The sequence below is a fragment of the Tiliqua scincoides genome, chromosome 4 (assembly GCF_035046505.1).
Source record: "Tiliqua scincoides isolate rTilSci1 chromosome 4, rTilSci1.hap2, whole genome shotgun sequence".
NCBI lineage: Eukaryota > Metazoa > Chordata > Lepidosauria > Squamata > Scincidae > Tiliqua > Tiliqua scincoides.
In genome coordinates, this window is record NC_089824.1 from 179,459,610 (window position 1) to 180,613,042 (window position 1,153,433).

The following is a 1,153,433-nucleotide window of genomic DNA, read 5'->3' on the forward strand; positions in this document are numbered from 1 at the left end:
GAGTCTATTGAGAAAGGCGGTTTATAAATAACATAACAAATAAATTGAGAACAGCCAAAAAAGCAAAGTGACAAAGTCAAGAAGACAAAAGTCAACTTATTCCTGTTTACTGGGGCTGTCAAACTCACCAGTGATGCGACGGCCTTCTCATTTTGGTGCCCGTTGTGGAACCCGGAAGTAAGTGGTGATGACATACGACGTGATGATGTCATTGGCACTTATTTCTGGGTTCTTCAAACTCAAATTACCCTAAAATCTGTGTAAAATAGGTAAGGGTGGGTGCCCCAACCCCCCCTCAAAAAACAGCAAAATGATGTGCAGCTCTTGGAACAGAGTCTGTGCTCTACGGTCTGTCGCAATCCTCTGCCAAGCAGCTCAGCTGGTGTGTGCCTTGTGTCACCCCTGGGAACTTGTCACAACACCCACTGAGAACCTCTGCTATATTTTAAATGCTAACTATTATGATGATGTGATCCATCCTGCTTGATTTCCACAATCTTTCCATACCTTTTATACGCAGGGGAAGGATTGAGGAAATTGATGACATTTTGTCACGTGTTACCTTTTATGCATAGTCTGAGGTACACATTTGCTGGGCTCCTGTCTTGTTACAATGGATAGACAGTGACTATCTCTGCACCAAATCACAAGTGTTGTTAAGCAAAGGTATGCAGAGGTAAGGACAGTTCATCTCAAAACAGGGCTTACTTGTGCCTTGCTTCAAAAGTGAACATTCAGAGTTGACAAGGTAACAAACTGAATTTGAGATACAAATTTTCTATAGAAAGCATACTTGTAACTGAATATTGCTATATTTCTCTGTGTAGAAATGACATCCTTGTTTTCACATCTTTTTTTTTTGTTCAAGTGGACAAATTTCCTTTGCCGATGACTGTTTTGTTTTCCATTCACAATCAACTTGCCTTAGACATTAGGTCAGTTGTATTCTACAGATACTAGTACAGATACTACACATACTACAGTTTATAATAGAATGAAATATTAAATTTAGGTGGCTACTTTTCCTGTGGACTCAAGCTGAGATGAGCAACAACTATTGGACTATTACAATGAAAACACTTCTTATCACCTATCTACAGGATCATGTTTGAAGGACCTGCTGAGAGCGCCATCTCACTAGTTTGCTGTTGCAACAGACTGCGCAAAATAAAGTGTTGCCAGTTATACTACTGCTAGGCTCACCTCAGCTGAAATTCTTTTAGTTTTTGGAATGGGATTGTTGTCCAAATGACTTACTATTTCGCTGTGCTATCCTTGAAAGCAAGAGAAGAGAGAATGTATTGTATAAAGTCAATGCAAAATATATTTGAAGATAGGCAAACTGAGTATTAATGGGAAATAAATATGCATATGCAGCAATATCGTCTATGAAATATCTGTATTTTTTATAAATAAAGCAAGTTTATTTTCCATCTTCGTAATATTTTTGTGCTGTTGATATTCCATGTCTGTTAAGGAGCAAATGTTTCCCTTCAAGTTTTGTCCAAGATCTACTTATTCAGATTTGTAACCATATCTTCAGTAGCTCAGGTACCAACACTTCAAGGCTAAACCCTATGCTATAATGGCTCAGATTGTGCAGTGCTGTTGAAGGAGTGTGTGCTGTGTGCTATGGGTCTTCTACGAACCAGACAGCCCGGGAGAGAGAAGTGTAAAACTCTTTACTTACCACTCTCCTTGGACCTCCTTGGACCTCTTTAGCAAGAGTAAGTCTGAGGAGACTGGGGGCAGGAGCTGGGAAAGGGGAATAGGATCTTGGTTTCCATGGCTGCCAATGAGATTCTCCCCCGCTGCTCCTAACCCAGTTTTCTTCCCATCCTGATCCTCCCCCCCCCCACCTCTTGCCCCTGCTGCCAGTGGGGAGATGCATGACTTTCTGTGGGCTGATGGCACCCACACACAGCCTCTGGCCCTTTGCACTGGCACACTCAGTCCACAGAACAGCAGAGAAGCTTTTGCGCTGTTGGTCCTGGAGTTATAGTGGTGGATTGCAGCATCTGCCACCATAAGGCCTGCACAGCATTTGGCCATTAGATATTTTTAAAAAGTTAATATTTGGTTTGGATTTTTTGACATTAGTCACTAGAAAATCTCTAGATTGACCACAAAATGGTCTTATAATATTTGCAGAAGATACTGAGGGTTTGTGATGAGTGGGTTGATCACATGCTGACTTGCCTGTGTGGTGTAGATGTCAGACATTATCTAGATAGGCTGATGAACAGTACTGGAGAGGATGGAGCAATTGTAATGGATGTCAGGATCAATGATGATGTAACCAGATGGTCCTGGAAGCAAAATATATGTTGCTAGGTAGGAACCTGCAGTCCAGGGTTTCCAAACATTTCTGAAATGACATTTCTTCTATCCACAGAGCCAGCTAGCCAAGTGGAACTGAGAGGTCTCATTACTTGGATGAGTCAGTGATAGTGGAAGGAGGGGTTTGGATTTGTTAGGCACTGGAGAACAATTTGGGACAAACGGAGCCTGTAAAAAAGGAATGTACTCTGCTTGAACTGAAATGGAATCGGATTGCTGATGCTGAACACCAAAAAGGCTTTTAAACTCGCATCTGGAAGAAAGCCAACAGGAGCTGGGCAGCATCTGGTTCAGACCAAATGAAGTGTTAAAAGTTCTTGGGCCAGAACATAATTTTATGGTGGGACAGGACAATTGGTCAAAAAATAGTAAAAAGGTTATAGGGAAACACACCAATATTTGGAAGAACACACATTTTTAGGTTGTATGTTGTGCTAATCCATAAGCCTCCAAGCCAAGATGGGAAAGCTGGAGTGCTTGTTTGCCAAGGAGGACATATAGCTAGAATGGGCATAATCAGGGCCTCTGAGAGAAATTTTATTAGAGGGTACAAAGTTCCTTTTGGGCCCTTGTAATGGAAATGTGCAAGATCCCTTGAGGAGATAGGATGTGGTGTCAACAGTGGCTTCTTGCTCTGGCAGGCAAGTATGCTGTTAACACCAGGGCCTTACATTGCAGTGAGTCTGCTGCACAGCTGCAGCCACTTGGAGGGGAAAAAGGTTCTCAGGGTTAAAAGCAGCATCTGCAGGAAGGAAAAGGGGTGTGGGTAGTAGGAGAAGGAAAACCTGGAGGAAGGAAACAGAACTGATAGATTAATGGACTGAGGAACTCATGGCTGACAGACTACTGGAACTGCTGATGAACTAACTGACTAAAGGACAGGTGGGTGAATGGACTTTGGAGACTGGTTTGTGGCTGCTACGCCTAAGACCTGCTGAGGACTAAGGTGTTGCTGTAGTGGCTGGAGAAGCTACTGTCAAGAGAGGGGAGGAAGGAGGACCTCTGCAGGTTGAACAGGCTAGCTACCCTAGTTGTGGGGTTCAGCAGTGCTGCAGGGCATAACTAGGGTCATTGTTGGTGAACACAGGGGAGCTAATTAGCTTAAAGTGGGCATAGGTTCTCTAAGCAAAGATTGGACTGGGAATCCGGCAAAATAGCCCCTTCTCAAAGGGAGAGTGAAACAGGGTTGGGGAGGGTAGCTGAAATCATTTTTGGAGTCCAGGTCTATTTGACCTCCTGATGTGGAGGTCCTCCTGCCTGTGCTGTCAGTAGCTAGATACAATAATACAGAAAACCCAAATGTGCTCCTGAGTTTCTCTAAAATATTTTAAATATAGGAGATCATTGCAGAAAATGAGTATCATTGTATTTAGGCTCACACTAGAATGGAAAATGTCCTTTGTGTATCAAAACTGACTTCTGCAGCTGTGCCCTATACACCACGGTAAGCGGATCCACAAGCCAAAGAGCTACTGCAGCTGGCCCATTTATTCCCAGATTTGACACTGTGTTGAGGAGTGTCACGTATGCGTTCCTTGGCTTGGTGCATATGGCTTTCAGCAGCAGCCACTATTATGCCCACAGTAGAACCCCCAGCATTGCATGTGGGCAGTGACTCTGGTTGAGATAGGAAAACGTAAGATCCCAGGAAATTTTAGCACCCTGTCCTTTGGGTCTTGGACCCTCTTTTTGACTCTGGACGTGGGTACAGAATTTTGACCCTCGACCACAGTACGAAATTTTACCCCTCACCCCATGGGCCCTGGGTATAATGGAAATGGACAGGATAGGATTGCAACCTCAGAGCCCACCCTATGCCTGTCTACTCAGAAGTAAACCCCTTTACAGTCAGTGGGGCTTACTCCTAGGCAAGTGCAGATAGGATTGCAGCCTTAGCGCTTTGCACCCCCTCTAGCTATGCCACTGGCGACGACCCTAGCAGTGTGTGTGTATGAACCGACACGTGTTCTCCAGTGGGCAAACAGGCAGGTTCCAGCCACGTGGGCACAGGGGCAGGGAAGGTGTGGAGAGCCTTCGGGCTCCTTTCCCTGAACCAGCAGGCACTGGGAGATCCGTGACCAGACTGGGGGGAGGGGTAAAGGGGTTGGGAACGTCATAATGAGGAGAATCACGGGGAGTGACGTCATGGAAGAGGAACCACCAAGCACATTCGAGGTCATCTCCCTCTCCGCTGCAGAACATCCCTGGAAAGTCCCCGCTTGCGGTTGCTAGGCAACGAACCAGGAGCCCGAAAAGCAACGCTCCTTGTGCACGCGCAGGCGCAGTCGCGAGGTGCTCCTGCAGCGTCATGTGGCGGCCGCCAGGGCTGCCTCTCTGGGCTCGGGGGCTCCTGGGGACGGCTGCTTTGCTGCTGCTGCCGCCTCGGGGGTCGCTGGGTGGGTGCGAGGCGGGCCCTTTCCCCTCCCCCCTCCGCTGCTCTTCCGTCCTGTTTGAGCTCCGTCCCCTCCTGTACTGCCTGGGGAGAGCTTGGGGGTTTTCTCCCAGCCCTCTGACTGCAACAGAGCGAGGAAGACGCCGGCTAGGGCTGCAGTCCATCCACACTTACCTGGGAATAAGCCCCACTGACTATAAAGGGGCTTACATCTAAGTAGACAGGAATAGGGTGGGCTCTGAGGTTGCAAACCTATCCACACTTACCTGGAAGTAAGCCCCACTGACTATAAAGGGGCTTACTTCTGAGTAGACAGGCATAGGGTGTACTCTGAGGCTGCAATTCTATCCACACTTACCTGGGAGTAAGCTCCATTGACTGTAAGGGGGCTTACTTCTGAGCAGGCAGGCATAGGCTTGGGCCTCTAAGCCACCTGCATTTACCCCCTGTGCAGATACAGCCTGGCAGGTGCTGGCACAAGGAGTAGGGTAACCACATACAAAGGGGGACAGAGTGCCTATACTTTTAATCTAGAATGTACCTATACATTGTATAGGCACATTTTCTAGGTATACAATTTATACATATACATTGTGCATTGTATAGAAGAGGGAATTTGGGTTGGTGCAGCTTTTTAAATCCTCTCATGTTGAGCAAATCCCCCTTCTTTACCAGGGGTATCAAAGCAGCCTAATAGCATTCATGATGCTGCTGTAGGCCAAAGGTGATGTCATGAGGCAAGAAGTTATGTCATTAAATAGGTCATAACCAGAAATAAGTACTTTTTCTCACTTAGGAACTCATTAGCTGCAAATGACAGAAGAGAAAAATATGTGAATCTTGATCATATTTCAAGTTATGGGAGAACCCAATTATCATGTGGGTGCCCTTTCAGCTGTGCCACCTCATCATTACCCAGCAGCTGAGAGCTCCACCAGTTAAAAAGCTTCAGCAGGCTGCATCCAGCCTCTGGGCCTTATGTTTGATGCCCCTGTTCTATACAATGGTTAAAGGAATGGGCACTCTGTCCCCCTTTGTATCTGGTAACCCTAATGATGAGTCCATTTGGGCTACCATCCTGGCCCTCACTTGGCTGTGCAACATGCAGGCAATCCTTGCCCCCTCCAAATGAACACAGACAAAGTTACTCATAACTTGCTTCAGTTGCACCCAGAATTTTACTGTCCTGAAGCTCACCGCAATGTGAAAAGCTTATAGTGTGAGTTTTTCTACAGTACAGACTTCAAATCCCAGTTGGTATCAAACTGGTTTCATTAGCTATGTCTTCACCTAAGACTTTTGGAAACTATTTCTTAGAATTGGATATAAATCTCTATTTCACAGAGAAGCCCTTGCAAAAAATCTTAGTGGGGCAGTGAAATTCTTTCAGCAAATCTGGAATCGGTTTACATTGATGATGGTGATGTTGCTGGACTGGTTTCCAGTTTAATCTGTTATCTGTCTGTGTTCTTTCTTTTTGGTTGCTGAGTTGAATACTGTACGTATTATAAACACATCTGTACTGCTCCACAGATGATTTTCTAACCCCAGTATTTTGTTTGTAGGACAAAATGTGTCCATCGTATGTGTGAACTGTACAGGTATGTCTCTTTTGCCATATTTTCATGTGGTACAAAGTTGTGGTTAGACATAGCTTCCTAGCCTGTATGTACAGATTACAATAAACATGTTCAGTTGTTATGGGTAGTGGTTAGTATTTTATTTTTTCCTTTCCTTTCCCTTTCTGTTTTTTAAATTTGTGTTCTTTGTAATATAGTTGTTATCTGCTTTCAGCACAAGGGATTGTCCAGATTATGACAACTAATTTATTGTCTCACAACACAGTTCCATGTTGTATTCTTGCTCTTAGATGGATACTACAAAACTTAAGTTGTTTGGAATGTCTTTAGTATGGAAAGAGAAAAATGTAGGGTTGACATGTTTTGGCTAGAGGTTTTCATTGTAGATTTAAAGCTAGTATCCAGGAAAGCATACCTTTGGTTCACCACTCTTCCCCTCTTTTGTTGTCTACAGTAGGTGAAGGAAGGGTCAGACAGAAGAAATGGGTTGGAGGCACTGCAGTTTTGACTTCATCTTTGATTCCCCTAGGTGTCTTAAACCTACAAGGCAGGGCTAGCTCTGGGAATCACTTCCCTGCCGCTTCTTTTCCCCTGCCCTTTAAAGGTGACCTTTCCCCTTCGACCACCAGTTTGAGAACCACTGGATTAGAAAGTAGGACCTCTGAAGACTCAGGCAGTAAAATGACTAAAAAAATACAGGAATATGCTTCATCAGTATACTGATGAAATCAGCTCTGTTTTTCCTTTTCTTCAAATTTAGATGAGGTGGTAGATGTGTTAAACTGATATATGAATCAGTAATAGACTGGATGAAAGCAAAAAAGGTGAAGATATATTCATGGTGTAGATATATTCCCACAATAAACAAAGTGTGTTGCACCTATATCCTTGTTTCATGCCAATCCATTGAGTTGTGCAATGAACAGTCACATAATAGGGAATTTGTATGCAGTGGTGTAGCTAAGGGATTAGGCACCTGGGGGCACAAAAAATTTTGACAAGCCCCCCCCCCCCCCCCCGGGCCAGATGCCCAGAACACACCTTTAGTGAAAATCCTTTCTGACAGGCCTTCTGAGGCTTGGGGAGACTGCTCATGGCATCCCTGGGTTTCAGAGTGCCTGTTGGAGGCTCGAGCCTGCCTCAGGATCTGCCATTGGGAGTGCAGGTTGGCACCCCTTCAGGGCAATATACCCTCTGCCCAGCTTTGCTATGCCACTGTTTGTATATTCAGGGAGTGAGGGTCAGCCTAGACAGGGTTGCATGCTCCCTGAAGGATCAGTTTGGAGTGCACATGGATCAACACCTGATTTCAGATGCCTCAGTAGATTACATTTAGGAGTTAATTGTTTGAGTGATGGTTAAATACATTGCACTATATTTCTACCCTCCCTCCTTCCTTCCCACTGTCAGCTGAGCCCAAGTTCCTATCCCTTGTCCCCCTTAGGTAATTTTCTTAGAGCCCAATCCTGAGGTCCGCAGCATGGCTCTGCGCCGTGGACCACAGTTGCAAACGTGCTGTAAGGCACGTTTGTGGGGCTCACCGCCGGGCTCCTGCCGGTGGTGGGCTAGCGCACAGTGGTTGCCCAGGTTCCGTAGCTTGGCAGTCTCCCGGACCGCCAGGCTGCAGAACAGGAGGCGGGGCGTGACCGGGGGTATGGGGGAGGTGTTTCAGGGAGGGGGGAGGCATGGCCAGGGGTGGGCGGGAGGCATGTTGGAGGGAGAGAGCGAGGTGGATCTGCGGAGCCAGGCTCCACAGGATCCAAGGCGTTCATGCAGGGCTCTGCGCCCTACACAAGGGCCTTTACTTTAGCACCGACCTTTTGGTCACTGCTAAAGTGCAGGGCTGCTTCCCTTACATGAGGGAAGGGGGTGGACATCCCCTTCTCCCAAGGTGCCTCCCACGGTAGCGCGGGAGGCGCAGGATCCAGCGGCAGCCCTTCACGGAGCTGCCAGACCTGGGCACTGCAGGCAGCTCAGGATTGGGCTGTTAATCTCCTTGAGATGCTGATGTCCTATTCTCTCTCTCCTTCCATTTTGCATGTTAATACCTTACTACTATTTAGGGCTTAGCTGTGTGTACTGTATTGCATGTCTTTTTGGTTCCTCCTGCTTTTCATGGTGTAGATATATTCCCACAATAAACAAAGTGTGTTGCACCTATATCCTTGTTTCATGCCAATCCATTGAGTTGTGCAATGAACAGCAGCACTGAATTCCTGTGAATATAGTTGATTTCTTTTGTGTATATGTTATACATGTCTCAAAGTGTGCTCAGTAACACAGCAGTATAGGTGAGATAGGGCTACATATACATATTATGAAATTGTATAATTGTGTCAGTACTTCATTTGCAGTCTGATTTTTCATAGATATAAGTTTATCAGCTAGAAAGAGAGTAAGAATTCAGCAAAATATACAAGTTTGTAAAAAGCAAGGAACCTACTGCAGTGTTCTGTTTCTTAAAAATATGTGTTTTTATCCACTTCCAGCAGTGAAGTGTAATGATCCAGTAGTTGAAAATGGAGTGAAAATAAGTGGATTTGGATCTCTTTATAAATACAACAGCAGTGTTACATTTGAATGTAAAATTGGATACTTCATGATCGGAAGTTATGTGGCGCGATGTGATGAGAATGGTACCTGGAAACCTGCAGTCCCATCCTGTAAAAAGAGTAAGAATTCATTTGCAACTGTGTTTCCTTATTGATTTTAAGCCACTGAAGCGCAATCCTGCACAACGGCAACCACATTTTATAACAGGATTGGTGAAGGGAGAATACAGCGTTATAAACAAAAATCTTAAAAAGTGAGGAAAATGTTTTTCTCACTTTTGATGCCATTTAGGGATCTAGGTCAAATTCAGAAAACCTATTGCACTTAAGCAGCATGATTGATGAAACTATTTTATCCATAAGTTAGAATAAGAGGTAGCCCCAAACTGCAAATGTGTTCAGTGTATCTACTAGCCCTTTTATAAAGAAATTTCCTTGCCTTCCAATAATGGAAGTTAAACACCAATTTTGTATATTTCATATATTTATTATTTCCTTTCAGTGTGTACATTCTGATTGGGTTGCTTACAGGCCTGTATCACTGAGTGAAGCACATGTTCACTCACATGTGAGGGATTTATAGGCCCAGAATGAATTTATGAGAGTTTGCTTAAGTATTCCCCAGAATAAATCTAATGTTTTGTTTGGAATGGAGCTGTGGAAATTTGTAAATTTGTTCATGATAAAGAACAAATATTTTTCTTTTGGCTGCTCTTGTAACTTTCAATTCAGGAAGCCAATTTATCTAGCTAAGCTACATTTATTAGAGTAATAAGTTCAGAGGAGTTTACACAAAAGCTCTGTGTAGTAGAAAGCTAAAAAATATAGCTAGTAGGAATTTTAGGTATTTTCTTTCAAATCTAAATGTTTTGGCACTAAAAGGCAATGTTGAAAGGCAGTAGGCATGGCCCAAATCCTCCTATGCAGGATCAAGCCCACCTGCTGTTTGCAGTGGTACCTATATCATGTAGATATTAGCATCATCTCCCCATGCCACCTCTGCTCTGTATTTTGCCTGCTTGTATCCTGTTCATCTTCTCTGCTGTTGAGTTTAGTTTCATAGTGTGTTCCCAGTATTTGTGTTGAGTCAGAAGAGAACAAAGGGGAAAAATGCTTTACCTGTCTGTGCCACTGTCTGTAGACAATACAGTATAAGTTAGCCAGCCATGGCTGGGCAAACAAGAGCTTTTACTTCTGTTTAAGCATTCATACCTTATTGCATATACTGTATGTATAAAAATTTACATTATCAAATTGCAAATAAGTCTATGAATGTTTAGAAACTTTTGCATAAACATTTACATAAATGTAAATGGAAACTAGATAAAATTTTACTGTTCTGTCTGCCTACTCAAGCCTATGTAGTCATTCATGATCTAAAACAAAGAATTTTGTTGAAGGTTGGCTAGGGTTTTGTTCTTCTTGCCAGTTTACAACCTTGCTCAAACGTGTGATTGCACAGAGAATTCTCAGAAATGAAAAGTTGGGAAAAGCAACTTCCCCCCCCCCCCAAACTTTTGTTGCCATGAATGAACAGGGTTTGAGTGACTTGGCAGAGAACAAATTGGCAGTAAACTGTTTTTTGTGCCATAGATTAATTTAAAATTCAGGTGACACTATGGTAACATCTTGAACAATCGAATGTCTATATAACAATAATTCTGCTTTATATTTAATAATTTTTTGGGGGGGGTGTCGTTACAGTTGCTCCATATATATGTGGTGCACCATTAATTCCAACTGGGATTGTGCATCCTCTGAAATCTGAATATAATTTGGGAACATCCATTGTTGTATTTTGCAATCCACACTATTGTTTTCCTGATGGAACCATAGAGATGTCTACAACATGTGATGGCTACAATAGATGGAACCCTCTAGTGCATCCTTGTTTCCGTAGGTATTAATACTGTATTGACTTATTCTCTTCTGCTGCCATTGCCCAGCAAATACTATTTTCCCATTGTCTGAATGTTCACCAACTTCACTAAGATGAAGAATTGTGTAAACTCCCTGTGAACTTCCTAATTGTAGGATGTGGTCTTAGTTAAAATTAATAATATATTTTATTCAGATGACCTTCTCCTAGATTGGGAATCTAAAGTTAGAGGTCGGTCATATGGCTATGTGACTGGTACTTACATGAGGCTGAGAGAAGTGGCCACCAAGGCTATAACCAAAAACCAGCTTGATGATGAATCCACCTGAATACTCTGCTACAGGTGGCAAATAGCAGATGCAATTGAGCGGTAAAAAGTTTTGGATAAATATTGTCCAAAACATGCTAGCCCTGGATCCTAACACTGCAAATACCAGCTTCATGCAGCATTGAAGGAACCAGTGCCATAGCTAATAGGGTGCAAAACACTAAGTCTTTCGTGGTGCCTGACCTTACCACATAATCACCTTCTCCCCCTCACCACCAGAACCAGTCAGGATGGTGAAAACAATGCAGAGGTGGCTCGTTTGCATTGTTTTCACTGCCCCGACTGGCTCTGTTGGCAAGGGGCAGGGGCCACTTACACAGCACAGTTGGGTGCTGTGAAAGCATTTTGCACCCTGTTATCTATGCCACTGGAAGGAACACCTGAATTATAGTGTTGACTATGTGCATTTTGTGCATATTTTCTAGAGTAGCTGCTCTAGGAAGCCTATGTATCCTTGTGCCAAGTGCCAACTTGTAAGTTATTATATTCTGCCCCCTTTCTCACAGCTAATACTGAAGGAGGAGAGCTGACAAAATCCCAGAGAAGTGCCAAGGGTATAGCCTTTCATCCGGAGATCTATAAAAGCTAGATCTCAAGGTCTAACCCTGTCATTTTTGGCTGTATGAAAATTGTTGTTTATATACACATTCACATTATATATTCCACATTATATATTCCACATTCACTGTCTCTTCAGAATTGTCATTTTTCCTTCACTAGGTTTTTATAGCAAATTCGGACACCATAATTATTACCCCATTCATTCCAATATTTTCTATGTTGTCCTCTGATCTTTTTTCAGACATAAAGTACAGGTCCAACCTTGTCATACACAGATTTTTTATACTTGGATTTGACTCAACATGAATGGCCACTGCAAATGAGAAGGAATGTGCTGATCCCTGGAGAAGGGGAAAAATGCATCCCTTTAAAATCACAGTTTAAAAAAACTACTTTTCTTACTGTTGTTGAGAGACAGTCATGCAAGCGATTACAGGTATAACCTAATTATCCATGGATTTTTCATCTGTGGAAAAATGCACAGATTTTTCTGTTTCAACGTGATGACAAGGGCCCTAATTAAAGGAAAAAACTTGTTTAAGTTAGAACAGCTTCACTCTAGCCAGCAACCCCTCCTTTCCCTCTGAGCACATGAAATAAAGATAATCGCTGTGCATTCTTTTCTAATGAGACTCAACCTGTATTTGTAGTTTTTAAAACAATCTCAGTTATTATTTAAACTTATGAATAGTTATAACAACTCAGTTATAGTGCACCCTGTTCAGTATTAACTAGGAAAGAGATGTTAAGGATTTTCAGTAATCTTAACTGAAAACTTCCTTATAGTGACTTTTTCCTAATTAATTTCTTGCTGTTCCTTTGCAAGCAAAGGTGTATCTGATTTTGACTGTAATTAGTTCATGCATTTTTAAAATTAGTTTTGAAAGCATATATTTGATCTTCCTCGCTACAAAGCAGAGAGGCTAACATACAAATAACAAAAACATTAAACACTGTTCAATTAAACAGTAGAAATGCATATACAGTACATCCATTCATTCACATTCTTAACTTGGACTTTGGTAACATAAAAACAGAGATACAAAAAACAATCTCAAAAGCCTTCTGAAAGGATCAGGTCTATAAATGGGATGTGAAGAAATGTGGCGCAGAAGCATGCTAGATTCTACAGGGAGGGATTCCATAAATGCCTGCTACCAACACCAAAAAGGCCTTGCACATTAGAGATGAATACCATCCTTCAAACAGCAAGAACACTTGGAACTGAACCTCAGATGAAAAATTAAGCATACTTGGACGGTGGGGGGGGGGGAATGTAAAGAATAAGATAGTTCTTCCGATACACAGATTCTAAGTCACATCTTTAAAGACAAGAGCCAGCACTTAGAGGTAAAACCTGGAAACAAATGGGCAGTCGTGAAAATCAATTAAGCTTGGCATAATGTAGATTTAAAAAAAAAATCCAAGGGAAGCTGTGTGTTACAGTTGTCCAATCTGGATGTAACTAAAGCATGGATTTTGCTGATATACAGGCATCCCCTGTATCCACAGATTTGGTTTTTATTTGCTATCTCTGAGGGCCCCCATGCCCATTACCTTTGTTTTCCTTTGTAGCATTGGAAGCATGTTCTTGCTTGAGGGAGGAACAGGGACACAGTCAGAACCTTCAGGAAGCTCTTTGCATCCAGGCTGCCTGCCTGCCGCATTTCTCAGTTAAGCAAGAAACCTTTCCTCTCTTTAAGCAAGAGAATGTGTGCTTCCACAGCTAATAAAGAAAAACAAAGCTAATGGGCACGGGGGCACAGAAAATTGTACTTTTTATAGGGTTCCCCCCATATCTGTGGAGCCTCCAGAACAGAACCCCCGAGGATGTGGGGGGTAGAGTGCCTGTACTTGAATTCTTTCAAGTAAAATGCATGTATGATGTGACTTTACTGTATTTCACATCACAGGGTTTTCTTAATGTTTTGGTGAAGAACATTTCCAACGCTGCAAATAAAATTGGAACTTTTCAATATCTTAAATCCAAGCAATTTTGGAAGAAAAGAATCAAATTTTTCTGGATGTTTCAGTATAACTTTATATTGTTTGTGTTTACAGTTAGAACCTCTCCTGACACTGTGACACTGAATATCCCTCATGGAAGAATAGTCCGTGGAAAGAAAAGACAATATGAGCCTGGAGACAAAGTTTCTATTCATTGTCATGCTGGTTATGCATTGAAAGGGCCATCTGTGATTCGATACATTGGTGGGCAGAAATGGTTACCTAAAATTCCACGTTGCACTTTGAGTACGTATGTGGTTGGAGAGCAAGTACTGACACTTACCAGGCATGCTGCTTTAGCTGTACAGGTGGCATTTGGCAGCAGTTCTTCTTTTAATAACAAATCTACACTCAGTTTCTTTAGATTTGGACAGCAAGGGGGAAAAAAGCAAATCAGGTTATTCAAAATATGGACAACAAACTGAGGAAAAGCAAACTGAATCATTGTAGGGTTAGGATTAAAGGCTTCTTGCCCCCTACCATGGTTTTGACCATTACTGTACCCCTGCAAGGTATTTTCACCAGAAAAACCAAGCATGTTATGGTCAATGGTTAATGTCATGTGTAGTTTGGCCCTAAAACTACATCAGATAAAAACAGGCTGGTTAACTGTACTGGATTAAAAAGTTAAGGTTTCCTGAGTGGAAGTGTAGCAGAGTAGTGGGCTTGAGTGTCAGAGGGGAAGAGGCTGGCACATCATCAAGTAAGGGATGCAGTATTTATCACAGTGCTTCAGGCGCAAGGAGGTCTTGGGCCAGCCTTGCTACCAGGGCTAATGCTTTTAATGTGATGTGTAGTGGAAATTTTATTCTTTTTCTTTTAAAATAAGAATATTGTAGTGTAAGTGAAATATATTTACCAGTGCTAATATGGAACTCTTCTTCAAGTTCACTATTAATGTATTATTTTTTAAACTTGTGGACATTTTGTCAAAAACCAATATAATATATTCTTAATTTGTCAATGTGGATACCAGTCTGAGTACCCTTTCTATAGTATAAAAAGCTTGTTTGTGAGAAACTCACTCATCCGAACACTTTCTTCTAGGTGTTTTCTTCATACTACTCATAATTGGTAAGTAACTAATTAAAAGTAAATTGGAGAACTATGATGATACATTCATAAACAGTTACATACAAGGTCAATATCTTACATAATTTTAATTTCTGTTTTCAGTACCAGAGTATTCTAGGGTAGTAGAAAGCCAGAATTAAGGATTTTAAGGGCCCAGTCCTATCCAACTTTCCAGCACTGATGCAGCCCTGCCAATGTAGCATGCACTGCATCTTGTGGTGGTGGTGGGAGAGTGGCAGGTCCAGCTGAAATGTCTGCGTGACTTCCTCTTTGCCGACGGTGCAGCTGTCACTGCCCGCTCTGCCAAAGATCTTCAGCAGCTCATGAATTGTTTTAGCAAGGCCTGCCAAGACTTTGGACTGACGATCAGCCTGAAGAAAACACAGGTCATGGTTCAGGATGTGGACTCACCTCCCTGCATTACAATCACTGCGCATGATCTGGAGGTTGTCCATGACTTTGTGTACCTTGGCTCAATGATCTCCAACACTCTTTCTCTTGATACCGAGCTAAACAAATGCATTGGTAAAGCAGCTACCATGTTTTCCACACTCACAAAGAGAGTATAGTCCAACAAGAAGCTGACAGAACATACCAAGATCCAGGTTTACAGAGCTTGTGTCTTTACACTTCTGTACTGCAGCGAGTCATGGACTCTTCGCTCACAACAGGAGAGGAAACTGAACACTTTCCACATGCACTGCCTTTGACGCATCCTCGGTATCCCCTGGCAGGAAGAAGTTCCAAACAACACAGTCCTGTAACAAGCTGGAATCCCTAGCATGTATACACTTCTGAAACAGAAGCACCTGCGTTGGCTCGGTCATGTCGTGAGAATGGGCGATGGCTGGATCCCAAAGGATCTCCTCTATGGAGAACTCTTACAGGGAAAGAGCCCTACAGGTAGACCACATCTGCGATACAAGGACATCTGCAAGAGGGATCTGAAGGCCTTAGGAATGGACCTCAACAGGTGGGAAACCTTGACCTCTGAGCATCCTGCTTGGAGGCAGGCTGTGCAGCATGGCCTCTCCCAGTTTGAAGAGACACTTGGTCTGAGGCAAAGAAGGAAGGCCCATAGCCAGGGAGACACAACAGGGACAGACTACATTTGCTCCCAGTGTGGAAGGGATTGTCACTCCCGAATTGGCCTCTTCAGCCACACTAGACGCTGTTCCAGAACCACTTTTCAGAATGCGAATAGTCTTTCGAGACTGAAGGATGCCAATGATGATGATGGGAAGGTACTCACTGAGGCCTCCTCAAAATAGGGGAACATTTGTTCCCTCACCTTGGGGCTGGATTGCAGCTACATCAGTGCTGGAAAGTTGGATACGACTGGGCCCTATGTCTTATTTATTCCAGTTGCAAAGGTGTCTACATGTTCTTAATTCTTCCATTGAAACAGTGATGCTTTGAAAAGTCCTTAAAGTAATTTGAATTATTTCCCTAAGTTTTATTTCTGTTTTTTGGGGAGGGGCATACTTGATTACTTTGTTGTATTTCTGCAAATCTCTGGAATATTAAAAACATTTTAGAAATGCTGCAAAAGATAATCATATCTATATAAAGACCAGTTTGTTGATTTCAAACATATTTAGTCAAGCAAGAGGTCTTTGAAATACCCTGGACCTAGATCAGATAGGCCTTTTGTAGGTAATGGCCTTTAATTCTCTTAGAATTGCTCAAGCAGTAGAGTTATTTCAATACTGATGAGTTGTGATCCAGTTGTGGTATTCATTGAGAATCAATCATTGCAGAAGAGAACCAAATAGCTTTTGACATTGTTTCTCCCTATTCCAGCACATAGAACAGGATTTGGGGAGGGGGCTTGTATAGCCTCTTCTGCACCAGCAAATCTCTAGGTAGAACTAGGGAATACCAATCTGAAAGGCTGAAGAGCTGCTGAAAGTCAGTATGTTATCTAAAATTATAATAATATTTGGCACTAAATGAACGCAGTTACCATGTGCAGACTATCATCTCAAAAATAAAGTGGATTGGTTCTTGGAATTTGTGAGCATCAAATGGCAATTCATTACACGGAATTATAACATCCAAGTATGATATTAATTGTTGCTTATTATGCTATAGTAACATTTTGACAAACATTTTCAAAACTGCAGTAACTTTACTCATTCTTCAAGTTTCTTCACTTTATATTGAATCATTTTACTAAGAGAAAATGTTTTGTCTTTTCTTTTAAAGCATGTATATTAATTTTATTGCTGCTGGCAGTCAAAATGATTTTGAAGGAAAATTTTTGACATTGAGGGTAAGAATTCTCTTATCAAACCCATCTTCTCATTTCTGCTTTGCATTTCTAAAGATCAGTTCATGCATTACTTATATGGAGATAAATATGTATACAGACAACAATATACTCTGTACTGTCCAAAGAGCCGTGCAAGTATTCTTTTTGTGGTGAGTCCATTGATTATGTAGTTAAGCAGTAGCTACCTCATGAGGCAAAACAAAAAGAACATTTTTTTTTGTTTTGGACCCATTCCTATGCAACTGTCCAGCACTGATGCAGTCCTAAGGTAAAGGAAGAAACAGTCCCTTACCTTGAGGAGGCCTCCATGACTGCCCCCATAGGATGCAGCGTATGCTCCATTGGCACAGCAGCATCAGCATTGGAAAGTTGGATAGTTGGATTGGGCACTCAATTATGTAAAAGTTTATATTATTTTGTTCTACACTGATATCCATATAGGGATTCAAAGCACGATACCTGATGTATGGGGGCTTTTTTATTATCTTACTTCTAACAGAAACCCCTTTGGCCTCCAAAAACCCACTAGTGTAGGGTCAGACTTGGGACCCCTCCAGAGCAATGCCTTCATGAGATATAAAGAGCTGCCCCTGGAAGTAAAAGAGTCCATTCTTTTACCCATGAACACATGGAAGCACTTTGCACAAAAGTATTTGTCAGCTACTCTGCCTCCCATGTAGTTACAGGCAAGGGAATGATTAGTTCTCCTTTTTGTTGTGGTCTCTCCTCTGCTCTTTCTCCAGCCTTGCTTTTTTTGGAGAATAGCCAGGAAGGGGACAGAGAAGAACCGTAGTTCTTACTTGATTAAATTTTCATAGGTGGTCTTGGGGTGTAAACGTGCAAATTAATTTTGTAAGGGCCTTATGGTTTTGGTGTGTCCATCTTATAGGGAATGGAAAGAATCATTAAAGATAGCTTTTCTTCTAACATATGGCAGCTGTAGTTTATAAAAATGTTTTCCTATGCATCTTTCAGCAGCTCCAAAGGGCAACCAAACTGAGGTTTTGGTAACTTGTTTTGGTAACATGCTATCTGCTCTTTTATAGTTGTTATTTTTAAAATTGTTTTTATAGTTTCTATGGTTTTTAATTTTAATATTGTATTTTAATGTTTTAATGTTGATGTATTTATTTTGTTGTACACTGCTTTGGGTTTTAGAAAAATGGTATAAAAATCCTTTAAATAAATAAGCATGTACCTTTACTTACATGTACCTTTAGTTACAATAGTATGTATTGATATACTATAGTATATGTTATAAATATAGGTGTGTATCACTTAACGACAGGGATACATTCTCCGATCCCCATTATTATGTGATTAGGTCCTTAAGCAAACGTGCAGCCTAGTCTAGTGCCTTTGTTGTGTAAACAGACATTACCTGCCAGATGCTAACTGGCTGCCCAGGCTACTGGAAACTTGAGGAAATGGCATCTTCTTCACATTAAGAGTCTCTTTGTTGTATAAACAAACACTCAGCCGCAGACTATGGGAGACCTGATTGCCTCTTTAAGAGCCTCTTTGTTATGGTTTGACTACCATGCAGTGTCATTAAATGAAAGGTTGTTAAGCAACCTGTTAAACAACGCTTGCCCTTATACTAAAAAGTACTTGAATTGCTTGACAGCCTCAGTGAAAGCCTTGACAGCCTATTTTCACATATCGTGTGAAGAATGAGGGTTTTCACCACTGTTTTGTATATTGGGGAGCTACAAAATACATGTTCCAAAATAAATGTGTTCATATATTTTTTTTTAGTTATGGAGGTAATCTTCATGCAAATAAGAATGTTTAAGATGTTCTTTTTCTAGAATTTTATAATAAATGCTGTGCTTTTGCTACTTATCAGACTTATCAAAGACAGGTGAAACATGATTTTTTTTAAAGGATACCCTAACCCAGTGGTTCTCAAACTGGGGCGTCATGACGTCACACCCTGAGAGCCCTGGGTTCTGCCCCTGAAGGGGTGGGGAGGGGAGAAGGCAGAGACGTGATCCCCTGGATCGCATGTCTGATCAGGGTGCAAGGGCATGCTTCCATTCATCCCTGCCTGCAGCAGCCTCCCAGGGGTTGGAGGAGCCCGGCCTCAGCCTCAGCAAGGCTCTCCATGCAGCGCAGACCCCTGCAGAATGCAATTGTGACCACTCTTAGTTTTGTAATCACTTTGGAGGAAGTGGTTGCGGTCGCATTCTGCAGGGGTCTGCGCTGCAAGGAGAGCCTTGCTGAGGCTGGTGCTGTGTTCCTCCATCCCCTGGGAGGCTGCTGCAGGTGGGGGTGAATAGAAGCATGTTCCTGCACCCCTCCACAGCAGCACGATGCTGGGCATTGCATTGCTGCCTTTCCCCCGCCCCCACTACCTTCCTCTCGCCTGTGGAAGGACTTACAGGCTCTCAAACTCTGCCAGAGATTTTGAGAACCACTGCCCTAACCTTTCACAAAAATTATGATATTATATATTTCTTCTCACTGAGCAAAGGGATCTCTGGTGTCTTCTTGTATTTAGCAGGGGGAGAGCAATTGTCCTTCATCTCAGCATGACATCTTTTCTAATGGTTGTTGCTGGTGTCTCTCTTGTGTCTTTTTTTTTAATAGATTGTGAATCTTCTGGGGACAGGGTGCTATTTATTTAGCTATGTAAACTGCCTTAACTGTTTTTGTTGCATAAATGGTATGTAAATAGGTGTAATAAATATTTTCTGAAAATATAAAAGTCACGCACCATACTATACTTTGTTCTGAATAAAGTCCAGGGCTGCAATCACTTAAAAAATTGTAATGCTGAAATATTTTTACATTTGGTCTACTTTTCATCTTTAGAACTCTAATCCTTTTTGTTAACTTTCTATTAATGCTGTATTTTCTTCCCATCATTCAGGAAATAAACACATGCAAATTGTACCAAAGTTCACATAGTAAATACTCTGTCCCTCCAAGCTTTATCGCTTACACTGTAACAAGTAAGTACCTTTTTAAGATCAGATTATTCAAGTGTAAAAACATCTTCTGAATATGAAATTTGTACAAGTGTAATAATACTTGTATATAAATTCGAGACTGGAGCTCAGATTGCCGGAAAACTATGGGCCTAACTGTGCAGTCCTACACATTTCTACTCAGAAGTCCTATTGAATGCAATGGGACATTCTCCCAGATAAGTGTGTATAGGATTGCAGTCTACATGTTACTTGCAGCTCCAAGTACTGAAATCCCAACGACCAACTTTGAAAAGCAAAAGCAGCTTCAGAACAATTTGGGATGAAGGAGAAGAATGTTTAATTCTTCCTGTGCCATTATTTCTCCATTCTAAATTGTCTTCAGAGCTAGAAAGCCATGATGGGCGAAGTAGGTTACCAGAAATGGGTCCAGAAACTATGGGTATTATAAATGTGTAATGTTGCCCCCATGATTTGTATAAATAGTGCAGCAGAGGACCGTGAAATGAGGCAAAACTGATAGGGGTAGGAGACTTCAGAACTTACCCTCTCCATGGGTCTTATTCTAGCTGTAGACCTGCCTCCATATGCTATTTTCAATAGGAGGGTTTTTTAAATCATTGAAAGTCAATGACTAGGGTCAGAACCACAGTGGGGACAAAGTCATAAAGCCTCTCCTTCTCCCACCATGATTTTGTCCCGTTTGGAGTCCCCTCCCACTGCAATATTTAATAACAAAACAGGGTCCGTTACGCATTCTGTGCAATATCTAGTTTGGTTCTAGCTTGTTGCTACCCAAAATCCCTCTTTCTGAAAAAAAGAAAGTAGCTGTCATGGTTTAGTAATATGCATCTCCATTTAAGAATTGGTTAGATAATGTCATTTAATTATAAATAGTACTGCTCTGAGACAATAAACACATAATTATGTTAATGATCTGAAAATCTGAAGCAGACATCTTTGCTCAGCATGGCAACTCCAAATTTTTGTAACAGATATTTTGTAATATTGCTACAATTTCCAAATAAACAACTATTAATCCACTGTATTATATCTGTTATGTTTCTACAGTGAGAATTAGGATAGTCAAGAGATAGGGGGCTTGCACGAGGCCACTGATAATGTAGTCCTGTGCATTTCTGTTTAGAAGGCCCATTGTATTCAGAGGGGCTTACTTGGGGATTTGAATTGAACAGAAAAGTATATGTACTTCTTTCCTAGTTGACAGTGCTGAACAGATACCCCAGCTCTGACCATCTTTCATAATCGGACTGCTATACAAAACTTAAGGTAATTCTGGTTTTTTCCCCTCACAGTTTGATGTTCTAAGAAGACTGTTGAGATAAGCCAAGTATGCTCACAAATCAAAGATGCTTATGTCTCACATGAACTTTTGTGCCACTTCTGGAGAGTGACCTCTGTGATCACACAAATGTGGATAAATGGCTTTATAATCAAGCAACCTCTAAAGGCAGAACCGAATGCTATAAGAAACACAGACTGTCCCTGAAAAATTCCCCATCCTCTTCTATAATGTCTGCTGAAGTTCACACGGTGTCTTCACATCATGATGCTGTGCATTTCCCTGACCATGCAACATGTCATTGGCTGTTTCTGGCAGGGAAACTTACAGCACGTAGTAGTTAGAAACCAGAATACATTACACTAGGCATAGCAGTGGGGAGGGGCACTTGACACTGGACTATCATTTTTCACATATAGTTTCATTCCATACTGAGAGCTGCTTCCTTTCATTCTTGGTATCATTTGAGAAAGGAAAGGACTCTTACACTGAATTAATTTTGTGCAATATCTTTTAATGAGAAATATTTAATCCTATATACCCAAACATTGTAGGAGATAGCAGTGTTGCAAACTACAGCACACCAGTCAGTTTTACTGATGGTTTTACTGAACTGTTCTCACTTGTGTCTTGCAATACCTCTTTGAAGTTTAGAAAGTTAACAAGTGTCACTCTGGGATGAAATTTTCTTTCAAGGTTGATCATTTCCTACTGAGGCAGTTGGTTTACACTGTCTGCTTGTTCAAAGCCACAGGAGAAAAACTATAATTTCTGAAAATTTTATACTTGTATGAATCAAACACTTAAGATTTACGTGTAATGTATATTGCTTTGCAAGAAATAAATATCATGCATGTACACCAATAAGATCTTATGCCTCTTTGTGAATGTGCATTGATTCTGTATCTCACTATAACATTTGTTTATCTGAAATATATTGTGATTCCATTTGTTTAGATCTGTAACTCATAGTTACAACAGGAAAAACTGCCTTTGCTTCTAAAACCATCTAATCCAGCATGGTATTTTCAGTAGAGGTTTATCAGTTGCTTTAGTATGCATCACTATACATTATGGTGAACCTCATTGCCATTTTGCTGCCCATTCTCCCAATTTGGATAGGTTCTTCTGGAGTTCTTCAGTCTGCTAGGTTTTTTCCCCATCCTGAATACAGTAATTTGATGTTATCTGCTCGCCCCTGACTCCAGGTCATTTATAAACAAGTTAAATAGCACCAGTCACAAAACAGATCCATGGAGACTGCAGGGTGGAGTACCTGCTTACATTCTTCTGTTGCAGGAACAATCCATTTACTCTGGTTCTCTGATTTCTATTCTTTAACCAGTATCTGATCCATAAAAGACAGATCTGTCCTTATTCCCATGGCCGCTAAATTTACTCAGGAGTCTTAGGTGAGGGATTGGTCAAAAGGGTTTTGAATGTCCAAGTACTGTATCTACTGATCACTCTTATCTATATGCCTGTTGAGCTTTCAAAGAACACCAAAGTGGTGAGGGAGAATTTCCTTTTGAAGAGCCATCCTGATTCTGCTTCAGCAAGAACTAGTATTCTGGATATTTAATAATTCTAACTTTAATCATCCTTTTCACTTGTTTATCCAAAACAGACATTTAGCTAAACGTCTGTAATTTCCAGGAAATCCCACCCCAATCCCTTAAAAACAGTATTTTGTTGCCTTGTTTACATCTTTCCGATATAAAAATCAATTTTCATGACACTGCATATTTTTGTGGACATCAACAATTTCATATTTGAGTTCTTTAAGATCTCTATGGCTTCAGTCCTACACACTTTAAAAGTAACACCTACCTAACACAATGGGACTTGCATCTGTGTAGGATTGCACTGTAAATTATGCTGTGAAACTTGGTGACTTAGGATGCAATTCTAACCAACTTTCCAGCATTGGCATTGCTGTGTCAGTGATGCATGTGCTGCATCCTGCAGTGGGGGGGGGCACTCACAGAGGACTCCTCAAAGTAAGGGAATGTTTGTTCCCTTACCTTGGAGCTGCATTGCCCTTACTTCAGTGTTGGAAAGTTGGTTAGGATTGCACCCTTAATGTTTAATTTTATGTTGATATTTAGCCCTAGAATTTTCTCTTTTGTAACCTCTGTTTTAAGTCCCCCTCAAAAACAAAAAAGATAAAGATATCTGTTCAGCAGAATCCTCAGGAAAGAGGATCTACTATATAGGGATTTAAAGATAGCTAGCACTTTAAATTAAGCCCAGAAACAACCTGAGAATCAAGAAAAGATTGGAAAGCAAGGGTGTAATAATGTGGGTGTAATAGTATAGTACATATTTTGTACTAGCTGCAGTTTTGAAGTCCCTTTTCAATGACCTCACATAAAACAACATTACATTACTCAAGCTTATTCAAGTGAGCATAACATGAATGAGATGTCAGGTCTGCCTTCTCCAGGGAACATTTAGCTGATGCATAAACTACAGTTGTCAAAAGGTACTCCTGGTCATAGATACCACATGGCTGGACAGCAGTACACTGTATTTACATACTGAGGAAGACCTTCATATTTTGAGGTGTTAGGGGTCTGCACAAATTTTTCCTAATGGTCAGTCTTCTTTCATGATTGGGTTAATCTTTGGGGGAAATTGTTGCATCATGCTTTCAGCCCAATCCTAATCAACTTTCCTGTGCCAATGAAGCTGTAATGCAGCCCCAAGCTAAGGGAACATTTGTTCCCTTATCTTAAAAGGCCACCATGACTGTCTCCCCACTGAAAAATGCAGTGTGCACCCTGCTTGCACAACTGTATCAGTGTTAGGCCCATATCCTAACCAACCTTCCAGCACTAGCATAGCTAGTGTGGATGTGTGCCACATAGCATGGGATGTGTGCTGCATCCTACAGTTGGGGGGCACTCACGGAGGCCTCCTCAAAGTAAGGGAATGTTTGTTCCCTTACCTTGGAGCTGCATTGCCCTTATGTCAGTGTTGGAAAGTGGGTTAGGACTGTGCCCTTAGTAGGTTAGGGCGCAATCCTAACCCCTTATGTCAGTGCTTTCCAGCACTGACTTAAGAGCAATGCAGCTCCGAGGTAAGGGAACAAACATTACTTTGAGGAGGTCTCCCTGAGTGACACCCGACTGCTGGATGCAGCACACGTCCCATTAAAATTGGGCTGTAAGTTAACTTTAGCATCTATTCGTAACAATGCCTCTCTTGACATTATATCTTGAGATGCTCTGGGCCGCAGACCAAGAGCATGCACCTGGATGAGGCCATTTCTCAAGGCGTTGCATCAGTCACTTTTCCTCTGAGGTTAAGATCCTTTTTTATATAAAAGGGTTTGGAAATGTCTATTAGTTATGCATGTGGACAGCTGCAAATGTGTCACTCACACAACACACAAGAAGAACGTAGGAGGAGGTGCCACTTCTACGTATGAACACTGTATTTCATTCTGTTTGTCTGGGGATTGTTGCTAATGGAAAGCTAATAATTCCAATTCCTGTCTTTTGCCCACTGGTCTTTTATCTCCAGATCTGAAAAGAGCATTTGCCCTTCTGGCAATACATTCACCCATAATGCTGATCCTCCAAGAGTCTCGCAACCCTATCTGGAACAGATAACAAGAATTAATTTTCTTTGCAAATAAAAGCACCTCTGGCGTCACTGGATCCAAAGCCCCATGTCAGGCATACTGACCTGACACAGGGCTTCTTTACTCTGCGCTAGATATTCAGCTGGTGCAGAGTTAAGTGGTTCCGTTGCTGGGCCGCTTCCATTACTCAGGGGAAGGGGAAGAATGTAAGTTACATTCTGCTTCCCTTACTTGGGGGAATGGGCACCAGGCAGCTCAGAATTGGACTGCCCCTCCACACTCAGTTTATGCACTTTATATGGCAGAAATCAGAGGCCAGTCTGTCTGCATCATGCTCCCCTCACCCTAATTTTTGCCATCTCCATTGTTCTCTGGGGAACTGCTCTCCCCAGCCAATGCTCTCCCAGCATCAGCATCCTTGGCCAAGGATGTGAAGATTGGGATTTAAAAAAATAGTTTCACTTTTTGTTTCTTTATTAAGCCATTTCCGCCCAACATTGTATATACACAACAGGGATCAAATGTGTACACCTGTGCTCTGGGCAGAAACGGGTTAAGTCAGTGTTTCTCAAACTGTGGGTCGGGACCCACTAGGTGGGTTGCGAGCCAATTCAGGTGAGTCCCTTCATTTCAATATTTTATTTTTAATATATTATGCTTGCTACTACCATGGTATGTGACTGCATTTAGGGAAATGTTACAGACCTGCACTTTTAACCAGCTATTATGTATATTCTTTTAACAATGATAGTCAATGGGACTTACTCCTGGGTAAGTGTGGGTAGGATTGCAGCCTAGGATTGTTAAAATTTTTCCTGCTTGACGATGTCACATTCAGTCATGACATCACTTCTGGTGGGTCCTGACAGATTCTCATTCTAAAAATGGGTCCTGGTGCTAAATGTGTGAGAACCACTGGGTTAAGTGGATTGTTGTTTTGTATGGTTATATACAGTATTTTGCTTTTCCTCAGGGTGACCAGATACAGTGGAGGACAGAGTGCTTGTACCTTTAACCATGGTATTGAAAAGGGGATTTTGGCAGGTGCAGCTTTTAAAACCCTTCCATGTTGGGCTGCACCTGCCAAAATTCCCTCTTCGATACCATAGTTAAAGGTACAGGCACTTTGTATCTGGTCACCCCGCTTTTCCTTTGGCATGGGAAAGGTGGGATATAAATTTCTATGATGATTGATGATGATGGTGGACTTTTAAGTTCTACTGGCTTTGGGTGGGAAAGGGAGGGTGTGTGTGCATGTGTTGTTATATGTTACAGTGGTTAACTAAGTCATGTATGATTATTTTTTAATTAAAATGTTCCTCAAATTAAAACACAAATGCAATTATTAAGGGGGGGCAGGCAGGGTGACCAGATGCAGTGGAGGACAGAGTGCCTCTGCCTTTAACCACTGCATAGAGAGGGAATGTGGGCAGGTGCAGCTCAACAGGGAAGGGCTTAAAAAGCTGCAGCTGTCCAAATTCCCTCTGTATGCAATGATTAAAGGCAGAGGCACTCTGTCCTCCATGGCATCTGGTCACCCTGCGGGGGGGGGGGCGCCACTAGGCATCTGCTCTGCGTGCACCGGGACATGTTCTCAGCATCCTTCAGGGCAGGTTTCGCGCATGCGCAGTCGTGCGATGGGCCTCTTGCTCCTGCGGCGCGGTTTGGTGCCATGTGGCGGCCGCGGGAGCAGCTCTTCGGGGCTGAGGGGCTCCTATTGGTGCTGCTGCTGCCGCCCCAGGCTTGGCTGGGTGGGTGCGAGGCGGGCCCCGCTCCCGCAGTGGGCCTCTAGTGGCCGCCTCTCCCTTCGCTCCGCCGCTCCTGTCGTGCTTGAGGAGTCGCTTGCGGTTTTCTCCCGGCCCGCTGGCTGAGCCGCCCTCGCTCCCCGAGCCTGCAGGGGTTGGGCTCCTCCAGCCAGCGAGGCCTGCGCGCTGTCTGTGCTGGCACCAGCAGCCCTTGCTACTGACTTACGTCAGATGTCCCAAGAATTTAAGCACCCTGAAGCTCACAGCCATGTCAAAAGCTGATAACATGAGCTTGTCTACAGTATAGAAAAGACTTGGTAGCAGGGACGTGGGGAGGCAGGTGAGGCAGAGCCTCCCTACCAGAGCCCTTTGTAAAGCGCTGCCACTGTGTGAGGTGCCCAAGCACCCGCAACCCACGCACTCTGCGCTCTGCTTTCGTGGGGAGGCAGGTGAGGCAGAGCCTCCCTACCAGAGTCCTTCAAAAAGTGGCACCACCGTGTGAGGTGCCCAAGCACCCACAACCCGCACCCGCGGAGCATCCACAACCCACATGCAAAACTTGTGGGTGCTTGGGCGCCTCACACAGCAGTGGCGCCTTTTGAAGGACTCCAGCAGGGAGGCTGTGCCTCACGTGCCTCCCAAAGCACCGAATGTCCCGCTTAGTAATTATTGTGAATGTTTACATCATATAACCTTTCATTGTTAGGGCTCCTGGAATTGCACCTGCTGGAATTCCCTCCTCTACACAATTGTTAAAAGGTCCAGGAGCCCCAAAGCTGAAAGGTTGGCCACCCCTGGTTTATATAATGCTTTTCAACAAAAGTTCTCACAACAAAAGTCATGCAGGGGATAGATAGAAGAATGCTTCCCCCCCCCCCTTTCACACAACACCAGAACCAGGGAACATCCACTAAAATTGAGTCAGGAGAGTTAGAACAGACAAAAGAAAGTTATTTCTTTACCCAGTGTGTAATTAGTCTGTGGAACCCCTTGCCACAGGATGTGGTGATGGCATCTGGCCTAGATGCCTTTAAAAGGGGATTGGACAAATTTCTGGAGGAAAGGTCCATCATGGGTTACAAGCCATGATGGGCACATGCAACCTCCTAGTTTTAGAAGTAGGCTACTTCAGAATGCAAGGGAGTGGCAACAAGATGCAGGTTTCTTGTCTTGTGTGCTCCCTGAGGCATCTGGTGGGCCACTGTGAGATTTCCAGAGTGTTGTATTGAGAATTTGTAATTGCTACTTCCAGTTTGCTTACAGTGCAATCCTGTGCATGTCTACTCAGAAGTAAGCCCTATTTTGTTCATCCTTATTACATATTTTCCCCATTAATGAATGAGCTTTAAACATAGGAACAATATGTGTGGGCAAAAGATGGGTGATGTCAAGCAAATCCCCTGTAAAAATAAATGTGTGAATTGCATTTAACAATCTCAAACTGAACACTGTCTGGAAGTGCCTGTATAAAAGATGCTGTTGCATTAGCTGCAAGAAATATTTTATTGATTACTAGTATGGATTCCATTACTCTTGAAGAAACGAAAATCTACTCAGCATTGTAAATGTGAAATTATAGCAAAGCAATGTTATTACCGTGTCAGGGTTTCAGCACAAAGTTTAAACAAAAAGTTTAAAGCTCAGAGTTATCTGAAATATGTTTACTTTATTCATTGATGTTTCCATTTAAAGTGGATAATTGCTTTTCATAGAGGAATTAGGCAAAAAATCTTTTACTGATTGCAATCCAGTGCACTGTTACCTGACAGGGAATAAGGCTGTAAGTATCATTCTATTGAAAACAGTTCCAAAATAAAGTGTTCTCTGAAAAGCAGAACTCTTTTAAAGAAATTGAAAAGGACTAATTTACAGATAAAAGTGATCTATACAGAACCAGAACATAGATCCAGTCCATTACTGTAGAATGATTTTCCTTTTTACACATTGTGAAAACCTTCCTTCTTTAATTTTCGTACAGATGTTGCAGATCTGTCAGTTACGTTATTTTTGTGTGATTTTGATGCATCTAATAATCCAGATTTTTCCTTTAAGAAAAAACATGTGAGCGTCCAGGACCACTAGACAATGGTGTGCTTCATGCAGATAGTATTGTACCTGTGATTGGCTCAACAGTGTCATTTGTTTGTCTAAGAGGGTAAGTTATGTTATTACCTATGCTAAAATAATGCTATATGACATTTCTAATATACAGTACTTTTAACTCCCTTTCAGGAACTTTGTATTGCAACTGCAAATGCAGTGCAACTACAATCAGTTTATTCAGGTTGGGAGGGAGAATCTACAGAGTAACTGAATTCAAATACAGAAAAAATATTTCAACTCCTAGGAAAGTATGTATATGATTGCACTAGGGCAGCTTGGCTGTTTCCAGTGCAGGTTAGGTGCAGGCTGTAGGTCACCTTAGGGTATTGGGGGTATAAAGTCCACCACCCAGAGAGTCTGGGGGGGGGGAGGCGGCAGTGGGAATTTTGTCCTTCCTCCATTAAATTTTCCAGGACCAGGTCTTGTAAGCAACTTCCTTGCAAAGCAACAGAGAACTTCCCTGTTGCTTTTTCAACCTTGAATTGGCCCAGAAAATGAACTTATTTTCTTCAGGAATAACTGTATTCACTTCCAGACCAAACTGAAGCAAGTAGTGTAATGTTACCCTATGCTAGTAAAACGCTATCTTATGAGAAAAGCAAATTATTGTTTTTATGCATTTGTTCTGCTGGTAGTAAATCCCCAAGTAGCTGGTTTGAATAGTACAATATTATGTTTGGTTTTTTTTTTTATATTTCTTATATTTCAGGTTCAGATTAATTGGGCATAATACTAGTAAGTGTATCCTTCATGGAACAGATGCTGTGTGGAGTACTTCCCTTCCCCGCTGTGAATGTAAGTAGGTTCAATTCTGTGCAAATTGTAAATGACCTTTTGTGATTAAGACTTTTCTGTGTGCACTTCTCAGCACACAGGAGCCAATCCCGTCCAATGTTTCAGCATCAATGCAACCGCACTGCCACAATTAGGTAAGGGATCAAACATTCCCATACTTTGAGGAGGCCTCTGTGACTCCCACTGCAGTATGCAGCGCGCACCCCTTTGGCATTGTTGCATCACCACTGGAAGGTTGGATAAGATTGGTCCCTTGGTTGGGATAATATCATAGTTTACTTTGTGTAAACAGATACATGTATAGAATTGGGCTCTAAACTGGACTCAGTCAAATGTAGTAAATTAAACCATTTCAGCCCAACATTGTGTATATGCAACAGGGACCAAATGTGTACACCTGTGAACCAGCCAAAAATGGGTTAATGCTTCTCAAAATGCACTTTCTTAAAATGCAGAGTGAATCTTAAAGTACACTTTCAAGATGCACAGTGCAATCTAGACTTACCCTTCTGCTGGTGTGGCTACTGCTCTGCTGGTTTAGTGTGTTAGAAACGTGCCATAAAACATATTTGCAACTACTTAGGAGTCAGCCAGGATGGCCTGCACCTGCTTGCCAATACCATATTCCGTCTCAGAGCCACTGGTGGATATAAGTATGCCTCCAAGCAGTGCAGGGTCTTGGAGAAGGTGGTGGGAGTTCATTTTTTAGGTGGAGAGAAGGCATTTTTGTGTGGGAGAGGGCAGAATGGGGAGGTTGGATTGGGCAGCCCTGGGAGGGAGTGGCCTCTCCGCATATGGCCTCTCTGGGTCTCAGAGCACCTACAGATGTGACTAGAGAACACCTCTGGTAGTATTTGGTGCTCCTATTGGACCCAACTCTTGGATTTGCTTATCCATGAGTTTTGGTATCCATGGGGGAGGTGGGGTGGGGTGTCTGGGAACTGATTCCCCACAGATACCAAAGTCCAACTTATACCAAGGTCCACTTGAGGGGACTTGGTTCTCCTCTTCCACACTCCCAGCAGGGTACTGCTGCTTTCTCATCTGGTGCCTGGGCTGTACCTTTTCAGGGATGACAGGGAAGTGGGCAGATAGGGCTCCCTGATTTTCTGGAGAGCTTTTGGCAGTGAAGCAGGTGTACGTCTTGAGTCACTGTGGAGGAAGACTTGTAATAAGTATGACTGAGCATAGATTACAGCCCATTTTAAGAACTACTCTTTGACAATTGGTGAAGAAAGAGTACTTTTCTGCTATCCTTGCATCTGCTAAGAGTTATCCAGTGGTGCTCTTTTGAGCCTTTTGCATCTTGGTGCTCAATGAGGGATGAAGGATATCTTAGTGACCCACTGCAACCAATTTGCTAGACACTTCACACATAAAATTGCTTGTATTTAGCTTGACCTGGACTGGACTCCATATGACTTACCCTCTTCAACTGCTTGTCCTGTTGTGAATCATTTCCCCATTATATAGCCTGAAAATGTGGACAGGATTCTTAAAAGTATGAGATGGTTCTTTTACATGCCCAACTCTTACCCATTTTGGCTCATAAAAGCTTCCAGGAAAGGGGAACTGGCTGACTGGACAGTAATTAATACATCTTTTGGGGAGGATGTACTTCCTTAAAATGGTAGTTGTCTGCCTCTTCCTGCAAAAACCCTCCTTAGATCCTGGAGAGATTAGGGAAAAATGTGTATTTTTCTATTTTGTTCTGAGCTACGGAAAAATGTGCAAGTCTGAGAAAAATTAAGAAAAAGCTCATTTGAATGGTAATGAACGAATGCTTTTTAAGGCAGAATATTACAATCCCTATATAACATAACCACATAAAACAAGAATGCATTTTTGTACTGGTATGGTGTTGTTATCATTAGAGGCAGCCTACAGAGTCTTCTTGCTTGTGGATTGTTTCCTTTTGACCTTTAGTATGAGGGAGAAGAGTTGAACTAATTACTCTGAATCAGATGTCTTCCTGGTTTAGATCCTATTAGCAACCTATTGTCTGGGAGCATTGCTGTCTCTACTGGACTTATGCCCACCAAGCCCTTGGAGAATCCACCACCATTTCATTCATGGCTTTCAAGCCCACTGCCCAAATCACCTGAGCAATGTAGCAGCCTGCTTCCAACTGTAGCAGAAAGAGGGAAGCCCCACCTCGGTTCTAAGCCTACATTCACAAGTGATGTGCAGAAATAAAGAAGGCTGAGTCAAAAGGTGGATTTGGCAAGGAAAGCTGTATTCTTTGATCAAAGGTAGTTCCCCCTCCCCGCAGGGTGAGGAACTCATAAGAGAGCATAAGCAGTTCCATTATATAGTTGTTGTTGTTGTTATTTTATTAATTTATATCCCGCCTTTTTGCCCCATGGGCACACAAGGCGGCCTACAACAATTAAAAATACACAATTAACAATTAAAAACAATAATTAAAACAGTTTTCAAATAATTAAACATCTAAAACAAACCCCGTGGATTCTAATATAAAAGGAGAAAGACAGCCAGCCAGCCTGTCAACAGTTAAAAGCTTTTTGAAATAAAAAGGTCTTCAGTCCACACCGAAATATTAGAAATGAGAGAGCAGTTCTCAATTCTAAGGGGAGGGTATTCCAAAGTTCGGGGGCCACCACCAAGAAGGCCCTCTTCCTGGCTGCTGCCCCTCTCACCTCTCTTGGTAGTGACACAGTCAAAAGGGCCCCCCCCAGATGATCTAAGAGTACGGGCAGGATTGTAAGGAAGGAGGCAGTCCCTCAAATACCCCGGACCTGAGCCATGAAGGGCTTTAAAAGTCAAAACTAGCACCTTGAATTGGGCCTGGAACAGAACCAGCAGCCAGTGTAGCCGCCGAAGCAACAGCCCGACAGAGTCAAGCCGACGTGCCCCAGCAACCACACGAGCAGCCGCGTTCTGTACTAGTTGTAATTTCTGGACCGTCTTCAAAGGCAGCCCCACGTAGAGCGCATTGCAATAATCTAATCTAGATGTCACTAGGGCATGGGTTACTGTGGCCAGGTCCGCACAGCTCAGGTACGGTCGCAGCTGGCGAATCAGCCGAAGCTGAGCAAAGGCTCCCCTGGCCACCACTGCCACCTGGGCCTCCAGGTGCAGCTGTGAATCCAGGAGAACCCCCAAGCTGCGAACTTGCTCCTTCAGAGGGAGTGCAACCCCATTCAGAGCAGGACATAAGAACATAAGAACAGCCCCACTGGATCAGGCCATAGGCCCATCTAGTCCAGCTTCCTGTATCTCACAGCGGCCCACCAAATGCCCCAGGGAGCACACCAGATAACAAGAGACCTCATCCTGGTGCTCTCCCCTACATCTGGCATTCTGACTTAACCCATTCCTAAAATCAGGAGGTTGCGCATACACATCATGGCTTGTACCCCATAATGGATTTTTCCTCCAGAAACTTGTCCAATCCCCTTTTAAAGGCGTCTAGGCTAGACGCCAGCACCACATCCTGTGGCAAGGAGTTCCACAGACCGACCACACGCTGAGTAAAGAAATATTTTCTTTTGTCTGTCCTAACTCGCCCAACACTCAATTTTAGTGGATGTCCCCTGGTTCTGGTATTATGTGAGAGTGTAAAGAGCATCTCCCTATCCACTCTGTCCATCCCCTGCATAATTTTGTATGTCTCAATCATGTCCCCCCTCAAGCGTCTCTTTTCTAGGCTGAAGAGGCCCAAACGCCGTAGCCTTTCCTCATAAGGAAGGTGCCCCAGCCCCGTAATCATCTTAGTCGCTCTCTTTTGCACCTTTTCCATTTCCACTATGTCTTTTTTGAGATGCGGCGACCAGAACTGGACACAATACTCCAGGTGTGGCCTTACCATCGATTTGTACAACGGCATTATAATACTAACCGTTTTGTTCTCAATACCCTTCCTAATGATCCCAAGCATAGAATTGGCCTTCTTCACTGCCGCCGCACATTGGGTCGACACTTTCATCGACCTGTCCACCACCACCCCATGATCTCTCTCCTGATCTGTCACAGACAGCTCAGAACCCATCAGCCTATATCGAAAGTTTTGATTTTTTGCCCCAATGTGCATGACTTTACACTTACTGACATTGAAGCGCATCTGCCATTTTGCTGCCCATTCTGCCAGTCTGGAGAGATCCTTCTGGAGCTCCTCACAATCGCTTCTGGTCTTTACCACTCGGAAAAGTTTGGTGTCGTCTGCAAACTTAGTCCGATAGGACGATTCAACTTAGGTCCGTCCGATAGGACGATTCAACTTCAACTTAGGACGATAGTCCAATACCCAAGCTGTAGATTTCCGAACCAAAAGGACCTCTGTCTTATCCGGATTTAATGTCAGCTTGTTCGCCCAAATCCAGCCCCTAACCGCCTCCAGACAGTGATCCAGGACCCCAACCACCTCCTCAGAATCAGGGGGAAAGGAGAGATAAAGCTGGGTGTCATCAGCATATTGATGGCACCCCACTCCAAACCCCCAGATGACCTCTCCCAGCAGCTTCATGTAGATATTGAAGAGCATGGGGGATATGATGGACCTTTGCGGCACCCCAAACCTAAGAGGTTGGGGTGCCGAACAAGCGTCCCCCAGCAGCACCTTCTGGGATCTGTCAGCCAGGAAGGAGCGGAACCACTTCAAAACAGTGCCTCCAAGCCCCAACCCAGCCAGCCGACTCAGAAGGACACCATGGTCGATGGTGTAGAAGGTCGCCGAGAGGTCCAGCAGGACTAACAGGGTCGCACTCCCCCTGTCCATTCCCCGGCAAAGGTCATCCACCAAGGCGACCAAGGCAGTCTCCATCCGGAACCCAGGCCTGAAGCCAGATTGAAATGGGTCCAGATAATCCGTTTCCTCCAGTACCCTCTGAAGCTGTTAGTTCAGTTAGCATTGTACCCTATTTGCAACATAATTTCAGCGAGTGCCCTCTAACTGGCACTTGTCCTATCTTAGCCCATTCTGACTACTTTCTGTAGTCATTGATTTTAACTAGCTTGCAAATTTCACACAAACAGAGCTTGTTCCGGGCAGAATTGAGAATGGTGCCATACTGAATTTATATAGGGATCAAGATGGAGTCTGTCTCGTCAACACAACCATACCATTGCCGCCAACATTGTGAGCATAGAACAGGCTGCAGCATGTTCTGCTCAGGCTTCTACACCTTGTGCTTCTCAGGAGTCTTCTCATGCAGACTCCCTCATTGCTTTGGCAACAACAGGGGTGGGTTATGGGTTGGGAAGGTACCCGTGCAGGAGGCTTCATATCAAAAGTCTCTTTCAGTGCTGATAATGAGACCGTAGTGAAAGGATACAAATCTTGTGAGCTCTAAGTCTTCTTCAACTATCATGTAAGACTGATTCAGGCAGCTTCCTCTTTGGATTGAGATTCCTTCAATCTAGAGTGAGAAAGCGTTCCCTTGAGTCAGTGGGTGCTTACCATCATTTGCTTCAGCTACACATCTAATTTATCTCATGCTTCCCTTGCAGACTTTGTTCTATCCCATCTTCCCCTGTGCTCAATAAGATACATTGTCTTACTAAAGGGTGCTATAGACCCTGTGGCCATCTCACACATGAACAGCAGATTCTGTTTCTGTAACCTTAGGGTTCCCAAGGAGAGACTAAGGGCCCAATCCTATCCAATTTTTCAGTGCTGGTGTAACTGTGCTAATGGGGTGTATGCTGCATCCTGTGGTGGGGAGGCAGTCACAAAGGCCTCCTCAACGTATGGGAACATTTGTTCTCTTAACTCAGGGCTGCATTGCAACTGCACCGGTGCTGGAAAGTTAGATAGGATTGGACCCTGAGGCTTCTGTTCCATCTTAGAACTCATGGACTTGAATACATTCATTATTTATTGGAAGTTCAGATGGCCTTGATTTCTGACATTCTTCCCCTTCTATTACTGGGAGGTTGGTTCATACTAGTGGGTTAAAAGGGTTCTTATTTTCATATAACAGCCTCCCCGAATACTGGCATTTTGTTAGTTTTGCTGTCAATCCTTAGGTGTACCAGAGTATTAGATTGGTAACTTATTGGCATTCTTATTTTCATTGGTCTAGGTCAGGAGAGCTAACAAAGTCAAATTAATTTTCAGTACAGATTCAGCAAAATGTTCTAGCTTGAGAAAAATATAAATGTAAAAAACCCTATTTGATATGTTCATTTTTTTAAAGAGTTTTTTAAAAATATTTTTATTTACTTTCAGTGGTGATGTGTGAAGATCCAATAGTTGAACATGGAGTAAGGTTGAGTGGATTTGGACAGTCCTATACATATGGCAACAATATTACATATGAATGTAAGATTGGATACTTTATGATCGGAAGTTATTTGATTCAGTGTGAGGAGAATAGTGCCTGGAATCCTGCTGTACCATCCTGTAAACAGAGTAAGAATGAATAAAGTATTTAACTAGTAACTATGTTTTCTCGTACTGTGGTTATATACTACTGAAATGTACCCCTCCTTAGAATGTAACATTTTACAGTGCGAATGAATAATGCCTTTGTTCTGATTTTTTTTCCATTCTGAAGTCATTTGGGAATTTTTGCCATATTCAGGAAGTGTACTGTGCTTAAAAGTGCAACAATTAATATAATATACCACATCAAGGGGCACTCTAAAAGCACTAGCATTGTTTCTACAACATATTTAGTATGTTGGTTTAGTGCAGTGGTTTTCAAACTCTCATGGAGAGTTTGAGCCACTGTAAGTGCTTGCAGGGATGGGGGGAGGCAGCGGGGAAGGGTGGAAGGCAGTGGCGCGATCCCCAGGATCGCACCGCTCAGGGGGCTGCAGGGGCTTGGGTGCACTTACCCAAGCCTCCTGCAGCCTCCCCGGAGTGTGGGGAGCCCGGTACGACCTTTGGCAGGGCTCCCCGCAGCAGTGAAAGTATAAGCACAGCGATCATGCCCTGCCTCCGCTAATGCGGAAGTGGAGTGCACTTGCTCTGCTTTCACTTTCACTGCAGCGGGGAGCCCTGCCAACAGTTGCACTGGGCTCCCAGCACTCTCAAAAGGCTGCAGGAGGCTTGGGTAAGTCCACCCAAGCCCCTGCAGCCCCCTGAGTGGTGCAATCCTGGGGATCGTGCCACTGCCTCCTCCCTGCATCCAGGCTGCCCCCGTCCCTTAAGGGGCAGAGGCCAGCGCCCACAGGCTGGGGCGTCATGATGCCCCAGTTTGAAAAGCCCTGGTTTAGTGCTTTATAGGCAGGCAGTAAGCACTAGCACAATCATTTTGGAGCAAAGGTCTTGGTACGTAGGGGAAGGCTGATGAAGAAAATGTGAGGAAACCAAGGCAAAAGATGAGCTAAAGTTGCCATCCAGATGGGGCCACTGATCAGTCAAAAGGAACTAAGGGCTGGGTCATGTGTGTAGTGTAGTGTTATTGAACACAAAATAGCTTAAAGGGAGCACTACAAATACATTTTAACTCCACAGAGGAAAAAATATCTTGAGGAGATCCATTTGATGCAGGGACATGGTAAGTGGGAAAGGGTTAACGCTCCTCTTCCTCAGACACCTCCTGCCCACTGTCCTCTAGACACAGCTTTGTTTTTTTATAAAAACACATCTGGGCATTATTAAGTGTAATACCTTCAATGCTATCTAAATGCATCACTGAGTACAGGTAACCACTATTACCATTTGTTACAGAGGTATTTACTTCCTGAAGTAGAGAATATATGAATGATTTCTGTCTCTTTAGACTCTGGTGGTAAATAAATTTTAAAATTTTGTATGTCTCACATTTTTATTACTCCCTTTGGTGAACAGAAGAGTCAAACCAAACAGGGCATTAAATATGTCATTGTCTAGACTGGAGGTTTTTAATTTTTAAAATTGCAGCCATACAAGGGTGCTATCTGGATTAAGACTAGAAGATTAAGAGTGGATTAAGAGTAGAAGTTAAAGGCCCTTAAAGTTTATTCAGAGCCTTTCAAACCATTTTACTGTGCTATTTTTTAACAAGCTATTTTGATAGTTGATCACCTTTTAAATACCCCTGTGGGGCAGCTAATTAAGGTTTTTGTAATTTGGGAATGAGCTTTACCATCACTTTGTCCTAATCTGTCACATTATAATGTGTTGCCCGCTTTTTATTTTTCTAACTTGTGGGGACTTTTTCATTACAGTTAATCCAAAATTATGTGGTGCCCCATTAATTCCAAATGGGCATGTGGATCCATTGAAACCTCAGTATCAACTTGGAGAGACGGTTGTTGTTCAGTGTAATTCACAGTATTCTTTTCCTGATGGAACTATACAGACAATTGGAAAATGCCAAGGATATAATTTGTGGGAACCTCCTGTACCACCTTGTGTCTGTAGGTATAAATATAAATCTGATTAATTCATATCTTTTGCTTCTAACACCAAATTCAAGATAGATGTTACTTTCCCTTTCATAAGGGGAAAGGTGAATTCAGCTGTGTATATTGTGATTTAATAGCTTCTTTTTCTCAATTATCTTAGTAATTTTTGTGTATGGTTTCTTTAACTGAATTCCACTTTTCAGCATAAACATTCACAAAATGGTTTACACGAGAAAATAAATTTAAAAATTATTATTTCAGAGGGCTCACAATCTAAAAGCATTAGCTAGCTGTGAATTTCACTTCTTTGAGAGTCTGGGTTAGTGTAGTCTTGACTAATAGGATGCTACTCCTCCTGACTAAACAGGTGGATAGCATGTAGAATCTGACAGTGGGCATATTCTTCTTCTGGGTCCCCAAACTAGAACTGGGGCCAGGAAAAAAATTCTTAACAACTGAACAATGAACAGTGAGTGAGTGAGTGAGAGAGAGAGAGAGAGAGAGAGAGAGAGAGAGAGAGAGAGAAGACTGCCTCTGTCTGAAATCTTTGGTTTTAGAGAGAGAAAAATTGAGTTTGCCTAACATCCAGTGGATGGTACACCTTTTCTCTAGATGAGATAGAATAGGATAAAAGGTGGCTTAAACTCTTTGCCATGAAGAGTGAAATGTGTCATTAATGTTGAGAATGGGGACAGGCTCTGTCCTGGAAATCGCTGTATGCCTATGGAAGATGTGTACCTCTTTGATGATTGTCAGGGCATTCCCCTCCAAGATATTGGATGCAGTAACATCCAGCATAAAAACAGTTTGGAAAGTTAATTTCTTGAAGTGGCAGATAGCCATGGGCTCAAAGAGAGACAGAATTCAGACCAAGTTAAGATTCCCCATAGGACCCTATGCACTGGGTGTGGATTACTGTGAGATGCACTTTTTGAGAAAGCTATATACAAGCAGATGCAGGGAAAGCATCCTGCTTTTCTTGTGGCCCAGGCCCACAGTGCCCAACACAACCAGTACCTGATATCTCAGCGTGCTAGTAAGTTTCTTTTCAAGGCTTCTTTGGAGAAATTCAAGGACTGCGTAGGATTCATTCTTCTCACACTAGAAAGCAAAGATTTACCAGATGGTGTTATATACTCAGTTGGTTGATTGGCATCAAGAGATTGGCATCAAGAGAATAAAAGATGCCAGTTGCTACTGCTGCAAAGTCTAGTTCATATTACTGTTTAAATTACAGGCTGTGAAGTTAGCGACTCTGGTTATGTTTGACATGCTCCTAGGAGAGGTGAACCAGGTGACCTAGGCCAAAAAGGATGATCGAAAACATCGGTGTTCCTATTTCTTGGTTTATGTTTATGTTCTTATCAAAATTATGCATGGACTGGACAGAGTGGATAGAGGGATGTTTTTCCCTCTCACACAACACTAGAATCAGGGACATCCACTAAAACTGAGTTTGAACAGACAAAAGAAAACCTTTCTTTACCCGCCATGTAATTAATCTGGGGAACTCCTTGCCACAGGATGTGGTAACACTGGGTTGTGTGCATTGAGTACATGTTTTTAGTGCAAGTGATCTAGGAAGCCTGCATATCATTATGCATCTCTGAGGTGATAGTCCCTCTTCCTTCCCCCTTGCTTCCATAGCCTACTTTCACAACTATTACTGAAGGAGAGCCTAACCAGATCCAAAAGCAGGGAGGTTGTAAAGGGGGGAGAACCACAAGGATGCAGTAACCTGAACAGTCTTCTGTCTCAGGAATTTGAAGGACTAGGGCCTAGCTCATCACTGAATGAAGATTTTTGTATATGCTTCTATCTTGAAGAGCCTGAACCATCCTAAATCTATAAGTTGTGTCACAGTATTTTCTTAATGTTTCAAAAAACAATGTTCCATGTATTATAAATCAAGTGGCCATGTTTGCCATAGCTATGGTTTGGATAATAATCTTAAATTTGTCATACTTATTCTGTGCAGGTTCTAATCAGTTTGGTTTTTTTTCAGTTAGAACTTCACCAGACACTGTTGAACTGTTGATCCATCATGGAGAAATAATCAGTGGGGAAAAAAGAAACTATGAGCCTGGAGATTCTGTTATTATACAATGTTATGCTGGCTATACATTGGTAGGGCCACATAAGGTTCGATATATTGGTGGAAAACGATGGTTTCCTAAAATTCCATCATGTTCTCTGAGTATGTATATGATTTCTGAATATGTACTGAACAGACATTCTGTTTTAACTGTGCAGGAAGTACTTTTGCTTTTCATCACCTATTTTCACTCAAATAGGAGACCTATTTCCTTTCATTATCAGACCCGGGGTGAGCATTTAGCATTCTTGTACTACTCCCACAGTCTCAGCACCCCAGTGAGACTTACCATATTGATGTCTGCTTTTGACCCCACTTCTTTCGCCCTCAGAAAGAATTGGGTTCTGATGGCTGCAGTTTGGCATTTTCTGCAATTATTTGTACATATCATAGCTCCTAGGTGTTATGGGGGGAAATGGATGCTATGTGCATTTTCCCACAATGATTGTCTTCACACAAGTGAAGCGGCACTGTGGGGGGGGGGGAAATGGTAGCCAGCACCCACTGAGAGATGGCATATTACTGTTGCTATCTGTGTCAACAAAAGTGGGGTTTTTTTTTGGGAAGATTTGCCACAATGTAAGGCTCCTTTTCCATTGTAGGAAGAAGCCTATTGGACAGCACTTGTACTCAAGCCTATATACGCTTGCATAAAAAGCACAGGCAGTTTTCTACAATAATGCACTGCAGGTAGAAGAATTAGAAAACACTCTATACAAGAAGTTTCCATTCCACCTAGAGCATTAAGCTATCTCTGTCACTAAGCAATCTAAAGCAAGATATTCCTAGCAGATCTTACACACTATCAGTAGTAGAGTGAATATAGTGCTTTCTGGGGTGTGAAAATGATCATATTAAGTCCTTGAAGATTTGAAGGCCCAGGATCCCAAAAGCATTATGGACATGGTAATGAGTTCCCTGTGTTTGTAACAGGTGAAAATCATAACTCCCTTGTAGGAGTTTGGGAAGCACTGTTTTAGACCAAGTTTCATTTCTGAAGATACTGGAATGATAATGGGGGCTGACTTACATTGTTTTCTGATAAAATATTGTGAGGTAAATGTTCAGCTGGGTGAGGATACATTTTTCAAAATAAGCATATTATAAAGAGAAATTACCAGCTGTATTAGGGAATTTAATTTCAGCTACAGTACTTCAGCTAATAACTTATTGTGGTCGCTAGCTAAACACAATGCAAATATGTTTTTGTGAGAAACTTACTAATTGAACTCCTTTCCCCCCTCTTCTAGGTTTTATCTTTGTACTACTTATAGCTGGTATGTAATTTCTGGAAATAAGAGAATCATAAATTGTGCATAACTTAATTCCTATGGAAGATCTAAACTTTCATATGGAGATCAGGTTTTACTGGAATTTTACACACTTTTACAGCAGGAAAATATACTGGCGCTATAGAAAGTTGAACGCTATCCAGCAAAAGTTTAAATATTTTTAAAGCCTCATTTATTTCCTTGGGAGACGTTTAAGTACATCCCTAACTCTCCCATAGAAAGCAATGATGTTTAAAACTGGTTGTCCATAAGTGAATTCTCCTATGCCAGACAGGTTACCTTTTTTAAATTTGCAGATCTTTGTTAAAAACATTTTCAGAATGGTACAGAAGTTGGTTGTCTTCATATCTATGTAGATGTCAGCTGGTGTATTTCCATCCCATTTGCTTCATTGTGTCATACTTGGTAGATGAAGTATGAAAAGTACACCAAATGGCTTTTAGCACTATACAGTCGGCCCTCCATATCCATGGATTCAGAACACATGGATTTCATCATCCGCGGGTTCTGAACTCACGAATGGGCCCACTGAAGACCTCCCAGATGCAACTAGAACTGTATTCCAGTCATATCTGGGAGACTACCACATTCAGCCTCCGTGAGCTTCAAAAAGCTGCCCAGAGCAGTTTAAAGGCAACCTTCAGTTTTAGCTGAAACCTTTAAACTCCTCTGATTGGCATTCTGAGGCTTGCAGAAGTTGCAGGTGTGGCTAGAATGAGGTTCTGGTCACGTTTGGAGCACCTATAGGTCTTAACCTGCAGATTCCATTATCCATGGGTTTTGGTATTTGCAGGGGGTAGGGGTGGATCCGGGAACAGATCCCCTGAGGATACTGAAGGCCCACCAGTATTTCTGATTTCCAGGAGTTCCCTTCAGCAACCTTCATCCCTACTGTCTTTCACGAGAAAAAAAAATACATTTAAGATAGTGCTTGGTGATAGAATGACTGACCTCTGAATTTCCTATATTTTTCCTTGATGAAGTAGGGCAATAGTAACTGGTGGTTAAGACAGCAATATGTGTTGTAGGGTCATGATGAGGGAAGGATACATAGAATCTCCGCTCCTCCAACCCAGTTTTGATTTTCTGTGTATGTGGAATGGTTAGAGCCAAGGGAAATGGAGCAAGAGGCTAGAGACACTTCCCTCTCCTCAAAGAAAACCACCTTGCCACCAAAATAATATTCCGTTATAGATTTTTAAACTATAATCAGGAGCAATAATAAGCAACATCAGAATTTCTGGAACTAAGACTACCTTAGAGTACAAGCCTATACTTGTCTACTCAGAAGTTGCTCAGTAAAGTGTGCAAAAGATTGCAATTTCAGTCAGCCTGGTTGATGACAATCACTGAGACTAGATGGAGGATGGGACGTTATTGATTTCCTGGGACTTCCCTGCTACTTTGGAGACAATTGATGATACTGTCTTCAGTACAGGGGTTGCATGTTGAATGTCAATTTACAAACGCTCTGCTCCCATATGTCTGGGAGTGTCCTAAAAGAGTACTGGGAGACTTTTTTCCCACTTGGGAAGTTCTGCAAGGATCTCTTCTGTCTTCCTTGTTTGTTAATACCTATATAAAATTGCAGGGAAAACTTCGGTATGCTGAAAACATGATGCCCAATTCTATCAGGAATTCTTACTCTCTGGCTCCAATATTTAATCTGAGCTAGAGAAAAATTCAGAGGCTCATAAAACTCATATATTCCATGAGGTGAATATTACAAGCCCCCCCCCCCCCATGGGTTTCCCAGCCTGAACACAACATGTTGTATTATTAGGTTGAGAAAGTAAGGTGATATTTTGTGTTCTTTTGCTGAGATGCAGTATTAAAGCCAAAGAACTCACTGAGGCTTAGTTCTATGCAAGGATGTCTAGGATTGCTTTATTTGACTTTTCTTGAAAAAACCCATGCAGATAGATTTGCTGATTGTTTGTACTTCAAGATTCAAAGAGTTACTATTTTTGCAAAGGTAGTGTCTGTGAAATTGTAACTTTGGAGATTTTAACAGACTGTTAATTCAGATAGCATTGTGCGCACACAAAAAAGAGGTAGTGAAATCTGTGCATATTTTACCAGCAAAAATGGAACAAGTGAATGAGTTCTTAGAGTGATTTTTCTCTTCCTTTTCTTTAAGCCTGTTTGTTTGTTCTAGTAGTCCTGCCAGCCAAAATGGTTTACAAGAAATGTCGTTCACAATAAAGGTAAGAACTCTGTTGTTGAGACTCTTGTCTTTTCTGTTCCATGTTTCCTCTTTTAAAAACACAATTTAAACATCATCACACAATACAGTTAGCACAGCTTTCTTAGGGCCCAATCCTATTCAACTTTCCCGTGCTGATGCAGCTGTGCCAACAGGACATGTGCTGTATCCTGTGGTGGTGGGGTCAGTCATGGAGGCCTCCTCAAAGTAAGGAAACATTTGTTCCCTTCCTTGGGGCTGCATTGTGGCTGCATCAGTGCTGGAACATTGGATAGGATTGGTCCCTTAAAAGTATTATCATTAAGAAAAAAAAAATGTGGTTGAGCATAGTCCTAATAGTTATTGTTCCAAAACAGTGTCCATTTCTTATGTATCTCTTGTACAGGTCAGTTCTTGGCATTGCGGCAGTTCCGGGAACAGAACCCTCATGCATGCAAAAAAATGTGGATGATGAAATATGCAGTCCAACCTGTTTTCTGAGGTGTGTGACGGAAGTCACTTTCACATGTGACGGAAGAACACATCTTCTGAGTTGTGTGGAGGCCTCCTGTGTGTGGTCTCTCCAAGCCTCAGAATGCTCGCCAGAGCCTTCTGGCAGGTACTTCTGGTTTTTGTGAAAACCGGAAGTGCCTGCCAGAAGACTCTGATGGGCTTTATGAGGCATGCAGTTCTGTGTGGTTCCTCCAGATGCGGGTTTAGAACCCACAGTGGATCAATTACATAGGTTCCAAAATCTACTGATAGAGAATCCACTGTATATCATTTCTTTTCTGTGTTACGTTAGTTTTGTTGCAACTGCTATGTCCCCATATGTTTTGCAATCCATTCTGCAACTAATGAGGCCTCTTCCAATATACTGCAATACAGATGTTTGCAAGTGTAAGTAAACTAATAGTAGACTGTAAGGCTGCAGTCCTGTATATGTACCCATACGTGAACTCAGTGGGACTCACTTCTGAGTAGACATGCCTAAGATTGGGCTGTAAATCTTCCTCAAACCAAATCCTTCAAGAGATACAATACTGCTTTAGGTTTGCACAGTAATAACCAATTTCATTTATCTAATGAAATATCTAATGAAGTTTCCAAAAAGATTTTATCTTTAAGTTCAAAAAGTATGCATATAGTGTGCATGAATGGCTTCACACCTTCAACATGAATTGTTCATTCAACTGTTGATACAAATTAACTGGGGCAAGTACCACTGATTTTGTGTGTTGTTTTTTTAAATTTCAAATCTGTGTACAATCTTTTCAATATGTTATTTCTAGAGATGGAAGAAAACAGTTTTTTGGGGTGGGGGTGGATTTCTGTGTTTTCCAAAAGTTAGAAGTGCAGAAAGCAGTGCTCTGCATTTTTACTCAAAATTTACATTATAATTATAATTGCTTTAAAACTGAACTGGGTAGGTGATATAAGTCGTATACTGTCAGCAGATGCAGCCACAGTTATTACCCATGCACCCCCATTAAATAATAAATAAAAACAAAATAAAATGGTTTTTTCTCAAATTTTTGTTTTTTTAAATGAGAAGTGCAGAAAGCAGTATTATGTGTTTTTCTATTGTTATCACTGTTTTCTCCCATCTCTAGTTATTTCATTCTAAAACTGAGATTCTTACTGTAAATATTTTCCCCACTTTTTCTTAAAACTATTGTGTATTAAGGAATAAATCAGTCCTATCAAGCCTGTACTGTTGCCAGAATTTCAGACTTGTAGGAGATTTTGCATTATATGTTCTGTGAAATGATTAGGTAGGATGGCTAATTTGAAGTGTCTGAGAGTAGATAAGTGTGTTTCACTCCCCTTCTCTGGGTTTTGCATTTCTAAAGCTGGTTTCACTTGTTACCCGCACAGCTAATATTCATCTCTATAAAAGAGGTATAGTGCAGGTGTTGTAGTTGATATGAGTTATGGCAGCTCACAGTGGGTTGTTGCAAAAGAACATTTATGTGGTGCTTCATTTGAAAAGGATTGCAGTATATTTCTATAGAGAGAGAATTGAAGTAAGAAACAAAACTATATCCGTGGACAGCATTCTGCATGTAGGAGCTTTACAGTTCTTCCCTGCCCCTGGACATTGACCTGTAGCTCTCCTAAAGGACACCCACTGAACTTCCAGTTAGGGGGCTTTTGAAACTTCCCAGCCTTATCCAGTATTTTATCCTCTAGTCTACACTACACTTGATTAGGGATTGACATGTTATTGTTCTGAATATGAAGCCCATTAAAGTGTTCTGTTCATATTTATACAAGTGAAGCTGGAATCCTAACCATACTTTCCTGAGAATAAGCCCCACTGAACAAAATAGGACTTACTTCTGAGTAGACCTGGCTAGGATTGTGCCCTGAGACAACATGAATGTACAGTGATAAGGATCAAATTACCCAAAATATGTAATGTGGTGTGTGTGTTAGTGGTATTTTTAAAAATAGCATGTGGGAGGAGGGCTGGCAAAATGGGGTGGAACCATAGTACTTTGTTCCCAGTTCCAATTCTGATCATGGCTTCTCCAGGCCCAGGCACTGCAATTATAACCATAACAAGGGCTAAATGCTAGAGCCCTCAATACCCCCCTCCCAAATCCAGTCTACTTTGCAACTATCCCCTGCACACTGTTTTGAAAAACAAAAACATGGGTCATGTTACATGTCTACTGGCCCTAAGAAATACTACAACAAAGATGGCAGCTGAGCAGACTGCTCATGGCATGAAAGATTTTGATTTTCCTAAACCTGTCTGCTACCCACAGGCTCCATGTATTGATAGACCTATGTGCAAACTGTAGCTGAAAAAAATTCCTTTTCTGAATTTACCCAGTAATGTCAATTTTTCTTATTTTCTGGCTAGGGAATTGTTCTACAGCTGATGTGCCAATCTTCCAACTTCACTTTGACAAAGTGTTTGCTTCACTGTTTGCACTGCCAAAAAAGGAGGCATAAAGATTCCTTTCTCTTGTTTGCTGTTTATGTATAGAAGAGCCTCCCCACAGTGCTCAGGGATGATGCTGGGGGTGAGGCAGAAAATCTTTGGAGGACAAATTTGCCCCCTTTTCCTAATCCACTTGTCAGTCTTGACCTCCATATATAATGGGACCTTTTCAATGTACAATATTATTTATAATGTAATGTACTTGTAACAAAGCCTGTAAAAGAGTTTATAGTAAAATAATTTTGAAACAAACTAATGTCCAATGCATTCTGAGTATTCAGTCTTCTTCATGGACAACTGAACCTGTGTATACTCTTCTGAGAGGAAAGAAATATCTGAACTCTTGCTTAAACATTAAATTATACAAGTTCAAAGCTATAGTTGGAATTTTTATTGCAATAGTATTCAATAGCATGCACTTACTATTAAAGAAATGAACGCACAAAACTGTTAAATGTACTAATTTTAGAATTCTCTTAAATTCTGTGTGTTAGATATATAATATTTCCTAGGTTGGTTTGAAAAGTTCATACAAGTCGTAATTATTTTCTCCCTTTGATGAATCAGAGATTTCTGTATTAGGTAACTGCTCTAACAGAATTAGAACCTTAAAATGAAATCCAAAGCCAGTTTGGCAATACCTTTATTATTATTGTATAAACCAGCAATTTTCAACCTTTGTCATCTCAAGGAACATTGACAAGGTGCTAAAATTGTCAAGGCCCACCATCCATTTTTTGACAACTGACACGGCATACTACAGTGGTAGTGGGGGGCATACATCCCCCAATGTCTGTACTAATAAATGACCCTCTCCCAAACTCCCACAGCACACCTGCGGATCAGTCACAGCACACTGTTTGAAACTAGCTGATATAAACAGTAAATGAATTGTTTATAAATGTACAGGAAACTCTTGAATTTATACCTATGAAAAGCACTCCTGATGGGGGGACGGGACAAAAAAAGGAGCCTCAAGGCCTGCATTTTATAAAGCTACAGATGAAATGTTGGAGTAATTAAACAGATGTACAATTCAATCCTAAACCATATTGACCAAGAAACAAGTGTCATTGAATCTACAATCCTATCCACACTTTCCTGGCAGTAAACTATAATGGGACTTACTTCTGAGTAGACATGCCTAGGATTGGGCTCTCAGTTCACTCCCACACAAGTGTTGTACAGAACTGCAGCCTGAAAGTGATGAACCTCACTAAGGGCAGGCCACTGATTCAATGGGGGACGGGGACATGGGGAAGGGACACTTAAGGCTACATCAATGTTTTTCAGGGTTTGTCCTCTGCTGGACCACTTCATGTAGTCCATCTATTCAAAGTACCACTGCAAGTAACAGGCAATAACATCGACAGTCGCTTCTGGGTTAGGATGTGACATGACAAACACCAGTAAGAGGCTCAGGGTGGAGGGGAGGGCTTTCTCAAGTGTGGAAGAGCATGCTTTAGAGCTCTGCCCACCAAGTCGAGCCTCCTACCTCTGCTTGTGTGGTGTTCCTGATCTCACTGCCAGGCAGGAGGTGTCCAGGGATCCCACCTCAAGTTCCACCATACCACTGCTTGAGAAAAACTGGGCTACACAATATGTGCTGCTTCCTAGTGGTAGAAAATATGCAGCAGATGTTGTGTCTTCAGCATCAATCTGAGAAGCTCCTTGTAAAAGCAGAGGCAAAGAGAAACCAGATGCCCTTCACATCAGCAAAACTGGGGATTGAATCTGAGGTGGTGGATGAGGGACACTCCAGAGAAACCACCCTGGGCAGGACTGCATCAGGGGTGTGCGGTGGGTGGGGAGGCAGGTGAGGTAGGGCCTCCCCACTGGAGTCCTTGCGTGGGTTGGGGGGTGCTTGGATGCCTTACACGGTGGCGGCGCTTTTCAAAGGGCTCCAGTGGGGAGGCTCTGCCTCACCTGCCTCCCCACCCACCCCATGTCCTGGTGCCTGCTTGGGTGCATCACACGGCGGCGGCGCTTTTCAAAGGGCTCCAGTGGGGAGGCTCTGCCTCACCTGCCTCCCCACCCACCACACGCCCCTGCATTGCATAGTGGCTGGAAGGTCCCCGAGGCATCTTCAGGGTGTGGCAGAGCCTCTTCCCGCCTTCAGGGGCAGGCAGCCCAGCTCTCTAAGGCAAACACTACTACTGCCACACGGACTCCACCCAGCCTTCCTTCAGCCGCCTGTTCTGACACTGCGGTCAGACTCCAGGGGAAGCCTCAGAAGGTTCGTCTAAACCGCCTCTCTGCGCGCTTCCCCCAGTCCCGACTCGAAGCACCAATCAGCAGCGGCTGGCTGCGCATGCGCACAATAAGAATTGAGTCCACTTTCCCTTCCCTCTCGCCTCTGAGCTGTGGCGCCATGTCGTGGACGTTACGGGAACCGTTGTGGGCTCGGCGGTTGCTGGCGACGCTGATGTGTATGGCGCTGCCCCAGGGGTCGCTGGGTGGGTATGGGGGCGGGTCTCCTCTAAGCCACGCCCTCCCTTTGGGACAGGTCGCGCGCGAGCCCCTCTCCTCTGCCCCTCCCACTCGCTGGCTCGCCTCTCCCCGCCGGTGACGCTCATTGGCCCTTCGCCTCTCAATGCGCGCGAGCGGGAGCAGGGGCCGACCCCAGGGGGCGGGTCGAGCCTGCCTCTGGTGTCTCCACGTCAGTGGCAGTTGGGACGCGGGACTGGAAGGACTGCGGCAGTGCCGCTCTCCCTCCAGTCCCTCAGGAGCAGTGCTGGAGCACCCGGGGTGCCTCCCTCACTGCTGTCAGGGGGAGTCCCCCCAGCTCCTTCCCGCCCTTGGAATGCTGGAGCCATTAACACACCTGAGGTGGTCCCTCTCTTTCAGCCCCTCCACGTGTACCATGCACGTTAATGACACTGGACTACACAGGATTGGGAGAGAACCCTTTCACTTTTGGTGTGGGTTCCCCATTCACTACAAGGTTAACAAGGCTGGACTAGGTTGGTGGGTGGTGAGGCAGTGCCTCCCCACCAGTCTTTCAAGAAGCACCACAGCTGTGTGAGGTTGTGGGAGCTTGGTTGCCTCAAAAGGCTGTGGTGCTTTTCATAGGACTCTGGTGGGGAGGCACTGCCTCACTTGCCTCCCCACCCACTGCACATCCCTGCATTACAGTGTTGGTAGAGAAGCCACAATCAGTCCAAGCCCCTCCCCAGTCCACAATGTGAAGTTGTGGAGTATGCACATCTAGAGAACAATACTGGAGTATGACATCTGGCTGTCAGTGAAGTCTACAATGCGTGGTTAAATATGGGACTGCATTGCAGGATTGTTGGAAAAACGTTCTGTGTCAGCCCCTTCCCCTGTACAATGCAGGATTATTAATATTAAAGTACATCAGAGGGGGGACCGTGCACAATACAGTGTTAATAGTAACAATACATTAGTATACAACAATAATAGTAAACAACATTAGTAACTACATTCAGAACAATAGTAACAATCCTGTAATAATGCAGGGTTAATAAACCATTTCTGACTAACGATACCCAACGTTACATATACGCAACAGCGACCAAATGTATACACCTGTGGGCTGGGCAAAAGCTATTTTTGCCCAATGTTGCATATATGCAACAGGGATCAAATGTGTACACCTGTGGGCTGGGCAGAAGTGACACTTTGCCAACAGTCTGAGGCTAAGAGGCAAAGAAGGAAGGCCCATAGCCAGGGAGACAGACCAGGGACAGACTGCACTTGCTCCCAGTGTGGAAGGGATTGTCACTCCCGGATTGGCCTTTTCAGCCACACTAGACGCTGTGCCAGAACCACCTTTCAGAGCGCGATACCATAGTCTTTCGAGACTGAAGGTTGCCAATACATATGTTGAAGGCACTATTTTTCCCCCCAACCTCATATTATTATTATTATTATTAACAACTTTATTTCTACCCCGCCTTTCTCCCCGGAGGGACTCAAGGCTTGAACAAGGCTTGTTCCCTTGAACAAGGTTAAAACAAATTAAAAACATAATTTAAAAACAGATAAAAGCATATTAACAGCATATCATAAAAACAGTAGTCAGATAAAAAGTAGTCAGGTAAAAAGAGCATAGAGCAGCAAATCACAAAAGAATCAGGCCTGTAACCAGGTGTTTAAAAAGATATTAAAAGATGTTGAGAAGGCCGGGAACTCAGAAGGCTTGTCTAAACAGAAGGGTCTTCAGGCCTTGCTGAAAAGTTTCAAGAGAGGGAGCCGTTCTTAAGTCAAGGGAAAGGGAATTCCATAGCATTGGTGCCACTACCAAGAAGGCCCTATTTCTTGCCGCTGCCCCATGTACCTTGCTAGGCGGCGGCACTTATAAAAAGGCCTTCTCTGATGACCTAAGAGGATGAGCCGGATTGTATGGGAGTGGGCAATCTCTAAGATACCCTGGCCCAGAGCAGTAAAGGGCTTTAAAGGTCAAAACCAGCACCTTGAATTGGGCCCGGAAATGAACGGGCAGCCAGTGCAGCTGCTGGAGAAACGGACTGACAGAGTCAAACCGCCTACCTCCAGTAACTACACGGGCAGCCGCATTCTGCACTAGTTGCAGTTTCCGAACCGTCTTCAAGGGCAGCCCCACATAGAGCCCGTTACAATAATTTAACCTCAATGTCACTGTGGCATGGATCACCGTGGCCAGGTCTGCACGATCCAAGTACGGCCGCAGCTGGCGCACCAGCCAAAGCTGAGCAAAGGCCCCCCCTAGCCACAGCCGCCACCTGGGAATCCAGGAGCAGCTGCCAGTCCAGGTGGACCCCCCAAGCTGTGGACCTGCTCCTTCAGTAGGAGTGCAACCCCATTCAGCGCAAGCCGATAGTCCAGCACCTGCATCGAGGATTTCCGAACCAGGAGAGCCTCTGTCTTATCCGGATTTAATTTCAGCTTGTTAGCCCCCATCCAGATCCTCACTGCCTCCAGACAGCGCCCCAGGCCCTCAACTGACACCCTGGAGTCTGGAGGAAAGGAGAGATAGAGCTGGTATCATCGGCATATTGATGGCACCCCACTCCAAACCACCGGATCACCTCTCCCAGTGGTTTCATGTAGATGTTAAATAGCATGGGGGACAGAATTGAACCCTGTGGCACCCCGCACCTCAAGGGCCAGGGTGTCGAACAGGCACCCCCCAGCACCACCATCTGGGACCGACCCTCCAAGTAGGAGCAGAACCACTGCAAAACAGTGCCTCCAACTCCCAACTCGGTCAATCGGCCCAGAAGGATACCATGGTCGATGGTATCGAAAGTCGCTGAGAGGTCCAGCAGGACCAACAGAGACGCACCAACAGGGATGCATATTCTGTGCAAGGTTATTTATTTATTTAAATAATGTATATCTCCCCATGGGGAGGCATCCAGTCATGTAAAGCATAGGCTTAAGGGTCTGGGTAAAAGAGTTAATTCACTTAGGTGGATCCTCTTGAATTTCACATGGAGTCACATGCACCCCCCAGTTTCACTATTAAACTACCCCACACCTGTGTTTATGAACGACAACAAGGTTTAGCATTAAACCCAACACTTTCACAGCATGTGTGCGTGAATCCAAGATCCGGATCAGCATGGGTGGCTTGCATGTAAAAATCATGATGTTCCAATTGTCTCATCAAATATCAGATTTATTTATTTAAAATATTGATATCCCACCTTTCCCATACTGAAGCAAATGCCCAGATCACATCCGGGATTATAAAAATCATGGATCCAGATCTTTCTAGTACCCTCACAGTGTAAAGATGCTCATAGATCCTCAAAGGTTTTACAGGAAATACTTCATATCCTCCATCGCATGACAGATCACATTTGGTTCCACAAATGACACTGTAAAAATTGTAATCCAGTGATACTAGCCGCTGCCACAGTGCAAAAACACTGATCCAAGGCACAGATGAAATTTCTGCTTCTTCTACTAACAGAACTCAGTTGATTGGCAGTGGCTGCAGTATGGACCAAATACAGTACCTATGGAACTTGCATTGCAATTCCATACGTATTTAAGAAGCATGTCTCATTGCTGCTTCAAGGAGGCTTATTCCTAGGACAGCATGTACTGTATAGGATAACAGCCCCAATAGCACATGTAGTGCTAATGGCCACTAGCCTATCTGGTTTTTTTGAAAGGGTTACAGCCATGCATATAGGATAGTTTTGCTGAAACGTCTAGGGCTGAAATCCTATACATGCTTTCTTGGGCATAAGCCCCATTGAACACAAGTGGATTTACTTAGGAGTAAACACACCTAGGATTGCACTGTGAGGCTGCAATTCTATCCACACTTAAATGGGTCTTACTTCTGAATACCATGTATAGGATTGGGCTGTGTGCCTTGTTTAGCTACAAAGTAAGACCATAACCTTCATGTCTTTATTGTGAGCAAGACAACTGTCCAACCTCTTTCTTTCTTTCTTTCTTAAGTTAAAATTTGATGGTTTTTTCCTTATTCTGAAAATCTCTTCCAAGATTATATTTTGAACAACCACGATAAATATATTTCAAAAATAAACACTTTAATAGCTCGCTTGCCAAATACATACATTCTTGAACATAATCACAACATAGGCAAAATATTTTTGGATTTATATCCATCTTCTGTAACATTATCACTCAAATAGCAAATAATGATTCACTTTAGAAACTGCTGTTTAGATAGATAAGCGTGTGTCTATGTGTGTGTGTTCGCACGTGTGTACGTGTTCTGGACTCACAAATTACAGGTAAGAAATATAAATGGTTTACATGCATTTTCACTACACATGAAGTACGTCTTTAATAATAAAATTTTTCCAGGGGAGCAGAGAAAGCTTCTGTGACCCAGCAAATCATTCTAAAAGGATTGTTGAGTTCCAGTTGGATGTGGAATAATTGATTTTCTAGTAATGTTAGAAATAAAGGAATGCTACATTTATAGTGAAAGATCTCTGGATTAGTCTTTCCCTTTGAAAGACCAATCTTATACCTAAGTCTTTTTTCTGATGAGAATGCCCCTAACTCTCTTGTACCATTCATTCAATGCTAGTAGGCATGTTTTTTCAATGAGCTGTAGCAATAAAAAAGAGGCTAACCCTGTCCCCGAGATATGCCAGTGTGTCTCTCCAAATGTTGGTGCAACAGTCCCACCAGTGTAGAAGTCTGACGGATACACCACCACAAATGCCAGTGCAACAACCAGAAAACCCCAGACACAGTTTGGACACAATTCCACAGGTAGACAGGCCAAAACAGGGAAAAGATTGGGGTGTGATGTGGTAGGTATGAGGGGAAATCAATGCACATCATATCCTAAACCCTTTCAGACAACAGGCATGCTGCCAAAACCAGAAAAACATTGCCAACAGAGTTGGCATAGGTTAGAATAACCCCATAGGGGAATGGTTCTCAAACTTTATAGCCCAGGACCCACTTTTTAGAATGACAATTTGTTGGGACCCACCAGAAGTGGTGTCATTAACCTGGAAATGAAGTGACATCATCAAGCAGGAAAATTTTTAACAATCCTAGGTTGCAATCCTATCCACACTTACCCAGGAGTAAGCCCCATTGATTATCATTGTTAAAGGCATATACTTTGTAGCCTATTAAAAGTACAGATCTCCCCAAAGGCAGTTACGTACCGTGTTGGCATCAAGTTTAATATACTAAAAACAAAATATTGAAATGAATGGAAATTTACCTGAAATTGGCTCATAACCCACTTCACAACCCACAGTTTGAGAAACAGTGCCATAGGGGAAACAGAAAGGAAAATCAGAAAATCGTTCCTCCTATCACCCTTCTGCCCCACCTGCTTTCCTATCATAGAACACAGGATACAGACTGCATTTGGCAGCCGATCACAGCACACCAACGCCAGTACTCCCTCTTGCCAGGGAGACTGCAGTTCAGATGCTCAGACATGTGGCATGGGACTATACATGCAGTGCTCACATAAGTACAAAATAGGTTCGGGGGGGGGGGGTCTGTACATTTTTTCCTTCAGTAAAAAAGAAGAAAAAAATACACTCAAACAAAGTAACACAAGCACAAACAAAACAACAATAACAAAGAAAAAAGGAATAAAAAATATATGTACAGTGCCCCCATATCTGCAGGGGTTCCATTTGGAATCCCCCTCCATTACCTGAAACTACGGATACAGGCGAACGCCTACCCCCAGCCTCTGGAGCCAAGAACAGCTCTGCTTTTCTTGACTCCAGAGGGTCCTCTGAGCCCAGCAGAGGCTGTGGACTCAGGCCTAGGTCAGGTCTTCTAATGCCTTATAAGGCAATAAAAAGGTCACTTCCAGTTTCTCCATGAAACTGGGAGTCACATGTTTTGAGCTCTAGGATATCCCAAAATATCCATAAAATATCCCAAAATATCCATTTGTAATTGCCTTCTGCTAGCAATTTGTACAAATGTTGATAAAATTGAAAGGTCCTCAATCAGTTGAGTAGTAGTGGGGAGGCCTTTATTCTTCCAATGTTTTAATATAAATCTTTTAGCTACAGTCACGGCAATGAGAGTCCATCTTCTCTGTCTCACTGTTAACTTCCACAGAACATAAATAACTCAAAAGGACATAGGCATAAGTAAATACCAGTGATTGTCACAGTTTGACATTAGCCATACAATCCAAACTCGCCCTTGAACTGGTGCAGCCCTCCTCCTGCAGTCTCAGTCATAAACATGCTGGAAGGCACATTTGTGGCTACTCATGAGCCAGTAGCACCAGCCCAACAGCTTGTGCCGGCCTGCCAGTGCTGCATCCAGGAGTAGCACTGGCTAGCACAGGTAAGGTTGCACCAGGTGGCTCAGGGGCTAGATAGGGTGGTTAGGAGGGTGTTTTGGAGCTGGGGAGTGGCATTTTTGGGCAGGGAAGGGCAGAACAGGGGCAGATCAGGCCCAGGAGGGGGTGGGATTGGTGGAGCACACCACCGTATCCTAACCCCTCTCTTAGCCTGCTTTATACCAGGCTTCCCAGATTTGCACCAGCTATAAAGCTGGCGTGGATCCAAGAAGCTCCTCAAACTTTACTTGGGATAAGGGGAACTATATCCCCTTACCTCAAGGGGACCTCCAGCCACCTTTTGAGCTGCACTGGCCCCATTGCCCTGGTGCAGTTTCGGTTTGGGATGTAATACAATTAATAATCCCCCCCCCCCAAAAGTATCACAGAAAAAGACCACTTCATATGTGTAAGTGTTGCATTCACTGAATTACACTAGCATTTAGATTCTTTAATCAACCCTTACATTAAAGCTGTTGTGGTGACCTTTAAACCCTGAAAAACATTTTTTTAAAATTAATTGTAACTTCAGAGTCATAGTTATTATGACTATATTAGTTAAGACCACGTTCCATTGATTACACACAAAATAGGACTGTCCAGCTATGCTTTAAGTAATTGAGTTTCTAGTATTTGAGTTTCATATTTGTTAAGCAACATGACATGTTTATAAATAAATATTTTAGGCTTCTTTTTCTCCATTGACTCTAGAAGCATTTTTAAAAGTAAAAGGGTTTAAAAACAGGTAATGCAACTCGACCAAACTTACAGGCCAACCAGTACCAATGCAGCAGGGCTAGCGCAGCCATGCTGCATCCTAAACTGAAAGTGAGCAGGCTGGAGTCTCCTTGAGATGAGGGGAAATTTGTCCCCTTGCCTGGGAAAAGCCCCAGCCTACACTTGAACCTGTGCCTGCTAATAGCCAGCACAAGTCCACATTGAGCTGTGTCAGGATTTCAGGCCCAGGGAGGGGAATAGGATACTGTGTGCACAGCTGCAGCAGATGCCACCCCCTCCTGGTACATGATACACCCACACCCACCCCTTTATAACTCCTCCCCACCTTTCCCCACCCATACACTGCTTGGGGCAACTCTTTCCTGCACCAGTTTGTGTCCCTCCTTCTATAGGTACCAGTGGTATGGCACAGGCCTTCCCACTGGCGACCCATCTTCTATGCGTCATAACATGCTTTACGGCACATTTGCAACATGTTTGTGAGTATAGGATTGTGCCATTAGACTTCATTAAATGCCACAGTTGTAAATATTGCCATTCAGCCAATAGCGGCAGTTCATCTTTAGCCATTAACCTCAAAAACAAAAGAAACCCCTGATTGTAGCCAATTAATTGAACTAGACCAGTGTTCTCAAACTTCTGAGCACCGGGACCCACTTTTTAGAATGACAATCTGTTGCAACCCACCTGAAATGATGTAATCGACCGACGCAAGACTCAGTCTCTCTGTCAGCATACAGGCTGAATTCAGCCTCCTCTGCCTGCCAACTTAACCGACTCATGAGGAGTAAGCCCTAATGACTATCATTGTTAAAAACATACACATATACTTAGTAGCCTGTTGAAAAGTACAGATCTACAACATTTCCTCAAATGCAGTCACATACCATGGTAGCCTCAAATCTAATATATTGAAAATAAAATAAACATTGAAATGAATGGGGACCAACTTGAAATTGACTCACAGCCCACTTAGTGGGTCCCAACCCACAGTTTGGGAAACAGTGATTTAAAGTAAAGAGCCAGGGTAAAATAACACAGCTGTTATTATGTTGGGACATCCTTTTTGTGACGGACAACCTATACTTTTGTGGTCTTTCAAATAGGAACTTCAGTGCTGGGGACCCTGGTGAAAGGACACACAGGGAACACTTTGCACAAACAACTTCTTTTCCCTCACAACATGTATGGAAATATGTTACATTTGCCTCTTCAGGATTTCTATTGCAGATATTCTGTCCTAGGAGAAGTCCACAGATACCTACCCAACTGGAACCTCTACCTTAACACACCAGTAGGAGAAGAACAGTGCACCACACACAGGTAAGCGAATGTATTGATGCTGAATCTCTACCTCACATCTCTCTCCCATCCCACAACTGTCCCTTCCTTTTGACATATGCCAGGGACTCCAACCCCTAACCATTGCTCCAGCAGGTTAAACACTCTGAATCCCTTTTATTTTTCAGGACTGCACCATTGCCACAGTGGGCTGGTCCTCTCTAGAGTTCCACTGCAGCTCCCCCATGAGGTAATGTCTAAGCCACTACACTCTTGTCTCCTACAGGGCACAACTGCATGCAAACTCTGGTGGCCCCACCCTCTCTCAGGAAGTCTGAGTATGCCTCTCATTCTATAGGACAGGTGTGACTGATGGTGTTGTCAAGTCCTTGTTACTCTTGTGTGTTTCTCCTCAATTCCCGCAGACAGCTGTCCAACAAGCAAGACACTGTATGGACCCCAAGGGAAGCCTACAGCCAGCCTGAAATGACCAGCGTGAGCCCAGCTGCTCCTCAATGAGGTTACTGACCTACTTATTCCAGTCAGGCTCCTGTGACTTTGCTAATGCCATGGCACACAGTGAACCAACTGTGCAACCAAACACCACAGGGGGGAAGCTCCTCAGTGATCATGAGTCCCCCCAGAATGCATTGGAGCAATAAAAGTGCATTGAAAGTGCATTAAAGTTGTAGTGGAAATAGAGCCCAGGTCCTCTCCATAAGCACCAACATGTAACAGTATTGGCACAATTCAAACACAGGAAAGTGAAATCTATACCATCAGAATTACTAATCTCCAATAGTAGGTCACCCAGTTCACTTCAAAGAATTCCTAGGCCTCAGTAGTCAGCTTCTTCTAATTTAGTGTGCATATAGAACGCATGGCATTGTTTGAAGGTGTATCTAATCATGCCCATGCACAGTTAAAACTGCTAATTAAAAACTTGTTTAAAAATGTAGTAAAGTTGTTTACTGTAGGAAAATTTAGGAAGGGAGCCCAGTCAAGCATCTTGCCTCAGGGCCAATGCCAGGTCTTTGAGGATCTGGCCACCAGCACTCTGCTTTTCCTGAGTACTGCAAGGCATCCGTTGTGACTCATCCTAGTCTCTCACCTAGTCAAAGGACTCCTTTCAGCTGGCAAATATGGGGATTCAAACCCTCAACGTGGAGGGGTTTGTGTGTTTATTTCATACAGCTGCTCTTTTCCAAGGGAGCTACCTTTCTACCTGTGCTCTGCTCTGCTCAAAAGGTATTCCTTAGACAAAAGATATTCCTTTTATATGGGTGGAATGAAGGGATTTGAACCCTGGGTACAGGGGTCCCTAGAATTTCTTTATGCTTTTGCTTCTTTACTGCTGATGCAACTGTGACTCCTGTGGGGTGGGATGCTGTGGCATCCTGGTACTGCATTGTGTGTGTGTATCTGCGTGTGTGGTGGGGTGGGGCATCTTCCTATGGTTGAGGTGAGGTGCTTATGTTATTCATTCTTAGTGACTGGCAAGGAAGATGTTCCCACAGCATTGGTGGCTCATTGGTGATTGCCTCCTTGGATATCACACCGATGTTGTGCCAATGTCACAGTGATGACATATGGAAGTTGTGCTGATGTCGCACTAGTCATGATATTAGGATACCTCCCCATGGACAGTGGGCTGTGTCAAGCTGTGTTAGGGACACTGAATCCTGGGAGGGGCCACATCAGCACTGCTTTGCCAGAACAGGCTTGAAATATGACCTTTGCAGCACATGTATATGTACACTGTTGGTGCAGTGTGTGAATAGGATTGGGCTGTAATACTCATAATATTTCTATGGGCTCAATCCTATCCATCACAGGAATCGTGGCCATTACCAGATCCTGTGCTTAATCTGAGCAGCTAAATTGCTGGTGCAGACTCAAGAAGCCCCATGTTAGGCTTCCAAGCCTGACATGGGGAATAGGATTTGGCAGAGGAGGCCTCCGTCGGTCCCACCTGGTTCCACCCTCCCCTGCTCAGAAATGTCTCCCCTGTTCTCCCACCACCCTTTCCACACTCCCACTTCACTTGGTGCTTACCTCCTCGCCACCAGTGGCCAGGGGTTGTTCTGCAGTGTCGACTGGGCAGTGCAGGCCTCCTTACCGGTGCTGCTTCCCAGAGTGGCACAAACATGCCGTACAGGGGCTGCAGCACTGGCATTAGGGCAGTCTAGAATCGGGCTACCCATTTGTTTAAATTACCAGTGAGGTTAAATGTCAATAATTAAGATGGCTGATGTTTGTGTTTGACAGCTTAACCCAATATGTTAGAAATCTCAGGCTATTTTTTCCTTTGCTGCCAGTACATATGGAAGAGTGTTCTTTGATCCCCACGTCTCCTCCAATAAAATGAGCTTGAATCTTTACAAACATAAAGTTTTTGGAGCATCAATACCACCCTGTAGATAACTGAATGTAATTTTTTCTGATTTATGAGGAGCTGGATTTGTGGCAAATTAGGTAAAATATTTTGCTCCATGGCCTCTCCAGGCATTAATGGATCAGGGATTCCTATGGTGAATTCTGGGAACATGGTAGTGATCTTTAATTGGTCCCGTAGTGGTGGGGGATTCATGAAAAAATAATTGGAACCAAAGGGAGTATATATTTATGCAACATATTGGTGATAGGAAACAAGTATCTGTACAGTATCCCTGATTGCCATAACCCTGATTTGTTGGTGTGTCATCTGTAGACCCAAACATGCTGGTTAGCACCAGATCTGTGGTTTTTATGGCTCAGACTGGAATCCTGATATGATCTGTCATTGATGGTGGAATTGGGTGCATTCCCTGTAAAATAGACAAGGATCCATGTTTTTATGAGGTAATGATGCTGAATAGCACTATACTGGTGTTTTTTTTACAGTACACACCGCAGATTTGATGTTGAAATTGGGGGAATACACATTAAAATCATAAGCATCAATCCCTTGGATCCATGTTTTTGTGCTGTGATAGTGTCTGGTATTGCCAACTTGTCCTTTTTTATGGTGTTATCTGTGGTCTTGGATGTGGTCTTTGATTTTATTGTAGAATTGCGGTATTCACTGTGAAATCCAAGACCCCATCTAAATTTAAAAGGATCCCTTTTATTTTCTTCCTAGGATTAATACCATTTCACTACTTTACAGAGTTGGTAGAGAAACCACACCCTCTCTATACTCTATACTACATACTCCCCCTCTATACTCTACCATGCAATTTAATAATATTGGAAAGTGTTTATAGGATTGTAGCCTTAGCAGCTTTACATCACTCTGTCCTGCCTGCACGATGGGACATATAACATTCGACTACATTTCTGAGTGGTCATAAGGCATTCTTTCTAACAGCCCAATCCTATGCTCACCCCCTGCCGATGCAGCTGTGCCAAAATGGCTTGCACTGCATCCTGGGGAATGGCAGTCCCAAGATCTCCTCTTGCAAAGCAACATTTGTTCCCTTACCTGGGGGTAAACCTCCATGGTGCAGAGGGGTCTACTTGGACCTGCACCAGCAACATGGCTTCCAGGAGTCCTGGGCAATGACAAAACAAACTATGTGCTACATCACAAAATTATTACAAAATAAATTTGGGTACCTCAATCCCAGCCTATCCAGGGCTGCATTTCCACTGCAGCTTCAATCCACTTTCAGTTTGTTTAATTCAACAACATAAGAAGAGCTCTGCTGGATCAAGCCAAAGGCCTATCTAGCCCAGATTCCTGTAGCTCACATTGGCCCACCAGATGCCTCAGGGAGCACACAAGATAACAATAGACCTGCATCCTGCTGCCACTCCCTTCCACCCGGCATTCTGAGGTAGCCTACTTCTAAAACCAGGGGGTTGAACATAGTCATCATGGTTTGTAACCTGTGATGGACTTTTCCTCCATCAATTTGTCCAATCCTCTTTTAAAGGCATCTAAGCCAGATGCTACAACCACATCCTGTGGCAAGGAATTCCACAGCCTAATTACGCACTGCATAAAGAAATATTTTCTTTTGTCTGTCCTAACTCTCCCAACACTCAATTTTAGTGGATGTCCACTGGTTCTGGTACTGTGTGAGACGGAAAAGAGCATCTCTCTATCCACTCTATCCATCCCTTGCATAACTTTGTATGTCTCAATCATGTCCCCCCTCAGGTGCCTTTTTAAAAAACTGAACAGCCCCAAACACAGTAGCCTTTCCTCATTAGGCGGGGGGGGGGGGAAGCTAGCCTAGTAATCATTTTGGTCACTCTCTTCTGCACTTTTACCAGTTCTACTATGTCCATTTTGGGATGTGGCAACCAGAACTGGACAGAATAGATGTGGCCTTGTCACTGATTTGTATAATGGCATTATAATACTGGCGGTTTCATTTAGAGCCCAGTCCTGAGCTCCTGTGGCGTGCGGCTGCAGTGGCACCGAAAATGGCTGCCACCACATCCTGCAATCCCATGGCAGCCACGGACGACACCTCGGCAGAAAGGGACTTTCGTTCCCTTCCCCCAGGTAAATGGAGTAGTCCCGCAATGGGAGCTTGCAAACGTGACTTAAACGTGGGTGATAAGCCGGCGCGTCAAGCTCAGGATTGGCTCCTATTCTGTATTTTTTCTCTATTCTGATCCCCCTCCACTACCTCAGATGCAATCTAAATATTACATTAAAGCAGTTATTTAGATAGTGTGTGAAGAAGTGGTTTGTTCAACTCCCCCCCCCCCATGAAATTAGGAGAAATGCAAGGGAGCTGGACATGCTAGGGTATGTTCTTAACTGCGTGTGGCCAGAGCAAGCTGGATATCATCTGAACCAGCTCCCTGATTTTTCTACTGAAATTCCCTTTCCCCCAAAGGCTATTTTAAAGTTTTGCTCTTTTAAAGCTGTGCCTCTCCCGCCTTGCAGTGACCATGAGGCACCAACTGCCTTCTGAACAGGAAGAGGTACCATTTTTAATCATTGTACTGTATTGTGCTTTTTAACTTGATCTTCTTAACTATGGGAGGTCCCTAGAGACAGGATCAAAATCTCAAAAATAATATTTGCCCCTGGTGCTATTTGCTGCTTAGTCTCTGGTGCTAAGATTTGGGTAGCTTTTAAATTCTGGAACAGCTTGCTTTTCAGGCACCTAATGGAAAATCACAACAAGCCACATTTCTAATCAGCCACCATCAAAACAAACCCAAATCAAGGTAACAGAAAATTACGATGTGTGCTACCAAGTTCTTAAAAGCAGAATGGGTTTGGAAAGCAATAGAAGGGATATCTGCAGTGACAGTTTCAGGTGGATATCTTTGAGATTGCTTAAAATTACCACAGAATTTTTTCCCTTGTTCTTTCAATTAAGATTTAACACTGCGTCCGTGTGATTGTCCCAAGGAAGTGGACAGTTTCCTAACCACTGCGTCTTTTAATAGTAAGTCTGAATGTAACCCAATATGATTCTTGCAAACTTCTTTTTAATTCTGATTTTAAAGCCAATCTGGTGGCTTTAAAGGGCTGACTCTAGGCTTGTTTTCAGCATTTGGGGTTTACAGCACTCACTAAACTGGGAGAAAGTAGGAAGGACAAAGTCCCTTCCTGTTGTGTTTGTAGGTGCTGGACATACCAACCTAAAACCCAAGAGCCCATCAAAGGATGTCCTGCCCAAGCCTTCAAGCCCACACTTTAGAACCCACTCATTTCTTCCAAATACCAGAGAGCGAAGGACAAAGAGGAATTTGCCTTGATTCCCAACACACCTCCATTCCTGGCAGATCTTATACTGTCCTCAGTATACTGTCCACAGTTCCCATACGACCAGTAAATGATCAAGTATCGTAGATCTCACAATTGGCCCCAGAATCAGCAGTGTGGCCATGAAGACTCCAGTCTTCAGCATGGCTTGTCCCCATCTGCAGCTTTCTCCAAGCCATTGGGGCAACTGCTGTTATCCCAATGCATTCTGGAGACTGTAAGAAGGGGGCAGCAGTCAGGCATCTTGCCCCAGATCCAATGCCAGCTCTCAGCGGCTCTGCTTCATCCACTGAAGGGTTAAACATCCAGCATCTCACCAGCTCTTGTATTTGCATTACCTTGGAAAATGTGAGTTTAGGAACATGGATTTGTCAAGAAAGTATCATGCTGCTCTAAGAGTAAGAAGTGGCTTGTGAATGTTCACAGACATTTTTGTTCAGTCACAACGTTGAAAGCTGTGTCACCAGTAAAATGAAGGGCCCAAAACATTTAAGGTGGAATGACATGTTCACAACGGAAGCTGACAGGCAGGCAATTCCTCCTCTCCCCAGAGTCAGTTAGGAGTTTCTTTAGTAATCAACCTGCACATAAGCCTATTCATCCACTTCCTATCCTATGCTTCAGAAACAGCAGTCTGAGCAGCACAGGGCATTCTCAGAAGCCAATGCAATGATAGCTATGCCAGCATGACAGCCCTACCATATTAGCCCCAGTGATATTAACAAATCCACCATGGACACCAGTGCAATGTGGTGCCATGTACCTCTGATGCCACTGCAACCACTGCCAGTACAAGCCCCAAACAAGATGGAGATATGGGAGGGACACAGGTCGGTCAAGAAATGTATGCCATATCCTAAACCTCCTCCAAATGATGGATGGGCCCCAAACATCAATAAAACGCTCCTCCAATGTCAAAACCGGCATAAGAACTTCAAAAGACATAGGAAACAGTGGGACATAAAAAAAACTAACAGTGCAATCCTAACCTGAATTGTATCCAGCACAGGTTGGGAGGCTGCTGGAGGTCACCTTGGGATAAGGGGATATTTTCCCCCTTACCCCGTGTAACACCCCAGCCTGCCCTACAGGGCTGCTCACATATGTGCCAGCTATTTAGCTGGTGTAAATCTGAGCAGCCCAAATAAGACTGCTTTGGCTGAAGAAGGGGGTTAGAATGTGGCATGCGCGGCTGCTGCTGCTACCACCCTCTCCTTAGCCTGGCCCTCCCCCGTGCAGAAATGCTCCCTCCCCACTCACGGAACACCCTACGGCCACCCTCAGCCACCTTTTCCCATCCCTGGTGCTGCCCAGTGCAAACTATCTTGCTCGGCCGATGCAGGAATAGGATCTGGTGGCAGCAAACTGGCGCATGTTCTTATGCAGGCATGGCCTGCTCTTGAATCAGCGCAAATGTGCTTTGCAGCATAAGTCGTCCTTAGGATTGGGCTGCCTAACATCTAAACTCCCACTCCAACTATTCTACTATGAGAAAATATAAGATATAGGCTACACTTCAGAAACTGTACTTGTCCTTTCCAAAATACAGCTACCAGTACAGCTACCAGAATGCAATCATGGGCCTCGCAATGGGAGCATGTACCTTCAGTCTTATCTCAGCGACATTAGCTTTATGTCTGCATAACAGCATCATGCCTTTCATTGACCAGGTTGCATAAAGCAGTGCGGCAGAGTGTCTCTTGCCAGTTTGGAATGAAGTTGGGCCCTGTCTAGAGGGCAACTTTCTGCACTGCTGATTGTTGAGTACTAAGCCAGAAGTTCTTTAAGTAGCAACAGCAAAAGCAGTGTTTTGTGCTTTATGGAACGGCCATGACAACATTGTTAGTTTGGACCATCTGTATACACTCACAGTAAACTGTCTAATCTTCTGGTTTACCCTTTCAACTCAAAGCCACACTTTTCTCAAAGGAAATTTCTCCCCTGTACAGTGTTTCTCCAACTGTGGGTCGGGAGCCAAATTCAGGTGGGTCTCCATTCATTTCAATGTGTATTTTATTTTTAATATATTAAACTTGATGCTACCATGGTATGTGATTGCATTTGGGGTAATATTACAGATCTGTACAGTTAACAGGCTACTATGTATATGCTTTTAACAATGATAGTCAATGGAGCTTACTCCTGGGTAAGTATGGATAGGTTTGCAGCCTTTTGGTTGTTTGGGGAATTTTTTTTTTTAATGGATCAACAACTGCTTGGGAAGGTTAGGAGGGTTCTTTATTTTAAATTTTTTTGTAAATTTTTAATTTACTTAATTTGGTTTGATTTTTGTTGTATGGGGTTGTTAATTTTCCTGCTTAATAATGTCACTTCCAGCTATTACATCGCTTCCAGGTTAATGAAATCATTTTTGGTGGGTCCTGACAGATTGTCATTCCAAAAAGTGGATCCTGATGCTAAAACATTTGAGAACCACTGGTGTATAGCATTATAAATAGAATCCCTTTGGAATCCCTTTAGATTAAGACTGCAAGCCTCCATTCCTGGTGCACGATTATTGACTCAGCAAGTGCATGTTTGGAAACACCCCCAAAATTGTGCTCAATAATACTCAATAATGCTCAATAATTGTGCTCAATAATACTATTAATTAATAATATTTACCACAACAACAGCAACAGCACACAGGAGCTGGAATGGATGGCTTTGTGCTGGGAAACTGTACTCCACAGATGACTTTGTCTGTGTTTATCTATGTATGGGCTCTGAGTGGATTGGGGCTAAAAGAATGTTAGAAGATAACTTGTATTTGGATTTGGTCAAATAGGATGAAAACATTTACATTTTCATTCTTCAGGGAACAATTACAGATAGCAAAAACAACTGGCAATACATTTCCTAGCTATACCATAATCTAATGTGTGTCTGTTCAGCAGAAGTAAGATTCATTGTGCCATTCCTGGGGCTTACTCCTAGGAAATTATGTATCAGATTGAAGCCCTGGTATGTTAATGTCAATCAATGAAAAGAGCACACCTGAGATTTAGGTTCTTTGTTAGCTGCATTGGCTAAAATATACCAAAGACCACAACTGTAACTAAAATGTCCCAAATGGTTTATTGCTTTATGAAAGAAATAGCAAGGTATGTATGATTAAGGAGCAAATAAAAATGCTATGTAAAGGTGAAATTGACAATGCAATCAACCTAAAATCATAACAAGCAACAAATTGAACATGGGATAATTATTTAAATAAGGGTGCAATTCTGACCCGTAGATGGGCTGGCACAACTTGCACTGGCCGAGAAGTGTCATGAAAGTGACGTAAGTCACTTTTGTACCACCATGCATAGAGGGAGGCCGGTGCACAGACATAAGGCAAGGGGGTGGGCCCCGCAATGCGGTTTCTCAAGTCTGCACCGGAAATAGCTGACCCAGAGTACAGTGGGCTTGTATCGGGCCAGGAGGTCCAACATGTGGTTCTGGATGTGGTGGAGCAGAGCCCCCTTGTGGGCCTCCCAAATGCTCCAAGTAGCTATGATCAGTTGTAAATTCCAAGATCGAATTCCAAGATCAGTGGCAAGTTATTTCTTCTGGAGTCAAAGGGAATGTCAAGCTTAAATTGCCTTTCTTATACTCTTATCTCATCATCATCTTCATCCATGAAGGAGAATTCCTTGTCCAACAGCTTAGAAAGGTCATGTCTCACATCCTGTGGAACATGATGGTTTGTTCCTCTGGAGCAGGGGTGTCGGGTTTTTTGGCAGGAGGGCCACATCATCTCTCTGACATTTCATTGGGGGCTGGCAAAAAACAATCAATTTACATTTAAAATTTGAATAAGTTTGAATAAATTTACATAAATTTACATAAATGAATATATTAGATGAAACATATGAATAAATAGAGGTCTTGCAATATCTCAAGCCCTATAAAAGTCCTTGCACAAAGCAAGGCCGGCCTTTCCTTTGCTGTTGCTGCTGCTTCACAGATGTGAAACAGCAAGCAGTGGAGGGAGCCCTCAGCCTGCAGCTCACGCAAGAGGTCGAACAGTCACCCTGACACTGACAGCAGTTGTCTCAGGCCAACACAGGCTCCAACAAGTGGAGGGTCAGAGGCTCATTGGAGACTGGGGGCTCCCCGCAGGTCAGATTGGGGGTCCCTGAGTGCTGCAAATGGCCCCTGGGCAGGGGTTTGGGCACCCCTACTCTGGAGGCTGAACTGCACTGTTTCCTTCTCCCTCCAACAAATCACTATTTGGAGCAGCAGGGAGTCCACAGAGGTGACTGCAAGCCTCCCGGAGGCCAGCGCAACCGCCCCCCTTGGTAAGTTATAAAACACTTTCTCCTGGCAGCACCATGATCGCAGTGGCACCGTCAGGGCCTCGCAGACCCATAGTCCAAAGTAGGACTTTGGGAACATTGCCATAGGCCCAAATTGGCTCTCCAAGGAGTACCAACTGGCAGTCCAGTTGCTAATCCTAAGGCAAGGGAGGTTAATACTAACCAATGGTCCTCAGAGTTTGAAACCATGGTTTGGACTGGCTTTACTAAACCTGACTACAGGGCAATACTGGTTAGTACCAGTGTAGGTATGATGCTACCATTATAATTAAACTATAACATTGAAGGGGGATTGGTATGTTGGAAAAAGAGACAGTGTTGCAACACCACAGCACCCTTCTTATGTTGAGGAGATAGAAATAATCATTTCTCCTGGCCTATAGTCTTATTGAAATAAAAGGCTGAAGATAAACAGATTTCTCAGTTTGCCTCCTGCTGAGCCTGATTCTTCTTCTCAGCTAAAACATTTTGAAAAAGGTTTAAAAGGCAGACCAAAGCATTCCTACTGATGACACACTCCTCTTGCTGTAGATGTCTGAGAGTACAACTTCACCCTCAGCCCCACACCACTGGGAATGGCATTTGATTAGGGCTCCTCCAGCAAGTCTCAGTGAGAGCATTCAGTCACATGACAGACAGTGGTCATTGATGCTATCAGCAAATTGGGCAGGCAGCTGCAAAAACACAAGGGAGTGATGGCACCTTGAAGAAATCCCCCAATAGTGGGGCAGAGGTGTTCCTGGGGGAGGGGAATTGTAAGTTTTGCATCTCAATGCACCATGTAAGCACCTCCTCACCTTTAAAGCCATTCTGGGCGGCAAGAGCAATACAGAGGTGACTCCTCTGCATTGCTCTCACCACCTGGAATGGCTTCAGAGGTGAGGGGGAGGGGCCTCACACCTGGTGCATTGAGACACCTGCAAAACATACCTTTTTGTTCCCCCTCTGGGAACACCACTGCAGTGGGGTAGCAGCATGAGGGCTGTGAGAGAGTGCTGGACAATGTTTCAAATACTTACTGATTGGGAAGAAGGTGGGTGTAATAGGGTAGCACCCTCCCCATGTTGAGATAAGCGACACTGCGCTGGTCCTTAGAGCAGACTTATTGAAACAAAAATTTGAAGATAGAATCTACCAGGAACTACTTGTATACAACCTAGGAACATTAAGGAAAATTTTGCAATAATATATCTGCTCATTCTCTTCGTACTTGCTAGGTCCTGCAAATTTGTTTTCAATGTTAGATTTAAAAAGTTTCTCCTCTTGCAAGGTAATCATGGTAAAGCACTTTCATATTTATATTGTCTCTCATTTCTATTCGTTACAGGATTTGACCCCAGGGTTAACTTTGGAGTACCGTAATTGAAAAATGGCAGAATATGAAACTATAAAAACAATTACAAATACTCTTTAATGTAATAATTTCACTAACTTTCTCTTTCAGGATATAAAGAAAACTGTTCTACAATCAACTTGCCAAAGTTTCAATATTCTGAGCTGAAACCAGAATATAATAACCTTTTGGACCCTGTTCCTTCCTCCAGTCATGTTGTCTATCAATGCAAAGAAAATTTTCATCGACTCCCTGACGAGAACGGTACTATTTTCTGTGAGAATGGTTCCTGGATATACACCAATGATTCCTGTGGCCGTATGTATCTATTTTATGTTGAATTAAATATAGCTAAATTCAACTTTGGGGAAATGATTTTGGACCTGAAAAGCTATTGAAAGGATAGGCAAGTTTTTCTACTGGGTAACTATGGGGTGAGGGGTAGAGAAGAAAAACCGCTCCAGTCACCAGCTCCACAACTCATGCTTGCCTCTGCTAAATGAGCAAAAAGGCACCTTGTGCAGTGATGTCATGGATCTGTTCAGCTAGGGAGGAGCAATTGTCCCTACTACCCTCCATTACAGCATCTCTTGGAGTAGTTTCCTGCTCTCACCTTTATGTTTCTTTTGAGGCAAAGGAAAACTTCTTTGCATTTTTCTGCTATCTAAACACACTTGGGAAGCATTTTATCAAGAAGTGAGGATTCATTATTATGAAGAACACAAAAATAATAATAGTAATTCTTCCAGGATATCAGTGTCTCCAATTTGCGCAGAAGTGATTCTGATTTTCATATGATACCTTTATATGATATCATATTTTCATATCATACCTTTGTATTTGGTAGCACTTTGCATTTGGTGTTTCAGTTTCAAGCTATGGTAACTTTAACAATGAACTATAAAATATAAATGAGTAACAGTGCAGTCCTAACTTGCACTAGAAAGAGGCAGGCCAGCGGGCCTGCACTGTAACCAGCCCAAGTTTCAGGTGCTGTATGGCTCAGCCCAGGGCAGAAGGAATCGCTTACCCCGGGGAGAGCCACTGCAGCCCCATGGGGCTACTCAGATCTGCTCCATCTCTGGAGGTAGCACAAATCCGAGCAGCCTGCTTAATCAGGAAAATGTGAAAGGAAAATGCTTAATCAGCAACTTGCTGGTATTTCAGTATTCTGAGCTGGGACCAAAATATAAAAACCTTTTGGACCCTCTTCCTCCTACCATTTCTGTTGTCTATCAATGCAAAGAAAATTTGCATTGTAACCCTTATGAAGATGGTACGATTTCCTGTGTGAATGGTTCCTGGGTGTTCACCAATGATTCCTGTGGCCGTATGTATCTCTCTCTCATTTACATTGAATTAAATAGTCTGTATTTTGGCTGATTTAAAATGTAAGCATGATTTTTCTTCTGTGGTTATAATCTGTAGCAATTATTTAGCATGAAGCTGAACAACTGAAATCTATAATTAAAACAATGGTGGGCTTATCCCTCCCCGCTCCCAGGGCAAAGGTCTGCAATACTAACCCACCCTGTCATAGCCCTTAAGCACTGGAAAGCACTGACATAAGGGGTTAGGATTGCGCCCTTGTGCAAGTAACTTATAATGGTTATCATGGTTACCAACTACAGAGTTTTGTGAAGGTAATGGCATCTGATGGTTTAGGACACTTGCTGGTGAAAAACAAGTAACAGGTGTGACATTGTGTAGTGACTAGGGCAGGATGTCATTTTCTTATAGTGTTTTCATATACAGTTTCATAGAGTGTTCATATGTTTCCCTTCTGTGCTAAAGTGGGTGGAGAGAATTGCAAGAGAAAGTCAATTGGCAAGAAGAGGGTGCTTCACTTTCCTCCATCCATTGATTTCTCCTGCAAAAGAGAGGAGAATCAAGCAACCTCAGCCATTATTTAGCCATCTATTTCCCAGCTGGGGTATCAAAGTCTATACACAATCCCTACTGTGGTAGGGGGAGAGACCTGGAAGAACATTTGCCAGGGTGAATTTTTGGGAATGCAAAATGTTAAATATCCAGTCTCGCCGTAGTTTTCAATTACATTACAAAATATGGGTTTAGGACACCAATGGGCCAAGAAAATGTGTAGCGCAGCCCTGAAAATAAGAAGTAGGTTGTGAAGAAACTCAGACACTGTTGGTTGTTGTAATCAAGTTGAAATCACTGCCACTGCTGAAATGTGCACAGCCTCAACCTCTTAATGTGATGTTGCATGGGCATGATGGATGCATGTACACCTGGAAAAACCCCATGGGAGGTAGCACCTCAAGGTTTCAGAACTGAGCAGCATTTGAAGTCCCCACTGGTTAAAGAAAGGGCACTGTCCCCAGGACCCACAATGGCGCAGTTCTGCCGGTGCAAGTCCCTTGTTCTGGCCTAACGGCCTCCAAGGTGGCACGAAAGTGATTTTGCAACACCCTTGGGCCAGTGCAAGGGACTTACTGACCTAATTACCAGTTAGGATTGCACCCTAAGAATGTTGCAAGAATATATTCATTCAATTCTGTGGGGTCTGCAAGGTCCTGACAGCTTGCCTAGAATATTAGATAAAAACAGATCTCCTAATACAGAAACTTCGTCAGCTGTAGTAAAACACTTCCATGTTAGTATTGTCTCTTATTACTGTTTAATACACAATTTGTTCTCCAAGTTAACTTTTGACTGCCATCATAGATAGAAGGCAGAATGTGGAATCCAAAATAAAATTTCTTTTAACAATTTGATGAAATTATCTTCCAAACTTTAGCTCTTCCAGAAACAAAATGCTTAATCAGCAAGTTGCCGGTATTTCAGTATTCTGAGCTGGAACCAAAATATAAAAACCTTTCGGACCCTCTTCCTCCTACTATTTCTGTTGTCTATCAATGCAAAGGAAATTTTCATCGAAACCCTTATGAAGATGGTAGGATTTCCTGTGTGAATGGTTCCTGGATACACAGCAATGATTCATGTAGCCGTACGTATCTCTCTCTTTTACAATGAATTAAATAGTCTGTATTTTGGCTGCTTTAAAAATTCATGATTATTCTTCCACAGTTATGAGCTGCAGCAATTATTTAGCAGGAAGCTCAACCATGAGCAGTCCAGTGCTAACTAGCACTGGTGCAGTGGGGCTGCACTGCCTCTGCTGTAGGGAGCAGGCTGGAGGTCTCCTCTCAGGGTAAGGGGAGTAAAGCTCCAGCCTGCCCCTGGGGCTGCTCAGATCTGCATCAGCTAATTCACTGGTGCAAGTCCGAGCATTCTTGTGTAGGGCTTTCAGACTCAGGAAGGAAGATAGGATACAGTGGAAGTCTGCGCCACTGATCCCACCTACTCCTGGGCCTGACCTGCCCCCATTCCACCCTCCCCCACCCAGAAATGCCCTCTCCCCACCTCTTCCGCCCCTCTGCTGTCCAGTGCTTCACTCATCTCCACCAGCGGCCGATGTTCTGGATGCAGTGTCATTGGTATGGCGCAGTCCTTTCAGTGCTGCTTGCTCCCCAGTTGCCTCAAACATTCTTTATGACATGTTGCAAGACCCTTGGCTCAAGACAAGGTTTGGGTTGTGCTGTGAAATATGTGAATAGAACTGCTGATGAAAGTTGATAAGTATATGTTTGGGGAAGAACTTCAGTGTCTGAGAAGGCTATTTCAAAGGAGCAGTGAGTTGTTTGCTTGGGCAAATAAAAGATGAAGGTTGGGAAAGAAAACTGCCCTGATGCCTGATTCCCCAGACAGGTTGGTCAGTGAATAACACTGTGAGGCAGAAGACTGTCTCCTTCCCCCTACATGTAGACTGTCTACATGTGATTTTGCTTTAAATCACAGCAATGAATGTTAGTTCATTTGAGCACTACCTTACTCTTTTCAGTATAATTGTTCTCAGCCTGATATCTCAACTCTTCCTCTGTCCAAGTTTTCATGTTTCTTGTTTATTTGCAGCTGGCTGCAAGAAGCCCTACAACCTGACACATGCCAGAGTGCCAGATCATGAACTTGAAAATCAGGACAGCTTTTCAGTTGGGACTGTATTTAAATATGAGTGCAATCCAGGTTATCAAATAATTGCTGGCATGGATTCTGGTTTTACGTTTTGTTGGCAAAACCTTTCATGGTTTGAAACTCCAGAGTTTTGTGAAGGTAATGGCTCTTAATGGTTTAGGACACTTGCTCTTGAACAACAAGTAACAGGTGTAACATTATTGTGTAGTGACTGGGGGATGATGTTGCCTGTAGTCAGGTTCCCCCTCTGTGGTATAGCACTGTAAGGAATAGTATAGTATAGGAATTGTAAGAGAGAGTCAGTGGGCTTCACTTTGCTCCATTCATTGAAAAGGAGGTGAGAAGAATCATAAAACCACAAGAAGAGGGTGTTTCACCTTCCTCCATTCATTGATTTTTCTCCTACAGAGGAGAAGAGAATCACCAGCTACTATTTATCCATCTGTTTCCCAGCTGGGTTATCTAAGTCTTTATGTAATCCTTACTGGGGGGGGGGGGAGCGCTAATGATCTGGAGGACATTTGCCAGAGTGAATTATGCCAGGGTTAAATATCCAGCCTCTCTCCAGTGCTCAGTTACATTATAAAATATGAATTTAGGAATGCCAACATACCAAGAAAATCTGTACTGTTGCCCTGAAAATAAGAGGTAGGCCTGTGAAGAAGCTCACTGGTTGTTGGTTGTTGAAATCAAGTTGAAATGTGATGCAGCTGCAAAGAATGTAAAAGTAATTTTAGCCTGCATTTGTAGAACTGTTCTTCCAAGCAGCAAGAAGTTGTGGTTCTGCTTTACTCTGCATTGGTCAAATTTCACCTGGAGTACTGTGTCCAATTCCGGACACCTCACTTTAAGAAAGATGCAGCTAAACTGAAGCAGGTTCAGAGAAAAGTAATGAGGATGATCAGAGGGCTGGAGAACAAGCCCTATGAGGAAACTTGGCATGTTTATTATGGGGAAGAGACGGCTGAGCGGGGATATGATAGTGCTCTTCAGATACCTGAAGACGGCTGCCATATGAAGGGACAAATTTGTTCTCAGCTGCCTCTGAGACTAGAACTAGATCCAATGCGTACAAACTGCAAGAGAGGAGATTTTGGCTGGATATCAAGAAGAAATTCTTGACGGTAAAGGCAGTTTGGCAGAGGGACAGATTGCTGAGGGAGGTGGTGGCAGTTGCAAACCTACCATAAGGTCCGATGGGGCAAAAGCCCCAGGCGCGAGGCACCAGGACCCTGTGGAAGCCTCTATGAGGCTCCTGACAGGGGTGGAAACTGTGCTTCTGGTTTCCCAGAAGCACAGTTTATAGCATCGGGGAACCTCACAGAGGTTTCTCCAATGTGTTCATGGGTCATGCGAGGAACAATGAGCCTCTGGTGAGTAGGGGGGGTGGATTTCTGTGGAGGGGCAGCAATAACTCACGGGGCTTTGCCCTGGGCGCAGGGCTGGGGAGGTCCACTGCTTGGTGGTGGATTCTCAATCACTGGAGATCAGCTCCACAACCTATTAATCTGACTTAGCATGAGTAAGATGGATGCACGTACATTCAGATGGTAGGAGGTGGCCTTTGAGACATTACTTACAGTCTGAGCAGGCAACTGGCAAGACTTGAGAATGTAGCTCTGGTTAAACCTGGAAAATTCACTCCCATTGGGGGGCAGTAGCAAAAGGATTAATAGTTGAGCAGCATTTGAAGTCCCCCCTGGTTGAAGAAAGGGCAGGTGAGAGATGCAGTGGAGAAGAGCTGGATGACTGAGAACTGGTACCACAGATAATAGCTTGGTATTTGCCAGTTGGAGGCAGAATACCCTACCAGAAGAGTCCAGCTTGGAAGGCATCCTTCAGAGATGTTCACTTCTTCAAGATAGCTTTGTAAAACCCTTACTTCTCTTGTTTCTCATTACTGTTCATTGCAGGACTTTGTCAGAGTTAGCCACTGATTATTATCATAGATACCATGCAGGATGTGAAACTAATATCAATTACTTTGATACAAGTTTGATGTAACAATCTCACTAACTTTAGCTGTTTCAGGAGCGAAAAGAAACTGCTATATGAGCGAGTTGCCGACATTTCAGTATTCTATGCGGGAACTGAAATACGCATACTTTCCAGAATCTGTTTCTCCTTCCACGTATGTTGTGTACCATTGCAAAATGAATTTTTATCAAAAGCCTGATGGAAATGGTACTGTTGTCTGTGTAAACGGTTCCTGGATATACCACAATGACTCCTGTGGCCGTATGTATCTATCTACCTCTCTTTTACATTGAATTAAATAGTCTGTTTATTGGCTGTTTTAAAGTAAGCATATACTTATGTATAAGCATGTACCTATAAACATCTGGATATTGCCAAATATCCAGGAGATAACTGAATGGTGGAGAAACTATTGGAAAAGATCACAAAATACAAAGACCTGGACACTGAAGTACAGCAGTGTTGGGGAAGAAAAAACCACCACCCCTATCGACATTGGTGCACTAGCTGCTATCCCCAAAGCCCTTAAGAAATATCTGGCCAATATAGGCACTGACAAGATAACAGTTGAACAACTGCAACTGCTAGAAACATTGAATATTTTATGGTAATATCAAACCAGTTCTTAAAATCTGGGGTAGAGTTCAAACAAGTGAGCATCCAAAAGTTTCATGACTGTGATGACGATAATAACAATAATAATAGTTCAACAGCTGAATATTATCATTATTGTTGTTATTCTTATTATCCCAGGATATCAGTGTCTTTCATTTGCTCAGGAGTGAGTCTGCCTAACATATGATAAGTTGTATTTGGTAGGCCTTTGCATTTGGGATTGATATTTCAGCAGTGTTTCCTTTAATAACAGGCTAACATAATGGCATCCTATGAGAAATATAACCTAATGATAAAGTTGTTATCTCTATAGGCATATTTAGAATGCCCCCTTGAGTATATAGGAGGCGAGAAAGATGGCATAATTGACCTCACTAAGGCTGCAATCCTAACCACACTTTCCTGTGAGTAAGCCTCATTGAACAAGATAGGACTTACTTCTGAGTAGACCTGGTTAGGATTGTGCCCTAACACATTTAGTGGTAAGATAACATATGTAATCTTCAGTGGCACACAGATGTCCCCTAACATCAGGATGCCTTCATCTTTGTCCTCTCTGTGTCTCAGCCCCAGGTTCCCCCTAGCCTGGCAATCCATTTGACAGACAGGTTGGTCAGTGAATCAAATTCTGAGTCAGGAGACTGTCTTTTCCTTTCCCCCTATACTTCACATAGGCTGTCTACCTTTTAAAATTTTGCTTTAAAGCATGGCAATGGATATTTGTTCACTTGAATATCGCCTTATTCTGTCTGTTACTGAGCAGCTGTTCTCAGCCTGATATTTCAAACCTTACTCTGTTTTCTAAGTTTTTTATAATTCGTGTTCTTTGCAGCTGGGTGCGAGAGGCCAGTAGACTACAAATATGCCAGACTGACTAACCAGGCAGATGAATATAAGGCAACCTTTCCAGTTGGGACTGTACTTACATATGAATGCAATCCAGGTTATCAAATAATTCCTGGCATGGTTGCTCCTTCTCTCACTTGTTGGGGAAACTTATCATGGTCGGAAATTACAGAGTTTTGTGAAGGTAATGGTTCTTAATGATTTAGGACTCTTGCTGTTGCAGAAAAAGTAACAGGTGTAACATTGTTGTATAGTGATTAGGCAGGATGTCACCTCCCAGTAATCACTTTTCTCTTCTGTGCTAGAGTGGGAAGAAGGGGGAATTGGTAAAGAGAATCAGTGGGCTTCACCCAATGGCATACCTAGGTGGGGCAGGCAGGGCAAATGCCCCAAGTGCTGACCCTCCAGGGGCACCTCTCGGAGCCTCACCCCGCACCCCAAGCTTGCTGCCTCTCCATCAGCGCCTCAGCACCAACTGAGCCACCCCTCCCCTCCCCCCCTTTATAGCAGGATAGGAGACAGGCGCCCTAGAGAGCCACTGATGCTCTAGGGTGCCTATCTCATCTCCCCCTTGGCACCGAGACACTGCCTCCCAGGAGTGCTCCTGGGCACCCCTGCTCCGCCTCTGAGGGCATCCCTCAGAGGTGGAGCGGAAGCGGCGCACACCTCCTTCAATTTTGGAGGAGACGCGTGTCGCTTCCTGGGCTCCAGTGGAGTCTTCCGCACCACTTGTGAGCAGCATGGAGGTCTCCTTTGGAGCGGTCTGGGGCTGCTGGAAGCCTGCCTGTCTGGGGCACCGCTTCCAGCAGCCCCAGAGCGCTCCACAGGATATCTCTGTTCGTCCCATGTGGGGGGGGGCGAGAAGGAAGGGCAAAAATGGGGGGGTGAGGGGCAGAAAATGGGGGGGTTGCCCCAGGTGCAGGGACCCCCAGGAACACCTCTGGCATCACCTTACTCCAGTGTTCTGCCAAATCCCAATGCCAAGCTCTGCCTGGAGAACTATGCCCACTTTAAGCAAATTAGCTCCCCTTCTTTCCCCCAACAAATGACCCTGGTTCTGCCCTGCAGTCCTGCTAGACCCCACCTCCAGGGTAGCTCACCTGTTCAACCTGCAGAGGTCCTCTCTCCTGCCAGCAGCCTCCCACCACTACAGCAGACCCTTGGTCCTCAGCAGGTCTTGGGTGCAGCAGCCATACACCAAACTCCAGTGTCTCCAGCAGTCCATTAGTCAGCCCACTAGTCACAAAGTCAGTCAGAGTATCCAGGACAAAGTCAATAAGCCAAGCCACAGTCCGAGGTCAGATTCCAAAGTCAAGTCCTGTCCTCTCCAACCTGCACTCCTTCTACAACCCACAAACCCTTCCTGCCTCAGGTGCTCCTTATATCCCTGAGGGCCCTATTGCCTTCCAGTGGCTGCAGCTGTGCAGCACACTCTGCTGGATGCCCAGGCCTTACCTTTAAAGGGGCCACTGCTGACACCACATCTACCTCCTCGCCAGATCTTCCACGATTCCAATACATCCATCCATTGAGGAGGAGGAGAGGAGAATCACAAAACGCCAGCTACTATTTATCCTTTTATTCCCCTGCTGGGTTATCCAAATCCTTATGTAATGCTGGGGGGGGGGGGAATATGACCTAGAGCAGGGGTGGACAAACTTTCCACTTTAGAGATCCTGAACTTTTAACAATTGTATAGAAAAGGGAATTTCAGCAGATTCAGCTTGTCATCTTGACTGAGATGTTGAATGTTTGCTCACCCCTGACCTAGTGGAACATTTGCAAGGGTGAATTTTTGGAATAGGAAGGGTTAAATATCCAGACCCTCAACAGTTTACTATTACATTACAAAATATGGGTTTAGGAAAGCCAATGTGCCAAGAAAGTCTGTACCATAGCCATGAAAATAAGAAGTAAGCCTGTGAAGAAGCTCAGATTTTGTTGATTGATGTAATCAAGTTGAAATCACTGTCACTACTGAAAGTCCAGCACCTCCACCTCTTGATGTGGCATAGCATGAGCAGGATGAATGCATGTGCATTCATATGGCAGAAGGTGTCCTTTAAGATAGTATTTATGTCTGAGCTTGCAACTGCCAATTTGTGGAAATGTAGCTCAGGTTACACCTTGAAAAACACTCCCATTTCGGGGAGGAAGCAGTGCAAGGATTCAGAGTTGAAGATGAATTCAGAGCATTTGAAGTCCCCACTGGCTGGAGAAAGGGCAGGTGTGAGATGCAGTGGAGAAAAGCTGGATGTTTGAGAACCGATGCAACAGATAGCAAATGTCACGCCTATTTTTAAAAAGGGAAAGAGGGGGGGGGACCCGGGAAACTATAGGCCGGTCAGCCTAACATCCATACCGGGTAAGATGGTGGAATGCCTCATCAAAGATAGGATCTCAAAACACATAGACGAACAGGCCTTGCTGAGGGAGAGTCAGCATGGCTTCTGTAAGGGTAAGTCTTGCCTCACGAACCTTATAGAATTCTTTGAAAAGGTCAACAGGCATGTGGATGCGGGAGAACCCGTGGACATTATATATCTGGACTTTCAGAAGGCGTTTGACACGGTCCCTCACCAAAGGCTACTGAAAAAACTCCACAATCAGGGAATTAGAGGACAGGTCCTCTCGTGGATTGAGAACTGGTTGGAGGCCAGGAAGCAGAGAGTGGGTGTCAATGGGCAATTTTCACAATGGAGAGAGGTGAAAAGCGGTGTGCCCCAAGGATCTGTCCTGGGACCGGTGCTTTTCAACCTCTTCATAAATGACCTGGAGACAGGGTTGAGCAGTGAAGTGGCTAAGTTTGCAGACGACACCAAACTTTTCCGAGCGGTAAAGACCAGAAGTGATTGTGAGGAGCTCCAGAAGGATCTCTCCAGACTGGCAGAATGGGCAGCAAAATGGCAGATGCACTTCAATGTCAGTAAGTGTAAAGTCATGCACATTGGGGCAAAAAATCAAAACTTTAGATATAGGCTGATGGGTTCTGAGCTGTCTGTGACAGATCAGGAGAGAGATCTTGGGGTGGTGGTGGACAGGTCGATGAAAGTGTCAACCCAATGTGCGGCGGCAGTGAAGAAGGCCAATTCTATGCTTGGGATCATTAGGAAGGGTATTGAGAACAAAACGGCTAGTATTATAATGCCGTTGTACAAATCGATGGTAAGGCCACACCTGGAGTATTGTGTCCAGTTCTGGTCGCCGCATCTCAAAAAAAGACATAGTGGAAATGGAAAAGGTGCAAAAGAGAGCGACTAAGATGATTACGGGGCTGGGGCACCTTCCTTATGAGGAAAGGCTACGGCGTTTGGGCCTCTTCAGCCTAGAAAAGAGACGCCTGAGGGGGGACATGATTGAGACATACAAAATTATGCAGGGAATGGACAGAGTGGATAGGGAGATGCTCTTTACACTCTCACATAATACCAGAACCAGGGGACATCCACTAAAATTGAGTGTTGGGCGGGTTAGGACAGACAAAAGAAAATATTTCTTTACTCAGCGTGTGGTCGGTCTGTGGAACTCCTTGCCACAGGATGTGGTGCTGGCGTCTAGCCTAGACACCTTTAAAAGGGGATTGGACGAGTTTCTGGAGGAAAAATCCATTATGGGGTACAAGCCATGATGTGTATGCGCAACCTCCTGATTTTAGAAATGGGTTAAGTCAGAATGCCAGATGTAGGGGAGGGCACCAGGATGAGGTCTCTTGTTATCTGGTGTGCTCCGTGGGGCATTTGGTGGGCCGCTGTGAGATACAGGAAGCTGGACTAGATGGGCCTATGGCCTGATCCAGTGGGGCTGTTCTTATGTTCTTATGATAATAGCTTGGGACTTACCAGTTAGAGGCAGAGCACCCTACCAGAAGAGACCAGCTTGGAAGGCATCCTTCAGAGATGTTCACTTCTCCAAGATAACTGTAGTAATAATAATAATAATAATAATAATAATAATAATAAACTTTATTTATATCCCGCCCTTCTCCCTAAAAGGGACCCAAGGTGGCTTACAACATGTTAAAAACAGATTAAAAACATAATTTAACCAACAGATAAACATATTAAAAACTTAGTGTAGTAAAACACTTCCATGTCTCTATTGTCTCTTATTACTACTCACTGCAGGAATTGCTGTCAGAGTTAACCTTTGACTGCTATCATAAATACAGTGCAGAATGTGAACAAAAAAAATATTACTTTGATGCAAATTTCATGCTGCATTCTACTAACTTTGACTTTTCCAGAAGCAAAAGAAAATTGCTATATGAGCAAGTTGCCGACATTTCAGTATTCTGAACTGGAAACAACATATCCAAGCCTTCCAGAATCTGTTCCTTCTTCCAGTTATGTTGTGTACCAATGCAAAGAAAATATGTATCGCAACCTTGACGGAAATGGTACTATTGTTTGTGTGAATGGTGCCTGGATACACACCAGTGATTCCTGTGGCCGTATGTATCTCTCTCTTTTACACTGAATTAAATAGCCTCTACTTTGGCTGTTTTTACGAAAACAGATACACATATGAATATCACTAAATTCAAGTTCATGGAAAAAAATTTAAGGGCCTTAAGAGCATTTCATAGGAGAGGCAAGCTCTTTGACTGGGCAACTAAATTGTGGGCATGATTAGAAAAGGAACACCTCCTCCCAGTCCATGGTCACCGTTTTCCTACTTCAGGTTTTTCTGGTGGAATGCTTGGTCCTACTAACTGGGCAAAGGCGCCTCCTATACAGTGAGAGCTTCCTTATTTTCAGCTGGGGAGGAGCAACTATTCCTGCTCCCCCACCCCTCCAACAAAGCATCCCTCTGAATAGCTCTTTGCTGCTTTCTCCTTTGCCATTCTTTTTTTTTTTTTTAAATGATTTTGAGGTCCTATGGGAGAAGGAAACTTCTCTGATCTCCTTCTGAAATCAAAATAGACCTGAGAAGGTTGGAGACTATACTAAAAATAGCAAATATAATATAATATTATACCAGGATATGTCCCTATTGTTTCCTCTGTACTGTAGTGCTCAGGAAAGAGTCTGATTTTCATATGATACCTTGTAATTTGTATTTGGAAGCACTTTGCATTTGGGATTTATATTTTAGCAGTGTTTCCTTTTAGTAGTAAGCTGCCATAATTGCACGTTATTAGCAATATAGCCTGTTTTGACAAACATGTTCCCTCTAGAAGCATATTTAGAATGCCCCTTAAGTATATAGGAGGTGAGAAAAATGGCATAATTGACCTCACTAAAACGTTCAGCTGCAAGACAACACATGCAATCTTCAGCTGCATGCAGATGTCCCCTAACATCGAGACACCTTCACCTTTGTGTCTCAGTTCCAGGTTCTGCCTGGCCTCGCAAACCATTTGAGAGACAGGTTGGTTAGTGAATCAAACTCTGAATCAGGAGACTGTCTTTCTCCTTTCCCCTACATGAAAGCTGTCCACCTTTAACATTTTGCTTCAAAGCACAGCAGTGAATGTTTGTTCACTTGAGCATTGCCTTATTCTGTCCTTTACTGCACAGCTGTCCTCAGCCTGATATCTTACCCCTTACTCTGTTTTCTTCGTTTTCATGTTTGTGTTCTTTGCAGCTGGCTGCAAGAGGCCAGAAAAACTGAAATATGCCAAAGTGCCGGATGACGTAACTAGAAATAAGGAGAGCTTTCCAGCTGGGACCACACTTATATATGAGTGCAAGCCAGGTTTTCGTAAAATTCCTGGCAGGCGTACAACTTCTGTGATTTGTAGAAGAAACTTTAAGTGGTCAGAAATTACAGAGTTTTGTGAAGGTAATGGTACCTGATGGGTAGTGTTCTTGCTGTTGCAGGACAAGTAACAGGTGTAGCATTATTGTGTGGTGATTTGGACTGGATGTCCCTATAGCCATATTTCCCTTCTGTGCTATAGTGGGTGGGGAGCTTGCAAGAGAGAGTTAGTAGGCAAGTAGAGGGTGCTTCACCTTCCTCCATCCATTGATTTCTTCTGCAGAAGAGAGGAGAATCAAACAATCTCAGCCATTATTTAGTCATCTATTTCCCAACTGGGCTATCAAAGTCTATACAAAATCCCTGCTTTGTGTGTGTGTGTGTGGGGGGGGGGGGGGGAGACCTGGAGGAACATTTGCCAGGGTGAATTGTTGGGAATGGGAAAGGTTAAATATCCAGCCTCATCCTAGTTTCCAGTTACTCGTACATTACAAAATGTGGATTTAGGAACACAGATTTTCCAGGAAATTTTGTATTTCTGCCCTGAAAATAAGAAGTAGGCCTGTGAAGAAGCTCAGACATTGTTGGTTGGAAATCAAGTTGAAACCAATGCCATCACAGGAAATGCAGGGCCTGAACCTCAAATGTGAAGTAATATGGGCATGGTGGATGCATACTTCTGAAAGGTCCTCCCAAAACTTCGTGTGCTGCTCCAAAAGTCTAATCATGACCACTATTCAGCTCTTTACTGATTAAAAGACAGTAAATTTATCAGTACATTTGTACTGATTTATGTCTATTTGCATAGTTCTAATATATGTATCAATATATAGGTCACTTTTTTGCCAACTGGCCCAGAGGGGACTAACAAAACAGATCAAAAGAACATGAAATCACTTTTGAAACATGATATAAACATGTTTAATATCAAAGAAGCATGACACCCACCCCTACAAAGAAAAAAATTCCATCACAAAGCAAGCAGTTGCAATGCAGGTCAGCTTCAATGGCTGAGGATAATAAATTGGTGTGTAACACTGCAAAGCTTTTGTAATGTTTTTTGAGATGGTTCTACAATCTGGGAGATACCACTGGGAAGGGACTGTTACTTCTACATGTGAAGTCTGTTAGAGCTGAGGAATTAAAGCAGTCTCACACACTGCAAACTGACTTTAATAGAAGAGGCTTCTGCCTTTGCAGCCATTGTTGCACAGGCAGAAACAATGAGAGGGGTCTAATCAGAATGGGGAAAAGCAACCCACAAGACTTTCAGCAAACATCAAATGTCCCATAGCAGTGGATACCAACATTTACACACTTGCTATCTATATACACTGGGTGGTTCCACCCACAAACGGTTGCCACTCCAGCAAAGTGAACTTGTTGAAGTGAAGAGATAGCATCACAATGATCTGGAAACAGGTCAACTGTGTTCTTTTTGTGGTATTTTGACTTGTAGGGGCCCACCTCTGGAGGAGCCTGGAGCAGGCTTGTTCCACCCCCAGGGAGGCCTCAGATTGGCTGGGGAGGGGTTCCAGCACCCTTGTCATCCTCCTCCTTAGCAGAGCTACCACACCTGGCTTGGGAGCAGGAGCTGTTCACCTTACAGCTCCCTGCTTCACACTGCCTGCCTCTCATCCCTGGCTTCCCTGTTTTATGGAGCAAGCCTGTTCCCTTTTGGCCCCTCCCCTTCCTCCAGGTGGGGCAGAAAAGGCCTTTCCTGTTCCTGGCTTGTTTCCTTCTGTGTTCCTTGTTTGCCCTGCCAGCCCCCTCTGGCTGGTTGGGGTGAGCCAATCTTCTTTGCCCCCCTCAAGGGCAGGGAAGCCTCCCCATCCTGGGCATGGGGTGCCTGCTCCAGGGTAAATTGGGGGTCAGGGCATCTGGGAGGGGCCCTGACATGACTATTGTTTTTTTAAATTCTAAATCTGCTGCACTCTAATACCGTGGTGTTTTTTTATGTAAATATTGTTTTTTCTTGCATAAACTGCTTTCATCGTCTTTTTAGAAGCATAAAGACATATATAAATCATTTTATGAACAAATAAGCAACTATGGTTTGAATGACTGGTGTCACATCCCAGTACTCTAAGAAAGGCAGTGGTTGGCAAACCATCCAGGGTTGGTAGCAGGCATTCCTGTACACTGACAGCACCAGAGCAACCAGGGAGAGTGAATACCCCCCAAGCTGCCCATCTGTTTCTTCAAGGGGGTGCAACTCCATATAGAGAGAATGTAGACCTCCAGAACCCCAAGTGCTGACCATCACATGGCTTGGGAGAAGCCAACATCAGCTTGGGAGAAACCAGAGCCATGGCTGTCTCATCTTTTCCAGCTCAGGCTACTGTATAGCCATATGGGCTATAGTTCCTGGCCGGACTGCTGCAAAACATGCTGCTTGATACTGCCTTCCAAATCATTTCAAGAACAACACTTGCCCTTTCCAAAATGCAGCTGCCAAAATGCTGTTGTAGTCCTGAGAGCACATACCTTCAATCTAATCTCAGCAACATTGGCAGTATGTCTGCATAAGGACACCACTTCTTTTATTGACAACATTGCATTAGAGCAGTGGGGCAGAGTGTCTCCACCAATTTGGAATGAAGTTCGGCTGTATCTAGAGGGCAACTTTCAGCACTGCTGGTTGTGCTGTTGATGCTAAGTCAGAAGTTCAGTAAGTAAGAAGAGCAGCAGGAGCAGCGCTGAATACAAAAATTTCATGCTGTCCTATGGAACAGCCCAGAGGACACTGCTGACTTGGACAATTCAGGTACACTATTACTAATCATCCTAATTTCATGGTCTATCCTTTCAACTCAAAATTAAGGTTCACATTTTCATTGATTTTTACTCCCAAGTAATTGTGCATAATGTTACAACAGGAATCCTTTGAAATCTATGTAAAAACTGCAAGCTTCTATTCCAGTGTAAGCTCACTGATAAAGCAAATGCACATTTTAAAACATCTAGCTTTCAAATCCATGGTAACTCCCTGCACAGTGATATAGCCACACCAACATAGCACTCCCAGGGCTAGGGAGTTTTGGCTTCCAGAGGCCTCTTTGGGGCAAGAGAACATTTGTTCCCTTGCCCTGGGGTAAGCTCCTGCCATCCCAGTATGTCTACTTGAACTTGAGCCAGCAATATCATTGGCTCAAGTCCACATAGACCTGTGATGGCAAATCAAGACCAGGAGGGGGTCAGGATTCAGCAGGTGCTGCTGTAGCAGAACCTGCAGAACTTGTCCGCTTTCTGGTCCTGATCCGCCCTCCTCCCTACCCTCCTATCGCTGCCCCATTCTACCTGCCCCTGCCTCCCTCCCACTTCCTGCACAGTCTTACCTTGGGCGGCAGGGATCTGGAGTCTGCTGCCAAATGAAGCCTGCCATTTGCCGCTTTCAGCATTGGACAGCCCATTTGCTTCCATGTGTTGTGCTTTGTGACTGTCAGAAAGCACTTGGTGCTGCCTGAACAGTTGCCTGGCAGCACTAGCTATAGTTAGGATTGGGCATAGTCTTTCGAGACTGAAGGTTGCCAACATGAATAGACATAAATGTGAGGGAGCTAGAACTGATGGTTTTGCACAGAAAGACTTCCCTGCACAAGTGACTTTGTCTCTTTTGATTTACTTATGGTTCTCAAGGGGGCATGAGACTAAAAACAGTTTTTAAAATATTCTGCATTAGGATTTGATCAAATAAAGGATGAAACGGAAGAAAATCTTTTAATCCTCAGAGAACTATGGCAAAAAGCGAAGGTAGTATCCAGTATAGCAATACAAACCCCTACTATACTAATAGGTATTGATAAAGTGATCACCTCCCCCCCTCCAAATTTATAACCCAGTCCCCTAACTTTGGACTGATACATGCAATCAAGAACTGGATAAATAAACAATCCTGAAACCTATAGCAAAATTCTTAGCAACAATTTACCTTCCACACACTAAAGTTCTTGCATTTTTAGGGGAAGAGCCACCATTATCTGAAAATATTAAATTTTCCTGGCTTGATAGTCTTCAAATGTTGATAGGTAGCAAATTAACACATTTGGCTTAATTAACAAATTAAGTAATTAATTAACAAATTTTATTTTCGTTTGCCTGTATCATTTATACCCACTGGAGAAACTAATGGGCTTATGTTTCAGTACTTTTCAAGAATACATTTTGGAATCAACACCAGGAATCTTTAGGGCCAAATATGACTCTCTTAAGCAGTACCAGCTGGCATTCAGTTTCCTATCCCAACAAGATATGACAGGTAATAATAATTGTCCCTGAAGCCCAGAGATTGAGACTTGAAATGGCTTTACCATTTCTGGCTACAAGGCAATGCTGCTCAGTGCCAGTGTACAAAAAAAAATAAAATCTATTTTCTAGTAGTTAAACTGTAGTATCAAACGGGAAGTTGTATGTGAGAAAAGAGTCAGAATGCAACGCCACAGCACTTATTCCAAGTTGAGAAGAAAAGGAATGTACTGTACGTTAAGGAACTCTTAGCACAGAAATTTCAAGGTAGGTGTAGTTAAACACATTTATATTGTCTCTCGTTACTGTTCATTGCAGGATTTATTTAACTTCAGAGTTAATTTTTGACTAGTATCACAGATTCAGAGCGGAACTGAAACAAACAAACAAAAAACACCTATACCAATTTGATGTAACAATCTCCCTAACTTTGGCTGTTCCAGAAAAGAAAGAAAACTGCTCTATCAGCACCTTGCCGAAATTTACATATTCTGAACTGGAACCAAAATATAAAAACCTTTTGGACCCTCTTCCTCCTAACATTTCTGTTGTCTATCGATGCAAAGAAAATTTTCATCGTAACCCTTATGAAGATGGTATAATTTCTTGTATGAATGGTTCCTGGGCATTCACCGATGATTCCTGTGGCCGTACGTATCTCTCTCTCTCTTTTACATTGAATTAAATAGTCTGTATTTTGGCTGCTTTCAAATGACCACCATTCAGAGTGCGATACCATAGTCTTTTGAGACTGAAGGTTGCAAACTATTTTGGCTGCTTTAAAATGTAAGCATGATTTTTCTTCTGTGGTTATAATCTGTAGCAATTATTTGGCATGAAGCTGAACAACTGAAATCTATAAGTAAACCAATGGTGGGCTTACCCCTCTCCACTCCCAGGGCAAAGGTCTGCAATACTAACCCCCCCCCCCGTGAGATGCCACCCCTGCACATGAAGCCTGTCCCTTACCTTGTGACAGAGCCTCGTGCAAAGTCTAGACTGACTGGGGAAGCATTCGGAGGCTTCCTCACAGTTTTAAGCTGTACTTCTGGAGAACCAGAATGTTAGATCTTGAAGAGGAGAAACTATGATCAAGATATGAATCCAAAACATTGAAATAGCCACCAACCAGCAGATAATGAAAATCTATATTGATGAGGTGACTAAAATAGTTGTGAAACACCTGTGGGTTATCCTGATTAAAACCATATACATTGGTAATAGTAAATATTACATCTTGCCACTTGACCACTAAAATTACATATCTATAATTAATGTCCGTTTGCTTGAACTTTCTTTCCTCTACTGCACAGCTCTCATCTAAGACTCTGTTTTTTAAGTTTTCAATTACTTTTTCTTTGCAGCTGGCTGCAAGAGGCCACCAGACTTGAAATATGCCAGAGTGCCAGATCGTGCACTTGGAAATGAGAGCAGCTTTTATATTGGGGCAGTAATCGAGTACGAGTGCAAGCCAGGTTATCGTCCAATTCCTGGCATGGATCCTTCTTATACAGTTTGTGGAGTAGGTTATTTATGGATACCAGCTACAGAGTTTTGTGAAGGTAATGGCATCTGATGGTTTAGGACACTTGCTGGTGAAAAACAAGTAACAGGTGTGACATTGTGTAGTGACTGAGGCAGGATGTCATTTTCATATAGTGTTTTCATATACAGTTTCACAGAGTGTTCATATGTTTCCCTTCTGTGCTAAAGTGGGTGGAGAGAATTGCAAGAGAAAGTCAATTGGCAAGAAGAGGGTGCTTCACTTTCCTCCATCCATTGATTTCTCCTGCAAAAGAGAGGAGAATCAAGCAACCTCAGCCATTATTTAGCCATCTATTTCCCAGCTGGGGTATCAAAGTCTATACACAATCCCTACTGTGGTAGGGGGAGAGACCTGGAAGAACATTTGCCAGGGTGAATTTTCGGGAATGCAAAATGTTAAATATCCAGTCACTCCTTAGTTTCCAATTACATTACAAAATATGGGTTTAGGACACCAATGGGCCAAGAAAATGTGTAGCGCAGCCCTGAAAATAAGAAGTAGGTTGTGAAGAAACTCAGACACTGTTGGTTGTTGTAATCAAGTTGAAATCACTGCCACTGCTGAAATGTGCACAGCCTCAACCTCTTAATATGATGTTGCATGGGCATGATGGATGCATGTACACCTGGAAAAACCCCATGGGAGGTAGCACCTCAAGGATTCAGAACTAAGCAGCATTTGAAGTCCCCACTGGTTGAAGAAAGGCCAGGTATAAGATGCAGTAGAAAATTGCTGGGTGTCTGAGAACCAGTGCAATGGATAATAGTTTGGGACTTGCTAGCTGGAGGCAGAGCACCCTACAAGAAGAGTCCAGCTTGGCTGGAATCCTTCAGAGAGCTTCACTTCTCCAAAATAGCTGTAATAAAACACTTCAATGCTTCTATTGTCTCTCAGAGCACAATCATATCTGCACCAGCGAAGGTGTCACAAATGTGCTGTAAAGCACGTTCTTGACACTGAGCAAGTAAGCAGTGCCAGCGGGGATGCCTGCTCTACCCCGCTGATGCTGTATTCAGAGGACTGGCTACCAGTGGAGGTATGTATGCCACCAAGAGACGCAGAGCCTGGGACAGTGTGGTGGGATGGCATTTTGGAGGTGGTGATGGGACATTTCAGGGTGTGGAAGATGAAACATGGGGTGGATTGGGCCTGGAAGGGAGTGCAGAATCAGCTGAGGATTCCTCAGGTATATCCTGTCCTCCCTCCCAGGTCAGGCAGGCTTACACGGACCTCTGCCAACTATATAGTTGGTGGCAGAGCTTTTTTTCTAATGGAACGCACCGGAGCGGCGTTCCGGCACCTTTTTGATGGGCTTCCCCCGCAACAAGCAGCCGATGCACTCAGTTCCGCCTCCCAGCCCAGCGCCTGCCTCCCTCCCTCCCCTCGAAAGTGCAGCCACTGAACGAGGGTCCCCCCCCAGCCTCCCCCGCCCATCCCAGCCCAGCACAACCCTCCCATAAGGCTCCTCTTCTCCCCCCACCCCATCCTTTCCCAGGCAGGCTTCCTCCTGTACCAGGCAACTCTGGCTGACAAGTTCGAGGGCATGGTGAGCCCCGTTGACTCTAATGTGACTTACTTCTGAGGAGACAGGCAGAGGAGGGGCTCTGAAGCTGCGGTCCTCTCCACACTTTCCTGGGAGGAAGCCCCACTGCCTCTACTGGGACTGACTTCTGAGGAGACAGGCAGAGGAGGGGCTCTGAGGCTGCAGTCCTCTAATGGGATTGACTTCTGAGTAGACAGCTATAGGCTTTGGTTCTGAGGCTACAGTCCTTTCAACACTTTCCTGGGAGGAAACCCCATTGACTCTAATGGGACTGACTTCTGAGTAGACAGGCACAAGATTGGGCCCTGAGGCTGCCATCCTATCCACATTGAGCCCCATTGACTCTAATGGGACTGACTTCTGAGTAGACAGGCACAGGATTGGACTCTTAAGGCTGCCATCCTATCCACAGTAAGCCCCATTCACTAAAGTGGACTTCTGAGTAGACATGCATAGGATTGGGCTCTTAGGCTACAATCCTAGGCACTTTCCTGGGAGTAAGCTCCATTGACTAGAACAAGACTTACTTCAGAGTAAACATACCTAGGATTGAGCTCTTAATCCTGGCAGAGATATATATCTGCACCCGTTTTCACATGCTAAGGGCAGGTGAAAAGGGATTCTAAGTGTGTACAACGTGCTGTCCAGCCTTGCCAGAGATCCTCCTCATCCTTCCCCCACAAGCATGCCCTCCACCAGCCAGCGTTTGCAGCTCCTCTCCAGCAATGCACAGCAGCTGCTCAGGGCAGCAGAGAACATACAATTGCATGCCAAGTGCCTTCCCAAAGACACAGTATTCTGATACCTGAATTAAACCATATTTAATAGCTTGTTTGCAAACGTAGCTGTTTCTGTGTGCCCTAAGGACCCCTCTCGTGTAAGAATTCCTTTTTTGTTCTTACTCCCCCCACAGTTGCTTAGAGTAATTTTACTACATGGAACTCATGTAAGCCATTTCCCGGAATCCATTCACTGCTTCCTCTCCTCGAAGTAGTGCCACACTACATACTACACGCTACAAGTGCACCTGTACAGTATTTTTCCCCATGTGTAGAAAAAGTAGCTAGGGGGAAGGGGATGTGGAGATTGACAGCCCTATCCTATGCATGTCTACTCAGAAGTAAGTTCATCTTTAGGCACATAAAAAAGGTAAGCACATAAAAAATATTTTATTTCTCCAATGAAAAATGGTTTAAAAATAAATAAATAAATAAATAAAAGATTAACAAGTTGTGAGTTCCTGCACTTTTTTTTTTACTTTTTTTTACAAAAAAAGCACTGGTTGGTGGAGATCCGAGTAGTCCCATAGAGCTAGCTGGGGAATTACTGAGGTAAGGGGGATCCCCTTACTCCTCCCAAAACTTTCAGCTGGCTCCCAACTAACACTGGATACACAGCAGGCCATGCAGCCTGACTGCGCCAGCACAAGTAGAGTTGGGGTGTCATTACTGTGCAAAATAGAATTTCCTGCCAGTGTTAACTTCAGACTACTATCATAGATGTAATGAAAAATATGGAACCAAAATGAATTACGTTGATGTGAATTTGATGGAACAATCTCACTATCTTTTGTTCCTCCAGCATCTAAAGATGGCTGCTATATCACCAAATTGCCGAAGTTTGAGTATTCTGAACTGGATCCGAAGTATACAGGCCTTTCAGAATATGTTCCTCCTCTCAGTTCTGTTGTGTACCAATGCAAAGAAAATTTTCATCCCAAGCCTGATGGAAACAATACTATTGTCTGTGTGAATGGTTCCTGGATACACACCAATGATTCCTGTGGCCGTACGTATCTCTTGTTTACACTGAATTAAATAGTCTCTACTCTGGCTGTGTTTAAGAAAACAGGTGCACTTATGAATATATGGATGTCGCTAAGTTCAAGCAAAGGATTTAAGGGCCTTAAAAGCCTTTCATAGGAGACTGAGCAACTAAATGGTTTGGGGTAGAGGTGGACCCCTCCCAGTCCCCATTCCCACTTCAGGTTTTCCTTGTGCAGTCCCATACAGCAAGAGTTTCTTTCTTTTCAGCTGGGGAGTAGTGGCTGTTCCTACTCCCAAAACAGCATCCCTCTGAGTGGCTTTTTGCTACTTTCTCCTTTGCCATCCTTTTTAGGTTTTGAGGTCCTTGGGAGAGGGAAACTTCTTGTCATGCTTTCTGCAGTTGAAATAGACCAGTTGTTTCCTCTGTACAGTACAGGGGTGCTCAGGAGAGAGTTTGATTTTCAAATATTACCTTGTAATTTGTATTTGGTAGTACTTTGCATTTAGGTTTTAAATTTCAGCAGCATAATTGACTTCACGAAGGGCGCAATCCTAACTAACTTTCCAGGTAAGGACAATGCAACTCCCAGGTAAGGGAACAAACATTGTATTACCTTGAGGAGGCCTCCATAATTGCCTAGCAACTGCAGGATGCAGCACATGACCCACTGATACAGCTATGCCAGTGCTGGAAAGTTGGCTAGGACTGCACCCTAATACGTTTAGTGGTATGACAAGACATGCAATCTTCAACTGCACACAGATGTCCCCTAACATCAGAACACCTTTTTCTTTGTCCTCTCTGTGTCTCAGTCCCAGTGTCCACATTGCCTGGCAATCCATTTGACAGACAGGTTGGTCAGTGAATCAAATTCTGAGTCAGGAGACTCTTTCTTCTTCCCCCATTCTTCCCCTTTTAACATTTTGTTTTAAAGCACAGCAATGAAAATTTGTTCATTTGAATATTGCCTTATTCTGTCCTTTACTATGCATCTGTCGTCAGCCTGATATCTCACCCCTTACAGTGTTTTCTAAAGTTTTCATGTTTTGTGTTTTTTGCAGCTGGCTGCAAGAAGCCAGAAATCTTCACATATGCAAGTGTACCAGGTCACACACTGCAAAATAAGGATAGCTTTCCAGTTGGGTCCGTGCTTACATATGAGTGCAATCCTGGTTTTCAGGCAATTCCTGGCATGGTTGCCTCTTCTGTGGTTTGTAGAGAAAATCTTACATGGTCAGAACCTACAGAGTTTTGTGAAGGTAATGGCTCTTAATGATTTAGGACTCTTGCTGTTGCAAAACAAGTAACACATGTAACATTGTGTAGCAGGGCCTAGGAGAGGGGAGTAAAGGGGTTAATTTGTACCCAGGCCCAGGGTCAAAAAGGGGCCCAGGAGCCTAAGGAGGGGGCCCAGAAATTTCTGGGATCTTACATTTTCCTATCTACTCAGATGTTGCCCACATGGGATGCTGGGGACACTACCATGAGTGTGTGGCTGCAGCTACTGGCGAGCCATATATGCTGGGCAAAGGAATGCATACATGACACTCACAGTGTCAAATCTGGGATGAAACTGGCCTACTACAGTAGCTCTTTGGCATGCAGTGGCGTCGCTGGGGGATGCGGGCTGCACCGGGTGACGTGCAAGGGGGAGTGACACACACGGGGGATGACGCGCTAAAATAGCAGATTTCAGGAGCAACCCTGTCATGCCATATACCATTGGAGGCGGAATTTCCAGCAGAATGCAATGCAAAAAACCAGAGTGAAATAGCTCCTTTCCTTCAAATGTTATGGCCAAGAAACTGAAAGGAAAAAAAAATGCATGGAGCCCTATGGAAAGTGAAACCAAGCCATATAGCACATTTACTCACAAGTAGGTGTACTAGCCATAGTCCATCGGAAATGGCAGGCTGAAGGAATGCAAAGACACCAGAATGGTCACTATCCAATGAATGCAACCCCCCAAAAACACCCAAGAAGGAGGTCCCTCCCTCCCAGCTGTGAGTGTGTTGAGCCCTATGGAAAGCGTTTATTCGCAAGTAGGCAGAAGTGCCTTGGCTTGTGATCAGGCCAGGCAAAGGGGAATGTGAGGACACCAGAATGGATGAAACTGGAGCTCAACAAATGCTCCAGAAGGAAACCTTCCCCCCCCCCCTATTAAAAAGGACCAAAAAAAACCAGGCTTGAACTGGTAAGGGGAATGTTTTCTATTTTGCACTTGTAAAGCCAGGTGGGTCTTTATCTTGATATACTTGAAATAGAAGAACTTTAAACTGGGCACTGGGGAGGGCTGAAAATTTCACTGATTCTTTTTGGGGGTTTGTTATTGCAGGCAGACTACAGAGAAAATTCACTTGGTGGAACAGGGCTGGCTCCCCCTTATTTAATTATTTCTTTTATTTTAATTTGCTTGATGATGTCACTTCTGGCCATGACATCATTTCCAATGGGTCCTGGACAGATTGTCATTCTAAAAAGTGGGTCCCAGTGCTAAAAGTTTGAGAACTGCTGCAGTAAGGTGTTAATGACATGCTGTGTGTGTGTGTGACTCAACAAAATCACTAAAATCAGAGTTTGAAGGAATAATCCCATTATGTTATATATCAATCAATGTGTAATTTTATGCAGAATGCAATGAAACAAACCACATTGAAATATATGTGTTCTATCGAAAGGTACAGCCAAAAAACCAGTGGGGGTGGGGCAATGGTACATCACCACGCCCACTGCCTGGGATATTGCCCCACCCACTGCATGGGGTGACGTGCAGGCCTCCCGCACCAGGTGATGTGAATCCTAGTGTTGGCATGTAGCTCTGCTTGCCATGAAGGAGTGTATAGGAGCTCAGGGACACAGCAGTGGGATTATAGTTGCTGCAGAAGCAAGTGTTGGTATCGACGGGACAGTTTCCATTCTAGTGTGAGCCTAATATGATGATGCTAATTTTCCCCATGATTTTCTATATTTAAAAGATTTTAGACTTAGTAGTGTGTTTGGTTTTCCATATTACTGTATCTAGCTGTTGTGCCACATGGGTTGGTAGACCTGGGCTCCAAAGACTTTTCCAGCTTTCTCTACCCTCCTCCCACCCTGTTTCATCCCTCCCTGTCCCCATTCTGCTTGTCCATCACCACCCTCCCCTGCTCTGTTTCACCCCTCCCCCTTTGCAAAGGGGCCCAAAAGAAACTTTGCACCCCCTGATAAAATTCCTCTCAGAGGCCCTGATGTGTAGTGATTGGGGCAGGGTGTCACCTTCCTATAGTCCTGTTTTCCTTATCAGATACATGCCTGGTAAAAATGGGTCTGCTAATACAGTAACTGCAAGATAGTTGTGGGAAAAACTCTCATGCTTGTACTGACTCTCATTACTGGATTTGGCCTCAGGGTTGACTTTTGAGGACCACCACAGATTTTTGATGTAATAATCTCGATAACTAACTCTTTCAGGAATTAAACTAAATTGTTCTTCCACCACCTTACCGGTGTTTGACTATTCGGAGCTTGGATCAGAATATAAAGCCCTTCCCGATGTTGTTACTTATGGCACTAGTATTCTGTACAAGTGCAAAGAAGGCTTTCATCAAAACCTTGATGGGAATGGTACAGTCATCTGTGGGAACGGTTCCTGGATATACAATGAAGACTCTTGTAGCCGTATGTATCTCTTGTGCTCTCTTTTACATTTAAAGAAGTTAGCAGCACAATCCTATGCATGTCTTCTCAGAAGTAACAGCCCAATCCTATCCCAGCTCCTGCTGGCAGGATAGGCACATAGTCGCAATCATGTGCCATAAAGCAGGTTGCAATTGCATGGAGGCCAGTGCTGCTGGCAGAGAGACCTGCACTGCAAGCCTCCACTGGTGTTGGAGCAACATCTGCTCTAGATCTAGATAAGGTCAACACCAGGCAGTGGGGAGACAGGATGGGGGGAGGGCAGGAAGGAGAGCAGTTCAGGCCCATGAGGTGGATGGGGATGGTGAAGGAGACCTCTACCACATCCTAATCCCCTCTCAGGCCTGAAAGCCCTGCACAGGACTACTTGGTTCTGTGCCAGTGATTGAGCCGGTGCAGCTCTGAGTAGACCCATAGAGGCTGCAGAGGCTTGACATAGGGCAAGGGAACAAATGTTCCCTTACCTCGAGGAGACCTCCAGCTGCCTCTCTACCCATGCGGGATATAGCTGTGGCTGTTTCAGTGCTGCTATTTTGTACCGTGGGCAGCACTGTTAGGTTCAGGCTGTAAATCTCTTAGTGTTCAATGGAGCTTACTTCCAGGAGCATGTACACAGAATTGCAGCTTAACTGAAGAAAAAAAAAATCCCTAGGCTGTTTTTAAATGTAAGCATGATAATTGTTCTATAGTTCTGATAACACAGGCCAACACACATTTTGCTTCCTTAAATGTTACACCAATTCCTGGGTATATTTGGGGTGCTGATTCAAAAAATGGCATCTCTTTAATGAGAACTGCAATCAAGACATCAGAAGGAGGAAGAGATAATTTTAAGATTATTTACATTGGCCGGTAGCCACCCAGAGGGGAAATAAGTGAATTTGGATTCCCCTGCTGGAGTAAATACAAGATTATTTTGTTATGGTATGCACCGAGGAGAAATAAATAAGAGGAAAAGAAATGACTTGAATTAATATTCAAGGCTGAAAAGGAAAAAAAATTTACTTTCACTTTCCCAGCAAATGGCTTGAAATCTGTCCTGCTCATTTAAAGGCATACTAACCTAACTTGACTGAGTTATTGTTTTCAATTATTGATACACCCTTTTTGGAAGAAGGGAGGCAAGATAAAGATTTGGATGATTCTTTAATGTTTTGATTGATTTGACATTGATATTGATTGGATTTGGAATATTGACTTATACTTTTTGGATACAAAAATTGGAAAGTAGCCCTACAACAAGCGGCTGGATTTGATACTGACAAAAAATGGCAGTCAAAAATGTAAAGGATGTTATTATGGTTGGCAACCTTCAGTCTTGAAAGACTATGATATAAGCCTACAGCACCCAGTATTCCCAGGCAGTCTCCCATCCAAGTACTAACCAGGCCTGACCCTGCTTAGCTTCCAAGATCAGACAAGATCAGGCATGTGCAGGGTAAGTAACAGCCAGAACTTATTAATGGATTTCTTGATGGATTTTAGAAGAGAAATGGAACAACAGGTCAGAAAATTATCTGAACAAATGAAGCAAACAAGCTCATCTCTTATAAGCACGCAGGAGGGTGAAATTAAAAAAGTGGACTATTTTGAAATGAGACAGGAGACGGAAGAAGCAATTGTTACTATAACAATTAAGAATCTTAAGGAAGAAAAAAAGAGGAGACGTTCAAGGAGCAAGCTGTCTCAAGAAGAGGAAGAATTTAAATGTAAAATTTTAATAAATACATTAGAAAGCCTCAGAAAGCCTAAGGCCTTCAGATGGCCCAAAAACTTCACTTCTGGTTTTTCAGGGAAATCAGGAAGTGATTTTTTTAGGCCTTTCGAAGACATTCTGAGGGGAGGTGCATGGCCTCCCCAGCCCTCAGAACACTCTGCAGACGTGACTGGAGCACAGCTGTGGTCACATTCAGTTGAGTAGGCAGAGGCTTGCAGGAGACCAGAGGTTGCTGTGGGCTGGACAGAGGCTTGTCTGGCTGCATTGGGCCTCCCGGCTGGGCTTTGGAGACCCCTGCTCTACAGAAATCCATAAGTAGGGATGTTGGCAAATTTTGCCAACATGTTCATGTTCAGGGAAGAATTTCAAAGCTTCAAGAAGCCTCCTTTGCAAATGCTCTGAAATTCTTCTCCAGCTGGACAAATGTGCTGGACTTTTCCATCACTGTAGCAACCAGTGGTGCACCTTCATGGTGTGGCTGCATGGTACAACATGGTGGGGGATAGGATCGGGTAGTCTACCTTTCAACATTTTACTTTAAAGCACAGAAATGGATGTTCATTGAACATTGCCTTATTTGTTTCTCTGCTGCACAGCATTTCCCAGCCTTTCTCACCTAGGACTCTGTTTTCTCAGTGTTCATGTTTCTTTTTCTTTGCAGCTGGCTGCAAGACACCAGAAGATTTGGAATATGCCAGAGTGCCAAAGCGTGTAATTGGAAATAGTAGCAGCTTTGCAGTTGGGACAGTATTTGCATATGAATGCATTCCAGGCTATAAAGTAATGTATGGTCTGGATCCTGCTAATGTGACTTGTGGAAAAAACTTACAGTGGTCAAAAGCCACAGAGTTTTGTGACGGTAATGGCACTTAATGTTTTAAGGCACTTTCTGTAGAAAGACAAATCCCAGGTGTATCTTTATTGTATTGGGATTAAGGGGAGAGTGACAACTTCCTATACTCCTGCACTTAAAATGGGGAGAATTGCAGAAGAAAATTGGTGCATCTGATAGCAGCCTGGCGGCTAATTCAGAGTACTCTACCAGAGGAACCCAGGTTATGGGACATCCTTCAGAGATCCTGACTTCTCCAAGGAAAGCAATCTCAGCAATGTGAGGTGATTGTTCCTAAGCAGGAAGGCTATGCTTCTCTTTTACTTTGTTGCCAACAGTAACTCCTGAAACTTTGTTCAATTAGCTAGTTATTGAGTAAAAACCTGGGCTTCCAGGGATAAGGCCAGGCCTAAGAGTGTTCTTAAGTTGAACACATTGCCCCTTTGAAGGCAGTGCAACTCCATCAACCACAGGCTGAGTCCTATTCCTTTATCATCTTACTACTAACTGAGTACTTCTGTCTTATCTATGATGAACTCAACTTCATGGCCCACATGCAACCCATCACTGCCTCCAAATATTGATTCAGAACATGATCAGTAAACAGACTGTTGTGCAGGATCAGGAGGGATAAAATAAGACTCTGACTACCAGTATTTTCTTTAAATTCATTTTTCTTGTAATTTGTATTTGCTTTAGCATATCAGGGTCCAATCTTATCCAATTTTCCAGTACCAATGCAGCTGCAGTGTAACCCTAAGGTAAGGGAACAAATGTTCCCATAACTTAAGGAGGTCTCTGTGACTGCCTTCCCACCACAGAATGCAGTGCATGCCCCATTAGCACAGCTGCACTGGCATTGGAAAATTGGGTAAGATTGGGCCCTCAGTTTCCATTCCCCAAAAAGATCACCCTATATCTTGTTAATGCTTACACAGGCACATACCACTGGTTGATCAATCCAAAGAGGACTTTAGGAGATTAAAAAGACAGGTGGTGCACACAAACTCTCAGATATAGGCAATGTGAGACTTCTGCAAACAGTCAAAACAGTAGATTTTTTACCTGTGCACATCCCCCACAATAAATATGCCAGAGCCACTGTACTGAATTACAACAAAATGCAGTGGGGCCAAACCGAACTCCAACCCCCCCCCCCCCGGTGTGAGGCTCTAATTTGGGGGAAATGGTGCTAACCCTCTAACTTCCCCAAGGGTATAATGGGTAGCAAAGTATCCCGATTCCAGGCCAAACTCCATCAGTAGCATAGCTAGACGGAGTGCAAAGCACTAAGTTTTGCAGTGACCATCACCTTAGCTTGCAAAGCACTGTGTGTTGCACGGAGCCTCACTGCAGGTGTACAAGTGGGCCCCCCTCCCCTTCAGAGCAGAGATGTGCAGTGCAGGGGTGGCAGGTTAGACAGAGCTGCCCTGTCATCTGTGGAATAACACTAGTCAGCTGCCCTGCCTGCTTACTCCACAGGAGGCTCTCCTTACATCTGCTTTCTTGGGTGTAAGAAGAGCTTCCTCTGGTGTAAGCAGGTGGGGCAGCTGTGGTGTTTTTCCATGGACTATGAAAGGGCGGTTCTGCCTCACCTGCTGCCCCTGCGCTGCATGTCCCTGCTTCAGAGCCCTTCCAGTTGGCTAGCGGTGAGGCTCCATGCAACACTAAGTACTTTGCACACCAAGGTGAGGCGCCTTGCAAAATTCAATGCTTTGCACACCCTCTAGCTATGTTACTGGAGCCCACAAGAGCCATCCATGCAGTCGGAAAGTGTGATCACTATGAATCGTCTCCTCCCCTACTCTGGGCTTCTCCAGCCAATTCCAAGACAAGAAAGCCCTTGGGCTCATCCTTCTGCCCTACCTCATCCAAGCAGAAAAAAACCAGACCACCTAACCTTTGTCCAATGACCATCGGTTCCTTTAGAGAAGGGCAACAGAGCCACCTCCTGCCTGATGCAAAAGGAAAACATTAACCCTTCCCTGTTTCCTGGTTGGAACTTCCTGCTGCTCACCCAGTCTGAATGATCACGAGGTCTTTCACGCTGCAAAAAAAGTAAGCAAGCACACCCAGACAGACTGCAGTACACATGTATGGGCAATCAGTGGTGAGTCAAGTGACCTCAGACTTAATACCAGAGTCATTGGCAGAGGTGACTGGAGTCTCCACAAGTCAGCTAAAAACACTAATTTTCATGACTCAAGTCACCTGAGTTAGAGGTGTTTGAAAACAGTGTTGTTTTACTCAGAAAGCCCATTGTGGGCCCAATCCTATCCAACTTTCCAGCACCGGTGCAACCGCAATGCAGCCCCACGGTAAGGGAACAAATTTTTCCATACCTTGAGGAGACCTCTGTGACTGCATCCCCAACACAGGAAGCAGTGCTTACCCCATAGGCACAGTAGCACCGGCTCTGGAAAGTTGGATAGGATTGGGCCCTGTGTTTGGTAAGACTTAAACACTAAACCTATCTTTCTCACTGGAACGCCTCTATCTACTGTCTTATGAACCAGTCCCAGTAGCATTGTAAATTTAGACCATCCGTGTACACCTGGACTAGACCTCTTAATCTCCTAGTCTATTCTTTCAGCTCCAAGCTTAGGCACGCTTTCTTCAGTGGTGTTTACTCCCATATTCCACAGCACAGTATGTCTTTCAGTGACAGTCTGCTGGTGTTTGCCTCTTTTCAGATTGTGACAGAGAACAAGAACAGGAAGGAAAATGTTTAATTATTTTCTCTGTAAATGGCTTTGTGAACTTTTTTGTTGAAAAGTAGTATATTTTTATATCATATAAATATATAAGGTGTAGCATTATTATTCTTATTAAAAATAACATTGCAAATGGAATTTCTGTGGAATTTGTAAATAAGATAGTAAGACTTCATGCCACAAAAATCAGGTGAAATATGTTTTATTAGACCCTCCTCAATGTAAGGGTTAGATCACACATGAAAGGCTTTTTTCAATGTATCCAAAAGATGCTTTATTTTAAACTGTGAGATTATTAATACAAGTGTATTCTTTGAAACATATAGACATGTAAGATATATACCCTAGGCCAGGAGTTGGGATGGCTTTGTCCACAGAGACTGTACTGCACAGTCTTCTTTGTTCTTTTTTATTTACGTTTGGGCCCCAAAAGAAAGGATTGCAAGCAAGTTAGAAGGTACATTGTATTAGGATTTGGTCAAATAAAGGATAAAAAGGTCCAAATCCTCCATCATCTATTCCAGGGGTGCCCAAACATTTTGGCAGGAGGGCCACATCATCTCTCTGACACTGTGTCGGGGGCCCAGGGAAAAAAAAGAATTAATTTACATTTAAAATTTGAATAAATTTACATAAATGAATTTATTAGAGATGGAACTTATATGAATGAATGAAGGTCTTTCTAAGCAAGGCCAGCCTTTCCTTTGCTGCCACTGCTGCCTCACAGATGTGAAACAGCAGTAGTGGAGGGAGCCCTCATCCCACAGTTCAGGTGAGAGGTAAAACAGTCATCCTAATGCTGAGAGCAGTTGCGTTGGGCCGGCACGGGCTCCAGCAAGACTCCAGAGGGCCAGAGGCTCATTGGAGACTGGGGGCTCCCCAAGGGCCAGATTAGGAGCCCCCAAGGGCCACATGTGGCCTCCGGGCCGGGGTTTGGACACCCCTGAAATTCTATTCCAAAACTATTTGCGAACTGTTACAAAAAGCAAAATACCATAGTGTACCATGTGATCCAGAAGTGATCACACCCCAAAAGAAGAAACCTGAATCTAGTCACCTAGTTTTGGACTGACATATGAACTGGCTGAAAGAGAGACTGCTGAATCCTCCAGCAAAACTCTCAGCAGTAATCTGCTTTCTACGAGCTAGGATTTCTGCACTTTCAGGGGAAGAGCCTCCGTTTCCTGAGGCTCACAATGGCAAAATATTAAGTTCAAGTGGCTAGATATGCTTTAAGTTGTGCTGGGTAACCATCAGAATGGTCAGGTTGAATACTGTTTTCATTTTCCTGTATCACTTGTGCTCTTCTAAGGCCTTGAGAGTGTTAATGCTTCAGGATGTCTGAACAACAAGTTTAGGAATCAGAGTCCAATCCTATCACTCTCCCCCCCCCCCCCATGGCATCTAAAACAGGTGTGCTGTATTTGGGGGAAGAAGGAGATTGGGAGATTTCAGAGATGAAAGGGGATTTAAATCCCTTATGCCTCTGTAAACTTCCCACTCTGCAATGGGTTGCCTTAAACATGAACCAGCAAAATCACTGGCATAAGTCCTAGGAGAGAAAAGGGGCAAGGAGGCTGTAGTAAAAGGGGATAGGATCCGGCATGCACTTTTGCTGCCAGATCCACCCCTCCTGCAGCTTCCCTGACCCCATTCCTCCCCCTCCCTGCTCTTTTTTTACCCCCTCTTCACCCCATTTTGTCCTCTTCCTGCCTTGCCTGCTCTGGTGGGTGGTTGGCAATCTGCTGGAAGACTGGGAGCACTGCCACGTGCCAGCACTCCCAAAATGGCCACTGATGGAACTCTGTGCGCTCTATCAGCAGCCATTTTGCAACAGTGAAACTTGTTTCTGCTGCCGCAAAAGGCTGCATGCAACAGCCCAATCCTCAATAGAATTGGGCCGTCAATACCTTAAGCATGCAACTTCCCCTCTTGAGAATATAAGAAATACATATTACTCCTGTACTGACCTGCAGTCTTACTGAAATAAAAATCTGAAGATACAATCAAAATAGAATTCTTGTGCACAAATTCCATTGACATTATTGGGATCTTTGCAAGAATGTATCTACCCATTTCCTTGAGACTTGCTTTAAATGTCACTATTCTTACTACTTTTCATTATAGAACTTGACTCATCTTGGGGCTATCACCATAGATATAGTGCAGGATATGAAACAAAAAAAACATATTTACTTTTATCATTTATTTGTAATGAACTCACTAACTCTACCTATTTCAGAAATTAAGGAAAACTGTTCGAAAGGAGACCTGCCGATGTTTATATATTCTGAGCTTACACCGGACTACGTCAACCTTACAGAAGTTGTTCGCAATCGCAGTCACGTTGAGTACAAATGCAAAGAAAATTTTTTCCTAGACCCTGACGGGATCACGATCATAGTCTGTGATTCAGGAACCTGGATACCCAAGGAAGATCCATGTGGCCGTATGTCTGTCTGTCTGTCTGTCTGTCTGTCTCTCTGTCTCACACACACACACACACACACACACACACACACACACACACACACACACACACACACACACAAAACATACACTTAATTAAATTAGCTATAATTGAAGAAAAACATATGTAGGCTGTATTTAAATGTAAGCATGGTTATTCTTCTGTGGTTATGATCCTCAACAATTAATGGAAAGAAATTCTGCTAATGAAATTAATAAGAGTTACTTCATAGTCAGTTTGTTGAGAATTGAGGTTTTAAGTTGCTCCTGCTCACTATGCAAAGACGAACTATGTAAAGTGAGGGCTCACTTCTGTTTACTTAGGAGAGAGCAACTGTTTCTTCTAGCTTTTGTATAGATATTTTGCCTTTGCTTGTTAACCATGCTGGTATCCTCTTGAAATTGGTGGTACAATGTGTGGTATACGTGCTAGCTGAACTGTTATAGTGGATTAAATAACTTGCACTCATTCTGGAGAGGTGTGACCATCTTAAAGTCTTCCAAGGAGCTCAGGGTGGTATACATAGTATCTCTCCTTCTTTTGTCCTCTCAACAACCCTGTGAGAAAGGTGAGGTTGAGAGAGAATGCCTGGCCCAAGAAAGCAAGGAAGCTTCATGGCTGAGAGGGAATTTGAACCTGAATCTTCCAGATCTAAGTCCAACTCCAGAACCACTTCATCCACTTTCTTTATTCTTTCTTTATTCATGTTCTCAATTGCAACCAAGCACTCCAGTTCCCCCAACTTGGCTTAGAGGCTTCTCACATTTGGGTATACATCATGGGCCCAATCCTATCCTAGCCTTACGCTGGCAGATCTCATGATCTGCTACTGTAAGGCCTGCACTGCTGGCACAGCCATTCTGCAGGTGACTGCTGCCAGTGCAAAGCCCTAGAGGTTGTGCACAGGCAACACCTGTCCACACAATCTCTGCTGTCACTGATAAGCTGATGGTGAGGCAAACTGGTGTGGGGAGTGGGCTGGACCAGGGTGGTTTGGGGAGGTTGATCTCTGTGGCAGCTGTACACAACCACAGAGTTCTGTGTTCTATCCTCCCTTCTCATCCCAGACCCACCCCCAGAGTCTCCTCATACCAGCAGAAATGTTGGCACAGGTCTGAGAAGACTCAATGGGAACCAGGTGGCCTATACAGAGGTAAATAAAAAATTCCTCTCCTGGGCTGTCTGGTCGCTGGACAGCTCATAGCATTCAGCACAGGCTGCAATGGTGGCTTTGCACACTTTGGGCTGGCAGGGGATAGGATTGGGCTGTATAATTTTTCCCAAATGTTGTTAATACGTACATTTTTGCCTATGGCCTTTTGGCCTCTCAGACCATCAGTTCTGTACTAAGTATGCTCCTTTCCAAATTCTCCTTTCTGGACAATCTAGGTTAGTGGTGTCAAACTTGTTTCATACAGCAGGCCAAATAGCATTAAGGATGCCTGCTGAGGGCCATAGGTGCTGTCATTAGGCAGGAAGTAATGTCATTAAATAGGTCATGACCAGAAAGAAGCACATTTTTCTTACTTAGGAACTCATTAGCTGCAAATGACAGACAATAAAACATAAGAACCTTGATCATATTTCAAATTATGGGAGAGCCCAGTTATCATGCAGGCTGCCCTTTCAGCAGTGACACCTCAGCACTGCCCAGCAGCCCAGAGCTCAAAGGCCAGATAAAAAGCTTCAGTGGGTCAAATCCTGCCCCTGGGCCTTGACACCCCTGATCTTGGTTTTAAACATAAGGTCTGAGGTTCAGGTACAGTCGCTGGAAGTTCTTTATACATGCCCCCTGATAATTGGGCTCTCCCAGCACCACCATCAGCTGCTTTCAACTGCTGAGCTGTGAAGGAACACATTGGCAGTAGCGGCACTGCTGAAAAGGCAGCGGTAATAGGGCTCGATTATGATGTGAACCAGTCACTCAGCAGCACTACTTCTATTGAGGTGTCACTGCTGGAAAGGTGGCCAACAAGATAATTTGGCTCACTTAGTGCTGCCCTTTCAGCAGCACCACTTCTGCTGAGGTGCTGGGAAGAAGAGATGGAAGGAGGCTTCAGAAGGTGAGGAACAATACGGAGGAAGAGGCAGGCCAAGAAGGGTGAGAAAGGGAGAAGTTGCCAAGGCTCTGGGAGAATCCAATTAACTTGAAGGCTACTCTTTCAACAGCACCACTTTTGTCGAGGTGACACTTTCCAGAACACCTGCTGAGCTGTGAAGTGATGCTTAAGCAGAAGTGGCACTGCTGAAAGGATGACCCGCATGATAATTGGGCTCTCCCATATCTGGCAAATATGATCAAGATTTGCGTATTTTCTCTTTTTTCATTTGCAGCTAATGAGTTCCTAAGTGAGAAAAAAGTGCTTATTTCTGGACGTCACCTGTGTAATGGGGCACCTTCCTTATGAGGAAAGGCTATGGCGTTTGGGCCTCTTCAGCCTAGAAAAGAGACGCTTGAGGGGGGACATGATTGAGACATACAAAATTATGCAGGGGATGGACAGAGTGGATAGGGAGATGCTCTTTACACTCTCACATAATACCAGAACCAGGGGACATCCACTAAAATTGAGTGTTGGGCGGGTTAGGACAGACAAAAGAAAATATTTCTTTACTCAGCGCGTGGTCAGTCTGTGGAACTCCTTGCCACAGGATGTGGTGCTGGCGTCTAGCCTAGACGCCTTTAAAAGGGGATTGGACGAGTTTCTGGAGGAAAAATCCATTATGGGGTACAAGCCATGATGTGTATGCGCAACCTCCTGATTTTAGGAATGGGTTAAGTCAGAATGCCAGATGTAGGGGAGAGCACCAGGACGAGGTCTCTTGTTATCTGGTGTGCTCCCTGGGGCATTTGGTGGGCCGCTGTGAGATACAGGAAGCTGGACTAGATGGGCCTATGGCCTGATCCAGTGGGGCTGTTCTTATGTTCTTATGTTCTTAATGATGTCACTTCCTTCTTAATAACAACATTTCATAGCACCATGACTGCTGTTTGGGCCTCTGAATGAAATAAGTTTAATCTAGAACATTTGTAACTTCATTCCCTAGAGATGACTTGACCCAAACCAGATGTTGACCACCTCTTGACAACTTTCTTCTCCCAGGGCTCAGTTAAACCAAGCTTAAACTAAGTTGCTTGTACAGTTTTTTTGATGTTGAGTGCCAGCAGACTGATTCCATTTTGGTTCAAGTTGAGGCCAGCCCCTTTATACAGGTTCAGCATGTCCCCAAAATTTCCCCAGTGCTGGACAACTCTTAAGTCCTCCTCACTGTGATCCAGAAAAGCCTGAAGTTCCATTGCTCCTACCTGCTCAATCATCTTACCCCAGTAGAGCAGATTTAATGCTGGGCAAAAATTAGTCAAGGTGTCAGGATCCAACAATGCCTTTCTATAAAGGCCCTAAAATAATCTCCTCATAATGTACCCTTTCTCAATGAAGCATTCACTCTTCCTGCCATACAAATGGGATTGTGCCCTGGCCCTACAATCAATCAAGATGAGCAAGGGTCCAGCCAGCATGTGGTCAGACTGCCATCTTGTCTCCCATGCTAGTTAACAGGTCACTGTTTAAAGTGACTAAATAACTAGTTTTCTTGTTTTGCTGGGTAGTTATCAGGCAGGCTGTCTTCCTTTTATCATTTTTCTTTAAAGCACAATGAATGTTCATTTACTTGAATGTTACCTTATTGTTGTATCTTCTGCGCTGCTTTTCTCAGCCTATCTCATTAAGTATTGTATTATCTAACTGTTTATGTCTCTTTTTCTTTGCAGCCGGTTGCGAGAGGCCAGGACCCATGAAATATGCTATAGTACCAGAGAGTGATTTAGGAAATGCAACCGCCTTTCCAATTGGAACAATATTCCACTATGTTTGCAAACCAGGTTATACAAAAATGCCTGGTGTGAATGAAACTAGTGTGACTTGTAGAAAAGGCTTCGAGTCTGGGGGGTTAGTCAGTTCAGAGTTTTGTGAAGGTAAGGACACAATGTTTTAAAACGCTTTCTGTAGAAGGACAAGTCTCAGGTGTAACTTTATTGTGTAGTGATTAAGGGCAGAATGCCAGTTTTCTCTACTCATCTTCTGCCCTGAAATGAATGGGGAGCATTGCAGGAGACAGTCAGTGGCTGGAAAACGGTGCTTAACCTTCCCCCCTCCATTGAATCTCCCCTGCAAAGGTCACTGAACCACATGCTCCACTCATTTTAATCCATTTATTTCTCAGCTGGGCTAACAAAGTTTGGCAATAGTCTCTATTGGAGGGGATGGAAATGAATTTGAACTTCAAAGTTTGAAGAACCCTTGCTCAGGTTGAGAATGAGATGGATTCAACATCCAGCTTCTCTCCACTCTCCACATACACGTTGACATATGTGGTCTTTTGTCACAAAGATTCACAAAAAGAATGCATAACTAAGAATAATCAGCAGACTGTGAAATTTCACAGGTTTAGGCAAGTTGAAATCTGTTACCATAAAGAGGAAAGGCCTTTCACTTTTAAGGTTCTAGGGCAGAGGTGTCTAAAGTTTTTTGGCAGGAGGGCCACATCATCTCTCTGACACTGTGTCAGGGGCCAGGGAAAAAAAGAATTAATTTACGTTTAAAATTTGAATAAATTTACATAAGTTTACATAAATGAATATATTAAAGATGAACTTCTATGAATGAATGAAGGTCTTGCAATATCTCAAGGTCTATAAAAGGCCCTGCACAAAGCAAGGCTGTCATTTCCTTTGCTGCCGCTACTGCATTACAGACATGAAACAGCAAGCAGTGGAGGGAACCCTCATTCCACAGCTCACGCAAGAGGTCAAACAGTTGCCCTCACAGTGAGAGCAGTTGTGTCGGGCCAGTGCACGCTTTAACAAATCTCTGGAGGGCCAGAGGCTCATTGGAGACTGGGGGCTCTCTGAGGGCTGCATTGAGAGGCTTTGAGGGCCGCAAGTGTCCCCAGGGCCAGGGTTTGGGCACCCCTGTTCTAGGGTATGGGCATGGTGGAAGCATCTTGGTGCACTGGCAGAACAGGTGATCCGCCCGGCACATGCTGTTGCAAAAGTGCTATAAAATGCTTCTTGGCAGTGGCTAGAGTATTCCCATGTACTCTGGCACTGCATGATGCAGTGCAGGACCTATTGGCACAGCTGCATCAGCATTGGGAAGTTGGATAGAATTGGGCCCTTAATGACCTATCTAAATCTATAGATATAGATATAGGTACCTATATATTGACTATTCACAGTAACCAAATTAGTCTTGCTCTTGTATAGCCATACAAAAGTACTGTTCATCTGTCTCTCAGTTGTTAGTGCTGAATGTTCTGTCCCCCAGCAATTAGCATGTTCATATGAATTCACACACCCTCTAACACTGCAATGCTGGGACCTCAAGCCTTTGTGTCACTCCAATATTTCAATTAATGGCTAGGGAGTTCTTTTATGGTGCAATCCTAAAGGGGCTGGGCAATGTTGTGTGCCTCTTCTGCTGGCACCGACTACTGTGAAGTAGTCGGCCCCAGTCATAAATGTGTTCCAGAAGTACACTGCCAGGACATTGGCAGGAAGGCAGGAGCTTCCAGCTCTCAATCTGACCCAGAAGATCAAAATAACAGGATATCAGAAATAAAAGGACATGGATGTTAGTGGAAAGGTCAAGCAATAGAGGTGCAACTCCACTTTGTGTTTTCCTGTACTGAGCATGGCTGCCATCTGGAAGAACCATAGAGTTACTTTCCAGTGTAGGCAGAGCATTTGGAGTGAGAGGTATTATTATTATTAATGATAATAATGATAATATTTATATACTGCTTTTCAACAAAAAGTTCACGAAGCGGTTTACAGAAAAGATCAAATAATCAATGGCTCCCTGTCCCAAAAGGGCTCACAATCTAAAAAGATGCAACACCAGCAGACAGCAACTAGAGAAGGCACTGCTGGGGTGAGGTGGGCCAGTTATGCTCCCCCTGTTAAATAAAAGAATAAATAAAAGGTATCCTCTCCTTTTGGTATAAAAGGTGGCGCTGTTGCCCCAGGAGGTTTGCACAAGCGGAATCTCCATCTTTTCTGATACCCCCCCCCCAATTATTTTACTTCTACTTTGGAGACTATGCCATGCAGACCTAATACTGCAGGTGGTCTAAAAGGGCCCCATGACTCATGACATCAGACGAGTTAGATTGTGCTGGGTAGCAGTCACAATGGATAAGTTAAGAAATTCAGTTTTCACTTGACTTTCTAGTAATACCTTCTGAGCACTTGAAGACTTTATACTGCAATAACTGTAAGCAAGATATTTAGCGATCAATTTCTGAAGGTTCTACAGCCTATACAATTCCCAAAGAATAACAATCACCCTCTTCCCTCCCTTGTGGCCAATCCCAGAGCAAAAGAATTAATGTTGACTGTCCTCATAAGCAGAGTTTGAAACCATGATTTGAAGTGGACTTACCAAACTTGACTACAGAACAGCATCCAGGGGATGCTGAAAGCTATCTGCAGAAGGAAAGCAAATAGGAGGGAAGGGGGATTTGCATGCCAAGGGAAGGATGTGTGTCTAATTTCACAGCTCTCCTACACGGTTAAAAGGTGTACTGTATGCACTGTACTGACCTGTAGTCTTAAGCCATTTCTGCCCAATTTTGCATATGTGCTACAGGGACCAACTATGTACACCTGTGGGCTGGGCAAAAATTGATTAATTATACAAAAGTTTGAAAATAGAACTTACCAAGAACTTCTTGTACACAAATCACACAGAAATTAATGAGAACTTGGTAAGAGTATATCTACTCATTTCTTTGGGGTTTGCATAGTGAGCCTTGCAAGGTCCTCTTGGTTTGCCTTGGATATCAAGTAAAAACCAGCTCTCCTAATGCATACACTTCAAGGTACAAGACATCTGCATTGCTACTGTCTCTGTTCTCTCCCTTTCTCCACTACAGAACTTGGGTTTGCAACTCAACCACTCGCAAATACAGTGCAATATGCAAAACCAACATTTTTATGTAGCATACTCAGTAATGTTAATTCTTTAACCCTTCCCAGGTGACTGTGATATCAGCGACTTGCCAACATTTAATTATTCCAGGATAAAACGTCAATTTGCAGACCTTCGAGGTGCTGTTCCTCCCTTTACTCATGTTGAGTATGAATGCAAAGAAGGTTTTTACGAAAAGCCTGACTGGAACGATACCGCAGTGTGTTTTGAAACGTTTTGGATCGATCCTGGAGATCTCTGCATCCGTATGTGTCTTGCTCTCTCTCTCTCTCTCTCTCTCTCTCTCATCTATTTTCTCAAAATTTACTGTTAAAAAAAAGTCCCTAGCCTATTTTTAGGAACAAGAATTATTATTATTCTGGGGTTACAATCCTCAGAACTTTTTAACCGTATTCCCTAGTCTAGAAATACAAAAAAACCTAACTCTATACCAATTTGTTTAGAATTAGGATGTATATTTGCAGATCATTGTTTTGGCTTGCTATATCCTTTGTCTCTAAGGCACTCAAACTTTGAGGGAGCTTCACTCCCTAAGTAAGTTCTTGCAGGGGAGGGGCTAGGGCAGCGACGTGATCCCAGGAAGCAAGGGATCCCCAGGGGATCCCCAGAAAGCAAAATGGAAGTGCTTTGCACCCACTTTTAGCGAATGTTCCAAGCCTTGGGGAGTGCTGTGCAGGGCTGCGTAGGGCTCCCCGCACCTCCTGCAGCCTGCAGCAGCCCTGCCTACATAATGCAAGTGCAAAGCACCCCCCTCACCCCCTTTAGTGATGCGATCCTGGGGATTGCGTCGCTGCCTCCCTCCCCTTCCCCCGCCACTTAAAGGGACAGGGCAAGTATTACACGAACTGGTGGGTCACGACCCACCAGTTTGAGAATCACTGCTCTAAGGAATCAGCCTTGTCTGCTTAGAAAATTTTGTAATTTGTATTGATAGCATTTTTCTTTTGGGATCAGCACTATTTGCCCTAAAACTGGTATGAAAAAATGGTTAACCTTGTACACTCTGCTATATATATTCATCACAATCACAAAGTTTAACTTCAAGGATGGGACAGATTACCTAGCATTAAGTAGTGAGTACATTACCTAAGGAGAATGTTGCAGAGGAATTGCAAAAATAGTGGTGCATTTAGGGTTGTACAGACCAAGCCTATGCATGTTTACTCAGAAGTAAGTCCCATTACAGTCAACGGGGCTTACTCCCAGGGAAGTGTGGATAGGATTGGGCTGTTAGTCACATGAGTGCTTCATTGCACAACTGGCCCAGATTGGGGCTTAAGTCTCATGAAATATCAAATGGGGAATGCAAAACAGGGTCAAGGGATGGGGGGGGGAGACTTTTAGAATTTGCCACTAATTTTGATTCTGATCTTTCCATGTCTTCATGCACCATATTTAACTGGGGAAAAAACTTCTTTTTTAAGGCAAAGGAATGTTTTTCTTTTTTCCATTTAAAAATGGAGCCCACAGCATGGTTGGGATAAACAAATCATGTGGTGGAGTCAAATGAGTATTTTCTTTTCCATGATTTCATGTTTCTTTGTTTGCAGCTGGTTGCCCAAAGCCAAAACCTCTAAAATATGCAACAGTACCAAAAGATATACTTGAAACAAACTACTTTCCATCAGGGACAGTAGTCGCGTATCGGTGCAATCGAGGCTATAAGACCGTTCCTCAGATGAAGCCTTCTGAAGTGACTTGTAGAAAAAACTTGACGTGGACAGAACCTGTAGAGTTCTGTGAAGGTAACAACACTTACGGCACAATCCCAACCTTACCTTCCACCGGTGCAGCAGCCACTGCACCAGCCTAGAGTGTTGCAAAGTGCTGTAAAGCACATTTGTGGCACCTGGTTAGTAGGCTGCACTGACAGTAAGACTGCAACATTCAGCCAGTGCTGAATCCAGGAGCAGCGCCCAACGAAGCAGGTAAGCTTCTGTGGGGCGGTCCAGGAGGAGGGCGGAATGGAGGAGAGTGGGAGAGAGCAGTTCAGGCTCCAGAGGGAGATATTTTGGCCTACTTTGGCAGAGGCAACTTTGGCCTACACTGAACCCTATTTCTCTTCCCAGGCCTGACAGCCCTCATGGGGTTTCTTGAATTTGCACCAGCAATTTCGCTGGTGCAGTTCTGAGTAGTCCCATTGCGCAGACTATAGCTCTACATGGGGTAAAGGAACAAATGGCAGCACCCATGCCAACTCACCAACAATATGATTGCCAGAGAGCAGTCTGAATAGGCCAATCATAGGAGCAGGAGGTCACAAATATGGTGGACATGAAAGGCAGTGCTAGGAGAAAATAGGACAATATACCTATAGAGCCTGCAATCTTACTGAAACAAAAATCTGAAGAATTAACTGACCAAGAACTTCTTGCTCACAAATCTCACTGAAGTCAAAATGAACTTTGCAAAGACATATCTGCTCGTTTCTTTGGGGCTTGCACAGCGAGCCTTGCAAATCTGCTGATTTGTCGTGAGCATCAAGCCAAAGCCAGCCCTTCTAATACAGACACTTCCAGGTATGCATAGAAAAAGACTTCCATGTTTGCATTATCACCATTGCCACATTACTGCTGATTCCAGGACTTAGCCCTGGGGTTAATTTTTGACAATGGCAACAGTATAATATGCAAAACTGCTTCCTTCTACCATTTGTAGGAAACACTCTCAATAACTTTAACATTTTTAAATTTCCCAGGTGACTGTGATACTAAGACCTTGCCAAAGATGAAGTATGCCAAGCCAGCACCTAAATTTGAAAACTATTCAGCTATTGTCCCTCCCTTTACTGAAATTTCATACGTTTGCAAGGAAGGTTTTAACCGAAACCCTGATGAGAATGATACTGTGACGTGTATGGAAACTTCCTGGACATACAACGCGGAACCTTGTGGCCGTATGTGTCTCATTCTCTCTTTTATATCAAAAACATTATCTATATTTAGGGGGAAAAAGTCCTTTACATTAGGAATGTTTCTTATTCTGTGGTGATGTTCTTCAGTATGGACTCAGATGTAAGCTCTTATACCAAAATCAGTAAGGGTTTCTTCCATGTCAGTGTGCATAGAATTGAGGTATGAGTTGTTCAAAAGATTGATGTCTCTCGCTTTCTGTGTTCTGTGGTTTTGTAGCATGTGCCTGGTTTGTAATTTGTGCTTCATAGCATTTTGTTCTTTTAATTGAAATGTCATCAATATTTCCTTCAGCAGTAACCTGACATCACAGAAATAATTATTGCTTATGTAACACTCTTGCTCACATGTTTTGAACCTCCAGAGACCTATTCTGATAATACTTTGATTGTCCTTCTGGCCCCATACAATTAAAAATGTTGTGAACTTACCCTCTGCCTCCTTTTCCCTTCTGGGTCACTTCTCTTGGGGTCCATCATAAGCCCTGGGGCCACCTATGGATCTTCTCAGACATATGCCACCTGCTTTGGTGGTGTAAGTCCTAGAGGGGAAAATGGTGGGAAGTCATAAAACAAACGGATAAGATCCAGTATGTGCAATTGCTGCCAGATACACCCGATATACCTCCTCCCTCCCATTCCCCAGAGTGCCCTGATCCTTCCTGCCCATGGCCCATCTCTGCCACTGACTTACAAGTGGCAGTGGATTCAGGGAGGCCAGTGTTGCATGGCCATTGCCACTCGCTGTTTCCATCAGCAGCCCAGTAGCACGCTATACAATATCACATTTTGTGATGTAGTAATTTGGACTGCATTGCCAGGATGCAAATTCTGGCAGCACAGACTGATGACAGAATTGGGTTCTTAATGATGTGTGGGGGAGTGGTAAACCAGTGCCCCATAATTAACAGAACTAACCAGGAAGGGAGAGGAGGAGGCAGGTCATGTCTGCAGCATGAGTGTGCACACCTTTAATCATACAAGGCCAGGCAGACATCCAAAGGATTTACATTATGGCAGTGTTGTACACAGTGCCATGCCAGCTCATGTTGCACACAAATGGACTTTACTAGAAGGATGAAAGCATCCCCATCACCACAACAATCAAGACAAGTTTAAATAAAAATAGAATTCTAGATCATAACCCATTCTCTTATCCTCTGTTCCTTTGCCTCATTTGAAGTCTTTAAATGTTATATGTAACAAAATGTTATATACATATTGCATTGCATATGTTATATACATGTTATATATGTATATGTTATGTATATGTTATATACATATTGTACATTGCATATATGCAACAGGGATCAAATGTTTATACCTGTGGGCTAGGCAGAAATGGGTTAACAGATGACTCTTGAAGGAAGATTGCATCCACTCTCTGTTTTTTGTTTTGTTTTTTTTAAATCAACAGTTTTCCCCTGTTTTGATAGTGGAATTCAACCAAAACATTTGACATTTAGCTGTTGTAATTTTAGTTTAGCTTCATAACTAGTCATTTTGTAAACATAAATGTCTAACTCCTAACCATAATCAAGTCTGTTGAGCTTTTACTCCTAATATATTCAACAATTGCTCTGCTTCTGATTTACTTCTCACAAGTACCCACTAAGATAAAATAAAGACAGTTAACCTGTAGGATATTTCCCAGGTATATTTTATCTCTGCCTGACTCCGTTTCTGTGCTAGGAAACCAATTTTCCCTTCTCTGTTTAACATGCCTGGATGTAGATCTTTTAAAATCAATATTTTCCACTCATCTGTCAACAATATACTTCCATGTCATATAGCCCAATCCCATATGGGCCTTGTGCTGCCAGAACCAGTATTCCAGCAGCATCAGGTCCTTTCACAAAATGGGACACACCATTCAGCATGGCCAGACCACTGCCACAAGCAGCGAGTGGTAGCAGCCAGGCACCAGTAGCCTGTTGACCACCCCGATTAAGGAAGTCAGCACAGTCAGGAGGGAAGCAGGGATGGGTGGAATTGAGCAGGGAGGGAAAGGAATGGGAAGGAGACTGGGGTAGGCAGGTGGGTGGGTTGAGGCCAGAAAGGGGTGGTATTGGTGGCAATGGTGCCACCAAAATCCTATCCCCCTTCCTGGACTAGATCAGCCTTCCCAGGCCCACTTCCCAGGACTTGCATCAGCTATATAGCTGGCACAGGTCTGAGTAGACCCAGCAGGGTAGCAAGACTTACCCCAGGGCAATGGAAAAATGTTCCCTTATCTGGAGAGACCTCCAGGACTGTCTTGCACAGGATGCAGCATGTGCTCCAGTGGCAGGGACCATGTGCTTTTTGCAGTTGGTGACTGGCTCTGAAGGAGAGGAAGAGGAGGGGCTGCTTTACACCAGCAGCCAGGCACCTGAAGAAACTTAGTGCTGTGTTCCCCTCCAGGAAGGCCAGTGCCTACAGTCCAATAATCCCCAGACCTGCTATTCCACTTTTTCAAAGTAGTGTTTCAGGTTTGGGGATAATAATAATCCAGCTGTGTCTGAAATGTATCCAGAGGTTACTTTTAAAATATGAGTAAAGGGAGAAACAAAGATCGTTCTTCAGGATGTCATTCCAAAAGTTATTTCTGTAAATAGGAGGCATGGTAAAATGGCATCATGGACCTAAGTGATGCATTTAGGTGTAAGGGTAGAAATGTAATTTCTAACTGCATATAGATCTACCTTAACATCAGGAGTAGTTTCTCTTTTTCCTCCCATGCCTCAACTCTGCATTGCCCCCAGCTGGCACAGACATACTGACCAATCAATCAAATGCAAAAGCCTGTCTTATCCCTCCTCTGTCCATCAGATAGGCCATAGTTTATAATTTCACTTTAAAGCCCAGCAATGAACATTCATGCTAATGGTGCCTCATTCTTATAGGCTGCCAGCATTTTTCTAGATTAGAACACAGCATCTCAGCCAGTACATTGTTTTCTAGGTTTTCATGTTTCCCTTTGTTTACAGCTAGCTGCCAGAAGGCAGAACCTATACAATTTGCTCATGTACCAGAAGATATACTTGAAAGAAACTATTTTCCAGAAGGGTCGATACTCACCTATGTGTGCAATTATGGTTATGTAAACACAACTCCTCCAGCTACAGTGACTTGTGGAAAAAACTTACAGTGGTCAAATGCGACAGAGTTTTGCGAAGGTAACGGCACTGAATTTTTTGGAAATGATTTTGTTGTACGACAAGTCAAGTGTTGGCTTTATGGTTTGGAGATTGGGGTTAAAATTTCAGATCCCCAAAGCTGTATTTATCTCCTATACATAAGTGGATGGGTGTGTGTGTGTGTGTGTGTGTGTGTGTGTGTGTGTGTGTGTGTGTGTGTGTGAGAGAGAGAGAGAGAGATGTTCCAACTGGAACCAGACCTTTGCCTTGTCACTCTGCTATTATGCCAGCTTTGCAGTCAATTTCCTAGTGCAATTCAAGGTGCTAGTTATTGTCTAGCACCTAATGACTTAGGATGAAGATATCTGGTGGACTGCCTACCCCACTATGATACAGCTTGTTCCTTAAGGTCAGTTGGAGGGGCCTTTCTGGAAGGTCCACCACTACCAGAAGCTCAGCTGGCAATGACCTAAGCAATAGCCTTTTTCTTGGTGGCACTCTATAAACACACACATACTTTGTGTTGGCTCAGAATTTATTTCCTTAAAAATATCAGCAAAAATCATTCTGACTTCTGGGACAGCATGAACATTGTAAACATGCGCGCGCACACATCCCTTCCCACCAGCAATCGAAACCTCTCCAAGTAAGCATTTTATTGAGCTGAGAGCAAGGAAAGGGTATCCTTTTTTCTTTCCCTCACCACTGCTCTGATGCCAGTAGCAAACAACGAGTGTCAACATTCTTCCTTTCTCCTGTCTTCATTTCACTGCTGCACAAGCTTTATTCCCACCCTCCTCTTTCTTTCTCGAATTGATAAGTGACCTATGGACACAGCACATCGAGAAACAATGGCTTCGTGCAGGGGTCGCCAAACCTTTTGGCCAGAGGGCCACATCAAATATCTGGCATGGTGTGGAGGGCTGGAAAAACAATTTAAATATAAAATTTAAATAAATAAATTAGAGATGGAACTTAGATGAGTAAATAAATGAATGAATGGGCTCATTCATTCAACCTCTCTGGCCCTCAGAACACCCTCCAGACATAATCAGAGCACAGTTCTGGTCATATTCAGCTGAGTGGGCCAGAGGCTTTCAGGGGACAAGAGGTTGGCCACGGGCCAGAAAGAGGCTTGCTCCAGGCCGCATCTGCCCCTGGGCCAGGGTTTGGAGACCCCTGGTTTAATGGCTGCAGGGTCTTTGCAATAGCCCTTGGAAAGACTCCAATTCCCAGCAGCCACTGCACCACTCTTTTTTGATATGCCGGGTTGACTGGTGATTTATCAGTGGAATCAGGAGAGCCATGAGGGGAAATGCTTGTGCAGTAAACAAATGGAGAGGGAAAAGATGGGAGTCCTTATTTTTCATTGGCTGCTTACTGTCTCCTCCCACTGCTGCTGTTGAAGGGGTAAGAAAAATGATTGTTTGGAGGACTGGTGAACTGGTGGGAAGGGATGGATTTTTCCAAGTGCTTTGCTTGGATGTGAGTCATGGATGATATTGGGAAGGAGGATTTCAGAGTGTCAGTTTAGATATCTGAACCCACTTGGGAAGAGCTTCTCTGACATATCTAATAGAAGCATATTCAAAAGCAGAGAACTTGAGCAAAACAACAACAACACAAACAACCACAAAGTAGTCTGAAAGAGGAGAAAAAGCTTAGAGAACCCCCATGGCCTGGCAAAATAATGGTTCTTGAACAACCGAAGCCTGGGAAAAAAGATGGCTGAAAATAAGAGGTTGAATCAGTGGCATGGTCCCTCTGGCACCAGGAGCCATGACTCTCCACATCACCTCCCTGAAATGCCTGACCTGGAAGTAATTGCGATGACATGATGACATTACCACCCATTACTTCTAGGTTATGGTGCTATGAGTGGTTGCGAATCTCTCTGAGCAGCCGACCACATTTTCATGAAAAAGCAGTTGGCAGTTTTCAGCTGCTTCAAGTGCCCACTGTGGGGTTCAGGAGAAGGTACTGCAGCAGTGACGAGGCATCATCTCCACTGCAGTACCTTCTCCTGCATCCCCCCTGCACCACAGGCAGGGAGACATGATGAGTGGGCCGGCTCTGCTCTGCCTTGGGATCCATTGTTGGGGGTGCAAGTTGGCACCCCCTGAAGGCATGGTACATGGGGCAATGTGCCCTCTGCCCCACTTAGCTACACCAGTGATTACTGGTGTAATCTGATTACTGGTGACACCTCAAACAGCCTTCACTCTAAGCCATGCAACTGTGCGGCTCCAATCAGAACCGCACACAGCTCCTACCACAATGCTCTGGTGCTTGGTGATGATGACTAAGGGCCCAATCCTATCCAACTTTACATCACCAGTGCAACTGCAGTGAAACTCCAAAGTAAGGGAACAAATGTTCCCATACTTTGAGGAGGCCTCTGTGACTGCACACCACAGGATGCAACACACGCCCCATTAGTACAGCTGCACTGGCACTGGGAAATTGGATAGGATTGGGCCCAAAGTCATCACTGAGCACTCTTGGGCTGCCCCCACACAGCTCCATGTGGGTTATGTGCACTCCCTGGAAAAAAAAATACTAGAAACATTGACCTCAGCCCAAATCTCCTTATAACCTGTTACAGAGCTTTCATGTTAAACAGTATGGAACCCTGTGGGACCCATAGGTGTGCAACCCCACACCCACATCTCCATGGTTAGGAGATCAGAAATGTTCAGCCTATCCTGACCTGCAGTCTTATTGAAACAAAAATCTGAAGACACAATCCACCAAAAACATTTGGGAAACAAACCCCACTGAAATTAATGGGAACATATCTGCCCTATTCCTTGGGGATTGCACAGTGAACCTTGAAAAGTCTTTCTGATTGCCTTGCATGCCAAGTAAAAACCAGATCTGAAGTGAATACAGACACTTCAAGATACCGACAGTAACAATTTTTCATGTTTGTGTTGTCACTATCTGTGCATTACTCTTCATTACAGGGTTGGGCCTCAGGTTAACTTTTGAACATGATGACAGGTATAATGCTGTATGTGAACTCAAATGTTTCTTTCTACCATTTTTATATAACACTCCCAGTAACTTTAACATTTTAAAAATTCCCAGGTGACTGTTCCACACAGGACATGCCGATATTAAATTATTCCCATCCAGGAATTCCGTCTAACTATTCAGCGATTGTTCCTCCCTTCAGTTTAATAGTATACCTTTGCAATGAAGGTTTCGTTCAAAACCCTGACGTGAATAGTCATCTTATGTGCTTTGAAATGAAATGGATAGTCAAAGAAGACCCTTGCGGCCGTATGTATCTTATTCTCTTTCTATTAAAAAAACCCCCAAAAACTTAACTGTATTTAGGAAAAACATTTCCTAGCCTACTTTAAATATAGGAATAGTGATGATCCTCAGTACGTACCTGACTTGGAAGGAGGCTCTGTTACCAAAATCAATGCAAGGGTTCCATGTCAATGTGCATCGATGTGCGGTTGGGGTGCAGTTTTACAGAATATCAACATCTCTCACTTTTCCTGTTCAGCATGTTTCAAGAGTGAATCCAGTTTGAAGTTTGTGTTTGGTAGCATTTTGTCTTTTTCACTGAAATTTCAGCAGTGTTTTCTTCAGCAGAGATCTGAAATCTTAAGAGATTGTCACTGCATATGTAACGCATTTGGGCTGCAATCCTATATACACTTTCCTGGGAATAAAACCCCATTGAACACAATGGGTGTTACTTCGGAGTAGTCATGAATAGGATTGTGCTGTTGATCCCTTTTTTCCCCCTGGGGCTAACAGGGCAGATTCATATGATACTTTGATTGTCTACCTGCCTCCTCCCCCATGTTCTGGGTTCTTTCCCTTAATTGTGAGCTGGTGGTTTGAATGAACTGTCTTCCACATCACATAATCAAAAGAACCACCCAGGAAAGGAAGGTAGGAGACGGTATGTGCAGGCTGTGGTGTTACTAGCCACTGTCAGACCTCTCTTTACCAGTTTGGCCGTGGGCCTTCTGCACTGCTGCAGATTGCGGCAATGTGCTCACAAGGGCCACTGGTGGTGCACTGTGAAGAAAATGAGATTTTTCTTGATCAGTCCAAGTTTCTGGATCTGAAAACATTTTGCATTACTTAATATTCTGGTCTGGTGGCATTGTTGTAAATGAGGTAACATTGACCCACAACTGAATAATCTCTAGTCCTGCTATTCTTTTCAAAGTAGTGTTTCAGATTTGGAGACAATAATATTTCAACTATGTCCAAAAGGTATCTCAAGGTTAGTTTTAAAATGTGAGTATTTATCAATTTGTATAAGGCTCTCTTTTAAGGAAGTCACTAAAAATTTAACAGCAAAAAGCCTACGTATATTCACTCAGAAGTAAGCCCCACTGAGTTGAATGGCGGCCCAGAAGTGTACAATGGTACTGCCAGAGAGTGAGTTCCAACAGTGCAAGTTAGGACAGGACTGGGCCATTAGTTCCATAAACAGGAGATGGGATAGAATGGCATCATAGACCCCCTGATACTTTTAGTTGTGTGGATAGACATGTAATTTCTAGCTGCATGCAGCCCTACCATATCAGGACTTGTTCCCTTTTCCCTGCATGGCTCAAGACTACATTGCCCCAGCTTAGCAGCCCACTGAACAGACATACTGGCCAGCTGATTGAACAGTGGTTCATTAGTCTGTCTTATCCCTCCCTCATCCTTCAGGTAGGCGCTATGCTTAAAACAGAAATGCATGTTCATACACTTGAAAGCTGCCTCATTCTATGCAGCACTTCTCTGGGCTATAGCACACCATCTCAACTACTATTTCTTTTCTCAATTTTTATCTTTCTGTTTGCTTGCAGCAAGCTGTAAGGATCCACCCAAATTAGAGTATGGTTTCTTAAATAAAGATCTTACTTCTCATGGCTACTATCCACCAGGGAAAGTGCTCATATATCAATGCAATGACGGCTACGAAGTGATGGACAAAATGGAACCTGCTTCAGTGACTTGTGGCAATAACTTAAAGTGGTCAGAAGTGAAAGAGTTTTGCAAAGGTAATGGCATGTAATGTTTTAAAATTCTGTCACAGATCAAGGACCAGGTGTAGCTTTATGGTTCAGAGATAAAGGGCAGAATGATCTGTTCCTAAAGCCACATTTACCTCCTGTAATGAAATGGATAAGGGGAATTGCAAGGGAGACTCAGGGCCCAATCCTATCCAATTTTCCAGTGCAAGTGCAACTGTACCAGTGGGGCGTGCACTGCATCCTGTGGTGGGGAGGCAGTCACAGAGGCCTCCACATAGTATGGGAACATTTGTTCCCTTACCTGGGGGCTGCATTGCAGCTGCACTGGTGCTGGAAAGTTGGATAGGATTGGGCCGTCAATGAGTAGGAAGAGAGTGCATAACCTTTCCCCTCCCCCCTATCTCAGCCACTGTAATTGTTTTATCCCACTGCTTGTTTCCTAGTCTAGACATGGGCATAACCAGGAGGAAATGACCAGGGGAGACATTTGCAAGAGAGAATTGGTAGACGTGAAAGTTTAAGCACTTGATTCCCGGAGTGCTTTTTGCAATGTAGATGGGAAAGGAGTCTGACCAGATCCACCAGATCCCTTTGGGAGCTCACAAGACAATAAGACACCTGTATCTGGTGGCACCCCATTGCATAGCCTCCTTCTAAAACCAGGAGGTTCATATACCCATCATGTGATGTACTTTTCCTCCATAAATCTGTCCAATCCTGTTTTAATGGCATCCAGGTCAGGTGCCACTATACCCTTTGGCACAGATTCCGTAGATTACCATATTTTTCGCTCCATAAGACGCACCTGACCATAAGACACACCTAGTTTTTAGAGGAGAAAAACAAGGAAAAAAATATTCTGAACCAAATAGTGTAATAAAATATTTAATAAACTGTAACAGAATAACATTTGAACCATGTAAAGTGAACAGCAGTCAACAGTGGCATTAAGAACCATTATCACTGTCATTAACAAATGGAGAGACTTAAAGGTTTGAGCACTCGTTTTCTGGAAACACCAAGAACTCATCATCGCTAGAGTCAGAATTTATGAAGCTCACAAAAGCAGGTGCACACAAGTAGGGGATCACATTATCTTTCTGCTACAATGATGTTCTGCCAAATTCCAATCCACTGGGCCTCGTGCCCGCTTAAGGCTGATCAGTCCCCCTTGTGCAACTCACCAGTGCAGCAAGCAAAAATGAGTCCAGTTCCAGTCCACAGATGCCAAGTAAATCAGTCCCATCATTCAGAGTTACCAAATCAGAGTCCAGAGCCAATAAGCCAAATTACAGTCCAAGGTCAGGTTCCAGGTAGGTCAGTTAAATCCATCAGGGTATCCAAGTCCAGTCACAATCCACAGTCAGATTCCAAATTCAATAAACCCAGTCAGTCTCCTCCCCTACCTCCAACCTGCACTCCTTCAAAACCCACAAACCCTTTCTGCCTCTGGTACTCCTTATATCCCTGAGGGCCCTATTGCCTTCCAGTGGCTGCAGCTGTGCAGCACACTCTGCTGGATGCCCAGGCCTTACCCTTAAAGGGGCCACTGCTGACACCACATCTACCTCCTCACCAGATCTTCCTGGATTCTAATAGGGGGGGGGAGCAGATCTCTATACAGACCAGTGCAAAAACAGGGGAAAGGTGTGGGGGAGGTAAGATCTTTGTATAGGCATCACAGCAAGACCAGTGCAAAACCCCTTGCACACAGAACCAACAGATGGAAGTGGGGGGGGGTGCAGATCTCCATACATACCAGTGCAAAAGCAGGGGAAAAGTGTGGGGGAGGTAAGATCTCTGTATAGGCATCACAGCAAGACCATTGCAAAACCCCTTGCACACAGAACCAACAGATGGAAGTGGGGGGGGGGTGCAGATCTCCATACATACCAGTGCAAAAGCAGGGGAAAGGTAAGTCAGCCCCAGTAGAGCCAATGGGGCTCACTCCCAGGGATGAGTGGACGGGAGAAAAGCCTGCCAGCGCCTCCTCTCCCAGGGAGGAGTCCGTCTCAGTCCCTGGGCTCCCTGGACTCACTCCCTAGGCTCACTCCCTGGGCTCACAAGCCTGCCAGGGGCTCACTCCTAGGGATGCGTGGACAGGAGAGAAGCCCGCGATTGACTCATTTCGCCTGGAGATGGACTGGTAGCTCGAGGATCGACATAATGAGCACCCCTGCTCTAGGGGCTTGCTCAGCAAGACTGCCACCCCACCCACGCTTTCCTGGGAAGCGGAGCCCAGCAGAGCGGGCAGGGGGTGGGGCCAGAGGCGGAGTTGTTTTTTTTTTTTTTGCAGTATTCGCTCCATTAGACGCACACACTTTCCCCCCCCCACTTTTTGGGGGGGAAAAAGTGCGCCTTATAGAGTGAAAAATACGGTAATTTGTCACTTCAAGCCAATAGCATCTGCCTCATACTAGAGACTTTCAACCAAAATGGAACTGCTCTGCAAATGACTGGTTTGCAGTCATCTGGTGTCAATCCAGGGTTGAAACCTTTTTATTTCCACCCACCCTGCAAAAGCACTCCAGCAGCTGAACCCACCACTAAAGGAAAAGAAAGACATCACTTCCTGAAAGTAATTTGTTTCACATTAGCAATAAATATCCACAATTAAAAAAAAAATTCTAGATGACTAAGCTTGTGTTTCAGGACGGGGGGGGGGGGAACACAAGCCAGTCTAGGAAAGTTGGAAAAATTTACATCAGTTCCATGATGTTCTTGGGAATGTATGATGTTTTCATGTGCTCCCTCAGTGACCATGTTGCATCTACTTGACAGGGCTCTATTACGCTCCTGTATCGTGCAGGTGCTCGAAGCACTGAAATTGAGCATCTGGGCCTTTGAGATGAGAACAAAGCTTTCTCATATTACTGGCTAGCTAAAGTTGTTCTAAGGATTATTTGGGGCAGCTTCAGCATGTATGCCAGCTGTCATCCTTCCTATAAAAAAATCACAATTATCTGATCTGAACACAATTATCTATGGTTTGGTCATGTCTTGATTGGGCTATTACAACACATTTCCTCCATCAGGCCTGGCTGGGAAATGGCCTCCCCCCACCCCCCACCAGGGACATTTGAAACACCTGACCCTAAATACCATTTCTGGGTGGGTGGGATATTTTCCTTATGCCTGATGCAAACCCCATAGGATCGGTCCTATCAAAGTACTTGCAAATATGTGAAATAAGGAATTGATATGTGCAGTTTATAAGTGCTCTGAGTTGCCCTGTCCTTTCAAGCAGGCTTTGTGCTCCTTGGTTTTTTGAGGAGCTTTGAGCAATGAAGCTGTTGGGATGGTGGAGAAATACTCCTCCCGAATCTGACAGAAAACATGTTAGATTTCATGTTAAGGCCTTTCATAGGAAGAACATAAAATGAGCCCTACTGGATCAGGACCAGGCCCAAAGGCTAGACCAGCTTCCTGTATCTCACAGTGGCCCACTAGGTGTCTCAGGGAGCAAGAGACCTGCATCTTGGTACCACTCCCTCGCTCTCTGGCATTCTGAGGTAGCCTACTTGTAAAATCATGGTGGTGGTGATGGCAGCTAAGAGATCATATTTCCCTACGACAGCACAGACCTGTCCAACACAGCTTTTCTCAGCAGCTGAAGACTTTTTATATCACAGCCCAGAAAGAGATGAAGGGAACCATCAGTAGCCCACTGTGATTTGTTTGCAAGGCACTTAACTGGGAAAAGAAGCAACTACTCAAATCCATTCTGACTTGGACTTCAACTTGAAATCAAGTCCTATTGATGGCACCTGTTTGTCCTGTTGTGATGGATAGTTTTCACCTTATTTGTCTTCTTGAGGATGTAGAAAAGGTTGCGTGGACAGGTTGCAGGCAACCCCGTGCTCACTAGACCGTGCTCACTAAAAGTTCTCAAACTTTTTAGCACCAGGGCCTACTTTTTAAAATGACAACCTATCAGGAATTGCTTAGCTTTATGAGACTTTTTTTAAAAAGGTGATCTAAAAAGAAATAATGTATTTAAACTCCCACTGCACACCTGCGGACCATTCACGGCACACCAATGTGCCATGGCACACTGGTTGAAAATCACTGATCTAGATCCTTATCAGTCTGGGTCAATCCAATTTTGGGACTGATACAACCTTGGTCATTGCAGGTGGATGACCTACACCAGGAACGGGATGGGGGAGTAAATCCCTTTTGCTCTTGTTGGACTTCTCAATGACTTTCAAGATGATGGATTATGCTATCTTTCTGGACCACCTTGCTGGGTTGGGTTTCGGTAGTACTGCTTTGCTATAATTTTGAATATTATTATACTCAAATGTGAAAGAGCTAGGGTCAACAAGCTTGCTTATTGTCCCTAGCTCTGTTAACCAGATTTTAAGTTTAAAATACTGTAATGATTTGTGTACTTCAGCTAGAGTGTTGCAAGAAACTACTGAGCTGAAAATCCGGAATGCAAAAATAGTCCGTGGCGGGAAACCAGAATATTCACCTGGAGATACAGTTACTGTTAAATGTCTGCCTGGCTTTACGTTAAATGGAGAATCTGTAATTGAATATGTTGGTGGGAATGAATGGTCACCGAAAATCCCATCTTGTACTTTGAGTAAGTATCTGTCTTTTCTCAGATGCTTAATGTTGCTCCCTTTCACAGGACAGTATCTATCCTCTTGGTTCTCAATGTATATGCCTTTTACTACACTGCCCTTTTTTCTTCCAATAGGTGAGTGGCATGGCAGTGGTATGAAATGGGCTTATGTTCACATCTAATTTTCAAAGAGCTGGTCCAAGCACAGAACTTTTGGAAAAAACTTGGATTCTTTTTTTTAAATTACATTTTCATCCCACCATTCCTCCCAATTAGAATACATGGCTTCTCCTCCTTACCCTTTCAACAGCCCTGTGAGCAGTGGCATTGCTAGGAGGGTGCTGGCTGTGCAGGCTGTGCAAGGTGATGCACATGGGGGGGGTGACACCACTACAGGTCAAAAAATGTTAAATCTTGGTATTTTTGAATAATACCGTCATGTTGTATATCAATCAATGTGCAATTTCATGCAGAATGTAATGAAATAAACAATATTGAAATATCTCTATGCTATCAAAAGTTACAGCCAAAAAACCAGCAGGCGGGGCAATGGTGCATCACCACACCCACCGCCCAGGGTGTTGCCCCACCCACTGTATGGGAGGAGGTCCATGATAGGGGTAACACGCTGGCATTCTGTACCAGGTGATGCAAACCCTAATGATACCACTCAATTAGAATGAGAAGCAGGGGTCCTTGGCTTCAGGCACAGGCAACTTATTCCATGTCACCAGGGCAACTTGTAAGCTGCAGGAACCACGGGCCCAATCAATACTAATGCTGTATAACCAGGGACAGCACAACCCAGTCAATTGCCCAACACCACTCCTAATCCTCTGCTGCTATCTCAACCACCCCTCCCCCCCCAAAATACCCAACCCCTTCCCTCACTCCTTCCTTGTATGGTTCTTTTGCAAAAACAGGAAGTGCAGGACTTCCAGTTTTATTTAAAGGAACCACATGAAGAAGGACTGATGTGATTGGATCCTTACTGAAAGGATTCTTCCTTGCATGGCCGCTTTCAATAAAACCAGAAGTTCCACACTTCTTAATTTTGCAAAAGAACCATACAATACGAGGAAGGTAAGGAACTTGATGATCTGTTTTCTGCTCGCTTTTCTGCTTGTTTTCTGCTCCAGTGGGAAATGGATCAATGTCAATGGTTTTATTTTTTGTGATTTTATTTTTTGTTTTTATACATTGTATATTTTAGCTAGAAATTGTAAGCTGCCTTGGTCATCAGCAGAGGAAAGATGGAGTAAAAATCTTTTCGATAGATAGATTAGATAGATGCAGATTGGGGTGGGTTATAAGGAGGTGGTGGCAGACTTGGGTAGAAGAGCACTCAGAATCTGCTGCTTCCCCCTCCCCCACCTGCTGCTGAAGCAAGCCGCTTCATTGGCTTCATGGATAGGCTGGCCCTGTCTATAGCATCACTGCTGTGGGTGGCTGGAGAGTATTCTGCAGCTTCCAAGTTCAGCCAGATCAAGTAACCTGAACTTTAGAAACTAAAGTTCCCACTGCCCTTTTAGTAAAGCTGTGTCTGGCCAGACACCTTAGTTATAACTTTCAACAAATTTGTATCTTGAGCAGCTGTGTTCTCCTTTGAGAGGAACTTTCTTATATCCCTATCTTTTTTTTAACTTTCAGATGCATATGTCAGCACATTTATAGCTGGTAAGCAATTCTTAAAAGAAAATTAAAGAAACCTGAAGTCTTTCATATTTTTTCATGCACAAGGTGAAGCTTGACTGATTCCCTTCCATGTGTTTTTGGAAATACAAAATCTTTAACTATTGTGATATTGTTTTCTTGTGGTGTCGCGCCTCTGTTATTTGATTGTTTGACTACTATTTGTTATTTTTATTGCCAAGTAGTTGTAATTGCTGCTAGAATTATTCTTATTGTGCATTATTAATAATTCTGTGATGTTATTGAGATGAACGCTTACTATTACTGAAACAGTTGATATTTTCATCAGTAGATAGACAGATGAGTCCCCCCATATCCATGGGTCCCGTATCCAGTTTCACGTGTCTGAGGTTCAGAAATCCCCCATTGCACACATGACTTATCTTTGCCTGACGGCAACCCTCCTGTCATTGTCTTCTCTGTCTCTCTGTCTCTGTGCTACCCACAAACACTAACAGGAAGCTGGCAGAGCTAACAGGAAGTGGATTGGGGGCTGAAAACAAAGCAATGCTGAACTCTATGAACTCTATGATAAGCATCACGTTGTTTTCAGCCCCCCTGTTAGCTCTCACTGCTTCCTGTTAGTGTTTGCAGGCAGTTTATATATATATAAAGAGAGAGAGAGAGAGAGATCCTATATTCTCCTTCTGTATAATCCTATATCCATGGGTTCCATATCCACAGTTTCACTGATCTGCAGTTCATAAATTCCCTCCATTGCACAAATGATTTATCTTTGTCTGAGACAGAAAGACAGCAACAGGAGGGAATTCCTTTTTTTGCAATCAGACAAAGATAAATGATTCCAATTTTTGTAATCAGACAAAGATAAATCATTTGTGCAATGGAGGTCTGGTCTAGAGGGTAGAGCCTCCATTAGCCTGAAGATAACATCAGAAGGTCGCCAGTTTGAGGACACCGACAGCTCCCTGAACGGCTCAGAATGGCGAGACCTTGAAGCAGCTGACAAGCCCAGCCTGAGTGATTACACCTGCTCTTGGTGTGAGCAAGAAGCGTCTTGGCTGCCCTCCATGTGAGAGATGGAGCTGCTTGTCAGCCTGTGTGGGAGAGCTGGAGGCCAGAAGTGAGACCAAACCAGGAAGATCCATTCTGAAATGTTGTTGGTTCTTGAAAGAGAGAACTTTTATGATTGTAAAAATCCCCTTGAGGGATTTAGAAACGCCTGCCTATGTAAACCGCCTTGAATAAAGTCAGAGGAGTAATCTGATGACCAGAAAGGCGGTATATAAATACCTAGTAGTAGTAGTAGTAGTAGTTGTTATTTATTTGTGTGATGGAGGGAATTTGAACTGCAAATCAGTGAAACAGTGAATATGGGACCCATGGATACGGGAGGATATGGGACGAGAATTTGTGAAATGCTTCTTGTAGGGCTCCCTGCTATCTGTGGTTTTCGGTATCCACAGTAACAGCAGGACCCTATACTAAGGGGGCACTTGTACCTGTCATTTTTTGCTTTGTTGTTGAATGGTTTCCTGTTGTAATTAATTGTGAACCTTGTCAGGCACAATTCTGTGGGGAAATCGCATGTGAATAAATTGATTGCATCTTATTAAACAGTCATATGCAGTTAGAAAGAATATAACTTATATTGCTAATAGTAGTTTGAAGACTGTTTCCAAAGCAGTGATGCATGTACCATTGGTTTTCTTAAACTGATTTCAGAAACTTGGTTTTCTGTCCCTAGAATAACACTGCTTTTGCTTTTCTTTAAAGTAGTTGCAATGAGTTTTGTAGCGTTGCTTGCCTATGGAGGTTACAAAACATATTCTGCACGGATAAGGTAAGGTTTTGCCTCTTTAACTTGATGGGTTGCCTTTGCGCAGGTTATTTTGGCAGCTGGATGCAGCCTTTGTCTTTCACAGGAAGTGTAATTGCTTTTTTCTGCTGACTTTACATTATTTAAAAGTTGTTTGATACTTTTATTAGTGTTATTTAAAAGTTGTTTTATATTTTCAATACTTAGAGAATTACTTTAAAAAAACTGATCAGCAGTAGCTCGAGAACAAGTTAGAAATACAGTTCAATAAAAACAAATAATACAGTTTTATTTATCATGCTTGATTATGTAACAAGAATGAAAAGATGGGGGGCAGTTGAAAGTATTAGTCTAAAGCAGTGGCTCCTAAACATTTTAGCACTGGGACCCACATTTTAAAGTGGGTCCACTCTATCAGGACCCACCTAGCTTTACAAGACTGAAAAATGTTTCTCCTTACCAGCTGCTCAAGCCTGTTTTTATTCTTTTTACTATGGTGGGTGGGCACATTCTGGAGCGTTTGTTGAGTTCCGTGTTCATCGAATTGGGACCATTCTGCTAGCCTTGCATTCCCCTTTGCATGGCCTTCAATAGGAGCTGAGGCACGGTCACCTACGCATGAGTAAATGCACACATGTGGCTCAGTTTTGCTTTCCATAGGGATTAATACATTTTCCTTGACAGTTTGGGATGGGGTGAGGACTGCCTTCTCTTGCGTTTTTTAGTGTTTAGATTTTCCTAGTCTTTTTTTTTCTTTTTAAGTAAAAAAAGTGGGCTACACTGTTTTCAAGGAATAAATTAAATATCTCACAGCCCAATCCTGAGCTGCCCGGGGTGTGAGACTGCGGTGACGCTGAAAATGGCTGCCGCCGCATCTTGCACACTTTGGGCAGCCACTGGCGGCTCCTCGGGAGAAGGGGACTTTCGTTCCCTTCCCCTGTTCCCTTCCCCCGGGTAAATGGAGGACACCCACAATGAGGCTACTCGATTCACCACCAGCTAAAAGGTCGGCGGTGAATTGAGCCTCCTTGTAGGGCGGTGACCCCAACACTGAGGCTCTGGATCCAGTGGAGCAACGCTCTCCCCGCCTCCCCATAATGCCTCCTCCCGCCCTCTCTCTGCCCTCCACCTGCTTCCCCCCTTCCCAGAATGCCTCCTCTCCGCCTCTCCCCATGCCCTCACTTACCACTCCGCTGCTCAGCAGTCCATGCAATCGCCGAGCAGCGGAGGTCAGGCACCCACCCAACTGTAGCCCAGCGCCAGCCAGCGTTGGGCTACCACTGGCACTTGCCTGGTGGTTTGGCCCGCAAACATGCCTTATGGCACGTTTGTGACACTGCAATCTGGCGGTGAGCTAGCGTATTGATCCCAAGGATTGGAATCTTAATTCTCTTTACAAGTTTTCTCTTAGAAGAAAAATTATCCCTACACCTGTTTTTAACATGTAGTTATGAGGGAACTACTATTTACACATGTCTTCCTCTTCTTCTGTTTAGCTCAAACCCACCTGGTTTAAGAAGTGCATCCAGAACCAGTGTTGGGGGACGTCCAGCAAAGGCAGCACGGGCAGCACAGGCAGCAAAGAGAACTACATCATTTCAGATCTAAAACGAAACATGGCACTGACATGCCATGTTTGCACTAACAGTTTAAATTAGTTTGAACGGTACAATTTTTTTTGGGGGGGGGGGTATAGAATTTCTCTGGGTTTTTATTGAAAATAATAATTTTCTAATTCCTAATCTCTCAGCACGTTTTAACTGCTCTTCCATGATCAGAATGTGGTTGAAGAACTGAAGGTGGGAATTGTTCCCCTATCGTATCAGTTCCTGTGGTTGGCAATTTAATGTACCTGAATACAGGATTAGTATTGCTATAGCATTGTGCATTTCTTTTTAATAAACTACTGCCTCAAGAGGTCAGCTGTACAGATTTCAGGTAAAGAAATACAGGGTAGTCCATGGTTCAGTAACCTGGACCAATGCTGAAAATTGGTTTGTGTGTGTTTTTCAGAGGTCCCATATAGTTACACTGGTAGTTTACCATTCATGGTGATTGTAAGTATAACATCTTGTATGTGCACCAACACCAAATTTTGCTAGTAGCCCAAGCCTATGACCCTGATCTACAGTCTGCCCATGCCCATTGTAGAGCAAGGGGTACCTACAGTACTCCAAAATTGTCTGTGTGTGTCTGTGTGTTTATGGGGTGCTCTGTGTGAGCGTCAGAAACTGTGACACCTTCAAGCCTGGAGAAGACAGGTCCTGCACTCAAGCCAATGGAATCCAATGGCCCCAAGATGTGATAAAAGGAAGTCTGCCACTTAAACAGGGATGTCTATAGAATAATGGACAATATGTGGTTCAGCAGTTGATCGGCACCCCAGTGCTACATTTAGCTTCATGGTCCACACAGGGCTTTGAACCTCCTCATATCTAACATTTTATTCTCTGCACCCATGCTTGGCTAGAAATTCACACATGATTCTCCTGATCATGCAGTTCATGCAATCCTAATGTTAGTGTGCATGCATGCAAGGTGAAAGCCCATGCATGTACCCTAAAAAGGAATTTCAGAACCAAGATGGCAATCTAGTACACCAGCTATGGTGTGAGGACTTTTGGATTTCCTAAAGCGGATAACCTTACTCTCCCCCCCCCCACTCCATGTACTAATATACTATGTGAAAACTATAGCTGCAAAATGTTTACTTTCCTATTGTGTGCAACGCTGTTACTAATTTTTTTTCCTGGCTAGGGAGTTGTTCTCCGGCTGATGTTTCCAACACTCTTTCTCTAAAGGCAATCCTACTGTTCACACTGCAAAAACAGAGGTGTAAAGAGCCCTTTTCACTATTTCACTGTATATGTATGGGATCAAGGGTTACAATGGGCCCAGATAGAAACCTTGAATGTCAAATTTGGCCCCTAGGGCTCCAACCCCTAGTCCATTTGTAAATTTTGAATTTGACATAATTGTACTTTTTCAATGTATTATTTATAATTTCGTGTAAATAAGCCTGTGAATTAGCACTGCTGTGAGAAGTTTATTGGGAAAGTAAAATAAATAAGTTTGAGACAAACTAATGCGCAATGCGTTTCATCAATCATTGATGAAGTATATGGTATTCAGGTATTCAGTCTTCTTCATGAACAATTGAATCATTCTTATTCATAGTTCATTGAAATTGTGTATAGTCTTTTGAAGAAGAAAAAAGGAATTCTTTGGATATCCTTTTCACTTATATATAGAAAATGCCCATTTCTAACATGTATGTATATCACCAAACAATGATTGATTTTTCAAGCCTTTGTCTCCAGTGGCAAAAACCACAGGTATTTTTGAGAAGTGCTGAGATGAGTTGTATTGATTACAGAGCAAAGGCAGTTCTGCAATAATACACGTTAGTGTTCCACACATCATTGTTTGCTACATCATTGTCTCAATGCACTTCCCTATGATAAGACTAGGAGCCTTCCCTGAGAAATGATGACCTCTCTCAAAGCACACTTTTACCTGTTTATTGCCACCTACAAACTGTCCATAAGGTATGACCAAGGAACTGGGGCAGAACATGCAGAAACAACCTCATTTTTAACATAATACAAAGTATATGCATATATCAATCCTAGCATGGATACGCCTAATGTATCAAAAAAAGAACAGATATTACCTGCTTCCATGCCTTCAACAGCAATTTAAAATCACCAGCAAACTGCAGGTCAAGCTGATCATGGCATGGATATATGTTTTACCTCCTACTAATGTCTGCAGATCAAACTGCTGTGAAAGACACACAAGCAGGGGCCTGTTAGAAGTAGGCAGTTCAAAACAGAATGCACCAAGTGTCTCAGGAGAATTAAGCCTAGTACTCTTCTTCCTTACTGCAATTAAGGCTGCGATCATATACAAAAAGATGGGTGAAAGTGGTTTTATTTTTCACAGATTTTGGTGTTTTCCAAAGTTAGAAGTGCAGTCAGCAGTGTTATGTGTTTTTATTCTAAGGATGCATTTTTATAAATTATAATTATAACTTATAATCACTTTACAAGTGTACTGGGTAGGTGATATAGGTGGTATAGTGTCAGCAGAAGCAGCCACATGCATGTAGATGTGTTAGAGAATGGTTATTTGTTTGCATTTTGCAGATTTTGGGGGGAGGTTGTGTTTTGGGTGTGTTTTTTTTTCAAAATTCAGGCTTGTAGAAAGCAAGGTTATGTGTTTTTATTTCATTATCACCTGAAAAACCTACATACTTACCTGGGAGTAAGTCCCACTGAGCTCACTGGGCGTTATTTCTGAGTAGACATGCAAAGGATTAGACTGTAAGCTCAGTACGCATACATGGCCCACTTAGTGGCAAGCTGGAATAAAGGAAGGAATTACAGAGTCTTATGCACATTTAACTTAGGCAAATTCAACTACTTGTATATGAGAGAGAGAGAGAAAGAGAGAGAGAGAGAGAGGTGGGTGATATGCCCCAGAGTGAGCATGAGATGAGATAGACATGAAGCTGCTGTTCCCTCAGTTGGTCTCAGTTCCCATGTGAAGATACGTATTATGCATAATAAATTTCATATAAGTGACTTTAGAACCTAACCTATCTCTTAAGATGCAACCCAATTGGAAAGGAGTATGATTTTAAAAGCACTGGATTATCTGGAAAAAGGAGCCAAGGAGGGCAGGCAGGGTTCAGAAGAACTTCAATAGACTAAAATACTACTTTCAAGAACATGGATTGTGGGTTGAAGTAAAAGCCCCTTTACCAACTGCTCTGGTCTAGCCATTGAAAATGTCTATCTTTTCATTCTGGCCCTGCTGTTTCTCAGTGTGCCCCAGCAACATTCCATGCAAAACAGAGTTACACACCAATGGAACACAAACACCCAGCGATTTATTGAGATGAATCAGAAAGATTATTATTTATTTCAGCAGAGCTATATTGGTCTGATCCAGTGGTGCTCTTCTTATGTTCTATCTAGCGAACCACGGCACACTGTGTACCGTAAGTGGTTCACAGCTGTGCTGTGGAAGTTTGGTGAATTTATTTTTTATTAAATAAATATCATTCATTAATAAGGCCATTGAGGGATGCGAGCTCTCCACCAACAGCATGTTGTGCCTTGTCAATTGTCAAAAGCCTGATGGTGTGCTTTGACAATTTTAGTGCCTTGTCAGTGTGCGGACATGCAGTGGGTGGGAGGCAGGTGAGGCAGAGCCTCCCTACTGGAGTGGGTTTGAAAAGCAGTGCCGCCACCGCATGAGGTGCGTGTGCACTCACAACCCACTGGGCAACCTGGGCAACCCACCCCCTGCGTGTGGGTTGTGAGTGCATGTGCACCTCACGTGGCAGTGGCACTGCTTTTCAAAGGACTCCAGTGGGGAGGCTCTGCCTCACCACGCACTGCATATCCCTGCACTAAGTTTCAGCTACACAATACAGGCTGCTTCCCAGTGGTAGAAAATATTCAGCAGGTGTTCTGTCTTCACACTGAGCACAGCAGCTCCTTGCAGAAGCAGAGGACAGAGGCAAAGAGAAGCCAGATGCTCTTCACAGCAGCAAATCTGGGGACTGAATGTGTGGTTGTGCACGAGGGACACTCCAGGGAAACCTCCCTGAGCATCACTGCCTAGGGCTGGAAGCCAAGTAAACCAGCCGTTGCTAGGGAGCCGTTGCCAGGGACCTAGAGGCAGAGAGAACCACCTCTAGCATCCTCCCAAGATGCTTTCACTGTCAGGCAAAGCGTCACACACACCTTCTGCGCGCTTCCCTCCAGCGAGCCCTGATTCGCCGTTCCAATTTCACAAGCACCAATCGGCGGCTGCCTAGTCCGCATGCGCAGCGTGAGAGTTGAGCCCCGTTTCTCCTAGTTATCGCTTACTGGCATCATGCCGCGGCCGTTGCGGGTCGGACCATTCTTGGCGATGCTGATGTGTATGGCGCTGCCCCCGGGGTCGCTGGGTGGGTATGGGGGCGGGGTCTCCCCTAAGCCATGCTCTCCCTTTGGGACAGTTCGCGCGCGAGCCCCTCTCCTCGGCCCCTTCCACTCGCTGGCTCGCCTCTCCCCTCCGGTGACGCTCATTCGCCCTTCGCCTCTCAATGCGCGCGAGCGGGAGCAGGGGCCGCCCCCAGGGGGCGGGTCGAGCCTGTCTCTGGTGTCTCGACGTCAGTTGCAGTTGGGACGCGGCGCTGGAAGCACTGCGGCAGGAGCAGTGCTGGAGTAGCCGGGGTGCCTCCCTCACTGCTGTCAGGGGGAGCCCCTCTCAGACAGAGAGCCCACCCAGCTCCTTCCCGCCCTTGGAATGCTGGAGCCAGGAACACTGGACTGCAGGGTGGTCAGCATAGGGCCCCTTCCTCACCAAGTAGATGCTGAAACCACTACCTGACAGGACTGCTGGAGAAGCCACACTCAGCCTTCCCACCTTGTGCAATGCAAAGCTAATAACACAAACATATTGTGGGGTTGCCCTAAGCCCCCTCCCTGCTTGCGCTCAGCACCTCTCCCTCATCCTCCAAATGGGACTGTTAGCACCACTCTTAGCTGCCCCTCCAAGGCAGCCGTTCCTTCCCTTTACGCTTTTGCCTTGAAGCACTGAGGCAAAGTGTGTATAAAGCTGGAGGCAGCATAACTTGGGATTTGCCCAGCATTGGTTTGCCCCTTGAAAAAGGCAATTTATGTGTTTAGAGAATGGAGTTGTCCTCCATTCTCTTACAGCCCAATCCTATATGTGTCTACTCAGAAGTGTGTTGAGTGTTGGCATCCTTCAGTCTCGGAAGACAATGGTATTGTGATCAGGATAGTGGTTCTGGAACAGAGTGACGAGCCCCCCCAGTGCGCAAAGCCTGGGTAAAGTAGATATGGAGGATAGACTGTTACCCATGCAGCAAATCCCCCCACTCCACGTCACTGTAATGGCCCAGTGGAAAGGCGGAAGCCAATACGGTTGGTTCCAGCAGCATCGCAGAAGTTGTTAGAACGTGACTGTTCAGCCATGAACTGCCTCAGGGACTCCGGCTCCGGATTTTGCCTCGAGGTTGAAGCCTTTTCCATAACTGAATGTAGCCACAAGGCAGTGGAGGTTTGGGATCAGAGTTTTCCTTCTCTCAGATGAGCTGCCTTCCCAGGCTAATGAGTCCCATATACCCAGTGGCTATTTAGTCACCTCTTATGACAAGTACAGCCAAACTGAGGGCCTACTTTTATCCCCAGCCCCCAGGGGTTACTCAGAAGTAAGTTCCATTATAGTCAATGGGACTTACTCCCAGCCTAAGTGTGGCTAGGATTGCAGCATCAGGGCCCAATCCTATCCAGCTTTCCAGCCACAAATGCAGCCCCAAGGTAAGGGAACAAATGCTCCCATACCTTCAGGAGGCCTCTGTGACTGCTCCCCCACCACAGGATGCAGCGCAAACCCCATGGGCATGGCTGCACTGGCACTGGAAAAATAGATAGGATTTGGTCCTCACTGCTTTCTGCGCCAATCACATTAAGTAAGGCTACAGACCTATCCACATCTACGTAGGATTAAGTCCCCTTGACCATAATGTGACTTACTTCTGAGGAGACATGCACAGAACTCTAAGCCACAATCCTAACCAACTTTCCAGCACTGACATAAGGGCAATGCAACTCTGAGGTAGGGGAACAAATATTGCCTTACTTTGAGGAGGCCTCCATGACTGCCCTCCCCCAACTGCAGGATGCAGCATATGCCCCATTGGCAGAGCTATGCCAGTGCTGGAAAGTTGATTAGGATTGCGCCCTAAAGCTGCAATCCTATCCACACTCACCTGTGAGTAAGCCCCATTGACTATAATGTGACTTACTTCTGGGGAGACGTGCAGAGGATTGGGGTCTAAGAGGGGCCTTTCTGGATCAGATCAAAGATCAATCTAGCTCAGTGGTTCCCAAACTGTGGGTCCGTGGTTCACAAGTGGGTCCTGACCCAATTTTTGGTGGGTCACAAAACTGACAATTAGACAAGACTATGACTAGTCAATTAGATTAGACTATGTGGATCTATACAATCTGCTACTTGTGGGAAGCATTATAACCAATAACCTTTATCGTCCCTGAGGTTTGAGTGGTTGGTAAACCTTTTTTTTTTTAAAGGTGGGTCCCGATGCTAGAAAGCTTGGGAACCACTGATCTAGTCTAGAATTCTGTTTTGCATCTAGTCATTGCCTTGTGTAGTTGCAAATTCTGTGGCTTAACTGTGTCCTGTTTGAATTTTTTTTTCCTTTTATCCACTCTAAATCTCCCATCAAGTCATTTTAATTCAATGTTCCCTCTTCTAGTGCTGTAAGCAGGGGGGAAAAAAGAAACTTATTTTCATTCTTTCCATATCATTCATAAACTGCAAACATCTTCCCCCTTAAATTGTCATTTTTTTCTAAACTAAAATGCCCTAAACATTGTAAACTTTCCTTGTGAGGATGGTGCTCCAGTTTGCTGACCTTTTCGATTACCCCTTTCTGTGCTTTTTCCTATTCTACAATGTCCTTGTTGAGATATGGTGAACAGAACTGTACACAGTATTTCAGTAACAGCTGCACCATATGGTTATATAAGAATAACAAGATTAGCAGTTTTATTTTAAATTCAGTTCATAATGATCTCAAGCAACAGATAAATAAGGAGTTGAATCCTGTCTAACTTATTTTCCCAAAAAGCATTGAAATTCAAAAGCTTTTTGCAATTCATACTTTCCACTATTTCCCCAGCAGAACTTTCTCCACATGGACCACTATGTACTGCACCAACTGCAGTTTCTAGACAGTCTTTTACTCATGTAAAATACATTATAGTAGTAGAGTCTTGAGGTTACCAAGCCATGGGTCCCTGTGGTTAAGTCCAATTGACTCAAATATGCCTGCAGGTGATATACTAGTCCTAACTGGGTAAAGGTGCTCCCCCCAACCACCATTGGGTGCAATCCTAACCAACTTTCCAGCACTGGCATAGCTGTGCCACTGGGGCATGTGCTGGGCAGTTGGGGGGCAGTCATGGAGGCCTCCTCAGGATAGGGCAATGTTTGTTTCCTTAAATCAGAGTTGCATTGCCCTTAAGTCAGTGCTAGAAAGTTGGTTAGGATTGCGGCTATTGTCACCTGGTGATCCAGGAGAAGCTAGGAATTCAAGAGGACCCCCAGCCTGTGAACCTGCTCCTGCACAACCTTATTCAGAGCAGGCTGATGGTCCAATGCTCCATCATCATCAAGAGGACCAGTGCCCAACTTCTTCCAGGCAAGCACCCCAGGGTTCATACAGCTACACTGGAATTAGTTAACCTAGATTCAGCTGGGTCATCAATCTGCATACTAATGACATCCCACTCCAAAACTCCAATAATCTCTCACAGCTGTTTCTTGTACATATTAACTAAAACATAGGGGAAAGAGTAGATGTGGCACCTCACACGTCAAAAGCCATGACACCAAACAAGTGTTATTCAGTAACAGCTTATGGCAGTGGTTCCCTAACTTTTACCACGGGACCCACTTTTTCTAATGCAAATCTGTCAGGACCCACCAGAAGTGATGTCATGACTGGAAGTGACATCATCAACCAGGAAGAGTTTTAACAATCCTAGGATGCAATCCTACCCACACTTATCCAGGAGTAAGTCCCATTTACTATCATTATTAAAAGCATATAAATAGTAGCCTGTTAAAAGTACAGATCTGTAACATTTCCTCAAATGCAGTCACATACCATGGTAGCATCAAGTCTAGTATATTAAAAATAAAATATTGAAATGAATGGGGACCCACCTGAAATTGGCACATGACCCACCTAGTGGGTCCCAACCCATAGATTGAGAATCCAGCCCCAACCTGGGCAACCAAACCAGAAGGATATCATGGTCCATTGTATCAAATGCTGCTGAGAAGTCCAACAGGATCAACAGGGACACATTCCCTTGTCAAGTCCTCAGCACATAATATTCACCAAGGCAATATCGGTGCTGAAACCAGACTGAAGAAGATTCAGATAACACAGGCCTACAAAATTGAGGGTCAGAAAAGGTTTTCCCAAACTTTATGGTGGTTTGATATGAATTTGGGGTGCTGATTCCAAAAATGGCATCCATTTTGCCCAATCACATCTAGTTTTGGAGATATAGTATAGCCTCATTAGTGAATGGTTCAAGCAGCTTCCTCATGAGGAAGCTGCTTGAACCATTCACTAATGAGGCTATACTATATCTCCAGAACTAGATGTGATAGGGCAAAACGGATGCCATTTTTGGAAATGGCACCCCAAATATACCCAGGAATTGGTGTAACGTTCAAGGAAGCAAAATGTGTGTTGGCCTGTGTAATCAATTTCATCCAGTAGTCTGTGAAGCTGAGACACCATCACCTACTCAATCACCTTGTTCAGAAACAAAAGGAGTCAGGTGGAGTAAGCTGCAAACCAGTTGGAAAAGTTCAGCTGAATGGCTTGTCACAAATATGATGATGGCAAGTAAAAAGGTCTTTTTTGCTGCCATCACTACCATAGAAAGTCTCTAATAATTCAGCCTGCTGTCTCTGCAATGGGAGTGTGATAAGCCTAAACCCCACCAGAAAGTGATCAGCTATGACAAAGGAGTGATCTGAATTTCTTCCACGTCCAAATCATCAACCACATGCCCAGCAGTAAACACAAGACTCAGCACGTATCCTGTCACTTGCATCAGGGCAGTAATTAACAGAGATAAGCCTGTGATTTCCATGGAACTCTGAGCTGCCCCCACTCTGGGAGCTGTGGTTTGAACACTGAAGTCCCTCAGAACCAGCATCTGGAAACTCCAAGGCCATGCCTAAGATCAGTCCAGCCAGCAGAGGCAGGGAGACTGCTGGGCAACATGGTGGGTGGTACACCAACAAAATTCCAATCCTGTTTTATCCATTCAGCATCACCTGAAGACACTCAAACATGGAGGACCACTGAACAGGGTATCTGGTAATGGGGATGGTATCATGATAGACCATTGCAATTCTGTGGAGTTGTGCCTCCTGCAGCACCTGAAAACCTAGAGATTAAAAGATGGTCTATATGTGAGTAATTACTATGTGACAATTATGACGTATAATTGCTAAGAACACTAGAACTGCCTTCCTACATCTGACAAAAGTATTATCTAGACTATCCAACAGCATCCAGTCAGATTTCTTTTAGAAAATCCATAAGAAGTTCCTGACAAATGATTACAGATGCTAATTAGGATAGATTACAAATTAGGTAGACTCCACCCAAGCCCTATTGCCTGGGACCATAATGTTAGTTGTTGCCCCTCCCATTTTTACTTCCTAATCTCTCTCATCACCATCACTGGGGAGGGCAGGGAGAAGCTGGGAGGGGGGCATTCCTGTGGGTGGGTGGGGAGTAGGAGGTAGGCCCAGGATCCAGTGGTTATACTGGATACTAACCTCGTTCCTGAACAGCCCAGGGCAGTCCCTGACTGCTTGGATTTGTGCTACCTCTTGAGGTGGCACAGATTTGAGTAGCCCCATTGGGGCTGCTGTGGTTTTGCCCAGGGTAAGGGGAAGCAACCGGGTAGATGGGACTCGTCAGCCTAGGAAGGCAGCTCATCTAAGAGAAGGAAACTCTGACCTCAAACCTCCACTGCCTTGTGGCTACATCCAGTTGTGGAAAAGGCCTCAGGAGTCAACCTCGAGGCAAAATCAGGAGCCGGAGTCCCTTAGGCAGTTCATGGTTGAACACAGTCACGTTCTGGCAACTCCTGCGACGCCGCTGGAACCAAACGTATTGGCTTCTGCCTTTCCATTGGACCATTCCAGCGATGTGGAGAGGGGGGATTTGCTGCATGGGTAACAGCCTATCCTCCATACCTTCTTTACCCAGGCTTCGCGCACTGGAGAGGACACTCCAACTTCGCCATACGGCGTCGGCACAACACGGGAAGCAGCAGTTTACCGGTTATAAGTCTTTGCTCGATTGGCGTAGAGCATGACGCCAGGGGCTGCTTCCGACGGTGGGAGAGATCATTGCATCTCATTGGGCAGCTACTGCCCGCCTTAAGTTGGGCAGTCTCCAGCCAGTAAGGTGTTGCCTCGCCACGGTCCGTTAACCTCATGGGGTGCATGGGGTTTAGGGTGAAAACCAACAAGCGGATCGACAACTCTGCACCATGCAACAGAAAACAGAAAACTACTGCCCTAAAGCTGGGCACCTGGAACGTTAGGACAATGACACCTGGCTTCTCTGATGACCTGCAAGAAATAGACGACGCACGCAAAACAGCTGTCATCGACATGGAGCTGAGCAGACTGCAGATGGACATCGTCGCCCTTCAAGAGACTAGGCTGCCAGATTCCGGATCTGTCAAGGAGAGAAATTTCTCATTTTTCTGGCAGGGAAAACCACCAAACGAAACCAGGGAACATGGCGTTGGCTTTGCGGTCAGAAATACCCTGCTGAAATCCATCATCCCACCTACTGTGGGAAGTGAAAGAATTTTGTCCCTGCAGCTCCAGTCATCAGCAGGACCTGTCACTCTCATCAGTGCTTATGCACCGACTCTGTCGTCTCCAGCAGAAGCCAAAGACAAATTCTATGATGACCTGGCCACCACTGTCAAGAAAATCCCTGTAAAAGAGCCATTGTTCATCCTCGGCGATTTCAATGCTAGAGTTGGTGCTGATAACAGTTCATGGCCCACTTGCTTAGGTCAGTTTGGCACTGGGAGGATGAACGAAAATGGCCAACGCCTGCTAGAGTTTTGCTGTCATCACGGTCTCTGTGTCAGCAACACGTTCTTCAACACAAAGCCCCAACATAGAGTCTCTTGGAGACATCCAAGATCAAAGCACTGGCACCAGCTCGACCTGATCCTCACCAGACGCTCCAGCCTTCCCAGCATCAAGATCACACGCAGTTATCATGGTGCTGCCTGCGACACTGACCACTCCCTGGTGTGCAGCAGAGTGAAACTGCAAACAAAGCGACTGTATCACACGAAAAAGGAAGGAAGACCTCGCATTGATACCAGCAAGACCCGGGATCAGAGAAAAGTGGAGGAATTTGCACAAGCGCTTGAGGAATCTCTTCCAGGCCCGGCCGATGCAAACGCATCCAACAGATGGGAACATTTCAAGAATACCGTTTACAACACCGCCTTGTCCATATTCGGCAAGAAGACCAACAAGGCGGCAGACTGGTTTGAAGCCCACTCTGAGGAGTTGATACCAGTCATTGAGGAAAACAGGAGAGCTCAAGCAGCATACAAGGCCTGTCCCAGTGAGCGCAACCTGCAGGTCCTCCGAGCTGCTCGCAGCAAAGTCCAGCAGACTGCCAGGATATGTGCTAACGACTACTAGCTCCAGCTCTGATCCGAGATACAGATAGCAGCTGACACGGGCAACATCAAGGGGATGTATGATGGTATCAAGCAGGCCCTAGGTCCAACACAGAGGAAAATTGCCCCTCTGAAGTCTGCCACAGGCGAGGTCATCCAGGATCGGGCGCAGCAGATGGAACGCTGGGTGCAGCACTACTCTGAGCTATATTCCAGAGAAAATGTAGTCACCGAAGAAGCACTGAACAACATTGAGTGCCTACCAGTGCTGGAAGAGCTTGACAGTGAACCAACCCTAGAAGAACTTCACGTGGCCCTGGACTCCCTTGCCTTTGGCAAGGCACCTGGAAAAGACAGCATCCCTGCTGAAGTCCTAAAATGCTGCAAAGAGATCATCGTCACTGAGCTGCATGAAATCCTCTGTCTCTGCTGGAGAGAAGGTGGAGTACCTCAAGACATGAGGGATGCAAACATCATCACGCTGTACAAGAACAAAGGTGACAGGGGTGACTGCAACAACTACCGCGGCATCTCTCTCCTTAGCGTTGTAGGAAAGCTGTTTGCCCGAGTTGTACTAAAGAGGCTCCAGGTACTTGCAGAGAGCGTTTATCCAGAATCACAGTGTGGATTCCGAGCCAACAGGTCCACCACTGATATGGTATTCTCCCTTAGACAACTGCAGGAGAAATGCAGGGAACAACGACAGCCACACTTTATAGCCTTCATAGATCTCACAAAGGCTTTCGACCTGGTCAGCAGAGACGGCCTCTTCAAGATTCTCCCCAAGATCGGATGTCCACCCAGGCTCCTCAGCATCATCAGATCTTTCCACAAGGACATGAAGGGCACTGTTGTCTTCGATGGCTCCACATCAGACCCTTTTGACATCCGAAGCGGAGTGAAGCAGGGCTGTGTTCCTGTGCCAACCTTGTTTGGGATTTTCTTCGCTGTCCTGCTGAAGCAGGCCTTTGGAACTGCAACAGAAGGCATCTATCTCTGGACCAGATCAGACGGAAAGTTCTTCAACCTCTCCAGACTGAGAGCAAACTCCAAAGTCCAGCTGAAATGTCTGCGTGACTTCCTCTTTGCCGACGATGCAGCTGTCACTACCCACTCTGCCAAAGATCTCCAGCAGCTCATGGATCGTTTTAGCAAGGCCTGCCAAGATTTTGGACTGACAATCAGCCTGAAGAAAACACAGGTCATGGTTCAGGATGTGGACTCACCTTCCTGCATTACAATCTCTGAGCATGAACTGGAGGTTGTCCATGACTTTGTGTACCTTGGCTCAACTATCTCCAACACTCTTTCTCTCAATACCGAGCTAAACAAGCGCATCGGTAAAGCAGCTACCATGTTTTCCAGACTCACAAAGAGAGTCTGGTCCAACAAGAAGCTGACGGAACATACCAAGATCCAGGTCTACAGAGCTTGCGTCCTGAGTACACTTCTGTACTGCAGCGAGTCATGGACTCTTCGCTCACAACAGGAGAGGAAACTGAGCGCTTTCCACATGCACTGCCTCCGACGCATCCTCGGCATCACCTGGCAGGACAAAGTTCCAAACAACACAGTCCTGGAACGTGCTGGAATCCCTAGCATGTATTCACTGCTGAAACAGAGACGCCTGCGTTGGCTTGGTCATGTCGTGAGAATGGATGATGGCCGGATCCCAAAGGATCTCCTCTGTGGAGAACTCGTGCAAGGAAAGCGCCCTACAGGTAGACCACAGCTGCGATACAAGGACATCTGCAAGAGGGATCTGAAGGCCTTAGGGATGGACCTCAACAAGTGGGAAACCCTGGCCTCTGAGCGGCCCGCTTGGAGACAGGCTGTGCAGCATGGCATTTCCCAGTTTGAAGAGACACTTTGCCAACAGTCTGAGGCTAAGAGGCAAAGAAGGAAGGCCCATAGCCAGGGAGACAGACCAGGGACAGACTGCACTTGCTCCCAGTGTGGAAGGGATTGTCACTCCTGGATTGGCCTTTTCAGCCACACTACACGCTGTGCCAGAACCACCTTTCAGAGCGCGATACCATAGTCTTTCGAGACTGAAGGTTGCCAATACTATAAGGGGAAGCAATTCCTCTTGCCCCTGGCTGAGCCTCTTTTAGCCCTAATCCTGCCTTGGATGCAGAGCAGGCCTACTGGCCTGCCTGCTCTAGGGCAGGTTTGGATTGTGCTGCATGACTATCAATCATTCAATTCATTACAAGAATTGGACTTATCACCCTAGATATAGTGCAGGAAGTCAAAAATATTTACTGATATCATTTGTATGTAACAAACTAACTTTGACTATTTCAGAAATTACACTAAACTGTTCTACTCGAGATTTGCCCGTGTTTCAGAATTCTGCTGTTGCACCGAAATATCCCAAAATTATAACTTTGGTACCTGATGGCACTCCTCTTGAATACATATGCAATCAAGGTTCTCAGCTAAAGCCAGGCGGGAGCACCACCATTGTCTGCGTGAATGGTTCCTGGACACCTAACCAAGATCCCTGTGTCCGTAAGTCTCTCTCTTTTTTACATGATGTTAAATTATATTTAGGAAAAACCATCCCTAGGCTGTTTTTAAATGGGACCATGATTATTCTTTTGTGGTTCTGATCTTCAGCAATGAATGGAAATAAGGTCTACTATTGAAAACTATAAGGGTTACTTCAATGTCTGTTTAGAATTGGGATTTTAAGCTGCCCTACTAACTGGGCAAAATGGTAACATAAATTGAGGGCTCATTTTTATTTAGCTGGGAGAGAGCAACTGTCCCTATGCTCCCCAGCACAACAATCTTTTTAAAGATGCCAAAGTTCCTTTGGGCAGGGACTTGGCTTCTCATTCTTTCTCTATCTAATAATAATAATAATTATTATTATTTTTATTACAGTTATTATGATTATTATGAGCCTTCCAGGGTATCAGTCTCTCTTGCTTTCTCTGTCCAGTGTTTCTCAGAAATGAGTCTGGTTCTCATATGACATCTTGTAATTTGTATTTTGTAGCACTTTGCTTTTAGAATAGAACTTTCAGCAGTATTTCCCAAAAGATTACCTAAAACAATTTCATGTGATTAAGAAATCAACACATTGTAATGGCAAAGCTGTAACGACCCCAAAGGGTGTCTCCTAAAGTATGTGGGAGGTGGATAGAATGGCATCACAGCCTCTCCCACTACCATTGTCTCTCCTTTCCAAACCCCAAGATATCCTGAACCAAATACCTTGAAGTTGGTACTAATGGCAGCAAAAACAGCATGGGCTTTTCAAGTCTCAACAGAGCATCTTTTAGCAGTCAAGGCAGCATTTGGACTGCAGCCCCTGCAGGGAAATTAAACTGTCAGCCCAATCCTATCCTCCCTCTTCCACTGGTCCAATTGCAGCAAAAAGGGGCACATTGTATCCAGCAAGGGGGGCAGAGTGGGATGTTTTGGAGGGGGAAGTGGATTTAAATCTCCTTACCGCTTGTATTGGAATCACAGAAGAATTGGCGAGGAGGTAGGATGTGGTGTCAGCAGTGGCCCCTTTAAAGGTTAAGGCCTGGGCATTCAGCAGAGGTGTGCTGCACAGCTGCAGCCACTTGAAGGCAATAGGGCCCTCAGGCATAAAAGCACCTGATGAAGGGAGATCTTGGTGTGGGTTGCAGTAGAAGGAAAGCTTGGAGGAATGGAATGACTGGATTAATGGCTGATGGACTGATAAGTCAATGGACTTTAGAGACTGCTGGAGCAGAAACTGCTGGGAACACTGAAATTGGTGTTTGGCTGCCACACCCAGGGCCTGCTGAGGACCAAAGTGCTGCTATAGTGGCAGGAGTGTTTCAGGGTAGAAAGAAGGCAACTCAAGAAATCTCAGAACTCAGGAGTGAAAGTTTGCAGGCTTTATTTCATTGCAAGCAATGGGCATCTCAAGGGACTCATGTCCAAAGCATTGAGAACAATTTCTCAATATTAATTGGACCCTTTATACCATTCTGGATCCTTTGTTTGAAAATCTGAACTTCCCATTGACTGAAGTTTGACATCATAGATGGGGCAAACTCCTAATAGGCTGCAGATAACTTTAGAGACACCTGATAGGCTTGTTTCAGGTTACAGTTCCCATAAAAGGTAAAATTAAACAAACATATTGAATTACAAAGTTTTCAAAAAGCAGTAGAGTGTGCTATAACATCATCTATCCAGTGTTGACCTATTGTTGACCCTTTTTCACATCCATCAATTCAAAATTGTTTTGACAAGGTTTAGACTACCCTCATTAAAAGAGATGACACAATGCTCAAAGACAGGTGTGAAGACCAACATTTGGCAGATCTTCAGACCCGTTTCTTGGCAGGACTTCATGCCCATCTTGTTAGTGCGTCTTGATACAGTCCTCTTATTTTACCTTTCTTCTGTGTTAATCCAGACATTAATCACCTGTGAAGCCTCTCTGCAAAACTAAAGCTGCTTTGTCTTAAGACTTTTCTAAAATCAAGCAACCCTTTGGTTCCTTATGACCTATTGTACTTCTAATGTACTTTTAATGACTACTATATCTTAATTCTATATAACTGTTGTGACCTTTTACTTTGGGTACGTACTTTGGTTTGGTATCAAGGGTCACTTGGTCTCCATATGTATACTTTTGCTCCAAAGCATTACAGTAAAAGCTACAGGGATACAGGCATTTAATTCGCGAGTGAATGTTTTTTGCCAAGACATCTCTGTCTCTGCCAAGGTCGTCTGCCCGAAACTGGTATTTTCTTATCTGAGTTACATTCCAGACTCTGAGGCCCAAGCATCTTTAAAATCAAGCATCTCTTTACCATTCTGTGTGTTTCCATGCTTTAGTCAGACTTTTAAAATGATTCTTTCTTTGCTTATACTTATACTGGGCTATCCAGTGACTTTACAGTCTAGGGTCAAGGGTCACCATGCCTCAGGAGGAGCTGCTGACAGGAGAGGGAGGAAGGAGGACCTCTGCAGGTTAAACAGGCGAGCTACCCTGGTGGTGGGGTCCAGCAGAACTGCAGGGCAGAACCAGAGTCATTGTTGGGTAAAAAAGGAATCTCATTAGCTAAAAGTGGGCATAGGTTCTCCAGGCAGAGCTTGGACGAGGGATCTGGCAAAACCTGTAAGCCTCCTGCTCTGCAATGGTTCTACTTGGTTTGAGGAGAGAAAGGGGGTGGAGAGGCTTTTGCCAGAGTAGACAGGACCTGGCGTGTGCCATCACCACTTGATCCATTCCCCCCACCTTTGTTCATCCCCTCTCCTGCCCAGTTTCACCCCCTCCCCGACACCGTTCCACCATCTCCACCCCCTCCTACCTCCCCCAATGGCTTACCTACTCTGGCCACTCAGTCCAGGGATGCATGCAGGAAGGCTCCGGTCTGCCTGCCAGTGCTCCAGCAGCGCATTACTCAGTGCTCTGCCAGAGTGCACTTTATGGCTGGTGGAGCATGCATTCCACTAGAGGGGCAACCAAATAGGATTGGGCTGGCCATTTGCATTTTGTGGAGACAAAGTTTAAAACCTAAAAGAAGAGTTAACTCAAATTTAAAGTAGAACCCTCTGTAAGAGAGACTTATTCCAAGTAACATTACAAGAGAGCCAGATACTAACCAACTCAAGTGGTGTTCAGCAGAGACCCAAGGAAAATAGGAAGATATGTGAGATTCTATATGATTTTCAGGATAGCATTAATTGGTTTCAGCTTTGGCCTACCATCAAAGATATGTATGATTTACTGACACCATTTATATGTAACAAGCTCACTAATTTTGATTGCAGAAATTGCTCAACCCGGCTGTCCTACTGCAGATTTGCCAGTGTTTACGAATTCTGTTCCTGTACATGGATACAGCACTCCAACTGTTCTTCCTCATAACACTGCTGTTCAATACAAGTGCAAGAATGGTTCTTTCATAAAACTCACTGGGTCCAATACCATTGTCTGTGTGTCTGGTTCCTGGGAACCCAAAGAAGATAAATGCTACAGTATGTCTCTTTCTTTTCAATTAAGTTAGATGTATTTAGGAAAATCTAATATCTGTATTAACTTTGTGTTAAAACAAACCCTGATATTTGTAGAAACTTATGTTCATTTGAAGTATCTGCCTATTTCAAGGAAAGGACAGTGAAAATGATCCTTTGTGCCCTTGTAACTTTAGGCCCAAATCCTAATCCACTTTCCAACACTGTCATACCTGTGTCAGTGGGACATGTGCTGCATCCTGCAGTTTGGAGGCACTCACAGAGGCCTCCTCAAAGTAAGGGAATGTTTGTTTCCTTACCCAGGAGCTGCATTGCCCTTATGCCGGTGCTGGAAAGTGGGTTAGAATTGCGCCCTTAGGGCACAATCCTAACCTGCTCTGGAACAGGCAGGCCACAGGGGTCTGCACTGAATTTAGCACAGGTAGGAGTTGGCTGTTGGTCACATTGGGGTAAGGGGATATTTTTCCCCTTACCCCAAGCCCCAGTCTGCCATATGGGGCTACTTGGATTTGTACCAGCAATTTTGCTGGCATAAATCAGGCAGCTTGTGTGGGGCTCTGTGGCCTGGGAGTGAGGGTTAGAATCCTGGAAAGACATCAACATAGTTTTGCACCAGTGTCCATGACATGCCTGTCAGTGGAACAGGGCCTATAGTGGCAGGACCATCACTCCTGGCAGAGCTGTCTTTATGCCCCAAAGAGATAATCCAGGGATGGGCAAATCCAGCATGGCTTGACTCAAATTGAGTCACAAGTCTCCGGCCCCACAACTCAAAAACAAGTTCTAACAGGCAAACTTTCCAAGTTGCCCAGTGTGGTTTTGTGACTCAAAAAGAGTCAAGTCACTTTTCGATACAGATGTCAGGCACAGCTCTGCCGAAAAAAACACGGCTGCCGCTAGGAAGTAGGAGTTCTCTTTAAACACCCCTTGCTATCCCCATCCCATCTGTAAACAAGGCAGGAGGGGGTGGGACAGACTGCGTGAAAGTGGGGTCAGAAGCAACAAGAGGGAGGAGGGTCACATGCAGCAACTGGGAGGCTAACCAGTATGACTCAATCCTTTGCAACTACTCAAAAGTAGTCTCATTTGTACCAGTTGTTCAATGAGGCTTCCTCTTCCCAAGTAACAATGGAGCGCAGAGGAGCCATGCAGTTGGAAAGCATGATTACTACAAACCGCCTTCCCCTGGCTTCCCTGCCTCCTCTCCCTCTCTAGGCTTCTCCAACCAATTCTAAGGCAAGAACCCCCTTGGGCTTGTCCTTCTGTCCTACCTCATCCAAAACAAATCATACTGCCCATCCTTCATCCAATGATCATCCGTTCCTTCAGAGATGGAAAGGAGAGCCTGCTCTTGCCTCCCCTACCCACCTCCTGCTTGATACAAAAGCAAAACCTTAACCCTTCCCTGCCTTCTGGGTGGAACTTCCCTGCTGCTTGCCTGGTCTGAATGATGGCTACATGAGGTCTTTCATGCCGTGAAAACTGTAAGCAGAGATTTAGAGAACTTTAGAGATTTAGAGAACTTCATTGGCATTAAAACTGTAAGCAAACACGCCCATACACAGAGACTCAAGGCTGCAGGTGCGGGGACTAAGTGCCGAGTCAGTGGCCTCAGACACAAGTCAATGCCCGAGTCACTGAACCAGGTGACTTGAGTGTACGAGTCAGCAAAAACATGTATTTTTGTGACTTGGACTCAATTCACCTGACTCAAGTTCCCATTCCTGGGGTACTCCATATTCTATGCCATTTAGAATGGTGTCTCTGAGGCATAGGATTATGCTATTATATTACTATTCGTCCTTATGTATCAATGTTCATGAAGGACGTTCAAATAAAGGCGTGCCAACAAAGTGAAGCCCTGACAAGTTCTCCATGTCACCTGCAATTAATCTGCTTACAACTTTATAGTCTTTGGAGTTGTACGTATATACAATATCAACCCATTTGTGGATAATCTCTCTATATCCACAAGCCTCACTACATTTTTTCATCCTCCCCTTCTAATTAGCCCATTTCTGCCCAGCTCACAGGTGTACAAATTTGATCCCTGTTGCATATAAGCAACATTGGGCAGAAATGGCTTAGGTGAAAGTCTTTTTTTTTTTTTTTTAGTGTCTAGAAAGACCAACAGGGTCAATATAGTCAATGTTTTAAAACATATTTAATAATATTCAAAGTAGTTCATATATTTGATATTGTCCTGCCTAGAATAAAACTGGTTTGGTCGTATGTATATATTTTCCAATCCAGTATCATTCACTAATATTTATTTGATCATAACTTAATAACAAAGTAAATATAGGTCTGTATAATCTAACAGTAACTTTGTTTTGCCCAATTTCTGGTTTAACACTATTCTTACTACTATCTTGTTATGTTCTTGCTATAAACATAAATTTCTTCTATATGAGTTTTATCCTATACAACTTTCCTACCCAATTCTATACAACTTTGCTGTGCTGATGCAGCCACGTCAATGGGATGTGTGCTGTATCCTGCGGTGGGGGGAGCAGTCATGGAGGCCTCACCAAAGTAAGGGAACATTTGTTCTCTTACCTCAGGGTTCCATTGCAGCTGCATCAGTCCTGAAAAGGTGGATAGGACTGGGTCCTGTGTCTCTCTTTCTGAGTTGGGTGTGCAAAAGAAAGAACTGTGCTATTTTGTATGAAATGCAGACATCTTATAATATTGTGTCTATTCCATATCTCAGCTGGCTGCACTCATAGATCTGTCAACATGCAGACTATACTTATGTGTATCCCCAATTTTTAAAAAATGGTATAATTATTTGTGTAATAAAATAATGATCTCTTTTGATTTCAGATAAGATAAAAGCCAATAAAGGAATACTAGTACTCCACTATTTAGGCACACATTAGGCTCCAGGGTTTCGTCAGTAGTGATCCTGGCCCCTGTGCCATCTGCAGAATGCTACCCCCCCAGTTGAGCAACCCCCCACCAGGGACAGGAGTACTCTGCACACAGCCTCCTCCAGCCTTCTGAGATACCCAGAATGCCTTAAATGTTACTTCCGGTTTTCACGTCCTCTGAAGGGGGCTAGGAAGGTGGCAGCGGCAGCGGCAGCAAAGAAGGTGGTGGGGTGAGGAAAATGCTGCTGTCCCTGCAGGTGTGCAGCCCGGAACTAGACCCACTTAACCCCTCCCCCCCCAGGTATGGCAACTGTGGTCCTTCCATAAGTAATTTTGTTTGTGAGTGCAACATCAACTGAACTGGCAATAACTCCAGCAAAACAAGCTGCTCAGCAATGCTGAAAACAGAATCAATATGTACATTACTGGGTATGGAATGGACAGAGAGCATGAGAGCAGCATACATGTACTGAGCTGCAGGGTTTTGTAGCCCTACAACCAGTTCAGGAGAACAGTGGGCCTAGGACCCCATGACACTCATGATGTTTCTGGCAGGGGAGAAGCTACAGAACCTCATTTTCTATGTGAGTGCAGCCCTTTTAAAAAGGGGAGTTGCAGGGACTTAGAGCCTGGAACAGGCCATAGCACATAAGAAGTCATTCATACATGCGGCCATTTAGGGCTGCTTTTCTTTTCTTTTTTGGGCTATAGAATTTTAAGAGTTTGTGTTCTACAGATTCAGTGAGAGCGGCAGATTCCATAGAGGAAGGTGTGCTAACTATCCGACATGGAATGATAACTCAAGGGAGGAAGGAAAAGTATAGGCTTGGGGATCGTGCGACTGTGGAATGTTTGCCTGGTTACGTCTTGCATGGAGACCCTGTGATTCAGTACAGCGGTGGGAATAAGTGGGAGCCTAAAATCCCATCTTGTTCTTTGAGTAAGTATTTATTACATGTTCATCTCTCACTTCTGCCCAGTGGCAGTCCTGGGGGGGGGACAGGGAGGGCAAAAGCCCCAGGCACCACCACTGCCTCTGCCCATCACGCAGCAGCCTCCATCTGCCCTCTGGAGCTGTTCCACCTGCAGGGGAAGCCCCGCGCTGTGTCCATGGGCACACTGAAAGCCTCCTGTGGCCTCTGGAGCACCCTTAAAGAATACTTCGTTTTTGTTGGAAAACCAGAAGTACTGCTTAATGGCACTCTGGTGGCCTCAGGTGGTTTCTGGAACACCTAGAAATGTTGCGCAAGGCTCCACAGGCTGGGTAAGTATCCCCCTGTGGGGCAGTGTGTGGCAGGGGGCAGCATGTTGCAGTCCTGTGCCCCAGGGGACAAAGGGGCCAGGTTCATAACTGGATCTGCCAACTCATAGCCCAATCATAACCTGTACTGGCGCAGCATGTCATGCACTGTATTCAGCACAGTTTAGGCGACAGCTAGAGGTCTCCTCAGGGTAGGGGGAATATTTTTCTCCTTACCACTGATTAATGATTCTATCTGCCCTGCAGAGCTATTTGGATCTCCACCAGCTATACAGCTTGCAAAAGTCTGAACAGCCCAGTGTAATGCTGAGTGGCCTGGGAGGGGGTTTAGGATACAGCAGAGGAGGCCTCCACTGATTCTGCCCCATCCCCATTTTACTCTCCCTGCCAAAAAATGCCCTATACCCACCTCCAGAATGCCCTCTCGCCACCCTATCCCAGCCCCTGCACTACTTGGCACAAAACTCACCTCCACCTGTGATGCTAGCATGCTGCCCCCAGCTGTCCCACCAACACAGTCAACTCCCGAGTAGCTGCAAATATGCCGACACATTTGCAACACTCTGGAGCAGCAGCTGTGCCAGGAGAATCGCAGGTTAGGATTGCGCTCAGTCTCTATAGTCTATAGCATCCTGGTGCAAGTGGTTAGAGGCTCTCCTGCAGCTTCCCAGCTCAGCCTAATAAGTGATCTGAGGAATTGGTGAAGTTCCCTCTGACCTTATATTAAGTAATAGTAATGCTCTGAAAGCCTTGCTGAATGGCCAGCCCTGACAATTGGAGGGTAAGCTGTAGTTTGGAACCCACTTTTCCGCATGAAAATGATATATGAATCATATTACATTCCTCAACCAGTGGAACATGTACTACTGTTGGCATTTGAACTGTTGGCCAGTGGTACATGACTGCGCCAACCTTTGCCAAATCACTCATGAGAACAGTGCAACATGACCTTGCTTTCCCCTTATATGGCTGACAGGTTAAGAAACTGGTTTCAGTTATGCAAGCTCAAGTACCTTATTAATAATACAGTTGGACCCTGGTATCTGCAGGGGGTCAGTTCCCAGACCCCCTGTGGATAATGGAATCAGCAGGTGGGGTCTATCTGAGCACCTCTGGATGCAACCAACAGTGCCTTCTGGTTATGTCTGGAGGTGTTCTGAGGCCTGGAGAAGACACCTACAGCCTCTCTGGGCCTCAGAATGCCCTCAGAGGTGTCGGAACAGCACTCCTGGTTTTAGCTAACCTTGTGCTACCTCCCCAGGCCTCAGAAAGCCTCCTGGATGCAGCCAGAAGGTGCTTCTTGTTGTGTCCAGAAGGTCAGGTGATGTCCTCCAGCACGGGTTCAGAACCTACTGAGTCAAAGCCATGGGCTCCAAACATGTGCACAAAGAGGACCTACCTATGTTTTTGTCACCTCCATTCTATTCACATTTTAAGAATACAATATGAATTGCTTAGTGATTAAGCACGAATGTATTTTTCACAATACAATTCTTTAAAATTTTTATTTACCCTTGATAGCCTTTGGAATTTCAGGAATTGGTGGTACTGATAATTAGAATATGAGGAGTGGGAGACAGTGGTTGAGAAACATTGATCTAAAGCACAACTCGTGATATAGTTTCAGTACCTAGACCTCAGGACTCAACATAGTTTCTCTGATGGAGAATATGAATATATGTGTGATTTTGAACAGGTTTGTATCATGAATCTCTACATTCTCCTTTGTGAGGAACTTGCTTATCGATTCAATTTCGAGAACCTTTATTGGCATTAAAACAAATATTAACCAAGACACAGATACAGTCTATCCAACAAGGTTCTGTTCGCAACATAAAATTCAAGTTGATGGAACGCATGAGGATGTTTTCCTTATAACGGCTAACAAATAGTCAGCAACCAAATCAGTGGTAGCCACAGAATTGTCTTCCAAAAGGGAACACAGGGAATCATCAGGCGAGCCAAAGAGGGCAGACAAAATTGGATCTAGAAAGGAATCACAAAGTGTTCGAAGAACAGGACAGTAGCACAGAATATGAACCACCGTATCAGGTTCTAAGAAGCAGAGTTTACAAATCCTGCTATCGAACGTAACATTATGGAATCTTCCCTTGTGGACTGCGGAGGGAAAAATATTGAATCTGGCAAGCATAAATGCCCTCCTCTTACTTGGATTGATTAATTCCCTAAAATAGTTGGCAACTCGGTCAGGAGATGGTAATAGACCAAAATAATGAGGGGAGCAGGTGGGATTGATGTTAGAAAATAGTAACTGAGTTTCGACTTCAAAAAGTCGGGTCTTGATAATGGAATGCGCTTGATTAAGGCCAGCGTCAGCAAGAGATTCTAGGGAAATATCCAAGGATTGAAGTTTGACTTTGAAAAGCCTAAACCAAATAGAGGTATAGGAATCTTTTAGAAGATCATAGAGAAGGGAATCAGGCTGGGAATTTAAATGGAGGCGTAACCAACTTGCTTATCAGTATCTTTTTATTTCCAGGCATTTTCATCAGCATATTTGTGGCTGGTAAGTAATTTCATAAAACAGGATGAGAGAAAACCGGTGTCTTTGGTATGTTTCCACAAATAGGCTGATTCTAGTTTGGTTCCTTTTCACATGCTTTTGTGAATGCAAAAATATATAGGACTACTGAGAACTGGATGTCAGCATTTACTTGCCTACCATGCCAAAAAGCAGAGGGAGAACTTTATCAAGAATAAATGTAAGCATGAATGATCAGAGTCCTACTCTATTTTTGGACACTTATTAGCATGTTGTACACTTATTATGTTTTCCTAAAGACTATACCTCCTATGCAATGGTGCTTCAACCATTCTTGGTTATTTGACTGTTAATAAAGTGACAGCTCAAACCTATTATCGCGCTGCACTGACAGAACCCAGATTCCATTGGCACAGATTCCAACCCAGATTCTGCAGCACAGTCCAACATATGGCACTGCAAAACACAACACTTCATAGTGTTCTGTTGGACCTCTGCCAGAAATGGTGAGAAGTGCTAGCCGCACAGCAGTAGCCTTCCCAAATGCAATTTGTTTCATTAAGATCTGGTAGATGGAACATATTGTAAAGAACATAAGAACAGCCCCACTGGATCAGGCCATAGGCCCATCTAGTCCAGCTTCCTGTATCTCACAGCGGCTCACCAAATGCCCCAGGGAGCACACCAGATAACAAGAGACCGCATTCTGGCGCCTTCCCTTGAATCTGGCATTCTGACATAGCCCATTTCTAAAATCAGGAGGTTGTACATGCACATCATGGCTTGTAACCTGTAATGGATTTTTCCTCCAGAAACTTGTCCAATCCCCTTTTAAAGGCGTCCAGGCCAGACGCCATCACCACATCCTGTGGCAAGGAGTTGCACAGACCAACCACACGCTGAGTAAAGAAATATTTTCTTTTGTCTGTCCTTGACTCTGTCGAGCCGTTGCTCTGGTGGCTACACTGGTTGCCGGTTCTGTTCCGGGCCCAATTCAAGGTGCTAGTTTTGACTTTTAAAGCCCTTTATGGCTCGGGTCCGGGGTATTTGAGGGACCGCCTCCTTCCCTACAATCCGGCCCGTGCTCTTAGATCTTCTGGGGGGGCCCTTTTGACTGTGCTGCCACTAAGAGATGTGAGAGGGGTGGCGGCCAGGAAGAGGGCCTTCTCAGTGGTGGCCCCCGAACTGTGGAATACCCTCCCCTTAGAACTGAGAACTGCTCCCTCGTTGCTAACGTTTCAGCGTGGACTGAAGACCTTTTTATTTCAAAAAGCTTTTAATTGTTGACAGTCTGGCTGGCGTTCTTGCTTTTTATATGAAAATCCATGGGGTTTGTTTTGTTTTTAGCTTTTTAATCATTGTAAATTGTTTTTAACTGTTTTTCATGTTGTATTTTTAAATTGTTTGTTAGCTGCCTTGTGTGCCCGTTGGGCAAAAAGGCGGGGTACATAATAATAATAATAATAATAATAATAATAATAATAATAATAATAATAATAATAATGTCTCCCAACACTCAATTTTAGTGGATGTCCCCTGGTTCTGGTGTTATGTGACAGTGTAAAGAGCATCTCTCTATCCACTCTGTCCATCCCCTGCATAATTTTGTATGTCTCAATCATGTCCCCCCTGAGGTGCCTCTTTTCTAGGCTGGAGAGGCCCAAACGCCATAGCCTTTTCTCATAAGGAAGGTGCCCCAGCCCCACAACTTTCTGGCCATGCATTGCACCTCTTAGTGCAAGTATTAAGACACAACAGTGTTCAATTCAGTGAGTATTGCAGAATGTCATGCCACAGGTTAATTCATAAGTTGCACTAGCACCCCCCAAAGAGCATGTGAGACAGAGGCCTGGATTAATTAATTTTTTACTGCACACAACAAGAAAACCTGCAGCAGGGAAAAACCTAACTAAGGACAACCCCCCAGTGTGCTGGTACTAATTGTTCAGGGGAACAGCGCTATCTGTCTACCTTCCCCAGACCCCAATGGGTGTCACATCCTGGCTCAAGGAGTCACCCAATCAGAGACCAAGTTAAAATTGTTAAGGCACATCATTCATTTTTTGACAAGGCACACTATAAATAAGTGACTCACCCCCAAACTCCTGAGGCACACCTGTGGACCATTTGCGGCACATCAATGTGCCATGGCACACTGGTTGAAAATTGCTGGCCTAGGCAATGGCTTGGGCTTCAGGGAGGAATATTTTTGCCAGCTGCTGTTGTGTTTGCACCCAAAATTTTTAAGCAATGTAGACTAAAGTCACTTCTGGGGCCCTCTTCAGGATTAGAGACCCTGAAGCATAAGCTTCATTAGTTTCCTAGTAGATCTGCCTATGGCTTTCCTTGGACATACGCCACTCATTTGGGGGGCCTTGGATGAGGAGGGGGAGGAACCGGGGCATGCTAGGGAAAAGAGGAGCTGGACCCAATTGCATTTATGCATGTCAGATCTTGCTGCTTCTTTTGAAAATGCCTCCACTCCTTTTCCCTCCTCAGACATAGGCCACCTATTTCTGAACTCAGTTGTTCTGAGTTCAATAGACTTACTTCTAAGATTGCAGTTTTAGCCCTTGAAAGATCCCCTATACTGTTATGTTATTGAGATGAATTACTACTATTCTAGAAATGTTATTACATTTCCCTCATTAATGATTTTTATACATTAATGCTGATTTTGTTTTTATTTTTTGTTTTGCCATTTGTTATTTCTTTATTATTGCTGTTTCTTGTTCTGTTTTGATTAGTTATGGTCTCGCTTGTGGAACTAAAGCATATAAATAAATTGTGTTTTAAAAAATCGTTGTATGTATGTAGGGAGAACAGAGGTTAAGCTTCTAGTAATATTTTGAATACCATTTCCAAAGTAGTGATGCTTCTTGATTGATTTTTTAAAAACAATATTTTCAGTCACAGTAATAATGCCTCTTTTCCTTTTGTTAAGTAATTACATTAGGTATAGTAGTGCTGATATTCTTGGTAGTTTACAAGAATTTTCATCCACAAGAAAGGTAAGACTTCACCTTCTAATCTTGGACTGCAGTCCTATACACACTTGCTGGGTGTAAGCATCATTGACCACAATGGAACTTCTGGGAAGACATGCATACGATAGCGCTACTGATGTTTTGCTTTAGCAAGTATTCTCTCATACAATATAATCTCATTTTGGCAACTGGCAGGAGGTGCGGGGAACCCTGCACAGCCCTCCACAGTGCTCCTCGAGGCTTGGAATTGTCAGTAACAGTGGGTGCAAAGCACTTCTGTTTTGCAGAAGATGCTTTGCACCTGCTTTTAATGAACATTCCAAGCCTCCGGGAGCACTGCGGAGGGCTGTGCAGGGCTCCTGCAGCCCTACCTACATAAAGTGAAAGCACCCTCCCTTCGCCCCACCCCTTAGCACCCTGCCTTAGCCCCTCACCCACAAAGACTTACTGAGGGAGTAAAGCTCCCTCAAAGTTTGAGAAACATTGCTTTAGAAATCATTTTCCTGGAGATTGGTCACCTCTAAACAGACAGGGTTGTATTTTTAAAAAGTTTTGCCATTTGTGGAAAAATTTATGTGCACATGGAGGGCAGTTGTCACCAATACCATCTTTCTTTGGCATCCCTGCAAAATCTGCTCTTGAGGTTTGAAAGACACAGGGAATTATGTGGGAAGGGGTGCTGAGCTAATACCTGCCCTATACCTTCTGCAAAAGCGAGAAACATCTTAGGTTACAACTCACTTTAACTAGCATGCTATGGTTTTAAAAGAGAAAATGGTAGATTCTTCCACCATCATGTCAGCTCAAATGTATAGGTGGTTATATGTCTTACTGCCCAATCCTAACATACGCTGGTGCAGCCAGGCCACATGGCCTGCGCTGCACCTAATGCAGCTTAGGAGGTGACTGATATAATTCCCCTTACCCCAGGTAAAGCTCCAGCCACCTCATAGGGCTTTTGGGATCTGTGCCAGCTATATAGCTTGTGTAAATCCTGGATTGCTCAGCCTAGGAGTGGGGGTTAGGATACAGTGGAGGAGGCCTTCACTGCCCCCTTCCGGGTCCAGTCTCCCCCACATCCCACCCTCCCCTGCCCAAAAACACATCCTCCCCAGCTCCAACATGTTCTCCCGCCACCTTTTCCCAGCCCCTATGCCACCCAGCGTACACTTACCTGGTCCAGCCAGTACAGGGTCAGGATCCAGTACTTATCAAGGTGACACAGCACGCCAGCCCAGCCAGCTCTCAAGTAGGCACAAACATGCCTTATGGCACATTTGCAACACTCTGAGCCAGCAGCATAGGCTCAGCTACAGGTATGGATTGTGTCATTATTGCCAGTATTGCCATAACCACAATATTATGGAAAGCCTTGTCCCTTGAAGGCCACTTAGGGCCCAATCCTATCCAGCTTTCCAGTATCGGTGCAGCCACAATGCAGCCCTGAGGTAAGGGAACAAATGTTCCCATACCTTAAGGAGGCCTCTGTGACTGCCTTCCCACTACAGGATTCGGTGCACTCCCATGGGCACAGCTGCACCAGCACTGGAAAATTGGATAGAATTGGGCCCTTAGCCACCTCATTGATGAATCTTCCAGTGCTTGGTTATCTTTATTTTATCTGACATTTGAATTTATTTTACATATATTCCCTTTCTTGAGTTTTGATTTCTTGCCATACTCTGTCTTTTAAAATTGTTGCTTGACAGTATTGCTTAAATGGTATTGCTTAAAATGTTTTTAACTGTTTTCATCTTTGAGTTGTATTGTATTGTGTTGATTTTTAATTGTTATAAGCCGTGGGGGAGGGGGTAGCTTTAAAGGCCAAAAGCAGGATAGAAATGCTGGCATAAATAAATGAATAAGCATAGGACCACTATCAATGTGCATATGCATTTATTTATTTAAACTGCTGTCTAAAGAGGTGGGATATCAATGATTTCAGTGAATAAACTGTTATTCCAGACCAGTAATGAAAACCTTTTTCTCACAGTTCAAATATCACAGTAGTACGCTTCCATTGATGATGAATGTTGGAAAACATTTTGAGAATGCACCAATGCCGTATTCTGCCAGGAGTCCATACCTGTCTGTTACTGATTTTCAGTAACTGAAGAATAAAGTTGGTGATGCTTAGTATGTGACCAAGCAGAGACTTTGCTGGAAATGTTTCTTTAAAAAAAATAAAATTAAAAAAGCTATGCTTTGTTTCCTTGGGTTCAGTGTATTATATTTAGCATATCTCAACTATGCAGGCCAGTTATTTTCCTATTTAAAAAATAAAAATTACCCATACACTTATTTTTAAGTTATAGTTACTGGCAAATTATTTAAGTATGCCTTCATTTTCCATGATTTAGTTCAAACAAAACAGACAAAAGCAATAGAAGTAATTGACTAAATTATCTAACTCTTTAAAGCCTACACATAGAATTGCACTGAAGGAGCTTCACCACATTCTTCATTTTTTTTAACTTACAAAAATTGTAAAAATAGAATGGAGAGCCAGGATTGTGTAGCAATTTGGAAGCTGGGCTCAAGACCTTGAAGATCCAGGTTCAAATCCTCACTCAGCCACGGAGCTTCCTGGGTGAACTTGGACTAGTCTCTTTCTCTCTCTCTCTCTCAGCCTCACCTACCTCACAGGGTGGTTGTGAGGGCAAAAGGAGGGGAAAAACTATGTAATCTACTCTGAGCTTCTTGGACGAAGGTTGGTATAAAAATGTGATAGATAGATCCCAAAACTATTCTCTCCCTGCTGATATAGTTGTGGCAAAATGGCTACTGCTGCAGCCTGTGGGGAGGGGGGGACAGTTGCCGAGGTCTCCTCTGGGTAAGGGAACAAATAGGTTCTGCATAATAAGCAACCCAAAATGTCACCTTCCTGGTAAATGGTGGAACTGCGAATTCTTATTTACTCGAGGGTAGAAGAGTTAGGGCTCAATCCTATGGAATGCATGCCGGCTCATCACCAGTGGGCACTGTCACAAAGGCACATTTGTGGGCCCTAGTGCCGGTGCTGGGCTAGTGCCAGTGGCACTCCAGAGCTCTGCCACTTGGCGGTCGCATGGACCACTGAGCAGTGCAGAGGTAGGTGGAGGCATGGGGGGAGGCGGGCAGGAGGCATTCTGGGGCAGGGGGAGGGAGTGTGGGGATGAGGTGTTTAGAGGAGAAGGAGCTGGGCGCAAGGGAGGTGGGATAGGTGGAGCTTTGCTTCACTGAATCCAGAGCCTCCATGTCAGGAAGTTCTTGATTTTATGCCAACCTTCAGGTCACTGTAGAATCAAGTAGTCTCATTGCGGGGCTATTTGCTTTACTCAGAGGAAGGTGACTGAAGTCCCCTTCTCTTGAGGAGGCAGTGGCAGCTGTGTGGAGTGTGCTGGATGCGGCAGCAGACATTTTTGGCACTGCTGCAGTTCTATGTGCCAGGCAACTCAGGATCGGGCTGTTAAATTTCTTCACATATAAAATGTTCACAATCATCTCATGTGTGTGAGTGCGAAATTATGTTTAGTGTGTGACTGGGGGAAAATCTTGTATACAGAAAAGGTGGGATATAGCAGTTATACAAATATTAACCCTTAGAAGAGTTTCTAAATGAAGCCCCTAATAGCATTGACCAATCACATGTTTGTCAGGAAAGTATATAAGGACCAGACTAGATGTAGATATAATATAGGCTGTAAAATTTATAAATATATATAAATATATTTTAATATATATTAAAAAATTATTAAAATACATTTAATCAAAAAATTATATATATATATATAAAGGCTTACATTAGGTCTGAGGCCTAAGGGGATGGGGATTAATTCTTTCCCAGCACACCATTTTACTCAAATTGAAACTGTATTGTCCTGTCGGCCACCTTGTGGGGCAAAAAAAAAGTAAAATAGACACCTGTGTATTTGTGTACATGGTACCTTATTCAGCTACAGAAACATGGAAATAGCTGAATAAGCTAGTCAGGGTTAGCAGGATCAGGGGGACTCTAAAAAGCAAAAGCACCTTTTTATTTTGTAATTATTAAGTTTATTTGCTTTAATAACTGAGAGCTTTTTCAAATGTGATTTTTAAGATGCTAGTATTTTTGTTATCTCTCAGGAAAACAGCAACCTACCATGTATCAGAAATAAAATGGACTGTGTGTGAACTGGAGCAGCAAATTTAAAAATTCCAGTTTTGATTGAATTATTTGCAAACTTCTCAGAGCACAGCTTTTTACAAAGTAAAACAGCACTGCCATCTAGTGTTCAATTTAGATCACACAGCTTTCTATCAAGTAAACACTGATGCAGATTTTGGCATTAATATATAAAAAGAATTGACAAAGTTCTTTTGTCAACGTTCTTGCTCCAGTTTTTTCCCCCTCATCTCTGTCTTAGAATGAACCTGTATGTAAAACCTGCATCTTTGATCCCTAGAGAGAAACAGGTTGTGTTAAGAAAATATTTGAATTATTTCCAGTTAAGGGCAAGCTACAATCAACACTTTGCTCTTCAAAAACATTATATAATGATTATAAATAATGATTATAAATATAATCATTATAAATGATAAATCTGAATTCTCAGGAATGTTTTAAAAGCTGTTTTTGTGGCAAGTCTGAGACAGGAAAAAATGAATAGACCTTTGTTTCTCATTCTCTAATAATTTTTTCTACAAAACTCCAAGTTCTACACATAAGAACATAAGAACATAAGAACAGCCACAATATAAGAACATACACAACTCTTGGCATGTGTAGTGCATCAGGTTTAGGATTTCCAACTTTTTACTGAGTTCTCTTCTGCCTTTAGCAGCAGTTGGTCTGCAGACATTTGCAGGGGCTAGACTTTAGCAGCTTTGTCTGATGATAAAATTGCTGTTTGAAGCACAGGAGAAGGTAAGGCCTTTCACTGATCAGATAGGACTAAAAAAATGAACACAGAAGATTCACCTGTATAACTTCTACTAATGCCCAGAAATGGCTGATTGGGCATTTGAACCAGGATCTTCCAGGTCTAAGTCTAATTCCAAAACCCTGACAAAAATTTGCACTGCATTAGCTAATTGAAGTCTACAAACAAATTTCAGTTAACAGGTTTATTGAAGAAAAATTCTACCAACATCAAATGTAACATAACTCAAAGATACTAGACAATGAACTCTACGTATCTTACTGCAGTAGAATGTATAGATATCTATTACAATAGAAAGCAACTCTACCCCTCCCCACACACAAATATTATTCATATGACTGTCTTCATACAGATTTGTTTTTCATGAGAGTATCTTTAAAAAACCAGGCACAGCACTTCCATTGTAGTTGCTTTTCCCCCTACATCATAACCGATTTCAAATGGTGCTAGACAAAAACTAAGACTCTGAACACCAAGAGAAATCGGTCAGCCTGTGTAAGAGACGTTATCCCAGTTCCACAGTGGCTTCTTCTGTTACAACTGGCTGTAACTCATTCATCTTGTGTCCTATGGAACTTTGATCAACTGTTACATTAGGCAACACACCCTCTTCTCCTATTTACTCACCTTAAAGGGGTTGGAAAAAAGCTAGTTCATTAATGTCCCTAGTCTGAGTACTAATATGACTTATTCAGGGTAAACTTATAAACACCACCATTCAAACAACAAACAAGCAAAACTGAAATCTGTCACATTTTTAGTTACACAATTAAATGCTAGTACTTAAAACATGCGCTAATTTGTTGCCAATATGGAGATGTTGTCTCCTAAATTTCCTACCTTTCTACATTGTTACAAACTATCCATTAGAGTTGTAAACCTTTTTTTTTTTTTTTTAAATTGAGAGCTACTGAAATTAAAGTGGCCAACTACCTCTCAAGAGCACATCTGAAACTTGGAAAATCGGTGGCTTGGAAGTCAGTTTGTTACAAGGTGACACTCAGTGGTCCCCTGCCATTTAAATGAAGCAACAACTCCTGTTGTTGGACTGAGCCAAGAAATGAACACTGTCTGTGATGGTAAAGGTTACAAATACTGAAAAGCATAAGGTGTTTTCGGTCCAAAGTATAAAGGTCATTTTTAAAAACTCTATAATTCAGATAGGTAAAGTGATATTTAACTAGCAAGTTAAGTAATGGCTTAAGTAATCTTTTTTTCTACCTTAAACTCCACTTTTAAGTTTTCCAAATTAACTATTAGAAAACTGCCTATTTAAGTCACGCCAATAAGGACCCTCCAATCTCAGATCTGCATTCAGTCAGTTTGATCCAATAGTAGCATACTTTGGCATGCCCCACCATGTGCGCCACAACTGTTACATGAGTGGTTTCTTTCCCCAATCCAGCAGCTGGAATTATATATGCATGAAACCCTCTCTAAAAAGCAGTAATCACATGTATCAGCTACCTGGGAATGCGGGGAAGAGCTGGAAGGGCTCAATTTTTGCTCCCTTCATGAGGAGTCAGTAAACAAGGACAATTTGTCCACAGTCCCAACTGATGTATGCCTGCACAGTGGGATCAGAACTGTCCTGGAAAAGAGTGTCTTGTACTCTAGGCCTGACAAGTTACAGCCTCAAAATGTTTCTGTCAACACAGAGAGATACCAACAGTTACAAAACCAAATTTTACAGTATGCTGATAGCGGTATTGTTGCTTCTTGTTTGTCCCACATCCAGTGCTGTAATTCTTGCTCCTAGAACACTGATTTCAAATGGTGCTAGATACTAAGATGGAAAAATCTAAGCCACCATGTGAAACCAGCTTCCAGAAGAAGACATACTCTCGTGTTGGTACCATCTTCTGAATCCAAGAGTAAAAAAAGAGAGATGATGTTGAAAATCTGCAGTGCACGTTAGCATTTGATTCTGTTTCAGACCTGAAGAATTCTGAACAGTATACAAGACAAGCATGCTACTTTAAGAAAAAAAATTCTAGAATGAAACCTGAAGATTTTCCCCCCACCATTAAATGTTTGTGTTTACTTCTTTACCTATGTATAGGATAAGCAGATAAGAACGGTTATTTTAAGTAATTTAATATTTTGGTTTATATTTTCAACTACACAGAATTGTTGACTTTCAATTCAGTTAATTGTTATTAATGTCCTAATGAAACAAATGGAACAAGTAAATCATGATTCAATAAAGTTCCATTAATAACAATGAGGGTTAGTCCTAATTAAATCCTTGCCCACCTTGCTATGACTTCTTGTGGTCAAGCCTTATTTAATCTTAATAGTAAGATTTTTCCCTTACTACTTTTGTACTATTCTAGCCCCCATGGGCTTCTGAGATGCCTCAACATCCTAAAAATGCTGCGGAATCATCCTGAGGCTAGTGGTTCCCAAACTGTGTGCCACAGCACCTTAAGGTGCTGCAGCGAACTCACAGGGGCACCACAGGATTGCAGGCCCCTTCTTCCTGGTTCCCCAGGGTGCCTCCATCTTGGATTTCACAAGAATCATATAAGATTTCATGTGATTCAAGATGGTGGCACCCATTTTCCTGGGCCTATTTGACATGTTCTCCTTCCTATTCCCCGATTCCCTTTCCCGTGTGTGACAGGTTTATTAGACAGTGGCTGATTATATTAAATACTTGCATTACTAAGACTAATAAGATTGCTTATTAAGTTCTCTCTATCTGAATTTCTTCCCAGATTTTGGAGTTCTGAAATTACTGACCCTTGTTTCTGGATGACACGGATTCACTTGGGATTCTGGGTCAATAATCTTCTGGGTTTGATTTCCAGACTTTGTTAGACATTATGGCAGTGGTTTCCAAAGTCCTACTTGGACTGAGAACATTGTAAGTCTTTGTGGGGGGGAGGGGAACGCAACATGATTGCTACGATCAAGCTACTGCTGGGCAGGGAGGGGGTTATCTCTATGGCTCTCTGGAGGTTCTGAGGAGTCTGTGACCCCCTCTGCAGCCCTCCTGGCAGCTTCAAAATATTGAAAAAAGGAAATAAAAAACCATTTCCTATTAGAGGACAAAAACTGAAAGTGAAATTTTCAAAATTTTAAAGCTGCTGTGAGGGCTGCAAAGGAGGTCGCAGGCTCCCCAGATCCTCTGGAGAGCCATAGCAACCCCCAGGTAAGTGAAAAAAACCCTCCCTGCCCAGCAGCAGCATGTGTATAGCGATCATGTTGCTTCTGATTTCTGGGCCATTCCCTTAAGCTTTCTGGTTCCCCTGGTGCTTGCGACCCACCAGTTTGGGAACCACTGCTATATGGTGATAAAGGGAGGAGCCTGGTGTTGGTGCTTCCCTCCCTCCTTTTCTCTGATCTGTCCTTATGCCAGGGCCAAAATGGGTAGACTCCACCACTATAAGGATAAAGCCAGGTAGCAAGAGACCATCCAAGGAGATTACAAAACCTTGCATGTATGTAATATGCCATACTTTCCAGTCTGCAAATGTTTTTTTTCATTTTTTTAAACCAATGTGCAAAGGTACATGTGTGTATTGATTAAAACAGCATGCCAAAAGGAATCTCCATATAATCATACTTCCTAGTGGCAGAAGACACATACCTTATTTATTTTTTTGTAGATGGCACTGTCCATGTATTGCACAAGTGTGAACTTTGGTTCTATACTTACAAACGGTGAATGAAGCCAACTTTCCAGCAGGGTAGATGGCTGTAATTCAGTCTCTTGAGTGAGAAGAGCAAAATTGACATGGAATCTGCAACATCTCTTCTTAGATTTATTCACGTCCGCGGCTTTTCCCTTCAAAATTAATCCTTAAGCTGTAAGTAGTAAGGTATAGCCATTCTACGGAGTAAAGAAGAATGACTATTATTTTGTTATCTACAAAAAACCATCAATGACACTTTAGTGAGCAATATAAACACAAAGAATGTCTGTGACCCAAAGAGCCAACAATATAAATTTGAAATGGGGAGAGTGGGTGCAAAACAACTGAAGGAAAGGCAAGAGTAGTGATAAGTGAAGAAATGCAAATATTGTGTTAGTTCCTTGCTCTAAAATTTTCCTGCTAGCCTGCTAGCCTCTTAAAATGGTACAGGACCAAGCTATAGAGTTTAAAATGTACATTTAGTTGGCCAACTTTGCCTGACAGCAATATCAGATATCACACAGTTACGTTACTAATGGCTATATACACAGGAGTAGCCATGAATTTGGTGAATCTGACCACTCCCCCAGGACAGATATCAGCGAACAGGAGTGGACGTGGATTTCCAAGGCTCAAAATAAGGAAGCTATCCAAGCAAATTTACCTAAGCCCACACCAAAGTACACTTATTACAGTGAAGGGTTACCACAACATAGGTCTATTTAAAAATTCATGTATACACATGTATGACGTGTATGTTACATGTTTGCTGCAAGAAACACCAGTGCAACACCATACTTTTCTTTTGACAATCATAACGGAACTGGAACTAACTCTAAGATTGGTTGACTGAATATTCAAGAGAGACAGTGAAGAAGTATTCAAGCCCAAGGAAAAATAAAATGATGTTCTGTTGGTGTGTAAGAGACCAAACTCCCCCACGCCCACCTTATGATTTTATGGCCAATAGACTGAAACTGAGCTAGAATTTTTTGGGCTTTATATATATGACAAAAGATAAAAAAATTTTTTTATCAAATTTATGTGACAAATTTGAAAACTAAGAAAACTCAAGGAGGCAAGCTACAGGAAATATTTGGGTCTTAGGAGGTATCTCAAGTCCATTATCCTTCTCACTGTATTAAAGAAAGAGGATATGGCTTTGTACTTGCTGGCATGAAAACATTCCCTTTGGTATACTGGAAAGCTTCTGTCAAGCTTCTTATTGGTAGTGGGGAAGGTATAAAAAGACACTTGCAGACTATATTTAAATAAGTATTCTTCAGGCAGATGGTATTTTTAAAAAACAAACCAATTTCAGTGAAAAATGTTCTATTTCATCTTGTACACTGCAGTTGTTAGCAAATGGTTTTATTCTTACTTTTTAATAATGCAACAAACTGTCTGTTCATTTTCTCTCTCCTCCTCCTCCCCACCAGCCACTTTTAAGAATACTGTATGTAAAATGTCAGCATGAATCAGGCAGTGGTGTATTCCTAGACTCCTACTACAGGTACAAACGATCATGCAGCCACACAAAATAGTTTGCAACAGTTAATCTGTAGTACCTCATGTTTCTTCCATAACTGAAATGCGACCAGCTGAAGAGGTAGGTGTGGTGGGGCTTTTTGATCTCCCTGCTGTGCCATTCTGGCTTCTCCTTCTCTAAAGCAGAAGCTGAAATGGAATGGCAGGGAGACTAAAAAGCTACGGAAGTGGCAGGGGGACTGTGACGGGGCTTTTGGGGGCTGCTGAAAAGGGCCTCATGTTGGACCAGGCTGCTCTAGATGGAACAACTGTCTAGCAAGTACATTGTAAAAACTAAGAAGTAAATTAAGGTTAAATTTAGCACTCAAACACATCAAGAGAAGAGTGGAATTTAGTTCTAAAGCCTTCTCCTACTCTGCCTCGTCTCACTGGTTTTATCACAAAAGGCACAAAGGGAAACTTACCTAAAGACAAACAGTTCCTACAACCTGTTTAGACTTCAAACAACTGTGTGTATACCACAAAGTATTCTCAGTTCTGTATCATTATTATATCCTTATAACCGATATTATATACAGGCTGTATTCCTTTTTTAGCTTCTAGCACTAGAGAGCTTTTTTTTCTTAAAGCTTCCAGTGTGCTCGGGTTGTGTTCTTTTTCTAGGTTCCAGCATGCTAGCCAAGCTAGAATTTTGCCAAGCAAGCTTGGAGTTAGAAAAGATGGCCCTCACCATGCATGTATCACTTCCGCCTATTTCCTATCTAAAGAACAGAGGAACCTGTCAAAAACATGGTGGCCCCATTGTGTACAGAGTGCATGGATACAACATGGTGACCTTCACACAATTGATTTCAATGAGGAGATACCATTTTCCCATTTTTAAATTAACCATGCTAGAAGAAAGCTAGTAAGATGTTGGAAACATCAAAAAAAAACAAAAAACGTAGCCACAACATCCTTCAGATAACCACTGAAGAGAACTGATCTGTGAGGAATTTGATCCCAGGGATGGATGCCAGGTAGTCCACTTGCCACCATTGGACAACTCACCTATGTTCATAAGTACCATAAATGTGAATACTCAGGCTCACTTAACACAGATCAATTACGTATTTACTGTTAACAAAGTTGCCAAGAATGCACTCTTGCTAAATAAATGCAAAACATAATTATTTCACCAGAGGGATTCTACACATGTGCACAACAGTCCATGCAAAAGTGAAATAACCATACCCTTATAAAACTCCTTTGGGGAAGAGGAGCATCCATGAGTTAACAAAAAGGTGAAATACAGTGTTTATCTCCCAATTCCTTCCATCAATTGACAAAAATAGGTCAAAAACTCTTCTGATTCTGTGTGAAAAGCATGAGCAGGTCATAAAGCAGGTATTTATCAATGTGTTAGTTGGATCCAAGGAAAAAAAGAGGTTAATTCAACCACCACCCCACTATTCTTGCAGCTGTAAGGCACCAGACATGTCATGGGATGCTATACACAGGCTCTTGCCTGTAGGTCAGTGGGCATTCTTCCCATTTCTGGAAGGATAATTAATACTTGGTCATTTATTTTGACTGCAGCTAAGTAATATTTAACAATGAACACATACATAGTTTTACAGGCATCTTGAGAAGAGATACTCCTGTTTGCTTAATGAAATATTTTGTAATTATTTACTCAAAGGTGCTAGATGCAGCATGTTATAACCTAGTATTCCAGAAATGGTAGGCCAGAAATGGTTTACATGAATCTTACTGTCAAGTCAAAAGTGTACCAGCATTAGGCACTGGGGGTACTGCAGTTTAAAATAGTGTGCTAGCCCTGAGGAGCTCTCCACCCAACACAAGATGTAATTGGGAGGTTCTGTTAGTAACATTTTGGGGATTGCTGTAATAACTGTTCTGTACGCTTATGTTTTTTGCTGTTGCTACATTTTCTGCTGATTCTATTGAATGGAAAATTCTTTCATACAAATCTTCTTTAAAGGAAAAAGCTTATAAGGTTCTTATCCTCCAGCACTCTCTGGTAGTCTCCTGGAATCCGCCAGGCACTTCCAGAGAGCAATGACATCAGTCCAGGAGATGTTTGTCTGTTCATTGTCTGTGGCTGGGTGGTGGACAGATGACACCAAAGCTATTGCTCCCCCCCTCCCCCATCTTGTCTTCAGCCAGACAGCAGTTCAGTCTGGCAGCCAGCAATACTGTGACTGCATGAGCATCAGGCACAGAGCGCTTTAGGGATTGGGGGAGGGCAGCAAGGCCAGCTGAAGGCAGAGGAGATTTGGAGTAACTTACCACTGCCTTTTAGCTGACAACAACCTTTGCAACATACTGTAAATAAGCAGAACTGAACTGTAGGTTTTTAAAAGCAGCATAATTCAACATCTTCACGCTTATTACTATAAGATCAATCTCTGAGGCCTCCCCAGTTCCCATGCAGTTAGTTCTCTTTGTCTTTTTATGCCAGTATGTGCTATCCATCTGATATGACAGCAATTTTCAACCACTGTGCTGCAGGACATTGGTGTGCGATGAATGTTCTGCAAGTGTTTAAGGGAGGGCAGATATAAGTAGGGCCATTGGGGGATGTGAGCCCCCTGCCGGCAGTGTGGTATGCCTTGACAATTTTAGCGCCTTATCACTGTGCTGTGAGATGAAAAAGGTTGAAAATCACTGCAATATGCTGTCTGACACTGTGATCACCATCGGAGAATCAGAAAGAAAAAAGAGCCTAAGGAATTAATATGTACTGTATCTCAAATGCTTCTCCCTACATTAGTAGAGACAGTATATTACATAGTATATTAGGATTTTTCCACCTTTGGTGGTGGTGCACAAATACCCTGTCAGAAGAAGATGGGTACTGAAGAAATCACTCCTCTCTGATTCCATTGCACCTACTTGCACACAGTTTGCTCTCTGGAGGACATGTCCTAAGGAGTGACTGGGAAACTGCCTTGTTTATCTAATGAGGCCAAGTCAGCTTGGGGTACGTCTGTATATGTCCTCAAGCATATAGAAAAGGAATAGGTGCAATCTGCATCTCTTCTCTGGTAAATTGCCAATAAGACTCTACTTCCAGGTTTCGCTACAGTAAAATTGGCGCTTCATTAAAGATGAACTAATTTTCTCACTGTATCCTTCTAATGCTTGCACAGGCTCCCCAAATGTATAATTACCCATCATTCAAGGCTACTTGCAAGTAACTGTGATCACAGAGAAGTACACCAATGTGCCACCTGAAGCAGCTATGCTATTCATGGACCACAAAGCAACACATTCTGAAGCATCTGTTTGGTTTTATCCATCCTTACTTTTCTTGCCCCCTCATTGTTCTTCTGTTGCTATTAATAGGTCATGTAGACTAGTACTGGCTAGAGCAGGGGTGTGCAAACCCCAGCCCGGGGGCCACTTGCAGCCCTCGGAGGCTCCCAATCAGGCCCTCAGGCAGCCCCCGGTCTCCAATGAGCCTCTGGCCCTGCAGAGACTTGCTGGAGCCCATGCTGGCCCGACACAACTGTTCTCAGCAAGAGGATGACTGTTTGACCTCTCACCTGAGCTGTAGGACAAGGGCTCCCTCCACTGCTTGCTGTTTCACGTCTGTGATGCAGCAGTGGCAGCAAAGGAAAGGCTGGCCTTGTTTTGTGCAAGGCTTTTTATAGGCCTTGAGCTACTCCAAGACCTTCATTCATTCACAGAAGTTCCATCTCTAATATATTCATTTATGTAAATTTATTCAAATTTTAAATGGTAAATTAATTCTTTTTTTCCCGGCCCCCGACACAGTGTGAGAGAGATGATGTGGCCCTCCTGCCAAAATGTTTGGACACCCCTGGGCTAGAGCAACTGGCAGTGGCTCTCCCGGGTCACAGTCAAAGGTCCTTTTCAGCCCTGCTATTAGGTGCTTGGGATTCAACCTGGGACCTTGTAAATGCAAAGCAGGTGCTATATCCTTTCTCAAAAACGAACTGTAACAGCGGAGCTGTGGTGCAGACACATTAGGGCCATTTCACCTACTTTGGAAACAGCCAGTCTACTTGACTTGTGTTCGAATGGAAGAGGTCTGCTGATCTGATTCTTTCGGATCCAAGAAAAACTCCGTCTAGACTTTTACTTAGGTGTTAAATCATCTGTAAGTTCAAATTCTTTTTTTAGCACTGGGGTGGCCAACCTTTCAATTTTAGGACTCCTGGACCTTTAGCAATTGTGTAGAAAAGGGAATTTCAGCAGGTACAGCTTGTCATCTCACACACAGCTGAAGGTCCAGGAGCCCTAAAGTTGAAAGGTTAGCCACCCTTGCTCTAGCACAAGCCTTCTTCCCCAGAAGATGCAACCCAAACTGAAACATAGCATCTTAACTCCAAAGCTGAATCTTAACTTTCAGGCCCTCACCAAAATAATCCTGATACTTCTTTCAAGACTGATCTCATCACATCCACAGTTTGGGCTTAGTTGTACTTGCTCTCGAGGCTGACTATATGCATGATTATTTGGAAGTAAACCTCACTGCATTCAATGGATCTTACTCACAGCTAAGGGAGTACCTTAGGCCATAACCCTGTGCATGCTTCTTTGAAAGAAAGCCTAACCCAACAAACTAAGAAATGCTTCTGAGTAAACATGCATGGGAGTACAGTGTGAATAATCTAAGTAATCATTTCTTTCCCTATTCATGTGGCTGGGTACATCTGTGACCTTCTTTCTTTTCTTAGCATGCCATCCTCTAAAACAATTACACAAAACACGTGAAACTGTTGGTTTTGGTACAGACAGAGGACCTAGTCTTTCTACAAGAGACTGAATAAGTTGGCATTCAACCCCCTACATGCATTCACTTTAACATTAAATGATTATCTTGTGAAATGTGTCCAGATGCCATTGTTAACATTGTTATTTTACACTCTTTTTTTTTTTTTAAAGAGTATTTTAGGTGCTATGTTCACTGCACACTCTGGCCATAAATCCTTATGGAAAGTTAACCTAAAGACCCCCCCTCCCCCCAAAAGCCTTTCAGAATGATTAGATACAGAGATTCTTTTTTGAAAAACTATCCACAGTTCCAAGAAAGACAGGCCAGTTGTTAAGAAGTGAGAGTGATTCATACATAACAGATTGTAAGAGGTATTTATTCAAAGAAATTTGCATCTACAGCAAATTTCCATTTTGTTTCTTGCAAAAAAAGCCTGCCAGATGCTGCTAAGTTTGTAGAGAGGGATATTCCACTGTTGGTGACACCTCCCAAACCAGGAAGAGGCATTCAAGAATGCCTGCAAGGCAAGATACAGTCAGTTTTCGTTGTACGCGAATTTGCTGTCTGTGAATTCACTTATTGGCAAGGGGCAGAAATGCTCTCATTATCCGCTATGCAAACACCTTCCAGAGGCTGCAGGGACTTTCAGAATGGTGCCTGTGACCAGCACAGACCCCTTTAAAATGGCCAGCAGAAACTTCTGCCCATCATTTTAAAGGGGTCTGTGCTGGTTGCAGGTGCCATTCTGAAGATCCCTGCAGCCTCTGTTACCCTGCACATGCCCAATCTTGTCTGATCCCGAAAGCTAAGCAGGGCCAGGCCTTGTTAGTACTTGGATGGGAGACCACCTGGGAATACCGGGTGCTGTAGGCTTATACTATAGTCTTTCGAGACTGAACGTTGCCAACCACTATTTGCAACCTCTGGAAGGTCTCTAGTGCATTCAAAGATATTTTGGCACTTCCTACTGCATTCTGCTGGCTTCCTGAGGGTCTCTGCTGGATTCTTTTGAGGGTACCCTTGCCCCTCCCTCCAGGCTACCCTTGTACCTAACCCCACTGATTCCATAGGATCAATGGCTTGTTATCTGCAAATTTGCTATCCACTAGAGTTTCCAGGAACCTAACCCTAGTGAATAACGAGAATTGACTATACTCTGCACAAACCAGTGGGACTTCATCCATTGGTTAAACAAAGAGAGTTCTAGATTGAGACCCCACCCTGTGAGAGACAAAAAGAAAAAGATGGTAATGGACCTGCAACTATTTGGCTGCAATGAATTAAGCTCCAATTATTTCCCGAAGCAGACACTTGAGACATGGCAGGGTGATTGTGCTATTGGCCAACAGCCTTGCATTTCCCACACTTTACCATGATCCTGACAAGAAACTTGCAAAACAAAAAAACCAGGTTATAAGACTCTATCCTGACTGGTCAGAAAGAAAGCTAAATCTACACTAGTGGTTCTATCACATTTAGCACTGGGACCCACTTTTTAGAATGAGAATCTGTCAGTACCCACCGGATGTGATGTCATGACCGGAAGTGACATCATCAAGCAGGAAAAATTTTTAACAATCCTCAGCTGCAATCTTACCCACACTTACCCAGGAGTAAGTCCATCACTGTTAAAAAATACAGGTCTGTAACATTTTCCCAAATGCAGTCACAGACCATGGTAGCATCAAGTCTAATACAGTAAAAATATTGAAATGAATGGGGAACCACCTCAAATTGGCTCGCGACCTACCTAGTGGGTCCCAATTCACAGCTTAAGAAATACTGATCTACACCAAACACAGCCCTTCAAAGATCCTTCTCTTTAGCGTCTTGTCCTTAAGAATGAAGGTTTATTTTAACTTACAGTATTTGCCACCTTTTAGCCTATTAAAAAAAAACCCTCAATGCAGCTAACAAAAAGAATAATGTAAAATAATAAAAACTCAGGCAGTAAAATCCATGAACATATTTGGCAAGAGGGACCTGCAAGGAAGTGTTGCATCACCTCAACCCCAATTCTGACCTCCAGCTGGTGAAGACTTAAGCAGGTCAATTCCTTTCCACTCCTCCCCCAATGTTCTGCTGTCCTTTTTCTCTGACTGCTACCTAGACATGCCATGGTTCCTGGAAGCCACCAAGCATGTTCCGTTTGAACTGGGTTGTTGCAGAGTTTTTTAAAAAAGTTTTTCCCCTCTTTTAATTGGCACACACATGTACTTCTGTGTACACAGGTAGTTCCCCAATATGTAGAAACTAGTATCTTATGTTGGACTGATTTATGGAGGAAACATCCATCACAGGTTATAAGCTATGACTATACACAACAGCTAAGTTTTAGAGGTAGCCAATCTGAATGCCAGGTGCAAGGGACACAGGTATCATGCTGCCTTGAGTGCTTCCTGAGGCATCTGATGGGCCACTGCACAATACAGGAAGCTGAACCCTTGGCCTGATTCAGCAAAGCTCTTGTTACATTCTTGTATCACCCCAAACATAATGCCTAGGTTCAAGCAGGCCAGTTTCCTCCCCTCCCCTCCCTACCTGTAGTCTTCTGCTGTTGTTTTTCCAACTGACACCTCACAGAACATTCTCAGTTTGTAGCAGGGTACTTTTTTGGGGGGTGGATTTTAATTGTCTTCTTCGGTGTACTAAGGGAATCTGCTGGGCATGTAGAAGCTACTACCTTGTCTGTTAGCATACCTCTGCTTACTGACAAAGAGGCTCTTTTTCAAGTTGTGATATCTGATATTCAACAGGGCAACTGTTCCTCTTCACTTCAGCACAGTGTCTTTTCTAATGGCTGTTTGCTGGTGTTTCTTCTGTATCTTTTTAGATGGTGGACCCTTTTAGGCTAGGGGACCATTAGTTTGTTGATATTTCTGTGTAAACCGTGTTGTGAACTTGTTTTATTGAAAAGTAGCACATTTTTATTATTATTATTTTAATTATTTTAATTAATTAATTAATTAAAAATATTTCAAGCTGATAAGTACTCAACCACCTCAATACACTATTAGCATATAGAAGTTACAATGCTAGGCCTGACAAATAAAAAGGTCTTCATCTTTCTCCAAAATGATATCACGTTTGATGCCAGAAGAGTCTCCCTGAAGAAGGCATTCCACATACAGGGTGTTCCACACACAGAGAAAGCCCTTGTTCTGGTCACCATCCCTGTAATTTCAGACAGTGGCAGAAGATTATACTAACATTCAGGCAAGCTGATATAAGAGATGGCAGGCCTTCAGGTACTCCAGTCATTTAGGGTAAGCACTTTAAATTGTGCCTGAAAATAGCAGTATAGCTAATGGCAATATGGACTGACAGCTAGTGCAGCTGCTTCAAGACTGGGGATGTATGTCCTCTCTGGCTAGTCCAAGTCAGCAGCTGTATTTTGACTAACCAAAAGTTTAAGAAGTCTTTAAAGGGTGTCCCACACTCAATACGGTAGCTTAATATGGGGGTTTGGGGTAACCTGACCAGGAGATATTGCAACTGGTGCACCAGCCTGAGCTGGTGAAAGGTGCAATGTATCACAGGTACCACCTGACCTCTCATTCACATCAGAAATTCTAGAACACTATTCCTCCTTTCAATAGAGCTTACCAACTCCACCACTGATCAGTGGAGATGTTATACAAGACATTTGGATTTAAAATATTAATTTAAGAAAAAACACATTGCTTGGAGGAGGCGTAGTCGCATCAGCCTAAGACTATCAGTGGTGGCCCTTGTATCATGAACTCCCTTTCTCTGGAGATATGCTTGATGTCCTCTTTACCAACTTTTTGCTGCCTATTGCTCTTCCACTAACCTTTTAGTGACTCTTTACAATCTGGTCCTTTTGAAGCACAGTTACTTTTCATTATCCATTAGTGGATACTGAATCACTGAACCTAAGGGGCAAATGGGGTTAGGTTCCAGGGGATCTTCTTCACCATACGCCCTATGAACTTGAAGTATATGGGTCTGGGTGATAGTGAGGGCTCATTACCAACATCTGATGCTTCCTCTTCCATGCCCAAGATGGTGGGTCCAGTCTGGAAGTGGGCACAAAAGTGTCTGATGATTTTTCATGGGCCAGTACCAATGCACATTTGATGTCTGGATTGAGTCAATTTTCCACAAGTTTCTAAAAAACGAAGAGTATAATTGACTGGATGCGCTTACCGCAACCCCTTCGCCTATTGGCAGTATACGATATACTCTCTTCCTTCTCCGTCCGCACAGCACAAGTACTACCTTCTGCTCACGAGGAGCCCACTGTCTCTTCTCCTCTGCCTCCTGTAACCTATCTCACCCCTACCTGTGTTCTCGTAGCTGCACTGAGCCTCCCCATCCGCGCACCTCCCCACCCGCCCCAAGTGCACCAGTCAAGTATTCACAAACAACAAGTAGCAGACAAAGAGATAGGAGGCAATTCTGCCCCTCACAGATTATGCAAATTAACATAGTGAATTTGCATAAAGAGAACTAACTGTAGTTTGTCCTTAACCTTTTAAAATCTATTCTTAACCTATTCTTTTTAAAAAACATTGTCACAATATGATTTTATTATTATTAGTCTCCATGGGTCTTTATAAGAAGGGTAGGATATAAATGTTAAATAAAATAAAATGAGTCATTCAAGCAAGTGCAGAAAATCAAGGGAATACTGTGTATGTATAGGAGAACCATGTACTAAGTTCTCCTCATGAAGTTGGCAGGTCTTTATCTGCAGAGAGAGAGAGAGAGAGAGAGACACACACACACACACACACACACACACACACAGACAGACAAGAAAATTCCTCCTTGAGAACCACATCTCCCCATTCCAGCTATGTGGAAGGCAGCTGTGGTTAGTGTCAAAAAGAAAAACCGTCATCTACATACTGTGATGTACTGAAGGTTACCTGAAGAGGAGAGTTTAGGGACATTAAACCTTGTTATGATCACACAGTATGGGATTTCTAGGGCCTGACAGCTTTTGAAACTGAGTCAGCTTTTGAAGCCAATTTCAGCTTCTGAATTGATGCAGTGTAGAAACTAACCCATTTTTGCTTGGCCCACAGGGGTACACGTACATATTGTTGCGTATATGCAACGTTGGACAGAAATAGCTTAAGTATGAAACAGTCTTCTGTTTTTGCTGGTGGTTGCCCAATCGATGCTTCATTCACCTGAACGCCATCTGTCATCTTCCACCCACAGACATTAAAAAAAACCCTAAGGCAGGAATACCAGGAAGTCCCAAATGAAAACATAAAAGTGCACCAAAAATGAAGTATCCCCACTAGGGGGCCCTAGAACCTGCACTTTTCCCCATTTAAATGAGAAATTTGCTTTAATTGGATCCTCCAGAATCAAAAGGAGAAAAACAAACAAAAAAATCCAGAAAATGAGAGAAAGCCCAAAATTCACCCCACACATATGACAAGGTCTGCTACAGCTAGGGCATGATTTCTACCCCTGGCAAGTTTCAACAGTAGGGCTACTGCCTTTCAAACCCCTCTCATCTCCAACAGGTATGCTTTGGAAAGGCTCAGAAACAGCCCCCTTGCCACACAAACAGAGTAGCTATTCAAAAGGAATTCAAAGGGATGATGCCTCTGTGTACATGCAGAGGGCCTTTCTGCTGAGGGGAACAAAATGATTGAAAGGATTTAAATAAGCAATTCAGAGCAAATGGTTAATATTAAAGGGAAGGTGCGGAAGGTATGTATGCCATGCAAGGACCCCATGACGACGAGTAGAATGCTAGTCTAGAATTAGGAAGACTTCACTGAAATTCCTGTTTAGGTAGTCACTCCTCTCAGTTTAACATACCCCACCCAGTTGTTGAGAGGATAAATGGAGGAGCTAAAAGCACTTGTCAGCTCCCCAGATGGAGGTTGGGATAAAAATAAAATAAAAGAGTGCAAAGCTTGAGAATTTCTCTTCATCAGTCTGTCACAGAGGCATTGTCTCTTTAAATTTCTTTGGAACAACTACTCTACCCGAAAGTGGTAACTGGCTGCTCTTTCCAAGTGCATGTTTATTGGAAACTAGAACAGTTGTGGGGATCGTCCTGTTCAGAGGGCAGTAGCTCTGCAATTAAAAGCTATTTTAAAGGTTAAAATGCTAATGCAGCCCTAGCAAACTGCAACCTGTCACAGGTGCAGGGTAATCTTGAGATTGGCACTGTAGTTTTACACATGTTAGTTTTGAAATATCCAATTACGGTGAATTTCCCATTGAAACTAAATGGAAAGCCAAGTCTCTTTTGTCCTGAAAGTCCCAAACAGCAAGTGTTCAATTTTGGACTATTGGAAAGGATTAAAAGTTCTCCCTCCACCTCATCTTTACCCTTTCCTCTTTTCTGCGGCACAACTTCTATGACTCCCTTCTTGTCTTAAAGCCAAATAGCCCAAAAGAGATGAGCAGCTGTTCCAGCACGGCACCATATGAACACAATACAGAGCTGAGATGGCAGTTCTTCCAGCTCCCTCTTCTAGCTTTTCTAAGGCCTACCTGGCATCTCCCATTGACGGTTATGTACTATTTTTCCACCCATTTATTCCGTCCTACCAATCTACCCACTTGTCTCAGAGTCCAGACACCAATTCTTCAGCAAAGTTACAGAAACTGACAGTGAAGTTCAGTCCAAGAGGCTTACTCTCATGTAACTGTGGGCCCAACCCTAACCAACTTTTCTGCACTGATGCAGCCATGCCAAAGGGGCATGCATTGCATCCTGCAGTGGGCGGGAAGGGCAGCCACAGAGACTTTCTCAAGGTAAGAGAACGTTGGTTCAAGCCCTTACCTGGGGGCTGCATTGGAGCTGGAAAATTGGATAGGATTGGGCCCTGAGTTTGACTGCAGCCTGAGATGGTTATGCCTATAAAACACATGGCACCTAAGTCTGCAAACCTTGAACACAATGGGACTTCTGAATAGGTATACATAAAAATGCTGTAACTTGAGAAACCAGATCAGTTCCAAAATCTGAAGAACACTCCTGCTACATAAGATTCTGGCTACTTTACCACAGCATTAGTCATTTCACTTTGGCATTATATTCCAATTGTCTTGTCATACTAGACTAATGTTTCCTTCTGGTGATTCTTTGGAAAATTAGCTACTTTTAGTTCATGGAAAAATTCAACAATTGCACAAACATTTCCAGAAAATCTCTTCTGTGTATCCTCAAGGCTTCAACAATAGATGTGTCAGTGTACTCATATGCAAGTGTACTGAGAAATAACGACATATCTGTCTCTTAGTCATTCCCTGCATCCACTTCCCTCTCTTTCTTCTGTTCCCCCCCTTGTGTCTCTTTTAGATTGTGAACTCCTTTGGGTAGGCACCTGTCTGTTTTGAAACTCTTTATAAAGCACCGTGTACACAGATGACACTGTATCAAAATGTTAATACTTCATGCCACCTCCTGGTAGAGAATGCATTGACCGTTACTGAAAAACCCACTGCTGATTAACCTGCCCAAGAAAATTAAATACAAACATGTTATATCTATCACTATATAAGTCAAGGCTGCATCAATCCATTGGGCACTTCAGGTCATTCTTTCTTAAGGGAATAACACAGAGATGGCCAGTGAAGAAAACATCACTAACAAACATACATATGTAGAGCTTTGGAGCAAAGTCCAAGAAAAAAATGGAAAACACATTCATGGGGAAGTTCCATCTGCCGTCTTGACAGGGGACTTGGGGCCTATTCAAATGCTATGGTCTCTATACAGGGCAGCAATGCTTGAATTGTCGCCAAGTATTAATTGTTGGACAAACAACCATTCTTAGCACCTCAAAAACATGCAGTAGGGATATGCTGACCAAGTGCCATCTTCTCCATAAGCTTTTACTGCTTATAGAGAATTGGCAGAGATGGCTGACATATGTGGTTGTACTATGAGGAGAATCTAGGTTTTGTTACTGGAAGTGTCATAGGCCAGATATAAGTACATCAAGATCAAGCAGCTCTAGATTCAAGGCTTGACTCAACCAAAAACCCCTACAACATGTTGAGCAGAGGACCACAGATCAAGATATGCAACCATTCTGATTAATATCCAGGGCCTATCTTATAAGGTCTGAGAACGTGTTCCCTCTGTCTAATTTTTACTATTGTCTACAGTGGGCAGATACGAAAGTAAGAGATAAATAATCCTCATCTTACTCTGGGCAGTGAAATGAGAAACAACTCTTTTTCCAACCACTTCCCCATCTTACCTCTCATTAAACGTGGTATTTTAACAACTAGAGGTCCAGCCAGGTCTAGACTGGAGACTAGATGTTTTCGGAGCTGTCATGCACCTTGATTTCCTAATCTTTTTAATATGTTACATACATCATAGGTAGAAAACATTCATTATATGTCAGAATCCAACAATTTGTACTGCTGGGAATTTATCTTATCAAAATGGCTAGATGGTGAACAGTGTTTTAAAGCAGTTTTTCTGTGCCAAATGACTTAATAAGACGGTAACTTGCACAGTATTATTTTGCAGTGGGCACTAAGCTTCAGTCACAAATTGTGACTAATAAGTAAATGGATGACAGCAGTGAGAAGAATGCTTGATGGTTTTAATGTGTTTTTGATGAACTTGGTAGATTATACTGTTGTGGATTTGGCTGGATATCTTTGTTGGATGTGGCTGGATATCTTTGATATGCTACAACTGGAAGGCAATTTTGCTGTGCAAAAGAGAAATACTGATTGATCAACAATTTGCTCTCTCTGTTGACATCTGAAATGCTTAGTTCTGGTCCTTATGATTGTGGAAAAAGTCATGAGAAGTGAAATTGAGCAGTTTATATTTCAAGGAGTGAACCAGCACAGCACTCTGCCTTTTCTCCATTAGACCTTTTTCTCCAGTTTTTTTTTTTTTGCATCTATTGCTCTCAAGACTGCCAAGTACAACTCCTCCTAACCCCTCCCTTTCCCATTCCCTGACAACCCTTTTCCCAAACTGCTAACTTTCCACTCTTGCAAATTAGTTTATGCAGATATGCTTTGCTTGTATAATTTATTCATAGAACAGACTTTTAAGGCCTCCTACCTATGTTTCTGCTGAATGCAACTTTAAATACTGAATTCTGAAAACAAAGAAATTGTAAACTTCATGACAATGATGATAACAATAATACACCCTGAATTAATTTGCAACTTCCAGAACAGAACCAAATGAATACAAACAAACCGGAACCAATGGAAACATATTCACAATGAATATGAATGGAAGCCTTGACCTGTAATACAATGTACAAATCAGCCTTCCACTTTAGTTTACAGAGAACTACTTGCACTGTTAAAAAAAAAAAAAAAAAAAAGAGGTCATAGTTATTTTTCAACTTGCAGGCAAGTAATTTGTAACCCAAACCAGTGCCTCTCCTGATGCACAGCACCCACACTGAGAGCTCTTTATAAACTCCACACACTTCTGTTTTCTTAGCCCTTCTTAACTCAAATGATTACTACTGAGTTTCAAATCAACTGTTGCTATAGAAAAAGGGAACCAGAAAATACTCCAACTTTCTCACAGTCAGAGTTTGGAGTTCTAATGAGGTGCAGTTCTAACAAGGCTTTTTCCAGCTTTTTCTCTCTTGTCATGTAGCCTCACAGCACACTCTTGCCATTTCAGTCTGCTGAGGAGTTGAGTTCAAGGTTAGAGAAGTATAAATGTTGGAGGCAGTAAGAGGAGATATGTTCACTTATACAATCTTGTACATGTTTACTCAGAAGTAAGTTTCACTATGTCCATTGGGGATTTCTCCAAGGTAAGTGTGCACAGGATTGCAGCCTTACAGTCCTACATTTCCCATGGCTCATTCATGCTAATGTAAAAGGGACCTATAGTGGTATAGATACTAACCTGAATACAGGGGCCTTCATACATTTAGCCAGGAAAGTTGCACAGTTTCTTTGGGTCTCCACTGGTTTTCTCTAAAGTGTTGCTAATCCTGCTGCTGTCCCTTACCGAATCTTTGAGATGCGCTCATGTATGCTAATGACGACTTTCTAAGGTAGTTGTATCACACATAGTTTATCTAAGCTGGTGTATTTCAGTACAGGCAGTCTAAAGCTTTTTGCCACATAAACACTTTGCTGTTTAACATAAATTTTGTCTTAATCATGTTAGAAACAACTGTAATCCACAAATCAATTCGTGACAATTAGTCACAAAGTTAGCAACCCAGCTATGTTAGTTATGAAGAATGCTTTGCATCTCCTCTTGCGTGAAAAAACAGAGACACTGATTTAGATAGTCACCCAAGAAAAGCCATACCAACAATAACTCTTGTGCGATACATCCAAGGCATACATTTTCTAAAGTGACTTGAACTGTTGTACTAAGTGCCTTGGTTACATTTGGCTCAAAATTTCTCTCTTTCTTGTCCGGTTTGGTAAAAGATCCTCAGAAGGCTGCCCAACTTAGCTTGTGTGATACACAAATAAGTCAGGAATAAATTAAAATAAAATTTTAAGACTCACAATAGGAGTTTTCTGGAAGTGATAGAAAATGCCTATAACTAGACTTGAAAGTAACTTTAGGGTGCAATCCTAACTTGCACTGAAAGAGGCAGGCTGAGCTGCCTGCACTGTATCCAGCACAGGATAGGTGTGGACTGGGGCACAACTCAGAGTAAGTAGATTTTATTCCCCTTACCCCATGTCATGCGCCAGCCTACACGGATGCAAATACAAGCATTCCATGTAACACTGATTGGGCTGGAGATGCGAGTTAGGAACTGGTCTGTGCTGCCATGGCCAGTCCCACCCAGGCCCAATCTACCTCCCAGTTGCCCTGCCCAAAAATGCCCCCTTGCCTGCCTCTCTTCGCTCCACACTCCTGCCACCTTCTCCAACCTCCTGTGCCGAGCTGGCACAAACTTACATTCTCTGGGTGCAGGCCTGGTGTTGTTAGACCAGCGCACATTTGTGTGCTGGCTCAGCCTGCTCCCAAGTAGACACGAACATGCTTTATGTTATGACATAAGGGACTTGCGCTGGCTCAGGACTGAGCTAAGATTTCTCTGTTGGAGATATTAACTTTAATTTGAAGCTACCAAACCTAAAGAAGTTGATGAGACACCTGAATTTCTCTAGTACTGACAGAGAAATTTATAGCTCATTCAAATTCTGAAAATTAGTTTGCCTCTCCAAAAGTGTCAGCAATGCATGTGTCTAACATGTTCATTCACATAATTCATCACTATAAGATAGAAAAGCACAACATCTCAGTTTTACAAAGGCTTGAGTGATTGCTCAATACTAAAAAAGGCACCGGGTATTAGATCCAGAAAATGAACTAGGGAGAATTAAAATGTAGTAATCTATTTAATTATGGCCTCACTTCCTCTTATTGATGGTATGCCACTTCCTCAAAGACTAAAAAATAGAATGATAGATGCTAGGACCTTGGCCTGCTACTGAACTTACCCAGACGATTATGGGGAAAAGATAAGAGAGTTGCTTGTCTGTAAAGCTGGGTCTTGAGAATTTAACCCCAATTTTATAATTATGAAATTAGGCAACAGGTTTGTGACTGAAGATATTTGCTGATGAACCAATTTCGAAAATGAAGAATAAGGGCTGATCAACTGTTCTTACATACTGGAATGCTGGACTGCCATTGTTTTTGCTGAGCTAAATAACTCAGAAAGCTAGTTTGCGGCTCTTAACAATCCCCGATGGTTCAGAATGAGCTCCTGAACTGCATTATTGTTGGCAAAACCATCACATAGTCATACTTCAGGGGAGGTAAGAAAACGTGAGATGATCCATCCCTCCTTCTGAGTTAGTGAAACAAAGGCAACACATGCTGGCAGATTCTGAGAGCAACAGAAGTTGAGAGAGAAAGCCAACCAAGAGCTTTTGGGGTGCAATGCTACAAGTTAGGGGTGTGAGCTGTTGTCGCATTCAAAACCATACTACTCAACTCCATCTAAATTTTTGAAACAGTACATTTGTAAATAAAGCAAATACTACAAAGACACCACAAGTTCCAGTGATCTCTACTTCCACAGAATATTGAACTCAAGTAATGCTGTATTCCCTGGAACATGTCACCACTCAGGGAAGGAGGGCACAACCATATAATATAAAGAACCTGATTTGCAACCATCAGCTAGAAATGACTATCCCCAATTTCAATATCTCATCTCATTATACCTTAAACCAACATTTCTCAGACTGTGGGTCATGAATTGATTTTTGGTGGGTCACAAAACTGACAAGCCGACAGCTGACAAGGAGCCCTAAGGAACTGTGCCTCAACTCTTCTTGAAGGTCAGGTGAAAGGAAGGTAAAGCTACCAGAATGGCCCCATCTAATGAATGTGGAACTCAACAAATGCTTCAGAAAGTGGCCCCCTATCATAGTAATGGGGGGCGTGAGCAGCCTCTACTCAAGTGAAACTTGAATGAAAATAAGTGAAACTCATAAAGCTAGGTGGGACTCGATAGAGTGTCATTTTAAAAAGTGGGTCCCAGTGCTATAAAGTTTGGGAAACATCGCTTTAGAGATTGCTGCAATTTTTCAGAAGATTAGCTTAACACTTTATGTAATTCAAGATCTTTTTCTCATCACAAGCGGAGGAGAACTTAAGATCCTGGAGACTTTCCAAAAACAACTGATACCTCCTTGAAAAGTTAAGCCAATTGTTTACTTTTAGACACAGTGAAGCCACAAAAATCTTACTGAATATGGTATTTATTGAAATGAATGAGAACCAGGAGACAAATGAGTTACAAAGCACATTGTGCCTGCTGCAAGGGGGCATCATTCCAGTACGGAAAAGCCGGTACTATAAAATAATTTATAATATTTGGAACTGATACTGAAGACTTTCATAATTAAGGAGATAAGCCTCCTACAGATTTAGTTCAAGAACCATATTTCTACAGTTGGTTCAGGACATTTGTATATAATCTCCTAATGCACTTCAGAAAAAAATATGCAATGACTAGCATTTACAATTTGAGCCATGGTCAGTGTCATTGGTTGAATGTGAAAACTGAAGTGTAGCAGGCAGAAAGTACAGGCATGCCCCATATTGGTGGGGGTTCCTTCTGGACCCCCCCCCCCCCCGCAGTTAAGTGAAACCGCAGATACAGGTGACTGCCTCCCCCCCCCCAGGATGCAAGGGGAGCTCTGCACACCTCATCTCCAGAGGGTCATCTGAGCCCTACAGTGAAAATAACTTCACTTCTGGTTTCACAGAGAAACTGGAAGTGACTTTTTCACTATCAAGCTCATTCTGAGCCCAGCAGAGGCTACAGACAGATGTTTGCAGCCTCAGCTGGACTCAGAGGACCCTCCAGAGGTCAGGGGAGTGCAGCTACCCTTGCCTCCGGAGGGAGCACACATGGGGGGGCCCCAGACCCGATCCGTGAATAACTGAATTTGTGGATACAGAATTCATGGGCGGCGAATTCAGAATTCAGGGGCGGCGGCCAGGAAGAGGGCCTTCTTGGTGGTGGCCCCCCGAACTTTGGAATACCCTCCCCTTAGAATTGAGAACTGCTCCGTCATTGCTAATATTTCGGCGTGGACTGAAGACCTTTTTATTTCAAAAAGCTTTTAACTGTTGACAGGCTGGCTGGCTTTCCTTCTTTTATATTAGAATCCACGGGGTTTGTTTTAGATTTTTAATTATTTGAAAACTGTTTTAATTATTGTTTTTAATTGTTAATTGTGTATTTTTAATTGTTGTAGGCCGCCTTGTGTGCGGGATATAAATCAATAAAATAATAATAATAAATGGATACAGGGGCCCCCTGTACTCCTTCATGGAACAGGCAAGGTTAGGTCAAGCCAGGGAAGATTCAGTGTTTGTGTTTCGGAGGGGGCCATGAGCACTACCAACTCCAGAGCCCAGGTCAACCAGGCAACCTGGGCTCTGGGTTGAACTTTATGGCTGCCATAGCCAAGATTTGGTAGACCTGGGCTCCTGCTTCAGCCAATCTCACCAGCTCTGGGAATAGCCAGTGGGCATTCTCAGTGGGCACCCTTGCCCGCTGGCAGTTTTGGAGGGGTCACATACCCACGGCCTCCCCTCAGATCCACTCCGGGTCAAACCTATAGTTGGTCCAGCCAATATAGTTATTTCATACCCCCAGTCAATTACAGAGACCATCATTTCACAGCCATATTCTCTCTTCTGCTTGAAGTTTTCTCTGCAACAAATACAACATGGCAGCTCAGCAAATTAGCTAGGTCCCAACTGTGATGTTCATTATGACACACAGAGCATACTTTCAATACATCTCACTCCTCCCCTCCCCCAAATCTTACTGTGGATTTTATCACTCAAACCATGAGATTCCTAACTCAACCCTTGGATACCTAGCATCCACTACAGCTGAGCAAGATTGCTGCTTGTGATCAGAAAAGGTTAACTGCAATAGTCAAATTTAATTTTGGAAGCTTGGTAAAACTCTTTTCTACATTCCTATTTACTTTACTCCACACAGAGTAGCCATTTCCTTCTTCTCTTCCACACAGATACTTGTGCCTCCTTACAGTAATAGCTACTAATTACTAAGAGTTACATCTACCAATCATTCCCTTTACATCAACCAGTTATTCATTTCAGGCTGCATATCCCTTTAATGGAAGTTTGTGTGAGTGTTTTAATTAAGTGGCATGCCCCCATCCTCATGTTTTTGCCCCTGGTCCTTTAAGAAAAAAATGATTGAGGGTAAATATATGAAACACCAACGTGATATGGTATAGGGTATTCTTATATGACACACACAAGCAAACATAAGAAGCCCAGTGAATTATTCATAAAATAGCACAAGTAAACCAAGGCGGGGGAGAAAAGTTGCAGGTCTGTTACAGAGAATACTTCAACTTTCCATAGCAACCAATAATATTACTTTCCTCTGCCATGTCTACCTGTCATCAGACTACAGTATACCAGATATTATACTTTCAACACTTGCATTTCCTTAGGATTCAAAATGCAAGGAGGACTTGAACCCTTACAATCCCTCACACCAAATTGTTTACAACTGCACAAAATGTTTGCCAAGGATGACAGCGTGTATACTGGAGGGCAAGGCAGGGAAAATCCCAAGGCACTCAACAGAAGAAACAAAAGTCTTCCAGTGTTCATCCCTATTATTCATACAGATTGCTGATTTCTTCCCCTGCTCCACACCAACAGACTTTAAAGAAAGGGGTAAAGGAACAGAAAAGTTATTAGATTACAACACACACATGCCCAAGAGATGATACAAATACAGGAAAGCAAGAAAGAGCAGATATAAACCATTACAGTAAGCTATGTTGACCATCTCAAAGCATTTTTGCCCACTTCATTCTTACATTTTATTTGTAAGGACTGCAGTCCTTGTTATCTGCTGGGCTTAGGTTGTTGGAAACCCCAGAGGCTACAGAACCGGTAGACAGTACACCATTGAACCTATGGATCAATGGGGTTAGGGGGAGGGGTAGCTTACCTGGTCAGGAATGCCAGCAGTGGATAGTCTCAGAACGGTGCAGATACTTAGAATGGTACGGGTGTTTAAGAATGGCCACAGATGCTTCAAAATGGCTGATGATAGCTTCATAATGGCTGTGGATGTTTAAAAACAGCCATAAATCACTTCAAAATGGCAGCCAAAGATGGCTTGAGGATGGCTGTGGATGCTTAAAAATGGCCATGGACAGCCCCTCAAAATAGCTACGGATAGCTTCAGAATGGTCACCACGGAAGCAGAGAATAGCTCCAAAACGGCCACAGATAGCTTCAGAACAGCCGTGGATGAATGAGAATGGCCACAGATAACCAGGAACAGCTAGCGGATGGCGCAAAGTAAGTTAAAATTTTGTTCTCACAGATAAGTGACTCTGTGGAATGGAATGTGCTGGAACTGACGGTACTTTTCCCGCTTCTTCTTCAAATACACTAAAGCAACTCCCTCCATACAAATATTGACTATATGAACAAACAAGAAGGCAATGGGAGGCGGGGGCAGCATGGCATACCTACAATCACAATGTCATCACTCAATGTCATCACCCTATAGGTTTGGAAAAAACAAAACCCCTACTAGCTGAACGAATGCCCTTTTTCTAGCACACACATGCTGGCCTCTAGATTCTTCCAACAGCCAAGGTTACTTTGCGTGCCTAGAAATAGGAGCCTGAAGAAAAAGTGGTATGCAGGAACAGAGAAAAGGCATCTGCTTCTGGTTCGCCCCAACCTAACCAAAGCCCCTGTAATTAGAGATGGTCAATGTCTCTCCACTTAATTGGAACTAGAAACAAACCAAGCTAAATTCCAATCCCAATCTAAATTTATCATACCCACTCACCAGTACCCCAATCCCACCTTCACTTTAAATTTTTACCCAACTGGCACAGTATCATCAACTGCAATATCCTGGTCTCAGCAAGTAAGAAAAGATTAATCTCTCCATGGATACCCAAAATTTCTGCTACTTCAACATGACAAAAGATTCTGATGAACCTTAGAAAATGTAGCATCTTGAGGACATGAAAGAATGCCTTCAGCATTGTCTAAGGTAGGGGTGTCCAAACATTTTGGCAGGAGGGCCACATCATCTCTCTGACACTGTGATGGGGGCAGGGAAAAAAAGAATTAATTTACATTTCAAATTTGAATAAATGTACATTAATGAATATACTGGAGATGGAACTTATATGAATGAATGAAGGTCTTGCAATAGCTCAAGGTCTATAAACGGCCTTGCACAAAGCAAGGCCAGCCTTTCCTTTGCTGCTGCAGCTGCATCACAAATGTGAAACAGCAAGCAGTGGAGGGAACCCTCGTCCCACAGTTCACGCAAGAAGTGAACAGTCGCCCTCACACTGAGAGCAGTTGCATCGGGCCGGCTTGGGCTCTAGCAATTCTCCAGAGGGCCAGAGACACATTGGAGACTGGTCTAAGGAAAGGATGTTTTTTTTTGTGGGGGTAGGCTGGGGACATGCTTTGGGAATGGATAAACCAGAAATTTTCTAGCTTGAATTGTAATTTGAAATGGAAGGGAATTCTGGGTCTCCTAACCCCCGGGCGTTCTTTTTGCATAAGGTTCAAGTTGCCAAAGCTCACGTCCTGGCCCAGGGGATCTGCCCATCATTGTCATCTCTACCTGCGATAAATTCAGGGATGTAGCTAGCTGTACTCTGTATACCACACTCCAAAACCAGTGGTCACTGAACCTAATCCCGCACAGGTCCATTCATATTGGGCCCCACTTGGTTCCTCTGCTCACCTTTTCAACAGAAGATGAAAGTACATGACTGACCACCAGTGTTACTTCAAGCTATCTAGTCTGTGAAAGCATAAAGAGTTGGTGGGGTAGGCAACAGGAGAAAAGAAAGAACAGAGGTCCTGCTTCTTCCCTCTATCCCATATTCTTAAGTCTTTGCCAAAATCCCAGTCCAAGCTTCACCTAGAGAACCTATGCTCACTTTAAGCTAATTAGCTCCCCTGTGTTCCCCAACAATGGCCCTAGTTCTGTACTGCAGCACTGCTGGACCCCACCACCAGGGCAGCTCGCCTGTTCAACCTGCAAAGGTCCTCCTTCTTCCCCTCTGCCAACAGCTTCTTCAGCCACCACAGCAGCAACTTGGTCCTCAGCACATCTTGGGAATGGCAGCCACACACCAATCTCCATTGTCTCCAGCAGTCTCTGTTCTAGCCATTCTCAGAAGTCCATTTGCCCATCTATCCATTAGTCAGTTAGTCCACTGGTCAGTCAGCAGGTCCAGTAGTCCATCAGCCAGTCCATTAGTTCCTCAGTCCTTTAATCCATCAGTTTAATTTTCTCTCCTCCAAACTCCTTCCTTCTGCTCTCTCAATCTCTCTAAACCCCTTCCTCCTACACCCACCAAACTCAACCTTCTCCAGGTGTTGCTTTTATCCCTTAATGACTTGGTTGCCTCTAGTGACTGCAGTTGTGCAGCATACCCACTGCTAGTTAGAGCCATGGGATTAACCCTATGCTTGCCTGCCAGAGCAAGAGGCCACTGTTAACACCATACCCTATCTCCTCATTTTGCGCATTTCTTGCGCATTTCTATTAGTCTTTCAAAAGAATTCATTACAACTCAAGTGTGATGAATACAGATTCAGCTTCAACCTAGAGTAAGCACCAATAAATACAAGATTTCTGACTCAGTGTGCATGAGACTGTACTCTAAATCTTATATGTGAAACATGAGAAAGATTATCAAAGTAAGATATTGGTTCAAAATATCTTGAAGAAGGAAATGTGCATACAGAGAGAGAGCGAGAGAAATAAGCGCTTTAGTCATTTATAGGATGCTTGTGCAATAAGGCTTCTGAGTACAGGGTGTGAACATATGAGAATGTCAGTGGCTAAGCCATGAGCCATCCTGACTCACAACAAGTCACTTATAGTTCCTCTCCAAAGCATTTGCTTCATTCATCTCTCCAGAGCCAGAGCCAACAGAACACTCTGATGATCAAACTGCTCTTCTTCATCTATATAGGGAAGGATGATTGCTCAGCTCTATGGATTAAATTATTTATAGATTGATAGTCTCAGAAATTGTAGCAATGGGGCCAGATAGGCAGATCTAAAACAACGGCACAGCATACCTGTTTTTGCTGGGTAATGAATCCATCAAGAATGTGCCCACAGACAAAGAAGCCCCATATCCTTCCTTCCAACAACAGACAAGAGGACTAACAACTGTAAACAAATTACCATGATTACAACATATTATGCTGGCTCACTTACTTTTAGTTCCTGGGCTGAATTCATTTTTGTATTGATTCTATCCAGTGTCAGAATTAGCAGCCTAGTTTGAAAAGCAGGATCTAATCTTGTACAACAGAAAGTTAGAAGCTTTTGTGCATTCCTATATCTTACCGCATCCATTTTTGGTGACACCAAGGACCAAAAACATCTGTTTATACTAGACAAGATGGGATTCCTGCTATCCAGTGTTATTCACTCCAACTTGGGACCTGTTCAGGCATCTCATACAAGATTATGCATGTAGCAAGGGACTGCTGGGAAAAGAAAGTAAAAGCAGGTTAGTATTTTGCTCAAGAAACAACACGCAAGAAGAATCCATGCAATCTGCAAGTCAAAACCAAACCCCAAATTTATATCTCTTGATTTAAATTGCTCTCTTTAATTTTTCGTATTCTTGAATGTATGACTCACGATATTAATACCTCTCTCTCTCCCCGATGGGCCAAATTCTCCCAAAGCATCAAGAAGAGACTATTAGTTGAAGTCAGGGGGAACACTGCAGACAAGCAGCTTCTATAAAGGAGTGGGGCTGAGCTTGTACAAACGTTCAGTGATGTTGCCCAATCACTTCCAACTACAGTGAGAAGGGCTTCATGGACATCTTCCAGTGTTTCTTTGCTCTCACGGAAGAAAAGAACCCAAGGGTGGCTGTTGGGAATACCTACTGCATTGCAGAGGGTGGCTGCTTAGTTTCATGGTATTGGCATATAGTCGCTGCAGTAGTTTAGGTCCTCAATTTCTAGAACAAGAGAACGACCAATGAGAAGATCACAATGCACTTTGTAATTTTCCTTCCTTGCATGAGTCACTGGGGGCCATGGAGTATCTGGTAAATAAGGCTGCTATTCAGCAGTGGCTGAAAAACAAACAAAAAGGAGAGGTTAAGCCTCAGAAGTGATGATCAGAAAATGAACGTGTAATGTAACACAGGATATGTCCGATGTGTTTCAGAAAGAAAAAAACTCTTGCTGTATCATATTCTCTTAATAATGAACTTAATGGTCTGGTACCTATCAGTTTGGCAGCAAAAAGGGAATGCCCAAAAATAAGGTGGTGGTTTCTGCTCAGGGGAACCCTCAGGTACACAGAAATAGCGTTTGTTTAAGCACCACTACCCCATAACAGCCCAATGAAGACACAAAGCATATTCAGAAGGACACAAAATGCTAAGCTGAAAAAGGAAATGGGGTAGAGAGCTGGCATAATTGAGCCCCTAATAAAATGCACAACCAACATCTTGGGAAGTGGGGATTAGGGTTGAGGATGTGTAGTATTATGTTAAAACTACGTTCCTGTACTATACAGGGAGGTTTTGGGTAGAGAAGAAGAAAGAGAGCACTTCCCTTTTCGTGCTCTTTAGAACCCTCCCCCTCCCCACACCATCACAAATAAAGAGCTCATGTATAGAACATACAGTCAGGCCCAAAACTAAGCTTCACAAAACAGTAAGTAAAGATTTTAGAACAATGGGGAAGGGGGGGAGAGAGCATTTTCCTTTCCTTTCTCCTCTGAAATTCTAGCCCTCCCCCACAATGGGTCCTGAACCAGGTTCCAACTATAGGCTAATTGGAGCCCTAAACAACAGCATTCCTATTAAGTGTTGTTGAGTACTCGTAAACAGAGGGCATGCCTGAATAGGTAACCCCCACATATCATTATAAAAACATGTCATACACCAGTTTCCCCATCCATGATGATCAGTTTCCCGCACTATCAGAATTTGTAAATCTACTTTATATTCCAGTTTCAATTTCTGGCAAGATGGGAACCCTGGTTGGTATTAACCTTGGTTAATGTTGGTGCAACTGTATGGCGGTAACATAACATTTTTTTCCTAATGGAAAAATGTTATTCGCTTTGTGAAGCCATCCATGATTTTGACGCATATGAGGATAAATCTTTTGGGGCAAAACCCAATTACAGGGAGCTCCAAGCATTTTGACAGGAGGGCCACATGGTAAACCTGACAAGATGTCGAGGTCCAGAAAAATAAATTTACATTTAAAATTTAAATAAATAATAAGTACACAAGAGAGGGAAGGGGAGGCGGAAAAGATCTCCTTGCAAACCAGTCCAAGCACTTTCAAAGTAATGGAGGGAAAGGGGGTAGGAAAAGATCTTCTTGCAAACCAGGGTGCTGGCGGGCCTCTGAGGGCCAGATGGATGGTCTCCACAGGCTGTATGTGGCCCATGGACCGTACTTTGGAGACCCATGCTCTATCACATCGCTGGTCCTGGTGGGCTCATGTTTTACTTGTAAAAACTGTAAAGTGGTGCTCAGTGGGAGGGGGAACACAGTCATGATTGGGACTGTGGTGAAGGTGGGAAGTTTTTTTTAAATTCTTTATCTCCCCACACTGCATTCCCTTTCAAAATGCCCCATCTTTGTTGCTATTTGACTCCGGAAGGAAGCTGCTATTGGTGCCAATGACAGCTTTTCTTTTAAGTCAAACAGTGGGGGCGGGGGGGAGGGTATGTGCATGCAGACTGCCAAGGCAAAAAAAGCAAATTCCCTTCACTGCAGTCCCAATCCTAATCAACCCCCTCCCTCACTGCTGCCACTTACAATTTTTAAAAAAATGAACGCATAAGAACCTATGATGTGATTAACGTCAAGTTTAGCTTGCCCCTTTAACAATAACTGAATTCTGCATGCAACTAAATGAGAAACCACTGGCAGTCTGGAACCGATAAAAGATCTGTGCCACAGAAATCTGTTCTGCCTCTAATGACTGCAATGGAACCTGGTTGCTGCAAGGTAAACCCTTGCTGCACCAAATGCTTATGCTACTGAGCGACGGATGCCTACGCAGTGGCCTCTTCAGTTAGCAGCAACAGAATGGAAATAAAGAATGCTTTACTTGGATTGGACACAGGATAAAAGAAAATGACATTGACTAGGATACTACAGCTTGGACAGTATGTAGCAGAGGGGTTGCCATTACCAGTGTATGGAGTGCACGGATACCCTGTGCTTTCCTTTTCTCTTGCAACCAGTCTTACTGTAGCACAGCTGTATATCCTTGCACATCATCCAAAAATGCACCTGCAGTTGAGGAAAAAAAAAAATCAAAAAATCAGTTTATTGGAATCTAAGGAAGCTACATCGGGCCCAAAGGCTTAGGCGTGCCCTGTAGTATTTTTGGCTTATTTTCCTGAACTGCAGACCCACATTCCATACCTGCTCGTAGAAAGTAGCCTCAATTACAAGAGCCACTTGTCACATGGCATATAGGGCTGGCTGTTTGGGAAACACAAAGTATCTTTAGATGCATAGAACTACCTGTACAATTCTTTGGACCCCCAACCATTAGTTTCTTTCAAAATTATGAAAGAAGCCCCATGTGTTTACTTTTTATTAAGTAGAAATCCTAAAAAGTTAGAATAGCAGAAGTCTTCTAAATGGCAAAGAATGCAAGACTTAGGTCCCAATCCTGTGAAATGCAGCAGTAATAGTGTTCACAGAGAGCCACTCTCTCTGTCAAATGAGAATCTGTAGGATAGGACAAAGGAATGTCTACCCTGAGTTCAGACACACCCTAACACAGAGGAGAAGTGGGTGACGCTATAAACATAACCATGGGCATGCAGTCTGCTGTTCTGTTCACAGATGTCTGGACCAAAGCCAGAACTGCATACGCAATGGACCCGCCCTAGCTGGGCTGACAACATCCCTGGACCATCCATAAAGCATATACATTCATTTTGCCTCTTTACTGACACTGAAACCAAGTTTATTTCAACCTCTGAATAAATACTAGAAAAGGTTAATCCAACTCCCCTAGACAAAAACCGAATCAAGAGTACAGGTAGTATTACCCAATTACATGTATATTCCAAGGTAACAGCAACCAAACAGTACTTTTTATTCTTGTCATTACATCCAGCAGATTACTTAAACTTTAGAACCAAATAACAGGCCAGTGGCAGCACGATAGGAATTCCCAAAGCACTGACACTCGGGCAAAATGCTGTGACGCACTTGGATTAGAGATTATTGGCTGCTATTGCTCTGCTGGGTCAGTTTTCAATACACAAGCTGCTGAGGCTAGAGAGGCCACCTTGCCACTGACAGCCATGAAAGGCAGCAGCAGAGGAAAGAGATCCATTCCCTAGATTTACAAAGCTCATGGAAATAGCCAACAGGAGCAAGTTCAAGTGAAGATAAAGCCACCCAGAATCGGGTGACTGCCTGCTTCTCCATAAAGTACTAGGAACATGTAGGGTACAGTAGACAGCTACTACTATGATGCTATCATTGATGCTGCGAGAAAGGTAGCCACAGAGAAAAGCGTGGGCAGAAACCTGAAATTAGTAGCATGATAGCATCTAAGCAAAAACATAGAAATAAACGTGAACAGGCCTACACCTGAATATTCTATAATGAGGTTTGCTACGTGTAGTTAATTGCTTTGTCCTTTGGAGAGCTCGAATCTATCTATTCCAAAACAATGTTTTCTATCATTTTTCTCTCTGCATTTTCATTTTCTAGATAATATTGACAACGACATACTCAAGAACACTTTTTTAAAAACCCTATAAAGGAAACAGGCCCAGCTTAGCATAAGATCCAAACCATCAACATAGCAAAGATGCTACTATATATATTTTTCAAAGAGGAATTTGCCATTGTTTGCACCCACATGTCAGCCCAGAACTCCTTAAACTCTTCATAACCAAAAGAACTACCCAGAATGCTTTGGCTATGCCCTAGTAGTTGGTCTCATCCACCACCTAGGTTTTATTGTCCAACCATTCAAAGCAAGCACAGTATGGTAATGTCACTTCAATCAAAATCTGGGAAAGAACATTGCAAATGGTATCACCAAAAGTAGAATCCATAGTCCTAAGCTTAGTTCCCTGTCTCTCTGGCAAGTGAACATTCAATGTTGCAGAAGAAAGTACAAGCGACTGCAAAGGGTGGATACACAAGATGATGAAAATGAATCTTAGAATAACCAATTCACTTAGATTAAGGGAACTATAGAATTTTTGTAAAACAAAGATCCGATTCCGACCACAGTTTAGGACTTCAGATGCTTCTGAATTCATATTTAGGCTTAGCCTCTCACAAGAGCAGTTACCAAAATTAAGATGTACATCCCAAACGCTCGTCTCTGAACTACAAGTAACTATAAACTGGGATTCTGGAATATGCTAGTGGTGGATGGTGATGCAGCAAAATGGCTGCCCAAGCAGCTGCGTTGTGTTGTCCCTGTTTTGGCAAGCAGTTTTCAGAGAGGAAGCCACTGTTCCAAGAAGAAAAAAGAATTGATTTACAAAGACATTTAAGTGCCAATAAGCCAAACCTATGAAGAAACACGATTTTCCATGGCATTTACCTTCTTACAGAAACATTTGTACAGTACTTGATATGTGGCCCTCAAAATAAATATTTTATGTTCATTCCATCCATCAACATAGTCATAACAGCTTTCTGACAAACCCTTTTCTTATTCCTCAAAATGGGGGGGGGGGGAGAAATGGCACACAGCGGCCACACCCAAATCACCGCAAAAAGACTACCAGATGCTAGATTTAAAATCGCAAAACAGAACAGTGCTGCTGGTTTTTATGGGGGGGGGGCGCAATCTCAAAACGGAAACAAGTCAAGCTTTATAAAACAGAAGTTTTTTTTGTTTTTTTTTTACTGGCCTCTTACAAAAACAAAAGAGGAAAGGAAAATAAAACATTTTGTCAAGATGACTGTTCTCCTCCTAGCATCAGCAAAGCTTCCAACACAAAGCCCAATTCTGTTTTTATATGACATGGAAATTAACAGCAGCAGTGCTGCAAGCTCCAGATCTACTTTGCCAGCAACAAAATGGCCAGGAGTGCCGTTGACTCTCTGTTGCTAGCAGGGGTAAAAGCAATGCATGCCGACACCACAACCACTTTTATTTACTGACAAGTATTTTGATTCAGAGCGTTCTTTTTCTCCGTTAAAATGTGCTCACCCCATGTTCTTGTTCATATCTTCTGTCCTCCCAAACAGCAGAGTTAAACTTTGTTGCGTTACAGTAGATCACCAACAACAAAAATGCAACTAGGAATCCTGTCTGTCTCTTTGCTTAGATGGTACCAACAAAATAACAAATGGACGCTCTTACAGACCCATGGTACCTTCTATTGTGTGGCCTCTGTATACGTCGTCAAACTGTGGAGTTGTAATGCAGTGGGACAATCACGTGGTTATGAGGAAGAAATGTTGGTCTCTGTGGTTCTCAGTGGTTCTACTTATTAAAGAAATATAGTTTTCAACATTCCTCTGAGGCAGATCTTATCACACCCACTTTGCAGAAGAGAAAACAGAGGCAAGCAAAATGGAACAAAGGAGCCCAAGGTCACAAAGCTGAGCCAAGAACCAGAGCCAGGTCTTCTGACTCCCAGAAAAACCCTGTCAGCTTCCAACCCTGTCAGCTTCCAAGTGAACCGCTTTCAGCCAGGTTCACCTGCCTCTGATTCCCTTGTATAAATAACGTTCATAAATATCTCCAACTACATGTTAGACTATCTTGCTTTCCCCCATCAGCCTCTCCCTCCCCGTACTGCTTTCAGGGTCAACAGATTCAGATATCCCTGCCTGGGTAGCCATTGATAGAGGCAGTGAGTGTTAAAAGCTAAATTTCAGATTCACAGAACCAACCACAAACACCTCCAGGCCTAGCAAGGAAACTAGAGATGACAAATCAATCTCTACCTGCAGACCCGAACATTCAGAGAGACTTGCTCTGTGGAAGCGAAAAGGGGAAAATATGCTCTGTCTGTAATCCTCATTTACAAATCCAACCCACGCCCCAAATATACTAAGGTACGCCATTATGGAGCACCAGGTGTCAAGAAGCTGATATGCAGCCCCTAGTGGTCATATCTAGAAAATGCAAGAGATGTCTGTTTAGATGGCGTCGGTCAAAATTAATTTAACCCAGTGCTTTCCCAACCTACCTAGCTGCATTATATATCTTCCTGCTCCTACCATGAACAACTGCAATCTCAGCACAGAGTCCAGCCCTTCACCGAAGCCAGCCATCATAGTTGTTCGTCCGGTTGCCCTCCTCTGCGGAACTAGCACTGCAGGATGCAAGACTGCCTCCGGAGGAGACAGCTCTGCAGAAAAAAGAGCTCACACTGAGGGAGGAGGGGGGGAAAACAAGAAAGTGATGCACCTATAGCTAAGAGAAATTCTGATTAGGCATAACATTTGACAGAGAAGAAAAGAAGGGGAAGATGAAGGTGTATACGGAGGGATAGGATGGGAGGAGTGCATTTGCCAAGTCTCCCTGTCTTCTTCTTTTCATGCATCATGTCTGTCTCATTCCAGAAATGGCTTCCTGGTTTTTACTCCTTCCTCCTTAGAGCTAGCAATTGTGAATAGCAGAGTAAGCTTATTCAACTTTCTTAGGAATTTTAAAGCTTGCTGGCAGGTATACATCTTGAAAGAACCCTTGAGAAGACGGAGTACTTCTCAAGTAAAAGAGATGGAGCATCAAAATACATCTAATCTGGTTCCAAAGCCAGCAAACTGCTGCCGAATGGCTGATTGTACTTGACTCTCTCGATGCCGGTGAGTCACCCATAAGAATCTTCATACCATTGCCAACCCTACCGTTCTATGAAACATTTTATGAGAAAATGCCACAAGAAATGCACACTTCCATGCTGTGGGTTAATGCCAGTTGTTTTAGATTTCAGTGGGGACTCCAAAGAGAACATAGACCCCAGATTTCAGAGTTGAATCATTCTTTGATTGAAACCGACTTTGGGATGGGCCAGAATGGAAACATGGTTCAGAAAATGATTAAAACAAGCACCACATCTCACGTAGCTTCTGCTCTCTATCCCAGTTGCCCTCCCTCCCCCTGCCGGCTCTGGTTGATTCTTCTTGACAGCCTCCACTACCTTTCCCCACTCATCTTAGAAATCTCCATCTCCTCTCTGAAAAATAAAAACAGAAAGGAAACTTTGTATTTCTTACCACTGTATCCTGCTGCCATTCAATCCAGTAATGGCACTGAGTCTGAATTTACACCGTTGTAACCCAGGACACATTTTAGTTTTTCGCCCTGTCTAGTTTTTTTACAGCTACATCACTAACAGGAACTGTCCCTGCCTCAGAGTTTACAATGTAACTAAATTGCCTGGTCTAGTTAGGAGTTTCTCCACTCACAGACAGAGGTAGACACCCACCAAAGTCCCTTTTTGTTGTCTCCTCTGAAGCATATAATAATGTCACGTCATCGTGGCTTGTCTCACAGCAGCCGGAAGCACGCCTGTCACTGATGCAACTGGAGTCACAGAATATTTGTTTTTCCTTCTGCGTCACTTGCACTAGTAAGAAACTAAACTAATCCACAATGGTAAGTTCCTGCTTCCCCCCCCCTTTTCTCTTTAAATGACCAGTCCCTGGAACACAAACACATTACAAAATGCCTGCTTTAAGGGAGAGGGAGGGTGAAGAAAAAAAAAAAAGCAAACAGCTGATATTTTAAGTCACAAACTGTTCAGAGCGCCTTTTAAAGCAAGGGGAATGGAACATTTAGATTTGATACTCCAGCATTAGCCAATCTGAAGCAGCTTTTCACCTGCCACTGCCTTCCCCTCCAATGGAAGAGTGTGTTTAGAATGAGAGCCCTCCCCAGCCAATCATGTGCAGGCTCAGACACTCAGTTAATGATGCAGCAGTACAGGGAAGACTATCACATGTGAGCTGGAAGTCTGCCAACATGGAGACACGGAGAGAGCAAGGTAAACAACTTTCCAACGCCAAAATAATGACATTTAATTCCTAAACGCTATCTTCTCTTCTTAACTCAGTCCCTTTCAGCTGGTCTGGGAAGTCACTGTGTACCTGTCCCCTCTGATGCTTTTAAAACCTAACAACATGCTTGGCAAGGATCACTGCGTCATCGTTTACCACTTTCTGAACTATGCAGATACAGCCTCTCAGATTTAAACACCCCGAGAGTGCCTTGCTAACCCCTCTGCCAACTTCCTGATGTGCCAATCTGTGAGAAGTGGGCAAGGGAAGAGGGGGTGATAACCTCTGCAAAACTACTGTTTCCTTCTTCCCTCCATTCCTGAATCTGCATTAGAGCTACGCAGTGACATTTTACAACCTGTGCCTTCATTCCATTGGTCTGAAGCAGGACACAGCAACAATATCTAGCTATAGAAAAATTACATGGGGTGGAAGAGTTGTGGGGCACAGCGGGAAAAACATCCCCAAAATACATACAGACACACATGAACATACACACAAACCACAAAACGGCCACCCCCACCCCTCGAACCAAGGATACATACGTAAAGAAAAGGAACCATGAGATATGTTCGTCTATACCTGTGCAGTCCTTCAACCCTCTGCTTGCTCCACGGCAGGACAGAATGTTCCAGAATTTTCCTCCCATTAACCCTTCCTACGTCTGACCCCCCCCTGCGGAATTAACTGCGTTGCATCTTTCCGGTATCGTCAGTGGACAAAATCCACTAGTACTAAACAAGCTCCCAAATAATATATCTTTTTAGAAGAGATGCTGGGTGGCTGAAAGACCCATGCTCCCAATGTTGTTATTACTTCTCTTTCATGATCTCTCTCTCCCTCTCTCTCCCCCTCTCTTGCTGCAGCAGGGCTGTTCCTAGTAGACCTATCGACAGAGCTTGCTCTCCCTCTCTCTCTCTCCCTCTGAGCTGTGTGTGACGCAGCTCAAAATTCTCCAGGCTGCTCCTTGTGTTTTAACAGCAGAACTGCAGCTTTCCCCAGAGAGCCGATGCCAGCAGTACCAGGGCCGGACAAAATCAAGAAAGAAAGTCACTTTCAGGCTAAGCACCCACGTTATTTATATCTGTGTTCCCTCCTCACCTTTGTTGCTTTGCTTCAGTTCCAAGCTTCCCTTTTCTCATGTTCGCATCATCAGACTTCTTGAAGCTCCCCACAGTCACACGTACTAGCTTAACTCTTTGGGGCTGGCATTCAACAATCCTTGAACAGGCACCACTGAAAGCAGAACAAACTTTTTGTTGTTTTTCCCTCTCTTATTTTTTTTTTTTTAAATAAACCCTTTTCAACCTTTGGAAAAAGATAGATCACATCCCAGTGAGCCATGCAACAATCTTTCTAGATTTAACTATTTCAAGTGAGTTAATTCTGCACAGGAATTCCCAGTCTGAACAGAAAGCAGTTTTCCCCACAGAACAGACACATGCTCAAGCAGATGCTTTTGATTTTGCCATTACTTGTGAACGTCGGAAACCTTCAGGACCTCCACATTCCACTCCAATTCACTCTGGAAACGTGGTAATGAGAGAGACAAAGCATAAAATTATATCTTTCCGAATCAGAGGGAGGGGAATGCTCAGATGTTTGTGACTCTGCAGGTCTAGGTCACCAGCAATGCTAGCCTCGGGAGAGGAATTTTACAACAGCTAATCACTTCAGCATGGAAGGACTTGAGAGCGGCAAATGGTTTTCCCTCCAAAATTTTCCTGAGGGTTTGGATGGAGTTTTCCTGACACCAGGTTTTGTGTTAACCCTTTTGTGCCATTGGCAAATCTACTGTGAGGTTAAAAGGCCCAACTGAAAGCAAATCATTTGGACCATTCAGTAGAGTGACCAGTGCATGACAAAAGAAAACAATTTAGGGATAGATTAGTGAAAAAGGACTATGGAAGACTGAGTGCTTTGCTTTGGGGAAAAGGGCCTAGATTTAAAGGAAAACTATAGTGATCTTCTTTAAAATACAAACAAACTAGTTTTTTAAATTTTGAACTGAAATACTGACTGCACATTTCAGATTTTCTAATAGACCTTGCAGTATTCAGTGATTTCCCCCTCCCTTTACAGAGCTATTTTAGAGCAATTCACTGCCTGAAAGTGACATCTGTTGTGCACAGATGCATGCAAGAACAATTGCAAAACTTCCCAACATTACTCAGTGAGCACAGAGATGCAGAACTTGGGCTGCAAGGAAGGCAAAGGCAGTGGACGGGTGCTGGACAGAGATGCAGTGCAAAGCACTTCTAAACGTGAAGCGTTCTAGTTGAACCTCCTTGATACCTTCGATTAAACAGCATTCCTTCCTGCTTTTTTCATTTTAGTACTTCTGTTTTTGTTTTTTTGGTATATATAATTTTCTCAAACTAAAACTCAGATGAATCAGCCTGTGCTGCTGCACTATATCAAATGGGATGTCTAAATGGGTCCAGATAGGGAAAAGCAGAATTCTTTCCAAGTGTCTTGGAGCTGATGTTTTGCTTGGAAAAAAGCTGTTGCACAGACGCAATTTTTTTTAAACACACCGATATGACTGTACAACAGCAATAAGAAAGTAAAAGCAAACATTACTCCTACCATGAAGACACTGTCTGAAAAGGCCAGTACAGAACAGCTACGACACCTACAGAGTTTAAACAATAAGCAAGGAAACTGATCAAAAAGATCTGGAGCTGATCAGAAAGAATGGCTTTTCTCAAGGACAAGAACTGCAAGATCTTCCAGGATGCACCATTTTGAGGACCACCAGCGCACAATGAACTTCAGAGAATGTTTCACAAAAGAAAACTCTGCCTGCCATTTCTTCACGTCTTATGAGCACAAACTGTCCCCAAGATTGAACCATGCCCACATATTTGTTTATAAGTAGAACATCACCTGTAATGTACAAATTATAGGGTAAAAGGCACTACAGTGTTCCCTTGAGCTATAACATGGGAGAAGAGCATTCTTCCATTCTATAAGAGCATTATAGGGTAAAAGGCACTACAGTGTTCCCTTGAGCTATAACATGGGAGCAAGAGCATTCTCTTGTAAATATTGGTGAACAATATCAACAAAGAAGTCTGAGCAGACATGTCATGCCCATCACTGTCCAGAATTCACTCACGCACATTGGACGGGTAGGTTGGCTTATTGCTAAAACTCATAATGGACATGCTCCTGTCACTGTAAGGTTTGCGCTTGGCCAGCAGTAGTTGTGGTATTAAATTACTGTTGGATCCAGAAATAGTTTACTGCTGTTTCCCCCAAGAAGTTTGAAAACAGACAAGCACAGACTATTGTGAATTTCAATTTGTCCTCAGAGCAAAGAGTTGGTAGAGTGCTGTTTTAAAAGGCAGTATCTTCTATCCTCTCTTACTCAGAGTAAGAGAATAAAGTTTACATTTCTTCTCAAGCAGGAACAGCAGTAGTCTAACACCAATCAAAATGACAATGCAAATATTAGAAGTGAAATTGTTTACCACTGAAGTTAACAAAAAATTCAACTGCTATTTTAAAACAAAGGCAGGGATGCACCTCTGCTTTCAAGAAAGTGATGGATGATTGGTCAGGTTACGATGGAGGGCACAAAAAGTCATCACTGGAACAACCATGATGCTGAAAGTTCTGTTTCCTGACCTTGCAACCTGCCACTGGCCTCATCTCTAGACATGGGCTGTTTGACCACAGCTTAGGGTAACCAATAGTTCTATAACACAGAGGGAGCACCAAGTCATGGGTCAATCACCAGCCACCAAGGGATCCAAGAAGAGCTGATGGAGAAGTGGGACAAACCAGAGGAATGGTACAAGCCCATTTAAAATTTTTAAAAAACCACAAAAAACACTGAGCTTAGGGGAGGGTGAGAAGACTAAGCAGAGTTACAGCAAAAGAGGAGGGGAGAAAGGAGGATGAACCAGAGATGTGAGCAGAGGAGACAAAAAGTGGGAGGAGGAAGAGAGGGTGAGGTCATGGAATGAGGACTTACAATTGCCCAGTTTCCAGTCCTGAGCCAAAGAAGACACTGTCTTTGCTTTTCAGAGGCAACAGACAACTTCGCTATCCCACTTAGTACCACACACTGCAGAGATATTTCAAGGTGAACATTGCCAAAGTGAACAAGCAGGAACAGCCAAAGATCTTCCAGGGAAAGGGCAACCCTATGAATGGACTATAAACAAACAAAACACTTTAAAAGCAGCTGAGCAGCTTGCTCTGGAGTTGGTGGGAGATTAGCTTCCCAAGCCTATATGCAACCCCTCTAAAGGGAGGATGACCATCTAGCATGCCCAAATATTAGGATCAGTACCACTGGAAGTGTTAATGCATATTAAAATATGAGAGCAACAAGAAATCTCATTATGCCCCAACTCTGCATAATAGTTTACCTAGCATCGTTAAATGGATAGCAGAATTATTATCAAAGCACACTACATGCAGGAAAACTTCCATGCTCACTGAATGAGCCATTTGAAGCCAAATATGGAATGCTCCTCTTTCTCCTTTGCTACAGAGGAAAACAGAAGTCATGCCACCACAATCCAAGAGACTTGTACAGAGGACCAAAGAACAGCTACACATTTTCTCACCTATGGCATCAGCACTTGCCTATAAAAGACACCCTAATCATCCTACGGATATGCACAGGACTTTCTAGTCTTGAAAAGCCTTTGCTCAGGCTGTTTTACACAGCCTTTACCACTAGTTCCTTGTAGGTACAGGAAATGACAGTGGTTATGATCAGGCCAAGGCCTATGTTTAATTTAGAGTCCAAAATCAAACACTACCAAGGGTGTGTACAGCATCAAACACGTTCCTTCCTAGGAATAATTGAGAGGTGCGGCTGTTGATTTATGCATAACCTTTTGTCCCCAATCTCCATGTACGATGTTGCAGCATTTTGCCCTGAGAAATGGCAGGTTATAGATGGAAGGGTCTGGAAGCAAAGTGTGAAAGATGCTTTTAAGATAATAAATAACAGCAACAAACAATTACATGAGTACTTTCAACTATAATGTACTCTGTAAAATCGCCTTCAAGAGATATCCCAGTTAACAATTACATACAACTGTACAGAGGATGAGTTTTTTTTATAATTCACAAAAAGGGAGCTCAGCAATCACAAGAAAGTCTAATGGCTTGATTCTGAAAGTAACCTGTAACCACCTTATGAGAACTGAACCATGTCTTGAGAAATTTCACCTGTCCCAGAAAGTGGCTGTTACCTGCTAACAGTGTGTTGTTTACACATAAAAGTGATAGAATCCCCTACCATCAAGGCAGCAAGGTACTTTTTCAAATGGTGCTTATCTTGTATTTAGCAGGAGGTAAAGAACTGCCTTCTTCACTCCAGCAGTGTCTCGTTGCTGTTTCTTCCTCATCTTTTTCAATTGTGAGGCCTTCTGGGACAGGGAGCCATTTTCTCTGTAAACAATTTTGTGAACTTTTTTTGGTAAAAAAACGGTATACAAATTTTCTTAATAATAGAGTGTTGGCTAGAAGACTGACATTTCGCCTGCCACTATCAGGCCACTCAGAGCAACCCCAATGCCATATCATCTGCACAAGCTTCTGGTTGGTATCTGGGCCCAATTCAATGTACTGATTTTTTCTTTCAAAGTTCTAAACCAGTAGTTTCCAGACTTTTTAGCACCTAGACCCACTTTTTAAAATGACACTCTGTTGGAACCCACCTACCTTTAGGAGACAAAAAAACCAGTTTTACCTTACCAGCTGCTCAAGTCTCTATTTTTATCCTTTCTACTATGAGGGGTGCCTCCTAGACCATTTGTTGAGCTCCACATTCATCTGATCAAGACTATTCTGGTGTCCTTGCGTTGCCCTTCAACTGGCTTTCAACAAGAGGCAAGGCATGTTTGCCTACTCATGAGTAAACATGCACGTGACTCAGTTCCACTTTCTACAGGGTTCAATACTTTTTCCTTGTCATTTTCATACCCACTAACACTCAGGTCATGAACCACTGGTGGGTTATGACCCACAGTTTGAGAAAAACTTTTAAGGGGGCCCCATATCCACAGGTTCACTTATCCGCTGATGGGGTCCAGCCCCCCCCAGCACGCGCACATGCACCCCCTCTAGGGAAGCCCCTTCCAGGACTTCCCTAGGCCTTCCAATTCTTTATAAGGCATTAAAAACATCACTTCCAGTTTATCTGTGAAATTGAAAGTTGCATTTTTTTGCCTTCAGAGTTCAGTATGAGGGACAGATGTCCTCAGCCTCTGCTGAGCTCAGAGGCCCCTCTAGAGGTGAGGGGAACAGAGCACTCCTTGCCTCCGAGGGGGTGGTCCCCTCAGGACTGCGGGTTTGGACGTTTGCCTGTATCTTGGGAGCAAGGTGCGAGTATCTTGTGGTCTTGTATGTGCTCCTTGAGGCAACTAATGGGCCGCTGTGAGATATAGGAAGCTGGACTAGATGAGCCCTGGGCCTGATCCAGCAGGGTTCTTCTTATGTTCTTATCTGCGGTTTCAGCCATCTGTGGGGGGGGGGGGGGAGTGTTCTGGAACGGAAGTCCCACCGATAAGGAAGCATGCCTGTACAAACAGTGTGGAACCAGGATGGCTCAAGTATCTACTCCTATATGAAACTACTCTGACACCATGGTCATCCTTGGATGTCTTTTTGAACCTCCTTCCACTGCTTTAAGACTGTGAGATAAACCCTTTCCTTTAATGACACCAGTATTTTGGATGTTTCTACCTAGGGAGATCCATCTTACCCCTTTCATGCTGGCTTTCTGACTTAAGGTTAACCCATTTCCAGGGGACCTTTTGGTTGTACAATATTTATCCCACGCTTTCAACTACTAGCTGATTTTTTGTTTTCCCATGTCTGCATTTTTACTCTGCTGAAAGCAACCCTGTAGATTCATGGGCAGGATACACATATTTTTTTATAAATACATGTCATGGGTCAGAAGTACATCAGCTTGATAGCAGCACCCTCCTTTGGTGGCTTCTTATTTGAGAAGGCCTGCTAGATGCATTTGCTTGCTACTTTTCAGTAGTCATTTAAAACCTTACTGGTCAAACAGGCTGCATTTGGTATTGTCTGGCTTAATTGCTGTTGTGTTCTTCTAAAGTGGTTCTCCACTGACTGAATTTTAAATTCTCAGTTAATTGTAACATAAGTCTTTCTGGGAGCTCTTGCTGAGCTAATAAGCAGATGTACATTTTAAAAATAAATAAACATAGATATAATATCCTGTTGTACCGCTGAGCTGTGGGATTGACAAGGAAGACAAAAGCAAACCACCAAACCATTCCGCTGGTTGGAGTCTTTGCAGATTATGGAGTAAATTTCTTTCATGACATGCTGTTTCTGTTTTAATGTACATAAAAGCCCTTCTTTCTACTTTCTGTCACTTAGGAGTCCTAGAAGTGGAAAATATAGACACACTGTTAAAATTAACACCGACTGAAAACCTGTCACTCGCACAGAATTCTCATGTCTTTACATGGGGCAAGATGGCCACTGCTCCCTTAAGTATTTTAATTTAAAATGCATACAAATTTGTAAGTGCTTATTGAGTAGTACTGGTATTCTGCATAGCTAAGAAAAGCTCCAAGTGAATACACATATTTTTTAAGCTGGCTTATAAAGCTTGCACCCCAAACGTTGACTTAGGTGCAATCTAATGCATACTTTCCAGGAAGTAAGTCTCATTAAACTCAGTGAGGCTTACTTCAGAGGAGAAATGCACAAGAGTGCACAGCCAGATAGGAAACAGAATACTGATTCAATGAGATTCAAAGTACTTTGAACTACTATTCACTAGTAAATAAATATTTTGTAAAGTTTGATCTCTACTGTTCAAGCCATATACAGTATATTGTCAGGCCAAGTTCATTTTATAGTATGTAGAAAATGAGTTTTATAAAGTATGCATACTGGATAGCTGTAAAATGCTTGCACACTTATTTTAGCGAGTAGAAATAATTAATTGCAAAGACAAGAACGAACTGCAATAAAACTGAAGACTGGCACTAAACAGCAGGCATAGGGAACATGGAGTCCTAGCAAGGCTGAGACAATACAGCACCCTAAGCCTCCATTTTAGAGAGAAAATTATGCAATCACATGCAAGGAATTAATTGTGGGCTTCAGCAGTGTCCTGTGGCATTGTAGGATGCTACTGGTCTCCACTTCATAAGCACTGTAAATAATAGACACAGTCTATAAGAACCTTCATGCCATGTCTGTAACAGCATCAGTAACAGGAGCTGCGTTAAGATATTGGCTTGAGCAGAGATACGATACCTAGTAGAGCTGCCCATTCTGCAGGTGAGTAAATGACAGGAAGGTGATAGCCTCCATAAGCAGGAGAACAGACAAACTTTCTGAATTTGAGAAGTCAATAATGTTAAAGAGAATGAGTTCCATGATTAGTTGTCATAAACAGAGAGCACAAGAGTGCCTCATTTCATGTAGGTATGCTGACAGCAATAACTGGAGAGAGCAAGAATTGTACTGATGGTACAGAAGGAACCATTTTCTATGGTTAGGACTTTGTATGAGTCATGGAAGAGGCTCAAGAGGAAAAAAAGCTCCAGAGACAAGCAGATGTCATCAGGCCTGTCTCCTGTGGGAGGTTGAAAGAGGTGGGGTTAAGAGTGTCATGTACTTCATAACACTATGTATATTCAAGACACTCAGGCACTGATAGAAACCTCAACTTCTATTTTTATTTCAGGCTTTTTCAAACAAAATAAATACAAAAAAAAAAATTAGAAGTAGGATAGAGAGTACAACCCCAGGTGTGTTATCTATTCTTACAGTCTGGAAGACAGAGTACAAGTACCTCACCTTGAAATGGAAGCATCCAAAGCGACAGATTAAACCATTTCTGCCCAACGTTGCATATACGCAACAAGGATCAAATGTGTACACTTGTGGGCTGGACAGAAATGGGTTAACCTAGCAGGAATCATATTACCCTCTTTTAAAAAGAATCTCAACCAGAAGTCCTGGCTGGTTTCCATGGCTCCCCAGGGAGCCACGGCCCACCGTTTGGGAACCACTGCCATACAGGAACTTCAGTGTGGAAGAAGGAGAATGCTGAATGCTCCAGCAGTTGTTCACACACAAACTGCTTCAAAAAACACAGAAAATGATTTGGTTAATACCTATTCAAAACTTCCCAACACAGACAAGTGCAACTGTGAATTTATTTCTGCATATTTCTGGTAGTGAAAAAGCAAGGGGCTTGAAGGTTCCCCCCCACCCCGAAAGGAAGCAAGTTCAAAAGAAAAGGGAAGTTGATTGTGCAGCAGATACAGAGAGTTAAGTCAGAGTTATGTAACACCTCAGCTGCGACAGGGACAGGGCAACAGACAGCTTGCTGATGGGCTAAAAATAGAAATAATCCCAATTACAGCCACACTTCTACTTTTTCAAGGTTTCCTGTTTCATGAGCTCAGAGAAAGCTCATGAATGGACAGGGTGGGAAGAAAACAGCACATGTCCCAAGAGCCCATTTTATTTTTCTTTTAATTGAAGGAACACAAGCTTTTGACAGAGCTAAACAATAGGAATACTTTCCTCTCTTTCCTAAACTACCTTGCTGGCCCACAAGGGTCTGGGGAGATAAAGATCTTGATGAGATGCTTTCAAATCCAGCTCCTCCTAACAGCAAATACAGGCCCAAACTGCAGCATACTAGAAAAGGAGTTGGATGATACTCTCCTGTTGGTTAGTCAGGCAATTACATACAGAAACAAACTATAGTTTCCAAGACCTCTGCAAAATATAATGAAGAAATAGAACTTGCTCCAAGTATTGTCTATTGTTATGTTTTACAAGTCAGGTCTAGAAGATTTCTGCACAAATCCTACTAATTTATTTAGGGTACTAGACTGTTGCTAATATACTCCCAAATCATGAATACTTTTTTCCCTTTCTGTGTGAAATACATGCTCACGATGATTACATACCTCAAGGGTAGGGAAAAAATGTTAACAGGTTTTACCAAATTAAACAAATTGGAAGGCAGTTATTTTACATATTGAACTGCACTGTATTCACTATGAATATGTAAAAGAGCTATCTATTCTGCGATTCACATTATAGTAATCCACATTTTATCAAAAGTTATAAATGTTCAGCTTGTTCTGCTTTCAAGACTTGCCGGGGCCAAATATGCAGCTATGCCATGGAAAAATACACCCATGAGTCATATCTGTGGGTTTCAGCTTACACTGGATTTGCAACCATGTGTTCAAGGCAATCCAGGGCTTTCTTTGAGACACAAACATTTCCAGTCCCTTCTCCCACGATGCCAATCATCCTTTCAGCAGGTCCTGGATACGCAGAAATCCCAGCAGCACTTGGCTGCCAAAAGGAGTGGAGTTTGAGGCTTTGCCTTTCTCAGGGCAGGATACCTTGCCATATCAACCCCGGTCAAGTTTTCACAGGTGACATTTTCTCCACTTCTGCAGTTCTATTCTTCAACCAAGCCCTTTTGAAAAATGGGCTGTCCTCCCTGCTTCTAAGTAGGACAATTCTCCAAGAATTAATCAAGGTTCATTTTTCAAATAACTGAGAATTTTAACAAAGGGTGAAAAAAGGGGGTGGCAGCCAGGATGAAGAGTCAATTCCACTGCACGTAAGCCCCAACCTTCAGCTTCTAAAAACACTCAATTTACTAATGGCGAGGAAGAAAAGATACTAAAATTGCAAATTTTGTTTCCTTTTCTAAAATGACTGCTCACTCTTATCAGCCTAAGAGCCAAATTAGATGCCTGGGCAGTGACTGATGTTTATGTTTATGTTGTGTTGTCTTTGTATATTTCTGTTTTGTTTTGTTCTTTCTCTGTATTTTATGCCAATAAAGGTCTTACTGAACTGAACTGAACTGAACAAATTAGATGCTTGGGCAACTGTATGTTTATTTAACACATGCTGGCCTGGTTCATCTGTTGGGGGGGTCTTCTTTTTATACCTCAAGAAGCACATGAGAGGAGTGAGCGCAACCCATCCCTTCCTCAGCCTTACCTCACCACACTCAGCTGCCTTTAAGCAGTTTTTCCCTTCAATTATTCACTTCTAACTTTCGAACCAGACTAAGGAAAACTGCGTGGTGTGTGTTGGGGGGTTATTTTTATTTGGTTTTTATTTATTATTTAATGAGGGTACATGGGTAATAACTGTGACTTCATCTTCTGAAATTATATCACCTATCTAGAACCACACATTTAAAGTGATTATAATTAGTGTAGATCTTAAATAAAAAAACACATAACACCGATTTATGCACTTCTTTCTAACTTGGAAAACACCAAAATCTGCCAAAAGAAAAAGTTTTCTCCCAGCTCTACGTATATGCTCCATTTGATATTTCTATAGTTATGTTTGAAGGAAAAATACATGTGTTTTTTAATCTGAAACTTGCAGATTTGAAGACTATATTGGTAACAAGAGTGAGATATCAAGGTGTTTAAAAATTATCTTTCATCCAATCATTCAGTCTACATAAATCAAGAAATAGGAGTGTGTTTTATTGGTTATATTTTCCCAAAATTTCTTGGAAATTTTGCAAATTGTGGTGCTATATGTTTTTATTCCAAAGGCACATTTTAATAATTATAATCACTTAAAAAATGTACTAGGTAGGTGATATAGTGTCAGCAGATGCAGCCACAGTATTATTTGCAACTAGAAAGTTATCAATGGAAAATTTCTTAGGGCACAATCCTAACCCCTTATATCAGTGCTTTCCAGCACTGACATAAGGGCAATGCAGCTCAGAGGTAAGGGAACAAATATTCCTTTACTTTGAGGAGGCTTCCGTGAGTGACACCCAACTGCAGGATGCAGCACACGTCCCATTGGCACCGCCATGCCAGTGCTGGAAAGCACTGACTTAAGGGGTTAGGATTGCGCCCTTAAACTCCAAAATGTGGGGTTTTGTGTTTTTATTTGGCTATTTTAACATCAAAAAGGCAGTGTTTTGTATTAACCAAAAAAACCCCTATTGATAAGATATATACTCAAGTGTAAAATGATCGCTATTTAGTATGATCACTAAAAACTACAGTAGCTTTAAAAAAACAGCTTAATAACAGGAGCTAACCCTAACTTTACAAAAATTCACTAAGAAGCAGTACCACGAAAAGCATGCGAATTTTCACTCACTGCCTGAATGCATTCAGAAATGTTCTAAAGAAGTCTCCCCAGATAGCAGGTTTCAAAGTCTGGACACCATTATCAAGAAGGTCCAGTCATGAGCCCCTAACTCTGCACCTCATTGGGCAAAGAGATGGATGTATGAAAAGTCTTCATCTGCTGACTGATGCACATGGGCAGATTCATGCAAAGTTAGATGGTTCTCTTGATATCTTGGTCTGAGACCATTTAGAACTTTAAAGGTTAGATGGAGCAACCACAACTGGGTCTGGAAACAAACAGGCAACCAGTGGCTGATAAAACACCAGTGTGACCAAGGACAGCCTTAAGCCAATTTGCCCAATTTCATAAAATTGAGCCCTGCATTTGGAGGGGGCCCACACTTTGAGTGGCCCCAAGCTTCTCAGAGCAAGCAGATCACCAGCTGCCACAGCTGTGTTCTTGGCATGTTGGAGGCCAATGGCGAAAGCAGAGTGTCTCTGTGGTGGACCCACACACTCCTATGTTTGATTGGCCTGAAATCGGCCTTCCAGAAGCAGCTGGCAGTGACACAGTGTCTCCACCAACTATTTCCAGGTACCACACTTCACACACTGCACCACCTGTGCTCATCTCATTATGGCAGCTGTCGCCATGGCTGTATGGTGACTGGGGGAGGGCGTGGGAATGCTTTGCATTGGGTCCTACTGCTCCTGGTGTTGGCCCTGAACACGACAAGATCCTGAACCTGAACACCATTAGCAGCTTGCTGCCACATTTTGCACCTGTTGCAGTTTTCAGACACTTTTCAACTACATCTCCATGTAGGGGCCATTACAGCAACAGTCCTGAAGTGATCAAGCCATGTGCAACTGTCGTAAGATCAACTTTATCCAGAAGGTTTATTGAGGGTGGTATGTGTGTTGAAAGGAGGCACTTGCCTCCTTGGAAGCCAAATTTACAGACATTATTTAAAAGTCAACAGACGTCTATAGAAATGTGCCTTACAAGAGAACAGCAGTAGAATCCAGCTGTTGGGTCTGGACTCTGTACTTTTCTCAAAATCAGCCTAGGCCAGAGGTTCACTGTTCAGGATATCAGGAGTATCAAACCAAAGGCCAGTGGGCTGGATATGATCCATGGAAGCTCTTTATCCGGCCTATGTGATAATGAGGCTCTCCTAGCGCTGTCCTTTCAGCACTGCTTCTTCTGCCAAGGCTCTGCGAGGGAGAGATGGAAGAAGGCAAGGAATGCTACAGGAAAGGGACGGACCAAGAGAGGTGAGAGAGGAAGATGCTGGGAGAGCCCAATTATTGTGCAGGCCTCCCTTTCATAATATGAATTGGTAGCCATTAAGCAGAATGGTGATAATTAAGTGGCATAATTATATCCATTCCACTTTTATCACCACAATCCACAAATTTTGGTAAAAATTACACTCCCTCTCCGAATAATTTCAAGAGTCTGGGCCTAGAAATAAACACAAATACAGCAAAAGGCAGTGAAGTTGCTCACAGGGCCATTTGGATCTCTCTCTTTGCCTTCAGAGCTACTGGCTTTGTGCTAGGAGAACCACACTTGCTACACTAAGGCTACACTACACTTGCTACACTAAGGCTGCAATCCTAACTACACTTGCCTGAGAGTAGGCCCCATTGAACAAAATATGACTTAATTCTAAGTAGACCTGGTTAGGATCGTGCCCTAAGCCCACAAGTTAACATACTGATTGTGTTCAGGAGGTTTGTCTGGAAGTTGGTACAATGAAAGCTGAAACAAACAAAAAAAGCAAAATTTCACATATAGGCTAATGGGATCTGAGCTGTGTGTGACAGATCAGGAGAGAGATCAGGAGAGAGATGCTCTTTACACTCTCACATAACACCAGAACCCGGGGACAGCCACTAAAATTGAGTGTTGGGAGTGTTAGAATAGACAAAAGAAAATATTTCTTTACTCAGCGTGTGGTTGGTCTATAGAACTCCTTGGCACAGGATGTGTGACGGCATCTGGCCTAAATACCTTTAAAAGGGGATTGGACAAGTTTCTGGAGGAAAAATCCATTAAATGTTAGAAGCCATGATGTGTATGTCCAACCTCCTGATTTTAGAAATGGACTATGTCACAATGCCAGCTGCAAGAGAGGGCACCAGGATGCAGGTCTCTTATTATCTGGTGTGCTCCCTGGGGCATTTGGTGGGCCGCTGTGAGATACAGGAAGCTGGACTAGATGGGCCTATGGCCTCATCCAGTGGGGCTATTCTTATGTTCTTCAACAACCAGCTCTTGCTGGCCCAGAGCCGTTGTGCTGGTGCAGAAGCACCAAAACAGAGAGACTGAACCTGCAGAAAAGCAGGCATTCATAACTTGGGGGGTCAAGTGTACTTTCATTATGCTACTTGGCTTTAATAAGAGTTTATCATAATAATAATAACTTTATTTCTACCCCGCCTTTCTCCCCGAAGGGACTCAAGGCGGCTTACAACATATTAAAAACAATTTAAAAAACAAATAAAAACATATTAACACATACTAAAAACAGCAGTCAGAGTAAAAAAAATAGGTAAAAAGAGCATAGAGCAGCAGCAAGTCATAAAAGAATCAGGCCTGTAAAAAAAATATTAAAAGATGTTAAAAAGATGTTAAAAGGCCAAGAACTCAGAAGGCCTGTTTAAACAGAAGGGTCTTCAGGCCTTGCTGAAAGGTCTCAAGAGAGGGAGCCATTCTTAAGTCAAGGGGAAGGGAGTTCCATAGCGTTGGTGCCACTACTGAGAAGGCCCTATTTCTTGCAGCCGCCCCACGTACCTCCCTAGGCGGCGGCACTTGTAAAAAGGCCTTCTCTGATGACCTGAGAGGGCGAGCCCGGCCTGAAGCCAGATTGAAAAGGATCCAGATAATCCACTTCATCCAAGACCCTCTGGAGTTGGGACGCCACCACCCGCTCAATTACCTTGCCCAGAAACGGGATGTTGGAGACTGGCCGGTAGTTATCCAACACAGTGGAATCCAGGAAGGGCTTCTTCAGGAGGGGGCGAACCACCGCCCGTTTCAAAGCGAGTGGTAACGTCCCCTCCATCAAGGAAGAGTTGACCACCCTCCCTGTCCACTCAGCCAGCCCACCCCGGGCAGCTCTTATCAACCAAGCTGGGCAAGGGTTGAGCAGGCAGGCAGATGGCCTCACACTCCAAAGGAGTCTGTCCACATCCTCAGGCTGTACAAGCTGAAAAGAATCCCACAACACAGGACAAGCAGTTGCCAAGGGGACATCGTCAGACACTGTCAATGTGGCATCCAAGTTGTGACGAATACGATCGATTTTATCTGCAAAATGTTGCGCAAACACGTCACAGCGGCTGACCGTGTATTCCTCCTGGTCTAAGATTTGATGGTGTGTTAGTTTGCCATTGGGTTAAATCAACTGTCATATAGTTGCACTTGCAAGCAACTTCATTGGTGTATCCCCTCTTTACAATGAAAGCCCTTAAAGTACAACTGTTGAAATTCTGGATTGCCTCGTAGGTGGTCTCCATGGGTATCAACTGGTCTTTCATCACCAGTTAGCAGGAATAGTTTAACTCTAGAGTATTTTCAGTCTGAATTGCCAGGAGATCTCCCAGAAATTATTACCTTTGTCAGCTACCTCAGTTTTCATGTGTACTCCTGATTTTATAAGCTTGACTCAGCATGTTACAAAGAGGTCACTTGAAGACATTGCTCTTTGTTGGCATGGGAAACTGGAAAAACCAAGTGGCTTTAGTGCTATGTATTACAAAAAGCACAAGCCAGAAATAGGCCACATGTACTAACAGAGAATTACTGGGAGGCTTTGAGTGATTTTTTTTGTTTTTGTTTTTAAGGACAATATTGTCAAGCCTGCCTCTTATCAGCAGTATAATGAATGCAACAGATAACCTTGTCATCCACTGATCAGGTATCCTAAGCAAGTTAACCACGCCATAAGCAAGTTAACCACGCCATAAGCAAGATTCAAAATACTCCCTTGAATTGATTTGATTTATTCTCTCACAATAGTTGGGTTTCACCTTTGCAACTACATTCATCTTACGCTGCATCAGTAACAATGGGAGAACAATTTATTCAGTGGGGCACGGATCCCAGGAAATTAACTGTCTACTGTTTACTATCTATAGGTAGGTTCACATAAGATGTTTTGCTCTATAGGTGAGCTGTCCCAGCTGTTACTGGACGTCTGCTTGCATGAATAAACTTAACAAACCAGATGATCATGTATACAGCCAGAAGCAACTCCTGTTACTCCCAACTCCTGTGGTCACCCAACAATATGTTTTCAGCTGCCACAATCCTGGAAACTGCTGCCAGCTGTACCCATTGTTTCCCAATTCACACAGCATGCATTCCAAGAACATGTACCTGGAAATTAAGACCTGCTAGTGAATAAAAAGGAAGCAACTTGTTTTTAGTGGTCCTATATTTATTGCATTCAAGAATCCAGAAACTACTGTTTAGTAGTTTAAATAGCAAATGCCTATATACACTGTCATACAAACTGAAAAGTTTTATTCTTTTGGTTTTTAAAAACAGGTTCAATATCTTTTTTACATTTTTAGCTTATAGAACAAGTTTAGATATTTAGAAAGTGCTTGTATTAGCATAAACGCTTTTATCAAAAACAGTGTAAGCTACATCTTTATTTGAGGATCGAAACAATGGCTGAGACAAGTTGCTGAACCACTGCTGTAATTGGATAAATTTCCCAATAATTCTGCGTGCTGTTGCCTTACAGCAATTCACTTAAACTGATCAGCTCTACTTACATTCCCTCTTCCCCAAGGAACCAATATGCTATGTTGGCAACCTTCAGTCTCGAAAGACTCTGGTATCACGCTCTGAATGGTGGTTCTGGAACAGCATCTAGTGTGGCTGAAAAGGCCGATTCGGGAGTGACAATCCCTTCCACACTGGGAGCAAGTGCAGTCTGTCCCTGGTCTGTCTCCCTGGCTATGGGCCTTCCTTCTTTGCCTCAGACTGTTGGCCAAGTATCTCTTCAAACTGGGAAAGGCCATGCTGCACAGCCTGCCTCCAAGTGGGCCGCTCAGAGGCCAGGGTTTCCCATTTGTTGAGGTCCACTCCTAAGGCCTTCAGATCCCTCTTGCAGATGTCCTTGTATCGCAGCTGTGGTCTACCTGTAGGGCGCTTTCCTTGCACGAGTTCTCCATAGAGGAGATCCTTTGGGATCCGGCCATCATTCATTCTCACAACATGACCGAGCCAACGCAGGCGTCTCTGTTTCAGCAGTGCATATATGCTAGGGATTCCAGCTCATTCCAGGACTGTGTTGTTTGGAACTTTGTCCTGCCAGGTGATGCCGAGGATGCATCGGAGGCAGCGCACGTGGAAAGCGTTCAGTTTCCTCTCCTGTTGTGAGCGAAGAGTCCATGACTCGCTGCAGTACAGAAGTGTACTCAGGACGCAAGCTCTGTAGACCTGGATCTTGGTATGTTCCATCAGCTTCTTGTTGGACAAGACTCTGAGTCTGGAAAATGTGGTAGTTGCTTTACCAATGCGTTTGTTTAGCTCGGTATCGAGAGAAAGTGTCAGAGATGGTTGAACCAAGGTACACAAAGTCATGGACAACCTCCAGTTCATGTGCGGAGATTGTAATGCAGGGAGGTGAGTCCACATCCTGAACCATGACCTGTGTTTTCTTCAGGCTGATTGTCAGTCCAAAATCTTGGCAGGCCTTGCTAAAACGATCCATGAGCTGCTGGAGATCTTTGGCAGAGTGGGTAGCGACAGCTGCATTATTGGCAAAGAGGAAGTCACGCAGACATTTCAGCTGGACTTTGGATTTTGCTCTCAGTCTGGAGAGCTTGAAGAGCTTTCCGTCTGATCTGGTCCGGAGATAGATGTCTTCTGTTGAAGTTCCAAAGGCCTGCTTCAGCAGGACAGCGAAGAAAATCCCAAACAAGGTTGGTGCAAGAACACAGCCCTGCTTCACTCCGCTTCGGATGTCAAAGGGGTCTGATGTGGAGCCATCGAAGACAACACTACCCTTCATGTCCTTGTGGAAAGATCTGATGATGCTGAGGAGCCTGGGTGGACATCCGATCTTGGGGAGAATCTTGAAGAGGCCGTCTCTGCTGACCAGGTCCAAAGCCTTCGTGAGATCTATGAAGGTGATAAAGAGTGGCTGTTGTTGTTCCCTGCATTTTTCCTGCAGTTGTCTACCATATCAGTGGTGGACCTGTTGGCTCGGAATCCACACTGCGATTCTGGATAGACGCTCTCTGCAAGTACCTGGAGCCTCTTTAGTGCAACTCGGGAAAACAGCTTTCCTACAACACTAAGGAGAGAGATGCTGCAGTAGTTGTTGCAATCACCCGTCACCTTTGTTCTTGTACAGCGTGATGTTGTTTGCATCCCTCATGTCTTGAGGTACTCCACCTTCTCTCCAGCAAAGACAGAGGATTTCATGCAGCTCAGTGACGATGATCTCTTTGCAGCACTTTAGGACTTCAGCAGGGATGTTGTCTTTTTCAGGTGCCTTGCCAGAGGCAAGGGAGTCCAGGGCCATGTGAAGTTCTTCTAGGGTTGGTTCACTGTCAAGTTCCTCCAGCACAGGCAGGCACTCAATGTTGTTCAGTGCTTCTTTGGTGACTACATTTTCTCTGGAATATAGCTCAGAGTAGTGCTGCACCCAGCATTCCATCTGCTGTGCCCGATCCTGGATGACCTCGCCTGCGGCAGACTTCAGAGGGCAGACTACATATGCTATGTATAACAAAGGAAATCAGAAAGATTATATTTTAAAGAGCCTACTAAAACCTTGCCCATGACTAACTGGAGAGAGACAACTTAAAAACCAGTCACACTCTTCCTTTGTTAACATGTACCTAATTCATTTCTGAAAACGCCCCTTTAAGACACACAAGTCCAAACCTCACTTCGCAATGTGGAATTGGTTGTATGGATCTCTAGATTCCAGCAGTACTATCCAGAAGGATGCTGGAGTAATCATGACCTCAGCTCCTCTTCTAGGAAACTTTAGCTACTTACTGACATTGGTCCCCCCTCACCCCCCAAAAAAAACTTTATGAGCAGTAGGTGTTGCTGTGTCATACTCTTGTAGTAATATTGCAAGATGAAACTTATCTGTGCAGGGTTAGGATTTACTGGATTTACTGATGAAATACAGTAAAACTTGTCTTCAGCAAACTAGGGCTATGGAATTATTAACAAATAAGCTCCTACTCACTAGTTATAAAGTGTGGTCTTTCTGCAAGTTGATATGGGTAGATGGGATTCATTAGCCTGGGAAGGCAGCTCATCTGAGAGAAGGAAATCTCTGATCCCAAACCTCCACTGCCTTGTGGCTACATCCAGTTATGGAAAAGGCTTCAGGAGTCAACCTCGAGGCAAAATTCGGAGCCGGAGTCCCTGAGGCAGTTCATGGCTGAACACAGTCACGTTCTGGCAATTCCTTCGACGCCACTGGAACCAACTGTATTGGCTTCTGCCTTTCCATTGGACCATTTCAGCGACATGGAGAGGGGGCATTTGCTGCATGGGTAACAGTCTACCCTCCATATCTACTTTACCCAGGCTTCGTGCACTGGAGAGGACACTCTGTTCCAGAATCACTTTTCAGAGTGTGATACCATAGTCTTCCAAGACTGAAGGATGCCAATGTACGGGCAGACCAGCTGGTGGATTGGCTACCCTTGTCAGTTTAAAACTGAAAACAGATTGCAAACAAATAATTAGGACTAATCACTATTTTTTTTAGTAAGGATATGGCATGATAAACATTTAAAGTATTTGAAATATTATGTTGAGTGTATTTGGCAAGACCTTATTAATCAGTGGAACTACTGGAAAATAGTAATTCACATTTGGTCCTTGTAGCATTCTGGGACTTTTAGACTAGTGTAGGAAAAAGAAGAGGACTCAATGTCTACTCTGCTTGCTTCAAAAAAAATGACAGTGTACTCTTTTCTCCTTGCACATCATTATAAAACCCTTTGTTGCTTTTCCCCACATATTACAGATCGACAAGCTTAACAGATATGTGCTCAAGACATGTGTGCTCAGACATGTGTGCTCAATATGCTCAGACATGTGCTCATGCACGCACACACATGGGGGGACTCTCCAACAAGTGGTACAGTACTTCATAGTACGGCAAGTGGTATTTGGCTCCACGGCTGTGATGGCCACGTGGCACTACCCTGTCTAGACCAACCTGTTGGAAGTAGAGAAGCTAGGGTGGCAGTGGGAAAGGTGCAGTTATACAACTGTCCAGTTCCTAAAAGAAGCATTGGTTGAGGGAGAAGGATGCAGAGTGAAGCTCCAACTTTGAGCAAGCCCCCACTCCTATGCCCAGCCACCATCTTTAATGGCAGTAATGGTACTTGTAAATGTGATACTTGCGAAAAACAAAACAGAAGATTTTTGGAAAAATCCAAAGTATGTAATAGGCATTCATTGCGTAAACTGAGCAGGTACCAAAAAGCATTTTGTAGAGGAGTAGGAGTGGCAGAACTTCAAGCTTCTCTTGATAGGGCTAATAAAAACACCTGTCTGAAAGCCTAAAGAGATACAGGTATAACCTAATTATCCACAGATTTTTTTTCATGGGAGGTTTTATCTCAAGGAGATGAGAAGGGTCATTTAAATTAAAGGAAAAAAGTTGTTTAACAATAGCCTCGTTAATGTGTGAGAGAGCAGCTGGCTGATAATCCATCAATCATTCTCTCTCCAGACACTTAGAACAGTTTACCTCCAAGGCAAGCGATTCCCCCCCTTCCCCCTGAATGATAATCACTTTGCATTCTTTCCCAGCGGTGCACTCTGGGTGAAAGGAGGGGTTGCTAGCTTGGAGTGAAGCCTTTCTAGAGAGGCTTTCTGGAGAGGATTGATGGATTGTTTGCCTAATGACTCTGTCTTACAGCACAAAGGCAAGGCTGTTTTTAAATCACCTAGCAAAGGGACATTGTTTTTTAAATGGATTTGTTTTAATGCGATTTTTGCCATCCACTTGAGTTCTGGAACCCTCTCAAATAACAAGACTCAACCTGTACTGCCAGTAAGAGGAAACAACACTGACCTAGTTGGACCAATGTTCAGACTCCGAGTAAGTCAACTTCACGAATGAGCAGCCTGGATTCCAATCTGGTCATTCTATTATGAATAACTGCTTTCAGGGTGGGCAAACATTTTGGTCAGAGAAAAAAAAGAATTAATTTACACTCCAAATTTGAATGAATTAACATAAATGAATATGTTAGAGATGAAACTTATAGGAATGAATTTTACTGAGCTTATTTATGAGCTCTATAATGAGAGAACTATAATTCAGGCATGTAGAACCACATGAGAACGTTAAACTGTTTGCCACACACTTCTTGCACAGTGAAAACATACCAACCAAGCCAGAGACACATGGAGAGGCAATGGGAGGGGGGTTCAGAGGCAATGGGGCAACTGTTCAGAGGCAATGGGGGGGGGGGTAAAATAATGTCCAGGGAAAAGTAGAAAACACATGGAGAGTATAAAAAGCCTTAATCTAAATTGGCCCACAGCTCCCGTCTGGCAGTTGCAAGCAACCATTGCAGGCCAGCATGGGCTCCAACAGTCTCAGATGGGCCAGACGCTCAGTGGAGACTGGAGGCTCCCTGTGGGCCAGATTGGGGGACCCCAAGGGCTGCAAATGGCTCTTGGACCTGAGTTTGCCCACGCTTGTGTTATACACAAACTATATTATGTAGTGGAAGTGGTAGTTTGCTCACTGCCTTCATTAATCTGAAGATTGCATTCTACAACATTATTGTTATAAAGAAGTTCTAGTGAAAAATTTCTATGATCCGGTCTGGATGGGCTTTTGTCTATACACCAGTATTTTGCTAAAACCCATCCCATCTAGTCTTTTAAGCAATTTAATCCCAGTGTCTTTAAAGACTCTGCAGGACAGGAAGTCTGGTCTAGAGGGTAGAGCCTCCATTTGCCTGAAGATAACATCCGCAGGTCGCCAGTTCGAGGCCACCGGCACCGTGAGACCTTGAAGCAGCTGACAAGCTGAGCCGAATTATTCCATCTGCTCTGAGCATGGGAGGATGGAAGCCAGAATGTTGCAACCAGATCAGAAAGAAACATCTGAATGTTGTGGTTTCTTGAAAGATAGAACCTTCTTTCAAATTGTAAAAATCCCTACGGGGATTTAATTAGCCGCCTATGTAAACCGCCTTGAATAAAGTCGGAGGAGAAATCTGAGGACCAAGAAAGGCAGTATAGAAATACCTGTATTATTATTATTATTATTATTATTATTATTAAAGCAGGACTATATGTTAGCCCTGTTTCTACTTAAATCTCTCACTGATGACATTAACTCTAAACCTAGTGAAGACACATTATAGAAAAAAGGAAAGCATACTCAAAGAAACCTTAAAAATGTTAAATGATTTTCCAGAGTGAGCCAAGAAGCACTCAGCAACGTTCACCATCACTAATTATTTAATGGAACTGTTTATATCTGAAAATGAACTGCCAAAAATCTGCCTAGTAGGACAAATTAACAGTCCAATCCTAGCCCCCACCATTGGCAATGCAGCCACATCAACAGGGCATTTGCTGCATCCAATGGAGGGGAAGGGCAAACAGGAGGCCTGGCACACACTAGCACCACCAAGACACACATGCTGGTGCCACTGGAATTCACCTCCTCTCACCCTGACACATCCCCATCCTCCTCATCCCACCCCCACTGCCAACTTACCAAAAGCAGCAGAGCCCCCAAAACCTACTGCTGCGCACGCCACACTTCTACCAAGGGCAGAAATGGCAGCCTGCATGGCAATTGGGTTGTCCAGTATCTTGAAAATATGATCAAGATCTGCATATTTTTTCTTCTGTTATTTGAAGCTAATGAGAAAAGTGTTCCTAAGTGTTCCATAAGTGTTCCTAATGTTCCTAAGTGAGAAACAGTGCTCATTTCTTGTCATGACTTGCTCAATGACATCACTCATGACTTGCTCAATGACATCACTTTCTGCTTAATGACATCGCTTCTGGCCCTCAGCAGGTATAATGATTTCTATTCGGCCCACTGTATGAAATGAATTTGATGTCCCTGGTTAAGAGAGTTATGAATGTTCTCAACAGTGCTATGAGAGTGACATTGACTGCCGGTTTGTTTCCATGCACAATTTACAGTGCTGGCACTTACCATTAATCCCCTAGCTGACTAGGAACCTAAGAACCTGGAAAAAAAAAATCTAGTGCTACATTACCTTCTCCTGCACCAGAGATATGCGTTGTAGAAATGGGAGGCAGAACTGCCCCACTGCTATCCTCTGAAAATCACCACAGCCTAACCCTGTGATTGTTGCCTTCATTCTGCCTGCTTACTTGGGTGCAAGCAGGCAGAACACATGTGCAATCACTGGCTTAGGTTGCAGCAATTTTCAGAGGACGACTGTGGGGCATGCCACCCCCAAACCACAAATCCCAGCCATTCACTAAGATTAAGGTTTCGCTTTATTACCTGTGTGCCCTCCCAGTCACAGGTGAGATGAATGGCAAATGAGGAAATGGTTTTACCATTGTTTTTTAGTTGTTGCCCCACCACCTAATTCTTCAGTCGCCCTGGAAATATGTAATAAGAGTGGGTATAAATTTATGACAACTGATTTGTTACTACTCATATCTGATCCCGGTGGATAACAATGCAATACCATTTAAGTTGGATTCTGCCAACAAGAGTGGTTCCTGAGCAGATGATAAATTTTACTTTTGGTTTACTATCTGTAGCAGTAGGTGCTCCTCTGTCTCAATTTTTTTTGTGGTTTTGCAAAAGTGATGGCAGAACCAAATAAACTTAATTAACCAACATAAAACTGGCACTTTTATACTAAGACTAACTTTATAATGTACATTCTATTTTCAGCTAGAAATCAGTGGCAGCCCCACGATGTGGAAGTCCTTCCCTTAGGAGGTGCAATGGATATACCCTCCTTACAGATTTGCTGCCATAAGGTGAAGGCCTGGCTTTTTTTATTTCCATAAACAACAGAAATAGCTCACTTTATTTTTCCAAGCCAATATGAATTTGCTCCTCCATTTTCAAACTCACTCATCCATCATTAAGGCTTTTTCCTCAGGCCTTCATAATTGTTTTATAAATCTGTCCCCGAAGACTTTGAGCTTTGATTTTCAGTCTGTGTTTTTGGTTGCACTATTTTATACTTGGTATTCTTAGGGTTTTACCACTGTATATTTTAACCGTTACCTTAAGTTGCTCTGAGTCTTAGTGAGAAGTATGGGAGATAAGTTTTTAAAAAAAATAAAAATACATGAATTTAATTGTTTGATTCCAGCAAAGAGAAACCTATGCTTTAACCTCCTGATTTCAGGAAAACTAAATAATTTACAAAACATGTTGAAATTCAATAGTTAGTAACTAAGGGCCCAATCCAATCCAACTTTCCAGCATTTATGCAGCTGCAATGTAGCCCCAAGGTAAGAGAACATTCACTTACACTGAGGAGGTCTCCATGACTACCCCCCCACCTCAGGATGCAGCACATGCCCTCTTGGCACAGCTGCATCTGTACTAGAAAGTTGGATGGGACTGGATTCTAAGCACGATATACCCAGTCTTATCCTTACCCAATTCCTCACCTTCCCACTCGGATGTAAATAAAACCAAAATTCAATTTTTGTTTATACTAGCTTCAAAAACTATTCTGTACTCCTGTGTGTGTGAGAGAGAGAGAGTGAGTACATACGTATGTGTGTACTCTGCTACTGAGGTTATATCCCATAGAAAAAAATATCTGAACTTCCTTCAGCAGGAAGTCTGTTACAAAAGGATATTCAGTACAGAATCCAACAGGTAATGAAATAGATTGGAAAGCAGAGCCATTATCCTCTGTTCCAAAAAAAAAAAAAAAAAAAAAAGGGTAGATACTGGTCCCAAGTCCATTCTGTGTTACATACAATGAATTCTGTATAGTAAGTCTCAGGAAGTTATCCTACAAGTGAAGATTCAAGTGGGTGGGGACTCAGATACAAAGTCAATGACACTAGCTATCTCGGTTGGCAATGACACTAGCTATCTCAGTTGGCGTAGGGAGATGTGAGATTCTGTGCTTCCTGCATCAATGTCCTGAGTTAACCCAAAGTCCTAGTTTCTATAGGTAACCGTAGCAACCTGAATTCTCTCAGAGAGGGACCTGTTCAGCTGGTTACAATACAAACACACACCACCTAAAAGCATATCCTGAGTCATCCAATGTCTTTTTAGCAAGTAAATAAGCATCCCATGTACAGAAGGAGAAAGCTGAATGTTTTTCCATTTTGTAAAATTGATAAATTAAAGCAAGAAGAAAAGTGGGGGTGGGGGATGAAATGAGGAGACCACAGCAATATGAACTCAAAGCAATATGATTGGTTACTTGGCAACCAGAAAGAGGTGTTTAGTGGAAAAAAAGAAAAGGTTACAATTATACAAGCAGCAGCTCTGGCAGCCCTCAGTATCCCTCAGCCTATAACAACTGCATCTGATCCAATCACTGGGAGTAAAAGCAGCCAGTCTATGGTGGTGCCACGTGCCATTCCAAAGAAGGAGCTGTTCCTTTAACTGCACACCAAGAAGGAATTCAGAGGGCACTGAATCTCTAGTCACATGTTATGACAGGAAGCCACACCCATCATTTTCTCCTCTGCCAGCCAGGTGGCAGAAGTACTGAAACACCACCTTCAAGTCTGGGCAATGAATCTTGGCTGCAATCCTAACCACACTTTCCTGAGAGTAAGCCCCATTGAACAAAATAGGACTTACTTCTGAGTAGACCTGGTTAGGACTGTGCCCTTGTCACCTTTTGTTGTGCGTTTTGTAGTGTGAAGGATGAACTTTGTTCAAGTGATTGGGGCCCTGTAGGTATTGATACAATATAATAGTCAGGACAAGCGAGTGTTTTTTTTAAGAGTTCACACTATACGCATTGCATAAGGTGTGCTCCTTATGCAAGTAGCCTTTGGTTTGAAATGCTGGCAACTGTCCTGGGTCAAGCATCAAGATAAAACAAACACAAACATTCCCCAACCTTTCCCCCCCCCCCAGAGTGCTTTGCAAACATGGCCATATGGGATTCCCCCCACCAGAAATAGATGAAAGAATTAAACACACTTTTCTTTTTGGGGAGGAGGGGCTGGTGGTAATAAATACACTTTAAAAATGGTAATACATAACACTTAAAATATATCATGCAGAAAGTAACGCCACAGATGCTTTCTGCAAGTGTGGTTCCTTTAAATCTAAGACTGAAACTAGGCACTGTTAACCCTCCAGAGTTCACACCTCTCTGCCTGGAGTTGAGTACCAAACAGATGAAAATAAGTCTAATTTTGCATGAGGGAATCCACCCTAAGAAATGTGTACTGATTCTTCCTACTTACGACTTACAATTTTACTCCTGAATGGCATGCAGTCTTGCGTGACAAGCACAAGCACAAGAACCAAATAATCCTTAGAGCACAGGGCACAAAGCTTCTTTCTGAGAAACACGGTACACGATAAGGCCGGGAATATTGTTCTGCTTACAAATGGACAAGGCAGTCAGTCATGATAAGGAGACAGATACGTGTAAACTTTGCCCCCACCCTCCCAACATTTTAAACTGGCCTTCTACAGGCAACGCCGATGTGCATGCTACTCTGATCAAACCTCCTACATGACCACAAAGACCAAGCAAATTTCCCCCAGAGCTGTCATGCAGCTCTGGAACATCACGTAGGAAGCAGCAGCATGAATACAGTTAAACACTATAAAGAGGAGGAGAAGAAAAAAAAAACTAATTTCAGAACTGAAAGTACCACCTCCCAGTACTGCATAAAAAAAAATACTTGACTTTCTATTGCCATAGTAACATCCTCCCCCCCCCCCCCCCGCTTTTCACATGATTTGTTTTTGATTCCTCTGGCTTTGTTGTTTGTCCTGAGGAAGAAAAATTGGCGAAGGCTGAAGTGCAGGTCACTGTGGGACACATAAGAGACATCAGCAAAGCAAGTGTTTGCTTGTCAGGAGTAGCTGCTTAGAGGCAAGGCCCCTTCTCTGTAACAGAACGGCAGTGTTGCCTATGGCCAACCTGCATACACATATTTTTATATCCAAAATGTTAAGGCGAAAGGAGCCAAGAACAAAATTACTGTGAACATGAATGGGGAAAGGGTGGTAGTTCCCACCCCACTGAAGTGAAGTGGCCAACTTTTCAGCATCAGGGCTCCTGTCCTTAGGGGACCTGAACAGGATGCTGTTAATATCATCAGATATCACAGGGCTGTGGGAGTCTGAAACTTGCACCTGCCAAAATGACTTCCTCCAGGCAACTGCTAAAAGGTACAGCAGCCCCAATGCACAAAGGCTGCCCAAGCCTGGTCTCAAATGCAACAATGAAACATTTAGCCATGGCTTCTCTTATCCTGGCAGGGGTTACATAGAAGATTTTCCAATTCCATAGCATGAAATGCTTCACCAGACACATTTAAACCTTCCGCAATAAAAAAACAAAAATTTCCAGAAGAACAGGCAAGGACTTAAAGAAAGTCATTTTTCTTGTCGTACAACTTGTTTTGTTATTTTATTTATTTTTCACCTTTTTATACTGACTTACCTCTAGGGAGCTAAGGGTGGAATACATACTTCCATCCCTCCTATTGCCCTCACAACAACCCTGTGAGGCAGGTTAGAGATGAGGACTGACCCGAGGTCATCAAGGAAGTTTCATGGCTGAGTGGAGATTTTAAACTGGATCTTCCAGGTGTAAGGTTAACTCCCAAATCACTACACCAGTGTTTCTCAAACTGTGAGTCGGGACTCAATTTCTGGTGGGTCCCACAGAGCCTCCTATGTGAACACATGGGTGACAGTCAGATAACTAATTGCCTCAAGCCCTGAGGTTATTCAAAAATCATACAGCTGCTAACTGCTCTGCAAAGAGCTGAGCTTCTGCAGTTTACAAGTGTTTGTAAATAAATGGAGATAAATGTTTCAGGGTCTTTTCTCTTGTCCGTCCTCCCAAGTCCACCAGTGACAGGCAGTGGCTGCAGGTGAAGGCTGGGTCACGTGACGAGACCCCCGCCCCCAATCCTTCAGGTTATTCTTTAGGGCTGCCTCAATGGTTTTTTTTTTTTTTTTTTTTTAAATAAATAAATAAATAAATAATTGCCTGTAAAAGAATAACTTCTACATCACCTTTTTAAAGACTTGTAAAGCTAGGTAGATCCCAATATGGTGCCATTTTAAAAAATGGGTCCTGGCACTACAAAATTTGAGAAGCACTGCACTGCACCAACCCAACATGAAATGCTCCTGTAGCAGTTGCTTACCAAATTCCTATTCCCTACTTGCATTTCACATAAATTTGGTTTATTGTAGGATGTATTTGATGACGTGGTAATTCTGCAAAGGATGTTTGCATGCAGTGTTCTCTGCCTTAGAGCATGCAGCTTCTCTTTGGAGAATCCTCCACTCTTGAATGCTTAAGATAATTTTTACAAAGCACCAAGGAGCCTACTTGAGAACTTGTTTACATGAGCATTTTGAATAATCCCTTGGTTTCAGCCTCTGCTTTCCTTACATAACAACAACAACAACAACTAGGTAGGATTACTCCTCTGACTTTATTCAAGGCGGTTTACATAGGCAGGCATTTCTAAATCCCTCAAGGAGATTTTTACAATCATAGAGGTTCTCTCTTTCAAGAACCAACAACATTTCAGAATGGATCTTCCTGGTCTGGTCTCACTTCTGGCCTCCAGTTCTCCCATGCAGGCTGACAAGCAGCTCCATCTCTCACATGGAGGGCAGCCAAGATGCTTCTCGCTCACACCAAGAGCAGGTGGAATCACTCAGCTGGGCTTGTCAGCTACTTCAAGGTCTCACCATTCTCAGCCGTTCAGGGAGCTGCCGGTATCCTCAAACTGGGGACCTTCTGATGTTATCTTCAGGCTAACAGAGGCTCTACCCTCTAAACCAGATCTCCTGCCCTGATGAGAGACTGACCACCCTAAAAAGCAAGCTTATGGCCCCTGCATCAATAGAAATATTGTACAGATAAGGAAACATGCGTATGTGGATGATGATTATTACTTACTAGAGAATTTCTTTAAGCCTGTACATCTAAAACCTCATTTAAGTTCCAGAGGTGCCAAGCAGCATTCCAAAACATGAGACAAATTTAGTGATATTCTTAGACCATCCATTAAATAACTCATCAAATTAAACAAAACAATGTATTTAAACAAAACAAAACAAAACAATATATAGGATACGGTAACAAGAGGCCTGTAGTAAAACTGTAACGATTACTGGGAAGTTGTATAACTCGAACACAGCCAGTTAATGTAATTTATTCTTCAAAGTATGATTCCACAGAGCTCCCATGGTTTTGTTTTTTTAAAAATGCTGTAACATTTGATAAATGCCAGCTTTGCAGCTCTCTTCCTGTTCCATCTCTGTAAGCCGACTGTTTCACAAACACAGACCATTTTTATTTTGGGGGGAAAGAAAAAAACTTCCAGGTGCCATTCACTTGCACAATCTTAATATGGAGATTTTGAGAATCACATCTTTCAGAATTATAGATGGTCAGTGCTACCACCAGAAACATTACTAGTAGATCATTCTGAAAATCTATAGTGGTTTAAAAATTCCATAAAGTCTCTAGATGAGCTCCCACTTTCAATTAGGTTTCCTTGCAAAGATTTAACCAACTTCACTATTAACTGTGAAGTACTGTGAATAGCAAGCAATTATTCTCAAAACTAGGAAGGCAGATGTGAGAATAAAAATGTGTCACTTAATAGTAGTGCCTTTGGAAATTTTTTTCCTCTTAGTTTTATTCTCTCACAATGCATTTTGCTAGCAGTTAAGCAAGAAATCAGCCATCCAGAAATGATTTTTTTTAAAGGAACCACGAATATTAAAAATGAAAGTAAGACGTATGCATATTCTCTCAGTTCAATGCAGGGCTCCTTCTGCAACCCTTCTAACCCATTCTCAGATATCTAGAATCATTAGCATGATAATTTTGTAGAACTGAACATTTAACAACCAGTTTGCACAAATAGCTACACAGAAAATTTTCATTAAAATAAAAAAGTCAAATCTACTTCATGACACGTGAAACAACACCAACAAAATAAAATGACCTTTGAATTCTTTGCTGGATTGTGATCAACATGACTAAAGCTGCAAACCTAGTCATACTTACTAGCAATAAGCTTACTGAAAATAATGGAACTTATTTCCAAGTATACATGGATCAGATTGCACCGCAACTATTTCCCTGAAATTAAGTGGACTTATCAGTCTTTACATTTGGGTGGAGTGCACGATAAAAAAAAAATCTGTAACATCAACATTAAAAATTCTAATATTTTCTCTGTTTTATAATGTCTAAGTACTAATTACTTCTTCAAAATGTGGCATTTTATATGCAGTAATGCTTTATTTCTCATAAACACATTCCTGTGATCAGAAACTCAGTACTGTCAAGTAATCTCAGAAAGGACTAACCCAGTGGTCCCCATTTTAGCACCAGGACCCTCTTTTTAATCGCAGGGGTTCCCAAAATGTGCATTACAACACCTTAGGGCATCACAGCACACTCACAGAGCACCACAGCTTGTCCCCAGTGGCTCCTCCTAGCCTGGGTGCTACCATCTTGCATTTCACAATATTTCACAAGATTTAAGATGGTGGCACCTGGCTGAGCCAAGAAGAAGAGGCTGCAGGGGCGCCATGACCCAGGTAAGTTTAAGAACCACTGCCCTAACAGGACCCACCTAGTTTTACGAGACTTTAAAAAACGTTTCACCTTACCAGCTATTCAAGCCTCTATTTTTATCCTTTCTATTATTGGGGAGGGGGGGAGAACTGCCTTCTGAAGCATTTATTGAACTCCACGTACATTGAATCAAGATCATTCTGATGGCCTTGTGTTCTCCTTTGCCTGGCCTTCGATAAGAACTGAGGCACAGTCACCTACTCACAAGTTAAACTTGCACTGCTTCATTTGGGTTTCCGCAGGGGTCAATACATTTTCTTCGTCAGCTACAAGTTTGACAGTTTTGTGAAGAACCAAAAATCAGGTCACGACCCATAATTTCAGAACTGCTGGACTAACCTAACGTACTCTTCAAAAACTGAGTCATACTGAAGGTAGCAGAGCCTGCCTATACCATCCCACATAGGGGCTGTTGCTCTTATCTCCCTTTTTCTGTTTTTGTTATTATCACGAGCCCCTTTAGTACAGGAAATCATTTCTCATTCCTTTCACTATACCTTTCGTGGTGACTGGAGCTAGGCGGTTTTGGTTCTGTTGAACCGCTGCTTCGGTGACTGCATTGGCTGCCAATTCCTTTCCAGGCCCAGTTCAAGGTGCTGGTTTTGACCTTTAAAGCCTTTCAAGGTTTGGGGCCAGGTTACCTGAGGGACTGCCTTCTCCCATATATTCTGGCCCACCCTCTAAGGTCATCCTGCAAGTGCAGCCTTTCTTCCAAATTATGGGGACGGCGGCACAGGAGCAAGCCTTCTCAGTAGTGGTGCCACAGTTATGGAACTCCCTACCAGGGGAATTAAGATCTTCCCCCTCCCGCATGGCATTTCGGCAAGGGCTTAAACCATTTTTGTTTTGCATTTCGGATGTATACCTCCTGTACTTCTATAGCAGTTCCTTGAATATTTTTGACCTCTCCCAATTAGTGTTCCCCCCCATTGTATTTCCAATTTATTTTCTATTGTTATATTGTATTTTCTATTTTTTATTCTATTGTATATTGTATTTTTTTTTCCAATCTATAAATTGTAAGCCACCTTGGGCATCTGCTTTCAGCAGATGAAAGGCAAGGTAGAAATCTTTTAAATAAATGGTTTTAATAATTTTTTGTTGTTGTTGAAAAATGATATGCAAGTAATCGAGTGGGCTGATCTTCTGGTGGAATGATCTGTCAGTGGCAACTGCCTTACAGCAGTTGCAAAAGCCTCTCCAGCAATGCACAAAGGCCACAGCTGTCTTGTTCCGAACCAGTCTGCCCAGCCAGATAAGTCAGTGTGGAAGGCAAGCCAGGCCGGTGGGGGGGGGGAGCAGCAATAAAGGCAGGGAGGAGAGTTGATTGGGTTGAGGAAGGGGGTATATTCAGGTGCTGCAGCAGCGGTTGAATCCTAACTCCCTTCCCTGATCCCACAGCATGGATCCACATGGACCTGTGCCTGCGATTTCACTGGCGCAGGTCTGAGTAGACCCCTGTATGCTATGGAGGCTTACTCTGGGGTAAAGGAACAAATGTTCCCAGAGAAGACCCCTATACTATACTCCTGCAGGCTGCAGCACAAGCCATTTTGACACAGCTGCATTGGCAGGTGGGGGGGCAGAAGGAGGATAGGATTGGGCTGTAAATTATATAAATATATGGGGTGTGTTTCCTTCCTTATGCTGGCTGAGGAGATAGAATAATCTTTCCATTGTTTTCTCCAGGAAAATTAAAGTTTTTATTGCATCTGAAGACTCTACCATATCTGTGAAGTCAGTGTTGTGATGCCACAATAAACAACAATCTGATCACTATCAAATGAAGTCTACAGCCTACAAGACCTCAATCCTCAATCAAAAAGATTGGCAAGTTAGTAAGAAAAGACCTATGTGCTACTATGGACCAACAGTATTATTTCAGGATTCTCTTCCATTAGTCAAATATTTGAGGAAAATGGAGGAAAAGCAGTGTAGAAGTCAACAAAATGTATAATCATATCAATGGTGAATCCAGCTCTAACATCCAGAACAAGCATGCAAAGCTCCATGTGGAAATCAGGATTTCTCACAGATTTAGTGCACATCTGGATGCAAAACCCACTTGGGTTTCCCTATCCATGAATTTCCATGGAATAAGCCAAGAATAAACCAAGAAATCTGTGGGTTTGGAACACATAATTGGAACACTCATGCAGATATCCAACACCTGTGAGTTTTGAGTCCTCAGAAGAGGTGAAACTGTCTTCCAGGTAGGTTTCCAGGACCAGGAAGTTTACCACCTTCAAAGGGCAAGTCCTCCGGATAACTTTCAGCAAGCGATCAGAAGACAGCGGAACGATTAACAGAGCCAGAGGAGGGACTAGTCTAGCTTTTTACACAGATAAACCCCTTGTGAGCCTGCAAATCTCTTGTGGGCTGAAACTCACAGACGCAATTTCCTACAAAATAACTGTACATTTTGTCTGGGTCAAAGTCTGTGTTGCAAGCTCTGAAAAGTCAGAGAAATTAACTTTAAAAAAGCCAAGCCATAGAAACGAAACTTTTTTTGTTAAAGATTTTGTGCCATAATCAACTACAGTTACCTAAACCAGTACGTAATGCAGTACCATTATCGTTAGAGTATGTTTTTCTTAACATGTTGCACCTTGCTATGGAGAGCTATTTTAACAATTATTCAAAAACTCTGTAAAAGTATTCAACTGCTTGCAAATGCAGATACACGAACTGTTAATTTCATCCAGGAAGAAACTATAGTCATCTTTCTCCCTCAGAATTTAATGAAAACAGTGTGGTGTCAAATTTCAGATGAATGCAATTTTTTTTTCTTCCAGTAAAATTAATCTGCAAAAGCCAGAACTTTCAGCTGGCAAAGTTCAGACAAATTTCAGTTGGTCTCTACAAACTGCGCTAGAAAGTAATCAGATGACGCATTTAGCAAAAACACAGGATACCCAGGATAGTCTTAAACCAGCCCAACCATTATTATTGCAGCAATTAAAAATTATTAGATTTGCTCTTTATCCTCTAAACCCCACATAAGAGATCCAAGTCAAGTAAAAATGACACATGGGACTCCTCCTGCCTGACAGAGTTCTGTTCAGAGGCATAAGGCATCAGGTCAGCCAAGTATGTGCTCTCAGACGGTCCATGCCCATGAAAGCCCACATGGTTGCACAACGCTTGATCTCTCAGTACCAGTGACAGTACCCAGTATACCACTAAGAGCAGGCAGGTGTATTCCAGAGTTCCCAGCAACCTGGTGCCAGCACTCATTCTGCTTCATTGTAAAGCTTGCTTATGCCTTCTGTTAGGGACAAAAATTGGCTGGTCTACAACGTGTTTTGTTGTTTTTATTTCAACAGGCTATTTCCCCTCTAGAAATATTTTTCATGCATCTCTTATTTGCACAAAACAGCCATCTAGTCTTCGGTGCAGCATCTAGCTCAGAAAATATATTGGGAGGCAGCAAATGGGCACAATGCATTGTGGGGGGAAACTGGATAGATTGTCTTAGATGACAGATTTGTGAAGGTGAAAACACACACACATACCCAGAGTGTATTTTACATTAATGCTCACATCCTAAAAATATTTTCATCCTATTGATTTTGTTGATGATAACTTTCAAGTAAGTATACCTGTACTGAGAATGGCAGGCTTATTTTAACCCATTTTTGCCTGGCCCACCGGTGTACACATTTGATTCCTGTTGTGTATATGCAATGTTGGAAAGAAATGGCTTAATTCCAAGCTTATGATTCAGCAGTGGAGCAGGGCACACAACTTGCAGAGAGCAAGGCACTGACTTTCCTCCCTTGCACAAGACTAAACTGTTCTTTCCCAGTATTTGGGCAGCTTTGTTTATATAAATGTGCATCTCCAAACCTCCCAAAATAGGGAGTGCATTGAAAATAAGGCTGCAATCCTGTAACACTTACTGAAAAACAGTGGGACTAAATTTAAGCACATATGCATAGAATAAGGCAGTGTTTCTCAAACTGTGGGTCAGAACCCACTAGGTGGGTCATGAACCAGTTTCAGGTGGGTCCTCATTCATTTCAATATTTTATTTTTAATATATTAGACTTGGTGCAATCATGGTGTGCGATTGCAATTGGGGAAATGTTACAGATTTGTTGTAACAGGCTACTATGTATATGCTTTTAACAATGAGAGTCAAAGGGGCTTAGTCATGGGTATGTGTCAGTAGGATTCAGCCTAAGGGCTTACTCATGGGTATGTGTCAGTAGGCTTGCAAAAAATTCTCCTGCTTGATGATGTCACTTCTGGTGGGTCCTGACTGATTCTCATTCTAAAAAGTGGCTCCCAGTGCTAAAAGGGTGAGAACCACTGAAATAAGGCTGTCAGCTTTAGGTATGTCAATTGCCCCCAAGTCTAAGCACTCTCCCTCCTTCAGTAAGGGGTAGTCATTTTTTGTCTCATGCATAAAAACTATGCATGGGACAAACAAAACTACGGAGGATGTCCCACTATCATAGGATGTCTGACTGTCTTTCCCTCCCCCTCCAATCACTGAATAACTGCAGCAAGTTATTGACTAGTGCATGCAATGCTGCTCGGCAGGAAGCAGAGCCCTGGAGCTCAGCATACATGCAGCCCTCTGGCTGGCCGGCTGAACTTCGGAAGTGGGTGGCGCTCGCACGCCTCTTGAACCGGTGACACGATTTGCATCATCAGCGCTGTCATTGCTGGGCAACCGCACCAGAGAACAGAAGGTTTGCCGGCGCTTGCCTGTGTGTGTGCGTTTTTCATTCCCCCAGCAGGATGGCTCGGCCGTGCAGCCGCCCATCTCTCTCTTAACTGGGTCACTCCTTGCCCGGGCCAGGTTGCAACACGCAGCTCCACAATCAATCTCACCCCCCCCCCATCCCGGTCCCCCAGCAGGATCACTCTCTGCAGCCACCGGTGCTGACACTCAGCTACGCCAAAAGGCAGCAACAGCCTGGGAGAAGCCACGAAACGCTAGGAAATCACTGCGCCTGCTTGCTTGCTTTCATGGCATCTGTTCTTGTGCTGCAAAGGCAAGCCCGGGCTCCGGCAGCCGCAGTCATGCCCCATGCGGAAGATCCTTTATCTCAGCCACCGAGGCGCCTGCAAAGCGCACTGAAGCCCCAGATCTTCCTAACCACCACCACCACTGCGTCGCGATGCAAAAGTGCCAGCTCCCTTCCCACTGATCCCGACCTCGCCCTGGATCGCCTTACCTCCCCGGGCGTCTTTCCTGCTCAGCATCGCGTTGCATTTGACTAGAGATGAGAGAAATCGCCGTTCTCCAGCGCCTGGGACTGTCATCATCCCTGCATCTCCTCCGGCACTAAGTGTTAAGTCACAGGTAGGGGTTCTTCCCCCCCCCCCTTTCCATCATCAAATCCTGCAGCCACTTCTGTGCGGACCAGCTTCCTCCAGCACCCACTTTCTGCACCGAGATCTCCAGCTGACTCCTTCAAATGCAGCGCAGGGATCGTTTCCTTTACTTGGCTCTTGCTCTCCTCTTAGCTGGTTCCCTCCTCTGACCCGCATGCAAATTGCGTGCAAGGCTGAATGGGAGCACGTTTTCTCTGCCACTGCTGGCTGTGTTCGTGCCTGTCCTTTTTTCCAAGCGTGGCCATGCCGGCCAGCCAGCACACGATGGCCCCACAGAGCGCAAGAACTTCCTGTCTCCCACCATTCTCCAAGCGTGCTCGTTTCAGGAATGAAAAAGCCTTGCGGAGGCTGCCGAGTCCTGCCATTGGCTGGGCCCGATACACCTCTGCCTATTTATTGGCTAAGAAGAAAGTGAAAAAAGCTGCTATTTGTACTTGGGCCTGTAAACAAACTTGGAAATTTTATTTGCACAGGCGTCCAGACATTATGTTGCTGCGCTTAGTCCTTGGGTATTACAGTGAAACACTTACCATACAGATAACAAATTATTAACTTCAGTACAAAGAAAAACATCAGATCAAATGATTACTGAAACCAGTGGTTCACAAACTTTTTAGCACCAGGACCCACTTTTTAAAATCACACTGTATCAGAACCCACCTAGGTTTATGAGACTTTTAAAAAGGCACCTGGAAAGAATTTATTTACTTACAGGTAATATTAACCCTCTCAGAAGATTCTCAGACATGTATCTTCCTATATTTACACATGCTTGCAAATTGCAGGAGTTGAGCTCTTTGCAGGGTAATTAGCATATTGCAAACTGCAGGAGCTGAGCTCTTTGCAAGGCAATTAGCCATCTTGCAAACTGTAGGAGCTGAGCTCTTGACAGGGCACTTAGCCACCATATTGCAAACTGCAGAAGCGGAGCTCTTGGCAGGGCAATTAGCAGCTATATGATTTTTGAATGGCTTCAGGGCTTGAGACAATTAGTTAACTGATCTTTTAATCACCTGTATTTTCATTGGAGGCTCTGCTCATCTGCTGTGGGACCCACCAAAAATCAGGTCGCAATTCACAGTTTGAGAATCACTGACCTAAACAATCAACAGCTTCCTCTCATTCATAGTTTCCCCTCCCTTTTTTGCTGCTACTACAAAAAGGGTTACTCTGTGAGTAGTATGTCATCTGATAGTAACCGTAACAGATAGTAGAAAGAGACACAGATGTGTCCTTTTCTCAGTTTCCTAAAAAAACAATACTACACAAACAATTGAAAAAATTAATTCTGATCGTAAACAGTTTGATTAGTTGTCCCAAAGATGATGAATTTGTGGATGACAATACATTGCCAGATGACACACAAAGAAGTAGCTGCAAGATTTGATAATGAAAAGGGCAAACCATACCTGTAACTTACTTCTGGTGGTAAGTCTAAAGAGGGTCAACCTGTCTAGATGTAGGGTTATGTAGGATCCTAGGGTCCATCTGTATCCGCCCTGGGTCCCTTTAGGGAGAAGGGCAGGGTATAAATAAAGTTTATTATTTATTATTATTATTAGGGTCCTGTTCCCTCATCACAGAGTTGTAGGATAATGGGAAGGGCATTGCCTTTACTCATTGGGGTAAAGAGTTCAGAGAGGTACTGCAGAGCCAACATCAGTTGCCCCCTACCAGCAGTGCAATGTGCCTTGTCAACTGTCAAAATCAGACGGTACGCCTTGACAATTTTATACCTTATCAGTGAGCCATGGGATGAAAAAAATTAAAAATTGCTGCTCTAGCCCCTGCACCCCTATACTGTTTCTATCCCCTCTTCTTCCAGCTCCTTTTGCACTCTCCTCATATCTGTCTCTTCCTGAGCTTCTGTTTTCACTTGCCCAGCCTCTGTCACCACTCTGGTTTTTGCTTGCACAGTCTCAGTCTCTGCCTCTGCTACTGTTTTGTTTCCCCTCACTCTGCCTCAGTCCTGTCTCTGCCCTCTTCCATTGCCTTTCTCACTATGTACATCTCCATCTTGTCGTAAGAGGTGACTAAACAGCCACTGGGTAGATGGGACTCGTTAGCCTGGGAGGGCAGCTCATCTGAGAGAAGGAAAACTCTGATCCCAAACCTCCACTGCCTTGTGGCTACATCCAGTTATGGAAAAGGCTTCAGGAGTCAACCTCAAGGCAAAATCTGGAGCCAGAGTCCCTGAGGCAGTTTATGGCTGAACACAGTCACGTTCTGGCAACTCCTGCGACGCTGCTGGAACAAACCGTATTGGCCTCTGCCTTTCCATTGGACCATTTCAGCGACGTGGAGAGGGGGGATTTGCTGCATGGGTAACAGTCTATCCTCCATATCTACTTTACCCAGGCTTCGTGCACTGGAGAGGACACTCTGTTCCAGAACCACTTTTCAGAGTGCGATACCATAGTCTTCCAAGACTGAAGGTTGCCAACATCTCCATTTCTATGCTCCCTTTTCTATTGCACCCTCTAGCTTTTTTTTATTCCCAAGCCACCATCTCCCACAGCTGCTGTTTCCTAGGGATTCTTCTGGGGTGATGGTGCTGCTGACATTACTGCCTTGTGCCCTGATACAAGGAACACCATGGGCCTGCAGGTCACCATACTCCCCCCCCCCCATGAAGAACAGGGCTACTGAACATCCCAGGGTTTTCTTATCAGGAAAAAAAAATCAGCATTAGTATTGGTCAACTCAGGGGTGACCAACCTTTCATGGCTCCTGAACCTTTAACAATTGTGTAGAGGAGGGAATTTCAGCAAGCATCTCACAGATGACAAGCTACATCTGCTGAAAGTCCCTCCTCTGCACAATTGTTAAAGGTCTAGGAGCCCTGAAGTTGAAAGGTTGGGCTCTTGAGGTGAAGGAGAACGCCAACCTTCAGCAGGTGTGTGCCCCTTCACCTCAACCTCCATTTGCCAAGTGGTATAGGGTTTACTGTCCTCCTGGATGCACCTCACCATCATTACCTCCCCCAAGGGCTGGCCCTTGGATGCTGGCAGTAGCATCTGTAAGCAGCATAAGTCCAGCAGGGTCCACATCACCCTCCTGTCCCTTGTGGACTTCACCACCTAGAAATGTTTAGTGTCATCTGCAAACTTGGCCACCTCACCAAGAAGGGTATCACTTCAATGCTCTAATGCAGTGATTTTCAACCTTTTCCATCTCACGGCACACTGAGAAGGCACTAAAATGGTCAAGGCACACCATCAAGTTTTTGACAATTGACGAGGTACACCATGCTGCTAGTGGGGGCTCACATCTCCCATTGGCCCTATTAATAAATGACCTTCCCCCAAATTCCTGTGGCACACCTGTGGACCATTCATGGCACACAGGTTGAAAATGGCTGCTCTAATGTATGACTTGAGTTGGGGATAAGCAGCAAGTAAGCAATACTCCTCCATATGAGTATGGCACTGTTCTCATAGATGGCCACTTCTTATTAAGGGTAATGTTCTGGAGCAGGGATCCCCAAGCAGAAAACTTATCATGGCCTTAAGTAGAACAGATACATGTAAACATCTTGACTTTCTCCGTTAATACGAGATCGTATTAATAATACATACGTTAATAATCGTACATATGCGTGCTGGAGTCAGCTGGGTTCCACTGGCATTATTTTAAAGAGAAAAAAAATATGCAAGCAACTTAAATAAGCTTGCATCTTTAATAAGGATGCAATACATATATCTTTTGTGCTCAAATACTGTGTATCTCTGAAGAAGCAGATCCTCTAGGCTGCAATCCTATACACACTTACCTGGGAGTAAGTTCCATGAAACTCAATGGGACTTACTTCTGAATAGTCATGCATAGGCTTGCACTGATAGTGTATTCCATTCTGGACAGTTTTTTTCCTCAAGAATAGATGCATTTTATTTCACACAAGGTTACAATAATCTGTTCTTCAAGATGCGTTTGGTAAAATTTGTACTGTTATAGTTTGGTGCCCACTTGAGGGCAGTATGAGTATACAGAGGTTCCTTTTCAGCTTCTTCAAGTACTCTAATTGGGTATTATTTCAAAAATATTTGTACACCGCTTTTCTTTTGCAGTTCAAGGAGGTTTACAATTTGCTCTCTGCCCACTTCCAGTTGGCTGGTTCCATTGGCTCTCCAATCCTCTTCTCACTTGCCAAGAACAAACAAGAAGAGGTTTAAAGCAGTGGCAACCCACTTCTCCCTCCAATGCCAGAATTTCAGCAGTGGTGCCAGCTGCAGCAGCAGAGTGATCACTGAACAGGGTCACACTGCCACTCAGTGAGCCCTTCACCTTCTTCTCCTTCTTGACCCCCCAGCAAGACAACCGAGCAGGCAAGAAGAAAATGGAAGTGGAGCTTCCCTTCAGAAACTGTTTAAAAGTAAGCTGGCGGGGAGCAACAGACTTCCCTAATTCCAACAGCAAATCCTGTCACAAACCCCAGAAAGATGCTTGAAGAAAGATGCTTCAAGTTAGACAATACTGTCAGATGGCCTGACAATATATCTGACAATAGCTGCATGTGTAATCATGGGTTGCAGTAAGAGCTCCTTGTTCTCTCCTTGATCTCAGCCTTCTCATCCTGTAATGACCCAGCCATAAATTGTACTGTTCAACGAGGGAAAAATAGCATCTGAATGATTTTTCCCCCTGTAGTAGGCTATTAAGAATGTTGTACAACTAATTCATCTATTAATTAGAGACCTTATCATCCTTCCACATGATAGCACGTTGCCAAAGGAAGAGCAATGCCTCTGAGACAGGCAGAAGATAGGAACAGAGAAAAGGTATAAACAAAGAAAAAGAAAATGGTTGAAAAGTTTACAGAAAAAGGCAAAGGAATTCAGGGATCAGGGAAAGCTGAAGTGAGATGCTCAGTTGATAATGCTTGAAAATAAAGTAGTAAGATCCAGAAATAATTACAGGGAATGAAAAACAGCAAGAAAAACCTTTTTTTCTAAAACACAAACTTTGACCCGCATCATGCGTTTAAAGACTTTTTATCATGTATTTGAGGATCTTCCCCCCCCCCCCACTTCAGTAAACAACACTCAACACTACCATTCCAGCTAATGCATCTGTCTTTTTAAATTTCATGACAACCCTTCCACCTCATGAAGGAGAAAGCACTGGCCTATTTGCTCACCCCAGATACTGGCCCAAACTGCACAATGTCTACATTTAAATGTCATCCCACAGTACCTTGCCAGAATACCTCTTGGGCATGTGGTTTCAGGATGTGCACACCCAAGCGCCAGCCCACTGCCATGAGGCTTTAAAAACCTTTTTCTTCTTAAAAAATCTTATAGCATCTTTGGCTTTCTCCATCTCTATTCCTGGAACTAGTATCTACAAAGGCCTCTTCCACCCTTCCTAAACAAATTAGCAACATATAGGGTAACATAAGGATCAGAATACATTACCATTGGAAGAGAAAAGGTTGAGGCCAGGACAGTTGCTGAACTTGGAAAGCAAGAATTTTTAAAAAGAAAGCAGTTCCCTCCCCAGGTGGCCTTTTTGAGATGTGGCTACAGCAGAAGGAGGAAGTGGGAAGAGAAGAGAGGCTGCTTTCAAGAAACAGACGCTAGGTCAAGTTTGGTTCTTCATTTTATTTCAGGGTGTGTGTCATTGATCCAGAGTATACCATTAAAATCCAAACCCAATTGGGGGGGCATAAAGGTCTGTAGCAGTGACCAGGAGGTCTTGGAGCTATTAATTAATTCTGCATAGCTGCCCTTTCTTCCTCTCCTTTTACTCCCCCCCCCCCCAATAAGGACCCAGATATCCACAGGCCATGTTTCCCTTTAAAAAGCAACTTTGCCCCTTCCTGCTACATAGCACCTGCCACTTCCCAAAGCTTTTCCAAATGCAGTTTCCAATCCTTCTCCAATCCCTACCTGTCCTTCACTGATTTCAAGGATGGAAGATAGAAAGAGGGGGAAGCTAAATATTTTTAGTGAGTTTCTTCAAAGCACTTGACATAATTATTTCAGGAACTTGATTTATTTTTCACAACTGTAGATCCACCCACAGCCTCTTATCCGAAGCTAAACAAAGTGCAGAGCCTGCGTGGATGGAACAAGGCAGCTATAACTGGAGCACAAGTCATCTCTTTGGAATGGGCAGTTAGCCTAGGCACTACATTGTGGAAATGGTTCAGGTTGGGTTCAGTGGGAGGGATGGAAGCCCAGGTGATCCCATAGAAGAGAGAGGATATCTGCCTAGTCATTTTGCCAGTGCCCATTAGATCTTGCAGTCCAATATCCACTATATGACATACCATCTGCTTTCTCTGCCTTGTCTGGGGAGATGGATGATGGGGAGGCAGATAAAAGGTGGAGAAGAAACTTCTTGAAATCTGGAGTGTGCAGCTTCAGTAAAGTGAAAAAGTAAAAGTTATGTAAAGTGATCTCATGAGCTGGGATTTTCTCCAAGTCTCTGGTCTCGCCTCCTCCCCCCCCAGCCCATGCCTTGTAAAGCAAATAAGCTTAGAAGGAAAGAGCCACTTCAGAGACTGTGAATATTTACAAGACATGGGGGAAAAGGTGAAAGAATTGGAAACATTCATCCACTTGTGAGATGGTTTCCTTTCTGTGAGCATATATACCTGAATGCATAACCCTAGTATTGTATATTAAAACATAAATAAATAGAGGAAATGTTTGAGCTATATATTCCTTGAGCCCAGGGGGTGCTGCTGCTTGAAGTTTGGCTGTTCTCTGCAGAGAAGTGAGATTAAAATGCATTTTAAAGTGGGTGCAGCTTTTCAGGCGCGTACACATTCTCAAATGCATTTTGCTACTCAGATCACATTCTTCCACAGGTGACCAATGCAGTACAATTGAAAGGCAGTTTCAAATCCACTTTCTTGTGTGGCATCAAGACATTTAAGAAGCTTATATAAATGAATTTCTATCACATCCCCCCCCAAGTACTTTAAATGGCACATATGATATTCATCTAAGACAGATATATTGGATGCAAATCCTTCAGCACAGATTTTTAGGCATTTTGGAATACACACATTGTAAGAAATTGTTAGGACTTTCTCTTACATGCTGAATGTCCTTTTGCCATGTTTAAAAGCAGGCATAAATTCTACTGAGGTTGGCTAGTAATTATGGGGATATCACGCCCTTCATTCAGCAAAAGGCAAGGCTCAAGGTTGATGGATATAGCTCACTCATATTGAATTGTTTGTTGACTTTGGTTGTTGACCTTTTTCAGCTCAGTTCTTTTTCAGTGTACTGAGGAGGGTGGAGGAGGTGTAGAAAAGCAGGTTTAAGGCCACTTCATTACATACCCAATGCATCATGTACCTAAATAAAGCCCATCTCAGGGCAAGGCAATGATTATTTGACCCATCAAGGTTTCTTTACAATGATTCAGTGCCCTGCAGATGCACTTTGGTTTCTCCTCAATGGTTTCATACTGCACACTAATTGAGATCCTAACCCAATACATTTATGGATGGGAGTTTTTGAACACTTATGTTTTCCAGTGCATCAGAGACTTGAGCTGAAAGGGCCTCAGCTGAAACAGAATATTGGTGTGCACCCCTATTTCTCATAGTAAAAAGAATTTCCAGGGGTTTCCAGGACTTCTCGATGAAGACTACCATGGTAACAATTTATGGTTTTTACCCTTTTTTTGCCCATTATTCACTAACATGGGGCAGCTCAAATCCTGCAGAGGCTTCTGTGATATCTCAGTATCCTAAACACTGCTGACAGACCCTCCAGCAGTAGTCCTTATCCTTTTAGTATTCAGCATCATTACAGAAGGGCCCACAGCACCCCAGACAAGTCTTATATGCATCAGGTGTCTTCTTGGCTGGAGTTCCTTCAAAGGAAGCTGGCCAACCCTCTTGTGGAGATTGACATGTGCCCATTGATTGACCAGCCATATCCACCAGGTTAGGCAGAGGGGCGTGATATGATATCCAAGTGGGCATCCAATCAGATGACCCTATGACATCATAAACCCTAGGTTTTGTAAGTTCATGCCTGCAGTTGCTTAGGGCTGTTGCATCTGATTTGTCACTGATGCACTGTCTCCATGCACTGATGAAAAGTTCACCCATTCCTCATAGGAATGTAGGAACCAGGCTTCTCCCCCTTTTCCTGGGAAATGTGGGTAGTTAAGAATAGGTGAAAGTATCCAGCAATTTGAATTCAGGGACTTCATATTTTGCTTGCTTCATAAACACTGTGCCAATGTTTTGCCTACCACCTATATTGGTCAGTCTTTTTTCCAACCTTTCATATGAGTCATGCTTTTTAATTCTCTGCTTCCCCTCCCTGTTTATTTTATTTTACCTTGTTTATTCAGTCTTCTTAATGAACTTATTATTGTTGGTCTTGATTACCTGCCTGATCTCAGTTCCTAAGGGAGTGAGTTGGCCAAGCTTCCCGAGATCACTCAGTTCTTACTGAAGTTTATATGACTTTTGCCTAAGTGGAAATTCCCTGTATTTTAGGACCCCTTTTAAGATCAGGAATAGAAATTATATTTCAGGAACTCCTGAAGCCCAAGCCTGATTTACAGTACAAACTTATACATGTCTACTCCATTTTATAATTTTATGTATTTTATGACTTTTAAGTGTTGTTAGTCGCCTTGGGTGCCCTTCCAGGAGAAGGGAGGATTACAGATCCAATAAATACATAAATTAATAATAATACTCAGAAGTAAGTCTCATTGTGTTCAAAGGGGCTTACCTCCAGGAGAATGTGTATAGGACTACAGCCTTAAAGTATCTTTTTGTCCAGGGTCCATGCTAAGAATACATGCAGCCGAAGCAGGATTTAAAATCACATTTTTTTCCTTGCACTCCCCTTTCCTCCCACTCCTGGGTGCAAGAAGCCATATGGTAATTTCCCCAGGGTGAGAGTAATTGCCTGGTTTCCTTATCTGACCAACAGGGCATGGCACAAGCACTCAAACATCCTGCAACTAGAGAAAAACAAGGCCATTTAGGCCAACAAAGGGACAATGGCCTCTGTGTTCTGAGGTCCTCTACCATCAGTGGCATAGCTAAGGGGGTGCAGGGGGTTGCAGTTGCACCGGACATCAAGCTTTAGGGGAGCAACAAGCTGAGCTTGACACTAGTGACCACAATTGTGAAAATCTTGATATGTATGAATAATATAATCATATATCACTGAAAAGGTAATTTAATGCAGAATGCAATGAAACAAGCTGCACTGGAATATCTATATTTTGTTAAAAGTTATGGCCAATTAACCAGAAAATGAAAACGCAACTGCCGTATGGAACAAAAAGTGGATTTTCTTAACTCAAAACAGGGGGAGAATAACCATCTCTCTTCATCCCAGCACAATTTCTCAGACCGATCAGGGGCACACTTTTTATTTATTTACTTAATTAAATTTGATTTTGTCTTGGAGGGGGGGCTACAAATCTTCTTTGACCCCTGGTAGATGCCTTAGCTATGCCACTGGCTGGGGGAGGGGAACAGCAACTGGGCGGTAAGCTGCTGGGGGGGAGGCAGGTTTCCTCCCCATTTTTTTAAAAAGCCCGGCATGATGTCACTTCCGGTTGTGACATCACTTCTGGGGCATCATTTTGAGCTTGGCACTGGGCTACGCGATCATTAGCTACGCCACTGTCTGCCATGTTTATGCCAATTATCATACTTTCCTTACCTTGGTGCAGAAAGAGTGCAGCAATAATGACCTTTATGACAGACTGGAGACACCCTCCTTTTCTCCTTTCAGTTATCTGGCTTTGGCTCAAAACAGTAAATTGATTAAACCCCAATCCCAATCTCTCTCCAGCTCACAGCAGCAAAAGAACCAACCCCAGAACTGGTTGGATCCCTCAAACAAGAGAAAGTCTGGATGAACTTCTCTTGGATCAGAGGATCATCCCCTCCCAATGGGTAAAAAACCAATTAAAAAGCCTGACCATTGGGAGGGGATGGTTCTTCCTCACTCCATCCCAAAGTTCTTCCTCATTCACCTCCCAAGTTCCTCTCCCCTGGAGTATTAGTGTTACAGCATTTTCCCTGACCCTCCATTCAGTGGTAAGCATTTTCACCCTACCTGCTTGCAAATAAAGGTCATTGTGCCACCCAGTGAGACATCCATCTTATTTCTCAATGTCTCCCGCTTCTTCTCCATCTATTTTTCTGTCTCCCCTGCAACCAAGCAAACCCAGAGTTGCACAGTCACTCCAAGGGAAGCACCACTCATTCCCTGCTCCAAGCATATTGTTAACATTATACAGTATCATAAGACCCAATGAGTCTCCTCACTCTACACAAGTATCTTGAGTGCACATTTGGCTTGCCAGTACCCTGGTTGATAATTGCTGTTGGTGTGAATCTGGGTAATTCTCAGGTACTCGGCCACCTGGCCATTCACACTTCTCTCTACCGCACTTATGGTTTGAATGCTGCTGCCTGCTCCACTGCATTGGCTTGGCTAACTCTGTGCCTGGCGATGAAAGAGCAGGCAGATGGAGCCAATTGGATAGCAGAGATGGTGGCATTGGCAGATGGCTGTCTGGAGTGAGTGGCATAATCCAGCCAGCCAGTCTGCCTAGCGCAGTGCAGTACAACTTTTTATTCCATTATATTTTTTGCCTGCCTACCCTGCAGGCTACAGTCCAGGACCAGATTGACTTGTCACTATTGGCATTGATGGGCAGCCTTGTCATCCGGTGTCAGCAGTAGTCCCACTGCTGCCAGCATACAAGCAATTGACAAGGCAGCACCTGGCGCTGCCTTTGCCACTAACATTCACAATGCAGTCTGGGGCAGAAGGGAGGCAACCAGGGGCAGTGCAGCAGCAACGTGGAGTTTTCCTGGTGATTGTGCACACACAAGCATACAAATGCACAACCTCATTATTCTTGAGGTCCCATACACATGAAAATGAAGAATTACTTAATGATGATGATGATTTAAATACCTAAGAAAGTTGGAAAACTCCCATTCACTTGCCTTCCTCATGCAACTTTGGGCTTGGGAAGAGGATGAAGCTGGATAACCAGCCTTGCCAGTAAAATTCTGGCCAGTTGCAAGACAGTTTTCTTAAGTACCTTGTCAGCATCCACGAGTGAAATCAACCACAGCTTATGAGTTTCAACACATGTAGGACTTGCAATCACAGTCACTGGAATCCAGAGCAGTGTGAGTACCTTCTTTGGGGCTGCCAATCAACCTTTGTCAGATTTCCTGTGTCCGCATGTATCCCATCAGCACTTGCCAGGCAAAGGGGGTGGGAGCCAGAAGGGCACACCCTAAGGAGAAAGCTCCCACTCCCTGGAAAAGGAGTCACAACAGCATGGTGCAGCCAGCCTCCTTGGCCCCTGTAGGTTCTGGGCCACACAAGCCATGATTCGCTCACTTCTCGCACAGCATTATGGGTCACAGCGGCACAGCACGGCCATCCTCCGCAGCAGCTGCACCAGCCAAGGAACACCCCAGTAAGCCTTGCACTGTGCCAGCTGGTGCCTGGCTCACTCACTCCTGCTCAGGGGTGGGCCAGCCTCTATCGACAACTACAACTCCAGCCACAACCCTCCATATGAGGTGTCGTGACTCCCAAGGGGTTGCAATGCACAGGTTGTAGAACACTGCCATATGCAGTGTGTGTGAATTGCAGCATAACTTGACACTATAAAGCACCTGTCCATTTTCTTGAGACACCTTGTATTTCAATTTCATCTTCTCCTGCCTCACTCTCTTTTGCACCCATCCACTATGCAACTTAGGGCACAATCCTTACCCCTTAGGTCAGTGCTTTCCAGCTTTCCATTGACATAAGGGCAATGCAACTCCGAGGTAAGGGAACAAACATTCCCTTACTTTGAGGAGGCCTCCATGAGTGCCACCCAACTACAGGATGCAGCACATGTCCCATTGGCACCACTTTGCCAGTGCTGGAAAGCACTGACATAAGGGGTTAGGATTGTGCTCTTAGGCTGTGATCCTCTCACACTATCATGGGAGTAAGCCCCACTAAAGACTACTACATTGAAGTGAATAGTGTTATAATGGATGGATCATGATAGGATCATCTTACTGATGAGAGCTATCCTATCCTGGTTGCAATGGGGGGGGGGGGAGAGAGAGGTCCCACAATAGGACTTCCTCTTTAGCAGGAAGAAGATCAAAGCTTTGCTGCTTTCCCACTCCCTTTCCTCTCTCAACCCCAGACGTTAAGCAGATAGAGCAAAAGATCATGCAAAAGCTGCTTTCGCTCCTACTCACCACTAGCACTGGGGCTGCCCTTTAAAGTAAAAAACAAGGAGAGTTGGAGCTGTAGCAAGTAAGGGCTCCCCAGAAGGACAGCCTAGCATACTGTCTTCAAAACCAATCTCATGAGTATCAAGATCTACATGGTTTTGCAACCATATCTTTCAAAACTTACATGGAAGGCTGAAAATTTAAGAGGGGGACATGTGGGAAGGAAATACTTGGATATTCTGTGACACAAAATGCACAAGATAAGGAAACCCAAATGAGTATTGCATTCTAACATGTGCTTATACCATGGAAAATGCCTGTTGCCACATGGGCTTTTGTACATTTGGTATGGGCTTAAGTTTTAGCTTCTGCACTGTTTAAAAGTCCTTCAGCCCACATGCATCAATGACAGAAATACAAATAAGGATCCCAGAAATCCTGGAAGTAATCCCACAATTGAGTCCATTTTTCAAAGTATTAAAATTGCTGCACTGTCCAAGAGCAGGCAGCAGATGGCAGACTTGTACCATGTAGCAGCTATCTATACTTTCAAATGCAGCTGTTTTTCATTATCTAGAAAATTATTTTATTCAATCCATGAACACCTCTGGAAAGATTGATAGTGATTATGAGTGACTAGATCTGATATTAATGTGTCTAGGGGACTTAGAAACATATTATGCATTAAAGTTAATGGCATATACATTTTGGTCCTTGAGGAAATACGATATTTAGTACCATTAAAAGCATAGTTTTCCAACAGAAACCAGATTGGCTCCACAAGGAGCTGGCATGTAAGAGGGACATGTATAGGAAATGGGGGGGGGGGAAATTGACAGAAATTATAACAAGCATATAGCTGTTAAGTGTTGGGAGAGAATCTGGAAGGCTAACCATGTGCTTTAGATTAATGTCGACCCAAGTTGCTGAAAGACAAAAGGGGGTTTTATGGTTACATTCGGTACAGGAAGAACAATAAGGAAGTGGTAGGTCTGCAGCTTGGGGGAAATGGTCACATGCAAATGGGTGATTAAGAGACGGTGGAACTGCTCAACTCCTAAGTTCTTCTGCAAAGAATAGAACAAAGGAGGGAGTGAGAAAACTATGGCCTAAGATAGCAAGGATGTGGTTCTGGATATTTTGGCTGATCTAAATGAGTTTAAGCCTTTGGGGCTGGATGACTTGCATCTGAGGGTGCTCAAAGAACTGGCAGAAGTTATTTTGGAACTTCTGTATATAATATCTGAGAACTATCAGAGAACTAGGGAAGTATCAGGTATCTGAGAACTTCAGGTCTCTACCTTCAAGAAAGAAAAATAAAACATCTGGGCAATTACTGACCAGTCAGCCTGACATCAGTACCTGGAAAGGAACTGGAGCAAATTATTAAGCTGTCTATCTGCAAGCATTTAGAAAGAAGGGTGGTCATTGCGAAGAGTCATAACATAAGAACATAAGAACAGCCCCACTGGATCAGGCCATAGGCCCATCTAGTCCAGCTTCCTGTATCTCACAGCGGCCCACCAAATGCCCCAGGGAGCACACCAGATAACAAGAGACGTCATCCTGGTGCCCTCCCTTGCATCTGGCATTCTGACTTAACCCATTTCTAAAATCAGGAGGTTGCGCATACACATCATGGCTTGTACCCCATAATGGATTTTTCCTCCAGAAACTCGTCCAATCCCCTTTTAAAGGCGTCTAGGCTAGACGCCAGCACCACATCCTGTGGCAAGGAGTTCCACAGACCGACCACACGCTGAGTAAAGAAATATTTTCTTTTGTCTGTCCTAACCCGCCCAGGATGGTTTTCTCAAGAACAAGTCTTGCCAGACAAACTTATCTCCTTCTGCAATAGCGTGACTAGCTTGGTAGACAGAGAGGATTCTGTGAACATATCTGTATTTCAGTAAGGCTTTTGAAAAGATTCTCCAGGACATCCTCGTGGACAAACTGGATGATGCTACTGTTGAGCAGGTCCTCCGACAGGAATTTTATCAGAGGGTACAAAGTTTCTTTTGGGCCCCTTCCCAAAGGGAGCACAGCTCTGGTCAGGCCTGGATGATTTCTGAGGCCCACAGGGGCTGCAGGTCGCCCTCTGTGGGTTTAAGAAAGCCGCTGGGCCTGACCAGAGCCCAGATCCAGTCAGGTTTGGAGGTGGGGGTTGGGATGAAAACCATGGGTTTGAATACCCACTTTTTCCATATCTGTGGGGATCTCGGGAACAAAACCCCCACGGATAATGAGGGCCCCCTGTATGCAAGGCAGATCTTTATAGGTCAGGGACTTTTGGTAAATTGTGGTGCTAATACTATTTTAGGGTCTTAAGAGCCCAATCCCATTCATGTCTACTCACAAGTAAGTCCCATTATAGTCAATAGGACTTACTCCCTTACTCCCAGGTAAGTGCGGATAGGATTGCAGCCTCAGTGTCTTACGGGCTACTCTTTGTACCAAGAGGCTGCCCAGCAAGTAAACATGTTAATAGATGTTAATTTTAATAGATGTTATTTTTCAGGAGCAGGATATAACTAGCAACACATGCTAAGTGAAGAAGAGCAAAGTTTTGAATAAGGTAAGCACTGGCCAATAAGATTGCCAATTGGCCAACATTTAGGTAGGGTTGCCAAATGGCCAAGGGAGGGGGGGAATGCTTACTACACTGCTTTGCCTTTAACAAGCAGCTTGATCTCCACAAATCAGCAGGTGAAGCTACTTTTAACAGCATGGGGCTAAAAACATCACTTGCTAATTAGTGCAAAGCAAAAGGACAGTTACAGTTTGCAGCTCTACATGTAGTACATTTTATGGCATGTACAAATGCCAGTTTAATAACAAGAAGCTTTCCATTTCTAAAGCAGTATTTTCTATTCTACTTGCCCATTATTTTCTTTTTAGTTAAGAATATACTGTTCTTTATGCTGGTATGCTTAACCCCTGCTAACTGTTTAAGAGGCGCTTTTTCAAGTGGGTGCTCCTCTTTTATTTAGCAGGGGGAGAGTAACTGGCCCACCTCACCCCAGCACTGTCTGTTCTAGTGGCTGTCTGCTGGTGTTGCATCTTTTTAGATTGTGAGCCCTTTTGGGACAGGGAGCCATTAGATATTTGATTTTCTCTGTAAACCGCTTTGTGAACTTTTTGTTGAAAAGCGGTATATAAATACTGTTGTTGTTGTTGTTGTTTTTACTCCAAGATCAAACTGAGGTTTGTTCTGTCCATTTTTCAGGCCGTTGACATGGCAATTTCTGTTTAGATGCAGGAGGAATGCAATCTAATTAAAACTCCTTTGCTAGATTAACTGGGATTCATAACTGGGTTATAAGGGGGCCTAGGTTTATAACAGCATATTGATGAGAAGAAGAAAAAATCCACAGTGCTTTGGTGTTCTTAGAAATGGAGAAACTTTCCGATTCCAAATGCTAAGTGACAAGGAAAAAAAAGCCTTACATCAGCTTGATCTGAAAAAATTGAATGTTGAAGATTTCACACCTTAAAGATAAGCAGTATGTGCTGCTAGTTCCTTCAGGCAAGGCTGGTCTGTCCCTGAGGCCAACTGAAGCAGTTGCCTCAGGCTGCAGATTGGGGGAGGGGGGAGTATCCACCTCTGTCTGCCAACTTGCCTTCACTGCTCCTCCTCCTCCTTCTACTCTCTGGATTGAAAAAGAAGAGGGGGATAGAGAAGGGGAGTGCTGAGCTAGATCATTGGAAAGTGGGAGGAGCAGAGGCTGACATTATCAGGTAAGGAGAGCAGCGATTAACATGTCAGCTCAGGAGATCTTGGGCTGGTCCTGCCTACAGATAAAGCTGATGTGATCAGTTAAGAGCACAGATCTACAAAAGAGTTTGGAAAGAGTGAATGAGGAGTCAGAGAGAGAGAGCGCGCATGAGCGTGAGCGCGCATGCGTGACAAGCAAGCAGGTGGGAGCTAGGATTCAAGTGTTCACTTGGTGATGACTGTAATACTAAACCTGTATTTCTGTTTCTGAGCCCCATAAAATTGTACTCTGCCTATTTCTGAACACTTGAGAGTCCTGATGAATGAGAAGTGATGAGAAAGAAAAATCATAGGATAGTCTGAATATGGGTATTGCATATTTCTATTTGAGCACATTATCATAAATCCAGTTTCACAGGAAGCAGTATTGCTCCACGCATCCTTGGTTGTCTTTCTACCCCCTTCCACCAAGGACTGACAAAAATATAGGAAATAAAGTGTTCCCCTAGAAATCTGTTAAGTGTTTGCCCAATGGGCAATCGATAAAGGCCTAGGAGCTTGATAGGAAAAAGTTGGTAATTCTGCCTACCTCCCCCATGAAGGTTCTGTATTATCTGGGCGTTCTTCCTTTCCTTACCTTACCATATGCCAACTCTGTTGTTTTCCTGTCCTTTGTCTGGGCTACGATGCAGATTCCCAAGGAGCATTAACAGCTGTGCTCAGCTATTCTGTGGGTTACAGGGATCTGATACACTGTGATGTAGACATGTTTACTGTAAAAGGACTGCTCACATGCTGACGGAGGGCCTAATCCTACCCGACTCTCCAGCACCAGTGCAGCCGCAATGCAGCCCCAGGGTAAAGGAACAAATGTTCCCGTACCTTAAGGAGGCCTCTGTGACTGCCTCCCACCACAGGATGCAGTGCATGCCCTACTGGCATGGATGCTCCAGCAGTAGAAAATTGGATAGGATTGGGCCCTGAGACTGCAATCCTGTGCACACTTATCTGGGAATAGTTCCCATTGCACTTAATGGGACTTACGTCTGAGTATACATGCATAAGATTGTGCTGTGAATGTACTTGAATCTTATTCTCCTCCCAGTAGAAGTGTTAACCCTCCAGCATTGTCCTGGAGTTCTCAGGAATCAGCATCAATCTCCCTTTACTGAAAACAATCCTCAGTTTTTAGCAGGGCTGCCAGGTATTCCCAACATTATATAAAATATTGTGGAAAAAAGAGTTGAAAACCTTATCTTATGGAGACCCAACAGCTGGTCTACTTGTATATTCACAAATGAAATCCTCATATGAATGTAAAATACCTCCTTGCAAAACAGAAGCACATATTGGAAACCATAAAGAGTGACTGGAAGTCATCATGTTCCCAGAAGAACAGTCTTTATTGTTCTGCTACTAGTGCCTTGCAGTTGCACTGAGATCACAAGAATCACCCACAGCAATACCTTCAGCACAACATTCTCTTTGATAGTCAACTTCTGTCAGGCAGCTGTGATGCCTTTGGTCTGTGAGCACAATGGGCTGCGAGGATTAGATCATATACATTGCCCAACAGAAGTTTAGTTCTTCTGAAGTTGTCAGTGTACAGGAAAAGTTCAGGATCTGCCCAAGGCAGCTGCTTTCGAGTTCTGTGCTTGAAATGTGTCACTTCAGCAGGAGAAAGAAGAAACAGGTCATTACAAACCCATGGTGTAGTAGGTTCAGAGTGAAGTAGTGACAAGACTGGTCCAGTACCTACTGCTCACTAGATAAGATCAAGAGGAAAACACAGAGTGTTCTGTCATCCCTTCCTTAGAAACCCTCCCAAACTGTACTGGCAGGTCTCCCTGCAACTAGCTGCTTTTGAGCATTGTGTCCACTTGGTTCATTTTAACCATTCTGGGAAATATCTCCCACTGTCCAAATAAGTTTTCCTGATATACTTAAAATCAATCTAAATAATGCTTCATGCAGGTTTCTAATCACAGTGAGGTACCCTCATAGAAACCATTCTGCTGAGTTAACGTATGAAGATGGCAAATGAACATAGTTGCGCACCTCCGAAACAACAATCCCATGGCTTCCGAGGAACTGAGTGCAAGTCTGACACTGCCCTGTGCTTGAACTGGACGTTTGTGGCTCTGCTGTGTAGACTAATATTTATGTGCTTCCTCTACTCAGCTTACACAAAGGCTTCAATTCAACCGACCAGTCCAAACCTAATCACATTTTGTTCTTATTCACATCTGTTAGGAAACCATCTTTGAGCCCAACAGACACTTTATCATAGTGCAGATGTGCTTCTAAAGATACAACTGTCTTTGTAGTTGAGCCAGACAAAGGAAAACAGGATCACATCCTTCTTTAAGAAAAGCTTCCTCCCTCCTGCACACTCTGACTCAGTTTGTGGAGAGTGACTGGAGGCAGGAACACAAGTTACTTAGTACGACTTGTCCTAAGATAAAATCTGAGGGCATAGTGGAGCAGTAACAGATAGGGAAAAGCCTTTGGTATTCTTCATTAATGTGCTAATATTTCTATTAACCTCTCTCTTCTTCTTCACCCCACCCTATTCTCCCTCTTCCTGCGCTTGCAAGTGAATGTTTACTGTTATGCCTCTGGATCACAGGTTTAGCTCTGTCAACATGTTTCCCCCCCCCCCCCCCACAGGGCTCCTATGCAGTTAACAGTTTTCTAACATGCAGTAACATAACAGGTAAAACTTTCCCTGGCATGAAGATGGCAATAAGAAAAGCCTACTGAATTTCTGTGTGTTTGGTAGCTATTAAAAGCACAGAAACCCAATCAGGAAAATTTAAAAAGGCAACTCTATACAGTTCTAATAGGAAGGAAAACAACTGTGCTGGAAGTCCACAGGGAATGAAGGAGAAGGAGAATAGCTAGTAGTCATGATGGCTATGTGCTACCTCCAGGTTCAATGGGAGCATGCCTCTGGTTGCAGGGGAGCAGTGGGGAGAGCAAAGGGGGAGTGCCATAATTTTCTGCCTGTGGGTTTCCCAGAGGCAGCTGTTGGGCCAGTGTGGTGAAAAGGATGCTAAACTTAGATGGGCCTTTGGCCTTATCTAGCAGGGCTTTTCTTGTGCTCTTTTTCTGGGTAAAATTATCACAGCAAATGGCTAAATGGGGAAGAGAAGGTAAAATGAAAAATGAGAGATCTTGACCACTCTGAAGTTATACTGCATCTTTTTGCTGTCAATCAGGCATCAATATGCTGACTCCTTTAAGAAACTAAGCACACTTTGTAAGTCCCACTGAACTCAATGGAACTTGCTTCTGAGTAAACATACACGGGATTGGGTTGTGCTGCTCTCAGAAAACAACTAGTAAAGTTGTTCTGGAAGGATGAACAAAATGGCATTTTCAGCTTAATGAGCCAATCTAATGGAAACACTGGCAATCTGCTCCTTGTTTTCATATGAGAATCTCAGACTCCCTGTTCAAACCAGCAAGGGATGGAATGTTTGTGGCTTGCCAGAAACCACATCTTATTAACAAGTTTCAGACTGGAAATGTTTCTTTAGATGGTGTCATTAGCAGGCTCCCACAGACACACTCTTATACAGTTACACCCAGCTGGGGAACTCCTAATAGCCTTCAATCCTATCAGTAGGGAGGAAGAATTGTTAAGAGTTTCCAAAGGGACAAAAATCAACTGATATTCACAGACATTGCATTAGGCTCTTATAATAGACATCATGACCAAACACATGATACCCCCTACAGGTGTTTGTTGTCACTTATTCCAAATTGATGCCCCCTCTAGCGAGGCTGTGGCTTTGACCAGGACTTTGATGATCTCTAACACAAGTTCTTCAACCAATTCCCAATGTAACCAAATGAATAATGCTCAATCAATTGATGCATCTTTTGGAGTGGACTGCCAATAGCTGCTAGCGACAGAAAGAGGAAGTCTTCATTTTTACATTGTGATTGAGAAGCGGATTTAGAAAACAGACAACGTTCCATACTACCACCCACCTAAGGGAAAATAGCTGCATGTGTTTTGCCTTGCACTGCAAATAATGTCGACCCAAATCCTAACCAACTTTCCAGTGGTGGTGCAGCCTCGAGGTCAGGGAACAAACATACCCTTATCTTTAGCAGGCCTCCATGGCTACTTCCCTACTGCAGGATGCAGTGCAATGGCTGTGTCAGTGCTGGAAAGTTGGATAGGATTGGTCCAGTAGTCCTTTAAGTGTTACATACTAGCTAGTGAACATTTCTCACAATGCATCAGTTGGACAACTTACGTAGGGATGAAATTTAGCAAGTTCTTGATGGACTTGCAGTGCCTCTGAAGGAGCAGGTGTTCAGTTTGGGCAAGGTTGTAGACCCAGCTATGTTACTAGAGAGTTTGGTAGTGGCTATGGCCAAGAGCTCCAGCTTGTCTGCAGACTTCCTTAAGAAAGCAGATCTGGCTACTGTGATCCATATCTTGGATGCACCTCATGTGGACTATTGCAACATACCCTGCTGGGACTGTCCTTGAAAATCATTTGGAAAGTACAACTGGTTCCAAATGCTATGAGTCAGGTTGTTGATGGAGGCTTCATTTGACTCCAATTTATGGGAACTGCATTAACTCTCCATCTGTTTTGGGGTTCATTTAAGTTGCTGATTGGTTCTGCTTTTTGCACCATTGCTTGCTGAGGGTTGTTTGATCTGCATGTGGGAAGGGTCTTCTCTGTGGCAGCCCCCATGCACTGGAACTTCCAACCCAGATGGTTTATAATGCTTCTTCCCTCTCAGGTTTCAAGAGGGTCTTAAAGACTAATATATTCAACAGACTGATTGATGGGGGACTCTTTGGTGGTGAACTCTTTTGAATGGTTTTATTGTCTCAGATGTGTTGTTCGATTTTTATTATGTAATTTATTGAACTTTATTTTGTTTAGGGACTGTTTCTAATCTATACTGTTAGCTGACTTGGGAGTCTGTCAGTGACAGGCAAGATATACAGTAAATCACTAAATAAATTATGAAGAGCTGCCTCAGAACACTAGCCTAATGCTAACTTGTTGTGACTGGTTCAGGGCCAAACTACCACGCATGCTTCATTAGATGCATCATTTGATCTGATATGTGCCTGTTATAGTCTTGATCAAGATTATCCGCTCCCCACAACTGCTATGTGCCTTAAGTAGAGGGGAGCCCCCACTGGTTTAAATGGGAGCTTCCTTCCTAGGACAAATACCAGTTGTGGGGGAGGCCCAACCAGGACTCTGGCAGTAGCAAAGGGTGAAAGCCCCCTTCCCCCATGCCACAATCCTGATCTCAGTTGTGGCACCCTATCTCCACTATAGTTAAGCACATCAAGGTCAATGGCACTTCCAATGATATGTGTAGCTTGGCCCTCAGGCAGAAGTCTTTTCTAGCCCTACCACTTGAGAGAATTGTAAGAGATGGAACTTGGAACGCTCTCCATTCAAAGCATGCTCTGTACCACTGTGATAATTGTGCAGTTCCAAGTAAGGTAATTAAATCTGGAAAAAAAATAAGTTGATCAAAACGGTTCCCTATTTGCTCTTCTTTTTCATGCATACAACCATAGGTTGCATGTCAGTATTATGTCCATTTCATTTAATGAGGATCTAAGCTCTGGCATTTTTAATAGATGAAGGATGCCTAATTATAAACAAGGTACTGGATTGGTTCTGCTGTTTTCTAATTGCATTCCAGAAACTGTTAAAAATTAATCAGGGTCAAACTGTTATCAGCATCAGCACCTTCAAAAGCAAGAGATTAAGGAGGAATTTTTCCAGGAAGAAATGCCAGTAGATTGATAAGAAAGGAGCAACAGCGCCTTTAGTTTTGCTCAAGCCAAGCCTGTTCATGTTTGCACACTCGGGAAAAACTTCCTGTAGCTACGAGCACAGCCTTTTCCGGACTGCACTACTGCTGGCAGCTTGCACAGTATTTCCTTTGGCTTCAGAGAGTGGGAATAGCTTTTGTTTTCTTACCCCACTAAAGATCAGGGCTTTTTTTTTTTTTTTCTGGGCTGAGAAATGTGCCTGTGGTAGGGCAAAGCTATGTCAAAGGATTTACAGTACTAAATGGTGAGGAAAGGTAAAGTCTTGGGAGTTTATTTTCTTATCCTTACTTCAACTTGCAGCTTCAGTTTTTGACAAGTATGCTGGTTTGTTCAATGGGAACTCTTAAAGTACCTTACTTTGGGGCATAATCTGTCTCATTTTTCCCATTAGTAGAGTGGGAACCTAGTGGGCAAATGCTCTGCTGGAGAGAGAGGGTGCATCCCTGCAACGTTTTTGCAGAGACGCTCTGCCTTCCCCCAAACTCTTAAGACTGGTGGAGGCCAATGCTTTTTGTTTTGCATGCATGCTTGCTTTGCTGTTGGCAGCAGAGAGCAAGAGCTCTCAGCTGGCTGGGGCTGAGAGCTTTAAGCTGAAGGGAAGAAGGCTTCCTGATGTTTGGTTCCCTTAAAAATAGGGCCTAAAGTGGAAGGGAAAACAAACTGAGTTCAGAGTAAGTGTATCTTTAACTGTGCATCCTCCAAGCCCAGTATTCCTCCATAATTCATAATTTTGAATTCCTCCATTCAAAAACTACATTGCAGTTGCATAGGTGCGGGAATATTGGTTAGGATTGGGCTGTAACTCCACTAAAGTAATGTGAGATCTAAGAGCCCAATCCTATCCAATTTTCCAGTGCTGGTGTAGCCGTACCAAAGGGGCATGCGCTGCATCCTGTGGTGGGAAGGCAGTCACAGAGTACTCCTCAAGGTAAGGGAACAAATGTTCCCTTACTTTGCGGCTGCATTAAAGCTGCACTGGTGCTGGAAAGTTGGATAGGATTGGGTCCTAAAACAACTCAGGACCCATTCCTTTGTATCAGGCAGGTTTTAGACAGCTCTGAGCTCTGTGTTGGTGTTTAGCTGCACTGCCAAAGGCCGAGGTGGATGTGTGACTGCCAAATGTCATGTGCATTGAGTTTTGGCACTTAACTAGCATCGCTCAAAAAAACTTGCAGTTGTGTCCGAGTTCCAGGTGTGACACGCAGCAGATAAAAGGCTGAGCTACAAATCAGGAATGTTCCCAGTTACATCTCGTCTCTGTCATGAACTCATTAGGAGACTAGGTATCCTGCTCTCTCTCAAACTTCATTATTATTCCTATATCTGCAATGTGGGGTCAATAATATGAAATCTTATGATTTCATTGTAAGATATGAAATCCTTGTAAGATACCTTATGAAATCATTGTAAGATAATGCATTTGAAGTGCTTTGATCACCCGAAAGCACTATACAAATATTAAGTATTTTTTGTTTATTATTATTTTTAAAAACACATACAGATTTCTGAATGTGCTAGTCAGAAATCATCAAACAGCCTCAGCCTTGTGACTGTTCCTTCCAAATGTACACCAGCAGATTGCTGATAGGATTCCTGGGATTAAGGATCCAGTAGCATTTATCTTCTCACAGCAAGACAGGGAACATTTTTGGTCTTATCACACATGGAAGTAACAAGAGCACCTGGGAGTTTGACCTTGAATGTCTAAAGCAAATTCCAGGCCCCAGAGTTCTCCTTTTTGCTGCTGGTGTAGTACAAGATGCACAAAATGTATGCAGAATTGTTCCATTTTCTCTCCCTCCTGCTCCAGCAAGACAAATTAACATCCTAGTGAGAATCTTAACACTGATTTTTTTTCTTTGATTTGCATCCAAACTAAAATTAATTAAGATGTGTTTGCTAATGTCTCATTTGTTTGTAATATTCATTTATTCTGGAGGCCTAGTTGTTTTATGGATGTTTTATGGATGCCTAGTTGTTTTTAAGCAGTCAGCCGGCTTGAGACATTGGGCACTAGGCAGAAAAGTTCTATAATAGCCCCTATTCTGACAATCAGTTGGCTTTAATAAGAATAACCAGCATGCTAGTACAGCAGTGTCCAAAGTTTTTGGCTGGAGGGCCACATCATCTCTCTGACACTGTGTTGGGGGCTGGGGAAAGAAAAGAATTAATTTACATTTAAAATTTGAATAAATTTGCATAAGTTTACATAAATGAATATATTAAAGATGAACTTATATGAATGAATGAAGGTCTTGCAATAGCTCAAGGCTGGCCTTTCCTTTGCTGCCTCTGCTGCATCACAGACATGAAACAGCAAGCAGTGGAGGGAGTCCTCATCCCACAGCTCACGCAAGAGGTCGAACAGTTGCCCTCATGCTGAGAGCAGTTGCGTCGGGCCAGTGCAGGTTCCAGCAAATCTCAGGGCCAGAGGTTCATTGGAGACTGGGGGCTCCCTGAGGGCTGCATTGAGAAGCCTTGAGGGCTGCATGTGGCCCCAGGGCCAGGGTTTGGGCACCCCTGTGCTAGTATTATATGGCTTCCATATCCTTCAATGGCTTCTATTTAACAGATATAATGCTTAGTTTCTCTGCATAGATTGCAAGTATTTTCTGAATTTGTACCTAACATTTGAAAATAATTGATAGCTACATCTATCTATCTATCATAGAAACAAAATCTCCCAAGTATGATATAATGAACCTTGTCATCCTGAACATTTTGTATGGAGGAAATTAGATGATGTGACAGTTAAAATGTACAAATATATTGTCATGTAATTATGAAAACTGTGTGTTGGACAGACATGTATATTTTCACATTCATTATTTTAGTGACTTTTCTGGTTGAGGCATGATTCTTAAGCCCATGTGATTCCTCAGTACTGTATTAATTAATCATTAGTATGAAACCTAAACTTATCATTGCACCTAGATTAATCTACTAAATGGGTTTCTATGTCTTTCCTTTGTTTTTCTAACCACATGTCTAGACTGTCTCTTACAGAAACAATATGACATTCATCACCTACAGAAGTTAGATTTTGTTCCTCTTATAAATATGTTGGTTACTTATTTTTACAGCAAATTAATTCATTGGTCTGCTTCTATCAGGCTCATTTACCTCATTTTATCAGGCTCTACTTTTAAAATTATTTTATTATTTGTACACTGCTTTTAGCCAATATCAAGATGTGAGCCTGCTTGTAAATGCACAAGTGCATCTCAGAGTCTGATTCATTCTCTCTACCACAAGTAACAAGCAGACCTTGAAAACAGGTCAGAGCCAGGCATATTACTGACATCTATACACATGCGATGCAGTTACCTTATTGTGCAAAGGGTTTGTGAGTTTTCCTTCTGATCCAGAGCTGAGCACGTTATCCCGCATCTATCTGTTGCTACAATTGTTTGAGATTCAAGAGTGAATAATGCAGTCTCATTTGGATTATAGTGTATGTTGCCTGATGATGGTTCACATTTTTAATGTAAAACAAAAATGTCCATACTGATTGAGCAAAACAAATATAATTCATTTCAAAGCCTAGTCACATCTTTGCACTGCATTCTACATATAAAAAAAAAAATCAAACCTTACATAAGTCAACAAATCCCAAGGTGGCATTGAATATGGAGGAACTGAATAAAAGCACAAAGTAGGAAAAAAGCTTCCTTTTATCTGAGGGTAGAGAGAAGGGCAATTGGTAGACCATACTAATTAAGAAAGTTGCCCTTTTAAAAAAAATGTTTTCAGGAGGAAAACCACCTATGTTTCTACTGGGAAGCAGGACTAATAAAGTGTTTCTTCTATGCATGTCACCAGAAGTTCTAGTGGGTCTGCAGAATTGCTGTTATGGAGTGTTAAGGGCAATGTAGCATAAAAAGCAAAGGGAGGGATTTCCAAGATGGGTGTGGGAAACCCAGCCCTGCTGAAGAACTACAGTATAGTATTGGTGAGCTTCCTGAAGCTTTTTTAAAAATAAAAAAATAAAAAAAATTGTCATGTTGACCTTTTTGATATGCACCAAAATGGCAAATCTCCACACCTTAAAATGTTTAAAATGTGGGTTGAACCACATTTTAGCAAGTCACAATGACAACATGCTGGAGCATTCACAAAACCAATTCACTTATGCTGACTTCTTAATGTAAACATGGTCATGTGGAAGGGCACTTAGACTCACACTGATCTGTTCATTAACATTAAAAGTGTTTATGGCTAAGAGATCCTCCCTTCCCCTAAACAGCACTGGGGCTGTTGAGTGATTACTTAGCAATGATAAATCTACTCTAGATTTCCAGAGTACATCCTTGTCCCTTTCCTTAGACTGATTGTTGTCAGTCACATCTCATTTTGGTCTGAAATAGAAGGAGCAAAAATAAAAGATATTAAGAACATGCTCAGTGTGATACAAATCCCATCAAAGCAGCTTGCTGAGGAAACGAAAGCATGTCCGTAGCTACATCCTGTAGTAGGTCTTGGAAAAGGTATGCTTGAGGATGGTTTTGTTTTGTTTTTAGATCTTTCTAAAAATAAAAGCATTATAATTCAATTTATGACACTCTTGCACCTAGCTCCTCTCATTTTTCCACTCTGCTCTTTCAAGCTATGTTAACAAAATGTTTGACCATAAGGCATTTCACAGTTCAGTGTCAGCAACAACATGGGGCCTAGTTGAATGTCCATTTTTCGAGGCTGACTGGCCAGTCCCATTTTCCCGAGACCCTCCATTGAGGTTTGGTTTATCCTGCAGGTCAGACTGTTCATGAGAGGCCACAGTGTTGTCATGGCTACCATTTTCTGTGTAATATGGATCTTCGCCCTAAAGGAGGGGCAAAATAATAATAAAATGCAGAGTTAGACAAGGATATAAAATTGCAACAAGTGGTTTAGATTTCATATAGGGAAGGAACATTTGTCCTTTTAGTCAGGCATTTCTCCTATTAGGGAAAGACTAAGTAGGCAGCGATATCAATTTGTTTCTACAGGAAGAACCTGGTTCAGATAAAGAGGGTCTTGTGGTGACCTATGGCTGAAAACAACAAAACTGAACTGAGCTGAATATAAAGACGGTAGTAAGCAAAAGAGAGTTTGAACTGAGGATCCAAAGTACTAAGCTTCGCTTGTAAGAGGAAAGACTTTGTCCCACACATGCTTCAGGTACAATGCTACATGCACCTAGGTTCATTTTCTAAGGTATTGCCTAATCTCATGTGCAGTACTGGAAAAAATAAAGTCATTAACAGTACAATCCTAGATATATCTACTCAGAAGTAAGCCCCATTGAGTTCAGTGAGATGTACCCCCAGATAAGTGGGTATAGAATTACAGCACTACAGTCCAGTCCTAACCAACTTTTTAGCACTGATGCAGGTGCGCACTGCATTTTGTGGGGGGGGGGGGGGTTCACAGAGACCTCCTCAAGGTAAAGGGAATGTAAGGGTTGTATTGGTGCTGGAAAGTTGAATAGGATTGTTTGTTTCTCAAGGTTGCCAAATGCTATCAGAGCCTCTTAAGAGTGGAAGACTCATTTGAGGCTTTCAGGGGATTTAAAACATAGAGAATAAAACATTTGTTTGACCTTCCAATGGAACTGTGTTAGCTCTCAACCCTGGCTTTTTATAGTTCCATAATCTGCTTGATTGAAGTGAGAAAAGTGATAAACATTTTGAGGTGTTCCTTCTTTATCTGTAAGATACATGAAACCACAGCCTTCCATTTCTGCGTAATAGTACTCATGTAGTCATGGCCTTACAGTATACAGAAAAAGTTTCTTCTTCTTCTCCAGTTTCACAGATGTAATGTAGGGAATTCACTAAATGTGAAGTGACTTTTTTCAGCTAGGAGAACACTTGTGTCCGTGAATGCAGATGGCCTGAAAGTAAGTTCTAGACAGTGCCAGTTGGTCGCAGGCAGTGCTGGCACCAGGTTGCTGGTGTCCTGAGGCAAAACTTGCTCTGGGCTCCCACAGTACATTCTGCCTACCTCCTCATGGTGCACTAGGTGGTACCACTGCACAGTAATGGTACCACCATTACTGTGGTGAACCATGGGGTTCAGAAGTTGGTCCAGCCAGGTGGTCCCTCTGATGGATATGGCTCCTGGGTAATGCCCAACCTGCCTGGCTCCTTCTGCCACCTTGGTCTTAGTGGATTACATCAGAAGGTGGTCTTTTCACACAAATTGTCCACATTTTAAACTGTCAACCTTTTCCCCCCATCATTCAACAGTATAGACAACATGGGGGGGGGGAAATTAAGTTACTGTCATATCTCACTGGGAAGTTTCTTTGCTTGAGGTTCCTGCCACAAGGGCCCAGATAGTAGATAGTAGCTTACATATAGCAGAAAACTGGCAATGGGGAAAGGACTGAGCATTTTCACCCAGTCCTCCTCTTCATATTGCTTCACACTGAAGGTGCTTTTCCATAGAAGAACGGGACCGTGGGGTTTTGTTACAGTCAAAAACATGTACAGTTCGTGCCTCATTACCCACTGGGGTTCCGTTCCTGAATCTCCAGTGTCTAAAAAATAAGTGGATACCAAATCAGTCAGTGGAAAATGAGCTTTAAAACCCAATTCCAGGTTTCTTTCTCCTCCATTCCTTCTCCTAATGGAATAATTTAATCCTAATCATTCCATTGAGATTCCATTATTCACCCCATCCTATTGACTGAATATGGAATAGTCTATACCAATGCTACTCTACAAGGGGTGGGCAAACTTTCAACGTTAGGGATCCTGGATCTTCAACAATTGTGTAGAAGAGAGAATTTCAGCAAGTGCGGCTTGTCATCTGCCCACTCCTATGTACCAATGCATTCTGGGGTGACAATGGAGGAGCCAGAAACCTGGAAGAGGGTCTTTAAAGCTATCTTAACCCCAAGAAGCTTGCAACGGGTGCAGTTTAAGAGCATGAAGGTAGGAAATTGGATTTTGGTGCTTTTTTTCCCTTGTGGATGCCAGCATCAACCGTGAGGCAAATCAATGGATACTGAGGCACCACCTGTATGTAGTTTAGTCCTTGATCTGCTGAATTTGTTTTTGATATAGCAAATAGTTGACATCACATCCCAAAGTATTAAACTACAACCACAACTATAGTGGCAATGGTTTCTAAGTGATAATTGGAGGCTTTTAGAAGATTGCAACAACCGTAGAGAGAGAACAAGCAGAAATTGAAAGGCAATAAATTTATCAAAGAAAATGCTATTTCTTCATGTCCTTTATTATAATAACTTATTAACTGAGTGGTAGGGAACACCCTTTAGTACACCAGAAAGACAAGAAAACTGTATAACTTGAGTTTCAAATGTAAAGATGGGTGGGAGGATGCTGTCCCATCTTGAAGAGTATCTGCCTGTTATGTATTCTCATGCCTGAGCAAAAGTAAATATTAGAATTGGAAATAATATGAAAATTAATTTTCTGTAATTGGTCGCACAACCTTTATTATTGTTAGCAGGATAATTTTTGGGGGCAAAGAGAGTTCTCAAACTGGAATGTAGCTGTCTCTGGACTTATCTGATGCTTTTTAGTATCTGCACATGCCCTGGCTTAGATGAATTAATTGGCAAGCAGAAGCTATAACCAAACTTGAGAAAAAATAAGATCTTTAGCTCTTTATCGTCTCCGTCCATTTCCCATGAAACCAATGAGCAGAGACTAGTAATAGTAAAAGGAGGTTGTGGGTAATCTTTAGAAAGCTTCTGACAGTTCTGCTTCACACTCCTGCTGAACTTTGGGCTCTTGCTACTTGTTTTGCCAGCTATAAGCACTAACCAGCCTCTCTCCCATGGGGCTCCAACTTCGTCGTTTCATAAGGAAGTATGCAGTCAATCCCAGAAATGCCAAGAGTAGACCAGATGTGACCAAGGCAATAAGTGTCTTCCGAGAAGGTGACTTTTGGAAGTGATTCTCAATGACTTCCTCCCTGTGAAGTGTTATTGCTTGCTGAAATGATACAAAACAGAGCCAAAAAAAATCATAAACAGGAAACATATGAGTGGCTACTTTCTTGCATGTTTCACTTCAAACTCCAAGTGTGGGGTCATATTTCAGAATGTTTCAGAATACCTGTGCAAAACAAAAACAAATCCAAACCTCCTAGTATAGCAAGTGTGTATACTGGAGGAAAGATTTAGCACAGACTACTCCCCAATTTGGTGGGCAGGAGGTATGGTCTAGAGGGTAGAGCCTCCATTTGCCTGAAGATAACATCCACAAGGTTACCAGTTCGAGGCCACTGGCACCGTGCGACCTTGAAGCAGCTGACAAGCTGAAGCCAAGCTATTCCATCTGCTCTGAGCGTGGGAGGATGGAGGCCAGAATGTGAAACCAGATCTGAATGAAACATCTGAATGTTGTGGTTCTTGAAAGATAGAACCTTTCAATTGTAAAAATCCCTACGGGGATTTAAATAAGCCTGCCTATGTAAATCGCCTTGAATAAAGTCTTGAATAAAGACCAAGAAAGACGGTATATAAATACCTGTATTATTATTATTATTATTATTATTATTATTATTATTATTATTATTATTATTATTATTATTATTTAGTACAAATGTAAAATATTTTTGAATGGGTAGGGATTAAAAAATATAATGCCCTACCTGAAGTTCTGAAGAATTCTGAAGAAAACTTCAGAATTCTACCAATTCAGTATGACACTTCACTTTGCATTATAGGTAAACTGTTAGGTGGGTGCCATGGAGGAGCTTCTGATGGTATCACTGCTGGGTGGCAGTGAGGCTTCCCGGGGCTGGCAGACAGCAGGGGGAGGACAAACTGGGCAGGGGGAGGATCAGGCCTGGGAGGGGGGCAGAGACAGCAGCAGAGTCTGCCACCATATCCTATCCCCCCTGCTCAACAGTGGGTGTAGATTCGAGGAAACCCACTGGAGCTGTGGCACCATTATCTGGGATAAGGGTGCCAACGCTTCCTTTCCCTGAAACTTCCAGCAGCTACCCAGCCCCACAGGATATAGTGGTGGCCTTTTTGGCACCATTGTAGCCTACAGCGCTGGGGCAGATAGGATTGTGCTGCCCATCTAGTATACATTGAACTAGAAAAACAAGTAATGGTATGGTACCCATGGGATAAATAGTAGCTTTGGGAAGGTAGGGAAGGGAGATTATTTTTAACGAGGTTAACTCTTCCCTCCCAGGTAGCACCATGACATAATTTTGACCATATTAAGAATGTTTTAACTAAAATACAAAGGGCACAATCCTAACCTACTTTCCAGCACCAATTTAAGGGCAATGCTCCTTAAACTGAGGAGGCCTCAGTGACTGCCACCCAACTGCAGGATGCCCCACACATCCCATTGGCACAGCTATACCAGTGCTGGAAAGCTGGTTAGGATTTGGTCTGAAGTGAGATATTTTTATATGGATTTCCTGCACCATATCTAGTGTGCTGCTGGCCAGTAAACATTAAAGGTGTTCGCATTATAGGTCTTAAACCAAAATTTGGTGCCAAAATTTAACAATTTTAAATTGTAAATAAGGGTGCAATCCTAACCCCTTATGTCAGTGCTTTCCAGCAATGGCATAGCGGTGCCAATGGGGCATGTGCTGCATCCTGCAGTTGGGTGTCACTCACAGAGGCCTCTTTAAAGTAAGTGAATGTTTGTTCCCTTACCTCAGAGCTGCATTGCCCTTATGTCAGTGCTGGAAAGCACTGACATAAGAGGTTAGCATTGCGCCCTAAGTCTCTTAAGTGCCATGTATCCTTTAAAACTATTTGTCAGTTGAAAGACAGAATCTAGGCATTGTTAAATGTGTCACTTTGCACTGTTATTAAACTTACTCATGTCTGCTGGTTCTTATATTCTTTTCCTAACATGTAGACACCCTTATGTGTAGAAGGCCCTTGTGGCTTATATTTTGTTATTTCCTGTAACACACCCAATTTTTAACCTATCCCTAACAGTTGTGTGTCACCCAAACAAGAGCACTGCTTCCTTGAGATTTGGAGCATGACAGCTGCAAATGACAGCTATGGGCATAAGAACATAAGAACAGCCCCACTGGATCAGGCCATAGGCCCATCTAGTCCAGCTTCCTGTATCTCACAGCGGCCCACCAAATGCCCCAGGGAGCACATCAGATAACAAGAGACCTCATCCTGGTGCCCTCCCCTGCATCTGGCATTCTGACATAACCCATTTCTAAAATCAGGAGGTTGCGCATACACATCATGGCTTGTGCCCCTAATGGATTTTTCCTCCAGAAACTTGTCCAATCCCCTTTTAAAGGCGTCCAGGCCAGAAGCCAGCACCACATCCTGTGGCAAGGAGTTCCACAGACCGACCACACACTGAGTAAAGAAATATTTTCTTTTGTCTGTCCTAACCCGCCCAACACTCAATTTTAGTGGATGTCCCCTGGTTCTGGTATTATGTGAGAGTGTAAAGAGCATCTCCCTATCCACTCTGTCCATCCCCTGCATAATTTTGTATGTCTCAATCATGTCCCCCCTCAAGCGTCTCTTTTCTAGGCTGAAGAGGCCCAAACGCCGTAGCCTTTCCTCATAAGGAAGGTGCCCCAGCCCCGTAATCATCTTACGGGCATATTTAGCTGTTCAGTGTTATTTTTACAGGTGCCTAGAGTTCAGCTTTACAAGCAGAGAACAGCTTCACAGGAGAGTTGGGTAAAGATTAATTAATTAATGCATTATCATTCTTTAAAGATGCAAAGTGCCAAATTGGCCTGACAATATAAATGGCCAAAGCCCTGTAGCACACAAGCACAGTGTTTTAAAAAGAGGGAAGTAATCTGCAGAAATCAGAGGTGATGGTATTATATTGTAGCATGTGTCTCTGCATAAGTTTCCATGTTATCCATCTACACAGGAAGAGATAGACCAATTTATATATAATGAGAGGAGAGAAAGAGTGAACCCTGTAGGTTTCAGATACTTTGAATTGTCAGCTAGATGGCAACACAAGAGTACCTGATTTTCAAAAGGTCAGTTGTGCAAATCTTTCTGAAAATATTATATTTACAGTACTTATATTTTTCTTTTATTTAAAACATGTACACCCTGCCTTTCCCATCTAAAAAAAGGCACCCAACATATCTGACAATATGTTAAAAAATATATATTATGATACAGTAACTAAACCTAAAAAAACTAACAAATTAACAAGAACTAGACAGAAGGGCATCAATAAAAATGAAACAACACAGTACAGTCTTCAGGCCCTGCCAGAACACTGATAGGGTTGATCTCAGTATGTCTCAAACGGCACCTCAAATGTCCATGGAACTTAAATCACCCATCAGTAGAGAAAATGAAATTCAGTCAAGTTCTTTTAAACTACTTAATTTTAATTAACAACAACAGAGCCTAATCTCTAAAAACATATGAATTAATGAGTTTGCCTGGAAGGCTTTCCACAGTAGTACAGTTGTGCCTTGGCATCTGCAGGTGCCAAAACCTGCAGATAATCAAACACCTTGTGAGGGTCTGGGAGGCCTTCCTGGCCCTCAGAAAGCCCTCCAGACATGACTGGAGCACAGCTCTGGTCACATTTGGAGGGTTCAGGTTCAGCCTCCACCTGGACCCTACAGGTTTGGAACCTGTAGTTAGTTAAAACCACAGGTCCCAAATCTGTAGCTAAAGAGGTGGGACGTAGTCTAAATGCCATGCTTTTGTTTTGATAGCATGTATTGCAGCAGCACATCCACAAGACAAGGTTATGTGAATTGCATCAGCAGCAGATTATAGGGTGGCAAAAGGGTTGCTGATTCAGGGTGCCCTTCACACTGACAGGGTGGCAAGAGGATGGCTTATTCAAGATGTCTGCCACAACGCTGTCTTCCTCCAGCCCTCCACAGATCCAAGCCATATTTATCTGCTTTCTGCCTGCCAAGAGTGAAAGCAGATCATCCATCTCCTTGCCATACTCCTTGCACTGTGTCTTCAAATGCAGACATGTGGGACTTCCACTTTTGTTTACAGACCACAAAAGTTTACAGACTTCCTTCATTTGAAGGAAGTGTGCGAGGAGTGCAGGAAGGGGCTGTTTGTTGGTTTGGTATTGGAGACGCAGCAGCAGAAGACCCAAAGCAGCATTGGGTTACATTCCAGGTTCTGTCACCTCTGGCATGTATCATATTTATTTATTTAAGTTTTAAGTTCTTGAATTGTATGCCACTCAGCCAGCGGCAGAAAACCAGCATATGTATCTTGTAGTAAAATAGATGTGAACATCATAATTAAAAAGTGGTCTGAATGTGTTTATTATTAAAAAGTTGAATTCACATTTTAGATTCATTTAAAAAAATCATTTGCATGATTTCTGTAACTACTAGCATGCATCCAAATTCTATTCAGCTTTTAAAATGCTTTGGATACTGCAGTTTTCTTATTGCATCTAACCCATTTCCCTTGTGTAATTGCCCCAAATGTATTACCTCTTTCAAAGAAGATTTGTTCATTTGAAGGACTGCACCCAATTTACTTGTGCCTGTCGTCGTTTCTAAAACAATAAAAAAGGCATATTAATTTAATAATAAAACTGGTGTCTGTTATTTTTGGTTGATGTCCATTATTGCAAAACCTGAACATTCTTTGATGATATCAAGGATTTTTATACATAAAGCTTTAATCATGTTTCAAGTCTTACACAAGGATGGTGTAATTTGGAAATTAGACCTGAAAGATCCAGGTTCAAATCCCCGCTCAGCCATGATGCTTCCTGGGTGACCTCGGGCCAGTCACACTCTTTTTCTCTCAACCTAACTCACAAGGTTGTTGTGAGAACAAAAGGAGGGGAGGAACCATGTACACCATCCCGAACTTCTTGGAGGAAGGGCAGTATAAAAATGTGAATAAATAAATTTATAGGAGTGCCTTCATTTTGCTCATGCAGAAGAAAGGCATTTGTAATGCAAATGAGTAGTCTAGCCAGCACCAAATGTGCATCCATATTACAAACTGACTGAAACAAGTTAAAGAATGCCCATCTTTATTTAGGGAAAAAAGTATGTATGCAACCATCAATTCAATACATGCTCAAGCATCAATGTACTTATAAACAACATTGGAATGGGATGTCAAAAGAAAAGCCACATGAAGAAAGCATGTTCTCACAACATTCACAGCCATCATTCACATGCACTTTGTACTCAGAATCAGATTAATACCAGGGCATGTTGTATAATACATACTAAAAATGAGATATTGGGTGGGACATACATATGACTAGAGGAATTTTAGTGCCTTGTTTTGGCAAGATCTTACACGTTAAGGCACAGATGATGCCACTAACAATTACTGAGGAAGGCAACAAATTCTGGGAGGCAAAATTCTTTCAGAATTTGTACATTTTGCATTTAATCCAGTGATCTAATACCTAACCCGCACCATAGCCCAAGGGAAAATGCAAAATATAGACCAAAAACACACTGAAAAGGGAATTCCCTGATCACAACAAATCTTTTGGGATTTGTCACTCATAAAAAAAAAACTCAGCAAAAACTGTAAAGGGGTTCAACCGACCTTTATTGCCATTCTGAACTACTAGTATACACTTGTGATTCATGTTAGATTTTGTTAGTTGGATTGTGCATGAAGTCTGGTTCTTTCCACAAATCACTTTTGCTAAGTGTGCTCCTTTCTCTTGTACAAACTTTTGCTGCAAAAGTCCAAGAAAGAGATAATTATTAAAACAGGTATTACACACATTTTCTCTTCTTTTTATTTATACATGAAGTCCCCAACTTACAATGGATTGTGTTCCAGAAGTTTCCCTTGTCCTTCCCATTTCCACTCTCCTCCTCTACCTTTTTTTCTTCCTCCTCCACTTTGTCTACCTCTCTCTTTCTCTCCTACTTCCCGACTCTGCTTCTCTCCACCTCTTGCACTCCACTTTGGCCAGATCAGGTCTGCAGCTCTCTTGGACCTGATGGTAGCTTGTGACATTATCACAAGTTGCCATGGATCTCTGTCAAGTGTGCAAGTCCTTGTTCACATAAATCTGTATGCTGTATAATAATATTAATAATAGCATTAATATTAATATCAATGTGATGGTTTTTTATTAGTGCTATTGGAAGTTGGTATGGGCAGATGTTTCCCTTACTGGAAGAAAGGTAGGGTATAAATTCTATAAATATATTAATTAAATTTGCAGGGAATGGTAATTAATGACATTTTATATTGATCAAGTGAATGCAGTTTAGGAGTGTCCTGTGCCAGAACCGAATAGAGAATGAAACTAAGGCAATACTCATTGTTATGAAGCAATAAACACAATCTCCCTTTCCTTTGTCACCAGGCAGGAGACGAGGGAAATAACAAAGAAACATTTGGCCTTCCTGTTTAGGAAATGCCTTGAGCATTTCAGAAGGCTTTTTGATCACAGGTTTCACAGGGGATAAAATCTTCCCACACGGAGGTTTAAATAAAATGAACCCTCTTCTCCCAAACAATTGTGACTCTTGGGTGGGAGGAGATGGAGAGAAAGTCAGGGTGTTACAGCGTTTTCCTCCTCTCAGCCGTTTTGTGCGTCAAACAGGATGGAGTCTCTGGAATTCAATACATACACATCTTCTGGATTGTGGTCAGGGCCAGACTCTGCTAAAACAGAGCTAAAAATAACAGATTCTAAAGTCACACAATGTTCTAACATAGGCAAGTTTGGGTGGTTCAGAAGGCTGAGACAGAGGGCCAAACTAGATGTCTGAGGCAATTCTGGTTTTGTCAAACCCATGCCTGGTTTGCCTATAAAGAAGGAGTGGGGGGTCTACTTTTCATCCAATGGGAGAAGGATGAGGAGTAAAAAAGAGGAGGAGAGGAGAGCAAGGGAGAGGAGTAAAAAAGGTGCCCCTCTTACCTCACCAAGATCTGTTTTCCCCCAGCCCAGTTCTGATTCCAGAAGTGAGCAAGACAGAGAGAAAACTACTTAAAAAGCAGCTGAGCGAGGCAAGGTGGGAGACAAGGAAGTGTTTGCTCCCCTGAGGCACACACCCCTTTTGGTATAAAAACGAGGATTTGTACCCTATTTTACAGGCATGCATCTCTAACAAAAACACAGTTGCCTTGGATGTCTAGTTTGGACCTGATCAATACTGGCACTATCTGTCAAGTGATAAGTTTTTCATAGCTTGTAAAAATTCAGCCAACATAAACTGCAAACTGAATGTCACAGCCACCACTAGTATAGAAGCCAGAACCCCACCCAGAGATCCATTTGGGGGGAATTATAATTCTTATATATCCTCTCCAACTGATCTTTGGATCACTTTAAAAAATGATCTCTGACTGAATAAATGTTACATCTTATTAGCCTATAATAACCTTCTGTCAGTCACATAAGCTCTTTGGAATCATGTCAGACGTCTCACAAAACATTGACTCCAAGGAAAACAGAAGATTAGGGTCAACCATTTTGGTAGAAAACAGAGAGAGGATTAACACTACTAAGGTTATAAAAATGTTCAGTGGTTCAAGACATATTAAATACAATGTATTGTCCCTTCATCCCACTGCAAAAAGGATAGAACAGAATTCTGGAAAATGCACAAAGACCAGTGATGTGAATGTAATGCTGAACAGTCTGACTGAAGAACGAAGCTATCAGGCAGGCAGGCTATTGTGATAAACAGATAATTGTATTTATTGGAAAAGACCACCTTCCCTTGACACTCCTAGAGCATTGTTTCTCAACCAGTGGTACAGGTACCACCAGTGGTACTTGACGTGGTGTCTGGTGGTACTCGCAAGTCCCCTGAACCATTGCTGCCCAGCGGTGAGATGTCACAACATGACACAGCAGTAGGAGGTTTGGCTCCGGTCAGCAGAGCTCTGAAGCATGCTTTTCTACTCTCCAGAATACCCCTTCCATCCAACCTGAGCCTCTTACTGGTGTTTGTTGTTTGGCCTCCCAAACCAAAAGTAACTGGAGATTATGTCATCATCATTTACTTCGGTGGTACTTGGAATAGGTGGACCATATGAAATGGTACAGTGGAAGACAAATGTTGAGAAACATTATTCTAGAGCAGTGGTTCTCTAATCTTTTAGCAGCAGGACCCACTTTTTAGAATGGCAATCTGCTGGGACCCACCAGAAGTGATGTCATTAACCTGGGATTGAAGTCATGGCCGGACGTGACATCATTAAGCAGGAAAATTTTTAACACCCCCATACAACAAAATCAAATCTCTTAATTAAATTTTTACCACCCCCATATGACCCCCATATTGTTGTCACCCCATATGATCAAATCAAATCAAATTAAGTAAATTAAAAATTAACAATAAAAATAAATTTAAAAAAATTATTTAAAATAAAAAACCCTCCTAACTGTCCAAGCAGTCGCTTAGGGAAAAAAATCTGTTTAAAAAGAAAATTCCCAAAATATCCCAAAGGCTGCAGTCCTATCCACACTTAACCAGGAGTAAGCCCCATTGATTATCATTGTTAGAAGCACATATAAAGTAGCCTGTTAAAAGTACATATCTATAACATTTCCCCAAATGCAGTCACTTACCAATACACAAAATCTAATGTACTGTATTAAAAATAGAATACACATGGAAATGAATGGGGACCCACCTGGAATTGATTTGCAACCCATCTAGTGGGTCCCGACCCACAGTTTGAGAAACAGTGTTCTAGAGTATTGGAACATCTTGCCTACTGAATTTCCCCTTTCCAATCCAATTTTCACTACTATCACACACAGTGCAAGCCAAACATTGTCCTGAGCCACTGGAGCCATCCCCGCGCCAGCTGTGTCATAAACATCTGCTGTAGTCTACTGGAGGCATCCATTTTTATGTTCACATTTGTTACATGGATTCTGCCATGGTGCTTGCTACCTATGTCAGCAACAGCCACCACTTCAGTATTCATCAAGGAATGCCACTCTACATTCATCTTAAGCAGCTACGATCCCTGGATGTTTCACAGGTCATGTGGTTACTAACCATGGCATCAGATGTACCTATGTAGGCAGAATACTTTTTTCATACTTGAACCAGAATGGAAACAGCCACAGAAGCAGAAGCAAGCATAAATAAAGAGGCTGTTTTTAGCTAAACCATTTCCTGGATCAACATAGCCTCAGTTTATCTGCTCCTTCCACTCTCTACTCTAACATGTACTCTATCCTAACCCATATTCATTACTCTTCCTCCATCTCTTCCTTTTCATCCATTTAACACAGAATGCAACCAATCTGGACAAGGATAACTTCAGTTCTATATTTGTGTAGCATCTAACAAAATGCTGGCTCTAAAAGTTAAATAGTGACAGTTGCTACTGCTACTTGCTATGACACATTAGAATGTTCAGAGTGCTCCACATATATCAGCTCAGTAATCCTTAGATGTGTTAGGTTAATCAGAAGTATTACTTTCTCATATTAGAGGTGGAGAGTTGGGTCTGAGGAAAAGAGAGGTTTGTCTACGGCCATTTCAGCTGCATTCCTATACGCACTTAACTTAGAATAAACCGCAGTGAACACAGTGGTACTTACTTCTGAATAGACATATATAGGCTTGCTCTGCTAGCGTATTCATGGCAGAGGTGAAATTCGAACCCAGGATTTCTTCATTGCAACTTCTTAATCTCTTATCAATTTTTACATATTAGCTCAGTTACTTGCATTTCATATCTAACCTGTGCTCTTCTGGTTTTTATTATTCTCCTTTTAATATATCACTTACTCCCATCACCATGCTCTAAGCCTGGTGTGGCAAGTAATTCCTAAGACAATCAAAATAAAGTGCTCCCACGTATCAACTAGAAAAGTTGCAAACACATGGAAAACACAGCAGTATCTGAAGGGATTCAATAACACAGGCCTACAAAATTGAGGGTCAGAAAAGTTTTCCCCAAACTTTATGGTGGTTTGATACGAATTTGGAGTGCCGATTCCAAAAATGGCATCCGTTTTGCCCTATCACGTCTAGTTTTGGAGATATAGTATAACCTCATTAGTGAATGGTTCAAGCAGCTTCCTCATAAGGAAGCCATGGTATAGGCTTCCTCATGAGGAAGCTGCTTGAACCATTCACTAAAAAGGCTATGCCGTGTCTCCAAAACTAGACGTGATAGGGCAAAACGGATGCCATTTTTGGAATCAGCACCCCAAATATACCCAGGAATTGGTGTAATGTTTAAGGAAGGAAAATGTGTGTTGGCCTGTGTAATCTGGCAAGTGCCCCTCACTCATTTTTCCAGTAATGTTTGAGAATCAGATTTCAATCTTCAACCAAAACAAGAAAACATTAGTATTTATTCACTATGGGCAGAAATGGCACTGACAGTTGCTTATAATGTTTTCTTGAGATAAGATTGGTTTATGGGAAATTTCTATTAAGGTTTGACCTATCCAATGAAGTGGACTAATATATGCTGGGTATTGGCTGTTCCATTCACTTCCATCTATAGCTTCTGTTGAGGTCAATAGAAATAGGTACAGCAATAATTACAAGGCATAGAGGTTGTTGCCTGGACACACAGTTCACCCCTACTAACTTGTGGAAAAATACATCCTTTTTGAACAAGTGGGCATTCCTTCATAACTCAGGAATTGGTACTTTGGGAAGTAGGGGGAAAACTTTTTAAAAAGAGTTTTAAAAAAAAAACACCCTAAGGATACGGAGAAAAGATAAAGGTTTATATTATTATCATTGAGCAACTGAAAAGAGCAAACGTTTCTCTCTGTCTTATAAGACAAACAGCCCAACTCATATCCAAACCACCAGCCTGCGCCTTGATAAAGCGGAGCCAGTGTGGGTTGCACTGCTTCTTAGTATAGGGGAAGCTGGAAGGCTGGCAGGTTCTCTGATGTAAGGGGACATTTGTCCTAGTCTTTTGACAAGGAGGAAACTGAGTAAGATGTTCCTCTGGAGCAGGGGTGTCCAAACTTTTTGGCAGGAGGGCCACATCATCTCTCTGACACTGTGTCGTGGGCCGAATTAATTTACATTTCAAATTTGAATAAATTTACATAAATGAATATATTAGAGATGGAACCTGTATGAATGAATGAAGGTCTTGCAATAGCTCAAGGTCTATAAATGTCCTTGCACAAAGCAAGGTTAGCCTTTCCTTCACTGCCACTGCTGCATCACAGACGTGACACAGCAAGCAGTGGAGGGAACACTTGTCCCACAGCTCATGCAAGAGGTCAAACAGTCATCTTCACACTGAGAGCAGTTGCGTCAGGCCAGCATGGGCTCCAGCTAGTCTCCGGAGGGCCAGAGGCTCATTGGAGACTGGGGGCAACCATGGGCCGGATTGTGAGTCCCTGAGGGCCACAAGTGGCCCCCGGGCTGGGGTTTGGGCACCCCTGCTCTGGAGCACTGCACCAGAATGCATCCCCTTACAGTGGAAACAAAGCACAGATTAGTGAGCAATTCTGCCTGTGGAGGGTTACTACAATCCCACGGATGCTGGTCTCAGAGCTGGTTCCATAGAATTTATAGGCCTAGGAGTTAGGAATCATTCCCTTTCCCCCAGAGAGAGGTCTCAGAGTGTCTCACCAAGTAACAGACTGGATCACTTCAAGATACTGAGCTGGCCCACGAGCAGAGCTGAAAGGCCACAGTCTTCTCCACAGCTGTTTCCCCAGCAAATAATATTCAGTGTCATAATGTCTCTGGTTCCTTTTACCAATCATGGCTAATAAACCTGTCCTTCATGAATTTGTTTAATTCCCCCTTATCTGGGCAAGTAGCCATCACCACATCTTGTAAGAGCAGATTTCATCAGTTAATTATGTGCTTTGTGAAGAGATACTTCCCTTTGTCTTTCCTGAAATTTCTGTCATCCTCTTTTTAAATAAACTTTTTCTAAAAATCCCCATGTACTTCAGCCTTTCCTCATAAGAAAGGCAGTCCCCTTCTTGAGGAGTCTGTAGCTTCTTACTGGGTATGTATTATGAGAGCCCCATTTTCTGCCAAGGTAGTTACCAAATCCAGAGCTTTTCAAACATTTGTTTATTTAAAGCAAATTTAAAGATATGCTCAGCTGAGTTCACTATAACCACTAATGACTTCTAAAAAAATCATTGCTCAACGACACAACTAAAATAACTGTACAACACAGAATGTTATCTATCACAGAACGCTTTATTCCTGGGAAAGTGGAAGATTTAGAATAAAATCTAGTCAAACTGTTCCCACAGAGATTGTAGACAGGTTGGAAGAAAAACACTTCTACGTTTTTTTTTTTCCTTTGCTGTGGAAAGAACTCTTGAGAGAATGTCAGAGTTTCCTTTGTACTGAACAGAGATACAAACAAGTTTACTGGGCAACACCAACAGGAGAATGGAGAAGCACCTCAGATTACTATTCTATCTACTTGTAATTATCCTTTTCTCCCAGAAATAGCAGCTTAGACAAAGGGAGAAGTATAAAGGGGTTCTCTTACACATAGATAAGTCAGGTTTGCAAGCACTTGTTTTTAATTATTGATGGGATCTCTAACAAAAATGCATAGTAAATCCATTTCAATTTATGGTCAAAAAGCACACACACACAAAACTAATGCTAACCCCAAATATTACTTGAAAGTAAAGTCCACAGAAATCAATGAGATGTCAGCATTATCCTGTGTATATTCACTTGGAACTACGTCCCACTGAATTCAATGGGATTCAGTCTCAAGTAAGTGTGCATAGGATTTATATAATCAGGATTTGTGATTCCAATCTTTCTAGCTTTGTACATTATAATATTTCTGATTTACAAACACTTCACAATTTATTATCATGGGCAGCCCAATCCTATCCAACCTCCCTTTCCCCATGCCAATGCAGTGTTGCCTGTGTGGGTCACACTACATCCTGTGGGGGACACTGGAAGGCTGGTGGGTTCCTCAAGGTAAGCAGCAAGACATTCATCCACTTGCCCCAGGGTAAGCCCCAGCAGCCACAATGGTTTTACTCAGATCTGTGTGAGTTAAATAGCTGGCACAAGTCTGAATGGATGCATGTCAGTGGACCAGACCCAGGAAGGGGGATAGGTTATGGCATGGGCAGGCCAATCCTGCCCCCTCCCAGGTCCATCACCACGTATCCCATTGGACCCCTCCCCACCCTGCCAAGGCTTCATGCTAGCATAGCTGGCAACTGCTATGCTGTTGTGAAGTGCTTTATAGCACTCATGATGGCTAGCACTGAGGCAGTGCCGGCGCACATCTACCAAATTTTGAACTCTGCATTATGAACCTTTTGCTTAAACAAATTCAGCCCTATTTAATTATGTGTGTTATTTTAGAAATTAGAAAATAGCATCAATACCGCATTGCTAATGATATAATGCTTAGAGAAAAGATAACATGTGCTCCGTATGATACACAGATGTGTAAAATTTCCTGGCTACAGGTAAGCTTCGAGACTTCTGAACAACAAAACTCTTGCATGTATTGGGGTTCCCATTAATTTCAAAATACAAGTCACATAAGTGTTGCAGGGTTGCCTTTCTCACAGGCAGATATGATAAATATTTAGGATAAAGATATATTGTACATGATGATTATCAAACCCCAAAAGCCACCCTGATCACTGAGCACCAACATGGTGATCAGATAGTGTTAGGGAATAGGTAGCCTGCATTTTGTGATCATGAGACCAAAAGCATTGAACTTCCATACTTGCATTCCACTTGCTTTTCTGCTCACATCACCCACTAGATGGCTCCTATGTTATAGAAGTAAACCATCTTGCAAGTTTTCACTCAGCAGCTGTTCAACATGAGTATCACTGATATACTTCCAGCATATATAAACACAGTCATCGATTCCAGCTGATAGTGTGCTCACAGGACAGATGCCAAGAATACTATGATTAAGGACCTAACTCCAATGTCACCAGTCATCTTCAGTTATGGGCCAATGGAGTTCACACCAGCTGGATCCCCCCAAAACAGCACCCTTTCAGCAAGTCTTCCCTTTGATGAAGAACAATATTTAAATTCCTCCAAATCAAGCTAATATTTCCTTACTCTCAATCAATGCCTGTAAACTTCATAGTCTTATGACATAGTCTTAAACTACAACCTTAAGACGGTCATCTTCGACCCCAAGAAAAACCTATTATCATCTTCAACTCCAACCCTGAGTACTCTGGAGCAATTTTCTAGGTATCTTCAATCTTCAGGGGGATGTGCTGCTCTCCATTCTCACCTGGCACTTCCCATTTGGTTTCTCCTGGCAAAAGATCCACCCAGAGATCTTTGAAATGTCATGAAGGCATTTGGGCATGTGTCTATATACAGGTGACGGGTGTGTGTTGCTTCCATTCCTGTCTTGCATTTCTGTTGGATTTCTTCTTCCAACAGATCCACCCAGCGCTCTTTGAAATACCATGAGTTGGGGGGGGGGCAGTAGCCTGTGGTTTGAGTGGGGATTTGATCAAAAGAGGTGGGGGGGCAGAAGCAGGGAGAGCCATGGATGGGGCTGCCCTGTTACCCTGCCTTAGGCATCCCCTCAGGACATATGGGCGGGGTGGGGATAAGAGAACCAAGCTGTGAGCAAAGCCAACACAGGTAGACATAACCTCTCTTTGACTATTCGGCCGTTGGTGAGTGCTGCCACCATTGTGTTCTCCCAGGAAGGAGTGCATAGAATGGCAGCCCAGGCAGAGAGAAGCAATGGCAGGTACCCTTTTAACTGATTCTCAGGGAAGCCCTCCTACACAAGGGCTCATCCTCCCCTTACTTTCAGCTTTAAAAGGCAACTACCTTCCTTTGGGGAGTGTTCAGTGGAGCCTGCTCTCAAAAAAAAATGTGTATAGGATTGCAGTCCAAGCCACATAATCAGTGGGTGTGAAGGAGTGTGGGGCAGTACTTGGGTGAACCTTCTCCACATGCCTGTGGCCAACAGCTTGCTCCCAGTCAGCCCATCATGCACACTCACACAGTAAACAAACACAGAGAAAGGCATGCAAATACTGCTGTGCTGCCCGAACTAGCCACATCACTAGCAGGAGCAGGAAATTTAGTGCTTCCAGAAAGGCAAACCCTCAGGGGGCAGCTCCTCCACTTTTGGCTGGCAAGTGCTGCTGGGATACATACAGAAGCATGTAGTCATCTGCTGAAGGATGATTGATGTGCTGGAAGAGGGACAAGCAAGGCTTTCGCCATGAGGAAACCCCAGATTGGGGTGAACATGTGGTTGCAAGTCCCACATATGATGACATTTAATGATGTGATCCACAGATGTGTTTTCCCATGGAATGGTCTGGTGGAGGCCTCATAATGGTGTGTTACTTTACATAACAGTCACTGACTTTCTTCTTCCATCCCAGAGTCCTTTGCCCCTTATCTTTTTCAACTTTTTCTTTTGTTCCTCTATACATACCTGCCTATATACACCCAGTTAATTGAGGATTTCACTTCGTGCATCTGCTCTCCATGGAAAGCTACACTGAAATAAATTGGTTAGTTCTTAAGATGCTACAAGACTTTTTGTCTTGCTGCAACAAACTAAGAAAGCAAATCTTCTGGAATTAATTGTATTAGTGGCTTTGCACTGACATAATTTGGGCAAGAGACTCTAACCACATCAGCACAACTATTCAAAAAAAGGTTTTGATTAAAATATCTTCAAACTTCTGCAGGGTGCCAGTTAATCAGAAGCTTCCCATGCAGTTCTTCACCCACATAGTTCCCTCTTCCTGGCAGCGACTATGCCACAGAGATAACTGGACTTAGGCTGTAAGCCTATGCACACTTACATGGAGCAAGTCCCTTTGAACTCAACTGGACTTACTTCTGAGTAGACATATTTAGGATTACTCTGTTACAGCACAATCCTATGCTTCCCAGCAACCAGGGCTGCAGCAGCACCAAAACGGCTACTGCTGCATCCAGCTGGGCTGGGAAACAACACAGGAGCTACTTGGGGTAAGGGAGCTATTACTATTGAGTTGGCGCAGATTTGAGGAGACCCATGTTGGGTCTCTCAGGCTGGAAGGGGGGTTAGGATATGGTGGAAGGGTCTGCCGCCATCTCCACCCCCTCCCACCCTGTTCCCTCCCCCTGCCAAGCCTTCCCCTTGCTCTGGAACACTTCCCCCTCTGCCGAAATGTACCTCTCAGCCGCCTGGCACTTGCCCAGACCTTTGGGCAGCAGTCCATCAGTCTCCGCATGGTGCTGTCTCAGTGCAGGCTCACGCTGAGCCTGCTCCAGCACTGGACCAGCGTAGACTGCTGCAGGTGTGCCTTATGGCACATTTGCAACAAACAATAATATAAGTTATTGATCTAAAGAGTAAAGCATGTCAAATAATGCAAGGCTCCTACTAATAAATGTTAATAAAAGCAACAGCTTCTTGTCTTGTTCACCCTGCCCCAGTATGGTGAATGCTATGGTGCAGCTTTCATCTGCACAGTTACTACTTACACATGAGTAGGGCTCATTGAGCTCCAGGCATATCACTTTGCTAGAAGTCACTTGCTTGATATCCACGCATGTCAAGTTGGGCTAGGAAGCAAAACGAAACAGCACTGTCATTGTGTTAGGAAGATGGGATGCCTCCCCACACCCAGTGTTAAAACCCCTGAGTCACAAGACAGCTTTGTTTTCCTACAGAAGCATTCCAAATGGCAATCATTCCTAACTTTGGTAGTGCCAGCTGGGTTTAAACAACCCCATTCTACTGGACCTACTAGAATAAAATAGGAATCAAGGCAGATCCTGTGACACTACAAATGCTCTCTTAATGAGACATCTCAATGTTCTACCATCAGGCTAATAGCATTCCAATGATGAAACACAGAACTAGTGAGCAGAACATGAACTGTAGATGAAGATAAAAGACCAGAAAGAGATTCTCTAAATTGGAAATTTATCTACATAATGGATAGGAAGGCACCTGAGATTCTCAGCCAAACATTTAAGGGAATGTTCCATCAGTGCCCCATATAGCTGTCTTTTTCCCATGGGTTGAAGTGTCTTAATGATCTTATTGGGTTCTGCTGCCCAAAAGGGGTTTTCTTTGTTTGTTTGTTTGTTTGTTCTAGGAAAAAGGATGATTTCAGATAGCTAATCATATTAGCTACAGTATGTTGCTGAGGGATAACAATGCTAAATCAGAGTGAGGGCACTCTCTGGTCACAGGAACCATTGCCATTACTGTGAATTGGCTTTACTTGCCTTCAATAGCATCATCAGATAGCAAGATTTGGCAAATACATAAATACATTTTCCAAGGGAAACAAAATCACTTTTTTTTGGTGGCAAAACAGCAGCCAGTGGGTGGTTACAAAGACTCTCTGGAATAGTACAACTACTGTACTACCACTTGAATGCCAGTGCCACAGGATATTGCACTCATGTATAGGAGGAAGAGTATCCTTGCCCCCAAAGAAGAATTGCTGATAAGGAAGGCCCTTTTCACAGCATACAGAAAGGGTTACAAATTGGGTAGAGGAATGAGCATTCCATTACACTACACAGAAGCACATGCTGCCTGAGCACCAGTAGGAAGGATGCAGTCACACCGCAGCAATGGCTCTGTCGGGACCCACCGATGAAGGTAAGTTGGCAGGGAAGGTGGGATGAGGTGGGGGAGGGCAGAACCAGGGCAGGTGGGATGAGGCAGGGATGGGGGAGGCGGGGATGAGGGAGGGAGGAGAACAAGGGTAGGGAGGCAGCAGGAGAGGGTGGATCCAGCAGCAATATTGCATGCTGGATCCTATCCTTTTTTTTTCAAACCTCCCCACCTCTTTCTCCTCTTTGGTCTTGTGCCAGCTAAAGAGCTGGTGCAGGTCCAAGGAGACTCATTGTGGAGCAGGAGGCTTATGGAGATGTAAGGAGAAATAATTCCCCTTTCCCCTCTGAAGCTTCTTAATCTGCCCCTCTCCTGCTGGATTCATCATGCAGCTTTTTGGTGCAGCTGCATGGGGAGGGGGGGGAGGATAGGATTAGGCTCTAGGGTGGTTGTTTTGGCCCACCCATAATAATAAGTATGATTAAGGAACAGCATGTATGGAGTTGCAATTTGTGGATACTTTCCAATAGAGGCGTAGGATTAACCAATTAGCAACTTGATCAGAGATTTAAAATAGATCTTTGAGTGTTGGGGCCTCATTGTTCTCCCCTTTCATGGCACCCAAACTAGCAGTCTAGATATCTCACAATGTCTTACCGTCACACTGCTGGAACCAGCTTTGGTTGGAGTAAGTGAGTCAGAGAACATGGGCTTCTCAGTTGAAGTCGATGTTGGAAAAATATTTGAAGTTATGGTTGTATCTGTCCCATTGTTGGCAGCATGTGAGGTATTCTCCTGTGCTGGAGCTGGCTGTGTTGTCTGATTCATAGTTGTTGAAAGTAGTTCTGAGAGTGTTGTAGGGCTGCTGGTGGCATTTGTCATAAGGTTTTCCTTTGTTACATGTAAATTTTCTGGAGATACTAGGCAGAAAAAAAGACAATTGTAAGCTTCTCAAACATTAGCTCTGAGGGTCAAACTCAGAAAATGAGTACATGAAAAGTGTAACATGATTCAGGGGTTTGTTGTTGATGGTGTTTTTAAATAGTGATTGAGGGGGGCATGAAACAGAGCAGAACTGGAGCTGGAAGGGGTTCTAAGACTTGGCCCCGCTGTGGTCCTGCTCCTGATTGCATTCCCCCTCCATGCTTGTTTAAATAGAAAAACTCCTTCCATTGAAAGTCAACAGAAGCTTTTTCTCCTATTTAAATAGTCTGCAAAGGGTAGGGCAGTATTTGTGGATCAGGACCCATTAGATGGGTAACAAGCCAATTTCAGGTGGGTCCCCAATCATTTCAATATTTTATTTTTACTATATTAAACTTGATGCTACCATGGTATGTGACTGCAATTGGGGAAATGTTACAGATCTATACTTTTAGGTTGCTACTATGTATATGCTTTTAACAATGATAGTCAATGGGACTTACTCCTGGGTAAGTGTGGGTAGGATTGCAGCCTAGGATTGTTAAAAATTTTCCTGCTTGATGATGTCACTTCCGGTCATGACATCACTTCCAGTGGGTCCTGACAGATTTGCATTCTGAAAAGTGGGCTAAAAGTTTGAGAACCACTAAGGTAGGGGGTTCACAAGTGGAACTGTGGGAGGGCAAAGTCCTAAAGTCTGCAAGCCTTCACTCCACTTCATGCATTTCCCCTCCCTAGCTGCTATTTTATAAAAACAAACAAGCAAACCAGGTCACAGTATACAGAGAGCTCTTAATTTATGTGGGAGTTATGCTCTCAGAAAACGGCACGTATATCATAAATGCATAAATGAAAACAGCTTTTACCATAGAAAACAATAGGGTTAGTATAGGGGGAAAAGTGAGTGAGCTCTCACATTGACGACTGCCAACTATGGAGGGAGGCTACTGAGTGTGGGACAGCAAGGCTGCCAGTGTCGGTGGCTTGGTGAAATTCTGCAATGGAGATAAATTCAGGGGGAGGCAAGACGGCTTGCATTAAACTCACTGGGAAAAAATAGAAATATATGACAGGGGGAAGCAAATTATCCAGAGCCTCATGAGCCTCAGGATGCCTGAGAATCCAGAGCACACTCACTTTCCCAAAGTTTTGTTCGGTTGTTGACACCCCTCCTTCCATGGAGAATGTCAGCTCCAGTGTACAGATTTGGATGGAAGTGTGCTTGTGTTTTTCTCCATCTACAAATTTAGAGCCAAATAACAACAGGATACAAATTGATGTGGGGGGGGGGTGACTGCCCTCCTCCAAAATTCCTTCTCTGACTCAAACCACTAGAGAGCCATACAGGTTAAGTGAGCCCCATAGCCTAGGAGAGGGGAGTAAAGGGGGTAAGTTGTACCCAGGCCCAGGGTCAAAAGGGGGGCCCAGGAGCCAAAGGAGGGGGCCCAGAAATTTCCTGGGATCTGACATTTTCCTATCTACTCAGACTTGTTGCCCGCACGGGATCCTGGGGACACAGCTATGACTGGGGATGCTGGGGACACTACTGATGCCACATTGGTGGGTAGATCTGGGCTCCTTTTCCAGCTGTCTCTACCCTCCCCATCTTTTGCCCCTCCCTGCCCCTATTCTGTTCATCTGTCACCACCCTCTCCTGCTGTTTCACCCCTCCCCCTTTGCAAAGGGGCCCAAAAGAAACTTTGTACCCCCTGATAAAATTCCTCTCAGAGGTCCTGGTGAGCCCCTCCTTATAGTTCCCACCTCACCTTAAAGCTGCCCCAAACTAAGGGTCCACATCTGGAATGCACTCCTAGGAGAACCACAGTTCTTCTCCCCCAGACTGCCAGACTTTTAAATCTTGAGAAGTGCAGCTTGAGGTGGGGAATGGTGGGTGGATAGCTAGATCCATCACCTTGGCAGCTGGTGGAGTCAGGCTTGTCCAGCCCCAAGAGCCAGGCAAGGTCAGGATTGTGCCAGGAGGAGCCCAGCAGCAGCCCAGACTAAATAGCTGGGAGAAAGGCAGAGAAAGGGGAATGCAGGGGAAGGCAGGGAGGAAGATAGAGGCGCAAGAGGGCTGGCAGAAAGGCATAATCTGGTTTCATTTGAAATGTATCTCTCTTGCTGGCCAAACATGCAGACGCATGGGAAGCTTAACTGCACTATTTCAAAATAATATTTCATTCTGAAAAATATTTCATTCTGAAGTCCCAAATCATTTTGCCTACAGTCTTGAGGTTAAAGAACAAACTAGTTGAGACATTAGAAGAGCAGCCTCATCAGTGATTAGATTTCTTGTAGTTTGAAGTTTCTCTATGTTTTCCCTAGTGGGGAAAAAGCCGTTTAGGAAAAGCAATTTAGGGACAATGGGGTTCAGCATCGCCTCTCCAGGGACATATCCCTGCTCTGACTTGAACACCCACATACTCACACCCAGAGGCTGCACTGCACTTTTTAAAAAGCCAGACAATCAGATCTCCCAATACCTAGTGCATCTAGTTGAATTTAAGGCCAGCTTGGATGGAGCATCCAATATCTGGGAGGTTATGAACACGTAAAACTACACAAAGGGGCAAAACATTAGGCATCAAATTTTGTTACCTGATGTTGTTGCAGGGGTATTTGCCGTGATACTTGAATTCTGAGTGACCTCTTTTGTGGGGCTAGATGTTGTTTCTAGTTTACTAACTGTAGATGTGCTTGTCAACACTGTTGTGTTCTGACCAGCAACTTGATTTCCTAGAAAAGGAGAGAAAAAAAGAGATTTCTAGTTCAACAGCACATTAGGACATCAAACATTGTTCTCTGATTGGGCCCAGACTAGAGATGCTGCAAACAGTGTGACCCTGTCCCTAAATACATGTTCATTAATCAGTGCAGGTGAAGAAGAGCATGTGTGAAAGAGCCATCACAGTTCTTCTGACAACATGAGGTTTTTATGTTACATCAAGCACAATACTTTTAAATACATACGTATTTAACTATTATATAAAGCCATCTTGGAGAAAGTACCCATTCCCAACAAATATCAAATTTGCCTATCCTCTGCTTATATTTTGGCAACATGGACTTAAGAGAGATAATTGGTGCATCTAGCCCAATTTGCTCTCTTTCAGATGCCAATGGCACTTTTCCAGCAGCAGCAGACTAGCTACTATCCTTTTAACTAGACCTAGGCCCCAATCCTATCCAACATTCCAGTGCAGATACAGCAGTGGCAAGGGGGCATGTGCTGCATCCTGCAATGGGAGGGGGGAGCAGTCACAGAGGCCTCTTGACAGTAAGCTTACTGCAGGGCTGCATTGCAGCTGCATCAGTGCTGGAGAGTTGGATAGGATTGGGCCCTTAATGAGGTCATGGACCGAACCTTTTTGCATGAAACAACGGCATACTACTGCTGAGCTATAGCCCATCTCCCGCACATGTATAGCTTGTCATTTCAGTAAAGCATCTTTAATTGGTTATGCCAAGGGAAGAAACAGTTAGTGAAAAGCCAACATACAAAAAGCAGTATAAAATTACAGAAGAAAAATCATTGGCTGCTGAGCAGGAACTGTATATGAAATGCAAATGAAAGCCTGCCTTGATAATAGTGATGATATAAAGCAAGTGCCTTCTCTGGGACGTTTATTTCATTTTGTTTGTTTTATTTAAAACTTTTTCAACCCAATCCTATGCTTTGGCACCACCACAAGGTACAAAGGCACAAAAATGGCTGCCACTGTATCCTGTGGGGCCAGAGAAGTCACTGAAGTCTCCTCGGAATAAGGGAACATCTTACTCCTTATTGAGTTTTGTTGGTGCCAATGAATCTCCTTGAATCTGTGCCCGCTATTTAGCAGCCTCAGAACAGAGGCCCGTATCAGGCAGTGTGACTAGGAAAGGGGCACAATATTTGGCAGCAGACTGCCGCCATCCCTGTTCCCTCCCAGTCCCAATCCACTCACTGGCCCACCTTCTGTCTACCCAGTTCAGACCCCTCCTCACCTCCCCTCCCCTCCACCCTACCCTACCCTGAAAAGCTTCCCCACTGCCTGGCAGGGATACTCACCGCCTGGCACTCTGTGGTGAGTCCTTCCACCATTACGGCCCAGTGACAACTGACGCTAGGCTTTCTGCCAGTGCTTGGTGTCTTCCACTAGTGGGAAAGTGCCTTATGGCACTTTTACAACACCCATCACCAGTGGTGGGACTGGAGTACTGGCAGTGTACTGGTTAGGATTGGGCCCTCACCACATTTCAGACCTATTATAAGGACCATGAAAGCAGCTTACAGATAACAATAAAAACAATATTTAAAAATCCAATGTTTATTATTCTAAAAGCCTTTCATATGGTACTGCTTTTCCCCTTAAAGCAGGGACAGGTTTTTCTATGAGATGGTACCAAAGATCTTGGAACATAGGCCTAAGTAAAGAAGTTTAAAGGTTTCCCTTTCATGTTGCTTCTCACATTTCACAAAAGATACTTTTTTTCTTCCTTAAAAAGATTCCCTCCTGTGAAAGAATTATAATACCAGGGCTATCTAATATAGTACTCTACCCAAAACACGGTGATTCTGATACATTTCATGGTTTCCTCTGCATGAGCAACACTCTTGTGAATTCTTATGTATTTATTTTGAAAGTGGAGAAAATAAATACACTTTGACTTTGAAAATCATTTTCAGAGTCAAAAGGTCAGAAAGAGAACAAGAAATCAACCTAGTGTTTGGGTAAGTATTTATATCTACTACCCTTAGTAAAAGAACATTTTGTGGTGCAAGAGGATAATCTCTTTGCCAAGAATTCTGGATTATCTTAAAATTAATCTAGAACAGAGCCAACAGCATGACTGATGTCTCATATGACACTACTGAGGATGTGTGTATTATATATTGCGGCATATTTATCATATTTCCCCACGGATGTTATTTTGTCTGCATGGTCATGCTCCCCATACAGGTATGCAAATGATCGTAAAAATGACAGCACACTCATTCAAGTGTACCCATGTGGGAGAACCTGGATAAATCTGGGGTTACAATTATTTGTCCACATAGTCACTGTAGGTGTGTTTCATGGCAGTCACATATTCACTTGTATGCATGTTTGTTGTATGCGTACATAGTTGTGTGAACTGTTGAACTCTTGGGTAACTGCATATATTCAGGCAGAATCATTAGCATTCTGAAAACCTCTTTCAGTATTCTTTTTTAATGCAAGTTTATAGACCTCATATCTTTTACTATTCAGTACTCTGCTTATAGTGATTAATTCCTGTTATTTCTAAAAAGGAGAGGGGAAAAACAAATTAAATGGGGATTGTTTACTGGCATGCAGGAGAGCAGCTTTATGCTACCTGTTGCAGCCACTGAAAAGGAAAAGGAATTGTTTATGTAGCACACATACACATTTTAGAACAGAAATTATGGGTCAACGGGGATGTGTCAGCAGGAGATCTATGGCAGGATCACTCTTGGTTTTCTAAACAGATAAATTTAGCTGTGGGACCCCAAATTCAAACTGGGAGTGAGGGAAGAGGGTTTTAATTCTTTTCTCCTACTTTTTGTTAAATCTGAATTGCCCACTGGAGATGCTTTTGCATACCTATGTGATACTGGTACAGTTTCCCCCTTCTCCCCCCTCCCCCAAAAGAGGGCAGTTTTGGGTTGTCACTGATTGGGAAAACAGTGTGAGGAATAGTATTTATCCATGTCGTGACCCCAATCCAAATCAGTTCCCCCATCATACTGTGCATCTGCCCTTTTTGAAAAAACATAGGAGATCCTATCATCGATCTCCCATTAACTCATCTAGTTGCACCCTAGGAAACAATATTAGTAATAATAATAACAACTAGGTGTTTATATACCGCCTTTCTGGTCATCGGATTACTCCTCTGACTTTATTCAAGGCGGTTTACATAGGCAGGCATTTCTAAATCCCTCAAGGGGATTTTTACAATCATAGAGGTTCTCTCTTTCAAGAACCAACCACATTTCAGAATGGATCTTCCTGGTTTGGTCTCACTTCTGGCCTCCAGTTCTCCCACGCAGGCTGACAAGCAGCTCCATCTCTCACATGGAGGGCAGCCAAGACACTTCTTGCTCACACCAAGAGCAGGTGGAATCACTCAGCTCGGCTTGTCAGCTGCTTCAAGGTCTTGCCGTTCTCAGCTGTTCAGGGAGCTGCCGGTGTCCTCGAACTGGTGACCTTCTGATGTTATCTTTGGGCTAACGGAGCCTCTACCCTCTAGACCAGACCTCCTGCCCATAATATTATTATGTACTACATGTCAAGGGCAAATAAGCTTTCACAAAACAATAGCTAGCCTTGCTTAACAGGCTTTCCCCCAGTGAAAATAACATGTACTGAATAGGAGGGTTTGCTCCAAGAACTATTTTTTTTTTTAGTAAGCAATTGCTTCATATGGAGATGGTTAGAGTAGGAAAGCACTGGAAGTGCACAAGTGCACTGGTTGCTCATGCTCTCTAGCGCTGTTGCAACTGTGCCAGTGTGGCATGCACTGCATCCTGTGGTGTTGAGATAGTCACGGATGCCTCCTCAAGGTAAGGGAATTTTTGTTCCCTTACTTTGGGGCTGCATTCTGGCTGCATCAGTACTGCAAATTTGGATAGGATTGGGCACTCATAGTCATTAATAAGTATAAAAAGTAATACAGTGACAGAAGCAAAATCCCTCAGCTCCATTAAGGCTTCACACATTTTGGTAGGGATCAGCAAATGAAGGCCCCTGGGCCAAATAATGCCCAGTTTCCCCAGCTGCCAACCCAAGGTTGTGGAGCAAGTGGCCACTGTAATAATGGGACTGGCCTCTCCATTGGAGACATGGAGAGAAGACATGTGGTGTCATATTTCACAATGTCCATACAAGAAGAAAAACAGGCCAGCATTTTCACATCTTCGATTGATGGCAGACTTATATTTGGCACCAAATCTGAGCTATGTTTAGGATTAGATTTAAAATAGCATCATGAGAAGAACTCCATCCTGCCTTAAGTACAGACTATAAGAAAGCCTCAACTGAGAAAAAGAATGATTTAAAATAGCTTTTGCCAATAGCACAATTGCAGCTAATTTTGCATGAACCAAGGCTTTAATCACAGGCAAGCCTGTGATGTAGTGGCTAAAGTAAGACTCGTGGATTCTATTCCAAGCTTTGCTAAAAGAAGAGGATTAGCCTTCTGTGGTGGGCATGTTTCATCCAACTAGTGGAAGTGTGTAAAGTACAAACCAATGAGGTATCAGTAACTCTCCACACTTAATCCATCTTTATTAAGAGCTCAGCTGCAGTACTGGATTTTTTAAAATCAAACTGTCATATTAGGTTTGACCTATGACCAAGTCAGCACAAAGTTTGCTAAGTCAAAATATTCATGTAAGTGGGTTGCCTTGTATAGTCGCAAACTTTCCCAGACTCTTTAGGAGTCTTGCAGAATAAGGACTAATCTCTTGGGGGCCAATGGTAACAAACTGGGAGACTTTCAAGCCTATTTAGTTACCAGTTCAAACAACAAACAAAAGTCTGCAATCCTATGCACACTTACCTAGGAGTCTCATTGAATTAAGTGATACTTCTGAGTAGACATCTCTCTGATTTCAATAAAAACATGGATGAAAAGGCTTTTTCCCGTGAGGAGACTTTGACAAGTGACAAAGTGAAAAAGATAATGTTTCTGCCTTTCTAATGCATTCCAAACCTGGCTTTGCAAAGCTGATTTCTTACTAAAGAACCTGGAGTTGCTGAAGACAGCAAGAAAGCAGTTGAAATAAAAATTTAGAAGGAATGAAGCAGAAGGAAACAAGATTCTGCAAGGAACCTACTTTTAAGGTAAAATGCAGCATTTAATTAATCATTTAGTTTGAAGGGGAAAAAAAATCTTCCCAAATGGTTTCAAGTAGAGTTGGTAACTCTGCTGCTTAGTAAGGGATTCAAAGAGCAGCCCAATGTCAGCCCAAATCTATCCATACTTTCTTGGAAATAAGCCTCATTGACTCTAATGGGACTTACTTTTGAGTAGACATGCATAGGATTGGGCTATGTGTCATCTAGAAGTCAGGGAAAATTTCAGTTCTGCCTACACAGAGACCAAATGAGTGTCCTGCATAACTCATGAATAGTACAAGGTAGCCTTCCTATAGCATTGCAAATAATCTTCACTATATTTAATGGACCAATGTTTAATCAGTTGCATGTTTAGAAAGGAATGCATAATATTCCAGAACACAAAAGCAACTACCTTGCATCAATCACCCCTGTGCAAAATACCCCAATCCAAACATAAATGGAAATGTCATTAGTACATACAGTACAGTCCGTTACACAGGACAGTTAGAATGTGATTGAAACGCCTTGCCTAAATTCACATTTCTTTTATGTTGAAGGATGATCTTATTCCCTTGATGTTTATCTGAAGGGTCCAGTAGACAAACATTACCAAATCAGGGTTGGGTTTGTCTACTGCAGATTGTAAGCTCAATATGCAATCATCAAATCACCTGTGTATTCTGCACAGCACTTTTTGAAACTAAATAACTTGATCATGATGTAGTAGTAGTGATGGGAGAAGCTTTTTCTTTGTAAGCTCTTCTGGAGCAAGGAAGTATCTTTTTACAAAACTCTGCACAGTGCCACATATATTGATGGCAGTGTATATAGTAATACTTGGGCTGCAGTTCTGTGCACACTTTCTTGGGAGTAAGTTGCATCAAATACTGTGCTGCATTCTGAGTAAACATCTATGGGATTGTGCTATAAATCTTTTCAGCAGAATCAGGTCTGTTCTAGAGATACTTGCTGAGCACAGGACACAATCCTAATAAATTTTAAAATTTTTAAACATTCTCTATAGCTGCTAATTCATCACAGCAAGCAATTACTACACAGTGTCACACAAGCCAGAAGATTTTGCTTCCTGCAAACTTGTCCTCCCCATAAAATGCAGTTAAGTGCTACACAAAATGCAGGTGGGAGTTAGTTCCTTCTCATGAGTTCTGCAGTGATTGACAGATAACTAAAACAGGGGCAAGGAGAAAGAAATGACCATCATGAGAAGGCAGGAAAAAGACAAAAGACAGCACTACAGGCAACTGTTGGCAACCTTCAGTCCCGAAAGACTATGGTATCGCGCTCTGAAAGGTGGTTCTGGAACAGCGTCTAGTGTGGCTGAAAAGGCCAATTTGGGAGTGACAATCCCTTCCACACTGGGAGCAAGTGCAGTCTGTCCCTGGTCTGTCTCCCTGGCTATGGGCCTTCCTTCTTTGCCTCTTAGCCTCAGACTGTTGGCCAAGTGTCTCTTCAAACTGGGAAAGGCCATGCTGCACAGCCTGCCTCCAAGCGGGCTGCTCAGAGGCCAGGGTTTCCAGGAAAGATAAAGCTAGGACTCAGGCTTGCATTTTGTAAAGTAACATTTTGTTTCTATTCAGATTAACTGGCATTGCATTCAAGCTTCACCTGGGCCAACCTTTAACTGCATGGTTGTGGTTTTAATTCAGTCCACAGCAATCAGTAAAAACAACAACATCCAAATCCCTTTCCAGTTTTCCTAAATCTGTCAAACCAACTTGTGGAGGGAAAATCAGGATTGTGCCCAGGAATCCTGTCCTTTCTGTAGAGAATCTATATACCTATAAACTGTGTAGGCTCTTTCTAAGTAATGCAAGGTGCCAGAGTGTGTATACACAGCTTGGGAGTGTACATTTTAGACGAGCATAGGCTTTGCACACAAAGCAATGATCAGTGCTTGGAGCATCCTATCCGCTCCCCTTGCCCAGCCTTTGATTCTACAGTTTTAAAATGTCTCCAAAGAACTCGAAACATGTTGTACAACTTTTAACAGGGCCAAGTGCTACGCCTTATCAACGGTTTCACCTAAGTCTATAGAGTTGTCACGCCCTGGCTAAAAGTTAACATCTGGTCTTATTTTTGTGAAATCATCTTCCTCCCACCACCTCTCTCTAGAGCGTTCTTTACATTGGCTGCTCTTAACTATTGTAAAACATTTTAGCAGGAAAGAACCAGCAAGATTATCCAAGCTTCTTTCTTCCATTCCACATCCCAAAGGAGGATGAGGGCAGACAATCTTAAGAGCAATATTGGAACAGCTGCGCATACAACAGCCGTAGCCTCATGTGAGGAAAAAGGCTCATCTTTATTAGTTAGCAGCAGCCAAAGCTGCTGTTAAAAGCAAGATTGTGCCAAATCAAGTGAAGATATTAATTTAAATTGAATTGGAGGCAATGTGTAGACATACTTAATTCAGAGCAAGTGGCTACTCAGTGTTGTTTAAGCCAAGAATAGGGTTAAAGGAGATTAAATAAAAGGTTCTTAAACCATCCAAATGAATCCATCTCATGCATACTGAATATGAGAGAACAGCAGCCCCATTCCAGAAATGGGCCTCAATCCTACCCTTGGCTGACCTGTGGGGCACAATGAAATGGACACAGCCTTCACTGGATCTTTCAGGATGGTCAGGGACCATGGCATGAGAGAGAGAGGTAAGATAAAATTTTAATTACTTACTCTGCCTTGCCATAGTCCCTGATGGGTCTACTTGGAACGGGGTCAGCCCTTTGGCTCCCAAAAATCAAGTGGACCCAAGGGGCATGGCATATTGGTGACACTGTCACCACTGATAACTGCCCCTGCCCTCCCCAACACAAGGTCCAGCAGCTCCAATCCCTGCCTCAATCCTCCCCTTCTCCGCCCATGCCCACCCACCCCCAATACAACTTTCCACTGCCCGAGGTGGTGGAGAAGCTGTTGCCACACTCAGGGTGCCACTTGCCATTTGCAGCAGTGGCTCAGCAGAATGTGGCAGTGGCTCAGGTTTTGCACCATCGGAATGTGCCCTGCATTTCCAGAACACACAAGTTCTAGCACTGCTGTCCATGGATAGGATTACTTGGCTAGTTTAATTACTCAACTATTTATTGCTTACAACTAATTAGAAAAGCCCAAAGCAGAATTGAGATTTATTAAATAACTAGTACAATTTATCTGGAATATGGCTCATCTGGACCTAGGACTGCTCAGGCCCTCTGGAGGTTGAATAGGCTAAATCACTCACACAGACCTCTGGGAAAAACTGAGGCTGTTTCTACAGATTTTTCACATGGCTTGTCTCATCCAGAGGTGTTATGGGCTGGAAGAGGGCAATACGTACGCAACATCTTCACCCTACAGACAGAGCAGGCATCCATGTTGATACATGCTGTGGTCTTCCCACAGAACTTGACTTGGCAGTGGATCTCTCGGCTCTTTGCAAGGTAAATCAATGGTGTTGTTGCTTTCCAGAAATACAAAGGATGAACCCATTTGGTGGGAATAGAATGGTAGTTTTCAAATGAGTCTATGTCTGATGTTTGTGGGATGGGAACTGGAGAAGCTGGGCAGCCCAATCCTGACCGCTGTGGCGCTGCTAGGTCTTCAGTGTCATCTTTTCAGCCTGACGCCAAGCATAGGATTGGAGGAGACCTCCGCCGGTGCCACCCCTGCCCAACCCCTTCCCCCATTCCATCCTCCCCCTACCCCAGAACACCTCACCTTGCCCCCAGACAGCCACACTGCCAGCCAGTGATGCCATACTGCCAGCCAGCATCATTCCAGCACTAGGCCCAGTGTTGACGCTCCCTCCTCCTGCCATAAACATGCTCTACAACACGTTTTTGACAACTAGCGCTGGTGCTGGAGTCAATAGCATTCAATATTAACACTCAATATTATTCACATAAGTGAGTCCATGCAACTGGTCCACACAACATTTCCTGAACTATCTATCAGCAGTTCGCAGGCTGGGGTGACCAAGTGTTGACGGAATTCTTTGTGAACCAGCTCCATAGCTTCAAGTCATCACTGACTCTTCTGGAGTTTAGGGTGCCAAAGCGAAACATTTCATCTCCTGCTCTTTCTTGAACTGAAGGTGTCTCCCAAAATCAGGATGGACGTGATCTAAGTGTGTCGTGAGGTGACACTGCATAAGCAGCTTATCTGGAGTTGTAGGGCAAGGAAGAACATGTTGAACAAAGACGAATCTTGCCAATTCCCTCAATCATTTTCAGCGCATGTAAACGGTACAATTTGTCCAGTTGCCCATTATCTTGGGTTTTGCAAGGTGCTAAGGCCCTTTTTGGAGGCCCCCGAAAGCCTGGTTGCAGCCCCCTGCCTCCTCCCACTTCAAAAGCTTCTCGATCTCCCTGCTGTGCCATTCCAGCTTCTCATGGAGAAGCTGGAACGGTGTGGCAGGGAGGTCGAAAAGCTCTGCCGCACCCAACTCGGCCTCCCCTCCTTGCATTCTGAGCCTGCTAAATGACTTTGGCAGGCTCAGAATGTGGAAGTAACTGATGGTGATGCCATAACATCATCAACAATTACTTCTGGGTTGGAACAGCCGGGGGTCATGCAAGGGTCATGTGGCCCCTGTCTGCCAAAAGCTGGACCACCCTGATCAACACCATCAGAACACCCATGTGACTGGACCACACTGTGAACAGTCAGTACCAGTGATGGCATACTGCTCAAAGAACCAGGAGGGAATGAGCATAGTACTGCAGTATGGGGCTTTGCTCCAGGGCCCTCAACAGCTTGGCACTGACATTGGCTTTCTTTATGGTGGCTTTATTTTTAGGAAGATTTGATAAGAGTACTATGAACACTTGCATTGCCTTCATTTTGTCTTCTGTTGGATAAATGCCTGATGCATCGCTTTAATATCCCAGAAAGGTGACATCCCAGCAGGACTCAGTTCCACTGTCATAAATGGCTGTGCATGACAGCCCAATACCAAAAGGTTTGGGAACTCAGACGTGGCTCCCTTATCTAACATACTGGCATCAGATATTTCCAGCAGAAACTACAGTAAGCAGTACAGATGATATATATAGGTTTTGATTATCTAACAGTACATATGCACCCCTCTTTCTCCTGTTTTAAGAGATGATGAAATAATTAACGTTTTGGCAGAATACATGACCTAATATGACCCTCTACTGCTAAGGGTTCTTGAAAATCTCAATATGTAATTATCATATATGCAACCTTTGTATATCTGTTGGATTGTGATAATAAGTGGACTCTAAGTAGTTCTTTCATAGTAGTTGCAGTTCAGACAACATGAGCCACATAATTCAACACATGATATGTGTTTTTTAAAAAGTACTATGTTTGAATAGAGATGGAAGTGATAGATATTATTTGAATTCCTATTCTGGCGGCTTTCGGGGAAAATTTTCATGTTTGTATATCAGGATATAATGGCCTTCATCTTTGTCCCTCCTGTCTACTTTTTTGGGCTGTAGTGTTCCTTTTTTTTTTTACCATTCCCTAAGTGCCTTGGTTAATCTGTTGTGATTTATGAATAAAAATACATACATACAAATGAATAAAGCCAGCAATAAAGCTACTTGCCCTCCATGAATTTGTATAATCCCTTTTAACCCCATTTAAACTACTCGCCATCACCAAATATTGTGGTAGTGAATTCCATCAATCAGTGGTTCACCAGGACCCAATTTTTAGAATAAGAATTTGTCAGGACACACCGGAAATGATGTCATGACCAGAAGTGACATCATCAAGCAGGAAAATTTTTGACAATCCTAGGCTGCAATCCTACACATATTTACCCAGAAGCAAGTCCTATTTACTATCCTTGTTGAAAGCATATACAGGTTGAGACTCATTATTCGCATGGGTTCAGTTCCAAGCACTCACTTGGATGGATGGCAAAAAACGCACTATAGTAAATCACTTTAAAATACAAAGTTTCTTTGCTCCGGTGATTTAAAAACAGCCTTGCTGACTTTTATGATGTAAGATAAGAGTCATTAAGAAGACAATCCATCAATCAGTAGGCCTCCAAGAGCTTAGAAAGAAAGGCACTTCATTCAGCCCCTCTCTTCACCAATGCAAACTGATCACCTTTCTTTCAGGTGCTCAGCGGGAAGGGAGGGGTCACCTGGAGTGAGAAGGATTGATGGATTGTCAGCCAGCTGCTCTCTCTCTCTCTCTCTCTCTCTCATTAAGGAGGTTATTGTTAAAGGACTGTTCCGTTTTTTAAACTGATTTTAAAGGGATGCATTTTTCCCCTTCTCCAGGGATCAGCACGTTCCTTCTCACTTGCAGGGGCAATTCCTGTTGAGTCAAATCTGTGTATAAAAAATCAGTGTATAACTAGGCTGGACCTGTACATAGTAGACTTATTAAAAGTACAGATGTGTAACATCTCCCCAAATGCAGTCACACACCATGGTAGCATAAGTCTAATATATTAAAAATAAAATATTGAAATGAATGGGGACCCACCTGAAATTGGCTCATGACCCACCAAGTGGGTCCCAACCCACAGTTTGAGAAACACTGCCATAGATGCATTGTGCGCTATACAAAGTACTTCCTTTAGTCCATCTAAAGAAATCTGCCACCCACCAGTTTCACTAGATGACCCCTGGTTCTACCTGATGTGGTGCTGTGATGTAGCCTAGTGTTGCGATGCAGATGGGCACTGACTCATCAGTGCTATTTGCCTGAAAAATCACAACAGTTGTCTGCACAACTTGTTTTCATTAGTTTGGGAAACTCTGTGTGTATTGATTCACACCATGAGGCTGAACATCAAAGCCAAGTGGATACAATGAAGTAACTGATGTATAGGACAGCCAACAAATAGAAGTGTCTATTTTTTTTAACCACTCTGCTTCATGTTAACTAGTTGTTGGAGAGAGAGGAAAGGGTCAATATCTTGCCAATGTTAATGTTATTTGCACTCTACAGACTAGCAAAATACCAATTTTTTCAGAGTACTGAACCCTCTTGGTCTTCTAAAGACAATTTAGTGACAGAACTATTTGTTCCACATTAAATCCAGTAGTCCCCAAGTAACAAATATATTGTAAAAATGATTTATTCTCATACTCGGACGTCCTACATCATTACCTAACCCTACTGAAATAAAGTAGTTCATTTGTCCGTAAAGACAAATTGAAAGATCTTAACCTTTATTGCGTGAAACTGTGAGTCTCAAGGATAGTGAAAGGAAGTTTGTATAATTTTTTTTTGTATTGGCAACCTTCAGTCTCGAAAGACTATGGTATCGCGCTCTGAAAGGTGGTTCTGGCACAGTGTCTAGTGTGGCTGAAAAGGCCAATCCGGGAGTGACAATCCCTTCCACACCGGGAGCAAGTGCAGTCTGTCCCTGGTCTGTCTCCCTGGCTATGGGCCTTCCTTCTTTGCCTCTTAGCCTCAGACTGTTGGCAAAGCGTCTCTTCAAACTGGGAAAGGCCATGCTGCACAGCCTGCCTCCAAGCGGGCCGCTCAGAGGCCAGGGTTTCCCACTTGTTGAGGTCCATCCCTAAGGCCTTCAGATCCCTCTTGCAGATGTCCTTGTATCGCAGCTGTGGTCTACCTGTAGCGCGCTTTCCTTGCACGAGTTCTCCATAGAGGAGATCCTTTGGGATCCGGCCATCATCCATTCTCACGACATGACCAAGCCAACGCAGGCGTCTCTGTTTCAGCAGTGAATACATGCTAGGGATTCCAGCACGTTCCAAGACTGTGTTGTTTGGAACTTTGTCCTGCCAGGTGATGCTGAGGATGCGTCGGAGGCAGCGCATGTGGAAAGCGCTCAGTTTCCTCTCCTGTTGTGAGCGAAGAGTCCATGACTCGCTGCAGTACAGAAGTGTACTCAGGACGCAAGCTCTGTAGACCTGGATCTTGGTATGTTCCGTCAGCTTCTTGTTGGACCAGACTCTCTTTGTGAGTCTGGAAAACGTGGAAGCTGCTTTACCAATGCGCTTGTTTAGCTCGGTATCGAGAGAAAGAGTGTCGGAGATCGTTGAGCCAAGGTACACAAAGTCATGGACAACCTCCAGTTCATGCTCAGAGATTGTAATGCAGGGAGGTGAGTCCACATCCTGAACCATGACCTGTGTTTTCTTCAGGCTGATTGTCAGTCCAAAATCTTGGCAGGCCTTGCTAAAACGATCCATGAGCTGCTGGAGATCTTTGGCAGAGTGGGTAGTGACAGCTGCATCGTCGGCAAAGAGGAAGTCACGCAGACATTTCAGCTGGACTTTGGATTTTGCTCTCAGTCTGGAGAGGTTGAAGAGCTTTCTGTCTGATCTGGTCCGGAGATAGATGCCTTCTGTTGCAGTTCCAAAGGCCTGCTTCAGCAGGACAGCGAAGAAAATCCCAAACAAGGTTGGTGCAAGAACATTTATATTGAACATTGTATATTTAACTTCCTCTATATAATCAACTCTGAGTTCACCATTTTTTATATTTTATATTCCCTGACAGAGTATAACGTAACATGTTTATAATGGAATCTTATACATGTTTACTCAGAAGTTAGTCCCACTAAGTTCAATGGAACTTACTCCCTAGTAAGGGAGTTCAGAATTGCAGTCTTAATTCATTTTACAAATCTCTTTATTTTTGTACAAATAATAAAATATGCTGAAAGGTTATTAAATAAGCAGGATACCCTTTCATATGACCTCCAGACAAGAATGTCATAGATTGGCACTGTGTAGGGTTTCCGAGTAAGACTGACCTACCTTAGAGGCCTGATGCAAGCGTTACTGAAATAATATATGTGCAACACTTTGAACATTATAAAGCACTACAAAATTGCTAAGTTGCAAATAAAGCCACTCACCCTTTTTAACCATGTAAAGTGCCTGGCAAGGCTGGTGTTTTATTAACTTGTTAGCCTCATTCCAACCTGTTTCTGTGCATAAATAATTGCTGCCATATTGGGTGCCACACTTCATGTCTTTTCCCCTTCATGTTTTCTCTTTGCAATGTGGCTATGGGCTCTCTACCTAGATGAGGCATGAATGCAGCACAATTACTGCATTATTATTATTTCCTTTCATTACAGCAGCCATTTAGAAAAACTGCCCTGCAAGGAAGAGGATAAGAAACTAGCAAGGTGAATCATCAACACAACCATCTAGACTCTCTACTGCTTGACCAGCTGGAACTGGGTTCCTTCTCCTTCTCACACAAGCTTTTTAGGAACAGGATGTCCCCTCCCTTGTTTCCCCAATTACAGTGCTGTTTTCTTACACCTATCTTTTGTTTAAAGTCTGAAAGGGAAGTGGAAGGGATGGTTAACTGGAACAAGCTGTACATTTTTGAAAGAGCTGTATTTTAAGAGAAAGGGATTAAAAGGGACAACAAAAGGGTCAAGAATGGAAAATAAGAAGAACCTGCACCAAAATGTTGCATATCCCCAATCCTAGTGCTCAATTCACTCAGGGTGCAACTCTAACCAACTTTCCAGCACTGAGGTAAGGGCCATGCAGCTCTGGGGTAAGGGAACAAACATCCCCTTACCTTGAGGAGGCCTCTGTAACTGCCCCCCAACTGCAGGATGCAGCACATGCTCCATTGGTACAGCTATGCCAGAGTTGAAAAGTTGGTCAGGGTTTGAACCTCAAGCAGTTCAATTGACTCCCCCTGAAGCCCACCCATGTATGTATGTATGTATGTATGTATGTATGTATGTATGTATGTATGTATGTATGTATGTATAAAGGCACACTGTAATGTTAAACCTTCTGGAAAGACATAAAGTATGTTTATGACCTTGCCTTCATTGTGGTGCATTTTGTTCATCAAGAGATGGGGAGGATAAGGGGGGGAAATGGGATTAGGGGAATACACAGCCTGTTTCTAGCACTGCTTGGGGCACTGGGTATGGCAGAAGCAGCACAGTCTCAGGCAGAAAGACAGCTTAGGTCTAGTGTTTGTTTGTTTGTTTGTTTGTTGCATGTTTCTCCTATCTTCCCAAGGATAAACCCACATTTTAAAAAAGCAACAAAGGAACTAGCTCTCACTCTCTGATCTTCCAAAAATCAGCATTCCCTTAGTTCATTTCCCAATTACTGTATAACTGAATATTATAGCAATAGGTTAACTGAACCTATTGCTCTAATATTCATATAACATATAGCAAGAGGTTAGCTGACACTAAAGTTGAAAGCATGAGATGAGTTGAAAGCATGATGAGATTTTAATTAGCACTAATGACTTTTAGCAGTACTGTATGAACCTTGAAACACAGCATACTGGCAGCGATAAGACTGAGGTCCAGAATTTTATGTGTTGGATGAGATGGAAAGTAATGGAGACTGAGAGGCCAGGATTACAACTGATCAGTATTCAGTATTTACATTTTATTCTGCCAGCAGTTTTAATGAGCACCAGCTTTGGGGACTCTGAGCTACATTACTCATGAAACTTTGCTTCTCTCCAGCCACATGTGGCAGGAATTCAAAAGGGTGGAGTCCTTTTCTCTCTGGAAATATCTGATAAAGTTTTACCCCTTCCCCCTTTTTCCTTTTCCACATGGCCCCAGACAGGATATGGGTGTGGGGTCTGTAGTCACGAATGATGCGAAGAAAAGAGTGAAGAGAATGCAGGGAGGAGAGAGGATGACAACTTAAACCATTACATCATCTTGTTGAGCAACAAGCACAACACTCAACCCTGCTCAGACACAACTGATAAAGAAAGGAATTTTTGCTTTGGCTAATAGCCTGCTATGTCAAGGAAAAATCTTTCAACCAATGGATTACACATGATATGAATATCTGGTTTTTGTAATCTACTGTATCCTAACCCCCTTTCCAGGGCTGGGCAGCCCTACAGAGGTTGATAGATTTGCAGCAGTTAAATAACTGGCAGAGAACTGAGAACACCTATAGGGATGGCTGGTGCTTTACTCAGGGTAAGGGAAATGTATCCCCTTACCCCAGGTGATGTTCAGCTGCCTCCTAAATTGCTTTGGATGCAGCGCAGGCCATGAAGCCTGGCTGTGCCAGCATGGCTTAGTATTGGGCTGCCTATGTGACAAGTTTCTTATACAGGAATCAATTTCCTACAAGAAAAACATGCACATTAATCACGTATATGATATGATTTGCATAAGGTTATCACACATGAAAATCTACACAACTTGTATTTTTTTTCCCCTGTACTAAAGTAATTTCTATTCAGGAGATTCAACATGTCTGAAGTCACCCTTTAGCGCTGCTTCACACATTATGCATTGAGCATATATTTCTCCACTATGCATACACTCATCAGGGACTGCAGCCAAACCCAGCTCCCTGGCAAGTGTGATGTATAATACACGTTCATAAAAATGCATTTGTTGTATTCATAAGCTACATGTTTCTATGTACATTTAAAACAGTTTAAATTATAAAATGTAAATGTGTGAAGTGGCCCTTTAAACATTAATTTGAATTTCCTTTTGTATTCTTGTTCCCATTCCTTTAATATTTCTGCCATTCCATTTCCTATGCAGTGTTGGGGGTTAGAAGTGTATTCTCTCTCTCTCTCTCTCTCTCTCTCTCTCTCATACACACAAAAAATCTTCTCTCTCTCATACACACACAAAAAGGTGCAAAAGAGAGCGACTAAGATGATTACGGGGCTGGGGCACCTTCCTTATGAGGAAATGCTGCAGTGTTTGGGCCTCTTCAGCCTAGAAAAGAGACACCTGAGGGGGGACATGATTGAGACATACAAAATTATGCAGGGGATGGACAGAGTGGATAGGGAGATGCTCTTTACACTCTCACATAATACCAGAACCAGGGGACATCCGCTAAAATTGAGTGTTGGGCGGGTTAGGACAGACAAAAGAAAATATTTCTTTACTCAGCGTGTGGTCGGTCTGTGGAACTCCTTGCCACAGGATGTGGTGATGGCATCTAGCCTAGACGCCTTTAAAAGGGGATTGGACAAGTTTCTGGAGGAAAAATCCATTATGGGGTAAAAGCCATGATGTGTATGCGCAACCTCCTGATTTTAGAAATGGGTTATGTCAGAATGCCAGATGCAAGGGTGGGCACCAGGATGAGGTCTCTTGTTATCAGGTGTGCTCCCTGGGGCATTTGGTGGGCCGCTGTGAGATACAGGAAGCTGGACTAGATGGGCCTATGGCCTGCTCCAGTGGGGCTGTTCTTATGTTCTTATGTTCCCTTCAAGATTCTAACAGTATCTTACACACCATACATCATTTTGGAAGCTCTTCTTTCAGATATACTATATATAAAAAATAGGATTTTTAGACACATACATACAAAAATGGGACAGCTCAGTCACATTGGGGCCCTATTAGCAAAGAGTTCAGTGAGAATTGTGAAGTCGAGCACCTTGATGAAGACATATCCAAGAACCTGATAGGGTCACACCAATGTATCACTCTATAGTAATGAAAAGTTAAAATAAAATAAAATCCAGTTGCTGCTTAGGATAGCACTTTCTAAGTTGAAAAAAGAAGCCCAAAAGCTGTTTTGCTCTTTATGTGGCTACTACTGTTTGTTGAGGCTAGGCTAGCTTTTGCTGTGGTAAATGTGTTAAAGAGAGATACGCATCACCACAGAGCTGGGGACATCCTGGGTACTTGTGATAAAAATATGCAACATAAAGTGACTGACGCATGTGCCAAGAAAACAGCATCTTTTCAGCCACATGCAAACTAGATCTTGTTTCTTATCAAAAGTGAAGAGTGTAGCCTCCAAAAGTTCTGGCACTATGCTGAATTCAGAGTGGTTTCCAAGAGAAAGTACTTCATAAACACCATGTGCCACTTCACATATTTACACTGCAGGTACCACTTCTTGATGTGTTCAAACACATTACTGCTTCAAAGAAACGTGGATGCAACCAAGATCTCTCTTATCCATTTTCAGCTGTTAACTGTGTATTTCTCAGAAATAGTTACTGTGCACTAATCTTTCATCAGCGATGATGGTTTTAAGCATGGAAGTAATTGGCATGGGTATTCCCATGACAAAACAACCAATTAAAAACATTACAATTTCCAATTGTTTACATTTCATTGCTTTAGCTGGAGGAGATTTTGGCGTGTTCAAGACGAAACATAAGATAGGGAGACAACTTGGCTCATTTACCCAAAAGACCCTCCTGGTATAGAAATACAGCCTTATTGGTTAAGAACTATTCCGTGTGTACTCAGAAGTTAAGGCAGCTCAGTGTGGAACTTAGTGTGTTGGCATTCCACCACTGCTTTTGCTCTCACACAGCATCTCTCATGCACATATTCCTAGGCAATATGCCAAGGAAGGCAGTATTAACATATTGGGGAAAGAGCCTAAACACACAGGTGTAAAAAAAAATTCTTAAAAATGTTTGCCATGAATCAGAACCAGAAACAGAATGCATGTGAAATTTCTGAATGGTATGAAAGTCTCTCTAATGTTGGTCCCAGACTCGCTCTAGTCACACACAAAAACTTTTAGCCCTGGATGCTTTCCCATCTGCATCAAACGATGCATCCAGCTGTTTCAGCAAGACCTAAAAGAATGTCCTGATGCAAGTACAAAAGGATATCTGGATGGATATTTGCATCTACATGGATCATACACTCATAAACAGCCATTTTCAACCACTCTGCCGTGGCACATTGGTGTGCCGCAACTGGTTCAAAGGTGTGCCACAGGAATATGGGGGAAGGTCATTTATTAGTAGGACCAATGGGGGATGTGAGTCTTCCACTGGCAGCATTGTGTGCCTTGTCAGTCAAAAACCTGATGGTGTGCCTTGACAATTTTAGTGTCTTGTCAGTGTCCTGTGAGATGAAAAAGGTTGAAAATTGCTGCCCATAAGCCTTCCATGTATGCAGACTATGACTTGATTTAAGGTCAGTGAATGTAAGATGAAAAAATGAAATGCATCAGAATAAACAAATATACTATGTCCACTTCTGAGCAGCATTTTTGGAGAACTAAAAAGTGCTATGAACATTAGAAGACCAGAGCACAACACAGTGAATTGTTTGAGGGAATTACTATCTCATGGTCTAGTGACTAAACAGAAATTAAAGTAGTCTGGCTGTTTTACAAAAATTTAGACGTTGCTCTCACACAATATCTTCAGCTTAAGAAAACTCACAAAATACCCTTTCCTAACTATCCTAAGATGTTTATTTGAATTTTTTTTTTTTACAAATTACCCTTTTAAAAAGAGAGCCAGATAACAGTGATTGCATAATGGCTTTTGTAAATTACCTGCCTTTAAAAAACAATAAAACTAATTACCGACAGTTATACCTGCCACTACAGGTCAAAGATTTCCAAACAGTACCTTGTAATGACCCTTGAAGAATTGCAATGCTACCAGACCCATGTAAAACTTCATTTGCTTGGTCTGAGTTGTTTATGAAGTCTGATAAAAAGAATACATGCCAGTCTCAGGGATACTGAGGGTTCCCAACAACGTGTGCATCCATTATACAGTACTTCTATACTGTTCTCCATATGGGAGGTGATTTACAGTTATGACAGCCTGCAGAATTCTTTTTTTGTATGCCATTAATTTGGGGGGTTTTCAGTTCTTTGCATTGTTTCCTTACCTGGTTCTATGCATTTCACTACTTGCTTTGATGATAAAGCTGTTCAGCATTTCTAACTCTCTAACATATATAGTGCAAAACATAAACCTCCCTCAGTATTCCAAGAACAGGCATGAAGAGCTTCACTATTTTTCTTTTTTTGTCAGATAAGTCTTTTCATAATGAATACTCACCAAGCAGGGTCAAAACACAGAATGTCCAAGAAAGCACAGCTGTCCACAAAAGCTGCCTCCCCTTCATTGCTTTAAAATTCCACAGCAAAGTCATTTCCAGTGGTGAACTGTTAAGCAGTGCCTAGGATGAGTCAAACTGAATGTTTCTTTGACTTTCTCTCAGGCTTTAGTCCCTTCTGCTGTGCTGCTGTTCCACTGTTGCTTCCTGTTCAAGGCTGAACTAAAGAAGGCTCATAGATTGTGAGATAGGATTCCCTTAAAAAAACATGCTTGGCTCAAGAGTATATGACGTGGTGTTGTCAAAAGTCTGATCTCATAAGCTGCATATAGTCCAGAGCATTGTTGAACTCCCTCCCTCCCTACTCACACACACAGTATCACATCAGCTTAACTCTTTCCTGGAAACTGATCTTTCTCACTGTGTGTGGCCAAGGTAGCCCTAGAATTTAAACAATATCAAACTATGAGAGCAAATCCCTCCAAGGTCCAAGATCCTGATAGGGTCACACAGAGTTTCATATTAAATTACATTAACTGTGTGTGGGTTGTAAATGTAGGTCTTGTATACAATAGAAGCATGTTTAATGGTAGCATTTTCAAAGTGAGAAACAGACCACAAACCTATTGAAAAACTTTCTGAAAACTTTAACACACTGCTATGAACCCAAAGGTATCTCTTGGCACTACAGAATGAACAATGAAAGAGTGGCCAAAGATGCTGATGTAAACACCAACAATTAATCCATAAGAGAACACTGATTGTAAATGGAAACATTTCGATATAAGGGGCAACATTGGAAAGGAGAAAACAGAACATACTTTATAAAGCCAGTGAAGTCAGCCCTGCAGCTGACAGTTTCTCATTAACCAGAAGGTACTGCCCCTGGATTCTTCATAATTGTAATTAAGTGGAATCAAGGACCTTAAAAAGATTTTGCAGAATTTTCTTTCCAATTACTTTTCACATACCATTGTTGGTTCTAACTTGCCCATTGTTAAAAAAAAAAAATTTCAAGTTTCATGATATGCTCCCACAGAACAGATGGCAATTCTACTTGCACTGCTCGTGGAGGGGGGGACAGAATCATGGCCACTAGGCTTACCCCTGACCAGCGCATGGAGCTGAACCACAGCCTCTGAGTGGAAATTTAACAGGGGGTACAAAGTTTCTTTTGGGCCCCCTCCCAAGAGGAAGAGGAGGGGTAAAACAGGGGGGAGTATGGTGATGGGAATTGACAGAACAGGGGCAGGTAGGAGGCAAGACAGGGTAGGGGAGGCTGGCAACAGCCAGAAAAAGTTGTTGGAGCCCAGGTCTACCATTATAGAGCCCAGGTCTATCTGCCCATGCAGCATCAGCAGCTAGATATAGTAACACAGAAAATCAAACTCAATCTTAAGTCTCTCTAAAATCTTTTAAATATAGAAAATCATTGCTGAAAATGAGCATCATAATTCTTAGGCTTTCACTAGAATGAAAAGTGTCCTGTATGTACCAAAACTGACTTCTGCAGCAGCAGCAGTCCTGCAGCTGTGACCTGAGCTCCTATATGCTCCTTCAGGGTAAGTGGATCCACAAGCCAAAGAGCTACCAGCAGATTGGTTTCCTCCCAGATTTGACACTGTGTTAAGGAGTGTCATATATGCTGGAATCCCTAGCATGTATGCACTGCTGAAACAGAGACGCCTGCGTTGGCTCGGTCATGTCGTGAGAATGGATGATGGCCGGATCCCAAAGGATCTCCTCTATGGTGAACTCGTGCAAGGAAAGCGCCCTACAGGTAGACCACAGCTGCGATACAAGGACATCTGCAAGAGGGATCTGAAGACCTTAGGAGTGGACCTCAACAGGTAGGAAACCCTGGCCTCTGAGCAGCCCGCTTGGAGGCAGGCTGTGCAGCATGGCCTTTCCCAGTTTGAAGAGACACTTGGCCAACAGTCTGAGGCAAAGAGGCAAAGAAGGAAGACCCATAGCCAGGGAGACAGACCAGGGACAGACTGCACTTGCTCCCGGTGTGGAAGGGATTGTCACTCCCGAATTGGCCTTTTCAGCCACACTAGACGCTGTTCCAGAACCACCTTTCAGAGCGCGATACCATATTCTTTTGAGACTGAAGGTTGCCAACAGATATGCATTCCTTGACCCAGTGCTTATGGTTTATGACAGCACCCCCCCCCCCCCAGGAAGTTAGTCCAGGCGAGACTAGAAAATGTAAAAGCCCAGAAAATCTCTGGGTCCTCTCCTTTAGCTCCTGGGCCCCCTTTTTGACCCTGGACCTGGGTACAAATTACCCCTTTACCCCCCTCTCATGGACCCTGAGCTGAACCCCAGAACAGAGTCTTTGCCTGGATTCTGTACAAATTGAGACCCCTACAGGAATCAGGATCCTTGATTGAGCAGAGAAAGCCTACATATGTAAAACCTGCATGAACACTGGCTGTGTCAGAGTTCATCTTTAATGTGTGGAAGTAAAGGGCAAAGCCAGAAGTTCATATTGTATCTGCCTTTTCTTCCCTGTGTGGCCAATAACAGCTATAGGTGGGGATTTTATTAATCAGGAAAACAGCATGGGAGGAAACAGCTGAAAACCCTTTCTCCCATTGCTATGGTCAGCATAGCATAGAAATCTCCCCCCAGCTGATTTTACACATTAAAAAAAAAAAAAAGTTGTTGGGAAATCAGAGATACTACATATAGCACCAGATCTGTATCAGGCCAGGAATACAGCTTTACTCCAAACTCAACCACCAGACATAGCCATCTCCACAATCATCTGTCTCCTGAAGTCAACAATTCAGGCTGCATTGGGGAATTAATACAAAAAAGTATTTGGTTGGCAATTTGCTGCCTGTCTCTTTCAATTAAATCTAGTAGTAACCTGGAGGTGGAGCCAAGCAACACCACTTTGCTCTCAGCAGGTAAGCTCAGGGATGAAGGAAACATGATGCTAAATGGGCAGTTGCAGCCAAAAATGGCAATCATTTATTTAGCTTTTCCACTCCCACCCTCCAATGTCTAGTAGAATGTATCTGTGTCCTGATGTCATGGATACAATGACAGTACTAGGGACCAAAGTGTTTTGTGTGTGGGTGCAGTTCAGAGAATAGCAGCAGAAAACTAAAGCAGTCATTTTGAGATCTTTTGTAGCAAGGACTGCGCAATGTTTCAGATTTGTTTCCCTGAACTCCACATTCTCTGGGAAATTTGGCAAAATTCAAACTGCTGAATTTACACTGATTTGAACCTCACCCCAAGTGGAACAGCTAAGAGAGATGAAATACTTCAGTCTACCCAATATCTTCATTGGGCAAGTGAAGAAACAAGAGACACATTTATTGTTTTTCTGTTTGACTACACTGCAGATAAACATTGATTCATACGTTGATTCATTGATTTGAAGCATACTGTTCACCGAGAATAAATGTTGCATATGAAAGGCACAAATGCTTCACAAATGCCAAAGCATCTATAGGCTGATATACGTATGATCATTGGAGTTGTTTGCTCCTCCAGTTCCCAACTTTGTGGTATTAAAGATTGCATGCGTGTGGCATCAGATCAAACCGAGATCCAAGTTAACCTGAAATGGGCAATGGATACACACAGAGTAGAGTGTGTAAGCAGATGAATCTAGGTGGAGGAAGTAGAAAAATGCATGTGATGCCCTACAGCAGGGGTGGCTAATCCACAGCATACCATGTACCACTTTTTATGTAATCTTGAACATACAATTCCACCTTAATGGTGCATTTAGCTACCATCTTAATGGTGCTAGTCCAGACCACAATAGCTAAATGGAGCTTCCAAGTTCAAGGGCAGTATGTCTCCAAGTGCCAGAGATAGGAAACATGGGAGTGCTGATGCCTATTTGGGGCTTTGCAAAGACAGCTGGGCTGACTGCTGATGAGGCCAGCAGGACTTATTTCAAGGTCCATATAAGGTGTATTCATTCTACACAAGAGTAGCAAAGAAATCAAACAAACTGTAAACTGCTATGGTGCTTTCTTTGTTATTATTTGAAATATTTTTCAAAAATATATGGTGACTTTGCATGTGCCACTTAGAAAGTGTCCATGTGCCACTAGTGACATGGGTGCCATGGGCTGGCCACCCCTGCCCTACAGCATAAAAGTACTTTAAGATAGCCAGCCTTGGAGCAAAGGAAGCCCTAGCACTAACAAAGGCTGCAAACAGAAAGAAATACAGCAGAGATAATCAGAAGTGATATCATAATAAAAAGGCCTGCAAGAGGCATGGTATCAGCCCCAGCATAAATTCTAGCCCGGTATATGGGAAAGAAGGTGCAAAATATGGTAAATGTAATCATTTTGCCAAAGTATATAAGGAAAAACAAGCAACACAAAGACTTGAGAACTCAAATGGTTGCCTATCTGGTACACTTCAGCTCTGGAAGTTGTGCGGTTTGTGAATCTTTTCCTAAATCACTGCAAACTCTCATTTTTAAACTGACACAGGACTATAAGCTAACACAATGTACAGCAAACTGAACTACTTCAGCAAATGCTAAAATAAAGCTACTGTTTATACACACGTATCCTAGAGTAAGCAGACTTACTGCTGAGTAAATGTGTATAAATTTCACTGTAATCCAAGGAGCGGGTCCAAGGAGAGACACTGCAGAGCAAGAAGCTTTGTTTGGTGGCCAGGAGCTGGGCATGCTGTCAGCGGCCATTTTGTGACAGCAGGAATGCCTTCTGCTTTCGCAAAGTACTCCGCAGAACAGCCCTCTCATGGGCTGTATCGGGCTGTAGAATTGGGCTGTAGAGGTAATATCTACATAGAACTTGAGTCAGAAGCTCTGTTCAGCTGTTATAATCCTGGGTAGAGGGGGAATGGGAGCACACTAGCTTGCCACATCCCTCTGCGCTGATGTGCTTTATGGCTATGCTCCTTTGACCCTTGCATGTTCATTTTAGTAGCTGAGGGATAGGTGAGCTGATCAGGACCACAGCAAGGGGAACGGTTTTGATGCAGTGGAAGCAAAGATGCTTCCACTGCATCAATGCTCCTGCCAATGCTTTCCTCCCAAGACAGAGAGCAGCTGCAAGGAAAATAATTTTCACTGGGACTCCAGCATGAGATGGCAGGGCTATGTACACCTACCAATGTATCACATTCCTCATCTTGTTCCCTCCACAGTCCCTATTTACAGTTTTAAATGTTAGCATGTAAGGGCCAAAGATGTGATTAATGTTGCATCTAGTTTGGCCCACAGATAGGTCTGTAGTTTGGTCAGTGTATTTCAATGATTGTGAGGAGCTCCAGAAGGATCTCTCCAGACCAGCAGAATGGGCAGCAAAATGGCAGATGCACTTCCATGTCAGTAAGAGTAAAGTCATGCACTTTGGGGCAAAAAATCAAAACTTCTCATATAGACTAATGGGTTCTGAGCTGTCTGTGACAGATCAGGAGAGAGATCTTGGGGTGGTGGTGGACAGGTCGATGAAAGTGTCGACCCAATGTGCAGCGGCAGTGAAGAAGGCCAATTCTATGCTTGGGATCATTAGAAAAGGTATTGAGAACAAAAAGCTAATATTATAATGCCGTTGTACAAATCTATGGTAAAGGCACACCTGGAGTATTGTGTCCAGTTCTGGTCATCACATCTCAAAAAGGACATAGTGGAAATGGAAAAGGTGCAAAAGAGAGCAACTAAGATGATTACTGGGCTGGGGCACCTTCCTTATGAGGAAAGGCTATGGCGTTTGGGCCTCTTCAGCCTAGAAAAGAGACCCCTGAGGGGGGACATGATTGAGACATACAAAATTATGCAGGGGATGATGGACAGAGTGGATAGAGAGATGCTCTTTACACTGTCACATAACACCAGAACCAGGGGACATCCACTAAAATTGAGTGTTGGGACAGTTCGGACAGACAAAAGAAAATATTTCTTTACTCCATGTGTGGTTGTTCTGTGGAACTCCTTGCCACAGGATGTGGTGATGGCATCTGGCCTGGATGCCTTTCAAAGGGGATTGGACAAGCTTCTGGAGGAAAAATCCATTACAGGTTACAAGCCATGATGTGTATGTGCAACCTCCTGATTTTAGAAATGGGCTATGTCAGAATGCCAGATGCAAGGTTATCCAGGATGAGGTTATCTGGTTACCAGATAACCAGGATGAGGTTATCTGGTGTGCTCCCTGGGGCATTTGGTGGGCCGTTGTGAGATACAGGAAGCTGGACTAGATGGGTCTATGGCCTGCTCCAGTGGGGCTGTTCTTATGTTCCTATGTTCTTAAGAGTGGATAAACTAATAGGAAATCCTATCATGCTAAGAATGTTGGTGAATGCCTCCAGAGATTGTTATGGAACTCTACACAAGTGGACTCCTATTATTAAGGGTGTTTATATATCTCTTTTCAACAACAAGTGTATAAAGTGGTTTTCATAGCTGAATAAATTTATCCCTGCCCCAGGATGGCTCAATCTGAACAGGTGCAGAAGAAACACCTGGAAACATCCTCTAGAAAAGATGCTATGCTGGGTGTTTAAGGACTTACTCACTTCAGCTAAGGAAAAAATTCCATGCATGCATCCCGTTGAACATGCAATCTTGTTCTTCACTGGAGTGAATGAGTAAGTGCTTGTTGGCTGGGAAAGCTTCACACCTGCAATGAATCACTTAGACCAGAACATCAATCTTTCCAGGATATAATTTTTTATTGGAAGGTATAATGAATTGAAACACAAATGCAATACAACAATACAATGACTAGCACAGTAATCCTAAACAATCCTAAAAGAATTGCAGAGAAAGACCTGTTGATGTTCTTTGCAAGTAACGTTTTTTTGGACTGGGCTGTAGATATTTTTCTGATGCCACTTTAGCACAAACTAGGAATAACAAATCAATCCAATTAGGATGACATTGTGGCAGTGGTTCCCAAACTGTGAGTTCCCACCAAATTGATAAGCAAAGTGTATTTAGTCCTGTGGAAAGTGAAACCGAGCCACACATGAGCATTTACTCATGTATAAGCAACCACGTCTCGTCTCTTATTGAAGGCCAGATGGTGGAATGCAAGGTCACCAGAATGGTCCCGATCTGATGAACATGGAAATCAACAAATACTCCAGACGGCAGTTCCCAGCCACTCCCCGATACATATTATGTTATTAACCTCCCAGACTAATTCTGATAATCATATTCCTAGTCACTTTTATGCATCTGAGAAATCAGGATTCCACACATTCCTAGATTTTTATTGAAGAGACTCAAATCCATTCAGATTTCCCTCAAACAGCAGCATGGTATCTTAAGAAAAAAAATGTCCAATTCATTCTAGTAAATTGCTGAAAAGAAACAAAGGTTTCCCAGGATAATCAATCCTTAGCAAAATGCTTAATGTGACTTTAGCAGGTAGAGCAATAAGTCTACACTTCTCCAGCTTACTAACCAAAGAACCTCAAATTAATTGACCACATGAAGAATGTATCTAATTCTAGAAAAAGTATTCAGGGCAAAGCCAAAACTTCATGACATGCCAGCCAGAGAATGCTGCAGACATACATACTTGCTGAGAATGGAAAATGTAGAACAGGTATTTTCATTCACTGTGCCGTAGCACATTGGTGTGCTGTCCACGGTCTATAGGTGTGCCATGGGAGTTTGGGGGGGAGGGTCATAGATTTGTAGGGCTATTGGGGGATGTGAGCCCTCAGCCTGCAGTGTGGTGGGCCTTGTCAATTGTCAAAGCACACCATCAGTTTTTTTTACAGTTTTAGCACCTTGTCAGTGTGCCATGAGTTGAAAATCGCTAGCGTAGAAGGAAGTCTCACCGTTCACCACAAAATCCAATGTATGTTTCCTTAGACGTAGGTCCCACTGTTTTCAGTGGGCCTCTCAGGTAGGCTATTTCACTAGCAGCACTGGAAGACAACCTTTTTGTGGATTTAAAAGAAGGTGAAGACTGATCCCATACTATGTAAGACAGTGATTCCCAGACTTTTTCAAATGGCAGCTTCCTTGACTGCAGCTTCCCATTAGGGCTACAATCCTATAGATTGTATAGGGCTATGGGTTTTTTGTGAGGATTCTGCGATTCCGTGGCTCCCTGGGGAGCTACAGCTAATAGTTTAGGAGCCACTGCTGTAAGAGATATAGTTGAAATAAGATGGAGAGACATATGATCAATGTAGTCAGCGTAGTAAATTACTAAATGTAATTTAGTTGATATAAATTACATGCATATCTGTAAATAAACAAATTATACATTAATTAAAAAACTAAAAAGATCATAAGTAGAGCCCCCACACTTTCTCTGTTCTGTATTTATTTAGAAACTTCTTTTTGTACAGATTCCTTAATGATAAATTGTTAGGCACTCCTCTCCTACAGTTGAGATAATTATACCACAAAGGATATATAATCATTAAGAAAAACTCCCCTTGGTTATGGAACCAAAGAAATTCTGAAGTATATTTTAATTTATATGTGTTTACTGATACAATTATAATAGCTCTTATTTTTAGCTTAGAACCGGAAACTATCATTGCAAGGGAAACATCTGTTGCTATGATGTTTTGTTCCAGCCTTTATATCTAGAATCATTTTATACTACTTTGTGTTTTATTTGTAAAAGTTAGCTGGTACAGCACTGTAGCAGGTATAAATGCTTAAAAAATAAGATGCTGGTGAAATATCATTTACAAATGAAAAAGTGAAACACCTGTCATTTAAATTATACCAAATGCTGGCTTGGAAAATATCTTTCCTAGTTTTTGGAAGGCAAAACAAGTTTTGATCCTATCTATATTCAACACAAAGAGTTCTATAATATGCTGAGTAATTGTAAAGAAAAGCATATCTGAACATGTGCAGAATGCCTTTCTCTGTCCATTGAGCAACCATGGCCTTTTCCCACACATTCAGAATTAAGGGGCAGAGTTTCCAGGGCAGATAGCATAGTTTATGGATAGGCTTGTGCCCAATGGCACTCAGAAATTAAACTTCATACAAGTGACATGGCCCTCAGATGTCTGGGATGGAATAGAAGAGAATGATACACACAAAAACTAAAAAGGTTCAGATGCATAAAATCATGCAGACTTTGGAGTGTACAGTATTTATGGCAACAATAAAAAATATGATCTCATGGCAATATTATATACCTCCTTGACAACCACATCATTAAATCCATTGATCTGGTAATGTCAAATATAGCATCCTGTGTCCATTTTGGTAGCTTGCAAAAAACTGCTGCTGCAATTGCCCACAGAGTCATGCATTGGCATGTGCGTGAACACATGTTGGCACCACGTAGCCCATTATTTTAATTTATTCCAAAAACATCCCTTTGCTTTTACACCACCCACTGTACAAATGCAAGACAACATTCTTGTCCTGACCATTTTATAGTCTTCCTGTTTTGGGAACTGGGAGGGGTGCCATGACTGAAGACCGTAAGTTTGCTCTTTTCCACAGCCTCTCAACATTTAACAACAAACCTCTTAACAAACTGTGCTTCATGCTAATTGTAGGCTTGCCCTCCACATGCTACCCCCTCACATCAGTTCCCCCACATAAAACACAAAACCAGCAACAACCTGTTAAATGAAGTAAGTTTATTAACAAAACACTACAGCTATGGGGTCAGCCAACAAGTTCCTATTTGTGAATCACTTGAAAGTCATTTGTTATGCTCTTCCCATTGCCCTCTGCAGAGTGCCTACAATGCCAATAAACCCTTCACCCCAAAGCTGATCCATCCATAAGGCTGTCTGTCTGAGGTGGTCATCTCAGGAAGCAAGGTAGTGGGAAGCATCTATCTCCATGCACCCACTTGTTTCCAGTGCTCCTTCCCCTGCTCCCCAATTTAGAAAAGGAAGAGGGTGTGAGATAAGGAGTGTGCTTCCAATCCAAGAAGCAGGAGGCTGGCACATCTCCAGGTAGGTAGGGAACCATTTGGCTTGTTCCCTCTAGCACCAGGAAATCTTGGCCCAGCTTTTACGCATTGGTTGATATATAACATGATGGTATTATTCCTCCAAACTGTGATTTTAGTGATTTTGGTCACTAGTGGTGACCAAAAAAACATCTTATTGTAGCAGTTCTCAAACTTTTTGCACTGGAACCCACTTTTTAGAATGACAATCTGTCCAAGACCCACCAGAAGTGATGTCATGGAGGAAGTGACATCATCAGGCAAATTAAAATAAATAAGTTTAAGTAATTAAAGTAAAACAAAAAATTAAATAAGCAGAAGCCAGCCCTGGTCCACCAAGTGAATTTCCTCTGTAGCCTGCCTGAAATAACACTCCCCCCTCAAAAATCAGTAAGGTTTTCAGCCCTACCAAGTGCCCAATTCAATTTAAGAACTTCTGTTCAAACCAGATCACTGTCAGGAACCACCTGGCTTTGCAAGTCTCAGAAAAGTTCACCTTATTAGCTGAAACCTCTGTTCTGATCCTTTTTAGTGGGGGGGGGGGGGCGGAAGGCTGCCTTCTGAAGCATTTGTTGAGTTCCAGTTCCATCAGATCAGGACCTTTCTGGTGGCTTCACATTCCCCTTTGCCTGTCCTGACCACCAGTCAAGGCACGTTTGCTTACTTGTGAGTAAACACGACTGTGAGGCATAGTTTTCCTTTCCATAGGGCTCAATACATTGGTCTGCTTGGAGGGAGGGACTTCCTTCTCACGTGTTTTTTGGGGCTGCATTTATTGGATCAAGACCATTCTGGTGTCGTTGGATTCATCTCAGCCTGCCCTTTCTGACAGACTAAGGGTGTAATCCTAACCCATTTTCCAGCTCTGACATAAGGACAATGCAGCTCCGAGGTAAGGGAACAAACATTGCCTTACCTTGAGAAGGCCTCCATGATTGCCCCCAACTGCAAGATGCAGCACATGCCCAACAGGCACAGCTATTCTAGTGCTAGAAAATTGGTTAGGATTGTGCCCTAAGGCAAGTTCGCCCACTTGTGAGTAAATGCACGATACAGCTCAGTTTCACTTTCCATAGGGCTTCATGCATTTTTGTTCTCCGGTTTTTTGGCCATAACGTTTGATAGAAAGGAGATATTTCACCCTGGGTTTTTGCATTGCATTCTCCCAGAAAGTCCGTATTCAGCGGTGTATAACATGATGGTACTACTCCTAACCACCGTGATTTTAGCGTGCCACCCCCCCAGTGCATGTCACGTGGTGCGGCCCACTCCACCCAGTGATGCCACTGTTGACACCTTGAATATTACAAAAACATCTGAAAAAAAGGATATTTATATAGCTCTTTCTCCAAAAAGGTTGCATGAAGTCTATCCCAAAATACTTGAGATATTTCTGCAGCTATCTAGGTGAAACCTTCACGATAGCATACCTCATAAATGAGTAAACAAGTAATGTATTTTTACATTACACAGGCAGCTGAAACTATATTAACTCAGAATAGGTGGAATTAGTACCTCATGATAGCATACCTCATAAATGGGTTTAAATCATAACCAAGAGTATGAAAGATTACAACACAGCCAAGAATGTGCATCTATGCTTGCAAATTGAATTTACTGGCATACACATGCACAAGCATACCCTTATCAGCTTCCAAATTATTTCATGCATTTGATGTAGGCATTGAGAAAATGTATGCCATAATAAACTCTTTAGTCTTTACAGTGCTACAGAGTTCTTTATACATTCTACTCATCTAAATATTGATGATATTTATTATTTGTATATATAACATCGATAAGATTTCTCTCTGTTTCAGTGAATTATTTCATCCAGCAGACACATCAGCTAGGTCCCAGGTAAATACTCCATTGCTGTGGAATCACACAAGGCCAGTATCAGTCAGTGAGGCTCAGGGCCTTGTGGAGATTTTTACTTCTACTAGTTTATCAAATGATTTTCCAACTGACTGACTGGCTGATTTTCTTAATCACAGGTGGCGAAGAAAAGCCAGAGAGTTATCTGATTGCTGTTGTGTTTGTGGAGTTGCAATTCAGACTTATTGTAAATTCCACCTTGAAAAAATTATTTGTTCTGAGAAAAAAAAAATCAATCTGTCTACAGAACAACAGGCACATTTTAGGAAAGCAGGTTGCCCAGGCAGATTTTAGGGAAGGATGACAATTGTTTCCGTCCTTTCACATCTAATTGCTAACCACTGTTTACTTAGAAAGCCTCTTTACTTGCAGGCTTCATTGATTGGAGGGTATGTTTGCTCCTCATAAATGCAGACTATTTCTGGAAGAAATAGTCTTTCCGTGGTATTGATCGCCAGGTTATTGCTGTCACCAACACTTCACGCTCATATAATGAGACTAGTTTGAGCTGGGATGAAGTCTCCAAGCTAGCTGTTACAGATAGATCAAAGTTTCCAACTTTCCCCAGAGTTTCTCCAGGCACTGGTGTCATTTATCTAAAATAGCATATCAGGAGGTTTTTTCTCAGCTGTTTTCAGGTAAAATATCATCTCCTGTGGTGAAAACATTACTGTCCCTCCAGGATTTGATGAGTACTGTTGATAGCTGTAGCCCCACATTATGGAAGTGGGCTAGGCAAATATGAATGGAGAATACGAGCTTCATGATAGAGTTATCTTTGTTTCATAAAAGAGATATGCACTTGAGTACTGTAGAAGGTGAATGCATAGCCTCTAAATGTAAAGGAAAACTGGGAGAAGAAATTTCAACAGAATTAATGTTTTTAGAGGGGTGAATAATTTTCTTAAAATGGCATCACTACTGATTGGTGATATTCCCCCACAACTATAGTACTTTGATGGAGAACATAATTTAAAGCTAGTGTGGTGTAGTGATTAGAGTGTTGACTAAGACCAAGGAGACCCAAGTTCAAATCTTCACACAGTGCTGGAGCATATCAGTTGCCCTCGGACCGAGTCTCTCTGTGTTTAACCAACTTCTGAGGATAAAAGGGTGGAGGTATATGCCACCAGAGCTCTGTAGAAGAAGAATGGGGATAATAAGACCAGTTCAGCAACAGCTGTACAACCCAGTTAAGCAGCATCCAAATCTGCTTTTTTGTTGCCAGCATATAAGCCACACCTACCCGTCTCAGATCTCACAGGCCACAGGGAAGGCCACTCTCAGTCCCTCTACAAGCAACAGGTTTACATGTTTGTGTGTGTTCTAAAAAGCACACCTGGTGACAACATTTGTAACAGTTCTGGAAAGACTTCCTTTTTGGCTTATTATGCTGCATAAGACAAGACTCCAGACAGTAGCCACTTACCATTATAAAGACAAGTTGTGTTTACAGTAGGGGAGGAGGAAATGAACTTGAGGAATCATTTGTCACTTGATCATGTAACACAATGTAAGGTATACGCAGTAAAATAGTGGGAAGACAGCCTACTGAGAAAGATTTATTGAGGACAATAATAAACAGAGGAAATTTATAAATAAGCAAACTAGTTACCAAGAATTCCAGAATTAAATTATTACAGCCTGTCATGGTCCAGGGTCACACAGATTCATCCTAGGAACTCCTGGTTTACTGGTCGAACACCCCCAGTGAGTCAGAAATGCATGTTTCCAATTTGTTCTTGTGTATCCTATTATTGCAATGGTCTTCATACTCCAGGAGAGAACAGGATACAGTTCCCTGGCAAATAAATCAAATGCTGAGTAAAGGTTTTGGGCATGTTCACCTGACTGGTTAAACACACCAAATAGGTAGGTATAGAAGTCCTCAGGGTTAGCTGCCTTCCAGTAGGTATCACCAACTAACAGCCACGCCAACTAACTTATTGCCAACTAACTTCCCCTTGCCAAAGGGAAGTTGAAGTCCTATGAGCTAACTCCCCAACCCAAAGTTCCCCAAACTTAAAGGGCTCAATGCTTTGTTCCTACTGGTTCATTCCAGTAGGAGATGGACAGCTCAATCCAACGTAACGGTTGAGCCAACACAGGCTACCTGGGCATATTTGTGCCAACTCAGAAGTCAGCTGGACCATCATGGAGGCCCACATTGGCTCAACCAGGCCAGATCCAGCCCCTGCACCGGCTAGAGGGTGTACACTTGTACCAGATGGTGGCAATTCTAGTGATGAGGTGGGGATGTTTTGGGTGGGGAGGACAGAATAGGGGGAGATAGGGCCTGGGAAGGGGGCAGGATTGGCAGTGGCAGTGTGCACTGAACTAACACCCACTCCCAGCCAGACAACCTTATACAAGCTGGTGCAGATCTTGTTTGTTTTGCCAATTTGATGATAAATCGATACAGAATAAAAAGGAAGAGTAGAAATTTCGATCTGTTTCTATCTTCAGGAGACACAGGCTTTTTAAAAACAGGATAAAAAGATGCACATACAGATTAGACATGATTTGATTATACTATATTTCCAATAGATTGAATCACACCTTGGATTGAATCACACCTTGGATGGGTTACTTATCTTCAAACTGAAAATTATGTATCAGACAATTACATTTTCATTCATATTGCCCCATGGTTTAAACTTAGCATTTCAACACAACATTTTATGTGTTTTCTTTTTCTTCTCAGTTTCTAGAGGCCTGTTCCCACACAATGTTTTGTATGAAAAGAATTGTTTTTAAAGGTATCCTACCCTTTACATGAGGAAACACTACAGGGAATATTTCGTCCACATAACTTTTTCCTGACAGCATTGGTACATCAAAGGAAAGTTAGATTTCTCAAGCAAAGTTCTCCATGTGGTAGGTGCTCCTGGGATCATTTTTAAATAAAATGTGTGCGAGCAAATATTATGCTGGAATTGGCTTTGCATTCTTAATAGAAGGGGAAAAAAGGAACAGCATGGGGGTAGATAATATTTGTAACTCAGAGGAATCCAAGTACTGAAATGTCTCTCATCACCCCAAATTACTTGCCAGCTCTCTGCACCTATAGCACTCATCCACAACTCCTTCCAGATTGTAACACTGCTAAAGGCTTCCCTAGGTCCCCATAACAGCTCAGTACTCACATGCTGATATTTTCTTTGTGGTTAAGTCCATCACTACGAAGTTGAGGAACATACACTCCTCAATTTGTCTCTTTTCATTGCAACCGAGGGAAGGAAGGAACTTTTTTTTTGGGGGGGGCCTTCTTACATCTGGAGTTTACATCGCTCTTACAGTATATCAGATGTTACTCATTGCCCATGATTGCTGCCAGAAAGCTTCTCCTGTTGCAGGCAATCTGTACAATGAGGCACAATAGTTACATCTCTTCTGAACACCGTATTTTAAATGCATGGGACATCTGCTTAGCAATGACAGCTACTCCTCTCGCTATGCAATGGTGGTGTACCAATACTCCATGTGTTTAGACTGGTACACATGGAAGAAACATTTAAAATATGGATCACCCCCACATGGAAGGTCTTAATGAGAGCAACCATGTTCAGGGCGTAATGTTTCAGTTGGAGACTGGGTTAAAGTGGGCCATCCATGAGACAGACTGGCAGCCGAATCCTGAGCTGCCTGGAGCGCCCAGGCTTGGTGGCATTGAAAAAGGCTGCTGCCGAATCCTGTGCCTCCCGCACTACTGTGGGAGGCTCCTCAGGAGAAGGGGACATTCGTCCCCTTTCCCCGAGTAAGGTAAGCAGCCCCGTAATGGGGCTACTCACTTCACGAGTAAAGGTGCTCGTGTAGGGCGCGCAGCCATCCACGAGCACCCTGGATCCTGCGGAGCTCAGCTCCATGGATCCTCCTCCCGCCCACCCCCGGCACGCCTCCTCCCCACCCCTGCCAGCCTTCCCCTCCCCAGAACGCCTCCCCCACGCCTCTGTCCATGCCCCAGCCTCCCGTTCTGCAGCCTGGCGGTCCGGGAGACCGCCGAGCTGTGAAACCTGGGCCACCACCCGGCGGTAGCCCAGCACTGGCCAGTGCTGGGCTAGCACTGGTGGGAGGCTGGTGGTGAGCCCTGCAAACATGCCTTATGGCACATTTGTGATTATGGCCAGCGGCACGGAGTGGTGCTGCCGACCACAGGATTGGGGTTTGGGATAGTCACCTAAAGCAGCAAATGAATGCAGAAGTGCAGGGGAAGCTGTTGGCTGCAGTTTTCCTGCTCCTCTTCCTCCCAACTCCCAGGCGAAATCAGCCACTAAGAAGGGAGATAAACAAAGGACTGAGATGCAGAGCCAAGGGTGACGCCTTCACTACCGACTTGCTCAAGGCAACCCACTGTTCAGAGAAATAGAAAATCTCCTCATCCATCCACATTATCTTGCACGTTATCTTCTGCAATTCTTTCTACTTCATGTCATTTCATTTTCCATTCATACAATTGCACTTCAGCACAAAAATAGAATTGTGCTCCCTTCTTCTCCAGCATGTCACGTGCGCTTCCTGGATAAGCCAGAGCTTCTACATACCCTGCAGAAAACAGCAGCCTAATCTCCCCACCCCCATCTTCATTCTGTTCTCGGCTCTTTTCCACTGCTGAACCCCTTTCTATCTCTCCCTTTGGCAGTACTGAACCAGGAATGGTAAGTTGGCAGCAGGAAGATGCTGGTAATCCTACAGCCAAGGACAGACACTGGAGCAGTAGACCTAGCCAGAAGGGTCCCCATCATTAAGCTAAGGTAGAGAACTGAATGGTAGTTTTCATCTTCTCAATCACTCTTCCACTCCTCCTCCCTCCTGCCACCAAGGCTCTTTTTTCCTAAGGACAAGAGTACACACCAGCACTTCTGTTCATTACTTTTTCCCCATTAAAGAAACAGGACAAGGCCCCTTGAGTCATGGCAGGGGGTTAGGGTAACAAACAGAGGCCTGTTTCATGGACCATCCTCTGCCAGGTGCATTAATAGCTTTTTGTCACTACACAGGACCTGGACAGGCTGGTACTGCAATTTTAAAATCAGTGGCAATATCACTTCAAATCACGTCTATAAGAAGGTGGGAAAACAAAAGTGGGAATCACTGAAATATAATCAGTTCTGGATTTTATGAAGGCTCCGTTACATCTTAATAACAGAGTGAACAAATGATGTCTCATCTAGCAAAAAGAGTGAGCATGGAAACAAATTCTTTCATAGAGATGTTATTTGATCAAGCTTGTTATCTAAACCTCCCCTAAAACTTTACTTCATTTCCAGTTAACATCTCCACCCAAGGGTGTGTGTGTATTTAAGAGGGAGAAAAGGAAACCAAGTCTAAAACCCTATGCAGACTTCTCTGGGTGTAAGTCCCACGATAACACAATGGGACTCACTCCTGAGTATACTGTCATTTGGGAAGGAAACGGAAAGCAAATCATTCCATGTCCTTATAAAAACAGGGCTGTCTTCCTTTAAATAAGAAGTGATGCCTGCCTTCAAGCTTTTCTGCTTCCTTCACACTTGGAACAAATCCTTCAACAGCAGGAACTCTCCTTCAAAAAGCAGCCAGTTGGCCCACTGCAGCCAACCAGCATTTGCACTCCAAATTGCCAGTGACTGTGCATGTTCATTCCTTATTCTCTGCAGCCTATTTCCAAATGCTGGGTGAGGTACAACTGTAATGCACACATGCGCAGAAAGCAGTTTCCAGTTTTTAAAGAGACAGCAGATCAGTGAGTGCAGTTGAGGTAAAAACCAAGTGGAATCTCCTCTCCCTCTTCTCCCCAGACCACAATCCACAGACTGTATGTTGTTTACACCTGTGCTAAACAGATTCTTGTTATCAGTGGCGGGCCTGGAGGGGTGGCAGGAGGGCAAATACCCCAAGCACTGCATCTGCGCAGCATTCCAGACCGCATGGGAAGCCTTCTGAGGCTTCTGACATGATGTTAATCAGTACTTCCGGTTTCCTGGAAGTACTGTTTCAGGCTGTGGAACTCTTCCCCAGTTGGTCCCAATGTCAATTGAGGCTCCGTGACACTGGGTAGGTATGGGGGGGGCACATGGTGTGGGGGGGCAGCATCGTGGACCTTTGGGCAGGTCTGTTACTGTTTGTTATTCACCCATGACATTTTATCTGTTTCCTCTAAACTGTCTCCACACAAGAGATTGCCCTTAGATTCATGAAATATCTGGTTCTTGGTGGCACTACTGAATTTTACACACAGTTTCACTCAAAGGAAAAGGAAAACAGGTTTAGAAATGGTAAGAAATAGAGATATTCCCTATCTTAGTGTTTCTTCTGGAAACTGTTAGATGCAATTACATAGTCCATATCTGTCTGAAAACAAAACTTTGCCCAAGTACACATGGTTTCTAACTAGGAATCCCTTCCTACCACTTCCTGCCAGCTTTATTATAGAGCCAGGGGGTCAGTTTGTGAGACAAAGCACACTTTCACCTCTTAGCCAGCAGTCTGCAGAACATAATCGCCCTTGAGAATACAAACAGTGGCAATTCCTAGCATATATTACTTGATTTCTTATCTGGGACACATTGAGTGCTCCACTTATGCAGAGGGAAAGGCAGGATAAAAATTATTTAAGCAAGCGAAGTCTTTCTAATTCTGTTTCCAAAAGGTAGCTTAGACTAGTGCTTCTCAAACTGTGGGTCAGGACCCACTAGGTGGGTCGTGACCAATTTCAGGTGGGTCCCCATTCATTTCAATATTTTATTTTTAATATATTAGACTTGATGCTACCATGATATGTGACTGCATTTGGGCAAATGTTACAGACCTGTACTTTGAACAAGCTTCTATGTATAATCTTTTAACAATGATAGTAAATGGGACTTACTCCTGGGTAAGTGGGGGTAGGATTGCAGCCTAGGATTGTTAAAATTTTTCCTGCTTGATGATGTCACTTCTGGTCATGACATCACTTCTGGTGGATTCTGACAGATTCTCATTCTAAAAAGTGGGTTCTGGTAGTAAAAATTTGAGAACCACTGGCTTAGGTCTTTGCTGTTGAGCTGGTTATTGTATAGGAAGCAGAGGTTTGTGCCACAACTGCTCAAGTGACATCCAGTCCCTGAGAAGAAAGACAGAGCTGCAGTAGTAGCGTGAAACAACCCTATTACATTAGCCAAAACCAGGGTGTAAGCCAATTAAATATAAAGGTGCATTCTACAAACCAGATGTCAGTTCCTGTCTGTAGAGTTCACCTTATCTTGTCTCTTCCTGACTGCCCTCCTCAGTCACCCAGGCTTTCTCCTGTCCTGTACCAGTTTCCTGGTATTCTCTCTCATTACATTGAAGTGTGGGCTTGGATGGAAAAAACAGCAGGTCCATCCGGTCCAAAGCTACCGGCCTGGACTTTTTAGAAATGACCTTGTCATTTTAAAAAGTTAAAAATAGAGCATTGTACCAAAAATAGGATGAGTCAATTTACAGGTCTTTAGGATGTGGGAACCCCAACATTGTTTTCCATTGGTCATATTAGGAGAAGATTGAATTCAGATACAAATGTCAAAAGGTTCATGTACAACTTCTTATTTATTCATGTATTTCCTTGATAGACATCTGCATAAAGTGTTACAATCAGCTTTCCCTTGTTATGAAAATTCAAAGGGACATTGCTTGTATTCCTCAATCCAGGGCTTCTCCTGGAGATTCAGGTGGCCTCAGTGGGAAGGAGTGCAATTCAATCAACTTTGGCCAATTTGCCAACTGCAGCCTTTCCTAGAGTGGTCTGACCTAGATACAGGTTGCAATTTGAACCTCACTTTCCTGGGAGTAAGTCCCATTGAATACAATAGGACTTACTTCTGAGTAGACCTGCTTAGGATAGTGCCCACAGTTATCCATCTTCTGGTTGCCTCCAGGTTGAACTATTTTAATATGCTCTACATGGAGCTGTCCATGAAAAACGTTTGGAAACTTCCACTGGTGTAAAGTACAAGAGCCAGACTTCTAACTGGGGCTACTCACTATGATCATGTCACCCTGATTTTGTGGGAGTTTATTGACCATCAATTTCTGGCTTCAATTCAAGGTGCTGGTAATGATCTTCAAGGTCCTAAATGGTTTAGGGCCTGGCTACCTTAAAGACTATCTTCACTGATGTGCACTTTCTCACATGCATCATCCAAGGTCTTGTTCTGGGCCCCTTTGCCTTCTGAGGCACATCCATTAGACAGGACTACTTCAATGGCAGTGACAATCATGTGGAATGCCCTCCTGACAAAGGCACAACTGACCCCTCTAGCAGAAGATGTGTAAAGATCTGATTTTTTTCATTCTTCTTTTCAGTACAAAGATGAACAAGAGAAAGCAGAAAGCAAGTACTGTATTCTATAAACACTAATAAACGGTTCGTAGAAAATATGGCATTCAGGTTGAAATCCTAATCACACTTACCTGGAAGTAAGCTCCATTGACTATAATGGGACTTCTGAGTAGACATGCATAAGATTGTTCTCTCGGTGTTTTCAGCATGCTAAACTGTTTGCTGTTTTCTACTGAATATGAATTTATGTGGACTAGAATTTTGTCCAAATATTTAAAAGTCTATTTGGTTTCACACTGAATGATGCAATTGACATATGGTTCAGAATTTATCTGCCAGGAAACATGTTTTCTATAACTATCCATCATCTGCTTTTCTGAATTCAGAAATGATAATGTTTTCGGCCCAGTTATTTTCCCATACGAGAAAATAGCTATTGCTTTGGAGACATGACACAGTAATTTCTACAATACTCCTAAGATCTGAGCATACTGTAAATAAAATAGATACTGTAAAATCCTGTGGAAAGCCAATAGAATTGCAGGTGGGAGCATCTTTTCCCTATGCCCTTGCACAAAGCAAGGCAGGAGAACTGGGCCAGCCCATTAATGGAGGCGCAATTGGAAAGAGGAGCCACAATGCTTCTCTTTGTCTCTGGGCCCATTCTGGGTTAGACAGCAGAAGTGCACTGACAGCTGAGGTAATGGGAAAGTGGAGAACAGTGGCAAGGCAGTTGGCTTCTATGGGGGACAAATCAACTTCACAAAGCAATAAAAAATAAATTACAAAACACACACTGGTGGCAGGGTAGCCACCTTTAACGGCAGGTGAACAGTGACCATGGATCTGGGCCCTGTTAAGAACAGGGATAGGAAATGGGGGAGGGGCAATTTTTAAATGAAGGACAGTTTTAACTGTGGGATATGGACTAGGAGCTGTAGTGAGGGATTTTGCTTGTGTTGCAACAAGTTTGGGAAAAGAGTGGAAATGTGAATTAGATTTTCTTTCAGTCTCTCTGGAGCCCTTTATACTCCAAAACAGAGTCTTGGGGAGACCTGCTGGTGCATGCACAGAGTCTCAGGAAGCCCCAGAGCACCAACGCATGCACAGAATGGCATTGCGCTGAGTAGATGGCAGCCACTTATGGTGTGCACATGGAGAGCCAGGGCTCCTTCCAGCACACTTTAAGAAATACTGCTCTAGAGCTCTTATTATGAAAACCTTCTGGAAATCAGGGAATATAGGAATTGAATTACATCGCGCCACCCATCACCTGCTACAATCCTATGAACGCACAAACCTCTGAATACACTCTTGTTGAATTTTATCTTGCCATTGATCTGCTAAAGGGACAGGAGTTCTGCCAGAAAAAGTAGCATCTTTAAATATGCCTTATTAGCATAGAAGTGCAATGAATTGCTGTGTACCTTGTCACCAAGTGTAACTGAGCTGGTGAAATAAGTCTGTATAATCAGGAGGCCCTCACTGTGGTGCACAACACACCAAAGCATATTTGCTCAGAAGTAAGTCTTGCTGACTTCAGTAGGTTACAAACCAGTAAGGTGCGTGTGTTTTGAAGGACTGCAGTAATAGTCATTTAGACATCATCTTAAATGGTAGGGGAAATAGTTTTAAAAATAGTCTCCAGTTTGACACCTCTCACATGATGGAGCAGGGGTGGGCAGGCGGAGGGAAAAGGGAGGGTTGGACGAATCTGTCTGAGAATTCTGCTGGATCCGGAAGCCCCGGTGGCTTTCAGGCAGCCTGCAAGAGGGAGATAAGCATCTGTTTGGGAGGCAGGGACCCTCCTGTGACTAGCTATTGTTCAAAGGTTCACTTCCTGCTGCTTCGGAAACATAAAGGCCAGTTTTGGCCACACAGAAAAGCACCTTGAAGCAATTGCCTTTGTGTGGCATGCACTAAGGGGGGCATGTTTATTGTCTGCCATTTTCTTATTCTCTGCCTTAGCAAGAAAACATAGTGCGTAGGGGAGGAATATATATTTCAGGGAGTGAGAGCGTTTACTTAATGAATATGTGGAACTGCAGGTTGTATACATGTGTCATAATCTCTCATCAATGTTGGGTGAAATCAAGCTTCAGAGAATAGCAACAAGCAGACAATCCACTACTGCCTGCAAAGTAGGAAGTGGTGCAACTGCAAGAACAATGGTTATCCCCTTCCTCTCTTTCCATGAGAATTCTAAAACTAGCCCAGCTGCAGCTTTGAGGTAGCCATAGCTGAAGTCACTACAGAAAATGAATTACCATCTTTCAGTGGATCTTATTTGCTAGAAGCAGAGATGGCCCAAGGTGATTTACCACTCCCAACCTGCTGCCACACCCCTCAAAAACCACACAGAAGGTGGTGATCCAGCCCTCTACCTACTCAAGTTGTTCTTTTCTGTGCAATCCTTTTCACAAAAACAGGAAGTGCAGAACATGTGGAAAGGAGCTGGTGGGCTGGATTGCTGGCTTTCACACAGGTTCATTGGGCATGCATTCCCTACTCCCTTAATGTGCTGTTTTCTTGCACAAAGGGGAGTAGGGAAAGAGATCATTGCCTTCCAATTCAATTGGAGCAGCTCTGCCTGCAGCAGAGCAGAGGGAGGTGGCAGCAGACTCAGAGTGAAGGGTACCCTATGTGTTTGTCTTGAAATATACCTGTTTGGTGAAAATTCCAAACCTTCTCTGCTGTTTTGATCTCAAGGAGACTTCCAGACTGCAAAATTCCTCCCATTGGATATAGCACAAGCTATGCTGGCCCTGCTGTATCCACACAAGAGAAGTTCGGATTGTTTATGTATAAATGCTCAAGCCATTATGAGGGTAGTGGGCACCTAGATGCACAATGCTTGACCCAGATGATTTCATTTAAATTTGAGAGAATGGTATTTATTAATAATGATAAACATTATGTAGTGGGAACAGAGGTGATTAGTGGGAAGAGGTGACACATATTTGAGGTGGCATGAGTAGGAAAAGTTCTCACAACATGAGACTTGCAGTGCGTAGAACTGGCTCTGCAACAGGTCTAGTTCTGTTTAAAAATGAATTCATTATAAAGAGTTACAAGCAGAGCAAATCTGATGTTTGGATAATACTTGAATAATTTACTTTCCTGGATCAACATTTGGTTTAAGATGCATTTGTATGTTCAAACTACAGTGGAGCTTACTCCCACATAGGTATGCATAGGTTGCAGTATTAAATTCAATGGGGCTTACTTCTGAGTGGATATGCATATAGGATTGCACTGGTAATGTATTTACATTTGAAAACAAATGGACTCTAATTTATTACTGAAAGTTATGCCCAGGGCAGATTCAGTTATCTTATTAGCCAAGGACTGAGTCACCCATGCATCATGCAGATACCAGATCTCATCACTCAAAGATTGAAGCCAGACTAAACGCAAAGACACATGTGAAAATCAGTATTTTCCACAGATGTAACACACATGGGTTTCCATATCCATGAGTCTGGAATATGCCAAGTACCCTTTTCACTATTTAATCTGCAAGTCTGGAGTTGACTGTGTGGGTTTTGAATGACTGGTTGGAAACCCATGCAGTTGTCCACTATCCATGGGCTTTGAATTCACCAAGAAGGTGAAATGAAGGATGACTGACATGTTCATACCCCTAGAGGAATCCATAGCCCCTTTAGGAAGGATTAGTTCAGCTCCACCACCACCCCACCAAAAATAAAAAAAAATTCCAAGATTGGAGTGACTATATGATTGAAAATCCCACATGGCTCAAAATTCACAGATGCAATTTCCCCTGGCTGTACTGCATGTTTGGTCTGGGTCCAATAGCTGAATGTGTGAATTGCCTTCGTTGAAGAATACTGCATTTGAAGTGATATTGGATCAAATGAAACCTTTACTTGTTCTCTTGGCCTTTTCACACATGCAAGGCATCATGATGTTTCAGTTACCCAGTGACAAATGTAAAGACACCTTCAGATGCAACAGCAGAAGTGCTACCCAAGCTGTCCATTGGTTTAGACAGGCACTCAAGAGGCAGTACACATAACCTGCAAGGCCCCACCACTTCAAGTCTTTTCCCACCCTTAAAGACTCAGCAGTTTGAGAACCCCTGGCCTAGAGGGTCCCTAGGTTCCTGCCTAGCTTTCTTCCCAATCCTTGCTGGCTTTTGGCATTACAGGAGATGGAGAAGCTTGTGGTGTTTCTAATATTGTCAGAGAAACTGGAGTTTCCCTAAGGAAATTCAGGAGTACAGCGAGGGAAGAATCATCCCTTAGGGCTGGATTGTCTCTGGAGACAGATCCATGGGAGTGTGCAGAAGGAGGAAATGATGTTTCAAATTCCTATGAGCAATTTTTAATTATCTAACCAGCCCTGACATTTACAGGGTAAGGGATATCAGCCACCTGTTTGTGGTGGGTGGAATGAAAGAAGATACAGAAAAAGCTTCAGAGCATCCGATTATTTTAGAGGTCTCTGTTCAAAACCACCTGACTGTGGAACTGTGTACCTCATCCCCATCCCACGCAACCTTCCAACTGCTTCATATCACAAGTACAGCCAGCAGCAGCAGCAGGTACACAAATAACTAAGCACAGTCCTTTTTAATTCTACCTGGGAGAGAGTAGTCTGTGGGGGGGGGGCATGATGGGAATAAATGACATGAACACAGACCCATAAAATTATGTCAGTACACACAAGTTTGGTAGTAAAACCTTAGAGAACAATTCAAGAAAAAAAAGCTACATTACAAAAGATTCATTTCTCTTATATATACTAGGGACACTTTAAGTCTCACTGAGATTATCTATATTAATAATCTGACATTAAATCCAACATCAGTGGTACAAAGGTGGTATAACATGTGGCCACAAGTTTATGCCTTTGAAAGCTCATGCCACAAGGCTTACTGCACAAACGTAGACGTGTCTACTCAGAAATAAGTCCTATTGTGTTCAATTGTGCTTAATCCCAGGAAAAGTGTGAATAGGATTGCAACTTCAGAGAATTAGATATCACAAACAGAAGAGATATTAAATTGTTCCTGGACTGGCACCCTGTCAGTTAAGTGACAAAGGTCAGCCAGGAGCCTTTCACTGCAGTGATAATGCATCAAGATACGATTGCATCAAGATAATGCATCAAGATGCCCACACCCCCCGCATCCACCTAGCGACACCACTGGCCCCTGGTGACACTACTGCCACAAAAAAACTCTATATATACATAGCACTATATCCACTTTTTTCAAGGTCCTATTCCCAGATACCTCAGCATAATAATCTAACCAATCCAAAAGTGGTAGTGGAACATTAGTTAAAGTTATAAACTACGTTCAGGAGCTACACTGTATTAGCAGTAGTACTACAACTATAATATTTAATAATCTAGATCGGGGTGCCCAAGCCCCGGCCCACTTGGTCAGTGTTTCTCAAATTGTAGGTTGAGACTCACTAGGTGGCCGTGAGCCAATTTCAGGTGAGTCACATACTACCCAGCTCAGCTGCCATTAAAAATACAGGGTACAGAGTTGCTGGGCAGGCCGGGCTCCTGGTGGGAGAGAGGCATGGTATTTTGCCCTGAATAGGTGGGAAGACAGGATGCTGGAAAGGGGGTTGTGCAGTTAGAGAAGGATCCATGTCTGTGTTCTGTGTTGACTTCTAAATGGAATGTTTTCCAAACTAAATAAAATAACAGCATAAGGGTGCTGTGTGATGGGACCTTCGATTGATTGCAGCTTCGGTTTGAAGCCTAAATTGATGATGTCACTTGTGGGAATGACATCACTTCTGGTGGGTCCCGACAGACTGTCATTCTAAAAAGTGGGTCCCAGTGCTAAAAAGTTTGAGAACCACAATCTAGATATTTAATTCTGTGTTAGGCATACAGACTTCTTTGTAACCGGTTGCATAGTGATCACAACAATCAGAAGCATCAATTAATTTGTCAGAGTTCATTTTACAGTACTTGTGTGCTGACTAAATGAGACAAGTTAAGGTGACAGAGACAAGTTTCACTTGTGCCCTGGGCTTGCTGTGCACATCAGTCACAGCATTCCTAAGAAACAACATCACATTCCCATCTATATTTGTTTTCCAGAAATATTGGTCAAGTCAGGAAATGTTGGGTTTTTGGCATTTTCTGCTGGCTTAAAACCTTGTATTCTGCTCTTATACACCACCTGCCCCCATGACTTCCATTTAAAACTGTAAGGAGAAACCAAGATTGGTTGGCTTAGCAGATATTTAATTCTTTTCTACAATTGAAATCCAAATGCAATTCTTGTCAAGAAAAATGCTTTTGATTCTCAGGCAATGCACAGGTCTAGTGGCCTTTCCTCTTATTCTTGCAGGAAATGGCCAGGTCAACCTTTAAAGTGGTTCTTTAACATCTTCTAGATTATTGCACCTTCTCCTCTGATACTTCCTCATTTTGTCCACATATGAATTAGAACTTACATCAGTTATCAGTGTTTCCATAGGGCACCTACCCACTGCTGCTGAGTAGGAAGCTGTTTCAGGAACACAAAACTAGCATGTATACAAGCAAGATTTTCTGGTACAGATTTTAGCAAGGTATCCTTCAGTGATTTATACCAGATTCACATTAAAGATTGCTCCCTAAGGGTGCAATCCTAACCCCTTGTGTCAGTGCTTTGCAGCACTGGTGTAGCAGTGCCAACGGGATATGTGCTGCATCCTGCAGCTGGTTGTCACTCAAGGAGGTCTCCTCAAAGTAAGGGAATGTTTGTTTCCTTACCTTGGTGCTGGAAAGCACTGACATAAGGGGTTAGGATTGCACCCTTAGTGAGTTAACTACAAGGCCTTCAGTGATAAGTCTGGTTATGCATCAAGAAGACTGCCCAAGGATATTCATGACACCACAAAAACAGATCAAAATCAATTGTTAGGAGTAGCTTCAAATCAGGTTTCAGATCCACATGTTGGCAGGCATGCTCTGTGCACATGCATGTTTCTTTGGGAGGAAAAGTGGAAAAAGGAGGAAGCGCACTGCAGAAGCAACAAAGAGCAGAGGTCAAACTCTGCCCACAATAACTCATTGGGGGTATCAAGAGGCAGAGATTTTCCTAAATGAGGCCATGAAGAAAAGGACAAACACTGGTAAAAGAGGCAGAGATTAACTAATCAGGATTTCCTAATCATTTATCAAAATGTTCGGAAGGTGTCAGAGCCCCATTAACCTGGCTGGTTTCATTGACTGCTCTCCAATGTCTCACTGTCCAAAGTACTTAACTATAATAAACAGCAGCACAACAAAACACTAATAAAAACCATTAAAGCATAAGCCTCATAATTTAGCACACAGTTTAGGCTCTCCATTTGATGTGCAGATTGCTGATAGCGATTTATTCCATCCATTTATGGATGTCATACAACAGCATGGACCAGATTTATTACCCAGATATTTCATCCATTAACAATCTGACTGGCAAAATGGGCAGTTATTACCCAAGATAGATGTTGGGTGTTTAATTTAACCTTAATTTTCAATAAATAGGTTGTTTGCCACTCCATATATTTTAAAAAACAGGCAATTTCTATCAAGTTTAAAAAATTGCATTGGAAAGTATCTTTGCAGTTACAGCAACAGATTTCGATGCACATTATCAGTAAATTTTTACTTCATACATTTGCCACTATATATCTAAATGACATATGTTAAATGGGCAGGGAGACCAATTCTACATTGGAATGCATGCGAATCATGCCTAGTTTTGGCTGTGAAATACTGGTAGAGCTTACTGGACCTAGGTCTAGGTCAGAAAAAGTGAAGAAGAGTCAGTAAAACCAGCACAAGATGACCGTAAATTAAGACATACCTTGACAGATTTTTAAAGGGGTGCATACTAACACTTGTGCCTTTCATGGCTGTTCAATTCTCCATCGGGCAAAGATATTTATTACTATCTACAAGTGTCCATTATTTCCACAAGAAATTTGACTAACAGGCCTATCTGTGTAAACACACTGTTGAGCTGTCACAATGTCCTGTATTAAGTGACTCAGGTAGGTGATGGGTGCCTAAGTTCCCCTTCCTTATACCCCTTTCCCAGACTTTTACTCCTCAGTGAAATGCTTTTGTCCCTCCCCAGTTTTAAATAAAACAACGATTGGCTTAGGAATTGGGAGTTGACATTTATCACCTAAGGATCTACTGTGAAAAAGAGCCCCTCAGTCTGCCATTTTCCACATATAATTCTTTATTTGGCATGTGCTGACTTTCTGTCCCAATACCAATAGCTACTTACCTCAAATCAGCTATTTTCAGCCTGTTCCAGTCTGGGTCATAGTATTATATTGCCCAAGCCCACACACATTTTGCTGTCTTAAAAGTTAGATCTATTCTTGGATATATTTGGGGTCCCTATTTCCAAAAATGGCATCTGTTTTGCCCTATCACATCAAGTTTAGGAGATACAGCATAACATCGTTTAATGAATGGTTCAAGCAGCTTCCACTATATCCACTAAAATTGAGTGTTGGGAGAGTTAGAAAAGATTTTTTCACCCCGCATGCAATTAGTCTGTGGAACTCCTTGCCACAGGATGTGGTGATGGCATCTGGCCTAGATGCCTTTAAAAGGGAATTGGACAAATTTCTGACAGAAAAGTCCATCACAGGTTACAAGGCATGATGGGTATGTGCAACCTCCTCATTTTAAAAGTAGTTTACCTCAGAATGCCAGGTGCAAGGGAGGGTACCAGGATGCAGGTCTCTTGTTGTCTTGTGTGCTCCCCGAGGCACCTACTGGGGCCATTGTGAGATACAGGAAGCTGAACTAGATAGGCCTTTGACCTGATCCAACAGGGTTCTTCTTATGAGGAAGCCCTTACCATGGATTCCTCAGGAAGAAGTTGCTTGAACCATTCACTAATGAGGCTATGCTGCATCTCCAAAACTTGTCATGTCAGGGCAAAACCAATGCCATTTTTTGAATCAGCACTCCAAATTTATATAAAACTACCATAAATTTTGAAAAAAGGTTTTTCTGACCATCAATTTTGCAGGCCTATATTATCTGTGCTTCTTGGGACTATGCAATAATACTGTGTCCAAGACTGAAACTTGGATAACAAACCCTGAAAAATGTAATATAACGTGACTGAAATTGATCTGGCACATGGGGATTGTGTGTTTCTAAAACTTTCAAATTGTGAGATAGGTGCTTCCTGAATCCATACTACCTGCAAAGGGTTGGAGTCCCAAACCCTTCAGGTAGGCAGGCAATTCCTCAGCTATCATCAATGGCAACTCCAGCCAGTCTCTTTTCCTGCCACTCTGTACTAGGTGGTGGGTGAGTGGGCACAGAACCTGGCAAGAGCATCGTAATGACAGGATATTGGGAATGTGGAGTGTGCTTCTGCTGAATTGTCTTGGATATCTAGTCACCAATCAAGCATGCCCTGAAGATATCTTCCTGTCTATGCAGGAAATTCAGCATACGGTTCAAAAGAGTGCAGACCTGAAATCATGCACACTCTTCAGTATGTTTTGTGTTACCCTTGCTTTTTTGGCTTTGTTCATTACTTGAACACATAGTGCCCAAGTTCCTCTGGATCTGGTGTAAATATGTAACATGGGCTCACTCATGCCCTTGCCGGTTTTGAAAAACTGGGAAGGTTGACTGGCGCACTTTCAATTTTTTTAGGCCTCTTTGTCCAAGCTCATTATGTTTTTGGTGGACAGATTTATATTAAAGTCAGATGTGGTATGGTACTTAATATATTAACTATACACCAGGGCACCAACAAATGCCCTTTAAAGGCTACTTCTTGCCCCTGGTATCCAGTATCAGTCCTTTCAAGAACTCTAGAAACCAGGCACCCATGTCATTTAGGATCACCAACACTGCAGGATAGGCCTAGTGTCTCCAGGAGTCATTGTCAGCCACCATATGACTACTGAAACAATCCTGAAGATTTTAAAAAGATCTCCTAGGTTTAATGACATTATATCATGTTGGAATAAGATATACACAAATAGCTTCAGTCAGAGTTTGCAACCTAAAGGACACTGATTCATATCCTAGGGCCTGTAAATCCTATCAGCACTGGCTCTCAGTTTTTCTTATTGTTCTGGTGCTTATCCCTCCCTCCTGCTATCATATTATTATTTATTATTATATCCTGCTCAGGAATTAAGGAACTCTTAAATTTATAACTATTGAGAGATATATCACAGAAGAGTCACACATCTCTCTGCCTCAAACTAGAAATGCAAGAATTTTCTGTTCTTCTCCGCCTGACATTGTTCTAGAGACCTAAGCCACCAGCAAATGGTACAAAATATTGCTTGCTCTCTTGCTTCTGATTAGATTGAAAGATTTTGTGGAGACAGACATAATATATAAACACAGGGAAATTCATTTGTACAACCTCCTGGTTTCAGAAGTAGGTTACCTCAGAATTCCAGATGCAAGGGAGCTGCAATAGGATGTTGTCTCGTGTACTCCCTGCGGCATCTGGTGGGCCTCTGCGAGATACAGGAAGGTGGACTAGATGGACCTTTGGCCTGATCCAGCAGGGCTCTTCCTAGGCTGCAATCCTACCTGCACTTATCCAGGAGTAAGTCCCATTTACTATCATTATTAAAAGCGAATACAGAGTATCCTTTCAAAGTACAGGTCTGTAACATTTCCCCAAATGCAGTCACATATTTTGGTAACATCAAGTCTAATATATTAAAAATAAAATATTGAAATGAATGGGGACCCACCTGAAATTGACTTGCAACCCACCTAGTAGGTTCTGACCCACAGTTTGAGAACACTACCATAGGATATCTGTGGCCAAAAGGGATGAAAAAAAAGACATAGTGGAAACTGCAAATAAGTGGCCCCAAGTGATTGAGCCAAACATTTATTTTTAAATTAAGCTAATGACACAAAATAACTTACCTCTACAGTGTGAGTTTTAATACAGAACTTAACCAACTCCTATAAGGTATACCAGCAAACCAAGGGCAGAACCTCACATTTCTGCCTATGAGAATACATACAGATACTTGATCCCCTGGATTTCCATGGGAATTGAGTACTTAGGACGATCAAATTTAAAGAAGTCTGGTGGAATCTCTACACTTTGCAAAGCAGTCTCTTTACAGCTCTTGAAGGTAGAGTGGCCTTAAAAGGAGGATTACATGGTGCAACACTTCCTCCTTGTGGTTGGCATTACTATTACATTACTGTACTTTTATTTGTACAATAAACATGTACCATTTATTAATTTTTCCATTTTATTCTTCACAAGACACATTTTTGCTGTAGATGCCCCAAGACTGAACAACTTAGTATCACTGCAACACAAATCATCAGTTCATAGGCAAGATGAGATTAATTTTCTGCTGGCTATCCCCAGTTTCATGCTGTCAGCTCAGAAAGCCTTTCATGATAAATCATGACCAGAGACTGTCCTTATTAGATAAGAAAAATAATCAAACATTTGTGAAGAATCAAAGAAGAAAAATATCCTTCAGCTGCTGATTCTACTGAGAACAAAATATGTCAGAATAGAGGCAATAAATACAATTGTAGTCATACAAAGTGTTCTCTCTATAAAACTGGGACATGCACAGGTGCTATACCAACCTCCAAATGAACATGTCTGAGTTGACAACATAGTCCAATGCCACAATCCTGCTCCCCCCTTCAAGCATGTTCACTCACTGCAGACTGTAGATCTGAACAGAAGTTATGATTTCACCTGCAGCAGAAAGTTTTCTTAAAGTGTATATGAAGCAGCAGAGAAATCATCCTTGTTTCTGCTCTTCATCGCCAGACTGAAAGCAAAACAGCCACTGAGTACCATGAGTACCATGCAGAGTAGATGTGTTATAAACCAGATTAGAAATTCTGGAATGAATGAATGGGTCATTGTTTACAGATATATTAGGCTGAGTTATTCTCTGCTCTACATTGACATAAATATGCCTGCAGGTCATGTGATAGCTCTTGCTAATCATGGCAGAGGGAAGGGGGCACCATCCAGACTCAGAGCTCATCCTCTGGGAAGTGAGCAATGCAAAGGTACTAGTCACCAACACTAGCCTGTGTAGAAACTTCTTGGGACCTCTCCCTACAAGAACTAATGTTCAAGGTCTTGACCCAGCACCACGAAGGCAGGAGCTGAGTCCCTCTTGTCACCATTCAAAAGTGGTAAATGGTGAATGCTATGGAGGCTGCAATCCTAACCACACTTACCTAACAGTAAGCCCCATTGAACAAAACAGAACTTACTTCTGGGTAGATCTGGTTAGGATTGTGCCCTAAATTAAGGGGCACAGCTATTCCATGTTCTTATAAGAAAGACCCAACACTAACCAATACATCAACACATGACACCAGGCTAACACAGATCAACTCAATATAATCCAGACTCCAGCTGTGTTTGAACAAGCCCCATTGTGTTTGTAAGCCCCATTGAACAAAATAGAACTTACTTCTGGGTAGATTTGGTTTGTGCCCTAAGTTAAGGGGCACAGCTATTCCATGTGCTTATAAGAAAGACCCAACACTAACCAATACATCAACACATGACACCAGGCTAACACCAATAGATCAACCCAATATAATCCAGACTCCAGCTGTGTTTGAACAAGCCCAATTGTGTTTGTAAGCCCCATTGAACAAAATAGAACTTACTTCTGGGTAGATCTGGTTAGGATTGTGCCCTAAATTAAGGGGCATAGCTATTCCATGTGCTTATAAGAAAGACCCAACACCAACCAATACATCAACACATGACACCACGCTAACACAGATCAACTCATATAATCCAGACTCCAGCTGTGTTTCATGCACAAAGCAGGAACGTGAACATGCAGAACTCAAGCGCTCAAGACCAGCCTACATCTCAAGCAAGCCATGCAGCACACATATGTAGCATGCAGCTAAGGAATTAAACATTTAGAAGACATTTGTGAGAAGAAAAATATGCATTTTACATAAGAAAAGGTAGGAGACACTGTGGGTGAGAATTTCTAGTCCAAAAGATAAGTAATGAATGCATGGCAGAGAAATGTATGGTTAAGAGCCATCAGAAGACATTTCTGCATAGGTCTCACAGATCTTTCTAGTCTTATCCTGCTGTCAAGAGATTTCCTGAGGTATATATAATTCCTAACTTGATGGGCCATTGGTGCAGAGTTAGTGGGTCCATTAAGAACCACAGTAATTGAAGATGCTTGCCTTCTCTTAATTGAGTGGTTCAGAGGGCAGGCCACTGATCAATGGGTTAAGCAATGAATAGACTTAGAGTTGTTACATCAAAGACCAACTTAGTATTATTAACTCTCAACTCAACCACAGAAGAGGATGGCAGACAGAGGAAGAGGCCCAGAACTCTTCCACATCTGCTCCCCATGTGTACATTCATCTCACTTTTAGTCTCTTTTCCTGTCCTACCCAATTGCTTGCCTGTCATCAAGACAAACCCACAGCCCAAGCCTTTCCTGCCAAATTATGTCCTTCTCATAAGAATGTGGGGCATAGCAATTCAAACAAACCTGTGGGTCTTAAACCACAGCTCTGGCAGTAGGGCTCAGTTACCTCCCTTTGTGGGGTAGCTCATGGAAGAAGTACTGGTTAACCTAAGTTTCACAGCAACTTCCTCATTGTGGCTGCCAGGGAGATCACAATCAGCCAATCCTAGAGAATGATGTGATCTGGGGAGCCAATATGGTCCCTGCTTTTCCTATATAATAACCCAGCTGGGCTTAGTTCCCTAGTTTGAGTTTCTTGTGTCCAGGAGAAGGAGCAAAAGAGAGCCTTTCCTCACTTTGATCTGCAACACTTTACATCACCCTTTTATCCAATTGCTCCTAAACCCAAAGATCAGTCCATCACTGAAAATGTCATATGCACCTTTGGATCCCTGCATGCCCATCCAGAGCTTAACCACTATTCCGCCATTGACCGCACCCCATTTCTAGCCCCTTGGATCTGCATCTGCCTGGGCTGAAACTTAACCTTCTGACTCAGATTCAACTGGCCATCACAACCCTGTTCTCTAAAATTCTGACCCTTCTCATTCACACCTGTTATTTTTTCCTCAAGTCATAGATCCTTCTACTCATACTTCTATAGTTAATAGGAACAGCTGCTAAAATATCTCCAGCATCCACCCCTCCCCTAAGGCTCTATTTATATCTATAGCAGACTCACACACAGGCAGAACTAATTCCATAGGTCTTCCTCACTAGAATGGTGCTCTGCTATGGTGGACATGAGATCCAACTATGGGGTCTCATAGTGATCAGTTAAGACCCATGTGACACCCCTGCCATGTGGTTTCAGTAGTCACACCTTTTCCATTCCCCAACAATATACCTCCCATCAGCTAAGAAGAAAGAGGGAGGGAGGGAGGGAGAGAGTACTAACAACATTTAAAGCAAGACAACTGCTAAGGGGACAAAGACACAGCTTTAAAAGCAATTTCTCTTATATGAGCAGGGGGAGAGCTCCAGCGAAGCATATCTTCCAGTGGGTGTTGCTGGTGTCCCTTTTGTATTTTTTAAAAGATTGCAAGCCTTTAGGGGCAGGGAACCATTTATGTATTTGGCTATGTGAACCAATTTTTGTTGAAAAGCAACATATCCATATTCTTAATAATAAAGACTCATACCCCCTCTGAATTACCAAAGAAACCTTTGTAGGAGAGGCAGGTGAATCAATTTAGGGTATAATGTAATTGTAACAAAATACATGTATTATTAAAGTGTATAAATACAGTAGATACTCGCCTATAAGGCAAAAATTCATGCCTTGAAATCCAGCATGGATTGCCTCTTTGTCTTATCTCTGGGTCACTAACAAGCTTGGGTGGTTTAAGGGTATCGAGGCAGCTATCAGAAGCCCAGAGAAGCTTCCATCTGGCTTGCAGCGCCCCTTCTTTGGCTGTTAGAGACTGCAGCCTGTATTTGCGGGAGCAAGTCATGGAGCCAGGAGCTGTCCTGTGTTCTGCAAAAGAAACAGGCTGCAGCCCCAGCTTGGACGCAAGATGCAAAGGCTTGCTTTGCAAGACTTTACAGGAGCATGGGACTGGGAGCGCCACATGGACAGGCTTGCCGAAGGAGAAAGTGAGGAGCTACACATGGTAGCAGCTGTGGCTGCATTAGAAATTCTCTCCAATTTGTGCTTTCAGCTTGGAAGGTAGGGTATGGCAATCCCTTTTCTTTCCACTCAGTGTTCTTCCCTTGTGCTTTTGTTCTGGTTATTTGCACTGTAAAGATAAGATAAAGTCTATCTGCATTTTAAAGAGGTACATGCCCTACACTTCCTGGGAGTAAGCCCCACTGACTATAATGGGACTTACTTCTGAGTAGACATGCATAGGATTAGGCTCCAAGGGCTTTTGCACTGTTGTTGCTGTGATGTCTATATAGAGATCTTCCCTCCCCCACACCTTCCCCCTGTTTTTGCACTGGTCTGTATGGCGATCTGCCCCCCCCCCATCCATCTGTTGGTTCTGTGTGCAAGGGCTTTAGCACTGGTGTTGCTGTGATTATATATAGATCTTCCCTCCCCCACACCTTCTCCCTGTTTTTTGCACTGGTCTGTATAGAGACCTGCCCCCCCCACTTCCATGTACACAAATGTATTTTATGATATTTTACTTTATTTTTAATAAATTAGATGGTACAGTTCTTAGATAACAATTACAGGACATTTTTTCAGGATCTGGCCCTGGGTAGAATCAGACAAAATTATAGTCAGACCTCCCTAAGTTAAACCCCTGACTTATCTGAGGGTTATAACAAATTCCATGATTTTGGACTCAAAACCTGCGTTATCTGTGAGATTGACTTATAAGAGAGTGTCTGCGGTAAGTCTCACCTTCCTTTCAGCATAGCACTGCTGTGGTTTGTCCACCCTTTCCCACAGGGTCTAGTGGTGTAGCACTAGAATCCTGCATACTACATCACAGAGAGGATGCAATGTCAATACAACCAACGACACAAATCCTTGCCTCATGTGCAGGCTGGGCCTGGTTATATAAGGACAGGTGAAGCAGATCTGATAATCAGGACAAAAAGCTTCAAAGGCAACTTTTTAGAGGCCTGTCTAAAATCTTGTAACTTTAGCTGAGGACCACAGTGTGAGTTCGTTACCCCCCAGTATGGAGCAAAATAAGGCACATGACATGTGCAGTCCCGTCATTTTGGACTAAAAAAATTGCAGGTGATGAGAAGGTAGCATTTCTGGATGAAAATTAATCTGTACAGTATATAGTATATTATATACAACACCATGTATAGGTACTGTACTTCCCTCAGTCCTCCAGTGTTCACACTTGCCAGTATTATGATGAACACAGAAGTACGGTAATCATAACTGACTAATGGTTGATAATGGAAAGAACTGTAGGGGGTGCTAGAATCCCAGTTAAGATGAGACAGGTGCAAATGTTCCATTGTTACAGCTGTGGTGATGATTATCAAAGCTATTTGTGAAAATACATGTTGGCTCTAGCAGTTTTCCTGGGAATAACATAGCAAGAGAATTTAGGGACTCTTGTTGTGCTGATAAAGTGTAGTATGTCTTCCCCTTTCCTAGTTTGTCTGCCATCCTTGTCATTGCTATGTGATAAGAACAAGACACACAAGGGTGAATTCACAGATCCCTTCCTTGGGTTAGAGGCTGAGTAGAAGAACAAGCAATGGATGACATGCGTTTCCGGTGCTGTAACAAGGAAAATTAGTGCCCAGTGCAAGGAAATAAAAAGAATGCTCCACTCCCATAATTTCCTGAATTAAAATACCTTTCAAATGTGACATCAACAATCCTTTTCATTTGAAATGGCACATATTTTTTAATGTACGTATATTTTTTAATATACGACTTGCATTGAGTCGTATATTTAGAATACATTTGGTATTCTAATTATTATAGCAAGGGCTGTCATTTGATATTTTGTCATTGGGGAAATAATCTTTTGAAGATTTTTCATTTATTGCAATGATATCTAATGTGCAAGCAGTATGTTTCCAATATGTGTGATCAGTTCAGTGCCTATAAATGACTCTCAATGCAATGAAAGCTGAAACCCGCCACTTTCTTCCAGTCTCAAGAGGTGGGTGGGGATAAACATCTGAAACTCTCTCATTTGGATGCAGATTTGGGCAGCCTGTTGCAACTCATGGAGTCCAAAAAGTGAATATTTTTAAAAATAGAGAAAATTGTAAATTGACTCTCTGGGTCTCAGACAACCTCCACACCTGATCCTTTAACACAGGGAAATATAGATTTTTTTTTTGGGGGGGGGGGGAATATAGATTTTTATTTTAAATGTTTCACACTACAATAAATAATAAAAAGGAAAGAAATCACATTTTACATTTTCAACTACAGTCACATTACATCAACTGTTTAACTAGAACACAGATACATCACATTATAGGTGGATTCATCCCATCTAACCACTCCCACCATTTTTTCCACCTGTCTCTACCGGTTCTCACCCTTTTGTAAGCTGCGACGCCATATACTCTGGAGACCACAAAGCGGACCCATCCCTGCGTGTTGGTGGACTTTTTCTCCTTTATTTCTTTGCCCCTTTGGATGCCCAGCGCAAAAAGGACATACAGATTTATCAATCTTACTGTAGACCACGGCACCTCCCACCTATTGTCTCCTCCCCTCTGTTGTCCCACATTACTCGTCCTCTTGGGTCCTCTCATACCTCCTGCCAGTTCCTTCCCAGAGACTATAGTCTCCCAGGCCTGTTGGGCCAGTTCGGGCCACTTAAAGGCCCTTGCTACACCCCTCCACAACTCCTTCGCCGGCATACACTCTTGGACGAAATGGGCTACCGTTTCCATCAGTGGTGGGGCACCTACCGATCTAGAGGGTCCCGACCCCGAACAGGTCGGCCTCTTGCACCTCTTCTGATCTTGCAACCATGGGTTTGCCGGTCCCACCCTGAGGACCTGATGGAAAGCCCTCCACCTTAATGCCCATAAACTAAAGGGGATTCTCTTCTCGCTAAAGGCACTGTGCGCCACTTTCTCCTGCAAGAGGCACGTGGAAAGGTGCGTCTTACTTTGCTGTTTCTCTTGGTGAGGCCTCATGATTAACTCCTGTGTCATCGTTTCATACACGTAACGCTTGAGTTGTTTCCCTTCCAGCCCACTGGTTTTATACAGCTTGGCCGAGAGCCCCTTTAACACAGGGTTCTCCAAACTTCTCAGTATGAGGGACACATCATATACTTAACACACTTTTGTGGGCCACTAAAAAGCCGTTTTATAAATGAATGGATGAAATTTAAATAAATGCATAAGTTTTATTTGGATCTTTTTTGTAATCAGCTTGATATGATTCAAAACAAAATAGAAATGTGACAATTACAAAGAAACAATGCCATGCTTAAACTGAGAAATATACAATGAGTAAAAATGTCAAACATTAGCAAATGCTCTGACCAAAAAAAAAGTTACTGCGAGCCAGACAGAATCTTGTGGCGGGCCGGCTGTGGCCCCTGGGCCATAGTTTGATGACCCCTGGTTTAACATTTTGTGCCTAGGGCACATGTGTCACTCACCCCACTCTAGTTCTGTTTCTGTTTTTTGTTCTGTAAGATCACTTTCAAAGTACTTTTCTAGTAGCTGGGATTTTGTGAGAGCACAAAGGGCCCTACTCACATTACAAATGTAATGCAAAGGTTGCTGAATGCAGATGTTTCTCATGTGGCACACAACTCCTGGTTTTTTCCCCCACAAACTCCTCTCTCTTCTTTGGATCACAGCAATCATGTTAGAAGGGACCACACAACAAAATCAAACACATGCAATGGCAGAAGGATTGGAGGCAGTTCCAAGTTGCTTCTTGGAGGCCTGTTATAGGGGAAAAGGGAGGAGGACACCAACTAGGCCACACAGCAAGGCCCACCAACAGCTGCTGCTGTCGCCACTTAACTGGCTTCAGAGCATGTGCAAAGCTCCCAGTTCTCATACACAGGAAACTCTTGCTTTCAGCAAGTGCAGGGCAGGTTCCTAGTTCTGCTGGCTTGGCTGGGCCAGGAAGGGCAATGAGGCCAAACAGTGTTGGATTTCAGATTGGCTGGCCCTGGAGAGACCAAGGGGGGGGGAGGAGATAGGTTCTGAAGTAAAAGGAAATGGGGTTAGATGTAGGAACTTGAGGGTGCAGCTGGAAGAAACAGAGGCTTGAAGCAAAGGTCTGGGCACCTGACAGCCAAGGGGTCATAAGATTGCCAGGCCTAGAACTTGAAAGCCTATAAAATTACTTAGAAGGGGAAACTCAGTCATTGCTATAACATGTGATCTGGTAATTGGAAGGCAATTAGAATTAGAATGAGGACCAGAGGTGGCAGGATGGGCTGGAGTGCTGAACTGCTCTTATTGATTGAAAATAACCAGCTGATTCTTTGGCCACTTTGATGTTTTAAGTATTGGCATTTATTATACTATATTTCTATCACATCTAGAAATGTTGGCTCTAGCAGCACAGTCCTATGGATGCTTGAAAAGAATGGAAACGCTTTTGTCATGTTAGCTTCATGTCCCACTGCCTTCAAGGGAACTTAGTAACAATTAAGTTCAGCTGGCCGAAGAGCTAACATCCATAAAACCTCCATATGAAAATGCAGCAAACTCAAACATTACTAAGATATCACATTAAAAGCATATGTATATATTATGCAACACAGATTACAGAGTCAAGAGGAGGAATGCTCTAAGATCCCATTTACCTTGGGGTTCTGGTGCTCACCATGAAGTAGCATCTGCACAGCATTAACGGTTTTCCCCCCATCTTTTTTATTTACATCATGGCACATATTCAAGAAAATTCTCACAAATCTTCACTATATTTTCCACCCCATTGCTGGCAGAAACCATGAAAAAGATGATAGACCTGCCAAAATATACAGCCTGTTGCGGTCTATTCACTGTGGTCTTAAGAGACCACCCCAGAGCATTCTAGAATATGATCCAAGAATTTATGTCTCATTGGAAATGTTCTTGACAGCAAATTGCATTCTTTTGGTGAAATTACATGGCAGTTTTCTGCACTTATGATTTAGCACTGTAGTGCTAAACCAGGGGCATGGTGGCCTTGATCCAGAGAGCTTCATACTTGTCACCTGTTGGGAAGAGGGTGAAGGAGACATTTGAAATCATTCTCACCCAATATATGAAACCAGAACTGTCAGAGCATTCTGCACCAGTTGTCTATGTGACATGTGTGTTCCAATCTTGTAGCTTCTTTTGGCTGGATGCAGGGTCTCCCTGCTGACATCATGCTTTGACCTTTTGCAGGGATTGTATCTAGAGCAGAGGTTCTTAACCTGTGGGGCCTGGTCCACTAGGGAGTGCAAGAATGGGGTCCAGGGGTGCATGAGGTGCTCTAAGGATTTTTTTTTTAAGTGTTTTGCTTTGATACACATTTTTTATGCATAGACAAAGACAATTTTTTAAAAAACAGAATTTGGTTTGAATTTGTCCCTGGCTACTTATTATGCTAATAATATGGCATTGCACTGTTACCCTGCACATGCCCGATCTCGTCTGATCTTGGAAGCTAAGCAGGGTCAGGCCTGGTTAGTACTTGGATGGGAGACCGCCTCGGAATACCGGATGCTGTAGGCTTACACCATAGTCTTTTGAGACTGAAGGTTGCCAACCAATGCACCCTATAAAATATATCTATTGTTTCTGGTTTTTAATCAATATTTACAAATACCTATTGAAAATAACTCCAAACCGTTTGCAACACTCAATGTGTGTGTGTGTGTGTGTGTGTGTGTGTGTGTGTGTGTGTGTGTGTGTGTGAGTGAGTGAGAGAGAGAGAGAGAGAGAGAGAGAGAGAATTGGATTTTCAGTGTTCCTCATCATCAGGGCAAATCCTTGGAATTGGTTGGACAAAAGGTATAATATGGATCTGGCTTTATCAAAAACTGCTCAATGAATTAACTGTCTGCTCAGTGATGTGCAGTCTGGGGAGTAACAGTGCATGAAGTTCCTGGGTGACATACTCCAGCCTGGATTGTGTTTGCCCCTAGTCCTGTATCAGAGGGGGCGATGTGTTTGCAATTACCATGTTACTGGCCACGCAAGTCTTTGCCCAGACCCATCTGAGTGGGGTGATGCATATTCCTTACAAGGTTGGGGAAATTGGTTATGCTTCTTAACCTTGATCTATTCTAAGTTGGTGTTAAGTGAGTTTTTCCTCACAACGTGCTTTTCTTTCAACAGGTCCATGAGGGAGGTGCCCAGCCAGGGTCCTGATCTGCGGACATTCCATGGTTTTTTGGGCCCAGAAGCACACCATGTCATCCAGTTTCGGCCCTCAGCTGGAGGTGGGTGATGTTGCGTGCATTGATTGGCTGGCCAAGAGGGGTAAGTGTTGGGGTCAGTTTTTCCCAGACTTTTTGGGTTTTATTGCACTGAACCCCCAGCCCCAGGTAATCGTTGTCCACTGAGGTGAGAAGGACTTGGGCCAGAGGATGTCTATGTCCTTGAGGCTCCATGCCCGCTGGGATTTTACAACGCTTGTTAGTTCCCCGGGATTACTATCCTGTGGTCTGATATGCTCCCTAGGAGGGTTTGGAGGTGGGCATGAAGCATTAGAAGAATAGACATTGCCCGTAAAAGAGTTAATGCTTACCTGGGCAGGGTCATCACGGAGGGGGGGGGGCGCGGCTAGCCATCATCCTGGAATTTGTTTTGGGTAGCCTGCTCTTTACCGTGGCGATGGAGTGCATCTTTTCCTTATGGGTTATGGCCTCTTTTTAACAGACTTGCAACAGGACTTGAGAACCTTTTTGGGTGCTGTATTGGAATCGCAGAAGATCTGGTGAGGAGGTAGATGTGGTATCAGCAGTGACCCCTTTAAGGGTAAGGCCTGGGCATCCAGCAGAGTGTGTTGCATAGCTGCAGCCACTTGAAGGCAATAGGGCCCTCAGGGATATAACCAGCACCTGAGGCAGGCAGGGTTTGTGGGTAGCAGAAGGAGGAAAGCTTGAGGAAGGACAGGCTGGATTAATGGACTAAGGAATTGATGGCTAAGGGACTGATGTGTGAATGGACTTTGGAAGCTGCTGGAGCAGAAACTACTGGAGACACTGGTGTTTGGCTGCTGTGCCCAAGGCCTGCTGAGGATCAAGGGGCTGCTGTGGTGTTGGGAGGCTGCTGGCAGGAAGGAGGACCTCTGTAGGTTAAACAGGCAAGCTACCCTAGTGGTGGGGTCCAGCAGTACTGCAGGGCAGAACCAGGGTCATTTTTTGAGGAAAGAAGGGGAGTGAATTAGCTAAGTAGCCATAATTCTCCAGGTGGAGCTTGGACTGGGAATCTGGCAGAACAGGTGTAGCGAAGGCCAAGCGCTAGGCTGACCTCCCCTTGTGGTGGTAGAAGTGCAGGATGGGTAGGCAGAAGACATTCTCCGTGTCCAGTCTAAGTCAGCAAGGACATGGGGTGAACTAGAACCGCTCCCATGATGCCTGACCGGCTCAAGGAGGCAGGCTGGATAGCCCCTTGTCCGAACTTGGGGGTCCTTGCAGGGGTGACCTGAAGGCATAGTGGTTCTGCTGACTTACCCTCTTCGGGTGACGTTGAGAAGCGGGCTTAATAACAATTGAGTTACGCCTGGAGTTGGGTGGACGCCCTACAAGACTGGGGAATGTTGACGGCTAGGGCCGTTTCCCCCACCTAGAACCCCGCACTTGGGATGGGTTTGTTTAACCCCTTTTGTTGACCTGTTGCAATGTTTGGTATTTTAATAAAAGTGGCCCATTTTAATTCCATACCTGTTGTTGACTGTATTTATTTGGGGAGTGCATGGTAATAGATATCATTGTCTTGAATAATATTCTGAAAAGTCAGGGGACATAGGATTCTCTTGTATCGGATGAAGAGCTGCAGCAAGAGTCAGTCTGTTCATTTAGCTTGTAAACGCTGTGGCTTGGAAGAGAGTTTCGTTTAATATAGCTTGTGCATTAACAAGGAAGAAAGTGGCTGAAAAAGTGAACACATGAGTGCGCTCGTGCTTGTAACTCTGGTCGTTAGGCCTAATTGGATAGTCTGACACAGTCAGAAATGTAACATTAGTGAGGATTAGGGGGGAAAAACACCCCTCCAATTCTATTGTTCAAAAGGGGAAAATCCCCTCCAGCTGTAGTTATTTAAAGTAAGCACAGTCTAAAAGCAGTGGCAATGTCTTTCAAGAGCGAAGAATGCATGGTTGTTCTAAAATAGATTTATTGTTGGAATAGCTTCACTGTGAAGTCGCTAACATATAGAGCACAACAAATAGGTATTTATGGAGCTAAACCACACTGAATGATCGTTTTTATGAACTGTGCAAGCAAAACTTAGTAGAGGCTGACAATAGTTAGAAGGGGATAAATGTAAAGTTATTGGCATTAGTAGCTCAATAGGAGAAACACCATCTTGCATGTCAGCGTCAAAGACATACCAAATTTGCAAGTCTGGTACCTTTTCACTGAACCAGATTCTGTGAGTACCAAATTCTTAAACTGTCATGTGTATACTTGGGCTACAATCCTATACATTTACCTGGGATTCTGTTAGGCTTACTCTTGAATAGACAAGTATAGGATTGCCCTGTTAGAAGCATTCGTTCAACAGTTGACAGAAAAAGTACAGACTCCATGACTAAATCTAACCATGTTAATTCATTACATTAATTGTATGTTAATTGACACACAGACCTCCAGAGCTAGTCAAAACTTCTAGCTGCATCTATCTAGAACAGGAATTCTTAACCAGGAGCATCCCTGGACGGTATGGAACCAAATTATGGGGTATAGGACTTGATCTTTAAATAACTTTTTTTAAAAAAAAATTGATAGATTATTCACTATCACCAATATCAATAAGGATTGAGGTGTTCTATTCCTAGCTATCCATATATAAAGTAAAACCAAAACCAACAAGCTGTTGTTGACATCTTTTGAAGTCATGCTGCTACCTAATAGGACTGGTGTGATGATGATTACTTTGCCAGCCTGGCGAAGGGGGTATGGGGACATATTGGCAATTCATTGGGTGCAGGGTGACCAGACATCATAACCGCAAAAGAAGACAAGGCACCCCAAAATGTAGGACATCCAGGAAAAAAAGTAGGACGTAAAAAAAAGCTAAAACACTTGCATGTTGATTTCTTGTGAATAATTTAAACACTATTTTACTTATTAAATTTAAAACTATATTACATATAATTTATTAATTACAAGAAGGCTATGTGCTGCCTGCTCACAGGGAAAAGGAGGACATTTTAAGTTCTTTTAAGTTCATTTAAGTTCATTTTAAGTCACAGGACATGATGCTAAAAGAGAGGACTTGTCCTTGAAAAAGGGGATGTCTGGTTACCCTGTTTGGGCTTTTCTAATTATACAAAGAACTGATCTATAGCCTCTGTGGGTCTCTAGGGATCATCTATCTATTCTAGAGCAATGTAGGGATAAGCAATCAAGGACCATCACACTACAAAAGAAAGACCCTTGATGATTTCACCCCACAAAATTCCCGTTTCTCTATGGGCACTTCAGGTATAACAAGATGGGTCACAGACCTTTCGTGTCTTTTGTTCTTCACCCACCTGCCTACTCCTCAGTCTACCCAAGCCAGGGCTACTGTGCCAGCCAGCACCCAGGACAGTTATCGAACCGCTCTCTTATTTTTCAGCTTTGCTCTCTCCTCCTTTGCTTCCCCCCCCTCCTGCACAACCAATAGTCTGCTGAGAAGACACCCTTTCCTTAATGTGAGAAACCACCTCATATTGCAGCCATACCTCTGGGAAGCCTTGCTTTCTCTTTGGAACTAAGAATCTGGCTATTGCCTAGCCCCTAGGTTCCTTTCAAGCCCTTTTCTGCCTTTGGCACTGCCTTGAACCAGGAAATCCCTTAGTCTCGGCAGCCTATTCCTGCAATGCTTTGAACTGAAGTAAGCAGGTAGGGATAGGTAACCTTGGTCTCTAGAAAACTCAGCCATTGGCACACAAAGCCCTCTCTAACATCTTGTCTGGTGAGCAGTCAAATTGACAACATGCTTAGTGCCTCTATCCTGTGAGTCTATGAGTCTTTATGGCCTAGTCTTGTGCATGACTATGGAATACATTGCATTGCTTTTTATTTTGGATCCCCCTCCCCATTGCTGTATTCCTACCCCCACAATAAAACTTCTGTGTTGCACCTTTACCCTTGCCTCCCTCTTTCTTGTATGCCATTCTACTGAGTTGTGCCATTGGCCATTACACTCTATCCCTGAACATGTGGTAGATTTTCCCAGTATGCACAATACACATGTTTTTGAAAACATGCCTGGTAGCAACCAATCTGGCTGGGCTACCTGCAGAATCCCCTCCCCTCCTGCGTACCAGTGGTAGTAGTGGTACCCAATGTCATCAGAGCTGGATGAGGGCACTATAGAGGGGTTTACTGCAAGGCTCCCAGGTTCTCCAATAACCTAACACCAGCACTGGCAGAAACCATCGCCTAACAATTAACTCCCATAAAGATATCCCTATTGATAAGGAAGATCATTGTGTCAGATGTAAGACCCTGTTCAAGCTTAGCTTTAAGGCAAACTCATAACTAATATTCTGAACTTGCTAGTGTCATTTAGTGCATCCAGTATCTACTATATGCAGAGTAATCAGTGTATTTTAACTATCTTTCTGCTCTGGAAAGAAATCAATGCACCCTCTCTCCTTTGATTACAGAAATGAGAAATACAAGAGCATCCAAGCCCTTTGTTGGATGACCCGAAAAAAATACAGCTATGGTAGCAATTATGAGTGCATTACGAAATTCAGGTGCCGCTTATTTATTGATGTGTTTGTACATTAGTGGCAGTCGGCAAAGCTGCAGACACCCAAGTGCCTTCTGATGACACGTAATAACGCACCCACACACTGAAGCCTACAGTGAATAATAGAACAAAAAGCTCCTAGCAACTCTACAAATCAAAGTACATAAAGTCAAGCAATTAAACCTCACAGGAGAAGGGCAGGAGGCAGGACTTCCGAAGGAAGAGGGACAGGGGTAGTGCAAGAACATTATTTTTTCTGAGAGATTAATGTTGTCTGTGCATTTTTATATTAACATTATTTTGTATTCTAGTTTTGAACACTCTCTTATCTCTTCGTCCCTTAATCCCCTCTCTTTGAACACCATGCACTCCCTTTTAACTGGTTCCTTTTAATATGTTCTCCTGTCACTATGAGCCAAATCAGGCAGGATTTTCAGACAGTCCATCAGTACCACTCAGTTATTTGCACTTGTTGGCTCCTGTCTCTCCTTTACTTGTTTCCGAAGTGTCTCTTGATCTGCATCTCTTGAACTGCTACTTTCTGCTACTAGTTAACTCTCACCTACCATCTAGCCCAGGGATTCCAAACGTAAGGCCCACAGGCTGGATGTGGCCCCCGGAAGCTCTGTATTCGGCCCTCGGGATCTCCCAGCACCTCCACCTGCTGCTCTCAGCTGCTGAGCTGTGCTGAGGTGTCACTGCTGAAAGGGTGGCCTGTGTGATAAATGGGCTTTTCCACATCTTGAAAATATGATCAAGATTTGCATATTTTCTGTCATTTGCAGCTAATAAGTTCCTAGGTGAGACAAAGATGCTTATTTCTGGTCATGACCAGACATCACTTCCTGCTTTATGACATCATTTCTTCCCTGCAGCATGTATCATGAATTTTATTCAGCCCAGTGTGATGAGTGTGCTTTTGGAAGGTTTCCTAATTAATTCATTTATAAGCCACTGAACTGCATCTTGTTTTGTTGTGTTTATCTAATGTAGATTTTAAGCCTTGTGAGCCAGGGCTGCACCATTTTGGTGTGTGATACAGAACCTAGCATAAAAATAGGACTAGACAAAGGTTAACAATAAGAATAAATAATAGCTTTACTAACTGAAAAGTAATTTGCCTGAGAATAGGCAAACACCAAAGGCTATAACTATGCAATCAAATACAAAACATCTCAGATTACCATATTTACTAGTACACATCTGAGGCCATAGCACCAGTAGCCACTGCAGCATTGCATTTTCAAGACTGAAAAGGTTATCATGTTTACAGTCATCTAACAGGACTGTTAGCTTTGTATCTGGAATTCTGAATGAAGATTAGGATCCCACTGCAAACAGCACTGCTTACGGCCAAACTACACATTAGTCAAGCACATATTTGCCTCTCTATCCTTTATTCCCAAATGTAAAAAAATATGAAAGGGAGAGAGATTTGGATTGTGACTACAGCATGGCGGGAGGAAGTACAGTATTTATTTTGGCACTAGTAGAAATGTCCCGATCATAAGTATTTTTAGGTGCCACTTCTCCCGTACACTACAAATCAGATCCTGATCTTCCATCCTCCAATTAATGCTATTTATGTTTGAAAAGAAAAGATGGAGGGTCAAACTGTCCCTTTTATATAACAGGCACTTTGACAGGTAGACAAACCCTGAAAGAAAGTGCCACTTGACACAAAGCTTTTCAAGTAGTGTCATCTGTGGGCTGACTCTGATGGTATATCAGAAGGCAGCAGAATATAGAACAGATTCAAAAGATTGTCTAATAGTATGGTTCTATGCAAGTGTACTCAGTCATATACATGGATAACATGGAGAGGGGAGAACCATATACACTACCCTGGCCTTATTGAATGAAGGGGGGTGAGGCCAGAACCTCTTTAGGTGGTGCAGATCTGAGTAGCCCCATAGGGGCTGCAGTGGCTCTCCCTGGGGTAAGGGGAAAGCTGAGCCTCTTTCAGCCTAAAACTCGCACTGGATATGGGGCAGGCATGCCGGCCTCCCCGTTCCAGCACAAGTTAGTATGGCACTGCCCGTTAACTCTTATCCTGCCATATTCTGGACCACTTGTTTCTGAACACTTTTTCAAAGAGAGTGCAATTAATTGCACATTTGTTTGATCTTGATGTTCCAGTGTGTGTGTGTGGGGGGGGGGGGGTGGCCATTAATTGTTTAAAAGATCATACAACACAAGCTACATGCAATACTATGTATTTTCTCATTATGTATGTATATTTATATGGGATGCTGGTGTGTACTGAATGTTGTGCATAGTAATTAGAGTTTAGGGCTGATTCACACATGTAAGCTTGTTACTTTGTATTTCACAGTCTGTGCTTTGTCACTCCATGACACTCAGATTAAGAAAATCTTCCACTGCAATGAAGGGTGTTTTGAGGTGATATGAAGTGGTAGAAGCGCTCTCCCAGTGCTGTTTGATGTCTGATGGCTGTTCTGCACATGTAAGTTATCACTTCATGTTGTTCTTGTCATTGAGTGATGAACATGCAATGTGTGAATTGACCCTTATTTCTTTCCGTTATATCACTTGGGTTGGCAAAACAGTAATTGTAGGATCCTGCAATACCATTTTCTAAGATGTACTAAGGTTTGAAAGTGTGGAAATGTTAGATCAAAACTACACTACAAACTTATGCTAGTTTAATAGTCATTCCCTGGGAACTGCAGTTCTGTGACTGGGGCTAATAATCAGGGAATTTCTAGGAGAGAATACTCAGCATCCTCAACAAATAGCATCCCCAAACAAATCCTCAACATATTCACAAGAATTATGGGGGAAGCCATGTTAAACTGGTAAACCTATATGAACTTTTTGTGTAGCTATACCCTCTACGGTCTGGAATAAGAATCTATATGAAAATAAAATCCTTTATACAGATCCAAGGCAGTTAATTCAGACATTGTAGGTAATTTAATAGGACATAAATATTTCAACATTCCATTGCAAGGCATTACAAAAATTCATATAAATTTTGCTTATTACTGTATTTACTAAATGCCTAAATGTCTAAATACCTGTCTAAGTTCCATCTTAGAACTAACAGCAGCACACAATTAACAGCAGCTGGTCACCCATGTAGCCGGTGGTGGACCTCACCAGCCCTGCACCCTGGGACAAAGGTCCGTGATGGTGTCCCCCACGGGCTGTTGCCGCTGCCCCCATGCGGAATCTGCTCCCCGCCACTCACCTGAGGCTCACAGAGCCTTGCGCGACCTGAGCCTGTGCTGATGAAGCTCCGTGAGGCTTCCCTGACACTATAAACTGTGCTTCTGGGAAACCAGAAGCACAGTTTCCGACCCTGTTGGGAGCCTCAGAGAGGCTTCCATGGAATCTTACAGGCTCACGCCTGGGCCATTTGCCCCATCAGACATAATGGGAGGTCAGCAACTGCATCTAACAATTCATCAGTTATAGATTTGCTAAGCCTCAGCCAGATGACTGAGTGTGCTCTACTCTCAGATCATCTCTCAGACCATCTCCTGGGAGATGGCAAGGCTGGCCCTCCCACAAGGCTGACTGAGGCAGTCACCTCCTCAGGCAAGAGACTGGTGAAGAGTGCCCGCATCCCCCCCCCAACTACTTGCCTCCACAGCTCCTCCTCCCACTTCCTGGATTGGAAAAGGAAGAGGAGGATGAAGTGGAAGGGGAAGTGTGGAGGAGAGGATTTCCACACTTCCTTTCCTGTTTCATCTCTGCACTTCTTTTTCCAGTCCAGGAATAAATAGTGAACTGACCTTCCTAGTATCCTAAGGGTGCAATCCTAACCAACTTTCCAGCATTGACTTAGACACAATGCAGCCCCCACGGTAAGGTAACAAACATGCCCTTAGCTTGAGGAGGAGGAGCAAACTCTGCTTCTCCTCCTCAAGCTAAGTAGGAGGAGCTAAGTAGGACAGGTTTGCAGCCAAGAATATTAGCGCCAGTCTTCCCACCCAACTGCCTGCCCTCCCAGTTCACACACTTCATTTCCTTGAGTGACACTATTTTCATAGCTGACAAATATCAATCGATTACTACTTACTAAGGAGCTGGTCACAAGAAGTGAAAGGAAAGGGATGCAGGAGACAGCCTCGCCATGTGTACATGACAGGATAAATTAATGCTGTGTAGATAGGAACAACATGAAATAGGCTGAGTTGGTGTCAGTAAGCAAAGGACAAAAGCAAGGAAAATTGACAGTTAAATTATAGAAAGAGGTGGATTTTACACACACACAGAGAGAGAGAGAGAGAGAGAGAGAGAGCACTGTTAATACAAGAAATTATCATGGAACCCTGTGAAAAAGGATTGTGACCCTTGCTCAGTTTCCTCTTATAAAGTCATCTGCATACATAAAGGCCTGTTGAAATTTTTTGAATCAGCTTCCAGCCTAGCAGCTTCCAGGTTAAAGTGAGACCATTACAGTGTGCCAAATATTTTATTATAACAGGATATGGAATTTGCGGATACTGGCATAATTTTGCAGTAAAACAAAACATGCAGGGCCTGTGCACTATAACAAGACATATGAAGTACCATTAACTTGTCCCGTACATCTGGCTGCCATTTATCCTGATGTCCCATGGCCTTGAGGTTAACTGTATTTGCAGTGGGTGAGAATAATAGGCACATTAGGAATACCCAGGGTAGAATAAGACTCCCTAGCATAATGAAGAATTAATGACTCCTAATTTGTCTGCAGATACAGGATGGATGTCAGATCTGATAGATGCTTGCTAGGTGAAGCAGATTTGTCCTTTCTTTGCTCATGTCGGCACCTTGTCAGGGGCTAATTAAAATCAGACTGTACCAAGCACCCACAGTAATACAGGGTGTATATTATTGACATTTCTCTTCTGCCTTCCATGCAGGATTCAGCAATGAATAAGTGTTTGTAAAGAATAGTGTCCCACAGGAAAAAGGTTAATTGTTTTGGCTATATAACCTCACTCAATGGAATGTGTTCCTTGACTTGGCTGGAAGGACTACATGTCATGATGACACAACGGAAGAACAGCCAGATGTTTCTTATTTGAAAGAACACTCAAATAAGCAACAATATCATAATTGTCTTAAAACAAATGACCCTCATGTCAGAACACTGCAATTCCAGTGAACCCAATGTTAGAGATCTATAGATTCCGTTATCTTGTTTCTGAAATAATGAACTGACCTTCCTAGTATCCTAAGGGTGCAATCCTAACCAGCTTTCCAGCATTGACTTAGCCACAATGCAGCCCCCAGGGTAAGGTAACAAACATGCCCTTAGCTTGAGGAGGCCCGTTGACTACCTCCTTTGATTACCTCAGGCAGGAGGTCTGGTCTAGAGGGTAGAGCCTCCGTTTGCCTGAAGATAACATCCGCAGGTCACCAGTTCGAGGCCACCGGCACTGTGAATGGTGAGACCTTGAAGAAGCTGACAAGCTGAGCCGAGTTATTCCATCTGCTCTTTGGTGTGAGCGAAGAAGCGTCTTGGCTGCCCTCCATGTGAGAGGTGAAAGAGCTGCTTGTCAGCTCACGTGGGAGGAAACTGGAGGCCAGAATGTGATACCAGATCAAAAAGATCCATCTGAAATGTTGTGGTTCTTGAAAGATAGAACCTTTCTTCGATTGTAAAAATCCCTATGGGGATTTAGAACAGCCTGCCCATGTAAACCACCTTGAATAAAGTCTGAGGAGAAATCTGACGACCAAGAAAGGCGGTATATAAATACATGTATTATTATTATTACTATTACCTCCCCACTGCAGGATGCAGCGCACACCACATTGGCACAGCTATGTCAGTGCTGGAAAGTTGGTTAGGATTGTGCCCTAAGTCTGTTGGAACCATAAAAAAAAATGCATCCACCTGCCTGTATTGCTGTCCAGGAACTTGATAAGCTGGCCCAACAGCAGGCAGATAGGGAGTTCATCAAGAGCATCTAGCAGATTACTATACTTAGCTGGTGGGTTGCATTCAGTGTGTATAAATTGCTCCCATCTCTTCTCACACCAACTTGGGCCAAGACAAACTGGCACGTTGAGAACATGGGCTGAGTGCTTCCATGAAGAGTTTGGTATGTGACAAAACTATCATGAGTTTGCTTCTCCACACACCTAGTTCACAACTCTTTCTACAGGTGCTGTTCAGCCCACTTCTATCAACAGTGCCTGTTGTATGGGAAATATGGGTTGAGTAGCAAGTTGGTGAAGTAGTTACACCTATGGTTATTGAAACAGTTAACCCAAATACCCAATCTGATACTTTAGTCAGGAGAACTGGCTCTGGGAGTGGCAGCTGCTAAGCAGACACCATCTTGGAGATAACACTGGAGCACTGCTTGTGGTATGAACTTGTGCCTACTTGTGACGTAAACAGAAATATCAACTAATTGATATCAACTATACAACTAATGCCTGGTTGAACTGCCCAAATAGTATTTACTCATGATCAGTGCAAGAGATTTCTGAACAGTGTGAGAATGAAGTAAAATATACAGAAGTCCCATATCAGCATATCATATCATATATCATACAGAAGTGGCTATAACAGTAGAACAGTCAACACATTCAAGTGGGCTAATCAGTTGGTTAAAGGTGGATGATTAATACATCAAAGGTAAATAAATTTGCATAACAAAACTTTCATATAAGGGTCCTGTTGAGGTATCAAGGAAATGTGAGGCAGCTTAAATTTAATAAGCAAAAGCTACCATTCAGTGTTAGAATGAAAATAATTATTTTTAAATCCATTTTTATTTCTAAAATACAAACAACTTATGAAATATAAAATTTTTAAAGAAATCTATATTTCTATAATACAACACCTTATTGAGGGAAAGGACACCTTAAATATTTTCTTCTTCCATTTTCTATTACAGTAGCATACAAAAAGTAAATGAGTGTGCCCTTAATTTTCAGGTTCATTGGATACAATTTGCCCTCACTAGTTTGATATACTGATTATTAAACTATCAGTAATCAAAGTTTGCAGCCCTATATAATACTACAAGGGCTTTACATAGAATGTTATAAACATAGTTGTAATGTTATGTAAAAGATAAACTTAGAATTTAAAATAATATAGCAAGACCTAGATTTCACAGTGGGTTAGCATCAACCATTGTGGCAGAATGGACAGTGTGGGAACCTAATGTGGAAGAACAAGTCTGAAATTCCACTTCTACCATACAATGTATTGTACGGCCTTGAGCAAGCACTCTGTTCCTTGTCCTCAGGCTTGCGTCTGTAGTGACTTGCCTTACAGATTTATTATGTCAGCAAGTAGGATATCGACTATAAAACACTTTGCAAATGAAAAAAAAATTGTCCTATATTTGCAACACTCTGCGCTTTTAACATGTCTCACCATGTCCTTTATTACTTACCATCTATGCTGGATACATGGGAATTCCTCTTTTTTTCAAAATCCATTTTTTTCCCCTGCCTTTGAAAGTCAAGCTACATGCGATGCTGCTCAGTAACGTATCTTCTGCCTCCAATGAATTCTTGTTTTACAGAATGCAGCCATGAGATTACAGATTTGGAACACCAGAGTGGGGAAAGGGGGTTCTTAACCTCTTTCGTCTTGCATTCCTTTTCCCCCCACTAAGAATCACCCACTGACCACTTTGTTCTACTTACAGCCCAATCCTATTCTTTTCTTTGCTCCCACCAATGCAGCCTGGGAAAAGGCTTGCATGGCATCCTGTGTGGAGGGGGGAGATCAGGAAGCTTGGGAGAGGTAAGGAAAAGTATTTTCCCATAACTCTGGGTATGCCAACTGCTTACCATTGGGTCTCCTTGGATGTGTACCAGCTCTTAAGCTGGCGCAAATCCAAGGAGAAAAGGGGGGGCATGTTAGGAGGTGAAGAGGGGGGTAGCATACTGACATGTTGAGCATGCCAGTACACACTCCTTCCCACTGTCACGCCCCACCCTCCCCCCCTCCCCCAGCCCCATCCTCCCCCTTCCACACTACTACCTTACCTGGTCCGGTGGACACAGCAGGGTCCATCAGCAGAGTTGCGGCCCTGTCACCTCTTGTGGCAGCACTTGCAAAATGGCCATTGACAGAGTGTTGCCTGCTCCATCGGTAGCCATTTTATGACAGCAGCAGTGTCTTTTGCTGTCACAAACTCTTCTACAGAACAGTCCAATCTTGCATAGAATTGGGCTGTTAATGCAAGAAAAGGGTAATCCTTATGGGGCAAAAAATAGCTGAGGGGATTTTTTAGCAGAAACCTAAGAGGAAAGGGTTGAGGACATTCTCTTCTGCAGTTATCCTGATTGCATTTTGCAAAACAAAAAAAAAAAAATGTCAGAGGTTAAGCTACTAACTACTGATGCTGTAGACATACTCTGAGAATCTTGTGCAGCTTTATTTTAAAAACCTTGACCATTTTCTACTTGTTTTTTATTCTTATTAAAAAAGAAAAAGCATGTCGCTAAATTGGTTGGCAACCCTCAGTCTCGAAAGACTATGGTATAAGCCTACAGCACCCGGTATTCCCATGCGGTCTCCCATCCAAGTACTAACCAGGTCTGACCCTGCTTAGCTTCCGAGATCAGACGAGATTGGGCATATGCAGGGTAACAGTTGGAGAGCTGCAAATTTCTCCTGAAAGCAAGAAATGGTTTTCTTCTTGAAGATACTGTACTGTAAAGGATGGAAAAAAGAAGAAAATGAGTCCCAACAACCCTGGCTGCATCTCCCATTTTTCACTCCACTTGCCCCTAAACACCCACCTGACCATGTTATCCTGTTCATTTTCATGTACAACCTGCTGTTACAATGAATACAAGCATGGATGTGGTATGCTCTGCTGCACAGAGACCTGGAGCCCATTTTCACTAACCTTGACCTGCTGTAAGCCATCAACCTCCGGTGAGACTTGCCTATGCTACGTACTGTTGCTGTAGTGAGAGGGAGCAGAGAAAACACATGAAGCATGTTTATTCTTCCGTGGGGACTTACGGATGGCTTACCCCTATGCCATTCCAGACAGGAACCACAATCCATTCAATTACATTGGCTTTCCCCCTCCCCATCTTTCAGGTGTCCTCTTGCTGTACAGCAACAACTGTATACCCTCTGCTGCCCCTGACAGCCCTGTGTGCTGAGAGAACAAAATTACTTTTGCTGAATAGACAGGAGAAAGGGGGGCGGGCAGGAAGAAGATTGCTGAAGTCAGTTGCTTGTCTGCTGAGCAGAAAAACTCAAGTTATGCGTGTGTAATTTATCGAAACAAATCAGTACATGTATTGTATGCAAACCTTCTCTTTCACACATATATACACACTTTGCACGTATATACACAATAACCTCTTTGGGATGGATCAGGGTTTTTAAAAAAAATCCTTTCACTGTCTTCTTTTGCTGGGTTCCATTGGCCCTGCACATTTAAAGCCCAGTCCTATCCACTGTCAGCCCAAAGCACCCAGTGCCACTGATGGAATACACACTGCATGTTATGGAGGATCAACCAAGATGGCCCAGGAGAGGTATGTAAAATTTTTTTGTTACCTCCATGTAGTCCAAGGACAATCAGGGGTGGTTAGGGACATGGAAAAAGTGATAGGATCTTGGCATGTGTGTCTGCTCCCCCTCCAGCCCCCCGTTCAGACTGCTACCTGCCCCAAACCATGCCCAATCTTTCCCTGAACTGCCCCTGCCACCAACCTACCTGCTCTGGGGGGTGTCTGCAAGATGTTGCCATGTGCACAGGGCTTCCAGCCATTTGCACTAGTGGCCCTGGCATGTACAACAGTGCTGTGGCTTTCGTGCTGTCAATCTGGGTCTTACAGTGACAAATTGCAAGATCTGCCATTGCAAGCCTCAGATAATGTCGGTCAGCCAGTCAAACAAAAAAATCAAAAAATTTTGGGTGCAATCCTGAGTGTGAGGGTCCAGGAGGGTCGCAAACGTGCCGTATAGCCTGTTTGCACCTCCTCAAGATTTGGCTGGGCCAGCTCAGGGACATGTGCTGGCCCGTGGAACTCGGCCGACATAAGGATCTGGGGAGGGTGGGGAGGAGATGAGGAGGGGGCAGGAAGAAGGTGTTCTAGGGCGGGGGAGGGTGGGTGGAGGGCGGTCCAGAGGGAAGGTGGGAAGTGGGTGGCAGGGCAGTTATGCAGGATCCCAGCCCCATTTCCCGAAGCCGCTCCACTCTCCTCAGACTTATGCCACCTTCTGAGGTGGCGCAAGACTGAGGAGACCCATTGGGGCTGCAGTGGCTTACCCAGGGGTAAGGGGAAGAGTTTCCCCTTGCCTCTGGCTGAGCCCCTTTGGGCCCCTATCTTGCGCTGGATACAGCACAGGCCTCCTGAACTGTCTGTTCCATTGCAAGATAGGATTGCGCTGTTCATTTACTCAACAGAGATTAGGGCAAGCATTTGTTGCAAAAAAATTAGAGTCACGTCCCTGCAGGAACTACGAATTTGCGAAGGGGTAAGGTGTGTGGTGCATTCACAACTGTGACTCTCCTAGATGTCAGGGGATTTTCTGTTTTGCACATCACAAACACTTGGAAGCAGAAAGGGAAAGTAAAGCTCTCTCACCTTCAAAAGGCAGTCTGGGAGGGCAGTGTATTTTAATTCAGACAGAAACAAAGGTTACAAAAGTCATGGGCTGCATAATAATACTCTATCCACTGTGTGATTCTGGCCTCCAGCAAATTCAATACAAAACTTTAATAGCAAGCAAGGGACATGAAGACTGTGGCAAAGCACTCTGTACCAGCTGCTTGAACACACTGCTGTGGTTGCTACCATTCATCTCCTCACTTCTTGCTTTCCCGCTGGTTGAGGCACACAATGGATCAACCACTTTACAACTGAATCTGAAAAAAAACAACCCTGAAATCTCTCCTTAGTATAAACTAAAAGCAAATTAAAAATTAAGATCAGTGACAGTCTTGCCAGCTTGGAAAATTAAATAAAATGCTTTTCTGATTTACTCTCTCCCAAAGCAGGCAGAAAAGGAACAATTAAAATCTCCTTTCCAAGACTGCAGTAGATATAAGGGGGCTTCTTGTTTTGAACACTCGTGCAACATGGCAGGAATGCAAAATTGGGGTGACTCCATCCCAGGGCAATCCTTGCCAAATAGTTCATTGTTTAAACTAGAAGGGACAAAAAATATTTTTTTCAAGCTAACAACAAAATTGTCAACAGCTTCAAAACTAATAGAAAAACACAGTCTTGAGAAAATTTGCACTGATGTTATTCCAACCAAACAATGTAGAATGGTACAGAAAAAATAGTAAAGAAAAATCAAACCAAACCAGAAATATATCAGGGCCCAGCAGAAGGGGATGAAGTCCCCTTCTCCTGAGGTGCTGCTAGTGCTGCCTGGGTAGCGCTTAGGATACCATGGCAGACATTTTCAGCACCACTGCACCCCTGTGTGCCTGGCAGCTCAGGATTGGGCTGCCCATCATTAAAACCCTCCTCTTTTTCCATTCATATATACATGTGCGCAGCTGTATCCGGCACTGCAGGGGAGGATAGGACTGGGCTATAAGCGAGCACTCTATGAATTTATGGTTAAGGGGAGACATAAACTGCCTCACAGCGCATGCTTTTAACCACAACATCATACAAAAGTAGACTCCCTCTTATTTTTAAAGTTTGTGAACAGTGCTTAGATCTACAGAAAACTTAATATGGTACCTGTTTGCTAACACTATATTGATAACAGGATGATGTAATAAGAATGTAAGAAGAGGCCTGCTGGATCAGGCCCAGGGCCCATCTAGTCCAGCTTCCTGTATCTCACAGTGGCCCACTAGATGCTTCAGGGAGCACACAAGATATTTGCATCTAGCTGCCACTCCCCTGCATCTGGTATTCTGTTTCGCTTCGCACTCCCAAGGAAGACACCAGACCAATAAGTATGGTTTGGGGTTTTATTCTTACAACCTTCTGCAGGTTGAGACTCATTATTCGAGTGGGTTCCGTTCCAAGCACTAACGTGGATGGCAAAAAAAACGCACTATAGCAAATCAATTTAAAAAACAAAGTTTCTTTGCTCAGGTGATTTAAAAACAGCCTTGATGATCTTTGTGTAATGATAAGAGTCATTAAGAAGACAATCCATCAATCAGTCTTCTGCTTCACTCAGTCCCTCCCTTCACCAATGCAAAGTGACTGCCTTTCTTTCCTGTGCTCAGGGGGAAGGGAGGGGTCGCCTGGAGAGAGAAGGATTGATGGAGTGTCAGCCAGCTGCCCCCTCTCTCATTAAGGAGGCTATTGTTAAAGGATTGTTCAGTTTTTTAAACTGATTTTAAAGGGATGCATTTTTCCCCTTCTCCAGGGATCAGCACATTCCTTCTCATTTGCAGTGGCCATTCGTGTTGAGTTAAATTTGTGTATAAAAAATCCATGTATAAGTAGGCTGGACTTGTGTATAGCAAAACAGTGTCAGTGTATTTTGACAGTCATGTGATGGACCATGCCTTTGATAATTAAAGTTGTATAAGTTGAAAAGTTGTTTCTGAAACAGTATTGTATTTAATTCCAGCTTTTCATTGCATTTTAAAAATGTTTTGCTACAAGTTCTTATGACCTGTGATTGAACAAATAAAGCATCACTGTATGGTCTACAGCTAGATATGATTGCTGAGTGCTGGGGGTGAGGTCAGAAGGCATCTTTGAAACTGCTTTGTTTGCAAGAACCTATACCACTATGAAACTGTTTCCAGTTATGTTTTCACTTCAGAGGTCCCACTGCCTGCATTTTAAAAGCCACCAATGTATAGATCACCCAGCATCTGAAAATCCAAGAATCAGATAATATGGATCTTCCTGAAGCTAGAATTTTCAAGTCTTTGTCACGTATATCAGCCCTGCTCATGTATCAGAATACTTTGCATCAAGTTCAATGTTCTCTCTGTCTACTCCCCCCCCCCTTTTTTACATTGTGTATCACTGCTCTTGCCATTTTCTCAACTAGTGAGAAAAGACAACAGGAGGGAGAGCTTTTGCAGCATCATTAAGCGAAAGGGCCCTTGTGACAAATAGCGTGCAGTCTCTGAAGACAGGCTAACACTTCATCATCTACATGCTACTGAATTGCTTTGGAATGAAAGGAGGGCATAGTCTTTGGAAACGATTGGTTTGGGGTCCCCCACTGTGTTTTTTATAGCTATGCCCCATTTGACTAATCAGCACTGGTACCAGCAATGAAAGTACTGGATCTAAGAAAGATTCCTGCTTCATCTGAAAAAAGGAATGGCACAATACAGATGAACAGCTCTGAGTTGATCTCAAAAACATATTGTGCATATTTTAAAAAAAAATTGAAATTTGACCACATGCCATTATTATGGCCCAATCCTACAATCATACTTAAGATTGGGCCAGTATGTGCAGGGATTTATGACAAGAGAACACAGTTCTGCTGTCATAAAATAGTTGTCAAGAGAGTGCAGACCAGCCATTGTGGGGTGGCCATTTTGGGGGTGCTGCTACAGGAGGCAGCAGTGTTTCCTGTCGCCAGATCACCCAGCACCCACTGGAGCAGGTAAGGCAGCAGCAAGGGTGGGGAGGGGGTGAAATGGGATGGAAAGGTACAGAACACAGTGTCGGGAGGCTGCAGAAGGGTGTTGATCAGGCAGTGATAAGAACATAAGAACAGCCCCACTGGATCAGGCCAGAGGCCCATCTAGTCCAGCTTCCTGTATCTCACAGCGGCCCACCAAATGCCCCAGGGAGCACACCAGATAACAAGAGACCTCATCCTGGTGCCCTCCCTTGCATCTGGCATTCTGACATAACCCATTTCTAAAATCAGGAGGTTGCGCATACACATCATGGCTTGTACCCCATAATGGATTTTTCCTCCAGAAACTTGTCCAATCCCCTTTTAAAGGCGTCTAGGCTAGACGCCAGCACCACATCCTGTGGCAAGGAGTTCCACAGACCGACCACACGCTGAGTAAAGAAATATTTTCTTTTGTCCTAACCCACCCAACACTCAATTTGTGACAATTACAGATCCTATCCCCTCTTTATTAAGCATCCCCATCCCCTTTATCTCCTTGAATTTGTGCCAATGAAATCACTGCCGCAGATCCGAGTAGACCCATTGCAGAGTGAGAGGCTTGCAGAGGGGTAAGGGGATTAAACCTATTTTCCTTCTGAAACCTTTTAATCTGCCCACCACTGGATACAGCTCTCCTGTTTTTGGTGTGGCTGCACCAGCAAGAGGGGGAAAGGATAGCAATGGGCTCCTAGTCACCCTTTCCCCCCAGTGGAAGTGACGGGAATTGGTCCATGGTGGGGCATTCTTCACGATTTGAAGTACCCCAGTATTGACTGCTAAATTCCTCTGAAGGTTTTAATATTGTCTAGTTCAGAGGAAAAAGCTTTTTGATGATAAGAATGTTTAAGACAGCACAATACTTTCTTGGGTTTGGATTCTACAGAGTTGTCTGAGACAGAAATCACAGGATTAACATTTAGGAAATCAAAGATAAATCAGGAATGAGTCATTTTACCTTCCAAAACAGCCTATTTCCAGAGGCCGTTGGCAGCTGTCATATATATGCACGGATGCCTGCTGGGGATTTGTTTATTTATTTCTTTGCTCCTCCTATCCACTGGTTTCTCTGATCAATTTTGGAGATGAGCTGTGTGCATACTTTCTCTTCTAGTCTTAACAGTGATCAGGATTAAGCTGCCCACAAATAGATAATCTGTCAGCATTTCGATACATGAAACTCCTGGAGATTTACAAGACTGCTAAAGCCATCTGCTTTATTGGAATGATTTACAACCTGACGCTTGATTTGTTCAGTAGGATTAAGGAATAGATCATTCTTTGGAAAATTCAAAATATTAATTATGCCAAACTACAACATGGAAAGAAGAGTTTGGATAGAACAGGAGAAAGTCATGGAAAATATTGAAATCTGTTGTTTGTACAGGACAGACAATGACAACAGAACATATTAGGTGTTCCATAATAATGGTTTTGGAGATTACAGCTATTCAGGACTAGTACTCCTCAAATCCTTCTTTTCCCCATGAGGCCATCTCACTTACTCTTAGTATCCACCCACAATGTTACTGGCAGTGCTATTTAAAACACATGTGAAATGTGCACACAGTGGGACAATAATCCTGTGCAGGGTCCCTGTGTAGTGATCCATGACAAAGTTGTAGAATTTGGCAGGGAAACGAGAATGGAGGCAAGGGTGAAAGGTGCACAAAAGAATTTATCCTAGTGTTCAACCAAAAAGATGATTCAAAACTGGAGCCTGGTTGTACTATCTCACTTAGACAGGAGAATTGTGTGACTAACATTAACTCACTATGGAGCCCTAGGGAAGGTGGTTAAAATGGAGGAGAGACACATTATTGGCCTTGCCCTTTCCCTCCTGGCAGACACCCAACTCCAAGTACACATATTTAAATGTGTGTCTCTTGCACGTCTTGAAATAGAAGGAAATAAAATATTGACCATGTAACAACAATCAGAACAAAGAGGAGGGAGACACCACATAGTGAAGCTTAGCACAAAGGCAGGAATGGGCAAATCGAGTCAAGTCATGAGTCTTAAGTTGAAAATGAATCCTAACAGGGACACTTTCTGAGTCGCCTGAAGCGTTTTTGTGACTCGAAAAGGAGGGCCTAGGAGAGGGGGTAAAGGGGGTAATTTGTACCTGGGTCCAGGGTCTTAAAGGGGGCCCAGGAGCCTAAGGAGGGGGGCCAGAAATTTCCTGGGGTCTTAAAATTTTCCAATCTACTCAGACTTGTTGCCCGCACAGGATGCTGGGGACACTACCATGAGCTGCAGCTACTGCAGTTACTGGCGAGCCATATATGCTGGGCTGAGGAATGAATACATGACACTCATTAACACAGTGTCAAATCTGGGAAGAAACTGGCCTGCTCCAGTAGCTCTTTGGCTTGTGGATCTGCTTAGCATGAAGGAGTTTATAGGAGTTCAGGGACACAGCTGCAAGACTACAGCTGCTGCAGAAGCAAGTTTTGGTACACGCAAGACACCTTCCATTCTAGTGTGAGCCTAAATATGATGATGCTAATTTTCTGCAATGATGGAGTTCAAAGACTTTTGCGGCTGTGTCTACCCTCCGCCCTCCCCTGTTTCACTCCTCCCTGCCCCCACTCTGTTCACCCATTACCACTCTCCCCCGCTCTGTTTCACCCCTCCCTCTTTGCAAAGGGGCCCCAAAGAAACTTTGTACCCCTTGATAAAATTCCTCTCAGAGGCCCTGTCAAAAAGACTTGAGTCACAAATCTTTTTGATACACGTGTCAGGCGCAGAAAAAAAACAGAGCTGCTGCCAGGGTGTGCATGTGTGTGAGTTCACTTTAAACACTTCCTTGTTGCCCCATCCCATCTGTAAACAAGGCGGGAGGGGATGGGACAGACTGCGTGAGAAAAGGGACAGAAGCAGCAAGAGGGAGGAGGGTCATGCATGGCAGCTGCAAGGCTTACTAGGACGACCCAATCCTTTGCAGCTGTACTCAGAAGTAGTCCCACTGTAGTCCCCCAGTCAATCAATGCGACTTCCTCTTCCCAAGTAACAAAAGAGTTCACAAAACCCATGTGATTGAAAAGCTGATCTCTATGAACCTTCCCCCTGGTTCCCTACCTCCTTTTTCCCTGGCTTCTCCAGCCAATTTTAAAGCAAGAACCCCATGGGCTATTCCTCTTGCCCTCCCTCATCCAAAGAAATAAATCAGACCTCCCATCCTTTGTCCAATGATCAGTGGTTCCTTCAGACATGGGCAAGAAAGTCTGCTCCCACCCCCTCTCCTACTCAGATGCAAAAGCAAACACTAACCCTTCCCTGCTTCCTGGCTGGAACCTCCTTGCTGCTTGCCTGGTCTGAATGACAGCCCATAAGGTTTTTCACGCTGTAAAAATAGTAAACAAGCACACCCAGACGCAGACAGACACAAGTCTGCATGTGTCGGGACCAAGTGCTGAATCAAGGGCCCCTGACTCGAGTGTTCTGCTGAGACTTCCATGAGTGTGACTTGAATATACATGAGTCAGCAAAAAACACTGACTTTTAGTGGCACCAGTGGCAATAAGAGTTTTTCAGTTCAATCCTAAGCTTCATTCGCATCAGTGCAGTGGCTGCTGCACTGTCACAAGCCTCAGGCAAAAGTACTTTACAATGACTTGGAAGTAAGAAGCAGCAGAGGCAAGGCCTGTACCATCCCAGCAGTGCTGCAGCTGCCAGAGCTGCTCTGTGTAGTGCAGGAGCAAGGAGAGGGAGGGAAGAGAGGGGAGGATCAGGCCCAGGAGGAGGCAGGATTGGCAGAGAAGGCCTCCGTCATACCCTATTCCTCCCCAAGGCTTTTCCCTGAGATGTGGCTTCTAGTACTTGTGCCAGAGATTTCAGTGGTCCAAGCAGATCCAAGTAGCCCCATCGGGCAGGCTGGGGCTCAACATAGAGTCAGGGAAAAGAGCAAGCCTGCTCAATCCTGCACTGCTCAATCCACATGCACTGCATGTGGGCCATGCAGCCCCGCGGTGCCAGTGCTGGATAGGATGGGCTGTTGGAGTATGAAGAGGCTAGACCAGGGGTTTCAAACCCGTTTCATACAGTGGGACAAATGGCATTTATGATGCCTGCTGAGGGCCAGAAGTGATGTCATTAGGCAGGAAGTGATGTCATTAAATAGGTCATAACCAGAAACAAGAACGTTTTCTCACTTAAGAACACATTAGCTGCAAATAACAGAAGAGAAAATACACAAATCTTGATTATATTTCAAGATATGGGGGAGCCCAAGTATCATGTGGGCCACCCTTTCAGCAGTAACACCTTAGCACTGCTCAGCAGCTGAGAGCTCGAGGGCCGGATAAAAAGCTTCCGCGGGCTGTATCCAGCTCCCGGGCCTTATGTTTGACACCCCTGAGCTAGACAGAGACATATACTATCCAGCTATCTGATAACACCATTGTAGAGATGAGATGGTGCCAGGTGTGTTTGGTTTCTGTAGTGCTAGACTATTTCTGAGACTAACTCTTCTGTTAGGGAGAAAAAGAGCATGCCAGACTTTATTTTGCATTTTTCACTTGCCCAGTCTCTCTCTTTTCTTTCCCCTGCCATGTAGCAATTCAGTTCTTGTCATTCCTGACATTTATCGTCCCTGTTCAGTCTTGACGCAGGGTGCCATGATGTCATGTCTGCAGTCTTTCCCAGTCCCTAATATAAACAGCCTTAAATTATTCTCTTTGTCAATGTCATGGGCTCTGATAAGTTGACTTGCATTTGGCATCCAGAAAAAAATATTTTTTCTACTTCAACCCATTTCTGTACTAACTCATGAGTTACAAAGTGGTGCATTTTCATGAATTCAAACTGGGCGATGTGCCTCTTGATCTCTTTAGTTTGTGCATAGCTATTCCATCCATTGGACACATTTGGCACTATCCTGCTCTGGACACAGTCATTTTATAGTACAAGCAGAGTGACTGCCTCCTCACCTGACGAATACAAAGTAGCTTAACCACATGGAAAATCAATACCCTCCTTGTTATGAGTCTTAGAGATTATAAGGTTATCTATATTGTAGTTATACTTCTTTTATAAGCCAAATGTAATTTTTGGTGATTTTTAAAAAAACCCAATAAAGTTAACATTTTTTAAAAAATTGAAAAGTGGTTGCATTTTGTAATGTGACAAATTTGTTCCTTCTAAAGTACGAAGAACACCAGTACAAGCCTATACAGGGGGGGGGGGGGTCCCCATATCTGTGGATACCTTTTCTGTGGATTCAGTTATCTGGTCCGGGCCCCCCCCCAGCATGCACCTCCCTGCACGTGCCCCCTCCACCTCTGGAGGGGCTTCTGAGCTCAGCAGAGGCTGAGGTCTGAGCTTGGCAGGCAAAATAATGCAACTTATGTTTTCATGGAGAAACTGGAAGTGATGTTTTTAATGCCTTAGGGCGTTAAATGCATTGGGAGGCTGGGAAAGCCCTCCAGGGGCTTCAAAGGGGCTTATTCTCAGGAAAGTATGTAAAGGATTGCAACGGGGCAGCCCAATGCGAAATGCTGGGCAGCACCAGTGGCCTGTGCACTGCTCCAGCAATTGCTGTCACAAATGTGCCATAAGGTATGTTGCAGCAGCCAGAAGGGGAAAGACGCCAGTGGGGAGGCCAACACCAGTCAACAATTTATTTATACAGGTATTTATATACCGCCTTTCTTTGGTCGTCAGATTTGTCCTCAGACTTTAATCCAAGGCAGTTTACATAGGCAGGCTGTTCTAAACCCCCGTAGGGATTTTTACAATTGAATAGTTCTAGTCTTTCATAGAACTCCTCGTTCCAGCTGGATTCCTTCCTGATCTGGCCTCTCTCTGGCCCTTTGCCTCCCACACTCCACTTGATGGCAACTCCTCTCTGTCACCAAGGGTCAGCTCATCAGTATATCGGCGTCAGTTCTTGGGTACTTCCGGTTGTTTCGAACTGGCAGCCTCAGATCTTCAGGCATACAAGGTGGCAGCTCTACCAACTGAGCCAGACCTCCTACCATTGAGACAATGGGCCTCAACACTGATTGGCAGTCCATCTGCACTTGGCAGCAGTATGTTCTCTGCTGAAGGGTGGGGTGGTGTTCCTGGGTGGTGGGAGGAGGGCAGCGGGAAGGCAGGGTGGGGGTAAAACTTGGTGGGGAGTGTGATTTAGGCTTGGGAGGGGGACAGAGACAGCAGCATTGCTGCATCAGAATCCTATCCCCTCTGCAGTCTTCATCAACCATCATCATTTATGTAGCACATTTCCAGGATTCAAACCACTTCTCATTCAGGACTATATATCTACAATTCTTACAACAGCCCTGTAAGGTAAGCCAGTCTTGTTATGCCAGTATGGGAAACTGTGTTGGGGGGGGGGGGGGTTTGATGGTGAAAGACTTGTTGCTTACTTAGGGCTACCTAATGAGTTGGCGAAGGTAAGACCTGCATTGGGAATGTTTCAGCTGTACTAGCTCTCCCTAAAGAGGTAAGAACTGATTCTGAACATGAGGAAAATTGTAAAGATACTTTTGAGATGGGCATTGGTTTCTATTGGTTTCTATTGGTTTAAATAGCTGAAGTGCTCCACATTTGTGTCTTTTGTTTTTTTGTTTGTAGATTTTAAATAAACTCTCTTCTCCAAACTTACCCCCCCTTTTTCTTGTGACTATCTAAACCTGGCAGCTGTGAAATATTAATTGTCTCATTTGAGGCCTGTCATAGCTGTCAGAAAGCATCAAGCCGACTTTCACTGGGAGGACAGCCATTTCAAAATTAAATTCCAAGATCACCTTTTGCATCGGGTGGGGGGGGGGGATGTGGCTTTGTTTAGAACCTTTGTTTCTCCCTTCATGTCTATCTGCAGCTGGGAAAAACATATGAGGGTGGGGGCGTTTAATGAGAGCTGCCATCAAAAGCTATATGTTGGCAGTTATGATGCTGCAGTAGGAAGAAAGCCCAGAAGACTTCCCCTTTTAGGCACCTATCATGAAGCAAAGGGCCCTGTTTATTCTCTTTGTGCTCTCTCCAGCCACCTTGCTGCAAGCACAGCCTAGCATCACAATGACGGCTGACGAGCCCTGACTGCGAGAGAGATTGTCAAGAGCCAGGTACAGGGAGTCCAGTGAGATATTTCTGGGCAAAGTCAAGAGAGATGGGAATAATTTGCTGATCCTGCAGTGATGCCAAATGACATCTGTATGCCAAAGAGGTGCCATCTAGGAAAGACACCCTAAAAACATTTGCTTACAATGCTCCCATGGTTGGCCTCTCTCCCTTCGTACCTTGAGATCACGTGGATCATAGTTATACTAAATCCTGGTGCTATTAATGTCACAAGTTGAGGATTTTGGAGTGAGGGGAGAAACCCAGCCGCTTAGTGCAGTGGTTCCCAAACTTTTTCGGCCCATGGCTCCCTTGACCTACTGGCCACTGGCTGCGGTTCCACATTACGTTACCTTTTTGGGGGAGCTAACAGTTATTTAATTGGACTGACATGAGCCAGGGCATTCACCTATCTACAACAAAGTCCTCTACCACCTTTCCCAGACCTGCAGATCTTTTTTATGGCAAGAAGGTGGAGGGGGGTGCCTGTCCTTGAGAGGTCACAATTTCACCCACCCCAACCCCAACCCCCAGGCTGAGTAAGAGTCCTGTCTCTTACAGCAACTGCTCCTTTCCTTTCTGGGTACCTCCTGGTTGGTTCAGGTCTGCTCCTTCCACCTTATCTGAAATTCCCACTAAGCAGCACATGGAACAAGTTGCCACTTTCTTCTCTGCCACCCAATTTTTCTCTCCCCACCATGCCCGCACCACACCAATAAATGAGGATTTCTGCTGAGCTGCATGTGGGATGAGTTGCCACTTTCCACCTTCATCACCCAGCCTGTCTCTTCTCATTTTGCCTGTGCGTGCGCTAAGCCAATGAATGAAAAGATTATTGCTGAGCTGCACATGGGACAATTCGCCATTTCCAGCCAATGTCACCCAGTCCGTCTCTCCCCATTGTGCCCACAAATGTGCACCAAACCAAGGAACAAGAGGATGCCTTGGCTGCTTTCCATGGCACACTGGGATGTCACTGTGCACACTTTAGGAACCACTGGCTTAGTGGGTATGCATGCTCAGAAATCATAAGTCATGCAAGGATATCTGAAGCACCTTGCATTTTGCATGCTTCTGAGTATATTATTTCACACATGTATTTCAAAGGTGAGGGGAAGCACCAACAGAAAAGATACACTCTCTGTTCCTGACATGCACAAAATCTCAAAATCTTGTAAGCTTTAAGCTATAAAGAGGTGAGTTTGCACAAAAACATTGAAATGTCTCACCAGTGTGTCAAAAGTTGACAACTCAAAACAAGTCACAACAAAGATATCGCTAGCATAGAAGGGCACTGCTTGTGGAGGCCTGCACTCCCGGCCCCTCAAAACTGACTTTGTATTACTAAATAAACAATGTTATACAGCTGAACACCTTCTTTGTATTATTTTAATAAATACATATAAATGTCTATTTATTATATTGCTATTCTGCCTTTCCTTTTCAACAGAAAAGCTCAAGGCAGCTTAAGGAAATATAAAATGCTTGCAAGTCAAAGAAGGCCAACAGAAGAGACCTTACTGCCCCCCAGTAACTGGCTGCTGATGAAATTTGTTAGGATTTCTTTAAGAAGTTAGCTGAAAAGAACCAAATAGCGATCGTTAAGTGAGGTGAAGTCCACCAGAGGACAACAGGAGAACAAGCTGGAAGATTCTTGGTAGTGGAGTCCTAAAGGTAAACATTACAATAAAGTGTTCGTTGTCAAGATAGAATAGTGTTTGAGCTAATAATCAAGACAGAAAACAGACTTTACCAGGAGTGAGGTACAAATCTACAGAATGGGTGTGAACCTGGAAAGAATTAAAAAAAATAGAGCACTGGAGAGTCCCTTATGTCTCCCAGCCATGCTATAGACAACTAGAACAGATTTAAACACCAGTTTGATTTCTTCCTGGAAGCCAAGGGAGCTGTGGAGAAGCCAGAAAGAGGAAGGTAGCTCCTTTTTTCTTCTTCTTTTTGAATCATGCAGGCCTTAAGCTGTTAATTTGTTTAAGCTATTGAAAGGTATTATTCACTGACTACAAAAAAAAAGTCCAAGTAAAACATTGTGATAAACAAGTGAGTGCCGCCAAGATCCACTCCCTCCTTCCCCCCCCCTTCTGTCTTCTAAACAACATGGGAGCATGTGTGTACTAGAGCACTGTTGGATGAATGGACAAATTTGCAACACATGCCAAAAGATAAGGCAGTTTGCGAGAGTTAGCAGACAGCGAGAAATGGGAAGAAAAAACTGCAGAGTATGCACAAAGTGTTGTAGGAGGACTGTGCAGTGCAGTGCAATCCTATCTTGCACTGGAACAGGCAGGCCAGAAGGCCTGTGCTGTATCCAGTGCAAGATTGGGCCCAAAGTGGCTCAGCCAGAGGTAAGGGGAAACTTTTCCCCTTACCTCTGGGTAAGCCACCACAGCCCTAATGGGTCTCCATCCAAGGAGAATGGAGCAGCTTCGAGTCACTCCCGCTGCTTGGGAAACGGGGTTGGGATCTGGCATAACTGCCGGCGCCCAGCCCTGCCTCCAGCTCCCTGCCTGCCCGCCTCCTGGAATGTCCTCTGCCCACCTTCCCCCCACCCCAGAATGACACAAACTTCCGTCCCCAGGGTGTTGCAGAGGCTGGATGCAGCCTCCATGGGCTGGTGTGAGTCCCTGCGCCGGCCGAGCCGACTCCGGAGAAGGCACAAACATGCTTTACAGCACGTTTGCAACCCTCCTGGGCTGGCGCAGGGGACTTGTGCAGCCCTAACAGATAGTTAGAATTGCCCTCTCAGATCTCTGTGTCTCAGGATTTCTGTGCCTCAGGATCTCTGCCTCAGATGAAGTGTTCTACATTAATACTTTTCTACATTAATACTTTACAGCAAACAAAATAGAACTGGAATCTTGTATTAGATTGCACTAATTGCACTAGATTGCACTAATGGCAGTGCAGTAAATTTTAACTTGGACACTGGGGCACAAACTAATGCCATACTAGAAAATGTCATAGCTGAGTTACAGAAGCAATGCAGCTACAGGGACAAAAGAAAAGTGAATGTAAGAGTGGGGGGGGGGGGCATACCAGCTGTGGATACCTGTGAACTGGAAGTTAAATGAGAAGGCAATACTCAAAATGCTAGATGATGATGATGATGATAATAACAACAGGTATTTATATACCGCCTTTCTTGGTCTTTATTCAAGACTTTATTCAAGGCGGTTTACATAGGCAGGCTTATTTAAATCCCTTATTAAATAGGGATTTTTACAATTGAAAGAAGGTTCTTTCTTTCAAGAACCACTCCATTCAGGTGTTTCATTCCGATCTGGCTTCACATTCTGGCCTCCATCCTCCCACGCTCAGAGCAGATGGAAATAGCTCGGCTCAGCTTGTGAGCTGCTTCAAGGTCACACAGTGCCGGTGGCCTCAAACTGGCGACCTTGTGGATGTTATCTTCAGGCAGATGGAGGCTCTACCCTCTAGACCAGACCTCCTGCCCTAGATGATGATAAGCCACTTATATTGGGGCTTAAAACATATGAAGCACTGGGCATAATCCGAAAAATGTCTGCTCTTGAGGGAAAAAAATGTAGAGGATCATTTCACGGATGTTCTTGCGGGAATATAATATATAACTGATTGCACTGAATAGAGTGACTATTCATACTCTCTGAAATGTTCTTCTAGTATTATGGGAAAAAAAACTGAAACGTGAACTATATAAATTGGTTGACTGAGAGCCCAATCCTGAGCTCGGTGGTGCCTGCGCGCACTGTTGCAAATGTGCCGTAAGACACGTCAGCGACAGTTACCACCAAGCTACCGCCCGTGCTAGCCCACCGCCGGTCAGCGCTGGGCTAGCGCCAGGCTAGTGTGGGGCTGGCGCCACACCTTTTCTGTAATGCCGCATCCTGTGCACCTCAGCCTGCATTACCTGTAGCCCCATTGCGGGCTGCAGTGGCACTGAGAACAGCCAGTGGGGGTGGGGAGAGGGCGGGCGGGAGGCGTGCCGGGGGGAGGGATTGGGGAGGCAGGAACCTGTCCATTTGTGCAGGGCTCAGAGCCCTACACAAATGGCTTTACCTCACTGCCGACAGTAAAGTGAGTAGCCCCATTGCGGGGCTGCTTCCCTTACCTGGGAGAAGGGGACAAGGCGCCGCCTATCGCAGGATGCGGCGGCAGCCGTTCTCAGCGCCGCTGCAGCCGCACGCCCCAGGCAGCTCAGGATTGGGCTTCCCCACATTACAGAGAAGGTTGAAGAGCCTATCAAATGACTTCACCATTATTGACTGTAGAGAGAAAGTACAGTGCTCTTCACCAATGTCTAGACCTTAAATATTTATGTAAAGAGGAAACTTTTTCCAATTCCCATGAGAGAAGACACCTTAAGTTAACTGGCAGCAGCAAAAATATCTCACTCTGGATGCCATATGCGGATTTTGGCAGGTGCCACTCAGAAAATGCAGCCCATGATTACTCACGTTTAGCACACTGTTTGGAAGGCATTTTTTTAAGACTCAATTTGGCTTGAAATATTTTCCTGAAGTGTTCATAGGAAAGTGCATGGAGGGCCCTCGAGGACTTACTCCCAGATAAGATAGCAGCCTCAGGCACTGAAAAGTGCAGACGAAAGGCCAGGGATGTTTTGTTCGGACCTCAGATTCTCCAGATTCTATAGAAGCCCTTGTGTGAGAATGAGCTATTTATCAGAAACACAGATCCTGTCACTGAAAGGAAAAAAAAAATGCAGATGTTGATCAAAGTACATGCACCTGCATGGACAATAGTTGGCATATATTAGTTTGCATATGCTGGGAAGTAGTATGTCATAATTCAGGACTTTTTCCTTACATTTCAGAGGTTGGCTTAATAACTGATATAACAGTTTCCCAAGTCACAAGGAAACTCAAGTCCCTTTTGGGTAGACATGGCATACCTGAGGTGGTTTGGACAGATAATGGCTCTTAGGTCATGTGTCATGAGTTTAAGAACTTTTGACAACTATATGGGCTTCTACATGCCATTTTGAGTCCCAGATATCCTCAAAATCCAATGCCTCTGCTGAAAAATGGAGTTAAATTGTTAATAAGTTATTTTTAGAAGCCAAAAGACTGGCACTGACCCCTAATTGGGTTTCTTTAATTACAGGACATCTCTGCTGGGTGATGAAAAGCTCCTGTTCAATGGCTGTTTGGAAGGATGATTTGAACAAAGTTGCAATGCTTGTTGGAAGCCAATGGCTTTGGACAGTGCATGCATGGGTCAACCAACCATGTATGAAGTGCTTGTGGGGAAAGACCAAATGAAAAATAAGCAAAAGGTCTATTATTTACCCCATGACAAGGGCTTGTGGGACCTAAAGCCATTGGCAGCCAAGGGACCAAGTGCTCATTCATGATGGCCATGGACACAGGCAGCAACCATTGTTAAAGAAAAGACTCCATGGTCCTAGCTTGTAGCAACATTGGATGGTACATTGTACTAAGGAAGAGACAATATCTTTAACTCATTGCAAGATACACTGGAGACCTTGAACCTAGCCCGCTATGCTCTGCAAACCCTGAGCACTGTGATACTGTGATACTGCCGTGCAAAAAGCCAAACTGTCAGGCCTGGGATGAACATTTGTGTGGAGGTAGTGGTGTTGGTTGATTTCCCATTTACTGTTCTTTACAGTAATTTTCGAAAATGTGTTCTTCACCCCATGCATTGGTGTTGTGTATGGTGGGGAAAAACATTGTTCTGTAATATAAATGGGGAGATGTGAGGATAAGGTTCCTTTACAAGTTGGACTGAAAGGAAACTAGATAGAGATTAAGCAGTGTGGATGAGCCCACCAGAGGAGACCAGGAGGACAAAACTGGAAGGTTCTCATTAACAGAGTCCTTAAGTTAATTATTCCAGTAAAGTATGAGTCTGTCAATAGTGCTTGTATTATTAATTAAGTCAAAAAAAACCAACACTGATTCTAAGATGGGAAGGACGATGTGATTGTCAGGCCAGGCAGATGGAAGCAGCCTCATTCTCTCTTCCTTTCCTTCTGCCAAGTTATAGAATTGCTGACTGCTAATGGGCTTGCAATCTGACTTCCTAGAATGAGGAAGGACAGCAAGTGTCCAACTTAAGTGAAGCAAACTGCAACACTGGCATGAGCAAAACAGTCCTACCAAGACTTGCGGGGGTAGGAAGAGGCCACAAAGTGCCCATTTGCACAGCTGAAAACTGAGTTGTATACAAACATGCTGGAGAGCATTTCACTGGGTGGGAAGGATTCCCTCCTGTGGAGCAAGAGAACATTAGCACAGAAGACAGATTGAAAATCCTATTATTGGAACCTGCAGAGTGGAAAATAACGGTGTGCCTGTGCTGGAGGTTATCACAGCTAGTTCTCAAAGGGCAGAGATGCAGCAACCCCCTCCGATGAAAGAAGACAACAAGCCACCAACAGCTCTGCTTCCCCTCCCAAGCTCCCATCTGCACAAGAGCATCCACAGAGTGCAAGTTAGACGATAAGCATTGAACTAGCAATGATATTAATCTCTGTGGATTGATGTTGACAAGTAGTAGAATAAAATGTTCATAGAGTGTGGAAAGGTGCTGGTTCAGTATGCCTAGGGTACCAGGCAGGAAGAGCTGGGCTCTGTCCTTTGTTGTGCCACTCTCACCTGAAAGTACGCAGCTTAAGAAATATCTTTGATGAAGGAGACAATATGCCCGCACTCTGCCTGCCCTCCGCTCCCTGGAACGCCTCCTCTCCGCCTCTCCCCATGCCCCCGCTTACCTCTTCGCTGCTCGACAGCCCGCACGACCACCAAGTGGCAGAGTCTGGCCACCTACCCGGTGGTAGCCAGCGTCAACCAGCACTGGGCTACCACCGGCGCTCACACTGCATGTACAATAGTGTGTGCCGGTGGTGAGCCAGCATGCTGAGCCCAGGATTGGGCTCTAAGAGAATGGAAGGGGGAACACGAGATAAATTTCCCCCTATTTCCCTCTTGTTCCTTCTCGTACCACACATTTCTTTGCATTTCTAATTCTCCACTCTAGTTTCCTAAATCGGAACCTGAGAGCAGATGTCCCTTGCCTAGCTGGAAGATATCACAGCAGCTTCAAGAGTTTGCAAGACACAAATGAAAACAAATTCTGTGGTTCAGATAGAGCTCCTATCTGCTTCCTAAGCAGCGGGAACCAATGTCCGTTTTGGTGGAAGGCAGTTCCATTTATCATATCTCTCTATTTCTTTTAGTTAAATCCCTGACCAGAGGTTTTGTGCAACATTAACAATTCACCTCTTCTCCCAATCCCCCAATTTATAGATCACAAGCTGAACACTGTGACAGAATGTACTCATATTTAATATTGTGTTTATTGATGCATGTGTTACAATAATACTTCCTATAATGCTATAGCTATGCTCCAGGAAAACAGTGTGTGTGAAACAGCGCCACAGGAAGTAATTATGACACTGTTCTAATGTAGATGTACTCATGGTATGGTACTTGTCAGTGCATTAGGTCAGAGCCTACAACCACTCCTACATAGCAGTGGTCGGAAATGATGGGAGAATGAGCCTGGTTGTGATTCATGCTTGGGAAGTACAGATACAAGGTTGTTAACCCATTTCTGCCAGCCTACAGGTGTGCACATTTTATCCCTGTTGCATATAAGCAACGTTGGGCAGAAATGGAAGGTATCTAGGGTAAACTGCCTTGTCTGCTGTTTCCCAAAGCATTTCCCGGTAGCAAGTGTTAGCTCCATGCTAGCCAGAACGCACCACTTTCATTTGATGCAGCGCTAGGCAAAATATGCGGCTTCTGCTGGCTGAAAGCACAGAGCAGACAGCTGTGCTTTTCTGCAGCAAACCTTTAAACAATTTTATGGATTTTTCTTTTTTATAATCCATGTTTTATAATACTGTCAAAATTGCACTCAGGACAAAGATGAAGCTATAATGAAAGATTGTCATAGGAAGCAGTGTTATAGGAGGTTACTTTTAAAAATAATAATTTGCTTAAAAAAGAAACAGATCTACAAAAAGGGAGCTTGGCGATGTAGAGGGGATACAAAACCTACCATTCTAAGTAACAGGTTAAGAACTGGAATTCTGGTGGTTTTTAGTGAGGACTATGATTGGATAACAGAAGTGATGAGGAGTAGGATTGGTTGGGAGTGAGGGGTTGACAACTTGTCAGTGAGTTAGGGCCTAATCCTATCTAACTTTCCAGGTCTGATGCAGCTGTGCCAATGGGGTAGATGCTGCATCTTGTCATGGGGGAGAAGTCACAGAGGCCTCCTCAAGGTAAAGGAATGTTTGTTTGCTTATCTTTAGGGTGCATTTTGGCTGCTGTGTGGTGCAAGAAAGTTGGATAGGATCAGGCCCTTAGTTAGAGAACAGCTGTGGAGGTAGAGAAGAGAATGAAAAGAAACTTGAGACTTGGGAATAAAGAAAGGGGGGAAAAGCACTACCTGAATAAGAATCTGCTAAAAGGATAGATTAGGTTAGGAGATACATTTGCTTGTTAGTTTTGTTTTAAATAAACCATTTGGTTAAAAAAAAATTGTAAGGAGACATTCTGATTCATTAGGAAAAAAAACCAGGCAGCTGCAATTTGTTAATATATTTGTGAAGACCAACTCCCCTCCCCATATACAAAATCTATTCAAGCTTTCAAATACGGTATTTCAAAACTCTTTATCAGGCTGCAGGCAAAATATAAGCAAAACGAAAAGAGGATGGTACAATGGCAGGGCATGATGTGACCCCCCCCCCCCAATCTGCATTATATGACAATCCTAAGAAGTAAGGTGGAAGAATTAAATAGAATTGTGCTGATCAGTTTTATTAGGTGCTAGATGGGATATCCCATTTTGCAACACTGCTGTAATATTTAAAGACCCACTACAGCAAACTGAACAGGTCTTTCCCCAATGGTCACTGCCAGGTTGATGGGGTCAACAATCAGGTAGTAAGGATCTGCAGCAAACTTTCATCACTCAGACAAAAGTTTGAAAATTACAAGCAACTGTTTTTCTAGACAACATCCAAGAAATAACTCTGCATCCAACTGGTAACTGGTGAAAGGTTGCTTTCAATGGATGACTCTCTTCTGACATTTGCATGGTTCCCTGAGGAAAAGAATATGTAAAACAGAACTTCCAAGTGGACAGGAACTGTTTTTATCTGCAAACATGCTGTTTGAGAAGTAGGCGGGACTGATGTCCTGGATAGCAAAACACACAGTTTCAATGGTCTGCTTTGCCCCTCCTGTGAGAGTTCTCTGAGCTTTCAAAACACACACACTGACTTTGAGAATAAAGTTTAATGTGTTTTGCTGCACCAGCAGGAGCAAAATATGGTCTAGTGAACGAGACACTTCATTATTCACAGGATATTTTGCAAAATGAACACCAAAGATGTTCAAAGTACATACGAAATGAGAGACATTTTCCCTGTTCTATCACTCTATGGAGGAGGAAGATCTCTGGTGGGTGCTTTCACACACACAATGTACCAAAACAGTGTTCGCATTCTTTTAACTTCAGCAGAAGCAAGATAAAACGTTTAAGTGAGCAAATTTCAGTGATACAAAGAGTGAGCTGCTTCCAAGAGAGGGGCACCTCCCCAGTTTGTGACAGGCCTCCATGGACATTCTGGCTCCTTTGTGGCACTTGCTAGCCAAGAAGCCAGATGTTTTTGTTGGAAGGAAATTTCCTTGTGTTTGGCAGCCAGTCACCCCTCCTGCAGACGGATTTTGTTGCTGAAGACACTAGTGAATAGAATAGGGAGAGAGTGCCTGGTAGCGTTTGCTTTATTATTTAGAGACGTGAAATATTCAGTATCCCAACGTTATCAGGAAAAAAATGGTTGCCTTAGTAACAACGGGAGTTGATGAAGAATTGTGTTTTTGTAACTAGTGAGGCTATAGCACAGCACACAACTGTTCCGCTATGCGCCCTGAGTTCAGAGGCTATGGAAGTTATTAACAGAACTGCTGCAATCAGTAGTCCTGGGTTTTCCCTCCAAGTAAGGGTTACCAAGTGAGCATAAAAATAGATGGCTTGGCCAGGGTTTTTTCCCCCCCCAATTTTGCTTTCAGGCCAGTTTTTATAAAAAGCAAGAATAAGTTATTTTCCTCCTTCAGTTATTTTTTAAGTTGTACATCTGGGGAGAATTGATAGGCTTTGTACTGGGATGCACCCCTAGATCCATCATAAACCATTGGTGCCCACATCTGCTCATTAAACTGCTAAGCATGTTTATGATAGTGTTCAGGACCCAGCAGAGATGGTAACCTTCCCCACTGCCACCACCATAAGGAAATGAGGGTAGGGGCTGGAAGGTCTCATGGAAGGTGAAGGATAAGCACATTCTCTTAGGATAAGACCCGGGTACCTAACTGGATGATTTGTTTAAGGAAAATGAGCTGCCTCTATTCAGAAGCATTTCAAAAGACGAAGTATGGTTGAACTGGGAATATCTTGGATGGGTAGAATTAATGTACTGAAAATGAATATTTTACTACTATATTTTAGCCACAATAAATGTCACTTATGTGAAAATGTTGTATGAACATAAAAAAAGCCCTGCTGGATAAGACCAAAGCTTCATGAAGTCCATCCAGCATCCAGCTTTTTACAGTAGCCAGCCACATGGCTCTGGAAAGTCCAAATGCAGGGGCATGAGGCAATATGTTAGTCTTCAAAGGATGTATTGAGGAGTTTTAACAAAATCAACAGAGAAAAGGTAGGGTCCAAAGGAGCAACCCTGAAAAATTTATGCCACCTAAGGTGCCTAGGTTCTGATTTCTTCCTCATGTCACTCAGACGACTTCTACAGCCCACAGCTCAAGGTGGACACTTGCTGTCTTGCTTCCCTGGCAAGAAAAGGGTGCTGGGACAACGTAAGGCTCACGGTGTTATGTGTGTAAGTTATGCAGGATCGAAATCCTGCATAACTGATTGGCCCAGAATTATGGCTGGCCAATCGGATGATGGATCGAAATCCTACCATCCGATTGGCCCTCTATTAATGTAAGTTCTGGCCAATTGGGTGATGGATTGAAATCCTACCATCCAATTGGCCCTCTAGTTAAGGTTTCAATTGCACCAATCATGGGAAGTCTGGGCAGAGTTAAAGCCTATAAAAAGCCAGGGGATTGGCTTGTTTTTTGCTAGGTTCTGTTCTGAAGATGAAATAAACGTATTGAACTGTTATCACTATGCCTTCCTTTATTCGTATGAACCAACTATATAACACACCCCACATGTTACCTCATACAGTGCTTCAGTCTTTGGAAATATTTATCCTGGTTGATTAGCATAGCCCCTGGTGGTTTGGCCCACTCCCTAACCTAAACCATCCATGAACCTCCCATGGCCAGCCCCCATTGCCATGTAACTTGCTGTGGTGTGGTTTGGGTGAGTTGTTGGTGCATGTGGGGAGCCACTGGCTGTTTCTACTGATGGCTCCTTTGTACTCAGTAGCTATTTATGGTGATGCTACACCGTTTCCTATGGTGGAATACAAGTTTCGCCATCCTAAATGGAGGATAGGATTGGCCCATCAGTTTTGCAGACTCCTGACCTTATGCATTAGTTTTGCAGACCTTATGCATTAGTATCTACCCTCTGTTTTCTGAAGTAAAGACAGATTCAAGCAATTAATTCAATGTCTCTGCAGCCTTGCGTCCAACCTTTTCAGTTCAACCTTCTCCCTGGCAGGTTTCTTGCTTCTGAAGTATTTAAATGAGTTATTGTTTATTGTTTGCTTTGATGTTTTTTACCATGCATGCCTTTAATTCTTTTTTTCAAATCCTTCATTGTCAGCATACATTTCTTCTGCCAGAGTTTGTGTTCTTTTTTCTTCACCTCATTTGGACAAGAGTTTCATTTCTGAAGAACAACTTTCCTTTTATGACTTTCTTGGATGCTTGTGGGGTATGCTAGCATTGTCCTGGATCTGGTAGTGCCTTTCTTGCTTAGCTGTACATATTTTAGCTGTACATATTGGTTTTGTTATTGTAGTTTTAAATAATCTCCATACATTCTGATTTGACTCTTGTGAATGCCCCTTTCTGCAGATTTTCTCTAGACCCAGTTGGGGGCTGGATTATTTTCCTGAACATCAGGAGGATATTCTGAAAAGAAATACTCCAGATCTTCCAAATTATTTCTCGTGCAAACTGGGAGAAGAGCAAACCATTCATTACTAGGGCTGATCTCACCTCTACCAAGAATCCTGTATGAGAGAATCTGGAGGGAGGGAGGAGGAGAAGACACCATCACACATCTGCTCCTGATTCTGCTAAGAGCTGCCCCTTGTGCTGCTCTCCTCCTGCATGCTCAAAATATTCATTCCCTCTGGTGGCTTTTTGATTGCACTTAGCATTTTAAAATTTGGTCTTTCAATCTACCTTTCTCTTCACCACGGGCCCATTTCCTTTATTGTTTTAAAAGGTACAATTATATAATGGAATTGCTGCCATTTTATAAATGTTGTGAGGCACTTAAGGGATGCCAGTTAAACAGTGTGATAAGAATCTAAAAATAAATATAAATAGATTCAAATATCCCAGAACCCTTCATGACAACACTAACAACAGCAGAGGAACCCTTAATTCATCTGGATCTTTGCTCTGTGCTGAATGCAAATTTGCACTTTCTCCAGATGCTAAGTACAAAAGTATTGAGTGCTATAAATGCTTTAGAAATAATGTGAACAAGAATTACACCTGTGTAAGAAAAGGAGAGTGTGGGCCCAGGGCAATTCAACCAGTGTGGGGCTTCCCTATTATAGCCATGTATTGGCCATGAAAGTGTTGGGTCCATGGCAGCTGCTCCAGTTGCTCTACTGAAGGGACTGCTCTGCTTGCCATGAACTTAGAAGGTCATCTGTGGGCCTATTCACATGGCCTATTTGGGGCCTTCCCCCCTCAGCACTCTGTTTGGAGTACAAGCTCCCGAATGACTTGTGTCACTTGATGAGGTTGCAGCATATCCATCGAACTTGGAGTGTTTTATCATAGACAAGATGTCAGTATGAGAAGAATATTCAATTCCTAATGCACCAAGAGAATGAGGTGAAATGAATCAGGTGACTCTGAGGGCTCCAGGATATCACACGTAGATCTTTCTACAGATCACAAACCTTCAGAAGGTTTTTCTTTTCCTTTCTAAATTGATGTGTCCCCCTCCCCCCATTGTAATAGATGATGCAGCTCACAGGCTATTTTCTCCCAAATCATTATTTCACCGACATTCATTTTTGCAAAGTCCCCTCCCACTGACCAAGTTTCAATAACAATGGAACCACCTCACTGTGTGACACTGTGTGACAAAAGGAATTTACTTTTTTTGCGACTTCGCACTTGAAAAACCTTGGACCCTCACGGTTCACTCTCCCCTTTTCAATGCTATTCCCCTCTCTCCTTCTGCCACCGCTCTGCTTAGCAGGTGTGAAATATTAATTGCTACACTGGGGACTGGGCGTTCAGTCTGCCGCATCTGACGGAAATATAATTCTCCATTGCAAGTATAATTATTGGAGGGGGTGGTGGGGAGAAAGGCGATTACATTAAAAAAAAATAGCTTCCCGCCTGCCTCTTAATTAAGAGCCATGCCTTGCTTCATACTGAGATATTTTGGCTAATTATGAAGGGGGACACACACACAATTTGTCATGTCTTTTGTTTTTGTTCCACCACGTCTCTCAGTGACAGCATCACCAAGATATGATGTACTGCTCACCCGACATTTCCAGATGCTCTCTTGCAAATCAGGAGAAAGTCACTGCTAAAAATTCTAACATTAAATGTTAAAGAGAAGATTTCAAACATTTCGTTCATATACAAACCAAAATTTTCTTCCTGCCCACATCCAAACATGTAACATCTACACTCCCCCCCTCCCCCCAAACATAAGCCTTTCTTCCTGGGCAATGTTTCATTCATAAAAACCAAATAAATTCATTATTGTGAAAACATGATTATAGAAAATGGTGACAGATTATAATCAGGAGTATTTCAGCTGTTAACCTATATATATATTGTAGCAAGGCTGTTAGTACAATTTGCACATATGCAAATAGAATAGAATCTATTGCCTAGAGCGGAGATTCGGCATCTTGAGAATCTCAGATCTAATATTTCTCTAATGAACATGTTTCTAGTTCTCAGAGTTGCTGAGAAAAACTTCATAATGTGGGTGGTGTGCAGTGAAACAGAAAAGAGATAGGCCATTTGAGCAAATCTTCCAAAGGCCCAGGGAAGGGTCTTGAGTTCCTTGCACAGCATTCTGTCTTCAGTAAGACAGAATGTAGCTGATTTGATATTTTTAAGGAAAAATGGGATATAATTCTTACAAACAAACAAACAAACAAACAAACAAACAAACAAACAAACAAACAAACAAACAAACAAACAAGAATTATGGTAAAACCCCAACAGTCCAGCACCTGTGGGATTTAGGTGATCCTGTTCCCCTTGGCTAGATCCAGGCAGTGATATAAGTAGCAACATTGATCTAGGGATCCTTGAGGGTGGGATGGCACCTCTTGATAATCTGGCATATTTGATAATTTTGGTTCACTGAACCAAATTATCAAATATGCCAGATTATCAGGAGCAGCCGTCCTGCCCTCAATGATCCCTAGATCTAGTGTTGCTAATTACATCATGGCCTGGATCTAGCCGAGGGGTTGCATTACTGACAAGCCATTCCACTTGTCCCAAAGCAGCTTCTATAGCCTCTCTCAGTGATGGAGTCACTGAGCCAGATGTGACTTCACCTGTGCATGGGCTGGCAAGATAGGGAGTCTATTCCCCAGCTGGGAGTGCTTCTGGGTAATTGTGATGCCTGACTATCAGAAGTGCTGGACAGTTGGGTCCCAGACTGGAATTTTACGGTATTTCTTCTCTTGTTTCTTCCAAACTCTTGCTCCACTGACTATCAAATCCAAATAAAAGCCCTTTTCTTTTAAGTGTCATTCTATTTCTTTGACAAAAATGCAAATCATTTAAAACAGGACTATAGGAAAGCTTTGGTGGGGAGCATCAAAGATAAGGTCTGTAGACTTTTTAACATACCGACTCTAATGAAGGGAATAATGTATTGCAGAATTGAATGCTGTTAAAAATCTTCTTAATCTTCTTGATTATCACGAAAATGATAAAAAATTGACGTAATTTACTATAACATTTATTACAGACATTTCTGCGTATAAAGATAGTGGGTCATCTCATAAAAGAATTACTGATTGCTTATAATATGAACATTCTAAGGGCACAATCCTTAGAGGCTTGCACTGTATCCAGTACAGGATAGGGGCTCAAGGCAGCTCAGCCAGAGGCAAGGGGAAACTTTTCCCCTTACCCCTTGGTAAGGTGTCCTGGTCCCAATGGGTCTCCTCGGACTTGCGCTACCTCCTGAGGCTTGCGCTGTACCAGTGCAGGATAGGGGCTCACGGTGGCTCAGCCAGAGGCAAGAGGAAACTTTTTCCCTTACCCCTGGGTAAGGTGTCCTGGCCCCAATGGGTCTTCTCAGACTTGTGCCATCTCCTGAAGTGGCACAAGTCCGAGGAGAGTGGAGAGGCTTGAAGCCGTTCTGATCTCCCCAGAGGGTTGGGATCTGGCATAACTGCCAGATCCCAGCCCCGCCTTCCACTCCCCACACCCACCCCCAGAGCCTCCCCCCGCCCAGGAATGCCTCCCTCGCACCCATCTCCATGATTCAGCCTCCATGTGTTGGCGCTGGCTTACTTCTGAGGAGGCACAAACATGCTTTGCGGCACGTTTGCGACCCTCCTGGGCTGGGGCAAGAGACTTGAGCCAACCCAACTCATTCTCAGGATTACATCCTAAGGGGCAATCCTAACCCCTTATGTCAGTGCTTATACTAACCCCTTATGTCAGTCCTAAGGGTGCAATCCTAACCCCTTATGTCAGTGCTTTCCAGCACTGACATAAGGGCAATGCAGCTCTGAGGTAAGGGAACAAACATTCCCTGACTTTGAGGAGGCCTCTATGAGTGACACCCAACTGCAGGATGCAGCACATGTCCCATTGGCACCACTATGCCAGTGCTGGAAAGCGGTTAGGATTGCACTCTAAGTTGCCTCCACCTAGTTGAAAATTGGCAGTAGTTTTCCAGGTTTCGGACAGGGGTCTTTCCTAACCCTACTACTCAGATCCTTTTAACTGGAAATGCCAGGGAATGCACATTGTTGTCAAACTTACATAATCGTACTGATGAAACAAACTGACCACACATCTGCTTGCCACTGACTTGAGCAAATGCTATGGACAGTTCAGTCTCCTATGCAAGCCTTCCCTGTGTAAATCAGCTGGCTATATTTCAGTCATGGCCACGAAACATTTTAGTAGATCATCATTGTTGATAGAATGGAAGTGTTTGGCCTTCAAAAAAAAATGGCAATTACTTGTTACAAAACTCATGGAACTAACTGTGCTATGGGAGTGAGTGCCAGCTGGCTGGTTTTTGAGTAGCTTAGCCAGTTCTTGTGCTGGCTGCTGTACAAGGAAAGAGTCGCAAGCGGGGGGGGGGGGAAGAGTTATTTTCTCCTCTCCAAGCTTCCCTGAACATGCATGCCCTGAAAGTTACAGCAAGGAGGAGCACTGCCCAAGCATACTTTCTCTAGTAAGGTACGCACTTGTAACACAGCCCCCACCCCTTGAAACACCAGGCTCTATCTACATCTTATTCAGAATGAAGTGATAAGCAGAAGTAGTAGAAATCTGGACTGTGGACTACAGGTGGGAGTATTGCAAAAAGCCCATTCTATATGCAGTAGCGTCGCTGTATAAGTGCAGGGGGTGCAGGGGGTAGCAAATGCACTGGACTACAGCTGCTGAGAGGGGCAACATCAGGGGCTGGGGGGCAACATCGGGGCAACTCCACCCGCATGCGAGTTGCCTTGGGCTGCTGCAGTCCCGCCAGGTGCCCTCACTCTGCGTTTGGGCAAGAAGGAGGTGAGGAGACGCACTGTGTGTCTGTTGCTGGTGGAGCCTGGACAGGGGTCAAGGCAGCGGCAGCAGGCACTGAGCGGAGAATGTTTGCAGCTCTGCTTCGATGTGCCTGAAACCACGGTGGGGCTTTGGAAGGCTTTTGTGGGGTGCTTCAATGTGGGGAGAGGAAGTGCAGGAGAAGGAGGAGGTGGCGACAGGGCCTCCTTCTCCTCCCTTCCTCTGCTGAGAGCCAACAGCTGCAGGTGCTGAAGGCTTCATTTGCCCCTATCCCACCAGAGCCAGCAGCGGGAGGGAGGGAGATGAGGCGTGTCGCCCGCACCGCTGCTGCCTCCTCCACCACCACCACCAACTCCTGCACGGCCTCAGAGCACAATCCTATGCATGTCTACTCAGAAGTAAGTCCCATTATAGCCAATGGGATGTACTACCAGGAAAATGGGTCTTGGACAGGAGCCTGAGAGCCCAGCCCAGGCAGGTCTACTCAGAAGTAAGTCCCATTATACCCAATGGGGCTTACTCCAAGGTAAGCACAGATAGGATTGGAGCCTCAGTCAGTCAGGAGCAACTTCCTCACCCCTGCCTGCCCTGAGTTCTCCTTCCCCCACCATCAATGTGGACAGCGGCTTTTCCACGGCCTCTCCCCCACCGCAGTGGCTGGACCAGAGCTGTGCCACCAAACAAAATGGCGACAGGGGGCATGTCCCACCTCCCCTCACATGCGCAGGGCTCTCCTCAATGTAGCCCATTGCGCCCTGTGGCCCAATGTGCCTGGCTGGTGGGGTGCGTGCCAGTGGTAGTGACTGCTTCTCCCCCTCCCCCCATGAGGCTGACAGGGCTGCAGGAGCAGCCCAGTGTAAGACCTCAGAGGGAATGGAGGTGAAGTAGGAGGGAGCTGGTGCTGGGGGGGAGGCGGCTTGGGGGATGTGGCAGATTTTTTATTTTTCACTTTTTAAAAAAGTGGGTGTGAAATCAAAACCCGGGAGTGATGTCACTTCCGGATGTGACATCACTTCCGGGGCAACATCTTGAGCTCTGCACCGGGCAGCAGGATTGTTAGCTACGCCGCTGTCTATATGGTACGACCAGAAAATCAGGGAGAGGCCCGTTCTCAAGCTTTAAGTGTTCTCATTCACTACATGCAGTGAAGTGTTGAGTGTGTGCATGCGTTTAATGAAGAAGCATTCTACAGTTACATCAAACCTGCAGTTTAACATGAATGATCTGGGACTTCTACCACCTCAGGGATCTACTTTACCTTATGCGTTTACCATATTTCTGAACTTCCTTGGCATTCAGAGTGATTGCAAGTGAAAAATAATTAACATCAACAACAATTTCAACAGTCTACTCAGGCCATCCCTGGTTCCTTCAGGAGCTAATGGTATGTGATCCTGTGTCCCAAGTACTCTTTTCTAATAACTAAAGTGTAGATTGAGTCTGTTTTGAAAAACTGGGAGTTTGGTAATTAATTATAATTTTAAAAATTTTTAGTTCGTGTCCTGCAGCTTCTTTTAGGTCCTGTTGATTAAACTCCTTGCATTTCTGGATCTCTAGTTAGTATTTATAACCAGACATGGCAGCATCACATGTAAGTATACAGATCACAACACGAGTGACAATTGTCCTCTATACCAGGGGTGTCAAATCCATTTCAAACAGCGATATGAATAGCATTCATGATGCCTGCTGAGGGCTGGAAGGGACATTATTAAGCAGGACGTGATGTCATTAAGCATATGATGGCCAGAAATAAGCACTGGGGGACTAGTCCCAGAGGTCTCCTTTGGGTAAGGGAACATTTGATCTCTTACCTGGGGCTGGGGGTAAGCCTCCGAGGCCCAGATGGGTCTTCTTGGACCTACACCAGCAAAATTACTGGTGCCAAATCCACATGGACCGCATGGTCGGGGGATCAGGTCTGGGAAGGGGGTTTGGATTTGGAAGATGCCATTGCAGTTGAATTCATCCCCTTCCCAGGCCTGATCTGCCTTCCTCCCTGCCCTGTCACTGCCCTATTCCACTTCTTCCCTTCCTTCATTTAACCTGTGCCTGTGTAAGACAGAGCGATTTACAAATGTTTCTTTCACCCACAATCACTGAAGTTTCGTTGTAACTGACCTCTTAAGCAAAGCAACGGATTTCTCAAGTAAATGTGCCTTTTTCTTGGTTGCCTTTGGGTGCAATCCTAACCAACTTTCCAGCACTGGCCTAGCTGTGCCAGAGGGGCATGTGCTGCATCCTGCAGTTGGGAGGCAGTCACAGAGGCCTCCTCAAGGTTTGGTAATGTTTGTTCCCTTACTCATAAGTTGCATTGCCCTTATGTCAGTGCTGGAAAGTGGGTTAGGATTGTGCCCTATATTTCTCACTCTATCTTTGAAATGCTTGCAGTTACTAAGAGCCTAATTAGAGGTATTTTCAGGTTATTTGTGCTGCTGTCCACGTCAGTGATCCCCAAACTGTCGTACATTGCTAAATTAAATCTTTTGTTCTAGAAGTATTTCCCCAATTTAAATTAATTGTGTTTGCATGAGATGTGTAGGAATAGACCTGTATGTATGTGTGTGTTTGAATGAGCAGACTTGAGCCAGCTATAGAACTGGTGCAGGTCTGAGTAGACCCAGCATACTGCTAAGGCCTCCAGATGCTGAAATTCGACCATGGGATATAGTGTCTGCCATATTGGCACCACTGCATTTCTGTGGCAGGAGTTGCACTGGATTGGCCTGTTAGTTGGTCTTTACCTAGCAACCGACAAAGGTTTTCTTTTTCTCTTCCAATTAAAGTAAGATTGTGAGCCTGTAGAGAGGGCTATCTCTCTTTCAACCCAGGAACTTTGTTTTAATAAATATTAAGCGCCAGTGAGGAGACAAGGCCTTGGAATTGCATATCAATTAAAATAATGCATTTTGAAAATGTTATAGGCTGGGGCTGCACCTGTTACCATTGTTACCATATTTTTTATTACCATGCATTCCCCAATAAATACAGCCGACAACAGGTATGGGATTAAATGGGCCACTTTATTAACTTACAACAAGCACAACAAGGCAAAATAGGAAACAATACCCAAACTAAGTGCGGGGTTCTAAATGGGGGAAACGGCCTAGCCGTCTATGTCCCCCAGTCTCATAGGGCGTCCACCCAACTCCAGGCGTAGCTCAATTGTTATTAAGAGGGTAAGCCAGCCAAACTGCTCTGCCTTCAGGTCACCCCTGCAAGGCCCCAAAGTTCAGACCAAGGGCTAGCCAGCCTGCCTCCCCAAGCCGGTCAAGCATCCAGAGAGCGGTTCTGGTTCACCCCTGCCCTTGCTGGCTTAGATTGGACGCCGAGAAGGTCTTCTGTCTACCCACCCCGCACTTCTACCGTCACAAGGGGAGGTCAGCCTAGCGCTTGGCCTTCCCTGCACCCAAAAAGAGGTTCAAGCCTTGTTGCAACTCTGAAAGAAAGCGCCCAAAACCCATAGGGGAAAGGTGAACTCCATTGCCACGGTAAAGAGCAGGCTCCTCAAAACCAATACTGGGATGATGGATAGCCGCTCCACCAAGCTCCGTGACGACCCTGCCCAGGTAAGCGTTGACCCTTTTGCGTGCTACCTCAATTCTTTTAACACAACTCGCCCACTGCCAAACTCGCCTAGGCAGCATGTCAGACCACAGGATAGTGATCCCGGGAAACTGACGGACTAACAAGTTAAAATCCTTGCGGGCCTGGAGCCTCAAGGACATGGACGTCCTCTGACCCAAGTCATTTTCGCCCAAGTGTACCATGATTACCTGCGGCAGGGGGTTGACAGCAATGTACTCCAAAAAGGCCGGGAAAAATTGGCCCCAACACATACCCCTCTTGGCCAACCAGTCAATGTGTGCAACATCACCCAGCGCCAGCTGAGAGCCAAAACGGGATGACATGGCATGCTTCCGAGCCCAAAAAACTATGGAGTGTCCGCAGATCAAGATCCTGGCTGGGCAGCTCCTTCGCGGACCTGTGGGAAAAAGAAGCACATCGTGAGATAAGCTCACTGGACAGGCCAAGAGAAAGGAGGAATCCTTCCTCCGCTCTAATGCTCACCCCCATGGCCAGTCACGGTAAGTGACCTGGTCCGCCTTACCTAAACTTACAGGACACCCCACCTACCCATCACGCCAACACTGGCGCGGCACACGCCCACCAAGCGCTACCAACAGAGCCTACGCGGCTCTGACACATCTCACCAACACTGGCGCGGCACACGCCCAATAAGCGCTGCCAACAGAGCCTATGTGGCTCTGACACATCTCGCCAACACTGGCGCGGCACACGCCCACTGAGCGCTGCCAACAGAGCCTACGTGGCTCTGACACATCGTGCCAACCTGGCACTGCACACATTGCGCCCACCTGGTGCTGCACACGCCCACTGGCGTTGCACACGGAGCCCTGGCAGCACCTTAATGAACACAGTATTTAAAGGCACCAGAGCGCCATCTACCAATGCGCCTGATGCCCTGGGGGGAGAAACCAATGCTGGCCGCAATGGATGCTGCCCCAATCCTAAATGAATGCAGCCCAAACAATTCAGGCCTCAGGCCTAATTGAGACAGCGCTATTTTAAAAATGGCCCGAACTGGTAAAGTGAAAAGGGGGGGGACGATCCTCGTGGCAGAATAGCGGGCCCACTCCTGCAGGAGCCATTAAGCAGTACTGTTCCATGACAGATACTGGACAAAGACACCGGCTCGGAGCCTGTTTCAACTGAATCCACTGCCCACGCCCTAACTGGTCCGTTATGGAGGGATAAACTCCCAGACCATTACACACAGTCCCCCCACTGAAGGACTCTGTCAGTGGGGGCAAACCGTGACCTAACCAAAAGCAGCCGTGGGGTCATGGGATCTGGATCCAGCCTGGCCTCGGGGCCAGCAGCCGAAAGCGCTCCCCCTGAAATCGAGAGAGAGCGTCGGCTATGCTAATTTCAATCCCAGACACATGTCTGGCTGAGAAAACAGTGGTGATAGCAAGACACTGTTTGACAAAGACTCTAACCAGATTCATAACCCGGGGGGATTTGGAGGTCTGCATAGTAACTATGTGGACCACGGCCAGATTATCGCACCAAATGTGAACCGAAGAGTTGGCAAACTCCCCAGCCCACAAGTGGACAGCCACGACAATCGGGAAGAGCTCCAAAAATGTCAAGTCCCTGGTGATCCCCTCCTGCGCCCACTCCTGTGGCCAGGGGGCTGCACACCAGCATCAGAATGAACCTGGAGCTCAGCCACAATCAACTGTAAAGATCTCCAAAAGGAGATCCTGTTGAAATCTTTCAAAAACTCCAGCCACAGCTCCAGGTCCTCCCCCATACCAGGTGACACCCGCACTCTGTGAGACGGGCGCCGAAGTCACGCCATAGCATCACATAAACAACGCACAAAGGCCCTGCCGGGGCAATGACCTTACATGCAAAGTTAAGATGTCCCACCAGACTTTGTAGTTCCCACAATGTTAACTTGCTGGACCCTAGGGCGCTAGTAGTCAACATCCCTATCAGATTATCTAATTTGTCCCTTGGCAGGCGGCTGGTCTGTGTAACCGAGTCCAACTCGATACCTAAAAAGGTGAGCTTGCTAAGGGGGCCCTCTGTCTTCTCGTGTGCCAGGGGGACCCCCAGCTGCTCACACAGCGCTGTAAAGTCACCCAGGAGCCGAGCACAGACGCCAGACCCAGATGGTCCCATAAAAAGTAGTGGGCAGTGGATTGTAACCCAGTTCTGAAACGCATAGTCCATTCCAAAAATGTACTGAACGCCTCAAAAACTGAACAGGAAATAAAAGTCCGCCTACGCAACGCCCTATTGACTGGCAGAAATCCTGGGGGTGCACTGGAAGCAATCTAAAGGCAGACTGAATATCTGCCTTGGCCATCAAGGCCCCAGGGCCACACTTCTTGAGGCGGGCAACCGCCTCGTCTAAAGAAGTGTATCTGACTGAACACAGGTGGGTCGGTATCCCGTCGTTTACAGAGGAACCCTCTGGAAAGGACAGGTGGTGAATCAGTCTAAATTGGCCCTGGGCTTTTTTAGGCACCACACCCAGGGGGGGTACCTACAAATTCCTCCACGGAGGAACCGCAAACGGTCCAACTACTCTACCCGCTTCCACCTCCTTGGCTATTTGTCCTCGCACCACCTCCTCCATGCCAGTCACTGACTGGAGGTTGCGAGCGGACGTGGGCCTAACCGGAGGCGGGGCTTGGATCTTGAAACCAAACTGAAAACCCTCAAACAGCAATCTGGCTGCAGAACGATCTGTATAAAATTGCAGCCAGTAAACCAAGGAGGAAATCTTAATTGGCGTTGGGCCCTTTGCCAACACCAGTTGAAGGTCCACCACCAGGCTTTTTCCCACGGAAGGGGCAGAAACCTTGCCGTGGTCCACTGATCCGTGGACATTTTGCAACGGGGTGCCCAGCCCCACACATGGGGCAGCCATGGGAAAACGAACATCCTGGCCTGTTGCATTTGCTCGTGGCATTAAATTGAAAGCATGCACAAGGGGTTTGAACCCACTGCGCACCCTCAGGTGCCGTAGGCTGCTCAGGTCTGGAACGAGCAATCAAATGCCCGCTATCTGCCCTATCCCCCAACGTTGCCCTAGCTGGCAGGACTAACTGCACCCAGAGTTCCCACTGGGGTATAGTCCAGTCCAAAGATGGGTCCTGCGCAGCTCTGATGTGAAATTGACGGTCATAAGCCATCCAAGCCGCACCAGCATGATCACGCAAAGCGCGATGAATAATGTCCAGGTATTTGAATAGTTTCCCCGCCTTTTTGGGGTGCAACTGGACAGTGGCCCCAGCATAGACAATGAACCCATTCAGCCAATTGGTCCAATTCTTGTCTATCTTCCTCTGCCTGACGGTTTCCTCGTCACGCACAGGGTCTCCCACTTTGGGGGTAGGCTCAGGCTCAATGTGAAGGAGACTGAACATGTCCACAAAGTCAACCCGCCATAACTTCTCCTTGACCGACATGGCGAGGTGAGAGCCCAGAGGGATGGCGATGATGCCTTACGAAACCGTAGGCTTCTCCCTCTCCACCACCAATCCAAATGACTTATCCCCCCAGTCCACATCCTGCTGGTCCAACTCTTGTGTCGGCCGTGGCAGGATAATGCCCACACGGGGGGGGGGGGGTTGCCCGGCTGGCCCTGGGACCAGATTTGGGACATGGATATGTCCAACCCAGGGCCCAGGGGTACTGTGGGTAATTGGGCCCCTGCCAAAAGGAAGGAGGCCCCCAAGGAGACCAGGGCTGATCTGGTGCAGCCCGGCTAGGTGCCCAAGGAATGCCTTCCTTGTCTTCCCACACAGACTCTGCATTGTGAGCAAAGACCGTCCACGGCTCACCTTGCCCACCACAGCCATTATAAGCCTGTGGCCGAGGCCTTTTAACAGGACGGACCACCTCCTTCTCCGCTTCTAGGGTGTTGCCGTCCTGCACCTCGCCCTCCTCGACAGTAACATGCTTATCCTCCAGAACATGAACCTGCCGGGGAGGGAGAGAGGCTGCTTTACTCATCCTACCTGGTCTGCGAGGTACGGGGACTGCCCTGGAGCTGGAGCCCCCATCACCCTGCCCCGCCTTGTGATGGGCCTTCTCTTTTTTTTTGCACGTCATAGCGAGCCATTACAGCCCGCAACTCAGCCATTTGATCCTCGTCATCCGATGATGAGGGAGGGGAGGGGAGAGGCCAAGCTGGAACTGCCTTTTTGGCGGCCTTGCCACCCGACTTCTGGGCTTTCTTCCCCATGTCCACCCCCCTGTGAAGAAATATCCCAGTAGGGGCCCACCACCCCGTGTTCTAATTTTACTGTATACGATACGAAAGGGAACAATCTGGAAAGAGGACGGTCGTGGCAGCGCCGCTGCAGCAGCACGGTTTCCTGCCCCTCGCGAGGCGACTGGAGCCCGCTGACTGGAAGTTGCCCAACTCTGTAAGGCAAAAAACCCTAGGGCAGTTGAAGCCCTCAAAATGGCCGCTGGCCAATTTTTTTTAAATTTCAAAATGGCGGCGCGCCACGAGGCAGGGACCTAAAATGGCGCCCAGCCACGAGGCGCCCCCCAATGGCCGCCAAAATGAGGCCCAAAAAATCGACCCCCAGGCAGGGAAGCACCCGCAGCCCCTGCTATCGGGGTGCCCTAGAGCCCTGCGCCCCGCGGCGCGGCAGGCAGAGCGCGCAGTAGGCGGCCCTTTGATGTTGCCACTCGGTCAGAGCGCGCAATGGGCCACCCTAACTGCCGCTCGCCCACAGAGCTCACAGCGGGTCATCCCCTGGGCGGCCCTTTGATGTTGCCGCTCGTCAGAGCGCGCAACGGGCCCCCCTAGACGATGCTCGCTGTGCAGAGTGCGCAGCGGGATGTCCCCTATAGCGACCGCTCATGCAGAGCGTGCAGCGGGTCATCCCCTATAGCGACCGCTCACGGGGCTCGTGCCCCTCGCGCCTGGCGCGGTCCTGCAGAACGCGCAGCTCGACCCCCTCGGAGAGGCTACCCACTGCTGCTGCAGACAGGAGCCTGCAAGCGTGGATTGCCACGCTCCAAGCCCCGTCATGGGGCAGCCTCTCCTCCGCTCCTGGAAAAGCGACCTACTCAGTCGCTTCCAGGAACGGAACTGAGCCGGGTCTAGCACCTGCATGCTAGATCAGGCTCAGTCGTCCCGCCCCCCAAGGCCAGCCAGCCAATCAGCTGGCAGCAAAGCCCTGCTGCCGGCTGATAGGGGGATCAGCCTGGCAATCATTGCTAGCGTGCCCATACAGGCACGCTAGCTGCCTTTCTAATCAAAATGTATTGACAAGGGTACCAATGTGACAGAATCTTCAAAAAACCTCCATCACTTTCAGAATGAGACTGTTCATTCAGATCATGTTTTGTAATGAAATGTCACACGTACACAGCCTTATATCTAGATACCCTGCTCCTTTGTACCTCCTGTAAAGTGTCATGTTGTTTCCTTTAAAAATAGTTAGTAAAAGGTCACTCTGAATGAAAGCACATTGGATAAGATGACTTACCCTTAGAAGTCAGGGCAGTCATCCATGAAAAATATGAAGGAAGCATTTGTTTTAACTTCTGGCCAAGAAGAATCTCAGCTGGGTCTCAGTAAATGCTGTAGGAAAATCATGACATAAAAATCTAAATCAAGAGAAAGAAGGTAATGGATTTCCATTTCAGGTCTGATTCTCACTTTTTTCCTGGAGCTGAATTTGCATATTGTAGAAGACAGACTACATCTTGCTCTTGTGCCACACACAGCCCTTCTTCATTTCAGAAATCTCATTCTTATTTCTGTGTTTGTGAATTAAAAAAGGATTAGCAACAATGCCTTGAATTGAGGTGCCATTTTGTAAAAGGCTTTCTAATTATTTATGAAATTAGCCAGCATTTCATAGTTTTGCACGATAACAACTCAAATTGATGTATTAAACAGGCACAGTAATTATTTTAACAATATTAAATGTCTCTCTGTCAAATAATCATTTCATAAATATGAAGAAAGCATTTCTAAGTGGCGCCATCATTTAAGACGTTACCGGATTAGTGACATGAAAATCCCGTATCCTTTTTCTTCAAGACAGATGGAGCTCCTTATCTGGCTGTGAGTTTCCTATTTCTTGAAAAATGAAAATGAATTTTTAAATTAAAAAAAGTATATATTATAGAGGCAATTTTGGCAGTGAACCGTAAAAATAGAAAGGAAGATAAAAGGAGGTATTTCTTTATCCAGGAATAAATTGTGCAAACCTTGTTCTATTACAGACAGCCCCCCAGGGTCCAAAGAAATAACTCATTTTTCTGTCATCTGTTTAAGACTCACAGTTCAGTCTGGGTGAATTAGCTAGAGGTGTTTGAACCAAAAACAAACCAACACTATCACCCCCAACCTATGAATGCAAATAGTCCCATTCTTTGAGTGAAACACAAATGGTAATGCAGTTTATAGCCTGAGGATACTCTAGTCCAGATGTTCACAACTTGGAAAGATACAGAGTTTAGGGTTTTCTTCCTCCCTATTTTTTCCATGCCTTATGCAGTCTCTCTCTCTCTCTCTCTCTCTCTCTCTCCCCATTACGGTTATTATTCTGTTACTTGCACAGAATGGTTGTCTCAAAAAGATGCTAATAGTGGATGTCATAGTCCAGTTCAAGGAACTTCTGGCTCCATAAAATAAATCTTGTCATTGCTGGGTTTTACTTTTAAAAAACAGCAAGGACAAACACTGTTCTCTGTGCACTTAAATATGGATAGTCACCTAAGGCTTCTGTTTTGGTACCTGACAATTCATTAAGCTTCTGTGAAACATCATTCTGCTTCTGTGGAATCATGCATGGCTAGAACCACACCAGGGTAGGCTCCAACAGAGTGACATGCAGACTGCATAAGAAAATGAATAGCATGTTGTTCAAGCCAATGCCTGTGCCACTGGTACATTTCTGGCTACTCCAAGAAGTGGCATGCAGAGATAAGATATAAAAATCTTTGTGAAATATGGATACTGTAGCTCATTATCTGATGATGCTGAGGAGCCTGGGTGGACATCCAATCTTGGGGAGAATCTTGAAGAGGCCGTCTCTGCTGACCAGGTCGAAAGCCTTTGTGAGATCTATGAAGGCTATAAAGAGTGGCTGTCGTTGTTCCCTGCATTCCTCCTGCAGTTGTCTAAGGGAGAATACCATATCAGTGGTGGACCTGTTGGCTCGGAATCCACACTGCGATTCTGGATAGACGCTCTCTGCAAGTACCTGGAGCCTCTTTAGTACAACTCGGGCAAACAGCTTTCCTACAACGCTAAGGAGAGAGATGCCACAGTAGTTGTTGCAGTCACCCCTGTCACCTTTGTTCTTGTACAGCGTGATGATGTTTGCATCCCTCATGTCTTGAGGTACTCCACCTTCTCTCCAGCAGAGACAGAGGATTTCATGCAGCTCAGTGATGATGATATCTTTGCAGCATTTTAGGACTTCAGCAGGGATGCTGTCTTTTCCAGGTGCCTTGCCAAAGGCAAGGGAGTCCAGGGCCACGTGAAGTTCTTCTAGGGTTGGTTCACTGTCAAGCTCTTCCAGCACAGGCAGGCACTCAATGTTGTTCAGTGCTTCTTCAGTGACTACATTTTCTCTGGAATATAGCTCAGAGTAGTGCTGCACCCAGCGTTCCATCTGCTTTGCCCGATCCTGGATGACCTCGCCTGTGGCAGACTTCAGAGGGGCAATTTTCCTCTGTGTTGGACCTAGGGCCTGCTTGATACCATCATACATCCCCTTGATGTTGCCCGTGTCAGCTGCTATCTGTATCTCGGAACAGAGCTGGAGCAAGTAGTCGTTAGCACATCTCCTGGCAGTCTGTTGGACTTTGCTGCGAGCAGTTCGGAGGACCTGCAGGTTGCGCTCACTGGGACAGGCCTTGTATGCTGCTTGAGCTCTCCTCTTTTCCTCAATGACTGGTGTCAACTCCTCAGAGTGGGCTTCAAACCAGCCTGCCGCCTTGTTGGTCTTCTTGCCGAATATGGACAAGGCGGTGTTGTAAAAGGTATTCTTGAAATGTTCCCATCTGTTGGATGCGTTTGCGTCGGCCGGGCCTGGAAGAGATTCCTCAAGCGCTTGTGCAAATTCCTCCACTCTTCTCTGAGATTGGATGTCCACCCAAGATTGGATGTCCACCCAAGATGGACCCAAGATTGGATGTCCACCCAGGCTCCTCAGCATCATCAAATCTTTCCACAAGGACATGAAGGGCACTGTTTTCTTCGATGGCTCCACATCAGACCCTTTTGACATCCGAAGCGGAGTGAAGCAGGGCTGTGTTCTTGCACCAACCTTGTTTGGGATTTTCTTCGCTGTCCTGCTGAAGCAGGCCTTTGGAACTGCAACAGAAGGCATCTATCTCCGGACCAGATCAGACGGAAAGCTCTTCAACCTTTCCAGACTGAGAGCAAAATCCAAAGTCCAGCTGAAATGTCTGCGTGACTTCCTCTTTGCCGACGATGCAGCTGTCACTACCCACTCTGCCAAAGATCTCCAGCAGCTCATGGATCGTTTTAGCAAGGCCTGCCAAGATTTTGGACTGACAATCAGCCTGAAGAAAACACAGGTCATGGTTCAGGATGTGGACTCACCTCCCTGCATTACAATCTCTGAGCATGAACTGGAGGTTGTCCATGACTTTGTGTACCTTGGCTCAACGATCTCCGACACTCATTCTCTCGATACCGAGCTAAACAAGCGCATCGGTAAAGCAGCTACCACGTTTTCCAGACTCACAAAGAGAGTCTGGTCCAACAAGAAGCTGACGGAACATACCAAGATCCAGGTCTACAGAGCTTGCGTCCTGAGTACACTTCTGTACTGCAGCGAGTCATGGACTCTTCGCTCACAACAGGAGAGGAAACTGAGCGCTTTCCACATGCGCTGCCTCCGACGCATCCTCGGCATCACCTGGCAGGACAAAGTTCCAAACAACACAGTCCTGGAACGTGCTGGAATCCCTAGCATGTATTCACTGCTGAAACAGAGACGCCTGCGTTGGCTTGGTCATGTCGTGAGAATGGATGATGGCCGGATCCCAAAGGATCTCCTCTATGGAGAACTCGTGCAAGGAAAGCGCCCTACAGGTAGACCACAGCTGCGATACAAGGACATCTGCAAGAGGGATCTGAAGGCCTTAGGGATGGACCTCAACAAGTGGGAAACCCTGGCCTCTGAGCGGCCCGCTTGGAGGCAGGCTGTGCAGCATGGCCTTTCCCAGTTTGAAGAGACACTTTGCCAACAGTCCGAGGCTAAGAGGCAAAGAAGGAAGGCCCATAGCCAGGGAGACAGACCAGGGACAGACTGCACTTGCTCCCGGTGTGGAAGGGATTGTCACTCCCGGATTGGCCTTTTCAGCCACACTAGACGCTGTGCCAGAACCACCTTTCAGAGCGCGATACCATAGTCTTTCGAGACTGAAGGTTGCCAATACAAAAGCTCATTATACAGGACATGTGACTCTATAGTTTCAGTAAGCAACATGTATGTCAAAAAAGTTATGGAAGGATGTTAGGTGGATCAATTATACTGTCCTGATCAGATAGCATAAAGTTTAAGACATAAGAACAGCCCCACTGGATCAGGCCATAGGCCCATCTAGTCCAACTTCCTGTATCTCACAGTGGCCCACCAAATGCCCCAGGGAGCACACAAGACAACAAGAGACCTGCATCCTGGTGTCCTCCCTTGCATCTGGCATTCTAACATAACCCATCTCTAAAATCAGGAGGTTGCACATACCCATTATGGGCGCAATCCTAACCCCTTATATCAGTGCTTTTGAGCACTGGCATAGCGGAGCTAATGTGGCACTCAAAGTTGGGTGGCACTCAATCCTGCAGTTGGGAGGTCTCCTCAAAGTAAGGGAATGTCTGTACCCTTACCTTGGAGTTGCATTGCCCTTATGTCGGTATTAGAAAGTAGGTTAGGATTGCAACCTATGTCTTGTAACCCGTAATGGATTTTTCCTCCAGAAACTTGTCCAATCCCCTTTTAAAGGAATCTAGACCAGATGCCATCACCACATGCTCTGGCAAGGAGTTCCACAGACCAACCACACGCTGAGTAAAGAAATATTTTCTTTTGTCTGTCCTAACTCTCCCAACACTCAATTTTAGTGGATGTCCCCTGGTTCTGGTGATATGTGAGAGTGTAAAGAGCATTTCTCTATCCACTTTATCCTTCCCATGCATAATTTTGTATGTCTCAGTCATGTACCCCCTCAGGCGTCTCTTTTCTAGGCTGAAGAGGCCCAAACGCCATAGCCTTTCCTCATAAGGAAGGTGCCCCAGCCTAATCATCTTAGTTGCTCTCTTTTTGCGCCTTTTCCATTACCGCTATGTCATTTTTGAGATTTGGCAACCAGAACTGGATGCAATACTCCAGGTATGGCCTTACCATCGATTTGTACAACGGCATTATCATATTAGCTTGTTTGTTCTCAATACCTTTTGATCCTATGATCCCTATGATCCCAAGCATAGAATTGGCCTTCTTCACTGCTGCCACAGATTGGGTCAACACTTTCATCGACCTGTCCACCACCACCCCAAGATCTCTCTCCTGATCTGTCACAGACTGCTCAGAACCCATCAGCCTATATGTGAAGTTTTGATTTTTTTTGCCCCAATGTGCATGACTTTACACTTACTTACATTGAAACGCATCTGCCATTTTGCTGCCCGTTCTCCTAGTTTAGAGAGATCCTTCTGGAGCTCCTCACAATCGCTTCTGGTCTTCACCACTCAGAAAAGCTTGGTGTCATCTGCAAATGTAGCCGCCTCACTGCTCAACCCTGTCTCCAGGTCATTTATGAAGAGGTTGAAAAGCACGGGTCCCAGGACAGATTCTTGGGGCACACCGCTTTCACCTCTCTCCATTGTGAAAATTTCCCATTGACACCCACGCTCTGTTTCCTGGTCTTCAAGCAGTTCTCAATCCATGAGAGGACCTGTCCTCTAATTCCCTGACTATGGAGTTTTTTCAGTAGCCTTTGCTGAGGGACCGTGTGGAACGCCTTCTGAAAGTCCAGATATATAATGTCCACAGGTTCTCCCACATCCACATGCCTGTTGACCTTTTCAAAGAATTCTAAAAGTTTCGTGAGACAAGACTTACCCTTACAGAAGCCATACTGATTCTCCCTCAGCAAGGCTTGTTCGTCTATGTGTTTTGAGATTCTACCTTTGATGAGGCATTGCTACCTGGAATAGATTTTAGGCTGACCGGCCTATAGTTTCCCGGGTCCCCCCTCCTTCCCTTTTTAAAGATCGGTGTGACATTTGCTATCCTCCAATCCTCTGGCACCATGGCCGTTTTGAGGGACAAGTTGCATATTTTAGTCAAGAGATCAGCAACTTCATTCTTCAATTCCTTTATAAATCCTCTTGGGTGGATGCCATCAGGTCCCGCTGACTTATTGATCTTTAATTTGTCAATTAGGTCTGAAACATCTTCTCTTTTAACCTCAATCTGACTTAATTCCTTGGTCAGGAGGGGCTGTTCAGGCAGCGGTATCTGCCCGAGGTCTTCTGCCATGAAGACAGATGCAAAGAACTCATTTAATTTCTCTGCTATCTCTAAGTTTCATTTTATCTCCCCTTTCCCTCCCTCACCATCCAGAGGGCCAACCGCTTTTCTGGCGGGTTTCCTGCTTCTAACATATTTGAAGAAGCTTTTATTATTCCCCTTAATGTTGCTGGCCATGCATTCCTCATAGTCTTTCTTGGCCTCCCGTATCACCTTCTTACATTTCCTTTCCACAGTTTATGTTCCTTTTTATTCTCCTCATTAGGGCAAGACTTCTATTCACAGAAGGAAGCTTCCTTGCCCTTTACAGCCTCTCTGACTTGGCTTGTTAGCCATGCGGGCACTCTCCTGGACTTAGTGGAGCTCTTCTTCCTTTGTGGTATACATCTCTAACCAAGTCCTGAGGACCGCACAATATTAAATCCAGAGCCACCTGTCCTCTGGTGGGCTCTATGACTAGCTGCTCTAAGGCACAGTCCTTTAGCATGCCAAGGAATCCGGTCTCTCTTTCATGACCAGAACACAAATTGACCCAGTCAGTATGAGGATAATTGAAGTCCCCCATGATTACAACTCTGTCCCTCCTTGACACCCCCCTGATCTGTTTCCTCATTTCAAGGTCTCCTTCCGTTTTCTGGTCTGGAGGACGATAGTACGTCCCCAGTATTACATCACTCCTCAGGCCTGGTAATTTAAACCACAGAGATTCTATGGTGGATTCGGACCTGCCTTCAATCTCTATTTTGCTGGATTCTGTCGCTTCCTTAACATAAATGGCCACCCCACCTCCAACATACCTCTCCCTGTCCCTCTTGTATAGTTTATAGCCTGGAATTGCAGTATCCCACTGATTCTCCACATTCCACCAGATTTCCGTTATGCCCACTATGTCAATGTTTTCCCTAGTCATCAGACATTCCACTTCTCCCATCTTTGCTCAGAGACTTCAGGTATTCGCATAAAAGCATTTGTACATGGAATGCCCCAGGATGGGCTGCTTATTTGCTCCTTTATCCCTGCAACCTCTCATTGTGCCAAACCGTCTATCACATCCCATCATGCTACCATTCCCAATTTCTTCTCCTACTCTGTCTTTACCTTGTTGATCTCCCCATCCTTAACTCATAGAAATAAGGATGCCCCTTGGCTCCTGTCGGCTTTCCCCCAGGCGTCAGTTTAAAAGCTACTCTGCCACCTTTTTAATGTTATGCGCCAGCAGTCTGGTTCCATTCTGTTTCAAGTGAAGCCTGTCCCTCTTGCATAGGCCCTGCTTGTTTAGGCCCACATTTCCCAGTGCCTAATGAATCTAAACCTTTTGTCAACTAATTAACAAAAAAGTCAGCCTGGCTGGACTTTTTTGCTTTCAGTTCAGTTACTAGAGAAGGAAATGACAGGACTGGTCCGTCCGTCCCCATTCTCAACCATTTACATCAGTGTCTCCTAACCTGTTGCGACCCCCCCTGAGCAGTGGGACATGATGTATCCCCCCTTAAGGGCAGTGGTGACTTGGCTGTAATGGCAGGACAGCAGTGATGTCACTCCCAGGTTCGTGCTGCCACCTACATAAAAAGGAATTTTTCAGACTTACTCATCTGTGGCAGTGGATGGAGATGCTGCAAAACATGGGTTCTTGCTGTTGCATGTAAGTCCAAACACTCTTTTTTTTACTTAGTTGGCAGAAGCGCAAACCCAGGAATTGCCACCATCCTTTATGACACCACTGAGTTGCCACCCCCCTTTAAGGGCACCACAACAACTTAATGGTTCCTTTACCTTTAAGTAAAGGTTGCAACCAATGGTTTACATTTATAGGGCCTAATCTTATGCTGGGACAACACTGGTGCTTGGCACACTGCCCTGTCAACTGCTGTTGTGCAAGTGCCATAAGGCATATCATAGGCAGCAGTAAACCTGTGATGCCGGCGGAGAGGCACACAGAGCATCTACCTACCTGCTTGCCAGAGCAGGACAGTGCTCGTCAGTTGCCACCCATCACTCTTTCCCACTCTCTGCCATGCTGTTCTTCTCCTTTTCAAATGCGGGTGAGGTGGCGGTGGCGGCACGCAGGTGAGGCAGGTGTTCTCATGATGCTGAGCCAGGAGACAGGGGGGTGGGGGCGCAGGCAGCATTTGGGCCAACCCTGCTCTGCTCACCACCAGCCTAGCTGCACACCAGCAAAGAAGAGGAGATCAATATATGACAGCTGCCAATACAAACCAGATCAGCCAGCAGGGAGGAGAGGTAAGGAGCTGTTAGCTGCAGCCATGGATTAAGTTTGAGTAGTAGTGGTAGTGTCAGTGGTCTCTGTATGAGTATTTGAAAGTGTCTTGGTTGTCTGTCTGTAGTGTGTGTGTGTGTGTGTGTGTGTGTGTAATACAATAATATTTTCTATGTGTGCATGTGCATATGAAGACAAATTAGTAATAAGTAAATATTTTTTATTCTGGTAAATAATTTTTATTCATATTTTATGAAAATCCTTTCCCCCCCGGAGGCTTGGCTGGCCCCCTCATCGGTCTGCTTTCAGCTGATTGGTTAAAACTGTTTGATTTAAACAGGCATTTGCTTAATTAGTATCCCCCTGTGCTATGTTGTTTTTACATTCCCCTAATTTATACTGACCTCTCAGTTCAGTTATTTAATTGTTTGTGGGGCTGGTTCAGACCATAGTGAAGGTACGGTATTGATTATTCAGTGTATGAGTAACCGCATGACTGCAAATTTGAGGAAGAAAAGCTGCCTATAAACAAAGGTAATAAAACACTGCACGCATTCTACAGATGAGAACCCTGAGGCTGAGCCCTGGTGACTCATTAAGACCACACAATGAATTCATAGTACAGTTGAAGTATGGACCAAAATGCTGCATGCTTAATTTCTTCATTATTTAATGCTCATCCAAGTCACTCTCTTGAGTGGTCTGCACTGCATGAGTTCTGAGTTCTCTGCCAAGGACTCACTGATTGTCCTTTGGACTAGACTACCAGCATCAATGTTTCCTATCTGTAAAATGGGTAAATCTTTTCTAGATTGTCTGCTAAATGTTTAAGTATGTAATTAACTGTTATACATTGATGAGCAGTTTGCAGCTGCATATCCTATGCATGAGACCACTATGGGTCTCTGGTTTACATGGGAGTAACTGAGAGTGACATACGTAGATGAGACTGTCTCTAGCTTTCTCCATGCCATGAAGATGGGCCACCTACTGTATTTCACATTAAAACAATAGCCAAAAACCTAACTTTCCTTCTCCAAGGCAGTCATACCATCGATCCAGTTAGATACGATCTCATAAGTGTTCCCGACAATACAAATGTAAGGACAAAGAAAAACAAATGCTTTACTTTTCTGCAGGAGATTTTGTTTTCTTTTAAATGATGGGGCAAGAACAAACCTCCTGGAAGACAATATATTTGCAAGTACTGTTATCATCCCCAATTGTCTTGTGTCAACAGAAAAGCCTTTTTCGGATGCTGTGCCTGCTCTCCTTTGGGTATGTGTGCATGCCACTTTGCCCACATTATATATCATCATGAGGCACTTTGCAAGAGTGACAGAACTTTTGTCTGGGGGCAATTTAAGCTTTAAGTGCTTCAGAAATGAGCTTGCCACTCATCTCAAATGTTCGCACCTTTAAGAGACCTTTTCTCTCCAATTTGTGAAATATTATTGTAAGCTCTTCCCATTTTCATTGCCATAAATGTTTGCTCTTTTTAAGAAGTTATCCATCCATTAGGTACCATGTCTTTCCTCTTTGAGAAATACTATTGTATGCTCTTCCCATCATTTTATTTTTACTGTTGTACTATCTGCAGCTAAACCACCCTGCTCTTGTCTCTTTCGCACAGCAACTGTAAAGCAATGCTTTAAAAGCATCTCACATTTATACTGGGTTCCTCCCCTGACAAAGAAATTTATTTTTATTTCTCACATTTTTGTACTTATGTCCTCATAACAACCCTGTGAGAGATAGTGATTGACCCATGGTCATCCAGGAAGCTTCATAATTGAGCACAGATATGAATCTGTGCTCTTCCAGGTCTAAGTCCAACTCCCAAAACACTACACCATCCTGACTCTTTGTAGCAGAGCATCCTAAAATAGTGCTATAGTAGACAGTCAGGTATTACAAGCCTGTAGAAACAACCAGCAATATTCAACAACGTGCTACCAAGAATAAGCAACCATAACTAGTTACAGTTCTTATATCAGAGCTATTGCACACAAGCAAGAATCTTATGTAACACATGGGTTACACACACTGTACTTTGGTTCCAAAAGTAATTGCATTGGATTCTTACATAGTCTTGTAGGCATCACTGATTGATGGTGGTAGATGAAGATCCACCAACTTTCACTAAAATGTGGTAAGAGAAACTTTTAAGCAATGGTGAGTCGCATTGGTGGTTCATTGGAAAAACATTTTTTGATTGCTCCACTCTTGACCACACCTGCTTCCTTCTGTCTCTGACTGCTGGGGAGGAGTATAGAAATTCATAAAATTATTGCAAGTACCAGGCTTTGTTGCCATACTAGAACATTAAGGACTAAGCTGAAAAAGTCTGCCTTCATTCCCTTTACATACTCCGTTCTTCTTTTGGGGCTAAATGTTTGTTCTCAGGGATAACTCCATGTCTCTGATGATACTTAACACAAAAGGTCTATATGGGGTTAAAATCAACTCTCTCTCTCTCTCTCTCTCTCCTCATAAACCAAACTGGTTGAGTTTTGACCAAGCCATCCAGCTTGCAAGATCCCTACAATCTCCAGGGGACAAAATAGCTGCCCCTGTGGTTGAAAGTGCTGAATGAGTAATCCCAGCACCACTGAAGCAGTAGCTAACCTTGCCAGAATTTGCTTTTATTTGCTGATCCCCCTTCTTCTGCTGTATCAGGAGAAGCTTCTTGTACAGTCATGGCTCTCATCCAGAAAAGCTTCTCAAGTGCTGGGCTGAGTTTATCTATCACAATAGTGAAATATTTCTATTTCACTATTGGGAGGAGGAGGCAAAGGGAAGTTTGCAGAGGGGGAGGGGGAGGGTTTGCAGAGGGCGAGCAGGGAGGAGGCAAACGGAAGTATTGCTCTCCCTTGCAATACCGGGTAGATGGGACTCGTCAGCCTAGGAAGGCAGCTCATCTAAGAGAAGGAAACTCTGACCTCAAACCTCCACTGCCTTGTGGCTAAATCCAGTTGTGGAAAAGGCCTCAGGAGTCAACCTCGAGGCAAAATCCGGAGCCGGAGTCCCTTAGGCAGTTCATGGCTGAACACAGTCACGTTCTGGCAACTCCTGCGACGCCGCTGGAACCAACCGTATTGGCTTCTGCCTTTCCATTGGACCATTCCAGCGACGTGGAGAGGGGGGATTTGCTGCATGGGTAACAGCCTATCCTCCATACCTTCTTTACCCAGGCTTCGCGCACTGGAGAGGACACTCCAACTTCGCCATACGGCGTCGGCACAACACGGGAAGCAGCAGTTTACCGGTTATAAGTCTGCCCGAGGTCTTCTGCCATGAAGACAGATGCAAAGAACTCATTTAATTTCTCTGCTATCTCTAAGTTTCATTTTATCTCCCCTTTCCCTCCCTCACCATCCAGAGGGCCAACCGCTTTTCTGGCGGGTTTCCTGCTTCTAACATATTTGAAGAAGCTTTTATTATTCCCCTTAATGTTGCTGGCCATGCATTCCTCATAGTCTTTCTTGGCCTCCCGTATCACCTTCTTACATTTCCTTTGCCACAGTTTATGTTCCTTTTTATTCTCCTCATTAGGGCAAGACTTCTATTCACAGAAGGAAGCTTCCTTGCCCTTTACAGCCTCTCTGACTTGGCTTGTTAGCCATGCGGGCACTCTCCTGGACTTAGTGGAGCTCTTCTTCCTTTGTGGTATACATCTCTAACCAAGTCCTGAGGACCGCACAATATTAAATCCAGAGCCACCTGTCCTCTGGTGGGCTCTATGACTAGCTGCTCTAAGGCACAGTCCTTTAGCATGCCAAGGAATCCGGTCTCTCTTTCATGACCAGAACACAAATTGACCCAGTCAGTATGAGGATAATTGAAGTCCCCCATGATTACAACTCTGTCCCTCCTTGACACCCCCCTGATCTGTTTCCTCATTTCAAGGTCTCCTTCCGTTTTCTGGTCTGGAGGACGATAGTACGTCCCCAGTATTACATCACTCCTCAGGCCTGGTAATTTAAACCACAGAGATTCTATGGTGGATTCGGACCTGCCTTCAATCTCTATTTTGCTGGATTCTGTCGCTTCCTTAACATAAATGGCCACCCCACCTCCAACATACCTCTCCCTGTCCCTCTTGTATAGTTTATAGCCTGGAATTGCAGTATCCCACTGATTCTCCACATTCCACCAGATTTCCGTTATGCCCACTATGTCAATGTTTTCCCTAGTCATCAGACATTCCACTTCTCCCATCTTTGCTCAGAGACTTCAGGTATTCACATAAAAGCATTTGTACATGGAATCAATGTACATGTACATGTACATTGTACATGTTCCATCAATGTTGGCATTGATGGAACAGGCGCAAAAAGAAAATATTTTAAGATTCAGAGCTATACCAGAACAGGAAGGAGAGGAGATAAGAGCCAGGATGAGAGAAATCTTGGCAACTTGCTTGAAAAATGATCCTAATGAGATGGAGTTGGAGATAGATAGAGTCTACAGAGTAAATACAAGGATTGCAAGGTTGAGAAAGCCTCCAAGAGATATATTAGTGCATTTCATAAGAAAAAGGACAAGAGATAGAGTTTTACAGCAACATGCAAAGATGAAGCTTACAGTAGAAGGAGTACAGATTATTGTGATGAAGGAGGTTCCATTTAGAATTCTAAAGAAAAGGAAAGAATGTGGCTTTCTGGTGGATGTTTTGAAACAGAAGAAAATTATCTTTAGATGGTGTGAATTGGAAGGAGTTACGTTTAGATTTCAGAGTAGAATGTATAGAATAGATTCAGTTCAGAAAGCTAAAGATTTTATGAAGGAATTCGAAGGAGGAGGAGAAAGAAGAGAACAGGAAAATCTAAAGGATATGCAACAAGCCCAAATAGACTTTCAAATAATTAGTTCAGAAGATTAGCTATGGAGTATAAGTTTTTATCTTGGAACATTAATGGAGCTAATGCTCCAAATAAGAGGAAAAAAATATTTTATTATTTGAAGAAACTTAAAAAAGATGTGATTTGCCTTTTAGAGACGCATATTAAAAAAGGTCATACAAACTACTTAATACAGAGAAAGTTAGGACAAGAATTTTTTTCAACAAATTCAAAGAAGAAAAATGGTGTGGTTATGTATGTTAAAGATTATTTAAAACCAAAACTTGTGTTTGCAGATGAAAAAGGCAGGTGGTTGGCTGTGGAAGTTATAATTTCTGGAGTAAGAACTTTACTTTTGGGTTTGTATGCTCCAAATCAAGAAAGAGGAGTTTTTTTTAGGCAATTATTGGATGTACTCTTAAATTACTCATATTCATTGTTTGATGGGAGATTGGAATGCAGTTGTGTCACCACAAAGGGATAAAAAATCTGAGGAGATTAATATTTCTCAAGGGAAATTACCAAAAACTTTTTTTGATTTGGTAGAAGCTTTAGGGGTTGTAGATATTTGGCGACAAATGAATGGAAATATAAAAGAGTTTACCTATTATTCAGAAAGACACAGATCATTTTCAAGAATAGATATGTTCTGGGTGACGAAGGATATTGCAATAAAAACTTCTAAAACAGAAATTCTATCAAAGACTCTTTCAGATCATAATCCAATAACTATGACTATTAAGAAGAAACCTACAACATATAGATGGAGATTGAATGAACTGTTGTTACGAAAAGAGCTTATAATAAAAGATGCTAAGCAGAAATTAAGGGAATTTTTTAATTTGAATTTAAATAAGGGAACAGAAATGAGGATAGTTTGAGACGCTAGTAAAGCCTTTATGAGAGGATACTTTATTCAGAAAATATAGAATGGAAAAAAGAGAGACAAATTAAGTTTCAGAAAATTGAGGAGGAAATTAAAAAGAAGGAATATGAGTTAATAGAAGTCCCAGGAGATAAAAAAAATAGTACAACAAATAAAAGATTTACAGCATCAATTATCTTTGATGATGGTGAATCAAATGGAAATTAAATTAGTTTGTGAAGCAAAGATATTTTGAGCATGCCAATAAACCAGGGAAATGGTTGGCCTACAAATTGAGGAAGCAGAGAGAGAAGAGAGTAATTTTAAAATTGCAGGAGGCGGGAAAAATGTATACTGATCAGGAGGATATAAAAAAATAATTACAAATTATTATGCTAATTTATACAAAAGTCAAAAAATAGATCAAGTAGAAGTAAAGAACTACTTGGATAAACAAAATTTACCAAAAGTGTCTGAAGAACAAAGGGAAATTTTAAATAATAGAATAACTCTGTGTGAAGTTGTAGAGGCAATAAAGAAGATTAATATAGATAAAGCTCCGGGTCCAGATGGTTTAACAGGTAGATTCTATAAATGTTTAGAAGAAGAAGTAAGTTTACCATTGCTTAACATGATGAATGATATTTTGCAGACTGGGAAAATGCCAGATTCATGGAAAGCAGCAAATATAACTTTGATTCCTAAAGAAGGACAGGATTTGATGAATATAAAAAATTACAGACTTATTTCCTTGTTGAATAATGATTGTAAAATATTTACAGCAATTTTAGCAAACAGAATGAAGAAGATATTACAAAATCTTATACATGAAGATCAATGTGATTTTTTACCAAAAAGACACATGAGTGATAATATTAGAATAGTATTGGATTTGCTGGAATATTATGATAAAAGGATAGAGAAACAATTAGCATTGATTTTTTTTTTGGACTTTGAGAAGGCGTTTGACAATTTGAGTTGGACTTTCTTGATTGCTGTCTTAGAGAAGATGAACTTTGGAGAGAACTTTAATCAATGGATAAAGTCAATTTATACATCACAAACTGTGCAGGTAGTGGTAAATGGAGAATTATCAACAATGTTTGAGATTCAAAAGGGAACACGACAAGGATGTCCATTGTCGCCACTTTTATTTATACTTGCCTTAGAAGTGTTATGCAGAGATATTAGACAAGATGAAAGACTACATGGTGCAAAGATTAAAAATGAATGTTTTAAATTAAGAGCATTTACAGATGATATGGTTTTGATCTTAGAAAAACCTTTAAAAGACATAGAGTTGTTGTTGAAGAAGTTTGAATCATTAGCAGGATTTAAGATAAATAAACAGAAAACTAAAATTTTATCTAAAAATATGAACGAACAAGACCAATCGAAGTTGATGAATAAGACTGGGTTCAAAGTGGAGAAGAAGATTAAGTATTTAGGTATTATTTTGACAAACACAAATTGTATGTTATTTCAAAATAATTATGTTAAAGTTTGGGGTGAAATCAAAAAAGATTTTGCAAGATGGGAAAGGTTGAAATTATCTTTTCTGGGAAGAATATCTGTAATTAAAATGAATGTACTACCAAAAATGCGTTTTCTTTTCCAGAATATACCAATATTACTTTCTGATAAACCTTTTAAAGAGTGGCAGAAAGATGTGACAGGTTTTATATGGCAAGGGAAAAAACCAAGAGTGAAATTTAAGATTTTGCAAGATGCAAAAGAAAGAGGAGGTTTAGGATTGCCTGATCTGAAGACTTATTATGCATCATGTTGTTTTCTGTGGCTTAAAGAATGGATATTGTTGCAAAACAAAAAATTGTTGAAGTTAGAATGATATGATTTAAGATTTGGTTGGCATGGATATCTTTGGTATGATAAGTTGAAAGTGAATATGGAATTCAAGAATCATTATGTTAGACATGCACTGTGGAAGATATGGAATCATTATAAGAAAAGGTTTTACAACAAAATTCCACTCTTAGCTTCACCATAAGAAGCACATTTTGGTTTGGGAACTGTACCAGGAGATAAATGGTTATTGTATAAGAACTTATTGAAATGTAATCAAGGTCAATGTATTCTGAAGTCTAGAGAGGAATTGATTGTAGAGGGTTTTGACTGCCAATGGTTTATGTATTTACAATTAATAGAAAGATTTAAAATTGATAAAAAATTATATGGTTTTGAAGAGGGAGAGACAATATTGGAGAAACAATATTGGAGAAACAATTAAGATCAGATGAGCAGGTATTATCTAAAATATATAAATTGCTTTTGAAGTTTGAAACAGAAGATGAACAGGTTAAAGAATGCATGATCCAGTGGGCAAAAAATGTGGGTTATGAACTTTCAATGGACAGATGGGAGAAATTATGGATAAAACAGACAAAATTTACTTTGAGTGTTAGCATTAAGGAAAATATATATAAGATGATCTATCGTTGGTATGTGACACCAAGTAAATTAGCTAAAATGTATGAAACTATGTCCAATAGTTGTTGGAAATGTAAGAAACAAGAGGAAACATTTTACCACATGTGGTGGATGTGTTCAAAAGTTAAAAAATATTGGTCACAAATTCATGCACAGATACAGTTGATCTTAAAAACAAATATACAATTGAAGCCAGAAGTATTTTTATTAGGTATGACAGATGAGTTTGTGGAAAGAAAAAATGAAGTTTTATTTTTGTATATGATAAGCGCTGCCAGAATACTTTATGCTCAAAATTGGAAGACTATAAATATACCTTCGGTGGAGAAACGGTGGATAAGACTTATGGATTATGCAGAGATGGATAAATTAACAATTTTGCTTAAGGAGAATTCAACAGAAACCTTTTTGAAGAATTGGAGTCCAGTTATTGATTTTTTGAATCAGAGAGAGGATGGGGATTTGAGGTATTTTGGATTTGAAGATTGATTTTGAAGTATTAGTGGTATAGATTAACATTTGTTAATGTTTGGACTGTATGTATTTGGATTATAAGTATGGGAATGGTTTGGCTTTGCTCGTGCTGCTTTATTGGAATTTTGTTTATGTATGTATTTGTTTTTCTATTTTATGTTTATTATAGTTAAATAAATAAATAAATGACAGAAAAAGAAAAAAGAAAAAACAAAAAAAACAAAAAACAAAAACAAAATAGTAATACATTAAAGGCTGGTAGGATGCAGAATAATCCTCTGCATTTTTACGGAGAAGAAAAGTTGCGAGTTACTCCAATTGTGAGTTACTCCTAAGTGTACGTGCTCTGGTTTGGCAAACTGGGTGGTAAGACAGACTGTATGCCCCAGCTCCAGTTAATTGGCAAGAGAGATACTCTGCATGTGTTCAGAGACAATCAAGTTTGAGCTTAAGCAACTAATCATGTGGAGTGAGATGGTCAACATCATTAGAAGCTGGTGTGGTGCGGTGCAGCGTAGCGAATATAAGATTTTATGAGCTGAAAATCCACACTTGAAATCTCAGTGCTGCTGTGAACACACTGGATAGTTTCAAGCCAGCCACTGTTTCATTTCCTTGTCTGTCTCTTGCAACTTGAACCAACCTCCTGAAGGACATCTATACCATTTCATCACTGGTAAGTCTCTAGTCTGCTTTCCTATGGAGTGTTGGGGAAGCAAATGCTTTGTTGTCTTTAAAATGAGTGTTGCATTTTAGCTGCAAAAGCTGGTTGATATGAATGTTTTGGGCCTCAGACAGTCTGCTGTGAATTCTGTTTCTGACCTTGAACAAGTCTGGTTTTCCTATTGGTTATTCTTTGCATTCCTACATTGTTGTTCTGTGATGGCCTTTTATGTGTGATTCATATTTCTTAGTGGCAGGGGATTTGTAATTTGTTTACTGTTCATTGCTAATAAATGTAGTTTATCAGCTTGTAAGGTTCTTAAAAGCAAGGAGAAACATTAGTTTATATTTTACCCAGGACCCACCATTGCCTTGAGGTGGCCCTGTATATATCCACAAGCTTCCATATTTTCACCCAGATATTTAAAACAAGTCATTTGCTTGAGGCAGTGTGTGAGGTAAGGGATAACTTTACATATGAATGTTTAAAGAAAGAAGACAATGAGATTTCTGCTTTTGAACAGTGGTTCCCAAATTGTGGGTTGAGACCCACCAGTGGGTCATGACCTAATTCTTGGTAGGTCACAAAACTGACAAGCTGATAGCTGACAAGGAAAATGAATTTTGAACCCTATGGAACCTGAAATGGAGCAGCATGTTCACATTTACTCATGTGGAGCTCAACAAGTGTTCCAGAAGTCAGTCTCCTTCTCCCCACATGCACCATACTAAAATGGATAAAAACTGAGTCTTCAGCGCTGGTAAAGTGAAACTTTTTTTAGTCCTTTAAAGTTAGGTGGGTCCTGACAGAATGTCATTTTAAAAAGTGGGTCCTGGTGCTAAAATGTTTGGGCACCAGAGATCTAGAAGCTTTGACCCCCACCTTCTGCCTCTGAAGGGCCCCTCAAGGAATCTTATTCAAGTAATAAACAAAAGTATCAAAGTAATAAAAAAGCAACAATAAAATATTAATAAATATTCAAACAATTCAAAATGGTAAACAGAAAATAAAAACCAATTGAAACACAGCTTTAGTGAGATAGCAGGAAGAAGCAACGAACTATGAGGGGCATGACCATAATTGAAACGCCTACCCAAGCAGAAAACTCTCAGCCAGGCAGCAAAAGAATAAGAATGAGGTCAACAGAACCTCAAGGGGGAAAGAGTTCCATAATCTAGGAGCTGTGACTAAAAAGACCCTATTGCATGCCCTGCCACCCTTCAGAAGGAAGGGATCATAGAGGCATGGGCCACTGAAGTCATGAGATGGATGGGCTGGTTAATAGGGAGCTAGGTGATCCTTGGAATATCCTGGTTCCAGGCTGCTAACAGCTTTAAGGGTAATAAACCACTGAATTTAGCTTGAAAACATACTGATAACCAGCGGAGATTTACAAAGTGGCTGTTAGGTGCTCCTAAGTGCTACCCCTAGCAGAATCTACACAGCTGCTTTCTGTAACCAGCTGATATTTCCAAACGCTCTTTGAGGGCAATGCATTGCAATAATCCAATCAGATAGCCAGATCTGTCTATCTGCACCAGCCAAAGCTTTGCAAGGGTGCCCCTGGCTGCAGTTCCCACCTGATCATCCAGGCCAGATCCAGGAGCATCCAAACACTGACCCTGTCATCTGATCTAAAACAGACTGAACACCTAAAACTATCTAGGGTAGCTCTCCTGTTGGCTAGCAACACCTGTTTGAATCTAGAACAGAATTCTGAGACTAAATCCAGTCTCAGTTTTTTAGCCTATATCCAAGCCATCATTGAGCTCAGGTAATCAATTCAGAACTTTCACTGTCTCCTCAGGATCAGACGGAATAGAGAGGTAAAGCTGGATGTCATCAGCATATTGATGACACCTCAGCCTTAACTCTGGATGATCTCACCCAGCAGCTTCCTGCAGATGCTAAACAGCCTGAGACTGCCTTTTCCTTTCTCAAAGTCCAGCAGGGCTTGAGACTGTGATCTGTGGCATTGTTGAAGGGTAGCTTCAGGAGCTTACTTTGTGAAACAAAATACCCAGCTATTTAAAATGTGTTGTTTGTTGGAGGCAGTGCCTACTCATGATTCCACTTATGGTGTGGCTGTCATCCCCCAAATTTAGAAATGTATTTTGAGAATTATATTGTATTCAGTCAATTTTGATGCTACTGATTTTAGCAGTTCAGTTTCCACATTATCATTGGTGGAATGCATAAATTATCCCGATAATCACCATGTGTATGAATTGTACTGTATTAAACACAACTGTGCGCCAATTAGTGCTGTCCTCCAACCTGTTAAAGGAGAGCCTCTGTTGCCAATCAGCCCCATTGCTGGTGAATTAGTCATTTCTGTTCCCTGCCCCATGTTTCTATTCAGAATTTGTTTGGTAGTGGGATTGGGCAGCGCTCTGCAAAATGGCAGTAATTAACCCAGCTGCAGAATGTAGCAAGCTGAGAAAATCCCTATCATTTTCTGGGATGGGGGCGTTTGCGGGGAGGAGTCTTCTAGTTGCAGCCCTTTTTGTATTGTAATTGTGATAACAGATGCTGAAGGAGAGCTAATTTTTTTTTTCAGTCCTGGGCCTCTCTCTGCTTGTTACCACCTGTGAGGACAGCCACTTTCACCCTTCAAAAGCTAGTGTTTAATAAGCCTCTCTCAGTGGCACGTATCAATTATTACTCAAGTACCTTGGCTCAGGCTGGGTAACTGTAAAGCTATTGAGTTAAAGAAATAATGAGTGGAAAGTGAACCCTCACCATGGGGCAGCCACAACAAACCAGGGGCTCTGTTGTTAAGTGAAATTTGCCTTTTTCATGCTGGGCTTTCAGCTCTGAAACCTGTAGATGGTCGTCCCGTCCCCCCAGCCATCTGCAACATTTCAGATGGCTTCTTTATAGAATGTGTGGTGAGAAGGAAATTAAAAGCCCAACTGTATGTAAATAGGAACCTGAATAAATGCACTCGGCAGCTCTGGGGAATGAGCAGCTGTGATTTGCCAAGCCAACCAGAAAATTAAAAAGATTGTTTTACAAACAGGCAGAGGAGGTGTGTTGGAACATGAAACTCTGGGAGCACACAAGGCTTACTGAAGGCAGCTTTGTGAGGATTTCCTGTGATTTAAACAAGGTTTCTTAGCCTCTTGGCATGTGCTAGGCCAGAGCAAGCTTAAATAGGAGCTTATCCTCTTGAAACATCCCCTGTTGGTCTGTAGCTATCTTTTGCAGGAATTTTGGATGCAAATTCTTTTCAAAGGCTTTCGGAGTTCTGGGCACAGTCACCTAGATTCATCTGGTGGGACAGATGTTGGACCAATGCACCATAGCTTCTGCTTGAATTTCTGAATAAAATCTTGAATGGCTTCTGTGAATAGTTCTCTTCTTAATACGTATATGACCAGTTGGACATGACTCAGAAATAGTGTGTGTGGTAGCCTGAGGAATTCGCCACATTACAACACAGGGGAAGGGCACAGCAAAATCTATAGGGAGTTCTTGAAGGACGGATCTTTTGCCTTCTCTTAGCACAATCACAGGTAGCTAATGAGTCTTTAGAATGTGAAGTGGTTTAAATAATGCACATAGTAAGTCATTCAAAGCCCTTGAACAGTGGTGACTATAAACTTGGTAGCACATCTACAGATGGTGAGAGGAGTTAGCATTTTAATGTTTACGCCACATTCCCAGCCCACATTGATGTACTTATAATTTATTTGAGAAAGAGGTTTATGAAGTTTCATTTTACAGGCAGGGAATTGATTCACACAGAGATTAAGCATGAATATCCATGACTAAAAAATTATAATTGTGTTTCTCCCCTTACTGTAGGCAGCAGAGTTAGAGATTTACAAAAAAGGAAAGGGGACGACGACTGAGAAGTAACTGTAATTTTGGCTTCTCATTGCTATTGTGATATGAAATCATCTGAGGAGCTAGTTCAAACTGGCTATTTATTTATTTATTTGAAACATTTATATCCTGCCTTTCCCATGCCAAAGGAAATGTCCAAGGTGGCTTACAAAGCTCCAAAATAAGTGTACAATGTATCTGAACAATAAGTAAAAAAACAACCATCAAAACAAAGCATTAAAGCATTAATGTTAACATTAAACACTAAAACACCAAAACATTAAAACAAAGCAAATCCCAACTCACATTGTTGAGGGAGTCAGTCATTCTCCTAGAAGTGAATTCCATAATTGTGGAGCCACTACAAAGAAGGCTCGCCCCTGAAACCACCACCCTTCTAACTTGGGACAGAGGTGGCACGAAGGAGAACCCCTTCAGATGTCCTAAGAGGGTAGGCTGGAATGTAAGGGAGAAGGTGGTCCCTCAGATAACCTGGACCCAATTCGTGAAGGGCCTTAAAGGTCAATATCAGCAGCTCGAATGTGCAATTGAATATGAATATACAATTCATATGGACTCAAACCAAATGAAGCCTTCTTTATTTTTTTTCATGTTTAAGCAACTAGGATTTGAGAAGACCTTGAACAAAATATTTGGTATGTTTATTGGGGAGAACATGCTGTTAAACTTAGTTTATTATGAGGAAACATTGGATCAGCTTGAACGTGACTTTTCAGTGGAGTACCCAAAAATATGACACACAGTGTCATATGTTTGACAGTGGCCAAATGTTATGTTTTCATAGCTACAGAACTGGTCTGTCAACGTCCACCCCTCAGAGCGAGCAGCCTGACTGGCAGTCCCAGGGAAGCTATCATTTCCTTCCTGGATCTCTCCCCAATGCACATTTGCACCTGCAAATGACAAGGCCGGTGCTCTTCTTTTTCAGTTTGTTGCAGCTCCTTTGACCTACACCAGCCTGCCAAAGGCTAAACTGCCATTTGAGAGTACTTGTAAAATATGCATCAGGCTCCCTGACCTAGGCTATCAACTCCTGTACTGCCTGAGGCAATGCCTCTGTGGTGAGCTCAGACTGACTATTGGTTCCAGCTGCCAAAATCAAATGACTGTGTCAAAGGAATGCTCAAAGCCTCATCCAGGAGCATTCCCCGCTCACACACACCCCCCCCAACATCCCTTTGGAAAAGCTGAACATGGTTAAAAAAGAAAAAGTGAACCTAAGCATTTTATATCTTCCCTTCAAAGCCTGATCTAATTGAGATCTAACAAGGTGGAAAACGCTTTCCTCTTTCTTTTCAGAAATGAGCAGCTGGGCCAGAATTGCAATTTGGAAAGCATTAGGAAAACAGACTCACCTGAAAGGAGGAAGGAGTTCTCACACATGAGGCTTAAAAAGGCTCCCCCCCCCATGTGAATGCAGAATAGAAGTATTTGTAATTCAAATATGTGGAATGCATGTTCTCAGGAGTGTCCTAGCTGGTAGCATGCTACAATACATCATCTCAAGTCAGGTGCATGTTACACAAAAGCCTGAAGAGGCTTCTGAGTAAGCATGAAAAGAGAGGTAATATTTTCCAACCTTGGAAAATGTGCCATTTAAGTTAAATGTTTGTTTTATAAAATTAAGGTGTTGAAACATGTTCTGTGTGGAAACGGTAAAAAGAAGTATTTGCCAAGGAAACAATACATAGCTGCAAAAACAGCTCAACATTACTGTAAAAATTACACCAGTGAGCGATATCTTTGGAGGAACGTGCTACCTCTTGCCAGAAATCAATACAGTGCTTCCAGTTCTGAACCAGAACATCTCTTTGCGTTCCTCAGTATGATCCAAAGCAGAAGCATGTCATGCTATGTGTGTGCCTTGGAAAGAAGGGGTAGGACACAGAGGTGGTAGAATGAGCTGCATAGCTTTAGAGAGACAGAGCACAATCCTAACCCCTTATGTCAGTGCTTTCCAGCACTGGTATAGTGATGCCAATGGGACATGTGCTGCATCCTGCAGTTGGGTGTCACTCATGGAGACCTCCTCAAAGTAAGGGAATGTTTGTTCCCTTACCTCAGGAGGATTGCGCCCAAAGTGGCTCACACTCCCTGTTTAAGAAAAAATGACCAACACCTGCAAGTAAGCAGATGCCTTTGGCTAAATTTCCTGAACAGTGCAAGGCAGCATGAGCATCAGGACTTTGAGGACCTCATTGTTGCCCCCTTCCCATAGAGAGATGATGGTCATAAGGGCAGCAAGTGTCATGCCAGAAAAGTAACTCTCTCCCCACTATTGAACCCCTGTATTTACTTGATGGAAAGTCTCGTTTCACACATTTGCAGTCCTTTTCCTTCACCAGTATATAAAGAGGACCGGTACATACAAATTGCATCCCAATAGGATAGCTTCCATTTATGGTGATAATTTGAGTGTTAATATAAAATATATACTCTTGTTTTTTCTTTCAGAAATCTAATTTGCAAGAAAGCTTATCTCCTTGAAATTATTTTACAGCAATATTTCTCAAACTGTGGGTCGGGACCCACTAGGTGGTCACGAGCCAATTTCAGGTGGGTCCCCATTCATTTTAATATTTTATTTTATATATTAGACTTGATGCTACCATGATATGTGACTGCATTTGGGGAAATGTTACAGACCTGTACTTTTAACAAGCTACTATGTTTATTCTTTTAGTAAATGGAACTTACTCCTGGGTAAGTGTGGGTAGGATTGCAGCCTGCTTGATGATGTCATTTCTGGTCATGACATCACTTCTGGTGGGTAATGACAGATTCTCATTCTGTGGGTCCTGGTGCTAAATGTGTGAGAACCACTGTTTTACAGTATTATTTACATTCCATTCCTACAAGGAGCTCAGGGTTGTGTACATACTTTTCCCCCTCCTTTTGTCCTCACAACAACCCTGTGAGGTCTGTGAGACTGAGAGATAATGACTGGCTCAAGGTAACCCAGGTACAACTCCAACACCAGAATCACTATATCATCCTGGCTCTTTTTCCCCTTTAATACCAATATTTGGTATTCCAATATTTCCAATATTTGTTCTCCTTTTACACATTCCTGGCCCCCAAAGCCCTAAGTAAGGTGATCATGCACTGCACAGAAACTTATCTCCAATAGCAAGGAGTTTTGCCACCTTAGTGCAGGGGCCTGATCCAATGTCCAGGAAACGCTTCCCACAGTGTTTGATTTTTTGTTGCTACCCAGTAAAGCAAGAGACAAATCTGTCCATGGCTGTTTCGTGTAAAGGCGTTGTGGTTAGGTCTCTTCCCTTGGCTAGGTTTCTGACCACATGGGGTCTCCCCCGGTTTCCCTTCTTAGGCACCAGAATCTTTTGTCTTTCACGAGTTGGTATCCTATGCATGCTTGTCCCTTCCACACAATTTTGCAACAACTGGGACTTTAAAGAGGAGTCGTCTGATTGCTACAATTACTTGGAATCACAATGACATTTTTACAAACTGATAATACTAATTAAAGTGTTAGTTCTCATCCATACACACACGCTGGCTGTGATCCAGATTCCTGGGCATGACTTAGTAAATGTATTGTTGCTGCTGCTTCAGCTTGGACTCAAAGCAATGAATGCCACCAGCTCAGCACATGAGCGAGTGCTGCATGTGTGACCTTATATGTATCATGCAACCATGAGGAACAACTTGCATTAAGCACTGCCCTACCTCCATAGGTTTGCTAGCTGACCCGATTAAAAAATACTGCCTGGCCTGCTCCTATACCTGTAGCAGCAACTCATCTACAGCAACAGAAGTTGGCCAACAACACTTTCCACAACACAGAGGCAAGAGCAGCAGTTACTGACTGCAGATCAAGTGTGTGTTAAAGGCCAGGAGATGGTGGCTGGTAAATTGAAAATTGGCAGTCCTACACATCTCATCAATTGGTTCCACCTCCTCATCAAGACCAGCTTGGAGAGTTGCTTCAGATTTGGGCCTTAGTTGTTGACTTCAGTTGATAGTGTATTGTATATTAGGTTTTATGGGGTTTTTATGTATAATATAATATATTTTGCAAGTTGCTTTGGCTGCCAATATTAGGAAGAAAGCCAGGGTATAAACTGCCGAAATAAACAATTACTGGAGATGGGCCCATCTCCATTGTGGTTCTTAGTGTGGAAAACCCTCTCCAGGGTTGTCAGTTTTGAAATGCAAAAGGTGTCTGTCAAGCCTCTGCTTGAAGACCTTCAGTAAGTAAGAACCTATCACTTCCGTCATTAATAATTTCCATTGTCAAATTGCTCTTACCATTAAGAATTTCTTTATTGTTATTGTTAACAACAACAACAGTATTTATATACCATTTTTCAACAAAAAAAAGTTCACTTATAAAAATCCAACTTATATCCAATTAAAATCTTCTCTCCTGCAGCTTAAGCCCATTAGATCTAGTTTTCCTCTCTGGGGCAGTAGAGAACAAATCTTTGCCCTGTCCCATGTGGCTTAATGAAAAGACTAGACATCCCTGTGTCAACAAAGGTCCGTATAGTCAAAGCTGTGGTTTTCCTAGTTGTAATGTATGGCTATGAGAGCTGGACCATAAGGAGGGCCAAGCGCCGAAGAATTGACGCTTTAAAATTATGGAGAAGACTTTTGAGAGTTCCCTGGGCTACAAGGAGATCAAATCAGTCAATCCTACAGAAAGTCAACCCTGACTGCTCATTGGAAGGACAGAAGGTCATCTCATCAGAAGGGAGGACTCTTTAGAAAAGACCCTGATGCTGGGAAAAATTGGGCAAAAGGAGAATGGGATGGCAAAGGATGAGATGGTTAGATAATGTCATGGAGGCAATGAACATGATTTTGGACAAACTCCAGAAGTTAGTGGTAGATGGGGGCCTGGCATGCTGTTGTCCATGGGGTCACAAAGAGTCGGACATGACTTAATGACTGAACAACATGTAACAGCTCTTCATGTATTTCAAGGGAGCTGTCATGTCATGCCCCCTCCAGCCCTCTCTTCTCCAGGCTAGCCACACTGAGTTCCCTCATTTCCACATAGGACTTGTTTCCCAGACCTCTGACAATCTTTGTGGCCCTTCTCTAAATGAGCTCCAGTTTGGCTGCATCCTTTTTATAGTGTGGTGCCCAGAATTGGACACAGTACTCTAGATGAGGTCTGACCAGGGTAAAGTGGAACCACTACTTCTTGTGACTTTTATGGTATGGTTCTAATAATGTAGCATAGAATCGCATTAGCAGCTACCATTAGCAGAATCTTCTTTGCAGCTACCTCACACTACTGACTTGTGTTCCGCTTGTGATTCACTGCAACAACAAGATCCCTTTCACACATTGCACTGATGTATTAAAATAATTTTTCTTAGCTTAAAACAATATAAAATGCATACAGTGGGCCCTTGGTATCTGCGGACAAGGGCTGCAATCCTATCCACACTTACTGGTGAGGGGCAGCCCAATCCTGAGCTGCCTGGGCGCCAAGGCTTGGTGGCACCGAGAAGGGCTGCTGCCAGATCCTGTGCCTCCCGAGCTACCGTGGGAGGCGCCTCGGGAGAAGGGAACTTTCGTCCCCTTCCCCCGAGTAAGGTAAGCAGCCCCACAATGGGGCTACTCACTTTACTGCCGACCAAAAGGTTGGCAGTAAGGTAAAGGCGCTTGTGTAGGGCTCCACACCCTACACGAGCGCCCTGGATCCTGCAGAGTGGAGCTCCGTTGACCTGCCTCCCTCCCTCCCCAGCATGCCTCCAGCCCCCCCCGCACGCCTCCCCCCGCCCTCTCTCCACCCCCTGCCGGCCTCGCCCCTCCCCAGAACACCTCCTCCCCGCCCCGTCCGCCCGCCTACTATGTTGCAGCTTGGCGATCCAGGAGACCACCGAGCTGTGGAAGCTGGGCAACCAGCCCATGCTAGCCCAGCACCAGCCAGCACTGGGCTAGCACGAGCGGGAGCCCGACGGTGATGCTGGCAAACGTGCCTTACGGCACGGAGCCACACCGCCGAGCAGAGGATTAGGCTCTGAGTGATTGCAACTCTGAAAATATCTTTGACTACTGAAATGTGCCATTGTTTTTGTGTCTTTGATTGAGATTTTTGTTTCAGTTTTCACATTTATATTACAAAGTAATGGGATACATTTGAATCTGCTTCTCTTTTAATGGAACACTGTGCTGAGATTTAGAAAACACTGGGTTCTATTTTTTAAAAAACAGTACAGCTTCCCATGTGTATATAATTACATCTCCATGAATATTCTCATTAAAATGTCTAGGTTGACCAAAATAGGAAATGTTTTATAAGAAATGAACAAAAATAACAATAGACTTCCCATTATGATCTCCCAGCACTGACTCTCTAGAAATTGCAGTGCAGCCAGAGAATGGCATTGTGGCCATTTTCAAGAGCAAAAAGGATGACATGGTAACGTAAAAATCCAATAATTAAATGGAAAAATAAATAGCCCAATTCATTAATTCAGTGACAAGCTAATAGGGGCGCCTCTCTTAATTATCAGATGGAGCCATATTGATGTAACTTGTTTTAGCTTGGCTATCCCTCTCTTGTTAGAGATATTTTGCTGCAAGGTAATTTAGGACCCATTCCCATCCAGCTTTCCAGCACTGAGGCAGCTGCAGTGCAGCCCCGAGGTGAGGGAACAAACATTCCCTTACCTTGAGGAGGCCTCCATGACCGCTGCCCCACCACAGGATGCAGTGCATGCCCCATTGGCATAGCTGCATCAGCCCTGGAAAGTTGGATAGAATTGGGCCCTTAGTGAATGGCTGAAAGTGGATTCTATCACTGGAGATAATTATAAGGACACAATGAATATTGATGGACTTTTATATTTCTAGTATTCAAGGAAAAATTCTTTTTTGAGCAAGGAGCGGAATTTGTTTTTAAACTAACCACCTTTGAGCAGGTATGAAAATGGAATATTCCTGTACAAAGGAAGTTGTCCAGGCAATCCTGTGCATGTAAATCCTGCTGTGTTCAGCAGGGTGTTCTCCCAGGTAATTGTGCAGAGGACTGCGGCCTCAGTATACAAGGGTTATTGCCTACCACAGTCCATAATACCCTGTAGTACTCATGAGCAGCGTGACTGTAGAATGGTTGAGATTTTCCTACCTTTTCATGGATCAGTGGTTAACTATGAAATCAAATGGTGGAATTACTCTGGGTATTTGAATTCTCTACGAGGAGATTCCAATCATTTAAGAGTTAGTGAACTACCTTCGCTCTGTTCACTACTCGTTTTGAGAACCTTATGTCAAGTTCCCTGCTCAAATGTCTAACAACTTCAAGATTTCAGATTTATCAAGCAATTGGAAAGGGCAGAACACCATGATCCTGATTCAGAGATGCACATGAAGAACTTCAGGTGCAGAAGGGTGTGTGTGTGTTTTAATCTGCTCTACCATGCTACATGGAAAATAATTTCTAAACTGAGATGTCTCAGCATGGCTCTACCTGAATGAAGTGCCTGTAGTCTAAATGGGAAGAGTCTCATGAATTGTGTTGGATAGACGAGGGCTGCTGAGTTTTAGTCACAGTTCTCAGAATACAACTAGCCAAAGGTTATGCAGGCCAAAAGCAAAGGTTGCAAAGATCTGGCACAGGAGCCAGAAAGCCATGCTGTTGCAGCATTGGTGGAGAAGGCCTCACACATGGCGATAGCTTGGGACCAGACTGCCAACTCACAATATGTTGGTGGGGGAGTGTAGTGCGGGGGCGGGAGGATGGATTGGGTCCATGAAAGGAGTGGGTTCAGTGACAGTGGTGGCCGCTACATCCAAACTGCATCCTGGACCCAATCCCCTATTCTGGGTCCATGCAGCGCAGGTTCAAATAGAGCCCTCTGCACCTCAGAAACTTACCCCCCCCCCATAGAGAACAAAATGTTCCTCTAGAAATGCCCCCTCCCCACAGGATGCAGTATAAGCTGTTTTGGAGCAGCTGCACCAGTGGGGGGGGGGGAAGAAGCATAGGATTGGACTGTTAATTGAATAGACATGAATTACCTCAGAGAAGGTGTTGGTTTTCATGGGTAGCCACCTCTGTAATCCTACAACTGAATAAGAATTGAATCCTTGAAATCCTGTAGCACACTCTGTTCTCCAATCAGTGAGAACTTCCAAGAGCTGCAACCCAACTCCAGTTTGGGTTTTCTTTGGAAGAGAAATTAGAAGAGACTTGTGATGTCTGCATGATATTTGCATGATTTAGAAATATCAGGTTTGAGCATTGGGTGAAATTAACATCCTATTCCATTCCTAGGCCTGCCCATAGTGTGCAGCGGTGTTGACTCAGCCTGTATGGCATGCTATGGGCTGACTAGTGTCCAGGCAGTGACAGAGAACCATGGTACAGCTACTATGCTGCCATATGGTTCCAAATGGGCCTACTCAGATCTGCATCAGCTCTTTGGCTGTGTAAATCTGAGTGGGTCCAGTGTGGTGTGTTGAGGCCAGGCTGGAGGCATAGGATATTGGTGGAGCCACTGCCACCCGTATCTGCCCCTAGCCTGCAAAAGTCACACCCCTGGCCTGCTCCAATTCCTGCCCCAGAATGCCCCTTCTGCCAACTTACCTGCTCTGGTGGGGGCTGATTGCTCTATTGGTGTGTGCCTGGGGCTGCTAGCCATTTGTGCTGGTGGCACTGACCCAGGTCTTGTGCTGATAGGGCCTGGATAGAATTGGGCTGTAGATGGCATACTCTACTGCAAGCAATCTTAGCTACATGTGTGTTCTGCAGCTGCTGGTTCTTCCTCTTGGCTTCTATTGCAGTCTCTGCCACATTTGATTCATTCTCTCTCTCTCTCTCTCTCTCTCTCTCTGCCTCTTCCAAATCTCCAGCTCACACTGTCCCTTTATCTTGCTAACTAAGAAAGGGAGGAATTGCCTTATGTCTCAACTCCTCTGCTCAGGCAGAGAGATGCACTTGAGAGCCCCTGGTGGAGGCTCCCCCTTGGGTAATTTGGTTCTTGGGTCATTAATACATGTCAGTGCTTCTTTTGTCCATTCCAATCACGTGTAATGGAAAGGTGCAAGATCCCTTGAGGAGATAGGGTGTGGTGTCAACAGTGCCCCCTTACTCTGGCAGGCAAGCATGGGGTTAACACCAGGGCCTTAGATTGCAGTGAGTCTGCACAGCTGGAGGCAAAAAGATCCTCAGGATTAAAAGCAACACCTGCAGGAAGGAAAAGGGGTGTGGTTTGTAGTTGGAGAGGGAGTGGAGGCGGGAAAGGAGACTTACTAGCTTATCAGACTGACTTATCTGGCTAACTGACTAACTCATGGACTGGCTAATGGATTACAAACTGGCTAACTGTTAAGGGACTTGCTAACTAACTATTGGACTGACTTGACTGGCTGACTGATGGACTGAACAAATGGAGACTTCTGGAACAGAGACTGTTGGAGACACTGGAGACTGGTGTGTGGCTGCCACATCCAGGAGTTGCTGCGAACTGAGGTGTTGCTGCAGTGGTTGGAGAAGCTACTCACAGAAGAGGGGAGGAAGGAGGACCTCTGCAGGTTGAACAGGCAAGGCACTCTGGTAGTGAGGTTCAGCAGTGCCCTGTGCAGAATTAGGGCTACAGGTTCAGTCTATTTATACATGGATTTTTTATTCACGGATTTAACTCAACACGAATGGCCACTGCAAGTAAGAAGGAATGTGCTGATCCCGGGAGAAGGGGAAAAATGCATCCCTTTAAAATCAGTTTAAAAAAACTGAACAGTCCTTTAACAATAGCCTCCTTAATATGAGAGAGAGAGGGGGGGCAGCTGGCTGACAATCCATCAATCCTTCTCTCTCCAGGCCACCCCTCCCTCCAACCCTGAGCATGGGAAAGAAAGGTGATCGCATTGTTGAAGGGAGGGACTGAGTGAAGTGCCTTTGTAAGTGCTTGGAGGATGACTGATTGATGGTTTGTCTTCTTAATTACTCTTATCTTACATCACAAAGGTCAGCAAGGCTGTGTTTAAATCACCGGAGCAAAGAAACTTTGTTTTTTAAATGGATTTACTATAGTGTGTTTTTTGCCATCCACTGAGTGCTTGGAAAGGAACCCATGTGAATAATGAGGCCCAACCTGTATTTTGAGTAAAGAGGGATCTAATGCCCTTAAAGTGGGCATTGGTTCTACAGGTGAAGCTTGGACTGGGAATCTGGCACAACACCACATTGGCTAAGCATTGCCCCAGGGCATGACTCTAGTGTTCATTCTTAACATCAAGTCTCGAGCCTGCAACAATACAGTTCAAGAGGCCTAAAAGGTGAATAAATTTATTTAGGACCCAGTCCTACCCAACTTTCCAGCACTGATGCAGCCATGCCAATGCATTGCATCTGCAGTCATGGTGGCCTCCTCAAGGTAAGGGAACATTTTTTCCTTAACCTTGGGGCTGCATTGCAGCTGCATCAGCACTGGAAAGTTGGATAGGGTTGGGCCTTTACTATCTGTGGACTGCAATAAAATTAGTAAAAAAGTATGTCATGTCACCTAGCAAATCATTAAAGTTTCTCAAGATACCATCTTAAATATCATTCCTTCTTGGGAGCAGCATTTATTCTGAGATATGGAGACAATTTGACTGTGGAATTGCTTTCATGTGGCATGTATGGTCCTCCCACTCTTGCCTCTAGGTAAATAATATTGCTTCAAAAACCTATTTGACTAAAGGCAATCGAGGGACAAAAGAATATTACCAGGAGTACTGAAGTCACTCTCAAAACACTTTCAGTTCTCTCTTAAAAAATATAGTCTGTCTCCAGTCCAAGTGTCACATCAATATACATTGAATTGAATTTTATCCAGCCTGACAACTCTGCAATTTTACTTCCAAGTTTGTGGCATTGCTCTTCCATGATTGATTAATGCTTCAGGGTATCACTGTGGCTAGCAAGACATTGGGAGTGGTGGTGCTTTAATCCCTCCAGATTTTTTCCCAATAAAAATGAAGACCTGCAGACAGAGCCAGAACAGCAGGAGGACGAAAAAGTGTTTGTAACTAACTAGTGTCTCCCTTTCCCCACACGCACAGCATAGAAAAAAGTCTATAATAGAAAACCATTCTGTTTTTCCTGCCAGGCAGAACTACATACGCACACCCCCTTCTCCAAACCCTGGAAAAGAACTTGAAAGCCTGAAATGAAAATCATGTAGAGTAAGTAGGCTTTTCCTCTTTTATTGCAAAATAATCCCCGCAAATTCTGGAAAAGTATTTCTATTGATATTTCTTAGAGCGCAGTGTTTCCTGGGTGACAGCTTCGTATTAAGCAGCCAAATACCATAATCTTCTGCCAGAGAAGTTTTGCAGATGCAAGGCCCCTGATGTGCTCAGGAAAGTGGGGAGCATCACCTGGTTCTGTATTCCAGAAGGAGCTCCTGTTATTGCTCTTCCAAGGTTCGAAGGAAAACTTTATTCCTGAGAAGAACTTGTCAAGGGAATACGATTTGATGTAGTGTATATGATGATGTATTATGCAGGCTATAAAAGGATTGAAATGAAACTAATCTCTGACCTTTGTAGTACACTCCACATTAACAAATGCTTTTTTTTATGGAGTAAGTTTCACTGATATTGATGCAACCTAGGTGTTTGCAATTAAACTGTCAATGTGAGCAGAGCTCTTTGACAGATTTGCTCAAAATGGAGATTTAGTGAGATACAGATCATGCAAGACTAGCCTCAATTCAGCAAAATGATGAAATTTCAATTTAGCATGGGCTGAAGCCAGGGCAGGCACATCCTTGTTGTCTCAGGCACCAGATTAGTGTGTGTGCAGGGGGGGGGGAGGGTGTCCATCTCTGCCTGCTTGCCTCCACTGCTGCTCCTCCTTCCACTGCTTGGATTAGAAATGAAGAGTAGGACAGAGAGGAAGAAGAAATATAGATGGGAGGAGAGTACTGGGCTAGAACAGCAGTCTCCAACTGTGGACCGATACGTCTGGAAAAAGCCTACCCTTGTTCTGTGTGGTGCTTATTATTCTGATCTGAAGCATCTTATTTTTCAAGCCAATCTGCTCAGAAATTCACGCCAGGCAGTTGCTTCTGCTTCCCATTGCCCCAACAGGCTGTGCACCCCAATTTCTAGGCAGAAGCAACTGCCTGAGAGACCTGCTCAAAAGCTGCTGTGGTTGGCAACCTTCAGTCTCAAAAGAATATGGTATAAGCCTACAGGACCCAGTATTCCCAGGCAGTCTCCCATCCAAGTACTAACCAGGCCTGACCCTGCTTAGCTTCTGAGATCAAACAAGATCAGGCATGTGCAGGATAACAGTTGCTGCTATAGATCCAAGGAAATCCATTAGGGCCGTCTGGGGATTTCAGGGCGTAAGGGACCATAAGCTCCCTTGCCCGAGTAGACTCTGCACTGCTTTCCAGTCCCATGGATGCTGGGAAGCACAGGCTTGGGCTGTTGAAGGCTCTAAGCAGAGGATTCTTCGGTAGGAAATTTGGAGAAGCTAGGCAGGCCCAATTGGAAGTAGGAAGTAGTCAGTTTTTGCTAACCTTATAGATTATTAAATCCACAGTTGGGTCCTAGTATGCATTTCATGGGATGTTCATAATTAGCTGAATGTAGTAACTAGATGAAAACAGTGGCCCTGGTTTTCTTTTAGAACCTCTATGGCACACACAAAAATACATTCCTATCACTTCTTGCTAATGATGTCCTTAGTGTGTCCCACTTGCTGAATCAGCCTGGGATTTCCCATGTGGGAGTACAAATAATCAGAATCCATAAATAATATGCCATTTTGGCTTCGGTTGGAGAATTCACTCATTAAGCCTCAGGAGGTGCTTACAGGTTGACCCAAAAGCTTAAACCCATGATTAGGAAAATAAAATATTCCACTTGTGAGCCTTTCTCCCAGCAGAAGAAAGAAAGCTCTGAAGATCTGTGTGGCACTGAATATTGTGGAATACATTGAGCTGTCTGTCAGTAGTACTCCATGGTAAATTTAAATTTCAAATGCATGATCCATCTATATATGTTAACTCAAAGGAATATCTAGGGGAATAAAAGGCATTGGGTTTTTTTGTGTTTATTATTGTCAATTTCAAACAACCGTTTGTGATTAAATCCAATTATGCGTCACCCTCTAGCAAAGTGTTTGTAGAGGCGGAAAGATGTTGGGATTTCAACAAAGGCAGGTCAGAATTAATGTAGTGATTGTGTTTGATAATTAAAAGTGCCACCTCTATTAGCTTATCTTGAAAAGCAGGCAGGAGGAAGCTCAGAAATATTGCTGATACGATGTGAATAGGAAGGATGGAGAAAAGGCAATCTTTGAAAGCAAAGATTGGCAAGGATGAGTGGAGACACCTAAGGGACAAATTCCAAAAGAGCAGCTGTCTGAAACTTGATGTATGTAGCAAGACCAACAAAAGAGCCTTCTGGTACTTTAAAGAATACAAGTTTATTGTGGCATGTCATGAGGGTTCACAGGCCAGAGACTACTGCTCCAGATGGTCTAGCTATTTGTCCTAGCTGGGCATTCCTTCTCTCTTCTGCCAGATCACTGCATGTTTTCTGCTTCTCCTCCCAGTGGTTTGCCAGGAGAGATAAGCAGAGTAGAGAAATCCCATGTTGTTTTCTGTTTGGCAAAATGGGGATGTGTGGTGTGGCCAGCATAGAAGCATTGTGGTTTCTTACCTTAGAAGCCTCTAGTGAAAGCGAGAAAAACTGGTAAGTGCCAAAAATGGGAAAAATCACCTAGGGAACAGAGTGCCAGTCAAAGTAATTATCTATGGTATTGAACATTTCTCTCAAGTGGCCTACAAAATGAAATTTTGAAGCAATATTCATAGGGTTAAAAGAACAAAGACTGGGAGGGGCTGTTTTTTCTAAATGTTGGATTCTGCAGAATTTATTAATTACAGTATTTATATTTTGACTTTCTCTTGGGCTCAATGCCGTTCATATAGTAAACGGGGTTTTCAAATGGGTTTTTTACAAGTTTTGTTCTATGAGAGAAACCCACAGAACCCTTCGATTCTCTGCAGTTACCATCTTGGCTGGTAGACAGTGCTGGGGAGGAGGTAGCGGTTGTGGTGCATGTCGGCACCAACGACATGGGGAAGTGTAGCCGGGAGGTCCTGGAGGCCAAATTGAGGCTATTAGGTAGGAAGCTGAAAACCAGGACCTCAAGGGTAGCATTCTCGGAAGTGCTACCTGTTCCATGCGCAGGGCCAGCTAGGCAGGCGGAGATCAGGGGTCTCGATGTGTGGATGAGACAGTGGTGTAGGGAGGAGGGGTTTAGATTCGTTAGGCACTGGGGAACGTTTTGGGAGAAGCGGGGCCTGTAGAAAGAGGGACGGGCTCCACTCCAACCAGAATGGAATCAGACTGCTGGCGCATAACATTAATAAGGTGGCAGAGCAGCTTTTAATAAGGTGGCAGAACAGCTTTTAAACCGATCCCTGGGGGAAGTCCGACAGGAACCGAGGGGCATCCGGTTCGGGACTCCTCATCCCTATGGGACGAGGATGGGGAGGTTAGAGAACAACAAGATAAAGACAGAGTAGGAGAAGAAATTGGTAGCATGATGGGATATGATGAGATTGAAGGGGGGTCCGACTCCACCATAGAATCTCTGTAAGTTAAATTACCAGGCCTGAGGAGCAATATAATACTGGGGGCATACTATCGTCCTCCAGACCAGAAACCGGGACCTTGAAATGAGGAAACAGATCAGGAAGGTGACAAGGAGGGACAGGGTTGTAATCATGGGGGACTTCAATTATCCTCATATTGACTGGGTCAATTTGTGTTCTGGTCATGAAAAGGAGACCGGATTCCTAGACATGCTAAATCACTGTGCCTTAGAGCAGCTAGTCATGGAGCCCATCAGAGGAGAAGTGACTCTGGATTTAATATTGTGCGGTACTCAGGACCTGGTTAGAGATGTCAATGTTACTGAGCCATTGGGGAACAGTGATCATGCTGCGATCCGTTTTGACATGCACATCGGGGTAAGAATATTAGGCAAATCTCACAAAAACCCTTGGCTTCTGATGAGCAGACTTCCATCAAATGAGGAGGCTGGTTAGAAGGAGGTTGAAAGGGAAGGTAAAAAGAGTCCAATCTCTCCAGAGTGCATGGAGGCTGCTTAAAACAACAGTAATAGAGGCCCAGCAGAGGTGTATACCACAAAGGAAGAAGGGCTCCACTAAGTCCAGGAGGGTGCCCGCATGGCTAACCAGCCAAGTTAGAGAGGCCGTAAAGGGCAAGGAAGCTTCCTTCTGTGAATGGAAGTCTTGCCCTAATGAGGAGAATAAAAAGGAACATAAACTGTGGCAAAAGAAATGTAAGAAGGTGATATGGGAGGCCGAGAGAGACTATAAGGAGCACATGGCCAGCTGCATTAAGGGGAATAATAAAAGTTTCTTCAAATACGTTAGAAGCAGGAAACCCGCCAGAGAAGCATTTGGCCCTCTGGATGGTGAGGGAGGGAAAGGGGAGATAAAAGGAGACTTAGAGATGGCAGAGAAATTAAATGAGTTCTTTGCATCTGTCTTCACAGCAGAAGACCTCAGGCAGATACTGCTGCCTGAACGGCCCCTCCTGACCAAGGAATTAAGTCACATAGAGGTTAAAAGAGAAGATGTTTCAGACCTAATTGATAAATTAAAGATCAATGTCAATGGGCCCTGATGGCATCCACCCAAGAGGATTTATAAAGGAATTGAAGAATGAAGTTGCTGATCTCTTGACTAAAATATGCAACTTGTCCCTCAAAACAGCTACGGTGCCAGAGGATTGGAGGACAGCAAATGTCACACTGATTTTTAAAAAGGAAAGGAGAGGGGACCCGGGAAACTATAGGCTGGTCAGCCTAACATCTATACCAGGTAAGATGGTGGAATGCCTCATCAAAGATAGAATCTCAAAACACACATAGATGAACAAGCCTTGCTGAGGGAGAATCAGCATGGCTTCTGTAAGGGTAAGTCTTGCCTCACGAACCTTTTAGAATTCTTTGAAAAGGTCAACAGGCATGTGGATGCGGGAGAACCTGTGGACATTATTTATCTGGACTGTCTGTGACAGATCAAGAGAGAGGTCTTGGGGTGGTGGTGGATAGGTCGATGAAAGTGTCGACCCAATGTGCAGTGGCAGTGAAGAAGGCTAATTCTATGCTTGGGATCATTAGAAAATGTATTGAGAACAAAACTGCTAGTATTATAATGCCGTTGTACAAATCGATGGTAAGGCCACACCTGGAGTATTGTGTCCAGTTCTGGTTGCCATATCTCAAAAATGACATAGCGGAAATGGAAAAGGTGCAAAAGAGAGCGACTAAGATGATTACTGGGCTGGGGCACCTTCCTTATGAGGGAAGGCTATGGCGTTTGGGCCTCTTCAGCCTAGAAACCTGAGGGGGGACATGATTGAGACATACAAAATTATGCATGGGAAGGAAAAAGTGGATGGAGAGATGCTCTTTACACTTTCACAGAACACCAGAACCAGAGGACATCCACTAAAATTGAGTGTTGGGACTGTTAGGACAGACAAAAGAAAATATTTCTTTACTCAGCATGTGATTGGTCTGTGGAACTCCTTGCCACAGGATGTGGTGACAGCATCTGGCCTGGACGCCTTTAAAAGGGGATTGGACAAGTTTCTGGAGGAAAAATCCATTACGGGTTACAAGCCATGATGTGTATGTGCAACCTCCTGATTTTAGAAATGGGCTATGTCAGAATGCCAGGTGCAAGGGAGGGAATGAGGATGCAAGTCTCTTGTTAGCTGGTGTGCTCCCTGGGGCATTTGGTGGGCAGCTGTGAGATAACTGGACTAGATGGGCCTATGGCTTGATCCAGTGGGGCTGTTCTTATGTTCTGGCTGTAGCTTTAGCCTTCCAGGCTTCCGCAGGCAACCACAAATCAAACCTCAGACAAGTTCTCAAGATGTTGTCCATTTCTTGCCAGTTGACACTTCCACAGTCCACACTCCTCTGCATTCCTTCATGGAACTCCATCAGCTCGTCAGCAGCATTTCAGTTACCCATCCAAAGCAAGATGGCCAAGGATGACCCTGCTTAACTTCTTCAACCAAGGCAGCAGCTCAGCCTCCAGACCACACTTCCTGCCTACAGGGCAGTGTTTTGGGTATGTGTGGGATTATCTGTATAATATGTATACTAGACAGCTTTCAAGCAAGGAGCATGATCTTGTGCAGGCAAGGCTTCTCAAAGCCAAACTATCAGTTATGTGTAATGCGTGTTTTGGCCTCTTGATTGCCAATATTTTTTTTCCTCCTCAAAAGTGTGCATGAGGTGAAGTGTAATTGCAGCAGAGGGGATGGGGTCTTTTAACTCTCTGTCCTTACCATGGTTTTGATCTGGATTTCACCCCTCTAAATGCTCCTTACAAAAGGAAACAAACCTTTCACTGTCTTTCGTATAAACTTTTTTTCAGCCTGCAAATAGTATGTGGGGGAAAGATGGACCGCAATCCTAGTTGGAGCCATGGCAGGGGCAAAGGATTAAAGCCCCTCTTCCATAGTTTTGCTGTGCCTCTCTCAGTAATTTAGATAAAGTAGAAATTGGTTGTGGTACGCAGAACATATAGTTGGCCCTTAGAAAGAGCCAATTTCCACAGATGCTATTTTGAAGCCTCTGCCAGAAGCACCTCTGGGTGCAGGCCCTGGACTTGGTGTGTTGATAGGGTGAGAGCTTTGAGCAGGGCGAACTATCTGCATTTTATAGTAACTTTCCCAAGCATCATTTGACCTTGTCAGTGCAGATAAAGGCCTCTGAAGTGCACACCAGACAAAATGTAATTTTAATTAAGTATAGTTTTATCCGGCCAAGGTGGCATGGAATACAAATGACCCTGCCACCACCGAATCCTTTTCATTCAGATTAAAATTTCTTTTGTAACCCACAAGGCTGAAAGATACAACGACCTCCCTGTGGAAGTACTTGGGGAAGGAATTCTTTGTCTTGTGTTATCTGATTGCCTGCACTGCCGAGATGCCCCTGAAATCCCCAGTGGTGTCCCAGTTTCTCCACAGCATTGCACTGCAGGAGCTACTGTTCACCTTCTGCCACCACTTTCTTTTGGATAGGCACTTTGCAAGTCAACTTGTTTTGGTCATGATGGGACCAGAGTATCCTGTTTTTCATCACCACATTACTTTCTGTCTTGCATCTAAAATGTTCTTGTAACAGCAGTTGAAAAGGTGCATTTTTAAAGGGGTGTTTAGAACTCAGTAATCCTTCCAACAATGTGGGTGGATCCATTTTTCAAAGGGTGTTTACTGTCTGAAAACGGTGTTGTAGTCTATAAAGCAAGAAGCTGGTGTTGATTGGTCAGCCTATGTTACTGCTCTCATTGGCTGTGTTAGCTGTCAGTTAGCCCAGGACAAAGAATGCTGTAGCAAAACACTGCTAAAGGAAACAGTGTTATCAGAAGTATTGCTGTGTAAATTTACTGTGTGTGTGTTAAAAGAATGAAAAGGTCATACTGATGAAACATGCCAGTTCAGTTTTTAAATGGCTCTTTTCTCCATAGTCTTCTCAGCTTTCAGAAGTAGTGTACTGGAGGCTAAAATACATGTTTGCCCATGGAAATGCACAGAATGATTATTCATCTAGATAGGAATTACAAGAGCCAGGGTGGCAAAATGCCTCCTTTGATCCAGAGCCTTCAAGTGGCTGAAAACATACAACGTATGTAAGGTGGGTCTTGTTGACTCAGAACAAGCCTTCTAGAAGACCCACCTTACAAATGTTGTATGTTCTTGCCAAACTGAACACTGGTCAATGCAGATAAGCTGTAAATATGCCCATTGACTTCCTGGCTCACATGCATTCTTGATTGTCATGACAGGCTTTTTGGGCTCTATATGTGCTTTTGTGGAATGTGCACATTCCTATGTTGTAAGAGCCAACTGTTCTTAGCTGTGTATATATTGTACATTTATACATAAAAATAAGTGTGTTTTTTTTCTAATGGAAATTTTTTTTCTAATGGGAATTGTATAGTGCATGACAATACTCTCCTGGCACTCTTTTTGATTGCTCCCAACTGTGCAGACACCATTCACAACTTGGCTGCCCCTAGAGCTGACAAATGGGGGATAGGTATGCAGGGAGGGCTGACGGAGCAAGTCACTAAAGGAGCACTGGCTTTCTTTGTAGCACATTACTGATGCAGCCATGGAATTAGTAAATTGGTGCTTGCTGTTCAGGGTCCTGAATCTGAGTACTATGTTGTCCTGAACTGGTTTGGCATCTGTATTAAGTCATTCCCTGGCTTTTAACATGAAGCTTGGCAATTGTGTTATTGTGCATATTTATTATGCACAATAGTTATTGTGCAAATGTGCATATGTGCAGGAGGGACCAAATGTGTACACCCGTGAGCTCGGCAAAAATGGGTGAAATACAAGGTAAGCAGTATGGCTCCCAAGCTCTCATCAAACACAGTTCTTAAATTTTGAACCACTTTTAAAATTTGAGCCAGAGAAGAACTCCAGCCTTCCATGCTCGCCTGCTCACCCATCTGGTTGGTACTGTGGAAGGTCTCTTCCCTGTACATCTGTATCTACTTTGCAGCTGTGTCATGTGTCCAGAACGTGGAGCAGAGGGACATGTAAGCTTTTTCCAGGCACCAGAGCAGAAGGGGGAAGAACAAAGGGATCTCCTTACCTATCCTTGCTGCTTAGGAGACAGTGGGGTGGGGTGGCAGGAGGGACAGCAACCGCTGCTGTGGTGGCAACTAAGAGGATGGAGAGTCTTAGATGGGGGTCAGCATTTATGAATCTATTACAATCCCAGGGTGGGGATGAGGAGGAAGAGGAACTTTTTCCCCCCTAGTGTTCTTCAGGTTTGCTCATAATTGCTGTTCCCAGTCCATACTGCATCTGAGTGAGTTCACAGCCTTCATGCAGCCAAGTTATGCTGGAAGCTTATTTTTCCAAATGAAGTCATTTCTCCATTGTGAAAATTGACAGAATCCCTTAATACAGCAATGTTCTGATCCAGTATGACCTTTAAATCTGCATTCTCCATAGTGCAAGTAGATTATACAGTTTTACCTGCAGGGTCTTTCTAAATGTATTAAAATGCTGAACTTTTTTGAGATATATGAACAATCATCTCATCCCCGGTCCTGGATTAGCATATTTCCTTTCTGCGTTCCCCCAAAGGATTTCTATTTCTCTGTCTCTTCTCATCACCCAGAGTAATTTGGGGCCGTTAGAGAAAGTTCATTGCTGTAATTGCAACCAGATTGGTCATTAAAGTTGACAGACAGCTGTTGAGAAGGTTGCTCATTGATTCCTGCCACTCAGCTGCTGCTCTCAGGACCGGCTCAAAGGCAAGTTCAAATTCCTGGGAAAGTCTGCAGTTCCTTTGCATCAATGTGCAATCCTTGCTGGGATGAGAGAGACTACTCTGAAGTCATGGCTTTGTATGTAAACAAGGCTCAGATGCCCCTCCCTCCTTCAAACAAGCCAGCAAAGCTTGTTTTGCTCCAAGCAAAATACTCCCCTGGAGCTCTCTCTTATGGCTCAAAGCTGGTAATGCATTTTGGAAAGAAAACATTCTATCCACTTAGGAATACAGGAATGCTCTGTTTGTTCTGCATTGGGTTCTAGTCAGATGTCTGGGATCCTTTTTCCGCAGGAAACGACTTAAGAATTCCCTCGTTTAGCACTATGAAAATACATGGGTCACCCCCCCCCCCACCTGACTCATTTGCAGTTAAAACAGAGCTGAGACCTGCTGGTTAAGAATGAACCAGCATCATTCTTGTGGCATCAAGGGAGTAGGCTAATTTTCACTCCCAGACAATCAACTCACAAAGCCTGAACTAAGGTTCTGTTCTGTTGAGTTTGGTGTGGATTCTACTGTGCACAGCTGGAGCATTTGTTTATGGGGGTGATGGAATGCAGAGCCCAAAGTAAGTTCCTGATCATAATGTTGATGTCTTTTATTCCATTGCCAGCAACTCTCTGTCTGTAGAAAACACTTTTCCTGTGGAAACCTAATTGAATTAGCTCTGCTGTAGCTGGGTTGGGCCATATTCCATAGAGCAACAGTAGCATTCCTGTATCAACTCAGTTCTATTTGCATTTTCAAAGCAGACACTCTTAAGTTTAACCATGTTTTGCTTTCAAGTTGCAGTAGAAACCATAATCTTTTAAACACACTTTTAATGAAATAGATAGGAATGTGCTACACTCACTGTGCCAAGTTGCAAGTCTCCAACCCCCCAACTTGAGTCAACTTGCAAGTCATAACTGGCAGCTGTCACGACTTGTCCTCAGCTGCTGTAGAGTCATTTTTGACTTGAGTCAGATTCATTATAAGAAACAAGTCATGGCACCAGTCAGGTGCAGCCAAAAAAATGGTGAGCGCACAGACACACAAAACAGAGTCTCAAGCACACACAGAGTGAGCTGGGATTTGAGTCTATTTGAGTCATGACTTTTTTTGGAGTAACTGGTCCCGAGTTGTGCTTCAGGTCTGAGCCAGTGATGTCTGTGACTCAAGTCATGAAAAACGTGTGTTCGTGACTTTAGAGTCAAGTTCTCATCCCTGGAAATAGAGGGTGCCTATTAGGTTGTGCATGTAAGAACATAAGAAGAGCCCCACTGGATCAGGCCAAAAGCCCATTAGTCCAGCTTCCTGTGTCTTACAGTGACCCTCCAGATGCCTCAGGGAGCACACAAGACAACAAGAGACCCACATCTTGATGCTCTCTCTCACATCTGGCATTTTGAGGTAGCCTACTTCTAAAATAAGGAGGTTGCACATACCCGTCATGGCTGGTTACAGTGATGAACTTTTCTTCCAGAAATTTGTCTAATCCCCTTTTAAATGCATCTAGGCCAACTGCTATCACCACTTCCTGTGGCAAGTAATTCCACAGACTGATTACATGCTGGGTCAAGAAATGTTTTCTTTTGTCTGTCCTAACTGTCGCAACACTCAATTTGAGTGGTTGCCCCCTGGTTCTGGTGTTGTGTGAAAAGGAAAAGAACATCCCCTATCCACTTTATCCATCACCTGCATAATTTTGACATGCATAATCATGCCTCCCCCCCAGGGGCCATTTTTGTAGACTGAAGAACCCAAACATTCTAGCTTTTCCATCTAAGGGAGGTGTCCCAGCCCAGTAATCATTTTGGTCACTCTCTTCTGCACCTTTTCCATTTCCACTATATCTTTTATGAGATGTGGTGACCAGAACTGGATGCAATACTTCAGGTGTGGCCTTACCATTGATTTGTACAATGGCATTATATTATTAGCTATCTTACAGCGCAATCCTGAGCTGCACTTGTGCTGGCGCAAGTCCCTTAATGATCCCCATCAGAGGGCCCTGGCGTCTTTCTCCTTAAGGGGGCAGGGGCAGGGGAGAGGCAGTGAGGCGATTGCCAGGATCACATTGCTAAGGGGGCTGCTGGGACTAGCATATACTCACCAGTCCCTGCAGCAGCCTCCCTGGGGTGTGGGGATCCCTCTGCGAGCATTCCCGGGGTCACCGAAGCTTAAAAAGTGAAAGCAGAGCAAACGTGTCCCGCCTCTGCAAAACTAGAAGTGGCGCGCAATCACTTCACTTTCACTTTTTATATTATCGCCTTGCTGCCTCCCCCCTCCCCTTAAGGGGAAGGAGGCCAGGGCCCTCTGGCTGGGTTGTTGCAACACCCCAGTTTGAAAAGTCCGGCATTAACCGATATGTGAAATTTTGGGGGTTTTGCCCCAGTGTGCATTATTTTACACTTACTGACATTGAAATGCATCTGCCATTTTGCTGCCCATTCTCCCAGTTTAGAGAGATCCTTCTGGAGCTCCTCACAATCTCTTCTGGTCTTCCACTTGGTAAAGTTGCGTGTCATCTGCAAACTTGGCCACCTCACTACTTTAACCCTGCCTCCAGGTCATTTATGAACAGGTTAAAAAGCACCAATCCCAGGACAGATCCTAGGGGCCCACTGCTTTTCATCTCTCTCCACTGTGAAAATTACCCATTGACAACAACTCTCTGTTTCCTTGTCCTCATCCAGTTCCAAATCCATGAGAGGACCTGTCCTCTTATTCCCTCACTGTGAAGTTTTTCTCAGCAGCCTTTGATGTGGGACTGTGTCAAATGCCTTCTGAAAATCCAGGTATATAATATTCACAGGTTTTCCCACATCCACATGCCTGTAGACCTTTTCAAAGAATTCTAAAAGGGTTGTGAGGCATGACTTGCGCTTATGGAAGCCATGCCGGTTCTCCCTCAGCAAGGTTTGTTCGTCTATGTGTTTTGAGATTCTATCTTTGATGAGGCATTCCACCATCTTACCTGGAACAGACATTAGACTGACCAGTCCCGAGTTTCCCTCCCTTTTTTAAAGAGCGGCATGACATTTTTTTATCCTCCAATCCTCTGGCACAGTGGCCATTTTAAGGGACAAGTTGCATATTTTAGTCAAGAGATCAGCAACTTCATTCTTCAGTTCCTTTATAACTTTTGAGTGGATGCTGGGCCTGGTGACTTATTGATCTTATTGATGTGATGCAGCAGTTTCAAATTTTGGCTTAATAAGTAGAGTCCAGCTTTGTGAGGAAATATTCCACCTTGTGACTCTTTATAATTTATTTTATGACTGGTCTCAGTATCTGGTATGTTGTACATCATGGGGAGGGAAGGAACTAGCAGTTTTTCCAAAGAGATATATGGACTTCCTTTAGATATTATATCACCTTTCTATCATCCCACCTATCATCCCATGGGCCTTCCAACAGGTAGGTGAAGTCCTCTGGGGTACAGTAGTATTGGCTTCAGTGGGGCAATGTGATAGTATGGGCTCATACATAGTTATGTAAAGTTACAGTATTACAATACAAAGTCATGTAAAGTTATTACTGTTGTGACATACTTCATCAAAAGTCTTACATAGCTAAGCACTGCTTCTTTTTCTTCTTTTGCTGTTGAATGCATAATGAAACAAGGGTTGCTAAAATTCAAACTCCATTGGAGAGGTCTTTCTGTAATTGGTAGACACTTGCTTGACTTTCTAGATATAAAGTTAAAGGGCAGAAGAGAAGAAAGGCAAGTTGGTGGGAGGTAGGTTCTCATTTTTTTTCCCTGGAAGGGAAAGAAAAACCTTTAACATCCACCAATAACTTATTCTGGTCATTACTCCCTGCTTATGGTAATTATTTAACTATAAATAAGTATACTTATATGAATAACGGAGCAGGGAAAAATATCTGGATGGCCAAGAGGCACTTTTTCAAGTGGTCCTCTTATTTAAAAGGGGGAAAATAACTGTCCTTCCCCCAGCACAGTGCCTTTTCTAGTCGCTAGATATTAAAAAGTTGAATGGAAACATATCAACCTGGATATGGAGGTTCTTGGAATAAATCATCCCATCATTTATTCTCTTGGTATAAAACATCCCATCTTGGTCCAGTGTAATTATTTTAAAACAAATGACCTTGGCATCACATACATTATTTCTCAATGGCAGGATTAAAAAAAAGAAATCCAGTCAGTTGCTGGGAGAAATGTTCTTCTTTTTGACTGCTTTTTCAGTCCCTGAAGCTAGATGGCAGTGTTTCACCTTCTTCTTTGGCTTCAGCCTCTTGAGTTTTAAGTGCTTGACATGTTGCAAAAATAAATCAGAGATTAAATATTTCATTTTGCATCTCTGATTTATTAGTGATGCAACACAACCAGTAAATATTCCTTACTGGTTTAGCAAGTGCCTGCCATACCCAAACCCACCTATTCCAAGCCAACCCCCCCCTCAAGAAATACATATAGATATTTTTATCCAGTAAACTTTATTTATATATAACAACAGTACAAAGTGAGTCCTTGGATTGCAAAATAGGAGTGTTTCATATTTACAATAGGTACACAATAATATATTAGAATAATAACAAAAAACCTTTTTCCTTGGAACATTTTTAAATACTTCAGCTTTCTTACATTTTTTCCCCACAACACTTGTAAAAACAACAAAAACCAGACAACCATCTTTTAACAAAAATATAATACAGAACTCCAGTGTGTCAAGTATAAAGGAGAAGGAAAATGAGAAAAAGTTTTAGGGTAGTGTGGTATGGGTAAACGTAGACCAGTTCTGTAACATTTCATTTCTAGGCATGGGACAAATTAAATAAAGCCCTTTCACACGCCCCATCAAATCTTCCTCATAGTCCTTAAATGGATCGTTATTAGCAATTCTACAAGGTTTGGGTCCTGTCTATTATTATTTTTTTTGACATTAGTGCACTTGTAGAAGGAAACACTGAATGAAAATAAAGATCACCAGAGAATTGCATGAGGAAGAAATCTACTGATTTCATATGCCCCATCCATTTCAACAAGGCTCGGTGGAAGCTGCTCAGTAGATGCACTCCTGGTGCCCTCATAATGCACTTCTTTGTGAATAAGTCCCATTACGTGCTATCAGTCACAATGAAAAGCAAACTGAGAAAACCTACATCATGGCTGCAAGAAATCTAGAAAGTGTTTTGAAACCTACAAATCAAAAGCACCATTATAGAAATATCTGTGCAAAGTTTGGTTCCTGTAAATATTCTGAAATTTTGTTTCAACATTGCTAGGACATTATCGAAGCAGAATGTTGACAGCCGTTTTTGAAATGTTAATTTCAAAAATTAATGGTGGGTCAAATTTAATAAAAATCAACAGGTGCCAAAGTCTGCTTTTTACTACTGAATAAGCTGTAGAGAGTTTCTTTATTTATTTTTCCCACCTTATAGTTCCATCTATAGAGGAGTCCATTTTTGGCCAACAACAGGTTTAAAAAAAATCCATTTGAAAAGCTGGCTTTAAAATGTTGCTATCTTCTCTGGAGCACCATCTGTCTTGTAAAACAAGACAAAAGAAAAATAATATGGAAAGTTTAAAGTGTCCAAGCTTCTGCTTCTTTGTTGGGGTAAGTTTTTTTTTTTTTTTTTAAGGCTTAGCCCATCATCAGGTTTCATCCAGGAAGGGAAAAATATCACACAAAGAAGAAGAAAAAATACAGACAACATAAAGGGAGATTCTGGTCAAAAACAACAGACAAATACAGACACCCAAGCACTGACAACATTCAAAGCAAACAGTGTCTCATTTCTATTAAGCAACCTGATTTGTTTCATATACTACGCTTAGAAACAATGACAATCTGAGATGACCACATGAGGGGAATTGCCACTTGTTCATCAACGTTTTTCCAGATGCTTTGTGTGGTTCTAAGAGGCTGAACGTAGTATAGTCACATTTGCTCCTGACCTGCCTCTGAGGCACAATAAGCACATGCAACAAAGCTTGGAATTTCTGAGGCGGAAGCTTTCAATGGTTGCCTCTTGCAATGGCTTTTTCTAGAGGCTCATGAGATCTGGACAGTGGTTTACTGACAAAACCAAGGGTTTTGGAGTGAATTTTTCCGGAAATATTGCTCTTCCATTATAGTGCTGAGGGTGGCTTTCCATGTTAGCAGAAAGTGTGGAGTGAGAGAGGTGCACTTCTGCTTTCATGCTTCTGGTATAATGCGCCAAGAGAAACTGGCAATCTCTCCTTTTTCAGGGACAACACTCATACTCGTTACCTTAATATTCATATTCTGAAACCAGTTATTTTGCTCACTGTGGGGGGATGTGACATGCATGTCAGGTGGAAATTGCAGAAGAAAAAAGGAGGGTGATGCTCTCGTGTTTCCTGTCACTCTGCTTCTTTGTACCTTGAAAACACTAGCCACAGTTACCCAATAAAAGTGTGCAGTTGGGAAGGGAAGGAGATCTACACAAAATTTCCTGGGAGCTGCATTTCAAAACCTGATCACATCCTTCAGAGATACATTTGTGTTTTCCTTCTTCTGTGGACTATTTTATAAAAGGGAATGAATACATTCATAAAGTATTATCAACCAGAAAACACTGTGTTCTAAAATGCAATGGTCTGCATTTACGGTGTGATTTTTTTTGTCAGCCCATTGGTTTGTGGATGGTGATTTCTTTCACAAATTCTCAAGGTTGTAGACTTGTGTTTTGAAATGAAATTAGATCCCTTGCTAAACATCCTCTCTACGTATGGCAGGTGCCTCACCTGCATTATAGTGTGGGTGTCATTGATATTATAACGCAGGGGTGCCCAAACTTTTTGGCAGGAGGGCCATGGCTCAGTTTGGGAACCACTGGTTTAGGATACAAATGGGATCCTGAAATCTCAAACTCTTAAGTCTGCTGCAGTTCAAATGGCTCTTTCTTGTTAGTTACTCATCCTTTCCAACCAGTCTTTCTTCTGTCCTTTTTCTTCATGATTCAGCCTCCACTCTGCTGCTCTCTACTACCCCGAAGCTTATTCAGGTCAAGTTATTTTTGTTTCATTTTGTCTGGTGAACTGATCCCCATGACAGGTCAACAGAGATAATACTGGAGCCTGAAAGGAGGTCTGTAGGGGAAATTATAACACCTTCTGCTGCTAATGGGAAATGCTCTTGTTCCTACAAACAACTGAAATAAGAATTTTCTGAAATGGTAGCCCCTCAGAGCATGTTCTCAGTCCTACATCAACTTCAAGTAGTTCAATCCAGCAAATATACACATGTTATTTAATTGAAGTACTCTTCCTGCAAAGTGCCCACATAGTCATTCTAGAATTTTGATCTAGATTGCTCCTGTTTCGGCCAAGCCCTACTCCCCATTGTTGTGTTTTGGCTCTTTATGCAACAAAATACTCAAGGAGAAAATAAAGCAAATGTACCTGGGTCTAAACAAAATCACAAGCCAGACCTATATTGCTGCTTTGAGCAATCTTTCTGGTAGGTTTCTTGTGCCTCTATGCACAGTTCCATGATCCAGAGGATAACAGAATGATGAGGAAGGGCAACAACAGGCTGGTCACTTGTGATTTTTTCAATTACGGCTTCAGTACCAGATTTGGTAGCATCAAAACAGAGCCTTTTTGCTTCTTAAGTGGAACTCTCCCAGTCCACTTAAGCCCTGTCCAGTCACACTCTTCACAAGCAACTGAACAGGTCAAAGAAAGACATTTATTTGTAATAGAGTACTAATAGTTCTAGAATAGCTTTTGTGACTCGTCAGAGCCCTTTTCATAACATGTTGTAACTAGAAAATAATATTCTAGCCTAGTGTTTCCCAAACTGTGGGTCACAACCGACCAGTGAGTCACCACCTGATTATTGGTGGGTCGTGAAACTGACAAGCTGATAGCTAATAAGGACAATGTATTCAGCCCCAGGGAAAGTGAAACTGAGCCACACATGCATGTTTACTTGCAAGTGGCCAACTATACCTCAGTGCACTTTGAAAGGCAGGCCAAGAGGAATGCAGTGGCACCAGAATGGTCCTGATCTGATGAACTCAGCCCCCCCCCCAAAACATTTGAGAAGGAAGTCCCCGCTCCAAGCGGACAAGGAAAATGTACTGAGCCCTATGGTAAGCTAAACTAAGCCACATGTGCAAGTGAGTACTTGTGAGTAGGCAAATGTGCCTCAGCTCCTATCAAAGGCCAAGTGATGGGAAAAGCAAGGTCAGAATGGTCCCGATCCAATGAACATGTACCTCCTTCATAGTAAAAAGGATAAGAATATAAGAAGAGCCCCACTGGATCAGGCTGAAGGCCCACCCAGTGCAGCTTCCTGTATCTCACAGTGGGCCACCAGGTACCTCAAAGAGCACACAAGGCAACAAGAGACTTGCATCCTGGAGCCCTCCCTTGCATCTGGCATCAGGATAAAAACAGAGGCTTGAGCAGCAGCAAGGTGAAATTTTTAAAAAAGTTTTATAAAGCTAGGTGTCGTTTTTAAAAAGTGGGTCCTAGTGCTAAAAAGTTTGGGAACCGCTGTCCTAGTAAAAAACAGAATGGATTGGTGTGTACAGGTATCTTTGTCCTGTTAAATCCTTGGCCCTTTTGTTATTCTGACACAACTTTTGTGTTGTTTTTCCGGAAGATGTAATGTGAACTGTGTTCATTTAAACTGAACTAGATGAATAAAACTGAAGTAAGCTCAAATAAGCTACCTACATGTAGGACCATTCCAGAGAAGTAGCTGTTGATGAAAAGAAAAGGGACCCCTTCTGCCACTTTTGCAGAGAGTAGAAACCAACTGACTTTGTAGCCGGTGATTTACATAAAAACTAACAGAATGGATGAGAAGGGAGGGTATAGGGACAAAAAGGACCTACTACATGGTATGAAGATGTAACACAGATGCTAAATATTTCATGGGTTTCTCTGACTGGCAAGCAAAAGGTATCCCATTGCAACTGGAACAGAATAGCAGCTTGCCAGTCCACAGCACCATCTTTTTCAGAGTAAGACCAAGACCTCCTCTATTCTCAATGAGGTATACAGCTTTTAACTATTCCTGCCTGGAGTATTTCCCACTAGCAACAGGGTTGCATTATAACTTTCAATACCTCTTTTATCATGCCAGTTGTTAATTTAATCAGAGGTTATTCTCAGACTGTAGCAGTTTAGCAGTTTACTCCTACAATTCTAAGTACTCATGGAAAGATTACAGAAGAAGTTAGATAAACTGAGAGGGCCATTGCTCTGCCAAGTGACTGCAGAATTTCATCCTAAGGAAAAAAGAGTACAGCAGGGACTCAGGCGAGTGCGCTAACAAGATGACTTTTAAAAAAAGAAAAGAAAAAGGCCTTCAAAGGAAAGAAGTATTTGATTAGCACATCACTACCCCTCACAGTGGGCTCTTTGATGGATCTGGATAGCACTCATCAGTAGAAGATTAAATGGAATTATTCAAACGGCAGCGCCAGGCACAGAAATTCCAGAAATGACGTTGCTGTCTTTGATGTGAAAACACCTGAAACAGAATAGGCTGGAACTCAAAACATCAGGGGAAGCAGGCACTGAAATGGGCAGGTGGTAATGTCGCCTATGGTTGCTAAATGCTCTAGCCTGGCTGTATTCCAAGAAAACAACACCTGAGTTATCCATAAGCAAGGCCACATGCAGCCACAACTACATGGTTTGGCTGCCTTTTGGTTTCCATCTGTGCCTAATCAGGGAGCAAAAACTATACGAAAACTTGAAGTTTCATTTCAACAGAAGGTTAAGTTCTAGCCAACCATACAGAAATTTCTCCTACCCACAGCCAACACATAGTTTTTATCAGTCTGCCATAGAAAACAAGGACTGTGTGGTCATGCTTAGTGGGTATTTCCAGATGGAGTGTGCCTGAATCAGCATGCTTGACACCTGCAAGTTGCATGACAGCCCAATCCTAAGCTTCCCTGCACCCGCAGGAGCAGCGGTGCCAAAGCAGCTACCACTGTATCCAGTAGGTGCCAGGAAGCTGCTGGGAGTCTCCTCAGGGGGAGGGAATGTTTGTTCCCTCCCCCTAAGGAAAGCTCCAAGCACCAAAATGGGGCTTCTCAAGTCTGTGCAGGCTATTTTGCCAGGATAGACTTGAGAGACTCTGTGCCGAGCTTTTCAGCCTGACAAGAAGTTCAGGATACAGCAGAGCAGAGCTCTGCTGGTCCCACCCCTCTCCTGCCCTGGTCCTCCCCCCTGCCCTCGTTCTACCCTCCCCCTTCCCCAGAGACCGCACTGCTGCCCAATTATTGCACTTACCCCTGGTGGTGGTGCACCCTCCTCCTGCCGCTGCTGGACCTGGTACCTGACTGATATGGGCCCAGCACCAGAGCTCCCTATTCACCAGGTGCCATAAACATGCTTCATGGCACGTTTACTGCACCTAGCGCTGGCGCTAAAGCTCAGCGCCAGTACTGGGAGCATTTAGGATTGGGCTCTAAGGTCTTTGTCAATTCCTTTGTTCAAATAAGCTATGGGGGAGTGGCTACCAAGCTATGTGGGTGACACAATCCAAACTGCCCACCTGCTTTACTAGTTGTGGGTTACCTCTTCCTCCCCTTCAACTAATGAGACATGAAATGGCTGTCTGGCTGCAACCTTAGTTTGAAAGGCTGAAACTGCAGCCATACAGCCCATCTGTCACTACAGTAAAATCCAATAAAAAGGGAAATACTCTGAAGGAGACCTAACATGGCCTAATCGTGAAGTGCCTGTAATTGGGTGAAGTGAAAATTCTTCTCACAAAAATTGGCTGTTAAACTTATCACCTACATCAATTAAGTCCAGGATAACGGAGACAAATCTGCTTCTGCAATCAAGCTTGCCACACTGCCAAAGGGTATAGAGGAAATTCTCCTGAAACTGAGCTGCCTTTCTTCTGAGATGCTCCCTGCATTTGGCTCCTTGTCCCTGTTCTTGCCAAGTCAATGTAAATCAGAGCTTTTTTGGCTGCAAAGCTTTGGCTGCTGTGAATGTCAAAGGCTTTGGCTTATTGCACAAGGTCAGTCATTAGTATTTCTTTCAGGCGATTAATAGGACCCAGGGAAACTTATGAAAGTGAATTATCAGGGGGAAAGTGGGCTTGGCACTGCTTTTAATGAATTGTAATTAAAGCAGCAAGTTGCTCCTTTTCTTATCCTTTTGCTGGCAGCATTCAGGATAATGATTAGAAAGTAAGGACTCAGGAATTCTCACAGAGTAGGTAATTCAGTGTGCAACCCACCCACCCCCGGCCTATTGTGGACACAGCCTCCTCTCCTGCTCTGAGAAAAAGAGGGCTGGCATGTGTTGAAAGGTGCAAAAATGGCCCAGTGACCTTATGAATACATCAGCACAAGCCAGCAGTGTGAAAAAGGGTCTGCTTTGACAGAGATGTAGCCACATCCTCTTTTCTGAAACTGCTTGGCAAACCAAATATTAGTCATGCATGGTAACTGTCCCTTTCTGACTGCCTCCTACACCTGCCTTGCAAGGTGGATAATGTGACAAAGGTAACCAGGATAAAGCATAGATACACAGGTATTGCAAGAGCATAGCCTTGGTTCTCCTGATTCTGAGACTTCCTTCTATTCTACAGCTATTAAATATTATTGAATGGTTGTTCCTTGCATTCTCTACCCTACTTCTTGAGGCTGTCCAACCTATACCTGCTGCCTTGGCAACCTACACCTGAGAGGTGTATCCTGCCTTCTATCAGGCCTAAATGCCTAGTCCTCAAATTTCCACTCTTAAACGTAGCCTGCACAAATATCAATATTTATTACAGAGAGAAATATTTACAGCACCCCACCTGCTACTTGGCACTCTCAAAAAGGACAAGAAAGCTTTGGTCTTTTTTGAAAGAAACAACAATAGCCTTCTACTGATCACTAAGAAACGGGCTGTAAGGGTCAGCTAGGGAACCTAAGATGACATGCGTGGACAGGGACAAAGACAACAGCCATCAATCAGCATGTAGAGTGTGTCGATTCCATGTCTTTACAGAGATAGTCTCTTCCCATCTCACCCTTCCAGTGGACACAGATGTCTTATATTGATCTTTGACTGACCTTGCATATGGTGTGACAAAATGCAAGCGCTACCTGTCCTGATCACATAAACAGAGAATCCAAAGCAAGAAAGCAATAAATATGTTGCCTCACTAGGTCTAAGCTGTTCAAGTACTGCTTGCTGTAAACATTTTTTTTTTTACTGCAAGTAATCACATAGTGACTAGGAAAAAAAAAACCCAAAGCTAAATAACCCACATTCCAAGCAACTATGAAAGCCAATTAGTTTTTACACAAATTGCACCTGCAGAAGCCCACGATGCACCAGGTTCAGTTTTCAACCACTCACAACTTCCTTAGCTTCAAAAGGACGAGACATTCCTTTGGAACACAGTTGTCAAAATACACAGAAAGGGAGGAATCTTTGCAACAGAGCGGAGTTTTGGGTTGAAGTAGAAGAGGAATGAAGGACTTCCAAAAGATCATAGTACCCCTCCAATGGTAAATAGGATTGTTAAAAAAATATCCATACTCTATAAATACATAGCTAAAGGTGGATTCCAAGACAGATAGGTTGAATGACTCAATGGCTTTTCCACTCAGGTCTGTTTCTGCTAAGTGCCTCTTGCAGATGCAAACTGCTGGTCTTCCCCAACTGCACTGGTTATTGTCCTTTGTTTAAAAAGGTTTGGTGCAAATTTGTGCTTGTGGGGTTTTTTGTAAGTTCCCAGGAAGAGGAATAATGGCATTTTCCAAACATTTCCCATGACATGAGAATCTACTAGCAAACCATACATCTGAGCCATGAACAACCAGGATCTCAGGAGAGAGGAGGGGCAGTGTGTGCAGCGGAATCTTTTTAACAGGGTATTTGATGTGGCCACTGTGGTTTTTGTTATATTTTCTTTTTTTTTAATTCTTTCTTTCCTTTTTCTTTAAAAAATGAAAAAAACTTTAAATAACGTTTTTGTTATCTCCTAATATACATCAAACAACTTTCATGCAAAGCAGCAGTCATGGAGGAATCTAAGCTTCCCAGGATCTTTCTAGGTATACAACTTGAGGAGCTGAACTTCTTGGCAGGATCACCTGGTTTTTGGGATGCTCAATTGGTTTTCTCCTGTTTTTTCAACTGGAATCTGATGATTTTGAGCCAAGTATCTGGGCCAACTTCTGCTTCTTTCTGGAGGTTGTCATAGTACTTCAAGTATGTTCCCAGTGGCCTCCTTGCCTGTTCTCCTGGAAGTTTTTGTGGAAACCATTTCCGTCTTGTTCTAGGAGTTCCAGCTCCTTTCTTCAACTTTCCATAGACATGGCACCAATAAGCTGTTCTACTTTGTATGCCAAGCGCTGCCGGCGCGCCTGCTCATCCTGCTCCAGGGCCCCAATGATCTAGGACCAAACAAACAAACTCATGACCAACATTTCAGACAGAGCAGAAAACAAAATGATCTGATACTTTGCGAGTAGAATGAGGGATAAAGAAAGGGTTTTCAACCACTGTGCCTTGGCACACTGGTGTGCCGTGAGTCATCCACAGGTGTGCCACCAGAATTTGGGGAAAGGTAATTTATTAGTAGGGCCAATGGGGGATGTGAGCCCCTCACTAGCAGCATGGTATGCCTTGTCAATTGTCAAAAACCTGATGGTGTGCCTTGACCTTTTAATGCCCTGTCAGTGTGCTGTGAGATGAAAAGGGTTGAAAATCACTGGGGTAGACAGAAACAACGAAACATTCTTAGGGTCCAAACCTATCCAACTTTCAAGTGTTGATGCAGCCACAATGCAGCCCAAAGATAAGGGAACAATTTTTTCCTTATCTTGAGGAGGCCTCCATGACTGCCCGCCCCATGCAGGATGCAGCGTGTGCTCCATTGTCATAGTTGCATCAGTGCTGGAAAGCTGAATACGTTTGGACCCTTAAAAAATTATGACTATCTGCACCTATACACATAATGATAATCAGGGCTGTGGAGTTGGAGTCAGAAGCAATTTTGGCTGGAATTGGAGGCTCATGCATTCACCAGTGGTATGCAAACTACTATAACTAGCAGGGCTATGGAACTGGTACACAAAACCTCCAACTCCATCCAAAATTGCTTCCAATTCTGACTCGCACAGCCCTGCTGATAAAATATCTGGATGGTACCTGAACCTTCATATCTTGCTGATTTATAATGATTCAGATCCATCAGTCCATACTGTCTCCAAGATGCTGTCTGTAGATCTTTCCAAGTTCTGCTACTTAGGAACCTTTTCCACCCATTTCTGCCTGGCCCACCAGTGTACACATTTGATCTCTGTTGTGTATATGCAATGTTGGGCAGAAATGGCGTAAGTGGAAAACCCAGGGATTGAACTTTGGACGTTTTGCAAGAGAATGTGCTCTCAGTCTGAAACCACAATGTTGTTTGAGGGTACCCTGATAAACAGGTTTGTGACATGTATATCGATGAATGTGCATAAAGATAATGAAGCAAGAATCTGCCTATCTGAGTGCAGGTTTTTCTGAGGATTGCAAAAGTTGACAGAAAGGATACAGTATGTTGATTTCATTTCAAGGATCATACAAGAGTGGTGCTGTTGACTGTAGCGACTGTAGCATGGTTAATATTTATGGTGGATCTGTTAAGTCCTTGGGAGTGGAGGGAAGGATAACAATTGGCAGCTAGGTGCCAATGCAGAGGAGGCTAGTATAAATCCCAGTCCTTAGCTGGATTTTCCAAGGAAAAAACATAAGGAATGAAAGCCTTTGCAAGTACTGTTCGATTCACTAGCCCACACTAATTTCTGCATTATCGTGTTGGTGCACATTACGGACAAGAAACACAATCACATACTGGGTGCTACATTTCCTGTATCATTTAGCAGGAAAGTAATGAGGTTCTCATCCCTAAGCGGCAAATGCTGCTGCACAGCACCACACGAATATACATGCAATTAAATGACAAAAACCTTGCCTTTAATGGTTGTAATTGCAAAATAGGCTTTTCTTGCACTGCAAATTAAAGGGTTGAACAGATGGTGGAAACTTGGTTTCAAGTGATACATTCGTCAGAAGAGCCCATGCTACCAGCAACACTTTGTAAAATAGAACTTGCTTAGGCCGTGCCATATTATTTCTTTCTGGGAAGATGGGACGGGACAGTATCCCGGGGAGATGGGATGAGACAGAATGGGACAGCAACATTGGTCAGGCCAGTTTTTGCTAGGCCTCAGTGCAGCTCAGTCAAGAGTTAAAAATGAAAACCCTCTGCTTTCTCTGACTGTGATCTAATTACATAACTGATAAAGTTATCTCACTAATTTAGTCCTATTTGAAATAAATATATTGGATACTAGTAATGACAATAGATAGAAATTAGGCAACTGCACAAAAATAACTATAAAATAAGAATAATGTTCATGCTCCTCCTAGAAGGCATAGGATTATTTTTGCTGTCTGCAAGAAAACATGTGTCTACTTTTACAACATTGTTTTAAAAATAAATGATAGCATGGTGGTTTATAAGTCCATTTATATAAATTTAGAGATGGATAACTCCTAGAGATATTTTTACTTCAGGATAAGAAGCTGGGTTCCCTTATTATCAATTCCTACAACTGTGAATGAGCTTAAAACTTATGGACCAGGATCTAATGAACCAGGCAACTACTTTTGCAGATCCAAAAGAGCTTTGGGAAACTGTTTTTGAAATTCAGAAGACATTCAAAAGCAGGTTATGACATGCCATTAAGGGGTCAGGGGTGGTGTCAGTGGTTCAAAGAAAATGTCACACTTGACAGATGCAGGCCTTTGAACTTATCTAAAGTAGCTCTTTGGATCTTTATATGAGTTTCCTCCAAAAACAATTCTTTGCTATTTAAGTTAATTCTGATAGTCTTGACCAGTTATTACATGGGAAAAACTCTTTAGCTAATGTACCTGTATGTAGAACAGGAATTTATTACACAGTGCTTCTTTTATTCTGTGTTGGCATAAACACAATGATGTTAAGAGAAAAAATAATGTCAACAAAAATTTTCTCTTTTGGAGAATAATTCGGTTTTTGGTTGCCTGGTTTGATTGTATATGAGCTTCACAAGGTCATGCTATTTCATCATAATCCGTTTGTTCACAGTATGTTCTAGTAATCATAGATATGTTCCTGAATGACAAAAGAATCCCAGTTCCAATAACTGAGACTGGGTGGGGAAGTCCATGAAGTCTGCTATGACTATTATCCAGCCAGACTGTAAGCCAGACAGTGACTATTATCTGTTGGGGGTAAGATGTTAACTGTGGTTCAAATAATCACACAGTGCAAATGTTGCCAATTGCTTAATTTCTTGTGTTTCCATTTGAATCAGTGGAAACTAACCATAGCTGAAGATAGTTGGCTAGATTAGAATAAACCATACATTGATAAAGCTGCAGTTCCATTGTTTGTCATGAAATCTGGCATTGCTATTACCATGAAATGAAAAGAAGATCTAAACTATACATTATTAGCCATGTGATGTTGTAGTTACGAGCTTACTTTTACTCACAAGCAGTACCTGTTGGGATTGCAATTCTGACTGAAGCCATAGCAAAGAGGAAAAATATTTAAACTTTTACTACCGCACTGTTATTTTTTCACCAAAAAGTGGCTATTTAACCCTTAAGTGCCATTATAGCAGTTGTAGCCACAAAAACCTCCTTCCCAAGACGCTTTATGTAATCCACCATAGGTGTAATACGTGAACATACGTAATCATAGATTTTTTTAATGGCAAGAATAAGCAAGGATTGTTTTATGAGGGGAATAGTTCCTCCAGCCCCTGTTGTGGGGAAAAGATGCCTTACCTCCTCACTGTATTTGCTGACATAGGAGTAGATTTCATTGAGTGCACTCAGCATGTTGAAATCAACAGCATGCAGGCGTGACTGTTCTGCGAGGTAGGCATTCATATCCTGGTCACTGATGGCTGGTAGTTTAGCAATGTCTGCATAATACCTGTTAAAAGCATGGAAAGGAGTATATGAGAACTGTGTAGTGAAGTATTTGAAAGGATCAATACTTAACAGCAAAAATCAAACAATAAACCTTTGAAGTTCCCTTCAGTGCTATGTTTAAAAATTTCTTATGAGTCTTCTATCCTATATGGGCCTGTCGCTGGTGGAATGTGCATTCCGCTAGTGGCAACTGCCTTACACCTGTCATAAAAAGCAATGTCAGCATATGAACTCATGCAACTGCTGAAGCACCGGTGGGAAGACTGAAGCCTTCCTTCAGTTGCCCGAGGATCGTTCACCACCTGTCAAGGCAGGTAGGATGGTGGGGAGGGCCCTGCCAGGACATGGTGGCGGGGCAGGATAAGGACAGGGGAGGGTGGAATGAGGCAGCACAGGGAGTGGGGGAAGGTGGAAAGGGATGGGAGAAGGGCAGACGAAGGAAGTGAGTTTGGTGGCAATGGCAGCCACTTAATCCTAATTCACTTCCAGGATCCAATCCTGCAGGTCCATGCAGATCTGCACCAGCTAGTGCAGGTCTGAGTAGATCCTTCTGCACTGCGGGAACATTCCCTTTCCCAGAGGAGACCTCCACAACTGTCCCCCCTGCAGGATGCAGTGGTAGCCATTTTGGTGTTGCTGCATTGGCGGGGGGGAGGTAAGGATACAATTGGGCTGTAAAAGTATCCATGCAAGAGCAAAGTATTGTCCAGGATTCCAAAGTAACTCTGCCTATGGTGGGAGGTGATAGAGAGATGAAGGGTGCATCCTACTTTCTCCTATAGCAGATAGGACTGGGATAATAAGAGGGCCAGTGTGGGCTATGAATATCCTACCCTAGTACAGCATGCTTTCTTATGGGGGCATCTTTATTTCATTTCTGTTTTAGCACTTAAGTGCTGGGTCAGTATTGCAAGAATCTCCCATAGAGACACACATTCATGTTCTGGCAGAAGGGAATGGATTCTAGTTCAACATTTTATGTTTCAATGGTAGGAGTTGTAAGACAAAACTCTGAGCAGTGCAAACATATGGCAAGTCCCAATGGGTAAGTTCATCTCCTCCATCTCCAGTCCTACAATCATAAATTATAGAGCAAAAAGCTCTGGAACAGAACAAAGTGGGGGAGGCTTTGAAGGAGGCAGTCATGATCCAGCAGTTGCTCCTCGATCCTCACACTGACCTCTCTACCCAGCTCTTATAGCTGGGTATGTCCTTGGCATACAGCAGCTTGTTGGAGGGAGAGTCCTTGCCCAGGCGGTGCTCTGAGGTGGAGCATGAATCCATAAATGTCTGGGCCACCACTGAGAGACAGGCATCTGTGATGCTTCCTTTGTGGATGTCAAAGACAAACTGTGGGTTTTTGATGACATTCACCCAGAAGCGAAGAGGAAGACTGCAGAAAAAGGAGGCATAAGCATATATTATAAGTCCAAGAAGGAAGAGGAAAGCATTTATTGCACACTCCATATACCCTGCTTTCTTTTCACAAAATGGCACTTTATTCCCCCCCCCCAAAAAAAAAAAATCTATCCCTCACAAGAATGACTCCAACAGGCAGGTGCAAAAAATACTTAGAACTAGGATATAGAAAATATCAAAGTCAAGGTGGGGCTATTTTCCTGATTTATCTTCTTTGGGTGTTTTTGACTGCTTAAACTGGGATGCTTGTGTGAGTGAAAATGACTTCTTTGTGGAAAGATGCTGTTCAGTGTCCTGTTAGGCAGCCACCAAGAGGAAGAAGATAAACCAATAGTCTGACTCAGTACAAAGCAGCTTAGTGAGCTCACGCAGTCATCACTGAAAGGGGAAGTCACACTGAAGACCTAAATACTGGTTTGAACAGCCGTCTCTTCTCTTGGGATTTTATTTTTTTAGCTGCTGCATGCAGAGCTCAGCAACAGTTGGGAAGCTCTCTGTGCTAAAGGTCTGGCAATCATGGGGGGAAAATTCTCTGCTCATTGGTGCCACTTGGTAGCTGTAAGAAGTGTCATTTTATTCCAGATTCCAACATTTTAGCCTAATAACTCGTTCATCTAAAGCTTCTGCTAAATTGTTTTTAGCTCTTTGCAGCCTTAGCAGGGAATCTGGCTTTGGCAGACATGATGATTAGAGGCTTTTCAAACCACAAGGGATTGAAGGAAGGAAATATATATAGTCTGGGGTTGGCATTTGGTGTATGTATGAGCTTTTATTCTCCTTTCAGTGGCAAATTTCTAACCCAGGGAACTTTTAATCCTAAAATAACAGCAAAGAGAAAGATGCAACAGCAGCAATTGTTTTGAAAATATGGAATACAAAGTGCTGCTTCTATCAGCTGTACTTGGTTTGAGCAAAGGGTACCCTGTCACTGACAAAAGAGCTTAGCTGGAAGTTCAGAAAAACACTTGAGAAGTGGTTGAAGAGTCACTGCTATGTAGTTGCTCAAACTAAGTTGTTACAACTAAGGGTCATCCACAAGTATCTATTCACATGAACTGTTGTTGATGAAAAGGTTTTTCATTTCTTTTTCATGATAGCACCTTCGAGATATTTGCTATCAGGTGTTCAAGAGAAGAAAACAAAGCACTGCACAAAGACAATGGTGCAGGAGGCGCCAAAGCAGGGGTGTGCGACCTTGGACACGGCCTGATGCTACTGCCACCGCCTTTGCTGTGACACACCGTAAGAAGAGAAAAAAGGCCCCTTAGCTTGCATCTCATGTGGTTTCCTCAGACCCACAAGTGTGGTACTTATGGTTTTACCTAAAGAGATGATGTGAGTCAAAGAGGTCTTTCATCGGCACAGTCCTTATAAATAAGACCTGATGTCCTGCACTTCTGGGTTTGAGAATACCATGTGAGGAACATGATTAGGGAGACAGATGCATCTTGCATCTGTGGCAGGCTTGAGCAATATGATGGTGGACTGCAGAGCACCCTGAATCCACCACTCCCTCACTCCCCTCACAATCCACCACTGATGGAAGGTGCTTCAGGTTGCCTCATGGCTGAGCTGCTCTCCCCCAAAAGGTTGTTCTTTAAAGATATAGGGGAACTGAGCAGTAGTCCCCAAAGCAACCAAGAAGAACTTGGATAGCTTTCTTTTACTTGTCAGTGTCCTCTTCCTCGCTTGTGTGATTGCTCCACCATGGTTGCTGCCCAGAGACACATGGGCCGGAAGGTCTTATATGTGGTTGTAAAGGAAGGCTTTTGAAACTAATGAACATCTGGTTCAATCCTAGTTGCAACCACATTTGTATGTCACCATCAGGTTGGTTTTTCTCAGCAGCTCCTGTTCAGCCTCTTCCACAGGCTGTTGATGATGGAGTGGGAGATGTCTTTGCCCTTAAGGTGCTACTCTGCAATCCAGGAAGCCTGGATGGCATTTCTGGCTCTACTGACTGAAAGTTCATCACTTAATCAGCTCTACATGTGATAAACACTATCAAGTAATGGAATAATTAAAAAGACTAGAATAACTAATGAGAGGTATGAATCTATCCCACTCTTGAAACAAACTGTTACAAACTGCGGGACCTGAAGGCCAGAATATTACACATCTACCTAATGCAAATTATTGTCAAGAACAAAATATTGGTGAAAACTATCCTGATGAAGCAGGTTCTTCTGCTGGGTGGAGTAATTAGCTTATCCTGTACAATGCACAGTTTGCGGGGTTCTGACCATAGCTTCAACCTTCTATATATATAAAAGACCCCACCAGCCTTACTTTCAATAAGGATATGGTCCTGGGACTGCTGTGTTATCATGAATGTTGAGGTGCAACCACATTAATAAAGGGAATTGTACCCTACTGTCCCAAAAGACATTTTGGCAGCTCTGGTAAAATTGAGCCCTGGTAATTGTGACAGGCAGGTGTTTGCGGGACTGTTCTTGAGAAAGTCTGATCATTATTACATTCCATGTTAAAGGAGTGGTTTTAAACAGTTCAGCACAAGGCTGAGTAGACATAATTTGTGTTACCATCTGGGGGAAGCAGATGGTGCTTAACTGTAAAACTGACTATCTAGAAAATAGAGCAAAAGTTGACCAAGCACTGTAACTCTGCTGAAACAATGCTGCAAAGAAGGAATTGCCTTGGTAAGGCAGGGAGCTGGACATAATGAAACCTACCTTCTTTTTCAGAAGTGAGTGACTGAATAAGTATCTACTCTTTCTTCCTTTTGTTTCAATAACATTTTTAAATTAACAGTTGAAAGGCTTTTGAGAAAATGCTTTTAGAATTGTAGTCTGAGAACAGACTACAATTTGAGTATCTGAATTCACCTTCCCCAGGCAGAGAATTGTTCCGCTGCCCTATGAATCTGAATGATCCATTTCAATGCAGTTCAGGTTTATTAAGAACTGCCCAGCTTATATCCTGCAGAGCATAGTTTGCCTTGGTTTATCTCCATATAACATCTAACAAACACCACAGGCAGTCTTCAGTTTCCCTAATGCCTCAACACTTGGGAACGTGACCAGATGTTAAGAAATTATGGTTTTAAATAAGAAGGCACATGCTTTGTGGAAGACTGTGTTGTACAGTGGTCCCCTGTGGCACTGTGTAAGCTTTTGCAGGTCAGCATGGGACTCACTGGCATAGCTGCCATTGTGTTCGTCGAAATGGGGCAATAACTCTGGAGTACCAGTTCTGAGATTATATACTATATGTTTGCTAGATTCAAGGACTGAAGGATGACAGTAAGGGTGCATAGGGTGTGTTTGGTTAGGATCAGCATTACCTCTCAATGCCTTATGGGTGTTTTAAGCATCCCGAAACAATTACGCTAGAAGTGAGGAACTTGGAGGAGGGTTTATGCACTGGTAAAAATCATATGCCAAAGACAGACTAAATGCAGCAAAATATGCAACTTTCAGACCAATACAGAAAACCAGAAACTGTGTTCATGTACTCTTCAGAAAGCAAGCTGAATGCATCCTAGGCAGGCAACTTCTGAGACAGGTCTAGGTCATGTGAATTACATAAACCCTCAATACACATCCCTGTGTTATTGCAGTTCTTTCTTCACGTCTGCAAAATGTCATAGCTCTCACCAGTTGCTCTTCCAGGTGTGCCTCACATCAGTGTCATGGATGCCATGCTTATCTGCTTGTTCATCCAGGAAATCAAACATGTATTTGATGGCCAGTGGGAGAGCACTGCCTCGGTGCACGGTGCTGAATAAGGTCTCAAACAAGTCGTCCACAAACTTTTGCAGCGTACCCTGGTTGAAACAGAGACCGAGGTGTGAGAGTGCTTGCCCACAAACTATCAGCAAGGACAAGTGCAGAACAATATTGTTATAGGTTATGCCTAACTTAAAACTGGGCAAAATTATCTATCTCTTCCATTTGCTTTCAAAAACAGGATATTTTCAAGCACAGTCATTTGATTTTTATAAACAACTGCTCCAATTTCCAAAGTGCAACAGATTATTTTCACTGTCGTTAATTTGCAAAAGATGAAGTTGACCGAGAGAAACATTTTCAGTTGACAAAAAAAAAGATGAAGGATTCAAAGCACTGGTCCTGGTCCAGCCACCCTGAAACAAATAAAGTATAGATGTGGGAGTCTCTAATTTGATGATGTAAGAAAAACTAAGCTACAGGATATAAAAGAGTTGCACATCCTTCTTTATCAGCAACCCAACAGTAGAATGAGAGCTCAGACCCATTTTCACAAAAGGATGGCTTAATTTGCAAAAGGGATATCTAAAATGTCCTCTCCAGACTACCACTGCATTATCAATTCATCTCTCATTCTCCAAGTAGATTATACAAGTATTACCTTTGTTGCTAGCAGCCTGGTCAAATAGATCTCTGACACCATTTTACTTCCCCGATCACCCTCTTTCTGGTCACCGTGGTCATGGTTCTTGACTAAGTGCCAGACTTTCACCCCACTTTCTAGGTCTGGGGTAATCATGGGTGCCCTGGAGCGGAGGCTGTCTGGGCTGCCTGTGTACCGAAATGTAGAATCTGGACAGGAGGGGGAAAAAAGGCTGGTAAACCTCAAAAGGAAAACACTCCTGATTACAGCTGTCTTACATAGCTTAATAGGAAAGCCATCTTCATTGGCTTTTTTGGAAGAGAGCACAAAGTGGTCCAGTCACTTCTATACTTTAGGATGAATAGGAGTATGATGAGGAAGCATTATATGCTTTATTTGCAGTATTTTACCTTCAAAGAACACTGGACCCCAGATCTTATACGATTTGTCTCACTGGATGGAATACAGGTGACCATCCAGTGAGAATGGAAGCAAAACCTTCTGAAATTGTACGCTCAGCCACCATAGCTACCATACGTGGCAAATGATGCTTCCAGTATCTGCTCATGTTGTGTGAAGATTACAGTATTATCCACCAGGGATTGGTGCAATGTTTTGGAATAATGTCAAGCCACTCTATGAGCTGTTCATGTTTTTGATCTTTCCTCCTCCTTGTTCTTAAGTGAATGCTTGTTTTGCAGTGACCAGTTCAGACTGGTTTCTTAATTTGCCACTTTTCCCATCTAGGTGACAGTAGAATTAAGGGGATCCCCATAAATTAGCAGGAGAATGAGGGAATCGTTACAAAATTTGCCAAGGCTTCACTCTTGATTAATGCTCAGATAAATATGAATATTCCTGTGGATGTAATTAAAGGGTGAGAGCTTTCTATTTTTAAACCGAGCTCTGCACTAATACATCATGCAAATGTAGAAAGTAAATATGCAGCTTCATTTGCATGCCATCTGCGCAATCAGAGATATCAATATTAGCAACAACTGTGGAGATCCATTGCGTACAAATGCTCTTATGTTGCTTCTGACTCTGAGCAGTTCCACACAGATGATGCTTGATATAACTCAACTCTTATTTGAAAACAAGAATCCTTCCTTGTTGGAAAGAAGTTTCAAGGGGGAGGAATCTGTGCCTTTTGCAACCAATAATACGCAATGACAAATTAAAACAATTGCATCTCAGAATCCAGAATTTGCATCTCTTTAAGACAAAGTGACTTTGGGTTATTTCGCAAATGCAGATTCCCATATCACAGCTACAGCAGCCCATAACATGCAGAAGAAAATGGGCCAGTTCCTGCTTGTGAATTACTCTGTGTGTGCATTAGAGCCACCATGCAGTGTTATATGGTGCCCAGTGCCTTCTTGTATATCATCAAAGTGTACCCTTCCCAATCCTCTGGGCTTGGAGTGCCAATGCACATGTTAGTCCCTTGGAATTGGGCACAATTATCAGAGTAGAGCACTGATCTGAAAAAGCCTAGAAGTTATGTTTATATCATATGTCTCTGCTTCTTACCATATCTGCTAATTGAGGTCCGTGATATACTGGCAGAGGCGGGAATGTTGTAGGAAGAGGTCTGTTTCGGAACAAGGGCAACTACTGAGCGATCCGACACCTGATGGAAGAAAAGGGCAAAGAGGATAAGCAGGGAAATGAAACATGGCAAAGAAGTTATATACTAAAAAGTATTCATGGAGTCTACTAGCTGAAAATGTTGGCAGTTATAAATCTTACAATTCAGACTTGGCAGAAACATACGGAATGACACACCATGTCAGAAGACCAAAGAAAATAAAGGGTATATTTCCCCTGCTGGCTTATTCTGCCCCTGAAGAAATGAAAAGACATATTGAAGACATTCTTGGTCACTTTGAGTTAGGATTACATTTGATCCAATAAAAACGGAGATTCCCAAGAATTGTAGCAACCCAATTAAAGCAATAATGCACTGGGAATAAAACAGCTATAATAATGTTATGGACCATAAAACATTCCTATTAAACCATTTTTTATTTTAACCATTTTTATGAACTTTAAAAGTTTGATTTATGACTGAACAAGTCATAAAATCATCTTTCGGGATCTTAAATTGCCAGTCCCACAACTGCACCAAAAAGGGGGAAATTAAATCTGGGGAAGTCAAACTATAAATGAACATTATCACTAACGAGATTTTGTTATAGCAGGTTTTAGTGGTAGCGTTTAATTTTACCCTCCCTATAAATCTGAGAGTCAAGAAGTTTTAACTTATCTTCATTAACAGACCTTTACTCCTCTGAGATTTGTACTAACAGCCTCTTGGTATAGAATCGTTGTTGGTATTGAAATGGCACACAATTCAAAGTGAAAATGCTCTCTTATTTGAAATTTGACTTAACTGACTTTGAACCCAATCTTGTTCTTTTACCCCTCCTCCACCATTGCAGTGATGCCAAACTGGTGAAAACTGCATCCGTGGTTGGAGACGGCGGGCCAGGAGACCAGCAGGGGAAGGGGATTGCCTAAGCCTCCCAAGAATGGGAGGGTATCCTTGAAGAGACTGAGGAGAGAAACAGGGTGGGGAGGCTGCAGTTGGAAGGCTCCAGGTGGCATCTGAGCCTCAGAGAAGTGGCACTTGGCCTCAACAAGGCTCACAACAGCTCAGGTTGCATTGGGAGCTCAAGCGGGTCCCAAATCCATGGGTTATTCACGGTTTTCAGTATCTGCAAGTGGTCTGGGAACAGAATCCCCGTGGATAACGAGGTCCCACCTCTACTTATTTTCAAAACTAGTACATGTTTTCATATGAGTTCAACATTCCCAGGTCCCACCCAACACCCTGCTTCACTCAAAGGGATGTTGGGAGAGTTCACTGGAAGTGTTTAAAAAGTGACAACAGTGGTGAGCATTATAATAAACTTAAAGAAAGTTCTTACCATCAGATTCTTAGCAACAGCTGACAAGTACTAGTATATGGAGGCCTGTGAAGGCCTTCATTATAAAAGATATTATTTTATGAAAGTTATTTATTATTATTAACAACAAAGCTTTGCATTATATGCAGCAAGAATGAGGTATTTACATTTTGCGAGCACAACACTTTGTTGTTTCTTCTCCTCCGCCTCCTTTCACCCAATTTTAAAGACTCTAAAAGAAACTATCAGCAGTTATATTATTTTCTTAGGATGTTATTAGCTGCCACTTTGGTTTAATTCCAGTGGCTGAAATACAAAAGGAAGTTCACACACAAAAGCAATCACTCCCGGGCTTCTGGGACTGCATCATTTCTTCAGAGCTGTAGTTAACCAAAAGAAAGAGACTCTAAATACTGCACACTTGCAGAGTACTCTCCTCCAGGCAGGGCTGGAAAAAATATTTCAGATTCTTATTTGTATTTATATATAGCACCATCTGTGGCATGATAATGAGGGGACAAGTCCCTATCCCCAAGAAGCTCACAATCTAAAACAGAAGAAAGAAGGGAGGGATAATTAGAGGTGGGGAACAGTATGTGATTGTTTCATTTACATACCTAAGCTTAATTACAACAGAGTATGAGGATTAGGGAGTTGGGTCCAAGTCCTTATGGAAAGGGTGGGTTTTGAGAAGGGATTTAAGTGAAAAAGGTGGCTTTGCAGAGGCCACCTAGAGGACAGTTGAAAAGCAAAGGTGAAGGCATGGATGTGTCAGGATACAAGAATGGAGAAATAAAGGGAAGGGGGTTTGGCAAGAGCACGGAGGATTTTTTAAATAAGAACAAGAAGCTTATACAGGATCCAGGTGTGGACAGGAAATCAGTATAGGTATTTAAGGAGTGCAGTATTATCAAATAGTCAGGCTGATGAGAATTTATTTATTTATTTATTATCAGAGTGCTGGACAGAAATGAGCTGGCTGAGGTAAGACTGGAGGACTAGGAAACAAGATTACTATAGTCTCTGAATGAAGGCAACAGAATGCTGGTGGCATCTGCAGGTGTACCATGAATACGTGGTTCACTTTCGCATACAGTCTGGACCTAATATCAAGGGATGCCATTTTGAGCCCAGTTAAATGTGATGACACCGTCTTGATTTTGGTGGGAGTAATAGTGCAATCCTGTGCATGTCTACTTAGAATTAAATCCTACTGTCTTCAGTGGAACTTACTCTCAGGTAACTATGTTTGGGATTATGGCCTAAGGATGTTGAGCTTCAGGCTATCATCCTGATTCAGAAAAGTTTTCAAGTCCCTGCTGCTGCCAAAGATTAAGGGTTGCTGCCATTCATCATAGGATGCTGACTAGGATTCCTTGAAGAGCGGGGAGGAGAGTCTTATGGAATGAACTTTCTGAAAGGATCGGGGACTCCCTTGGTGCTGAGTGAAGATAGGAACCTGAGCCACAGCATGCCAGGTGCTGTGGAAATGACACTAAGCCATGGGGAGGGAGATAGTGGCTGTGATGGGGACTGTGGTAGCCTCATAACTGTGGCAGTGAGAATGTGATGCCTTTCTTTCTGAAGGCTGGATGTCCAGAAGGATTCAGGACTTTACCAAGTAGCGTGTGTAGCTTGCTTCAAAGAGGGGCATGGAGCAGCCTGGGTGGATCAGTGCCCAGTTTCTCTGAGTAATTGGAGATAATGACTAGAAGGAAACCAAAGGAGAGATCTTGACCTTTCTGTCTCATTTGTATCATGGTGGTCTTTCTCTACCAGTGGTCACAGCTGGTGAATCAACTTACTTAGATAAAGGACATTGCTGTCATAGCGGCTGTTTGAGAATGTGGATCATGTACTTGGTCTTTCAGAGGAATTCCATTCCTTTGCTACAAAAATTTACTGGTTCAGACATTCATTCCAGTGGCAGGCCTGGGGGGGGGGCGAGCACTGCACCCGTGCAGCATTGCAGACTGCACAGGAAGCCTTCTGAGGCTTCTGACACTATCTTAAGCAGTACTTCCAGTTTCCCCACTGTTTAAGACTTCTGGGGAAACCTCAGAAGGCTTTCCAAGTCATCCTGAATGCTGTGTGAGACTCTATTTTGCTGGGTAAATATGGGAGGGTGGCGTGATGCGAGGAGTGGCATCACGGACCTTTTTCCCAGGGCACAGCGAGGGGCAGGTCTGTTACTGATTCATTCAATGCTATAAAATGACCTGTCCTCATTATAGCATTCAGTCAATAAACTGAGGCCATCTGATGATCCCACTATTTAGATCACACCTACATTTTCCCATTGTCCAGTCCTAAAGCTTCTGTAATTTTCATAACCAAAAAGAACACTGTTACTGAAATGGAAAGGAGCACACTGGGATCACACTCAAAATTGGGACTAGTTTTTTTTTCCAGAAAGCATCATTTTGATTAGACTTCTGTTGCAGAAAGGCCAGTTCTTCTCTTTCGTGTTCCAGTTGCTGAATGGTATATGCTAAGAATGGATTGTATACATTTGGCAGCAAATTACTGCTTCCTCATACTGGTGAAATAGAAACAGCTATTACTGTCAGTTGGGGCAACAGGCGGATTAATTCAAAGGACAACCCAGGAGCAAAGCAAAGCACAAGCATTCCTGATATGCATCCTGAGGCAATTGCTATTGAATACAGGCGTGCATGCTACTGCACAAGTGACTTTACATCACTAGCAAAATAACAGGTCATTTTATACTAGCATGTGATCCTGACATGGCAGACGACAGACTCGGATATAAATTAATGCAGAGACTTTCCAAATCACCAAAGGGATTTAGATACTTGATTCCCAATCATTTTAAATGGAGGGACATGTGAAGTGGGATTTTCAAAGTGAGGGGAATTTGTGCTTTTAAGTTATTTAGCTTCTTGTGAAAATCCCCATTTTCCCCACTCCCTTTAATAACAGCTGAGATGGCTTTGCAAATCTTATGCTACATTTGTATTCCACCACTCTACAAACCCAAAGTCACATATCTTCATTTTGATCTGTGCACGAAATGTTGGGTTTAACTCAGAGGCAGATAAAGGGTCAGTTCCTCCTCAGTAATGAAGCTCAAATGATGGCCGTGGCAAGTCATGATTTGTCAGCTTTACCAGTTGTAAATCCCCCCCATTGTTGTATTCTCTGAGTAGAAGCAACAATTACAAAACTCTTGTATTTTTACAAGAGTGTAACAGAGTTGCTCTTTGATGGGAAAGGCAGGAAAAGGAGAAGCCCAACTCAAGGTGATTTTATCTTCAGCTCCTGAAAGGGTCACAGGTGACCCTGAGATTATTCTGCTTTTTTATCACCTATTTCTGTTTTTAGTATGGTAAACTGCCTTGAGTAAATGCAATAAACTCTAACAATAACAGATCAGTCACAATCTCTAATTGTCTCCAAAAGGCCAAAATTCTTTGTACCTTTCAGAGCACTTTTTAGAAATGAACTTCATCCATGAAGGAGAAGCCCCCTTGAAGTCATGGGGCTCCTGGTTTCATCAGGTGGAAAACGCCTTGAGTTGCAGAGACACTGTTTGCTTCATGTTAAGAAACTGCACCTTGGAACAAGAATTTTCTTGGGAACTGGACAAGAAGAAACTGACCATGGTTTGGTTAGCTTTCAGGCTTGCAAAGAATTTGTAAATACTGTAGTTTTTCTCAGTCAATACAATTATTTTTGTTATTTATTTATTTAAGAAAGACCAGGTAAAAATACACCCATCCAACTCCCTTTATGATTTTATAGGAGCAAGGAATGCTTAAAATGAGGTTGCATGTATGTGAGGAAACCATGGAGACACTGACAACTTAAGAATATATTTTGATGGACTTGGAAGATGTGACAGCTGTCCACTTTTGATTCCTTCCTGTTAATGACAAATTACTGTTAGGAGAGTAATTACTGTTTTGAGCAGAGGGATTTTTCCTGTTAATGTTGAACTCTGAATTGTGAATTGGGAGGATAAATTTTAAAGCGCTATTCTTAAAGAGAAAAGTCGCATTTTTCCTTCTCTAAAGTTGCCTATGGCCCAATCCTATTGGATACCACTGTTGCCCATTGGGCATCCCTCATTCACCTGACTAGGTCAGAGATCAGCTCAGGGTTACCCAGGTAGCCATACAGTCTCCAATCAGGTATGGGATCAAACTTAGTTGATATAAACTTTTTTATCCAGTCAGAGAGGTGTGTAGTGCCAGGTGTGCTGTTGGAACCAGCTATTGATTTATAGGAAGCACACCTACTCATCCCCAGTATGTGCAGAAGGTCTGTAGTCCTGGGACAACATTAGCAGCTAGGAGTAGGAGCTGTATTTTTAGCTTGATACATTTATGGAATTAATTTTGTGCTTGCCCTTTCGACTTCAAGCCTAGTATTGCCTTGGAGTTTGGTTTTCTCTTATGTGGCTACCTGGCTCTCCCTGCTGGGCATCACTAGTTTCTGCACCCAATTTTGTCACATCTCTTTGTGGCTATCCAGCCAAGTCTAGGCATTTTTCACCCATCTGCTTTTGTAATTCTTTCCCCCATTTCATCTGCAATTTGGGCTTTAATAAACTGGTTATGTTTGGATTATTTGCTTGCCTAGGCTATGTCCACCAGTAAGTTGTCATGTCTAATTGTTTATGGGCATTATTGTGATCTGGATTTAGGCAGAACTGCTAGCTTCTGTACACAACTGGGAGGGAAAGTCTTTCTGCCGCACCTGATTTTCAAAGTCTGAGATGATTGGCACAGATATCTGCCAATTCCCCCTCTTCAGTTGCTGGCCACAGAGGTATGCTGAATGCTAACTACTAGGCACTACTCCTCTTGGTCAGCTTCCAGCTTCCCTAACAGGATCATTTTTCTTGACATAATTAATCTGAGAGCAATGACATTTTGGTTCCAATACAGCTTCCCTGTGGGAAGTGGCTCCTCATTCCAGAACAAGTGGTTTGGGGATAATGGAGTTATGTACCCTATGTTTAAAAAGGCTTATAGGCATCATGAACTGCTCTGAGCACACGAGTCTTTAGTAAAGGGCTAGCTAATGGGCTAATTTCATAATGTCTGAGATTTTTATAAGGCAATAGTACTTTGCTTCTGGGTCATTTTTGAAATGGCTAAGGTTACAACGATGTGACTTTAATCACATTTCCATTTTAATTCAATTAAGTTCATTTCCAAATGAACAAAGAAACCTGAGATTTTCTTTTTCCTACAGATCTACTGAAAAGCATAGTTGTCTGGAACACCACAGATCTCACCAGTATAAACCACAATGCAAAAAATATGAAGAAACATCATGGTGAATTTAACATATAAAAACGAATGTAACAATAAGGCTCCAGTTTTATTCTAGAACAACAGATACTCTCCTTGCTACTGCTGATCTGGCATGGTCCAATTTCAGAAGTTCTGAGTTTCTGCAGAGAACCCGCATCTTAATCTGAATGAGAACTGTGGTGCTGGATCTTCAGCTAGTGGGCACTGCTGCCTGAAATGCCAAGCCGCATTTAAGGGTTGGTTTTGTGAGCAGCTGGGACTCAGTAATGAAGTCAGACGGGGAAACTGTCAAAAAACCTTCCTAGCAAGGTGGGTGGCTTGAAGACGGCACAGCTGCTGAGAGGCAAAGTGCCTTCAAGTCTATAGCAACAACAATAAAAACAAACAGGCTAGGTTCTTCAAGTGAAAAGGCCCTGTGAAAACTGTACAGCATATCATAGAGTATGTCTCAAAATCAATACAAGGGGATATTTGGAGAGGACCTTGCATGGAGGTGACTGGTCAAGAGAGACAGACAAGCTGCAACAGGTGCAGGTAACAGAATAAGGGCCCAGTCCTATCCAACTTTCCAGCACTGAAGCAGCCACAATGCAGAGCAAGGTAAGGGAACAAACATTCCCTTATCTTAAGGAGGCCTCCTTGACTGTTGCCTCACCACAACATGCAGCACATGCCCCTTTGGTATGGCTGCATCAGCCATGTTGATAGGATTGGGCCCTAAGAAATTGGGATTGGGTCCTAAGGAGATTGGGCCCTGGATTGGGCCCTAAGAAAAAATATTTCTTTACTCAGCATGTGCTTGGTCTGTGGAACTCCTTGCCACAGGATGTGGTGATGGCGTCTGACCTGGATGCCTTTAAAAGGGGATTGGACAAGTTTTTGGAGGAAAAACCCATTATGGGTTACAAGCCATGATGTGCATGTGCAACCTCCTGATATTAGAAATGGGCTATGTCAGAATGCCAGATGCAAGGGAGGGCACCAGGATGAGGTTGTTATTTGTTGTTATCTTGTTATCTGGTGTGCTCCCTGGGGCATTTGGTGGGCCGCTGTGAGATCCAGGAAGCTGGACTAGATGGGCCTATGGCCTGATCCAGTGGGGCTGTTCTTATGTTCTTAAGGTGGTTGTTGAGAATATAACAGAGAAAAGCCCAAGTTTAACGATTATAGTATTTCCAGCTAAGGGAGAGTTTATGATTGACCAGAGGAGGACTGAAAAATTTAGTGGCAAAAGAGAGAATGGACCGACACTGTTCTCTTCAAGTTGCCTGTCCAACATTTTTAAAAAACATTCCCCAGCAACAATGTTTGTCTAACTCCTGCAGTGTCTTTTCTTCCTTCATTATTCCCTGGTATTTCCTCTGCCATACTTAAACCACTTTGCACTGCCCTTTCTCCTCCTGCTTTCTTGTGTATTGCCAGCCTCCTTTTTTGCCATTTTGCCTTTTTGCCCTGAAATCCCCCCTCCCATTTACAAATATGGGAAGAACCTCTTCTGAGCTATCAGCTCTCATCTATCAGTTTGTGGGGGAGCGAATAAATTTTCCAGGTGTAAAGCCCAAAGGATTCCAACATCACTCCTGAAAGGAAATAGCAAGTAATAATGGCTGAATCTCAACACTTGTGCAAAGTGTGTGTGGTGGTCACCTGATAGTAATGATACTGGGTAGAAAATAAAAGCAGTAATGCATTGACAAGTTTTTTGAAAATATCTTTAGTTTATACATTTCAGTTAACATAATAACTGTAAGCCAGGCTGCAGTATCTTTGAGGATCTTCCTGCTCTCATGGTGACAGACAGGCAGTGGTGCAAATTATAGGGTGAGGGTTAAAATGATAATATGTCTTTGACTGCCACCTTTGTATCCTGCTGTTTCTCCAGGGAGGTCAGAGGTATGTGGAGATCCATGCCAGCCTTTCATCCCCGTCATCAGGCTCCTGCCTGCCTGAGAGTGTTATTTCCCATAGTAAAATCTGAAGCTGCTGTGGCTTAATCAGCCACTCCCTTATTTCAATCTTCCTCACACCTTTTCAAAATATTCCCAATCACTGGCAGTCAGGTAACCCTCATCTCAGTAAGAGTTAAATTTAGTCTCTCAGAGTTGCGCACTCTCTTTTTCACCCTAATCAGCACCTGCAATTGAAAATTCATTGAATTCCTCTGCCATGCAGTCCTTGCCTGGACAGTGTCATTTGCACACATTACAAGGCTGAATTCTTTGGGGAAATGGGGTTATCAAGCAATGAATTGCAAGGGCTGCAGAGGCTGCCAAAAGAGCTGCAGCTAAAAGACCGGCTTGCCTTCGTTCTAACTGAGGATAAATACATGGTTTGTATATGTGACACAACATGTATCTGTGGCCTCACATAGCCCTGTGATAGACACAATAACTACCAGAGAACTTGCACAAAAGGAAGGTGAGATGGTTCTGCTGTGGATGGGGAATCCCTCCCCCCCCCACTGACATCTGTCACTCTTTAAAGCAGTGGTCTGAGGATGCAAAAGGCATTTTTAAAAACTGTTGCATGTGACATTTTTGAAGGGCAAGGAAGGGCGTGTGTAGGAAAGAGTGCTTGGCTCCTTCTGAAGCATATTTATATTAGCATATTCATTTATATTATATTATCCATCTTATTATGGACTACTGATTGTTAACAGTACAGTGCTTTCTATATTTGGTCATCAGAGAGCCATAAGGATACAGATGGCAGTTCAGAGAGAAAGAAGTATTGTCCATGATTAATTAAATAAAAAATTAATTAAATGTAAAGTCGTCCATAAAATATTGAAGAAAAAAATATGGTACCTGTCTTATCATAGGAAAAAAAAAAAGTAGGCTGGAGCCCCCAATTTTCTTTACTAGAAAGAGTGCCTTATTTTAACTTAGTTAAAAATATCTAATGAAAATTATGGCTTACCATGGCAGAGAACAGAACTGAGCACAGATCTTCACAGTATGGAGACAGTGACATATGCAACAGACCAGTCTTCTATATGGAGCTGGAGTAAGGATTGGTGAAAAACCAATTGTCCATGCACTTTGATATCCTGCAGCATTTGTCCTATTGCTCCACTCAGCTGCATAATCTGCAGTCTGTGACAGATTCCATACATGCACATCATCAGTGCCATACTCCTCTGTCACGTTCCAATACCAGGCCTCTGACGTGATAGCTACTGCTCTGGTCTCCGCATCCTTAGTGCTGAGAAATCAGCTCCTCTGCATATGCTGTCTGCCTTGTGAACACAGCTGGCATTTTTAATTTAGTCGATTTTCAGCTCTGCTTGTTCCTGTGAGATGTGTGTCAGAGCTGTTTTCCCTTTTAATATGTGAACACATTGAACCATTCTGATTTTTCATAAGAATGTGACTGTCTGTCTTGTTAGAAAATATGCTGAGGGGTTAAATTTTTGTTTTCACTTTGTCTTCCACTCAAAGCCCAATTTTTGTGGGTTTTGAGCTAGGTTTTGCTTGCTTACCTGGTAATGAATCAAGGTGTTTAACCGCTTCCAGTCACCTTCAATTTTGGTGGTGATGTCTTCATCCTGAAGGACCACACGCGCTATTCGGCCCTGGCGCCATTCTGCAGGGAAGCAAGTGTATGCAAGGCAGTCAAGGTTAGAAGCACAGATTTCTGAAAGGGAGATAGATTCTCTGTAATATTGGTCCTCCATGAAAGAAAAAAGTTTAACAGTGCAGGTCAATGCATGACTACTCAGAAGTTCCAAGCACATCAATGGGATCTACTCCCTGGTTAGTGTGTATAGAATTGCAGCCTAACAACAAAATCCTAGGCATGTCTACTCGGAAGTAAGTCTCACTAAATGGGACATACTCTAAGGAAAGTGTGCATAGGAAAGTGTGCAATTTAAATTTTGTTCTTGTCTGTGGCTATGCACTTGATATTGTTAATACCTGCCAATTTTATGTAGCTGACATAAAAACAAATTCCAAAATTAGAGAAGTAGAGATTTTTGTGCAGAGGGCTAACTTGCCCTCTCCCACCCAAATGGAGAATTTTCAGAAGGAATCTTATAGAGTTGGGCTATGGGCAACATGATGAATGAATATCCAGAAGTTTAGAGGTAGTGGGGAATGATTGGCTTAGCGAACTCACAGAGAACAATGCTAAACACTGGACTAACCACCAGTGATCTTCCCATACTAATATCCTCCCCTGTACTAGGCTAAGGGTTTACAAGATTCTACGTGTGTAAGCCTTGTTGTTCTAAACAACAACCATTATCTCTTTAAAGATGGTAATCTCTCAAAGGTACATTCCCCAGTACCATTCTCCTCATTCCACTCCCATCTACAACTCATCCTTTTGTCACAAGAGAGGAATGCTCCTACCCAAATCCATGTCGACAGCCCGTGGCCTTTGTGAGTACGGGACATTTTTATAAACTGCATCTAGAATCTTCTCTTTCACTTGAGTGATGGTATCACAATTCAGCACCTTCACAGGAATTTCAGGACTGTTCTCATTGTCAGGATTCACACAGTTCAAGATCTAGGAGGGGACAATAATGAGAATATTAAACTGTACTCTGCTGAGGGAGAAACATCCTTCATACAACCACAAAAATTTTCAGCATAATGTGAAGGCATTTGTCACCATTCAATTTCTGTGAACTCTAGTGAGGTCAAAGAAACTAGTGATATTAGACTAGTTATTTTTAGATGCATACTGTGACTTTTAATCAAAATAATCCCCATGGCAATTTACAACAACAATGCAAAACAACTCAGGAAGACCTTAGTTTATTGGCTGATGGCACAAACCAGAGCATGCTTCTACTTGCTTCTAGGAGTTATTTTCAGGCAGGAAGGGGAAAGTGAGCTCTCGGCAGCTGTTTCATTTGCTGGCCAGTGGTGGAGGCCATGTCCGCCTTCCTCTTCCTGTGATGTTCATTCTAAGAGACATTGGGCATAGCCTCCTAGGTGCCTTGACTGCTCTGCCTAACCAGAAAGGCAACCATATGTAAAATAGGGCTTATAATTTTCTAGTTCACAGAAAGTTGCAGTGGTCCTGTACTGGAAATTTTAAGAGATAATGCTCTCATGATCTGGCAATTACATAGGTACAGATATTGTAGTTGTGCTTTACATAATTCCAAATGAAACTTTAGCAGCCACAGTTTTGAAAATGAGGGTGAGAACTAATTAAGATGGTTAGGAAATAGGAAGCTGCCTTATACTGAATGAGACCATTGCTCAGTATTGCCTACAGTGAATAGTAGAAGCTCTCCAGGGTTTCAGATAGGAATCTTTGCTCTGCTCTACCTGGAGATGCCGGGGTTGATTTAATTGCCTCAGTTCTATTAGTATGTATCTAGAGATCCATAGGGATCTGTCCAGCTGCTGAAACTGAGGGAAATGTTCTAAATCTGCTTCTCTACATCCTTTATGTAGGGGTTGTTCCAGCAAGGCAGTCCCTGCCTGATTGGATTTAGTGGTAGAGTTAGCAAGGGGCTGGGGGGCAGTCTGTCCTAGGTGCCCGCCTTGGGGGGTTGACACCACAAGTGACCAAAATAGCTAAAATCGAGGTATTTAGGAATAATACCATCATGTTATATGCCATTTGATGCAGAATTTCATACATTGTTTATCAGAAATATTCACTGTGTTTAGTTTCTGGCCATTATTATTCATTTCATGTCATTAATATTTTTACCTCTCAGTGTCATCTACCTTTGTTGTGAGGACAAAATAAGGGGAGGAACCATGCACACCACCCTGAGCTAGAAGGGTGGTATAAAAATGTGAAAAAATAAATAAATTAATGTTATATGGGGGTGACAAAAATTTATCAGCCCTGGGTGTCAAATGACCTAGCTACACCACTGGTTGAACCTTTTAATTTTTTTCTCAGCAAGCTTCTCTGCTTAGATAATTCAGGTTCAGTTGCAACGTTAAGGCGATGAATCACCATTAAAAAGGTCTATTATTGTATGTAGGGTGTGGTGAAAGCAGGATGGGGGGAATGACATCTAGTTTCTCTGACTACAATTCCAGCCCTGGGGATTCAGTATTTCTGTGTTCCCTATGGGAGTTGATGGATAGTGCTGGCATACGTTGTTCAGAAAAGGCACCCACTCACTAGAGTTTTGTACTCAATCTGCTGCCTGATCAGCTTGTCTTCGCTCAGAGAATAACGTGCCTCCCCCGTAATAGCATCGATTGGGCCTTTCTCCATCTGTTGCTTGATGGCACAATATAGCATGAAGAGCGGTTCCCCAGCACATTCCTGTTTGACACAAAACACAAGACAGCTCATACATGAGAAAAGGTATAATTCATCTAAGACAAATTGTGGGACACAAGCTTAACTTTAAAGGAGCTATACAACTCTGTTGTTGTTTTTAAACTTTTTGTTTTTTAAACAAAATTTTTAAAATTTAACCAGCCTCCTAGGTGATACATACTGATCTAAACTCATGTGTTTCTTGGTTCCCAAAGCATACAATGCACTATCAGAAGATAACAATATTCAGATTGGATGTAACTGAAATGTTCTCCCAATCTGCGAATCAGGGAGGTAGTTCAAGCTACCAGTGGAAAGCATTTTAAGGCTGCCCCTCTAGACAACCAGCTGTCGTATGTGTCAGTTGAATGACAGGAACAAGAGAGAGAGAGCTTGAAGTCAAAGCACTAAGTGAGCCTTTGAATCCAATGAATGGGGGTGAAACAGACATACTCCTTGATGAGTCTATGGAGGTTTTTCCAACTCAACCGGAGGACGCTAGGGTGGAAGTTACAGAAGCCAGCTTGATTCAACAATCCCCTGCTAACTTCAGGGATCAATCTGAGAGAATGGACCTTGTGAGGCTTTTCCCTTCAGAGTGCTCTGGGATGGATAGTCTGGCGATCATAGAGCCATGGGACAAGACGCCTAAAATCCCCACAGATTGTGGCAAGAAGCTGCTGAGGAATTCTTTGTCCAGTTCAGAGGAGATTGTCTCGCCACAATCTAAGATGCAACCTTGGACAGCTGCTCTCCCCACTGCACGTCAAGATCCCAGGCTTCAGATCTCTTGTTGGAGCTGGATATTGATGAGGATCCATTGACCAGTGAGGCCTTGGAGGCGTTTTGTGTCCTCTCACAGCAAGCCCAACTTTGGATGATCAAGAGACTAGAGATGGTTTGGCATGATCTAACAGCCATTACGCTAGCCCCCTGCCCTTCTATACTAGCTAAGAGTCCACCTATTTCTAGGGACCACCCTATTCCCAATAGTTATGCAAACAAAACAATCTGGATGGAAGTGGAGGTGCACTGCCCTGGAAGAGTTTGATACATCCAGCAGCAACAGTCACTCCAGAGTTACCCTCCTTGAATCCAGCTGTTCAAGAGCTTGCTGACTCTCCTCAGGATGACTTTGGAGAAGAACTAGCTCCATTGCTGGATGACTGACATTTAGCCCCTTCATCTGCTCCATAGGGCAGGGCTGCCCTTCAGCTTTTATCTTGGAATGTGGCAGGTTGGAGTAAGAAGCTAAATGACTTGGATTTTATAACTTTTCTGAGAGCCTTTGACGTAATTTTGGTAATTTGGTAATTTTGACCCAGGAAACCTGGCTGATGGAGAATATTGCTCTGCAGGGGTATATTTCTCATTCTTTACCAGCACCATGACCTAACTCTAGGGGCCGTCCCTCCGCGGGGCTTGCGGTTCTGGTTTCTGACCACTTTCAGGCTGATCTGTTACTAACAGTGGACAAGCTTTGTAAAATCCAGGTCATCAAAGTGGCATTATCCAAATTCGTTGTTATAATTGTAAATGTGTATATGCCAGTTATGCCAACCAAGGCCCAAAGTGTTCAACAATGGAACTGTTTAGGCCAAATCTCGGAAGATCTGGAGTGTAGATGCCCACAAACAGCTTTGATAGTATGTGGTGATATGAATGTGAGGGTAGGCGAGGGGGAAGGGATTTTTTATAAAGCCCTAGGTATTCTTAGAGATTCACCGCTCCCACCAATATGTTCCTTTACTAGACATTCAAAGGATTAACCCAGCAGGAGTGTCGCTGGCCAAACTAAGTGTAGCTAGGAATCTCATATGGCTTAATTGTCTACAGGAATGATTCTGGGGAGTTTACATACATCTCCCCTCTGGGTTCTAGTGTAATAGCTTACATGATGATTCTATCCTCCATCTTACTGCATGTCACAGAATTTCGGGTGGGGGAACCCATGTCTAGTGACCACCTGCCACTGATTTGCCATTTTGAATTAGAATTTAACCCTTTGAGACAAAAAATGCTGGGATCTATGAGCTGCACTTTAAAAATTCTTCCAAAAATCTGGCCTAATCACATAAGTGATTAGAGTTCACATAAGTGATAAGCTTCAAGAGTTACTCAAGACATAATTAGCAGGCACAGTGGGATCTATTTTATCAGACTCAGTTGAGCCTGGTGAAAAGATTGCACTGAAGGAGGAACTTATTGAGGACATAGTGATGTCCTTGGGACAGGCACCAAAGCAGATGAGCCTGGGCACTCTTCTGACTGCCAATTCATGCTTGACAAAGAGTGTCTTGCCCTAAAGGCTAATTGTAGGAAACCCTTATAGGGAATTCAGGGACTCGGAGCAATCAGTGATGCCTACCCAGTACTTTACATTGAAACAACGTTTAATCACAGCTATTAGAGGTAAACGAAGGACTTTTTTTCAAGATCAATGGAATTGCCTTTTGCAGGCCATTTGATCAAACAATAGCAAACAATTCTGGAAGGTTGTGGCAGGGGTTTCGCGAAAAGAAGTGCATGATCCATCAGTGATTCCTCATCAGACCTGGGAACAGCCCTTTCTTGCAGTTTTTTATGAGAGCTTCAGGATACCCACCTATTCGGATGGGACTACCCTTGACAATATACCTGAGTGGCCACTGGTCTCCACTCAGTGACCACTGAGTCACTCAGTGAAATCTCAGAAATCTCAGAGCTTATCAGCCAATTAAAATCTCAGAAATCTCAGAGCTTATCAGCCAATTAAAATTTGGAGCTTATCAGCCAATCTCAGAGTTTATCAGCCAATCTCAGAGCTTATCAGCCAATTAAAATCTCAGTTTATCAGCCAATCTCAGAGCTTATCAGCCAATCTCAGAGTTTATCAGCCAATTAAAATATCAGAAATCTCAGAGCTCAGAAATCTCAGAGTTTATCAGCCAATTAAAATCGTGTAAGGCACCTGGTTCCAATGTACTACCCCCTGACCTGATAAAAGCTCAGCCAGAATTGTGGGCTCCTCTTCTTGCCCAACTCTTCACTCTGGTGGATAAAACAGCCCAAATACCTAAGGCTTGGTCCAAAGCTATTATATTACCAATTTATAAAAAGGGGGATACAGGAACACCAGGAAGTTATAGGCCAGTTAGTTTGCTCTCAATTATCGGTAAAATATATGCAAAACATTTATTATCAAGATTATTGGATTGGATTGAGGTGAACAATATTCTGGGCCCAGAACAGGTAGGTTTCAGAAAGGGTAAATCCATTTTAGATCACTGTATGGTCCTTTCTCATCTCATCAACAAACAGCTAGCCCGGGCTAACAGACAGCTCTTTGTAGCCTTTTTGGACCTAAAGGGCACTTTTGACACAGTGGTTAGAGACTTTCTGTGGCATAAACTTTCCATATGGGAATGGACAGACAACTCCTCATCCTAATTAGAAAGCTATATACAGATAATAGCTGCCAGGTTAGAGTCTCCTTCAGAGGCGACCTCTCAGAGCCAATTCCTGTTAACAAGGGAGTGAAGCAGGGCTGCATTCTTGCTCAAACCTTGTTCAACTTATTTCTAACGACCTCAATACTCATCTTAAAGAGATCAATGCTCACAGCCCCAAATTAGGCCCCTATCATATCCCGCTCCTACTATATGCTGACGATATGGTTTTACTGTCAACTTCGAGGGTAGGTCTGAAACGTTTGATAACTGGCTGTATTGACTATCTTAAGAAAAATGAGCTATTTCTAAATTTTGACAAATCTGAGATAGTAGTATTTGGTAAACCTCGTAAACTTCTCTATTGGTCTTTCAAAGGGAAGGTTATTGAACAGGTAAGAAAGTTTAAATATTTAGGAATCTATTTCCATCACAAGCATTCTTGGGTGACGCATTGTAAAATGGCAGTAAATCTAGTCAAAGTTTCGACCCAAGTGATCTTGCATTTCCATTTCACCAGGGGTAACTCCAGGGGATACATTCCAGCTGCATTGTTGGCCTTTAACGCAAAAACTATCTCCCAGCTCTTATATGGAATCCCCGTCTGGTCATCGGCCTTTGACTGCACAATTGAGAGAGTGCAGGCAATGTTCTTACATAAGATACTAGGGGTGCCACGTTGTGTAGCCTATGCAACTCTTTGTTTGGAAGCTGGCCAACACAGAGTGGATACCCTGGCATGGCTTAGGACTTTTAGATATTGGCTCAGAGTGTATCACCTGTCAGATCAAGCTCACCTGATTTGGGGCCTCTTACCCGATTCCCCTCTTTTTCCAGGCTTAGCTCTTTTGAGTAAGAAAATCTGTTCTATGGGACTCTCCTTAGACTTGTTAGGCGCCCTAGACGCAGGGCAGGATTACAGAACCTTGAAACAAAGGCTCCTTGACATCAAGCAGCAGACCTTTATAGCAGTGCCCACAAAATCTGCTCTCCAGTACATCTCCATCTTTCTATCCTACCTAGAAGGAGGCCTAAATATTTTGACTTCTTGAAATGCCTCCAAGAACGGAGGGCGTTTACCCTAGTGAGATGTAATGTCATCCCATCTGAGCAATTATTTGGCAGATACAGAGGTATTCCAGCTGCAGATAGAGTTATAGATAGAGCTGCAGCTTTCTAGGGGGTGGCCAAATATATAAATATGATTATTAAAAGACGTATTACTATGTTCTGTAGACCTGGATCTTGGTATGTTCCGTCAGCTTCTTGTTGGACCAGACTCTCTTTGTGAGTCTGGAAAACGTGGTAGCTGCTTTACCGATGCGTTTGTTTAGCTCAGTATGGAGAGAAAGAGTGTCGGAGATCGTTGAGCCAAGGTACACAAAGTCATGGACAACCTCCAGTTCATGTGCAGAGATCTTGGAACATACCAAGATCCAGGTCTACAGAGCTTGCATCCTGAGTACACTTCTGTACTGCAGCGAGTCATGGACTCTCCGCTCACAACAGGAGAGGAAACTGAACGCTTTCCACATGCGCTGCCTCCAACGCATCCTCGGCATCACCTGGCAGGACAAAGTTCCTAACAACACAGTCCTGGAACGTGCTGGAATCCCTAGCATGTACGCACTGCTGAAACAGAGACGCCTGCGTTGGCTCGGTCATGTCGTGAGAATGGATGATGGCCGGATCCCAAAGGATCTCCTCTATGGTGAACTTGTGCAAGGAAAGTGCCGTACAGGTAGACCACAGCTGCGATACAAGGACATCTGCAAGAGGGATCTGAAGGCCTTAGGGATGGACCTCAACAAGTGGGAAACCCTGGCCTCTGAGCGGCCTGCTTGGAGGCAGGCTGTGCAGCATGGCCTTTCCCAGTTTGAAGAGACACTTTGCCAACAGTCTGAGGCAAAGAGGCAAAGATGGAAGGCCCATAGCCAGGGAGACAGACCAGGGACAGACTGCACTTGCTCCCGGTGTGGAAGGGATTGTCACTCCCGGATTGGCCTTTTCAGCCACACTAGAAGCTGTGCCAGAACCACCTTTCAGAGCGCGATACCATAGTCTTTCGAGACTGAAGGTTGCCAATACAATAAAAATTACTATGTTGGTCCCAAATGGTTGAACTGATGCAGAAAGGCCTGGCTGAAGGTAAACTGTTTGATTTATGCAGCCCTCCAGTCAATTTTGTGTTTTACACTGTTTGTATTTTAAACATGCCAATAAAGGTTTCTTGTCTTGAACTGTATTTTCTGCTGCACCAGATGAAGGGAAATGAAGAACAAATTTAAGAAGTGTGACTGCACTGGACAAGAGTTCATTGTGGAAGTCAGTCTTATTCAGATAAGCCTACCAAGTTGTTCAATTCATTAGGCAAGAACCTCATCATGTAGCGTTCCTAACCTGCTCCTAGCAGTGACTCAAACCCCTTGTTTTATTAAAGGTAGTAGAGCTTAAAAAAAATTATTATTGAAAATGAAAATTCAGAACTTTCAATACTTTTTGTTTTTCAATAACACCTAGCATGTCTACACAGTCCACAAGGTCAAGAAAAAGAAACTTTTATAATGTCAAAGACAAATTGCCTTTTATTCTTCTCAATGCTTTGCTGCCCACATTCAAGTTCATACAATTCAACACATACAATATAACTTGGCAGCATATTGTATCTCCCTACACAACGCTGCAAAAATCCACCCACTCCTTTCTGTCCCCATGGTTAAAAGTCTGCTTCATGCTCCAGTCATCTCCCACATTGATTACTGTAGCCTCCTTCACTCTGGTGGTGTTCTTTCATATATTGGTCCTCTCAACACTGTTACAAAACATGGCTGCTGAAACCATTTACCCCTTGTCACTCAGATCATACATACCTCATCTCTCATCAATTCCCTTCACTGGCTTCCTATCCCTTTCAATATCCAGCACAAACTCCTTGACCTTACATTTTTAGCTCTCCACAGCCTTGCACTGTCCCATTTCAGTCCTTGTTTTTAATTATTTCACTGCCTATGACTTCAAGTTTACCCTCAGCTGCTTCACCTTCAGCTACTTAAAGGCTTCTTGCTCTCTATCATGACTCCACTCATTCTTGCTCATTGCCCTCCCCCAGGGTGGAGCTGTCTCCCTGAACACATATGTGGTGTCACTAATCTTTCTTGCTGAAAATTCCTCTTCACAACCCATGTTTTTTTTGCATGTGCCTTTTGCTTATCTCCTTAATTCTCATTCAAAACTACACGTGCACAGGTATTTGCTCATATTCATTCTTCCCTCCTTTCCCCATCCTCCTCCTGTTGTCCCCATTGTCTATTTTAGACAGTATGTTCCTTGGGGGCAGAGGTGTAACTATTTTTGCCTATTAAACTCTTTTAAGAAACCTTGTAGGTATACTGGTGGCACTGTGTATTTAAATAATTAAATGACGAAAAGGATGAGAAGGTTGAAATGGTTTATTTAGATGCCATAATGGGACATCAAAAAATCAAAGGGCTCATAGCTGGAATATTTAAATTTTCTGTCCTCCTGGAGGAGCCATAAAACTAGCCAGTGCCAAAAGAAATATGAAAACCCAGCTGCTGAATGTGCAATAGAAAGATGATATAGGAAGGGGGAACTAACAGTACAGGCTAGGAAAGACAAGTATAGTATTTCTACTCCTTTTTCAATTTTAATCTTTTGTGTTGTAGTGTCTTGATTTTCCAACAGTAAGGAACCAGTTTAGGACACATCTAAACAGCAAACATTCTTCCCTGAAAAAATTCATTTACAGAATTCTGGCCTTCCTAAATAGGACCAATTACCAGAACCCATTGTGGCAGGGGGAGTCAGGACAATTACATTTACGTTTTACAGTCTTCATTCACAGAACTAAAGCTGCATCTGTCCAAACTGTCCTAGCCTGGCTTGTCTTCATATTCTCCTATTACTACTTGTCTCTTGGTTTAGATCTCATCAATCATTTTGTAAGGCCAAAATAACCAAGGAGGGACGACAACTCAAAAAGCAGAGAACAAAGGAAATGGGTTTAGGGTTGAAGTAACAGATCATCATTTACCTTTAGGAATTTGTGGAGAAGGAAAGCAAACCAATTGGTCAGCATCTTTTCAGCAACTGACTCGGTCCTGGGAAGAGATGAGAAGGTACTTTATCAGGTCCACATTAAACAGATGTCTATACTCTGCTCAGCACTTACCCTTCACAGCACCTATGAATAAGTATTAGAAAAGGAGACAGGCAGATGGGACTAGTTTAACATCCTTGAATTCTCTCCATAATTAAGAATAATATCTTATTGCCAGTGTTTTCTGCTGGTCATCAGTTTTTCCTCCAATGGGATAATGAACCACTGCCATGACACCAACACAGTACAGAAAAGACTACCAGCATTATACAGAAGATTCTAAAGCCATGGCTTTCCGACATCTTTTGATGAAAAAAAAAAATCAGAATTCTTTTGCTTCTTGATAGAGCAATGAACAACAACAACGACATCAGCAACAACAACAACAAAAATACAGCAACAGATAGCACACCAAGTAAAAGAAAGCCATCTGTTTCAGGAAAAACAATTCACACAAAGACAAACATAAGCACAACAAGGTACTGTGAACAGTGAACTCCTCATCAAGGGCAAAATTTAATATGAACCACCATAGGACTCTGTTGATCACCCATAGACACATATGTTAAGCATAATTCCTATCATGTTATGAAGGCTTTTTTTTCTTTTCAAAAGAGAAAGAAGGTGTACGCCATACAGTGGTCTGATCATACACTGATCCTGTGTTGTTTATTCTGAAGTAAATTCATTGTGTTCAGTAGAGCTCATTCCAGGCAAACGAGCACAGGACTACAGCTATGCAGCATAAATTTATACATTTTATATTCCTTCATTTGAGACGAAGTCTTATTGAACAAAGTGGGACTACCAGTAAACATATCTAGAACTTCGGTGCAATTTCACTGAACTTAATTGAGTAAATTACTAACTTCACCCCATCACATTCAGTGGAACATGCAGCCTAATCCTGGGTGTGTTTCTTATAGCCATGTGCCCCCTACTATGTTCAGTCCCAAGTAAGTGTGGATAGGATTGCAGCTTTGCTCACAACTAACTTTAGCTGGGATGGTGACAATGTGAATATTTAACACCTGCTGTGCAAATAGCAGCAGTAGTTGGCAACCTTCAGTCTCGAAAGACTATGGTATGAATGCAGCAACTATACAGTTTAATCACTTTTTTGCCAAAGACTGGAGATTAGAAATGGCATGCAGAGAATTTTTGGGCCCAGGAGCCTCCTGAATGTAATCAGGAGTGGTGTACTTTTTCAAGGCCAGCTGTTAATGACAGCAACTGTTACCCTGCACATGCCCAATCTTGTCTGATCTTGGAAGCTAAGCAAGGTCAGGCCTGGTTAGTACTTGGATGGGAGACCGCCTGGGAATACCGGGTGCTGTAGGCTTATACCATAGTCTTTCGAGACTGAAGGTTGCCAACCATGTTAATATCAAAAGCATCACATCACATTCTCTTTAGCTGGAGCAAAGCACTGTATACTGTGTCAGGGGGCTTAGATGTGGGCAACCCAGATTCAAATCTTTACTAGTTCTCTCACTTGGTAGCCTTGGGAGAGTCAGGCTTTCTCAACCTAGCCTACCTCACAAAAATTGTTCTGAGGTTAAAATGCCACTGTGAGCTTCTTGGAGGAAGGGTGAGATACAAATGGAGTACATAATAACAGTAATTATTAAGAAATGTTGATTTCCTGCCTTCGGATCTCAGAAAACGTTGGAAATGTGACTGTGATGTGTTCCAGAAAAGAACAAGAAAAACTGCCATTAACGTTCAGGCTTATGAATGTTGCATAGACCCCACTCTTGATTTTTGATCAATTGGAACTGGAAAGTCAATCTGGTGCTTTTGTCCCCTGTACAGTCGCTCCCACACTTTGGGGGGGGGGGAGTAAATGCAGATTGCTCATGAACTGAAATCATCAAAGCCCAGCTGACAGCCCATCACCAGCCCCTCTTAAGGGGATGCCTGGTGTCACTGTAACTCCTCACACATGGTGCAAATTATACCCTGTGGCTCAGTAAATCACTGGAATTTGTAGCTGGTGGCAATCAAGGACAGCAGAGTGACAATGACAGGGGAAATTGCAGCTTTCTCAAGGGCCACACCCAGCACCAGCTCCCCACATTGTATCCAATATTATTGCTAATTTAAATACAATGGTTCTTAATGATAGTTTTTAATGCCTGCTCTGCAGGATTGCTGAGTCCTCTTTAAAGAGATACTGTCTCTTTTTTTCCAGGAAATGAGGAGGAGGAATGGGAAAGATTTTGAGAGATACATCAATGAAAGAAACAAAGTTCCTGTTCTTACTACGTGCTGAGCCATGCTGTTCACGTGTTCACAGAACAGCTGCAGAGCAGTGGACAAGATGCTTCATTTATTACCAGCTGTGCCAGCCAAAAACATGCTGCAAATGAATCTTTTACAAGGCAGGCTGATATTCTCGATGCTATAGTTTCTATGGACTTTCTTCCATACCACACTGTTCAGTGCTAATGCCTACTCATCTGTGAGCATAACAAAGAGCATTGCAATGGATCATTCAGCTGCACGTTATCCTGAAATGATATTCTAGCACTTATTTCTAGAATGAATACAAGAAAATATATCATGATTTAGCAGAACACCTCCCTGGCAGATTAACCAGTCACTGAGGTCCAGATAATATTTCCCCGCACCACATTATACATCCATTATAGCAACTGTAAAGGGCATTTTTCATGTAGTATCTCATACACAGACTCTTGTTATGTGATGAGTAATATTAGATTCTGTACTTCACATTGAAGAAGGAGAAGCAATAGATCAGGAGGAGAGTGAATGATTTGCAAGTCTGTCTCCTGGTATCTCCATTTAAAGGATTTCAGGCAGCAGAACTAGCAAAGAGCAGTGACCAATGACCACTCTGAACATAGCTTTTCTTGACACTACCATTAATTTTCCTGGTCCAGCAATGTCAGGGAGACTCCCATGTTGTGCCAATTAACATTTAAATCAGATCTGGTCATACTATGTATGCTTTTTTGAGAATAAAACAAAATTGTATACAGTTCTGAGCCATGGAAACCAAATTCTGTATATAGAACAGGTTGCTCAAATAGTTTATCTTAAGTTATATACCGTATACATATCTGATGGAATTCATGGTATTGTCTCAGAATACTAGCTGTTTTAGGGTGTTGTGGCTAGAATGGCAAAATGGGGCATAAGACTAGGAACAAACAGAAAGTTGTATGCATAGTAACTGTCTACATGTTCTTCAGAAACTTCTGTAAAGCAGGGTTTCTGAAACTGTGGGTTGGGACCCACTAGGTGGGTCGCGAGCCAATTTCTGGTGGGTCCCCATTCATTTCAATATTTTATTTCTACTATATTAGACTTGATGCTACCATGATATGTGACTGCATTTGGGGAAATGTTACAGACCTGTACTTTTAAAAAGCTACTAGGTATATTCTTTTAAGAATGATAGTAAATGGGACTTACTCCTGGGTAAGTGTGGGTAGGATTGCAGCCTAAGATTGTTAAAAATTTTCCTGCTTGATGATGTCACTTCCGGTCATGACATCACTTCTGGTGGGTCCTGACAAATTCTCATTCTAAAAAGTGGATCCTGGTGCTAAATGTGTGAGAGCCACTGCTCTAAAGCAGTGCTGATTACAGATTTCCATTTGAGAAAAACAAGAAAGACTGAGGATTGGAAAGAAGAGAAACCAGAATCAGTAGCTATATTCTGTGTTAGATTCCATATTGTATGGTGTATATATTGAAATCTACAAGTTGTACTAATACATCCTTCGCTAATATAATTCAGGGCCCAATTCTATCCAACTTTCCAGTGCTGATACAGTCATGTCAATGAGCTGTGTGCTGCATCCTACAGTTCGGCGGGGTCTCCTCAAGATAAGAGAACATTTGTTCCCTTTCCTCAGGGCTGCATTGTAGATGCATCAGTTCTGGAAAATTGGATAGGATTGGGCTCTCAACTATGAACTACTTCTGAACAATAGAACAATACTTAACTTACCTATTACTACTTAACAATAGAAGTACAGTAGTAGCAAAACATAGGAGGGAGGGGTCCAAAAGGAAATGCTCTTAAGCTCAGGAAGACCTCATTCTCGGCTATCTATTGAGGTACACTATGAACACAGCAATAATATGCTGTAGGTATCCCCTGTCAGAGAAAGACCTATTGCTGGAACTTCTAGCTAGCTACCACCCAAGATTTCTTTTTTCTCCCCCTTTCTCCTGTCCAATTGTATAGATTGCATTCTTTCACTGAAATTAATGGAGAATCACACATATGCAAGAAATTGTCCAATGCACTTGAGAATCCCTAGGGTGGGATGCACATGTAAAAGGAATCCGTTTCAATGTTGTATTCACAATTAAGGATGCTGCCAAATTTTATCCCATTTTATCCCAAACATCACAGTTAGGTGTTTTTTTCCCCAAGATAAATTAATTTTTTTAAGAGGGAAAGTTTCAAAAAGCATTTTTAACTAACATGATCTATCAGGCAGCCCAATCCTATCCCTGGTGAAACCGCCAGCTGCAGCGGTGCCAAAATGGAGACTGCTGTATTCTACAGCCCATGGAGGCTGCCAAAAGTCTTGTCAGGGGAACAGGTTGTTCATCCCCTTCCCCCAAGTAAGGGTGCAGGCCCCACAATGGGGCTACTTGAGTCTGCATGGGCTGTTTTGCTGGTGCAGACTGAAGAATCTCTGCATCGGGTTTTGCTAACTGACATGGGGGTACTGTGCTGGACCCACCCCCCTCTCAGGCTGGTCAGTCCTCTTGCCCTGCCCTCCCCCTGCCCTGGAATGCCTCCCTCCATCCCGAAAACCTGCACTGCCACCCGGCAGTACAACTTACATTTAGCCACTCCTGCAGCATCTCTGCTCAGCGCCGAGGCCCAGCACTCCCTGGTGCTGTGAATGTGCCCTATGGCACGTTTGTGACACCCAGTGCCAGCACTGCAGCTCAGCACTGGTGTTCGGGGAGTTTAGGATTGGACCCTGGGATTCCTCTATTCATAACTGGAATCACAGATTGTTAAAAAGGACTGCTACAATACGCCCTTTATGTTAAGAGTAACCTTTCTATTTGCCCTTGTCCAGGAGCATCACAGCCTTGTAGAATACATTCTGTGTTTCCATTGCCTGAAATTCATTCTCCTCACAACAAGTGCTGCAGTACCATTTATTTTCCTAATTTTGATCTGTCACTCCAAGGGCAGATGTTAATATGTATGTAAATAGTGTATTGGACGTTGCGGCCATGGAGGAATTCTGAATTACAAACAGTAACTATCTAAAAGTTTCATGTAGGAAAGTGTCTTGCCAATTTCTAAAAAAAACCCAAAACACTTATGTAATCCAATTAAAAAGGAGAAACACTAACATGCAATTTAGATAGTTAAGCTTAGTGAATAATAAGCAGCCAGCAGTAAAATATCAATTGGTTCATTAAGGTCAATGATACAGTATGAGATTATCTCAGAATTATTTATCCAGACCATTTGGCAAAAGATCTAAAAGTAATTATGCAAATAAAATTTGGTATGAACCTGTGAAAAGTTTACTCCCTGAAGCCAGGTAAAATGGCACATGTGGTTACATATATCTATAAACATGGTGTGTTTAACCAGCAGCATCCTCAGTTAAAGAAGCTCTGAGTGGTATAGGGAAGATGGACAGCTTCACTCTTTCTCCAGCTGCTTTTCTTCCCATGGGGGAAAAGATGCAGGAGAAAAAACAACTAGAAAGGAAATAGTTACTCCATTTCTTAGGCTACTTTGGGCTGAAACCAAAATGTTTTAATTTGCATTACATTTCTTGTAGATTGCAAAAAGCACGAGCGATTCTTACATCTGTGACATATTTAAGCTTTCTCATTTGGATCATATTGAACATAGCAGGCCTGGCCCAGCCATGAGGCTGACGAAGCAGGTGCTTCAAGTGGTGGGTGGGAGGGAGAAACTGAACTAACAAGTGGTTCCCTGCACTCTGCATTTGCCTGCTGCCCTGCTATGGCCTGATATGCCTGCCCAGCTGCTTCACCCTGCACTCCAATCCTCTTCTTGCTCATTGAAAATGTATGAGAGGAGAATCAGGCAGTGGCAGCCCACTTCTTCCTCCAGGGCCACTTCCATGAGCAACTGCGGCAGCAGTGCTAAGGTAAGAAGCAGAGCAGTGACCCAGTTTTTGATCACTTGTTTCCACAAGCTATCAAACAGGATTGCTTCATCTTCTCTTTGCCTGTGCAGAGGGGGGTCCTCTGCCCAAGTGTCCTGGGTGAAAAGAACGTGGAGGCAGAGTAGTCCCTCCCCTTACCTCAATATCCACTACCTACTACTTCATGCCCTGCCGATTCTTTAAGTACACAGGCTGGATGGAGCAGGCAGAAAGTGGAGTCCTACTTTCCAGCATGCTCTGCCCAGTTGGTGTGTCTGAAGAAGCAGCTGGGCAGAAAGCAGAAGACAACAGAGCTTGAAGTAAGATAAGTGGTGCAGCCTGGCCTTTCCCTTCCCCGTTTCACCCAGTCCAGCTGGTTAAAATATCTAGGCTGGCAAAGAGGAGGCAGTGATGGGAAAGGGGCATGGGAAAGAAGGGTAGCAGAGCTGCCACCCTTCCTTTACATATAGGCTAATGGGTTCTGCGCTGTCTGTGACAGATCAGGAGAGAGATCCTGGGGTACTGGTGGACAGATCAATGAAAGTGTTGACCCAATGTGCGGCAGTCACAAAGAGAGCTAATTCCATGCTTGGGATTATTAGAAAAGGAATTGAGAATAAGACAGCTAATATTATGATGCCATTGTACAAACTGATGGTAAGGCCTGGAGTATTGTGTCCAGTTCTGGTCACCACATCTCAAAAAGGATATAGTGGAAATGGAAAAAGTACAGAAGAGAGCAATCAAAATGGTTACTGGGCTGGGGCACCTCTCTTATGAGGAAAGGCTACAGCATTTGGGGCTGTTCAGTCTAGAAAAGAGGTGCCTAAGGGGGACACATGATTGAGACATACAAAATTATGCAGGGGATGGATAGAGTGGATAGAGACATGTTCTTGTCCCTCTCACATAACACCAGAACCAGGGGACATCCACTAAAATTGTGTGTTGGGAGTGTTAGGACAGACAAAAGAAAATATTTCTTTACCCAGCGTGTAATTAGTCTGTGGAACTCCTTGCCACAGGAAGTGGTGATGGCATATTGCCTACATGCCTTTAAGAAGGGATTGGACAAATTTCTGGAGGAAAATTCCATCACAAGTCATGATAGGTGTGTGCAAGCTCCTGATTTTAGAAGCAGACTATGGGCGCAATCCTAACCCCTTATGTCAGTGCTTTCCAGCACTGACATAAGGGCAGTGCTGCTCTGAGGAACGTGAACAAATGTTCCCTTACTTTGAGGAAGCCTCCATGAGTGACACCCAACTGCAGGATGCAGCACATGTCCCATTGGCATTGCTATGCCAGTGCTGGAAAGCACTGACATAAGGGGTTAGGATTGTGCCCTACTTCGTAATGTCAGATGCAGGGGAGGACACCAGGATGCAGGTTGTGTCTTGCTGTCTTTTGTGCTCCCTGAAGCATTTGGTGGGCCACTGTGAGATACAGGAAGCTGGACTAGATGGGCCTATGACCTGATCCAGCAGGGCTCTTCTTATGTTCTTATGTTCCTCTGCTGAAGCAGGCCCCAACCTGAGAGCGCTAGATGGGGGAGGGAAGTGTCAGGCGCATTTCCCCTGGACCAGGCCTGGCGCATGCTCTTGATACTTGGTTTCCTTTCACATGAACTATTCAGTTTAACCTTCTTTTTTAAACTTATGTTTGCATACTCCAGCTTTCTGCCTCTAATACCTTTGCTGTCAGTTCTTTATGACCCACCTTGCTCTTTAAATTATCTCGCTATCCTTCTTCTTGTTAAGCCTAGTATTCCTCCTCCTGTTGTGCACCTCAAGCATTTTTTCACTATTTTTACCTTATCTTTGGAATGCTCTGCCTTCAGATAAAAAAAATCTGTCTCAGTCCGTTTTAGCTTTTCAGCAGCAGTTGAAGATGTATTAGATTCTACTCAAGTATGTGAACACTGATTTCAATCCTCATTTCCCCCCCCCCCACCTAATTTGCCTTATAGATCATGTGCCTATCTGGGCAGAGCCTGCTTCTGTTGTATAGTGTGTGCCCCTGGACTTATGCATACTTATTCAGAAGTAAATCCAGCTGTGTTCAGGGAGGCTTACAAGTAAGTGTGTATAGAACTGCAACCTAAGATTGAAAGATACTTTATCAGCATTAACCAGAATCCAAATAACTGTGAAACTTGCTCTAAGAGCCCAAAGTTACTCTTCCTCATGCTTCCCCCTCCCCCCCGCCAGCTGAATGGCAAGCTGCTTTGAAACTGGAGGGCATTTCATAACCTTTTTGTGTAATGGTACAGGAACTAGCTGTTCAAAGTAAAAATCCATTTTAAGAGCAAGATTCTCACTATGTGTAAACACTTCTTTGGGTGCTGGCTGTTAGGGTTATTACCAGCCACATATGCACATACCAAAATCTGTGCTGTATCCTAGTTCATCCTTCACTGTAGCTCCACCCACTGCACTGAGCTCCTGCAGCTAGCTTTAAACTTTTGTCTATCATTTTGCCGCCCATGTTTCACTGTGATTAGTAGTTTCTGAAACCTGTGCAGGAGGCCACCTAAGTAGTCCCTTAATACTTGCCTGCCATGTTCTGGAGGGACCTCCACTATTCTCTCCGCCACTAAAGCAGGGCTTCTGATCTGCGAAGATATCTCCTTAAGGGCACTGCATTGACCCCCCTACACAGCAGGCATGCTTTTTGCTCCATGGGCTCTGAAAAGATGGCTATAGATCTGCCTTGAAAAATATTAAATAATCTCATGAAGATTAAAGCAGCAGGGAACTATCCCCAGACTGAAGAGAAAATCCTTTTCATATTGACCACATAACAAGGGCAAAGCACACTCCAGAGATGAGTCAGCTTTCCAAGTAGAGAGAGGGAGAGAGGGGCCTGATGCCAGAAACCAAAGCCCTCTGGCTGGCTAGAGGCAAGGGGAATAAAACTAAGCCAAACAAAGAGGTTTAGGAGATCCTGGAAAAAAAAATAAATCAATGCGTATTTTATTAATTTTACTTGGGTTTGTCCGAGACTCTGAACTCCTGCCTACTTCTTGTTCTAGGGACAACCACAGTGATTTCATTTAATATCAACTTTCTCCCAGATACCCAAAAGCGAAAGAGTAATGAGAGACAGAGGGAGGATCAAGAGAAAGAGAACTGAGTTCCGGTTAGACAGTGCTTCCATCAGAGATTTCCAAAGTAAAAATAAAATAATCTCTCAGTTTGTGGCTGCTCATTCATTATTAACTTAGGACAAAATATTCCATCTCACAATATTTTGCACACTAAATAAAACTCAAGGAGTCTGTCGAGCCACAGGGTTGGAACAGGCCTTTATTTGTAGCTTGCTGTCTGCAACGTTTGATCTTCACACAGTGAAGCAGGCTTTTAAGTTGTTTTGCTCTTCCCTCTGGTCCTCTCCTTGCTTCTTTGCTTTACTGTATGAACAACTGCTACTTCTCATTAACCCTTCTGAGGCTTCTGCCGTGGTTTTATTTTATCTTATCACGTGGTTCCTCGCCCCCCCCCCCAACCCAGAAGCATATCTTCTATCAAAGTCAATAATACAGCTGGGAAAGGGGGGAGTATGGCATAGTACTTTCGGCATTGTATTTCTAAGATATCATATAGGATCACAGAGGTGAAATGGAACAGACTATGCACTGAAGTGCCAGTGACAGCAGCTGTATTGAAAATAGAGCTGGAAAGAGTTCTGCATAGAGATCTTAGGGCTTCTTGGGAGTTGCACTATTCAGACCCCACTTTCCCCCCTTGTAAACACTGTATTCTGCAACAAATGAATCCTTATAAGCATGCCCAGACCTGTATCTTAACTTTCAAATTGACATTTTATTAACTCCTGAACGGAAGATCTCGCACCCCTTGCAAAAGTCAAATGCATCATATTTTGTTTTACTGAAATTCTCATGAATCTGACCAGTTGGATCTTGACCTGCCTGCTAATGTTCACACCCTTTTCCTGAATACTAAGCAATATGCTGGTTCTGCTGACTGCATGTGAAGCAGAATTATTACTTTTACACTGAATCTACCTGAGTCCAACAAAGATATTCCTATCCTTCCATTTATATTTCCATTTCTTCTTGGAACTCACAAGTTTTCCAGTGCAAAATACAGAGAATCTCATGATTGTTTTCCATGGTTTTTTTCTCTCTCTCTTTCCATTTGGGACTGTTCCTGGTCATATATTTGCTCCTTTGTTTTTAGGAGTAACAATCTCCTTGTAAGATAAATTTTCAAAAACCTGACCTGAGTGATGGGCAGCCAAATCCAATGGCAGCTGCATCCATCCATAAGCCAATAGGATGCACCATTTGCAGCAGTGGCCAAGCTAGGCTCTATGGTGCTTCATGTTTTACAATAGTTGTAAGGAGCACTGTATTGCCAGAGCGCACAATCCAGTGACACAATGGCAGGATAGGATTGGGCTGCAACACAGATTAGGGATTCACAAGATTCTGTATGAGGTGGTAAGGGGTAGGAAAGATTTCCAGAAAGTAATCTTTTGCCCGATCTTTTTATATGTCAGAGCTTTCATATGCATCTTAGAGTAAACTACACACATTATGATAAAGGCAGAGTTGCCACTGATAACAACACCCTTGTGTTACATTCTTCCTATCACTCTATGTAGTAAAATCTACCCATTGCTTGACATCATCATGATTTGCATTTACCCACCTTAGCTCCACCTCATTCGCTACCACTAGCTGGAGTTAGAAAGCACATAGCATAATGACATCCAGGTACAAGTCTGTCATAGTATAAGTTATGGAGGCAAAGGGGAAAAACTCAGACTGCCCCATTTTATAGTAGCATGTAATTTCAAGCTTCGCAGTGACCTCCACTGTAAATAAATCATTTCACAAGGATACCAGAAGTGGGCACATGATGAGGACCCATTTGCTGAAAGGAATTATGTTGGGTCCTAGAACATTGTATTGTAATTAGTTATACTGATTTCTGCCTTTAAGAATGAATATTTCAACAATTCCTGATATATTTATGTAGCTAAAAACACCACCATAGAAGTTATACAGTAGTTTTTCCATGCAACCAATCTTGAGCATCCTAGGATTCAGGATGGTCAGGCAAATGGATTACCTATGTCCAGTCCAAAATGATCCTGTTCTAGATTTATGGACCACTGTTCTGTCCTAATATATTGGAGCTTAGTTCAGACAGCAAACATGTTATGCCACAGTGTAAAGCTGAGAGTTCAGTTTCCCAGCTTCTGACTCTGCCACAAAAAAAGCTGCTGGGGATTTCTTCCTAAGCCTTCTTTGGGCAGCAAAACATCTGCTTCTGGCTTAATTCCTTTCCCTTTTCAGCTGAGAGACGCCTTCCCATCTTATAACTGGATGCACTACAATCCACTCAGTCTCTGGGTTTGGCAGAAAGAAGTCAAATAAAATGTGTAATGTACACTTGGAGTACACAAGAGCAGCACCACAGCTTGCCACACACAGCCTCTGTGGGCTTGTTGTTCTTGCTTCATCTTTGTGGGGATCAGACTGTGATGCTGCCAGGCTACTCTGATGTGGTGCGCAGGATTATGAAGAAAACCTGGTGCCCCTACTAGCTGGGCATGAAGATCAATGGCCTTATATTTTTTGGACAGCAGTGAAAAGTCATTACTAACAATTCTGGCAGGAAACCCTTTTTCTGAAGTAGAAAAATTATGGAAAAAACAAGAACAGAGCTCTTCCACTTCTGAGACAAGTTACTGTCTCTGTGAACACACTAATTTTACAATTACACTTAGTCCAGTTCAATTAAAAGCAATGGAACTTTTCAATAATTACTTCATTGGAATGTGAACTAGGCACCGTAAGGCCAGAGCAGTAGTTCTTAAACTGGGGCATCGCAACTCCCCAGCCTGAGGGCCCTGGACTCTGCCCCCTTAAGGGGTATGGGGCAGAAACGCGATCCCTAGGATCGCATTGCTAAGGGGGGGGCACACGGACTGTCATGCACTTACCAGTCCCTGCAGCAGCCTTCTGGGGGTGCAGGGAGCACTGCACGACCCTCCACAGGGTTCCCCAAGCCTTAGAAAGTGGAGCAATCACACCCTGCTTCTGGTTTGCTGTTGCAAACAGGAAGTGGGGCGCGATCACTCTGCTTTCACTTTCTGACGCTTGGGGAGCCCTGCAGAGGGCTGTAGCAAATCCGCATTGACCTGTGCTGCAGGATTGGGCCTAGGAAGGGGGTTAAGATAACTGATTCACCCATTCTCTCCTGTCCTGTTTCACTTCTTCCTGCCCCCCATCTTACCTCCTTTGCTGAGAGGGGGTGCCAACAATAATGGGGGTGGGAATGCACAGGCCTTCCCACCTGTGCTCCCAGCATCATGCCTTTTGCAACTTTGCCTTTGGAGTGCCTTTTGCAAATGGTGCTAACTGCTTTACAGCAGTCAGCGGAAGCCCTGACCCAACAATGGCGCTAACTTTAAGATTGGGCTCACAGTCACTTTCAGTTGTAGCAACTTGCTTGTTTTTAGACTTTGCCTCATGCCCCTTAAAGCAGTTATGAAAATAGAAGCCAGGATTGGGTAAGTTATTCTGTTTGGCTTCTTTCAGAATGTTTGATTATTAGCGAAAATCTTCATACAACTTCCTTGTGGTTGAGATGTATTCTTTCAGCAAATGCTGTCATTGCCATTTATACTGTACCTACATTGGTCTTCAGCCTGCTTTTAGACTGTGTATTTGTATGACAGATGGAGACAACACAAATGCCAGCATGGGCTCATTCAAAAGGTGATGTCAAAGTGGGACTGTATCCAGTGGCGTAGCTAATGATCGTGTAGCCAGGTGCCAAGCTCAAAATGTTGCCCCAGAAGTGATGTCACAACCAGAAGTGACATCATGCCTGGGTTTTTTAAAAAGTAAAAATTGGGAGGAACCCACCTCCTCCCGCCAGCAGGTCACCACCCACTTGCTCTGCTGCCTCCCCTCAGTCAATGGCATAGCTAAGGCATCTATCTGCTACCTGGAGTCAGAGAAGATTTTGTAGCCCACCCCGCATGATAAAATCAAATTTAATTAAGTAAATAATTAAAAAGTTATTGGTTCCATGCTGTATCATAATAACATCTTATTGGCACTCAGAACAATCAGTCTCATAGGTCAGTTTGGAGTTAAGAAAATCCAGTTTTTGTTCCACAAGGCAGTTGTGTTTTCATTTTTTGGTTAATTGGCCATAATTTTTGATAGAATACAGATATTCCAGTGCAGTTTGTTTCATTGCATTCTACATTAAATTACCTTTCCAATGATATATAACATGATGGTATTATTCATACAAACCAAGATTTTCACAATTTTGGTTGCTACTGTCAAGCTCAGTTTGTTGCCCCCCTAAAGCTTGATGCCGGGTGCAACTGCTACCCCCTGCACCCCCTTAGCTATGCCACTGACTGTATCATGCCACACAGTACCTTTCTAAAAACACTTTATTTCCAAGGTATGTTTTAAAGTTTTTTAGAGACTACAAAAAATCCGAGATAAGTCTCCTAAACCTCTGGGTAGTTTTAAAAGTACTAGATCAGAAGTAGGAAAAGGTCCTGCATCTCTAACATACAGCCTTAATTATTACATATACACTACAGTTGCAATATGAACATGAGTATTACATACACCACAGGTGCAATATGAACATCTATAGGAAGTGCAGTATTATCTCAGAACATACCTTTGGAATTTATTCCCAAAGTACACCTTGCTATATAACAATGTACAGACTGCTTGCCCTGCTACCAGCACTACTTAAAAACCTCTTGTTTTACTCAAATTCTAGGTTACTAGAATTATTTCTGCAACCCTAATTTTACCACATCTTCTGTAAAGGAACAACACTGGCAAAATTTGGCAAGGGATGGAATCAAACTTTTTTTTTTTTTAATTTAGAGCCTTTGGGAGTAAACAAAACTCCCAAAGGCTAAAACACGTATTTGAGGTAAACACACAATGCAAAATGACACTTATAAAGCTTGTTTTCATGAAACAGTTCCCAAGGGGAAAGTGGACGTGGAGCCACATAATGTTCAGTGCAACTGCCATGGTAAATGCTTCTCTGAGCATTTTTCTTGGAGTAACCTATAGGCAACTGATAGGAACTAGCTGGGTTCACACAGTAAGTCTTGTATTTCAGTGCTGTTATATGAAATATTCAGAAAGATGATACAATTACCACTGACTGGGAAAATTAGCCCATGCACTACTATCTTATGTGAAGCAGTCCAACGAAATATAATAACAAGTGGCTTTGTCATAAGGACTGTGTCTCTTCAAAGATTCAGATAAATTAGGTGTATTGAATCCTTGACCTGAATTTCCCCTCAGATTAATCTCCTGTCCATTCCTAACTCCTGAGGGAACATGTTTTCCTGTATACTTTCCCTTCATCTTGTTTTCCACCTTCTGACAGCTACTCCCTTGCCAGTCCAAACAGAAGATGAAATAGGGTGGAAAGGGATGGGGGGGGGGGAGTGAGCTTGACACCTAAGGCCTTGTGTAACCTCATAGCTTTGGTGAGACTAATGGTTTTGTGATGTCTTCAGCTGTCCTCCATGGAAAGAGAGGTCTGAGTTGGGAAAGAACAGACCCCCATCTGGTAGGCTGAGGGACTGATCCCATCTATCAAGTGAACCCCTTTCAGGCTCAGCAGCCAGTGCTCCAGAGTCCCAGTTGTGCTATACATTGTTGGTGACAGGAAGAAAAATGTCATTCTCCATTAGGGGCCTTGAGCAGTCGATTCATTTCCCTTTCCTGTCTCCAGTAACATGAGGTTAACTCTATCGTATGATTTCATGGGTGGCTGCGTAAGGTCTTAAATTGGATATAAGAGAATGATTGCCTCCAGCACTTCTCTCACACATGTTATTTTATGCTCCTTCCCCTCTTTAGCATGCTGAGGCCTAGCTGGACACAACAATCTAATAAACAGAACATATGATCTGTGAGACAGACACCATATCAGGTGAAATGGGAGGGGTTATAGGCAGAGGAATGAAATGGTCGGGGGAAGGAGTCCTTAACCCAAGAATGAAGACACAATGAGAAATTAGTGGTGGGCCTCTAATCCTCCTCATTACAGTAGCATGCCTACAAAGAAGCACAAGGAAAATGTTCCTGTACAAAGAAGGCACCACATGATGCAGAGTCTGTGTAACTTTTTGCTATGTGGAGTATTGTATCTATAGAGACCTCACAATATCCCTTCTCTGTAAAAGGGATCAGAACAGGGCTTAGTGACTTGTAGGAATTGGACAAAATGAAATCAGTGCACCCAAGACCTTACAGCAAACCCATGTGGACCTGACCTAATTGGCTGTTTGATTTCTGTCTCTTCACAATAACCAGTTTAGGGGCAGAGGGAAAGCTCGCCAACATAGCAGGTAGGTTAGAAATGGTTTAAGCTGGGAATAAAAACCTGACATCTGGAAAATGTAGAATGCAATGGCTAATGTCCCTGTAGGTCAGGGTCAGACTGCTGATGTAGAGTAATGCGTTTAAACTGTCAAGCTGTCAAAAGCTCCTAGCATATTCTTACTTATTACTGTCACCGAGGGTCACCCCATGTGGAGTTGCTCCTTGACAACTTGGAGTCCTCCAAGAAGCCCTGGTACAGGTCAGGTGAATAGCTTGGGCAAGGATCCCCAGTCCAGTTTGTCAGACATCAAAGAGGGCACGAAAAAGTAATTAGAAGAAGAATGGGAAGGTCTCATGAGGTTAGCTATGCTCTTAGCGTATCATGCTGGCCTAAGAACATCCTGATCTCTACTGTCAGATCTTAGTATGCGATATATTTACTTATAACTTACAGCACAATCCTATACATGTTTACTCAGAAGTAAGTCCCCTTGTACCTATTGGGGCTTACTCTCATTTTACTGTGTATTGATGAACCCCTGTATCTGCAGGAGTTCCGTTCTGGAACCCCCCCCCCCAACAGTTGAGTGAAATCTTGGATACAGGTGAACACCTCCCCTCCCCATCCTCTGGAAATGAGGAGAGCTCTGCTCTCCTCGCCACCAGAGGGTCCTCTGAGCCCAGCAGAAACTGCAGATATCCTTCCATGGTCTCTGCCGGGCTCAGATTGAGTCTGGCAGTGAATAAAACATCATCTCCAGTTTCCTTTGTGAAACTAGAGACTTTTTAATGCCCTACAAGGCATTGGGAGGCATGTGCATGGGGTGGCCCAACCCAATCCAGATAAGTGAATCTGCAGAAACAAGATCTGCAGATACGAGCTCCCCCCTGTATTCTGCAACTGCTAATTGTCAAAGGATAGTGATCCACTCATTTCTTGAAAGATTTCTCCTCTGCCATCCAAAACATTGCCTTCCTACATCTCAGGGGCAACAGGCATGCTACAACAAGTCTTAGTCTAAGGAGCCAATCCTATCCATACTTACCTAGGAGTAAGCCCTATTGACTATAATGGGACTAACTTCTGAGTAGACATGCATAGCCTTGGGCTCATTATTCATGTAGAGAAAAAAATCAAATTCTTAGACAAGTCTTACTGAATTTACAACTTGTCTTAAGACTTGCTGGCTCAAGCACAACTGCTAAGCCAGTGCAGTGTCAAAGCTTGACATGGTACAGGCATTATGGTTGACCTGCGGGCAGAAAGATCAGCAGAAATCTTTAGAATATGAATGTTAGGCAGATATGACTGGCATAATATTTGTGCTCTGCCACTTGCCTTCCAGCACTTAATGTTGTCATGTCTCTAAGCTAGAAACTGGCCCAGACCATCAGCTGTTGCCAGGAGACTAACAGGTGAATTTTGTTGTATGCCCAAACAGTTCTTCAGGGCTACCATACCTTTGGCTGCACTGTGCTGCTCTTCCCATGTTTCCTGTTTGCGAGCTGTGCTGCCCTCTGCTGCTCTTGTGATTATGGTTGTGTGCTGGCTCTGGCCACTCTAAAATCTTATCTGCATGATGCAAGTTCTACTGCTCTTGCTTGGCCCAAACAAAAGCAAAATAGAGGGGGAAAAGCTAACTGCAGGTGGTTTCCAAACACTCACTTAAAAAAAAGAAAAGAAATAGTTAACAGGAGCCTCCAACATCAAAAATTCTGAGACACCAGGTTTTATCGTGAAAGCTTTTTTGCAGCAGATTTTAAACATTTGGAGTTGGCCAAAGGTTAAACACAGCCCCTCTACACAGACATAAAAAATTGTGCAGTTGATCCATTTTATTCTTGAACATTCCCTTTTTTTATACAGGGAACAGACCTCCACCAAAGTAGCTTCCTCTTCTTTCTCCACTCTTACCTGCGCAGGAGCAGCTTGGGGTGATTCTTGTTCTCCAAGTTCTTCTCTATCAGGTCAGACAACAGCTGCTTCAAGACATCAGTAGCATATTCCAGTTTTCCCTGAAGACCCGTCATGATAAGAGAAGCCACATTGCCACGATCACGCATGGAAAAGCTTCGCTGCATCTCCAGGGTCCGGATGAAAGTCAGCAGAAAGACCTTGTTGTTGATCAGCTGGGCAAAGAGCTTCAAGGCCTTTTCAACACTTTGCTGTCCATTCCCTTGGACCTATAAAAAGAGGAAATTTTTTCAAGGTTCAAGCTAAAGGGATGGTGCCCCTGTTTCCAGCTTGTCTTGGGTTTTCCAAAGGCTCATATTCTGACTATCCTTATATTATATTTCTTATATTGCCTGTGCATTGAGGTTAAAAGCCCACTAAGTGGCTCACAATTTGTGCTTCTATTACCCAGAGATGACACTCCACTGACAAATTAATTACTAATCTAGACTATTGCTTTTTTTGTGAAGCAACAGCAGAGGAAAAACTATCCAGGCTTTTCTCCTAGTCTGGTTGTAAGTAATTCATTACAAGTCCAAATGATAAAGCACTGTATGTAATTCTTTACCAAACCTTTCAGTGGCTTATGTATTCAACCAGCTCGCATTACATAACTAAATAGGTGTATAATTGGCAGCACATTCATCACAAGTATGGCTTTTGGGGGGGGGGTGGTGGTAAATAAGTAGCAAGCATCAATATTTGCTTCCTGGTGCACTGGTTCCTTTGCAGATATAAACAGAGAAAGTAAGGGGTGAGTACTCAAATGAACATTTATGCTGCTGAAATGCCAGTAGGAGGACCCATGTAAATTGCTCACTGAGGGCCCAATCCTATCCAATTTTCTGGGGCTGGTGTAGTCATGCCAATGGGGTGTGTGCTGCATCTTGCAATTGGGGAATAGTCACAGAGGCCTCCTCAAGGTATGGGGACATTTGTTCCTTTACTATGGGGCTGCAATGTGGCTGTACTGCTGCTGGAAAATTGGATAGGATTTGAGCCTTAATTGCCCCATAATATGCAAGGCAGGGAAATTACATATGCTCTCCATGCAATTTAATTTTACAATATAAATCTGAACATTAAGCTTCTAGTCCTTATACTTCATGCAAGGGAGAAAACATCAAATATTTAACCTGAACAAGATCCAGCTGATTTTCAAGTCCAATGGTTAACTTTTTTGATCTCTGGAGCCCTTTCAACTCCTAAAAGGGGCGCTCAGCCCTGAAGCTTCCTGAGTGACCCTGGGCCAGTCACAATCTCTCAGCCTCACCTACCTCACAAAGTGTTGCTTGTTTGAGCTACAAGCACTGGCCGCCAGTTTGTTTTAATTAGAACCCTAGAGAAGGTTTTAGCAGCATTAGTAAATCAAATAGCTGTTGGGAGAATATTGCAGCTGTGTAATCTGAACAGCAGGACAGCTAAGCGGCAAGTCCCCCCATATGTAGATTTTGGATTCTCCTTGCCATCATGCATCACCTCTCTGCAACATGCATGGTGTACAGAAGCAGGACAACAGAAGCAGCAGGTTCTTGCTGGAGAACCTTGCCTGAGAAGACATGGGGAGAGAGAAATATCTGCACAGACCCAATCAACATGAAAAGTGAAATTGAAATGATTCCACAAAACAACTTGCTGAGACTGGCTGAGGCCTGGGTATTTGCATGTTATAGCTCTTGCAAATGCAACATACACAACACAGTCATGGATATGTTTTGGTAATAGCCTGCTTTGATTATGACAACATATATGCAGGACTATCCTTAAAGATGGCTTGGAAACTACAAATAGTAGAGAACCTGGCAGCTAAATTACTGATTAGGAGTGAACATATCGGACACATCTCACTAGTCCGGAAACAACTGCACTGCCTTCTAGCCTGTATCTGAGCCCAACTGCAGGTGCTAAATGTTCCAGCCCTTAAATCCTGAAATTGCTTCAGACTGGGCTACTTTGAGATGTGCCTTTTCTCACATGAGTTTGTCCCATTACTAAGGTCTTCCTCAGAGGCCCTTTTTTCAGTTCCCCCTGCCCTGAGAGGTTAGGCAGGGAGAAGTTAGGGCAGCTCTCGCTAACTGGGCAAGAGTCACTTTTTCAAGTGCTACTCCTCTAATTTTTATCAGGAGGAGAGTAACTGTCCCTTTTCATCCCAGTACAAGGTCTTTACTAATGGTTGTTTGCTGGTGGTGTTCTGCATCTTTTTACACCTTTTCGGACAGGGAGCCATTTAGTTATGTGACTTTTTTTTCTGTAAACCACTTGATGAACTTTTTTGTTGAAAAGTGACATATAAATATAGATGATGATGATGATAATAATATAAAAGACATGTGATAGGGCCTTTGCCATGATGACACCCCAACACGCTCACTAGTGAGGCTTGTCTGGCATTATATCTATGTATTTTTGGTACCAGCTGAAAACTTTTATATTCAATCAAGCTTTAAGATGTTACGTTTTAATCTGGCCATTATCTCTCTGCTGCTTGTTTCACTTTGTATTTTACACTATTGCTAGTTTTAAATCTACATTTATCGCTTTGAAAGGTTTCTACTTCAAGAGTGAGTTAATTTTTTTCTAAGAAAATTACAGCATAGACATGCTATTGATGGTATTACCTTGTCTTTTGTTTTTTCATGGTAAAATGCTCAAAGCAGCACTTTCGTTGTAAACAATAACAGCCCATTTCTTCTTGCCCTTTGTTTCCACTGTGTGTAATGCTGAAACTCTGAAGAAAACTACTCCAAAACTGGGATGGACTGGGATGGGGTCTCATGGCGGCAAAACAACAGGTAGGCTAAGTGTCCAATCCTATCCAACGTTCCTGCATTGATGTAGCCATGCCAATGGGGCGTGTGCTGCATAATGTGGTGAGCACCTTCTCATGGAGGCCTCCTCAAGGTAAGGGAATGCATGTTGCCTTACCTTGGGGCTGCATTTCAGGTGTATTGGCACTGGAAAGTTGGATAGGATTGGGGCCTAAGCTCCATTTACAATGCAGACAAAGTTGAAGTGATGTGGTGGAAGGTCTTGCATGCAAAATCACTGTCAATCAAATGATAAGCTGCACAAAACTTGGCAAGATTTTTTTTGCAAAGGGGAGGCTTGTTCCCTGCAGAGTGAAATTTTTCCAAGTAGTCCCCTTTCTTTGCTGTCCTTTTCACACAGAGAGAATTCAAGAAGGCCTTAAACAACTGCTGATGACAAATGCAGCTGTTTTGCTACTGGACTGACAGACTTGGTCATGGGGCTTTAGCAACAAGCAAAAATAAAAATAAAAAGGATGGCAAGGCAGCAGCCACAGAAGACACCAGGAAAACGCTAACTGTGTGTAAAAGAGATAAAACACAAGGTTTTTGTTATAATGAACTTCAGTGTTCATTGTGCTTAGCCCAGCACTTCTAATAAGATTCAGCATAGGAGGCAGAAAGGTGCTTTCACAGTTATGTGGGTTTCAATCTCACTTCCCAGAAGGGACCTGAGAAACAACACCAGTTACCTGATGAAGCCGAGAGAGCACGCAGCTACTCTATTACCTCTAGTTCACGCAGGACAGGGTGGTCCTCAATGCCAGGAAAGAGGACCCTCATGGCATATGTGCGATAGTCAAGGTATGGGATCCCCGAGCGGTCCAGATCACTGGTTAACTCATTGATGTCTGTCTGCAGCTCTGCAAAAGCTATTAGAGAAAGGGCGGGAGGAAGACAGACAATCAGAGATGTGCACTGGGAATGGAGGCTGTGGTACAAGCAATCAAGGACTGCAAATGAGCCAACTCGGGGAAGCTCATTTACTCCAGACCTCTCTGTGTCACTCAGACATGCCCTCAAGCTGGGAGCTACTTCCCCAGCATCCTGGGGAGGGCATGAAAGGGAGTGCGCACAACACAAAGAACAGATGCCGAGAACAAAATACACTTGCTAATCTGTATGCTGTTTGCACCTTGTATGTAAGCACTGAAAAAGCCTTGAAAGGCACTAGATAAAAATAAATATCCTATTTTTAAATCACTGTGCAGTGCAGCTTTCTTTCTCTCTCTCTCTCACCCCTCTACTCCATCACCGGCTCCTCTCCCTATGTCCTTCTGCTGTGACTATCACAGAGAATCTATTCCTGTGCTTTATAGCTTAAATGGCATAAGCAGGGTCCAGGGAAAAAATAATGCTTTCAGGTGAAGATAGAGAACTGCAACAAGGTTTATATTTGGCTAGCACTAGGCAAACAGTCTTGTTATCTAATAAAGACAAAGAGCTGGTGTTCTCTCTCTCTCTCTCTCTCTCTCTCTCACACACACACACACACACAGAGCTCTCAATATGCATGGTGGGAGGAAGACCCAGTGCTTGTTAGGTTCTTGATCCATAATCTAATATTACACTACACATATATAGTGTAATATCGAGACTGAAGGTTGCCAACAACAAATGTATATATATATATATATACACATTACAGTATATAAAACCATAAATAAAATTTTTTGCTCCACAAATGCTCAAACAGTCTCAGAAATGGAGAATATTTCTTGTCCGCATTCACTAGAGGCCCTTAAAAACTGCTATGATAATAAACAGCATGATACTTTTGATTCTCATCCAGGTCAAGATAATGCCACTTACATTTATCCACCATTGAGAACATGATTTGTGCATCCCTATCATGTGACATTCATTTTCAGAGTGACGAAGAATATTTTTTGAAAAACCCTATCCTTGCAAAAATAGTGTATTCACTTCTGCAGATAAATGTCTCCAGCAGACAATGCCAATTTTCCATGAGGTGGAAATAATCCTATGAATAATGTCTTTATGACCCTGCTTAGGAGTGCACATCTAGTTTTTCTTGCTTGTGAAAACAAAAACAAGTATCTGACATGCTAAAATGTTGAGTCAATGGATCATCGCATTAACTAGCTTTTAGAAGTCCAAGGTTTTTCAAAAGCATCTGAGAGGAAGCCCTTCAAGTTCCTAAGGCTCAACAGTTGCTAACTTGTGACTACTGCAGGGATGAGTTTGTCTTTGATCTGTGATTGCTCAGAAGAGTACTGCCTTAATTCTAAATTGGGCTTTTTATCTAACACGTCTGCCCTGCTTTTTAGTCCTTTAGTCTTGTAGATCTCATACAAGAAGAAACAAAAATTACACATCTCACAAATTCATCTTCTACTGTCATAGTTCCACTTGCATATGCCCCTCGGTATACACCTTCCAGTTTTTTCCCCATTTTGATCCACTGTGTATCATTTTGCTGGTTTACTTACTATTTTGTTGTTTTAATGTGGCTATGTTTTTATTGACTACTCTGGTTTCTTTTTGAAGAAGAGCAGTAATTAGGTGTCTGAGTCTAGAATCATCTGGCTCAGTGGGTGTAGGAGGCAATGGACAGCAAGATCAACACAGTGGAGGCTTCTGTGGACCTACCCAAGGCTGTGCCGGAAATCCACCAGGCACGATCAGCCTAACACCATCTGTTGCGTTGGCTTCCCTCATGATAGTCATTCATGCAGCCTGAGGAGGAAGTGCCTTGGCTGCTACATTGGCATTGGGGGGCAGGGTATGGACCTGATGCTGCCAAACTAGTGGCTCAGTTGGCTTCCCTGGCAATAGCAGTATGGGGGGGGGGGAGTAAACGGCCTCATCAGCCTACAATGCAGGTGTAACCAGGGAAATTGGACCAGGGGGTTAATCTCGTATTAGGAGGTTGGTGGGGCATCCTGTGGGATCTCATGTGAACCTTGCTCAGGAATATAAGACCCCTGGCCAGGGATGATGCTTGCCCAAGGCAAGGGGAAAGAAAAAGACTAAGAGAGGAGGCTGGGCTTGGGAAGGCTGACCTCCTGCCTGAAGAAGGGCTTGTTACAACTGTAGCCAGAAGAGGTCTTTGCAGATGCCTGATCTTGTCTGATCTCAGAAGCTAAGCAGGGTCAGGCCTGGTTAGTACCTGGATGGGAGAATGCCTGGGAATACCAGGTGCTGTAGGCTTATACCATAGCCTTTCGAGACTGAAGGTTGCCAACCAGCCAGAAGAGGAAGCAGGCCTGCATGTTTTCTTGCATATACCCACAAGTTATTCAAGGTTAGAGGTGTCTTAAAGTAAAGCAGAAAAGTTAGGGAGATGGCCTAGAATTTCCCTGAGTGGTCCAAGCCCCTGAAGACCACCTGAGGCTATGGCCCTGATGTGGCTGTGCATGTCTACCCAGATAAAGTGATCATTTGAGGAGTGTTCATTTCTGTTGGCCAAGTGAGAAAGTTTAAACAATGGTAAAGGATGAGGAAGTACTCTCTCTCTCTCTCTCTCTCTCTCTCTCCTCTTTTCAATATCTGCTTCATGATGAAGCAGGAATATTAAGTAATAAAGTGAGAGTTTGTATTTTTACTGTGTAAAACAAAAGCACCCTCCACATGTTGCTGCACTAGATTCACAGTTTGTTTTGTTTTGGCTGGGTGGTCTGTGATGCTAATCAGTAAGCCCAGGTTTAAGAGTTTGTGAACTTGCTCTCTGGTTCCATACACCATCAAGGGATGCAAATGATTTTTCAGCCTGGTTCGGGCTCATCCCATATGGCACTTGGGTCACTGATGCAGACCCTAACCTTCTTTATATACTCATAAAAAGCTTTCAGCTAAAGGACAGCAGACAGCCAGGCCTAATGACCTGGCATCAACGATACGTTTTGCTCGAATAGGATCAAGTGCTAATCCTGTTCTCTGCACATTAGTCAGGGAAAGGATGCCTCTGCATCCAATACACTTGTTACTGTCTTTCCTCACACACAGGCCTCCTGGGAGAGCGTTCTGAACCTCTCTGACTGCAAAAGAGGACATTTTAGGAGTGCATGGGTGTTTGAGTAAGATTGACCAAATGTTTATTTGACAGTTGTACGTGGGCTCAGGCCCTTTTAAAGTCATAGCAGATCAAAGGCAACAGGCGAAGCAGGAGGTGGTTACCACGGAAACTAGACTTGGCACTGCTTAATACTGGAGATGCAGCCAATCAACAGGGAAAAGTTATATTAGGAAAACCAGGTGCGCTTATGTACATGTATGTGTGTATAGGAATAAGTCATTTTTGGATGAGAGGGCCTAGCTCTGTCTCTCCAGGAGTCTTTCATTCCAGTTCTATGCATGTTTTCTCAAAAGTAAGTCCCACAGTGGGGCTTCCTCCCAGATCACTGTGAGCACTCGCAGTCTTTATGACAGTATTTCTTTCATAACACTGTTATAGCAGTGGTTGCGATCCTCAAATACACACAGTGTCTGGGATTGAGAAAAGCAGATTAATAATTGTGTTTCTTTGAGGCTGGCTATGTGCGATAATGGGCTGTGTATTAAAATGACGGATTGAGCAAGGATTTCTCTGTGCTTCTTTGTGGTCCTGCCTGCCCAACTGTGTTCCTCAGTAGAGCAGCCATCATTCCAGGGGAACCTAATTCAGATAATTTGTGCAATTTTTACCATCTTGCCAATGTTACTGGCAGCACAACATGAAACAGGTCATTCCTCTGCCTTGGTGATCCCCAACACTGGCCCTTGGATGCACTGTATCCCCTCATCTACTGTGGCTTGTCTGTCAGGGTATATTAGCAAGCTGACATCCCTTTTTGAAAAATTGGCATAGTTCAAATGAGAAGAATAAAATGAGTTTATTCTTAGGAGTCAATTAAGCGGAGAGGGGTAACATACTATGGCAATAACTCTTAGCAAGGAAGACAAGGGAGAGAACTTGTGTCTGATATTTGTTATGAAATTATTGTGTTCTGGCCATCTGCCACTGAGATATGTAGCTGATAATGGGAATCAAGATGAGATTGTGAGCAACTTTCCCTGTGCATGTACGTATGCAAGTGTTAGAAGATAGTGTTGCTACCCAAATATTATCTAGTAATCTATGAAAGGAATTGATAATCATGAAAGAAAAAAAATCAGAAAAGGAAGTCAACAAAACAAAATCAAAACAACTGGGTTAAAAAAAGATTATCTGACAAACACATAAAGAGCCTTCAATAAGATCTCATTTCACAGTCAGAAGCAGGACTAGTTAGTTCTGAATAAGTGATCTGATTGGTTTGAGATAATAAAAGAGATGTCTTCGGCTATTTGTCAATGCATCACACTTTGGGAGGTTCTGTAAGTTATCAAAAGAAAAGATTTACTCTATGTCAGAGTGTTTTTGCAAAAACCTGAGGAGAAGGAGCCTGGTTCAGGAATTTAGATACTATCAATCTCTCTGATGTATCTCACTTTCTGAAAATAATTTCCAGGATGCCATTTTTTCTTTCATTCACCTATGATGTCCTTAAGCTATGCAGGTCACAACTAGCATGTGTTGGTACACAAAGAAAACCCAGTTTCATTGGTAGAAAACCTCACCGAATTAAAAACAACTATGAAACTATAAATAGTATCTTTCTCAAACAGACCCCTTGCTTTATTTGACCTTCTCCATATTGGTAGCACCCAAACACCTAAGTTGCAGTACTGACCTTCCTTGCATTCGAGGGCCACCCGAGACTCCAGGTTGTCCATTTGCATCTGTAATCGCTTGAGGGTGAGGTCATTTTCACGGGACTTCCGCTTGTAGGCAATGAGGACAATGATGACGATGATGAGAAGGAGACTGCCTCCTGCTGCAATGCTGACAATAGCTGGCAACGTCAGCAGACTGTCTGAGATCACGTTCACTGAGCCAGGGGAGAAGACGATGCCACCCACATGCACCTAGCCAAGCAAAAGACATGGGACTCAGCCATCAGATTCTGCTTCAGCAGTGGGGCAGATCGCTCTTGGGTGAGAAACTCTACTTGGGAAAGTAAGAACAGGAACAAAGGATCAACCTGCTACTAAGGATGAAAGAAAGGTGCTGCGACTTCTTGGATTAGCAGTAAGAAGGCTGTGGACATCCTGGAACTGTTCTAAATACACATCTCCACTTGATTGCATGTGAATTAACCTGTGGAAGAAAAACTGCCATTTCCACTCTAGTGGTTATCTTAGTAGGATTCTCTTTGGAAGCTTGTGGCTTCAAGGACTGGTACCTGACATAGATCTCCTGCCTGTGTCACCCCTGTTCTGGAAATCACTCCCAAGACACCAAATATTCCTTCAGAAGACATGGTATGTAGTCTGTCTGCCAAGTTACGGACACAACCGTACAAACACTGTCTGTCTTCAAAAAGTAAGGGCACAGCCTACTTGAAACACAGAAAAGGCTTCAAGTTGTGATAAATACGTCATCTCGGCACTATCTTTGGCTTTGTTCTGATTATCTGATGGCTCCATTTGACTTTCATTTCGCTGGCTTTCAGCTCCCTTTTGTAAACCATGGACATTAGAGACAGAATGACAATTTCACTGACAATGAAGTTTAAAGAGAAAGTAGAGAAGAAGAGAGAAAAACAAAAGGAGTGATGGAATGGCAGAGCCTGGGGGAAACCATGGGAATGCTGCAGAATAAACAGGCAGATAATTGATGATGGACCAGGGTTCTGCAGAACATGCTATGGCCTCTGATCAATGCAGATAGTAATGGGGAGAGGGCACACTGCAGTGTATCTGCAACAGGGGAAATTGAAGCATTAGTACCAGAGTACCAATGTAAGTAAGGCAATGCCTTTTACTAGATCCAAGCAAAATAATCCAAGTGAAAAATCACTAGTGTAATTGTTGAACCAACTTCTAATTAGGAAAGGGGACATAAACAAAGTTCATAGGTTTTCCTTCAGTTATAATAAAATAAGAGTTTGGTGAGATATAAAACCTTGATCCAATTAAAATTACTTCCTTGTAAGTAATTCAGTTCAGGTGAGCCTGGAGAAAAAGGTTCACAATCAACGCATCAGGTTAGCTCACTGATGACCCTTCAGTGGTTACCCATCTGATCTGCAACTGCACTGTACACAGCTGATGGTATTTTGAATGGGGCATATGTTTTAACACTTGTTTCCCTGTGCTCCCCATCACATTTACTGTAGGAGAAAAGGTGTGCCTTAAGATAAGATCACCCTACTACTATGCTACTGTATGACTGAAGTCAAGCCCAGAGGGAAGAAATGCAGAAAAATATATAGTCTTGACTTATATAGTCAACTACAACTTCCTTATAACCCCCCTTGGATGCACATTGGGAGATAAAGCCTATGCATATCTACTCAAAAGTAATTTCTGTTATAGTTAATGGAGCTTACTCCCAGGTAGGTGTGGATAGGATTGCAGCCTAAATGACTTACATCACAATTCTATGCATGTCTCCTTAAAAGCAAGTAAACATTGCATCCATGAGACTTAATTTCTGGTGAGATTGCAGCCTCACACTGGACTCTGAAAAATGGCAGTTCTTTCAAACAGGGTGATAGATTTATATGCAGACAATTTAAGGATGTGAAACAGCCATTCACCTCCAGCTTTGGGCTACCAAGGACATACCTAAAGAAACCACCTAATTCTACAAGAAACTCCAGTGCCAGCTGTATGTTTCATCAAACTCTTATTCACAATTGTAGCTAAGAACACCAGCTGTAGCTGTAGCACTGAAGGCTCAAATTCACCAGTATGTCCACTAGTAACATGCAAGCTCTCTTGTTTGCCAGTAATACCCTGTGATGGCATAAATGGATTAAATGGGACAAACTCTATGTAAGCGAGAGTCTGAATACAAATAACATACAAACAACACATGGATGTACAGATGAGAACATTTCAGTTTCTTGGCCCAGTGCATCTTTGATCTTATGGCTATGATACTTAAACAGAGTAATATCGTATTGGAAAGGATAACTACAGTGCAATCTACTTCAGGTGTACTCAGAAGCAACTTCCCCGGTAAGTGTGTGTAGGATTCTAGCCTCAGTCTGCGTCTATACTACTTTTTAAAACATTTTTATTTTTTTCTTATATCTGCTTTGTTCTGGGATACATCAGATGTAGACATGTCTCTAGAGTGTTGGGTTAGAGAAAAAGTTTTAAGTTCTATTCATCAGCAAATCTGACAGTCAGCCTGATCCTGTCTTCAGCTTCAGCTGCTGTGAGTTGAGACAAAGTGCCTCCTTCCACCTAAGCTGGAAGCCCTGTGCTCCCACTTATACGCTCTGCTGCCTACAAAGCACGCTTGCTGCAATAAAACTAGTTAGACTCAAAGGTGTGACAGCAGCTTTATATTTCAACAGCTGTGGGGTTTTGCACTTTCCCACTATTTCAGAGTTAATTTCAATTTTGCCATCACTGCTAAATATTCTTATGCAAAACTCATGTAGTGTAAGAATGGGAGTATGTCTGGGCTAGTGCATGCACAAAGAATTAAACACACACAAACATGGCTAAAAGTCAACTACATATATCAAGTCTGTATGTAAAAATCATCAGATGAATAGGTGAATTCTATGCACTAATCTATATTTACAAATGCATGTGCTGAAAAAAGCAATTTCCATCAATATATATGTGGTACAGATATAGTGTGGGATACTGCACATTACTTTTATAGTGTCTCCTGGATGACAATCCCAGACAAAATTCTTTTCTTTGTACAAGTCATGGCTGGCTAATGAAACTAAACAATGCTAGCCTATTTGCTGATAACCATAAATTTGTCATACATAGGGCATCATTATTCACCTTAGCTCTGCGGTTTTCAAACTCTCTGGGAATTTGAAAGCCACAGTAAGTGCTTGCACGGGAAGGGAGCGAGGCAGCGGGGGTGGGGGAAGGCAGCGACACGATCCCCAAGATCATGTCGCTGGGGGGGGGGCTGCAGGTACTGGATGTACTCACAAAACCGGAAGTGGAGCATAGTCACTCCGCTTTCACTTCCTGCATGCTGGGGAGCCCTGCAGATGTTCATGCATGGCTCCCCGCACCCTGGGAAGACTGCTGCAGGGACTGGTGAGTACATCCAGTCCCTGCAGCCCCTTTAGCGACACAATCCTAGGGATTGCGTCGCTGCCTTCCCCCCTGCCCCCGTCCCTTAAGGGGGCAGAGGCCAGGGCCCTCAGGTTGGGGCATCGCGATGCCCCAGTTTGAATACTACTGCGTTAGCTAAAAGAAAAATTTGTCAAAACTATTTGGCTGAAACTGCTGTTCATGTTTTTGTCTGAGTGGAGGGGTGTGGGATCAGTTTTAAAATTGCCTGGAATTTTATAGGAATAATTTGATTTATGGTTGTAAATTTGCAATGGTCTGTGTGCTATACACAATATTTATGTTTACATTTTCAAAATAAAGCCATTTTCCTGCTACAAAATAGAAAGCCATTGTATTATCAAGGAGACTCACTTAGGCTTCTCGAATCTAGAAAACTGGAGGACAGTACACATTCCCTTCTTTTACATCAAAGGATTTTTTTCCAGTTTCCATTTCAGCTGCCAAAACAGGAGGCAGTGCAGAAAGGGATAGTAGCCTGACACTTCAATGGCAGGAAACACAAAAGATGGATAGACAAAAGTGCAATTCTTTGACCTCACCATAACTTTGTGTTGCCCAGTGAGATTTGGAGGCTCACACAGCAGCTGGGTCTCTGAGACAGTGACAGCACAAGGAGTCTCTCCAATCAGAACAGTGTAATTCAACTTTGCTCCGCCAGAAGCAGGTGGACAAAGATTTTTGCCCTGTGGAAAGTAGGAGTAGAAGGTTCCATGAGATATTGCAAACGCCTCAGTGTTTGATGAGCTCTTCAGCACAAGTTCAACATTATGTCATATCATACAGCATGTACCTGTAAAATATGTCTTTGTATCCTTTTGCAATGGCTACAACAGAAAGTGATACACATGTCTATTAACAGCTGCACAATTTAATGACAACCGGCTCTCAGCAATGTGCATGGGGAAGTATACCATCAAGATATGTGTGCCTATTCCATCTAAGCTTGCATGCAAGGGGGTAAGATTTTGCGAATCAGGATTTTTCCTGTTGTATTAAAATGTACAGATCTGCCTATATTTCATTGTAGTGCAGAAAGTGGCTACAAATTCTGAAAGACATAAGAAGCCCTTCTGGGTAGGTATATCCATGCAGTTTTCAGTGCAGCTCCTCCAATTCAGCGTACTATGTTGCCTTAAGAAAGTGAAATGCTTGCTGGAAGTGAGTGAAAAGGATCCAGTTATTTGGTGTAAGTCTGCAGAAATTTTGCATGTCACTTAGAAAAAGAAATGTCTGCATATCTGCAACAAGCAGAACTAATTTTTAATGGGTTTCACCTAATACAAATGCACTTTAGTACTTTGCTTTCCCCTTACTGTATCCTGTAATCAGCACTTTAAAAAAAAACACACACAAAAAAACTATGCATCTCTGTGCCCTCCCAGCTTTGTTAGATGCAATGCTAAAAGTACATTGTGATAATAGGCACACCTTAGCAATACCAAATGCGTCCTGTGATTTATGCAGCAGTGGACAAGAAATGCTGATGCACGAAGTGAGCCATCATGCTCACATCATATTGGACTTTAATTCTGATGGGGATTTTGAGGAAATTCAAATGTCAGGTTCTTAATGTGAAGGGTTACAGAGCAAACAAAAGTGCTTCATGGCATCTTTATAGAATGAAGGGTTCAATTGACTTGTGGGGCAAGCTGTAAGTTGCTGAGTAGTTAAAATTCTGCTGAGTGGTATTACTAAGAAACAGATACAAGTAAAAACCTCAAGATTTTAGTTCTACTCTGCAGCTCAGCTTTCAGCCCAGGGCCATTTTACACATGATGCAGAGGGAAACCCAGATATACACAACACGAAGCTTCACTTAATCATGGATCCCTACAAACATGTAGACTATATAAGTACAAACAATACACTTTTAAAAAATAGTGATGGGGTGAATTTGCAATTGTGGGAACTGAAAATACAAACTCCCCTAGTTAAAAAACTGTTTCCCCAGTTTAAGCTAGGCTCAGATCCCTTCAAATTCAGGTCAAGCTTCAAATGGGGTGTTGCCCCATAACAAGCCAGCCCTTCCTGTCAGATCTCCTACCTTCTTCCCAAACAAAACCCTTTCCTTTGATAAGGAAGAAGGGAGTAAACTGCAGTGGTTAAGGTTCACTATAGTCAAGAGAGCTCTTTCTGGTCTCTCCTGCACTAGAAATATTCTTACAAGTATCTTTTCCCACCAAGAGCAACATTTTCAGTTACTGAAAGCTTGGGAAGTCCTTTCCTGTTTCTGGTAAACTTTTCCTACTATCATTTACCCCCACTTGCTTCTTAAGGCATTTTTTTTTGGCTTGGGAAGGGGCTGGAAGGACTAACCAGAGCCCTAGGCAGGGAGGGTTGACTAGCAGGGAGAGCATGCATCACATTTATTTTTTCAGTGTTTCCCAACAATACTAAAAAAAAAAAAAGTATTTTCACAAACAGCTTAAAAACCCCAATTTTGGGGAAGGGGAAGTATGTACGCCTCTAATTTTTTTTGCATTTGCTTGTACTGGTTTAAGTATACACTTAAAATGTTATAGATGCACAACTAAAAATGTAATACGTTAAGACAATATAGGGAAAACTGTCAATGACTTTATGATTTGCAATACAGTACAATACTATCTCTGTATTCCCAGAATATGCTCATTCCAATCAATCTGGATTTGTGTGTACTAGCAGATCACCTGGACTGCATCATCTTCTTACCTTCAGGATGATGGGTGAGCCTGGCTTTTGATCCAACACGCCAGTGGGACTCAGGAGCTCAAAGGTAGGATTGGGGTAGTAGATAAATTTGGTATCATTGTAAATGAGCAAGGCCTGCACATTGTTAAAAATGAAGCCAAACTCATCAGGACGCTCAACGGCATCCAAACCAGGTCGGTATTCTGGGGTGAGGTTGGGAGCCAGGCAGGTCAGGGTGGTGGTATTCACAACTTTACAGACCTGGAAGCAGACAAAAAGAAAGGTTATAGGATTGTTCTGTCTCTGGATAAAATCAGTTAGTTCATGTGACAATGTCATCAAAGTAAGTGGAACTTAGAAAGACCAATGCGCTGAACTCTCCTCTGCCTCATATACTGGCCAGCAAATAGCCTGTACTGAACTGGATGTGAGTCTGTGTCCATTTTCTCAGCATTTTCTGAGAGCAGCATTTTCTCTTCCAGATTTGTGCTCCAGCAGATTATTAAATGTCATTGTGAGGCACATAAACTTAATAGAGACATATGATGCTGGTAGGCTTGGCATGGTTTCAGGAAATACTGTGGAAATACTGTGAGATGCTACTCAAGTAAAGACACTGATACACAAACACATGAAAATAGGTTTTCCCTGTGTTCATGGACCACAAGGCAATAATGTCAGGAAGCACCTCACATGTACTCTTATCTATTTTAATACTGTGCTAATCTGACTATAGCCATCACTTTTACAAGCATGTGTGTAGCCACATGCATTGTGGGCAAAAAAGTGGTTTCCATAGCATGTACCTGACTTGTATCTTACTCTTTCTTTTCCCGTTCTATCATGCAAAGCATTTCTAACAAGATAGTCCAGGACCAGTTTAGCTCTCTAATACAAAGTTTGAAGATCAAGATTCATGTAATGAGTTCACAGACTCCACAGGGCAGGCGAACGATAAGACCAAAACATGGGAATAGTGTCCATCCCTGCGCTGGCCAGCAGAAGCTAAATAGGATGGGACTTAGCAGAGAGAATAGGAGAGACTTTTCCCTTGGCCTGTCTGGCCAAATGCCACCAGGCTTTTTCCTTCTTGGACTACAACAGCTTCCAGGACTGAGGGAGAACAAGACTCTTCCACTGGCCTGGTCTGACAGCTCTTTACCCCGGCTTTTCCAGATTGATTTCCCTTCCCTTCATAGTATTCTCCTTTCCTTCCCAATGTGTCATTTCTTCATCTTTAGATTACGAGCCTGAGGGCAGCTTCTGTGTTTTTTCCCATTTTTGCACAGCGCCTAGCAATCAGCATCATAAACTGTGAATGTGCCTTGATTTGTGGTTACTGTCATAAAAATAGATGTGCATGTGTGTAGGTAAATAAATAAAAGAATGCAATTATTTTTGGGAACATTCAGTGCCCCAGAGAGAAACAGAAAAATAAACTAGACTAGACTTTGATGTATCATATTGATATTTTGAAAACACACATATATGCACCTGTAAACAGATTTTTAACATCTTTACAGCACAATCCTACACATGTCTACTAAGAACTAAGGCTGCAATTCTAAGCACACTTTCCTGAAAGTAAGCCCCATTGAACAAAATAGGACTTACTTCTGAGTAGACCTGGTTAGGATTGTGCCTTCAGTCCCACTGAATACTATGGTACATGCCTATATAAGTGTGTAAAGGATTGTGTTATTATTTTCTCTCTTTTAAAAAAATCTGCTCACAAAATACATCATTTAGCAGGCTCTCGCTAGGGCTTGAAATTTTGCTAGCTTGTACATAGCTCCTTTTTTTCAACATTCCAACAAATTCAAAGAAGCCCAGGGCTATACAAAGGAGCTTAGAGAGATGTAAAGTACATACTGGGCAGCAAACAAACAAGCAAGCAGAGGGATAATCCAGCAGTTGGCATCTGGGAAAGTTCAGTTCTTTGATAGATACAGAAACCCCCAAAACATGGAAAGGATTCTGAACTGGTAAAGTATCATTGCATCATTGTCCTCAACTCGGCACCAGGCCATTAGTAAACACTTCAAACGGAAAATAACAGCAAAAGATGAGAGTCCTGAATCAGACCCTACACACTCTCTTCTTTCATGCTGCGCTGTTGTCTGCCAAATATGCCTTTCAGCTGAACTTGTAATTAATGTCTGGTTCTGGTGACAAATCTGAGTAATTTTCCCATGCCAGCTGTAAAGAACAATCAGCTGGTCCCAAAGGATTTTGGGTAAAAGGAAGGTCACATCCCAGCGGTAATGCATTGACGGTCCAGCTCCCTTTCTCCCCTGAGAGAAGAGTTCATTCGAAAGCAGAGCATGGCTCTTATGCTAGAGTCTGATTTAGAAATCATGCACTATAAAGCAGCAGGAGAGGAAATTTGGCCTCACTCAACAAACGGGAAATTTAATTTCACCCACATTTATGTATTAAGAGCAACCTTTTCAATAGTAATAAAATGAAATGTTCTTTTTCAACCACCAAGATAAAAAAAAAGGAAGGTAAGGGAGGAAGCTACAAGATGCTTCTGCCCTTTGAACAATGATATGCAAAAGGCCTGAACGTTTGGAATGTCGTTTTCAAGTTATTCTTGTTTTGAAGCCTATGCTCCTACCATAAATAACACATTGCATAAAACTCACAGCCCATTTCATTCAGTGGTAACAGTACTCTGTCACAATACAGTTCCAGGTTCACATTTGCACGAGGTTCACAGTGAGAAAAGCATGCAATGGCTCCTGGCTCACAAGGCTAATCTGCTTGTCCTCCTCTCCTGTGTGCAATAGCAAACAGGGTTCCAGTTTAGCCGCAAAGTATAATGACTCACAAAGTGATTAAAGCTACAGGTTGAGTCTCTGGATCTGGATGGATCCTGAGTACATGAGTTGATCTTTGCTGATTGAGGTAGCAGCAAAAAACCTATGTTCAATGAAATAACTTGATGTAGTCTAAAAAGTACCAGCTGTCTTTTAGATTATTTCCTGGCTTTGAAGTGACAGACATTTCAAAACATGGAGCCCTGATTCTGGATTACATTGGCTAACAGGTCTCCAGAATAACAGGTCTCCAGATAACAGAATTTTCTCTCCGTGACCTGAAAAGGAGTTCCTCCCTGTCTAACTCTATGTGAGCGTGGGTGAGGAGGAACTCATCTCCTTTGACTAGAGAAAAGCCAGCAAGGTGCAGAACCTTTTAAACTTAAATTCTACTCCTCTCCCTCATACAAGACCACTACGTGCCCTGTGAGGAGAGGGGACAAGAAGCAAGCAAGGCATTCCCCACCTCACTCCTTTTCTACTGCAAAAATGATTTCCCATTGTTTTATTGTATGTAATCTTCTCTGGGAGGCCTGAAGGGTGTGGTACATATGTATTAAATAAATAAAAATAGAGCTATAAACCAATTTATGTCAAAATGGAAGATTGAAAGATATTATTATTTCCTGGATTACTCAAGTTCCCGTTCCCACCTATTACATGCAATCATTGCTAAGAACATAGTTAAAGTTTAGCTTATATGATTAAAAAGTCAAATATTTCTGATGCTTTTATTTTTTTGAAAATAGGGCAGAATTCGGGAAGGGTAGAGCATGGAAAACAGTACTGTGGGGAGGGGCATATCTGTGGATCTTGTATCTGCAGATTCATTTATCCACGGATCAGGTCACCCCCCCCCCACATGCCCTTCACGTGTGCCCCCTCTGGAGGCGAAGGGAGCTGAGCTTCCTTCGACTCCGGACAGTGCGGGGAGAAGGGTTCGCCCATGTGATAAAATAGTTAATGCCTGTATTTCACTGTGGGGGATTTTCATTCCAATTTCCCTCCCATGCTGAGGTGCTTCAGGTTTCAAGGGGAGTTAGCCAATTAGAAAGCTGGGGAGGCAAGGCCAGAGGAAAGATCTCCAGGCCTGAGGAGATTTTGTCTCTCCTGGTGCTTCAGACTGGGCAAGTCAGAGAGAGAACCCACTCTCTGGTGAGGAGAGTAGAAGGCTGCTGGGGAGAGCTTCAGGGACACAAAAAGGGACCGGTATCAGCCAGGAGCATTAGGTTCTGTTTATATTGGTCTCTCCTCCCCCTCCAGTCATTGTGAGCTCGTGTCCATCAGCTCAGGCTAGGCCAAGTGGGGATTCAGGCTCTCAGCCTAGTCCAGCACGGTCTGCACAAGTGAGGCTTCCTTGCAGAGCCAGCACCATTCAGGGGATGTTAATCTATGAGAAACCAAGCCTGCTTACATTTTTTCCCCTCACCTGTTAATACAACGTTTTTGCTTAAACTCTCTGCTGGGTTTTGAGATTGGTGGATTTTGTCAGCAGACTAGATCTACCAAGTCTTGTCCCACCAAGCTGCATGCCCAAACCGACTGGAAGGATGGGGGATGTGAAGGGAGTGAGTGCTTGGCACTAGGCTCACTGCCATGGATCAGCAGGTGGAAGTCCCCCTCCCCTTTCATGACAGCCCATATCTACAGTGTCACTTAACCACTGGGACACACTTGTATTTTTACAAGGGAACCTGCCCGTCCTATTTTCCTCTTCATTTCCAGAAATATTCATCCCAAGTATTTTTCTGAGCCATCATAGCACCGCTAATGAGAACAAACGAGGAAAAAGAAGAAAGCTCTGCCAACAAACATCAAATCATTTCAGAATATTGCTCTATAGCTGACATTGGTTTTAAATCTAGATTCTATGGAGTCATAAGAATCTCGGTTAAATGCACTGAAGTTTCATTTATATTAATGGGATTTGAGCATGCAGAACTGTATGCAGGACTGCAGCCATTAGTTTTACAGATTCTAGTCCTGATGGTTGTGGAGAACTACCTCAATAGAGAATTTTTAAAAGGTATGTAATCAGAAGCTACATTTTAACTGACTTACATGATCCTCCCTGCAAAATGGCAGGCATCATAAAAGCACACTGTCCATCGCCACAGTATCCAAGCAATATATATCTACATGTCCTTCATCAATCTTACATCTTGCTTAGACTTCCTTGTGACCTCAGGAGTCAATATCCAGTCTTAGCTGATGATTTTTTTGTCATCTCCAAACTCCAAGTGCTGCAGGTAACATGCATGCCAACAAAGTCATCCAGTAAAATGAAGCTGTTTCCTTCCAGAACAGCTCCTGATAGTTGCTATAAAGCCCCAGTTAATTTGATTTCTTTATGGCGTTCCAGGATTCTTGTAAAACAACAGTATTCAAAACCATAAAACATCTAACAGCACTACCATTCAAACAGGTAAAAGGGCCATGTGGGATACATCCATAACAAATACTTGGTGTTGGTCAATAATGGCACAGTCACACAATGGCTTTGCCAACCCTTTAATGGAAAACAAAGATTGGTCTTGGAATGGGCTGTAGACACAAAATAATGACACATAAATGCAAACATTGCACAATAGCCACAGGGCACAATCTTAACCCACTTTCAAGCACCGACATAAGAGCAATGCAGCTCTGAGGTAAGAGAACATTCCCTTACTTTAAGGAGGCCTCTGTGAGTGATACCCAACTGCAGGATGCAGTACGTGAACCATTGGCACAGCTATGCCAGTGCTGGAAAGTGGGTTAGGGTTAGGGCCACATACATCTAACTGTACACCTAAGGGGACAATCCTAACAAGGTCTACTCAGAAGTAAGTCTTCTATTTTGTTCAATGGGGCTTACTGTCAGGAAAGTGTGGTTAGGATTGCAACCTTAGTCACAGTGTGAGCACATAGTAGTCACTTTGCACACCGAAGGAATATTGTAAATATACGTCTCTTTCAGGCAATCATCTTTATGAGATTCACAAGGAGGAGTGTCTTCGACTCAACAACAGCACTCATGGCAACACAAAAATGTTCACTTTATTATTCAGAGAAACAGGAAGTGGGCAATTAGTACAAAGCATAAAGTAAATATAGAGGAAGACATAAAACTGCACAACTCTTTGATTTTGGAAAGAACCCAATAGTAAGATGGTCTTTGAACTTCTTGCATTTGCACAGAAGAACACAGTGGCAGGGCGAATCTTATTAACTACTGAAGAAAAGGAAGCATATAAAAAAAAAACCCAACCTGGAAATATGGCACCTGCTATAGATTCTGATTATTCTGCCTGCTGTTGTAATGACTAAGTCAAGGGAGATCACAATTTACATTCTATACTCAAAGATTCAAGGTAGTACCACCCTATCTATTAGCTTTAACTTTACATGGCTGGTGTTACATGGCAGATTGTAATGGTAATGATTTAAATGGCCAGATAGAGCTAATAAAGAATGGTGCAAATGTCAAAAACAGAGAATCTTTATCCAGGGTTCCCAGTTCCTATAAAACTAAAGCCAGGCAGACACAGTCAGGATGCAAATTATTTTACAGCCCATTGGATGTATGTGTATCACACACCATTGTAGACCAATTCTAATCAACATCTGGAAAGCATGTAGATCACTGGAGTTAGAAAGTAAGGTTACTTGAGACAGCAGTGATTTCTTGCCTTCCTTTTCAGGTGTACCTTCTTCAACTGCACTGTATAGTTCTGTACGTAGCTGCATTCATAATTGCTTAATTTTTTTTCAGGAGATGCCAAGAAGCATCTGGAACAGTAGCTGGGTGGCTTTTTTCTTTAGGGACAACTTCATTTGTTCAGGCCTCATAATTACCCCTTTGACATTGGAGAGGAAACACAGTGTATGATGAAGGGAGTGGGGAGTTGGCCTTAGGAGCTGTCAGTAACAAGGGAAAGCCCTCCTTTAAAAAATCCAGAATAGAAGGGGTAAAGAGAACGGCTATTAGTTCCCTGGCAGGTAAAAATGCAGGGGAGGGTGGGAAAGTTTATTTAGCAAAAGAACGCTTAAGGGTTTAGATTTGCTGTGTAAGGTTATTTTTGCTCGCTACCCATCTGTAGTTCCTTACATGTATTAACAAAGCACATACTTTGATAAATATATGATATACTCTTAGTTTTTAATACTTTTTATAAGTATGAATCTGGAAATTAGGGATGCTTCCAACCCTACATGGATAACCTACTGAACAAGGAAGTTGTGGCAGTAAAAACACTGTGCAATCAATTGTCACATTGTGGTTTTACCAAGAGCACTTGAAGAAGGGCAGATTGGGGTTTAACCTCAAAGAATTCAGCTAAATTGGCAACTTTTTGGTATGAATGTTGGCTTACAAACAAAGAAGCAAGGTGGCTCAGGAAAGGTTCGCAAAGAGAATAAAAACTAAAGAATGGATTACAATACCTAGAATATATGGAATTACTGAAACTTAGGAGACATAGCTGAAAGCTGATCTCTAGTTACTGACTGATGAAGGGCTGAGAGGATGCTGAGATCATGGAGAACCTATAGGAAATATGCAAATAAAAAAATATGCAACCTCTTGATTTTAGAAACGGGCTATGTCAGATGCAAGGGAGGGCACCAGGATGTAGGTCTCTTGTTATCTGATGTGCTCCCTGGGGCATTTGGTGGGCCGCTGTGAGATACAGGAAGCTGGACTAGATGGGCCTATGGCCTGATCCAGCGGGCTGTTCTTATGTTCTTATGTTCCTAAAAAGTATATTTGAAACGCCTGAGGGTGGTGCTCTACTCTGAACTGGGGTAGAGCGAATGTGTGTGGCTTTTCCATCTTTTGTCTTTTCCTGACCCTGATAGTTCCACACTGGCTCCCAGAATAGTCCTTTGTCATAAAGCAGGTGCTGCAGGGGGTCAGTGGAGGCATTGCTGCCATTGTCTCCCTGTCAAACCCTCATTGCCTGTTTACTTAGAGCACTTCTCCCTTTTGCTGAGGGACTTTTGTGTAACTTGGATGATATATAGTGGGGGCCTCACAATGACACAAGCACCATATGTCTCAATTGTCCCCTGCTCCATGCAGTGCCACATTATGACAGGATTCTGTAGAGCAAAACAGGAATGAACCCTTGATGTTCAGTTTGCTAATGAACCCTCTAAAGTGACTTCAACTGAGGTACCCTATGAGAGTCTACTAATGCACATTAATGCCATGGTTGAGGTGCTGGATGAAATCCCCTGACATTATAAAAAGTCACAATATAAATTACGGTATCCATCATGAACACCATTTTGTCCCAAATGACCTACGCCACCTGCATGGACTTTACAATTCCAGACGGAGAGGGGGACAGCATCGAGTGGCTATTTATATTGGGTCTAAAATGCATATTCTGATTCATTAGTCCACAAAAAGTCCCAGAGACAATTAGATGCAGGATCTGAGTCTGAAAGAAAGATCCATGTGCAAGCACTCTGGTTCTCTATGAAGTACTCCCAAGTCACCTGCCAACCCAGCAAGCAATCAGCCAAGTACAAAAAAAAAAAAAAAAAAAATTAAAACAAGGAAAACATCATGGCAGCTCATTCTTTCCTTATACTGTGCTGTTCATTTATTCCATTTGTACCCAACTCTTCTTCCAAGGAGCTAAGACCAATATCATTACTTTGCGACAACTTTCTGAGGCAGGGTGGGCTGAGTAATAGTGATCTGCTCAAAGAACTCAGTAAGCTTCTGTAGGGCATTAGTGGGCTTGAGCCAAGGGACCTGTTTCTGCCACTGAGGAACCAATCATATCCAACTTTCCAGCACTGATGCAGCCATGCCAACTGGTATGCACTGTGTCTTGGGGGGAGCAGTCATGGAGGCCTCCTCAAGGTAAAGTTTGTCCCTCATCTCAGGGCTTCATTGCGGCTGCACTAGTGCTTGAAAGTTGGTTAGGACTGGCCCCTGAGATTGCTTAGAAGGGGTGGGAAAAACTAACCCGAGCATTGATAAACATGCTGCACAGCATCCTCCTGACAGTGGCAGGAAAGAAAATTACAGCCACCCAGCTCAAGAAGAATCAGGTGACCAGGGGAGCAATAGGCCCCTGCAGGCCCTATATAAGAACTCTCCTAGGCCTGATCCAGGACTCTCCAAAGCCTGGCTTCCCCAGCCTGAGCAACTTGCTGTGAGCAACTGAACAGCTTTGTGCCCTGCCCTGGCACATGTTCACCTGCAGCAGTCTGGCTGTTAGATGATTTGTTATATTGATTTATGTGTTGTTACATCTTACATGCATTCATATTTGCAAGTATGACTGAAAACACTTGTAGGATTCACATACATGAAGTTGCATAGGTTGCTGGACAGGATAAGGCTGCACAAGAGCATGAGGTCGGTAGCTGAAAAAACAAAATAGCCTGCACCATATTCTCTCCCTCTCCACAAAAGATCAAAGGTTACCTCAGTTAATAGCCTGTCCTGGTGATCCCTTTTATTACAAGAGCAATCTGTCAGCAAGCACATTAAATAGGGCCCCTTCTTTCAAGGCACTACAACTTTGCCTGGGAGAACAAGTTCACCGTCTGCGTACTCTGAAATTTGGCTGTCTACATTGGGTGATCTCAGTGCTCCTTTGAGAGCTACTTTTAACAAATACATCATCTGAATTACAAACAAGAAAAGTTTAAACCTTTTGCCAGGGACGCACTTCCATTTAAAGGTTCTGCAGTTCTAAAGTGCTTATAGCTTAGATGAGAATTAGGATCAGAAAGTGATTTGGAAGGTTTCCCTCTTTTGCTGACAGAAGGACTTTTGGAGCACACAGGAAAATGCTGTTTTGTGAACAAAGTTGGTTTGAAAAGACTTGCTTGTGTGTATTTGGAAAAAAAAAAAGGAACTGTGGAAAACCAGAAAGCTATATACTGTATTTAAATAATAAGGCGCACTTGAAAAGGAGCATAAGAGGAACATAGGAAGTTGCTTTATACAGAGTCAGATTCTTGGGCCATCTAGCTTGGGATTGTCCACACTGACTGGCAGTGGCTCTCAGGGTGTCAGACGGGAGTTTTTCTCTTCCCATCCTGGAGGTGTCAAGGATTGAACCTGGGACTTTCTGCATACAAAGCACATGTTCTATCACTATCACTTGATCAAGATGGGATGGTAACAGATGCTTACTTATGTTATTTTAAAAAAAAACTTGAGAGCCACACTATACCATTTTTGTGATATATGTATGCTGGCTCACAGAGTCTTTGTTCAGCAGGCCACTACATATGAAACTGCCAGGTGACAGAAACAATGGTCAATAGCCCTAAGCACCAAGAGAATCCTGTCAGTATAGCCATAACTGAGGTAGTTGGCAGTTGGGCTTTGAGTTCTTCCCAACTGAAAAAAAAGTCTTTCCTTCCAGAATGGCTGTGTGGGAGACAGGTGCGTGCACATTTCCCACTGTTAGTCTAGGATAGAAAATTCACAGCAAGCCAGGTAACACAGCTGAGGAAAAAAAAAGTTCCAAAAAGACACTAGGAAGTTCAGTAAACAGCAAGGCCCTACCTCTTCTGTAAATCTGCCTTGCTAGTTCAAACCAATGAAAGCTGCATCAGTTTTACCTGGATTCCCAGATATGTTCTAATGGCACCCATATGATATCAGGTGCATCCAAATAGGGCCAGTCTTATTGGAAGTTTTCTGTGAACTCACTCCAGCTTTTAGTACCAGAAATGGAAGCACAGGAAGATGCTATTTCTATGGGAGCAGAATCAATGCAGGATGTGAGAAATCCAGGCCAACAGAACATATCGGTCTGATATGTTGACTGCCTGTACCATGCTTGTAACCTGTCTGCATCGCAAACGAGCAGGGGAATCAACAGGGGTTGAGAAAGAGTTCATAGCATGCATGTCTGACCTGTCAAAAAATCAACATCAACTAGTTTGAATGTGCTTCTTCTACTGGGTAAGTATTCCAGTTATAGGCTCTCTGTAGAGAATGTTTTCTCCCTGATAGTTTAAAAACAATCATCAAAACACACACACCCGAAACGGGAAGGAGGGAGAGTGTGCACACGTGATGGCATGACCATGAACACAAAGAACTTTTCAACAACAGGGTTAAAACAGGATATGAATTTTTTTGCAACAGCAGCTACTTACGTTGACAGACTCTTTGCCACTGTACTTCACTCGGATCCTGGGCTCCTGTATGACATCCAGGTTGGACCCTGTGACAATCAGAGGTGTGTGGCCACTGAAGGGAAGCAGAAGACATTGGGTTAATGAGTTTTGGCAAGGGCAGCTGGGGTAAAGCCCAGTGCCCGTGTTTCTGGCAAATACAAATGCTTGTTGAACTCAGCAAGATGTTTTTCTACAGGCTGTGAAGGAACAGGGTGACAGAGCGGATTAATACACCATCACCTTGACTCCAGCTAGAGCTGCCTCCTAAGTTAATTGGATTTTCTGGTCTCATCTGTCCCCCTAGTGGGCAGTCACCTCTTCCATGTAACTGTTCTAAGGGCTGGCAAGATGAAAACATAAAGACCCAGAACTAAATAAATAAAAACAATTAATTAGTAAGAGCATTTAATGATTTGTACAGTTATGCTCCTAAGTCAAAGGAGGCTGCACATTACATAGAGCTTGCAGGGAAGGGACTGCAATTTTGCTGGCCCACTTCTGTAATCCCTGACATAGCGCATACGGTGCAAGAATTTGCACAGAAGAGATGGGCGTGATCTTGCCTGATTGGGACTGTGAATGTGGGAGCGGGGAGGATGCAAAGAGAGGTATGATAATAACCCAGAGCAAGGGTTCGTAGCAATGCTTGTTATAGACCTTGAGATCATTTTCTTGACTCACATTTTCTAGCTCAACACAGATACACTCGCTTCAAAATCAACCAGTTTCTAACCTCCAAAAGGAGAAGAGATGATGGACTGAGGGGAAATCAATCATGGTTATTCAGGCACAGGATCTATAGTTCCCAGATGGCTGGAAAAAACAGCCAGGAGTCACATTATACAAAGCAACGTCCCTCTGCTGGCATACTCTTCTCATCTCAAAGTTAAAACAACTCTCCTGTGCGAGAAAAAATTTTTTTGTGCACACTTATGGAGTTCTTTGGATGGCTGTTGAACAAGTCTCCAAAGCCTAAATTTGGCCTTCCTGAAGAAGTAAACATAGCTTACTATGTGCTTCCACAATCTCACATAGCGTATGCACACTTGTACATTCTGCTGAAACATTTCTGCCCAATCAATGTTATTCTTAGGGCACACTCCTAACCCACTTTCCAGTACCAACATAAGGGCAATGCAGCTCTGAGGAAAGGGAACAAACATTCCCTTACTTTGAGGAGGGTTCCATGAGTGTCACTCAACTGCAGGATGCAGCACACATTAAATTGGCACAGCTATACCAGTGCTGGAAAGTGGGTTAGGATTTGGGCCTTAGTTTCTTCTGTAATGAATTCACAGTATGCCAGGGCCTTGCAAAGCCATAATTCCCCAAATTCTTTCCTTTTTTTCGCTTGCTCCTGAGTTGGTGAGGAGGGCAGCCATTGCTAGCCTGGTCATCTTTGTTCTGTCTTAGCTATATCAAAAAGCACAGAGTTTGACTTGACCCAAGGAGGCTCACAATGGTAAAGTCTGGGCCCCCTTAAAAGGCATTTCTGTCCAACGTTGCATATACGCAACATGGACCAAATGTGTACACCTGTGGGCCAGGCAAAAAGGGGTTAACAATACAGATAAGCTGTTGATTTCAAAACAATGGTTTGCTTAAGATTTTAAAAGCTGCAGAATTTTAAAGCTCTCACATTTCATTTTTTTTAGCAAACTAGGCATGTCTGGAAGTCAGTCCAAAAGGAGCACAATGTCTCCAGGGTTCTCTAAAGCCAGGCCAGAATCTCTTCTTACAGTTCACCTCCGTTCATTTGTGTTTCATCTCCCCAGTGGATAGTTTGTTTTTGGTGCAAGAGCCTACTGTACAAAAATTTCATCACAGCACAGTTGTATGAAAGGCAAAAAGAAAAAGAAAAAGAAAGTTACAACAGAGAAGCCACTCTCTGCCAGTCTGTCAACTCCCATTATTTCAGGGTATTGCTGCAGTGTCTAGTTGTGAATCTTGGCTAAAAACAGCAGCTTTGGATCAGCATCTGCTTTTTTAATGCATTGGTTGTCACTGTTTTTGTTTTATTCCTAACTCTCAGATGCTCTTAAAAAGAAGCTTTTAATGAGCAATTGTGCACTTCTTCAGCAGATGGGAGTGATCATGGAGCCCCATACGCTGTCCCGGAATCTCGTCACAGATTGCCATGGATGTAATTGCCTCAGTAATTACAATTGAGTTAATAACTCTGATTTTCCAACTCAGGGAACAAGGATGTTCTAACTGCCTGACAATGATGAATTCAAGTCTGCGGATGGGGGACGTACTATTCCAGATATTCTGCTTAGTTGCAATGTATTGAACAGAACTGAAAAGTGTCCTCAGTGGCTTCTGCAACTATTGTAGAAAAGCGCAGCAAATGCAGACTAGGTCTTGTTCTTAAGGGCCTAATTCTACAAGATACCAAGATCTGCTGAACTCAGAAAATTTATAGAAATGGATGTACCAGGCGCCTTGAAGGATTAGACCTCATCCATAAATCTTCAGTATTTACACAGGTGGAATGAATCCCTAGGAGCCTGAGAAGCTGGGTGTTGACAATGGAGAGTAAAGCAATGGAAGAGAATTACGGGTAATAGTCCTTTCTCCCACATAGGAGATTCAGTTCTGCTGCGCTGAGTCATAGACCATGTTTTCCTTTCTGTGGGGGGCTGTAATCATTTTTTAAATTAGTGTTTTTAAAGCTTGTGTTGATTCTAGAGCCACCAGGAGGACTCCCAAAGCTGAAAGGGCAAAGAAGGCTGAAGAAAGCGACCTGTAGCTCAGGATTTCATAATTCCTTAAAACCTCTGCTATACTTTAAACAAAGTAGCAGCGGGAAAGGTTTTTCACTGCCAGTATTGTGACAAAGACTTATAGAGCATTAGTGTCTATAAAGAGACAATTTCCATCAGAAATTTCATTTCATTTTTCTTTCCCCTCATTTAGAAAGTGGTGCTTAGAGAGATATCAGAAATGTTTTTTTTAACACAAACCTCTATTACAAGATAAAAATTCACTAGCTTTTCAATTGCTTTTTCAACATTTTCAACAAATTCTAAAAACATTAGTGCATTTGTGAAATGGCTTTTTGTTAGCTACTATTTTTCTCTCAGCCAGAATTAAACTCTTATTAGGCTGATTTGTGGTAGCAAGAACTACATGTGCTTTTTATACGTGCCTTAGAGAACAAGGTAATATAAGAGCAATACTCTGTTCCTTCACACACAGTGTTTCCTTGGTTCGAGCTTGCAAAGGCCACTTAACCAGTAGTAGATGTAACTGGAGTACTGACACAAAGATGATTGACAGCCATTAGTTCATCACCTGAAGTATGCATACAGTTAATTAGCTGTGCAGGAAAGTACTCAGCCCTAGGATACTTGATTTGAATTTTCGACTTATCTATCTTAAGAGACAGTTCTAAGCACATCTAATGATCAATATGCAGGCATCACCCAGTTCTTTTTTATCAAATGCTGGGGAGGTTGTTGGGGTCCTGGAGAGTTGACTGCAGGTGGCTAGGGCCTGAATGTGCATTAACAAGCTGAAATTAAATCCACACAAAACGAAAGTCCTCTTAAGTTTGGAAAGCTACAAAGCAAATGCTGGACTGTCAACCTGTTTTGAATGGGGTTACATTCCTTCTACAAGAGCAAGTTCACTGGCTGAGGATTCTTCTGGATTCCCCACTGAACCTGGATTGCCAGGTGGCAGCAGTGACCAGGGGGTCTTTGCCCAGCTTCGACTGGTGCACCAGCTGCCACTGAAGTAAAACCTGACCACAGTGGTCCACAGCTGTCTATTCCAGCTGTCACCACAGTTGTGGTGAATCACAACTTGATTACTGTAATGGCTGCTCTGAAGCCTATCCAGAAACTGCTAGTGGTCCAGAATGTGGTGTCCTATCTGGACTTGGAAGTTGGCGGTCCAACTCTATCCAACCACTGCTCCTGCAGCCAGACTGGTTGTCAGTTCATTTCCAGGCACAATTCAAGGTGCAGTTTTAAACCTAAAGCCCTTTATGGTTTGGGATCAGGATATCTGAAAAACCACACCCTTCATATCAACTGGCTTGTCTCCTAAGGTCATCTGAGAGTGCCCTCCTGTGTGTGCCACCTTTTGCTAAGGCTAGAGTGATAGCAATAAGAAGCAGAGCCTTCTCTGAGGTGTACCAATATTATGGTATTCCTTCCCATCTGAATTAAGATCTATTCCCTCTCTGCTAGCCTTCTAGGGGGGGGGGGCTGAAAACCATTCTTGTTTGTTGACTCTCCCCCTTAATTCCTGTTAGCCCTTGTTAGAATATCTGTTAGAATACCTGTCTTTGATATTCTGTTTGTATTTGTTGCTGTACGCCTGCGTTGGCTCGGTCATGTCGTGAGAATGGATGATGGCCGGATCCCAAAGGATCTCCTCTATGGAAAACTCGTGCAAGGAAAGCGCCCTACAGGTAGACCACAGCAGCGATACAAGGACATCTGCAAGAGGGATCTGAAGGCCTTAGGAGTGGACCTCAACAAGTGGGAAACCCTGGCCTCTGAGCAGCCCGCTTGGAGGCAGGCTGTGCAGCATGGCCTTTCCCAGTTTGAAGAGACACTTGGCCAACAGTCTGAGGCTAAGAGGGAAAGAAGGAAGGCCCATAGCCAGGGAGACAGACCAGGGACAGACTGCACTTGCTCCCGTTGTGGAAGGGATTGTCACTCCCGAATTGGCCTTTTCAGCCACACTAGACGATGTTCCAAAACCACCTTTCAGAGCGCGATACCATAGTCTCTCGAGACTGAAGGTTGCCAACAAAAAAAAATATTAGCCTTCTGCATTTTTAATGTTATGCTGCTGATTCTACTGATACTACTGTTTTACTGCCAGCTTTTAATGCTTTACGGTTGCTGCTTTTGTAACTTAATATTATTGTGTTTATTGTTTTTACTGTGTTTTAAAATGTTGTAAGCCACGTCGGGCACTGCAGTGTTGGAGGGGGAAGGGAGGAATAGAAATATTTTTAAATAAATAAACAAATAACTAAATGCATAATGAAAGTAAATCATCAAAATGTTATCCTCAGATGAAACTAAATTCTGTCTTATTTGACCACTCCAATATTTTTGTCTTTCAAGCACAGCAAAATGTTCACAGAAATCATCCTAGCAAATGCATGGATTAACTATTCTGCTGTTGAATATCACCCTCTCAGAAAGGTTAGGTGCCTGCTGAATTGAGTTGCACTCCAAAAGAAAAGAGATTTCACTGCTTTGTAGTTCATAGTTTAAGCCATGATGATCTGTCACCCAGATACAAGAGACAAAAATCTTTTATCCCATTGACCCTAGGCAGAAGAAGGTATACTGTGATGAACACTGCAGGTCTTCCAAAACCGTGTGACTTTGAACCAATGTTTCTACAACCTGCTTGGATAATTGCAATCACTGCTAGGAGCTGAAGGAGTAACTATGTCCATATCCAAACCATATTTCCTTGCTATTGGCACCATATCTTGTTGAATGCCCATTTACCTTGCTATGCTCCACTCTGGCTCAATGCGTTGAACTCTGGGATCATCGATGTATTCAAACTGCAACATGCTCTCTAACTGTGCCCGATCCACACTGACTGAGACATGTACGGAACCAAGGCCATGAGCAGAAGGGGCTGAAACACACACAATCTCATTCATGGACCTCCTGTAAGAAACAAGGGAACAGAAGAACTTTTAAACAAGAAGGTAAGCAAACAAGGAATGATAATAGTAGTAATATATTTACAATGTTCGCTGAATTAACACAAGAAAAAATAAATCAACTGGAACTGTGTTAATACAAAGAGGTAACAATCTTTCAGGTAAGATGTAGTAGCTAGTCCAAGATCAATTATGTCAAAGCACAGACATTATTACTATCTTACAGTATTCAGAGATTGGTTTGGGGGGATAAAAAAGTGCTGTGAACTAAACGCAAACACTATTGCATTCAATTAGCAGGTGTCTTGTAATGTTTAAACTGAAACTTGCGCCAGGTTTTGAATTTGTTGTTGCCATGAACCAACTCAAATGCTCATGAGTCCTATCCATACAACCTCAGAATAAATGTTGGGAACTGCTGGTTTAACATTATTATCAGAATCTCCCAATTTCCCTGTTTGGAGGTCAGGCTGAAGGTTGACTAAATGCCCTGTCATGAATACAAAAAGCAAGAGAGAAACGACACCCAATTGGATATGTTCTGTAGGTGCATATTTCTTTTTTCTCACAGTTTTAAAAAAAGAACATAAGAACACCCTTGATCAGCTGTGGACGAGTAAAGGAAAGAATAGGGGTGCAGCTTAGCTGTTGGGCAGCACAATCCTATCCTCCCTGGCGCCACTGGTTACAGCAGTGCCAAAATGGCTACTCTGTATCCAGTGGGGCCAGGGAGGCCACTGTAGGTCTCCTCGGGGTAGGGGATTTTTGTCCTTTTCTCCCAAGGAAAGCCCTGGGCCTAGCAATGGGGCTACTCGAGTCTGTGCCATCTATTTTGCCAGCTCAGACTTGATAAGTTCTGTGCCAGGCTTTGCAGCCCAACGCAGGGGTGGGATTCAGTGAAGGAGACCTCCGCCAGTCCTCGTCCAGTCCCTCCCCCCAGTCCCACTCCCCCTTCACCCCAGAACACCTCCCCCAACCCGAAAAAGGTGCACCACCACCTAGCGATGCTACTTACCCCTGGCTTACCCCTGGCATCCTCCTGGTGTTGAGGTTCAGTGCTGGCACTCCCTCCTCTCTGGGTGCCACACATGTGCTTTATGCACATTTGTGACACCTAGAGCTGAAAGTACATGCGTACCACTGGTGCTGGAGAGTTCAAGATTGGGCACTAACTCAACTTTAACTTTTCCTTCCGAACATTAGTCTCAAAGTCAGCCCTTTAGTGGCTTCTCTCATTGAAAGGGAAAACATATGGGGAACCTGTATCTTTTCCCATGGGAGAGCAGATTGGCTGAGTGGATGATTTTGAATGGACAAATGACAGACAAAAGGGTTAAGGAGGTCCTTCGCTTTCTTTTCTGTTCCCGATTACAGTATTCCAAGGCAGTTTCTCATCCCAAAGAAGACACACACACACACACACACACACACACACACACACACACACACACACCATTGTTAGCAGAAACACAAAACAGTATGCCATATCTAGTGCACATCCTGGCACAGAAATACACAATCATACAATTAGAATCTGGAAAGTTCTTTGCCTTCTTAATCAGAGCAGTAATAAACATAACAGTAACATTATTAGGAATGGTGTGCCATTGGCACATATAACTCACAGAAGGATAGAGACTGAATATATATCATGAGCTGGTGTGCAGTAAGAACAAAGGCATCCTTTGTTATGAGTAGAGGAGAATTTAGTTAGGATTTGGGATGAGAGTGTAGGGCACAAAAAAGGAAAGAATTGTTTTGTTTCCCATTGTAACCTGATATTACCAAACGCCTCTCAACATCATTCTGTGTCTTTCCCAGAAATTCCCCTCAGAGCAGAATGGCTGTCAGCCATTCCCTGCCATGTCCTTCTACCCGCTAGTGGCTTCACACAAGTACAGGCATTTTAGCATGCTAGAGACTAGACTTCAGAGGAGCCTGCTTAGCCCTTGTGTGAGATCCAAAGCGACACATCACTGCTGGCAAAGAGTTACTGCAAGCTCCCTGTGATCAGTTAATTAGCTTTCTGCGCTATTACCATGTCGTCATGGTGAATCTCCCCACTCCTCCGATCAGAGGCAAGAGAATAGAAGGAAGCTGTAATTATAGTGAATCTCATTAGAAACTGCTTCATCTAATCAGTCACTCTGCACATCATGAGTACATGCCACGTTCATCACCTACAAACGGTGCAGTAAAGAAACCCACAAAAACCCAACTAGAAATAAAACAAATAGGCCCTGTTATGACCTTGAATGGAAAGGCAGGAACACAACTGTATGCTGTATTCCAGGACTAGGGGCAAAGTTCATTTCCTGGGTGCCTGAATATAACCATGCATTGAGATGGATTATTCTTCCCGACTACATATGAACTTGAAAGCAATAATTTCCACAGTTTTCTTTTATCAGCATACACTTAGAAAGAAAATATTCTAAAAAAAGGACACACCACTATAAAGCAACACATCTGATTACTAGGAAAGCTACATTCCTTGTCGTGGTGCTAACCATGCCCTTGAAATCTTAAGGCGTTAAAGATTAACGCCTTTAATCTTTAGGGGGCCCTTCTGTCTGTGCCACCACCAAAAGAGGTGAGAGGGTGGTGGCTAGGAATAGGGCCTTCTAAGCAGTGGTGTCTCGCTTATGGAATTCCCTTCCCCTGGAATTAAGAATGGCTCCCTCTCTGGAGACCTTTCAGCAGGGCCTCCAGACCTTCTTATTCAGGAAGGCTTTTAAATGATACTAGGAATTGGAGCTTTTAATGCTATTAAAATATATATTTTAATAGCTGTGATCCTTGGTGTTTGTTTTAATATAATAATTGTTTTTAATATGTATTGAATTGTGTTGGTTTTATGTTTTTACTTTGTTAGCTGCCTTGAGTCCCCTTTGGTGTGGGAGAAAGGTGAGATAAAAATACCGGAAATAAATAAATAAATAAATAAATAAATAAATAAATTTGGGCAAGACGGTGGGCTCTTCAATATTCCAAAGACCTGATTGGTTCCATCTACCTTCCATTTCCTTTTCCAAAAAATACAGTGAAGGTATATGTGTGTGTGTGGGGGGGGGAGTTTGAGGCTTACAGAAATAGAAGAAGAATGGAACTTCCCCACTTCTGTCTAATACTTTTCTGCTAAGGCACCTGTCTTCCAGCAGTCTTTTCTTAAGTCTGGAATACCTGCAATTCCTTGAACATTTTCAAGAAGGAAGTCTAAACAATGTTATATTCCCCCAGGCTTCTGGTGCTTAGGATCTGCAGGGACGGCTAACTGAACCTGTAGTGCACATGGCTTCAAGTATTGCTGAGTGATTATTTATGATGAATGCTGTTTTACAAATATATTGCATTTTCAAGGGCTTGTTTTAAATGGTTGTTGTATATTTTATTGTTATAGCTGCCTAGAAGGCTTTTGCAAAGCAAAAGGCAGTGTAAAATTAGAAATAAATAGTGTCTGACCTTAGATGCCCATAGTTGGAATCACTCAACATGGAAGTTGCATGAAGGTGCAGAACTGACTGTGCTTTCTTTCTAGATGTTCAGTCACTACTTTACTGTACACCAAACAAACACTCCATCCTGCTAATCAAGAAGAACAGTAGGAACAGTGCCACCAACAAAATGGCAAAATCCATCTTAAGCTCAGGGTATGTTTTGACTTGCTTCCAAGTCACCAAATAATGTACTGCACTTGACATTTTCTGTTTGTCATGTTGTTGGCCCAACAGGGCTGACTTTAGGCGTATAAGCCAGCAAAAGGCAGCACTCTCTAGATGCCACGGCTGCCTCCCAGCAGGATTTCTGAAGGTTCCTAAACAACTCCAGGCTTCAAAGGACATGTGAGAAGTTAAGACTGAGAAGAACGAATCTCATCTACAGATAAGAAATGAAACAGATGGTAAAATTTAACTAGGTATAGTCTGTTTTCTTTTTTATCTGTTCCAAAGGTCCAAATGAACTCTTCATGGAATAAGATGAGGAAGTACCAAGTCCATTAATTCCAACCCACTGATTAACATGTCATCCCTAATCCTACTGCTTCCCATTCCAAGTATAAAATGGAAGTGCTGGGCTGATTTATCTCTTCAGAGACTGTGAAAAGCAGTAATTCGAGTATGCAACATTCTCATTAACGTCACTAACGCAAGCTTGTCAATGGCTGGCTTTACAGCAGGTAAAAGGAAGTGAGGGAAATGCTAAAGGTATACTCGTTCCTCACCTAATTAAGCTCCCTAATCTTGGGTTTCCAAAAGAATGACCAACTGGCTGCAGATTCAACAAAAGAAACTGTCCAAAGGTGGACTACTTGGTTTCTGCTTCCCTTTTTGAACAAAGTGTTTATATTTCCTTCCCAGTTCACAATATCCAAGTGACTTAGACTACCCATCTCATCACTGTTATTGAAGTTAATGTATTTATTATGGATTATATAAAAGTCAGTAGTGATTAAGTTCCAGTGTACATGGGATTCTCAGGAGCTCTCCCATCCAAGCACTGACAAGATACGGACCTGCTTAGCTTCATCAAGTCTGTTAATTTTAAAACATCTTGCTATAGCAGTTCATCCAAAAGACTGCAAAGTAGTTTACAACTAAAATGCAAAACATGTAGAAGTAACAAAACCAAACCCCCCCAAATGAAAAAGCAGCAGCAATTCAAAGAGAATAAAACAAATTAAAAAGCAGTACAATAAGTGATAGCCAGTGAATGGATTCCACTCTGCAAAGGCAAACAATCTGCAAAGGCATTATAAAATTTAAAAAATTGTTGCGTTCCTGGAAATGTCCACAGGAAGGAGAAAGTATATTTCTCCCTCAGCAGGGTGGTCCAGAGCACTAGGGTTGCTACTAAGGAGGTCAGGCTCTTGAGAAAGCCATTCTAGCTTCCACATAAGTTAGAACATAGAGGAGGACTCACTACAAGAACTTACATTTCCAAGGGCAGCTTGTATGGGACAATAACTCCCTGAGATATTCAGGACCCAAGCCCATGGGTCATGTGCCTTCAGACTATGTTCTGGGGCTGCCCAATGTAATCATGTGAATTGATCCTCTAGTAGGACTTTGGGGGTCCTCTTAATTGCAGAGATGTTATGTTGACCCTCATAAAGATCCCATAGCTCTTTATGAAGCCTAGAAAGAAAAATGTTTTCATTCTGAGTTGTATAGAACAGTGGTTCTCAAACTGTTTAACACTGGGACTCACTTTTGAGAATGACAATCTGTCGGGACCCACTAGAAGTGATGTCATTAATCTGGAAGTGATGACATGGCCAGAAGTGACATCATCAGGCAGGAAATTTTTTTGACAATCCAAGGCTGCATTCCTATCCAAATTTATCCAGGAGTAAGTCCCATTGACTAGCATTGTTAAAGGCATATACATAATAGCATGTTAAAAGTACAAATCTGTCACATTTCCCCAAATGCAGTCACATAACATGATAGCATCAAGTGTAATATATTAAAAATAAAATATTGAAATGAATGGGGACCCACCTGAAATTGGCTCGCGACCCACCTAGTGGGTCCCGGCCCACAGTTTGAGAAACACTGGTATAGACGATCAAAAAATTTATCTTGTACTTTGTACAACAATGCCTCTCTTACAGAAACACTTCTTACACAATTGCCTTGGTAAAGCACAAAGATGAGTGTCCATACCAATCATCACTTTAGTATGTAGTATATACGACTTTATAAATCATGGTGCATAAACGTATAAATTCAAAACATGTGTCCTTTTTAAAATTGTAAATAGCTGTCAAAAGTTCATACAGCTATATTTTAAAAACCCGCCAAGTGCATCACTACAATTAAAACAGAAATGTGTATGATTGTACAAGTCTGCAAGGCAGAAAAACAACATGGTTTTATCCTTAGTTCCTGCCACTCAAACCTCGTTTCTCACCATGTACGAGAAACAGTCATGCCTAAGCCATAGGTACCTGTGAAGTGCCCCAGTACCCTGGGGAACCATGGGGCTTTTCCCACCACCTGTTTGGATCTGGGATGCCCAACAATGATGCCTTTGCCAAGCACTGTGGAGCGGCCAGGAGCCCATGCCGGCTGGCCAGGACAGCTGATTGGGAAGGGGCAGAGCCAGTAGAGGTGGCTGGCTACAAAAGTGGCAGGTTTTGGAACATATGAGGGTGGGAAGAGAAAGGAACAGACAGAAGCACAAGGAAAGGGAGAGGCAGAAAGATGTGTAGAGCATGAGGAGCCATATACAAGAAGGAGACAGCCAGAGGGGCCAGAAGGAAGTACTGGAGAAAGTAATGTGGAGAGAGTGAGGGAAGGACAGAGCAAGGAGCTCAAAGCAAAAGACAGGGCAGAAAAAGCAAAATGACAATGAGGGACTGGAAGACGAGGAAGCCAGGCAAAGGGGAGGAAATAGGAGGCAGCTAGACCTTGCAACCCACAGGCTCATCTCAGGTTCACCCCCGAATTAAGAGGCATAGGGGTCTGGTGACTGGCTTCAGGGACCCTAAACTCCACCAGTTCTAGCCTAAAAGGTATATCTCACTGGGCCCAGCCATTCCTCCTGGGTAATCCCTACCCTTTGAAGAGAAGAGGATCACTCTGATCAAGTGTCTTGGGAGAGCCCCCCCCCCCCCCGGTCAGGAACTAAGGGGTTCAGTGACCTCTAATTCGGGACAGATTTACATGCAGTGTGTGGCTTACAATTGCAATAAATGTTACTTGTAATGTATTTATCATTTAGCATATTGCTATACTCCACCCCCTTTGATACTAAACTACCTCAATGGGAGGAGGTGAAGGGGGAAGGAGCCCCAATGGTATCATAAAGACACCAGAGTGGAAGAGGGTGCCTTTCAGGATTATGTTTTCTTCTGAGACTAATGAGACAAAAAAATTTAAAGGGATTTTCACCAAAACAGAATGTGTTTGAGATTTGGGGAATAGGCAGGATTTTAATATGTGAAAATGAAATACAATTAATAAACATTAAACGTGCTCATTGCTATGCAACACTAATATCAAGTTGACAGGATGACTTAAGTTGTTTAATGAAAGCTTGGGCACTCATAGCTCGAACAGCTTAAATACTACCAATGGAAGTGGAGATGAACATACAACACACACATATATGCATGCACCGGCCCCCTTACCCATAAAACTCGCAGGTCTGATTACCCAGCAACACCGACACATGGCTGCCAGCCCCCAGAAAATGGCCTGTGATTGTCACCATAGTTCCTCCTGATTCTGGGCCACGGCTTGGACTCAAGGAGCTCACTGTAGGAGTCTTGAGAAGAAAAACAGAGAACAACAAGATCATCTGACAAGGTCTGATGCCATTCCATATGAGCACACATTGTATAGGGTAGCGGTTTTGGGGGGTTTTTTCCTTCAAGGATTTCATGGCTCCCCTGGCTGGTTTCCATGGCTCCCTGGGGAGCCATGGCTCACAGTTTGGGAATCATTGGCCTAGCCTATTTCACATGCTTGTTTTGAGAATAACACCCTGTTCTGAACTGCTCTAAGAGGCCTGGATACAAATGTAATAAATATTAGTAACAAAGTATAACCATGAACATCATTCATGCCATATGCCATTCTTGTCCCAAACTGAAGTGTCCTCCATCATGGTTGCTCCCATGTCTGTTTAGCAACTTGAGGTCACATGCAGTGTGAATGGATGGACAGAATTCCATTGCTTCTGGGATATGCATTTAGCATTGGAATGGTTGTGCAAAATACACCCATATATTATCTGTATATAATTAATATGCTACCTAACAAGGCTCTATGTGCCAGAGGATGCACACATATGTGGAAACTGTGCACTGTGCACACATATGTGGAAAACTACATAATCTGGATGTTCAATTCGCTCTGTTGGATTGAGAGGAGGTTATTTTAGAGACATATCTCTCTCTCTCTCTCTCCCTCTCTGTGCGCTGCCAGAGGAATTAAGGTCATTCAGTGTGCTCTCAATTAGTGATGGATGTTTATTCTCAATAAGAGAATTTGAAGAAAGCAGGCACTTTTTGATTTGCTTTCAATTCATGGATGTAACCAAATTGTTTCACTAATTCTTCTCCCATTATGGTGCTCAGCTACTGTCTGGCAACATCCCAGATGCATTCCCTAGAGATGCTGCCTTCTTGGTGCTACAGCAGCACAGTGAATATAAGAGAGCTCTTCATTGCTCTCAAATAATGATGTTTCCCAGGAGGCTTCCTACAAACTGCCATGTAAAATCAGCTCAGTGGTCAAACTAATCTAATGCCCTGGTTCTGAAAAGTGACCTATGCTGAGTGTTTCTGAAATGCTTTTCCCAGCACCAGGGGCTTGAAAGGCATTCAAAAAAGCTACATGTGAAAGAATCAGAGGTGATTTCTCCCTATATGAGAAATTATACATATGTAATACTATGCTACCAAACAAAATTCTAACAACAATGTAGTAACTTACAGGTACCTGAAATAATTATAAATAGGTGTTTATTACACCTCCTTCCTGGCCTAGTGAATGGCTTTTCTGCATGACATATGAAATGAAGAAAATGATGCTAACTTAGAGCAAAATACTTTGAGATCTACAAATGAAAGTTACTGATAAATAGTCCTTAACATAGCAGCCCTGGATTCCTAAGAGGCACAGTTCTAAACAATTTTAGGTAACCACAATAGGTAGCACAAAAACTAGCACTGTTTATTATTGTGGCTTCTAAGGCATTCTTGTTATGCATGGTCTCCAGTCCTAGGGCATCTCATTTTGGTTATTAGGATTCCAGCACTCATGCCTGCAGATACATCAAGCCAATATGAGACTCTGGATAGAGAAGGTAAGTAATAAGAAACTTAAATGCTGTGTGCTTCCCCCCCACCCCCCATGTAATGGCTTCAAGGACAGGACAAGATTTTTGAGACTTTTCTCTCTGGGCATAATCAATCTCAGAACTGAATACTGCAGGTTAAATACAGGAGAGGTAAGAAACTGCAGGTCTCCATTCTGGAAGCAAATGTGCAAATTAGATTAATTCCATGTAGCAAAACATTCAGATTAGCCATGGCTCTCCTGTTGTCTCTGTATGCCAAACATATCGCTTTTCCTTAGCCAACAGTCCCCCATGATTTGGCTAACAGCCATGCTTTCCTTGCCTGATTCTCTGGCATTTTTGAGATGTGTACTGATTGCTACCCCGAGGTGATATTTTAAGAGGCAAAATTCCGAGTAATTTTAAGTAACAACAATAGGCTGGGGTGGCCACTGCAAAAACAAACAGCATATTTATGTGGCTTCCATGGCATTTTTGTCGTGCATGTGAGATAACTTCTGTTTACACAAATAAGGAACTTCAGGGCATCTTAGCAGTGGTGTCACTAGGATTCGTGTCATCTGGTGTGGGAGGCCTGCGCGTCACCCCATGCTGTGGGCAGGGCAACGCCCCAGGTGGTGGGCATGGTGATGTGCCATCGCCCTGCCCCCACTGGTTTTTTGGCTGTACCTTTTGTTAGAACACAGATAAGTCAATGTGGTTTGTTTCATTGCATTCTGCATGAAATTTTGCATTGATTGATATATATGATGGTCTTATTCCTCCAAATTCTGATTTTAGTGATTTTGAAAACTTGTAGAGTCACACACACACACACACACCCGTGTCAGCTTACTAACACCTTATTGCAGCAGTTCTCAAACTTTTAGCACTGGGACCCACTTTTTAGAATGACAATCTGTCCAGGACTCATTGGAAGTGATGTCATGGCCAGAAGTGACATCATCAAGCAAATTAAAATGAATAATTATAAATAATTAAATTAAAATAAAAGAAATAATTAAATAAGGGGGAGCCAGGCCTGTTCCACCAAGTGAATCTACTCTGAAGTAAGTCCTACTGTGGTCAATGGGGCTTACTCAAAGGAAAGTGTGGGTAGGATTGCAGCCAGTGAGCCCAATCCTATGCATGTCTACTCAGAAGTAAGTCCCACAGTGGTCAATGGAGCTTACTCTGTAGTCTGCCTGCAATAACAACCCCCCAAAAAGAATCAGTGAGATTTCCAGCCTTCCCCAGTGCCCAGTTTAAAGTTCTTCTATTTCAGGCATATCAAGATAAAGAACCACCCGGCTTTGCAAGTGCAAAATAGAAAACTTTCCCCTTACCATTCAAGCCTCTTTTTTTGTCCTTTTTATTGGGGGGGGGGGGAAGGCTGCTTTCTGGAGCATTTGTTGCACTCCAGCTCCATTGGATCAGGACCATTCTGGTGTGCTCACATTCCCCTTTGCCTGGCCTGACCACCAGCCAAGGCTCATCTGCCTACTCACGAGTAAACACAGCTGTGAGGCTGCTTCACTTTCCATAGCGCTGGGAGGGAGGGACCTCCTTCTCCCTTTTGTGTTTTTGGGGGCTGCATTCATTGGATCAGGACCATTCTGATTCCTTGGAGTCCTCTCAGCCTGCCCTGAGTACTCTCAGGGTTTGCCTGGACTAAGGCAAATTCGCCTGCTCACAAGTAAACGTGGCCATGTGGCTTCCTTTCAGGTTCAATAGACGCAGCTGGGAGGGAGGGAGGGACTTCCTTCTCGTGTTTCTGGGGGCTGCATTCATTGGATCAGGACCATTCTGGTATCATTGGAGTCCTCTCAGCCTGCTGTTTCCAACGGGCTATGGCAAGTATGCCTACTCTCGAGTAAACGCACGATATGGCTCACTTTCACTTTCCATAGGACTCCGGGCATTTTTTCCTTCCGGTTTTTTGGCCATTACTTTTGAAAGAAAGAAGCTATTTCAATTTTGTTTTTTTGCATTGCACTCCACTGGACATTCCGCATCCATAAGAACGTAAGGACATAAGAACAGCCCCACTGGATCAGGCCATAGGCCCATCTAGCTCAGCTTCCTGTATCTCACAGTGGCCCACCAAATGCCCCAGAGAGTACACCAGATAACAAGACACCTGTATCCTGGTGCCCTCCCTTGCATTGGCATTCTGACATATCCCATTTCTAAAATCAGGAGGTTGCACATACACATCATGGTTTGTAACCCGTAATGGATTTTTCCTCCAGAAACTTGTCCAATCCCCTTTGAAAGGCATCCAGGTCAGATGCCGTCACCACATCCTGCGGCAAGGAGTTCCACAGACCGAACAGACGCTGAGCAAAGAAATATTTTCTTTTGTCTGTCCTAACCCGCCCAACACTCAATTTTAGTGGATGTCCCCTGGTTCTGGTGTTATGTGAGAGTGAAAAGAGCATCTCTCTATCCACTTTATCCTTCCCATCATAATTTTGTATGTCTCAATCATGTCCCCCCTCAGGTGTCTCTTTTCTAGGCTGAAGAGGCCCAAACGCCATAGCCTTTCCTCATAAGGAAGGTGCCCCAGCCCAGTAATCATCTTAGTCGCTCTCTTTTGCACCTTTTCCATTTCCACTATGTGCTTTTTGAGATGTGGCGACCAGAACTGGACACAATACTTGGTGTATGGCACGACGGGGTAGCTCCGAAAGCCGCGAAATTAGCACGTCCTCCCCCCAGGGCACGTCACCACCCGGTGTGTCACCTGGTGCGGCCTGCACCCCCCACACCCCCCTAGCGACGTCAGTGCATCTTAGCCATACATATCTGCTTGAGTCACTGTTTTTCCCTATGAACTGCAAACATTCACCAGGAGTAATAATGTGTATTTGGGGGTAAAAGGGAGGAGACTACAGAACTGATCTTGCCAGGGGTTATTATCTCCTTTTCACTTCAATCTGTGACTCACCTCCTGAATGTGTAGACAAATCAGATGCTGAAGTGTGTTTAAGGTTTATCCTCCCAGGATAACTGAACATCTAAAGACCAAACCAGTGGTGTTCCTGGGGGGGGGGGGCACAGAACTACATATTACAGGGTTCCTCAAAGCACTGTGTAAGTGGCCCCTCCCCTTCAGAGTCATTCCAGGTAGCAAGAGTAATACCTCCACTACCTCCACTGTCCAGAATGGCTTACAAAGGCCGTGGGAGGGCCAGCTTACATGGCACATTAAGATGCCCTGCAAAACTTAGCTCTGTTGCACCCCTCTGGGAACACTATATAGTTATATAGAGCCAAACTACCTAACTATAGCTGTTTTGTTTCTTCACATGTCTGCTTTGTTCATAAATAATAGAGATATGCATGTGTATGCCTAATTTTAACAATCAACAGGGTGCTGGTCAGGAGAGGTAACACCTCCCCCCCCACCTTAATTCCCTGTGCTTCATTACCAGAACTGAGTCAAGATGGAATGAAATTGTCGGAAGAGATGGACAGGAAGGTAAAGCAGGACAGGACGGGGATTAAGTATCTCTCACCAGTGCCCACTGCTCATTATATTCCCCCATGTTAAACGTGACCAGGGCAGACATATGACAAAAGTGGCTGCCTAATCTTCATGTCTTCATGCCTAGTTTAGCCCTAAAATACACCAATTGAGTCATTTGGGGGCCTCAGCTGTAAAGAGGTCACTGAGCCTGCACTCCAAGAACTTTTGAGAATCAGAGTGAAACTCTTCTTTAAGGTGCATCTCTGTTTCATGACAGTTGTCAAGCAGCACCAACTTGCCTTTATGAAGTACGTGGTGCTGCTAAAGCAGAAGGAAAACGAAAACGTCCAAGCAACAAGAGCAAACTACGTGGCAGTTGCTTTTTCCATTCATAAACAAGATGCAACAATGCAAAAAAAATGATAATGTTCAACATATGTTTAACGAGTTGCTGCAAGGTGTCACCCTGAGATTTATCTTCACAATTGCTTTTACCCAGGCACTGGTTGTTACTTAATGTAGCCCAAGACTGTTGCCTTCTGTATGTTAAGAACTGTTCTTTAATGATGAGTGGCTTTACAAGGACCAATAAGATGTTCTTTCCCTGTGGCACTGGCAAGAAGATTCTTGTGATGTTGAAGAAGCTGAACATAAAGGCTCTGAGGTGAGGTGAGGAGTCTTATTTCCAGTGCGCCAGATCAAACCCTGCACATTTTCAATTACAGAATACAATTCCTCCTATTTGACTGCTTAGTGACCTTACCTAAGAGACTGTGGGTAGTCTCAGCTTCCTGGGCTCAGTTTCAAATGAGTGGGCAGAGATAATTCCTGTCATGCTTGCAGACATTATTTTTATGCTACTAAAAGGAAGGCTGCAATCCTATGTACAATAGGGCTTACTTCTGAGTAAACATGCCTAGAACTGTCTATTCCTATAACCTGTCTCCTCTCCACTGTCTTCCTACTGTCAACTCCCAGCAAAAGCCCTGTAAGTTGAACCTGCACATTAGACTAGTTTTAACAACTTGGGAAGCTCTGTTGGCTGAAGATTTCACAGTATCAGAATAAGTTAACACTCTGCTTAAAACAGGTCACAACTGGATCCCACCCTAAGTGTTCACATTATTAACACAGCACTTGGACCACAATCCAGCAATTCTTTAGGCACATGGAATTCCTGTGTCTACTCATTGCAGATAAATCCCCTCACCATTCTACTTCAGGAATATTGTTAGAAGTAGCCCAGAGGGCTTAAAAACAGTTAGCATTCAGCTATGTTAGCAATGCGATTGTAAATGCAATTATTTCTGGTAATTCTGAACTCTCTCCCTCCTGCTGTTGATGAACAATATTTTAAACCAATGCCACTATGAAAGTAAAAGTCTAATTCCATTTTAGTGTGTTGCCCATAACAGTGGTGAGAAGGCAGGTGCAAATTTGATTTATCTATCAATTACTTTACAAATTGTAGACAATTGGTAAGCACTAGCATGTAGTCAGCACAAAATCAATGAAGCCAGATAAAACGACTTGTTTAGGTAAAAATGGAAATGCAGAAAAGCCCCAGGTGTGACTTACAAGCATATGAATAAAAAGGTTCATAATTGAATAACAGAAGGGAGCAGCGATCACTCCAGAAATGGACAACCACAGATAGGAACTCTGGATTAAGCAGATGGATGGGACCTCTATTGAATTAGCATCCATTTGCTTACTGAATGCAAAAGTACCCTTGCAGATCCAGGCAAGATGCAAGAGAAAATCTTAACATTTACACACACATAACACCCAGAGAAAGGCAGAAATATTTACTCTTCAAAGGTAAGTGATAAAGGAGGTGCTTTGTCATTCCTGCCGTACAGTAGTCTGACAAAACTATTCCATGTGTTCTGAATACATGAATAAGAGCAGCTCCACCGATTAATTTTAGTTAATTAAATCCCAGAGTAATAAGAGTTTTCATTTTTCTTTCCACTGAAAAAACAGTGTGTGTGTGTGTGTGTCATGCCTTTCCTTGCCAGGACATCGCAGAGGGAGATTGAAACACTATAGCAAAGTCACAGTTAAAGCTTTGCATTGGCCCTCTGACCTGCAAGTAAATGTCAGCAACTCTGTCAGATGGGAAAATATCGTGTTCTTACAAGCCCATAGAGCTAATTTTTATCTGGCTAAATATGTACAGCCAGTTCTCTTTATATGCGAATTCGCATATCCATGAGGGGCAGAACTGCTATTATCCTGTAATTATCCATGCCTTATTATTCGCTATACAGAGTCCTTCTCGAGGCTGCAGGGACCTTCAGAATAGCACCTGTGACCAAAACTGGCCCTTTTAAAAGGGCTGGCAGAAGCTTCTGCTGGTTATTTTAAAGGGGTTCATGCTGGTCACAGGCACCATTCTGAAGGTCCCTGCAGCCTCCTGAAGGTCTCTGTAGCATTCAGAGATCTTTTGGCACTTCCTGCTGCATTCTGCTGGCTTTCTGAGGGTCTGTGCTGGATCCTTCCCTTCTAGGATACCCCTTGCACCTAACCCCGTTAATCCCATAGGATCAATGTTTTGTTAGCTGCGAATTTGCTATCCACTAGGACAGTGTTATTCAAACTGTGAGGTGCGGCTCTTTAGGGCGGTGCCAGGAACTCAATGGGGTGGTGCGGGATGTCCTAGCAAAACAGTCACACCCCTGGGCAGAATACGAGCCCAACTTCTGCGCTTTTTTTTAAAGCAGAAGAAACGGGAGTTGCTCAGCTGCTCCCTCCGAGAGTGACTGCGAGAGTGGCTGCTGCCGCCTTCTGTGTTCGCTGCATGTGGTTTCCAAAGCTCTGACTCCAACCCCGAGCTGACAAGTACCGAGCATGCTCAGCTTGCAGTCCTTGCCCTTGCTGACCATCAGAAAAAAACCCTCCTTGATCCTTGTCTGGTTGGTTCCTAGTTCCCAGCCTGGGATCGATTCTCATCAAAGTGAAATCTCTCTTTTCAACCCCCTCCCTCTTCCACTCCCCCCTTTCAATTTCCAAACCTTCCTGCTTTCCTCCCCCTCCCCAAATAAAACACTTCCCAGGGGTCTTAAAGTTGTTTCCATGCAGTTGGCAAAGGGGGGAGGGGAGAGAGAAGCACACACTTTACTTGGCCAGGCGCAGAAAAAGGGAACAGTTTTTAAAGTGATTTATTAATCTTGTTGTTTGACTGAAGAGGAGAGGCTGTATTTTTAAAGTTATGAATCTTGCTGTTTGAAGGGAATACTTATCAGCCATTGATGAAGTGATTGCCAGCCCAATCCTATCCACACTTTCCTGGGAGTAAGCCTCATTGACTCTAATGGGACTTACTTCTGAGTAGACATGCATAGGCTTGAGCTGTGCAACTCCTAGTATAGGAGACAAATCAGCTTCCTAACCAAACCCTTATCAGCTCTGATATATTTTCATGGTCTATTTTTGTTTTCCCCTCCAGCTACTGGAAAAATTTAATTTAATAAAATTAATAAAGGGTTCAATCCTATCCAATGGGAGAAATGACTAGTTGGATTGGGGTCCACAGGGGTGTGTGTGTAATGTTGGTCAGACTGGTTGTTCACAAAGTTCATTTGATAAAACAATTCTATTGGTATGGTTACCAAGTTTAAAAAATGAGTCTTCCTCAACCAGACAAAATCTACCTACTCCAGCACCCTGTCTCCAACAGTGATCAGCAGCTGATCATTTATAAATCATGTATATTGCTGTGTATTAAAAATATATTTTAAGATCTGCATTTAATTAATGATATGATTAATATAATTAATATTAATATGGTTAATATTTCTGGCCACTTCCTGTTTAATTATGTCACTTCCAGCCGTCAGGAACATGATAGGGAGTCATAGCCAACAGCCATGGGGGTCAAGGGAGCCACTGGCCGGAAAAGTTTGAGTACCACTGCACTAGGGTTTCCAGGAATCTAACCCTAGCAAATAACAAGAACTGACTGTAAGTATATCACATACATTGTCAACCTTGACTAGAAAACCTCTGGAGTGATAAGAGGTTTGCTATAAGCCTGTATAAGACTCTGATCCATGTGCTGGATCTCTACATGCTACCAAAGATGTAAAAACTATATCCTCACCAGTTCATGTTAGGGCCCTGTATAAAGTTTATCAGTAGTATAAAATGTGGAGACCATTTTTACTTTAAACTCACTGGTGGTTAATACTTGGGCCTAAGCCATGCCAGACTTCTGTTTTAGTCCCTGGGTGTGTTTGAGGCATTTGCTTTTTTCTGCTGTAGGAAGCACCGGGCAGCCTAATCCTGAGCTGCCCAGAGCTGCGGGAACCGGTGGCTTCACAAAGGGCTCCCGCCAGATCCCGAGCCTCCCGCACTACTGTGGGAGGCTCCTCGGGAGAAGGGGATGTTTGTCCCCTTCCCCCAAGTATGGGAAGCAGTCCCGCAATGGGACTACTCACTTTAGGGGCGACTGTTTGGTCGCCCTCCACAAGAGCCCTCCCGCACAGCCCTCCCGCACAGCCCTCCACAAGAGCCTGGGATCCTGCAGAGCTCGGACCCATGGACCTGCCTCTTCCCCGCCCCCGGGAACACCTCCCCCCTCCCCGGAACGTCTCCCCCACACCCCCGGGAACGCCCCCATTCTCTGTTCTGCAGCCCGGCGGTTGCAGGCACCGCCGAGCTGTGGAACTCCGGCACCTGCCAGGCAATGGCTCAGTGCCAGCCGGCGATGAGCCACCTCTTGGCAGGAGTCTGGCGGTAAGCCCCGCAAACGTGCCTTACGGCACGTTGGCAACTGTGGTCCGCACCGCGGAAGTGCAGCGCGGACCACAGGATTGGGCTCTAAGTCAATAATCATGACAATCACGGCATGGTCAATTATATTAATCCCCACAAAGTAATTTTCTTCTTTCTTGGGACAATGTAAGTATTTGTAAGTCTATGTAAATTAATTCATTGTTGTCAACTCTTCAAAAGAGCAATTTCTCCCATAAAGGGCTATGAGGTCATTTCCACCTTCAAAGGACAAGTGACAAATTTGGCGTAACTGAGATCTTCATATATACCTTTCCACAGATATAGCCTGCCACTCTGGATCAAAGCTTTGTTTCCATAATATGGGCACCTGCAAGCTTCTTCCTCTGTGGCTAATAGCGGTGGGGTGGATTTGTAAAAAACAAATTCCCCACCCCCCCAAAAAAACAAGATACCAGGAATTCCCATCACAGAAGAACAGAAACAGATAAGCCCCAGTAAATGAAGTGAAAAATGAAAATGATTGAAATGGAAGAAACCTTTTCACAGCTGGAGTGCTAAACATAAATACAGTAAATGATCCAAACATTTGCAATTTGCCAGTGTATTGGAGGCATTTCTGGTTTATTGTTGTTTTTTGTCTAAACAATTTGTTTGCCAGATGCCTTTTGCCTATTTGCTATGACTCTGCCAAATCAAATGACAATAACAACAGCTCTGCTGATACTTACCACAAATGTGTAATGCTGTGCAGACTTGGCCACAAATTCTGACTTGCATTCTCCAATGCAGAGGAGTGCAGGGCCAGAGTTGATTCCGGGCTCAGCTTGCTCCATCTCGCACACTATTCTGAAAAGGCAAAATCTTTAGTGAGTTCCATGAACAGAAGAATTGCTGGCTGTGCATCTGTATCCCCCAGTCCCATCACGTTCATACTTGATTCCCTCATCTTCTGAATGAACTAATTATGGAGCTGTGGTCTGTCGTCCCCCCCCCCCATTTTTGTTTGCCATGCAGTAATTTAAGAGGGGAGGAGTCAAAATTAGATATGATTATTGCAAGCTATAAATGTCAGAGCTAAGCAAAGCACTAACAGCAAATATATTAGCCCATGGCAAAGGAAGTGTGAAGTCCTTGAAGTAATGGATGAGTTCATTAGGGGAACATCTCTTATTGCAGGTCACAGTTTAATCAGCAATAGACAGACACAACTCCAAAGAGGTGTGATAGACTTTGGCAAGGCTGGCCACAAAAGAATGCTCTGACAGTGATAAGAGCACAAGGCAAGTGTTTCAGTTTATTGAGCTGGTATTCAGAACATACGAGGCAAGTGGAATGGAACACTACTGATACAGTGCAATAATAGTCAAGTGCAAAACAGTCAATGCTGTCAAACTCTGGAAAGGAGAACTAAACCCGTCTGCATCAGAATTCAAACTAGCTATTAAATGCGGTGGTAAAATGTGTATGAGGCTGGTTGATCTTTAGGATGTGAGAAGCTACCAGTGAAAGGGCTGTAGCTGAGTGGGAGACAGTCCTACGTATGTGGAAGATTCCAGGTTCAATCCCTGACCTCTCCAGGAAGGTTGAGGAAAGACCCTGAGGACCATTGCCAGAACACACAATACAGTACTGTATTACAGCCTCAGTATAAGACAACCTACTATGTTCACCCATCAGTTGGGTTTTCCTACATCTTGTGCAGTCCATCAGGGTGAACATGGGCTGCTGCCAACCTCAGCAGAAGTTCTCCCTCATCTCCCTGTAATATTTCAGCAGACTTAGAGCCCAACCCTATCCTCCCCAGCACAAGGAGCACATGCGTTCTGCCAGCACTGGGTGTCACAAATGTGCTGTAAAACACGTTTGTGGCACCCAGGGGGGACAGAACACCAGTGCTGGGCCACCGCCATTTGGGACTGGGCCTCAGCACAGGGAGGAGGATGACGCTGAGCTGCCAGGAGCAAGTAGCACTGCCAGGTGGTGGTGTGGCTTTTTGGGGTGGAGGGAGGCATTCGGGGGGGGGGGTTGGGAGAGGGCAGAACAGGGGAAGGGACTGGCCCGGAAGGGGGAAGCACTGTTGGAGACCTCTTCTGTTGGATCCTACCCTCCATGTTGGGCTGGAAAGTCCGAAACAGGGCTTCTCAAGTCTGCACTGGCAAAACAGCTGACTCAAGCAGCCTCATTGTGGGGCCTGATGCTTTCTTCAGGGAGTCCTCCAGTGACCACCCTGGTCCCAATGGATGCAGCAGTAGCCATTTTGGTGCAGCTGCACCCAACAGCACCAAGGAGCTTAGGGGTTGGGCTGTTATGTCACAACATCATCCATCATCAAGAGGCACATTTCTAAATAACTGGGTGCCATTGCTGGGGTGAGGAAATGTGAGGGTAAATGTTTTTCTGAATGCATTGAGGAAGAGGAGAAGAATTAGGGTTGGTATTTTCAGAGGCACCCTCCTCCAAAATTGTGTGCCATGTCCAGTTCTCCCATCAGAGACAGTGTAATGGAACAGACTGAGAAGGATAGCAGTTTAAAAATTAACTCACTATTAATCATCTGTGAGTATTTGAGCCTCTGAAAGCAGTGGGGACAGGTGAATGAGGCAGGTGTCAAAGGAGATGCAAAAGGGGAAACTACAGTCAGTGATGCATATTGTCTAATTCAGTTGAGCCATGCTGGATGGAGATTGCAGCTGGCAGTAGGTGTGGTTTAACGGCAGATGTAGCCCTGCCCAATTGCTAGGCAGGGGAAGGAGTCACAGCACAGAGATACAGCACATGCTCTGAATGCAGGAGGTCTGAAGTTAAATCCCTGGTATCTCCCAGCCAGGCTGGAAAAGACCCCTGTCCGAAAGCCAGACCCCTGTCCGAAAGCCAGACCCCTGTCCGAAAGCCAGACCCCTGTCCGAAAGCCTGAAAAATGCTACTAGTCAGCATGGACAATACTGATCTAGATGGAACGATGGTCTGACTCAACAAAAGGAAGTTTCCTGTGTTCACCTTTGGGAACAAAATGCCCACCTTTTATGACACAACTGTGTCATGAGCCTTAAGGGGCAAGGGCAGACAGACAGACTATATTACATGGTCATTAGCTTTAGATTAATTGTTACTCACTTTTGCAAGTCCCCCACAGGTAGCTTATTCCATTTCGAATGTGGGACAGGGGCACTGGAATGTGTTCCATTCCGACACAAGGGGATTAATTTAAGTTGCTGATAAATAATTTGTACTTATTATGTTATTATTATGATTACCCTGATGAAGTGACTTAATATTTATAGCAGTAAATTGCCCCTTCTGTACCTAAATCAGAATTTGTTTCAGCCTCCCATTTTCTTTACAGAAGAGCTCTATTAAATTCAAAAGATTGCATTTTTGTTTTTCACCATTCCTTGGGATTTGCATGGCGCTAGTGGGGGGGAAAAATTGGTATTGCTGTACTGGTGATGACTCATCCATTCTCTGAATGCACAATGACAGTAACGCCCCACAATGTCCTACCACTTTCTCAGCTTGCTTCAAATCCACGCCTACAGAGAAACTTAAAACAAAACAAAAAAACCGCTGTTGACAGAATTCTTGAAAGAGGCTTAACATTAAACACATAAATGCTGGCAAATGTGAGATCTGCTATCACTGCACATCAACACAAGCTCCCCATAGAGATGCTGCCCTTGGAGAATCATAGCAGCTCTTCTGTACGCCTAAATCCTTCGTATGATCTTCTCTATCATCATCTTAATCATGGATTATGTATGTGCCTCTTCCTCACTCTGATCAAAACTGAGCTGCTTCCCTCTCCAAGCCTGCACACTGAATGCACTGGGATCAGCGATTCATTTTGGTCATAACACACTGCAGGTGTATAAACAGGATAAAGAAGTGGGGGGGGAGGGGAGGAAGCTTTCAAAAAATCCTCTTCCTCTCAAGCAGATCTGAATGGGGATTTGATTTGGCTTCAAGAAAAATGCTGAGTTAGTCACATCTTTTAAAAAACTGAATGTATTACTGTCACATCACCCCCAGAAGAGAGATGCATAAAAGCCACTTCTGTGATTGCTTTACCAACACTTAACTCACAACTCCTCCTAAATTCATCATGCCACTGCAGAGCTGTTGAATGCAAGTTGAGCATTCACATAGTACTGTATGTGAGCTGCTTCAGAGCTGTGTGAACATACATGTGGTAGAGGAGCCGAACTGCACCTCCCTGCCCTATCCACTGGATATGACAGTCCTGGGCTCCAGCCCTACCAGCTGGCTGTCTAAGCAAGGGTGCAACATTTGAATAAGGTGTGTACTTGAAAAATCTATCATGTCATGTGCAGACTATAATTATATAGTTGTTTCTAGAACTCACTGCAGCAGGTTAACAACCAAGTAGTTTTGGCACATCATGCTGTATGCAAACATCCAAAGGTGGCTGTTCAGGCTGATAGGCAAGATAGGTAGGTGTTCTTGATCAGATGGATGGGAAAGGTGCATGTGATCCTTCTTTCTCACTGCGTATAGCCTAAAGTTTGTTCAAACCACCCACTGCAAGCTGGGTATTTGGTGGAGGAAACATGTGGATGCTATCCTAAACTGCAAAAATCCTCTCCACTTCCATTCTCAAGACACTTTGTTCTGTGTGAACATATCCATAATCACCTTTTACTGAATTTCTGTTGATAAGCAAGCACAACTCTTGTAATTTCTCAAAGTATTTCAATCTAATCCTAAATCAAGAATCTTTGGAAATAAATCCTATGGATTCCAAGACATGCAGTACTACTTTAGCTGTTTAGCTAGAGTTACCAGATACAAAGGGGGAGAGAGTGCCTATATACCTTTAAACACTGTACAGAAGAGGGAATTTTGGTAGGTGCAGCTTTTTAAACCCTTCCAGGCTGAGCTGCTCCTGCCAAAATTCCCTCTTCTATACAATGGTTAACGGTAAAAGCAGTCCGTACCCCTTTGTATCTGGTAATCCTATGTTTAGTATCTCTCAGAAAGAATAGTTCATATTTTCCATGGAATGACATTCAAGGTTTTTTGAACTGCCTCTGGTTATAGCTGCCTTTTCATTCTTCCACTGGTAGAAGAATAGCATACATGCATGGTATCCACAGGCAAGAAGGAAATTAAAGAACATTATAACACTTACTATGGTTGATCTGATCTGAAATAGAAGAGCTAATCCAGGCTGAAACCATAGGTACCCAGTTACAAAATGAGCTCTTGGGAGACCTATCATCATGTTGGCATCCTTCAGTCTCGGAAGACTATGGTGTCACGCTCTGAATGGTGGTTCTGGAACAGAGTGCCCTCTCCAGTGCGCAAAGCCTGGGTAAAGTAGGTATGGAGGATAGGCTGTTACCCATGCAGCAATTCCCCCCTCTCCACGTCGCTGAAATGGTCCAATGGAAAGGCAGAGGCCAATACAGTTGGTTCCAGCGACGTCGCAGGAGTTGCCAGAACGTGACTGTGTTCAGCCATGAACTGCCTCAGGGACTCCGGCTCCGGATTTGGCCTCGAGGTTGACTCCTGAAGCCTTTTCCATAACTGGATGTAGCCACAAGGCAGTGGAGGTTTGGGATCAGAGTTTTCCTTCTCTCAGATGAGCTGCCTTCCCAGGCTGATGAGTACTGGGTTAAGTGGCCCTTTAACCAATATTAACCTAATTGTGGGCTGACAGATAGCATGGCTAGAACATGGTGAATCATTACTGTCTCAGAATCCAGTCTGTCCACAGAAACTTTAAGAGAGTCCTTTTAATCTGGATTCATCTTGAAAAAGCAGCTAACACTTGCTGTTATCTGCCCAGGATAAATGTTTTAATGATGTTAACAATCTTTGAAAGCTCAAGAACTCTAATTAGAGTTGTGATTATAAAATCAGGGATTCTTACCATCCTCTAAAGAGGATAATTTTAATAAACCTCAATCCCTTTTCCTAAAAATAAAATGGAACACTACAGTGGCATAGAGCATAATGGCTGTGCAAACCTGGCCACATTCCCGTTTATGATAGCATTAGTGCATGGCCTCAAGCCATTACAGTAATAATAATATTGCTTTGCACTTCTACAGACTCCTTTATCCAGGAATCTAAAGGTACTTTACAAGCTCTAGGCCACCCACAGTACTCCAGGCAAGAACAATAGATAAATACAGCTATGCTGATTTTGAAGAGGGTTCTTCAAGTAACTGAAGCACTTAGCAATTTAGTGGTTTGCCTTAGGTGAGTCAGAACTAGGAGCCAACATCTCCTGCTGTGGCCATTTGAATGCAAAGCTCCCCCAAACCAGGAATCACAAATATCTTGCATGGTACAATGCTTGCTAGCACTGTCAGGTCTTGTGTTTCTGCCCACTCCACTCCACTTCCAAAAACTTTCAAGAGCCCAAGAGCTTCCCGGACCAGTTCTCTTGTAGTCATCAGCACTTACCAGTGATATTTTCTTTAATACAGAATAATGGCAGCAAGAAATCAGCTTTCTCCAGTCATACAGCAGTAAAAGTGGGAATGACTTTTGAATGTCGAATGCTGAAGAGGTACAATGGACTGTACCATTTCAGATTGCATTGGGCAATCATATTTTTTAACCTTGCCCCATGTGAAAACAATAACTCCTCTCTGTTTGTAGAAAACTAGCACAGCAGGGAAAGAACTAGGCTGGAACCTTTGCGCCTTGTGTGTTCATTCTCTACTTCCAGTGAATGTTCAGGGGAAGACCATTCAAAATTGGTGTCTCCTTGCAGTCTGAAGCGGTGCAGTCCACTCTCCCACTTTAAGCAGTCTGCCACTTCATTCTGCTTGTGCAGATACTGGTCCTAAATGTACATAGGAGTTGATTCTAACATGTGAGTACTTCTGACCTGAGCTATAAGTGCTTGAGATGGCCTTAGCCTTCAGAAAAGCAGATTGACTGAAGAATGCCGATCCTTGCTGGGCTTGATTATTTAAAGGGGAAGCCAAGCTCAGGATAAATTCTAAGCTTTTTGGCTCACAAGGGCTTTGTGACCTTATCCATAAGGAGCTTTATCTCACTTAGCAGTGATTGTGTGCAAAAAAAAAAAAAAAATCAAGTTACTACACTGTTACCAAGCAAAGAGCTGGTAGGCATAGGGATTTATTTGCGAGACCCAAGTAAAGGACTCAACACTCTGTTAGCCAATAACTTTTTGCCTTGAAATTTAGTCCTGAAAAGGGAGACATGTTTTTATGGCTTGTGGGCTTCTAGAATGGTCAGTGCAACCATAAATTCCATGGTTGTTAGCCATGGGCACATGCTCTTGAAGGATGCATTAACTTAAACTTGGCAAATGCATTTGGAGCAGATCACTACAGAGCAAACAAATAGGAACTTGCTGCTCCTGAGCTGTTACCAAGCTACTGGGGCAAAATCCCAAGCTTTGGGATCCACTTTCTTCCTCCTTTCCTTGTTACAATCACAGGGGCTCCCCATTATATGTTTCCCTGTATTTAGCTCCTCATCTTCAGAGGTAAAAATTCCACACACTTATCTTTTATTTCTGTACCCCTATATTCTGTATGCATATCTATAAAAACAAGGGCGCAGTCCTAACTTATGTTATAAATGGCAGTATCCAACACAAGTTTGGGGCTAGCTGAGGCTTGGCCCAAGTCAAGGGGAAAAAATTCCCCTTACCCCAAGGAGGGCCGCAGCAGCCCCAATAGTTGTACTCGGATCTGCGCCACCTGAAGAGGTGGCGCAGATCCGAGCAGAATGGAGTAGTCTGGAGCCACTCCACACTGCCTGATAGCAGGGCTAGAACCTAGTATAGCTGCCGGGTCTTGGCCCCACCCACCCACAGTCCTGCCCGCCTGCCCATAAGTCTTGCCTGCCCTCCCCTGACCCGAAACGCCTCCTCCCTGCCTCCTTCCCACCCTCCCAATGCCCCCCCAGACCCCCACCCTGGCCGGGCTCAGCTGGCGCGAACTCACCTGCTGCACTGCCACAGAGGCTGGATCTGGCCTCTGTGCGCCGGTGTAGTTTACTCCGAGGGAGTACAAACGTACTTTACAGCACATTTGTGATCCTCCCAGGCTGGCTCAAGGGAATTGCACTGACCAAGCGCATCTTTAAGATTGCGCTCTAAGGGCTTTACAGTGGTAGTTGTGCATCTTCTATCCATAATTCCCTACTTATGACCTTGAGGCAGTTGGCCAGCTCTGGTTAACAGACAGCCAATGATCTGAACCACCCAGCACAGCAACTCTTTAAGCTGTTGCGCCATTTAAAAAAACAGGCTTAATATATTCTTTCTAACACTGTCCCGCATGGATGAACATTTACTCGCATATTTCTCCTTTCAAGACACTGGCTCCCCCCCCCCCCAAATAGAAACCCCACAAAAACAAACAAATAGGCAGCTAACACAGGGACATGTGTCACTAGGGAAGGGTTGTTTGCCTGTCCTTTGTTACATGCCTATTTTCTAATTTTCAGCTGACATTTTTCTTAGTGAAATAAATGAATTGACTCCAGCAGAGGCCTATTCGGATTAAACTGCTGTCACCGCCTCACACGCTTAACAAATGGCTGCCCACATCCGGCAGCGCGGCGAGATGCATTCCAATTGGAGCAGGGAGAAGGCTAAGCATCAACTGCAAGGTGCTCATCAGGAAAGTTGCTTAGCAAAGCAGGAGCCCAGACTTCAAGGGAAACAAAATGCTTAATAAAAGTTTTAAAGGGTGTTTAATCCCCAAGACAAAAATCCTGGCTCTCATTTCTTGGTTGGTGCAAGCTGGCCTAGATCACTGGAGTGCTATTGATTTATACGAACTGAAAATCTGGCCTGACAGGTACAGGGTTTCATCTGTGCAGTGCTGTAGAACAGGAAAGCAGAAGGAAATGAAGGAATACAGAACCGCAGGAACGGCTGTGCTGGAAGGTGACTCCAGAAGTCATCTTGGCACCGAGGCCGGGTTAATTAAGCATAAACTATTGATGGCAGATGTTTTTCCAACAATATGTCATTTAGGTCACATTGGCCCCAAGAAAAGAAGTACGATCTTGCATGCTTTTTTGTTTAGGTATCTATACAAATGTTCAGAAAGAGCCTGTTGGATCATTTCACCTCAGAACGCAAGTGCAGGAATATCTGTTTGGAAGGGGTTTCATGTCAAAATCTTCTACATGATGAAAATGTGTCCCTGGCACATTAAATGCACAGGGAGATTTCAACATGGGGCACTTTGAAGCAAGCATTCCTCCACATGCATTCAGAGGTGCAGAAATGCCTCCCTGAAAGGATTTTGCAAGCCTCCTTGAGACTGGACCTGATCCCAAAGGGGTATCAAAATACGTAAGGATTTCCCTCTTACCCTATGCCACTCTATACTCTATGTTTTCTACGTTAAAGGAATTGATTGTTTTGTGGTATTTCAATTCTACTGCCACTTCTGAGTTATTTCGTTCTAAAATAGCTTTCCCAAAAAGGACATGGAGTTGGTTAAACCTCAATTAAAGTGCATGGAGAAAAAATGAAATACAGCAAGTCAAAGGAATTGGGGGCTGTTAATGACTCCAACATGGAGAACACTCTCATTGAGCAACACAATAGTCACTTTTGTTTTTGTTGATGAAGCAGATAAGAAAAGGAGATGTTAACCATTCAGTTTTTTTTACTGATACAATCAGCTGAAGGAAACAGTACACAAATAAGGTGTCAGGGATCTGTTAGACTCCACCAAGATTAACACTGGAGGGATAAAGAACATACCATCCCTACACAGAGCCCAGATATAATCTGCAATGCTTAAACAATATTCCTTTAACAAGAATAATTTTGTGCATTAAATTGGTATCTGACCAACACATATCGTTTTAAAACTATGATGAGGTCTTTTCGACCCTGATATCTGACTAATAAAGTACATTTTATATATTACATTGGATCCTGCATATCAAATCTTAATCTTAATGCTTATAAACTTTGTAAAACAATAAGCCAAAGCCTGTTAGGATTTACCAACAGGCCAACTCCATCCCCCACCATCTTCTGCCATACAGACAAATCTTTTTTACTTACCTCCTGGAGGGTCACTTGATTCGGTCTCCTCAGACCCACACCACCTATTTTGCTGGTGTAGGTCTGAGGAGAGGAAGGGAGCAGGGTGGGTTAAAAAATTGGGGATAAGATCTGGTGTGCACTTTTGCCACTGAGATCCACCCCTCCAAATTCCTGCTCCCCTCCCCACCTTGAACCTCCCCCAAACCACCCCCTCTGACACAGTATCTGGGCCAGCAGAGCATCTAGATGAGTCCAGCATGCGCAAGGAGTCACTGGCCATTTCCACCAATGGCTCCATTGCACGCAATGGCAGTGTGGCTTTCACGCTATTTCATTGGAACCTACAGCAGAGGAACATAAGATTCATTGCCCTTTATATGTTTGGGTTGCAAGTTTCATAACCATCAACTGTCACTCTGTTCTTCCTAGCATAAGCATATGGCACTCAGTTATACTCTTATCTTGCAGAGCTTTCTGTAATGACTAAACAACAAACATGAAAACAAAAGTTTAAGCAGTTGTACTTTGGTCTTTGCTGCAAGGCATGACAGCCTGTAAGTGGTCTTTAGCTCACATAAACCGCTTTTAGTTGAAAAGCGGTATATAAATACTGTTAATAATAATAATAATAATAATAATAATAATAATAATAATAATAATAATAATAATAATAATAATAATAAATGTTCAGGTGCAGCCACATAAAACTCACTGCTCAGCAATGATATAGTGCTCCTCCAGTGGAATGCATTCCACACCAGCCACTTGCACATTGTGGGCAATCTCAGAGAAATCCAAGCCCAGGTTGACACCACGAATGGTCACTCGTGTTCCTCCTTCTGGTGGGCCTGACACTGTTAGGATCTGGGGAGGAAAGCAAAGCAAAGCATTTACTATACAAATAAACTACGCCTGCTAAGAAGGTGAAAGTGGTTTGGTAATCAAAAGTGGTTGCATGGATAAGAACATAAGAAGAACCCCACTGGATCAGGCCAGATAGTTGTGAAAAAAGTCCTGACCTCCACCTATTCCCTGAAAATGTAACTTCTATGATCTTGAGAAAATTACATTGGTTCATCTCAAAAATGGGTGTAACACTGTCCTGTTTCTTTGGAATCCTATTTATTAATTCATGGGAATGAATAAATAAGTGAAGCAAGGATAAAATAGGTATAGAGGCAGAAAAGACTGAAACAAGAAATTCCTGATGAATAGGTAAAATTCTGGCCCAAGCATCCCAGTGGAACAAGGCACATATAAGCAGCCTAGGCTTGTCAACAGGGACTGTTGTATTGCATGTACATAAGTAACTGGCCCACCTCACCCCAGCACTGTCTGTTCCAGTGGCTGTCTGCTGGTATTCCCTGGCATCTTTTTAGATTGTGAGCCCTTTTGGGACAGGGAGCCATTTAGTTATTTGATTTTTCTCTGTAAACCGCTTTGTGAACTTTTAGTTGAAAAGTGGTATATAAATACTGTTAATAATAATGTTAATAATGTACATCAGTCTGCCATCACCTGCCCACCCATCCATGCAAGAACTCTTCTTTGGCAGTATCGGTTTGTCACTCATTATCCTTGTCCTGGCACTTTCCTAATTTGGTATATGTTACATACATCATCAGCTCCAGATAATTATGGGACCAGTTGCTAAATATGAATGCTAAACATGAAAAAAACAGAACCCCCTTCCCCAAAAAGTATTAACTGTAGTGTACTTTACAAATAAGGGAAGGAGATAAACATAAAGATTATGAAGCAGCTGGGGCTTGCACAATTCAGAAACAATTACACTTCTCTATCACCATCATTTTTAAATAACTATTGTGGATGTGTGGACATGTGCAAAATCAGCTGCAGAAAATCAGGAAAAAGTATCGAATAATGAAATGTGGATGAAACCACAACTAATGAAACCACAACTAATATACAGGTTTAATTATAATATACAAGAGTATACAAGTACAGGTATAAGGCACTGAGAGGCATTTGTCAAAAATAAAAGAGGGACCACTGAGGGAAGATTAGTACCTGCTTAATGAGGTATTAAGCAAAGACACCTGGAAGTGAAGCATTAATTGGGATAGAGTAGACTATGCAATGAAATGTGAGTTACCCAAAAGAACTGCAGTATTTCTAGGAACGAGTAATGTGAACATTTGCCAGCCTGAAAACACAATCAAAACATTAGAGAAGAAGTAATTTAATAGACCAGTAACAGTTTATCGCCAGTCATTGCAAGGATACATAAAAGACATGCATCCTATGCACTGTGCATTATAATTTCCTGATGACATAGACATCTTAGCCTGATATGAGATAAAAAGGACTAACAAAATCTAGTTGTTAACCCCAAGAGATTGTGTTACAACTCAAAAGATTGACAGGTTGCTTCCCTGTAATTATAATTCTCCAAGTGGTCAACTGTGCAAGCACGCATAGTGGAGATTAGTTACCTTTTCCCTTACTTGAAGGCTGGTGCAGGTTGATCATGAGACAATGTTCTGCAGAACAACATGCCCAAATGAGGCAGTTGCTCTCAAATTTGCATCCAGGGCCTAGCCCTTGATAAATGCCAATGGCATAGACCGCTGTGCAGCTCTGTGGAACTCCAGAAGCAGATTATCTCTCAGGGCCACAGGAGTAAGGAGGATAACACTACTCAAACTGAATGTGGTCTCAAGCGATCTGAAGGCTCTTTCTTAGCCAACTGGGAAGCCAGGGTTGCAATCTCATTAGTCTTAGGTTGCAGTTTTATGAACACTTATCTGGGAGTAAGTCCCACTGAATTCAATGGGGCTTACTTCTGAATAGACATACATAAGATTGTGCTTTTAGTTGCCCAGTAAGCCAGATGCTGGGCAGACACATTTTTGCCCTTATGATATCCCTGGCAGCAGATCAACTGCCTGTTGCCTGCCTGGAATGATGCAGTTCTATGAACATAGTAGGAAAGGGTTTGATTAACATGCGTTGTATGTAGAGCTTTCTTTCTCTGAAGGTAGGTTTTGAAAGAAACACTTCAGTTTTTCAAGGTGAGCAGGGTCACTTGCTGTGTGGCAAAAGTCCCCTCCACTGACAGACATGACACTGACCTCTTCTGTTTTGGAGAGAAGCACATGGTGGAGGCCTACATCCTCTGTTGGGGGACAAAATCCAGCTGACCAGGAAGAACAGAGGCTTGATGTTCCAGGATTTGGCTATTCCACAGTAGCAACACTGGCACCTCTTATAAAGTCACTTCTTTCTCCACCACTGGCAGTCATTTCCTTGAACCAACATAATCAGTGGCACACAAATTCTTTCAAAAAGCCATCAGGAGCATGACAAAAACCATAAGTTGCATTCTGTGCAGCCAGAGGAAAACTGAGATAAAAGTCTCTTAAAATTTTCTGAGGGACAAAAGACAACAGGAAGTCTTCCTCATGATGCTGCTTCAGTGGCAGTTGACAAGGAACTGAAAGATTCGATGTTCTTCTCACCCCTGAGGCTTATGTGTGCACAGGGTTTCTTCCACTTGAGAGAAGGGTCAGTATGTTTAACAAAGCTCTGGAAGTTTCCATGGTTAGATCTGCACATGCACAGAACTCCACTACATGTAACTGCACAATAACCACAAAGAAGAACTTGCTCAAATTTTCATTGTCTGGTTTTGTGCATGTTTTTTTTTTTTTTAAATATTTTACCTAGGCTGTCCTCTGATATAGATAGTTCTCTATTCAAATTTTTCCCCACATCCACAAAAGTGATAAAGTTATTTTATTACGAAAGGAAAACTGAGATTCTCACATTTTCACAATGCAATATTCTAAAACACGTTAAAACACTAAAAAGACTCTTGTGCAAATAATTTCTCGTTCTCCCACCACACAGCAAGTTTTGAAACAATCATGGAGCGAGCTAGGACCCGGAGGAAGGAGGGCCAATTAATAAAATGGGATGGCACCAAAAATGAACCACTGTGCACTAGATTATGTTGATGTATCAGTGACTGCAATAACACTGCTTACAGCTCAATCTATAAGTGTACTCAGAAGTCCTACGATATTCAGTGACACTTACTCCCAGTGAGCAAGTGCCACCCAAGTACAGGATGAAGTACAGGATAAAGCTCACCCAGTGAGCGTATACAGGATTATTATTCCTAGGCCCAAATCCTAACCAACTTTCCAGCACTGGCATAGCTGTAACAATTGAACGTGTGCTTCATCCTGTACTTGGGTGGCACTCATGGAGCCCTCCTCAAAGTAAGGGAACGTTCCCTTACCTCAGAGCTGCATTGCCCTTATGCCGATACTGGAAAGTGGGTTAGGATTGCGCCCTTAAGGTACAGTAATGTTTTGAACAAGAATATAATGTAGAGTTTAGCTCAATTTATTGGTGGTTGTTTTGATAAAATACAGTTACAGTAAAAGTGGTACATAATGAAAAGCCTATTTTGGACTAGCAGCCATATTTGTGCTAATGTTATACACACTGTAGTGAATAAGCCATTCTACTGCATAGGATATTTTTCTGTACAGATGCATATGTAATCTTATCAACTTTGGTGTCAAAGGTTTCATGAGAATTAAAAGCATGTTTATTGCATGGAACAATGTACAAGGGATGAGCAAATTCAGTGTAGCTTGACTCAAGTCAAGCCACGGGTCTCCGCCCCCCTGACTAGACTACAAAACAAGTCATAACGGGGGGACTTTCCAAGTTGCCGAGATGCCCTTTCATGACTCTAAAGGACTTGAGTCAAGTCGCACCCCCCCCTTTAAAAAGCCCATCATGGAAAAAAACAGGGCTGCTGCTGGGCTGTGTGTGTGTGTGAATTCACTGTAAACAGTCTCCAGATGCCGCCATCCCATCTGTAAATAAGGTGGGAGGGGGTTGGATGGACACGCACAGCAGCTGCAAGGCTTACCAGGACAATCCAATCCTTTGCAGCTCTATCAGAAGTAGTCCCACTGCTTACTGCGGGACTTCAATGCTTCAATGCTTCAATGGGGCTTACTCCCCTCCCCCTAAGTAACATCGGAGCTATGCCATGTGCTTGGCAGGCGTGATCAATCCAAACCGACTCACTCCAACATCCCTGCCTCCTTCCCCTCCCTGGGCTTCTCCAGCCAATTGTAAGGCAAAAACCCCTTGGGCTCTTCCTCCTGCCCGACCTCCGCCAAATATCAAACGTTTCATCCTGCATCCAATGATCATTGGTTCATTCAGAGATGGGCAAAAGAGCCTGCTCCCACCTCCTCCCCCCCCCCACTCAGATGAAAAGCAAACATTAACCCTTCTCTGCCTCGTAACTGGAACTTCCCTGCTGCACACCTGGTATGAATGATGATCCCAAAAGTTTTTCCATGTCGCAAAAACAGTAAGCAAGCACACCCAGACACAGACAGACTCAAGTCTGCATGTGTCGGGACGAGTGCCGAGTCAAAGGGCTCTTGACACAAGTGTTTTGCCAAGTCTTCCATGCACACGACTCGAGTGTAAATGAGTCAGCAGAAAACGCTGATTTTCATGACTTGGACTTGAGTCACCTGATGAGTTACCATCCCTGCAATGTATCACCTTCATCTTCTCACAGCCACGTTGAAAAATGATAATTACTATTCAAAGTTGTTGTTGGCTTCACATCTGGTGTTGTTTATAATGTTATTTTGGACGTTGGCACAAGTGTCATGCTCACATCACAGAAACACCAATCCTGGGGTAAATTGAAACATATCACTGCCTTTAATTTGGCAGCCTTTTAAAAAATGAATGGAAAGAATTAGAACTCAACATGGCTGAAATTGTACATGATTGTAGAACATCACTACACGTTTTTATGATGGTATCAGAGAAGGAATGATGCAAATTGGCACGTCTCTGTTATCACCATCATTTCTCTAGCTCAGTACTTGGGACAGCCTTAGGCTGGGTCTGCTGCACTGTAGAACAACTCAGCTATATTTTGTATGGTTTTGGTTCACATGGAATACAATCTATTCAACCTTTTCTGTTTGCTCTTTCTACGCTCTTATACCTAATGAACATTTCAGACCTGGTTTTGCACACAATGAGTCATGCTGAGATAATAAGACTATCTTTAGGGGTGCCTGTCTTTGTCTTAAAATGTGGGTGGGTGGGTGAATTTGCTCATCCTTCTCAAAGTATAATGCACTATGTCTATTGCTGCTACAGCAGAATCATTATGTGAAGAGATAATGGGCCTACTAAAGACAAATTTGTTCTATCCCTCACTGTAGAGCTGTAAACACACACACACACACACACACACACAGAAAGAGAGAGAGAGAGAGAGAGAGAGAGAGAGAGAGAGAGAGAGAGAGAGAGAGAGAATAAGGGAGTAATGAAAAGGAAAATACCATACAACAGTTGTGATGGCAAAACTATAAACATAGCATTTGATTTTGTTGCACTTTATATAGTCCCATGATATAATTTCACTCTGTTCCATTGGACTGTTATCCCAATATGGCTAAGCACAATATTTCAAAAAGTGTAGCAACTGCTGCCTGATTTTTGAGCAGATGTTGCAGACCAGATGTGAGTTAAATTCACACCAATAAGAAATTGGTGCACCACAGGGAATCTGTGCAGACATACTCTTAGGAAGGGTTCCCAGCATATCTACTCACTCCTTTTAGCCATCACTGATCCTCAGACTGCACTTCATTTTACAACACAAACTTAAACAAGCTGCCCAAGTTTGAGGGCTGCTTTGCATCTTGCAATCTCTCTTTGCTGAGCATGTGTGTCTCACCTTCCCAACATCTGAATCATGCCCTGTTACCTTACAGTTGTGGGAGGCACCTCTATGCCTACTATGGTGGAACACAAAAAACTGGTGGGAGGCTGCAGCTGGTTGTTAGTGGCAGAAACTTCTGCTGGGGGAGTAGGACTGGCTTCCTTTCTATAGACTTTTTATAAAAGCTAGTAAACTTAAAAGGCTTGATGGTTACTTCGGAGAACTTCATTAAGCTCCACTTTGGACAGGCTTTGAATGCTAAATACCACATTTTATCAGGGAACAAGGCATTCACACATCCTTAAATGTCTCTTTGAAATACTAAAAGGAGAGCGTTTAATCCATGTGCTGCCTATTTATAGCACACCTCTGCCATAACCACTTGGCTCCTAGTCTTGAGAAAGGTGCCCTCTGCAACCAGACTCACAGTGGCAGACTCAATGTTCCATTATGAACTGAGCAATAGATGGTTCCAGTTACCAGAACAAATGGTGCAAATTTTGGGCTCTATTAATGGTTTGTGGCATAACTGGACAAACCATTTCCCTTTATTATGCTCTTAAAAAAAATATTAAGGCCTATTCCTAAAACCATGTTTAACAATATTGGTTACATGTTGAACCCACCATAAGGGTCTAGCATGACCAATCACACTGATAACCTCTAGCATGTATGTCAGTATCGCAGTTCATCATATACTGAAAAACTTTCAGATGATGTGCTAAGCAAAGAATTGGTGAACTGAAATCCTGATGTGTGCTGGGCATTCACAAAATAGAAAGCCAGTTTTGGAACTCTTTTTCTCACAAAATCAAAAAATAACATTTCCTGATACCTTTAAAGAGAACAAGAACAGAAACTCCTCTTGCTTTTGTGCTGATTCAGAAGTAACACTTCTGGGTCAAACACTTCAAGGAAAAGCTGTTTTTATTTCCTTTCACAATGGATATTTTCTTGCAAACCGTAGTTGGGTCTCAGGGGAAATTGTTATTTTTCAATGAGCAACAGTCCTTTAACTCTGCAAGATGTTCTGCGACCTATGGAGAACAGAAATAGTTGTGGGGGGAATTACCGACACTTCAGGTGATCTGATTCCTGACCTATGGTATTTTGACTCTGAGTTTTTATCATTTTTAACTCATTTTTCTAACCTGTTTGTCCATCACATGTGAGGAGGCATTGCCCATCCACTATGTACATTCAAAGTGAATGTCTGCCACCACGATGAAACTGCAGCCTGGGATTAGGTGAGAGAATGCAGTCTACAGCTGGATGTGAACCCTGATATTCCTCTTTTCAGTCACTCACCCTGGCCTCGTCCCTCTGATTCCATGAAAATCGACTTCCTCTATGTGTTCACTTTCCACTTCCATTGCAGACCCTGAGAGAACATTCTTCTTTACAAAGGCACTCAGGTGACTCCCCCACATAAGTATTTCTCAATGTAACCTTCCTTTTCGATTTCCCACTTCCATTCAAATAACAGCAGAACTCAGCTCTTTCCTCCCTCACTTATGCATCTTAATTTTTTTCACTTCACTTCTGTTCCTATTGATTCTGTATCTCTAAAGCTGTATCATTTAATGCCAACACCATTCAATAGTCAGTTAACCATGGATATAGTTAACCATGCAGGTACCATTTATACAGGGCTGTATTGTGTGCCAGGAACACTTTTTTCCATCCTCTGCCTTTGCCTCAATTCACATCACCCACCCCCCTCGCTTTCAGCCTTAGGACTAAAAGCTTTAATCTATTCACTGTGTAGTGTCTGTTTCACTCCAGCTTTCTGTAACTCACACTCTGTATTGCGTCTTGTATCATTTACTTCTGCAAAGCATCATGTGTCGACAAAAGACACTATACAAAAATCAAATTGCATTATACAATACTGAGCGTTGAAGGTCTGTTGCTGCTAATGTTTACAAGTCACCCATACACAATGGTTCACGGTTCTTGACAGTTACTTCCCTTATAACTGTATGTTATTTTTAAAAATGCATTTGCTGCAGCATTTGCATGACAAGCTGAGGCGCTTTGCCCCTCCCAGTAAAATACATGGATTGCCATTTTCTGAGACACGCTTCAAATTTCTTACCTAACTTGAGTCAACAAAACCTGACGACTGTGTCAAACAAGGCAGCGTTGCTTTTCTGTGTTCCAAATGTTCTGACCTGGAAAATACCCGAACCAGACTTCCCATTTGACCTAGATTTTAGTGGCTGCTAATTGAACAGTTTTGAAGGAACTGTGTCACAATGCAGCTACAGGGTTAGAACAGATGCATTCAATTAATTACAGCTGGGGAAATTCAGTCAAAATCACAGAAGGCAGCAGAGACTTAAAGGCTACAATTGCACATAAGCCCCTCTGCATAGAATCGGGCTGGACCAAAGTCCGCCCGCCTGTTATGTCTGTGAACCAAAGCTTTATGTAGATTTAACGTCCAATTTTGCAAGGCAAGTTTCTGTTGTCATCACAGTGTCTGGAGAATACCAGTCACCATTGAGGTTGCCATCTTTTTATTGGCCCTGCTCCTATACCCTTAATAACCGGTTGGACCAGAGAAATTTGGTAGGTGAAGCTTTTCCAGGAATGGAGACGTGATGGGGAAAGATTCACTTGATAAACTCCTGCTTGTCTGCCTGTTGTTAAAGGCATGAAGGACTTATAACAAAGGTGGAAATCCTAGCTATTGAAAATATATATGCAGTATGTTTTGAAAATGCTTAGATTTTTACATATTTAATACAAGGTGGATTCCAGGTCACTCTTTCTAATTCCATATTTTGCACAATTTTAGTCAGTTACATCATATGACATAATGAATTACGGCACAGAAGTGTTTGTTTTGGAAGACGGGTACATTTGGCAAAAGATACATATTAGCAAATGCATCATAGCTGTACTTCAACTCATTATATATTATTGTTTATGCTAAGTTTTTCTGTCTCAGTTCAATAGAACATATATGCAGTAATCAGATCTAAATGAACATATCTCTTTTTTAGAAGCTGCAGTCCCACTTAGCTGTTTGGCAGATATATGGAGGAGAGTGTGTGACTGAATCCAGTCCTCTGCTTCTTTACCTGAACAGCTTCCTGTGTTGTTGTTTTAAGGGCTGTGCGCACACGGGTCTAGTTATTGCATTGGGCTGGAGTATCACCCATATAATGTGTGTACTTCATATGTAATTCCCTACTAGTTATAGATGCATGTGCACGTGCCTTTCTGTAAAGGCATAACCCTTAACTGGATGTTAACAATGGAAATGCTTAATAAGCCTTATCCCATTCATCCATACAACAAGGATATATAGACAGAGGTCGTTCTTTTTCTAAGTCAAGTCTCTGCTTTTCTAACTCATATTACCAATCAGAAAAGGGACTGGAAATTTGCTATTTGTGAGTTCTAATTCCCAACTTTACCAGTATAACACAGTGTTTCAGCTGCTGCTGCTGCTATCTAAAGTGCTTGAGGATCACTGGTTGAAAGAAGTTACACTAGGCACAGTGGTGGACCTGGGGCAGGGCAGGGTGGGCAAATGCCCCTGGCACCGCACCTGCCGCACGCTTGCCACACCCCTGCCACTGCCACTCCACCTGCCGTGCAGCCCTGTCTGCCCGTCTGAGCCATTCTGTGGGCAGGCAAGGCTCCATGCGATGCTCGGCTGTGGGTGAGAAGCCTTCTAAGACTTCTAAGACAGAGCGAGAAGCTTCAGAAGACTTCATGATTGCCGCTGATCATTGCATGGGGTCCATGTGCTTCAGTAAGCTTCCAGGGGGAACAGCGGCATGCTGGAGGGGGTCAGCATGTTGCAGACCTGCCTTGGGGTGCAATGAGGGCAGGTCTGCTACTGACTAGGCTAGGTACAGTATTACACTGCATTATGAACCTGTCACTGAGGAGGAAGTATCCAGGGGGACAAACATTATTACCAAACGTTCCCCAAAGCTACCAATATTTCTTCCATGTTGCAAAATATTAATTAATCATGGTTCCTCAGGTACTATAGGTACTACCTTCTTTATCCCTCATAACCAAAATAGGATTCTTTAAAAGCGTTCCTCATATTAGACAAATGCAGTCATGGATCTACAACAGGGGTGTTCAAACTTTTTGACAGAAGGGCCACATCATCTCTCTGACAGTGTGTTGGGGGCCAGGAAAAAAAAGAATTAATTAACATTCAAAATGTGAATAAATTTACATTGATGAATATAATAGAGATGGAACTTATATGAATGAATGAAGGTCTCATGATAGTTCAAGGCCTCTAAAAGTTTGGCCTTTCTTTTGCTGCCGCTATTGCTTCACAGATGTGAAACAGCAAGAAGTGGAGGGAGCCCTCAACTCACTGCTCAAATGAGAGGTCGAGCAGTTGGCCCTCGTGCTATGTGCAGTCGCATTGGCCCAGCACGGACTCCAGCAAGTTTCCAGTAAACCAGAAGCTCATGAGAGACTAGGGGCACCCCGGGGGCCAGATCGGGGGTCTCTGAGGGTCGAAAAAGGCCCCCGGGCCAGAGTTTGGGCGCGCCTGATCTAAAAACCAAGAATCCCATGATCCTATTGCATAAATCAGGAGTGTCAAAGTCATTTCTTATAGTGAGCAGAATAGCATTTATGGCATGTGCTGGAAGTGACATCATTAAGCAGATGATGGCCAGAAATAAGCACTTTGTTTTCACATAGAAACTCATTAGCGGCAAAGACAGAAGAAAAAATTGCTAATCTTGTTCATAATTTCAAAATATGAGAGAGCCCAATTAACACAGGAGGACAGCCTGATTATAATGGGGACTAGAGAGATTTTGGGGGGGGCACATCTGGCCCATGGGCCTTATGTTAGACACCCCTGGCATAAATGGTTTGGGTCCTGTATTTCCTTTGTCCCCCACTGCAATCAATAGTTCAATCCTATTGTCTGTTGTGCTGAACAATAAGTGGCTGGCACTGGGCTCAAGGGACAATGTGCCAGTGGAACTTTGCAAGTCCTGTTGTTGCCTTGTCCTGCATCAGGAACACAATACAGAAAGTAGCACCAGTGCAGCATCTCAATACAACCACCCTAGACCAAGACCTTACACAAGCAGCACTGCAGTCACAGAGTCTAAGAATTGCCCAAGTACCAAGGCCCATTGGCCAAGCAGCAGCTTCCACCCAAAAATCATAGGCTAGCACAGAGGTGACAGTGCTATGCCATGCACACACAATGCAATCCTACACCATCCTACTGATGTTTTCGTGTCCATATTCCACAAAAGGAGGGGTGACAGTCCTTTGTGTGTTATAGTTTGGCATTTTATGATTTCAGTTTTGTTTTAAATATGTAATATACTAGGCTACAGAAAAGAGCAAGATAAACGTAGGCATAAATAAAACAAATTAATCACTGGTGGGAAATGAGCCCATCACGCCTGGCAATATAAGCCACCCTGGACGTAATAATAAGACAGAGTCATGTCATATGAAAGCTGCACCAAAATGCAAAAGAAGCCATCTCTTTTTGTTCCATTGTTATATTTGTAGCTGGCTACATCCCAGTAGATGAGCCCAGCAGGGGCTCAGCACATCCACGGTGCTGGATCATCAGCCTGGCATGATCACTCCTTGTCTCTGTCTTAGCTGATAGTACATTCCAAACCTAATTGTTATCTCAGCAGAGCAACACCATTATTCAGCCTGACACTGCTCCCCCTCAACCCCCGTTAGCTGTTTGTTGCAGTGATGTTATATTAATGAGCCCTGCAAATAAAATGAATAGGAGATCAGAGCGCCGCTTGTTCATAAGGAGGCTGATTTTTTATTTATTTAATCACTGAGGCTGCAGGCAGCAGGGAAAGATTTATGCTGTCAAGAGAAACATAGGGTGGATCCCAAAGGTGTCATGTATGAATTGGAAAGTGTTTATGTTATAATTGACTTTTCTTTTATGTCAACAAGTAAGGATCTCCCCAATTCTCTGCTTCTCCCTGATTCATTACAATTGTGAAAGCTGAGCCCTCCACAGAGCTCTTTAAACTTTTCATGAAAAATCTGCTTGTTACAAAACTTCACCCTCCTTCTCCATTTCTCAGACTGTTTTGTAAAACAGCACAATCCCACACTTGTTGGAGGGCTGGTACAGATGTAATGTTGCCAAATGCTTACACTTGATCAGCAATTAAAAATGAGGTACAAGCTCAAGCACTTCATCCCCTCACTGCTCCCTTTCAGATCACAAATCTCCCACCTGCTTAATCTAAACACGATTTAATTGCTGCATTTGCAGTGATGCTAACCATGGTTAGAAAAACCAGCCAACTCTTTCACCTCAGGATAGGAAATACACTGAAAACAGCATAAACCATAATTCCTGCACTGATCTAATAACAAGAAAACAAGTGAAAAGAATAATGATTGCTTCCCCAAAGGTCATATGAAAAGGTACATATCACTTTGCTATATAAATCAAGAGGGAAATTATTCTTAGGCTGAAATTCTTCAATCTAGGCATCATGGCTGGGAAGGCCCTGTCTTGTATAACCAACAGCAGCACCACAGATGGTGGAGGAACAGGAATCACAGCCTCCAAGATGATTTTATGAATGGCCATGTGCATGTAGGAAAATGCGACTCTTAAGCTATTCTGATTCTAGATTCATTTGTGTTTTAAAGGTCAATATTGGTAGACTTGGGCCTTGAAATCAACTGAATAAAAAGCATCTAATATAGCATCAGGGCAACACGCTGTGTGTGGAAAGTCCCTATAAAAACTTTTGGTGCTGCATTTTGAACCAAGTGCCAATCCAAACATTTTTCAAAGGAAGTCCAATGTAGAGCACTTTGCCATATTCTAACCTAGACATCACAAATGCCTGACAGAGGGCAGATCCTTTGAAGACAGAAGAAGATCCAGCTGGCTCGCCTGCCTAAATTGGGAAAAGATGTACTTGACCGTTGCTGCCACCCAAAAACGGCAACCAGAAAAAACCCCTGATTCAGAAACATTCGAAAGATACAAACCCGAATCTTTTGTCAAACTACAAATCACTTTAAGCACATCAATGCTTTTAGAAAAATGTTAGATCAGATCAATTTAGTTTGGGACTATGTGAGGAGGAGGGTTTAATCTCTCCCTGAAGTTATGGCAAGAGAAAAAAATAAGTCTCAAGAGAGATTATTTCCTTGGCAAACAGAAGGTGCTGGAGGACCTTATCCAGACTGGTTCAGGATGGGAGGGGTAAGATTAAAGCCCCTCTTCCCCTACCCCCTTGATCTGTGGGGGTACAACCTGGCTGCTGTTTAACTTTAAAAAAAAAAAAGATGTTTATAAAGCATGTGCTTGAAGTAACATCTAGTCTGATCCTTAGAAGCCTTTTAGCATGGAGGGGAGAACAACAGTATCCCCCTCCTCAGCACACTAAGCACATACACCCCTCACCCTAGTTCAGTGTATTATAGTAGTGCACAACAGCAGAGGTTGGATTGTATCCTAATTTATTTACTCAGAAAGTTCGTCATGATAAGTCCCATTGAAATCAATAGGACTTATTTATGACTTAACTAAATTTATGGTGCAATCCTATTCATGCCTATAGTACTCTGAAGCAGATGCCAATGAATTCAATGGGACTTACTTCCAGCTCAGCGGGAATAGGGTTGCAGCTTTAGAAGTGAACCATATATTCTTCTTTCACAGAAATCTCTGAGATGAAAAAGAATCCACCAGTAACATTGAGAGACCCTGGAATGAGTGGAATAACACTTTCCTCTTTCTAGTTTACAGGTCCTTATATAGAGATGACAAATCACCGGGTTTTGTTCTTTTCATTCTGGACAGCATACAATATTCCAGTATCTGTTAAATGAAAGTGTCCCTGCCTGCCCTAGGAGACAACTGCAGTTTTAATTACACGAACTGTATTGGTTTCATGCTGCTGTTTATATCTGATTTTTTATGTTTTGTTTTGTGTGTTAACTGATATGGCTTGAAAACAGGTCTGGATTTGTTTTTATTTATTTTTCAAAATTTTACACCATCCTTCCTCCAAGGAGCTCAGGGTAGTGAACCTAATTCTTCCCTCATTTTGTCCTCACGCCAACCCTGTGAGGTAGGTGAGGCTAAGAGATAGTGACTGGCCCAAGGTCACCCAGGAAGCTTCGTGGCTGTGCATGGATTTGAACTGGGGGGAAAAGGAGGTATGTAAATTCTTTAAATAAATAAATAAATTTGGCCCATATCTCTGTGAGTTTTTTCTTTGTTGGGTCAATGATTTATTTTTACCCTCTGCTTAGTTCTAGGGAGTGAACCAAAATTTCTGCTTTATGGAAAAAAAAATTTGCATCTGTCTGAACAGTTTAGTGGGAAGATGAGACTGCTCAGAGGCCATTTTGCTCCTGGTGACATACAAACCCCCAACTCTTTTCAAACAGTACAGAGACCTCTATGAGAAGAGTAACATTAAAATGCTGAGAAGCCAAATTTGTTTATTTATAGAAAGACTTTGGGTTTTGATTGAAAAATAAAAATGGAAACTAAAAGCCTTGGGGGGAAAAAAATCCTCTGAGCCCATCAGGTTGGCAGGGTGGGTGGGTCTCAGTGTCACACAGAATCAAACTGAAAAAGAGAAGTACTGCTTGGTTCCCAATGACGGGAGAAGGAGGGTGAAAAATTCAGTTCTGGGCAGAAAGCCAGCATAGCATTGTGCTTTACTTAAATCTTATTGAAAAGTAAGACTGTTGCTCGCATAGCCCCAAAACTCAATGGACATGGACTGGTAGAGTAGACTAAACACATTATCAGGCTCATTTTCATGTTACTGTTACTGGAAGCAACCATGGAAAAAACTCACAGTAAAGGGAACTTTAAAAAATTATAATTTTTTTTATTATCACGTACAAAGGCAGTATATATATTTATAGTGGCAGAAATTGAAGTAACTCCTTTCAAGGACCTGAGCTCTAAAATGGTGTGCATGCTTGTCCTTTCTATTACTGTGGATAAAAATTCATTGGTTACAGAAGCTCATACTGCAATGGGTTAACCTACCTTCTAAGGCTGCGGTTTCAAACTCTCCGGGAGTTTGAAAACCACAGTAAGTGCTTGCAGGGGAGGGGAGGTAGGCAGTGGGGGTGGAGGAAAGGCTGCGACGCGATCTCTAGGATTGCGTCGCTCAGGGGACTGCAGGGACTGGGATGTACTCGCCAGTCCCTGTAGCAGCCTTCCTGGGGTGCGGGGAGCCCTGCGCGAGCGTTTGCAGGGCTCCCCAGCCTGCAAAAAGTGAAAGTGGAGTGATCGCACTCTACTTTGGGTTTTGCAGAAGTGGAGTGTGATCGCTCCACTCTCACTTTTAGAAGCCTGGGGAGCCCTGCAGATGCTCGCGTAGGGCTCCCGGCACCCAGGAAGGCTGCTGCAGGAACTGGTGAGTGCATCCCAGTCCCTGCAGCTCCCTGAGTGATGCAATCCTGGAGATTGTGTCGCTGCCTTCACCCCTGCCCCCACCCCTTAAAGGGTGTAGAGGCCAGGGCCTTCAGGCTGAGGCATCATGATGCCCCAGTTTGAATACCACTGTTCTAAGGTATAGTATCCTTGAATTAGAGCAGGGGTGCCCAAACCCCGGCCCTGGGGCCACTTGCGGCCCTCAAGGCCTCTATATGCGGCCCTCAGGGAGCCCCTAGTCTCCAATGAGCCTCTGGCCCTCCAGAGATTTGTTGGAGCCCACACTGGCCCGACGCAACTGCTCTCAGCGTGAGGGCAACTGTTTGGCCTCTCGATTGAGCTGTGGGTTGAGGGCTCTCTCCACTGCTTGTTGTTTCACGTCTGTGATGCAGCAGCAGCAGCAAAGGAAAGGCCAGCCTTGCTTTGTGCAAGGCCTTTTATAGGCCCTGAGCTATTGCAAGACCTTCATTCATTCATATAAGTTCATCTTTAATATATTCATTTATGTAAATTTATTCAAATTTGAAATGTAAATTAATTCGGCCCCTGACATGGTGTCAGAGAGATGATGTGGCCCTCCTGCCAAAAAGTTTGGACACCCCTGAATTAGAGTAACATAATTTGCCCTGATTCAGCAACAGCCATCTGCATGCAGGGAGGAAGAAAACAAAAAACAAAAACCTGTGCCTGGATATGCTGTAGAACAGGCAACACAAAACCTGTTGTAGAGGGGAAAACCCTAATGACTACTAATCTGTTGAGCAACCTGTTCTGGGCATCTGTCTGTAAGGCAGCAGGGGACTTTAACTTTGTACTGTTTTTGCAGCACCTTAGATCAGGAGTCTCAAACCAGTTTCATATAGAGGGCCGAAGTTTACATTCATGCCAACTGCTGGGGGCCGAAAGGGCATCATTTAGCGGAAAGTGACAAGATTAACCCATTTCTGGTCAGCCCATAGGTGTACACATTTTATCCCTGTTGCGTATATGCAACGTTGGGCAGAAATAGCTTGAGCAGATGATGGCCACAAATAAGCACTTTCGTCTCTTGTAGAAACTCATTAGCTGCAAATGACAGAATAGAACATGTTCATCTCTTGTTCATATTTTCAAGATATGAGAGAGCCTTATCATGCTGGGAGAGCCCAATTGTAATGGGGATAATATAAATTGCTTCTGGGGGCTGCATTCTGCTCAAAAGCCTTATGTTTGACATCCCTGCCTTAGATCGTACCACAAATGTTGTTATAATGCCTGGCTACCAAATAGTACTATATGTAGCATACTATGATTTCAGACTGTGAACTAGAATTTTGCTATAATTTAAAAGTGTGGCATGAATGCTTCCCTAATTAGGAGCAGGGATACAGATTGCTTATGGAACTGAGCTTAATTAATTAATTATTCACATTTCTATACTGCCCTTCCTCCAAAGAGCTCAGGGCGGTGTACACAGCTGCTCCCCTCCTTCTGTCCACACAACAACCTGTGAGGTAGGTGAGGCTGAGAGAAAGTGACTGGCCAAGGTCATCCAGGAAGCTTCATGACTGAGGGGGGATTTGAACCTGGATCTTTCAGGTCTAAATGCACCTCCCAAGCGTGCACATTAACTCAGATCTTAAGGCCTCTAGAGGAACTTCACTGGAAGCAAATTAGCACCAGGATTCAATGCATTATTTCTCTCTGTGAATATTTATTTATTTTTATTTATTTATTCACATTTTTATATTGCCCTTCCTCCAAAGAGCTCAGAGCAGTTTACATAGCTGCTCCTCCCCTCCTTCTTGTCCTCACAACAACCCCGTGAGGTAGGTGAGGCTGAGAGAAAGTGACTGGCCCAAGGTCACCCAGGGGGCTTTGTGGCTGAGGGGAGATTTGAACCTGGATCATCCAGGTCTAAGTCCACCTCCCAAACCACTACACCATCCTGAATACACTTGGCCTACTGGCAATTGTGTTCCAGATCAGTGCGTACATTTGGGGTTTTGCCTCCACCTCCTGTACTGCTAAAATACTTACTTGCCTGCACATGTAGATGTTACTGGATCGCTGCCAACAAACTGAAAATATAAGCTGATGGGACCTGAGAGTGCTAGCTGGTATCTCTGCTATAAACATCTATAAACACTGTTTGCTTTCACAAGAGCTCTCAAGTCAGAATTTGAAGATGACAGAGTGAAGTTAACAGAGACTCACCAACTTGTAATAATAAGTGTCAATTCTTGTCAAAAAGTAATAAATTGGGGCACTAAGTAATTTTTTTAAATAAAAAACAAACCTGCAAGCAGGGTGAGGAGTGATTCAAAGGAGCTTAATGAGGAATGTAGGGATGCAGGGGAGAAAGAAAGCTTCTGTTCCTTCCAGTTCCCAAGTGGCCTGTTAACCTCCCAAGAAACTATCAGGCAGTTTGATCAGTCGCTGCCTTGTAGAATAACCAAAAGGCAAAGTTCTCCTGCAGTACTCATTGACTACTCTGCTGCCAAGTGTTTTGTTGCAATAGTAGAGCTAGTCATTATACTAAATGAGTCCCATTTGTCTGCACAAACCCCCAGGTCCTCAGTCCTGACCCCTCACAGTTGCTTTGTTTTTAAGATTTTGGCAAAGGGCCTGTGTGCAAATCTGTGTCTGTAGGCTGTAGCAAAGCAGGCTCACAATTAAAAACTACCATAATAAACATGATGATATTGTATTATAAAATGTTTCATAAATGCACAGGTTACCTATCAAAAGAATGAGTTTGACACATCTAGCATGAATGGTTTTAACCAGGGCTGCACTTGTACTAAGGTCTTCCTATTATCACATTTATGATAAGAGGTTAACGACTAACACTGCCTGGTTAAATCTAACCCTCTTTCACATAGCTACCCAGTTAGCAAGTGTCAGGCCTGTCTTTGTTCCCATTTCCCTCTCTGGGCCGGTGGGACCGGTGGAAGCCCCCTTTGAATTGTATCCCCCCTCCCAGGCTTGAAAGCCTGACAGGGGGCTTCTCAAATCTGTGCCAGCTAAATAACAGGCACAGCTACAAGAAGCTCCATTGAGCACACTGGGGCTTTACCTGGGGTAAGTGGATGAGTGTCCCCTTACACTGAGGAGACTTCCAGGCTGCTCAGATCTAGCACAGGATACAGTGGGTGCCATCTCACCTCTGCTGGCACTTCAAAAGGAAGTGAAAACTCTAGTTTTGTCTAATCTTTAACCCCGTGTTTCTCAAACTGTGGATCAGGACCCACCAGGTGGGTCATGAACCAATTTCAGGTGGGTCCCTATTCATTTCAATATTTTAATTTTGATATGTTACACTTGATGCTACCATGGTATGTGGCTGCATTTGGGGAAATGTTTCAGATCTGCACTTGTAACAGGCACTTATCTATTTAAAGCATAATAGATATGCTTTAAACAATGATAGTAAATAAAACTTACTCCTAGGTAAGTGTGGGTAGGATTGCAGCCTAGAATTTTTCCTGCTTGATGATGTCACTTCCGGTCATGACATTGCATCCAAACAGATTCACATTCTAAAACAGGGGTGTCCAAACATTTTGGCAGGAGGGCCACATCATCTCTCTGACACTATGTCAGAGGCCAGGAAAGAAAGAATTAATTTACAATTTAAAATTTGAATAAATTTACATAAATGAATATATTGGAGGTGGAACTTAGATGAATGAATGAAGGTCTTGGAATAGCTCAAGGCCTATAAAAGGCCTTGCGCAAAGCAAGGTCAGCCTTTCCTTCACTACCACTGCTGCATCACAGACATGAAACAGCAAGTAGTGGAGGGAGCCCTTGTCCCACAGCTCAGATGAGAGGTTGAACAGTTGTCCTCATGCTGAGAGCAGTTGCGTCGGGCCAGCACAGGCTCCAGCAAGTCTAAGGAGGGCCAGAGGTTCATTGGAGACTGGGGGCTCCCCGAGGGCCTGATTGGGAGCTTCCGAGGGCTGCAAGTGGCCCCCGGGCCAGGGTTTGGGCACCCCTGTTCTAAAAAGTGGGCCTGGACCCCGGTGCTAAAAGTGTGAGAACCACTGCTTTCACTGATTGGTTTTTTCCCCCCTCTATTTTCGTTCCCAGTTGTTTTTGATTTGTTGTACTTCTGATCTGGTTGCTGCTTTGACGGTTGATTTATATTGTCTGATATTGTCTTGCGCTTTTATTCTTGTTTTTAAATTTTTCTCTCTCTATTGTTTTATTAATCTTTCGTAAGCTGCTTTGAGCTGCCTGAAGGGTGTTGGAAATGTGGGATATAAATGCTTTTAAATAAATGAATAGATTTCTTGGTTTGTGGGCCTAGAATCACTGATGAAAGCTATTGCTAGTGTTTCCAGTTTCCACCAATGAGAGGTTCACAGTGAACAAAGTTTTTGTGAGATTCTTGCCCCTGTACTGCCCTGCTATCCAGAGAAATCAATTACAGACTAATTACTTCCCTGCTTTAATTAGCGTGCCTGCCAAAGGGCAGAAAGGATACCTGATGGCTCAGTCTGACAGAGAGAAGTAGGTGATCAAGGCCAGCAGAAGCGCACACTGGCTATACATTAAAGATGCTACAAATTGATTTAATAGGAAATCACATGCAGCTTTATTGTTCCTGCTTCATGTCACAAGGGGAACATGTTGCATCTGGGCAAGCAAGGAGGAACCAGGAAGAGAAAGGTCTTCCAGATGACAAGCTGCACCTGCTGAAAATCCCTCTTTTACACAACTGTTAAAGGACAATGAGCCCTAAAGTTGAAAGGTTGGCCATCCCTTGCCTAAAGTGCCACGTTTTTAACTGGGGATGTGAGAGTTCAAATCTACCCTCAGCTCACTGGGTGACCTTCCTGACTGGGCTAGCCATTGTCACTCAGCCTAATCCATTTTATAGGGTAGTTCTGAGGATAAAGTGGGGTAACCCATTTCCATTTATGCTACCCTGAGCTCCTTAGATAGAGAGTGGATACAAATGTGATTGAACAAAACTGCTTATATTAATAAGAACTCCTTAGATTGCTTTCATGCGTGAAAGGAACTGCCTCTTGATATAAATGGAGAAATTTTATGCTTTGGCATGGTTGAGTGTCCCACAGAAATTAAGAAATGTCACTCATAAGCAAGTAGATCCAATGACTAATTTTTAACAAGGAACTCACAGCACAAAACGATGCAAGACTACTGAGAAGTGAGTACCAATAAGACTCACTCCTTGGTAAGTGTATATAGGATTGCAGTCTAAGGCTCCCACAAATAGCTCAGTGAGGTTCCGGAAGACCAGTTTTGTGGTACCTGAATAAATCTATACTATGTAAAACAGAATCAGGAAAGAGAGGAAAGTTTTAGATAAAACTAATACCAGTGCTATGTTTACATGTATCTGACACTATTTCCAATTTAAAATACTCCCTTTGTTTGCACAAACAGCAGTATTTTAGTGTAGACAACCACATAGCCAAGAGCACACATATTTATTAACATATGTACATTAAGACACTTATAGGATAGCAAAACATTGCTTCATAACAGAAGAAGAAAGAGAAATCAAAGAACATGGGTGAGAAAAACAGAGATGCAAGGTATCTGTCTAGTCATCATTACCTCTGTGATGCGTGGGTTGGAGCACTTAACATTTCTGCTGGACCAGTCGAGCCACCGGCCCCATCCACCAATAGGGGAGGAACAGTGCTGACGCAGAGTACACTTCCCTTCTCCAGTGCACCAGCCACACTCAAATTTCTGATCCGCTTTCAAGCACAACCCACAGCTTTCCCGCTGGGCTGCACATTTGTAGAGATGAACTATGGAGACAAAAAAATAAGAGCATGAGATTTGCAGCGTACACCTGCCAAACCAATGGAGACACATCTGCTCACAGTGTTGAAAGGTTTGAATCTCAGCATCTTACTTATTCCTATACAAACTGGCGAACATGTGAACCTGCTCAGCAGCTGAGAATGCAATCTTAGGCCTTTTTCCAGGTGCCCTGGCCTGCACAGTTTAGGCAGCTGGAGTTTATCTGCTGGTAGCATTGGCTCATTCATGAGGTAGACTGAGGAGCACACTTCCACTGTTCCTTCTCCTCTCACTCCCTAGTTTGGGAGAGAAAGTGAGGAACAAAGCAAGGAAGGAAGAATGAAGTTGAGTTTAGTGGTGGGCTGTGCACCCCTTTCTTATCCAGGGAGGGGCAGAGGCTGGCCCTTCAACAGGTACAGGGGGGCATTCAGCATGCTGCCTCAGGCACCAGGACATCTTCACCCAGCTCTGGCTGATGACTAGGAACCCAATCCTATCCAACTTTCTAGCACTCGTGCAGCTGTGCCAACAGGGCAGGCACTGCATCTTTGGGGGGGGGGGGCTTGCATGGAGACCTCCTCCAGCTAAGTTAACATTTGTTCCCTTACCTCAGGGTTGCACTGTGGCTGCATTGTTGCTGGAAAAGTTGTATAAGATTGGGCCCAAGGGAACAAATGTTCCCTTACCTTGAGGAGGCCTCTGTGACTGCCTCCCCACCACAGGATGCAACACAGATCCCAATAGCACAGCTGCACTGGCAGGGGAAAATTGAATAGGATTGGGCCCTAAGTTCTGCTTTCCTTGTCATATAAGTAATTCATTTATGCACTGTCCACATTGCCACTCTGGGGTGGGGGATTACAAATTCTCTTTCATTGGGAAAGAATGAAAGATACAGCCTTGAAAAACAATGCTCTGTGGAACTGTTTCCACCCAGGGAGGCAGGAGTAATTACTCTCTGTCCAAGAACAGTTTATACAGATTCTTTACTGCTGGTTCCTTGGAGTGCTTGGATCCTCCTGCAATAATTTAACACCAAACTACTGCCAGTAGAGTGTGACCTCAATAGTGATAAAAGGTGTGACCAGCAAGCTGCTGTGGCAAAAACACATTTGATACTCTGGGCGAGTTTTGAGGATTGGAGTCTGAACTGGAGTCTCGGTTTCTTCCACTCCTTTTAATGGTTCCAGTCACCAGGCATCATTGCTTCTATTTCTTTATATCCATCTGAACATATATATGTAAAGAGAAACATTTCTGTTGTCCTAGCATTCTTTAAATTTTGTTTTTATTTTCGATTTTATAGTTTTATTTGTATTCTATAGTTTTAATGTATACCTTATTCATGTTAATTGCTGTTTGGCACCTTGGGTGCCCTCCGAAAAGAGAAAGGTGGATTACAACTTAAGCCATTTCTGTCCAACGTTGCATTGAGGCAACAGGGACCAAATGAGTACACCTGTGGGCTAGGCAAAAATGGATCAATCAATCAATAATGAGTAAATGAATAATCTTCATATTAAAAACCAAACAGTTACTGAGGCTGATTGATCCCATCCCAAACATGAATGCTCTTGTATGCAATTCTGTGTGCAAGAGTTTTGCAGTCTTCCTCACCACATCTACATTCCTTTGATACATGGAGAATGGCACTGCAAGAAGGACAAGATGCATAAAGACCCAGCTATTCAAAACCACATCTCCACTGGAAAACATTCCAGGCAGCTAACCACAGAATAAAACAATAATAAAATACCAATTCGTTATAACCAATGAAAGAGAGTAGAGGCAACACATAAACAATTCAAGGCCAATAGAACAAAGGGATTAACAACTCAAGAACTAGAATGTACGGCACAAAAACACACACATCCCTGGTTTCATTAACACAGATGACCATGGAACTGCTTGGTAAAATCCTTGCTATGTTATGTTGGTCTCCTGTATTCATTTGCATGGATAGCTTTTCCATTACAAACAGACCAGTCCTTTTGAGCTTGTCTGCTTCCTTACAGCAATTGTAAAATCTGCTCTGGCAGTGCAGAGTGCCAGTGCAGAGACCAAGAGGTCCAATGTGCTAAGAACATAAGAACAGCCCCACTGGATCAGGCTATAGGCCCATTTAGTCCAGCTTCCTGTATCTCACAGCGGCCCACCAAATGCCCCAGGGAGCACACCGCTGACAACGAGTTGGCAGCAAAAGTGAAATGGGATGGGGCAGGAGGTGCTTTGGGAGACAGGAAGGCATGGCACTTGTGTTGGTAGCCTGCACCGATGCCATCCTCCCGCTTGCCTCCCAACATGCCCCTTTCTCTCCTCCTCCCAGGAGACCCATTAGCAAGTGGGTCATTCCCTTACCTCTCCCAAGCCTCCTAAACTGCTCTCCCTGCAGGATGCAGAACAAGCCTTTTTGGTGTAGCTGCATTGGGGGGGGGGGAGGATAGGACTGGGCCCAAATTCTCTCAAATACCTTTTGATCAGTAATTTAGAGGTTTCTGTGCTTTTTCAAGCCCATGCAACTGTAACTCTTGCATCTTTTAATAAATGAGTGATCAGCCACCTGTGATTTATTTGTTAAGCAGATTTCTTTGCAAGATGGTTATGATACTAGTAGCTGGATGACAACTGTCATCTCTTTTACTCTAACTCACAATGTTTTGCAAAAAAAAAAAAATGGTGCTTGTCCATCAGATACAATATTCTGACACAATTTTAGCATATTCTTTTTTTCCCCAGATATTTCTGATGTGGATGAGTCTTACCAGACCAGGCACATGCAAAATGAAGGATGAAGATTTCTTTTGAGAAGAAAAGCCACAGCACAGCTGTCAACTAAATTGCTCCCTACCCATGATTTAGTAATTCTCTCAAAATATATTACTTAGTAGAATCAGCCAGGATGTAACCAAAAGCATAATTCAAGAACCGTGGGCAAGGTCATGTGAGGTCTTTGCTTGCACACAAGAGTTTGGACAATGGGGGCATGTAAACCCTTCTCCTTCCTGTTGAACCTCTCTGCAGATGGTTGTAGATATTATTTCTGCCATGCTTGATTTGGACGACAGCCTTCAAAACCTCTTTGTTCAGTTTCCTCCACTGCTTTCAACCAAGAAAGACTTCATTGAAAACAATGTCTCCATTCCCAGGGAGCCTGGCAGGACTTCCAATATATCAGGTTCCACAGTAAACTTCAAACGCACTCGAAAGCAAAATATAGCTCAGATGGGAACAAACGGGAACCCATTAAATGGATGTCCTCACTGCTGTAAAAACCAGACTCTTTAATGGTTATTCATTTCAGGGAGCAAATCTGCTGCTTTCACAGGGCATGTTTGAATCTGAACTGCCACAGGTGTAGTCATATCACAACAGATGCTAGGATCATGTGTATTTTCTAGGTATTCCACCTGTAGCAGCTACTACCTTAAACACATTTCCTCCTACATTATATAGATTAGCTCAACTTGCAGCACAATCCTATCCTGCCCCCTGCTAAAGCACGCAAGTGTACAAAAATGGAGCACTGTGTGCTACAGTGAGGAGGAGGCTGATTGAGAGTCTTGGGAGAGGCAAGAGAAATATTTACCCTTACCTCTTCATAAGCACCTCAATCATCTATGGGACTCCTCGGACTTGTGCCAACTACATAATTGGCACTAGTCCAAGGAGAGAATGGGGGCATTTTGGGATAGAATTCCAGTGCATATTGCTTGCCTCTGGCATGCCCCATACCCTTTTCCTGGTCCGTCCAGGACAGCCCCCTCCCTGCTCATGGAACACTCCCCCACCAGCATTCTTACCTTGATGGGGTCAGGGCAATCTTTCTGCGAGCGCCAGAAGCAGCCAGTTTTTGCTGATAGTTCCTGGGCTCTGTGCATCAACATTCATTTTGCAGAGCCGCTGCTGCACTTACGGCAGCAGAAGGGGACTTTTGCTGTCATAACGGGCCCACAGAATGGGGCTTTAAATCAAACTAGTTTTCCCAAGCAAAGCTCTCTGTTTTCATTCAGTCTGAGCAACAAATACACATGCCGGTCAATTCTGTGAATGATTCAATATGATTGCTAACCCATGTTCAGAAGTCATATTTTGACCTGAGAAGGTGGATCACGCCTGGTCTCTCCTGGGCCTGATCCACCCTCCTCCCCACCCCCGTCACTGCCCCATTCCTGCCCACTCCCTCTTCCATTTTCTCTTTCCCTGATCTCTGATCTCCTTCCTAAGATCAGCTGGGAAGGTCCTGTTTCCAAGCTCTACCTTGATAAGGACACAAAACGTGACTTTTCAACTGTGGCACATACTCTGTCAAATACAGTACTACCAGAGGTTAAATCTGATGCTTTGTTTACCATCATGAAAGAAAATGTGGATGATCTTTTTTGACTTTCCCTCAACAAGCTGCATGAAAATTTAACTGAGGTGATACAATATCTGGGTTTCACTGGTTTCATGCTCTTCAGTTTAAAATTTTTTTGTATGCAATATTCGTGTTTTGTATTTTACGGTCTAATACTATCTGCCCCTTTGTGTACCTTTGTGGCTGAAAACAGGGCCTATAAGTGTATGAAATATATAGATTCATGTCTTCCTGCCTATTTCCACCGAACAGTTGCACAAATTCATCCAGTTTAGGTTGTTTCAAAGGATGACCTACATAATCAGCCATGGGACAAATTTACAATCAGTCTTGGTGTGAGATAAAACAGATATGAAGCTATGTGGGTTTTTTCTCCTTTTTTTGAAGCATTTGTTTTGCAGTGCAAGAAGCCACTCTTTAGACATCTCATTTCCCAGAAGGCTAGGAATGAAAGACACAACAACCATGTTGTTTTTAGCCATCTTTTAGTAAAACTGCTGTAGTGTTTATAAACAAATTGCCTCAAACGGATAAATGAAGAATATCCAAAATTCTTGTTCAGATTTTCATCTAGCCCACAATACCCAATTTACACAAAGACAGACATCAAAATAATCTAAAAAATCTTTACCTTTCAAATCCTCTGGGTTGTCAATAATAAAGTTTCCATTCCAAACCACAGCAAAATCTACTGCTAGATTACTTATGTCCATTCCATCATAGAGGTACTAGGGAATGAGGAAATAGAATACATTAGTAACATTGTTTTTCTTCTGACCTTTGTGATAGTTTCCGCCCCCTCCCCCTTTATTCTCTTGCAGCTCTGAATTTTGGTTCCCAAAGAACTGAGTGAGATCTGGAGGCATGCACAAATGCTAAGCAATCAGTCAAGCCAATAGTGTACAGCTTTCCATAATTATTCTATGTTAAAAAAAACAAAAACACAACCCACAATGATTGCCTTTGCAATACAACAGTGTGGTGTTTATGGAACTTGGGAAGCAATAAATGCTAATTGTTCTGATTCTTGTCAGCTTGCGGAGCCTGTGGAGTCACCCCAAGCCCTTCATCACAGCAAGTAAGGACACAGTGGCCTCCATGCCTGTGCTATTTGAAGACTGTTTTTCTCTCCTTCCTTTCCTCTCTCTGATCCCTGTTCCTTCCCCGTCTTCTCCCAGCAACAGGCAGCTTTCCAATATTGCACATTCTATCAAGCTACTGCGGCCTGGAATTTGACAGCTCCCTGATAAGAGGCCTGCAATTCTCTTTATCTCTCCTGTGTGAATTAGCTTTGCCTTAACACCTTTGTCACATCCCGCCCCAGCTCCCCCTTCCCTGACCCCCCACAGTCACAGTCGGGGGAAGCTGACAGATAAAAGATCTTCTCTGGGGCCAGGATTCTAATTAAACACCTTACTTGCCTGTAGCACATTCCTGCCTGGAATTCAGGATTAGCTTAACCCCTGGTTTTTTGTTTTGTTTCATCTCCCAGAATAATGCCTCCTGATGCCTCTTCTTCTACCATCTACATTTGCCTCATTCATAATTTATCCATCTAGAATGGCAGCAACTTCAATACTCTGATGATGAGTAAATGTAAGGTATATCTCCAGTTATCAAGCATCACAAAATCTCATTTCTAAAAGAAATGACAATGGGAAAAAGATTGTGCTATATTCACAGGGCCAGACAGAACAGCTAGCATTGTGCTATGCAACAGTCTGCCATTGCGTTAAGGAATGGGCAGTCGGGATGAATGAACAGAAGAGGTAAATGGCTCGTACCTGGTGGTCTCTATGTCTGCTATGGGAGATTTTCCATTTTCTAAATATTTGTCTAACTTGTCAATCAAAAAATGGTCATTGATCTGAATTTGTTTTTCCTTATTGCATTGGAGCTGGCTATGAAATCCAGGTTGCATCAGTTCCTCCATTTTTTTAAACAGAGTTGGGGAAAGACGCACAAAACTTACACAGTGAGGCAAGTTTTGTTTGTTGGGGATTTTATGAATGAATGGATCATTATCTTGAGGGAATGTGCCAATTATTATAATCTCTGATTTAATAAAGCAGTTTATCAATGGCTGAAAGCATGTTGAAAGTGAGGAGCACAGTGATGGATTAAAAAGAAACTGCTGATCCACTGCTGTTGGGATACATTGATATAGGCCATTACTTTAGATATGCCAGCCTAGGACTTTACCATTCACTCTCAGTTGCCAGGAACCTGAGAAATGGATCACAGTGTTTTCCAAAATGTGGGTCAGGACCCATCAGTGGGTCACAAACCCATTGTTTGGTAGGTTGCGAAAAGTTTTTGAAACATTAAAAAAAACTTTGCAAGACCCTTGCCCAGTTCTTCTTGCAGAAGAAAATAGTTAACTGGAATGCTAACCTGTGGTATGAAGTAATCTTTTATTCCCCCAATTAAAATGTTACATTTTCCAATTTTCTCTAGTACAGTGCTCCCCAAACTCCTACAAGGGAGCAATGTAAGTGTATACAGGGGGAGGGGGGAAGGCAGCAGCACGATCCCCAGGATCATGCAGCTGCTGGGGGGGGGGGGGAGGGTTTTTCCCAACTTTCCAGATGAAGTGCCAGGGAGAGCCAGGGGGTGCAAGGAGCCTGGCAGACGCCTTTGGAGGGCTCCCCAAGTCTCTGTAATAGTAAAAAAAAAAAAAAAAAAACTTGATTGAAAGTCACTTCCTGTTCTCAATCACAAACCAGACGTGGCTTTCAATCGAGTTTTCTTTTTACTGTTGCAGCGGCTTGGGGAGCCCTGCAGAGGCATCTACAGGGCTCCCCGCTGTCCCCAGAGGCCAGCACTCCATCTGGTAAGTTGGAAACCACCACCCCTGGCAGCAGTGTGATCCTGGGGATCACATTGCTGCCTTCCTGCCATTAAGGAGCCACAGCTACATGCTTCCCAGGCTGGTGGGTCGCAATCCACCAGTTTGGGAACCACTGCTCTAATAAGTGGCATGCCATAGATCACGTGTGAACCCGGTTTCAGCCTATTGTCTGGCCTAAAAGTCCCACACTGCTCATCTTGCTCTCCAGTTCAGCCTTTTGGATACCCTGGAATGACTGTAAAGGTTTGGAGGAACACTCCTTGACCTCCATTTCTAGGGAAAGTCTAGCAAATGTCTATACACACATACTACATGTAAAGTCTCTAGCAGCCTCGGTAGCATAGGAATCTAATTAATTCATGAAATTTTTTTTTTGTCTAGTGGGTCAAGATAGATTGTTGTTTTAAAAAGTGGGTCCCGGTGCTAAAATGTTTGGGAAGCACTGGTCTGAATTGTCCGGGGTTACAGCAACTCCTGTTGAGCCTAGTAGGTAACTGCCTCCTGACAATATTACTCAGGTCTCAATTCCATATACACTTTCCTGGGACTTCTGAGTAGACACGCATTGGATTGAGCAGTCAGTCATTTTCCCTGACCTGACCACTTCCTCTCAATCTGATTTAGGATTTTAATATTGCTCAAGGAAACCCTGCTCTAGGTTCTGTCCTCTAGGGAGGAAAGGTTGTCCTCTACTAGGAGCAGGGCTTTTTCTGCAGTGGCCCAGAGTCACAATCTTACAGTTTTCCCTTGTGTCTTTTTGGGTACATATGAAGAATAATTTGTTTTGTTGAATCAGACATTTGGGATTATTTGGGGGATTTTACTGTTGCTCATATGTAACTTTAAATTATTGTCTGATTGAATTTGTTCTGGGCTTTCTCTTTCTTTTGTAAATCACTTTATGAACATGTTTGTTGAAAGGCAGTCTAGAATACTGCAGACAAATACACACTCGTCTCCCTTTATGCATAACACTCTTCTGTACCGATATACTCTTTTTGGATTCTTCCCTCAAGCACCAGTTTCTTACCGAACTATTCTGGCACTGGACACTTGAGCTGTTGAAGCGAAGGGCCGGTACCCGATGAATCACGCCTTGGATGTTGAGGACACACTCATAGCCACGCTGGCCAGACTGAGGCTGGGGTAAATTTCTAGCCTTCAGAGTGATGGGTTTCACCTCACCAACAGGGATCAGAATCTCTTCTGTAGGAAACAGCTGTGGGCAATCCTGGAAAATACACAAAGATGAGGAGTATTCAGCTGTGACCCCTTAGCATTCTGTATATACCTGGGGAAATATGTAGACTCTAGGATCTCACTGAGATGAACTCCAGGACAAGACCTGATCTGACTGCTGTCCAGAAATCAGTCACATGGCCAAAATTTATGTGACTGTAACCATGACTAGCCCAAGAACTCCTGGTGACTGAAGTGGCATGCCAAATGCATTCTCTCACTTCCCTGGTGATGTGTCAGCCTCTGCTCCTTCCATTCCCTGAATTGAAAATGGACCAGTAGGAAGAACAGTATAAGATGTGCAAAGGAGAGTCATGGGCCATCAGAGATGCTCTAGCTCACAACTCTACTCCCCTCCACATTTCCTCTTCCGACCTGTCCCTCTCTTCTTTATCTAATCCAGGAAGAGCAACAGAGGCAAATTAGTGGATGAAGGTAAATATCCCTGCCGATCTGCTGTCTGAGATGAATGCCTCAGTTGGTCTCATGGATGGGCTGGCCCTGACTATAACTGGAGAAGATAGAATTGTAAAAAGCAAAAGAAATATTGCTTGGGGGAGAAGGAAGAAACCACGTTCAAAATCAGTGTTCATTTAGGTTGAAATCTTTGTATTTTCCCTAGCTGTCCTCTGTTACTTTTCTTCAACCTCTGACATCTAGCAACTGAAATAAAAAGATAACTCAGAAGAGGATTTTTGCTCTGCAAAAATAATAATAAAAAATGAATACAGTTAATAGCCATAACATGCCGGGGATTTTGAAAAAAAGGGTTTTAATTTTAAAAGTTCCAGAACAGAAAGAACAAATGTTTTTAAAGTGTCATCTCTAATGGTTATTGGTTATTCAGTGAAACAAATCATATAAGTAAAAATATAATATGAGCTCTATTGGATCAAAACAAAGATTGAACTCGATCAGCATCCTTTTTACAACAGCGGCCATCCAAATGCTTCTGGCAATCCTGTGACAAGGTACCAAGACAACAGACCTCCCCTGCTGTTTGCCCTGTTAATAACAAGTATTCTGAAGAATACTGCCCATATTGATGAAGAGCAAGGGCCCAATCTTTCCAGCACCAATGCAACCACCATGCAGTCCTGAGGTAACTGAACCAACATTCCTGTGCTTTGAGGAGGACTCCATGATTTCCCTTCCACCACAGGATGCAGTACACATCCCAGCACTGACAGCACAGCTGCATCAGTGTTGGAAAGTTGGATAGGACTGGGCCCCAAATCTACTTATTTTAGGTCTCAGCAGTGTAAACCCAAGCTCCTCTGTGATTACATCTATTCATGCCTCAAAGCAGTTTCTTTTCAAGCCCAGAAAAATACTAACCTCTCGCTATGCAAAATACCTCTGATTTAGACAGAAATACCTTACCAACCAAATGGACAAGAAGGACATGGAATGATTAACAGCCCAATCCTGAGCTTCCCAGGATTGTATCTGTATCTATTGGGCGCTGGGAAGCATTCAGAGGTCTCCTCAGGGGAAAGGGACTCCCCTGCCCCCTTCCCCTGGGGAAAGCCCCAAGCCCTGCAATGGAGCTTCTAAAGTCTGCACTAGTTATTTTGCTGAGAGACACTTGAGAGACACTATGTCTGGACCAACACAGAGTTCAGGATATGGTGGAAAAGAGCTCTGTCGATTCTGTCCCACTCCTGCCCTGGTTCCTCCTCCCCACTCTCTGACCGCTTCTCAGAGGCAGTACTGCCACCGGGCAGCTGCACTTACCCCCAAGAGTGTTGTACTCTCTTTCTGATGGCGCTGGTCTCAACATCTGACTGGCGTGGGCCCAGCACCAATGCTCCCTCCTCACCAGGTGCCATAAACATGGTTTATGGCACCCAGCGCCAGCGCTTAGGCCTCAGCACCAGCACTGGGCCAGTTTAGGATTGGGCCCTAAGTGAACAAACAAGGGAGCATCAGAAGAGTTTAAATTTTGATTTGCTTTTTCAATAAAGTTGTGACTGTTCTAAGAAAGTCTCCCCTGAAATTCAGGACAAATATTTTGTTTTGATTTTTGATCAAAACAATTTTTTGATTTTTAATTTGAAAATAAGACTTTTTAGGGTTGAAAAAACCAATGCTTTTTCAATTACAAATACAAACTTTTGTTAATTTAACACATTGATTTACTTTGAGAACTTCATTTTGATTTGCAGTGCAATTACTTCATAATTATTATTATTCATTATTATTATTATTCATTATTATTATAATTAATAATTATTTCATATTATTTTAGCTTTACAAACAAGAAAGTTAAAAAATTTAATTCACATCACTCACAACTTTTAAAATAAATCACTCATCCAATTACATACCATGTCCTACAGCGTGATTTGTTAACAATGGCAAACAATAATGTTTATATCTGATAATTATGAAAAGGCAAAAATCATATGACTTCACAATTTATTCTGTTTCCTGATGTCTGTTTCATTATGAATCACACAGATTTAGATTTCTATGCCATAGATTTAAAACAGTCATATATTTCAAAAGGTTACACATTAAGGAGAATTTTCTGTTTAGCTCATAAATGGCAGCAATCCATTAGACACAAACAGCTCAGTAAACAGTTTGCTCAACTTCGTTTTTGTTTTTCATTTGGTTTCTGAGTTTATGCTATTGTAAAGTCACTTGTAAACACTTCTCAGAAGCTATCATGGTTTGAAACCTAAAATTGTGAGATATCAGAAAATAGATATCTCACAATTTTAGGCTTACAAACTGCTGGAGTTTCAAGACTAGGGATAATTAAGAATTGGTGATCCATTTTCCTTTCATGATTAAAATGGTCTCCTCTCATGACTGTAAGCAATAAGTTTGGAAATCATCATCATCATCATCCAAATTTCATGAAACACAGTTGTAAACTGGTGTTGAGCTATTGATACAAGTCTTAGCCCTAGTTGGAAGACAAGTTGTATCATCCTTCACCTGAGTCCAATGAATGCTCTATCTAGTCTGCTGCCCATATGGTTAGGACTAGCAGCAGTTCTCTGAAGCTTCAGGTAGAGGTCCTTCCCAGACCTACCACCTGAGAAGTTTGAAGATGGAGACGTCAGGGTCTGAATCTGAGACTTTCTGCATGCAAAAGAATGTCCTCCCTTTCTGAGCTGTGGCTCCTAAACAAATCTGAACAAATCATGCAAACACAAGCAGAGCTGCCAGTGCTTAGTTCCCATCACTGAAGCATGCAGATTAGCCAGAGAGCAACTCCTTCCATGTCAGGGAAAAACATTTGCTCCTAGGTCCTCTTTTCTAAGAGTGTTGGTCTTTTGCTTTAGCTTCTTTATGAGCTCAGGTGTTGATAAATGGAAACAGATGTCTTCCGTTCCGGGAAAGCCAGTAGCTTTTCCCTGCTGCCACATAAACTTTTTGTGGCACCTCTTGTGGGTATGAGGAAATCGTTGATTAGTAGTCAGAGATTATTTGAAGTTATTTTCAGAACTTCTTTGGGGGAAAAAAGCCTTTTTATCATGACGAGAAAGTGACCTTAACTTTCAAAGTAGTTACTTTGTTAAGTGGAGGAATAGATTTATGGCACTAAACATTAATGTTGTTTCCTATCAGCCAAACATATATAAGTGGGCTGACCCACAGGAGAACAGGATGTGCTGCCCTACTTGACTTCCTTTGGTTGCTGCTGAAACTACACTAGCACATGCCACTCATGGCACAATGACAGGAGACACATATAATTGTAGGTGATCATGTTGGTCTATTAGCAGAGCGAGATATTTTTTGACAAATAAGGGCACAATCCTAACCAACTTTCCAGCACCAAGGATAATGCTGCTCGGAGGTAAGGGAAAAAACATTCCCTTACCCTGAGGAGACCTCCATGAGATCCACCCAACTGCAGGATGCGGTACATGCCCCATTGGCACAGCGGTGCCAGTGCTGGAAAATTGGTTAGGATTTGGACCTAAGGGTGCAATCCTAACCAATTTTCCAGCACTGGCATAGCTGTGCCAGTGGGGCATGTGCTGCATCCTGCAGTTGGGGGGGGCAGTCATGGAGGCCTCCTCAAGGTAAGAGAATGTTTGTTTCCTTACCTCGGAGTTGCATTGCCCTTATGTCAGTGCTAGAAAGTTGATTAGGATTGTGGCCTAAGTGAACTAAGCATCAGTTTATGCAATCAGTATGTAAGGGTGATTGTGGAAGTTTAACAGGTTTAAGGTAGAGATTTCTATTTCTGTTATAGCCTCCCTGGATCGCTTTTCTTCCTCTAAAAAAACATTGTGACTTCTGGACTATGGATTTGGTTGGTTATGACTGAATTACTGGTCATTTTTTCCCTGACTGACCTTGGTGTTCCTACTGTAAAATAAGTTATTGTTAGCTGTGCTTGTACTACCAGGGGAACTCTGGGGCTGGTTCTTGAAGGTCTCAGTTGCTATCCATTGGGTTGTTGTGTCGTGGGAGGTTCTATGGGCTTTTCCTGTGACATACTTGTGAATTTTCTATGGAAAGAACTTTAGACCATGATGTCATCTTGGTATCCTAGCTGTCACTATGCTGATTGGTGCCTTCTCTGTACAGGTTCTGTTGGGACATTGCCATCACATATTGTCATAGTTGGTAGGTTGGAGGTGAAGCAAACAGATGCTGTCAACATTGCCATGTGATCTTTGCTTTAGATGCTATTTTTGAGTGTTCTCTGTTGCTGCTGAGAGTGCATATAATCATAAATACAGTATGGAAGTGTCAGCCCTGGCATAAAGTCACTGGCATAGTGAGAAAATTAGATCAGTCTGCCACAGAGGCTCTTGAACGAAAAGTTCTAAAAACAAAAAGTATCAACAAGAAGTATCTGTGGGAAAGGAGAAATGAAGAGAAGAGACAGACTGTAACAGATTGCAGTGATAATCCGCTATCATGTCTTTGTATTGTCCATGCTACTGTCCAACACTAATGTTAATTTTCATTAGTTTTTTTTTTATTTTCTTTTTCTGGGTGCTAAAACAATAGACTGTTATGAGATATGCTCCACAATTATAGCTGTTTAATTTTCATTTGATTTTTTTTTAAAACACACAAAATGAAATGATACTGCATGCTGCTTTGTTGAAATACACTCATTATTCTTATTGTTTCAAAACAAAAGCTCTAATGTAGCTTCAGAGTTCAGATCATGAAAAAGAACTGTATTATATGCCCATTATCATTCCAGGTCATGATCCTTTAATACATCTATGAAGGCTGAAAACAGCTTCGTTTCAGGGGAAAGAGGGTGAAAATTCCCTCTGTTTCTGATTCCAAACCAGATCTATAGACGAGGGCTGGAAATGCTGATAGCAAAACGATTTCTGTTCTTGTCAGAAACAGGAAAGATATAATGGAGTTTTTCTTTTAGCAAAGGTTTCATTGGGAGAAAAATGTCATATCTGGACTGGAATGAAAGTAAAGAGCCAGTCAGACTGTGAGTTCACTCCACTCTAGGGGCAAGAAAGAAACTGTAGGACCTTTCTGTTGTTTGACAGTTTCAGTGATTGCATTAATAAAGGGATCTAAAAATGTGGAGGGATATGCTACAGGATGCCACATCACCATCTGCACAGGGCACTTGTAAGTACTGAGTGCTACTGGGCATTTTTACTGAATTTATCAGATGAGTGAATGAAGTCACATAACCTGTAGGGGCTTTGGGTGTGCTTAGAAGAGGCTAACAATATGGAATACAGTATTGGTTGCACCTATGCTGTTCCCTGATGCCAGGTTATACAGCGGGTTGCGTTTGGCTTTTTGGCAAACTTGCCTTTAAGTTGCCAAGAGACAGAGATTAATTTACCTGCATATGACGGATGAAAGTGATGAGGTAAATGCACCAGGGGTGTCTGGGTGCAAAGATTTGCATGCAGTGAGAGACCATCTGCAGTGAGAGATTTGCATGCCGTAAGATATCACCTTTTTGGCTGCCCAGTTAGAATGAAGTCATGAAGTTCGGCTTCATGAATAATTATCCTTTTACTGCCAATAGATAAGATATGAAATCTTTAATACTACTTTTAAAAGTGAATGTCATGTGATGGCTTGAAGGAGTATGAGCAAAAGGATATATATCATGGAAGTTGTGGCAAAGTTGTACACATGGCAGAGAGTTTGAAGTTAGACTTATAGTCAAAATCCACAAAAAGTCAAATTTGGATTTACCACCATCATATATGCAGTCTGTCATTAAGCGAAAGGTTGTTAAGGGCGCATGCCTGTATTATACCTAATCCTAAAGTACTGAAGAAACATTAGCACCCTACAGTTTCCAATCCTGAAGCCTCACAAAGTCAAAGGACTAGCAACACTAGCAGCCCACAGGACAGAAATGCTGCCAAAACCCTTTTGCTGAAGAAGGTTAAGAATCTAGGTGGAAAATAATGGTATCCTATGTTGAAATGGACCAGGATGGTTAGTTTAATCCTAGATATGAAGTTGACAGTTACCCCACAGTGTGGCCTTCATCTTTAAAACTGTGGGCCCAATTCCAACCAACTTTCCAGTGCCAATGCAGCTGCAATGCAGCCCCAAGGTAAGGGAACAAATGTTCCCTTAAGGAGCTCTCTGTGACTGCCCCGCCCCCCACTGCAGGATGCAGTACATGCCCCATGGCACAGCTGCATCAGCACTGGAAAGTTGGATAGGATTGGGCCCGGTATTTCCAGGGGTTGTCCAAACTCTCTAGGCTGGAGCATCTCTGAGGTGCTCTGAGGTGGAGCATCGAATGCCACCCTCTGCTGCCTGGCTCGGTGGTGAGACTACACACACCACCCCTTGTGACCAATGTCACTGTATTTGGATTTGAAAAGGGTGGAAGAGATGAAGAAGGTGATGGATTTTTCCATGACATCACCCTTTTCATTCCTAATTCATACTGGTGGAATCCAAAGAAAAATGTGATATTTTGAAAACCTGGCAAGAATAAAAAAGGAATCAGTATTCCTAAGAATACTATTCATAAGAATTCCATTTTAGGTTTTTTAAATTAGAATCCAAGGCCTATTAACCAGAGGAAGGTGAAAAAAAGCACCATGGCTGTACATGCTGTGGACAAAATTCCCAACAATCAATTTTGAAAAGAAAGACTGATCAGGACCTTACTGATCAAACTGCAAGCAATTTGCAGGAAGATTCCCCAGAAGAGGAAGTCTGCCATTCAGCAGTACAGGCACATTTTATAGTTGTTGTTATACAGCATATATGCACTGTAAGGTTCAGATAAAAGAGGAAGTACAGAGATAAGGAAAACATGTTTTCCCTCTACTTGTAGTTTCATGTTTTCGCTTCGAGGGAAGTAAGGCACAGATATTCAAGAGATTCTAAATCACAGGAGCCCTCTTACCCAATTCTTACATCTTCTGACAGTTAGCATTACATCTTAAGCAAGGCTATGGCCATATCAGCAAGGCTTTGTCCTGTGCTGGCCAAACTGATCCTAGTACAGCAAAGGTTTGGGGCTTGCTTCCACAATGCTAAATTCAGTCATTTGTATAAAGTACCAGAACGGAGCTCACAATCTGTTTACACAAAAATTCACTTCCGGGTTCTTATCAAGCTTTCTTTGTTTCCAACAGCCTATTTTAGGGAGGGAAGGGATCTTTACCATGCACTCCCCAAATAAATACAGCCGACAACAGGTATGGAATTAAAATGGGCCACTATTATTAAAATACCAAACATTGCAACAGGGCAACAAAAGGGGTTAAACAAACCCATTCCAAGTGTGGGGTTCTAGGCGGGGGAGACTAGGTCTCCCAGTCTCGTAGGACGTCTACCCGAGTCCAGACGTAACTCAATTGTTATTAAGCCCGCCTCTCAACATTGCCCGAAGAGGGTAAGTCAGCAGAACTGCTATGCCTTCAGGTCACCCCTGCAAGGCCCCCAAGTTCAGGCAAGGGGCTAGCCAGCCTACCTCCTCGAGCCAGTCAGGCATCATGGGAGCAGTTCTGGTTCACCCCACGTCCATTGCTGACTTAGATTGGACACCAAGAATGTCTTCTGCCTACCCACCCCGTACTTCTACCGCCAGTGACCAGGGTATTAAATACGTACATATATCAAGAACCCAAACCCACTCCACAGCCAGTCTGGTGTATGCACAAAATCCACCATCTTAGAGCCAATTTAGATGGTGACTAAAAATTCCTACCCAGCCCTCATAGAACAACCAGCTAATCCCAGACTAGCTATAGGGTTCGGGTCGCTTGTCAGGAGCGGACTGAGCAGACCCTTGCACACATGCGCCTGGGCTGCTCTCCCGTCCCACCCCCTTCAGTCAGCCAGCCAATCAGCTGGCAGCAAACCCCTGTTGCCAGCTGATAAGGGGGAAAGCCTGGCAATCACTGTACTAACAGCCCTTACCATGCACTCCCCAAATAAATACAGCTGACAACAGGTATGGAATTAAAATGGGCCACTTTTATTAAAATACCAAACATTGCAACAGGGCAACAAAAGGGGTTAAACAAACCCATCCCAAGTGCGGGGTTCTAGGTGGGGGAAACGGCCCTAGCCGTCAACATTCCCCAGTCTCATAGGGCATCCACCCGACTCCAGGCGTAACTCAATTGTTATTAAGCCCGCCTCTCAACGTCACCCGAAGAGGGTAAGTCAGCAGAACTGCTATGCCTTCAGGTCACCCCTGCAAGGCCCCCAAGTTTGGACAAGGGGCTAGCCAGCCTGCCTCCTCGAACTGGTCAGGCATCATGGGAGCAGTTCTGGTTCACCCCACGTCCATTGCTGCCTTAGAATCGACACCCAGAATGTCTTCTGCCTACCCACCCTGCACTTCTACCGCCACAAGGGGAGGTCAGCCTACCGCTTGGCCTACCCTGCACCCAAAAAGGTTCTCAAGCCCTGTTGCAAGTTTGTTAAAAAGAGGCCATAACCCATAGGGAAAAGATGCACTCCATCTCCACAGTAAAGAGTAGGCTGCCCTAAACAAATTCCAGGATAATGGATAGCCGTTCCCCTGAGCTCCGTGATGACCCTGCCCAGGTAAGCATTAACTCTTTTGCGGGCAATGTCTATTCTTCTAATGCTGCGCGCCCACCCCCAAACCCTCCTAGGTAGCATATCAGACCACAGGATAGTAATCCCAGGGAACTGACTAACAAGCATTGTAAAATCCCTGTGGGCCTGGAGCCTCAAGGACATAGACGTCCTCTGGCCCAAGTCATTCTTGCCTAAGCGGACAACGATTACCTGGGGCAGGGGGTTGAGTGCAATAAAATCCAGAAAGTCTGGGAAAAACTGACCCCAACACATACCCCTCTTGGTCAGCCAATCAATGCACGCAACATCACCCAACTCCAGCTGAGAGCTGAAACTGGATGACATGGTGTGCTTCCGCCCCCCCCCCCCAAAAAACAAAAACTATGGAATGTCCGCAGATCAGGACCCTGGCTGGGCACCTCCCTCGCGGACCTGTTAAAAGAAAAGCACATGGTGAGGTGAAGTCACTTAACACCCACTTAGAATAGCTCACGGCTAAAAAGGTATAACAAATTCCCTCAACCTTGTGAGGAATACACATTGCCCCACCCAAATGGGTCTGGGCAAATACTTGCGTGGCCAGTAACCTGGTCATTACAAACACATTGCCCCATCCAAAACAGGACTGGGGGCAAACACGATCCAGGCCTGAGCCTGATCAACAGGCGTCCTTATAGACCAAAGACGGCACCTACACGTCGCGCCAATGTGGCACAGCACCTTGGGATAAATGCAACTGCAGAATAACTACCCCCCAGGCTCACCCAGGGAGTCACAGCCTATTCTAACAGGCCTAGCGTTAACGAATGTAGTGTTTAAACGCACGAGAGCGCCATCTGCACTTGATTTCCTGGGGCGAAAAACCAATGCGAGCCGCTGCTGATGCTGCCTCAGTTCTAAACGAATGAAGCCCGTATAGCTCTGGCTTCAAACCCAAGTGAGCCAATGCCCTTTTAAAAATGGCCCGAAACTGATAAATCGTGAGGGTGGAACGACCCAAATGTCGAAATAGTGGACCTGCTCCTGGAGGAGCCAACAAGGAATACTGTTCCATGGCAGATACAGGGCAAAGGTACCACATAGAAGCCCATTTAAGCTGAATCCACTGCCCACGCCCCATCTGGTCAGTCTTGGACACCCTCAAATGAAGAGACAAAATCCCCCCCCCACTCTCAAAGAATAGAGGCAGGGCACCCATTAGGTGGGTTAATAATTGCAAAGACACTAGCCTTGGCAAAGGCTATTACATCTGTGCCTATATGCACAGGGCTACTGCACCTGGTAAACGTGCAGCTGCACCACCTGTTAAGCAGGTTACTAAAGGCATCACCCCACTTTCGAGGAGTAGGGACAGCACACCCGTTAGGCAGGTTTGGTAACAGAACACTCCCCCCCACTCTCAAGGAGGCAGCACACCCACATTAGGTGGGTTAATAATTACAAAGACTGTAGCCTTGGCAAAGGTCATTGCATCTGTGCCTATCTGCACAGGGCAGCAGAACCGTCATGCCTGTTAAGCAGGTTACCAAAAGACCTCACCCCAGCCTCAAAGAGTAAGGGGAGCAAGCCCCTTAAGCAGATTATTGACAGGACCTCCCCCCCCCCCCACTCTCAAAGAGTAGAGGCAGCTCACCCACTAAGTGGGTTAATAACTGCACAGACTCTAGCCTTAACAAAAGGCCCTTGCATTTGTGCCTATCTGCACAGGGCTACCACACCTGGTATTAACATGTAGCAGCACCTCGCTGCAGGAGATGCCTCCCACTAAAGGGTGCCAAGACACTGTGTAAGCAGTGGAGCCATGAAAGCCAAGGGACAAACTAAACAAACTTCATGGTAATCCCTTGTACATGATGTTAGGCAATAAGCCTGTGGCGATCAGCCACGACAGGGGCAGCTTTAATAAATTCCCCTTGGCACATTAATTTGAAACCCCCCCCCCTGGGAAGTCCCGCCATCCTGATGCTCCCTACTGGCAGGAACTGATGGCCTGTGTCAGAGACCGATGACAGTGGGTAGAAGTCCAAGTGCCAATGTGCAGCAATTAGACAAAAAGCTGACTTGGCATGGACTAGGCAACTATACTGATAGGGAATACCGCCCTCAACTGTCACCTGGGCCCCCTTTGGTCAGTCTGACATCTGTAGGGATAAGGGTAGAATATTAGAGCCCACGTAGAATCAATATAGCGCAGTGGCACCCCCAACTTTAGCATCAAGACTCACTAAAATTAAGGCTATGCCAACCACTCAAGCCTCCGTGGTTATAACGCTTATTTGCTCCTTCCCAATTAGTGGTTTGTTTCAATTTTAATGCATATAGCCCAGCCACTTGACAGTTTTATGACCCATCAAAATTGGGTTGGGACCTATTGTGGGTCATGAAGTCACAGTTTGTGAACCATAGTTAAAGAATATTAGTGACAAGCCTGAAATAGACCTTATAGAGCATTAATGCCCAGCCTGCAACCTTTGCTGCAACGCAAGCAGCAACTGTTACCCTGCGTATGCCCGATCTCGTCTGATCTCGGAAGCTAAGCAGAGTCAGGCCTGGTTAGTACTTGGATGGGAGACCGCCTGGGAATACCGGGTGCTGTAGGCTTATACCATAGTCTTTCGAGACTGAAGGTTGCCAACCAAGTCAGGCAAGCGCTGGTCCATAAGAGCATCTTTCCTCAATCCTTCAAGCATCTTTCAAATCCAAACATCCTTGGTGTAGCCTCTCCACCCTAAGGTTGCAAGCAGAAGGATGTGGCAGCCAGGTGGGTGCTATTTGACCTAACTGCCAGCCCCCTTTTCCCTCGCTCAAATAGGAATGACAATGGTCTGAGAGGGTTAAAGCCCGCTTTTCCGGGAGGGAAGCAGACTTTTAAAATATGCTGAAGGCACCAATTCCCTCGTGTAGCTGACTCAGGTGAATGAAACTTGAAATGCCCAGGTAGAGCCATAAAGGCATGCACTCAAGACCTCTTGTGGGCTTCTGTAGCTAGTAACTAAAAACACTCCTCCTGAAAGTTAGTGTTGGCAGTGCTGTTATGTATTCCCAGAACAAACCGGGTTGAAACATTTATGACAATAGTCAGGTACAGAATAACAAAGCTCTGACCAGATTCCTAACCTGGGGCGACCTGAAAATCCGGTGATTAATAACATACACCATTGCCTAGTTGTTGCACTAGCAGTGGGCTGAATTTTGGCAATTTCATCAGCATTAAGGCAATCACCATAGGAGAAAATTCCCAAAAGGTCATGATTGTGATACCCTCTTCTTCACGATTGGGTGACCAAGAAGCTGCACCACCAGTCCTAAATCTATACCGAGAAGCAGATGCCACCCGCATCACCAGAACAGCCTTATAGCTCCGCTATCCCCAAGTTAGGCGCTCTCTTAAAATGTTATGCTTTTCATTCGAGCAAGTCAAGATTTGAGCAAGTGAAACCACCTGTGCCTGTCCTCTCACATAACACTATCACCCCATGAGAGGGGCAATGTAGGAGCATTGTCAACCCACAGATTGGGAAAAATCTGTGGGGGAGGGGGAGGGATACAGGCGATGCCTATACAACTATCTCCATTAACCTGAACCGCTCCCAGTAATTTCTCCCCACCGTTAGCTTCAAAAGCGAGTAAGAAATGCTCTCAAAGCCCTGGGGTTGCAAATATCTCCACCTTTTACTGAGAGCAAGCCCCACCAACCAAAACGGAGCCTGCTTCCACGAAAAAAATGCACAGGACTGGGCTCTAAGCTCATTTTTCTCATCAGCTGACAAAATGGTGGATGAAGGGGGAGTAGGTAAAGGGTGTGGTGGCCACACCCCTCATAAGTGTACTCTTTCTGAGATGCAACCCATTGTGCTACAGTCTCTAAAAAAGGGCTGCCAAGCCAGCTGTTAAGGCTGTGCTCAAGTCCTCAATGCTTCTGCCTGGCTGTAGGTGATGTCACTATAAGCAGCAGGTTACGAAGGGGGGGGGAACTTGCTCCTGAATGTTTTGACACCCACCTCCATTCCCTGAACCTGCTGTCTGGGGCGCTTTTCCTTTTGATGGGCTTTGAAACACGTGACGGGTGCCTTCAACCCACTGAAATGCAATCCCGAGCCGGTCCCCTCAGAAGCGAGTCCCACCATAGTCAAAGGGGTGGCCCTTCCAGAAAAGTGTGCACAGGACTGCGCCTCAAAACGGACCATAACAGCTTGGAACTAGCCACCTGATCTTCCTCACCTGAAGAGGAAGGAGGGGGCAAAAACAGGAGGGGGCCTTGGCAATCTTACTGCCCATCTTCTGCGCCCTCACACCCAGAGGTCCCCTTGAATGAGAAAGTGTAATGAGGGCCCACCACCCCCGAGTGTTCTTGATTTAACAAGTAGGATACAGCAGCCCTTTGCAGGGCACTAAAGACTGGCTGTCGGGAACTCTTCTTGCACCACCAGCAGCCAGAAGCTCCTTGCTTCCTTGCCTCCCATGCCAGCTCCAGTGCTTAGGCACGAGCAGGGCAGACTACGAAACTGGGGGGGCGGGTGGGAGGTTGACGGAGGAATCACCACCCAAGCCCCCAAAAGGGACCACCAGGTCCTGAAGGATCAACCTGGGGGGTAGTTATCCCACACACCCCAGGCACTGTGCCCATAAGGCTGAGGGATGGGTGGCAAGCCTCGGAGGGGCAGAGTGCGAGGAGGAAAATGGCGCCGGGCTCTTACTGCCGCGTGGCGCCACGCGGCCTCAAAATGGCCCCAAAAGATCGCCCCCAGATGCCCGGCCGCCTAGCATGGCTGAAGGAGGCTCCTGAAAGGGCGCAAGGCAGGGGGGAAAAAGGCACCTGGCCTCCACTGCCACACTGCACCACACAGCCACAAAAATGGCCACTGTGATGCTCCGCGCTCGCCCCCACTTGCCCCATAGCCTGCCGAGGCTGTAGAGGCTTGCGCCGCCACCCGCACCACACACTAACAGCCCTTCTTGTTGCTGGTTTTGGTAGGCAATTGGAACTTGGATCCACTTTAAATCATGCAGAAATCTACCATAGATGACCTTCTGCCTGACCCTGCTTTAAACCATAGGCCTGTAAGTCTTGCAAAGCCAAGAGCTGTAGTTTAACTCTGGCTTACAAACCATGATGTTGAATCAACGTTAACATCCAGGTATATAAATCAGAGTTAAGGCAGTTACCAACTTCGCACAAGTTGTGGAGTCAAGGCTGAAACAGATCAGGATTCCCTGTCATGTGAGCAGAGGAGCTATGGGGAGACAGGAGTGTGAAGGCTGTTTGATCTCCTAGCCATGTTCATGATCCTAACTATGGTTAATGAATTCTCTGAACTGCTGCCACCCCACTGTCTCCCTGGTCTCTGATCAAAGTACATCTCTCATTCTCCACGTCTTTTTGGATGCCACCTTACTATCTTCTATTCAATATTTCAGTAAAAAAAAAAAAAAATCTTCCCTCTGAGCAATAATGGAGGTCCTTCATCTACTATTATGCCTTGCTGAGCCAATTCGTATATTTTTATGTCATCCTTCTTTGAGTTTTTTAAATTAAGAACCAGGCTAAATTGCAGAAAGACTTTGCAGTGACCTAACAATCTTTGCTCTTGGCACTACTTCTTGTCTTTTAAAGCCTTGAGCCCCTAGATTAGGTGTCTTGCTAAATCTGAGCTGCTAGTTCTGATCTGAAGTCATGCTGAAAATGCCCAGGTCAGCATCTAACAGAGCAGAATAATACATTTTTACAGCTACATTTGAAACTTAACAATTGGTAAAAATTGAGCACTAATAATTTTGGGGTTTTTTGCATGCATCCACCAATGCAATTTGGAAGAAGAATCTTTTATTACGGTCACTGACCAGTACATAAAATATAAAACTATGCACTTGAAAATATCAGTGCACAAGGAATAAAATTTAAAAATTATACAATTAAAAATATTGAACTAAACAATCACTGTCTACAAAAGACCCAAACCCATCACCCATTCTCAGTGGCAAACTTCCCAACAAAGGCGGCAACTCTATTGAATTTAGTCCACTTTCAGTATCAGTGTCCTGATGCGTATCGCTGAAGCAAAGAATCTCGCAACACTAAAAGTAATAGCTGGACTTGTGTCAGAAAGCAACAAGTTCATATATTGTTGTTGTGTGTGTCCCAAAAAATGGATCAGCAATGGAGTGATAAAGGTGGCACGAATATTCCTGTAAAAGGAACAGTGAAAAAGCACATGTTCGGTTGTTTCGATATCTTCTGATCCACAGGGACATAGACGTTGGGACCAAGGTATCTTTTTGTAATGTCCCTCTGACACTGCTGAGGGGAGACCTCGGAGGCAGGCCAGTGTAAAAGCTCTTCTATGACCAATGCAATTTGAATTAAAGTTTTTAATTCAGGATTTCCCCCCTCCCCATACCCAAACGAGCCTTTGATACGCCGCACAAAAAAATTTCACTTCAGCTGCACTGTGTGAAACAACAAGGAATTTCCAAGCGGAATATGAACATGAAATAAGAACGTAAGAACAGCCCTGTTGGATCAGGTTCATCTAGTCCAGCTTCCTATCTCTCACAGTGGCCCACCAGATGCCTCAGGGAACAATGTTTTTGTTTGACATTTTAGATCAGTATTTCGTAAACTGAGGGTTGGGAACCACCAGGTGGATCATGAGTCAATTTCAGGTGGGTCCCCATTCATTTCAATATTTTAATTTTAATGTATTTGACTTGATGGTAAGTGATTGCATTTGGGGAACTGTTACAGACCTGTACTTTGAACAGGCTACTCTTCTATGAACTATAGCAAATACAGTGAGATACAAAAATGAATCATTCTGTGGGTGCATTTTCATGTTTTACATGAATTTAAGCCTGTAATAATATTTTATACATTTGCAAAATCTGTCATCAAAAAACAAACAAATAATCTGGCTGACTCTTCACTTGGCTTTGGGCACCAGCCTCTAGCAAAAACTTCTAGGCATTTAAAGGTCAGGCAGATGCTTTGGTTTTTGTTACTGATACTGCTGACAATGATCATAATTATATCAAGCCAGGCTAGAAACACAATCAGATATGGAGATTTTCCAGGTGAGAATATTACCTAAACACTTCCACTGAAAGGAAACAGAATGCACCTTCACTGTAACCTTACTGAGTCTGTGAATATTCCATCGGCCTGATTCAATGCTACACATGTGGAAACAACATTATCTGGACAAAGTGGACACCACAGGAGGAGAGGATCCCTAAATCTGGAGAAACAATTCTATTTGTTTACTTCCATCTCTTCACTGGGATGAGAATAGGGTGTGTGTGTGTGCTCTCCACCTGCATGTTTTTTCCATTTAGATATTTCATGTCCATAAATCCTATGTAGGCATACAATGACACCCAAACCTTTCATAGAAAATTCCTTCCATGATATAGGGCTCATTTGAAAGCAGACATGCCATGTGAAGTCCTTTTATAAGCATAATACTTATGGGATGGAGGGTACACATTGAGTAAATGACTGTTATCCTAGGAGCTCATACGAGAAACCCGTTCTCTTTGTGGATAGTGACATGTTTCATGTTCTCTTTATTTCAGTAACACCACTTTAACCTTGTTGAAATCCTTTCTCACTAATATTGATAGTAGAAAGCTATAGGCAGGCATTCTATCACAGTGTCATGAGGAAGGATTATATGACACCCCCCCCCCAGTAAAAAAAAACAGGAAATTATTTCCTTACTGCTTGCCCACCTATGGAATGCTGCAACAGTGACAAGAGGTCATTTCTCAGAGCCAGTGTTGTTTTTTGCTCTTAAATGTAGATCTGTTAACATTTCAGGCTGCCATATTCATTTTGCTAATGACTCCATAGCAACAAAATCAATTTTCCCTTAAGTGCTACTATGGAGAATACAAGTAGGGAATCTTAGAATCAAGCTGGGTTCACTGCTGTTCAATTTATCAACATACATGGCAAGTCTCTGGGCCAGACTCCAACCTTAAGCTATGCTCTCATTTGAAGCTGAACTCCACATTCAGAATGAATGTAAAGTAGAAAGTTGTAAAGTAGAACTAGAAGCAATGTATTCTCACCATGAATGCATGGTGAGAATACATTGCTTCTAGTTCTACTTTACAAGCCAGTATTTGTATTTCACAGTGGCCTGCATCCCCTATCAGTGTTTCTCAAGCCACGGGTCGGGGCCCACTAGGTGAGTCACGAGCCAATTCCAGGTGGGTTGCCATTCATTTCAATGTGTATTTTATTTTTAATATGTTAGACTTGATGCTACCATGATATGTGACTGCATTTGGGGAAATGTTACAGATCTGTACTTGTAAAAGGCTACTACATATATGCTTTTAACAATGATAGTCAATGGGTCTTACTCCTGGGGTAAGTAGTGGATAGGACTGCAGCCTTTGGGGTGCTCGGGGAATTTTTTATAACACAGATCAGCAATTGTTTGGGTGGGTTAGGAGGGTTCTTCTTTATTTAATTTTTTTTTAACATATACTTATTGTTAACTTTTAATTTACTTACAGAGAAATCCTAATTAGAAGGGTTGCAAAAGTGCCATAAAGCACATTTGCGCCTCCTCAGGAGGAAGCTGCACCAGCGCTCAGAGAGGCACTGGAGAATGGAGGCTACATCCAGCCTCTGTGGCAGCTTTCCCCTGGTAAGTTGTGTTGGCCAAGCTCAGCTGACACAGGGGTCTGGGGAGGAGGCAGGGAGGAGGAGGAGGGAGACATTCTGGGGCAGGGTTATGTTATGCCGGATCCCAACCCTGTTCTCCAAGCAGTGCGGAGTGGTTTCAAGCTGGTCCACTCTCCCTGGACTTGTGCCACCTCAGGAGGTGCTCCTGCGGGGCTGCAGTCCAAGGAGGGGCTGCAGTCTGAGGAGACCCACAGGGGTTGCAGTGGCTTTCCCAGAGGTAAGGGGAAGAGTTTCCCCTTACCTCTGGCTGAGCCACTTTGGGCACCTATCCTGCACTGGATGCAGTGCAAGCCTCTTGGCTTGCCTGTTCTAGCGCAAGATAGGATTGCGCCCGTAATTTGATTTTGCCATATGGTGATGTCACTTTCTGTCATGACATCACTTTCAGGTTAATGACATCACTTCCAGTGGGTCCCAACAGATTTTCATTCTGAAAAGTGGGTCCTGGTGGTAAACAATTTGAGAACCTTGCCCTATATGAAGAACCCCTGCCCTACATTATTCCATAATGGTTTCTTGGTTTTCCTTTGGGCTGTGCAGAACTGCTCTTTGTTTTGTGATAAGCATTGCACAATGTTTGAACACCTGTCAATGTGCACGAATTACGATGGAGATTAGAATAAGTTATTGCATTTTGGAAAAACAACCTTGGACAAAATGGTTCAACATTTATGGTATCACAACTACCTGAAACAGAATACTTAACAAAGTTAACATACAGTGACAATGGATTCTTACAAGGTGAATCATACTGTTTTCAGTGTATCCCTCAAAGAAAATGTGTATCGCCTTCCTCCCTCACTGATTTAGCAGGTTAGTTTGCATAGTGGAAGTGCACAGTTGTTTCACTGTATTATAGAATAATTCCGCTAAAGTGCAAAAAGGAAAAGAAACCAAGCAGTGCAAATTTACTTGAATGACTGTGGACAGCAGATCTGCCTCCAAGCATTAAGTGGGAACAAAGCAGTGAAACATGAAAGTGCCACTTTTTCAGTCATTTTGCAAAGTATAATCTTACTTTAAAGGTTTCAGGTTGCCTTCATTCCGATATAAACAAGCAATTGCTAGCAATGCGTTAGGGTTCAAAACCATAGGTTAACATCTCGTAAAAGGTATGATTTTAACCTACCAGAAAATACTTGTTAACTAATGCATTAAAAGCATTGTATCCCCTGGGGGCTGGGGACAAGAATCGGCCCTCAGTTTGGCTGTACTTGTTGTAAGAGGCGACTAAACAGCCACCGGGTAGATGGGACTCGTTAGCCTGGGAAGGCAGCTCATCTGAGAGAAAGAAAACTCTGATCCCAAACCTCCACTGCCTTGTGGCTACATCCAGTTATGGAAAAGGCTTCAGGAGTCAACCTCGAGGCAAAATCCGGAGCCGGAGTCCCTGAGACAGTTTGCGGCTGTATACAGTCACGCTCTGGCAACTCCTGCGACACCGCTGGAACCAACCCGTATTGGCCTCTGCCTTTCCATTGGACCATTTCAGCGATGTGGAGAGGGAGGATTTGCTGCATGGGTGAGAGTCTATCCTCCATACCTACTTTACCCAGGCTTCGCGCACTGGAGAGGACACTCTGTTCCAGAACCACCATTCGGAGTGCGATACCATAGTCTTCCGAGACTGAAGGATGCCAACAGATAAAACCACTGCCGGGGCAGCCTCCTGCATTTGCATCCCAATACTGAGCTGCATGTGGCAACCATGTGGGAGGCTGATTGTGTATTTCCTTCTTTGACAGGCACTAGCTAAACAGAATAGTACTGTTCTTGCTTAGCTTCCAAAGGCTATGTAACTCCTATCAACAATGCATTGGTATGAGAGTATTTTGATTAAAAACCGAGGCAATTGTAAGAACAGCTTTGCTAACAGGGTAGTGCTGAAAGTGGAAATTCTTGTTGAAGCTTCTGTGACCCCCATGCTCCAGGAAGTACTTTTATCAGAACAACGGCATCATGCTTTGACCACAAACAGCATGTCCTTTTCTTTGGAATGACAAAGCAAATCAGCCTGCTGAGCCAGTTGGATGTGTGGAATCTAAGGGTGCAGCCCTAACCAACATTTCAGCACTGGCATAGACGTGCCAGTGGGGCACATGTTGCATACTGCAGTTGGGGGACAGTCATGGAGGCCTCCTCAAGATAAGGTAAGGTTTGTTCCCTTACCTTGGAGTTTCATTGCCCTAATCTCGGTGCTAGAAAGTTGGTTAGGATTGTGCCCTAAGTTGTAGAGCAACAACAAAACAATGTTGCATTTGTACCATCATGGATATGCTTAGCAAGAGCAATCCCTCAAAGTGGCAGAATACATTTGCTCATTGTAAGCTAACTAGAAAGAGGTTAACAGAGGCTCTGTCAGCTACAGAGGAGTGGTTGGAAGCAGTGAGGAGATACACACAGAGGCCAACTTTCAGGGGGGCATGACTAGGACATAAAACATTATGCAGGGGATGGATAGAGTGAATAGAGGATTGTTCTTTTCCCTCTCACACAACACCAGAACCAGGGGACATCCATTAAAATTGAGTGTCAGGTAGTTAGAACAGAAGAAAAGAAAATATTTCTTTACACAGTGTGTCATTAATCTGTGGAACCCCTTGCCACAGTACATGGTGATGGCAACTGGCCTAGATGCCTTTAACAGGGGATAGAACAAATTCCTAAAAGAAAAGTCCATCACATGTTACAAGCCATGTTGGGTACGTCCAACCTCCAGGTTTTAGAAGTAGGCTACCTCAGAATGCCATATGCAACACAGTGGCACCAGGGTGAAGGTGTCTTGTGTGTGGCATCTGCTGGGCCACTGTGAGATACAGGAAGCTGAACTAAATGGTGTTTGACCTGATCTAGCAGGGCTCTTCTTATGTTCTTACTTTTCAAGGCCTGTAGCTTCACCAAATGAGTTTTAGGAAAGGTCTTTTCTTGGGAGGGAACTGAGGGTGGAGAGATAGCATTAATATATATATATATATATATATATATATATATATATATATATATATATATATATATATATATATATATATATATATATATATATTTTTAATGCCAGGTCTTTAAGAAAGCAAAGCTGCCTGCAGCCCTCACTATTTCCCTCATGGACAGATTTTTAGGGGCCATCAACAAGATTGAGGAAATAGCTCTTCTGAATATCTTGCCCAGATCAATGAAGATATTTTATAATACTCATTGCAGCAGACAGAGAATAAGGATTCCCTCCAGAGTTCAGTACCCAGCTCCCTCACTCATCCACTTCCTTACACTGGTCTGGACAAATCAAGTGTTCCCTTTTCTTTCCCTGCTGGGGTAACAAGAGTAGGCTACAACAGTGGGGAACGTTGACATAATCGTTTGCAAAGTTCAAAACTGACTCCCAGAGCTCAGCAAAGGGAAAGCAGACAGTGCCTATGGACTGGAAGGAAAATCCATCCTCACTACAGCACAGGAAAGATAAAAGATAATCGCTCCCTTTTGCCACCTTGAAGAGCCGTTTCTTGGTTTTGTATAAAGCTATTTAAAGCTTTTGCTTTGTCTCCAGTCCCGAAAACTTCTCCTTGGGCATCTTTACTGCTGAGTAAATGCTTTGAAGTTCAGACAGCACAAGCCACCTGGTGTCGCTTTGGGTAAAAGGCACCAACAAGACAGAGACAGCTTCCAGTTAAGCCCATCTCTTTTCTGCTACTGAGCAATGCTGGGGTACATGTCCATGCAACTCATTTGTGTATCTTGCTTTATGTTTCATTTGTGTATCTTCCTTTATGTATATCTTGCTTTATGATATCCCTCAAAACATGCACATGTGTTATTGCAGCCCTGTGTGTCTTGTTGACTAAGATGCAGCAGAATTCTTTTATAAAAAGAAAAGGAACTTGATTTTGCCTTTTATACAAATGAGGGTCCAATCTGATATGGGTCTCATGCTGGCAAAATTTGTAATCTGTGCAAGTGCCCTGCTGTTCTGCAGACAGCTGCTGCCAGCACAAAGCCACTGAGGCTGCACAAGGACAACGGTCTCCAGAGTTTCCACTGTCCTCTGCCATCACTGGTGGGGATGGAACAGTGCACAGAGTTGGCCAGGCCCAGGTAAGTTTGGAGGTGGTGGATTTTGGTGGCAGTTGTGCAAGCTGGATCCTATCCTATCCCCCTTTCCAAGCCTGGACCCAGCCCCCACAGTCTCCTCAGACTTATGCCAGCTGAAGAGCTGGTGTTGGTTCCAGGTAGAGAACCATTAAAGACCACTACAGAGTGGTAAGTAAAAATGTTATTTACTTACCTCTCTTGGCTATCTGGTCTCCTCCCAGCACATAGCATGCAGTAGCACTGCATGCTCTGGACCTGGGGGGTAGAAGCTATGTACATCCCATATTTTCAAAATGTTGGTGGATTATTGCCCTCAATGTAAAACAGGAGAGCATTTCCTTGATCTCATGGGTTGTGTCATGTCTCGGTTTCCTTCTCCAATATGCTCACTTTCAACTATCTGAAGAGGGCACAGCTCTTCTCCAGCACTGACCATAAATAATCTCTGTCAGTCTTAAACCCAGAAAAGATATACAGGTCCAGCATATTTATACACAGATTTTTTTATACACGGATTTGACTCAACACGAATGGCCCCTGCAAATGAGAAGGAATGTGCTGATCCCTGGAGAAGGGGACAAATGCACCCCTTTAAAATCAGTTTAAAAAACTGAACAGTCCTTTAACAATAGCCTCCTTAATGAGAGAGAGGGCAACTGGCTGACAATCCATCAATCCTTCTCTCTCTAGTGGACCCGTCCCTTCCCCCTGAAAGAAAGGTGATCACTTTGCATTGGTGAAGGAAGGGGCTAAGTGAAGCGCCTTTGTAAGTTCTTGGAGGACGACTGATTGATGGATTGTCTTAATGACTCTTATCTTACATCACAAAGATCTGAAAGGCTGTTCACCAGAGCAAAGATCACCAGATCACCAGAGCAAAGAAACTTAGTTTTCTAAATTGATTTGCTATAGTGTATTTTTTGCCATCTATGTGAGTGCTTGGAATGGAACCCAAGCAAATAATGAGGCTCAACCTGTACTATCCACAAGATTACTCCTGAAGTTCTCAAAATGGGGCGTCATGATGCCCCTGCCTGAGAACCTCAGTCACTGGCCCTTTAAGGGGTGGGGGAAGGGGGTAGGCAGCGATGCGATCCCCAGGATTGTGTCACTAACAGGGGCGAAGATTTCTTTTATGTACAGCCCTCCATAAGGCTCCCTGAGTCTTGCAATACTGAGAAAAAGTGATCGCAACCACTTACAGTTCTGTGATTGCAAACCGGAAGTGGTCTGTGATAGCTTATTTTCAGTATTCTAAGACTCGGGGAGCCCTGCAGAGGGCTGCGCAGGGCTCCCTGCAACTCCTGAACTTTGTGGCACCCCCTGTAAATAAAAGAAATCCCCCTTCCCTTCCTCTGCAGGAGTTTTACTCCAGAGAAATTTGAGAACCCCTGGATTACTCCAATAAGAAACCCACAATGTGGACTCTCAGGTTCAATTTCTTTTAGTGCAGAATGACCAGTAACTAAGCTTCTCCCATATGCTCACCCACCTGCAAAGTCTCAGTGAGACATTGATACTAGTATATGGAGCAAAACTGTGGCTCTCTCCCTCTGTCCCAGACACTGGATGAAATAATCAGCAAAATCTATATGCCAATAGTCCTCAATGGAAGCTAAGATGATCCTCTGCTGCAGTGACTACAGCTGTCCATATCTCACAGAGCTATTGTTATGGTTTTCTCTAGAATGATCTCTTTATTTAAAGACTGCTCCAATCTTCTAATATCATTTTGCCCTCGGGGACCCCAGACTGGGGACCCCAATCTGGCCCATGAGGAGTTCGCAGTCTCCAATGAGCCTCTGGCCCTCTGGAGACTTGCTGGAGCCCGCGCTGGCCTGACACGACTACTCTCAGGGCGAGGACCAACTATTTGACGTCTCGCGTGAGCTGCTGGCCAAGGACCCCCTCGGCTGCTTCCTGTTTCACGTCTGGGAAGTGGCAGCAGCAGCAAAGGAAAGGCCAGACTTGCTTTGCGTAAAGTCTTTTATACACCTTGAACTATCATGAAACCTTCATTCATTCATACAAGTTCTATCTCTAATATATTCATTTATGTTAATTTATTCCAATTTTAAATGTAAATTAATTTTTTCCCCTGGCCCCCAACAGTGTCAGAGAGATGATGTGCCCTTCCTGCCAAAAAATTTGGACACCCCTGATGTAAAAGCAATGCAATCTTACCAACTATACATGGATACATTCCATTTATTTCCGTAGCGCTTATGCTTGAGTAAACAGATGGCGCATTAGTGCCTAAAGATACAGAACCCAATTGCTGAGAGAAGATGATAGGGATCATTATTTTTTTTGCATCAATCAAATATGTGCCATTTACTGTCTTCCCAATAGAGAAACAAATGTGGTCATTTTGTTTCTAAACATAACTTCATTTTTTACTTGAAAGTTTGCTGCACTACCTGTATGGTTCATCATCAGCAAAGCTACTCAGGCTTTGCTTTTCACCATGGGAAAACTTTTGGTTGCTGTGCAGTGGCAGCTAAGGGGCAGCTAAGGGGGTGCAGAGGGTAGCAAGTGTACCAAGATACAGCTTCTGGCATCATCAGGAGCTGGGGGGCAACATCGTTTACTACGCCCACGAGTGACTTACATTGGGCTGCTGCAGTCCTGCCAGGCACATTGGACTGGGGGGGGGGGCAACTGCTGTTATTGTAGCGCACACACACGTAACGTACATTTGATTGCGGGCCCTGCCAGCAGCCGAGTGTAAGTTGCACACGCATGCAGCAACAGGCTACACTGTTGCCCCCAGCACAAAACAAACAGTCCAGTCATGCTGAGGCACTTATAAAAGCGATGTGACCAAACCACTTGTTGTGGGTGGGGGGGGGCAGTGTAGCTTGTTGCTGCATGCAAGCCTTATACTCTGTGGAGGAGCGGTATGGGCTGTGCAACCCCATCTGCCTCACTGCCGGGGGCTTTGTGGGCATCTCCACTGGGCTCTGCAACTTCCCCCCCCTTCCCGGAAGTGAGCCCCACCACTGAGCAGCCCAGCAGGGCTTCTATCAAGGTAGTGTGCAAGGACTGTACTGCCCGACTCTGCCCTTCCATCTACACTCTGGGAACCCAAGGTGACCAGGCTTGGGCAGGCGGTGCCCTTCTCCCCAGCTGTTGGGCTGGCTCAGCTGCTTGGAGGAGGCAGCCTCGCATGCCCACCTGTCAGCCCCAGCTACCCTGGATCAACCCCCCCCCCCGGCAGAACTGGAGAGGCGACCACTTGCCTTCCATCCACCAACCTTCCCACTTTGTGCATTGGCTCCAGAGCTGCAGGCTGAATGAAATTTGCATACGTGCCCAGCAATAACAGTGAATGCCTGTTGCCCCCACATAGTCCAGTGAGCCTGGTGGGGCTGCAGCAACCCAATGTAAGTCGTGCACAGGCGTAGTTGCTCTCCCCAGTAGAAAACAAAAAGTGGTCTGGTCAGAGGAACCAGAATAGTGGCAGCAGGAGAGGAGACAGGAGAGAGGGAATGGAGATAGGGAGCAATCTCTTCCTTTGGAGAAGTGGTAGCACCTTATTGCCCCTTGCTCCAGGTGCTTGGGGGTGAGTAGGAGGGAGCTGGTGCTGGGGGGAGGTAGTGTGCAGCTGGGAGGGGTGGCAGATTTTTTATTTTTCATTTTTTTAAAAAGAAGTTGGTGTAAAATCAAAACCTGGAAGTGACATCATTTCCGGGGCATCACTTTGAGCATCGCACTGGGCAACAGGATTGTTAGCTATGCCACTGTTGCTGTGAGACGGTACCATAAACATAACAGCTGAAATCGCTGGTGCCCTAGCTCTAAATCTAGTGTCCATACCTCAGAAACGTTGATCCGTCCCTCCTGAAATGAACATGTTGTGGGATCATGAGTGCAGAGGTTTCGATATTTACACCAGTGGCAGCGAAAGGCACTGTTCACGCAGGACAGGCACCTACCAAGAAAACAATAAAACACCATGTTATGAGGACGACAGTATTTTTCTATGTGCCTCAGTCTGGGCAGTTTTGCTTATTATTACCAAATAGCCAATAATAATAGTAATAAGGGTAAATGAGCAAAATTTCGGGATACACATACCAAAAATGCTCATTAAAACATCTGCACAGATGGTTAAAAAGAATGAACACTTTTTAAAATGTATGATTTACTGGTTGGATATTGTACGCATTCTTACATATTCTACAATGATTATTAGAATCATTATTTATATTTCTCTCCTGTCCTTTCTCCAGGAATGCAGAGCCTAATAAATAATAATAACAGTATTTACATACCGCTTTTCAACTAAATGTTCACAAAGCGGTTTACAGAGAAAAATCAAATAACTAAATGGCTCCCTGTCCCAAAAGGGCTCACAATCTAAAAAGATGCAAAAAGAATACCAGCAGACAGCCACTAAAACAGACAGTGCTGGGGTGAGGTGGGCAGTCTCCCCCTGCTAAAAAAAGGAGCACCCACTTGAAAAAGTGCCTCTTACCCAAGTAGCAGGTAGAGCCTACAAAATCCTTCTTACTCCCTGCACATTTCATCTTCACTGAGGTAGATTAAGCTGAGAGATAGTGACTGGCCTAAAGTCACTCAATGAGCTTCATGAGTGGAGTCTTGGATCTGGATTTTCCCACTCCTATTCTGGCATTCTCTAACCCATATGAAATACTGGGTCTCTTGCAGCATTGACAGTTTTGTATCTTGTTGCTTTTAATGACAACTTCTTCTTCCAAATGTCTTTCTTCCTTACTGTCAGCAAGTGTTAAAATCTAAATCAACACACAGATGGGCAGAGGGAGACACAACTCAATAAATGAATCTGAAGAAAATGTCAAAATAATTAAGAAAAATTATTGTTTGTGAACTATAGATGTATCTACAAACCTATTCCAGTGGATACCTATATTGTATTTATAAAGCACCTTCTGAATGTTCAAAGGACTTCACATAAGTTATCTCAGAAAACCTTAAAACCATACTGCAATCAGTATTACTATCCTCATATTGCAGATGTAGGCTGAGAGTAGGTAGATTACCTAAGGCCAGCCAGTTAATGACAAAAGTGATATCTGAGCCAGGAACTTCCTGGTTCACAGCTCCTAACCACTACAGTACAGTTTATGTGCAAGGATATATGCTGAAAAATAGACACAGATTCCACTGGATATATACAGAACAAAAAGAGATGGGAGCTTACCACAAAGGTAAAGTATCTCATCCACTGTGGTTTCACTGCTTATTAGAAACTCTTAAAGGCAATTCAGGCAATCAGCTTTTTCACCACATTGTGCATAGAGGTACATCCTCACACTGATGTTGAAATGGGCACTGAATAGTGCATCTAGGAACCAGTGAATTACCAGTTCAAACTGATTGGCCTGCAAAGTCACCTTTCCAGAAGCAAAGTACTTACTCAGCCAGGAGCACAAGCAGTTAATTTGTAGGCATGATATATCTATAAACTTGGTCCCAATCCAGAGTACATCAGCTGCACTAAGTCACATTAAGAGGCTAACCATGTAGTATTGACAGAGGATTTTCCTCTTTGATCGTTAACGAAGTGGGTTCTTTCTACCTTGGCTTCTCTGTTCTCAGCTAAGATTTATAATACAAATAACTGTTCAGAGAAACAATTACGTTCCAGGTCTCAAGTGAGATGTCTTCTGGTTGCTGACGGTTGCTGTAATTTGTACTTTCTCTCCTGTGAGTTTCAAGCTTCCCACAGCTGCAGGTGGCCATTGCACAGGCAGGTCACTTACCTGGAGTTTCGAAAGTTGCTGCCTATAACTGGTAACTGACAGCAGCAGCAATAGTTTAATGCCATCTAGTGGGTCAGCTGGAGCTCAAGCAAAGACAGAGATGATCATATCACTGAATTGCTCCAGTTTCTGCCCAGGGCTTTGGTTAGTCTCTGCAATACATGCAATTTTTCTTCCCCTGTCACTGTGATGGCGTTTTTAGTTGATGTTTGCCTTGGGATATTTTGAGAGCAGCTGCTCCCAAAGGGACAGAACTCTAAACAGCATTTGAATCATGAGCATTTTTGCTTCTGGTGCACTGAAGAGTAGTTTCTTCCATTTCTAATAATAAACAGTGTGGGAGAAAAAGGGGAAGTTTATATCTTGGCTAACAGCATCCATATGGCATAAGAGTTCAATTCCTTTGTGCTCCTTTCCCCATTTCAATGTGTAAAAACCTCTAGTTTTGTAATGCAACTTAAGGCCAGTATGAACCACTGTGATATATTAGGGCCCAACCCTAAAGAGTGTGTGCTGGCTCACCGCTGGTGCGCACTGTTGCAAACATGACAAAAGGCATGTTTGCAGAGCCCAGCACTGGTGGAGCACTGGACCTCCACCGCTTGAAGGTCGTCACGTGGACCACCAGGCAGCGGAGAGGTAGGTGGGGGCGTGAGGGGAGGTGGGGAGGAAGCGTTCGGGGGCAGAGGAAGGGGAGGAAGGCTGGGGAGGAGGCATGCAGGGGGGAGGGAGCAGCGCAGGAGGGAAGCAGGACCAGTGGAGCTTTGCTCCACCAGAACCTGAGCCTCTGTGTCAGGCCACCCACCCGACACAGAGGGTCTAAATTCTACATCAACCCATGGGTTGTTGTAGGATTGAGTAGCCCTATTGTGGGGCTACTCGCTTTACCCAGGGGAAGGGGATGAAAGTCCCCTTCTCCCAAGGAGGTGGCGGCAGCTGCCTGGGGCATGCTGGATGCAGCAGCAACCATTTTTGGCGCTGCTGCAGCCCCGCATGCCTGGCAGCTCAGGATTAGGCTGTTAGTCTCACCAGTACCACCACAAAATTTCACCTAACCTAGGGCCTGATCCAGAACCAGGCGCACCAGCATACTGCTGTGGCAGCCATTTGGCTGCTGCGGCAGACTCGTGCACCGGGCAGCTCAGGACTGGGCTGTTAGAAAAAAAAATTGTAACCTACTAAGAATTATATAAGGAATCTCATCACCTGACAGAGGATTCTGCAACATCAGACTGCCAGTATTTCATCCTTACTATGCCAAAACACACAGTTACCATCTTAAAATCTCAAGTGTAGTTTCCTTTTGATACTTTTATCATGACCTTAAAAGTTAAATAAACTTATTCTAATCATACACATGCAAATCTGAGCACAGCAGGAATATTAAGCAGTATAAGCATATCTAATTACTCATTTATTTGACCCATTTCTCCATTTCTGTACTAGGGATCTGAGAAGCACCCGATATTCAGCTCCCATTTTCCAGATGAAAAGGTCTTTCTCAGCATATTCATGTTAGATTGAGGGAGCAGTTCCCATTGCTGTTTGAGCATTTGTACTGTACGATGCTCCAATGCCAGCTTCCAATTTAAACTGGTTGTAGCTTAATGGAATGCCTGCCAGTTCCCCACCTCATGAAATCTTAAACCAAGATTATAATGTTATCTGGATTTTTGAATGACAAGATATCTTTGCTCTATTAACTCTGCAAAACCTTTACTTTTAGAAAATGCTAATCTCTTTTCAGGAAAGATAAATACTTGGCCATGGGTGGGGGTACTTGCAAAAAACAAGACTTTAAGATCTGCAAAACCAACAACCTGATCTTAAGGCTTAGGTGGCAACCCCATGCACACTTCCCTGGGAGTAAGGTCCAGCGAACACAATGGGACTTACTTCTGAATGAGGGATTGTGCTATAAGTCTGTGAATATTTAGGTATGTATGAGCACAACACCACAGAACACCATTTATTGGTTACTTATTTATTTTACCCACTTATATTACACTTCGCCAAAAACAACAAAGCTTGAAGCAATACAGAATTATTAAAACTATAATTTTGCACTACTGTTACACTCCTCTGTCTTTGATATCTAATCATTGCTATACTAGCTTTACTTACAAGACAAATAAGTTTTAATATAGAGGTATAACTAAAAACTAGATCTTCTGACAACCTTGGGAAACACCTTGTTTTGCTTAGTACAGTTGTGAGCAAACAACTATACAATCATATTGACTGATACAGCTCTCATAACTGAACATCTTTGTTGATACTTTTACCCACATTGTCTTGATTTTCATTTCTATCACTCTGCACTGAGATTCTTTCCTGCACTTCATTCAAATCTCATATTAGTGCCAGAGCCTTTATTTTAGGATTACCAGATACAAAGGGGGACAAAGTGCATATAGGGAAGCTCCTGTATCCATGGTTTCTGTATCTGCAGATTCACTTATCTGCAAATCAAGTCCACGGGACCCCTGCATGTGTGCCCCCCACATGCGTCCCCTTCGGAAGTGAGGGGAGCTGCGCTCCCCTTTGTTCCGGGGGGTCCTCTGAGCCCAGCAGAGGCCACACACGTCCATCCACAGCCTCGGCTGAGCTCAGACTGAGCCTCAGAGTTTAAAAAAAAAAAGTCACTTCCTGTTTTTTCATAAAAGCAGAAGTGACTTTTTAATGCCTTATAAGGCATTAGGAGACCCGGGAAAGCCCTCAGGATGGATGTACATAGGTTCAGAGGATCCTCTGGAGGTGAGAGAAGCAGAGCTCCCCTAGCCTATGGTGGTGGGGGGCCTTCTCTGATATCCATGGTTTCAAGTTAACCACAGGGGTTCCAGAACTGAACCCCTACAGATACCAGGGCACACCTGTATACCTATAACCATTGTACAGATGAGGGAATTTTCAGCAGGTGCAGCTCAACATGGAAGGGTTTAAAAAGCTGCACCTGCCAAAATTCCCTCTTCAATATAATGGTTAGCGGTATAAGCACTCTGTCCCTCTTTGTATCAGGTAACCCTATTTATCAGGGACTGGTGAGGTAGGAGGAAAAGGATGTCTTACAATTGGTGGGCACTGCAGTTGTAGAACTTGAACTCCGTGCTGACAAACATCTTGCCTGTCTCTCTGGATCTCAGCAGCAACTCTATCCCAAACCAGTCTGGAGACAGAAAGAGAGAGAAAGGTGAGTGAAGAAACATTAAGAGCTGACAAAACAGTAGAATCCCCCAGATCCTTCATATATAACTATCTTCCAGGCTTCTTTTCTTCCTCTTTTTAAGGTCCCCAGCAGGGCAGGATTTCAGTTGAAACAGGTGGCCGCTTCACCAACTCTGGTAAGATAGTTACCATTTTTTTTTATTTCAAACATGGATACAGCAAATATCATCCATGTCTCCAAAGCTGGACGAGTGTACTGTGATCTACATAGATGTGTTCTGTGTAAATGGTGACCTATTACCAGAACAGGTAGAAAAGAAGGAAACTGAACAAGTAGAAAATTGGTTCACGTCACACCAGCACTTCAGCACTGGCTCACACAGAGCCCAATCCTCAATGAACTGCCCATATTGCAATGCACTGATGCCAAAATGGCTGTATCCAGTGCAGGTAACAAGGATGCTGGAAGTCTCTCCAAGCTAAGAAGACTTCTGTCCCCTTGTCCTGTTGTAAGCCCTAGCAGTGACTATGGGGCTTCTTGGTCCTGCACCAGCAAAATCACTGGTGCAGGAACATGCAGCCCCATTGCCAGCAGACTGGGCCCAGGAGGGGGGACAGAATCTGGCAGGAGTCTTTGCAGCTGTCCCCATCCTTCTCTCAGACATGTTTCCATGCAACCCCTGCCCTGTGCCACCCTCCCCATTTTGCCCCCTTCCTGCCCCAGAACACCTCCAAGTCGCTTAGTGATGAAATTACCGCCATTGGCTCCCAGAGCCTATCCAACTGCTGCAAAAGGCCAGCAACCACCCACATTGGCCTCCATGCCAGCATACGTGTTTTACGGCACTTTCACAACATCCATTGCAGGGCAGCATGTCCAAATCTTCCAGGTACAAGTGTACTTTTAATAGACTGGAGCATTTATACCTAAGGTACACTCTTTCTCCTGTGCCCTGCCAAAAACTTAAGACCTAGCACTCACACCAGCAAGTGGGACCTGCAACAAACAGTTTCCTTCCCATGTCACCAGGACAACGTGAAAAACACCAGCCCACACTGAAAGAGTCTCTGCTGTCCCTCTTCCTCATGTCAGTGTCAACCCAGCTTGAAGACCGATTCTGATACAGGGAATGACACCATGGGGTTCTACCACATGGTTCATGGTTTCTCAAATTACCTTAGTAGAAAACAAATATACAATGAATATACTAAATGTGTTTCAATGGGAGTTTGAGTTGTCCCTCTGCTCACAACTTTTTACAGGCCTTTTTATTATTATTAACTTTTTATTACAGGCCTGAACTTATTTGCAAATTCAGTATGTTCTGCATGTAAATCAGTTAGCAGGAAAAGTACGGATACTTGGAAACCAACCAAAGAGAAAACAAGAGTAAAACAATTAGCTGTTTGGTAACGGTGTACGTTAGAGAGAACTTGACAGCAGTGGCATTAGCAAAACAACAGCCTAAAAACAGAAACCTCTTCCACCCACTTATGGTGACTGACTCAAACTTCAGAGTGTGAGCAACACCCACGTTGCCTCCTTCCTGGTCCGCCTCAAATAACAAAAGAACGAGACCCCTAATGATACATAAACCCAAAAAACAGATGGCTTGAAGACTGTTAAATGTGCGGGATATATAAAGTTTGATAAAAGCAGAATACACCGACTACAGGCAAACACAGGGAAGCCATATTTGTGGATGGCATCCCTTTCTTACCTACTGTTTGGGGCTAGAGTTGTCCACTAACAAAGGGCACAATCGTAACCAGGTCTACTCAGAAGTAAGTCCTATTTTGTTCACTGGGGCTTACTCTCAGGAAAGTGTAGTTAGGATTGCAGTCAAAGTCTATAGCTAAGCTGAAATCAAATTTATTCCAGTTCTTAAGACAGAGGCACACATCTCAAAGACTTCTATCAGACATTCTTAAAACTACAGAATCTGCTTAGTGAAGAAATGTATTGTCAAGATCAGGTGCCCAGGAGTTCCCTATTATAGGGAAGGCTCAGCATAAAAAGTTATGGAAAACATCTGACTCCTACCAGCTCCAATGCCTCAGCAATGATTCACAAGCTATTCTGAATAATGCCACTTCTATCTCACAGGTCCTGGGTGGGCTTGACCTTACTCAGGATGCCCACCCATGCGCCCACACGCACCCATAAATTGGCTCCTCGCAAGTGACAACAAATCACCTAACAGAGAGCAACTATGCAAACAACCAGAAACTAGAGGAAGAATATTTCCATCCCCAGGACCCTCTGCCACTTACTTCCAAGGCACCACACAACCACAAAAGGACATCAAAGACCCACTCCAGTATGAAGTTGCTGAACTTCAGCAAATAAGCAGTCTGAAAGCCAGTAAATACAATTCTATGCAATTTGCATTCAATTGGAACAATGGATTTCCTTCCCACTACAGGTATTAAATTAGAATAGCACAGGAAGAATGATAGTATTCCTGCAGAGAATGACAGCCCAATCCTGAGCCACCCAGTGTGTGAGGCTGTTGCAGCACCAAAATGGCTACCACAGCATCCAACATGTGCTGGACAGCCTACAGTGGCTCCTCAGGAGAAGGGGACATTCCCCTTCCCCTAGGTAAGGGACGTAGCCTTGCAATGGGGTTTCTCGATTCTGCAGTGGCACTTGAGTCCTGTTGCGGCCCAACATGAGGCTCAAGATCTGGAGGAGCTGAGCTCCACCGGTCCCACCCCCCTGCCCCACTCCCTCCCTGCCACACCTCTTCCCCCTCCCCCTGCCTACTCTCCGGCGCTGGGCCCGTGGTAAGGCTTGCAAATGTGCCTTATGGCACATTTGCAACAGTAAGTACCAGTGGTAAGCCAGCACATCATGCTCTGGATCGGGCCCTGACTCATTTGTTCTTTACTTCTGAACCTGTTCTTTTCTTCTATGGGTTTTGCATACAGGCAGGAGGACTGGTTTTGCATACAGGCAGGAGGTCTGGTCTAGAGGGTAGAGCCTCTATTAACCCAAAGATAACATCTGAAGGTTGCCTGTTCAAGGCCACCGGCAGCTCCGTGAATGGCAGGACCTTGAGACAGCTGAGAAGCCAAACGGTGTTATTCCACCTGCTCTTTGGTGTGAAGAAGCATCTTGGCTGCCCTTCAAGTGAGAGATGAAGGAGCTGCTTGTCAGCCTTCACTGGGAGGCAACTGGAGGCCAGAAGTGATACCAGACCAGAAAGATCCATCTGAAATGTTGTGTGGTTCTTGAAAGATAGAACCTTTCTGTGATTGTAAAAATCCCCTCGGGGATTTAGAAACAGCCTGCCTATGCGAACCGCCTTGAATAAAGTCAGAGGAGTAATCTGATGACCAGAAAGGCGGTATATAAATACTACTACTACTACTACTACTACTACTACTACTACTACTACTACTACTACAGATGCTACAAATCTCCTACTACCTAGAGCAGGATGTCTAACATAAGGCCCACAGGCTGGATGCAGCCCCCAGAAGCTCTTTATCTAGCCCTTGAGCTCTCCCAGCACCACTGTCAGCTGCTCTCAGCTGCTAAGCTGTGCTGAGATGTCACTACTTAAAGGGCAGCCTGCATGATAATTGGACTCTCCCATATCTTGAAAATACAATCAAGATTTGCATATTTTCTCTTGTCATTTGCAGCTAAGAATGCCTTAGTCCCAAATCCTAACCAACTTTCCAGCACTGACATAGCTGTGCCAATGCGGCATGTGCTGCATCCTGCAGTTGGTGGAGGTAATGGAGTCTTCCTCAAGGTAAGGAAATGTTTCTGAATGACATCACTTCCTGCTTAATGACATCGCTTTCAACCCTCAACAGGTATCATGAATGCTATTCAGTTCTCTGCATTAAAGGAATTTGACACCTAGAGCATTTCAGGGACTTTTGCCTCTATTGTTTATAAACTTTATATCTCCCATACACTACAATCAGTCCACATAAAATATAAATGGGTTGGTATATGCTACCCTAGTAGTAAGAAACCTCTAAGATAACACAATGCATCAGTTTATTCTTTATTGGGCAGAATAAGCAGATACCTAAGAGGTTTTTTTCCCCTTCTATTTTCATTCCTGGATTGGTGTCTTCCACTTTTCCTTCAATTTAAAGTAGTGGTGGCCAACATTTTTGTCAAGTTTGCCACAAGTCAATGACAGGGTGCCACTCTAGATAACATGATGGTAAATGCGCTTTGGGGTGGGAGCAGCACAGCACTGAATAGGTTGATCAGAATGTAGCTCTAACACCATGAACACAGTTAGCCCCACCAGCTCTCCAGCGTGCCACAAGCATTGGCTGTAAAACTTGTGGCATACACACCCCAAGTTGGCCACCCTTGCTGTCCCCAACTGATAAGCCAGCTCACCCTGGTCCACAGGTATGGCAGGGACATCCTTGGATGCTGGGGAAATGCATACAATCTGGTTGCCCAAAACCTGGCCTTCCACTTCCGTGAGGTTTCCAAATACGCAAGTGATACCAGCTGATAGATCAGGTGCATCACTCACCAGCAAGCTGAGCTAGGGAAAAAAAAAAGGAAAGGAAAGAGATCACCACCTGACATTGCATAGAAGGGAAGGAAATTGGCATGCAGGACATTTAGAGGTGAGGGATGTTCTTCAACAACTCATAAGTCACTCTAGCAACTGCAGATGCTCCACTGACATGAACAGAGATAATACCAGGAAGTAGCAGAGGAGCTGATATTTCTTTCACAGAGAAACAAAGATTTCAACAAAACTGCAAGCATCTTTCACCAGGGGAGCTTTCCTTGCACTTGCCATTTGAAAATATAATGAAATTGTATTATTCATAAAAAGTCAAGAGGTTGGTCAGTGAAAAACTAATTCCTTTGGAATTAGCTCCACAAACCTGCCACAGCATGGTACAGTTTATGTTGCCTTCCAATCACTGGTGACATGCTGAGTTAATAGCCTAGATTATACTATACACAGAACTACACGTGAACTGGTTTTCTGTGAACATTCAAAAAGTGGAGTACAAGAAGACAAATGTGATTGAGTTCTGCCTGTGGTCGCCTCAGACCGTGGCACCCACAGCTGAAAGTTAGCAAAGAAAAACTCTACATCACAATTGCCAAACCTGGAAAGAGTTGTGTAAGAGTGGACTCTTACAAAATACGGTTGTAAAACTAATTTCATAATTAGGTTGAATGGGTGGGTAGTGAGTGGAATGGGGTGGTGATGGGGCAGGGGTTCCAGGGGTGGGGCCGTAAGGGTGCGGATCAATCCCAGGATGGGACAGTATCAGTGGCGTGGCACACATCATATCCAAACCTGCTTCCTGGGCCTGATCCACCTGCACAAATCAACTTGGACCTCAGCCAGAGATATTGCTGGCGCAGATCCAAGTATACCCATTGTGGCTGCTGGGGCTTCCTTAACCCAGGGCAAATGTCCCCTTACCTCAAGGAGAAAATCAAAAGTCTCCTGTGGGAAACAGTGAAAGCTGCACCGGCGCCACTCTATTATCACATGGGGATTTAGGTAGGATTGGGCTGTAGAGTTCAACACACACACAGGTAAGCTCAAGAATAATACAGATTGTACCTTAATAATACTTTATGAAAGGTTATTTATTTTCTCTGACCCTGCTACTCTCTAGCAGGATATATTTATTAGACAAAAGCCTTCTTGAACCTCAGTAAACCTCAGTAAACTCAGAGGATGAACTTAAGAAACTGGTTAAGCACGTTGTTAAGCAATTGTTACCTACCAGAAGGTTGTGTTCAGAAACTGGGATGCTGCTGGGTTGCACAATGATACTCATGCACTGGTTGATGCTGGCAGCAAATCGGAATGGTTCATCTGCTCGTTCACACTTGTCCTTCCGGGAACACCTGTTAACCAAAGGCACAGGTCAGTGTAAAGAGACAACCAGCACATTTATAAGTACTCCCCAAAGTTGTTTACAAGGACTAATATTTGACAGGGGTGGATAGGGAGCTGGCAATTGCCAGAAGGGCCACAAGGGGTCATTTTGTTTGGGCTGCCCTCTACGGCAGAGGCAGAGAAGAGGAACACCTCTCTTTCTCTCTCTCTCTCTCTCTCTCTCTCTCTCTCTCTCTCTCTCAGGCCCTATGGAAGAGTGTAGAGCTATAGCAGAGTGGAGAGGTACAGGCTGCAAGTAGTCTCCGCTCAGTTAAATGAATAATTCCCATATCATGGCTCTTCTGAAGTCATACACCTGGAAAGAGAGAGGGATTTTGTGTCTGAACAGTGGAAAGTGACTCAGCATTTTCTATGGACACAACCTCCAGTTGGACTAGAATCATAATATTGGTTGGACCGCTACAAATCCATCTATCTGCTTTGGATATTTGGCCTTCAATAGCAACGAGTACAGGATGACACAAGGGTTCTAGAAAAAAACTGTAACAGTTGTGGAACGAGTTCTCCTCTACTAGTCATTCCCACTCATTCAGCAATAACATATTTAAGAAAATGTTATTCCATACACTAGCTGCTTTGCCTACAATTCTCTGAGAAATTTAACTAATTTTTGCACAGGGGAAGGCACACTCAGTGGGCCTTCTCAACAATATCCTATTGCAACATCTTCCATTGGGCAACTATGTGAAAGAATAATGCTTTGGAGGTTAAGAACATAAGAACAGCCCCGCTGGTTCAGGCCATAGGCCCATCTAGTCCAGTTTCCTGTATCTCACAGCGGCCCACCAAATGCCCCAGGGAGAACACCAGATAACAAGAGACCTCATCCTGGTGCCCTCCCTTGCATCTGGCATTCTGACATAGCCCATTTCTAAAATCAGGAGGTTGCACATGCACATCATGGCTTGTAACCCATAATGGATTTTTCCTCAAGAAACTTGTCCAATCCCCTTTTAAAGGCATCCAGGCCAGACGCTGTCACCACATCCTGTGGCAAGGAGTTCCACAGACCAACCACACGCTGAGTAAAGAAATATTTTCTTTTGTCTGTTCTAACTCTCCCAACACTCAATTTTAGTGGATGTCCCCTGGTTCTGGTGTTATGTGAGAGTGTAAAGAGCATCTCTTTATCCACTCTGTCCATCCCCTGCATAATTTTGTATGTCTCAATCATGTCCCCCCTGAGGCACTTCTTTTCTAGGCTGAAGACGCCCAAATGCAGTAGCCTTTCCTCATAAAAGGCTAAAACCTCAGGTTTTAGGTGCCATCTGCCTGTTAAGTGAAGAACCGCCTTACTGGCAAGCATTCTGAAGGGTAAACAGCATTAACTTTCTCCAACTCATTCTTGATTTCAAACAGATTTGGTCAATCTTCCTGCCTCTGCTGTCAAACAGCAACAGAGAGTGTTATCAATCAAGACAGAGAATGCTTCAGGGGCAGGGATCCTAGGACTGGCGTATTAAGGTTGAGAATCAGCCAAGCCAATATCCCTTTGGAGAATAAAGAGACAAGGCCAAAGAGAGGATCATGGGTTATCTGACTGAAAAAGCATTTTTATTTGGTTCTCATTGACCTTATGAGATTTTAAGCAAGGTGTGCCTAGAAGGAAAATTGTTTTCAAAATGAAAGATAAGAGCTATATTACAGTGATTTTATAGCTGGTTTTGGTGTTTATATGTAATGCCCAGGCATTGTGCTTCATAATTGCTAAGAGTTTATGACTATAAGATACAGACTTTATTACACCCCTGATCACTTCTGGCTGAATGGATTATGTGTGCCTCTGGACAACTGAAGAACACAGAAAATAATGTGACTCCTCCAAAAGTCTAAGGACCCAATCCTATCCAACTTTCCAGCTCTGGTGCACCTGCAATGCAGTCCTAAGGTAAGGGAACTGGGCTAGATGGGCCTATGACCTGATCCGGTGGGGCTGTTCTTATGTTCTTATGAACAAATGTTCCCACACCTTGAGGAGGCCTCTGTGACTGCCTCCCCACCACAGGAAGCAGTGAATGCCCCATTGGCACAGCTGCACCAGCACTGGAAAATTGGATAGGATTGTGCCCTAAGTAACTTACAGACCTTTCTATTGTTTATTTGGGCTCCTAGTCTGGGGCTCAAGCCTGGTTTGCACACATGCAGCAGAGTTCTCCAGTAGCAAAATGGATGTACCACTTCAGATTGCAGGTGAAAGAGACCATATTTTACTTCTCCCTTGTGAAACAACAGCAGTGAAGCATCCCTATAAGTAGAAAACTAGTCCAGCATGGAGCAGACCTTTCTGCCTTAGGGTGCTAGACTTTTCTTGCCAAGAAGTCTTTATATGGAGTAGCATTCAAAAATGTGATTGCCAATCTGGCATCTGAGACAGGACAATTCATTCTATCTCAAAGCTTAACTACCCCATTGTCATCTCACTCTGATGTACATGCAGAACAGGCCACAATCAAATCTATGGTATTTAAAAATAAATCAAAGCATCCAAAACTTCCCCATCAAAAGCCAGTTGAAATACTGTACTGGGAAATAGCTACAAAAAAACATATCTCAAGAGCCACAGAGAAGCAGCCCAGATACCCATTTTCTGTGCAAGGGACATAGCTGCATGCCCCTGCTGCCTGTGCAAAGATTGAATCCATTCATGGAAGGCCTAAGAGGACATAGCGGAAATTAGTGGTCTTTAAGCTACACAGCGCCCAATCCTTGGACTGGAATTTTCTGAAGATGTTGGCCACCTCACTCAAGAGCAGATTTCCCAGTGAAAGAGCAGATTTTCCCAGTGAATGATGCAGTTCTTCTGAAAGTCAATTCACATACATTGGAAAAGTAGGTTTTTGAGGGGAAAAAATGATTTTCCCTGTTGATACATAAAAAGAGGGCTGACTAGAGAAAAGCTCTAGTCCACCATACTCCTCTTCTGCACTGCCTCCATTCTGCCCTGCTCTTCTTTTTCAAATCCAAGAGGAGGAGGAGTAGCAGTGAAGTCAGTAGTGTGGACAAACAGGCACCTCGCACTGTCTGACCCCCTGAGGTGACCCCCTGAGACCATCTCAGTTGGTTTCACGGACAGGGCTGGACCTGGAGTCAAGTCACCCACTGCTGGCTTTGTAAGCTAAGTGCTTGAAAACAGAACCTTGGCTATGGAAGTTAAAGGGACAATACAGGCCCTCTAGCCACTCAGAATAAAACATCAGTGGAAGGCAATAAGGCAATAAAACATCTCAGCTTTATTGTAAAAGGAAATCTATGGTTAGTCAATCTTTTTCTCTTGGAAGTAAATGGTCTTGAAGCTCGGATTCCTTCCTGCCGCACTGGAGACACTAGAGTTAAAGTTTGTTATCATGCTTGAGTCTCCCAGGCCTCCCTCCCCCTGCCTTCCTCCTTGAACAGAAGCCATTACATGTCACAAGCTGAATTATGAGCACTGCAGCTGGCATGTGTTGGACACCTGGCTCATCACCAAAGTCATTTCATTTGAGAAGGGCCCCAGAGTGAGCTGAAATTCTGAGCTTCTATCAAAACGAAGAAAAATGGAGAGAAAAGGCTAATCATCCCTCCAACTTTGCATTTGGCTTCATCATGAGAGGGTAAGAGGTCACTGAGCACTGCAGGAGAGAGCTCTGAGGAATTCGGCAGAGGAAGGAATGCTACCAAACACAGACCATAGATATGCCTGCAGCCCCAAGGTAGAAAATAAGACACAGGCTGCAATCCTAACTACACTTTCCCGAGAGTAAGCCCCATTGAACAAAATAGAACTTACTTCTGAGTAGACCTGGTTAGGATTGTGCCCATAGTCTGTAATCCTATACACACTGTTCCCTGAATGAACACCACTGAATACAATGGGGCTTATTTCCATGTAGGTATACATAGAATTGTACTGATAATGAACCAAGCAAGACATATCATGACCTAAAGAGCAAATAGACTGGGTAGGTTTAGAAGTGGAGGCATAAGAAATGATGTTGCATGCCCAAAACCCAAATGATCAATGTATTTCAATAAGAAACTTACACATTAGATTAACATATAAAATAACATTTTGACATTGACATTTGACATTGGGGTCTTAAATGCTTAAGAACCCAATTCTAACACCTGCCAGTTAGAATGCAGTGGGGGTGCCAATGAAGCATGTCCTGCATGCTATGGACTGGGGGGTGGGGTACCAGATGGTACTAGAGAGATGAGTAAAAAACATTTTTACTTCTCCATAGGCTGCTTGGTCTCCAATTGATCTCCTTGGATTTATGCTAGCTTGTTTGCTGGTGTAAATCCAAGGAGACTCCCGGAGGTGGGTCTGCACTGGGAGAAGGGGGCAAGATCTTGGTGTGTGTGGCTGCTTCAGAGAGTCCTCCCTCCTGCCCCTGGGTTGGCCTGTTTCCTGCCCTGATCTAGCCAATCGTTCCCCACCACTAACCTATTTGTTCCAGCTGAGGTTCTGCTGCCTGCTACTGCTAACATGGGGTTTACTGGCTTCTGTGCCATCACTGGCCCATCAGCAGTAAGCTGCAGAACAATGAAGCACCAGCAGTCCCAGCTGTACACTGGTGGACTGAATGGCCAGCATAGGATTGGGCCAAAAATCAACTGATGGCATATTATTTCAGCAGCGATCCTTTATTGTTCCTATTCTCTGATGCTGCCAAACACTTCTACTACCTCAATTACACCTCACAACTGAGATATGTTCGCTTATTCCCATTGTTATGCGATTAGGTCATTAGGTGAACATTCACCTCAATCTAGTGCCTTTGTTGTGTAAACAGTGCACTCCCTGCCAGAAACTAACTGGCTACACAGGCTTCTGAGATAAATTGCCTCTTCTTTGCATTAAGAGCCTCTTTGTTGTGCTTTGACCATAGTCGTATATGCAGTCCGTCATTAAGTAGAAGGTTGTCAAGCAGCGTGCACCTGTATGTGGATTACTTTTTTAGCCTTTGTCTTTTCAAGGAAGATGAATGATTCAACCTTATACTCTAAAGCCAACCACCTAATTTGGTTGTACAGTACAGGCGTGCACCCTTAACGATCTTCCGGCCAACAACAGGTCTAGAGGGTCTGGGCAGGAGGTCTGGTCTAGAGGGTAGAGCCTCCATCTGCCTGAAGATAACATCCACAAGGTCGCCAGTTCGAGGCCACCGGCACCGTGCGACCTTGAAGCAGCTGACAAGCTATAGCCGAGCTATTCCATCTGCTCTGAGCGTGGGAGGATGGAGGCCTGAATGTGAAGCCAGATCGGAATGAAACACCTGAATGGAGTGGTTCTTGAAAGAAAGAACCTTCTTTCAATTGTAAAAATCCCTATTTAATAACAGATTTAAATAAAGCCTGCCTATGTAAACCGCCTTGAATAAAGTCTTGAATAAAGACCAAGAAAGGCGGTATATAAATACCTGTTGTTGTTGTTGTTGTTATAACAGGTTGCATATGCTATGGCCCCCACTGGTCAGGAGGTCACACCCCAAGCTTCCAAAGCTGAGGGGAGCTCTGCTGTCCTCACTTCTGGAGGCTTTTCTGAGCTTCACAGAGGCTCAGAATGCCCCAATCATCTGAGAGACATGATTTCCAGTTTCCCAGTGAAAACCAGGAGTCATGTCTCTTGTGAGATTCTGGCATTCTGAGCCTCTGGAGGCGAGGAGAATGGAGCTTCCCCTTGCCTTTGGAGGCTTTGCATAGCATCAAGCCCTGCTTGACAACAGGGATGCTAGTCCAAATCCCTGTCATTAAGCGGCACACGATTGTATATACAAAATATCACTATAACATTCTGCTTGGAAGTTGTCAGTATACTCCTTTGGTGTGGGACACAGAATTAAAACAGTGGATGCTAAAGTAGTGGTAAGTGTGGCTTCACTCTAGTCATTTGGGTGAACCATTTTAAAAGATCTTTTAGAATTGTAGGCAGAATGCGTGGTCCACTGAGAACAATGTTTTCCCTCAACAGAACATAAAACCAGTACTAACTGTTGTAATTCTGAATAGATGCTAAAAAGCTCTGGAGTCCCATACCAGCATGTTGCACTGTTCCACAGACTGCCTCTGCAAACTTCCATGGGAAACATTTGTTCCTGTAAGTGGTGCAAGAGGATTTTGTTTTGCTCCTACCATTGAGATTCAACAGAACAGAAACATATGCATGCCACAGAAAACCATTTCATTGTTGTCTCTTCCTTTTGCTATTTAGTCTTCGGAAAATGTCTGCATTAGCAGACATGCTGACTGCTCAACAAAGGGCATGATAAACTCCCCCAGTTGAGATGACAAGAGTGACTCACAAAACCAGGTCTCAAACGAGCCAAATTAAAAAAAAAAAAAAAAGCCAAGCTATCTTCATTACTGAAGTACCATTTGCTTCTGACTATGAAATAGCACTCAGCAAGGGGGTGGCCACTTTTCCTTCACAAACAACCATGGTGATACCTAGCAATTCAGAGAGCTATTTTCTTCTTGCACCCACTCCCCTCGACTTGAATATAATGGACCAAAATATGAATGCAGCCAAAGAAAAGAATTATTGTGTTTTAAGTGAATCTGAAGATTGCTCTAAAGTGAGCTCTTGACTGGAGCCTTTATCTCATTGACTTGCTGGAATGGCTCTTTTTTATCATACTATTTATGGCAACAGCCCTAACAGAGATAAATAGGTCTGCAGACAATAACATACTAGCAAACAGCAGCATATGGAGGAGCCCTGCAGGTTACAGATCTCACCAGACCACAGAGAGTCTTTAGCAGTCTCCTTGTGGGCTCTCCCTGCCACCAAAGCAACAAGGTGACTGAAGGAAGATGAGAAGGAACAAATGTCTCTTTCTTTCTACTTTAAAACCAGAGACTCACAGCTCATGCCTTATTATAATTATTAATTATTAATTATTATTATTATTAACAGTATTTATATACTGCTTTTCAACTAAAAGTTCACAAAGCGGTTTACAGAGAAAAATCAAATAACTAAATGGCTCCCTGTCCCATACCAGCAGACAGCCACTAGAACAGACACTGCTGGGATGAGGTGGGCCAGTTACTCTCCCCCTGCTAAAAAAAGGAGCACCCACTTGAAAAAGTGTCTCTTACCCATTTAGCAGGGGTCTGCTTACACTGACACACTAGGAATTGGAGACTATGCTTGCAGGGCAGAATGTCAATTCCTTCACTTTTGTCTTAGGTGTAGATAGTTCCAACTGAATATCAGGATTTTGACCCTTGGTTGTAGCTTTCTGAATTGCTTCTTTGCAATGGTATAAATTGCCCCCAGAGCACAGATGCCACCTGCAATGAAGGGGAGGAGCCAAGGCACGCATCAATATTTCCCCAAGCTTCATGGATAACATTGAGGTATCTAGATTAACTCAGAACGGACCCTATGTTGCAGCATCACTGGTTTTAACAGAATTACTACCATCACAATGGAGCCTTTCCCTCAACTTGGGGGAAAACTGTTTAATCTGAGGTTTAGATGTACAGAACAGGGGTGGGCAAACCCCTGCCCAGGGGCCAGTTGCAGCCCTCGGGGACCCCCAATCCGGCCCACAAAGAGCCCCCAGTATCCAATGATCGTCTGGCCTGTCAGAGACTGTTGGAGCCTGCACTGGTCTGCAACTGCTGGTCACAACAGCCAGACGTGAGCTACGGGCTGAGTTAGAGCAAGTCCTTTTATAGTTTCCATGTGTTTTCTGCTTTTCCCTGGGTATTATTTTAATCCCTCCCCCCATTGTCTCTGATCAACTTATGTGTCCATGTACTTCTGATTTGGTCCATGTTTTCGCTGTGCAAGAGGTGTGTGGCAAATAGTTTATCATTCTCATGTGGTTCTACATGCTTGTGTTGCAGTTTTCATGTGTTTTATACATAAGCTCAGTCAAATTCATTCATTCTGTCTCTATAATGTATTCTTTTATGCAAATTTATTCAAATCTGAAATGTAAAATTGTTTTTCGCGGTCCCCAACCCAGTGTCAGAGAGATGATGTGGCTCTCGTACCAAAATATTTGCCCATCCCTGGCACAGAGTAATTGTCTCAGTCTCCAATACGGAGTTACATTGATCCAGCCTGCATGGAAAGCCCAGAGCAGGAAGTCTCAAGCATATGTGTTGGGCATCACATGGTTTCCATTTTCAAACTTCTACTCTGCTCATCTGCCTTTTATCAGCCCCCTAAAGTATGCAGTGTGAACAACACTTCTTTGACCTCCAGTGTCTTCTGTGCCTTACACTGAAATAGTTGACCCATTTGGCAGAAGGAACATAATTAGAGGAAAGAGCTGACAACTGAAAAAAACAAACACTTGTGTATTGGAAGCTTCCAAACAAATCTGAGAGCAGCTTTGAGAGCAGCAGTTATTCACAGATCCAGACCAGACTTATAAAATTGGTCAAAGTTCCAAAAAGGCAATAGTAAGGCAAGGAAATTCTAAGCAGAGGCCAAAATATATGATGACAAAACTGACAACACAATGATATACTGATGAGCTGACCCTCGGTGGCAGAGAGCAGTTGCCGTCAAGTGGAGCGTGGGAGGAGAAGGGCCAGACCAGGAAGGAATCTAGCTGGAACGAGGAGTTCTATGAAAGACTAGAACTATTCAATTGTAAAAATCCCTGCGGGGGTTTAGAACAGCCTGCCTATGTAAACCGCCTTGGATTAAAGTCTGAGAAGAAATCTGATGACCAAAGAAAGGTGGTATATAAATACCTGTATAAAAATAAATAAAATATATCGTTAGGTTGGAATGAGAACGCTCCTCGCACACATGCAGCTCTGTGTTGCACAGATACGACTGCCTGGTGAATACTGGATTTTTATTCTGCTCTGTAAATGTACAGCACACCACACTTTGCATTCATTTCAAATGTTAAAGAACAGAACTTAAATGGGAGCCGACACTTATACTATGTAATGAGAGCTGGATCTTTTTGCTGGAAGAAAGTGCTTCAGAGGCTAAAGCATTTCTTTGTCACTCATCCTCTGTGATGTAGGATAAGTTTTCACCATTAACTGTAATTATAATTAATCTGTTTTCCATCTAACTGTATACAAACATTTTAAATAATTTATTCATTTAGTTATTTATTATTTAACTATAATAAATATATTATTCATTATATAAATGCTGCAGTTTCATTGACGGAATGCTATCCTTACTCAGGTTATTCTGACTATATATCTATTGTTCCCTTGAGAACGCAGGTGTTCCCCTGGGCTTTTGGAATAGAAGAGCTGAACATCTTTTCTTTTCCCCCCAAAATACTGCTTTCAAAATTCTGCTACAGTTACTATTTTAACACTGAGAAATGAATTCTTGATGTGTTTCTAATATTACACAGATTTTTGAATGTATTTTATAACGGGTAGCTGCTTGCAGAGAGAGCGAGCGAGCGAGAGAGAGAGAGCACCTGGCCAAAAATTTCTTATTACCAACTTGTAATAAGAAACAAAATACTGACAGGGCCAGCTCAAGACCTCCTAGTGTCTGAGGCAGCATGCCAAATGCTGCCCACCCTTACCCATTATGTGCCAGCTTCTGCTCCGTCCACTTTCCAATGTTCAGTCCTATACCATACATGAAAGCTCATTTTTCTGGGATTTCATTTCATTTAGAAAGCGGATTAAGTGTGAAGTTATCTAGGAGTTTGAGAACTTCTGGTAAGTTTTGGTGTGTGCCTTGACGGCGCCACAGTGATTGCGGCACTGTAGGAACCCAGGGGTATGTAGACACTTGGTGGGGGGGTCGAGAAGCCCCCATAGGGTCCTGGAGACTTGCAGCCCCCTCCGTGAGCTTCCCCTCTGCTGCAATGAGCTCTGTTTTGCAATTGGAGCCCACTTGTGGTTTTTGAGCATCAATCACTGCAATGCCATTGGGGCACCTGTTCCTGGGCCACTTCCGTTAAGGGGGAATGGCCCCATTTCTCTTCCTATGGTGGGTTGTGACACACCACTTTGAGAACCACTGATCTAGTGGTTACGTTAAACAAAAGAAAGTAAGAAATTCAAGCCTGTGTCCTAATGCCAAATATAAGGGGGAAGGATACGGCTATTTGTTTTGAGGAAAATGCACTTCAGGCACTCTCAGAGTAACAGTCCTGGACAGGATTACTTCACATGATTTAGGAATTACATCTAGCTTCAAACAGAAGTTTCTGTGCTCAGATATGAGGTGGAATGTGACTCCAATTGAGCTCTGTTGACATCCCTCTTTCTGGAGAGGAATATTGTCACAACGGCTTTTGCTTTTATCAAAAAGTTCTGTGTGTGCGCGCGCACATGGCTTACATATCAGTGGTTTTAGATACGGAAGTAGGCAAGCATCTCTTGCACCTGTTTTACATGCTTCCAGTGTAAGACCCGAAGAAGGAACTTGCAAATTCCCCCCATGGTGAGAAACATGAACTTCAGATAGTGGGACAACTCATGCATCTCACTGCAAGGAACAAGTGCTAGTTTTTCTCTGGACAATACACAAGAAGCACAAAAACATGTGTCCCTTACATACATACCAGTGCCCTGCACTCAGACTAAGGTCTGAAACCACCTCTCTGCACATTGCTGACTATCTGCCAGCTAAGCTTTGAGAAGCCACCAAAGAAGTTATGCTGTTTTTTGAAATCCCTTTCACAATGCACAATGATCTATTCTCTATTGCTTGCCTCCCTCATCTTCCAGCTGACCCTGCCTTCCCAATCTGGGGGGGGGGGAAGAAATGTAGACGATATTGTGCTAGAACTGACTTTACATCATGGCTCAATTAGCTTATTCAAAAGAGACTGAAATTGTGTGCGTATTCCCTTCGTTCATCACAAAAGCATCTCAAAATAGAAAACCCAGTGAACTTGCCACACATTCTCCTTGCTGCTCAAGGGGTAAGAATCCATTGGAGTTACAGAGGGTCTAAGGTTCAACTCCCAAAAAAACATGTTTTGCAGTGATTAGAAGGTTTTTGCAGGAGGCTCAACATCTGCATTCTATTTTGTGTAGGAGGTCAGGCTAACAAATTTATTAAACTTTTTTTCTTGCTTTGGAACAGATGAGCCCAGGCTACCCATTCTCACATTTATTTTTTTTTTTTAAATATTGAGCTTCTACAAGGAAGGCAGTTTTCCTAAGTGTAGTTGGAAAAGTCTTTCAGCCCTTGCTTTTGTTGCTGTCAGCTCCTTATTGCCCATCAATCTGGCCTCCACCAGCAGGATCCCCTCTTGCTCACTTTAGGGCAGGGGTGCCCTCAAGGACTCCCAATGCGGCCCTCAGGGAGCCCCCAGTCTTCAACGAGCCTCTGGCCCTCCAGAGATTTGCTGGAGTCCACACTGGCCCGGCGCAACTGCTCTCAGCGTGAGGGTGACTGTTTGACCTCTTGCATGAGCTGTGGGAGGGCTCCCTCCACTGCCTGCTGTTTCACGTCTGTGATGCAGCAGCGGCAGCAAAGGAAAAGCCAACCTTGCTTTGCACAAGGCCTTTTATAGGCCTTGAGCTATTGCAAGACCTTCATTCATTCATTTAAGTTCATCTTTAATATATACGTTTCTGTAAACATATGTAAATTTATTCAAATTTTAAATGTAAATTAATTCTTCCCCCTCCCCCGGCCCCCGACACAGTGTCGGAGAGATGATGTGGCCCTCCTGCCAAAAACTTTGGACACCCCTGCTTTAGGGAAAGGATTGCTTCGTAAGGGAGAAGGCAGATACTCAAATATCCTGATCCTAAGCTGTTTAGGGCTTTAAAGGTCAAACAAGCACCTTGAATTTGGTCCTGATCGGCAGTTAGTGCAGCTGCAGGAGCAGTGGATGGACTGAGTCAAATTGCTGAGCCCCCACATCTACAATGGACACCGCTATCTGCTCTAGCTGTAACTTCCAGGCAGTGTTCAAGATCAGCCCCAGGTAGAGTGCGTTGCAGTAGTCAGATTCCAATGTTACCAAGGCATTGTTAGTGATCAGGTCCAACTGACTCAGATATGCTTGCAGCCAGGGCACCCACCTAAGCTGGGCAAAGTATCTCTCCCTTCAAAGAGACATTTGAATGTCAATACAAAACCTAGTAAACAGCTTTTAGTCTTGCAGAATTCAACCTCTAAGCAGGCTCCTATAGCTTGAAGAGTTCATAGGAAAAAAGCTTCCACTTGTATACAGCTTTCCTTGTCACTGTAGAACTGTGATGGGAGATGCTTTTGATGCATGCAATCAGAGCTTTTCGGAACTCTGCATCTTAGAATACATAAGCCAAAATGTACACTGAGCTTTATGGAAAGCCAGTCCTCTCCTCATGTGCTATATTTTGACTACAAAATCATGATGAGGTTAAAAACAAAACCAAAGCTTAAAAAAAAACATAGAAAAAAAAACAAAGACAGCAACAAGCCTTACAAATTGAATGCCTTCTTCCAGAGCTTGACATTGAAATTAGCTTGCTATACGCATGCCTCTGATTCAATCAGGATATGGCATCAGAAGCCTTCCCCCCACTCATTCCCTGTCAGTCTCTCAACACCTGCTGCAAAAGCACATAGCCAACTGCCATTGTGTGGGTATCCTTTGCCTCCGCCCCAACTGCTAAAGATTTAATGGGAATGCTGGCATCAGGCCCAAAGGAGGTTTTTGACTCCTTTCTGTAAGTGAACTCCAGGCCTCTCCCTCCTTCATACTTTGGGCAGCCTTCCACTTTAAGGAAGCATTGCCATTGTTGAGCACAAAAAGATGCCAAACACCTCTATAATTCAGAGACGCAGCTTCATCAGCTTTCCCCAGGAAGTTGCCTAGAAAACCGTTATCCTTTGTCCCAGCAGACATCTTCAGGCTCAGCTGAAAACTGCTAGGCTAGCAAGCCTGGACAATTCCATTACTTTGTAGGGTTTAAGCCAGAGACTGAAGTGTATGGCTTCTCTGAAATTTCTAAGTGGTATTTAAGCAGCGATTCTATTAGGTTATAGTCTAAAGGAAGTGATTGATACCAGGAAGGACTCTTGGCAGGTGCGCAGCAGCTTGTTTTGTGGAAAAGAAATAGACACTGAGAGAAAACAAGGTATAGAGAAGACACTGCAATAAGATTAAAGCAGCTATCTTAAACTAGATCTTAGAAGGGATTGTGACTATTTCGAGTCTGATATAATGAATGTCTAACAAATTCATGAAGCTAATGGTAAAAACAAGTATCTGTGTAACTGGGAGACTGATCTTGAATTCCTGACATCTTGCAAAAAAATAAAAAAATCTGTTTCTCGTTATTGATTGTCCAGATCCTACAGATATGTTATCACAATTTCACAGAATACAATGAGATTCTGTTGATATGACCAGTGGCAAAAGGACAGATCATAATGCTCTTCAAAATGATCCAACATTCATAAATGATTCCGATAAACTTTTAAAAACTATGCATACTAGAATCAGAGGTTATATTCCTAGCAATATAGTCAACTTTTGCATTAACCACTCCTTTACAAATGGAGACTCTTCCCTAGAAGCTCAAATCATACGATTATAAGGCTAAAAAGTCCTCAGAGGCATGGAGAGATTTTAACATGCCAGGTTTGTATTAATTAAATTGTAATGGTACCACATATGGAAGGAATTAAGAGGTGTTTGTGCTGGTTTTAAGAAAATAAACTCTAGGTAATGCTGGACTTACGTATGGTGCAGAGCACACCAACCGCAGTGAGGGTCTCCTGAGCTCAGACATTCCCCACAGGTTATGTACTGTTCACAGGATTCAACAGGAACCTGGGATACCTAGAGAGAAAAGGAACAAAACAAACACTCATTTAATGCAATTTTTCTCATCTTGTTTGCATAGTAAACCAAGAAAACAAGCTATGTGCAGTTGAATCTCTTACAGTAAATGAGTGAACACATTTTAATTAAGACTGCCATCCAGTGGCGTCACTAGGGTTCGTGTCACCCGGTGCGGGAGGCCAGCGCGTCACCCCCCTGCAGTGGGCTGGGCAACACTCTAGGTGGTGGGCATGGTGATCTACCATCGCCCCACCCCCACTGGTTTTTTGGCTGTACCCTTAGATAGAATAAAGATATTTCAACGTAGTTTGTTTCATTGCATTCTGCATGAAATTACACATTGATTGATATATAACATGATGGTATTATTCTTCCAAACTCTGATTTTAGTGATTTTGGTCACTAGTGGTGTCACCTCCCCCCAGGGTGTCACTAACACCTTATTGGAGCAGTTCTCAAACTTTTAGCACTGGGACCCACTTCTTAGAATTATAATCTGTGCAGGACCCATCATAAAGCAAATTAAAATAAATAATTATAAATAAATTAAAGTAAAATCAATAAATAAGGGAAAGCCAGCCCTGTTCCACTAAGTGAATTTTCTCTATAGCCTGCCTGCAATAATCCCCCCCCCCCCAAAAAAAGAAAGAATCAGTAACATTTTCACCCTTACCCAATACCCAGTTCAATTTAAGTTCTTATATTTCAAGCATATCACTATCAGGACCCACCTAGCTTTGCAAGTCTGAGAGCCCAATCCTATGCCTGTCTACTCAAAAGTAAGTCCCATTATAGTCAGTGGGGCTTACTCCCAGGAAAGTGTGGATAGGACTGCAGACTAAAACAGAAAAAAATTTCACCTTACCCTGTCAAGCCTGTTTCATTCTTTTTATGGGGAGCGGGGGGGTCTGCCTTCTGGAGCATTTGTTGAGCTCCAGTTGCATCAAATCAGGACCATTCTGATGGCCTCACTTTTCCCTTTGCCTGACCTGTCCAGGAGCTAAGGCATGTTTGCTTACATGTTTACTTTGAGTAAACGTGACCATGTGGCTTAGTTTTGCATTCCACAGGACTCAATACCTTCGCCAGCTTGGAGGGAGGGACCTCCTTCTCGGGTGTTTTTGGGGGGCTACATTCATTGGATCAGGACCATTCTGGTGTCGTTGGATTCCTCTCAGCCTGCCCTTTCATATGGACTAAGGCATGTTCATCTACTCGGAAGTAAACGTGCAATACCCCTTGGTTTCTCTTTCCATTGGGCTCCATGCATTTTTTGTTTTCCGGTTTTTTTGCCAATAACTTTTGATAGAAAGGAGATATTTCACTCCCATTTTTTTGCATTCTGCTCAAAATTCTGCATCATGTATATAACATGATGGTATTACTCCTAACCACCACGATTTTAGCGCGTCACCCTCCCAGTGTGCGTCACCCCCGTCTTGCACGTCACCTGGTGCAGCCCGCATCCTCCTAACAACGCCACTGCTACCATCATTCCTGGAAAGGCAGGTAAATAGGCTTCTCCCTTTCTCTTCACTGCCCTTATTATAAAGATGGATAGAGTGATGAGCAGAAAGGCAAGGACTTTCAGATGTGACAATGGCTTACTATTTACCATTTCCAAATTAGGGTTGGCCCGGGAATGCACTTTCTCACTGCCACTCTTGCCTCAATATGCAGTTTTACCCCTCGTGTCACTGCTGTAATTATAACTCTCTGTTAAGCAATATGCTGGTACCATGGTTTAGCTCAGGTATCCCTTAGCCAAGAAACCAAATTCAAACCATGGCTTCAGATCCTGTTTAAAAAGGAAATCGTGATTACGCACAAAAGATGGGTGCTGACATTTCTCTTCCTTATAGTTAAGACGTGAGATGGCCACTCGCTTCAGAGAAAGGAGAGGCTGCCAAGCAGGAGAAAGAATTTTGAGGCTGGCTTCCAATTTGTGCAGTTAATGGGGTATTAACTGGTATTACTGGTATTACTATTGAATCGAATGGAAATATGTCTTAGTTGAATGAGGCTTTCAGAGAACCACTAGTCAGCTACACTTGGTTAGTCTTCACAAAAATGTTTCAGGTAAAATAGATAGGAATTAGCAGCTGCTGTATCAGGCCGTCACAATGTCCTAGCTTTCATTACCCACTGGTTCCTGTTAATAAGGATTTGAAGTTCTCTTAGAGCCAAGCAGTAGGACCTTGACTGTTGTAAGAATAGGGAAAATGCAAATGAACAAATTAAGAATCCATTGTCTTGACAGGCATAATAAACAATAAGATCCAGAATACAGTACTGGCTATTAATGACATACTAATTTAGTAGCATCTTTCAAACCTGCAAAGCACTTTATAATCTTTTCTGCATTTCCCCTCCAACAACCCTGTAAGATAGGTCAGTATTACTGCTGTTTCACAAAGATGCACTTGGTTCTTACCTTGCCCCACCTCACTTCTCAGCACTCACATCCCACTACACACCTGCCCATAACACAGGGACAACCAATCCATGAGATCAACTGAAGCAACCAGGCCACAGGTTAGGGCACCCATCTCTGGCTGCCTACTTGTCTCCACTGCTCCTCCTTCCACTCCCTAGATTAGAAAAGGAAGAGGGGGACCAAGAGGAAGAGGAAATGTGGAGGGGAGTGCTGAGCTAGAACACTGGAGAGTGGCAGGAGAGGCTGGCACTTCATTGGGTAAGGGGCTAGCACAGAGGAAAAAGCAATCTTGCTCCTTCCCCAATTGAGCTCTTTTAAAGCACCAGGTAGAGCGAACCAGAATGCTACACACCAAGGATCAGAAAATAGTGATCTTGCTCCTTACTTTAGGGAGTGCTGGGAGCATGCCCTGCATTCCCTGCTTTGATTAAAGAGCCACACAGAAGTAGGAGCCCGGCAAAGAGGTTGGCTATGTCAGCAGTGGTGGAATGGGGGCAAGGGCCTATTCACTGCCTGTCTCCTTATGCCCCAACCATCTCCCAATGGACTCATTTGCATCATGAATGGCCGAACCTGGTGCCGTTTCACACATTACAAGCAGCAGAAAGACATAAATCTGTTGAAGAAGAACTTCTTGGCTGGGCGTACTAATAGAAATCCAATCTTGGGAAAGGTTGGGAAGAGAATACCATGATAATTACAGTGCATGCCCCCAACTAGGTTGTTCCACTGGCTTTTTAGATGGCATCTGCTCTGCAGGCATATATCTGGCCTGCTAGGAAACTTTAACAGCAGGGTAGCTTCGGGGCAAAGCAGGAATGGCTGCATGCCATTTTGGTTTGGTTTTGGGAAGCGAGAAATATCAACAAGGGAGCTAGCAATGGTGATAGAAAGGCAAGTACAAAGGTAGAGGTGCAGAGCAGAATGGACGATCGATGGCCAAGAGGATGTAGTCACTGTCAGATGCTGGAATAAAACTAAATGTCCAGTTGATAAGTGATAGTTACAGTACTATGTTTGTATCAGTTTCTTTCTGGGATATGTAACCATTTCTCTGAATTGAAAATCCTAATTGCTCTTCTCAACAGCAGCAATACAAGGATAATTTGTACATCAACCAATAAAAGTGGAGCCACCTCTTTGCCTGCCGGTACTTTGTGTGACTGTGGAGAAGTCTAGCAGGGCCAGATAACAGGATACAGCCTGTGCTGACAGATGGCCTCGCAGTCCAAGCTGAACACATCAAGGATCGATTCCTGGCTTGTGCAAGGAAAACCTGTCTCTGCTAATGCCTCAAGCAACGTTTCTCCTGGCACAGCTCCGGATCAAAAAGCTGTTCCCCCAAATGTCCAACCACACAAATTACAAGGGATGTGGCTCGGAATGGAATGGCTCTGAATTCCACATAGCCCCGAGAAAATGCACATTTCTTTATTTCCAGGCAGGTCACACTTTAAGGAGTGACAACGGCAAGAAGCAGATTGTCAAGGCTCTCTACTTTCACAGGACCTGTTTTGTTCACTGGGTTAAGAAGATAAACTATGACCACTCATGGCAGATGCTATAGTACAACTATAGCATACTCTCTATGTGAAGAGCACTGCAAGTGTCTTTTCCCCCCTCTGTGTCTTCAACATCCAGCCTTTCCTCTCTGCACCTTTTGCTAAAATCTTGATCTGTGCTCTGTTCCTCTAGTCAACATATCCTGTTTGACTGGCAACAGGGCAATATCCCACCCACATATATTAGATGCAGGGAGGAGGAAGCAGTTCTGTTTTCATCTCTTTCAGTGCTGACTAGAAATGCTTGCCAATGCAAAAGAAAGAGAAGCACTCCCATGCTACATTTCCTTGCGATGTGTATGCAGAACAGACTTCAGTCCTTAAAAAAAGATAAGAAATTCACAAAGTTGTGTCATCAGGCACTAACTTAGGATGGGTTGAATAGTGGCAGAACTGTGACACTTATCACTCATTATGCCACAGGAAAGTTCCAATGTGTACCCAAGTGAGCTCTGTGATTGATTCAGTAGGAAGCAATGAGCATCCTGATGGAGTGGACTGGCTAGATGTTGCAAACAGCACATTCCTTAAATGGAAATTGCATTAGAAGCTGTCTAAACCCTCAGCACTAGAGTGATGGCTTTGCTGGGGATCTCTCCTGGCAGCTTGGGCTGCAACCTGTCTGCCATCTTGTCTGTTAGAAGAGAAAACAATTCAAGGCAGACTTATCTGACATGGTGATTTATTATGGGTTGAATATTATTGATGGGTGATTTATTATGGATTTATTATTTTGTCACCTGATAGAACCCCCTCTTTTTTGAGGTATGAGTTGCAACTTCTGGCCCAGCATGAGAATTCTTCTCCTTCCCTGGCAGCATTTTTCCCATTTGTCTTTGGGTTTCCATGCCTTGTACCTGTTGCCTCATGATACCTCTCTGATAGAAGGCCTGCCTTGCTGTGTCTGCTGACCTGAGAGCCTTTCTTGCTCTTTGAACAAAAGAGCTGCTAGTGGCAAGCTGCTAGGACTCCACTGAAAAGGCTGGAGCCTTGTGAAACTGTTTGCTATTAGCTGGATCTGTTCTGGTGGGACACAGTGGTTATGGGGAATGCTTCTTCTTCCCCCATAAGAACAAGCTGCTAGCTAAAAGGAGGAGCTAGTCATCCCTAATAACTCTCTTGCCATTAACTAAGAAATGAGATACCTGCACCAGTGAAGCATATCCTTGAGAGAAGACATGCACACCATGGACAACAAATGAGAAGACATGTGCAACTGTTTGTGTGGAGAGTCCATAGACCAGGGCTGTCCAAAACCCAGTCCATGGGCCAGATTTGGAGTTTGGAAAAAGCCCCCCCCCCCATAAGCAGTACTTACTGCTGCATTGCCTCTTATCCAGCAAGACGAGCTATTCACAGGGACACTCTGGGTAGTCGCATCTGCCCAGACATCCTGCTGAACAGCCTGCTGGGACCGCCCACAGTAGGGACTTGCACAGATTGGCTTGCAAGATAAGCAGCGATGTGGCAGAACAGTAAGTACTGCTCGGGACGGGGAAGACTTTTTGGGGGCACAGAGGTCTCCAGGGACCACTGCCCTAGACTACTATAATCTTCCTCTTGTCTTTCATTCTACCATCTCTCTGCTTTTCAGATATCTCCTTTCTGTCACTGCAGACATATTGCCCACATTCTCAATTCCGCCCCTTGTGTTCAGCAGAAGCATGGTTCCTTCACAGCCTTGTTAACCAGACTGGGGACAACTACCTACTATATATAGAAGATACTTGTTCTTGAACGTTAATTCCACATGTTCTTTGAAATGTGTGAAGCTCACATGGAAGAAAATGAAGTTCTTCAAAGAAAAATGAATAAGTAATAGATTTTAAAACAACAGCCAGACCTTTTTTTTGTTTTTGTTTTTTTGTACTCCTGGCACTATATGTACAGCTATAATAAAAAAGAAATAGGGGAGGAGGTCTAGAGAACTGAAAGGGAAAGGAGCCCCAGGGGATAAGATGAACAGAAAAAATAAAGTGTTAGGTTCTTCCCCTCAAAGCTTCATGCTTCAGTAGATCTGAGAAGACATTTCTAACTCCTGCTCTAGTTCACCTCTCCCAGGCACAAGCACAATCTGTTGTATCTGTTACACTCACCAGTGGGTTCTCTTTCTGACTTGCCATCCAAATGTTGTTCTTGTGCCGAAATAACTTAGGGAAAGAATCTAGACTCTTTCCCCCCCCCATTCTTTTTCTTGGCCCTTGTGAGTGATGTCGGCAACTGGCTGAGAATTAAAACAACTGTCTGCATTGCATTTGCTCCGTCCGTCAAAACACTGCCCAGCTCCCAGCAGCTGAAGAGTCAGAGGCTGAAAGGAATCAGTGTGCCTTGGAACAAAGGCCACTTTCACGCCAAATACTGTTGATACAGTGAGAACTCAGTTCCTGTCTACATTTGAAACCAATAAGGCTGCTATTTTTCTCATTTCCTGGGCCCTACTTAACAGATTTTTCCTGGAGGAAAAAAAATGCATGTGTGTAAGTGAGTAAAATCAAAAGAGTACAAAGTCAGAGGGAGCTCAATTCCCCCTGGAACAAGTAAGCAGGTGTAGTTATCATAAAAGGGTCTTGATTTGAAGCCATAGTTAAATTAAAAGTGATGGAAGTCCATTATTTGGGGAAACAATGCTCTGCCTTGGCAACTGGCAGTAACTGATGAAGTTTAGCAGCATAGAGGATGGACAAAACATAGGTGCAATATGACAGAAGAAAAGGGCACGAATTGTGCACAGTAAGCAGATTCACTATTTCCATACTTTCGCTAAAGGTGCTGATATCCAATATCCTTTGAGAACTATAGTCAGGAACGGGAGGTATGCCATGCAACTAATGGAAACTGAAGTGTGCAATGCACTTTACTAAACACTGCAACTCTTATTATAGCTGATCTCAAAATAGCTGCTGCTTTTAGTTTCAGTTTTTCTACTGGTATTTTCCAGAACTTATTCCTTCCAGTTTGGTTCCTACTATCGTTACATCTCCCCTTTCTCCAGAGAATATTATTCTATGTATATATTATCACTCTGTCTCTTAATGTGGTCACAGGCATCTCAAAAGTCAAAAATTTTTCTAAAGTTTCACTGGCACTTTGAGCAACAACAACTGCATTTGCTCTATCAGAAAAGCTCTGGCTTTTCTGTGCTGGTATGTCTGCATTCTCAGTTGTTTCATCCACTGCTGGCCCAAGGCGTAATGCTCTTCTATTCCTCTTGCAGGCAGCTACACTGTCAGTCTGAATCAAATATTATCTTGGGGGTCATATGTTTCTCAGTTAGTTTTGCAAATTTCTGCACTCTATTTTGACAGATGGTAACTGGGTCTTTTTGATATTTTATTAGGCAACATGGGTTCTTTGGGGGTTTTATGTCTGAAGAACAAGACTGAACCAAGCCTTCAATGTATGCTCAAATATTTGTCCAAGAATCAATGTCATAAGTTCTCTTTTAATGAAATTTAATTCTCAGATGTCTCTCATTTATGTTATTCAGTATTTCTTTCCCAAATTCTTGTGGCCCTCCAATTTTGTAATTTTTGAAAACATATTATTTACTTGTTTTAAACAAGTATACCCACTCTTAGAAATGTAGGATGGCTTACAGTATACAAAAATTAAAACAATCAACATCATTATATCATCAGCCATATAATTGTGCTCTCTAGTTTCAATCAGCAGGAATGTCAACTCTTCCATCTGGCCATCCCTGCAATTTTTTTTTTAAGGATTTGCAAAACTCTGCAATAGTTGTTTGAAATTAATTTTGGCCCTGAGAATGGGAAATAAGACATTGTGTGGTATATTGCAAAGTTAGTTTCTTCAGAACTTTGTTCTTTTTTCACATGACACCCTAGACTGGGCATTGGCAATTATTAACACTTTGCCTGGACTATATACCACTTTGATATTACTATAGCAGGCATTTCTGAATTCTTGGAGCAACATTATACAAAAGTTTTTGGTTGTGTTTTGTTTTTTGTTTGAAATTGCCTCCAATGGTTTGTTTTCACGGATACAGGCCGTTCATAGATGAATTGGTGGAATTTTGTGCATCCAAACACTATTGCCAACATTTCTCTAGCCACCTGAGCTTTGTTATTTCAAGTAGCTTCCAGTCCTTTAGAAGAATATAAAACAGGTTGGTCTTTATACAACAATACTGCATCAGAAGAGCTGTGATCTACTGACCCAGTTCCTGGTTCTTTCACACTGTAATACTTCGATACAGGTGATTTTGTAGGTAACTCCTTTATAGTGTAATCCCAAGGATGTGTTCAGCCAATGCAATTCCCTTGTTCCGATGTGGGAGGGTTGCAAATGTGCCATAAAGCATGTTTGTGCCTCCTTAGGAGAAAGGCATGCCGACCCACGGAGGCCAGATCCAGCCTCCACAGCAGCGAAGGTAGGTAAATCTGTGCCAGCTGAGCACAACTGGCATGGGGGGTATGTGGGGAGGGCAGGGAGTAGGCATTTTGGGGTGGGGGAGGACAGGCGGACTGTGGGCGGGCACGTGGGGAGCAGGAGGCGGGGCCAGAATCCGGCAGTTATGCCGGACCCTAGCCCTGATCACGGGCAGAGCAGCTCGGATTTGCGCCACCTCTTTAAGTGGTGCAGATCCAAGTAGACCAATTGAGGCTGCTGTGGCTCTCCCCATGGTATTTTTTCCCCTTGCCTCAGGCCAAGTCTCAGCCAGCCCAAAACTTGAGCTGGATACAGTGCAGGCCCAGCAACCTGCATGTTCCAGTCCAAGTTAGGATTGTGCTTCCCGTTGTTCAAATACTGTTTGATTATGCACTGGCATCCAGCAAAACCCACCATCTCAGAATAACAACACTCTCAAAGGTGTTGTTACAATTGCCATATTCAAAATAAACATTTCACACTATCCTATGGCTATATACTCAGAAGTGCCAAAATCTGCTACATCATCAAGGACTGTAAATAGTTTTGTTCCTGCCAACTTCCTGGTGATTTCTTCTATGGTATTCAATTGAAAATATTGCCTTAGAATTGATTGTCCTATCTCCTGAGTACAAACATTCTTGAAAATATTCTTTGCCAGATGTGGCCTCAACAACTATAGATTCTTCTACTTAATCATCATATTCATTTTTCCCATATAATTCATTTTCTTTTGAACTTTATCCATTAATGCCACAGGAATCTTCTTCCTGAATTACAAGTGATACCTGCAGAATTTTTTTTTTAATGGAATAATGCTCTGGAAAGCAACCCAAGCCTTGGAAGATATTATTTGTAACCTGTATCATCGTTCCATTGATCTTTTGCAACTCCTTTTATTAAATTAAGTTTTAATAACAAATTTAAATTAGTCACGGCTCTTAGGCCCAGTACAGCTCGTGCATCAAAATCTATGACCAAGAATTTCTGCGGATGAGCTGCCCGCAGTTCAGATTACATTTACAAAACACTTGTAGCCTATTTCCAGAGCATGTTATTAATTTGGCATTTGAGCGCAGAAGTGGTTGTGCTTGCAACATTTTGTACATTTTTAGAAGACATTGCATCCTATGTTGTTGCAATGTTCTGCCTATGTGTTCATTTTAAAGTTGACCAGCTTTTATTGAAGTTCACCCATTATCTATTAGAAGGCCCACATATTGCTCATTCTCTGAAGAACTAAGGCTGAAATCTTAGTCACACTTACGTGAGAGTCAGCCACACTGAACCCAAGGGGGGATGAATTGGGAGGCTTTGAAAGGGGATTAAAGTCCCTTTACCCCTCCATAAGCCTCCTGATCCACTATGGGTCTTCCAGTGATTTCACTAGCGCAAGTCTGAGGAGTGAAAGTGGGGGGGGGGGGCTGCAGAGGATAGGATCTAGCATACACCATCACCATCACTTCCACCCCCCAGCACCTTCCCTGCCCCTGTTCCTCCACCCAATCAGTTTCACCTCCTTCCTGCCCCTATGATTCCAAGCTCCCTATACTGTCCCTCCTTCCTTGTTGTAATACCTGCTCCTTAACCAAAGTAGGTAGGCATATGGGAAGCATCTGGCCTTCTCACCAGCACTCAGATAGCCCACTACTACATGCACTGCCAGAAGCACTTTTAGAACAGCAAATTGTTCCGCCAGCTCTACGGGCCCATAGGAATGGGCTGTTAGTACTGTATGCCAATAAAGAAACCATGGGTTTTCATCTTTTGGGGCCAGTGACACATTTTCTCCCTCTACTTTTATACACTTTGGCAAAATATTTCAATTTGTTTGTTTTCTGTGTGCTTTGTACTGCAAAGTTGAATTGAACCAAAAAAGACCAAAATGCAAAAGACTCATGTAGGAGAAGCAATACTGCAGAGAGTGACAAAAAACTCACATCAGCCCAGTTTCCTAACTCTTCTTTCACCTTACATTCAGTGAAGAATTATTTTAGTGTAATGCATAACCTTTCTAGACACATCAAAATTGATGTGATGACTGTGTCACTTTCTGCTCAGATACATAGATGTGCATACACAATTCCCAACCCAATTAACCATATATGGTTCAGTGTGGTTCCCGCTCTGAGATATGCCTATGACCTCTATGACTGATTTATAATTTCTCCCCCCCAATCACATCTTTTTTTACCCTGGGAAATCTGATTATCATACTTGAAAGGAATGTTGTATTAGCATAAGGAATTAAATATCAAGTGGGGTGGTGAGAGAGGCGGGATTATTTTCTGAGATTTCCAAAGGAATGGGAAACAACCAGAAACAATTAACTTAATCCCATCTTCAATCTGGACCCCACCCTGTGCCTTCTCACCAAAAACGGTTGGATTGAACACCTGTTTCTGCCAAACTTTGTATCACTGAAAATGAATATGGAGGCTGTAAAGAAAGCAACAAACTCTTGTCTGAAACTGAGCATGCAAGAAGATTACGCTTGTGGATAGCACAGCTTGCCCTCCATCAAATCTGCTGCTCTGACTCCGAGAGACTGCTGGGTAACTTGGGAAGGCAGAAAGAAGTACGGTTTCATGATTCAAGCTACCCTCCCTTCTTTCAGGAAGTGTCACTCCTAGTGCTGTTCAATCTCAGTGTCGGAATTCCTGTCACTCGGCAACATCGTACTCACTGACATCCTGTGGTGTTTTAATTAAGGCAATTGACTAAGGTATGCAACTTGTCCCTCAAAACGGCCACGGTGCCAGAAGATTGGAGGATAGCAAATGTCACGCCTATTTTTAAAAAGGGAAAGAGGGGGGACCCGGGAAACTATAGGCCGGTCAGCCTAACATCCATACCGGGTAAGATGGTGGAATGCCTCATCAAAGATAGGATCTCAAAACACATAGATGAACAGGCCTTGCTGAGGGAGAGTCAGCATGGCTTCTGTAAGGGTAAGTCTTGCCTCACGAACCTTATAGAATTCTTTGAAAAGGTCAACAGGCATGTGGATGCGGGAGAACCCGTGGACATTATATATCTGGACTTTCAGAAGGCATTTGACACGGTCCCTCACCAAAGGCTACTGAAAAAACTCCACAGTCAGGGAATTAGAGGACAGGTCCTCTCCTGGATTGAGAACTGGTTGGAGGCCAGGAAGCAGAGAGTGGGTGTCAATGGGCAATTTTCACAATGGAGAGAGGTGAAAAGCGGTGTGCCCCAAGGATCTGTCCTGGGACCGGTGCTTTTCAACCTCTTCATAAATGACCTGGAGACAGGGTTGAGCAGTGAAGTGGCTAAGTTTGCAGACGACACCAAACTTTTCCGAGTGGTAAAGACCAGAAGTGATTGTGAGGAGCTCCAGAAGGATCTCTCCAGACTGGCAGAATGGGCAGCAAAATGGCAGATGCGCTTCAATGTCAGTAAGTGTAAAGTCATGCACATTGGGGCAAAAAATCAAAACTTTAGATATAGGCTGATGGGTTCTGAGCTGTCTGTGACAGATCAGGAGAGAGATCTTGGGGTGGTGGTGGACAGGTCGATGAAAGTGTCGACCCAATGTGCGGCGGCAGTGAAGAAGGCCAATTCTATGCTTGGGATCATTAGGAAGGGTATTGAGAACAAAACGGCTAATATTATAATGCCGTTGTACAAATCGATGGTAAGGCCACACCTGGAGTATTGTGTCCAGTTCTGGTCGCCGCATCTCAAAAAAGACATAGTGGAAATGGAAAAGGTGCAAAAGAGAGCGACTAAGCTGATTACGGGGCTGGGGCACCTTCCTTATGAGGAAAGGCTACGGCGTTTGGGCCTCTTCAGCCTAGAAAAGAGACGCTTGAGGGGGGACATGATTGAGACATTCAAAATTATGCAGGGGATGGACAGAGTGGATAGGGAGATGCTCTTTACACTCTCACATAATACCAGAACCAGGGGACATCCACTAAAATTGAGTGTTGGGCGGGTTAGGACAGACAAAAGAAAATATTTCTTTACTCAGCGCGTGGTCGGTCTGTGGAACTCCTTGCCACAGGATGTGGTGCTGGCGTCTAGCCTAGATGCCTTTAAAAGGGGATTGGACGAGTTTCTGGAGGAAAAATCCATTATGGGGTACAAGCCATGATGTGTATGCGCAACCTCCTGATTTTAGAAATGGGTTAAGTCAGAATGCCAGATGTAGGGGAGAGCACCAGGACGAGGTCTCTTGTTATCTGGTGTGCTCCCTGGGGCATTTGGTGGGCCGCTGTGAGATACAGGAAGCTGGACTAGATGGGCCTATAGCCTGATCCAGTGGGGCTGTTCTTATGTTCTTATGTTCTTATGTCACGGGACACTATGCAAGAGGTGAATTTTTCTTTCTTCACAGAGCAGGAAAGCCAGCATCTGAGCCCATCACATGAAACGCCTGCCAGAGGCCACTGGGGGCTTTATAACTCTGGTTTTTTACATGATGAAACACTTTGCAGTCCTGTCACGCCTTTCATCAAGGATCTCAAAGCACGTTAGATTTTGCAAACCTTGCTGGTAGAACGTTAGGCACACAACACTGCTGGACAAAGCCACTTGAAGTGAGTTGTAGCTTTGGATGAAGTTGCACAAGATATTCCACATTCCAAAGATATACCAGCCCAAGCACTGAACTAATCAACAAAGCAAAGCACTACCTGATTCCCTTCTTGCAGTGAATATCTTGGGGCTGCCATGTCTTGTTCACCCCATTTTATTCCATCTTGAAAAACGTGACCAGCTCTTACACAAATGCATCATTACAGGAGTACAGCTGTGTCCAAAAGTCTTTGACAATATCGTGGTACAATATTACAGATCTAATTAGAAACTCATGAAAATATTTTGCCTCCTGAATACCTTTTGGCATTAAGGAAGATGGGGGTTTTACACTCTGCTTCTACTGACCAGCACTCCTTTCTTGAGCAACAGGTACATCACTTTTCGTTGTTTCTGCCAAACTTAGTTACCATATCCCAACTTAGTTACCACATTATCAGACAGATAGCAAGTTCCAGTTGGAATTTTCCATGGGAGAGGATATTTGTCAGAGTGTGGCTGAAATTGAATCATATTAAGACCTTGGTTTTAGTTCTTTGATGTATTTGCGCATGTAAACCACAAAACAAACATTCTAGGATTTCCATTTCACCATACACACACAACTTGTGTGATAGAGGATAGAGCTACCACTGAATTTGCATAATTTGCAAATTTGCAGTTCTCTCTCTCCACTTACAGCCAGGAAACCTTGCAGTACAGAGGGAAAAGTGGGTTGATGTGTTCTAGCTGTTTACAAGGCAAAATAGAAGCACTCACTTGTGTCTTAATTGTTTTTATGCTGTACACTGTTGCTGTAATTATCATCATGAGATCAAAGTGCTTCTGCCTGTGAAATGCCACATGATGGAGAGAGGGGGAGGGGAGAGAGAAGACGGTCTGAAATATGAGACTGGCAGTAGGACAAAAGATATGGATCACTGTTTACTTAAGACAATGAAATCTGGCAAACAGGGAAGGATTCAAAGAACAGTTTAAAATTAAAAACTTGGGGAGCAGGAAACTGGCAGAAACCTAAATGAGCTTGGAAGATTGATAACAGCAGCAGGAACAACAAAAGCAACATAATATTATTTCTTGAGCATCTCTTATTATTTCTTACACACACATAAAAATTAATGCATACCTTGCCTACAAGTTTACAGTCTACAAATAGGAATAGTTTATCACACCATTCCACCTGCAATAGTGCGTGAAAGTATTTGTGGTTGGATCGTAGGGGTTTTGTTTTCTGTTGTTGCTGTTTATAAACTATAAATAAAGTATTTAGTTCAATTTAATACCACCAGGCCAAAACAAACAATTTTTAACTTTCATCAATAATGTTAATTATAATCTGGGGTTGTTTATATGGCTAGATATAGATAATTTACAATTATTTACATGGATTTATTACTCTAAAATTTTTTACATATATCTGGTAATATCTTGCTACAGGCCTCTATGTCATTCTTTGAAAGAAAAATAAGACAGAACCAAAGGTAGCTTTGCCTTTGCCTCCCTTTAAATTTTTAAAAATTAGAAAAACAATCCAACAGTTGTGATCAAGAAGTTCCTCAAGCCATGCAAGAGTTCATTCACATGACTACAAGCTGACTTCACTGAAGAAGAAAGTCTCTTTGCTAGAACTCTTCTATAGTCACAGTTTGCACACATGGCTGTAAGACATGAAGTGACTAGTGGGATGGAGTTGAGAGAAGGGAAAGCCAGGTTCAAATTCCCACTCAACTGTGAAGCTCACTCAGTGTAAACCAGTGACATGCAGTCAGGGTAGGCAGAGCTTCACTGACCCAACAAGAAAAAATAAAAAAGATCCAACAAGTTTTGTTTTGTTTTAAGTTACTTTTTCCTTTTTCTTTCTCACTGCAGCAGCATGTTGTTGGCAACCTTCAGTCTCAAAAGACTATGGTATCGCGCTCTGAAAGGTGGTTCTGGAACAGTGTCTAGTGTGGCCTTGCTGAGGGAGAGTCAGCATGGCTTCTGTAAGGGTAAGTCTTGCCTCACGAACCTTATAGAATTCTTTGAAAAGGTCAACAGGCATGTGGATGCGGGAGAACCCGTGGACATTATATATCTGGACTTTCAGAAGGCGTTTGACACGGTCCCTCACCAAAGGCTACTGAAAAAACTCCACAGTCAGGGAATTAGAGGACAGGTCCTCTCGTGGATTGAGAACTGGTTGGAGGCCAGGAAGCAGAGAGTGGGTGTCAATGGGCAATTTTCACAATGGAGAGAGGTGAAAAGTGGTGTGCCCCAAGGATCTGTCCTGGGACCGGTGCTTTTCAACCTCTTCATAAATGACCTGGAGACAGGGTTGAGCAGTGAAGTGGCTAAGTTTGCAGACGACACCAAACTTTTCCGAGTGGTAAAGACCAGAAGTGATTGTGAGGAGCTCCAGAAGGATCTCTCCAGACTGGCAGAATGGGCAGCAAAGTGGCAGATGCGCTTCAATGTCAGTAAGTGTAAAGTCATGCACATTGGGGCAAAAAATCAAAACTTTAGATATAGGCTGATGGGTTCTGAGCTGTCTGTGACAGATCAGGAGAGAGATCTTGGGGTGGTGGTGGACAGGTCGATGAAAGTGCCGACCCAATGTGCGGCGGCAGTGAAGAAGGCCAATTCTATGCTTGGGATCATTAGGAAGGGTATTGAGAACAAAACGGCTAGTATTATAATGCCGTTGTACAAATCAATGGTAAGGCCACACCTGGAGTATTGTGTCCAGTTCTGGTCGCCACATCTCAAAAAAGACATAGTGGAAATGGAAAAGGTGCAAAAGAGAGCGACTAAGATGATTACGGGGCTGGGGCACCTTCCTTATGAGGAAAGGCTACGGCGTTTGGTCCTCTTCAGCCTAGAAAAGAGACGCTTGAGGGGGGACATGATTGAGACATACAAAATTATGCAGGGGATGGACAGAGTGGATAGGGAGATGCTCTTTACACTCTCACATAATACCAGAACCAGGGGACATCCACTAAAATTGAGTGTTGGACGGGTTAGGACAAAAGAAAATATTTCTTTACTCAGCGTGTGGTCGGTCTGTGGAACTCCTTGCCACAGGATGTGGTGCTGGCGTCTAGCCTAGACGCCATTAAAAGGGGATTGGACAAGTTTCTGGAGGAAAAATCCATTATGGGGTACAAGCCATGATGAGTATGCACAACCTCCTGATTTTAGAAATGGGTTATGTCAGAATGCCAGATGCAAGGGAGGGCACCAGGATGAGGTCTCTTGTTATCTGGTGTGCTCCCTGGGGCATTTGGTGGGCTGCTGTGAGATACAGGAAGCTGGACTAGATGGGCCTATGGCCTGATCCAGTGGGGCTGTTCTTATGTTCTTATGTGGCTGAAAAGGCCAATCCGGGAGTGACAATCCCTTCCACACCGGGAGCAAGTGCAGTCTGTCCCTGGTCCGTCTCCCTGGCTATGGGCCTTCCTTCTTTGCCTCTTTGCCTCAGACTGTTGGCCAAGTGTCTCTTCAAACTGGGAAAGGCCATGCTGCACAGCCTGCCTCCAAGTGGGCCGCTCAGAGGCCAGGGTTTCCCACTTGTTGAGTTCCACTCCTAAGGACTTCAGATCCCTCTTGCAGATGTCCTTGTATCGCAGCTGTGGTCTACCTGTAGGGCACTTTCCTTGCGCAAGTTCTCCATATAGTTCATTTAAAAGCAACACACACACAAACATGGAGGGAACAAGGACAGCTGCCGATCAGCTCAATCACTATAGTGGCTTGCAAGGGACAAAATAGGCAGGGATGCTTGTGCAGCCATAGAGAGCCCTGTAAGGAAAAAGATTGTGATTGTGTCATCACTCTCTGGGGAGGCAGCAGGAAGACGTGCCTCCAGCAGGTTAAGCTGGAATTGGATGGGTGCCCTCCAATTAAAAAAAAGCAGAATGGCTGGCTAGTCAATCAAAAAATAGCAGGTCGCCTGCATCAGCAAGCTATGGGAGGCAACTGTAAGAGTTGCTTCTCTTCTATTTTTTTTTTTTAAACCTAATAAAAAAAAGTAGGGAGCTTGCTCAGTGGGCCGGCTCTCCGACACACCAGGAGTGGCCATTTTCTAGTTGCTTTAGGAGCCTTGTGCTGAGCTCTCTCCAACTCTGAGTAGGAGAAGAAGAGGTAAAAAAAAACAACAACAGAGGGTGTGTGTGTGTTCCAGAGACTGAGTTTTATTAATTTCGGGGGGGGGGGGTTTCAGAGACTGAGCTTAAGAGGGGAGAGTAAATGTGTGTTGCATCCCCTGGCCTGTATGTCACTGGTGTAGACATGTTATGTCCTTGGAAAAAGTGGAAGATACAAATGTGATGGATGTGTATATTTGTGAATCAGTCCTTAGGTGTGGATCAACTCACTTTCAAAAGTTTTTACTAGATTCTAGGCACGTCAATTCACAAAAGAGGTGACCCATGCCAAAAACCTCTCCAAAAGTCATAATGGTAACCTTATACAAAATGAGTGTATTAGTATTAGAGCATTATAACAGTTTCTCATGAGTTTCTCAGTCATGGGGGGACTGGAGAATTAGAACTTTTGATGATGTGGTCTAGATAGAGAAAACTCACAAGTCTATTTCAGTAGATAAGAATCTATTAGAAAATTTAACTCTTTGAGGCTTTGCCTTGTTAAGAAAGAAAGTTCAGGTGAATCATCAGGCTTGAAAGATGGCTGATTTTATTAAAACAGAAGTTAAAAAAATAAACTAGTCTATATTAGAAAGAATCAATCTTGATTTATGGAACATTCTTCACTAACCATCCTCACTTGTGATACACCCATTAAAAACATTTTCCTGAGACTCTGACAGTCAAATATATTTTTGACACAGTGATAATTTCCTGACAGCTGGAGCAAGAAGCTCCTTTGCTATCCTCTCATTAGTGTTCCACATCTTTGTGCCCCTGCCAGAGGTTCTGTAGTTCTTCAACAGAGATGGACAACAGACTGATGGGGTTTCTCAGACAATGATAACAGAAGAAACAACTAGAAGTGGAGGTGACAGGAGTATCGGCAAAAAGAACTTTCCCACATCTTCTGCCCCCATTTTTTATGGCCACAAGTGTTAAACAAAAGGAACGAGCACATGTCTAATTTTGAGAGGATACAGTTGAATGAACTCCAGAGTTGCTCTATATCGGGGTGTCCAAAGTTTTTGGTAGGAGGGCCACATCATCTCTCTGACATTGTGTTGGGGGCAGGGAAAAAAAGAATTAATTTGCATTTCAAATTTGAATAAATTTACATATATGAATGTTTTCAGGATGGAACTTATATGAATGAATGAAGGTCTTGCAATAGCTCAAGGACGATAAAAGGCCTTCCACAAAGCAAGGTTGGCCTTTTGTTCACTGCCACTGCTGCATCACAGACATGAAACAGCAAGCAGTGGAGGGAGCCCTTGTCCCATAGCTCACGAGAGAGGTTGAACATTGTGTCGCAGGCTCCAGCAAGTCTCCAGAGGGCCAGAGGCTCATTGGAGACTGGGGGCTCCCTGAGAGTCAGACTGGGAGTCCCTGGGGGCTGCAAGTGGCCCCCGGGCCGGGGTTTGGGCACCCCTGCTCTATATGATAAATTTTGAATAAAACCACACAACACCACTCTCTGAATGTCTAACTTTGGAAAACACCTACATCTGTGAAAAAATAAAACCGTTTTCTCCCACTTCTATCTATATCTTAGGAAAGCAGAAAGGAAGCCAACTACCTTTCAGTTGTCTACAATGAGTTCACAGGAAAAGAAATGGAAGAGGCAGGAGAAAGGCAGAGCATTCCCAGATGTGGGCAGCTTGAAAAACATACTAAATAGTTACACTAGTGATACTTCTACCATGCTCTTCCACAGTCTACTCTGCTCCATACTCCTAATCTCATACACACACTGTATGATCTCCTTCCACCCTTCTCCTTGCTCATCCTTCAGCAGCGACTTGCATGCTGTACTTAATTTAGGATTGTAGATATTATTCAAGGTGATTTACTGGGAACCAGTAGAGGGGGGAGTCAGACTGCACCCACTGACCAAACCATCTCCCTTTATTCCTGCTAGCGTGGCTTCTGGAAAGAGCCTACATGTGGTCAATCTGTAAACCTGTAGGCTCTTTCAGAAGTTATGCTAAACACATACCAAGCACAATCTTGCTTTCCGCTCTGTATATGCATCCAGTAAATTACCTCATAGTGACTACACCAGGGGTGGGCAACAAACGGCCTGTTGGCTGAATCTGGCCGGACACCCAAAAGAGCTGACCTTTAGGCCTTTTTGCTTCCTTGACAAGTGCATGTTGCCAGGTTGCTTTGGAGACAAACAGAAGCATTTCCTGGGTCCTGAGAAGAAGAACACTGCACTGAGTTGGGCCTGCAACCCTAGCAGCCGAGACCACAAAGTCAGTGTGGTCTAGTGAAAACCTATATCAGCCATGATATCAAACAGCCAGGTAAACAGACCATTAAGGTAGTACACCCACAGCCCAATCCAAAGTGCCACAATGGTTAATGCTGCATTATATGGGTGCCGTGGCAATTGCTGGAGGTCTCCTCAGGGGAAGCGAACGTTCATACCCTTCCCCAGAATAAGGGTGCAGACCTTGCAATGGGTCTCCTCCAGTCTGTGTTGCCTATTTTGCCGGCACAGACTAGAGGAGTTCAGTGTCAGGCTTTTCAGCCTGACACGGAGCATAAGATCCAATGGAAAGTTCCACCCCCTTCTCGGCCCAATCCTTCCCTCCCTCCGTCCCATTATGCCCACTCCCTGCCTCACCTGCCCCGAAAAGCCTTACTTCCAGCCAGCACAGCAGAAGCACTGGCTAGCCATCCCCACTGCTGGTGTCTCTACTCGCAGGGTGCCGTAAACATGCTTGATGGCACGTTTTTGATAGCCAGTGCTGGCGGTACGCTCAGGATTGGGCTCCTAATCTCCAAAGGAAAGCCAAATAAGATTGACGCACTCTCAGACTTACAGCTGATTGCTATTTACTAATCACAAATGCCTAAAGCACATCTCTTAGTTGTTCTTTAATCAGTCTTTTGCTAAAATGAAGTAATAATTGTACACAAAAGGAGTGAGGACATCATTATTTCCTAAATAATATGTTCCAGAGCTTCACATATCTTTACAATGTTTTCTCTTTCAGTTATTTCCAAATAAATCCTAATTACCACTTCCCTACAAGTGCAGAAGTTGCCAGCACTCACCTGTTATTTCCTCCCACTTTTCCACAGGAACCTTAGAGTACAGCAACCTTTTTGCTTGTTTAGTTGACATAGCAGCTTTGGGGCTCACTTTTTCACTTCCCTAATTACAGAACTTCCTACCCAGTAATTAAATGATAAAGACTCATTACTGTTTTCCTTGATTGCCTGATCGGCTCTATTTTTCAAAACCTAAGGGACTTTCTGCAAACCCTTACATTTAGAATCACGTCTTTCCTTGACTAGCCACCAGAGCCTTAAAACAAATACGCTGAACAATATGGTCTTGGAAATAATGCAATAAATAAGAAAATGGAGGGGGCAAAAACCCTGCAAGCCCCCCTTTCACTGTGCCCCCATTCCCGCCTTTGTGATTGCTACCAAAACACGCAGCTGACCTCTCTGACTAAGAGCCAACCCATGGGGCATCCCGTCAGTGGCATGCTGTCTTGGAGACCTATCTTGGTGAGAAGAGTTCAAACAGAAAATCTATTTTTAATGACTTTGGGGAGTTCTGGAGGAGATGCTGAGTAATTCAGTGTAATTAAAGCTATCTATCACTCAGTGAGCAGGAGCTGAAAGTTGATGAACTTTTCAATGATATTTTTTTTTTCATTCATTTAATAAAAAACAAAAACAGAAGTGTACACTCTGGCAGGGGTCATAAAATCAGGAACCTGTATGGGGACAACTCATCATTTTTGTAATAGTAACAGTTTCGTATTTCATGGCTTAAGAGAAAGTAAGAAGAAGGTGAACTAAAAGTTCAGTGAAACCAGTCAGAGAGGTGGCAGCCTATTGCTAAAGGCTACAGAAAAAAGGCAATTCATACTGAAGTATAAGATTTGTGTATATAATTCTATATATACAGTTATAAATTATAATTATATAATTTTGACTCCCTATATATAAAAACAGACCTGGATCTCTAAGGTATGAATTCAAGCCCTATCATCACTCAACCTTAGTTCCCCATCTCTAAGGGCACATCAAGATGCTGTTCACTGCAATGATGGTAGTGCCAAACGAGGAACTGAACAAGGAAGTGACTATTGCAGGAGTTTATAGTCAAGGGCTCAAATATTTGGGACTGGGCTTGGTAATCAATCAAAATGTGTGCTTATCAAAGTCTCCTCTTCCCTCAACTTCGTGATGGGGGGGGGAGAGGTCTTGATTCTAATATGCTCAGGTTTAAAAGTGCTTATAGCACGCTTGACATCAGAACTGGAGGGGGTGGTCAGGGGCTTGTCCCAGTTAGCCTAGTTTTGGAAGTGCTTGGAGCACCTTCAAAGTCAACAGAACTGCAGAAGCGAGTCCCAGCATTGCATGATAGATGCGAAAAGGGTGATTGGTCCCTGTTATGCTAACTTCCAAAGTGCTTGGACCTCCAATCTGGAAGGAGCTTGTCCTTGTAACACTTGCGTCAGAGACACTTGGAAAACAGAGAGATACGTTACTTTCTGAAGTGAGGCCCAGTGCTTTGCCAGACTAAGTCCCATCTTCCTCCAAAGTTTGGAGGAGGGCAGGATTCTGAACTCCAGCAAACTTCAAGGCTGAGCGGTGGCAAACTTGAATCCAGGTCTCCTTAGTCCAGCTCCACCGCACCAGGAGATACTTTGTGGGAGCAGAACTTCTTCACGTTCAGGTGAAATGAACAACGCATAGGTGGGGAAACTCCACATGTGCACTGAAAGCTCCATGAACATAACACAACAAACCACTGGACTGGGAGAGGCTTTACATCTATGTGTACATGACTGAAAACCACTGGGTGCCTTTGGATGGCACTCTCATCAACAACTTGGGGAAAAATAACTGTTCATTTTAGCAGAAAACTGTAACTAAAGAATGGGGCTGAAGACTGCACCCTCAGTACACAAAAAAGATGTGACTTTAACAAGTCATGTCATGACATCATACTGTAGGGTGTGTGTGTGTGTGTGTGTGTGTGTGTGTGTGTGTGTGTTGTCTTGGCAGATCCCCACGTTCCCCATTAAGATTGCTAAGCTCCGAATGGCACTTATTTCAGTTGAACATCCAATGTCCCTTTAATGGTTCCTTAAAGGTCAACATTTCACAAAGCTGACAGTAATTGTATGATTGCCTACACTGACATTATGGCAGCTGCTAAGCATACATATTTATGCCATGTGCACTCAGTTCAGAAGAGAGCTGGATTAATTTTAAAATATACCATGATTTTTTTGTGCTGATAATTCTACCATGGTTCAAAAAGATATTCCCCCTTCCTCTGGGACATTAAGGAGCTCCTTCAAAACAGTACATAGGGTGATGCCCACTTATATCTTCAAACATAATGGCATTGGGGCATAAGTTTTTTAGAGTTTGATGACTGCAAATCTGAGATGCAAGTCTTTTGTATGTCAGTTTCGACATACAAAAGTTGCATCAAAAAGACTGTTACAGTGGTAGGGCTGATGGCAGCAATATCTCTAATCAGCAGGCCCCTCTGGCTCCCATAACAGTCATTAGAATATTCCCCATTCTTCACCTATATGTAGAAGGGAATGCTGGAGACTCACACAGGGAATAATAAAGCTTCACAGTAAAGACAATGCCAGACAGCTTCCTAGAATCTTAAGAATTTCTCCCTGCCTCTGCTTCTGCATCCTTTCAAAATTCTCTGAGAGCACAGGGCAAACTTCTGGTAGTTCAAAGGGCCTGCTGGACCCTGATTATCACTGATAAAGGGTTTATGTAATATGTGATGTTAAACCCATTATTAGGTTTGACAGATATTTTTTAATTGAGTAAACAAGCAGCTGGATTAGACCCTCTCCCTATGAATTGGGGCCACAAAAGGAGGTAGATGGGGGACTTTAATTTTGCCTGCCTGCCACAGTTCCAATCTGATTTGATACTCCCCACAAACATGGAATAAAAGCTCTCACTGGCATCAAAGGAGCTTGTTTATTTTGTTAAACACAGTGCATGGTCATCCCCTGCCCCCTAATTTTGATCAGGACCTTGGGGAAATGGGGTAAACCAACTTACCCACCCACAGCAGTCTCAATCCATGGGACCCCTCCATGGGAGCTCCATGGGAGCTGTTGTTATTTCTGTTAAGAAGCAAGCCCAACAGCTCCCAAATCAGGCTTTACATTATGGCTCCAAACCACACCCTCTAGTGGGGTTGTATGGCCTCAAACACGTTTTGATATTCAAACAGATTTGCCTGCATGCATGAACACCTGCAGTCACATTTCAGTGCTATTGGTTGGCTTCCTTTGCATCTGGCTGGTTATAATATTGACCAATGTCTACATTTGCATGTGCATAGATCGTCATAGTTTGATGAGGCAATAAACGGAACAGTGCACAGAAATGAAGTGTGTGAGTTTTAGGGCGATAAAACAATATTGTATTATTTTGAGGCTGTGAATTGTTTAATAATATGTATCCCAAAATCTGGAATTGTATGGAGATCAAAATACTACTCCCCAAAAAGCACAAAGACCTGAAAGAACTGGCCCAAAGTTATCAAATCAAAACACTGCATCCAAACTGGATCTCTCTTTTCCATTTCAACTTTTCCAGTTCAATACCTGAAAAATGTTCTGAGAACAAACCTACAGCTGCCATTTTGGAAGAGGCAGCAATATCAAAAGGCAGGCTATCAAATTTTATACAGACAAGACCCACAGTGAAGCATGAATGGTTGGCAACCTTCAGTCTCGAAAGACTATGGTATAAGCCTACAGCACCCAGTATTCCCAGGCGGTCTCCCATCCAAGTATTAACCAGGCCTGACCCTGCTTAGCTTCCAAGATCAGACGAGATTGGGCATGTGCAGGAATTGCTAAAGGATTACTGAATCAAACTGTTAGTAGGAAATCCCCCATGCTATAAGCATATCCATGCAATACACCCAGTTCCTACCTTTGACTGTCAGAAGAACAAAAAAGAAAAAGGACAATTTAAGAACAGCCCCCTGGATCAGACTTAGGGCCCAATCTAGGGCAGTGTGTGCTGGCTCACTGCCAGCGTGCACTGTTGCAAACATGCCGTAAGGTACAGTTGTTGGCATTAGCACCCACCCAGCGCTAGTCAGAAGCCAGGGGGCTGCTGCCAGAGCTTGCTCAGAGAGCCAGGAGGAGGAAAGGTAAGTCTGTTGCAAAGTTGAAAAAAAGCAAGACTCTGTACTCAAGGGTGATCGTTTGCAGGCTTTATTTCGTTGCTAGCATGGGACTAATGTCCAAAGCATTGAGAGCAATTGTCAGTGTTAACTGGACCCTTTATACCATTCTGGGTCCTTTGTTTGAAAATCTGAACTTCCCATTGGCTGAAGTTTGACATCATAGATGGGGCTAACTCTTAATAGGCTGTAGACAACCTTAGAGACACCTGATAGGTGAGCTTCAAGTTACAGGTTTCCAAAAAAAGGTGAAATTAAACAATTAAACATATTGAATTACAAAGTTTTCAAGAACCAGCAGGGGTTGCTATAATATCATTTTATCCAATATTGACCCAGTGCTGACCCTTATACACCTCCATCAATCCAATTAGGGGCTTCCTTGACAGGTCTCCGTACCATCCTCAATAAAGAGATGACACAATGTACTTCGACTGGTACTGTTATCTTTCTCTGTATGCCTTTCTCCTATGCTAATATCAACATAGAAACACCTGTGAAGCCTTCCTGCAATGTTAAAGCTTTTGTCTGTTCTTAAGACTTTTCTAAAATCAAACAAACCTTTGGCTCCTTAAGAACTACTTCTATATATATATATATATATATATATATATATATATATATATATGCCTTTTGCTCTGAAAGCATGAAAGAATAAAATAAGTGAGCACTGGCAGGCAGGCATAGTGATGGCAAGACGTGTACTTCTGCCAAGATGAAGCCTATCTCTTCGTTGCCTTAGTTGCACTATTTTTTCTAAATTCCGAAGTGTATAACACAGCCTTTGACACACAAAGTCCCAGCTTCTGTGAAACTTCTGTGAAACTAACAATCAGGTACCAAAATGATTCTTTCAAGCAGCTTTTCTGTGAGACTAACAATTTGTTTTTTAAAAAAGTCAAACAGCTTTTACTATTCTGTGTGCCTTTCATGCTTTAGCAGTGTGGCTTTTAAGCTTTTGCCCCAATGGCATATTACCCTGGTTATTCTGTCACCTTCCATCAAGTCGGGGTGGGGGGGGAGTAGGAGCGGGCAGAGGGCAGGGGAAGGCGAGGCAGGGGAGGGAGCAGAGTCAACACAGAGTCGAGTAGCCCCATTGTGGGTGGGGCTTTTTCCCTTACTCGGGGAAAGGGGACAAATATCCTCTTCTCCTGAGGAGCTGCTGCTGGATGCTCAGTGTGCTTAGGTTGCTTCAGCAGCCATTTTGGAGCTGTGGCAGCCCACACACTGGACAGCTCAGAATTGGGCTGACCCAATCCTATACAAGATTATTCAGAAGTAAGTCTCGTCGTATTCAGTGGGGTGTACTCCCAGGAAAAGAGTGTACAGGATAGCAGCCTAAGGATCCATGTAGTCTAGCATCCGGTTTCCAGCAGGGGTCAGTTATATGTTTCTGCAAAATCCAGTGCAGGATATGAAGGCAACATCTCCCACCCCCAGCAACTGGGATTCTGAAGAATACAGTCTCTGAACCTTGAAATTCCATTTAGCTACCATGGCTCATATAAAGTCCACCATAAATTTGCTTAATCCAATTTTAAAGCCATCTAAGCTTGTGCCCATCATCACATCTTGTAGTAGCTAAATTAATTATGCATTGTGTGAAGAATTTTTTTTTTTTTATTTGCAGCACACTGAATCAGTATTTTCAATGAATGATCCACCGTGACCCGGTGGTCATGCTATTGCCTGTTCAGACCCCATCAGTGTATATGGGAAGTTAGCAGTGGTTAGGAATGTACATGCATCTGACTGTCCTTAGCATATGTGCACAGCACATATGCTCGTAAGTATGTGGAATCCTATGTGCTATATATTGTTTCCCCTGAGGATACTGTCACTCAGATCCCAAAATAATTCATGTACCCCATCAAACATCTTTCTCTTATAGTAAAATAGAGTTTTCCCTAAAGGCAAAGACACTATAAAAATAGTGTCTCAAGGACAGACTGGCAGATGATAAAGGAAATATTTAAAATATAAAGTAAGTGTACTGGTTGGGCAGAATGGTTGGAGAAAAAACAAAAACAAAGCCTGCCTGTGGTTTACCACAACTCCAGTGAATCATCAGAGCTGCTTGAGGAACCTCAGTAAATTGCTGAAATAACAAAGAGCAGGACAGTTATCTCCCCTAGTCCCACAAGAAATGCCTGAGGTATTTAAAAACAAACGGAAAAAACCCCCTAGTTTTCTTAGCAAGAACTGTTCATATTCAGTTCAGTAGGTACAAACTCTACGTAATATGCCGGCACTTCCTCTAGTTTCAGCAACCCAAGGGCAAACAAGATGTGACAGCGACAGGCACATTTGCTTATTCACGATTCTGTTCATGTATAAATTGGGAGAGTAGGGCCTAATTTTAACACCAATGGATACGGGAAGCCAGACTTTCTCTCACATTATCGCCCATACATTCCATCACCACTTCCTTTCCCACTGTTCTGTATCCCCCACTTTTCTGGTCTCATATCTCACATCAGAGCTGTGCTGGGGAAAAAGGGGGTTAGGTGATGGACTGCAGGGAGGAAAGGTGGGGGAGTGTTCAAGACCTGTGTGGTGCCTTTGAAGACAAAGTTAGACCTCACTTTATATACAGATTCATGAACAACTATGTGGCCACCATTATGTCTAGTCTGGCCCATGAAACAGTATTTCTGTCTCACAGACACCTACATTCTCTCACATTGTTCTCCTTTCTAAGTGGGCTATACAAATAATACTCATGACCCAATCCTATTTGGGCCTTGCACTGCTAGAACCCCCACTCCAGTACAAGGTCCTTTCAGGCAGTGCAAAAACTAGAACGCCATCATGTGCTTCCAGGGTGCTGGTGCAAACAACCAGAGGGGCAGTGCACTCACCAGCAGTTCCCGGAGGCTGCACTGATGTTGGGAAGTTTGCAGCAGGAATGAGGAGCAGGCTGGAGGAGGTAGTTCCCAGCAGCAAAGACACAAGCTGGTATGTCCCACCCCTTTCTCTCCTTGGACATAAGCAAGGAAAATAGCTGGTGTGGATTTGAGAAGACCCATAGGCATCTGGAAGGCATACCAGAGATAAGTAAAAAAGTTTTACTTCCCTCAGCCTTCTGAACACCTGCCCCCGCCCCACCATAGCACCACAGCATGCAACGTGCACTCCATTGGCATGGCTGCTTGCTATAGCATGGTGGGGAATCGGCTTGGGCTGTTAACGCTCCCAGAGAGGCACTAAACAAAAAATGTTCTTGTTCAGCCATGCATGGCTGGTGACTTTGCCCATGGCACAGACATGGTTTTTAGCTGACTGCCCTTCCCTATGCCAATCATTTCTGTTCATGATATACAATTTCAGTGAAGCTTTCAGAGCCTGTTTCAAAGTCTGCTTCAATATCCAACTTGTGTTTGACAAGGCTGAGCACTGAACCCCGAGGATCAATTGAATTCATTTCCGTTTTGTCACCATACTGCATCTGAATATGAATTAGAGAGAAACTGGAGCGTCTCTTCATTTATGCAAGCCATCAGAAGAACCCAGAGCTTTTGATAGGCTCACTTTCATTAGGAGCATTACATGCATAATAAAAGTCTAGGCCTCCACCATTCTTTCATCACCTTCCAGTGGTGGCTACAGTACAGTACAGCATACAGGATTCTTCCAGCCACAGCAGCTATTGTCACCCATACCAAACAGAATGTGGATGGCATAAGATGTCATCTATGACTGTTCTATGAGTAAATATGGTACAGGATTGCAGTGTGAGGCTTGACCCGAGTCGAGTCGCCACGTCACCGCCTCCCACGACATGACGCAAAAATGAGTCATAACAGGGGCACTTTTCGCATCTCCGAGTCACCCTTTAGTGACTCTAATGGACTTGAATCAAGTAGCTCCCCCCTTTAAAAATCCCACCATGGAAAAAATGGGGCTGCTGCTGCTGCTAGGCTCCGTGTGAGTGTCAGAGTTCTCTTTGAACACTCCCCTGCTGTCCCCGCACATCTGTAAACAGGGCAGGAGAGGTGGGAGGGACAGCAAGAGAGCCGGGACAGAGGTGGTGAGAAGGAGGAGGGTCACGAGCAGCAGCTCGGACGCCTACTAAGATGACCGGAACATTTGCAGCCCTACCCAGAAGTAGTTCCACTGCAGCCAGTCATTCAATGAGCTTGCTGGAGCCATGCCATGAATTTCTCTGGGATGGCTAAGAACCGTCACCTCCCTTTCCCACCGTCTTCCCTCATTTGTCCAGGAAAAAAAACCTCCCTCCCCTTTCCAGGGTTTCTGCAGCCAGTCATAAGGCAAGAACAGCCTTGGCTCCTCCTCCTAACCTCCCTCAGCCGGAGACAATATGAGAACGCTCCCTTCCTCCAATGAACATTGCTTCTTTCACAGATGGGCGAGAAAGTGCAGCCCTGCCTCTCTGGGTTTCTGCAGCCAAATGCAAGGCAAGAAACCCCTTGATCTCCTGCTCTCCCTCAGTCAATAAAAATATCCAAATGCCCATAGTTTGTCCAATGATTGTTGGTTCCTTCCTTCCTATCAGAGATGGGGAGAAAGAACTCACTCCCGCCTCCCCCCCACCCAATTTGTTAACCCTTTCCTGCCTCCCAGTTGGAATTCCCTGCTGCTCACTGTTGGAATGCTTGCCCCACGAGGTTTTCCATGCGGCAAAAACAGTAATCAGGCACCACCAGATGCAGGCAGACTCAAGTCAACATGCGTGGGGATGATTCCTGAGTCAGGGGGCCCTGACTTCTTTTTCAGTCTTCCACATACACGCGACTCATGAGTCACCGAAAAATGTGCATTTTTGCAACTTGAGTTCTAGTCACTGACTTGAGTTCCGAACACTGCAGGCTTGCAAATTTGGTCAAATCAGTAGGTGAAATTCACACGAGGACATTCTCTGTTGTTGAACACAGGACATTATCTTAAATCGATTTGATCTTTGGACCATCTAGCTCACATTATCAACAACAATCAGCAGTGACATTCCAGGGGTTCAGACCTCTTTCAGCCTGATCTGGAAAGGCTGAGTATGGAACTTGGTGTCTTCAACATGCAAAGCATGTGCTCTTCCACTGAGGTACCACCTCATTCTTGTATGGAACAACTATCAGCGCAGTAAGTGACAAGAGTTTAATGGAAAATTTCGATGATACGGTTGAAACTGATTGGCAATAGGTTCAGGACAAACAAAAGGAAATACTATCGGCTTGCTCTAAATGGGGTTGCACTCCCTCTGAAGGAGCAGGTCTGCAGCTTGGGGGTCCACCTGGATTCGCAGCTGCTCCTGGATTCCCAGGTGGCGGTTGTGGCTAGGGGGCCTTCGCTCAGCTTCGGCTGGTGCGCCAGCTGCGGCCGTACTTGGATCGTGCAGACCTGGCCACAGTGATCCATGCCATGGTGTCAGCCCACTTCTCCGGGGGCTGCATTGGCTGCCCATTCATTTCCAGGCCCAATTCAAGGTGCTGGTTTTGACCTTTAAAGCCCTATACTGCTCTGGGCCAGGGTATCTCAGAGATCGCCTACTTCCGTACAATCCGACTCGTCCTCTTAGGTCATCAGAGAAGGCCTTTTTACAAGTGCCGCCGCCTAAGGAGGTATGTGGGGCGGCAGCAAGAAATAGGGCCTTCTCAGTAGTGGCACCAACGTTATGGAACTCCCTTCCCCTTGATTTGAGAATGGCTCCCTCTCTTGAGACTTTTCAGCGAGGCCTGAAGACCTTTTTGTTTAAACAAGCCTTCTGAGTTCATGGCCTTTTTAAACATCTTTTCTATATCTTTTTAGTATTTTTACAGGCCTGATTCCACTATAATTTGCTGTGTTTTGCTCTTTTTATCTGACTTTTTATCTGACTACTGTTTTTATGGGTATCTGTTAATGTATTTTAATATGTTTTTATTTGCGGTTAAATTATGTTTTTAATCTGTTTTTAATATGTTGTAAGCCGCCCTGGGTCCCTTTCAGGAGAAGGACGGGATATAAATAAAGTTTATTATTATTATATTATATTGGGTTGTGTTCCACAACAAAGGAGATAAAAACAACTTTAGAAAGGCACTCAAAGAATGAAAGACAGCTGCACATGTTTCAACACATTTTGAATGTGTTTTTTTAATCAAAGAAAAATTAATTTTTATTCCTTAAGTAGGTCTGCTTTGTTGAACTGGACCATGGGCATTTTTCCCTGCAGTTCTTATTAAGGAATACAAATTAGTTTTCCTTTGATAAAGCAACATTTTTTGAACATGATGGGAACACCACCAGTCTGTGCAACTGCCTTTTATTCTTTGGGCTGTGATCCATCTGCAAGCCTCTCCTTGGCCCAGAACTGTCATTTGCCCTCAGTGATCACAAAATCTTGTAAAACTCCATGTCCCCAGCAGAAAGTGGGGCTTGGGGCTGGGTGCAGAGTGGGGCAAAATTTGTATTGGCATAGAAATAAGCTGAGCTATTTCCTGACCGGAGGGAAAAAAGCTAACTTCCAAGCCAATCTGATACGAGTCGTGGGGCACTCATCCACCACTATTCATCAACCAAATATTTGGCTGCAGACTACTAGTTCATAATTAATATTTCCACCCTGGATGAATATTTGGTATATGGCTAATATATGCTCTTGAGGCCAAAAATATATAATTAGCAAATATGGGTAACAATTTTTCCAAGCAATTCCGAGTGAACCATCTATGGTCTCATTTTCAGAAAGAGTTCCATACATTGGAACAAACCAGCCTTATATAAACACATGACTACTTCCTCCCATCCCAGACACATCACTCAGGCAACCTGAATATGCTGCTGAAATATAATATCTTTATAATATCCTGGCTCTGCCACCAACATTGCTATTTAGGCAATCTTGTGCATGTGCATGTCACAGATAAGCCCACTGCTCAAGTCACAGCTCTGTCAAGAGTGAAGAAACCAGAGAGCCAGAAACCCCAGCTGCTAAGATTTAGGGCTGCTCCATCTGAGATAATAAAACCTCTGCTGAATTTACATTGGACCAGGGTATAGCTATGGGACATCGTTCTCAGCACCCATTCAGAAGCCACTTCTACATGCCCAGTGGGAATTTTAGTATGCTTGTAGCCAGAAACTTTTTTTTTAAATTTTCCTGATAAAGAAAGAGAATATGCTACAGACATACACACAAAAGAACATAATAGCTAAGAACTAGATTCTAAAGCAGGACTTTAGTAAACAGTTTCAAAATAAATCCATATCTTTTGTTGCAAATCACCTGCTATTGGGACCACAACAACCACACAGCTTATTTTTGCATTCTCTATCTTCTCCCCTGACTTCCCACTCAGTTCTCCCCTCAAATCACAATAGTTGCTTCCTTTGTTTAAGAGCAGGCAGTTTGACACAGCCCAGTGTTCCTGGGAGACTCTTGCTGAGAGATGTAATTTTTCTAAAAGGAGATAGTTGATTACAGATTCCAAAATGCCTGCAGAACAATGGATTTAGTGTTATACAGCACAGTACAAAAAAACTAAAAAAGTACAGGTTAAGAGTGTAGACTGTTGATTTTAAAATTATGACCTTTCCCTACAACATACAAAGGCAACTTTCCTGAGAAAAAGACAGAATCTCATGCTCAACCAGTGGCCCATTTCAGATGACTTTTCAAACCATGGTTTGCTGGAATGTAAACACACTATGGGTGTACATGCACCCTCCTCCCTTCTAATGTGTGACTTCCTTTTCAGGTTCCTCTTTAGCACCGACAAGAGCTTGCTTTGACATGTGTCTCAGCAAGCTAGGACTGCCATTTGCGGTACAGGCCAGAATCAGAAATATGGTTTGCAGTGGGTTTTCGATTCTGGTTTGGAGGTCAAGCATTAACCACAATTTGCCAATCTGAACAGCACAGCAAACTGAGGTTAAAGTTAAACAGGAAATAGAAAGGGAAGATGCACAGGAGAAGAGAAGGAGCATGTGAACTTTCAAATAATGTATTAGAACACAGGTGCCAAACATAAGGCCTGCGGGCAGAAGCTCGTTATCCAACTCACATGATAACGCAGGCCTACAAAACTGAGGGTTGGAAAAGTTTTTCCCAAGCTTTATGGTGGTTTGATATGAATTTGGGGTGCCAATTCCAAAAATGGCATCTGTTTTGCCCTATCACAACTAGTTTTGGAGATATAGTATAGCCTCTTTAGTGAAGGGTTCATGCAGCTTCCTCATGAGGAAGCCATGGTGTAGGCTTCCTCATGAAGAAGCCATGGTGTAGGCTTCCTCATGAGGAAGCTGCTTGAACTATTCACTAAAGAGGCTATGCCGTGTCTCCAAAACTAGATGCGATAGGGCAAAACAGATACCATTTTTGGAATCAGCACCCCAAATATACCCAGGAATTGGTGTAACGTTTAAGGAAGCAAAATGTGTGTTGGCCTGTGTAACTGGGCTTTCCCCGCTCCACTGGTATAGCTAGGGCATCTGGCACCCAGGGCTGTGATGTCACTCCCCCAGAAGTGCCTGACCCAGAAGTAATTATGGTGATGTGATGGCGTCACCATCAATTACTTCCAGATTTATGTCACACTCTGAGTGGTTGCGAGCCGCTCTGAGTGACAAACAACTTTTCCACTGGAAAAAAAAGCAAAAAAAGTGTCAGTCACTCAGAGCAGCAAACAAATCATCCAAGTTCCTATGGAGGGTGGCAGGAGAAGGTCCGACGGCAGCAAGGAGGCCTCCTCGCCGTTGTGGTACCTTCTCCTGGCCCCCAATATGGTGGGTGGGTTGGCTCTGGTTCTGCTGTCAGGGATGCAGGTTGGTATCCCCTCAATAAATTACAGGACTCTCTATTTCCATACCATGTCATAAAGGCCTAACTATCATCAGTACTTTAACAGCAAAATAGCTATTTCTTTTTATTGAACCTTCCATTCCAAAAACCAAAATGAAAAACACTGAAACAAAATTAACCCACTTTTAAATGTTTGAAACTTTGGATTTAATTTTAAGTTTTCTTCTTGAGCTTATTTTAGGCATTATTTACATTTCATTTTGAACAATAATGTTGATGCTCCAGTTTTTAGCCACAAGTCAGCAGAATGACCTGTTCTGGTATCCTTCCTAACTTCTCTTCTTCAAACATGGTCTGCCTTAATTTTATTTGCAAAGGTTTTTTTCTCAAAATCCGGTAATAGATTCAGGGTCCCGTACCACATCCGTACACCATTGTATCTACCATGCCAATCTTGCCTCTTAGACCGTGGGGGGAAATAATTATTAAGGATAAAAGGGATGCAGCCATCGAAAATTTCCTAGCTCAGGTGGGGAAGTGTTCAATGCAGATGGACTTTGATCTCACATCAGCTAGCAGTTCTACCCATAGCTGTTTTCCTCCTTACCATATAACCTGAAAAATACACCTGACAGTCATTTAAAGACAGAAAATTAATTAAGAGGAATAATTACTGGGCAGGCACCCCTCCTACTCTAGGTATAAGTGGCAAAAAATAGGATTTTAAATTTTTTGGGAGTTATAGCGATGTAAGTCCGCATTTAGTGAGCACTTAACAATTGAGCTATGCTTATTAAAATTACTGTTTTAATCAGGATGTTGCCAGAGAATCTTTAATAGCACAATGGTTTGATTCCCCAGAACTCTAATTAGGATCATACTCCGCACCACCTGGGGAGTATAATCCTGCCTTGGTGCTCCAGGTGATGCATTATCACACATACGCTGCCCCATCCCTGTGGGAAAAAGGGATCAATGCTGCTTTGTGATGACCTCACCATACTTTACTGACCATTAGTGAGAGAGTGGTGATTTCAGAGACTTCTGAACAATCTGAAGAGGAAGGTTGCAAGGAACTGCCTGAACTATTAATCTTGCAGTGTTGCCTCTAGGAGTGGGAAAGAATCAAAGATCAGGTGTTTACTTTAAAGAATCAGTTTCTTTGGTCAGACTGTAAAGGTCACCATAAGACAAGCAGATCTGTAACTCTGTTGTCTCATGATGTAACCAGGGAGAACCTTTGACTGCTTTGTACTAGGCTCCTTTAATGCTTCTCCTCTGTGCTTCATACAGCTCTAGGCAGTGAAGCCTGTGCTTAATTCCGTCTTCTAGTATCTTTGGCCTTGTGCCACTAATAACTGCTCTTTCAAGCCAGAATCCAGCACCTCGCTTTAAGCACAAGAGCATCAGTGAAGTCAAGACAGCTGCTCATAGCTCGGCAGCTGCGAGTGCATTTAAACATGCATTTAACATATTAAAAAGTGTCGTTTTTTGCATGCATCCAAACTTCATGTATGCATGCCTAAACCTCACATTATAATACACACATTAAACAACACATTAAATTAAACACACATTCTAATAACCCCAAGGAGTTGAAAAAAGGAAGGCAACAACGTGATCCCCAGGTTCATGCAGCTGTGGGGATCTAGGGGCTTTTTTTTTTTAACATACTTAAGTGCATGCCGGAATTCAAGGGGTGCGGGGAGACCCGCAGAGCCCTGTGCAAAGTTCCTTGCATCTCTAAACATTGACAAAATGCAATCGCAACCCACTTCCGGTTTCAGGATTGCTGCTCTCCACCCTGCCCCCCAAGGACTTACCCTGGTCTTCAAACACCTTGAGAGTTTAAGAACCAGTGGACTAGATTAAGAGAACAGGGCAACCATGCAGGAAATCAAGTCTATGTTTTGAGCATGCTAGATTTTGTGTGTCTACATTTTTTCAAGTGTTATGCCCACACATGGAAGTCCAATGATATTATAGGTGAGGCAGGAAGGGATTATGTAATTTATCAACACACATAGAGAGGCAATTGTGGTAAATGTATTGCCTGATCTAATTCTACATTGAAAGTGGCCCTTAAACCATTATAAATATGTTTATAACTTGTCTATGCTTCAGAGCTTGATTAAAGAACATTTATCCTTGTTAGTTTTTGGACTGGTTTCAGTCCACTTTCATTTGGCTATATAATCATAGCTATAGCACAAATATACTTCATGGCCTAGTTTTTTTTGTCTTGCCCATTTATAATGCACATGCCTACTGGTTTTGAGATTTGCATACAACTTCTGCTTTTAGGTCATTTGCATCTTTACACAAATAGGACCACATTTGCATACCATCCACCTGAAGGGATCTTTAGGCATTTTATAAACAAGGGTGAAGCTATTCAAAACTGGAAATGGAGTACAATGTTATCTATGAAGCATATGTGTTCTCAAGTGTCCACAAATAAAAGGACGTTGATCTAATAATTCTGTATTTATAACAAGTTGTTAGCCCTACATAGGTATGCATATACAGGTGTTAAATAGCATACAGTACATATTCTCCAAAAAAGAATCAGAAGTTTAAAAGATGGGTACTCAGAGGGAATCCTACTGTTGAGAGACCCCTGGCCCTGCTGCTTCTACTCCTTGCTATGGTACTAACTAGTTCATGCACCATCTGTCCCAGAAGGAATTAGCAAGTGAATAATGATGGCAAAGCTAGACCCAGTCCAGATCCCCTGGTGCTTGAGGCAGAACAGGTGCTTTCCACCCCCATCCTCCTTTCCTTCCTGTTTTCTCTATCACCGCCCCAGCTCTTCTCCACTAACTTTTCTGCTCTTCTCATCCTACCAATACTCTCTCTTGCCCCACTGCCACCCTTCTGATATTCCCCCAGCCATTCTGCTTGAGCAGCCATTTTCAACCCCTGTGCCATGGCACACTGGTGTGCTGTGAATCGTCTGCAGGTGTGCCATGGAAATTTGAGGGAGGATCATTTATTAGTAGGTCTATTGGGGGATGTGAGCCCCCCACCAACAGCATGGTGTGCCTTGTCAATTGTCAAAACACTGATTGTGTACCTTGACAGCAACTGCAACTGCTGCTACCTACTTACACATCAGCTATCTCTTTGGCAAGTGAGCAGCTGGCCGTAAGGGTGACTGAGGACTCACTGAAGGATGGGGGGGGGGAACAAGCTGAGGGTATCTTGCTTGACAGTTCCTCAGAATGTGAGTCTGCAATGCTACCTATCAGAATCCTTTGCAAGTCCATTGCACTTTAAAACCACTGAACCTGGAATACACCCTTCTTGAGATCACCTTATCTATTGTTCATCTCCAAAATCACTGAGGAAGAGCTCTGCTGCAATCCCAGCAATTACTTGTTCAAAGGCATCAAGTAGGCAAGTCTGCTACTCTCACAGGGTATATACATGGCCTCTTCTCCAAACTATGCAGAACCATGCTTCTCAAAAGTTCAAAATTAAAAAGTTTGCAAAGAATCAGAACACCAGCAGCTTCTTGTCACCATCACAGATTCCTGTGACAGTCCCTTGCAACTCAATTAAAGGGAGCTTAGCTCTTCTCACAAACTTAGCCCATTACCTTTAATTACAAAGGCCCACCCATTCACAAGAGATCTGCTTTTCTAAAACACCATATGCTGAAAAGCAGGGAACCCCTCCCTCCTCTGTCTTCCGCTGCCAGAAAACCCCAAGTTCAGTTGTGCTGTTAAAAAAGGATTAGGGCAGGGCACAATTAAACTGAGGAATTTAAAATGACAAACAAGCCTTTAAATGGGATTAGAGCTGTAATGAAAGCAGTAATGAATGAAAGAAGCACTGGAATATTACCCATAAATATCAGGCAGATAGATTAGATCCCTGGATACTGCATTAGCAGACTCTATAAAATTATTTCAATTACTCCTCATCGATAAATAACAAGGCCATATTCCACGTAAAAGCAAATTTTTCTCAGCTACTGCTTGAAGCCATTAAAAGAAATTTGGTGATTTTATACCATTAAAGAGCAAAAATGAGACAACACACAGAGATGCTGAGAAATGCAGCAGAATATGAGTGAAATGTATTTGCATTATGTTTCTTAAGGCATGCTTACAATGGCTTGGTCTCTCCTGTCCTAGTTATTATTAGCATTACTAGTCTAGAGCGAGACAGTTTTAAAGAATATAATATGATAGAGATGTCAGGTATACACTCTTTTGTTTGGTTCCATTGCTCTCTCTGGCTAATCAGGTTATGTAGGAATTGAACTATGACAAAATGTACTTGCCAGAGACAATAGTGGTATGGGTAATTGTGGAGAATGGGAGCAAAAGCCCAATCCTGTTCCCTATTGCAGCCCAATCCTATTCCCCACCATTTAATGCTGTGCAGCTGCACTGACGGAGTGTGTGTTGCATCCTATGGCAGGTGGGGGTGACCAGAAGGCATCCTTGTAAAATATTTTTACTTACTTCTCCAAAAGCCATCTGGCCATCAACAGGTTTCCTAGGAAAACAGGAATAGGACCCTGTGTGTGCTGCTGCTCATGAGATCTACCTCCTCAACCCCACCCTCCCTACTCCCTGCCCAGATCCTCCCCCAAACTGCCCACAACCCAATCCTGCCAGCACCTTACTTGCTCCAACACGGGCTGGGTTCATCTCTAGCAGGCACGTGGAGCCTCCAGTCATTTGCACCAGCGGCTCCAATGTGTTCAACAGAACTGCTGCGGTGGCACTAACAGCCACAGATTTTGAGATCCGCGTTATCAGTACGATTGGGCAGTAAGTGTTCAGTCAGAAGATGCTGTTCTGTCAACCAGGCAGGGGCAGAAGGTCAAGCTCCAAGGCTTTATCCCAGGCTTTACTAATCCCAAAGGCTGATGGTGCATACCCTGATTTCCTTCTTTGCTTCAGCAGGGCTCTCAGGACTGCATATACTCAGTCCTAGGTAGCACACTAAGCCAGGGCCCAGATTCAGGTCACAGGCTCCCAGTTCAAGCCCTGAAGTGCTTGGCGCTATACTCCCTTCAGAAAATGCAAACTGCCATCTCTACAGAACTCCACTGAAGGAACACCATGAGTGAAGCCGGGGAGATGAAATGCATGTTCTTGGAAAATATAAATTAACTTCCCACTGCCTATGCTCTCCTACTCTAACCAGCTGTTCAAGAAGACAGGAGAGTCACGTGCACTATTATTCCTGCAGCAGAGGGGACAGATGACCTTTCCAATACAGTACCTTTATAAATCTTAAATAATGAAATTTCTTACAAAAGAAATGAATAAGTTCAGGTTAAATCATTTTCTACAACAGATTTATGCTGAGAGCAGGGCGTATGCACAGAAGCCCGATTCATTCAATAGACCTTCCACATTCCTTTCCTTAAAATACAGTGACCAATCCTATACCAGTGAATGAGTGGCAGGAGTCCTAGAAATAGCATCTAGCTTGCCAGATAAAAAGAAGTGGGGGCAGATAAATTGTGTTTATTTTTTAATACAGAATACATTAGTATGACAAGTAGTCTTAACAATGAGGATAAATATTATCACATCTGACTGTCGCTATTACAGTATTATCATTATAACATTAATATTGCAGTTATTATTCACAGAAGACACATCTTATCAAGATTTCTGATTCTTCAAAAGACTTAATCCTAGGTCTGCATTGCTCCTGCTAACACTAATCCTGTACATTAAGTTCTTGGTTCCTCCTTTATTTTCCTGCACGAGCAAAACAAATACTAGTGTTTGGGGTTTGGAAGTGCCTGAGGGAACTAGGAAAAAGAACAGACAAGGAGCTCCCAGTAGCCTACCTAAAAATATCAACATCAGCCTGAGTCACAAGAGGTGTGGGCTAAGAGCTCAACCATGAGCCATTCGGATATAATGCACCAGAGTTACACAACAAAGTTATCATGCAGACAACAGATTCTAAACCAGTGTTTTAATTCTGAGAAGAAATTCCAAGAGAGTAATACATGTGAAAAAGGTGATAGGGTAATATAAATTGTATATGGATTTTGCTTTCTGATTTCCTTCACTAAATACATTTTTCTTCAGGAATGTCCCAGAGGAAAAGAATTAAGCCAGGGCTTTTCAAACTGGGGCGTCGTGATTCCCCAGCCTATGAGCCCCGGCTACTTTCCCCTTAAGGGGCAGGGGCAGGGCTCAAGGGACTGCAGGGACTGGCATTTACTTTCCAGTCCCTGCAGCAGCCTCCCAGGGGTGCATGGAGCCCTGCATGAGGGTCTGCAGGGCTCCCCAGGTCTTGAAAAGTGAAAGCACAGCGATCCTGCTCCACTTCTGCAAAACCGGAAGTGGAACGCGATTGCTGTGCTTTCACTTTTCAAGACCTGGGGAGCCCTGCAGACCCTCATGCAGGGCTCCACACACCCCAGGAAGGCTGCTGCAGGAACTGGTGAGTACACCCCAGACCCTGCAGCCCCCTGAGCGACACAATTCTGCAGATTGCATCACTGCCTCTCCCCTACCCCTGCAAAAACTTACTGCGGTTCTAACTCTCCCTCAGAGTTTGAAAACCTCTGCATTAAGCTGAAATGGACCTTGATGGATTGTTTAAATATTTTTTGGGAGGGAAGGTTTCCAGTGTCACAAACAGAGAAAATCCATGTACCTCTGTACCCCAATCAAACCACTATTGAGGCTTACACAGTTTTAGCAGCTGGTTTTAACTGCTGCAACTGTAAATTACATTTGTTTTAACTGCAAACTGCCTTGGAAAATTTTATTTGAAAGATAATATACAAATGTTTAAAACAAGTTAATCTAATAAAACGTATTGCATGATACAAATAAAATTGCATCCTGGCATAAAATAAACTAGTGGGTACTAAATTATTTTCTGGATCAGTTTCAATTCAAATTGCTTGGAGCCTGACAAGAGCCCTATTGGGCAATGTATGCTGTTAGGAGGGCAGTTTCATAGTAGCAGTGACCCTTCCTGGAAGACAGGGACATGCAGTGCTGAGTCAGCAGGTGAGGCAGAACTGCCCCATCGTAGCCAGTGCAAAAGCACTGAAGTTACCCCACCCGCTTACACCTGAGGAGGCTCTCCCTACACCCAAGAAAGTGGGCCTAAGGCAAGCTCCTCAAGTGTAAGGAGAGCTTCCTTGGGAAAAGCAGTTGTGGTGCTTTTCCAGGGACAACAATGGGGCAGTTCTACCTTACCTGCTGCCCCTGCACTGCACATCCCAGCTGAAAGGTAGGTTTCAAAAGGTGAGGATCAAGGATTTTGCTTGACACCTTGGCATGTGATTTAACATCAACATGAAAATCTTGAGAAGTCATCTGAAGATTTGCAATACAATGTCATCAGTACACTCTCTCCTTTCCTGGGGAAGGATGTTGAGGTTCTGAACTGGTGGCTGATCACTGATGTGGGCAAAGAAACGGAAGCTTAACAAGGCAGAAGTGCTCTTGATCACTAGAAAGGTTGATCCAGCAATAGGGATATTCTTGTTAGGGTTGCACTTTCCTTGAAGGATCAGGTACACAGTTTAAATGCACTCTTGCATCTAGAACTGGAGTTCAGGTAGTAACTATAGGCAGGAGTGCTTTGAGACAGTTAAGGGTGCAATCCTAACCAACTTTCCAGCACTGACATAGCTGTGCCAATGTGGTGTGCACTACATCCTGCAGTGGGGAGGCAATCAAGGGGGCCTCCTCAAAGTAAAGGCATGTTTGTTACCTTACCATGGTAAGGTAAATGGTAATGGTAAACAAACCATTGCAGCTAGGCCGGTGCTGGAAAGTTGGTTAGGACTGCGCGCTAAGTCTAGCACGCCAACTGCAATAATTCCTGGAAAAGACGGACTGATCAGGCATGCCTGAGAGTGGATTACATGGATTATAGTGAAATGTATGTAGTGGGCCTATCATTAAAAGATGCTTGGAAGCTACAAACAAGCTGTCAGGACCCACCAGAAGTGATGTCATGATCTGAAGTGACAGGAAAATTGTTAACAATCCTAGGCTGCAATCCTACCCACACTTACCAAGAGTAAGTCCCATTTACTATAATTGTTAGGAGAATATAATTTACTATAATTGTTAGGAGAATATACATAGTACCTTGTTAAAAGTACAGGTCTGTCACATTTCTCCAAATGCACTCACATACTATGGTAGCATCAAGTCTAATATATTAAAAATATAATATTGAAATGAATGGGGGATCCACATGAAATTGGCTCGTGACCCACCTAGTGGATTCCGACCCACAGTTTGAGAAACAATGCTTTAGTGACTCTAATGGAATCGAGTCGAGTAGCCCCCACCCCCCTTTAAAAAGTCAGCTGAGGAAAAAACAGGGCTGCTGCGGGAAGTGTGTGTGTGTGAGCTCTCTTTACTCACTCCCCTGCTGTCCTTGCTCATCTGTAAACAGGGCAGTAGGGGTGGAAGGGACAGCAAGAGAGCAAGGACAGTAGCAGCAAGAGGGAGGAGGAGGATCTCAAGCAGCAGCTGGGAGGCTTACCAGGATGACCTGATCCTTTGCAGCCCTACTCAGAAGTAGTCCCACTTCAGCTGGTCATTCAATGAGGCTCACCCCCCAAAGTAACAACTGAGTCAAGAAGCTGCAATGAGGTTGGATAGCAGAATTGGGCAAAAGAGTTTTCTCCCACCTGCCTGGGCTTCTGGCTTGAAACCCCTTGTGCTCCTCCTCCTGCTCTCCCTCACCCAATAAAAATATCTGAATGCCCACTCTTTGTCCAATGATCATCCATTCCTTCCTTCCTATCAGAGATGAGGGAAAAGAGCTCACTACCCCCTCCCCGCCTCCCCCCTGCCTGATTCATTAACCTTTTCCTGCCTCCCGGCTAGAACTCCCTGCTACTTACCGTCAGAATGCTGGCCCCATGAGGTTTTCCACGCAGTGAAGAGAGTAAGCAGGCATCCCCAGACACAGGCAAACTTGAGTCAGCATGCATGGGGATGAATGCCAAGTCAGGGGTCCCCCGACTCAAGTCTTTTTCAGAGTCTTCCATGCGTGTAACTCATGAGTCTCCGAGTAACCCAAAATCACACATTTTTGCGACTTGAGTTCAAGTCACCTGACTCAAGTTCCCAACACTGATAAATACTATTTTATTAATAAAAGTGACCCTTTATTCCAGTTCTTTGTCTGGCATGCTTATTTTGGAGCTGCATGGTTTATTTTCATTTGTTCCTTCTATAACAGTGCATAGATGCTGTCTGAATGCTGTTACCCAGGCAGGCCTTTGGTCTAGCTGGGTGATCATATTTTTATCTGCTTTAGCCTGCTTTAGCCTGCTCTATTCTATTGTTTCAATATTATTGTTGTACAACTATTAGGTGTTACACTTCAATGATGTATACCACCTTGGGTGCTTTAGAAATATAGTGGCAAAGTGAACTATAAATTTCTCAAACAAAGGTGTGAGGAAGGTCTCAACGTTCAGGGACAAATATTCATCCTGAAAAGGCTTTATGAATAGACAGAGGCAAAAGGCAACATTATACTGTTATGACAAAAAATGAATGGCAGCAAACTCAAAATTTCAGCATATGCTAAGTAAGAGCCCAATCCTATCCAACTTTCCAGCCCAAGTGCAACCCCAGTGCAGCCCTGTGAAAAGGGAACAAGCATTCCCGCACACTGAGGAGGCCTCTATGACTGCCTCCCCATCACAGGATGCAGTGCATGCCCCATTGGCACTGCTGCACCAGCACTGGAAAATTGGATAGGATTGGGTCTTAAGACTACACTATGGGTGTCATTTTCTTGGACTGGGATTACATAAGAACATAAGAACAGTCCCACTGGATCAGGCCATAGGCCCATCTAGTCCAGCTTCCCATATCTCACAGTGGCCCACCAAATGTCACAGGGAGCACACCAGATAACAAGAGACCTGCATCCTGGTGCCCTCCCTTGCACTGGCATTCTGACATAGCCCATTTCTAAAATCAGGAGGTTGCACATACAAATCATGGCTTGTAACCCGTAATGGATTTTTCCTCCAGAAACTTGTCCAATCCCCTTTTCAAGGCATCCAGGCCAGATGCCATCACCACATCCTGTGGCAAGGAGTTCCACAGACCAACTACACGCTGAGTAAAGAAATATTTTCTTCTGTCTGTCCTAACCCTCCCAACACTCAATTTTAGTGGATGTCCCCTGGTTCTGGTGTTATGTAAGAGTGCAAAGAGCATCTCTCTATCCACTTTATCCTTCCCGTGCATAATTTTGTATGTCTCAATCATGTCCCCCCCTTAGGCATCTCTTCTCTAGGCTGAAGAGGCCCAAATGCCGTACCCTTTCCTCATAAGGAAGGTGCCCCCAGCCCAGTAATCATCTTAGTCGCTCTCTTTTGCACCTTTTCCAACTAAAAATTTACTAAAAATAATATTTACCCAGCAATATAACTTCTTTGTAGACACAATATGCATTGAGGAAATGTTTACAGTTCCTGGCAGTTTTAAATCTTGAAGTGTAAATTATTCAAATATAATGCCACAAGTGGACATAAAAGGCACATGAATACAGAAGATATATTCTTAAAGTTAAATAGTCAGTCAGGGTTCTAATTATAGGATTTGCTTGTGCTCCAAAATAGGAATAAAAGTCATTTTTAGTAAATTAGCTGATGTTCTCATTAACCATAGAAGGTGATTTCATTTTAAGAGATGGCATGAACTTGGCAATGAATAATTTTAGATTTGGTGTGAATACTAAAGGGATGAGTTAATTAACTGGTTGGTTAAAAATGATTATGCATTTTCAATTAAGTAATATTTAGAGACTTCAACATTTAGATGAAAGAGATTATGCTTCCCTTTCAAGAAACAATAATAGATGCGTTTTCCTTTTTCCTCAATTACATAAAAAGTGAATTACTGTTAGGTCATCTGTTTATATATGCACATGCACATACATGCATGAATATTATCACCAAACATATCTTGAATTATATTTTTCTTCTGAGCATTTACAAACATATTGTAAGGTAAATAAAATATTACTAGAAGACAAGCAATTGGTTATATTAATTATATTAATGAAATACAAATTAAATTTGAAATCTACAGTACACTGAAGAAGGCAAAGACTGTAAAGCTTATGACTTAGCCCAGAGGTTTTCAAATGTTTTTGTGCCACAACCCCAACAAACAAACAAAGTATGAGACTGGGACCCACTGCTGATTCCAACCCCCTCCCAGTACCCAAAACACCCATTGCTAGTCTCCACCTTCTCCATTTTCCCCTACCTCTTCTGTCTTCGCAAAAACCCTATGAGATAGCAGCCTGAGCAGGGCCAGCCTTTGGAGCTGCAGGGCAAGACAGTGAGAAGACGCTGTGAAAGAATATATCAAGAACTCAGTTTTGATAAGACAGTACCATTACTGGATCACTGGTACAGGCTTTGAAAGGTTGCTGAAACCCCCCCCCCCCCTGCCCCAAAAATAAGGCTTTGTGACCCCACTGGGGTTGTGCATGAATGGGCGTGACATTCATGTGTTATTGGTGTGATATCCAAGCAGCCAATAAATGCATCCCAGATGAATGGATGTGGGGGCAGGGACAAATGCAGGGCCAATGAGTGACCAACACTGGAGGGGTGATGTTCCCTTGCCAACCACCAGGAATGAGCAATACGGCACTAGGCACCTCCACTAACTTAGAAGCGCCCCATGAACACTACACACACACAAACACAAAAAGTGTGTGTATATCTCTTTTAAAAATTAATACAGATACCACTAGAAGATTTCAAATGAAGTTGTCAGTAAATGAACCATTAAATGATACATCTGAAAATATCCTATAGCTAGAAACGTAGATAAATCAGGATAATCTGCAAAGAGGGCAATGGAAGATATATAGAGAGGAAAGGTCTTTTAAGATTATTTTTGAGGAAGAACAATAAGTTCTTTTGTAATAGCTACCTAATCCTAGTGGTATCCAACCATATTTCACTCCAGTTCACTGTTGCAGGTTTTCATTTCTTCTGGAGACAGCAGGAGTACAGGAAGAACTGAAGCACTGGTTCCTCTCCCCTTAACATCCTGGTCAAAGCTGAACAAAAACTTACTGCTGCAGAGAGATTTCTCTGTAGGACAATCAGTCAGGGATGAGGTTAATAGGCCTGCCCCATATGTGACCTCCTCTTTCTCAGTCTGAAACCTCTAATTACCAGGCAAAAGGAATGAAAGTGTGGGTCCACCCTGCCAAGCTGAGCTCTTCCCTTAGAGATCAATTGGTAGCCACCTGCTGGGTTGAATGAAGGAATTTCCCCTCAGGTGAAGCATGGGGAGACCACAAAATCAGCTTTTCATCTCTCAAGGGGCAACTAATCAAGGCCGGGATGGCCCTGGAAGGTAGGAACAAACCAGCAAGTGGCCTCAGTTACTCATGGAGGGCATAAATAAATAACACCGCTAATGAAAAAAGAACCACATGGCTAAGATGAAGTGGGGAAAATCAGACAGATGAGACTGTTTGTAATGCACTGACAGCATGACAATTGGCAAACGAACCTCCACAGTTATCTGTTTCCTCTCTTATGAGAGAGATGCAGGCAGCAGGAAAGCAGGCTATGAAAAATGAGCAGCATATGTATCCAAGACAAACAGGAGCAGGGGGTTTGTTGTGAAATGAGGGGACCTGGCAGCTTCTCTCCCATTTCCTTAGGATATTCAGGAATTTATAACAGGTTGGTAATTTCCCCGCCTCATTATTGGCTTCTGTCACACCTATCTATGCAAACCCTTGGGAAGAACAAGCATAATGAAAGAGATTCAGGCACTGTTCTTTGGTGTACAAAAGGACCCTGTATAAATCCAAAGCAATTCACTTGGTTCTCTTGGTCTTCATTTCTCTATCAAAACAGAAGATGACTGTATCGCCATACAGTGAGATAACTCGCCACTTTTCAAAGGCAGAACACATGTGGGAGAAGTAAGTAGGATGGGATAGCATCCACTAGCCACACTCCCTTGGTGCCAACATGTCTGCTAACCAAGGTCCATCTTTCCACATTCAGCAGAGGCAAATGATGAATACAGGATTCCAGTTGTGGGGAAAACTTGGCCCATGTTTATAATTTGTCTCCTCAAACAAATGCTGAATGTGGGTAGATGGGGTTCGTGTGGTTATTTAGTGTGTTGATGGTGAGAGGGTTTCACTACTGGGCATGTGAACTCCTTGCACATTTGCTCCACACAAACATCTGAAAAAGCCTACAATTTTTTTTCATGTGTATAACAAACTGATTTGCTCATTTGTCTCTTCTTGCGCTGTTATAAAACCCAGGGTACCTGTTGTCAATACAAACTCTAGAACCAGCTGAAATTTTCGGCTGAAATTTTCAGCACAATCCTATGCACATCTACTCAGAAGTAAGTTACACTGAGTTCAATACAACTTACTCCCAGGTAAATGTGTATAGGACTGCAGCCTCTGTACTGAAACTGTAAGTGTAGAAGGCATAAGGCCACATTTCAGTCATGAAGGAGAAAAGGGTGTACAAGAAACATGAGAGAGAGAGAGAGAGAGAGAGAGAGAGAGAGAGAGAGAGAGAGGACTGAAGGTAGAGAGAGGAAGAAAGCAATCCCAATGGACTCTTACATTTCGTATTCTCCCTTCCCCTCCATTCTACCAAGTACCTACAGTCCCCTTGATAGGAAGAAGTGCATATTTTGAACTGCAGACTACCTCCAAATCACCCTAAGGTTGGATTTTCCTGAAGAAATCAGAAGCAGAGCCATTTGGCCTTGATATTCCAGCAGCAGGCTTCAAGCGGAGCATCATAGCAGCAATGAGACTGACAAGTAATGAATTAACTTGGCAACCCAGTGGTTTTCAAACTATGTTCCAAGGAATCCTGGAGTTCTTCAACGAAAAGCTGGCAAGAGTAAGCACTGTTCCTGAAAATAGAGCTTCCCCACCACTTGTGATCTTCCCCCCCCCCACCCTCAAATATGCAGTCACTGGGGATGCTGGATGTGTTCCAGGGCACATTCAGATCAGGGAAGGCAATTGTGAGGCACCATGCCTTCCATCAACCGAGTGCACTTCAGAACAATGTGGAAAAGGGCAGAATGTTTCAAATGACTGTGTATAAACATTATGGTCTATATTTTATTTTAATATATGCATGTGGACATACACACATCCTGTACTAGATTCTGTTGCAGTATCTGGCTTCACCACTTTTAATCATTTACTTTCATGAATTATTATCTGAAAGCTGCTGGGTAACACATAACACAAACTTTTCATTTGTTCTTATTTAGTTGATGAAATATTATCAGGTATGGAGAAATAAATAAGAAAAACAACAATTAAAAAAAAAACAACTTGTCTTCCATAATCCTAAAATTGGAATAACTATCTACCAGCTATAATTAAATTATATACTTTATTTATTTATCTTGTAGATGTACCCTTTGGGCATTTCTGCAAGCTATATAGCTAGATTCTAGCTATATAGCTATATTTTATATGTGTGTGTGTGTGTCTGTGTCTGTATATATATAAAGAGAGAGAGAGAGAGAGCGCTATATATTCTAGCTATATAGCTATAATGCCCTAAGGGTACATCTATGTGATAATTAAATAAGTTATATAATTTGCCAACCATTGTCCATGGCAATTGGAACAGAGATGCTACAGAAATTTACTCTGCTATAGACTTCGTAACTTGGCCATTCATCCTCTGAGTTGATTGCACCCTTAACATTCTTCTATTGTAGATAACTGGTCAGTGTCATTTTCTAACTACTGTCCATTGTCCTTCCTGTTTGAGTGCCTTCGGTTATTTAGTCTGTAGTTCTGCCCAGTTCTATAGATCAGCTCGCCTTGCTGTCAAAACCAATTTAGGAACCTGACTGCTATTCTGAAAAATGAACCTCCCTCTGATTTCCATGCAGAAAACTGCAGGATTGCAGTGGCTGGCTAAAGCACATGATGCTGTTTGGAAAGCAAGACTGCTGGATGTTTGATTGCATTGCATGGGAGATCAATGATGTGCGGGGGGGGGATCACCAAAGAAACTGTATGAAGTGAAATCTCATCTGAGAAATACAGGGTCCCATTGTGACGAAGAGATGTGATGTGTAAACAAACCTAAGTGTCTTTTCAGGACTATATGAGTTTCTAAAACATACACAGAGGTCACACTTTCTTCTTTATCCTAGATTATGAGGGGCTCCTGTACATCCCAGTGGTCCAGAAAACCCTATATACAGTTGATCCACATCTCACACATACTGTATTTACACAAATTCAACTATACCTGCTTGTCAAACAAAACCACACCAATAACAAAACAGAGAAAAACAACTATTTAAATAGTACAGGCAATTCCGCCTACTACTCCACTTACTAAACGCATGCCTCAAAGTCAATGTGAATCTGAAGGTAATGATGCTGTTCCCTCAGTCAGACTCAGTTCCCAGGTGCTTCTTGTAGTTTTTAAAGTGACAGTACATATTTTTCAGCTAGGAGGCCTGCGCTGTATCGAGCGCAAGATAATGACCACAAGTGACTCAGCCAGAGGCAAGGGGAAACTCTTCCCCTTACCCCCGGGTAAGCCACCACAGCTCCAATGAGTCTCCTCAGACTTGTGCCACCTCCAGAGGTGGCATAAGTTCCAGGAGAACAGAGCAACTTGCAGTTGCTCTATACCACTTGGGAACAGGGTCTAGGATCCGGTATATATGCTGGGTCCCAGCCCCGCCTCCCACTCCCCACCCACCAGCCCCTGGGACCGCCCTCCACCTGCCCTTCCCTGTCCCAGAAGGCCTCCCTCCCACCTCCTCCCCACCCTCTCCAGATCCCACACCGAGCTCAGCTGACGCAAGCTTCCCCATTGAGATCAGCACGGAGGCTGGATTCAACCTCCATAGGCTGGCACGCATCCCTGCGCTGGCCCAGCCAACTCTTAAGGAGACACAAATGTGACTTAAGGCATATTTGCAACCCTCCTGGGCCAAGCAAGGGAGTTGTGCCAGTCCAAGGATTGTGTCCTTAGGATTGTGTCCTTTGATTATACACAATTTATGCTTTAGGCACTGACTCTAGAAAGTAACCCTTGCATAAGATGGTGGCCCATTGTACTAAAAAGAACTGTAAACAGAATTCAGCAGCAAATATGGTTACACTTCTGGACCTATTTCATGAGATCTTATTCCCTCTTTCCCAAGCTACCCCACCCCGTTTTTCTCCTCAGATGTATGCCAGCAAAATGGTCTAAGGAGACATATAGGTTGCAATTGGGCAGTTTACTGGGATAAGTAAAGCAAATTTCTAGTTACTTCCTGCGGGCTATCCAATCATGACCTCACGTGTGCATGCAGTGAGCAGATGCAGCTGCACTGGCACCAATGGTGGGGGACAGGACTGGGCAGTAGGTTTGATAGTTTGAGTAAACCTAGGATGGTTGCAGAGCATTTTAATAAACACCTGAATCTAATAGGTGGTGAAATTCTCCTTAATATTTGGCATAATTATACAGATGATCAAACTCACCCACACCCTGAGTTGATTTTATCATTTGTAGTAGCTCTTACTTCTACAAATATACTGTCCCAAAGAACACTGTATTTATTAAGCTTGGCAGAAAAAACTTGCATTAATCATACACATTTCTTTTTGCCAGTCTTCTGTTCTGACAAAAAGCACATACTACAGTATTGGCCAGTGTCACATCTCCAAAGTTACTCAACCTTATGAAACCAGCTGTGTGCTGGAGCCCCCACATGCAGTGCAAGTACACCCCATTAATTAGTGATTTCATTAGGGAGTCTGACTGAAGTGGAAGCCAGAAACAAATAGCTTTGAGCATTAGGACAAGCCAAGTTGCATTTTGCTGAGCTACAAGTGGCATGTGGAAAATAGGAAGTTGCTAAGGGCAGTTTTTGCTCTAAGAGTTGTAGTGGGATATCAGTAATAAAACCACATTCCTGCTCAAATAATGTGGATTTCTCCAGACTAGTGAGTGAGTGGCTTGCAAATAACAAGCTTATCCACTTAAGGGTAAATGTGATTTCATGCCAGTGGTTTATTCTCTCGGAATCATTCCAACAAGACTGAAACACTATTCTTTATACCAGGGGTGCTCAATAGGTGGATCGCGATCTACCGGTAGATTGCGAGGCAAAATGAGTAGATCGCGGAGCCCTGTCTCTCCAAACTGTTAATATGTCAGTTTCGTCTAGTGACTAGACGAAACTGACATATTTAGCTAAACTGACACTGAAACTGACACTTTAGCTGCTCTTCAGGCATGCAGCAACAAAACTGACGAAACTGACTAGACTCCAGCAGGGGCTCCATACATTAAAGGGGGTGTCTGTCAGACGCTTCCTTCCCCCCTGGTAGATCTCTGGGCCTTGCTGGGTTTCAAAGTAGCTCTCGAGCCAAAAAAGTGTGAGCACCCCTGCTTTATACCATTCTTGAAAAACAAGGGGAGGACCAAAGAAATACAGAGCTACCAGTATCAAACTCAGAAAACCTGCTGCTGTATGAAGATGCCTTGTACAGAACCAGAGTATTGGTCTATCTACATTGACTCACATTGGCTCTCCAGAGCTTCAGGCTGTGGTCTGTGGCAATGCTGGTACAGCCTCCACTGCATGCAGTGGGCAGGCCTGGAACCAGGCAGAGACAGATCGGTAAATTTAAAAAAGTTTTAAATTACCAACTCCACTGCTGCCTGGTCCCCAGTGGGCCACTCAGATCTATGCCAGCTCTTTAGCTGGTATAAATCTGAGTGGATCTAAGGGGGCATGCCAAGCCCAGACCAGGGGCTTAGTATATTGGTGGTGCTGCTGCTAATCCCCCCCCCTGCCTTTGGCCTACCCCCCAGCTAGTCCCAATCTCCACCCTGATTCTCCTCTAGAACACCCACTCAGCTCACTTACCTGCTCCAGCTGGGTTCTGGAGATTGTTGGTGTGTTTCTGGGGCCACCAGCTGATTGTGCTGGCAGCACCAGTCCATGCAACATTGCAGCAGTTGCCATGACAACAGCCAGGGTCTTGCTCTGGTGGAATGTTGTTTTGTCAGTGAAAGGTCTGGATAGGATTGGGCCATAAGTTATATATAATGCATTGCTCCACATTCAGATATTGATCCAGAACAATCTAGTTTTTGAAAGAGTTGAACATCCAGCTGGTCTCACTATATGTTATCAGTGATGAGGTTTCCAGATAAGGTCAGCACAGTGTGTAGCTGGGATGCCAAGCTCCTCTTGGGCTTTTTGCTCAAAAATAGAACCAAACATCTCCACATAGAAACTTCAGGTTTTAAAACAAAGCAGTTCATCAGAGTTCCTCAATCTGTGCTTACATTTCTGTTTCTATTGATAAAAGGACTTTTAAGAAATCACCATTTTAAAAAACTTGCTTCTATCTTCAGGATGAATTCTTTCTTGTACCCACAATGCACTGAGCTGTAAATCAAGGACAAACTTTATACCTCTTTCTGTAGAAAATTTTTAACCACTCAGAAGCTCCCTGATGTCTTTGCAACATGAAATAAAATTAAACTACTCATTCTATTCCCACCAGACCTTTATTTCAAACTCTTGGTTAAAAGAAAGGCTCCCTTCATGATTTATTGCAGTTGAAGAAGGAGAAATTATATCAGGTGTCTTACCAGTGAGAGTGAAGACTTTCACAATGTCTGGCTGTTACTGAGGCATGTTACCTTACCAAGAAATGGTATTCTGGTAGAAGGCCTTAAATTGATCCTCTTTGATATCTAGGAAGGTTTTATCTTCCTCAAAGCAGTCTGTCAATTATTATGGTATTTGAAAAGAGCATTGTTCTTGATTGCCATGGTGGGATTTATCTGTGTATACTGTATTGCAGTGTTTCTCAAACTGTGGGTCGGGACTCACTAGGTGGGTCATGAGCCAATTTCAGGTGGGTCCCTGTTCATTTCAATATTTCATTTTTAATGTATTAGACTTGATGCTACCACAGTATGTGACTGCATCTGGGGAAATGTTGCAGCTTTGTACTTCTAACAGGTTACTATGTATATGATTTTAACAATGATAGTAAATGGGACTTATTCCTGGGTAAGTGTGGGTAGGATTGCAGCCTAGGATTGTGAAAAATTTTCCTGCTTGATGATGTCACTTCTGGTGGGTCCTGACAGATTCTCATTCTAAAAAAGTGGGTCCCAGTGCTAAACATCTGAGAACCACTACTGTATTGTATACAGTATATACAGTTGTATACAGTGTATTTGTTAATAACTTTGCTTTAAAGAAGCTTAAGGCAAGGAGTGGCTTCCTGATGGAAGTAATGGGCAAACTGGGCAGAATTGGAAATGTTCAGATGTATTGTACTTAAAAATCTATCTTTCAGTAAGACAGGAGTGGTCACCATTGGTGAATCTATCTCTTTGATCCTTTTCTAAATCTATATTCCATACTTATCACCATCACAGGAAAATATCTTACATAGTTCTCATTGTTAAGAGACTTTGAGTTCTGTAAACTAAAACAATTAGGGCACTCAGGAAATACAGTACTGCCTCAAGGTATTTTATTACCCTAGGTGAGGTGAGATTCCACTCCTACTCCTTGAGCATTATCATATCCTGGGTAGGGCAGACAGAATTCTAGAGGGAGCAGAGGAGTGGCAGATTTATAGAGGGCAAAAGGCACAACAAACAGATTTAGGGCCAAATTAAATGTGGTAGGCAGCCATGTTTGTTTCTGTATCTACCTCTTTCACATATAATGCAGAGAGTGGGTTTTATCATCAAATGGTATGTTCCTTCCTTTGTCATATAAAAGATACATTCCCTAACCTTAACCTTTCTCTGTGCTTTATTCTTTCTCTGTGCTTTACAGACCAGTCCTGCATTGCTTACTCAGAAGTCAGACAGAGTTCAATTGGGCTTACTCTAGAGTATAGGAATACATTGCATAATGCTACTTCCTTTAGTGTTGTTTCACTACAGCCCTCTTCATTCTAGCTGTGACTGACAGCTATTCTAGCAGATGGGAGCAGTGTGTTCTGGGTAGTGTGGGGTCAATCAGCACCACTTTCCTGCCTCATAGACATGGTTGAACTCCTGTAGAGCTGTTTCATGCACCCTAGACTTTCAAAGAATATATCCCCTGCACTATTGGAGGTATTCCTGCACATGATGAATTTAGGACTGTGGTATGATCTTCTACACATTTACTCAGACGTAATTCACAAAGACATCAATAAGCCTTTTCACCAAGAAACTGCATAAGATTACAGCCGGGCAGCCCGATCCTGAGCTGCCCGGTGCGGGGCTGCCATGGTGCTGAAAATAGCTACCATGGCATCCTAAGCACACCAGGCAGCCTGTGGCAGCTCCTCAGGGGAAAGGGACTTTTGTCCCCTTCTCCTGGGTTAGGGAAGTAGCCCTACAATGTGCCTTATGGCATGTTTGTGACAGTGCGTGCTAGTGGTAAGCCCTGGATTGGGTCCTTAATCTTTAGTATAATGTGTTTCCTATTATGCATGTGTGCAAGTGATCACCAACTGGAGAAAGATAACATTGTTTCAACATTCCTTGATGTGTTGTTTTGAAGCTCACAGTTCCAAGTCTGCTTGGATTCAAATTATAAGCACCATAATTTTGTTACCTGGCACCACAATAGTGTTCCAGTGATTGGAAAACCAAGTCTGTTTGTATCAGTAGACATAGCAGATTACACTGATATCTGTCTTTTTTATTCTTCAACTGCTGCAATTCCTTCCTGCACATTTGGATGCTTGGCCAAACTCATCCCTGGCTTTAAAATCCAGTCACTTCAATAGATTTGCCCCATGAAATTTCCTTGGCCCAGTGTCATCCTATTTTATTAGTTCCCTTAGTAATCAGCTCGGGAAATAATTTGTGGTTTGCCTTCTCTGATGTTTCACTCTTTTGTGCGTATCGAAACGATAAAGCAATCAGACCCTCAAAGTCCAATTGAAAAATAATTGGAAATCCAAAATGGCACTAAATGTTATTTTCTAAATAAAACACATTCAGTTACAGAACATGCAACTGTGGAACATTAAGAAAGATTAGTTAGCATTTTAAAAAATGTATTAAATGTTCAAAGCCTTCATTATATGCAAAGGACAATGTACGCTTATTGGGCTGGGCAGGAGATGAAGAGAATGCAAAACAATGCAAAATGGAATGTTTTTCTACACTGCATTTGTATCACACCCCCTACACACAATTCTGATTTGTTAAATGTGAAGTTTATAACTCATCATCTCTTATTGTACATCACAGTTTGGTATCTCGTTTTATCTCCACTACCCACCTTTCATTACTCATCACATTTCTGGGTTAATAATTGGATGCAGACAACTTGTTTTTATTTTTAAAACACTGTACTACAATATTGTGTAGTAATAATGTTATAGAAACTCTATTACAAGATTATTGAACTGATCATTACTTCAGATGCAAAACTAACATTAAGAATTTACTGAGTTGAAATATGAGTATCAAGAGCAGAACAGCTAAACTAGACTATGGTTGAAAAAGAAAAGGGAAGATGCAAGGTAATGATTTTGATGTTTAGGAAATGAGAACAGCACAGTGCTCCATCTGGCTGAAGTATCCTGTCTCTGGAAGAATCCAGTGTTTTATGAGAAATGCATAGGAAGAGAGAACAGTCCACTTCTAGGTTTCCTAATATATTACTGATATTTTTTTAAAAAACCTTGCAAGTAATTAAGGTTTCACACAACCATGTCATTGTTAAAGGCAAGTAACATCTGATAGCCTGATTTAAAAACAAAAACACTGCATGATGAAAGCTTCAGTCATGTTGCACTGAAGTCATGATATGTGACAAAACAATGATCATGATGATCAATCATGTGAATAGGTTATTAACCAGGTTGTCTGAATCCACTATCAAAAGAAATACAGCAAGCATAGTAGGTACTGAGTGAACTAAGCAGGATGTCAGTCTGAGGGTGTGTCTATTCTAGAGATCAATATTCAGAGTCAGACAAAGGTCAAGTTTGACTATCCAAGCAGAATTCATCCCTGCAGGCAGGAAACAGGCAAAAGGACATATAAGGCAAGTTGGGAATGTGATAAGCTATGTCACAAGGCAAGAACAAGAGCTGGGTACCACTGAGCAATTATTCTTTCGATTGCTTAGTATGAGCTAGAAGTTGTTGCATTCCCACATCTCAACAGCTGCCAGTTGAGGAAGGAAATGATGAATTCACTTATTGGTCTCCACAATTCCTTCTTTCAATCACTCTGGATGGTACTTCATGGGTCTAACCCAATGACTCACAAAAATACAGGGACTCACAAAAATAAGTTTCCCTGCAGGTGTGATTCTTGACAGGTTCCTATAGTATGAAGGATACTTCTGTACCTTCGCATTTTAGCCTGTAGTAGTATTAACTCTTGCAATACAATTCTGAAAGTTAATGGTTTAGCTAGACACAGAGTAGTGTGATTTATCCTCTCTTTTAACCTCTCTTTACAGAGGTTAAGTATGTTGATATGATAACTTGTTTGTTTGGTAAGTAAGGACATGCAATAACAAACAATCCAGTAAAATAGGAATTCCAGTGCCATTGCAATTATTATACTTCTAGCAATATTGACACCAGCTCTTTCCCCAGCTCTTCCAAACCTCAAAAATGACAACAAAGGCGGCAATGTCTGTGTGTGGTCTGAATCTGAAAACCAGCCTTTGTGCTCACAATTGTTTATTAGGATTTATTCTAGTAAGTCCAACAATGCAACAGATGTACACATCAACTTTAGCAAACATAATGGACTCCGAACAAGAAAGGACCAAGACAATCCTATTTTGCACAATAGGAACTGGCACTTAGCTGTACTTAACAGCAAAGTGTGAGTCTAAGCAAACATGACCCTGAATGGGAACTGATTCCACAGCATGGACATTCCCAGCCAACAGAGAAAATGTAAAATGAGACACATTTATCTGGGAGACATTACTTCAGATGATTTGCTTAAGGAGGCCAGAAAGAAGCTAAATAACAGAAAAGGCCAGCACTGCACTGCACAACTTTAATTGACTTATTTTGTTAGCCATTTTCATATTTTGCTTTGTACAGTTTTACAGAAAAAAACAAAACTGTTTGTAACTGCAATTTTCACAGGAGTGTACATGAAAAAATTACTGCCCTGCAGCCCATATCCAAGGACAATGGCAGCATCTCAGCTGCTCCAACATATACAATCATGCATGCAGGCAAACCAGGAGAGAAGTAAGAACAGGCTGCAAGTAATTGAGATGAATACATCCCAACCTCTGCTACAAGGTTTAAGGGTGGGAAACAAATCCTTCTCTCCCAGGGTTTCATTAACCAGGAAAGCTTCTCAATGTAGGTCAATGCATTCTCACCTGCAGCCTATGTACGTATTTTGTTCCTTACATTCTGAGACAGTAACAACAAAGAGTACAAGGAGATGCCTTCATTTTCTACAGTCACCTATAATTCAAGCACATTATACCACTGCCATAAATGTGATTACACACAGACTGCACAATGAAATAAGGCCTGTCCTTGTACAGAATTACAACTTGATTTCAGCTGACCCTCCTAGTTACAAGGAACCACTCTTTCTTCAAGTCAGGCCATTAAGGATGAGTGTAAAAATCACAAATCAACACTGGTTAGGCTAAATGGCACGTGCAGTTCTTTTGCTATTACTACAGAATCTGAACATAGTTGAGATGTATTGTTCATATGAAGTCAAGTGGTTAAGGGTTGCTTCACATACAATCAATTTCCTATGTGTCCAGGTAGGAAATTGCATGGATCACACAGGTACTGCATCTCATGTTATAAACTATATTATGTCTGTTTCACCACACATATGCATGACTGTACTTTCATGAAGGGTCCACAGCGCCTGTCATAACCCACTGGTTAGGAGGACAGTAACTGATGCATGCAGCCAACAGCTCTAGAGAACTTACCACCTATGGGAGATGTGGCAGCCCAAACACAGCTGCACAAAACCTTTTCATAGGAATGGTACAGGGCCACACAGGGAACGAATGGGTGCAGATCCAGTCCAAACACTCCATAGACCACCAGGCTGAAGGCCTTCATTGAGAATCTCTAGGACAGGGGTATAAATAATTCTATTGAATGCTGATAATCCTGTATGTAACACAAATTGTTTTGATGTCAGTAACAAGAGCCACAACCCTCAAGCTCCACTCACCAGAGTGAAGCCATGCAATCATTGATGGGCAGTCTCTTTTTCCAGGGTTTTAAACAGGGGTCTTCACCAGCCCAGCCTGGAAATTCCAAAGACAGAACATGGGGCTTTCTGCACACAAAGATGAGCTATGACCTCTTTCTGAACCAACAATCACTGGAATCAGTTGTCTCATGTCTTCATGCCTCCGGCTCCTTTAATTTTACTCATTCTTACCCGGTTCAGCCACACGCAACTCCATGTATAATAGGTCGATTCCACTGCCAGCTAGTTATTTTCCTTGTACATTTTATAATTGGACTCTTTCCACCTCTCATGGCAGAAATCTAACTAATAAATTACCACACCAGCAGAAATGAGTGGTCAAGAGGACGCTGTGTTGCTGCAACTTCCCTCATCAGCTGGTGCCCCAGTGGCAAGGCCATGAGCAAGACTGGGCACTCACTGCTCCCCTCCTTCCAGTGTGCCCACTCCCTTAATAAAGAATTGTCTTGAATCTTCAAGAGATGTAGCCAGGAAGCAAGAGTTAGACGTGGAGGGGAGAATTCTGCTGCCTCGGCAAAATGTAGTGACTATCTATTTGTTCTTCCTTGTTGTACAACTCTACTCTCTACAACTGAGCTGAGGGCAATACATAGTAAGAATATGGATATGATGCCCTTTCACACAGAGATTTGGAAACAGGAAGCACTGCAGTGAAGTGGATTAGATTGAATGGGCCAGCTAAGCTGATAGTCATCAAACTAGAGGAAAATAACAACCTGATCCTACACTTGGGTAGCACCACTCACTTGCATGCTGCCCAGGCAATGACTATTGCAAATGCATCATAAAGCACATTGCGGTGGCCAAGAGAGAGGAGGCACTGGTGGGGAGGCCAGCGTCAGTCACTGCTGGGCCTCCACATTGGTGGGAGAAGCAGGAGGAGTGTTCCCTGGCAAGAGAAAGGCAGGGAGAGGACAAAACTGGGTGGGGGGGAGTGGGCTGGGAGCAGTTCACGCTCAGGAGAGGGTGGGGATGGCAGGAGAGGCTGCTGCCACATCTTATTGCCACTCCCACATCTGAAAGCCTGACATGGGCTACTCAAATCTGCACAAGTGACTGCGCTGGTGCAGATCTGAGTAGACCAATAGGAGTTGCAGGGGCACTGCATGGGATAATGGAACTGATGTTACCCTACCCCAAGGAGACTTGTAGCTGCTGCTCTGACCCCACAGAATACACTGGTGTATTATATGGCACCAAGGCAGCATAGGACTGGGCCCTTGGTGGTCCACACCTACCCATTTTCTAATATTAAGTAGAACTGAGGAATGGCTGTGAAAAGGGTCGTTCCTAGGACTTCTGCTGTCCTTTTATGTTGCAGTATCCAGACACAGTGACTTCTAGAAGAACAACATCTCCCATGATTCCCTGTGTGTCTGGACCATGCTAGAGATCCTCAGGGTCTGAAACATCAGGTCATATGGATGCTGTGAAACTTCCCCACTGTGTTGCTTGCATTTATAAATTTAGGAATTGGGGGCAGTGGTCCAAAATGGATTCATTTGGGGTTAGCCGATGCTCCCATGGACTAGGATGCTTGAACCTAACATGAAATAGATCCACAGCAGACTCCAGAAATCCAATTTGAACATTTGTTCCATATTCTGCCCTGTCACTAACAACTACTGCAATCTCAAAGCTTATTGGAAAGGAAATTCCTCGGCCTGCTTCCTAAAAATTCCTGAAAGTCTTGCCCTGAACCTAGTTGGTGTCAATTTCATTTTAGACAAAGAAGGTGTAGGGCCACACCTGCATATTTTATTGTACAGAGAGGCATAAATGAAGAAGGTGCTCTTTATATTGTACAGGGATGATAATCCCTAGCACAGTCACCACCACACTTCATTCCTCAGCTTGCCTTTGGGTAGCATTAGAAATGTTCTAAGTCTGGATGTTCCAGTTCTTACGCATAAATTAATTTAATCATTCTCTTGCTTGTTAATTTAGAAAACACTGTTATTTCCAGAACTGTATCAGATCAGATGTCACATGAACTGATAAGGAAAAGACTGGAGAATCTATACACTCTTGCTAAAGGCTGTGGCTTGATTTTCATTAAAAGGAAACATTTGGACTAAATTAAGAAAACAGAAAACCACAGAGTGAGAAAGATATAAACAACCAGAAAAATTGGATTGGCAAAGTTGGCTCAGACACTGTATATATCCACCCCTGCCTTTGATGGCAGATGTTATCAGTAGAGCCTTATTATCACCTCTCAAAATGTAAATAAACCAGCCCAGTTTCAAAGTCTGTGTGAGTTTACATAAAATAATGTATTTCGACTTCCTCTTATGCTTGCCAGTCTTCCACCCCCTCTTTTGTGACACACACCACTGCATTGGTGTCAGAAACATAAATATAAAATAATATTTTCCTTCTGCTGAAGACCACGTTAAAGCAGTCTTTATGCTCCAGCTCCCAGCTTACTCTAAAATGCTGGTTGTGACTCCTCTGCAGTTGAGTGCCCTGACAAATTCCCTTTTGGGTTGACAATCCTCAGAGTTAGAAGATAACCATAATCTGATGTATAATCTCTTTCCTGCTGTCTTCTGGATGTACAGAAATAGCCCAATTTTGTCCAACAAGGAGAGACGAGCAATCACGGCAGGAAGATTGGATTTTAGATGGTAGCCTTGCCCAATTGCATAACCTTTCATGAGCACAGCAGAATCAAATTTGCTGGTACAAAATGGCTCATGCTGCACAGGGGTTAATACTAAGCAAGCAAAGTACAACCAGATCTGTCCTGAGAATGAACGTGTTGCCAGGCATAAAAATCACTGCATCTAAGTTTGCAAAATATGACCACCCCAAGTTTTGGAGGAGGAGTTAGATGCCATTGCTGATGAATAGTGAAGAGGGGGTGCTCTAATCAAAGTTGAAAGAATTAGAAGAAAGAGTGTTCAGTGTTGGGAGAAGGAAACAATGGAGACTTGGTCAGATGAATAACTTTTCTGCATATTAACCCTTATAGTATTCCAGTGTGCTATGAAGTTACCCATCTTGTACAATGCAGTAAGTGACGACCAATGATTTTTTTTAATGGAACTGATATGCATGGTAAAAAAGGTCAGTTCTGTCTTGTAAGACAAACATACTACTTGTAGCAATTATAAGGATGAAATGAATTGCCATTATCTTGACTTAAATCTTATAGTTTCAGCTGCCCTTGAAATATTCCTGATGGCTTCATGAAAATGATAAAGGCTCTTGGCTGGATTTTTTTTTTTTTAGCTGCAAAACACACAGAATAGCAGTGCCTATGTTGTCTACCACACAGGTGCCTTAAGTTAATGTTTCATCTCTTTATTTGGTGATCTGGTGCATCTGCGACACAAGTGGGTTTTTAATGGGCTAAGTCCTACCAGAAAAAACTACTGTATATTTTGGACCTATACCTTGTGGTAACCAAGCACTGGAAGAAATGTTGATAAGGTGGAGCTTCTATCTGTGGATTCGGGACCCGCTGTTTTACTCCACCTGCAAATCCCAAACCTGCAAGTCCCAAACCTGCAAAGTCCCAAACCTGCAGTTCTCTCCACCTGCTATCTTCCTAACATGAACAGAGCTGTGCTCAGGTTGTTTGGATGCACTTCTGAGGGCTCCAGAAGGCTGAAAAATGGAACTGCTGATTTTCAGCCTTCTGGGGGCCTTCTGAGAGCCAGGGAGGCCATCCATGGCCTCCCCAACCCTCAGGAGAATGTTTAAGGCCTCTGACAGGCCAAAAATTGGCACTTCCAAATACTGGAAGTGCTGATTCTTGGCCTTCTGGAGGCCTCAGCAGGTCTCCTGAGAGTTGGGGAGGCTACACGTGGCCTTCTCAGCTCTCAGAAGGGCCATGGAACATGACCAGAGCACAGCTGGGTGGGGAGCTCTGCAGATTTGATTATCCATGGATTTCGGTATCCGCAGGGTCTGGAAACAGATCCCCCACAGCTACTGAGGCATCACCTGTGGATGCATTTTAGTATGTGTGCTACAAAAATGGAAGTGTGTGCTATGAAACAACAGTAATGATTACACGTGCAGCCTTTGTTAAACAACATCTGGGAGCCTTCTCTGAACATACACTGTTCTGGAGATGGCTGAGTTCACAAATGTGTGATGATACATGAAGGTGAAGGAGCCAACTGCTATCCAGGGACAGAGAAAATGAAGCACAGAGCCTTGGCAATTAGTAGCAAACTGTGCACTGCTGCTTCCCTATTCCTCTCAACAGGATCTGAAATCTAGAAATGTGTGCCTAAGACCCAGCAAGATTCTCACGGTACTACAATTCACATCCTATCAGACACCCACTATACAAGGGCTGGTGAGCACAACATTCCTTCCCAGCAGGGACACCAACAAAGTTGGCAGATTTAATGTTGCCGGCTTAGCAGTGGGCACTGTTGACTCTGGCATGCTGCCCTCCTCACTTCCTTACTCCCATGAGCTTTGAGGTAGAGGGGGAAAAGCCAGAATGTTTAGTCTGCCTGGCACATTCCTGGATTGCTAAAGTAAATAGAAGATTATTAATGGAGCTGCTTTTCCTCAGCAGCGTCGCCAGGAGATGCCGAAGTTATCAAGTGGCTCCTGAGGAATGTCGGAGGCTCTGTGGGGAATGGACCAGAGTGACTCTTTACATAAGCAAACTGTATTTTTTCCCCTTTGACACATACATAGAACTGACCTGCTAAGCAAGATTTTAGCTGCAGAAGTTTTGTAGCACCAATAGAAAGCTCAACATTCTTAACTCAGAAGACTTCCAGAAATAAAAGATGGGTTGGGGTAAAAGAACCTGACTGCCCTGATTTACTTGCCCCAAACTTCTAACACAACCATGGGCAAACCACTGTGTCTGTGCCTTTTTTGTAAAATGGACACCACAGAAATCACACTGTTTAACAAATATGTAGGCATGTATATGACAAATACAACATTCATAGAAAAATAATGGGAAAAGCCTCATTTGAAATTTGATGGGCAGCCTCTATTCTGTTGTCTTGTGTGCTCCCTGGGGTATTTGGTGGGCCATATAGGAAGTTGGACTAGATGGGTCTTTGGCCTGATCCAGCAGGGCTCTTCTTATGTTCTTACTTCAATATTATCTGTATTCTTTTAGCAAAAATGCAAAATCTGCAGATACACAAGATACAAGAATGTGCAACATTTTATTCTAGTCTAATTTACTCTAGGCCATTAGTTATTTGATTTTTCTCTGTAAACCGCTTTGTGAACTTTTAGTTGAAAAGCGGTATATAAATACTGTTAATAATAATAATAATAATAATAATAATAATAATAATAATAATAATAATAATAATAATAATAATAGGCGCCACTAAAATTTTTAGTTGTACTTGTCCTATTAAGTTGAAATTTCCAGGGTTTGGGATAAATTGCCCACCATGACAGATGTTACACAGATTTCCTTGTCACAGAGAAAGAAATATCTGAAAGTTCATGATTGTTCCTTCCTGTAATTTCAGCTGCAGATGCTTTCTTTAGTAAAACCCTGTGATACCTGGAGCAAGCCTTCTTCCTGCTCTTTATGCCCTGTCACAATTCCTAACCTGAGTACTAGCGGTCTGCTTTGATATGTGGATTTTATTTTCAGAAAGCCTCTACTGGAATGGGTTACTTAGAAAAAAATATCAGTGATATCAACATGGTCTAAGGAATGCTTTAAGGGAATTTCCTTCTGTCAGTGAAAAAGGAATGAACATCCAAAGCCACAGGTGGTGATCCATGCACCCACCTTCCATGCAACCACTGGCAATTCTGCATAGGACAACTTTTCACGAATCCCTGTGGAGTCTTCATGAATTAGCTTGAGGGGACTCTCATCAGCTAGGAGGGTCTGTGTGTCTCTTACATTCACTCCTTGCAAACTTCATAATAATAAAGTGATACACTATACCATATCCCTTTTCCCATTTCACCCTTCACTGGATCATTTTATGCATCTATTCCCATTGCTAATTCAAACTAATTAAATATAAAATGGAATAATTTGTGCAATTTCAAAGTTCTCTTCTCCATATTGTGAGTTATGTTTCTTTTCTGTTAGAGCCCAGCGTGAACAATTCCCCTTCCTCACCGGCTGACTAGCCGCAAAACTCATTTACTGAAAAGCCTCTAACAGCGACAGCAGTTCTGAAAGGGAATAGGGAAGGAAGTTCTGATAGGAAGAGGAACAAGAGTCTGAAGTTTGTTTTTAAATTTCATAGTTGAGCACTTTCTGAATTGGGCAAAGGGACATTTTAGTTTGGTTCTTTAAATAATTACCTGACTGAAGAATAACAAGAAGGGAAACTGTCTTCTCAAGAAGGAGGAGAGAGAGTGTCAGTCAAATATGGACTTGTTCATCACTTTTCAAACACTGCATTTTTATAAATCTGAATGTTCACTTGTGTAGGTTGACACATATTTGTTAAATCTGAGATCACCTGTACCAGTTACTTTTTTCCTGCCTGCACACACATCTACAGGTCAGTCAGTCAGTCACTCACTCACTCACTCTCCTGGCCCCTGTGCCGCCCAGAGCCAGGTCCAAAAAATGCCACCCCCCACTGGTCATATCACTTCAGGTTTTGACCAAAAACTGAAGTGACATTTTGAGACTTCTGAGGGCCAGAGAGGCTATGCTTGGCCTCCCCAGCCTGCAGTAGGCCTTCTAAGGACTCTGGAAGGTTTAAAAACATTACTTCTGGTTTTCACTGGTTTTCCAGTTTTTAGGCCTTCTGGAGGCCTACTGGGGTCTGGAGAGGTGGCAGGTGGCCTTCCCGTCCCTCAGAAGTCCTTCTAGTCACAGTAAATGGGCTGTCAAGGAAAAAAGAGAAAGGGCAGCGGGGGAGGGAGCATTTGCTTCCCCCATGACCCCCCTGGGCTCTCTCTCTCTCTCTCTCTCTCTCTCTCTCTCTCGCTCTCTTTGTGTGTGTGTGTACAAAAATAAGCACTGGTGACATATTACAAAACATGTGTATGCATCGTGAACTGCAAATATGTAAAGTATTTGAGGAGAAGTCTCAAAATCCAGGTAACAAGAGAGAGGGGTTTTTAAAATCGCTAAATTCATCCCCAAATCATCACAGGCTACCTGTGAGCTTCACAACCCCACAACTCATTTGGCTCTGGTTGGTGAATTCAATTATCACTGAAGCAGTGATTCATGTATTTCATCACGAAGACAGCAACTCAACTCACACTGATTGCTCAACTCAAGATCAACCAATTTTGGGCAGCTTTGTAATGGCACCATAAATATGAACTAAGTTGAATATCGGGTTAGGCTATCATAATTGACTACGTAGATCTGGTTTTCTGAACTTGACCTGAATTTGGATGAATTAACAACAGAACAATAATAGAATGATATAACAGATCATATTGTAGCATACAAATACAGAAACATATATCAGAAATCTGGAATCCTCCTTCCTCTGTCATACCTACAATTGACCGCTGGTATATGAATATGCCTCTAGAATATTCTCACTATTTATCTCTGCTATTATGTGGTTAGGATCCTAAATACCATGTAACCTCTTATCTAATCAACAGCTTTTGAGTAAACGCGACTGCTATTTACCGAAGTTGCACTGACATGAGCAACCAAAGCTTTGAAAGGTTTTAATTTTTAACATGGAAATAAACAGAATAATACATCAGTTATATCCTTTCCTTCCCCATACAACAGTGCATAGTAGCATTTCAGGCAGAAAAAGAAATCTACTGCCTTTAATGATTCCCTTTTCAAACCAGCCAACAAACAAGAAGCCCCAGAGACCAACATATTCTAAACTGGTCAGTTTGGCAGCTATGAAACCACACCTATACATAGAAAACAAAAAGGAAATTACAAATTCAATTTTTACTCAGCCTAGAACAGTGTATCCCAACAATGGTACAGGTACCACCAGTAGTATTTGAGGTGGTGTCTAGTGGTACTTGCATGGCCCCTGGACTTCTGCTGCCCAGTAGTGAGACGAGGAACATGATGTGACAAACAGCAGTAGGAAACTTGGCTTGTTGGGCAGAGCTCCAAAGCATACTTTTCCATGCTCAAACACACACACACCCCTGCCCACCCTGAGCTTCTTATTCGTGTTTGTTGCATTGCATCCGGTCTCCCAACCCAGAAGTAACTGGTGATAATGTCATCACCAGTTACTTTCAGTGGTACTTCGAATGGGTGGACCATGTGAAGTGGTACAGCGAAAGACAAATCTTGAGAAACACTGGCTTCGAATAATGAGGACTTTCCATCCCCCATTGAAGTCAGCTGCCTCCAGGGCCAACTAGACATCATGGTGACAGATCTGCATCTCTGAAATATGGGACTATCCAGTCTTTCAGAAAGAGGTTCAAGATTAAAAGCAAAAACAGCATGTGTGTGAGGCGTGCACAACCACCACCTCACCTGCAGCCTCTCTCTCCAGTTATTTTTCTTCAAACCATTTTGGATTCCCATATGGGAAGAGAAGTGGAATAAAAATTACAGTAAATAAGCCAGGGCTCCAATATAGGTGACTTAACTTAATTCTCATCTTTGGCTCCACCATCAGAACTAGCATTCTGGGCAGGAGGTGACTTAACTTAATTCTCATCTTTGGCTCCACCATCAGAACTAGCATTCCGGGCTCCACCATCAGAACTAGCAGAACTGGGCAGGAGATCTGGTCTAGAGGGTAGAGCCTCCATTTGCCTGAAGATTAACATCCACAAAGTCGCCAGTTCGAGGCCACCGGCACCGTGCGACCTTGAAGCAGCTGGCAAGCTGCAGCTGAGCTGTTCCATCTGCTCGGAGCGTGGGAGGATGGAGACCAGAATGTTAAACCAGATCAGAGTGTAACACCTTGAATGTAGTGGTTCTTGAAAGAAAGAACCTTCTTTCAATTTGTAAAAATCCCTACGTGGATTTAATAAGCCTGCTTATGTAAACCGCCTTGAATAAAGTCTTGAATAAAGACCAAGAAAGGTGGTATATAAATACTGTATATTTGTATTGGCAACCTTCAGTCTCGAAAGACTATGGTATCGCGCTCTGAAAGGTGGTTCTGGCACAGCGTCTAGTGTGGCTGAAAAGGCCAATCCGGGAGTGACAATCCCTTCCACACCGGGAGCAAGTGCAGTCTGTCCCTGGTCTGTCTCCCTGGCTATGGGCCTTCCTTCTTTGCCTCTTAGCCTCAGACTGTTGGCAAAGTGTCTCTTCAAACTGGGAAAGGCCATGCTGCACAGCCTGCCTCCAAGCGGGCCGCTCAGAGGCCAGGGTTTCCCACTTGTTGAGGTCCATCCCTAAGGCCTTCAGATCCCTCTTGCAGATGTCCTTGTATCGCAGCTGTGGTCTACCTGTAGGGCGCTTTCCTTGCACGAGTTCTCCATAGAGGAGATCCTTTGGGATCCGGCCATCATCCATTCTCACGACATGACCAAGCCAACGCAGGCGTCTCTGTTTCAGCAGTGAATACATGCTAGGGATTCCAGCACGTTCCAGGACTGTGTTGTTTGGAACTTTGTCCTGCCAGGTGATGCCGAGGATGCGTCGGAGGCAGCGCATGTGGAAAGCGCTCAGTTTCCTCTCCTGTTGTGAGCGAAGAGTCCATGACTCGCTGCAGTACAGAAGTGTACTCAGGACGCAAGCTCTGTAGACCTGGATCTTGGTATGTTCCGTCAGCTTCTTGTTGGACCAGACTCTCTTTGTGAGTCTGGAAAACGTGGTAGCTGCTTTACCGATGCGCTTGTTTAGCTCGGTATCGAGAGAATGTGTGTCGGAGATCGTTGAGCCAAGGTACACAAAGTCATGGACAACCTCCAGTTCATGCTCAGAGATTGTAATGCAGGGAGGTGAGTCCACATCCTGAACCATGACCTGTGTTTTCTTCAGGCTGATTGTCAGACCAAAATCTTGGCAGGCCTTGCTAAAACGATCCATGAGCTGCTGGAGATCTTTGGCAGAGTGGGTAGTGACAGCTGCATCGTCGGCAAAGAGGAAGTCACGCAGACATTTCAGCTGGACTTTGGATTTTGCTCTCAGTCTGGAGAGGTTGAAGAGCTTTCCGTCTGATCTGGTCCGGAGATAGATGCCTTCTGTTGCAGTTCCAAAGGCCTGCTTCAGCAGGACAGCGAAGAAAATCCGAAACAAGGTTGGTGCAAGAACACAGCCCTGCTTCACTCCGCTTCGGATGTCAAAAGGGTCTGATGTGGAGCCATCGAAGACAACAGTGCCCTTCATGTCCTTGTGGAAAGATCTGATGATGCTGAGGAGCCTGGGTGGACATCCAATCTTGGGGAGAATCTTGAAGAGGCCGTCTCTGCTGACCAGGTCGAAAGCCTTTGTGAGATCTATGAAGGCTATAAAGAGTGGCTGTCGTTGTTCCCTGCATTTCTCCTGCAGTTGTCTAAGGGAGAATACCATATCAGTGGTGGACCTGTTGGCTCGGAATCCACACTGCGATTCTGGATAGACGCTCTCTGCAAGTACCTGGAGCCTCTTTAGTACAACTCGGGCAAACAGCTTTCCTACAACGCTAAGGAGAGAGATGCCGCGGTAGTTGTTGCAGTCACCCCTGTCACCTTTGTTCTTGTACAGCGTGATGATGTTTGCATCCCTCATGTCTTGAGGTACTCCACCTTCTCTCCAGCAGAGACAGAGGATTTCATGCAGCTCAGTGACTATGATCTCTTTGCAGCATTTTAGGACTTCAGCAGGGATGCTGTCTTTTCCAGGTGCCTTGCCAAAGGCAAGGGAGTCCAGGGCCACGTGAAGTTCTTCTAGGGTTGGTTCACTGTCAAGCTCTTCCAGCACAGGCAGGCACTCAATGTTGTTCAGTGCTTCTTCGGTGACTACATTTTCTCTGGAATATAGCTCAGAGTAGTGCTGCACCCAGCGTTCCATCTGCTGTGCCCGATCCTGGATGACCTCGCCAGTGGCAGACTTCAGAGGGGCAATTTTCTTCTGTGTTGGACCTAGGGCCTGCTTGATACCATCATACATCCCCTTGATGTTGCCCGTGTCAGCTGCTATCTGTATCTCGGAACAGAGCTGGAGCCAGTAGTCGTTAGCACATCTCCTGGCAGTCTGTTGGACTTTGCTGCGAGCAGTTCGGAGGACCTGCAGGTTGCGCTCACTGGGACAGGCCTTGTATGCTGCTTGAGCTCTCCTCTTTTCCTCAATGACTGGTGTCAACTCCTCAGAGTGGGCTTCAAACCAGTCTGCCGCCTTGTTGGTCTTCTTGCCGAATATGGACAAGGCGGTGTTGTAAACGGTATTCTTGAAATGTTCCCATCTGTTGGATGCGTTTGCGTCGGCCGGGCCTGGAAGAGATTCCTCAAGCGCTTGTGCAAATTCCTCCACTTTTCTCTGATCCCGGGTCTTGCTGGTATCAATGCGAGGTCTTCCTTCCTTTTTTGTGTGATACAGTCGCTTTGTTTGCAGTTTCACTCTGCTGCACACCAGGGAGTGGTCAGTGTCGCAGGCAGCACCATGATAACTGCGTGTGATCTTGATGCTGGGAAGGCTGGAGCGTCTGGTGAGGATCAGGTCGAGCTGGTGCCAGTGCTTTGATCTTGGATGTCTCCAAGAGACTCTATGTTGGGGCTTTGTGTTGAAGAACGTGTTGCTGACACAGAGACCGTGATGACAGCAAAACTCTAGCAGGCGTTGGCCATTTTCGTTCATCCTCCCAGTGCCAAACTGACCTAAGCAAGTGGGCCATGAACTGTTATCAGCACCAACTCTAGCATTGAAATCGCCGAGGATGAACAATGGCTCTTTTACAGGGATTTTCTTGACAGTGGTGGCCAGGTCATCATAGAATTTGTCTTTGGCTTCTGCTGGAGACGACAGAGTCGGTGCATAAGCACTGATGAGAGTGATAGGTCCTGCTGATGACTGGAGCTGCAGGGACAAAATTCTTTCACTTCCCACAGTAGGTGGGATGATGGATTTCAGCAGGGTATTTCTGACCGCAAAGCCAACGCCATGTTCCCTGGTTTCGTTTGGTGGTTTTCCCTGCCAGAAAAATGAGAAATTTCTCTCCTTGACAGATCCGGAATCTGGCAGCCTAGTCTCTTGAAGGGCGACGATGTCCATCTGCAGTCTGCTCAGCTCCATGTCGATGACAGCTGTTTTGCGTGCGTCGTCTATTTCTTGCAGGTCATCAGAGAAGCCAGGTGTCATTGTCCTAACGTTCCAGGTGCCCAGCTTTAGGGCAGGAGTTTTCTGTTTTCTATTGCATGGTGCAGAGTTGTCGATCCGCTTGTCGGTTTTCACCCTAAACCCCACGCACCCCATGAGGTTAACGGACCGTGGCGAGGCAACACCTTACTGGCTGGGGACTGCCCAGCTTAAGGCGGGCGGTAGCTGCCCAATGAGATGCAATGATCTCTCCCACCGTCGGAAGCAGCCCCTGGCGTCATGCTCTACGCCAATCGAGCAAAGACTTATAACCGGTAAACTGCTGCTTCCCGTGTTGTGCCGACGCCGTATGGCGAAGTTGGAGTGTCCTCTCCAGTGCGCGAAGCCTGGGTAAAGAAGGTATGGAGGATAGGCTGTTACCCATGCAGCAAATCCCCCCTCTCCACGTCGCTGGAATGGTCCAATGGAAAGGCAGAAGCCAATACGGTTGGTTCCAGCGGCGTCGCAGGAGTTGCCAGAACGTGACTGTGTTCAGCCATGAACTGCCTAAGGGACTCCGGCTCCTGATTTTGCCTCGAGGTTGACTCCTGAAGCCTTTTCCAGAACTGGATGTAGCCACAAGGCAGTGGAGGTTTGAGGTCAGAGTTTCCTTCTCTTAGATGAGCTGCCTTCCTAGGCTGACGAGTCCCATCTACCCGGTGGCTGTAAATACTGTATATTATTATATATTATTATGCTAGGAATTGCAATCACTATTATGGAACCACAAGTAGCCACATGCTTTCAGACAGTTGCCACAAGACACCAAGGAGTACCCAAAGCCCTGCTAATGTCAGTAGTCTGGTGGGGTGTGTGGCAGATTGGGGGAAGTAATGGGGGCATGTCAGAGGCAGAAGGGGGTGTACCCTGGCACAAGCAACTTGTACCAGACGTTAACCCCTCAAGAAACTCCTGACATGCCCCCCTTTGACTACTTGGACCTGCACCAGCTACAAAGCTAGCACAGGTGTGAGGTGATCCATTGGAGATCAATGGGCTTGGGGGGGGGGAGGGTTAAAGGAAAATATTTTCCCTTATCTCTCTTAAGTCTTCCAGTAGTCCTCCCCCACCAAAGGAAGCAGAGCAGCCTATTTTGGCTCAGCTGCATGCTGTGGCAGGGAGAAGCATATGATTGGGTTGTAAGAGAAGGGCTGTAGGGAGGTCAGCCATGGGAGGGGAAAAGCCATGCACTCCATGCCTTTGTGCCCTTTTTGCTTTTAAATTGGAACTTCATGGTTTCTACATTGTGGGAGGCCATTCTGTTCTCAAAACACCTGGAACTGCTGCTGTCATGTCTAATGTGTCTCTTGAAAGAATGGTCATAACAGTCATAGATAAAGGTATAATGCTGGATGAAGTTGCCTTGTTCTCAGAAAGAAAGCAGCCAAAATAACACCAAGAGAGAAGTTCCAATCCCAGACATGACCTCAGCTGCCAGTAGTGAACAGCTATCCAATCATGGTTATAAAGGATTCTTCATCACTACAAGTGGCTGCCACATCCATGGTTCTTCTGCACTGGCATTTGGTAAAAAAAAAACAAAAAACAGAACTATGCTTTTCTTATGGGAATGCTAAAAACATTTCAGAGCTCCAGCTTCCAGTCTGAAAATTAAACGGCATGAATGTGATAAAAATGGGGAAAGCAGCTAACATCAAAGCAAGGTCATGCTGGGAAATTTGGGGCACAGACGGACAAGTGGGAACAGACATTAGGGCAAAAGAATTAAAAATGGTGTTTTTCTAAGTGATTCTGTTTAAGAAAAAGAAGAATTTGAATACTATTTAATATGTTGCACTTCCTGAAAAGCCAGTTCACCCAGAGAAAAGGCATTAGTAATAATTTCTGCTAGAAAAAAAATGTTCGATTTTGCCAATTTAAAAGAAGGAAAGTAACTCAATACATGCACACACTTGACATCGTCACAAGACTGATTAGCAAATTATGGTGTTTGCGCGCACACGCACACACACACACACGCACACACACACACACGCACACACACACACACACACACACACACACACAGAGAACATTAACATCTCACTTCTTGGAATTGCCCCTATGAATAGGCAAATGTTTGTAAATGGAGCAACATTTTAGATTGCCCTAAAATTGACCTGGACAAGTACAAGAGTTTCAACAGCCAGAGCTTTAAAAATCTGACAAATTGTCTACCAGCAGAGGAGAAAAATGAGGCAGTATGTTATCCTACCTGGTTATGCTCTCTCTTTCTCTCCCCTCCCCCCCCCCCGATCAATCAAAGGTAATTAACACATCCGAACAGTCAGGTTGCTTTTCTTCAATGACCTCAGACTAATTTTTAGCTAGATTTTTCCACTACTTCCAAATGATTACAGGAAAAAGTGAGCCGGGATGTTTAATCTTACATCCAATGCCATAATGAGAGAGGAAAGGGCAGTAGTGTGCCAACAAGAATATCATCCCTCTTTGTCAATTTCCTCAGTCCAAGTATTCACTCAATAAGCAACCACACCAGTCCAGTTTTATTCATTGGTACAGCAACAGCAGTATCCTTGCAGCAACTGATCCATATCTGAAAACTGACAGTGGAAATTATATCCTACTAAGCCTATTAGATTTTTAGTGCTCTTCAGTACATTTGATCATGAGGTGTTTGTGACATGGAAGGCAGGATCTGACAGGTGTTAGGACACTCTTGAGCAGATCTGTCCATAGACAGCTGCCACCCCCATGAGAACTGTCCTCTGAGGTTCAGAGTTTGTATCTACAGAGATTCACCTAGATTGGATGTTGGCTGTCCATGCAAAATCTATAGGCTTTTCTAAGCTATGGGTAGCCCAATTCTAACTAGTGCTGCTGCTGCAGGGCCTCTGCTACATCCAGCACTAGTTGGGAGTTAGCTGGAGGTCTCCTTGGGGTGAGGGCATGTTTTTCCCAAGTAAAGCCCCAGCCTGCCCTATGGGACTACTCGGATCTCCACCAACTATTTAATTGGTGGAAGCCTGAACAGCTCCATGTAAGGCTGCCAAGCCCAAGAAGGAGGAAGGATGGGCTATGATGGAGGAGGCCTCTGCTGATCCTGTTCCCCTCCCTGCCTCCTAACCACCATCCTGTCACCTTCTATCAGCCCCTGCACAGCTCAGAGCTGAACTTACCTTCATAGGGGCCAGGGGCTTGGATGCAGTATTGGTGGAGTGGCACAGACCTCCCTACTGGCACTACCTACTCTCCAGGTGTTTCAGCACATTTGCAACACCCTCTGCCAGCTGCACCACCACCCTGGCCACTGCACCAGCGAATCTTCTCTTTCTCTCTCATTCTCTCTCTCTCTACATAAGAAGAGTCCCACTAGATCAGGTCCATCTAGTTCCGCTTCCTATATCTCACATAGCTCACCAGATGCCACAGGGAACACACAGGACAAGAAGAGACTCGCACCAGACTTGCAGCCTGGTGTCCTCCCTTGCATCTGGAGTTCTGAGGTAGCCTACTTCTAAACTCAGAGGTTGCACATACCCAACATGGCTTGTAAACCTGTGATCGACTTTTCCTTCAGAAATTTGTCCAATTCCCTTTTAAAGGCGTCTAGACCAGATGCCATCACCACATCCTGTGGCACCGAGTTCCACAGACTAACTACATGCAGGGTAAAGAAATATTTTCTTCTGTCTGTCCTAACTCTCCCAACACTGAATTTTAGTGAATGTTCCCTGGTCCTGGTGCTCCGAGAGCTGGAAAAGAACATTCCCCTATTCACTTTATCCACACCCTGCATAATTTTATACATCTTAAACATGTCCCCCTAAGGTGCATTTTGTCTAGACCAAGGGTCTCCAAACCCCGGCCCGGGGGCCAGATGCAGCCCATAGCAAGCCTCTTTCTGGCCTGCAGCCAACCTCTTGTCCCCTGAAGCCTCTGGCCCACTCAACTGAACATGACCAGAACTGTGCTCTAATTGTATCTGGAGGGTGTTCTGAGGGCCATAGAGGTTGAATGTATGAGCCCATTCATTCATTTATTCATTCATCTAAGTTCCATCTCTAATTTATTCATTTAAATTTTATATTTAAATTTTTTTTCCGACTCTCCACACCACGCCACATATTCGATGCGGCCCTCTAACCTGAAATTGGCTAGTGACCCACCTAGTGGGTCCCCACCCACAGTTTGTGAATCACTGCTATAGAGGATTGATCTGGATTTGCACTGGATTGAAAAGAGTTGGGAGAAAAGAGCGAAATACTAATATCCAGTCGTAATGAGAGTTAAAAACAAATGTTATTCTGACCCTGAGCATTTTCAACAGGAGCATCAAATATCCACTCCTTTTCAGATCTCTATGCTCTTTACCCATAGTGGGATCAGCATCACTATGGGCTATTGCCTAACAGTTTATCTTTTGTCTTAACTGTGTCCCCAATTCCTGTTTGTTTTTGTCACATAGGTTACAGTCCTAGAGACTGCAGGATTCATATTTGGCAATGGACCATACAAAGTAAGAAATTATTTCTTTACCTAGAGCAGGGGTGCCCAAACCCCGGCCCTGGGGCCACATGTGGCCCTTGAGGCCTCTCAATTGTGGGCCTTGAGGCCCTTGAGCCCTCAGGGAGCCCCGAGTCTCCAATGAGCCTCTGGCCCTCCGGAGATTTGCTGGAGCCTGCACTGGCCTGACGCAACTGCTCTCAGCGTAAGGGTGACTGTTTGACCTCTTGCGTGAGCTGTGGAATGAGGGCTTCCTCCATTGCTTGCTGTTTCACGTTGTGATGCAGTAGCAGAAGCAAACGAAAGGCCGGCCTTGCTTTGTGCAAGGCCTTTTATAGACCTTGAGCTATTGCAAGACCTTCATGCATTCATATAAGTTCATCTTTTATATATTGATTTATGTAAATTTATGTAAATTTATGTAAATTTTAAATGTAAATTAATTCTTTTTTTCCCGACACAGTGTCAGAGAGATGATGTGGCCCTCCTGCCAAAAAGTTTGGACACCCCTGACCTAGAGTGTAATTAGTCTGTGGAACTCGTTGCCACAGGATGTGGTGATGGCATCTGGCCTAGATGCCTTTAAAAGGGGGATAGATTTCTGAAGGAAAAGTCCATCACAGGTTATGTGCCACGATGGGTAAGTGCAACTTCCTGGTTTTAGAAGGAGGTTACCTCAGAATACCAGATGCAGGTATCTTGTTGTCTTGTGTGCTCCCTAAGGCTACTCACCCTTAAAGTCCCTAGGTTTGCTTCAATTGGGCATGCTCAAAATCTTGAAATGCTCACTTTTATAAAGTGAAGTCAGCACTACAATCCCTAAGAGGAAGCATTTGAACATTAAATGCAAATTTTGAGCCATTGCTATTTGCATATCTACAGAGTATGCAGATATATTTTCACTCTGAACTGACTGTACAAGACCAATAAATGCCTTAACATCATGACTCCACGCAATATGGCAGGTCTGAAAATGGGATATAGATATTCAGTTTAAAAAATTTTTTTTCTTGAATTCCATTAAAGATTAGAACTCATACAATTTCAGCTTTCAGTAGCTAATACATAGCCAAACTCTGACTTAAACAATCTGTTCCAAATGCCTTCATCATTTCCATCCTTATGTATTACCCATCCACTCAGCATAATCAGAAGAGATACGTCACTGAAAGGGATGTAAAAGGCTGTATGTAATATATTTAATTAACCTAACAGGGTAGGCCTCTTTGTTTTCCTGTAGCAAATATTCAAGATCATGTCCAGAAAACCATCTGGAAAAGCAGATAAACGTTCAAATTTAAAACAGGCTTTTGTTTCCCCTGATATTTTATTGCCTTGGCCCTTTTCAGCCTTTCTGATAGTTTTTCTTAGTTCTTCGTAGGACACCAGCAACATTTATAGGCTCCCTGGTCCAGGATTGATGGCTCTTCTTTACTTTTCTTCACCCTCAATCCAATCCTAACCCTTTTAAATCAACTGGACACTAGCATTTACTCCCCTGCTCCACCCCTCCACCCCCCCAACTCAGCAGCCAGAAAATCCAGCTCAGATACAAAGCCTTTTTCATGGGATTTACACATCTCAGGGTTATAGGGCACAAAGTTTCATTGCAATTTATTTCTAGAGACTCTGATGCCTCTACAGCCCCTGACAAAGGAATATTTGCTACGCAATTACTTCTCAACCACCAAAGTGGGTTGAGAGAGAGAGAGAGAGAGAGAGAGAGACAGAGAGAGAGAGAGACAGAGATTGAACAAGGATGATGGCAGCTTGCTTGCTTACATATAACATAATTATGCCAGTGTGAAACAGCCACACTCCTTGGGCCAATAGTCTATATATTGGTTTTCCATTTTTGATAGAAACTTGCCTTGATGGCTTTGATGCCATGGTTCTCAAAACATAAGATGGGTTATCTCTAGATCGAAAGAGCAATTGAAAGGGGTGTGTATGTGTGAACTCCTGCCTGACCTCTGTCCCCCATGACCACTTTTGTGTGTATGCCAAATAGAACTAGGAGAATGAATAAAATGTCATCACTACCCTTCTATCAATGCAAGACTACCAACTATTTAACCCGTGCTAATTGGGTAAGAGGAACTTTTTCAAGTGGGTGCTCCTTTTTTTAGCAGGGGGAGAGTAACTGGCCCACCTCACCCCAGCACTGTCTGTTCTAGTGGCTGTCTGCTGGTATTCATTTGCATCTTTTTAGATTGTGAGCCCTTTTGGGACAGGGAGCCATTTAGTTATTTGATTTTTCTCTGTAAACCACTTTGTGAACTTTTAGTTGAAAAGTGGTATATAAATACTGTTATTATTATTATTATTATTATTATTATTATTATTATTATTATTATTATTATTATTATTATTAATAACAATAACAATAACAATAACAATAACAATAACAATAACAATAATATTTCTAGAAAGGCAGTTATTTAAATATGCTATAGCTAAAAAAAAGAGCCTTGTGACATCTTACAATGTACGGTATACAGTTTCCATCTGTCCCATAACTACCCCTGACTCTGGTGGTCAGAAGCTTAGAAAGCCATGAGCAAGCAGTGTTGTTTTTCATGTATTTCCAGTCTTTGATAAAACTAATTTATATTGTTCACCTTTTCAAAAGCTTATGGGAATCCATTTAGGGATTAATTTTTCAGTTCGCGTTTATGTGTGAGTGCATGCCAAACAGTCCTTTTGTTTTAAACCTTCTGCCATTTAATTTCAAATGGTACCCTTTATAGTGCATATGAAGCAATACTTCCTTGCACTCCCATATCATCAATAACCTTATAAAACACAGATATTGCTATCTATGCCTAATGCTCTTTAGTTTTTGCTCAGTACAAACAGCTCTCCTTATTAAGCAAATACAGCTTGCTGCAATGCGCATTGCCTTAAACACATCCTCCTTCAATCATTTCCTTCTCAATCTTTAATCACTCGTTTGCAGTGGTCAGTAATTAATTTTGTTGGAAAATTATACAGAGGAGATAGTAAAGGGCAGCAGGGAAGTTACCGTGGGAAGTTCCCCTTGGCATTTCATCCATTCCTCACTTTGGCCTGTCAACACCTCTCCTGCCTTACAAGAACTGCACACCAATATTATAGAGCCCCCAAGAGTGACTCTATACTTAAATGGGCGGCACAAGTTATTTTGAAGTGATGAACACTCTGTTTCTTATATAATTATGAAGGTTTGTCCTATTATAACAAATCTTGGAGGATCTCCTGCATGAGGGCTACAAGCTATTCAATTTTCAAAGTAAGTGGATGAAAGATAGCCAAGGATGCAATCTTACACACACGTTCCTGGGAGTAAGCCTGATTAAATACTGAAGGCGCAATCCTAAATGGCACTTAGGCTGGCATACGTGCCCTGGAAGAAGCCTCCGCGGCGGCTTCCTTGCCACCGCTTGTGTCAGTGCAACCGCACCGACACAAGCGGCAAAGGTAGGTGTGGAGGGGGCATGGAGGAGGCAGGAGGGAGGCGTTTCTGGGTGGGGGGAGGGCGGGCGATGAGTGGCTCTGGGGGTGGGCGCACAGGGAGCCGGGGCAGGGCTGGGACCCAACGGTTATGCTGGATCCCAACCCCCGTCCCTGGGAGAACAGAGCGGCTTCAAGTCGCTCTGCTCTCCTCAGACTTGCGCCACCTCCAGAGGCGGCACAGGTCCGAGGAGACCCATTGGGGTCAGCAGCCCTTACCCAGGGGTAAAGGGAAGAGCTTTCCCTTGCCTCTGGCTGAGCCACTGCAGCCAACAAACCTGAATTGGATGCAGCGCTTGCATGCTCCTCGCTTGGCTGCTCCAGCGCAGGTTTGGATTGCACCCTGAGTGGGACTTACTTCTGATGCATAGGAGACTCAACCTGTACTTCTTGTGAACCATGGACACATAAGGGCTGCTGTCACTAGGGGGCACTTTATGTTGGTCTTCCTTATCTAGTGCCCCTAGCACTCTCTTTCTACTCTTTCCTATGTCTCCCCATGTCAGGTTTCTTTTCCTCAATCCTGCTGCTTCTTATGTTTATTTTCCAAAATTAATTTAGTTAACAAATGATAGGCACCTGTCTCCACAACACAAACTGCTGCCAACACTTTAAGCTTCTGCTAGTTGGCTTACACTGTATTTCAGCATGTGCTAAACCAGGGGTGTCCAAAGTTTTTGGCAGGAGGGCCACATCACCTCTCTGACACTGTGTTGGGGGCCGGGGGGGGGAAGAATTAATTTACATTTAAAATTTGAATAAATTTACATAAGTTTACATAAATGAATATATTAAAGATGGACTTATATGAATGAATGAAGGTCTTGCAATAGCTCAAGGCCTATAAAAGGCCTTGCACAAAGCAAGGCTGGCCTTTCCTTTGCTGCTGCTACTGCATCACAGACGTGAAAGAGCAAGCAGTGGAGGGAGCTCTCATCCCACAGCTCACATGAGAGGTCAAACAGTTGCCCTCATGCTGAGAGAAGTTGCGTTGGGCCAGTGCGGGCTTCAACAAATCTCCAGAGGGCCAGAGGCTCATTGGAGACTGGGGACTCCCTGAGGGCCGCACTAAGAGGCCTCGAGGGCCGCAAGTGGCCCCCGGGCCGGGGTTTGGGCACCCCTGTGCTAAACAATTGGGGCCCAAGGGGTTCCTCCCCAGTGCAGCAGTGATGAAGACTCCAAAGCGTTGGTGTTGGAGTTGTGGCAATGGTAGGCTCCCTTCTTAGAAGTATAGTTAGCTGAATGGGAATAACTGGGAGCATGCTTAGAGACTGGACTTGTGGATTTGGGATAAAGCAGTACTGTGAAAGAAGGGCTTGGGCACAGGAGCAATGGAAAGAGCAAGTTTTGCATTTCTGCTTTCCTACCCTTCCTGTTGTATGTTTCTGTTGACAAAAACAGCAACCAGGCACTTTTTAAAAAGTCCTAGAGGAGTTGTAAGAAAGTCAGGCCAAGACACAATTACTCTACAACAGTGATTTTCAACAAGTATGTTGCAGCACATTGGTGTGCCATGAATGGTTCACAGGTGTGCTGCAGAAGTTTGGGGGAGGGTCATTTATTAATAGGACCATTGGGGGATGTGAGTCTCCCACCAGCAGCATGGTGTGCCTTGTCTATTTTCAAAAAAACTAGTGGCATGCCTTGACAATTTTAGTGCCTCGTCAGTGTGCCATGAGATGAAAGAGATTGAAAATTGCTGCTCTAGAGTTAGAGAAAATTGGTTTTTGGGTGCCATTATAAATGGCTGGGGTGGACTGGAGATTAGTTTTGGAAGGGGCAAGTCTAGCATGGTACAACACAGGAGAGAGATATTTTAAATTCTCTATTACACATGTGTCTCTAATGCAGGATTGCATAGCTTTGCTGCCTGCTTACTTTCAAGACTTTGTTTTCAATTGTAGAAGGGGAATCAAATACAGGAATGAGAAATGTGGGATAAAAGAAAAGTACCTGGGTGAAAGTGGAATATAAGCAAATACATATGAGGCATAATTCAAAAGGTGTGTAAGTTTTTGCTTTTTAAAAGAAAATCATAATCTCTTTATATGGCCATGAGCCATAAACATGGCACATACATCTAACTCCAGGTGGGGAAGTATATCTGGATGGGGCATTACAAGAGAAAGAGAGTTGGGGGTTGGCTGGTCCATTGGCAAACCAAGCACTTCTTATGTTTTCCTAAATCATAGCAGGATCTCCTGGTTGTGATGTTACCCCATACAGTCTTGTGAGAGCAGAAGGGCAAGTTTGTATCAGAGCCCTTTGCACAAATGCTTACAGAACCTATTATATAGTACATCCATAATTCTTCCAGATTGGGAGCTATGCTGCAGAAACAATAGCAAGCAAAAATACTGAGACATGAAACTTCACACTAGCTCATAGTACACTGCAAATGAAGATTTGGATCCAGTTACTTAAAGATCTAGTCATCTATGCTAGATGTGCTCCAACTAATAATAAATGTTTCATTCCATTGAATGTTTTATACCTATTTATCTATCCTCTGCCATTACCTAAGCCAAGTTCTAAGACAGTGTTTCTTAAACTGTGATCCACAGATCCTTAGTGGTCCATGAAGCCACAATAAAAACAGACAGGAAATAAAATCCTCCTCCAGACAAGGTAATTAAAATGCAATGAAGCTTGCACAAATCTAATAGTACCTACCTGCTAAAGCAATAGCAATAATTATTCTTTCCCTTCACCCCAAGAATCTAGTAGATTTGCATTGGAGTGCAGAAGGAAGTGAATTTTAATTGAGGTCTTCCAAGGCCATACAGTAAAAACTGTGATGGTCTGCAAAGAATAAGCACAAGATAATAAAGTTTAACAATCAGTGTCCTCGAAGATACCAATACCACATTGGCCAAAGTAACTACAATTCTCAGAACAACATTAACAGCACAATCCTAACTGAGACTAATGCCAGCACAGTCACTGCACTTGGATCCCCATGTTGCATAAAAGTGATAGCATAAGTAGGTTTCTAGGAACAGCAGTGTGTGCCAAAGGAGGGGAAAAAAGACTTGTGGAGAGGGAGAATCTGAACCCAGATAGATGTTGCACTTCACCTGCTGACTTTTAGGTGTAGATTGAATTTGTACCATGTCAACAATAAGCTACAACAATAATAATTATCATGTACAAAAGCACTTGGCAAAACAGCTATCTTCTCCGCAAATCTGAATGGGACACAAGATGCTGGACTAGTTGCCCTTGGTTTGATACAGCAGGGCTCTTCTTATTTTTTGGGATGGACAGGTAATAACAGCTATGGGGGCGGGGGAAGGGGGTTGTTGGGTAAACCAGAAGGTATTGGCTTTGGTATAAATAGATCCTTCATGTTCAGAGGCAGTGTCCCTCTGAATACCAATAGTAATGTTGCAAATAGCAAAAGAGGGCTATTGCTGTGATGCAAAAGCTCATGACTCAGAAGATATACTTGAAGTCATAATCTCTTGCAGAAAGTTAATGTCTAAATGATTTTCCTGCTTTTGCCAGTCTCTTAATTCTAGAAACGCAGAGCCCAATCCACACCCGTGTGCACCAGCTTACTGCCGGCACACACTGTTGCGAATGTGCCTTAAAGCATGTTTGTGAGCCTTACCACGGGCCCAGTGCCAGAGCTAGCCCAGCATGAGTCTGTGCTGGGCCCACGGTCTGCCACCCAGTGCTCTGTATGAATGCCAGGTGGCAGAGAGGTGGAGCAGGGGGGTGAGAGGGTAGGAGGTGTTCCGGGATGGGCGGAGAGTGAGGGAGGGTTTGACAGGGGAGGGGGAAAAGCAGGAGGGGAGGGGACTGGCAGAGCTCAGCTCCACCAGATCCAGAGCCCACTGTCGGGCTGCACAGTCCAACATAGGACTCCTTGATTCTGCACTGGCTGAAGAGACCCCGCAAAATCGAGTAGTCCCATTGCGGGGTTACTTTCCTTACCAGGGGGAAGGGTATGAATATCCCCTCCTTCCGAGGAGCTGCCGGTGGCTACCCAGCACACTTAGGATGCTGCAGCAGCCATTTTGGCACGGTGGCAGCCCCACGCACTGGGCAGCTCAAGATTGGGCTGTCTGGGCCCAGTCCTATCCAACTTGTCAGTGCAGATGCAGCCACAATGCAGATCCAAAGCAAGGCAACAACTATTTCCTTACCTTGAAGAGGTCTCCATGACTGTCCCCAAATGAGGATGCAGCACACACCCTTTTAGCATGGCTGCATCAGTGCTGGAAAGTTGGATAGGATTGGGCCCTCACTTTTTCCTCCTTTGCAGCCTTGCTCCCAGTTATATCTAGTTGTTTGAAATGGTGTGTTTAGAATTATCTCTGACCAACACACAGAGCAGTGGTGTCAATTGGTGGGTGCGGGTCGCAATGGGTTACACGCACAGGGAGGGCGACACACACTGGGGGTGTGACATGATAAAATCGCGGTGGTTAGGAGTAATACCATCATGTTATATACCGTTGGATGCCTAATTTCCAGCAGAATGCAATGCAAAAAACTAGAGTGAAATATCTCCTTTCTATCAAAAGTTATGGCCAAAAATCCAGAAAACCAAAAATGCATGGAAAGAGAAACTGAGCGTATCACAGGTTTACTCGCAAGTAGGCGAACTTGCCTTAGTCCGTCAGAAAGGGCAGGCTGAGAAGAATCCAACAACACCAGAATGGTCCTGATCCAATGAATGCAGCCCCAAAAACACCTGAGAAGGAAGTCCCTCCCTCCAAGCAGATGAACGTATTGAGCCCTATGGAAAGCAAAACGAAGCCTCACGGTCGCGTTTACACACAAGTAAGCAAACATGCCTTGGCTGGTGGTCAGCCAGGCAAAGGGGAATGTGAAGCCACCAGAATGGTCCTGATCTGATGGAACTGGAGCTCAACAAATGCTCCAGAAGGCAGCCTCCCCACCATCACTAAAAAGGATCAAAACAGGCTTCAGCCGATAAGGTGAACTTTTTTGAGACTTGCAAACCCAGGTGGATCCTGACAGTGATCTGGTTTAAACAGAAGTTCTTAAATTGAATAGGGCACTGGGTAGGGCTGAAAACCTTACTGATTTTTTTTTTTTTTGGGGGGGGGGGTTATTGCAGGCAGGATACACAGGAAATTAACTTGGTGGAATAGGGCTGGCTTCTGCTTATTTAATTATTTGTTCTACTTTAATTATTTATACTTATTTATTTTAATTTGCCTGGTGATGTCACTTCCACCATGACATCATTTCTGGTGGGTCTTGGACAGATTGTCATTCTAAAAAGTGGGTCCCGGTGCAAAAAGTGGGTCCCAGAACTGCTTCAATAAGGTGTTACTAAGTTGACACCCGGGGGCTGTGACACCACTTTTGACCAAAATTACTAAAATCACAGTTTGGAGGAATAATACCAGCATGTTGTATATCAATCAATGCATAATTTCATGCAGAATGTGTTCTATCTTTGTTCTATCAAAAGGTACAGCCAAAAAAACCAGTGGGGGCGATGGTACATCACCACGCCCACCACCTGGGGTGTTGCCTTGTCCACTGCATGGGGGGATGATGCGCTGGCATCCCGCACTGGATGACGTGAACCCTAGTGACGCCACTGATACAGAGAAAACTAAATGTTTTCACACAATTCATGGGGGAAGATCTTGCTCCAAAATCAGCATTATATGACTTTAAATCTTCTTTGACTTTCCCAAAACTTCTCTTTCCTACATTTCAAAAGAACAACAGGACTCTGAAGACTCATCATCAACATCCAGGTAAGCTGCTATGTGACTTGGTGACAGGGCACCAGGTGTGAGTTCTAATTAATGACAGTTGCAGCTAGCATTCCTATGAAGCTTTTCTGATTTTTATTGTAAATGTCAATTCCCACATTCCGACACACACCATTTAAAAAAATCCCTTCATAGTAATTTAAATTTACAGATAAGTAACATGATTAATATTGCATGACTCTGTTTGCAGCAGTTCTTAAAATAGAAGGAACAACAAAAGAAAGGCTTGTTTCAAATTTAAAGACATGCATTTAGATATGAGATGCCAATTGATGCAATTCTATCTCAAGCCTCATTGAAACAAATGCAGGTAGTGTTTGAAAGCATTGGTCTGTGATGGCAGAAAACAACCGTCACCTTGAATGACTAAACTTCAGCCCTTACAGTGATTAAAACTGCAATTGTCTTGTCTCATAATTGCCTGCAATTATGAAACTTAAAATAGACAAAAAAACTGGAGAGGAAATGCTTAAAATGATCATAATCACTTTGTGTTGAAATTACAGGGGAGATAAATTCCTCCCATGCTCACCTGGGTTTCACCACTTTCTTCACTTTGATCAGGCCAGTCTTTAAATAGTTTTCACTATTTAAAGCTTATCTGTCTTTCAGTCTTTTGGTAATCTTAGCTCAGCCTCAGCAATCTGCCTAGAGTTAAATGAATTCAAGTGTGCAAATTCATATGCAATGGTGGGTTTGGTGATAGGATAGTTCCCCCTGTGGGAAAAGTGGCAATCCTTGATACACCTTGATTTGTATGCCTGGCTTCATGCAGCACAACAATGTGATCTCCTCCAACTGTACTGGAATAAATTTTAACTCCTAACTTCTGTATTGGGTAATGAGCAAAAAACCCCATCGTTTTTCTCATGTCCTTCCTTTCAAAACTTCTTGGAATGACTCCCACCTATAGTAAATACTAATTGCCTTGCCCTGTGAAAAATTCTTTGGGTTGGCCTGAGGGAATCTCTCTCTTTTATAAACCTTGGCAATTCATATGAAGTTTTTTTTTTTGTAATACTAATAAAAGTATCATTGAACTGAACTATGTATATAGCCTTTCTCCAGCTCTTCTTCAACTGCAGTTAAAAAACACAAACCAGAAAAAAAACACCTTCCTCCACCCCTTTCATTCAAATAACCTTCAAAAGTCAATTCCCCACTTCTGCCATACAGAGTTCACCTGCCTCCCCTAGGCTTGGAGTATGAAGGCCTATCATTTAAACAGGCAGGAGCCCAGACTTCCCTTTGCTTCCACTGCCTTGCCCTTCTTGCTGCAACGTGAGGAGAATCATTAGGGTATGGCATTAATCTTTTCCCACCTCCCACCACAAGACAAGCATGAGTGCAGCTCTGTTCATAATATTCTGCATAAGGGTCTCTAAGCTACATCAAACCAGTGTAAAAATGTCACATAAGCCATGAAAAATTGTTCAGGTGCTCCATTGTTCACTTACTGTCTCTCTTGTTCAAAAATTATTTCCACAGGTGAAACCAGGAGTGGAAGCTACCTACAATGTCATAAGAAAGCATCAGCCAGAAGAATCTGGGAGCAGCAGGGAGTCCAGTTTATGTCACAGCATCTTTGTGATACTTTGGGAATAAAAAAGTGCTACTAGGCAATGTGTAGTCATGTTAAAATGAAGAGATCTAATTGAGTAAATTTACATGGAAAGGAGAGTCAGGGGTAACACTGTCTAGGTAGGAAAGGGTCCTTTAAACGGCTGATCAAAGAATGCAACTCTGAAATGAACATTCAGTGTACTGAAGCCAATCTATACTTTTGTGAAAATTATAAGTAGCAGTGTTGTTGCTCCAGTAGAATAAAAAGCTAAAAGCCACAGCAGGGAAAAGTTTTTGTGAAGATCAGCTGTTACAAAGTAATGAGGCAGCTCTCAAGCTCACCAGAATTCTCCTTCTGGTTGGAGGAGCCAGGGCCTAAAATGGTCATGAACCACACTTTTGGAAATTTAGAAATTTCAGACTTTTGTCCTTAGTTTACTGAGCCAGAACACACAAATGAATACATGCAAACAGTGTTGGTTTTCAAAATACTTCTGTTAAGTGCAGTAAGGCATAGACCAGCAAGCAATTTAAAGTTCCTGGATAGTATGGTTGAGAAAAAGGCAGCTACATGGGGTTTTGTTACTCGTATGCTTCTTACACCAGCAGTCTCCAAAGTGGTGACAGCTGAGCACCAGCAAAGACTTCCCCAGTGCAGATGCCACTTACCGTTCCTCTGGGGAGCTTCCACAAACCACCTCCATGCATCCCCAGTCTTCGCCACACCCAGGTGCTTTTACCCAGAAATCCAGGCATAAAATCTGCTGGTGCATCAGAACCCAGAAGTGGCTGGCCGGCGCGAAGACTGGGGACTCACCGAAGCACTCTGTGGAGGCTCTCCCATGGAATGGTAAGCACTGTTCATGCGGGGGAGGACTTAGACAGAGTGCCACATCTGACCAGATCTGATGGAGTCTGGAGAGCTCTGCCTTAGACTAGGAAATCTTAGGGTATTTTCAGATGTGGGGCTTAAATGCCTCTTTGAGCCTCACATAAATGTTGTTCCTGGGGGTTAGAATGCAAAAGAACAATCAACATACACTGTAACCAAATCAGGTTTTCAATGTCATTTTACAAACCACTTTAGGCCAAAATATATTTAAGCATCAATATATCAAAACATCCCTACAGACATTTGTCTTTACTTACACATGCAGTGGTATGAATTTGCAGTGAATTGACAGCTTGATCCTAACTATGCTTACTCAGAAGGAAGTCCAACAGACAGCAGTGGGGTTTGCTTACAAGTATGAGCTTTAGGATTATGACATAATAAATCTGCTTTCAGTGTGTAGGGCTGGTAGCAATCCCTGGACATTTACAACATTCTGCTATGACATTCTCTTTAACCCCTCAGCTGTTGGTTAATCACTATGAGCTGAAGTCCAGGTGCAACATGACCGATTGTATATGTTCAAGGCTCATTACTGCAGAGGCTGCAGAAACAAGTGAAGGAACAGACAATCTAGTAGCAGCAAAGACCCAGGATTCCAAGCTGTAGTTTCTTTAGAAAGCACACACATAAAAACATGTTAATTGAATTTGGATGTTTGTGAGAAATGCAAGGCTGCTCATGCTGGGAAGAGAGCTAAAAATGGATTCTTGCAAATTTTCTCCCTGCAGATGTGCTGATGGGTCTTCACGAACAATACCGACACAGCATGTTACCCTGTTAGTGCATCTCCATCCTGACCTGAAGAATCACCTGCTGCTATTCCACATATACAGTGGCACCCATGTCAACACTCATCTCTCTGCCTAAAATAATCAATTCAGTCTTGAAAGCATGAATGCCACTAAACCACTGTCAGAGGCCCACGGTCTTTAAAGTGGCACTACAATCCTGTGTGATTTGTAATCTTCCAAACTTTTACAACCAGATGCAGAGAAGACATGTTCCTGTCTTTAGTAGCTGTGCAGCATTGGGGAGTTTGGAAGGTGCAATTTGTTATGTTGTAGTGCTGCAGAAGTGAACAAAGTTGACTCACATTTACTCTTCCACACAATAAAAGGTAATAAAAAGGTCCTGTCCTCTGGCCACCCTAGGTACATATAGTGCCATCACTGCCATCTGGAGTGCTGCAAGTTACAGTGGGGGGTGTTGCTGGCTGTTTAAGGAAGACTGGGCTTGATATCAAGTCTTCAATAATTCCAGAAAGAGGAGGATGAGAGCCAGGATGCTGTAGATGTTTGGGAGTTAGACTTAGACCTGGAAGATCTACGGTATTGAGAACAAAACAGCTAATATTATAATGCCATTGTACAAATCGATGGTAAGGCCACACCTGGAATATTGTGTCCAGTTCTGGTCGCCGCATCTCAAAAAAGGCATAGTGCAAATGGAAAAGGTGCAAAAGAGAGCGACTAAGATGATTACTGGGCTGGGGCACCTTCCTTATGAGGAAAGGCTATAGCGTTTGGGCTTCTTCAGCCTAGAAAAGAGGCGCCTGAGGGGGGACATGATTGAGACATACAAAATTATGCAGGGGATGGACAGAGTGGGTAGAGAGATGCTCTTTACACTCTCTCATAGCACCAGAACCAGGGGACATCCACTCAAATTGAGTGTTGGGAGAGTTAGAACAGACAAAAGAAAATATTTCTTTACTCAGCGTGTGGTTGGTCTGTGGAACTCCTTGCCACAGGATGTGGTGATGGCGTCTGGCCTGGACGCCTTTAAAAGGGAATTGGACAAGTTTCTGGAGGAAAAAACCATTATGGGGTACAAGCCATGATGTGTATGTGCAACCTCCTGATTTTAGAAATGGGTTATGTCAGAATGCCAGATGCAAGGGAGGGCACCAGAATGAGATCTCTTGTTATCTGGTGAGCTCCCTGGGGCATTGGGTGGGCCACTGTGAGATACAGGAAGCTGAACTAGATGGGCCTATGGCCTGATCCAGTGGGGCTGTTCTTATGTTCTTATCCTGTATCAAAACCCCACTCAGCCACAAAGCTTTCTGGGTGACCTTGGACCAGTCACTATCTCTCAGTCCCACCTATCTCACAGGGTGGCTGTATGGACAAAAGGAGGGGAGAAGCTATGTATACCACCCTGAGCTCTTTGGAGGAAGGGCAATATAAAACTGTGAAAAATAAACAAACAATTCTGAAGAGGTGCTGGATTCTACTTTATAGGATGCAAATAAACAAATGTGGCAAAGAACAAATGTCCAAACGTCTTCAATGTAATATACTAGCAAAATACCAATCATGATGGTGGTAGAGCAAACGCAAGAGAGTGGCACCAGGATGCAGGTGTTTTTTGTCTTGTGGGCTGCCTGAGGCATCTGGTGGGCCACTGTGAGATGCAGGAAGCTGGACTAGATGGGCCTTTGGCCTGATCCAGTGGGGCTCTTCTTATGTTCTTATGATAGGCAAGGAGCTCCTGTAAGGAGATTCTGAATCTTGTAGATCACACACCTACAGTATCCCTCCAGTGTCTGGGGTGAGTGCAGATTTTGCTCTCACTGCAACAGAGAGTGCCTAAAGAGGACTGAATGCCAACCACTATGGGATGAACTATCCCATCAAACAATTAAACAGCAGGGCCTGGGCACAAGGGGAGGGGACAAGGTATTCAGGCCTACATCACATTCGTGACCTGATCATGTGGGGCTGGAGCTGTCAGTGAAGAGTTGTTGGAATCAAATACCAGCACAGAACTTGCATCTCTGTGGTGAATACCAATAATATGGGGGAAAGGAGGGAGGACATGTTTGTCTGAAAATGTATGTTCAGGAACTTGCCTGTTTGCAACTCCCAGACTAATGTTCATCACATGATTTCATGCATTTTTTTCCTCTCTGTATTAGAATGGTCCCTGTGGTAATGGAAGCCTGACTATCTTGTAACAGGCAAAGTGACCTCAAGTACCAGAACCCAACAGTACTGGAAAAGTTGAATTCAAAACAGTAAGTTCTCAGTGGAGAACCAGGATTTCTGTTACACAAAGTGCCAATTTTGGGCCATCTATCCCCCTCCTGACTGGGATTTAACTGAAGTTCTCATCAAAGTAATAAAATTTAATCTTTGCTTCCAGCTGCTTTAGAGCCTAAAATGGAATGCTTTTTCTGCTTTCCTCTATTTTCAAACCTTTTGAGATCATCCTGTATGGTTTCTTGCTCACTGTTTAAAACAGCCTGTAGTCCAAACATTTCATTTTCTTACTAAGAAAGAGAAATCATATAAATCATTTTGTGTGCATGGTATCTACTGTAACACAGCTAAGCTAGACAAATAGGCTGCCAGACAAAGGATGTAGTTAGAAACATGTCCCTTAACTCTGAGCAGTAGCAGGTACCAGTTGTGAACAGGTTAACAGAAATAGAAACACGTACAACACATCTCCAATGAATTGAAACACAGTTCTTAATGGAATTACACTTCAGGTATGTTTCATTATTTAGTAATTCTCTCCAGTTCACAATTAGCAGAATTAGCAACTCTGATGAATATTTAGGCCCTCTCACCCCATAACAGATGAGTTGGAGGCATCCCTATTGGATCTCCACTGAAAACCTTCAGATGCAGCTCAATTTCTCTCTATGCATTTTGTGTAAGCTAGAAGGAAGGCACCCTTGTAAACATGATTATTCAGACTGAATTTCAAAAAACGGCATTATATGTGAGAAAAGTCACTCACACCTGTGTTCAACCCAGTACTCTGATTTGACAAAGATATAGGCAGCCATGGAGCTCTATTAAGGAAAAGGGGGGGGGGACCCAAACAGCAGCAGTACAATAGCTTTTATTAGGGCCAACTCAAGGTCACAAAGGTGCAAGCTAAGTTGAGTTTCACAGAATCCTCCTCCAACTGGACGTTATAATGAATAATGACAAAAATGGAGTAGAAGAAAAAGATAAAAGGCATGGCAACCGCTATCTGCAATATCACATCAATCAACTGGGACCTGAAAATACATATTCTAGAACAGTGGTTCTCAAACTGGTGGGTCATGACCTGCCAGGGAAACCAGAAGCAGGGCATTCCTCCTTAAGGTGAATAGCCCTGCTGTGATGGCAATGATGGTGTCACAGTGATTGCAGCACTGCCATGACCAAGGGCCTTCTTTACATACCTGGGGGGGTAGCACTGGCTTTCAGCAGGGTGTGGGGGGTTTTCAGCCCCCTCTGCAAGCCTCCTTGCTGCAAAGATCTTACTGTCGCTTACATAGTGCTATGCAGTGCCTGTAATACATACCATGCTGCCCCTTCTGGCTATGCTACTGACTGGGGTGATTTTCATAGTAGCGCTTGGGGTGCAATCACCCCAACTGCCACTGTGAGTACCCAGGTAGCAAGTACTCCCATCACGTGATGAGAACACCTGCTGCCTGGGTGTTCACAGCAGTAGCTGTGATTTCACAGCTGATGATTTCACTCCAGCTGCCACCACTCACCACTCACAGGGATGATTTCACTCCAGCTGCCACCATGAATGAGTACATGCTCCCCCCATCATTTTCCCAGAAGTGACATTATGTGACATTATGTCATTATGTTGCATGACATCATTGCTTGCTGTCTGAAGTGCCACAGCCCCCAGGTACACCACTGATTTGACCAAGCTATTATAACTGCAATACATGTCTTTCATAAAGCTAGAACAAGTTCTGCATACTGGGTTAGGTTGTACTGTTAAATGGTTTGGTCCTGATTTATCTCAGTGAATGTTTCCTTCTTTATAACTTGCCATGACATTTAAGATCTTTGATGAAGTCCTGTTCAGTTTCCATCTTATTAGGAGATTAGATCAGCCTCCACCAAGTTCTAAAGGCAGCTCCAGCACTGTGGAAGAGAGTGCACACTACCAGCTGTTCTTCCAAAATCACTTTTTCAGAAAGGCTTTGGGAGCTGACCATGGTTATACTTATGTCTTATTTGTTGCATTGGTGCTGTTCTATAAGTTTTATTTCATTTATTGCTGCTGCTCAGTTTACAATTTTAAAAACAAAATCAACAAAAGAATCATAAAACAAAACACCAGCAAATGGCTGTGAATTCTTTATGAATGTCAGTATAAAAATATTACAAACAAACACAACCTAGCCTACCTCACAAGGATGTCTGCCAATCACAGTCACATTTTCAGCTGCCAAAAGGCTGATATTGTGTGTGTTCCCAGTCAGTGAACAAATAATGCACATTATTCTCACAATCATGGAAACTGCAGCATAATCTTTTTGCTTCTAGATTTTTTAGATTCCCCTTATAGATTCATACATGAAACAATGATAATATTATTAACAATATTAAACACCACTATTTGATGCTCACAGGTATACAAGAGGACTTTAATACAATTTCTCAGTGTAGTGGGCTCATCACAAGTTTGGCTATTGGAAGACCCAATAGGAACTGTTTTGCTGTTGGTAAAGGTTGATTATTCTTTACCAGACTGCTTGGATAGGAAGGTGTCTGGATTTAAAATTTGTCTGAATTTCAGAATAATTCCTCTTGCTTCTTCACTGTTACCCATATGGGCGTCTGCTGGCCTCTAACATTTTTCAACATCTGTACAGGTACACACCACAGAGCAGAGTATACAACTTACAGCATGTACATCAGAATGAGCACAAGACCTTCTACTGTTCACACTACAGAAAACAAGTCTTGGACATAAATATCCAGGTTTTGGAATAGTCCAAATTTTGGATGTTTGGATAAGGGGAAATTTACCAGAACTTCAAAAACATTAGTCTTTCTTTGATAAGTATATGCCAATTTACGCTTGGAAAAATTCAGTCCTAGTCTCTAAAATCCACCTCCAAAGAGTTAAATTCCACAAAGCAAAAATGCAGTACAATCCAGACTCTTTGAGATGATACCCTCATCTAATGGCCATACATGCAGACCTATTATTCAGTATTACAGGGCCATGAAGGATAGCCACTAAAATGCTTAACAGAACCAGTGAACCCAAGAATAAGGCTGAACGGCTGGGACCTTTTGCATTTTCTCATCTCCGACAGGAGAGGACTATGATCCATCTGTTACAGTCCAGGTTCTGGATTATTTACATGGTGTTGGCTCCCTTAAGTAGCAAGACTGCAAAGGCTATAAATTTCCATTATAATCATTTTGGGGTTGCTGGGTACAATCTGGTTCCTTTTTTTCAGGAGGATAGTTTATCACACTCATAAACAGATTTCAGAGCAAGGGCCACGCAGACAGTAAATATCAGAGAATCAAAGAGCTGATGAAGCCTGGGAAGCAGTGACTCAGAATCTAACAATTGAAAATGGTTCAATTGAAATTTGATTTGCAAGAAGTTAATCACTTTTCCCTTTCCTATGCACACAACTGAAATGAGTTTCAACCATCAATATCAAAATCAACAAAACTATCAATATTTCCAAGAGACTAAAGTGTTCACTACAAATCAACTGTTCTATAAGCTTGCATATTCACACTAGGATGGCACATGAATATACAAGCTGAAGTGGTTTGTGGATCACCACATATACCATCATCCCAGATGGTTTTAGAAGGCAACAAGCCCTGACAGGCAAGAGGCAACTGAGAATTTACATGCTCAGAGATCATAAGGGAATAGATGGAATAGTTAACAGATAGTTATCAGGAAAAAATGCAGATAAATTGCACCTGTTCTTAAGGACTGGGGAAAAAGAGAGAGACAAGACAACAGTGATATCATGCTAAGAACTGAAAGTGAGTACATCTAGACATTTCAGAAGGCAACTCCTATTCATTCTTTAATAGTAAACTTGGGAGTAGATCAGATGATTATATAAATGGGTTGCCAAACTAATGAATGGCACAAGGAACTGTACAGTCTTCAAACGCTTATTTGTGAGCTAAAAAAAATAAAATGACCAAATATTTTCAATTTAAAAATGGTCCCTTCCTACTTTATATATTAACAACATTTAGAAGTGCCACATGGAATTGGACCTTGGCCACTGCTATCTTTCCTAACATTAAGGAAGGAAAAGGCAGGATTTCTGGATGTTCACATTGCCCAGCACACCTGGAAGAGACATACAGTATAACGTCAGCTGGAAGTGCACTTTATCTCCAATCCTGTATATCATAACCTTACAATTTAATAGCTTTTTAAAAAGAACAAGCACCACTATTCTAAAACACTGAAAAGCAAAAGTAAATAACAAAGGCAATAATATGCAAAGATTGGTTCGGCCAAGCATATGGAGGGGAATGAATGAATGCAGCTTCTGCTTGAGATAGGCATTAACAGCAAACTGAAGTTCAAATCCCCAAACCATATTTCACTCAAAGTGGTTCTGTCCAAGTTCCATTTCTTAAAGGCAATAGTATATTGGCAAGAGAATTTCTGCTCCCCGGTGCACAGATGCTTGTCTCTAGCCAGAAACAGGTAAAAATAAGCTTCCATTGATAGTATCACACCTCAAGCAGATGCTAACCTAAAGAACATTTTAAAATAAACAGAGCTTTCTTACTGCAAAAGAGCCAAGCTTCAAAGACTTTGTACTAGAAGCAGAGCTTACCTGTCTTTCTGACATGACATAGAGGTAATTATGATCTGTGGAGAAGGCCATGTCACGAAGGATAGGACTCCCATCCTTGAAAACTGGCACCATTTCATACTGAATACCACCATGAGGAGGCCCATCTGCTCGAATCTGGAATAAAGACAGATATATTAATGATGGAATCAGAGTTATGAAATAGGAGGGGAAATGCAGGTGGATGTTAACTAAGTGGCCATACATTTGAAGTTAAAGTCAAGGTTAGTTTGATTTCTAGCATGTCAGAAAGGAACTCAAGAGAAGAGTACTTTCAGTTAACATTGTGTTTGGACATTTTCACAAGGTATGAAAGGTGTTTGGACATTTTCACGAATTATACTAAGAATGCCTTTTAACCTTCAATGCAATTCTTTTCACATGGTTGAACTGCATGTAGAATGAGCACATGGAGGCAGAGAGCAGAATTCCTAGTCTTCACTGACTATGTGTACTCAGTGGCGTAGCTAATGATAGTGTAGCCCCGTGCCAAGCTCAAAATGTTGCCCCGGAAGTGATGTCATAACCAGAAGTGACATCATACCCAGACTTTTTAAAAAGTGAAAGTTGGGAGTAACACACAGTAGCCCTTACCCCCAAACTGTAACCCATATGTAAAGGCCACAGTAGTCACAAAAGTAAAGAATCATAGACTGCTCTAAAAGGAACCAAAAGCTGCTTTGCTGTGTTACAGAAAACCTTGGCTTTGCAAACTGGGCCCCACAGTGTTTATGTTAAAGCAACAGGTGTGGAATGCAAAAGATAGCAGGAGAATAGGCAATAGTCTCAGGCCGCACTAACAAGATGGGCCTGAAGTCCTGCCAAGAAATATCTTATCACTCCTTATCACTTATGAAGTCATGTCGGTCTCCACGCCTGTCTTTGAGTATTTTGTGTTATACTGCTGTCTGCTGACTTTTGGAAATTTTGTAATTTTTTAAGCTTTTAAGGTGAAACCCCACCTCTTGCCCATCTCTGATGCAAATTGTAACCAATCAATAATTTGCCCACCTCTTGTCCATCTCTGTTGCAAATTTCAGCCAATGAAATGGCATGAAATAGTCCCCTTTCACATGTGCAAACTGAACAAGTGGAAAGAACAAGTGTGTCATTTCTAAATGTTAACTGAAAGCAGGAGAGACCCATTTGCACATTGAGTGATTTGAGCATTGTGCCTCTTCCATTTCATTTAACATGTGGAGCATTCAAAGACAGTTCTTAGCTTAATTATGAAACATCCTTAACTCAGGTTCACTTTTAGAAGAAGGAGCTGCAAAAGATTCCCATTTTTATCCCATATTTTTCATTGTTGATTTGCAGTCTTCACTGGCCATGTTTATTCCAGTTTAATATTTTCTGATAACACTATCAATTGCTCACTCCAGTCAGGACTAGGCAATGGGATCACTAACACATGTCTGTAGCTGTCATCTTCCAAGATGACAGGTAACATTTTTCCAAAGCATCAAGGTGATTCAAAAGTCTCAAATTCCAGAATCAAAATATCAAACTAATATATATTTCATAAGAGTGAAAAAGTCCATCAATTATACACCCAATATACCTGCACGTCACAGCTCTTGCACTTGAGTTGATAATTACATATGTAATTGCAGCTAAAGTTGATAATAGAACCATGAACAATGCCTTTTCAAACCCAACTAGAAGCCTAAATTCCATTGTTTCAAGGAGACAAAGGCTTAGTTCTCACTGACAAGGGCAAACATGTGTCTGGGTTGTGCTACTTCAAGTTGCACGTGGGGGAAATCACAACTGAAAGCAGTTTCATATGAAAAATCCCATTCACACAGAAGTAGCATGTTAGGGAGAAAGCTAAGGTAGATTTCTTCTCCATGGAACATTCTACTTCTCTGTTTGGAAGAAATTTTTTTGTCATGTGAGCCCCCACCTACAATCTACAGTGGCACACCCCTGACACTGGTTTGCCACTTCAAGGAAAAGTAGACTTTTGCCTTAAATCAGGGGTGTCCAAAGTTTTTGGCAGGAGGGCCACATCAGCTCTCTGACACTGTGTCGGAGGCCGGGGAAAAAAAGAATTAATTTACATTTAAAATTTGAATAAATGTATGTAAGTTTACATAAATATATTAAAGATGAACTTATATGAATGAATGAAGGTCTTGCGATAGCTCAAGGCCTATAGAAGGCCTTGCACAAAGCAAGGCTGGCCTTTCCTTTGCTGCCACTACTGCATCACAGATGTGAGACAGCAAGCAGTGGAGGTAGCCCTCATCCCACAGCTCACGCGAGAGGTCAAACAGTCACCCTCATGCTGACATCAGTTGCGTCGGGCCAGAGCGGGCTCCAACAAATCTCTGGAGGGCCAGAGACTCATTGGAGACTGGGGGCTCCCTGAGGGCCACATTGAGAGGCCTCGAGGGCTGCAAATGGCCCCAGGGCCGGGGTTTGGGCACCCCTGCCTTAAATCATTAGTGAAATTGGGACTGAGGCCCAACTTGGGTAGAAGATTGTGGGTCACAACTCTGAGTAGTAAACTACAGTATCACTTATTTTGTTTATTATTCCATTGTTGGCATCATGAGGAGTTACACTCAAATGTCTAATTCAGACACCTAAGCTTCAAAAAAAAAAAAAAAAAAGACTGAAAATTTAACCTGTTATGAGCATCTCATCAACTTCCTAGTTTGCTGATTCCAGCACAGAAAAAAATAGCTCTTGGCAGATACGCAAATGGAACAGGCATTTGGCCTATTCCATATGACGGCCTCCTGGCCTGTTGGTATTGGTGGCATTTTAGGCTTGATTATTCTAATCCTTCTCCCTGCAGGAAAATTCTGCTCAGATTGTAACAGACCCCAACACACACAGCAGGGACACAACTGCTGAGCACATTCCGGTCTCTTTCCAAATGTTAATAATTGATGACCTTGGGGAAAAGTGGGGGAGGGATAAACAAACAATTTACATTGTATTTTCCCTACCAGGATTTGCATATTTGAGTAGCCATTTGATTACAACATGGTGTCTACATAAACACCAAGCTGCAAACATTGGCAGGATGAGAGATTAGATCAGCCATGTGAACAACCAGCTCCATGAAACTGCCTGATGGCCCAGTGACACTTGGGGAGAGAGATGCTGTTCCTTCCTGGCCAGAAAACTGCTGTGCATGAAAGGGTGCTTCAAAGCACATGCATGTGCTGCCATGTTACAAGGTTGCGATTGGCGGCTGAACTATGGAGAAAAAAAGAAGCCTCCTGTCACAAAGAGCCATCTGCTCCAGCCGCATGCCTGGCTGTCGCACATCATCCCATCTTGCTGCTCAGTGACTCAATTTCAGATTGCCGTACTTGGGTTGAAACATGAAAAGGAACATTTTAGAGGATGTTGTACTTCCAGGCTAGAAGAGTCACAAATGAGGGTTGTTGAGAATCGGAACATATGCAACACAGATTACATTTTTCAAGACGGCCAGAAAGAAAATACATTCGTTTTCAAAGTATGTATAAATCAATGTGTTCAGATCCAAAAGAAAATGCATATAAATTGAACATATGTCACTGCCTTCTGCTGTGTCAGATAACTGGTCCATCTACTCAGGACTGTATAACCCTGAGAGGCATTGCTTTTCTAAGGTTTCACTTAGGAAAGGAACTTTTCCAGTCCCATCTAAACTGAACCTGGGACCACCTACATGCAAAGCATGTTCTCCATCACTGTGCTGCAGCTCCATTTCAAAGCAAACTACCTGTGGTACCTGATGGGCAAGACAGAACCATACTTGTTCCAAAAGCTCCATAACATTTCTATGAATCCATTTGCAACTTGCAAAAAAAAGGCTGTTCTGTCCTCAAGCCCTGCATATATACTCCCACCAACCCCCGTCTCCACCCATCATTAAACCAGCTGTTTAAAGCTGTTGCCAAGACAACAGTCTCCAAAGTCCCTCCATTAAAATGTCTGAATGTAATTTAATTAATTCTCACAGGCCAGCAGGCAATGTGTTGCTAGGCTTGGCATGGTGGCATTTCTTGATCACTGAGACATGACTGACTTGGATTTTCTGGCAAGGACACTTTGTCTTTCCCCTTCTGTAAGCGGATATCAACAATTCCTGATAAAATGACAGATCCTTTTCCTATTCAACCAAGAAGACATGCCACAAGTATACTATAGTGCTAGAGAGAGTTCAGTGCCCTCTTATGCTGCAGATGCTAGCACATCTTAATATTGCTACAAGAATCAGGCTTGCATGTAACATGGTGTAGTCTAGTGACTAAGAGATTGACAGCGCAATCCTAAGCACTGGCTCCGCTAGCACAGCAGCTTCTACTTCAGCCTAGAGTGTCACAAACATAACATAAAGCACATTTGCAATGAGTAGAATTAAGTTGTACTGGTGGAGGTAAGAAAAGCACCAAGTGGTACAGGGGCTTACTAAAGGTGGGGAGGGGGCATTTCAGGCCAGGTAAGGTCAGAGTAGGGGCAGAAAAGACCCAGGAGGGGCAGGATTGGCAGAGGAGGCCTCCACTATATACTATCCTCTCTCCCAGGCCTCAGTGCCCTACATGGAGCTGCTTGGAATTGCACCAGCAAATTTGCTGGAGCAGATCTGAATATCGCCATTGGGCAAGCTGAAGCATTACTTGGGGTAAGGGGGAAAATACCCACTTACCCCAAGGAGACCTCCAGCCTACTCCTTACATGTGGTGGATACAGCATGGGCCACTTGGCTCAGCTATGCTAGCGCAGGTTAGGATTGGGCGGTCCATCACTGAGACCAAGTTTACTTCTGCTATGAACTTAACCATGGTTTAATTTTTGTGAACAAGTCTCTCCCCTTCCCATGGGTTATAATGTTCCCTGTCCTCCTCCTCCCCTGTTCCAAAATAAAATGAAAGAAAAGCTTACACTTTTATTTTAAAAATAACCACAATTTCCTGTTAGAGTAACTGGCCCACCTCACCCCAGCACTGTCTGTTCTAGTGGCTGTCTGCTGGTATTCCCTGGCATCTTTTTAGATTGTGAGCCCTTTTGGGACAGGGAGCCATTTAGTTATTTGATTTTTCTCTGTAAACCGCTTTGTGAACTTTTAGTTGAAAAGCGGTATATAAATACTGTTAATAATAATAATAATTTCAGGGAACTATGGTTAATTCTAACTATGGATTCTTCAAACAAACCAGGGTCAAACTATGATTTGACAGGCTGGTTTTAAGAAGTCACAGTTAAAACTAACCACACCTCTCTGAGTTTGGACATAAGAAGGAAGTGTAGTTTGTTTTTAAAAAGAGAGGAGGGGAGTCTGTGAGAGAGAACAGGCAATTATCCAAACCACCTATTTTAAATGGTTACCTGAACCCACTCACTGAAGCCTCTCTCCATCTTGCTTCAGACTACCTCCAGATGGGGAGAATACTGATCTACTGTACAGGATTGTTGTAAGGATTACAACAAATTTGAGCCCTTCTGAACATCTGAAAGCACTGCAGAATTGCCAGATAATGCTTTTACAGTGCCTGGCACATAAAATGATACTGATAAATAACCACAGTTCTTCTGACCAGTATCCCATGACTATCAAAGACAAGGACTGCTTCTAAGGCAGGGGTTCCCAAACCCCGGCCCGGGGGCCACTTGCGGCCCTCAAGGCCTCTCAATGCGGCCCTCAGGGAGCCCCCAGTCTCCAATTAGCCTCTGGCCCCCTGGAGATTTGTTGAAGCCCGCACTGGCCCAACGCAGCTTCTCTCAGCGTGAGGGCGACTGTTTGACCTCTCGTGTGAGCTGTGGGATGAGAACTCCCTCCACTGCTTACTCTTTCACATCTGTGATGCAGCAGAGGCAGCAAAGGAAAGGCCAGCCTTGCTTTGTGCAAGGCCTTTTATAGGCCTTGAGCTATTGCAAGACCTTCATTCATTCATATAAGTTCATCTTTAATATATTCATTTATGCAAACTTATGTAAATTTATTCAAATTTTAAATGTAAATTAATTCTTTTTTTTTTCCTGGCCCCCGACACAGTGTCAGAGAGCTGATGTGGCCCTCCTGCCAAAAACTTTGGACACCCCTGTTCTAAGGCATAGGCCACAGCTGGGTACAAAGGCATTTGCAAGAAGATGTAGCTTTTAAAGTTTTCACTGATGAAATCCAGAATGTACAGTTTTAAAAATGTCAGTGTGATTGCTCTACCTTCTCCAGAGTAGTGGTTCTCAAACTTTTTAGCACTGGGATCCACTTTTAGAATAACAATCTGTCGGGACCCACCAGAAGTGATGTCATCAATCTATTTTTTAATTAATTTTTTAATTATTTTCCAAAATAAAAACAAATATAAACAAACACATAACACACACAAAAAAACCACAAAAACACACCGTTGAAGGGTGCAGGCAATCATATATCTATATATCTAATCAATCAATCCATATCTTCTAATCTTGTTCTAGTTTAACCTCTTAATATTTATCTATCATATCATATCCTGTATAATATATCATGTAAACAATATATTCATCTAAATGCCCTATCTTATAGATCTACAACTTCATTTTCAACCAAGCATAAAATGGTCTCCATTGCTCTATCTGTGTCGGTTTACGCTGTAGATCCAAAATCTCTGGAAGCCTATCCATTTAAGTGATGTCATCAATCTAGAAGTGATGTCATGGCTGGAAGTGACATCATCAAACAGGAAAATTTTTAACAAACTGAGACTGCAATCCTAGCCAAACCTACTCAAGAGTAAGCCCCACTGACTATCATTGTTAAAAGCATATACATAGTAGCCTGTTAAAAGTACAGATCTGTAACATTTCTCCAAATGCAGTCGCACATCATGGTAGCATCAAGTCTAATATATTAAAAATAAAATATTGAAATGAATGGGGACCCACTTGTGAAATTCACTCGCAACCCACCTAGTGGGTCCCAACCCACTAAAGATATAAACAGTTCTTATATTTCAGAGGGTCTCATAGGTGCATTTAGATGAACAGCTGTTACCCAATGACTGTTCTGAATGGCACCCCATGGCACCTTCACAAAGCACGACATTTGTCTAAACCAGAGCTATTCAAACTGGGGCGTTACAACACCCCAGTCAGGCAGCCCTGGCCTCTGCCCCCTTACGGGGCAGGAGGGAGGCAGCAACGTGATCCTTAGCAAACGTCCTACACGAGAAAGCACATCTCAAGTGAGGCACGAAAGTAGAGTTACTTGTTGTATTTATAATCTACAGCTTCCAAGTAATGCAGGTGGCATACACTTTATCATCACAACAACACTGTGAGGTAGGTTAAGCTACTTTAAACAGCAAGCTTCATGGCTGAGCAAGGCTTAGAACCTGGACTTTACAGTCTGAAATTTTAACATCTATTCACACCATTATTCCATCCGGCCCAGTATTGCTTCACTGACTGGCAAGCAGCTTTCCAGGATTTCAGATGGGGATCTTTCCCAAGCCTAGCTGGAGAGGCCAGGCACTAAACCTGGAATCTTTTACATGCCAGTAATGTACACAATCATTGAGCAATGCCCCCTCCCCTTTACATAATTGTTAATAAAACTTTTCCATTAAAAAATACAAGAAGCTTAAGAATGAAAATATAGAGATACAGTATAGAAAACCAATGTCTAGATTGTTGTGTGAGGTGAAAGACTCTTGAATCACCCATTACTATCTAGACATGTGTTTCACATAGATTCCTACCATCTGGAAATAACATCTATGAATTTTATAGTATATGAAGCAATCCTTAGTCATGAACAAGGACTAAGAGGGGGAAAAAAGAGACTAAGGGTAGAGCTAAAGAACATTTGCATGCATAGAGACTATTTGATGTGTTGGACAATGCTCCCTTGTGCTTGCCACCCACAGCCAAATCAAACACAGGCTGAGTATCCAAAATTCTAAAATTCAAAACGCTCCAAAATCTGAAACTTTACCACCCCGTGGAGGCCAGTCCCACCTCAATGCACTGAGCAGAGCGAAGTTCATTTTCCTGTCCCTGTCTGTGTGAGAAACAAGGGTTAAAGGTGAAAAAGTGGCTATAGATCTGAAAGGAACAAGGAAAGGTGTGAACAGAAGCTCTGGATATATGATCATAGACAGATGTAGGAAGAAGAGTGTTCAGGGAGACTAGGCACTTCCAGTTATAAATGATTACATTTGCCTTCCTTAATGAACTAGTTAAATAATATTTATTTTCAGAGGCTCTCCACTAAGCAATAAACAACTTTGCAAGGAGCATAAAAGAATCAAAAGGAATCAATGTGACCTGCTGAATTTTGAACAAATTTACCTGGAAAAGGAATACACTGCAGGTTAGTAGAAATCCACAAAGAGCAATTTATGAGAAGGATGGAGAAGAAGCCCTACCCTGGGACTCAGCTGTGAGTCTAAGAAGTCTCCTGGGATGGAGGGAGCTTGTTTCCTCAATCAATGCTGATGTGTGTTTGCAAATACAGCTTGAAAAGAGCCTAACAACATAATCTGCAAATCCAAATATCAGCGCCAGCTCAGAGCAGTCAAGGCCAGCAAAACACTTGCACGTGACCAAGCAGAATGCATTCTGATTTGGAAATTTCAGTTCTTCAAAGGCAACATGGAGATTTGTCTGGCTAATACCCCTACAATGCAGACTACAGGCATAAGCTCTGCATTATTTTAAGAGCTTAGAAAAATACCATATTGTGTCATGTATATGTTGCAGAGTAGCATCCCTGATGATACTGTCTGATCCGTTCAAGGCTCTAATACAACACAGCACCCGCTCCCTTTTTGTACTGATTCTCCTGCTCAGTATTTTACTCACCATTGCAACTGTCATTGTAACTAAGCTATGATGGGTCTGTGTTTCTTTCCAGTTCCTCTCCACAGGCTCTCATTAAAGGGTGTTAAAGACTCTTTGTGGGAACTTTCCATGATTAAATTACCTGTCTTTTTTCATTATGAATTCTTCAGTGAGACAGAATCTCATGACAAAGTGTTTGGTGCTGGAAAAAAATAGCTGAATATGTGCTTGCACACCAAGTCTCACATTCTGAAAGCAGCAAGGCCTATTTCTCTTATTCCTAGAGAAACCATTTCCCATGGGTTCAGAAGTACAGGCAGGTACGATACTTCATGATGTGAGGATCTAGTCTGGCATTTTGACCAGCTGCATTTGTTATCTGCTGTGTTGCTCACTCCAGCAACACCTTCCCTGCATAGCCTTGGCCCAGGTTATACTGTATATAGAGGAAGGATCTGAAAACTTGTATCAGTCTTAAGGGTTTCTTCAAGCATGCTGAAAACATACTTGCAGGGCAGCTAATTTTGCAGTGTCGCAAACTAGTGCAAAGGAGCACTACATGAAAAGGCTGAAGGGATGCCAACATGCAAAAGGGGAGAATTCTGACACTGCCTCTGATACTGACCTGCAAAAAGCAGTCCACCTCTCAGTTGAGCTTTGGTTTGTAACAGTACTGGGAGGGCTTGGGCTCTGCCGAAAGCCAGAAAGGATGCTCTGGGGCACCCATGAACTCCTAGTTGCCTATTACTCATTGCTGAATCAACTATTCCACTGGCTATTTGTTTACACTGGTCTGTCCTCTGCTGATTTCAAAGCCTAATACAACAGTATTTGTTGTTCCACAACATGAAAAATTAGTTTTTCTACAGAAGGAAAACCAAAAAAAAAAAAGCATAGAGGGCAGGAAGAAGAGCAGCCTTTCCCCCTCTGCTCTTTTGGCAACTGACAACAAGGATGCAATAAATAAAAATGGTTAGACCCTATTTTCTGGTCAGTTGGCAACCCTAACAGAATCATTGGGGGGTGGGGGGAGGTCAGCTGGTCTGATGTGCCACCTCTATGCAAGAGTACCCAGCCACAGGTTCTTTACACTCTGCACAATCTAGATACTGTATCAGTGTGCACATACAGTAATTCAAGCAGGTTAGCTAAAACATATACACACCATGTTTATCCAACCTGATCTACAGAAAAAATTCCTTCTCAGCCTGTATCCCAATAATATTTAATCAGATTCTGCATTGTGCATCACCAGAACTTTGATGGTTGTGTCACTTCAAGCATCCACTGCAACAATGCTCAATATCATGTCTTTAGCTGACACAGTTCCTGCAACCCAAGAGGAAAGGAAGAGGGGGAAGATCGCATGTTTTAAAAACCCGTTGTGTCTGTGCCTTGTAAATAAAAATCAAAACATAAAGTTACCCCTCTCTGTCACAGTCTTCAGTATAGAGATGTGGAGCTTTGGGGAGCAATGGAATCTGGCCTCTCTCCTACAATTTCAAAGCTCATTGAGATTGCCATCTAAATACTATCACTAGTACAAAAGGAACGCCCAACCCCATAAATGGCTGGAGCAGTTTCCCCAGCTCACCCTGTGCTCTGGGACATTAAGGAGCAATACTGATATGATATGATTTACTACCCTGTCTCCCATGTGGGAAGCTTCTCCCGTGTGGGAAATTAAAGTGAAATACTAATCCTATTAAGCATCTTCCCCTTAAATCACGGATATATCCACGAGGAAATTAATGACAACTTTTTACACACATATTCAATTCAAATCAGCGAATCCAATTAACCGTGTTACCTGGAGGCCCCCTAGTCTCAGCATCTCTGTCACATTTCTACTATTTAGCACTAAATTATGCTGGAATGAAGTTATTCTCAGTGGACACCATCTTCATTTGTTGTTGTGAGGGCATTGGCGAATGGGTTCATTTTCTAAAGGTCACCAATAGGTCATATGAGAACAGCTCTGTGAGAATCTATTGTATTGGAAAAGAGAGTAGCATATGCAGCAAAGTTCTCTCTCCAAAACTGTATGGAAATCTACAGACACAGAAGCTATCTCATGGCCTTAGAGATTAAAACACATCACTCAGGCATTTTAACAAGAAAGGAAGATGAACCAAACCTCTAAGGAAGGGTGCTATCAACTGAGTGGGGAAGCTTTCATTTTATGACCATAGTGGAGGAGTTCCAACAGCAGGTCTGCCCAAATTGTTGTTAAATAAAGAAATAAGTAAATAATGTCCTCGGCAAAATATGCTCTAACATGCAGAGAACTGCTGGATTTTTGCTCTCCATGCCTCTGTAACAGGTAAAAGATCCCTACCAGAAAAGGCCCATAAACAGCTTTGTTTGGAATCGTTGAAATGGCTGATGAACAAAGCAAAGCTCAACACTGAACTGGCAAGCACCAAGCCAACCCTCACACTACAGTCTTACTGATCCTTACCCCAGAGTAAGGTCAGTAACCCCAGTGCAGAGTGAGACATGTAGAACTCCTGTCTAAATAAACCTACCCAGGAATTCACTTTTAATCTTTCTTTGGGCATAGATTGGCCAATGAACAATAGGTTGGGGTACCGGAGAAAAGGCTGGTAGCTGTTTTACCTCTGTTCCATCAACAGGAGTTCAGGCCAAACACTTTTGGCACCTGAATCAGCATCTTACAGACAACCCCATCTCCCCTCCCAATGTTGTTCTCCCCCCCCCAACATACAAAGTACACCATACTCACTCCAGAACCCCTGTGCCTTTTCCCCTCGTGCACACCATGAGAATGAGAGAGCCCATTCCCTTCCTCTTCTCACCAATGGCTTGCATATTCCTGTTTTTCTTATCTCAGTCAGCCCACTACTCCTATTCTGCCAAATAAAGAGTGTCAGGATGAGTGAGGACTAGAAAACAGGGAATGGGGGGTTAGCAGAGATATGGTTGCTCTACATAGGGTGGCTATCACTTCATTCACCCCCCCTTCCCTTTTCATAGCTCGTCAGGGAGAAGGCACATAGTGGCAGTTGCAACTCTCTGTGAGATCTCAGACCCCAGCTAGGACATTTGGAGGCAATAGCAATGGGGGATACATTCCACCTTTCCTCCTAATGCGCTGACTGGACAATTATAGCTCCTTGTAGGACTCTCACTGCAGGGGTTTGTTGCAGGTGCAGTTTTTCACAGCATGGAGATAATATGATCACCTGCTAATTGCTGTAGAGCAAACTGCTGTCCAAGTGGCTGGTTCTTTGTTTTCTCACGGCTGAAGATGAATAACTTCAGCTTCCAACCCTATTCTAGCCTCTCTCCTGAATTCCTGTTTGTAGCTTAAATACAATTCCTGAATTCCTGTTTGCAGCTATCAGGGTGCTGCCTGTGACACCGACCACTCGCTGGTGTGCAGCAGAGTGAAACTGCAAACAAAGCGACTGTATCACACGAAAAGGGAAGGAAGACCTCGCATTGATACGAGCAAGACCCGGGATCAGAGAAAAGTGGAGGAATTTGCACGAGCGCTTGAGGAATCTCTTCCAGGCCCAGTCGATGCAAACGCATCCAACAGATGGGAACATTTCAAGAATGCCGTTTACAACAACGCCTTGTCCATATTTGGCAAGAAGACCAACAAGACGGCAGACTGGTTTGAAGCCCACTCTGAGGAGTTGACACCAGTCATTGAGGAAAAGAGGAGAGCATACAAGGCCTGTCCCAGTGAGCGCAACCTGCAGGTCCTCCGAACTGCTCGCAGCAAAGTCCAACAGACTGCCAGGAGATGTGCTAACGACTACTGGCTCCAGCTCTGTTCCGAGATACAGATAGCAGCTGACACGGGCAACATCAAGGGAATGTATGATGGTATCAAGCAGGCCCTAGGTCCAACACAGAAGAAAATTGCCCCTCTGAAGTCTGCAACAGGCGAGGTCATCCAGGATCAGGCGCAGCAGATGGAACGCTGGGTGCAGCACTACTCTGAGCTATATTCCAGAGAAAATGTAGTCACCGAAGAAGCGCTGAACAACATTGAGTGCCTGCCTGTGCTGGAGGAGCTTGACAGTGAACCAACTCTAGAAGAACTTCACGTGGCCCTGGACTCCTTTGCCTTTGGCAAGGCACCTGGAAAAGACAGCATCCCTGCTGAAGTCCTAAAGTGCTGCAAAGAGATCATCACCACTGAGCTGCATGAAATCCTTTGTCTCTGCTGGAGAGAAGGTGGAGTACCTCAAGACATGAGGGATGCAAACATCATCACGCTGTACAAGAACAAAGGCGACAGGGGTGACTGCAACAACTACCGTGGCATCTCTCTCCTTAGCGTTGTAGGAAAGTTGTTTGCCTGAGTTGCACTAAAGAGGCTCCAGGTACTTGCAGAGAGCGTTTATCCAGAATCACAGTGTGGATTCCGAGCCAACAGGTCCACCACTGATATGGTATTCTCCCTTAGACAACTGCAGGACAAATGCAGGGAACAACGACAGCCACTCTTTATAGCCTTCATAGATCTCACGAAGGCTTTCGACCTGGTCAGCAGGGATGGCCTCTTCAAGATTCTCCCCAAGATTGGATGTCCACCCAGGCTCCTCAGCATCATCAGATCCTTCCACAAGGACATGAAGGGCACTGTTGTCTTTGATGGCTCCACATCAGACCCCTTTGACATCCGAAGCGGCGTGAAGCAAGGCTGTGTTCTTGCACCAACCTTGTTTGGGATCTTCTTCACTGTCCTGCTGAAGCAGGCCTTTGGAACTACAACAGAAGGCATATATCTCCAGACCAGATCAGACGGAAAGCTCTTCAACCTCTCCAGACTGAGAGCAAAGTCCAAAGTCCAGCTGAAATGTCTGCGTGACTTCCTCTTTGCCGACGATGCAGCTATCACTACCCACTCTGCCAAAGATCTCCAGCAGCTCATGGATTGTTTTAGCAAGGCCTGCCAAGATTTTGGACTGACAATCAGCCTGAAGAAAACACAGGTCATGGTTCAGGATGTGGACTCACCTCCCTGCATTACAATCTCTGCGCATGAACTGGAGGTTGTCCATGACTTTGTGTACCTTGGCTCAACGATCTCCAACACTCTTTCTATTGATACCGAGCTAAACAAGCGCATCGGTAAAGCAGCTACCACGTTTTCCAGACTCACAAAGAGAGTCTGGTCCAACAAGAAGCTGACGGAACATACCAAGATCCAGGTCTACAGAGCTTGCGTCCTGAGTACACTTCTGTACTGCAGCAAGTCATGGACTCTTCACTCACAACAGGAGAGGAAACTGAATGCTTTCCACATGCGCTGCCTCCGACGTATTCTCGGCATCACCTGGCAGGACAAAGTTCCAAACAACACAGTCCTGGAACATGCTGGAATCCCTAGCATGTATGCACTACTGAAACAGAGACGCCTGCGTTGGCTTGGTCATGTTGTGAGAATGGATGATGGCCGGATCCCAAAGGATCTCCTCTATGGAGAACTCGTGCAAGGAAAGCGCCCTACAGGTAGACCACAGCTGCGATACAAGGACATCTGCAAGAGGGATCTGAAGGCCTTAGGAGTGGACCTCAACAAGTGGGAAACCCTGGCCTCTGAGCGGCCCGCTTGGAGGCAGGCTGTGCAACATGGCCTTTCCCAGTTTGAAGAGACACTTGGCCAACAGTCTGAGGCTAAGAGGCAAAGAAGGAAGGCCCATAGCCAGGGAGACAGGCCAGGGATAGACTGCACTTGCTCCCAGTGTGGAAGGGATTGTCACTCCCGAATCGGCCTTTTCAGTCACACTAGACGCTGTTCCAGAACCACCTTTCAGAGCGCGATACCATAGTCTTTCGAGACTGAAGGTTGCCAACTACTAATCTTGCAGGTAGTTCATACCTCCAGCTCAGGGCCACTCCTTACAAAACATTTGCATTTGAATGCAGAAAACCATTCCAGAAAGGTACATTTATTGTGTCAGATTATAAATTCACATGCATATACAATATTGCTGTTTTCTTCTTGAAAGATCTATGTACGGATCTGCCAACTAGGGTGGCATCAGAGATCAGCCAGGGTGGACACAGGCTAGGGTCTATCTGGCCAGCCCAGTCCTCCAAATCACCCACTACTGGTCAGCTGCTGTAAATCCCCACCCCCCAATAATAATAATAATAATAATAATAATAATAATAATAATAATAATAATAATAATAATAATAATAATAATAATATACAGTATTTATATACCGCCTTTCTTGGTCTTTATTCAAGACTTTATTCAAGGCGGTTTACACAGGCAGGCTTATTAAATCCACACAGGGATTTTTACAAATTGAAAGAAGGTTCTCTCTTTCAAGAACCACCACATTCAAGGTGTTACACTCCGATCTGGTTTAACATTCTGGCCTCCATCCTCCCACGCTCCGAGCAGATGGAACAGCTCAGCTGCAGCTTGCCAGCTGCTTCAAGGTCGCACGGTGCCGGTGGCCTCGAACTGGCGACCTTGTGGATGTTAATCTTCAGGCAAATGGAGGCTCTACCCTCTAGACCAGACCTCCTGCCCAATTCAACAATGGGGAGGGTGGAAACCACAGCTGCCTGCTATCTCTGCTAAGTGGGGGGGAGCAGTGCAGAGTTTTACAATGGGGCCTCCAGCAACCTGACCTGGCACTGCCTAAGGGCCATTGCTTACCTCTATTTTAACCTATTTTTGTCTGGCCCACAGGTATACACATTTGGTCCCTGTTGCATATATGCAATATTGGGCAAAAATGGCTTAAAGAAATGCAGTTTAGGGCACAATCCTAACCAACTTTCCAGCACTGGAATAACTGTGCCAGTGGGGCATGTGCTGTATCCTGCAGTTGGTGGGCAGTCAGGGAAGCCTCCTCAAGGTATGGTAATGTTTGCTCCCTTACTCATAAGTTGCATTGCCCTTATGTCGGTGCTGGAAAGTGGGTTAGGATTGCACCCTTAGAGACATATGCTCCATTTATAATAACTTTTTGTGTGTGGGGCAAGGGTTTCCACTGAAGTATAAAATATATCATACGAAATAGTCCTTCAGATGGCTGAGGAAGGCCTCATTAGTTCTCCTAGGAAACTACCTGGCATTGAAGGACACACTTCTGCAAAGACTTTCAGCAAGCCCTGACAGGCAGATTCTATCATGGTAGTGATGTTGGTTTTCTGAGAAACTGAGAAAGCCCAGAATGTTTGAAGAAAGGAGGCAGGAGGCTGAAAATCAAGGACTGAAGGTAATGGTGGGTGAAGGCAGAATCAGAGGCAACCCTGAGAAAAGTATGAGTTGAGAAAAAGAAAAGACAAGAAAAAGGGAATATGAATGGAAATCTCAAACAGGATCTAGAGAGAGAAAAGACAGGAGCTATATATTTTTAGACGGAGAGAGAAAGCTACAAATTTCCCCATATATTATTTGAACTCCCCAGTCAAATATCAAGCTACAGGTTTCTAGTTTTGTTTTATTAAACTATTATGTAGGTATGTTTTTTCTACAGAAAGTTTATTCTTCAAGGCATCAGACTGCAGTCAAGACTGGGGCCATTTGTTTAGGCAAGGGTAGAAGCTATTAAAAACAACATGGTTGCCAGAGTGATACAGTAGCAAGCATGTAGGACTAGGACTCTGCAGAAGTGCACGTGGCCTCTGGGAAACCAAGTGCCTTGGGAACAAAGTGCCAGGTAATGCACTGCGAGTTTAGCATCTGTGGGAGTTCAGCAGCAGGGCGAGGAAGCCAGCACCCCAGACACGGCACTTCTCTTCCCTTGAGAAGAGGGCAGCAAACCAGTGTAGGGTTTTTTAAGTACCCCTAAATAAAAAAAAAAAAAAAAGCTATGCAGTCAGACAGCCAGCAGCAGGGTGGGGGCTATCCAGTGTTTTGCATCGAGTGCCACATGTATGTCTATAAGCCTCTGGGGCATAAGTCATGGGTGTGTCCTCGGTGCAAGGAGTTCCAGAGTCTCAGGGAACATGTCCGTTCCCTTGAAGCCTTGGTGGCCGACCTGGAGAAGCAGAGGCAGGCGGAGAAGGACCAAGGGAAGACTTCCGGGGATGATCAGGCTTCATCCCACCCTCAGGCACGCAGCTCCTCAGCTGCCTGGGTGGGAAGTCTCGGGGCTGGAGGACCTCATCCTGGAGAGGAGGGAAACAATCCCCTGCGGGGACCCCTTCTCCAGGGAACGGGCCCGTATCTGAATGCACTCAGGATACTCCTCGGCGTGAGGGGGGTCAGGACTTCTGGTAGTGGGGGATTCGATTATCAGAAACATAGAGAGGGGGGTTTGTGACAGATGTGAGGACCGCATAGCGACTTGCCTGCCTGGTGCGAAGGTTGCGGACATCACTTCTCATCTAGAGAGGCTGGTAGACAGTGCTGGGGAGGAGGTAGCAGTTGTGTTGCATGTCGACACCAACGACGTGGGCAAGTGTAGCCGGGAGGTCCTGGAGTCCAAATTTAGGCTATTGGGTAGGAAGCTGAAAGCCAGGACCTCAAAGGTAGCATTCTCTGAAGTGCTACCTGTTCCACTCGCAGGGCCAGCTAGGCAAGCAGAGATCGGGATCTCAATGCATGGATGAGACAGTGGTGTAGGGAGAAGGGGTTTAGATTCCTTAGGCACTGGGGAACGTTTTGGGACAAGCGGGGCCTGTACAAGAGAGACGGGCTTCACTTGAACCAGAATGGAACCAGACTGCTGGTGCATAACATTAAAAAGGTGGCAGAGCAGCTTTTAAACTGTTCCCCGGGGGAAAGCCGACAGGAGCTGAGGGGCATCCGGTTCATGACTCCTCATCCCTATGGGACGAGGATGGGGAAGTTAGAGAACAACAAGGCAAAGACAGAGTAGGAGAAGAAATTGGGAATGGTAGCATGATGGAATGTAATAGATGGTTTGGCACAGTGAGAGGATGCGCGGACAAAGGAGCTAATAAGCAGCCCATCCTGGGGCATTCCATGTACAAATGCTTTTATGCAAATGCCCAAAGTTTCCAAGCAAAAATGGGAGAACTGGAATGTCTGGTGACTAGGGAAAACAATGACATAGTGGGCATAACGGAAACCCGGTGGAATGCGGAAAATCAGTGGGATACCACAATCCCAGGCTATAAACTCTACAGGAGGGACAGGGAGGGGTGTGTTGGAGGTGGGGTGGCTGTTTATGTTAAGGAAGGGATAGAATCCAGCAAAGTAGAGATTGAAGGCGTATCTGACTCCACCGTAGAATCTCTGTGGGCTAAATTACCAGACCTGAGGAGTGATGTAATACTGGGGGTGTGCTCCAGACCAGAAACTGGAAGGGGACCTTGAAATGAGGAAACAGATCAGGGAGGTGACAAGGAGGGACAGGGTTGTAATCATGGGGGACTTCAATTATCCTTATATTGACTGGGTCAATTTGTGTTCTGGTCACGAAAAGGAGACCGGATTCCTTGACATGCTAAATGACTGTGCCTTAGAGCAGCTAGTCATGGAGCCCACCAGAGGACAGGTGACCCTGGATTTAATATTGTGTGGTACTCAGGACGTGGTTAGAGGTATCAATGTTACGGAGCAATTGGGGAACAGTGATCATGCTGTGATCCGTTTCGACATGCACGTCAGGGGAAGAATACCCGGAAACCTCTCTCAAAAACCCTTGACTTCCGACGAGCGGACTTCCCTCAAATGAGGAGGCTGGTTAGAAGGAATGTGAAAGGGAAGGTAAAAAGAGTCCAGTCTCTACAGAGAGCATGGAGGTTGCTCAAATCAACAGTAATAGAGGTCCAGCGGAAGTGTATATCGCAAAGAAAGAAGGGCTCTACTAAGACCAGGAGGGTGCCCACACGGCTAACGAGCCAAGTTAGAGAGACTGTAAAGGGCAAGGAAACTTCCTTCCGTAAATGGCAGTCTTGCCCTAAGGAGGAGAATAAAAAGGAACATAAACTGTGGCAAAAGAAATGTAAGAAGGTGATACAGGAGGCCAAGAGAGACTATGAGGAACACATGGCCAGCAGCATTAAGGGGAATAATAAAAGCTTCTTCTAATAAAATGTTAGAAGCAGGAAACCCGCCAGAGAAGCAGTTGGCCCTCTGGATGGTGAGGGAGGGACGGGGCAGATAAAAGGAGACTTCGAGATGGCAGAGAAATTAAATGAGTTCTTTGCATCTGTCTTCACAGCAGAAGACCTCGGGCAGATACCGCTGCCCGAATGGCCCCTCCTGACCAAGGAATTATGTCAGATAGAGGTTAAAAGAGAAGATGTTTCAGACCTCATTGATAAATTAAAGATCAATAAGTCACCGGGCCCTGATGGCATCCACCCAAGAGTATTAAGGAATTTAAGAATGAAGTTGCTGATCGCTTGACTAAAATATGCAACTTGTCCCTCAAAACGGCCAAGGTGCCAGAAGATTGGAAGATAGCACATGTCACACTGATCTTTAAAAAGGGAAAGAGGGGGGACCTGGGAAACTATAGGCCAGTCAGCCTAATATCTATACCAAGTAAGATGGTGGAATGCCTCATCAAAGATGGAATCTCAAAACACATAGACCAACAGGCCTTGCTGAGGGAGAATCAGCATGGCTTCTGTAAGGGTAAGTCTTGCCTCAGGAACCTTTTAGAATTCTCTGAAAAGGTCAACAGGCACGTGGATGCGGGAGAACCCGTGGACATTATGTATCTGGACTTTCAGAAGGCATTTGACACGGTCCCTCACCAAAGGCTACTGAAAAAACTCCATAGTCAGGGAATTAGAGGACAGGTCCTCTCATGGATTGAGAACTGGTTGAAGACCAGAAAACAGAGAGTGGGTGTCAATGGACAATTTTCACAATGGAGAGAGGTGAAAAGCGGTGTGTCCCAAGGATCTGTCCTGGGACTGGTGCTTTTCAACCTCTTCATAAATGACCTGGAGACAGGGTTGAGAAGTGAGGTGGCAAAGTTTGCAGACGACACCAAACCTTTCCGAGTGTTGAAGACCAGACGTGATAGTGAGGAGCTCCAGAAGGATCTCTCCAAATTGGCAGAATGGGCAGCAAAATGGCAGATGCGTTTCAGTGTAAGTAAGTGTAAAGTCATGCACATTGGGGCAAAAAAATCAAATTTCACATATAGGCTAATGGGTTCTGAGCTGTCTGTGACAGATCAGATCTTGGGGTGGTGGTGGAAAGGTCGATGAAAGTGTCGACTCAATGTGCGGAGGCAGTGAAGAAGGCCAATTCTATGCTTGGGATCATTAGAAAAGGTATTGAGAACAAAACGGCTAATATTATAATGCCGTTGTACAAATCGATGATAAGGCCACGCCTGGAGTATTGTGTCCAGTTCTGGTCTCCACATCTCAAAAAGGATATAGTGGAAATGGGAAAGGTACAAAAGAGAGCGACTAAGATGATTACTGGGCTGGGGCACCTTCCTTATGAGGAAAGGCCACGGCATTTGAGCCTCTTCAGCCTAGGAAAGAGGCGCCTGAGGGGGGACATGATTGAGACATACAAAATTATGCAGGGGATGGACAGAGTGGATAGAGAGATGCTCTTTACACTCTCACATATCACCAGAACCAGGGGACAGCCAAAAAAATTGAGTGTTGGAAAAGTTAGGACAGACAAAAGAAAATATTTCTTTACTCAGCGTGTGGTTGGACTGTGGAACTCCTTGCCGCAGGATGTGGTGACGGCATCTGGCCTGGATGCCTTTAAAAGGGAATTGGACAAGTTTCTGGAGGAAAAATCCATTACGGGTTACAAGCCATGATGCGTATGTGCAACCTCCTGATTTCAGAAATGCGCTAGGTCAGAATGCCAGATACAAGGGAGGGCACCAGGATGAGGTCTCTTGTTATCTGGTGTGCTCCTTGGGGCATTTGGTGGGCCACTGTGAGATACAGGAAGCTGGGCTAGATGGGCCTATGGCCTGATCCAGCGGGGCTGCTCTTATGAGAGAGCCATGTTGAAATCTGCACTCAGCCATGAAGCATGCTGACAACCTTGGGCCAATCACTCTCTCTCAGCCTAACCTATCTCATAGGGTTATTGTGAGGATAATGGGGGTAGGGAGGAGGATAAAGGAGGAGCAGGGGCAGAGAACAATGTATGCCACTCTAAGGAAGGATGATATATGGATGCAATAAATAATTGTCCTATAGATATAGGAGAATGGTTTCCAGATCACAGAGAGTCGATCGCTGTCTTTGCCTCCTATTTAAGAATTTAGCATCACCTGCACAAAAGTCAAGTTTCAAATGGCAAAAGTATTATTTGATCAGAGTGCAAGCTAAGGTACTCTCCAAAGATGAAGTAAACTTGCAGAATTTCTGCCAAAACTATGTAATTTGGAAACATTGCATGAGCATAAGTATAGGAGTATGGGTATAGGGTATGTACTGCATGGGTATAGGGTATGTACTGCAGTAGCTGTCCAAAACCACTACAGCAACCATGAATATTTAAATGTAACTTGGAACTACAGTATAACTAAAAACACAATTGTGCCTGGACTGCAAATCCAGCTTGACATCCCCATCTTTTTCTCACACTGCCGGGCGCAAGAGAAACAAAGCAGCAAACCAGCATGAGGCCAGGCAAGCCTGTCCACCCCAATTTGCAGGCCTAGCCATTTTTTGACATGCCTTCCTTCTTCCTCCCATCCTCTCCCATTTCATGTTTCATGGGCATAGCACTTTCACATCTACAACTGGTTAACTTCCCATCTTGTCCTCACAGCAGTCCCAGCTATCTGGGGTTATGTGAAGAAAAGACATGCATCAGTTGCAGATCGCTACCTCTGAAAAAGAGGCAGTGATGGAGAATGAAAAAGAATGAGAGCTGGGATTCCAATCTGAGAAGCTGGAGAGCAAACTAATGAGGTAAAATTGGAAGGGCAGCACCATTCTCAGCGCTGAGAGCCAGAGAAAAAGGAGCCACAGGGTTTATTTTTATAAGGATTGATGATCCAAATTATTTATAGATTTGAGTCTTTTGTAAGTTCAATACTCATGTCAAAAATGTGTGGCTGTATATTTCTTTTTCTTTCTCTCTCCCTTGCAGACACACAGCTCCCAACTCCCGTCCTTGGAAATGTTAACTAAATGTTCAAAGTCTCAACTCAGCAGCCTGGAGCTCCCTAGAGGAAGGCTCACTGTCTGACCCTAAATGCCAAGATAATTGTAGGGGAGGACAGAAAACTTAAACTTTCTCCCCCACGCTGCTGTCTTGCCTGCTGAGGCTGTACTGGAAATGGATGGTGGTGGGTATAGCTTTCTGCTTCACAAAATTTTGCCTTTGAAACAGAACCCCAGGATGATTCATTTACTAGTTCGCTTCTGAGAAAATTTCAGTACCATACAGCCCTTTGCTCTGATGCAGGCATGCTTTTGTGCAACAGCAAACAAGGACCAGCCTGCAAGAACAACTGGCTCTCTCAGTATATGGGCCAAGCATTATTTGACAGCTGAACTGTCCTTGTGGTAAAGCAGTTGTGTGACTGTGGCCGCAATCCGAACCAACTTTCCAGCACTGACATAAGGCAATGCAACTCCAAGATAAGGGAACAAACATTGCCTTACCTTGAGGAGGCCTCCAGGACTGCCCCCCAACTGCAGGATGCAGCACCTGCCCCACTGGCACAGCTATGCCAGTGCTAGAAAGTTGGTTAGCACTGCACCTTGCATCTCCCATGGTACAGCTGTAATGGTGTGCCACATGGATGTGTGTGAGTGTGCCTGTGTGGCTAGAGATGCATGTATCTTTATGGGCTTTAGACTGTTAAGTTGTTGTTTTGTACTTTGCTTTTTTGCCACCTAATGGCAGAGGATGCAATCTACATACATTAAGGAGATAATTTATCCCTCGCTCCCCTGCTGCTATAAGAAATGTTCAGCAGCAATGTAGAGATTTCTCTATGCAACAGTTGTAAATCTATGTGCAAATCTAAGTCCCTCTGCTGAATTTCAGGTTGTAATCCCCTTGGAGCAGGGACCTAGCCTCTTCTAGTTTTTTGTAAAATGCCATGCTCACTGACAGTACTATATAAACCATTATACAATTGAGGCATGTGGCATCTATCTTGCAGAGGCAGTCCCAAGCAGCCTCCACATGGATGTGCAAACCGGCCCTAAGGAAAAATCTACTGACTGACGCTCCTTTGCCATCACCAGTAAAATGTTTTCCACAGAAATGATGCTAGGCAAATTGCTGCACAACACATCCTAACCGAAAAGCTATCATGGGCAGTATCTCCATTTTCTTAACATTTCAGAACAGTGGCAGGATAATAGCCTTACGTAATTGATCTCATAGGGATTTTGGCAAGATAAAAGGCTAAAGTAATCATGCTGTTTCCATTTGAAAAATTCCAGACAAGGATAGTAAGCCAGCATGAGGCCGGATCCTATCCCTCTTCTTCTCCACACCATTACACTCCTTGGTTCTGTGCCAGCAAAATAGAACCATGGAGCCCCACAGAGGAAGCAGAAGCTTTCCTTATTCTGAGGAGACTTCTGCTACTACTCCCTTATCACAGGATGGGGCACACACCTCCTTGGCACATATGAATCAGTGGGGGGAAATTTTGTTAGAATGGTGGACTTAGAGCCCAATCCTGAAGCCCATAGCACCAGTGGTGCACATGTACTGCTGGCTCTAACTGTCATAAACATTCTGTAAGACATGCTTACGGCACCAGGGGAGGAGGAAGCGCCAGTGCTGGGCCAGCACCAGTATGTGCTGAGCCTAAGTGCTGTGTGAATGGCTGGCCAGTGCTCCTCCACCATTGGCCAGTGGTAAGATTTTTGGGAGGGGGGGGGAGAGGGAGAAGTGGGTGGAATGGGTTGGAGGGAGAGTAATATTTGGCCAGGAGGGGTGTGGAGACAGCAACAGCCTCTGCCGCTGCATCCTAACCCCCCTCCTGGGCCAGGTGACCTGACATGGGTCTCCTCGCCTCTGCCTCCACTCAAATGTGGGTGCAGAGCTGACGAGACCCATTGGCAGTCGTGCCGAGGGAGCAAATGCTCATTTACGCTGAGGAGACCCTGGTGGTAGCTTCAGAGTCCAATTTGGCACTGAGGCATTCAGGATTGGGCTGTTAATATAGGTTACCAATATTTACCTCTGGGCAACAACATAGCTGTATATATGATTTTCAGATACAGAAAACAAGACAGCGAGAGAGCGAAAAGGTTTTGTATAAAGTGCTTGTTTCATATATATTTTTTAATTATCTGCATTTGTTAGCTTCCTGGGGCATCTCTTTTAGGAGGGGAAAGGTGAGGTACAAATCTTTTCAGAGAAATAAAAGTATGAGAACTACAATACCAGCCCAGATGTCAAGCACTAAGACAGCAATTTCTCTCTCCCTTGCTCCATGCTAAAACAGGGCATTCTGAGAAAGCTATAATTCAATTCCTTCTAGCAGGTGATGTAGAGCATACAACCCTCTCAGTCGCACAGTTCCTAAATTTGAGTAATTTGAATCCAGCCAAGCTTTCTGTAGCAAGTAATCACTGAGTACATTAAATCTTTGGCAATATCTGCAGAGTAACTGATTGTTTTGTTTTTTAAATAATACATGTTTGTATGTAAAATGTATTGTACGTTTATATCTGTGTGTACACGTAGGTGTGCACATATACATATATTTGTGTACTTTATATTATAGTCTCTCTACGGTTTCCGTACAGAGTCTTCACCTACCAAATGTTTATGCCTAATAAAGGTTGACTTGACTTGACTTGACTACAATACCAGGATCCACCAACTGGGATTATTTTAATGTTTGTCTGATTAAGAACTGGTCTTCAATCAAGTTGTCTAAGCATTAATACTCTTATTTCTCTCCTTATGTGAAACAGGGACACAATGTAACTTTTGTTCCGAGCTGCAAAGATAAATTCATGCAGTGCATTCATAAAAATGGAAAGGGCTTAAAATCACTTCACACTTCTTTGGCCAAATATCTTCAAAGACACTCTAGTGTGGGCATGGGCAATGAAAAAGACAAAGTGGTCCAGACATAGCCACACAACAGACAGGCAGGCAGATGTCACACCAAGGGTAGCACAGATGGCTTTTATTTTAGCAAGAGCCCATGTTTCCTTTTGGCACATGTTAGACTGAACCAGTTGCAGCATAGGTGTAAGGCTCTCGGAAGGGGCTCTGACTTGGAGAACTATCCAGCAGACCCAAAAGTCTTTACTTCAAAAACACGTTCATCAAATTGAAGCATGAAGCTGAAACCAATTCAATCCCAAAATATTTAGTGAGAGGTTAAGAAAAACATGTGCAGGCACATGTGTATACACACAATGTTTATTACTGTACACACTGCCTGATACAGTTGGGCTGTTAGTGTGCCATTTGTTACAGGAAATTGTCAGGGCATACAATACTTTGCATAACGAACAGCTTGCTGCCCCAAAGGGTTGGGGGTTGTGTTTTGTGGTGTGTGTGTTGTGGTGGAGCTGTTTATGCATTGCTGAAGCTCCACAGATGTCTTAATCCAGCCCTGCTGAAAAGCAAGAGTTGAATTTGCACGTGGATTACCATAGGGTCTACTGTTCACCAATTCCAGAATCCTCAGTAACTGTGGAGGCTATTTTTGCTGATGTCGCTGTAAGAATGCTGAGGTTGCTGGCATTTTTCAAAAGTGAATATGTTGGTTACAAAATACAAACATTAATATACATCTGAAATATAGTATGGTAAGGGGGCTGTTCATATTCTCACTTTGGTACGGAATGCAACCAAGTGGGTACTTTGTTTTATTAGCTGCAATTGTATTTTTATTGTAAACCACACTGAAGGTATTTTTTCATTGAAAACAGTATATAAATATGATAGATTCTGCAAGCTCACGGTGGCTCACACTGATTTTAGAACTGCTGCTGACTCCAGTAGGAGAACGCAGCTCTGTTCTCACCTGATCTTCCATGTATAGACTGAATGCATGGAAGGAAACTGGGATTATGTTCATTGTGCCTCTCCCCTCCCCGCCCTCCGCATTCAGTGGAAACTGAGAAATGGATCAGTGTATTGTCTACATGTGAATAAGGTGAGAAGATGTTGGAGGGGACCAGTATGGAAGAAGTTAAAGCAATGGGTGCACTATGAGGACTAGCTATACATCTGAGGCACAACTATGCCACTCTGACACAGTGGCATAGCTAAGGAGAACTAGGGAGGTCAATTGCTCCACCAGTGCTGCTGCAGCCCTGGACACTGGGAGGCACAGAATTGGGCTGTTAATTTTGATTTTGTCATGGGAGGGGGGCTACAAAATCATCTTTAACCCCGGATAGCAGATGCCTTAGTTACGCCACTGCTCTGACAGCATCCTTGGGAGACTACTAGTACAGACAGTGTACTCCTCCAAGCCTTTGCAAACCAAGCAATGTCCTTTTATATGAGAAAGACGTCCACAAATATGAACAAATTGTTCCAAAATAGTGCAGTAGATGAAGTGGAGAACTTAAACTAGGATGATCTGGGATCAAAAATAGTCACTGTCTGCCTAGCCTGCCTCTTAGTACTGTTGGGAAGATAAGATGGGATAACGCAAACGTTTATGACCTTGAGCACTGTGGAGGAAGGGATACAATTGTGATAAACACATTCATAGAAACAGCTAAAGTGAGCACAGGAAATTCATTTAATTTTGTCCCACGAGTTACAGTGAAAACAGAAAAATGTATGCATCATTGCCCATTGGGCTGCTCCTTATGGCAGCGCAGGCCTGGCAAGAGAGATAAAAGGTAGCAGCAATGTTAAAGAGATTTTGAGCATAAAAAGGAAGAGATGAATGTGCAACTCTGCATGGTCCTCTCCAGCAATCATGCCAAGAACACAAGAGCAGCATCCTTTCATGCCAGCAAATATATAACTAGCCTTGGAGCTAGCTCTGCCATTTCAGTCAATATTTCTAAAGCAAAATATACTATTCAAGCTATTTGCTTCAAGTTCTGCATAATTGAAGCAACGAGAAGGGAAGATTTTTGTCTCTTTAAATATTTTAAGGATATTTCACTGACTGCTGCCATTCCTACAGCTCCTTTGATATGGCTTCCAATTCCCCCAAGCATTAAAATAGGAAGCAAGGAAAATTTTCCTCCCTAATGTCTGACCCAAACAATCTCTAGGACTTGGTGGTCTTAACTAGGTCGCTTTATAGCCTAATCCTAAGCTGCTCACCTGCTCCACAGTACAATGGTGTCAACATGGCTGCCTCTGCATCCAGTGGGGCCAAGGAAGTAGCCGGAGATCTCCTCAAGGCAAGGGAACTTTGGTTCCCTTACCTTGTTTTGGAACCAGGCAGCCCATAGGAGTCTACTCAGAGCTACACCAGCTCAATAGCTGGCATAATTCAAAAAACCCATGTAGGGCTTTCAAGTGTGGGAGGGGGAACAGGATCTGATGGCAGCTGAGACTGCTGTTCCATTCCACTCATGGAAGTGAACCACCACCCCCATGCCTTCCTCCATCTGCCCAGAAATGCCCCTCCTCACTTTCACCTGCCCTCCCCCATCCAGGAATGCCTCCCTACCACTCAGTGGGGAATGTACTGTTGGCAGATTCTGGCAGTCATCTGAGTGGCGTGGAGGACCAGCGCCAACTTGCACTGGCCTCCCCGCTGGTGCCTTCCCTTTCCTGCGAATTGCCTTATGGCATGGCTATTGCATGGGCAGCATGCGAGAGAGTGACACTGCCCAGTCATAGGACTAGACTCTTTGTTAAGTCTTGGATCTTACATTCTGGCCCTTTAAATCCTGTCTCTCTTGCTGCTCTTTTACCCAGTCCTGTAAGGGCCTCATGGTACTTCACTTAAAATGACCTTTGGATCTAATTATTTTTTTTCCACTGTAGTCTAAATCAGCCCTATACAATGGTGCCAGTAAAAAAGAGATGGAGCAGTATTGTTGAGGATTCAATGGTCTCCCACCCTCCCTTTCCCTACTGCTGGGCTTTCCTCTACTCTTCTTCCCTCCCCCCCCATGCGAACCTTCAGGAGATGAAATCAGGGAGATGGAAAAGAGATGCCACACCACAAGTAATCAGCAGTCCCAGCATCTTTAATTTATTACTGCACTAGAGAGCTTGTTGAGAACAAAGCCAGCAGTTCAGGAAGATCATTCCTTTTAAAAGATTTTTCATTTGGAAAACTTGTCAACCTCTGAAGAGGCTGAAGAGGCGTTTGGGCCTCTTCAGCCTAGAAAAGAGACGCTTGAGGGGGGACATGATTGAGACATACAAAATTATGCAGGGAATGGACAGAGTGGATAGGGAGATGCTCTTTACACTCTCACATAATACCAGAACCAGGGGACATCCACTAAAATTGAGTGTTGGGCGGGTTAGGACAGACAAAAGAAAATATTTCTTTACTCAGCATGTGGTCGGTCTGTGGAACTCCTTGCCACAGGATGTGGTGCTGGCGTCTAGCCTAGACACCTTTAAAAGGGGATTGGACAAGTTTCTGGAGAAAAAATCCATTATGGGGTACAAGCCATGATGTGTATGCGCAACCTCCTGATTTTAGAAATGGGTTATGTCAGAATGCCAGATGCAGGGGAGGGCACCAGGATGAGGTCTCTTGTTATCTGGTGTGCTCCCTGGGGCATTTGGTGGGCCGCTGTGAGATACAGGAAGCTGGACTAGATGGGCCTATGGCCTGATCCAGTGGAGCTGTTCTTATGTTCTTACCTTGTCATATCCCTGCTCAAAGGAGAGGAACTTTAATAAACATGCCACCTCCATGCAAATGAGCTCCTAATTAATTAAGTACTATTCTTCCTGGGATAGATTCATTAGAATCAAATTTGGGGAACCAGGTAGATGCGGTGGGTTTTTCTTTTATCTTGATCTGGTATTTTATTTTCCCTTGGAGCTTGGATACCAGAGAGATTCTGCTGATCAAAATGGCACTGCCTGCTTTCTAGCTTGTTTCATACAGTCAACTGAATACCATTCAGGGCTAGAAATGACATCATTAAGCAGGAAGTGACGCCATTAAGCAGATGATGGTCAGAAATAAGCAATTTGTTCTGACTTAGGAACTCATTCCTTGCAAATAACAGAAGAGAAAATATGCAAACCTTGAATGTATTTTCAAGATATGGGAGTGCCCAACTATCACGGGCCGCCCTTTCAGCCATGCCACTTCTGTTGAGATGTCACTTCACAGCTTAGCAGCTGAGAGCTGATCTGCAAAGTTACACCTTGGCAAAAGCAGTGCTGTTGAAAGAGCCCCCGTGTGATAATTGGCTCTCTCAGTGTCTCAGCAGCATCTTTCTCTCACCCCTCCATCTGCCCATTCCTCTGCTTCTGGAGCCCTTCTTTCATCTCTCCCTCCCAGAGCCTCAGCAGAAATGGTGCTGCTGAAAGGGCAGTGCTGGGAGAGTTCAGTTATCAAGTGGGCTGGAAAGAGCTTCCATGGGCCATATCTGGTTCACTGGTCTCATGTTTGATAACTCTGTTCTACAGCTTAATAACTTTTATAATAACAGTTCTGGGCTGAATGGTGCAGTATATATTAGTATTGTTATTTGGGACAGTGGAAACATAAGAATGTTCTTTCCAGACATCCAGATTAGTACAACATTTTTAGCTCTACAAAACAGTCTTATATGCATTGTCTATTCATGTTTCTTCATGCCTATTGACATGAATAATCCTCTGACCCACTGTGTCCATTTTTTCCCCAGAAGATCGCTATTTCACAGTAACAGGTTTCACAGCTGAGAGGACACAGCACAGCCACAGAGTCTGAACTTGCTCAGTTTGTTGAATGACCAGGCAACATGGAATAAATAGCCACTCACAATACTGTCTGACAATAGATCAAGTGTGACTCCATTGCTTGGGGCAATTCATCACCATAGGAAACTGGAAGACAAGATATCATTGAGGATCAAAACACAGTTTGGGAAATCCACTCATGCCAGACAAAAGTAGCAGTTTCAGAGATTGTTCCTGAAAATGCAGCAAAGAATCTTCTCTCTCTCTCTCTCTCTCACACACACACACACACACACACACACACACACAGTCCTCTTATATTTATAATGCTTTTACTGCTGACTTAATGGAATTCAGATTTCTGTTGCATTTCTTAACACTGCATTGGTCCAAATACAGAAGGAAGACATATTTCCTTGAAAAGAAACAAAAGATCTTTAGTACAAAAAAATAAATCTTATAAAGTCACAACTCTTATGCACTTTAGTTTAGCCAACAGTCAGCTGATTGGGCCATGCAAGACTCTGTCACATCCCTGATCTTGGTTCTGAAAGAGAAACAACATATCCCTAGTCCAAGTGTTCATTTGTCTACTCTCTGATGGGTGGTGAAGAGAGTAAATGTGAAAAAATTCCTTCCCCTCCTGCTGCCCCACTAAAATATTTCACAGATCAAGAAGTTTCAAGCCGGGATAAAAATAAGTTAGGGAAACCATTTTACCATTATATTTTACAACAGAATGGTAAAATATAAAAGATTTCCAGATATTACTCTCTTAAACCCTTCACAACAGGGGGTCATACTGCATCAGCAATTACCACTAGGATGTCTCAGCAACAGCTTTCACAAACGACCAAAGAAACAAATTTAGCATTTCAAAAGGAACCCCATAATGGCTTACATTTCAGCAGGGGATTCTCAAGAACCACTTAAAAATGCAGGGTGGTTCACAGTGAAACACAGCTGCTCCACAGATCTGTATAATATCCTCTTCTCAGATGTGTCTCTATCAGGTGGCTGTGTCAAAGGGAGAGGTGAGACAGTAAGGTTCACTGCCCAGACAGGGACAAGGAGACAGGGAGATGCTGCATCTCCCTCTCATGTCTGCAGCCCCACCCCCACTCTGACCCTCTTGGACACATCTCTGCTGTCAATCGTGTTGCTTAGCCAGTCTTCTTTTGTAACAGCTATGAGCTGTATCTACTCCCTTCTAAGGAATGCCAGGGACTCCAACCATTGCTCAAAAAGATATTCCTAGGGTGTGTGTGTGTGTTTGTATGAGTAGGGTATGGGAACTTGAACCTGGGTGCAGGGGTTCCTAGCGGTTCCTTGTTTTTGCCCCTTCTTTGTGGATGCCACTATAGCTCCTGAAGAAGGTGGGGATGGTGTGTGATCCTTGTGTTGTGTGTGTGTAGCATGATTAGTGGAAGTGTCTGTTGCCTTGCTGCTCATTCCTAGTGGCTGGCAGGGGGTGCCCTGCAGTACTGGCCACTCATTGACCCTGTACCTGCCTCACCCCCTTCTCCATTCAGACGGTTGTGCTTCTCTGTCAGTGTTGGAGTTGATTGGATGCTGCAACTGGCTCCTTCGGCATCACACTGCTGACACATGGATGTAACATGGATAACACACCAGTGTCATGGCAGTTACATACCAATGTCAGGGCAATGGCATGCTGATGATTCACTGATGTCAGGAGGTCACTCCATGGATAACAGGCTGTGTTGGTGTTTTTCAATGAATGCTGAAGGCTTTACTGGAAAGAAATGTGCAAGAATGGCTTTGCCAGAACAGGTTTGGCATCTGGCCCTTGTTGCACTGGTGTTGGTGCACTGTTGGTATGGCATTGGCAGGATGGGCTTAGGATACGACAACATTGTATCAGCAACCATGCACCATTGACATGGTGTCCAAATAGGACTGGGCCACTAGACTCCTTTTTCTCCCTGTCCTTTTCCCCTTCTGCATTGTGACATTCAATTGTAAGCCATTATTTTAACTGTGAACCTCCTTAAGTGAATTGACAGAAAGGCAATATATTATACTTTTTAAAGTGTTTTGCCCACAGGCTAAAGATAGCATACCACCATTTTTCCCTTTCAGTTTGCAACTGAAGTTCAGGCACAGAGTCAGCATTCTGAGTACACAAAGAGCTCCGGGCTACAAAGATCTAATATTGGTTCAGGTAAACTCCCCCCCCCCATTAGACCAGGTCTCCAGTGATGGCAGCAGTCAAGAGCCAGTCACGCAAACAAACTCTGTACTGATTTAGGTTGTTTGTGCAATCCACAAGAACAGTTTTTGTACTAAGTACATCCCTGGAATAGTTCTCTCATGAGCAGCTTAGCTATGGTTACATGCTGATCTCCTTTAATTCCCGTTTGACCAGGATGCAGAAGGCTGTCTAGTATTGTGAACACATGGTTTATTGCTGAGGAAGAAAAGAAACTATGTGCAAATCACGTCAGAGCTCTATAAAATACAAAGTACCTGAACACTCAAATGCTATCCATGTAAAGGGGTACATGGTACATATGGCTTTGCCATACAAATGGGTACACAACTGGGTAACACAACTAGATACAAGGATGCATGTTTACTTTTTTAATCCAGAAACACATGTCATTAATCAAAATTTCCTGGTGCATATTTTTCTGGTGGGAAAAAAGCATCTTGGCATGGCCATCCCCACATTACAAAATACATGCCCCCTTCCACATATGTGCACCTATTTCATTGTAAGATAATTGGGTTTAAGATCCACTAACAGACCAATCATACCTAAATCCCCTGCTAGTGATGCAGCCATGCCACTGCAGCACGCAGTGCATCTTGACCAGAGTTCTCCTTCAGGTAAAATTTGTTCCTTTTCCCAGTTGTAAGCCACTGTCACACAAATGGGCCTACTCAGATCTGTACCAGCTGTATAACTGACAAAAGCCCAAATGGACCTAGGAAGGTGTATCAATACCAGGAATTGACAGCAGTAAAGGACTTGCACAACCAGAATGCTAATTACAGCAGTCCAAGGCTCAGTTAGGATTAGGCTGTCAGTCACCTACATCTAACAAAAAGTGGTTTGAATTTGGTTTCTGACAGTGACATGTGGTGAGGTCCAAGTCCTCAGTCCAAGTCTGAGGAGCACAGCCACATGAATACATTTGCTGTCACACACACCCCAGAAATATATAAATAAATAAATACCTCCCTCCACTTGGAGCTAGGGAGAGCTCAGACATGCCCCATAAGGCAGCCCAATAGCTACCTCCCCTAGTGCTTTACAGCCCAATCCTGAGCTGCCCGGGGCACGCAGCTGCTGAGGTGCTGAAAATGGCTGCCACCGCATCCTGCAAGCTTCGGGCAGCCGCTGGAGGCAGCTCCTCAGGTGAAGGGAATTTTCGCCCCCTTCCTCTGGGTAAAGAGAGTATCCCCGCATTGGGGCTACTCGATTCACTGCCAACCAAACCAGACCGCCAAATTTACTTACCAGTAAATTCTTCTTACAAATTAAGGTTTTTCATCCCTGTCTCAATTGAACAGAGGCTGTTAGCAGCACGCCTCTGTGGGAACTGGTTTTATATGACTCAGGACCTGACATCCTGAGTCACATAAAATCTGTCCCTTATCAAAACGAAGGAACTCTTTGAAGTAGATGACATCACAAACTCATGTGGGTAAGGAACTCGCTTTGAAGTTTCCACATAACAATTGACAATTAACAGAAAGTTTAGTCACTGAGGCTGACAGAGGGAATGAAGACTGAATTTTAGAAGACCCATGAGCATAGTCAGTCAGTGAGGTTATTGGGATATTGATTCAGAGGTGGCTACAGGAAAGCTTACATTCAATTCACAGGGAAGGCAGAGAATAGCTGAGAATTGTTTCAACACACATTCAGGAACCAAATGTAGCAAAGCCCGGAAGACTCAACTTTTGGTCCCCAAAAAGTTTTACGTTCATAATGGTTAGAAAAATTAATATGCAGTGTAGGCACATTCCTATTTCTGTCCCAGAAACATATTCCCTGAAAAGCAAGAGATGACAGGCAGCCTGTCTAGAAAGATCTGGCCACCCAAGGAAGCCCAGGCAGATTCCCAGAAGATTTTAGCCAGGAATGTTGCAATTCTGTACTGCAGTGGCTTGGCAACATACATGAAAAAGTCAACTAATCCAGCTGCTGATTCTCTATCCACAGTTCCTATGTCCAGGACTCCTGGATCCAGGATCCTTATTTACAAAACCAGTTGTCAGCATACATTGTGCATGCTGTGTAGCTGTTATTTCAAGGTCAGTATCAGGAGTCAGCATTGTTGGGCACCTGCCAAGGTCCATATCCCAACAGGAGGCCTCTTGTCAACCCCTAGTAACAGCAGCCCAGCTGTTGCTCTTTGCTACCAGTGCCTGTTTACCTGCCCTCTTCAATTGTCAGTCAGTGACAAGAGAGAGGCAAAGGAGCACCAGCCTTCGCTCACCTTGTCCCTTCCCTTTGAGCGAATCAGGAAGATATGGAAACAAAATGAGTAGCACTGACACTGGTAAGGAGGAGATGGGCTAACCCTAGGGGCAGGGCCCACTGAAAACACTTTGCTCAAACCTGGAGCCAGCACTGCTGCTCTTCACTCAAAGAGTAATATGGCTCTCATCATGTTAATATAATTGTGTAAAGCCATAAGAGCTAGAAACTTACCTATAAAGAAATGAAATTAGAATTACCAGAATGGTAGTGAAACCATGTGGATGTTGCATAAAGACATCAGGACTGGAGGGAACTTGCAGGCACCATCATCAGTGACTGGAATTAATACAACCATAAATCCATTGGGATTCTATTTATCCCAGAGCGATCCCCAGGACAGTCTTTGCCTTCTGCAAGGATAAAAGTACGCTGTTTCTACATACATGGTGATGTAGCCCCACTTCTTAGTTTTGTGTGCATATTGATTCCACAGCATTGATACCTATCCTTAAAGTCTTCCACCTGCATGTCACATTAAAGCAACAAACCAAACTCTCAGAAGTCAAAAAATGAACACATGCCTCTCTGAAAGTAACCAAGACAAAACAAAGACAGACTGCTCTGCTAATCATAGACCTGGGAAAAGGAGATCATACAAACAGAAAGAGAGTGCAGAGCCACCTGTGCAGATGGGATGCACTCAGGTTTTAGAGGGAATTTTAACAAAGAAGTTAAGAGGCCATGAAAAACTGGGGTTGTCCCATAGGCTACCAGCTTCATCAGATAAGGGAAGGGAGGTGTTGCACAGATACTCTTTTAGAAAGTACAAGGTAATGACCCAGTAATTGGAATCTTGGCTCTGATGAGTACAGTTAAACACTGTATCTGAGAATTCCCTCCCCTAACAATCCCATGCAAGAAGATGGAGTTAGTTCCTATTGCACAGTGCTGTGCTTGTGAAAATCCTGCTCAGGATTGTTGAGTTTTTGTTTGCTTGCTTGCTTATACAGAATTTGGGGGACTGTTGGATTGAGTTCATGTAAAGCCTGAATCCCTTATATTCTCCTCCCCAACCCCAGGAACTAATTTGACTAACACAGAAGCAGGACGGAAATGGGTCAGAATAAAGTGAACAAGCAGTAGCAATACACAAACCCAGAGGGAGAAAACCATCAGGTCAGCTTCTTTCTGCTCCTGTGGTCTAGGTTTCAGGTGCCCAAGGTCAAAGGGTCAGACTCCGAGCCTGCTCAGAGGGGATAATGAGTATACCCAGTCACTTTTCTGCATATGACTTCCAGGGCAGTGACCCCAGAGTGACAAGCCTAAAATGGTCCTGCAATTAGCATGTGGGAATTACACTGAGCTTTCTGGGAGTGCCACACAGTTCCAAAGAGGAAGCAGCAAATGTTCCAGAGAAGTTTTTTTGTGTGCAGAGTCCCTGACCAGAGGGGAAAAAAGTCAAATGCTTGTTTGGGTAGATATGTGAACTTTCTGGTATTAAATTACATTTCTATTTGTGTTAAAATTAAAATACAGTCAGAAACTCTACAGAGAAATGACCTGCTACAATCATCTACATTATATTCAGCATCCCTGACCTGTTCTTTCTGTTGTTTCTCCATCCTCCTCTGCCCTTTCTGAGTCTATATCCACTTACGCATCCTTTTTTCTACACCCACCTGGAGGAAGGGCTCAGTGGGCAAGCACCTGCTTTTTCCATGCAGAAGGTCCAACGGTCAATCCCAAGCATGTCCAAGAAGGGCTGGGAAAAGACCCTTGTGTGGAACCCTGAACTGCTGCTGCCACTTAGTGTTGGGTAAAATAGACAAATGGTCTAACTCAGAACGCCCCAATTGTCCTAGTTCAGATCATGCTCAAATTTCCACACCACTCCTGTGACCAAAAATGCAATTTAGGGTGACCAGATTGAAGAAAGGACAGCGCTTCCATAGTTGGAAAGAAAATTTCAGCAGGTGCAGTTTGTCTTACTGCATACTGACAAGCAACACCTGCCAAAAGTCCCTTCTACACAACTACTAAAGCTACAGGGGAGATGTATCTTTGGTATCAACATACCTGACTGAATAATGCAGAAACACAAGGATGTTCCTTTAGTCTCTTCACAATCTCTTAATCTTTAGTTGTGCTACATTTTTCATGTAATTAAACAGAAAACCCTAATCCAGCATAATTAGCTCCCTCATTGCCAACATCAGGCAGAATAACAGTTTTAATAGTCTTTCAGGTCTAGCTGGCTAGAAAAATACAAATACCCAGTTCAGCAGTTTAATAAAGAAAAAAAAAAAAAACCATTCCTTTCCCACCATGCTTGCAGATCTGTTTTCCAAAATAGCACTCAATTATTGCCAGGCTGTAATAGGCCTGAGATCTTACAAACAGCTGCATTGCTGGTCTCATCCAGATAATAAAGCTGCCATCATATACACTGAGGTACTAATACAACCGGCAAAACCAAGCCTCCACAGCAGAAACTGTTGGTTTGGGCAATTCCCCCCCCCCTTTCCACCTCCCAACTTTGTAAATTACCATACAAGTACCAGGTATCCTATCTAGCATCTACCAAGCCAACCACAAATCCAGGGCAATCGAAGTTACAGTATCTTGGAGTGGTCCGAGCAAGCAACTCACTCTGACAAGGGCCAAAAGAAAAGTGAGGTCTTAAATACTTCAAGGCCTAGAATACTGCTCTCAGGTTCTGCCTCTCCACCTGGAGTAAAAACATCTTAAAAGGGACATCTCTCTGGCCTTGAGTCTCACACTCTTCCATATTCCATTGCACTCCTCTTAGCCCATTGCTGGTGCTGATGGAAGGTGGCAGGCAGGGTGACGTAGCATTTGAGTAAAAGCAAAAGCCACACTGCAAAAGTATAGAAAAACATAGAATAGAAGAGGCAGTTTGACTTCATTTAAAGGCAAAATTGTATTCTCACAGAGCTGCTTAGGCGTAAACACCTTGGAATGCAAATAGATAAAATTGCTAGGTAAGGAGCAGATAGGTCGCAACTTGGCAGTCTTAGCAAGGACAGTCTGCCTGTGTTCATTTATAGTTTTAAACTGTCATTCTTCCATGCTTTCAAAGGAAATGTCACATATAGGTAAAACAGTCTTTGCCCTAAAGTGTAACCAACATATATGGGGACATAGTAGTCATTAGAAGTAAGTCTTAAGCAACCTTTGCTGCTTGATTTTAGTAAAGTCTTAAGAACAGACAAAAGCTTTAACATTGCAGGAAGGCTTTACAGGTGTTTTTCTATGTTGACATTAGCATAGGAGAAAGGCATGCAGAGAGAGATAAGGTACCAGTCAAAGTATATTGTGTCATCTCTCTAATGAGGATGATACAGAGACCTGTCAAGGAAGTCCCTAATTTGATTGAAGGATGCGAGTAAGGGTCAGTTACTGGGGCAGTACTGGATAAAATGATATTATAGCATCCCCTGCTGGTTCTTGAAAACTTTGTACTTCAATATGTTTAATTGTTTAATTTCACCTTTTTTGGAAACCTGTAACTTGAAAGTCACCTATGAGGTTTCTCTAAGGTTATCTCTAGCCTATTAAGAGTTAGCCCCATCTATGATGTCAAATCTTCAGCAAATGAGAAGTCTAGAATTGAGGACAAAGGGCTGTGAGAGGTATAAAGGTTAAGGACCAGCATTCAGATGGGGCTCCATGCTTGTGACATGAGTCCCGTGGGCCAACTGTATACAAATTCAAATAAAAGTCTGTGAACCTTCACCCTTGGGTACCATTCTGAGTTGCTTTCTTCAGCCTTGCAACGGTGCCATGGTGCAGGCTCAGGGGAATGTGAGGTTCTTGGCATGGTGTAAAGTTAATTCTGTGAGGAGCTCTGACTTTGGGTGTGTTGACCCTGAGGTTGCCCATTCCAGAGTCTTAAGCTTCTGTATTTGTGTCTTGGGGTCTCCAGGCTTGGGGCCAGTCTCCAGAGCAGGACTGAGGCCCAGGACAGTGTCCAGGGCTGTTTTTTCTGACTCAGCTGTTATCTTCTTCAGAGTCAGACTCTCAGCTCAAGGCAGGTATCATTATTCCATGTGGGAGAAAACACCACCAATTTTCTCAGCCCGGTGTTGCCTCCCAGACTCGTTTGTCTAAAGTTGGGCTCCAGAATCTACATGTAGGGCTGATGGGCTTGGTTCCCAGAACTTCAGAGTCTAGGCAGCTCTGACAGTTTGAAAGTGACAGATGCTCAACACTTTGGAGAATTTAGCCACTAATTGGAAGCCCAGCTGTGAATTTTAGAACCCCTGTTTTTAAACAGCCAGGTTTGAAAAATGTCAGGCTGAGAGAAGAGAAAATTAAGTCACACCATTGATTTGCATTTCAAAATGTCACATGTGCTCTTCCAAGTTGTAAAGGGCGAAAAACAATGAAGTGCCAGAGGCAACAGGGCTCATATGAAAGGTGGAAAGCATATTCATATTAGTTAAGAACTAGCTATCAAGTTAATCACAAATCCTCTGAGCCTTTGTTTCCCCACTTTCACTTCAGATATTGTCAGGGCACTAGGAAAGAAACTGGATTTCTTGGGAGGATTCCATTTGAATTTATAGCATCTTAATCCAAACTTCTTCAGGATAGACGGAATAACCTCAGCTCTGTCACACTTAACTGATGCATGGTTAGGGGGTCAAAAGTCACATAGCTATAGAATTATCAGGCTGTAACAGATTTTATGGTCATTTTGTCAACCCTTATTCTGAGCAGCGTCAACCAGGCCCAACACCTCTAAGCGATTTAAACTAGTATCATCTAGATTAGAATATGTCGTGAACACAGTGAAGGGCAGGCTCCCTTCCAATCCTTAATTAAAAATGAATTGATTAATTAAGATGACATCTTCTGGATGTCCAATTTTTTAATTTCCAATTTAGGCAGGAGTCCACATCCCTCAGATTAAACTGCCATGGCAGCAGGGTTAAGGGATCCAGGCTGGGATAGGTACAGTAGATAAGACGATCCCTAGATCTCTTTGCATGCCATCATGAGATTTGCCAAGGGTGTCAATTCTGGAAATTGCTCCGCTCAATTGTTTTGGGGCTCATTTTGAATGTCTGAAGCTGAAAGTAGGATCCAGTTTATGAAACTAGGATTTCCAAACTCTAGAAGTAATATAATAAATAAACACAAAAGAAGAAAACAAAAAAATGAATTCTGCCAAATGCCACAGGAAAAGAGAAGCCCTTGGTTGCCTACAGGCAAACAACTCTCTCAACTCAATGGCATTCAATTAGCTTTTGAGCCTCCTCACCAGAGCAGCTTTCCTTGGCTCTTTAGCACAACAGTCAGATATCCCATCTTCAAAAGTTCTTGCTGTTTTGATTCCCTACCAAATAGGAACTTCATCTTTGTTAGGAATCCCACATTTTAGAGCAACAGCCCAAATGCTGTTTTAAGTTTGTCCAAGTCAGCCCCATTGGTGCATTATTTTATACACAAGACCCGAACCAGATTCATTTTCAAAGCTCGGTCTCTTAATTCTGATGAATGCCCACCTCTGAAAAGCAGGTGGATAAGGTTAATCAAATGAATGAGAATGGAAAGAAAACCATTCTTTTTTTCCTTTGATAGGTATATGTTTGGACTCAAAGGCCTAAAATTCTCCTTGATAGCATTCTCCTCCTCCTCATTATAGTGATATCTGTTGAAATCTGCAGCCACTGTACTAAACCTTGTACTACTCGGCTGTTTGAAAAGAATGTGCTCTTTTTTTTGTCTTATGCAAAAGCTCCACTTACAGTGGAGCCCAATGTGAAGTAGCAGCTGACACCCATCATTGCATTGAACAAGGTAAGTTAATCCCCTGCCTTGAAGTTCAGTTTTCCCACACTGGGGAGGCATCAAGAACAAGGCATTGATTGCAACTGGAGCTTTCTGGCTTGATGACAGAACTTCAATAATAGGGGCATTAGCCTGCACTAACAAATATGTAACAACCCCTCCCATGCCATCAGCGCATCAGAAATAAAGTCAAACATGCTGTCCCAGGGGAGCTTTGGCAGATCATATTGCAAGGCAAGTAGTCCCAGATGGAAGATGTTGAAGCTTGGATAACATCAGGACTGTTCAGTTCCCTTGTTGTGCAGCCTTTAGGCAACACTAGAGCCGTATGTGCCTGTGTGTTACAAACAGGAGCCTGGCCCCAAAGTTCAGCTGTTTTGTTTCGCTGCCTGCGGTGGTCTGCACCAGCTGATAGTATCAGAGAAAGTTGCATTCAAAATACAGTCAATCGGTGCAAATTGTTTGTTACTACAGTGACTGTATCGCAAATTTGCTTTACAATTTCATATGCAAAAAAGGAACTTACATTCTAAAGAGGGAAGGGAAGACACAAGCCAGAAATAATGTGCCAAGACTTGAACCATTTCTAATAGGGTTTTACTTTACCCAATATTCATTGGGTTTAATTTCGCCATAAAAATTGCACTTACCAAAAGATACAACATTTCTACTGAATAGCTTTAAAAATTCAGTTTAGTGCTATTTTCCCACAATAACTCCCATTATATGCTCTGTTTCCAATCCTTTTTATTCAGATACCATATGATACAGTTTTTTCCTCATGTGCATTTATAAATCACATGTCAAGTAGCAAATGGAATATTAAAGTCCATAATATCTATGAGCCTGAATTGTATGACATGAGACTCAACAGCCCAACTTTCTTGATAAATGCCAAAATAATCAGAAGTGGCATAGAAAAAGGCAACAATTCCCCCCCCCCCCAAACACATTGCAATATGGATGTGGAAAGCTGATTGTGTAGACCAGGGGTGCCCAAACCCCAGCCCAGGGGCCACTTGCGGCCCTTGAGCTACTGCAAGACCTTCATTCATTCATATAAGTTCCATCTCTAATATAATTTATGTAAATTTATTCAAATTTTAAATGTAAATTAATTAATTCTTTTTTCCCCTGGCCCCTGACAGTGTCAGAGAGATGATGTGGCCCTCCTGCCAAAATGTTTGGACACCCCTGGTGTAGACTATATAGTCCCTATAGGTTCCTCAGTCACTATCAGTTGTATAGGGACAGATGGGAAACATGTGCTGCCTGTCTGTTTTGCAATGGTTATGCAACTGAACCAACCAAAAGTGAGAACAAAAAGATTTGCCTCAAGCGGCTTGGAGAACAAGCTATACTGTCAGATCCATAAGTCAGCTGGCTTCACACCAAATAATGGACAGAAAGCACCTGGAACTCTGTCTGAAACTTCAAACAAACAGTCTTGAACAGGGAAGCTTCTCAAAGCACTTAATGTCACTGCAATTCTTTGCTTAGGCTGGAAATATATTCAGGGAAATGTATGATGTGTCATATCTTGAAAACCAGAGGTAACAAATAAAAAGGATTGTATAAATCCTCCTTAAATATATAATAAAACAAACTAAAATACATTAAACTTCCTTCTGGTTTACTGCTCATTTTCAAGATCCAGCTGATACAGCTAATTCTTACAACGCTTCTGAAAAAGGCTCAGACATTGGTGCATTTCTAAGGGGAACAGGGTGTGCTCCCCTTATATATAGGAAAATTACAATCTGATACCCACTCCAATTGATCCATAACCATTAACCTTTCTTTGGAATTCTGAATCGCCATAGTTCTGTTCAACTGGATTAATGTACAAAGGTCTATCGCTGTATGTGGCTAAATTGGCAAAGAGTAGACATGAACAGATCCAGAGCAAGCAGCTTCCTGACAGACTGGGGTATTTCAGGGGTAGACAGTAGAGAAAACTTACAAGCAAGTCATTCTCTCCACAGCCCAAACTAAAACTTGATAAATATCGCCCTTTTCTTCTCTAGCCACAAGTGCCACGCTAAGCTAAACACACTACAGGGGGATTGAATTGCTAATGAACTCCAGCTGGGATATCAAGTTTACATGCTTTGGTTGCAGAAGGGAATTTTTTTTAGTCCCTTTGCAGTCATTCCACCTTGTATTCAGCTGCTGTGAAATCATTTCTGCCAAAAAGACGTACCATGGAATAGCAATGTAACATGAGTCTATGCTGAGACTCACTAAATGACTGTGCCCTAGAACAGTTGGCCTTGGCACCTAGGAGAGGGAAGGCAACCCAAGACTTAATCCTATGTGGCGCCCAGAACCTAGTGTGAGATATAAATGTTGTTGAGCCAACAGGGAATAGTGACTCTAGTGCTATACGGTTCTTCACATATGTAACTGAAAAGTTTCCAAGGAAGTTCAACACAAACACATTTGACTTCAAAATAGGAACCTTCTCAAAAATGGAATGACCACTAAAAGAGAAACTGAAAGGGAATGTCAAGAGGGTCAAATATCTCCAGGGTGCACAGAGGTTATTTGCACAATAGAAGCTTACCTAGAATGCAAATGCCCAAGTCGGCTTACAAAGTTGCACAATAAAATGTATAATATATAACTACAATAAGTAAAGTCATTTAAAAAAAAAAAACCACACACACACAGTGGAGATGAGTTAGGGAACTATTCGGTCCAGAAAGAAGCAACCAAGCCACAACTCTATGACAGAAGCAGACATCAGTCCATCACCAAACACAAGATGAAACAGACATGTTTTGAGCTCTTCCATAATTGTGGCATGACTACAGAGAAGGCTCACCCCCACATCGCCTTCCATCTAACCTGGGACAGAAGTGACACTTGAAAGACACCTGCAAATGACTTAAGAGGGTGGGCTGGAATGTATGGGAGAAGGCAGATAGTTATGGACCCAAATAATGAAGGCCCAAACTTTAAAGGTCAATACCAGCACCTTCAAATTCATTTGTGGTCCCTTTGCTCCGAACCAGCCTTCATTGCTCCCAATCTTCAGCTCACATGTCCTATAGAAAATGAGACACTTAGAAGCTGCATTTTGCAGGCTTTGTATCAAGAAGGAACACAGGTTTTCACAAGCTTGCTGGGGGAGGGGACAGGGGAGAGTACATTTCCTCTGAATCATAAAGGTCTCTGTTGCAGATTAGTCAGAGGAGACCAGACTACTAGCCAGATGGCTGGAGTCTGAGGTAGAGTGGATAAGGCTTGGGTAACTGGCTATGACCTCTCTCCAGTGTATTGTGCTGCCACTTGGCAGGTGATAAAGCAGCAAGCACAATCAAATCAGTTCAATAATTTCTCAACAGCCTTTTTACAACATCTAGAGGATGGTGGAGATGTCTCAAACACACAACAGGGAGTTGACTTGTGCTTGATTTATGAGCCAAGCGGAGCTGTATCTAAAGTCAAGTCCTGGGGACGACAAAACAACAGATTGTGGCTGCTTTTCAAATCACACTTCAAAAGCCATAAGGTTAGTGGCTGCCACACAAGTATCTTGACATGCGACTATTTAATGTTTAAATAGCTAGCAGTTGCAGAGAAAGTAAAAGTGTGGCTGATAGAGCCTGGTACTTGTCAGCTCCCTCTCTGGATACCAAACACAAACATTTGCTTGATCTGTTCAGACATTTGGCTGTGAAAGGTGATGAGCATACTGGGCTGTCTCTCTTAAAGGTCAGTGGGAGTGATGGCCTTTTTAAATTACTGTAAATGGACTTTGGATTGAGAAGCACATGACACTCCAAGCCTTAGCATAAAGGGAGGATGGATTTGGGAGCTTGCAAGTGAAAAAAAGAACATAAATTCTAGCTCCTTGCATTAGTGGTACCTACCTCTCCTTGCAAACATTTACAAGCATATGAAATGCCCTATACCAATAAGAACATAAGAACATAAGAACAGCCCCACTGGATCAGGTCATAGGCCCATCTAGTCCAGCTTCCTGTATCTCACAGCGGCCCACCAAATGCCCCAGGGAGCACACCAGATAACAAGAGACCTCATCCTGGTGCCCTCCCCTACATCTGGCATTCTGACTTAACCCATTTCTAAAATCAGGAGGTTGCGCATACACATCATGGCTTGTACCCCATAATGGATTTTTCCTCCAGAAACTCGTCCAATCCCCTTTTAAAGGCGTCTAGGCTAGATACCAGCACCACATCCTGTGGCAAGAAGTTCCACAGACCGACCACACGCTGAGTAAAGAAATATTTTCTTTTGTCTGTCCTAACCCGCCCAACACTCAATTTTAGTGGATGTCCCCTGGTTCTGGTATTATGTGAGAGTGTAAAGAGCATCTCCCTATCCACTCTGTCCATTCCCTGCATAATTTTGTATGTCTCAATCATGTCCCCCCTCAAGCGTCTCTTTTCTAGGCTGAAGAGGCCCAAACGCCGTAGCCTTTCCTCATAAGGAAGGTGCCCCAGCCCCGTAATCATCTTAGTTGCTCTCTTTTGCACCTTTTCCATTTCCACTATGTCTTTTTTGAGATGCGGCGACCAGAACTGGACACAATACTCCAGGTGTGGCCTTACCATCAATTTGTACAACGGCATTATAATACTAGCCGTTTTGTTCTCAATACCCTTCCTAATGATCCCAAGCATAGAATTGGCCTTCTTCACTGCCGCCGCACATTGGGTCGACACTTTCATCGACCTGTCCACCACCACCCCAAGATCTCTCTCCTGATCTGTCACAGACAGCTTAGAACCCATCAGCCTATATGTAAAGTTTTGATTTTTTGTCCCAATGTGCATGACTTTACACTTACTGACATTGAAGCGCATCTGCCATTTTGCTGCCCATTCTGCCAGTCTGGAGAGATCCTTCTGGAGCTCCTCACAATCACTTCTGGTCTTTACCACTCGGAAAAGTTTGGTGTCGTCTGCAAACTTAGCCACTTCACTGCTCAACCCTGTCTCCAGGTCATTTATGAAGAGGTTGAAAAGCACCGGTCCTAGGACAGATCCTTGGGGCACACCGCTTTTCACCTCTCTCCATTGTGAAAATTGCCCATTGACACCCACTCTCTGCTTCCTGGCCTCCAACCAGTTCTCAATCCACAAGAGGACCTGTCCTCTAATTCCCTGATTGTGGAGTTTTTTCAGTAGCCTTTGGTGAGGGACCGTGTCAAACGCCTTCTGAAAGTCCAGATATATAATGTCCACGGGTTCTCCCGCATTCACATGCCTGTTGACCTTTTCAAAGAATTCTATAAGGTTCGTGAGGCAAGACTTACCCTTACAGAAGCCATGCTGACTCTCCCTCAGCAAGGCCTGTTCGTCTATGTGTTTTGAGATCCTATCTTTGATGAGGCATTCCACCATCTTACCCGGTATGGATGTTAGGCTGACCGGCCTATAGTTTCCCGGGTCCCCCCTCTTTCCCTTTTTAAAAATAGGCGTGACATTTGCTATCCTCCAATCTTCTGGCACCGTGGCCGTTTTGAGGGACAAGTTGCATACCTTAGTCAAGAGATCTGCAACTTCATTCTTCAAATCAAGAGATCTGCAACTTCATTCTTCAAGCTTGTTGGTTCATCTAACCCAGTAAATTTCCATCAGGAATATAAACTTGTAGACAACTTTATAACAAAAACTTTAAACTTTATAACAAAAAATAGCTTTTATAACAAAAACTTTAAACTTTATAACAAAAAATAGCCTTGGTTACAGCAATGATAAATATTGGCCTAATCAGACAGTATGTCACACTAGCTAGAATTTAGAAGGGCCAGCTGCACCTCCTGACTCTAATGTGACACTTCAGAGAGATAAAGCTCTGACATTTTTTGCATGCAAAGCAAGGACATCTACCTCGAATCACTGGGGATTGTGTAGATTAAAATGTTAAAGATGGAGATGAGCCTCCCTAATGAAGCCTAGACATGGACCTTAGGTAGATTTAGAAGATAATCAAGTCCCCTTATGTCTCCTGGGACAGTTTCCTAGTACATTCTAGAGAGCTGACAAAAGTCTGATTTGGTCTTTCTTTGCAAAATCATTGCTGCTATTATTACTTCTCAGAACACAATGTCTACTGATAACTGTTCACAAAATATCATCACTTTTCAAGATTAGAAGTTGCTGGTATTAATTCTTCCGCTTCTTGAGGTGCTCTAATTCTTCCAGACAGATCCCTGAATTTTTAGCTCTATAGTTGGCTTTAAAAACCCTGCCCCACAAGCAAGCTCTTCAGCAGTTTAGCAAATGATCACTGGGACTGACCAGAAATGAGCCTCTATTACCTCTCCGTCCAGAGAGCCAGGATGGTGTAGTGCAGAAGATTCCAACATTTCCAAGCCATTGCAATGCCCGTGGAACCCAGAAGTGATTTGTGATGACATTGGTTTTTTGCATTGCATTCTGCTGGAAATTCCACATCCAACGGTGTATTTCATGACAGGGTTGCTCCTCAAATCATGATTTTAGCACCTCATCCCCCTAGTGTGCGTCACCCCCCTTTGCACCTGGTGCGGCCCGCACCCCCCTAGTGACGCCACTGTATCACAATGACAATACAAGCCACTCACTTCCAAGGTCAGAGGTCAAGCCTCCAAAGGGCAGTAAGAGGGTCAGGGTGGGTGGAAGAGCTTTGAGCAGGGCACATTTTTCACATGCTGCAGTTCTGCCCACTGCGGAGAGCCTCCTGCCACTACTTGGAATCTCATGCAGCCCGCAACCTCATGGCAAGTGCTTTGCAACATTCAAGGGTGCTGCAACACACACTTTGGGATCTGGTAGTGTAGAGGTTCAGGAGTTGGACTCTGACCTGGAAGATCCAGGTTCAGATTCTCACTCAGCCATGAAGCTTCCTGGGTGACCTTGGGCCAGACATTCTCAATGTCACCTAGGGGTGTTGTGAGGACAAAGAGAATGGAGGAACTAGGTACCCAAGGGCAGATCTAGGGGAGGCTATGGGTGCATGACCACCCAAACTGTCATGCCAGTGGGAAGGGTGCCCACTGGATTGGGGAGCAGCCCAAGCATGGCTGGGAGCCCAGGTCTACTGGCAGGAGCCCAGGTTTACCCACCCAGGAAACTTTGGCCATGGAGGCTGGCAGATCTGGGCTCCAAGGTCAGATAGGACCACAGGTCTACCCACCGAGCAAGCCTTGGCCATGGAGGCCAAAGTTCAACTGGGAACCAAGATCTACCTGTCGAGTTGACCTGGGCTCTGGAGTTAAGGTAGTGCTCATTCTCCCTCCCCAGAACAAGCATGGATCTGCCCCTGCATGTGCCCCACCCTAAGCCTCTTGGAGAAAGGGTGGTATAATAAATAAATGTGGAGTTTGTGGGTTCTATTAATTTGTTAGAAACAATCAGATGGGTTTGCTATTTCTCATAAGACTTCTTCAACTTCTATGTGTTTTATTTTTAAAAGCCCACACATATTCATAACACTGTTTTCCAAGACTGATATTCTGCTGCAATGTCACATTTCATTAAGCATATTGTGGTTTGCATTCGGCTTCAGAGAATGCTGTCACTGAAAGAAACCGCAGGATTCCAGCTTCTTTAGCATAGAGCAGAAGCCTCTTAGGAATAGAAAACTCAGGCCTACAAATGACTTGTTGATAAATTACATTGTGGAGTCCAATGGCCTGTGGTTTTGACTTCAGAGAAAGCACGGGGTGTCAAATTCTTAACTGTGTCATAATGTGTGTGAGCCATTAACAATGTTTATCGTGCTGATTCTACTAAAAAAGCAGCTGCATGTTTTATTTCAAATCAGTAAAGAAAAATCTATTATTTTATTGTGTTTTGGGAACAGCAGAAAGCATCGAAGACACTTCAGTGCTAAACTAGGAACTATTATTGTTACAAAATTATCTGGAAGTCCAAGTGCAAAAGTATATTGGTGGAATCAAAATATCCAAATAGGCTTATATTTCAGCCAAACTGGTCCAGTTCAGACTGAATGCTAGTCCATGGTTTTCCACTATGAAAACATACCTCAGTGACCTCCTCTGTGCCCTGTCCTCTTATGTGCACAAGAAGGAGACTTCAAGTCTCTGTTTTCACTTTAGAACAAACCAGAATATCAAATATCTAAAGTTAGAACAAATCATAGTTCCCTGAGTTTGCATAAGAGGAAACTGCGGTTTGTTCTAAAGCAGTGGTCACCAAACTCACAACCACTGTGTAGTGAAAAAGCCTTCCCCATTCAGAGTAGCGCTTACCTTTCTCCTGTGCTGCTCACAATCAGCCACCTGCTCGCTACAGAGCAAAGCTCTGGGCAGTCAAGCTTGAAGCCCACTACCCCAGCAGGCTTTATGCCCAGATTTCCAAGCAGATGTAACTGCACAGAGGGTTGTGCTGTAGAGATTGGGTGCTAATGTGAGCAGCACAGCAGAACGGTAAGCACCGCTCACTAGGGGGAAGGCTTCAGCATTGTGCTGGTTCCAGCCCATGAACAGTAGTTTGGCAAATGCTGTTCTAAAGTGAAAGTGGAAGTTTTAAAAACTCCTCCTCATGTAGATGACAAAGGAGGTGAGAAGAAATGGCACAAATCTAAGTGCACTAAACATTATTTAACACTGCATCTGAACCAGGCCAGTATATCCTTGAGATGATGCAGTACCAGCTACTGCATGAATCCAAGTGCTGCAAATGCCAATGTAAAACTGTCTGAATTCCCTAGTGCTGGTGTGAAGCCTCTATCACTGTGATTTTCAGTCTTTTTCATCTCGTGGCACACTGACAAGGCACTGAAAGGAAAAGAGGTGTAGTCCAGAGGTTGAGCTGCCTGAAACTTGCCTGAAGCTAAGCAGGAGCGGCATGATCCATACTTGGACGCGAAATGACCAGAAGTCACTGAGGCTATCATGACCCTTGGTGAGAGAGAGGAGTTGCTGGACTACATGCCATGGTGAGAGGGTTGACTGGAATGTTGAGAATGTCAGTTGGCAAAGAAAGATAATGACTGGAGATCCCCTGCTTGGCATGATTTGTGGCTGTCTGCAGAAGCTTGAGGCATGTGATATGCAGCCAAAAGAGATTACTACACCATGGAAGGAAAACAACAGGAGACTTGTTATGTGTAAAACTTGGGCTCAGTCTGAGGAGGACGTGAGGGAAAACTGCTGCAGGAGAGGAGGCTGCAGTACCAGTGGGGGAAGGTAGAGGCTGCTGTGTGCAGAGGCCTATAAAAGGGGCTGCACAAGGGAGAGCTGGAGAGACCACCAGGGAAGAGTTGCTGTGAGGAGCCTGGGAGAGCAAGCTCTGTAGAGGAAGAAAGATCACCAGGCAAGCTGGGAGAGAAGGAGCTGCAGAGCAGAGCTGAAGCCTCGGTGTGAGGAGAGAGAGCTGCAGCGGGGAGCCACTGAGAGCCAGGGAGCAACCAGCCAGCCTGCCTTTGCCTCAAGTCCTGCTGCCTCGTGCCTGCCTCAGGTCCTCACTCAATCAGGGAATTTGGAACGAGGGTGTTATCATTTTGGTTCGGGTTCCATTCCTCACAAATAAAGCCTTAAACTTACATTTTGGTTTCAGTGACTCTGTCAATCCTGCATAACAGACTGAAGGATTATATACATAGAACAATGTTATAAAGGCCTGTATCAGGTCTAGGACAGCCTGCCTTGAGACGTTTCTGATGCTTCTATGTAAACTGCCTTGAGAAGTTTCTGATGAGCAACCTGATGATGAGAAAGGTGACATATAAATACAGAAATAAATAAAATTGTCAAGTCATAGCAACAGCTTTTTGACAACTGAAAAGGCATACCATGCTAGTAGAGGGGGGATCACGTCCCCAGTGGTCCTAGAGTTTGGGCCCCAATGACCCCCAACTCCCACAGCACACCTGCAGACCATTCACAGTACACCAATGTGCTGTGGTACACTGGTTGAAAATTGCTGTTCTATTATAAAGTATAAATACTAAAAACTGCAGTAAACGTACCAGATTCTATATGTCTATGGTAAGGGAAACAGTAACACAAAAAGTACTTTTCCTTATCAATACTGTGGTCATGAATTGGACCTCAGCTAGCAATATTTAAAGCCCTACAACTTAAATATGCAAAAGCTGTGTGCAAAATGAAGAGCGTAATTCAAAAAATGAAGGGTTGAAATTTTCGAAGGGGTTGCATTTGATGCTATTCATTGGATGTGCAAATTGTGTGCTCATTTGCAAAATATGCCTGATTACTTTTTTTCTTCCAGGAAAGCAGCTCCACTGGCTGCCCAGGTTCTTCTGAGTTCATCCTAGGTGTGAGACGAACAAGGAGTTACTATTTCTCCTTTAAATTGCCAGAACCATTACAAAACCCTTGAGAAAGTGCCTCAATCAATGAAGCAACACTGATGGGAACATTGCTGGACATGGTATGCACCTCAGGTTAATGTCTGGAGGGGGGAAAAAAAACCATCTTGAGACTCTGGGTTTCCAAAGGAATGGTGGCAAGCTGAGCACTTGACTTAACCAAGCAGACGGCTCTGCCTCTATTATCAAGCTACTCTGGGCAATGATTTCAAATGAAAGTCTGTATTTTATTAATTATGAGTCTGCTTTGCTTCTGAACTCTTTAATGAGTTCCCCAGCTGTATCAATCCATAGCCATTAAGTCTAAATGGCTTGTGTGCGCGCACGGATAACAGTTAGGCGAAAATGCATTCATCACACAGAAATTAAGCATGTAGGTTTACAACAGTGCACAGCTGATCAGCTGCATGTGGCTCATGAAGCCATTTTTGTCTTGGCCTAGAGGCTCATGATAAAATTTACCAAAAAACAAACAAACAGTCAGCTTACATCTTTGTAGAAGAAGCTTAGTTGTAAAGGAAACGTTGAAAACCTAAATGAGAATGGAGACTGGGAAGATTCATCAAGAAGATGGCAGGTGCTACGGTACACTACAATACATTGAACTAGCAAAATGGCTGTCATTATGAAGGCAACAGTTATAGTAGGAGGGCCTGCCTATTACAAGAAATGACAGTTCCTGTACCTTATATGCATGTGTCCACAGGTGTATATATAAGAACATAAGAAGAGAACATAAGAACGTAAGAACAGCCCCACTGGATCAGACCATAGGCCCATCTAGTCCAGCTTCCTGTATCTCACAGCGGCCCACCAGATGCCCCAGGGAGCACACCAGATAACAAGAGACCTGCATACTGGTGCCCTCCCTTGCATCTGGCATTCTGATACATAGCCCATTTCTAAAATCAGGAGGTTGCACTTACACATCATGGCTTGTAACCCGTAATGGATTTTTCCTCCAGAAACTTGTCCTATCCCCTTTTAAAGGCATCCAGGCCAGATGCCGTTACCACATCCTGTGGCAAGGAGTTCCACAGACCAACCACATGCTGAGTAAAGAAATATTTTCTTTTGTCTGTTCTAACTCTTCCAACACTCAATTTTAGTGGATGTCCCCTGGTTCTGGTGATATGTGAGAGTGTAAAGAGCATCTCTCTATCCACTTCATCCTTCCCATGCATAATTTTGTATGTCTCAATCATGTCCCCCCTCAGGCGCCTCTTTTCTAGGCTGAAGAGGCCCAAACGCCGTAGCCTTTCCTCATAAGGAAGGTGCCCCAGCCCAGTAATCATCTTAGTCGCTCTCTTTTGCACCTTTTCCATTTCCACTATATCCTTTTTGAGATGTGGAGACCAGAACTGGATGCAATACTCCAGGTGTGGCCTTATCATCGATTTGTGCAACGGCATTATAATATTAGCCGTTTTGTTCTCGATACCTTTTCTAATGATCCCCATTGGATCAAGCCAAAGGCCCATCTAGTCCAGCTTCCTGTAACTCACAGTGGCCCATCAAATGCTTCAAGACAAGACAATAAGACACAACCTGCATCCTGGTGCATTACCTTGCATCTGGCAATCTGAGGTAGCCTATCTCTAAAACCAGGAGCTTGCACATACCTACCATGACTTGTAACCTGTGAAGAACTCTTCCTCCAGAAATTTGTCCAACCCCTTCTTTAAAGGCAAGATGCCATCGCTACTTCCTGTGGCAAGGAGTTCCACAGACTAATTACACTCTGGGTAAAGAAATATTTTCTGTTGTCTCTCCTAACTTTCCCAACACTCAATTTTAGAGGATTTCCCTTTGTTCTGGTGTTACGTGAGAGGGAAAAGAGCATTTCTCTATCCACTCTATTCATCCCCTGCATAATTTTGTATGTCTCAATCATGTCCCCCCTTAGGTGGCTCTTTTCTAGGCTGAAGAGCCCCAGACTTATACATGTACATGCAGTGTTTGGCTGGGCTCACACAGCCTAAATGAGAATTCAGTTTTATCCCACTGCAGGGTTATTTTTCCAATCATTTTGTAGACAGGTATGCAGAGGTGATCCAAGAAACTCACAAGGCTTATAGCCACTACAGAAGGAGGAGCAAAAATCATCATCATCCACAGATGGAGAAAAGATGAACCAGGCAATTCTTGAGGGGAAAGTCCAGCTTTCTATCAATCTTTTAATTACTGTAAGTGCAAGATAAAAAGTACATTAAGGCCAATTCACTATCTTCTAATGGAAGAAAACACAGTTATGTGAGCCTGCTTTTTGAAAGGGCTTTTAAAGGATAGAGTAGTAATTTTAATCTCTTGTATTTATGGTCTAATACAGTGGTATTTACTAATATCCCAAGAAAATTAATCCAAAGAAAAGACAGATTACCATAGTATTGTGAACTAATGTGTTGCAATTCATGCTCAGCCTTGACCTGTGCATTTCTTACACTTAACAGCAATGCTTTTTTAAAAAATTAGAAATCTTTCAGATCAGCATCACCAAATCTTACAACAAATCACAACCTATAGCTGATGTTGGAAGGAAGGTGTATTAAGGAAAAACTTTACTGTTTTGACTGCAGCCCTGCTTTAGGTGGAAAGTAGCCCTCAGACCAAGACCGACATATTTACAATCATTCTCCACCTGCTGGGCTGACAACGAATTACAGGGCTAAGAATTAAGAGGCAGAGGATGCCATGGCCTGACAAACCCATCAGGATTGTTAATGATTACAAAGCAAGGTCCATCTGGTGACTCTACCGGGTTCCTCCATCCTTCAAGCAGGTTGGCAGGAAAAGCAAAGAGCTAGCTTTATCACTGCTGGGCTCCAGCTTAATGCATTGCCAGCGGCTGTCAAGGAGATAAGACAAGAAAAGGAGCTGGGATCATTTGCATTGTTGCAAACATTTCTCCTGGTCTCATTTACAAATTCAGCATCCTGGCCAATTCCGCTGCTTATATTGATGACTCCCTGCAACCCTGGGCCCTTTGCCTCTGTATTCACTTCTCAGGCAATTACAACAGAGATTTCTTTGGCACACATCTTCTGCTACCACGTAGGCAAATTAGTAAGATCTGCTTCCATACAGCTGAAGATTTACTCATCTGTTAAGTGACAAAGTCTGTTGGTTTTGATGGACTTGCTGAAATGTGTGGCTATATTTACAGGCAGTTTAGCGAAATCAGCAGAGTTGCTCATCTCAAGGATAGAAGGAATTCAAAATTAATTCTTTGGCTTTCTCAAGTTTGTTTTAACAGCTGAGATTTCACAGAGAACAATAGTCAACCAAGAACTATTCTTGTACACATCATCTACATTGTAATGAGTTAAAGGGTTTAGTAAAGGGGACGATGCCACTGACAGTGATTGGCTGAGCTGACATAATACCACTGTGGCTGCAATCCTAACTAACTTTCCAGCACTGTCACAAGAGCAATGCAACTCTGAGGTACCTTAGAGGAGGCCTTACCTTGCCTTACCTTGAGGAGGCCTCCATGACTGCCCCCCCCCCCGACTGTAGGATGCAGCACATGCCCCACTGGCAAGTTGGTTTGGACTGTGCCCTGTGTGGGCAGAACTTCACGCTGCCAGTAGCTGCACTGGTCAGATTCACAAAGGGGCAAGATAGGCAGAAAGACCCAAGGAAGGAGGAGTAGAAAAGGAGGATTCAGGAATACCATAAGTCAGCAGACAAAGGGGAATCCTAGGATGAAAGAGAGAGCTGGAAAAAGTACTGGAAGTGGGCCAAAGGCATGGGTTGGTACAGAAATACCCATAGGGCTGGAGTGGCCAACCTTTCAACTTTAGGGCTCTTGGACATTTAACAATTGTGTAGAAGAGGGAATTACAGCAGGTGCAGCTTGTCATCTCACAGATGCCTGTGAGCCTTCCCTGCCATAGGAAGATGAGAACAGGAACAGATTGAAGAAGAAGAAGAAGGATAGTAGCAGCAGTAGCAGCAGCAGCTGTTGTTGTTGTTCTTATAACCTAAAACTCTAGTCTAGAAATAAAGTAGCAAATATTTGCAACCACCCAAATCTTTGGCGATGGACCTGCTATGTGAAATGAAGAGCTGTGTCCTCATGAAGACAGAGCAGACAGGTAGCCTTTTGATGGTGCCTGGCTGGGGAAATGCAACTGGGTTTACTTGGGACTCATATTCTCGCCCTTAACTCTTTCCAAGAGGAAAAAAAAAGTCAGCCCATGAGCCTTCCTGATTTGGACTGGTACAGTATCTCCTTCAGGCAGGAAGGAGGAGAGAAAAGAGATCTTATGAGGAATATGCAGCCGGGTCACCTGCTTGCCTGGAAGATAGCCTTAACCTGCCAGGGGCAACCAGAGGAGTGGCAGTTTACAAGCAGGTAGAGGCAAACAACAGCAGGGTGTTTTCACCATTGGATTTACCATGGTTTCCATCAGCCTAACCATTTCCAGCAGTGGGTGATTCACTTGAGAAAATAAAGCAGCTAATTATTTCACAACTTCCCTGTAATCCTAGCAGCACTAATTGGTTCTGCCATCGACTAACTGCTCCTCTCATTTAAAGCATGTAAATCTGAGCAAGAGGTAGTAGGTTAAAAATATCACTTTCCAATCAAAACAGTATCATGTTTGGATCTTCTCAGAGAAATGAAAGCAACAAAAGGTTTCTGAACTTGCTCACAGTGCAACCAAGAGACATACTTGCTGGTGTAGATGTCCATCTGGCAAGGACATACTTTCAATTTTCACATGCGTGATGATGAGCAGACAACAAGGGTGATGTGCACATGGCAAAGAGGCCAGAATAAATGAGAGCTGTATGACAACCCCGGCCCTTTTATGCATACTGTACATCTATTCACATAAAAAATTATACAACTGCTACTAATGCATGCTTCTGCCATACCCAGCATGAAATTAAAATTCCTCTTCAGTATCACATTGCAAGCTAGAGTTGTTCCACAGAGCAGACAGAAAATGTATCCATTGGCTTCCCCGGCTCTGGGATTGGAAGCCAGTGGGGTGAGGGAGACAGGTCTATTGCCTGGAGGTAAAAATATTCCATTTCCAAAATAAATCCTGTAGAAATATTGCCAGCCTCAAGCATGTCTCTTGGTATTAATTTCATCGTATGGATTCATGCATAACTTCCACACTGCTCCCCTCCCTCTATTACAGCTACTTTTTTCTCTTATCTTCCCAGAACAAACAAACGTGAGAGCTAATTCTGGAAGCTATCTGAGCCCAGAGTCCGCCTATATGTCAATGGTCCTGCTGGAAATGCAAATAGAGCACTTCCAAGGAAATCACAGGCAGAGCAAAGTGAGGATAACAAAGGAAGAGCTGAGGACAATGAAATGCTTTGCTATGCTCTGTGCTGTGGCCAAGTCAAAGAAGGCAGGAATAGGACACTCTCCACAGAACAGCCTATACATTAATGCTCCTCAGGCCCAATTCAAAAATGACCCCTGTGGCTTGGTTGCTCCAGAGATCCAAACTGTACCTCTTCACATGATTAACAATTTTGGTGATGCAAATTAGGTCACATTTAAGGACATAAGCAAAGCTGGCCAAAATGGACGATTGCACTCATTTAAAATTATACTTGATCTATTCCCACAAGGGCAAACTTTACATCAGTGGCATGCCACATAGTCATACACATGCAGATAGGGTTCCTAAAGGTAACCTTGCTGAACAGGGACTTTTAAATTAGATGTTTCAGTATTTGTCAATAAAGAGACAGAGAGACTGCAAGCACACTCTTAATGCAAACTCCTTTACAACATTTTGTTTCTCTGTCATAAACCAATGATTACTGCTTTGTTACATTTATAAATCACCTTCTTTTCATCACATAGCTCCGCAGCATACATGGGGTTCTCTACATCCTGGTTCTAACCAGAACTAGGCCCAGTGAGTTTCAGCGAGGTGGCTGTGTCATGTGACCTCAGACCATGGTATTTTGAAACCACTGTTAACATAGGGTGCAATCCTAACCGGCAGTTATGCCAGCATTGGAGGCCCTGGAGGGTCGCAAACGTGCCATAAAGCACGTTTGTGCCTCCATAGGTGGGAGCCACGTCGGCGCATTCAGATGCGCCAACGCGCGGAGGCAGGCAGACCAACCAACCGCCGCTTGTGTCAGCGCTCTCACCGTAAGGTAGGTGTGGGGGGTGTGGGGGTGGGTGGGAGGGGGCATTTCTGTGTGGAGGAAGGGTGGGCGATTGGTGGCCCTGAGGGCATGCACGCAGGGAACGGGGTGGGGCTAGGACCCAGCGGTTAAGCCAGATCCCAACCCCTGTCCCCAGAGAGAACGGAGTGGCTTCTAGCCGCTCTGCTCTCCTTGGACTTGTGCCACCTCCAGAGGTGGCGCAGGTCCGAAGAGACCCATAGGGGCACATAGCCCTTACCCAGGGGTAAGGGGAAGACCTTCCCCTTGCCCGTGGCTGAGCTACTGACCTAACGAACCTGCGTTGGATGCAGCGCAAGCCTCCTGGCTTGCCTGCTCCAGCGCAGGTTTGGATTGCGCCCATAATGTTGTTCACCTTGTTAGATCACTGTCTTAGGGCACAATCCTAACCAGGTCTACTCAGAAGTAAGTCTTATTGTGTTCAATGGGGCTTACTCTCAGGAAAGTGTGGTTAGGTTTGCAGCCTATTCCTGTTTTGCAGCTGATGAAGTGAGGCTGAAAGATGACTTGAGCTGAGACAAAGATGACAAAAGCTGAGCCTAGATCTTTCTTCCATTGCAACATGATAGCAGCTTTCAAATTTTACAAGAAACTTGCCTTATAAAATCAGGTAGTTGATCCCTGCAGACCCACACAGTCAATTCTGGCAGGCAGATGTTCTGCAGACAGATCTCAAGATTTCCAAGTCTTGTGCTCAAAATCTTTTTAACTATAGAGACATCACAGATGGAATGTGGGGCCATATACATGAAAAACATGTTCATTAAGCTGCAGCCCAAGCTTTAGTATCCTGGCACTTTCACTTTTAAGACCGTCTGGTTCCGTCCTAGGTGTTGGCCAAGATTGCTTCACTATGCGATTAAGCGCCCGAAATGTATCAGCAAATTAAAAATGTGGTGATTTGTGGCTATTTGCCCAAGTCCAAAATGATAGATGGCATGGGACATAAAGCAATTGTATCCAAGGCTTCCAGGAAAACGCCAGGGGAAACCGATCCAGAAATCTGAGCCTAGAAATGAAATTATCCCCTCTTTTTCTCCTCACACTGCGACTGAATTTCCTTTCCTAATGCATAATTATTTTCCCATATAAGAATGACAGGTCTATGCACTTGTATGATGCAGACTTTGAGGATCCACACCACAGCCATCTAAATTAGGCCTTAAGAGGAATCCCTGGTGAGTGAGAATTACATCTTTCTGAGCAAAAGACTTTCTGTGGTGGAGAAATTGAGACATTAGCGTACAAAAATGCCTCAGAAATGTAAGAAATCTGACAAACTGATAGTTTTAGTAGCACTGACTGCTGCAGCAGCAGGACAGCACAAATAAATGCTGCTGGTGACAGAGGCTATGAAAATGTAAGCGCTTGTAGTGGGTGAGATGAACCAGTCAGAATTATGCTGGCCCTATGTGAATATTGACGAACATGATGGTGTCCCCAAAATGCCCAGCTCACAATACTGAAAAACCCACAAGGCCTGGCTTTCAAAACCAGGCTTCTCTGGTTTAGGCTTTTCTCCGACCCTTGCTCAGGAACGCTACCAGTCAGCACCTACCATCCTCCTCAGAAAGATCTGGCCAAACCAGATAAGCCGAATATGCAAAATATGGGCCTCCAAGGAAGAACAGATGGTAAGGAACAAAAGGGTGTGAGAGATAGGATAGTTAGGATAAAGTGGTGTAATTGATTACCCAACCCTCAATAACAGATATCTTGTATGTAGACACCCTGTCAGTACACCTTGTACTGGGCTTCCTACAGAACCTTCCAAACTGATAAGGATGCTGACCATTATTATTATTATTATTATTATTATTATTATTATTATTATTATTATTATTATTATTATTATTATTATTATTATTAACAGTATTTATATACCGCTTTTCAACTAAAAGTTCACAAAGCGGTTTACAGAGAAAAATCAAATAACTAAATGGCTCCCTGTCCCAAAAGGGCTCACAATCTAAAAAGATGCAGATGAATACCAGCAGATAGCCACTAGAACAGACAGTGCTGGGGTGAGGTGGGCCAGTTACTCTCCCCCTGCTAAAAAAAGGAGCACCCACTTGAAAAAGTGCCTCTTACCCAATTAGCAAGGGTTGATCCCTCTGCACATGCCTGATCTTGTCTGATCTTGGAAGCTAAGCAGCTTCAGGCCTGGTTAGTACTTGGATGGGAGACCACCTAGGAATACCAGGTGCTGTAGTAGGCTTATACCATAGTCTTTTGAGACTGAAGGTTGCCAACCAACCAACCATGCTCTGCCTGATTACTTAGTAATTTTCCAAGGATGTTTACCCCTCTTTCTCTGTGCTCTTTTGTGCCCCTCCTCTATTCAGAATGCTCTATAAAACCTGCCTCATTGTAACCCTTCGGGGTCCATCATGCCTGTGTGGTGGATCCATTTTGCAAAACATAGTAAAACCTTTTACCGAAGCCCTCTGAATTCTCCTGTCTGTAGTTTGCCTCTCGGCCATCCAACGAATACTGGGACAATGGTGAGGGCAAGGAGAGACTTCTGAGCAGTATACCGAACTGACAGGTGACCTCAGAAAAGTCACTTAGGGCCCTATCCTATTCAACATTCCAGCACCAGTGCTGCCATAATGCAGGCCCAAGGTAAGGGAACAAATGTTCCCTTACCTTGAGGAAGCTTCTGCAACTGTCACTCCACCACAGGATGCAGTGCATGCCCCATTGGCATGGCTGCACCAGCACTGGAAAATTGGATAGGGTTGAGGCCCTAGTGCTCAGATTGCTCATCTTTGAAAAAAGTAAGTGGTCTGTAGTTTCAAAACTGGAACAACTGTGCTGTTGTGGCATAAGCTGCCCATTTAAAAAATACATAAACACCAGAGAAAAAGAAATACAGTGAAGCCTTGACTTAAATGGACCTTTATTTAACAGATTCAGAAATAACAGCGCTTGCCTGCTTCTAGAACATTATCTCCCTAACTCCTCCTATGTTCTTCAAGCATAAATACCCTCTAGTGACACAAAATGTTTTAAGCCTGATCCACAGACAACAGAATTAGTGGTGAACAGAGACATATAGTGACTCTCTGGGCCAGTGAGACACAGTGTCACCTAGCCCAGTGACAGAAGTGACATGACTCAGAAGTGAGTCACTTCTGGGTCATCTCTGGCCGCGACCACTGATTTAAAACCCCATTTAAAGGGCCAACAATCTCAGCTGATCGTTGGAGATTGGAAACCAGCAACAATAAAACACAAGCTGTGTAGCTTGTGATCTCTCTCTCTCTCTCTCTCTCTCTCTCACACACACACACACACACACACACACACACTCAGAGGGAGTGAGGGAGGGGAGCACTTACACTTCAGGTTGCTCTTGCTTCCTTTTGGGCATTTCCCCCCTTTTCACATTCACCTTGCTTGCCCTGCAGCCTCTGCTTCGTGCCCAAATTGCAATGCAATGTGTGTACTCACTGAGTGGTGCCAGGCAGTCACTCCCTCCCCCCTGAAATCCAAGCAGCGCAGGTACAGAGCCTTCAATCTGGCATGGGCAATGTGCAAGCCTAAACGTATTTACTTGAAAATAAATCACACTATGTTCAAAGGCACTTACTTTTAGGAAAGTGTTCATAGAATTACATCCTTTTTTGACAAAAACTACATGATTTTTACTGACACACCAATGGATTTCAGAAATTCTATAGACAGGCAGTTACAAGTGGACAATACAAAACCTAGATGGTGTTGATTTCCTGGATAAAAGATAGGAAATCAAAAAGCAAACTGACAAAGCAGCCTTCAGAAGAAGATTTTGGTGTCACTGACATAATTTACAAGCAAAAGTGATATAATGCTGGTTGGCAACCTTCAGTCTCGAAAGACTATGGTATAAGCCTACAGCACCCAGTATTCCCAAGCGGTCTCCCATCCAAGTACTAACCAGGCCTGACCCTGCTTAGCTTCCGAGAACAGACAAGATCGGGCACATGCAGGGTAACAGTTGCTGTCTATGCTGCCACCTGTGAAAACTGAGTGAGGAAAGGAAGAAGTCAGTAATGATCTCAAGTCTTCAATAAGAGAGGAATCTACATTATAGACTTGAGAGGGTTAGATGCATGACCACAGTACATCTACCCACTACAGTCTGCATTCAAACTGTGGCGGTCCCTTCTACTGGACTGCAGAATGAGGAAAAGTCACGTATGCTGTATGACAGAATTCATGCCTCTGACATAGGAAAAGGGCAACTGCTGCACATTTTTTGGTATTTCTGGTGGGATGCTGACACAGTGAGCTAAAAGTGTGCAACAGTATTACACAAAAGACCCCTCAGATATCCTAAAGGCAGAAACAAATCTCCTTTCCTGCCTGCTGAAATTCCTGTACTTTTGATGAGGTGATTTGGGTTAGAATAGGGGAGGGAAAGACCCTAATAGCCTGTGAAGTGCAAGACCCTATCACCAAACTTGCCATATCATGTGGAACGCTTAAGAAGGTTAGTTTATTACACATGCAGAGAAACAGCAAGGAGAAGCGGGAAAATCTATATTGTGCTGCAACACGATATCGAATTAATCCCCCTAGGTAGCAGAATCCCTCACAAATAGTGGAAGGGGGAGATATTCACAGCATTATAGTTTATCACACTTTCTGTCAAAATATCCCCCTCAGGGAGTCTTTCACATGATGATATCACCAGTGGAGCCTTACACAGGGAAGATGATTTTCACCAGACAGCAGCCAGCCCTCAATATATTTTGTAGTGAGATGAGTATGTAAGGAGACACACCTTATAGTTATATCTAGTCAGTTATTCTCTTCCTTATGGAATGTAACTGCTTTATTTTTTATGGGTCTATATACACAGCATATACATACCAGAGCATTTATTGTTAATAATATGACTTCTATTGACACAACATTTCCCATTCTGCAAAAAGTATAGATTTAAAAGACCTAAATCAGCCTGTAACATACTGCTGTCCTTAAGGCAAGAAGCAGCAGCTGTTTAAGCAACAGCATAGTGCAAAACAGACTGTGAGAAGGAACTTCAGTGTGCCACCCACAGAGGTGGAAAGGCATGGGGGCCCCCTGAAAAAACACACCTTATCAATCCTTGGAGAGAAAGCATCACACTTAAAAGTGCCAAACAGTCTATTGGCCTTTCTTTACAGGCAATTTAATTCTGCAGAAAGACTATGTGATGATTGCACTCCCAGCTAGAAAAAAAAAAAAAATACATTTTATCAGCTTGCAAACTGCAATATTGAGTTGGTGGTAAATGTGGTTTCCCTTCATGTAAGTACAACTGTCCTGCTTGTCAGTGGTGATGGAACTGTGGCTGCGACAATGCCACTCTCTCCTGGATGGTACTGATGATCCTTGCCTCAAGTTCCTACCCAATATCAATGTGTATTCTTTTTCATAGATATCTATTTCTTAATTCTTTTTTTCCTAATTCAAGTTTGGAAACCTCTGCTGTATAAGGTGAGCAACAGAACATTCATGCAGTACTTTAGGTGAGGGGGGGGGGGAAACTCACTTTCTGATGTTCCCCAATATTATCACCTCACCACCAAACTGCAGCAATGTGACCTCCATTTGAAAGTTTCTTAAATTTATTTCCTTTAAAAAAAAATATTTACTTTTTATGTCAGCTGTGTGCTCACTTTCTGTGACACTGCATCATAGTTGTGCCTAGATTAAGAAAATAGAAAACACATACCTGGTTACCTCTTGGCAATTATACGCCCTCCTTTAACAAGGCTTCCATCCCTATCAATAGGCACTAGTACAACATTTGCATGGTATTAATCATATATATTGTACGTGATCTTTTTTTTATTTAACCACCATCCAATTCTTTTTTTATATCTAGACTGAAAACATTTTAAGAAGGCTGTCCAAGTATCTAATTTGGTTTGCCAACTGAAATTCAAAGTGGAGCTGCAAGTAAATAACAGCCCAATCCTGAGCTGCCTGGAGCTGTGGGACCCAGTGGCTTCACAGAGGGCTCCCACCAGATCCAGCTACCGTGAGAGGCTCCTCGGGAGAAGGGGACATTCGCCTCCTTCCCCCGAGTAAGGGAAGCAGTCCCGCAATGGGACTACTCACTTTAGCGGCGACTGTTTGGTTGCTGCTAAAGTGAAGGCGCTCGTGTAGGGTGTGCAAAGAACAGAACAAGAAGATATGTTCAAGTGACTCCACTTGGTTCGGATCACAGGGGCAGAGCCTTGTGGAAAGAGGTATCCCCTTAAACCAGCCCCATAGAAGGGCTGAAGGAAGGAGTGATGGTGTACTGAAGACACAGGCTCACAAGCCTCCTATAACAGCATTTGACACCACAGAATACTATCTTAGCAAACAAGCAGGGAAAGGCTATGATTATTTATACTGTTATCCCACCTTTTCTCCAAGGAGTTCAGGGCAGGAATCTTGATTCAGCATTTCATTCTTACGACTTTATGAGATATGTTAGGGTGAAAAAGTAACTGGCCCAAAGTAACCTTGTAAGCTTTGTGGCCAAGTGGGAATTTGAACCTGAAACTCCCTGATCCAGATCCTGATCCAGATTCAAAACAGTAACACAACTCCACATGTGCTCTCTAAGCATAAGTATTCACATAAGCAAGGATACATTGCTATATTTTGCAATCCTGCAAACTCTGCCCATGCCCTACTTGAGAAAGTGATTCTCATGCCTTGAGGCTCTGATCACAGTTTTTCTCTAACAAAGATAAAGATTGTGCAGTCTTCCAATGCAAGCTAACGCAATTAAATATCAGAACAAACCTAAGCATCCTATGGTCCATAACAGGACTGTTATAAATAGGTGGTTTATATTGTACATGGATTTTTACTGAAACTTAGCTAAATCCACACTGGTTTGCTTTGCATTAATACAGATACCTTATCACATATTCCAACTCTGATAAAGACTTTGTCCTTTTGCCTTGACACATTTCTAGGTGACACAAATGGCTGGCAACCTTCAGTCTCAAAAGACTATGGTATAAGCCTACAGCACCCAGTATTCCCAAGCGGTCTCCCATCCAAGTACTAACCAGGCCTGACCCTGCTTAGCTTCCGAGAGCAGACGATATCAGGCATGTGCAGGTTCAACACAAGCTCATAATGATCTCCATATCATTCATTTTCAATCCAATACACGTTGACCATACTTATCCACAGATTTTCCACCTGTGAATCTGGCTCAGTGCGGATCCCCCACACTGAGCCAGACTTGGCCCAACCTGTACCCTCTGAAGGCAACCAGAGCTGTGCTCTGGTTGGCTCCAGAGGGCTTTGTGAAGCGGCAGAGGCCGCATGTATCCACCTGCGGCCTCTGAAGGTTTCAGAATGCCTCCTAGAAGCAAAAAAAGGTGACTACCAGTTTTTGGTCAAAATCGGAAGTGTCATTTTTATGCCTTTAAAAGGCATTCTGAGGGCAACACAAACTTGTCAATCAAGTCACACTTTTAAGAACTATTTATGCCCTCTTGCCACTGTTCACACCTGGAATGTTTCTGCTGTATATTTGTTCTTAAGAGAGTTTGCTCTACTCAGAAGGCTATACAAAACTAAAAGAAACCACAGCAGACGCAAACCCCTGGTTGAGGTCCATATCCTAATAGCTTCTGTTTAGCTACATTATTGAAAAGAACCATAACGTTCTCTAGCTTATATGTACCCAACTTCCCTCACCATATAAACTACACCAACAAAGCATTTCTAAATTTAAAACAGTAAGGAGGGTTATAGTGGATGATTGTCAGGGTCTTTAGTCCTATAATTCCAGAACTCTGTTACTTCAACAGCATTGCAGTATAGGAAATAAGAAAGGCAGAAACACCCATCAGAATAAATGCACAGTATCATCATGGCACCTTCCATTTTTAACCACTCTCACACTCAGAATGCCCCAACAAGTTCAGCAAGTAGCTGATATTCTGTAAGCAAGCTGTTGGTTTGGTCCAGACAACTACTCTATGGGCAATGTGATGTTGTCACTTGAATGAGAGGTTTTGAGTGTTACAGAGACATCGATCAAAATGACGATCAATCAGGTGGCACTAACTTACTCTGACAAAGCACTCGGGAAAAAGCGCCCCATACCCCACAACAAGTGTTAATTATTTACATCCCCTGGACTTTTTCAATTATCTCTCCAACAGCGAAAGATTGCATTCTGCTCTTCAGATATATTGATTGCCCAGAGAAGAGAAGAAGGACTTTCAGCTCAGTGTACCATTTGTTTCTCAAAAGCATATTGGCAGAGGAACATTATAGGAGACACAAGGATTGATCAGGCCTTCAGTCACCCAGTTTAGTATCACCATGCCTTGATACTAGGTCCCCTTGCTAGTAAAAATCAAATTCATAGACTCTGATTTATAGGTAGGATGATCTACCTATACAAAGATCTCTCCTCTTAAAGTTCTCCGTTCCCTAATTAGCGGAACCAATGGGGGGGGAGACAATTCTACATTTCGAATTCTGCAGTTTCAAACTTTCAAGTGACCACATGGGAGAATCTCAGGTCACCAAGGAAGTCTACATCTCCATGAGACACACTGCCTTAGACAAGTTGAAATGGATAGTATCCATGAAAATAGATCAAGTTAACCTTGATCTGATCAAGTTTAAAAAATCTGATCAAGTTAACCTTAAGGAAATACGAGCAAGGTCCACAGGTGCAGCCGCTTCATTATTCAGCTATATTCAGACAGACAGACTGACAAACATTTTCAAAAAAAAACTTAGCCATTCCTTATTTGAAATGCAGAGCTGCCCAAGTCTGTAAGGAACTTCAATTGAAGAGCACGGGCCTAAGCCTCAAGTGCAATGTAGACATTCCAGATGAAGCCATTTCAAATGGTGGGAGATACAAAAGGAGAGGCCTAAAAGGAACCAGAGAAGTGGAAGGAAGCATCCATTGACTGTTTTTAAATTGCAGCTGGGATCTAAGACCCAGATTTGGGCCAATTCGAGCCTTATATGAAGTTACATTGCCTCACCAAAAGGGATCTATTTGGTTCTTGGATCCAAATCACCAAGCCTCCTGCTGCAGTAAAACCATTTGTGCACCACATCACCACAGCAATCTGTACAGTCAAGCCCACAGCATGCCAGAGACCAGGTGCATCACAGAAGGATGCTTGACTTGCTCTGTAAATAGCTCCAGATGACCCATGCATGGCAGCCAAGTCACTCAGGGAAAAGGAAAAGGGAAGACAAAAAACAAAAGATCACTAGCCATATGACCAGAGGGGAAATTCCTTTCCAACCACAAATGCAGCATCAACACCTCTAAGCTTTCTGGATGCTCCCAGTCTATGGAGGGAAAGTTATCAGTGGTGTTTATACTACCAGAACTTGACTTTCTTTTATTTTCTGTTTTTGCTGCTATATATGTTTAAGACTTGTTTGCTTGGAAGCAGAGCTACAGGAGTCATATTACAAGCCTCCTTTGGTAGTTACTCAGCCAAAGCCTGACATAAATAGTTATAGCTCCCTTTGGAGCTCTGAAAATCTGGTGTCCTCAGCAAGATAATCCACCTTCTAACTGAGGAATAGTGATTATTATAAAGTAGATTTTAAACATCATCTTTCCTTAACTATAAGTCCCCAGACTATTTTTTGTCTAAGTCTTTCAGCAGATATTAGAGAGCTAACACCTATCTCAGGTGGTAAAGATGATGATGATGATGATTAATATTAAAACATAATTTAAAAACAAGATAAAACATATTTTGTTTTATCAAAACAAGAGATGGTAAGAGACTCATAATAAAAGAAAGGGATATGCAGCACATGTACAAGATGGAAGGAGAACCAAAAGTAGTCAAGCTCCAAGATGCAAGGCCAGACAAGATCCAGTCAAGATGCAAGATCTCAGATGGTGTGCTGCTTCCTTCCCCTTTAACAGGCAGTGCTGATCAGTAGAGACCTTGGTGAAAGAGAAGTTTAACAAAGTACCACATCACCTCTGACCAGATCTATACAACTTTGGAAGCTATATATGAATAGTCCTCCAGTGCTTCAGAGTCAAAATTGCCTGTGTCAACCTGCATTGCACCATTAAGGGCAAAAAGGACCATCTGAGTGTATTCTCCTCTCAAACAGCTCAAGCCTTATGCACTCGCATCAACAGAAACTACAGTAATGAAGATTACTACTACTACTACTACTACTACTACTACTACTACAAAGGGTGCTTCCCCCACCACCACCTGTTTAATCAATCAGACAGATTGGTGTGAAATTATAAACACTCAAATGTTAATGTTTCATACTCTCAGAAATACTGCCACAATCATTGTTTATTACCCCTGCACCTCCGAAATAAGCACACCAGACAAAGGCTTGGGATAAAGGGTCACTTTTATTAATCAAAATAATAAAATTTGCAGCAGGGGGAACTAACTAAACCACCCCCCACGTGTGGGCAACTAAGTTGGGGGAAGCAGTGCTAACCATCTGCCCCCCCCCCCGGGCTACATGGGCATCACATCGTGGCTCCAAGTCATCCTTGGTCCTGGCCCGAGAGACCACCAACCCCAAAGGGTTGAGGCAGCAGAAGAGCAGAGACCCCACAGGCCACGCCCACTGGTGATCTCTGCTTGCTCCAGCCCAGGGGCTTGCCAGCCAGCCTCAGCAACCCAGACAAGTATCGTCTGAGCGGTCCTGGCTCACCCCCTGACCTCGCTGACCTCCTGATGTATACCGATTCCCTACATCCCTATCTACCCTGCCCACACAAACCTGCCAAAGTGACCAAAGGCAAGTAGTACAGACAATAAACTCAACACCCACACCATGGCAGTCTGGGGTAGGCGAAAAAATCACCCGCCACGGCCAATTAGGCTGGCGACAAAAAATTCCTACCCGGCCCCCCAAAGAGTGACCAGCTACTCTCAGACTGTCCTTCGGTGAGCGGGCAGGGCTCAGGAAAACCAGCAGAATGGAGCCAGAAGGTGAGGAGCCTTCTGGGTGCTCTGCCCCCACAGATAATGCAGCCAATAGGCTGCCCCCATTTTCCTGCCTCTGCCTGGCATGCACAGAGTGCAGGGCAAAGGGGGGGGCGACATGTTATGGTGCCTCACCCTCAATCTTGTAGAGCAGTGGTTCTCACACATTTAGCTTTGGGACCCACTTTTTAGAATGAGAGTCTGTCAAGACCCACCAGAAGTTATGTCATGACTGGAAGTGACATCAGCAGGCAGGAAATATTTTAAGAATCTTAGGCTGCAATCCTACCCATACTTACCCAGGAGTAAGTCCCATTGATTGTCATTGTTAAAATAATATGCATAGTAGTCTGTTAAAAGTACAGGTCTGTAACATTTCCCCAGATGCAGTCACATGCCATGGAAGCATCAAGTCTAGACTATCAAAAATAAAATATTGAAATGAATGGGGACCCACCTAAAATTGACTTGTGATCCACCTGGTGGGTCCCGACCCACAGTTTGAGAAACACTGTTGTAGAGGAATGCCCCTCCCCCAAAGAAGACTCTTTGTGCTGTTTTTCTTAAGGCAAAAACGGCTGATTATTGATAATGCATAAAAGAGTGTGTCTGTTTACAGGACCATGAAAACACATTCCCACCAGAATTTTCACTGGAATTTCATACATATCTAGGGACAAGCATTTTAAGCAAAAAAAAGGCCATTTCCTTTATTGCATGCCACATTAACCACATTCACAAGTTTTTTGAAAATCCCAGAAAGAACAACAACAACAACAAAAAGCATTCTTAGCAATCACTTGCAAAAATTGCTCCAAAGTATCACTCTTCTTAATTTGGTCCTACAAGAATAGATCCATGAGAACCCTCAAAAGTTTCAGTTAGGGAGAGCCTCAAACATAAACTACTTTGGGCCCAATCTTATGGAGGGCATGCCGGCTCACTGCCAGCATGCACTATCACAATGTAAGACATGTTTGCAGTAGCGCTGGGCTAGCACTGGTGGAGCACCAGTGCTCTGGCACTTGGCGGTCACATGGACCACCGAGCTGCAGAGAGGTAGGTAGGAGTGTGGGGAGAGGCGGGAAGGAGGCGTTCCAGGGCGGGGGGAGGTGGAGGGAGGGCAGGGAGTGGGTGGGAGGGAGGCATTCTGGGGGGACGGAGTGGGGGGGAGGCGAGACCTGTAAAGCTTTGTTCCACCACATCCAGTGCCTTCGTGCTGGGTTGGCCACCGAAGCTCTGAATTCTACACCAACCTTTGGGTCATCGTAAAATCAAGTAACCCCATTGTGGGGCTACTTGCTTTACCTGGGGGAAGGGGACGAAAGTCCCTTTCTCCTGAGGAAAAGGCGGTAACTGCCTGGAGCACGCAGGGTGCAGCGGCAGCCATTTTTTGCGCCACTGCAGCCCCGCACGCTGGGTAGCTCAGGATCCCAACTGTCTGAACCCTATGAAAACTGTACTGTATGGCATGTAAGTCTCCAATGCAGTTAACTACAGCTAACGTGCTCCTCTTGACAAGAATGTTGTTTTTAAAGAGCCACCTTAGCCACCTTTTAAAACTAATCATGCTTTCCTTAAAGAAATGCAGCTACTACCTCCTGTACAAAGCTAGTGACAGGTTTGTCTCTGGGCACGAAACAAAGGTCACAGAAGAAGCATACTGCTGCCTGGCTGACCATAACTCACCTCATGAATGTACTGTAACCTGTCTCCATCAGGGTTTCATATGTCCCTGATGGAGACAGGCTACAGTACATCTTTAATTAATTCATTACAGGATAAAAAATTTTTAAAAAAATTTAACTTCAGTCCACCTTACATTGCCTGCTATCTTTGTTCCCAGAGGTGACTGTAATAGACTTGAGTTTTGGTATATAATTAAATGCTAACACATGTATCCTTTGCCTAGCACCTTCTCTGTATTTTCTTGTGTTAATTAGGAAGTGAACCTGAGAATCTCCCAGCAGTATTTTAACATGCTTCCAAGCCATTTTTTTCTTTTCTTTTCAACAAAGGGTCTGGACGGAAAAATCCCAAGTCCAGAAACTTCTTCTACTTGAGTCTCCTCCATGAAAAGATTGTGCTTATATTTCAGCAAATTCTTCCAACGCAAACCCCTCCTCTCAATTACTCCTTGATTTCACATATATGTATCTATAAACCTCAAAAAACCAAACATTTCAATCATTTCCATCACTTTTCAATCACCCACTCATAACTATTATGCAATGTCTCACTTCTGATAGAGCAGCAGAAACACTTGTGTTACCACAGTTTGTTCTGTTTCCTGTAAAGTGCTGTCACTTGCACAGCATTGTCTTATGCAACACCCAAGATTTACCCACTGGTAACAGGAGACATGATAGCTCTACACAAAGGCATTAACTTTCCCTCCCACACACACATTGCACTGGAATCACATCAAGGTTACAAATCTTTGCAAAATTAAGTATACCCAAACTCAGGCTGCATAGCAGGGGCAGATCCGAGGGGGGGGGGCATGGATGCATGTCCTCCCAAACTGTGATGCCAGAGGGGAAGGTCGCCCACTGGGATGCGGAATGAAGTCAAGCACAAGGGGAATGCACACTGGGCAAGGTGTTGGTGCTGAGATCACACCCGGCCAACACTCTGGTTGGCCTGAGGTCTTCCAAGAAAGGGTGGGGCTTCCCAACCCAGCAGCTGGGCTCATAAGGAGCTGTGCCACTGAGGGGGGAGGTTGCTTCTTTGGGTATTCCAAGAACCTAGTAAGTCCTGCCCGCTGCCCTTCCTCAGCTTGGTCTCAAGGCCCCCCCCAACACAAACACTGGATCTGCGCCTGCTGCATACAGTCCCTGATCAATCTAAAACTTATATAAGAGCGTCTCCCAAATGAAATGAAAAATCACCTGTTGATTTCATAGACCCTAACACTTTAAACATGAAACAAATCTGAATGATGGGATCAGAGAAATGCACAGACATGCTAAAACACTCAAGGTTTTGCTTAGGGAAGCTAAACTGTCAGTTTTCTGTATGTGCCCAGCTCAGGGAAAACCTCAAAAATGAGCCAAATGTAGATTCCCATTTGTATTTCTTACCAGAAACTGATGATTGCTTTTCATTTTGAACACCTGGGAACTAATTACATGCAACTGACAAACTTTGGCTTCTCCCTACTAGACCAGATGATTGGCCTATTAGGATTGGTGTATTTTTAGGTATATTGTAAATAATAAAAATAAATAGTAATTGGCCTCTTCAGTCCTGCACGATCCCATCCTTGATACCCTGAAGGAATAAACTACTATATGAACTGCACCACTGGTATAGGAGCTGAATAAATTGGTCTATTGGAATAAACTACATTGTCTCACTACAGAAGGCCTTCTGCTCAGCGCAATCATTGTGAAACATGGAGTCCCTTGTCTACTTTCCTCATCTTAATCCACTCATTTCAGACAGTCCTCAACAGGATCCCAGAGGATGGATTCATAATGATGAAGAAATCAAAGCAAGAGCTTGTTGCTCTCCAAAGCACTAAACTATATTCCCACCTAGACTAGGATGGGGCTTGAACAGTCATAGTCGTTGCTTAATACAAACTGGCAATAAAACCGGTCAAATGACAATTTCTAGCCAAGAACAGTTGAGTTCATACTCCTTGGTCCCACACTGAGAGACTTATGGACCAATCCTATGAGCCAACTCACTGATATGTTGTCATAAAATAATGACCTTAGCCATTATAAAACTTCTTGTTCTTGATTAAAATTAGAGTAATGGATAGATGACACCACATTGGGTGCAATCCTAGAAACCACTTCAGCCAGCTTTTGCTGGCCTGGGAGACTTGCAAACATGCCGTAAAGCACGTTTGCGCTTCCTTGAGGGGAAGCCAGGCCGACACTCCAAGAAGCGCTGGCCTGCGGAAGCTGACATAAGCCTTCACACTGGCTTCCCTTCGGATCCTTGTGTTGACCCAGCTGGGCGGCTGGGCATTCCTGGGTGGGGGGAGGGAGGGCGGTGGGCAGCCCCGGGGGTGGGCGGGTGGGGAGTGCAAGGCGGGGCTGGGATCCGGCAGTTATGCCAGATCCCAACCCCTGTTCCAGGGGAAAACCGCTCTGCTCTCAAGCCGCTCTACTCTCTTTGGACTTGTGCCACCTCCAGAGTTGGTGCAAGTCCAAGGAAACTCATGGGGCCAGTGGCCCTAACCCAGAGGTAAGGGGGAAAGTTTCCCCTTGCCTCTGGCTAAGTCTCTTCTGGCCACTATCCTGTGCTACATACAGCGCAAGCCTCTTGGCTTGCCTGTTCCAGCGCAGGATAGGATTGCGCCCATTATTTCATAAGATCATTATTTTATGATAATTCTTCACAAAGCAGCTTTCAAAATATGAAAGCACAACAGAAAATACAATAAAATGAAGCATAAATAAAATAGAATTGATGCTACCATGGCCCGTGACTATACTGGGGAAATGTTGCAGATCTGTACTTTGAACAGGGTACTCTGTATATGCTTTTAACAATGATAGTAAATGGGACTTACTCCTGTATAAGTGTGGATAGGATTGTAGCCGAGGATTGTTAGAAATTTTCCTGCCTGATGACTTCACCTCCAGACATGACATCACTTCCAGTGGGTCCTGACAGATTCACATTGTAAAAAATGGGTCCCAATGCTAAAGGTTTGAGAACCACTGATCTATCCTGTAGGCCAGGGTTTCTGGTGGACTGCAACCCAAGGGCCCAAGAAGTCTTTCCTCTGCCCCCTTAAGGGGCAGGGGCAGGGACAGGGGTATGGCAACAACCCAATCAGATCAATTGTACCGCCAACAGGGGAAAAAAATTTAAAACTAACTTTTTAAAAAAGTTGTCCCTGACTGTGGCAGCCTCCAAGGGATGAGGGAAGCTACCCACTTCCCGTTTTGCGATCGTGACCTGGGAATGGGTTGTGATCACATTTTTTTCAATGTTTTGAGGTGTGGGGGGCCCTGCAGAAGCTACTCCCGACAGCAGCAGCCCCCCCCCCCCGCACTCCTGCCATCGAGACAGGATGCAACCCTGAATCACTGCTATCTTGCAATAAGAGGTCAGACCAAGACAACGAGGCTGGAAGTGGATAGCTTTGTTCCACTGGGGATCAACACTGCAGCTGGGAATAGCAACACAAACTGTCTGGTTTTAAGATTTTAGATAAATAGGTGTATGACTCACGCATCAGCAACTGAAGGACAGCCCCAGGATCAGACTGCCCATCTAATTACTACAATATTCCTAGGCCAGATACCCTATTTCACATAAATTAGGAAGAAGATGCCACAGGCCCACACACTTTCCATAATTAGATGTAGAACTGAGGGCTGTTTCCAAAATTATCTCACTGGCAGCACTGTCCCAGCAAGTTAAGAGTTGCAGTGAAAACTATATGCAATGGGAAAAGGTCTGATATCCATGACCTTGCATGAGTCAGGCATGAGTTTGCCAAACCATTCCCTGATCCTCAGACATTCCCTTTATGTAACCCATAAAACATACATGGATTTAGAATTTCCAAGAGCAGGATTCCTATATAGTGATTGTTGACTTGCAGGTCTATACCTGTGAACAATAATAAGAACATCTTGAGCAGCATTGAATAGTAGCCACTCTAATCTAGTGCTTCATACCTCCCCCCCCCCCCCACACACACACACACTTCAACCAAATATAAAACAAAAGGGTTAATTCAAAGAGAAAATGCAAAAGAAAACAAAATGCAAAGAAAGGAAACAGGAGATTTATGGGATTATAGCAGCCATTTCTTACTTCAGTTTTTTAATCTAGGAGAAATTATTTTGTTTACAGTCCAATCCTAACTGGGTTTTATGATGCAATAGTGGATTCACTGTCATAAATGGCCACATCACAGTATGTTGTGTGCGCCACATTCCAGACATTCTAGAATCATCACCACAAAAGGCAGCAGTGACACAGCACTGTTGCCACCGCCGGCTACCAGCTAGAGCACGGGTAAGCCCATGCAGTGAGCAGGTGGCAGAAGGAACGGGGCAGCAAGGAGGAGGAACAAGGGAGTGTCTGGACGGGGAAGGGACAGGCAGGAGGTGGAGCAGGGAGGGAGGGATACCTGCAGCACCACTGTGCAGGATCCTCTCCCAGTTCCTTTCCCCTTCCTGCTCCCTTACTCTCCTTGAGCTTGTACCAGCAAAATGGCTGGCACAGATCCAGGCCTCAACAAGGCCTCCAGGACTGCCCCCTACGCATGATGCTACACACACTCCATTGGCCTGGCTGCATTGGCAGGTAGAGGTTAGTTAGGACTGAGCTGTTAGTGTTTCAGTCTGCGCAATCAGTGTTCAGAATGTTCTAAAAACACAGCAGCTACTAACAGATGCCACAGTCCAAAATTACTCAGATTTTCATAACTAATGTTGCATCTATTTAAACACACAAACACACATATTCAAAACACTAGCATAAGAACAAAATTAGAGACAGCACTTTTGAAAATCCATCCCAACAACAAAAAGTCTTAAGTTCAATGCAATTAGGAGAAGATCACTCTGCTAATAGGTAAATAAGCCTTGAGCCTGCACATCAAAAGAAAAGAAAAAAAAGAACTCGTACATTCTATGCTGCTACCGCAGCTCTCTCACTGTTAAGGCTGTATTGGGCTACTGTTGTATCTTCATGACACAGCCTCCCACCACACATATGGTCAGTTCTCACCATTATGGAGAATGCAAGAATCCAAATTATTATTGCATTGATGAAATGGCTGCAGTTTCCAAGACAACAGAAAAAAAAGGAGCAACAATTATGGCACATCTATTGTGCGCTTAAGGGAGACAGTGACACGGCACTGTATATAAACAGGGAAAATAAGTCCACAGATGCACATCTGTGCTGAGGACATCTATGTCTATCTGAGTTCACAAGCAGAGAAAATAGTTGTGCAGATGTAGGCGATGGAGCAGTCAGAAGAGGACCATCAATTTAAAAGAAAAATAATCAAGCACAACAGAAAAGCAACAAACTGGAGAAGGCAGACAAGCTATTCGTCCTGGTTAAATTAACATATCCATTCCTAAAATAACTCATTGCCTTTAAAAACAAAATAATTTACACACTTTTAAATGAGATGAAATTTTTGTGGGCTGTAATTCTCTCCTCACTACTGCTCTTTAGCAAAAATTGGAGAAAAGAACTCCTTGTTTGAAAAAGGTGCTCTTCAGTTGAACAGCTTTCTTCCTCGGCCCACAGCACAGCTGGAAAACAGCTGGGAAAACCAAATAACAGCCATAGTTTTATTACTACTTATTCCAGGTCACATGAAAATGGTGAGACAGGAAGCAGTGTTTTGTGGTTGTGGCCTTTGGCATTGGCCTCTGGAACTGACTGCCACAGATGAAGGAGACAAATATCTCTCAATGAGAGCTTACTGATCTACATAGAGTAGATGAACTGGAGCTAGTATAGCTCATGCTAAGCAAACTTTAGATCAGGGCTTTCCAAACCCTGGCATGGGGGCTGGATCCGCAGTTTGGGGAAAGCCCTCTGCTTGGTGAGCGGAGCTCACAGTTCCACCTCTGTGCTGCATGCATGCCTAGTAGATCTGGGCACTAGGAATGCTATGGGCAGGCACGTCCGCTTGGACGTCCTGTTGCACAGCCTTCTGGGACAGCAGACAACAGACGCAACTGCCCAGAGCGTCCTGGTCCCCAAATCTTCTGGGCATGAACTTGGCGCAGAGGTGGAATAGTAAGCTGCAGTCCCAATGGTCACGAGTTTGGCAACTGCTGCTTCAGCTGGACAAGCATCCCAGAAGACTTCAGTCAATTTTTAACACTTATATAGAATGCTTAATCTGCCCAGTACTTAATAATCTTGATTAAATACACCCTCATGACAATCTTGTAAGGCAGACTCGCAGTTTGGGAAGCACTGGACTATACCACAGCTCTCTTGAAAAACACAATAGTAGAATGGTAGAGTAGACGTGTGATACTTCTACTCTACAAATTTATATCAGTTTCGCAATTGAGCTGTCATGGCTTCTTTTTGCAAGAGTTTTCTGTAAGAGATATCTAATCCCCTCCTTGTCTCAGGGAAAAGATTCCAGAATTCCTTGGGAAGAAATGATCATTGAACTAGTTTACATCTGTAGTCTATGCCCTGAGAAGCTTCATCCAACTTCAGGGGTCAACAAAGACATGCCCATTTTTAAAAATTTCACATTTTTTTTCCACCGTTCCTCCAAGGAGCTCAGAGAGGTGTACGTGTTCCTCCTCTCCTTTTCTCCTCTCAAAAACCCTATGAGGTAGGTGAGGCTGAAAGAGAGAGTGACTGGCCCAGGGTCACCCAAGAAGCTTCAAGAATTAGCAGGGATTTGAACCTAGATCTTCTGAATCACTACACCATCCTGACTCTCAGCAACTGATAGGAAAAGTGGGAGACTGAGACCCCAATCCTATCCCTGTCTACTCAGAAGTAAATCCCATTATACTCAAGGGAGCTCACTCCCAGGAAAGTGTTGGTAGGATCGCAGCCTAAATCAGTCATTAACAGCTGATATATCATCAGAAATCCGAGTCCCTGAAGTATTGTTCAAAGAGATAATTCCAAGGACATTATTTAATATGTGCACAATGTTAAGGATGGAGATGGATTTCAGAAAGCTACCTGCTTCTTTCTGTCTTCAGACAAGTGTAGCTCTGGGGCACCAGGAGTTATAGATTTCTGTCAAGGTCACTTTACTCAGACATCACCTCCCCTCAGTTCACCCAGCCCTTAGAGACAGTAACAGCAAAAAGAACTGCAGCATCCAAAGGTTGAGGAAGGACAGATCAGAGTGCAGCCTGGCCAAAGAAGGCAGGCGCATCTGTCTGGGTCACTTGAAGAGTTTTAGGAAACCCCAGACAAGAAGGCTCCAGTGATGGCAGACACAGATCACAGAGGAAACTGAGCCAAAGCCGTCTCTTAAAATGGCAGTTGCTAAGTCTGCAATTTTATATCAAGAGTTCTGATGCAGACAAACCCTAAGCAAATGCTGATCTCTAACAACTCATAAGCATCCATGGGTAAGGCTCCAGAAGTGGCTTGAAAGCAGCTAAGTATAATCTAAGTCCAGTTAGGTTATGGCTCCCACTAGGAGGGAAATGCCACCATTTATATTGCACTGCCAATCATCATCACCCAAGTGGACTTCACCATAGAACCACACTGGTGCCAAAATAATAAGCAGGTGGCACACTAACCTATTTCACAACTTTGCCCATTGCCCCTGCAAACCCTTCACAAACTGTATGAAAAATCTTGTCCTCCACATTGATGGCAACATAGTCTCAAATATGTGGGGCATTGAATAGTTCAAGTCTTCCCAGCTCTGTGACTCTGAACCGCTCTAGGTATGCCTCCAGTCCTAGGTATAAAGTCAGTACATTCCTGGAATAAGACAACAGGACCAGTCATAACATTGTGTGTTGGTATCCTTCAGTCTCGGAAGAGTATGGTATTGCGCTCTGAATAGTGGTTCCGGAACAGTGTCCTCTCCAGTGCGCGAAGCCTGGGTAAAGTAGATATGGAGGATAGACTGTTACCTATGCAGCAAATCCCCCCATACCACATCGCTGGAATGGTCCAATGGAAAGGCAGAAGCCAGTATGGTTGGTTCCAGCAGAGTCTCAGGAGTTGCAAGAACGTGACTATGTTCAGCCATGAACTGCCTCAGGGACCCCGTCTCCAGATTTTGCCTCGAGATTGACTCCTGAAAACTGGATGTAGCCACAAGGCAGTGGAGGTTTCGGATCAGAGTTTTCCTTCTCTCAGTTATGCTGCCTTCCCAAGCTAACGAGTCCCACCTACCCGGTGGCTGTTTAGTCGCCTCTTGTGACAAGTACAGCCAAACTGAGGGCCTATTCTTATCCCCAGCCCCCAGGGGAAACATTAGGGTGCAAGATACTCTCCTAACTCCACCAACCATTTGCTCCATTAGAATGCTACAGAGATACAAGATTTGGTTTTGCTTTGAACGCTGGGTGGGAGATTTCCTCAGCCTGAGTAGCAGTGAGATATTTTAAGACCCAGCGGTGAATCAAGCCTAGACTTGTTCATAGATTTTTTTGCTGCCTCTCGTCTTTGTTATTTGATTGGACTGGAGTCGGGAACTCTTGTCTGGGGCCACAGAAGTAATAAGTCACATCACTTGCATTCCCAGAATAGTTTGCTCCTTGTTTAGATGCGCCAGGAAGGTCTGACATTAATTACCATCAGACACCTGTTGTGGGGGAAGGGCAGAAGAAGATACCAGCACTTACAGACTACTTGCAATATCTCACCTGTGAATGATGAGGTTGACATGCCCTTTATAAGGGGCAAGGCTCCATAACTCAGAAGGAGCACACCACTGACTTATGAAGGTTTCTTTCATTACTGAAATATTATTTTCCTTTGTGGGGTTTTATTTGTGACAGTTTTAATTTTTCATCCTAAAGAGCTCCAATGTGCTATTTTGGGAACATTAACCCTCCAAGTGCTGGCAATTTCCAGCCAGCCATAAAATGCTAGAAGGAACTAGGATTATTAGATAGAATTGCTGTATGTCAGGAGGAGACAGCGAAGAAATTGAGAAAGCAAGTGAGGGAAGGATGCGCGGCACTGAAACACTTTCTAGAGAGGGCAAAAGACAAGTGATTAAGGTACAGGTGTGTAACTCTAGCACTTATCCCACCCACTGAGCTACCACCAGCTCGATGTCTATGCCTTTGAGCTTATCAAGCAAGATGAGCTCTTCTGAAAATCTGGTTGTAGGATGGAAATGGGAGCTCCTGAGCATGCACGTTATTAAAAAAAAACTGGCCCCTATTTTGACTTTCAGACAATTAAGAAAATTTGAGGTGACTTCTCAGATGGACTTGCCAGATTTAATTTCTTTCATCTTTGACAGAGGGTAACCTTTAACAGACCCTAATTTGCATGGCCTGCTTCAGTCCACTGTTGCCAAGGTGCAAAGGATGAGATACCTTATGAAAAGGTATCTGCTCTGCCCTGCAGGAAGCAGGGGGACAGAGAAGGCCACAGGGCAGGTGCAATGGGTCTATAAACTGGGAGCTTTCCATTGGCACCAAGCTTTGACAAAGAGGTATGTATGTTCTGGGGAGAAAATACATCCAGTACAGAGTATATAAGCCTCATATTCCATCACACAGGGATGGATTAACATAGTAGCAAAAGTAGCATATGCTAAGGGCCCTGCATTTTGCTTCCCACCTGTATTGAAGAGCCACCAGACAAACAAGCAGGAAGATGGAGACACGTCCAGCTACGGTCCAGCTGGTCGCTCTCTGCTTTCCTGCTGCTGCCCAGTTCTTTCCCCAAACTTTTACGTGCCTAGTTCTTACAATGATGGGAGGAGACTGGGGAACCAATGGCAATGAAGCAAAATTCAAGCAAGTGTAGATCATGCACACAAAATACATAACAAAATTCTTCCTAACAGAGTAGTACTATTACAAGGAGGAAAAGAGCTCAAATCTTCCCATCTAAAACTTTCTTTCCTCTCTTCTTCCTGCTTGTTGTGATATGTACATCTCCTGTCTCCATCTGAAAGCGAGTCACAGAACAACTGATGAGCACCCACAGAAGGCTCCCCTCCCAGACATGCCAAAGCCACCAGGGAATGCATTCTAGTTCTCATCAGCAATTCACCTTTCTCTCTTCCACCTCTACACTCCCTTCCCCCATCACAAATTCACCTTCACACAGATGGCATTCTTTTTCAGACTTTCCCCAATTCTGATGGGTGCTGACAGGTAAATTGTTCTCAGACAGCATCACCAGATTGCCAGAGGCTGATAGTCAAGTGATTTTTTCCTCCTAATAACATGGAGGTTCTTGTTCGCTCTCTTTCTCCCCCCCCCCCAATTCTTTCTTTCCCCTCCCAGTTCCTCTCCAAGTAAAAATGCACTACTTGCTCCTCTAACCAAATTCAGGAAAGGAACGTTAATGAGAGCTGAAGTGTCTTGAAGCAATTATCACCAAGTTGAGAGTTGCAGCAATGGAGTGGGCAGTTTAGTTGAGAAGATGGACAGAGAGCAACTGATGTGTAACAGTGCTTATTTTAATCTGAAGTTCAGTCTCAACCACCCGCAACAGACATTACAGTATACACAAAATAAGTGGCTGCAATTTCTCTGGTGGATACATTGCAAGGCTGTAATTCATTTCTCTGTATATGTGTGTGTATCAGCTAGTAAAAATATTTCAGATAACTTACAAACCACTAAAACTAGAACTAAAACTAACAATCAGAACTTCACCCTGGGGTTCTCCCTTTGAAAAGTTATGACAACTGATGCTGCAATCCTATAAACATTTACCTGGCAGTATGTTCCACTGACCACAAAGAGAACTTACTTCTGAGTAGACATGCTTAGGATTATACTGTTAGATCAGGGGGATTGAAAGGTTTCTTCCATTGGTTTTTGAGTATTTCCCCCATTTTTAATATCCAATGTGTGTCTCTTTATTCTTCCATAGATTCTGACTTGTTCACCAAGGATTAAAACAAGGTTCTTTTGGCAGAGAGGAGTTGCTGTCAAGGGGAGCATGGGAGGCAAAGGGCCAGAGAGAGACCAGACCGGGAAGGAATCCAGCTGGAAGGAGGAGTTCTATGAAAGACTAGAACTATTCAATTGTAAAAATCCCTACGGGGGTTTAGAACAGCCTGCTTACGTAAACCACCTTGGATTAAAGTCTGAGGAGAAATCTGACAACCAAAGAAAGGCGGTATATAAATACCTGTATAAATAAATAAATTGATGATGACATATGATGCATTAAAAGACATGCAGGTGAATGAGTCTGGGACAGTCTGGTTGAAATACACATTTGGCAGCAGAACCAGGTCTGGGGAAATAAAAAAATGCACCTACATGTACAGCCCAAAATATAGCAAATTATAGCAGATAGCAAATTCTCCTAGCCCCCATACTGTGATCTAATCACTGTGGATCTATAGTTACAGTATACTAATGGTGATTATTTATTTACATATATCTCACCTTTCTTATCACTGGTAATGCAACAGAATGTACAACACATGGTCAGTGTAGCAATAATAGAATACAAAAATCAGAACACAACGAAGTGCAGTAAAGTAGCAGAAACGTCAAGAAGCAGCATTAATATATGTCACTTTTGAACACACAAATGAAAAGCCACATATTAACTTGCTGTTTGAAGCAATACAGTGCAGAGGCCACATCAGCTTCCAGTGGGAGGGTGTTCTCCAAATTTAACATCACCACTAAGATGGCCCCACTCCTTTTTGGATGCTTATGGTATTTCGACAGCAAAGCCACCTAGTGCAAGAGCCCAGATATTGAAAGGAATCCACAGATATGCACTTATGGGAGAAGGCAGTCCTAAAAGTACTCGGGGTCCCAAACTGTCTAGGGCAGCATTTCTCAAACTGTGGGGCAGCACCCACTAGGTGGGTTGCAAGCAGCACTGTAGGTAGGTTGTGTACCACCCAGCTCAGCTGCCAAAATACAGAGCTGAAAATACAGAGTACAGTGCTGCTAGGTAGGGCAGGCTCCCAGTGAGATAGAGGCATGGTGCTTTGCCTTGAATAGTGGGAAGATGGGACACTGGAAAGGGGGGAGGTCTGTGTGGCTGGAGAAGGATTCAAGTCTGCATTCTGCTTTGATGTCTGAGTTGGAATGTTTGAATTCCAAGTTATGAAAATTAACAGCACAAGTGCACTGTGTAGTTAGACCTTGCCTGATGGCAGCTTAAGTTTGAAGCCTTAATTGATGATGTCACTTCCAGCCATGATGTCACTTCCGGTGGGTCCCAACAGATTATTGTTGGGTGCTGGTGGGTCCTGGTGCTAAAAAGTTTGAGAATCACTGGTTTAGGGTCAAATTTGTTGTGGCAATCTACAGAAAAACATCTTTCTAATTCAGAAGTTCATCTCCATTCAAAAGTCTTAAATATGTGGGATTCTGTGAAAAGCTTTTACTGTAAAACAACACTTTACGAGGATTCTGGAGAAGAGCCATGTTACTATATTTAAGTTGCTGGGGAAAATGCTGGCGCTCTCTAATATTATCTATATAATATTTTCTGCACAGAAGCCAGAATTTTCCTTAATGTCCTTGAAAGCCAATATTTCAGTTGATAATGAAGGATGCCATAAAAGTGATATCCCACTAACACACGTGTGAATCTCCAAGGTCTCTGGCTTTGCACAGACTAGATGACAGACACATTCACACCATTAATTGGGACATGGTCTTAAGTGCACTGCACAAGAATATGCTATGTAAAGTTTAAATCATGCACTGAAGGAAAAGCATTAACTGTTCAACTCATAAAAAGTTGTTAGATGTATTGGGTCTGGAGAGGGGAAAAATCAGTACTTAAAAAGGTGACAAAATGGTTTATCATTCTGTCTCTTGCGCTTTGTTCCAGGGCAGACCAGCCAAAAAAGAGGAAAGGTCATGATTCCCCATTTCATTGTGTCAGGGACTTCTCACTACACAATTGAATTAAATTTCTCAGAAGTGACATCTTAAAGAGAATAAGACTACAGTAGAAAAGAGGTCAATAGCCCACACATTTTTCAGAAAAAAAATAACATCTATACACACAAGCAGAATCCAAAGTCATATGGAACTTGTAATTATGAGAGCAAACACATACATTTACAAAATACTGCAGTAAGTGTATGCTGGAACTCAAAGAGTTGCTTCACACTACAGTGCTCAAGAGTGATGTGAGGTGGAACATTTGCTGATGCCACAATTTCCTATGGAAAACATTCCATTAAAAATTTTGTTCATAAGAATTTATTAGTAACCTTCTTATAAAAAAATTGTTTATATCACTTTTCAGTCAAACTGGGTAGTATCAAAGTTGATTCCAATTGACTATTCCCAGGAACACATGCATATATTAGGTACAGACTAGTGGATGTACTAAAGCAAGTACATTAACAATTATTAGTGCCTTCACCTTTTTTCTTTCAAATTAAACAACATATGATCCTTTTGCCTGAAGATAACATCCGAAGATCACCAGTTCGAGGCCACTGGCACTGTGAATGGCAAGACCTTTAAGCAACTGACAAGCCGAGCTGAGTTATTCCACCTGCTCTTTGGTGTGAGCGAAGAAGCGTCTTGGCTGCCCTCCATGTGAGAGATGAAGGAGCTGCTTGTCAGCCTTTGTGGGAGGAAACTGGAGGCCAGAATGTGATACCAGATCAGAAAGATCCATCTGAAATGTTGTGGTTCTTGAAAGATAGAACCTTCTTCAATTGTAAAAATCCCTACAGGGATTTAGTAAATAAACTGCCTTGAATTAAAGTCTGAGGAGAAATCTGACGACCAAGAAATGCGGTATATAAATACCTGTATTGTTTTTATTATTATTGAATCCTTTTGAACTGCCCTATCTTAACTAGAACTAAGTGGAACTGGAAAGCAAACTTTCAACCACGATTGGAGGAAGGGAATTAATTCAGGAGTGTTGAATTTTTCAAAAGGTTGGGGGTCTCCTTTGCTTACTATTGGTACCACAGTAGTGGCAGCTGGCAATTCTTTATAGCCACTTTTCTTTTACTGTCATTTTTGCTATTGCCTATGATGGCAGTGGTTGCTGAGCTCCCTTCGACAGCTGATGGCCTGCAACTACCATTTCTCTTCCCCATAATGCCCCAGATTTAACATAATTCCACCATGAGGACATCTGCTATTTGACAAGGTTGCCACAAAAAACTGCTAAATGTGCACCAGCGATAGGAAGGGAATCTCTTGGTGGGCCAGGAACCAGTTACCCAGGGGTGAGTGATCAGCACTGGCATAAGTAAAGAGACCCCCCCCTCCCTAGGCATTACAGTCCAGTCCTGATCTTCCTGGCACCCACTGGAGCAGCAGCACCAAAGTGGTTACCACTGTATCCAGCAGGCACTGGGAAGCAGCCAAAGGGGCTTCTCAAGTCTGTGCCAGCTATTTTGCCAGCACAGACTTGAGAGACTCTGTGTTAGCCCTCTGGCCCAGCACAGAGTTCATGATATGGTGTAGCAGAGCTCACAGATCCCGCCCCCTCCCACAACTCCGCCCACAGTGCTGCCTGGTGGTCACACTTACCCTCAGTGGTGGTGCATTCTAATTCTGTCAGCACTGGGCCTGGCACCTGATTCCCTACTCTGAGGGTGCCATAAACATGCTTTACAGCACTTTATGGCACCCAGGCTGGCGCTAGAGGTCAGCGCTGGTGCTGATCCACTTTAGGATTGGGTCCTGAGGCATCAGGGCAGGTCCCCTTACAATTGTTTGGCTATAACATTTCACCTGCATGAAGCATCTTTTATTGATGTTCTCAACTATTTTGGTTCAAGTACTTTTAACTGTTAGAACAACTGTTGAGATATTTATACAGCACATAAAATTAACATTGCATAATTTTTGTTTTATAACTAGATAGATGTTAAACTTACATACTAAATCAGATCCCATGTGTTTGAGGGCATCAGCATTTTTTTCCAGAAAACCTACATCAGGGGTTCATAGCGAACCTTTCTAAGTCCACATTCAGATGGCCATTTCCTGGTCAACAATGTTGAACACAAGGCATCCATAATACGGACACATTCAGACTGCGTTTTTTCTAGTTCTCCCACAAGGAAATCTGCTATGAGAATGCGAAAACATCTGGCTGGCTGGCAAGTCTGGTGGCTTCAGATCAGCCAGGTGCACTGTGGAATTTTTAGGCAATATTTTGGTCTTGGGTATCATTCAGCAAAGAATCCCTTTTCATTGCCACAGTTCTTCAAAGACAAGTGGCACTAGCCAGGTCTTCCTGGAAGTCCCCTTTCATATCTCCTACCCAAATGTCTTACAGTTCTCCAAAAATCTGTGTGTGTCCTCCCCTCCAATGCTGTGTTCAGCATGTCTGCGGAGAGAACTACAACAATAAACTGGAGGCTTCAAGGTCCTGCGAGCTTCAGAACTGTTTGTGAAAAATTGTTGATGCCAATAAAAACACTAACAGCTGAACTGCATGGACCAGCTGCATGGGAAGCTTGAGGTAGGGGAGGGGGGAATTACATTAATCCCTTCAGTATCAGTCTGACCCCTTACAAGTGGAAAGAACGGGTCTGAACGTTCACAGTCATGAAGTAAAGCCAAGGGGATCAACTAACAGCAGCATCTGCTAGTCCAGGCTGGTTCTGGGCTAATCTCCACCATTCCAGCTGGGGTTACAGAATACAGCCTGGCAGGGAAACAGTCATTCATAAGCAGTGAGACCTTACACTGAAATCATGTGTTTAGCAGATACACAACTAAGGGACAAGCAGCTTTGGGTTAAGACACAACACGAAAAGGTATAATATTCTCTAAATCTGTTGTTAAAAAAACAAAGTTGAATGAATATTTGTGTTGGTCCCAAACCAATTGCCTGTCTCCACACATTGACTATTGTAATGACTGGATTCATATCTAATAGGATGGCTTTACCAGTTCCTTGGGTAAATGGGACTAAAAGGACATTTCAGCAAACCTTCTGTGAAGGATGGAGATGCACAACCAACAATATATGTTTTAGGAATTTTCAAGTAAGAACTCCTAAAATAGTGGGGTAGCATGTGCATTTATCTATGGCTGAACTGGCTCTAAACATTGTTTACTCTGAACCAATTCAACTTGGTTGTGCATAAGTCCTATGAAATCAATTGACTAAGCCACAACTAACTTAAGTGCAACAGACAGCCCAATACTAACTTGCGCCGGAGCAGACAGGCCAGTGGGACTGTGCTGCATCCAGCACAAGTTTGGCACCGACTGTGATGCAGTCTGAGGCAAGGGGAAACTTTTTCCCTTACCCCAGGGAGAGCAAAGTGGCCCCAATGGGTCTACTTGGATCTGCACCACCTCAGTGGGCAGAGTGGAGTGGCCTGGAAGCATTCTGCGCTGCCCCGTCAGGGGGGAAGCCAGCGTCCTTGTGTTGGCCTCCCTGGTTTACGGCACATTTGCAGCACAAGTGACTTGTGCCTGCCTAACCCAGGAGTTAGGATTATGCCCTAATTTAAATTGGATTGGTGCCTTTAACTTAACCAGCATGGGATGTCCCAGAACTACTTGGATAGCATACCAAGTGTACAACCGCTAAAGAAATATTTTAAAATGGGGGGGGGGTAGTTAGCATGTGTGTTGGTGGGAAGGATTAAGTCTACTGCAGTATGCAACAACGAAAAAGATCAGTAGAAGATGCCTGTGTTCACATGTTTTAAATACTGTAAATCAAAGTAGCCAGAAAAACACAAAACTACAGCAGAAATTACAGAAATGCATAAAATAAATGCCCCCTGAACATCCAGAGAAAAAGAAATGGGCAACACCCTGGGAGTTGGCAATGACTATAGAAAACGAAGAAGATCAGAAGGTGGAAGAATAGCGTCCTGATCAGCTGTAACAGCCAGAGAAGAAATCCTAGCAGGTGGAAGAAGTTCCCACGGCTACTATGAATAACTACGCTAGGTTCAGCTTCATGACTACAACGCTATCAGGTTCTTTGCATAATCTTGAGCTCTGTAAAGGAGACGATATCCTCTACAAGTGTACAGTATTATTCGAGAAGTGCCAATTATGCTGTCTGGCAATCAAACATCATTGCCTACATCCATTTTTCTCTGCGTTTCAAGACAGTACTGAAAGTTGAAAAATTGATAGCATTTCACATTTCTGATATTTCGTAAATTTGTAGGAACTGGGCAAAAAAAGAAAATTAAACTGTAATAGTTCACAAAATGATTTTGGCGGGGGGGGGAAGAGAATTGTATCACTTTTCACTTATGGTTCTTATTCTTATTACTATTGTATTTATTTATATGCATTCCTAACTCATTTATATTATTTTCCAGGCAGCATTACTCCTTATTCTGCTGTTAGCATTTAAACCTACTACTAAAGTTTAAATTACTTAGGGCCCAATCCTATGCAACTTTCCAGTGCCAATGCAGCCCCAAAGTAAGGGAACAAGCATTCCCTTACTTCTGAGGTTCTCAAACTCTCAGGGAGTTTGAGGACTGCAGTAAGTGCCTGCATGGGAGCGAGGAAGGCAGTGGGGGTGGTGGGAAGGCAGCAATACGATCCCCAGGATGGCTTTGCTAAGGGGGCTGCAGGGGCTGGCAGGTACTTACCAGTCCCTGCTGCAGCCTCCCGGGGGTGCAGAGAGCTCTGCGTGACCATCCGCAGGGCTCCCCAGCCTTTAGAAAGTGAAAGCAGAGTGACCGCGCCCCGCCTCTGCAAAACCAAAAATGAAGCGCAATTGCTCTGCTTTCACTTTTGAAGGCTGGGGAGCTGTGCGGAGGGTCGCACAGGGTTCCCCACACCTCAAGTAAATGCCAGACCCTGCAGCCCCCTTAGCAATGCAATCCTGGGGATCACATTACTGCCTCCCCCCTGCCCACACTCTTTAAGGGGAAAGAGTCCAGGGCCCTCAGGCTGGGGCATCGCAATGCCCCGGTTTTAGAAGCCCTGCATTACCTTGAGAAGGCGTCCATGACTGCCCCCCACTTTGCAGGATTCAGTACATGCCACATTGGCTGCATCAGAACTGGAAAGTTGGATAGAATTGGGTCCTTAAGGGTGCAGGTAATCTCCAGTGGCATTACTGTACACTAAGATTTTATGTACCCCATATTGAGTCAATATGTCAAAGAAGGTGAATCTAATACAAACTCCATTCCCAGAATGAAAGTCTTGAGCACAAGTTCTATAGGCCACCACTTCAGTAGCCACCTGGTCAGCTAAAATAGTAACCACCCCATGAACATCTGCCCACACTACAGATTCAACTAAGACCAAGGAGTTCATTCTTCATAGCCAAGCGAACAGCAAGTTGACAGTAATGACTTTTGACAACCACTGACCTGGGCAAGGGTCAAACCAGTGACCCAAAACAGAGTAGTTTCTCTAGCCTTTCACCAACCCCCAGGAGCCATGCACAATTTGCCTTTGCTTCTTAAAAGGCAATCTGACAAAAGAAAACCTAAACAGGTCCTGAACTGCATCTCAGCAGTAACCTTATCAGCATGCACTCCAGATAAAGGCTCCTTTTTCCCTGGGAAGAATCAAAGCCTTATTGATACGTGAATTATGAATGAAACCTTAAGCTTTTAAACTTTTAACCTGAGCATTTCTAAGAATGACTCCACAATAGATCTAGGGGCAGATGGAAGAATCACACAGGTTCTGTAAAGGTTGTTTACTCCATTCCTGAGTATGTCAGTTACAGAACATCACTTTCTCTAGCTAGACTTGAAACTACAAAAGATGCAGAGAAAAAGAAGCACCCACCATTAAACGACAGTATGGGACCTTTTGTAAAGCTTTCAGCTCATCTGGATCAGTTGCTTGGGTTGTCTCATGATTAAAATGTGCCTATCACCTTCCTTTACCAGATTTTCACTAAACCTTTAAATATTCTCTCATTTGTGGTTACTGAGTCTTGGATGCACCTAAGGTACTCCAACAGATTTATTAAGCATTCACATAATGCCCAAGGGTCCATTCTTATCCAACACTGTTTTAGGATTCAGAAGAGAAACATGGGGCTCATGGGTTTGTGGTCAAATTTAATATGAACACATTTAGGGGAGTCAGGGCCCAGTCCTATACAATTTTTCAGTGCTGATGCAGCCACAATGCAGCCCCAAGGTAAGGGAACAAATGTTCCCTTATCTTGAGGAGGCCTCTGTGACTGCCTCCCCAACACAGGATGCAGCACACGCCCATTGGCACGGCTGCATCGGGACTGGAAAACTGGATAGGATTGGGCCCTCAATCCAGTTGGTTCTCCAACTTTCTTCAGTTCCAAGTACCACCATAATAAAAAGAGAGTTGGAAGCATTATCATTTTCAAGCAATTTGAAAGATACATGATGTGATACACAGATGTCCCTACTAGGGACATTTTCATATTGGATGCTGCTATGCTGGAAGCTGCATGGGAATTTGAGTTCTTGGACAATGCCACAGACGTGCATTCAATCCTTGTGACTAAAGAAAAACAATGAGGTGCACTGTTCAAGCAAGATATCAACCATGAAGAAAAATAGCGCACATGCAATTGGCATTCTTCATTCCCTAACTTTTTACAGAACATCCAGGCAACAATAATGTCAAATTGTTGCAGTTTCTGTTTTCTGTGACTTGCTTCAATTTTTTGCAGAGCAGACTGTTATGTGATAAACACAATTGCAGCAGCATCCTATCCGTTGTGCACAGGCAATACACTATTAAGGATCTGTAGGGCCCCTGTGCTGAAGCCAAGCAGTGCTATTTCACTATTTTAAAAAAGAAAAGAAAAAATAATGAATGAAAATTAAAGCTGCCTACCCCAATAGGACAGAAATCTGGACTAATTCAAGGAGCAATTTGGCACTAGTCTGCTAAAGTCAACAGGAAGCAATAATATAGACAGAACCTGCAAACTACCATAGATACCCGCCTATAGTATGTGAAATTTTTGCCAAGTAATCAAGCTCCAATTATCACTTCGCCTTATCTCCGGGTCGATCAGAGGGCAAAGCCTTTCAACTCTGAAAAGTTTTCTCAAGCGGTAGACAGGTGCCACGTTTCTCAAGCAGCAGGCAGGCACAGCTCCTTAGAAGCAATTTGTTAACTTTTTATTCTCCTTCCTTCTGCAGCAGCCTGGTTCTGCTTTGCAAATGCTTGCAAAGCAGGTCAGTTTTTTGAAACACCAGGTTGGGAATCCTCCTTTCCATTTGAAGCAGGCTACAATTCAGTGCACCCTTACTTAAGAGTAACACCCATGGAAAGCAGTGGGTCTACTTCTGAGTAAAAAGGGTTCCAAATATATGCAGCTGCATCTCTCTGCTGTGAATTGAATTGCACACTCCCAGTTATGTGTTATGGGTTGTATGTTGTATGTAGAGCTTCTGGCTTACCAGTGCTTTTTTTGTGAAAAAAAGGTGCAGGAACTCACAACTTGTTAATCTTTTATTTAATTTATTTATTTATTTATTTATTTTTAAAGCATTTTTTATTGGAGAAATAAAATATTATTTATGTGCTTCCCCCCCTAAATATGAACTTACTTTGGAGTAGACATGCATAGGATTGGGCTGTCAATCTCCACATCTCCTTCCCCCTAGCTACTTTTTCTACACATGGGGGAAAATACTGTACAGGTGCACTTGTAGCATGTAGTATGTAGTGTGGCACTACTTCGAGGAGAGGAAGCAGTGAATGGATTCCGAAAAATGGCTTACATGAGTTGCATGTAGTAAAATTACTCTAAGCCAGGGGTGTCCAAACATTTTGGCAGGAGGGCCACATCTTCTCTCTGACGCTGTATCGGGGGCCGGGGGAAAAAAGAATTAATTTACATTTCAAATTTGAATAACTTTACATAAATGAATTTATTAGAACTTATATTCATTCATGAACTTGTATGAATGAACGAAGGTCTTGCAGTAGCTCAAGGCCTATAAAAGGCCTTGCACAAAGAAAGGGCAGCCTTTCCTTCTCTACCACTGCTGCATGACAGATGTGAAACAGCTAGCAGTGGAGGGAGCCCTCATCCCACAGCTCAGGTGAGAGGTCATCGGGCCAGCATGGGTTCCAGCAAGTCTCTGGAGGGACAGAGGCTCATTGGAGACTGGCAGCTCCCTAGGGGCCTGATTGGGAGCCCCTGAGGGCCGCAAGAGGCCCCCAGGCCAGGGTTTGGGCACCCCTGCTCTAAGCAACTGTGGGAGTAAGAACAAAAAAGGAATTCTTACATAAGAGGGGTCCTTAGGTGCACATAGAAACAGCTACTTTTGCAAACAAGCGATTAAATATGGTTTAATTCAAGTATCAGAATACTCTGTGTCTTTGGGAAGGCGCTTAGCATGCAATTGTATGTTCTCTGCTGCCCTGAGCAGCTGCTTTGCATTGCTGGAGAGGAGCTGCAAACGCTGGCTGGTGGAGGGCATGCTTGTGGGGGAAGGACGAGGAAGATCTCTGGCAAGGCCGGACAGCATGTTCTACACACGTAGAATCCCTTTTTCACCTCCCCTTAGCAGGTGAAAACGGGTGCAGATATATCTCTCTGCCAGGATTAAGAGCCCAATCCTAGGTATGTCTACTCTGAAGTAGGTCTTGTTCTAGTCAATGGAGCTTACTCCCAGGAAAGTGCCTAGGATTGCAACCTAAGAGCCCAATCCTATGCATGTCTACTCAGAAGTCCACTTTAGTGAATGGGGCTTACTGTGGATAGGATGGCAGCCTTAGAGTCCAATCCTGTGCCTGTCTACTCTGCCTCTGTTTTGCTCCCCCCCCTCCTGGAATGCCTCCGAAGGGGAGGGGCCCCTGCAAAAAGGTGCTGAAACTCCGCCCCCCAGCGTTCCATTAGAAAAAAAAGCCCTGGGCTTAACACACCAGACACCTTATAGGTGGATTTGATTCATGGTTCTCCTTCAGTGGTTCCCAACCTTTTTCACTTGCATATCCCTTCGCAGCCCATTTCCATAAATTGTACCATTCATATCAGCAAAATTTTTGTAATTAATAATACAAGCCCTCATCTCCTCTATATAAAAGCCCAGACTTCATGTATTTATCACAGTGTTTTCTCTTTTTATCTGTCTGAAGAACAGAAGACTCTGCCTTTCCACTGTTTTGCACCAGAAGTGTGCTGAGAAATTCTGGGTGATTGATCACTTTCCATATTAGGTTTCAGCTTTTTTACTGTGCTGGTTTTCAATTACTGGTTCATACATGAATTGATGACCAAAAACTAGCTATTGGTGGGGCTTTCACAGCCAACTAGCTACCTCCCTTCCTGCCTTGCTGGTCCTTGCAAGGTATTCCTGTCTTGCAGGGCATTCTAGAGCATGACCTGCCTTTTTCTACCATTATTCCATTCTTTTTCAAGTACCCCTAAAAGTCCTGTTGAGTGTCCCTGGGAGTACATGAATACCAAGTTGGGAACCACTGATTTACTGTTATGTTGTTTACAGTGCACTTACTCTGATAGTGCTTACGAAAAGGTTATGAAGATAAGAATTTAAAAAGAATAAAAATGTATGTTATGATCTTTTACTATGTTTTTAATAAATTAGAGACTATAGTTCTTAGGTAACAATTAGTGGTGGGTTATTTTTCAGGATCAGGCCTTGAGTAAAATCAGACAAAACTATAGTCAGACACCCCCCTAAGTTTAACCCCCAACTTATCTGAGAGTCATAGAAAATTCCATGATTGTTGGCTCAAAACCTGCCCTCGACTTATCTGTGGGATTGACTTATGGGCGGGTGTCTGCGGTGCGTGAACGTTTGATTGAAGTTGCCCTTATGCGTCACAGGTCCTCCTCTGAATGAAAACTGTAATCTCAGGTATAGTTCTGTGTTAGATCAGACATTGTATTGGCAACCTTCAGTCTCGAAAGACTATGGTATCGCGCTCTGAAAGGTGGTTCTGGCACAGCGTCTAGTGTGGCTGAAAAGGCCAATCCGGGAGTGACAATCCCTTCCACACCGGGAGCAAGTGCAGTCTGTCCCTGGTCTGTCTCCCTGGCTATGGGCCTTCCTTCTTTGCCTCTTAGCCTCAGACTGTTGGCAAAGTGTCTCTTCAAACTGGGAAAGGCCATGCTGCACAGCCTGCCTCCAAGCGGGCCGCTCAGAGGCCAGGGTTTCCCACTTATTGAGGTCCATCCCTAAGGCCTTCAGATCCCTCTTGCAGATGTCCTTGTATCGCAGCTGTGGTCTACCTGTAGGGCGCTTTCCTTGCACGAGTTCTCCATAGAGGAGATCCTTTGGGATCCGGCCATCATCCATTCTCACGACATGACCAAGCCAACGCAGGCGTCTCTGTTTCAGCAGTGAATACATGCTAGGGATTCCAGCACGTTCCAGGACTGTGTTGTTTGGAACTTTGTCCTGCCAGGTGATGCCGAGGATGCGTCGGAGGCAGCGCATGTGGAAAGCGCTCAGTTTCCTCTCCTGTTGTGGGCGAAGAGTCCATGACTTGCTGCAGTACAGAAGTGTACTCAGGACGCAAGCTCTGTAGACCTGGATCTTGGTATGTTCCGTCAGCTTCTTGTTGGACCAGACTCTCTTTGTGAGTCTGGAAAACGTGGTAGCTGCTTTACCGATGCGCCTGTTTAGCTCGGCATCGAGAGAATGAGTGTCGGAGATCGTTGAGCCAAGGTACACAAAGTCATGGACAACCTCCAGTTCATGCTCAGAGATTGTAATGCAGGGAGGTGAGTCCACATCCTGAACCATGACCTGTGTTTTCTTCAGGCTGATTGTCAGTCCAAAATCTTGGCAGGCCTTGCTAAAACGATCCATGAGCTGCTGGAGATCTTTGGCAGAGTGGGTAGTGACAGCTGCATCGTCGGCAAAGAGGAAGTCACGCAGACATTTCAGCTGGACTTTGGATTTTGCTCTCAGTCTGGAGAGGTTGAAGAGCTTTCCGTCTGATCTGGTCCGGAGATAGATGCCTTCTGTTGCAGTTCCAAAGGCCTGCTTCAGCAGGACAGCGAAGAAAATCCCAAACAAGGTTGGTGCAAGAACACAGCCCTGCTTCACTCCGCTTCGGATGTCAAAAGGGCCTGATGTGGAGCCATCGAAGACAACAGTGCCCTTCATGTCCTTGTGGAAGGATCTGATGATGCTGAGGCCTTCGGATGTCAGCATCTTCTTCGGATGTCAGCATCTTCGGATGCTGAGGCCTTCGGATGTCAAAAGGGCCTGATGTGGAGCCATCGAAGACAACAGTGCCCTTCATGTCCTTGTGGAAGGATCTGATGATGCTGAGGAGCCTGGGTGGACATCCAATCTTGGGGAGAATCTTGAAGAGGCCGTCTCTGCTCACCAGGTCGAAAGCCTTTGTGAGATCTATGAAGGCTATAAAGAGTGGCTGTCGTTGTTCCCTGCATTTCTCCTGCAGTTGTCTAAGGGAGAATACCATATCAGTGGTGGACCTGTTGGCTCGGAATCCACACTGCGATTCTGGATAGACGCTCTCTGCAAGTACCTGGAGCCTCTTTAGTACAACTCGGGCAAACAGCTTTCCTACAACGCTAAGGAGAGAGATGCCGCGGTAGTTGTTGCAGTCACCCCTGTCACCTTTGTTCTTGTACAGCGTGATGATGTTTGCATCCCTCATGTCTTGAGGTACTCCACCTTCTCTCCAGCAGAGACAGAGGATTTCATGCAGCTCAGTGACGATGATCTCTTTGCAGCATGATCTCCTTTTGCTTACCTATGGCTCATCATAACTGCTTTTTAAAATAGTGATCAGCAGTAAATATTTAAGGATAGATCAAAACCTTATGTGTAACCTAAGAACATAAGAACATAAGAACAGCCCCACTGGATCAGGCCATAGGCCCATCTAGTCCAGCTTCCTCTATCTCACAGCGGCCCACCAAATGCCCCAGGGAGCATACCAGATAACAAGAGACCTCATCCTGGTGCCCTCCCCTGCATCTGGCATTCTGACATAACCCATTTCTAAAATCAGGAGGTTGCGCATACACATCATGGCTTGTACCCCATAATGGATTTTTCCTCCAGAAACTTGTCCAATCCCCTTTTAAAGGCGTCTAGGCTAGACGCCAGCACCACATCCTGTGGCAAGGAGTTCCACAGACCGACCACATGCTGAGTAAAGAAATATTTTCTTTTGTCTGTCCTAACCCGCCCAACACTCAATTTTAGTGGATGTCCCCTGGTTCTGGTATTATGTGAGAGTGTAAAGAGCATCTCCCTATCCACTCTGTCCATTCCCTGCATAATTTTGTATGTCTCAATCATGTCCCCCCTCAAGCGTCTCTTTTCTAGGCTGAAGAGGCCCAAACGCCGTAGCCTTTCCTCATAAGGAAGGTGCCCCAGCCCCGTAATCATCTTAGTTGTTCTCTTTTGCACCTTTTCCATTTCCACTATGTCTTTTTTGAGATGCGGCGACCAGAACTGGACACAATACTCCAGGTGTGGCCTTACCATCGATTTGTACAACGGCATTATAATACTAGCCGTTTTGTTCTCAATACCCTTCCTAATGATCCCAAGCATAGAACTGGCCTTCTTCACTGCCGCCGCACATTGGGTCGACACTTTCATCGACCTGTCCACCACCACCCCAAGATCTCTCTCCTGATCTGTCACCGACAGCTCAGAACCCATCAGCCTATATCTAAAGTTTTGATTTTTTGCCCCAATGTGCATGACTTTACACTTACTGACATTGAAGCGCATCTGCCATTTTGCTGCCCATTCTGCCAGTCTGGAGAGATCCTTCTGGAGCTCCTCACAATCACTTCTGGTCTTTACCACTCAGAAAAGTTTGGTGTCGTCTGCAAACTTAGCCACTTCACTGCTCAACCCTGTCTCCAGGTCATTTATGAAGAGGTTGAAAAGCACCGGTCCTAGGACAGATCCTTGGGGCACACCGCTTTTCACCTCTCTCCATTGTGAAAATTGCCCATTGACACCCACTCTCTGCTTCCTGGCCTCCAACCAGTTCTCAATCCACGAGAGGACCTGTCCTCTAATTCCCTGATTGTGGAGTTTTTTCAGTAGCCTTTGGTGAGGGACCGTGTCAAACGCCTTCTGAAAGTCCAGATATATAATGTCCATGGGTTCTCCCGCATCCACATGCCTGTTGACCTTTTCAAAGAATTCTATAAGGTTCGTGAGGCAAGACTTACCCTTACAGAAGCCATGCTGACTCTCCCTCAGCAAGGCCTGTTCGTCTATGTGTTTTGAGATCCTATCTTTGATGAGGCATTCCACCATCTTACCCAGTATGGATGTTAGGCTGACCGGCCTATAGTTTCCTGGGTCCCCCCTCTTTCCCTTTTTAAAAATAGGCGTGACATTTGCTATCCTCCAATCTTCTGGCACCGTGGCCGTTTTGAGGGACAAGTTGCATACCTTAGTCAAGAGATCAGCAACTTCATTCTTCAATTCCTTAATAACCCTTGGGTGGATGCCATCAGGGCCCGGTGACTTATTGATCTTTAATTTATCAATGAGGTCTGAAACATCTTCTCTTTTAACCTCTATCTGACTTAACTCCTCGGTTAGGAGGGGCCGTTCGGGCAGCGGTATCTGCCCGAGGTCTTCTGCCGTGAAGACAGATGCAAAGAACTCATTTAATTTCTCTGCCATCTCTAAGTCTCCTTTTATCTCCCCTTTCCCTCCCTCACCATCCAGAGGGCCAACCGCTTCTCTGGTGGGTTTCCTGCTTCTAACATATTTGAAGAAGCTTTTATTATTCCCCTTAGTGTTGCCGGCCATGCGTTCCTCATAGTCCCTCTTGGCCTCCCATATCACCTTCTTACATTTCTTTTGCCACAGTTTATGATCCTTTTTATTCTCCTCATTAGGGCAAGACTTCCATTTATGGAAGGAAGCTTCCTTGCCCTTCACAGCCTCTCTAACTTGGCTGGTTAGCCATGCGGGCACCCTCCTGGATTTAGTGGAACCCTTCTTTCTTTGCGGTATACACCTCTGCTGGGCCTCTATTACTGTTGTTTTAAGCAGCCTCCATGCACTCTGGAGAGATTGGACTCTTTTTACCCTCCCTTTCAACCTCCTTCTAACCAGCCTCCTCATTTGAGGGAAGTCCGCCCGTCGGAAGTCAAGGGTTTTTGTTAGAGATTTGCCTGGTATTCTTCCCCCAACGTGCACGTCAAAACGGATCGCAGCATGATCACTGTTCCCCAATGGCTCAGTAACGTTTACATCTCTAACCAGGTCCTGCGTACCGCACAATATTAAATCCAGAGTCACCTGTCCTCTGGTGGGCTCCGTGACTAGCTGATCTAAGCCACAGTCATTAAGCACGTCAAGAAATCCGGTTTCCTTATCGTGACCAGAACACAAATTGACCCAGTCAATATGAGGATAATTGAAGTCCCCCATGATTACAACCCTGTCCCTCCTTGACACCTCCCTGATCTGTTTCCTCATTTCAAGGTCCCCATCCGATTTCTGGTCTGGAGGACGATAGCACTCCCCCAGTATTACATCGCTGCACAAGCCTGGTAATTTAACCCACAGAGATTCTACGGACCCACCTTCAATCTCTACTTTGCTGGATTCTATCCCTTCCTTAACATAAAGGGCCACCCCACCTCCAACACGCCCCTGCCTGTCCCTCCTGTAGAGTTTATAGCCCGGGATTGCGGTATCCCACTGATTCTCCGCATTCCACCAGGTTTCCGTTATGCCCACTGTCAATATTTTCCCTTGTCACCAGACATTCCAGTTCTCCCACCTTTGCTCGTAGACTTCGGGCATTCGCATAAAAGCATTTATACATGGAATGCCCCAGGATGCGCTGCTTATTCGCTCCTTTGTCCCCGCATCCTCTCATTGTGCCAAACCGTCTATCACATCCCATCACCCTACCTTTCCCAATTTCTTCTCCTACTCTGCCTTTGTCTTGTTGTTCTCTAACCTCCCCATCCTCATCCCATAGGGATGAGGAGTCCCGAACCGGATGCCCCTCGGCTCCTGTCGGCCTTCCCCCAGGGATCAGTAGAACCTGTGTTCTACCCACCCAAAGTTAAACCTATTTCCTTTGCTATATCTGTAATAAATAAATAAAATATATATATATATTTTTAAAAAAGGATAGATCAATCAGAGATTTGCAAAAATACAACAGTACTTTAGTAGGAAGTTCCACTGCAGAACAAAAATAGAAAAATTAAACAATCAAAGATAATCCCAAGACCATACACCCTGAATTTAGAAATATTTATTTTATTATATTTATTTATTTTATTATTTATTATTATATTATACTCAGTTATGTGATGAGGGAAACCAGACATTTTAGAGAAAGAGTGAAAAAGCAAAAAAGCCAAGGAAATGGGACTGAAGGTCATCATCTTGGAGAATAATTTAGAGCTTCATAAAAGCTACAGAAGTTCCCTAGACTCACAGTATCAAACCAAAATCTAGCAAATTAATGATTCAGGACCAACTGTGGCCATCTTTTGTCTATCTATACAAATCTGAACTGCAGGAGAAACAACAGGCATTGGAACTGCTAACATTAACTTTATATATAAAGATCAGAATATAAAAGGAATCCTTGCTATCCATCACACAGTTGAGTGTGAATTCCAAATCAGCAGGAGATCCTCAGAACAAGTTGGTGTCTGCAAAGTGGTTGGGTTTAAAAACAAAGAGCAAAAACAGAAGAAGAAAAAAGAATAACACATGGCAATCAACTGCCTTTCTCAAGAATCAACACACTCTGCATGAACTCATGTTTTACACTCACAAGAGGCTAGGGATTTGTGTCAGAATTAAATCTGTTCAAATTATGTTTGAAACCTTACAGAATTCTGCTAAATTGTCCCCTAATTCAACATAGATTAGGCCAAACTGCAGGACTGTACACACACTACATGAATACAGTGAATGGAAGTAGATGGGTGAGAGGGATTACATCTGCTGGCTTTTCCCCTGTGCATATAAGCTGTATACATGCAGACTCTTTCACAAGTTATGCTGAATATATGTAGATAATGGGCTGAGCATGTACTCTGATCATGTTCACTGTACACACACACGCATAACATGTATAATCAAAAATTCTGAGATTAAAAAGTGCCCATGTGGTTCTACCTTTCAAGAGAGAAGGATACACATTGGGACTAAGAAGGATTTAGGAGCAACAGCAGAAATTGCTACAGTATATCCTAGGACATATTTCACACCTTGAATACAAGAGGTATGAACAATCTACTTCCATGTGTCCTGGATGGTTTTATACCTCAATAAAGAATTTTTAGCTTCCAAAATGCATATTTCCTTGCTACCCAAAATCACAGCTTTTTATATTTAGAAAAGACAAATCTGTACTTTTTTGCACAGTTTGTCATGCGTATCAGCTCCACAATCAGTTTCAGCATGTCAAAACTCTGTATGCCTGCAGAGCTCTTTAATACACTATGTCTGAGGTATGAACTCCGTTCACACCTGTAACTTGTACACATAGTGAGAAAATGGAAACTGTAGCTATGATTAAGTACATACAAGTTGTGTGGGGGGCATGGACATGATTCCATTTAGGGTTTACCTGGCTAAGAGTGAAATATTTGCTGGTCTTGTAAATACTAATAATGCTTTTTATTGTCACAGAGAGGGAGAAAAAAATCAATCACTTCTAAATTATAAATAGAGATGATGCAAGTTAAAAGTAAAAATCAACAAATCCCTAGTGCCTTAGACAGCTTTGACTATACCTAGTTTTCCTGTTGTCTGTTCTACTGTTTGGTTGAATGACTGTTCATGCTCTTCAGCTGTGGTTCACAGCAGTGGTTCATGGTTGTCAGTGGTTCACAGCAAACAAAGAAGTTTATTTATTGGTGGCCTGAAACAAACACCAAAACGTGCACCAAAGAGGAGGAAACTAATGTATAGCAGTAGAGGATGAGGGATGAAAAACTAGATTCACTTGATGTCTCCCACAGATGTGGAGATAGTAACTGAGAGTGCTATCCTAATGATGTGCTTGGTCTCCTCAAGTCTGGAGTTGGGGAGGCGAGTGCAAAGATGTGCACCAGGCGCCCAGCACCAGATCCAGACCTCGGGCTGGTAAATATGTGCCAGCTGAGGGCAGCTGCCATGGGGGGGGGGGTTGGAGAAGGTGGGTTGGGGTGTTTTGGGGGGATGGGCCAGTGGGTGGACCGGGCCTGGAAGGGGGGTGGGAGCGAAGTCTGAAACTTAGGCCAGACCCTAACCCTCATCCCTGACCTGGTCGGCCTTACACAAGCATCTTAGATTTGCATTGGCGATTTCTCTAGCACAGATCCAAGTAGCTCCATACGGATGTCTGAGGAATTATGCGGGGTAAGGGGATAAATATCGCCTTACTCTGAATTATGCCACAGCTACATCCTAACTTGCACTGGATACAGTGCAGGCCACTTGGCCTGCCTATTCCAGCACAGGTTAGGACTGGGCTATTGTGAGTTGGTGGCATGTCTATCCTGGCTAGCAAAATGCATTTTCGATATGTAGCCTCTTCTCCTGACTGATCTCAGCCAGTTCAGATCCCATGAGTATACATATAAAGTTAGGATTTTTTTTTTGTCCAAGTCGCCATAATTTTACACATGTGTACAGGGAACTTCATTCACCATTTTGGCACACATTCATCCAGTCTGGAGGTCCTTTTGAAGTGCTTGGGTTTTCAACATCCGGAATAATTTGTGTTATGCACAAACCTGGCTTCCTGCAATATAGCAAGGCTAACAATCAACACCTTCAGATTTCACTGTTGATAGGACTGCATTCCATCAACTCCAGTCAAATGAAATATATTAACTATACAAGAACCAAACAGTGGGAGGATGGTGAGCTAGGATTGCTGGAACATTGCCCAGACACTGAAGGGTCTCTGCAGATCACTGCTATAATGCTGCTACTTGGTGGAGATATAGCAGATAGTAGTGGACCAGGGTATCCTTCCTTTGTTGCAACCTTTAAAATGAACAGCTTGTCCTGTCATGCACAAATATATTAGATATTATTAGGTTACTGTCTTAGACCTACCCTGTCTAAGGTACCCTACTTACCCTACATTTTCAACCACTGTGCCGTGGCACACTAGTGTGCTGCGAATTGTCCCAGGTGCGTCGCAGGAATTTGGGAGAGGGTCATTTATCAATAGGACCATTGGGGGATGTGAGCCCCCATTGACAGCACAGTGTGCCTTGTCAATTGTCAAAAAGCTGATGGTATACCTTGACCATTATAGTGCCTTGCCAGTGTGCCGCGAGATGAAAAAGATTGAAAATCACTGGTGTAGAACCTCATTTGGCTCCAATTGCAGACCTGGACCCTGTGCCTCCAGGGCACAGGACTACAACATGCCGCCACCACCACCTAACACATCACACACACACACACACACACACACACACACACACACACACCCGGATACTTACGCAGCTCTGTACGGAGCCTTGTGTGACATTCCTTAGCCCCCGGAAGCCTTCTGAGGCTTCTGCAGCACCATTAACAGTACTTCTGGTTTTCGACAAAAACCAGATGTACTGATTAAGGGTGCTCCAGAGGCCTCAGAAGTCTTGTGGAGCACCCAAGGACACAGTGTGGAGCTTCACCTGCCCCTGGAATGGCTCTGGAAGGCAGGCAGAGGCAGCAGAGCAGCGGTGGAGATGGTGCCACTTCCACAAGGCCCACAGGCATGGTGCCTGAGGTTTTCACTCCCCTGTTCCCCCAGGACCATCACTATTTGGCTATTCAGTGAAATAAAGGTCCTCAAAACATTTCTGCTATAGAATAACTGGAACGTTTCTATATCCCAACACACAGGATGTCTCAGTTAGGAATATGACATGCAACTCCTAAAACTTAACTCACTCTGTTCATCTGTATCTGGGCCAACCTGCTTCTGTTTCCAAGGCGCAAAACTAAAGGCCGCTATCTTTTGTTTCAGCTCAGGCACCGACCCGTATGTTGGCTGGACAAGGCTTGCCTCACTTACATTGTACATAGAAGAGCCATCTCAGGACAAGCCCAGACTTGCCATTCTGATTACAAGGAATTTGAACTACTCATATCTCACCGTATGCTACTGCCCGATACTTTCAGCCAAATTACTAAGTGCAAACCAGTTCTCTAGGGAAATTGGATAGTTAGAGCTGGCAGAATTTCACTTGGCAGTCCAGCACAATATCTTCCCCCTTGGTCCATAAGAACCCCTACTGCTCTTCAACCCAATAGGTAGAGATGACTACTGGTTTTTGTGTATTTAGGGTGAATTCAGTCCCAGCAATAAAGGAGGAATAACTAGACACACATCAAATCCAATTTACCAAGTAACCTTGTGAGGTGCTAAGATAAGGACTTGCCAAAAGATCCCAGGACATTACAAAATATTACTGTCAAATTCAATAAAGCCACATGGTTCTGGGTACCTGTTAGAGTGGCATAGAAGATAATATTTTAATGGATACCTCTTTTTCTGCCATGAAGTACTACACTGGAAGATAGTACCTGCCAAAATTCTTCCTGTTATACAGCCAATAAAACATGTAGGACTTGTCCTATACTGAATCTGGAAAGCCTACACAGTTCTTAAAACACAACTCCTTCTCTGTTACTTTGTTCCAGGAGAAAATCCCAAGGAACTGTGTTCTGCATTGTATGTTATCAGGGATGCAGCCACAGTATTTATTCTGCCAGGGGAAGAAAATGCAGCAGTTTTATAGAAGTCTCTCCTATACAGTGGAATTTATTTAAATTACTAATGAAGGAATAAATCTAGGAAAGGGAGACATTTACTGCATCCTGATTCACACAGGGCTTTTGTGTACATGGGGCGAAGAGGGGGAGGCAAAGCATTGTGCTCTACTCAACCCTGCTTTGCCAGTGTAATGAATACTGCAAGATTCTATTAAAGGAAGAGCCTACCTGTCAGGGAGGAAATTGAATGCACCCCATGACTGTGTGCATTCCAGGAGTGTCGCCTCAATCAGAATAACACCTGTCAGAGAGAGGCCTTTCTATGGCAGTAGAATGGCAAACAGATACTTGTTTGTACAGCAGGGAAGATACACACAGACAGGTTGGTGCCAAGTCAAATCTGCAGAGAACTACAGTGTTTTGGGTCCTCTGCTCTCTCCTTCGGCAATGTTCCCAGAGCTGAGATGAACCAATTGCACCTGAGCTGACTGCAGAAAGGAGCCAAATGCTGGCTGTGTCAGAATATGTCAACAAAGTGAACACTGGCAGATCCAATCTCATAGCGGAACTGACACACAACCCATTGCAGGAGATCTAGTTCTTGATCTACAGAAGATTTTGTGCAATTTAGAGCAGGGGTCTCCAAACTTTTTGGCCAGAGGGCCGCATCAAATATATGGCGTGGTGTGGAGGGCCCGAAAAAAATTTAAATATAAAATTTAAATAAATAAATTAGAGATGGAACTTAGATGAGTGAATAAATGAATGAATGGGCTCATTCGTTCAACCTCTCTGGCCCTTAGAACACCCTCCAGACACAATCAGAGCACAGTTCTGAACCACATTCCTAACTGAATGTTAGTATATCAGTCTTACCCCACTTCCTCATCTACCCAGTTGCTATCTCTGCCACTTTCTCCTTTAAGGAAAATTAACGAACTGTTCTGCAACCACCCCTGCTAATTGGGTAAGAGGCACTTTTTCAAGTGGGTGCTCCTTTTTTTAGCAGGGGGAGAGTAACTGGCCCTCCTCACCCAGCGCTGTCTTTTCTCGTGTCTGTCTGCTGATGTTCTTTTGCATCTTTTTAGATTGTGAGCCCTTTTGAGACAGGAAGCCGTTAGTTATTTAATTTTCTCTGTAAACTGCTTTGTGAACTTTTCGTTGAAAAACGGTATATAAATACTGTTGTTAATCATAATCACCATCATCATCATCCAAGCAATGTTTGATTTAACACTGAAAGCTCTTCTAAGAGCAGCACAGATGCCAACCGCAATCTTAAAGGGGCTTGATCATCCGGGGACCAGAAAAACAATACTTCCTTCTGCCATTTCAAACAAAACGACCCATCCACCCACCCCACTCCACCAAGAATGGGAGACTTGAGTCAAAAGACCACTTGCTACATCCAGTGCTGGTATGATCTCGTGCAGTCTGTAGAAAAGAAAGAGAATAAATGAAGAGAAAGGCCAGCACAAGGAGCAGAGTCTCATACAGGTCGTCATTAATTGCAGCATGGAATCATGTTGGAATGCAGGGAATAATCAGGGGATTCATTTGACCTCACACAGAGGACAGGGGTTGGGGGAAGCACTTCAAAGAGTTGCCCCCATCAGTGGTTCTCACATAAAGTACGAAGGGAACAAAACTGATTTAGCCTTGCACAGCCAATTTTATCACCAGGCAAGGTTTGGACACCATTAAGGTATGCAGAATGGGAGGCAAATCAGCCTCAGGAGCTCAATCAGCCAGGTCGTGCTCTCGCACAAGTTCATTTCAATAGGGCTTTTGCTGGAAAACACCTGGCAGTATGTGCCCCATATCAAATGACAGGCTCTTAGGAAGCTGCCTGTACTGAGTCAGACCATTTTGATGGTCATCTAGGTCTAGGATATCATTGTCAATACAAAATGGATGATGCTCTGCAAAGTTTCAGAAAGGAATTTTTTTTCTTTGAAGACTACCTGGAGATGCCCTGTCTGGAGACGCTGAGAATTGAACCCAGGGACTTCAGCATACAAAGCAGGTGCTCTTCCACTGAATTGTGGCACTGCCTCTATAGTTAATCAGTTAAAACAGCGTGTGGATAAATACCATCTTCCAACAGCAGCAAACATTTTAACCTCGGCAGCAACAGACATAATTCAAGAAGCAAGCATTTTGACCTCACACAGCTCAGGGAATATAGGGCGGTCATTTCTCTCCCCACGGTTCTAGCATTGTTAAAGGCTTCTGCACGTGTTAAAGCCATTAAGATTGTGGCAAGGGAGTTAAGTTGAAAAGGGGGAAAAACAGCTCTGCCGGGAAGCTGTCAACAGCGAACTCCCCCAGACCCAAGGAGGGAAAATGATAAATTTGTGGCCCCTCTCTGACCCGAGGTTCTGGTGACATCTCCTGATAAACAATGAGCTCTCTGGAATCCGTGAAACTCTCCTCCTGTTAGCATCAATCCCACTGAGCCCTAAGAGCCAATCTTAATTCACAATTTTATAAGAGAATGGAGACCATAAAACATACATTTCCTCTGCCACCTCATACTGCTACAAGCAAAAACAGTGTCTATATATGCTATTGCTAAGGTTGCTGCTATGAAATATAATATAAACTTCACAGGAGACACTTGCATTTTATGTGTGCGGATCTGCTCGGTAAACAACTCAATGACTGGACAAATCAAGGCAAAGGATAGGAGAAATAAAAGACACATGCACAGGGAGGAAAAAAACTTCTGCAAACTACTTTATTAGGGGGTTTCAGTCTGGGACAACTGGCTGACTCCACCCAGTTGCTTGCTCTGGAAAAGCAAGTAAAAGTAGGAGTGCTCCGAAAAGCACCAAGGTAAGATCTGAAGGTGAAAGAAATGCCAACATCTCTTACTCTGGATTCTCATCTAGGCTGCTCCTCCACTTCCACCTCAGTCTTTATAAATGATGAAGTAAGCTATGAATCACATGGGAATACTGAGACAGGAGAGAAAGTGCACACATTCTGGGTGGTATAGATTTGAAATAAGAGCTCAGTTGTATGTTTCATGTTTCAAGGATTTAAATTTACCCATATTTATACACACACACAGAGTACATATCAGTGGTGTCTGATGGAGTGTTCCCAGCTGTGCTTACTGACCCCACAGCGTACACGTAGCTATACTTGCAAACTCAGCCCACCCACCCCCCACATTATTGCTCTTTGTTCCAGACCACTGGCATTTTCAAATAGCTCTATAGCCTGACCCGGCACCCACCCCATTGCCCCTGCCCTAAAAAGGTCATCTCTGAAAACCAGAGGTCACAAAGAAGAAATGTGGTGGAGTCATAGGGGAAGAATTTCACCCCTGCTTCAAGCATCTGTGGGAAGAACAGTACACATCCCACCTGGTAAAGCAGAGGTGGTGTATCCCTACCATGCTGGCATTCTTCCAGTCAGAACTATGTCACAACATCTCACATTTGTTGAATTACACCTGGGAAAATTTCTTTCAACACTCAGAATGATGAACATTCAGCCTCCAGCAGAGCTCAAAATTACCAGATGTCCTTACTGTAAGTGACAACAGGGAATTTTTTTTAAGGAGACAACCTTTACCCAGGCACCCCCAAGAAGGACATGAGGCAGAGGCTTGGGATGATTGTAATTTATTGAATTAACAACAATAACCTGCAACAGGGAAAAATAAGCTAGTAAAAACCCAAAGCGTGCTGGCCACTAAGAGTTTGGGGGAAAATAGCACTAGCCATTTACCTCCCCTCAGACCCCATGGACATGACATCCTGGCTCCAGGCATCACCCAATCAAAGACAGAGTTAGCCTATCCCAGTCAACTCCAAGGCAGCTGGTCAGCATTGACCTGCACAGGCTAAGCCAGTATTATTCAAACTGTGAGGCACGGCTCCCTGGGGAGGCACCAGGGGAGGCGCAGGATGTCCTCTTGCAGTGATACAGTCACACCACCTTTCCTGGGCAGAATGCGAGCCCCTCTGTCTTCTGCACTTTTTATTTAAAGCAGAAGAACCGGGGATTGCTCAGCTGCTCCCTCCTGCCCGCCCTCTTCTCCCTCCGCCTCCTTCTGTGTTCGCTGCATTGATCCTTCTCTGGTTGGTTCCTAGTTCCCAGCCTGGGATCACTTCTCATCAAAGTGAAATCTCTCTTTTCAACCCCTCCCTCTTCCACTCCCCCTTTTCATCACCAAACCTTCCTGCTTTCCTCCCCCTCCCCAAATAAAAAGCTTTCTATTTTACCAGTCACCAGGGCTCTTAAAGTTGTTTCCATGCAGCTGGCAAAGGGGGAGGGGGAGAGAGGCAAGCACACACTTTACTTGGCCAAGAGCAGAAAAGGGGAACAGTTTTTAAAGTGATTTATTAATCTTGTTGTTTGACTGAAGAGGAGAGGCTGTATTTTTAAAGTGATGAAACTTGCTATTTGAAGGGAATACTTATCAGCCATTGATGAAGTGATTGACAGCCCAATCCTATTCACACTTTCCTGGGAGTAAGCCCTATTGACTGTAATGGGACTTACTTCTGAGTAGACATCCATAGGGATTGAGCTGTGCATCTCCTAGTATAGGAGACAAATCAGCCTCCTAACCAAACCCTTATCAGCTCTGATATATTTTCATGGTCTATTTTTATTTTCCCCACCAGCTGCTGGAAAAATTTAATATAATTTAATTAATAAAGGGTTCAATCCTCTCCAGGGAGAATGAGAGAAATGACTAGTTGGATTGGGGTCCACAGTGGTGTGTGTGTGTGTGTCATGTTGGTCAGACTGTTCACAAAGTTCATTTGATAAAACAATTCAATTGGTATGCTTACAAAATTTAAAAAAAAAAAAAAATAGTCCTCCTGGACCAGACAAAATCTACCTACTCTAGCATCCTGTCTCCAACATTGATCAGCAGCTGATCATTTATAAAGCATGCATATTGCTGTGTATTAATAATATATTTTTAAGATCTGCATTTAATTAATGATATGATTAATATAGTTAATATTTCTGGCCACTTCCTGTTTAATGATGTCACTTCCAGCCCTCAGGAAAATGATGAGGAGTCATGGCCAACAGCCACAGGGGTCAAGGGAGCCACGGGCCGGAAAGGTTTGAGTACCACTGGGCTAAGTCATGAGCTGGCTCTTGCCTAACCAGCCAGGGTGCTTGCCAGCCAGCCTCACCAACCTGGAGAAATGTCAGAGCAGTCTTGGCTCATCCCTTGAACTTGCTTACTTATGCTTGTATGCCACCCCCCCCCCCCGCATCCTGGTTACCCAGCCAGCATGCCACCTGCCCCATTCAGGAAACCTTTAAATAACTACATTGATAATAGCACCATGCCCAAATGCCAGTGCAGGGTAGGTGAAAAAACCAATAACGACAGCCAATCAGGTTACCAGTCAAAAATTGATACCCAGCACCCACATGAAGCAACCAGCTATTCTCAGACTGGGCATAGGGTGAGCAGGCGGGGCTTGCTGAAAAGGCATGGACTGAAGCTGGGGAGACCCTGCTGGTCCCAGCAACAGCTGTGCCATGCCCCCCATTGAACGGGCAGCTAGTGGGCTGCCTCAATTTTCCTGCCTCCGCCCTGAACCCATCTGGGGAGGCTGGGCAAATAGTGCTGGGGCTCTAGGTGCCCCAGTGCAATTATTTCAGAGAAACTCGCCTAGCACAATGAATGAATCAATCTTTTCAGGTTTTGATCCAGTCTCTTTGAGGATGTGTCTATATGTGACATACTTTTGTCTATATTTGTCTATATGTAAGCCCTTTCAGCATTCCCTGCACTGATCTTTCATCCAGATGAATGACTGAGTCAGGGACCCGAAGACATAATCAGCACAGCCCACATGGGAAAAGAAGCAGTCTGTATATAAGACTCCCCCACCATATGATTCCAACTCTACTCCAGAATTGCTTCTTAAGCACCAAACTTAGAGTATAGTTCCCTGAGTATCAGAAATATTGTTTGTTTTGTGATCAGGGACAAGCAAAACACCTATGCGATAATGCTTGTGCTGTTTTATGACTCTTTAAGTGCTTTTAATAGCAGAGGCTAAGGGCCCAATTCTATCCAATTTTATGGCGCTGATACAGCTGCAGTGCAGCATAAGAACATAAGAACAGCCCCACTGGATCAGGCCATAGGCCCATCTAGTCCAGCTTCCTGTATCTCACAGCGGCCCACCAAATGCCCCAGGGAGCACACCAGATAACAAGAGACCTCATCCTGGTGCCCTCCCTTGCACCTGGCCTTCTGACATAGCCCATTTCTAAAATCAGGAGGTTGTGCATACACATCATGGCTTGTACCCCGTAATGGATTTTTCCTCCAGAAACTTGTCCAATCCCCTTTTAAAGGCGTCCAGGCCAGATGCCGTTACCACATCCTGTGGCAAGGAGTTCCACAGACCAACCACATGCTGAGTAAAGAAATATTTTCTCTCGTCTGTTCTAACGCTCCCAACACTCAATTTTAGTGGATGTCCCCTGGACTCTTTCCAGCCCTGAGGTAAGGGAACATTTGTTCCCTTACTACGAGGTGGCCTCCATGACTCCCCTCCTCCGGGATGCACCATGCACCCCATTGGCATGGCTGCACTGGTGCTGGAAAGTTGGGTCCTAGGTGTTCTTCCATTGCATTGCTTCAGCACATTCATGTACTCTTTTATAAAAAGCCATGAAAACAGCAAGACAATCCCTTTCCCTGCAGTGATGTTCTACCATTTCAAGATCCCCCTTTCACACATGCATATTTAGCACTATAACATATATCTACCTTCCCACAGTACAGCTATCCCCCTATCCATAACTCTTAAGCTGAACTGCAGGCTGCTGTCTTTGAACACAACTTGCACAACCATCATGCAAAATATGAGAATGTGACTAAAGCATGAATACCCATATCATCAGGATCTGTCTGGTCAGGCAGATCCCTTAGATTTTCAGCTCAGATGGTTTGTTTTCTTCCCACTTTCATTTTAAAACATACTCTTGCTCATTTACAAATGCTACGTCATCTATACGTACACACAGATTTAATATTGCCTGCTGCTTAACAGTTAAATAAAACTCATTTCATGACACTCCAAACAAAACGTAATCAGGCTAGTTTAAGAACTAGACACTCCTTGGGTTCTAGAATGTAAGAATAAACTCTGCTCAGCTCATTTTTCTTCACCGTAAAATGTAAGCTTTGCAATAAGAGACTAAGGGCCCAATCCTATCCAACTTGCCAGCACTGTTGCAGTCGCAACACCGCCCCAAGGTAAGGGAACAAACATTTCCTTACTTGAGGAGGCTTTGGTGACTGCTCCCCTACCACGGGATGCCTTGCATGCCCCATTGGCATGGATAAATCAGCACTGGAAAGTTGGATAGGATTGGGCCCCAGTTTTAAAACCACCAAGTGGCGTGTGATAACCTGCATGATAGTACTTTCCATGGTGATGTGGGAAAGATTAGAGTCTTATCTATACATAATCTAAACATTAGGCTTTCTACCACTTGAAACAAAAGGCAACTCTTTGACAAAATAAAGAAAAGGCTGGCAGCTCAATCCTATCCAGGATGTCTCTGCTGCAATACAGTGGCAGCAAAATAGTTGCCACTGTATCTTGACGTGAGCAGAGAGGGTGGTAGAACTTTTGCTCCCTTACCCCATGCTTGAGTCCCAGCAGCCACTCTGGGTCTACTCGAATCTGTACCAGCTCAAATGCTGGCGCAGAACCAAGGAGACCCATGTAGGGCTCCAAGAAGCAAGGGGGATAGGATCTGGTAGCAGCCTCTGCTCCATTCTTGCCACCTTCCGGGTCTGAAATGCCCTGGGCAGCCCTCCCTTGCCCAGTTTCACCCCCATCCCCAGAATGCCTCCCCACCACCAGGTGCTGCACTTACCCAGTGTGGTGGCCATTCCCACTCCTGCTGGTGTGAGAGGCCAGCGCCTGGCTGTGCCGGCTTCAGCATTGGTGGCAACTACTGCTTGGCTGTTGCAAAGTGCTTTATGGCTCTTTTGTGACAGTCACCACTGTGGCACTGCAGTACAGTAGGATTGGGCCCTCAGTGTTACCTCCTAAAGTTACTCTGATTTGGACTTTGGTAGATCTCATGAATTCAAGTTTTTTTTGTCCTCAAGGATACAGAAACCTAGTAAAAAGATTACCTGGGGGGAAAAAACCACAAAATGCACCTGTATTTTAAATGATACCATTTCCACAGTGAAAACTGGATGGCATCCAGCATAATATTTCTGGGAACAGAAGTGCACTCTGAGAATAGTGAAGTGAAAGAGCATGCCACTCACACAAATAGTTCCTGGGGGAAAGAAGCCTCCATTCATGGATACATTACTGTGGCTGTGACCCTCTCTGATTTATTTTTTTAAACACACACAGACAAAACCACTTTTCAGACTGGTTTAAAAACTAGGCACTACTTGAGTAGCACCAGCAGGCTCTCAGAAGGGAAAAAAAACCATATCGAATAGGCAAAGCAAGCAGAGCCCAGTGCAAGGTCAGCCATCTTGCTCCATCTACCATGAGTTGCTTCTCCAACTGTTTGCAAAAGCTACTACTATCAGATTTATTAAGCTTCTCCATAGGCAGGGTGAACATTAGATTCACATCTAAATAATTATTCTAAATAACTATAATTATTTATAATTACTTATTAATATAAATAAGGAACAATTATTCCTTTCCTTTTTAGTTGTATGTTTGCAAGCACGCACACGTATAAGAGAGGATCATTAAACATTTTTACAGGTTTTAAAACCTGAACCCATGACAACTATCTAGTGGGACCTACTAAATAACAGGACACAATATTTTCCAAGCAATTCTTGCCATGAACTCAGAAAGTCTGGATGTAGCACATTTCGAATACGTTCACAGCAGATGCTTGTCAAGCCCTGCTTACTCATCACTTGGCTAAGCAAACCATATTTCATCTTCAGTAGCTAATTCCAGCCCCTTCAACATTTTTATTGCTTGCTTGAATCCTCTCCAATTTGGGGGACAGCTCACTGGTTCTGAGGTGTCTGGAAATGAACATGGTAATGCAAATGCACCTTGTATCAAAGAAGAAATTACCTTCTCTCCTTTTCATAGAGCTCACAGAGCACTGCTTTTCAAATACAGCCAAAAACAGCATTAGAGGTCCTTTTTTTAAATATTGCTGACCCACAATAAAAATCTTGCAAGCGGAAATCTACTTTTACTTGACATTTTGCCCTTAGCCTAAAGTACTTGTTACCTCAAAAAAGAGGCTTTCAAACCCACATTTGCTGAGGTGAACTGTGGGGAAGCAATTGTAGAGGAAAATAAATAGGTAGATAGAGGGGATACTTTTGATGTCTCTCTATTACCCCCTGAAAATGTCCCTGAAACTGCTCATCTCTGGACTGAGCTGACTTCAGGTCTCAGAGCCCGGCTGGGGGGCAACCAACTAAAATGGCAGGGGAAAAGCTGACGTATGGGCAAGGTTGTACATCCCCTTGTCACCTCCAATACTCCCCAGTAAATCCATCCCAGTCTCCACATTATTGTTGAGACAAATACTGGGTTGGAACCCCATGTTTGTCTTATAACATCAACATGAAGCTGTTTCAGGTTTCTGGTCTGTGTGAAACTTCAGTGTTAGTCTTAGGACATGTCTATATTGGGAATATTGCAGGTGAGATCTCTTTAATTCCCCCGCTTTAAAATGTAGGCACTTTCCTTAAGAAGAGCAAGGCCATTAAGAAGCATGGCAACATAAATCAAGATAAACCTTTGAATACATATGAGTACTTTGGTCATGCTTACATGAGAAAAGCTTCCCTTAATAATGTCCTGGAAGACCTCAAACATAATCGGTAACTAAATCTTTTGGCTCTGCAGAATGTCTGATGGAACTATGTATAATGATGCAAGTTGGTTCTTTAGTCTACTTTAAATATGAAATGCCTTTTTACAGGGCTTTCAGGGACCACAATGTTTTTAAGAGAAAGTTTTGAAAAACAGAATTTGCAACTTTACCTCTCTAGAAAACAAATGCTGGGCATCCCAATCCTGAGCTGCCTGGAGCGCCCAGGCTTGGCGGCACTGAGAAGGGCTGCCGCTGAATCCTGCGCCACCCGCACTACCGTGGGGGGCTCCTCAGGAGAAGGGGACATTTGTCCCCTTCCCCCGAGTAAGGTAAGCAGCCCCGCAATGGGGTTACTCACTTTAGGTGCTCGTGTAAGGTGCGCAGCCCTCCATGAGCACCCTGGATCCTGCGGAGCTCAGCACCGTGGATCCTCCTCCCGCCCGCCCCTGCCGGCCTCCCCCCTCCCCAGAACGCCTCCTCCACACCCCTGTCCACGCCCCCCATCTCCCGTTCCGCTGCTCTGTGGTCCGGGAGACTGCAGAGCCGTGGAACCCAGGCGACCACACGGTGCTAGCCCAGCACGGTGCGGGAGCCCAGCGGTGAGCCCCGTGAACGTCACAACTGTGGTCGGCAGCATGGAGCCGTGCCGCTGACCACAGCACTGGGCTCTTAGGCAACTACAGAAACTTCATCCATGTTTATTTGTGGGATGGTTTCACAATTCTCTGCAGGGAAATATTCAATCTGATTAGGTGCCATTTTTGAAGGAAAACTCCCTGGATAGAGAGCAACTGGCAAAATTTGATGACTGATCATGTTTTGAGTGCATGATAACGTATAACTAGATGTGTTTGTTTCTGGTGTGTAAGATAGTATTACAGCCAAAATCTTACTGAACACAATGGGCTTACTTCTGAGTAAGGTAAATAACACCATTTTCAAACCCTTCTATATAAAACAAAATCCACGTGTTACAAGGTGGGTTTGGTTGTCCAGATATGGGATGGGAGAAAGCTAGGATGTTCTTTCACTCCCGTTCTTTGACATTCATAAAAATGTAGGCTTTATGTATCTATTGGAACGTAGCTGTTTCCCTTCGCATCATGAGAAAAGTAATAAAACCAAAGTCAGAAGTAGTGTAGAGAGCTCTAATGGTCCAGGAGATTCACATATGAAACATATGAAGCTGACATCCTGAGTCAAACTGGTCTAGTACTATCTACAATGACTGGGAACAGCTCACCAGTTTCAGACAAGAGCTTTTTCCTCTCTACATTACATTTGCACCAATTTCTGAAAAAATGGGACAAGGAATGCAAGCACAGTTGTAATGGAAGAGAATCTACAGGGCTCAGCACCAGACAACTGCCCATTCATTTTCTGTTGAACTGGGGTCAATTTGGGACAGTAGATGTTGCTGCTGCTGCCACCTAAGGTAACCTCCTTCACAGTACATGAGATGGCTCCAAAATTTCAGATTCTCATTAAAGCCAGACAGTAGCTGAAGGTGATCAGTCTAGAACAGGGATGTCAAAAATAAGGCCCAAAGCTCTTTTTCTGGCCCCTGTGTTAACTGAACTGTGCCAGGACTGCCCTTTCAGCAGCTCTGTTTCAGCCGAGGCTCTGGAAGGGAGAGATGGAAGGAGGCTTCAGAAGGTAAGGAGTGCTTCAGGGATGGGCAAACCAAGGGGGGTGAGAGGGGGAAATGCTGTGGAAGTGCTGGGAGAGCCCAATTATAATGTGGATATCCTTTCAGCAGTGCCACTGCTGTAGAGGTGTTATTTCCATACCACCTGTCAGCGGCTGAGCTGCAAAGTGATGCCGTGGTAGAAGTAGTGCTGCTGAAAGGGCAGCCTGTGTGATAACTGTGCTAGATCTTGAAAATATGAGCAAGGTTTGCACACTTTCTCTTCTGTCATTTGCACATACTTAGTTTCTATGTGAGAAAGTGTTTATTTCTGGCAATCTGCCTAATGAAGTCACTTCTGTCCCTCAGCAGGCACCATGAATGCTACTCAACGCACTAGATGAAATTAGTTTGACACCCCTGGTCTAGGAGATTGGGCAAGCCCTTCCTGCAGCATATTTGGTTGAACATGGTCACTTTAATAAAACCTCAGACATGTCCCATTCCTACTCCACCCCTTTTGATGTCTATTAAGCTCTCTTGCCATGAGGCAGAAGAGGTGGGAGAGGCCATAGTGGGACATAGGGGGAAATCTGGAATTTTCATCCCAGCAACTGAAAATGCATTTGTGCTACACAGGCAGAAAAGTTTTTGAAAAGAACATTTAACATTTTCCAGATGGTGTCAGCTGTTCTTCAACTTCTAGTAAAATAACACCAATCTCACACAACCTCAGTTTTGCAGCAGCTCCGATCACAGCTTCTTAACAATCACAGCTGCTATGTGAGACAAAAAGGTTTTCATAGTTACACCTGCTTGCTCGGATTCATTAATAGCAAGCTTCTGCTTACATTCTTCTAAATGAAAAACTATTAACTGTTGTAGTTTTTTTATTCCTTCTCTTTATGCAGAACAATTTACAAAATGAAACAGCCTCCCATCTCTCCTGGGCAACTTAACCAGGAGGGAGGATGGTTCAAAATGCACATCTGCAAATTTAGCAAACCTACCACAGACTTCCAACATAAACTTGGAGAAGTTGCTGAGATTTTCCCAGCCATCTCTTGGGTGAATGAGCTCAGAGCAGCTGTCTCCTGGCCAAAGTGATTTATCAATCAATCCTCTGTGAAGTGGGTGCATGCTTTGCTGTGGATCTGGTAGCTATGTTGCATACAGCTGTATAAACCGCCTTGGATTGAAGTCTGAGGAGGAATCTGAGGACCAAAGAAAGGTGGTATATAAATACCTATATAAATAAATAAATACAGCCCCACACAACTGTTGTGCCATCTTTAAAAAAAAAAACAAAACTCTGTGTGCCGAATGTTGAAGAAAAGAGTGTCTTTCAGATTTCATTTAGTTGAGAAACAAAGCTTGGGACTTCCAACTGCACAATCTGACCAGGACTACACATTCCAACTTTTGTCAGATAAGTATAAATGAGAAATGTTCTATTGATGGTATGGTAGAAAGCAAGCAGTATGAATGAGTTCCTTCCTTAGTGTCTATTAACTAGCACCCATAATTTCTTTTTTTCCAGTTTTGGAAACCCAGTTTTCAAAATGTACAGTTTCTTTCTAGATGGGATCTACTACTTAGATCAGAGGTTCCCAAGGAAAATTTGTTGCTGCCCCTTTAAGAGGTGGGAGAACAGCAACACAATGGCTGCCAGGGAGGAAGGGTATTTTGTTTTTTGTTTTTTCCCTTACTTTGGGGTTCCTATGGCTCTCCATAGGGTCCAGGGAGGGTCTGCATAGGGTCCTGTGACCCCCTCTGCAGGCCTTCCAACACCTTCACAGTGCTGTCAAATGCCAAAAAAAGAGACCGCTTCCAGTTTTTGTTGTGAAACTGGAAGTGAGAGGGACACTTTGAGTGGTGTAGCTCTCTTCCCATCTCAGGTACCTGGTTGCAGAACACTTCATTAATTTTCCTTAAAGGAGAAAGTGGCAGAGATAGCAACTGGGTAGATGAGGAAGTGGGGTAAGACTGATATACTAACATTCAGTTAGGAATGTGGCTCAGTGGTAGAACATGTGCTCTGTATGCATAAAGTCCCAACTTCAATCCCAGGACAGAGAAAAATTCATGAAGTTCTAGAATGCTGCTGCCCGTCTGTGTGGACAGTACTGATCCAGATGGACCAATAGTCTGGTTCAGTATAAAGTAGATTTCTGTGATCCCAAGAGTTGCAGGGAAGCATGTCTGCCTTTCAGCTATGGAACTTACTGCAAGTTTTCTTTTTATGGTGTCTCTGTCTTCCTGCCTGCCTTTGTTACTCACTGAAAAAAAAGAAAAGTAAAACACTGCCATTTCTGGTTCTCAGTATACTGCCAGTATTTCCTGTTTCCTAACAATGGAGTATCTGGGCCTCAGGCCTAGCAATAATGACATGGGATGCCAAATTCAAGCTGATAATTCACTCCAAATCTTCTGGGCTCTTAGTATTCCAGGGAAGATGGTACAGAATGCCGAGTCAGCACAGAGATTGTCAATGGCCACCTGTCTGTAAGTTGAAATAGCAACTGAAGGTCATACTCTGCTGGCTGTTTCTTACTCTCTCTTATTAAAGAACACTCAGCAAAACATTTCCTAGCTGGATAAGTGCAAAGCATCATCCTTTTTCCTTGACATTGGGACACATGAAAATGCAGCAACACATTACTTCTACTTGAAACTTGCTGACCTTTCCTTATGATTGTCTAACCCTTGAGAAGCGTCTTAGCCTAGCCTAGTCCTGTTCAAGCAACAAATCATTGGTTCACATCAGACTTTGAACAAGCACAGTTTGTAACAATTTGATCTAAAACAGTGAGTGCAGCTTTGTTCTAACCCAAAACTAGCTACAGAACATTAAGGCTAGATTAGACTGACATATAACAGGAAGTCCCTCCTTACATAGATTGAAGGAATCTGATGAATGCCTCCCTCTCTTCCCTCTGAATTGTACGTATAAAAGTCGAGACACACACAACAGGTATATTTCAAAGGATCAAAACCTGGCATCTGAAGGAAATGTAAAGCAGCTCCCAGTCAACTGAGGGCGCAATCCTAACCCCTTATGTCAGTGCTTTCTAGCACTGGCATAGCGGTGCCAATGGGACATGTGCTGCATCCTGCAGTTGGAAGGATGGAGGCCTCCTCAAAGTAAGGGAATGTTTGTTCCCTTACCTCAAAGCTACATTGCCCTTATGTCAGTACCGGAAAGCACTGACATAAGGGGTTAGGATTGCGCCCTGAATGAGTTTGTAAACATTTGAAAGAAATAGTTGGATCTTTAGTTGCTTATTGATGTTAAAGGTAAAGGTTTCCCCTGCACAGTCATATCCAACTCTAGGGGGAGATGCTCATCTCTGTCTCCAAGCCGAGGGAGCCAGTGTTGTCCAAAGACATCTTCTGTGGTCATATGGCCAGTACGACTAAACACCGAAGCGCATAGAACGCCGGTACCTTCCCACCAAAGTGGTACCTATTTATCTACTTGCATTTATATGTTTTTGAACTGCTTATTGATGTTAGGATTGAACAAGAGTTGATTATTCTCCTCCCTTAAAGGTGACCTCCAAGGGCTGAAAGTGCCCAAGAGACATGGAAAGAAGATAATGAAACTTCTGATCTATTATTGGGCTTCATTCCCAAGCATCAGCAGCCATCAGCTTAATTTCTCTCTTCTGAATGCTTCCTAAAGCTGAGCTAAACTTCTTGTTACAAAGAGTGCCCAGGCTGGAGCTGAAGGTGGGGGAAGAGGCGGGGGTTGGTGGAGAGATGAAAGAAAGATTTGATGGCAGAAAAACTGTTAATTCTTTTATTGCTGGGGCAGTGACAAAATCTTGCAAAAGAAAAAAGCTTTATCCGCTTTCATGGTAATTATATTCCCATCACTCACTGCAAATCCAGACCCCCTTGGAAGGCCTAGGGAGCCCTAATCCAGTCAGGGATCTTAACAGATGCAATTTTATCCGGGTCTCGCCTGCTTCCAGCTCCCCTCTGTGTCCTTATCAAGCCCCCAAATCAAAGCTGTTCTCTATTTTTAGCCCACCCTTTGGATTAATAGGAGCCTTTTGTGATTTAAAATAAAGAGAGAGAAAAAGAGGGAAAAAAAAGTCAAACTAACCATCCAGAACCCTGAGTAGTCCATTTCGCAATTGCTCAAAAAGGAGATGCATTTTTTGCTTTCTGGTGAAAGATGTTCACTGTTGTGTTTTGTTCATATTTTGTATTAAATTTTGTCAAGGTAAGGTAGACAAGACAAAGTAAGGAAGACAAGCAAGATAATTTTAGTGTAACATTTTGGCTGCATATTTAAACTCTGGTTAATTTGTGGCATTCAACCTCTTCTTTGGAGGTGTGAAAACCTTCCACCTTCATCGGTTGGTGTTTACTGGTGGCTTCTCCCAATGACAGAGTGTATCAAGGAGCTCAAAGACAAATCTGAACTTTTTCCACATCCCAGTCGCTTAGGTCAGCTTGTGGCCCTGGCCATCGCCTAAAGACTTGCTTTATTGTTGAATTCTGGTTAGAAGGCTGAGACCAGCACAAGATAGTTGCATGTGCCCTGTAGCCTACAAGGTGTAGACAGTTGGTTCAGGTATCATTCCAGGTCATGCTATACTACTCTTGCACATTGTGAAAGGCCATCAAGTTAGTCTACTTGCTCCTCTGGAGTCAAGGATTATTTCCCCAACTTTTGATGTAAAACTCCACATTCAAAGCAAATCCATAGTGAGAATCTGGAAGATCAAGTCACCCACTGCCAGGGAATGCCATGAGCAGGAGCTGGTACAGGAGAATCAATGAGCTGTCTAAAACTGGAACTGTTTTGGAGTTAGTCTCTCCTTGGCAGTTTCAAGAGGTTCACCACCACAAAGGGCAGCAGCAAAGAAACAAGAGATGTCCTCATTCAAGTCTCCAGTGATCCTGGCATCAGCTGTATCTGAAGTACTGCTTCCTCAAGGTAAGGTAACGTTTGTTCTCTTACCTCGGAGTTGCATTGCCTTTACCTCGGCGCTGGAAAATTGGTTAGGATTGCAACCTTAGTTACACAACCAGCCAGTCCCTCTGAAAATACATGTGGGTAAAAGCATGCACTGCCCCTGAGATGTCCAATTTGAAGATTAGGAGGCTAGCTTTCCAAGAATTAATAAGGTGCAAAAAGTCTTCCATTGTCTGTGAGATGGGCAGACCCAGCATGCTTTGGCATCAGCTGTAGAGGTGAGGAGGTGTTTTTCACCCTTCCCTGTTCTGGTCTTTTCATGTGCTGAAATAGACTCCATCTGTCCCCTCCTGTTCAGACATAACAGGAACAGAATTTTAGGAGAGTAAATCTCCTTGTGCTCACTTTATTTCTTATGAGCATAATTAGGACAGCAGTGTTGACAATGATGGGGAATTGCTCTCCCCAGGGGCTCTAAATTCCAGCCAGCAGACTGTTAAACAAAGGAAATGCCTGCTGATCAGGAGCTCAGCACTGATGTAATGCTTCCCTGTCCCCATAGCCATGTCGGCAAGTGCTGTAAAGCTGTCAACAAGCTAGACAGGACGGGGAATCTGGACTAGGTTGGGGGGGGGGAATCAAAATAGAAAAGCTTCTATTAGCAAGACTAAATGCAACAAGAGAGACACTTTCTTGTCTTTATAGCCATTTAAGTCTCAAAACTGTCACCTCTTGGAAAAACATCCCACTTAGAACTGTACATCCTATTGCCCTCTCAGATCTATTCTGGTGCCAGCAACATACAGTTGCATCTTCATTATGAGTAAATGCTATTTATGGATCAATTAAAGGAAAGACGGATAGCTCTGATGGTTGTGGCAGCAATTTTGCCAAAGAGATTAGTTCTCACCATCCTCTCTAAGCCACAAGCTCTTTCAGTTTCAACATTCAGGTCCAATTCACATGACCTGTGGCAGATCTTTGTTTGTGGGAAGTAGATTGTGCAATTCAAGCATAAATGTTAGAAGTTTTTCAAAAATGCCACTGCCAACCCATGTTGTAGGGGTTTGTGAAGGAATATGCAATGAGTAAATTCTGGTTGAGGCACACAGATCTCACAGGCTACAAACCAGGAATCACCATTGGCTGAAGAAACAAGTGGACACCAAACGTGAACTGGTCATCAGAACACTGTTATGTAGCATGTCCAGATGACCAGATGGAACACTCTTCTGATTGGGTGGCTTCCACTTGAATGAATTACCTGTTACACTGGAGTGGTGGCATTCTGTTCTGAAATTTGGCAAGTAATATTATAGTATTATGACCGCATCATCAGATCCTGATTGTGCAGTGCAACATTTTACTTCCAGATCAAGAACTGACATTGAGTAGAAGGCTTGTTAACATATGAACACAGTAATCATAGTTAAAATCTCTGGGTATACCGGCCATAAAATTTGAAAAAAAACTAATGTTGTTTGATGAATTAAAAAACAATGTTTCATCCTACAATTGCTATAGACATCATCAGGCATCCAAAGGCCAAACTCCACCATTCCAATGTGTGTCAACTTCCTGTTCTCTATATAAACAGCAAAGGTCTTCCCAAACCCAATTGAGTTAATTAGAGGAATATAATTCACATGGGGCTTCATCCTAATGCAATTGTAAAAGACACTTAAAGTGACAATTTCCTTTAAGTTAAGTTACTATCAAGGTCATTAAACACTTCATTTTAAACATCCAATCATGTTGAAAGATGGTAGAATTTATCAATTTCTTTGATGACATAAGACTATTTCTGGGTAGCAGACCTGATCCTGAGTGCTCTAAAACTGGCATCCAAATACAATTCAGAGTTAAGGTTTCCTCCTTTTCATTCATGTTATCTTTATGCTTAAGTATCTTAATTGCCTTTAGTTGCATTCTCTGGAAATAACGTGACACATTTCTCAATAAAACTGTGGAGTCAAACTTCACATTATGTCCTGTTGAACATATGAACATAATGGTGTCTTGAAGCTGTTAGCCAAGACTCAAATGACAAGCTACATATACATTTAAGTAACAGTAGCTGAACAAATACCATTCGCTGTTACTTCTGGTGGGGACAGTCACTTCTAGTACAGAAGATCAGAAGTGGAGAAATGGCAGGTGTGGGGGGGGGAATAAATGATGTGCTTAACCCTATCACTGCCAAACATTTCCCTGCTCCAACTTGCCCACTACCAAAACGCATTATTTAAGGGAAAGGCTGCTTAGAAGAGATGGTGCAAGAAAATGGGAGGCAGGAAAAGAGCTTTAAGTATCCCTTTGCTGCTTCTTCACTACTACTGGAAACAGTTTTTTCTACTCCAAAACAGCTGTCGGGCTACCATTATACATGCCTACTGACAACCTCTACCAGTCAATTGCCAGGCAAATGGGAGAGGAGACACAGAAACCGTCATTGGGAAGAGGAACCTGTTGTACCATTCTGATTTACCAGCAGATGCTCTGGGGGGGAAAAAATTTCACTACATCCACCTGTCGTAACTGACTTCTTAGAGTAGGTGCAAATCAATTACTAAATTAGCAGAGATGGCAAAATGACGATCTGCTTAAGAGGCACAATTGCTTCCAATAAGTTTATGAGTTTGAGAGAGGGAAGCCCAGCCTAAAATGAACAATTACTACTGTAGCCAATTGAAAGCTTTGTGTTGCCTGATTTATGTGTTTTATAGAACAGTCAGACTGGCACACATAAGGCCTGCAGGCAGCCAGTTTATGAGATTAAAGCCCAACACACAATAAATAATTTAGCATTTCTCTCTCAAGCAGTATGATGTCTACATATATTTTAAATGCACACCACTTTCATCCCCATGCAGCTTTTTGATGAAAGAACATGTAACTGAACAAGATGGAAGAACGAGAAGAACATCAGGGATAAAAAAAAAATAGGCTCTGTGATGATAACATAGGACACAGTCAACTTGTACGCTAATTATTCTGAACCTGCTGTTATCCTGAGCTGCTGTTGCTCAGTTTTTTGCCGATTTGTGTATTGGAAGCATCTTAAATCCTCACTTGGCCAAATTATTCATTCAGACTTTTTTATTCCTCTAACAGACAGCATTTATCGAATGGAACGTTGTTTCCATCATCCTTTGCTCACAGACATGCCCTATGAGGGGTGCCAGTTGAATGCTAAGTGATGTCTAACTTTACACCCTCTGAATTTCATAGGAAATGGCATCATTCATTTATTGCTGTGGACACTTCGCATCTGAAATTATTTATTTATAAAACACCATCATCTAGAGGACTTAAAAGAGGTCAGGCTCCCATTTGTGAGAGATGTTATAGTTATGGACAGCTCTAAACCATGAAGGTAATTATCTAGAGTTTAAAAGGCAGACAGAATGGAATATCAGTGACCAAGGACTTCATTTTGTAGACTAAAACCTAGAGAATCAAAGAGGTTAGTTCTGAAATGGGTTTAACATACAGTAAGGCCACTAAAAGCCAAATACAGCAGGAATGTTGATGTACCTCTACATATTTAACATCTACATGAAACCGCTGGGAGAGGTCATCCAGGGCTTTGGAGTGGGGTGCCATCAATATGCCGATGACACCCAGCTCTATCTCTCCTTCTCTCCAGACTCCAGGGTGGCGGTTGAGGGCCTGGAGCGCTGTCTGGAGGCAGTGAGGATCTGGATGGGGGCTAACAAGCTGAAATTAAATCCGGATAAGACAGAGGCTCTCCTGGTTCGGAAATCCTCGATGCAGGTGCTGGACTATCGGCTTGCGCTGAATGGGGTTGCATTCCCTCTGAAGGAGCAGGTTCGCAGCTTGGGGGTCCACCTGGACTCGCAGATGCTCCTGGATTCCCAGGTGGCGGCTGTGGCTAGGGGGGCCTTCGCTCAGCTTCGGCTGGTGCACCAGCTGCGGCCGTACTTGGATCGTGCTGACCTGGCCACGGTGATCCATGCCTTGGTGACATCGAGATTAGATTACTGTAACGCGCTCTATGTGGGGCTGCCCTTGAAGACGGTTCGGAAACTGCAACTAGTGCAGAATGCGGCGGCCCGTGTGGTTACTGGAGGTAGGCGGTTCGACTCTGTCAGTCCGCTTCTCCAGCGGCTGCATTGGCTGCCCATTCGTTTCCAGGCCCAATTCAAGGTGCTGGTATTGACCTTTAAAGCCCTATACTGCTCTGGACCAGGGTATCTTAAAGATTGCCTACTCCCGTACAATCTGGCTCGTCAAAATTCCAATCAGCACTTGAAGAGGCCAGCCAAATTCCAATCAGCACTTGAAGAGATAGGATGATCTCTTGCATTCCTTTTCACATTGTATAACAGATCCAATAAAATTAGTTCAAGCTGTCCTATGGATTCTGTTTTGACTCGATGACACAGAAGCAGGAATTTCTGTGGTACAATTATTCCTATGCATGCATTTCACCACCTCTTGGAGAGTTTATATCACAAACCATGGTTTTTATCACCCTTTGTTTATTACCTAACTCAAGCCTTAAAAACATAGCATCTGCCTTTCCTGGCATCTATTTCCAGAAATGAAAAGGGCAGTAATAAAAAAGGAGGGAAGGGACTATGCATCATAAGATACGAAATAGACTTGTGCTAATATACAGATTGGCTGCATCTAGATGGCGCCTGTTTAATATGGCTATAAATATCTGGTAGAAGCTTACGTGATGAATTTGCATGCTCAATACATGTAATAATTTTGGTGATAGCTTTTATGTTTTCTAGGCTGCTGGTGTAGCACTACCTGGCAGCATGCAGTAATGATAACAATAATCTGTAGTACACTCAATCAGAAAACCAAATAGGAATTAAGGGAGGCATTTCCTTCCACTCAATAGCTTGGAATGGAGATCTGGCCACTTCCTAGTCTTTTTCTGTCTTAAGATTCCATGTGAATTTGTTTTTCAACTATTAATGTCCCTGTCTGCTTGTCATGTGTGTTACCTCCAATCATTTGGAGTAAGAACCTACTTACCTAAAATACCATTTTAGGTCCCCCTGTATTACTCCCTGATCTCATCGATTACACCTGTAGATCTAACTTGTACCAGAAGCACAAGTAAAATGAGAAATATCCCCTGGGTATACTGTCCATGCTATCACAGAACTCTTTTTATCTTGTACTATAATTGTGCAAGATTGTATTTTAATTACACTTTTTAATGGAGTTTTAGGGGGCCTCAATTTTTTGTGACCTTGTTTGGTACAGGTATGCTAACTCTGAAAGAGGAGAAAGAAAACAGGTACCTTCATAAAGTAGGTGCCTTGCTAACAGGTTCAAAGTGGGCTTCCTGTTGTGCATGACCCATGCGAGATTCTGCATTTTCTATGTGGATAAGCCACCACAGGAAGCCAAGGTTGGTCCATAATGGAATGAAGTCATAACTAGGCTAGATGAGCAGAAAATGTGCATCTGTTCCCCTTCAAAATGATTGTATAACTATATTTTAATTAAGTCAGGCAGATTTTCAGATATTTTAAACATTGTCAGTGTGGCAGGGAGAGGAAAGGAGCACAGAGTTTCTGTATTGGCATTAAACTGTTAGATTTTATTATTACATTTTGGTTTCATACGTTGACATTTCCTCTTAAACTTGAGAATAATATTCTAATAAAAAGATTCTGATGAAATGCTAATTAACTTTTTGTAAATTGGTATAATTATTTCACTTAAAGGAGATAAGACCTCATGACAGACTGTAAAAGACAGTCTAACTCAAGCATTTAAAGGCTGAAATGCCTCAAGAGGAGAGAAGGGGGGAAAGTCCCCTATCCCTGGTAGAATAAAGTGTTTCATGTTCGTCTATGAAACATTCAGTATGGATAACCTAACAGAGATGTGATTCCAAAAAGCTGAATAGCACTTTAGTTTTTTGTATCCCGGTAGTGATCCTTTCCCAGTGTTGCTTCTGATTTTTTTCTTAAGAAGATATATGGTTAATTCTACACATAAATGGCCATTGCAACTGATGAGGCACATGTATTTTGTATCTGCATACTTGGAGCAGAGTGCAAAAAGTAAGCTGAGAACCAGCCGAAGAAAGATGGATGATGAAACGCATTCAATATAGCCATCTCTTTCTGAAGGAATAGGAAAACCTTTAACACAGCTTACACTTCTATAGGTTTTTCTTCAAATGTGGCATATATCTGATGTATATTTTGAATTTTGGTGGATTGTTTTAAATAGGAGAAATGAACTACAGTCAACGAGGAAAACATGGAAGAGAAAAAAAAATAGTCTTCAACATTAACAGAGTAAATATGTAGATAGGAATGAGGAAGAAAATTAAACATTATGAAGAACACCTTGGCAACCACGCTTTTAATTACATTAGTGCTAATCAATTTTCCTTATGACAGGATGCCTCCACAGTGGTCAAAAGCTGCTAGCTAGAGCATATAGTAATACTAGCTTTGTTCTATCATACAAGAAAGAGAAGGTGCTTGATACAGAGTTTGTATGACACAAGAGCAGATACAACATAGCACCAGTTTGGAGAGTCACTAATAAAGAGAAAACAAGTTTCCCTTTGTAGCAAGTTTTTATAAGGAGCACATATTTATGGCTTCCAATCATGATACACAAAAAAGAAGCAAGCAAGTAGCATGAACTGAGAAGTAATGGTGCTGCTGCGTTTAGTTTAATATACAGTCTCCAGCAATTTCTGGTATCAAAACAGATATAAGTAAGAAGGTGGCCAATTGTCCAAAAGACAATTTTCTAGAATAATCTCTACTAATTTATGTCGACATGTTTCTGCCACCCCCCTCCATCAAACTTGCAGATTTAGCAGATCAAATTCTTGCTAACCTCTTGGCATTAACGCTGACCCCTGCAAATACCCTTGCAGGTATGTATGTGGGTAATGGCAAGATCAATGCAGGTTGGACCTGATGGAAAGCTCTGTAGCCCTTGGTTCAATATGCTAACTTATTTATCTTGTATCTTAGTTTTAAAAAACCTACAAGTATTACTGTTGAGGTCCTTCTTAATTGTTTTACTGCACAATAAATGTGATGTTTTCATGAGACAGATTATTATTATTATTATTATTATTATTATTATACAGGTATTTCTATACCGCCTTTCTTGGTCCTCAGATTTCTCCTTAGACTTTATTCAAGGCGGTTTACATAGGCAGGCAATTTAAATTGCCGTAGGGATTTGTACAATTTGAAAGAAGATTTCTATCTTTCAAGAAACCACAATATTCAGATGTTTCTTTCTTGATCTGGTTTCACATTCTGGCCTCCATCGCTCAGAGCAGACAGAATCTCGGCTCAGCTTGTCAGCTGCTTCAAAGTCGCACAGTGCCTCGAACTGGCGACCTTTGGATGTTATCTTCAGGCAAATGGAGGCTCAACCCTCTAGACCAGACCTCCTGCCCATCACCCTCCGAGTGAATCATCTTTCACTCGGCTCCTGCAATGTGCAGTGTGTACTTTTGCTGGCTGATCATGATTACCAATTGCCTGTCTGGTGGTGACACACAGCTTTTCTCATGCATACATTTGATAACTTTAACTTTTTAAAGATTTTTCTGATTGTTCTACAGTTCAGTCAAATGTTTTGATTCAAAAGCAAATAGGACTTCCTAGTAAGTATGCTTGTTGGAGCTATGCAGCCCTATTTTATACTCTTAACTAAGATGAACATCTGTGGGGCAATGACAGGTGTTAAAAGTTCTTCAGGATATCTCAGTGGTTCTCGAACTTTTTAGCCCAGGACCCACTTTTTAGAATGACTGTCAGGACCCACTGGAAATGATATCATTAACCTGGAAATGATGTCATGGCTGGAAGTGACATCATCAGGCAGGGAAATTTTTTTGACAATCCTAGGCTGCAATCCTATCCATACTTACCCAGGAGTAAGCCCCATTGACTATCATTGTTAAAAGCATATACATTGTAGCCTGTTAAAAGTACAGGTCTTCCCAAATGCATACCATGTTGGCATCAAGTCTAACATAAAATATTGAAATGAATGGGGATCCACCTGAAATTGGCTCGCACCCCACCTAGTGGGTCCCAACCCACAATCTGAGAAACAGTGGGCTATCTCATTCAAAAAGATCTTCTAAGCTACCATCAACAGTGGAATAAGGCAGTTAGCGAAGCTGTATAAAAACTGAGTATATTCAAAAGAAAATCACTATGTTTAAAGCTACCCAATCAGGAGAGAATAGCAAATATGATCACTTACCACTAATATTTAGCTGAGTGTAATATAAAGCAATTGTCCGCTGCCTTCCTAACTTATGAATATAGATAGCATTAGGCATTGTGCATTGAAATATTCAATAGGTATATAAAGCTAACTGCACAGAGTTGTAATAATACAAAAGTGTCTCAGTGCAATCTTATTTTAAAGGCTGCATGTATGGACGAATTATCCCACAAAAATGGCAATGCAAAGCAATAAAAACAGGGGCATAAAAACCTTCCCTAGACAGCAGGAAAGAGAGCCTCACCTTCTTAGTAATGACTATGCATCCCTTTGTTCATCTCTGTTCTCAGATATAGCCTGATTACTGGGTATCATTCCCCACGTCACCCCATTTTGTCCAAGCATGCCAGAAGTTAATCTCAGATTGGTAAAGGAAAACAATATGCTCAGGTGGGGAACCTTCCAATTACACTACTCTATGTGCAGGTGGACATGTGCCTTCATGTTTGTGAGGATCATGATTGCCAAGGAGAGAACAGCATTTTAGAAACCTTTTTTAAAAAGCTAAAAAAAGATTTACAGCCAGAAATAAAGAATACAGTGTCTGATCCAAATAGCTGTGCTTTGTCATGGGAGAGACACATTTTTCAGACTGACAAAAAGATAAAACAATTGTTCTCTTAAATTCGCTTGGCAAGCTGGGCAAATGCCAGACATCATTCCATTGTTCATTTCATGGCACACAAATGCATATTTCATGGCACAATGTCCAAGGCATGAGTTAACTTCTCCGTTAAACAAAATATTTATTAATGTCCAGAAAACAGCCTGGTGGAATAGATTTGAATAAAATATGGTCAAATCCTGGCTGAAAAGGATTGTATCAGCCCCTAAATTCTATGACTAGAAAATCTAGATTTATTTTTTTAAAGCAGACAGATTAGTCAGCTTTATAGAGCTACCTGCCAGGATCCAGCATATTAAGATCTGGGACCCACCCACCTACCCCTGGTAATGTCCACCGCCCTCCCTCCCCCTACCCTGAAATGCTTCTCTCCCACCACCTCCCCATCCACCCCACACCCAGACCCCTGCATTGGCCAAACGCAACTCATCTTCTCCCCCTGGGGCCCACGATGGCGTGACAAGGCTGGAACACATCCATGTGCCAGCCTATCACCCCAACGAGTGTGACACTCCTCAGCCAGCACAAGTGCATTCTAAGATTGCGCCCTTAGTTGTGATATTTTGTTTTTAACTAAGTTTTGGAAAAATCTTTATTGGTCCTGACTACAGTAGAAAGAGGCAGAATGTCACATGTGGATTAGTATGTAAGAGTTTAGCTGTCTGGTCAGAGAGTGGCAACTGTAAGGGGTGAAATGCCTGCAGTGAGGATGACCAAAATAAATTTTGTGAAATGCTTTCAACGCTTGCAATGTGCTATGTTCTGATGGAAACAGCACCAGAGCAAGTAATAGCTGCTCTGAGCAGTGCAGGGGCAGGGAGGGGGTTAATGAGTTGGGAGAGGGTGGAGATAGGGCAGACTGGGTCCAGAAGGGGGCAGGATCAGCTGCAGGTGCTCACCAGTCCTATCCACCTTTGTGGGCCTGAAAACCTGACATGGGGTAGCTCGGATTTGTGCCGGCTATTCAGCAGGTGCAGAACCAAGCTGCCCCACTGGGAAGGCAGGGGCTTTTCACGGGGTAATGGGATGAATGTCACCTTACCTTGAGGACCCTGCTTGATTAGTGCATAGGATGCAGTGCTGTCCCACTAGCCCCGCTGCATCAGAGCAAGTTAGGATTGGGCTGCCTCGTAGAAATTTATAGTGACATTTTCTGTGTGCGTTTTATGGTGGATAATAAAATCTAAGAAAAAATGCTTTTTTCTAATAAAAAGGCTTTGAAAAGTGAAAAGATTGTCAGACTACGTTACAAGATTATAGTCATGTGGGACAGCTGACCTACAGAGAGAAAATCTGCCGAATGTAAAATACTTGTGCAATACCAGCACATACATACATCACCAGCATCATGCTATGGCGCCTGTTTTTTGCTAGCCAGAAAGAAAAGTCATCAGCAAAGCCACATATGCAATCTTTGTTTTTTTCTTGAGTTTCTCTCTGTGACGCCCAACCAGCTCATGACCACATGATGTTGTAATGTAGCTCTAAGTTAGCCTAGCAATCTCATTTTTCTTTTGGTAGTAGGTATAAACAGCGTGATGACAAAATTATACATATACTTTCTATGCCTGACAGCACTCTAGCATTCATTTACTCTGGATCACATAAACACTGTCCTCCATTGACAAGCTGAATGAAGGGCACTTCACTGATTTATTAGCTATAATAAGATACACCACTTCTTGGCATGAAAGGCAAGATTGATTTTTCACCAATGAGCCATGCAATCTGCCCTACTCATTCCATTTGCCCTGCTGTGACACTATAGGGGACGTGACCCCAACATAAGGAATGTGAAACACGTGGAATCACTGTGGCATTGGGAAGATGGAATGACTGAGACGGATGTCAAATTTGTGTCTTAATGGAACTGAAATATCATCTACAAAACTAAAGTCAGCATCATCTCACTTAGTACCTGTAAACAGGTAATATGCTTTCATTCAAGAGCAACACACTGGGATGAAGAAAGGAGCTTGTACTGCCTCTTTCTTACTCACCCAGGCACATCTGCTGCTTTAACAGGTGAGCACCAAGTAGCACATCTTGTCTGAATGCAGGTTTTCCTTCTTGTTACCTTCAGATACAGCTAGAAACAAGCACTTTTCCACAAGCATCTACACTGTGTACTCTCAACTACAGAATACCTTATTTCAATAAAGTGCATTACCCTGCTCTCCAGGCAAGGGTGTATCTAATAAGAGGATATAGTTAGAACACATTGGAGCCAACAAAATGTAACTTGAAACTCAGATGCAGCAGGATTAAATTAGTTAGGCTTGGATTGTACCCAGTCCTTTAAATATTTGTTCCCATGACTCAAGCCTGCAAAAGTGCAACTTTTAAAGTTGACCTTTTCTGGTGGGTTAACCGACAACTCAGCCATTTGGTGCTTTTAGTAAAGCAAAGCATTATTCTCCAAACATAGAGACATTATACCTCTAAACAGCAGAACCAGCAAAGCACTTTCTTGGGGAACTTGTTTAAAAACAAATAAATCTTGGCATCATGCTATTAGAATACAAAGCAACCAGCACACTGGAATTCAAGTCTGGCATCAGATATTTGCTCTTTCCACTTTCTGTTAAAGAATTCATCAGAAGGCAGTAATGAATCTGAAAGACTGTATGTAGCTTGTTCACTGAGTGCTTCCATTGAAATTAATAGGAGCATGGTTTGAGAGATACAGACTGCAATTCTAACCACACTTTCCTGAGAGTAAGCCCCATTGAACAAAATAGGACTTACTTCTAAGTAGACCTGGTTAGGATTGTGCCCATAGTGTGATACTTTTCTCGAACAGAAATGTGCAAATTTATTTCCTAGGATGTATGTATGTATGTATGTATGTATGTATGTATGTATGTATGTATGTATTTCTGCCATCTATCTAATGGTGTCCAATATCTACAAGGAATTTTGTGGAGAGATTCATCAATGGAATTTCTGAACTTTTGTGTATTTGTGCACAGCTCTCCTGTTAAAGCTGTTCTTTCCCCTCTCTACTTGCTCTCACAATGGCTTGTGCATCCAGCTTCACGCACAGAAAAGTTCAGCGTTAATTGTGCATCATTTGTTTGCCATGCAAAGGCTGCAAGTGGTGAAACTGATGAACTTCCCCCAGCCTCTGGACAGTTCCTTCAAAGCAGAGGTGGAACTGACAAGTGAAGCGGTTTTTCCAACTCAAGCTACTCAGTTTTATCACTGTTCATTGTTAAACTCACAGAAAGCCTGCAACAAAGAGCAGTGAAACTCACAGGCTTTCCCAACCTTGTAGCAAGTTGGAGAAACTTCTTCACTAACAGGTGAAACTGGCAATGCATTTGGAATCCCTTGTTGATTTCAGCTCTACTGTAGCTTCTTCTGATAAGGGGGGGAGGTGGGGGGGGGAAGCGTGTCAGTTTCCCCACTGCTCATTCCAGTCTTGGTACACAAATCTGTCAGTTTCTGCAAGATGTGCATCCAACCATATCTAATTTTTTTTCTTAGAACATGATGAACAGCATACTAAGAGTTTGCACATCCAGCCACCATATGGCACCTTCCATCCCCAATGAAATGAAAATTAAATAGAATGGAAATCAAATAGAATCAGACATAAGGAGAATCCAGATATTTGTCCACACCAATGTAACTACAGCATTCATATTGCAACTCACACCTGGTGGTTTATTGTGACATAACACCACAAAAACAGTGGTTCCCAAACTGGTGGGTCATGAACTGGAAGCAGGGCTTTCCCCATTAAGGGGAGTGGCCCTGCTCCAATGGTAGCGACAGTGCTGCAGAGATTTCAGTGCTGCTGATGCCAAGGAGCTGTTTTACTTATCTGGGGGGGTCAGCACTGGCCTTCTGCAGCGTGCTGAAGGCTTGCAGCCCCCTCTCATCACAGCTTTACAAAACACTTTCCTCTAATCCAAGGGTGTCCAAAGTTTTCGGCAGGAGGGCCACATCATCTCTCTGACACTGTGTCAGGGGCTGGGGGAAAAAAGAATTAATTTACATTTAAAATTTGAATAAACTTGCATAAGTCTACATAAATTAATATACCAGAGAAGGAACTTATATGAATGAATGAAGGTCTTGCAATAGGTCAAGGCCTATAAAAGGCCTTGTGCAAAGCAAGGCTGGCCTTTTCTTTGCTGCCGCTACTGCATCACAGATGTGAAACAGCAACCAGTGGAGGGAGCCCTCATTCCACAGCTAAAGCGAGAGGTCAAACAGTTGCCCTCACGCTGAGAGCAGTTGTGTCGGGCCAGTGCGGGCTCCAGCAAGTTTCTGGAGGGCCACAGGCTCATTGGAGGCTGGGGTCTCCCTGAGGGCCGCATTGGGAGTCTTCGAGGGCCACAAGTGGCCCCAGGGCCGGGGTTTGGGCACCCCTGCTCTAATCTAAAGCTACTTCCTACTTCGCAGAAAACAGGAAGTAGCTTTAAATTGGAGATAAGGGCTTTATAAATAAGCAGTGGAATAGATCAGAGGAGGCTGCAAGCCTCCAGGAACCTTCTAGGGGCCAGCGCTGCCCCACAGGTAAGTAAAAAAGCCCCTTGACAACAGCAGCACTGCAATCTCTGCAGCACTGTCGCTGTCCCCCCCCCCCCCACACACACACAACTGGTTCCCAATTTTCCTGTAGGAGCTTGGGAACCACTGCCATAAAACAAAGTAAATGTTCAACTATGCTTATTAAGTTTCAGCTATGATTGTGTTGGAAGGTAGGGTGGTAGTGGAAAGAGTAGGCCTTTTCTCTGCATGCCTGTCCATCAGCTTCAAGATGAGAATCCGTGGCCTAGAGCCTGGATTAGCAGGATGGAAAGCAAGAGGACAAGGTTTAGTACAGAAATGAGATGAGTAAAAACAGAGGCACATTTTAAGAGGACTGGCAATACCCCAAATTATATTTTTTTCACAAGCTGTACAGTGTTCAATGGATTTCAATTTTATTAAAAAAGTCTTCTTCAGGAGCCTAAATTCTAATGTCCTTATCTTGAAAACTACTTTGTCCAAATCCTTTCTTCAGGGAGTAGTATCAGATCTGGCATCAGTAAAAGTCTTTCTTGATTTGTCCATAATATAAGTTTTCCAGTGGCAGAGCTTTCTCAGAACTTCATTATTGCTCCACCTGCTTAGAAGCTAACACGAATCTATTAGGCTGTTAAATATTTCTTTAAAAAACTCTTTTAGATTCACCAGGGGTACTATCTTCCAGAGAGCTTGAGTGGTTTAAGGCTCCTAAATCTCAGCGAGGTCCCCCTGGACTTAATAAGTACCCGCATCACATCTGAAACTAAGAGTTGGCCACTTTTGCACATTTATTTAAGCATGTACAAAACACAGCTGAAACTGCCTTAAAGTGTGCATGTGGAGGTCTGCCAAGAGCCCTGCTCCAGGCTGCAGTAAGAGATCCTCAAAAAGTACTATGCTGAACCACACGGACAGCATCACAATGTCCTGTTCCAAACGGCCCAATGAAAACTACTATCCCCTTGCCAGACACTTTGCCTTGTCCACCTCTTTCCATGCTTCAGGATAACCAAATATCCTCTTGGCATTCAGTCTGGCATTGCCTAGATTTGTCACAAAAATAAAGCTCCCCCATAGGCTGGTTGTAAACTGTAAATAAACTGCCAGCACTGGCCTTGCCCAGCTTTCAAAAGCCCAACTAGCTTGGCCCTGTGGGGCTCATAAAACAACAAAACAAACAGCAAGCTCACTAGCAGGAGTCTGGGAAGGGAGCCAATCTCATTATAGGGAAAGCAGCATTAAGTCTCTCTCTCTTTCTCTCTCTCTCACACATACACACAGAGAGCAGACAAAGAATCCCCTCCTCTCCAAAAATCAGTTATAGCCATGACTGGCTGGTTACCCAAGCAAAGTAGTGTGGAGAATGATGAAAAGTGTGTGTGTGGGGGGGAGGGGGGCCTTTGTATACAAAAACTGGATGGAATTGAGTGGCACATACTTAAGCATATGCAATATAGCTTGGCAATTTGTGGCCGAGGTGACACATTTCTTAGCGTCCGAAAGGGTCAGGCTTGAGTCACAATGACAGAATTTCAGTTTGTAAAAGAAATCAGGCCTGACCAACAGCCTGCTTTTCAATCTCAAACAGAGCTTTCCTTCACTTTATGAAAAGAAATAGGTGCCAGAAAGGTGAAAAAAAATTCACTTAGATTTTATACAACACAATAGCTGCTAGAATCAAAGGTTTTCAACTCTGGGATGATCTAGGAAAGCAATAAAGGTATTTTCTGTAACCGATTTTGCAATGCACAAAAGTGCTTCATTGTAGTGATCAGCGGGTCTGCAAATGGGTGGTAGGTAGGTGGGTAGACAGCCAAAATGCAGGTGCTTGCCTCTGATCCTGCTCCTTCTTCCAAGGGAAAGAAATGAAATCTTGTCTGTAATGTAAGGTTCAGTGAGGTTCAGTAGTGCACAGAGTGCCTGCAAAACGCTGGAAGGATACCTGGTCTATCTACCTTCTTTCCTTACTTCAGTTGGGGGGGGGGGGTTTGACCCTGTTCAGCTTAAGCTCTGGAGGTTTTCCAAGTGCAACTGTGAGAACAAGTCCCCTCCCACATCCCAAGCTGCGGCAGGGTTTTGCTCTTGTCATGATAGTCAGCTTCCTGCTCATAGGAGGAGAGACAGGCAAATAAGTGTCTCCTTTCTCTCAGATCCACATATGCAACCAGTCAAGTCATGGAAAATCACAGGCATGTCTGGGAAACTGGACACCATATGACTTTTAGCTTATATTACCAGCACTGTCCTGTTCCTGGGAGATGCTGCAGCTATCGTAACCAGCACACTTGTGGATTATGACCTGTTGCTCATCATCTGATGTGCGTGGCCTGCACTGCCACCAGCTCTTGACCACAACATTTTGTACTGGAGGTTGCAGCTTTTAAAAGCCCTTACAGGACTAATATATTCGTAATACAGCTATAGCTAAAGAATCTCTCCTTCAGTCCACCAACCCTAGTTATGAGTTCTTCTGCCACATACAGGTTCAGAGACTTGCAGACAGACCAGTCCCAAGTATTTTACAGGAATTAGCTAATTAGCTAATAGGAAATTGCACATCACCAAAGGAATGTGATATTTTCAATAATGAATCCTCAGAGGACATGCAGACAAATTTAGAAAATGATACACTCAGCAGCCTGACTGCCAGCAGGGAAATCACCACAGGGCAAAACAGGGAGGGGGAGAGGGGGAATGCATTCAACTGGAGACCACAATTAACAGCTATGAGATGGCTTAGTGTGGCAAACAGGATTCCTGGTTTTCAAACCCCATTGGCTCAGACGGGTAATCAAAGTGGTGACCCTGTACATTGTGTTTAGATTTTACAATGCACTTCTCCACCATAATGTTTTAAGGCATTTGCAACTGCATAAGCAATTAGATTCCTGTGTCTGTTTGCAGCTTCCAAGAAACTGAGGCAGGGAGTTTCAAATCACCTGAATAATGCTTCACGGTATTAACTACTTTCAATAGCATGTTTGAGTCACATCCATTGTTAACAGCCTGGTTTTTCCTCCCCTGTAAACAGGATTCCAGAGAGATACATTTCCTGAAAGTATTTTAGATTTTCCTAAATTGCTGCTGGCAAACCCAGAGAGAAGTTTTCTTCACAGCAAAGTAACCACTGTCTTAGGAAAGAGGAGGAAATGACGTAGGCATTGCCTTAGCATTACAGATACATAAAAGTCTTAATAGCAATAAAAACATGGAATATTGTAATAAGATATGCACAGCCAAACCGACTTATAAAGCAGTGCTTGGAACTTAAGAGAGTTTGAGAGTAATTAACAGGTTTTAGCAATTAATGGAAAAGCTGTGTTGTCTGGTTTTCTAGGGAGGGTCCTTTGAAATTCTCCCCAATTCCTTCCCTCCTCATCAAGTGAATACTCTTGATGTTCACTTTGCCTCTATAGTGTTCATTTTCTAGAGGACATAAAACTAGTTCAGTTACTGTGATTCTACACATACACACCCCAAGAAAAGGAGCACTGAGAATTGTAATGTGGGAGGGTGGTGAGAATCCATCATAAATTAGCAATTTTTGATGGAGAGAAGTCACAAAATGTACACTGAATTTCAAGTCTGCTGACTTCTTAGGAATTTCCTCTCTCTCAAATGTTTCATTTCTACCTTATTATGTAACAATTGTGCCTTCCTGGTCTAAGTCAGTCTCACAACCCCTCAAGATGCTCAGCCTGAGAATGAACATGAGATCAGAATGAAGCTACTGTTCCCTCTGTAGGTTTCAGAGGGAATTACTGGTCTCTCATAATTTTTAAAGAAACAGTATGTATTTTCCAGATATAAGGGATTTTCAAGTCAATTTTGAATATACACAATTTTAGGTTTACACACTGACTTTAGAATGTAACCCTTGTGTAAGATGAAGGGTGACTGTAGTGCTAAATAAGAAAAAAATCAGCAGTATCCTACACAGGTTTACTCAGAACTAAGTCCCACTGTGTTCAGTGATGCTTCCTCCCAGGATAGTGTATCTAGGATTATAGCCAGTATCTTCCAAAGACCATGAAAGGCTGATTTCACAAAATGCTGCAGATGAACTCTCCAGATATTTCAATCTAATTTCTCATCGAGTGTTTGCCGACCTCTTGAATAAAGGAGGCATAAGTTTAGAATCTCACTTCCTTTCTTTCTGCTACTCTATAAATGCAATAAAGCAGAACAACACATATAGAACCACTCTGCATCAGAAATGTAGCCATTTAAAAGGCCTCCACTATGTAAATGCCATTAGGGATTAAACCAACCTGGAAAGAGCATTCCTTTAGTAATCCTACATAATTAATGGGACACAATTCTATTCAGTATATTAAATAGCCAACATGCAGGCACAAGCTGCTTGCTTTAAACTAAGGCCTTCCCCAGACACTAAATACAGTAAAAAAAAAAAAAAAAGTAGTAGAGACCAATAACATCTACTGTCTTCTTAACTAGTGAATCTTTGCACCCACCATGTTATCCCAGAAGCGGGTGGCAGAGTGAGTACAGAGCTACAATGAACATAATAATGTATACCTTGGGTTAGGTAATAGTTCACTGAGCACAGTATCTTGCTCAGTATCTATTAGTAGTCAATTGTCGCCAATGGTAAGTGCAGTTCTGGAGGCATATTTATTCTGAATTATTTCATTTTACCATCTGGAATACCTCTATTCATGTGAGCCCACCTACCTGGAAGTAACTTCAGAAGAGACCCTTGATAGCACCTCCCCCCCCATTTCAAAAATGCATTAATCCAGGCAACAGGTAACAGCCCTTTCAAAGCTTTCGAAAATCCTTTACCAGATGGGGGTTCTGGAAGCCTGCAGGCCTTACTTCACCAAATTAAATCTTTGTTTTTAAACAGGCATTTGATGGTCCTTCCAAAGTTGTATAATATTTCTGGTAGAGTATGGACTAGTGCTTAGTTATCAGTAGGATTCTGATAAGTGTTTTGTATTAGTTGTGGCATTTTTAGGCTTTTAAAAAAAATTCTAAGCTTCTTTGAACAACTGAGGAAGGTGGAATAAAAATATTAAGTCTATAATTTAAAAAAATAGTGATTTTTCACAAGTGCACCAATATATCAAGTCGGAAGCAGAAGACTGCTATGCTGCTAAACACAGAGAATATTAATTGAATCCAGTAATATAGCAATTAAGCATTCGCTCAATTTGCACTTGGGTCCATGAAATCAAAATATAAAAGACAATATTCTTAACCAGGATTTGTAAGCAAGTTCCTCATACAAAATACCTGGAATATATAGTGGAGTATATGCAAAAATCCTTGGTGGCTGGCTCCCAAGCTCTGGAATAATCTCCTTCATCTTGAGGTGTGATCAAGACTGAATACCTTAACTGTGGAGATGAAAGCATTTACATGACCTTATGGGGAAGCATTTTAGCAGGTAAGATAAACTTTCAGTTATGTATTTGTGTGTGTGTGTCTGTGTCTGCAAACCGGTCAAACGCCTGACTATACCTGTAGTTTGCCTTTACACAATTTCTTTTCAACGCAATCCTTTATGCACATACAGTACACACACAAATGATTGTGATGCAGTTAGGTAAAGGCAAATTGCACAAGTAGTCAAAAGTTTGGCAGGTTTCTATACAGCACTTCTGACTACTTAAAAACCAAGTTGCTGCTCAAGTGAAGAAGTGGCTTGCCTCTTTAGCAGAATCCGCTTTTGGTGAAGACCTCAAAGACACCTACATCTTTGAAAATAATCTTCCCCACAACACACGTATGTAAGTTCTGTGGATTGCACCCTGTGCATGGCTAGATTCATAAACCAGTGGGAGAACATCTCAATCTCCCAGGACACTCTACTGTTGACTTGGAAGTCCCTGCTTTACAACAAGAAAATAACAAAGGAAGACCTTGTGAAAAAATGCTGAAATACAATTCATCAGGAAATTTGACTTTATTCCATTGACTTGAACAAAGACAAAGGTTTCCCATCCCACTACATTATTAAACAACTGAAGTTCAGAGACTCTGTACTACTAGCCATTATTGCAGAGATAAATTATTTTTATACTTAGGGCAGAATCCCAACCCACATTCCAGCACTGACATAAGGGCAATACAGCTCTGAGGTAAGCGAACAACCATTCCCTAACTTTGAAGAGGCCTCCAAGAGTGCCACCCAACTGCAGGATGCAGCACACGTCCCATTGGCACAGTTATGTCAGTGCTGGAAAGTTGGAAAGGATTTGGTCCTTAGTCATGTATTCCACTCTTCACAAGAACTGTCATCCACTGCATTTCTTGCATATTATGCCCATGTTGGTCCTTTCCTTCACAGGTCTGGACTAAAGGTTACCTTTTTTTTTAAATTTTGTTTTTGTTGTAACATTAACATGACTATTATACTGTAACTGTAATGCAACTATAAACTAATACCCACAAACACACAAGTAAAGTTGTTAAAACAGAAAGAGTAAACTGTTTCTCTGTAGTCTGAAGGACAAAGAGGAGCATTCATAACACAGCTGCCCCATTCAAAAAGGAATGGAAGGATAGGTAGTTCTTCCTGTGACTGAGGCATATAACCATGCATAGGTTCTGTCCCCTCAAGTGCAGGGGCAGAACACTGAACAAAGCTCTGGAAGCATCTGAGATCAGTCCTGTGCAAATGTAGAGTTCCACTATCTACAGAATGTAGTGCCTGCACAAAGAAGAACCATTGCTCCTGTTTCAATACTTTATTAACTCCAGAGAGCAAGGGAGATGCTTTATCTGCTGTAATTGTCATTACACTTTGCACAATAATGGCCACTGACTGCACCTTTTCCATTCCATAGCTCTTTAACATCCCGTCTTTTATTTTTCCTTCTCTTATACACGCACGTGCAGCAATACCTTGAATAGTGCAAGGCATTCCTTCCTTAAAAGTTTAATGCTGCATGAAACAGCACATTTGGAGTCACAGTTGATCTAATGGACAAGAAATGGGTTCTAATTGGCCCAGAATACATTGCTCCCACTGGTTAGAATGGCTGTCCATCAAACACCAGACGGGTGCTGTAAAGAATCTGTACTAAGGGAAACAGTGTTATGGAAGGTATGTACTCCTGCTCACAACGGATTTCACTTCAAGCATCTAATGAAGTGGGCTGTAGTCCACAGAAGCTTAAGCTGAAATAAATTGGTTGGTTTTTACACAGCTCTAAGACAGTTGTTTTTGTATTCAGTCTTATTGATTCTGCCTGATTGTTGCCTGCATTGAGCCTTCAGAGATTTGGTGGACTTACAAATCCAAGCAAATAAATAAACTAATGTCTTCTAGCACACTTAAGCAATGTCCATGAACTCCTGCAGGAGGTAACAGAGCAATCACATTTTGCTGTAGGTTCTTCAGCATAACAAGTCAAAACCACCAACTTCTAAGATAAAATTCTGGATCACTCAGCTAAAAGCATGAATGAAGGACTTGAACACCACTGACATCTTATTTAGTAGGAGCCTTTTGAACATATGGAACTGAAAAGTCAAAATGAATCACAGATTCCTAAGTTTCACAAAACAAGGCTTTCCTTTAAGGGCAAAGGAATGTGGGTTATTTCTTTGCCCCAGGCAAGTAGCCATGCTTTTGTGATGCAAACAGAAGGAATTTTATCTAATGCAGTTCATCAATCACACAAAGGTCCATAGGAAGGGTGAAAGGTGAGAAGTAAGATTACAGTGCAGAAAAGCAGAGTTTAACCCAGGTTATGGCTACCCAAAAGGCTGACAGTGCAAGTTAACCCACTTAGGGCACAATCCTAACTCCTTATGTCAGTGCTTTCAAGCCAATGGGACATGAGCTGCATCCTGCAGTTGGGTGGCACTCACAGAGGCCTTCTCAAAGTAAGGGAACGTTTGTTCCCTTACCTCAGAGCTGCATTGCCCTATGTTGGAAAGCACCGACATAAGGGGTTAGGATTGCGCCCTTAGTTTTTAAAACTAGAAGAGATATCACTCAGATCAAGGCTTTTTCTGCCCAAAAGGAGAGCAAAATCAAGAATGCTTCAGTAAATATACATAGATATTCCTGAAGAGATTACTTATAAGTCCTCAGCACAAGTCACAGCCCTGAATTAAAGCAAGTGAGTCAAAGACAACACAATGCAGGCTGTGACACAACTATGAGTCTGCCCAAGTGTGATTTTAATATTGAGGACTTTGAAATGCCCATGGGTTTCCATGCTGTGCCAGATTCTTTCTGATGTAAAAAGCCGGTGTGAAGTCATTGATTGAGGCCAACACACCACATGCCAAGTTTATACCACATGCCAAGTTTCTTCCACCTTTACCACTGGAGATGAGCTCTATTTGGACTACATAGGTGCTGTAGACCAAAAGGCCATTTCCTAGGATCCTGGTTCACACTTAGTGAACCTAGTGAACCACACATGAAGCCTAATACTCTCAGACCTTAGGTCCATCGGTCCACTAAAATCCAGTATTGTGTGCCCTGAATGGTTCTGCAGGATCTCAGGATCCTATTAGGATCCTGTCAGAATCTCAGGACTGTTTCCCAGTCCTGTTATCTGATATCCTTCAACCTGAATTAAATCTGGGACCTCTGCATGTGCCATATGCTCTACCAAAATCCACAACCCTTCCCAGAAAGATGCCAGAAACTAGACAGAACCTACAGCCTCCTTACTTCTTCACCTGTAGTCAGTGTAGTGTAGTCAGTCAAGTGTAGTCAGACACTTATCAGTTGCACCAGTGACCCTGTGCCTCAATACAAGAATCCAACAGAATTATCCCGGTACTGGCCCAACTCCTGTCAGTTGCATGGACCAGGGTCAGCTAAAGTACCTTATATATCTTAATTATGGAACATCAGAAGCACTGATGAGATCATCTGATGATGATCCCTGAAATGGGAACCACTGTGACATTGCATAATACTTTTTATATTCTTTTGAATGCCCTTCACTTTGGTGGCATGGAAGGTCAATAAGAACTCTTCACTAAATGCAGACATCAAACATCACAGGTGAAGAAAATACCAACAGGATCTTCTAAAGTGAACTAAGCATACATGATACTTGAATTCTGATTCACCAAGGTCTTTGATCTCACACACTTTCTTTCTAGTTGGCTATGACCAGTCAGAGATGATCAACTACAGGCGCAACCCAACTCCATTAAACTCAGCAGACAGTAAACTGCAACACCACATGACTATCATAGAAGATAAAACATAACCTGAACATCTGACATCAAGTAATTGCAAAATGCAAATACAGTCAATACTGTAATAATACAAGATGTCTCCAAAAAATGTCCCCACATTTTAATGAGCTCATACATACTTCATGGTAGAAAATTTGCAATGCTCAAACATCCAAGGGAAGCAATTGAAGAGATGTGAGGAATCATTCCAGCATACATGCTGGTGGATGTTTACAGATCCCTTGGGGTGCAATCCTATCCAACTTTCCAGCACTGATGCAGCCATGCCAATGGGGTGTGCACTGCATCCTGCAGTGGTGAGGTAGTCACAGAGGCCTCCTCAAGATAAGGGAACTTTTGTTCCCTTACCTCAGGGCTGCAATGCAGCTAAATCAGCACTGCAAAGCTGGATAGGATTGGGCCCATAGTCAGTGATGCCAGTGGTGTAGAGATGCCAATGGGGAACACTTCATGCAGTTGGTCTAATTCATTAACTAATTATTTAACTGGGTCAATAACTGGCTTCTGCGTAGACCAGTGGTTCCCAACCTTTAGAAGCCTGCGGACCACTGACGCAAAACTTGGAATTGTTGTGGACCATGTGCAATGTCAGTTGTGGACAGCATCTTCTCTGCCCTCTTTGGTGGTCTACAGGGAAGAATCTCCCAAGTGAGCACTCCCCCATGGACCATCAGAGAAGGTGAACAGTCCACCTACAGCTTCAGCCTTCAGCATCTCCACCCTCTCTAATGGTCTTTAGGGAAGCATCTCCTAAGTGAGCACTCTCCCATGAACTACTAGAGAGGGTGGAGAAAAGACCACCCACAGCTGGCACTTCAGTGTCAGCTGCAGACAATCCAGTCTCTACCCTCTGTGGTGGTCCCTGAAGGAGTGCTTGCTCAGCAAGATACTGGAAGTGATCAAAAGTGATTTTTTTCCTGAGACCTCGAGGACCACTTCTCAGATTCTTGAGGACCACCAGGTTGGGAACCACAGGTTGTTCAAGGGCCCAATCCCTATTCAACTCTCTGGCAGTGATGCTGCCAGGCCAACAGGACGTGTGCTGCATCCTATAGTGGAGGGACAGTCACAGAGGCCCCCTCAAGATAAGGAAGCATTTGTTCTCTAACCTTGGAGTGGCATTTTGGCTGCATCAGTGCTGAACGGTTGGATAGGATTGGGCCCCAAAACATTTTTTCTTCTTAAATGATGCAATCTGAAGCAAAATTTCAAGAGCAAATTTTTTTAAAAAAGAAGTTTTTACAGATAAAAGTTATGACATTTATTCCTCCTTACGTTTGGATGAAACAAAGGATTTCAGTTACCAACATTACATAAACATGCATTTAGTGTTGTTATGAAAAATTACTCTGTCTTGAGCATTTTATAAGGAAAAGTTATGTTCTCAGTCTTTTGCTTCAGATGCAATCCACAGTCATTATCCTGTTCAGCTACAGGCCAAGACTGATCATAAAATATTTCCTGAGAATGTTGAAAAAATCAAAGAGAAATATAGACTGTAGTATTACATAAATGTGAATGGCTATTTGTTCACTGCTCAGTGTAGCCCAATAAATAAAGGATTTCTTCACAGTGGTTGGAGTCACTTCTTGAACACTTTGCTGCTTGCTACCAGATCATTCAAGAAAGAAACACATTAACAGAAGGATGATCAAACAGCATTTTTCTTCAGAATAAGAACAAGTAATGGAAACTGTTTATATTTTCTAAGTACCAGAGAAATAGAAAACTTGGATCAAATGTGAAAGGCATACAGAAAAAAACCCCAGATATGCTACTTAGGACCATATATGTCCCACAGTGGAAGAGAATGACTGGGAAGTGGGTAATGTAGTCTCTGGCATAAGGATGCTATCACATTTGGAAGTTTTGTTCTGCTTTGAAACCTCCTTTTTTCTTTTCTTTTCCAATGATAACTCAATAAGAATCTGAGTGTGCAATTCCTACATGTCCTAGTGTTCACATAACCCCTTACTTTTTTACCTATCCAGTTTTTGCAGTTGTTGGGTTTGAACTTCGATAACTTGTCAGTGACCATAATAAAACTGAACAGAACTTCGATAGCCATCAACAACAGATTGTTGTTGACTGCTTGACTGTTTCATGCGTATTCCATTACTAACTTATTCCTTCATAACTGACTACCTGTAAACAGGTCTTCACAGTTATTGAAAGTTGGCTGCAGTCTTGTGAAATGATGGAGAAAAAATATGTGATACAGCCTCAAGCTTGCTGAAGCCAAAAGAACAGACTTACCTTCTTCAGTTTGCCACTCTTGGTCCCTACAAACACCACGCTGTAGCCATTGTAGACATACGAAGTGACAGAAGTCATCCGATCCCGGCTGGATGTGTAAAGAGTCACACCCTCTACCGGTACAGAGCCTCCCAGGGGCTGGTTAATGTCCAACCCACAGAAGTTGTCATCTATTGGGACTGGCTGAAAAGGAGAAGACATTTAGGTGAGCGGAAGTGAAAGGCAAGTGGGAGAACAGAAAAGTGAAAGGTAGATACAGTACTCCAAGAAATCCCTCCTAAGCAGTATTTGGGAGACGTTTAGCTGGGCCAGGGCTTTTATCCGATTTTATCATCTGAGCCCAGGAGCATGTCTTTACTGCATGTCTCTTCTGATTCTTTAGATTTGCTCTGGAAATTGAGTTCACTGGGTCAATCTTTGGAACATACTTACAGAGTCATTTGAGTACATGCAAACACATACCTACTCAACACCTTAAGTCCTCTCCATACCACCTCTGGTGTCTCCATACTAACAGTAAATTCTTTCCTGGTGGGTCACTTACATGATCACTTATTGCTGACCCAGCAAATAATACCTCAACTACAACTTTTCTCATGTGTGATTTAATCTCAGTGAAACCAACTGCCTTTATATTCAATTCCCACAGAAGGTAGAGTTGGGGGACAATTTCCAGCTCTGATTGACATCCTACTCATGTTTATTTAGAAATAAGTCCAATGAGCATTACTCTCCATCAATGTGCCCAGGACTGCAGTCTGAAGCTCCCAAGCAGAACCCTGGGCTAAGGGAGGGATAGGAAATCCTTTTTCCTTACTTGATAAGTACTGTACATTGTGCATTCTTTAAAGTTAGTACTGAGAAGACTGCATAAAATTGGTGGATTATTTTGGGTTTAGAAGTCAGATTCTCTGATTGATAACAAGAGTATAAGTAGATGAGTGCATACACACTTGAGAAAAACACCAGAACAAAAGCTCTTTAGAAGAAGAAAAAGAGCACATGTGCACATATTGCTTCTTCAAAGTCCAACCCTCCCCATTCCCTGCTTCATATTTCAAGTTAGTGTTTTGCTTCCACAATTCAGCAGACCTAGGAAGCCAGCCAGCCAGCCAGCCAACCAAAAGGAGAGTTAACCCCTAAGGCAGTGGTTCCCAAACTTTTTAGAGGCCCTAGAGTAGTGATTTTCAACCTTTTCATCACATTGCACACTGACAAGGCACTATAATTCTCAAGACACACCATGGGTTTTTTGACCATTGACAAGGCACACCATGCTGCTGGTAGGTGGCTCAAATCCCCCAATCACCATACTAATAAATGACCCTCCTCAAAGTCCCAGTATGCACACCAGTGGCACACCAGTATGCTATGGCACAGTGGTTGCAAATCACTGCCCTAAAGGCTGCTGCCTGATTTAGAAATGCCAAGGGGTGTGGCTATAATGGTGATTGGGCAGCAGTGCTTCACCCCTTCCAAGCAGCTGCTTGTTTAACCCTTGATGCAGTTAGCTTAATCTGCCCTGTCAGTTTCACAACCCAACAAAAATTGGATCATGTCTCACTGGTGAGTCCCAGAGTCAGTTTGGGAAACTGCTGCCCTAAACCTAAATTCATCAGCTCTGAATTTAGCTTACTACCATCCTTGCAGGAATTACATTGCACTTTCTGATTCAGACACAAGAACAGTCCTACTCTTTGTCTAAAAATATCCTGGCACAGATTTGATGACTGAAGTCAAGTACACTACCCTTCCAACTTGTGAAAAAATGATTCCACTGTTAATGGCATGGGATCAGGAACAGGCAGAGGAAGTACAGGTGCCTGTACTTTAAAAGGAGAAAGGAAGCTGTGATTTCCTCCTCATGGCTGCTCCCTCCTCTCAGGGAAAGAACCAACTCCCTCCAGCACACAGTCTGATTTGGAGGCAGAGTTAACCCTGCACACCCTTGTTCTCTCAGAGTGCCAGGGCATGGCAGTTGGTTAAGGAGCAGAAAATACAGCATCTGTGTTACCCACAAGAATATTCTAAACAGCCACAATAACCATGCAGTTCCATTACTTATCTAGCTTCTGTCAACTCTCAACTCAATGACCTGGATAAGGGAAGTGTAAGTCCTGAGTTGCTTTGGGAAGCAAGTGTGATTCAGCTCATGGCTCTAGTCCTGGCTTTTGAGTAATCCTGGATTAGTAACTTCCTCTTAGTCTATGCCTTCCCACCTATTCTACACTCAGTGAGAGAATTTGGTTACCACATTTTTATCCCACCCTTCCTCCAAGGAGCTCAGGGTGATAGACATGGTTCCTCCCCTCCTTTTGTCCTCACAACAGCCCTGTGAGGTTGGCGAGCCTGAGAGAGAGTGACTGGCCCAAGATCTCTCAGGAAGCATCATGGCTGAGTGGGGATTTGAGCCTGGATCTTCCAGTTCTAAGTCCAACTCCCAAACCACTACACCACCCTGACTGTATAATTTATAAAATAAAGAGAATATAATATATAATACCCTTCATCTATAAGAACTTAGAGCACTTCTGAAAAAAATGGAAGAACAAGCAAATGTTATTCATACAGATTAGCACTGGGACAGATCAGCACTGATGTGTTCATTTCTACATGGGTATGAGAAAATAGAACCTGCACAAGGTCATGGGGTAAGCCTATGGCTGAGCTATAATTTGAACCTCTTTCTCCAAAATGAATATAATGAGTCTTATCCATTAGAAGGCATCAGCTTTTCAAGGCGTATGCTCAAGTTACCTTGAACCAAAGCCAATAAGCAAGTTTCTGAATCCTATAATGTTCATCACTGTTCCTGCTGTTTTACCATTATATTATCCTTCCTCCCAAGAAAAGCTAGTTAAAATACAGTAAAACCTTCTTACCGCCTTGGTACACTGAACATCTTTCCCTAGCAGCCAGTTGAGTTCCAGGTTGCCTTCCCCTTGGTAGCAAGATTGAAGGCGTTCTTTAATTTGGGCATTGATAGCACGGATGGGGAAGATGCAAAGAGCTGAGTCGTCAGGGGGCTGATGGTATTGCTTTTGTCCCTTGGAGAAGATAGCAAAGAGCACGTCATCCTGAGCAGTGATATTGAGGGACCTGGCCAGCACCTCCCCTGGCTTGGAAAGGCAGGCAGCCTGTAGGAGGCGGTACTCCACATCACCCTTGACACAACCAAAAGGCAGAGAGACGTAAGAGTGGAACTTGGGGTCATCCTTGCAAAGGCGCACAATTCGAGAGGTGTAGAAGAGGTCACTGGCTGAATTGACGGACACACCTTCAGGGGTCTCTGGCTGAACAGTCAGGAAATAGACAAAATTGCCACTAGCAAATCCATAGATATAGAAGATGTCAAAGTGAGAGACCAGGGCCAGCGTGTCTGAGGGGATTTTGATGAGCGATGAAACAAAGTCACTGTGGAGCTCATAATCCAACATAGCCGATGACTCAGGGTCCCGGGGCAGCTTGCGGCTTGAGAGGGTGGGGAAGTAATCCTGTTTGCCATCCACCGCTGTACCAATGAAAAGCTTCCCATCCTCGCCCTCAGAGCGAACTATAACTCCATACATTGTGCCAGTTTTGTTGACACTGGAGAGATAATGCTCCTTCTTGTGAGATGGCTCCACAAGTATGAACAGGTCGTCCAACCGCAACAGCTTGCAAACGCCCTGATAGAGGCTCCCGCAGGCCAACAACCTGTTTTCTGAATAATCTATTATCAGCAGCTTGTTAACGTTGTTAGTGAGAGTCAGGATCTCCGTGCAGGGTTGCACGATGAGTGGTGGGTAGCAGGACTTGTTGTCCTCCTCGGGTCCTGTCTTGTGAGCGACCAAGATGGTCAAATTTCCAGACAGCTTGTAAACCCGATTGATGGCTCCCACGTAGACGGCTCCTGTGGACTGGTGGACAGTCAAGTGGTTGAAAGTCCAGTCACGGTTCTCAGAATGGAAGGTGTTATAGACAGGAGTGCTGGCAGCATTCCGAGCAAAGCACACCAAAAGAAGGAGCACCAAGGCCACTGACCAGCCATCGGAGTCCCATATCCGAGGCCAGACCTTTCTCTGTTCCATCCTGCGGTGGGGAGTGAAGAGGGAAGGGAGTGGGAACCTCAGAACTCCCTGTGTGTGTGTCTCTTGCCGCAGAAGCAGAGTTCCTCACATGGTTCTACAGAAATTTAAAAAAACAAAAACATATGCAGAGAGGAAAAGATTAAAGGTACAATTCAAGCAAGCTTTCTTTTTCCTCATTAAGGACTCCTTGAGATAAAATGAGGACATCTCTAAACATATGAGCAGGATTCCCATTTGGGTAAACAGTGGAGGCTTTAGCACTCTGTTCCGCCTCTGTGCATTAATTGTTACGCAGTTTAACTGCTCATAATATGCTCTGAGTCGTGAGTTCACTCAGCTGCAGGAAGGAATAATCAATCTCAGCCCACCGACAAGTGTTTTGCAGACAGTTCACCTACCTAGACATCAGATCTAACAACCCTGGCTAGAGGGGCTTATTTGCAAGACGTTGGATTGACAGGTGAGTAAGAGGGGTTTCCTGTCCGTGAAGCTCATGGGGGTTACAGTTTAATTAAAGAGAAAAATCTCAGGCAGAGATGGCTCACACGCTTGCAGCACCTCCTGTTCGGTTCTGCACACCTCACAGTCACAGGCATCTCAGTGCCTTAGGCTGTGTCTGCACCCTCTGAAACTGGCAAGTCCATAAAGTGCTGGCTGTGTGCCAGCACTGTACCAACTTGCATAATCTACATTAAGTGGTAGATTAGAAATGCACCAGTCACTCACAAATATTCAGTCCTGCAAGAAGACTTGCAGGCGAACCAGGCCTAGAATCCCATCACATGGCACTCTCAAAGACAATTACAATTATTACAGTATGAACTTCCATTGGTAAGCACATAGAAAGAAGTGCAGAAGCATCCCCTAAACTAGATTGACATAACACCCCCCCCCCCCCCGGCATCAATCCCTTCCTGCTGAAACTGGGTCTAGTGTCAGAAGAAAAGCCCTGCTGGATCAGACCAAGGGCCCATCTAATTCAGTTTCCTGTTTCTCAACAGGTGCCCCTGGGAGCACAAAAGACAACAAAAGACCTGAATCATGCTGCCACTCCTTTGCATCTCACATTCAGAAATGGGTTATCTCTAAAACCCAGTGACGACAAACAGTCACCATGGCTTGTAACCTGTGATAGACTTTTCCTCCATGAATCTAACCAATCCCCTTTCAAAGACATCTAGGCAGGTGCCATCAAAACACCCTGTGACAAGGAGTTCCACAGATGAATTACATGTCAGCTAAATATTTCCTAACTTTCCCACCAGACAATTTCAGTGGATGTCCCCTGGTTCTGCTGTTACGTGAAATGGAAAAGAACATCCCTCTATTCACTCTGTCCATCCCATGTATCATTCATGCCAGAGCTGCTACTTCTCCCTCTAACCTGCTGCCTGTGGTTGAACAGAAGGAACTTGCAGAATATATTCCAGGACTATTTGGCAGTCACAGCATCCCCCTCCCCCCATTACTCTAATTCCCGAGACAAAGTGAAACAGCTAATCAGATCAAGAATGAAACACTGCTATTCTCCCAGAAAAGGCAGCAACGACTGATGTACCCTTTTCAGCACAGGCGCTTAGTACAATAACCCTTGTATCTAATCAATGAGACAATCCTATCCGAATTCTTCATTTGCCTTTAATGCTGGGGTTCTTAACCTTTTAACAGTTTCAGACCCCTCAATGGTTTGCCCAATAGATCCCCATATCCTGCTCACCAGATTGTCAAAATCATCATCATCAGCAGCAGCAGCCTAGCTAAAAACAGAATGCCTCAATAAGAATCGATAATGGTGATAGCTAGCAATCTAATCTAACAACACTTTTTAAAATTGTTCACAGATTGAGTCCCATACCCCCATCATTTGGTTCCCATAACTCCAAGGGGTATGAATAAACCCCCCCCCCCCCGTAAGAGTACCTGCTTTAATGTTCCTTAAATCCCATGGCATGCAACACACACAGTTCTCAGAAACTGAAGACTGAATTGGCAAGCCACGGAATTTAAATCAAAAAGAAAGACAGGAAATGGGAATGAACCACTCAGCATTACTCAAGAACACTCTGGGAAGAAAAAAAAGAAAAAAGATTTTTCTTCCAACACCAAAGCCATTTGTTCTCAATCGAAAGCCATTTGCCCTACTGTAAACACTGGTTTCTGCAGTTCCACTCTACAGTGCATTTTGCACTGAAATGAAGCTTGCTGGATTTCTGTGTTCTGCTAGCCAAAGTGCACTCTGACTAGCAACAGATAAAACCAAACTCTTTGCTGTCACAGAAAAGGCTCAGACAGGCAGCAGCTGTACACTCTTTTCAATACTGGTTTGCATCCCCCTTTTATCTGCATGCTGGGCATCAGCTATACATCATAGTTGTCTGAAAAAACATTCGTTACAACAGAAGCACGCATTAGCCTTGGACAAAAGGACAAGAGGACAGTTATAGCCACACAGGGCCTTGCCAATGTGATGGCTCCCACTTAAGTGATTTTGGATGTGCATTTACTGCACTGAAGTCTTCAGGTTTTGATATATGTTGTGCTCACAACACCGGTTGTTTGTTTGTTCTGTAATATACTTAAATAAGAGGCTGTACTACATGCTATAATTTTTGCACAAAACTCCAGAGTCAGGGCCCAATCCTATCCAACTTTCCAGCACTGGTGCAACCAAAATGCAGTCCTGAGGTAAGGGAACAAATGTTCCTCTGTGATTGCCTCCCCACTACAGGATGCAGTGCACACCCCATTGGCATGGCTACACCAGTCCTGGAAAATTGGATAGGATTGGGCTCTTAGTCTGGTGTTTTTCAAAGCAAATGTGTGAAATTTGGAATTAGTACACACACCCTTAAACACCTGTATCTTGGGCATTTGCTTCAGCATGGAAAAGGGGGATATCAATCAATCAATCAATCTGGGAAAGGGGGATCAATCAGATTTTCCAGTCAGATATACATATATGGGCTTGCTGCATAAACATTAGTGTGACCCACAGGAATTGCAACATGTAGCATTGCCCTAATACAGTGCCTAAAAGAAGGCAGTGTTGGGGTTAGACAAACAAGTATTCTAGCATTTGTCTGGAGTAGAGACACAGCTGAATTTGAACCCAGTCTATACTTCCCGGGGAGTAAGTCCCATTGAATTGAATGGGACTTACTTCTGAGCAGGCATGCATAGGATTGCACTGTAATTTAACCTTTAACTCACTCCATAGGCTACTGCTACCATACCCTTTGTAATCTGTTTTTCCTCTTCTAAACGCATCAATTGCTTACTATATTCCTCACTGTATGCAGTTTTAGCACTTTTACTGGGCACTTTTATGTCCGACTCAGACATCAGCATTTCACAGATGAAAAGAGCAACATGCTTGTAACAACCCTATTCTTAAACCAAAGACCAGTTGCCCAAGTTTCACTTCCTCCACTGTTATGTATATTGCTGAAGGTCTTTGTGATTGTTCGTTTACTGTGCAATAGCCTGTCCTTCTGTGATTTAAGATCCAAGAGCAATTATTCTTTTGCTTAGAGAAATACCAGAAAAAAACATCATTGTCCTATAAATAATATGTTATCAACAGTTCAAAATACACCCCAGCAGCAGCTGCAGTGCGCAAACTATCAGGATGTGCACTGCAAGGTGCCTTACTGTCCACATATCTTCATTTACTTGCCTGTGTACTATACAGGATACATTCATTCAGGGCCTCTGAGAGGAATTTTATCAAGGGGTACAAAGTTTCTTTTGGGCCCCTTTTCAAAGGGGGAAAGGATGAAACAGAACAGGGGAGGGTGGTGACGGGTGAGCAGAATAGGGGCAGGGAGGGACAAAACAGCATGGGGGGAGGATAGACCAGCTAGAAAAGTCTGTGGAGCCCAGGTCTACCAACCCATGTGGCATCAGTAGTGTCCCCAGCATCCCTGGTCATGGTAGTGTCCCTAGCATCGCATGTGGGCAACAAGTCTGAGTAGATAGGAAAATGTAAGAACTCAGGAAATTTCAGGGCCCCCTCCTTTGGCTCCTGGGCCCCCCTTTTGACTCTGGACCCAGGTACAAATTACCCCCTTTACCCCTCTCTCCTAGGCCCTGCATTCATTCACAGCTTAGGCTGCCATCCTGTGTAAACAATTATATGTGAGCAAATCCCATACTTTGTACTTTGGGGATAGGGAGCAGGAATTGGGGGAACTGGGAATGAGTACGGTTGGGGGTCAGGATCACGACAGCATTAAAATCTGGGTTCTGGATGGTTGGGGAAATCCAGTGTTTATACCTACAGGCCTACCTCAGGCAACTGAATGGCGCAACTAACTTGGAGGCTCACAAGCAGACAAGCGATATTTCTCTTTTTAAATACTTTGTTCCAGAAGCCAGTTAACATCGAGGAAGCATTACAGTGAACATGTTAGCACAAACAGTGCTTCTCCTCATCCATGCTCATTGGGAGTTCTAACGGAAAGCTCTGGGGACTAAGGACCCAACCCTATACAACTTTCCAGTGCCGGTGCAGCTGCAATGCAGCCCCTAGGTGAGGGAACAAATGCTTGTGGAGGCCTCCATAACTACCTTCCCAGCACAGGATGTAGCGCACACCCCATTGGCATGCCTACACCAGGGCTGGATTTGGCCCTAAGACAGTCACCCACAGCTTTGTAATAACAAGATTCACAAACACTTCAGAACCCTTTTTCTTCTCTCTAGAAACATAAAAGCAAAAGGGGGAATGACTGCTTAAAGTTATTTGCATACATAGAATATAGAGAGAGGTATACCTAGAATATAATTGAGAAACCTAGGGCCAAAACCTATCCAATTTTCCAGCACTGGTACAGCTGTGCCAACAGGGCATGTGCTGCATCCTGCAGTAGGGGGGCAGTCATGAAGGTCTCCTCCAGGTAAGGGAATGTTCCCTTTCCTCACGGCAGCATTGCGGCTGCACTTGCATGGGAAAGTTGGATAGGAATCGGGCCCCTAGGAATTCAGTATAGCTGTGATTGTGCAACAGTATGACCCCAACCCCCCCCACACACAAAGTTAGCATCACAGAAAGGAGCTTCTGCTTTTTTACAATACAGGTCTTATTTCATAATTTTTAAGAACTACTTAAAATTGCCATTGAAATGTCAAGACACTCTGTTTTGCCCATGTTAAAGTTTGGGCAGCCCCAAACTAGGAGATAGTGGGGTACAACAGCCCTGTGATGTGATATATTGTTCATGTTGTGGTCAGAGGAAGAGCTCAGGACATTTCCAGCTCAAAATCTCCCACACAGCAGATGCCATTCTATTTCAATTGCCCCTCATGCTCTTTCTCAGGTCAAATCTAGCACAGTACTGTACTCAGTTCCATGCAGAAACCCTGTGCTCCAGTCACTCGCATTCAGGCTACTCATGCTTTTAAATGTTTAAAAACTAAAAAAAAAAAAATCACATTTTAAAACATGAAATAAGATTTGAATTGGAAAGAGCAGAAGTTTCCGTCTTTGCTGCAACCTTTGGGGTGGGGGGCAGACATGGCTGCTCAATCGCAGCTATGCTAAAATCCTGCATTGCTCCATTGTATTCTCTGGGCAGTTCTTACTTTTGCCCCAGTGTAGAAAAAAAGCCATCAATAACTTCCTAAGGGAATCAGTCCATTTCATCCTCAACCATCTGAACTTTGACTGTAGTCTCTTCCTAGTTCTACAGGCCACATTTGTGAAAAAAGCACATTTTCACTGCTTCATTAGGGCACTCCCTCCACCTCTTGCTGTTTCATGTCTGTGAAGCAGCAGCGGCAGCAAAGGAAAGGCTAGCCTTGCTTTGCACAAGGTCTTTTATAGGCCTTGAGTTATCGCCAGACCTTCATTCATTCGTATAAGTTCCATCTCTAGTATATTCATTTATGTAAATTTATTCAAATTTTAAATGTAAATTAATTCTCCCCCCCCCCCCAGCCACTGATGCAGTGTCAGAGAGATGATGTGACCCTCTTGCCAAAAAGTTTAGATACCCCTGGCCTAGAGGAATGACAGCACTTTTGCTCTCCACCGATATCCATTTAGGATTTTTTCTGCTTGAAAAATATACACAAGTGCCCACCCTTACATTAATATACTGAATCAATAGAAGTAATGCCATCTTGATCAGCTGATTGTTTCCACTGGCATGGACACTATTTTCCCAGTGTTTGATACGGAATACTAAAATTCAGATCCTGTACATATGGCAAATTCATGTGACTGACTTGCTACCGGCTGGCATATGTACCATTGCCATGTTTACTATGACAACCACAACTAGCCTTTTTTATCAGTCTCCATGTATCCAGATAGTTGTGTGAATTGGTCCTCAGTGAACACAGGGCAAGAGGACTAATATGGGACCAAGATGGCTGAAATAAGTACTGTGGGAGGCAAAAGACTGAAGCAGGACTTTTCAGAGAGTCATTCTCCAGCACACCTGCCCTCTCTTCCCTCTCATTCACACACAGTGACTGTGTATCAAACAGTATTAGGAGTCATAACACTGGGATTTCCTAAGGAAATGTGAGGCTTGCCTTAGCAAAGCCCTGGCTGGGTGATACACGCTTACATCAGAGAGCCTTTTATCCACCCTTCCGGGACGCTGAAGTTTTTTAATGCCTGCTTTGGAGTTTTGTTTTGGGTTTGTTTATTTATTTATTTTTTGTATTTTCCTTATTTTTTTTAAACCCCCACCCCGCAAACCCAACCCACCACCTTTCTTAAGCTATTCAAGGCATGGAAAAAAAAAATTCTGAGAAAAATGAGATGAAATGCTTTAGGCTTGATAATCCCCTTTCTTCCTAAGAACTCCCACTTACCTGAAACACTGTGGAATGCAGCTACACAACACTGTTTACAGGACAATAGCTGCTAAAGGAGAATCAACTTCTTTTAACTTAATCCTGTGAAAACGATTTGGCCAAACTGTTCTGAAAAGCTTGTTATCTGAGTGCCAGTTCCAATATGATCTCACATACTGGAAGGCTCCCCCCCCTTTTTTAATGCAATAATGTAAGTTCTAGCTACACAGAATAGTATGGTCAAAGAGCATAGGACATTAGAAGCTTTTGTTCTATGATTATTGCCACCATAACTATAACAGAGAGTCCCTGATTTGTGAAATAGTTCATTGGGACATGAGCAGTATTATGTTCTAGTCTATGACAATTTTCTGTGGAATTTATGGCAAGTTACTTTAAGTTGAGTGCGTTGAGTTTGCTCAATGTGAGCTGCATTTTACAGGTAGAGAAATTATTATTATTATTAACAGTATTTATATACCGCTTTTCAACTAAAAGTTCACAGGGCTCATTTCTACTAACAGAAATGAGCCCTACAGAAGTTTGAGTCCAAACCAATAAGGCAGCCCAGACAAGCAAGACACTATTTCAGTGCTTTTTACATATGACTATCCTTTTTTCCCCCTGACAACATGTAAGAAGTGGATAGGCATACAGCATATGGATAAGGGGGATGATGTGTGGCCAATATAAAGATGAAGCAAATCTGTTTGCAGGAAGAAGCAAATATCCTTAAGGATTCATTACAACAGAGATGAAACATTAAGACCTCACCTGATAGGCCCACCTAATTCAGCATTCCTTTTCTAACAATGGCCAAACAAATGCTTCTGGAGCCTCACAATCAAGACAGGATGATGGCAGTCACAATGATGACAGTCATCAAATGCTATTTGCCCTAGCATCTCTAATACAGACACATACTATTGCATACATGGAGGTCCCTGCCTCAAAAATACAGGGGGCAAGTTATTTTCCTAGTGCTATTTACTCTTCTCTGGACATGTCCTTCAAGATCCACCAAGAGACAGCTACAATGTTCCTCTGATCTGCCAGGTGCTGTCTTTAGTTCTCACCAGGTAGCACCAGATACTATTCTTATCCTACTATGTTCCTCTTCCTGATCTTTGAGGGTCCTGATCTTCACCCCTTGCAAGTCAGGGTTGGAGCCTTAGGAGTTCTGGCAACCCTATTAATCTTCATTGATTGGTTGTCTTCATAGTAAACCCAAGTTAACTGCCTGTCAGACTTCAAGCAAAATAGCACACAAAACCCCAAAAGGTAGTGGTTTCTACACAAGAGGATGCGGAGAAATACATACATTAAGTACATATCAGAAGTACATACATTACTACATACAGAGAAGTACATTCATTTCGTCCTAAATTAAGGGGGAAAAGTAAACATAAGAAACAAAGAAAGAAATCCAGCCTGATGCTTAAGTGACTGTGAAATGTTGAGATGGCTGTTGGAAAACATCAACAGTAGAATACAAGAAGTGGTAGTGAAAGGAATTGGTCAGGTTCAGTATCAGGGGTAGGGTTAAAGTTGGAGAGATGCAACTTTTTGTTCCAGATCTCGATTGTCCTTTCAAAGAAATAATTTCAGTTAATGGCCATCACTACATAGCTACAGGGGCGAATTCTGCAAGTTAATTATGCTTTGTGTGCAGAATTTCTTTCATCTATCCTAACTCTAATGCCACTCAATTCATTGCAGAAACATGAGCTTAGTTTCATGAGAAAAATCTATCTATCCCACCTCTTCATGCTGTTCATAATTTTACAACACTATTATATTCCCATCTATCCTTCCACTCCAAAGCCCTAGCTCATCACTCTCCCCCTACACTTCCTCACTGGTGCTTCTTCCTTTTGCAATCCAGGAAGTGGAAGGAGCAAAGGCTGGCACATCACCATGTGGCCCACTATCCTTAGATTGACCCTGTGCATTAATTCTCTCTGGTCACTTTTTTCCCCTTGACAAAAGTCCTTCCCGGGGGGGGGGGGGGAGTGCTGCCATCATGTCTAGTTTTATCCTTTGTTACTGCTTGAAATGTGAACGCTTTCACTCTTTTATTTTCAAAATGAAGCCCTGCAAAAGCTTACTGGAAATGCACCTGTGGAGAAGAGCATCTCTTATTTTTATTTGGTCTCCTTAGAAAGGTGAAGGAGTGAGTGAACCCGAGTGGAATCCAATTGCTTCATGCAGAACCAGCAAATTCAGTTCTGCAGCTTAGAGCTACCCCTCAGGGTAAAACCACAGCAGAGGTGAACTGAAGGTACAATGCTGGAAGTCACAATACCAAATTTAGTGCTTCAGGATGAAGCTCACCTCCTGTAATAACCTTATTTGCATGAGTCAGCATTTCTGATGAAAAGTGGGTTACAAAGTAGCAGCATAAGACTGAGACAAGTCAATTGTGTGGAAACAGCAAGTAAACTGGACTTTTTAAAGAAAAAAAGTAGCAAAGATGTATATCTTTCATTACCCTGGGGTAAAAAACCAAGCTTGGTAGCAAGGAAAATGTAGTGAGTTTATCTTGGGACTGCATTGAAGCTGCACCAGCACATGCCCTGTTGACACAGAGGCACCAGCACTGGAAAACTGGATAGGATTGGGTCCTACGTCTTCTGGTTGTTTGTGTTATGCTGGTGTGTGGGTTTTAAGGGGGGACCTTTAAGATAAAGAAAGAGCACCTAAAGCAGCACATGCTCAGTGAGGTCTGTTTGATTCTGCTTTGCACTGAATGGGGTGCTGTGAAGTAGAGGACTTCCTTGGAGGGGTGATGTGAATTATATTGTTATTATTAGATCCTGAAGGTTTTCCTCAGATGTAATACTTTGTGTGCTATTTCCTGGAAGAGGGTAAGGTGTTGTGTCTTTACAATTCCAGCATGGAGTTCCTGGATAAACAATGGGTACTCGTATTGCAAAAACACTTGCAGAATATTTTAGGAAGACTTAAGTACCACTGTAGTGAGGCTTAATGCTTTGTCTGTCTATAAGGCACATGGAGATTATTATTATTATTAATAATAATATATTAAGCACATTACAAAGGCTCTGCTGAATCACAAAAGGTTATGCAGTATCCTGTTTCCAAGAGTGGCTAACCAGATACCTCTGGTTACATGTCAGCACATAGTTCTTTCCCATTGTTGTTTCCAGCAACTGGTACTCCAAGGTGGCATGCAGCCATCATGACTAGATGACATTGATAAACCTGTCCTCCATGAATATGTCTAATTTCTTTTTAAAGCCATCTAGGCTAGTGGCCTTCACCACATGTTTGTAGCAGTGAATTCATTACATTATGTGCTGTGTGAAGAAGGATTTTCTCTTGTCCATCTAAAACAAAACCTAAGCCTAAACGTAATCTAAGATTAAAATGGTAATATATTGATAATACAAGCAATCATAATTTTCCTTAATTCTGTTTGTATATTAGTCCCCACAGTGTGGACCCTGTTACAAAGAATAGGTTACACTTGTCTATATTGTTTAATCTATCCCACTGCCTTTCACTTTCTTAGCTTTAGGCAACAGGTTCTAAATTATTTTTTAAGCAAGTATTTATATACTACTTTTCAACAAATTCATGGATCTAAAATCCAACAATGTGCACTCGGCATTCCAGTGCTACTGAAATGAGAGGAAAAAATGCTACTGATGTGAAAATATAAGGCTGCACACCTACAATGCAGTAAACTCCATTAATGGGATTTGCCTCCCAGTAAGCATTTAAAGGACTTGGATTGTACATGCTTCAAGTATGCATATCTGCTCAGAAGAGTGTCCCATTGTAGCCAATGTGGTTTACTCCCAGCTAAGCGTGGATGGGATTGCAGCCTGAATTTCCAAAGAGACAACAGATTGAGGTGCCAATCCCATCTCCTAACAGAAGCTGTTGCTGAACCTTGGATTTCACAAGAGTGCTTACTCCTTTGCACTCTGTTTAGAAGTTTTAGACAACAGGGCTTATCTGTATGGCAAAAGTCAAAGTCTGCTACTGGACACATACTCATTGTATTATGAGATTTTTGCACAGAGAATATAACCTGTAGTAATGATGATGATGACAACAGCAACAGAATTTGTTTACCACTTTTCAACAAAAAAGTTTACAAAGTGTAGGATGACCAGATACAATGGAGGACAGAGTGCCTATACCTTTAATCACAGTTCAGCAGAGCAGTTCAGAAGAGGGCATTTTGGCAGGTGCAGCTCAACATGGAAGTGTTTAAAAAGCTACACCTGCCAAAATGCCCTCTTCTATACACTGGTTAAAGGTATAGGCACTTTATCCTCCATTGTATCTGGTCACCCTGACAAGGTTTAAAGGCAAAATCAAATAATTAAATGGCTCACAATCTAAAAAGATGCAGCAGAACACCAGAAAACAGCCAATAGAAAAGACACTGCACTGGGGTGAGAAGGGACAGTTACTCTCCCCCTGCTATATATAAGAGGAATATACAGGGTGAACCAAAAGTAGGTGGACAGTAAATGATAACATTTCTTTTGAGATTGCATATACAGTTATATTTACAAATACAATTAAACATAATTCAATATAACACAAACACCATAGTTATAGTATAACCCTAACACAAACCCTATTCCACCTACTGCCCACCTACTTTTGGGTTCACCTGTATATTTTATGGTGCAGAAGATCAGCTCAATTGTTTGAAGAGGGTGTTGCTGTTTCTGACAAGTGTTGTCAAACAATCTTCATTCCACTGGATGGCCTTCATTGCCACCACTCGCAAAATGTAAATGTGCACATATAGTTTTCAGGTCATACAGTGGGGGAGTGACAATGACAACTTCCTTTCCTTCCTGTGCAGATAGTAGCTTTTCAAAAGATTGCATTGTAAAACAAAATGAATACAGTATATCATCTGTAATTCCTTTTTACTAGGCTGTAGGCTGGAGGCAAGTTGGCATGTGTAGGCCAGGCATGACGGCAAATACGAGTTGTTCACCACCCTGAAGTGGGGGGGCAAGGAATAACTTGGCAAGGACCCAGCAAGATTTCTAGAGAGCTTGCAGCAAAATAGAAGACTGGAACAAGACTCAAGCAAAGCCTACATGAATCTGTACTATACAGGAGATCTCTAAAGGGTTAGGAAAAGTTTACAAGCCATGCTTATTGTTCTCCCGACACAGTTTAAGAATAATTTAGGATGCCTTGGGCAGTGTCAAAATCAAAATCAATGGTGAGCAAGTGCCACTGAATGGCTTCGGCTTCAGCTTGTTACCATTTCTTCCGAATTGGGAAGCAAGAAGAGACAAATGTTTTTCACAGGTAACTGAGATAGTCCTTGGGGTCAGAGACAAGACAGGCAAGGGCAAGCGAAAGAGAGGGCAATAATAGCAGGCAGCCAGTTCGGCTAAGTGATGACTTCTCTTCTTGGAAAGCTTTTCGTCTGTCGCCGTTGTATCTGTCTGGGTGTTAATGAAATGAACCTACCATTCCTATTATGAGGATGAAGATTGCAGCTGTGGAGTTGGAGAGTCACTGTGAGGTGAACATGAATTAGAGAGTGGAAATAGAATGGTGCTAGAACACAAGGTGACTGGCTCCCCTTTCAGTTCCAGCTCAGTCACATATTTCCTCTCATTAATTTTCCAAGCGAACTGTTACAAAATAAAAAGCTCCCTCCTCCTTCCTAGAGTCAGATCATTTGCAAAGGGCAAACTCAAGTGGCTCAGGTGCTTCTGCTCTAAGGAAGACACTTGAGGCTGCAAACTACTTTTCAAGTGTACAAGAGAAGTCTGATAACCTGTAATAAACCCCAGTGACTGGAACACAAGAAGCGCAGTTTCTGTGCAGCTTTGTTCTCCTATAAAGTGACAGCACAGACTGAAAGCAGATACCAAGGAGAGAGAAAGTAGCAGGATAATATACCACGGGGTGCTTACACCCACCTTGCTGCTCTAGGGTGAAGGGAAAGTTACCAAGAGCCCATAAAATATCTAAATCTAAAAGTGCTATACTGTAAAATAGGGACCCCCTTTAAAACGTAAAGCTGGCAGAATCCTATAACTCTGGCTGCAATCTTATACATGCCTACCTACCAGTAAGTCCCATTGACATCAGTAGGCCTTACTTCTGAGTAGACATGCCTAGGATTGTGCTCTCAGTGTTCTTATGGTGGGCCAGAGCAGGTCAATTATAGACAATAGTATATGCATTGTGTACCTAACTGGATAAGAATTTTCACAAAAGGATACAAATATATGGGTAAAATTGATACACTGGGGATGGCCATTCTCAGATTTTTCACTCAGCTGCTTCAACTGCCCCTTGTTCATGGCTTGCCTGGCCATGATTCTTGATGCTCTGGGAAGCGGCACATAGGATTCCAGAGGCTGGAGGTTTGATGCCTTGAAAGTGGCCTGTTCCTTAGAGGGAGGCCACTGCCAGGTAAATCCTCACTCAGACATCAACAATTCCTCCCCCAAGACTTTCCTGCTATCCTCAGGAACCTCTGGTTTGGGAACCACTGGTCTACACCACTGATTACCACAGGACTATTGTTTTTGCACCATGCCCTTTGCAGCCTTTCATAACAGTTATCTAGGTTTTCCTGATCTCTACTGGGCTTCACTTTTCTGGACAAAGCCTCTCCTTTTAGACTTAGCAGAGGCATAATTTTCAGTAATCTTTAAGAGCCTGAGCTTTAGTTTTTCCAGCAGAGGTTAAATGTACCTTATGTGCCCCCCCAAGATGGACTTAGCACCCTACCTGCCCATCTCCTCCTCCCTTTCCTTATTTTGTAAACAGGATAAAACTGACAACTTAATTCAAATCATTTATACTGCCTGACCACTTTGTGGGGTGACTTGGGGAGAAGAGTACAGTGTAATTTATGTAGCCTATAAATGCAACTTCAAAAGCAATTTGGATCCATTTGGTAAAGGAAGAGGGAGTAAATACTGTGGAGCAATCGAATGCAGGCAGCTGAAAGGCCTCAATTAGTCTGAAAGGCGTTATCTGGTATTTAAATAATTATTAGATTGAAGGCATAATCACAGGGTTTGAGCTGATTTTTTCGCCACTGTCATCTTAATGGAGACCATAGTATTATTATTCAAATGCCTGTGATTCTCATTGAAGGAAAAGCAGAGCGGGTGTTGGGAAGGGAGAGTGTCATTTAATCTCCATTTGATGGCAGGAGGCATGATTAGTCCTTTTTCTCATTTTTGCTGTTAGTAGGAGACAGATGCTATGGACTATCATCAGTCTTCTTGCATGCAGACAATTAGAAATATATATGAGAGAATCTCCTGCAAAAAATAACAACGGGAGTGAGGGAAACATTTAGATGTGGTTTAGCTGCATATGCTTCATTTAACTGGAGTGTGCTTTCTTCTGAAAAATAGGATATATTTAGCTTTCTGTGATGTAATTTATGGGCAAATCCTCTTTTTCTCTGAACCTCCGATTGCTGGATGTCTTTTTCCCCTTGGAAGGAAAAAAAAGGATTCCTTTAAAAAGTTCCCAACAATTGACCAGCAGATTGTAGTCCACAAACCTCTTATGTGGATGGACTAGTCCTTTATATGGCTAACTGTGCAAGCTTATTTGGAAATAAATCTTAATAAGTAAAATGGAATTTACTCCAGAGTAGTTGTGCACAGCATTGCAGTCATGAAGCATCTTTGGTGGGAGTAAACTGGCTTAGGGAGTTTGCGCATTTTACTGTCATGTTCTTTTGTCTCCGTTTTGAGTAAATTTGACACAACATCCCACTGCTGACCTTAAAATGGACAAATCTGTGAGCTCTGTTGCACTGATGTCTCCACATTTGACTGCCCAGTGGTGAGGGAGCTTAAGGAGGCAGATGGTTATATGATACCTTGCAAAATCATTTACATTTGGGGAATAAGAATGAAGATTATATGTCACATGTTGCCATTTATAGGCCTTTTTTGTCTTGTGTCATTTACCTCTGTTGCGCATTCTGCATTCTAGTCACATAAGATCCTAATTTCTGGTTCTTGTCTCTAGTAAGTTCTTGCATTGGATCCTCAAGTTATGGATGACTGCATTGGCCCTTTCATGCAGGTGCAATACATCCTTTGGGGTTCTTTTGTGCAGGCATGATAACACTGAGCTGGCAAGAGCCAGCTGTTTCAACTTCAGGACAAACCTCCAGAATGGAACCTGTACCTATGCTGGGGACTTTGTGTATTTCTGGCTCTTGGGAAGATTTTAGACATGCCTTTCAGAAAACAATTTTGGCACCTGTATGCTTATTGTTATGACAATTTATATACCAATTTTCAACAAAAAATTTCACAATGATTTACAGAGCACATCAAGCAAATAAATAGTCCTCTATTTCAGAAGGGCTCACAATCTAAAAAGATGCAGAAGAAACACCAGCAAACAGCTGCTAGAAAAGATGTTTTCTTGGGGTGAATACTTGTTCTTCCCCTACTAAATATAAGAGGAGCACAGTAATTTCTCTTCCATAAGAGAAGGGAAGCACACTAATTTCTCATCACCCCATATTGCCCATTCTGCCTCCCAAAAGAGGAAATTAAGGGCCCAATCCTATCTAACTTTCCAGCTCCTATGCCGCCATGCTAACAGGGCGTGTGCTGCCTCCTGCAATGGGGGGCAGTCAGGGAGGCCTCTCCAAGGTACATTTGTTCCTGTACCTTGGTGCTGTATTGTGGCTGCTTTGATGATAAAAAGTTGGATAGGATTGGGCCCTAATATAGCACAGAGCTAGTAGACAAGAATGTTCATCAAAATGTAAAGTGCAGGGTGGTATGGGGGGAGTGACATCAGGCAGACCTTAATGTGAAAACAGGGACATGCATATACCAAAGAGAATTCCTTTTTTCAGTTGTGAAATATTTGAAGGTATGTAATCTGCAAGCATTTTGTACCAACACTGGTTTGTGCTCTATTTATTTATTTATTTATTTATTTATTTATTTATTTATTGGATTTGTATTCTGCCTTTCTCCCCGAAGGGCTATCTATGCCCTAAAAAATTTGTAAATCACTTTTAATTGTTCAATACCTTGGCACACCATATATACACATGGTAAAAGAGACCTGAGAGCAGTGATTTGCAACCTTTATCGTCTCATGGCACACTGACAAGGTGTCAGTGGCACCTTGTCAAGACACACCATCGGTTTTTGACAATTGACAAGGCACACCATGCTGTTGGTGGGGGGCTCATATCCCCCAATGGTCCTAATAATAAATGACCCTCCACCAAACTCCTGTGGCACACCTAGGGACCATTCGTGGCACACCAGTGTGCCACGGCACAGTGGTTGAAAATGGCTGCCTTAGAGCTCCTGGCTCAGCTTTCATAAATTTGCCAGAAACTATCAGTCACCATGACCAGTACTGTGAAGCCACTGCTTCAGTTATCTGTTCAACTTGCCTGGGGTCAAAGTGTACAAGACGGAAGGGCAAAAAAGTCCCATGAAGGGAAATATGAAGGTGAGAGGGATTTTGGAATCTTCTAGGAAATGATTCATCCACTTGTCTTCCACATGCTTTGAAGGACAAGGCTTAGAGACAGAAAAATGTTCCATCAGAAATAAGTCTTTCTAGAACCAAAGTAAAATATTTAAAATGCTCACTTTTCATCTGTTTCTTTCCTAATCTGGATCTAGAGATTCTCATTTTCTTTGCATTGCTGATTGCATGGTCTACATTGCCACAGTTAGCTTTGTTGTAGGTTGTATAAAAAAGGACATTTATTAACAATTATATTAGTCATGACCAACCTGAATGGCACCGCAGTACTAATTAAAGTGTGTTTGACTGGAAATTGGGTGTTTCATGAGGGGGGGGGGGGAAGAGAGAAACATATGATAATTTAAGTAGCAAATACAGGCTTCTTCTCTGTGACCTAGGTATTTCCATTCTAAATCCAAAAGTTCCTAACCCCTGTTGCATTCACGTCTCTGTCACCTGACTCATATTTAAAATAAAACCAGTGAAACCAGCACAGTGTTCACAGATTTGCATTCATTTCAATGGCATTCAAAATATATGGTAAAATTCCCCAAGCACTAAGCAAGTCATGTATATCTGGATATGTTCTAATCTAAAATTGTATGGCATCTAAACTCTCCTGACAAAGTAAGTTGCCTCTGCTAATTAATGTGCAGAGGAGATCTCGTGAGATAATTTTGCTTCTGTTTAACCAATAATATCTGAAAAATGTCAATGAGAAGATAAACATATGGTGGCGAGACAAGAAATTAGCCGACAGAAAGAGGTGGGAGGTAACGAGACATAATATCGTCAGATATGAGATAAATAATACTGTATATCTATCTGCAGGTAGAGATGGTAGGACAGGGTTCCCTGGGTACAGATGAACGCCTTACAGTTTCCCAGACACTTGTGTCTCACACACTTTGTAATGTCAAAGTAAGATTCATTGCTGGCAGGCCAAGAACAGGGAGATGCACTGTTTCACCCTATTGACCACCATTATATGTCACTAGCCTGTCAGAATTGCCCTAGAATTCCATATATTGTAGCAAGGGTCACCAAAAGGGCAGGTCTTACAAGCCTCAATGGTTTCAATGGAAAGTCCATGAGCAATCCTATTTAAGCAGGCTCAACCCATCCCCCTTTCAGCAACCTACACTATGTGTTCCCTTTAACTCTAGCTTGTTAGCAGCTCAAATGGACTTTAAGCTCTGGCTAGTCAGAAGGTGGGAAGATCAGTCTGAGCACAACCTGGAAAATTCTGGGGAGATGGGAAAGATTAGGCAAGATTCAAGTCAGATAAGAAATACAGGCAAGGGGATAACTGAAGAGATGGCATAGGGCAACAAGATGATAAATTTGGTTATGAAGCATCTCAGTATCTTGGGTGGTGGCCAAACTACTGATTTACAGTGAAATTTCAAGCAGCAAACTTGGAGGAGTAACTTTCAAGCAGCAAATTTGGGGTGACTATAATGCCATTCGGTCTTGTTTACCAGTAATCTTCAGAGTGCCAGCACAGGGAGAAGTATAAAGATGCTGATTGGGTTTAGATATAATGATGACAAGCCATGGTTTGTTGTGAAAACAAGTCTGCATGAGGCTCCAGCTTGCCTGCTTCTCCCTCCCTTCTTCCTTCTCACATGAGACGAAAAGCTTCTACTCTCATTTTTGAACTGACCATAGTTTCCCATTATACCTAAACTTGGAACTTTGTGGTTTGTTCAAGCTATAGTTAGATAAATGCACCAGGATCACACTGTGGTTTGATAACTAGTTTGCTAACTATAATTCCTTAAGTTTTGATGCAATAGAGAACTGGTAGGTTCAAATGTTAAAGTGGTGGACGGACTGGGGTGAAAGGAGGGGGGGGGGATGGGGTTGGAGAGATGGCAGGAGGGGGTAGATTCAGAAGCAATTTGTGTGCTTGATCTTATCCCCTCCACTGAGGAGCTCCCCATCTCTTTCCTCTCCTTGGCCATCTACCACCAAAAGTGGTGGGATATGTCTGAAGAGACCCATAGGTGGCTCCAGGGCTTACCAGGAAGTAAGTATAAATGTTTCATACTTGCGTCCCAGTTACCTGCCCTCACACTGGATGCAGTACAAGTCTTTTTGGTGTGGCTCCATCCATGGAAGGGCAGAGGATAGAATTGGGTCTCAAGTCTGTTTATACTGTATATGGTCATTCATTCAAATGTAAGCACTTTTTGATTCTATGAATTTGAAATCAACAGGTTAGTGTTTAATTGGGGGCTAGATTATGCCTCATGAATTTACTTTCATATATTTTGTTTATTCTAGTGCAGGGGTGCCTGAACCCTGGCCTAGGGGCCACTTGCGGCCCTTGGGGGCTCCCGGTTTGGCCTGCAGGGAGCCCCCAGTCTTCAATGAGCCTCTGGCCCTCCAGAGACTTGCTGGAGCCCATGCTGGCTTGACACAACTGCTCTTAGCATGAAGACGACTGTTCGACCTCTCACCTGAGCTGTGGGACGAGGGCTCCCTCCATGACTTGCTGTTTCACGTCTGTGATGCAGCAGTGGCAGTGAAGGAAAGGCTGGCCTTTCTTTGTGCAAGGCCTTTTATGGGCCTTGAGCTACTGCAAGACCTTCATTCGTTCATATAAGTTCCATCTCTAACATATTCGTTTATGTAAATTTATTCAAATTTTAAATGTAAATTAATTCTTTCCCCCCTCCCCCCCGGCCCCTGACACAGCGTCAGAGAGATGATGTAGCCCTCCTGCCAAAATGTGTGGACACCCCTGTTCTAGTGTAATCTGACTTAAAATCTTTCCTTGAAACGGAGCAAAAAAGATTAAAGGCAACCAGGAAGGGAAGAAAGGGCATTGTGGTGGAGTGGCAAACCTACCATTGTCCATTCTTGGCAAAATGACAGGAACAGCCTGCAGAGACAGCTACACTGTTGCGGGCATTAATGCTGGTAGTGAGATGGGTGGATGGCAAAAGGAGTTCTAATACACCCGTGCTCGTAATGGGGGTGGCAATTGCACAGATAGAACCCTCTTGGAACTAAATGGTGTGCAGGACTTGATGACCTTCCTTTTCCTCTTATCTGTTACCTACCTACAGGGATAATATTTTGTCATCTTGTTCCCACAAATCTGAGAAACAGCTAGGAGGGCCAAGTCCAGTATTGTGATAATTGCTTCCTGCAAAATTCAGAGGGAGAAGCGAGGGGTCAAAAGGAGAGAGACTGAAGGGAAAGAATAAAACCCAGCTGCGAAAAGGCATTTCCCTGATAACAAAAATAATCACATGAATTATGGACTTAATTCTCGCTTATTGTCCCAGTTTCAGATACTGTTTATCCAACAAGTGTACCGGATGGACCTTCCCTCTCTCCTCCTCCCATTCCCTCCCAGCATCTCTGCCTTGCACACGTCAGCTTGTCTGAGGAAAAAGGGGAAGCAGAATCTGCCCGGGAGCATAACTGTGGGCAAAGTACAAGTTATTAAAGCATTTAGTTGTAGACAATGTGGTTTGGGAGAATAGTGGTTTTCAGCCATGGGGGTCTTCTATTCCCAGTATTGCCACTGACTCACTAAATAACTCTGAATGAGTTACTTCCCTTCTCTGTGATTCAGCTTCCCTTGGTATGAAAGAGACATTTTATTGCAGAAGGGCTATAAGGAATGAAAATGCACAGAGACACACACAAAGGGATACATGCAAGTTGGACTGCATTAGAAATCTTCCCCAGCCCATCAGAGAGCCAAATGGATAGCAGAAAGCAAGATGCACAGATACATTATCATTATTTTGTTCTGGTGTGAAGAGGAGGTACAGGTTTGTACTGAGAAAAACCTATTGGGAAAATAACTGAAAGCTCTCACTGAAAAGGAGTCTCCTGAAAGCACAGATCTGAAAGCAAAGATTTCCATGACTCAGAATGATTACTATATCTTTTTGAGTCACCAGTTCCTATCCAAACACATTGTGTGACTTGGTGCTTAAGGTTATAATCTCCATCTTGTGATCTGGATATATACAACATTTAGCACAGTAGGGGATTTAAGTAAACAATAATTTGAAGAATGGCGCAACTAGCTCTGTGAACTCCAGCCCAATAGCAATTATATATGCCACATCATGCCCGTTGAGATACTCTAAGCTTCATCTGAAGAAGAAAAAAAAAAAACAGACTCTGCCTAGGTTCCCATGAATGGCATTCACTTCAGAATCATCTCCCTTAAACTGGCATGGACAAACTCCAATTCAGACTGATACAAAAAGAGTGATTTTGAAATCTGCCTTGCATAGGGACAAACCACTGAAGAGAAGGTTGTTCAGGGTGTGGAAACCAGGAATATTCTCTTTTCTCAAACACCTATTTACATATGTTAACCAATTTCTGCCCAGCCCACAGGTGTGTACACATTTGATCCCTGTTACATATATGCAACGTTGGGCAGAAATGGCTTAAACTGAACAGATAATCAGACACACTATGCCCTGTTCAGTCATGAGACCGCGCGTGAACACAGTCCATGTGCTGGAGGGGCATGAGTGTGCACCATTTATCCTTACCCCATGACTATGCATGCCTGAAACCCCATACCTGCTCTCCCCATGATTAGCTTTTGTCTTCAGAGATAACACGGATCACATGGAGGGCAGGGCCAGGGCTTTGGCAGTGTCTTCCCATGGTGACAGGGCTAAGCAATGTGCCCTCACTCCCTCCCTAATATGTGGCCTGTGTCCACACAAGTTCTAACAACATGGCTTATGATAAACCACTTTTGTATCTCCATAAATGTGGAAGATAACATACAAACATACCCAGAAGGAGAAAGAATAAATGTGATGCAAAATCTAAGGTGGTTGGAATGTCCTGAATTAGGTGAGAAGGCAGTCCAAAGACTACAACCATTTCAGCCCTGACTAAGCCCCATGGCTTTTCCTGAAGGTGTGCATAGGCTGGGTGTGAACACTGAGTTGTAAGAGGCACTCCAAACTAATCTATATTCCCTGAACCCTGGCAGAAACCAGTCCCTGAAGCTCCTTTTTCTTCCCTGCACAGCTCTGGCTTCTACCATAAGACAGCTTTGTTCCTGAGAGAGATGGTAAAGCTTCTTGCTCCTGGCTGGTGGTCATAGAAAACTCCTCCATAGAGCCAGGCCGAGACTGCTCCATGCCTGAGGCAGTGTGCCATACACTGCCCTACTTATCCAGTGGGGCATCAGCTGCCACTCTTCCTTCTCCCAGTCCCTGGATTATAAAGGAAGGGGGGGGGGGAGGAATTGAGCAAATGAGGAATTATGAGAAAAGTGCCAAGCTAGCTACTGCATCTTCACCACCCACATCTCTGCTTTTGCTCTATTTCTTTCTCCCTTTTAAAATCCAGGAACCGAGAGAAGGAGCAGCAGAGACAAGCAAGGAGGCAGGCACTCCAGCAAATCTCCTGCCTGAGGCAACAGCTTCAGTTGACCTCATAGAGGGGCTGGCCCTGCTCCCAAATGAGGTTGGATGGGTTGGATTGCAGTGGTAAACCCAGGCTTTGCAAGTATAAGTTCTCTGGTTCTTCCTTTTAAAGGGGGATCTTGAACAGTAAAGTGGGGAAGGGGGAACCTCTGCTCAGAACTATAGAGAATACTGCTAATCACAGTAGACTGAGTTTGTTAAAACAATGATTAGGTAGCTCCTCTACTCTTTGTTAAAGTGTTTGTGGGCTTGCGGCCAATGGGGAGGGCAGAAGAAAGTACCATTAAAATGAGGAAATCTCAAGCACAGACTATAGCACAATTGTAGCACTTCAGCTTCACACAGGAAGCTCTTATATGGAAAAAGAATTTTAAAAGAAATGTGTTTTTTTTTTAAAATAGGCTTTTCAGTACCATTGTGCAGTTTTCATTTTTCTAACATGGGAATTGTTTCGAGTTTGTGTTGTCTATTGAAGTTTGACTCTTGATTTCAGTTTCCACACCGCTGTGGGTCATGCCATAGGTTTATTAACAGGATTGTCTACAGTTCCCCAGCGGTGTGCTGCAAAACAAGCCTACCGCAGGGTTTCTCCTAGGCCAATGGGAGAAGGTGAGTCCGGACTGCAACGCATGATTAATTCATTGTGCCTGAATGCCACGTAGTGCCAACAAGTCCTCGTGTACAACAGAGGTTGTACAGCACCTATATGAAAAACTGTCATATCCAAAATGAACTCAAGATGTGATCTTAAGACCCCTAGTACTTCAGATGTGGAACCTCTTGGTTGCTTGGAGAGGTAGGAAAGAAAAAGGGCATCCAGAATGAACAGACACACATGGTAGAATAACCTTTCCCAAGGTCATAGAGAAAAAATTAACATATAAAAAAATTGACATCAGTGAATTGAAGACTCCAGTGTCAAAGTTCAGAATAGTAGCTGCTAGCCTGCCACAAAGTACATCACACAAGCCAGTCCAAGAGAATCTTTGTTTTCTCCCGGCTGCATGTGAGAAAAACTACTGGCAGCAAATAAACCCGCCCAGCACCAAATTAAATGGATCCCCAGGCACCCCATTAAAACAACACAAGCCCTTGGCCGTGCCAGCCCTTTAAAAGAGAGTGGCGTTCGTTATCCTGAATGCTCCCCATGGTGGCTACACAGAAGCCACAGTGCTATTACTTAAGTAAACCAGGAAATTGTACATTTGTTTAAATTAGGTTCTAAAATTCTGAATCCCCGACTGTGTGGCTATAGATTTCACTCTGCCGCCAGCATTGATATTATTAGGCACAAGCAAGGGCAAATGCCTGCGCAGACACAAGCCCTGGAAGATTCTCTTTAGTTACTGGATAAATAATCTATTCCCACTATTCTAAAATCTATTCCCACTAAAATAATTCCACTATTCCAGGTGTGGGATTAAGTTTGGAGCTTGTGAGCAGTAAGCACTGAGCAAAATCAACAGAAATGCAAACATTGCTGTCTGTCAATGCTCTGGTTCTGATTATTCTCAGGAAGGCGCGAAAAGTATAGTACCAACAAGGGCGGTGGAAAGGCCAGAGGTCAGAAGACACAGCCAACAGAGAGAGATTGAGAGAGCACAATGCATATGAAACATACTGGAAAGCAGCCCATCATTCCCTACGCCTCTACTCCATCCTCCTCTTCCTTTTTCCAATCTATGGAGTGGGATGAAGAAGAGGATCAGTGAAAGTGAGAGGATGGATGGAAGTGGGCACCTCTTTCCAACCTGCTGCCTGAGGCCAATCCTGTGGGCCTCTGCGATGGTGGTATGCTCACTGCCAGCTCTGGGTGTTGCAAACGTGCCATCAGGAGACCCCTGGTGGCTTCCTTAGCCCCGCAGGATACAGCGGCAGCCATTTTTGGCACCGCTTTAACCCACTGCACCAGGAAGTTTAGGATCAGGTTGTTAGTCCACCTCATGGATGAGCCAGTCAGAAACTGCGTCACTATCAAACCATCTGTCCTAGTATGATCTAATCCGACAGGCAAGAGCAAAGTCTTAAGCTGATGTATTTTCTTGCTCTGCTACCCAAGGTCTTTTCACTGCAGGATTGAACCTAGGGCCTTTTTTCTACAAAGCATCTGCTCTACCTCTGATTCTTTCAGTGTCTCAAACACCTAAAGCTCATAAGGGTTCTACTACATAGTTTTGCAACCCTGCAAGGCTGCGGTTTTCAAACTCTCCAGGAGTTGGAAACCCGCAGTAAGCCTTTGCGGGGCCGGGGGGGGGAGGCAGCAGGGGCAGGGGGAAGGCAGTGATGTGATCCCCAGGATTGTGTTGCTCAGGGGACTGCAGGGACTGGGATGCACTCACCAGTCTCTGCAGCAGCCGTCCCTGTGTGCGGGAAGCCCTGTGTGAGCGCCTGCAGGGCGCCCCAGGTCAGCGAAAGGGAGAGTGGAGCGATCTGCTCTGCCTCCGCAAGCGGAAGTGGAGCGCGATCACCCCACTCTCCCTTTCCCTGACCTGGGACGCCCTGCAGGCACTCACACAGGGCTCCCAGCACACAGGGACGGCTGCTGCAGAGACTGGTGAGTGCATCCCAGTCCCTGCAGCCCCGTTAGAAGGAAAAGCGGAGCGATCGTGCTCCGCTTCCGGTTTAGCGGAGCGGGGCGCGATCACTCTGCTTTCACTTTTCCTGACCTGGGGAGCCCTGCCGAAGGTTGGGCAGGGCTCCCCGCACCCTCGGGAGGCTGCAGGAGGCTTGGGCAAGTGCAACCAAGCCCCTGCAGCCCCCCCGAGTGGCGCGATCTGCCTTCCCCCTGTTTCCTGGCTGCCCCCGCCCCTTAAGGGGGCAGAGGCCAGGACCCACAGGCTGGGGCGTCACAATGCCCCAGTTTGAATACCACTGCTGCAAGGAAATGTGCTCTGTGATGTAATGCATTTATTTATTTCTTCATTTAAATCCTGACTTTCACAAGGTTACTATGATGAGACTTGAGTGGTCTGTGGGGTTATCCTACCACTACAAGGGGGCATTATGCATCTCCAATTTGTACAAGCTGCCATATGTTTGTAGCTAGGAGATAAATGTCTAGAACAGTAGTGGAGGCAAAAAAGTCAAGATGTGCTTGATGTTTGTAATGATGTTAAGTGTAGGTATCTAAGTGGCACGGGAACTTAAATGTGTAGATCTTTAAGATTTGGACTTGATCAATTACAGTTGAATAAGGGACATTTTTTCCCTATTGCATCCCAGTTTCCTTTTGGTTGAGAATGGTATGAGAATTAATTGAAATGGGAAAGTAACAAAACAACCAAGTACTAGTACATACAAAATGAAAGAAGAAACTAACATATTGATTACTTGATATTATCCCTGGGTTGTAGACCCTGCAGTGATGTAGAAGTGGTAGTCTTTGCCCAAACTTGACTAGAAAACACATGGAATAGTTTTGCTAAGACACAACTATATGGATTAGGAAAAAATATCAAGGTTCTCTTATAAGCCTGTGTTAGGTGCATAATTTTGAGTTACATGACCCATTAGGCTGATGTTATAAAGTTAGTCTTGAATTCTCTGGCATGAATTTGCCTCTTGGTACTGCAGCAGTTCTGCTCAGTGATGTCACTAGGGCATGGGGGGGGCTGAACTGTCCTGGGTGACACCGTCAGGTTGGATAGGTATCACCACTACTGGCCGAAATTGTGAAAATCTTGGTACTTTTGAATAATGCCATCATGTTATATATCATTCAATGGGTAATTTGATGCAGAATGCAGTGAAACAAACCACACTGAAATATATCTATTCTACCAAACTTTAGTGCCAACCAGAAAATAACATCACAACTGTTGTGTAAAAAAACAAGTGGATTTCCTTAACTCAAAGCTGACCAATGGGACGGATTGTTCCAAGAGCCAATGATATATTTTTCTGACACAGCAGGGAACCAATAAGGTGTTAGTATGAATCAGCTCTCATTTCCATGCATCAGAGCTAATACTGAAACTCTTATTTAGTTGTGAGTGTCATCAAGTTGGCCACTAGCTTTTTTGTTGGTTACTAATATGTTGGGTGACCTTTACTGTTATATATTAAAACAGTGGTTCTCACACATTTAGCACCCACTTTTAGAATGAAAATCAGATGTCCCACCAGAAGTGATGTCATGACCGGAAGTGACATCATCAGGCAGGAAAAGTTTTAACCATCCTAGGCTGCAATCCTACCCACACTTAGCCAGGAGTAAGTCCCATTGACTATCATTGTTCAAAGAATATACATAGTAGCTCATTAAAAGTGCAGGTCTGTAACATTTCTCCAAATACAGTCACATACCATGGTAGCATCAATATATTAAAAATAAAATATTGAAATAAATGGGAACCCACCTGAAATTGGCTCACAACCCACCTAGTGGGTCCTGACCCATAGTTTGAGAAACACTGTATTAAAATACATAAATGAAGTTAATTGCATAAATGCCATTGCATTTAGGCTTTGCATATTACTGTAATTTAGTCTGTCTGGTCTGGTACAAGAGGAGGTCCATCATGGGATGGACACGATTTGTTCTTGCACTGGGTGCCGCAAAGCCTAGTGACACTTCAGGTTTTACTGCTTCATTTTGGCATTCAGTGTAGGAACTGATGTTGACTCAGGTGGGATCATTTCCAGGCTTGTAAACATGAATGCCTTATGTTCAGGTGGATGATAATGGCAACACTATTTTGCTTTCACAGAGTGCCTTTTCTGCATCCTTCTCCCCAGAAACAGAAGCATGAAGAGCAGCTCTTTGCCCTCAGCCAAGCATGAGCTCTCCAGCAGCCATTTAATGCAAATTTCTACCTAGGAAAGTGACTTCCTCCCCCAGTCAGTGCTCCTCAGCGCTACTTTTCGATTTCAGAGTAGTGGCAGATCACTGATTAATTCAAGCTTTTTAAATAACCTCTCTGTTTAGATGAAACAAGCTGTCTTGTTTCTTTTATTTTTAACACAGGCTCTTGCTTCTTCACTAGAGATGTTTGTGTCATTTAAAAAGCATTCTTTCTTTCTCAGCTATGCTAACAAGGTGGAGAAAGCAGCTGACAAGAGTTCCTTGTGACAGTGGCTGCGATTAGGACTGAGACTGAATGCGGACAGGGAAGGACCATGGTATAATGAAGCTTTTAAACTTCATTCAGCTTTGAAAGGATCTGCATCTTACAATGAAGACTAATGATATTTCTGCTAACCAGATGTTGCCAACACTGAGAGACCTTGATTAATGAAGTGCTGCACAAAGCCAGGGCCTGGCCCAGATTTGCCACTGGCTGTGACATTAGATATGCATTGATGTGAAGGTGTATGGTATACACTATTGTTACCACATGAGCAGTCTTGGCACTGCCAGTGTGGTAGGTTGACCTTCCTACTTGTGTGTCAGTTTCTGTTTCATGGTACTGTAATTGTTTACATTTGCTGATGCATGAATGTCTCCATGATGACCAAATTACCTCTAGGAATCCTTTGTCGCACCCTTGCCGCACGAGTCATCTGTGACTAAACTTTTGCAGAGGATCTTGACACAGCAATTGGGAAATCATCTCAGTGGAGGCCTGGTTATCTAAGCAGAGGAGTACTAGTCTCTGTTTACAACCCATGATGACCACCCAGTACTAACTAGCTAAAAACAGGGTATGGAAACAGGTAATTCTCTTCATACAAGCCATTCGCCCATTTGCTTTACTGGTGCATTATGGAGTAGGGTATAAGCTTGGAGAACTAAATGACAGAGACACTCCAGTGCACTGATAGACCCCAAGAGGTGATCCAAGACAAGCCTACTAAGGGCTGTTTTTTGTTTTGTTTCCCCCCCCCCCTATTAATATTTGAGGGAGGCCAGTGGAAACAGTTGTGAGGTCTTCTCCCTTAGCTCATTTGCTGGCTACTGCCTTCTCCCTCTATGAATTCTGTGTTTTCTTCCATGTTGCCCATGTTACTCTCAAAGGCCAGTTTTTATTAATCAAGCAACTCCTCTCTCCCACCCCTTGATATATCAGTACAACATCCTGGGTTGACTTATGGCGTTGCTGCAATGTGAACAGATCATGGCATTATCAGCTTCACCCAGTATCTGCATTTATTTGCTGGGAATGTAGTAGGCTTGGGTTTCAAGTATCTTTACAAATTTATTAACTGCAATAGTGGGCAAATAGGTATCACATGGGTATCACAGTCTGACACTGCGGCTAACAAAGCAAAATGCATCTCGTTGCACTGTGCACGCAATGTAACAATGAACAAGTTCTGTGGTGACATGCATGTGGCAAGATACCAATCTGTGCCCTGATTTCCTCCCACCCAGTGTGATACAGGGGTCTGTGACTTTTTATTTTTGCAGCCTTTTTCTCTGCTGGTTTGTCCCTTGACGAAAACACTTCATTCCTACTTGGCAGCAACAGACTGTTTGTGGTTCCAATACATAAGAAAGGAAAAGCAATTACACTTTTGGGACTCAGGGAGGCAAACATTTACAAAATTGGAGACTCCTACTCTTGCTTGATTTTCATACCGCCAGCATTGTCAACAATATGATATCTTAGACCAGAGAGCAACATCAGGTTGAGGGAGGCCCTGGGCCAAAGCCCTGCAGGGGGTCCCTCCAAATTAACTGACAATGGCTCCTCCCTCTCCATTGGTGAATGTGGCAGCTGACCGGTATTGGGGAACTTAGGGGGTCAGTGTTCACATACCACTGGTCTGCTGATGGGCATGAGCTCTTAGCTAGGAGCCCCCATTCCTTTCTCAATGTGGTGAAATAACCCAAATAACTTTATGTAAAAAATGAAAGGCCTAACCTAAGAACAGCCCCACTGGATCAGGCCATAGGCCCATCTAGTCCAGCTTCCTGTGTCTCACAGCGGCTCACCAAATGCCCCAGGGAGCACACCAGTTAACAAGAGACCTGCATCCTGGTGTCCTCCCTTGCATGTAACTGTAGAGAATCCTTGCATGTAACCTCAGTAACTGTATAGAGTCCTTCACTGCAACTCCAGCATACTATCAAATTTAGTAGTTCTATGCATTAGCAACATTGCTGAAACTAAGCGGGTCTGGGTCTCATCAACATTTAGATGTGGGTCAAACTGGTAGCCTTGTGGATAGTACACCAAGTCTTATTGTGGAAGAAGAGTAAATTATAAATAACAAATACTAAATTCAGATCTTGCATTGTATCTGCTATCTGCCACGCTCTAGAGAAGGGGTGTCAAACTTGTTTCATCAGGTCGAATAGCATTCATGGCATCTGCTAGGGTCAGGAAGTGATGTCATTAAGCAAGTGGTGACCAAAAATAAGCAGTTTTTTCTCCCTTAGGAACTCGTTAGCTGCAAAAGACAGAAGAGAAAATATGCAAATCATCATAGTGGGAGAGTTCAATTATCACAGGGGCTGCCCTTTCAGTATTATCTCTTTTGCAGAAGCATCTCAGTTCAGCAACTGAAAGGTGCTCTGCAAAGTGATGCCTCTTCAGAAGTGGTGCTGCTGAATGGACAGCCTAATTGAGCTATCCCAGTGCCTCAGTAGCTTCTCCTTTCCTCACCTCTCTTGGTCTGCCTCTTCCCTCATACCTTTCCCTACCCTCTGAGGCCTCCTTCTGTCTCTCCCTCCTAGCACCTTGGCAGAAGTGGTGCTGGTGAAGAGGTGGTGCTGGGAGAGCAAAATTATCACACTGGCTGCCCTTTCAGCAGTGACACTGCAGCAGAAGCAGACTGAATGGGTCAAGGGGCTCTCCCAGTGCCATACTTTCAGCAGTGCTGCTTCTGCTGATGTGTCACTTTGAAGTTCAACAGCAACTGATGATGATGCTAGGAGAGCCCAATTATCACGGGGGAGGGCAGATAAAGACACTGGCATCGCTAGGGGGTGCGAGGGGTACGGGCCGCACCAGGTGACACACTGGGGGGGATGCACCCTGGGGGGAGGATGCGCTAATATTATGGGGTTAGGAGCTACTGCATCATGCTATACACCATTGGATGCGGAATGTCCAGTGGAGTGCAGTGCGAAACACAGAATTGAAATTGCTCCTTTCATTCAAAAGTTATGGCCAAAAAACCGGAAGGAAAAAATGCATGGAGCCCTATGGAAAGTGAAAGTGAGCCGTATTGCGCGTTTATTCGCGAATAGGCATACTTGCCATAGTCCATTGGAAAGGGCAGGCTGAGAGGAATCCAACGACACCAAATGGCTCCGATCCAGTAAATGCAGCCCCCCAAAACACCCAAGAAGCTCCCCCCTCCCAGCTGTGAGTCTGAGCCTGAAATGAAGCCACGTGGCCGCATTTACTATCGAGTAGGCAGACTTGCCTTAGTCGAGGCAGGCTGAGAGGCTCCAAGGATGTCAGAATGGTCCTCATCCAATGAGTGCAGCCCTCCAAAACATGGAGAAGGAGGTTCCTCCCTCCCAGCTGCCTCCCTCCCAGTCTGTGGAGCCCTATGGAAAGCAAAGCAGCCTCACAGTTGCGTTTACTCGTGAGCAGGCAGACATGCCTTGGCTGGAGGTCAGGCCAGGCAAAGGGGAATGTGAGGACACCAGAAGGGTCCTGATCCGATGGAGCTGCTTCAGAAGGCAGCCTCCCCCCATAAAAAGAACCAAAAAAAGGCTTGAATGGTAAGGAGAAAGTTTTCTATTTTGCATTTGTAAAGCCAGGTGGGTCTTTATTCTGATGTGCCTGAAATAGAAGAACCCAGGTGGGTCTTTATTCTGATGTGCCTGAAATAGAAGAACTGGGCTCTGGGAGGGCTGAAGAGCTCACTGATTCTTTTTGGGGGGTTGTTATTGCAGGCAGACTACAGAGTAAGCTCCATTGACCACTGTGGGATTTACTTCTGAGTAGACATGCATAGGCTTGGGCTCACAGGCTGCAATCTTTCCTGAGAGTAAGCCCCATTGACCACTATGGAACTTAGGTCAGAGTAGACATGCATAGGATTGGTCTCACAGGCTGCAATCCTACCCACACTTTCCTGGGAGTAAGCCCCATTGACCACAAAAGGACCTACTTCAGAGTGATGAAACAGGACTGGCTCCCCCTTATTTAATTATTTTATTTTAATTTAATTATTTATAATTATTTATTTTAATTTGCTTGATGATGTCACTTCTGGCCATGACATCACTTCCAATGGGTCCTGGACAGATTGTCATTCTAAAAAGCGGGTCCCAGTGCTAAAAGTTTGAGAACTGCTGCAATAAGGTGTTAGTAAGTTGACATGGGTGTGTGTGACTCAAAGTTTTCAAAATCACTAAAATCAGAATTTGGAGGAATAAGGCCATGATGTTCTGTATCAATCAATGCGTAATTTCAAGCAGAATGCAATGAAACAAACCACATTGAAATATCTGTGTTCTAACAAAGGGTACAGCCAAAAAACCAGTGGGGGTGGGGCAATGGTACATTACCATGCCCACCTGGGGCATTACCCCACCCACTACATGGGGTGACGCACAGGCCTCCCTTACCGGGTGACGCAAATCCTAGTGACACCACTGGATAAAGAGTTTCTGTGGGCTCTATTGGGCCCGAGAGTCTTATGTTTGACACCCCTGTTTTAGAGTGACCAAGCACCTGAATCCAGGGTAGGAACTTTGCCAAAAGGTTTCTTACCTTTCTGAACTTTTCCCCTTTCTAAATTTACTCTGCCTTCTGAACCCTGAAACTTTAGCCCAACCAAGGTGCCCTCTCCAGCCCCCTGGTATTTGGTTTGCAAAACCTGTCTATTTTGCAAACCACTGGATTATGCAAATAGGTGTGGACTCTATTCTCAACACCTCCCATTAAATTCTGTGAAACAAAACAATTAGGTTGCAATTGTTGGCACAACTATCTGCAGAGTGGCAAAACTCCATCCTCCCAATAAACAAGAGACCACCAGGTGGGAGGGGATGGCAGATTTAGCTGCCACTCAAAATAGTGCCCACCTGAGCCCTTGCTTTTCCTACATAACTGAATGGCTGGTGCATTGTCTGTTGAAGCTCAGCTATTGGATTCCAGCTTCCCAAAAACGTTGTAGCTAAATCAGTCAAGTTCAATGAGAGTTCTCTATTGCTTCCCTGCAGGGTTCTTGATACAGGCCTGCAGCAGGGTTTGTGGAAACTGGAGGGCAGCTGTACGATACTTAAGAGGACAGTGCACAACCAATTTGTTCTACCTGATTACAGCACACCTGCCATTCACTTGAGGACATGGTGGCATTGGGCATAGTTTCTGACCCTGACACTGGCCCTAGCCTCAGCTGACAAGGTCAACTGCAGCTGTAGGTGAGCAAGTTTGGGAATGTTTGCTTCATTTCAAATTTCTGCCCATTTCAAAGCTGTAGACCACTTGAGTCACTTCCTTCCTACAGCTAGCCTGAGAAACTCAATCCAGCATGGCCTGGAACGCAATAAATCTTTCTAAACCTGTGTATTTGTTCATGGGGCTGCTCTTCACAGGGATACAGGAAAACCTGATTTGTTCCAAATTTCCTAGAGCACTTCCGCCTTCCTGCTGCTTAATCAAAATGATCTCGCTTTTGGAGCCACAGACAATATTATGTAATTTCACTGAACAAGGGAACATTGTCAATACATCAAGAGTGGGATGGGGAGGGGGGAGATGCCTAACATACCACTGCTCAAAAAGCAATACTGATGTTCCTAAGCCTATGCCTGGCATATATCTAGAGTCCCACTTTTAATACTGTCTCAACCAGGCATTCAATAATTTTAAGCAATGTATTTTTGCCAAAGGGTTATAAAACCCCCACTGCTGTGTTACAGGGGAAAAAAAAACCTTTTAGAATGAAAAAAAACAAACTGAACTGTAAGAAATTAGCATGATATTCTGTTTAGCAACAAGGTGACTTGATGATGAGAACATTTTGCATTTGCTGTTGTTTATAGCTGGTGTTTAGCAGAGAAAAGGAATCAATTAGGGATGACCGCGTGTATGAGTCAATATTTTGCTCATTTTCTTCTTACATTTTTCATCATTAAAACAAACCTAAAAAACAGAGGAAGGAACTAGTGTCAGACATGTTTGCTTTCAAACACATGATTGTTTACTCGCTACATTGATGACAATGTCAGAATGTTAAAATGCATTCTAGTGAATTGTTGTGAAAAGGACTGTTGGGACTAAGTCCTGATTGGCAGTAACACATTCTGCTTTGAACTGTTCAGCCCAGTGCATGAGCTATGATTACTGAGTGATGATGAAATGCATTCTGCATATGCTCAGACACACTCTTGATTTATTATTGGGTTCCATGCAGGGGCAGTAAGTCATGTGGGGTCACCTGACTGCAGCATTGCTTAAGCTTAAGTGAATGGGGACTGATAATCCCATTGGATGTGCTTATTGTGTGTGCTTTAAATATTTGTTTTATGTATTATTTATGAAGCACATCTATCCCACCTTCTTTCAGCTCTATAATAAAGCCCTCGAGGCAGCTCACAACTCCAGTAAAGCAACGATCAACACAATAGCAAACAATCCTAAAAACAGCATGCATAGAAACAAGCGCAAGCAAGCAGCCATTAGAGCAGCAAGCACTAGGTCAAGGGCACAATAGGAAAAGCCATGGTTAAACAGGAGTGTTTCTAATCACCACTTAAAGGCACAGAAATAGGGAACCAGTTGGATCTGTGCTGGGATGAATTTCCATAAACTGGGGATTGCTACCAAGAAGGCAATTGCTCCTCTTGCCCACCACCCACATCTCAGATGTTGGTGAGACAGAAACAGATCTTCCCCTGAGACTGAATTATGAGTCAACATGTTCCTGGGATGCCTGGCATTCAAAAAGGAATCCTAGCTCTGGCTTAAATTAAGAATATCTACAGCGATAAGGGCTTGATTTGCTAACATAAAAAATGTTGAGGCTCTGCCCTCTCCTCTGATTTCTGACTTCAAAGACCCGTCCCTTAGCTCTGCTGTGAATGGATTAGTAGTAGTTACTCAGTAGTGGAGGGGAAATCACTCTGCACGTGCTCAGAAGCACGGTTTTGTCCTACTATTACCTTTCAAGTCTAGATCTCAGCATTGAAAACTGATTGAAGGGTTAAACCAGCGTTGTCAAATATAAGGCCCAGGGGCCAGATGCGGCCCGCGGAAGCTTTTTATCAGGCCCTCGGGCTCTCAGCTGCTTAGCAGTGCTGAGGTGGCACTGTGGAAAGGGCAGCCCACATGAAAATTGGGCTCTCCCATGTCTTGAAATATGATCAAGATTTGTGTGTTTTTTCTTCTGTCATTTGCAGCTAATGAGTTCCTAAGTGAGAAAAAGTGCTTATTTTTGGTTATGACCTGTTTAATGACATCACTTCCTGCCTAATGGCATCACTTTCGGCCCTCAGCAGGCATCATGAATGCTATTCGGCCCTTGGTATGAAACAGTTTGACACCCCTGGGTTAAACCATGGCTCAGATTATAACGTATGTCTGCTTTAGACATTGCTGGACCTTTCCCCATGCTAAAACACCCCCCCCCCCAAAATGACCCTTTGATTTTATCCTTAATGCAACGCTAAGCTCTAATTGTGCATTAGCCGAGGAAATAGCCTGTTCCATAGAATAGATAGTAAGTATTGTGTTGCCGCAAGTGATAATAAAAAACGTGGCTAGATGAATGCTCCAGATTTGACAGGGCGGCTGGCCAGCCAAGAAATGTTTAAGAAGGCCGGGCTTTTTAATAGGCAGGGCTAAAATAGCAAGGCACTGTGTTGAATTTTTTAAAAACCTTCTTTGAAAATTAATGGTAAGTGAGTTTGCCACTGTGGGAGCACATCTGGAGGCACTGCCAGTGATAAAAAATGAGTAGTCCCAAAATAACATGGGAGAGGAAAGAGTTGTGTTGCTCTTATTCAACATTTGCTTCCAACGCTGACACAACCTGATTCTACGCAATGCTTGCAATGCAGTCCGTTTGGTATTTTTTCCAAATACAAATTTTTTCCAAGCACAAAAACCACAGTCATAAAAATACTGTGGTTTGAGTGCTAAGAAAATCCACAAGTGTTACCTTTAGAGAGATATCTGAGTCAGAACCTCCAAGGGGGGGTGGGTGGTGGTGGTGGAAGGGGTACATTGTACCTGGGCCTAGGATAAATAAAAGGGGGCCTGGGTGCCAAAGGAGGGGAGCCGGAAATTTCTTGGGATCTCAGCTGGCCTTGTGGAGAGTGAAAGATGGAGGCCAGGCCAACTGGGAGGCCAGGTCTACTGGCGGGTACACCTTGGCTCTGCATTGGGAAACCCAGTAGACCTTGGCTCCAGAAACGTTTTCAGCTGTTGCCACCCTACCCTTCTCCCAATTTGCCCCTCCCTGCCTGTTTCACCTGGACCCATCACTGCCTTCCCACTGCCCTGTTTTGCCCCGCCCCCCTTTGGGAAATGGCTCAAAAGAAACTTTGTACCCCCTGATAAATTTCCTCTTGAGGACTCTGATCCGAAAAATTACCAGGATTTGTGTGGTGGTTTTATTCATGACACGTAGAGCCTATGCCCAGGGTCAGCTTTTAGGCAACTGGGGCAATTTTGCCCAACTGGGATCTGCGCATGGTGGTGACCCGCACTGCCTTTCTGCCCACTCCTGTTTCCAATTGGCCTGAAATTGGGTCACTTTGGAAGCAGCTCCTGCCCACTGCTGCTTCCAGTTGGTCCAAAATTAGTGCCATGCAAGTAGCACCAAGTGTGCCTCGCTCTTTCCCTGCCCTCACATCTCCCAGCACCATCCTCAACCTGTGTTGTTCCAGAGCAGACTGCTGCAGCTGCGGCAACAACGGGCAAGGTTGGGAAGCACAGCGGGCTGGGCAGGCGCTCCCTCCCTCCCAGTTGTGGACCTGCCATTAGGTCCAATGGGGGCAAAAGCCCCGGGCGGGAGCTGCTAGGACCTCGAAGAAGCCTTTCTGAGGCTCCCAACAGAGTCAGAAACTGTGCTTCCAGTTTTCCGGAAGCACAGTTTAAGGCATCAGGGAACCTCAGAGAGGCTTCCCTGATGCGAGTAGAGGTTGTGCGAGGCTCCGTGAGCCTCAAGTGAGTGGGGTGAGTGTGACTTTTTGTGGGGGGGGGGCAGTCACAGCCCATGCTGGGTGTCATCATTGACCTTTGCCCCGGGCACAGAGCTGGGGAAGTCCGCCACTGCTCCCTCCCTCCTGCTGACCTCCCAGCTACCTGTTCTGCACAACCGCTAAGGGTACAGGAGTCCTATCCACCTGCACAGAAATTAACAGATGCTTTTTTCTTGGTCTGGCGCCATTCAAGAAAAAATTAGTAATAAAAAAATTAGTAGAAGGGGTCCCACAAAATTAGAGGTGGCCCCCACAAAAGCATTTCCTAAGGCTGGCTCTGCCCATGCCTATGCATATCTACTCTGAAGTAAGTTCCATTATAGTCAATGGGTCTTACTCCCAGGTAAGTGTGGCTAGAGATCCTGCTCCCCCTTCAGGAATCTGCCAGGGCATTCCTGGGCAGTGTCCCACCACAGGTGCTGGTACCAGCCAAAGACCTGCATAAGTTTTAAAAACGAAATAGCTTAATGTGCTCTCTGACCAAGCCCTGGGGTTCCTTTTGCCTCTTCTCCACCACAGGTTGTAGAAGTGGCTGTTTCTAGCTTCTGACAGCTGCACATGCTGATTTGTGCTCCTGAGACAAATGTTCACAAGCACCCAGTAGAGCTTTTGGAAAATTTGGCTTCTGAATTTTGATGAGCAATTAATTACTAAGGACCTCCTGTCTGCTTAAAATCAGAATCTGTTTTGAAACTGGATTTTGCATTCCTTCTCAGAGGTGGGCTGGGAGGAAGGCAATGTGACCAACCATGGCCTCTTGGAAGCCTGATTAACAGCAGTCCATTCACAGAATCAGTCTGGATTTCCTAACTTTCCAAAAAAGGCAACTTAAAAGTAAGGTTTCCCACCAGCCTGCTGTATCTGTGGCATATTCTATTTATCTCCTTTGAACAAATAACAAAATAGGCTTCCAAGTCCTTAAACAGCAGCTGTCTTTGCATCTTCCCAAGAATTGGTTCTGGTGCTTTATAGCTTGGGCTGCCACAATCTGTGACCACCTCCAAGTCAGGGAATTTATTTGGTGGAACTGATGCACTGGAATTGCCCATGCCCTGTGATTTCTATGCCTTGAAAAGCTGCATTGCACAAGCCCCTCTATCAGAACATTATTATACAGAGAGCAGCCAAGCAAATAAGAACTCCTAGACTCCTCTTTTTAAAAAAAGGTTGCAAAGAATTTGCCGGCTCCCTGCCATGGCTGCACAGCTTTAAAGCTGACATGGATCAGGCACAGCCCAGGCAGACTGTAGCTGTGCACTGAAAGACAAGGACTTCAGCAATGCCATGATGAGGTCTTCAACTTTGCTTCCAGATTTAGAACATTGATGGGTTGGAATGTTGGGTCTGCTCAGCCAAAGTATATACGTGTTTCCCTCTTTGGGAAACTTCCATGGGTTACTTCCATTGAAGTAACTGGTATTGTGGAGCCTGGATGATACCAGGTGGGAATGATGTCTCTAGTGGTGATTACTGTAAACTACATTCAGCAGTTGCCAAACAGTGGCTAGGAAGGACATCAGCAGGGAAGCAGTTGGACTTTTATCTGATGATGTCTTCAGACCTGGAGAGATTTGTTGGGTAGCTTCTCTAAGAAATACTAAGCTAAATACTTATATCACCTTCTTTACAAGCGCAAGTCAAATTCACTCTCCATCTCTCCCAGAGATCTTCCTCCTTTTTCCTTTGCCTGCATTTGGAATGCTGCCACTGGTGTTATCGGTCCAACTGGTTAGTGGGGTAAATCGGGAATTTTCTAGGTTGCATTTTAATATCACCCAGAGATTCAGGGCTCCTAATGCTAACCTTGTTTAAGGTTAGCATAACAAATCCACAACTTGTACCCAAGCCCTGAATCCACAAGATCCAATGACACCTCTAGGGAGCACAATGTTTTATCATGTTTTAATACTATAACATGATCCAGGCCAGATTGGAGAGGGGGAGTTTCAGCCGAGTAATAACACAGGCCAACACACAGTTTGCTTCCTTAAACGTTACACCAATTCCTGGGTATATTTGGGGTGCCGATTCCAAAAAGGCCATCCATTTTGCCCTATCACGTCTAGTTTTGGAGATATAGTATAGTATAGCTAGTGAAAGGTTCAAGCAGCTTCCTCATGAGGAAGCCTACACCATGGCTTCCTCTTGAGGAAGCTGCTTGAACCATCCACTAATGAGGCTATACTATATCTCCAAAACTAGATGTGATCGGGCAAAATGGATGCCATTTTTGGAATCGGCACCCCAAGTTCATATCAAACCAAACTTTTCTGACCCTCAATTTTGTAGGCCTGTGTAATTGGTGATTGCCATTCTAAGGAACAGTTACATTCTCTCCATTTATTTTATAGTATAACAGAACTGTGCTACTTTTAACTAACCAAGCCAAGTGCAGATCGCTGTTGGGGGGGAGGGGGGAGACAGCCTATCAGGACTATTAATCATCTCACGCTTTTGCTTCCTGGTTGGAACTACAAAGAACCCTCAAGTAATTGTGAAGTACAAGGCATGCCTCAATGCATGGCTGATGGAGTGTGTTTGCTTTGTTGAGTCACAAGTTGTGCAGGTTTGTGCAGTGGAACACTAGTGCCAGCTAAAAGAAGCAAAGTTTGGCTCCTGTCCCTTTCTCTCTGTACCACAACGAGGATCAGCACCCCAATGGAATGCACTTGCACCAGAGTTATGGCACCAGCTCTATGGCTAAGCTCTCAGTGCAGAGGTTATCTGAACAGCACTAAAAAGCTTTAAGAAGGTATGAGGGTACTCACATGGTTATAGGAAAGCATTACAGCTGAACAGCAGCAGAGGAAAATAGCCTGAAGAAGAAAAGGCTTAGGGAAAGATCAAAGGACAACAATACCAAATCATAATCTGGCTCTCCATATTTTTCTGCAAGACTGTCACACAAGAGGCTGGCATGCAAAGGCACCCATCCCTATATCCATGTACTCAACATCTAAAATCTACCATGGTCCATTCAATTCTTGAGCTGCTTTCATGGTCCAGGAAAACAATGGTTAATTTGACTCATGAATTTGTACTGAGGCAACAGTAATCCTGCTCCTGATGCTGGCCAAATACCAATCTCTTAAATTTCCTTATAACTTACTGCTGGGAATGGTAGCTAGTGGGCAATAGCAGACAGTAACAGGTTAGGTCCTCTTCCAGGATAAATTCTTATTAGGGATTTCAGAACCAGACTGTTGTAGATGCAGCTTGCGCAGCATGGCTGGGCATCACACCAGACAATGGAGATATTGCTGCATGTCCTCTTGTTTATTTACTCTTACAGGGCACAGATCAGTTCAGCACTGAAGGTAGTGGTGTGCACTCTACAATCTTTTCAGCTAAGTGAAAGGCTGACCTATGAGCGGCAGATGACTTTGCTTGGTTAATCCAGATGACTCTATCTCACTGTCAGGTCACTCTGCCCTAACTGGGATCAGATCATGAGACCTACTGAACGTGTCTTCAGTGTGTCTTCAGCTATCTGTGACTGAGCCTCTAGGTTTCCCGGGAGAGTGGTGGAATTGACAGATACAAATAATTTCCTCCACCACCCCTCACTTTGGGATGCTATACAGACTATCTACTTATGTACTACTGTGGCACGAAAGAAGAGTTAAAAACCTTTTAGGACACTCCATTTTCCATCTGATATATTTACTTAATGAAAACCCAGAAACGGTTCTGTTGATTTCATAGGATCTCTGACTAATATTCTTCCTTCCTTCTATAAGAATATTAATATTTTTATCCTTCCTCTGAAAAGCTCCAGGTGTATTCAATTATTTTTCCTTTTACAGCACTATTTTAGCCATGTCTACTCAGAAGTAAGTCCCATTGTGTTCAGTGTGGCTTTCTCCATAGTAAGCCTGTTTATGATTGCAGCCTTATAGCTGATGGGTGTGTGATGCCAGCAGAATGCGTGTTCCGTCAGTATAACATGGCCTGGTTGCCACAGCAAGAAACAAGCAGGCAGTTCCTGGCAAATACAGACCAAGGATATCAGCCAGTGCAGGCAGGTTGTGCAGGGGGATAGAGGGAGGTGGGGACGGAGTGGAACAGGGCAGGGGATGGGCAGAATGGGGACGAGGTGGGGCAGGTGGAGGGTGGATTGGGGCTGGTTCAGCAACAGCACCCACTGAATCCTAACCCCCTTCCGGGATCTGATCCAACTTCATGGGTCAATGTGGACTTGTGCAAGCAAGATCACTGTCGCAGGCCCAAGTTGACCTATGGTGGGTCAAATGTTCCCTTATCCTGAGAAGGCCTCAACATGCTGAAAATATCCTATGGGTACAGTGGATGCCACACTAGCACCGCCGCATCACCATGCAGGAATTTCGGTGGATTGGGCTGCCCATTTCACAACAACCCTGCAATGTAAGTTAGGGCACAATCCTAACCAGGTCTACTCAGAAGTAAGTTCTATTTTGTTGAATGGGACTTACTCTCAGGAAAGTGTGATTAGGATTGTAGCCTTAGGCTGTGAAAAAGTGATTGGCTCAAGGCCCCCCAACAATTTGCCCCCCCCCAGGGATTTGAACCTGGATCTCCCTCTCTTTGCCTCAAGCCTGACACATGAGCTACTACACCATATCTGCTCTCAAGTGATGACATAAAGAGAACTGACCTGCAGTGAAATATACAATGTCTCAAGTAAGCATGTCGATTTCTCCTTGAGGCATTTGTTCCTGAACAGAGGATGCCTGGAAATAACCTGAAAAAATATTCCAAAAATCTTACCAAGGGCTGATTTCTGAACAAATGCACATTGGTCAGTTTCCTTAAGAGCTTCTTCATGCAGAACAGCCTGTGACTAAGCGCAGCTCCCAAGAAGTTTCCTGTTTTTCTCAGTTTCCTGAAAACTGGTAAAGAGCAGTGGGAGTTTGACTGCCTTATACTATATATGGCTATGATGCGAAAGCATAAAACTTGACTTCCCCACGTGTAGTACACAATGCCTATGAACGTGAACTGGAAAATTCCTGTTTCAAATCGCCCTTGAATTCATCAGATGGTCTTAAGCAAGCCACTCTTTCTTGTAGCCTCAACCCACCCAAACTGCAGTATGGGTATAATACTGACCTATGTTATAAAGCTGATGTAAGGATTTGCAAAATAATCAATGTGAAGCACTTAAAAGAATTTAATGCATGACAAAAATGCTAGGAGTTATCTTTAATACTACTATTACTACTACTACATGCTTGTGTCTATATCCATGGGTCTTCTGTTCCAGAACAACCTCCACCCGGTTAAGTGAAACCACAGATATGGGGGAATACCCCCCCAGAGCTGAATGAAGCTCTGCTCCCCTTCCCTCCAGAGGGTCTTCTGAGCCAGCAGAGACCGTACATGTCTGTCTGTGGCCTCTACTAGGCTTAGATTGACTCTTGGAGTCCTCCAAGGCTTCCCTGGGCCTCCCAATGTCTTATAAGTCATTAAAAATGTCACTTCTGGTTTTTTGAAAAAAAGAAAAGAAAAAAAACCAGAGTCACATGTTTTTGATTATGAAAGTCCGTCTGAGGCCAGCAAATGCCACAGATGTATGTGTGTGGTCTCTGCTAGACTCAGAAGAGGCTCCAGAGGTGGAGCTTCCCCTCACCTCCAGAGGCGGCACACATGGAGTTGGGGGCGTGGAGGGGCCATAGACCTGATCTGCAGATAAGAATCTGTGATACGGGATCTGTGAATATGGACCCCCTTGTACTACTACTACTACTACTACTACTACTACTACTACTACTACTACTACAGTGCAGCATCCTAAGAGCCACTCAGCCCCAAGGGAGGTACTGATCCTAGAATAAGCATGCACATAGTTTTTCAATAGGGAGGAGGGATTGCAGTTGCTGATTAAATAGAAGATACAGGCTGAAATCTTGTGCACACTTTCCTGGGAGTAAGCCTCACTGAACTCAATAGGACTCAATGCTGAGTAGACATGCACGAGATTGTGCCAAATCTTCCTCATATGTGAAGCTTGGGATCCTGCTTCAGTTGTGGCAGGATAAGCCATTGTTCAAAGCAATATAGTTCAAAGCAATATAGTGAAAACAGCTCCATAGGATTTTGGTTGTACACGGTGCCATGGATTACATGGCAAAGTAAAGAATAACTTATAGCATTCAGATTTCACTTGAACCTCTCTTTACCGAACTATCCTTTCTTTGCCAGGAAATGCCAACGAGACAGGTGTGGGCTGGAGAGCACCAATCGCCTTGGCTTCCCACAATGAGAGACACTGCATCAAGCCTGCACCAGTTAATCGAAGGAACTCGTTTGCGCCCTGGATCACTATATGGTGACCTTCACTCAGCCCCTTAATGTTTTACACCTCACATTCAGACTGGTTGTCATTTATCACCGGAGTCTTTACCTCCAGGTCAGGCAGCTCTACTTTCTGAGGATCCAAGACAGATGCGGTCACAGAGGGAGCTGGTAGAATATCAAGTTCAATATAAAATAGGTGTAGCATCCAGGCAACAAAATAGCTATGCGAGAGGCAATGCTGGAGGTCTCAGCAGGAAATGTGCACCCTTGGTCTTGCTTCAAAAGCTCCCTGAATGTCTACTGAATGTCTTTTCTGCCTGTATTCTTGATCTGCCTGCTTGACCTTTCCAAGTGGTTTGACTGCAGTTGCCACCAAGAGTTCCTTTGTTCGAGTCTTGCTCTAGCATAGTGCTCTAGTCTTGCTCCAGCACAGTGCACCTGTCCATCTCCTATTTGTTGACCCACCTACTGCCCAGATCTCTTTGAATCTACTGGATGGATTATACCTTCAGAATACCTACTTGAATCCCATTTGTATTTCTTCCTGAGTCTGTTCATGGGCCAGTCTAAACACAGCCATGATCCCATGCCACCACCAAGCAGTAGATCATAACTACCATGTCCACAGAACCAGGCTGTGCACTACCACAAGGTACAGCCTTACCCACATGAATGGCAAACAACACCCCCCCCCCCAGCTCTGGGCCATGCATGCCAGGGTATGAATGGAAAAGGGAAGTTAAATTCCAAGCAGTTCTGTCAAGGCTAGCATCCATATATTTGACGGTGGGACCAAAAAACACTATCACAAAATTATAGAGATTTTCCCAAGAGCCAACTTTGAGGCTTTGATAACCTTGACCTCTCAGCTTCATTCAGCCTGCTGGGAAGGACCAACCGCTTCACTCCTCTACAGCAAAACAGCAGTGCTTTGAGGCTGAGAAAATGCTTATCTAACACTCACCCAGCCTTACAGGCACTCCAGGCAGCTGGGACGGAGACATTCCTTTCCTGTTTAGCTCTGGGCTTTGAAATAATAGGAGCTTTGCTCAAAATTTGGAAGCGTCCTTTCTTTTGCCTACCTCTGCGGGCACTGGTGTTGAGTGACTTGCGCTGGCTTTGGGCAGGATCAGTCCTCTTTCCCTTCCTCCGCCACTCCGTTCCAGGCCTGCTGATTGTTTCATTAGGGAGCGATAAGAAAGATGAAGCAGGAGGAGGAGTGAGAGGTGAGAGGTCAATGCAATATTTACCCAGATGTCACCTTTCACTTTCTCAAAGCAGGGGAAGTGACTTCAAAGCAGAAGAAGGCTGTGAGGCATACTACTGCCTGCCTGCTACAGACAGGGACACTTATGCAGACACAGTGGAGCTCTGCTATCTGTGGTTTGACAGCCCTGGTGCAAATGCTGGTTGAAGGAATGTCGGTGAGCCTTCTGGGCACAGGGTAGCAACATGAACTGCAAGAGCTTGGAAAATGCCACTTCAGGATTGGCTGCGGAAAGTCGGCAGCAGAGGAGGGGAAACAGCAGGTGAGGAACAGGACTGGAGCTCAACAGCAGGGAAAGGCAGAAGGTATTTGGCATGGGGAGTAGACTAATCTGGGCAGCAGAGAAAGACCTGCCTTCCACCCAAGGCAGTGGAAAGAGACACCTTGCCTTGATGTAATGGCAAGGGAAGAGTGAGGGTTTATACAAGACTTTGGGGTAGCCCATCATTTGTGAGGGTCAAGACAGTGGGCTCCCAGCAGGCATAGGAACCATCTCTCCCCCCCCCCAGTCTGAGAACTATATGACAGCGATGAATGAGAGAGAACAACATTCTCTACTTCTTCTCAGACTTCTCACTGAAACCCTTAAGCTTGCTAATTTGAAGGAGGCAAGACTCAACTCTGGTCTTTTGGAGGATGCATGTCCTATTGGGGACATGAATGTCTTTGCAACTTAGGCCAAAATCCATGGCTAGCTTAAGATGAGCTTACACCTTGTTAAAATTACATGCACTGAATGACCACAGAGAGGGGAGGGGGATCATGCCTACTTCCGTCCTGCTTTCAGCTCTGAAAAAGCCAGAGGGTGGGAGCCACTGAGAACAGCCATTCTCCTTCTTTTGGCCCCAGTACTGGCAGCAGCTCTCCAGGTTTTTAGACAGGAATTTTTCTCAACCCTAACTGGAGGTGCCAGGGCTTGAACCTGGGACCTTCTGCATGCAAAGTCGATGCATCATCACTGAGCCATAACTTCTCTGTGTCTACCTGGCCCTAGTTATGTACCGGTACTTTTGAGCCAAGTTCTTTTTCTTCTACTGCAACTAGTCAGTAGAATTAGGCAGGAGGGAGCAAAGAGCACACCTCATCTGCTTGGTCTCTTTAGGAACTCTCTCTCTCTCTCTCTCTCTCTCTCTCTCTCTCTGTGTGTGTGTGTGTGTGTGTGTGAGAGAGAGAGAGAGAGGGAGGGAGGGAGGGAGAGCAGTGGATTGATGGCTTGTCTAACACGGCTCACTATCACCCTGCCTTTTAAGACGATCTGGCCTTTTTATAATGTTACTCTGATGCCTTTTATCTCCAGCTCTGAATGTAATTTTAGCCACAGCAAAGCAGGATTAAACTTTCATAACATGATACATTTATCTCTCTTTTCATATTTCTAGCCTCCTCCTCCACCACCACCGCCACCCCCCCACAAAGTTCAATTTCAACCCAAAGAGAAGCAGAGATTAAACTCAGAAACATGAGCTGGGCTAGATCAGATCAGAATGAGGGAGGCAAACTCTCTCCCAGCACCCCAGCACTGGCAAGCGCTATCCTGCGGAGATGGCAGCAGCAGTGCTATCTGTCAACGCAGTAAAGCCCCACTGTGTTCTCCCAGTGAACAAAATGCAAGGATGGATCATAATTCAGGCAAAACAGCAAGCAGTGGACATGGTGGAAGGTTAGCATATTGGATTAGAGAGTGACACCTTGCTACTAACAGTGGGTGGCTGCATTTTTCTGTTTTGGAGCCCTCCTAATAGTGTTTTACCACCATCTGTGAGTGATCTCATGGTCACATTCCAGCCACAGCAGGGGAGGCAGAAGGATGAAACCATGCAGGGAAGGTTCCAGGAGCAGGCCTCTGTCCTTGATCAAAGGAGGGTCAAAATCATCAACCTGGCTCATTCAGGAATGCTTATCGAGTTCTCAGGTGCTACTGTTTTCTGCACAAGTACTATCTCCCTTTATAGCACAAGAACAGCAGGTTATACTCTTTATACATACACCTGATACATGCACTTTCACTGTAAAAGATTAAAAATATATAGAAGAAAAACATGACTCGTTTGAACAGTGTTTTAAGACTAAGAGTAGTCTGACCATAAGAAGTGCTTTTGCAAAAGTCACTTTTCAGCATATCAGACTGATCAGCAGGAGCCCCCTCTAGTGGAGAAAGGTGGCATTGCAGGATCCACAATTCACACATAGCAAAGGATGAAAGTTCTTGAAAGAAACCTTTGAATTGTCAAGAGGGCTAGAAATGTTTAAATATACAAACAGCTAAATAAACATCCCAGGCATCTTTATTCACACTGGCTCTGTTTTGGAAAGCTTGGGAGTCTTTTCTGCCCCTGGCCTGGAATGCCCTGGACTTCCTTAGTGCTGTGTTGAATGTTATATCTAAATTATATCAAGCCAAGGACGGATTGCAGATCTGGCAAGGAACATCTGCTTCAATGAAGGGCATTTATTTCACATGAATAAATGAGTGAATGAATACCACCACTAGCTCCTGATCAGATCACAAGTGAGCTGGCTGGGAGAGTTTTTGTTTTTGTTTTTTAAACTTCTGGACTTGGAAATGCCATCAGGACAAAAAGAATGGGAATGCCTTGGCTAACCTCCCCATTTTAAACATAAATCTGAACTTGGACCAAATCTGAGAGGCTGGGCAAACAGCTAAGGACTTTGCACCGAAGCATGTTTTGCTAGCAGCGCGTGTGTCCTCAGATCATCTCCTGGATGGGAGTCCCCACTGTGTCCAGAAACTACAGCAGGCACAAAGAAACTCAGTTGCCATTTCCCCATGTTTGGCCTATACATGGCAAAGGGGGGAGCTGAGAGTTTGAGTTCATAGCAGCATCCTTACTGCCATCACACTTCAGAGGATCTATGACATCTTTTCTTTTTCTTTCCAGCTGCACTGGATGAATTTGCTCAAGAAAGACGCATTAGGCAGTAGCCCACACCTGACAAGACGCATATGCTGCCTTGATCCTCTTTTTGTTCTGATGCTATTATCCTCAAAGCTTTCAGGAAATCTCTTTTCCATCAACAAAGAAGTGTCTTTCCTTTCTCCTCAGCTTTTGAGGCCTTATACAGAGACAAAGTTCAGACCTTATTGGTGAAAAATGTGAACTGTATATAAAGACAGGGGAAGATGCCCTGACCTGTGGAGGAAAGCCTAGCAGGGGAGAGCGGTTGGGCTAACAGGATCTTAAATAGGGCTGTTATTGGATAGGTTGGGTCCAGCCCTCAATATTGGTGGAAAACTTAATCGTAACTACCCTTCTCTTCCTTCTGCAAGCACCATGGCCTTTGAGCCAAGCTGGTTAAGAGATTAACACTCTAAAAACCACATTTACTCTAATTAGCCATGAAATCTTTATAATTACGTGAAAAAAATGTTTCCCTTGAGGGAGTTTTGTCCATACACCACTGTTTGAATAGCAGAAGGGGGGGGAATATCAAGAGGGAGGGAAAAAATAAAGAAAATTCAGATCTAATGAATTAATAGCAGAATGCCCAAGGGGATATGCAGGCATTGGCTATAAAATGTAGGCACCTCCAATGCGAAGAAAGGGGAGAGAGGGGGTGGAGGCTTCTTTTGTAGTTTTTTTTTTCCCCCTCCCCTGGCTGGCCAAATGGATGGTTGTGAATTATTTCTAGTTAACAGACTGTAACACAATGCGTGGGTCTCTTTATGATTAGGTTAGTAGCTTAGCTAGCAATTCCCGGTTTTCCCATTTGTAGTGATGGACAGAAGTACATTGTACCCCCTGGCTATGCGTGTAGACAGCTGTGTGCAGCTACGCGAAGAGACAGCTGGGACAGGGGGGCCAGCGTCAGAAAGAAGGGCCCCGTGTGCTGAGTTGTTGAAATATTATTTTACTGCGGGAGAAGAGAAGGGAAAAAAACGGTTTGCAAAGCAAAGGAGGAGGGGCCGAGGATAAACCTCACCACAACTTAGAGCCATAAATATTTCATGTCAGCGGAATAAGGACGATTATATTCCTGCCAGTGCTTTCCATGTGTATTTTAAACGTGTCACCGCCTTCTACTCTCCCACCCCATTTGTGTGTTTCTTGTAATGTGCCCATGAAATAAAGATTAGCTGAATAATCAAGAGTGTTTGGAAGTGGGAAAAGGGCCTGTCTCAAGAGCACCACTGACTCTGGTGGGGAGAGACAACTTTATTATTTTTATATTATTACAGTATTATTATTATAAGGAGGCCTGACAGGCAGGGAAGTAACATGTTCCAGGGACAGAACAGAATGATCAGGAGTGAGAAACAGAAACGGTTTGGAAACACGTGGACAGACAGGCGGACCAAACAGTGTTTGCACAGTGTGGGTAGTAAACTTTCAGGACCACGTTGATCAAGGCAAGGTTGGAATGAAAGTGTGAATGAAAATAGAAAACAAACACTGTGCTATGTCCAATGGAGCCTGACAAGCTTTGGGACACTTCTGAGAAAATCTGCACTTGTGAACAGTTGTGAAAGTAGCTGTCACTACAGGATTCCAGAAAAATACAATCCATCTATATTTATCACCCGGAAAATATTATGGGATACTCTGGCAAGCACTTTTGTCACAGCCTTTCAGCAATATACTTTGCATTCAGCAGTGGGGGGAGCGATAGTGGAGGGAACAGTGGGGGGGGGGGAATTCTCTTCAGTCTCTTCCCCTGCTCAGCCAAGACAATATATCTCTGAGTTCAAAACATTCCCATGACACATACTAGACACCTACCTATTGCTGGAGGACATCTCCTGAAGCCTTCAAGCAACCTTGTAACTGAGCAGAAGGTTTTCACAGCTCCCTTCAGTACTGGGAGTCTCAGATTACAAGACCCAAGTCCCTGTGGCCCACATAACTCAACCACAAACCTTGCTCTAAATCTCATTTCTGTCTAGCTGCTTTGAAAGCCGATTGTCCTATAGTCAATGGAATTTGCCAAACAGAGTTGAAGAGCCAGAGGCAGATAGAGACATTTATTTCCTAGCATCAAGGCGACTGAAACCATCTCATCCTGTCTCTGAAACCCAGGTTGTTCAGCCAAGAGATGAGCTGAGTACATGGTTAAAAGAGAGGTGTCAGGCAGTGTGAGAAAGAGGGGAGGGGAGAAGAGAAGAAGAAAGGGAAGATTTCAGTCACATCTGTGGGTTCTGTTCAGGCGGCCTCTGTTACCTGTTTCCATAACAAAAACTTCTAAGAAGTTGGCTGGGGACAAGAGATGCCACCAAAAGATATGTCAAATAGGTAAGGTAATGAAGAGTAAATATGGTTCATTGCAAGGCTTTATCATCTTGCAATGGACATTGGACAGAAGGAAGCCGAGTGCTGACTTTTGGATATATGTTCCATTTCAAGACACCAACCCTGTAAAGAACTTTGATCTGCCACTGGCTGTTACTTCCTAAACTAACACTGATGGCTTTCGTTCAGTTAGCAGAAGGATCCCGAAAGGTCATGTTGATAAAGTCTGAGGGGATTGAGGAACTGGCCAAAGGGAATACAAAGGAAATTAATTGTTCAAGGTATTGACATGGCTGACTTTGAATGGCATTTTGCTCCATACAGAATAGAGTCACCAGTCTCCTGACCATAGAAGTAGGTCATTGACTTCACTTGGGTGAAACAGTGTCATCAATGAGGCTGCCCAGTCAATGGCAGCTCAAGAAGCACAATTGGTCAGATATTGCTAAGGGGACTCATTTCACAGAGGAGTTGCACAAATCCTGGGCACCCACACACACATACAAAGTGCATGTTTCTCTGGTTCTCTCTCCTCACATGCTGCACAACACCATCAATGAGGAAAAAAGGTCCATTCCCCCTCCCCCCAGCCCCTCAAATTCCTCTGTTCACTAGGACTGTAGACTTTCCTCTGAGGCCACTGACAGCCCAATCCTATGCATGTCCACTCAGAAGTAAGTCCCATTGGAGTCAATGGGGCTTACTCCCAGGAAAGTGTGGATAGGATTGGGCTGTGAGTGAGTTAATACTAGCCATCCATACTCTCTAGAACCAAAGTTTTGGAACAACCGGTGCTGCAAAAGTGCAGGCTGGCATCCCAGATTACACTGACCACAGGAGGAAGAGAGGCAGGTGTGCTGCTGCCTTCTGTGCCATAGACAGAAATGCTTTTGTTGTAGGGTGCGCTGTCTGTCCACCCAACTTTGGAGCCTGGGGAAAAAGCACACCAATGCTTGGGTTTTCCCTAGTTGAAGCAGGGATGTGCTCATTTCCTCCAGAGATGTTCGGCCAGCAGGCAAACCATTTTCCTCCGAATATGACACTGGGATTTGAGAACATTTCCAAGACAAAGTGGTCTCCCTGTCTCTCTCAATGGGAACTTTTTTGGAACCTGTTTGCTTTGCATCCGCCAGATGCCAAGTGGGCTGTCAGAAAGAGCAGACCAGGGGGTTGAGATGGGGGATCTTGGTGGCAGAACACTGACCCGCTTCCCGCAGCACCACCTCTTCTCTAGAAAGGTCGGAAACGGTTGGTCATGATGCGCCTCTACTGAAAAGGACCCCGCATCAAATTGGCTCCAGAGGGACAGGTGAGCTCGTGGTTAGGGACACCTACACTGGATCCTGGGTCTCAATGGACAGGTGGAGCACCAAATCCACCCTAGACGCCCCGTCCCCATCAGTGGAAAGTGCCGGGAGGCAGGTGGGACCCAAACTGGAACCATCTCTCTCCATCTCTGGGTGCCGTGCTGCAAAGGAAAGCTAAGGGTGGGGTGGCTCATCCACCGTGGATGGGCGATCCGTGCCCCCCCACCACCACCAGAGCCGTGCAGAAGGCATGGGCAGCCGGCAGCGCTCTCTGCCAACCAGCCAGCCAGCCAGCCTCGAATGACTTACCCAAGCTCAAGCGCGTCTCTCCCCTCTGGTCCGGGGGGGGGGGGGCTTCCCAGTTTCTCCCCACTCCTGCTCGGAATTACGGCGAGGTAATCCACCCGGAGGAGCCGGAATGCAGGGAGATCCACAGCCCCGGCACTGGCATGGAGTAGATCCGTATTCCGAAAGTGGCTGCTGCCCTCCTGCTCTGCCTGGGCTCAGCTCCGGCTGCCAGTCAGCCAGTCATTGCCTCGGCCAGGCTGGCTGCCCAGCGGACGGGGGGGATCGGCGCTGGCCGGCGATGCTGTGCCCGCCGAGGGCTACTCGGACTCCTGGCTGGCACCAGCCATGGCGCACATGGCCGGCATCCCCTCCCTGCACAAGGCTCCTCTCCTCTCCTCTCCTCGCTCGCTGCCTCTCTCCCTCACTCACTCTGCCAGCATCACCCCAGGCACGGTGCGCGCTCCTTCCTCCTCCAGCTCCAGACTGGCACTAGGCTGCTCCTCGCCCCCCTCCCTCCCCAGCAGCAGCAGCAGCAGCCTGCCCGCCCGCCCAAGCCGGCCTCCTTGTATTACCCGGGCGCTCATTAACATACAGTCGCAGGGGGTTAACCCTTCCCCCGCCGGCAGCGCCCAAGCCCAGGCCTGCCTCCCCAATTTGCTGCAGTCTCTGGACTCGCCCCCCTCCCTGCACGCTTCTCTCTCTCTCTCCCCCCACCCTCTGGCGACGTCACTGCGAAGCAAAATCAAAGCCGGGGGTGGGGTGGGGGGAGAAAGGGGGGGTGCAGGCGGGCATCTGCTTAAAAATAGATCGGCGGCCGCCTGTCCCCCCGGGACCACCCCCAGCCCCACTGCCAGGAAGCCCCCCACCCCCAACCCTCCTCCAGGGGTTCCCTCCGTGCCCAGGAGAAAAGGGAACCCAGTAAAGGAATCCAGCGCCAGGGCAGGACTTGGCTCAGGGGAGGCACCAGGAGGTGAAGTGGGGACAGGACAAGAGGTCAGGCGGCTCCAGGTAGTACCCAGCCGGCTGCCACAGGTGGGACCTCCTCATCCTGCTGAGGAGGGAGAGAGGGGAGGCGAAGCCCCTTCCCCACTGCGCTTGGGCTTCCCCGATCGCCCCAGCCGGGGTCCTCGGAAGGAAGACCCGCTCAGGTCCGCGGCGGGGTGGGGGTGGGAGGGTCATTCCACTGCCAAGCCCAGGATCGCAGCCTGGACAGGGCAAAGTGGCTCTGAACCACCGGAGGTGCTCGGGTGCCTCTCGCCTACTGCTCGTTGCGCATGACGAGCAAAGTCCCAGAAGATCAGATACAGCGATTGTTTCGTTTCGGGGCTCTGTGTGGCCACGGGGGTGGGGAGGGGTGTTGGGACGAGCCTTGAGCTGTTATGTGCTGCGTGTGTCAAAGCAGGGGGATTTCTCTGGGGAATCGAGGTGTGCACACCTCTGGCAGTCCCAAGGGATGCCAAAGGGCTAAAAGATCAAGCAGGGAAGAATAATTCCTCCCCCCTCCCCAACCTCCGGAGATCTGTCTGCTTGCAGTCATTAAAAGCTCTGTGTGAGAGAGAGAGACAGAGACAGAGACAGGCACACACAACTGGGAGAACATGAATAAGGCAGGAGAAATAAAGTTAATTTTCCATCTCACAAACTCATCTATAAACAGTCCTGCTTTTTCTTAACAGCCTCACTAACCAATCCATTTTGCTATATATGGTGCCTGTAAGTCATGGCCACTATAGGACTATCATTTAGGGAAGGGAATTCCTCGTGATGGCCTTTTTTTAAAAAGGGGTTCACCTCACATGAGCATCAGAATCTCTGGACCGCGTGCAGTCTGGGAGAATCCTTTGGTCCTCTGGGAGGAAAAGCAAAATAAAGTTTAAAAATCTGTTGTGATGCTGAGATGTTTCTCTGATTGCAGATGGTTCTTTAATTTTGCAAGCAACACAGAAGGAAAGCCAACAGACAGAAGCTAAGCTACGACAACTTCCGTTTGGGAATGGGGCAGATCAACAACAGCTAAGGCCATTAATCATTGGAACTACCTGCCTCAGGGACATGGAGATGCATCATCCCCATTACGGTAATACTTTATCTCTAATGGCAAACTTGGAAGGTCTGTGATTCTTTCCTACTTTTTTTTTTTAAGTTACAGGGGTGGGACTTGGACGCTGGAGGTTAATCTTTCCACCCACGTTTCTTATGTACCATTTTCCCAGTGAAAATCACAAAGGCAACCATTTGCTCCATGGAGCAAAACATAAGGTATGATCTACTATGAGAAGTCTTCACACCTCAGACTACTGTGTTTCTGTGCCATGACTTTGGTGGTGGGAAAGCCTTTCTGGCAGTGGTCCAGAAGAAACTCCCTTGTGAATCAAGCAACTATCCAGCCATCAGAAGTATACACTGGAGTCAGGGCCATCCAAGATTTTCTTGATTGGACAAGTTTGGACAAGTTTCTGGAGGAAAAATCCATCACGGGTTACAAGCCATGATGTGTATGTGCAACCTCCTGATTTTAGAAATGGGCTATGTCAGAAGGCCAGATGCAAGGGAGGGCAGCAGGATGAGGTCTCTTGTTATCTGGTGTGCTCCCTGGGGCATTTGGTGGGCCGCTGTGAGATACAGGAAGCTGGACTAGATGGGCCTATGGCCTGGTCCAGTGGGGCTGTTCTTATGTTCTTAACTACAATTCCCAGGAAGCCTTGCAGGTCTCTTGTTATCTGGTGTGCTCCCTGGGGCATTTGGTGGGCCGCTGTGCGATACAGGAAGCTGGACTAGATGGGCCTATGGCCTGATCCAGTGGGGCTGTTCTTATGTTGATGCCTGAACTAGGATGCCAAATGCTGCTTCCCTTCCCCAATGAAGGGGAGCAACAGCCTCTGCTGCTCAATTCTCCAATGATCAGCTCAATACTCTCCTCCCCTCCAGATTTCCTTTCTCTCTGTCTGCCTCTTCTATTTCCAATATAGGGACTGTAACAATGCAGGCAAATAGGTAGACAGAGATGGGTTCTCCCTCCACCAGTTTGCTTCCTGAGAAAATCACTTTAGTTAGCCTCATGGACGGGCTGCCCCTGATTGGAATAACAATTTCTCCAAGTAGACTGTGTTTGTGTTACTAGTAGGTGGTGATGTGCAATGAGTGAAGTATGGCAGACAATATTCTTTCACTAACAAGCCAGGTCTTCACAAACCTTTCACAGACCAAGCTTTTATGAGCCAGTATGAAGAGGGCACTTTAGGTAGGGAATTCTAGGCATTCTAGGATACCAATTGTATCCTAATTGGTAAGGTCACTTTCTTGTTTGTAAAATTTGTTAGTTTAGTGTTTCTGTAATCTGGCCTTCAGTACTGGATGTGCCAAGATGCTCGGGGCAAAATGGGAGAACAAGGTAGAATAAGAAATACTAACAAACTAAATAATGAAGTGGTGGAGAGGAAGCAGGACTGAATCTGAGGGCCTTGCTTCTTACCACCACACATTCATTGCCTCATATACAAGCTGCTGCATGGGCATTGCAGCTGTACACAAAAATGCAAGCCACAGATTGTGCTGAGGGAGCCTAAATGAACACAACTCGTACAGAAGATCTAACAGGCACTTGAGTGCTATTCACACACTTTGTACACGTGCGCAAATATCTGTAGGCATATACATGGAATGACATGCATTCATTTGAAAAGTCAACTGCCAGTGAAAATGTAGTGCATGTAGTGAATGTAATGTGTGACTAACTCGGTGCATGTACAGATCGACACAGATCAATTAGTACACATGGATGGTGTGCCTGTGACACGTCATTTGTGAATAAGGCTATGAAGGCCAGAAGCAGAGTTAGTGGGCCAAGTCTGGGTCCCTTTCACATCTTTACTGCCACATTTCCTGTTGTTTGCACAAGGCTTATGTTCTTGGTGTTTGAAATCCTGCCTTGTGTGTTCTTCTCATCAGAATCAAGCTGCAAAAGGGGGCTATTTTCTTGCCTCCAACCTCCACCTCTGTGTTATTAATTTTTTTTAAGAGTTCCAGGGCAGAGGATGGAGCTGTGCCTTCAACATTTTGACTTTTGCTTCAGGTATGGTAATGCCAAAGTTAATGAGCTTTCACAATGCAGTTATCATCATGCAATATTGTATATGGCAATGTGAATGCTAATATATGATTTGTTTATTGCATTTCTGTTCCAGCCTTCTGCCATAGAGCTCAGAGCAGCATACAGAGGTGTTGTCTATTTGTTACATTGAAAGCCGATGTTTTCATCAAGATTGGCTCCCGAAGCAGCTTACAATTAAAATCCACACAAAGGTACAAAATAATTAGGGATGTGTTGGTGCTGGAAAGGGGGCGAGCGGGCTCTACCAGTCCCTGGCAGGTTCATGATACAATCTGGGTACCGGACTCTTCCTCTGGATCAAAAGCTATTTCTGCCCAACGTTGCATATACGCAACAGGGATCAAATGTGTGCATCTGTTGGCTGGGCGGAAATGGGTTAAGGGAGGCAGAAGGAGCTGCAGATGGATTTGGGGGTGGCTGATGGTAAAGATATCCATTCACAGAGTCAGCTCTCCTGTTGAGCTGCCACTGGTTATTCCACTTTATCTTCACCGCAATTCTGCAAGGTAGAACAGGCTGGCATAGTGGCTGACTGTGCATCATCCAGTGAGCTTCATGATTGGGAAGACATTCAAATCCAGGTCTTCTTGATTCAAGGCCAGCACGATCTACTCTATCTATGACACCAAACTGGCTCTCTTCAAAAGCCTGGCATGGACGTCTTGTAAATTATCCGCTTTGCCAGAAGCACTGGATACAATTAGGGGAAGACTGAAAGGCTACAGCGTGTTCAGCAAACCTCTGCTTCAATCCCAACAGTCCTGTTATTTATTAGGGATATATCATAGCATATGCCATAGCAGCCCTCCAGCCAGGAAAAGGGAACAACTTGTCTCCTTGAGCCAGTGCTTGCACCCAATTCCATCTTCAGCACTGGCAGAGCAACCACCATTGGCTATGCTGCTTAAGTGTGTATTCCAAGTCTCTGAATGATTCAGCCATGCTACAGAAGGGGCTTTTGCAGAAGAAAAAGCCAAGGAGAGCACTCTTTTTATTTTTAAAGGACTCTATGGCATCTCCTGCACTGAAGTGAGCAACAGAAGGGGAACGCTCAGCCTTGAAAATTGATTTAAAAATAAATCAAGACATTTTTAAACTTTCACAAAGTGCAGAAGGCTTGGGAGGGGGGGAGAAAAGAGTTGTGTCTTTCATCATCAGTGATGACACAGGCATCATCCAATAGGAGCTTGCATTCCACACAGCATCATTTTTGCATTGTGGCACTTTAGCTGGGGGAAACTCTGCATCTTCTCTGTGATAAAATATGATAGCCTGAGCACTCAGAAAAAGTGAATTTCCTGCAACAAAAGTGCTTGAGGAAAGCTATCTGGGTCACGTGCAATAACTGAGTAATGAAATAATTGCATAATCACTGCACAAAGTGGGAGAAAAGTTTTCTGGAAAGGCTTTAAGGCTGCCATCCTATACCTAGTTCATCATGCATACATCTAATCAGAATTACCGAAGCATAATTGATGACAAGATTACATCTTAGATGATCAGATTCACATTCCTAGCATTTAAACATCTCAGTGCATCTTTCAAAGACATTTTGATAGTAGGAGAGATGTGTGTGATGGTTTTATGGAGTAACTATTCATGAGTTTCTACCTGCCTTGTATCAACCCACCTGTCCATGCTGCAGTTTGAGTCACCAGTGTGAGCTCTGTGGAGCATGGTATCAGATACCTTGGGAAGAATATAAGAGAAGACAGTGGTCCATTGAGTCTAGTATCATGGTTGCAATAGTTGCCAGCCAGATGACTCTAGGAAGTCCAGAAGTGGATCATGTAGCAACTAGCCCTCCCACTCCTGCTTCCCAGCAACTAGTATTCAGAGGTATACAGCCTCTGGACGCACCACATGGTCAGCATGACTAGAAGCCACTGACATCATCTTCTGACACTGACACGGGCAGGAGGTCTGGTCTAGAGGGTAGAGCCTCCATTTGCCTGAAGATTAACATCCACAAGGTCGCCAGTTCGAGGCCACCGGCACCGTGCGACCTTGAAGCAGCTGGCAAGGTCCCTGCTAATTGGGTAAGAGGCACTTTTTCAAGTGGGTGCTCCTTTTTTAGCAGGGGGAGAGTAACTGGCCCACCTCACCCCAGCACTGTCTGTTCTAGTGGCTGTCTGCTGGTATTCCTTTGCATATTTTTAGATTGTGAGCCCTTTTGGGACAGGGAGCCATTTGGTTATTTGATTTTTCTCTGTAAACCGCTTTGTGAACTTTTAGTTGAAAAGCGGTATATAAATACTGTTAATAATAATACTGTTAATAAGCTGCAGCTGAGCTGTTCCATCTGCTCGGAGCGTGGGAGGATGAAGGCCAGAATGTTAAACCAGATCGGAGTGTAACATCTTGAATGTGGTGGTTCTTGAAAGAGAGAACCTTCTTTCAATTTGTAAAAATCCCTGCGTGGATTTAATAAGCCTGCCTGTGTAAACCGCCTTGAATAAAGTCTTGAATAAAGACCAAGAAAGGCGGTATATAAATACTGTATATTATTATATTATATTATTATATATCTTCCACATATGTGCCGAAGGGTGCAATCCTAAACAACTTTCTAGCACTGTGCCAATGTGGCATGCACTGCATCCTGCACTGGGAAGGCAGTCAAGGGGGCCTCCTCAAGGTAAGGGTGTGTTTGTTGTCTGACCTTGGGGCTGTATTGCAGCTAAGTCAGTGCTTGAAAGTTGGTTAGGATTGTGCCATAACATGCTTATGTTGCAAACCAGAGTTTGCTTAACTTTCTGATACTGTATTGCTAAATATCTTGGGCACTCTGGCTTTTTCACACTCCTTGCTGTTGGCCCCAAAGGGATTTTTATTTCTTTATTCACTTACTATTTATATACTACTTTTGAATCATAATGGACTTTCCAAAGGGTTCACAATAACAAAGATTGATCAGAGGACCTGATTGCCCTTACTGTGATCAACCTGGAATACTGGGAGCTGTCAGGTGTCATGTGTCTGAATGGTGGGTGGCCACAAAGGGGAGTCTTGGAGGGCAGTTAGTTTTCCGTAGTCTTCTCTCCAGTCCAGCAGGGTTCTAGCTTCCATCATTTGTGCCACTAATGGAGGCACTGCAGGGATAGAGAATGGACAAGGATAAAGTCTTTTTGCCAGGCATCTATCTGGTGGTGGTGGCAGCAAAGGGATGGAAGACAGACCATCAGTTTTGATGATCACTGCCTAGTAAGTACTTTTCATTGCTACCATCTTGCATTGGATTTGAACCTGTAATTAAAAGGTAATCACTCTTAAACCACTTACTATCCGGTGAGCTGAGTTGTTTATACACATTTTTAATTCTCCTATGAAAAACGTAATGATTTTCTGACATTTTCATTTTGAGGAAAAACTGCATTTTTTAATATTTTAGTGGCTCATCCTGAGCTAGAAAAGAAAAATAATCTCTTGTACCTAAAGTGAAAATTTAAAGCCAAATAAACCTGACACCTAATTGTACGATGTGCTGATTTTTGTTGTTATTAGAAATGCTTTGAAACTCAGTGAGGGTCTTGTGCAACGCAACATATGCTTTTGTTTTGATTTTCCCTCCTAGCCAAATTCTTGCAGTTTTACACTAAGGACTTTCTACAGTTTTACTTTCTATAGGGTCGTCCAATACAATTGATTGCCGATAGATTCCAAACAAGCAGAAGGAAGTATTTCTTCACACAATACATAATTAATGTATGTTATTCATGGTCACAACCTGTTGTGTTTTAGCCACTGGCTTGCTCAGTGGTTTTTAAACAATCTGTCAAATTCATGGAAGATAAGTTTATCTATGTCTATTAGCCATGATAGCAAAAAACAAGCAAACCAAAAAAAGTAACATTTGTATTCAGAGGCTGCACATTTTTGAAAACAGACATTGAGAACAAATATAGGCCACAGTGTGTTCACCTTTATTCTCTGCTTATAAGTTTGCCAAAGAAGCTTGCTGGTCATTGCTGGAGACAGTGTGGTCACCCGCCAACCTGTGGGTTGGGACTCCAGTGGGGTCTTGAAGCCTCCTTTTGTGGGTCACGGCAAACTTTCAAAGCTTGTGCAAGGGAGGGCTTGGATCCAATCCAGTTATGGTACTACCTTATCAAAACTGAATTCTTGATATAATCCTGCACAACCTCTTCTTGTTACCTTGCCCTGCGGCTCTGAAGGCCAGCCCTGCTTGGGCTGCTACCTCACAGGGTTGTTGTGAAGATTTAAGAGGTTGGGGGAAATGGGGCATGTGGAGGCAGGGGTGGGCAGTGATGGGAACAGATCAGGTCCTGAGGGGGTGGGATTGGCAGTGGGTCCCCAGTCTCATACTTACTTAGTTATTTATTTATGGGGTTATTTAGTTATTTATTTATGGGGGACAGCACGAAAAAGGTTGAAAACCACTGACCTAGATGAAATTCAACAAGGACTTTCTATCAGGTATGCATTATGGCAGTTTAAAAAGCAGATTCTGTCCCCCTAAAGTAGAGTTGTCTGGAGACCTAGGGGAGGCCTAGGGGAAACATTTCCTTCTACTGGGTCATCCATGTCTGAATGTACTCTGTTTTGCTAAGGAAAGAATAGTACAGAATAAGATGAAACCACAGCAGAGTATGGAGTAAGGAGATCTTGGCTGCATTTGTAAGCAGGAAGGAGAGTAGGACAAATTATTTATATACCCGCATATACTGATGGGCTGAGGCATGACCAGCAGAGGAGGACACAATCAGGGAAAGGATGAGTCCAAAAGCTGTTCAGATGGGATATGAGACTCTCTCAGACACCCAGAGGAAAACGAAGATTGCATTTTCCCAGAGTTTTCTGGGGTGGGGGGTGAAGGCAAATGGAGGATCACTCAGTTCACATATTTCCTCTCCCCTTGTCAGTTAAGGGAAACCACTCATTGTTCTCTTGCCCAATGACTCTGAACTCCTGGAGCCTAGCCCTGGAAGAAAGAAATGTTAAGAGGTATAGGGAATTGAGACTGCGCAGGGTCAAGGTTAGATACAGCTTGCTGGGACTTTCTAACAAACTTGTGTTATATCCTTGCTTGCATTCTAGAATCTCCGAGGACTTATTATACAGCTACATGCACTCTACAATGGAGTCTACCGGTGTGCGCAGGGTCTTTCTCCACAAGTTGGCTCACCGCCAAATCCCCACATGTCCAAGGAAGACAATAAAAGGAAAAAAAAGATGGCTCCTTCCTTTGTGAGCTTAAAGTCTTAATATATGATGAGAGAAAACAGGTGCAGACAACAGACCTACACTTAGGAAAAGCAACTGGCCTTCTCCCCTGCCCCAAAGTAGGTCAGAGGACTGCTTTATGGCCAGCATGTGCATTTTGGCATGGTCTTTCCTCTGGCCAGGGTAATGTGCTTGTTCAGGGCTGACTCCTTTAGACCCTGCATAGGTGAAAGCCAGCGGAGAATTCTGCAGATTGCTGAGCAAGCAGCATGTCTCCCTGTCTCCCTGTCAGTGTGCTACATTTGCTGTACTTACAACCTGCTTATTGTTTCCAGGTAGAGTTAAAGGGTGCTTTCACACTTCAGACTGAAGCAATCCAATGCAGGCTCTGCTGACTGAGCTGACCTCCATCCATTCTGGTCAGCCCCGAGGCAATGCGTTTAACATTGAGAGAGATCCTATATGCAGGAAGGAAGGGGGGGAATGCTGGATGAAAACTGAGAGTGGCTTGTGAACGGGTGGCCTTGCAATGATCACAATAATTTCAAGTGACTGGGAGGATGTAGCGTTACCTCCTTGCAAATGTCAGAAACGGAATTATTATGGCATGAAACAAAGGACAGCTAACTTCTGCAGGAACCTGATTCCAGATGCACTGCTGAACAAACAGGCACACAAAAATGCCTCCCAGAACTCAAGAGAACCCACTGATGTAAATAAATCTCTCATCTAGGAAAGCACAAAGAACACAAATTATGACAAAAGGCGAGCCATATGTGCAGGAGCAGCTGAGGTTTTTAGCCCAGCAAGCCCTAGGGAAGCTGTAATAGGCAGGCAACCTTGTTCTTCCTTTGATGGTCTGCTTCTTCCATCCACAATTTTGGAATATGCCTGTAGCACGGAGCAGGTGCCGATGCCTGCAGCTTCTACATTTGGGTCAACACTCCTAATTGCGCTTGAAACTCTATGTGCAGGTACAACAAAAGGCCCCTCTCATCCTTTCTTTTATTTGGATTCAGGGGCCCAGTGACATCATGACATAAATACAAAATACTCTTATTTTATCACAGCACTGAGCGCTGGTCTTCTCGACACAAACTTGGGGAACAGGTGATTTCAGCAGTAAAGGGCATCAGACGCCCCCTAGTGGTAGGTCGCATGCCTGCAATAACAGAAAGGAGCATATTCTATATCTTTAGAATGGGATTTGAGGTGTATGGACATCACAGACTGAAACTGGCTTTAACCATCATTCCTTCTTGCCAGGGATCTCTCAGCAGTGTATCTGAGTGGGTCTGGAAGTCTTTAATAAAGAATTCTCCATACCCTCACCAAACTACATTTCCCAGGACTCTTTGCTGGAAACCACAACAGATGAATTGTTAAATAAAAGACAAAGAAATTTGTAGTACAGAAATGCCCATCTAGATTCCAGTCATGCAACTAAATTGAGCTTGTCAGGAATAATTAAAAAAAAATCCTAAATTTGTTTGTTTTGCAATGGATTGCAAAGAAATAGGGTTATATTTCTTCCCATTAGACTTGAACTGGGATAGGAGCTGCATTGTAGCTGTTTGTAAGCTACAAAGGGAGCCAGTTATCTATAGCATACATGAGTACACTCAGTGTTATCAGCAAACTATACCCCTATCTGGAGATTTCTGAAAAGCTGCAAGATAGGACATTGGGCTGGATAAGTGGCTACTATATGGATCCCAGGTATTTACTTCCTGCCTTATCTCCTGGCCTTAAAGGGTGTTTGGGGCAAAAGCATAAAAAGCAAACTTATTTTTCTTTGTCAGAGCCAAGTGCAGTGTGCAATCTTTTGTTCACGCATTAAATTCTCTATGCTTCACATTAAATTCCTGTATATCCTTAGTGGAAATACAGGTTGATTCTCATTATTCCCCAAGTGGTATCCCTTCCCAGAACTCAAGTGGATGGCAAAAATCGCAAATCAATTTAAAAAACAAAGTCCCATTGCTTAGGTGATTTAAAAACAGCCTTGCTGACCTTTGTGATGTTAAGATAGAGTCATTAAGACAACAATCCAACAATCAGTCTCTCTCCAGGCCCTTAGAAAGGATTATCTTTCTTTCATGTGTTCAGGGGGAAGGGAGGGGGTCATTTGGAGAGAGAATGATTGATGGATTGTCAGCTGGCTGCCTTCTCTCTAACTATTGTAAAAGACTGTTTTCCTTTAATTTAAAGGGCCCTTCTCATCATGTTGAGATAAAAATCTCTACAACAGTAAGAAAAGCATTTTAAAGGGGTGCATTTTTGCCCTTCTCCAAGGATCAGCACATTCCTTCTCATTTGCAGTGGCCATTTGTGTTGAGTCAAATCCGTGTATAAAATATCCATGTATAACAAGGTTGCACCTGTAAGCACCTTTCCCTTTCTTTTACTATGTTAGCTCTGGCTCATAACCATTACCCCCAAATGTAGAAATTCTCCTATTAAGTCTAAATTGTGTTTAATATTTGTCTTGTTTGTCTCTATTTGACTTGCTGCTCTCTTGCCAGCATGTTCAATTACAGGATGGAAATTAAAGTGACTTTCAGAGAGATAGAAATGCATAAAACTGCAGAAGAAGTGCATAAAAATCTGCTCTATTTTGGTGCTCAAAATGGGGGGGGGGGAGGAAGAGAAATAACCTGTCTGAATCATGATTCCCTTAAAAAGAATTGCCTTATTAGGCAGATTAACTGTTCTCTAATGTGTAGACAGAAGGTCCCTATTGCTGTGTATTCAGGGGGAAAAGCAAGGCCTACAGATGTGCTGTCAGTGCAGAATTTGCCTACCATACTTAGAAGCAAAAGGACGGCCCCGATTATGGTGGTGATATTCCCTTATAGCTAAGACTTCTGCGGTGGCACCTTGAACTGTCCCTATTTTCTGGTCATATCCTGTGCATGTAAATGTTTGTATAAACACTAAGGCACACAGCCTGCCATTTAACATGTTGCAGGTGCCTAGGTGTATTGTCAGCAACTGATAACATTGTCAGAGGACTGGGCAGTTATGGTCTAGCTCAGGGGTGTCAAACACTTTGCACATAGTGGGCTGAATAGCATTCATGGTGCCAACAGAGGGCTAGGAGTGATGTCATTAAGCAGGAAGTGATGCCATTAAGCGGGTCACGGCCAGAAATTTGTTCTCTCTTAGGAACTCATTAACAGCAAATGACAGAAGAGAAAATATGCAATTTTTGTCCATATTTTCAAGATATATTTTCAAGATCATCATGTGGGCTGTCCTTCAGCAGTGACACCTCAGCACAGCTGAGAGCAGCTGATGGTGATGCTGGGGGAGCACAAGGGCTAGATAAAGAGCTTCTGGGTTTGCTTTCTGGGTGTGCCTTTTGAAGGCAAACTGGTTCCCCTTGCTTGCATGGGACACCACATCTGTGGAAAAATTTTCTTCCACAGGTTACAAGCCATGATGTGTATGTGCAACCTCCTGATTTTAGAAATGGGTTATGTCAGAATGCCAGATGCAAGGGAGGGCACTAGGATGCAGGTCTCTTGCTGTCGTGTGTGCTCCCTGGGGCATTTGGTGGGCCGCCGTGAGATACAGGAAGCTGGACTAGATGGGCCTATGGCCTGATCCAGCGGGGCTCTTCTTATGGGGGCCACATCCAGCCTGTTGGCCTTATATTTGACACCCCTGTTCTTGCTTTTTCAAAGCAAATAGAAGACTTCAGTGTACTGAAGAGGGTGAGTGGGCTCAGGTATGATCCTTCTCATGCAGTGGTTCTCAAACTCTGGGTCAGGACCCATTGGTGGGTCATGACCTGATATTTGTTGGGTTGTCAGTGATGGAAAGATCAGATTAATAATAATAATAATAATAATAATAATAATAATAATAATAATAATAATACAGGTATTTATATACTACCTTTCATGGTCATCAGATTTCTCCTCAGACTTTATTTCAAGGCGGTTTACACAGGCAGGCTATACTAAATTCCTATAGGGATTTTTACAATTGAAGAAGGTTCTGTCTTTCAAGAACTACAACATTTCAGATGGATCCCTGCTAATTACTCCACAAAGAGCTCAGCTTCTGCAGTTTTCAAGCATGTATAAATGTGGGGAGATAAATGTTTGAGGGTCTTTTTCAGGTTATTATCATAAATAAAATATTCATTCTAGACATCCTTTTTAAAAAGTCTGGTAAACCTAGATGGGTCCCGATAGAGTCCAAAAAAACTGGGTCCTGGTGCTAAAAAGCTTGGGAACCACTGTTCTAGTGGAAAATATCAAGGCTAAGAGGACTTCCCTGCTTTCCTTGCCTTTGGCAAGCCACTCCCTTTCCGCCTAGCTGCACTATGCGGGAATAACACTTTCTTATCTCACAGCGTTGTTAAAAGAGTTGCAGCAAGGGAATACATATGAAACACCCTGCATGCTCAAAAAGTGTTTGACACACAATAAATACTACTATGGAATCACATGACCCTGATTTTATCTGTGAAATGTCAGAGTGCATGCAAGTTTTACCCTACCCCCCAAATGCCTACCTGACTTTTGCATCTCCCACCCATGTGTGGCTTGAAGTCCTGAATGGTCCTGAGTCAGCCAAGAAGCTTTCTGTATTCCCAACAGCTCATGCATCTTAGAGTGATTCTGGTTCTTTCTTTGACCACCCCCTCCCTTCATTTTTAAGGCTCCTAGCTGTAGATAAGGGACAATATAAATTTGATGTATCTAGGGCTGACATATCTTTCCTGATCCAGGTGTAGTTTGGCTTCCAGACTTTCCAACCTCCTTCCTCTCCTTTGCACTCAGGCTTGTGGGCTGAGCTGGAATGGAGAGAAAGCTGACCCAATTAAAAAAAAAAAACAACCAGCGTGTTAAGTGGTGATGATGGATGGTGGATCTGCAAACATGGTGCTCGAACTCCTAGCTACAGGGTATTTTTTTGTTCTTCCGTGCCCTTTCTGGATCAGGTTTGAACACATTTAATTCTTCCTGCCTGTTCTAGGAAGTTCTGGAGAAACGGCTACTTTGAAATAGTGGAGGTCTTATGAGGAGAGTCAGGGGAGAGAAGACTTGATTTACGGCACCTATCAGCTCCTTTAAATATATGCAGTTCTTTTTGTATTGTATTGGCAACCTTCAGTCTCGAAAGACTATGGTATTGCGCTCTGAAAGGTGGTTCTGGCACAGCGTCTAGTGTGGCTGAAAAGGCCAATCCGGGAGTGACAATCCCTTCCACACCGGGAGCAAGTGCAGTCTGTCCCTGGTCTGTCTCCCTGGCTATGGGCCTTCCTTCTTTGCCTCTTAGCCTCAGACTGTTGGCAAAGTGTCTCTTCAAACTGGGAAAGGCCATGCTGCACAGCCTGCCTCCAAGCGGGCCGCTCAGAGGCCAGGGTTTCCCACTTGTTGAGGTCCATCCCTAAGGCCTTCAGATCCCTCTTGCAGATGTCCTTGTATCGCAGCTGTGGTCTACCTGTAGGGCGCTTTCCTTGCACGAGTTCTCCATAGAGGAGATCCTTTGGGATCCGGCCATCATCCATTCTCACGACATGACCAAGCCAACGCAGGCGTCTCTGTTTCAGCAGTGAATACATGCTAGGGATTCCAGCACGTTCCAGGACTGTGTTGTTTGGAACTTTGTCCTGCCAGGTGATGCCGAGGATGCGTCGGAGGCAGCGCATGTGGAATGCGTTCAGTTTCCTCTCCTGTTGTGAGCGAAGAGTCCATGACTCACTGCAGTACAGAAGTGTACTCAGGACGCAAGCTCTGTAGACCTGGATCTTGGTATGTTCCGTCAGCTTCTTGTTGGACCAGACTCTCTTTGTGAGTCTGGAAAACGTGGTAGCTGCTTTACCGATGCGCTTGTTTAGCTCGGTATCGAGAGAATGAGTGTCGGAGATCGTTGAGCCAAGGTACACAAAGTCATGGACAACCTCCAGTTCATGCTCAGAGATTGTAATGCAGGGAGGTGAGTCCACATCCTGAACCATGACCTGTGTTTTCTTCAGGCTGATTGTCAGTCCAAAATCTTGGCAGGCCTTGCTAAAACGATCCATGAGCTGCTGGAGATCTTTGGCAGAGTGGGTAGTGACAGCTGCATCGTCGGCAAAGAGGAAGTCACGCAGACATTTCAGCTGGACTTTGGATTTTGCTCTCAGTCTGGAGAGGTTGAAGAGCTTTCCGTCTGATCTGGTCCGGAGATAGATGCCTTCTGTTGCAGTTCCAAAGGCCTGCTTCAGCAGGACAGCGAAGAAATATGCAGTTCTACAACTGTCCATTGTACAGCTTCCAAGCTGAACATTTAAAATACCTCCAAGACACAAGGAGGAATACAAAGCGATGGTCAAGCTGTTTCAAAGCTTGCCAGGTGGCAGCCCTAAATAAGGGAGGCCTGACAGTTTTACTCCCAACCCTCCCAAAGTATAAACAGAAGCTGAAGGGGACCCTTTCTGGGGGACACATCGACATGCAGAAGGCTAAATCGAACTCAACGCCAACATCAGAACCTGGAGAAAAGACACTCAGTGCCCAGTCTCCCACAGCGTAGAGTGAAGTGCACTCTATTAAAAAAAAACCTGCCTTGGTTAAGCACTCTTTGCCATGAAAGCAGTTTTTTCCTCTGCAGCAACATACACAAGGCGGGTGAGAGCATCTCCATCATTTCTCTCCCGGCATGACTGTCTGCATCCTCTCTATTATTTATCAAGGGCTAATTGTTTCTTTCTTTTTCCCAGCAAAGCAGTCCCTTTTTCCCAGCAAACCAATCTCTTTCCTGGGCTCCCAGAAGGCTGTTTGAGCTATGGTGCCTTTCGAAAAGACAGCTTGGCTGCCCACTTCACAGTTCACTGGATGGCTATGAGCTTGGACGAGAATGGAAGGAAGACTGCCCTCGAGGAAGGAACACTGTAATATTAAGCCACTAGGATTGCCTGCAGGGTAGCAAATATGACTGTTTTCACAGTTTGTTCTCAAGTCTATTTGGCATTCTAGTTTACAGTCTGGGCATGAGTTCCCCCTCCACCAACAGAGTATTTATATAGTGTTTGGAGTGACTCGTTACCCCAGTACATTTGTTTTATTTTATTATTTATTCATGGATCTTCTCACTTCCAGGTGCTTTACAGTAGTATTAAAACAATCTATATGAACAATAAATACTAACATTCCTCCCAGATAGTATTCACTGCTAATATTTATTGCAGGGATAGAGGCTGGGTTTGTTTGCACTTCTTATATAGAAGGGGCTCCATGTTTCAGAGGGCCACTTGGCAGAATGGACTTCTGAAGTCCCCTCCTATGTGGGTGAACCCAAAGGAAGTTGCTGCGTCACCATCACATGAAGCCTATAGCACTGAGAGGGCACTAGGCGGGTCTCAGAGATTAGCAGTGTGGGCCTTCAGCAGCTGTCCAACAAAACCAACCCCTGACACCAGCCTTGATTCAAATATACACAGGGGCAGCAGCTAGGGTGGTGCCTGCCGAGCCCCACCAAGCTGTTGGCAATTGTACCAATCAGCTGCTTGGCAGGCAGGTAGGAGAAACAGCAGGATAGAATCCAGGAGTCACCACTTACAGTGGGTTGACACCATCACAGTTTTTCTAGTAGGGATGCATATGCCTACCCCAGCAGGTTATGTGCACACAGGGTGCAGGATAAGCAGGGTCATAAGAACACCGGGTAGATGGGACTCGTCAGCCTAGGAAGGCAGCTCATCTAAGAGAAGGAAACTCTGACCTCAAACCTCCACTGCCTTGTGGCTACATCCAGTTCTGGAAAAGGCTTCAGGAGTCAACCTCGAGGCAAAATCAGGAGCCGGAGTCCCTTAGGCAGTTCATGGCTGAACACAGTCATGTTCTGGCAACTCCTGCGACGCCGCTGGAACCAACCGTATTGGCTTCTGCCTTTCCATTGGACCATTCCAGCGATGTGGAGAGGGGGGATTTGCTGCATGGGTAACAGCCTATCCTCCATACCTTCTTTACCCAGGCTTCGCGCACTGGAGAGGACACTCCAACTTCGCCATACGGCGTCGGCACAACACGGGAAGCAGCAGTTTACCGGTTATAAGTCTTTGCTCGATTGGCATAGAGCATGACGCCAGGGGCTGCTTCCGACGGTGGGAGAGATCATTGCATCTCATTGGGCAGCTACCGCCCGCCTTAAGCTGGGCAGTCCCCAGCCAGTAAGGTGTTGCCTCGCCACGGTCCGTTAACCTCATGGGGTGCGTGGGGTTTAGGGTGAAAACCGACAAGCGGATCGACAACTCTGCACCATGCAACAGAAAACAGAAAACTACTGCCCTAAAGCTGGGCACCTGGAACGTTAGGACAATGACACCTGGCTTCTCTGATGACCTGCAAGAAATAGACGACGCACGCAAAACAGCTGTCATCGACATGGAGCTGAGCAGACTGCAGATGGACATCGTCGCCCTTCAAGAGACTAGGCTGCCAGATTCCGGATCTGTCAAGGAGAGAAATTTCTCATTTTTCTTGCAGGGAAAACCACCAAACGAAACCAGGGAACATGGCGTTGGCTTTGCGGTCAGAAATACCCTGCTGAAATCCATCATCCCACCTACTGTGGGAAGTGAAAGAATTTTGTCCCTGCAGCTCCAGTCATCAGCAGGACCTATCACTCTCATCAGTGCTTATGCACCGACTCTGTCGTCTCCAGCAGAAGCCAAAGACAAATTCTATGATGACCTGGCCACCACTGTCAAGAAACTCCCTGTAAAAGAGCCATTGTTCATCCTCGGTGATTTCAATGCTAGAGTTGGTGCTGATAACAGTTCATGGCCCACTTGCTTAGGTCAGTTTGGCACTGGGAGGATGAACGAAAATGGCCAACGCCTGCTAGAGTTTTGCTGTCATCACGGTCTCTGTGTCAGCAACACGTTCTTCAACACAAAGCCCCAACATAGAGTCTCTTGGAGACATCCAAGATCAAAGCACTGGCACCAGCTCGACCTGATCCTCACCAGACGTTCCAGCCTTCCCAGCATCAAGATCACACGCAGTTATCATGGTGCTGCCTGCGACACTGACCACTCCCTGGTGTGCAGCAGAGTGAAACTGCAAACAAAGCGACTGTATCACACGAAAAAGGAAGGAAGACCTCGCATTGATACCAGCAAGACCCGGGATCAGAGAAAAGTGGAGGAATTTGCACAAGCGCTTGAGGAATCTCTTCCAGGCCCGGCCGACGCAAACGCATCCAACAGATGGGAACATTTCAAGAATACCGTTTACAACACCGCCTTGTCCATATTCGGCAAGACGACCAACAAGGCCACAGACTGGTTTGAAGCCCACTCTGAGGAGTTGACACCAGTCATTGAGGAAAAGAGGAGAGCTCAAGCAGCATACAAGGCCTGTCCCAGTGAGCGCAACCTGCAGGTCCTGCAAACTGCTCGCAGCAAAGTCCAACAGACTGCCAGGAGATGTGCTAACGACTACTGGCTCCAGCTCTGTTCCGAGATACAGATAGCAGCTGACACGGGCAACATCAAGGGGATGTATGATGGTATCAAGCAGGCCCTAGGTCCAACACATAAGAAAATTGCCCCTCTGAAGTCTGCCACAGGCGAGGTCATCCAGGATCGGGCGCAGCAGATGGAACGCTGGGTGCAGCACTACTCTGAGCTATATTCCAGAGAAAATGTAGTCACCGAAGAAGCACTGAACAACATTGAGTGCCTGCCTGTGCTGGAAGAGCTTGACAGTGAACCAACCCTAGAAGAACTTCACGTGGCCCTGGACTCCCTTGCCTTTGGCAAGGCACCTGGAAAAGACAGCATCCCTGCTGAAGTCCTAAAATGCTGCAAAGAGATCATCGTCACTGAGCTGCATGAAATCCTCTGTCTCTGCTGGAGAGAAGGTGGAGTACCTCAAGACATGAGGGATGCAAACATCATCACGCTGTACAAGAACAAAGGTGACAGGGGTGACTGCAACAACTACCGCGGCATCTCTCTCCTTAGCGTTGTAGGAAAGCTGTTTGCCCGAGTTGTACTAAAGAGGCTCCAGGTACTTGCAGAGAGTGTCTATCCAGAATCGCAGTGTGGATTCCGAGCCAACAGGTCCACCACTGATATGGTATTCTCCCTTAGACAACTGCAGGAGAAATGCAGGGAACAACGACAGCCACTCTTTATAGCCTTCATAGATCTCACAAAGGCTTTCGATCTGGTCAGCAGAGACGGCCTCTTCAAGATTCTCCCCAAGATTGGATGTCCACCCAGGCTCCTCAGCATCATCAGATCTTTCCACAAGGACATGAAGGGCACTGTTGTCTTCGATGGCTCCACATCAGACCCTTTTGACATCCGAAGTGGAGTGAAGCAGGGCTGTGTTCTTGCACCAACCTTGTTTGGGATTTTCTTTGCTGTCCTGCTGAAGCAGGCCTTTGGAACTGCAACAGAAGGCATCTATCTCCGGACCAGATCAGACGGAAAGCTCTTCAACCTCTCCAGACTGAGAGCAAAATCCAAAGTCCAGCTGAAATGTCTGCGTGACTTCCTCTTTGCCGACGATGCAGCTGTCACTACCCACTCTGCCAAAGATCTCCAGCAGCTCATGGATCGTTTTAGCAAGGCCTGCCAAGATTTTGGACTGACAATCAGCCTGAAGAAAACACAGGTCATGGTTCAGGATGTGGACTCACCTCCCTGCATTACAATCTCTGCGCATGAACTGGAGGTTGTCCATGACTTTGTGTACCTTGGCTCAACGATCTCCGACACTCTTTCTCTCGATACCGAGCTAAACAAGCGCATCGGTAAAGCAGCTACCACGTTTTCCAGACTCACAAAGAGAGTCTGGTCCAACAAGAAGCTGACGGAACATACCAAGATCCAGGTCTACAGAGCTTGCGTCCTGAGTACACTTCTGTACTGCAGTGAGTCATGGACTCTTCGCTCACAACAGGAGAGGAAACTGAGCGCTTTCCACATGCGCTGCCTCCGACGCATCCTCGGCATCACCTGGCAGGACAAAGTTCCAAACAACACAGTCCTGGAACGTGCTGGAATCCCTAGCATGTATTCACTGCTGAAACAGAGACGCCTGCGTTGGCTTGGTCATGTCGTGAGAATGGATGATGGCCGGATCCCAAAGGATCTCCTCTATGGAGAACTCGTGCAAGGAAAGCACCCTACAGGTAGACCACAGCTGCGATACAAGGACATCTGCAAGAGGGATCTGAAGGCCTTAGGGATGGACCTCAACAAGTGGGAAACCCTGGCCTCTGAGCGGCCCGCTTGGAGGCAGGCTATGCAGCATGGCCTTTCCCAGTTTGAAGAGACACTTGGCCAACAGTCTGAGGCTAAGAGGCAAAGAAGGAAGGCCCATAGCCAGGGAGACAGACCAGGGACAGACTGCACTTGCTCCCGGTGTGGAAGGGATTGTCACTCCCGGATTGGCCTTTTCAGCCACACTAGACGCTGTGCCAGAACCACCTTTCAGAACGCGATACCATAGTCTTTCGAGACTGAAGGTTGCCAATAAAAAAAGAACATAAGAACATAAGAACAGCCCCACTGGATCAGGCCAGAGGCCCATCTAGTCCAGCTTCCTGTATCTCACAGTGGCCCACCAAATGCCCCAGGGAGCACACCAGATAACAAGAGACCTCATCCTGGTGCCCTCCCTTGCATTGGCATTTGACACAGCCCATTTCTAAAATCAGGAGGTTGCACATACACATCATGGCTTGTAACCTGTAATGGATTTTTCCTCCAGAAACTTGTCCAATCCCCTTTTAAAGGTGCCCAGGCCAGATGCCGTCGCCACATCCTGTGGCAAGGAGTTCCACAGACCAACCACACGCTGAGTCAAGAAATATTTTCTTTTGTCTGTCCTAACCCGCCCAACACTCAATTTTAGTGGATGTCCCCTGGTTCTGGTGTTATGTGACAGTGTAAAGAGCATCTCTCTATCCACTCTGTCCATCCCCTGCATAATTTTGTATGTCTCAATCATGTCCCCCCTCAGGTGCCTCTTTTCTAGGTTGAAGAGGCCCAAACGCCATAGCCTTTCCTCATAAGGAAGGTGCCCCAGTCCATCCCCTGCATAATTTTGTATGTCTCAATCATGTCCCCCCTCAGGCATCTCTTTTCTAGGCTGAAGAGGCCCAAACGCCGTAGCCTTTCCTCATAAGGAAGGTGCCCCAGCCCAGTAATCATCTTAGTTGCTCTCTTTTGCACCTTTTCCATTTCCACTATGTCCCAAGATCTCCTGGCATCTGAGCCAGTATGCTCCTATGCTGCCGGGCAGCCCAATGCTGAGCTGCCCGGTGCACAGGGCTGCCACAGCGCCAAAATGGCTACTGCAGCATTCTGAGGGCACCAGGGAGCTGCTGGTGGCTCCTCGGGGGAAGGGGACTTTTGTCCCCTTTCCCTGAGTATGGGAAGTAGCCCCGCAATGTGGCGACTCAATTCTGCAGTGGCTCTTTAGCCAGGGCAGGATCAAGGTGTCAGGTTGTGCAGTGCGACACAGGGCTCCGAATCCGGAGCATCCATGAGATTGATACATACAATCCACTGGCAAAGAAATGCATAATGAGAAAGTAGCATCCATACCACTGGGCAGTGGTTCCCAAACTTACAACTAGTGGCTTCCTTGACCTACTTGGCCATTGGTTACAGCTACCCATTAGGGCTACAATCCTATACATTACATAAGGTGGTGGGTTTTTCGCAAGCATTCCACGGCTCCCCTGGCTGGTTTCAGTGGCTCCCTAGGAAGCCACAGCTCAGTTTGGGAACAATGCCATTGGGTATAATGGCAGTGAAAGAGGGCAAGGCCCTGCATACGTCTATAAAACTGATATAAAGGTCAAAGTCACAAAGCAAATCATGTCAAATATACAAAAATTATTCAGAACAGCCAGTAGAAAACTAGATGCATATGTTTGTAGATATAATTTACACAGTTCACTAGAATAGATATAGATCAATATTAGACCAATTATACTTGCAACATATAATTGCAAATATACCTGTTCGCTTGTTCTGAATCCCTTTTGTGCATGTTTTACAGAGTACAGTTTGTCCCCTTGACCTTTATGTTCATTTGGTTTGTTACTTGTGATCAAGGTTATATTCTTGTTTTGTTCTCTGCACATTTATAGGTATTGCACTTGAGTGGGAAAAGGCTGCACTCACCTGGAAGTATGTCCCACTGAACTCAGGTAAAAATGTATAGAATTGCACAGTTAATCCTGGATTTGGCCCCAATTGTATCCAAAGTGGTGCACTCATGGAGCACCAGGCCTTCATGCTGTTGACAGCGTAAAGATTAACCACACTGGCAGGAAAGCTGCCACCATCACTTTCCTCCAGCCTGCTGTGGCTGCAACCCACTCTGTTTGGCTTTCCATCCACTCAAAGCAAGCAGAAATTTCATCACTCGTCTCCTTCCCTTGTTTCAGGCTTGGTTTCTTCTAACAGAGAAGTGCAAAGTTTCTAGTTTTATTTATAGGCATCCTGAAAATGAAGAAGCTCCTTCCTTTGTACAGGTCCTTTAAATCAAACCAGAAGTCCTGCACTTCTGCAGCTGAAATAGCTGCACAAGGAGTGTGGTAAGTGGCTGCTTTTCCCCACTTTTTCCCCTCTGCCACTGTGTGCAGAGGCAGCAGACTCAAAGCAGCATCGGCTGGAGTTCTGGGGAAGCTGCCACTGTGTGTGTCTCCATTAAGTTTTGCTTCTGGTAGAGTAATATCTTGGAAGTGAACTTCCCACCTATTGCCATTCACTTTTTCCAAGAGATCTGTTGTGAAGTAGGTTGCTAGGTCTGCAGTTAGCAGCAGTGCCTTTAGCTAGTTTATAGCTAGCAGGGGGTTAGTAAAACCATCCCTTAAAAAGAATGAGGCAGTAAATTTGGATACGGACCTTACCTGTTTCGAAGAATCAGTAAAAGGCAAAGTTCAAATGTTGTCAAACTGCTCAGGAGATTCAAACATGGAAAGAAACACGCAGATCTGCCCCATCAACCTGAAATAGAACCAGGGTAATTATGTGTCTAGTGATTTGCTAGCCTCATAAAAAACAAATATACTGTAATTCACAACAGTGGCTGTTGGGCTACACAGCAGAACATGCAAACAGGACAGTAGTACATTGGGCACTCCTGCACAAGTGGTTTTCTGCCTATGAAAGAAGGTGGTGCAAAGGATGCCCAGGATAACCACCTTGGCAGTGTTTCTTGTGCCTTTTGCATCAAGAAATCTGAGGTCCAAAATGATGTATATGATATGGAAGATCTTGATGCTCCTACCACAGCATAGATTTTATAATTGAAGAGAAATTGTTAAGTGGGTTCAATGAACACACTGGGTACTGCAGGTTTATCAGTCCATTTCCTCTCATGCAGTGGTTCTCAAACTTTCATCACCAGGAACCACTTTTTAGAATGAGAATCTGTCGGGACTCACCGGAAGTGACGTCATGACCGGAAGTGATGTCATCAAGCAGGAAAATTTTTAACTAGCCTAGGCTGCGATCCTACCCACGCTTACCTGGAAGTAAGTCCCATTTACTGTCACTGCTAAAAGCATAGACAGAGTAGCCTGTTAAAAGTACAGATCTGTCACATTTCCCCAATGCAGTCACATGCCTTGGTAGCATCAAGTCTACAAACCATATATATATTTTCCTCACATGTTCATTGACACATATGGAGTTTGTGGTTCAGAATGAACTGGAAAATGTTCAACATGAGGATTGACCCAGAAAGTTCTGAGCCGTGATTTTGGAGTATACACAAAGGGGCCATGTACCACTACTCTCTTCAAGTGGTCATGTCAACCAGTCCTAATTCTTGCAGAGTTATAAGTAGGGGGTGCAATCGCCTCATCAGAAATTCAGCCAAATGCACACATGCATGCATGTGCACAAAGGCAGACCACTGCAGATCACTGAATGCTAACAGACACCACTATGGTTGTACCATGCAATGGTTATATCAAGTTTGGATTACGTCAGTGTGCACTATGGGGGGGGGGGAGCATAGCCCTTGAAGACCATTCTGAAACTTCAGCTAGTGCAGAATGTTGCTGCATGATTGTTGACCAGCATGAGGCGTGGTGAACCCACTACATCTCTGTGTTATAATTTGTTTGCTGGTCTGTTTCCAGGTGCAATAAAAGGTGTGGTTGTTGATCTTTAAAGCCCTAAAAGGCTTTCAACCAGAGTTTGTAAAGGACCACCTTCCCCTATATGAGGCTACTCAGTGATCAACTGGGAGGGACTTCTTGCAGGTCCAGTCATTGACATGTGTTTGGTGATGACATGTGGCAGGGCTTTCTCTGCAGTGGCGCCCAGGTTATGGAACTCCTTGCCCCCTCTTGTCAAGCTGGCTCCATCACTTCCACTATTCTGGCAGTAGCTAAAAACATTTTGATTCATTTAACCTGTAGGACCTAGGTTTATGTTTATTTGTTTTGTTTCCTCTTCATTCATAGTTCTGAAATTGTTTTTGGTGCTATATTTTTAAAAAAACTTTTCTGTTAATATTGAATTTATTTTTATTGCATGTTACTTGTATTTTAATGAGTTATTAATTGCCTTGACCGCTTCACCTCCCTCCTTGGGGGGAGGAGGAGGTGGTGGTGGCAGGATATAAATATGTTAAATAGATAAATGTGAATAGACAAACATATTCTCCATTATTTAATTAATGACTTGTACATGGCTGAAACTGCTGCAGGATCCTTTTAATAACTGCCTTTTGTACGTCACAGAAGCATGGCTATCTGGAGCACTGTTGAAAACTTCTGATAATGCTTGTAAAATACCCTGCTCTCAGAACCTGAAAAGTGACCCATAAGCAACACTGAGGTTATGTCCCACTGTTGGATGATAGCTTCAACATGTGCTCCAATTAAGCGATTGATTCACAGACTGTGGTCAGAAGGGAGGATGGTCAGAAAGGAGAGATGATTCTTTTCTCACGCCATGCCAGCATGGTGCTTAATGAATTCGTAGCTCAACAACTCCACAAAGGTACAGAAAACATGCACCTTGCTGAGCCATGTGCTAGTGCCTTGTGATCCTTCTAACATCTGCTTCAAACACACCTCATGCTTTTCCTCTTCTGCTTTCCTAGCTATTTGCAGGCAGGCTGAGCAGAATGTGTTTGTGTTTGCTCTCAGGGCTTTATACACGGGTTGTTCTTTTCTACATGGACGTAGTCTCTGTGCAGCCAGAAAAGCATACACTGTCACCTGCGATGTATAGCAAAGGATTTTTTTCTTTTTCCAGCACAAATGGGACAATATGCTATGTCCATTGGCTTCCCAATCTGTGCATTTGCAGCAAGATAAATGCTTGCACTGCATTTCAACATACCCCGTTTTCCTACCCTGACATTTTCTCCAAGAGATGAAGCGACCCTTTCTGTCTCCCATATAGCCATTGAGGAGGTTGTCAGCAAATCTGTTCTGTGCCTGCTTAGGATTTCCTAACCTTGGAAATCACAGGAAGAGAAAACAGCACCATCTATAGGTTTCTCAGCAAACCAGGCAGGCACTTTTTGGCCTAGGGTGGCAAGCTTTGCTTAGAGGCATCATAGCACTTGGAAGCAACATTCCAGGGAACTAATAATTATTTAGCTTTAATCACTACTGTAGAGAATCACAGGCAATTATTTCAAAATTATTAGTTCCACTCCGTTATTACCTTCGACAGAAAAAGGAAATGTCAAATCAGCAAGCAAGTGCACACAAGCGGACGCAAAATGGAGCAAAGCCCGGTAACAAAGTAGCCTCTGCTTTGTGTGTTGTTGTTTTTTTGCTGCTTCACTTGGCAAAAATTGAGTGAAGCTGTTTTTCATTTATTTCTCTCTGTCCATATTGCGCTCTGGAAAGCGACAAGGGCTCTTTCTTTTCCTTATCTTGTTGTGATTCCCCACTAAGATCCTGGCAAATGTGAGCTCTCCGTATCTTCCCCCGCACCCTGCTATTTGAACAGAGCAAAAATTAACATGGATTTTTCCCCCAATTGAAATATGTTTTCATTAAGTTGGGTGACAGCAGAACAGAATGCCTGAGACTCTTGAGTTACAGAATGTCTTGCTACTGTCAAAAAACACAATTGCCAACAATTTCTGCACAAAAATTGAAGGCTCAGATAATATGCCATTTTTAAGCAGCCTTCATGAGCTACTTAAAGAATAGCTTTTAAGGAAGAGGGCGGGATAGGTGGCAAAAAAGGGATAGCATTACCCTCAAATTCTGCAACATCCTAAATAGTGATTTCCGGGACTGTAAGAATAGGGTGCATGTTATGCCAGAAATTTATGCAAATGTAAATCTTAATTTGCATTATCTGTTCTCCACTTAATTAGAAGTGAGGCAACCGTACAGCAGATGGAATGTTTCACTTGGCTTTTTCTCCTTACTGTGCTAGTAACTCATTGAAATACATTAGCCGCTTGTGTCTTTTGATTCACAGATTCCTACAGTGCAGAAAGGTACTAAAGTTATATTTTGGAAATTTGTATTTTGGAAATTAGAAAAGCAATCCTACCCCACCCGATCTTATGGCTTGGAGCCAGACAGAATTTAAAACATGCCCATTGGAACAAGGGAATCAAGCATTCACTATAATATCGAATATGGTATCACTGAGATTCATCCATACTCACAAAATCCTTACATTCTTATAATATTCTTACACTTTGATGAATTGCCAAGAAAAGGAAGTTTCACAGCTGTGGGGCAGCCAGACGTCACCCACCCATTCCATATGCTCCACTGTCTCATTCAGCCTCCAAAGTTTTCTATTTTTGGAGCAATTGATTTTCAGTACTGAAAATTCAGTACTGAGTACAGTATCGGAAACATTTGATTCTCAATGTTTTGAAGGGTTGCAAGTTGCCATTAATATTTCTGCAGGAGATCAAGGCAAGATGGTCTTCTGGTCTTTCAGGAGCAAGAGTTATAGGAAGTATGAACTGATGGTTAAGAACTAGGAATTAGATTAAGGAGGAGCATATCAGCTCTTGGTCTTGGATGTTAATGTTTTGAGTCTTGGAAGGCACAAGTGGTTTGTTACATTTTGTCACCTCTCTCACAGAACATTAGACCTTTCACAAGTTCATGGAAGATGTGGGGTCAGTTATGGTATTGCACCTGCGGTGCCTGCACCCGATCTGCATGCATTCCTTCAAAATTGCTACTAGGGCTTACATATGGACATATTGTACAGCTGAACGTTTATATTTGCAATCATGAAACTTATAAAACTTCCAGGATCTCAGCCGTATCTACAGAATCTACACGTGTACAAATGCGCTTCTAAAGGCTCTGCTTAGATCTTTCATTCAACACCCAGGTGTTGGTGGGAACTATTCCTGTAAACTCCAACCAAAGCTGCTCCTGGAGATAATTTTTCCAACACAATGTATAGTAATGCCATTATATCAAGGAATCCATGTTAAAATCCCCAGGACTGCTTTCAATAGTTACCTGGAGCTTGTTGCTGATTTGAGGAGTCTCTAGGCCAATTCTGGAGAGTTGGTAACCTTCAAGACACAGTGGGCACGATCCTGCTCTATCTCTACATTCAGTGTGTTCATGACTATCACCTGAACAGAATGTACAGATTATGCAAAGTTCTAATACACTGCAATACTCTCCACCTTTTATGAAGGCAGACAAAAGGCAGCTCATGTTCATTTTCAAAGCCATGCCACATTCCTTCTGTATCCCCTCCGAACCCAAATGGACTCAGACTACTGATGCATTCATGCCTATCTCAGCAGACTCCTTGCTGTGCTTCTCCTGTTGTTGCTGGAACCCTTCGCAATACTTCTCTTCCATGAACTCTTTCCTAACAACAAATACCTAACAGTTGAGAAAGACTATTTGCTTGTGCCTAAAGCATATTAAGCCTCATGATCACCATTATCATTATCGCCAGTTTTGTTCAGTAATACTCATTGACCAACAGCTCACTGTAATGCCAGTAAATCCAATCAGAGGAGCTTCCAGCTTGGCTAGTTATTGAAGCCAACACAGCAAGGAAGCTGCATGCCAACCCTCACTGCATTTATACAGACATCCACCTCATTCCCAGTCTGGAAAACTGTCTGGTAATCTGACCATAATGTGTTGCTGGTCCTCATAATTCTTTTCATTAATACTCTTCTGCATCCTTTCTAGTTAGCCCTGGGTCTTGCAAATTTCGCACGCAGGGCAATGCAAATGCTTAATTTCCTCATTGTCATTTAGTGGCCTAAAAGGTAGTAAGGGCTATTATAGCTACTCATTTTCCTTGTGGAAATATTACCGTGTGTCCCCGTTTTCAAAGGAAGGTAGCCATTTAAATGCACACACGCACACAGATAACCTGAGGGCAGATCTTACTATTGTTGTGAAATAGTCTTTCCATTATGGTACTGCCAGATGGACAGTCTGAACCATGCACAGTACAAATCATGGTGTCACAAAGGCCTCATAATACAGATGGGCCCCGAATCTGTAGATCCTGTATCCGCAGACCCAGATATTTGCAAATCTGCCCCCCTTGCCCTTCCTTGCCCCTGCATGCCCATTAACTTCTTGCTTCCCTGTATGTTTTAGCTCCGATCCACAGTTTCCATTCTCTAATAAATGCAGACTTCAAGGTATAAATTTTGAGCATGTCTATATTGGAACGCTTGTTTTTTTTTCTAGCTCATGATCAGTTGGAAGTTTTCATGGGCTACTGGGCACACATTGGGCACCCCTCCAAATCAGGATTCTGACAGAGGGGAGCAGGGCTGAAAATAATGTTCTCCTTCCAGGTATCTCTTCCACTTTCTCTACAGCAGTCTTGCACTCCAAGAAGCCAGCAGGGCTAAAGGAGCATGAAAGAATTATTGTTGTGCTTTCTCTGGTGCTCCTCCCACCAGGAAATGGGAGATCACGTGGGTGGCCCCTGCGATGCCATAACTCCCCTGCAGTACATTTATTCCGCTGCTTCCTTCCCATCAAGATTGGGGAGATTGACCCAGCATCTTCAGCTGACAGTGAATTATCTAAATGGCTATGGGTTTCATTGGGTGTGCTACCGTAGCAACCCTTGATGTTGGCCTTGTCCCACATTGTGACAATTGTAGCAAGGATCTTTTGTTGTGATAGTCTGTTCAAATATGACTGATTTTCATCACCAGCTGGCACATTTTTCAAAAGAGATAAAAGTGATTTTCAGGTGACTGAGTTAAGAAAACTTACGAAGCCTGATCATGGTACCTCTTAATGGGGAGGGGGGAGAAAGGGGAGGGAAACCTAGCGATGGCTCTTTTGAATGTCAGCCTTGTCGTCAGTCACTCGCTGAAGCTACCAGTGATCTTTTTGTACTTCAGGTGAGCTACAATTCCTTCTAGGTGAGCAGTTTGCCAGATGTAAGATGGAGTCACATATGCAGCCCAATTGGTGTGTAACATTTGTCACACCCTGGAAAATGTTTCGCAGTTATGGCTGGCACCTGCATTTTAGTATAAATGCAGGCACATTATATTTGCACACTGCTTATCTCTGAAGTTGAGCTGAAACAAATACCGGATGGGCTGCAACACAACTCTTCAATACAGTTTTGTTTCAACCAAGGAGCAATCCTACAGAGGCCTCATCCTCTGTTTTTCCAGTGACCAGTTATTGTGCTTGAGACATCTCTGTTGTATATCTCCAATCATTTTTACAAATTCTGCTCCAAAAGTTCTATGTCAGGTAACTAAACCCAACAAAGCCATTGTGCTTCTTCGTATCTGCTAATGTTATATGTGAATCCCTGCTTTTCATGACCATGTAATCCAGCCTAAAATAAATTAACTGAAGTCTCTTTTTTTGTGTAACTAGCTACTGTACATGAACAGAGCCCATAAAGCACCTCAGCATGCCTTTGCTGGACATGTGTCCAATGAGCTATATCTGATCAGAATGAGCCATTATGGGCCATTGAGTCAATTATTGATAAACTAACCAAGACATTTCCACATAGCCCTTGACAAGTGAAACAGACAAGCAGAGTTTTTCAAGTTCCTTTACAGCTTAATTATCTTCAAAAGGATCAAATCTGGCACTGTGATTGGTGCTTGTAGTGTCTTCAGAATGTATGTGTGGGTGTGCCGTGCATGTGTCACAGTTGCCAGATGTCCCTCATTTTAGAGGAACATCTCCAATTCCAGAAAGTGACAGCTTCATTGAGAATAATGGATGCCCCTCATTTTAGAACACTGTAGCTCCGTAGCTACAGTTCTGTTACCCTTTTGGAGCTTATTAGGCAGGGACATCTGCTGTTTTCCAACCATTGACATGAGAGAAAAAAAGATACTTGAACATAATGCATACATATGCACATACTTTTTCCAACATGGAAATGATATCAGTGTGTGAAGTGAGCTGCCAGTCTAGCTCCAAGACACAGGTACTGTGAGAACATGGAAGGTCTCTTTCTGAAGTTCAGCTTTCATGATCTTACATCTAACCACCCGAGTAGCCATTTCCAGGACTGGGAGTCAAGCAATGACAGGGTGACCAGATGCAATGGCGGACAGAGTGCATATGCCTTTAACCATTGTACAGAAGAGGGAATTTTGGCAGGTGCAGCTTTTTAAACCCTTCCATGTTGGGCTGCACCTGACAGCATTTCCTCTTCTGTACAATGGTTAAAGGTATAGGCACTCTGTCCTCCATTGCATCTGGTCATCCTGAGCAATAGGCCTGGTGTGGGCAGCTGTCATGGGTGTGGCACCGAAGTGGAGTCATCCTTTAGGATGTCCCCACTTTATGTGAGCAGAAAAGGCACCACTCCCATGTATGGGAGGGGAGATGGGTAAAGCCAGTGGCTCCTATATTGCAGGTGGATGGGGTGGGAAATTTGCTGAGTTTTCCTGGTTTTTAAACATCTCTAAGTGAAATCTGACTGTAATAAGTTATCTGATTGTAATCCCAGCCTGGTTTGTTTTGAGCCTTTAGAAAACTCAATCTGTATTCACTCCTCTGAGGCTATTTTAACTGTTTGTAATATTGTTTAATTGTACTTTTACTCAGATTGTAAACTGCCTGAGGCACTTTCTGAATGGAAAGATGGGATTTAAAATATCCCCTCATAAATTAAAGAAATTATTTTTAAAGAAATCACTTTAGAACCCCTGTACTTGAAAAAATTCATGCTGGAACATGTGATCAAAACAAACTGTACACAAACAAACAAGGGAACACCTTATAACCAGCAGGGCAACAGAATGGAATTGAAATAGACAAGTATTAAATATGGTGGTGCTTTCAAACCTTCCCTCCATATTCTCCTTTAAGTTGAGAGCATCAGAACAATAATGATGATGATTCAAGAACACCTCATCATTCTCCCCCTCTGCATGTGGCTGCCTCCTCTACCTCTTTTTCCTGGTGGATCTTGAAATGAGGTTGCACGGAGCAGTACCAAGGATATTTACTTGAAAGGAGATGGATCTCCTGTGGGCTCAGCAGCTGAGCTGGTAGTGGAGATGACGGCTGACACAAGGATCAGAACGATCAGTGCTTGCCATCACAATACGTTCCTTCATATTACAAGGAGGCGGTGCTGTGAAGTGTGAACCTCTACATATCAGATATCCAAAAAACAGACTTAGCAATAAATGCAAAATGAGTTGATGAAGAGGATGCAGCAAGGGGCTAGGCCAGCATAATACACCCCTACCCTCTTTGCTAATTTTCAACATTGCCCATCTTCCCTGTTCCTCTTAGCAGGGCCTAGGAGAGGGGCGTAAAGGGGGTAATTTGTACCTAGGCCCAGGGTAAAAAGGGGGGCCCAGGAGCCAAAGGAGGGAGCCCAGAAATTTCCTGGGTTGTGACATCCATATCTACTCAGATTTGTTGCCTGTACAGGATGCTGGGGACATTACCATGACTGGGGGTTCTGGGGACACTACTGATGCCACATGGGTAGACCTGGGCTCCAAAGACTTAGCCAGCTGTCTCTACCCTCCCCTCACCCTGCTTTGTCCCTCCCTGCCCCTATTCTGCTCACCCATCACCACCCTCCCCTGCTCTGTTTCACCCCTCCTTTGCAAAGGGGCCCAAAAGAAATTTTGTACCCCCTGATAAAATTCCTCTCAGAGGCCCTGCCTCTTAGTGCCTAGATTCAATGCTGTTCTTCCCTTTGCCAATAAAACATTAATTTTGCTTTTAAAAAGTAATTTTAAAAGACCCCTACAGCCCTGAAACATTACACTTTCATCATGAGGCTATCTACTGCATATGAACAAGAGTAAAATGATAGCTGGATTTGGGAATACTGTGGTCCTCTATCCTTTCACTGTATTAGGGTATTATTTTATTTATTACTTCACTCTTGGGAGAATTAGAGCTACACAAGCTTCACACAGTGGCCCTAAACAGGGCCACACAGACTTAGCTTCAACAACTGTTATATCATCAGGTAGACCCAGACCACTGACTTCATAATAGTTAAAAGCATTGTGGGAAGGATTCTTCCCACCACTTCATAATTATTTCATCATGCTCTATTTCCCAAACTGTGGGTTGGGATCCACCTTTGACCCAATTGTTGGCAGTTCATGAAAGTGAAACTGAGAAGCTCATAGCTGACAAAGAAAATGTATCGAGCCCTATGGAAAGTGAAAAGGTGTGTTTACTCATGTGTGTTTACCACATGTGTGTTTACTCATGAGTATGTAACCGTGCCTCCATCCACTTCAATGGGCAGCCTGAGAGGAATGCAGGACCACCGGAATGGTCCCAATCTGATGAACGCAGGTTCCAAAGACCACTTGAGAAAGAAGTTCCCACCCTCCAAGCTGACAAGGAAGATGTATTGAGCCCTATGAAAAAGGAACTGAGCCACGTGCATGCATTTACTCAGTGGCGTCACTAGGATTTGTGTCACCCGGTACGGGAGGCCTGTGCGTCACCCCATGCAGTGGGCATGGCAACGCTCCAGGTGGTTTTTTGGCTGTACCTTTTGATAGAACACAGATATTTCAATGCGGTTTGTTTCATTGCATTCTGCATGAAATTACGCGTTGATTGATATATAACATGATGATATTATTCCTCCAAATTCTGATTGTAGTGATTTTGAAAACTTGTAGAGTCTCTCTCTCACACACACACATACCAGTGTCAACTTACTAACACCTTATTCCAGCAGTTCTCAAAGTTTTAGCACTGGGACAAACTTTTTAGAATGACAGTCTGTTCAGAACCTATTGGAAGTGATGTCATGGTCAGAAGTAACATCATCAAGCAAATTAAAATAAATAATTATAAATAATTAAATTAAAAGAAATAATTAAATTAAGAGACATAATTAAATAAGGGGGAGCCAGTCCTGTTCCACCAAGTGAATCTACTCTGAAGTAAGTCCTATTGTAGTCAATGGGGCTTACTCTCAGGAAAGTGTGGGTAGAATTGCAGCCTGTGAGCTCAAGCCTATGCATGTCTACTCAGAAGTAAGTCCTGTAGTGGTCAATGGAGCTTACTTAATGTAGTGGTCAATGGAGTCTGCCTGCAATAACATTCCCCCCCCCCCACAAAAGAATCAGTGAGATTTCCAGCCCTCCCCAGAGCCCAGTTTAAAGTTCTTCTATTTCAGGCATATCAATACAAAGACCCACCTGGCTTTGCAAGTGCAAAATAGAAAACTTTCCCCTTACCAGCTCAAGCCTCTTTTTTGTCCTTTGGGGGGGGGGAGGCTGCCTTCTGGAGGATTTGTTGCACTCCAGCTCCATCAGATCAGGACCATTCTGGTGTCCTCACACTCCCCTTTGCCTGGCCTGACCACCAGCCAAGGCACATTTGCCTAGTCACAAGTAAACACAACCATGAGGCTGCTTTGCTTTCCATAGGGCTCAATAGACTCGCAGCTGGGAGGGGGGAAACTCCTTTTCGGGTGTTTTTGGGGGGCTGCATTAATTGGATCAGGACCATTCTGGTGTCGTTGGATTCCTCTCAGCCTGCCCTTTCCACTGACTATGGCAATTATGCCTACTTGTGAGTAAACGCATGATACAGCTCACATTCACTTTCTATAGGGATCCATTCATTTTTTCTTTCCGGTTTTCTGGCCATAACGTTTGAATGAAAGGGGCGATTTCACTCTGGTTTTTTGCATTGCATTCCACTGGACATTCTGCATCCAATGGTGTATGGCAAGATGCAGTAGCTCCTAAAGCCGTGATTTTAGCATGTCACCCCCCCAGGGTGCATCACCCCACCGCACCCCCCGCATCCCCCTAGCGACGCCACTGCATTTACTCATGACTAGGCAAATATGTCAAATATGTTTCAAACTGAAGGCCAGGCAAAGGGGAATGCAAGGCCATCAGAATGGTTCGGTTAACATGGAGTTCAACAAACGCTCCTGAAGGTGCCCACCAAAAGCAAAAAAGGATTAAAATAGAGACTTGAACAACTGGTAAGGTGAAACTGATTGTGTGTGTGTGTGTGTGTGTGTGTGTGTGTGTGTGTTAAGACTCATAAAGCTAGGTAATCCTGATAGCATGTCATCTTTAAAAAGCGAGTGCTGGTGCTAAAAAGTTTGGGAACCTCTGCTCTAGAGGAATTCGGTTTTTCTTGAGTAATTCAGAAATGCTTGGAGAAGAGGGGATCTGGCTGTTGTTGATATCCTTCCTCATAATCTATTTGGTGAATCTGCAATATTTTGTTTTGAGATGGCAGTGCTTATCACGGTCAAATGCAGGCTTAAAAAACACCTCATAGGGTATATTTTTTTAACATACAGTTGCTGAGAGACAGGGCACAATCCTCTTGGAAGATCGGTTTCTCAATGAAATGGATGGGGAAAGTTCAAAGTAGGAGACATGTGGGTAGATTGTGCTCAGAAATGATTGCATTTGTGCTTGAAAAGCACATCGTTTGAAATGATAGTGTAGCGCAACTGTACCATTTCTAGGCATATGTCTCCTGGAATATCCTTTGATTATGTGTGCATGTATGGTAGTGGGCAGCTGAAATATAAGACATCAAAACAGATACCACATTCCAGCTTGTGTGATTGAGTAATTATTTCTCCTGCTCCACCAAGCTGCCATAGACACACATACACCGGGTATGCAAAAGATTCTGAAAAGATTCAAATAGAAAAGAAACGATCTCTGAAAGAGATTTATTGTGTGCATTAGTGATTATTGAAGAAAGGTCTGTCGGGTTTAATTGATGTATTGGGTTATTGTATGGTTAAGGTACCTAGGGAGCTCGAGCATTATGGGCAGATGTATAAGGAGAGATCGCTGCTGGGGCTTTTCTTTGGCTGAATACTCAGTGAGGGGCCCCTGGATATTGAGGGATTAGTTTTTCAGCAATGGATGGAAAACTCCGTCATTTGATATATTTTAACATTTTATTTCACCAGGACACCAATTAAATATAGGCCTTTTTGAGGGTTTGGAGGAAAAAGTAATCGCAACGTAGTCAAAAAAAGTGTCCCCATGGAGCCCTGGCCATACAGCTGGTCTTTTCACTCTTTCCCTTGCAAATCATCAAGAAAAATGATAATGAAGCTCAAAGGGCATTTTAAAAGCAAGTTTGGGGATGTGAGAGAACCCTGCTCAGTCTCCCTCCCTCTTAGTCTTTGACTCTAGCTCAGGTTTATGGAATACAACTAGACTCAAAGGACCTACCCCAAGTAAAGCCATTCTGCATTGTCAGAAGGATCTTGCTATGTAAGCGATGAATTTGTGAATTCCATTCCTTTAATTTTAAAGTAGTTTTGATTAGTTTCTGAGACAAGATGGTATTTCTCGGGCTCAGCTTTGTCTGCCCAGGTAACTATGAGCCAGTCTAAGCATTAATGGAAGTGGATGAGATGCCAAGTAATTGCATTAGTGCTATACTCCTATGAGCAGTTGACATTAGTACCTCAGAGGCGGTACTCATAGATGATGGAAGCAGCTGCTTCTGTGAATAGGACCAGCTTGAGACTGAGGGTGATGGGCTGTACAAGAACCTATCAATAGTCCTTTCTAATGCCACAACTCCATCCTCAAGCTATGCTAGCATGTCTCCACATATGCTGGCACAATGATTGCCCTGCCAGTACAGAAATTTGCCCTCCGGCGGATGTGTCCCAGATGCCAGTGCAATGTTGGGAAAACGCTGTACCAATGCAACTTAGATGCTGGTTGAACACCACTGAATAGAGAAGCCAAAATTGGGAGAGATGGGGCGTCATGTGGGAGGGATGTGGGTGGGATGAAGAGGAGTCAACATATACCATATCCTAGCCTGCCTTCAGATGATAAGCCTGCCCCCAATGCTGGAAAAATGCTGTCAATGACAGCTGGTGGATGTAGGATTAGACCAATAGGGAAGAGTGGGGGAGGGAAAAACACTAGAAAATTGCATCTCCCACCTCACCCATTTTCCTATGACATACTATAGGATACAGCACAGCCAATTACAGCACACCAACCCCAGTATATAATCCCTTGCCAGGGACAGTGCATCTCAGATGGTAGAGCCTGTGGCATGGAGATCTACTCCTCTGGTCTCACAACGGGAACTTTTGTGATGTGAAGTATGGTGAAAAGGCATTTGGTGCACAAAAGGCACACTTTGCACAAACATCTTCTTGTCCCTCACAACATGCATAGCAAGATATTATGTTAACACTTTCCTCTTCAGAATTCTTATCGCAGGTATTCTGACCCTGGAAGAACATGCACAAACACCCAAGTGGAAACTACCCCGTCACCCCAACAGGGGATACAAGGACAATGTGCCCTACACAGGTAAGCACAGAGGGGGAAGAAATCCCATGCTGCCACACATCGATGCTGCATCTCCCTCTCATGCTGCTTCTATGCCACTATCCCCATTCTGATCACATGTGACTCTGCGATACACTGAGGGCACAATCCTAAACCCTTATGTCAGTGCTTTCCAGCACTGATATAAGGGCAATGCAGCCTTGAGGTCAGGGAACAAACCTTCCCTTAGGTTGAGGATGCCTCTGTGAGTGACACCCAACTGCAGGATGCCGCACACGTCCCATTGGCACCGCTATGCCAGTACTGGAAAGTACTGACATAAGGGGTTAGGATTGCGCCCTGAATTGCCTAACCATCCCTTCCTTTTGCAACCATTAAGAGCAGGGAGTGTCTGCTCCCTTTTGGCAAATGCCAGGAACATCAACCATTGCCACTGCTGGCCAAACACTCATCTGAGTCCCTTTTTCTTTCACAATTGCACCATTGTCATAGAGGGCTGAATAGTGATTCTCCCCATAGTTCCACTGCAGCCCCCCCAATAGGGAAAGGTAATGTTCCAAAGCAGGATGATCATGCACCCAACAAGGCACCACTGCATGTGCACTCTGATGTCACCATGCTCCCTCACAAACACCTGAATGGGACCAGGATATTGACTATCCTGGATATCAGGATATTGTAATAGCAAGAGAGACATGACCTATGCCAGTAGAAAAAGAGCAGAGAAACTTTGAGTGTGATGTAATGCCAGGCATTTTTAAACTTTTGTTTTAAGTGTTACATGGAAAAGATGAGGAAAAAATGTGGGGCTGCTGTTTTCATTGTCAACTATGCATCTTCTGTAATGCACAGATCTGCCCTAAGACCTATGACATATCCATGTCTGAGAAGTCAGCAGTTATGGCATTTGGCAGCAGAAGCAAAACACAGTATAAATATTCTGGCTTTTCTAAAGATCCAAGCAACAATTGGTTGCAAAACTAATTAAATTAAATAAAAAAGCAGTTCTTTAAACACCAACAAATTATTTTGCTGATGCCCCTAAAGTGCCCCAAACTTGTTTAAATGGATTTCTGGGGATGCTCAAGAGTCCTTAGACCTGTGGCGCCACTCAAAAGGAACTGACTGACAACACTGTGCTGTTGCTCTTTAGCTATATCCATGTTCACAGGAAAACAGGGTGAGATAGCCATCTCTTTCATAGAAGCTACTGGAGATAAATGACTTAGCACTTATCTGGACTGGATGTTTACCATGTTATCTGTGATATTCATCTGACCTGACAGATTTAAACTAGACATTACATGCAGAAGTGTAAAACATTATACCAACGGTCCTTTTTCAACAGGAAGAAAAAACCACACCTGGAGGGGGGATTGTGTCAGAGAAGGAGCAGCACAAGGTGGGAGAGAAAGAACTTAACCATCTCCATACTCCATATTCTCCCACCAGCTCACCCTGCCCCAGGTTCCAAGTGTGTATTTATTTAACAGTATTTGTACACCATGTTTTAGCCACAATGCTCCTCAAAGCAGTTCATAATAATATCAGATTTAGGGCACAATCCTAACCCGGTCTACTCAGAAGTAAGTCCTATTTTGTTCAATGAGGCTTACTCTCAGGAAAGTGTGGTTAGGATTGCAGCCTTATAGGCTGCACAGGCCAACACACATTTTGCTTCCTTAAAGGTTACACCAATTCCTGTGTATATTTGGGGTGCCAATTCCAAAAACGGCATCTGTTTTGCCCTATCACGTCTAGTTTTGGAGACACAGCATTGCCTCTTTAGTGAATGGTTCAAGCAGCTTCCTCATGAAGAAGCCTACACCATGGCTTCCTAATGAGGAAGCTGCTTGAACTTTTCACTAATGAGTCTATACTATATCTCCAAAACTAGACATGGGGGGGCCCACATCAAAATTAGAGGGGGGCCCTGCCAAAATGTTTCCAGTTGGGCCCCGCAGCTCCTAAGGATGGCCCTGGCTGAGATGTATAAGGTTTTCTCTCCTGTCCTCCTGCTGGTTTTGCTGCCTCACCAATTCTGCAGCATTGGCCATGAGAAATTCTGCAGCATTGGTCACTAGTTCTGCCTGACTTCAAAAAGGCTAGTATGGCATTCAGAAACCTGCAAAGGGGGGAGTTGCTTGGAGTGCAGCATCCAGAAGCAGCATTTTCTGTTTGAAAAGGTTAGACAGGGTAATGTTACATCTGCACGTAACATTTAGATTGGACCACAGTCAAAGTGCCATCTGGGACCCATCAGTACAGGCATGGTGAAGCATGGCATAGCATTGATGACTGCACTGGTTTGAAGAGAAGCATATTCACTCACATCAACAAGTCACACTGTGAAAATATTTATGGATGGACAGTCTGTAAGTGTGTTGATTCATAGACTCCTTTTTATCACCCTTCTTTACTAGACTTTTAGGGAGAGAAGTGAGGTTCAGAGTAGCACATCCTAATTATACATTGTACAGTTGGACACATTCATTAGATAAGCCCACAGCTCAGTGGTAGAGAGCACATGCCTTCTACTCAAAAGACCTCCTGGCATCAAGGGTCTCAGATTGCATGACAGGGGAAAGACCTGTGTCTTAGGACCAATGGAAACCTGCCTGTCAGGGTAGACAAAATTGCAATAGATGGACCCATGGTCTGACTCACCCTATGAGGCTGCTTCATACGTTCAACAATCTTAGTTGGGAGAAAGCATCAAGAGTACCAAAAGTGCATATTTATAATCAGGTAAGAACATAAGAACATAAGAACAGCCCCACTGGATCAGGTCATAGGCCCATCTAGTCCAGCTTCCTATATCTCACAGCGGCCCACCAAATGCCCCAGGGAGCACACCAGATAACAAGAGACCTCATCCTGGTGCCCTCCCTTGCACCAATGTCAATGGTGTGTCAAAGGTAATGTCAATGTCTGCAAATTATGCAATTCTTGCCAAATATTTTGTTAAAAGGGGGAAGGAACTAGGACCATAACAGAAATCAAACCCTTGCCTGTACTTCTTAGAGAGAAAGCTTAGTTGTCCCAGAAATTCATCAGCGTGTGACCATAGAATGCCTTTCTAACAAGGGAGCACTGAAATTGGCAGATACAAATGCAATTTAAGCAATATAAAAACCACAACAGGAATAAGCTAATTAATCTGCCACAAAGGTATGGACTGGGTAAATTTGCAGCCGATACAACAAAGCATGGTCAATTTTGGTGTGGCTGTCAGAAGTTTTGCAGGAGGATTTGGAGTTTCTGGAACCACAATATTTAAGGTAAATTCCAGATTTACTTTTGATATGAAGAAGTCCAGCAAAATAATGTAGAGGAAAACAGAGAAAGGCAGGAGGAGGTAGCCCAAAGGATAAAAAGCAGCAGAATAGTTTAAGACAACATATTGAAGTGATATTGAATATTATTCAATATGGATGAACAATATTGAACATATTGGAGGCTGTGCAGCATGGCCTTTCCCAGTTTGAAGAGACACTTGGCCAACAGTCTGAGGCTAAGAGGCAAAGAAGGAAGGCCCATAGCCAGGGAGACAGACCAGGGACAGACTGCACTTGCTCCCAGTGTGGAAGGGATTGTCACTCCCAAATTGGCCTTTTCAGCCACACTAGACGCTGTTCCAGAACCACCTTTCAGAGCGCGATACCATAGTCTTTCGAGACTGATGGTTGCCAACACACGATTGGAGTGAGAGGTGTGTGTGTGTGTGTGTTTTGCAATGCCAGTGAAAAGATCACAGAATCCAAAGTAGTGACTCCCATTCAGGGATAATGTTTTATGAAGAAAAAAGAGGAGAGGGGAGGGGGCAGAGGGATTGGGTTGAATTAATACAGTTGTTTTTGTGCTAGGTCTCTACAAAGCCTGAAAATACTGAGCAACATTACTGTAATCAGGCATCTAGTCTGAAAATTAGAAGGATAATGTAGACACATTTCTAGAAATAAGCCCCACTGAAAACAGGGGGACTTAGAGCTCAATCCGGACCTCTGCACGCCAGCTTGCCGCTGGCATGCACTGTCGCAAATGTGCCATAAGGCACGCTTGCGGGGCTTAGTACTGGACCAGTGCAGGAGAGAGCCCAGTGTGAGCTTGCGCTGAGCTAGTGCTGGTGGAAAGCTAGTGCTCTGCTGCTCAGCAGTCACCCAAACTACGGGGTGGAGGAGAGATGTGTGGGTGGGAGGTGTTCCAGGGCAGGGGAAGGTGGGGGTGGGTGGGAAGAGGATGGTGAGACAGCATGCCAAGTGGAGGGAGTGGGACATGCGGAGGGCAGAACCAGTGGAGTTCAGCATCTGTGGCCCGACATGGAATTCTGATTCTGTGGCAGCTCCAGATTCTGCCATTGTGGGGCTACTTTCCTTACTTGGGAGAAGGGGACAAATGTCTCCTTCCCCCCAGGAGCCACCGGTGGCTGCCCAGTTGTGCTCAGGATGTCATAGCAGCCATTATCAGTGCTGCGGCAGCCCCATGCACTGGGCAGCTCAGGATTGGGCTGTCACCTCTCCGTAAAGCATGCATTGTACTGGCTTTAATTTTGTCTTTTCTCTAATAATATTATTTAAAGTGTGAGATTAAGCAAACCAATTATGCTCCCTAGCAAGCGACTTATGAAATAATTGTGTTAAATTTTGTGTGTGTGTGTGGGGGGGGGGGAATCACATGGCAACAAAGGAGGCTGCATTCATGAGAGAAAATAAAATGAAAATTTATTGATTTTGCCAATAGAAACTTTTAGATCTAGGACGCAGTCAAAGACAACCATGGTGTGGGTGGGACAGAAATGTGCATGTGCAAAGGGAAGTGTTCTGAAGGCTTTTATGGTAGACATGGTGGACTGTGGAACAGTCCAGCCTTTTTTCTATTTAAAAATATATATATGATATTAAATTCATATATGATGAATTTAGTCTTCTTGTCCCTACAATGACCATATTCTCCAGATCTGTGAAACAATTCCTGGTGAGAGGTGATATTTGTCATCAGAAAGACCATTCACATAGGTCGGTAACTAAGGGCACAATCCTGTGCACATCTATTCAGAAGTAAGTCCCATTGTGTTTAATGGGGCTTATTCCCAGGAAAATGTGTGTAGGTTTGCAGCCTAAGGGTGTAATCCTAACCCACTTTCCAACACCAGCATAAGGGCAATGCAGTTCCAAGGTAAGGTAATAGAAATTCTCTTACTTTGAGGAGGCTTCTGTGAGTGTCACCCAACTGCAGGATGCAGTACATGCCCCATTGGCACCACTATGCCAGTGCTGGAAAGTTGGTTAGAATTTGGGCCTAAATGCCCAGCCTCTGAATTGGTACTAGGTGAAATGTGCACACAACTGAAAATGTGCCACTGTGTTACAGTGACAAGTACTGCAAGATATGTCATGTGCCCCTCAAGCTGAGTGCCCTCCCAGGCATATGGTGAAGTAGACCAGCCACCTATTTCAATCAACATTACAAAAACCATGGACTCAAAGTTAGGAGCTTAGTATTTTTCCGTCTCTATGACTAGAATCCATGGGTTGCTGCCAAGTCCCATTTTCAGCCCTTCTCTGTGTTTAGATAAGGAGAAGGTTTAAACAAGAACTGTTTCCTTGGCAAATATTAGCAGGCTCCAGCATCCAACCAGTGAGCTGTACCAGTCCTGATTAAGAGAAAAGACTGTTTTTAATTACAAATATTTGGATATATTTGTTGCATGCCTCTTGATGTTATCTGGACTGGCAGGAAAAATTTGGATTGACAACAGGGAAAACAAAAGAGTTTCCTGCCAACACTAGATGAACTTTAAAATCTCTGACCAATTTTGGCAGAGAAAATTCTTTGGTTACCTTGGAAGTTGAGGTGTGTATATCACTTCTCGGCTATCTTTGGTGATTCTGGATATAGGGGCCCCTCCCAATGCAGTATCTTTGCTAAATCTAGATTGGAATCCATTGTCTGCCTTTAAAAAGTGATCAGAAACGTCATATGGTGCCTTTGACTAGTGCTTTTTGGAGGAGCATGTCACTCCATTTTTATACTAACCTTGTCATCTTTTTACAGGTACCATTCAAAGGAGTGCTTATCACCTTTTGAGCCTTTGGCGTTACATCCAAGCTTGTGTTGGGATCAGCAGAATATGGAAATAAACTTTCTCCTTCCATATAACCCTGTTTATTCACTAAGATAAGGGCTAAAGGGGTGAGAGATGAAACTAGAGTCTAGTTTCATCTCTCACCCCTTTCAAAAATGCCTTGGGCCTTAACTTACTAAAGCTAGGCCCTTATTTCCCCTGCTAATCAAATCATTCCTTTTCTGCTCATCAGTCCCATTTGTGAGCACCCCTGTAAACATTCAGGAGAACTAGAAGCCCAGGTCCCACAGTCTTGGGAAATCCCCAGGCCTCTCCTCCAATATCAAGTACCATGAACAGGCTAAACCCAGACTTGAGGCAGGCACCCCACCGTACACTTGCTGCTTCCATATCATGCTCTTTGCTTATGTTGGGTTTCATAACAAAGGGCAACTTTCTACTGTTGGGCCACGTTCATGACATTGTAGCTTTGGAGTTCTTCAGAATCTTTGATATAGGAATAATAATTGTGGTCTTAGAGACTGCCTAAGACTGCCTGGCACCTGTGGCAGTATGCCAAATATCGCCTTCCTTTACCGAATGACGTGTTGGCCTCTGCCCTTCCTGCTCCCTGGATTAGAAAAGGAAGTGTGGATGAGAGGAGAATGGTGGGCTAGAGAAAGTGAAAGGAAGTAGGTCAACAGAGGAGGGCATCTTGGACCAATCCACTGTGGCAACCACCTGAGCTGTTCCCCTGGATGGACTGTTGTTGGCATCCTTCAGTCTCAGAAGACTATGGTATCGCGCTCTGAATAGTGGTTCTGGAACAGAGTGTCCTCTCCAGTGTGTGAAGCCTGGGTAAAGTAGATATGGAGGATAGACTGTTTCCCATGCAGCAAATCCCCCCTCTCCACGTCGCTGGAATTGTCCAATGGGAAGGCAGAAGCCAATACGGTTGGTTCCAGTGGCGTTGCAGGAGTTGCCAGAATGTGACTGTGTTCAGCCATGAACTGCCTCAGGGACTCCAGCTCTGGATTTTGCCTCGTGGTTGACTCCTGAAGCCTCTTCCATAACTGGATGGACTAGTCCTCCTCACAAAATCTTACCCACTTGTATTGAATACAGGGAGAGATGAACATGACCATGGCCACTGACCACATCCCCTGACATTGATGCAACCATGTCTTCAGTGGTGATTTGCAAGGGGTAGAGCTGAATGCCTGGCATTTTTTCATGCAATTTGAAACGGTTGTTATTTCCAGCAAGGAATATGGAGAACAGAGTGACTGGGGCAATAGTTTTGCAACATTTCAGTTCACCAAGGCCAGCCACACTGTCAACTGTGTTGTGGGATCCGAGGAGATAAACACTGTGAAGTGTTTGGATGTTACAGTAAAGGGGCTCTTATGTCCTCTCTCCGATATAAAAGAATATACTCCAGTAATTGTTATATAAGAGAATCCATTTATCTTCGCACTGGTGAACTTGTACCTTTTTCTGGTCTTTGCAACGAGAATGAAAGAAATCAGTGTTATTATTCTTTGTTTCATCATGATTAATAATCAAGCAGGGACCACTTCACTTTCCACGGGGGGAGGGGAAGGCTAAGAAAAAATGTCACAACTCATTAAAAGAAATCTGAATGTGCTTCAAAAACTGCAACCATTTGTTACCTAACAATGAAACTAGCAAAGGAACTCTTTGATGTTAAGGGAGGACGATTTATCCTCATGGGCCAATGAGCATCAAAATATTTACAAGCTGTTCTCAGCAGACTGATTGCAGCAAAGTCCTGATGCTATTGTGCATGGTTGGAGATTTTTTTTTTTTTAAAGCTACAGTGCAGAGAGGTACTTCAAACCCAGCACAGTGTCTGTTCATTAGCAGAGATTATTTCAGCGGAATCGGGGTTTTTTTTCCTTTCCTCTTTAGTGGCTTGTTTTCTTTTATGATAATTTTGTGCCAGCTTAAAGTTGAAATCCTTGATCTGCAACATCTTTAGCTTTAACTCTCTCTCTCTCTCTTTCTCTCAGCAGAAAAATGAATTCACATCATTTGCATTTATTACCAAGAATATACCGCCTCATCTGTAGCCTTTAGTCTGACTGAATTGCTTTTCTGCTTCATGAGACACACATAGCATGGGAGCAGAGCATGCTCCTTTGCCTCTCTGCAGAAAGGCAAGAACACATTTTGCCTTTCAAGATTAAAAAAAAAAATTGTATTTATCATATCGATCATATGCAAAGACAGGTAATATAAGCAAAATTATATTACAGAATACAGTGATCGGGGGCTACGTATGGACAAGATCAGTCACCTGGCAGGCAGCACCGACACACAAAAATCTTTCCCAATGATTTTCCAAGCTGATTTTCTTTGCAAATAGAATCCTCATTGGCAGAAGCCCCCTGCAAAGCAAGCTTGCACTTTCAGAAGTCTTCTCCCTCCTGCACAGTAGGTGGAGGTCCATATGTGTAAAATGCAAAGGTTAGGTACATATTTCTTCACTTCTGATTAGCTACATTGCAGATTTGTAAAAGAATGGTGGTTAGAATTTTCTTTTAAGCACTGAAACTCTGCTCTGCAGGAGATGTTGGCACTAGATTTGTCTACTACAAAATATTATCACATGAAATGGGATACCATCATAAATTGGTCTTTGTTCCTGAGTGACTGATTTTGTTCCTGAGCTACACACTATGTAGCAGGTCCATGCGGAGACAACTTAAAGCCCAACCCTACTGGGGCCTTGTACTGCCCCGCAGGGCAAGGTCCTTTATGACTCTTGCAAAAAGTGACAGGTTGTTTTGCACAGCCAGAATGCTGCAGCAAGTACCTGTGCACCAGCAGCCCATCCCTGACTCCTGGAGTCAGTAAGTAGGGTTGGCCTTAGGGTAATTTGTCCAAATTGGGCCCCATGCCTGGAGCGGCCCCACATCGGGGCAGTGAGCGGACCGCTCGCAGATGGCACCTTGCTCTGTAACTGAAGCTCCAGCATGGAATCTTCCATGCCAAGGCTTTTGTGAGGAGAGCACAGTGAGCGGAGCATCGCTGTTGGACAGCCCTCCAACAGCCCTCCATCGCTGGGTCCGATTGGCCTGAAATTGGCCCTGCCCCAGATTGTATTGTATTGGCAACCTTCAGTCTCGAAAGACTATGGTATCGCGCTCTGAAAGGTGTTTCTGGCACAGCGTCTAGTGTGGCTGAAAAGGCCAATCCGGGAGTGACAATCCCTTCCACACCGGGAACAAGTGCAGTCTGTCCCTGGTCTGTCTCCCTGGCTATGGGCCTTCCTTCTTTACCTCAGACTGTTGGCCAAGTGTCTCTTCAAACTGGGAAAGGCCAAGCTGCACAGCCTGCCTCCAAGCGGGCCGCTCAGAGGCCAGGGTTTCCCACTTGTTGAGGTCCATCCCTAAGGCCTTCAGATCCCTCTTGCAGATGTCCTTATCGGTGGTGATATCACTAGTGGCTGCCTCATGCCACTACTGCTTGTTCTGGTGAGTGGGGCGTCCCCTGTGGGGTGGCCCCCTGGCAAAAATATTTTGCATTGGGACCCACAGCTCCTAAGTCTGGTCCTGCTGGTAAGTCAGGGTGGGGACAGGAGGGAGGTGGAAGATGCATAGAACAAAGTGAGGAGGGGAAGGAGTGGGGCAGAGATCAGGGTAGGGAAGAGGATATATCAAAGTTGAGAAGGGGCTTTATCAGTGGCAGGGGTGCCAATATTAGTATATCCTTTCCTGGCCTCGATCTGCCTTTTCAGGTCCGTTCAGACTTGCGCCAGGTTGCTGGTGCAAGTCTGAGTAGATCCAGTGGGATGCAGAGGGCTTATCCCAGGATAAATGTTCCCTTACCTTAAGGAGACCTCTGGAATTGCCTAAGAAAGGCATCGGGCAATGATTTTCAACTTTTTTTTGACTCATGGTACACTGACAAGGTGCTAAAATTGTCAATCCATTTTTGACAATTTTTTGTCAAAAATTTTTGACACCATCCATTTTTTGACAATTGACAAAGCACACCATGCTGTTGGTGGGTGACTCACATCCCCCAATGGCTCTACTAATAGATGACCCTCTCCTGAGTTTCTGTGGCATACCTGTGGATCATTCACAGCACATCAGTGTGCCATGGCACAGTGGTTGAAAATGGCAGGCATATGTGGACTCATAAGAATGCCTTCGAAACACCTCAAAAAATAACTCGAGAAACCTCAGTGGAATCACTACATTAAAAGTAAATCTCAGTATGTCCAATATTAGTTGGGTACATTAAGGATCACTTAACAGGTTCTTTTTCAGACACCATCTAGTAGACTTTGATAATCTACTTATTCTTGGATTGTTTTGATATTGTTTTATTTTACTGCTGCTAGAAACCTTGAGAATCTTTGTGGCCGCAGAGCAGGATGTAAACTGAATGAACAAAAATGACTGACGAGACTGCTGTTCTGTATCCGTCCACATGATAGATCCATGCTGGCATGGATGGCAAGCTCTAGAGGAAGAATGTTGTGCAGAGCCCTGCAGAACATTCATTTATTTAAACAATTTTACATCCATTCTTTATTAATCCAGTCATATAGGCTATTAGAGGTGTTTGTTTTTGTTGATAATGATATGAAAACAGAAAACACTGCATTTTGCTGTTTAAGTTATTTTCCAGAAATTAAAATAGATTAATAATAATAATAATAATAATAATAATAATAATAATAATAATAATAATAATAATAATAATAATGTGGCTGCATCTGTGGACACTATATCATCTATATCATATTTTACCCCTGCTAACTGGGTATGAGGCACTTTTTCAAGTGGGTGCTCCTCTTTTATTTAGCAAGGGGAGAATAACTGGACCTTCTCACCCCAGCAGTGACTATTCTAGTGGCTATCTGCTGGTGTGTTTTTTTGCATTTTTTTAGATTGTGAGCCCTTTTGGGACAGGGAACCATTAGTCATTTGATTTTCTCTGTGAACCACTTTGTGAACTTTTTGTTGAAAAGTGGTATAAAAGTGGCTCAAGTCACTCTTGACTTGAGAATGGCTCCCTCCCTTGAGACCTTTCGGCGAGGCCTGAAGACCTTGTTGTTTACATGAGCCTTCTGACTCTATGGCCTTTTTAACATCTTTTATACATCTTTTAGTTTTTTACAGGCGTGATTCCTCCTTGAACTGCTGTTTTATGCTCTTTTTATTCTGACTTTTATCTGATTACTGTTTTTATGGTCTCTCTTAATGTGTTTTTAATATGTTTTTATCTGTTAAATTATGTTTTAATTTGTTTTTTTTAATATGTTGTAAGCCGCCCTGGGTCCCTTTGGGGAGAAGGGCGGGATAAAAATAAAGTTTATTATTATTATTATTATTATTATTATTATTTAAATATTGTTGATAATAATAATAATAATAATAATAATAATAATAATAATAATAATAATATCACCTACCTAGTACACTTGTAAAATGTTTAAAATTAATAAAAATGAGACATTGGAATAAAAACACAAAACACCGCTTTTTGCCTTTTTCATTTTTTTACATCACTAAATTAGAAAAAAAAGTTTTCAAACACCTCTAGTTATGGAAAAAAGATTAAGGGTGCAATCCTAACCCCTTATGTCAGTGCTATCCAGCACTGACATAAGGGCAATGCAGCTCTGAGGTAAGGGAACAAACATTCCCTTCCTTTGAGGAGGCCTCCGTGAGTGACACCCAACTGCAGGATGCAGCACATGTCCCATTGGCATCACTATGCCAGTGCTGGAAAGCACTGACATAAGGGGTTAGGATTGCGCCCTAAATATCTATAAATAATAACACCAATATAATGTTAAACACACACACACAACTTTTTTGCAGCACAGAAGATTAAAAAAAAAAAAGGAAAAATTAAAATTTGGGCAAATAAAAAGTTCCTCACCTGAAACCAAAGAGATCTCATGCTTGATGCCAGATGAGCCTTCCTAGATGGAGAATTCTAACGCTGGGGCTCCAGAACGGAAAAACTTCTATCTTGGGTTACTGCTGCTTAACCTCCAAAAGTGGGGGATCCAGGCAAAGGTGGATGATGATCTGAATATACAGGCAGCCTCAAGCGGGAAAAAGTTGTCCCTAAGGTACTTGGGTCCCAAGCCATTTAGAACTTCAAAGGTTAAAGCCAGCGCTTTGTGCTCAGAAACAGATTGAGAATGCAGCTTTAAATATATACACCAGTGAGATGTGTTCTCTGTGCCCACTCACAATCAGCAACCAAGCTACTAACTCTGCTAACTGCAGTTCATTCTACAGCCGGGTTCCTGTTTTTCTGCTTCCTATGCTCTCCAAATTCCTAGGAAGCACCTGTGTGAATACAGACTTTAAGTAGACCTGGTGCACAATAGCAAAGGAAGTTGTCCTGTACAAACCTCATTCTTGCACAAGGGAACTGGTGGATTGTACCTGAGTGATCACGTATTCCAAACTAAAAGGTTGCTTCTACTCTTGAACTTGAATGCAACACTAATTGCACGCTGAACTTTACTCCTGGGGGTATCCTCTGACAGGTGGGGATTGTCACGTTCCAGTTTCCAAATCTAGAATGTCTCATTTGGATATTATACAAATTATTTGCTAATTAAACTAATTGAGACACAGATTGGGAGTTAAACATCATCCCCCCTTTCCATTATAAACTGACTCTTCTCAATGTTGCAGCTCCTGTACTAATGGGTTATGTGGGTGAAAGGAAACAAAAGTTGATACCACAGTTTCACTTGTGTGTCTCTCTTCCTTCGCTATTTAGCAGAAGGTGCAAGGTGGAGACAGACTCATTTCTCACACAATAGAGCCGAAGAGTTCCTGGGCTTTTTTGCTTTGGCATGGGAAAGGTATAATAATAATAATAATAATAATAATAATAATAATAATAATAATAATAATAATAATAATAATAATTGTTGGTTGTTGGCATCCTTCAGTCTTGGAAGACCATGGTGTCACGCTCTGAATGGTGGTTCTGGAACAGAGTGTCCTCTCCAGTGCGCGAAGCCTGGGTAAAGTAGGTATGGAGGATAGGCTGTTACCCATGCAGCAAATCCCCCCTCTCCACGTCACTGAAATGGTCCAATGGAAAGGCGGAGGCCAATACGGTTGGTTCCAGCGGTGTCGCAGGAGTTGCCAGAACGTGACTGTGTTCAGCCATGAACTGCCTCAGGGACTCCGGCTCCCGATTTTGCCTCAAGGTTGACTCCTGAAGCCTTTTCCATAACTGGATGTAGCCACAAGGCAGTGGAGGTTTGGGATAAGAGTTTTCCTTCTCTCAGATGAGCTGCCTTCCCAGGCTGAGGAGTCCCATCTACCCGGTGGCTGTTTAGTCTCCTCTTAAGACTATTATTATTATTATTATTATTATTATTATTATTATTATTATTATTATTATTATTATTAATTAATTAATAATTAAAAATTAATTATTATTATTATTAATAATAATAATAATAATAATAATAATAATAATAATAATAATAATAATAATAATAATAATAATAATAATAATAATAATAATAAAGTATTTATATACCACCTTTCTGGTCATTGGATTACTCTGACTTTATTCAAGGCAGTTTACATAGGCAGGCATTTCTAAATCCCTCAAGGGGATTTTTACAAACATAGAGGTTCTTTCTTTCAAGAACCAACCACATTTCAGAATGGATCTTCCTGGTTTGGTCTCACTTCTGGCCTCTAGCTCTCCCACGCAGGCTGACAAGCAGTTCCATCTCTCACATGGAGGGCAGCCAAGACGCTTCTTGCTCACACCAAGAGCAGGTGGAATCACTCAGCTCGGCTTGTCAGCTGCTTCAAGGTCTCGCCATTGAAGGGAGCTGTTCAGGGAGCTGCTGGTGTCCTCGAACTGGCGACCTTCTGTTGTTATCTTGGGGCTAATGGAGGCTCTACCCTCTAGACCAGATCTGCTGCCCATATATAATAGTAATAATGTCTGTCATTCTGTCCCACTGCTGGGACTGTCTGTCTGTCCCACTGCTGGGACTGTGGGAGTACCATGACTTTGGAACCCCCTTCCCTGCGAGGTTCATTTTCTCCAAAGGGGCATTCTGCTGCCAAGTAAAGAGAATTTTTGTTCATTGGTTTACTTTGATGCTTTACCTTCAATGTTTTACCTGTTAGGATTCCCGCTTCCTGACTTGAGAATGGTATTTTAATCAGCTGCTTCAGGCTGTGGTGTTTATTGTTTCATTGAAGGAGTTAAGATCCAATTCATTACATAGGTTGGATGTTTTAAATCCTTTGTCACATAAACCTCTTTGGGAATCTTTTAAGATGGAAGGCCAAGATAACAGCTTTAAAAATAACTGACTGCAATCCTATACACACTTACTTGGCAGTGAATCTCCTTGAACTTAATGTAATTTACTTCTGAGTAGGCATGCATATGATTGCCCTGTCAATAAATGTAGACCATGAGATAACTTTGGGATGATGAATCTGGCAAAGCTGTGAAAGTTAAAATGGAACGTACACAAATTCAGATTTTTAAAAACCACGCAAAACACTCAGAGCAAGACAGTTGGTTTCTCCCACACATGCGATGTCATTGTGCTGCCAAAGGAACATGGTGACATATCGCTATCCCCTGCATTTCCACCTAGCAACAGTATCCAAGTTAGAAATTAACACGTCGTCATACGTATCAGTCGCTCCCAGGTCATAAAACATGCCTGAGAATTTATCAAGTGGTTGCCCTGTTTTTCATAATACAATTAAAAGGTAGGCAGGGGGAGAAAGAGACAAAAACAAGAGCAAAAAGTGGATAGAGAAAAGTGATGTTTTCCTTCTAGACTACGCAGTGTAGTTCAAATGGCCACTCCTGCACAAGGAGGCACTATAAAAAGCTCCAGCATGTCGCTACATCAGATTTAATAGATTTATCTTGTTTGATCATTGAGATTAAATATTCATGGAATGCTCTGCAGGATCCGGGCACCAGTATTTCCCAGCATCCTTTATCAGTTCTCAAAACATTACAGAATCACAGTCTATTGATGGAAACCATGCGATAGATGCAATAAAGAAGAACAGATTTGCAAAAATATCGGTGCAGATTCAGCAGTTTGATATTTATTTATTTATTTTTTCCCTTGGCAGAATACTCCACAACAAGTTAAAAGAGGAACAAGAAGGAATGGACAATTAAGTCAAACAAGAAGGACACTGAGTGCAAAGTGGAAGAGGCGATGGAACAACAACAACAAAAAAAAGATGGAAGAAGGTGGAAGATCAAAAGGAGAAGATAAAGGCAGAAGATCAAAAGGTGAACATTCGGAATACTTGACCAGATAAATGTATTGTATTGGCAACCTTCAGTCTCGAAAGACTATGGTATCGCGCTCTGAAAGGTGGTTCTGGCACAGCGTCTAGTGTGGCTGAAAAGGCCAATCCGGGAGTGACAATCCCTTCCACACCGGGAGCAAGTGCAGTCTGTCCCTGGTCTGTCTCCCTGGCTATGGGCCTTCCTTCTTTGCCTCTTAGCCTCAGACTGTTGGCAAAGTGTCTCTTCAAACTGGGAAAGGCCATGCTGCACAGCCTGCCTCCAAGCGGGCCGCTCAGAGGCCAGGGTTTCCCACTTGTTGAGGTCCATCCCTAAGGCCTTCAGATCCCTCTTGCAGATGTCCTTGTATCGCAGCTGTGGTCTACCTGTAGGGCGCTTTCCTTGCACGAGTTCTCCATAGAGGAGATCCTTTGGGATCCGGCCATCATCCATTCTCACGACATGACCAAGCCAACGCAGGCGTCTCTGTTTCAGCAGTGAATACATGCTAGGGATTCCAGCACGTTCCAGGACTGTGTTGTTTGGAACTTTGTCCTGCCAGGTGATGCCGAGGATGCGTCGGAGGCAGCGCATATGGAAAGCGCTCAGTTTCCTCTCCTGTTGTGAGCGAAGAGTCCATGACTCGCTGCAGTACAGAAGCGTACTCAGGACGCAAGCTCTGTAGACCTGGATCTTGGTATGTTCTGTCAGCTTCTTGTTGGACCAGACTCTCTTTGTGAGTCTGGAAAACGTGGTAGCTGCTTTACCGATGCGCTTGTTTAGCTCGAACTGCTTGCAGCAAAGTCCAACAGACTGCCAGGAGATGTGCTAACGACTACTGGCTCCAGCTCTGTTCCGAGATACAGATAGCAGCTGACACGGGCAACATCAAGGGGATATATGATGGTATCAAGCAGGCCCTAGGTCCAACACAGAGGAAAATTGCCCCTCTGAAGTCTGCCACAGGCGAGGTCATCCAGGATCGGGCGCAGCAGATGGAACGCTGGGTGCAGCACTACTCTGAGCTATATTCCAGAGAAAATGTAGTCACCGAAGAAGCACTGAACAACATTGAGTGCCTGCCTGTGCTGGAAGAGCTTGACAGTGAACCAACCCTAGAAGAACTTCACGTGGCCCTGGACTCCCTTGCCTTTGGCAAGGCACCTGGAAAAGACAGCATCCCTGCTGAAGTCCTAAAATGCTGCAAAGAGATCATCATCACTGAGCTGCATGAAATCCTCTGTCTCTGCTGGAGAGAAGGTGGAGTACCTCAAGACATGAGGGATGCAAACATCATCACGCTGTACAAGAACAAAGGTGACAGGGGTGACTGCAACAACTACCGCGGCATCTCTCTCCTTAGCGTTGTAGGAAAGCTGTTTGCCCAAGTTGTACTAAAGAGGCTCCAGGTACTTGCAGAGAGCGTCTATCCAGAATCGCAGTGTGGATTCCGAGCCAACAGGTCCACCACTGATATGGTATTCTCCCTTAGACAACTGCAGGAGAAATGCAGGGAACAACGACAGCCACTCTTTATAGCCTTCATAGATCTCACAAAGGCTTTCGACCTGGTCAGCAGAGACGGCCTCTTCAAGATTCTCCCCAAGATTGGATGTCCACCCAGGCTCCTCAGCATCATCAGATCTTTCCACAAGGACATGAAGGGCACTGTTGTCTTCGATGGCTCCACATCAGACCCTTTTGACATCCGAAGCGGAGTGAAGCAGGGCTGTGTTCTTGCACCAACCTTGTTTGGGATTTTCTTCGCTGTCCTGCTGAAGCAGGCCTTTGGAACTGCAACAGAAGGCATCTATCTCCGGACCAGATCAGACGGAAAGCTCTTCAACCTCTTCAGACTGAGAGCAAAATCCAAAGTCCAGCTGAAATGTCTTCGTGACTTCCTCTTTGCCGACGATGCAGCTGTCACTACCCACTCTGCCAAAGATCTCCAGCAGCTCATGGATCGTTTTAGCAAGGCCTGCCAAGATTTTGGACTGACAATCAGCCTGAAGAAATCACAGGTCATGGTTCAGGATGTGGACTCACCTCCCTGCATTACAATCTCTGAGCATGAACTGGAGGTTGTCCATGACTTTGTGTACCTTGGCTCAACGATCTCCGACACTCTTTCTCTCGATACTGAGCTAAACAAGCGCATTGACCAGATAAACTCCATGTTAAAGCAGGTACTGCTGTACAGGCGAACAAACTTTTGGTTCTATCCCCATGGAAGACTAATCCTTGTCTCTTTTTCTCTTTTCCTTATGCAGTTGGATATGGTTGACCTTGGCAGAGTTGCTAACAAGGTATTTTGGGCCCTTTCCACAATTTTATTCAAGCTCTGTGTGCTATGTATATATGAGCACTATTATTCCTGTACATATTCCTCGTATTATTCCTCATATTATTCCTGGTATTATTCCTGTACATATGAACACACACGTAAGTCTCTAAGATCACTAGAATAATCACTCTAAGAATAATCTCTAAGATTATTCCTCGTAATATTCCTCGTATTATTCCTGTACATATGAACACACACGTAAGTCTCTAAGATCACCTTTCTTGTGGTTGTGGTTATGGTATCGGTGATGTCTGGGAGACACACTATATGTTCTATTCTGTAACTAGTCACAAATCTTACAAAAAACTGTTGGTTGTTATACTGCTTTGCAACAAAAAGTAGTTACACACAATATGGGGAAGCCACCAGCTCCTTACAGCACTTTGAAACCTCCTATTTTCTTTAAGCAACTGAAATGGGCTAAGTAAGAAATTAGCTGCAAGTAGTAGTGCAATTCAAGCTCTTCAGTTTATCATTGGATTGCAAATTTTGAGTGCCACCGTCAAATGGTAAAAAAAGCACATTCTCACAATGCCACTTAGGAATTGTAAGGGTTGGTCAGGAGGGCAGATTATTTCTAGTTCTAAACCCTGACATTATGATTGGTCCTTTCTCCTTTTCACCATTCTCATGTCCACCTTGTCTACAAGAAAAGTGACCTGTGAAAACCCAGAAAAGAATCTTCTAGATAACCCTCCAAGGAAACCAAAACCCTCCAAGGAAACCTCTTGGTAGCCGTGCTGAGAGAGAGAGAGAGAGAGAGAGAGAGAGAGAGAGAGAGAGAGAGAGAGAGAGAGAGAGAGAGATGTGGATGAAAACACACCCTCCCAACATGAACAGTGTATAACATTCCCCAGCCAACTGATTGTCCAGGCGGCAAAGTACTATTCTGTAAAGACTTTCATAGGATCATAGAGTTGGGAGGGTCCCACAAGGCCACCTAGTTCAACTCCCTGCCTGTAGCAAGAAAGCTTCTGGTCATTTCTAGCAGATGACTATCAAGCCTCTGTTTGAAGATCTCCAGAGAGGGAGAATCCACTACCTTCCTTGGCAATCTCTTCCACAGCCAAACTGCCCTTACAATCAAAAATTTCTTCCTGATATCCAACCAGAATCTCTTCTCTTTCATTTGTGCCCATTTGCTCTTGCTCTGCTCTCATAGGGAGTTGTGATCAAATATATTCCTTCTTCCATATGACAGCCCTTCAGGTACTTGAAGAGAGCTATCCTATCCCCTCTCAGCCTTCTCTTCTCCAGGCTAAACATACCAAGTTCCCTTAACCTTCCCTTGTGGCACTTGTTATATTCCCATGTTTCAAATCAGTTTCAACAATCATGGGCAGTTTCATTTGACAGCCAAAAGTTAATCAGCTTCTGTGCGTGCTCTAACAGCAGCTCACAGTTTTAGATGCCAAGTCTGATGAATGCTGACCATGTAGGTACAGAATTGGCACATATGCTAATCGTTTATCTCGATCTTAATTGCAGAGTGAAAATTTCAGGGCAAGGGAGCTCAATTTGCAACAAAATCAAGTTCTGAGAATGGCGATAAATTGCATTTGGAGCCTGTTATTTTTAAACTTTGGTAGCAGCATTGCTAGGAGCAAGAGGACCTTAAATACCTTCTGTTGTCCTGAATCCTAGCCATGAGGAGTGTAAAATGATAGTGGCAGCCACCTCCCAGTGGGCACTGCAACCAATAGCTCGGTTTGGGTTATTTTGGTTGCTTCCAGAGAGGAACAAAGAGGAGCAAAATGCTTTTGTTTCTCTGGCCTCATTAAGTCTAGGACTTGGACGGATACTATTTTGGAACCTCTGTAGATGTTAGCATTTCCCATGCTTTCTGCTGCACCCTATAATCTCTGTGCAGTATATAATCTCTATAAACTGATCTTTAGAAAGGCACCGAATGATTTAAGTATTCTTCTCTAAGGGAAGGTCATCCTACAAAGACTATGCTGAACTTTCCACCCTTTCACAATTTGATAGATCTCTGAATGGCCACATATCACTGAAAGATAGGGGGGAAGGGAAAATATGTTTCAGAATATGCCACTTAGCCCAAAGGGCATGTCCTCAAATACCAAATGGCTGAGCCCATCAAGAGGGTAATGCACAGATTCAAACTGCCCTTCCACAACTAACTCCAGCCATAATTTTGTCATTGTTGACAGATGCTGCTGTAATCAAGTGGAAATAACCCAGAGAACTTTCCACATGGTGTCTAGCCAAAGAGGCAAGCTAGGCAGCCAGCAAGGGAGGCCAGTTATACTAGACTTGGTGAGAGCTGCATCCATGGTGCCCAGGACTACCCAGCTTGCACCTTTCATCCAAGTATCCTGAAGCACTTTAAAGGGGAAGCTGACCTGTCAATGAAGTAACAAGATCCCTAATGAATAGGAGTTGTAGAAAGAGGTGTGTCTTAAAGATACAAGAAAGCCGTAACTAGGAAACCCAGACACAAGGGAGCATTTCATTTGAGTCCAATACTGTACATTGAGAGCCTATCCCTTTCTCCCCCATCACTCCCACCTCTCCCTGGATCACTAGAAGCTGTAAATACACAGCAAGCCCTCTATTAAAGTCATTTTGTTTGAAGTCATTTCTGTATAAAGTTGATGAGGAAAAAGGATCAGTTCCTGGCTGGGTCTACTGTCTGTGTGGAGTCTGCATGTTCTCCCTATCAGTAGCGTAGCTTAAAGGGGGGGATCAAAGCACTAAGTTTTTCAGGTGCCTGAATGCCCAAGTAAGGCAACCCCTCCCCTTCAGAGCCATTTGGGGCAGTGACAGCAATGTGGAGGAGATGCCTCCATGTTGCTCCTGCTGCCCTGCAGTGGGGCCAAGGGGGACAGGCCGCTTTACATGGGAGTTCAAATGCTGAAAATGCTTTGACCTTTCTCTAGGATTTTCCAGCCCAGAATATCAGCTTTCCGAACTGGAAAAAACCCACACAGACATGGGGAGAAGTGACATAGCTACATCCATGTTACCCATCACAACAATGTGAGTGGGAATGTCACTGGCACTCATCATCATTATCATTGAAAAAGGGGTGTAGATTGCAAGTGAATATACTCACAGTTGTGTTAACTAACTGTGTTTGCTGGGTACAAGGCTGCAAGTTCACCTGCACACTAACCCCACCGCCACACATTATGTATGCCTACTCAGACATAAGTCCCATTATAGTGAATGGGACATGCTCCCAGGGATGTGTAGGATTGCAGCTTAAATACACAATAGCTAAATGTGGTGAACACAAATGCATGATGTGTCTGGCCATTACCCCTCAATGGTTGGGATGCGTATGTTTATGCCAGGGTTGAGATTAGGTGTATCCGGCATATATACATGGAGATATATGTGGAATCCACACATGTTATATCAAATTTGGTGGCAGGGCACCCAATCTGTGTCCACCACATATTCAGTTTCCACAGTGAATGGGAAAACGATGTCCTTATGCAGCCGTTGCAGAGGCTGTTAAGCAGAGGCCACAAACCAGGTGTGTCAAACATAAGGCCCATGGGCCAAATGTGGCTCCTGGAAATTTATCTTGCCCTCTTTATAATTGGGCTTTCCCAATGAGATAATTGGGCTCTCTCATATCTTGAAAATGTGGACAACATTTGCACATTTTCTCTTGTGTCCTTTGCAGCTAATGAGTTTCTATGTGAGAACAAAGTGCTTATTTCTGGCCATCATCTGTTTAATGATGTCACTTTCTTCTTAATGATGTCACTTCCAGACCTCAACAGGCACTGTGAATGCTAACTTTGGCCCTCTGTATGAAACGAGTTTGATATTCCTGCCCTAAACAGTTGAAATACAGCAATTAAAAAATTATCAAAGCTCTTATTCGATCAGTGTGCTCTTGAGGGCAATAGCAGTGTGCAGTGAGGCTGGATTTTCCAAATCAAACCTGATTGATTGAAGCAGGAAGCAAAATCTTTGGGGTCTTGCCTCAGAGTGCACTTGCTCCCCAAATGTGGAGCCATTGCTAAACCAGAGGATCTGTATTGCAGAGATACTCTAGTAATCTTATGCCTTCAGGAGAAGCGTTGGTGATAGATGGTCTCATAGTACACTGCTTTTGAGGTGCAAAATATCTCTAAATCATTTCTTGCTGCTGTGTCTCTGAACAGAAGGTTGGGAAGATGGAATCATATATCCCTGCACAAATAAAGTTATCAACATGATATTGTCATTCCAAGAATCCAAGATTGTCTGCACAAAAGTCAGCTCAAAGCACATTTTAGAATAGAATAGAATAGAATACTTTATTGTCATTGTACAACAAAATTTCAATGCACTCCAAGATGTGGACATAAAACATTTATACAACAAACATACAATCAAACAATCATTTTAGTGACAATTTTAGTGACAAAAACATATGCTAAATATCAGGATGATGGCTTAACAGAACCTGGAGTTTCTTGTCAGAGAAGTGAGTACAGTGGGCCATCCTTATCTGAAGGCTTGGGATCTGTGGATTCTGAGCCTACTCTGTAGAGCCTTAGAGAACCTCCCAGATGCGGCCAGTCACATCCAATACCCATCTGAGGTTCAGTGAACCTACCTGCATGACTGAATGCCTCCCGGGGGCTTCTGAAAGGCACTTCTGGTTTGCCGGCAGGTTCCCACACCCCGGATTTCACTATCCACGCAATTTGGTATTCATGGAGCTGTCCTGGAATAGATCCCCTACAGATACCGAGAGCCCACTATACATTCTCTATAGGTGAAAATAACTTGTTTCTCCTTGGTGAAAGTTAATTGTGAAAAACAGCGACTGACACCAAATGCTGCGTTTAAAAAAAGCAAAAAGAATGCAGCTAGTAATTTTGCTAGCACATTCAAACAGCTGTTTGTAGAAGTATTTCAAGTGCCTTAATTTGTCAACATGTGCATTTTTCCACTACAAGGAAATACTCACATGAGGCTCCGTGGGCTGATGGATCCATTTCCTTAATGAAATGCACACCGTTGATCTGACCAAGTCTAATTGCTTAAAGAATGAGTGTCAGGTTTCTTTATTCTACTTGTGGCACTGAAAGCATCCCAACTTGCATGACAAGCCAAAGAGGTTAAAGGGGCTGTTATTAAAAAGACTTTTGTAGCCAAGTTATGTTAACAAGCAGAGGCAAGAGCCTGCTGCTTCTAACTTGGGAAAATGGCTGGGGTTACTAGGAAGGAGCTGTTGTTTTTAGGGCAGTCTGGTCAGGTTTCTGTGAGCTCACCAAATAACTATCAGCCCAATCCTATCCTTGGTGCCTCTGCAAGTTGCAACCGCCCCAAAATGGCTGGGGAAGCCCTCTCGGCCCTCCAAAGGCCTTTTAAAACATCACTTCTAAGGTCATGATCTTCCTGACATGACTGAAAACCAGAAGTGACCTTTTAGTTCTCCCTGAGACCTTAGAAGGCATTCCGAGGGCCAGGAAGGTGGTGTGCAGCCTCCCTGGCCTCCAGAATACCCTCCAGAGGTGAGGGGAGCAGAGCTTACCTCTTGAGGATTACAGGGCTTGTCTAAAGTCCAGATTGAGGGGCTTGCCGCAGGCTGCATGGAGGCTCATCGCGAGCCACATCTGGCCCGTGGGCCAGGGTTTGGGCACCCCTGGCCTAAGACATCTAAATCCTTTCCATATTAGATGCTGCCAACTCAGGTTTCCCCCATTTTGTGCCTCTGATTTTCTGAACCTATGTGCAGGACTTTGCACTTGTCTCTGCTGAATGTCTTCTTGTTGGTATGGGCCCAAAGATGCAGCTTGTCCAACTAGCCTTGAATCTGTCTGTCTGTCTGAAACCTTTATTGGCATATCAACACAACACAATTAAGACATACTTTACAATTGTTGCAACAACTTGCATACCGACCCAACAACTTAAAAACAAGATACCAGAATTATTTAAATTCTGACAACTTTATTTTAAGAATCTCAGATAAATAACCAGCAACAGCTGCGGTTAAAGAGTCACAAACATCACTCATGAACCTAGAGAGGGTAATATCAGAAGGGGTTAGGTCAGGAGAAATCCAAGAATTTAAATAATGATTATGAATGTCAAGATGAACTGGACAAAAAAAAAGTATATGAAACAAAAAATCAGGTGACTCATGACAAAAGAGACAGAGCCTTTTCTCCCGTGGAATGTTAAAAAAACGGCCAGAATGAACTGCCGAGGGGAAGATGTTAAAACGAGCTAACATAAAGGCTTTGATCAATAATGGGTTGATTAATGTATAAAAATAATTTGATACGTGATTAAAGGATGGGGCCAAGCCAAAAGAAAGAGGGGAACAAATAGGGTTAAGATTAATACTTAAATAACTAAATTCAAATGCTAAAAGCTTGTCTTTGATCAATGAGTATGCTCTTGTAAGACTCAAATTTGCCAAGGATTCTAAAGGGAGATCAAGAGAAACAAGTTTATTTTCTATCAACCGAAACCAAGGAGAAGAATAAGAATCGCTTAACAAATCATATAAAAAAGAACCTGAATGAGAATTTAAAAACAATTTAAACCAATATTTAAAGGTGAGTAACCAGGCTGTAGCTGATGGTAAATGAATACCTAATTCTAGGATAATTGTGGATACTCGAATTAAATTTGGGATCCCTAGAATTCTGTGAAAAAAAGATGTTGCAATCTGGTCCATATCCTTGTTAATTGCTTTAATCCAAATTGGAACACCATAAAACAGATGGGAGAGAATTTTGGACTGAAAGATCTGGATAGCAGCTGGAACATATTGATTACCTTCATTGTAAAAAAAATTTAATATTGCTTTAAGTTGAGGGGAAAGAGACGAAATGATAGCTTTCTTATGAAGAGACCAAGAAAGTTTGTAATGAAAAATAAGATCTAAATATTTATATGACTGGACTTGTTTATATATGTTTGGACCAATTGTCCATGTTATAGGGGACCAAGAATGGGAAAACACCATAATTTGAGTTTTGTTCGAATTAATTGTTAGGTCATTTAGTTTGCAGTACTCCTGAAATGTAGCCAAGATGCAGCGAAGTCCCGATTTAGTTAAGAATAATAGTACTGCATCATCTGCATATAAAAGAGTAAAGACAGGGACCCCATTTAAAACCGGAGTAGAATGAATAGAAGAAGAAAGAAAAGAAGGTAAATCGGATAAAAATAAATTAAATAATAAAGGAGCAAGAATACAACCCTGGCGAACACCATTGTGAATAGGGAATCTGTCAGAGAGAGTGTTAGAATTTGGAATTCGAACCTGACAAAAATTCTGGGAATGTAATTGGCGTAACAAAAATAATAAGCGCAGATCTATTCCCCATTTGAGTAGTTTGGACCATAAAAGGTCTCGGTTCACGGAATCAAAAGCACCTTGGAGATCAACAAAGGCAACAAAAAGGTTAGCTTTATTATAAATGAAATATTTCTCAGCTAAATGAGTCAATGTAAAAATATGGTCAAGGGTAGAAGCTCCTGCCCGAAAACCAATCTGTTCCTTTCCAGGGAGGTTTTTAGAGGTTGCCCAGGAAGAGAGTTTTGTTAAAATGTACTTTGAATACAATTTCCCAATATTAGATAATAAACTTATTGGGCAAAAATTTGAAGGTAATGAAGGATCGCCTTTTTTATAAACTGGAATAAGGATGGATGACAACCAGGCATCGGGAAAACGACCAGTGGAATTAACCAAAGTAAAAAAAGATGCAAGTGGTTCAGCCCACCATTTGGGATTATTAGTCAAAGTCTCATTCAAAATGTTATCGGGCCCAGGAGCTTTACCAGGTTTTAAAGAAAGAATTAACTCATGTATTTCATCAGGGGAGACTGGAGGCCATTCCAAAAGATCCTGAGGAACATTATTAGAGGAATAAATTGGAGTCAGAGATGAAAATTTTTTTGAAAAAAAATCAACCCAAGTAGCTGCAGAAATAGATGGAAACAAATTTGAGATTGAGCGGGTTGATCTGGAGACTAAAGACCAGAAGGCCTTATGATTATGAGAAATAATTGCAGAATATAATTGATCCCACTTACGCAGGGCGTACTGATGTCTTTTCTCATCAAATAAATCATAGCATGATCTGCGCAAATAAAAGTATTCTCTTAAAAATGATGGGATTGGATGGGAGCGAATGAAAAAAAAAAGGGAACGTATTTGTTTCTTTAATTGCCAACAGTCAGCATCAAACCAAGAATTATGGTTAGAAGGAACTCTGGATGACTGAGAGGGACTAGAGGAACTAAGAAAATTAACTAGAGAATCAATTAAAGCATTATAATCTCTTATAGCTGAGGATGGGGAAGAAAGGGAAAAAAGATTACTAATAAGAACAGTAGTCTCCGGGAGACGAGTCCACTGAGAAAAAGCTTGTTGTGAAATAGGAGACCATTTATAAGAATGACTGGTGTTAACAGAAAGTGAAGAAGAATAAGGGACATCATGGGGAAAAGAAAATGTTAATATAAGTGGAAGATGATCTCCCTCAGAACGATGGCCCACTGAGAAGTCAGAAAGAAAAGGTAAGAGATCAGGGGAAACAAGGGCATAATCAATAACACTCGGGCCTCTCACTGAAAAATGGGTAAACTCTCCTGAGGAATCATTACCTCTAGAACCATTTAATGTAACTACATTAGCAGAAGCACATAGATCAATAAAGGAAGCAGCATAACTATTAAAAGATAAATCTTTGGAAACCCTTGGAAAATGAAACCAAGGGGGGATTTGGTCATCCGATAACCAATTCATGTGTTGAGCGAGCGCAGTATTACTGGGGCCTATTCTAGTATTAAGGTCTCCTATTATTATCAACAGAGCAGAAGGAAAAGCTTTTAAATTATCTTCTATAAGTTTTTCAAGAGATTTCCATAGATTAGAAGGAGAATAGCAGCAGGGGGTATATACACATTAAACAACAAAATCTTAAAAAGATTAATCTGTAAAAGAAAAATTTGAAAATACACAGATTGAGTTGGAATATGAGAAAAGGAAAAAAGGTAATGATAACTTTACAAAACATCAGAGTCCAACACGTGGACGTCCCAAGATGTTGGTTTTGAAAGCAGGTAAGTGATAGGGAACATAACCAGGGATGGTCGGAGAAGACAAAGACCATGTCTCTTGAAATAAAATTATATCAAAAGTTTTCAGATAACAGATGAAATCTTTATCTGACGCTTTTCTGGACCACCCCGAAATGTTCCAGGAGATTAAAGTAATAGTCATAACACTATGCAAAGAAGAACAACAACAATCAGTTAGTCAACAATTAGAAGAAGGAACGATATAACTTTTAGGAGAAGCTTGAGGATCATAAGAAACCTCTAGCTGATTTATGGTTGGAATAGGGGAGGTGTTCTGGATATCTAAAGGAAGTCCAGATGTAAAATTGTTACTCACAGTATTATTTAACAGACTAGATCCAGTAAAATCGAAATTTAGAGGTGGGGGATATTGGGAAGTTGCATCAATTAAACGAAAAGAATCAGTTAAAGAAGTTTTCTTAATAATACAGGTAGGAAAAAGGGATGTATGTGGAAGGGGTATAGGATTAGGATTAGGGGAAACAGCTGGAGGAGATAAAACATCATTTAAAACCATAACATCAGAAGGGATTTCTAAATTCGACATAATAGGTATTAAAGGAGGCTGACTGGAGCAAGGATCATTCAACCCTACAGAAGAAATGGACAACAATTTTTTTTTTTTTTTGAACATACAATTTCTGGTTTAGCAGCCTCCAAAGGGCAAGGAAGGGGAAATACTTTGGAAGCAGACAGAGAACAATCCAAAAGAGGAATAGAAAAGGAACAGTTCTTTGGCGAGCAGGGAGACTGTACTGTCGCAGGAACGTCCATATTTCCTCCCTGAAGAGAAGTTTTAAATGGAACCAGTTTAGTTATGGTGGAATCACGAAAATAACGATGAGCAGATATACCTACTTCCTGAAGAGATCTAGTGGAAGCAAATAAAAGTCTCGGAATATATGAAGAACGAAATTCCAGGAGGAGACGAAGAGGGCGACGAAACGAAGATAAATGAACAAGATTCCGTAAATCAACCTTAAAAACAGGAATATTCAGCAGGGTAGCTAGATGTCTTCTGGCCAAATAGATTGTTGACCAGACTGGGTGCCTCCTGGGTGCCAGTTAACATCTCATCCTAAGTTCGCCTCTGCAATTCCGATGGAACATTCAAGTCAACTTGTCTATCAAGCTTCTGCTGCTGTGCTAGCCTTGAATCTTGCTTCTGCCTTCCAGGGTTTTAGCAACCCCATAGTATTAGCATGTGATACGCACCCCTTCTACCCCCCTCATCCAGGTCATTTATAAACATGCTGAACCAGTACCATGACACAGCACATGATTTCTCTCTCTAGGTTAATGTGGAGCCATTTATTAACACTTGGGAATGGTTGTTCAACTAAGTTTGAACTCACCTAACAGTAGTACCATCATTTTTCCATTTACTTCTTATATTCCTTTTCTTTACTTCTCATGATCTAGGACTTATCCTAGCTATTGAAAACAGACTCCTGAACTGCACCCTGGTGGGTCTTGGCAAAAATCCCCAGGTAGAGGGAGAGAATAATAGAAAACATGTCTTTCACTAGAACTATGTTCGTGGAGGAAGGGTGGGAGAGTTGTGGAAAAGGGAGCCTGTTTTTGTGAAAACTTGCTGGAAGGAGTAAGGCTATTCACTCATTTTGTTGTGAGTAAGTACAGATGTCTGTATGGATGTGCACATTTTTCTGTGAGTTATTGCATGTGTTTGTTTCAAAATTCACAGGGATTCAACTCCTAGAAACAATAGAGGATTGTGCCTGCTGTTGTGTGTCAATTGTAACAGGCAAATAACTGCAAGCATTAACACATCACATGTACAAAAATCACATCAATAACGTGTACAAAAATTTGATGTGTGTTGAACATAATACGTATGGTACCTGTGAGGGGTGAAACTAGTGGATTTTTGGGTGGAGAGGTCAAAACATTTATGTTGTTTGGTGGAAGTTGGCTGGCCACAAAAATGGAATCAGTGCTGTTTCTAAAGAAAGATATGATGGGGCCTTGCATCACTCTGCAAGCATATACAATGGGGGATCCAGGGCACCACGCAGATACTGAAATCTGAAGATACTGAAATCAGCAAGAGGTTGGTGTGGCGCTGCAATTACTCATCTAGGGCTGCAGTGGGTGCTCCTGAGGCCATGCCAGACCCACATCCTACTCCACAGGCCTCCCCATGTCCTCAGAACTCCTCTCCAATATGACCGAAGCCACTTTTGGACACAATTTCGCAGACATAACTTCTGGATGTTATGGTTGTCTGCGGACATGACTTCTGGTCATTATATGGTGCTGTAAAAATGCATAGTGCTAAAGAGAGTAATACTACACTGTCTGAAAAATCTGATGCTGGAGCAGAGTTAGAGATGACAAGTGGAACAGGAAGAAGGAGACAAAGGATCCATATACTGAGTGTCTGAGAAAATATAACTCCATGTCCCCAGAGCTTCTCTTAGCAAGGAACCAGAAAGCCTTGAAAATGAGGGTAGGGGATAAGAACATAAGAGCCTTGCTGGATCAGGCCAAGGGCCTATATAGTCCAGCTTCCTGCACCTCACAGTGACCTGCCAGATGCTTTTGGGAACACAGAGAAAAAGATACCTGTATCCTGTTGCCACTCCCTTGCACCTGGCATTCAGAGAGAGGCTAACTCTAAATCCTGGAGGTTGCACACAGTCATTATTAGGGATAGGAAACTCATGTCTGGGTCACAAAAATCAGTGTTTTTTTGCTGACTCATATTGACCTGAGTCACCTGCACCAATGACTCGGGCATTGACTCAAGTCTGAGGTCACTTGACTTGGCGCTGATTCCCCACGCATCCACACTGGAGTATGTCTGAGTGTGCTTGTTTACTTTTTTTGTGGGCTGAAAGACTTTGTGGAGTTATCATTCAGACCGGGTCAGCAGTAGGGAAGTTCTAGCCAGGAGGCAGGGAAGGGTTAATGTTTTGCTTTTGCATCAGGTGGGAGTGGGCTCTCTTGCACATCTCTAAAGGAACCAATGGTGATAGGGGGTCTGATTTTCTTCTTTGGGTGAGGTAGGGCAGAAGAAGCCCAAGCGGGTTCTTACCTTAGGGTTGACTGGGGAAGCCCAGGGAGGGGGAGGAGGCAGGGAAGTCAGGATGTGGTTCATAGTGATCACACTTTCCAACCACATGGCTCTGGGCAACTTGGAAAGTACCCCCCATTATGACTCGTTTTTTAGTCAAGTCACTGGAAGTGGAGACTTGTGACTCAACTCGAATAAAGCCATATCTGACTTGCCCATCCCTGGTCATTTTGACTTGTAATCGGTGACAGACCTTTCCTCCATAAATTTGTCCAATCCTCTTTTAACGGCATCTAAGCCAGGTGCCATCATCACATCCTGCGGCAAGGGGTTCCACAAATTAATTACATGCTGGGTAAAGAAATGTTTCCTTTGGTCTGTTATAACTCTTCCACCAGTCAATTTTAGTGGATGACCCTAGTTCTGGTATTGTGCGAAGTGGAATAGAACTTCCTTCAGGATTCTAAAGCAGAAGTCACAGACATGAATGTAATGAGAAACTAAAGCAAAAGGCCAGAACAGGGCAATGTCACAAAAGATTTGAACGTAAGGACAAGATGTTTCTTTCAGGAGTGAAAGGTCAAGGCTAGCCCATGGAGATATATGATGAAAGATCTAACATCTGCTGTGAAGTAGGAAAAATGAGGACTTCAAATAAAAAGTAAGAGGCAAAATGTAATAAAGAAGATAGTATCAATGCTCAAAATCTGACAATTCCATTAGGGGAGCCATGAATATCCATGATTTTCTGCTCCTGAAGTGAACAGCATGTCTTCATTGTTCTGGATAAGTGCCCCAAAAATGGGGATCAGGTTGGCAGACATTTGCATCAGAAATATGAAAAAGACACCTAAAGCTTAATTATGTAATGGGCAGCCCACTACTACCCTGTGCTGGAATAGGCAGGCCAACTGGCCTGTGCCGTATACAGCACTGGTTAGGAGGTGAAAGGAGTGCGACCTGGAATAAGGGGACCTATGTCTGCCCCAGCCACCTGAGTGGGGCTAGATTGTGACTGAGTGCAAATCTGAAGAGACCCATTGGGGCAGTAGAAGAACAAACCCTCCCCCCTTACCTCATGGAGACATCTATGAGTGCCCCCACCCCCACAGGATGCAGTGCACACTCAGTTGGCACAGGTGCATAGGTGGGGGGTTAGTTAGGATTGGGTTGTTAATTAGCTTTTAGGAGACCAATGGATGATGCACAAGGCATTGTTGCTTCAGATGATGCATTCCCCCCATGTGAAAGTATACAGGGAATACTCCCTTCTGAATGAACATACATAGAATTGTGTTGGGGCAGCCCAGTCCTGAGCTGCCTGGAACTCCCGGGCTTGGCGGTTGCGTGCAGGGCTCCCGCCGGATCCTGCGCCTCCTGTGCTACTGCGGGAGGCACCTTGGGAGAAGGGAAGTAGCCCTGCAATGGGGCTACTCACTTTAGTGGGGAACAAAAGGTCGGTGCTAAAGTAAAGGCACTTGTGTAGGGCACGCAGCCCTCCACGAGTGCCTTGGATCGTGTGGAGCTTGGCTCTGTGGATCTGCCTCTCTCCCTCCCCTGACACGCCTCCCCAAGCCCCAGGCCATGCCTCCCCCCTCCCCAGAACGCCTCCCCCACACCCCGGCCACACCTCCGCCTCCCGTTCCGCAGCTCGGTGGTCCGGGAGACCGCTGAGCTGTGGAACCAGGGCGACTGCCGTGCACTAGCCCAGCGCCAGCTAGTCCACTAGCCCACTAGCCCAGCGCACACTAGCAGCCCAGCCGCGCCCAGCCGCACACTAGCCCAGCGCCGGCAGGAGCCTGGCGGTAAGCCCCACAAATGCGCCTTATGGTACATTTGCGACTGTGGTCCGTGGCGCGGAGCTGTGCCGTGGACCTCAGGATTCGGCTCTAAGTCTGTTGTGAAACATCATATATACTTAGAAAATATATTTAAATATTATTTGTTAATGACTTCTTTGGGGTTAATAACAGATATACATTAGTAACCTTTGGTGTGCTTTGCTGTGGATAAGGGAAGTTGAACTTCACCTTGGTGTCATGGAGACAAAGATGCTGCATTGGATCAGTGGTATCACTTGTTTTGACCACGCCCTCAATGATGGCGTCCGGCAGCAGATGTCGCATCGCTCTGCATCGCATCGCTTGTACGGCATCGCTCCAATCGCCAACAAGTTGAGAGAAACCTGACTTCGATGGTACAGCCATGTTCTGCACACCGACAGCGATATGCTGGCGCAGAAGGGCCTTCAGTTTGAGGTCAATGGCAAATGACTGAAGGGCTGGTCGAAGCAGTGCTGGCTTGACATGCTGCACAGTGACATGAAAAGCACCCGCCGACACCCAGACTAATCCTAGAATCGAGAGAAATGGTGACTCCAATCCAAAATAGCGGACCCTGCCACCACAGGGGACAAATGCCAAAGAAGAAGAAGGTATGCTTTGCTGTGCAACAAAAAACTGAAAGCTCATGGAATGTGGACATTTCAGAATATGTCTGACACTGAACTCTGGTCTTTTATAACATTTGGTCCAAGACGGGAAAATAGAATGTGATGAAGAGTTTCTCTCGCACTGCATAAGTTTTTTTTGTATATTTTTCAACTTTTGCCGGTTTCCACCACTTTACACAAAAAAAATTTCTGGAGGCAAGGCATAGGAGATCAGAAGGACCTTCCTGTGATGAATATTGTTAGGGAGAGATCATACTGAAGGTTGAAAATTGCTCATTTTGCTAGTCTTTTCACAGGAGCAATGTGAGAATCTAGTCACAATGCTCATAAAACGTTAGGCATCCCATAAACAACACATGCTGTAGCATTAAACACAGGATTTAGCAAGTGAACCTCACACAAGAGATGCGTGTTACAAAGTTGTTTTTCTTTAATATTTTTCCCCCCTTGGCTAATATAATCCAAATTGTAGAATCGCTAGCTCTTTATCTTTCTAAATAAGCATTCCTCAAATGATATTCAGATACCATTAAGGAGTTAAGAAATAAACAAAGCCCCATTATGGGATAAAATAATTATCTTTAGTAAGGGCATATGCATTAAAAGAAAAGTTTCTGTAACAGCTACACACTGAGCCATAGTCTATGTTGTATCAATGAGCGATTTCACTGCTATGGTAAAGATTTCAAGCATGAATGTATGTATATTCATACATGTTCCTGAGGACTAGAGAAAACTGCAGCTCCACAGTGCATGTCCATTGCATGTTCCTGAGTTTGGGAATGCATGCATTCTGTTTCTCATTTTATGTATTTACCAAGGTTAAGGGCACAATCTTATCCTGCGATGGAACAGGCAAGCCAGTAGGCTTGCGCTGTATCCAGTGCAGAATAGTGGCCTGTCACCTGGATCCAGCCCAGGTGGCTGGGAACTTCCCAGGAGTAGGGGTCTCCTCTGGGGTAGAGACCTCCTCGAGAGTAAAACCTGAGTGCGCGCAGGACTGGGGTCCAGCACAGAGCACCTACCCAGGAGAGGGAATGAGGGCCTGCTGGGAACACCTGGGAGGCACGTGGGCCGGAAGGGTGGGGCCAGCCCAAGAGGGAAAAGGCCTCATAAGGAGCCTGGAAGGGAAGGAGGGGGGTGGCTCCTCTCCAGAGGGGAGCAAGGCCCATGGACAACTAGAGGGCAAACAGCCTCCCCGTCTAAGGGAAAGGCTGGAGACCTCCAGAGGCAGGGGACGGGGGTCCACCCTGACCAGAGGTAGTTGGAGGGAAGGCCTCCTCGGCCCAGGGCCCTCTTGGACCCCGTGAGCGACCTCTGGAGAAACAGGACCGTGAAAAGGGGGGATCGAAACGGACCACAATCAGTGGGGACCAGCTGGCTGGGGAACCAGCCCAGGGCCAGCTGGGGCCCTCCCAAGGTCAGACAACCTGACCCAGGCCAGCAGGGGGGTATTCCCCAAGAGCCCAGACCTAGGGCCACAGGAACCAGAACTGAAGGCTTGTATGGAGAACCTCCAGGGACGGGAAGGGTCTGTTCTAGGGACCATTCGGTGCCGACGGCACCAGTCGGCATAATATGTGTAAGGCTGTGAAGGAACAGCCCTGATGAATGTAAAGCGGCTGACCCTATTAAACCGGCTGTATCAAACATCTGCTCCTGCCTCCCATCTGTTAGCGTGCTGCCGACTGTCGTCCAAGGACCGGGTAAGCCCCTCGCGCTCACCTACCACCCCAGGGAAGGGTCCACCGCCCGCCATGGACGTGACATGGCCATAAGTGGCTCAGCCAGAGGCAAGAGAAAACATTTCCCCTTACTTCCGGGTAAGGACCACTGGCTCCTATGGGTCTCCTTGGAGCCAGAGGTGGGTTCCAAGAGGGTCTCAAGAGGTGGGTCTCAAGAGGTGGCGCAAGTCTGAGGAGAGCGGAGCAGCGTGAAGTCGTTCCATTCCCCCGGGGAATAGGGGTTGGGATCTGGCATAATTGCTGGATCTCAGCCCCACTTCCTGTTCCCTGCCCACCCGCCCCTGGGTCCTCCACCACCTGCCCGCCCCCTGCCCAGGAACACCTCCCTCCCGCTTCATCCCCGCCTCCTCCCACCTACCTTTGCTGCTCGTGTCGGCCGAGTTAGGCCGACGCAAGCCTTGGCGAGGAAGATGCAATGGAGGCTGGATTCAACCTCCGTGTGTCAGTGCATCTCCGTGCGCCAACATGGCTTCCTCCTGAGGAGGTGCAAACGTGCCTTATGGCACATTTCACTCAGCCCAACTCATTTCCAGGATTGTACCCTAAGTGTAAGATCTCTAAGGACTTGGAAATTTAAAGTTGTATGACAATTATGGTTAGACCTCCCACTTCCCTGTGCCATCTTCTTTTTCTCCTGTGCTTTATCTCCTTTTTCTCCTTTGCAGCTTTGCAGACAAAAACAAAAAAGCAAGCAAACAATATAAAAGTATCTGCAGGAATGTGTTGCATTAGAATGACAGGTCGTGCCTTATTATTCACAGGGTTTCGGAACCCCCAGAGGATTAAAAAAAATCAGTGGATACCAAATCCGTGGGAAAATAGCTTTGAAGACCCACTTCCAGGTTTTTTGCTCCCCATTGTTGCCCCAGAATGCATTGGTATAGACACAATACTGCATTCAGCCATTAGATGGGGTGAATAATGAAATCTAATGGAATGAAAATATAATAGTGCAAAGGTAGTGCAAAGGTAACAGTGCAGAGGTAAGAAATAGGATTTTGGTGCTTTCCCCCCCTTGTTTCAAGGCATTTAAAGGTGGACCTTATGAGTCAAATCAGTGGATACCAAATCAGTGGATACCAAGGTCCAACCTGTATTCCTAAGCAAACTTTGGTCATTCTCTGTTGTGATGCAGCCATGTGGTCAACAGATCTACAGAAAGACCATGTGACTTACTCAACCAAGTAGACTCATGACAAACATGAGCATCATATGACTCAGACGAATGGCCAGTTGATGTTTAGAAGCATTATCTGCTTAAGCTTTGAGAGTAGCTAGCTTAGGACCGGATAATTAATTTAAAAATTCCTCTGCAAGGAATATTAAAATTCTTCTTTAACTATTATCTTGAGTTTGGAGAAAATTCCAGTTCTGGCTGCTGAGAATAAACCTTTAGTTAGGCTGGGAGAGAGATACCAGTGTGGTCACTGGGCTTCTGTTCTCAGACCCGTTGCTGAACAACTGCTGAATAAGGATGTGAGAAAATCTCTAAGATAGGTATTGTACCTCTACTCAGTTCAATGACTGCATAAATATGAACTGACAGCAAAAGGATCTGTGTTTCCCATTATTGCAGGGATGTTCTGAGAGGTTATGCCTGCAGCACAATTAATGCCACAACATTTCTTAAGCAACCCTTTATTTGTTCCAATTCCAAAGCAATGAAATGCCCTAGGGTAGGTCCACGGGCAACTGGAGCATGTACTAGAACTAGTTGTAGTGTTTGTCTGCTAAATTTAGTTGCCAATTATATGTGGACTGCTGGCTTATTTCTTTACTATAGTTACATCTCGTTGTTTCCTTCAGAAAGCTCAGAGAAGTTTTCACTGATCCAGGAACCGATATGGTCCCATGCCAGCTCAGCTTCAGCAGCATCACTCATTCCCAGAATGAGCTGCATAGTGATGGGCGTGCCACCCCAGGGTGTGTTGGTCATCCTGACACCCTCTCCGATGGTGATGTCACCATAATTACTTCTGGAATGCTCCCAGCCAGGTTGCCCACTTCAGAAGAAGCTGCCTGCCCCTGCAGTCATTCTCAGCATAGTTGCACACTGCTCAGAGCGATGGTGGCCGAAGAGGGTGGCCTTGCTCTGAGCAGCTTAGCTGTCAGCGGGGGGGGGGGAACCCTGGTGGCCGCAGCAGGGGCAGCATTATACTACCTCTGTAACCCCTCTGATTGCTTCTCCCTACTGGATGCAGTGCAGCTGGCAGGAGATAGGATTGGACCCTAAGAGGATTTATTTGGTCTAGAGTTCATATCTATGACAGGCCAGGAGCTCTTCTCTGTGTGTGTTTCTGGAGAATGGTTTAGCTTCTGGTTCTGATAAGGTAGGCCAAGGTAGCATCAGCATATACAAACCATTAAAAAAAATGAAAATTAATAAATGTGCTCCGGGCTTCCAAGAGCTGAGAAACCATTTAACAAACATCTGAGGAAAGGTTTCATAGTTACAGTACAGAATTAGGCAGGAAATGTTGCTGAGAAATCTCAGAGACTAGTTAAAAAGCAAAATGCCATTCCTTTGCCAGATAATATCTCAGCCTTGTAGTACTGGTGACAGAAGCAACACCAGGAGCTCAGTGTGCAAATGCTATTTCTTTTTGATTCTCACACATGAGGAGTTGAATGGTGGTTTCTTTCGGGCACTGTGCAGATCTTGTTGGAATTTGATTGTGCTGCAGTACTGAGAGTGGACAGGGCCTCGCTACCTCTTCTAGCTGTCTGGTGTCATCTGTATACATGCAAGTCTTGGCCTTTGTACAAAATCTGGCAGCTCGTTAACGAGCATCAAAGAGCAGCAAGGCCCAGATTTCTCTGGGGAGCCCTTTCATTATGGGCTTTTCCACACGTATATTTTTTTTCCCCAAGCAATGTTGTGTCGCTTCTGATGTCTTTCTCAAGGCACTGCTGCTATTGAGGTATATTGCATTTTCCTAGAAAATGACAATATTTTGGTATTTTACTGGGGGAAATGTAATTTCCGTTGTGTCTGTTGTCTTGTGTGCTCCCTGGGGCATTTGGTGGGCCACTGTGAGACACAGAAAGCTGGACTAGATGGGCCTTTGGCCTAATCCAGCAGGGCACTTCTTATGTTCTTAATTTCCATCCACTTCTGTTAGCATGTCAGTTGTGACTGTAACTGCTGAGAATAAAGGGGATGCTCAAGTGTCACTAATATCTACTGGATAGTACCTGTGACTTCACCCAGTGATGGTGCATACATTTGCATTTCTTTGAGGAAAAAAAACAACATTAGAAGCTGGGTGCTTCTCCATTGTCCTGGTTCAGTACAGGATCAGTCTAGTAGTCTTTTAACAGAAATGTATTGACCTAGAACGGGTGGGCAAACATTTTGGCAGGAGAGCCATTGTATTGGGGGCCAGGGGAAGAAAAAAAATTAATTCACATTTCAAATTTGAATAAATTTACATAAATTTACATAAATGAACACATTAGAGGCGGAACTTGAATGAATGAATTTTACTATTTTATTATAAATAATACACATGAGAACGAAAATACAGGCATGTAGAACCACATGAGAACTATGTACTGTTTTCCACATACCTCTTGCAGTGAAAACATTCAGACCAAGCCAAAAACACATGGAGACATAAGTTGTTTGGGGGGGGGGGTAAAAATGGGGGGGGTTAAAATAATGCCCAGGGAAAGGGAAAAGCAAAAAACACATGGAGACTATAAAAGGCCTTGCTCTAACTTGGCCTGCAGCTCGCGTCTGCAGGTGCCAACAATTTCTAACATGCCAGAGACTCACTGGAGAATGAGGACCCCTCTCAGGCTGGAGTGGGGGTATATAAAAGACAATTTAATATCAAAAATTCCAAAGATAGATAAGCATTATTATTTTTTATTATTATTACCTTTATTTTTACTGCGCCTTTCTCCCCGGTGGAACTCAAGGTTTACAACAAAGGTTAAAAACAGAAATTAAAAAGCATAATTTAAAAACAGATAAAAACGTATTTGCAACACATCACAACATCAACATAACAAACATCACAACATTAGAGGGTCAAGGAAATGTCAGAGAGGGACAATCGAGTTATTTCAAATAAAAAAATGCCTATTCAGGATCTTACTCATGCAATGAAACAAACAACCCTCCCTCCAGACTAGTCTTATAATACACACTATCTTCTCAAAACCAATCCGAGGTAAATATCTGTTTCAAAGATTTCTTCTTCATGGAGACCCTACTTCCTATTCAGCAAAATGAACATCCCAGTCTATGGCCCCCAAAGCCCCATTAGTCCAGCACTTCTGGAAATATCAGCATTTAGCTAGGGACATTCTGTTCCCAGCTCTTGAGCAAATATGAGCACACAGATTCGACTGAACTAATATTGATAAGGTGTCATGGTAGGAATATGTTTGGATATTTACATTAAATCCAGCACTGTAGATTTAGTGATACATTGGGTTTTAAGTAATTCCTTCTTGTAAAATAGATGTGGATGTTTGTAGTATAATTTCTTTTTGTGTTGTGTTTGCAGAACTGAAGCAATGTTTTGACCACAGGTTTGCACATGTGGCAGCTGTTTTAATTATTATTTAGTTCAGTCAAGCCCAGGCAAGAAACAGCCTGGAGAAAAGAAGCAGCCTGGATCAAGATATACCTGAAGCCATGATGGGCAAGTTCCCCACAACTTGCCTCCGAAAGCATTTATTTTTCTTGAGCATTTTCAGAAAACCGTGATGGAGAGGCATAAACTCACCCTATGCACATTCAGTTTGCCTTGTGAATAGACTGTAGACTTGGTTTGTGTGATGAGGAACCCTGTTATTTAGGTTAGGGGCTTTCTGTCCTATCCCATTCCCTAACCCTACCACATGCATTTGATATGCAATGATGGACGTTGTTACCAGACATTCTAAGTTAAGACACGGGCTATGTCAGAATGCCAGATGCAATGAAGGGCACCAGGATGCAGGTCTCTTGTGGTCATGTGTGCTCCCTGGGGTATTTGGTGGGTCGCTGTGAGATACAGGAAGTTGGACTAGTTGGGCCTATGGCCTGATCCAGTGGGGCTGTTCTTATCTGCCAACAGGAGAACCAAACGTGTATAGGGACTGTTTTTTGCAATTGGCTTGTGACACACCTCAATGGAAATTGGCATTTATCAAGGATGAAAGAGTTGGTGATATAGAGCAGTGGTTCCCAAACTGGTGGATTGCGACCCTCTAGCTAGGGAAGCACATGTCCCTGCCCATTTAAGGGATGAGGAAGGGGGAAGGCAGCAGTGCAATCTCCAGGATCATGTGCTGCCTGGGATGGGAGGGTTTTTTTCAATTACCTGCAGTGAGTGCTGCAGTCCTGGGGGGTCTAGGGAGCTCTCCACAGAGCTCTCCAAGGCTATGTAAGTCTAAAAATAGAAAAAAATGGGCACTACTGGGTTTTGTGACAAATCCAGAAGTGCAGCAGCGGACCTGCCAATGAACAAAAGGGGCAAATGCCCCTGGCACAGAGCATTGCATGCTTCTAGGACCAAAATGGAAGCCTCCTAAGGCTCCTGACGCGATTATGTTCCCTTCTTCTTTTGGAAGTCAGGTCTTTCCCTGCACTTTTGTTTTATTGCAGTTGGCTGCCATCTGATCCACACTTACCTGGGGGTGAGCCTCAATGACTATAATGGGGCTTCTGAGGAAAGTATTCATTCATAGGATTGGGCTCTTCATCTGGTAACAATATGCATACTCTGTTCTTCCTCCAGGGGAAATGTACATGACTCCTCCCTTCCCTTTTATTCTCACAACCACCCTATGAGATAGGTTAGGCTGAAAGATAATGACAGCCAAGGTCACCCAGAAAGCTTCATTATTATTATTAACAGTATTTATATACCGCTTTTCAACGGAAAGTTCATAAAGTGGTTTACAGAGAAAATCAAACAGACAACTAATGGCTCCCTGTCCGAAAAGGGCTCACAATCTAAAAGGATGCAAAAAGAACATCAGCAGAAGCCACTTGAAAAGACAGTGCTGGGTGAGGAGGGCCAGTTACTCTCCCCCTGCTAAATAAAAGAAGAGCACCCACTTAAAAAGTGCCTCTTACCCAGTTAGCAGGGGTATTCATGGCTGAGTGGGATTTAAATCCTGGTCTACCTAGTTCAAGTCCAACACTAACAACTGTTCCTCACTTGTTTTCATATGACGGTGACTATAAGTCAAACATAAGTAGCAATTCAAAATCTGGCCAAGTTCACTTTTGATAACAGATGGATTATGAGCCATGGATTTAAAGTATCTGGATGTATCCAGTTCTAGAACCAGAACCAGTTTTTGCACCTGGAGGCTAGTTGCCATTCCTGCTGAATGCAAATACACACTCCAGAGAGAAGTATTTTGCAGGGCTGAGCTTGATATGATTGTTCTCTAGTATGTTTGCATTCAGGGCAGGGAAATCTCCAGAAGGATGTTTAAAAAACTGAAACAAAGTATATATTTGTAATAGTGTTTCATGCTGTGTTTAATCTTGTTTAGGGGGGATGGCCTTGATTTAAGTGGAAAAACCTGTTGTCTCCTTCAAACAATAAAAGCAGGAGATGTTCACTCTAAGGTTGGTGAGGGGCATCACACACTGCGAAAGGGGAAATTGATTTTATTTTAGAAATAAGTAAGACTGCAATCCCATGCACACTTCCTTGACAGTCGGTCCAATTCAGTTCAATGTGCTGTACATATCCTTGAAACAACTGCATGTTGCTGTTGAGATAAGGAAGACTTGCACTGTTAAAGGTCTACAAAACAGCACATGGGGAAATGTGTAATCAGCCCATTTGAGCACTGCTAAAATGGTATCACATTTACTGAAGTGGACTAGCTGTATACCACCACAGATGCACTTGTGCAATTCAGCATTTATTAAGGAAACTTTTAAAAACTGTCACCAGCAAAGGTTGAAAAAATGTTATTTCCCCCTGTGTTATAAGAACTATATGGTAGAACTTAGAGGTCAAAATCCAGGTTTCTCTCCTAAACCATTTAAGTAAGAAAAACGCAGGAAGAGCATGAATTTGCCTCCAAAATGCCTACTAGAAAAAGGAAGGAGGTGGGCTTCCTTAGAGTGTATATAAGGGAGAATCCTGCTGGTGGGAGGGCTTTTCGGAGCAGGGGCAGGGCAGGGTAAGGATGGAACTGGGCAAGGGGAGGGTAGTGGGAGAGGAGGTTTGGGCCCAGGATGTGGGTGGAGACAGCGGCAGACTGCCACAAATCCTATGCCTCTTCTCAACCTCCAGAGCACTACATGGGCCTCCTCAGTTCTGCACCACAAAAATAGCTGGTGCAGCTCTGAAGAGACCGATTGGGGTTGCAGCGGTTTTACCCAGAGTAAGGGAACTAATATTCCCTTACTCCGAGAAGACTCTGGATGCTGCCTCAGCTCCATAGGATGCAATGGTGGCCATTTCGGTGCTGCTGGTCTTCTGGGTGCTTCTGGGAGATAGGATTGGGCTGCCCATTTGTGAATACCACTTGTAAATAAGTGGAATTACCACTGTAATAAGTTCTGCTGGAAAAGCAATGTGATCTTAGTCTTCCGCTTCCACCCGTTGTTCTGACTAAAAACCAAGCTTCTGAAGTGCCAAGCAGACAGTGGGTTCAAGAAAGTGAGAGGGAAGCACCTCAACCACACTCAGGCGGTTTGGAAACAGGTATTCAGGCATCTCTGGAAAAGAACCCCCAGAGCACCACAATAATACCCTTAAAAATGAGGAAGCAGGGTATAGATATGGAAAGAACAAAAATGTTAATACTGATACATGGAAAAAGTGAAATAAAATTATGACACGTACTGGCCTAGGGACCCTCAAACCATGCCTGGCCTCCGAGCTCATGCCACAGATGGCAGGACACTTTGTACATGAAAAGTGCCACATAAAAGATTAATAATGAAAGAGAAAAGAAATTAGAATTAAATGTTTAAAAACAGCATGCTCCAGAGGCTATTTGGCTCAGACAAAGGGATAACTGTCAAATCCTTAATTCTGGGACAGATGCTAGTTGCTCTGCCCCTTTGGAATGGCTTATATAAACAGGCATGCTATTCCTGGCTTGCCCATTTGGCTATCTGCCACACCCAGACGGAGCTCCTGGGCATGAAGTCTGGTTACAGTAGAAACCAGCGTGATTGAGAGGAGCAGGCAGTAGGGGAGCTCTGGGGCTGCCATCCCAGCAGTCCATCTGCACTCTTTGTGCTGCACAGATTGACACTCATCATTGCGTTTGACTTTCATGGCAACAGAGTTGCCACAAACTCTCTGTTGGAATTTCAGAGGCAACTTTTTGAAAAAGCAGACACATGCGCTGCTTGACTGAGAAAAACGTCACTGACATGTTTGGGAAGATACCAAGGCCAGCATCTCTTCTTCAAAAACATGTCACAACGATGGGCTGCAGTTCCAACACACTAATGCCAACCTGCTTTCCTGAGCCCAACAATTTCAGAAGGGTTTTGACAAACTTGAATCATGGTGATAAAGCCTGCAGGTGACACTGTTTGAACACGATGGCTGCCATTTCCTTATCGATTTCTGAGTTCAAACTGATGTAGGAGCTAAACTTCTGATCTCACTTACTCACTCTGTATTCTGAATGTCAGACACGATCTCTTCCCTTGTCATGGCAAAAAGAAGATCATCTAATGAAATAATGTCTAGAGAACTGATACATAAGTGGCAGACCGTCAGCCAAATTTGGGCAACGGTTGCCAACTCAGAGGAAAATAGAATGCGTGTAGGGAATCACAGTAATTATTGGATTTACCATCTGTCTACCTGAAGGGAAGGGTCAAGATGTTGGGTTAACAAAGTCTACTTCTTCCTTGAAGCAAACCTTAAGTAACACAAGTTATTAGCCAAGGTAGAACATATGTTCTATGATAGTGGTCTTCAATCGTTTTCACGCCTTGAATGAATGAATGAATGAATGAATGAATGAATGAATGAAGTGGGACTGGGACTGGGGACCACCGCCAATCCCACTCCCTCCTGAGAATCAATCTGTCTGGTCAGCTAGAATGCAACTCCTTGGGTCCATAACTGAGGAGAATAAGGGAGTGGAAAAAGGAAAGGGAACAGAGATAGGAGCCTAGCTCATAAAATGATAAATATTGACTGATGACACAAATTTCTTTTGCCTTCATTTTCTGGATCTGGTAAAAATTAAAGAGCCATTGAAGTCATTCTGTTAATGTCACAGTTAATGTAGTGACAGTGGCATCGCTAGGGGGGTGCCGAGTGTGTGGATCGCACTGGGTGATGTGCATGGGGTGTGTGTGTGACATGCACAGGGAGGGTGAAACGCTAAAATTTTGGTGGTTATGAGTAATACCATCATGCTATATACTGTTGGATGTGGAATTTCGAGAGAAATGCAATGCAAAAAACCAGAGTGAAATATCCCCTTTCTATCAAAAGTTATGGCCAAAAAACCGGAGAACAAAAATGCATGGATCCCTATGGAAAGTGAAAGTGAGTCGTATCGCGCGTTTACTAATGGGTAAGCGAACGTGTCTTAGATCTTTGGAAAGGGCAGGCTGGGAGGAATCCAACAACACTAGAATGGTCCTGATACAAAGAATGCAGCCCCCAAAAACATCTGAGAAGGAAGTCCCTCCCTCAAAGCAGATGAACAGATTGAGCCCTAAGGAAAGCGAAACTAAGCTTCACGGTTGAGTTTACTTGTGAGTAAGCAATCATGCCTTGGCTGGTGTGGAAGATCAGGTGAAGGAGAGTGCAAGGCTACCAGAATGGTCCTGATCCTATGCACCTGGAGCTAAACAAGTGCTCCAGAAGGCAGCCTCCCCCCCCTTAAAGTGACCAATGCAAGCTGCCATTGGTCACTTTAAGAGGGCAGGTGGTGCAGGTTAGGAGGCGTGAATGGGACTTTGGCATGCACCTTCAGGCGGCATAGGCAGGGCGGAACCCTATTTCAGTCCTCAGGGGCTTGGCCGCACGAGGACATTGACGGAGCCCTGGCCGGGACTGCGGGGCACACCTCAGAGGCTCAGCGGCTCGAGGTGGCGCAGTCCGCAGTCCGGCTGCCTTCCCCTTAAGGGACAGACATGGATGATCGTGCTGCCCAGCAGCGGGGCACGACTTGGAGTCGGGTGCATGCCCGCCTGGGGGCAGAGGTTTCTGGTACCGCCCAGAGGTCCCTCCCCGCACCACAGGGGCTTTTGCTGCCTCGGATGCTGCAGGTCTCAGCCTCTGCTTCTCTTGCTAATGTGAAATAAAGTATCCCTTTCTCCCATATCTGTTGTCTTGAGTGTTCATTGGACAGTGCCGAAACAAAAGGTACAGCCAGTACCCGTGGGGTACTGAGTGGGGGCGGAGTGATGGTACATCACCATGCCCACCACCTGGGGTATCACCCCGCCCACTCATGGGGGGTGATGCGCTGGCATCCCGCACCGGGTGACGTGATGGCACTGATCTTAAAATGTCAGGTGTTATTAATAGCATTGTTACAGTTTGAAACTGGAAAGACGACAGGAACGATACATCCACCACCAACATAACCATGTGTTTATTTTCCTGGCCTTTGCAAGTCTTCTCTGCTAAAACTCCTCTGCTTGATACTGATGCATTTTTCTCCCCCTTGACTTGCTTATCTCAGTTTTTCAAAAATTATCTGGGAGTTTTTAATTTGCATTAACTAACTTTCTGAATGAGCCGAAAACTTCAGCAATTTCCTCTAATCTGCTGATTTGACCTCTACAGACTCTTGTGTGGAAGAAGCCCTCACTGCAGCATGATGGGAAGAAACTTTAGGTTGAAGGATGCAATTTTCAGTTCAGAATCCTCAAAACCTATGGTCCCACCATGCAGGGGATTATGGGTAAACACAATCCTTTGTTTTCTGTCAAATGCTCTCCTTTTCCCTCTGCTCATTCCTTTCACTGCTGTCCACTTCTTACTATTGGTAAACTTTCAAATGGTTCCAAATACATTCCCATCAGTGGTGTTGAGTGGAAAGCTTTCCATTACTATATATTTTGGCAGAAAACACTCTGTTTCTAAAAAGAACATGGCTTCAAAAAATTAAGTAGTATCATAATGATGCTAATTATGTCTGTGCAGCTTAAACGCTGAAATAATCTTTTTTCAGGTGACTACCCTTAGAAAGCATTTATATAAAACATATATGCTGCTATGTACCCCTGCTAATTGGGTAAGAGGCACTTTTTCAAGTGGGTGCTCCTTTTTTTAGCAGGGGGAGAGTAACTGGCCCATCTCATCCCAGCAGTGTCTGTTCTAGTGGCTGTCTGCTGGTATTCATTTGCATCTTTTTAGATTGTGAGCCCTTTTGGGACAGGGAGCCATTTAGTTATTTGATTTTTCACTGTAAACCGCTTTGTGAACTTTTAGTTGAAAAACGGTATATAAATACTGTTAATAATAATAATAATAATAATAATAATAATAATAATAATAATAATAATAATAATTAATAATATATGGTACGCAGGATTCAATGTGTGCTCTGGTGGTACACCGGTATCAGTGATGGGGAGGGGCTGTCTGTCTCAATCTTTCAGCATTTCAGTATACAATTTCAGTGATATAAACAGCAGCCCAATCTAACACTGGGGGAGAGTTTTAACACCATGTCACCCTACCCTTTAAATTATTGCTGTTGGAAAAAAAGGAGAGGAGAGAAATGCTGGACTTAAAAGATAGGATTCTGCTGTTGGGTGGGTTTTGAACCCGGGAAAGTGAAAAAAAGTCTGCATTTTGGAGGTGTGGGGTTTCCATCAACTTGCCTGAGCACAGATAATCTTTGGAGGCTCTTGTCCAACTGCTGCCATATTTGAGGTAAGGTGGGCGACAACTGAAGAGAAGGCCTTCTCAGTGGTGGCGCCCTGCCTATGGAATTCTCCTCCTAGTGAGACTTGCCTGGCTCCCATTATATTTCTGGCAATAGATAAAGACTTCAAACAAATCTTCCCGAATTTTCAAGGTTTTATTCATTTTTGCTGCTGTTTCCACTGCTGCTTTAACTTTTGCAAATGTGGTTTATTTTGTGTGGATAGCATTATGGATTTTTATAACCCCTTGTAAATCACCAAGGGAATTACAGTTGAAGGGCTGTATCAAAAATGTATTAAATTCATCCATCAGTAAGTCACATACTCACTATTTCATAAAAAAAATGCTGAGGACCAGAACCTTCAACATAAGATATTTCAAGATATGTTATCTCAGTTGTTGTTCAGAATGTTGCTGTACATATAGGTTTATAAGCAATGAGAATTCTTGTATATTCATGATCTTAGCGGAATCTGTTCCTTACCAAGGTCAAAGCCATTTTATCTACTGTGAAAGGCATCACTTTTTCTATATATATGCATGGATGCAAATATATGATTAAATCCACATTTGATCCAACCAAATTTATGAGCAAAGAGACTGATCATGGTCATCTTGACAAACTATAATTACAGAAGCTATTCGCCTTCCTCGTTAATCTCAAGCAGACATCCATTTGTGTATCATGCATCACTATTTTTGTAACTCACATTTCTGGCAGATAACAAGATACTTCATCATGAAGAGGTGTGAGAGAAAATTCATTTCTTACTCATGTAATGAGTTAGATTAATGTACCTTCTCTTCCAGTCCAGGGACCTCAGTTGAAATCCATTCTTGCTTAGCTTGATCAGGAAATTTTCCAACCTGGCCCATACTGGAGAAATTAATCTATCTAATAACTGTGTTGTTAATTATTAATTTTATTTCATGGTTCACAAAGCCAAGGGGAATAGATGGAGGTAGGAAATGTGGAAATTCCATCTTGCTAAGAAACATGGTGCTCACCTAATTCTAAAAATCCATCTACGGCTAATGGGGAAACTACTTGCTTCTCTGCTACCACTTATCTTCAGAGCTTCATACAATGAAAATGTTACAGTGAAGGGTTTGGTGGGTTCTGTTGTCTTCATCCTGAGGATGAGATCAGGGGAATGGGGCCATAGCTCATTATGCTTTTCATGCAAAAGATTCCAGGTTTAATCTCAGGCATCTTTAGGTAGAGCTAGAAAAGACCTGAGCCTGAAACTCTGGAAAGCTGTTGTAAGGCGGCATAAGTAACATTAAGTTAGGTAGGTAACACAGGCAACTGATCATTGACCAGTGATCTGATTCAATACAAATGAGCTTTATTTTAGTGTCTCTTGGCCATCATGATGAGTTTGCAGCCTCTCTGCAAACAAAATAATTATTATTCAGCACAACATGGAAGCTTGTACACAGTGCTGGGTTTCTGGGGGTCTCACTTGTTTAGCTTGATCTTTTTTCACTTGTATGTGTCCTGAGATGACAGGGAATGCTCACTCTTCCATGCTGCTTCCAGACCAGATTACAACTGCTGGTGATAACAGATAAACCTCTCCATTGCCTGGGCTGGGCCATTGAGTTTGGTGGAATATAACCCATCTGAACTTTCTTCATTGCTGAGATCTTCTGGGAAGTTCCAGCTCTAAATCTGGCCTCCACAGGTGATATGTGGAGCCAGGATTTCTCTATATGATGTTAACAGTCATGAAATGTCCTTCTCAGGGAAACCTGCTTGGTTACATCTCCACAGAAATCTTTCATCCTAACAGATGCTTTGATGATTTAAAAAAAATGGAATAGGGATTCCCCCCCCCCTCTGTTTTACAACTATGTTGAATTTAATTTTTGATTTGTTTTTAATTCTTAATGCTTATTCTTAATTATTTGTTTTTCTTGCTTATCTTTGGAAGACAGTTCATTTTCCAAATAAATATATAAGAATCCATGGTAACAAGAGGCCTGCAATAGAACTGTGCATATGTTATGTGTGTTCACTGAGCATTAGTGCACAAAGGAGAGTGGGATTCTGCTTATTAGCCTATCCTATCATTAGCCCACCCCTGCTCCTACATGCCTTCAGCATAACTTTTGAACAAGTATAACCACAAACTGCATGAGAGATAGGGGACCCTGAAAAAAGTGGGGTGCCATATTGTACATATAGAGCTTCTATGTGTACAGGTTGCATGCACCTTCATTCCTTCAGAAGTTGTGCTGGATGTACCACCAAACTAAACACCAAACCAAACACAATCTGCCAGCCATGCATAGCAGCCCACAAAAGGCTTGATAAACCTCCTGGTTTCTCTGCCTGGTTGGGACTACAAAAACATGAAAGGAACTCAAGTCGTCAAGAACTTGACATGCAATAGTATGTGATTGGTCAGCTGCATTGAGCTGGGTGGGCTTCCATCTTGGGACTAAACTTGTTAGCCACTGCAAAAACTTTGGCAGGGAAAGTGGGATACAAATTCCAGAAAGTTATGCAGGTTTCCCATAGTTCTGTTTTAAAGTGGAAAGTACAGGGGTCTCCCCATATCCATAGACCCTGTATCCGTGGTTTCAATCATTCACAGTTCAAAATCCCCTGACTGACATATGTGCCTGTGATTGCAGACCCTCCTGTGAATGAATCAGTCATTTGTGCTATGGAGGGATTTTGAACGACTTTGTAGGGTTCGCAGCTATCTGCTGTTTCCAGTATCCAGTGGTGGCAGCCAGGATCTATTCCCCATGGATACTGGGGGGCGCATGTAATTATTAATTGATAAGGTACTGAGGGATGACTTGCGGCTGAGGAGCTGACAATTCATACATCCACTTACTTCTCAATAGCATGCCCAGTACCACTGCATCAACTGAGTGGAATGATACTTGTTCCTCTTTCCAGTAACGATTCACTCTTGGAATGCTGACTTAGGACGCTGACTGCTGAGAAGGCTGGGAACCACTACCATCAAGCTACTGAATCGATGATGAGGTAGAGAGGTTATCATCCAGAACATTTTGAATGCTACATGACACTGCAATTCGGTTTGCCCCACCAGGGCATGGTGACAGTTTGTTTTTTTTAAATTGAAATGCCAATCAATAATTCATCCTAAAATGCTTTCTCTTCCTGGTACACCCTTTTACTGATCTTTCTGAGAACACTACTGTATGTATATTTAATTGGTTAAGTGTGGAAGAGCTTCTCCCCCCTTCAAGGTGAACAAGCTTGAAAGCACAGAAGGCAGAGAAATGGAACCATGCAGGGAACTTGGGCCCCGCTCGCTCGCCAAAATAAAGCAAGCAAATGTCATGGCAAACCGTGTGGTGAAATCAATTTAGCCTGTCTAAAATAACAACTGCATCTGAAAGAGGAAAAGGTTAAGCAGATAAAGCAGAGCTGGTGGAGAGGCTTTGTAAATGGCACCTTCTTTGTAGGAGTTTGCATCACTTCTCCTGGTGTGCAAGTCCCTACCGTCATCCCTGTTTCAAACATGACCTTCTGGGTTGAGAGTCTTCTTTCTGCAGAAAAGCATTCCAGGGAGCAAAAAGCATAAAATCAATGCTTTCACGGCTGGTGCTGTAACAGGAGAGGTTATGTATGTGGGTGTATTTAGCAGCACAAATGGGTGAATCATACAGAGATGCCAAATGGGTTACACAGAATATATTCCTGTTAAGAACAAGAGTCAGGAATAAATATTCAGGGATACAGAAGATCAAATGATGGTGCCATGATTACATAACAGTGATGCCAGTCTAGGTGAAATATGCCAACTACCTGAGCAAATAGCTTATTAGGTATCATGTCTATTTAGCCAATATTAACTGGCTATGCCATCAGAAAGTTGTCAAATAAAATTAGACCTAACACAGTTTAGTTCAAATGAAGGCTTTCTTAGGCATTTCAACAAGATGAAGATTCCATCTGGTACATGTATCTCATCTTTGATGTAGTATACTTGTTCATAGTGTAATTTATGAGCTGGAAATCCCTTTTCAAATCTGAACTAAGCTGTAAAATCATTTGGTATTCTTAGGTTAGATACAATCTCTGTCTTAGGGTACAATCCTAACCCCTTATGTCAGTGCTTTCAAGCACTGACATAAGGGCAATGCAGCTCTGAGGTAAGGGAACAAACATTTCCTTACTTTGAGGAGGCCTCTGTGAGTGACACCCAACTGCAGGATACAGCATGTGTCCCATTGGCACCGCTATGCCAGTGCTGGAAAGCACTGACATAAGGGGTTAGGATTGCGCCCTAAGTCGTCCCATCAGTAATGTGTTGGTGCACCTTATAAGGCTGTGACAAGTCTGCCTAAAAATAAGTTATATGAAGCAAAGACATCACTAGGTTATATGTATATACATACATATATGTATGTATATAAAGATTAAAAAAAACAATACAAGTCTCCAACAAAAAAACCAGTGGCCAACTTGAAGGCGCTCACACAAAAGAATAAGAATTCTAGTATTAGCTCTGTTCCACAGAAATGAGAGCTGACTCATACTAACACCTCATTGGTTCCCTGCTGTGTCATAATAATACCTCATTGGCTGTCAGAACAATCAGTCTCAGTGGTCAGTTTTGAGTTAAACAAATCCACTTTTTGTCACATAGGGCAGTTGCGTTTTCTTTTGCTGATTATTTGGCTATAATGTTTGAAAGAATACAGGTATTTCAATGCGGTTTGTTTCCTTGCATTCTGAATTAAATTCTTCATCGAATGATATATAACATGATGGTATTATTCAAAAATACCAAAATTTTACAATTTTGGTCAGTGGTGGAGTTACCCCCTCCCCAAGTATGTCACCCGGTGTGGTCTGCACCCCCCCACACCCCCTAGTAATGCCACTGATGTGAAGGATTTGGAGCATTTACCAAAAGTGCTATATCAATTTTTATTATTAACTATATGTATATGCACATTCTAAGTCAGACTCCTGGCAGTAGTACCCCATATTACGTACTGTGAATTGCAACGGAAAAGGAATAAAATTGAATATTGTAAATTCAAATAACAGAAATGTCACCCAAGGGAATGTATTATCAGACTTGGTACAATATGCCAAGATCACATGCAAGTTTTTCACAAGATTCAAGGAAATGTGGAGTCTGACATAATTCACTGGGACTGAAAAAGAAAACCAAATGTATATAAAATCAATATTGATCTTAAACACAGATGTAGGCCAAGTGTACTTTCATTTGGATGGCAAAGACTCAAGAATTAAGTCTGTGGTATTTTCAAGCGTTTGGTTCAATTTGAAAGTGAGGAGAAAATAAATAATCCAATGATTTATCTATTCATTTATTGAGTGCATTAAAAAAAGAGAAGGATGATTACATAGATCTACTCAGTGAAATGCATTCATACTAGGGGGCTTCGCTCATCATGGATCCCCATGCAAACTGAAAATTTACCCAAAGTCAGTCTAACCTTGGTGTTTCAGACATTTAAAAAAAAAAAAATTCTGATTCAACACACTGTTCAAGGCACTGTTGAAGAAAATGGTTTCTTGACATTCCAATCCTATGGGCTCTTTGTGCGAGCAAAACTAGCCTTCTGCCAGTGGCGACTGCCTTTGGCAGTCACAAAATATGCTCCAACAGCACTTGAAGGCGTGTATGGCCACTGCACCAGGAGGAAGACTGGAGTCTTCCCACACATACTGGGGCAGCGGAAAAACCCCCGAAGATGCAGGTAAGGTGTAGGGGAGGCGGGACAGGGTTGGAGGAGAGTGGAAATGAGGTGGGGGATGACAGAACAATATGGTGATGGGGTGGGGAAGGGTAGATCAAGTCTGCAAAGAGGACAGGTTTGGCGGCAGCAGTGGCTGCCAAATCCAAGCCCTCTTCCCAGACCCAATCCCGTGGCACAGGCTAATTCGTTAGTGCAGGTCTCAGTAGACTCCCCCACACTTTGAAGGCTTACCCCCATAAGTGAACTAATTTCACCCGGAGAAGACTTCTCAACTGCCACCCCCTGCAGGATACATAGGTAGCCATTTTGGTGTTGCTGCATCAGTGGGGGAGCCAAAAGAATAGAATTTGATGGTATATATCTTACATATATTTAAGAAAAACCAACAAGAAGTATCTTATTTAAACAATGTGACTAAAACAATTTACATGAAAAGTGAGGGGTACTAAACTGTATCCACATCATGTTCAGAGTGAAAGTACTGAAAAGTTACACAGAGACGTCCCAAGGCCACTGATTGAGCATCTCCAATCAGCCCAACCATCCATTGCATCTCGTAAGAGGAGGGCTTGGAGGGGTAGCAGAAATCAAGGAGGGTAAACATTGTTGGCACTCATTTCTTTTTCCATGCAAATGAATGGATAGCAAATGCACATTGCAGGAGACCCCCAGCTGAAGTCTTTAGATGGGAAATTATCAAGGCTCAATTAGACGTGTTGACAGAAATGCTTGTTGGTGCTTCAGCTCCATTTCCCATCAGCCTTCCCTCACACTGACAGTCATCCTCTTGGATTCAGAAGTTATTACTCAGTACAAGCATCACTGTCAAATGGGCCAGTATGATAATGAGCTGTGATGAATGGAAAGGGATTAGCCTCCCTGGCTTCCATTGCTTGTTGATCTTGCATACCGTTTCTTGGAAAAGATAATTTTTGGATTTTTGTCTCTGTTTATTTTGCTGCTTGCTTTGCTTAGAAAGACAGCTGCAGTCTGTCCAGCTGCCTTTAGAAAACATTCTTGTCTAGGAACCACAGTGCTCCTTCCCAGCACATGGTCAGCATAGTTGAACCAACTGGGTTCATTTATCTGTGAACTAAATCTCGTCCTCATCCCTTCTTCACTTGAAAAGTTGCGTGAGGAACAGGGGGATGGTGGTTAATGTATGTTTTGCAGGCAGTCTGAAAATATTATGCATATATGTCACAGAAAAGGATATTGTTCTCCACAATTGTGGAGCTGTGGTATCCATATGTTTTAACTTCTAAGAGGAAGAGCCTAAACGTTCTTGGAAATAAACACAGATATTTATGAACTCACAAAAACATTTTATGAACTGGAGTGTAATTTGGAAAATTACTTCCCAGAAGAAATACTCAGAAGGAACCTGTGCATGAAGGCAAGAGTCAATCTAAAGCATACATATATGAAGGCAAAAGAGTCAATTAGATAGATAGATAGATAGATAGATAGATAGATAGATAGATAGATAGATAGATAGATAGATAGATAGATAGATAGATAACTCGTGCAAGGAAAGCACCCTACAGGAAGACCACAGCTGCGATACAAGGACATATGCAAGAGGGATCTGAAGGCCTTAGGAGTGGACCTCAACAAGTGGGAAACCCTGGCCTCTGAGCGGCCCGCTTGGAGGCAGGCTGTGCAGCATGGCCTTTCCCAGTTTGAAGAGACACTTGGCCAACAGTCTGAGGCAAAGAGGCAAAGAAGGAAGCAGGGCCAGTATTTCTTTAACTGAATAAACTGGGTCTGTCTTTGTCATAACCCTGAAAGATTGTTTAGACCAGGGGTGCCCAAACCCTGGCCCTGGGGCCACTTGTGGCCCTCGAGATCTCTTAATGCGGCCCTCGAGGTCTTTCAATGCGGCCCTCAGGGAACCCCCAGTCTCCAATGAGCCTCTGGTTCTCTGGAGATTTGTTGGAGCACGCACTGGCCCAACGCAACTGCTCTCAAAGTGAGGGTGACTGTTTGACCTCTCGCATGAGCTGTGGGATGAGGGCTCCCTCCACTGCTTGCTTTTTCATATCTGTGATGCAGTAGCAGAGGCAAAGAAAAGGCCAGCCTTGCTTTGTGCAAGGCCTTGTATAGGCCTTGAGCTATTGCAAGACCTTCATTCATTCATATAAGTTCATCTTTAATATATTCGCTTTTAAATGTAAATTAATTCTTTTTCCCCCCTGGCCCCAGACATAGTGTCAGAGAGCTGATGTGCCCCTCCTGCCAAAAACTTTGGACACCCCTGGTTTAGACAAAGGCGAATGTCTGTTATTTGACCAGACAAAAACAAAATTTGATCAGTTAACCAGTCCAATGCTGTCAAATAATGGTCAAGTGGTGAAAGCATTATTTTATTAGATCAACACACAAGCAAGCAAGCAAACAAAATTCCAAATAAATTACAGTACTTTATAACAACGCTTGTTTTCTAGAAGAATCCATTCTTTTCCAGATCCCATCAGTCGTGATCCTGGCCCATGTGCCACCTGGGGCCAGAACCACAGAATGCCGCTCCCCCAGGCGACTGCCCTTACCAGACCTTTGGAGCCTTGTGTGATGTCCCCTGGCCCTCCGAAAACCTTCTGAGGTTTCCGGGGGGCCTTTGAACACTACTTCTGGTTTTCATTGGAAAACCAGATGTAATGTTTAATGATCCTCAGGAGGCTTCAGAAGGCTTTCGGAGGGTCAGGAGATGCTGAGCAAAGACGTCCTGGCCCTCAGAAGGGGTCCAGAGGGAGGACAGTGGTGGCAGCGTAGGCAGTGGAGGGGCACTGAAAGTGTGGTGCCCCCAGGCGTTTGTCCTCCTGTCCTCCCTCCGGGAAAGGCCCTGGATCCCATGGATGTCAATCCTCCCTACATACAATAAATGCAATTGATTTATTTGTAGTCCTGACCTAACCTGATCTATTTATTAATTGACCTGAGTAAAATCAGTAAAGGTAGCGTTCTCTGAGTAAACTGAGTAAAGGTAGCGTTCTCTGAAGCAAAGGTAGCGTTCTTTGAAGTGCTACCTGTTCCACGCGCAGGGCCAGCTAGGCAGGCGGAGATCAGGGGTCTCAATGCGTGGATGAGACGGTGGTGTAGGGAGGAGGGGTTTAGATTCGTTAGGCACTGGGGAACGTTTTGGGACAAGCGGGGCCTGTACAAGAGGGACGGGCTCCATTTGAACCAGAATGGAACCAGACTGCTGGCGCATAACATTAAAAAGGTGGCAGAGCAGCTTTTAAACTGATCCCTGGGGGAAGGCCGACAGGAGCCGAGGGGCATCCGGTTCGGGACTCCTCATCCCTATGGGATGAGGATGGGGAGGTTAGAGAACAACAAGACAAAGGCAGGGTAGGAGAAGAAATTGGGAAAGGTAGGGAGATGGGATGTGATAGACAGTTTGGCACAATGAGAGGATGCGGGGACAAAGGAGCGAATAAGCAGCCCATCCTGGGGCATTCCGTGTATAAATGCTTTTATGCGAATGCCCGAAGTCTACGAGCAAAGGTGGGAGAACTGGAATGTCTGGTGACAAGGGAAAATATTGACATAGTGGGCATAACGGAAACCTGGTGGAATGCGGAGAATCAGTGGGATACCGCAATCCCGGGCTATAAACTCTACAGGAGGGACAGGCAGGGGCGTGTTGGAGGTGGGGTGGCCCTTTATGTTAAGGAAGGGATAGAATCCAGCAAAGTAGAGATTGAAGGTGGGTCCGACTCCACCGTAGAATCTCTGTGGGTTAAATTACCAGGCTTGAGCAGCGATGTAATACTGGGGGCGTGCTATCGTCCTCCAGACCAGAAATCTGATGGGGACCTTGAAATGAGGAAACAGATCAGGGAGGTGACAAGGAAGGACAGGGTTGTAATCATGGGGGACTTCAATTATCCTCATATTGACTGGGTCAATTTGTGTTCTGGTCACGATAAGGAAACCGGATTTCTTGACGTGCTAAATGACTGTGGCTTAGATCAGCTAGTCACGGAGCCCACCAGAGGACAGGTGACTCTGGATTTAATATTGTGCGGTACGCAGGACCTGGTTAGAGATGTAAACGTTACTGAGCCATTGGGGAACAGTGATCATGCTGCGATCCGTTTTGACGTGCACGTTGGGGGAAGAATACCAGGCAAATCTCTAACAAAAACCCTTGACTTCCGACGGGCGGACTTCCCTCAAATGAGGAGGCTGGTTAGAAGGAGGTTGAAAGGGAGGGTAAAAAGAGTCCAGTCTCTCCAGAGTGCATGGAGGCTGCTTAAAACAACAGTAATAGAGGCCCAGCAGAGGTGTATACCGCAAAGAAAGAAGGGTTCCACTAAATCCAGGAGGGTGCCCGCATGGCTAACCAGCCAAGTTAGAGAGGCTGTGAAGGGCAAGGAAGCTTCCTTCCGTAAATGGAAGTCTTGCCCTAATGAAGAGAATAAAAAGGAACATAAACTGTGGCAAAAGAAATGTAAGAAGGTGATAGGGGAGGCCAAGCGAGACTATGAGGAACGCATGGCCAGCAACATTAAGGGGAATAATAAAAGCTTCTTCAAATATGTTAGAAGCAGGAAACCCGCCAGAGAAGCGGTTGGCCCTCTGGATGGTGAGGGAGGGAAAGGAGAGATAAAAGGAGACTTAGAGATGGCAGAGAAATTAAATGAGTTCTTTGCATCTGTCTTCACGGCAGAAGACCTCGGGCAGATACCGCTGCCCGAACGGCCCCTCCTGACCGAGGAGTTAAGTCAGATAGAGGTTAAAAGAGAAGATGTTTCAGACCTCATTGATAAATTAAAGATCAATAAGTCACCGGGCCCTGATGGCATACACCCAAGGGTTATTAAGGAATTGAAGAATGAAGTTGCAGATCTCTTGACTAAGGTATGCAACTTGTCCCTCAAAACGGCCACGGTACCAGAAGATTGGAGGATAGCAAATGTCACGCCTATTTTTAAAAAGGGAAAGAGGGGGGACCCGGGAAACTATAGGCCGGTCAGCCTAACATCTATACCGGGTAAGATGGTGGAATGCCTCATCAAAGATAGGATCTCAAAACACATAGACGAACAGGCCTTGCTGAGGGAGAGTCAGCATGGCTTCTGTAAGGTTAAGTCTTGCCTCACAAACCTTATAGAATTCTTTGAAAAGGTCAACAGGCATGTGGATGCGGGAGAACCCGTGGACATTATATATCTGGACTTTCAGAAGGCGTTTGACACGGTCCCTCACCAAAGGCTACTGAAAAAACTCCACAGTCAGGGAATTAGAGGACAGGTCCTCTCCTGGATTGAGAACTGGTTGGAGGCCAGGAAGCAGAGAGTGGGTGTCAATGGGCAATTTTCACAATGGAGAGAGGTGAAAAGCGGTGTGCCCCAGGGATCTGTCCTGGGACCGGTGCTTTTCAACCTCTTCATAAATGACCTGGAGACAGGGTTGAGCAGTGAAGTGGCTAAGTTTGCAGATGACACCAAACTTTTCCGAGTGGTAAAGACCAGAAGTGATTGTGAGGAGCTCCAGAAGGATCTCTCCAGACTGGCAGAATGGGCAGCAAAATGGCAGATGCGCTTCAATGTCAGTAAGTGTAAAGTCATGCACATTGGGGCAAAAAATCAAAACTTCACATATAGGCTGATGGGTTCTGAGCTGTCTGTGACAGATCAGGAGAGAGATCTTGGGGTGGTGGTGGACAGGTCGATGAAAGTGTCGACCCAATGTGCGGCGGCAGTGAAGAAGGCCAATTCTATGCTTGGGATCATTAGGAAGGGTATTGAGAACAAAACGGTTAGTATTATAATGCCGTTGTACAAATCTATGGTAAGGCCACACCTGGAGTATTGTGTCCAGTTCTGGTCGCCGCATCTCAAAACAGACATAGTGGAAATGGAAAAGGTGCAAAAGAGAGCGACTAAGATGATTACGGGGCTGGGGCACCTTCCTTATGAGGAAAGGCTACGGCGTTTGGGCCTCTTCAGCCTAGAAAAGAGACGCTTGAGGGGGGACATGATTGAGACATACAAAATTATGCAGGGGATGGACAGAGTGGATAGGGAGATGCTCTTTACACTCTCACATAATACCAGAACCAGGGGACATCCACTAAAATTGAGTGTTGGGCGGGTTAGGACAGACAAAAGAAAATATTTCTTTACTCAGCGCGTGGTCGGTCTGTGGAACTCCCTGCCACAGGATGTGGTGCTGGCGTCTAGCCTAGACGCCTTTAAAAGGGGATTGGACGAGTTTCTGGAGGAAAAATCCATTATGGGGTACAAGCCATGATGTGTATGCGCAACCTCCTGATTTTAGGAATGGGTTAAGTCAGAATGCCAGATGTAGGGGAGAGCACCAGGATGAGGTCTCTTGTTATCTGGTGTGCTCCCTGGGGCATTTGGTGGGCTGCTGTGAGATACAGGAAGCTGGACTAGATGGGCCTATGGCCTGATCCAGTGGGGCTGTTCTTATGTTCTTATGTTCTTAAGTCTTTATTTGCAAAAATTCTGTTACCAATAATTCAATGACATTCAGCACATGCAGAATTCTTTTCCAGTTGAAAGAGGTCTCACAAATGAATTAAGAGAAAATGCCCCATGAATGTGCAGAATGCCTTTTCTTTTTGAAGGAAAGTTTCTTCACTTATCCAAATGCTGGGAATTTATTTTAGGTAATCGGTTAGAAGCTGAGGAACATCTCCCTGTTTTATGTGTGTGCAGACTTGCTCAGATTGAAAAACTTCATATGTATAGCTATTTGCTTTTTATTTCCATGCAGTAATTTTCTAACATATCCAAACTTTGCAATCCCCTGCCATCTCTTAGGCAACTGAGCCAGTCTGAAATACTCCAGAACAAAATGTTGCATAATTAACATTCCCACATTTTACGCAACATAGAAACAAGTGTCCCATTACTGGAAAAGTGTTCCATTACAGAGCCCTCTGATGTCTGATCCTCTCTTGTCGGTAGGGTTTAACATAATCCAAAATCATGTAACATAAATGTACATTTAATCTCATTGCACTAATAATTCATAGGTCTCAAACGAAAAGCATTCTGAAGATATATAGAGTAGAATTTTGAAAATGTCTATCTATCTATCTATCTATCTATCTATCTATCTATCTATCTATCTATCTATCTATCTATCTATCTATCTATCTGTGCCTGGATCTGTCAACACTGATATACAGTGCTGTGAATCATAGAGGGGATTTCAATTCATTGAACTCATTACCACTCATTCCCACTCAGGTCAAAAATGATACCACCAGTTTCTTAAGAGACCTCAACATGGAGTCATTTCCACAGACTTTGATTAGTAGCTACACAATTCTTCTCTTTGAAATAACTGGAGCGAAATGTCTAGAACCTGCAGCAGCTGATGAAACAGTTCACTAGTGAGAAACATTACCCACAACCATGGAATGCTACAGGAGTGGAGGAGAATTTCCATTCTTGCAACAAAATGGAACAAAAACTGGAAGTAAAATCTTCAGTCAACACTGACAATGGTTGCAGACTGCCTAAGTGCTAGGAATGGGGAGGATGGCTAGTCATCCAGATTCTGCATGCTTGCTCTCTGTGTCCACCACTGTCTCCCATCTCATCAGTTTCTGTTAAGGATGCAGGTTTTCTTTCTCCTTCGATCTCCATCACTGGCAATTGGCAGCTCCCACTAGCAAATTATTTTGTCAGCCACTATGGACTGGAACCATGCCAAAGCCATCCCACCAATCCTTCCAAACATACTTTAACAGAATCTCCCTGTTGACTGTCAGGTACAGACTGGACACCAGAGCTTCTGAGTCAGTATCAGATCCAAAGCTTATAGCTGATATTGGTTGGAGATGGACATTTCCTTCAGGAATGATAGGCTTTGTGCCCTGACCATGTTTTCAGTCATCTTTCTTAAAAAGGGAAGATGAGACATGGGTCTGTAATTGCAGGATTCTTTTTTTTGAGATGTCTACATAATCCTTACACCTTCAAGCCTTTAATGCTGTATCCTCTGTCAAAGATGTGATGACGAGCCCTTTCAAGATCAAACCCCAGGTATTCTTCAGTCGGAATCAGCCCCTGGAAACTACTGCTAGGACGTGTGATCTCAATTTGCCAACTGCACTGTACTCCCTCCCTCCTTTCACCATGGCTGGATCCCTTCATTCAATTCCTGATAAGAGTACACAAGGTGAGTTCCTGGACATATCTGGTTTTGTGCTAATAAGCATGGAAGTACATTGTGAAACCCAACGATAGCCTTTCTGAATACCAAGTGACTTGTGCTCATGTAGCATTGCCTGTTTTCCTTGCAAAGACCTTTCCGTGTTAGGGGTATTGAACAGAATTCAGTAAGCAGATTATTACAACAACAAAAGATGCTGTGTTGGAGGAAACCATGAGTTTTGTTCAGATGTCTGTAGACGCATAAACCGAATGCCGGATTAAATCACTAATGCTGCAGAGAAGCCGGAACTGGTTGTCAATCTAACTAGACTGCTTTATTGTTCTTAAGAAATATCCCAACATGATGAAAAAAGTCAAATACTTAGGAAAAAAAAATCATTGTAGTTCAGAGGAGACAACATGGAAATATTTGGTTTTGTTTTTTTTAAAAGTAAAAATGTTGAAACCCAAAACACATTTCTAATTCAAAAGACCAACTGCATTAATGCAGCCAGTACTTTCAGCCCCGGAAAACCCTTTCCTTGCCAACCCCAGAAGGAAACCATGCATCCTGTGTTTGTTTGTTTGTTTCTCTGTTCATTTATCCTATTTATAGCCTGCTTTTCTGCCAACAGGCAGAACAGAGAAACCATGAGCCAGTTCCAGTGTAACTTTTTGCAGCCACTGAAATGCTCCGGTAAGACAATTTATATGGAATGGAATATCCGCAAGGATTTTGTGAGATCTGCATCCTATTCGCAGACCTTTCTTGTGCAATTCACATTCATTTTTTATTACAATGTTGTTGTTTTTTCCAACATGCATTCCTCCACAGGAACCGTACAATATGGGAAGCAACCCTTTTGGAGCTCCCACAGTAGAGACTTCCTACCGTGTTCTGGAGTCACCCAATGATTCTCGAGGTTGGCGCATGCTGTTGTTCTCACATACCCAATAAGTGAACTGAAACTGGTTCTTCTTCATTAGTATCTTATCTATATGTGAACAGTACAGTATACACTGGAGTAAATAACAAAAAAGGGGGTGGAACCTAATGTTCCTAGGAGTCAATGTCCATACAGTGTGGACCGATGTCAACCAGAGAACCCTATTAAAATAAATATATATTTTACCAGGGAAATAAAAAGTGCTGCAGATGTGCAGAATACAATCCCTTTTAGTCAAATCCAGTTGTGGACCTTCCCCCTGTGCTGCCCTGAGGCCAGGTCCGTAGCACACCACAACATGCTGCCCCCCGGGGAAATTTACCTTCTCTGCGGAGCCTCATGTAACTTTCTTTGGCACCCCAAAAGTCTTCTGAGACCCCCGGAGACCCTTTAACAGTAGATCCAGTTTCCCGACAGAAACCAGAAGCACTGTTAAAGGTGCTCCAGAGACCTCAGAGGCAACACCAAGACAGGTGTGGCAGTGCCACCCCAACAGGGTCTGCAGGCGTAGTGCCTGGGCTTTTGTTCCCCCTGCCCCCCAGGTCCACCACTGGTCAACTTCTATCAAAACCCTCCCACCGATGCAGTCGCATGGGAAGGGGAGTTAGGATGTTAGCAATCCTGCTGTCACCAACACCACCCCCTTCCTGGCCTTCATCCAACCCTCCCCCTTTTCTGCCCTGTTTCTTCCCCTCTCTGCACTATTCTGCCTATCCCCTACCTCCACCCACCCCCTGCATCGACTTACAGGCCCCAAGGCTAATTGGCTGCTAGCACACAGTCACAGCCTCTTGTGGCAGTGGTCCAGCTGTGCCCATCGCCTTTTCCAACCACAGTAAAGCATGCTGCACTGCCGGAATACCAGTTCCAGTGGCGTGCCTATAGGATTGGGCCGTTACTTTCTGATAAGGTAGACCACCAGGGCGATATTTCTTACCCTGGTGGCTCTGATGCACATGATAGTGCCACAATATTTATAGTGCCACAGCTGCACTTACAGTGGCCGATTGTGAGATATGCCTTTATAAATGTCTAATAGAATTGGGACATCACTGTTCCTTAAATTATGCATTAATTATCTGCAGCAGTGCCTGGTGCAATACTGGTAAGTGTCCAATTGTATTGTTTTTAAAAAATGAGGCTACGACTCGGGGCTCCCATTTGCCTAACATGGGGGTTTTTTTTGGTAGGAAGAAACTTGGCATTATATTTCTGGTAGGGAGAAAAGTGTAAATTTGTGAGGTTTTCACTGCATATCAAGAAAGAATCTATCCTCCACTGAACTTACATAATTTGTTTCCAAGGCCAAAATTCCCACTAAGGGAGCATCAGCAAATGTGCCTTGGGTTTTAAAAAGGCATAAGTAGAGGCCCTTGCAAAATGGGGACTGATTTTATCCGCATCTTTCTTCTTTGCCCCCCTGTTTAATCTTGACAATAGTGCTTATATCCACCTCTCGTTACCCTTGTTACTCCCATTTCTCCTTCTGCTCTGTTTAGAAATCATAGAGCGGGATCACCAAACTTAAGAGCTACATACAATAAACTTCAGGTGCTTGAGAGCTGCAAGAGAGATGTTTAAGAAGCATTTCAATTCTTAAATATATGTACACACCATGAACAGTATACTTAAGCTTAATCCAGTGGATTCTCAGTTTATACCCAGTAAATAATTATAAAGCTTGAAAATTTAACTCTTATATTAATTGTGATGCAAAAAGGTGCTCAGCCAGCATATTTCCATGAGCTGCACATGAAACATCAAAGAGCTGCATGAGGCTCGTATGCCACGAATTGGCCACCCCTGTCATAGAGTCTCCATTCCCACACCTTTATTACACTCTTCCTCTTCCTGTATTTGAGGCTGTAAGGTACTTGGTGCAGGGTTATGTATTTTAAGCTTAAGGTGACTGCAAAATGTCACCCAATCTCATCTCAGCTTTGAGATAAGATTCCTTCAAACACAGTTCCTCATTAATTACACCAAATTAAAAAAAATAAAATAAAATAATGAAGTCTAGGGACAAACACTGAACTATCCTGAACGAAAAATGAAACATCCTTGTCCCCTCAAATAAAAGCATCAAGCCATTGCCAGTTCCCTCCAACTGGCTAGATGTATAACAGGGTTTGTGGGAGAACACCGGTGGTGTGATGCCATCTCATATTGCCTCATTCAAGTTGTGTGTATTATGTGTGTGTTGTATGCGCAACCTCCTGATTTTAGAAATGGGTTATGTCAGAATGCCAGATGCAAGGGAGGGCACCAGGATGCAGGTCTCTTGTTATCTGGTGTGCTCCTTGGGGCATTTGGTGGGCTGCTGTGAGATACAGGAAGCTGGACTAGATGGGCCTATGGCCTGATCCAGTGGGGCTGTTCTTATGTTCTTATGTATTATTTCCTATTTGGGCTAATTTCAGGAGACCTTGTTATTTCTTTGGCCAGTGACTCCATACCATGGGTCTCCCAACTATGGCTTGCGGACCATCCATCTGGCTGTGGAGACACAAGAGCTCCCTGGTTGGCAAGGAAAAATGTCTTATACAAAATGCAGTGTTCTGCGTTTTTAACAAAAAACACATCTCTAGATATAAGTGGGTTGAAATAAGTAAATACATGGTCACTGCTAAACAAGTTCACTGGACCTAGACTTTCCTGAAGTTCAGCTGGTACATACCTATAGAACATAACTTTTCCATTATTGGATGAGAAAGAGAGGGAAGGAGAGGACTTGGCAGTAAGTAAATCTGCATCTTTTGCCTAATGATGGAGCTCCAACCCATATCAAAAGGAGCTGACAACCCCAGCTTGTTTCTTTGGAGACAAACCCAGCCCTTGGAATCTTGTCCATCGCAACACATTCAGGTGGTGAGCCTCTCCTCTGCTCTTTCCCCCCTTTCAACTATCTCCATTTAATTTGCAAGCTGATTCCATGATGGAGCAGAAACGCCAATCAATTGTACAGCCATCAGCAGGAGAGCATCACCAATCTGCATTAGCCAGCTGGGCTGCTTTCCAGAGCATCATCTACAACACATGAATTATTACAGAAACATTACTGCTGTCAGCACATTCCTCTCCATACAACTTCCTATTATTATTTTTTTGGCGGACAACCCTGAAATTTTAAACAGCTCAATCTTGCTAAACTAATGCAATGGCTGGGTGCCTTCAGGATGAACTTTCCATAAAACCAACAGTAATCCTTCTACTTGAGGAAAATGAAGAACCACACACAAACAAACGTATGATTTCTTTTTCCTTGTTTATTTTTCCTTTTGGCCATCCCAGCGTTCATGATTTTCCTTAACAGCCCTTTATGCATCTAATTTTTTTAAGAGAGTTCCTTGCTCCAGCAACAGTATATGAAGCAGCCAATATATCAAATGCATACAAGTCAGGTTGTGCAACTTGGCTCATGAAAAATAATGTGAGCTGGTTGCTGGTCATGGAAAACCAGCTGGTGCTGCAGTTCCTTTAATGCACTGCAAGCATCTTGGGTGGCAGGAGAATGCAGACAAAGCCCGTTCATACTGTTCTGTCAGATAACTCCAAGATATTTTAAAACTCAGGGCACAATCCTAACCAACTTTCCAGCACCGAGGTAAGGACAATGCAAATCTGAGGTAAGGAAACAAACATTCCCTTACCTTGAGGAGGCCTCCGTGACTGCCCCCCAACTGCAGGATGCAGCACATGCCCCACTGGCACAGCTATGCCAAGTGCTGGAGATATGGTTAGGATTGCGCCCTTCATGGTTTTAGCTTCAGAAGGGACATCTAAATAGGGGAAGCGTCAAGGAGAGGAAGTCCCACGCACAGCTTGGAATAAGCACCATGGAATCCTGTGGGAGCTATTCCTAAACAGACACACATAGGTTGTTGTGACATTTTTAGAGCTGTTGTCTTTTGAGTGCTTATTGCTATTAAGGCCCTTCTGGCTTCCTCTGAAAAGGGGGGGGGGTGCTTAGGAAGCACCAAAATGAATAAAATAATTTTAGAACTGTTTTTAATTTAATCAATGCATTTGTTTTTACATTTCCTGTGAATAAGTATCTCTCTCCTGAGGACCTCCCCCCATTTTTTCTCTTAAATTACAACACTCAATGTAATTGGAAGGTGATCTAGGAATCAGCCTGCGATATCATACTGTCCAGAGCTCCAGGTCATGTATCATACATACTTTTCCCAGAGAACAGTAGCATTGGATGAAACTTTCCTGGACGCTCACTGGGTTTAACTCACACCGTCAGTGGTCCTTTTGACTCATCGGATTCAGGAGCGAGAAATGTGGATGTCTGTAACTTTCAAACCAGCCTATCAGAACTTGGGGGAGGACTAGTTTCCCCAGAATCAGACAAGTGAGCTGTCCAAATGTTAGCCCAATCCTAAGTAGGCCTTGTGCTGCTGGGGTACTTGTTCTGGCAGTGTAAGGCCCTTTACAGCTGTTGCAACAAGTTACAAGCCATTTGGCAATGCATGATTGCCACCACAAGTGACAAGCAGTCAGGTCCATGAGCAACAGACTGGGAAAGCCTGCTGGTGCTGGTTAATTGGTACATGGAATTGGAGGGAGATGGGGAGGGGGTGGAATGGGGTGGGAATGGGGAGAGGAGTGGGTGGGGAGGAGGAAAGATCATGGCCAGGAAGGGGATGGTGTTGGCAGCAGCAGTGCATGTAGGTATTTTAATCCTGGCCTCGATCCCCTGAACCCCAGTTTCTTTATCCCAAGGAGGTCTCGGGAAGCCGAAACTCCCCCATGGGATTCAGTAGGCACCGGCACAGCTACATCTGTTTTTACTTTATTCTGCCTCTTGATCTCAAGAATAGAAGTTGACTATCAGTTTATCCGCTATACCTCTTTACTTCCAATAAAAAGTCCTTTGTTCAAATTAAAACAAGCCTGCCTAGTTCTTTAGCTAAAGAGAACTCTATAGCTTACTACTCGGTCATGGCACTATTCAGGGAGTATGTGGTGTGATTGGATGGGGGTGTGTGGGTGAGAGAGGAAGAGAAGCAAAGCAAACCACAGACAGCTCAGAGAGAGGGCTGTCGGCTGACAGACTCACAGCTGGGCAAAAGGCATGTTCTGTGGCCTCACCTCATTGTTTTGGTGGCAGTGAAAAGAGTTCTGGTCACATGCATGGCAAAGCATGTTGTATGTGTGTTAATATGATCTAAGGGTAAGGAGAAACAGATTCATGGAGGTGAATGGGGTCCTTCTCAGTGCTACCCTGGAGATCACCGCAACATTTGTGAAAATGATAGGAGGCTTCTTTATCAAAAATTATGTGCTTTAAAATGAATTCAACATAGTACAACACAACACAGAGATGTTAAATGACACTTATGTTCTTGTAATCCATGGCCTCTTGCCAAAAACATTAAGTTAAAGACTGCTTTTCTGGGTAAGGAAAGAAACATGGGGAAAAAATTTTTCCTGGTCAAGCACCCTAAATGTGGAACAACAGGGTACATGGGATGGCTACAACTGAGTGCAGAATTAGGCATGCCTCACCTGACTGAAATTAAGGGATGTAAGCATCTGTACTTTTGTCATGGAGCATGACCTGTATTTGTTCTTGTTGTGCACTCTCCACTTTCCCAAATGGTGGGAAGTTCTACTTGCATTTTGGTTTCCTTGGGTGAAGGGAACTCTGTCTTCAGATAAATTGCCTTGCTCAGTGTCACTGCACTCTTTCTGCTAACTTCACGGCTTTGTCTGAACCATATTCAGGAGAGTGTTTACATTTTTGTCTCTTTTGGATGGGTTCCTTACAACGTCTAAGTTGTATTTCTTAAGTTGTTTGACAAATGCTGCTGAGTTTTTAATAAATGAGCTCTAGGAACGGCTGCTTAAGGACAAGATTGCAAGTGTCTTTCCACCCACTCAGGGGTGCTGCCTGGGCCCTGATGACAGGCTTGTGGATCACATTTTTGACATATTATCCCGCAGCAACTGGCTGCAAAGAAAAAGTTTTCTTTGTATGATCGAAATGTTATTAGCAACACATGGCCTATTGTTTTGTGATGCTGTGCCAAAAAAGATTTTCTATTACGAGTCAGACAAATTACATGATGTGCACACCCAAACGAAACTGCTACTGTGATATCTGTTCTTGTAGAGAAGACGGTGATGAAACAAGTTAAATGACACTAGAGCCATTTAGGGATTTGTCCTGGCTGGTTCCCAAGCATAGAGTGCTCAAGTATAATTTCTTAGGGCCTGGTACAAATTTGTAACATGTCCCTCTCCTTTGTCTCTTTTGAAAAATTGACATGAAAAGCCTTTCTCCAGCAGAAACCCAATAAGATTTCAGAAGATCTGAGCACTCCCAATCAATATAAAGAACTAATTTTGCATAACCGCCCATAAGCATAATCTATAATTTATGCTTCTTTTCCCCCATGATCATGGGTTTGTAGTCCAGACCAGCCAGCCTGACCCTGAGTAAACTATACCTGCTTTGACTTGTAGAGATGTAGTGATATACACGCACCTGGAAAATTCTCCTCTTTTATGTGCTTGGGGGTTCTCCAGGACTGTCATGCTGTGTGGTTAATGTGCATCTGGCAATGGGATAACAGAAGCTCCAGTAGCTGCATCTGTTCAATGCAGCAGGAAATGTACATGTTGTAGGGTGGAAAGGGATATTGGGAAATGTAGTTTTTTGGTAGCTAACGAGTTGGGTCTTTGTAGGAAAAAGTGATAAAGGTGGATTAACTACATGGATTGGTAACATGATCTCGGAATGGCAGAACCAAAAAATCAGAGCTTGCTGAAACTTGTGTTGGTTAGTATTCAAACATAAGGAGAAGGATGCAATGCTCTGTTGTCTGTCATAAATGGTTTCACAGATGGTACCCTTCCTATAATTAAATGCTGTCAAGGAGCAAATAATTGAATTGGCATGTTTTGAGATATATAAAGAGTTCTGTTCATTGATGCATGAAATAACATAAGAAATGGTGTGCTGTGTCAGATCAAAGGTCCAATGAGTCCACCATTCTGTCATCAGTGGAGTTCAGGGGGAAGCTCACTACTATAGGGCATGAAGGCAAAAGCCATCTTCTTTGGTCATTCCTAGCCAATGGCAATCAGAGTTACACTAGGAGTAGGAATGGAAATCTCATGTTCAGCTATCATGGTGAATCGCTCTCTCTTCTATGAATTTGCCTAATCTTTGCCTCATTACTTTTTTAAAAAGATAAGTCTACTTCTGCTCACCCACAGCTATTTGCTGCAGAAGGGATGGTGTCATTGGTGTAAATGGAAGCTTCTCCTAGGGGCAAACACCAGCTGATCCAGATTGGACCCTGGTGAGTGCAAAGAACATTTCTCTCCTTGCACTGCAGTCCCAATCCAGATCTGCAGACTCCCCTGCCATTGCATGAGGGTAGGGGCTTCCTTTGCTTAGTCCCAGCCTCCAGCAGGCATGGCATTAAGAATGAGCAATCCACTCTTACCTAACTCCACATACGGCAGTGCAACCAAACCAACAGTGCCAATGAAGAACAAGAAGGAAGTCTTTTGGTCTGGCCTTTCTGAGAGCAGACATGTTTTGGCAGCAAGTAGATATAAGGATGAACCCCACCCCACCCCTGGATCCCTTTTGTCCTTAAAGTTGGACCATCAGCCCTGTATCTTGACATATTTGGGGCAGACCTGCATTCAAACAAACAGGGGTGTAATAATCACATTGAGTTTGGCCCTCAATTGTTAAGCTTGCAGGGTAGCTTTTGGCAAATCGTAATCTCTCAGCCAACCTCATAGGGTTGTTGTGTAGACTAACATCTCCACCTGAGCTTCTCAGAAGAAGGGCTGTGCGCAATGTAACAAAAACTTGTATTTATTTGGAATCAAGATCAATGGAATTTAATGGGACACAACTTCCAGATAAATGTGCAAAGACTCAAGGTATGCCAGGTTCCTAAATATCTGAGCAACAGCTGAAAAGAAAAATTCTCTTGTTTCCATGTGACTGGTCTCCTGTGTACAGCTATCCTTGGGACTCAATATTTTATTAATGCAATGGAAAGGAATGCCTGCAGCTAAGAAACAAACAGAAAAGTTTTGCTGAGTTTGGAAGACAGAATAAAGGTCATACTTGGAAATTACTTGAAACCAATAAAGATTGCACTTGGAGCTAAAAAGACAATTATGCTGATTGCACATTTTCCAGCCATTAAATACAGATTTGTTTAGCTTTCATAAAATTATAGCTGAGAATTCTCTATTTAATTCATTGGTGGAATATGATAAATGTATACCTTTTTAATGAGGATTTAATTGTGCACCTAAATGACCAATGTAATTTTATTATTTATTGAGCAGAAATTATTCTTCAAAGCTTTTCAAACTTGGCAGCATAGGAATACTTCCATTAATATAAAATATTTAATTTCTTTGCTAGTAAGGCCTTGATAAATGTTCTTTTGATTAATTTGTAATTAAAAATAAATGAAGTAGGGAAGACATCATTTTTTTAAAAAGGTATAAAGTTCTTTACTGTTTTGGTGGATGCACATTCATGTTCCTGCTCTTACTTTGAAATGCCTGCAAACCAGTGTCGTAGCTAGGGGGGTTCAAAGTGCTAAGTTTTGCAGGGAGGTTTACTGCAGTGTGCAAGCAACCCCTCCCTTTCAGGTGGTGGGAGCAAAACAGTGGTGTTTGCAAAGCATATCACATCTTGATGTAATTCTCTCCACAGTTCTGTAAAATAAGTACTGTGCCCATATTGCAACTGGAGCTGAGAGGGAATGGTTTACCTAAGACCAAGAATTTTGGCAGAAGTAAGATCTGTACGAGGGGAGTTTTGCTTTGTAACTTAGGCTTCAATCCTATTTACACTTCCTTGGGAGTAAGCCCCACTGACTATAGTGGGTCTTACATTTGAGCAAACATGCATAGAATTGGACTCGCACTGCACAATCTAATGTGTTTCTACTCAGAATAAGTTCCATTGTGTACTCCCCAGAATGTGTGTATAGGATTGCAGCCCTACAGCTCAATCCTATCCACACTTTCCTGGGAGTAAGTCCCATTGAATCTAATGGGACTTCTGAGTAGAGGTGCATAGGATTGGGCTGCTAGTCTCTTAACCATTACACTACACTAGCTCTGCTGTGTTTGAGGAATACATCATGTTCATGCATGTGTTTGTGTTTTGGTGGCTGCAACATCATTAACTTACAAATAAATGGGACATTGAATGGGATGGGACACTGAAAAATAACTCAGCTGCTATAACATTTGGATCATTTCAGAGTTCCCCGAAGGTGATACATTTCGATAGAGTCTGCTGCAAAGGAATTCATGTGAAGCAGAATGGTCAGACCCTTGATCAATTTTGGGAGCAATCTATAGGAACCAAAAGGGGCTCAGTCAGAGGCAAGGGGAAACTTTTCCCCTTACCTCTGGGAAAGGCGCCATTTCCCCGATGGGTATCCTTGGACTTGTGCCACCTCTTGGCGTGGCGCAAGTCCAAGGAGAGCGGAGTGGCTTGAAGCTGCTCCGATCTTCCTGGGAAAGGAGGTTGGGATCTGGCATAACTGCCAGATCCCAGCCCCACCTCCTGCTTCCCATTACCCAGCCCCCCGGCCCACCTACCGCCCGCCCTCCCCCCACCCAGGAACACCTCCTTCCCTCCTCCTCCCTGCCCTTCTGCCTACCTCGGAGCCTTGCATCAGTCCAGGTGGGCCAACGCGAGCCTTGGTGCCTCCATCGGCTCAGAGGCTTGTTCCAGCCTCCGCAGGCCGGCGCACCTCTGCACGTCAGCCTAGCTGACTCCTGAAGAGATTCAAACATGCCTTACAGCATGTGAAGGGATGGATTGCACCCTCAGTTTAGTATTGTCTATTTGTCTATTTGTCTATTGTCATTACTTGGAGATATGGGGGGGGACTGAGTCTGGCACATTGTATGGGCAAAGTGTGTGCTCTTCCACTGAAGTGCAGCCCCTCCCTAGAGATGTGCCAGATGAAAAGAAATCAAGTGATGTGCTTGCCTTTCTTAACCAGCTCTAAATTTCTCCACTCTAATGTCTGTATACCTAGACAGGAGGTGCTGATGCTCTCAACTTTTGTGTTATGGATGAGATTTCAAAGGGAAGCTGTAAAATCTCCTTCTCTGGAGAGAACGTTATGGAAAAAAACACACATTGAAATCTAAGGACATCTGTCGCTCTGTGGATTTCTGCTACATGACCTTTGAGTATGCTTATTCCATGAATATTCATGTAGGAAATGTTTGAATTTAATTCTGTTACTCCACCAGCTCTAAATTCTTTTTAGAATAAGCCCTTCCCCTCCCCAACTAACTGAAAGTGTCCCATCCTTCAGACTCATCACTTGCAGTTAACTCGAACAGCTGCATACCTCGATTGCACAAGTGTTTGAATTTGTGGTCTGTCACACAGCCAAATGATAGCAGGATTGAATGATGGAATATATAATGCCCTAATGAGGAGAATAAAAAGGAACATAAACTGTGGCAAAAGAAATGTAAGAAGGTGATACGGGAGGCCAAGAAAGACTATGAGGAACGCATGGCCAGCAACATTAAGGGGAATAATAAAAGCTTCTTCAAATATGTTAGAAGCAGGAAACCCGCCAGAGAAGCGATTGGCCCTCTGGATGGTGAGGGAGGGAAAGGGGGAATAAAAGGAGACTTAGAGATGGCAGAGAAATTGAATGAATTCTTTGCATCTGTCTTCAAGGCAGAAGACCTCAGGCAGATACCACTGCCCGAATGGCCCCTCCTGACCAAGGAATTATGTCAGATAGAGGTAAAAAGAGAAGATGTTTCAGACCTCATTGATAAATTAAAGATCAATAAGTCACCGGGCCCTGATGGCATCCACCCTAGAGTTATTAAGGAACTGAAGAATGAAGTTGCTGATCTCTTGACTAAAATATGCAACTTGTCCCTCAAAATGGCCACGGTGCCAGAGGACAGGAGGATAGCAAATGTCACGCCGATCTTTAAAAAGGGAAAGAGGGGGGACCCGGGAAATTATAGGCTGGTCAGCCTAACATCTATACCGGGTAAGATGGTGGAATGCCTCATCAAAGATAGAATCTCAAAACACATAGATGAACAAGACTTGCTGAGGGAGAATCAGCATGGCTTCTGTAAGGGTAGGTCTTGCCTCACATACCTTTCAAAATTCTTTGAAAAGGTCAACAGGCATGTTTCAGAAGGCGTTCGACACGGTCCCTCACAAAGGCTACTGAAAAAACTCCACAGTCAGGGAATTAGAGGACAGGTCCTCTCCTGGATTGAGACCTGGTTGAAGACCAGGAAACATAGAGTGGGTGTCAATGGGCAATTTTCACAATGGAGAGAGGTGAAAAGTGGTGTGCCCCAAAGATCTGTCCTGGGATCGGTGCTTTTCAACCTCTTCATAAATGAGCTGGAGACAGGGGTGAGCAGTGTGGAATCTGGTGGGTCCTGACAGATTCTCATTTTAAAAAGTGGGTCCTGGTGCTAAAAGTTTAAGAACAGCAAATGGACAGCAAATCCATTCATATAGTTTTTCTACTCTCCTGTTGCAAGCCTCCTGTGAAATGCAAGCTAAAGTGACAGATGCTAACCAACTTTCCAGCACAGGCATAGCTGTGCCAATGAGGCATATACTACATCCTGCAGTTGGGGGGCAGTTATGGAGGCCTGCTCAAGGTAAGGGAATGTTTGTTCCCTTACCTCGGAGTTGCAATGCCCTTACCTCGGTGCTGGAAAGTTGGTTAGGATTGCACATCTTAGGCTGCAATTTTTAAGGATTGCACATCTTAGGCTGCAAATCTTAGGGACTTCCATCCCTGCCAGCAGAAATTCAAGATAGAAATAGTTCCCAATCCATGCTGGGGGGGGGGCTTGTTCAGTTTCGGTGTGTCACTCAGCTGTGAAAAGACAAGGAAATCCTCCCAGAGAGAAGACGGCAACCATAATGAAATGGTTGAATCTGAGTATTTGGGGGAGAAAAAATTCTCTGCTGAAGAATATCTTTTGCAGTGCCCAATAGGAGTTATAACCTTTCACAGCCATAGGCACAGCTTTCAACACAGTCCAATTTGGAGAGATGACAAGAAGCCCAATCTGACAACAGGTTCCTGATTGCACTTCAAAAGAGCACATCATTTTTAGTGATCTTAGGGTCAGCCACTATATGAGCTATTAGACTTAAAGCATGTCTGTACCAGCTGCTGCTAAAGTTACGTGTCAAGCGAAGATAAAAGTTTTGTGAACATGGCCTGGGATGTCTACAGTTATAAGCTATGCCAGCTTGTTCTGTTGTCATCCATGCTGACAATACATAGCGACTGGTATCACCCAGGACTTTAATGCTATACGTTGCAGCGGACTGAAAATAAGGCATATTTCTGTGCACCCATCCCCAGGAGGAAAAAAAGCCTGCATTTCATTTAATAAGATCTAATTTCATGTTCCTGAATGAGTGGACTTCCTGAAGACTTAAATCATCATATGGTGTCCTGAACTGAAGAACGTGGCCTCCCAAGGTTTAAATGGAAGCAGTGAGGAGGATTTTCTCCGTAGTGATGTCTTCCTTTACTGGAGTCCTTTCTGAGAGAAACCTGCATGATATCAGCCCTCTTCAGAGATGGCCGCTTCTAGGAAAGGTCAACACATGAGTGGCGAAACAGGAGCGTGCTGGCTAGTAGCACCCATGTGCCAATGCACTTCCTAGCCATACCACCAGATCTACTCACATTCAGGGTTTGTTTGCAGAGGACAGCTGCTGAATACAGAAAGAATTTCCCCCTTAATTTCGTCAAGAAGGCATCAGACTAAGGCCAGCCAATATCCCTGAGGTTGCAATGAACAACAGTTTTTGTTTCCATACGGTTTGCTAATTTTTGTTTGTGGAGTTGTTTTTTTTCGTGTGTGTTTGTGTGTGCCCACACTGCCTTGCAGATTTTTCATCAGCTGAAAGGTGGAATATACATTTCTTCAGATCTATTGATAGAGCTAAAGATCTATTGACTTTTAGCATCAAAGACACCAATGTTATTGACATTTTAATAGGTTTTCTAATGCATTGAACACACACATGATTCAGTCTTTGCCCCAACACGATAATGTCTTCTTTTGGGTGTTGCTAGAAACCTTCCACTTCCTATTTTTTCCTTCTCCCGAATTATAGGCTTGGAAGTTATATCTCCTGCATTAAGATAGATAGATAGAAGTAGTTGAGGGCACCTGGCTCCTTTCTGACTGCCTTTGATGGAACTATAACTAGCAGCTTCACTTTTCCACCCTCTCCTTGCAGTGATGCTCACCAAAACATATAGAAGCGACCCACTACAAGCTAGTGAGAAAATGGTTTTCGCTGAGCCAACTGTGCAGGCAGCTGAGAATCCCCCCATTTCCCCCTCCCCAAATCAGGGATTTGTTCACATTATGCTGGGAGAAACTGTTTTTTTTTTTTTGTTGCTTTGCCCCAGTCCTCACTGTCCAGCTGGATCAACAACTTTGATGGTTCAGTGTTTTTTGTTTGATAATGAAAGGGGCCAACTGGCAAGTGAAGTTCAAGTTGTCAGAAGCTGGCTTTGTCTATTTCCATGTCACAGAAGCTTTGCAGATAGAGTTTCCTTATATCCCAGTGCTCAGAATGGAAGAGGCAGTAGCATTCTTCGAATGGCTTTGCTGCTAGACAGCTGTACCAGGTGGGGTCACAGCCCTGTCTGCCAATCAAATCCCCGAGCAGCTCCACATGCCACATTGTCCCACTCTGGCTGCCAGATGGGCTTGTAGCACCAGCCTCTGACCTTCACAGCCACTCAGCTTTTCAGCCTCTAAAATGAGCGAAGGCTGTGATACATGCAAACAGAACCACCACCAAGAGACAAATACAAATATTTTTACATGGAAGGGTGAGGAAAGTATTGTTCCATATCACCCCCAAACAGTACACACTTGGCTGGATAGATAAACCTTGTTCTGTTACTTAATTAGTTTTCTCGACATGTGATTCTGGAAGGAATGAAATCACCTTTCACAGTGTTCGAAGTGACTGTGTGAAATTATTTCCTGTACAGTAGTAGAATTCTTGTCCCTCTAGCACTTTTTCCTAGAATTTACATGAAAAGAAATCAGTGGCATAGCTAAGGAGGGTAGGGGGATACATTACCCCGGGTACCACACCTTGAGGGGGTGCCAACCCGCACCCCCAACAGTGGTCCCAAGGTGAAGAAGTGAAACCATGACCGTGCGCAGTGTCCCTGAGCCACAGAAGGCTTCCTGGCGGTCTTAGAAATGCACTTTTAGTTTTTACAAAAAGCAGAAGTATCTTTCTAAGGCTTCCAGGAAGCCTTCTGAGGGCCACAAAGGAGAAGAGAAATTTAAATGGAGGATCTGTGTGGGTAGTTTTGCCCTTTCTCGCCAGGAAGGGAGGGAGGGAGATTCTCATCTGAGGAACTTTTGGCTTATGCACTCGTCAAGACACTTGTAGCGAAACATCACGAAAGCAGCCCCCTTTCTTCATACTAAAATACTAGGCTAGATGCTGCTCTTTCCATGACTCTTGGGAGGCTCAGACCACCTCCTGGACCCTTAGAAGCCTTAGAAGATTCACTAAACAAGCCTCCTTCACAGGATGCTTTGCAAAGATGAGAGATAGGCTGATGGACAGAAGACACAGAACTTCAGAATTATAGGTGTGCGCCGCTTAACAACCGTTCGCTTAATGAAGGACTGCATATATGACAGTCAAGGCACAATAAAGATGCTCTTAATGAGGCAATCGTGTTTCCCATAGCCTGCAACAGAGTGTCTGTTTATACAACAGAGAGGCTCTTAATGCAAAGAAGAGGCAATCTATCTCCAGTAACCTGTGCAACCAGCTAGTGTCTGGCAGGGAGCATCTGTTTACACAACAGAGGCAACAGATTGGACTGAATGTTCACTTAATGACCTAATCGCATAACAGTGGGGATTGGCGAACATATCCCCATCGTTAAGTGGTGCAGACCTGTACTACTATATTGTAATAATACTGAATACGTACACAACATGCCTGGGAGATGGTGGTTTGCAGGGCTTGTCTTTCCAGTGCACAAAAACAGACATGTGAAATAATTGCAGATGGAATGTCAGCTTTTGGTTTCATATCCCCCTACTCCTTGTTTCCCATGGAGAAGCCCACCCCTGCCTCCACCCCTGTGTTCTTCTTGCACTCCTCTAAAACTTCAGGAGTGCGGAGGGAAGCAGAGGTGTGTATTGTGTGCTGACTGTGCACAGTGATTGGTTTTGTCCGTGGGTTGCAGAAGTGAGAGCCCACTTGCTTAATTCTTGGGAAATAATCTAGCAACAAACCAGGGTTGGGAAATACATTCTATTAGGCCAACTCAGCTGCCTAGGGCACTGATCTCAGAGGGGCACGGTAAGGCACCGTTTTATACAGATTAGATTTTTTAACCCATGTCAAAATGTGACCAAGAACTTATTTTTTTTTATTTTTAGATAAATAGCATGATAAAACATGCCTACATTTATTTTTATTTATTTATTTTTCACATTTTTATACCGTCCTTCCTCTAAAGAGCTCAGGACGGTGTACATAGCTGCTCCCCTCCTTTTGTCCTTCCAACAACCCTGTGAGGTAGGGGAGGCTGAGAAAAAGTGACTGGCTTCAGATCACCCAGGAAGCTAAACATCAAAATATTATTCAAAATTATTGGTGCATTATAATGTTTTCTTTTGTATTTGAAAAAGATAATCACATAAACAAGTTGGTCCTCCTTATCCACAGGTCTGGGACCCCATGGACATAAGGTGGGTCCCGACGCCTGCCTGATGGGCCTCACCAAACCGTTCAGATGTGATCAGGAGTGTCTTCCAGTTGCATTGGAGGCATGAGGAAGCTGTGCATGTGTCTCTCAGAAGTCTCTGGGTGTCTTCTGAGGCGCAGGAAGGTAACATGTGGACTAAGTGCATCTCAAAAAGCCTCCGGAGGCTGCTAAGAGGCACTTCCGGTTTTTTGTCAAAACACCTCCTGGACATGATTGGAAGGCACTCCTGGTCACATCTGGGAGGTTTGGTGACGGTCTCCAGATGTTGGTAGGGACCCGTGTTAAGTCAAACTGAGAAGGAGGACCAACCTGTATGACCATATCTTTCTCAAATACAAAAGAAAAATTATTTGGATTTATAGGCCATGTTAAAATAAAACCATTTTAACCAAATGTTCAAAATGCAACATGTTCTGTGATTGCTGACTTTTCAACATACAGGTTGAGCCTCATTATTCGTGTGGGTTCTGTTCCAAGCACTCATGTGGATGGAAAAAAAACGCACTATAGCAAATCAATTTAAAAAACAAAGTTTCTTTGCTCAGGTGATTTAAAAACAGCCTTTCGGGTCTTTGTGATGTAAGATAAGAGTCATTAAGAAGACAATCCATCAATCATCATCCTCCAAGCACTTAGAAAGGTACTTCACTCAGCCCCTCCCTTCACCAATGCAAAGTGATCACCTTTCTTTCACCTGCTCAGGGGGAAAGGAGGGGTCACCTGGAGAGAGAAGGACTGATGGATTGTCAGCCAGCTGCCCTCTCTCTCTTATTAAGGAGGCTATTGTTAAAGGATGGTTCAGTTTTTAAAACTAATTTTAAAGGGGTGAATTTTTTCCCTTCTCCGGGGATCAGCACATTCCTTCTCATTTGCAGGGGCCATTCGTGTTGAGTCAAATTCGTGTATAAAAAATCAGTGTATAAATAGGCTGGACCTGTATTGTAACTGGCAGTTTCTCTCAGGCTCTGTTATCTTCGTGTTTACACTCTTCTTGATGGTACCAATGTATACCTGTCCACAACTATAGTGGTGAGAGCTGAGCATAGAATTGATTTTGAGCAAACATAGGTGTTATCTACCACCAATTCACACTCATTTATATAGAGAAGCTATTGAGATTTATAAACACAGAAACAATATGAATAGGAAAAAGGCGATGTTGTGTATCAGCAACACTTGGTCAACAGATCTTAAGGAAATAGGTGTCTGTGACTTTAAGACCAACTGTAAACTTATGCGGAACACTCGGAACTTTAAGAACAGCAGTGATTCCACTTGAGGCCATCCATAAGTGACAGCTGATAACAGTTTTTTGCTCTGAGGAGTTTGCTCTGAGGTGATAACAGTTTTTTGCTCTACAGTTATAAGCTATGCATCTCACTAGCTTACTGTGTAGTCATCTTTCTTGGCAAAACATAGCCACTGATATCACCCAGGACTACAATCACTGATATCACCATGGCCTATCAATGATGCCTGGAAGCTAGACATATGGAAGATATACTCCTCCTGGGAGTCTGACTTCAAAATGTTTCTTTCGAGCCCTGCTGCGTCTGGGAAGGTGCCTCAGATGTCCAATTGTATCTTCCATTGGGGCAGCGGGTGGTGGAGATGTTGGGCTTCCTGACAGTCTTTGGATTTCATTGCTTGCCAAAGATGAAGTGTTGCTCGAAGAGCAGAGTGAATCCAAGGAATTTTTTTTTTAACAAATGAGATTGGCATCTGGTGGATACAAAGATATACCACGTATTAGAACTCTGGCTTGCTAATGAGTAGAAATGAAGTAGTGTTGAGCATTGCAGAGAGGTTCTTCCAGGTGCATATGTACCCCCCCCCCCAAAAGAACCCATCATCCTGTGCCATGAGCTGTGAAATGGGGCTCATCCATCCAGACATAGGAAGTGATGTCAGGGCTGATGTAGCCACAGAAGGGACCAAAACATGGCAGGCATAATGCTTTTATGGTGTCATATCCTTCGGCAAATCAAGACATCAGAGGCGCTCCTGGACACAACACACCCAGAACTTCTCCAAAGGCAAGAAACAGAGGATGTCACTAGGAAAAATGAGACCTCCACTGGGGAAAACTACACATGGAAATGAGTGACTGTTAGGAGAAAGAAAGTCAGAAGACATGCTGCATTGCTGGACCTACACAACCAAGTCTCTCAGATGCTAGCACTTTTGAAGACCCCTGTTATGGACACCAACAGCTGGCAGAGCCTGAAAGTGTGGTGGCATCTTGACCTGAGAAGAGAAGGAGGAGGAAGGTGATGGTCGTTGGGGATTCTCTGCTAAGGGGTGCTTGAAGCTGCTCAACTCTTACTCTGTGTCCATCTTCTGTCAGAAGGAGGATTGTGCAAATGTGGGTGCTGAATCCTTGCCTGATGGGGGATATGCTTACATCCCCAAAGAGGTAATGAAAACCTGAATGGCACAGGACTGCAGCTTAGGATTGATTAGTTAGAAACCACTTAACTGGCCTAAATAAATTCAATGTACCAGATGTACCAGATGAACTGCATCCTAGAGTACTAAAAGAACTTGCAGATGTACTTGCAGAGCCTCTGTCAATTATCTTTGAAAAATCCTGGAGGACAGGGGAGGTGCTGCTAGATTGGAAGCAGGCTAATGTGGTCCCAATCTTTAAAAAGGGAAAAAAAAGACCTGGGAAATTACAGACCTGTCAGTCTGACTTCAATAGCTGGGAAGATATTAGAACAAATCATAAAACACACAGTTTGCACACATATAGACAACAACTCAGTGATCAATACAATCCAGCATGGATTTGTCAAAAAGAAATCTTGCCAGCAAATTTCATCTCCTTATTCAGGAAAAAAAAATCCTGATAATAAGGGTGGTTCAGCAGTGAGACAGATTGCTAAGGGAGATGGTGGACTCTTCCTCACTGGAGATCTTCAATGGAGATGTTCTAGGAGGATTTCCTGCTACAGGCAGTGGGTTGGACCAGATGACCTATTAGGCCCCTTCCAACTCTATGATTCTATGATGCTGCAATGCCATAAGCAATATCTAGAAGGAAAGCAGTGGGACTCAGGTTGATACTCTGGGATAGTGGCTCTCTGTGAGTGTGGCAAAAGGGAACACTGGCTGGCACTTTCTTCTCTCTTGCAGCCTTCTTCTTCCTGCAGTATATCTTGAAGAATGTGTTGCTGTCATTTATAACAGAATAAATCAAAAATGCTGCAAAGATGAGACAAAGGACAGTGTGAACTGACGTGACAAAGCGAGGAAACCTGAGGACCCTCCACCTCAGAGAGAAGACTCTCCACCAAACCTGAGAGAGGCTGCTCCCCAGTTCAGATCTCTTTCTTCATTGAGCGCCTGGTTGTGGGGCCACAAGCCTGTTGTTACACCAACGGGAAAAGACTAAAACACTGAGAACGAGTGAGGAGGCAGGACATCTGGTCTTCCTTTCTTTTGAATTCATATGTTGTTATTGGAGATGATACAGGTATGTCACAGACTGCCACACACATTCTGCTGCTGTTCAATTCTTAGGGGACTCCCCAGATTTGGGGGTTACTTTTCATTTGAGAGAGGCTTTCTCAGGGAGGTTTCTTTCCATGTAGGCTCTCTGGGTGGCAGCAGTGTAAGCTACCTTTTCCTTCTTCACTTCCAGTTAAAAGGGTGAAGCAGGGTTAGTCATTGACTGCTAGGTGCTCCACTTGGCAGGCCCTTCTCCATTCCCTTACATATGTGAAGAGTCCTAGGATATGAACCTGAGGAGTTCTGGCAACCCTCCTTCGTGGTCCTCAGGTCTAGGCCGAAAAGCTAGTTCTTATATTCAGAGGAGAACACTAGTGGACAGAGTCGGTTCCTCTTCCTGGGATGAGGTATTGACAGACCCTGCATAGAGACGTCTAAGTCAAGACCAGGACTCATCTATCTTCCCACATGGTGGCATTTCTCTTACCCCAAAATGGTAAATTAATCAGAAACCGTGGCAAACCAATCACCAGAAGATGGTGAAGAGAAACAGGAACATCAGCTGTCACCGCCCTGCAACAAAGTCACAGTAGGAAATGTCCATCATGAAGTCAAACAAGATGCTACTTTGCAACCTAAAAGCAAGATCTGCTCTGGCAATTTCTGGACCAGACCTAGACTCTCCTTGGAAAAAACCTCTGACTTCACAAAGAGCCTAGCCCCGTTTGGCTCAGGGGACCTTTGTGATGAAAACACAGTAGACTTCACAATTAGGCAGAAGCATCACACCATTGTGGAGCATTGCGGGCCCTAGCACTAGTGTTCCATCAGTGCCAGCTAGCACCGGATCTATGCTATTCAGCAGTTGTGTAGACTGAGGAGCACCAGAGGGGTAGATGGGAGCATGGGGGAAGGTGGGGAGGAGGCATTCTGGGACAGAGGGAGGAAGAGAGAGGGCGGGGAGAGGACATGCAGGAGGTGTGCCAGGGGAGGGAGCAGGGCTGGAGGGAAGCGGGACCAGCAGAGCAAAGCTGGTCACCCAACACGGAGGCTCTGAATTCTATGCCGACATTTGGGTTGACGTAGAATCAAGTAGCCCCATTGTGGGGCTACTCGCTTTACACGGGGGAGGGGGACAAAAGTCTCCTTCTCCCGAGGTGTAGGCGGCAGCTGCCTGGAGCACTCAAGATGCAGTGGCAGCCATTTTTGGTGCTGCTGCAGTCCCATGTGCTGGGCAACTCAGGCTTGGGCTGTAATTGTCCCTCTTCACCAGAGCACAGTGTCTTTTCTAGTGGCTGTTTGCAGGTGTTCTTCTGCATCTTTTTAGATTGTGAGCCCTTTTGGGACAGGGAGCCATTTAGTTATTTGATTTTGCCTGTAAAACGCTTTGTGAACTTTTCAATTGGAAAGTGGTACCTACATATTCTTAATAATAATCATCAGAGCTAATACTAGAATTCTTACTTAGTTGTGTGAGTATCATCAAGTTTGCTACTAGTTTTTTTTAAATTGGTTACTAATTTGTTGGGTGACCTGTGCTTTTTTCCGCTTCTCCTGCTTTTCAAGAAAAAAATGGCCAGAAAGGTTGTTGGCTGTTCAGAGCTTTCCACAACTGCTCCGAGCACACCATACGCCGGAAGCAATTGGTGGTGATGTCATCACGTCACTGCAATCACTTCTGGATTTTGCTGTGTGGGGGAGTGTAAAAATTTTTTTGTGCCCCTGGGTGTCAGATGCCTTAACTAGGCCACTGAAAGAAACGTGTAATGGAAGATCAGAAGATCATCAGGTGGATGCTGTGGTGTTGATAGCGATTCCATGTTTTGACAGCTGGTTGACAGCTCTGGGAAGGGAAGGGCTCCACAGCTGTAATCAATCAAGGCCAATGGGACTCTGATGGACACCTGAGCTTCATTTGACCTTTATGGGACTTTGAATGGACATGGACTGAAGAGATGGCTCAGCTGAGCCTAATTTGGACTTAACAAGGTGCTAGCAAGGTAGCTCACAGCTGAGCTGCATTTTGGATTATGAGACATCCAAGGATAAAAGGCAGCTTCAGAAGGACTAAAGGCTACCCTGACCCAGAGGGAGATGCTACCTGATCCAGAGGAGACCTGACCTTGACCTTGACCTTGACCTTGACCTTGACCTTGACCTTGACCTTGACCTTGACCTTGACCTTGACCTTGGACTGGGACTGGGACTGGACTCTGACTTTTGCCTGCTGCACTTGTGAGTTTAACAAGGGAAGCTAATTAGCCTTAAGCGGGCACAAGGCCCAGTGGATTGGGATTTGGCAGAACAATTGGTACCAGGAGTGGGGTTCAAACCCAGGGCATATAGTTTCCTGCAGCACGCATAATGTAAAACCAGGGAAACAGGCTGAATGGATACCTGGTGGGTGTGGAATACAATGGACCTTATGGTGAGAGAAATGAATGTCCCTGATGCCTTCTGGAAGGCATGGATGGTCTTAGTATAGGATGGGCTCTGGGCAAGATGGTTTGGTATATGGGAGGAGCCGTCAAACGTGGCATTCTTGCTGTAAGAAAGTTGAGCTTATCATCTACTGAAAATGCGGAGATGCGATCTTTAAGAATAGAAAATAGCAAATTGAAAAAAAATTGATCCTAATGGAGCGAGAGAAGAACTGAGCCTATAGAGAGGCCTTAGCCTGGGCCCACCAAGCGACTAGGGTAGCAGAAAGCCTGGGAGAAGTATTGACAGAACGCTTGATGGCACTAAGGGCTAAACCTCAACCAGAGGCGAAGGAATGGGAAGGTAGTGAGGGCCCTGTGGTTCCCTCCTCAGAGATGCCCAGGGCCTCGGTAGGCCTGGATGTGGAGGAACCTAGGAGGGTAGCGCACCTGTGCTACAGGCACACCCCTTAATTACCGACAAGGCAAAGGGTCCCATAGGCGCTCCGGCACATACAGTGAGGACCGTACGGGATTATACTGCGCAAGAACTAGTGAAGATAGCGCAGGATACGAGGCAACGCCCCACTGAGCAGCTGAGTAGCTGGTTACTCTGCTTATATGACCAAGGGGCAAGTACCATCCAGGTAAGCCCAGAAGAGTTAAAAGCCTTAGGGGCCCTTTCACTGGATATCATGATTAATAGCTACCTACGTGGGGCTCACAGTCCACCTACCTCGTTGATCGCCTGGGTCGGGTTGGCAATACAGGCAAAATATCCCTCATCCTTGGATTGGGAGGAGAACCTGCCAGGGTGGCGCACCATAGAAGAGGCAATGGGACAGCTGCGCACCATGGCTATGCAAATAGGCCTGTATGTGCCTGGCTTCGCAGGGCCTGATTCTCTGCCCTTCTCACCTGGGATGAGGGCCCGACTGGTAAGGGGGGCCCCACCACACCTAAAAGGCGCTATAGTGGCCATACTAGGGCCAGCGCAAGGTCGTGACGGGGGGAGGTTGTGCTCCTATTAGGGCAGCTGCAAGACATGCCTGATGAGGGTACCCCCCGGCCTAAAACCTGGCAGGTGTCCAAAGAACCAACCCCTCCCAAATCCAAATGGAGGGTTCCCACAGGGAAATATCAAAAGGGGAAAGCCTCACCTCAGGATAAAGTGGAGGTTCCCCGATGGAAGATGTGGGCTGACTTACTGACCCGGGGGGTCCCTAAGGACAAAATAGATGGCCTGCCCACTTCTGAACTGTATAAACTCTGGGAGAAGGAACAGGCCACTAAAGGAACCCCAACCAGGGTAAGACAGACAATAGCTACCGGTTCCTCAACAGAGCCCCCTGAAACAAGTAGAATATCCCCCGCTACATCTGAGGAAGACCTTCTCACATTGGGATGGGGTGTATCCCAGCCACAGTAATAGAGGGGAGGCAGGGCTCCAGTGGTGAGGCCAATGAAGACGGCCATCCCTGGAGACCCGCGTCCTCATATCCCTTTAACGATTTACTGGGCAAGAGGAAACACCCAAACGGTCCTGGCTTTAATGGACACAGGGTCTGAAGCGACCTTATTGCATGGGGACCCGAATAAACATGCAGGCACCATTAGATACATTAACGTATATGGCGATGGAGAAGAGAGGACAATTGAAACGCAGGTGCATTTAGCTATAGGAAGGTCTGTACCCTTTATAGCTACAGTCCTCATTTCGCAGGTCCCAGAATATATTATAGGCATAGACCTATTACAGGGCAAAGAATTTCAAACCCCCAGAAGGCGGTATGCCTTTGGATTCCGGGCAGTTCTGGTAGGGAGGGCCAAGTGGACCCCCCTACATATACCCCCGCCAGATCGGCCAGTATATGTAAAGCAGTACCGCCTGCCCGGTGGTCATAAAGAAATAACCGAGACCATAAAGGGACTGCTAGAAGTAGGAATTATAAGGCCAGCAGTCTCACAATTCAATTCCCCGGTCTGGCCTCTTAAGAAACCAGATGGCAGTTGGCAGATGACCGTGGATTACCGGCAGCTTAACAAGGTGGCACCCCCGTTGGCTGCAGTTGTACCTGATATGGTAACATTACTGGAGAGCATAGAGAAAAATGCTGGAGCTTGGCATGCAGTGATTGATCTTCCTAATGCATTTTTCAGCATCCCAATTAGCGAGGAGTCACAGGACCAGTTCACATTTAGCTGGGAGGGGGCACAGTATACCTTTCAGGTCCTGCCCCAAGGGTACCTACACAGCCCCACTCTGTGCCATGGGCTAGTGGCATGGGACCTGGGGCGGTTAACTCTGAGTCCTGCCTTATTCCTGGCTCAGTTCATCGATGATGTCATGATTTCAGGCCCTACAGAACAGGATGTACAGGAGGGACTGGTTGCCATAGTCGCCCACATGAAGGCTTGGGGGTGGGAAGTCAACCCAGCCAAGATACAGGGTCCAGCGCAACAGGTCCAGTTCCTAGGGGTGGTAGGGTCTGGGCCTGTAAGGCATATCCCGGAAAAGGTGCTAAATGTAATAGCAGCCCTGCCTCCCCCTTCTTCAAAGGAAGAAGCCCAGAGAATAATAGGGCTAATGGGGTTTTGGAGGCAGCATATCCCCCATCTCGCCCAAATATTAAGGCCAATCTACCAGGTTACCCGGAAAAAGGCCCAATTTGAATGGGGGGAACAGCAGCAGGCCGCCCTGACTGCAGCTAAGGCCGCCGTGGCAGCCGCTATGCCATTGGGCCCATTTATGAAAGGGGTCCCATTTGAGCTACAGGTTTCCGCCAACCAGGAGGTAGCCATGTGGAGCCTATGGCAGAAGGGGCAGGAAGGGAGAAAGGTGCCGCTGGGCTTCTGGTCCAGGAAACTACCAGGGGCAGCCGAAAACTACTCCCCCTTTGAGCGCCAGTTGCTGGCATGTTACTGGGCTCTAGTTGAGACTGAGAGACTTACGGGAGGGAACCCAGTGGTGATGCGGCCCAGCATCCCTATTATGCACTGGATTATGGATGACTCAGCTAGTTCACGAGTAGGCAGAGCCCAACAGTCATCCACAGTAAAATGGAAATGGTATATTTCAGAAAGGGCACGCCCCGGTCCTCAGGGGGTAAGTGCTCTCCAGGAGCAAGTGTTGGCTCTGACACCAGTAGGGGAAGAGGTAGAGGCAGTGAAAGTAGAGCCATTGGGGGAGTCCCCGATAGAGGAGGCCCCACCGTATGATCAAGTGGAGGAAGACACCACATGGTTTACAGATGGCTCTGCAAAATATAGTGGGGGAAATCGGGTATGGCAGGCCGCAGCACTCAACTCACACACACAAACTCCACACAAACTCCACACACTCCAACTCCAGAGCGGTTTTGGTACTGTTTTTAATATTTTACTAGTCAGATGACAAACATATGTGCACATAAACACATACGTGGCACTTTATCAAAAAGAGAAAAAAGTATTGCAAGGCTACTTACTGCAGGGCAGCACAGAAGTGCCACAATCCCCACCTTCCCGGATCTCTTGACACTATCAGCCTTGGAATGCAGGAGTGGTGCTAGAGGTGGGACCTCATTGGGTATGGACCTGGAATGCACATCCCTGTAGAAGAGTGTGGGGCCCAGGCCCTATAACACTTTCCGTGCTCTCTGTGACATACCTGCTACTGCTGCCACCTTCTTCTATTGCCCAGTAAGCATCCCCATCGCTTACTGGGCAATGGGGACCAGCAGCAGTGGTGGTCTGCCCTTCCTCTTTCTCAGTACCATTCGAGAATTCCTGGATGTTCTGCACTCAGCACAGCATGGGTGGGGGTGGGGGGATGGCATCAGGAAATTTATAAATTGAATGGTGGAGGGTGGTTCACTGTGATTACTGCTTCCCATCATTGGCCATCTAATGTCCAAGTGGCTTACTGGGTGATCATGGGAGGATGCAGCAGTCATATTGATGCACCCCCATTCCTCTTTTAACATTCCCAGTTATCTAATTTTGATACAGCATTAGGGGACTAGGGCATCTGAGAATTTTAAAATGATGGTCAGACCATTGTGGTTGCTGCTTCCCCCCATTGCCTAGTAAGTCACTGGGGCTGCAATCCTAACCACACTTTCCTGAGAGTAAGCCCCACTGAACAACATAATACTTACTTCTGAGTAGACCTGGTTAGGATTGCGCCCTGGGACACTTAGTGGGCAACAGGGGGAGGCAGCAGTCATAGTGGATGGAATGCTTTGTGCTATTGTTGCAGAGATGTTGTGAAGGAGAAACCCTTTGTGTCTCTTGTCCAGTTTCTGAGTGAGGGAGTTGGTAATGCATGTAAAAATTGGCAGCAACCCTATTTGAAAATTCCCAATTTGTACTCAATTTTTCTACAAAAGTTAACTGTATGTTTAATCCCCACTTTCTCTATGCACTCAGCTCTTCTAAATATACACAGGATGCTCTCTACATGACCAAGACTATTTGAATACTCTCTTCTAACATTGATTTTATGATCTACTGAGTATCTCATCCAAGAGCAGTTACTTTACGGTCAGGCAAACAAGTTGGATAATCCATCTTTCCTCTTTGACAATATTATGTTCCCCCCTCCTCAACAAGTGACTCTGAATTACAACACCCTTATTTATCACCAGGGTTTTTAAAGCAATAAAGTGAAGGTTCTTATCCTTTATCTTTCCTTTCTTTTGGTTTTGGTTGTTATGAACAACCAAATAAATAAATGAATAAAATGTCACATTTTATTTATCAAGATCAGCCTGCAGTTCCTCTGTAGATGCTGCAATGAGTGGCTTTATGATTTCCAGTCCGCCAAGAGAGTGTCTCTGTAGATCACCCACTCAACTCACATATTCAAGAGATGTAACATTGCGGCTTTCTCTTTTGTTCAAACAATGTAGCAAACAAATATGAAGTAACAAAGAGAAGAGTCTGTTTTTTTCTGATGGCTAAACTATCACAGGCCAATTGGAGTACAGAACAGTTTCTCTTTCAAGACACTGTCATTCTTTTGGTATGGATGCTAAACCAATACTGATTCAGAGAAAGAAATGTTTTGGATTGAGTAGTGCAAATCACTATAAAATATTGATCACAACAGCACCATAGTGATTGGTTTTAAGACACTGGAGCCGCTCAGTGTTGCTCACAATCATTGGGCATGAATGATTCTACGTGTGTATAAAAGAGTCCTAAAGATAATGGCCTTTTTTGCTCCTGTGCTTTCAGAGCATATCAATCAAGGTTTCTAATCTAAGGTTTCTAATCTTAGTTTAGGGAAGTTTTAGTATTTTGCCCCCATGTGGTTTAGATCCTATCAGGGTTCCGCACGATCAGAAATGCATGCAGCATCTGAAGAAGAATGAAAAATGCAGGGGGAGAATTTTATTGGAGATGCAACAGGCTGTTCACTGTGGTTCTGCATTGTGTTGTTTTGAGGCTAGCAAAGTGAGCAACTCTGCAAAAAGTTTGCATATATCTTTGTAATATGGTATTTTCCCTTTATAAACATTTAAAGAATCTGATTAGACCAGCGATTTTCAACCAGTGTGCCGTGACATATTGGTGTGCCATGAATGGTCCACGGGTGTGCCATGGGAGTTTGGGGGAGAGTCATTTGTTAGTAAGGCCATTGAGGGATGTCAGCCCCCATCCAGCAGCATGGTGTGCCTTATCAGATTGTCAAAAAACTAGTGGCGTGCCTTGACAATGTGGGCTGTGAGTCACTTGAGGGTGCAGGACTCTGCCCTTTCAGTTCGACTCAGAGATTAGGTGGGTCGTGTGATGTAAAGGATGCATATGAAGGTTTACCACTATCTAAAATGATTGTTTCAGGGTAGACTACATATGATGGGGAAATAATGCATTTTGTTTATTTATAAAGCGGGGCATGGGAGCAGGGGCCAATCATGAAAAGAGGTGTGCAGGTGAGGGAGCTACATTATCTTAGGGCGCAATCCAGAGGCACCCATGGGCCAGGGCAAGTCCCTTGCGCTGGCCCAGGTGGGTTGCAAATGTATCGTAAGGCACATTTGTGCCTCCTCAGGAGGAAGCCAGGCTGGCACTTAGAGGTGCATCAGCCTGCAGTGGCTGACACAAGCCTCCATGCTGGCTTCCTCCACGAGTCTTGTGTCAGCCCGGATCACTGCCGGATCCCAACCCTCATTCCAGGGGAGATCAGAGCAACTTGAAGCCGCTTCACTCTTCTTGGACTTGTGTCACCTCAGGTGGTGTGAAACTGAGGAGACCCATTGGGGCAAGGGCGCCTTACCCAGGAGTAAGGGGAAAAGTTTCCCCTTGCCTTTGGCTGAGCTGCCTTGGGCCCCTCTCCTGTGCTGGATACAGCACAAGCCTCTTGGCTTGCCTGTTCCAGCGCAGGGTAGGATTGCGCCCTTACTTACATTGTAACTTTCTGTGCTCCAGCATGCCAACTTCTGTTCTCCCACTTTGGTTCTGATATAAGAAGCAAATCAGTTTGTAGAGAAACATGCTTGAAGTGATGGAACACAGGGAGGTAAGGCAGGGAAAGGGAAAGGTTCCGGTCCCTTCCACTTGTGCACTCCTTTTTATGACAAAATAAGAGCTTGCATTCTTTGCTTTTAATGTAATTGTAGCAGACACACAAATAATCAGAAATATCACTGTCTCCAGCATGTCCGTCTTGGCCTTCAGGCTCTCTGCAAACGCAAGCAAATGATGTCACCAAGTGTGTTTGTTTTAGAGGTTGAGGGATTTCTTTGCAAAAATGTCATTCATCGATCAAATGTTTTCAAATAAGTCTACATTTTCTTGGAGTTTTTTGGGCATCAAGTTTCAGTATCACAACCATACAATGCCAGGAAACAATGGATGAATATTTCATAGCAATAAGGCTGGTGTGAGGTTTCATCATGTGAAAGCCACCCATTACATCTAAAAGAAATTCAGGATTCTATTTCTGAATGCACTGCAGTGGCTTCCATGATCAGATAACTGAAATGGAATGCCTGCCGCTTAAATGACCATGATGACAAAATTGTACTACTGTTTCTGAGGTTAGTGACATTGATCCATAAAATGTGTCCCTATACAAAATTCAAATCGGAGGGTCAAACTACGCATTATACAGTATGTTATTCTGTTGTTCTTCTATTTTTTCCAAGAAAAAAAATCTCAGGGAAAGTTGGAATCTTAACAAGAGTGCTAACCTGGGGAATGAAGGAAATAAGAGGCTTCTTATCCCTTTTCCTGTTAGTAATGTTTCTACTTACAGTCACCACCCCAAGCAGATTTTGTCTATTCAGGGGAAAAGATGCATGAATCCTCCCTACCCTCACAGACAGGAAAGCTCCTGGTTTTTTTTTTTGTTTTTTTTGTTTTTTTTTTGGAGCAGACACCACCCCATCCTTCATTCAAGATATCAGCCACTCCCTTTTAGAGGTTCATTTTTTTCCAGCCTCCCAAACTGATTAATAATATGCTTAATCATACAGTAGATCAGTGTCTCTCAACCAGTGGTATAGGTACCACCAGTGGTGCCTGAGGTGGTGTCTGGTGGTACTCATGGGAACATGCCTGGAACATGCCACCTGGCAGCAAGACCAGGAACGTGACACAACAAACTGCAGTAGGAGGCTCAGCTGTGCAGGCAGAGCTTCTCAGTAAAGCCCTCATCACTGTGAGCTTGCTGCATGAGCTTGCTGTGAGCTTACTGGTGTTTGCTTCGTCACATCTGGCCTCCCAACTCATAACTGGTGATGATGTCATCATCAGTTAATTCCAGTGGTACTTCAAATAGGTCATCCATGTGAAGTGGTACAGCAGAGGACAAAGGTTGGGAAGTAGATTTGGGTCAGTGACATTTATTTGCTGGATAGGTGTGGATGGAAATGCTAGTGCATCATATGGTTGTACACAAATATGTGTTTTAAAAAAACAAATCCCCAAAGAAAAATGTGGATAGTGATTTGCCATGAAGATGTACACACACACACACACACACACACACACACACACACACACACACACACACACACACACACACACGGGATAGGATGACATTTCATTCAACCTTCTCGAAACTCACAATGCAATGCGCAGAAGCACAAAGGCCTGCAAATAGCTTTGCATGTTCTTAACAAAAGTTACAAATGCAACATTCATTTGACTCCCTGTCAAGAACAAGGAGGCCCTTGAATGGAACTCTGTATGATGAACTGGAGGGATCAATACCACATCAGTTCAGAGCTAAATGGTTTAGTCTTTTGCCCAGGAATAACTTTCACCCGTTTTGTCCTTCATAACTCTAATAAGCATATGAGATAGTCTGAAAACCAACTAATTACAAGCAAGATCAATTGTCTTTTGCAGAATCACTCAGTGCTATGATTAGCGAACTCCCTGCTGTGAATGTAAGTGTTCACAAAATATTGGAAAGGTTGCCTCCACCCACATGCTCTCCAGCTTTGTTGGTTATATAGAGGAAGGATGACGATGGGGGAAATAAATCTCATCTTACTAACTTTAAAATCTTCCCTCTGCTTACTCAAAGCAGATGTGAATTTTTAGATTTCTTTCCTGGGGTAGGTGTTAATGTGTGTGGATGTGTGTGACAGGGTTGCCATGTTGGTTTTGTTTACATGCAGTGGTTTCCTAAACCATACCAATGTCTATCAAAGCCCCATCAGAGACTCCATTAAACATTTGGGCTGTCAGCCAGAACATGGCTGCATCAAAAGGCTGCCTGAATTATTACAGAAGCATTTAGGGAGCATTAACAGAATAATTTTGTTTGCAATGGTGTTGGGTGCATCTGAAATACAAAAGAGGAATAAAACGAACAAAGAATTTTCCGCTTATAAGTCATGGTAATGTATTACTGGCACAGAAAAGCTCTTTCATATTCACCAGAACACATCTGGTAGAGAGTGCCCGACATCTGCTCGACAACACAATGGCGACAGACTAATTTTTAGCTGGACGCCATGTCTGCTCATCTATAGCATAAATAATTTTTATGAAATAAAAATGTGGGAGGAGAAGAGTCAGTGTGGGAGAAGAGGTGGCCAAAATCCTTCTCCATGCAGCGTAGCTGGCATATCTATGTAAATCAGTGGCTCTCAAACTTTTTAGAGGTCCTAGAGTCTGCTGTCTGATTTATAAAAGCCAAGGGATATGGTTATAATTGGGATTGGGCAAGCAGTGCTCCCCCCTAGTAGCAGCTTGTTTAACCCTTGATGCACATAGCCTAATCTGCCCCTTTAGCTTCACAAACCACCCAAAATCGGGTCACAACCCACTGGTGGGTCCCAGATCCACAGTTTGAGAACTGCTGTTCTAAATAGTTCAACAAGGCTTGTAACAGTGGGAATCTTGATACTAGAACTTATAGATGCATAATAGGTAGCTCACAAGGCATAAAGCACCAGAGAAGCACAAAGGGCTTCTGCACATGTACAGAAAGATGATGGCTGATTCTCCCTTCTGGAGGCAGCCCCTTGTGACTCATGAGGCTCCAAAGGGCTCTTATCCTTTAGGGCAGGGGTCTCCAAACTTTTTGGCTGGAGGGCTGCATCAAATACCTGGTGTTGAGGGGCCCCCCAAAATTTAAATATAGAACTTATATAAAGAAATTAGAGATAGAACTTAGATGAGTGAATAAACGAATGAATGGGTTCATTCGTTCAACCTCTATGGCCCTTAGAACACCCTCCAGACCCAACCAGAGCATAGTTCCTGTCATGTTCAGCCAAGTGGGTGAGAGGCTTTCAGGGAACAAGAGGCTGGCCACGGGCCAGAAAGAGGCTTGCCACAGGCTGCATCTGGCCCCTGGGCCGGGGTTTGGAGACCCCTGCTTTAGGGGGAAGTGTAGGAGCTGCCACAGGAAGGGGTGAGGGATCTGAAAAGCTCCTGTGCACATGCAGAACATTGCACACATTATGTTCAATCTCCATTCTTATTATCAAAATCTAATATTTGGATCTTCAAGTTCTGGGGATAATGGGACTGGGGTAGAGATATCTTACAGAAACATCCCTATACATAACTATAGTGTATACATCCCTATACATACCTATAACATAACTATACCTATAACATAACTATACCTATACATAACTATACCTATACATAACTTTACATCTTATTGTGGCGTTACTGAGTTGAAAGTTACACTGCAACTTTAGCGAGTGCCCCAGCTTTCTTTCTCTCAATTTGAACAATAACCCGCAACTTTCTATTTACAGACAGATTTTTACACCATATGGGAGCCTAATAAAATATGCCAACATGTCTTGGCTGCAGGAGAATGCATAATTATTCCAGACTTTCTGAAATTTCTTTTCTGGTTTCACATGAATAAAGCATTCTTCCTGCCACTGACTATGCTGCAGATTTTTACATTCACTACAAGATGCACCTTTGATCTTTAACCATAAATACTTTTCTGGCCAATCCACATGTATAAGAGCACCACTTGCCGTATCAGACAAGGCGTTCTGTGTCCCACTAGTTTTAGGTGGGATTGGGCCATCACTCATTTTTAAACAAATTTTAACTAGGATTGCCGCTCTTTTTCCTGATAGAAGTTCTGTTCTTTCATGACAGGCAGAATGTTCAGAGGCAGTGTTCCCAGCTGTCACATCATGTGTCCTTAGGTTGCTCTCCTATGCACGCAGTCTAGGGCATAAGCCCCATTAATAGATCTTACTTTCAAGTAAGCATGTGTAGGATTGTGCTGTTAATTCCCAAACTTTTTAGCACCAGGATCCATTTTTTTTTAAACAACACTCTATCGGGACTCACTTAGGTTTACCAGACTTTTAAAAAACGATCTAGAAATAAATAATATTTTATTTATTTATAAGTAATAAGAACTAGAAAAAAGATCCTCAAACATTTATCAACTGCTTGCAAATGGCAGGCACTGAGCACTTTGCAAGGTAATTAGCAGCTACAGTATCTGATTTTTGAATAACCTCAGGGCTTGAGGCAATTAGTTATTTGATCTTTTCATCACTCTTTGGCAACCCACCAAAAATTAGGTTGCAACCCACCAGTGGGTCCCAACCCACAGTTTGGGAACCACTGTGCTAATTTATTTTTCCCTGTTGAAAGCAGTAAGGATCTGTTGGAAAAACAATGGTATTGTACTTTCCAGAAGCTAAATGCAGCCCAAACAAATATTCCCAGAATATAATCATGCTTGGTGATTTTCCAAGGGGATGGAGTTTCACAGTGATTGAGCAACTATCAAGAACACCTCTCTATTTGTGCTAATTACATAGACATGGCACAAGTGAAATAATTATGAGAGAACATAAGAACAGCCCCGCTGGATCAGGTCATAGGCCCATCTAGTCCAGCTTCCTGTATCTCACAGTGGCCCACCAAATGCCCCAGGAAGCACACATGACCACAGGAGACCTGCATCCTGGTGCCCTCCCTTTCATCTAGCATTCTGACATAGCCCAGGAGCTTTCTTGGCCTAACAGTAATGGAACCTAGAGGAGGAGATGCATGCAGAGCCCAAGGGTTTACCGTTTCATATGTGAAAAACCAGTATCTTGAATTGAGCCTAGAAGAAAACAATCTCAGTGTCGAAGTTAACTATAAGCACTTAAACTCTCAAATTGTACATTACAGTCTCCTGGCATGTGTTCAAAATAAATGCAGTGTGATGGGATATTTTGCCTATTAGGGGAGCTCAGATTCCTAAAGAAACAGAACTTCTTTCAGGAGAAAACACACACACAATAGGTTTTCCTGAATCTGTCTTAAACATTCTGTAATTAGTTGTCTTGATGACCTTTCAAAAAAAGAAAGGCCAAAAAAAAAAAAAAAAAACCTGCAAGAGAAAGCTGAGGGCATTGGAATGTCGGCTTTAAAAAAAATTGTTCTTTGGGAGCTTGAGATAGCCCTTCTCTGCTATAACGACAGTTCTCTTGTCCAGCATCCTTTGACAATCAGCCTTTAATGGGGTTACTATTGCAGTGGTAAAGCATTTTATATGGAACCAGGTTTACATTATCCTTGCTATTGGAGATCTAGCTTGCAAGGCTGTTCAAATCCTTTAATCCATAAATAGGATTGCAGCCAGAGCTGGGCTGCATTCCAAAACTGTAATCTCTAGCATATGAATTATTACAAAAAGATTAGGATGTTTCAAGTAATAACATTTCAAATGAATCGGCTTTCATGGAGGAACAGCAAACTAATATTCGAAATAACAATGTAAAGACACCGGGAAGCATTCAGAATAACGTTTCCTTGAACGCAGGCGCCCTCTGAGAGCGGAAGTCACACACTGCTCATGCAAATATTTCTTGCATGCGTGGAAGGACCCTTTATGTGAGTGGAATGCCCCTTCTGCTTTCAGAGGGGGCTCGCATTCATGGAGTGCACTTGTGTTTATGGAAGTCTAATGCTGGATGCTCCCCATATATTGCAACTTGTGCAGCTGGTCCCAATTTGTGGGTCTGTGGCCCATCAGTGGATCATGACTCCATTTCTGGTGGGGCGTAAAACTGACATGGCAGATTAGGCTATATGCATCAAGGGTTAAACAAGCTGCTCCTTGGGGGAAGCACTGCTGCCCAGTCACCATTGTAGCCAGAGAGGGTTGAGTGGCTAGTTAAGTGAAACTTTTTTTTAGGTAAGTCCCTATGCAAAAAAATTTGGGAATCACTTTAAACGTCATCTAATGAGAGAATATTCCCTCCCTCCCCTTACCCACATACTTTTCTGTTGGACCCAAACCTCTTCCTCTTTTTTTTGCTAAAGCAAATTGAGTGTTTTCTTTCCCTTGTGTCCTTGTTCCCTATATAGGAACCACAGTCGGCAGGGCTTCATTTTTATTTTTTTTAAATCTGTGAACACAGCCCCATCTTGAGAAAGATATTGGCCACCAGTACCCATGTAAGTTTGCTGTTTGAAGGTATAAGGGAACTGTAGTAGACCTCTGCAGAACCATATCAGAGCATAAGAACATAAGAAGTTCATGCTGAATTAGGTCAAGTGCCCATTTAATCCAGCCTCACAATGGTCCACTAGATGCCTCCAGGAGCACTCAAGACAACAAGATACCTACATCCTGTAGCCACTCTCTTGCATCTGGCCTTCTAAGGTAGCCTATTGCTAAAATCAGAAGGTTGCACATGCCCATCATGGCTTGTAACCTGTGATGAACTTTTTTTGAGAAATCTGTTCAATCCCCTTGTAAAGGCATCATGGTCAGATGCCATCACCATGTCCTGTGGCAAGGTGTTCCACAGATTAATTACACTCTGGCTGAAGAAATATTTTCTTTTGTCTGTTCTCACTATCCCGACAAACAATTTCAGTGGATGAAAGGAGACTTGACTTTATAAATGATGGTACAGTCAAGTACTCAGAAGTTATATCTGATATTTTTGCTATGGGGAACAATTCATCTGGGCTGAAATCTCCAATTCAGGAGCGGCTGGATTATAGCTTGGAGCAGGCAGAAAGCAGGATCATTGTCACGGCTGTGGGTTGTTTGAACTGAGGTGAAAGCAAAGAAAATGCTGGCACATCATGGCTGTTTTCATCATTTATTTATTTGGACTTCTGATTTATTACCAGGTGGATAAATACACTCAGGAAGAACATTTAGCTCAGGATGTGGGAAGCAGTGGCTCCAGAACACCAGAAGTCTGCCAGCCATGAAGAAGACTCCATCTAGTATTATATGAGATGGCTTTTTCTACTGCTAATGTGAAAGCAACATAACTTAGATCCTTGTTTATTTGTGGTGTTTAATGGGCAGTTGTGGAGATGATTATTGAATGTTTATGGAAAAGGTCATGCTGACCTCTAAATTTATGTATATATCAAGTGCAGGAATTTCAGCTAATGAGTCCTGCACAGCTCATATTAATATGTTTGCTTCAAGCACTGCAGCAGTTAACAAAACAGGATGTGTTTGAGGATGTGTTTTTCACATTTGAATCAAGGAGGGTAACTCCAGACCTGGTAAGCATCTCTGTGTTTTCTTTTACTTGTACGAGGGTCTGCATTTTGTTTTACTTATATGAGGGTCTTGGAATAAGGACAGGCAGTAGCAGGTGTATAGAAGCATCTTGTGTGAAAATGAAATGGAGCGGTGGATTTCAAACTCTGTTTTGGGGAGCCCCAGGGTCCCTTGGAAGTTTATGAGAGGATTGATGAGAAGACTTGTAATGGCAGGAGGTTTTCTTAATGAGAGCTTGCCCACCACGGCTTGTGTTTGCCCCCAATGGCCAGCTGCAGGGAAATGTGTTTGATGGCTTCTTGATTGCAACTCAATTCACAGGAGTTAAGTCAGATAGAGGTTAAAAGAGAAGATGTTTCAGACCTCATTGATAAGTCACCGGGCCCTGATGGCATACACCCAAGGGTTATTAAGGAATTGAAGAATGAAGTTGCAGATCTCTTGACTAAGGTATGCAACTTGTCCCTCAAAACGGCCACAGTGCCAGAAGATTGGAGGATAGCAAATGTCACGCCTATTTTTAAAAAGGGAAAGAGGGGGGACCCGGGAAACTATAGGCCGGTCAGCCTAACATCTATACCGGGTAAGATGGTGGAATGCCTCATCAAAGATAGGATCTCAAAACACATAGACGAACAGGCCTTGCTGAGGGAGAGTCAGCATGGCTTCTGTAAGGGTAAGTCTTGCCTCACCAACCTTATAGAATTCTTTGAAAAGGTCAACAGGCATGTGGATGCGGGAGAACCCGTGGACATTATATATCTGGACTTTCAGAAGGCGTTTGACACGGTCCCTCACCAAAGGCTACTGAAAAAACTCCACAGTCAGGGAATTAGAGGACAGGTCCTCTCGTGGATTGAGAACTGGTTGGAGGCCAGGAAGCAGAGAGTGGGTGTCAATGGGCAATTTTCACAATGGAGAGAGGTGAAAAGCGGTGTGCCCCAAGGATCTGTCCTGGGACCGGTGCTTTTCAACCTCTTCATAAATGACCTGGAGACAGGGTTGAGCAGTGAAGTGGCTAAGTTTGCAGACGACACCAAACTTTTCCGAGTGGTAAAGACCAGAAGTGATTGTGAGGAGCTCCAGAAGGATCTCTCCAGACTGGCAGAATGGGCAGCAAAATGGCAGATGCGCTTCAATGTCAGTAAATGTAAAGTCATGCACATTGGGGCAAAAAATCAAAACTTTAGATATAGGCTGATGGGTTCTGAGCTGTCTGTGACAGATCAGGAGAGAGATCTTGGGGTGGTGGTGGACAGGTCGATGAAAGTGTCGACCCAATGTGCGGCGGCAGTGAAGAAGGCCAATTCTATGCTTGGGATCATTAGGAAGGGTATTGAGAACAAAACGGCTAGTATTATAATGCCGTTGTACAAATCGATGGTAAGGCCACACCTGGAGTATTGTGTCCAGTTCTGGTCGCCGCATCTCAAAAAAGACATAGTGGAAATGGAAAAGGTGCAAAAGAGAGCGACTAAGATGATTACGGGGCTGGGGCACCTTCCTTATGAGGAAAGGCTACAGCGTTTGGGCCTCTTCAGCCTAGAAAAGAGACGCTTGAGGGGGGACATGATTGAGACATACAAAATTATGCAGGGGATGGACAGAGTGGATAGGGAGATGCTCTTTACACTCTCACATAATACCAGAACCAGGGGACATCCACTAAAATTGAGTGTTGGGCGGGTTAGGACAGACAAAAGAAAATATTTCTTTACTCAGCGCGTGGTCGGTCTGTGGAACTCCTTGCCACAGGATGTGGTGCTGGCGTCTAGCCTAGACGCCTTTAAAAGGGGATTGGACGAGTTTCTGGAGGAAAAATCCATTATGGGGTACAAGCCATGATATGTATGCGCAACCTCCTGATTTTAGGAATGGGTTAAGTCAGAATGCCAGATGTAGGGGAGAGCACCAGGATGAGGTCTCTTGTTATCTGGTGTGCTCCCTGGGGCATTTGGTGGGCCGCTGTGAGATACAGGAAGCTGGACTAGATGGGCCTATGGCCTGATCCAGTGGGGCTGTTCTTATGTTCTTATGTTCTTATGTTCACAGGAAGCTACTGGCCTGGTTGGCACCCAGCATAAACTGAATACATGCCTTAGAGATCAGAGGTTCTCAAATTCCTCTTGCCAAAACCCACTTATTCTGCAGCAGAGGGTGCTGCAACCCACCTCCTTCTCTGGAGCCAGGCCTCTGCAGGTGTCTGGAAGCAACTGAATGTCACTTTCACATACCTGGAAGTAAACAGGAAGTGACTTTCTGGCTGCTTCTGGAGGCCTTCTGAGACCTGCTGAGACCCCGTGTGAGCTCCAATTGTATCAAGAGAGCTCCAAATTGGAGCCAAGGGCAGGTGGGAGGACTCAACCCACGACCCACCGTATATCAGATTGCAACCCACAGTTTGAGAAACCCTGCCTTAGAGAGTGTGCCAGGTCTCCTGAGCTCAGAGCACAACAGAGTATGGAACCTATAAGGTAGTACCTGATGGATCAGAGAGAGGAATCTGGTGGCTTTGGTTTGTAGCCTACTGGTGTAGGACCTGAAGATATGAGAACTTCTCCCAAATCTGAATCTTAGGCCAAAAAGACATGTGCCATCTTTTTCGACAGCTCCAAAACCCTTTCCGTGTTCTTTTCTCCCTGTGTACAGTTTAGATGATGATATAACTCCATTCTTGCAAGGTTTATTTAACAAGAAATTGAACAAATCCCCCAATAAAAATAGTTTAGATTTTTAAAACCCTCATCTGCCCCAAACTTTCTCTTTTTTTGTTTTAAAATGGACAGGAATGCAAACAGGCACTAATCACATGAAATACAGCTCTCCTGCTTGACCTATAATTACAGTGGCTGCTTGCTAAGGTAGAGAATAACATCCCAGTTAAAGACTCTGTCAGCATGTCCATTACACAGCTGGGGTTATTTACCCCTGGAATTCATCTCTCAGCCATTTCAAATCAAGCTGAAACTCAGACTTGCCAGCTGTCAGGCCACAAAGGAATAATCCTGATCCGTCCAGAATTTAGTAAAACAAGTGGATGTTTACAACCGGCTTCCTCCTGTAAGGATAAAATGCACAGATATTGTTCCTCCTTTGATATTTATTTTTGAATTACCTTCCTTTGGAAAAAAAAAGGCATACTTTGCATTAAGAAAAAAAAGTGTGATTTTCAATGTTACTGATCATCCTTACCCTCCATGGATACAATAACAGTGACTTGATAGTAAATTCTATTATCTAATTAAGGTCAGCCACTGATATGAAACAGCCAAGATGTTGGTTGTAGCATTATGGGCAGCAGGTCTTGTCTCTTACTAACTTTTAAGGTACTATATTAGCCGTGTGCAGTTGACTTAAGCCCAATCCTATCCCCCCTTCAGGAACTTGCCTTTCAGCAGTGGGTTCATATTACAGATGTCACAAATGGTCTTCTGAAAGCACATGGAATTGCATACTTCGGGAACACTAGCAGCAAGGCTGGAGAGTCCACTGACTTGGGCAGGTAGGTGGGCGAGACAGAACCTGGGGGAGTGGAGGAGGATCAGGGTAGTGGGAGGGCAGATTGGGGCAGAACAGGAAAGGGTGGGGGTCATGACAGAGGCAGGAAGAGGTGGCATCTGGCATGGTTGACTTGCACTGGATGCTATCACCTTTCATAACTTACAGGGAGGGGCTTACAAGGGGCTTACAGGGAGGTAAAGGAAAATATTGCCTTCCCCCACAGAATGTAGTGCAAACTTCCTTGGTGTGGCTCCATTTTTTGGGGGGGGAGGGGGGTTTAAGACTGTTAATGTGGGGATAATCAACTTGCTTGAAGGGAAGCAGGAAAGGAACTCCTGGTTCTGTTCCCAACCTCAAGGCCAGTGGTTCCCAACCTTTAAGAGCTTGCAGACCACTGTGGCAAAAACTGGAATTATTGTGGACTACCTCCGCACTACCTCTGCACTATCTCCCTGCAAACAAAAAATACAATTAAATTTGTAATAATTAGAGAATATTCATTAGGGATTTATTAGATTTATTTATTATTTATAGAGAAGATTTCTGGGTTGCTGCTTTTGTTGCCAGCTGTGGCTGCAGGTGGTTCGTTCTCTGCTCTCTCTGGTGGTCTGTGGGGAGGGATCTCCCAAGCAAGTGCCCCCCCCCATGGACTACCAGAGACGATGGAGAATGGACTGCCCACAGCCACAGCTGACACTTCATTGACAGCTACAGACAGTCTTTTCTCCACCCTCTCAGGTGGTCTGTGGTGGAGCACTTGCTCAGCAAGATGCTTGAAGTGATCAAAGGTGATCTTTTCTTCTGAGATCTCGCCGACCACTTCTCAGGGTCTCATGGACCACTGGCGGTCCCTGGACAACAGGTTGGGAACCAGTGCTCTGGGCACTGACTGGCCTTTGTGAGCACAGCTCCCTTGGGTGCAAACTGTATGTCCAGAGTGCTGCAGCACATATGCACCAAACTCTAGGGTACAGATTGTATGGAGATACTTTGTGCAAATATAGCTTACATGCATGGAAGCTCTATGTAGAACAGCTGGTAACTCATTTTATTGCTTCCTCTTCCATGTTTTGTTATGCCAACATTTACAGTGCAAGCCTATGCATATCTGCTTGGAGCCAAGACACAATGAATTCAATGAGACTTACTCCCAGGTAAGTATATCGTGCAGCCTCAGTTATCTGCACAGGGCTCTTGATTTTAGCACACAAATTTCTAACACTTTTATATGGGACTTCAAGCACTGTTGGACAATTTCAGTTTTGTATTGCTCTCAATAGCATTTGGTTGCCAACTAGAAAGTGTGGAAGAGATGAATGTAAGAGAAGTGACAAATGAGGTAAACAATCATCTTATCATTTAAAGATCCTGGCCTCCAAGAACTCATCTCTTACTTCAATGCACTCAAGGAGGCTTCAAGTTCTAGTCTAGATACTTCTAGTGTTCTAAGAGGATACTCTTATACTCATTGGAATCTTGAGTCTCCCACCTGAGTCATGTAGTTTTCTATTCGGTCTCACTGCATCTGTTTTCAGTTGTGATTCTGGTTAGCACACAGTTAACTTTTTTTCCCCTTTCTCCAAAGCAGCACACTACACAGCAGCAAATCCTAATTCCAGAGTTGGCTCAAGACCTCTAGATACCTAAAGTGGCATGCCAAATGTTGTCTTCCTCTCCTTACCCAATGATGTGCCAGCCTTTGCTCTTCTTCACACTCTCCAATGTTCTAGCTCAGAATTCTCCTCCCCTCCACACTTCCCCTTCCTCTCTGTCTTCCTTCAACATTTCTGTCCACAGCATGGAAGGAGAAGGAGGAACAATGGAGGGAAGTAGGCAGGCCGAGATGGGCACCACACACACACCAATCTGCTTCCTGAAGCGACTGCTTCAGTTGGCCTCATGGATGGGCCAGCCCTGCCTATTTCATAAGCCCATATACAGTGCGCCCCAGATTTGTGCCTGAACTAACTCAGGCTTATTGTAGCAAAAGAAGCACCGGGAAGAGCAGGGCTGCTCCCTTCCCCTGCCACGCACTGCCCACCCTATTCTTAGTTCACCTGGAAGATGCTACAGGCTGGATGCAGATGTGGTTCCAGCTTGCACACTCCCTCCCTCTGATTAAACCGTCTCCAGCAGCAGCTGACCCAACCTGGTGACATTGGGCGTTGCTCTGGGTCACACAACCCCTGTGCAGAAGGATATTCAGGGCAACAGTCTAATTATCCTTCAGTTTGGCCTCCTTTAATAAATTAGAAACATTTCTGGCTTGCCAGCTATTGCTGCCTTTTGCTGCTCTCTTTCCCAGCAGGAGTATATTGAGTCCTGGAGGGGGTGGAATCTTGCAATAAAAGCACTTTGTTGAGGCCAAAATAAATCTGCAAACTAAATAAGGCTGTGCTTTGACATTCATCCATACTCCAGGCCCAAATCAGTTGAAAGTTCAAGGTATATGCCCAAACCCAACTATCTTGCCCTGAGAAGGGCCAAACCTCAGAGGGAAACTATGACCACCTTTCAGCTTGCAAGTGCTGCTTGAATTTCTGCAGACCCAGAAAGTCTGCCAAGGGATGATTGGCAGTGTGAGAGGAGGGACTGGCATGACTTGTGCCTCAAAGAAAACCCTGGATAATGGAGAGTGTGTGGTCACAAATTCCATTTGAGTTGAAGCCCATGGATGCAACTCATTCAAATATTTTCCCGTGGAACATGGTTTGGGTTTGGGCCTTATTCAGAGACTCTGCTCTCCCACCAGCCACCATACAGAGAAAACTAGCATGTCAAGGAAAAAGCCAGGTTACGATACTTTCTTTTGAGATTAGTATCTATGCGCAGAGAATTTTTTTGCGGGGGGAGTGTGGGGCAGCACATCACTTGGTAATGTGATATCCTTGTCATCTCAAGTGCTGTTCAGGGAAAGTTTTGCGGCCCCTTCTGTTCCCTTGAGGCTACCAGGTCCAGTGTTGTTGGTAACAAATTGCAGAGAAAGGAACACATGAAGAGAAGAATTATCCTGAATAAGGACACCACCGAGAGCATCATTATGCAAATAGCATTATGCAGATAGCTTGTTCTACTCTGCAGGGTGGGGGAGGGTGGTTGAACACATGTTTTGCAGAAGACCAGGAAACAGAGAGTGGGTGTCAATGGCCAATTTTCATAATGGAGAGAGGTGAAAAGCGGTGTGCCCCAAGGATCTGTCCTGGGACCGGTGCTTTTCAACCTCTTCATGAATGACCTGGAGACAGGGGTGAACAGTGAGGTGGCTAAGTTTGCGGACAACACCAAACTTTTCCAAGTGGTGAAGACCAGACGTGATTGTGAGGAGCTCCAGAAGGATCTCTCCAAACTGGCAGAATGGGCAGCAAAATGGCAGATGCATTTCAATGTAAGTAAGTGTAAAGTCATGCACATTGGGGCAAAAAATCAAAACTTCGCATATAGGCTGATGGGTTCTGAGCTGTCTGTGACAGATCAGGAGAGAGATCTTGGGGTGGTGGTGGACAGGTCGATGAAAGTGTCGACCCAATGTGCGGCGGCAGTGAAGAAGGCCAGTTCTATACTTGGGATCATTAGAAAAGGTATTGAGAACAAAACGGCTAATATTATAATGCCGTTGTACAAATCGATGGTAAGGCCACACCTGGAGTATTGCGTCCAGTTCTGGTCGCCACATCTCAAAAAAGGACATAGTGGAAATGGAAAAGGTGCAAAAGAGAGCGACTAAGATGATTACTGGGCTGGGGCACCTTCCTTATGAGGAAAGGCTACGGCGTTTGGATCTCTTCAGCCTAGAAAAGAGACGCCTGAGGGGGAACATGATTGAGACATACAAAATTATGCATGGGAAGGATAAAGTGGATAGAGAAATGCTCTTTACACTCCCACATAAAACCAGAACCAGGGGACATCCACTCAAATTGAGTGTTGGGACAGTTAGGATAGACAAAAGCAAATATTTCTTTACTCAGCGTGTGGTTCGTCTGTGGAACTCCTTACCACAGGATGTGGTGATGGTGACTGGCCTGGATGCCTTTAAAAGGAGATTGGACAAGCTTCTGGAGGAAAAATCCATTACGGGTTACAAGCCATGATGTGTATGTGCAACCTCCTGATTTTAGAAATGGGCTATGTCAGAATAACAGATGCAAGGATGAGGTCTCTTGTTATCTGGTGTGCTCCCTGGGGCATTTGGTGGGCTGCTGTGAGATTCAGGAAGCTGGACTAGATGGGCCTATGGCCTGATCCAGTGGGGCTGTTCTTATGTTCATATTTAGAAGGTCCCTGGTTTAATCCATAGCATCTCCAGTTTACAAGGATCTAAGGTGACAGGGTTGAGGAGAAGCTGTGCCTTCCTGAAATCTTGGAAGATCTCTGCCAGTTAGAATAAATGGGCAATGAGGTTAATAAACCAATAAAGGGCTCAGTAAAGGGCAGCTATTGGGGCAGAATGTACATTCCAAAAACATCTTTCTATCTCTGTTATGGTCACCTTCAGCTGGGTCCAAGCATGTTCCTTTGCCCACTGTACATGTTCCTTCAGTCCCACTACACAAATATTCCTTCCTACCCAGGAACAATTTGCACATACCCGCTCCCTTGGTACAGCCTATTTAGTCCCATTGTGCTCTAACAACTGGCATTATTTCAGGGGCAACTGTGGCGTATTCATTATTTGTGTAGCAGCTGAACACTGCAGGCAACATTTCATCCTTTGTGCACTGTACAGAAAGTCCAAAACAGCTGCTCTTGTATGGAGCTATCAGTCTAAATAGGACAGTGCCTGGATGCTAACTGCATTCTAATGGAAGCCTCCCTCTAATTCAAGCGAAAGGAGACTGTCCACTTCTCAATTCTGGCTTCCATGACATGGTGTCCTTGCCAGTATTTGTAAGCAGGGAATGGCAAATGCACAGAAAAGCCCAAGACTTGGACTATCATCATGTTTGATGCAAAAATGACCCTTTTCATTTCTCATCCTGTTGAAACTGGACAGTGTGCTGTGGCCATTTCAAAGATAGCTAAGTGTATTGATCAGTGTTCATCATTATTGTGGTTTCGTCAGGAGACCGGAAGTATTGTTTAAAATGGCATGAGAAGCCTCAGAAGGCTTTTTGAGTCATCTGTATGTCACGCGAGGCTCTGTGAAGCCTCAGTGAGTATCTGGGGGGGGGGGCGCGGCAGCATGATGGAGGGAGAGTGCCATGTCAGAGGGGGTGCCGTGTTGCGGATCTGCCCCAGGGCATAACAAGGGCAGGTCCGATACTGGCCCAGAGGCTTTTGTTTGTTCATCAAATGTTTATTGAATATTTGTTCTCTTGCTCTAAGGTAATTCTTTGCTGCCCCAATAGGTCTCCTTGGACCTGCATCAGTGATTTTTTGCTGGCACAAGTCCGAGTGCACCCAGAAAGATGGATCAAGGCCAGGAAGGCGGATAGGATCCAAGCATGTTGCTGCCACAGATACTGCCTCCTTCCTGCCTCCTTGACACTCCCCCCCCCATCCTCAAGCACCTTCTTATCCAGTGCTGTGGGACAAGCAGAACGTTTCATGTGGTTCAAAGGACCCCTGGTGACCTTCTCCTTGCCTGCCCCCAAAACCCATTTATGTGACCTAACTGCACGGTGCAGAGCATGCTGGTTTATGCTCCAAAGTATATACTGTATGTCCTGGCCCTGCCTGTATTTGAGTGATTTTAGACTGCCCCATATTGGTCAACCTTGTACTGGGTCTGTTTTCATTCTGGGGAGCTTTCAATCTGTAGGTTGATCTGTTTTTATTCTGCTGCATTGACGCTGCTTTACAGTGTATTTTAAAGTACTTTTTTTAAAAAAAAAATCTTAATGTGAGTTTTAAAAATGAGCTATAATGAATTTGTTTCAATTTTTGTAATTATGTTTCATCATGGAAAGGCAGGGCAAGTATGTACAATAAACATGGCATAGAACCACATGGGTCTTATGAATTACAGGGTCTGTGACATCAAAGATTTTTAGGATATCTGTTGGCATCCTAACAACATGGCTGAAAGTATAAAGGAAAGCATGCGACGTATAAAGATAGTCTTTGCTGGAAAAGACTATCTTGGACCAAATTTCTACGGTGCCTCTGCAGGGTAGCACAACGGAACAGCTTGCTGCTGGTCATGTGGCTTTGATGCATCATGAAGCTTCTTCTGCTTTCCCATCGCCCACCAACCAAAATTAATGCTAATGAGAGCTGTCAGAGCTTCCAGTGCCTCCTCCGGCCTTTATCTGGCATCATCATGTGAAGGAGGTGCTCTCAAAGCGCCCATTATTTATTAGATGAGTTGGATGAGAGTTAGAAGAGCAGCAAAGTCCAGATTCCCACACTTCCCTTATCTCTAATCTTACAGTTGAGTACTCTGTGAGAGGGATGAGAGATGTGCCAGGTGCTGTGTATGTGTGGCAGAGGCAGAGAAGTTCAAATGGGTACAGAGGGTATTGTTATGCTATGTATGCTCTCTCTCTCTCTCTCTCTCTCTCTCTCACACACACACACACACACTCACACACACACACACACACACAGAGTATTTAAAAAAATGGAAACATTACAACACATGGGAAAAACTATTCAGGGACAGCAAGGCATGGAGTCTATTGCCGAGTAGACTCTGTCCTGAGCAAATCGAACCTCAGTTGACAGCATGCAGGTCAAGGTCCCCCTGCCTGGCCAAGATCTCGAAAGATGGGTAGATGGATATTGCAGAAGGCAGTCCTTAAACTGTTGATGGTTGAAAACGTACAGAGCTTTCTAGGTAATGACTGGCACCTTGAATTGCACCTGGAAACAGGTGGGGAGCCAATGCAGTTCTCATAAAATGGGAGTGATGCACTTTCCTGGCATGGCTTGCAGTTTGAAGATACTTTTCAAGGGTGGCACTATGCAGGGCAAGTTGCAGTAATCCCGCTGAGGTGTGTCCAAAGCAGGGGTAACAGTGGCTAGATATGATTTTGCAAGGAAGTACGATTCACCAGCTGAAGCTGAGTAAAGTACGCTTGGCTGTGGCTGGCTCCTGTCACGCTAAAATCAGGGCTGGATCTAGGATCACTCCTAAGCTATGCACCTGCTCTCTTAGAAGGAGTGCTATCCCATCAAGAACTGACTAGATCCCCAAGATCAGCTCTCCTTTTACCTTCAGTACCTCCACATTGTCTGGATGAGGTTTCAATTTGTTTGTCCACTCCAGCCCACCACCATCTCCAAATGATTATGCATATATATGCGCCATTTGATTAATTGATGAGAATGATTTAAATTTGGTGTGCAAATCTAACTCATTTTCAGTTGAGTTGTGACCCCATCATTCAACCCGTATCATAAGTGTCTGTGGGCCCAATCCTATCCAACGCTCCAGCCCCAGTGCAGCTGCAGTGAGCCCTTCCACGAGGGACAAAATGTTCCCTTACCTTTTGGAGGCCTCCATAACTACCCTCCCACCACAGGATGTAGCACAAATCCTATTGGCATGGCTACACCAGGGCTGGAAAGTTGGATAGGATTTGGCCCTGAGTCATTCCAAGGTTTGATTAATTTAATTAATTGATTAAGAGGCCAATGTACTAGATCTGGGCTTTCTTCTGCCTCCCCCACCAAAGACAGAACCTCCCTACCTCAATGTGGATTTGAATAGCATACTGTGTATTGTACAGTTGATGATGGCATTGTATGTCAGCAAGGACCCCCATGTAAATGTAGATCTGGGTAATTTCTGAATGAGAACCCTCACTCATTCACTTACCCCTCTAATAGATGAGTGCCCCAGTCTTACCCTATGTGATGTGACTGTGCTGCCAGAGTCCACACTGCATCCTGTTGTTGGGGAGGGGGGCAACCGGCCTGCCCAGGAGAGGTAAGTAAAATATTTTTTACTTACCTCGCAGTAGACCACCTGGTTGCCAATGGGTCTCCTTGGGCCTATACCAGCTATTGAATGTAAATGTGAGGAGCATCAAGGGGTAGATTCAGGCTGAGAAGGAAACAATAGGATGTTAGCATGTACTGCTACCACTGAGATCCATCCCTCTTGCCCCTCCTACCCTGGTTCAGCCCCTGAACTGCCCCCTCTGCTACCTTACCTGCTCCAGTGGGGGCATCTGGAAGCTGCTGTACTGCACACTGGCCATTTGCACCAGGAAATCTTTGGTTCGTGAGAGCTCTACTGCTTTTGTGATGCCGCAAGAGGACTTAGGGCAGCAGATTGTGAGAACTGCTGGTGTATGCCCTCTATTGGATTGGGCCACAGAAGGGCATCCAAGTCAGAAGCATTTCTATGCAGTCCCTTATTTTCACCTGTATGTTATGATAGAGTGCAGTGATAGTTATTGTACATTTCTTGGTGCTTCCAATTGTGGATGCTTTTTAAAACATGGTATACACTTTCTGCCCAAAGTGTTTTCTGCACTGAGTTGTTTTGCTGTCTGTATGATTTCAGGAACAGCATGAATGCATTATGTTATTTTCCCCCCATAGGTTTCCAAGATATTTGCATCAATTTGCTCCAGCCTAACTGTGATAATCCACATTGTGCTGCTGATAAAGTACCTTTGTCGGATATTCCCTTAACCTTGTGGAAATGTAGAAGTGGCATCTTCTAACAACACATGTTACAAGGGTCTAAGTCAAACAGTTTGATCTGCTTCTAAAAGCTCCTGATGCAGTAAGCACTCAGCTCCAAGGGGGACGGGGCAATTGACTGGCACTGCCCTTGGTTTACAATACACTATAGGAGCAAACAACAATTTTCCACTGTACTTAGTGACATTTTTAATGTGTGTTATTACATGCTGTTATATCTAGATTAAATAAAAGCTACCTTGCCAAATTTCTTCTCTTAACTTGATTTTGTTTCTATCCTATTTAAAATGCTTGCAAAGTCAAGAGACATTTTATGCAAATTATTACACCCGAGGTAGTGTTCACAGGAAAAAATAATAAGTATATCTGACAAAGTTTATTGTATTTAAATAGAAGGTTGAGAAATCTACTACCTACTTTACTTAGAAGATCTGGCAAGCCTGTTGAAAACAGAAAATAGCATTGATCACTGTGAACTTGTAGCAATTAACGTGGATGTTGTGTGCTTTTCAACAACCACAAAAAATACCTAGTACAATTCAGCCTTAATAAGTAAACAGTTTCTATAATGTAACCATCTCATTATGTTCAAGTTAAAAACCTTGGTTTATAAACTTGAAGAATTTAACTCAGCAGGCTGCATGTTACAATTTAGACTCTTTGTCCAATAACCCAGACAATTACTTAAAGTTAAAGGTGCACATAAAGTAATAAGCTTTAGCTCTGAATATTGTGCAGTGGGGATCCATTAGAATTTTGGACAGGTTATAATTAGGCAGAATTTTTTTAAAAAATGGGCACAATTCCAGAAACCAGAGTGAAGTTCCATTGAAAAACAAAGCTTGGAACCTCATGAGAAAACACTATTGAAAGAAATGGATCAGAATGTTCCAGAATCTTAGCCATCTTCGCTGGAAGACCTTTCATTGGAAGTTAAAGGAAACTGAGTGCTAAGAAAAGTTAATGTTCAGAAAAGATTTCTATTCACAAATCCAGCAGTACTGATTTGGTGGCATGCCTACTCAGAAGTAAGTCCCATTAGAGTCAATAGGGCTTACTCCTGGGTAAGTGAGGATAGGATTGCACCCTGAATTCTATTTATGCTAATATTGAACAAAGAGGCTAAACTGTAGAATGATCCCTGATTTGCTAGACAGAGAAGAATGCTGGTATCATGTCATGGGAATGTGTGGATATGTATGTGTTCATCCCCACCAATAGAGGGAACAATCACCTATTCAGTTCCTAGTTCTACATCTGGGGTAGGCAATCTATGGCCCATGGGTTGGATCCAACCACCCAAAATCATCTGGCTCATAGTCCCAAAAAGATAAATCAGTTCTTGTTATCTGCTAGGGCTACATACATACATACATAGGAATCCTTCAGTCTCGGAAGACTATGGTAAAGTGGTTCTGGAACAGTGTCTAGTGTGGCTGAAAAGGCCAATTCGGGAGTGAAAAGCCCTTCCACACTGGGAGCAAGTGTAGTCTGTCCCTGGTGTGTCTCCCTGGCTATGGGCCTTCCTTCTTTGTCTCCTTGCCTCAGACTGTTGGCCAAGTGTCTCTTCAAACTGGGAGAGGCCATGCTGCACAGCCTGCCTCCAAGCTGCCCAGAGGCCAAAGTTTCCCACCTGTTGAGGTCCATTCCTAAGGCCTTCAAATCCCTCTTGCAGATGTCCTTGTATCGCAGCTGTGGTCTACCTATAGGGCACTTTCCCTGCACGAGTTCTCCATAGAGGAGATCCTTTGGGATCCGGCCATTGCCCATTCTCATGACACGACCAAGCCGACGCATTCTTCTCTGTTTCAGCAGTGCATACATGCTAGGGATTTCAGCTCATTCCAGAACTGTGTTGTTTGGAACTTTGTTCTGCCAGGTGATACCAAGGATGGGTTGGAGGCAGTGCATGTGGAAAGCGTTCAGTTTCCTCTCCTGTTGTGAGCAAAGAGTCCATGACTCGCTGCAGTACAGAAGTGTACTCAAGACGCAAGCTCTGTAGACCTGGATCTTGGTATGTTCTGTCAGCTTCTTGTTGGACCATACTCTCTTTGTGAGTCTGGAAAATGTGGTAGCTGCTTTACCAATGCGTTTGTTTAGCTCGGTATCAAGACAAAGAGTGTCGGAGATAGTTGAACCAAGGTACACAAAGTCATGGACAACCTCCAGTTCATGCGCAGAGACTGTAATGCAGGGAGGTGAGTCCACATCCTGAACCATGACCTGTGTTTTCTTCAGGCTGTCAGTCCAAAGTCTTGGCAGGCCTTGCTAAAACGATCCATGAGCTGCTGAAGATCTTTGGCAGAGTGGGCGGTGACAGCTGCATTGTCGGCAAAGAGGAAGTCACGCAGACATTTCAGCTGGACTTTGGACTTTGCTCTCAGTCTGGGGAGGTTGAAGAGCTTCCCATCTAATCTGATCCAGAGATAGATGCCTTCTGTTGCAGTTCCAAAGGCCTGCTTCAGCAGGACAGCAAAGAAAATCCCAAACAAGGTTGGCGCAAGAACACAGCCCTGCTTCACTCCACTTCGGATGTCAAAGGAGTCTGATGTGGAGCCATCAAAGACTACAGTGCCCTTCATGTCCTTGTGGAAAGACCTGATGATGCTGATGAAGCAGCCTGGATGGACATCCGATCTTGGTGAGAATCTTGAAGAGGCCATCCCTGCTGACCAGGTCAAAAGCCTTCCTGAGATCTATGAAGGCTATAAAGAGTGGCTGTCGTTGTTCCTTGCATTTCTCCTGCAGTTGTCTAAGGGAGAATACCACATCAGTGGTGGACCTGTTGGCTCGGAATCCGCACTGCAATTCTGGATAGATGCTCTCTGCAAGTACCTGGAGCCTCCTTAGTGCAACTCAGGCAAACAGCTTTCCTACAATGCTAAGGAGAGAGATACCGTGGTAGTTATTGCAGTCACCCCTGTCGCCTTTGTTCTTGTACAGCGTGACAATGTTTGCATCCCTCATGTCCTGGGGTACTCCACCTTCTCTCCGGCAGAGACAGAGGATTTCATGCAGCTCAGTGGCAATGATATCTTTGCAGCACTTTAGGACCTCAGCAGGGATGCTGTCTTTCCCAGGTGCCTTGCCAGAGGCAAGGGAGTCCAGGGCCACGTGAAGTTCTTCTAGGGTTGGTTCACTGTCAACCTCCTCCAACACAGGCAGGCACTCAATGTTGTTCAGCACTTCTTCGGTAACTACACTTTCTCTGGAATACAACTCAGAGTAGTGCTGCTAGGGTTAGGATCCTGAAAACTCCAGCAGATAATGAATCTGCAGATGGTGAACCATTGATCCAATGGTATCAATGGGGTTAGGAGGAGGGATAGTTCTGCAGTATTTTGAAAGTCAGCAGAGTCTTTTAGAAGGCTGCAGAGTTGACAGGTAGCTGAGAACACCCTGTGAATGGTGCAACGTAGGTGTCCGTCCTGCTGCCTGTGGATAACCGGGTAGTGGGAACAGACTATATAGCCACCCAACCTTAAAAAAAAATTCTAAAATTCTTCTAAAAGAATTATGTTCCATTTAATTTGGTGGAATTTACTCCCAAGTAAGTGTGCATTGGATTGCATCTTTAGCCTGTTTTTTTTAGTTTCATTGAGGCAAGCCCTACAACCTTTTTCCTCAGTATCCAATGCTTCCCCCCTAAAATTCAAATAAACTCAACCTTTATCTAGTTTACTGCAATGTTTTCTATATATCTGAATTGTTTTCATGCCCCTTTGCCACACTCCTTCTTGGAATTGGACATGCTAAATTCTGTCAGTCACTCTTGATCAACTTCAAAACGGTATTATTGACTTTGCATGCCTCTTTCACTCAATCTTTCCAAATCCTTCCCGGTTTGGCTATATCTTTCCATCAAGGTTTGACCAATGCCAAATGGAGATGAGCAACCACCACTCATTTTACATTGTGAACTCTTCCGCTAATGAACCCCATGAAATATAATGAAGCTATGAGGTCACCCTGTTAACTTGGGGTGCCCTCATCAGAACCAATGAAAAGTTTGTGAGGTACAAAGCACCTCACACAGAGATATGCAGTTAAACCTAGTAGGAGCTCACACCATTGACTTCAATGGAAGTTTCTTTTTTTTCCTTCTAGAAACAATGTGCATGGGAGGATGCAATCCTGAATAAAACCACAGCAAGGGAAAAGTAATAAAGCTTCCCTTACACTCTGTTTCACTTTGCCCTGTGCACTACTATAAATAAAATTTTCTAAAAAGAACAGGCCAAAATGTGGTCCTAACATGTCTGTAGAGAAACTTCCTTTATTCTTGATTTGATGTCTTCCCAAAATACTGCGCTGGGAGACAAAAGTTACACAGTTGTGCAGGAGTTTGTGCTTGTTATTCCTCTCTTCTTCCAGTGGATCAGGCTGGAGTCAGTGTGGATAACATGTGCCTTGAATTAGTGCGCTGGAGAGCCAGAAAGCTCCCAGGAAGACATGCCTTACAAATGAATCCACCGATATAAAAAGAATCCTATCCTTTTTTTACCACACACTTAATGTCGTCCTTATTTTGCACCCTCTCCTTAACGCTTTCACAGGTGGGATTAAGAAGAAAGTTACTTTCAATTCTGCCTGACTGCATAGCTTAGGAGTGCTTAGTACAAAAAGCTTGAGCTGCAAAACATTGTCCATTACAGCAACATCTGTTGTTTGTGACTTTTTCATGACCAAACTTTTGAATTCCTCCACCGGAAAGAGCTGCTCTGTTAAAGTAGCATCTGTGACTACTGCGCAGAAGGCAGATTTAGTATGATTTTTCACACTTTTTCAGAGTGCAGGTGATCTCAGTGTGATGCGTACTTAGGTACTTATGCAAAAATTGGATGCAGCAGCAACTGTTCAGTTTTCTAAATGGAGGCAATTTTGGCAGAAAACTTGCTTCTTCGTGCATGTTCTGGGGAGGGCTAAATGTCGGCTTTGTTTGTCCCTGAAAAATAACCTTTGCATTGCCTCAGAGAGCCCACTGGTTTCCTGTTAGTTAATCAGCATTACCAAGCTAACTGTAAAGAAATGACCATGATATATGAGACTGCTGGAAGCACAGATTTTTTTTTTACCCCACACTTTTTGACATGGAATGATGGGATTCTAACAGGGGGGGGGGAGTGCAGCTCTCCCAAAAAAGAGACCCTTTCCATTGTCAAAAGAGCCTTGAGGAAAAAAGTAGAGTTTATAAAAGCAAAAACATCTCAATCAGTGTCTGAAAACATCCTACCCCAGCCTCCAACAGCGGCATGGATCCATCAAAATTTATGAAAACATATTTTCTTTTTGAGAAAAGTACAGCTTAGGACCACTTCCTGGTCTACACCACTGTAGTTCAAGAGAAAGAAAGAAAACAGAGCTGTAAGTTTGAATGAACTTTTATTGATTATTCTTCCACCCTGCGCAGTGTTAAAATAGACGCATACGATCAAATCATTTTTAGAGCCAAGTTGTGCACACACACATGAGCTTACTACCATACAAAGGCATTGCAATGTATACTTACTAGGGAACATATATACAACAGCCTTTATTTCATACGTTGGTATAAACTAAGAGTCACATTTCTTTGTGGTTAGATAAAATGCAGGATTAAATCTGGAATGGCTCCGCTAACATCAGTGCTTGTGTTCCAAATGTACTGGAACAGATTCTGGGAGCTCATCAATAGCACTTCCCCCCCCCCCCAAGTCCTGAAAACCCATTTGTTCCACTGTTAATTTTCTCCATTGTTTTATGCCTTTAACATACTTTGTTAAATGCCAAAACATAGGCAGCTTTTTTACCATGTCCAGTACTATAAGGCTTCTACTATATATGGCAATAAGACAAAGGCAAGTGTTTTGTTTTAAACCAAAAAAAGAGAGGAATAGATATTTTGATCCTGTCCTCTATCCAGATGTATTAAATAAGAAACAAAGCTTCAGTTGCTGCTATTTTATCTCCCTCTACTGGTGATTAGAGGCACTGTAAGCCATTAAGTTCACTGCATGCATGCTGACCCTCCTCCCCATTATTGGATAATTAAACCAAACCGGTGAAATGCTGTGGGGTGATCAAAGAGTGTTGGTGCCTCTGTTCTGTTCCAAATCTGCCCTTCTGCTAAGGTCAAAACCTCTAGACTCCACTGCCATAGTGAGAACAAAGCTAGGCAGAGAGAGGCTATCCTCAAAATCCTCCCAGTTGCATGAAGAAGGCCCCCAAACCAATCCAATAGCATGTAGCCAAGGAGAATTAGAGCAAGGTTCTGACAATAATTTAACCAATCATAGGCCTCAATCCTATCCCACCCTATCAGTGTAGACTTGCCAAAAAGGTGCACATTCCATCTTATGGTGTGTGGGGGGGAAATGTTGTTGGCATCCTTTAGTCTCGGAAGACTCTGGTATCACGCTCTGAATGGTGGTTCTGGAACAGAGTGTCCTCTCCAGTGCGTGAAGCCTGGGTAAGGTAGATATGGAGGATAGACTGTTTCCCATGCAGCAAATCCCCCCTCTCCACGTTGCTGAAATGGTCCAACGGAAAGGCAGAGGCCAATACGGTTGGTTCCAGCGGTGTCGCAAGAGTTGCCAGAACGTGACTGTGTTCAGCCATGAACTGCCTCAGGGACTCCGGCTCCGGATTTTGCCTCGAGGTTGACTCCTGAAGCCTTTTCCATAACTGGATGTAGCCACAAGGCAGTGGAGGTTTGGGATCAGAGTTTTCCTTCTCTCAGATGAGCTGCCTTCCCAGGCTAAGGAGTTCCATCTAGCCGGTGGCTGTTTAGTCGCCTCTTATGACAAGTACAGCCAAACTGGGCCTTCTTATCCCCAGCCCCCAGGTGGGGGGAAAGGCAATTGGACAATCTGCAAGAGGTAAGTGAAAACATTTTATACTTTAGTCCCCAGTTCTTATCCCCAGCCCCCAGGTGGGGGGAAAGGCAATTGGACAATCTGCAAGAGGTAAGTTAAAACATTTTATACTTTAGTCCTGGTAGGCTGCTCTATAGCCAATGGATCTCCGTGGACATGACACTTACTTTGGTGGCTTTTGTCCAAAGAGCCAAAAGGAGTGGGGATTTTCTAAAAAAAGAGGATAAGATCCAGCATGCTCCACTGCTTCTGGATCCACCCCTCCTTCCTCCTTCCCACTCCCAGTTCCTCCCCACCCAGAAACACCCTCGTTCCTCCCATTCCTTCCCCTGCCTCTCCCAGTGTCTGCCCCCACTGCTGCCTTACCTGGCACCAATGGACAGTGCCTTAACTGTCAGCGAGCACGTGCAGTTTCCAGCAAGTGTGCAATTGGCCTCATTGCACTGTCTGGCAGTGTCAGTGAGCAGGACGATGTTGCATGATGCGTGCCGAAACGAGGTACTTTCACTTTGATCCTGGCGCTTCTGCCGGTGGAATGCATGTTTCACAGGCAGAGCCCAGCTGATCGAACAGAGTTAAAGCACAAGAAGAGTTTATTAAAAATACAAAGGGGGTGGTGGTTGATAATACAATGGGGAGAGAATATAGCAAGACAGCTTGGAAAATGGTTTGGGCACTCAAAGTGCCCAAGCGTGGATCTTAGCAAAAATCCAAGATGGTGATTATAGACAAACATAAAAGCAAAGAAATTCCATAACACATTCACTGTTCCCTAATTGTATTTACTCCAGTATCAGCTTGAGGAGTCCATTACAGCTCTTGCATCCCCAGGGAGATGAATAAGAACTTGACCACATGTAGATGCTAAGTAAGCCAAACCAGAACATGTATAGGAATCCTCGTGCAGGGTTTGACCCTAAGAAACATAGGCTTGATTATGTCATTGTCATTATTATTGCATGTTTTATGTCCACCTGACCTAGCTGGTGCATGTCAATCTCAACAGGTGGGCTGGCACGGATCTATCGTTGTTGGGGAAATCAGAAAAAAAGATGGTAAATACAGAAAATAACCTGTCCACTTGGCCATGGAGTCTTCCTGCAATGGCACTGCTTTCAACATGTATCAGGGAGGCTTCTTTCCAGTTGAACCTTATACAGAGTCTTTAGGAAATAGAAGGGAGCGAGGAGAGCACGGTCTTCACATGCTCTCTTTAAACTCTCCTAAATCAACAAAGGGGACTCAAGGCACAGAGAGATTAAGCAGCTCTGTATTGTCACAGATGGATCCTGTGCACAACCATGCAATACTGAAATGCTCTCCCTGCTTACCGCTAGGCGTTTTTTTAACATTGAGATTTACAGTAGGTTTCTACGTAGTCAGCCATAGCTGACAGCAGCATCCACCCTGATCATAAATTGTCACAGGCCCGTAGATGTTGGTTGAGGTCACCAAGCTCAGCCCCAGATTCAGCACAATCCTTTCCCCTACTTGGGGGACAGCCAGAGAAGGTAGATTAAGGATGAAGGAGATTATGCAAAAAGTACACCCTTCGTAGATGACGGTCCTGAGGTCCAGAGCTAATGTCCCATTATTCCCCAACAACGTCCCACCACACACATAAAAGCCCACAGAACAAACACTAGGATAAAAACAACAGCCAAAATCATTGGGGACTTAGGCAGTGGTGTTCTTCAATCAACAATTTGAGGAAATCCTTGACAAAGCATCCTTTGGTGGACTCCATCCTATGCTAAGGTGCAGAGGGAGGGCTTGATGATAGCGGAAATTGCATTCCTTTCAATGGCCGCCCCCAGCTTCCCTCCCCACAATGCCCCTGACGTAGTGTTATTCCAGGGTTTCATGGGCACTTTCCCCCACTGGCAGTTGTCATTGTTTTCTTGATAGTTCCTCAAAAAAATGCTATACCATGAGGAAAAAGGATGAGCACCAGCCAGCCCAATTGTTTCTGGGAAGGACAGATTGAGGCATACATGGGAAGACATAAGAAATGGTCCCTAATGGGGTGTTCAAAACCAAGCAGAAGCTCAAGGATGTTGCCTGCTGACACAGAACCTCAGGGAGATGCCTGGAAATGAGCCACTGGGCCAGTGATTTTTAATCAGTGTGCTGTGGCGCATTGGGGTGTCTTGAATGGTCCATAGCTGTGCCACAGGGTTATTAGTAGGGCCATTGAGGGATGTGAGCCCCCTGCCGGCAGCATAGTGTGCCTTGTCAACTGTCAAAAAACGGTTGGTGTGCCTTGACACTTTTAGAGCCTTGTCAGCGTGCCGTGAGATGAAAAAGGTTGAAAATCACTGCTGGGCAATGACCTTTCTCTTTCCAGCTATACATGGTTATCCCAAAAAGAGAGTTTCAGCTGGAGCATCTCTTCCCACTGAGGCGTGATGACAGGGGATGCTACTCCTGAAGCTAGCACACCAGCTCTGGGATACAACCATCCTTAAGAACAAATAGTCAGCAATCCTGCAGTCTGAACTCACAAGTTGTAAAAGCACAGCTGAATGCTTCCCTTGACAGGAAACCAGACACTGGCTAATAGAAAGGACAATGAAAATAAAACAGCACAATTAGCAAAGTATTATCCAAACAGGAGGCAATCTGAGTGGATTCCTTTGTCAGATGCATAGAATTCCCAGGAGCTGTCTAAAGAACCGGGTGGTTGGAAGTCCTTGCCTTATAACTGTGCCATAATAATCTCAATGCATCTGTGAGCTCAAAGAAAGACTTGCGCATCCAGGAATCAAAGCCGCCTGAAGAGTGCTGCTATAAAAAGCTTGCCAATGGCAAATGAAACATAAATGCCCATTTCGTGCCTAAATTGTCTGCCAGAGCCTAATACCATTTTTATGTCCATTTTTGATGGAACAGCTCCGGATGGTTATAGCAAGAACTTTATCCAGAAATACTTCACTGGAGTGTCCCCTTCTTAATGGCACAGCCCCCTCCCCCAACTATTCTGATCCTCAAGTGCATTATACAACAGTACTTCATATATCTGCAGGAAAATAAAAATAAAGTGCTCCGTTTTTCCTAGCTGTTGGCAGCTGTTGGCATGTGACCATTCTAAGCACATCTATCTTATGCAGGCTGCACGTAGGAATAGCCACAAACCTGGAGCAGAAATGAAATCAGTTCCCTTTACAAATCCCTCCTGGAGTTTTACAATGCTCTGGCTATTGTTTTCCCATCAGGACTCTCCAAGTAACAATGGCTGTGGCACCTACTGATACCTTGTTCTTTCTATATGAAGGTACGAAACTGCCTTACAGTGTCAGAAAGGAATGAAAGACCTTCCTTAAAATGTATTTTAGAGCTTCACAAAGATGTCTCGGTGGCCTCAGACCTTGCAGTGCTTACAGATGTGAGCAGCAATGTGTTTCTACAACCCATCAGCACATCCCTATCTCTGTTTCTTTTGAGTTTAGGGCTTATTGGGAAGTAAGGGAAAATCTCCTTGGTGTGTGACTGCATGGCGGGAGGGGAAGGAGGGTGATAGGATTGGGCTATTACATACTTAAAAAGCTCCTAGCTCTACATTAGTTGAGTAGAAGGGAGATGACAAGAAGGCAGAGCTCTGTGGCAAATGTCCAGAGAAGGTTAATAGGCCAGGAGGGTAAGACAAGAAGGGGTAGGGGTAAGTATGTGGTCTAGGAAAAGGAGTACAGAAAACACAAAAGCCAATAGAATGGAACAGCAGGATATTCCAGAAAAAGACAGTGAAGCAGGGCCAAAAAAAGAAGATGGAAGTGGTAGAGTCCAGTGGGCAAAGAAACCAGCAAACAGGGGCAAGGGAGCCAATGGAAACAGGGATGGAGGAAGCAAGGCCTAAAGAACAGAATGTAGGGCAAAGCCAGTGAAACCAGGTGGGGAAGTCAAAATAAGCATTTATGACTGCTCAGTTCCAGTTGTCTCTGTGTCAATTTTTCATACCCATTCATAACATATGGTGCCACTTTGCAAATAATAGTATTCAGGGACAGACTGCACTTGCTCCCAGTGTGGAAGGGATTGTCACTCCCGAATCGGCCTTTTCAGCCACACTAGACGCTGTTCCAGAACCACCTTTCAGAGCGCAATACCATAGTCTTTCGAGACTGAAGGTTGCCAACATGATGAACAGTAAACGAGGTACCTTAATACACCTTAGTTATCACAATGCCTTATTATCTTGTTTGCTTACAATCTGGGGATCAAACATGGAAAAAGATGTATCTGTGAAGAGGGGATTGGGATTCTAATCTAATTTGTGTTAGCAGTTAGCCAGACTGTGGTCTGAGTTAATTAATACAAGTATGCTAGCATATGTGTTCTTATCATTATCACCTCATCACCCACCTACCCCCTGCCAAAAAATGATGACTAGTTTTGTGGGAGTGAAATGGAAGAGAATCGAAAAGTTCTGCGGGTTCTTTGTCTCTGTTTTCTTTGCAGCACTGAGTTGGCAGAATATTTCATTTATTTCAATCTTCCTCTGTATCTGAATGGCTTCAGAGGTGATATTCCGCAATTTGGCACCCTTGATTGCTCGCGGAGAAATGCATTTTACAATTTCAAGTTGTGCTTCATGTTAATTGGAATTTTGCACGCACCGCAAATGATGAATGACTCCTTCAGTAATGTTTTGTTGACCAACACATGTACTGCGTGTCAAGTGTCATGAAAGTAAGAGAAGTGCCATATGCAGCACAAAAATATCTCATTATTAATAACAGCTGCTACAATAATTTTCATCCCCCTAAACATAGATGATGAGTCCCATGAATTGCTAATCCACCCACTCAAGTTATTGCTCCATCTGGTCAGTTTTGAATCAGCGACCAGTGCATTTCCAATCCCAAGCTGTCACATGGTGGAATGATACAAATTAATGTTTGCAGATATCTGCAGAGTACTTTGGCAGTAAAACTCCTTTCAAACCCTTTTCTCGGTTTTTTAGGAGACCAAAGTGCCACATCCCTTTCTCCAGTTTCATCCTGATTCAGCTGCGCCTTCTAAGTGCAGAAGCTGTTACAGTGTGATTCTATACATGTTTACTCAGAAGTAAGTCCCTCTATGAAATACGTTATGTGTGACTTACTCTCAGGCAAGCACATAAGGATTTGCAGACTTGCTAGCCCACAAAGCAGTTTTCCCTATAGGCCAGGGAATTCCTATTATTTACTTAAATGAAGGCAGCTTTGCAAACAGGAGCATTTTCATATTCTTGAGTCACCTGTGGACATACCGGCACTTCATGTATGCACTGGAGCATACTTAGAGTTATGTAGCATCTTTATGGCTAGAGCTGGATGCAACAGGACCTCATTGCTCCCATTGAAAGTAAGGCCTCTATAATACTTCAAAACATCTGATGTAATAACATGCTGTGAAGTCTGTTGCCCCTACAAATGAAAGACAATGAAGTAGAGAAGTGGAAGTGGGCAAGTTTGCTCTTGGATTTGATGACAAGAGTCAGAGGAGTTGTCAGGATTGGGTTGTCACCAAAAGCAGTATCCATGCAGATCCCACTGTATCTAGTTCTGGTCTGGGCACTTAGAAGTATGTTGATTGAATGATTTGCCCCTCTGATGCGTGATCCTGGTAAACAAGAACACACAAGTTACAGAGACCTGTAACTTTCCCTCAAGGACTCTGTAAATCTGATAGTATCTGTGATTTTCTGATGAACATCACACCCATTGCCTTCAAGAAATCAGGGAATGTACGCAAACCAATGGCTTTCTCCTTGTACTCTCTATAGTCTGCAAGAGCATAGAAACAGTATGGAACCCTCTTTTGATGCAAAATCACAGACATGAATGGGTGATGCTCACAGAGCTCCTCTCCTTGATCCAACTCGCAGGACTACATATGAAACTTCTTCAAAAGAGGGGGGGGGATTGAGGCCCCCATTCTGCCCTCCTGCTGAGCAGCTGATCAATATAATTGCCACTCTTTTGAAGAAGTTTAACATGTACACAGTGGGATGGGGGCATTATGCTTGGCTATTGATTTTTTGAGACAAAATTTGCTAAGCATTCTAGAAGTGCGTGTGTTTGTGTGCCCGCGCAATGTGCCTGTGTGTTTACGTTGAACTCAGACAGTGATAAGTTATAGGTTTCTTAGCATCTTGGCTGTGATTGCTAAAAACTCTTTCGAGTTTGATTCCCCCCCTTCCCACAGACTCTGCTGAGTATATCTCAGTTCATCAAGGCCAATGGCAGCCTTGCTCCTTTCCCATTAATCAGGGTGTTCTTTCACCACTAATGAAAGGCCAGGCGCCATTGACAGTAGCACTTTGATCTCATCCACCAACCTCCCTGAACAAGAACGACCTCATTTTCATCTGCTCTGACATTTTTCTTTCCATTAGTATCTTGGCCAGGTGCTGGTTTCTTCCCTTTTATATTCTCTGAATGAATCATAAAAATCAAAGAAATTTAGTCCATTTACTCCATCCCGCGAGGGCTGATGTAGACTCAATTTTTACAGCTCCACTTTGAGAATTTTATTCAGCTTTGTTTCAGTACTGCGAATCACAGATGATTGAGTTACTACATTTATTTACAGAGCCAACTCGTTAGCTTGCATTGGTGACCATTCAGGGTGTATGAGTCTTTTTTTGTGCATTCACTCCCATTGATAACTTTGCTACAGAGAATTTTATGGCAATCTAGCTTTGATTAAACAATGCTAAACTTGAGCAGGTCAAACTGCCTTTCATATTTTAGTACTATGATGGTGATATGAACATAAGAACATAAGAAGAGGTCCACTGGATCAGGTCAAAGGTCCATCTAGTCCAGCTTTCCATATCTCACAGTGGCGTACCAGATCTCTCAGGGAGCACACAAGACAACAAGATACCTGCATCTAGCATTCTGAGGCATCATACTTCTAAAACTAGGAGGTTGAATTTACCCATCATGGCTTATAACCTGTGATGGACTATTCCTCCATAAACCTGTCTAATTCCCTTTTAAAGGTATCTAGGCCAGATGCCATCACCACATCCTGTGACAAGGAGTTCCACAGATTAATTACAAACTGAAATGTTTTCTTTTTTTCTGTTCTTATTTTTCCTACATTCAATATGTCTTGCATTCACCTTCTCTGAAATTCCCAGTGCACCAACCTTTCAGGTGCATCTCAGGTCCTGGAAGGTTTTGGGCCAGCCCTGCTGATAAGCCTCTGGAAACATATTTTTTTCCTGTGATTCATGCTGGGATGATGAATGATGGATGCAGTAGCTCCAGTGGGTAAATCATTTTAAGGAGCCCAACTTATTTGGAAAGGATTTGCTGTAGGGTATGGCAATGTGTATGTGCTACAGCTGAGTGGGATTAACGGGAATATGGAAGGAGGCAGGGGGCTGAAATAAAAAAGCAGAAGACCAGAGGCAGTGGGCACAGGTGAAGGACACAAGGAAGGAAGAACAGAAGGGCAGATTGCCTCATGTTGAATTGTGAAAGGGCCAAAAGAAGTGAGACTGAAGCAGACAAGTGGGGTGCTCAGACAAGAAGGCGAAGGGGAAATTGTAAAAAAAGAAAAAAGAAAAAAAAAGCAATGACCTAAGAAAGGGGAAGCAAAAGAGATAGTGGCCAAGGAAAAGCAAGACTAGACAATAAGCATCTGGGCAGCCAAGCCGTGGAGCTTCCCCACACCCTCAGCTACAGCTCATTTTTATTCCTCCATTTCCTTACACAATTCAACATATTGGTGGGTCTCCTCCCTGTTTCATGTATTGATTTGAAAATAGCTAGCCAAATCTTTGGCAGCAGATCTCCAATTGTCTCCATAAATCTCACATTCCAAGGAGCTTTTAGTGTTTTTAAGCAAGGTAACAATAGGAACTGAACTTACCCTGTGAAACACTCTTCCAGTGGGGACGTACAATAAATTTTAGCTGCTTGGAATGATTTGAGCTGGATTAGGTAGCTGTCTATTTGAAATGGATTTTTTTTTTAATTGTCTCTTTGTGCATGTATACAAAGCAGTGCTTCTTAAATATATCTGGATTTGCTTTCACAGCTCACCAACCCCTTTCCATTATGGGCTTCCATATATTAAAGACAGATAATGGTTCGATTGAGCTTTTCTTACTTCACAGACGTACATTTAATTTCATCAAATAATGGAGGCTTTTTTCCTCTTTCCTATGCTTCCTTCCCTTTAACTTCCTAAAACCTTCTCAATTACCGTGCTATCCTGCATGGGTTTCTTTTTTCCCCTCTACAAAATACCCAGTTCAAAACACTGAGCAGTGCTGAGGATGCTTCTGTATTAGGTACTCATCAAAAGTGGGGTAAAAATGTATAATTGCCTGGAATCACATTTAATCTGTTCCATTTAATGCATTCATAGACACTGAGACATTTTCTAAATTGCTTGTAATTAATTGCGCTTATCATTATTAAACACAGGATATCTCAATTTAGATTCTATACTTAGAAAGCAAAGGGGGGGGAAGAAACCCTTAAAGGGCATCCGAGGGAAACAATTGCCCTTCAAAGATATAGAGATAACTCCCTCCCAAGCATCCTGTGGTTCCCCCACCCCCAATATAAGCAGTATTCAGATTGTCAATGTTCTTAAATTAATTTATATTGGGGAATTTCTTGTTTCTACTAGTCCTTTATGATATGAACTACAGGCTTATACTCATGATCATGTCAACTTTGGTGACTCTATGGCAGTCCTATGCAGTGCTTTTTTTGAAAAAAAAAAAGGTGCAGGAACTCACAACTTGTTAATCTTTTATTTATTTTTAAATTTATTTAAAATAAAATATTTTATTTAATATTATTAACATTAACAGTATTTATATACCGCTTTTCAACTAAAAGTTCACAAAGCGGTTTGCAGAGAAAAATCAAATAACTAAATGGCTCCCTGTCCCAAAAGGGCTCACAATCTAAAAAGATGCAAATGAATACCAGCAGACAGCCACTAGAACAGACAGTGCTGGGGTGAGGTGGGCCAGTTACTCTCCCCCTGCTAAAAAAAAGGAGCACCCACTTGAAAAAGTGCCCCTTACCCAATTAGCAGGGGTATCTTAAAATAAAAATAAAATAAAAATAAAATAAAAATAAATCTTTTATTTATTTATTTATTCATCTCATTTCTCTCTCTTTAAATCCCCATTCCCCAACTACTTAAGAACTAGAAAATGAGGGGAGATCTTCAAGAGAGAAGAACAAAAAGAGACAGACCACCTTGGGAGTGCACACCAAGGATTATATCAAGGCTTGTTGCATGTATTTGCAAATATGTAACAACCAAAAAATTCAATTAAAACTTTTAAAACATTTAATAAATATTGGTTAAAACAATTGATGAAGGCAAAATATAAAAAATGATTACATTACATCACTCTACAGATTTGTTAGAACCCAAATCAATTAGCAAGCAGGGGAGAGGGGGCACAAAAGATGGGTTGATTAATAAACAAGTTATGGATCAAAAATCATGTGGTCACACACCCTCTATTGGCTCAAGACATTGAAACATGATTGGTGCAAAGAAAAGAACATCCCCCTGCCCACTCTATCACCACATCCTGCGGCCAGGCGTTCCACAGGCATTCAGTGTGAGTGGACGTCCCCTGGTTCTATTCACTGTATTTATCACCATGTCCTGAGGCAAGGAGTTCCACAGACACTCAATGTTCCAACCCCTAAAATTCAGCCACTGAATTGAGGGCAACAGATTCAGAACAGTCCAAAGAAAGTTCTTTTACACACATGTATAGAATTTGCAGCCACAAGATGTGGTGATGACCAATCCTAGGCATGTCTACTCAGAAGTCTGTCCCATTAGAGTCAGTGGGGCTTGCTCCCAGGAAAGTGTGGACAGGATTGGGCTGATGGGTGACTGGATGGGTGCAGGGAAAGTTGGTTAGGGCCGGGCTTGCCAGGCCAGCACCTGCTGCAGAAACAGACTGGGATAAAGAAGACAAGCAGATCAGCCTGGATGCTGCAGAAGAAAAGTGCATGGAGGGGGAGAAGAACACTGGACAAATGCAGACCAAGAGCCCCAGCCTAAGTATGTCTACTCAGGAGCAAGTCCCACTGTAGTCAATGGGGCTTACTCCCAGGAAAGTGAGGACAGGATTGCAGCCGGGGAGTCCACTCCTATGCATGTCTACTCAGAAGTAAGTCCCATAAGAGTCAATGGGGCTTACTCCCAGGAAAGTGTGGGTAGGATTGCAGCCTGTGAACCCAATCCTATGCATGTCTACTCTGAAGTAAGTCCCATAGTGGTCAATGGAGCTTACTCTGTAGCCTGCCTGCAATAACCTCCCCCCCAAAAAAAAGAATCAGTGAGATTTCCAGTCCTCCCCAGTCCCCAGTTTAAAGTTCTTCTATTTCAGGCATATCAAGATAAAGACCCTCCTGGCTTTGTAAGTGCAAAATAAAAAACTTTCCCCTTACCAGCTCAAGCCTCTTTTTTGTCCTTTTGGGGGGAGGGGGAGAAGAGGCTGCCTTCTGGAGTATCTCCAACTCCATGGGATCGGGACCATCCTGGTGTCCTCACATTCCCCTTTCCCTGGCCTGGCCAACAGCCAAGGCACATCTGCCTACTCACAAGTAAACACAACGTGAGGCTGCTTGCTTTCCATAGGGCTCAATAGACTGCAGCTGGGAGGGAGGCAGGGACCTCCTCCCTTTTGTGTTTTTGGGGGCTGCATTCATTGGATCAGGACCATGCTGATGTCCTTGAGGTCCTCTCAGCTGCCCTTTCCGACTGACTACTAGCCAGTAAACACGGCCACGTGGCTTCCTTTCTGGCTCAGGCTCAGACTCGCAGCTGGGAGGGATGGGACATTCTCAGGTGTTTTTGGGAGGCTGCATTCATTGGATTGGGGCCATTCTGGTGTCCTGGGATTCCTCTCAGCCTGCCCTTTCTGATGGACTATGGCAAGTACGCCTAATCGCGAGTAAATGCGAGCTACGGCTTACTTTCACTTTCCATAGGGCTCCATGCATTTTTTCCTGCAGGGGAGGGGGCTGCATAAAAAAGGTGCAGGAATGCCATTCTGGTGCGTTCCATTAGAAAAAAAGCCCTGGTCCTATGACAAATGTCCTTTATGTAGTAGCTCTCCTATGCACAAATCCCCATGATGGCTCTTGTTTTCCCACAAAGGGAAAGGGATATTTTTGACAGACCAATCTTTCTTTATCGATCATGAGCCCTACAGAATTTCTTGCTAGATCTATCTGGGGAAACACCACTCTAATTCATTGTCCAGTCCAGTTTTTGTTGAATATGTATTCTTTTATCAGGTAGGAGCAGATAAGACCCTGCCTGAAACTATGGAGAATCATTCCCAGGCTAACAGCCTAGGCTTAAGGCTGGTGGTGCCCAGAGCTCCAGTGGTGCCAAATTGGCTACCGCTGAATCCTAGAGTGCTGGGCTAGCACCAGGAGTCTCCTCAGGGTAAGGGAGCATTTACTCTCTTACCCGGGTAATGCAGCTGCAACGGCAATGGGTCTCCTTGGATCTGTGCCCACTTTTGAGCAGGCACAGACCTGAGGAGGCCTGTGTCAGACTGTCCAGGCCAGGAGGGAAGTTAAGATGCAGTGGCAGATGCTGCCACCATCTCCACCCCCCTCCTGGGCTTGATCCTCCCCACCCTTCCCCACTCTCTGCCTCCCCCCACCCCAAGAAGTCCTACTGCCGGTTAGTGCTTGAGAAGTGCTGTCCGCCCATCCATAAGGTGCTGGCCAGCAGCCCCTCCCTCCTGGGTGCACCAGTGCTGGAGCTACTAGTGCTAGTACTACTTAGGATTGGGCGCTTAGGTGGACCAAGGGTTTAAATCAGTTTAAAGTAGCTTCTACCTCACAACTTTGCTTAGATTATTTTTCATCCCCTGTCCTAATTCCACCTCTCCGTTCTGTATTACAACCACCGCTGGCTAAGCCTTTTTAGCTCATCATCCTCCAAATCACCTCTCTGTTTTGACAATGAATATTTCAGTCATTGGATGGATTAATTATCCTCCACAGACCAGCAAACTAATTTGCTATCTTTAGAAGAGAGTAACAAACAGCTGGAGGCTGATGTGGGGGACTTCAGATCTGTAATTTCATGTGGGACCAATACAGTTAATCAGCACACTGAACACATATAATCCACAGGGCACAGGGCCAATTCATGTGTTGATCACTGCTTGTCCATGTGAACCAATAAGATCAACACAAGTAGAACAAATCAATGGCAGCCACTCAGATCCCTGTGACTTGTGTCATCCTGAGTGCTAACTAGGCATTGCCGGTGGAACCTCTGAAGAAGGGGATTTTTGTCCCTTTCCCTCGGGTAAGCCAAGTAGTCTCACAATGGGGCTACTCAATTCTACGGTAACCCTTGAGTTGCTGTATAATCCAGAGCCTCTGTGTCGGGTGGTGGACCCAACACAGAAGCTCAGGATCTGGTGCAGTGCTCCACCAGTCCCACCTCCCTCCCACCCCACTCCCTCCCCCCTGACATGTGTCCTCCTTGCCCTCTCTCTGCCCTCCCAATCTCCTCCCACCCTGGAACACCTTCTCCTCCCCCACGCCCCTCCTACCTCTCCACAGTCCAGCAGTATGCATGACCGCCAAGTGGTAGAGTACTGGTGATCCACTGGCACTACCCCAGAGCGGGCCAGTGTTGAGCTAGCACTGGTGTTCCATTGGTACTAGGGCCTCACAAACATGCTTTACAGCGTGTTTGCGACAGTGCGTGCTGGCGATAAGCTGGCGTGCACTGTTTAGGATTGGGTCCTTAGTTCTTTACCACCCATTCTGACTTCCATGGGAACTCTCAGAAGAGTCCTTCACAAACCACTCCTTTGGGAAACCTCATTAGCTCATTAGGAAACCTCATTCATTTATCACTCATTGTTCCCAGACAACCTGTGTCCACTAACATCTTGCCTCTGTCAAATCAAGAAGTGAGAACACAGGCCACTTCATCTTGAGTCCACTGTAGTGCTGGCTCAGTGAATGAAGGACTTCCTTTCTGTGTTTCCTGCCTGACAAATTCAAATATATGTAAGTATTTCCCTGCATTTGATGGCATAATTCCTTCGCAAATGCACTGCTTTGATAGCACACTTCTCTTCTCGCTACCACGAAAAGCTCTGTCAGTCTAATGACTATCTTATTATCTTTTGCTAAGTTCATTATTGAACTCTAACTGTTCCTTATTATAATTTATTCACTGATAATGTCTTGGAGCCAGGGAGCTATATAATTAGTGACATAGATAGGTTCCTATTGAGTTGATGGATTATTTTCTAAATAGATAGTATGTGGGATCCATATCATGCAGTGCTGGATTTAGGGTCTGTTACGCTTATGAGTGCCTGAATAACTTCCATTAGCAATCACTAGTGAAGCACAGTGTTTCAGAGACCTCATTTCAGGTATGGCACTCAAAGCCTTTTCACAGAATAACAACAACAACAACAACAACAAGGTATTTATATACTACCTTTCTGGTCATCGGATTACTCCTCTGACTTTATTCAAGGTGATTTACATAGGCAGGCGTTTCTAAATCCCTCAAGGGGATTTTTACAAACATAGAGGTTCTCTCTTTCAAGAACAAACCACATTTCAGAATTGATCTTCCTGGTTTGGTCTCACTTCTGGCCTCCAGCTCTCTCACACAGGCTGACAAGCAGCTCCATCTCTCACATGGAGGGCAACCAAGACACTTCTTGCTCACACCAAGAGCAGGTGGAATCACTCAGCTTGGCTTGTCAGCTGCTTCAAGGTCTCGCCATTCTAAGCTGTTCAGGGAGCTGCCAGTGTCCTCGAACTGGCGACCTTCTGATGTTATCTTCGGGCTAACGGAGGCTCTATCCTCTAGACCAGACCTCCTGCCCATGAGCAAACACAAATATATTATGAGCAAACACATCAAATTTCATTTCAGTATCTCAGTGCTCAAGGGAGTGAGCACTGTGGCATGTTTTAGATCAGAGGTGCCCAAAAGCTGGTCTGGGGGGCCATTTGCGGCCATTTGGGATCCCCAATCCAGCCCATGGTGGAGCCCCCAGTCTCCAGTGAGTCTCTGGCCCTCCACTAGCTGGAGCCCGTGCTACTCTCAGCACAAGGGCCGACTGTTTGACTTCTCATGCTAGCCGTAAGCTGAGGGCTCCCTCTGCAACTTCCTGTTTCACATCTGTGAAGCAGCATCCGTGGTAGCAAAGGAAAGGCTGGCCTTGCTTTGCGCAAGGTCTTTTATAGGCCTTGAGTTATTGAGAGACCTTCATTCATTCATATAAATTGCATCTCTAATATATTTATTTATGTAAATTTAGTCAAATTTTAAATGTAAATTAATTCTTTTTTCCCCATCTTCCAACACACTGTCAGAGAGATGTTGCCCTCCTGCCAAAAAGTTTAGACACCCATGTTTAGATTTTTCCTGGTTGTTGTGAATAGGGGTGTAGGGGGCAAGCTTGAACTGGAAACATAGCATGGTATATTGAACATGTCCACTGTTTATTCTCAATCTACAAAGCAAATGTCTTATTCAAATCTATTTCCATTTATTCTAAAATAACGCACTCTAGAATGTATGGAACAAATGACAATGAATAGGAGCCTATTTACAGATGCACCTTTCGTTGCCATTTGTTTTGGGTGTTTGTTTTATTCATTTATTTTAAAGAATGTGTGTCTTACTGTTTATGAGGAGTTCCGCCCTGCAGCCGTGTCCCGCTAGTAGCCATTTTTAATTACCCATATACCTGCCTAGAATACAGTGTCAACACAGCTGCACAGTGGCATTCCTGATAAAAGTCTATTACATTTTATTTTCTTTTTTTTAAAAAGCCATCAACCTAAAAAAAAGAATAGAAAATAAAAAGGAATGAACACAACAAAATGAAAATATCTAATAATTTGAAAAGGAAATGAATGAAAACAAAAGAAAAAAAGAAACATTTTTTTCCTTGCATACCCCTAAAATGAGTAAAACGGGCAGGAGTTGAACAGATATTTTAATTTGAAACGGAATTGTGTTCTGTTCGTACACACCAACCTTCATTCCCATGTCTCAAACTTCAAGGGAGATTTTGGCCCTCAATCTTTCCTCTGCCACTAGCACGAATGCAGCCTCAACAAAAAGATGTGCACTGCATCCAGTTGGGGGGGGGAGGTGACCCAAACACTCTGCTCCTCCCTCTCCCCACCCACGATCTGCCCCATTGCTGACTTAGGGCCCAATCCTAAAGGCCCTCAGCACTGGCACTGAGCTTCAGCGCTGGTGGTGGGTGATGTAAACATGCCATAAAGCAGACTTGAGAAGCCCCATTGTGGGACTTGGGGTTTTCTCCAGGGAAAAGAGATGCAAGTCCCCTTTCCCCAAGGAGACCTCCAGCAGCCCCAGCAGTGCTGTTGGATGCACTAGTAGTCGTTTTGGTGCCGCCGCACCCAGTGCCACTGCCAGGGATAGGATTGGGCTGTTACTTGCACCAGAGACTGCAGGAAGGCCACTGCCACCTGACTGCTAGCCATTTCCAGCAGTGGCTCAGCAGCATGCAGTACAGCATTGCGTTTTGCGTAACTGGAAGACCCAATCCTATCCAAATTTCCAGTGCTGATTTGGCTGTGCCTATGAGGCATGTGTTGCATTCTGTGGTCACATGTCCCATTGGGGGACAGTCACGGCAGCCTCCTCAAGGTAAGGGAACATCTTTTCCCTTATCTTGGGGCTACATTGTGGCTGCATCAGTGCTGGAAATTTGAAAAGGATTGGGCCCTAAGTAAAACTGCATTGCCAGGATGTGAGTTCTGGCAATGCTGCCAGACCATAGGATTTAGCTGTTTGTTTTCCCTTCCCCACTGTTTGTTTTACCAGGGCTATGCTGGTATTTGAACTTAAAATGTTGAATTGTGCCCTAAATGAAAGTGCCACATTTGATCCCATTAGTATTCAACAGAGTGACCATATTACAAACAAAGAAACTTACAAATGGATTGGCAAGAAAGCAATGTCATTGCTTTAGCCATGAGGTCAGGATTCTTTTCTCTGTGGAAAAGCCAAAGAACTATCGCTTGTTCATTAAAAAAAAAAAAATCAAAACAATTTCAAGAACTTCTGGTTGATTGACCAAGTGTATATTATTCCAATAGTCAAACATGGGTAGTGTATATTGTACATTGATATCTTTATTGAGGGGTGCAAGGGTAAATAAAATGCCAGATGAAGGGGAGCTGCAGCAAGATACAAGTATCTTGTGTGGTGGGCCGCTGTGAGATACTGGAAGTTGGAATAGATGGGCCTTTGGCCTGATCCAGTGGGGCAATTCTTATTTCTTAGTAGTTCTCAAACATTTAGCACCGGGACACACTTTTTAGAATGAGAATCTGTCAGGACCCACCGAAAGTGATGTCATGACTGGAAATGATGTCATTAAGCAGGTAAATTTTTATCAATCCTAGGCTGCAATCCCACCCACACTTGCCCAAGAGTAAGTCTCATTTACTATCAAGCATATACAATGTAGCCTGTTAAAAATATAGATCTGTCACATTTCCCCAAATGCAGTCACTTGCCATGGTAGCATCAAGTCTAATATATTAGAAATAAAATTTTGAAATGAATGGGGACCCAGTTGAAATTGACTTGCAACCGATTCAGGGCACAATCCTAACCTCTTATGTCAGTGCTTTCCAGCACTGGCATAGAAGTGCCAGTGGGACATGTGCTGTATCCTGCAGTTGGGGGACAGTCACAGAGGCCTCCTCAAAGTAAGGGAATGTTTGTTCCCTGACCTCAGAGCTGTGTTGCCCTTATGTCAGTGTGGGAAAGCACTGACATAAGGGGTTAGGATTGCGCCTTTAGTGGGTCCCGACCCACAGATTGAGTAACACTGAATTTTATCAGGCATTTCATATTGTGCCTAGAAATGCATGACTATTTCCCTTTTTCCTTTATGATGTATATAATTACCAGAAGCTGGGAGCTGCTGGCATGTTAAATTTAACAAGCCATGACATACTAAGGTGTTGATTCAAAAATTACATGTGCTCTCCTCTAATTTTTCACTTAAGTACTGTCAGTTCAGATATTAGGATGCATGCTACTCCTGGATTTATTTTGTGGGAAACAATTTTTGAACTTCTTCCAACAGATGAAGGAAGCTTTAGTGGTATGGGACTTTAAAGCATTTTGCAATGGAGAAGACATGGAGAGAGAAATATGTTTAAAAAAAATAAGAGAAGTGGGACAATTTATGCACCAATTTAATATTTTTAAAGAAGAATGCTTAATGAGCTAGAGACCATTTTATTTTTCAGAAAAAGTAGCCAGCAATATCTCCTGGAGGAATATTGTCTTTCATATATACATCTTTGCTTGGAGACAGTGTTAACAAACACGCTATAATGACACATGCACTGTGCACATTATGTGCCCTAAAAAATGTATGTTGGAGGTGCTGCAGATAATCCCCCAAACTGCCAATGTAAGAACAAAAAGGGACTGGAAAGTTAATCAGAGTCTACTCAGTGCCATAAAACCTAATATATTGAGAAAAATTAATATAATTACCAAAAGCAATGATAAAAAATATAAAAACTCATATACTCAAAAAAATATATACAATTATAAAGCTGTTGGTAACTAGAAGTAACTGCCACTTTTATGGGCAAGTTTGATTATAAACAATTAAGTAAAAATGGTGAGTCTTTTGGGACAGGGAACCATTTATTTGTTTTGCAGATATTTTGCTACATAAACTGCTTTGTGAATTTCTTTGTTGGGAAGTGTTTGGTGTATAAATATTCATAATCGTACTCATATCTATGTAAAATTGCACAGTCACTCAATGCAGAGATGAGCATGAGAACAGAGGGTTAACCAAAATGGTCTAAGTCTGGAGTTGCTGCGGGGAGGGGACAGAAAGACCGACAGTCTTCTCCAGAATGGAGGGGAAATGGAGGACTTGAGAAGTGACTTGTCGGTCTTGCAAAGACAGTTTTTCCAAAGGAGACGATGGATTTCTTTAGGCGCACAGCTTAGAAGTCATAGGAAGAAGGAGAAAAAACAAACATGGAAAGCAGAGGTTGTTGTATGAAGTAGTAAGGTCCTGAAGGTTGATATAGGCATGAATTGCCACCAGCAAGAGAGAATGGAGGTTCCTGAAGAGCCATGTCTTGTAGTGACTGAAACCAAGGTGCTTCTTTCCTGTGGTTCAATACCCCAAGTAGGGCTATAATCCAGGCTTGGCAGGATCAATCGAGTAGGCAGGCTCAAAGGGAGCTTGATGGCTTCTCAAAGCCCCCATCCCCTCATAGTTTCAAGGTTGAAATGTCCCAAATTTCTATTCGAGGTTTGCCACCTATCATAGAATCCCTACTTTCAAAGAAGACTTTTAGCAAAGGAGAGAGAACAGAAGTCAGATGAGTGAACCAATTCTCAATTCTTGAGAGGTGGTGTGCTCTTTCGTAGAGTCTCATGGGCTATCTGAGAGGAGGGGGAATCAAAGCCTGCAATGGATACATGAGGACCTGCAACTAAAATTTCAGGAAACATAGAAAAATAACTCTCGGCAGCCATTTGGCAACAGTGGAGGTGTGTTCTGCTGTTGCAGTGCGCTCCAGCCGACAGCCCAATCCTGGATAGTCTCTGGACCCATTTGGCTTTTTTTGTTTGCAGCTAGGGCTGGTATAAGAAGCACATGCACTTTTAGATCCTTGCAAAAAAAGGTCTGTTACAATGTTGCTAGGTTGCAAAGGTCATGAGACAAAACCCCACTGGTGGTTCTGTAGTCTTGAGCAGATGCGCTCATGGGTGCATTTATGGCAGAAACAGGCAATATATTTTGCACTGGGTGCTGCATTGGAAGTGTTCCTCATCAAATGTTCACTGTCATTTTTCAGCTGTAGCTCATTCTCTTGCCTTGGAGGCCCACCTGATCTCCTCCTCACTGGTGATTTTCCATTGCCCAGTAAAAACTCTTTTGTGCAGGCTGGCATTTTGTTAGTTTTCTCCCAACCAGTAGATTGTGTTTTTCTTTTTTCTTAACATTGGATTCATTTATTTACAGTGCATTCCAATAAATATAGCTACTCATAAGTAAGCCCCATTAGTTAAGCCATTTCTGCCCAACGTTGCATATATGCAACAAGGATCAAATGCGTACACCTGTGGGCTGGGCAGAAATGGGTTTTAAGTGGGACTTACTCCTACATATATGCATATAGGATTGCAGATAGAACCCAGTCCTGAGCTCACACTGCCGGCATGGACCGGGCCTGGGAGGTGGAGTAGGCCTGGCCTCAGCAGGTTGCCTAATCCCCCACCTAGCTAGCCTGGAATTATACTGGGCTACTCAGATTTGTGCCAGCAATTTTGCTGGTGCAGATATGAGTCTCTCTCCCATAGGGGTGGCTGGGGCATTACTCAGGGTAAGGTGATAAATATCCCCTTACTCCAAGTTGTGCCACAGCCACCTCCTAATCTGTGTTGGATATGGCACAGATCACTTGGCCTGCCTGGTCCAGTACAGGTTAGGATTGGGCTGCCCAGAGCCCACAAACTGCCCAAAGGGCTTTGATGGCTGCAGGTTCTGTGCCTGATGCAGTAACAAGGAATTTTGTTCCCAGTTCTTTTGAGGAAACCATAAAGGTCGATCCAGAGCAAAACAGTTTAAAGGAATCTGAATTGTTTTCAGTGAAAGTGCAGCAGGAGATTTTGTTGAAAGTAAGGGTTATTGCTTTTGACTGCTATCAGTTACTAACCCTTTGTGTGTTACAGCAAACCTTCCTTTGCTCCAATGTATCTCTATAAATACAAGCACATAAATGTGCACATATATTTCTCAGTATAATAACATAGCACACCAAGGTATTTCTTTTTTCATATGTCACTATGAATTACAAAAAGGTCAATCTGTTTTCTTCTAACCTGAGAGAAAATGAATACATGGAGAATAGTGTCTTAGGTTTTGTTTTCTTGATGACCTTCTTAAGGTGTAGGTAGGGCACCTATCTTCACTATAGGATGCCCTGATAGTTAGCTGGTCTTCTCAGGGGATTTATGCTGGTAACCTAGCAGATAGGGTTGATGTAAATAGTACTGCTGGCTAGTAATCCTTTGATTTAAGTCAGGAGCAGGGGTGGTTTGACCAGATCTGCTGCCTGATGCTGCTGCCACAAACAAACAAACAAAAATGGCAGCCACTTAGCTTGCACCTTCCCATACAATTCTTTTCCCAAAAAACCAGGATGTGTGGGTCATGCTGGGAATTCCAGCATGGGCATTTGCGGAAATGGCAGGGAACAGAAGTTACAAAAAACTGAAAATACATTTTTCAGTTCCATCATTACTCATGTTTGCAGTTAAGACAAAATTAATGCTTATGAATTTGGCTTCCAAGAATGTCTTGAATTTACAGGACAATTGAGAACATTATTGTTGATTTTGGTTCTATCTGTTCATCAGTTGCTGCCCATTAATGGCTTGAGCAACTCTTTCTTTGAATGAAATAAAAATATTAAGATGTATAAGAAAAAAACAACTCAGTTGTTGGCAGTGGGTCTTTTGTGCTTCTGAACTGGGAGAAAAACACAAAATCTGAGTTTTTCTTGTGTGTGTGTGTGTTTAAATGACTAACTTTTTCAGTGTCTGTTTTAGAGGTTGTGGAGGTGCCATTTCATTCTTTGCCTCAGGCAGTTGAATGCCTTGGGCTAGCCCTGAATGGATCACCATTGGAACTGGTGGTGTGCTAGCAGTGACTTTTTGGTTGCCCTGGTGATCTGGCACTGGACTCAGTGGCTGCGCACATGGGGTCGCCAACACTCTGGGGCGGGGGGGGGCTTAGCAGGCACAAGGCAGGGGTGAAAGTGCTGCTCACTGACACAGATATGAGATTTAAGCCACCTACTCTGAGTTCCCATGGTGGAGGCCAGCATTTGGATACCCATATGCAGCTGAAATGCCTCTGCTTCTGAGCATGTCGTGGCCGGAAGGGGTACGGTCAGATGGAGGCAGCAGTATTGGACTGCGAGAAGGATCCCTTTACAGGCAAGTGATGTGGGCAATGGCCCTCCCCCAATATTGGCACTTCAAAGCACCAATGAGGTGCTATGATATGACACATGACAAGACACAGGCATGCAATGCTGGCACCCCACTTACGATGGGACCTAGGCAGACTGCCCCCTTTGGTACACTACTGGTGTCAAGCAATTGTAACAAATATCAACAGCTTTACTCTTGTGAGACAAACTCTTTAAGGCTGCAAGCCTTTCACACTTATCTGGGAATTTAGTGGGACTTACAACTGAGAAGGCATGCATAAAATTGAGCTGTATATTCAGGCTACCTGAATATCAATCTACTGATTAGTTTGACCACAGCATTCCTAGAAGGAGCAGTGCCTCACAGTTCAACCAGAAAAGCACAAAAAGACTCAGAAACAACAACACCAAACTAACAAATTCTGCCATTCTGCTGTACTGGCAAGGATTACAAACACTGTTCCCCTCCTCCACAAAATAACACAAACATCATTTTCAATTTAATAACCTTTCACACTATTGTGAAATTCAAACAAAGCAGACCCCAAACACAAGTTTAATGACTTATACAATACCAGCCTCTGTTTATAATGTCACTCCTTCTGAAAAGCATCTTTGTGAACTTGCTCAAACGAACTCACTCAGAAGACTCCTACTTCGATATCAACCAGGTTCCTTCCTTCATCAGAGCGCAGGTTGTCAAGTTAAATAGGATTGTGCTCTCTCGGAAATCACTCCCACACGCAATCTTTGGCAGTTTCAATTATTTAGAACAGGGGTGTCCAAATTTTTTGGCAGGAGGGATGCATCATCTCTTTAACACTGTGTTTGGGGCTGGGAAAAACAATTAATTTACATGTCAAATTTGATTAAATTTAAATAAATTTACATAAATGACTATATTAGAGATGGAACTTATATGATTGAATGAAGGTCTTACAATAGCTCAAGGCCTATAAAAGGCCTTGTACAAAGAATGGCCGGCCTTTCCTTTGCTGCTGCTGCTGCTTCACCAACGTGAAACGGCAAACAGTGGAGGAAGCCCTCGGCCTGCAGCTCACGCAAGAGGTCGAATAAACATCCCTCACGGTGCGAGAAGTTGCATTGGGTCAGTGCAGGCTCTAGTTAGTCTCTGGAAGGCCAGATGCCCATTTTTTGGAGGCTGGGGGCTCCCCGTGGCCCTGACTGGGAGCCCCCAAGGGCTGCAAATGGCCCTCAGGTCGGGGTTTAGGCACTCCTGTTATAGAATACATGTACACACACCCATTTACGATATAAATGTGCTCTACTAGGGCAGCCCAATCCTATGGGCTGCCGATGCTGTGAGGTACAATGGCGCGGAAATGGTCGCTGCTGTATCCCATGGGGCCAGAGCAGCTGCTGATGTCTCTTTGGTGAAAGGGAACATTGATTCCCTTACCCGGGGTAGAACACTGCTGACCCCAAAGGGATCTGCGCCTGCTATTTAGTGGGTGCACAACTGAGGAAGCCCATGTCAAGCTTGGTGGCTCCAAAGGGGGCATAGAATTCAGCAGCAGCCTCTGCCACCATCCCCACCCCTTCCTGGGCTTGAGCCGCCCTCTGGCCCACCCACCCTCCACCCAGTTCTGCCTCCTCCCCATATTCTCCCCACCACAAAAAACCTATCCATCGCTGTGCTCCTGTTCTGTGTCTTGCCAGGACTGACTGGCACTGGCCTCCCCGCCGACCCTGGGTGTCTCCCACTGACAACAGAGTCCCTTAGGGCACTTTTGTGCTAGCAGTGCTCCCGACAGGTTCGAGCTCTAAGAAATCTCACTACAGTTCTTTGAAGTAAGCAACAAGAGTTTATGGTAACAGTGATACTTTTTTTTTTGGGGGGGGGGCTCTGCAGAAGAGAGTTCATTGTGAATTTACCAAGCAAGCAGCAGGTAAGCGGGAGCTGAAGGAAGCTACTGTAAGTGGTGAGGATGCAGTGGTACCAGTGAATGTGTTGTGAGCTAGGCCTGAAGTTTGAAGCTAACTCCACATGAGTTTAGAGGAATCATGACTTTGCCATTGTTAGACCACCAATCCTGAACTTAAGTGCCATCACTAGTAACTACATGGTTGACATTCCTTGAACTTTCCTATAAAAAATATACTAATGTGTTTCCATCCTGCATGGCTCCTGCTATCAGTGTTTTATGGTTGTTGCCCTATTCTCGATTATCCTTGCAATGCATGGTGCAAAGCTTTTACAATGTACATCGGAGTTGGTGCTTCTGAAAGTTCCTCATTTCCCTTCTTTATGTTGTGGTGATCTCAGGTGATATTTGTAATGATGGCCATTGCAAGTGAGGCATAACAACCACTCTGCATATCTATAACATCACAGTGTGCGCTCCGGGAACTGTGAACATGATTGGTTGGAAGCCACCATGTGAATGGTCCTGCAGTAATGGAGGTCAAGGGAAAGAGATAAGCTGCCTCTCTTTTCCCCTTTAAGGCAGGATGTGATAATCATTAGTGGATAATTTCTTCTATTCCCCTTCCCCTGCTGCCAACCTTCTTCCTACCCTATGGGTCATTAGATGACATAACACCCACATTGGCCAACTATATTATCCAAAGAGAGTGGCTTAGAAATTGAAATGCTTACATGGTCATGAACCCTGTCTGCTGTTAAAAATAAATCCCTTTATCTGTGCTGCATTCTCGGGCTTGCATTCTTGTTCTTTTCCCCATGGAAAGTCCTTTAAAGTGCTGTGGTCTCCAAGCTGAACAAGATTGAATGTGACTTTTTAAAAATAAAATGCCTGGTCTTATCCGCTTCCCTCTTCGGGACGACAATGGGAGATAAATTCGCTCTGCAGGAACCTTTTGTGGACCGTGCTGCTGAGGCAATTTGCAGTTTGCTATGGAAAAAGGCATCTTACGCTACATTTATCCTCCACCCCCCCCCCGCCGCTGGCTACAATTCAACCCACTTCGAGCCACTGAGCAGAGGTGCTGAGCGGAGCTCCTGCATTCCCCATAATAATGGGTGTGCAGGGAAGCAAGAGACAAATATATATACTATTCCAGGAAGCTTCCAGTTGAGGGTGGGGAGAAAAGGCCCAGGGGGAGGGCAGGGAGAGAGGAGGGGTGAGCAATTGCAAAATGCTTGAATAAAACATTTTCAAATGAGGTCATTTCATTTACCTCTGATGGCTCTAAATAAGCATATGTGGCTTTTGTGCATTCAGATCTGGGGCAAGGCTGATTGAAATGGGTATAACCAATGCAAATGAAAAGCTGCTATGGAACATAAGAGGTAGGACCTGTGGAGAGAGTGTGCCAAGGCCATGCAATCAAGGAGAACCCAGTTTTGTAGATGCGGAATGAGACGAAGAGCCTTGGAGAAATAAGGAACTGGATGGAGAGGAACCAAACATGACCTGGAAAATTAATAATTGATTATTCTGGTATTTTCACACTGTATCCATTGCGGGAATTATGAGGTAGTAGGGGCAAGAAGGGTTGCAACTAACAAAGGACTGGGTTTGTTAGGCCACAACTTTATCCCATATGGTTTCCATGAATTTGGCTGGATAAGGAGCAAGGGAATGGAGAAGATTTGCCAGTCTGTCTGCTGACAGAAGAGCCATCAGCCTCCTACTGGGGATTTTAGAGGAATGGGGTGGCTCAATATGGCAGATGGTAGAGACTATCTGTGGCTACTCACAGCTTGAGAGATGTAGGTGTCATGCCATCCCCAAAGTGGGCTGGTCTGACCCCCAAGACTCCGTAGGCCTCCAGATGGCATGTGGGGATTGCAGACTACCTGCCCCTTGAATCCCTGACCTTTATTTCACTTCCAGAACCAGTTAGGACAAGTATAGGCATGAGTAAAATTATGGAATAAAGCAAAACTGAGAAACTCTATTTGTGATGGAGGTGAAACTCAAATCTCAGCAATCAAATAAGGAGGCAGGTAAAATTTCTTCCCAGGCATGGCAACCACCAGCTGACACGATCCACAGCAAAGAGAGAAACAAGCATCATACAGAAGTCAAGGAGGAGGGAAATAGTGAAAGACAGAGTCCTTCCCCAGCTTAGGCCCCTCCTTTATGGTCACAAAGCAGACTGAAGGGAAATTATTTCTTCCCTGGTTTGTCCAGCAATCCTATACACAGTTTTCTGGTAGTAAGGCCCATAGGGCATAATGGTACTTACTTATCAGTAAACATGCATAGGATGCATTCTAAGGGTCAAATCCTATCCAACTTTCCAGCCCTGGTGTAGCAGTGCCAACAGGGTGTGCGCTATAACCCGGACTGGGAGGGTAGTTACAGAGGCCTCCACAAGGTAAGGGAACCTTGTTGTCTTGCTTCAGGGCTGCATTGCAGCTGCACTGGCACTGGAAAGTTGGACAGGATTGGGCCCCAAATCACTCAAGTTGGCCAGTAACTGAGTTGGAGTAATTCCTTGAAGCAATGTAAAGTGTAGCCATTTGAAGTGACATTTGATGGCTAGGGTGACTACAGCATACACATGCTAGTTAATTCATTACTGTTTACATTTTAAAAAAAATCAATTTCTTCACACACACACACACACACACACACACACACACACACACATACATACATACAGAGAGAGAGAGAGAGAGAGAGAGAGAGAGAGAGAGAGAGAGAGAGAGAGAGAGAAAAATTTCCTTTTGTCAGCTCTAACTCTCCTGCCAGTCAATTTTGGTGGATGTCCCCTGGTTCTTGTGTTCTGCAAGAGGGAAAGAATTCCCTCTAACCATTCTATCCACCCAATGCATCATTTTATATGTCTCAATCATGTCCCCTCTCAGGCACCTTCTTTCTTGACTAAAGAGCCGGAACGCCATAGTCCTTCTTCATAAGGAAGGTGCCCCAGCTCACCAATCATTTTGGTCACTCTCTTTTGCACTTTTCCAGTATTGCTATATCCTTTTTGAGATGTGGCCACCAGATACTCCAGATATGGCCTTAATATTGATTTGCACAATGGCATAATACTGACCCCTTCAACCTCCGTAATGGTGGTAGCAGTTGCACTCAGTGTAGCATGAGGGGATGTGCAAGGGAACATCATGCTGGGCCCAGTGCAGGACTTGGAGCCCAATCCTGAGCTCGGCATGGTGGCTCACCCCCAGCACACACTGTTGCAGCACATTTGCGGGCTCTACTACCGGGTGAGCGCCAGTAGTAGCCCAGCACTGGTTGGCGCCGGGCTACTGCTGGGTGGGCGCCCGACCTCTGCTGTTCGGCGGTTGTGTGGACTGCCAAGCAGCAGAGATGTAAGCAGGGGTGTGGGGGGAGGCGGGGAGGAGGTGGTCCGGGGAAGGGGGAGGTGGGACCAGTGGAGCTATGCTCCACCGGATCCAAAGCCTTCGTGTCGGGCTCACCGCCTGACACGGAGGCTTTTGATTCACTGCCGACCTTTTTGTTAGCAGTGAATTGAGTAGCTCCATTGCTGGGCTACTCTTTTTTCCCAGGGGAAGGGAACAAAAATCCCCTTCTCTCGAGGAGCTGCCGGCAGCTTCCCAAAGTGCACAGGATGTGGCAGCAGCCATTTTTGGCACAGCCGCAGCCGTGCACCCCCGGCAGCTCAGGATTGGGCTGTTAGACAGCACCAATCAGAATAGAAATCAGGGCAATTCTATATAGCTTTGTTCAACTAATGCTGATAAATAAAAGAAAAGAAATAGCAATGTTCACAAGTGCAAAAGAAATTCTCAAAGAGGATGACTATAATATAGTACATTGCAAGAATAAAGGCAAAATGAGGGAGTGAATTGAGGTCTTTCTTTAGAGCTTCTTGTTAAAGAGGAGCAAATCATTCTACTCATCTTACCTGATTTATGAATACATTATTCAATGTGCCATACTTTCCTCTGGAGAGAGAAGTCAGAGGTAGCGTTACAAGCTTTTGTTTCCTTTGGAGATGAGAGCACTGGAGATATAGGATGTACTATTTATTTGCAAGTATGCAAGCAGAGCATACTGGAAGCATGGAGGCTCCTAAGAAACAAGCAGCACTGCTGCTGATCTTTCATGAGGGTCTGAATTGCACCCCAATATCCTACTTTTAGCCACCTCCAGCTCAAAAGTCTCAGCTCTTCCTGTGTCTGTCTCAGATTCAAACTGCAGGCTGATTTCTTTGCCCACCCACAGAACACTGATCTCAGAAACAACTGTGTAGGTAAATTGCCTTTTCAGGAAAACAGCTACAGTCACTAACTCGCATTGAAGAAACACTGACCAATCATTCCTGATGATTAGCAAGTGATCTGTTTAGCAAAGCATGGTTGCCAGCATCCATGCCAACATGCTAGCAATAACTGCTTTAGCATAGTGACTAACGACCCAATCCTACTGAGCATTTACAATGATGGATCTTGCAATCTGCCATCCAGGGCCGGAGTCAGGCTATTTTGCACCCTAGGCAAGGCTAACTACTTGCATTCCCCCATTTTTTAAATAGGAATTATATTCCATAGCACTATTGCAACATGCTGCTGGGGTGTCAAAATTGTTGCACCACCATCGTGTGTGTTCAGAGCCACTGGTGCAAGTGGCTGGAGGCTCTGTGTGCCCGTCAGAGATGGACCCAGCCGGTGTTGGAGAAGGTAAAGTGCTGGCAGGGGTAGAACATGGGCAGTTTGGGAGAAATTCAGTGTAGGGACTGGGGAGGGGAGGGGGTGGGTTGGAAGTGGGAGTAGGAGGATCTCAGCAGCAATAGTGTGTGCTGGACTCCTATCCTAGTTTTCCTGGTTCAACACACCTCCTGCCTCTCCTCAGATGTATGCCAACAAAATAGCTGACATAGGTCTGAGAAGACCCATCGACTGGTTAGGTGGCACATGAATAGTAAGAGTAAGTAAAAAATTTTTTTAAATTTACCTCTCCCAGGGCGACTGGTTGCCTGAACACTAGTTCCAGCAGTGCAAGGCCGCAGTAGGACTAAGGTCGAAGTGTCTGACTCGTTATAAGGCACCTCCATGTATTCAACTGCATCTTTTTGTACACCTGAACAACAACAAAATTCTTACTCTAGAATAAAATGAATGGTGCTTCCAAATCTTCTCTTCCCTAAAGCAGGCTCACACAACAGCCTCTGTCACTGAAACTCAGAGGACTTCTCAGAGGTAGTGTCCAGCTCTACATGAGAAGCAACTATTGGAGGATAGAGAGAAAAGCCCTGGTGCATGCACTAAACAACACGTTCTATGGACTTGGGGCTAGGCAGTACAATTACTCACCTTGCGGTAAATTCAGTCTGTGGGGTTCTTGCAATTGCAGTCCTGGCCCCTGTGCTGCCTGTGGCCAGGGCCACAAAATGCCGTCCCCCAGCCCTAAAAAATCACTTAGGAAGCGACTTTTTTAGGCTTTCTGAAGGCTCTCTAGAAGGTCTAAAAAGGTCACTTCCAGTTTTTGCTGGAAAGCGGAAGTGGCCTTTTTAGGTTTTCCAGAGGCCTCAGAAGGCCTTCTAAGAAGGGGGGAAAAACTGACAGGGAGGAGGGGGTTCTGGTGGAACCCCTCGCTGGGTGGTTCCCCTGGATTTTTGCCCCCCTGACACCCTGCCAGGTACACCAGTAGGTTCTTGTCCCAGACACCAGACAGTCATTCTTTTTAGGAAAGGGCATCCTTCGCTTTTTGTTGCTCAACCTACAACCTGAATTTCAATTGCGGAATGCAGCTGTGCCCTCCTGCGAGATAACAAAAATTGCAGTAAAACTGTCACATGCTGCTACAGGAGACTATTCAATAATGCTGTATCTTTTTATAAGGGATACTTTAAAAAATGGAGTAGGAAATGGTTGCCAGTACGTCAGAAGCAGCAAAAAAGCACCAAACAAAGGAGGAATGGGGGTGGGAGACGTGGCTCTCATTAAATACAGCTCCCAGGCAAGCCCGCCTTTATACTACAGACCTATCTGCTCACGACTCGGCGCTTTGTTGCTGCTCTTTGGCGGTGGGTGTAGGCTAACAAGCGTCTGTTGCGAGGGCCTCCTGAGCGTGTTAATTGTATGGCTTCTTCACACACAGACAAAAGCACTTTCGTCTTACATTCCAGTGTTTTACATCTCTGTGGATTAAGAAAAGAACAGGCATAATATTGTGCTCCCAACTGTGGCTGTTGGCTGTGATCACTGCCTTTGGTCTTTTACAACCATTTTCAATGTCCCTGTTTGACACCTGTCATTATCATTCTGTCACACAGTCAACTGTCTCCTCGCCTGCAGCTTCATGGTAATGCCAATATGAATTTTTTTCCTGCTTCCCCAAAGAAGCTCGATGATGTACTTGATAGTTATAGATTAAATAATTTAACTAGATCTTGAGACAAAATATGTACATATATATATTGGGGTGTAATGATTTTATTCACCATGTTTTAATAATTTATTGCTTGTTTATATTTTATATACTGTATATATACATATATAATAATGGAATATATATTTTATATATACTATACTATACTGTATAGTATACACTATACTATACACTATACACTATACTGTATAGCTTGGAGGCAGGCTGTGCAGCATGGCCTTTCCCAGTTTGAAGAGACACTTGGCCAACAGTCTGAGGCTAAGAGGAAAAGAAGGAAGGCCCATAGCCAGGGAGACAGACCAGGGACAGACTGCACTTGCTCCCAGTGTGGAAGGGATTGTCACTCCCGAATCGGCCTTTTCAGCCACTCTAGACGCTATTCCAGAACCACCATTCAGAGCGCGATACCATAGCCTTTCGAGACTGAAGGTTGCCAACAAACACTATACTGTGTATATACATATAGTATAGAACAATAGACCATAATAGAATATAGGAGCATAGAATAGAGTATAGAATAGTATATAGTTCTCTCAGTGTGGTACGCACACAAGCACACACACACACACATTCTATACTCCTATATTCTATTATACTCTATTATTCTATACTATATATATAAATTCTCTCAGTGTGGTGCAGAACTCTAACTGTGATTACTGGCAGTTCCAGAGATGAATCTTCACCTTACTTCCAAGGGATAGATAAAATCGTGTTGCTTGAATTTGGCAAAGCTGACTGTTTTCAGGAATCCTGTCAGTCATGCAGTGTGGAAGGACACTGTACTAACATGGTTTGAACTAACAGCATAGCTAGTGGAATTTTATTTTATTTAAAAAGTATGAGTTCTGCATTTTGAAAAGCTCAACATATAAACTTGTAGAGGAAGGAAGAAGGTGTGGTTGGGGAGCAGGCACAATGCCAAGTGGTTCCAGATGGCCCTTTCTTCCTTGTGCCCCCCTTATCACTTACTGGCCAGATTGGATTTAATGGAGAATTGGTAATATTCTGCTCTTGAAAGGACTGAATGAACAGTGAGACACCACACTGTTAAGCCATGTAATTTAGAGATTTTGCAGAAAAAATGGGGAAACCTTCTCCCAAATACTGGAGAGTCATATTAGATGTCCACTGATGAGAGCCTTCAAAATGTTGAAACATTTAAATTCAGAATGTTGCTCCCCCCATTTTATCCCCATAACACCTTGTAGTTGGGTTAGACTGAGAGAGAGAGTGGCTGCTCAGGGTCGCTCAGTGAGTCTCATGGTTGAGTAGAGCATTTGAACCTGGATTTCCCTAGTCCTAGCCGGACACCCTAACCCAGCCATTTTCAACCACTGTGCCGTGGCACACTGGTATGCCGCGAATGGTTCCCAGGTGTGCCACGGGAATTTGGGAGAGGGTCATTTATCAATAGGACCATTAGGGGATGTGAGCCCCCATTGACAGCAAAGTGTGCCTTGTCAATTGTCAAAAAGCTGATGGTGTGCCTTGACCATTTTAGTGCCTTGCCAGTGTGCTGCGAGATGAAAAAGGTTGAAAATCACTGCCCTAACCACTAAAGCAGGTAGTCAGGAGTTGTTTGTTCCAGGGGTTTGTTCCACAGAGAGACCCTTGTAAGACACCATGTGTGAAATACCTCAAACCACTGTGTAGTGCTATTTGGAAAGTGGTTTGAGGTGTTTCACACATAGTGCGTTACGTACAAGGGCCTCTCTGTAGTCTAACTCCTGAAACAAACAATACCTGCCATAATACATTACACCAGAAGAGGTTTATTTTTTTATAGGACATTATGGATTGCAGAATTCAGATTCAAACTTTCTCCTTCACACTTGCAACCTGGGCAAAAGCTGGACAGATTTTCTGTGACATCAAAGCAACTGATGATGCAATGCTGGAACAGCGGTGCCAACTGTAGCTGGAGGTGCTATTGTCATCACCAGGCGGTTAAAGGGAGGGCCAGGCAGCTGAAAGACTTAAGCATTTGGGGGGCCGCTGTGAGATACAGGAAGCTGGACTAGATGGGCCTATGGCCTGATCCAGTGGGGCTGTTCTTATGTTCTTAAGCAACACAGACCCACAGTGACTTCAGAATTGCTCAGGCAGGGTGGCAAGAGAGATGGAGCATGCAGACAGATTAGAGGGGACTTCAAGAGTGAGTGATTGCTTACTTCTAAGTAATTGTGATGGATCGGGCACAAATTGGCTTACATTCAGGAGGAGGGAAGTGCAGGATGGTCAGGCTGGTTCAATAATAGTTATACTCTGTCAGGCTGACAGGTTCTTAGTTTGGTTAAGGTCAGGTTAAAGATGCAAGCTTGTATGTGCATGCATGTATACCTGCATGTGTGTGTATGTGTGTGGGAGGAGAGAGAGAGAGAGAGAGAGAGAGAGAGAGAGAGAGAGAGAGTATGCTTCTGATGGGCTAACTATCAAATTCATGACTAGATCTGGTTAAAGTGTCAAGAACCTTGCAGACCCACACCTTAATTGGGTAACTGCAGCTCCAAAATTGTATTTTATCTCACCTAGGAAGGATGCAAGGCAAGTGGACCAGAGCAAGGACAGGAATACAGATAAGGAGATTGAGGAAGTTTCCAATAAAGGACCAGCTCATCTCCTTGCAGGTATTGCTTCTGGAAAGGTCAGGGAAGGAAGTAACTTAAAGAACTGAGCTGAGAGAGAGAGAAAAAAACAAACTAAAAATATATCTTGATGTTTGTAAATGGGGATCACTTTAAGGCCTAAAGGTAAATCTTCTTTTGCATTCGACTGAACAGCTATATAGCGCTATGAGACTGAGCTGTCAGAGAACCAACTGGAGATAACAAAATATATATAATTGATTTATGTTCAGCCACTGTGTTGCATTGGAGATGGAATTGCTTGGATTTTTTAGCAATAAAGAACAGCTTTTGCTATTATAACACCATAGATCATGAAACCGCCTGTCATGGCTGGAAGCGACCATGCTGTCATAGGAACAAAATAGTCCAAATTTCAAGTTCTCAATGATCGGGCTGCTGAAAGCTACTCTAAAACAGTGGGTGATCAGAATGGGATTTCAAACTGAAGATTGAAGGCCACTCCAAGGCCATAAAACGGCATCAGCTCCTCTCCAATAGGAAGGATAGCTCAGTGGTCAGCATGCTCAAACAACCCAGATGTGGCCAAGTTTCAGTACATTACTAGTATACATACACACTGCTTAGGTGCAAACAAAAGGTTACTCTGGGGTAGCACACTGCATGGAGTGGTATTTTATTTTATTAGTCTATGCTGTTGTACAGATTTCTGGAAAATCAGGAGTCAGGCAAAGGCAACCAGGAGCCACTCCAAGGCAGACAGTTCCAAAGTTTGCACATGAGGCTCAAAAAGACTTTATGCCTCCTATCCACCTGCTTAACCTCTGGGGAGAAAGCAGAGCAAGGCCTCTGCTGAGAATGGATACTAATTTTGGGAATCTACTTACCACCTGGAGGGTCCAAGGCAAATGAAAAGCAATGGCAACTGCTGAGAATGTCTTATATGGATAAGGAGATTCTCTATATGATCTGGGACCCTTGCTTGATAAGAGGGGGACAAATCTTACAGCCCTTATCTTCAGCACTGCTCTCCACATGGTATGTATGAATATAGGTTGAATCAGCTCTCTGTAATATGGTAGCCATAGAGTTTAATGTAATAACTCTAACTACCCTTTTCAGGACAGAATCAAATGAGAATAGTCCGAATCTGGGTAAAAATAGACTTCGGAATGATGCCAGAGACTTCAACTGGATTTAACTCAAGCTACCAGAGACCTGTTACCTGTGCACCTATTAGTAGAAAGTGGGTGGAGAAACTGATTGAGATTTGTACCTACCAGTTAGGGGGAGAAAAGGGGCATTGCTGAGTCTGTAAGGTCATTTATATGGGGCAATTGGAACCCTCAAATTAACACCTGCCACTCAGGGTGACTAAGGAAGGCTGGGGCTGTGATAAAACTTGTAGGTGTGAGAGCAGGGAGGGTTGACTCACTGGCCACTGGATGAGAAACAGGAGAAAAGCATGTACTGGCACAAACAAGACCCTGGTGAAACTCTCTGTTGCCTGTTGCTAAGACTACCTACTTGTGTAAGTAAGGGCGCAATCCTAACCCCTTATGTCAGTGCTTTCCAGCACTGACAAAAGAGCAATGAAGCTTCGAGGTAAGGAAATAAACATTCCCTTACTTTGAGGAGGCCTCCATGAATGACACCCAACTGCAGGATGCAGCACATGTCCCATTGGCACTGCTATGCTAGTGGTGGAAAGCATGACATAAGGGGTTAGGATTGCACCCTAAGAATGATATCTTTTATTCAGTGACCTCAGTTAAATTTCTGCTATCAAGGAGCAATTCTACCTGATGAACTTAATTCACTTCAAATGAAGTCTCTTTGTAGGACTCTGCTCCTTGTGGAAACCTTGCTGGTCTCTCCAGATGATATCTGTAACATCTAATAAACAACTGACAGCCCAATCCTATGAATGTCTACTCAGAAGTAAGTCCCATTAGAATCAATGGAGCTTACTCCCAGGAAAATGTGGATAGGATTGGGCTGTAAGCTTCCTGGAACCACAGTACTTTAATATCATTATCTTGATATAGTAATATCAGTATGTAGATAGTTGAGGTTACTCAGTGCTGGGGTTTAGTTTCCAATCTCTCTTTTTGCAGGGCCTACCCATTTGATTTAAAGTATGGCATCAAAAGAAAACTTTCTGATGTGTATTTGTATTCAGCAGCTTTTATGTCTTTCCTAGACAGGCACATGCAGATGTAAAGAGAGAACCATATGCAGGCTTGAAAGGAGCAGATGCTACACAATCAAGGGTAATTTAAAAGAAAAAGGGAAGGTGCTGGAAGGACAAAATAGCAACCACTGTCAGGAACTTTCTCTCTTGTTTTATGCTGTTTTGTTTGCAACTCCAAGTCCCCCTGGTGAATACTCTGGCTGGATTCCAAATCAGTGCCACCAAATGCCACTTCTTTTTCCATATGTCATTATTTCAGCTCTGTGCTTCTGGCTCCCTGCCATGAATGGGTTTTCACTCGTACATTGCCTCTTTCTTTCCCCCTGCTCCATATTGACAGGGATGGGCTTTTCCTGATGGTGGCATGTTTAGTTCCACTGATGGCTCATGCACACAGAATGCTGATTGTGGGCATACAGTACTCAGAAGAGTATTCTAAATATCCTATAATACAACAAGCATCCAGAGCAACAGTAAATGGTTATTTAGAAAAGTTATTAATAAAGTTCTTTGCAAGAGCACTTAACTAACAGTGCCATAGGCAGCAGCTCCACCAGGTACAGTGGCACCAAAACAGCTACAGCTGCATCCAGCAGCATCACCAAGGCCACCAGAACTCTCCTCAGGGGAAGCCTCATGCTCTGCAACGGGGCTTCTCAAGTCTGCGCTGGCTATTTTGTCGGCGCACACTTTAGAGACTCCACGTCAGGTCTTCTGGCAGAGCTCTGCAGTGCAGAGCTCTGCTGGTACCAGCCTTCCCACCTTGGTTCCTCCCCCTGCCCTAACCTCCTCCACCCTGTTCAGTCCATTGCCTGCCGCCCGCCCCAAAACTACTTGTCCCTCACAGCACATTTGCGACACCCAGTGCCGGCGCTGGAGGATCTGGCCCTAATAGCCCAATCCTATTGGGCTCTAATGCAAGGCTGAATGAACATTCCACCAGCATTAACTGCGATATGGAAGTTGCAAAAGGTGCTCTGACAGTGCATGGAGGTGCATGCAGCCAGTCCACCAGTGGGAAGGTTGCAGTTGCATCACGCATGGTGACAGCTCCATCAGGACCTGCTGACAAAGGTAACTTGGAGGGGGAGGCAGATGGAATGGGGTAAGAGTGAAACAGGGTGGAGGAAGGCAGAATGAAAAGGCAACAGTTATAGGGATGGCAGGACAGGGTGGGGTGGCTGCACTAGCGGACTTCCCCCTCCCTGCTCCCAGGGCCGTGAAGCCGCCCCCCCATGCACAAAGCCGCCCCCTATCTCTGGAGCGCAATGAAGTCTTGCACGACCGTAGGCCCAACTGGGGAAGCTTTCTGAGGCTTCCCCGCAGTCTTAAACTCACTTCCAGAAAACCGGAATTGCAGTTTCCGACTGCATCAGGGGCTTCAGTGAGGCTTCCCACATGGTTCTAGAGGCACGCGGACCCAGCGCCTGGGGCATTTGCCCCATTTGCTCAGCGCTAGGACTGCTGCTTGGTGGTTACAGGAGGGGGTAGATCCAGTGGCAATGGCACCGGAGATGATAGTGGTGGGTTAGAGCATTGAAGTGGGAGAAACAGAGGCTGGCACCACACCACGGTAAGGGAGAGGCAGCATTTGGCCTGCTGCCTCAGGTGCAAGGAAATCTTGGGCTGGTCCTGTACAGAAACATTCATTCATTCATTCATTCATTCATTCAAGACAATCATGCTGTTCTACCTAAATGATGTTCAGAGCGGTGAATAATCAAAATAAAAAAATAAAAAAGTAACCATATGAAAAATAAACATAAGCAGGAAAACTAGTCACCCAACAGAATGGCCCAGTTATGCATTATATGAACCTCTCTATTGCTCATCAGTCAACAGTTCTAGATCATATTTCACATCCTGTCCAACAGTGAGATTTAAGCTATGTGCCAGGATCCACACAGACCCCCTTTCCTCCAATTTGGGTCTCCCTGCCATATACAAACTGCTTTTGAAATGCATGCAACTGGTTCTGCAATTCTTTGGGCACTGACAAGAGCTTTTAATTGGTTTTGCAGCTGGGCAGTCTTTTAAAAGTTTTTGGGAAACATTTTCATCTCTTCCCTTCTTCCTGCCACAGAAACTGTTTGTGGCTTTACTGTTACAAATGCAACACAACATGGAATATAGTTTGATAAATGATGAGTCAAACGCTGATGAAATTCATGAGAGATCTTTGGACGTTCATTTTGTATGGTTTGTTTCCTATGTTTCAAAGGTATACTGACGTAACTTTTCCTTGTGGAGGGTTTTGATTGGTTTGGTTAGGCATATCAAAACAGCAGATGACAATAGTTCCACCCAGTCTCATGCATAATGCAAACTTTTCTCCCTGTTAAAAATCACACTAACAAGCAAACTCGCAAACAAAAATTAAACTGCAAACCAGCCATATGGTCCTGTCAGTTCTTGTTCCATCTGGATTCTTGCACTCCGAGGACCTTCCATAGAATATGAGATAAATTTTTGAAACATTCTTTCTTTTATAGGCTGGGTAATGGCCATATAAATGGCTCTCTCTTTTAAAAGAAAGCCAGAAATGAGAGCGATCAAACAATTCTACTATTTTGGATTGAATACAATGTACCCCAGTGTTCTTGAAGGGTGATACAGATCCATGTACATCTGGACCAGGACAAAAGTGAAGGGGAATTTTAATCCTTTCCATCTGCTACAGTCAACTGCTGGTGGTCTTTCCCTCCAGAGGGAAACAGCAGCATTGGGGAGTACTAATCTGGATTAGATCCCAGTGGAGGGAAAAAGTTAAAGCCCCATCATAGATTAAAAACGAACAAACGAACAAATCCTGTATAGGACTGCCTGACCAGAGGGTGGGATTAGGATTCGACATGCACCACTGCTGTCAATCCCACCTCCCCGGCCTGATTCTTCCTGTTCTGCCCTCCCCCTGCCCAGAAACCCCATTCCCCTTCCACACCACCTTCCTGCCACCCTCTCTCACCCCTGCATCACCCAGCACACACTTATCTGTGCTGGCTAGCACAAAGACTGGATCTGGGGCTGGCAGCCTGGTGCACGTCCTTTTTCTGGTGCTGCTGGCTCTCAAATTGGCACAGACATGGCTTATGACATGTTTACAATACTCGTGGCTGGCGTAGGAAGGAAGGCTTGAGCTGGCTCAACTCTACCTTTGGAGTGGGCTGCCCAAGATTCCTATACCAATTGTCCAGGGCGTTACTGGGTAATGCATATTGGAATTTGGATTCACTACCACTTGCAGGACTCTGGAGGGCAGTGACACCTGAGACCTCTTCACCTGCCCCTCTATGGTTCTTGCAGGTGGTGTGGTCCTCAACACTATTTCCTTCCTCCCCTCCTTCTCAGACTCTCACTTCTTTCCAGACCATTGCAGGAGAAGGATGTGTACTGTATCTCTGTAATGGCAGACCTCATTTCCCTTTCATCAGACTTCCACCCAAAGGGAACAGCTCTAGGATTCCCTGTTTCAAAGTAGCAGAGCCTCTGATCAGAAGACGCCTGTATACAACTCTGAACTATGAGTAAAGTATTTCGTATGAAACCTTTACCAAGCTTTCACTTCTGTGTATGTTTTATTGATACACAACTGGTGGGTTGTGGGAATATCTTCCCATAAAAAAGGGTCATTCACTGATTATTCTGTTCCTCTCCTCTCTTTCAACAATGATTCCAGGCCTAAAACTTTTGGAGTGGACAAGGGCACTGATGGTTTGTATAGAAGGTATTATTGAGTGGGATACTGCAAATCTAGTTGGAAAAAAAAAAGATTGCTTGTTTGATGACAGTGAAACCAAAGGCATTGCAGTGACCTAGGAATCAAATTTCACCATTCTCCAACAAAAACAAAAAAAAGTGATTTTTTTTTTTTTGGGGGGGGCGTAATTCAGCACAATACTAATCAATTGTGACAGGACCTAGAGAGTATTTTCATGGTGCCAATTACTTAAAGGGCATAGATGCCATAGCACTATTAAAGTAATAGCCAAGACAGCTCTCTAGGACATCGTGAAACAGTGTACTAAATGTTGTTCAACTTGTTCGATGAAATAAAGGATTGGATCATTAACCTCACCAATGTCAATGGGTTGTCACTATCAAATTCAGCTAAATGAGTGTCCGAGGTAATACTTAAGAGCACATTTCACACCAAGGAATGCATTAATATATTACTGGCTACTAATAAAGAGAAAGAAAGAGACTCTCTGATGTAGTGAGAAGAATACAAAATGAATAAAATCTGTGTATTAGAGAAAGGCTCATACTGACAGAGGGGTGGGGAAGGAACAAATATGTATTTTAAAATACGTATGGCTGAATTTCCAGAGACAGAGGATCTGTTACGATGCATGCTAGTAGTTAGATATCTCAGGGCGTAATCCAAACTGCCCATGGGTGGGCCAGGCCCAGGAGAGTGGTAGTGCCAGGATCCATCATTTACGCCAGATCCTAATCCCCTTCCCAGGCGTTCTGGCATAGTACAGGGCTGCTTGGTTCTATGCTACCTCTTTAGGTGGCTCAGATTTGAGTTGCCCCATTCAAGCTGCTGCTGTGTCATCCAGAGTAAGGGGAATTGATTCCTCTTGCTCTAGGCTACGCTGCAGCCAGCCCCAACCCTGTGTTGGATATAGCGCAGGCCAGCTGACTGACCTGTTCCAATGCAGGTTAGGATTGGGCTGCCCTTGTGATTTTTAACTTCTTATAACTTTGCCAGACTTTAGCACTGAGAAGGAGTTGACAAAAAGCTTATAGAAAATCAAGAACATTGGAACACATGCTTTCTTCCTTCAAAATGCCACCTTAAAAAAAATGGTTAGCAACCTTCAGTCTCGAAAGACCAGTGCTTTTTTTGTGAAAAAAAAGGTGCAGGAACTCACAACTTGTTAATCTTTTATTTATTTATTTATTTATTTATTTATAAACCATTTTTTATTGGAGAAATAAAGTATTTTTTATGTGCTTCCCCCCTAAAGATGAACTTACTTCTGAGTAGACATGCATAGGATTGGGCTCTCAATCTCCACATCCCCTTCCCCCTAGCTACTTTTTCAACACATGGGGAAAAATACTGTACAGGTGCACTTGTAGCATGTAGTATGGCACTACTTCGAGGAGAAGAAGCAATGAATGGATTCCGAAAAATGGCTTACATGAGTTCCATGTAGTAAAATTACTCTAAGCAACTGTGGGAGTAAGAACAAAAAAGGAATTCTTACATGAGAGGGGTTCCTTAGGTGCACACAGAAACAGCTACTTTTGCAAACAAGTGATTAAATATGGTTTAATTCAGGTATCAGAATACTCTGTGTCTTTGGGAAGGCGCTTGGCATGCAATTGTATGTTCTCTGCTGCCCTGAGCAGCTGCTGTGCATTGCTGGAGAGGAGCTGCAAATGCTGGCTGGTGGAGGGCATGCTTGTGGGGGAAGGATGAGGAAGATCTCTGGCAAGGCTGGACAGCATGTTGTACACATGTAGAATCCCTTTTCACCAGCCCTTAGCATGTGAAAATGGGTGCAGATATATATCTCTGCCAGGATTAAGAGCCCAATCCTAGGTATGTCTACTCTGAAGTAAGTCTTGTTCTAGTCAATGGAGCTTACTCCCAGGAAAGTGCCTAGGATTGCAGCCTAAGAGCCCAATCCTATGCATGTCTACTCAGAAGTCCACTTTAGTGAATGCGGCTTACTGTGGATAGGATGGCAGCCTAAGAGTCCAATCCTGTGCCTGTCTACTCTGCCTCTGTTTTGCTCCCCCCCCTCCTGGAATGCCTCCGAAGGGGAGGGGCCCCTGCAAAAAGGTGCCGGAACTCCGTCCCCCCGCGTTCCATTAGAAAAAAAGCCCTGCAAAAGACTATGGTATAAGCCTACAGCACCCAGTATTCCCAGGCGGTCTCCCATCCAAGTACTAACCAGGCCTGACCCTGCTTAGCTTCCGAGATCAGACAAGATCGGGCATGTGCAGGGTAATGCCACCTATGTTCTTCAGGAACTTTGCTGGACCCAGAACCATTCACTGTAATAACACTTGACCCAGCATAGAGCACTGAGAATGGAACCATCAGCCAAATTATTTAATCAAAGAGAAGGTTAAGACATTGTTTGATCTCCATGAGAAGGAGGTTCCTGAAGGCAAACTTCTCTAAAATAGAAGATAAAGGGAGCAAACCTCATTCTTTTGACATCAACAGCAAGACATTTCATTTTCAGTGCAAAGCAAACTGCAACCAAATGCCCAGAAGATCTTAAATGGTTAGAAACAGGAGCTGAACATCACTGGGCTGGGACTATAACATATTTAGTAGTTTTCACTTTTATTGTCCATTTATTTTGGTCTGAGTTGTGTGAACCCAGTGATATCATCATATAAGTATCGAATGATGTGACAATGGCACAGTGTTGTCCATGTCTTTTATGATTTGCTTTGTTACCTTTCATGACATTATGTAATAATATTCAGTGATGTAAGCAAGTGCTGTATCATCACTCAACAACAGTCAAGTTCTCTGTGCCATCCTATTGGTTTTGCTGAGCCATATTACCTACAAGTCATTGCTAAGCATGAAATCATGCAAACATTCTAAACAGGAGGAAAGAAGTATCTAGAAAACTGCTCACATTAAAACTGCTCACATTCTCACCATATTCCTGTGAGAAGCAGCAATGTCTCCATCATGTAACATGCATTAATTGTGCACAGTGCACAATGTAGTACAAGACGTGCTCTGCAAAAATGTTTGCCACAGATTTATGAAACAAACACAGATTTCTTTGCATATCTTTCACAAATGCTTTGGTGAGAAATCAGCTCCTCAAAAGGCCAATTTTCCACCTGAAATATGTTGACCATGGAGCTGTCTTACAGCCCAATCCTATCCACACTTTCCTGGGAGTCAGCCCTATTGACACTAATAAGACTTACTTCTGAGTAAACATGCATAGGATTGGGCTGCCAGTGTGCTATAAATCCAACATATATAGTAGAATACATGATGAACCTTATGTTTTGCGCTGGCCTGGAATGATGTGATGCAGCAGTGAAGAGCACTGTTGTGATACCCTTGTCATAATCAACTCATTATCTCGCAAGAGCCTTCTGATGATATCAGTGGCGTCACTGGGGGGGGTGGTGGTGTGGGGGTGCAGGCCGCACCAGGTGATACACACGGGGGTGTGTGTGACACCATTCCTCACCAAAATTTTTAAAACCTTGGTCTATTTGAGTAATATCATCATGTTATATATTAATTGATGCATAATTTCCATGCAGAATGCAATGAAACAAACCACGTTGAAATACCTCTATCAAAAGTTATATCCACCCCAGCAGGGTGGGGCGATGGTTCATCACCATGCTCATTGCCCAGGGTGTTACTCTGCCCACTGCATGGGAGCAGGTTCATCATAAGGGTGATGTGCTCGCCGCCCGTACTGGGTGGTGCAAATTCTAGTGATGCCACTGGATGATATTACTCTATTAGCTGATAACATTGCAAAGTGAACTGTAATTGTGGGCAGAATTGTTCTTGCCTTTCAGCCCATTTTTCTGTTTACTGTGTCCTTATAAATACAGGTGAATAAAAGTCCTTCTTCAGCGTTCCACACTTCTATTACCTTTCCACTTTAGACAACATTATAATGCCATCACTAGCCTGTATGGAAATTATTTGTTCTATCTCTGTTTTCTCCAGCCATGCAATACCACTTTTGAAATGTCCCAACTAAACATCGCCAAGTGATATTGAAGCATTTACACAGGTAAGGCATATACCCTCTGATGCCAATTGCAAACATCAAGAAATAAGAGGCTGAGAAATAACAGCATTTATGAGGCTTGCAGTAATAACTCCGTGTTAAGATAAAATGAAAGAAAACTTAGTTAAATATGCCTTATAGTTTATTATTCAGTTGGATCCATGATGTGAGTTGGAAAGCACAAATTTAAGGGTCCTAACCCAGAGAACTAACTGTGCAGTTGAAGGGAGTGTGCCTGCTTGCCTGTTTGCTGCTGCACAAGTGTCTCCTTTTCTCCCTTGCTGAAAAATATAATCAGCTCTTATGTAACATGTTCCCTAGAAGGGTGAATAGCAAAGTATGGATTCCGCCCACTGTAAATGAATGATCAGCTAAATCCCATTAGCACCAGACAACTAGTCAGCCCTAAAAGCAGGTTGTCTGTTTGGCAACATGAAAATAGTGGTGAATTCTTGCAGATATGTTCATCTCTGAACATAGTGTTCTCTCTCCCCTCCCCCTCCACCAGCAGTTGGATGTGTCAATCTGCCTGACTATCCTGCAACATTTGCAATCCCATATTAATTTTATATTAACGCAGAAAGGAAAAAAAAAACCCTAGATTTAAGTGATGCCAAAATACTAAAAACATGAGAACAATGTGTATGACCTGCTTTATTCTTGAGTTCTTTTTTAAATTTCTCGATTAATAGCTTAAATGGCATAATTTAAAATTGTTAATTCTTTTCAGAGAGTCTGTGTGAGTTCAGGTGATGCCAGATGTGCCTGTCACAGAGAAGGTTAAATACTTACAGTAGTTGATAATTACCTAATCACTATTACTATCTCACATTAATTCTACCCCAGGAACAGGTTCATTATGGCTGGCCTACATTATTCCAGCATGAGGTGGGATGAAACCCCCTGTTGTTAGCTCTGATTTAAATAATAATGTTTTCATGTACCACAATCCACTGAAAGGCTCTGAATAGAGCACATCTTCTGTACGGAACTGGCAAAGCTGCCAAGGAGATGGGATTGCTACTTATTTCAGGTAAGATGCCTGGGAATTTAACAGCTGCATTGCAGGAAGAAATTGAATAGGTGCAGCATTTCATAGCATGGAGATGCAGCAATGGGAGACACTTCACCAGTTGAATGTCTGCCTATTGGGCCGCTGCTAAAGGCATGGAAAGCAGATTAAAGGTGGCAACCATAGGCGAAATCCATGCTTTTCATTGCAAAAAGAAGCTGATTAGTTGCTCAGAATAAGTCACCGGGGTTGGGTTATTTCACCACTAAATGCAGTGCACAAAGTTAAGGCCTGATTCACACATGCATGCTAATCACTTGTTGACTATGGGCCAAATCCTATCCAATTTTCCAGTGCTGGTGCAGCTGTGCCAATGGGGCATGCACAGTATCTTGTGGTGGGGAGGCAGTCACAGAGGTCCCCTTAAGGTATGGGAACATTTGTTCCCTTACCTTGGGGCTGCATTGTGGCTGCACTGCTGCTGGAAAGTTGGATAGGATTGGGCCCAATAGTATTAAGCTATGACTGGCATATGCGCATGATTGCTAGCAGGAGAATTTTTATATTGCCAAATGCTGATTCGGACTTCATAAAAATGGTTCGTGCACTCATATGAAAGTCATCAGATGCTACTATGTGGCAAGAGATCAGGTGATACACATGGTCATGTGAACCAACCTGAAAAGCTGCAGTACAACACGATGGTGTACTGTGCTCCATGATGATACCTCTATCCAATTTCCTTTATGTTGTTTTTTTGTCATTGTGTGCTGCAGCATTTCAGTTGCTTTGCAGGAGGATGGCACAGGACATCAGCACAATAGAAATGTTTGTACCTGTGTGTATGTGTTAGTAACAGTAGCAGATAACTTGCAGATAAAAAAGGAAGAGTTTCCATAATGGCTAACTGACATTCAGAGTGTTTGTGGGAAGAAGCAGCACATCAGCACTCTTTGTCCATCTAGAAGTTTAATCTATCTACCTACAAAGCACACACTGACAAAGTGGTCCTGACAGGCAAAGGGGAAGGGGCTTACGTGTCTCATCACGACTGATATTACAAGCACCATCCAATAGGTGCCCATGACACTTACATAATCGCTTTCTAGACACCACACAGAATTGTAATAGACCCGCTAGTAGATGGGAAAATTACATTTCCCAAGCAATAGGAATGTGCAGTTTGAGTGCAAGGAAAACATGATTTCCTTACAGCCAAAATAATAGATGGAGCAGATAGATGTTTAGGTTTGGATCTTAGCACAGTGGATGCACCATCTCAGAATCTGCACCACATACAATCACTTAATATCTTGACCATATACAACCACTTAATAAGCAGACAATATACCTAGTATGAGCAAGTTCTTGTATTAAATGTCCTGCCAATTGAGCTTCTCATACTGGGCAAGCAACCACTTTTCCCCTTGGAGAAAAAAAGGAAACAAGCTAGTTTTCGAGCTGTTAACAGTTTTGAAAGAGCTCAGGGATCTCTCCATAATGTATTGTTGTACAGAATTTGTGCCATATCATAACTATAATAACAAAAACGAGTTAAACTGGCTCTGCCCCTATTGACTGTAGAAGTTAGTGGATGGTTCCATTAGGATAACCAATAGCCCAATCCTAACTAAACTCCCCCACTTATGCAGCCACACCAGTGAAGTGCATGCCGTATCCTGCAGGGGAGGCAGTCTGGGGTTTCATTTCCTTAGACCGGGGTAAACTTCTGTTGCCCCAGTGGGTCTCCTTGGATGTGCACAAGCTTTACTGGTGCAAGTCCAAAGAGAGTAAGGGAGGAGGAAGGGGATGGGGTAGGGGGTTAGGATTTGGTGCATGCTGGTGCTCCCAAAATCTACCCCTCCCTCTCCCATTCTACCTCCTGCTCCCTCCCCACCCAGAAACTTGCCCTTTCATCACCTCCCTGCCCCCTTCCACTCACCCCTTACTGCCAGCTTACCTGTGTGGCCAGAGGTACCAGCAGTGGGCTTACGGCACTGCCACTGTTTGTGTGGCAGACTAAAAATGGCTGCAGGTGGTGCATGCAATGCACTGCCATATGGCCATTTAGGACATTTGGAACTGTGTTCCTCTGTTGTAAAAGGTAGCTCAGCCCTGTGTTGGATTGGGGTGTTAGGTTGCAAACTTTGACCTTTTTACCTGGAACTCAGCCCTACTGAATACTGTGAAATTTACTTCTGAATTTCCCCTGGGGGCTGGGGCTAAGCATAGGCCCTCAGTTTGGCTGTACTTGTTGTAAGAGGCGTAGATGGGACTCGTGAGCCTGGGAAGGCAGCTCATCTGAGAGAAGGAAAACTCTGATCCCAAACCTCCACTGCCTTGTGGCTACATCCAGTTATGGAAAAGGCTTCAGGAGTCAACCTCGAGGCAAAATTCGGAGCCAGAGTCCCTAAGGCAGTTCATGGCTGAACACAGCCACATTCTGGCAACTCCTGCGACGCCGCTGGAACCAAATGTACTGGCTTCTGCCTTTCCATTGGACCATTTCAGCAACATGGAGAGGGGGGATTTGCTGCATGGGTAACAGTCTATCCTCCATATCTACCTTACCCAGGCTTTGCGCACTGGAGAGGACACTGACCATTCACAAGACTGAAGGATGCCAACTTCTGAATAATCATGCATAGGATTGCAAAGGATGGTACCCTCCCCCTTCCCAAATCAGTACTGCATATGTTTAGGACATGAATCTTGGCATGTGAAATTCTATGCAGTCTATGCTAATGTCTTTTCAGAGCCAAGGCAGCAGAAGGACATCAAAAGAGTAACACAAAATGGGAGTTATTCTGCCAACTTCCAAGCACCTGAAATAACTGACCCGCTTCAAAGATTCCATCAAGGCTTCAGATGATTCATGGCGAGGGTTCCTTGTTTTGGAGCAAGATTGTCCAATCAGAAGAAACCTGGCAGCTTTATGTCAGAGGGCAGAAAGCAAAATCCCATTTTTGTGGTTTGGAGTCTGTCCATGTTGGATACCTCCATCAAGGAGCATTAGTTTCAAATTAAAAGTAAAGTCCTTCACTTGGATTAAACAACACCAGCCTTGGGGGCTCTGGGGAGAGGAGAGAGCTTGAGTCATTTTCTGGAGTTCTGATTGCCTTAACAATTTCAGCTTGCAATACAGTTGCAGTCTATGGTTATTGCTATGTTCCAGTACATTTAACACCTCCTAAATGTGGGTAAATGAAAAATCACATCTACTACTCTGTTTTGCAAGCAAAATGTTCCTATGTTTTTTTTCCTTGTGCACTGCAATTTTAAAAGCTGCTCTTTTTGAAAAAAAGGGGAAAAAAAACACAAAAAACCCCCAAACCTAGAATTACAGCAAACTGTTTTTCAATCCTGAATTACCAAGGCCTATTCTACTTTCTCCCTGTATACTGGAGACTGGAGGAAAAAATGCAGAGTGACATTTGGAAGAATTATTATTTAAACTCAAAGTATTGTTTAATAAAAGGATATACTAATCAACAAAAGGAAAAATGGAGTCTTCAAAAATGATTTGTACAGTATTTGTTACTCTTTAGGCATGGCTATTACAGCCCTATGCGCATTGTGGCAATCTCTTGGGTAGCAATGAGAAGGATCATGTTCATCTCCACGAATCTGTGCTTAACTTCTGATCATGTCAACCACACATACATGTTCAGTAGGTTTAGCTGCCATCAGCAATATGGAGTGATGGTCACATTTTGATCTCTTCTCTGGTGGGTGGGTCTTACAGACGTCCTCTTCCTCAACATGTGTGTAGCCTAACACAGCTCACTGAGCTTCATTTTCAGGAGTTCCTGACACTCTGCCATAGCTATATGTTCCCCAGTCTTCTACTACAGAGAGTCAATGTAGTGAACAGTGTTGGGAGGCTAGGTTCAAATTTCTGTTCTGTCACAGAACTCACTGGGAGATCTTAGGCCACTCATCTCAGCTTAACTGAGGTCACAAATTATGTGCAAGCTCTCACACATGATTGTTCATTCATTATACAGGGGCCGCTATATCTGTGGATCCCATATCCCATTATACAGGGGCCGCTATATCTGTGGATCCCATATTTGTAGATTAGTCTGTGCCCCTCCCCCATGCATGACCCTCATGCACAACCCCTCTGGAGGGTCCTTTGAGCCCAGCAGGTGTTGCGGATATCCTCTGAGGCTTCTCTGGGCCTCCTAATGTCTTATAAGGCATTAAAAGCATCACTTCCGATTTCACAGAGAAACTGGAAGTCTCTGTTTTTAGCAGAAAGGCTCAGTTTGAACCCGGACATAAGCAGCCTCTTCTGGGTTCAGAAGATCCTCCATAGGCAAGGGGAGCAGAGCTCCCCTCAGCTCCGGAAGGCGGGGGAAGCATTCACCCATAGCCACGGTTTCACATAACCGCGGGGGGTCCCAGAATGGAACTGTCACAGATACAGGGACATGCCTGTATTTCTTATCCTTTTGATTGCAAAAGGTCCACAAGTCAGCTAACATCATAAAAATACCTCTTAAAGATGATAAAAATATTAGGCCCCTGACATGAGGGCTAAATATCCTTTTTATAGCAAAGAAGGATGAAAACAAGATGAATTAAGCAGAGAGCTGATTCATGATGTTCCTGATAAGCTGAGAGCTTATTCATCCGTTCCTGATGAAGGAAAGCTGTTCTTCTCCTTCATCAGGAACAAGGACTAAAGCAAAAGATAATGGTGTTAAAGAGAAGAAGAGTGAGCCTCAAAGTACAAGAAGGCAGTAGAGATTATGTCTGAAAGACAGGAGGAAAGCAAGCAGATGGTGGGTAGGAGAGACTTAAAAGGGAAATTAGACTAAAGGCACTGGTTCCCAAACTGTGAGCCATGGCTCCCTGTGGAGATGCGGAAATCAGCTAAGGAGCAGCAGAATCTATGTGAAAAACTGCTGCTCTATACAATGTATAGGATTGCAGCTCTAAAGGGGGCCACGGCCAGTGACCCAGTAGGTGAGCGGAGCCACCAGTTGAAAAAGTTTGGGAACCACTGGACTAAAGGGATAGCCATCTGACTGCTAGAAAGGGAATCATGAATTCAGGGCTGAGAGTTCTAGGGCTGTGGTTATAGGTTATGTCTTCCTCAAGAAGGGACTCCTTTGGCTCAGCTTCCTGTTAGGCAGCTGACAGCCTGAATACACTTTCTTTCTTTCTGCACAAGACGTTAAGCTGATAGGGAGACAAGAGTAGAATTCTGACTCCTCATGTTAATTATAGCATTCTGCTAAAATGGTCTTACAGGACAATCCGATCATTTCCACAACTCTCGGTTAGTAAGGTTTATGATCTGGAAATGCGCAATAAAACCAAAAAGATATTTCTTGGACATTTTCCAACTTCTCGCTAATTTCCAGTTGCTAACATTGGATAGCTCTTAATTGACATACGTTTAAGGACACACCGATAGCATCCTACCAAAGCAGTTCTGAAGATGTGGACTATTACTTTTCTAGTGAGCTATTTCTTCTTCCAAAAGACCTGAAGGCAAAGATCTGAAACTTTGAAACAAAATGCAAAATTAAGACCAGCACTGGATCTGCCCCCAAGTATTCTGACCCACAGTATCTTCTCTTGACTGTACACTACATTCTTGTAAATACAGTGTGTCCTCCCTATATGCAGGGGACACCCTGCATCCCAGATGCTTGAGTTCCAAATAGGGGCAGGGTCCCTGCACTGCTATCACTAACTTTGATGCCACATTGGGCCGTCTGGAGGTCGCATCAGCCCACGACCCACTCCGTGGGCCTGCTCACCTCCTCTGTAGGCCTCCTGGACACAACCAGAAGCCACTTCCAGGTCATGTCTGCAACTGCTGGTGTTCTGAGGCTGGGGAAGGCCAATGGCGTGGGCCACACGCCTCTGCTTGCCTCAGACATGACTGGAAGTCATGGAAGCGAACTGGAAGTGGCTTCTAATCATGTCCTGGAGGCCTTCTGAGGCATAGGAAGGCATCTGCGGATGGTGGAATCCATGGATGCCAAGCTTGCAGATGAGGAAGGCCCAATGTATGAGATAGTTTCTACTGTCTTATACCTGTGTGAGGTTTTGTCATGGTCTCATTGGTTAATTTCCTTTCATTTTGTCCTTTTAATTGATCCCTCACCACATTTCTGGCTAGACTGCCCTCCCCATGGGTTATATTTAGATGTTGAAGGACTACTTCCAATTCACTTCTGCATTAATTCCATCTTCTAAAGATAGGTTTAAAGTCCTGTGTCATTTGGCCCTGAACACCTTGTCTGGAAGAGCTCTTGCATGATCAAAAGCCTGACACAATTGCTACTCTGTAAGGTTTCAACTGTGACTATGCTGTGGTCAAGCCTGCTGGAAGAGGCCAAGGTAAACAATAATTTATAAAAGGCCACCTGGTTAATGTAAATGTAGTTGGCAACCTTCAGTCTCGAAAGACTATGGTATCGCGCTCTGAAAGGTGGTTCTGGAACAGCGTCTAGTGTGGCTGAAAACATACATACATACATACATTTACATGCATGTAAATGTAGATGCATGCATTTACTGGCATAACCGATACACTTTTCCTTTCTCTTTTCTGCAAAGTTCACTTTAAGATCCAAGCACTTAAGCAAAACATCGCAATGAAAAATGCTTACACATAGGGAATATAGGGGAAATAATCCCTATCAACAGGTTTTCAAGAAGGAAGCTGGAGCCTGAAATTCAAAGTCCCTGGGCAAATGATGAAATAAGCAGTTTTATGGCTTAAGGCATAATCTAGCACTTTTATTTTACAGTGCGGTTTCAATACAAAGAGGTTTGGTACTTTGACATTACCGTGAGTGCCCCAGGGGAAGGCAGGGAAAGAGCAATAATAATGTAACAAATCATGGGAATAAACTTCATGGCATTTACTCATCAAGAACAGGCGGAGAAGCACAAATGGGTAGGTGTGAAGACTGAACCGCTTTTGAAGTTAGGTTTGGTATCAAAGTTTTCCTGGAATAAGGCTATATAAACAGGTACAATCTTAACTATCCTGGACTGATGAATGTGCTTGATAGAGTCTGGCAGTGGGGTGTCTGTACGTGGGGTGGGGGGAGTGTTCATAATCAGAATGCCTAGCTGAGAACCAAAACATAATTTGATCTGTAGACTATTTTAAAATTCTAAAGCAGCTGTTTCTGTAGGCTGTCAAATTTTGAATCAACCAGCAGTGCAAGAGGAATAGCTATTCAGGGGGTTGATTTGCTCCAAGGTGATTTGCTACCCAATATGAAGCCCCCACCACCCTGACCATCAGCACCCAAACCTTCCAAAAAACAGTGTGGCAAGTGACGATCCAGCCCTCAATCTCCTTGTATTGCCCTTTCCTCATGTGGAAATCAAATCAGGAAGCAAATCAGGAAGTGTGGAAAATCAGGAAGTTTAAGCAAATCAGGAAGTGTGGAAAATCAGGAAGTTTAAGCAAATCAGGAAGTGTGGAACTGTGTCCAGCACTTCCTGTTTTGTTTAAAGGGACCATGTGAGGAAGGAGTAACGTGAGGAGGAAAAGGGCTAGATTGCTTCCCCAAAGGTGAGCAGGAAGTGGGGAGTGGGAAACACTACAGATACTGTGTGCAGTGTACTGTGTTACATGATGTGCATGTGCAACCTCCTGATTTTGGAAATGCGCTATGTCAGAATGCCAGATGCAAGGGAGGGCACCAGGATGCAGGTCTCTTGTTGTCTGGTGTGCTTCCTGGGCATTTGGTGGGCCGCTGTGAGATACAGGAAGCTGGACTAGATGGGTGTATGGCCTGATCTAGTGGGGCTGTTCTTATGGTCTTATGTTCTTATGCAGTGGGCTGGAGGGAGGTGGCAGCAGACTGCTACTCCCCTCAATCTGTCACTCTATATGAGCTGCATCAGTCACAGTATAGATGGGCCAGCTGTGTTTCCCTCTGTACTGTATTCCTGATTTAAATAGCTCTCCCCTCCCTGCTATTGGACTTGGTGGGGGAAAAAATACATATATGTCGCAGATATCTGTATTCACCCCCACCCCCATAGCTTCAAGAGGTGACTTTGATCAGAAAAATGCTTCAGGGAAGAGGGTTAAACACTTCCTGCCCCAGCACTCCTCCTCTGAGAAAACATCCTGCAGTCTCTTTGTGTAATGGGAATGATCCAGCCATAGATTTCTTGTCTTACCTTGGCTTCAGTGTACCCTCTTCAGTGTGCTATCTATGTGCCAATTAGGACTGCAAGGATGCAAAAAAGAAGATGATGATGAATATAGTGCTATCCATGTACATGACACTTTACAAGGAAGGAGAGGCCAGGTCCCTGCCCTGAGGGACTTTCAATCTATATATTGACACAAGTGAGAGCAAAAAGGAAGGGAAAGGAGCAGAGGCGGGGTAAACAGAGAGGAATATGCAATGGCTTCAGTTACATGTGCTTAAGCTTAGTTACAATAGGTTGCATGTTACTGTGGAATATCTTATTCCCCCAAAGTATTTATTTACTTCCTACCTTTTGTTTATCACGTACATCATCATGTACCTTTTGTACATCAACTCAAGGCATCATACACGGAGTTCTCAGGTGAAAGGAGGTGCCAGGAGCAGGACTGGGAAGGTAAGAACTTCTTGTCAGTCCTCCACAGTCCTGGACCCAAATTTGATATGACATGAACAATATTGTTGAATCCTGTGCTTTGATTTCTTTCTTTGAACTAACAGCAGATGTGGAGACCCCAATCTGGCTTGCGACCCCGATGTGGTGGTCCCATCATACCATTCCCGCCATGCCATTTTCCTGCTGAAAAATCATGCCAAAGCTTGTGATTTGCCCCTTGAAACTACTATTTCATCAATAATGGTTTCGAGCAGAGCTGCTTTAAAAAACAACTTCTTCCAAGCCACTTTCATATTTAAGGGCAGGGATAAAATGGAAAAAAAAAGTTCCTGTTAGTTAAAATGGAGCCAAGTGTGGTGGGCTGAGGGTTTAAATGGACTTTAAAAATGTTACATACTGTACAGATGGTGCAACTGGATAAAACCTAGGCAAGACAAGATTCACTTTGGATGTTCCTATTTTGGAGTGAGATTGATATGAATGTAAACTGAAGAGCTGGTCTGCAAAACAGGCATCTGATAGGTGCTTGTGGTTTGAGCCTATGTAGCACAGGGTACATTTTCAGTCCCATCTATGTCAGATCTAAGAAGGAATAATTATTTCCATTGTGCAGAGGGTAAGCTCGGTCCCAGAGACATGAAGTGATCTGCCAAAGGTCACCCCAGCAAGCAGTTTTAATGCTAAGTCACTAAAGGCTGGCTAAATCCTCTGGTGGATTATGCCTTTCGCCTTTTCCAAACTTAACAACCTCTCCGTGTAAATTTTTTCCTCTCCCCGGCTCCACTAAATAAATCTAAGGTTCACTGTCTTCTGTTGTGTCAGCTAGAATCTTGCTAATAAATGTTAGCAGGCTAACTCTGTTCACCACTCATTTATTACAGTACATTAATGATCCTGAAGAGCAGTGAGGCTATGAGGGTGGTAAATGCATCGTTCAGTTTATAAAAAATGATTTTTTTCCCCCCATTGTCAGACAAAATGTAGTTGTCAAAGGGACTAATCGTGTGATCCTATTATGCCTGCTGGATTAGGACAGGATTGCTACTAATCCACTTGAGCTAGCAAGCCACAAAGGTGCTCCTAAGAGTCACTCCTCCACGCTCCACAAGCAAACACCAAGATCTCCAAGCAGTGGCATAGCTAGAGGGGGGAGAGGAGGGGTAAGTACTACAGGCACCACAGTGCGCTGTGTAAGCAGCCCCTCCCACTCGCCGTTGGAGCCATTCTAGGTAGTGATGACAATGACAACAAGTAGGAGGGGCCATTTGCACGGCACGTTACAGCACCTGCAGTACATACTGCACCACCCCCTTCGTGCTATGCCACTCTCTCCAAGCCTACTTCTGCAACTGGGAGCCCAATCCTATCCTCTCCCCCCTGAAGCTGTGCCAAAAATGTGAGTGCCCTATTGGGAGGCTACGAAGGGCAAAGGCAAATTGTTGGAGAGCAACAGCAGACCTTCACTGTCTCAGAGGTTGACCAGGCATGGCTGAGGAATCTTGTTCATACTCAAAAGTCAGAGCTATTACAGGTAGGGTTGCGGGCGCCATTATGTCAAGTTATTGCCTATCTAATTTAGTCCACCATCGTCTTCTGGTTCACTCGAAGAACTGCCCATCAATCAATGGCCACATTCACGTGGCTAAGAATTATTTGCACAAGTAAGGATTAGGAGCCTTTTGGCAAACCTTCCCTCTGAAGTCAGAACTGTGGATGCCAAGTATAAACCTTCTGGCAGCCGGGGCGTGCTTCTTTCTGCACAGCATGCGGCGCTGAGTGTATGAACGATGTTCAGTTAATAACAAATTACACCCGTTGCGTAAGGAAGAGTGCCTTGACAAGAGCAAATGTGTCCAAGGTAAATTTCAATAATAGATGGCATTTCAATGAGAGCTGATTTATGTGAGGTTTCCTATGGCTTCTGCTTGTGTGGGAGTTGCTGTATCACACAGTCCTCATCTGTAACCAGTTCTGTACACGCCGAAAAGGCTTTTAGTACTCAGAGTTGGCCACATGACATTTTTCCAGGACGTGAACATGTGAGAGTGATTTCCTGTCTTGCAAAGCTCACAGAAAATGTCCCAGTCAAGGCATGGAGGATAAGATTCCAATGTTGTTTCAGAGCTCTTTATGCCTTCAATAGCTGTGTAGAAGAGGAAATATCAACCACAACTCCTATATGACAATAAGGGTGCCTAGGCCTACAATCTTATGTACACTTTCCCAGGAGTCTCACTGAACTCAATGGCACTTACTTCTGAGTAGATGTGCATAGGATTAGGCTGTAAATTTCACTACTGGTTTTGTCTTAATTATTAACAATCTCATTTGTGCCATTATTCATTCATAGAAGCCATATTCATTTCAGATATTATTTTGGCCAGTTCCCCTATTCCCATTCATTGCCATAATGGAGGGGAGGGGCTGATGAGAGTTTGTAACCCAGCAGAATAGTGGGCTTTTAATGCATATAAAGCTGTATATAAAGCTTGCAAAGGAGTAACAGCCTCCTGATGGCCACTTTTTTGTTGCATCATGCTACAGCATTCTGGGAAAATAATGGTTCCACCACAAAAAAACATGTTGGCTTCCACGGGCAGATGCCATTCTTTCCCCCAAATTCCCAGAACTGAGGCAACATCCAGGGCATTGTGTGTAACAAATGATGGCTACTGAGAGATGGTTGCTTGAAGGAATCCTACTACAGTTTTTAAACTTTAAGAGCACAATCCTAACCCCTTATGTCAGTGCTGACATAAGGGCAATGCAGATCTGAGATAAGGGAACAAACATTTCCTTACTTTGAGGAGGTCTCCGTGAGTGACACCCAACTGCAGGATGCAGTACTTGTCCCATTGGCACCGCTATGCCAGAGCTGGAAAGCACTGACATAAGGTGTTAGGATTGTGCCCTAAATGTAGTTTAAGAAAAGAAAAAAACTTGTCTCAATGTGCTACAGGGACTACTCCATTTCCCCTTGCTTTGAAAATATATGGGAAGTTAGGATGAACTGAATGTCAAATGCGTGGAGCTTCTTTCTCAATGAATGACTAATGAGCCTAATAGGCCCAATAAAATTAAATGTTTTTGTTTAATTCATTGTGAAATCAAGGCACTCCTCTATATAATAAACTGCACCAGCTTCCCCCCCCCCAATCCCTATTTTACCTTATTATTAAAGGCACAGAAGCACTATCCAATCTGGTCTCAGGTCACCTAGCCATCTCTTTGTCCAAAGAACTAAAAATTGTTAAGAGAAAACAAGGTTGACATAGTAACAGGCAGAGGAGTTGGGATGCAAAAAAAAAAAAAAAAAGTCTTTTTTTTTTCCTCTTCAAAACTGAAAAATAACCTAATTCTAATTTTTTTCTCCTTTGGAGATTTTCATTTGACTTTCATACTGCTTCCCCTCCTTCCATCTCACACAAGCAATGCCGTTGGAGTCCAAAATGGCTGAATCAGCATGGAATCTTTTACACAGGAATGATGAAAACTGTCATTTATTTCCCTGCTTGGTAATTTGCAGCAAAGGGAGCTGGAATTGGGCGAAGGGCCAACTGCCAAGCCCTGTAGGCTTGAAATTGAATTGTTTCTGGACAGAGACCCCAATCTGAAAAATTACCCACTAACTAATGTGTGCATAGATATGAAACACAGACAGAGGACAAAAAGCAGTATAGGCTTCTGTGATGTGAGAATTTGTTTTTTGCCATTGAATAGGCTTTAGCATGCTTTGATGGGGAGGACTCACATGAGAGTGGGCTACAGAATTTAACTTTGATGGATGTAATTTCCTTATGCAGCATGTGTCCTACTGAATCAAAATTATTATGCAGCACTGCCCAAAGCTGTGCTGATAGACATAAATACAGAACAGCAAGCCATGCGTGGTGTCTCCCTTCTACCCCATGTCATTGTGTCCACTTATGTACATGCTGGTGCTTCTGTGCCATACTCAGCCTGGCCATTGTAGAAAGTGACATCCAGACACGGATCAAGTGACAAGCTGATCACAGCGCCAGGCCAGAAGGAAGTCTCAGTAGAGCTGTATGTCCTGGAAAGCTGTTAACAATGCTTCTAAAATAATCAGTTGTCATAATAGCTATATTGGTTTTATATTGTTTTCAATAATTGTTGGCTGCCTTGAATGCCTTTATTAGCGGGGGAGATCATGTTCTAAGACTGATTTCACAAGTGCCACTCAAAGCACCCACTTTCCAGTCATTCTTCTGAGGTTGGTGTGTATTTGCTCTCAAACCAGGAAAATGTATTTACAATCACACTTTAGCACGGCTGCTTTTTTTGAGTCACACATGAACAGATGCATTCTGTCTGAACTGCATTTTTAGTCTTCCATTCACTATCTCGCCCCCCCCCTCATTTTTCCATAGCTGCTCACATTTAGAATCATTTTTTCACATTTGAATCTCTCATTACGCATGAAAGTGTCTCTTAATATTCTCCTGTTTCAGTTTACAGGCTGAAAGTACAGCTTTGGGAGTGGGGGATTTTGAATAAACCTTTAATTGGAGAAATATCCACCCCTTCTGACCCCATTTTATGCCATTGTTCCCCTATCTGCTGTTACCTGACTCCCACTCCCCCCGCCACTTCTATTTACTTGTTTTTATCTTATTCCTGAATCAGTCATATGGGCAACCCCAGGCCATCAGAGATCATGTAGTAAATGGGATTTCATCACAATGCTACATCGCCAATTAGATTTGGTTAAGTGATGATGTCATTGAGACAAATGAAGCCAATTGAGAGACAGAGGTATAACTGTGAATGTTTGTTTCTACAGGCATTGTTGAAAAATCATCAAAAGACAATATTGATTCAGCGCTACCATGCTTATAATTCATAAGCTATTTTTCATGGTTCTAGGGTTATGTATATACTGTATTAACAACCCATTCCTTTGCTTGCTACAGTTCTCAAGGACAGGCGAGATCTGACAGGTACTCTTACTGTTCTTTTAAAGAGAGCACTATGAACCCAATTTGTTTTATTGCTTGCTGTATCAAAAACATATGAGATGCATGGAATACTTAGGTCTTCTGAACCAAGCATAATCTCTAGTGCAAAAATTATTACTCAGTGAGATGTACTCACTTATTGCAGCCAGATCTTTGACCAGTCCTCTTTATTCCTTCTTACTATGTTCTTCTCCTCAGGCAAAGTCCCTTCACAATCATGTCTCTGCTTGAACACAGCATTGCAGTCCAGCGTTACTGCCTTTCTCCACCATCACCTCATCGGTCACCATCCCCTTTCAGTGAACAATGAGAGGGGGGGCCTACATTCACTTTGTCTCATTCTATCAGCTGATACTTCTCAAGGGTCACTTGCCTTCTCTATTGTTATTTGCAATTTATCTGATTCCCAAACCTGACATTATTGCTCACTGTGATATACAGTTGCTTGTCTATTGCTTGCCATGTGCAAGTATATTATTCTGCATCACCAGCTCTTTTGTGTGCTTACACACTGCTCTCCTAAATTGTGAGCAGCATTCGCTGAATTACAAAATTTGATGTCTGCAAATAATCTCCCTATCTGGTCAGATAAGACAGGATTCATTATACGAGGTTCTACCGTAAGAATTTAGGTTGCATTGCCTTGCCCTTGGATGTCATATTCCTTTGCTACACATTTGCCAGGCTCACATTCCCTGCCCTTTACTGAAGTTGACTTTGCATGTATAAGAAACAATAATGCCTAATAAGATCGTAAAGGCGACCTTCAACTTCATTAGCTGGAAACTATCTATCTTAGCCTCTCCTGCCTGACTCTCGTGTTGCTCTCAATATAGAACAATGTTGGGATCAATCTGTAACTAGACTAGTTGCCTCTGATTAATACTATAGCAGAACAATAGCTCTCCAAGATGTCAGGGTGAAGCCACATATTATAAAGAACATTGGACTGCTGCTCAAAATAGCATCTCTACGTTGAGTTCCCCTTCCAGAACATATAGTTCAATTTACTCTATTTTCTAATGTCATTAGTACATTTCGCCACCTCTGCTCCACTCCATTGGCTACTGCTGTTTCCACACTGTTGGCTGCTGCTGTTGGGGGCAAGGAAAACGTGCACAATGTAATGACTTCAGGACCCAGAGGTAAGTTGAACTAGGTGTTCTCGAAAGGGCATTCGGTACTAGGCTTGTGTTTTTGACAGCAACACCAAATTTTGTTGTAATATGCAGTTCCACCCTCAGACAGAAAAGAGAATCTGTATATAAGACTCACAACGCAATCCTTACTTATGCTGGAGCACACAGGCCAGTTGGCCTGCACTGCATCCAGCGCAAGTTTGGGATCAGAAGCAGTGCAACCTGAGACAAGAGGAAAACTTTCCCCTTACCCCAAGTTGTGCTGCACTGGCCCCAATGGGTTTACTCAGATCTGCGCCTCCTGATGAGGTGGCGCAGATCTGAGCAGAACGGAGCAGCCAGGGTCCACTCTGGTGTCGCCTGGGAATGGGGTCAGGATTCGGCATAACTGCCGGATCCTGGCCCCACTTCCCGTTCCCTACATAAGAACATAAGAACATAAGAACAGCCCCACTGGATCAGGCCATAGGCCCATCTAGTCCAGCTTCCTGTATCTCACAGCGGCCCACCAAATGCCCCAGGGAGCACACCAGATAACAAGAGACCTCATCCTGGTGCTCTCCCCTACATCTGGCATTCTGACTTAACCCATTCCTAAAATCAGGAGGTTGCGCATACACATCATGGCTTGTATCCCATAATGGATTTTTCCTCCAGAAACTCGTCCAATCCCCTTTTAAAGGCGTCTAGGCTAGACGCCAGCACGACATCCTGTGGCAAGGAGTTCCACAGACCGGCCACGCGCTGAGTAAAGAAATATTTTCTTTTGTCTGTCCTAACCCGCCCAACACTCAATTTGAGTGGATGTCCCCTGGTTCTGGTATTATGTGAGAGTGTAAAGAGCATCTCCCTATCCACTCTGTCCATCCCCTGCATAATTTTGTATGTCTCAATCATGTCCCCCCTCAAGCGTCTCTTTTCTAGGCTGAAGAGGCCCAAACGCCGTAGCCTTTCCTCATAAGGAAGGTGCCCCAGCCCCGTAATCATCTTAGTTGCTCTCTTTTGCACCTTTTCCATTTCCACTATGTCTTTTTTGAGATGCGGCGACCAGAACTGGACACAATACTCCAGGTGTGGCCTTACCATCGATTTGTACAATGGCATTATAATACGAACCGTTTTGTTCTCAATACCCTTCCTAATGATCCCAAGCATAGAATTGGCCTTCTTCACTGCCACCGCACATTGGGTCGACACTTTCATCGACCTGTCCACCACCACCCCAAGATCTCTCTCCTGATCTGTCACAGACAGCTCAGAACCCATCAGCCTATATCTAAAGTTTTGATTTTTTGCCCCAATGTGCATGACTTTACACTTACTGACATTGAAGCGCATCTGCCATTTTGCTGCCCATTCTGCCAGTCTGGAGAGATCCTTCTGGAGCTCCTCACAATCACTTCTGGTCTTTACCACTCGGAAAAGTTTGGTGTCGTCTGCAAACTTAGCCACTTCACTGCTCAACCCTGTCTCCAGGTCATTTATGAAGAGGTTGAAAAGCACCGGTCCCAGGACAGATCCTTGGGGCACACCGCTTTTCACCTCTCTCCACTGTGAAAATTGCCCATTGACACCCACTCTCTGCTTCCTGACCTCCAACCAGTTCTCAATCCACGAGAGGACCTGTCCTCTAATTCCCTGACTGTGGAGTTTTTTCAGTAGCCTTTGGTGAGGGACCGTGTCAAACGCCTTCTGAAAGTCCAGATATATAATGTCCACGGGTTCTCTCGCATCCACATGCCTGTTGACCTTTTCAAAGAATTCTATAAGGTTTGTGAGGCAAGACTTACCCTTACAGAAGCCATGCTGACTCTCCCTCAGCAAGGCCTGTTCGTCTATGTGTTTTGAGATCCTATCTTTGATGAGGCATTCCACCATCTTACCCCGTATGGATGTTAGGCTGACCGGCCTATAGTTTCCCGGGTCCCCCCTCTTTCCCTTTTTAAAAATAGGCGTGACATTTGCTATCCTCCAATCTTCTGGCACCGTGGCCGTTTTGAGGGACAAGTTGCATACCTTAGTCAAGAGATCTGCAACTTCATTCTTCAATTCCTTAATAACCCTTGGGTGTATGCCATCAGGGCCCGGTGACTTATTGATCTTTAATTTATCAATGAGGTCTGAAACATCTTCTCTTTTAACCTCTATCTGACTTAACTCCTCGGTTAGGAGGGGCCGTTCGGGCAGCGGTATCTGCCCGAGGTCTTCTGCCGTGAAGACAGATGCAAAGAACTCATTTAATTTCTCTGCCATCTCTAAGTCTCCTTTTATCTCCCCTTTTCCTCCCTCACCATCCAGAGGGCCAACCGCTTCTCTGGCGGGTTTCCTGCTTCTAACATATTTGAAGAAGCTTTTATTATTCCCCTTAATGTTGCTGGCCATGCGTTCCTCATAGTCTTGCTTGGCCTCCCCTATCACCTTCTTACATTTCTTTTGCCACAGTTTATGTTCCTTTTTATTCTCTTCATTAGGGCAAGACTTCCATTTACGGAAGGAAGCTTCCTTGCCCTTCACAGCCTCTCTAACTTGGCTGGTTAGCCATGCGGGCACTCTCCTGGATTTACTGGAACCCTTCTTTCTTTGCGGTATACACCTCTGCTGGGCCTCTATTACTGTTGTTTTAAGCAGCCTCCATGCACTCTGGAGAGACTGGACTGTTTTTACCCTCCCTTTCAACCTCCTTCTAACCAGCCTCCTCATTTGAGGGAAGTCCGCCCGTCGGAAGTCAAGGGTTTTTGTTAGAGATTTGCCTGGTATTCTTCCCCCAACGTGCACGTCAAAACGGATCACAGCATGATCACTGTTCCCCAATGGCTCAGTAATGTTTACATCTCTAAACCAGGTCCTGCGTACCGCACAAAATTAAATCCAGAGTCACCTGTCCTCTGGTGGGCTCCGTGACTAGCTGATCTAAGCCACAGTCATTTAGCACGTCAAGAAATCCGGTTTCCTTATCGTGTCCAGAACACAAATTGACCCAGTCAATATGAGGATAATTGAAGTCCCCCATGATTACAACCCTGTCCTTCCTTGTCACCTCCCTGATCTGTTTCCCCATTTCAAGGTCCCCATCAGATTTCTGGTCTGGAGGACGATAGCACGCCCCCAGTATTACATTGCTGCACAAGCCTGGTAATTTAACCCACAGAGATTCTACGGTGGAGTCGGACCCACCTTCAATCTCTACTTTGCTGGATTCTATCCCTTCCTTAACATAAAGGGCCACCCCACCTCCAACATGCCCCTGCCTGTCCCTCCTGTAGAGTTTATAGCCCGGGATTGCGGTATCCCACTGATTCTCCGCATTCCACCAGGTTTCCGTTATGCCCACTATGTCAATATTTTCCCTTGTCACCAGACATTCCAGTTCTCCCACCTTTGCTCGTAGACTTCGGGCATTCGCATAAAAGCATTTATACACGGAATGCCCCAGGATGGGCTGCTTATTCGCTCCTTTGTCCCCGCATCCTCTCATTGTGCCAAACCGTCTATCACATCCCATCACCCTACCTTTCCCAATTTCTTCTCCTACCCTGCCTTTGTCTTGTTGTTCTCTAACCTCCCCATCCTCATCCCATAGGGATGAGGAGTCCCGAACCGGATGCCCCTCGGCTCCTGTCGGCCTTCCCCCAGGGATCAGTTTAAAAGCTGCTCTGCCACCTTTTTAATGTTATGCGCCAGCAGCCTGGTTCCATTCTGGTTCAAATGGAGCCCGTCCCTCTTGTACAGGCCCCGCTTGTCCCAAAACGTTCCCCAGTGCCTAACGAATCTAAACCCCTCCTCCCTACACCACCGTCTCATCCACGCATTGAGACCCCTGATCTCCGCCTGCCTAGCTGGCCCTGCGCGTGGAACAGGTAGCACTTCAGAGAACGCTACCTTTGAGGTCCTGGCTTTCAGCTTCCTGCCTAAAAGCCTAAATTTGGCCTCCAGGACCTCCCAGCTACACTTGCCCACATCGTTGGTGCCGACATGCACCACAGCCGCTACCTCTCCCCCAGCACTGTCTACTAGCCTGTCTAGACGAGAAGTGATGTCCGCAACCTTCGCACCAGGCAGGCAAGTCACCATGCGGTCCTCACATCCGTCGCAAACCCCCCGGCTACCCGGCTGCTCCTGTGAATGCTCCCCGTCCCAAAACGCCTTCTTCCTACCTCCTCCCTGCCCTTCCCACACACCCCCGACCCCTGCATTGTCTGAGCTTGGCTGACGCAAACTTACCCCACCGGGCCTGGATCTGGCACAGGGAGGCTAGCACAGCTCCTTGCACAGGCCTCCCCAACTTCTGAGTTGTGCCTTATGGCACATTTGTGACACCCCTAAGTCGGCTCAAGTGACTTGTGACGGCCTAACCCAGGGGTTAGGATTGCACCCTGAATATACTTATTTGGATTTTCAAAGAGTCACCAAGCAGTTCAGACTCAGCTCCACCATAAAATTCTTATTCACATCAAAGCCCCTTTTCACAGTCTGGAAGCTGCATACAATGAATGCATACAGGGAAACGGGACTCTCTCTCTGTCTCTCTCTCTCTCTCTCTCACACACACACACTTTCTTCATTGCACCGTTGGTGTTGATGGTAGACCAGGTCAGTAAACTGCTGGTGTGCACTGGCCAGCTGATACAGTTGAGAGGAAGAATATAATTCCAATTATTGCTGCCTGTATTGTTCTTTATATCCTATATGACAGCAAGGACAATGGCCTCAGTGCTGCTTCAGAACCCTTGGAAATATTTCAGCCTAGAAGTGAGGGCTGTTCAGATTATCTGCAATGGCTCAGGACTGGAGGGAGCAAAATGGAGCAAGATAGGTTATAGCTCACTGTATTCTACTAAGTTACACAGTGATGGAAAATCATTCTCTGCCATTGCCCTGCATTATGCATGCATAAGCTCATGTGCTTCTTCAAGAGCCTGCATGAAATGAAATGTATGAAGCTGAGTTTAGGATTGCCATCGCATCACCAGGCCTTGTTTCCTAGGTCTTGACTGCTGTCTGGGTGGCAGGAAGCAGACCAGGAAATGGGCATGACACCTCCATTTCCCTTTGGGTTTGGCCCTTTGAGTCAATTTATTCCAGCACATTTTGCATCTGGCTTTTCAGCCAAAACCTTAGTTTGACCTCCAGTCTGCCAGCCTGTGAAGACGAGTGATATACATGCCAATTAAAGTGTGCCGCCTCAATGAAGTCCCTTGTTCCATCTCATCAGCCAACCCACAGCAAACTCCCAACCCAATTTGAGTGATGAAAGAGCCAAGTGAAGTTCCCCTGAAAAGGAAGATGTGTTCCGTACAAGCAGAATGGCACCAAGAACAAATAGCAATTGACCCTTAACTATAGTGTTGCAGGCATGGAGCAGTAATAACAGTTACATGAATAACTGTTTATTCCATTCTGGCAAAACAAGCAAATAAACTGCCGACGGTGGTTCAAAACTTCATACAGTGTAATATTCCTTTAATGGAATGCTTTTAGAGAAGAGCAATAAAAATAAATTGAAAAGTGCTTTTCTACGGGATACGGCATCATAAGACCATCTGAGCAAACAGGATAACACAAAGCTTAACTTAGCATCTCCATTTTTATTACTCACAGTTGACAGGCCTTATAATGGTGTAAATTCACTTTCAAATGGACTTTTAAGAACAGCCTTCTGGGTTAATTCCGAGCAGTATAATTACAGGTCTTTTAATGAGTCAGAACACAACCACTCATTTACTCCAGAGCAGTCCTATTGATGAGGACAGGACTTCTTGGAGTAAACATCCCGTGAAGAGCCGGCTAAGGTTTGAGACCAATTAGCGAACTTCTGCTAGCTTTCAAAGAGCTCTTTTTCTTTCCCAGTCACTGTGCGAACTCAGTTCCACAGTGCAGTTATCCGCATGCAGTAGTAAAACTAAGTGGTTTTCAGGGCTGGAAATAGTTGTGTTTGTTTACTTATTCCTTAAGTATACAGAAGCTATTAGGAAGGAGGGAGAAATGCAAAGCAAAGCCAGCAGTCCAAGTGCCAGGGTATTTTTTTTTGTAAGTTGGGGAAAGAGTTCAGTAACTGAAGTATATTTTTGAAAGGTAATGCTTTCTATAAACACACGACTTTCTGAAGTAGTGACAGATGGCACAAGCTTTACATCAGTGGTTCCCAAAGTCGTGGGTCGCAGCTCACTATTGGGAGCCAAACCTGGGCCATTCCCTCTTAAGAGTTGCCCAGCAATGGATCCCTGACAGCACCGCAGCAATTGCAGCACTGTGGGGACCCAAGGACATCCCCACATATCTGGGGCATTCTGTAGCCTCCCAGGGGTCCTGGAGGCTTGCAGCCGACTCCACGACCCTCTGTGTGGCTGCAGTGACCCTCTATGTGCTCCGCAATCCAGAAGTGAACTCTGATAGGAGATTGGAGCTCATTGCAGCTGCGTAGAGGGTCGTCAAGGTGACTGCAAGCCTCCAGGACCCCCTCAGAGGTTGTAGGATGCCCCTGGAGATATGGGGATGTCCCTGGATCCTGTAGGATCCCCATCCCCGCAACAACTTAGAGTGGTCTCAACGTCCGAGTGGGACTTTCGGAACTGCTGCTTTACACTGAGTTTGGAAGTGGTTTCAAATGAAACCTACAGCATATCCAGGTTCTGTTTGAACTCCCTAGTGTTGCACATTTGTGTGACTGAAAGAAATTGTTTTGCATCTAGCAGTTACGGATCCATTTCTTGGGTCAGTTTAAGAGAGGCAGGACCCCCCAAAAAGGAAAGGTAGGCCTTATAATGTTATAATGTTGATTATAATCTATGTTCAAATCCCTGCTCAGCCGTGAAGCATCCTGGGAGACCTTGGGTCAGTCACTATCTCTCAGCCTCACCTACCACAATGCTGTGAGGACAAAAGGAGGGGAGGAACTGTGTATTGTACACCACCCTAAGCTCCTTGGAGGACAGGCAGTATAGAAATGTGAAAATAAACAAACAAACAAATAAATAGTCGGGGCCCCTCCCAGATTTGACTCCCAACTTTGATTTGACCCCCAACTTACCCTGGAGCAGGCACCACAGGCCCAGGGTGGGGAGGCTTCCCTGCCCTTGAAGGGGGCAAAGAAGGTTGGCCCACCCCAACCAGCCAGAGGGGGCTGGCAGGGCAAACAAGGAACACAGAAGGAAACAAGCCAGGAAGGCCTTTTCTGCCCCACCTGGAGGAAGGGGAGGGGCCAAAGGGGGCAGCCTTGCTCCATAAAACAGGGAGGCCAGGGATGAGAGGCAGGCAGTGTGAAGCAGGGAGCTGTGAGGTCAACAGCTCCTGCTCCCAGGCCAGGCAGCTCTGCTAGGGAGGAGGACAAGGGTGCTAGAACCCCCTCCCCCTTCAGCCAATCTGAGGCCTCCCACAAGCCTGCTCCAGGCCCCTCCAGGGCAGGGACCCTACAATAATAATAATAATAATTAACAGTGTTTATATACTGCTTTTCAACAAAAAGTTCACAAAGCGGTTTCCATATTTAATTCAATATGGAAATGACATCAGGGAGATGAAGAGAAATGATTTATATTCCTGTCCTCTGGGCCATGTGTTCAGGCAGCCACTCTTATGTTGCATCAGTCATCAGGGTCCCAGCAACTCATCTCCTCATGCCAGTGCAGGGACTCACCGAGTGCCACACAGCTTTCCCTGTGAGGTATAGTTGTGTTTCTTGGGGCAGGCCATGGATGAAGTACAGGCAGTACTTATGCAAGTTTGACCAGGAACCCTGCAAAGGCATGCAAAGAACCTTCAGTGTTTACAGTTGTACATGTTAGCCTCCTTTTAATAGACCAGATCAGAAACAGGCAAACATTTTGGCAGCAGGGCCATATCATCCTTCTGATACTATGTTGGGGGAAAAAGAATTAATTAACATTTCAAATTTGAATAAACTTACATAAATGGAGACAGAACTTATAAGAATGAATGAATTTTACTGAGCTCATCTATTATATACATGAGAGCTATAATACAGGCATGTAGAACTACATGAGAACTATGAACTGTTTGCCACACATCTCCTGCACAATGAAAACATACAGACCGCCAAGCCAGAAACACAAGGAGACACAAGTTGTTCAGAGGTAATGGGGGAGGGGGGTTTAAAATAATGCCCAGGGAAATGCAGAATAAAAGGCCTTGCTCTAATTTGGCCTGCAGCTCCCATCTGATGGTTGTGACCGGCAGTCGCAGACCAGTGTGGGCTCCAACAATCTCTGACAGGCTCATTGGGGACTGGGGGCTCCCTGTGGGCCAGATTGGGAGTCCCTGAGGGCCGCAAATGGCCCCCGGGCTGGGGTCTGCCCACCCCTGGTCCAGATGAATGCACATTGATTGAGGAGGGGGTGACCTACAGGTGGTGCCTTGGTGTCCACTGATTTGGCATCCACTGATTTGACTCATCACTGGTACCGGGGTCCACATTTAAATGCCTTCTAACAGGGGAAAAAAGCACCAAAATCCAATTTCCTACCTTTGTGCTGTTAAACTCCATCAGTTGCAAGCTTCTCGGGGTTAAGATAGCTTTAAAGACCCACTTCTGGGTTTCTTGCCCCTCCGCTGAATAACCCAGAATGCATCCATATAGATGCTCTACTGCATTCAGCCACTAGATGGAGTGAATCATAGACTCTAATGGAATGAAATTATTCTATTGGGAGCAATGGAAGAGCAAGAAACATGGAAGTGGGCCTTTAAAGCTATTTTTCCAATGATGTGCTATTCACTGGTATTTTTAATCACTAGAGATTCCGGAATAATGAAGCATGACGTATATGTGCATTCGGTATCCATCTGATCATGACACCTGAGCAAGGTTACAATGAACTAGTTATTGCTAATGGGCTGGCTCAAACAGGCAAGCTGACAAGTCTCTGCTGTTTTATGTAACAGATAGGGTGACATACTATGTTTCCCCTCTCTGGACCTTAGGTAATAAGGGGAGAGATAGGGGATAAGCTCTATTGCAGTGTTTCTCAAACTGTGGGTTGGAACCCACTAGGTGGGTCACAAGCCAGTTTCAGGTGGGTCCCATTCATTTCAATATTTTATTTTTAATATAGTAGACTTGATGCTGCCATGGTATGTGACTGCATTTGGGGAAATGTTACAGACCTGTACTTTTAACATGCTACTATGTATATTCTTTTAACAATGACAGCAAATGGGACTTACTCCTGAGTAAGTGTGGGTAGGATTGCAGCCTTGGATTGTTAAAAATCTTCCTGCTTGACATCACTTCTGGTGGGACCTGCAGATTCTCATTCTAATGAGTGGGTCCAGGTGCTAAATGTGTGAGAACCACTATGCCATTGAATTGAGTCGGACTTATATAGGAGCACAACTTGGTGAACTGTTGCATGTATATTTGCATCCATTAAGAACCGTACTATTGAAACAAATATTAAAGAAAACTTTAGCTCCATTAAATGACCCTTATTCAAATATTTGGAATCCATGAAACTTTGGATCTGAACAAATACTTGATCTTTCCTACTTTACAGGGATTGGTTATTTCTAATGATTGTGTTGTCCTTTTCAAAACAATTAAATCAGTATCTTGTTATAATGAAACCACCTAATGGAGGAGAAGCAACCCAAAGCCAGATTCAAACATCAAATCTGTTCAGAGATATAAAGCGGTAATGCCGTATTACAACAAATTTGGCAGCCTTCTCAGTGTTCAGAACAGCAAATCTATATCCATTATGACTGGTAATAAAAACAGATGCTTCCTTTAGAAATACAGTACTTTTGTTTTGGAAAAGGGCTGTGCTTAAAAGGCTTTCCTTTACTTGACTTTTAAGAGAGCACATCACCTCAAACATAAGCATTGTTCTTCAAGGCAATGGAATGAAAGTGCTTTTGCTGGAGTAGCTAAATAAATGGTTTTCACATCATCACTAACTGGCATTTCTTTCTCTTCTGAGAAAGCTTTCTCAAGGACTTCACACCCTCCAAATTCTGTTCCCCAAAGCACTCTACTTCTTCTTAGGTGCTAACATGTTGTCAGGGCACACGAGATCTCAGTGTCTCCAACAGAGGCAGGTGTCCCAGCATTTCATCATGTTCCATGCATATGGACAAATGGTGCACGTCTTGTCGGTGGTTATATAATTACTTGTTATAATAATAATAATAAAACTTTATTTTTATCCCGCCCTTCTCCCTAACGGGACCCAGGTTGTTAAGGTTAATAAGCCTCTTTCTTCTTTATGTTTTGACTTCTCTACTCTCCAAACCCTTGGATTCGTAGGTGGCATGTGGACTGCTGAAGAGTGGTTTTCTGGCAGCTTCAAAAGAAGCTAATGCATCTCAAACAAAGTGGAACTGTGATTGAGTGTACAGGATATAATGGGAATGACCAATTTCTAACAGTTAAGCTAGCTGTTGTACTGTTGCACAACAGTACTTTGTTACTGTTTCACAGAAGGAGCCCAGCATGAAAGCTGGACGGTTGCATGTTCATGACACTATTTGAGTGGTTATATATCTTTTAGTGATGGTGAGAAAGTTTGCAAATAATGAATTTGTAATAATAATTTTAGGTTGCAATCCTTATCCAACTTTCCAGCACTGACATAAGGGTAATGCAGCTCCTAGGTAAGGGAATAAACATTGCCTTTCCTTGAGGAGGCCTCCATGACTGCCCCCCAACTGCAGGATGCAGCTCATGCCCCACTGGCATAGCTATGCCAGTGCTGGGAAGTTGGTTAGGATTGTGCCCTTAGAGTGAATCATGCACCCTGGAATCCTTGTTCTGTTTTGTAATGGATAGCATGGCATATTTCAATGTCTTGATGTCCTGCTTGTGCACCTGTATTGCCGGCAGTCACCAATAGCTCTGTTGTGGCATAATACTTCTGCCGTGCTTTCCGAATGTACAAAGCACTCAACATGTCTTTTCTTGATGTAGTCCTTATGACCACCCTTCAAGGTAAGCATTACTGTGCCTACATTGCAACTGAAGCTAATAGGGGAGTGAATTGCTTAAAGCCACATACAGCCCAATCCTATCTCTGGTGGCCCCACCAGATGCAGTGGCACCAAAATGGCTACTATTGCATCTAGTAGCACCACCATGTCCTCCAGAGGTCTCCTTGGTGGCTATTTTGCCAGAGCATACTTGAGAGACTCTGTGTCTCAGATTTGAGAGACTCCATGTTTGCAGCTCAACTAGGATACAGTGGAGCATCGTTTCTGTGGTCATCTTCATTGCTTTCCTTTGCACATGTCCCAGTTTGGAACACAGATGATAACAACCATCCCTATTAACAGTAAATCCAATGACAAAAACCAAGAGGTGTTTTCAATACAGATGAGCTACTGGTTAAATCATCCAGGTTAAAACACATTCAGTCTAGTATTTAGGGACCCACTTACTCGCTTTAATAGTTTGCATGAAGGTAATCTGAAGCTTTAGTTTAGCAGTTATTGCTGATTTTGCAGCAAGTGTTCAGCCATTTCTACTTTATTAAAGAGATGCCTGAATCCAATCCCTGAACAGAAGCCACTAACATAAGTCTTCTGTAATGAAACAATTCCATGTAAGTAAACTCAAGTTACAAACGATCCAGTCTGACTCTGATCCATCATCCTGAGAACATAAGACAACACACATTCTTCCCTCTCTAACGCTACACCCAGCATTCTAAAAAAGAAGCATTCTGTATTCAGTCAACATGTCAATTTTCTCTTCACAGG

General features: G+C 43.6%; 3 protein-coding genes, 3 long non-coding RNA genes and 5 pseudogenes across 10 annotated transcripts; 5 read left to right on the forward strand and 6 right to left on the reverse strand.

Moving 5' to 3' along the window:
* Positions 1 to 7,792: 7,792 nt before the first annotated feature.
* On the forward strand, positions 7,793 to 127,388 carry LOC136648549 (complement receptor type 1-like). The gene is made up of 28 exons (XM_066624664.1): positions 7,793 to 7,829; positions 8,802 to 8,984; positions 13,694 to 13,885; positions 35,647 to 35,829; positions 37,575 to 37,770; positions 39,764 to 39,951; positions 41,100 to 41,126; positions 68,533 to 68,739; positions 71,183 to 71,338; positions 72,358 to 72,555; positions 75,842 to 76,039; positions 81,442 to 81,639; positions 86,244 to 86,450; positions 87,165 to 87,362; positions 90,471 to 90,677; positions 91,718 to 91,915; positions 94,107 to 94,313; positions 96,710 to 96,907; positions 101,837 to 102,043; positions 104,399 to 104,449; positions 105,837 to 106,040; positions 109,104 to 109,301; positions 110,607 to 110,801; positions 111,755 to 111,952; positions 114,937 to 115,125; positions 119,919 to 120,113; positions 124,486 to 124,677; positions 127,174 to 127,388. The coding sequence occupies exons 1-28, from the start codon at positions 7,793 to 7,795 to the stop codon at positions 127,386 to 127,388; spliced, it is 5,022 nt and encodes a 1,673-aa protein (XP_066480761.1).
* Positions 127,389 to 174,842: 47,454 nt separating this feature from the next.
* LOC136649405 (uncharacterized) lies at positions 174,843 to 200,236 on the reverse strand. Its single transcript, XR_010794395.1, has 5 exons — positions 199,902 to 200,236; positions 193,507 to 193,607; positions 191,227 to 191,417; positions 190,673 to 190,815; positions 174,843 to 174,992 (listed from the first exon to the last, which is right to left on the reverse strand). It is a non-coding gene; the product is annotated as an uncharacterized lncRNA (long non-coding RNA).
* LOC136649406 (uncharacterized) lies at positions 199,245 to 233,079 on the forward strand. Its single transcript, XR_010794396.1, has 2 exons — positions 199,245 to 199,306; positions 231,956 to 233,079. It is a non-coding gene; the product is annotated as an uncharacterized lncRNA (long non-coding RNA).
* Positions 233,080 to 260,882: 27,803 nt separating this feature from the next.
* CD34 (CD34 molecule) lies at positions 260,883 to 306,606 on the reverse strand. Its single transcript, XM_066624236.1, has 8 exons — positions 306,326 to 306,606; positions 286,359 to 286,496; positions 283,494 to 283,756; positions 281,747 to 281,827; positions 270,885 to 271,020; positions 269,798 to 269,862; positions 265,153 to 265,323; positions 260,883 to 262,193 (listed from the first exon to the last, which is right to left on the reverse strand). The coding sequence occupies exons 1-8, from the start codon at positions 306,417 to 306,419 to the stop codon at positions 262,011 to 262,013; spliced, it is 1,131 nt and encodes a 376-aa protein (XP_066480333.1). The 5' UTR covers positions 306,420 to 306,606; the 3' UTR covers positions 260,883 to 262,010.
* Positions 306,607 to 360,664: 54,058 nt separating this feature from the next.
* LOC136650239 (5S ribosomal RNA) lies at positions 360,665 to 360,778 on the reverse strand (annotated as a pseudogene).
* An 89,957-nt stretch (positions 360,779 to 450,735) lies between these two features.
* On the reverse strand, positions 450,736 to 932,030 carry PLXNA2 (plexin A2). 5 transcript variants are annotated; one of them, XM_066626221.1, is made up of 32 exons: positions 931,851 to 932,030; positions 880,459 to 881,740; positions 877,577 to 877,759; positions 734,867 to 735,001; positions 641,519 to 641,619; positions 627,717 to 627,840; positions 626,347 to 626,500; positions 621,873 to 621,969; positions 616,873 to 616,987; positions 591,067 to 591,267; positions 587,817 to 587,913; positions 582,634 to 582,833; positions 561,603 to 561,754; positions 551,598 to 551,715; positions 541,003 to 541,139; positions 533,704 to 533,871; positions 528,197 to 528,290; positions 517,275 to 517,514; positions 515,123 to 515,266; positions 511,151 to 511,385; positions 506,205 to 506,347; positions 502,630 to 502,898; positions 485,148 to 485,214; positions 477,522 to 477,668; positions 475,772 to 475,931; positions 474,898 to 475,001; positions 464,753 to 464,852; positions 463,238 to 463,428; positions 462,505 to 462,674; positions 458,649 to 458,861; positions 457,319 to 457,469; positions 450,736 to 453,882 (listed from the first exon to the last, which is right to left on the reverse strand). In XM_066626221.1, the coding sequence occupies exons 2-32, from the start codon at positions 881,644 to 881,646 to the stop codon at positions 453,787 to 453,789; spliced, it is 5,694 nt and encodes a 1,897-aa protein (XP_066482318.1). In that variant the 5' UTR covers positions 881,647 to 881,740; positions 931,851 to 932,030; the 3' UTR covers positions 450,736 to 453,786. The 5 variants fall into 5 exon arrangements, 4 of the variants coding, with proteins under 4 accessions (XP_066482318.1, XP_066482321.1, XP_066482323.1 ...); XM_066626224.1 differs by lacking the exons at positions 506,205 to 506,347; positions 511,151 to 511,385; XR_010794406.1 differs by lacking the exons at positions 450,736 to 453,882; positions 457,319 to 457,469; positions 458,649 to 458,861; ... (11 more) ...; positions 517,275 to 517,514; positions 528,197 to 528,290 and adding an exon at positions 538,801 to 539,002 and having other exon boundaries at positions 533,795 to 533,871.
* LOC136650128 (5S ribosomal RNA) lies at positions 486,439 to 486,555 on the forward strand (annotated as a pseudogene).
* Positions 602,757 to 602,876, forward strand: LOC136650471 (5S ribosomal RNA; annotated as a pseudogene).
* Positions 794,990 to 795,106, reverse strand: LOC136650196 (5S ribosomal RNA; annotated as a pseudogene).
* Positions 932,031 to 932,744: 714 nt separating the features above from the next.
* LOC136649774 (uncharacterized) lies at positions 932,745 to 936,177 on the forward strand. The gene is made up of 3 exons (XR_010794442.1): positions 932,745 to 932,837; positions 933,745 to 933,906; positions 936,014 to 936,177. It is a non-coding gene; the product is annotated as an uncharacterized lncRNA (long non-coding RNA).
* A 187,925-nt stretch (positions 936,178 to 1,124,102) lies between these two features.
* On the reverse strand, positions 1,124,103 to 1,124,221 carry LOC136650154 (5S ribosomal RNA; annotated as a pseudogene).
* Between the last annotated feature and the right edge of the window lie 29,212 nt (positions 1,124,222 to 1,153,433).

Excerpts from the sequence above, each read along its gene's own strand:
- LOC136648549 (XM_066624664.1), top strand. The coding sequence starts at position 7,793 with ATGGCTCTGCGCCGTGGACCACAGTTGCAAACGTGCT. Across the intron at positions 8,985-13,693 it reads AGTCCCATCCTGTAAAAAGA|TTAGAACCTCTCCTGACACT; the intron begins GTAAGAATTCAT and ends TTGTGTTTACAG. Across the intron at positions 106,041-109,103 it reads CAGTTCAGAGTTTTGTGAAG|GTGACTGTGATATCAGCGAC; the intron begins GTAAGGACACAA and ends AACCCTTCCCAG.
- PLXNA2 (XM_066626221.1), bottom strand. The coding sequence starts at position 881,646 with ATGGAACAGAGAAAGGTCTGGCCTCGGATATGGGACTCCGATGGCTGG. Across the intron at positions 541,140-551,597 it reads CACAGCATTACACATTTGTG|ACTCCTACAGTGAGCTCCTT; the intron begins GTAAGTATCAGC and ends TTTCTTCTCAAG. Across the intron at positions 533,872-541,002 it reads CAGACCTGCGAGTTTTATGG|GAGGTCCATGAATGAGATTG; the intron begins GTAAGGGGGCCG and ends TGTTTCTTACAG.
- CD34 (XM_066624236.1), bottom strand. The coding sequence starts at position 306,419 with ATGACTTTGCTGTGGAATTTTAAAGCAATGAAGGGGAGGCAGCTTTTG. Across the intron at positions 281,828-283,493 it reads CTGGTTCCAGCAGTGTGACG|CCCAACTTGACATGCGTGGA; the intron begins GTAAGACATTGT and ends TTTGCTTCCTAG. Across the intron at positions 265,324-269,797 it reads ACAAATCTTCTTTGAAAGAG|CAAGCAATAACACTTCACAG; the intron begins GTAATACATTTG and ends GTATCATTTCAG.